The 1,153,433-nt window shown below is 45.1% G+C and overlaps 3 protein-coding genes across 9 annotated transcripts; 2 read left to right on the forward strand and 1 right to left on the reverse strand.

Moving 5' to 3' along the window:
• The first annotated feature begins 4,590 nt into the window (after nucleotides 1–4,590).
• Nucleotides 4,591–538,851, forward strand: DDR2 (discoidin domain receptor tyrosine kinase 2). 2 transcript variants are annotated; one of them, XM_077278825.1, is made up of 19 exons: nucleotides 4,591–4,998; nucleotides 17,265–17,356; nucleotides 254,489–254,590; nucleotides 269,523–269,625; nucleotides 341,746–341,977; nucleotides 356,229–356,376; nucleotides 360,990–361,095; nucleotides 372,528–372,711; nucleotides 378,611–378,854; nucleotides 379,195–379,257; nucleotides 404,492–404,622; nucleotides 411,571–411,769; nucleotides 436,351–436,416; nucleotides 440,915–441,135; nucleotides 454,897–455,024; nucleotides 463,021–463,209; nucleotides 494,322–494,556; nucleotides 537,280–537,429; nucleotides 537,609–538,851. In XM_077278825.1, the coding sequence occupies exons 3-19, from the start codon at nucleotides 254,515–254,517 to the stop codon at nucleotides 537,747–537,749; spliced, it is 2,616 nt and encodes an 871-aa protein (XP_077134940.1). In that variant the 5' UTR covers nucleotides 4,591–4,998; nucleotides 17,265–17,356; nucleotides 254,489–254,514; the 3' UTR covers nucleotides 537,750–538,851. The 2 variants fall into 2 exon arrangements, with proteins under 2 accessions (XP_077134940.1, XP_077134941.1); XM_077278826.1 differs by lacking the exon at nucleotides 436,351–436,416 and having other exon boundaries at nucleotides 4,593–4,998.
• A 120,977-nt stretch (nucleotides 538,852–659,828) lies between these two features.
• Nucleotides 659,829–781,471, forward strand: HSD17B7 (hydroxysteroid 17-beta dehydrogenase 7). 4 transcript variants are annotated; one of them, XM_077277399.1, is made up of 10 exons: nucleotides 659,880–660,093; nucleotides 674,386–674,589; nucleotides 693,041–693,133; nucleotides 698,781–698,895; nucleotides 739,565–739,759; nucleotides 753,406–753,510; nucleotides 755,723–755,779; nucleotides 759,340–759,438; nucleotides 780,084–780,121; nucleotides 781,194–781,471. In XM_077277399.1, the coding sequence occupies exons 1-10, from the start codon at nucleotides 660,059–660,061 to the stop codon at nucleotides 781,201–781,203; spliced, it is 951 nt and encodes a 316-aa protein (XP_077133514.1). In that variant the 5' UTR covers nucleotides 659,880–660,058; the 3' UTR covers nucleotides 781,204–781,471. The 4 variants fall into 4 exon arrangements, with proteins under 4 accessions (XP_077133513.1, XP_077133515.1, XP_077133516.1 ...); XM_077277398.1 differs by lacking the exon at nucleotides 780,084–780,121 and having other exon boundaries at nucleotides 659,829–660,093; XM_077277400.1 differs by lacking the exons at nucleotides 693,041–693,133; nucleotides 780,084–780,121 and having other exon boundaries at nucleotides 659,862–660,093.
• A 292,126-nt stretch (nucleotides 781,472–1,073,597) lies between these two features.
• On the reverse strand, nucleotides 1,073,598–1,103,179 carry CCDC190 (coiled-coil domain containing 190). Of its 3 annotated transcripts, XM_077278327.1 has the most exons (5): nucleotides 1,102,876–1,103,179; nucleotides 1,088,410–1,088,692; nucleotides 1,082,772–1,082,974; nucleotides 1,081,983–1,082,064; nucleotides 1,074,146–1,075,645 (listed from the first exon to the last, which is right to left on the reverse strand). In XM_077278327.1, exons 3-5 carry the CDS (start codon nucleotides 1,082,959–1,082,961, stop codon nucleotides 1,075,081–1,075,083), a joined length of 837 nt encoding a protein of 278 aa, XP_077134442.1. In that variant the 5' UTR covers nucleotides 1,082,962–1,082,974; nucleotides 1,088,410–1,088,692; nucleotides 1,102,876–1,103,179; the 3' UTR covers nucleotides 1,074,146–1,075,080. The 3 variants fall into 3 exon arrangements, with proteins under 3 accessions (XP_077134444.1, XP_077134442.1, XP_077134443.1); XM_077278329.1 differs by lacking the exon at nucleotides 1,088,410–1,088,692 and having other exon boundaries at nucleotides 1,073,598–1,075,645; XM_077278328.1 differs by lacking the exon at nucleotides 1,088,410–1,088,692 and having other exon boundaries at nucleotides 1,074,146–1,075,642.
• Nucleotides 1,103,180–1,153,433: the final 50,254 nt, after the last annotated feature.

A 1,153,433-nucleotide genomic window follows, 5' to 3' on the forward strand; every position in this document is an offset into this window, starting at 1 on the left:
ATTACTGGCACTGCGATGGGCACACGGTGTGCGCCCTCGTATGCAAATTTATTTTTGGGGTGGTGGGAGATCAATAGGGTATACTGTCTTGAACAATTTTCCATCTATGTCTCTAGATGGTATAGATATATTGATGATATTTTGTTTTTCTGGACATGCACCCTAGAAGAATGTCAGATCTTTATTGAGACACTGAATGCAAACCCCTGGAATATCCGCCTTACATCGCATTATTCAAGAACAATGGTGGAATTCCTTGATCTCAAGCTTCTCTTTGATAGTTCACAGATCTCCACCACCCTTTTTCGTAAGTCTACAACCACAAACAGTCTGTTGTACTTTTTGTGTTTTCACCCACAACATTTTAAGAATGGTAACCCAAGGGACAATTTTACCGTGTAAAAAGGAATTGCAGCACACAAGAGGAGTTCCTGGAACAGGCTAAAGACCTTACCCTCCGTTTCAAAAATAGGGGATACCCGAAAAAGGTAATTTCACAAGCGTTTGTCGCTGCTAGTGATGCAGACAGAGACAGCCTTCTACAACCTCAGTCTTTGGGTTCCCCTAAACCACTTGGCATAGTAACTGCTTATAACAACCAATGGTCGGAAGTCTGAGGCCTTTTTCTAAACATTGGAGCATTTTGCTCAGTGAGTCTAGGCTCAAATCTCATATTTCCACACAGCCTAGTCTGATAGCAAGGAGGGCTAGAAGTTTGAGGGATGACCTAAGTCATAGTCACTTTAAACGCCCCACTACTAGGTGGGGTAGGGGCACACACCTCTTGGGGATGTTTGCTTGTGGCAGCTGCAATATTTGTCCGTACATGTCTAATAGCAGCACTTTTGTGCTACCTTCTTTTCCATTTCAGATTGACACGAAGTCTTATTTCAATTGAAAATCCCGTTATCTAATTTATGCCTTGATCTGCCCTTGCCCAAAGATTTATGTTGGGAGACAACACAAGAGCTAAAGAGAAGGATTCAGCAGCATTTTTCTACCATCACGACTGCGAAAAAGGACCAAGATAAGGGCAAGACGCTTACATCCGTGGCAGCACATTTCTTGTCAGAGCATGGTTCCCAATTTAGGGGCACCAAGATTTTTGGACTTGAGCCGTTCCAACCAGATATCAGGGGTGGAGATATAACCCTTGAATTGCTCAAACGTGAATCCAAATGGATCTTCAATCTTAAGAGCCTTGCCCCGTCCGGCCTAAACGAGGACTTGTTCACTGGATTCTACAAACAAACTTGAATCATTTTTTTCTCTCCCAGTAATTGTTATACAGATTGTTGTATGTCATTTGTATGTAAGCCTTTATAAACAGCATACCAGCACTCTAGCACTAGTCTACCCTCTTTTTGTGTTACCAGCACAAAATACACTAAGTAGACGGTGGGGCTTGTTTTAAATGCCATTCTCATATTTTGTCTGCTCTATTTCATATTGTGTCTGTTCTAGTACAGTATATAGAGCGGCTACAGGTGAGGGTCCTGATATTCATTTATTTGGGTGCTGGGGGATGGAGGCTGGGTACTCTTTGTGACTCTATTTTGGGCACATTATTTAACCAAGTGAGGTCTTTATTACTTACAAGCTTCATCTCTCTGTGACATTGGTCCTCAGAATAATGTTCCATATATACTAACACTAATGGCCAGAATTAATGCTTTTCTTGCCGTTATGTCTGGAATCCTCAATCTCTTGGTGCTGCATCCGCATTTACTATAACATAGTTTGTGCGGTAATTATATTATGATTTGAATGCTCCTATTTTTAATGCATATTCGATACATCCTTTGTGGGATAACTTGGCATTCTTGCCTTGCTGACTGGATGAACCAAATTTCATGATGATGGATAATACAATTTGAACAGCCAGTATACATTATGATATCACCAAATGGGTTTTTAGTTTAAGTCAAGAGTGTATTACCTCTCAATATCATCAGTAAGCTGATTCAGCCTCATGTGGGGTAATTGTGTGAATTATTTAACTGCTTTGTATTTGAATGCATGTTAGACACTGTGCTAATGCGTTTATCTGGCACTTAATTTTTTTGTACCGAGTGAACCATTTTTCATGGTAATGGGTAATACAAACTGTGCTGCTTATATATCTAAGGATAGTATGCTGTGAGAAGCCACGACTCAGAACTATTGTCAGCAGAATATGAGCTCTATTTTGTGATGCAAACATCATATATAAGTCTTTTTAACTTTTTACTCTGCACATGCACCAAGCACGTATGCATCTTTGGTCTCCTAGCAGCGCAACACTGAGTCTGAGCAGTGATTAGAGATAACGGCGCGTGCGCGATGTTTCCTTGTTTGCAGTATCATAGCAACCTTGTGTGGGCAATATGGCAGATAGACTTCCGGTGTGAAGGTCAGCTGCGCACGTGTGGTGAGTGAGTCTGACAGACACCGCTCTGCATATCGCAGCTACATGCAATGTGGACTTCTCTATTGCGACATGTGTGACGTCTCTCAGGTAATTAGCACGGCTGCATTATTTCTTGTAGTCTGATTAATTTTGTATATAAGGGTCTTTGAGCACAAGCATAAAACTACCCCTGACAAAGCCATTGTGAGTGGCGACACGCGTTGGGTCTTCCCGGCCTCACCTGATTCCATGTGTGCTGTGCATGTCGGCATCATGATGTGTTCATGATATTTTTCCATGGACACTCTGTAGCACCTCTGACTTTGGGGCCTCCTAGAACTCCATTCTGGGGCTGGTATATTTCAGCTATATTTAGTTTGTTATTGAAGGAAGGTGATTAAGGACATTGAGGGTCAAGAGTTTGGTGTCTAGTATGCATATGCACTTTCATTTTATTAGGGATTTTGCCGTACACCTGTGATGTTATGCTGTTTATACCTTTATATCTTAGCCAGCACACATTGGTTATCTGTTGGCAGGTTTAAAGCTTTATCATGAGCTTGTGCTACATTCTGTTATGTCACATGTGTGGTTGTTTTAATGATTTTAATGTTGTTTGTGTGTTCTTTTGTACCCAATAAAATGTATATATCATGTTCATGTCTCATGGTGATCTCCTCTTTATGGCCTACTTCTTTCTCTTTAATTAATTGGTCTTTGTGTTATTTAGGCCAAGGTTGGATCCCTTAAAAGATTTTCCTATGGTGCCCCCTCAACATTTTCTAGCACAGTAATTGAGGTAGACAGCCAATGTTTTCAATAAAAATGTTATGATAAATGTTCAGTAGAATCGCTTCTGACAACACACTTTCTTTGAAAGACACCAACACCAAGTTTAGATTTTTTTTGACACATATCGTGTTGGCTTGCAGGTTGCTAATACATGAAGAAAAAAAAGTAAATGTGCAGTGGAAATGCAGCATGACAGCTACCAGCTACAGTGCATATCACTGAGTTATCAATCACACTAGCACTGCTGTGCAAACTCAACTTTCCTCCCCTTACATCAATTAAATCTCTATAATCTGGAGTCTACTACACTTTACTGCTACAGCTGTACAACACTTATAATCTGTAGTAATTGTCCAAAGAATTATGGCTTTCCCCCACTAGCTCTTTTGCTAATCTCTGAGATCTGATGCTTTTTGAATATCCAGATTCATCCAAAAATGGCTGCTGTATTCTCTAAGGGTATGTGCACACATTGCGGATTTGCGGCGGATCCGCAGCGTTTTTTGAGGTGCAGAAACACTGCAGATCCGCAATTGATTTACAGTACAATGTAAATCAATGAGAAAAAAAAATGAAGTAGCATGTCACTTCTTTTTTGTGAATCTGCAGCGTTTTTGTACCCACTCCATTATAGAAAACCGCAGGGGTAAAAACCGCAGCAAATCCACAAGAAAACCGCAGCAAAAACGCACAAAAAATGCTGCGGAACTGCACAAAAAACCGCAGGTGCGTTTTCTGCCAGGAGAGGCAGAATCCGCACCAGAAATTCCTAAGCCTAATCCGCAACATGTGCACATAGCCTAACTCTGCTTTTTTTGACAGGCTCTGATAGCCTAGCCTGCGCTGCTATCCTTAAGGCCATTTAGCCTTCTCTGACTGATGTCATCTTCTGCTTTGTGGGCAATTTTTTAAATTTGTAGACATCAAAATGGAAAGTGTTTTTATTCACCGGATTTAGTGAATTTACCAACATTCAAAACAAATTAATTTTGCATTAAAACAAATTGAATCTCTCATCTGTAATATTTTCCAAGATGAAGCACAAAAAGCCACTCAAAAAATGAATAACATATTTGATTTTTATATTTGTCGTATTTATTTCAGCTTCTGATAAACATCTAAGACAGTTGCTACTATCTTATTTGGTTGTATTTCTAAGATTGGATTTATCTCAAAATACAACATTTATTATTTTGCTAATGCTATTTTTTTTTTTTTTTGCTTTCTAGCTAAAAACATTTCTTAAGCAGATTTTAGTTTTCATAAAACTTTTTTTTTCAGTTGTAAACAGTTTTTATGTCAAGGGAAAGAAATCTGACAGAGGCCAGTGTTATTGTGAGCTAAATTTTCTTTCCATAATTGAAACCAAATGTTGTACAGGTTGCATGCTGGGATCTTTGGCAGCTTCTGTGCCATACACAGAAACTTTCTCAAAGACTTCTTACATCAGGCACATTACTGAACCTCCCTGCAAACATTTCCTTTGGAAACGGATGGTTCTCTGTCCTTCTACTCGGGATTTTGCTTTAAGGATATACTTGGAGTCTTCATTTGGGGATTTTTTATTGATTTACACTAGCATTTTCTATACTTTCAAAGAAATATACAACTTTTTGCTTTTTGTAGTGCTGCTGGTTTGGTATTCATTATCTTACAATCCAAAGAGAAGCTCAGAGGAAATATGGAGGACAACGTACGAGAAAATGTTAAGTAAGAAGAGACGAATGAAAACTTTTTAAAATGAGTACTTTGCGCTGAAAGCCTCTCAAATCTGTGGAAATCACAGGACTTTTACAGAAACGTGAATTACTAAGAATGTAAGTAAATGCCTATATTGTTGACTTTCCTTGCATTGCTAATGAATACAAAGATGTGTATATATATATATATATATATATATATATATACACTTTCAACTGTTCCCTACTGTCTGTATGTCTGTGGTGCCTGTGATTGGTGCTGACTGCCTAGTTATTGCATACATATAGGTATTTGCTCTATGTTCTTTGAAATATTTTCTGGCATGACTCTATGCACAGATTGGCATGGTGTTGCCGGCTCCTCTTGCAGAAGTGGAGATTAAACCAAGAGACCTATAGAGAATTGTAATCAATAAGAAGTAAAAAAAAATCTAATGTGTTATTTCAAAGCTTTCAGTTTTTCACAACATTGGTAAATTATTTAATTTACTAACAGAATTTATACATTTCATTATGCTAAGTGGAATGATAGTAAGCAAGACCAATACATTTTGGTAATTTAGAAGCTTTTTGTAAATTGATAAATATAGACACAACTAGCACAAAATATATTAATTGAATTCTGTCCTATTTAGTTATTGTCAGGAAACTAAAACAATTGTAAAACATATTATCCAAAATGCATGATAATAAAATGTAGCATTAGTGTTATTTACAAAAATGAGTACAGAACAAATGTTTAAGGGAGACTCCAGAGCCAAGCATGAATTTTCATTGTAATTATTCCTTAGGGAGACAGTAAAGCTCCCCAATGATTAGTTTTAGCGAGCACTGTCAGATGGCTGCTTAGAAACAGAGGATGACACCTTTACTAGAGATGAGTAAATATTTTAATGTTCGGTTCAGATTACGATCTCTGAATTTGCCATATTCGCAGATTAATTTGTCTAATAATCTCCAAACATAACCGAATGCCATTCATGTCAATGGGAGGCAAAAACAAACGTATGCACAACACCTTATAATAGTTCCAAATGCTGACAAAACACATCAAATTAGGGATATACACCAGAAAAGTGGCCTCAATTCACCCACAGTACTAATTGTAGCATGGCACTGCAGCAATCAGCCAGGGATGAGGTATCGGGGCTGGAAGAGCATTTACAGCTTTCAATTGAACGTCACAGTAAGATGAGGTGGGTGAGGGATCGATGTAGGCCTCCTGTGCTGGAAGCTCTGATACCACATGCAACAGCTCAACCTGCTTATATACTCAGCCACACTCAGATGGCACAAATATCATATACATTTTGTACACTACTATTGTCAGGAAAATGTAAGGATAGTAAAATGGGTAGTTGACTCCAAGGAGGTGGAGGCCTGATGGTCTTGCAGGCCTAGTGCTACACGCAACACGCATGAAGGAGACCCAACCAGGAGTCTACGCATTTACAAAAATTAGTGGCAGACATTAACAAACTGGCATCAATTGCAATAGAGTAGAACTAATATGGCGGGGGCCGACACCTCTTCCACTACAGCCAACCCAGCAGAAGGAGACTGTATTGGGCAAGGTGGTAGAATCACTGTTCTTTATCCCTCGGTAAGCCTGGAAGGGGTGTAACTACGTGGCCTACCAAATCCCTACTCGGACAAGTGGCAGCAGACGAAAACTTCAACCCAAGGAGGGACAAATTGTTGCCACCAGGTGCTACTCCATGGCTGACCTACAGAAGGTGGCAGCTGACCCCCTACAGTGGCTAAGCTGCTATGGCCCGAAGGAGGGATGAGAAATGCAGACAGGCACTATTGGGACTCTGAAACCACAGGTGGAGATGGGACTGGCTGAGGAACAGAAAAGCAATGGCAGGTGCGGGCTGAACTGTTGTGAAATTGGATTCTGGGCTCCCCCGGTGGCCACTTGTGGAATTGAACTTGTGTGCATCATCCCCTCTGTTCACCTGCTCCTATCAGGATGTGGGAGTCGCTATATAACCTTGCTCCTCTGTCAGTTTCATGCCGGTCAACAATGTAATCAGAAGCCTTCTGTGCTTGTTCCTGCTACTAGACAACCCCCAGCTAAGTTGGACTTTTGTCCTTGTGTGTTTTTTGCATTTTGTTCCTGTTCACAGCTGCTGTTTCGTTACTGTGTCTGGAAAGCTCTTGTGATCGGAAATTGCCACTCTGGTGTTATGAGTTAATGCTAGAGTCTTAAAGTAATTTCTGGATGGTGTTTTGATAGAGTTTTCTGCTGACCATGAAAGTGCCCTGTCTGTCTTCCTGCTATCTAGTAAGCGGACCTCGATTTTGCTAAACCTATTTTCATACTACGTTTGTCATTTCATCTAAAATCACCGCCAATATATGTGGGGGCCTCTGTCTGCCTTTTGGGAAAATTTCTCTAGAGGTGAGCCAGGACTGTCTTTTCCTCTGCTAGGATTAGGTAGTTCTCCGGCTGGCGCTGGGCATCTAGGGATAAAAAAACGTAGGCATGCTACCCGGCCACTTCTAGTTGTGCGGCAGGTTTAGTTCATGGTCAGTATAGTTTCCATCTTCCAAGAGCTAGTTCTCATATTTGCTGGGCTATGTTCTCTCGCCATTGAGAATCATGACAGTTTGACCGGCCCAAAAAAGGGTTAAATTACTGGCTGAGAAAGGAGAGAAAAAAGAAGTCTGCTACAATTTTATTTTTTTTTTTCCCCTCTAGTTCTGAGTGTGCTCTTAATTGAATCACTTGCTAGTCTGCCTATTCTGCAGCCTTCCTCTCTTTCTCTCCTTCTAATCCTTGAATGGCTCTGTGTTCACCTGTTTCAAATGGATCTTCAGAGTGTAGCTACAGGTTTGAATAATCTCGCCACAAAGGTACAAAATTTGCAAGATTTTGTTGTTCATGCACCTATGTCTGAGCCTAGAATTCCTTTGCCTGAGTTCTTCTCAGGGAATAGATCTCACTTTCAAAATTTTAAAAATAATTGCAAATTGTTTTTGTCCCTGAAGTCTCGCTCTGCCGGAGACCCTGCACAGCAGGTCAGGATTGTAATTTCCTTGCTCCGGGGCGACCCTCAAGACTGGGCTTTTGCATTGGCACCAGGGGATCCTGCGTTGCTCAATGTGGATGCGTTTTTTCTGGCCTTGGGGTTGCTTTATGAGGAACCTCATTTAGAGCTTCAGGCGGAAAAGGCCTTGATGTCCTTGTCTCAGGGGCAAGATGAAGCTGAAATATACTGCCAAAAATTCCGCAAATGGTCTGTGCTTACTCAGTGGAATGAGTGCGCCCTGGCGGCTATTTTCAGAGAAGGTCTCTCTGATGCCATTAAGGATGTTATGGTGGGGTTCCCTGTGCCTGCAAGTCTGAATGAGTCCATGACGATGGCTATTCAGATCGATAGGCGTCTGTGGGAGCGCAAACCTGTGCACCATTTGGCGGTGTCTACTGAGAAAACGCCAGAAAATATGCAATGTGATAGAATTCTGTCCAGAAGCGAGCGGCAGAATTTTAGACGAAAAAATGGGTTGTGCTTCTATTGTGGTGATTCAACTCATGTTATATCAGCATGCTTTAAGCGTACTAAGAAGCCTGACAAGTCTGTTTCAATTAGCACTTTACAGTCTAAGTTTATTCTATCTGTGACCCTGATTTGTTCTTTGTCATCTATTACCGCGGACGCCTATGTCGACTCTGGCGCTGCTTTGAGTCTTATGGATTGGTCCTTTGCCAAACGCTGTGGGTATGATTTGGAGCCATTGGAGGCTCCGATACCTCTGAAAGGGATTGACTCCACCCCATTGGCTAGTAATAAACCACAATACTGGACACAAGTGACTATGCGTGTTAATCCGGATCACCAGGAGATTATTTGCTTTCTGGTGCTGTATAATCTACATGATGTTTTGGTGCTGGGATTGCCATGGCTGCAATCTCATAACCCAGTCCTCGACTGGAGAGCTATGTCTGTGTTAAGCTGGGGATGTAAAGGAACTCATGGGGACGTACCTTTGGTTTCCATTTCATCATCTATTCCCTCTGAGATTCCTGAATTCTTGTCTGACTTTCGTGACGTTTTTGAAGAACCCAAGGTTGGTTCACTACCTCCGCACCGGGAGTGCGATTGTGCCATAGACTTGATCCCGGGTAGTAAATACCCTAAGGGGCGTTTATTTAATCTGTCTGTGCCTGAACACGCTGCTATGCGAGAATATATAAAGGAGTCCTTGGAAAAGGGACATATTCGTCCTTCGTCATCTCCCTTAGGAGCCGGTTTTTTCTTTGTGTCTAAGAAAGACGGCTCTTTGAGGCCGTGTATTGATTATCGACTTTTGAATAAAATCACGGTTAAATATCAATATCCGTTACCACTGCTTACTGATTTGTTTGCTCGTATAAAGGGGGCCAAGTGGTTCTCTAAGATTGATCTCCGTGGGGCGTATAATTTGGTGCGAATCAAGCAGGGGGATGAGTGGAAAACCGCATTTAATACGCCCGAGGGCCATTTTGAGTATTTGGTGATGCCTTTTGGTCTTTCAAATGCCCCTTCAGTCTTCCAGTCCTTTATGCATGACATTTTCCGCGATTATTTGGATAAATTTATGATTGTGTATCTGGATGATGTTCTGATTTTTTCGGATGACTGGGACTCTCATGTCCAGCAGGTCAGGAGGGTTTTTCAGGTTTTGCGGTCTAATTCCTTGTGTGTGAAGGGTTCTAAGTGTGTTTTTGGGGTTCAGAAGATTTCCTTCTTGGGATACATTTTTTCCCCCTCTTCCATCGAGATGGATCCTGTCAAGGTTCAGGCTATTGGTGATTGGACGCAACCCTCTTCTCTTAAGAGTCTTCAGAAATTTTTGGGCTTTGCTAACTTTTATCGTCGATTTATTGCTGGTTTTTCTGATGTTGTAAAACCATTGACTGATTTGACTAAGAAGGGTGCTGATGTTGCTGATTGGTCCCCTGATGCTGTGGAGGCCTTTCGGGAGCTCAAGCGCCGCTTTTCTTCCGCCCCAGTGTTGCGTCAGCCTGATGTTGCTCTTCCTTTTCAGGTTGAGGTCGACGCTTCTGAAATCGGAGCTGGGGCGGTGTTGTCGCAGAGAAGTTCCGACTGCTCCGTGATGAGACCTTGTGCTTTTTTTTCCCGTAAATTTTCGCCCGCCGAGCGGAATTATGATATTGGGAATCGGGAGCTTTTGGCCATGAAGTGGGCTTTTGAGGAGTGGCGTCACTGGCTTGAGGGGGCCAGACATCAGGTGGTGGTATTGACTGACCACAAAAATTTAATTTACCTTGAGTCTGCCAGGCGCCTGAATCCTAGACAGGCGCGCTGGTTGTTGTTTTTCTCTCGGTTAAATTTTGTGGTGTCTTACCTACCGGGTTCTAAGAATGTTAAGGCGGATGCCCTTTCTAGGAGTTTTGAGCCTGACTCCCCTGGTAATTCTGAGCCCACAGGTATCCTTAAAGATGGAGTGATATTGTCTGCCGTTTCTCCAGACCTGCGGCGGGCCTTGCAGGAGTTTCAGGCGGATAGACCTGATCGTTGCCCACCTGGTAGACTGTTTGTTCCTGATGATTGGACCAGTAGAGTCATCTCTGAGGTTCATTCTTCTGCGTTGGCAGGTCATCCTGGAATCTTTGGTACCAGGGATTTGGTGGCAAGGTCCTTCTGGTGGCCTTCCCTGTCACGAGATGTGCGAGGCTTTGTGCAGTCTTGTGACGTTTGTGCTCGGGCCAAGCCTTGTTGCTCTCGGGCTAGTGGATTGTTGTTACCCTTGCCTATCCCGAAGAGGCCTTGGACGCACATCTCGATGGATTTTATTTCGGATCTGCCTGTTTCTCAGAAGATGTCTGTCATCTGGGTGGTGTGTGACCGTTTCTCTAAGATGGTCCATCTGGTTCCCTTGCCTAAGTTGCCTTCTTCTTCCGAGTTGGTTCCTCTGTTTTTTCAAAATGTTGTTTGTTTGCATGGTATTCCGGAGAATATCGTTTCTGACAGAGGGACCCAATTCGTGTCTAGATTTTGGCGGGCATTCTGTGCTAGGATGGGCATAGATTTGTCTTTTTCGTCTGCTTTCCATCCTCAGACTAATGGCCAGACCGAGCGGACTAATCAGACCTTGGAGACATATTTGAGGTGTTTTGTGTCTGCGGATCAGGATGATTGGGTTGCTTTTTTGCCTTTGGCGGAGTTCGCCCTCAATAATCGGGCCAGCTCTGCCACCTTGGTGTCCCCGTTTTTCTGTAATTCGGGGTTTCATCCTCGATTTTCCTCCGGTCAAGTGGAATCTTCGGATTGTCCTGGAGTGGATGCTGTGGTGGAGAGGTTGCATCAGATTTGGGGGCAGGTGGTGGACAATTTGAAGTTGTCCCAGGAGAAGACTCAGCTTTTTGCCAACCGCCGTCGTCGTGTTGGTCCTCGGCTTTGTGTTGGGGACTTGGTGTGGTTGTCTTCTCGTTTTGTCCCTATGAGGGTTTCTTCTCCTAAATTTAAGCCTCGGTTCATCGGCCCGTACAAGATATTGGAGATTCTTAACCCTGTGTCCTTCCGTTTGGACCTCCCTGCATCCTTTTCGATTCATAATGTTTTTCATCGGTCATTGTTGCGCAGGTATGAGGTACCGGCTGTGCCTTCCGTGGAGCCTCCTGCTCCGGTGTTGGTTGAGGGTGAGTTGGAGTACGTTGTGGAAAAGATCTTAGACTCTCGTGTTTCCAGACGGAAACTCCAGTATCTGGTCAAATGGAAGGGATACGGTCAGGAGGATAATTCTTGGGTCACTGCCTCTGATGTTCATGCCTCCGATCTTGTCCGTGCCTTTCATAGGGCTCATCCTGATCGCCCTGGTGGTTCTGGTGAGGGTTCGGTGCCCCCTCCTTGAGGGGGGGGTACTGTTGTGAAATTGGATTCTGGGCTCCCCCGGTGGCCACTTGTGGAATTGAACTTGTGTGCATCATCCCCTCTGTTCACCTGCTCCTATCAGGATGTGGGAGTCGCTATATAACCTTGCTCCTCTGTCAGTTTCATGCCGGTCAACAATGTAATCAGAAGCCTTCTGTGCTTGTTCCTGCTACTAGACAACCCCCAGCTAAGTTGGACTTTTGTCCTTGTGTGTTTTTTGCATTTTGTTCCTGTTCACAGCTGCTGTTTCGTTACTGTGTCTGGAAAGCTCTTGTGATCGGAAATTGCCACTCTGGTGTTATGAGTTAATGCTAGAGTCTTAAAGTAATTTCTGGATGGTGTTTTGATAGAGTTTTCTGCTGACCATGAAAGTGCCCTGTCTGTCTTCCTGCTATCTAGTAAGCGGACCTCGATTTTGCTAAACCTATTTTCATACTACGTTTGTCATTTCATCTAAAATCACCGCCAATATATGTGGGGGCCTCTGTCTGCCTTTTGGGAAAATTTCTCTAGAGGTGAGCCAGGACTGTCTTTTCCTCTGCTAGGATTAGGTAGTTCTCCGGCTGGCGCTGGGCATCTAGGGATAAAAAAACGTAGGCATGCTACCCGGCCACTTCTAGTTGTGCGGCAGGTTTAGTTCATGGTCAGTATAGTTTCCATCTTCCAAGAGCTAGTTCTCATATTTGCTGGGCTATGTTCTCTCGCCATTGAGAATCATGACACTGAACTGGGTGTTAGACAGATGAGCACTGGCAGGTGCGATCTGGATCGGCTGGTGGAAAGAAGAGAACAGACAGGTACAAGAAGATGGGTACAGGGTAGAAAAGCTGACAGGTAGACCTGGGGAACCTGACAACTAGCAAGCATGCAAGCCAAACTAACAAGGTAGCTCAGGCACCTCCATATTGGAGAAGCCTTAAATAGAAGGTGACGCCCAGCTATAGGCTGGGAATACCTTGGGTTGATGCGTGCAGTCCCTTTAAGAGGAAGGGAGCATGCACATGCACCCTCTAAGCATAGTTCCCGGTCCTGCAACTGAACCTTGGTGGACACCGACACATAAGGGGTGAGATGAGGAGGTGGTGTGTGAGTGGGAGACACTGAATGTCCTGTCTATGAGGAGGTATGAGGAGATCCAACAAAAGGCCAAGTTTGTAGTGTTAACAGATTAGAAAGTCTGTAGTAAGAGGGAATAGTCCACTGTGTCAAAGACAGATGCCAGGTCCAGGAGAAGGAGGTGGACAAACTCACATTGCTTTCAATTGGTGGGTAATAGGTCATTGGTGAATCTAGTCAGGGAAGTCCAGTGGAATGGTGCAGTCTGAAGCCAGATTGTAAGTGGTCAAAGAGGGAGCAAGAGGAGAGGTGGGAGGAAAGTTCAAAATGGACAAGTTGTTCCAGTGGTTTGGAGGCATAAGGGAGAAAAGATATGGGGCAATAGAAAGATACAGAGGATGGGTCAAGAGTGGGCTTTTTGATGATGGGTGTGATCGATGTATGTTTCAATCAGGATGGAATACACCAGTTGTTAGTGACAGGTTGAAGAGGTGGGTTATGCTTGTGATGAAAACTTTGGTAAAGATTGGAATGAGATGGGACGTTATTGTGTCACGTTCACAGGTGGTGAGGCAAAGTCTTCAGCTGAGATGAGAGGAGAGAGAGTAGGAGCTGGTGGAGGCAGGAGAGAATTGAAAGTACTGAATAGCTGTTTAGGGTTGTGAGACACGTATATGTGGGATGAGAAGTTGGTTTGTTTTGCTGCAGTGAACAATTGTGCAGCACTTTTACAACTCCTGTTACTGGACGGGCAACTCAGCTCTCTTTTATTGGCAGTCGTACAGTGGTATGCTTTGTATATGAGGGCCAAAAAGAGCATGTGCTCCATTAGATGACAAGCACTGCATCAAGTGGCCTCTGCTCCTCTTCCTCTACCTTAACATTACACACAGAACAATCCTCAGTGGTGGCACCCCAATTACCATTTTGTCCCCCCCACATCACAATTCTCCAAGTGCCCAACTGACAGTTGGGAACCACAGATGGCTGAGTCTACAGATCTCTCCATACACTGTATGTCATGGGCATCGGAAGTGTACTCTAAAGATTCACAGAGTCAAGAGGAGGAAATCATCTGCACCGTTGGGCAATTTTTTTTTCAGTGTGATCCATGGCTGGACAAAGTTTGGTCTGAGCATAAACCAAACCCTCGTCAACAGATGTTAACCCTGTTGGGTGAAGGTGATCCATTCGTGATGAGACTCAGATACTTGAGGAGCCCGTGGACTGTACTGTGCCAGGCAGGAAGAGGAGGAGAGTGAGTCTCATAATGAGAAGTGGGAGAACAGAAAGGATGACGATGAGGCAGTAGATCACAATTGGTGTAAAGTCAGAGGCATGCAGCTGAGTAGCGCTGCAGAGGAGGAGGAGAAGGAAGAGAAGTCTTTTACGTAGACACAACCAGGACAACTAAATCATCCTGAGCCCCAACTCTGGCAGTGGACAGCAGCATTCGAGGTTCTGCGGTTGCCAGCCTTGAGTCTTTTTTTCAGACTGGTAAAAATCTAAAAAATCATGTTAGCTGTCAACTTTTTTAAAAAAGACCTAGCAGAGTAAAAAAGTAATAATTTTAGTACTATATGCATGAAATGGCACACGTGCAATCAACATGCATTAATATGGGAATATCACTGTGCTAAAATGCAGACTAGTGGGCATCGTCAACCACCATCCACCCCATCAACTGTCATGTTTCTCAGATAGTGTGCTAGGAGCACACTATTAGCAACTAAATATTATGTTTTTACTCTGCACACAACTGAATTTCAGAGTCACAAATTTAGAAGGTAAAATATGGCGTGATGAATCACGTTACTCACAGAAGAATAATTGTTTCAGTGTGGATGAGGCCTGTATGACAAAGAAGATCTTCTCCAAAAAAATGCAAAGTGAGATGTCCCCTACTGTATGACATTAGTAACAGATTTTTTTTTGCTTTTTTGGTGTGGATGAGGCCTGTATAATATTGACTGCATGTTCCAAACAATTTGTACGTGAGATATCCTCTGTCGTATTACTTAAGTACCAGAATAATTTTTTGGGCCTGTCGATGAGGCTGGTATAACATAGCCTAGATGCTCAAATTTATTTCAAACTGAGATCTCCCCTTCTAAATCACGTTAGTAACATAAAATATATATATATATTTTAGTGTGTATGAGGTCTGTATAATCTAGAAGATTGTCTGTGGCATTGGAATGCCCTTTTCTGACATTTGCTACTGGTAAAGTGCAGGTTTGCTGCAGAAATATGGCTGATGTGTCATTACATGAACTGATCAGGAAAAGGGCCATGACAACAGTGGGAATGGGATCAGACAACAGGATCAATAACAAGGTGACTATGGGAGGTACGAGATCCAGGATCCAGCCTACAACGATTACTCTTTTACCCAACACCAATTACCAGAGAGGGTTTGATGCTTGTTAGAAAATAGGTGTAACAGATGCGCATCTCAAGCCAGGCATAAAAGATGGCCATGAGAAACTGGATACCAAAGATGCACATAATCTAGAAGATATGCTAAAAACAATTTCAAACTCAGATCTTGGCTGCTGTATCACGTTTGTAAAAAAACATAAAATAAATTAATTTTAATGTGCAACAGTTCCGCACACAAAACAATTTCAACACCACTAAATGAAAAGGTTGGATATAGCGGGCTGCATCACGTTTATAAACAGAAAAAAATAAATATTTTAATGCGCGTTAGGTCTGCAGACAGGTTCATACCACCGCCACAAAATTACAACGTTTGATATGGCGGGCTGTATTACATTCAGTAACAGAAAAAAATATATGTATTTTTTTAAATGCGCGTTAGGTCTGCAGAAAGGTTCATATCACCTCCACAAAATAACAATGTGGAATACGGCGGGCTGTATCACATTCAGCAACAGAAAAAATGATAATTTTTTTAATGCATGTTAGGTATGCAGACCGGTTCATATCACCGCCACAAAATGACAACATGGGATATGGCTGGCTGTATCACATTCAGCAACAGAAAAAAAAAATTTAAATGCGCGTTATGTCTGCAGACAGGTTCATATCACCGCCACAAAAATGACAACGTGGGATATGGCAGACTATATCACATTCAGGAACAGAAATAATTATAATGTTTTTTAACGTGCGCTAGGGCTGCATACAGGTTCATATCACCACAGCACTAATGACAAGGTGGGATACAGCATGCTGTTTCTTATTTAGCTAGTGAAAAAAATAAGATTTAGAGCGCTATACTCATCCATGGAGCATAATAGAAGCAGTGCATTTGTAGGACATGTTCCCTGCTGGCTTTGTCTGTGGACCTCAGTAATGGCAAAAAAAATGCTGAAAGGTAAATTTAACAGCCACACTGGACACTAGCTAGCTACACTATCTGACTGATATACCCCCGCCTAGCTAACTAGCTAAATATTTCTGTCAACAGAGCCAGCATCAGGAGCAGCCTCTCTGCGCTGTTACAGTGTCAAAATGGCCCTAAAACAAAATGTCCTCTTTTTATATGGTGATGGTTGTGTGATTTCAGCAGCTAATGACACAAGCCGCTGTTTCAGGACATTGTGGGTGTTTCCTGCGCTCTGATTGGCTAACTGCAAGTTAGGGAAAAAAAATTACTGTTTAATGCCGCACCTCTGAGTGCTGCAAACCCATTCCCCTTATCAAACACATGCTAAAAGCTTATGATACACCACCATTATCGTTTCTAAAGTGCTGAAAATACTTTTGTGGACGCAAATATTTTCCCGCACTTATTACCCAATGTTACCTATTGTTTCCATTTTTGTAAAATTTTGCTCGTGTTTCCGATCCCAAATTCGAATGTGCCATATTCGTGCCAAATTTATGTTTGGCGATTGTTTTCAGAACAAATTTGCTCATCACTAACTATTACCTCCTGTTTAGCTTGGTCCCTTTATATTAAGCAAAAGGGCCAAGCTCATTTGTTGATTCACAGATGTAAAAATATAACATAACATAATAATATATAAACTCAGCACTGTTCATTTTTTATAACATCCCAGCTTTACACAGGTGCTATATTTATTAGTAGATTAATAGATAAACCAATTTATATGTAGGTCTCTTTGGGTCTGGTGATCTCCTCCTTGTTGCATCACCTGCTTCCTACTCAGAACAAAAAGACTTGAAAGTTAAACAATAAAGTTGCCATTACTTGGAGAGACTTTTCAGTTTTGAACAGCCATTCATAAAATCTATTGTGTAAAGTTTAGAATTAAGAAATAGATCATCCCAGTATATACTGCACACTTCTAAAGGACAGGGAGGATACAACAGTGAGTAGTAGGTTTTACTGAATATATAGAGAAGATCAGTTCTAGTCAACTCAACTTTCTCAAGCCCTTAGCATAAATGTTACTGCATAAAATGAAACTTGACTCTACAGTTAACTATTTCCTGTTTCCTATCCCACAGTGACCTTCAGACGAGAGAGAAAAGAGACAATACAGGCCCTATACGTAGACCAAGGATTTTCTGCTTTAAAGAAAAATTCTAGTAAACAAAAGGTAACTACTATAAATCCAGCGTGATGGTGATATTTGATGGCTACAATTTCTGATTCATATAATGCCTGCCTTAAGGATAAGAACAGTGCTGTTCTGTATTCAGGCACTAGAAAGATCTACTTATGACCAGCATCATTTTAATAATTGCTGCCACTACCAGATATGGTTACTGTTATGGATTTATTTATTTTATTCATTTATTAAACTAAATACATTAATTTAATACTATGAATACATAAACGTGGTTACTATTACGGCCGTATTTTTATACAATGGTGTAATTACTAATCGGCATGGAACATGACTGCTATTGGCTCCATGGTGGGAAGTGGTGGGTCTGGCATTGAATTGCAGTACCTTTTGCTGTGATATATCAGCTACCTACAGCCACCAGAAGGGAAACTCAGTGCATACAGTATTTATAGCTTCAAGTTCAAAACCAGAGGCAGAAAGCAAACAAAAGCAGTTGGCATCTTCCTAATGGTGGCTGCATGCAGTCCGAATGATATTTTGGATTTGTCAGAGAAATAAAGCTTCGCTATACAGATATTTTCTTAAATTCATCAGCACAACATACCACAACATTGGGCCTGGCTTTCAGTGTTGAGAAAAACATTTCTGAGTTTTGATATAAGGCCTTTGTTTTCTGTGCGTTTCCCAGTTTGTACACCAGGGACGTGTGTTTTATTAACGTGTCTGAAAGCCCTAGAGAAGAACTGACAGCGCTCCGAGATGAAACATATCCAGGAATTTATATGGAAAAAATAAGAAATGTGTTCACCAAATGAAGTTGTGCAAACTTCAAGCACAACCCTGAAGTAGCCAGAAGTAGATATTGCCCATTCTCAGCTGCTGCTCCACCAGGACACATTCGGTATGATATTTCAACACAAACAAAAGCCGATAGGCAATAAATAGCACATACAGCTCTGGCAAAAATTAAGAGACCACTGCAAAATGTTTAGTTTGCCTGATTTTTCTCTGTATAGGTATATGTTTGAGTAAAATGTAAGGCTACGTTCACATTTGCGTTGTGCGCCGCAGCGTCGGCGCCGCAACGCACAACGCAAACAAAACCGCAGCAAAACGCATGCACAACGCTGCATTTTGCGCCGCATGTGTCCTTTTTTTCATTGATTTTAGATGCAGCAAAAATGCAACTTGCTGTGTCCTCTGTGCCCGGACGCGGGCGCCGCAGGGACGCATGCGGCGCAAAACGCAAGTGCGACGCATGTCCATGCGCCCCCATGTTAAATATAGGGACGCATGACGCATGCGGCGACGCTGCGGCGCCGACCGCAAATGTGAACGTAGCCTAAATTGTTCTTCTACTCTATAAACTTCTGACAATATGGAGGAGAAATGGTCAATATAAAAAAAAAAACACCAGTGCTTTCAGACATCAAATAATGCAAAGAAAACAAGTTCATAATCATTTAGAAACAACAATACTAATGTTATAACTCAGGAAGAGTTCAGAAATCAATATTTTGTGGAATAACCATGATTTTTATTCACAGCTTTCATGCGTCTTGGCATGCTTTCCACCAGTCTTTCACACTGCTTCTGGCGAAATAAGGAAAGCAGTTCTTCTTTGTTTGATGGCTTGTGACTATCCATCATCCTCCTGATTACATTCCAGAGGTTTTCAATGGAGTTCAGGTCTGGAGATTGGGCTGCCCAGGACAGGGTTTTGATGTGGTGGTCTCTTAATTTTTGCCAAAGCCTGAGGAATCAATCTGATCAATTTTACATGTTACACTTTAACCACTTACTTCCATCGGACATACTATTACGCCGATGGCAGTATCCCCCGCTTTGATGTAGGCTCCGGTGGTGAATCATGATACACGCACGCCTATTCACTAGATAAATGCCGCTGTCAAACTCTGACAGTGGCATTTAACAAGCGCTTCCGGCCATCAGGCTGGAAATGTGCGCACTGGTGACCCCCGTCACATGATCGGGGTAATCGGTGCGTCGGCATGACAACCAGAGGTCTCCTTGAGACCTCTATGGTTGTTGATGCCAGATTGCTGTGAGCACCACGCTGTGGTCGGCGCCCATAGCAAGTCTGCAATTCAGCTACATAGAGGCGATCTGAGCATTGCCTCTATGTAGCAGAACCGATCAAGTTGTGGCAGCTTCTAGCCTCCCATGGAGGCTATTGAAGCATACCAAAAGTAAAAAAAAGTTTTTAAAAATATGTAAAAAATTAAAAAAATATAAAAGTTTAAATTACCCCCCTTTCGACCCATTCAAAATAAAACAATAAAAAAAAATCAAACCTACACATACTTGGTATTGCTGAGTTCAGAATCACCCAATCTATCAACAAGAAAAAGAATTAACCTGATTGATAAATGGAGTACTGATAAAAAAATGTCAAAACGCCTGAATTAAGTTTTTTGGGTAGCCGCAACATTGAATTAAAATGCAATAACGGGCGATCAAAAGATCATATCTGCATTACATAAGCTCAGCACACAAGAAATAAGCCAAAACCCAGTCCCAGATCCCAAAAAATAGAGATACTACGGGTATCGGAAAATTGCACCTTTTTTTTTTTAGCAAAGTTTGGATTTTTTTTCACCACTTATATAAAAAAAGAACCTAGACATGTTTGGTGTCTATGAACTCGTAATGACCTGGAGAATCATAATGTTAGGTCAGTTTTAGCATTTAATGAACCTACCAAAAAAGCCAAACAAAAAACAAGTGTGGGATTCCACTTTTTTTGCAATTTCACAGCACTTGGAATTTTTTTCCCATTTTCTAGTACATGGTAAAACCAATGGTATTGTTCAAAAGTACAACTCATCCAAAAATAAATAAGCCCTCACATGGCCATATTGACAGAAAAATAAAAAAGTTATGGCTCTGGGAAGGAGTGGAGCGAAAAATGAATATGCAAAAACGAAAAAAGCTCCGAGTATGAAGGGGTTAATACACATTTCACATCTTATATCGGAATGGTGATCTGACAAATCATTACCACCCACATGCAATCTGTTATTAAATGTGGGTATTTGACTCTCATGTGTTGATATTGTCTCTAAACTAATGTCCCAAGATGTACAACATTGGATGGTAAATAAACATAATAACATTTTTTTTGTTTGATATTTGTCTCAATATATACCATCTGCATACCATATGATATCTCTTACACTCCCATGCTAAAATATGTATTCCAGCTGATATTTTCATTAGTATGTGGGCATAAGTATGTGGGCATTTATGGCTATAGCTTTTGTGAGGGAAATCTGTGGCTGAAGAAGGCTGTAACATGGGCATCTGTTCCTGTAAAGAGACAAAATTTGCCTAACCTTGGATGAAATATATAAACATTTATTGTAGAATATTATTTTAGAATTTACTCTATATTTTATTTGTTTCACTCTTTTCTATAACACTATTAATTTTACAATGCTTTACAGACATCATCATCACTGCCCCAATTGGATTTACTTATATAGCACCATCATATTCCATAAAACTTTACAGACATTATCATCACTGTCCCCACTGGGGCTCAAAATCTAGATTCACTATCAGTATGTCTTAGGAGTGTGGGAGGAAACCGAAGTATCGGGAGGAAACTCATGTAAACACAGGGAAAACATACAAGTTCATCACAGATATTGTTCTTGTAGGATTTAAACCCAGGATGCCAGAGCTGAAAAATAACAGTGCTACCACTGAGACACCATGATGCTCTAACATCATTATATAATGATAAGGCTATCTACCCCTTTTTTTAAAATGTACCAAAAACCTTTTAAATAAAATGGTGGTGCGTCTTATATTTTCTTTTAATGGTAGCTTACCTAGGAGGTGTCTGCAGAGGAGCATGGTCACAGGAGCCAGGGTCACTGCCATTTTCCTGAAACCAACAGCAGGGATGTAATGGGGAAAATGGACTCCACTTGCCAGTGATGACACCTTCTAAGATCTCAGGCACTGCAGCATCGCAACACTCCTGCCGCCGCTGGCCTCCTGAAGCAGCAACTGTGCTTCCTGAGACCCACCACCGCTGGCCCCCAATAAGCTGATTTCAGATTATAAAACTCACACCAATTTTCCTTCCAAATTTGGAGGAAAAAAGTGCGTCCTATAATCTTAAAAATGCAGTACATTTTTTTTCTATTTTTAGGCCACAGGCCTGCTTTGAAAAAAGGGGTTATCAACATATTTAAAGAAGCCATGCCATCAAAGTTTTTATTCTCTTAAACCCTTCACCCCCAGCCTGTTTTCACCTTCCTGACTAGGCAAAATGTTACAATTCTGACCAGTGTCACTTTATTTGGTAATAACTCTGGAACGCTTCCATATGTCCCAGTGATTCTGAGACTGATTTTTAGCGATATGTTGTACATTATTTCCCTGGTAAATTTCGGTCCATATTTTTGGCGTTTATTTGTGAAAATATCAGAATTTCGAAGAAGATTTTAAGTTTCATAATTTTCAAACTTTTAATTCTTATGACCTTAAACCAGAAAGTTATATCACAAAAAAATAGTTAATAAATAACATTTACTACATGTCTACTTTTCCTTAGCATAATTTTTAAATATTTTTTTTTAGGACGTTAGAAGGGTTAAAATGTATCAGCAGCAATTTCTCATTTTTACAACAAAATTTACAAAGCTAATTTTTTTAAGGGACCATATCAAAGTTTAAGTGACTAAATGATAGAAATGAACTAAAAGTCACACCATTTGTAAAGCTGCGTCAAAGTGCGCAAAACCAAATTCAAAAATTCTATTAACCCCTCATGTGCTTCACAGGAATGAAACTAATGTGGAAAATTGAAAATGTTACCTTTTCCCACAAAGAGTGTTGCTTTAACCCCAAATTTTTCATTTTCAAAAGGGTAGCAGTAGAAAATGGACAATTCAATTTGCTATACAATTTCTCCAGAGTACGTCGATATCTAATAAGTGGTGAAAAACAACTGTTTGGGCGCATGGTAGGGCTCGGAAGCGAAGGAGCACCATTTAACTTTTAAAGCGCAAAATTGGCTGGAATAGATAGCAGGCGCCATTTCGTATTTGCAGAGCTACTGATGTATCTAAACAATAGAAGCCCCCACAAGTGACCCTGTTTTGGAAACTACACTCCACAAGGAATTTATTTAGAAGTATGGAGAGCAAGTTGGACCCACAGGTGCTTCACATAATTATATACCGTTTAGCCGTGAAATTGAAAAAAATATATTTTTTTTTACCCCAAAAATGTTGCTTCAGCCGCAAATGTTCTATTTTCACAAGGGTAAGGCTAAGTGCACACGTTGCAGAATTGCCGAGGAAAATTCCGCGGCAATTCTGCAGCTCCTGCTGCGGGTATATCACATGCGGAATTGGCATGCATATTCCCGCTAAAAACTAGTGTTTTTCAAGCATAATTAGCTTGAAAAATGCTAGCGTTTTCCAAGCGATCTGTAGCATCGCTTGGAAAACTGATTGACAGGTTGGTCACACTTGTCAAACATAGTGTTTGATAAGTGTGACCAACGTTTTACTATTGCTGCTGCCTATGCAGCATCAATAGTAAAAGATAGAATGTTAAAAATAATAAAAAAAATTAAAAAAATGGTTATACTCACCTTCTGATGGCCCCGGATCTCCTCAGCGGCTTCCGTTCCTACAGATGCTGTGTGTGAAGGACCTGCAATGATGTCACGGTCACGTGACCGCGATGACGTTGCGGTCACGTGACCACGACGTCATTGCAGGTCCTTCACACACAGCATCCCTGGGAACAGAAGCGGTAGCGTGCACCTCTGAGAGGCGGGAAGACTCCGGGGCCATCAGAAGGTGAGTATATCACGATTTTTTATTTTAATTCTTTTTTTTAACAATTATATGTTGCCCAGTCCGTGGAGGAGAGTCTCCTCTCCTCCTCCCTGGGTACCAACCGCACATGATCTGCTTTCTTCCCGCATGGTGGGCATAGCCCCATGCGGGAAGTAAGCAGATCAATGCATTCCTCGATGTGCGGAATCCCCGCGAATCCGCAAATTTAATGAACATGCTGCATTTTTTTCTGGATTGCGATTCCGCTCAGGAAAACAACACAGCATGTGCACCAAAAATGTGGATTGCATTCTATTAAATATGATGTTTAATGTGAGCGTTTTTTTTCGCAGTTTCAAAGCGTTTTTATAGCAAAAAAACGCGGAAAAAAATGGAAAAATCTGCTACGTGTGCACACTGCCTTAAGGAAGAGAATGGATAGTACAATTTGTTGTGCAATTTCTTATGAGTACACCTATACCCCATATGTGGTGGAAAAAGACTATTGTAAACAGCAAGGTTCGGAAGGGAAGGAGCACCAATTGAATTCTGGAGCACAATTTTGGCTGGAATAGATTGCACATGCCTTGTCATATTTCAAGAGTCTTTAGCATGCAAAAACAGCAGAAACCCGCATAAGTGACACCTTTTTCAAAACTACACCTCTTGAGGAATTCATCCAGGCATGTAGTGAGCATTTCTAACCATCAAGCGATTCACAGGATTGTATAACTTTGGGCTAAGTCAATGGAACCATTGTTTCCAATAAAGTGTTGCTTTGGCCCCAAGTTTTTAATTTTCAAAAATAATAATAGGAGAAAATGAATTATACAATTTTTAACACAATTTCTCCTAAGTACACCAATACCCCATATATGGTTGAAAACTACTTTTGAGGTACAGTGCAAAGATCAGAATAATTACAATTTCGTCACTAAGATGTTGTTTTAGCCCAAATGTTTTAAGGGCTAATAGGAAAAAATGGACCTAAAAGTTTGTTGTGCAATTTCTCATGAGTGTGCCAGTACCTTACATGAAATTGGAAAATACTTTTCAGGCACAGTGGAAAGCTAAGAAGGGAAGGAGCGCCGTATTGTAGTGCAAATTTTGCTGTTATGATTTGCAGGAGCCATGAGCCGCTGGAAAAGCCCCTGAGATGCCAGAACAGCAGAACCTCCCCATAAGTGACCCCATTTTCAAACTACACGTCACAATGAAATAAGGGTGCAGTGATCACATTGACAGTATGTGTGTCACAGAATTTTATATTACTGATGGGAATTTTATATTAAGATGGGAGAGGGAGCGTCAGCTGACGCTCCCTCTCCCATCATTCCCCTCTTCCTCTGACACTGCAGGTGCGCGATGACATCACATCATCACGCACCCGCTGTGTACCGGGGCCGAGCCCAGGCAGTGCAGCTACTGAAACCGAAGCTGAGCCAAGAGCAGCGCAGGGCACTAGGAGAGGTGAGTATTGTTTGTTTTTTGTTTGTTTAAATATATCAATGAGTTAGTATTGGACTGTGGCGCTATTGGAGGGGTGCTACATTGTATTCTATGGGTGGTTCTATTATATTCTATGGGGGCTGTATTACATTCTATGGGGGGCTGTATTACTTTCTATGGGGTTGCTGTACTATATTCCATGGGGGGCTGTATTACATTCTATGGGTTGCTGTATTCTATTCTATGGTTGTCTGTATTACATTCTATCTGGGGGCTGCATTATACTCTATGAGGGGGGCTGTATTATATTCTATGAGGGGGCTGTATTATATTCTATGGTGGAGCTGTATTATATTCTATGAGGGGCTGTGTTAGGGGTCGAGTTCCCGCTTCTGCACAGGGGGAATCTCGGGCCATCTCCGCTGTGGTCTCCCATTCTTCTCCTGCTGCAGTGGAGGCTGCTCAGCGGAGACGTCGGTCTCAGCATCTCGCTCAATCTGACTCTGTAAGGAGGATTACTGCTGCTCTTCCAGCTTCTGCTATTGTAGTCAGTGCTGGGCAGCGGCGAGCAGATGCTTTTGGGACTAAGTCTTGCTTTTCTCCTTCTGAGCATGCCCAGGGTAAGATCTCTCATTGGTGATCAAGGGTCACATGCTTGAATACTGCAGCAAAGCCCATTGGTCCTCCAGGAAGGTCCTGAAGGTGCTCAGGCTTTGCGGCAGCTTCTCATTGGTCCTTCTTGGAAGGTCCTGTTCAGGCTGCAGTTATAAAAGGCTTGCATGGCCGCACGGCCATGCGCTAGTGTCTTTCTAAATTATGTGCTTTGCGCCAGTGTGGTCATGTGTGATTGTGTTCAGGGACCCGGCTGAAATAAGCCCCTAGAATGCTGGCACCTCCAGCGAGGAGTTTGTGTGTCTGAGTACATTCAGGGACCTGGCTGAAATAAGCCCCTAGAATGCTGGCACCTCCGGCGAGGAGTTTTGTGTGCATGCATGACCACTGACTGCTTTCTTGGGTAGTTAGCCTGTGCTCCTGTGAAGTTAACAGGGCACAGAGCTTTGCTTTCACGGCTGCTCTGTGAGTTAACTGAGCTAGCCAATACCGCCATATAGTGCTGCCATTTGTCTAGCAGCAGGTTCTCCTGCACGGTAGACTCCGGGCTGCGAACGCACCAATAACAATAAAAACTATTTTCCGCGGTGCTTTCCGCTAGCCCTAACAGTACACTAGCGCCAGGGTCTGGCTAGTAAATGGCGGACGATCAGCGTTTACAGCGGTACGTCCAGCAGCTGGAGGGAAGGTTGGCGGCTCTAGAGCATACAACCTCAGCTGTGGACGTCACTGCTGTCGCTGTTCAGGCTGCTAGTGCAGCTGCAGCCAGTTTGTCCGCAACCACCCCTGCTCCAACTATATTCTGTCTCCCGCTTCCAGACAAGTTTTCTGGTGACAGTAAAATATGTTGCGGATTCATGAGCCAGTGCTCCATACATCTCGAGCTCCTGGCTGCACGTTTTCCTTCGGAACGGGCGAGAGTGGGATTCATTTTGTCTCTTTTGTCGGGCAGGGCATTGGAGTGGGCAATGCCGCTTTGGGAGCGCAATGATCGTGTAGTGCAGAGTGCTCCTCTCTTCCTGGATGCTCTGAGACAGGTCTTTTTAGGACCTCGTGTCACTCACGATACTGTGCTCCAATTGTTGGCAATTTCTCAGGGTTCGTCCAAGGTCAGCCAGTTTGCTGTTCAATTCCGGACTCTAGCCTCTGAGTTAGAATGGCTGGATAAAGTCCTTATTCCAGTGTACTGGAAAGGACTGGCTGATCATGTAAAGGACGCTTTGGCCACCAGGGAGATTCCCGCCACACTGGAGGAGCTCATTACAATTTCTACCCGCATCGACCTCCGTTTTAACGAACGGAGGTTGGAGCGGACCCAGTGTAGGCAGAGGTTTCGGCTGGCTCCCACCTTCGCCAAACCTCTAGAATCTCCCGTCCAGGCGTCCGACTCCCATGAGGCCATGGAGGTTTCTCGAGTGGGACCTAAGTCTCAGACCGTTCGAGTACCTGTGGTGTGTAGAAATTGTCAGCAACTGGGACATTATGCTAACAAGTGTCCACAGCGGTCAGGTAAACGATCGCGTCTAGTGACTATAGGAGGAGGTTCACTAGACACAGCGGCCTTTTCCTCCAAGTTGTCCTTTAAAGGGACAATTCTGTTGGACTCATTCACTCTTGCAGTTGAGCTTTGTGTGGATTCAGGAGAAATTTCATGTCCTCTACTTTTGCGCTGTGCCACAATGTACCTCTGGTGATGCTCACTAAACCAGTAACTGTTAGAGTGGTGAATGGGTCGACACTTCCATTACAAATCACACACCAGTCTGTCCCTTTCACATTAGCCATGTCCCCATCCCACCAGGAGATTATTTCCCTTCTTGTTCTTCCCGAGGGAATGGATGAGATTCTGCTGGGAATACCCTGGCTCCGTTTTCACTCTCCACATATTAAGTGGTCCTCTGGGAGGATACTGGGTTGGAGTGAGTCTTGTAAGGGCAGATGTGTGAAAGAGTGCGTTCAAGTTTCCACCACTGAGATACCCGCAGATCTGTCTTCTCTTCCCGAATGCTATCGGTCCTATGCAGACGTTTTCTCCAAGAGGGCTGCTGAGACCCTTCCGCCTCACCATCCCTATGACTGTCCTATAGATCTCTTGCCTGGAGCAGAACCTCCTAGGGGATGTGTCTATCCCCTCTCTCTCCCGAAGACTGAGGCTATGTCCCTATACATCCAGGAGAACTTGGCAAGAGGGTTCATTAGGAAGTCAGTGTCACCGGTAGGGGCGGGGTTCTTTTTCATCCAGAAGAAGAACGGAGAGTTACGTCCTTGCATAGACTACAGGGGTCTTAACGCCATCACAGTTAAGAATAAATACCCGCTGCCCTTGATTTCTGAGCTTTTTGATAGGCTACGGGGAGCAAGGGTATTTACCAAATTAGATTTGCGGGGTGCGTATAACCTGATTCACATCCGTGAGGGGGACGAATGGAAGACGGCGTTTAACACCAGAGATGGGCACTATGAATATCTGGTGATGCCCTTCGGGCTCTGTAATGCCCCAGCCATTTTCCAAGACTTTGTCAATGACATTTTCTGGGATATGCACTCCACCTCGGTTGTAGTCTATCTGGATGATATTCTCATCTTTTCTCCTGATATTGACTCCCACCGGAGAGATGTTGGCAGAGTCTTCGACCTCTTACGGGCAAATTCCCTGTATGCTAAGTTGGAGAAGTGTATGTTTGAGCAGGAGTCTTTACCTTTCCTGGGCTATATCATCTCAGCCCAGGGATTGGCTATGGATCCTGCCAAACTACAAGCTGTGATGGACTGGCAAGAACCTCATTCTCTTAAAGCGGTGCAGCGCTTTATGGGGTTCATTAATTATTACCGCCAGTTCATTCCCCACTTCTGAACTTTAGTAGCTCCCTTGGTAGCCCTCACCAAGAAGGGAGCAAATCCCAAATTGTGGTCAGAAGAAGTCTCCAGGGCCTTCTCTTCTATCAAGTCTCATTTTGCTAGCGCTCGCATTCTACATCGTCCCGATGTAGATAAGACGTTTATCAGGGAGGTGGATGCCTCATCCGTTGGTGCAGGAGCAGTCCTTTTCCAAAAGGATGCTCAAGGTCGGAAACATCCTTGCTTCTTTTTCTCCAAGACCTTTACACCAGCGGAGAAGAGTTATTCCATCGGGGACAGGGAGTTGCTAGCGATGAAGTTCACTTTCTCTGAGTGGAGACATCTCTTGGAGGGGGCTCGTTTTCCCTTTCAAGTCTACACGGACCACAAAAATTTATTATATTTGCAAACAGCTCAGCGGCTAAATTCTCGCCAGGCCAGATGGTCCTTGTTCTTCTCCCAGTTCCATTTCACCCTTCATTATCTCGCTGGGGAGAAGAACATTCGTGCTGATGCCCTTTCTCGCTTTGTTGTGTCATCTGAGGAGGAGGAAGGAGAGCCTCGGCTTATTGTCCCTTCCGAGAGTCTGAGAAACGTAGCTCCGGTTTCGCTAGAGTCTGTGCCTCCGGGCAAGACTTTTGTGCCCATTAATTTGTGACCTGAGGTTCTCTCTTGGGCTCATTCGTCAGGGTGGGTGGACACTTTGGGACAAAGAGGACGTCTGAGCTTTTGGCGAGAATGTACTGGTGGCCACATATGGTCCGTGATGTCAGAGATTATATTCAGGCGTGTGTCTCCTGCGCCAAAAATAAGTCTCCTTGACAACGGCCAGCTGAGTTACTCTATCCCTTGCCGGTGGCAGACAGGCCCTGGGAAATGGTCGGGATGGACCTTGTGGTGGGTTTGCCAAAGTCTCGTGGCTGTACCATCATTTGGGTTATCACTGATCATTTCTCGAAAATGGTGCATTTGGTGCCGCTACCACGGTTACCTTCTGCACAGGCTTTGGCAGCGTTGTTCATAAAACACATCTTCCGCCTACACGGTATGCCGGACAAAATTGTCAGTGACCAGGGTCCCCAGTTTGCGTCTCGGTTCTGGAGAGAGCTTTGTCGTCTTCTCAGCATTGAGTTAAATCTCTCTTCCGCATATCATCCCGAGACGAATGGGTTGGTAGAGAGGGCCAATCAGACCTTGGTAACATATCTGCAACATTTTGTCTCAGCCAGGCAGGATGACTGGGCATCCTTGCTACCGTGGGCGGAGTTTGCGCTGAACAATGCTGTAGCCGACTCCACTGGTCAAACCCCATTCCTCCTCAACTATGGTCAGCATCCGCGGGTACCTGTGCCTATGACCGTGTCTTTTGCCGACTACAGGGTGGCAGACTGGGCTATGGAGGCACGGGATATTTGGGACCGCACTCAGGATGCCATTCGGGCCTCCAAGGAGAGAATGAGGTCTTCCACCGATGCACATCGGCGCCCCGCTATGACCTTTGCTCCTGGTGACTTGGTGTGGCTCTCCGCCCGTAACATCAGGCTGCGAGTTGAGTCCACTAAGTTTGCACCTCGCTACTTGGGTCCTTTCAAGGTCCTCGAACAGGTTAACCCTGTGGTCTATCGTTTAGCCCTCCCGCCACGCCTGGGTATCACCGACACCTTTCATGTGTCCCTCTTGAAACCCGTACACATGTCCCGGTTTTTTGAGTCATCTGCTGGGACATCGGGTTCGTCTACGGACGATTACGAGGTGAACGCTATTTTTGGGTGCAAGGTGGTACGTGGCAAAAAACTTTATTTGGTGGACTGGAAGGGTTATGGTCCTGAGGACAGGTCTTGGGAGCCTGCTGAGCACATTAGGGCTCCACAGCTCATTGCTGCCTTCGAGCGTAGCGAGGCCCAAGGAGGGGGGGTAATGTTAGGGGTCGAAATCCTGCCTCTGCACAGGGGGAATCTCGGGCCATATCCGCTGCGGTCTCCCATTCTTCTCCTGCCGCAGTGGAGGCTGCTCAGCGGAGACGTCGGTCTCAGCATCTCACTCAATCTGACTCTGTGAGGAGGATTACTGCTGCTTTTCCAGCTTCTGCTATTGTAGTCAGTGCTGGGCAGTGGCGAGCAGACGCTTTTGGGACTAAGTCTTGCTTTTCTCCTTCTGAGCATGCCCAGGGTAAGATCTCTCATTGGTGATCGAGGGTCACATGCTTGGATACTGCAGCAAAGCCCATTGGTCCTCCAGGAAGGTCCTGAAGGTGCTCAGGCTTTGCGGCAGCTTCTCATTGGTCCTTCTTGGAAGGTCCTGTTCGGGCTGCAGTTATAAAAGGCTCGCATGGCCGCACGGCCATGCGCTAGTGTCTTTCTAAATTATGTGCTTTGCGCCAGTGTGGTCATGTGTGATTGTGTTCAGGGACCCGGCTGAAATAAGCCCCTAGAATGCTGGCACCTCCAGCAAGGAGTTTGTGTGTCTGAGTACATTCAGGGACCTGGCTGAAATAAGCCCCTAGAATGCTGGCACCTCCGGCGAGGAGTTTTGTGTGCATGCATGACCACTGACTGCTCTCTCTTGGGTAGTTAGCCTGTGCTCCTGTGAAGTTAACAGGGCGCAGAGCTTTGCTTTCATGACTGCTCTGTGAGTTAACTGAGCTAGCCAATACCGCCATATAGTGCTGCCATTTGTCTAGCAGCAGGTTCTCCTGCACGGTAGACCCCGGGCTGCGAACGCACCAATAACAATAAAAACTATTTTCCTCGGTGCGTTCCGCTAGCCCTAACAGGCTGTATTACATTTTCTGGGGTGCTGTATTATATTCTATGGGGGGCTGTATTACATTCTATAGGGGCTGTATTATATTCTATGGGGGGCTGTTTTATATTCTATTGTTGGGCTGTATTACATTCTATGGGGGCAGTATTATATTCTATGGGGGAGGGTTGCATCATACTCTTTGGGGTTACATTATATTCTATGGTGGGCTGTATTATATTCTATGGGGGGCTGTATTACATTCTACAGGGGCTGAATTATATTCGATGGGGTGCTGTTTTATATTCTATTGTTGGGCTGTATTACATTCTATGGAGGCTGTATTATATTCTATGGGGGAGGGTTGCATCATACTCTTTGGGGCTACATTATATTCTATGGGGAGGTGGGCTGTATTATATTCTCTGGGGGGCTACAATATATTCTATGGGGGGCTGTATTATATTCTCTGGGGCTACATTATATTCTAAGGGGGCTGTATTATATTCTCTGTGGCTACATTATATTCTATGTGGGGCTGTATTATATTCTCTGGGGGGCTACATTATATTCTAGGGTGGCTCTATTATATTCTCTTTGGGGACTACATTATATTCTATGGGGGGCTGTATTATATTCTATGAGGGAGGATCGCATCATACTCTTTTATGGGGCTATATTTTATTCTATGGGGAGGTGGGCTGTATAATATTATATGGGGGGCTACATTATATTCTGTGTATTAAATCTATTCTATGTATTATACTTATTGTATTCTATGAGGGGTGATTGCATCATACTCTATGAAGGAGATACATTTTATTCTATGGGGGTCTGCATTATACTATATGAGGAGGGCTACATTGTATCATATGGAGGGGCTACATTATATTCTATGGGGGGCTGCATTATACTTTATGAGGATGCTACCATATATTCTATGGAGGGGCTGCATTATACTATATTAGAGGGCTGCATTTTATTCTATGGCGTTACATTATATTGTATGGCAGGGCTGCGTTATACTCAGGGGGCTACATTTTATTCTGTGGGGTGGCTGCATTATACTCTGTGGGGTGGCAGCATTAATCTGGACTCCGTCTGTCTTCTGTTCAGTGGTGTCCTTCTTTTCAGAGGTGCACAAAACTGTGGCAGACAGTGCTTTTATGCACACTTAAAATGAGGGACAACGCTGGATCATAGACCAGGTAGCATCCAAAGTGCCTCGATCTGCCTCATTATAGGGAATCTTTCTCTGGGGATGCCGTCTGAATAATGTATTTCAGAGATTTACATGGAAACCCCCGATGGAAGCACAGGATATATGCGAGCTAAGCCTTACTGTGATCTTTGGGAGGCAGAATGAACAAATTATCAGCAGGTCAAGAATTTGTTCTATTTTTTTTTAGAGCAGGGTGTGACCAATAAATAAAAAATAACTTTTAATAAATTTTAGCTAAAAAATTGGTATGACCAACTACATAAAAACATGAAAGACTCACAAGAAAAAATTCCCATACAAGGGGAATAATCAAATAACCAAATCCCCGACACCTTCTGGACCACACAAATATGTCAGTCTCTTTAGGGAGAAGAAAATGCACTCCTATAAGGGAGTATATGACACATGTACACCACAAACCGCATATCCCTTATCCCCATCCATCATATGGAGATGCAGTAGTTGTGATTAGTGTATAATAATTGGAACGATCTCACCTCAGGACTTCCTTTTTGGCACGGGTAAGACCTCTCACATCCACAGCATCTGGAAGGGGGGGGGCTTACGATTCTGGCCACACACATGCCCATCCACGCTGTTTAGAAGAATAACTTTAACCCCGAAATACCAAACACATTTCTCTACGCGTTTCGTTGTAAATAACTCATCAGGGGAAAATAGAATATAGTCCCTCCAACCCAGTGTGGGGACCCGCAAAATGGGGGTATATAGGCAATCACTGTAAACCAGCGTTGCTTGTGCTTAAATAGCCCACCCAGTGTTACCTGGGCTGGACTGGATGACGTAATGTGCTGTGCGCCCCATGTGGAACGCAGCTACTGGACCGCACGCGTCACTTCCGGCGGCGCATGTGGTTAAGGTTGCTATGGTAGCGCGATGCCCAATCATATTACAGACCATGGGGCCATGCGTATCACTTCCGGTGCCCTGTCTAGTTACTATAGCAGCGCAACGCCCGACCGTATCCTCAGGTCCAGGCATTCGCGCTGTGTGCCGCTTTCCGGAGTCTCAGAACAACGTTGCATCAGCCTATCTAAAGACTTATAACAATGGGGCCCAAAAGATACGGACAATATTGCAGAAATATTGGTCCATTTTGAACATGGATGAGGACATTGGAGAGATGTTGGGGGAATGCCCGCAAATCACTTTCAAAAAGGGTAGATCTGTTGGGGACAGACTTATACATAGTCACTATTCTCCGCCGGTGAAGGACACATGGCTCCCAAAACCACCAAAGGGATGTCATAAATGCAGTGGGTGTATAGCATATCCGGTAATCACGGTGGGACCGAGGTTTCAGAGTGGAGTGACAGGGAAAGAATATGAAATCTACCACTTCATAAATTGCAGGTCCAAAGGAGTGATTTACAGAGCAGTTTGCCCATGTGGCCTGGAATACATCGGCAAAACGATACGCGAATTTAGGAGACGCGTAGGGGAACATAAGAGAGACATTGCCCTGAATAGAGATACATCCCTGGCAAGACATATCAACACTGAACACAATGGTGATAGTCGAGGACTCAGTTTTATGGGGATCGATAGGATTGGTGCACCCAAGAGGGGAGGGAATTGGGATCAAATGCTACTACAATGCGAGACAAGATGGATTTTCCGCTTAAAAACACAAACACCAGGAGGCTTGAATGAAATCCTAACATACAGTTGTTTCTTGGAGAGTTAGGTCAAGCAATCAAGACATAATATAGACTCTTTAATTCCTTCCCCCCCTTTTTTCTCACACCTCCATTAGGGTTTAATAGGACCATTAATAGGGATAGTCGTCGTGGAATGGGGGCGCCATTCTTGCGTTTTTTTTATCCCAGGGTGCCAACCTCCATTGCTAGGCAGGTAATGATAGGAGCGTGGATAGGGATACTGGGGATATACATTATACTATCTTTCTACCTGCTTTATTTCTGTGTACCAGTCCTAAATATCCATCCCCTCCCCCTCCATCTCTCCTTACGGTCCCCTCCATGAAATAAAAGGTATCTATGATTGATTTCTTCTTTTGGTTCCATAATGGGACCTCTTCACAAACCTACTGATTATAATATTGTATGGGCTTAATCATTTACTGGCCCCCGGTTGTGGTTTCTTCCCCACTTGCGAGAGACAGCCAGCACATGTCTGTGACTATGATCCTCCCTTCTGCGAGAAGGCTATGGTAGGCTATGGTAGGATCAATGATAGTGATCTGAAAAATGGCCCTGTATAAATGGTGCAACACGCTGAGATTTATGTGTTCAGCAACTATGTAGGGGTTAATATACTTCTCACTGACTTAACGCAGCATCTGAGTCTTTAGATAGGCAGATGCAACGTTGTTCTGAGACTCCGGAAAGCGGCACACAGCGTGAATGCCTGGACCTGAGGATACAGTCGGGCGTACACTGACAAAATGCCTCTTGCACCATGCTACTGGCATGGTCTAGACAGGCTACCATACCTGGCAGACCAGGAGGTCATCATGACTACCCTGGGTTGTCATAGGAACAATCACAATGGTGCCGGTCGGACAGGAGAGGTAGCCCCCTTCCTCTCCCAATTTATAAATGCTGCGATCGCTATTGATCACAGCATTTAGGGGGTTAAATGACACAGGGTGGTGTGGGCCTCGTTTCTGGCTGTGACAGAAGGCAAGCGGAGATAGTGAGGGTACTGCTCCTATACCTGCATGATTACCATGACTTAAATTTGCACCATTTTGCAGGAACCCTGTGAAGGGGTTAATATATTGCAATCATCATATTATACAGCACTGTCTACTTAGAATTACTCATTTTGCCCTTCTACCCAGCCAATTCTTCTCTTTTCTCTGTTCTATGTAGAAACTGGAAGTTTCTTGTCCCTCATTTATCATTCCCTCTTCAACTCGTGACTCAACTATTCTGCCCCCTGCTCCCCGTCAGGGACTTTTGAAGTGACTCATGACCATACAAAGAAAACATGCCTCTTGTTTCCACATAGATCTTAGAAGGATTCAGGTAGTCAGATTTTAATCACGTGATTTCATAGACCTAAAAGAGAAAAGGGAAGCATTGCGTGGGTAGAAGAGCTAAATGAGCAAATGTAAGTACAGCGTGCCATATAAGGGAAGCATTGCGTGGGTAGAAGGGCTAAATGAGCAATTATAAGTACAGAGTGCCATATAATATGATAACCGCAGTATTTTAAGAGGATAAAAACGTTCATGGGAGTGCTTCTTTAATATTTATTCTACAGGAAATACAGTAATGTTTAAAGGTATACCAAATGTTTGTCTATTCTTTGCTATAAGTGAAGCTAATTTTAATTTCAAGCCAGACGCCAGACCATTCATTTTGTATTTACCACTTGTCATTCAAAATTTCAAGACATGTAAAATTTGCATACTGGTAATATATGAGGAAATAGTAAAATATATGAATAAAATCCCTACAAATAATTTTTGCAATATTTTTTTACAGTAATCAAAACATTATCTTATTCAATGGGTTTTATAGGTTATCAAAAACTTTAAAGGGTTACGCCTTTGACCACCAGTTGAAATTGACTTTTGAAAGAAAAGACAGCTTTTTGTGAAGTTACAAATCAAACTTTATATAGCAGCCTAAATTCTTACGAAAAGAATTTATCAGATTAGAAAACCTGGTTCTTCTATTGCCCCAGAAAAGGCACCATTCCTGTTTATTTATTATAACTCTAAGGCTATGTTCCCACGATGAGCTTTTGGTGCATTTTTGACACTATGTATTTTTGTTGCATCAAAAACGCAGCATCTTACAGTACTAGCAAAGTAGACAGGATTAGAAATTAGTGATGTATGCTTGTTACTCGAGTTTCTCTGAGCATGCTCGGGTGGTCTCCGAATATTTCATGATTATTGCATGATTTGCGGCTGCTGGACTGCTTGAATACATGTGGGGATGGCCTGTTTGTTATGCAATCTCCACATGTATTCAAGCTATCTAGCAGCCGCAAATCATGCAGCTGCGTCGACATTATCTAAATCTCTGAGCACGCTGAAATACTCGGAGACCACCCGAGCATGCTCAGAGAAACCTGAGTAACAAGCATACTCGCTCATCACTAATAGAAATCTCATTTACTCAGTGTAAACTTTGCTGTGTAGGATGTTTCAAATCCAAAGCAAGTCAATTTCTGTTGCTGGCACATTGAGTTTTCTGTGCAGATTTTCATTATATACTTGCATTAGCAAGATAGGTTTCTCCTTCCTGATCAGGCCAAGTGTTTCAAATCTATGAACATAAGGATGAATGACCTCGTGGAGATCAAAACATCCAACACCGCGGAGACACCATCACGTGTTTCTCAACGCAGTGATCCAGAACACTGCCCCCATCCCTTATGAGAAATATGCAAATGCATGTAGAAAAGCCACGGAGACACCATCACGTGTTTCTCAACGCAAGCAATGAATAGCCAGGTCTTTTACCAGGAAGGAACAACCACGGGAAGGGCAGCATCCAATAAAGGAAAACCACCTATGCCAAAACATGGTATCCATCCACAGACAGCTGTTTCGGGTTCAGACTGGGAATTTCCACCATCTCCGGAATGGTAAAGCACACTTGCCGTGCACTATGGGACTCTTTGCACGATGAATTTATACCACATCCCACAATGGAGATTTGGTTGGAAGTAGCCGAGAAATTCCAGCAAGTGTGTCAGTTTCCCAATTGCTTGGGCGCGGTGGACGGGAAACATATCTGTATCGTGAAACCGGCTGGTTCAGGATCAGAATATTTTAACTATAAAAAGTACTTTTCCATTGTGCTGATGGCCATCACCGATGCAGAGTACAAATTTGTAGCGGTAGAAATTGGGGCATATGGCCGCTCAAATGATTCCCAAGTTTTCAAACTGTCTGCAATGGGGCGTCATTTGTATGGAAACACCTTTCAATTCCCCCCCAAGACCACTGCCTCAAACCTCTGGGCCACCAATGCCTTTTGTTTGTGTTGGGGATGAAGCCTTCCAGCTGTCAGAACATCTGCTGAAACCCTACTCCATAGATTAACTCAAGCTAAAATAATTTTTAACTACCGCCTAACACGTGCACGGAGAATGGTGGAGTGCGCTTTTGGGATTTTGACTGCCAAATGGAGAGTTCTACTGACATCTATAAACTTGAATACAGACACTGTTGACGAGGTGGTGAAAGCTTCTGTTGTCCTGCACAATTATGTGATATCCAAGGAACAGATTTCCATTGAGGACCACTCTGAAGAAACCACCTTGGCTGATTATAACAACATTACATATAGAAGTTTTGTGACAGTTTCCCAAATTAGGGACCAATTTGCAGAATACTTTATGTCACCGGAAGGAAGAATAGACTGGCAGGATGAGAGAGTTTGAACAATTTGTCTTTGACCTTGTAACCGTATTTTGCCTTCTTTTACCCAAGTTGTGTACCTGTTTGGCTTCTACCCAAAGTATTTTACCTTCTTTTACCCAAGTTGTATACCTGTTTGTGTTCTACGCAAAGTATTTTACCTTATTTTCCCAAACTGTGTACCTGTTTGGCTTCTACCCAAAGTATTTTACCTTCTTTTACCCAAGTTGTGTACCTGTTTGTGTTCTACCCAAAGTATTTTACCTTCTTTTACCCAAGTTGTGTACCTGTTTGTGTTCTACCCAAAGTATTTTACCTTCTTTTACCCAAGTTGTGTACCTGTTTGGCTTCTACCCAAAGTATTGTACCTCTACCAATAAACCTTCTTTAACCCAAGTGTTAACAATACCTTATAAAGAAAATACAAATTTGCTGTAAAAACACAGTTTTATTACAATTTTTTTTAACAAAACAAAAATAAACTTCTCTTTGGCCACACAAAAATATACTTTATTTGGCTGCGCCAAAAACTTAGAAGTTTGAATAAGTCAGTGTAGAGATAGTGCTGGAGGGGCTGTCAGATAGGGACACTTCGACAGGGAGTGTAGAGAGAGGAATGTGGTGTTGGTGGGAAAGGATCAATAGGTAGTGGTGAAGGGGTGGAGAAAGCAAGTGAATGGGTGGACAGGAAACTGGGAGTTGGGTTAGGAAGTTGGTATGATGGAGGGGTGTAGCTGATGGTTTGGGAGGATTGGGAGGCAGAAGCGGTGATGGGTGGAGAAGGGGGTTGGGACATGATGAGAGAAGGAGGCTGGTGGTAGTGGGCAGGGAGAGGAGGCACAGAAGATGTTGTTGGGAACTGGTATGGGGAGGGATATTCATACTGGTCTGGATGGTGGGAAGGGGCACGGGTGGGATGCTGGTAGTTGTCTGGATGGTGGGACGGAGCACGGGCAGGATGCAGGTAGTGGTCTGGATGGTGGAACGGGGCATGGTCACGATGTGGGTAATGGTGAGGTTGGTGGGACGGGGCATGGGCAGGTTGCTGGTACTGGTACTGGTCATGAGGATGGTAGTGGCTGTAGTAAGGGACAGTAACTGAAGGGGGGGCAGGTGCAGGAGGGGTGGCAAGTGCGGTGGCTTTGGAGGCAATGAGCGCTAGAGTAGACTGGCAGGCTTCCATTACTTGCATCTGCTGATCAGTAGATAGCTTCTCCATTTGCTCGAGTACCGACCGGAAAAAAGTGTGGTTCAGTGACTGACTTGCCTCTGAACGCATTGTTAGCAGAAGGATATGTAACTCGAGTATGCTTTTATTTATTAAATTGAAACCTGCAGCCATTTGCTCGGACAAAACTTTGAGACAGTTCTGGAAGGATGCGTTCAGGTGCAAGAACTCGGGCGCATAGCACTGCACCGCTGGTGCCCCGAAGCCACAGGTGTACTAGAGGTGGTAGCAGCAGAGGGGTGGGGTGCAGGAAAAGCTATATCCTGAACAGCAGATTCATGCAATGGAACCGGCCAGGATGCTCCAGCGCTGGTGGATGGGACCGAGGGATCAGATGGGTTGGAGGGCTGGGAAGGTGCAGAGTGGGGAGGTGCAGAGGATCGGGACTGTCAAAGTGTCCCTCGGTGGCGGACTCCTGAGGGATCGCCCCAGAAGGGCTCAACGCAGCTGCAGGCTCCCGAGTGCTCCCGACAGTGCTGTGGAACAAAGAGAGAAAAATATAATTAATATACTGATATTGCATGGCCCTTGCTGAAACAACAAAAGAGGGTTAGACATGTCACCATCGTTGACCTGAGGAACGACAGGGCTTGGGCATATTTGTATCTTCTCCTGCGTCCTCCAGAACCACTCGGGGCCTGCATTTCTTTGTTGAACTCTTTCTTAAAGCGATCCCTGATAGACCGCCACCGCTTCACAATCCTCTCACCTGTAAAAAAAGGAGAAACACAAATATCATCAACATAAGTGAACTGTGTGTACTTACGTTCTTGATTTTGGGCCCGAACATCGAGGTCCTCCCAGATCTCTACTAGCTGTTGGCATATTTGCTCCCAGAGTCGATGGGGCACTATGACATCAGCATGGCGGCGGTCAGCCATGTTCCACAGCGGCTCCCTGTGTCGGATCAGATCGATGAGGAGGTCAATATTGAGGCCGACCTCCTCACGTCCGAATCAGGAGCACACTGTGAAGCCTGTTATAAAAAAGGACCAAAAAAATAAAATTAGATTCAAAACAACATAAAGAAAATACCCCCCCAAAAAAAAGATGCTTACACGATGACGGCCGCCACAACTCTCATGCCAACGACCCTGGGAACCACTCAGAGGACCGCTGGATGGAGCACCAGAATTAAACTCTAAAAGAAAAATAGCATAAAAATTATGTGCTTGTAGTTAGCCTTTTTATGTGTTGTGTACATTTTGATATCTATAATGATCATTCTGTTTATGTTGTGTGATGTGTCCAATGATCTGTTTCTATGTGTTGTGTGCATTGTTCTTTCTGTAAGGATCTTTTGTTTTTATGTGTTGGGTGTAGTGTGTGGTATGTGGTTCTGCGATGCACGAAAGAAACATACCAATTGTGATCCTGCTCCAGGTCTTTCTCCACCCCTTTGGTCTTCTTCTGGAAGCACCTCTTCTGCTGCAGCAGCAGCTTCCTACAAAAATGAAAGATGGTGAAATACATTAATATATATATATATATGCAGCGCCCCAGAGTCCTGGTCGTTGCAGTACTGATGCTCCGCCGCTAAGGGGGGCTATGGTACGTCTGATGGCACTGAAGGAGTTCACCTGACCAGGTATCACAGACACCAATACACTTCACAGTCTGGCCTCCAGGGGGAGCTAAGGGTGCTATGTATTAGGCCACTCCTCACAATCTGGTAAAACTGGGGGTTAGATAGGAAGTTAGACAGAAGCTGACTGGGTTGGAACCAGGCAACATCCTGTGGCAGAGGGTATTGCAGGGGAAGATTCAGGGGGGTCCCTGTCAGGGGTGGGATCCTGACAGAAGCCTAGCGAACAGAAAGAACGTTACGGGACCGCGCCTGCACTTCATCGCGGCGGTACCGCAAGAAAGGACAAGAAGCGAGGTTTATTGTGCTGAGTGAGAAACGAGATCAACGCAACAAGGAGAAACACCAGTAGGAGTCGTGCTGTAAGACGAGGCAACATCCTACTGAGGCGCGTAGCCAGTGGCCGGAAACGCCGAGGAAGTATTGAGCTCCAGGCCTTACTTCAAACCTACGGCAGGACAGTCAGTTATAGGCGGGCTGTCTCACTCAAATCACCTAAGAAGACATAGGGGGCAACATTTGGAGAGGGGCGACTCTAGGGTCCTGGAAGAGCTCCGAGCCTACCCGTCATACGGGTGCGTCCTAGCCATATCATCTGGGGGGGACGAAGAAGAACATCATAATCGACTTGTGAGGGAACTTCAGAAACAGACACAACAGTTGTGGGGACTCTCCCGTAAGCACAGCAGGGAAGGACCACAACACACAAGCGCTAGAAGGTAGGCACAGATTTCCACCTGCAAAGGGAACTCTGGAGGTGCCATCGGACCGGCCAGACTCAGGTAGCCCGGTTAACCATATTCCGGACTGAGGATCCTGAAGCCTTCAGTAAAGAGGTAAAGAGACTGCAACCTGGTGTCCTCGTTATTCACCGCGACCTGCACCACACCACAACATCATCACATTCTCAACTTTCACTGGACGCCCCTCAGCAGGGTCACGGACCAGGCCTAGCCACCGTGACAACCCCAGAACCGAGACACAGAGGCCCGGTACCGGGTGCCCCTCGGCCCTGCGGCAGTGGGGGCGCTCGATATATATAGACAGAGAGAGAGCTAGAGAGAGAGCTAGACAGAGAGAGCTAGAAAGAGCTGGAGTGCAAGAGAGAGCGCGAGAGAGCAAGCGAAAAATTTTATAAAAAACATATATATTTACCTCAGTGCGTTGCAAACGAGAGGGAGGGCTCCCAGAAGAAGACATGGCTGATGGCAGGCAGGCTCTTGCAGGCAGGCAGGCTCTTGCTGGAAGGCAGGCTCTTGCTGGAAGGCAGGCCAGGCTCTTGCTGGAAGGCAGGCAGGCTCTAGCTGGAAGGCAGGCTCTAGCTGGCAGGCAGGCTAGGCTCTAGCTGGCAGGCAGGCTAGGCTCTTGCTGGAAGGCAGGCAGGCTCTTGCTGGAAGGCAGGCTAGGCTCTTGCTGGCAGGCAGGCTCTTGCTGGAAGGCAGGCTAGGCTCTTGCTGGCAGGCAGGCTCTAGCTGGCAGGCAGGCTCATGCTGGAAGGCAGGGTGTGGCAGGGTGTTGGCTCTCTTGCAGTATGGCTGGAAATGAGTGAGGGCCTCAATGGCATTGTTTTATATATGAGTCCTAGGGGCAGCCCTATAGGTTATGAGCATGCTCAGATCCGCTTTTTTCCGTATCCGGTGCATTCCGGCGTCCATGCATTGTAGCGAAAAGCCGGAAGAGCCGGATCTGCCCCTTCCAGCTTTTTTGCCGCAGACAAAAAACGATACAGTAGACGTTTTTCCAGATGCCAGAATTGAAATTTTAGCCGGATCAAGAAAAAAAACGGAAGAAATGCTGGGCCATGCGGCGCAATCCGGCAGTAATACAAGTCAATTGGGAAAAACCGGATCCGGATCCGGTTTTTATTTTAGCCGGTTCCTGTTTTTCACAAAAGAGCAGTAATCAGCCGGAATGAAAAAACCTGATGTGTGAAAGTAGCCTTACATTTACAGTTGGGATTAGGGTTGGGATTAGGGTTAGGGGTGTGGTTAGGGTTATGGTTGGAATTAGGGTTAGGGGTGTGTTTGGGTTAGGGTTTCAGTTAGAATTGGGGGGTTTCCACTGTTTAGGCACATCAGGGGCTCTCCAAACGCGACATGGCATCCGATCTCAATTCCAGCCAATTCTATGTTGAAAAAGTAAAACAGTGCTCCTTCCCTTCCGAGCTCTCCCGTGCACCCAACCCGGTTTTTACCCCAACATATGGGGTATCAGCATACTCAGAAGAAATTGGACAACAACTTTTGGGGTCCAATTTCTCCTGTTACGCTTGGGAAAATACAAAACCGAGGGCTAAAAAAATCATTTTTGTGGGAAAAAAAAATATTTTTTATTTTCACGACTGTGTTATAAACTGTAGTGAAACACTTGGCTGTTCAAAGTTCCCACAACACATCTAGATAAGTTCCTTGGGGGGTCTAGTTTCCAATATGGGGTCACTTGTGGGGGTATCAATGTTTAGGCACATCAGGGGCTCTCCAAACTTGACATGGCATCCCATCTCAATTTCAGTCAATTTTGCATTGAAAAGTCAAATGGCACTCCTTCCCTTCCGAGCTCTGCCATGTGCCCAAACAGTGGTTTACCCCCACATATGGTGCATCAGTGTACTCAGAACAAATTGCACAACAACATTTGGGGTCCAGTTTCTTCTGTTACCCTTGGGAAAATAAAAAATTGGGGGTGAAATATCATTTTTGTGAAAAAATATGATTTTTTTTTTTTACAGCTCTACATGATAAACTTCTGTGGAGCACTTGGTGGGTCAAAGTGCTCACCACACCTCTAGATAAGTTTCTTAAGGGGTCTACTTTCCAAAATGGTGCCACTTGTGGGGGGTTTCAATGTTTAGGCACATCAGGGGCTCTTCAAACGCGACATGGTCTCCCATTTCAATTCTAGTCAATTTTGCATTGAACAGTCAAATGGCGCTCCTTCCTTTTCGAGCTCTGCCATGCGCACAAACAGTGGTTTACCCCATATATAGGGTATCAGTGTACTCAGGACAAATTGGACAACAACTTTTGGGGTCCAATTTCTCCTGTTACCCTTGGTAAAATAAAACAAATTGGAGCTGAATTAAATTGTTTGTGAAAAAAAAAGTGAGATGTTAATTTTTTTTTAAACATTCCAAAAATTCCTGTGAAACACCTGAAGGGTTAATAAACTTCTTGAATGTGGTTTTGAGTACCTTGAGATGTGCAGTTTTTAGAATGGTGTCACACTTGGGTATTTTCTATCATATAGACCCCTCAAAGTGACTTCAAATGTGATGTGGTCCCTAAAAAAAAATGGTGTTGTAAAAATGAGAAATTGCTGGTCAATTTTAACCCTTATAACTCCCTAACAACAAAAAAATGTTGCTTCCAAAATTGTGCTGATGTAAAGTAGACATGTGGGCAATGTTACTTATTAAGTATTTTGTGTGACATATCTCTGTGATTTAAGGGCATAAAAAATCAAATTTGGAAAATTGCAAAATTTTCAAAATTTTTAACAAATGTCTGTTTTTTTCACAAGTAAACACAGGTAATATCAAATAAATGTTACCACTATCATGAAGTACAATATGTCACGAGAAAACAGTGTCAGAATCCTCAGGATCCATTTAAGCATTCCAGAGTTATAACTTCATACAGGGACAGTGGTCAGAGTTGTAAAAATTAGCCCGGTCATTAACGTGCAAACCACCCTTGGGGGTAAAGGGGTTAATTATGAAAATATCTCAAATTTGATAACAATTTAGAAAAACAAATTGCAATTTTCAAGTTTTAATTTTTAGGCCCTTAAAAAGGTCATACAAAATAGTTACCATAATAACATTTACTATGTGTCTACTTTACATCAGCATCATTTTTTAAATGTCTTTTTATTTTTTGTTAGGATGTTAGAAGAATTAAAGGTTTAACAGGAATTTCTCAATTAAATTTATAAAACCAAGTTTTTAGAGACAACTTCATATTTGAAGTGATGTTGAGGTGCCTATTTGTTATGGAAATCCCAAGCAAGGCTTCAAATTAAAAACTTCACCTTACAAAGTATTCAAAACCTCATTCAGAAAGTCTTAAAACCCTTATGGTGTTACACTGGAATCAACACAAAGTGTAAGGAAAAATAATAAAAAAAATTATTTTGCTAAAGTTTTGCTTTACTTCCAAATTATTAATTTTGTCAAAGGTAACAAGAGAAAATAGACCCCACAATTTGTTGCTTAATTTCTCCTGAACACACCAATATCTCATGTGTGTTTGCAAACTAATGTTTGCGCATAAGGTAGCACTCAAAAGGGATAAATTCATCTAGGGCGGGGTTTGTCAATTAATTTTCCACATGAGAGAGTATGCCTGTTTTAAAGGGACAAAATAATGGTCCAAACTTATTTTTGCACAATGTTATTATCTTATATTAATTTTTCAAATAAAATATTGAGCAGAACTAAATCTGCTGGCTAGCTGATACTGTTAATACATATTATGATATGGTGTATTGTAACATGTATTTTTATCAATAGTAACTAAAACCAAATAATGTACTACTTTTTATAAGTTTATAAATCACACCCCTTCTGTTATTTAGCCCTGTGTATTTTGATCAACAGCTCCAAACAAAATATAATTCTCCCATCATCCTCGTACACAATATGTTGTCCTCACAGCCCCCCACAGAGCATAATGTCCCAATAACCTCTCAAACAGTATGCTGTCCCTCAAACAGTATGATGTTTCAAACTTCCCTCCCCACTATGGGATCTTCCTACAAAGCCCATCACACAGCAAATCGCCACAGGACCCGAAACGCAGTATGATTTTACCACAAAGCTCCACTTTACTGTATGATGTCCCCACACAGCCGCTCATGGTCAATATGATGTTCCAACATTGCCCCTCTGCGCAGACTGATATCCCCACACAGCTCTAAGCATAGTATTATGCTGACAAGGAAAGGGTAACCATGTTTTGAACTTTTGACTTTCAGGCTCCATATCCCACCATGCACCATTTTTCAGGCATTTTCTGCTATGAAGATGCTCAATACTTTATAATAGAAGTCAATGGAAATGTAGAAAAGAATACCGGAAAACTTTGTGGACATATTTTTGCCAGCATTTTGTGCGTGAATAAACAGTTTCTTTATTGTTTAATAGAGTTTAAAAACAAACTGAAAATTGTCAATAAAATAGATGTCACACACTATAAATGCTGGAAGAACACTGAAAAACTCACCAGTGATCAAAGATGTTTAAAAAGTGCTCAGGTAATGATTAGAGTTGAGCAAATTTTTCAAAATTCGGTCCCAATTATGTTCGGCAGCGAATATTGTTTTGCAATATTCGCAGAACACAGCCAAATGTCATTGGAGTCAATGGAAGTAGAAATTACCGAGTATGTTCGGAACCGATCATCAAACATAAATTAGACATGAATAGTGTACCAATATGGCATGAATATGGCAAATTCAGATTCAGCGACCAATTCCGAACATATTCGCTCAACTCTAATAATGACCATAACAATGCTAAAAAAGATGCTCTAAAAAAATCCGTCATATATACATTCTCTTATAATATGACGTTGCCCTTGCACACAGACCTAGATTCATCTATATATATAAGAGGCATCGTGATTACTCGCTAATCCCGCCCCCTGCACAGTAGCTCTGCCCCCACCACATCACTACACATAATCCTGCCCCCCACCCCATTATTACACACAATCCCGCCCCCACCACATTACCACACACAATCCCGCCCCCCACCACATTACCACACATAATCCTGCCCCCACCACATTACCACACATAATCCCGGCCCCACCACATTACCACACATAATCCCGCCCCCCAGCACATTACCACACATAATCCCGCCCCCCACCACATTACCACACACAATCCCACCCCACCACATTACCACACATAATCCCGCCCCCCCACCACATTACCACACATAATCCCGCCCCCCCACATTACCACACACAATCCCGCCCCCACCACATTACCACACACAATCCCGCCCCCCACCACATTACCACACATAATCCTGCCCCAACCACATTACCACACATAATCCCGCCCCCCAACACATTACCACAAACAATCCCGCCCCATCACATTACCACACACAATCCCACCCCCACCACATTACCACACACAATCCCGCCCCCACCACATTACCACACATAATCCCGCCCCCACCACATTACCCCCCACAATCCCGCCCCCACCACATTATGACACATAATCCCGCCCCCCACTACATTACCACACATAATCCTGCCCCCACCACATTACCACACATAATCCCGCCCCCACCACATTACTAAACATAATCCCGCCCCCCAACACATTACCACACACAATCCCGCCCTCCCACCACATTACCACACATAATCCTGCCCCCACCAAATTACCACACATAATCCTGCCCCCCACCACATTACCACACATAATCCCGCCTCCCAACACATTACCACACACAATCCCGCCCCCACCACATTACCACACACAATCCCACCCCCCACCACATTAGCACACACAATCCCACCCCACCACATTACCACACATAATCCCACCCCCCACCACATTACCACACACAATTCCGCCCCCACCACATTATGACACATAATCCCACCCCCCCACCACAGTACCACACATAATCCCGCCCCCACCACATTACCACACACAATCCTGCCCCCCACCACATTACCACACATAATCCCGCCCCTATCACATTACCACACACAATCCCGCCCACACCACATTACCACATAATCCCACCCCCCACCACATTACCACACATAATCCCGCCCCTCCACCACATTACCACACATAATCCCGCCCCCCCACCACATTACCACACACAATCTCACCCCCCACCACATTACCACACACAATCCTGCCCCCCACCACATTACCACATAATCCCGCCCCCCACCACATTACCACACATAATCCCGCCCCTCCACCACATTACCACACATGATCCCCCCACCACATTACCACACACAATCCCGCCCCCCCACAATACCACACATAATCCCGCCCCCCCACCACATTACCACACATAATCCCACCCCCCCACCACATTACCACATAATACCGCCCCCCACCACATTACCACACATAATCTCGCCCCCGCACCACATTACCACACACAATCCTGCCCCACCACATTACCACACACAATCCCGTGCCCCCACCACATTACCACACATAATCCCGCCCCCCACCACATTACCACACATAATCCCGCCCCCCACCACATTACCACACATAATCCTGCCCCCACCACATTACCACACATAATCCCCCCACTACATTACCACACATAATCCCGCCCCCCACCACATTACCACACATAATCCCGCCCCCTACCACATTACACACATAATCCCGCCCCCCCACCACATTACCACACATAATCCCACCCCCCACCACATTACCACACATAATCCCGCCCCCCACCACATTACACACATAATCCCGCCCCCACCACATTACCACACATAATCCTGCCCCCCACCACATCACCACACATAATCCCGCCCCCAAACACATTACCACACATAATCCCGCCCCCTGCACAGTAGCTCCGCCCCAACCCCATCACCACACATAATCCCGCGCCCCCACCACATTACCACACATAATCCCGCCCCCCACCACATTACCACACATAATCCCACCCCCACCACATTACCACACATAATCCCGCCCCCCACCACATTACCACACATAATCCTGCCCCCCACCACATTACCACACATAATTCCGCCCCCACCACATTACCACACATAATCCTGCCCCCCACCACATTACCACACGTAATCCCGCCCCCACCACATTACCACACATAATCCAGCCCCCCACCACATTACCACACATAATCCCGCCCCCACCACATTACCACGCATAATACCACCCCCCACCACATTACCACACAAAATCCCACCCCCACCACATTACCACACATAATGCCGCCCACCACCACATTACCACACATAATCCCGCCCCCCACCACATTACCACACATAATCACGCCCCCCACCACATTACCACACATAATCCCGCCCCCCACCACATTACCACACATAATCCCACCCCCCCACATTACCACACTAGGCTCCGTCCCCACACATTACCACACGAGACTTTGTCCCCACACATTACCACACGAGTTCTGTCCTCCCACATTATCACACGAGGCTCCGTCCTCACACATTACTACAAGAGGCTCTGTCTCCACACATTACCATACGAGGCTCTGCCCCCACACATTACCATACGATGCTCAGTCCTCACACATTACCACACGAGGCTCTGTCCTCACACATTACCATACGAGGCTCTGTCCCCACACATTACCACATGAGGCTGCGTCCCCACACATTACCACACGAGGCTCTGTCCCCACACATTACCACACAAGGCTCCATCCCCCCACATTACCACACGAGGCTCTGTCCTCACACATTACCATACGAGGCTCTGTCCCCACACATTACCACATGAGGCTGTGTCCCCACACATTAGCCCACGAGGCTCTGTCCCCACACATTACCACACAAATCCAGTTTGCTTTTGATTTTACACTGTGAATAAAATGTATTAGTATTATTCTGATTTTTAATTATTATTATTATTGTTATTAACTTCATTTTAAGTTAATTTACCACCTGCGTAAGCGCTATTGAATGTTGTAATTATTTACTTTATTTTAATCACTAGCAGCGTTAATTGGATAGCAATGAGCATGCCGAGCGTTAGCTGGCTGGAAACAGCTAGTTAAGACATAGATGTGTTTGGTCAGGAGGAAATCAAGTGGCTGCAATGAGTTTTGACCTTAACTCCTTGAATTTGAACACCAGTTGCAGGCCAGACCTTCTGGTCTCATTTCAGTGCCTGACCTTGCAACTCTTGTCTTTGCTGAACAGACATAAATTTCCACAGACATACTGCAAAGTTTTCAGGCAGAACCTCACCAGAAGAGTGTAGGTGATTATAATATCCATAATAATGCCCACTATTGTATTGCAATGTCCACCAAGCTCATATATTGCAAGCATTAACAGCCATCAATTTAACTTTGAGCATAATAGTGTACATTGAAATAGCAAAGAAAAAAAAGAATAAAAAATTCCATAATAAATGTTAACCATAGACCCAACAAAAAAATTGATAAGATGATAAGGTAGCTAGAAGGAATATAGAGCGCAAATAGGGTCTTATCCGAGATAAAGGGAATATTCGTGATAGTATAAATTCACTCACCTATAATGGTTGTGTAAGACACAACGGCTGCACTTAGCATTGGCGGCTGCTGCAAGCCCCGATGTGATGATCCTTTGCTAGGTGGAGAGAATGGGGCATCAGACTGCGCTGCTCGCCTGTCAGGATAATGTATCAGAGAAGTCCAAGTAGATGTAATAGAGAATTTCGTTTTACTGATTTTACTGAGAGGTACTTCGTGATGACATTGTTCTGGAAGGAAGCTCTGGGTAAAAAAGGCACCAGAGAGCTTCCCCCATCAGTATTGTCAATTACAACCTTATTTCCATCTGTTTCTATTTCATTTGTGATAAGTGGTGATGTTTGAGAGTGTATACTGAAATCAAGGAGATTAATCTCCACCTGATCAGTATTCCCTTTATCAGGTGAAGTTTTTGTCTGGTCAATACTTTCATTATCAGATTTTAGGTTGTAAGTGCTATACTCAATTATATTTTATGATTGTTTCGTGTGTTTTATGATGTACATATGTGTTTGAATATGTGTTTAAGTCGGCCACTGGGTGTGGTGTTTTTTGAAAGAAGGCGTCTCCATATGCCTTCTTTTGCTATAAATACAAGACCCTGTATGTGTATGTGTATAGACTGTCCTGAGGAAGTGGTGTGATCACTAAGGTTGAGCGACTTTTACTTTTTTAGGATCGAGTAGGGTTTCGCAAAACCCAACTTTCTCAAAAGTCAGGTTGGGTGAAATCGGCCGATTATTGCGAAAAGTTGGGGGCCAACTGAAACACGAAACCCAATGCAAGTCAATGGGGAAGCAAAGTCGGCAGAGAGTGGAGGACAGGAAAACACCTACAGTGCCCATTTTAATGCCAAAAACATCAATTCTTGTTACTTAAGCTTGTCAATCTTAATTTACCTTATAATAGTTAGGCATTGAAAATTGGGGGTCATTTGGCTAAAGTGGGGGGGGTAGGGCTGGCTCAAGTTTTTCGTGGGCCCAGGAAACGCGGACTACATCATGGCGGTGGAGCAGGGAGAGGTAAGTATTTCAACTTTGCAAGTGCTGTGATCCTGAGCAAGCAAGGGGGGCCCACTCATTGGCATTGGCACTGGCACAGGGCCCCTCAAAGTACGGCGGTGTGTTTGACGGCAGGGGCGCCTCCCACCAGCAGAGACACTTTTGCGTACTATGAGGGGCCCTGTGCCAGTGACGTCGCCAATGATTATGCCCCCCACCTGATGAAGGAACCTGCACTTTCATCTGCACCTTCCTCTTTGTCCCCGTGTAAGGTGGTATAGTATGCGGGAAGGGGAACCAGACTTTCAGCAGTGTCAGATACTGTCTGTGTAGAGTGCAAGGGGAATGTAGTGATCTGGGTCAATGTACCAGCAGACTCATCTAGCAGTGGCTGGGCAATGGGCAGGATGAGGAGGAAACACAGATATAGGCCCAAATAATAAAGTAGGCTAAATGCAGTTCAAAATTGGTAACAGGACTAAACAGGCGGCATTGCTTTGTTCAGTGGAGGAAAACTGTAATGAGTGGAAGACACAGTTAGTAGGCCCAAGTAATAAAGTGGGCCAAATGCAGTTCAAAATTGGTAACAGAAGTAAACAGGCGGCACTGCTTTGTTCAGTGGAGTAGAACAACAAGCAGCGGCAGACACCGTTAGTAGGCCCAACCAAACAAGTAGGCCAAATGCAGTTTAATATTTGATATAGGCTGAAAATTGAAGCTCAGCTTTGTTCAGTGGAGGAGAACAACAAGCAGCGGCAGACACCTTTAGTAGGCCCAACCAAACAAGTAGGCCAAATGCAGTTTAATATTTGATATAGGCTGAAAATTAAAGCTCAGCTTTGTTCAGTGGAGGAGAACAACAAGCAGCGGCAGACACCATTAGTAGGCCCAACCAAACAAGTAGGCCAAATGCAGTTTAATATTTGATATAGGCTGAAAATTGAAGCTCAGCTTTGTTCAGTGGAGGAGAAAAGCAAGGAGCGGCAGACACCTTTAGTAGGCCCAACCAAACAAGTAGGCCAAATGCAGTTTAACCCCTTCCCGACCTGTGACACAGCGTATGCGTCATGAAAGTCGGTGCCAATCCAACCTGTGACGCATATGCTGTGTCACAGAATGATCGCGTCCCTGCAGATCGGGTGAAGGGGTTAACTCCCATTTTACCCGATCTGCAGAGACAGGGGGAGTGGTACTTCAGCCCAGGGGAAGTGGCTTCACCCCTCCGTGGCTACGATCGCTCTGATTGGCTGTTGAAAGTGAAACTGCCAATCAGAGCGATTTGTAATATTTCACCTATGAAAATGGTGAAATATTACAATCCAGCCATGGCCGATGCTGCAATAGCATCTGCCATGGCTGGAGACCCCGATCTGCCCCCACCCCACCCCACCGATCACCTCCCCAGTCGTCCTTTTTGCCCCGATCTCCGTTCCGCTCCCCTCCTCCCTCCTGTCGGCTCCCCCGGTCCTCCTGTCCGCTCCCCAGGTCCTCCGATCCCCCCCCCGTGTTCCAATCCCACCCCCCCATACTTACCTAGCTCCGATGTCCCTCCCGGTGTCCGGCCGTCTTCTTCATGGGCGCCGCCATCTTGGAAAATGGCGGGCGCATGCGCAGTGCGCCCGCCGAATCTGCCAGCCGGCAGATTCGTTCCTGCACATTTTGGTCGCTGTGATAAGTTCTATCACAGCGATCAAAATAAAAAAAATAGTAAATAAATCCCCCCCCTTTATCACCCCCATAATAAAATATAGAAAATATAATTATTTTTATTGTTTTTCCATTAGGGTTAGGGGTAGGGTTAGGGTTAGGGTTGCACTTAAGGTTGCACTTAGGGTTGCACTTAGGGTTGCACTTAGGGTTGCACTTAGGGCTAGGGTTGCACTTAGGGTTGCACTTAGGGTTGCACTTAGGGTTGCACTTAGGGTTGCACTTAGGGCTAGGGTTGCACTTAGAGTTGCACTTAGGGTTGCACTTAGGGCTAGGGTTGCACTTAGGGTTGCACTTAGGGCTAGGGTTGCACTTAGGGTTGCACTTAGGGTTGCACTTAGGGCTAGGGTTGCACTTAGGGTTGCACTTAGGGTTGCACTTAGGGTTGCACTTAGGGCTAGGGTTGCACTTAGGGTTGCACTTAGGGTTGCACTTAGGGCTAGGGTTGCACTTAGGGTTGCACTTAGGGCTAGGGTTGCACTTAGGGCTAGGGATGCACTTAGGGCTAGGGTTGCACTTAGGGCTAGGGTTGCACTTAGGGCTAGGGTTGCACTTAGGGCTAGGGTTGCACTTAGGGTTAGAATTAGGGTTAGAATTAGGGTTAGGGTTGGAATTAGGGTTAGAATTAGGCTATGTGCACACGGTGCGGATTTGGCTGCGGATCCGCAGCGGATTGGTCGCTGCGGATTCGTATCAGTTTTCCATGACGTTTACAGTACCACGTAAACCTATGGAAAACCAAATCCGCTGTGCCCATGGTGTGGAAAATACAGCGCGGAAACGCTGCGTTGTATTTTCCACAGCATGTCAATTCTTTGTGCAATTCCGCAGCGTTTTACACCTGCTCCATAATAGGAATCCGCAGGTGAAATCCACACAAAAAACACTGGAAATCCGCGGTAAATCAGCAGGTAAAGCGCAGTGCGTTTTACCTGCAGATTTTTCAAAAACTGCGGAAAAATCCACACAAATCCGCAACGTGAGCACATAGCCTTAGGGTTAGGGTTGGAATTAGGGGTAAGACTAGGGTTAGGGGTGTGTTGGGGTTAGGGTTGTGGTTAGGGTTGGGATTAGAGTTAGGGGTGTGTTGGGGTTAGTGTTGGAGTTAGAATTGAGGGGTTTCCAATTTTTAGGCACATCAGGGGGTCTCCAAACGCAACACGGCGCCACCATTGATTCCAGCCAATCTTGCGTTGAAAAAGTAAAATGGTGCTCTCTCCCTTCCGAGCCCCGACGTGTGCCCAAACAGTGGTTTACCCCCACATATGGGGTACCAGCGTACTCAGGAGAAACTGATCAACAACTTTTGGGGTCCAATTTCTCCTGTAACCCTTGGGAAAATAAAAAATTGCGGGCTAAAAAATTATTTTTGAGGAAAGAAAAATGATTTTTTATTTTCACGGCTCTGCGTTATAAACTTCTGTGAAGCACTTGGGGGTTCAAAGTGCTCACCACACATCTAGATAAGTTCCCTTGGGGGTTTAGTTTCCAAAATGGGGTCACTTGTGGGGGGTTTCTACTGTTTAGGCACATCAGGGGCTCTGCAAATGCAACGTGACGCCCGCAGAGCATTTCATCAAAGTCTGCATTTCAAAACGTCACTACTTCCCTTCCGAACCCCGACGTGTGCCCAAACAGTGGTTTACCCCCACATATGGGGTATCAGCGTACTCAGAAGAAACTGGACAACAACTCTTGGGGTCAAATTTCTCCTGTTACCCTTGGGAAAATAAAAAAATCAGGACTAAAAAAATTTTTTTTCAGGAAAGAAAACGTATTTATTATTTTCACGGCTCTGCGTTATAAACTTCTGTAAAGCACTTAGGGGTTCAAAGTGCTCACCACACATCTAGATAAGTTCCTATGGGGGTCTAGTTTCCAAAATGGGGTCACTTGTGGGGGGTTTCTACTGTTTAGGCACATCAGGGGCTCTGCAAACGCAACGTGATGCCCGCAGAGCATTCCATCAAAGTCTGCATTTCAAAACGTCACTACTTCCCTTCCGAACCCCGACGTGTGCCCAAACAGTGGTTTACCCCCACATATGGGGTATCAGCGTACTCAGGAGAAACTGGACAACAACTATTGGGGTCAAATTTCCCCTGTTACCCTTTGGAAAATAAAAAATTCAGGGCTAAAAAAAAATTTTTGAGAAAAGAAATTTTTTATTTTATTTTCATGGCTCTGCGTTATAAAGTTCTGTGAAGCACTTGGGGGTTCAAAGTGCTCACCACACATCTAGATTAGTTCCTTGGGAGGTCTAGTTTCCAAAATGGGGGCACTTATGGGGAAGCTCCAATGTTTAGGCACACAGGGGCTCTCCAAACGCGACATGGTGTCCGCTAATGATTGGAGCTAATTTTCCATTCAAAAAGCCAAATGGCGTGCCTTCCCTTCCAAGCCCTGCCGTGCACCCAAACAGTGGTTTACCCCCACATATGGGGTATCATCGTACTCAGGACAAACTGGACAACAACATTTCGGGTCCAATTTCTCCTGTTACCCTTGGGAAAATAAAAAAATCTGGGCTAAAAATCATTTTTAAGGAAAGAAAAATTATTTTTTATTTTCACGGCTCTGCGTTATAAACTTCTGTAAAGCACTTGTTGGATTAAAGTGCTCACTATGCATCTAGATAAGTTCCTTGGGGGGTCTAGTTTCCAAAATGGGGTCACTTGTGGGGGAGCTCCAATGTTTAGGCACACAGGGGCTCTCCAAACGCGACATGGTGTCCGCTAACGATTGGAGCTAATTTTCCATTCAAAAAGTCAAATGGCGCGCCTTCCCTTCCGAGCCTTGCCATGCGCCCAAACAGTGGTTTACCCCCACATATGAGGTATCGGCGTACTCAGGAGAAATTGCCCAACAAATTTTAGGATCCATTTTATCCTGTCGCCCATGTGAAAATTAAAAAATTGAGGCTAAAAGAATTTTTTTTTGAAAAAAAAGTACTTTTTCATTTTTACGGATCAATTTGTGAAGCACCTGAGGGTTCAAAGTGCTCACTATGCATCTAGATAAGATCCTTGGGGGGTCTCCTTTCCAAAATGGGGTCACTTGTGGGGAAGCTCCAATGTTTAGGCACACAGGGGCTCTCCAAACGCGACATGGTGTCCGCTAAAGATTGGAGCCAATTTTTCATTCAAAAAGTCAAATGGCGCTCCTTCCCTTCCGAGTTCTGCTGTGCGCCCAAACAGTGGTTTACCCCCACATATGAGGTATCAGCGTACTCAGAACAAATTGGACAACAACTTTCGTGGTCCAGTTTCTCCTTTTACCCTTGGGAAAATAAAAAAATTGTTGCTAAAAGATCATTTTTGTGACTAAAAAGTTAAATGTTCATTTTTTCCTTCCATGTTGCTTCTGCTGCTGTGAAACACCTGAAGGGTTAATAAACTTCTTGAATGTGGATTTGAGCACCTTGAGGGGTGCAGTTTTTAGAATGGTGTCTATTTTTGGGTATTTTCAGCCATATAGAACCCTCAAATTGACTTCAAATGTGAGGTGGTCCCTAAAAAAAATGGTTTTGTAAATTTTGTTGTAAAAATGAGAAATCACTGGTCAAATTTTAACCCTTATAACTTCCTAGCAAAAAAAAATGTTGTTTCCAAAATTGTGCTGATGTAAAGCAGACATGTGGGAAATGTTATTTATTAACTATTTTGTGTCACATAACTCTCTGGTTTAACAGAATAAAAATTCAAAATGTGAAAATTGCAAAATTTTCAAAATTTTCGCCAAATTTCCATTTTTTCACAAATAAACGCAGAAATTATCGACCTAAATTTACCACTAACATGAAGCCCAATATGTCACGAAAAAACAATCTCAGAATCGCTAGGATCCGTTGAAGCGTTCCCGAGTTATTACATCATAAAGGGACACTGGTCAGAATTGCAAAAAACGGCAAGGTCATTAAGGCCAAAATAGGCTGGGTCATGAAGGGGTTAATATTTGATATAGGCTGAAAATTGAAGCTCAGCTTTGTTCAGTGGAGGAGAAAAGCAAGGAGCGGCAGACACCGTTAGTAGGCCCAACCAAACAAGTAGGCCAAATGCAGTTTAATATTCGAAACAGAATGAAAATTGAGGCTCAGCTTTGTTCAGTGGAGGACAGCTGTATTGAGTGGCGCAGACAGACACACGTAGTAGGCCTAAAATAAAAAAGTAGGCTAAATGCAGTTCAACATTGGTAACTGGAGTACACAGGCGGCATAGCCTTGTGCAGTGGAGGACAGCTGTATTGAGTGGTGCAGACAGGCACACGTAGTAGGCCTAAAATAAAAAAGTAGGATAAATGCAGTTCAACATTGGTAACTGGAGTACACAGGCGGCATTGCTTTGTTCGGTGGAGGACAACTGGAAGGAGTGGCTGACACAGTTAGTAGGCCAAAATAGTAAAGTGGGCTAAATGTCTGCCAAAACATTGTTCCTAAATAAACAGGTGGCATAGCTAGGTACAGGGGTGGGCTCCTGTGCTGAGTAGCAAACAGTGGTAGTTTGCGCACAGTATCAACTGGTCTAAATGGAGGGCAGGGCCCCTGTATATTTTTACTATCATCTATCATTTCAACAAATTTGTATTGGCGGTGCCATTGAAGGATTTAACAGCACAGACTAAACAGTGGTTGATATCCTAATCACCACAAAACGCAGATAAATCCCATAAAATATCACTTTTATTAATAACAGACTAAAATCAGTACATGTAGACAGGTACAAAGGACAACAGTAGGGATGGTGAAGCACTAATTAACAGTACACTGTACAAAAAAGGGGCCTAAGGTACTATCCATAGCTAACACACACCATATTAAACTGTACTCGGATATCAACCCATATGGACAAACAAGTATGCTACAATAAATAGTAATATTGAAGGCCCGATATCCAGCACATAGATGAATGTGAACAGCATGTCATACCTGGTGCGCACAGCAAATGGGGGACCCAGAGCCCACCCCGACGCGCGTTTCCTCATTTCCCAGAGCTCCTCAGGGGGCGTGGAGCAGCGAGAGGTAAGTTTTGCAAGTGGTAGAGCACTGTTTGAGCTGGGGGAACACTCTCTCATGGGCGGCGGTACTGGCACAGGGCCCCTCATATTACGACGGTGTGTCTGACGTTGGTTGTGCTCCACCACCGTCAGAGACACTTCATTGTACTATGAGGGACCCTGTGCCAGTGCCGTCACCCAAAAGTGGGCACACCCACCTGTCCAGACAAACTGCACTCGCACGGGTGCTTGCGCCAAGTGGTGACCACGGCCCTGTGGGGGGAGTCAGACCATTTAGTGAGGTATAAAAATGGCCTGTGGTGGACAGTCAGCAGCTGCAAATGGAGGAATTGGAGCAGTCAGTAAGAGTAGGCAAAAAGCAAGACATTTTTCAGGCAAGCTATGTGTCAGCAGGGGAAGGTGGGGCAAAATAATTTGAAATCCATGATTGGTTCATTTTAATGAAGGTTAGATCATCAACATTTTGGGTAGCCAGACGAATCCTTTTTTCGGTCAGTATTGAACCAGCTGCACTGAAGACTCTTTCTGATGGCACACTAGCAGCTGGGCAAGCGAGATCCTGTAATGCATATTCTGCCAATTCAGGCCAGGTGTCTATTTTAGATGCCCAGTAATCAAAGGGGAATGACGTGTGAAGGAGAACATCGATACGGGAGGAAAAATAGTTCGTAACCATACAGGACAAATGTTGTCTCCTGTCACTTTGAATTGATGCAGCAGTACCTGTTGTGTCTGCGGTCATTGCAAAATCACTCCACAACCTGGTCATAAAACCCCTCTGTCCAACGCCACTTCTGATTTGTGCACCTCTAGCACCTCTGCCATGTTGCCCCCAACAGCTCGTGTGAGAACCATCACCGCCGCTGTCTGCTGGGAATGCCTGAACCAAACGGTCTACAAGAGTTGCTTGTTTGGTAGCCAATATTTGCTCAAGGTTCTCATGTGGCATGATATTTTGTAATTTCCCTTTATATCGTGGATCCAGGAGGCAGGCCAACCAGTAATCGTCATCGGTCATCATTTTTATAATGCGGGGGTCCCTTTTTAGGATACGCAAGGCATAATCAGCCATGTGGGCCAATGTTCCAGGTGTAAATTCACTGCTTATGCTGGGTTGAGGAGCACTTTCTTGCAAATCAACATCACTTGTCTCCCGCAAAAACCCTGTACCTGACCTTGCAACGCCACCAGTTTCTATTGCCCCTGAGAAGCATCCTCCTCCCATAAATATTCATCCCCATCATCAGCCTCCTCCTCTTCATCCGCCACCTCGTCCAGGAGAGTTCGGTGAACAGACAATGGCTGACTGTCATCAAGGCTTCCCTCCTCCTCGGCCGCAGACGCCTGCTCCTTAATGTGCGTCAAACTTTGCATCAGCAGACGCATAAGTGGGATGCTCATGCTTATGATGGTGTGATCTGCACTTACCAGCAGTCTGCATTCCTCAAAACACTGAAGGACTTGACAGAGGTCTTGTAGCTTCGACCTCTGCACAGCAGACAACTCCATGTCGCATGTGCAGTGTGGAGTTCCACCTTGTTGCAACGTCGATTATTAGGCGGTGCTGGGGAAGCTTCAGCGATCGCTGATGGCTCAGCATACGGCTGGAGTGTATGGGCAACCGGCGGATGTGCGAGCAAAGTCTTCGCACCTTTAGGAGCAGGGCTGGTAACTTCGGATAATTTTTCAGGAAGCACTGCACCACCAGGTTCAAGGTGTGAGCCAGGCAAGGTATGTGTTTCAGTTCTGAAATGGCTATGGCAGCCATAAAATTCCTTCCATTATCACTGACTACCTTGCCTGCCTCAGGATGTACACTGCCCAGCCATGACTGAGTTTCTTGCTGCAAGTACTCGGCCAGTACTTCCGCGGTGTGTCTGTTGTCGTCCAAACACTTCATTTCCAACACAGCCTGCTGACACTTACCACTAGCTGTTCCATAATGTGTTCCACCTCGTTTGCAACACTGGCAGCTGCGGATGGAGTGGTAGGGCGACTGTGCTCAGTGGACGAGCTTTCGCTTCTGGAGGAGGAGGAGGAGGGATGTCGAATGCCTACTGCCATCTGTTTCCTACACTGTGGGCTAGGCAGAACTGTCCCACTATGGCTGTCCCCTGTGGACCCTGCATCCACCACATTAACCCAGTGCGCTGTGATGGACACGTAACGTCCCTGGCCATGCATACTGGTCTATGCATCTGTTGTGGGGTGCACCTTTCTACTGACTGATTGCCAATGCGGTCTTTGACATGCTGGTGGAGGGCTGGGATGGCTTTTCTCGCAAAGAAGTGTCAACTGGGTAGGTCATAGCGTGGTACTGCGTAGGCCATCAGGGCTTTGAAAGCTTCGCTTTCAACCAACTGGTACGGCATCATCTCTAACGAGATTAGTCTAGCAATGTGGGCGTTCAAACCCTGTGTACGTGGATGAGAGGATGAGTACTTCCTTTTCCTAATGAGAGTCTCTTGTAGGGTGAGCTGGACTGGAGAGCTGCATATGGTGGAACTAGCGGGGGTGGTGGTGGACATGGCAGATTGAGAGAGGGTTGGTGATGGTATTCTTGATGTTGGCCTACATACAGTGTTTCCTACCAAGAACATTGTGATTCCCTGACTGCTTTGGCCTTGCGACGATACCTCCAGATTTGCTGCTGGTGGTGTCCTAAGCGGTGGGCTTACAGTGAGGGAAGCAATCTAGTGTTGCTGACGACCTTCATTCTGAGCGGGTGCACCAACGGTACGGGACATTTGGTAGTTAGTCCAGGCTTGAAAGTGCATGCTGGTTAAATGTCTACGCATGCACGTCATATTTAAATTTTGGACATTCTTCCCTCTGCTAAAGGTCTTTGAGCATTTCTTACAGATAACTTTGCACTGATCATTTGGATCTTGGTTAAAAAATTCCCACACTGCACTCCTCCTACTATCGAATACCTTTTCAGGCATTGCACGTTGTGCTACTTTCACCGGATGGCCACACTGTCCTAAAAGTGTTTTTGGTTTTGTCAAACGTTTTTGGCCAGATATGGGCCTGCCAGATGAAAGCTGTTGTGATGTAGATGCCTGCTGCGGATCATCCTCCTCCGCTTCAGAGCTACTGCCAGCAGCACCCTGTTCCCCCAATGGATGCCAATCTGGGTCAACAACTGGGTCATCTATCACCTCCTCTTCAATGTCATGTGCACCTTCCTCTGTGTCACCGTGTAAGGTGCTATAGTGTTCGGGATGGGGCACCATAGTGTCATCAGGGTCAGATTCTGGCTCAGTACACTGCGAGGGCAATGTAGTGATCTGAGTCAATGGAACAGCATAATAATCTAGCTGTGGCTGTGCATCTGTGCACTCCATGTCCGATTCATCTTGTAATGGGCTGTTAACTATTTCCTTTTCTAACCCTGGCACGATATGTGTAAAGAGCTCCATGGAGTAAACTGTAGTGTCGCCTGCCGCATCCTTCACTTTTGCTTTGGATGAAGGACACAAGGAAGCGACTTGTTCCTGACCAGGAGCATCCACTGACGACTCGCTGCTTTTATATTTAGAACTTTCTGAAGAGGAGGTGAAAGAGCTAGAGGCTGAGTCAGCAATGAAAGCCAAAACTTTTTCCTGCTGCTCCGGCTTTAAAAGCAGTTTTCCTACTCCCAGATAAGGGAGCCTTCGAGGCCTTGTGTAGCCAGATGATGACGCTCGCTCAACAACTCGAGCCTTAGGTGCTATTTTGCTTTTCCCACTACCACCAGATGCTCCACCACCACCACCACCACCATGATTACCAGCTGGCAACAACCTCCCATGGCCTCTTCCACCAGACTTCCTCATTTTTGGGAAAATGTAACCAAACTAACAACCGTTATATGGTACTGTAAAACAAGATAGAAGGTGTATATAAACTTGTTATGAATTTAAATCTCCCTTTTTTGAGGGGGGAGACTGCAGCAAAAAACAGGCCCTGGGTATTACACTATACAATGTAAGTGGCAGAACGTGGCTGGCAGATATACGACAAACAGAACTGACGTGTATAAACTTGTTGGCAATTTAAATCTCCCTTTTTTGGGTGGGAGACTGCAGCAAAAAACAGGCCCTGGGTATTACACTATACAATGTAAGTGGCAGAACGTGGCTGGCAGATACAGTATACGACAAACAGAACTGATGTATATAAACTTGTTGGCAATTTAAATCTCCCTTTTTTGGGTGGGAGACTGCAGCAAAAAACAGGCCCTGGGTATTACACTATAAAATGTAAGTGGCAGAACGTGGCTGGCAGATATACGACAAACAGAACTGACGTATATAAACTTGTTGGCAATTTAAATCTCCCTTTTTTTGGGGGGGGAGACTGCAGCAAAAAACAGGCCCTGGTTATTACACTACAATGTAAGTGGCAGAATGTGGCTGGAAGATATATAAAAAAATACAAGGACTGTAGTACAATTTCAACCTCCCTACAATGATCTCAGGACAAGTATGGCAGGCAGCAATAAAAAGGACTGCTGCTCACAAAAGTGTGGACAAATAAACAAGATAACTGCAAAAAGTAGCAACAGGATTTTTGCTTTAAAAAAAGCAGTTGGTTTGTACAGCAGCATACAAACAGCAATGCAGCTTTCAGGGAGCCTTATAATTCAGCCTAATAAGCTACAGAGCTGATGCACAAAAATCTAGCCTCCACTGTCCCTGCAAAACAAAGGTGGTGTTGGACAGTGGAAATCGCTACAGCACAAGCGGTTTGGGGGTTAATCTTCCCTCCCTAACGATATCCCTGCTTCTGATGAAGCTGCAGCAACCTCTCCCTATGCTGAGAACAGCAGAAGTAAGATGGTGGTCGGCGTGCACGCCCCTTTATACCCCTGTGACGCCGCAGAAAGCAAGCCAATCACTGTCATGCCCTTCTCTAAGATGGTGGGGACCGAGACCCATGTCATCATGCTGCCCACACTCTGAGTCCTCCTTCATTGGCTGAAAAATGGCGCTGAAAGCGTCATACGAAACGCGACTTTGGTCGCACACTGGGATCGGGTCGGGTTTCTTGAAACCCGACTTTGCCAAAAGTCGGCAATTTTTGAATTTGACCGATCCGTTTCGCTCAACCCTAGTGATCACCACGAAACGCGTAGAAATAAAGTCTATTCTCTATTACATCTACTTGGACTTCTCTGATACATTATCCTGACAGGCGAGCAGCGCAGTCTGATGCCCCATTCTCTTCACCTAGCAAAGGATATCCAAGATGATATAATGAGTAAAGTCTCATACTGTAAATATTTTTGAACAGTAGAAACATCTTCAGTCATTCTCCAACACCAAGAAATTCAATTTGGGCAGGCTAAACCAAGAAGGCATGCTCACTACTGGTGACTAGTGTTGAGCATTCCGATACTGCAAATATCGGGTATCGGCCGATATTTGCTGTATAGGAATTCCGATACCGAGTTCCGATATTTTTGCGATATCGGAAATCGGAATCGGAAGTGTGCGGTGCGTATGGTTCCCAGGGTCTGCAGGAGAGGAGACTCTCCTTCAGGCCCTGGGATCCATATTCATGTAAAAAATAAATAATAAAAAATATGGATATACTCACCCGTCCGGCGGACCCTGGACCTCAGCGGTGTAACCGGCAGCCTCCGTTCCTAAGAATGCAGGAAGTGAAGGACCTTCGATAACGTCGCGGCTTGTGATTGGTCGCGTGAGCGGTCACATGAGCGGTCACACAACCAATCACAAGCAGCGACGTCATCGAAGGTCCTAAACCCCCTCATTCTTAGGAACGGAGGCAGACGCTTGGACCGGTGAGACCCGGGGCTGCCGGAGGGGTGAGTATATCAATATTTGTTATTTTTATTCTTTATTTTATACATGAATATGGATCCCAGGGCCTGAAGGAGAGTTTCCTCTCCTTCAGACCCTGGGAACCATTCCGATATTTTGTGTCCCATTGATATGCATTGGTATCGGGTATCGGTATCGGCGATATCTGATATTTTTTGGATATCGGCCGATCCAATCCGATACCGATACCTTTGCATATCGGAAGGTATCGCTCAACACTACTGGTGACAAGAACTATTTGAGAATGGTCCATGATGTTAAAAAAAAAACTGTTGAAAGAGACCGGGTATTGATTAATCTTTATTGTCCTCTTCTTGGCACTCCCAGAAGCTCCTATTTCCTGTTCACTTGTGGGCCTGTTTGGAAAGCAACAGTTTTTACTTAGTGTCCTCACACCAATAATGCCATTTAGCAAGCATGAGGTAAATAGCTTACTAAAAAAATGTACCGTATATTGAAAAAACAACCAAGCGTGATAAATGTAAATTCTTGCATTTTAACAAATTATATTATAGTTAAACTAGTTGGCCCGTGCAAAATTTTCGCACATTGGTTGTCGGGGTGCAAGCAATTTCAGGAAAATCAAGCTGGTCAAATGTTAATGTATTTAATGAGATGATGAACACAGACAGGTATTTATATATGTAGATTGGTAATACAGTAAATTGATTTGATAAGTAGAGGCTAAAAAAATGTCTTGAGGTTGTGGTGCCACCTGCAGGTTATTGTTTTTTCTGCAAGTTTCTGAAAATGAATGTTTAAACTGTATTTATTAATCAAATCAAGAGTGTGTGGTTTGTTTGTGTTTTTTCTTGCTGAAGAGGGCAAGTTTACCTTTCAAATGGTGTATTATTTATTATTTGTGTGTGTGGGGCGAAGTAATCACTGAAAAAGCAGTGCATGTTTACAAATGTGTTTGCATATGTGACTCACCTGCAGTGAAGTGTGCAATCCTCGAATTTGCCTGAAATAGGCTGGGCAAGCACTTCGGCAAGCTGGAAAGACCCCAAGGCAAATGCTACCTGCAGGTAATTTGACCTTTGAAATGGTGTATCATTTGTGTGTGTCAGTGGAGTATAAACATAGCAAGTGTGCAATTGAATAGGCAGGGCATGTTTACAAAGGTGTTTTCATATGTGACTCACCTGCAGTGAAGTGTGCAATCCTCCAATGTGCCTGAAATCTGCTGGGCAAGGAGTTCGGCAAGCTGGAAAGCCCCAAGGCAAATGTTAGGATTTGTTTGTGATGTCTGTAAGTAGCTTTGTGGTAGTGTGCTTTGGGGTAGTGTGGTGCCACTTGCAGGTCATTTTTCCTTACTGCATGTTTATGAAGCTTAATGTTTGAACTGTATTTTGTGATCACATCGTGGATGTGTGGATTGTTTGGCTATTTTCTTGCTGAAGGGGGCAAGTTTACCTTTCAAATGGTGTATCATTTGTGTGTGTGGGTGCAGTATGAACGGAGATACAAAGTAATCACCAAAAAAGAGTGCTTTGAAATAATATAGAAGGATAGTTCAAGTAATTTCTTTTCATTTTTACAAGGAAAATGAAAGGCATGCTTCTCATAAGCTTCATATGGAATAAAAAAAATTACTACGCAGTCTACCAATTCTATATAATTAGTCAGTTCCATTATAGAAATATATAGCAGAACTTTGTTTTGCAGTCATGCTGAACTATTGGACACATCACAGATGGCTGTAAAGAAAGAACGTTTTAAACTAAGTTTAAGTCTAGAGGCTGATAAAATGTTTCATGGAGCATTGTGCATTGCTGGATGCTGTACGTTCACAAATACTAAGCACCACATTTAAGTATTCCTCATAGACATGCGAGATTTCAATATTTGAGAGTGATTCTTTTCTAGAGAGTTACCTGACTGTTACTGTTAATTCCTCGGCAAGCACCAGACAGACCCTCCTTGTTCCTCACGAAAAAAATTATACAAGGAAGCAGTGTTTTCCCCTATGCCTTATTATTAACTCAGTCATTGCTATGTAATATGCATGACACAGATTACTAAAAATATATATATATTTGCCGATATATAATGCAAATGTATACCTAAATGTGATTTAATGCAATGTTATACATTTACACAGCTAAGCAGTGATCTGTAATCAGTTTAACGATTTTCCCCATTATTTCTAACCTTGAAAAAGACACAGATGAACTTATCTGTCCCATATGGATAGGGGTGTCTGGATAAAACTGCCAAGCTGACCTTACATGTCCCTAGGGGTTGCAGAACGTTATGTTGGTGCAAGTGAGGAGAGTGTACTACATGATCCCTCTGACATAATTGTGATTAATTGGACATCATTTCACACAAAACCCCCAAAATTGGCAGAACAAAATTGCTGGCACTCTCAACTTAATATTTGGTTGCACACCCTTGATTGGGGATGCTTATCCACCATGCTGTGTTGCAACCTTTCATCAATTATTCTCTGCCGTTCATGTCCAGAGAAATTAGCTACAGTGCCATGGGTTGTAAACTTTCTTGATTATGTCGCACATCATGGACAAAGGAACATCAAGACCTCTGGAGATGGACTTGTAACCTTGGGATTGTTAAAATTTGTCAACAGTTTTGGTTCTTATGTCCTCAGACAGATCTCCTCTCTAGAGATGTGCAAACTTGTTTGGCAAACATTCACCACTCTCAAATTCAGCATAAACGTAGCATATTTGGACTCACGCTCAGTTTCCCCAGCATTTTTTCTCAAAGTTGGCAAAATTCGGTCACAGCTGGGTAAATCATCTCATTTTTTTTATTTTTTATTATTATAGCGCCATTTATTCCATGACACTTTACATGTGAGGAGGGGTATACATAATAAATACAAGTACAATTATCTTAAACAATACAAGTAACAACTGGTACAGGAGGAGATAGGACCCTGCCAACGAGGGCTCACAATCTACAAGGTATGGGTGAGAATACAGTGAGCATTTCCACTAATGCTGCTGTTATGACTTTGGCTAGGATAGTAATGCTGTATGATGAGCGGAGGGGGGTGGGGACGTGTTTGAAGAGGGGTGGGGTGTGGAGAGGTTAGAGAAGTGGCAAACTTTTTTCCTTAACTTTGTGTGTGGAGATTCTGACAGCCAATCAGAGCACAGAAACTATCCACAACATCCAGAAACAAGGGCTTGTGTCATTGGCTGCCGAAGTCACCTGTCCCACTGTTAGGCATCGGGATTCTCCTGCTGTGCAGGATAGATCCCAAGCATTATCTGGTACTGTGGTTTCCCATTCAGGTCCAGCCGCTGCGACTGCTGCTCAGCACAAACGTTGGTCCCAGCGTCTTGCTCAGGCACCTGGTATACGTTTGACAAAGACCGAGATATCAAGGGTATCAAATATCAAATGTAAAAACGATGTCCAAATAACTTCTGGACCACAGGACAACTCCCATAGACAATTAAACCTATAAAGAACACCGGAGTATAACGCCCCAAAAAGTATTTAACACCGTACATAGTATAGTGAAAAATATGTTACAACCTTTATTAAAGAGTACAAAACATCATAAAAACACAGTAAAATGATGGAAAGTTGGTGATGACATAATAAACAAACAAAGCGGTACCATAACAAAGTTTTAGCACTCAATAGCAACACAGATATAACATACTGGACCCCTGTGTGAAAATCCAACTACATATTATGTAGACAGAGGACCACCAGGCAAAAATAGGAAGACCCAGCGTTACCCCAAGTGAGTACAGAGAATAACAACCTGCCAGGAGACCCCAAAAATGCCAGATGAGTAAAGTGACAAGTGCTCAGTAACCATGCTGCATAAAGTGCTTACCCATGTGGGAGTGGTGCCCGCCGAGTTTGCAGCCCCGACGCACGTTTCACAGTAATTTGCTTCCTCGGGAGGCTGGTGTGAGTTGCTAAGTTGGAGGGGCTTTTATAATGGACACAAAAAACACCTGATCGCAATCGGCGTCGCTCCATGATGCGCATGGGGGGCGGGTCTTGAGCTGCATCCACATCACGTCCGGCCATCCCAGCACAGAAGGGAATAGGGAGAAATCTCTCCGTGACGTCAGTAATCCCGTCAGTGCTGATAGGACGCCATCAGGGAGCGTGTGCAGAATTCAAGTCTACCGCGCATGCGCGTACCGTGGGCGCCATCTTACTTACTGGCTGCAAGCAGGGCAAGGACATCGTACGTATAAACCAAAAGGCAAAACCGACGTACTCTATCAAATCGCCCAATGTTGAACGAACACACCAAGGATAAATCGATAACAAAAGGATCCATACAGATACAATAGCAATTTATATCATCATAATGTGAAGAAAATTCTTCATTCTGTAATCCGTAGTCCTGAGTTTAAATTGGTGGTTATGGAGATGTGCCAATGCGATCTTGAATCCATTATATCAGGTGACCAAAGAGTCCCTCCACAAAGAGCCATCTCAGCAAAAGTCCAATACATATATACTGCAAATAGACAAATAATAACAATAAATAACAATAGCAACCAAACTTAAAAACAGGGGAGACAACAAAAAGAAGAGGTCAAAAAAAGAAAAGAACAAAAAAACATAAAAATAATAAGTGGGGAAATCAAAAAATGAGAATAGAAATAAGCTGAAGGACACAGAGAAAAATATAAATTTTGACAAAAGTGCCAACATAAGATCACAGAAAGGGCAAAAAAGAAAGTTTCTCATTCAACCCATGGGGCGACATAGTGCCCAGGGAAACTATCCAACGGGATTCCATCTGGACCAGAACCTTCTTGAGGTCCCCACCTCTAATCCCCATGTGTACCCTGTCAATACCACGGACCTTAAGTGCTCGTGGATCACAATTGTGGTATAGTTTAAAGTGCCGCGGGATGGTCTTTAATACCGAAATGTCAGTGACGTCCTTAGCTGCCCTAATATCCCTCACGTGCTCCCTGACTCGAATATGGAGCTCGCGGGAGGTAAGGCTAATATAAATTAAATTGCATGTGCATACAGCATAGTAAATCACATAACTAGTGCTGCACGACACATAGCACGTAATCTGGTAGTCCCTACCTCCATCTGCAGATGTAAAACTTGTGGCTCTAATGATGTTGTTACAGGACACACATGATCCACAGGGATAGCATCCCCATCTTTGCAGCCCTGCACCAAAGGGATCAGATGGTCTAGCAACATAGTGACTCCTAACCAATTGATCTTTGAGATTGCGACCTCTCCTCGCAGTCAATAGAGGTCTATCAGGTAGAAATTGTTTAAGGGTCCTATCCGTTTGTAAAATGGGCCAATGTTTTTCCATAATTTGCCTAATCCTATCCCACTGATTGTTAAATGTTAGGATACACCTGAGCGGTGGATCCCCACCATCAGTGTGGTTGGTCTTGGTGAGGAGCTGGCGGCGGGTGGCTCCCCTGGCTCGCGAGTAACCCCTCCTGATGGACCTGGTACTATAACCTCGATCCCGGTACCTTTGTGTAAGGTCCCGGGCCTGGCTCTCAAAGACAACATCCGTGGAGCAAATCCACTTCATCCTCAAAAACTGACCCGTCGGAACAGCGTGGATGGTAGATGTTGTATGTGCGGATGTAGCGTGGAGTAGTGAGTTCACTGACATTTCTTTGCGGAAAACGTCAGTATGAATACTACCATCTGCACATGACATAATTTTTATATCCAAAAAATCAATTACGTTTTTAGCTGTTTTATATGTCAGTTTGATGTTACGATCGTTCCGGTTTAGTGCACGGATGAAGTCAAGAAAGCCAGACTCAGGACCCTGCCAAATAATGAACACATCATCGATGTATCTGTACCAGCACTGCGCCTGGGAAGCGGCGCCCGCGCCATCCCCAAAAGTCTCCTGTTTCCAGTACCCAAGGAAGAGATTAGCGTAGAATGGCAAACACGCCGCGCCCATCGCAGTGCCGCAACACTGCAAAATAGAACCTGCCCTTGAAGGTAAAATAGTTATGAGTCAAGATAAATTCTAAAAGTTCCAGGATCAAGGAGCGTAGGGCAGAATTGATATTGCTCATGCCCAGGAAGAACCTGTTATGATCCCAATGGCAGGGGACCTCAAAGATTACAGCAAAGTCTGCAAAACATAAATACCAGCTCATAGGGAAGTGGTAACTAGGCTGACCATATACCTGATCCTAGCGCAAACACTAACAGCAGCCGGGGAATGTGCCTACGTTGGTCCTAGACGTCTCGCGCCAGCCGGAGAACTAATTACCCTTATCAGGGAAAATAAGACCTCTCTTGCCTCCAGAGAAAAGACCCCAAAGTAATACAAGCCCCCAACAAATAATAACGGTGAGGTAAGAAGAAAAGACAAACGTAAGAATGAACTAGATTTAGCAAAGAGAGGCCCACTGACTAATAGCAGAATATAGTAAGAAGACTTATATGGTCAGCAAAAAACCCTGCAAAATATCCACGCTGAATATCCAAGAACCCCCAAACCGACTGACGGTGTGGGGGGAGAATATCAGCCCCCCTTGAGCTTCCAGCAATAACAGGAATCACATATTGTACAAGCTGGACAAAAAATATGAACAATGCAAATGATCAAGAGTACGAAAGCAGAACTTAGCTTATCTTGCAAAGAACCAGGACCTGAAGACAGGAGCAAACTGAAATGAACTGATTACAACGATGCCAGGCACTGGACTGAGAATCCAGGAAGTTTAAATAGCAACACCCCAGGTCTAACGAAGCAGGTGAGCACCAACCTGGTAAAAGACAATCCAAGTGCCAAATCACTAGTGACCACAAGAGGGAGCCAAAAAGTATAGTTCACAACAGTACCCCCCCTTTAAGGAGGGGTCACCGAACCCTCACCAAGACCACCAGGGCGACGAGGATGAGCAGCGTGGAAGGCACGAACCAAATCGGCCGCATGAACATCAGAGGCGGCCACCCAGGAATTATCCTCCTGACCATAGCCCTTCCATTTGACCAAATACTGGAGCCTCCGTCTAGAGAGACGAGAATCCAAGATCTTCTCCACCACGTACTCCAACTCGCCCTCAACCAACACCGGAGCAGGAGGCTCAACAGCAGGAACCACAGGCACAACGTACCGCCGTAACAAAGACCTATGGAACACGTTGTGAATGGCAAACGACACCGGAAGATCCAAACGAAAAGAAACCGGGTTAAGAACTTCCAAAATTTTATAAGGACCAATAAAGCGAGGCTTAAACTTAGGAGAGGAAACCTTCAGAGGGACATACCGAGAAGACAACCAAACCAAATCCCCAACACGAAGTCGGGGGCCCACACCGCGGCGGCGGTTGGCAAAACGCTGAGCCTTCTCCTGTGACAACTTCAAGTTGTCCACCACATGATTCCAAATCCGCTGCAACCTATCCACCACGGAATCCACCCCAGGACAGTCAGAAGACTCAACATGACCCGAGGAGAAACGAGGATGAAAACCAGAGTTGCAGAAGAATGGCGAAACCAAAGTAGCGGAACTAGCCCGATTATTAAGGGCAAACTCAGCCAATGGCAAGAAGGTCACCCAATCATCCTGGTCCGCAGAAACAAAACATCTCAAATAAGCCTCCAGTGTCTGATTAGTTCGCTCCGTTTGACCATTAGTCTGAGGATGGAAGGCAGATGAAAACGACAAATCAATGCCCATCTTAGCACAAAAAGATCGCCAGAATCTGGACACAAACTGGGATCCTCTGTCGGACACGATATTCTCCGGAATGCCATGTAAACGAACCACATTCTGAAAAAAACAAAGGAACCAGATCGGAAGAGGAAGGCAACTTAGGCAAGGGTACCAAATGGACCATCTTGGAAAAACGATCACACACCACCCAGATGACAGACATTCCCCGAGACACCGGAAGATCAGAAATGAAATCCATGGAAATGTGCGTCCAAGGCCTCTTTGGGACGGGCAAGGGCAAAAGCAACCCGCTAGCACGAGAACAACAAGGCTTAGCCCGAGCACAAGTCCCACAGGACTGCACAAATGACCGCACATCCCGTGACAAGGAAGGCCACCAAAAGGACCTAGCCACCAAATCTCGGGTACCAAAAATTCCCGGATGCCCTGCCAACACCGAGGAATGAACCTCGGAAATGACTCTGCTGGTCCATTTATCAGGAACAAACAGTCTGTCGGGTGGACACGAGTCAGGTCTACCAGCCTGAAATCTCTGCAACACACGTCGCAAATCCGGAGATATGGCCGACACGATCACTCCCTCTTTAAGAATACCAGCTGGCTCCGAGACTCCAGGAGAGTCAGGCACAAAGCTCCTAGAGAGAGCATCAGCCTTAACATTCTTCGAACCAGGCAGGTATGAGACCACAAAGTCAAAACGAGAGAAAAACAATGACCAACGAGCCTGTCTAGGATTCAGGCGCTTAGCAGACTCGAGATACATCAGATTTTTGTGATCAGTCAAGACCACCACACGATGCTTAGCACCCTCGAGCCAATGACGCCACTCCTCAAATGCCCACTTCATGGCCAACAACTCCCGATTACCAACATCATAGTTCCGCTCAGCAGGCGAAAACTTCCTAGAGAAAAAGGCACATGGTCTCATCACAGAACAACCAGAGCCTCTCTGCGACAAAACAGCCCCAGCACCGATCTCAGAAGCATCCACTTCAACCTGAAAGGGAAGTGAGACATCAGGCTGGCACAAAACAGGCGCCGAAGTAAACCGGCGCTTCAGCTCCTGGAAGGCCTCCACGGCTGCAGGAGCCCAATTAGCCACATCAGAACCTTTCTTGGTCATATCCGTCAAAGGTTTAACAACGCTAGAAAAATTAGCGATAAAGCGACGGTAGAAATTAGCGAACCCCAAGAACTTCTGAAGACTCTTAACAGACGTGGGCTGAGTCCAATCATGAATAGCTCGGACCTTGACTGGGTCCATCTCCACGGCAGAAGGAGAGAAAATAAAACCCAAAAAGGAAACCTTCTGCACTCCAAAGAGACACTTTGAGCCCTTCACAACAAAGCGTTATCACGCAAAACCTGAAACATCATCCTGACCTGCTTTACATGAGAATCCCAATCATCCGAGAAAACTAGAATATCATCACACAATCAAAAATTTATCCAGATACTTCCGGAAGACATCATGCATAAAGGACTGAAACACTGAAGGGGCATTAGAGAGCCCAAAGGGCATCACCAAGTATTCAAAATGACCTTCGGGCATATTGAATGCAGTTTTCCATTCATCTCCCTGCCTAATGCGCACAAGGTTGTACGCACCACGAAGATCTATCTTGGTGAACCACTTGGCGCCCTTAATCCGAGCAAACAAGTCTGACAATAGTGGCAACGGATACAGAAACTTAACAGTGATTTTATTCAGAAGCTGATAGTCTATACAAGGTCTCAAAGACCCGTCTTTCTTGGCCACAAAAAAGAATCCCGCACCGAGAGGGGAAGAGGATGGACGAATATGCCCCTTCTCCAAAGACTCCTTGACATAAGAACGCATCGCGGCATGCTCGGGTACAGACAAATTAAATAATCGTCCCTTAGGAAATTTACTGCCAGGAATCAAATCTATAGCGCAGTCACAGTCCCTATGAGGAGGAAGAGCACTGGACCTGGACTCACTGAATACATCCTGATAGTCACACAAATACTCAGGAACTTCTGAAGGAGTAGAAGTAGCAATAGACACCGGCGGAGAATCGCAATGAATTCCCTGACAACCCCAACTTGAGACAGACATAGCCTTCCAATCCAAAACAGGATTATGGGTCTGTAACCATGGCAGACCTAAAACGACCAAATCATTCATTTTATGCAGAACAAGAAAACGAATCACCTCCCGATGTTCAGGAGTCATGCACATGGTCACTTGTGTCCAATACTGCGGTTTATTTTCCGCCAGTGGCGTAGCATCAATTCCTCTGAGAGGAATCAGAACCTTTAAAGGCTCCAGGACAAAACCGCAGCGCTTGGCAAACGACAAGTCCATAAGACTCAGGGCAGCACCTGAATCCACAAATGCCATAACAGGGTAGGAAGACAATGAACAAATTAAAGTCACAGACAAAATAAATTTAGGCTGCAAATTACCAATGGTGACAGGACTGACAACCTTGGTTAGGCGTTTAGAGCATGCTGATATAACATGTGTAGAATCACCACAGTAAAAACACAGCCCATTCTGACGTCTATGATTTTGTCGTTCGGTTCTAGTCAGGATTCTATCGCATTGCATTGAGACAGGTGTCTGTTCAGACAACACCGCCAGAGGTTTAGCGGATTTGCGCTCCCGCAAACGCCGATCAATCTGAATAGCCAGCGCCATAGAATCATTCAGACTTGTAGGAATTGTAAAACCCACCATCACATTCTTAGTGGCTTCAGAAAGGCCATTTCTGAAATTTGCGGCCAGAGCACATTCATTCCATCGAGTAAGCACGGACCATTTCCGAAATTTTTTGGCAGTACACCTCAGCTTCATCCTGGCCCTGAGAGATGGCCAGTAGAGCTTTTTCTGCCTGAATTTCAAGATTAGGCTCCTCATAAAGCAATCCGAGCGCCAGAAAAAAGCATCAACATCCGCCAATGCAGGATCTCCTGGCGCTAACGAGAAAGCCCAATCCTGAGGGTCGCCACGCAAGAAGGAGATAATAATTTTGACTTGCTGAGCTGAATCTCCAGACGAACGAGGTTTCAAAGATAGAAACAATTTACAATTATTCCTAAAATTCCTAAATTTAAATCGATCTCCAGAGAACAGCTCAGGAATAGGTATCTTAGGCTCTGACATTGGACTGCTAACAACAAAATCCTGAATGCCCTGCACACGTGCAGCAAGCTGATCCACACTAGTAATCAAGGTCTGAACATTCATGTCTGCAGCAAAGCTTCAAGCCACTCAGAGATAAAGGGGAGGAAGAAAAAAAAAAAAACTCAGAACTTCTTTTCTTTTAATCCCACTTCAGCAATGCATTAACTATTTATTGGCCTGGCATACTGTTATGATCCCTATGGCAGGGGACCTCAAAGATTACAGCAAAGTCTGCAAAACATAAATACCAGCTCATAGGGAAGTGGTAACTAGGCTGACCATATACCTGATCCTAGCGCAAACACTAACAGCAGCCGGGGAACGTGCCTACGTTGGTCCTAGATGTCTCGCGCCAGCCGGAGAACTAACTACCCCTATCAGGGAAAATAAGACCTCTCTTGCCTCCAGAGAAAAGACCCCAAAGTAATACAAGCCCCCAACAAATAATAACGGTGAGGTAAGAAGAAAAGACAAACGTAAGAATGAACTAGATTTAGCAAAGAGAGGCCCACTGACTAATAGCAGAATATAGAAAGAAGACTTATATGGTCAGCAAAAAACCCTGCAAAATATCCACGCTGAATATCCAAGAACCCCCAAACCGACTGACGGTGTGGGGGGAGAATATCAGCCCCCCTAGAGCTTCCAGCAATAACAGGAATCACATATTGTACAAGCTGGACAAAAAATATGAACAATGCAAATGATCAAGAGTACGAAAGCAGAACTTAGCTTATCTTGCAAAGAACCAGGACCTGAAGACAGGAGCAAACTGAAATGAACTGATTACAACGATGCCAGGCACTGGACTGAGAATCCAGGAAGTTTAAATAGCAACACCCCAGGCCTAACGAAGCAGGTGAGCACCAACCTGGTAAAAGACAATCCAAGTGCCAAATCACTAGTGACCACAAGAGGGAGCCAAAAAGTATAGTTCACAACAGAACCCCACCGCCTCCAGCCCGTCAGCATGGCCAATGCTTGTATAAAGGGATTCGACATCCACTGTAGCAAAAAACATGTCAGGCTCAAGATGGAGGCCATCCAGCTTCCTCAGGACGTCCGTATTGTCCCTGACACAGGAGGGCAAGGTCTCCACTAAGGGATGAAGGTAATATTCAATGAATTTAGATATAGGATCACAAAGCCCTCCCATGCCAGAGACAATCGGACGCCCCGGAGGATCAACCGGATCCTTGTGGATCTTAGGCAGAAGGTAGAAGGTAGGGACCACCGGATTTTTGACATATAGACCCTCAAAGATCTTTTTAGGTATTGTTCCCTGCGTATATGCTCTGTCCAAAATTTCATAAATATCACCAGAAAAACTAATGGTAGGGTTTTGTGGAAGAACAGAATAGGATGTATGATCCCTTAGTTGGCATAGGGCCTCCCTTTCATAGCTCTGCGAGGGCCATATCGCCACATTCCCCCCCTTATCCGCTGGCTTGATTACAACATCTCTCATAGATTTAAGCTCCTTCAAAGCCAAACGGTGTGCCCGTGTTAAATTGTCTCTCCTACATGTACTAGATATTGTTTTTAAATCATCCAGGACCAATTTATTAAAGATTTCAATGGATGGGCAAGAAAGGGGGGGAATGTGGTAGACCTAGGCACCACAGAAGCAGGAAAGTTACCTCATGCATTAGGTGAACCTTCACGTTCCAAGTCCTCCAGAATAGAGAGGACCTCCTGTTCCGTCACAGTAGCAGGAATAGTAGTATCAGCCGGTTTGGTATGTAGTTTCCATAATAAAACCTTTCTCAAAAAGAGTTGAATGTCCTTCATTGCTGAAAAATAGTTAAAATTATTAGTCGGGACGAAAGTAAGACCCAGGCTCAAATCCTCTCGTTGCATCATAGTTAGAGTATGGGTAGAGAGATTAATTACCTCTAAGGTGTTATTATTTTTAGACTTTTTCTCCAGGTATTGTGGAGGGGTAAGTTTTCGTTTATTATACAACTTTGTTTTGTGGCTCCCATGTCTGCCCATACCAAATCTCTCAAGGTGTACATTATGCAAGTAACTACCACTTGGAGGTTCATCATCCATCGAAGAGGCAGATGAAAACGAATTGCGATGGGTTTTCGATAAAGGTTGGGCAGAGTTCTGTTTTTTCCTCCATCTATATACGTAATTATTTTTGTAGTCCGATACATCCCTTTGATATTTTTTTGTTTTAGAGGCCACTATCTCTTTTTCCCATTTCAGAAAATCATTTTCACGTTCTTTATTCAAGCTAGACAATGCCTCTGTAGATAATTTAGTCTTGAGGGCATCCTGTAAAACATTAATCTCTGCTTCCACCTCCTGCAGAGATGTAACATTAAACTTAAAGAAAAGGCTCATATACCCCCTAGAACAATTGGAGGACAAGTCTTCCCATTGTTTTCTGAGGCCTTCATCCTCGATGGTAAATGAGGGCAACACTTGTATACGAAGGGCTCTCGGTATTAAGCTCTTTGCCAGATAGCGTTCAAGGAATGCCTTATTCCACCAAAGGTGTGTCTTTTTATTAAAGAGGTATTTGAACTTGGTCGCTGATTCGTCCGTCTGCCTTGTATTTAAAACCACACCTGAGTCATCACCAAAAACCTGGTCAAGTTTAGAAAGCCACGTTTTCTCATGCGCTTTGTGATCCATATAATCGGTAGAAAAAGCTGTGAAAATACACAGTAAAGCAATTATTTTGACAAAGACCGACATATCAAGGGCATCAAATATCAAATGTAAAAAAGATGTCCAAATAACTTCTGGACCACAGGACAACTCCCATAGACAATTAAACCTATAAAGAACACCGGAGTATAACGCCCCAAAAAGTATTTAACACTGTACATAGTATAGTGAAAAATATGTTATAACCTTTATTAAAGAGTACAAAACATCATAAAAACACAGTAAGATGATGGAAAGTTGGTGATGACAAAATAAACAAACAAAGCGGTACCATAACAAAGTTTTAGCACTCAATAGCAACACAGATCTAACATACTGGACCCCTGTGTGAAAATCCAACTACATATTATGTAATAAAGTTTATAACATATTTTTCACTATATTATGTACGGTGTTAAATACTTTTTGGGGCGTTATACTCCGGTGTTCTTTATAGGTTTACCTGATATACGTTTGGTTACTGCTGGCTCTTCTGCCAAGTCTATGGTAATTAGTGATATGCAGGTGCAGCCTTGCGCTCTGGAGTCTAAGTCCAGAGATCACCTTACTGAGGATGTCTCTGATGTAGCGTCTTCTTATTGGTGGACGGACGTTAGCTGCTCTGGTGATGTAGCAGCTTTGGATTGGTCCATGGGCGATGTCTCGACCGACTGGGCATGAGTGTTGGGGTGGAGCCAAGCGTTTAAAAGGCTCTCAGCGGTGCACGTGGGTGTGCTGGTGTCATTTATGTTTTGGTGGGAGTGGGTGGTTACTCTACCACTCTGTCTGCACGTTTGTGTGAGTCTGTCTATGCTCAAAGGCTGTACACCTTGGCTGGCATGTAGCACACCTATGCTGTTCCGTACCCTTGGCTCAACACCTGAGTCTCTAGTTTACTACATGCTTAGGATGCCAGTCAGGCACAAGTTTCGGTAGCGTCAGGACTGGGGTAACTATCTGCTTGGCTTAGCATCTGTTTCATTCATGTGTGTGGTTAGCACAGTTCAGTTACAGAGCAAGCTCAATCAACGTGCTACCATGCCTGTGATGTTAACAAGATATAGTACTTAGTATTTTTAGTGCAGTACCTCTCTGTGAAGTAACTGAGCTTGGTACTCAGTGTTCCAATCACTCTGTGTGGCATTAACACAGTGTGTTTAAGGCAACACTTGCTGTTTTGTTCAGTCATTGTTCACACTAGCAGCAGGTTCATCTCTGCACGGTTGCGACTGCACTTTATTTTATATTTTATATTTTATTTAGTGCAATCTGCCAACCCTAAGACCCACCCCATATAAATAATACACATTTTGTTTTGGTGCCATTTTAGCAGTGTAGCAGCATAGAGAGGCCACTCCTGCTGCTACAAGATAGTCAGAAAGTTATCTTGATGGTTAATTGTCAGTCAGCTAGCTCAGATATATAGGATCCTGTGTGGCTGTGAAATTGACCTTCCAGCAGATCAATCATTTTTGCTCATTTTGTGTCACAACAGGGCACATTTCAGCATATAACTCTTTTGTGTTGCTAATATTGTACTTGAGCCAGGAGTCCACATTTGAAAATATAGTTTGTTTGTTGTAATACAGTGCTCCATAAAGCAGGGCATAGTTCAATATCTAATAATTGTGTGCTCATATTTTTGCTCTGTCCAGGATTCCATATTTGAAAATCTAAATAGTTTATTTTAATACCATGCTCCAGAAAGCAGGAGACGTTTCAGTATCTAATAATTTTGTGCTCCTGTTTTTGCTCCATCCAAGAGTCCAGATTTGAAAACCTAAATTGTTAGTTCTAATACCATGCTCCAGAAAGCAGAGGATATTTCAGTATATAATAATTTTGTGCTAAACTTTTGGTTCGTCCAAGAGTACACTTTTTAGAATCAAAATTGTTTGTTCTAATATCCTGCTCCAGAAGGCATGCCACATTTCTGCACAAAAATAATTTGTGCTGGTAATAGGCAGGAGTCCACATTTGAAAAAACAAAATTCTTTGCACTAATAAAATGGTCCTGTAACAAGGCCACATTTCAGTAAATAAATATTTAGTGCTACTAGTTTTCTCAAGCCAGGAGTCCACATTTCTGAATCTAAACTGTTTGTACTAATAGCATGCTCCAGAAAACAGGCTGCATTTCAGTATATAAATCCTTTGTGCTAATTGTGTGGTCCAACCAGCAAGCCACATTTTAGCATGGGACAGTGCCTGGGACAGGGCTTGGACCAGCATTTCTAGATTAAACAGTGATCAGTAATAGAGATGAGCGAATATTTCAATATTCAGTTCGGGTTACGTTCGCCAAATGTGCACATATTTGCCGATTAATTTGGCGAATATTCGCCGAACATAACCAAATGCCATTATAGTCAATGGGAGGGAAAAACAAACGCATGCACAACACCTTAGAACAGCCCCAAATGCTGCCAAAACACATCAAATCAGGGACAGATAACAGGAAAGTCTCCTCAATTCACCCACCGTACTAATTGTAGCGTGGCACTGCAGCAATAAGCCAGGCATGAGGTATCAGGGTCTCAACAGCATTTAAAGCTTTCCAATGAATGTCACAGTAAGATGAGGTGGGTGAGAGATTGGTGTAGGGCTCCTTTGCTGGGAGCCCTGACACCACATGCAAAACTTCTACGTGCTTTCATGCTGAGCCACACTCAGGTTGCACCACAAATATCAGTTTTCTGGACTACCACTGTCCGAAAAATTTAAGGATAGTAACACGGGTAGTTGAGTACATTGAAGTGGAGGCCTGACAGTCTCGGAAGCCTACTGCTACAGGCAACACTCATGAAGAAGACCCAACCAGGAGTCTACACATTTACAAAAAATATTAGCAGACACCAACAAAGTGGCATCAATGGCAATAAAGTAGAATTAGTATAGCGTTCACCGACACCTCTTCAAGTACAGCCAGCCCAGCAGATGGAGACTGTAATGGGCAAGGTGGTGGAATCACTGTTCCGTATCCCTCTGAAAGCCTGGAAAAGGCCTAACTAGGTGGCCTACCAAATCCCTACTCGAACAATTGGCAGCAGGCAAAAACTGCAAACCAAGGAGGTACAAAGAGCTGGCACCAGGTGCTACTCCATGGCTGACCTACATAATGTGGCAGCTGACCCCCTACAGGGGGTAAGCTGCTAAGGCCAAAAGAAGGGATGAAAAATGCAGACAGGCACTGTAGGGACTCTAGAACCACGGTAGCAGATGGGACCAGCTGAGGAACAGAAAAGCATTGGCAGCTGCGGTATGGACCGGGTGTTAGATAGATTGGTGCTGGCAGGTGCGATCTGGACCGGCTGGTGGACAGAATAATGCAGACAAGTACAAGCAGATGGGCACAGACAGGTAAGAGCAGACGGATACAGGGTTGACAAGCAGACAGATGGACCTGTGGAACCTGACAACTAGCAAGCATGCAAGGCAAACTAACAACGTTGCTCAGGCACCTCCATATTGGAGGAGAAGCCTTAAATAGAAGGTGTCGCCCAGCTATAGGTTGGGAATACCTTAGGTTGATGTGGGCGGTCCCTTTAAGAAGGAGCGCGTGAATGCACCCTCTAAGCATAGTTCTCTGTCATACAACTGAACCTTGGTGGACACCGATACATAGGGGGTGAGATGAGAAAGTGGTGTGTGAGTGGGAGACACTGAATGTCCTGTCTGTTAGGTACGAGGAGATCCTACAAAGGGCCAAGTCTGTAATGTCAACAGATCAGTACGTCTGTAGTAAGAGGGAATGGTCCACTGTGTCAAAGACAGATGCCAAGTCCAGGAGAAGGAGGAGGGCAAACTCACATTCCTTTCATTTGGTGGTTAGTAGGTTATTGGTGACTTTAGTCAGGGCAGTTTCAGTGGAATGTTGCAGTCTGAAGTCAGATTGTATGCGGTAAAAGATGGAGCAAGAGGAGAGGTGTGAGGACAGTTCAAAATGGACATGTTATTCCAGTAATTTGGTGGCATAGGGGAGAAATGATATGGGGCGATAGGTAGACATAGAAGATGGGTCAAGGGTGTGGTTTTTGAGGATGGGTGTGATCGAGGTATGTTTCAATCAGGATGAAAGACACCAGTTGTTAGTGACAGGTTGAAGAGGTGGGTTATGCTTGTGATGAAGACTGTGGTAAAGTTTGGAATGAGGTGGGACGTTATTGTGTCACGTTCACAGGTGATGAGGCAAAGTATTCAAATGAGAGGAAAGGGAGGTGGAACTGGTAGACGCAGGAAAGAATTGAAAGTGCTTAATAGTTGTTTAGCGTTGTGAGACAGGTATGATACGAGGGATGAGAAGATGTTTTGTTTTGCTGCAGTCAGAATTTGAGCAGTATTTCTATATCATATTCAATATCATATTAGCTGCATTACCAACATTCAGACTTGCACTTACCTCCTCATAGAAACCCAACATATTAGTTAGTCATGATGACTTATCTTTCATGAATCCATGCTGGTTGTCAGTTATTATATTATTATCTACAATATATTTCTGTAGGTCATCTCTTATAATGCCCTAAAAAATTTTGCACACTACTGATGTCAAGCTTACCGGATGGTAGTTGCCTGGCTCCACCTTCTTACCTTTCTTAAATATCGGTACTACATCAGCCATTCTCCAATACTGTGGCACCACCCCTGTTACAATAGAGGTATTGCTTATCCATAGACTATTCAATGAAAATGTGGATTTCCTCGGTATATAACCCTCAAAAAACTTGTTCAAAAGTTATCAGTATTATTTTGCTCATCCATATGGTATTACATCTTCGAGAGTACAGTTTGCTATATAAGCTTCAAAATACTTGTTCAAAAATGTATGGGTAATATATTACTCACTCTTAGCCTTTTACATATACTTGGGAAGATTTTGTTGCAATATATGCCTCAAAAAAGTTGTTCCAAAATGTATTAGTTTGTAGCTATATAAGCCTCAAAAAGCATGCTTAAAATTTTAGGTTGTATGCACATGTTGCAGATTTGGTGCATTTTTGTCACTTTTTTTGTGTGCGGATTTGTGAAAAATCTGATACAAAGCCTGATGCAAAAAGTGAATGAGAAACCAAAAGTGTCATGCACAAATTGAGCATTTTTGACTTGCAAATTTGATGCAGAAAATAATCTGCAGCATGTCAATTATCTGTGCATTTTAGCTCTGCATTTTTCACCATTAACTTCACTCAAACCAACAAAAAACACAGGCAAAAATGTACCAAAAAGGAGGTAGAAACACACCAAAACCATGCGTTTTAACATCTGCATTTTTACTGCCAAGAGACGCAGAAATGGTTCCGAAATTTTACTCAACGTGTGCACCAGGGGCTGGCTGGCAATTTTCAGCCTTGGGGGCAATCACAAGGCAGTGGCCCTCGAGTTGCAGTGGGCTACCCCTGCCCTGCTTATCTCTGGTCGCTGCATTAAAGCAGCAGAGATAACAAGCTTTAGAAACAGGCTGGTACATACAGTGCGTTGTGAAAGTATTCGGCCTCCTGAAACTTTTGAACCTTTTCCCACATATCATGCTTCACACATAAATGTAAATTTTTGGTGAAGAATCAACAACAAGTGGGACACAATTGTGAAGTTGTATGAAATGTATTGGTTATTTTAAATTTTTGTGGAAATTCAAAAACTGAAAAGTGGGGCGTACAATATTATTCGGCCCTTTTACTTTCAATGCAGAAAATTCACTCCAGAAGTTCATTGTGGATGTCTGAATGATCCAATGTTATCCCAAATGCCTAATGATGATAAATATAATCCACCTGTGTGTAATCAAGTCTCCGTATAAATGAACCTGCTCTGTGATAGTCTCAGGGTTCTGTTTGAAGCACGGAGAGCATCATGAAGACCAAGGAACACAACAGGAAGGTCCGTGATACTGTTGTGAAGAAGTTTAAAGCCGGATTTGGATACAAAATGATGTAACAAACTTTAAACATCCCAAGGAGCACTGTGCAAGCGATCATATTGAAATGGAAGGAGTATCATACCACTACAAATCTACCAAGACCTGGCCATCCCTCTAAACTTTCATCTCAAACAAGGAAAAGACCGATCACAGACGCAGGCAAGAGGCCCATGATCACTCTGGATGAACTGCAGAGATCTACAGCTGAGGTGGGACAGTCTGCCCATAGGACAACAATCAGTCGTACATTGCACAAATCTGGCCTTTATGGAAAAGTGGCAAGAATAAAGCCATTTCTCAAAGATATCCATAAAAAGTGTAATTTAAAGTTTGCAAAAAGCCACCTGGGAGACACACCAAACATGTGGAAGAAGGTGCTCTGGTCAGATGAAGCCAAAAGTGTCATGCACAAAATCAAACTTTTTGGCAACAATGCGAAACGATATGTTTAGGGTAAAGGCAACACAGCTCATCACCCTGAACACACCATCCCCACTGTCAAACATGGTGGTGGCAGCACCATGGTTTGAGCCTGCTTTTCTTCAGCAGGGACAGGGAAGATGGTTAAAATTGATGAGAAGATGGATGGAGCAAAATACAGGACCATTCCTGACCTGAGACTGGGACAGAGATTTGTCTTCCAAAAAGACAATGATCCCAAACATAAAGCAAAATCTACTGTGGGATGGTTCACAAATAAATGTATCCAGGTGTTAGAATGGCCAAGTCAAAGTCCAGACCTCAATTCAAACCTCACTGAGCTCGAGCTGTTTGCCAAGGAAGACTGGGCAAGAATTTCTGTCTCTCGATGTACAAAAATGACAGAGACATACCCCAAGCGACTTGCAGCTGTAATCGCAGCAAAAGGTGGCGCAACAAAGTATTAAGTTAAATGGGCCGAATAATAATGCATGCCCCACTTTTCAGTTTTTAAATTTCCACAAAAATTTAAAATAACCAACAAATTTCGTTCAACTTCACAATTGTGTTCCACTTGTTGATTCTTCACCAAAAATTTACATTTGGTATCTTTATGTTTGAAGCATGATATGTGGGAAAAGGTTGAAAAGTTCCAGGGGGCCAAACATTTTCGCAAGGCACTGTAGATATGGGAACAGAACGGAGCTTGCTGCATAGATATGGGAACAGAAGCAAGCTTACTACCTACATAGATACTGTATCAGAAGCAAGCTGACTGCATAGACACCAGAATGGAACTAAGATTCTAAGATGCTAAGTTGGCAAATGAGTGGTGTGCTAGTACAGGGATAGCACTGCTGCAGCCAGGCATGTCCTCTGAAAGCCGGAGGAGTGACTGCTACAGTAAGGAGGGAAATAGGAGAGCAGGGCAGGCCAGACAGGTGCTGGTAATGGGGGACTCAATTATTAGGGGAACAGATAGGGCAATCTGTCACAAAGACAGGGATCGTCGAACGGTGTGCTGCCTACCTGGCGCTCGAGTCTGACACATCCCTGATCGGGTTGACAGATTACTGGGAGGGGCTGGTGAGGACCCAGCGGTCATGGTGCACATTGGCACAAATGACAAAGTTAGAGGTAGGTGGAAGGTCCTTAAAAACGATTTCAGGGAATTAGGCTGCAAGCTGAAAGCAAGGACCTCCAACATGGTATTTTCCGAAATACTGCCTGTACCACGTGCCACGCCAGAGAGGCAACGGGAGATGAGGGAGGTTAATAAGTGGCTCAAGAATTGGTGTAGGAAGGAGGGGTCTGGGTTCCTGCAGAACTGGGCCGACTTCTCAGTGGGCTACAGGTTCTACATTAGGGACGGGCTGTATCTCAATGGGGAAGGTGCAGCTGTGCTGGGGGAGAAAATGGCTAGAAGGTTAGAGGAGTGTTTAAACTAGGGAATGGGGGGAGGGTATTCATTTTATAGGAGGGGAAGATAGTGCAGATAGAGACATGGGCACAAATAAGGAAGTTGGGGGTGGCGGTCACATGGGGGGTGGGGTTAGAACAATTAATAATTTAAGAAAGAATAGAGGTGCAGAGAGATACATAAAATGTATGTATACTAATGCCAAAAGCCTCACCAACAAAATGGACAAATTCGAATTGATGTTGTTGGAGCATAATTATGACATGGTGGGGATATCTGAGACATGGCTGGATGAGAGCCATGACCAGTCTGTTAACTTGCAGGGCTATAGTCTGTTCAAAAATGACCAAATGGATAAGTGAGGGGGAGGAGTCTGTCTGTATGTAAAATCATCCTTAACCCCTTCCCGACCTTTGACGCCACCTAGGCATCATGAAAGTCGGTGCCAATCCAACCTGTGATGCCTATGTGACTTCATGGAATGATCGCGTCCCTGCAGATCGGGTGAAAGGGTTAACTCCAATTTCACCCAATCTGCAGGGACAGGGGGAGTGGTACTTCAGCCCAGGGGGGGTGGCTTCACCCCCCCGGGCTACGATCACTCTGATTGGCTGTTGAAAGTGAAACAGCCAATCAGAGCGATTTGTAATATTTCACCTATGAAAATGGTGAAATATTACAATCCAGCCATGGCCGATGCTGCAATATCATCGGCCATGGCTGGAAAACCTAATCTGCCCCCCCCACCACCACCGATCGCCTCCCCAGTCCTCCTTTCTGCCCCATACTGTGGTCCGCTCCCCTCCGTCCTCCTGTCTGCTCCCCGTCCTCCTGTTCGCTCCTCCCGTGCATCGATCCACCCCCCCATGCTCCGATCCCCCCCGTGCTCCGATCTCCCCCCCTCATACTTACCGAGCCTCACGGTGTCCGTCCGTCTTCTTCATGGGCACTGCCATCTTCCAAAATGGCGGGCGCATGCGCAGTGCACCCGCCGAATCTGCCGGCTGGCAGATTCGTTCCAGGTACATTTTGATCACTGTGATAAAACCTATCACAGTGATCAAAATTAAAAAAAATAGTAAATGAACCCCCCTTTATCACCCCCATAGGTAGGGACAATAATAAAAATAAAGAAAATATATTTTTTTTCTTCCCCCACTAGGGTTAGGGTTAGGGCTAGGGTTAGGGTTAGGGCTAGGGCTAGGGCTAGGGTTAGTGTTAGGGCAAGGGTTAGAATTAGGGTTAAAACTAGAGTTAGGGTTAGATTAGACTATGTGCACACATGGTGCGGATTTGGCTGTGGATCCGCAGCGGATTGGCCGCTGTGGATTCGTAGCAGTTTTCCATCAGGTTTACAGTACCATGTAAACCTACTGAAAACCAAATCCGCTGTGCCCATGGTGCGGAAAATACCGCGCGGAAACGCTGTATTTTCTGCAGCATGTCAATTCTTTGTGCGGATTCCGTTTTACACCTGCTCCTCAATAGGAATCCGCAGGTGAAATCCACACAAAAAACACTGGAAATCCGTGGTAAATGCACAGGTAAAACGCACTGCCTTTTACCTGCGGATTTTTCAAAAATGGTGCGGAAAATTCTCACACGAGTCCGCAATGTGGGCACATAGCCTTAGGGTTAGGGTTGGAATTAGAGTTAGGGTTGGAATTAGGGCTAGGGTTGGAAATAGGGATAAGATTAGGCTTGTGGTTAGGGTTGTGGTTAGGGTTAAGGGTGTGTTGGGTTAGGGTTGTGGTTAGGGGTGTGTTGGGGTTAGGGTTATATCTAGAGTTGGGATTAAGGTTTGGGGTGTGTTAGGGTTAGTGTTGGAGTTAGAATTGAGGGGTTTCCACTGTTTAGGCACATCAGGGGACTCCAAACGCAACATGGCGCCACCATTGATTCCAGCCAATCTTGCGTTCAAAAAGTCAAATGGTGCTCCCTACCTTCCGAGCCCTGACGTGCGCACAAACAGTGATTTACCCCCACATATGGGGTACCAGCACGCTCAGCACAAACTGTGCAACAATTATTGGGGTCCAATTTCTACTGTTACCCTTGCGAAAATAAAAAATTGCTTGCTAAAACATAATTTTTGAGGAATGAAAAATTATTTTTTATTTTCACGGCTCTGCGTTGTAAACATCTATGCAAATGCAACGTGACACCCGCAGACCATTCCATCAAAATCTGCATTTCAAAACATCACTGCTTCCCTTCTGAGCCCCGACGTGTGCCCAAACAGTGGTTTACTCCCACATATGGGGTACCACCGTACTCAGGACAAACTGGACAACAACTATTGGGGTCCAATTTCTCCTGTTACTCTTGCGAAAATAAAAAATTGCTTGCTAAAACATAATTTTTGAGGAATGAAAAATTATTTTTTATTTTCACGGCTCTGCGTTGTAAACATCTATGAAGCACTTGGGGGTTCTAAGTGCTCACTACGCATCCAGATAAGTTCCTGGGGGGGTCTAGTTTCCAAAATGGGGTCACTTGTGGGGGGTTTCTACTGTTTAGGCACATCAGGGGCTCTGCAAATGGAATGTGACGCCCGCAGACCACTCCATCAAAGTCTGCATTTCAAAATGTCACTACTTCCCTTCCGAGCCCCGACTTGTGCCCAAACAGTGGTTTACCCCCACATATGGGGTATCAGTGTACTCAGGACAAACTGGGCAACAACTATTGAGGTCCAATTTTTCCTGTTACCCTTGCGAAAATAAAAAATTGCTTGCTAAAACATAATTTTAGAGGAATAAAAAATTATTTTTTATTTTCACGGCTCTGCGTTATAAACTTCTGTGAAGCACTTGGGGGTTCAAAGTGCTCACCACACATCTAGATAAGTTCCTTGGGGGAGTCTAGTTTCCAAAATGGGGTCACTTGTGGGGGTTTCTACTGTTTAGGCACATCAGGGGCTCTGCAAACGCAACGTGACGCCCGCAGAGCATTCCATCAAAGTCTGCATTTCAAAGCATCACTACTTCCCTTCCGAACCCCGACGTGTGCCCAAACAGTGGTTTACCCCCACATATGGGGTATCAGCGTACTCAGGAGAAACTGCACAACAACGTTTGGGGTCCAATTTCTCCTGTTACCCTTGGGAAAATAAAAAATTGTGGGCTAAAAAATCATTTTTGAGAAAAGAAAAATTATTTTTTATTTTCATGGCTCTGCGTTATAAACTTCTGTGAAGCACTTGGGGATTCAAAGTGCTCACCACCAGGGGTGGATTAAGGGTAGCCAGGGCCCCGGGCTGTTCAGACACTGTGGGCCCCCCCCGGTCATGTGACGGGGGGGGGGGGGGGTCATGTGACGGGGGGGTCGGGGGGGGGTCATATTATACCCGAACCAGATTATTCCAGAAAAATGGCCGGGCCCTACTCTACTGTAACCTATTAAATATTTGTTAAAATCTGCAATACAATTTAGGCATATTTTGACCAATAATATCACATACAAGGAACAAATACCACCGCGCCATGACCAGACCACAAATTACAACCACAGTGATCGAATAATATCACATACAAGGAACAAATACCACTGCACCATGTCAAGACCACATATTACCACCACTTGGTGACCAAATAGCACATTCAAGGGACAAATACCACAACACCCATTTCCAGACCACATATTACCACCACATAGTGACTGAATACTACAATACTGATCAGTAATTTAAAAAAAACAAAAACACAATACTATCACCATAAGTGCCAGTATTCACAGGAGATCTGTACTTAGTATGCAGTGTCTGTGTAGAGGTAATACAGAGATCACTGATGACATTATACACAGGAGCTCTGTATATAATGTATAGGTAGTACAGTGATCACTGGTGACATTGTACACAGGACCTCTGTATATAGTATACAGTGTATAGTGTCAGTGTATAGGTAACACTGACTCACCAGTGACGTCTCTAGGTGAAGTCCTTCATCTTTCATCCAGCACAGACCGCCATCATTTCTTCCAGCCAGGACTCGTTTCTGCAGGAAATAACACAGTTATCTCGAGCTCTGCTTGCAGAACACATTACTTAATTTTTCACAACTTCTACATTACACCACATGGAGAAAAAAAGTCAATATAGTGTCACTCTGCACAGTAACAGGACCGCCCCCCCCATTTAAAACAGTATACTCAAAAAATAAAATAAATCCATCACTGCAGTAATAATATCCCTTAATTAGCCCCTATGGTAATAATATTCCCCACCCTGGCCCCGTGTATCTCATTCCTGGCTCCAGCCATATGTTCTCGCATCCTGCCCTCATGAGTATCCATTCTACACCATATGATCTCCCCATCCTGCCCCATCTGTCTCCATCGTATCCATCCTGCCCCATGAACCAATCCTGCCCCATGTCTTTCATTCTGCCCCGTGTCTCCAATCATGCCCTGTGTCTACATTCTGCCCATGCCTCCAGTCCTGCCCCCAGTGTGTCCAGCATATTACCCCCAGTGTGTCCAGCATATTACCCCCAGTGTGTCCAGCAATCTGCCCCAGTGTGTCCAGCATTGCCCCCATTGTCTCCAGCAATCTGCCCCAGTGTCTGACTCCAGCATATTGCCCCCAGTGTGTCCAGCATTGCCCCCAGACAGTGTGTCCAGCAATCTGCCCCAGTGTGTCCAGCATATTACCACCAGTGTGTCCAGCAATCTGCCCCAGTATGTCCAGCATTGCCCCAGTGTGTCCAGCATATTACCACCAGTGTGTCCAGCAATCTGCCCCAGTATGTCCAATTGTCCAGCATTGCCCAGTGTGTCCAGCTTTGCCCCAGTGTCTCCAGCATTGCCTCAGTGTCTCCAGCATTGCCCCAGTGTCTCCAGCATTGCCCCAGTGTATCCAGCATTGTCCCCAGACAGTGTGTTCAACAATCTGCCCCAGTAAGTCCAGCATATTGTCCCAGAGTATCCAGCATTGTCCCCAGTGTGTCCAGCAATCTGCCCCAGTGTCTCCAGCATATTACCCCCAGTGTGTCCAACAATCTGCCCCAGTATGTCCAGCATTGCTGTCAGTGTGTCCAGCAATCTGCCCCAGTGTCTCCAGCATTGCTCCAGTGTCTCCAGCATTGCCCCAGTGTCTCCAGCATTGCCCCAGTATCTCCAGCAATCATCTGCCCCAGTGTGTCCCCCAGCATTGCCCCCAGTGTGCCCAGCAATCTGCCCCAGTGTCTCCAGCATTGCCCCAGTGTCTCCAGCAATCTGCCCCAGTGTCTGACTCCAGCATATTGCCCCCAGTGTGTCCAGCATTGCCCCCAGACAGTGTGTCCAGCAATCTGCCCCAGTGTGTTTAGCAATCTGCCCCAGTGTGTCCAGCATATTACCACCAGTGTGTCCAGCAATCTGCCCCAGTATGTCCAATTGTCCAGCATTGCCCACAGTGTGTCCAGCATTGCCCCAGTGTCTCCAGCATTGCCCCAGTGTCTCCAGCATTGCCCCAGTGTATCCAGCATTGCCCCCAGACAGTGTGTTCAACAATCTGCCCCAGTATGTCCAGCATATTGCCCCAGAGTATCCAGCATTGCCCCCAGTGTGTCCAGAAATCTGCCCCAGTGTCTCCAGCATATTACCCCCAGTGTGTCCAGCAATCTGCCACAGTATGTCCAGCATTGCCGTCAGTGTGTCCAGCAATCTGCCCCAGTGTCTCCAGCATTGCTCCAGTGTCTCCAGCATTGCCCCAGTGTCTCCAGCATTGCCCCAGTGTCTCCAGCAATCATCTGCCCCAGTGTGTCCTCCAGCATTGCCCCCAGTGTGTCCAGCAATCTGACCCAGTGTCTCCAGCATTGCCCCAGTGTCTCCAGCAATCTGCCCCAGTGTGTCCTCCAGCATTGCCCCAGTGTGTCCAGCAATCTGCCCCAGTGTCTCCAGCATTGCCCCCAGTGTGTCCAGCAATCTGCCCCAGTGTCTCCAGCATTGCCCCGGTGTCTCCAGCATTGCCCCAGTGTGTCCTCCAGCATTGCCCCCAGTGTGTCCAGCAATCTGCCCCAGTGTCTCCAGCATTGCCCCAGTGTCTCCATCAATCTGCCTCAGTGTGTCCTCCAGCATTGCCCCAGTGTGTCCAGCAATCTGCCCCAGTGTCTCCAGCATTGCCCCAGTGTCTCCATCAATCTGCCCCAGTGTGTCCTCCAGCATTGCCCCAGTGTGTCCAGTGTGTCCAGCAATCTGCCCCAGTGTCTCCAGCATTGCCCCAGTGTCTCCAGCAATCTACCCCAGTGTGTGCTCCAGCATTGCCCCAGTGTGTCCAGCATTGCCCCAGTGTCTCCAGCAATCTGCCCCAGTGTCTCCAGCATTGCCCCAGTGTCTCCAGCATTGCCCCCAGTGTGTCCAGCAATCTGCCCCAGTGTCTCCAGCATTGACCCAGTGTCTCCAGCAATCTGCCCCAGTGTGTCCAGCATTGCCCCAGTGTCTCCAGCATTGCCCCCAGTGTGTTCAGCAATCTGCCCCAGTGTGTCCAGCATTGCCCCAGTGTCTCCACCGTTAGCTTATAAAAAAAAACAAAAAAAACAAAACAAACAGAGTCTCCTCACCTGACCAGCTCTCCAGGCGGCGAGCTCCCTCCAGCAGCGCACACTCACCGGCGACTGACAATGTCGTCAGACGCCGGCGACGTGTGCGCTGCGGCCGACTTCAGCTGCCAGCCTCAAATTGGCTGGTGGCTGTTGTTAACAATTGACGTGCGGGTGCGCGCCCGCATGTCAATAGAAAACTGCCGCAGCGTCAGAAGGGGCCCGGTGAGCAGATGAGAAGGGCCCCTTGGGAGGTCTAGTTTCCCAAATGGGGTCACTTGTGTGGGAGCTCCAATGTTTAGGCACACAGGGGCTCTCCAAACGCGACATGGTGTCCGCTAATGATTGGAGCTAATTTTCCATTCAAAAAGCCAAATGGCGTGCCTTCCCTTCCGAGCCCTGCCGTGCGCCCAAACAGTGGTTTACCCTCACATATGGGGTATCATCATACTCAGGACAAACTGGACAACAACATTTGGGGTTCAATTTCTCCTGTTACCCTTGGGAAAATAAAAATTCCGGGCTAAAAATAATTTTTGAGGAAAGAAAAATATACATTATATTTTATTTTCACGGCTCTGCGTTATAAACTTCTGTGAAGCACCTGGGGGTTTAAAGTGCTCACTATGCATCTAGATAAGTTCCTTGGGGGGTCTAGTTTCCAAAATGGGGTCACTTGTAGGGGAGCTCTAATGTTTAAGCACACAGGGGCTCAGGGGTGAACCTAGCCACACTGCTGCCTGAGGCGAACTTCAAATGGCGCCCCCCCAAACACATATAGAGTCCAGCCCCCCTATAGGGCTCCCATCTCATATACAGTCCCCCCATACATTACATGAGTGATACCTATTGTACATTCTACAATAGGTCATAAATTAGACAGTATAGTCCTCCATACAGTATTCTGGGCACCACAGTGCCCCATACAGAATAATGAGCCCCATATATTGCTCCATACAGTATAATGAGCCCCATATATTGCTCCATACAGTATTGTGGGCACCGCACAGCGCCCCATACAGAATAACATGCCCCATATATTGCTCTATACAGTATAATGAGCCCCATATATTGCTCCATACAGTATGAGCCCCACATGATGCTCCATACAATATAATGGCCACACAGTGCTCCATACTGTATAATGGCCACACATGATGCTCCATACTGTATAATGGCCACACAGTGCTCCATACTGTATAATGGCCACACATGATGCTACATACTGTATAGTGGCCACACATGATGCTACATACTGTATAGTGGCCACACATGATGCTCCATACTGTATAATGGCCACACAGTGCTCCATACTGTATAATGGTCACACATGATGCTCCATTCTGTATAATAGCCACACATTATGCTCCATACTGTATAATGGCCACACAATGCTCCATACTGTATAATGGGCACACATAATGCTCCATACTGTATAATGGTCACACATGATGCTCCATACTGCATAATGGGCACACATGATGTGCCATACAGTATAATGGGCACACCTGATGTGCCATACAGTATAATGGGCACACATGATGCTCCATACTGTATAATGGCCACACATGATGCTCCATACAGTATAATGGGCACACATGATGCTCCATACTGTATAATGGTCACACATGATGCTCCATACAGTATAATGGGCACGCATGATGTGCCATACAGTATAATGGGGCACACATGATGCGCCATACAGTATAATGGGCACACATGATGCTGCATACTGTATAATGGCCACACATGATGCTCCATACAGTATAATGGTCACACATGATGCTCCATACTGTATAATGGTCACACATGATGCTCCATACAGTATAATGGGCACACATGATGTGCCATACAGTATAATGGGCACACATGATGCGCCATACTGTATAATGGTCCCACATGATGCTCCATACTGTATAATGGCCACACATAGTTACTCCTACACACACGGCTGCGCTCCCCTACACCTTGCACTCATGGCTCCACTCCTTACTCACGCGGCTCCGCTCCATACACCTCGCACACACCCAGCTCTGCTCCATACACCTCATACACACCCGGCTCCGCTCCGTACACCTCATACACATTTAGGCTGGCGTCACACTCAGCGTAAGACAATACGGTCCGTTTTTTACGGCCGTAATACGGCCGTAATACGGAGAAATGTTCCCAAAATAGTGGTCCGTATGTCATCCGTAGGCAGGGTGTGTCAGCGTATTTTGCGCATGGCATCCTCCGTATGTAATCCGTATGGCATCCGTACTGCGATATTTTCTCGCAGGCTTGCAAAACCGACATCTAATGGATTTATGTGCTCAAATGTTCGGTAAAACATATATACAGTATATATATATATATATATATATATATATATAAATATATATATGTCATTGAGACACATATATATATATATATATATTCTGTATTTATATTTAATTCAGCGCGATATATGTGAAAAGCCGGTAATTCAATTGCCGGCTTCTCATTTCTCCTTCCCAAACCCGACAGGATATGAGACATGGTTTACATACAGTAAACCATCTCATATCCCCCTTTTTTTTGCATATTCCACACTACTAATGTTAGTAGTGTGTATGTGCAAAATTTGGGCGCTGTAGCTTGTAAAATAAAGGGTTAAATCGTGGAAAAAATTGGCGTGGGCTCCCGCGCAATTTTCTCCGCCAGAGTGGTAAAGCCAGTGACTGAGGGCAGATATTAATAGCCAGGAGAGGGTCCATGGTTATTGGCCCCCCCATGGCTAAAAACATCTGCCCCCAGCCACCCCAGAAAAGGCACATCTGGAAGATGCGCCAATTCTGGCACTTGGCCACTCTCTTCCCACTCCCGTGTAGCGGTGGGATATGGGGTAATGAAGGGTTAATGCCACCTTGCTATTGTAAGGTGACATTAAGCCAGATTAATAATGGAGAGGCGTCAATTATGACACCTATCCATTATTAATCCAATTGTCTGAATGGGTTCAAAAACACACACACATTATTAAAAAGTATTTTAATGAAATAAACAAACAGGTTGTTTTAGTATTTTATTGTTCTCTCAATCCATCCGGAACACCCTCGCTTGGCAAAATAATAAACACACAATATACATACCCTCTCTGATGAACTGTCAGGTCCCACGAGGTAATCCATCTGAAGGGGTTAATTATTTTACAGGCAGGAGCTGCGCTAAAGCACTCGCTCGTGTCTGTAATCCCCGGGTGATGAAAGGAAAGCTGAGTGATCTTTACTTACATTGAGTTGTGGTGAGGCGCCCTCTGGTGGATGAACTCATATGAACTCGAGCGTGGGAACTTTTCCAAGGCTCCAGTTCATGAGAACATCCACCAGAGGGTGCCTCACCGCAACTCAATGTAAGTAAAGATCACTCTGCTTTCCTTTCATCACCCGGGGATTACAGACACGAGCGAGTGCTTTAGCGCAGCTCCTGCCTGTAAAATAATTAACCCCTTCAGATGGATTACCTCGTGGGACCTGACAGTTCATCAGAGGGTATGTATATTGTTGGTTTATTATTTTGCCAAGCGAGGGTGTTCCGGATGGATTGAGAGAGCAATAAAATACTAAAACAACCTGTTTGTTTCTTTCATTAAAATACTTTTTAATAATGTGTGTGTGTGTTTTATTAACCATTTCGTACTATTGGATTAGTAATGGATTGGTGACATAATTGACGCCTCTCCATTATTAATCTGGCTTAATGTCACCTTACAATAGCAAGGTGGCATTAACCCTTCATTACCCCATATCCCACCGCTACACGGGAGTGGGAAGAGAGTGGCCAAGTGCCAGAATAGGCGCATCTTCCAGATGTGCCTTTTTTTGGGGTGGCTGGGGGCAGATGTTTGTAGCCACGGGGGGGCCAATAACCATGGACCCTCTCCTGGCTATTAATATCTGCCGTCAGTCACTGGCTTTACCACTCTGGCGGAGTAAATTGCGCGGGAGCCCACGCCAATTTTTTCCATGATTTAACCCTTAAATTTAATAGCTACAGCGCCGAAATTTTGCACATACACACTACTAACATTAGTAGTGTGGAATATGCAAAAAAAAGGGGGATATGAGATGGTTTACTGTATGTAAACCATGTCTCATATCATGTCGGGTTTAGGCAGGAGAAATTAAAAGCCGGCAATTGAATTACCGGCTTTTCAATAACACCGCTGCATATTTATCGCAAGTCACACTGCTGGTCCGTGTGGAATCCGTATTTTTCTCGCCCCCATAGACTTTCATTGGCATATTATTTGCGCAATATGCTGACAAATGCAGCTTGCTGCGATTTTCTATGGCCGTAGAAAGCCGTATAATACTGAACCGTAATATACGGCTGATAGGAGCAGCCCCATTGAGAATAATTGTGCCGTTTGTTTGGCGAGTTTTACGGATGTATTTTCTGCGCTCTTACGTCCGTAAAACTCGCTAGTGTGACGCCGACCTTAAACAGGAACACGACAAAAGTCAGCATAATACAGATATCCCCAGAAAAAACCTAATACAATAAAGAAAAATATGGCTATTCTAATAAACGTGAGGACTAAATGAACGAACTAGTCGCTAATTATATTAACAAAGAGGAGTGGGTCAGAGACCCAAAAACGACCCAAAATTCACAAATACCAATATGTAAAAATAGTCTTTATTAGAAAACATTTATTAAAATGAAAACAGGTAGGGGCATGGCGCCGCATGGCGCACAAAACACACCGCACAGTCATGTATAGTTACCAAGGGCGCACGGAACCGAGAAACCAAACAAACATCCATAATCGAACTACAATTCAGCAGAGAACCATATATTCCCCATAATGGGTAAGTTAACATGTAATGTATAGTATAACATGCTACAAAATGGATGCACTATCTCAATGTAAATACCATAATATATAAGGAGTGCTCATTACATCTAAATAGGATGCAAGACTTCCAGGGTCCGTGCACCCACCCCGAGGCGCGTTTCGGTAACACACCTTCCTCAGGGGGCACCGTAGCATGTTATACTATACATTACATGTTAACTTACCCATTACGGGGAAAATATGGTTCTCTGCTGATTTGTAGTTTGATTATGGATGTTTGGTTTCTCGGTTCCGTGCGCCCTTGGTATACATGACTGTGCGGTGTGTTTTGTGCGCCATGCGGCGCCATGCCCCTACCTGTTTTCATTTTAATAAATGTTTTCTAATAAAGACTATTTTTATATATTGGTATTTGTGAATTTTGGGTCCTTTTTGGGTCTCTGACCCACTCCTCTTTACACATGCAGCTCAGCTCCGTACACCTCATACACACCCGGCTCCGCTCCCTACACCTCATACACAAGCAGCTCAGCTCCATACACTGAATACACACCTGGCTCCGCTCCGTACACCTCATACACATGCAGCTCTGCTCCGTACACTGAATACACACCTGGCTCCACTCCGTACACCTCATACACACTCGGCTCCGCTCCGTACACCTCATACACATGCAGCTCAGCTCCATACCCTGAATACACACCTGGCTCCGCTCCGTACACCTCATACACATGCAGCTCTACTCCGTACACTGAATACACACCTGGCTCCGCTTCGTACACCTCATACACATGCAGCTCTGCTCCATACACTGAATACACACCTGGCTCCGCTCCATACACCTCATACACACCCGACTCTGCTCCGTACACCTCAAACACACCCGGCTCTGCTTCGTACACCTCATACACACCCGGCTCTGCTCCGTACACCTCATACACATGCAGCTCAGCTCCATACACTGAATACACACTCGGCTCCGCTCCGTACACCTCATACACACACGGCTCCGCTCCGTCCACCTCATAAACACCAGGCTCTGCTCCGTCCACCTCATACACCTGGCTCTGCTCCATACACCTCATACACACACGGCTCTGCTCCGTACACCTCATACACACCCGGCTCCGCTCCGTACACCTCATACACACACAGCTCTGCTCCGTACACCTCATACACACCCGGCTCTGCTCCATACACCTCATACACATGCAGCTCTGCTCCGTACACCTCATACACACCCAGCTCCGCTCCGTACACCTCATACACATGCAGCTCAGCTCCATACACTGAATACACACCTGGCTCCGCTCCGTACACCTCATACACATGCAGCTCTGCTCCGTACACTGAATACACACCTGGCTCCGCTCCATACACCTCATACACACCCGGCTCTGCTCCGTACACCTCAAACACACCCGGCTCTGCTCCGTACACGTCATACACACCCGGCTCTGCTCCGTACACCTCATACACATGCAGCTTAGCTCCATACACTGAATACACACCCGGCTCCGCTCCGTACACCTCATACACACACACGGCTCCGCTCCGTACACCTCATACACACCTGGCTCTGCTCCGTCCACCTCATACACACACGGCTCTGCTCCGTACACCTCATACACACCCGGCTCCACTCCGTACACCTCATACTCACCCGGCTCTGCTCCATACACCTCATACACATGCAGCTCTGCTCCGTACACCTCATACACACCCGGCTCCGCTCCGTACACCTCATACACACACGGCTCTGCTCTGTACACCTCATACACACCCGGCTCTGCTCCGTACACCTCACACACACCCGGATCCGCTCTGTACACCTCATACACATGCAGCTCTGCTCCGTACACTTCATACACACCCGGCTCTGCTCCGTACACCTCATACACACCCGGCTCTGCTCCATACACCTCATACACACCCGGCTCTGCTCTATACACCTCATACACATGCAGTTCTGCTCCGTACACCTCATACACACATGGCTCCGCTCCATACACCTAGCACACACACTTACCATGGCAACCAGCACAGCAGAGTCCTGCAATCCATGGAGGTCCCGATCATGTGACCTCTGACTCCTCCCCTCCTGTGACCTCATCACAGGTCATGTTTGCACAGAGCAGCCAAGGTGCAGGGATGACCGGCTGGTGGGTTGTGAGCAGGGGCGCGCTAGTGACTGACTGCAAGTGTCAGTGATTATGGAGAGTCGGCATCAGGTGTTCTGACCGCCGCTCTGCCGCCCCCTGTCTTTCAGTGACGACTGCAGCCTGAAGCAAAGGGCTCAACTTGCCCCATGATAGCGGCGCCCTTGCAGGGGCTCTCCAAACGCGACATGGTGTCCGCTAACGATTGGAGCTAATTTTCCATTCAAAAAGTCAAATGGCGCGCCTTCCCTTCCGAGCCTTGCCGTGCACCCAAACAGTGGTTTACCCCCACATATGAGGTATCAACATACTCAGGAGAAATTGCCCAACAAGTTTTAGGATCTATTTTATCCTGTTGCCCATGTGAAAATGAAAGAATTGAGGCTAAAAGAAATTTTGTGTGAAAAAAAAGTACTTTTCCATTTTTACGGATCAATTTGTGAAGCACCTGGGGGTTTAAAGTGCTCACTATGCTTCTAGATAAGTTCCTTGGGGGGTCTAGTTTCCAAAATGGGGTGACTTGTGGGGAAGCGCCAATGTTTAGGCACACGGGGGCTCTCCAAACGCGACATGGTGTCCGCTAAAGATTGGAGCCAATTTTTCATTCAAAAAGTCAAATGGCGCTCCTTCCCTTCCGATCCCTGCTGTGCGCCCAAACAGTGTTTTACCCCCACATATGAGGTATCAGCGTACTCAGGACAAATTGGACAACAACGTTCATGGTCCAGTTTCTACTTTTACCCTGGGGAAAATAAAAAAATTGTTGCTAAAAGATCATTTTTGAGACTAAAAAGTTAAATGTTCATTTTTTCCTTCCATGTTGCTTCTGCTGCTGTGAAACACCTGAAGGGTTAATAAACTTCTTGAATGTGGTTTTGAGCACCTTGAGGGGTGCAGTTTTTAGAATGGTGTCACTTTTGGGTATTTTCAGCCACATAGAACCCTCAAACTGACTTCAAATGTGAGGTGGTCCGTAAAAAAAATGGTTTGGTAAATTTTGTTGTAAAAATGAGAAATCACTGGTCAAATTTTAACCCTTATAACTTCCTAACAACAAAAAAAATTTGTTTCCAAAATTGTGCTGATGTAAAGTAGACATGTGGGAAATGTTATTTATTAACTATTTTGTGTCATATAACTCTCTGGTTTAACAGAATAAAAATTCAAAATTTTCGCCAAATTTCCGTTTTTTTCACAAATAAACTCGGAAATTATCGACCTAAATTTGCCACTAACATGAAGCTCAATATGTCACGAAAAAATAATCTCAGAACCGCTACGATCCGTTGAAGAGTTCCTGAGTTATTACCTCATAAAAGGACACTGGTCAGAATTGCAAAAAACGGCCAGGTCATTAAGGTCAAAATAGGCTGGGTCATGAAGGGGTTAAAACCCATCCTGTGTGATAATATACAGTAGGTGAATGTAATGAAAATGTAGAGTCCCTGTGGGAGGAGATAAGGGGAGGGGGAAAAAATAATAAATTACTGATAGGGATTTGTTATACGTCTCCAAAAATAATGGAAGCAGTGGAGAATATCCTCATAAAGCCAATAGATGAAGCAGCGACTCAAGGAGAAGTCATTATTATGGGGGACTTCAACTACCCTGAAATAGATTGGGGAACAGAAACCTGCAGTTCCAGCAAAGGTAATCATTTTTTGACAACTATGAGAGACAATTACCTTTGACAACTGGTTCAGGACCCAACAAGAAGGGGTCACTACTAGACCTAATATTATCCAACAGGCCAGACCGCATATCAAATATAGGGGTTGGGGGTCACTTGGGGAATAGAGAACACAAAATAATAAGTTTTCATATATCCTTTAATAAGATGTGTAGTAGAGGGGTTACAATGACACTAAACTTCAGGAGGGCAAATTTTCCAACGGATGAGAGATGATCTTGGTGCAATTAACTGGGACGATATCCTGAGACATAAAAATACACAAAGAAAATGGGAGATGTTTATTAGCATCCTGGATAGGACCTGTGCACAGTATATACCGTATGGGAATAAACATACTAGAAATAGGAGGAAACCAATATGACTAAATAGAGCTGTAAGGGGCGCAATGACAAAAAGAAAGCATTTAGAGAATTAACGGAAGTAGGTAGTGATGAGGCATTAACCCCTTTCTGACATTGGACATACTATCCCGTCGAAGTGGGGTGGGCCCGTATGCCCACCGACGGGATAGTACGTGATAGCGATCGGCCACGCTCACCCCCCGTGAGCGTGGCCAATCGCTATCACGTACTATCCCGTCGTACTAGCGCGGCCGATCGCGGCCGGGTGTCAGCTGACTATCGCAGCTGACATTCGGCACTATGTGCCAGGAGCAGTCATGGACCGCCCCCGGCACATTAACCCCCGGCACACTGCGATCAAACATGATCGCAGTGTTCCGGCGGTATAGGGAAGCATCCCTTCCCTGAGACCCCCGGAGCAACGCGATGTGATCGCGTTGCTCCGAGGGTCTCCTACCTCCTCCTTCCTGCAGGCCCCGGATCCAAAATGGCCGCGGAGCTGCATCCGGGTCCTGCAGGAAGGTGGCTTACCAGCGCCTGCTCAGAGCAAGTGCTGGTAAGCCTGCAGGAGTGCACGTCAGATCACTGATCTGACACAGTGCACAGCAAAGTGTCAGATCAGTGATCTTACACTATAACATGATGTCCCCCCCCCGGGGCAATGTTATAGTGTTAAAAAAAAATATTCACATGTGTAAAAAAATTTTTAAAAACTCCTAAAAAAAAATAAATATATATATATATATATATATATATATATATATATATATATATATATATATATATATATATATATATATATATATATATATACTGTTCACATAAATTAATTTTTTTATCTAAATAAAAAAAACCAATAAAAGTACAAATATTTAGTATCGCTGCGTCCGTAAGAACCCGACCTATAAAACTGTCCCACTAGTTAACCCCTTCAGTGAACACTGTAAAAAAAACAAAAACAAAAAACGAGGCAAAAAACAACGCTTTATTATCATACCGCCAAACAAAAAGTTGAATAACACACGATCAAAAAGACGGATATAAATAACCATGGTACCGCTGAAAACGTCATCGTCCTGCAAAAAACGAGCCATGATACAGCATCATTAGCAAAAAAATAAAAAAGTTATAGTCCTCAGATTAAAGCGATGCAAAAATAATTATTTTTTCTATAAAATAGATTTTATCGTATAAAAGCGCCAAAACATAAAAAAAGATATAAATGAGGTATCGCTGTAATCATACTGACCCGAAGAATAAAACTGCTTTATCCATTTTACCAAACGCGGAACGGTATAAATGCACCCCCCAAAAGAAATTCATGAATAGCTGGTTTTGGTCATTCTGCCTCACAAAAATCGGAATAAAAAGCGATCAAAAAATGTCACGTGCCCGAAAATGTTATCAATAAAAACGTCAACTCGTCCCGCAAAAAACAAGACCTCACATGACTCTGTGGACCAAAATATGGAAAAATTATAGCTATCAAAATGTGGTAACATAAAAAATATTTTTTGCAATAAAAAGCGTCTTTTAGTGTGGGATGGATGCCAATCATAAAAATCCGCTAAAAAACCCGCTTTAAAAGTAAATCAGACCACCCTATGTCACCCCATTAGTTAGGGAAAAATTAAAAAATTAAAAAATTAAAATAATGTATTCATTTCCATTTTCCCGTTAGGGTTAAGGTTAGGGCTAGGGTTAGGGCTAGGGTTAGGGCTAGGGTTATGGTCAGGGCTAGGGTTAGGGTTGGGGCTAGGGTTAAGGCTACAGTTAGGGTTGGGGCTAAAGTTAGGGTTAGGGTTGGGGCTAAAGTTAGGGTTAGGGTTTGGATTACATTTACGGTTGGGAATAGGGTTGGGATTAAGGTTAGGGGTGTGTCAGGGTTAGGGGTGTAGTTAGGGTTACCATTGGGATTAGGGTTAGGGGTGTGTTTGGATTAGGGTTTCAGTTATAATTGGGAGTTTCCACTGTTTAGGCACATCAGGGGCTCTCCAAACGTGACATGGTGTCCGATCTCAATTCCAGCCAATTCTGCGTTGAAAAAGTAAAACAGTGCTCCTTCCCTTCCAAACTCTCCCGTGCGCCCAAACAGGGGTTTACCCCAATATATGGGGTATCAGTGTACTCAGGACACATTGGACAACAACTCTTGCGGTCCAATTTCTCCTGTTACCCTTGGGAAAATACAAAACTGTGGGCTAAAAAATAATTTTTGTGGAAAAAAAGGATTTTTTATTTTCACGGCTCTGCGTTATAAACTGTAGTGAAACACTTGGGGGTTCAAAGTTCTCACAACACATCTAGATAAGTTCCTTGTGGGGTCTAGTTTCCAATATGGGGTCACTTGTGGGGAGTTTCTACTGTTTAGTTACATCAAGGGCTCTGCAAATGCAACGTGACGCCTGCAGACCAATCCATCTAAGTCTGCATTCCAAATGGCGCTCCTTCCCTTCCGAGCTCTGCCATGCGCTCAAACGGTGGTTCCCCCCACATATGGGGTATCAGCGTACTCAGGACAAATTGGTCAACAAATTTTGGGGTCTAATTTCAACTGTTACCCTTGGAAAAATACAAAACTGGGGGACTAAAAAATAATTTTTTGGAAAAAAAAAGATTTTTTATTTTCACAGCTCTGCGTTATAAACTGTAGTGAAACACTTGGGGGTTCAAAGCTCTTACAACACATCTAGATGAGTTTCTTAGGGGGTCTACTTTTCAAAATGATGTCACTTGTGGGGGGTTTCAATATTTAGGCACATCAGTGGCTCTCTAAACGCAACATGGTGTCCCATCTCAATTCCAGTCAATTTTGCATTGAAAAGTCAAATGGTGCTCCTTCCCTTCCGAGCTCTGCCATGCGCCCAAAAAGTGGTTTACCCCCACATTTGGGGTATCAGCGTACTCAGGACAAATTGTACAACAACTGTTGGGATCAAATTTCTTCTCTTACCCTTGGGAAAATAAAAATTTTGGGGAGAAAAGATAATTTTTGTGAAAAAATATGATTTTTTATTTTTACGGCTCTGCATTATAAACTTCTGTGAAGCACTTGTTGGGTCAAAGTGCTCACCACATATCTAGATAAGTTCCATAGGGGGTCTACTTTCCAAAATGGTGTCACTTGTGGGGGGTTTCAATGTTTAGGCACATCAGTGGCTCTCCAAACGCAACATGGCGTCCCATCTCAATTACTGTCAATTTTGCATTGAAAAGTCAAACGGCACTCCTTCCCTTCCGAGCTCTGCCATGCGCCCAAACAGTGGTTTACCCCCACATATGGGGTATCGGCATACTCAGGACAAATTGCACAATAACTTTTGTTGTCCATTTTCTCCTGTTACCCTTGGTAAAATAAAACAAATTGGAGCTGAATTAAATTTTTTGTGAAAAAAAATTAAATGTTCATTTTTATTTAAACATTCCAAAAATTCCTGTGAAACACCTGAAGGGTTAATAAACTTCTTGAATGTGGTTTTGAGCACCTTGAGGGGTGCAGTTTTTAGAATGTTGTCACACTTGGTTATTTTCTATCATATAGACCCCTCAAAATGACTTCAAATGAGATGTGGTCCCTAAAGAAATGGTGTTGTAAAAATGAGAAATTGCTGGTCAACTTTTAACCCTTATAACTCCCTGACAAAAAAAAATTTGATTCCAAAATTGTGCTCATGTAAAGTAGACATGTGGGAAATGTACTTATTAAGTATTTTGTGTGACATATCTCTGTGATTTAATTGCATAAAAACTCAAATTTGGAAAATTGCAAAATTTTTAAAATTTTTGCCAAGTTTCCATTTTTTTTTTCACAAATAAATGCAGGTAATATCAAAGAAATTTTACCAATATCATGAAGTACAATATGTCACTAGAAAACAATGTCAGAATTACCAGGATCTGTTGAAGCGTTCCAGAGTTATAACCTCATAAATTGACAGTGGTCAGAATTGTAAAAATTGGCCTGGTCATTAACGTGCAAATCACCCTTGGGGGTAAAGGGGTTAAATAAATACAGAAAATTAAATAAATTCTGTAAAAAGCAAATCAAGGCAGCAAAGATTGCGACAGAGAGACTCATTGCCAGAGAGAGTAAAAATAATCCCAAAATATTCTTTAACTACGTAAATAGTAAGAAACTAAAAAATGAAAGTGTTGGCCCCCTTAAAAATAGTCTGGGTGAAATGGTGGATAAGGATGAGGAAATCTGCTAAATGACTTTTTTTTCCTCAGTATTTACACAAGAAAATTCCATGGCAGACAATATGATCAGTGATAACAAAAATTCACCATTAAGTGTCACCTGCTTAACCCAGCAGGAAGTACGGCAGCGTCTAAATATCACTAAAATTGACAAATCTCCGGGCCCGGATCAGATACACCCCTGAGTACTGCAGGAATTAAGTACAGTCATTGATAGACCATTATTTTAATCTTTAAAGACTCCATAATAACAGGGTCTGTACCACAGGACTGGCGTATAGCAAATGTGGTGCTAACATTTTCAAAAAGGGGACAAAAACTGAACTCGGAAACTATAGGCCAGTAAGCTTAACCTCTACTGTGGGTAAAATCCTGGAGGGCATCCTAAGGGATGCTATGCTGGAGTATCTGAAGAGGAATAACCTCATGACCCAATACCAACATGGGTTTACTAGGGACCGTTCCTGTCAGACTAATTTGATCAATTTCTATGATGAGGTAAGTTCTGGACTGGACCAAGGGAACCCAGTGGACGTAGTGTATATGGACTTTTCAAAAGCTTTTGATACGATGCCACACAAAAGGTTGATACATAAAATGAGAATAATGGGGATAGGGGAAAATATGTGTAAGTGGGTTAAGAGCTGGCTCAGGGATAGGAAAAGCGTAGTTACTCACCGATAACGGTGTTTCTCAGAGCCCATGACAGCACTACCAGAGAGAGGGGATCCGCCCTTCAGGGACAGGAAACCTACAGGATAAAAGGGAGGTACCTCTCCCCTGCATCAGTTTTGTTTACAGAGCATCGGAGGCCCTCCAGGTTAGTCACAACAACAAAAAATATACAACTTTATCATATTGTTTAACAAGTGAACACCGTGTCTATATGGAAAAACACTTCACACAAAATAATGTGCTCACCGCACACGTGATGAGGGGGGGAATAAGCAGGTGCTGTCATGGGCTCTGAGAAACACCGGTATCGGTGAGTAACTACGCTTTTCTCAGTTGCCCATGACAGCACTACCAGAGAGAATTGCAGAGATCATTGCTTAGGGAGGGACCACAGCCTGCAGAACCCTTCTTTCGAAGGTCAGGTCAGATGAAGAGGCTAGGTCTAAGCGGTAGTGTCTGAAAAAGGTTGAAGGTATTGGCCAGGTGGCCGCCTTACAAATTTGATCTAATGGTACCTCTGACCTTTCGGCCCAGGAGGTCACCATAGCCCTTGTAGAGTGGGCCTTCAGTCCCTGCAGAACGGCATTCCCGGTGGATGAGTACGCCAAGGCTATTGCGTCTGTTACCCATCGAGCTATAGTGCCCTTAGAAGCTTTGAGTTCTTTCCTGGGCCCCTGGAAGCAGATAAAAAGAGACCCTTCCTTCCTATGCTGCTGGGTGATTTTAAGGTATTGAACTAGACACCTTTTCACATCTAGTGTGTGGAATTTCTCTTCCTTCTTATTTCTAGGGTCTGGACAGAAGGAAGGAAGGATTATTTGCTGAGATCTATGGAATGTGGACGCAACTTTTGGTAAATAGGCAGGGTCTATTTTTAGTATAACCTTATCGTCCAGGATTTGTGTAAAGGGAGGGTTTGCAGATAGGGCTTGGAGGTCACTTATCCTACGGGCCGATGTCAGGGCTATTAGGAGGGCCGTTTTAAGTGAAAGAATCTTAAGGGGTAGCGATTCTATAGGCTCGAACGGGGATTCTGTTAGAGCTTACAATACTAAGTTCAAATCCCAGGATGGTAATCTACGTATAGTTATAGGTTTAGACCTTGCAGCTGCTCTGACAAACCGTATTACCCAAGGGTTGGCCGCTATGTTTTCACAGTATAATGCTCCTAGAGCTGCTATCTGTACCTTTAAGGTACTTACTGAAAGGCCTAGGTCTAAGGGTACTGTCACACATTGGCACTTTGATCGCTACGACGGTACGATCCGTGACGTTCCAGCGATATCCATACGATATCGCTGTGTCTGACACGCAGCAGCGATCAGGGATCCTGCTGAGAATCGTACGTCGTAGCAGATCGTTTGGAACTTTCTTTCGTCGCTGGATCTCCCGCTGTCATCGCTGGATCGTTGTGTGTGACAGCGATCCAGCGATGCGTTCGCTTGTAACCAGGGTAAACATCGGGTTACTAAGCGCAGGGCCGCGCTTAGTAACCCGATGTTTACCGTGGTTACCAGCGTAAAAGTAAAAAAAAAAAAAACGTACATACTTACATTCTGGTGTCTGTCCCCCGGCGTTCTGCTTCTCTGCACTGTGAGCGCCGGCCGGCCGGAAAGCGAGCACAGCAGTGACGTCACCGCTGTGCTTTCTGGCTGGCACAGACACAGTGGAGAGAAGCAGAACGCCGGGGGACAGACACCGGAATGTGAGTATGTACTGTTTGTTTTTTTTTACTTTTACGCTGGTAACCACGGTAAACATCGGGTTACTAAGCGCGGCCCTGCGCTTAGTAACCCGATGTTTACCCTGGTTACCCGGGGCCTTCGGCATCATTGGTCACTGGAGAGCTGTCTGTGTGACAGCTCTCCAGCGACCACACAACCACTTACCAACGATCACGGCCAGGTCCTATCGCTGGTCGTGATCGTTGGTAAATCGTTTAGTGTGACAGTACCCTAACCCTTTTTGTAAAAACTCTAATATTTCAGCAACTGGAACCCCGTCCTGTAACCTTACCCCAGAGGAGGATACAAAATTTTCCAGGTTTTACCATATATTTTTGTGGTCACAGGTTTTCTACTTTTCATTAGAGTATATACAGAAACCAGCAATATACCTATAAGTAAGTATACCAAACTCAAACTAATCATAAATAATAAGGAGAATCAAGAGTTTTTACATATAAAAAGTATATATTTTATTACATATAATGTTAATAAATATTCATTATAACAAGTACAAAGACAATCTGTCAATATGGAAAGGAAGATGATCCAGCTTGGTGATAACGCAGCGTGAACGCTAAAATACAGGACTGACTATGTGCTGAAATTCCTGAACAATTACCAACTGCCAGGTGGGCATATGCAAAGTAACCCTAAATGGACCCAATTTGAGTGAGAGCGACAGCACATGTTATATACCAGTACTAGTCGCGCTGTTGAAGTAACTGCGCTAGTTCAATGAACTGTAGGTGTCGCATCATATTCAAAGAGGGACCGCACATAAAACATATAACAAAGTATAAAGGTTATTTACCCATATCGTCAGAGTGTCAGACCTGGGAGCGTTCACTCTCCCCGATGCGCGTTTCGCGAGAAAAGATTCTCGCTTCCTCAAGGGGGCCCCCTTGAGGAAGCGAGAATCTTTTCTCGCGAAACGCGCATCGGGGAGAATGAACGCTCCCAGGTCTGACACTCTGACGATATGGGTAAATAACCTTTATACTTTGTTATATGTTTTATGTGCGGTCCCTCTTTGAATATGATGCGACACCTACAGTTCATTGAACTAGCGCAGTTACTTCAACAGCGCGACTAGTACTGGTATATAACATGTGCTGTCGCTCTCACTCAAATTGGGTCCATTTAGGGTTACTTTGCATATGCCCACCTGGCAGTTGGTAATTGTTCAGGAATTTCAGCACATAGTCAGTCCTGTATTTTAGCGTTCACGCTGCGTTATCACCAAGCTGGATCATCTTCCTTTCCATATTGACAGATTGTCTTTGTACTTGTTATAATGAATATTTATTAACATTATATGTAATAAAATATATACTTTTTATATGTAAAAACTCTTGATTCTCCTTATTATTTATTTTTTCATTAGAGTAGATACTAGTTTGTCAGAAAACCCTCTTTCCCTCAATAGTGACTTCTCAAATTCCACGCTGTCAGATGGAGATTCTCTGACTGAGGGTGGAACCCCGGTCCCTGAGACAGGAGGTCCGGATGATCCGGAAGAACCCAGGGATCGGTGATCGATAGCATCCTCAGCCATGAGAACCAGGCTCTCTTGGGCCAGAAGGGGGCTATTAAGATGAGTCTGGATCTGTCCTGCCTGATCTTCCGTAAGACTGCTGGAATGAGAATAGTAGGGGGAAATGCATACACAAGTGTTTGTGTCCAGGGAATTGGGAACGCATCCACAGCCTGAGGGTTCCCCCTGGAATCTAGGGAGCAGAAAGTTTCCACTTTCCTGTTGTGGACATTGGCAAAGAGGTCTATCACAGGGATTCCCCATAGATCTGTAATTTTGTTGAAGATGCCCTGATTTAGAGACCACTCTCCCTGCTTTAATTGGGTATGACTCAGGAAGTCCACTTTCTGGTTTTCTACACCCTTTATATGTAGGGCCGATAGGGAAAGGAAGTTGTTTTGTACCAAGCTGAAAATTTCGGAAGTGGTTTTCATTAATGTTTGGGATCTGGTTCCCCCCTGGTGGTTTAAGTAAGCTACTACTACTCTGTTGTCCGAGAATACTCGGACATGATGTCCTTGTAGCTCGTCTAGGAAGTAGAGTAACGCATGATTTACCGCCCTCAGTTCTTTTTGATTTGAGGAAGACCTGGGCTCCTGATTTGTCCATATCCCCTGAGCGACTCTATTGTCCAGGTGAGCCCCCCACCCTGTGGGACTTGCGTCTGTGGTAACTATCTGAGACGCCTCTATTACCCAGGGAATCCCTTTTGATAAGTTGCTGGGATTTAACCATCAAGCTAGGGAATGAATAGTAGGCAAACTTAGAGTCATGCGACCCTCTAACCGCCCCCCTAATAGTTTCTGGTTTCTTAAAATGTCCCACTGGAGTGGTCTTGTGTGGAGTTGTGCCCACTGAACTGCTGGGAGACAAGCAGAGAGGGACCCCAGTAATGACATCGCCTTTATTAGGGTCATGGTAGGGTTTGCACGCGCTTCCGATACTAGGTGGATTATCTTTTGTTTTTTCTTGTCTGGAAGGTGACACACTTGAGAAGTTGAGTCCAAGTGGAGACCCAAAAATTCTTGAACCCTGGTTGGTTCCAGCTTTGACTTTTGGAGGTTCACCAGCCAGCCCAATTTTTTTAAAATGTCTATCACCCTGTCGCATTGCTGACGGCAGAGTTCGGCCGAGTTGCTCACAATCAGAAAGTCGTCTAGATACGGAATGATCAAGACATCTTCCTCTCTCAGGTGTGCCATCATCTCCGTTATCAGCTTGGTGAAAATGCGGGGTGCAATTGAGATGCCAAAGGGAAGCGCCCTGTATTGGTATTCCCTTATTTGTCCTTTTATGACCTCTGCCAGTCTGAGGAATTTCTGAGAGGTCTTGTGGATGGGGACATGATAATACGCGTCGCTGAGATCTAGAACTATCATAAAACAGTTTGGAAACAGATTTTTTATTGTTGACTTTATTGACTCCATTTTGAGTCTTTCATTTTTTACATAAGTATTCAACTTCCGTAAGTTTATTATAGTCCGGAAGGTTCCGTCTGGTTTGGGAACCAGGAACAATGGAGAGTAAAATCCCTTCCCTCTCTCCAGAGGGGGGAGTTCTTGGATGACAGCTTTGTCTATCAGTTTTAAGATTTCTAGTTCTAGGGCTTCCTGTTGTTGAGCAGACGACCTCAGCGGTGTTACCACATAGTTTCGTGGGGGTAGGGATAGAAATTGTATGCGAAGCCCTTCTCTTATTAATTTTAATATCCAAGGGCTGGTCGAAATTTTCTCCCAGGCCGGAAGGAATTGAGATAGTCTCCCTCCCACCCTGGGGAAGATGTCACTTGGGGGGGGTTTCTATACCGAGGGGAGTTACCAAAAAGGAACCCTCTGTCCTTTCTTCTCCCGTCATCCCATCGGTTTTGTTCCCTTGGCGGTCTCTTTCTAAAAAATTTTCTATTCCGAAAGGGACGCTTATTATATGTTGGGGCCAGGATGGGAAACCTTTCTTCTTATCACCTGCTTTTTGCAGGATATCGTCCAGAGTCTCTCCAAAAAAAAACTTGCCCTCACATGGGATTGAGCAAAGTTTTTGCTTAGTTTGTAAGTCCCCCGGCCAGCTCTTTAGCCATAAGGTTCTACGCGCTGCATTTGAAAGAGCTGCAGATTTAGATGCTAATTTAATTGAGTCGGCCGAAGAATCTGCCAAAAATGCCGCAGCTCCTCTAATCATAGGGATAGACTCTAAGATTTTATTTCTGGGGACCCCATCCCTAAGCTGTTTCTCTAGGCTATCAATCCAGATCATTAAAGAGCGTGACGTGCAGGCAGCCGCTATGGTTGGCCTTAAGCATCCTCCTGCTGACTCCCAGGCCCCTTTAAGAAAAGTATCTGCTCTTTTATCAAGAGGATCTTTTAGGCTTCCCATATCCTCGAATGGTAATGCGAACTTTTTCGAGGCTTTAGCTACCGCAACGTCAAGTTTGGGGGCTTTATCCCATGAGACAGAAGCCTCTTCTTCAAAAGGATATTTTCTTTTAATGGAGGGAACCGATGCATTTTTCCTTTCAGGTTTCTCCCACTCCTTTTTGATTAATGCTTGTATGTTCTCATTAAGGGGAAACACTTTACGCTTTTTTTGGGATAGCCCTCCAAACATAATGTCCTCCACAGTTTTGTCAGGATGAGGGTCCAACACCCACATTGTTGATCTTACTGCTTTAACAAGGCTTCAACCTCATCTAGGGGGAAGCAATGACGACCTCCACTCTCATTATTCGAAGAATAAAATGAGGAATCCTCCGTATCTGAGTTTTTACTCTCGGAGCTGGAAGAGTTAGAATTCCCAAAGGGAATAGCTTGTTTCCTACTAGCTCTCCTTCCACCTTTAAGGGAGTTAAACACAGTCTCGACCTCTGATTTAATTACAGGTCATAACTCGGAGGCGAAGTTTGGGGTCTCCTCACAGAGGACTCGTTGTGTACAGGAGTCACATAGCTTCTTCTCCCAAGACTATGGAAGGGCTTTCTCACATAACGGGCAGGTTCTATGTTTCATCTTTCCCGTTCTCTTCCTTGCCTAAGATAAATGGAGAAGGGGAACTCCAATTACAAAAAATGAGCTTTCACGAAGATCACTCACCAATCTGACGCAGCCACAGGTACCAGTTCTGGAGGAGGGACAGGATCCTGAGGTGTATGATCGGTGGCCGGCAGCTGGTTTACCACGCTGGAATTCTTACTATGCTGCGTGGAATGGCTACCAGACCGAGAACTCCGGTTGTCCGCAGAAGTTCGCTTTTTCAGAGCATCCGACTTCTGTCGCTGACGATGGTGCTGCTGCTGCTGCTGTTGCTGCTGCTGCGGCGGCTGGAGCTGCTAATCGCTGTCCTCCATGGTACTACCTTGGGATGGCATGCAGCAAGGAGTTTCCATGTGCACCTTCTTTTAAATGTTAGCGCTTATCCCCTCCCCCCGTGGCTGCGTTACTGAGGAAGCGTCTCTTTTTTTTTTTTTTTTTCAGTCTTCTGCACTTACTGCGCGTGCGCACGCAGTCAGCGACCCGGAAATGAAGAACTCCGGTTCCTGCGCAGTGCCATCTTGGTGCAGTCAGTAACTGCACTGCCCCTGAACCGGAAGCTCCCCATTACTTCCGGTGCGGCGCCATCTTGGAGATCCCGTCCTGTGCACGGCAAAGTGCTGGAGCCCCTGACTCCTATCCGGAGTGGCGGCTGCGCTTCCCCCCGCTCACGCTTCCAGACCCATCGGTTGTAGCCGTGGTGGCCTCGGATACCGGACCAGCCATGGCAGGGGCCTCCTCACTGCCAGAATCCGGACTGGCCGGCTCCGGATTCCTTCGTTCAGGTCGGTCTTCATAACAAGTACCATCCGAGAAGGTTCCCCGTCAGGGACAGGAAACCAAACTGATGCAGGGGAGAGGTACCGCCCTTTTATCCTGTAGGTTTCCTGTCCCTGAAGGGCAGATCCCCTCTCTCTGGTAGTGCTGTCATGGGCGACTGAGAAACAAAGGGTGGTTATTAATGGAGCACACTCGGACTGGGTCACGGTTAGCAGTGGGGTTCCACAGGGGTCAGTATTGGGCCCTCTTCTTTTTAACATATTTATTAATGATCATGTAGGGGGCATACAGAGTAGAATTTCAGTATTTGCAGATGACACTAAACTTTGCAGGGTAATCAATACAGAAGAGGACAATTTTATATTACAGGATGATTTATGTAAACTAGAAGCTTGGGCTGATAAATGGCAAATGATCTTTAATGGGGATAAATGTAAGGTCATGCATTTCAGTAGAAGTAATAAGATTTATAACTATGTGCTTAATTCTATAACTCTGGGCAAAACCGTCAATTCAGTGGCCAGTGTCAGGCAGCTGCTACAAAGGCAAATAAAATAATGGGATGCATTAAAAGAGGCATAGATGTTCATGAGGAGAACATAATTTTACCTCTATACAAGTCACTAGTTCGACCACACTTAGAATACTGTGTACAGTTCTGGTCTCCGGTGTATAAGAAAGACATAGCTGAACTAGAGCGGGTGCAGAGAAGAGCGACCAAGGTTATTAGAGCACTGGGGGGTCTGCAATACCAAGATACAGGGGCGGACATACCGCCGGTTCAACCGGTGCAACTGCACCGGGGCCCAGAGTGGGAGGGGGCCCAGACGGAGATACAAAGCAATGAGGTGAATGACAGCCGGCGGCAGTATTATTGCTAACAGGAGAAGCAGGGGGCCCGCTCTGCTGCGCACATGTGATATGACGGTCAAAAGGGGCCCCCTTCCTGACCTCACCTGTTAGCATACATTTTGCTGCTGTCCGGCTGTCACTGGTGCTTCGCGGTGACAGCAGATGCAGGAAGAGATGGGGAGGGGGAGGGTCCCTCAGTGAGTCACTGAGGCTGCGGCTCTGCTTGTGACTGACTGCTGCTGTGCACGTGCGCACTCTTCCCAGAGCCTCAGTGATCCGCGGGACTGGGATACACATGAAAATATGGGGAGGAGGAATCACTACTCTATGTAGGTGAAGGGCCGGCCCGCCGGGAGTCTGTAAGGCTGAGAGCAGTGGACAGGCTCCATGTCTCCCCTGCTCATTTCCTGTGTTCTTCTGGGACGGACCAGCTCCCTGCAACTGCACTCTCTGTAGGTACACATTCCATGTGATGTATGTTGGTCTGTCTAGTGTGTGTGTGTGTATACTGCTGTGTGTATATAGGGCTAGTGTGTGTGTGTGTATACTGCTGTGTGCGTGTATATAGGGCTAGTGCGTGTATATAGGGCTAGTGTGTGTGTGTGTGTACTGCTGTGTGTACTGCTGTGTGTGTATATAGGGCTAGTGTGTGTATATAGGGCTAGTGTGTGTATATAGGGCTAGTGTGTGTGTGTGTACTGCTGTGTGTGTATATAGGGCTAGTGTGTGTGTATATAGGGCTAGTGTGTGTATATAGGGCTAGTGTGTGTGTGTGTGTACTGCTGTGTGTGTATATAGGGCTAGTGTGTGTGTATATAGGGCTAGTGTGTGTGTGTGTGTATACTGCTGTGTGCGTGTATATAGGGCTAGTGTGTGTATGTACTGCTGTGTGTGTATACTGCTGTGTGTGTATACTGCTGTGTGTATACTGCTGTGTGCGTGTATATAGGGCTAGTGTGTGTATATAGGGCTAGTGTGTGTATACTGCTGTGTGTGTATACTGCTGTGTGCGTGTATGTAGGGCTAGTGCGTGTATATAGGGCTAGTGTGTGTGTGTATATTGCTGTGTGTATACTGCTGTGTGCGTGTATATAGGGCTAGTGTGTGTGTGTACTGCTGTGTGTGTATATAGGGCAAGTGTGTGTGTGTATACTGCTGTGTGTGTATACTGCTGTGTGTATACTGCTGTGTGCGTGTATATAGGGCTAGTGTGTGTATATAGGGCTAGTGTGTGTGTGTACTGCTGTGTGTGTATATAGGGCTAGTGTGTGTGTATATTGCTGTGTGTGTATACTGCTGTGTGCGTGTATATAGGGCTAGTGTGTGTGTGTGTACTGCTGTGTGTGTATATAGGGCAAGTGTGTGTGTGTGTGTGTGTATACTGCTGTGTGTGTATACTGCTGTGTGCGTGTATGTAGGGCTAGTGCGTGTATATAGGGCTAGTGTGTGTGTGTATATTGCTGTGTGTATACTGCTGTGTGCGTGTATATAGGGCTAGTGTGTGTGTGTACTGCTGTGTGTGTATATAGGGCAAGTGTGTGTGTGTATACTGCTGTGTGTGTATACTGCTGTGTGTATACTGCTGTGTGCGTGTATATAGGGCTAGTGTGTGTATATAGGGCTAGTGTGTGTGTGTGTGTGTGTGTGTACTGCTGTGTGTGTATATAGGGCTAGTGTGTGTGTGTGTGTATACTGCTGTGTGTGTAGACTGCTGTGTGCGTGTATATAGGGCTAGTGTGTGTGTGTGTACTGCTGTGTGTGTATATAGGGCAAGTGTGTGTGTGTGTATACTGCTGTGTGTGTAGACTGCTGTGTGCGTGTATATAGGGCTAGTGTGTGTGTGTATACTGCTGTGTGTGTATACTGCTGTGTGCGTGTATATAGGGCTAGTGCGTGTGTGTACTGCTGTGTGTGTATATAGGGTGTGTGCGTGTGTACTGCTGTGTGTGTATATAGGGCTAGTGTGTGTGTATATAGGGCTAGTGTGTGTGTATACTGCTGTGTGCGTGTATATAGGGCTAGTGTGTGTACTGCTATGTATATAGGGCTAGTGTGTGCGTGCTGCTATGTATATAGGGCTAGTGTGTGTGCTGCTATGTATATAGGGCTAGTGTGTGTGTGTGTGTGTGTGTGTGTGTGTGTATCTTCCGCTGTGCATACGCATGTTATTATAGGCATTTTATACACAGTGTACATGCATGAGGGGGGCCTCGACGTATTTCCTGCACAGGGGCCCATTGCTGCTTGTGTCCGCCACTGCCAAGATAGATTATTACACTTGGGGCTATTTAGTTTGGAAAAATGAAGGCTAAGGGGTGATCTTATTTTAATGTATAAATATATGAGGGGACAGTACAAAGACCTTTCTGATGATCTTTTTAATTATAGACCTGAGACAGGGACAAGGGGGCATCCTCTACGTCTAGAGGAAAGAAGGTTTAAGCATAATAACAGACGCGGATTCTTTACTGTAAAAGCAGTGAGACTATGGAACTCTCTGCCGTATGATGTTGTAATGAGTGATTCATTACTTAAATTTAAGAAGGGACTGGATGCCTTTCTTGAAAAGTATAATGTTACAGGTTATATATACAAGATTCCTTGATAGGGTGTTGATCCAGGGAACTAGTCTGATTGCCGTATGTGGAGTCGGGAAGGAATTTTTTTCCCCAATGTGGAGCTTACTCTTTGCCACATGGCTTTTTTTTGCCTTCCTCTGGATCAACATGTTAGGGCATGTTAGGTTAGGCTATGGGTTGAACTAGATGGACATAAAGTCTTTCTTCAACCTTAATAACTATGTTACTATGTGTGGCCATTATTCAATATGGAGTGCTGTGGTGCCATTATACAGTATGGAGCATCATGTATAGCCATTATACAGTATGGAGCACTGTGTGGCCATTATACAGTATGGAGCATCATGTGTGGCCATTATACAGTATGGAGCATCATGTGTGGCCATTATACAGTATGAAGCATCATGTGTGGCCATTATACAGTATGGAGCATCATGTGTGGCCATTATACAGTATGGAGCACTCTGGTGCAATTATACAGTATGGAGCATCATGTGTGGCCATCATACAGTATGGAACATTGTGTGCCTATTATACAGTATTGAGCATCATGTGTGGCCATTATACAGTACGCAGCACTGTGTGGCCATTATGCAGTATGCAGCACTGTGTGGCCATATTTTTTGTTTATAATTATTGTTTAAGAAACAGTGTGATCAGCAGTGCTAAATGGGTGTGGTTGGGGCGTGGATATGAGTGTGAATTGTTGTGAAATGGGTGTGGTCAGAGGCGTGGCCTAAAAGTTTCCGCGGCGCTCTGCTTGTGCCACAAACTTTGTCCCTCTTTGCCTTCTTCAAAAGTTGGAAGGTATGGCATTGTAATTAAGTCATGGTCTGAGAAAGCTATGGAGGCAATGCCTGCATGCTGTAATCGGGAGTGGTCTTTATGTTTAATTTAAAAATATATAATCAAGTCTGAACTCTGATGATCTGATAATAATCTACTCTGAAGTAGGAATTGTGAACTGAGCAGTAAAAAGAAAAGTCTTTGTTTCCCAGGTACAGCAGCCACCAGGATTCAAGGAGTTGGTGGTCATTCAGTTTCTATTTAACTTTATGCAGGGAGGCAGAGGATAGGGAAGATGAACCAAACGAAGTGTCTAGAGAGGGGTCCAATGTCATATTGAAGTCACAGCCCAGGACAAAAATACCCTCAGAAAAGTACCGTAGTCTATATGCTCCAAAAAATCAGATAAAGTAGTAATCTGACCCACATTCGGTAGGCAATCTTGCCCATGACTATAAACATTCTGCCTGCTGCAATACTACAAGAGTCAATACATTTCTAAAACAATGATTGGGAGATCAATATGCTGGTATCACGCATTTTGTAGAGTAACTCCCTGTCGTCTCCTGCACATGCCCCAATAAAGGAAAACATTTTTTTTGCTTCAACAGACCGGTGAGTGCATTCCTATTTTTTCTTGTATTGGATGTTACATTATCTCTGGATCTTTGCACCCGAGGGTCTTGATTGTTCAGGCAGTTGTGGCAATAGCAGCGACATTAAGCGGTGGAGGTATAGACTCTGGGTCTCAGCGGTGCCGATTTTTTTCTTTTACTGGACATATGATATGATAAAGTTTTCCTAAACAAAGCAAATGTGAGTCTCTGGTAGAACGGTAACTTGCATGTGGCACTCCTTCAAAAGATTCATCAGAATATATATTTTTTCAAACTATGTAAACCCTGCATGTTTATTGAGCCCAATTTCAGATCAGTCTGCGTTATTTGAACCATGTTTCAGGCTAGTCAAAAAAGGCAATAGTTAAAAACACAAAAAAGGGGAGTAGGCGAGGAAGGAGAAATGAGAGCGTATGAGAGAAAGCAAGAAAGAACATGAGAGAGCAAGAAAAAGGTTCTGTAGAAAGAGGGGTGGAGGATTAAGGAGAGAGCAGAAAGTGGAGGGGAGGGAGAGGATAACCTGAGGAGATATACTTTGTCCTGACAGAAGCCCTGAGGGGAACACCCCCAGGAAACCAACTTGGAGTTAAATTAAGGAGCAACGCAGAAAACCATATGGTGTTGCTGTGCAGATCACAGGCATAAACTTAACAGTTATATTAGAGACTAACTTAACTAAACATCTCCCTTCTTATCCAAAAAGGGGGAGGTAATACCCCTAGTTACAGGAAGAGTAGAACAGCATAAACAGCAAAAAAAATAGGGGAAATTGTCCATAAGCACTAAAATATGAAGAGAAAATAAAAGTGAAGCATGCAAACCCTACTGAAAAGTAGATATAAGCTTAATATGTAGTATATAGAAGCCAGGTAGGAAAAATCAGCTACATTTTAAGAAAGGAATATATGCAATTGCAAGTCATGCCTCATGAGGAATATCCAGATAGGGATCAGGGAGTGGTGGAATAACCTCATCGCTTGCCAGATTGGCAGGGTGACTGGATAGAGCATTAGTTCCATCTGGGGTCTGACTGTATGCAATCCGGTAATCACTTCTCCTCCTCCTTTGGGAAAACAGTGATGGCCTATCCAGTTAAAGCAAGCCAGGAACTGGCAGAGTTGGTATTCCCAGGAATTGAAACAGGCAAACAAGGTCTTTTGCTTTTTTAAGGCGTAATGGTGCTTGGGGTAGTAGCTATGGGGAAGGGAATTGTTTTCTGCACCCCGGCACCTTACAGATAAAAGGGGATCCTGTGTGTGGTGATGTTGGAGTGGACACCTTCCTGGTCAGCCCTGCCACTGTCTGCATGGCACCAGACCCCTTTATCCCCAAGATGGGAAATCAGACATTTGGTTAAAAACAAAGTCCATTTTACAAACCAACCGGCATAAAAAGGATAGCAGGGAATACATTTGCTGTTCACTTCTCCACCAGACAGAGGCACAAGCTTAATGGTTACTGGCAACGGCACATTACTTGTGATGAACATTGGGGAAAGTTCACAGTTTAAGCAGAGGACCTCCATAATGCTAGTGTAGTGCCACTCAATGTTGATGTGTTTTGTCGTGGTACTGCAGTCAGACTAATCTTTCCCTGGGAACAGACAGAGGAGATTCTCCAGATGTCTTCTTCCTGGTCGTGCTCAAATCCGATGACACTCTGTCCATCACTAGGATCATTTTAACTAAGCTTTCTAAAGACATTACTGTATTTTCTCTCTGTAGTTCCCCTTGCTTACCTCAGTAAGACAGAAATGCTGCTGCCACTGAAGTGCTATTGATGAGTCTTGCTTGCTTTGCCACTGCTTCCCACCCACACCCAATAATGATGTTCTTCTTCCCTAAGGGTGTCCTGTTTTGTCCCTCTTTCAACCTAAACTAAATTCCTGTTCCTGCATCTACCCAGAGATTCCCAATCTTCCTTCCTAATATGGGCCAGCCATACAGTTAACTGTCCCTGACCGTGCAGTCTGTTGATTGGCAGACTTAACCTTTCACACAGTTCTATGCAAGATTATAACACCTGTCTCTAGCATGCATTATATCACTTTACATGATCACATCCTACATTATACATTACCAATATTACCTATAACACTGCTACACACTATGCATATTATACTTAACATTACTATATTAATATAAATAACTCTATACACGAGAATATGGCAATGCACAACATTATCCAGGCAAACATTAACTCTGTCTTAACCTATGTCCAACAAATCCATTTAAATATTACACATCATATTTCACATTACATCAATACAATTGATGTCTTCAGGGGGAAAAGCATTCAAATTACATCAATACAATTGATGTCTTCAGGGGGAAAAGTAACAATCTGTCCACCTCCATACGTTGGAAGTATATTGTGTAATTTTTCTTAGGCTACTTTCACACTAGCGTTGGTACGGGTCGGTCGCTATGCGTCGGCGCGCCATACCAACGCACGTTGTGAAATTTGTGCACAACGTGGGCAGCGGATGCAGTTTTTCAACGCATCCGCTGCCCATTCTAAAGTCCGGAGAGGAGGGGGCGGAGTTCCGGCTGCACATCCGCGGTCGGAAATGGTGGATCCGACGTACGAAAAAATGTTCCCTTGAACGTTTTTTCGTGCTGATTGTCTGCCAAAACATGGCAGATCCGGTGCACGACGGATGCAACTTATGGCCATACGTCGCAATCCGTCGGCAATACAAGTCAATGGGCAAAAAACACATCCTGCGAGCACATTTGCAGGATCTGTTTTTTGCCCAAAATGACGGATTGCGACGTACGTCGCACGACGCTAGTGTGAAAGAGGCCTTAAGTAGAAGAGGTTGGAGCTGCCTTCTCATATGTAGAGTGCTACTGAAGACGTCAAGAAACAAGCAGTTCTCAGTTCCATCCATCAAAACTGTTCCATGAAACCAAGCTTGAAGGTGAAGAGTTTCCTTTTGGTGTAATAGTGAAGCCTGCCTAGAACATCAAGTGGCAGGGAAACCCGATGCACTTTGTCAATAGTGTAAATAGCCTCTAGGGGCCTCTGTGATACTAGATGGAAAATAGATGTGACTGTAGTAGGATGTCAAGGGAAACACATTCGATAATCACCTTTAAAGGGAACCTATCACCCCGTTTTTTAAAGATTAGATAAAAATAGTGTGAAATAGGGGCAGAGCTGGGCTTTACATTAGTGCCTTTTTGGTGCCTTTACACCCCCGTTAGGCTGCCGAAATACCTTTGTGAAGTGGCCGTTTTGTCCTGTCACTCAAGTTGGTCAGGTCGGATGGGCGTGGTCACAGCGCTGTTTCTCCCCCAGATCAGGCTCATCATTACGTTGGTGGCGTAGTGGTGTGCGCATGTCCAAGGTCCCGAATCCTGCACAGGGGAGTGAAAATAGCAGCGATGTCCGTTATTCCATTGGTGGTCGGTGGGCGCGGCCATCTTGCTTTGGCCGCGCGTGCGCAGAAGCGGCGCTCTGCTGGCCGCAGCTTCAGGAAAATGGCCGCGGGCATCCGCGCGTGCGCAGATGGCTATCGCGGCGGCCATTTTCGTGAAGCAGAGTTCGCATCTCGGCTTCACGAAAATGGCCGCCGCGATAGCCATCTGCGCACGCGCGGATGCCCGCGGCCATTTTGCTGAAGCCGCGGCCAGCAGAGCGCCGCTTCTGCGCACGCGCGGCCAAAGCAAGATGGCCGCGCCCACCGACCACCAATGGAATAACGGACATCGCTGCTTTTTTCACTCCCCTGTTCAGGATTCGGGACCTTGGACATGCGCACACCACTACGCCACCAACGTAATGATGATCCTGATCTGGGGGAGAAACAGCGCTCTGACCACGCCCATCCGACCTGACCAACTTGAGTGACAGGACAAAACGGCCACTTCACAAAGGTATTTCGGCAGCCTAACGGGGGTGTAAAGGCACCAAAAAGGCACTAATGTAAAGCCCAGCTCTGCCCCTATTTCACACTATTTTTATCTAATCTTTAAAAAACGGGGTGATAGGTTCCCTTTAAGTTGGATGTTATTTCATCTACCACAATTCTCTTGGTCGTCAACCAGCATTGTGAGGGATTGTGTATGGGCCTGAGAGTGAGAAAGTGCTTTCTCCAGGGCAGAGACTCTCTCAGAGACAGTAACCTCCTCATTGATAAAATTATTGCTGATAATGAGTCTATAACACGCGTGATAGTGGTGATGGCCTGTTCTTGAAAGGCTTTAACTCTTAATTAATTTGGTGAGGTATTGCTTCAATCAGCTCATGCAGGCTCTGCAATTCAGACTTTGTCATAGACAGCTGAGAGCTAAGTGCAGACAGGAAACCGTTAAGGCATTATAACATGGCTGGCTCATCACTCTCCACTATGACACTAGCCAAGGAAGCAGGAGAGTTCATATAATTTGCAAAACTGGCATTCAGCAAGACAACCCCCTCATGATCCCTCTCCTTTCTCTGGGCCTTGGAAGCTAAGCCCCACATGTGTTGCAGCTCCAAAGCTTCCGGCGCAATTTCTGAGCACGCCGTTCCCGGATTGCCATTGTTAAAGAGGTGGACCAGGGTGCATTGAGGCACCTTCTTGTATGATTGTAGGGGAAAGGTTGCAGAGTTCAGGTCTCTTTCACCTCAACATCATAAAAGATTACCTTTATTTCGGTTAGGGCAGTCTTTTGGCACCTGGGTCTGCGGAGCTCCAGTAATGTGCTCCCTCACCCCATCATAAATAAGCCACGTCCTGGGAAGGTTTAATTAGTAAGTAATAAGCTTTTCCTATTTTCTACTGACTGAATTTGGACTGTAAGGTACATTTTTTAGTACAAAAATACTTTAAATCTTATCAGTTCAGTTATAAATATCATTTTGAAGACTATATAGGGACAAAATATTGAAAAGTAAATGAACAAGTATCACAAAACACATGAATAAATGTGGTGTGTAAACGTATGCACAACATCCTCAGAAATTAACTTGTATTTTTCCTACAACACTTTTTTTTAAAAGAACTAAGAGTCAGTAAAATTTTCCACTTCCTTATGATTCACAACGACCACTGTTGCTTATACAGCAGTTACTAGTAGAGATGAGCGAACGTTTTGAAAATGTTTGCCAATTTCAAATTCGGCACGAATGTAGCACATTCGGATTTGTGTTCGGTTTCACGAGCATTTTTACTCACAGTCGGCAAATATCGGTCACAGTTTTGTAAATTATCACTTTTCCACTAATGCTTTTGTTATTACTTTGTAAAGGATAGTGATGCTGTATGATGAGCGGGGAAAACAGGAGGACGTATTTGATGAGAGGAGGAGGTGTGGAGAGCTTAGAGGACTGGCGCGCTTTTTTTCCCCCTTAAGTTTATGTGAGTTTATTCCTGCAGCAAAACAGGGTGCAGAAACCATCCACAACGTCATGACACAAAGTCTTCTGTGATTGGCTGCTGAAGTCACATATCCCTGGCCATATAAAAAGTGGATATCTTGTTTTGCTGGGGCCATTTTCTCAGTGTCAAAGAGAAGCCGTGCTACAAGTGAACTTGTCAGTATCAAGAACCCTGCTGCAAACTTACAGCAGGAGTCTGTGCACGACTTACAGAAGGACAGGGGGTGAGAGGGGAGTGCTGCGGTGAGCTTACCTGCCGGAGTGCAGGACCTGAAACACGTGACCACCGGGGGAGGACCCAGAGGTGGAGCCACAGGCAGAGTAGCGGCAGTGACCGGCAAAACCAGAGTGTAGTCTGAACGTGCTGAAGTCAAGCCAGGAGGTCTATGAAGTACCAAAGAGTGAGATGCTAAGAGTGGTCAGGATGTAGCAAAAGGTGAGGTAGCCGGAGATAGCACTGCAGTACAAACGGGGCAGACAGGAGATTAGTAAGAGTACCAAGGAATCACAAAGCAATGCACAGAACGAGAACATATACGAGAAGGCAAGCGGACTCAACAGTATGCAAGCACACCAGGGGGTCAGACACACAGCCAGAACATACTTATCACTGACAAAAATCCCCAGACAAAGACGGATTAATATAGCCCTCCCCAAACCAAAAGGAGTCCATACAAAATTAACCCTGAGAGGACAGGGAGGGAACCCTGTCCACAACCGTGACAGTCAGTTAGCTAGATAGGACCCTGTCCTGTGTGAAATCGATCTTCAAGCATCTAACTACATTATGCAAAAACTGTGGGGCAGTTTCAGGAGACCCCATGTGATAAAACTGTGCTTCAGAGATGAATCAGAAGGCCAGATTTTGCCCTTAACCCATTACTTGCCAAATTAAAATTTTTACAAGTACGGATTTTTCAGAAAAGGGCATCCCAATATTCAATTAAAAATGACAATGACATGATTTTCTATTTTGGAAACATTCATTTTACAAACACAACGCAAAAAATTGGACCTTATTATAAAAATTATAAAATCTTAGTTGCTAGAAGCTAAAGATTAGGCGTCCCAAAAAAAGGACATTGGTAGATAATGGGTTAAAAATCATTAGATGTAATAATGGGGTTCAGTCAGGAGGCCCAGTTAGCTATTACAAATTGTTTGTGCTAATACTGGGTTTCAGAGACAAATCAGAAGGCCAGATTTCCACTTAAAAATCGTTATGCCTAATATTGGGGTGCAGCGAGGAGTTCCAAATAGCTAATCCAAATCATTTTTGATAAAACTGTTGTCACGCCAATAACGGTGATAAAGGGGCAGGACGGCCTACTGGGACCCGCACCTGTCCCTGCCACTATAAAGGGGCCCTGGCTTACTCTTATCTCAGGGGTACCTATAATGGTTAGGAGGCCTGAGCCGCCAGCGTATTCCTGTCTCCTGTGCAGGCCCTATCAGTGGCCCCCTCTCCCCCCAGGGAGGAGGACTGCACCAGTGTATAAATATGACAAATAAACAGGGAATGCAGACAAGGTAACTCAAAACTCAAACACACCAAATGCTCACACAGCCACAGAAGAAACACAGAGAAGGGAAGAGGGGGAAAAAACTAAGAAGGAAAACAGGTTTAACATGCAACCAAAACAGCAGACAACAATCTCTGTAGATAAACTTCCAAGCTCCTAACACCACGCTCCTTCCCACTCCAAGTCAGGCAGCAGAACTGATCACTGACAACAGTTGTAGTCAAAGCTGAGTCTATACAGGAGAGGAGATTACAAAAACCATTTCAGCTGAGAGACCAGGCTCTCAGCAACTTCAGCAACAAGGTTTAACTCCTGCCCTGCTGGCACAAGACAGCCAGGTCAGAATTGAGGAGAAGAGCTTCTGTTCACCGTGTGTGAACGAGGCCCAGAGCGCTGCGGTTCTCTGGAACCTCTTTGTCACGGTAGCCCCGTGACAACTGTGTTTTAGAGATAAATCAGAAGACCAGATTTTCACTTAAAAATCATTAGGCATAATATCGGGGTACAGTGAGGAGCCCCAAATAGCTAATCAAATAGTTTGTGATAAAACTGTATTTCAGTGAGAAATCAGTAGGCCAGATTTCCACTTAAAAATCGTTATCCCTAACATTGGGGTGCTGCCAGGAGACCAATGTGACGCTAATCACTTCTCACCCCCTAGCCATGAGTCAGAATAGTCAAGGAGTCCAAGGTCAAAACCCAGGAGGGTACATCATAAACAGAAGGAAGAGGCAAAAATGTGGTCAGGTAACGTTCTGAGGTCAGAATACCAGGTGGATAACGGAACAGAGCAGAACAGGTTAAACAGATGAATGGTCAGAACAAGGTCCAAGGTCAGGCAACAAAAGATGAAGCATACAGAACTCAGGGCAAACCTTGCTAGCTAAATGAATGTCTGGCAGAGCTCTGGGAGAAACAGCTCAGTTAAGTATCATGGCCATCACCTGTGATAATGAACACTTGGAATCAGACAGTGCCTCCCAGTCTCAGATTGGATAGTTGAGCTGCCAATCTACATGCTGACAGCTTAGCATGCCCTTGTACCAGACTGGATGACTGAACTGTCAATCAAAGCACCGAAAGCTTCAGCATGCCCCTATACCAGATTGGATGGATGACCTGTCAATAACCGCATGCCAGACACATTGAGGGGTGGATCTGTGACAGTACCCCCTCTTCTAGGCTTCTTGGGAAATTTTAGATGGAAGGTCCTGACTAACCGATGTTGAGCAGAAACCCTGGATCTCTCCTGTGGTCTGTATCCCCTCCAGGGGATGAGGGAATTAGGGATCCTTTGAGAATCCACAACCCTCTGAACCTCACACTTCAGTCCATCGTTTACTGAAATTGGAGGCTGGGATGAGGGAGACAATGCAGAAAGGACAAACTCCTTTAATACGGATTTATGGAACACGTTAGGGATGTGAAGGGATGGAGGAAGCTTTAATCTAAATGCCACAGGAATGACCACATCTAGGATCTGATATGGACCTATAAATGTTGGACCCAAATTCGTCGAGGGCACTTTAAGTTTGATGTTTCTAGATGACAACCAAACCTTATCCCCAATCTTAAAGGGACACTGTCACCCCCTCCAGCCGTTATAAACTAAAAGAGCCACCTTGTGCAGCAGTAAAGCTGCTTTCTACCAAGGTGGCTCTTTTAGTTTTTTTTGCTGTTATTCCCCAAATAAAGGTATTTATAATTCTGCCCAAATACCTTTCTTTAGACCTGGAGGCAGGTCTGAACCCCCCTCTTTGAAGCACCAAACTGCCGTCAGTCATATCTTCTGGGGCACTGGTCGCCGCCCCCTCAGCGCTGTTTTCCTCGGAAATCCGGCGCCTGCGCTGTGCTCTTCTGCCTTGGGCAGGCGCATTGAGCATTGGCCGTCTGACCTCATCTGCTGGGTTGCAGACTGCGCCTGTGCAGGCAGTGCGGCCACACAGCTACTGAATCCCCGCCCCGCAGTGTGTTATGCATTATGCACAGTGCGGGGCTGGGATTCCTGGGCATGCGCACTGCGCTTGTCAGATGCTCCCCCAGGTCCCCCGCCTTCCAGCCCCGCACTGTGCATAATGCATAACACACTGCGGGGCGGGGATTCAGTAGCTGGGTGGCCGCACTGCCCGCACAGGTGCAGTCTGCAACCCAGCAGGTGAGGTCAGACGGCCAATGCTTAATGCGCCTGCCCAAGGCAGAAGAGCACAGCGCAGGCGCCGGATTTCTGAGGAAAACAGCTCTGAGGGGAAGGCGACCAGCGCCCCAGAAGATATGACTGACGGCAGTTTGGCGCTTCAAAGAGGGGGGTTCAGACCTGCCTCCAGGTCTAAAGAAAGGTATTTGGGCAGAATTATAAATACCTTTATTTGGGGAATAACAGCAACAAAAACTAAAAGAGCCACCTTGGTAGAATGCAGCTTTACTGCTGCACAAGGTGGCTCTTTTAGTTTATAATGGCTGGAGGGGGTGACAGTGTCCCTTTAAAACAGGACACACCGAATGTTTCTATTGGCCTTCTAATTTTGGAAAATCTGAGCAGTCCCAATATTCTTCTGAACCTCCCTCCAGACATCCGCATGGATCTGTATCTGGAGATCCATTTTTGGATCTTTGGCAGATCTCGCCTCTCAGATTAAAACTTTTTTCCTTTCAGGCTATCGGGGTCAATGCAGTTTTTCCCCGGTGGCCAGCTGGTGCAATTGCATTGCTGCTGGGTCAGCTGATGTGGGTGGTGACCACTCCCACCATCTTTCAAGAGGTCACCTTATGCATCAGCTGACTGTCGGTGTTAGAGTTCCTTCTGCAACGACCTTGCTGGGAGAAGGAGCTTTCTGGGAGCAGTGGTTCTACAGCTGGGTTCAGTTTATCTGCTGTCGTTAACTTGCTGTGCGGTACTTGCAGCAGAAAGCTAAGTGTGGTATTTTTAATACCCTGTCCCTTTCAGTGTCTGTCTTACCTTACCTTGTGTTGTCTTAGTGCAGCGTTGGGACCAGTGTTCTCACTTGCCAATTCCCTACTTAGGGATAAGAGCAGGGCAAGTGAGGGACTAGGTATCCTGCTCGGTGACGAAGTGAAAGAACCCATATAGGGACGTTAGGGAGATTAGGGTACAGCCTCAGGTGATTGCAGGAGGTGTCTATTTCCCTGTTCCCTATCATCAGGGCCCACCGTTGTTATTGTGTCCCTGGTGTTCCCGTTTGTTCTGTGTTGGGTGACCGACCAACCGTTTGGTCGCATCACACTGGGTCAGTCACTCCGTGACATTAACACTGACCATCACATTTTTTCTGGTGAGCCATGGCCCAAATGCAGGCCTTTGTCCAACTGCTCCAGACTCTCACCACTGAGCTTAAAGAGCTGCGTGGTGAGGTGATGCAGCAGTTGTTGGCATTCTGGGTCTCGGCTCAGGTACAGGCTCAACCAGAATCCAAGATATCTCTCCCTGACAGGTTCTCTGGAGGGAGAGATACATTTTTGTTTTTTAAGGAGTCCTGCAAGCTATACTTCAGCCTCCACCACCGTTCATCAGGGAGTGAGGAACAATGAGTGGGAATCATCGTTTCCCTTCTTAAGGATGATCCCTGTTGTGAACTCTGTTTTTGGGCTCCCTCTTGTGGTCACAACTGGTACTGTGTGAGTGCTGTCTTTGGGCTCCCTCTGGTGGTTCTTTGGGTCATTCTGCAGGTCTGAGGCTGATCAGCTGTCTCGTTATCTGTTAGCTGGTTCCTATTTAGTTCACCTGGACTCTCAGTTGTTGCCTGCTGTCAATGTCTTCAGTGCTATTTTGGAGCTCTCCTGCAGTCCTTCGTTATCTGTCTCTTCAAGAGAAGCTAAGTTTTGCTTGGTTCATTTTTTGACCATCAGTGGTCATATGTTTCTTGGTTTATTTATGTTTCTTGTCCAGCTTGCTAAATATGTGATTTCCTTGCTTGCTGGTAGCTCTAGGGGGCTGAGTTTCTCCCCTCACACTGTTAGTTGGTGTGAGGGTTCTTGTATTCTCAGCGTGGATATTTAGCATAGGGTTTTTTACTGACCGCACAGTTCCCTATCTGTCTTCTGCTATCTAGTATTAGCGGGCCTCATTTGCTGAATCTGTTTTCATTTCTACGTTTGTGTTTTCCCCTTACCTTACCGTTATTATTTGTGGGGGGCTTCCTATATCTTTAGGGTGATTTCTCTTGAGGCAAGTGAGGTCTTACTTTCCCTCCAGGAGTAGATAGTTTCTCAGGCTGCGTCGAGACGTCCAGGATTTTAGGCACGTTCACCGGCTGCCTTTAGTGTGTTGGTTAGGATCAGGTTGGCGGTCAGTCCAGTTACCACTTCCCTAGAGCTCGTGTCTATGTTCATATACTTAGCTAGTCCATTTTGTGATCCTCAGCCACTAGGATCATAACAGTACAGCAGGCCATCAAGTGTTTTATGCATCGCAGAAGTGGGATAAGAGAAGCCCTGAGTACAATTTTTTTTTTCCTCTCTATCTTTGCTGCAGTCTGTCCAGCTTCTCTCATCCCCTTAATCTCTGGGTGGTTTTGTGTTCAGCTGCAGACATGGATATTCAGAGTCTGACTTCTAGTGTGGATCATCTTGCTGCAAGGGTGCAAAGCATTCAGGATTTTGTTGTTCATAGCCCTATGTCAGAGCCAAAAATACCTATTCCTGAGTTGTTTTCTGGAGGTAGATCTAGATTTCTGAATTTTAAGAATAATTGTAAATTATTTCTATCTTTGAGACCTCGTTCCTCTGGTGATTCCGCTCAGCAAGTTAAAATTGTTATCTCCTTGTTACGTGGCGACCCTCAAGATTGGGCTTTCTCTCTGGTGCCAGGAGATCCTGCATTGCTGAATGTGGATGCGTTTTTTCTGGCGCTTGGACTGCTTTATGAGGAACCTAATCTTGAGAACCAGGCAGAAAAGGCCTTGCTGGCTCTTTCTCAGGGCCAGGATGAAGCTGAGGTGTATTGTCAAAAATTTCGGAAATGGTCGGTGCTTACTCAATGGAATGAGTGTGCTCTGGCTGCAAATTTCAGAGAAGGTCTTTCTGAAGCCATTAAGAATGTTATGGTGGGGTTCCCCACGCCTGCAAGTCTGAATGACTCAATGGCTTTGGCCATTCAGATTGATCGGCGTTTGCGGGAGCGCAAATCTGCGCACCATCTGGCGGTGTTTTCTGAACAGAGACCTGAGTCTATGCAATGTGACCGAGTTCTGACCAGAATTGCGCGGCAAAATCATAGACGTCAAAATGGGTTGTGCTTTTACTGTGGTGATTCAACTCATGTTATCTCAGCATGCTCTAAGCGCGTTAAAAAAATCGCTAAACCTGTCACCATTGGTACTATACAGCCTAAATTCATTTTGTCTGTTACTTTAATTTGTTCTTTGTCGTCCTACTCGGTTATGGCTTTTGTGGATTCAGGTGCTGCCCTGAATCTGATGGATTTGTCGTTTGCCAGGCGCTGTGGTTATGTCCTGGAGCCTTTGGAATTCCCTATTCCACTGAGGGGAATTGATGCTACACCATTGGCTGAGAATAAGCCTCAATATTGGACTCAAGTGACCATGTGCATGACTCCTGATCATCAGGAGGTGATTCGCTTTCTTGTGCTGCATAATTTGCATGATGTTGTCGTGTTGGGTCTGCCATGGCTGCAGGCCCATAATCCAGTTCTGGATTGGAAAGCTATGTCTGTGTCAAGTTGGGGTTGCCAGGGGATTGATGGCGATGCTCCTTTGGTATCAATTGCTTCTTCCACTCCTTCTGAGGTCCCTGAGTTTTTGTCGGACTACCAGGATGTATTTGATGAGCCCAGATCCGGTGCCCTGCCTCCTCACAGGGATTGTGATTGTGCTATAAATTTGATTCCTGGTAGTAAGTTCCCTAAGGGATGACTTTTTAATTTGTCTGTACCAGAGCATGCCGCAATGCGGAGCTATATAAAGGAGTCTTTGGAGAAGGGACATATTCACCCGTCCTCCTCCCCTCTTGGTGCAGGATTCTTTTTTGTGGCCAAGAAGGATGGGTCTCTGAGACCTTGTATAGATTATCGTCTTCTAAATAAAATCACGGTCAAATTTCAGTATCCTTTGCCATTGTTGTCTGATCTGTTTGCTCGGATTAAGGGGTCCAGTTGGTTCACCAAGATAGATCTTCGTGGTGCGTATAACCTTGTGCGCATTAAGCAGGGGGATGAATGGAAAACAGCATTTAATATGCCCGAAGGCCATTTTGAGTACTTGGTGATGCCTTTTGGACTCTCTAATGCTCCTTCTGTGTTCCAGTCCTTCATGCATGACATCTTCCGAGAATATCTGGATAAATTTATGATTGTGTATCTGGATGACATTTTGGTCTTTTCTGAGGACTGGGAGTCCCATGTGAAGCAGGTCAGGATGGTATTTCAGGTCCTGCGTGCTAATGCCTTATTTGTGAAGGGCTCAAAATGTCTCTTCGGAGTACAGAAGGTTTCCTTTTTGGGTTTTATTTTTTCTCCTTCTACTATTGAGATGGACCCAGTCAAGGTCCAGGCTATTCATGACTGGACTCAGCCTACATCTGTTAAGAGTCTTCAGAAGTTCTTGGGTTTTGCTAATTTTTACCGTCCCTTCATTGCTAATTTTTCTGGCGTGGTTAAACCCTTGACGGATTTGACCAAGAAGGGTTCTGATGTGACTAATTGGTCTCCTGCGGCTGTGGAAGCCTTTCGGGAGCTGAAGCGTCGGTTTTCTTCGGCTCCAGTTTTGTGTCAGCCTGATGTCTCTCTTCCTTTTCAGGTCGAGGTTGATGCTTCTGAGATTGGAGCAGGGGCTGTTTTGTCGCAGAGAAGCTCTGATTGCTCTGTGATGAAGCCTTGTGCTTTCTTTTCAAGAAAGTTTTCGCCTGCCGAGTGGAATTATGATGTTGGGAATCGGGAGTTGTTGGCTATGAAGTGGGCATTTGAGGAGTGGCGACATTGGCTCGAGGGAGCTAAGCATCGTGTAGTGGTCTTAACTGATCACAAAAATCTGATTTATCTCGAGTCTGCCAAGCGGCTGAATCCTAGACAGGCTCGTTGGTCGTTATTTTTCTCCCGTTTCGATTTTGTGGTCTCGTACCTGCCTGGTTCAAAGAACGTGAAGGCTGATGCTCTTTCTAGGAGTTTTGTGCCTGACTCTCCGGGAGTTTCAGAGCCGGCTGGTATCCTCAGAGAGGGAGTGATTTTGTCTGCCATTTCCCCAGATTTGCGACGAGTGCTGCAGAAATTTCAGGCGGATAGACCTGACCGTTGCCCACCAGAGAGACTGTTTGTCCCAGATAGATGGACCAGCAGAGTTATTTCCGAGGTTCATTCTTCGGTGTTGGCAGGCCATCCTGGGATTTTTGGTACCAGAGATTTGGTGGCTAGGTCCTTCTGGTGGCCTTCCTTGTCACGGGATGTGCGTTCCTTTGTGCAGTCCTGTGGGATTTGTGCTCGGGCTAAGCCTTGCTGTTCTCGTGCCAGCGGTTTGCTTTTGCCTTTGCCTGTCCCGAAGAGGCCTTGGACACACATTTCCATGGATTTTATTTTGGATCTTCCAGTCTGTCAGAGAATGTCTGTCATCTGGGTGGTGTGTGATCGTTTTTCCAAAATGGTCCATTTGGTGCCCTTGCCTAAGTTGCCTTCCTCTTCCGATTTGGTTCCTCTATTTTTTCAGAATGTGGTTCGCTTGCACGGCATCCCTGAAAATATTGTGTCTGACAGAGGATCCCAGTTTGTGTCCAGATTTTGGCGGATCTTTTGTGCTAAGATGGGCATTGATTTGTCTTTTTCGTCGGCCTTCCATCCTCAGATGAATGGCCAAACTGAGCGAACTAATCAGACCTTGGAAACTTATTTAAGATGTTTTGTTTCTGCTGATCAGGATGATTGGGTGACTTTTTTGCCATTGGCCGAGTTTGCCCTTAATAATCGGGCTAGTTCTGCTACTTTGGTTTTGCCTTTTTTCTGCAATTCTGGTTTTCATCCTCGTTTTTCCTCGGGTCAGGTTGAGCCTTCTGACTGTCCTGGGGTGGATTCTGTGGTGGATAGGTTGCAACAGATTTGGAACCATGTGGTGGACAATTTGAAGTTGTCACAGGAGAAGGCTCAGCGCTTTGCCAACCGCCGTCGCGGTGTGGGTCCCCGACTTCTTGTTGGGGATTTGGTATGGCTGTCTTCTCGGTATGTTCCTATGAAGGTTTCCTCTCCTAAATTCAAGCCTCGCTTCATCGGTCCTTATAAGATTTTGGAAATCCTTAACCCGGTGTCATTTCGTTTGGACCTCCCAGCGTCGTTTGCCATTCATAACGTGTTCCATAGGTCTTTGTTGCGAAGGTATGTGGTGCCTGTGGTTCCTTCTGTTGAACCCCCTGCTCCGGTGCTGGTTGAGGGCGAATTGGAGTACGTGGTGGAGAAGATCTTGGATTCTCGTATTTCTAGACGGAGGCTTCAGTATTTGGTTAAGTGGAAGGGCTATGGTCAGGAGGATAATTCCTGGGTTGTCGCCTCTGATGTTCATGCGGCCGATTTGGTTCATGCCTTCGATGTGGCTCATCCTGATCGCCCTGGGGGTTTTGATGAGGGTTCGGTGACCCCTCCTCAAGGGGGGGGTACTGTTGTGAACTATGTTTTTGGGCTCCCTCTTGTGGTCATAACTGGTACTGTGTGAGTGCTGTCTTTGGGCTCCCTCTGGTGGTTCTTTGGGTCATTCTGCAGGTCTGAGGCTGATCAGCTGTCTCGTTATCTGTTAGCTGGTTCCTATTTAGTTCACCTGGACTCTCAGTTGTTGCCTGCTGTCAATGTCTTCAGTGCTATTTTGGAGCTCTCCTGCAGTCCTTCGTTATCTGTCTCTTCAAGAGAAGCTAAGTTTTGCTTGGTTCATTTTTTGACCATCAGTGGTCATATGTTTCTTGGTTTATTTATGTTTCTTGTCCAGCTTGCTAAATATGTGATTTCCTTGCTTGCTGGTAGCTCTAGGGGGCTGAGTTTCTCCCCTCACACCGTTAGTTGGTGTGAGGGTTCTTGTATTCTCAGCGTGGATATTTTGCATAGGGTTTTTTACTGACCGCACAGTTCCCTATCTGTCTTCTGCTATCTAGTATTAGCGGGCCTCATTTGCTGAATCTGTTTTCATTTCTACGTTTGTGTTTTCCCCTTACCTCACCGTTATTATTTGTGGGGGGCTTCCTATATCTTTGGGGTGATTTCTCTTGAGGCAAGTGAGGTCTTACTTTCCCTCCAGGAGTAGATAGTTTCTCAGGCTGCGTCGAGACGTCCAGGATTTTAGGCACGTTCACCGGCTGCCTTTAGTGTGTTGGTTAGGATCAGGTTGGCGGTCAGTCCAGTTACCACCTCCCTAGAGCTCGTGTCTATGTTCATATACTTAGCTAGTCCGTTTTGTGATCCTCAGCCACTAGGATCATAACAGATCCCCAATCCTGGGCCTTCTCCCTGCTGACTGGTTCTCCATCTCTACGGTCAGTGGATGAGTTTTTTACGGCTCTGGCACTGGTGTATGGTGATCCTGATGGCGTCTCCCTGGCGGAATCCTGACTCCATAAAATCAAGCAGGGTGGCCGGGCGGCTGAGGAGTGCCATTTTATGCAGGGTCTGTCTCCAAGGTTGCAGGATACTCTTGTGCAGTACACCGCCGCCAGGTCGTTGGAGGCCGCCATGTCCCTTGCCATCCGGGTGGATAGATGCTTGACGGAGAGTCATGCACCTAATGTGCCCCCTGTTGTCCTTGATAGGGAGGAGGACACACCGGTACAGGTGGATGAACCCATGCAGGTGGGAAGAGTTGGTTCCCAAACGGGGTTGTCTGTGGTTTGTCGTGGTGTGGGGCATGTTTTTACTGTAGGCAGACTGGTCATTTCATCAATGACTGTCTAGCTCACGCCAAAATACCATCATCCACTCAGAAGCCAAGTCCCCCTGGTCGTGTTGAGGGAAGCGACCAGGGAGTGTATGTTTCCTCCATCTTTTCGTCTCAGTGAATCATCCCTGCTGAAGTGGTGGTTGGAGGGGTGACTGAGACAATTCCGGTGCTTGTGGACAGTGGAGCAGGTGTCTGTCTGATGGATGCTTACTTTGTCCATACCCATGGCCTGAGGCGTCGTGGGATGCAGTGAGAATTTTATATAAATAAAGTACATACAGTAGACGTTTCGATCACTTTCTGACCTTCGTCAATGTACTAAACAAAGGAAAATAAGTATAAATATAAATAAAGTATATACAATGAATATTCCGTAATAGGTCAAGCGGTAATATGGTAACTGAGGGTTATGTAAGCAGTCTGAACACAGTACATAATAAATAGCAAATAATTGCACACTCTTTTAATCGTATAGCGTCTCAACTATTATATGCACATCCTGGTATGAAAAACGGAGCTAGTCAGGGTGCAGTGTTCAACAGTGCAGTGAGTCCAGCCGACGTGAGCGACACAAGAGGTCAGTAGAATGTATAGAATAGAAATTAGAAACCTACCCTCACTTTTGAGATAACAGATTTTGGGGTCACAAAGGGTAACAAGTACCTGTAGGTTTGATGAAGGAAAATAAAATAAAATAAAATAAGGTTTGAGTGACTAGGTGGAGTTTGCGTTCCACTCTGAGACTGCGCATTACAGTGCACTATAGTTGTGTGTATAATAGGTGGCGTAACCATTTGGGTGACAGTTTTTCTGCCCTCCACCATTAAAGGAATAGGTGGAGTTGGTATTGCACTTTGAGAATGGGTACTTTTAAGAACGGTGAAAAATCCCTATTGTTCTTTCTATAGAAAAAGTGAGGGAGGATGTGGTGATCCTGAAGACATAGGTAGTATATTAATACAAGCGGCTCTGTAAGAGAAATATATGTATTAGTAAAATTGATACATACGCATAGTTAACATACAGTCAAATAGTTTTTAACTACAATGCAGGTTCATAATTTAGGCATGAATGCTTGGATATCATATTCTCTTTTTAGGCCCATTGGGGCCAGAGTCTGTAATTCATGAATCCAATTGGATTCATGAATCCTCCTGTATTAATATACTACCTATGTCTTCAGGATCACCAGATTCTCAGAGTGGAACGCAAACTCCACCTAGTCACTCAAACCTTCCTCGTCACTTCCGGCCGGCCACTTCCGGTTACACGACTCTCGCACTTTTGAAACAGCGCAGCCTTAAAATGGACCACTCGGGCACTCACTCCATGCACTGGACTAGCGGTGGATGTCGCGTCCGTCACCTCTGCCAGTTGGTAAGTTAACTTTACGTTTACTAGTGGGAATATACCAGCATTATTTATACTGCACAGCAAGTCTGCACCAGAATTCACTATCATGACTTGCCTCTATCTCTACCCCTCACAGTGACCATTACGGCCTTATCTTAGGCTACGTTCACATTAGCGTTCTGCGCCGCAGCGTCGGGCGCCGCAGCATCGCCGCATGCGTCATGCGCCCCTATATTTAACATGGGGGCGCATGGACATGCGTTGCACTTGCGTTTTGCGACACATGCATCACTGCGGCGCACGCGTCATGGCGCAGAGGACGCAGCAAGTTGCATTTTTTGTGCGTCCAAAATCAAGCAAAAAAAGGACGCATGCGTCGCAAAACGCAGCATTGTGCATGCGTTTTGCATGCGTTGTTCTTGTGTTGTGCGTTGCATCGCCGACGCTGCGGCGCACAACGCAAATGTGAACGTAGCCTAAGACTGCTGTCCTCTTACAAGTGGGGTATGTAACCTTTCTATATCGCTAGCCAGGACATGATAATCAGACATACTTAGTGACCGGCAGCCTATTCAATTTTATCTTTTATTTTATTTTCCTTCATCAAACCTACAGGTACTTGTTACCCTTTGTGACCCCAAAATCTGTTATCTCAAAAGTGAGGGTAGGTTTCTAATTTCTATTCTCTACATTCTACTGACCTCTTGTGTTGCTCACGTCGGCTGGACTCACTGCACTGTTGAACACTGCACCCTGACTAGCTCCGTTTTTCATACCAGGATGTGCATATAATAGTTGAGACGCTATACGATTAAAAGAGTGTGCAATTATTTGCTATTTATTATGTACTGTGTTCAGACTGCTTACATAACCCTCAGTTACCATATTACCGCTTGACCTATTACGGAATATTCATTGTATATACTTTATTTATATTTATATTTATTTTCCTTTGTTTAGTACATTGATGAAGGTCAGAAAGTGACCGAAACGTCTACTGTATGTTCTCTATTTATATAAAATTCTCACTGCATCCCACGACGTGTGTGCCAAGTTTATCTCTAATAAGTTCATAATCTTAGCCTCAGCGACCTGGATTCTGTAAGGTTCCTCATATATCAGACCTAAACTATCAAAAAAGGAGTCAACAGAAAACCGTTCTGGGGCTTGTGGAAACAAAGAAAATGCCCAGGTCTGAGGACCCCCTCGCAGTAGAGACATGATTATTCCCAGTCGCTGGAACTCCTCCCCTGACAACCGGGGGCATAGGGTAAACAATAACCTACCCTGAATACCATAAACTGGTCTTTCTCTCCCAAAAATGTATCAAGTAGGTATATCAAAGTTTCAAGAGAGACCTACTGTAGAGCAGAGGGTACTGACGTCACAGCCAATGTCTCCCAGTCTCAGATTGGATAGTTGAGCTGACAAACAACACACTGAAAGCTCAGCATGCCCATGTACCAGCCTGAATGACTGAGCTGTCAATTAGAGCACTGACAGCTTCAGCACGCCTCTGTACCAGATTTTATGGATGAGCTGTCAATAACTGCATCTCAGATACACTGAAGGGTGGAACCGTGACACCCAATTTAGGCTAGTTTCATATTAGTGTTTAAATCTGCAGCGTTTAAAACGCATCCGCAAGTGGTGGAAAAAACGCATATAAAACGCGTACAAACGCAGCGTTTTTTATACGCATGCGGTATCGCATGCAGTTAAAAAAACGCCACGTTTGTATGCGTTTATATGCGTTTTTTCCTGCGTTTGCGTTTTTGGTGCGCATGATGAGAAATTTCACAAGAGAAAAATCAAGATAACCAGACACTACCAATGGGACTACAGAGGGCATGTATTATGGAATCTCTATATATAGACCCCTGAACAGCTGGAATCTTCAGATTTTGCTCCTGTATCCTGTGTCATGATGGATCTTCGCATGAAGAGCTTTTATTTCAACCTGGATTTAAGCATCAAGCTGTTTCTTGCCTGTGCTTTTGCTTGGGAGCAAGACAGAAATCGCGAAAGATGGAGAAGGAGACAACGTAGGCGTTTTTGGAGACACCCCATTATCGAACTACGTGAGAGCCGTGGAGCCTATCACATTCTGTATGGCAAGCTTAATGCCAACCCGGAGAAATTCCAGGAATACACAAGGATGTCGCAAAACTCTTTCCGGGATTTGCTTGGTCGTGTCCAAGGAGCCATACGGCGACAGGACACCCAGCTCCGTAGAGCAATTCCACCGGAGGAACGTCTGCTGGTTACATTAAGGTACGTTCCAAATCTAAACCAATGACAGTCCAAATTTTTTGTTTTCTGACATGTATTTTTTGAGTATTTTCCTTTCTTTCTTTATCGTAACCACACCATAAGTAGAATAGATTGTAATGTTTCTTCGGTTTGTTTTACAGATTTCTGGCAACCGGAGAGAGTTTATCACCCCTCCGCTTCCAATACCAGCTTGAAATATCCACCCTGTCCGGAATAGTTGCGGACACCTGTCGGGCTTTGTGGAATGTACTCCGGGATGAGTTTATACCCCTACCCACCGTCGACATGTGGCTTGAAATTGCGGAAAAATTCTGGAGTGTTTGTGATTTCCCCAACTGTTTAGGAGCGGTGGATGGAAAGCACATCCGCATTATAAAACCTGCCAGAACAGGATTGGAGTATTTCAACTATAAAAAATATTTTTCTGTTGTGCTCATGGCAATAGCTGATGCGAACTGTCACTTCATCGCCGTGGACATTGAAGCTTTTGGCCGTGGCAACGATTCCCAGACTTTCAAGAACTCGGATATGGGCCACCGTGTGTATGGCAAAAATTTCAATTTTCCCCCGCCACAACCTGTCTCCAACACTCAAGGTCCACCGATGCCATTTGTTATGGTTGGGGTTGAGGCCTTCCAGATGTGTGAAAACCTACTGAAGCCCTATTCCAGTCGGGACTTGAACCACACTAGAAGGATCTTTAACTACAGACTGACCAGGGCCCGAAGAACAGTAGAGTGTACCTTAGGCATTCTGGTCGCTAAATGGCGCATTCTTGCATCAGCCATAAATCTAAAAGTGGAAAAGGTCGACGAGGTGGTCAAAGCTTGTGTGGTTCTGCATAATTATATAATGGCTAAGGAGCAACCCAACATTGAACTGGATGAACCAGTTGCACACCCACTGCCCGATTTCCAGCATCACCCGCTGCGGTCAACTGAAGCAGTTGGTCACATGCGGGACCAATTTTCTGCCTTTTTTGATTCAGATATTGGACGTGTGTCATGGCAGGACAATGTTGAGTAAATGTCCTGTTGTAATTAGATCTGTACCAGTAATTTTCTGATATGAAAATAATATTTCTCATTAATAAACTTTAGTTTTGGTTGTGTTGACCATGTCTCCTATGTTTTTCCTCTACAAACCAAGGCTGTCCTAAAACTAGCAGTATTTGGTCTGTATTTAATATCAGTTTTTGTAATCCAAAACCAGGAGTGGGTGATAAAGGCAGAGGTGCTAGTTATTATGTTAATATCATAATTTACCTCTAATTGTTCCACTCGTTTTGGCTTACAAATACTGATATAAAACACTGGCCACATACTGCTAGTGTTATGGCAGCCATGTTGCTTTATTGGTAAGCTTGTTGACGTCATTGCATCCTGATTCTGTTCTGCTGAATCCATTGGACTCAGACTGAAGAGACAATGACTGTCACACTATCTATACTCATCAAGTCAGGTGTTAGAAATAATGAATTCATGATGCACATATTACAGCCTCATGAATTCACTATTTCTGACACCTGTGCAGGTGAGCATAGATATGCAGTGTGTGACCACCATTGTCCCCTCAATTTGTGTGTAATAGATTATGTATAAAGAGGAGAAAATGGTGGTTATACAAGGCAGTTCTCTACTCACCAGGTCAGGTGTCCCAACTAATGAGTTTTTTGACACCTGACCTGTTCAGTAGAGGTCTGCACTGTATTTCCACCATTTTCTCTTCAGACTGCCACACTAGGCACAGACAAAAAGAGATTATGGAGATACATGTAATATTTTTTGGCCCACCTCATATCTGTATACTAAAGAGACACAAAGCTGCAGTCTTTTTTTTTTATAACTACTGGAGATATGATGTGGCCCAAAAAATAAGTGTGTGGCGAAGTTTCTTAGTTGGCGCACGGTGTGTGTTGACGGCGGCGGAAGGCACAATAAACCAAACATAATTGTGGCAAATCAAATTTTTTTTATTTTTTAACAACCCAAAAATGTATTTACTGAGCCGGCTTGTGGTAGAGTGATGTAAACGGGGGGTGTGAAGCACTGAGGCCTGGCTAACCGTGGACGACGCAGAGGTGGCAGGAGAAGGGGCAATGAAACTAGAAGGGTCTGGAAGTTCGGGGATGGGGCTTGACACATGAGAGGCTTGAGATGCACTGGAAGGGTGACACAAACCTGACATTACAGACACATTGGTAGGAGAAGGGGGAGGAATGCTAAGAGTCCTCTGGTTTTTTTTGTGTGTTTTTTTTTTTTGTTTGCCTGGTTGTGGAAGGTCTTGGTGGGCTCATATGGCGTGGCGTGGTGGTGGGTGACCTGTCAGGGTCCGGCTGCACTGTGTCAGAGTCCATAGTGCTCGTAGATCATGCAGCCATGCCAGAGTCCATAGTGCTCGTAGAGCGTGCAGCCATGCCAGAGTCCATAGTGCTGGTAGAGCGAGCAGCCATGCCAGAGTCCATAGTGCTCGTAGAGCATGCAGCCATGCCAGAGTCCATAGTGCTCGTAGAGCGTGCAGCCATGCCAGAGTCCATAGTGCTCGTAGAGCGTGCAGCCATGCCAGAGTCCATAGCGCTTGTAGAACGGAAAGCCATGCCAGGGTCCTGCTGCATCGTGGTGGTGGCGGTACGGAAGGCCATGCCAGGGTCCTGCTGCATCGTGGTGGTGGCGGTATGGAAGGCCATGCCAGGGTCCTTTTGCATCGTGGTGGTGGCGGTACGGAAGGCCATGCCAGGGTCCTGCTGCATCGTGGTGGTGGCAGTATGGAAGGCCAAGCCAGGGTCCTGCTGCATCGTGGTGGTGGCGATACGGAAGGCCATGCCAGGGTCCTGCTGCATTGTGGTGGTGGCGGTACGGAAGGCCATGCCAGAGTCCTGTTGCATTGTGGTGTCAGTGGAGGAGGTCCAAACAGGAGCAGAGGATGTCATGGTGGTGGCGGTGGGATGTCCAACTGCACTCGGCATGGTGGTGGTGCTGTAGTGGTGTCCGGTAGGGTTGAGCGAAACGGGTCGATCATTTTCAAAAGTCGCCGACTTTTGGCTAAGTCGGCGTCTCATGAAACCCGATCCGACCCCTGTGCTTGTCGGCCATGCGGTACGCGACTTTCGCGCCAAAGTCGCGTTTCAATGACGCGAAAAGCGCCATTTCTCAGCCAATGAAGGTGAACGCAGAGTGTGGGCAGCGTGATGACATAGATCCTGGTCCCCACCATCTTAGAGAAGGGCATTGCAGTGATTGGCTTGCTGTCTGCGGCGTCACAGGGGCTATAAAGGGGCGTTCCCGCCGACCGCCATCTTACTGCTGCTGATCTGAGCTTAGGGACAGGTTGCTGCCGCTTCATCAGAAGCAGGGAGAGCGTTAGGCAGGGTCCACTAACCACCAAACCGCTTGTGCTGCAGCGATTTCCACTGTCCAACACCACCTTCGGTGTGCAGGAACAGTGGAAGCTATTTTTTTTTTTTTTTCCCCTCAGCGCTGTAGCTCATTGGGCTGCCCTAGAAGGCTCCGTGATAGCTGTATTGCTGTGTGTACGCCACTGTGGAAACCAACTGCTTTTTTCAAAGCACATATCCTCTTGTTCCTTCCTTTCTGCACAGCTATCTTTTTTGTTTGTCCACACTTTTTATTTAATTTGTGCATCAGTCCACTCCTATTGCTGCCTGCCATACCTGGCTTACATTACTGCAGGGAGATAGTAATTGTAGGACAGTTTTTTTTTTTTTTTTGTTTTTTTTTTGTGGGAGATTAAGATTGGCATTTCTGCTACAGTGCCATCCCTGTGTGTGCCATCTCTCACTGAGTGGGCCATAGAAAGCCTATTTATTTTTTCCGTGATTTGTGTTCTAAAATCTACCTCAACACAGAAACACTACATCAATCAGTGGGAGAAAAATATTGGCCTCAGTCAGGGCTTGTGTGCCACTGCTGTGTGTGCGCTATCTCTCATTCAGTGGGCTATAGCAAGCCTATATTTTTTTTTTTTTTTTTTTTTTAATATTATTTGGTTTCAAAAGTCTCCCTGAAAAAAAAAAAAAACCTAAAAAAACAGTGGGAGAGTAATATTGCCCTTTCAGCTTGTGTGCCAGTCTTGACTCCTGGGTGTGCCACCTCTCTCCCTCTCATTCAGTGGGCCATAGAAAGCCTATTTATTTTTTTTTTTAAATATTATTGGGTTTCTAAAGTCTCCCTGAAAAAAACAAAAAATACATAAAAAAACAGTGGGAGAGTAATATTGCCCTTTCAGCTTGTGTGCCAGTCTTGACTCCTGGGTGTGCCACCTCTCTCCCTCTCATTCAGTGGGCCATAGAAAGCCTTTTTTTTTTTTGCTTTTTTTAATATTATTTGGTTTCTAAAGTCTCCCTGAAAAAAACAAAAAAAACATAAAAAACAGTGGGAGAGTAATATTGCCCTTTCAGCTTGTGCGCCAGTCTTGACTCCTGGTTGTGCCACCTCTCTCTCTCTAATTGTGGGCCATAGAAAGCCTTTTTTTTTTTTTAAAATATTATTGGGTTTCTAAAGTCTCCCTGAAAAAACAAAAAATACATAAAAAAACAGTGGGAGAGTAATATTGCCCTTTCAGCTTGTGTGCCAGTCTTGACTCCTGGGTGTGCCACCTCTCTCCCTTTCATTCAGTGGGCCATAGAAAGCCTATTTTTTTTTTTGTTAATATTATTTGGTTTCTAATTCTCCCTGAAAAAAAAAAAAAAACCTAAAAAAACAGTGGGAGAGTAATATTGCCCTTTCAGCTTGTGTGCCAGTCTTGACTCCTGGGTGTGCCACCTCTCTCCCTCTCATTCAGTGGGCCATAGAAAGCCTATTTATTTTTTTTTTTAAATATTATTGGGTTTCTAAAGTCTCCCTGAAAAAAAAAAAAAAACCTAAAAAAACAGTGGGAGAGTAATATTGCCCTTTCAGCTTGTGTGCCAGTCTTGACTCCTGGGTGTGCCACCTCTCTCCCTCTCATTCAGTGGGCCATAGAAAGCCTATTTATTTTTTTTTTAAAATATTATTGGGTTTCTAAAGTCTCCCTGAAAAAAACAAAAAATACATAAAAAAACAGTGGGAGAGTAATATTGCCCTTTCAGCTTGTGTGCCAGTCTTGACTCCTGGGTGTGCCACCTCTCTCCCTTTCATTCAGTGGGCCATAGAAAGCCTATTTATTTTTTTTTTTAAATATTATTGGGTTTCTAAAGTCTCCCTGAAAAAACAAAAAAAACCTAAAAAAACAGTGGGAGAGTAATATTGCCCTTTCAGCTTGTGTGCCAGTCTTGACTCCTGGGTGTGCCACCTCTCTCCCTCTCATTCAGTGGGCCATAGAAAGCCTTTTTTTTTTTTGGTTTTTTTAATATTATTTGGTTTCTAAAGTCTCCCTGAAAAAAACAAAAAAAACATAAAAAACAGTGGGAGAGTAATATTGCCCTTTCAGCTTGTGCGCCAGTCTTGACTCCTGGTTGTGCCACCTCTCTCTCTCTAATTGTGGGCCATAGAAAGCCTTTTTTTTTTTTTAAAATATTATTGGGTTTCTAAAGTCTCCCTGAAAAAACAAAAAATACATAAAAAAACAGTGGGAGAGTAATATTGCCCTTTCAGCTTGTGTGCCAGTCTTGACTCCTGGGTGTGCCACCTCTCTCCCTCTCATTCAGTGGGCCATAGAAAGCCTTTTTTTTTTTTGGTTTTTTTAATATTATTTGGTTTCTAAAGTCTCCCTGAAAAAAACAAAAAAAACATAAAAAACAGTGGGAGAGTAATATTGCCCTTTCAGCTTGTGCGCCAGTCTTGACTCCTGGTTGTGCCACCTCTCTCTCTCTAATTGTGGGCCATAGAAAGCCTTTTTTTTTTTTTTTTTTAATATTATTTGGTTTCTAAAGTCTCCCTGAGAAAAAAAAATAAATAAATTAGGTGGGAGATTAATATTGACATTAGTGCTTGAGTGACAGTCCTGCGTGTGTGTCATCTCTGTGATTTTGTGCCACAGAAAACAGAGTGTGTAACATTGTGCCTGATTTTCCTTGTGGTCTCACCAACCTGTTAAGGGATATTGAAATCATACTGAAGTTATAGCTCACCGTGTAAGTTGTTTGATAGCAACAAATAAAGTTACTTTGGTTAAGATTTTAAAACAATGAGGAAGTCTGGTGCAAGAGGTCGTCGTGGGCGTTCATTGTCAGCTGGTAATGATGGTAGTGGTAGTGGAGCATCAGGTGGTCGTGGGGATAAAAATATTCCACCTAAGTCTGGAGCTGTGGAGCCAGTTTCGTCGTCAGGCTACACAAGGCCTCGAACGCTCTCTTTTCTGGGAGTAGGAAAACCGCTTTTAAAGGCGGAGCAGCAACAGCAAGTTTTGGCTTACATTGCAGACTCAGCCTCTAGCTCTTTTGCCTCCTCTTCCGAAACTGGTAAATGTAAAAGCAGCGCGTCGCTTGTGGATGTTCACGGTCAGGGACAAGTCGCTTCCTTGTCCTCCTCAGCAAAAACTACAACAAGAGAGAAGGATGCAGCAGGCGACACAACGGGTCACTCCATGGAGCTCTTTACACATACCGTCCCTGGCTTAGAAAGTGAAACATTTAACAGGCCATGCCCATTACAAGTATATTCTGACATGGAGTGCACTGATGCACAGCCACAGCCAGAGTACTATGCTGCTCCTTTGACTCAGACCACCACATTGCCCTCTCAGGGTACAGATCCACAATCAGACCCTGATGAGACTATGTTGCCCCGCCACGAACGCTATACCACCGACCGACACAGTGACACAGACGAAGTTGCACACGAGCTCGAAGAGGAGGTAATAGATGACCCAGTTATTGACCCCGATTGGCAGCCATTGGGGGAACAGGGTGCAGGCGGCAGTAGTTCAGAAGCGGAGGTGGAGGAGGGGCCGCAGCAGGCATCAACATCGCAACAGGTTCCATCTGCCGGGCCCGTATCTGGACCAAAACGCGTGTCAAAGCCAAAACCTGTTGGAGCACAGCGTTGCCATCCGGTTAAAGCTCAGTCTGCAATCCCTGAAAAGGGATCAGAGTCTAGGAAGAGTGCAGTCTGGCATTTTTTTAAACAACATCCAACTGATCAGCGCAAAGTCATCTGTCAAAAATGTTCAACTAGCTTAAGCAGAGGTCAGAATCTGAAAAGTCTAAATACTAGTTGCATGCATAGACACTTAACCACCATGCATTCTCAAGCCTGGACTAACTACCAAACGTCCCTCAAGGTTGTAGCACCCTCGGCCAATGAAGCTAGTCAGCAACGCAACATCCCTTCCGTCACTGTAAGGCCACCATTTTCCGCACCACCGGCAGTATCTGTGCAGGTTTCTTTGCCAGCCAAAAGCAGTCAGGGTCAGGGAATCACCAGTTTTGTAGGAGGAAATATTGCATGTAGGGCACCGGCGGAAACAATACCGTCTCCAACCGTCTCTCAGTCTGCCATGTCCACCGGCACACCCGAAAGTTCCACGATCTACAGCTCTCCAGTCCAGCTCACCCTACATGAGACTCTGGTTAGAAAAAGGAAGTACTTATCCTCGCATCCGCGTACACAGGGTTTTAACGCCCACATAGCTAGACTAATCTCGTTAGAGATGATGCCCTACCGGTTAGTTGAAAGCGAAGCTTTCAAAGCCCTGATGGAGTACGCTGAACCACGATACGAGCTACCCAGTCGACACTTTTTTTCCAGAAAAGCCATCCCAGCCCTGCACCAGCATGTTAAACAGCGCATCGTCCATGCACTCAGGCAATCTGTGAGTACAAAGGTGCACCTGACTACAGATGCATGGACCAGTAGGCATGGCCAGGGACGTTATGTGTCCATCACGGCACACTGGGTGAATGTGGTGGATGCAGGGTCCACAGGCGACATCAATTTAGGGACAGTTGTGCCTAGCCCACGGTCTAGGAAACAGTTGGCTGTAGGCGTTCGCACCCCCTCCTCCTCCTCCTCGTCCTCCTGCAGAAGCTACAGCTCTTCCACAGAACGCAGTCGGCCAACCACTCCATCGGCAGATGACACTGTTGCACACCAGTTGTCCCATTATGGGCCAGCTACTGCCAAGCGTCAGCAGGCTGTATTGGCTATGAAGTGTTTGGGCGACAACAGACACACCGCGGAAGTTCTGTCCGAGTTCTTGCAACAAGAAACGCAGTCGTGGCTGGGCACAGTAGATCTTGAGGCAGGCAAGGTAGTGAGTGATAACGGAAGGAATTTCATGGCTGCCATCTCCCTTTCCCAACTGAAACACATTCCTTGCCTGGCTCACACCTTAAACCTGGTGGTGCAGTGCTTATTGAAAACTTATCCTGGGTTCTCCGACCTGCTCCTCAAAGTGCGTGCACTTTGCTCACATATCCGACGTTCGCCTGTACACGCCAGCCGTATGCAGACCTATCAGCGGTCTTTGAACCTTCCCCAGCATCGCCTAATCATAGACGTTGCAACAAGGTGGAACTCAACACTGCACATGCTTCAGAGACTGTGCGAACAGAGGCGTGCTGTTATTTATTTGTGGGAGGATACACGGGCAGGCAGTAGGATGGCAGACATGGAGTTGTCAGGTGTGCAGTGGTCGAAGATACAAGACATGTGTCAAGTCCTTCAGTGTTTTGAGGAATGCACACGGCTGGTTAGTGCAGACAACGCCGTAATAAGCATGAGCATCCCCCTAATGCGTCTGCTGATGCAAAGTTTGACGCACATAAAGGAGCAGGCGTCTGCACCAGAGGAAGAGGGAAGCCTTGATGACAGTCAGCCATTGTCTGGTCAGGGCAGTGTACAGGACGAGGTAGCGGGCGAAGAGGAGGTGGAGGACGAGGAGGATGATGGGGATGAGTATATTTTTAATGCGGAAACTTTCACGGGGGCACAGGAAATTGGTTGCGTGTCACGGCCGGGTTCTGGTTTTTTGAGGGACACAAGTGACGTAGATTTGCCTGCAACTGCCCCTCAACCAATCACAACCGGAGATTTGACAAGTGGAACTTTGGCCCACATGGCGGATTATGCCTTACGTATCCTACAAAGGGACACACGCATTACGAAAATGATGAACGATGACGATTACTGGTTGGCCTGCCTCCTTGATCCACGCTATAAAGGCAAATTGCAAAATATTATGCCACATGAGAACTTGGAACTAATATTAGCAACCAAACAATCAACTCTTGTTGACCGTTTGCTTCAGGCATTCCCAGCACACAGCGCACGTGATCGTTCTCACACGAGCTCCAGGGGGCAGCAGACTAGGAGTGTTAGGGGTGCACACATCAGAAGTGGCGTTGGACAGAGGGGTTTTCTGACCAGGTTGTGGAGTGATTTTGCTATGACCGCAGACAGGACAGGTACTGCTGCATCAATTGAAAGTGACAGGAGACAACATTTGTCCAGTATGGTTACTAACTATTTTTCATCCCTTATCGATGTTCTCCCTCAACCGTCATTCCCATTTGATTACTGGGCCTCCAAATTAGACACCTGGCCAGAATTGGCAGAATATGCATTGCAGGAGCTTGCTTGCCCGGCAGCAAGTGTCCTATCAGAAAGAGTATTCAGTGCTGCAGGGTCAATATTAACCGAAAAAAGGACTCGTCTGGCTACCCAAAATGTTGACGATCTAACATTCATTAAAATGAACCACAACTGGATTTCAAAATCTTTTGCCCCACCTTGCCCGGCCGACACCTAGCTTTCCTATGAAAAGCTCTTGCCTGTGAATTACTTTTCTAATGTCTAATTTGCTGCTGCAGATTGTACAGCATACGACATGTTTACACCTCCCTAAATGGCCAAACTCCCCACACGGGGCCGTGGTATCGCGACTTGGCGCAAGCACCCGTGAGACTGCTGTTTGTCTGAAGAGGTGGGTGTGCTCGCTTTTGGTTGACGGCATTGCTACTGGGTCCCTCATAGTACAATGTAGTGTCTCTGGCGGTGGTGGTGCGCACCCAACGTCAGACACACCGTTGTAACATGAGTGGCCCTGGGGCGGTCCCGCCGGCCTCAAGAGAGTTCCCCCCTACCCCAGCTCAAACTGGGCTCTACTACGTGCAAAATTATGTCGCACAGCTCCACCAATCTTTAGTCTATTCGCTGACATCATTCAATGTCTGGCACTGACAATACAAATTTGTAGACATCTATGATGCAACTTAAAGTAGTCTGTGTCTGTGTCCTATATTGGCACCATTAAATAGTTACTGCCAAATTACTATGTCAGAAACACAGCAGATGAGCCCACCCCTGTACCTAAGTATGCCATCTTTTTTTTTGTTTTGGTTGTTTTGCGAGACATTAACATCTATTTATATTTTGGGAGTACTGGGACAGACACTCCTTGCACTACTCCTCCACTCAGCACCAAGCTGCCTGCCCGTGTATCCATGTAACCGCTGTAAAACTGCCATGAGCCTATTGTTTGTTATTTTAGGCCTTTGATAGCCTGTCTGCGGTCCCTACTCCTCCACTGACCACCAAGCTGCCTGCCCGTGTATCCATGTAACCGCTGTAAAACTGCCATGAGCCTATTGTTTGTTATTTTAGGCCTTTGAAGCCTTTCTGCGCTCCCTCCTTCCACTAGTCCTCCACTGACCAGACCACTGCTGCCCGTGTACCCCTGGAACCAATTTTAAAGTGCCTACAGCCAGCCCATTTTATTGTGTTAGGCCTTCGAAGCCTGTCTGCGGTCCCTCCTTCCACTAGGCCTCCACTGACCAGACCACTGCTGCCCGTGTACCCCTGGAACCAATTTTAAAGTGCCTACAGCCAGCCCATTTTATTGTGTTAGGCCTTCGAAGCCTGTCTGCGGTCCATACTTCCACTAGTCCTCCACTGACCAGACCACTGCTGCCCGTGTACCCCTGGAACCAATTTTAAAGTGCCTACAGCCAGCCCATTTTATTGTGTTAGGCCTTCGAAGCCTGTCTGCGGTCCATACTTCCACTAGGCCTCCACTGACCAGACCACTGCTGCCCGTGTACCCCTGGAACCAATTTTAAAGTGCCTACAGCCAGCCCATTTTATTGTGTTAGGCCTTCGAAGCCTGTCTGCGGTCCCTCCTTCCACTAGGCCTCCACTGACCAGACCACTGCTGCCCGTGTACCCCTGGAACCAATTTTAAAGTGCCTACAGCCAGCCCATTTTATTGTGTTAGGCCTTCGAAGCCTGTCTGCGGTCCATACTTTAAATACTCCTCCACTCAGCACCAAGCTGCCTGCCCGTGTATCCATGTAACCGCTGTAAAACTGCCATGAGCCTATTGTTTGTTATGTTAGGCCTTTGATAGCCTGTCTGCGGTCCCTACTTTAAATACTCCTCCACTCACCACCACCAAGCTGCCTGCCCGTGTATCCATGTAACCGCTGTGAAACTGCCATGAGCCTATTGTTTTTTTATGTTAGGCCTTTGATAGCCTGTCTGCGGTCCCTACTTTAAATACTCCTCCACTCACCACCACCAAGCTGCCTGCCCGTGTATCCATGTAACCGCTGTAAAACTGCCATGAGCCTATTGTTTGTTATGTTAGGCCTTTGAAGCCTTTCTGCGCTCCCTCCTTCCACTAGTCCTCCACTGACCAGACCACTGCTGCCCGTGTACCCCTGGAACCAATTTTAAAGTGCCTACAGCCAGCCCATTTTATTGTGTTAGGCCTTCGAAGCCTGTCTGCGGTCCATACTTCCACTAGTCCTCCACTGACCAGACCACTGCTGCCCGTGTACCCCTGGAACCAATTTTAAAGTGCCTACAGTCAGCCCATTTTATTGTGTTAGGCCTTCGAAGCCTGTCTGCGGTCCATACTTCCACTAGGCCTCCACTGACCAGACCACTGCTGCCCGTGTACCCCTGGAACCAATTTTAAAGTGCCTACAGCCAGCCCATTTTATTGTGTTAGGCCTTCGAAGCCTGTCTGCGGTCCATACTTCCACTAGTCCTCCACTGACCAGACCACTGCTGCCCGTGTACCCCTGGAACCAATTTTAAAGTGCCTACAGCCAGCCCATTTTATTGTGTTAGGCCTTCGAAGCCTGTCTGCGGTCCATACTTCCACTAGGCCTCCACTGACCAGACCACTGCTGCCCGTGTACCCCTGGAACCAATTTTAAAGTGCCTACAGCCAGCCCATTTTATTGTGTTAGGCCTTCGAAGCCTGTCTGCGGTCCATACTTCCACTAGGCCTCCACTGACCAGACCACTGCTGCCCGTGTACCCCTGGAACCAATTTTAAAGTGCCTACAGCCAGCCCATTTTATTGTGTTAGGCCTTCGAAGCCTGTCTGCGGTCCATACTTTAAATACTCCTCCACTCACCACCAAGCTGCCTGCCCGTGTATCCATGTAACCGCTGTAAAACTGCCATGAGCCTATTGTTTGTTATGTTAGGCCTTTGATAGCCTGTCTGCGGTCCTTACTTTAAATACTCCTCCACTCACCACCTAGCTGCCTGTGTATCCATGTAACCGATGTAAAACTGCCATGACTGCCTACTGTTTGTTATTTTAGGCCTTTGATAGCCTGTCTGCGGCCCCTACTTGCAATACTCCTCCACTGACCACAATGCTGCCTGGAGTGCCTGCCTGTGTATCCATGTAACCGATGTAAAACTGCCATGACTGCCTACTGTTTGTTATTTTAGGCCTTTGATAGCCTGTCTGCGGCCCCTACTTGCAATACTCCTCCACTGAGCACAATGCTGCCTGGAGTGCCTGCCTGTGTATCCATGTAACCGATGTAAAACTGCCATGACTGCCTACTGTTTGTTATTTTAGGCCTTTGATAGCCTGTCTGCAGCCCCTACTTGCAATACTCCTCCACTGACCACACCAATGCTGCCCGTGTACCCCTGGAACCTATTTAAAAGTTCATAGAGCCTAGTTATATATTTTATTTACTATTAATAAGGCCATGATGGACTACGCTGTACCACGCTACAAGCTAACCAGTCGACACTTCTTTTGCGAGAAAAGCCATCCCAACCCTCCACCAGCATGTAGAAGACCGCATTGTCCATGCACTCTGGCAATCTGTGAGTACAAAGGTGCACCTGACAACAGACGCATGGACCTGTAGGCATGGCCACGGAAGATTACGTGTCCATTACGGCGCAATGGGTTAATGTGGTGGATGCATGGTCCACAGGGGACAGCCTACTAAGTCTGTCTGCAGTCCCTAATTCAAATTGTCCTCCACTGTCTAAATCGGAACTTCCACCTTCTGGCTTTCGGCCTATAGTATCAGAAATTAAACTGCATTTGGCCTTCAACTTTGGTTAGGGCCTACTAACGGCTTCTGCCCCTCCCTGGTGTTGCCCTCAACTAAATAAAGCTGAGCTTCAACCTTCCGGCTCTCATTAAGTGGTTTTAAAAAAAAAATGGTGGTTAGGGCCTACTAACGGCTTCTGCCCCTCCCTGGTGTTGTCCTCAACTAAATAAAGCTGAGCTTCAACCTTCCGGCTCTCATTATGTGGTTTTAAAAAAAAAAATGGTGGTTAGGGCCTACTAACGGCTTCTGCCCCTCCCTGGTGTTGTCCTCAACTAAATAAAGCTGAGCTTCAACCTTCCGGCTCTCATTAAGTGGTTTTAAAAAAAAAATGGTGGTTAGGGCCTACTAACGGCTTCTGCCCCTCCCTGGTGTTGTCCTCAACTAAATAAAGCTGAGCTTCAACCTTCCGGCTCTCATTAAGTGGTTTTAAAAAAAAAAAAAATGGTGGTTAGGGCCTACTAACGGCTTCTGCCCCTCCCTGGTGTTGTCCTCAACTAAATAAAGCTGAGCTTCAACCTTCCGGCTCTCATTAAGTGGTTTTAAAAAAAAAATGGTGGTTAGGGCCTACTAACGGCTTCTGCCCCTCCCTGGTGTTGTCCTCAACTAAATAAAGCTGAGCTTCAACCTTCCGGCTCTCATTATGTGGTTTTAAAAAAAAAAATGGTGGTTAGGGCCTACTAACGGCTTCTGCCCCTCCCTGGTGTTGTCCTCAACTAAATAAAGCTGAGCTTCAACCTTCCGGCTCTCATTAAGTGGTTTTAAAAAAAAAATGGTGGTTAGGGCCTACTAACGGCTTCTGCCCCTCCCTGGTGTTGTCCTCAACTAAATAAAGCTGAGCTTCAACCTTCCGGCTCTCATTAAGTGGTTTTAAAAAAAAAAAAAATGGTGGTTAGGGCCTACTAACGGCTTCTGCCCCTCCCTGGTGTTGTCCTCAACTAAATAAAGCTGAGCTTCAACCTTCCGGCTCTCATTAAGTGGTTTTAAAAAAAAAATGGTGGTTAGGGCCTACTAACGGCTTCTGCCCCTCCCTGGTGTTGTCCTCAACTAAATAAAGCTGAGCTTCAACCTTCCGGCTCTCATTATGTGGTTTTAAAAAAAAAAATGGTGGTTAGGGCCTACTAACGGCTTCTGCCCCTCCCTGGTGTTGTCCTCAACTAAATAAAGCTGAGCTTCAACCTTCCGGCTCTCATTAAGTGGTTTTAAAAAAAAAAAAAATGGTGGTTTGGGCCTACTAACGGCTTCTGCCCCTCCCTGGTGTTGTCCTCAACTAAATAAAGCTGAGCTTCAACCTTCCGGCTCTCATTAAGTGGTTTTAAAAAAAAAATGGTGGTTAGGGCCTACTAACGGCTTCTGCCCCTCCCTGGTGTTGTCCTCAACTAAATAAAGCTGAGCTTCAACCTTCCGGCTCTCATTAAGTGGTTTTAAAAAAAAAATGGTGGTTAGGGCCTACTAACGGCTTCTGCCCCTCCCTGGTGTTGTCCTCAACTAAATAAAGCTGAGCTTCAACCTTCCGGCTCTCATTAAGTGGTTTTAAAAAAAAAAAAAATGGTGGTTAGGGCCTACTAACGGCTTCTGCCCCTCCCTGGTGTTGCCCTCAACTAAATAAAGCTGAGCTTCAACCTTCTGCTCCAAATTACCATTTTAAAAAATGCAATAGGCTTTTCCGGCCTACTAAAGGTGTCTGCCCCTCCCTGGTGTTGTCCTCAACTGAACAAAGCTGAGCTTCCACATTCTGGCTTTCGCCCTATACTATCAGATATTAAACTGCATTTGGCCTACTAGTGTGGTTAGGCCCTTGAAACAGTGTCTGCTGCTCTTGGGTTTGCTACTCCACTGAACAAAGCAATGCCGCCTGTTTAGTCCTGTTACCAATTTTGAACTGCATGTAGCCTACTTTATTCTTTGGCCCTATATCTGTTTCCTCCTCATCCTGCCCATTGCCCAGCCACTGCTAAATGAGTCTGCTGGTACATTGACCTAGACAACTACATTCCCCTTGTACTCTACACAGCCAGAATCTGTCCCTGCTGAAAGTAAGGTTCCCCTTCCCGCATGTTATACCACCTTACACAGGGACAAAGAGGAAGGTGCAGATGAAAGTGCAGGTTCCTTCATCAGGTGGGGGGGCATACTCGTTGGCGACGTCACTGGCACAGGGCCCCTCAGAGTACGCAAAAGTGTCGCTGCTGGTGGGAGGCGCCCCCGCCATGCAAACACACCGCCGTACTTTGAGGGGCCCTGTGCCAGTGGCAATGCGAACGAGTGGGCCCCCCCTGCTTGCTCAGGATCACAGCACTTGCAACTTTTAAATACTTACCTTTCCCTGCAACACCGCCGTGACGTAGTCCGCATTTCCTGGGCCCACGAAAAACTTGAGCCAGCCCTACTCCCCCCACAACTTTCCCCCAATTCCCTATGCCCAACTATTATTATACAGTTAATTAAGATTGGCAAGCTTCAGAAACAAGAATGGATGTTTTTGGCATTAAAATGGGCACTGTAGGTGTTTTCCTGGCCTCCACTCACTGCCGACTATGCTTCCCCATTGACTTGCATTGGGTTTCGTGTTTCGGTCGATCCCCGACTTTTAGCGATAATCGGCCGACTGCACTCGACTCGACTCTGGACAAAATCGGGTTTCCCAAAACCCTACTCGATCTTAAAAAAATGAAAGTCGCTCAACCCTAGTGTCCGGCTGTGGAAGGAATTGAGGTAGCCGTGCAGTGGGATGCAGCAGAAGTCAGCATTGAGGTCAATCGTGACAGTGAAGGCACAGGTGGATATGCCGCCACTGTCTGCTGGAAATACCGACTCTGCTGCATAGCCTGCACGTAAGCAGCATTGCAGGCCTGCATGACACTTAACTGGAGATCAGGAGTAAGGTGTTCCGACCTGCCCTGCTCAATTTGGTTAAAAAAAATGATGTGCTGGCCTCTGGAGGTCGGCTTTCACTTGATCAAGGCTTTTGCTGACCTCCTGGATATGTGCATTCAAGAGGCTATGTGAAACATCCATTCGGTCACCCAAAGCCTTGATTGCTTCGTGTAAAACCGAGCTCAAGTGCAAAAACTCGGGCATGAGTGACCTGTCCGAAGCCCTCTGCCGCTGCCGGGAGGAGCCCAAAAAAAAGGAGCAGTGGAAGAGGACTGCGAAAGGGGAAGACCTGATGGACCAGCTCCCTGGTCTTCAGTTATTGTGGAAGGCCCACTTGCTGCTGCGCTGCTGGATGGCTGGGATGGGTCCATGGCTGTCGGATGAAGGACCGCTCCAGAACCTGGGCCAACAGTAGCGCTGTATGTGCTGTGAAAAAAGGAAAAAGAAAATTAATATCAAAAATTTACCAGACGCAAAATCCTGTGGAATATAAAAATACAGATTATGGCAATACAATACAACCTAATGCATGTGATAAATACTTACGTTCTCTGGGCAAGGACCGGTCTTAAAAATGCCAGAACTCGATGGTATTTGTATCGTCTGATCCTTGCTCCTGAACCACTGGGAACACGGCTCTCTTGACGCAGGTCCTTGTTGAAGCGGTCCTTCATCAAACGCCAACGTGTTTTCACTTTGGCCACTGTTAAAAAAAAAAAAAAAAAAGGTCAGAAAAAGGACTTTTGGCCGTGCTCACACAACTGTGTGTGATGACAGAAACTCCTCTGAGTTTCTTTCATCACACACAGTTGTGTGAGCACGCCCAAGGTCTCTGCTGCTTCACACTGCATTGCAATACTTACCAAATGCACTTCGGACCCGATTCGGGGCGTTGTCCCAGCCATCCCACATCGCTTGGGCCACCTCATTCCAAAAGCGCCGGATCGTGACGTTGTTTGAGTGCAGTGGATCCCGGGTGTCCCACAACGGGACTCGCTCCTGGACTAGCGAGATGAGGAGGTCATTCTCGATTAGATCATCCCTCCGCTGTGAAACCTAAAAATTAAATAAAGTCATTAAAGTTTGCTCCATTACCATAAGGAAAAGAAAGAAAAAAGATGCTGAGAAATGGCATGAATAGGAAAGTCAACATACAAAAGGATTCCAGAAGAAAAAAGTTAAGAAATCCGAAAGAAAGGAAGATTCAGGCTGTGCGCACACGTAGCATATTTTTCGCGTTTTTTTCACGGTTTTTCGCTATAAAAACGCTATAAAACCATGAAAAAAACGTTTACATTAAGCATCCTATGTAATAGAATGCATTCCGCATTTTTTGTGCACATGCTGCATTTTTTTTCCTGAGCGGAATCGCATTCCAGAAAAAAACGCAGCATGTTCATTAAAATTGCGGAATCGCGGCGATTCTGCACCCATAGGAGTGCATTGATCTGCTTACTTCCTGCACGAGGCTGTGCACACCATGCGGGAAGCAAGCAGATCATGTGCGGTTGGTACCCAGGGTGGAGGAGAGGAGACTCTCCTCCATGGACTGGGCACCTTATAATTGGTAAAAAATAAAGAATTAAAATAAAAAATAGTCCTTTACTCACCCTCTGATGGCCCCCGAAGTGTTCCCGCCTCTCTGGTGCATGATCTCTCTTCCGTTCCTATAGATGATGTGGTTCAGGACCTGTGATGACATCAATGTCTTGTGATTGGTCGCGTGACCGCTCATGTGACTCACGCGACCAATCACAAGACAGTGACGTCATCGCAGGCCCTTCACTGCACTCCAGCTATAGGAACGGACGCCATGAAAATAAACCAACAGAAACAACATGGATCCCACACACAGCGTGTGCAGGTGTAGATAGAAAATCACCTCTACCCATGTATATGTAAATAGACAGTAACGTATACTCCGGATAATCAATATAAAGCAAGCAAAGGAGTTCTATATGGAAATTTAAAATAAATATTTTATTACAACAATTTTAAAAGACATAACATAATCCAAAAATTACAATACAGTAGTGGATGAAAGGAGACCCTAGTGCAAAAACATCCGAGTCACAGGCAAAAGGAGGTAAAACACCATGGTATCGATATATAAATGAGCATCAGTATTGGCCCAAAACAATTTTTTATATATATATGGTATAAGTATTTATATTGTACTAGTGTCCATGTGGACATATATCTACCATACACAAAAACCAATTAAGGTGCAAGCCTGAAGCAGAATTTCTTACCCATGATGAAGTAACGGTTGCCTGGGACTATGAGAACCCCCTAACGCGCGTTTCGCGTTGCTTTCTCAAAGAGGGAATGAAGGGGTTTCACAGAACCTGGTGTTTTTATAGTGGTGCTCATAAACTGGCTTTTTGGATGCATAGGCGCATTACAGCCCGATCAAAAGGAAGTCATAAATCCCCAGCATTCAGCAGGAGCGCACGTCAGGGGGAATCACCCACTGACGTCACAGACATGCGCTCTTCACTCACAGAAGTCCGTACCCGGCGTGTTAACTGCGCAGGCGCACCGCAACCCAATCAGGAGGGAGTCCTCAGTCCACAGCATTCACAGAGAGCGCACGTCAAGGGGAAATCCCCTGTTGACGTCACAGACATGCGCTCTCAGGTAATGAAGCCGGAGACACAAGGGCTTCCTACCAGGTGCAGAGCGCGTGCGCATGCCGGCAGTGGGACTCATAGGGAAATATCTGTAATGGTAAGAGATGACATCCATAACATACAATAATGCAGCCGCGGCGCTGATCAATACATAAAAAGCGCAGATATAAATATAAGAACAGAAAAAATATATCAGATAAAATGACAGCAGATCACGATAAATACAAATGACTGTGACATTGTGAATATAATGAACAAAAACATGAATTAACCATGGAGAAAAAAATTAATATATGTAAATCACCACCGCATCGAAACATATTATTTTTAAACATGTACATTACAATAAATATAACATACTAAAAAATGCATATAATTATATACATGTGCGCTTGTAAATATGTATTATCTTATAAAGAAGTGTCATACATGTATGAAAAATATAAACTTTTTTCCGTGAACAATCTTCAAGTGATAACTACTGATGCGTTCACTGATGCCTTTATCTTAATTCTCATGTTCCTTATATACCGCTGGCCATTAACCACAACACACCAAATTCTGGAAAACGATTAGGTCTAGGGATGTGCAGTGGGGCAAAAAAGTATTTAGTCATTCAGCAATAGTGCAAGTTCCACCACTTAAAAAGATGAGAGGCGTCTGTAATTTACATCATAGGTAGACCTCAACTATGGGAGACAAACTGAGACAAAAAAATCCAGAAAATCACATTGTCTGTTTTTTTAGCATTTTATTTGCATATTATGGTGGAAAATAAGTATTTGGTCAGAAACAAAATTTCATCTCAATACTTTGTAATATATCCTTTGTTGGCAATGACAGAGGTCAAACGTTTTCTGTAAGTCTTCACAAGGTTGCCACACACTGTTGTTGGTATGTTGGCCCATTCCTCCATGCAGATCTCCTCTAGAGCAGTGATGTTTTTGGCTTTTCGCTTGGCAACACGGACTTTCAACTCCCTCCAAAGGTTTTCTATAGGGTTGAGATCTGGAGACTGGCTAGGCCACTCTGTTATGACCCCAATGGCAGAGGGTCTCAGGAATAAATACCAAGTCTGCAAACACAAAAAACCAGCTCATAGGGCAGTGGTAACTGGGCTGACCATATATCTAATCCTAGCACCACAAATAGAAGTAGCCGGGGAACGTGCCTACGTTGGTTCTAGACGTCTCGCGCCAGCCGGAGAACTAACTAACCCTAGAAGGGAAAAGAAAGACTTTTCTTGCCTCCAGAGAAAAGACCCCAAAAGTTGGATACAAGCCCCCAACAAATAATAACGGTGAGGTAAGAGGAAAAGACAAACATAAGAATGAGCTAGGTATTTAGCAAAGAGAGGCCCACTAGCTAATAGCAGAATATAGTAAGATGACTTATATGGTCAGCAAAAACCCTATTAAAATATCCACGCTGGATATTCAAGAACCCCCGAACCGTCTAACGGCCGGGGGGAGAACACCAGCCCCCTAGAGCTTCCAGCAAGGTCAGAAATCACATTTAGTACAAGCTGGACAAAAATAGTAGCAAAGCAAGTAACTCAAAAAACAAAGAAGCAAGACTTAGCTTAATTTAGCAAGAGCCAGGACCAGCAGACGGGAGCAACAGAAGGATTTGATTACAACGATGCCAGGCACTGGACTAAGGATCCAGGAAGTTAATATAGCGACACCCCTGGACTAACGACCCAGGTGAGTGCCAAACAGAAAAAAGACAATCCCAGAGTCATACCACTAGTGACCACAAGAGGGAGCCAAAAAGTCTAATTCACAACAGTACCCCCCTTAAGGAGGGGTCACCGAACCCTCACCAAGACCACCAGGGCGATCAGGATGAGCAGCGTGAAAGGCACGAACTAAATCGGCCGCATGCACATCAGAGGCAACCACCCAGGAATTATCCTCCTGACCATAGCCCTTCCACTTGACCAGATACTGAAGCCTCCGCCTGGAGAGACGAGAATCCAAGATCTTCTCCATCACGTACTCCAACTCGCCCTCAACCAACACCGGAGCAGGAGGCTCAACAGAAGGAACCACAGGTACAACGTACCGCCGCAACAAAGACCTATGGAACATGTTGTGAATGGCAAACGACACAGGAAGATCCAAGCGAAAGGACACAGGATTAAGGATTTCCAATATCTTGTAAGGACCGATGAAGCGAGGCTTAAATTTAGGAGAGGAGACCTTCATAGGAACAAATCGAGAAGACAGCCATACCAAATCCCCAACACGAAGTTGGGGACCCACACCGCGGCGGCGGTTGGCAAAACGCTGAGCCTTCTCTTGTGACAACTTTAAGTTGTCCACCACATGATTCCAGATCTGCTGCAACCTATCCACCACAGAATCTACCCCAGGACAGTCAGAAGGCTCCACATGTCCCGAGGAAAAACGAGGATGGAAACCAGAGTTGCAGAAAAATGGTGAAACCAATGTAGCGGAACTAGCCCGATTATTAAGGGCAAACTCAGCCAACGGCAAGAAGGTCAACCAATCATCCTGATCCGCAGAAACAAAACACCTCAAATAAGCCTCCAGAGTCTGATTAGTTCGCTCCGTTTGTCCATTAGTCTGAGGATGAAAGGCAGACGAAAACGACAACTCAATGCCCATCCTAGCACAAAAGGATCGCCAGAACCTGGAAACAATTTGGGATCCTCTGTCAGACACAATATTCTCAGGAATGCCGTGTAAACGAACCACATTCTGAAAGAACACAGGAACCAGATCGGAAGAGGAAGGCAGCTTAGGCAAAGGTACCAAATGGACCATCTTAGAAAAGCGATCACATACCACCCAGATGACAGACATGCCCTGAGACACCAGGAGATCTGAAATGAAATCCATGGAAATGTGTGTCCAAGGCCTCTTCGGGACAGGCAAGGGCAAGAGCAACCCGCTGGCACGCGAACAGCAAGGCTTAGCTCGAGCACAAGTCCCACAGGACTGCACAAATGACCGCACATCCCGTGACAAGGAAGGCCACCAAAAGGACCTAGCCACCAGATCTCTGGTGCCAAAAATTCCTGGATGCCCTGCCAACACCGAGGAATGAACCTCGGAAATGACTCTGCTGGTCCACTTATCAGGAACAAACAGTCTGTCAGGTGGACAAGAGTCAGGTCTACCAGCCTGAAATCTCTGCAACACACGTTGCAAATCCGGAGAAATGGCAGACAAGATAACTCCCTCTTTAAGAATACCAACTGGTTCTGCGACTCCCGGAGAGTCAGGCACAAAGCTCCTTGAAAGAGCATCAGCCTTCACATTCTTTGAACCTGGTAAATACGAGACCACAAAGTCAAAACGGGAGAAAAATAATGACCAGCGGGCCTGTCTAGGATTCAGGCGTTTAGCAGACTCGAGATACATCAAATTTTTGTGATCAGTCAAGACCACCACACGATGCTTAGCACCCTCGAGCCAATGACGCCACTCCTCAAATGCCCACTTCATGGCCAACAACTCCCGATTGCCAACATCATAATTCCGCTCAGCAGGCGAAAACTTCCTCGAGAAAAAGGCACAAGGTCTCATCACAGAGCAACCAGGGCCTCTCTGCGACAAAACGGCCCCTGCCCCAATCTCAGAAGCATCCACTTCATCCTGAAAGGGAAGTGAGACATCAGGCTGGCACAAAACAGGCGCCGAAGTAAACCGGCGCTTTAACTCCTGGAAAGCCTCCACGGCTGCAGGAGCCCAGTTAGCAACATCAGAACCTTTCTTGGTCATATCCGTCAAAGGTTTAGCAATGCTAGAAAAATTAGCAATAAAACGACGGTAGAAGTTAGCAAAACCCAAGAACTTCTGAAGACTCTTAACTGACGTGGGTTGAGTCCAATCATGAATAGCACGGACCTTGACTGGGTCCATCTCCACCGCAGAAGGGGAAAAAATAAACCCCAAAAAGGGAACCTTCTGTACTCCAAAGAGACACTTTGAGCCCTTAACAAATAAAGCATTCTCACGCAAAACCTGAAACACCATCCTGACCTGCTCTACATGCGAGTCCCAGTCATCAGAAAAAAACAGAATATCATCCAGATAAACGATCATAAATTTATCCAGATACTTCCGGAAAATATCATGCATAAAGGACTGAAACACTGAAGGAGCATTAGAGAGCCCAAAAGGCATCACCAAGTACTCAAAATGACCTTTCGGGCGTATTAAACGCGGTTTTCCATTCATCTCCTCGCTTAATACGCACAAGGTTGTACGCACCACGAAGATCTATCTTGGTGAACCACTTGGCACCTTTAATTCGGGCAAACAAGTCTGACAACAGAGGCAAAGGATACTGAAATTTAACAGTGATTTTATTCAAAAGCCGATAGTCAATACAAGGTCTCAAAGATCCGTCCTTCTTGGCCACAAAAAAGAATCCCGCACCAAGAGGGGAAGAGGAAGGACGGATATGCCCCTTCTCCAGAGATTCCTTGATATACGAACGCATTGCGGTATGCTCAGGTACAGACAGATTAAATAGTCTTCCCTTAGGAAATTTGCTACCTGGAATCAAATCTATGGCACAGTCACAGTCCCTATGAGGAGGCAGCACACTGGACCTGGACTCGCTGAACACATCCTGATAATCAGACAAATACTCAGGAACTTCCGAAGGAGTAGAGGAAGCAATAGACACCGGCGGGGAATCACCATGAATACCCTGACAGCCCCAACTTGACACAGACATTGCCTTCCAATCCAAGACTGGATTATGGGTCTGTAACCATGGCAAACCCAAAACGACCAAATCATGCATTTTATGCAGAACAAGAAAACGAATCACCTCCCGATGTTCAGGAGTCATGCACATGGTTACCTGTGTCCAAAACTGCGGTTTATTTTCCGCCAATGGCGTAGCATCAATACCCCTCAGAGGGATAGGATTAACCAACGGCTCAAGAACAAAACCACAGCGCTTGGCAAATGACAGATCCATAAGACTCAGGGCAGCACCTGAATCCACAAACGCCATAACAGGGTAAGAGGACACTGAGCAAATTAAAGTCACAGACAAAATAAATTTAGGTTGCAAATTACCAATGGCGACAGGACTAACAACCCTTGTTAGGCGTTTAGAGCATGCTGATATAACATGTGTAGAATCACCACAGTAAAAACACAACCCATTCTGACGTCTATGATTTTTCCGCTCATTTCTGGTCTGAATTCTATCACATTGCATCAAATCAGGTGTTTGTTTAGACAACACCACCAGAGGATTAGCGGTTTTGCGCTCCCGCAAACGCCGGTCAATTTGAATAGCCAGCGCCATGGAATCATTCAGACTTGTAGGAATGGAGAAACCCACCATCACATTCTTAATGGCTTCAGAAAGGCCATTTCTGAAGTTTGCGGCCAGAGCGCACTCATTCCACTGAGTAAGCACTGATCATTTCCGAAATTTTTGGCAATACACTTCAGCTTCATCCTGGCCCTGAGAAATAGCCAGCAAGGCTTTTTCTGCCTGAACCTCAAGATTGGGTTCCTCGTAAAGCAATCCGAGCGCCAGAAAAAACGCATTAATATTTGCCAATGCCGGATCTCCTGGCGCTAGCGAGAAAGCCCAATCCTGAGGGTCGCCCCGTAAGAAAGAGATAACAATTTTAACTTGCTGAACTGAGTCTCCAGATGAACGGGGTCTCAGAGATAGAAACAATTTACAATTATCCCTGAAATTCCTAAACTTAAATCGGTCTCCAGAAAACAGTTCAGGAATAGGTATTTTAGGTTCAGACATAGGACTACTGGTAACAAAATCTTGTATGCTTTGCACACGAGCAGCAAGCTGGTCCACACTTGTAATCAAGGTCTGGACATTCATGTCTGCAGCAAGCTCAAGCCACTCAGAGGTAAAGGGGAGAAAGAGAGGAAAAAAAAAAAAATTCAGAATTTCCTTTCTTATATCCCACTTCTGCAATGCATTAAACATTCAATGTTGGCCTGGCATACTGTTATGACCCCAATGGCAGAGGGTCTCAGGAATAAATACCAAGTCTGCAAACACAAAAAAACAGCTCATAGGGCAGTGGTAACTGGGCTGACCATATATCTAATCCTAGCACCACAAATAGAAGTAGCCGGGGAACGTGCCTACGTTGGTTCTAGATGTCTCGCGCCAGCCGGAGAACTAACTAACCCTAGAAGGGAAAAGAAAGACCTTTCTTGCCTCCAGAGAAAAGACCCCAAAAGTTGGATACAAGCCCCCAACAAATAATAACGGTGAGGTAAGAGGAAAAGACAAACATAAGAATGAGCTAGGTATTTAGCAAAGAGAGGCCCACTAGCTAATAGCAGAATATAGTAAGATGACTTATATGGTCAGCAAAAACCCTATTAAAATATCCACGCTGGATATTCAAGAACCACCGAACCGTCTAACGGCCAGGGGGAGAACACCAGCCCCCTAGAGCTTCCAGCAAGGTCAGAAATCACATTTAGTACAAGCTGGACAAAAATAGTAGCAAAGCAAGTAACTCAAAAAACAAAGAAGCAAGACTTAGCTTAATTTAGCAAGAGCCAGGACCAGCAGACAGGAGCAACAGAAGGATCTGATTACAACGATGCCAGGCACTGGACTAAGGATCCAGGAAGTTAATATAGCGACACCCCTGGACTAACGACCCAGGTGAGTGCCAAACAGAAAAAAGACAATCCCAGAGTCATACCACTAGTGACCACAAGAGGGAGCCAAAAAGTCTAATTCACAACACCACTCCAGGACCTTGAAATGCTTCTTACGAAGCCACTCCTTCATTGCCCTGGCGGTGTGCTTTGGATCATTGTCATGTTGAAAGACCCAGCCACGTTTCATCTTCAATGCCCTTGCTGATGGAAGGAGGTTTGCACTCAAAATCTCACGATACATGGCCCCATTCATTCTTTCATGTACCCGGATCAGTCGTCCTGGCCCCTTTGCAGAGAAACAGCCCCAAAGCATGATGTGTCCACCACCATGCTTTACAGTAGGTATGGTGTTTGATGGATGCAACTCAGTATTCTTTTTCCTCCAAACACGACAAGTTGTGTTTCTACCAAACAGTTCCAGTTTGGTTTCATCAGACCATAGGACATTCTCCCAAAACTCCTCTGGATCATCCAAATGCTCTCTAGCAAACTTCAGACGGGCCCGGACATGTACTGGCTTAAGCAGTGGGACACGTCTGGCACTGCAGGATCTGAGTCCATGGTGGCGTAGTGTGTTACTTATGGTAGGCCTTGTTACATTGGTCCCAGCTCTCTGCAGTTCATTCACTAGGTCCCCCCGCGTGGTTCTGGGATTTTTGCTCACCGTACTTGTGATCATTCTGACCCCACGGGGTGGGATTTTGCGTGGAGCCCCACTGTTGATTTCTTCACTCCAAGCTGGTTGGCTATTGCAGATTCAGTCTTCCCAGCCTGGTGCAGGGCTACAATTTTGTTTCTGGTGTCCTTTGACAGCTCTTTGGTCTTCACCATAGTGGAGTTTGGAGTCAGACTGTTTGAGGGTGTGCACAGGTGTCTTTTTATACTGATAACAAGTTTAAACAGGTGCCATTACTACAGGTAATGAGTTGAGGAAAGAGGAGACTCTTAAAGAAGAAGTTACAGGTCTGTGAGAGCCAGAAATCTTGATTGTTTGTTTCTGACCAAATACTTATTTTCCACCATAATATGCAAATAAAATGATAAAAAAACAGACAATGTGATTTTCTGGATTTTTTTGTCTCAGTTTATCTCCCATAGTTGAGGTCTACCTATGATGTAAATTACAGACGCCTCTCATATTTTTAAGTGGTGGAACTTGCACTATTGCTGAATGACTAAATACTTTTTTGCCCCACTGTAGAAGATGAAAAGAAAAATAAATATACAGAAAAAACATAAATTTAAGAATTTAAAATGTAAAAAGAGATTAAGTCAAATCCACAACAGACGAGGGCATGGGGGAACAGTGCTCCTCATAGAAAAGGGACAAAGCTAATTGTCTCATTTAGTCCCACAGGAGACATGGAATCAAGGGTCACTATCCATTTGCATTCAACCTATGCAAGTAATCTTTTTATATTTCCTCCTCTATTACCACCGTGAACTTGATCGATCCCAATGATCCGTAGACCAGTGGGATCGCACCCATGAAAATTATAAAAGTGCTTAGGGATGGTTTTAAGGGCATTAACGTCCTCAGCTTTACGTGCATTTACCATGTCCCTTACGTGCTCTCTCACACGTACACGCAGCTGACGTGACGTAAGCCCAACATACATTTTGGAGCACGGACATGTGGCCAGATATACAACAAAAGTACTGGTACAACGAATGTGATGCCGAATCTCTTCCTCCCACACGACGACGTGAAATGAGTGCCCCTAACGAGATTCTTTTCTTTACAGGCCAGGCAATCGCCGCAAGGATAACACCCCCATGTGGGCCTCTATTGGTGGGATTAAGAGGATTGATGGTTTTTGCTACGTAATGGCTTTTTACAAGTAGATCTTTAATACTTTTGCCCCGTTTTGCTGTGAAACTTGGTCTCTGAGGGATATTAGATGCCAAGACGGAGTCAGTGAGAAGAACTGACCGGTGTTTGTTGATTATATCCTGCACACGCCTCCACTGGCAGTTATATGTAGAAATAAATCTAACATTATTCTCAGATGTAACTTTCTTCTCTTTTTTGTATAGTAACTGATGTCTCTCCGTTTTCTTGGCTCTAACATACCCTTGTTTTATGCAGCGATTGCTATAGCCACGAGCCCTAAATCTACTTTTAAGGTCGTCAGATTGAACCTCGAATTTTTGTTCAGTAGAGCAGATCCGTTTCATCCTGAGGAATTTATTTTAAATTTCCGTATAGAACTCCTTTGCTTGCTTTATACGGATGCCGCTGAGGTCTGCAGGTGAGTATAACCATGTTTTTTATTTTTTTTATTTTTTTTAAACATTCGATCTTTTACTATACATGCTGCATAGGCTGCATCTATAGTAAAAAGTTGGTCACACTTGTCAAACACTATGTTTGACAAGTGTGACCAACCTGTCAGTCAGTTTTCCAAGCGATGCTACAGATCGCTTGGAAAACTCTAGCATTCTGCAAGCTAATTATGCTTGCAAAACGCAAGTTTTCTGCGGGTATATGCATGCTAATTCTGCATGCGATATACCCGCGGCAGGAGGCGCAGAATTGCCGCGGAAATTTCCGCGGCAATTCTGCAACGTGTGAACTTAGCCTCAAGATAACAGTCAGCCTTGTATACGTACCCGCTGCCGTCTTTCCACCGGACCTTGACTCCGCTGCTCCTGCCCTGTCTCTGCCGCAGTAGAAGAAGAGCTCTAAAAAAAAGAAAAATTCAAATTGTCACATGTGTAGATGTGACAGTGAATACTTACCAATCTGACGAGGCAAGTACTCACCTCACTGACATGCTCCACTTCCGACTGTCCTGGACGAAACTCCTCATGAGAAGAAGAAGAAGACATTCTGATGCATGTAGAAAGAAAGAAATGGCAGAAATTAGGACATGTAGAGAAAGAAAATAGAAAATAAAGGCATTGGCTAGGATATACTCACATTGTTCAGAGGCTTGTTTGCTCCAAGGTGCTGGGGTCTGTCTGCTCTTGCTGGCTGTCTGCTGAGAAGTGACCTGCAACTGTGCACACCCTCCCTTTATCACCTTGATGGTGAGGGGTGGCTTATCAGTGTCTAGACATGTTTTTGTCTATTGAAACGCATGCGTTCACGAACGCAACCAAACGCATGTGCTTGTAAACGCATGCGTTCATATAAACAGCAATGCGTTTTTTTGTCGTAATCCTTGCACAATCGACCGCATGCGTTACCAGGCGGCAAATTGACGCCTCTAAAAATTACTACATGTTGCATTTCCGCGCCAAGCCACAAACGACGAGACGACGCATGCGTCGTCAAATGTGGCAAAACTGTTATGATCCCAGTGGCTGGGGATCACAGGAAATACCAGCCAAGTAACTAAACATAGACACGAGCTCTAGGGAGATGGTAACTGGACAGACCGCAAAACCTGATCCTATCCAAACACACTAAAGGTAGCCGGTGAACGTGCCTAAAATCCTGGACGTCTCGACGCAGCCTGAGAAACTGACTACCCCTAAAGAGAAAGCAAGACCTCACTTGCCTCAAGAGAAATAACCCCAAAGATATAAGAAGCCCCCAACAAATAATAACGGTGAGGTAAGGAGAAAAGACACACGTAGGAATGAAAACAGATTCAGCAAATGAGGCCCGCTAATACTAGATAGCAGAAGACAGATAGCGAACTGTGCGGTCAGCAAAAAACCCTACCAAAATATCCACGCTGAGAATTCAAGAACCCCCACACCAACTAACGGTGTGGGGGGAGAAACTCAGCCCCCTAGAGCTACCAGCAAGCTGGGAAATCACATATTAGCAAGCTGGACAAGAAACAAATAGAACACTGATGATCAAAAAATGAACAAAACGGAAACTTAGCTTCTCTTGAAGAGACTGGGAGCAAGGTAGTCAGAAGGAATCCGAATAGCACTGAATACATTGACAGCAGGCATAGACTGAGAGTCCAAGTGAGCTTAAATAGAAAACCAGCCCACAGATAACGAGACAGCTGATGCCAGTCACAAACCTGCAGAAAGACAGCACTCACACAGTACCACTTGTGACCACAAGAGGGAGCCCAGAAATAGAGTTCACAACAGTACCCCCCCCTTGAGGAGGGGTCACCGAACCCTCATCAAGACCCCCAGGGCGATCAGGATGAGCCGCATGGAAGGCACGAACCAAATCGGCCGCATGGACATCAGAGGCGACAACCCAGGAATTATCCTCCTGACCATAGCCCTTCCACTTAACTAAATACTGAAGCCTCCGTCTGGAAATACGAGAATCCAAGATCTTCTCCACCACGTACTCCAATTCGCCCTCAACTAGCACCGGAGCAGGAGGCTCAACAGAAGGAAGCACAGGCACCACATACCTCCGCAACAAAGACCTATGGAACACATTATGAATGGCAAACGATGTTGGGAGGTCCAAACGAAAAGACACCGGGTTAAGGATTTCCAAAATCTTATAAGGACCGATGAAGCGAGGCTTGAATTTAGGAGAGGAAATCTTCATAGGAACATACCGAGAAGACAGCCATACCAAATCCCCAACACAAAGTCGGGGACCAACACCGCGACGGCGGTTGGCAAAGCGCTGAGCCTTCTCCTGTGACAACTTCAAATTGTCCACCACATGGTTCCAAATCTGCGGCAACCTATCCACCACAGAATCCACCCCCGGACAGTCAGAAGGCTCAAAATGACCCGAGGAAAAACAAGGATGAAAACCAGAATTGCAGAAAAAAGGCGAAACCAAAGTAGCAGAACTAGCCCGATTATTAAGGGCAAACTCGGCCAATGGCAAAAAAGTCACCCAATCATCCTGATCAGCAGAAACAAAACATCTTAAATAAGTTTCCAACGTCTGATTAGTTCGCTCGGTTTGGCCATTCGTCTGAGGATGGAAGGCCGACGAAAAAGACAAATCAATGCCCATCTTAGCACAAAAAATCCGCCAAAATCTGGACACAAACTGGGATCCTCCGTCAGACACAAACACAATATTTTCAGGGATGCCGTGCAAGCGAACCACATTCTGAAAAAATAAAGGAACCAAATCGAAGGAGGAAGGCAACTTAGGCAAGGGCACCAAATGGACCATTTTGGAAAAATGATCACACACCACCCAGATGACAGACATTCTCTTAGATACTGGAAGATCTGAAATAAAATCCATGGAAATGTGCGTCCAAGGCCTCTTCGGGACAGGCAAAGGCAAAAGCAAACCGCTGGCACGAGAACAGCAAGGCTTAGCCCGAGCACAAATCCCACAGGACTGCACAAAGGAACGCACATCCCGCGACAAGGAAGGCCACCAGAAGGACCTAGCCACCAAATCTCTGGTACCAAAAATCCCAGGATGACCTGCCAACACCGAAGAATGAACCTCGGAAATAACTCTGCTGGTCCATCTATCTGGGACAAACAGTCTCTCTGGTGGGCAACGGTCAGGTCTATCAGCCTGAAATTTCTGCAGCACTCGTCGCAAATCTGGGGAAATGGCAGACAAAATCACTCCCTCTTTGAGGATACCAGCCGGCTCAGAAACTCCCGGAGAGTCAGGCACAAAACTCCTAGAAAGGGCATCAGCCTTCACGTTCTTCGAACCAGGCAGGTACGAGACCACGAAATCGAAACGGGAGAAAAACAACGACCAATGAGCCTGTCTAGGATTCAGGCGCTTGGCAGACTCGAGATAAATCAGATTTTTGTGATCAGTCAAGACCACCACACAATGCCTAGCTCCCTCGAGCCAATGTCGCCACTCCTCAAATGCCCACTTCATAGCCAACAACTCCTGATTACCAACATCATAATTCCGCTCGGCAGGCGAAAACTTTCTTGAAAAGAAGGCACAAGGCTTCATCACAGAGCCATCAGAGCTTCTCTGCGACACAACAGCCCCTGCTCCAATCTCAGAAGCATCCACCTCGACCTGGAAAGGAAGAGAGACATCAGGCTGACATAAGACTGGAGCTGAAGAAAACCGGCGCTTCAGCTCCCGAAAGGCTTCCACTGCCGCAGGAGACCAATTAGTCACATCAGAACCTTTCTTGGTCAAATCCGTCAAGGGCTTAACCACGCCAGAAAAATTAGCGATGAAGCGACGGTAAAAATTAGCAAAACCCAAGAACTTCTGAAGACTCTTAACAGATGTAGGCTGAGTCCAGTCATGAATAGCCTGGACCTTGACTGGGTCCATCTCAATAGTAGAAGGAGAAAAAATAAAACCCAAAAAGGAAACCTTCTGTACTCCGAAGAGACATTTTGAGCCCTTCACAAATAAAGCATTAGCACGCAGGACCTAAAACACCATCCTGACCTGCTTCACATGGGACTCCCAATCATTAGAAAAGACCAAAATGTTATCCAGATACACAATCATAAATTTATCCAGATATTCTCGGAAAATGTCATGCATAAAGGACTGAAACACAGAAGGAGCATTAGAGAGTCCAAAAGGCATCACCAAGTACTCAAAATGGCCTTCGGGCATATTAAATGCTGTTTTCCATTCGTCCCCCTGCTTGATACGCACAAGGTTATACGCACCACGAAGATCTATCTTGGTGAACCAACTGGATTCCTTAATCCGAGAAAACAGATCAGACAATAATGGCAAAGGATACTGAAATTTGACCGTGATTTTATTTAGAAGAGGATAATCTATACAAGGTCTCAGAGAACCATCCTTCTTGGCCACAAAAAAGAATCCTGCACCAAGAGGGGAGGAGGATGGGCGAATATGTCCCTTCGCCAAAGACTCCTTTATATAACTCCGCATCGCAGCATGTTCTGGTATGGACAAATTAAAAAGTCGTCCCTTAGGGAACTTACTGCCAGGAATCAAATTTATAGCACAATCACAATCCCTATGAGGAGGCAGGGCACCGGATCTGGGCTCATCAAATACATCCTGGTAGTCCGACAAAAACTCAGGGACCTCAGAAGGAGTGGAAGAAGCAATTGACACCAAAGGGACATCGCCATGAATCCCCTGACAACCCCAACTTGACACAGACATAGCTTTCCAATCCAGAACTGGATTATGGGCCTGCAGCCATGGCAGACCCAAAACTACAACATCATGCAAATTATGCAGCACAAGAAAGCGAATCACCTCCTGAAGTACAGGAGTCATGCACATGGTCACTTGAGTCCAATACTGAGGCTTATTCTCAGCCAATGGTGTAGCATCTATTCCCCTCAGTGGAATAGGAAATTCCAAAGGCTCCAGAACAAAATCACAGCGCTTGGCAAATGACAAATCCATAAGATTCAGGGCAGCACCTGAATCCACAAAAGCCACAAAGAACAGATTAAAGTAACAGACAAAATGAACTTAGGCTGTATAGTACCAATGGTGACAGGTTTAGCGATTTTTTTTAAGCGCTTAGAGCATGCTGAGATAACATGAGTAGAATCACCACAGTAAAAGCACAACCCATTTTGACGTCTATGACTTTGTCGCTCAATTCTAGTCAGAATTCTGTCACATTGCATTGACTCAGGTCTCTGTTCAGAGAACACCGCCAGAGGATGCGCAGATTTGCGCTCCAGCAAACACCGATCAATCTGAATGGCCAAAGCCATTGAATCACTCAGACTTGCAGGCGTGGGGAACCCCACCATAACATTCTTAATGGCTTCAGAAAGACCCTCTCTGAAATTTGCAGCCAGGGCACACTCATTCCATTGAGTAAGCACTGACCATTTCCGAAATTTTTGACAGTACACCTCAGCTTCATCCTGACCATGAGAGATAGCCAGCAAAGCCTTTTCTGCCTGGTTCTCAAGATTAGGTTCCTCATAAAGCAGTCCAAGCGCCAGAAAAAACGCATCCACATTCAGCAATGCAGGATCTCCTGGCGCCAGAGAGAAAGCCCAATCTTGAGGGTCGCCGCGTAACAAGGAGATAACAATTTTAACTTGCTGAGCGGAATCACCAGAGGAATGAGGTCTCAAAGATAGAAACAATTTACAATTATTCCTAAAATTCAGAAACCTAGATCTATCTCCAGAAAACAACTCAGGAATAGGTATCTTTGGCTCAGACATAGGGCTATGAACAACAAAATCCTGAATATTTTGCACCTTTGCAGCAAGATGATCCACACTAGAAGTCAGACTCAGAATATCCATGTCTGCAGCTGAGCTCAAAACCACCCAGAGATTAAGGGGATGAGAGAAGCTAGACAGACTGCAGCAAAGGAGGAAAAAAAAAAAAATTGTACTCAGGACTTCTTTTATCCCACTTCATGCGATGCACTAAACACCCTTGGGGCCTGCTGTACTGTTATGATCCCAGTGGCTGGGGATCACAGGAAATACCAGCCAAGTAACTAAACATAGACACGAGCTCTAGGGAGATGGTAACTGGACAGACCGCAAAACCTGATCCTATCCAAACACACTAAAGGTAGCCGGTGAACGTGCCTAAAATCCTGGATGTCTCGACGCAGCCTGATAAACTGACTACCCCTAAAGAGAAAGCAAGACCTCACTTGCCCCAAGAGAAATAACCCCAAAGATATAGGAAGCCCCCAACAAATCATAACGGTGAGGTAAGGAGAAAAGACACACGTAGGAATGAAAACAGATTCAGCAAATGAGGCCCGCTAATACTAGATAGCAGAAGACAGATAGCGAACTGTGCGGTCAGCAAAAAACCCTACCAAAATATCCACGCTGAGAATTCAAGAACCCCCACACCAACTAACGGTGTGGGGGGAGAAACTCAGCCCCCTAGAGCTACCAGCAAGCTGGGAAATCACATATTAGCAAGCTGGACAAGAAACAAATAGAACACTGATGATCAAAAAATGAACAAAACGGAAACTTAGCTTCTCTTGAAGAGACTGGGAGCAAGGTAGTCAGAAGGAATCCGAATAGCACTGAATACATTGACAGCAGGCATAGACTGAGAGTCCAAGTGAGCTTAAATAGAAAACCAGCCCACAGATAACGAGACAGCTGATGCCAGTCACAAACCTGCAGAAAGACAGCACTCACACAGTACCACTTGTGACCACAAGAGGGAGCCCAGAAATAGAGTTCACAACACAAAACGCGAACAAACAAAAATGCATGTGTCCCTAATGTTAAATATAGGAATACACAACGCATGCGGATATATGCGGTACAAACGCTGCGGACACAACCGCAAATGTGAAACCAGCCTAACTAATCCAAATCGTCTGTCATAAAACTGTGCTTCAGTGAGAAATCAGAATAGTACGTCGCTGGCAGTATCCCCCCGTTTTGAGGTGGGCTCCAGCAGTGAGCCCACCTCATAGCCGCGACATGTCAGCCATGACATGTGCGCGCAATGGGCGCGAGCGGAATCATGATCCGCCAGCATCCATTAACTAGTCAAACTCTGACAGCGGCATTTAACAAGCGCTGCCGGCCAGTACTCGTACCGCTGACCCCCGTCATGTGATCGGGGATCATCGGTGCGTTGCCATCACAACCAGAGGTCTCCTTGAGACCTCTATGGTTGTTGATGGCAGATTGCTATGAGCGCCACCCTGTGGTCGGCGCTCATAGCAAACCTGCAATTCTGCTGCATAGAGGTGATCTGTGCATCACCTTTATGTAGCAGAGGTGATTGAGTAGTGCAAGCTTCTAGCCTCCCATGGAGGCTATTGAAGCATGCCAAAATAAAAAAAAAATGTGTTGAAAAATATTAAAAAATAAAAAATATATAAAAGTTCAAATCACCCCCCTTTTGCCCCAATCAAAATAAAACAATAAAAAAATCAAACCTACACATATTTGGTATCGCCACGTTCAGAATAGCCCGATCTATCAATAAAAAAAAGGATTAACCTGATCGCTAAACGGCATAGTGAGAAAAAAAATAAAAATGCCAAAATTATGGTTTTTTGGTCGCCGCGACATTGCATTAAAATGCAATAATGGGCGATCAAAAGAACGTATCTGCACCAAAATGAAATCGTTAAAAATGTCAGCTCAGCCCACCAAAAAATAAGCCCTCACCCGACCCCAGATCACGAAAATGGAGACGCTACCGTTATCAGAAAATTGCGCAATTTTTTTTTCTTTACCACATAGATAAAAGGGAACCTAGCCATCTTTGGTGTCTGTGAACTCGTAATGACCTGGAGAGTCATAATCGCAGATCGGTTTTAGCATTTTGTGAACCTAGCAAAGAAGCCAAACAAAAAACAAGTGTGGGATTGCACTCTTTTTGCAATTTCATCGCACTTGGAATTTTTTTCCTGTTTTCTGTTATATGACATGGTAAAACCAATGGTACTGTTCAAAAGTACAACTCGTCGTACAAAAAATAAGCCCCTATATGGCCATATTGACAGAAAAATAAAAAGTTATGGCTCTGGAAAGAAGGGGAGCGAAAAACGAAAATGAAAAAACGAAAAAAGCTCCGGGGGTGAAGGGGTTAAAATCATTAGGTATAATAGTGTTGTTTAGGCACACTCTCTAAGAAAGCAAAATAAATAGTGATTGATCATTTAGTGACAGGTTACTGACAGCTGTGGGTCTAAGGTTGTGAAACAGCAGATCACAAGAGGGGAAGGCTACATAGAACATGAGTGGGAAAAAGCAAGGTCGTTGTGGAAGGAGTAATAGGCTTGGTGTTCGCCGTGTACGTGGATTAGGTGCTAATATTAACTAAAGCTCAACTGAACAAACATATTGTCCTATCCAAAGACCACAGTCAACATCTGTTACTGGACAGGCTACTCCCTTTCTTTGTCAGCCGCACAGCTGTACGCCGTGTAGATGACGGCTAGAAAAAGCATGTGGATGGCAAGCACTGGATCAATTGCCCTCTCCTCCTCTTCCTCCTCATTCCAATCACCCTAGTTTCCCCCTGCGTCACATATTTCCAAACGCCACATATGGGCCATTCTTCAGCATTGTTTACACATTCTAACCCGCAGGCATCAGAGGTCTGGTCCGAAAATTTACAGAATCCAAAGGAGGAAAGCATCTGCACTGATGCCCAAAATGTTTTCATATTGGATCCAGGGCCAGACGAAGTAGGGTCTGAATCCAGACCCTCATCAATAGACATTAACCACCAGGGTGGAGGTTATCCTGATGAGACTCAGATACTAGAGGCACACATGGACTGCACTGTGGTGTCAGGGCAGCAAGAGGAGGAGGTTGACTTTCAGGTTGAGGAGTGTGCAAAAAGAAAGGATAATGATGAGGTTGTAGATCCCACTTGGTGTGAACCAAGAGGTACGCAGCTGAGTAGTTCAGCAGATGAGCTTGAAGAGTAAGAAGGTGAAGAGGCTATATTGCGGCTTCTCACACAGACATGAAGTGATGCAACCACAAGAAGCATGGCATCCTCAACCCCAACTCTGGCTGTGGCCAACACTGGCCACGAGTGTGCAGTTCCAGGGGCAGCAAGGGTTGGCTAGCCTCTGCCTTTTTTAAAACCGCAAAGGATGAACTAATTTGCCAAATTTGCAGAAAAAACTCAGTGGAGGAAAAAATTTCAATAATTTGACAATTACATGCATGAATTGGAACACGCGCAACCAATCTCACTGTGCTAAAATGTGGACTAACTGGCCACACCAACCACCAGTCATCCCATCAACCCCGTCTGCTGCTTCTTTCTCCTCAGTCACCTTGCCATATCTTCTCTTACCGGTTTCCAGAAACTACACTTTTTTACCCCCTACAGTCGGGGTGATAGAGAGCCCGTCAGCTGTTACAGAAGTAGACATGACTGCTGCTTTTGTGTCACTTAGCACAGCACATTTTTCTCAATTCACCAGAATATCTCCACTAGACCAACTGAAAAAAATCTATGACTGCCAGGGTGCATTTCACCACTGACACTTGGACGAGCAGACATGGGCAGGGGCATTACATCTCACTGACTGGGCACTGTGTGACTCTGGTGGCTTTAGGAGCAGGTAATCAAGGGACAGATCCACAAGTTTTTGAATCCCTAAGGTTTGTGGGACAAACCACTGCTTATGGCTTCTCCACCTTCTCTAGGGCCTCTACCTGTGCCCTCATCCTCTCCCTTAATCAGACATGCGTTTCAACAGTGTAGATAGAATACCCCCACCTCTGTACTGCATGGTCATGGCTCACTGCAATCAGGTAGTGTTCAAATTAATATGCTTTCGCAGTCACATAGTTCAAGAGCTGTGGACAGCTATCCAGGCCATGCTAGAGCAATCGCTGTTTCCACAGAACCTGCAGCCAGGTGCAATGATAGTGCAAACCTGGTGGTGGTCCTATGCTGAGGCAACATCACAAACCTGCCTTGCATGTTTCACATCCTCAATCTGGTGGTACAGCAATTTCTCTGCCACTATCCTGGCCTGGAAGTGCTGCTCCAAAAAGCACAGTTGATGTGTGCTCACTTCCGATGACGGCACCCTGCAATTCACCGACTTGCATCGCTACAGAGGTCTTTCTGCCTACTGGTTAACCATTTAATTTGCAATGTTCCGACATGATGGAATTCCACTCTAATCATGTTGCAATAACTGTGGCAGCAGCGATGAACGCTGGTGCAGTATAGCCTGGGCCATCGCAATACGGATTGCAACTGTGGTGCAAATCATGCTTGAGGAGTGGGCACAGATGAAGGACCTCTGCACCCTTCCACACAGTTTTGAAATGACTACTAAGAGGGTTAGCGCTGATAATAACGTCATCAGCAACAGTACTCCAGTCATCGACATGCTGGAGCATACTTTGAAAAATCTGCGTGAGGAATTGGTGGTCCCAGAGAAAGAGGTGGATCAGAGGAGCATGAGGAAGAGATAACAATATTTCAAATTTCTGGACTGTTATTGCATGGGGCTATGGGAGGGTGGCTTCCAGCGATCAAGGAGGTTCATGGTACCAGACAAACTGTTAATAAAGGTGCACGAAGGAAGCAACCTTGAGTGTTACCTCGCCACCAACACATGGACTTGGACTTCTTGAAAGCGCCTGACACATGAGCGCCTTCTTGCTGCACTATCTTCAACATGATGCCCCTATTTTTAGGGTTAGAAATCGTGCTGACTACTAGGTTGCCACTTTGTTAGATCCACGGTACTACAGTAAATTTAGCCAGATGCTTCTAGCCCTGGAAAGGGATACTCGCTTGCTGGATTATCGAAAATACATGTGTAGACAATCTTAAGAGTGGTTTTCCCCAAGACAGCAGTGAGGCACACAGTGTGCTTCTTAGTTCTAAATGTTCAACTCCGGGAACGTCTAGACGTCATCTCAAAAACATTAGCAGCAACATTGTAAGTGGCTTAAGCAATTTCTGTGAGTCCTTTGACACATTTTTTGGGCCAGATTTCAAGTCTGACATGTGATGAAAGACTGGAGAAGATGGTGCGGGAGTATCTGGAGCTCAATTTCAATCCCATCAGGGGGGATTTGGACCTTTTTTGCATTTTGGTCTTCAAAAATTGAAGAGTGGCCTGAGCTCACCTGTCATGTCTTGGAGGTTTTGTCATGTCCAGTAGCAAGCGTTCTCTCAGAAGGTGTCTTCAGCGCTACTGGTAGTGTGCTGACTGATAAGTGCATCTGGCTGTCCCCTGAAAATGTAGATCACCTGAATTTCATGAAAATGGATCTCCAATGACTTTTGCACTCCAGTCGTAGACTTGGCAGACTAAGCGATGGTGTAGTTTTTAGTGTCATGCATTGATCTCACATTATTGCAGTCTGTGCCACCTTTTTGGTGTCTTCTGTGCCTACTGTTGCTACTGCTGCTGATGTTACAAACAATTTTTTGAAATCTGGAGACTCCAAGTTGGGTCTTCATCTGGTGGGGGGTTGTCTGTAGTAGAAGGTGTATCAGAGGTTTATTATACTATTTCTACTCTGTGGAAATTGATGCCACTTTAGTGGTGTGTGACAATAATTTTTTTAAATGTGCAGACTCCAAGTTGGGTCTCCATCTGCTGAGTTGCCTTTTGAAGAAGGCAACATACAGGTAGGCCTGCACTTACTATCAGTGTTACTTTCCTTACATTTTTCTACCAATATTACTTTATGAAACAGATATTTGTGCCATCTGAGTGTGGCTGAAAAAAAAAAGTGGAGGTGTTGCATGAGGTATCAGGGCTCCCAACTAAGAACGTTTGCGCTGCTCCCTCAACCACCAGTTCCCCATTGAAACTTTAATTCCAAGTCGAAAATGCTGGGCCACACCTTGCAGCTTTGCTCTGTGTAGCACAAGTGATCTGATGATGGAGACTAATGAAGCAAAAATGCCAGAATTATGATTTTCTGGTCGTCGCAACATTGCATTAGAATACAATAACAAACCATCAAAAGATTGTATCTACCCCAAAGCGGTATCAATAAAATGTCAGCTCGGCACGCAAAAAATAAGATCTCACCCAGCCCTAGATCACAAAAAATGGAGACTCTACGGATCTCGGAAAATGACGACTTTTTTTATTTTTAGAAATTTAGTTTTTTTTTCACCACTTAAATAAAAAAGAACCTATACGTGTTTCATATCTACAAACTTTTAATGACCTGGAGAATCATAACGGCAGATCAGTTTTAGTGTATAGTGAACATGGTGAAAAAAGCAAAACAATGGTGGAATTGCACTTTTTTTTGCAATTCCACCACACTTAGAATTTTTTTCTCGCTTTCCTGTATCCTGAATGGTAAAACCAGTGGAGTCGTTCAAAAGTACAACTCGTCCTGCAAAAAACAAGCTCTTAAAGGCAGATCCCCATCTTTCAAATTTGATATATGTCACTTTACAGTGTTCCAAATTATTATGCACATAGAGTTTAGGAGTGATAAGGTTAGAATTTTTTTGTTTGTCATTTAAACTCATTGATGGTGATGTGTGTCAGGGCTCTTTATATCACTGAAAGCAATTGCAGATACCTGTGCAAATTAGTTTGACAGGTGTGTCCAAATAAAGGCAAGACTACTTAAGAAGGCTGTTCCACATTATTAAGCAGCCTACATTTTTTGCCAAAATGGGAAAGAAAAAGGATGTGTCGGCTGCTGAGAAGCAACAAATTGTGGAGTATTTAGGTCAAGGCATGACTACAATCAACATTGCCAAGACACTTCATTGCGATCATCGCACAATCAAGAAGTATGTAGCTGATTCCCAGCACACACGTGTGCGTGCTGATAAGGAAAAATTGAGGACTCTTTCCAACAGGCAATTGCGTAAGGTTAAAAGAGCAGCTGCAAAAATGCCTTGTCATAGCAGCAGACAAGTTTTTGAAGCTGCTGGTGCCTCCAACGTCCCCAGGACAACAAGATGCAGGGTCCTTCAGAGGTTTGCAGCTGTGCGTAAGCCATCCTGTCGACCACCTCTATCCACTGCAACAAGCAGAAACGGCTCCAGTGGGCCAAACGATACATGAAGACTGACTTCCAAACTGTTTTGTTCACCGATGAGTGCCGTGCAACGCTCGATGGTCCAGATGGATGGAGTGGAGGATGGACACCCCATGAAAACACGGCTAAGGCACCAACAAGGAAGAGGTGGAGTAATGTTTTGGGCTGGAATCATGGGGAGAGAGATTGTCTGCCCCTTTATGATCCCTGAAGGGGTAAAGATGAACTCCATAATCTATGTGGAGTTTCTAAAACAACACTTCCTGCCATGGTTCAAGAGGAAGAACCGTGCTTTCCGCAGCAAGATCATTTTCATGCATGATAATGCACCGTCTCATGCTGCAAAAAACACATCTGCATCTCTGGCTGCTATGGGCATAAAAGAGGACAAACTTATGGTGTGGCCAAGATCTTCCCCTGACCTCAACCCCATTGAGAACCTGTGGAGCATCATCAAAAGGAGTGTCTATGATGGCGGGAGGCAGTTCACATCTAAGCAACAGCTCTGGGAGGGTATTCTGCCCGCATGCAAAACAATTGAAGCAGAAACCATCCAAAAACTGACAAATTCAATGGACGAGAGAGTTCAGAAGCTTCTTTCGAACAAGGGGACCTATGTGCAAATGTAACATCACCTAGAATAAAGTTTTCACTTGAAAACTGTTTGATTTCATTTTGTAATAAGCTGATAATGCTTATAACTTCACAATTGACCATTTTTTTGTTCAAAATAAAAAAAAAGGTTGAAAACTCTGCTGTGCATAATAATTTGGAACATGCATTTTGAGTGTTTATTTTTTTTTTAAAAAGATACTGTTTTCATAGGCATTTTTTTCCAAAACATTGCAATTATACTAGAATAGTAGATGACTGGAAAATAACAATGACTGCAATTCAGATAGGTAATTTAGAGAAAATTTATGAGGAAATATTACACTGGTCAACAGCATTTTTGGTGCCAAAGATATTTCATCGAATTTAGGGTATTTTTGGGGTGCTGATTCTGAATATGTCATCAGTTTTGCCAGATTGGCTCAAGTTTTTGAGATTTTTGGTATCTTATTTATAGCACTTGTTGGTAAATGCGACGCATCATCTCATTAATTTCTTTGGATTAGTACTTGAACTGAGCAGTTCTCAATATAGTTTTGTGTTAATTAGTGTTCTAAAAGTTTGTTCATAGCTTGATTTTTGCACTAACTTTATGTTGTTGTCTGTTTTCCAGTGAAAAGCATGAACTCATCAAGAAGAAGTTGTCTTAACGATCCAGACTCATTCTGTTACATTTGTGGTGAATACACACTGCCAAAACATAGAAGAAACATAACAGACTTCGTAAAAAAAGTGTATTTTGCCTATTTTGGGGTTATGCTTGGGGACCAAGACAAGTTTTGGGCACCACACATAGTGTGCAAAGCATGTATCGAATTATTACGAAAATGGAGCAAAGGACAAAGAAAAAGCTTCAAATTTGGTGTTCCAATGGTGTGGAGAGAGCCAAAAAATCATCATGATGACTGTTATTTATGGTAAACACAGGTACAGGCACATCTTCACAATGAGGGACAGGCCTTCTTGCAGATTCCATGTTACTCCCATTTTCGTTTCTTATGCTTATTGAATCCTTGCACTTGCACTGCACAGAAATAACAGTCATCATGATGATTTTTTGGCTCTCTCCACACCACTCCACACTTTTTTTACGAAGTCTGTTATGTTTCTTCTATGTTTTGGCAGTGTGTATTCACCACAAATGTAACAGAATGAGTCTGGATCGTTAAGACAACTTCTTCTTGATGAGTTCATGCTTTTCACTGGAAAACAGACAACAACATAAAGTTAGTGCAAAAATCAAGCTATGAACAAACTTTTAGAACACTAATTAACACAAAACTATATTGAGAACTGCTCAGTTCAAGTACTAATCCAAAGAAATTAATGAGATGATGCGTCGCATTTACCAACAAGTGCTATAAATAAGATACCAAAAATGTCAAAAACTTGAGCCAATCTGGCAAAACTGATAGCATATTCAGAATCAGCACCCCAAAAATACCCCAAATTCATTAAAATATTTTGGACACCAGAAAAAATTTTTTTTTTTGTTGAGCTGTGTTATTTGCATAATAATTTGGAACACAGTGTATGTGGTAATAACTCTGGAATGCTTAAACATATCCCGAAGATTCTAAGATTGCTTTTTCATGACACGTTGCACTTCATGTTAGGCCGGTTTCACACGTCAGTGGCTCCGGTACGTGAGGTGACAGTTTCCTCACGTACCAGAGCCACTGACACACGTAGACACATTGAAATCAATGCATCTGTGCAGATGTCATTGATTTTTTGCGGACCGTGTCTCCGTGTGCCAAACACGGAGACATGTCAGTGTTCGTGGGAGCGCACGTATTACACAAACCCAATAACCCCTTCCTGACGTCGGACGGGATAGTACGTCCGACGTCAGGTCCCCTGCTTTGATGCAGGGCTCCGCGGTGAGCCCGCATCAAAGCCGGGACATGTCAGCTGTTTTGAACAGCTGACATGTGCCCGCAATAGGCGCGGGCAGAATCGCGATCTGCCCGCGCCTATTAACTAGTTAAATGCCGCTGTCAAACGCAGACAGCGGCATTTAACTACCGCATTCGGCCGGGCGGCCGGATATGACGTCATCGCCGACCCCCGTCACATGATCGGAGGTCGGCGATGCTTCTGAATGGTAACCATAGAGGTCCTTGAGACCTCTATGGTTACTAATCCTCGGCAGCTGTGAGCGCCACCCTGTGGTCGGCGCTCACAGCACACCTGCATTTCTGTGTAGCAGCGATCTTATGATCGCTGCTACATAGCAGAGCCGATCGCGCTGTGCCTGCTTCTAGCCTCCCATGGAGGCTATTGAAGCATGGCAAAAGTGAAAAAAAAAAGGTAAAAAAATGTGAAAAAAATAAAAAAAACATTTAATTTAAGTTTAAATCACCCCCCTTTCGCCCCAATCAAAATAAATCAATTAAAAAAAAATTAAACCTACACATATTTGGTATCGCCGTGTTCAGAATCGCCCGATCTATCAATAAAAAAAAAGCATTAACCTGATCGCTAAACGGCGTAACGAGAAAAAAAATCAAAACGCCAGAATTACGTTTTTGGTCGCCGCGACATTGCATTAAAATGCAATATCGGGCGATCAAAAGAACGTATCTGCACCAAAATGCTATCATTAAAAACGCCAGCTCGGCACGCAAAAAATAAGCCTTCAACCGACCCCAGATCATGAAAAATGGAGACGCTACGAGTATCGGAAAATGGCACAATTTTTTTTTTTTTTTTTTTTTTTAGCAAAGTTTGGAATTTTTTTTCACCACTTAGGTAAAAAATAACCTAGTCATGTTAGGTGTCTATGAACTCGTAATGACCTGGAGAATCATAATGGCAGGTCAGCTTTAGCATTTAGTGAACCTAGCAAAAAACCAAGCAAAAAACAAGCGTGGGATTGCACTTTTTTTTGCAATTTCACCGCACTTGGAATTTTTTTCCCGTTTTCTAGTACACGACATGGTAAAAGCAATGATGTCGTTCAAAAGTACAACTCGTCCCGCAAAAAATAAGCCATCACATGGCCAAATTGACGGAAAAATAAAAAAGTTATGGCTCTGGGAAGGAGGGGAGTGAAAAACGAAAACGGAAAAACGGAAAATCCCACGGTCATGAAGGGGTTAAAGTCAATGGGTCCGTGTAAAACACATACCACACACGGACGTTGTCCATGTGCAGTCCGTGTGCCATGCAGGAGACAGCGCTACAGTAAGCGCTGTCCCCCCCACATGGTGCTGAAGCCGCCAATCATATCTTCTCTGCAGCAGCGTTTGCTGTAGAGAAGATATGAATAATCCTTTTTTTTTGTTGTTTCTCGTGTTTAACATAAAGATCCATGTCCCCACCCCCCTCCCACCCCCTGTGCGGCCGCCCGCTGTTATTAAAATACTTACCCGGCTCCCTCGCAGTGTCCTGTCCTGGCCGCAGCTTCTCCTGTATGAGCGGTCACGTGGGGCCGCCCATTACAGAAATGAATATGCGGCTCCACCCCTATGGGAGGTGGAGCCGCATATTCATGACTGTAATCGGCGGCCCCACGTGACCGCTCATACAGTAGAAGCTGCGGCCAGGACAGGACACTGCGAGGGAGCCGGGTAAGTATTTTAATAACAGTGGGCGGCTGCACAGGGGGTGGGAGGGGGGTAGGGACATGGATTTTTATGTTAAACACGAGAAACAAAAAAAAAAAAGGATTATTCATATCTTCTTTACAGCAAACGCTGCTGCAGAGAAGATATGAATGGCGGCTTCAGCACCACGTGGGGGGGACATCGCTTATCTCTAGCGCTGTCTCCTGCACGGTGCGTGTGGTACCCAGTCGGCACACGGGCGGCACACGTGTGCCGCACGTGTGCCACACTGATGTGCCACAGAAACGAACGGGCACACGGACATGGATAATTCCGGTACCGATTTTTCCGGTACCGGAATTATCTGGACGTGTGGGACTGCCCTTAGCGGTAAATTTAGAGCTATACGTTTTTCCTTTTCTTTAAACATATCTGAAATTTGATGACATTTTTTAATATTTAGCAATTTCTAAACTTTGAATACTGATATCCTTAAACCAGATAGTCATACTACAAAAAATAGTTAATAAACAGATTTACCATGTCTACTTTGTCAGCATGATTTTTCAAACCTTCTTTTATTTTGTTAGCATGTTAGCAGGGTTAAAGTTTGGCAGCAATTTTCCAATTTTTTTGCAAGGACATTTAGAAATCCTATTTTTTACAGATGTTTAGTTTTTAGGTGACGTTCAGAGGCTTATACTGTACTAGCTATTGAACCCGTTCTACGCCCGGGTGGCGAGCATTTATATTGGTATATGGTCTCCATCCTGGTATGTGCTGCTCCCATCTTGCTCTCCCATCCTGTCATGTGCTGCTCCATCCTGCGCCCCCATCCTGTCATGTGCTGCTCCACCGTGTCATGTGCTGCTCCATCCTGCATCCCCATCCTGTCATGTGCTGCTTCACCGTGTCATGTGCTGCTCCATCCTGCGCCCCTTCCTGTCATGTGCTGCTCCATCCTGCGCCCCCATCCTGTCATGTGCTGCTCCACCGTGTTATGTGCTGCTCCATCCTGCATCCCCATCCTGTCATGTGCTGCTCCACCGTGTCATGTGCTGCTCCATCCTGCGCCCCATCCTGTCATGTGCTGCTCCACCGTGTCATGTGCTGCTCCATCCTGCATCCCCATCCTGTCATGTGCTCCCATTCTGCGCCCCCATCCTATCACGTGCTGCTCCATCCTGCGCCCCCATCATTGCGGGCGGCTGTGCGGAGTGCGGGCGGCTGTGCTGAGTGCGGGCGGCTGTGCTGAGTGCGGGCGGCTGTGCTGAGTGCGGGCGGCTGTGCTGAGTGCGGGCGGCTGTGCTGAGTGCGGGCGGCTGTGCTGAGTGCGGGCGGCTGTGCCTGGCGCTGCTGGGTGCGGGCGGCTGTGGGTGACTGTGCTGGGTGCGGTGGCTGTGCTGGGTGCAGCGGCTGTGTGTGGCTGTGGGCGGCGGCTGTGGGCGGCTGTGCTGGGTGCGGCGGCTGTGCTGGGTGCGGCGGCTGTGCGTGGCTCTAGGCGGCTGTGCGTGGCTCTAGGCGGCTGTGCGTGGCTGTGGGCGGCTGTGCGTGGCTGTGCTGGGTGCGGCGGCTGTGGACGGCTGTGCTGGGTGCGGCGGCTGTGCGTGGCTGTGCTGGGTGCGACGGCTGTGGATGGCTGTGCTGGGTGCGGCGGCTGTGCTGGGTGCGGCGGCTGTGCTTGGGTGCGGTGGCTGTGCTGGGTGCGGCGGCTGTGTGTGGCTGTGGGCGGCTGTGCGTAGCTGTGGGCGGCTGTGCGTGGCTGTGCTGGGTGCGGCGGCTGTGCTGGGTGCGGCGGCTGTGCGTGGCTGTGCTGGTTGCGGCGGCTGTGGTGGGTGCGGCGGCTGTGGGTGGCTGTGCTGGGTGCGGCGGCTGTACTGGGTGCGGCGGCTGTGGGCGGCTGTGTGTGGCTGTGGGCGGCTGTGTGTGGCTGTGGGCGGCTGTGCGTGGCTGTGCTGGGTGCGGCGGCTGTGGACGGCTGTGCTGAGTGCGGCGGCTGTGCTGGGTGCGGCGGCTGTGCGTGGCTGTGCTGGGTGCGGCGGCTGTCCTGGGTGCGGCGGCTGTGCGTGGCTGTGGGTGGCTGTGCGTGGCTGTGCTGGGTGCGGCGGCTGTGCTGGGTGCGGCGGCTGTGCGTGGCTGTGGGCAGCTGTGCGTGGCTGTGGGCGGCTGTGCGTGGCTGTGCTGGGTGCGGCGGCTGTGCTGGGTGCGGCGGCTGTGCTGGGTGCGGTGGCTGTAGGCGCCTGTGCGTGGCTGTGCTGGGTGCAGCGGCTGTGCGTGGCTGTAGGCGGCTGTGCTGGGTGCGGCGGCTGTGCGTGGCTGTGCTGGGTGCGGTGGCTGTGGTGGTTGCGGCTGCTGTGGGTGGCTGTGCGTGGCTGTGCTGGGTGCGGCGGCTGTACTGGGTGCGGCGGCTGTGGGCGGCTGTGTGTGGCTGTGGGCGGCTGTGCGTGGCTGTGGGCGGCTGTGCTTGGCTGTGCTGGGTGCGGCAGCTGTGCTGGGTGCGGCGGCTGTGGACGTAAGTGGCGTAAGTAACAAATAGCTGTGGCATGAAGTGCCACAGCCTCATGGCACAGCAATTTGTTACTTGCGGAGGGTGAGTATACTTACCTGTCCCGTTCTACCGACGCCATTCCAGGCCATGAATATCCCCCTGCTCCCGGAATCGGCGCCTGCGCAGTCCGCGCTTTCCGGCGCCATTTTCTTGAAGACACATTGCAGTGTGTCTTCAAGAAAATGGCACCGGAAAGCGCGGACTGCGCAGGCGCCTTTTCCGGCACCAAGAGGACAGATTTTCTGTGTCCTCCTGGTGCCGGAAAAGGCGCCTGCGCAGTCCGCGCTTTCCGGCGCCATTTTCTTGAAGACACACTGCAATGTGTCTTCAAGAAAATGGCGCCGGAAAGCGCGGACTGCGCAGGCGCCGATTCCGGGAGCAGGGGGATATTCATGGCCCGGAATGGCGTCGGTGGAACTGGACAGGTAAGTATACTCACCCTCCGCCTCCTGGCTCGTCCCTGTTTCTCTGTTGGAGATCGCGGTGTGCGTTCAGCGCTTATGCATACCGCGATCTCCTGGGAGCGTCGCTCTGTGGGGGTCCAGACTGCGCCAGCGCTTGCGCAGTCTATAAAGGCTTCTGACAGAGTGACGCTCCCAGCGTTATATTATAGATATCAGAAAACCCCCTGAAATTATACCATTTTAAAAACTGCCTCTCTCATCTTATTCTAAACTGTTGTTAGAAAATTTGTTAAACCTTCAAGTGCTACACAGGAAGTAAGGTAAAGTGGAATGAAAAAAGTAAAAATTATTTTTCTTCCACTAAAATATTGCTGTAGCTGCATTTTTTTTTACCATATGTGTTGTTAGGAGTCGAGCTCCCACCGCTGAACAGGGGGAATCTTGAATCATGTCTGCTGCAGTCTCCCATTCTTCTCCAGCCGCAGTGGAGTCTGCTCAGCGGATAAGTCGGTCCCAGCGTCTTGCTCAACCCCACTCTGTGTATAGGGTTACTACTGTTTTTCCAGCTTCTGCCATTGAAGCCAGTGCTGGGCAGCGGCGAGCAGACGCTTTTGGGACTAAGTCCTGCTTTTCCCCTTCTGAGCATGCCCAGGGCAAGATCTCCTGTTGGAGATCGAGGGTCACATGCTCAGATACTGCAACAGATCCCATTAGTCCTCCAGGAAGGTCCTGAAGGTGTTCAACTTCTGTGGCAGCTTCCCATTGGTCCTTTTTTGGAAGGTCCTGTTCATGCTGCAGCTATATAAGCTTCGCATGACCGCACGGCCATGCGCTAGTGTAAACTTGTAAACGTGTGTGTGTTGATGTGTGAAAGTCATTAATTAATTATCCCCTCCCTTGTGTATGACTGCTCGCGTAAGGTGGATGATTGCTATCTAGCGCCCGACTTAGCCATCAGCACGTGACACACAATACAGCGTCTAACTGCTGTGACCACCAGTGTGGCGCCGTGCGCTTTCACAGCGCTTTCCTGACCCAAACCTGGGTGGTTAGTGGCATCCGCCAGTGCGGCACCGCACGCACTCTCGTGCATCTTTATTCATATTTCCTTCATTCTGACACCCCAGTTGCGGTGTCGAGCGCAAGAGGTCTATATAAACTCAAATCCTGTGTCTTGGGATTGAGTTCTGAGACTCCTTGCTTGTGCTCTTGGTGCGGTACCGCGGCCCTGTGACGCAACAGGGTTCGCTTCCTTCACACAGGGTGAAGTTAACCCGTGTGTGTATCCACATTGTACCGCCATATAGTCTGTCATAACTTGGCAGCAGGTTCCATCTCTGCACGGTGGACCCCGGGCTGCGAACACACCTTAATCTATCTTTCTTATTATTTGGTGCGTTCCGCTAGCCCTAACATTTGTGGTCAAAAACTGCTGTTTGGGCGCACGGCAGGGGTCAGAACGTAAAAAGCACTATCTGGCATTTTGAGTGTAAATTTGGCTGGAATAGATTGCATGTAGACCATGTCTCACTTGCAGAGTCCCTGAGGTATCAAATAGCAGAAAAGCCAACAATGGACACTTTTTTAGAAACTAAACCATTAAGAAATGTTGGGCTGTACTGAGTATTTTGAACCCACATGTGCTTCACAGAACTTTATAAAATTTTGGTTTATTAAAGAATTACGTCTTTTCCCGTAAATTGTTGTTTTGGTCCCAGCTTTGTAATTTTCGCAAGGTGTAATAGAAGAAAATTGAAACTTTAATTTGATGTGCAATTTATCGTGAACATGTTGATACTGTACATGTGGTAAAAAAAACTACTGTTTGGCCACACGGCAGGTCTCGGACGGGAAAAAATTCTATGTGATTTTTTTTAGCACAAATTGGGCTGGAACTGATTGTGGACACCATGTCACAGTTGCAAAGTCCTTGACATACTAAAACAGCAGAGACCCCTCACAAGTGACATCATTTTGGAAACTAGATCCCTTAAGAAATTTATTTATGGATGTCTTAAGCTTTTGAACCCATATGTGTTTTACAGAGCTTTTTAAAATTTGGATGTGAAATTGAAAATTATATTTTCTTTCCCTAAAATTATGTTTTAACTCCGAGATTGAAATTTTCAGGAGGGATAATAGGAGAAAATGAACCTCATGGTTTGTTTAATAATTTCTACTCCATGCAGTGATTCTCTATTTGTTGTCAAAAACTAATGTTTAGCACATGGCAGTGCTCAGAAAGGAAACAGGGCTATTATATTTTAAGGACTTAAATTTGGATGGAATTGAATGTGGATGCCATTCGCATTTGCAGAGCCCTCATAAATGACCCCATTTTGGAAACTAGACCGCTCAAGGTGTTTTTGAGCATTTTTAACCCATAGGCGATTCACTCAACTTTATAACTATTATATGTGAACAGGAAAAATTAAATTTTTTCCAATAAAATACTGTTTCAGAGAAAATGGAATCCGTAGTTTTGCATGCAATTTCTCTCAATTGCAGTGATACCCCATATGTGTTAAAAAAAAATAATGTTTGGGCACATGACAAATCTAAGAAAGCAAAGAGCATTATATAATTTTTGGAACATAAATGTGGACATCATATTGCATTTGCAAAGCCCCTGAGGTTCTAAAAAAGGAAAAAAAACACTCATATGTGATCCTATTTTCGAAACTCAACCCCACATGGAATTCATCTAGGGGTGCGGTGAGCATTTTTAACTCATAAACTAAATCACAGAATTTTAAACGTTTGGGCCATGAAAACAGAAAAAGTAGTGTTTTTCTGCTACAATGTTACTTTAACCTTTTTCCACCTTGGACGTATCCATACATCCCTGTGACCTTGGCCTTATTGACCTGGGACTTATGGATATGTCTTGGTGATTTTGCACGCACACGTGCGCGTATGATCGCTGCAGGGTGTAAGCAGATTCTAACAGCTGATATTTGGCACTCAGTGTCAAGAAGAGGCCCGCACCGCTCACAGCACTTAAGCTCTCTATATGCTGCATTTTCAGGAGCAGTATATGCATATTAGTCCAAAAATATGAGAACACATTCAAGATAACATAAATACATAAGGGTCCGCTAGAAAATAGACAAACCACCAGAATGTATAGTTCAAAAATAAAAGAAACCTTTATTAATACAACATTAATAAAACCAGGTGCTGGTATAACACCCTAAGAACATTAAAAACACCCCCCCGGAAGAAGAATTCAATTTGAAACGCGCGTTGGGGAACTCTCAGGTCTCGTGCAGCCTCCACTGGGTAAATTTGTTAGGAGACTTTCTTTACAGCAGCTATACTAATTATATTAGTTTTCTGTGTGGCCACTCTTATTCAGCATTTATCTTTTAGTTACCTGTGTAACATATACATGCTTGAACCTTCTTTTGGCTCACTACATGAGTTATATGGTGGCATACTCACTATAACATCGTATCCTATAGTTATCTAACCTGTCTCCTTAACTGTTTATTCTATTGCCATTATAATAGTCACTTGCTGTGTGTCAGTATATTAGGCGTTAAATGGTGGTTGTTTGAGCCCTGATCACTATGACTGGAGGCATTTTTTAATGTTCTTAGGGTGTTATACCAGCACCTGGTTTTATTAATGTTGTATTAATAAAGGTTTCTTTTATTTTTGAACTATACATTCTGGTGGTTTGTCTATTTTCTAGCGGACCCTTATGTATTTATTTTCAGGAGCAGGCAGAGGGAAGACAGCGTCTCTGCCCTTGTATCGGAGACCCCGCCCTTGCATCCCCATGCTATACAAGTGATCAGCCTGAAGAAAATGAAAGTCCAATAGTAGGCAAAAATAAAAAATGAAAAAGCATAGTTTTAAAAGTTTTTTAAAAATTTAAAAAATATTTAAAATATATATATATATATATATATATATATATATATATAGTACTCATAAATAAATAGTTTTATGAAAAAAATATAAACAATAAAATTACACATATTTGGAATCACCGCGACCCGATCTGTGAAACTGTCCCACTAGTTATCCCCTTTAGTGTACATCGTAAAAAAAAAGACAAAAAACAATGCTTTATCATTAGAGCACCGAACAAAATGTGGAATAAAGCACGTAAAAAAGAATATAAATAAACATAGCACTGCTGAAAACGTCATCTTGTCCCACAAAAACACAAACTGCCATGCAACTTAATCAGAGGAAAGATAAAAAAAAGTTACTGCTCTCAAAATAAATTGAGGCAAAAATAATTACCTTTTCTTTAAAACAGTTTTTAATGTTTAAAAGTGAAAAAAAGATATAACTGTGGTATCGCTGTAATCGTACTGACCCGAAGAATAAAACTGCCTTATCTATTTTAGTAAAACAAGACCATAAAGGACCACATCCGTATAGAGGTGCCGCAAACACTACTCCTCATGTGGTTGTCTTACAAATACACCTAGTGGACACTCCCACTTAATACATATCAACAAGAGAAAAATAGGAGTGATACGCCCAATCGTATAAAAATGTATAACTTTATTAATCCATACAAATTAAACATTACAGACTAGGATCAGGTAGTGATGGCTACCAGTGACCAGACATTTCAGTAATATACTATGCTGAAAATAAAGTGCTTAGTGCATGGGAAAGTACACTGGAGAGATATATATTTAAGGCTAATGTATTCCAGAGATCATTGTAGTTGCGCGCACAATCAATGGAGCCTATACCACCCCCACATTTGCATTGCTTACCCATAGTATAGAAAAGTCCGGACATGTGCCACACCGACACCGACACCCGTTTCACCTTTCTTTTTCAAGGTGTGGTAGTGTGTCATGCATACGGCCACATATAAATACCGATATCTCCAGGTGTCCGTGATGCCGGTGCATGTATCCGGAAGTATGTGCCAGGTACTACATCACTTCTGGCAGGGTGTACCAACGATGCGTGTCAGCCGGGCCCATCGACATGACGCTGCCGACATGCACACGTCACCACTCAGCACCATCAGCGATGTCCCAGATCTGGAATGCTGTAGATAAGCCCCCGATGTATCCTGAAAGATAAGAAAAAGAGGTTAGATTATACTCACCTGGGTGAGCGGTCTGATCCGATGGGCATGGTGGTCCGGTCAGGGCCTCCCATCTTCATAGGATGACATCCTCTTCTTGTCTTCATGCTGTGGCTCCGGCGCAGGCGTACTTTGTCTGCCCTGTTGAGGGCAGAGCAAAGTACTGCAGTGCGCAGGCGCAGGGCCTCTCTGACCTTTCCCGGTGCCTGCGCACTGCAGTACTTAGCTCTGCTCTCAACAGGGCAGACAAAGTATGCCTGCACCGGAGTCGCAGCATGAAGACAAGAAGAGGACATCATCGTAAGAAGATGGGAGGCCCTGGACCGGTCCGTGATGCCCATCGGACCGGACCGCAGCGGGACCGCCCCTGGGTGAGTATAATCTAACCTCTTTTACTCATCTTTCAGGATACATCAGGGGCTTATCTACAGCATTCCAGAATGCTGTAGATAAGCCCCTGATGCTTGTGGGCTTAGCTCACCTACGATTTTGGGGGTGACAGGTTCCCTTTAAGTATTGATCTCATCAGATCCCACCTATGATTGTAGGTGGATATATATCTCAATTCCCCCTCTTTTAAATCTCTCCTAGCTACACTTTCTCTACCTGTATTCATCAGCAGATCATCCCTTGAAGACTGTTTTGCTCTCACATATATATGATATATGATTTCCGTGTAAATCTCTGAAATACGGGATTTAGACAGAACCGCCGGCAGAAGATTTCCTATAATAAAGCAAAGAGAGGCACTGTGGATGGCTTAGGACCTGTGATCCAACGGTGTGCGTCTTTTTAGGCTTGCTTAAAAGTGATGCCAGCTACAGTTTTGTGTACTTCTGAAAAGGAGGACACTACTGAACAGAAGACAGACAAAGTCCAGAGTAACTCTGCTGCCTCATTATAGTGAATGGATCCTTCAGGCGTTTCATCTGAATCACATCACTTGGAGATTTAGAAGGAAACCCCAAAGTAAGTGCTATAGTAGAGCGCTAGATAAATGTGATTCCAAACGTTATGTAAAAGGTTCCCGATAATAGCTTCATATCATTCCACAAGAACAGCAAGTCCCAACTCAGGTCCGTCATCTGTTACCAGAAATATAGGGGGCTTCCACGGTACTGGTAGTACAAAGGTTCAGGAAAAGCAAAATAGCTCCTCACCTCTCAAAAGAAATTCAGCAAATTCTGGGCTTCCAAATCCAAATGTCCCCTCCCTTCTGAACCCTACAGTGTATCTGAACCCTACAGTGTACCTAAACCACATATAGTGTACACATGTTTGGCATTTCTGAAATGATGAGAGCCCCCCTAACTCTCTGCATGTCTCCAGAAGCATGAGCTGGGCATAACATACTGGTGACTACAACATACTGGTCACTACAGCGTACTGGTCATTACAACGGCAGTTAGCAATTTTCACTCAACAACATTCGTTGCTGCCTTTTTCTGGAAAACACCCATGGAGGCAAAATCATCACTACACCTGTAGATAAATTACCAAAGGGTATAATTTCCAAAATGGGGTCACTTGAGGGGGGGGGGATTTTGCTCTTCTAGAAATTAGGGGCTCTGTATATGGAGTCAGCAAACTATTCTAGGAAAATCTACTGTACGTATAAAATTCTGTGACACACCCGTAGTGTCAATATGATCTCTACACCTGTAAATGAATATATTGAGAAGTTAGTTTGTAAAATGGGGTCACTTATGGGAGGTTCTGTTGTTCTGGCAGCTCATGGGCTATCCCAGTGGGTCATGTCACCCACAAACCATAACAGTGAAATCTGCACTATAGTATTATTATTATTATTATTTATTATTATAGCGCCATTTATTCCATGGCGCTTTACATGTGAGGAGGGGTATACATAATAAAAACAGGTACAATAATCTTGAACAATACAAGTCACACCTGGTACAGGAGGAGAGAGGACCCTGCCAGAGAGGGCTCACAATCTACAAGGGATGGGTTAGGATACAGTAGGTAAGGATAGAGTTGGTCGTGCAGTGGTTTGGTCGATTGGTGATTACTGCAGGTTGTAGGCTTGCCGGAAGAGGTAGGTCTTCAGGTTCTTTTTGAAGGTTTCGATGGTAGGTGAGAGTCTGATATGTTGTGGTAGAGAGTTCCAGAGTAGGGGTGATGCGCGAGAGAAATCTTGTATGCGATTGTGGGAAGATGAGATAAGAGGGGAGTAGAGAAGGAGATCTTGTGAGGATCGGAGGTTGCGTGCAGGAAAGTACCGGGAGACAAGGTCACAGATGAATGGAGGAGACAGGTTGTGGATGGCTTTGTATGTCATGGTTAGGCTTTTGTACTGGAGTCTCTGTGAAGGGATTGACAGAGGGGAGAGGCTGGGGAATAGCGGGGGGACAGGTGGATTAGTCGGGCAGCTAAGTTAAGAATAGATTGGAGGGGTGTGAGAGTGTTGGAGGGGAGGCCCAGAACAGGAGGTTACAGTAGTCGAGGCGGGAGATGATGAGGGCATGGGCTAGGGTTTTTGCAGATTCTTGGTTTAGGAATGTACGGATCCGTGAAATATTTTTGAGTTGAAGGCGGCAGGAAGTGGAAAGGGCTTGGATATGCGGTTTGAAGGAGAGATCAGTGTCAAGGATTACCCCATGACAGTGAGCTTGTGGGACTGGGGAGAGTGGGCAGCCGTTTACTGTAATGGATAGGTTTGTTGAGGGGATCGAGTGAGATGGGGGAAAGACAATGAATTCTGTTTTGTCCATGTTAAGTTTTAGAAATCTAGCGGAGAAGAAGGATGAAATAGCGGATAGATATTGAGGGATTCTGGTAAGTAGGGTGGTGATATCTGATCCAGAGATGTAGATCTGTGTGTCATCAGCATAGAGATGATACTGAAAACCATGAGATTCTATGAGCTGTCCCAGGCCAAAAGTGTAAATGGAGAAGAGCAGGGGCCCTAGAACTGAACCTTGCGGGACTCCGACAGATAGGGGGCGAGGTGAGGAGGTGGTGTGTGAATGGGAGACGCTGAATGTTCAGTCAGTTAGGTATGACGAGATCCAGGATAGGGCCAAGTCTCTGATGCCAAGGGATGAGCGGGTCTGTAGTAATAGGGAATGGTTCACTGTGTCAAAGGCAGAGGACAGGTCCAGGAGGATGAGGATAGAGTAGTGTTGCTTGCTCCTGGCGGTTAATAGGTCATTGGTGACCTTAGTTAGGGCAGTTTCAGTGGAGTGGTGTGACCGGAAGCCTGATGGTAAGGGGTCGAAAAGGGATCAGGAAGATAGATGGGAGGACAGTTCAAGATGGACGTGTTGTTCCAGTAGTTTTGAGGCATAGGGGAGAAGTGATATAGGGCGATAGCTAGATACAGAGGATGGGTCAAGAGAGGGCTTTTTGAGGAAAGGTGTGATTGAGGCATGTTTAAAGCTTGAGGGGAAAACACCAGTTGTTAGTGATAGGTTGAAGAGATGGGTTAGATTTGGGATGAAGACTGTGGCGAGGTTTGGGATGAAGTGGGAAGGGATCGGGTCAAGTGCACAGGTGGTGAGATGCGATCTTGAGAGTAGAGTGGAGAGTCGATCTTGTGTAACCCTCCATCACATACAACTGATCTGACAGGCGCTTCTCTTTTACTTTCATTTCCCCTTCCTCACCAGATTGTGAGGAAAGCCCCTCCCTCCAGGTAGTCTCCTGTCTCTTGAAGGTCTGTGAAACCTGATATCACAGTTGGATTTCAGAGCTTCAGGGGAGAGGATATAGCTGCACAGATCTCTCAGGCTCATTGTATGTGAATACGTCACATTCAGTAAGGTTGGTATTTTATGTTTTTATTCATCACAATAGTTTATTTAGCTTGTTTTATGAATATATAGCACAAAATGTGAGGATATTTCATAGAAATAAGGGAGATTTTATAAAAGAAAGTGTGCTGCTCAGGCATATACAGTAGTTCCCTAAAATATTCCTTCTCTTGCTTCAGATTATCTGCTGAAATGGAGAGGAAAATGTACAATTTATCCAAACAACTTGATGTTGAGGAAGTAACAAACATGCTGTTAGATGATAGAGACCTCACACTGAATGAGGATTTAGGAGAGGAAAGTGAGATTGATTCTCATGATGAGGTGGAAGAATGTGTCCTGGATTCTGAAACAGAGCAAGATGGTGACAGTGGTGAGGATGAAGAAGTTGGATCATATTATATTGGAAAAGATAAAAATACTAAATGGAACAAGAAGCCATTCCTGAAAAAACATAGGGAACCTTTAAACATTATTACTCACCTTTATTATTACTCACCTTTCAAATTATGAATGTCTCAAATGTCATAAAGCAATTTGCCTGACACATGCAAAAATGGTGTGTAATTCTTGCTATTTGCTCTGCAAGTGTGACTTTTCTGGGGAAACGTCAGCATCTACTTCTGATTGAATATGTTTTTAGTAGTACTTAAGGTACCTTAAAATTAAGTTTGTGTTCAAAAATATTCTTTGTACATTTTTTTGAGAGAGTCGAACTGGGGACTATTTGGCGGGAGTTTTGAAAAGTTTGTATTTCATAGTTATTAGTTTTATGTTAAGTAAATGGTTTTTTTTGCAACTGATTATGTGTAGTCTCTTTTATTACATCCCTATGAAGGTCACTGATCACTTTTAGAGCACTGAAATTGCAAACATTAGATATTATAGGTATTTTTCCAGCAGGCGCCTGACAGGCACATTGTATGTGAACTCGTTAGTCCGAATATTGTATGTGACGGAGGGGTAATAGTGGAGAAGTTGGTTTTGGAGGTGGAGGGTTGGGTAGTTGGGAGGAAGGGCTCTGGGGGTTGTCGACTAAAACTGTCTCTGATGTTCTCAATCTTCTGCTTGAAAAATGAGACAAAGTCTTCAGCTGAGATGAGTGGGGAGGGAGGAGGTGCTAGGGGATGGAGGAGAGAGTTGAAGGTGTTGAATAACTGTTTAGGGTTGTGAGACAGGGAGGATATGAGAGATGAGAAGTAGGTTTGTTTAGCTGTGGCGAGTGTGGTCTTGAAAGTAGTGAGGGACTGTTTGAATGCGATAAAGTGCTCGTTCCAGCTCCGCTCTGCAGCCCTGGAAGCTCGCCTCAGTTCTTTGGTCAGGCTGGTGTGCCAGGGCTGTCTGTTGATTTTGCGAGCTTTGGTATGTGTGAGAGGGGCAAGAGATTCCAAAGAGGCAGCTATTGTGGTGTTATATAGAGCCGCAGCGTCATCCGCATTGTGTAGGGAACTTATGTCTGTGAGAGGGAGGAGGGATTCAGAGAGTGAATGTAGATCAAGGTGTTTAAGATTTCTGCGAGGGTGTGCAAGTTTGTGGGTGGGGATTGTAGACAAGGAGTGGAGAGGGAAGAGAATGTGAGTAGATTGTGGTCAGAAAGAGGAAGAGGTGAGTTAGAGAGGTTAGATAGGGAGCAGAGGCGGGTGAACATGAGGTCCAATGTGTGACCATCTTTGTGAGTGGCTGCAGAAGACCATTGAGTGAGGCCGAAGGAGGAAGTAAGAGATAGAAGTTCAGTGGCAGCTGAGAGAGAAGTGTCAATGGGGATGTTGAAGTCACCCATGATGATAGTGGGGATGTCCGCAGAAAGGAAATGAAGTAGCCAGGTGGTGAAGTGGTCAAAGAAGGTGGTGGCTGGGGGGTGGTAAATGACAGCCAGTTGGAGGTTGGTGGGGGCATAGATGCGCACAGAGTGCACCTCAAAGGAAGGGAGGGTAACAGAGGGTGGCAGTGGGATTGGGGTGAAGGAGCAGATATCTTACAGGAGAAAACCAACTCCTCCGCCATGCTTGCTGCTGGAGCGCGGTGTGTGAGAAAGGTGGAAGCCACCATACGAAAGTGCAGCAGGAGAGGCTGTGTCAGAAGTGGTGAGCCAGGTTTTGGTGATGGCTAAGAAGGAAAGTTTGGTAGTAACAAAAAGATCATGGATGTAGGAAAGCTTGTTGCAGACAGAGCGAGCGTTCCACAGAGCTCCTGTTAGTGGAACTGGGGAAGCAGGGGCTGGGCAAAAGGGTATAAGGTTAGAGAGGTTACAGAAATTTGTGATAGAGTGTGGATGGGAGGTAGAACTGACTGTGGGGATGTGGTGAGGAGGACCAGTATTTGGAGTGATATCACCAGCAGTGAGAAGGAGCAGGGGAAGTGTTAGCAGGTGGGAGCAGGAGAGGGCATGAGGTGGCTGTCTGTGCTTGGAGACAGAGGATTGTGTGTTAAGGAACAGTTCTGAGGAGGAAGTGAGATGGATGGGGAGGATTGAAGAGGAGTTGAACAGTTCTTTACTAGGAGTAGGGATTAGGGGAGTTTGCAGAAAGAGAAGAATTATAGGGGTGAAAGTGAAAACAAACAGAAACATTGTTTACAGTGACTTGCCCGTTACCTTCAGTTCCCTTCTGGTTCAATTCTGGTTTTAATTCTAAATTAATATTCACACTTCTAGGACACACTTATAGGAATCACACTGCAGACTAAAGTCATTGCAGACTTGTACTATGCAATATATGTACAACTAAGCGCATTTAGGTGTGAAGCAGAGAGGAGTGGTCTCTGCTCATCTTGATCAGAGAATTAAGGGTGGACCAGATGCATACAATCAAGCCAGAGTATACAAGGTCATAAATAACACAGGGTAAGCTGGGGTTTGCTGAAAGGCATACCATGAGAATGCTAGGAGCAGAGGAAAGTCTGTGTGGAAAGTCGGGTGATGCACTATGTACACTTCTTAGACAGACAAGGCAGGAGAGCAGGCTGGAGAGCTGGGTGCATGAACATACCATGAGAATGCTAGGAGCAGAGGAAAGTCTGTGTGGAAAGTTGGGTGATGTACTATGTGCACTTCATAGACAGACAAGGCAGGAGAGCAGGCTGGAGAGCTGGGTGCATGAACATACCTGTAGGAAGACTAGACATGCTGGTTAGAGTGCGACGGTGGCAGATAGCAGGGCACAGTCTGTATACATCCTTCTGGTTTTAATTCTAAATTAATCTTCACACTTATAGGAATCACACTGCTGACTAGTATGGCGCTCCTTCCCTTCTGAGCTCTGCACTGTGCCTAAGAAGTAGTATTTCCCCACATATGGAGTATCAGCATACTAAGTAGAAATTGCACAACAAATTGTATGGTGCAATGTCTCCTGTTACTCTTATGAAAATGCAAAATTTGAGCTAAAATAACATTTTTGTGGCGAAAATGTTATTTTTTTTATTTTCATGGCTCAATGTTATAAACTTCTATGAAGCACTTAGGAGTTCAAGGTGCTCACCACACATCTAAATACATTCCTTGAGGGGTCTAGTTTCCAAAATGGGGTCACTTGTGGAAGGTTTCCATTATTTAGGCACATGAGGAGCTCTCCAACAGGACATGCTGTCCACTAATGATTCCAGGACATTTTTACATTCAAAAAGTCAAATGATGCTCCTTCCCTTCTGAACTCTGCCACATGCCCAAACAGTGGATTTCCCCCAACATATGGGGTGTTGGCATACTCAGGAGCAATTGCACAACAAATTTTGATGTCCTTTTTTTCCTGTTACCGTTGTGAAAAATAAAAAAGCTGGGTCTAAACTTCTGTGAGGCACCAGGAGGGGGCAGGAATAAGCGCAGCTCAATGGATGCCCCCCATGACTGCGCTTGGACATAAGGCAATTTTAAATCTGGTGGCTGAGGGATAGGATTGGTTAAAATGGGGGGATTTAGGGGAGGGACATTAGGGGCTGGGCTTTGGGAGCAGGCTGCCAGCGTGAAGAGTGCACCTGCAATCACATTACCTGATGGAGTCGGTGGAAGAACTGGTGGAGCGCCTGCTGGGTGTCGCGCGATCCAGGAGGGAAGGCTGGCTGCAGGAGCAGCTCTCATCGTTGTTGGGAGGTGCTGGAACCTGTGACTGTACCAGCAGGAGTAGCAGGAGGACAAGGCCTCCTGAGAGACTGTCACTGGTGGTAACAATGCGCGGCAGCGGCAGGTGCAGGCTCCGAAGCTCCTCTAGGGACCCTGTGGAGGCTGGGCGCAGCGTTGTGGTGCCCCCCCGATGTGCCCCCTCTGGCAGGAATCCTCCCGGCTGGTCTGCAGGCGTGGGACAGCAGCGCGGATCAAGAGCGATGGCCGCACCGGAAGTGCGGCCTACGGCGGCAGTGCAGGAGGCATCGAGGGCCTGTCGTGAGGCTGGGAGGGGAGTGAACTCTCGGGCTGGGACTGCTGGAACTCTGGTGGGCAGGTGCAGGCCAGGGGAGGCGGACACAGCCAGTGGTGTAGACCGAACTTCTGTTCCCCCTGGCAGGGCCCTTAGCGGGGGGGACAGCTAGAAGGAGCGCACGCCAGAGGATTACAGGGGGCAGGCAGCAGCAAAGGACTGACCTGCAGCCGGGCCCAGAAAGCCAACAGCAAGCAGGAAGGGCGGCGGGCAGTGGAGTCACGCTGCCTGGCACATCCAAAGGACAGGCGTCAGATTGTACAAGTGGGTCCGAGGACCAGGCGCGGTCCAGATCGAGACTGAGGTCGGTGGTGCGGCATGTTGCAGGCACTCTAGTCCCCCCTGGTGATGAGGAGGCCAGGGATGCAGGCCTCGAGCAGCAAAGTGGTACAGAAGAGTGTGATTTTGGAAGTGACCAGGATGGCAACAGAGAACGTCGGGATTCGGGACGTCCAGCTGGTGGGGACACAGCACCCGCGCAGCTCCGTGAGTATGAATCTATGTCTAGTCTGTTGCCTGCGGGGTTAGGTCAGGAGATGTTGGAGGGAGTCAGGCGTTAGGTGTTATAGCAAGGGAGTTGGGGGGTTCTAGTGGGACGGTAGTACCGGGGCTGCGAGATGTCTTAGTTAGCATATCGCAAATTCTGAGTAGATGGTGGGGCAGCAAGCAGGGCCGTGGCGTCACCGGTTGGGTCATGGCTCCCAGGGTCGGGGTTCGGTTTGCAGTTTGCAGTTGGCGAGCGAGTCGCTTGGATCAGTGTGGAGAGACAAGTCACTGTCATTGGGCGTATCAGTGTCAGTGCAAACTGAGAAAGATAAAGGGGATTCAGTGAAGATGGATGATAGAGCTAAGGGAGAAGTGTATATGTGCTTCGAGGGGCCCTTGGGGGCGCATTTAAAGAAGGAGGTAAAAGAAAAGATTTGGAAGGACGAATATGTTGAGGTTTTTCCCCTCCTTCCATTGGAGAAATTTAATTTGGATAAGGGTAAGAAGGATGACAACAAGAAGGAGGAAGAGGAAAAGAGGAGGTGGCAGCTTATTCTGCAGACGTTCTTTAATTGGTTGCAAGCGTTTGCGATATTGGCGAGCGTAATAGGTGAAAAGTCTCCTGAGAATTGTTCCGGTTTATTTTGTTATCTTGATTCAATTGGGGAGGTACACCGTACTTATTGGGGGAAGGCCTGGCTGCGCTATGATGAACAATTTAGACAGAGGAAGGCGGTCAGGCCTGAGATTAGGTGGGACCAAAAAGGATATCGGGCTCTGGTTAAAAGTGATGGCTCCAGTCAGGTATGGACAGTCCTTTCATGGGAGTGGAAGTAGCAGCAACCAGCATGCGGGACATGGTAGCGGTAGTCAGGGGACGCAGGGAGGAAAGGACAAATCGGGAACGTGCTGGCAATTCAATGAGGGCCAGTGCAAATATAGCAATACCTGTAAGTTTAACCCTGCTGTGGAACCATGGGGTCATATAGATCCCAGCACTGAATAAATTTAAATATTTCTAAAACTGGTCAATCTCAGACATTGACCTTATATGTATTTTCAAGTAACATATTTCTGCTTATGTTGATGATATTTTGAATTTGCTTTTCAATTTTGTTTCAAAGTTATTTTCAATTTTCTGTTTGGGACTCTACTGATCCCATAGTACCTTTAGGCCACGTTCACACTTTGCGGCGTCCCTCTGCGGGTTCTCCCGCAGCGAAATTGATAAATCTGCAGGGCAAAACCGCTGTGGTTATCCCTGCAGATTTATCGCGGTTTGTTCCGCGGTTTCCGCTGCGGGATTACTCTTATACTATTGATGCTGCATATGCAGCAATATGCAGCATCAATAGTAATGTTAAAAATAATAAAAATTGGTTATACTCACCCTCCGATGTCCGGATCTTGTCGGCGCTGCACGCGGCGCTCCGGTTCCAAAGATGCTGTGCCGAGAAGGACCTTCGTGACGTCACGGTCATATGACCCGGGCGTCATCACGGTCATGTGACCGCGACGTCACCGCAGGTCCTGTTCGCACAGCAACTCTGACCGGCCGGCCGCGTGCAGCGCTGAGAGGTGAGTATAACATGATTTTTTATTTTTATTCTTTTTTTTACCCCAAATATGGTTCCCAGGGCCTGGAGGAGAGTCTCCTCTCCTCCACCCCGGGTACCACCCGCACATTAACCGCTTACTTCCCGCAACGTGGGCACAGCCCCATGCGGGAAGTAAGCGGTTCAATGCATTCCTATGGGTGCAGAATTGCAGCGATTCTGCACAAAGAAGTGACATGCTGCGGGTTTTAAACTGCTGCGTTTCTGCGCGTTTTTTCCCGCAGCATGTTCACAGCGGTTTGCGGTTTCCATAGGGTTTACATGTTAATGTAAACGCAATGGAAACTGCTGCAGACCCGCAGCATCAAAATCGCCGCGGTAAAAACCACAAAGTGTGAACGTGGCCTTATTGTCTGAAATGTTCTTTTTAATATTTTCTGTTTATTCACAGGTTTTGTAATATAATTGTAAATAAACAATGGCTAGTTCCAAGTGACACCAGCAGTGTTACAGGACAGCTCAAACGCTGCTATGTTTGTCCTCGATCGAAGGACGAAAAGACAATATTTGTTTGCAGTGACTGCAAGGAGTTCATTTGTGAAGAAAATGGCACTATGATGTGCAGTGAATGCAAGTGCTAACTTTATTGCCAGATCATTCGTTGTCATTATAATTTTACTTAAATCCACACAGTTGCAGCTATTGTGCCATTTTATTGCATTTGAATACTTTTAGTTATTAGTAAAGCATTTTGGTATAAATTTCAGTTTGTGTTTGATGATGACAAATAAATCACTTCAAAGTTACGTTTGATTTCATAACTGTGTTCTGAAATGATGACAGAATAAAACTTGATTATTCTGAACATCCAGCATGTTCATTTTAATGAAATATGATGATTTTGAGCCTAGGATCATATAGACCCCATGGTACCAATGCAGTGATTTTTTTCATGGTTCCACAGCAGGGTTTTTAACCCCTTCATGACCCAGCCTATTTTGGCCTTAATGACCTTGCCGTTTTTTGCAATTCTGACCAGTGTCCCTTTATGAGGTAATAACTCAGGAACGCTTCAACGGATCCTAGCGATTCTGAGATTGTTTTTTCGTGACATATTGGGCTTCATGTTAGTGGTAAATTTAGGTCGATAATTTTTGAGTTTATTTGTGAAAAAAACGGAAATTTGGCAAAAAATTTGAAAATTTCGCAATTTTCACATTTTGAATTTTTATTCTGTTAAACCAGAGAGTTATGTGACACAAAATAGTTAATAAATAACGTTTCCCACATGTCTACTTTACATCAGCACAATTTTGGAAACAATTTTTTTTTTTGCTAGGAAGTTATAAGGGTTAAAATTTGACCAGTGATTTCTCATTTTTACAACAAAATTTACAAAACCATTTTTTTTAGGGACCACCTCACATTTGAAGTCATTTTGAGGGTTCTATATGGCTGAAAATACCCAAAAGTGACACCATTCTAAAAACTGCACCCCTCAAGGTGCTCAAAACCACATTCAAGAAGTTTATTAACCCTTCAGGTGTTTCACAGCAGCAGAAGCAACATGGAAGTAAAAAATGAACATTTAACTTTTTAGTCACAAAAATGATCTTTTAGCAACAATTTTTTTATTTTCCCAAGGGTAAAAGGAGAAACTGGACCAGGGACGTTGTTGTCCAATTTGTCCTGAGTACGCTGATACCTCATATGTGGGGGTAAACCACTGTTTGGGCGCACGGCAGGGCTCAGAAGGGAAGGAGCGCCATTTGACTTTTTGAATGAAAAATTGGCTCCAATCTTTAGCGGACACCATGTCGCGTTTGGAGAGCCCCCGTGTGCCTAAACATTGGAGCTCCCCCACAAGTGACCACATTTTGGAAACTAGACCCCCCAAGGAACTTATCTAGAAGCATAGTGAGCACTTTAAACCCCCAGGTGCTTCACAAATTGATCCGTAAAAATGAAAAAGTACTTTTTTTTCACAAAAAAATTATTTTAGCCTCAATTTTTTCATTTTCACATGGGCAACAGGATAAAATGGATCCTAAATTTTGTTGGGCAATTTCTCCTGAGTACACCAATACCTCACATGTGGGGGTAAACCACTGTTTGGGCACATGGTAAGGCTCGGAAGGGAAGGAGCGCCATTTGACTTTTTGAATGGAAAATTATCTCCATCGTTAGCGGACACCATGTCGCGTTTGGAAAGCCCCTGTGTGCCTAAACATTGGAGCTCCTCCACAAGTGACCCCATTTTGGAAACTAGACCCCCCAAGGAACTTATCTAGATGCATAGTGAGCACTTTAAACCCCCAGGTGCTTCACAAATTGATCCGCAAAAATGAAAAAGTATTTTTTTTTCACACAAAATTTCTTTTAGCCTCAATTCTTTCATTTTCACATGGGCAACAGGATAAAATGGATCCTAAAATTTGTTGGGCAATTTCTCCTGAGTATGCCGATACCTCATATGTGGGGGTAAACCACTGTTTGGGTGCACGGCAAGGCTCGGAAGGGGAGGCGTGCCATTTGACTTTTTGAATGGAAAATTAGCTCCAATCGTTAGCGGACACCATGTCGCGTTTGGAGAGCCCCTGTGTGCCTAAACATTGGAGCTCCCCTACAAGTGACCCCATTTTGGAAACTAGACCCCCCAAGAAACTTATCTAGATGCATAGTGAGCACTTATAACCCCCAGGTGCTTCACAGAAGTTTATAACGCAGAGCCGTGAAAATAAAAAAATAATTTTTCTTTCCTCAAAAATGATTTTTAGCCCAGAATTTTTTATTTTCCCAAGAGTAATAGGAGAAATTGGACCCCAAATTTTGTTGTCCAGTTTGTTCTGAGTACGATGATACCCCATATGTGGGGGTAAACCACTGTTTGGGCGCACGGCAGGGCTCGGAAGGGAAGGCACGCCATTTGGCTTTTTGAATGGAAAATTAGCTCCAATCATTAGCGGACACCATGTCGTGTTTGGAGAGCCCCTGTGTGCCTAAACATTGGAGCTCCCGCACTAGTGACCCCATTTTGGAAACTAGACCTCCCAAGGAACTAATCTAGATGTGTGGTGAGCACTTTGAACCCCCAAGTGCTTCACAGAAGTTTATAACGCAGAGCCATGAAAATAAAAAATAATTTTTCTTTTCTCAAAAATGATTTTTTAGCCCACAATTTTTTATTTTCCCATGGGTAACAGGAGAAATTGGACCCCAAAAGTTGTTGTCCAGTTTCTCCTGAGTACGCTGATACCCCATATGTGGGGGTAAACCACTGTTTTGGCACACGTCGGGGTTCGGAGGGGAAGTAGTGACGTTTTGAAATGCAGACTTTGATGGAATGCTCTGCGGGCGTCAGGTTGCGTTTGCAGAGCCCCTGATGTGCCTAAACAGTAGGAACTCCCCACAATTGACTCCATTTTGGAAACTAGACCCCCAAGGGAACTTATCTAGATGTGTAGTGAGCACTTTGAACCCCCAAGTGCTTCACAGAAGTTTATAACGCAGAGCCGTGAAAATAATAAATGTGTTTCCTTTCCTCAAAAATATTTTTTTAGCCCAGAATTTTTTATTTTTGCAAGAGTAACAGGAGAAATTGGACCCCAAAAGTTGTTGTCCAGTTTCTCCTGAGTACGCTGATACCCCATATGTGGGGGTAAACCACTGTTTGGGCACATGCCGGGGCTCGGAAGGGAAGTAGTGACGTTTTGGAATGCAGACTTTGATGGAATGGTCTGCGGGCATCATGTTACGTTTGCAGAGCCCCTGATATGCCTAAACAGTAGAATCCCCCCACAAGTGACCCCATTTTGGAAACTAGACCCCCCAAGGAACTTACCTAGATGTGTGGTGAGCACGTTCAACCCCCAAGTGCTTCACAGAAGTTTACAACGCAGAGCCGTGAAAATAAAAAATCATTTTTCTTTCCTCAAAAAAGATGTTTTAGCAAGCAATTTTTTATTTTCACAAGGGTAACAGGAGAATTTGGACCCCAATATTTGTTGCCCAGTTTGTTGTGAGTACGCTGATACCCCATATGTGGGGGTAAACCACTGTTTGGGCACACGTCAGGGCTCAGAAGGGAAGTAGTGACATTTGAAATGCAGACTTTGATGGAATGGTCTGCGGGCGTCACATTGCATTTGCAGAGCCCCTGATGTGCCTAAACAGTAGAAACACCCCACAAGTGACCCCATTTTGGAAACTAGACCCCCGAAGGAACTTATCTAGATGTGTGGTGAGCACTTTCAACCCCCAAGTGCTTCACAGAAGTTTATAACACAGAGCCGTGAAAATAAAAAATAATTGTTCTTTCCTCAAAAATTATGTTTTAGCAAGTAATTTTTTATTTTTGCAAGGGTAACAGGATAAATTAGACCCCAACAGTTGTTGCCCAGTTTGTCCTGAGTACGCTGGTACCCCAAATGTGGGGGTAAACCACTGTTTGGGCGCACGTCGGGGCTTGGAAGGGCGGGAGCACCATTTGACTTTTTGAACGCAAGATTGGCTGGAATCAATGGTGGCGCCATGTTGCGTTTGGAGACCCCTGATGTGCCTAAACAGTGGAAACCCCTCGATTCTAACTTCAACACTAACCCCAACACACCCCTAATCCTAATCCCAACTGTAGCCATAACCCTAATCACAACCTTAACCCCAACACACCCCTAACCACAACCCTAACCGCAACACACCCGTAACCCTAATTCCAACCCTAATCCTAACCCTAATCCCAACCGTAACCCTAATCCCAACCCTAACCACAACTGTAACCCCAACACACCCCTAACCCTATCCGTAACCCTAACCACAAGCCTAATCTTAACCCTATTTCAAACCCTAGCCCTAATTCCAACCCTAACTCTAATTCCAACCCTAACCCTAAGGCTATGTGCCCACGTTGCGGATTCGTGTGAGATTTCTCCGCACGATTTTTGAAAAATCTGCAGGTAAAAGGCACTGCGTTTTACCTGCGGATTTACAGCAGATTTCCAGTGTTTTTTTGTGCAGATTTCACCTGCGGATTCCTATTGAGGAACAGGTGTAAAACGCTGCGGAATCCGCACAAAGAATTGACATGCTGCGGAAAATACAACGCAGCATTTCTGCACGGAATTTTCCGCACCATGGGCACAGCGGATTTGGTTTTCCTTAGGTGTACATGGTACTGTAAACCTGATGGAAAACTGCTTCGAATTCGCAGCGGCCAATCCGCTGCGGATCCGCGGCCAATCCGCTGCGGATCCGCTGCCGATCCGCTGCGGATCCGCGGCCGATCCGCTGCGGATCCGCTGCCGATCCGCTGCGGATCCGCTGCCGATCCGCTGCGGATCCGCTGCCGATCCGCGGCCGATCCGCTGCGGATCCGCTGCCGATCCGCGGCCGATCCGCTGCGGATCCGCTGCCGATCCGCTGCGGATCCGCTGCCGATCCGCTGCGGATCCGCTGCCGATCCGCGGCCGATCCGCTGCGGATCCGCTGCCGATCCGCGGCCGATCCGCTGCGGATCCGCTGCCGATCCGCGGCCGATCCGCTGCGGATCCGCTACCGATCCGCTGCGGATCCGCTGCCGATCCGCGGCCGATCCGCTGCGGATCCGCTGCCGATCCGCGGCCGATCCGCTGCGGATCCGCGGCCGATCCGCTGCGGATCCGCGGCCGATCCGCTGCGGATCCGCGGCCGATCCGCTCTGTGTGCACATGCCATAACCCTACCCCTAACCCTAACCCTACCCGTAACCCTAACCCTACCCCTAACCCTAGTTCTAACCCTAGTTCTAACCCTAACCCTAGTGGAAAAAGAAAAAAAAATATTTTCTTTATTTTATTATTGTCCCTACCTATGGGGGTGATAAAGGGGGGGGGGGTTATTTATTATTTTTTTATTTTGATCGCTGTGATAGAACCTACCACAGCGATCAAAATGTACCTCTAAGAATCTGCCGGCCGGCGGGCGCACTGAGCATGCGCCCACCATTTTGGAAGATGGCGGCGCCCACGATGGAGGCGGACGGGGACCGGGAGCCTCGGTAAGTATAAGGGGGGGGAGATCGGGGCACGAGGGGGGCGTCGGAGCACGGGGGGTGACATAGGAGCAGGGGGGGAGCGGGCAGGAAGACGGGGGAGCGGACAGCAGGACGGGGGAGCCGGCAGGCGGACGGAGGGGACCGGACCCTATAACGGAGCACTGGGGGGGCGATCGGTGGGGTGGGGGGGGGTCACATTAGTGTTTCCAGCCATGGCCGATGATATTGCAGCATCGGCCATGGCTGGATTGTAATATTTCACCAGTTTTTTAGGTGAAATATTACAAATCGCTCTGATTGGCAGTTTCACTTTCAACAGCCAATCAGAGCGATCGTAGCCACGGGGGGGTGAAGCCACCCCCCCTGGGCTGAAGTACCACTCCCCCTCTCCCTGCAGATCGGGTAAAATAGGAGTTAACCCTTTCACCCGATCTGCAGGGACGCGATCATTCCATGACGCCACATAGGCGTCATGGGTCGGATTGGCACGGGTTTTCATGACGCCTACGTGGCGTCATGGGTCGGGAAGGGGTTAAACATGTATGCTCCTACTGTAATGGAAGTTCACATAGGGCCTCGAAATGTTTTAAAAAACTAGGGGGAAGCCAGCATGGGCGCCGGTCAAGGGGGAGACGCCGGTGAGTCTTCAAAAGATTGCCCCCTTTCTAAGTAGGTACCCCTATCAGGAGAAGGCTGGGGTCATTCGGGATGGTTTTGCTGACCGTTTCATTATTCCCCCCCTAATCACATGGTTCCTTTTTCTTTTAAGAATTTGAGGTCGGCGGATTTGCATGCGTATGCATGAGGTAGTCAGCAACAAATTAAAAAAGGAAGTGGAGTTGGGTCGGGTCCTTTTTTGCGTTTACCAGTTGAGAGCATGATTGTCTCTCCATTGGGGTGGTCCCTAAGAAGGAACCAAATAAATTTAGGTTAATACAGCATTTATTGTATCCGAGGGTGTTGTCGGTTAATGATGGCATTTCTCAGGAGTTGTGTTTGGTTGTTTATACATCGTTTGACACGGCGGTGCAATGGATTCACAGTTATGGCACGGGAGCTTTGTTGGCAAAGACAGATATTGAATTGGCCTTCAGATTACTCCCAGTGCACCCGGATAGTATTCCCTTGTTGGGATGTTTTTGGAATGGTGGCTATTATTTGGATAGGTGTTTGCCGATGGGTTGTGCAATTTCATGTTCATTGTTTGAGATGTTTAGTGTTATGAACTGGTGGCCTAGGAGCAGCATGGACGAGCTCTGGAGTAGGTGGCCTCTATACTGACCGCAGACCCTGAACTTAACACATCAACTAGAAGTAGCCGTGGGATGTTCCTGTCACTCCCTAGACACCTCGTCATGGCCGGAGGACTAATTACACCTAAAGAAAGAAACAGGAATACTATCTTGCCTCAGAGAAAATTCCCAAAGGAAAGGCAGCCCCCCACAAATATTGACAGTGAGAGGAGAGGGAAATTACAAACGCAGACTGAAAACAGAATTTAGCAAAGGAGGCCACGCTACCTAGAAAGAAAAGACAGGAAAGAGTACTGTGCGGTCAGTATAAAAAAATACTACAAAATCCACCACAGAGAATACAAAATCTCCACACCTAACTAAAGGCATGTGACTCTGTGACTCCAGAGCTTCCAACTTGGCTGAGTAAATCTTAACACAGACAAAGCTGGACAAGGAAAAACATAGCAATTCACAGAACAATTAAGTCCACCGCATGTGGACTGCAAAAACAGAGCCAGGACTTATCTTTGATGATTTGGACAATCCAGAAGGAGAAACAAAGCTGAGATGTGGGTCCCTAGAAAACAATGGACAACTGGCACTCACTAAAGGAAGGAGCAAGACTAAATAGCCCCGTCCAAAGTGGAAGCAGCTGATGACCGTTGTGAAGGACAAACAGCAGCACTACCACTTATAACCACCGGAGGGAGCCTAAGAGCAGAACCCACAACAGAATTCACAACAGTACTCCTCCCTTGAGGAGGGGTCACCAAACCCTCACCAAAGCCCCCAGGCCGATCCGGACGAGCCAAATGGAAGGCACGAACCAAATCGTCAGCATGAACATCGGAGGCAACAACCCAAGAATTATCCTCCTGGCCATAACCTTTCCACTTGACAAGATACTGAAGCCTCCGTCTAGAAAAACGAGAATCCAAGATCTTCTCCACAACATACTCCAACTCCCCATCAATCAACACCGGGGCAGGAGGATCAACAGAGGGAACCACGGGCACCACATATTTCCGCAACAAAGATCTATGAAAAACATTATGGATGGAAAAAGAGGCTGGAAGGGCCAAACGAAAAGACACTGGATTGATAATCTCAGAAATCCTATAAGGACCAATAAACCGAGGCTTGAACTTCGGGGAAGAAACCTTCATAGGAACATGACGAGAAGACAACCAGACCAAATCCCCAACCCGAAGCCGGGAACCCACACACCGACGACGGTTGGCAAAACGCTGAGCCTCCTCCTGAGACAACACCAAATTGTCCACAACATGAGCCCAAATCTGCTGCAACCTGTCAACCACAGAGTCCACCCCAGGACAATCAGAAGACTCAACCTGCCCTGAAGAAAAACGAGGATGAAACCCAGAATTACAAAAGAATGGTGACACCAAGGTAGCAGAACTAGCCCGATTATTAAGGGCAAACTCGGCCAATGGCAAGAAAGCCACCCAATCATCCTGATCGGCAGACACAAAGCATCTCAAATAAGTTTCCAAAGTCTGGTTAGTTCGCTCGGTTTGGCCGTTTGTCTGAGGATGAAATGCGGAAGAAAAAGACAAATCAATGCCCAGCTTAGCACAAAAGGACCACCAAAACCTAGAAACAAACTGGGAACCTCTATCGGACACAATATTCTCCGGAATGCCATGCAAACAAACCACATGCTGAAAAAACAACGGAACCAACTCAGAAGAGGAAGGCAATTTAGGCAAAGGTACCAAATGAACCATCTTAGAAAACCGGTCACGGACCACCCAGATAACAGACATTCTCTGGGAAACAGGAAGATCCAAAATAAAATCCATAGAAATATGCATCCAAGGCCTCTCAGGGACCAGTAAAGGCAAAAGCAACCCACTGGCGCGGGAGCAGCAAGGTTTGGCCCGCGCACAAGTCCCACAGGACTGCACAAAAGAACGCACATCCCGTGATAAAGAAGGCCACCAAAAGGACCTACTAACCAAATCTCTAGTACCAAAAATCCCAGGATGGCCAGCCAACACAGAACAGTGAACCTCGGAAATCACTTTATTAGTCCATCTGTCAGGAACAAACAGTTTCCCCACTGGACAGCGATCAGGTTTATCAGCCTGAAACTCCTGAAGAGCCCGTCGCAAATCAGGGGAGATGGCAGAAAGAATCACCCCCTCCTTAAGAATGCCAACCGGCTCAAGAATCCCAGGGGAATCAGGCAAGAAACTCCTAGAGAGGGCATCAGCCTTAACATTCTTAGAACCTGAAAGATACGAGACAACAAAATCAAAATGGGAGAAAATCAGGGACCATCGGGCCTGTCTAGGATTCAGCCGTTTGGCAGACTCGAGGTAAATCAGATTCTTATGATCGGTCAATACCACAATACGGTGCTTGGCCCCCTCAAGCCAATGTCGCCACTCCTCAAATGCCCACTTCATAGCCAACAACTCACGATTGCCGACATCATAATTGCGTTCCGCAGGCGAAAACTTTCGAGAAAAGAAGGCACACGGTTTCATCAAGGAACCATCAGAATTCCTCTGAGACAAAACGGCCCCTGCCCCAATCTCAGAAGCGTCAACCTCAACCTGAAAAGGAAGAGAAACATCCGGCTGACGCAACACAGGGGCAGAAGTAAATCGGCGCTTAAGCTCCTGAAAGGCAGAAACGGCCTCAGAGGACCAATTAGCTACATCAGCGGCCTTCCTCGTCAAATCGGTCAGGGGTTTAACCACACTGGAGAAGTTGGCAATGAAACGGCGATAAAAATTAGCAAAGCCCAAAAATTTCTGAAGGCTCTTCACAGATGTGGGCTGGATCCAATCATGAATGGCCTGAACCTTAGCCGGATCCATTTCGATAGATGATGGAGAAAAAATGAAGCCCAAAAAAGAAACCTTCTGTACTCCAAAAAGGCACTTAGACCCCTTCACAAACAAGGCATTGTCACGAAGGACCTGAAATACCATCCTAACTTGTTTCACATGAGCCTCCCAATCATCTGAAAAAATCAAAATATCATCCAAATATACAATCATGAATTTATCAAGATAATTCCGAAAAATATCATGCATGAAGGACTGAAACACAGATGGGGCATTAGAGAGTCCAAATGGCATCACAAGATACTCAAAATGGCCCTCGGGCGTATTAAACGCAGTTTTCCATTCGTCACCCTGCTTAATACGAACCAGATTATATGCCCCTCGAAGGTCAATCTTAGTAAACCAACTAGCCCCCTTAATTCTGGCAAACAAATCAGAAAGCAAAGGCAAAGGGTATTGGAATTTGACCGTGATCTTATTCAAGAGGCGATAATCAATACAGGGTCTCAAGGAGCCATCCTTCTTGGCAACAAAAAAAAAACCTGCTACTAATGGAGAAGAAGATGGCCGAATATGCCCCTTCTCCAAGGACTCCCTTACATAGCTCCGCATGGCGGCATGTTCAGGCACAGACAAGTTGAAAAGTCGGCCCTTAGGAAACTTACAGCCTGGAATCAAATCAATAGCACAATCACAGTCCCTATGCGGTGGAAGGGAACTGGACTTGGGCTCATCGAAAACATCCTGGAAATCTGACAGAAACTCAGGAATTTCAGAAGAGGGGGAGGAGGAAATTGACATCAGAGGAACGTCATCGTGAACCCCCTGACAACCCCAACTAGTCACAGACATAGATTTCCAATCCAGCACCGGATTATGTACCTGTAACCATGGAAACCCCAGCACAACAGCATCATGCAAATTATGTAACACCAGGAAGCGACAATCTTCCTGATGGGCTGGCGCCATACACATGGTTAACTGTGTCCAAAACTGAGGTTTATCTTTAGCCAATGGTGTAGCATCAATCCCCCTCAAAGGGATAGGACTCCGCAAAGGCTGTAAAGAAAAACCACAACGTCTGTCAAATTCTAAGTCCATTAAATTTAAAGCGGCGCCTGAATCCACAAATGCCATGACAGAGAATGACGATAATGAGCAGATCAGGGTCACAGATAACAGAAATTTAGGTTGTACAGTACTGATAGTAACGGAATTAGCGATTCTTTTGGCACGCTTAGGGCAATCAGAAATAACATGAGCAGAATCGCCGCAGTAAAAGCACAACCTATTCTGACATCTGAATCCTTGGCGTTCTGCTCTAGACACAATCCTATCACACTGCATAGGCTCAGGACTCCGCTCAGAAGGCAACGCCATAGTGTGCACAACTCTGCGCTCACACAAGCGCCGATCAATTTGAATGGCCAGAGACATAGAATCACTCAGACCTGCAGGCACGGGGAACCCCACCATAACATCTTTAACAGATTCAGAAAGACCCTTTCTGAAAATTGCCACCAAAGCATCCTCATTCCACTTAGTAAGCACAGACCATTTTCTGAATTTCTGGCAATATGACTCTGCTGCTTCTTGACCCTGACACAGGGCCAAAAGTGTTTTCTCAGCATGCTCTACAGAGTTAGGTTCATCATGCAATAACCCAAGCGCCTGAAAAAAGGTGTCCACACTAAGCAAGGCCGGATTCCCAGACTCCAGGGAAAATGCCCAATCCTGCGGGTCACCGCGCAACAGAGAAATGACAATTTTTACCTGCTGGATGGGATCACCAGAGGAACGGGGCTTAAGAGCAAAAAACAGTTTACAGTTATTTTTAAAGCTCAAAAATTTGGACCTGTCCCCGAAGAACAGATCGGGGGTAGGAATTCTAGGCTCTAAAACAGGAGTCTGCATGATATAATCAGAAATACCCTGTACTCTAGCAGCAAGTTGATCCACCCGAGAAGCAAGTCCCTGAACATCCATGTCGACGCCTAACTCCTGAAGTGAAGAGGGAAAAAAAAACACAACAGAGTACAGAAAAAAAAATGGCTCAGCACTTTCTTTCCCTTCTTTTGAGATGCGGTTAACTCATTGTTGTCCAGTTGTACTGTTATGAACTGGTGGCCTAGGAGCAGCATGGACGAGCTCTGGAGTAGGTGGCCTCTATACTGACCGCAGACCCTGAACTTAACACATCAACTAGAAGTAGCCGTGGGATGTTCCTGTCACTCCCTAGACACCTCGTCACGGCCGGAGTACTAATTACACCTAAAGAAAGAAACAGGAATACTATCTTGCCTCAGAGAAAATTCCCAAAGGAAAGGCAGCCCCCCACAAGTATTGACTGTGAGAGGAGAGGGAAATTACAAACGCAGACTGAAAACAGAATTTAGCAAAGGAGGCCACGCTACCTAGAAAGAAAAGACAGGAAAGAGTACTGTGCGGTCAGTATAAAAAAATACTACAAAATCCACCACAGAGAATACAAAATCTCCACACCTAACTAAAGGCATGGAGGGTAACTCTGTGACTCCAGAGCTTCCAACTTGGCTGAGTAAATCTTAACACAGACAAAGCTGGACAAGGAAAAACATAGCAATTCACAGAACAATTAAGTCCACCGCATGTGGACTGCAAAAACAGAGCCAGGACTTACAGTATCTTTGATGATTTGGACAATCCAGAAGGAGAAACCAAGCTGAGATGTGGGTCCCTAGAAAACAATGGACAACTGGCACTCACTAAAGGAAGGAGCAAGACTAAATAGCCCCGTCCAAAGTGGAAGCAGCTGATGACCGTTGTGAAGGACAAACAGCAGCCCTACCACTTATAACCACCGGAGGGAGCCTAAGAGCAGAACCCACAACAGAATTCACAACAGTTTAGTACCTTTTTGGAAGGGGTGGTGAGGGATGTTAGGACAACTTCTTGTTTATAGGTCCACCAGATTCTAGTTTATGTAGGAATACTTTGGCCGCAATGGAATGGGTGGCGGATAGTGTTGAGCATTCCGATACCGCAAGTATCGGAATTCCGATACCGAGTTCCGATATTTTTGTGATATCGGAAATCGGAATCGGAAGTTCCCAGTGTATGGTTCCCAGGGTCTGGAGGAGAGGAGACTCTCCTTCAGGCCCTGGGATCCATATTCATGTAAAAAATAAAGAATTAAAATAAAAAATATGGATATACTCACCCTCTGACGCGCCCTGGTAGTAACCGGCAGCCTCCGTTCCTAAGAATGAGGAGTTTAGGACCTGTGATGACGTCGCGGCTTGTGATTGGTCGCGTGAGCGGTCACATGAGCGGCACGCGACCAATCACAAGCCGCGACGTCATCGAAGGTCCTAAACTCCTCATTCTTAGGAACGGAGGCTGCCGGTTAACAGCGGTAAGGTCCAGGGGCCGCCGGACGGGTGAGTATATCCATATTTATTATTTTAATTCTTTATTTTTTACATTAATATGGATCCCAGGGCCTGAAGGAGAGTTTCCTCTCCTTCAGACCTTGGGAACCATCCAGGATACCTTCCGATACTTGAGTCCCATTGACTTGTATTGGTATCGGGTATCGGTATTGGCGATATCCGATATTTTTCGGGTATCGGCCGATACTATCCGATACCGATACTTTTAAAGTATCGGAAGGTATCGCTCAACACTAGTGGCGGAGCGTTTTAGTGTACCGCCGACTAAAGAAAAGACTGAAGGCCCTTGCACTGTTTTAAGGTATCTGGGAATACTGATTAATTCAGAAAGAATGGAGTGTCGGTTGCCAGAGGATAACCTGCTGTTACTAGAGCAGGAAGTGGACCGAATTGCAAGGCTTAAAAAGGTGACCTTGAAGGAGTTGCAATTATTGCTCGGCCGTTTGAATTTTGCATGTAGGATCATGCCCATGGGCCGCATTTTTTGCCATAGGTTGACTGGGGCGACGGCGGGGGTGCGGTTGGTGCATCATTTTATTTGCTTAAACAAGGAGCATAAGGAGGATTTGATGGTATGGCAATGTTTTTGGTACAGTACAATGGTCATTCTTTAATACAACAGCAGATAGTGAATAACATCGATTGTGAGATTTACACAGACACAGCAGGCAGTGTTGGTTACGGGGCCTATTTTGGAGGGAAGTGAAGCCTTGGAAGGTGGCCTGATTGGTGGCATCAGAAGGGTTTCACAAAAAACCTTGTTTTGTTGGAGTTGTTTCCCATTGTGGTGGCGGTTTTGATCTGGGGTGAAATGTTTGCTAATCGCAGAGTTCGGTTCCATAGTGACAATATGAGTGTGGTGTCAGTGATTAACACTCTGTCTGAGTCTTTCCCCCCATGATTAAATTGGTGAGAGACCTCATTTTGGAATTAAATGCTTGGATTTCCGCAGTTCATGTGCCAGGGGTGCAAAATTCTATAGCGGATGGCTTATCTTGTTTACAGTGGGAGCGTTTCTGCAAGCTGGCACCAGACGCAGAGGCCTCAGGAGCGGTATGTCCTTCGTACTTGTGGGAGATTCTTACGGAGGAGCGGGACGGTTAATTCGAGCGTCGGTTACAAGCCAGACCTGGGTGTCTTATGAAGCATCGTGGAGAATATGGCAGAGTTGGGCGGTCCAGTGGGGAACGCTGGGGATGGAGGAAGATAAGATTCTAGCAGTGCTGTGGCTGGTTGGTAAGGCGGCAGATATCGGTTGATCTATTTCAAAAGTGAATACATTTGTGGCCGGCCTCGCTTTCGGTTTTAAGATGGAGGGCTCAGTTGACGTGACAAAGAATTTTTTGGTGAAGCAAGCATTAAAAGGTTTTCGAAGAGGCAATCGGAGTGTTGACAGGCGCCGGCCTATATCCTTTAGTGTGCTTGAATGTTTAGGTGGAGTTTTGGAGAGGATTTGCTTCTCGAATTTTTAAGCTGCATTGTTTAAGTTGGCTTTTTCTTTGGCTTGTTTCGGGGCACTGTGAATAGGTGAATTAGTGTCCCACAGCAGGGTCAGGGCAGGCGGCCTCTTAGCCCAGGATGTGGAATTTTGGGCGGGGGGCATTGTTTTTTGGATCTGGTGTTCAAAAACAGATCAGGAGAGGATAGGGAAGCGGGTAGTTCTGGGTAGAGTTGACGGGTCATTGATGTGCCCGGAACGGTGCTTAAAAGAGTACTGGAGTTTGTGGTTAAGTCGGGTGGGCCCATTGTTGTGCCATAGTGGTGGAGGTTTTTTGTCTCGTTTTCAGTTTACTGCGATTCTCCAGAGGGGATTGGCAGAGTTGGGCCTTGCGCCAAGATAGGTACGAGTCGCATTCTTTTAGGATCAGGGCCACTTCGGAGGCTGATAGTCTTGGCCTGGGACCGGACGTTATTAAGCGGATTGGCCTATGGAGCTCGGGCCGATATTTGACATATGCGCGTCATTAATTGCGTTCGAGCATTACAAAAGGTTTTTGGATTAAAGGTTACTGTTGTTATGTATTTCAGGTCGAGATCCATATTTGGCTTCAATTTTTGGACACTCGTTTGTTTATTGGGGGCGCTTCGGGCGGACGTGAGGCCGGACGATAGGCAATTAGGCTTTAGCAGGGATCAAGTTGTTGTTCGTGGTTGGGTTTTCGAGGGATGGTTTGGAGCAGGGCCATGTCTTATTTTTCTAGAGACTCCTGTTTGGATAGAACACCTGACATTTTGGTGGTACATTTGGGGGGAATGATTTGGGCTCCAAACCAGTTAGGGAGTTGATCAGGGACATTCGTTTTGACTTCCGGTTGTGGACGTAGTTTCCATGGGTGTTGACTGTTTGATCGAATATTGTCCCCCAACAGAATTGGAGGTTAGCACGATCTGTTAAAGAGATTAATAGCGCTAGGGTGAAGTTGAACTGGGCTGTGGCGAATTTTGTTTCCAGGAATGGGGGGATAAGTGTAAGGCATTTTAAATTGGAATCAGGCATTGGTAATTCTTGAAGAGAAGACGGAGTTCATTTAAACGAGATCAGAATTGATTTGTGGGCACTTGCAATACAAGAAGGAAATGAGAGAGCATTGGTTGCGTTGGGGCACTCACGAGCCTGAGGTGGTCAGGGCTGTTCGTAGTTGGCGGGGGGTGGTGTTCTAGGAGTTGATGCTGATTCAGCGGGGAAAGAATTGTACGTAAAATTCCAGACAGTTAAAATCGTGTTGGTTGATCTGGCATTTTGTTTATGGGCTCTGGATTTGGTTTTTAGTCTGGCAGCTGGTTGGTGGTTAATTTTTTCTCGGAACGGGATTTATGGTGCCCTCGAGCTGTTGGTGTATGGCTGAGGGTAAAAAGTGGCAGTTAAGTTCTTTTGTTTTTTTGCCAAATATATAAGCCAGATTTTTTCTGGGAGCTCCAAGAACCCTTCCCTCAAAATTTTTTGCATAAATTGCGTATTAATATTTAATGAAAATGTTTGTTATTGTTTGTTAATAAACTGGCCACTGTGGCCAAATTTATCCAAAGAATTAATGTGTAACATTTTTATTTCAAAAGGGGTGGTGTTTTCCTACACGAGTTAGTGAGTAGTGGAGGTCACAGGTAAGAGGTAGCCATATTGGCCATATGCGGTCATGAGGGTTCAATGTGTTTACCACACATCTAGATTAGTGATGAGAGAGTATACTCGTTGCTCGGGTTTTCCTCAGCATGCTCGGGTGGTCTCCGAGTATTTGTGACTGCTCGGAGATTTAGTTTTCATCACTGAAGCTGCATGATTTATAGCTGCTAGCCAGCCTGAGTACATGTGGGGGTTGCCTGGTTGCTAGGGAAAACCCACATGTAATCAAGCTGTCTAATAGTCACAAATCATGCAGCTGCGGTGAGGAAAATTAAATCTCCGAGCACTCACAAATACTCGGAGACCACCCAAGCACCTGAGCAACGAATATACTCGCTCATCACTAATCTAGATCAGTTCCCTGAGGGGTCCATTTTCCAAAATAGTTTCATTTGTGGGGCATTTTCACTGTTTATGCACATCAGAGGTTTTCTAAATGGGACATGGCGTTTGCTAATACTTCCAGCAAATGTTGCATTCAAAAAGTCAAATGGCGCTCCTTCCCTTCCGAGCTCTGCCATGCACCCAAACAGTGGTTTCCCCCACATATAGGTTATCACATGCTCAACAGAAATTGTACAACAAATTTTGGGGTCTGTTTTTTCCTGTTACCCTTGTGAAAATAAAAAAATTGGGTCTAAAGTAAATTTTTTTGTGGAAAAAAGTTAAATGTTCATGTTTTACCACATTTCAAAAATTCCTGTGAAGCACCTGAAGGGTTAATTAACTTCTTGAATGTAGTTTTGAGTGCTTTCAGTGGTGCAGTTTTTAGAATGATTTCACTTTTGGGTATTTTCTATCATATAGACCCCTCAAAGTTACCTAAAATGTGAGTTGGTGCCTAAAAAATTGGTTTTGTAAATTTTGTTGGAAAAAGGAGAAATCGCTGGTCAACTTCTAACCCTTTTAACTTCCTAATAACAAAAATTATATAGAAAATTGTGCTGATGTAATGTAGATAAGTAGGAAATGTTATTTTGTTAACTATTTTGTGTGACATATCTCTGATTTAAGGGCATAAGAATTCAAAGTTTGAAAATTGCTAAATTTTCTAAATTTCCGCCAAATTTCCAAATTTCACAAATAAATGCAAGTTATATCGAATAAATTTTACCAATATCATGAATTACAATATTTCATGAAAAAACAGTCTCAGAGTCAGTGGGATCGGTTAAAGTGTTTCAGAGTTATTACCTCATAAAGTGAAAATGGTCAGAACGGTAAAAATTAAGAAATAGGAGAAAATGAGCACCACAATTTATTATGCAACTTTTAACGTATGGTAACAACTCATATTTGGTTGTGTTAGGGTTGGTGGATTGCACTAAATAAATTTAAGACAGAAGTGAAATCGCAACTCGGGGTCCACAGTGCAGAGATGGAAAAACTGCAGCTAATGTGTACAATGGCAGAACACATAGCAAGTGATTGCTAGCTCGCACTGAGTTAAACATCACTCACTGAACAGCACACAAATCTGTGTCACTCGCACACAGTAACGAAGTAGATGCTCAGCAATAGAGTGTGTCACACCTCATTCAGTAACAAAGTAGTTATGACGCTAGATACGATCCCTGTTAACCTCACAGGGGATCGAAGACCACTAACGGGGTTAAGTAGCAAACAGTGGTCACACAGTCAGCAAAAACACTCAACCAACTCCTCTCCGGAGGAGCCAGAATTCTAATGGCTAGACACCAGCCCTGAATCCATACAGACAAACTTCTCTCCGGAGGTGCCGGAATTCTAACGGCTTACCACTGACCCTGAGCACATGCTGACAAAGACCACACTATTGCAACGTCTCATTCACACATGGAAAGAGGTTGATACTAGCGCCCTTTATAGGTAAAGCTCAAGTCCAGTCAGACAGGACCTTGCCCGTGGACCAATCCGGAGCTGCCACATCACCAGAGCAGCTAACGACCGAGCACCAATGAGATGGCACCACCTCCCGGACATGCTCAGTAATATGATTTCTGGACTTAGGCTCTGGAGCGCAATGCTGCATGTGTATACCAGTGGTTACCATAAACTTAGGTGGAGAGCCAGCAGTAACCACACATGTACAGCATGAGCCTGAGCAAGATGCTGGGACCAGAGTCTGTGCTGAGCAGTTATTCCAGCAGCTGGGCCTGAATGAGAGACCACAGCACAAGACAAGGCTTTGGAGCTATCCTGTGCAGTGGAAAAATCCTGGTGCCTAACAGGTTGTACACTACTATTTGAGCACACAGTAATTGAATGGGAAAGAACGCTACTTGACTTTTAGAATTCAGATTTTGTTTGAATAGATTATGTGTGCAATTATTTAAGCCCTTGACGTGCCAAAGTGTCATGGTTGTGGACAGGGTTCCTTCCCTGTCTTCTCAGTGTTAATTTTGCATGGCCTCCTTTTGGTTTGGGGAGGGCTATATTTACCCGCCTTGATCTGGGGATCCTTGTCAGTGATACATCTTGCATATTGTGTAGTCTTTTTGCCTTCTCATGTATGATCCGGTCTATATTCTCATTCTGTGCATTGCTTTGTGATTCTGTGCTTACTGTCTGTTTCTAGGTCTGACCTTTGGCTTGGTACTCTTAGGCCATGTTCACACTTTGCGGGTGACCTCTGCGGGTTCTCCCGCAGCGGATTTGATAAATCTGCAGTGCAAAACCGCTGCGGTTATCCCTGCGGATTTATCGCGGTTTGTTCCGCGGTTTCCGCTGCGGGTTTCCGCCTATACTATTGATGCTGCATATTCAGCAATATGCAGCACCAATAGTAATGTTAAAATAAAAAAAAAAGTTTATATACTCACCCTCTGACGTCTCGATCTCCTCGGCGCTGCACCCGGCGCTCCGGTTCCAAAGATGATGTGCGAGAAGGACCCTTCGTGACGTCACGGTCATGTGACCGCAACGTCACGGTCATGTGACCGCAACGTCACCGCAGGTCCTGTTCGCACAGCAACTCTGACCGGCCGGCCGCGTGCAGCGCTGAGAGGTGAGTATAACATGATTTTTTATTTTAATTCTTTTTTTTACCCCAAATATGGTTCCCAGGGCCTGGAGGAGAGTCTCCTCTCTTCCACCCCGGGTACCACCCACACATTATCCGCTTACTTCCCGCAACGTGGGCACAGCCCCATGCGGGAAGTAAGCGGTTCAATGCATTCCTATGGGTGCAGAATCGCAGCGATTCTGCACAAAGAAGTGACATGCTGCGGGTTGTAAACTGCTGCGTTTCTGCACAGCGGTTTGCGGTTTCCATAGGGTTAACATGTTAATGTAAATGCAATGGAAACTGCTGCGGACCCGCAGCATCAAAATCGCCGCGGATCCGCGGTAAAAACCGCAAAGTGTGAACATGGCCTTACTAATCTCCTGTCTGCCCCATTTGTACTGCACCGCTATCTCTGGCTATCTGAACTTTTGAAATGTCCTGACTAGGGTTGAGCAAAACGGATTGGAAAAATTCAAAAGTCGCCGACTTTTGGCTAAGTCGGGTTTCATGAAACCCGACCCGACCCCAGTGTGGGATCGGCCATGCGGAACGCGATCTTCGCGCCAAGGTCGCGTTTTGTATGATGCTTTTAGGAGCGTGGGCAGAGTGATGACATAGGTGTAAGGGGCGTGCATGCCCATCGCCATCTTATCGCTTGTGCGCTGTAGGGATTTGCAATGTGTAAAACAAGATTTTCAGTGCTGGGACGGAGAGAGAGAGAGAGGGAGAGAGAGAGAGAGAGAAATATGAATGAATTTTATATATATTTTTCCCATTGACGTGCATTGGGTTTCGTGTTCCGGCCAATCCCCGACTTTACGCAGTAATCGGCCGATTTCACCCGACTCGACTTTTCGGATAGTCGGGTTTCGCGAAACATGACTCGACCCTAAAAAAGTCAAAGTCGCTCAACCCTAGTGCTGACCATTCTCAGCATCTCACTCTTTGGCACTTCATCGACCTCCTGGCTTGACTTCGGCACATTCAGATTACTCTCCACTTTCACTGGTCACTGCAAGTACTTGGCGTCTGGCTCGGCCTCCAGCCACTCCCCCGGTAGTCACGTGTTTCAGGTCCTGCGCTTCAGCAGGTAAGCTCACTGCAGCGCCCCCCTCTCATCCCATGTCCTCCTGTAAGTCTGCAGCAGAGTTCTTGATGCAAAGCAGCAGAAACCTCCACAAGGGATGCCGTTTTGAAAACTTCACTGCTTAAGGAATTCATTTAGGGATACAGTCGGTGTTTTTAACTCTCAAGTGCCTCACAAAATTTTCAAACATTGGGGAATGGAAATATAACATTTTAGTGGTAAAAATGTAATTTTTTTGTTAGCTGCAAATTTTTTATTTACACAAAAATAAAATGTGAAACTGGACCCCACATTTTGCTGTGCAATTTATCACGAACTTAGTGATTTTCCTTATGCTGGCACCCCAAAAGTGCCAGAACAGCAGAAAACCCACAAATGTGATCCCACTTTAGAAACTACACCTCTTAAAGGGGTTGTTCGGTCTAAATCAAATAGCTATGAATCCCACAATGCACGCACTGTGCGCTGTGAGGACTTTGTGGTACATTTCAGTGGTATGTAACACTCCAAGAAACCATGCAAAAAATTTTTCTAGATTCAACTACACCGTGTGCAGAATTATTAGGCAAGTTGTATTTTAGAGGATTATTTTTATTATTGATCAACAACTATGTTCTCAATCAACCCAAAAGACTCATAAATATCAAAGCTTAATATTTTTGGAAGTTAGAGTGTTTTTTTTTTAGATTTGGCTATCATAGGAGGATATCTGTTTGTGCAGGTAATTATTACAAATATTCCTTTCCTTTGGCAAAATGGGTCAGAAGAGAGATTTGACGGGCTCTTAAAAGTCCAAAATTGTGAGATGTCTTGCAGAGGGATGCAGCAGTCTTGAAATTGCCAAACTTTTGAAGCATGATCACCGAACAATCAAGCGTTTCATGGCAAATAGCCAACAGGGTCGCAAGAAGCGTGTTGGGCAAAAAAGGAGCAAAATAACTGCCCGTGAATTGAGGAAAATCAAGCGTGAAGCTGCCAAAATGCCATTTGCCACCAGTTTTGCCATATTTCAGAGCTGTAATGTTGCTGGAGTAACAAAAAGCACAAGGTGTGTGATACTCAGGGACATGGCCAAGGTAAAGAAGGCTGAAAAACGACCACCTTTGAACAAGAAACATAAGATAAAATGTCAAGACTGAGCCAAGAAATATCTTAAGACTGACTTTTCAAAGGTTTTATGGACTGATGAAATGAGAGTGACTCTTGATGGGCCAGATGGATGGGCCAGAGGCTGGATCAGTAAAGGGCAGAGAGCTCCACTCTGACTCAGATGCCAGCAAGGTGGAGGTGGGGTACTGGTATGGGCTGGTATCATCAAAGATGAACTTGTGGGGCCTTTTCGGGTTGAGGATGGAGTGAAGCTCAACTCCCAGTTCTACTGCCAGTTTCTGGAAGACAACTTCTTCAAGCAGTGGTAAGGAAGAAGTCGGTATCATTCAAGAAAACTTGATTTTCATGCAGGACAATGCTCCATCACATGCCTCCAACTACTCCACAGCGTAGCTGGCCAGTAAAGGTCTCAAAGAAAAAAAAATAATGACATGGCCTCTTGTACACTTGATCTGAACCCCATAGAGAACCTGTGGTCCCTCATAAAATGTGAGATCTACAGGGAGGGAAAACAGTACACCTGTCGGAACAGTGTCTGGAAGGCTGTGATGGCTGCTGCACGCAATGTTGATCGTAAACAGATCAAGCAACTGACAGAATCTATGGATGGAAGGCTGTTGAGTGTCATCATAAAGAAAGGTGGCTATATTGGTCACTAATTTTGGGGGGTTTTGTTTTTGCATGTCAGAAATGTTTATTTCTAAATTTTGTGCAGTTATATTGGTTTACCTGGTGAAAATAAACAAGTGAGATGGGAATATATTTGGTTTTTATTAAGTTGCCTAATAATTCTGCACAGTAATAGTTACCTGCACAAACAGATATCCTCCTAAGATAGCCAAATCTAAAAAAAAAACCCACTCCAACTTCCAAAAATATTAAGCTTTGGTATTTATGAGTCTTTTGGGTTGATTGAGAACATAGTTGTTGATCAATAATAAAAATAATCCTCTAAAATACAACTTGCCTAATAATTCTGCACACGGTGTAGTCATATTGTTCCAAAAAATTGACTATTTTCAGCCATGCATTTTAAAACGTGCTTAGTGTAAAATTAAGGTGGATTAAAATTTTTAAAAGCTGATTGGCCTGGTACAGTTCACAAAATATTTTTGTTCCAAAAATTAACTGTTGTCTTTCAACCAGCCATGGTCGTATGTCATAATGGCCATAACCTGATGATGTCTGTGAAGTTTGGCAAGCTCACACACACACACACACCATGCTTAGCCCACATGCTCAACTTGGTAGTTCAGAGGGTTCTGAAAATCTAGCCAGATTTTCCAGAGCTTCTGCTCATGATACACCACGTCAGCACTAGGGTTGAGCGAAACGGGTCGGCAATTTTCAGAAGTCGCCGACTTTTGGCAAAGTCGGGTTTCATGAAACCCGACCCGACCCCTGTGTGGGGTCGGCCATGAAGTCGGCGATCTTCTGAATCTGGAATCGGAATTCCGATACCGATTCCCGATATGTTTAAGATATCGGGAATTGGTATCGGAATTCAGATTTAAGTGTAAAATAAAGAATTAAAATAAAAAATATCGCTATACTTACCGTCTGACGGGCCCTGGTACTAACCGGGAACCTTCCTTCCTTAGAATCAGCCTTCCAGGACCTTGCGGTGACGTCACGGTGACGTCGCGGCTTGTGATTGGTCGCGCGGCTGCCCATGTGACCGCTCGCGCGACCAATCAGAAGCCGCGACGTCACCGTGACGTCACCGAAGGTCCTGGAAGGGCTGATTCTTAGGAAGGAAGGCTGCCGGAAAGAAGCAGGGCGTGTCCGAGGGTGAGTATATACCTAATAGGAATATACTCACCCTCGGCTTCGTTCCGGCAGCCTTCCTTCCTAAGAATCATCCCTTCCAGGACCTTCGGTGACGTCACGGTGACGTCGCGGCTTCTGATTGGTCGCGCGAGCGGTCACATGGGCGGCCGCACGACCAATCACAAGCCGCGACGTCACCGTGACGTCACCGCAAGGTCCTGGAAGGCTGATTCTAAGGAAGGAAGGTTCCCGGTTAGTACCAGGGCCCGTCAGACGGTAAGTATAGCGATATTTTTTATTTTAATTCTTTATTTTACACTTAAATATGGATCCCAGGGCCTGAAGGAGAGTTTCCGCTCCTTCAGACCCTGGGAACCATTGGAAACCCAATGCACTGCTTTTTTATAGGATCGGCCGATTTCACTCGACCCGACTTTTGAAAAAGTCGGGTTTCGTGAAACCCGACCCGATCCTATAAAAGTAAAGGTTGCTCAACCCTAGTCAGCACCCATTTTCACAAGTCAGCTACAGCTCTTGCCACTCTGGCAGTGCTGCAGCAGTGAATGCAAGTGCCAGCTCATCGAATGATGTGTAATGTCACCACAGCTGGAACTCCACTCTGCACATGCTGGCAAGGCTTTGTGAGCAGCAGTGGCCAGTTGTGGAATACTAGTTCCAACATGCCCGTTGGTATTCTGGTCAGACCCCGCACATAACAACCGAAGAGTGGGCATGGATGTCTTACAATTGTGCTGTTCGCCAAAATTTTGGGAACTGCACAAAAATGGTGAGCGGCGATGACGCATCATTAGTGCAACAATCCTGCTTCTGTGAATACTTAAACAGTCGCTGCCGACAATTAAACATGAAGCTTTACATGCAGGCCAGGTGGAGATGGAGGAAGACATGAGACAGGGACGTACTACTCAGCCCACCCTCATCTCATCTGCTCAGTTTGGATTGGGTAACAATGAGGAGGTAGAGGCTGAGGAAAAGGAGGAGGAAAAGAGATTGGCTAATAGTGCAACAGATGCTAGTACCCACACAAGCTTTGTCTCGTCTCTCCTACGTGATTGGACTGAGGAAGGGGGATGAGCAGTAGAAGACGGAGAGTTCTAATAAAATGGTGTTATACCAGAAGACCAATGTGGAAAATATGTTGAAAAAATTCCCTGCTAGTGGCAGGGGGCAAGCTTCCTTGCCCAACCAAGGAGGAGAGAGGAGGGAGCCCAACACCAGGAACATCAGAGGCAGGGGTACACTATCAAACGCATGGGAAAATTTCATGACATCCTCCCAGGATCCAAGTCCTGATGACCGGGTACTTTTGACAAAGAGGGAAAAGTATTTAAAGATGGTCAAGCAATAACTGGTTGATAAAACCAGTGCAGTCCCTAATTCCTCTGCGACCTTCAGCTATTTGGTCTTAAAGCTGAAGCTGCCCCTCTATACCTTGAAGGTGTTGTGCTGCCCCGCCGCTTGCATCTTGTCTGAGTGGCTTTTTATTGCCGCCGGGGAATGATAGCAGACAGGTGCTTTTGCCTGTCAACAGAAAGTTCTGACAGGCTCCCTCTGATAAAAATTAACAAAGCCTGGATTAGGCAGACTTTTCCACACCACCAGATGACAGCAGTAGTGATGAGCGAGTATGATCGTTACTCGAGTTTCCCCGAGCATGCTCAGGTTATCTCCGAGTATTTTTGCGGCGTGCTCGGAAACTTATTTTCTGTCAACGCGGCTGCATGATTTGTGGCTGCTAGACATCTTGAATACATGTGGGGATTGCCTAACAAACAGGCAATCCCCACATGTATTCAAGCTGTCTAGCAGCCGTGAATCATGCAGCTGCGTCGACAAAAACGAAATCTCCGAGCACGCTGAAATACTTGGAGACAACCCGAGCATGCTCAGAGAAACTGGAATAATGAGTATACTCGCTCATCACTAGACAGCAGGAAATAAAGTGTTTTTAACCCCTTTACCCCCAAGGGTGGTTTGCATGTTAATGACCGGGCCAATTTTTACAATTCTGACAACTGTCTCTTTATGAGGCTATAACTCTGGAACGCTTCAATGGATCCCGGTGATTCTGACAGCCCTGACAGTGTTTTCTCATGACATATTGTACTTTATGCTAGTGGTAAAACTTCTTTGACATTACTTGAGTTTATTTGTGAAAAAAATGGAAATTTGGCAAAAATTTTGGAAATTTCGCAATTTTCCAACTTTGAATTTTCATGCCCTTAAAACACAAAGATATGTCACACAAAATACTTAATAAGTAACATTTCCCACATGTCTACTTTACATAAGCACAATTTTGGAACCAAATTTTTTTTTTGTTAGGGAGTTATAAGGGTTAAAAGTTGACCAGCAATTTCTCATTTTTACATCACCGTTTTCTTTTTAGGGACCACATCACATTTTAAGTCACTTTGAGGGGTGTATATGATAGAAAATACCCAAGTGTGACACCATTCTAAGAACTGCACCCTCAAGGTGCTCAAAACCACATTCAAGAAGTTTATCAACCCTTCAGGTGTTTCACAGGAATTTTTGGAATGTTTAAAAAAAATGAACATTTAACTTTTTTTCACAAAAAACGTAATTCCGATCCAATTTGTTTTATTTTACCAAGGTTAACAGGAGAAATTGGACCCCAAAAGTTGTTGTACAATTTGTCCTGAGTACGCTGATACCCCATATGTGGGAGTAAACCACTGTTTGGGCGCATGGCAGAGCTCGGAAGCGAAGGAGCGCCATTTGACTTTTCAATGCCAAATTATCTGGAATTGAGATGTGTGGTGAGCACTTTGAACCCCCAAGTGCTTCACAGAAGTTTATAATGTAGAGCCGTAAAAATAGAAAATCTTATTTTTTTCACAAAAATGATTTTTCTCCCCCAATTTTTTATTTTATCAAGGGTAACAGGAGAAATTGGACCTCAAAAGTTGTTGCACAATTTGTCCTGAGTATGCTGGTACCCCATATGTGGGGGTAAACCACCGTTTGGTGAAGGGAAGGAGCACCATTTGACTTTTCAATGCGAAATTGGCTGGAATTGAGATGGGACGCCATGTCTCGTTTGGAGAGCTCATGATGTGCCTAAACAGTGGAAACCCTCCAAAAGTGGCCCAATTTTGGAAAGTAGACCCCCTAAGGAACTTAGCTAGATGTGTGGTAAGCACTTTGAACCACCCCAAGTGCTTCACAGAAGTTTATAATGTAGAGCCGTGAAAATTAAAAAATCCTTTTTTTTTTCCACAAAAATTATCTTTTAGCCCCAAATTTTGTATTTTCCCAAGGGTATCTGGAGAAATTGGACCACAAAGGTTGTTGTGCAATTTGTCCTGAGTACACTGATACCCCATATGTGGTATAAAACTACTGTTTGGGCGCATAGCAGAGCTCGGAAGGGAAGAAGTGGCGTTTTGGAATGCAGACTTTGATGGAATGGTCTGCGGGCGTCACGTTGCGTTTGCAGAGCCCCTGATGTACCTAAACAGTAGAAACCCTCCACAAGTGACCACATTTTGGAAACTAGAGCCCCCAAGGAACTTATTTAGATTTGTGATGAGCACTTTGAACCCCCAAGTGTTTCACTAACGTTTATAGTGCAGAGCAGTGAAAATAAAAAATTAAAATTTCCACAAAAATTATTTTTTAGCCCCCAGTTTTGTATTTTCCCAAGGGTAACAAGAGAAATTGGACCCCAAAAGTTGTTGTCCAATTTGTCTTGAGTACGCTGATACCCATATGTGGGATAAAACTACTGTCTGGGCGCATGGCAGAGCTCGGAAGGGAAGAAGTGGCATTTTGGAATGAGGAACTTTAATGGAATGGTCTGCAGGCGTCACATTGCGTTTGCAGAGCCCCTAATGTACCTAAACAGTAAAAAAAACCCACAAGTGACCCCATATTGGAAATTAGACTCCCCAAGGATCTTATCTAGATTGTGGTGATCATTTTGAACCCCCAAGTGTTTCACTAAAGTTTATAAAGCAGAGCTGTGAAAATAAAAAATATTTTTTCCCCACAAAAATGATATTCTAGCCCCCAGTTTTGTAATTTCCAATGGGTAACAGGAGAAATTGGATGCCAAAAGTTGTTGCCCAATTTGTCCTGAGTATGCTGATACCCCATATGTGGGGGTAAACCACTGTTTGAGCACACGGCAGAGCTCGGAAGGGAAGGGGCACTGTTTTACTTTTTCAATGCAGAATTGTATGGATTGAGACCTAGCATTGTGAAACCTTTGACGGATATGACCAAGAAGGGCTCCGATGTAGCCAACTGGGCTCCTGCTGCCGTGGAGGCTTTCCAGGAGTTGAAACGCCGGTTTACTTCGGCGCCTGTTTTGTGCCAGCCCGATGTCTCACTTCCCTTTCAGGTTGAGGTGGATGCTTCAGAGATTGGAGCGGGGGCCGTTTTGTCGCAGAGAGGCCCTGGTTGCTCTGTTATGAAACCTTGTGCCTTTTTCTCTAGGAAGTTTTCGCCTGCCGAGCGAAATTATGATGTGGGCAATCGGGAGTTGTTGGCCATGAAATGGGCATTTGAGGAGTGGCGTCATTGGCTCGAGGGTGCTAAGCATCGTGTGGTGGTCTTGACTGATCACAAAAATCTGATGTATCTCGAGTCTGCTAAACGCCTTAATCCGAGACAGGCCCGCTGGTCATTGTTTTTCTCCCGCTTTGATTTTGTTGTCTCGTATTTACCAGGTTCAAAGAATGTGAAGGCCGATGCTCTTTCTAGGAGCTTTGTGCCTGATGCTCCTGAAGTCGCTGATCCTGTTGGTATTCTTAAAGATGGAGTTATCTTATCAGCTATTTCTCCGGATCTGTGACGTGTGTTGCAGAGATTTCAGGCGGATAGGCCTGAGTCTTGTCCACCTGACAGACTGTTTGTCCCGGATAAGTGGACCAGCAGAGTCATTTCCGAGGTTCATTCCTCGGTGTTGGCAGGTCACCCGGGAATTTTTGGCACCAGAGATCTGGTGGCCAGGTCCTTTTGGTGGCCTTCTTTGTCAAGGGATGTGCGGTCATTTGTGCAGTCCTGTGGGACTTGTGCTCGAGCTAAGCCTTGCTGTTCTCGTGCCAGCGGTTTGCTCTTGCCCTTGCCTGTCCCGAAGAGACCTTGGACACATATCTCCATGGATTTCATTTCTGATCTTCCGCTATCTCAGGGCATGTCAGTTATCTGGGTGATATGTGATCGCTTCTCCAAGATGGTCCATTTGGTTCCTTTGCCTAAGCTGCCTTCCTCTTCCGATCTGGTTCCTGTGTTTTTCCAGAACGTGGTTCGTTTGCACGGCATCCCTGAGAATATTGTGTCAGACAGAGGATCCCAGTTCGTTTCCAGGTTCTGGCGATCCTTTTGTAGTAGGATGGGCATTGATTTGTCGTTTTCGTCTGCTTTCCATCCTCAGACTAATGGACAGACGGAGCGAACCAATCAGACTTTGGAGGCTTATTTGAGGTGTTTTGTCTCTGCTGATCAGGACGATTGGGTGACATTCTTGCCGTTGGCTGAGTTTGCCCTTAATAATCGGGCTAGTTCCGCCACCTTGGTTTCGCCTTTTTTCTGCAACTCTGGTTTCCATCCTCGATTTTCTTCAGGTCATGTGGAGCCTTCTGACTGTCCTGGGGTGGATTCTGTGGTGGATAGGTTGCAGCGGATCTGGAATCATGTGGTGGACAACTTGAAGTTGTCACAGGAGAGGGCTCAGCGCTTTGCCAACCGCCGCCGCGGTGTGGGTCCCCGACTACGCGTTGGGGATTTGGTATGGCTTTCTTCCCGCTTTGTTCCTATGAAGGTCTCCTCTCCCAAGTTTAAACCTCGTCTTATTGGGCCTTACAAGATATTGGAAATCCTTAATCCTGTATCTTTTCGTCTGGATCTTCCTGTGTCGTTTGCTATTCACAATGTATTTCATAGGTCCTTGTTGCGGCGGTACATTGTGCCTGTAGTTCCTTCTGCTGAGCCTCCTGCTCCGGTGTTGGTTGAGGGCGAGTTGGAGTACGTGGTGGAGAAGATCTTGGATTCTCGCCTCTCCAGGCGGAGGCTTCAGTACCTGGTCAAGTGGAAGGGCTATGGTCAGGAGGATAATTCCTGGGTGGTCGCCTCTGATGTTCATGCGGCCGATTTAGTTCGTGCCTTTCATGCCGCTCATCCTGATCGCCCTGGTGGTCGTGGTGAGGGTTCGGTGACCCCTCACTAAGGGGGGGGTACTGTTGTGAATTCGCTTTTTGCTCCCTCTAGTGGTTACTAGTTTTTTGACTCTGGTTTTTCTGTCATTCCTTTTATCCGCACCTGGGTCGTTAGTTAGGGGTGTTGCTATATAAGCTCCCTGGACCTTCAGTTCAATGCCTGGCAACGTAGTTATCAGAGCTAGTCTGCTGTGCTCTTGTCTACTGATCCTGGTTCCAGTTATATCAGCTAAGTCTGCCTTTTTGCTTTTTGCTATTTGTTTTGGTTTTGTATTTTTGTCCAGCTTGTTCCAAATCTATATCCTGATCTTTGCTGAAGCTCTAGGGGGCTGGTGTTCTCTTCCCGGACCGTTAGACGGTTCGGGGGTTCTTGAATTTCCAGTGTGGATTTTGATAGGGTTTTTGTTGACCATATAAGTTACCTTTCTTTATTCTGCTATCAGTAAGCGGGCCTCTCTGTGCTAAACCTGGTTCATTTCTGTGTTTGTCATTTCCTCTTACCTCACCGTTATTATTTGTGGGGGGCTTCTATCCAGCTTTGGGGTCCCCTTCTCTGGAGGCAAGAAAGGTCTTTGTTTTTCCTCTACTAGGGGTAGTTAGATTCTCCGGCTGGAGCGTGTCATCTAGAATCATCGTAGGAATGATCCCCGGCTACTTCTAGTGTTGGCGTTAGGAGTAGATATATGGTCAACCCAGTTACCACTGCCCTATGAGCTGGTTTTTTGTATTCTGCAGACTTCCACGTTCCTCTGAGACCCTCGCCATTGGGGTCATAACACTAACCCTAATCCCAACCCCAACACACTCCTAACCCCAACACACCCGTAACCTTAATCCCAACCCTAACCATACCCCTAACCCTGACACACCTCTAACCCAACCGTTAACATAATTCAAACCCTAACCCCAACTTTAGCCCCAACCCTAACTTTAGCCCCAACCCTAACCCTAACTTTAGCCCCAACCCTAACTTTAACCCCAACCCTAACCCTAACTTTAGCCCCAACCCTAACTTTAGCCCCAACCCTAACCCTAATGGGAAAATGGAAATGAATACATTTTTTTATTTTATTATTTTTCCCTAACTAAGTCAGTGATAATGGGGGATTTGATTTACTATTTATAGTGGGTTTTTATAGCGGGATTTTATGTTTGGCAGCTGTCACACACTAAAAGACGATTTTATTGCAAAAAAATTTTTTTGCGTTACCACATTCTGAGAGCTATAATTTTTCCATATTTTGGTCCACAGAGTCATGTCTTGTTTTTGCAGGACGAGTTGACGTTTTTATTGGTATCATTTTCGGGCACATGACATTTTTTGATCGCTTTTTATTCCGATTTTTGTTAGGCAGAATGAACAAAAACCAGCAGTTCCCAAAATTTCTTTTGGGGGGGGCGTTTATACCGTTCCGCGTTTGGTAAAATTGATAAAGCAGTTTTATTCTTCGGGTCAGTATGATTACAGCGATACCTCATTTATATCTTTTTTATGTTTTGGCGCTTTTATACAATAAAAACTATTTTATAGAAAAAATAATTATTTTTGCATCGCTTTATTCTGAGGGCTATAACTTTTTTACTTTTTCGCTGATGATGCTGTATGGCGGCTCATTTTTTGAGGGGCAAGATGATGTTTTCAGCAGTACAATGTTTATTTATATCCGTCTTTTCGATCGCATGTAATTCCACTTGTTGTTCGGCGGTATGATGATAAAGCATTGTTTTTTGCCTAGTTTTTTTTTTATGGTGTTCACTGAAGGGGTTAACTAGTGGGACAGTTTTATAGGTTGGGTCGTTACGGATGCGGCGATACTAAATATGTGTACTTTTATTGTTTTTTTATATACATAAAGAAATGTATTTATTGGAACAATATTTTTTTTATTTATTTATTTAGGGGTTTTTTTTTTTTACACACATGTAAATATTTTTTTTTTTTACTTTGTCCCAGTGTGGGACATCATGGTAAAGTGTAAGTTTGCTGATCTGACACTTTGCAATGCACTGCATTGGGGGGCCCCCATAGGAGCGCAAAGACGGAGTAGCTGCCACCGGCCGGGGCAGCTCTCCAACTCTACGTCTGGAAGATAACCTGCTTACCGCACTTACCGCTTCCAGGAACATTGGAAAACCATGGAGCTGCATGCATCAACGCTTGCCAGTAAGGTTTTGATTACTCTTTTATTTTCTGCCTTTTCCTTTAACCAGCTCCGGTTTTTGGTATTGATGCATCTTGAATACAGTGGCAGGCTGTAAATCACTTTTTAGACTTTATTTTAGTTCGGTACAATTCCTCTTTCATACCAGCGCAAATTATTGTATTTTTATTTTTTGTATCCCCTACAATAGTGTGGTTATTGTTAATTTGCTGCAGGTAATACATATATTTTTTTACACCTGCGCCGCTTTCACTATATCTAAGTCTTTTTAAAATTTTGCCTTATATACAAAATGCTTCCTACTATTTTTTTCAGTACCTTTCAAGTTTTCTTTGATTTTGAATGTTTTATTGTCAGTCCTTAAAGTGGAGTAAAAGCGTGACACTTGTGTTCTCAGCAGCGTTCTGGGAGTCAGAGATACTTCCAGGGGTCTTCCTTATGTTGTTCTCCTTCCATTCAGCAGTTTTCCATCCATTTCAACATTTTTACTGCCCCAAGACCTTCTAGGGTCTGCTGGAAAAATGCTTGGATTTCCCATTGACTCCCATTATACTTGTTATTCGAAAAAAGCATCCGAGCATTAGGAATTGCTTGGTTCGAGAAGCATCTGAGCATTTTAGTGCTCGCTCACCCTTAATTCTATGACCACTATGACTATTTTGGACACACAGGTGTTGTCTCTTTGCAACATCCACTCCATGTTGTTTTTAGTATTGCAAAGATACTATTTTAGTGCCCATACATTGTGCCCAGCTTTTACTTCTGGAGATGCGCACCCCATAATTTGTTAATTGGGCTCACGCCGGTACAGTAGTGCAAAACGTGTGGTTGCTTACTGCAGTTTAGGCACTGGGATTCAGAAGGTTGGGTGCTTTTGTATTTGGGATTGCAGATTTTACTGGATTTTATTTAAGCGGGTGGGAGAAATTTTGCTTTTCTAGAGCCTTTGCCCTACCACTAATATGGAAGCCCTTATTATTTACAATGACAGATGATGGACCTACAGGACAGACCAAAAGTTTGGACACACCTTCTCATTTAAAGATTTTTCTGTATTTTCATGACTATGAAAATTGTACATTCACACTGAAGGCATCAAAACTATGAATTAACACATGTGGAATTATATACTTAACAAAAAAGTGTGAAACAACTGAAATTATGTCTTATATTCTAGGTTCTTCAAAGTAGCCACCTTTTGCTTTGATGACTGCTTTGCACACTCTTGGCATTCTCTTGATGAGCTTCAAGAGGTAGTCACCGGGAATGGTTTTCACATCACAGGTGTGCCCTGTCAGGTTTAATAAGTGGGATTTCTTGCCTTATAAATGATGTTGGAACCATTTTTATTATTTATTATTATTATTTATTTATATAGCACCATTAATTCCATGGTGCTGTACATGAGAAGGGGTTACATCAAAATACAAATATCACTTACAGTAAACAAAACTAACAACAACAAACTGGTATAGAGGGAAGAGGACCCTGCCCTTGCGGGCTTACATTCTACAGGGTCAGTTGTGTTGTGCAGAAGTCTGGAGGATACACCTGATAGTCCAACTGAATAGACTGTTAGAATTTGTATTATGGCAAGAAAAAAGCAGCTAAGTAAAGAAAAACCAGTGGCCATCATTACTTTAAGAAATTAAGGTCCGTCAGTCCGAAAAATTGTGAAAACTTTGAAAGTGTTCCCAAGTGCAGTGGCAAAAACCATCAAGCGCTACAAAGAAACTGGATCACATGAGGACTGCCCCAGGAAAGGAAGACCAAGAGTCACCTCTGCTTCTGAGGATAAGTTTATCTGAGTCACCAGCCTCAGAAATCGCAGGTTAACAGCAGCTCAGATTAGAGACCAGGTCAATGCCACACAGAGTTCTAGCAGCAGAAACATCTCTACAACAACTGTTAAGAGGAGACTTTGTGCAGCAGGCCTTCATGGTAAAATAGCTGCTAGGAAACCACTCCTAAGGACAGGCAACAAGTCGAAAAGACTTGTTTGGGCTAAAGAACACAAGGAATGGACATTAGACCAGTGGAAATCTGTGCTTTGGTCTGATGAGTCCAAATTTGAGATCTTTGGTTACAACCACCGTGTCTTTGTGTGACACAGAAAAGGTGAATGGATGGACTCTACATGCCTGGTTCCCACCGTGAAGCATGGAGGAAGAGGTGTGATGGTGTGGGGGTGCTTTGCTGGTGACACTGTTGGGGATTTATTCAAAATTGAAGGCATACTGAACCAGCATGGCTACCACAGCATCTTGCAGCGGCATGCTATTCCATCCGGTATGCGTTTAGCTGGACCATCATTTATTTTTCAACAGGATAATGACCCCAAACACACTTCCAGGCTGTGTAAGGGCTATTTGACCAAGAAGAAGAGTGATGGGGTGCTACACCAGATGACCTGGCCTCCACAGTCACCAGACCTGAACCCAATCGAGATGGTTTGGGGTGAACTGGACCGCAGAGTGAAGGCAAAAGGGCCAACAAGTGCTAAGCATCTCTGGGAACTCCTTCAAGATTGTTGGAAGACCATTCCCGGTGACTACCTCTTGAAGCTTATGAAAAGAATGCCAAGAGTGTGCAAAGCAGTTATCAAAGCAAAAGGTGGCTACTTTGAAGAACCTAGAATATAAGACATAATTTCAGTTGTTTCACACTTTTGTGTTAAGTATATAATTCCACATGCGTTCATTCATAGCTTTGATGCCTTCATTGTGAATGTACAATTTTCATAGTCATGAAAATACTGAAAAATCGTTAAATGAATCTTCAAATCTTTTGGTCTGTATTGTAAGTGGGAGCTTGTTTTTTATGGGATAAATTGAAGTTATGTTGGTAACATTTTGGGATATATAACATTTTTTATAGTTTTCAGTATAAGGCTAGGTTTTTATCTAAATCCACCCAAATGTGATTTAGATGATACCCTTGCTAGAACCACTCACTATAATGAAGCAGATGGAGACACTTTGGACTCCGTTTGGCATCTGATTTTGTGGTGCCTATCTTTTTTAGCAAGTGGAAGATTGGAGGATGAGGATTTCATCTGAATATTTTTTTTGGGGGATATACACGAAAACTGACGTAAGAGTACAGGATAAATGTGAATTGAGCCTTATTCTAATCTTTGAGAGGCAGAAATAACAAATCAACAGGGGTTAAAAATTGTTTTTGTTTCTATTTTTTGTCATTTATCATGTTGCATAATTGAAACACTTTATTCTTTGCTACTTTTACACACTGACATTTTTTTTCCTAAAATATTGGTATTTCATCACCATATTCTGACAGCTATAAGAAAATTATTTATTGGCCAACTGAATTTTTATTAACCAAGTCTGATAAAAAAAGAAACAATATTAATATTGGCCAAGTTAAGTTTAACAATGTAATAGGAAAGACTTTTCACTGTGAGCCAAATCTTCTGATATACTGCATATTGTATGTAGTATGCAAATGGAAGGTCTAATTAAAACCACTTGCATGTAGCAGTCAACTGCAAACTGTTGTTATAAAAGAACCTTGATAATAACAAAATAAAATGTAATCAATTGGGACCAAAAATATTATCATGTGATGGCGAAGGTTGTAAAGGAACAAAAGACAAAGAAATAGTGGGCATGTTAAGGGCATTTATACTGCAAGATAATCGTGAATAAGTGTTGTTAAAAATTTTCTTAACATGATTATCTTGTTGTGTAAACAGGCTGCCGAACATAAAAGATCATCGTTTCAGTGGAGCATCGTCTTGTGTCCAATGAGTGGTCTAGGAAAGATTGCTCAGTGTGGTTCGTTTACTTCGGTCTGCCTGTGTTAACAGGCATTCAAACTAACACCAATTGGTAAAAGTATCATGCCGCTGGTGGGTCTGTGTAAATGGTCTCTAAGTTATCAACACAATCAATAATTCATTACCATTGGAGATAAGCATCCTTCAAAAGGATCTAGCAGTGGCAAATTATTTTTAAAACTATGTGCAACTTCACTTAAAACATTAATTGTCAATTACTTACTTCTTAAAAAGGAGCTGTCACCAGGTTGTATCCAATTCTTTCTCTTATTTTGTTCCTTATGCTCCCCTGAGTATTCTGCTTTGTTCTTTTTAAAAATCCACAGTATGGTGCCATAAGTATGGACCTTTTACTTAGTGCTAATTTTTATTGTCTTTACAAAGGGTGTGGCTACAAGATTTTCTGGCAATGTGTCTTTAGGCTGCTCTGCAGAATTACTCCCCTTGATAATGACTATAAGAATTACAACTAAATAGAAAAAAACATATCTCAAGAACTGTATGGCAAATTTAAAAAAGAGGAATATATAAGAAAACGGATTAAAAATGGTCTATTTTCCACCTATTGACCTGTCCTCTTTAAGATGGGTTAACATTACCCAACCAGCAATGTTAAACTGCAGATCGGTATTAATTTGCCTGCAGTAGCCTTTTTAGACAGGCTGATCGTATTTTATCAGTAATACACTGATGAGCAAATGGGTAGCAATGTTTAGAACTTTTGACTTTTAGTCTCCATATCTCACAATCCACTACTGCTTGAGACTACCATAATTTTATAGATAATCATCTTTTCTATCTAAATACATGAATTTGACTTACAACTATTTAGCATATGATTAGTTATGCAGATTCTTGTCATGTCACTGTATTGTTACTGTTTTGCTCCTAAAAATCTAAATGTACATTTTTATTATTTTGTTAGTATTTTGTAAATCCAACTATGGCTTTCAACACTACCTGAATCCTTCTGGGCATGCTCTCCGTCAGATTCAAGCACGTCTTGACCAAAATCTGATCCCATGTCATTTCTATATGTTCCCAAAGTTGATGCATACAGGTCGACTCATTTGGGTATGTATACAGTTTTTTTTTTTCAACTGTATTCCCAAGTGTTTGATTGGGTTGAGGTCTGGGGACTGAGGGGACCAATCCAGCACCTCTACTTCATTGACATTGAACAATTTCTTCACCAATCTCGATGTATGCTTCAGGTTGTTGTCCTGCTTGGAACAATATGGCTTCCTTTTCACACCCATAGTACTTGTCTGTATGAAGTAACTTGTCTTGTGGGATACTCACATATTGTTAGGTGTCAAGTTCCTGCCTCTGCACAGGGGGAATCTCGAACCATCTCCGCTGTGGTCTCCCATTTTTCTCTAGCCGCAGTGGAGCCTGCTCAGCGGAGATGTCGGTCCCAGCCTCTGACTCAGGCTGATACTGGGCGACTGGTTACTACTGTTCTTCCAGGCTCTGCCTGTGTAGCCAGCGCTGATCAGCAGCGAACAGATCTTTCTGGGACTAAGTCCTGCTTTTCCCATACTCGGCATGCCCATGGGATGACCTCCCATTGGAGGTCGGGGGTCACATGCGCAGGTCATGAAGCGGTTCCTGTTGGACCACTAGGAAGTAGTGTTGAGCGATACCGTCCGATACTTGAAAGTATCGGTATCGGAAAGTATCGGCCGATACCGGCAAAGTATCGGATCTAATCCGATACCGATACCCGATACCAATACAAGTCAATGGGACTCAAGTATCGGACGGTATCCCTGATGGTTCCCAGGGTCTGAAGGAGAGGAAACTCTCCTTAAGGCCATGGGATCCATATTAATGTGTAAAATAAAGAATTAAAATAAAGAATATTGCTATACTCACCTCTCCGACGCAGCCTGCACCTTACCGAGGAAACCGGCAGCCTTGTTTGCTTAAAATGCGCGCGTTTACTGCCTTCCGTGACGTCACGGCTTCTGATTGGTCGCGTGCCGCCCATGTGACCGCGACGCGACCAATCACAACAAGCCGTGACGTAATTTTCAGGTCCTGAATGCCTAGAATTATTTATACCACCATATAGTACCGCCTGTTACTAGCAGCAGGCTTCTCTTCTGCACGGTGGACCCCGGGTTGCAAACGCACCTACTGTCTCATATATATATATATATTCGGTGCGTTCCGCCAACCCTAACCCATACAGTTCAGCACTGAAACCACCATCGATCCTGGTCAAGTGTTTTACATCTTTGACTGTGAAGCAACCCCATATCATCAGGCTTCCTCCTCCGAACAGTTCCTTTGATTTCTCGATCTGATAGTGCCGTTTTCCTCATTTCTTCCAGACCCATTTGCACTCATTACAGCCTAATCTATTGACTTTAGTTGCATCAATCCAAATCACCATTTTTCAATTTTCTACTGTCCATTTTTCAAGTTTTTTTCCAAACTCAAACTGATCATTCTTATGACATGATGATGATGTGCTGCTCAGAACTATGATGCTTTAAACAGACAAAAAATTATTATAGCCTGTATACCCTGCTTGATTAAATAGAAATGAGCGAGTATATTCGTTACTCGAGATTTCCCTAGCATGTTTGGGTGACCTCCGAGTATTTTTTAGTGCTTGGAGATTTAGTTTTTATCGCCGCAGCTGAATAATTTACATCTGTTAGCCAGCTTGATTGCATGTGAGGGTTCCCTAGCAACCAGGCAACACCCACATGTACTTATGCTGGCTAACAGATGTAAATCATGCAGCTGCGTCAACAAAAACTAAATCTCCGAGCACTTACAAATACTCGGAGACCCCCAGAGCGTGCTTGGGAAATCTCGAGCAACGACTATATTCGCTCATCACTAGAAATGATTATCCTAGAAACACTCATTCGTGATAACTATGCAGTGTAAGGGTATGTGCACACGCTGCGGATTTTGCTGCGGATCCGCAGCGGTTTCCCATGAGTTTACAGTACAACGTAAACCTATGGGAAACAAAATCCGCAGTGCACATGCTGCGGAAAAAAACGCGCGGAAACGCAGCGGTTTATTTTCCGCAGCATGTCAATTCTTTATGCGGATTCCGCTGCGGGTTTACACCTGCTCCAATAGAAATCTGCAGGTGAAAACCCGCAGAGGAAACCGCAAAAGAAACCGCGATAAATCCGCAGGTTAAACCGCAGCGGTTTTTCACTGCGGATTTATCAAATCCGCTGGGGAAAATTCCGCAATGGAATCCGCAGCATGTGTGCATGGCCTAAATGTAGCTTAACTCTTATCCAGATCCTAAATTTAGATGGTTGTGGCCATGAAAAAGAATCTAAAGATTATTTTAGTTATAAAGTAGCATGTCATTTTAAAAGAATCCATATGTTGGAAAAAATAATAGCTAGTGAGGGTGATCTGGTTAGGCTAACTGCAGAATATTAATTTCAAAATGCTTAGACTGTATTTCACAAAATTAAGGGGTACTTTTCTATAGCCAGCATTTTTACAACACACGAATTACACATAGCCAAGTGCTGATTAACACACACTTTACAATCACTTTTTAGTGACTATTTATTTACTCATTTGCTTTAACTATTAGTGAAGAGCGAGCACTAACATGCTCAAGTGGTCAGAACTCGAATCGATCTTGGGATATTTAATCTTGACCATACACATCAATAACAATTTTTGAACCTTCAATTGGACTCAATTGGGTGCTTGGTGCTTGCCGTTTTAGGGACCGACAATTAAAACAAAACAACTTCTTTTTGTCTAACGTGACAGATATGAATAGGATTATTTTCCTTTTCCATATTTAGTTTCCCCTCCTTTGAGTCTAGCTTGGGCTCTCTTTCTTAGGGGTCAAACACTAGCAATAAATAATGGGGATGCTATTTATTCATGGACCGAATTTCTGCCTTACTGAGTCTAATTATTTATGTATATGGAAGCTTAGTTTGTCTTGGGCTCCTTTTGTATTTTGAATAATGAGATGTGGAGGCATGGGTTATTTGCTCTTTATAGGGATAAGACGTAAATGGGGTACCAACCTCTTTGACTAATTGTATGTGCATATTTTTCAGAAACCGGAAGTGACACACCTAAGATGGTGCGGACACTTACGAGAGTCTTGCGTTCCACCTCATGGAACGCAAGGATATCATTACCGATTTATTTTAGAGTTGACCGCCAACCGGGGGGCTTTGCTGCTGTGGACATTTTCGCCTTCCAAAATGATTGTGGGATAACGAGGTATCGTCCCCTGTGAGTAGCTGTATCGCCCCTGTGAGAGGATGACCGCCCCGGGTCAGTTTACAACCGGAAGTGACACGTGCAAGATGGCACGGTCACTTCCGGTAGCTGTGCATTCCATTGCTTGTAATGCAACACCAATACATGCGGTTCGTCCTGAGGATACTGGCGTCCATGTGACCTGCGAATGAGGACAACTCCACACTCCTGGGGAGGAGGGTACAGTCCCTCAAGCCCCGATTGGTTGTAAGTATTGACAGTGGGTGTTTTGAACGTATGTGATGTCACAAACTGAGGGCGGACTATAACCCTCGATGTGGCTTAAAAAGAGACCCTAAATGTGGGATACCAGGGAATCACAATAGGCAACGACACAGACAGTTACACTAATTTTTGGGTACCCAGCCACTGTAGGACCCTTTAATACTAACGGAGATATGCTGAATTATCTTTCTGTCCCACTGGCGTTTATTTTCATCTAACTCCCCTGATGAGTTCCCGTTACTGGAGATGAAACGTGTAAGGAGAATCATGACCCTATATGTTTAATGGTGGTTGTCCATAGCAGGGTCCACTTGGGGCATGTCCTTGTTAGGACAGGAGTACTACAGGGGCATGACAGGGAACTAAGGGAACAACTCTATACCCCCTACCCCATCCCTTCATTTTGACCATTTGTTCATGGTAAAGAGCATTGAGAGGAACTTGCTGTGGTTATATGTCCATCTTTATTGGTGAGATCAAACCAATTTTTATCTTTGAGCACTGGTTTGTACGAGCACTCTATATTTGTGGTTATCTGTGTATATGTTTTTTGTCCATTTTATTATCTTTGATTAAAGGTTATGTTTTAACCCCTTCACCCCCAAGGGTGGTTTGCACGTTAATGACCAGGCCAATTTTTACAATTCTGAACACTGTCTCTTTATGAGGTTGTAACTCTGGAACGCTTCAACGGATCCTGGTGATTCTGACATTGTTTTCTCGTGACATATTGTACCTCATGATAGTGGTAAAATTTTATTTTGAAAATTTCGCAATTTTCCAACTTTGAATTTTTATGCAATTAAATCACAGTGATATGTCACAGAAAATACTTAATAAGTAACATTTCCCACATGTCTACTTTACATCAGCACAATTTTGGAACCAAAATTTTTTTTTGTTAGGGAGTTATAAGGGTTAAAAGTTGACCAGCAATTTCTCATTTTTACAACACCATTTTTTTTTAGGGACCACATCTCATTTGAAGTCATTTTGAGGGGTCTATATGATAGAAAATACCCAAGTGTGACACCATTCTAAAAAACTGCACCCCTTAAGGTGCTTAAAACCACATTCAAGAAGTTTATTAACCCTTCAGGTGTTTCACAGGAATTTTTGGAATGTTTAAATAAAAATGAACATTTAAATTTTTTTCACACAAAATTTACTTCAGCTCCAATTTGTTTTATTTTACCAAGGGTAACAGGAGAAAATGGACCCCAAGAGATGTTGTACAATTTGTCCTGAGTACGCCGATACCCAATATGTGGGGGTAAACTACTGTTTGGGCACATGACAGAGCTCGGAAGCGAAGGAGCGCCATTTGACTTTTCAATGCAAAATTGACTGGAATTGAGATGGGACGCCATGTTGCGTTTGGAGAGCCCCTGATGTGCCTAAACATTGAAACCCCCCACAAGTGACACCATTTTGGAAAGTAGACCTCCTAAGGAACTTATCTAGAGGTGTGGTGAGCACTTTGACCCACCAAGTGCTTCACAGAAGTTTATAATGCAGAACCGTAAAAATAAAAAATCATATTTTTTCACAAAAATTATCTTTTCGCCCCCAATTTTTTATTTTGCCAAGGGTAAGAGAAGAAATTGGACCCCAAAAGTTGTTGTACAATTTGTCCTGGGTATGCTGATACCCCATATGTGGGGGTAAACCACTGTTTGGGCGCATGGGAGAGCTCGGAAGGGAAGGAGCGCCGTTTGACTTTTCAATGCAAAATTGACAGGAATTGAGATGGGACGCCATGTTGCGTTTGGAGAGCCACTGATGTGCCTAAACATTGAACCCCCCCACAAGTGACACCATTTTGGAAAGTAGACCCCCTAAGGAACTTATCTAGAGGTGTCGTGAGCACTTTGACCCACCAAGTGCTTCACAGAAGTTTATAATGCAGAACCGTAAAAATTAAAAATCATATTTTTTCACAAAAATTCTTTTCACCCCCAATTTTTTATTTTCCCAAGGGTAAGAGAAGAAATTGGACCCCAAAAGTTGTTGTACAATTTGTCCTGGGTATGCTGATACCCCATATGTGGGGGTAAACCACTGTTTGGGCGCATGGGAGAGCTCGGAAGGGAAGGAGCGCCATTTGACTTTTCACTGCAAAATTGACAGGAATTGAGATAAAACAAAAAATTTTTCCCACAAAAATTATTTTTTATCCCCCAGTTTTGTATTTCCCCAAGGGTAACAGGAGAAATTGGACCCCAAAAGCTGTTGTCCAATTTGTCCTGAGTACGCTGGTTCCACATATGTGGGGGGGAACCACTGTTTGGGCGCATGGGAGGGCTCAGAAGGGAAGGAGCGCCATTTGGAATGCAGACTTAGATGGAATGGTCTGCAGGCGTCACATTGCGTTTGCAGAGCCCCTAATGTACCTAAACAGTAGAAACCCCCCACAAGTGACACCATTTTGGAAAGTAGACCCCCTAAGGAACTCATCTAGATGTGTTTTGGGAGCTTTGAACCCCCAAGTGTTTCACTACAGTTTATAACGCAGAGCCATGCAAATCAAAAAAAAATTTTTTTCCACAAAAATTATTTTTTAGCCCCCAGTTTTGTATTTTCCCAAGGGTAACAGGAGAAATTCGACCCCAAAAGTTGTTCTCCAATGTGTTCCGAGTACGCTGATACCCCATATGTTGGGGTAAACCCCTGTTTGGGCGCATGGGAGAGCTTACTTTTTCAACGCAGAATTGGCTGGAATTGAGATCGGACGCCATGTCGCGTTTGGAGATCCCCTGATGTGCCTAAAAAGTGGAAACCCCCCAATTATAACTGAAACCCTAATCCAAACACACCCCTAACCCTAATCCCAACGGTAACCCTAACCACACCTCTAACCCAGACACACCCCTAACCCTAATCCCAACCCTATTCCCAACCGTAAATGTAATCCAAACCCTAACCCTAACTTTAGCCCCAACCCTAACCCTAACTTTAGCCCCAACCCTAACTGTAGCCTTAACCCTAGCCCCAACCCTAGCCCCAACCCTAACCCTAGCCCTAACCCTAACCCTAGCCCTAGCCCTAACCCTAGCCCTAGCCCTAGCCCTAACCCTAGCCCTAACCCTAGCCCTAACCCTAACCCTAATGGGAAAATAGAAATAAATACATTTTTTAAATTTTAATTTTTCCCTAACTAAGCGGGTGATGAAGGGGGGTTTGATTTACTTTTATAGCGGGTTTTTTAGCGGATTTTTATGATTGGCAGCTGTCACACACTGAAAGATGCTTTTTATTGCAAAAAACATTTTGAGAGCTATAATTTTTCCATATTTGAGTCCACAGAGTCATGTGAGGTCTTGTTTTTTGCGGGACGAGTTGATGTTTTTATTGGTATCATGTTCGGGCACGGGAGATTTTTTGATCGCTTTTTATTCCGATTTTTGTGAGGCAGAATGACCAAAAACAAGCTATTCATGAATTTCTTTTGGGGGAGGCGTTTATACCGTTCCACGTTTGGTAAAATTGATAAAGCAGTTTTATTCTTCGGGTCAGTACGATTACAGCGATACCTCATTTATATCATTTTTTTAATGTTTTGGCGCTTTTATACGATAAAAACTATTTTATAGAAAAAATAATTATTTTGTCATCGCTTTATTCTGAGGACTATAACTTTTTTATTTTTTCGCTGATGATGCTGTATGGTGGCTCGTTTTTTGCGGGACAAGATGATGTTTTCAGTGGTACCATGGTTATTTATATCCGTCTTTTTGATCGCGTGTTATTCCACTTTTTGTTTGGCGGTATGAGAATAAAGCGTTGTTTTTTGCCTCGTTTTTTTTTTTTTTTTTACGGTGTTCACTGAAGGGGTTAACTAGTGATATAGTTTTATAGGTGGGGTTGTTACGGACACGGTGATACTAAATATGTGTACTTTTATTGTGTGATTTTTTTTTATTTAGATAAAGAAATGTATTTATGGGAATATATATATATTTTTTTCTTTATTTAGGAATTTTTTTTTTTTTTTTTTTTTTACACATGTGGACATTTTTTTTTTTTACTTTTTTACTTTGTCCCAGGGGGGGACATCACAGATCGGTGATCTGACAGTTTGCACAGCACTCTGTCAGATCACCGATCTCAGTTCCAGCGCAGCAGGCTTACCTGAGCCTGGTCTGCACCCGGAAGTGATCCCTGCAGGACCCGGATGCAGCCCCGCGGCCATTTTGGATCCGGGGCCTGCAGGGATAGGAGGTAAGAGACCCTCGCAGCAAAGCGATCACATCACGTTGCTCCGGGGGTCTCAGGGAAGCACGCAGGGAGCCCCCTCCCTGCGCGATGCTTCCCTGTACCGCCGGCACACCGCGATCATGTTTGATCGCGGTGTGCCGGGGGTTAATGTGCCGGGGGCGGTCCGTGACTGCTCCTGGCACATATTGCCGGATGTCAGCTGCGATAGGCAGCTGACACCCGGCCGCGATCGGCTGCGCTCCCCCCGTGAGCGCGGCCGATCGCGCTGGACGTACTATTCCGTCCTTGGGAATTAGGGCCCACCCCACATGGACGGAATAGTACATCCAATGGCAGAAAGGGGTTAATATTGGGAGACTCTCCAAGCTACACTCTAGTGTTAACCCCAAGGGTACCAGAGTACCAGAATGGTGTAGGTGATTTCACACTATAGCTGTTTTTTATCCACTAGTCAAGCATTAGATGGTAGGGTGCTACATCATGTGGAGAACAATGTGATACAACAGAAAGAGAAGAGAGAAAGACACCACATAGCAATGACCACAACTATATATAGAGAAAATAAACAAAAGTTTGTTGAGAAACATAGACAACATCTAAAATAATTTAAAACTGAGTAATAACCATTTACAAACCTCCAGGCAATAATATGCCTAATATATGATGTTAAGCACCGCAGTACACGAAAACAGATGTTGGGAACGGATTCCTCAGATAAGATACACAGCAATAGTGTCTAGAGACATCAATAATGGTACATAATCATAGCTATAATAAACATATACTGTACATGAACACAAACCCATGTGTTATGCGTGTTATTCAGAGCTCCTGGTGTACACAACGGGAAGTAGCGAGAGAAATTATTCCCGAAATGAAATCCCCAATTGGTATACAATACTATATGCTTGACCGATAGGTCCAATAAAAAAAAAGGTGCAAGATGTATCAAGATTAGAAAAGAGTGGTTATACCATGATATAACCACATGATATTACCACTATGACATACAGTGCCTTGCAAAAGTATTCGGCCCCCTGGAACTTTTCAACCTTTTCCCACATATCATGCTTCAAACATAAAGATACCAAAATGTAAATTTTTAGTGAGGAATCAACAACAAGTGGAACACAATTGTGAAGTTGAACAAAATGTATTGTTTATTTTAAATTTTGTGGAAATTCAAAAATTGAAAAGTGGGGCGTGCAATATTATTCAGCCCTTTTAATTTCAGTGCAGCAAACTCACTCCAGAAGTTGATTGTGGATCTCTGAATGATCCAATGTTGTCCTAAATTCCTAATGACGATAAATACACCTGCTCTGTGATAGTCTCAGGGTTGTTTGAAGCACAGAGAGCATCATGAAGACCACGGAACACAGCAGGCAGGTCTATGATACTGTTGTGGAGAAGTATAAAACCGGATTTGGATACAAAATGATTTCCAAAACTTTAAACATCCTAAGGAGCACTTTGCAAATGATCATATTGATATGGAAGGAGTATCATACTACTGCAAATCTACCAAGACCCGGACGTCCCTCTAAACCTTCATCTCAAACAAGGAGAAGACTGATCAGAGATGCAGCCAAGAGGCCCATGATCACTCTGGATGAACTGCAGAGATCTACAGCTGAGGTGGGACAGTCTGTCCATAGGACAACAATCAGTCGTACACTGCAAAAATCTGGCTTTTATGGAAGAGGGGCAAGAAGAAAGCCATTTCTCAAAGATATCCATAAAAAGAAGAAGGTGCTCTGGTCAGATGAAACCAAAATCAAACTTTTTGGCAATAATGCCAAACTATATGTTTGGCGTAAAGGCAACACAGCTCATCTCCCTGAACACACAATCCCCACTATCAAACATGGTGGTGGTGGCAGCATCATGGTTTGGGCTTGCTTTTCTTCAGCAGGGACAGGGAAGATGGTTAAAATTGATGGGAAGATGGATGGAGCCAAATACAGGACCATTCTTGAAGAAAACCTGTTGGAGTCTGCAAAAGACCTGAGACTGGGACGGAGATTTGTCTTCCAATAAGACAATGATCCCAAACATAAAGCAAAATCTACAATGGAATGGTTCACAAATAAACGTATCCAGGTGTTAGAATGGCCAAGTCAAACAGAGTTTGAAAAGCTGGGTGACATATTGAATAAATACATGCAGGGGAGATAAGAGTTATCGCAGAGTTTGAAAAGTTGAGTGACATACCTGTAGGAAGAATAGATAAAAGACATGCTGATTAGCGTGCAACAGTTATAGATGACAAATTGCAGTCTGAATACATTATGTTAAATTTTGTTCTAATTCATTGCTGTACACTTAAGCACTGCACTTTTGTGATGCTCAGCAGACTACAGTATGTTGTCCTTTTCATAACCATAGTACTCGAGTGTATGAAGTAACTCATCTTGTAGGATACTGACATATAGTTCAACATTGAGACCACCATTGATCCTGGTCAAGTATTCAACGCCTTTGGCTGTGAAACAACCCCATATCATCAGGCTTCTTCCACCAAACTTCATTTTCTCAATTTGCTAGCTTTTTTTTCCTTTGTTTCTCCTAGACCCATTTGTACCCATCAGTGCCTAGTGTATTGACTTTCATCTCATCTCTCCAAATCACCCATTTCCAATCTTCAACTGTTCACTTTACATATTTTTTTGCAAACTCAAGCAGACACTTCTTATGACAATATTGAAGTCAAGGCTTCTTCACATTTTTTCAGCCACTATTCAAGACTCATGTAAGATGCATTGCACAGTGCTTGAATGGACATCTGTGATCTCACTATTACAAAGCATACGAGCCATCTGCTGTATTTGTCGTGCCAAAACTGATAGACCTTGTGATGAGCCAACTTCTTGACACTGATATCTTACCTGGATATCCACCTCTTGGCTTTTGAATGGTTGGATAGACTTAATTTCTTATTTTCCAACTATCATGGAACTCACATGATGCAGTTTGGCATTTCCTTAGTTGACAGACCGCTATCGATGAGCTGGATGATGCTGTTTCTCTTTTATTGGGAAACCAGCTTTATGGCTGCTGCTCGATTCGAACTAGTGAAAATTTCACTTGGGAATCAACCTAATAATACACTGAACTATTATTAAATGTGAGAACAGGCTGTATTTCATAGTATACAGGAAGAAAAAAAATCCACTACCAGGAGCAAAACAGTAACAGTGTAGTGACATGAAAAGAATCTGCATAACTAATCATATGCTGAATAGTTTCAAGTCAAATGTGTGATGATATAGCCAAAATAATTGTCTATAAAATTATGGTAGTCTCAAGTTTGAAGCAGTGAAAAGTTCAAAACATTGTCACTGTTTGCTCGTCAGAGTACTTGTATCATACCTACTACATTATCAGTAATGTAAGAGGAATCACTGTGTGTTATTTGTGTTGTTACATAGGACTGCAGAAAACATGTTTTACATCACTTGAAGAACAATTTTGGTTACTATTAGATAAATTTTATAGGTGAAAGAAGGTCATGGAGGAGGTAGGGTGGTGAGGAAGAAGGGGCACTGTTGTGAACTCTGTTTTTAGGCTCCCTCTTGTGGTCACAAGTGGTACTGTGATAGTGCTGTCTTTGGGCTCCCTCTGGTGGCTCTTTGTGTCATTCTGCAGGTCTGAGGCTGGTTCAGCTGTCTCGTTATCTTTAGCTGGTTTCCTATTTAGCTCACCTGGACTTTCAGTGGTTGCCTGCTGTCGATGTATTCAGTGCTATTTTGATCTCTCCTGAATCCCTTCGTTATCAGTCTCGCCAAGAGAAGCTAAGTTTCTGTTTGGTTATTTTTTGCTCATCAGTGTTCAATTTGTTTCTTGGTTATTTATTTGTCCTTGTCCAGCTTGCTAATATGTGATTTCCTTTCTTGCTGGTAGCTCTAGGGGGCTGAGTTTCTCCCCTCACACCGTTAGTTGGTGTGGGGGTTCTTGTATTCTCAGCGTGGATATTTTGTATAGGGTTTTTTACTGACTGCACAGTTCCCTGCCTGTCTTCTGCTATCTAGTATTAGTGGGCCTCATTTGCTGAACCTGTTTTCATTTCTACGTTTTGTATTTTCCCCTTACCTCACCGTTATTATTTGTTGGGGGCTTCCTATATCTTTGGGGTCATTTCTCTGAGGCAAGTGAGGTCTTACTTTCTCTATAGGGGTAGCAAGTTTCTCAGGCTGCGTCGAGACATCCAGGAATTTAGGCACGTTCACCGGCTACCTTTAGTGTGTTTGTTAGGATCAGGTTTTGCGGTCAGTCCAGTTACCACCTCCCTAGAGCTCTTTCTATGTTCAGTAACTTAGCTAGTTCATTCTGTGATCCTCAGCCACTAAGGATCATAACAGTACAGCAGGCCAAAAAAGTGTTTGATGCATCGCAGAAGTGGGATAAGAGAAGTCCTGAGTACAATTTTTTTTTTCCTCTCCCTTTGCTGCAGTCTGTCCAGCTTCTCTCATCCCCTTAATCTCTGGGTGGCTTTGAGTTCAGCTGCAGACATGGATATTCAGAGTCTGACTTCTAGTGTGGATCATCTTGCTGCAAGGGTGCAAAGCATTCAGGATTTTGTTGTTCACAGTCCTATGTCTGAGCCAAAAGTACCTATTCCTGAGTTGTTTTCTGGAGATAGATCTAAGTTTCTGAATTTTAAGAATAATTGTAAATTATTTCTTTCTTTGAGACCTTGTTCCTCTGGTGATTCCGCTCAGCAAGTTAGAATTGTTATCTCCCTGTTACGTGGCGACCCTCAAGATTGGGCTTACTCCCTGGCGCCAGGAGATCCTGCATTGCTGAATGTGGATGCGTTTTTTCTGGCGCTTGGATTGCTTTATGAGGAACCTAATCTTGAGAACCAGGCAGAAAAGGCCTTGCTGGCTCTCTCTCAGGGCCAGGATGAAGCTGAGGTGTATTGTCAAAAATTTCGGAAATGGTCGGTGCTTACTCAATGGAATGAGTGTGCCCTGGCTGCAAATTTCAGAGAAGGTCTTTCTGAAGCCATTAAGAATGGTATGGTGGGGTTCCCCACGCCTGCAAGTTTGAATGACTCAATGGCTTTGGCCATTCAGATTGATCGGCGTTTGCGGGAGCGCAAATCTGCGCACCATCTGGCGGTGTTTTCTGAACAGAGACCTGAGTCTATGCAATGTGACCGAATTCTGACCAGAATTGAGCGGCAAGATCATAGACGTCAAAATGGGTTGTGCTTTTACTGTGGTGATTCAACTCATGTTATCTCAGCATGCTCTAAGCGCGTAAAAAAAAATTGCTAAATCTGTCACTGTTGGTACTATACAGACTAAATTCATTTTGTCTGTTACTTTAATTTGTTCTTTGTCTTCCTATTCGGTTATGGCTTTTGTGGATTCAGGTGCTGCCCTGAACCTGATGGATTTGTCATTTGCCAGGCGCTGTGGTTTGGTCCTGGAGCCTTTGGGATTCCCTATTCCACTGAGGGGAATTGATGCTACACCATTGGCTGAGAATAAGCCACAGTATTGGACTCAAGTGACCATGTGCATGACTCCTGTACATCAGGAGGTGATTCGCTTTCTTGTGCTGCATAATTTGCATGATGTTGTCATTTTGGGTCTGCCATGGCTGCAGGCTCATAATCCAGTTTTGGATTGGAAAGCTATGTCTGTTTCAAGTTGGGGTTGCCAGGGGATTCATGGCGATGCTCCTTTGGTGTCAATTGCTTCTTCCACTCCTTCTGAGGTCCCTGAGTTTTTGTTGGACTACCAGGATGTATTTGATGAGCCCAGATCCGGTGCCCTGCCTCCTCACAGGGATTGTGATTGTGCTATAAATTTGATTCCTGGTAGTAAGAGAAGGGACATATTCGCCCGTCCTCCTCCCCTCTTGGTGCAGGATTCTTTTTTGTGGCCAAGAAGGATGGTTCTCTGAGACCTTGTATAGATTATCGTCTTCTAAATAAAATCACGGTCAAATTTCAGTATCCTTTGCCATTATTATCTGATCTGTTTGCTCGGATTAAGGGGTCCAGTTGGTTCACCAAGATAGATCTTCGTGGTGCGTATAACCTTGTGCGTATTAAGCAGGGGGATGAATGGAAAACAGCATTTAATACGCCCGAAGGCCATTTTGAGTACTTGGTGATGCCTTTTGGACTCTCTAATGCTCCTTCTGTGTTCCAGTCCTTCATGCATTACATCTTCCAAGAATATCTGGATAAATTTATGATTGTGTGTCTGGATGACATTTTGGTCTTTTCTGAGGACTGGGAGTCCCATGTGAAGCAGGTCAGGATGGTATTTCAGGTCCTGCGTGCTAATGCCTTATTTGTGAAGGGCTCAAAATGTCTCTTCGGAGTACAGAAGGTTTCCTTTTTGGGTTTTATTTTTTCTCCTTCTACTATTGAGATGGACCCAGTCAAGGTCCAGGCTATTCATGACTGGACTCAGCCTACATCTGTTAAGAGTCTTCAGAAGTTCTTGGGTTTTGCTAATTTTTACCGTCGCTTCATTGCTAATTTTACTGGCGTGGTTAAACCCTTGACGGATTTGACCAAGAAGGGTTCTGATGTGACTAATTGGTCTCCTGCGGCCGTGGAAGCCTTTCGGGAGCTGAAGCGCCGGTTTTCTTCGGCTCCAGTTTTGTGTCAGCCTGATGTCTCTCTTCCTTTTCAGGTCGAGGTTGATGCTTCTGAGATTGGAGCAGGGGCTGTTTTGTCGCAGAGAAGCTCTGATTGCTCTGTGATGAAACCTTGTGCTTTCTTTTCAAGAAAGTTTTCGCCTGCCGAGCGGAATTATGATGTTGGTAATCGGGAGTTGTTGGCTATGAAGTGGGCATTTGAGGAGTGGCGACATTGGCTCGAGGGAGCTAAGCATCGTGTGGTGGTCTTAACTGATCACAAAAATCTGATTTATCTCGAGTCTGCCAAGCGGCTGAATCCTAGACAGGCTCGTTGGTCGTTGTTTTTCTCCCGTTTCGATTTTGTGGTCTCGTACCTGCCTGGTTCGAAGAACATGAAGGCTGATTCTCTTTCTAGGAGTTTTGTGCCTGACTCTCTGGGAGTTTCAGAGCTGGCTGGTATCCTCAGAGAGGGAGTGATTTTGTCTGCCATTTCCCCAGATTTGCGACGAGTGCTGCGGAAATTTCAGGCGGATAGACCTGACCGTTGCCCACCAGAGAGACTGTTTGTTCCAGATAGATGGACCAGCAGAGTTATTTCCGAGGTTCATTCTTCGGTGTTGGCAGGCCATCCTGGGATTTTTGGTACCAGAGATTTGGTGGCTAGGTCCTTCTGGTGGCCTTCCTTGTCGTGGGATGTGCGTTCCTTTGTGCAGTCCTGTGGGATTTGTGCTCGGGCTAAGCCTTGCTGTTCTCGTGCCAGCGGTTTGCTTTTGCCTTTGCCTGTCCCGAAGAGGCCTTGGACGCACATTTCCATGGATTTTATTTCGGATCTTCCAGTCTCTCAGAGAATGTCTGTCATCTGGGTGGTGTGTGATCGTTTTTCCAAAATGGTCCATTTGGTGCCCTTGCCTAAGTTGCCTTCCTCCTCCGATTTGGTTCCTCTATTTTTTCAGAATGTGGTTCGCTTGCATGGCATCCCTGAAAATATTGTGTCTGACAGAGGATCCCAGTTTGTGTCCAGATTTTGGCGGATCTTTTGTGCTAAGATGGGCATTGATTTGTCTTTTTCGTCGGCCTTCCATCCTCAGATGAATGGCCAAACCGAGCGAACTAATCAGACCTTGGAAACTTATTTAAGATGTTTTGTTTCTGCTGATCAGGATGATTGGGTGACTTTTTTGCCATTGGCCGAGTTTGCCCTTAATAATCGGGCTAGTTCTGCTACTTTGGTTTTGCCTTTTTTCTGCAATTCTGGTTTTCATCCTCGTTTCTCCTCGGGTCAGGTCGAGCCTTCTGACTGTCCTGGGGTGGATTCTGTGGTGGATAGGTTGCAGCAGATTTGGAACCATGTGGTGGACAATTTGAATTTGTCACAGGAGAAGGCTCAGCGCTTTGCCAACCGCCGTCGCGGTGTGGGTCCCCGACTTCGTGTTGGGGATTTGGTATGGCTGTCTTCTCGGTATGTTCCTATGAAGGTCTCCTCTCCTAAATTCAAGCCTCGCTTCATCGGTCCTTATAAGATTTTGGAAATCCTTAACCCGGTGTCATTTCGTTTGGACCTCCCAGCGTCGTTTGCCATTCATAACGTGTTCCATAGGTCTTTGTTGCGGAGGTATGTGGTGCCTGTGGTTCCTTCTGTTGAGGCCCCTGCCCCGCTGCTGGTTGAGGGCGAATTGGAGTACGTGGTGGAGAAGATCTTGGATTCTCGTGTTTCTAGACGGAGGCTTCAGTATTTGGTTAAGTGGAAGGGCTATGGTCAGGAGGATAATTCCTGGGCTGTCGCCTCTGATGTTCATGCGGCCGATTTGGTTCGTGCCTTCCATGTGGCTCATCCTGATCGCCCTGGGGGTTTTGATGAGGGTTCGGTGACCCCTCCTCAAGGGGGGGGTACTGTTGTGAACTCTGTTTTTGGGCTCCCTCTTGTGGTCACAAGTGGTACTGTGGTAGTGCTGTCTTTGGGCTCCCTCTGGTGGCTCTTTGTGTCATTCTGCAGGTCTGAGGCTGGTTCAGCTGTCTCGTTATCTTTAGCTGGTTTCCTATTTAGCTCACCTGGACTTTCAGTGGTTGCCTGCTGTCGATGTATTCAGTGCTATTTTGATCTCTCCTGAATCCCTTCGTTATCAGTCTCGCCAAGAGAAGCTAAGTTTCTGTTTGGTTATTTTTTGCTCATCAGTGTTCAATTTGTTTCTTGGTTATTTATTTGTCCTTGTCCAGCTTGCTAATATGTGATTTCCTTTCTTGCTGGTAACTCTAGGGGGCTGAGTTTCTCCCCTCACACCGTTAGTTGGTGTGGGGGTTCTTGTATTCTCAGCGTGGATATTTTGTATAGGGTTTTTTACTGACTGCACAGTTCCCTGCCTGTCTTCTGCTATCTAGTATTAGTGGGCCTCATTTGCTGAACCTGTTTTCATTTCTACGTTTTGTATTTTCCCCTTACCTCACCGTTATTATTTGTTGGGGGCTTCCTGTATCTTTGGGGTCATTTCTGTGAGGCAAGTGAGGTCTTACTTTCTCTATAGGGGTAGCAAGTTTCTCAGGCTGCGTCGAGACGTCCAGGAATTTAGGCACGTTCACCGGCTACCTTCAGTGTGTTTGTTAGGATCAGGTTTTGCGGTCAGTCCAGTTACCACCTCCCTAGAGCTCGTTCTATGTTCAGTAACTTAGCTAGTTCATTCTGTGATCCTCAGCCACTAAGGATCATAACAGGGCACTGCAGAAATGGATTTGACTTGAAAAAGGGGGAATGGTTTCACTCATAGGGAACCTATTGTAAACGTTTGAATCACACCTCTGGCTGTCCATATGCTCTGCTGCCGCCCAGCAATACGCGGTTTACACAGGACATAGCGCTGTTACCTATATTTATCCCCATTTGCAATCCGAGTTTGAGAGAGTCCCATTTTATAGGGTCAAAACGTTACATTTTGTGGATTGCATTATAAAAAAAAAACCCTTTTTTTGGAAATTTGCAGTGCCGAGTACTTCACATTACTGTGTTGAGATATTAGTACTGAAACTGTAAGACTATTAACAGTGGTAAACAGTGCAGGGACACACCCTAACTGGTAACGCCCATTTGTCATTTCATTCATAAATATTTACAAGCATCAGAGGTATGACAACAATGCAGTTGTGCTCCAGAATTGTCACATCAGAGGAAATTTTCTAAAACATATGCATCAGGAGAACTGACAGGCCCTCTCTAAATAACAACAATGATGCTATGAAGGGGCTGAATTCTCAAAGCAGGTAGGTGGGTCCTCCCAAGTTCATTACCATGTTACTAGTGTCTAAACAACACCTCAATGTAAAAGAAAACTAATAAAGCAATGTTAAAAATCTCATGATTGCTATGTTTTTGCAGGTTTTTCTTCACTCAACTGCTAAAAGATGAGAACAGAAAAGCAAATAATATTAATATTACTACTTCAGATCTTATGCTCTGTAGAATCACAAGTCAACCCAGGTGAGTGTTATGGAGCTTGGAACATCATACACTCCAATGTAAACAAATTTTACTTATTTTTACAGGTTAAATATGCAGAATTTTCATCTCATGAGGGCCACATTATAAAATAGAATTAAAAGAATACATTCCTATTTAAAGCACCACTCCAGCGTTTTTTTAGAGTGGTGCTGCTGTAATAAATGGAGCGGTCGTGGCTGAACCCTGCCACACTACAGGAAAATCCTAGCTGAGTGTGTGTGTGCTGTCACCTTATCAATGCGCCGCTGCAGACAGCATGCTGTCGCTTGACACGCCAGGCGGCCCGGCCCCAGAGAAGTAGGGAAGAATGAGGGAGACCAGGGTCCAAAAATAAACTTGTCTTTACTGAACAAACTGATGAGAAATACAGTACATACATCAGATAACAGGCACAACACTTAAATAATACATCTTCTGCACAATCCACAGACAGGGACTTCACTGTTAAATGGTACATTTCTTCTGTTACATGTTTCTGTCAATAAACAGCCATGGAAACCTCCATTTTCACTTCTGGTGAGAACCTCACAGGCTGTGGTGCATTTGCTATGACTATTCTGAAGTTCCAGTTGATATGGGCCACACGCCCCTTAGTGTGCCACTGCGTCTTCAATTCCCTGTAGGAGAACAAGTGTCCCAACCTGGTCATCTTCTACTACATGACCTTCAGGTCTGGCTACATTTCCACTTCTTATTAAGTATCAATACCATTTGCTGCAGGCCTCCGCTTGCCTGGGATAAGGAATTCCTATGCCATTTAATCCTTGTTCACTTCAGAACATGTTATTGAGTATGGTCTCCCTTCTTTGCACATGACACCTAGAATCAGTGAGTGACACCAGCGCCGCCCCACAGTTCTTGCACTGCCCTCAATGAATTGTCATCAGAAGGCTGTGCCGATGTCATTAAATGTTTTTTTCACTCCCTCATCTTACCCCCCCAGAGACATGTAATTTTGCAGTTAGAAGCTGTACTGGGGGAGATAAAAGAAGAGTGCTAGTGCTGTGCTCACCTCTCTCACAGTTTCTATTAGCATGGATCCAGGACATCTTCTAACTTTAGTAATTAACAGCAGCACTATCCCCCTGATGATGTCTTGTTCCAAGAGGCTCAATAGATGTTGCAGGGAAGTGAGTGCAGCCCCAGCCTCCTGTGGCATTCTGTTTGTGACGGAAGTGCAGTAAAAAAAAACACATTAAGGGATTAGCTAGATACAGAAAAGTGAAGGCTATTTGATAATAAAATAAATAACAAAAGTGGTTAGGGTGTAAAGACAGACATTTAGAAAGGCCATTTTAGGTGCCAGACCAACCCTTTGACTGACAAAATGATTTTGCATGCAGCATTTTTATTCCAGGCAAATAAAGCACAACTGGACCTGACAAACCTTTCTACAGGCCAATGAGGTCTGTCATGTGCCAATGGTATCTGTACAACAGATCTGGCACTAAATAATGATGTCCATTATCAATGGACATTCTGAGGCAGATGATTTTATAATTTGCAGAATGTTGTACATTTATTTGTCTACAAAATTCCTACAAATATTTACTGCGTATTATAAAAAAAAGCAATGTAAAACAAAAAAAAACATTGTATGTTGTGTTTTTTAAATATTCAACCACTTCCGAAATGTGACGCGTATGTACATGCAAGAAGAGAGCTAGCTCCTATCACTCCTGTCAGTTTGTGGCAGCAGCATTTAAATGATATGACTGCATGACACGACCATTCCATCGCCTATTTCACACCTGAAACAAAGCAATAAAACAAAAAAGAGCCCAGTCATGAAGGAGTTAAACACAGAGTTTAACGTAAAATTTGTCTGCAAAGCAAATATATAAAAACAAAGCTCTGTTAAAATTTCAAGGAAAATGACACAAAAAATTGTCATTGTTTTCAGAAAACTGGAGTTTGTGAAACCAGCTTATGGTATGTTCATACTGCATCCTTTATTGGCAGACAAAAATTAAAGGGACACTGTCACCCCCTCCAGCCGTTATAAACTAAAAGAGCCACCTTGTGCAGCAGTAATGCTGCATTCTAACAAGGTGGCTCTTTTAGTTTTTGGTGCATGTATTCCCAAAATAAAGCGTTTTATAACTTCTCCAAAATACCTGTCTTTCGCCAGGGAGGCAGGTCCTCACCCCCCTGCTTGAAACGCCACACTGCCGTCACTCAAATCTTCAGGGGCGCCGGGCGCCGCCCCCATCGCGCTGTTTTCGCATGAAATCCGGCGCCTGCGCTGTGTAGTACTGTCCGGTGAGCTCTGACCGTCTGACCTCCGATGCAGTCTTGCAACTTACAACTGGATGAAACAGGCACAACGCTGGTGACAGGACCTCCCCGCCGCCCCAACGCACGTTTCGTATCTACTTCTTCAGGAAGTATGAAACGTGCGTTGGGGCGGCGGGGAGGTCCTGTCACCAGCGTTGTGCCTGTTTCATCCAGTTGTAAGTTATGCTCACCTCCTACTTAGGTTTTCTAATGCATTTTCAATAGGTCCACTAGGACATTGCTGCACTTTGCACTTTTGTTAATGCTGCTATTTGAGATTCAGCCCTTTTTGCACAGACCTATATCTATAGGTTGTATGTATTTGGTTAACACGTTTCCAATAGGTCCATTTGGACGTTGTTGCACTTTGCACTTTCAGTAAATTCTGTTGCTTTAAATTGATTTCCTTTTTGCACTGGCCTGATATTTACTGGTCACATATGAATTGCACTGAGGGCATGAGCATTTACTATTCATTATGGCATTGATAATGCTGGTCACAGTACTCCCTGTGTTATGTGGTATCCAGTAGTTCTTTTATCATTTATCTTCCTTGAGTTGTATATTTCATGCTATTCTACTAATAAAATTATTTATGCAAGGATTATACTCTATGTGTGGTCTCTGTACCGCTTGTTGTAGTATACATTTCAGTAGGCCAACATTTTGGATTCTAAAATAATTTTTCAAGCTGGTGTTATAAAGTATTCTAATTTACTGAGATAATGACTTTTGAGTTTTCATTGGCTGTAAGTCATAATCATCAACATTAACAGAAATAAACACTTGAAATAGATCACTCTGTTATGACTTTTGTAGCATAGCGCCTACTACGTGTCTTGGGGGACACTCGCTTGGCACAGGATTAATGCACTCAGGCACGATTTTCTATCAAAAACGCAGTCTCTTAGGTTTATTTCGCACAACATAAACCACATCCACAGGAACTTAGCAACAGCTTGAACAGTATCTGGACATATTCAACTTTACCACAGTTTGTCTCTGACCCCGGTCAGCATTACACACGGTTTTCAGACCGTTACCCGTTGGCAACCTTCATGGGTTCCTGGACACCTCTTGGCCTCAGAGGTGCCCCATACACAATATCTCTCTCTTCTTTCACTCTGACCCCGGTCAGTACAACACGGTTCCTTCTCGTTAACTGTTGGTGCCACACAGGTTCTCGGATACCTCTCTTCCTTAGAGGCATCCTGCAGACATTCACACTCTGTCTTTCCTTTTCTCTGACCCCGGTCAGTACAACATGAATCTCCATTCATTACCTGCCATTGCCGCACAGGTTCTCGGATACCTCTCTTCACCAGAGACATCCTTCCGACATTCTCACTCTGACCCCTGGTCAGTACAACACGGATCTTCATCCGTTCCACAGTCTGGTCTGTGCGAGGTCCAGAGCCCCCGCCATGTGCTCTTCAGGGAGCCGACACTCCCAACACATGGGGCTCTCTCCAGGACCTTCCAATACAGACCATTCAGATCCACACTCAGAGCCCATGTGACCATCCCTCAGTCACATTATATAGTACTAACCACTCCCACAGGTGGGAGCGTGGATGTGTGGCTAGTTGGTCCCACCCATCTCACACAACTAGCCTAATAAGTCTCCCTTACAACTACACCATAGATATACACACTCTTGAGGGACTACAGGTCCCAGAACAACATTGCATCAGACTTACCATGCATACTCCCTCTGCAACACATATCGGCCATTCACAACACTGCCAGTCACTGTTTTACCACCATTATCACAACAGATATGCCTCCATGCATATCCCAAGGAGCACACACAGCGCCCCCAAGCTGCCACAGGGGTCACTACACCACATATTCCTCCCCTCTGTTCAAACCCGTAGGGTTGAACACTTATCACACACCATCCTCATCATCACACCTTTGTTAGGTTCTTTCCCCACCCCTAGCGGTCAACATGTAAGTCTTGAATTCTAGTCTTCAAGTCACCATCTGTCCGTGTCAACAGACCGTCCATCACCACATTTTTGTAACAAGGTCTCCCACCTATGTCAGTCTTAACCTCACCACTCCAGACCCATCCACCATCTCTTGCATGGCTTGGCCATGCCTTCCACTGACTTTCTTCCATTAGGCTCTCACACGGCACTCAGCAGCCTGTCTCCAAAGCTCCTCTTGCTTTAACCGGGTTTCTACTTCAGGCCCGACTCCTTGGTGGCCTCGCTGTACTCCCTTATTTCGTCAGAGTCACAGTCACCTGCATAGTCTGTGTCACACCTCAGAGCGTGGCGAACCCCCAAATCACACTCTTTTTGGGTGCCAGCTCCACACGTTTTATCTACCACATCACTAACAGTCATATTGTGGCAAACATCAGGTGATGTCATGTCCGTAAGTTGGGACCGTCCACCATTTTCCTTGGTCACGCCTAACTTAGGACTGTCAACTATAGGGGGTGCATCCTTTGCATCAATTTTCATGCACAAGAATTCATTTGCCCCGGACAACAGTCCAACTTTTGGGATGCTCCACCCCCTTTTGGGATACCACCCCCTTTTGGGACTCCACCCCTTTTTTGACAACCATCCCTGTTTGGGTTTTCCACCCCATTTTTTGGAAACCATCCCTGCTTGGGTTTTCCGCCCCATTTTTGGGGAATTACTCCCTTTTGGGATACCACCCCATTTTGGGACTCCACCCCTTTAGGGTCACCACCCCTTTTTGGGCAATTACTCCCTTTTGGGATACCACCCCCTTTTGGTACTCGGCCCCTTTTTTAGCAACCATCCCTGTCATGGTTCTCAATAGCAAGAGACCGTAGTAAAGCATACAAAAGGACTAGCTCTTGGAAGATGGGAACTCGAGCTGACTGTGAGCTAAACCTACCGCACAAATAACAGTGGCCGGGTAGCGTGCCTACGTTTTATCCCTAGACGCCCAGCGCCAGCCGGAGAACTGACTGACCCTAGCAGAGGAAAATACAGACCTGGCTTACCTCTAGAGAAATTTTCCCCAAAAGGCAGACAGTAGCCCCCACATATAATGTCGGTGATTTTAGAGGAAATTGACATACGAAGTATGAAGATAGGTTTAGCAAATTGAGGTCCGCTTACTAGATAGTAGGAAGACAGAAAAGGGAACTACACAGTCAGCTGAAAACCCTTTCAAAACACCATCCTGAAATTACTTTAAGACTCTAATATCAACTCATGACACCAGAGTGGCAATTTCAGCTCACAAGAGCTTCCAGCCTCAGAAATATTCAAACACAGAGAACTGGAACAAAAATGCAAAACAAACTTAGGACTACAAGTCCAACTTAGCTGATAGTAGTCTAGGAGCAGGAACATGCAACAGAAAGGCTTCTGGTAACATTGTTGGCCGGCATAGAAATGACTGAGGAGCAAGGCTAAATAGACAACTCCCACATCCTGATGGAAACAGGTGAACAGAGGCGATGAAGCACACAAGTTCAGTACCACCAGTGACCACCGGGGGAGCCCAGAAACCAAATTCACAACAGTACCCCCCCCTCAAGGAGGGGGCACCGAACCCTCACCAGAACCACCAGGGCGATCAGGATGAGCCCTATGAAAGGCACGGACCAAATCGGAGGCATGAACATCAGAGGCTGTCACCCAAGAATTATCCTCCTGACCGTAGCCCTTCCACTTGACCAGATACTGAAGTCTCCGTCTGGAAACACGGGAGTCCAAGATCTTCTCGACAACGTACTCCAACTCACCCTCAACCAACACCGGAGCAGGAGGCTCAACGGAAGGCACAACCGGTACCTCATACCTGCGCAACAATGACCGATGGAAGACATTATGAATAGAAAAAGATGCAGGGAGGTCCAAACGAAAGGACACAGGGTTAAGAATCTCCAATATCTTGTACGGGCCGATAAACCGAGGCTTAAACTTAGGAGAAGAAACCTTCATAGGGACAAAACGAGAAGACAACCACACCAAGTCCCCAACACAAAGACGAGGACCAACACGACGACGGCGGTTGGCAAAATGCTGAGTCTTCTCCTGGGACAACTTCAAATTGTCCACCACATGCCCCCAAATCTGATGCAACCTCTCCACCACAGCATCCACTCCAGGACAATCCGAAGACTCCACCTGACCGGAAGAGAAACGAGGATGAAACCCCGAATTACAGAAGAAAGGAGAAACCAAGGTGGCAGAACTAGCCCGATTATTGAGGGCAAACTCTGCCAAGGGCAAAAAGGCAACCCAATCATCCTGATCCGCAGACACAAAACACCTCAAATAAGTCTCCAAGGTCTGATTAGTTCGCTCGGTCTGGCCATTAGTCTGAGGATGGATAGCAGACGAAAAAGACAAATCAATGCCCATCCTAGCACAGAACGCTCGCCAAAATCTAGACACGAATTGGGTTCCCCTGTCAGACACGATATTCTCCGGAATACCATGCAAGCGAACCACATTTTGGAAAAACAGAGGAACCAGCTCGGATGAGGAAGGCAATTTAGGCAAGGGGACCAAATGGACCATCTTAGAGAAACGGTCACACACCACCCAGATGACAGACATCTTCTGAGAAACAGGGAGATCAGAAATAAAATCCATGGAGATGTGAGTCCAAGGCCTCTTCGGAATAGGCAAAGATAACAACAATCCACTAGCCCGAGAACAACAAGGCTTGGCCCGAGCACAAACATCACAAGACTGCACAAAACCTCGCACATCTCGCGACAGGGAAGGCCACCAGAAGGACCTAGCCACCAAATCCCTGGTACCAAAGATTCCAGGATGACCATCTAACGCAGAAGAATGGACCTCCGAGATGACTCTACTGGTCCAATCATCAGGAACAAACATTCTACCAGGCGGGCAACGATCAGGTCTATCCGCCTGAAACTCCTGCAAGACCCGTCGCAAGTCTGGGGAAACAGCAGATAATATCACTCCATCCTTAAGGATACCTGTCGGTTCAGAATTACCAGGGGAATCAGGCTCAAAACTCCTAGAAAGGGCATCCGCCTTCACATTTTTAGAACCCGGTAGGTAAGAAACCACAAAATTAAACCGAGAGAAAAATAACGACCAGCGCGCCTGTCTAGGATTCAGGCGCCTGGCAGACTCAAGATAAATCAAATTCTTGTGGTCGGTCAATACCACCACCTGATGTCTAGCCCCCTCAAGCCAATGACGCCACTCCTCAAAAGCCCACTTCATAGCCAAGAGCTCCCGATTACCAATATCATAATTTCGCTCAGCGGGCGAAAATTTACGAGAAAAGAACGCGCAAGGTCTCATCACGGAGCAGTCGGAACTTCTCTGCGACAAAACCGCCCCAGCTCCGATTTCTGAAGTGTCGACCTCAACCTGAAAAGGAAGAGTAACATCAGGCTGATGCAATACAGGGGCGGAAGAAAAGCGGCGCTTAAGCTCCCGAAAGGCCTCCACAGCAGCAGGGGACCAATCAGCAACATCAGCACCCTTCTTAGTCAAATCAGTCAACGGTTTAGCAACATCAGAAAAACCAGTTATAAATCGACGATAAAAATTAGCAAAGCCCAAAAACTTCTGAAGGCTCTTAAGAGAAGAGGGTTGCGTCCAATCACAAATAGCCTGAACCTTGACAGGGTCCATCTCAATGGAAGAGGGGGAAAAAATGTACCCCAAAAACGAAATTTTTTGAACCCCAAAAACGCACTTAGAACCCTTTACACACAAGGAATTAGAGCGCAAAACCTGAAAAACCCTCCTGACCTGTTGGACATGAGAGTCCCAGTCGTCCGAAAAAATCAAAATATCATCCAGATACACAATCATAAATTTATCCAAATATTCACGGAAAATGTCATGCATAAAAGACTGAAAGACTGAAGGGGCATTTGAAAGACCAAAAGGCATTACTAAATACTCAAAATGGCCCTCAGGCGTATTAAATGCGGTTTTCCACTCATCCCCCTGCTTAATTCGCACTAAATTATACGCCCCACGAAGATCAATCTTAGAGAACCACTTGGCCCCCTTTATTCGAGCAAACAAATCAGTAAGCAGTGGCAAAGGATACTGATATTTAACCGTGATTTTATTCAAAAGCCGATAATCAATACACGGCCTCAAAGAGCCATCTTTTTTAGATACAAAGAAAAAAACGGCTCCTAAGGGAGATGACGAAGGACGAATATGTCCCTTTTCCAAGGACTCCTTAATATATTCCCGCATAGCAGCATGTTCAGGCACAGATAGATTAAATAAACGACCCTTTGGAAACTTACTGCCCGGAATCAGATCTATTGTACAATCGCAATCTCTGTGCGGAGGTAGTGAACCAAGTTTAGGCTCCTCAAAAACGTCACGATAATCAGATAAAAATTCCGGAATCTCAGAGGGAATAGATGACGAAATGGAAACCAAAGGTACGTCCCCATGAGTCCCCTGACATCCCCAGCTTAACACAGACATTGCTTTCCAGTTGAGGACCGGGTTATGAGATTGCAGCCATGGCAATCCAAGCACCAACACATCATGCAGATTATACAACACAAGGAAGCGAATAATCTCCTGGTGATCCGGATTAATACGCATAGTTACTTGTGTCCAGTATTGTGGTTTATTACTAGCCAATGGCGTGGAGTCAATACCCTTCAGAGGTATAGGAACTTCCAGAGGCTCTAAATTAAACCCACAGCGTTTGGCAAAGGACCAATCCATAAGACTCAAAGCGGCGCCAGAGTCGACATAGGCGTCCGTGGTAATAGACGATAAAGAGCAAATCAGGGTCACAGATAGAATAAACTTGGACTGTAAAGTACCAATTGAAACAGACTTATCAACCTTCTTAGTACGTTTAGAGCATGCTGATATAACATGAGTTGAATCGCCACAATAGAAGCACAACCCATTTTTTCGCCTAAAATTCTGTCGTTCGCTTCTGGACAGAATTCTATCACATTGCATAATCTCTGGCGCCTTCTCAGTAGACACCGCCAAATGGTGCACAGGTTTGCGCTCCCGCAAACGCCGATCAATCTGAATAGCCATTGTCATGGACTCATTCAGACCTGCAGGCACAGGGAACCCCACCATAACATCTTTAATGGCATCAGAGAGACCCTCTCTGAAATTCGCCGCCAGGGCGCACTCATTCCACTGAGTAAGCACAGACCACTTACGAAATTTTTGGCAGTATATTTCAGCCTCATCTTGCCCTTGAGACAGGGCCATCAAGGCTTTTTCAGCCTGAATCTCTAAATGAGGTTCCTCATAAAGCAACCCCAAAGCCAGGAAAAACGCATCCACATTGAGCAACGCAGGATCCCCTGGTGCCAAAGCAAATGCCCAATCCTGAGGGTCGCCCCGGAGCAAGGAAATTACAATCTTGACCTGCTGTGCAGGATCTCCAGCGGAGTGAGATCTCAGAGACAAAAATAATTTACAATTATGTTTGAAATTCTGGAAGCGAGATCTATCCCCGGAGAAAAATTCAGGCAAAGGTACTCTAGGTTCAGATATAGGAGCATGAATTACAAAATCCTGTAAACTTTGAACCTTCATAGAGAGATTATTCAAACCTGTAGCTAAACTCTGAGGATCCATTTTCATCAGGTGAAATCAGAACCATTCAAGGATTAGAAGGAGAGAGAGACGAAGGCTGCAGTAAGCAGAGATGCTAGTGAATCAACTAATGAGCAAACTCAGGAAAAAAAAAAAAATTCTCTGCAGACTTCTTTTCTCTCCTTTCTTCTGCCAATTATTTTAACCCTTGGCCGGCCAAACTGTCATGGTTCTCAATAGCAAGAGACCGTAGTAAAGCATACAAAAGGACTAGCTCTTGGAAGATGGGAACTCGAGCTGACTGTGAGCTAAACCTACCGCACAAATAACAGTGGCCAGGTAGCGTGCCTACGTTTTATCCCTAGACGCCCAGCGCCAGCCGGAGAACTGACTGACCCTAGCAGAGGAAAATACAGACCTGGCTTACCTCTAGAGAAATTTTCCCCAAAAGGCAGACAGTAGCCCCCACATATAATGTCGGTGATTTTAGAGGAAATTGACATACGAAGTATGAAGATAGGTTTAGCAAATTGAGGTCCGCTTACTAGATAGTAGGAAGACAGAAAAGGGAACTACACAGTCAGCTGAAAACCCTTTCAAAACACCATCCTGAAATTACTTTAAGACTCTAATATCAACTCATGACACCAGAGTGGCAATTTCAGCTCACAAGAGCTTCCAGCCTCAGAAATATTCAAACACAGAGAACTGGAACAAAAATGCAAAACAAACTTAGGACTACAAGTCCAACTTAGCTGATAGTAGTCTAGGAGCAGGAACATGCAACAGAAAGGCTTCTGGTAACATTGTTGGCCGGCATAGAAATGACTGAGGAGCAAGGCTAAATAGACAACTCCCACATCCTGATGGAAACAGGTGAACAGGGGCGATGAAGCACACAAGTTCAGTACCACCAGTGACCACCGGGGGAGCCCAGAAACCAAATTCACAACACATCCCTGTTTGGGTTTTCCGCCCCATCTTGGGACACCAGCCCATGGTACCCTCCGGCACCAGTTCACACAGTACAGAAAAAAACATGTCTCTTTGGGTTGCACCGGCCCTTTAAGAGTCTGCACGGAAAAAAAAATGTTTTGTTTTGTTTTTTTTCTCAACACTTCACCAGCTCCTGCTGGCAATCACAAGCCGCTGCTGCTGAACCTTTCACTGCAACTGCAGCCGCACTCCACAATGCTCTGTACAGCTCCACCGCAGACTTCGTGGACCCGCTGATCCACAGCAAGATGCTTGTCACCTTCGTAACCCCGCCGAGTTACAGCAAGACGCTTGTCACCTTTGTAACCCCGCCGAGTTACAGCATTACAGCACAATCACTTTCTCACTGATCCCGATCAGTATCACACGGTTGTCAGACCGTTGACTCCTCTGGCTCAGCCAGCACAGCACATGTGCTTCTTAGGGAACCGTTTTGCCCGCATTCGAGCACCAATTGTAGCATAGCACCTACTATGTTTCTTGGGGGACACTCACTTGGCACGGGATTAATGCACTCAGGCATGGTTTTCTATAAAAAACAGTCTCTTAGGTTTATTTCAGACAACATAAACCACATCCACAGGAACTTAGCAACAGCTAGAACAGTATCTGGACATATTCAACTTTACCACAGTTCGTCTCTGACCCCGGTCAGCATTACACACGGTTTTCAGACCGTTACCCGTTTGCAACCTTCACGGGTTCCTGGACACCTCTTGGCCTCAGAGGTGCCCCATACACAATGTCTCTCTCTTCTTTCACTCTGACCCCGGTCAGCACAACACGGTTCCTTCCCGTTACCTGTTGGTGCCGCACAGGTTCTCGGATAACTTTCTTCCTTAGAGGCATCCTGCAGACATTCACACTCTGTCTTTCCTTTTCTCTGACCCCGGTCAGTACAACATGAATTTCCATTCGCTACCTGCCATTGCCGCACAGGTTCTCGGATACCTCTCTTCACCAGAGGCATCCTTCCGACATTCTCATTCTGACCCCGGTCAGTACAACACGGATCTCCATCCGTTCCACAGTCTGGTCTGTGTGAGGTCCAGAGCCCCTGCCATGTGCTCTCCAGGAAGCCGACACTCCCAACACATGGGGCTCTCTCCAGGACCTTCCAGCACAGACCATTCAGATCCACACTCAGAGCCCATGTGACCATCCCTCCGTCACATTATATAGTACTAACCACTCCCACAGGTGGGAGCGTGGATGTGTGGCTAGTTGGTCCCGCCTATCTCACACACCTAGCCTAATAAGTCTCCCTTACAACTACACCATAGATATACACACTCTTGAGGGACTACAGGTCCCAGAACAACATTGCATCAGACTTACCATGCATACTCCCTCTGCGACACATATCGGCCATTCACAACACTGCCAGTCACTGTTTTACCACCATTATCACAACAGATATGCCTCCATGCATATACCAAGGAGCACACACAGCACCCCCAAGCTGCCACAGGGGTCACTACACCATACTTTATATAATATATGAATTTCACTTTTTGTATTGAAGAACTGAAATAAATTAACTTTTTGATGAAATTCTAATTCAGTGAGAAACACTTGTAACTAGTATTCTGCTGTTCTCATCGGTCTTCATAACAAGTAAACAAGTTTTAATCAACTAATATGTCAATCAACACTCACCAAAGGGGCAAAATCGATATCCAACAATCACTCTTTTGGTACTCTCTTTCATACCTAAAAATGTCAAGCATTTGAAGTATGTATCTTTTTTCCATTTTTCAGCACTTTTTAATTACGTGTTTTAGTCTTTTTTTTGGGTGGGGGGATATATTTTTTTAGGATGAATACATTTGACATTCCATTGTTAATGCAAGCCTAAAGGAAGTGTCACAGTCAAATGGAAAATGAGTAAAGTAGGTCGCCTTTACTAGACATTTGACTCCTAGAATCCCCTTAACATAAGTTACCATCATGAGTTCTTGGTGCATTTCTGACAATATTTTTCTTGCTCTAAAAAATGCAGCTTATTACAGTTCTGGGAGAATGATTTGGATTTATAGAACTCTCATTCCCATTGTGCCTTTTTTACGTGTAAACTGACTTGTGATGTGTTTTTGAAATCTGCAATATGTAAATTGCTATTACGGTAAATATGTGTTTTGCTTGTGGATTTTTCCCATAGAATTGAATGAACTGAAGAAAGTCTGCAGGTAATTAACACATGTCCTAACAGTGCATTTCACAAAGGAAGCAAACTAAAAACAAAATGTAATTTGCAAATGACTTTATTAATAAAGTTTTATCAAAGCTAAATTACATGAGTCATCCAAAACAAAGTTAGTTTTATTTAAAACATGACAAAACATAAGGACACAAAAACAGCAGCTGAAAAAAATGCACTAAAAATGCAAGTAAAATATGCAAGTAACCTAATTTATCTACTTGATCCAGAAATGCTGCTGAAAATCTGTAACCAAAAATACATCAATATGGAAACTAGGCTTCAAAATTATGATTTGCGATATAAAAACTGCAACTACAAGTACAAACAGGAATTCTAGGTTAGGAGTTTCAATACTTAGCAGAAAAAAGGGCAGCGGTGTTTACTTGCCCAGGTCTCAGAACTGATGCAGCAAACCCATGTAATAAAGATGGCAGCAACACAGGTAGAAAATACTGATGAGACAACCACTCACAGCCTGCCAATTCATAGAGGGGGTGATTGCTCAAAAGCAGCTTGTAGAGGGTGCTGGTCACAGATAGGTAATACACAGTGCCTGGCTTACAGCCTATTAGTGATGCCCATACTATTAAATTAGGCGGGCTGCCCAGCACTATATAAGTGCACCCCATGAGGACAGAGACCCTAGTTTACAAAGCCAAACATTCTGGGCTTGACTGCACCCTGCAAAAAATATACATATTATATGAGGTATATTGGTTGATATTTTGGCCAAGATATACAAGCTCGCAACCAGCATCAAGGGTCCTCACTCTAAAGTTAAAAGCAAAGTCACAAAAAGAGGGAAAAAATCCTCCAAAAATTCAAGAATTAACATAACCAAAAAGGGCAGCAGTGCTTACCTGCACAGGTCTCAGAACTAATGCACTATCAGGATGCAGCAAACCCATATAGGAAAGATGGCGGCAACATGGGTTTGCTGCATCCTGAGAGTGCACTAGATCTGAGACCTGGGCAGGTAAACATTGTGTCAGGACTCTGAACATTTTTTACCTTTTGTACATTACTGCCCTTTTCCAACATGGCATCTTTGGTCTCATGTGCACTTGTCTTCCTGCTATAAAACTCCACCCCATCCTTCAGTCTGTGCTAGATTATTCTGCTTTGCATCCAGCTCCTGATTACTCCCTGGCCTTGCACCTGCACCTGCTCCTGTGAACCTGTGTTGGAGATCCTGCCACTCTGCTCTGAGTTCCTGCTGCATACACCAGTGTTTAGTAATCCTCCTTCATCTGCTGCTCGTGTTATTTCCATCTGCATTTGCTGGGCATGTAAGCTGTTTCTACTCTGCAAAACCTGAGACTATTAACCAGGCCTCCCTGGTTGAGCTAAGATATGATTTGAACTGCCTAGCAGCATATCTATCTGTGTCTGGACTAAGTCAAGGATCTATTCGTGTCAAGTTTCCTCAAGAATAACTGTGCTTCATAGACTTTCGTTTTGTTTGCATCTACCTCTGAAGTTTCCTATTGACTGCTAAGCTGCGTTTATTATTTGCACCAAGTGTTGTGGACTTGAGTTTCTCTCTGCACCTGCTTGAATCACCGTGTGATAATATAAACTTTACCACTTATAAAACTGTGTCCTGTTGTCTAGTTCCACGCAAAGAGTCTCCTGAATTATCCCCTATAATTATTACACATTGCTGCATTTTCTGCTGTGTTAATTCTTGAATTTTTGCATGATTTTTATGGCTTTGTTTTTAATTTTACATTTTTCAACACACACAAAACTTTATTTAAACAGCATTATATAACAAAGTCCATATATAAGAATAAATATTTGATTGGTATACTACCTTTATATAACACATAGTAGCATACAGAAGTGTACCGTGTACTGCTCTTGAGTCTTTAGTTTGTAACATCTCTTTTCATTACAGCGGTTTGCCGTTATCCATTGGGTATGACTGGAAGACAAATTCCAGATGAAGACATTAGTGCATCCAGTCAGTGGTCAGAATCGACTGCAGCCAAATATGGGAGGTAACTACATTATTCACTGCACGCTTCATTAGCTCTTGTCAGTCTTCAGGGTATTTTGAAAAAATGTGTTTTCAAACTGAGTTGTTGATAATAGTTGTCTATAATTTACAAACATGTCAACTCCATTACATCTACATCTGTTGTCATCACTTGCACTTTGCCCCAAAACAACTGCAATCCCACAAACCATTGGATATTAGTTGTAACTGCTAACTGCTCTGCGTTATAAACTTCTGTGAAGCACTTGGGGGTTCAAAGTGCTCACCACACATTTATATAAATTACTTAACGGGTCTAGTTCCCAAAATGGTGTCACTTGTGGGGGTTTCCACTGTTTAGGCACATCAGGGGCTCTCCAAACGCAACATGGTCTCCGATCTCAATTCCAGCCAATTCTGCATTGAAAAAGTCAAACAGCTCCTTCTCTTCCAAGCTCTGCCGTGCGCCCAAACAGTGGTTTACCTCCACATATGGCATATCGGTGTATTCAGGAGAAATTGCACAACAAATTTTGTGGTTAATTTTCTCATTTTACACTTGTGAAAATTAAAAAAAATGGTTCTGAAGTAAAATGTTTGTAAAAAAAAAAGTTAATTTTTTCCATCCACATTGCTTAAGTTCCTGTGAAGCACGTGAAGAGTTAATAATCTTCTTGAATGTGGTTTTGAGCACCTTGAGGGGTGCAGTTTTTAGAATGGTGTCACTTTTAGGTATTTTCTCTCATGTACACCCCTCAAAGTGACTTTAAATGTGAGATGGTCCCTAAAAAAAATGGTTTTGTAAATTTTGTTGTAAAAATGAGAAATCGCAGGTCAACTTTTAACCCTTATAACTTCCTAACAAAAAAAATTTGTTACTTATTAAGTATTTTGCGTGACATATCTCGCTGATTTAAGAGCATAAAAATTCAAACGCTGTGCCCATGCTGCAGAAATAAACGTGCGGAAATGCAGCGGTTTACATTCCGCAGCATGTCAATTCTTTGTGCGGAATCCGCAGGGGTTTTACCCCTGCTCCATAATAGAAAACCGCAGGTGTAAAACCGCAGTTGAATCCGCACAAAAACAGCGGTAAATCTGCAGTAAATCCGCGATAAATCCGCAGGAAAAACGCAGTGTTTTTGCCCTGCGGATTTATTAAATCCGCTGCGGAAAAATCCGCAGTGGACCATTCTACGTGTGCACATACCCTAACTCTTTCTGATTCTTATGCTACATAATAAATACAGCCCAGCATGGACCAAGACAAAAGCAATCTCACACACATGCAAATAGCCATGTGTGCAGGCAATAGAAACCAGAGATCGCATACCCTTCAATACTAAGGACACTCCAAATGCCATAGATAAATACCTGAGAGAAAAAATAGGAGTACACGTCCAAGATTTTTGTAAAAAAATATCAATACAAATTTTATTACACCATAATCATCATATATATAAACATAGCATAACAAGATAAATAACACATTGTAACACTAAGGGAAACTGAGGAAACAACACTGAAAAAAGAGAGAGCCACCCCTAAAAAAGTCCGCGTATCTAGTACAAAGCCAATAGTGCGTGTCACTGAGCAGATAAGGGATATTTAACAAGAAATATGTCAATATGTCAATATTAAACTGCGTATAGTACATCCCAGAATTCAGATCAAGTCCGGTAAAGTGCACATAGTGCCACATCTCATTCCCTAAATCGGACCGCCAGGGGTAACCACCGGAGCCCCACTTATGCTACATACAGTATGTAAGAATGGCGACTAACTGAGACAAAACCATGGATTAATAAAAGATATTTGTTACTGTTAAAGGACATGTGAGATTCTAATACCATTTGCTTAAGTCATGGTCATTTGTATTAATGCAGTCAGTCTCTATTTCTCCTAGCTGGATTCATTTAATATTTGTCATTTTAACTTTATTGACCTTAGGACTAGTGTTGAGCGATACTTTCCGATATCGGAAAGTATCGGTATCGGAAAGTATCGGCCGATACCGTCAAAATATCGGATCCAATCCGATACCGATACCCGATCCCAATGCAAGTCAATGGGACGAAAATATCGGAATTAAAATAAACCCTTTATAAACTTGTAGGTTCATTCTACATGAAGGAAAACAACTAAGAATAATGTAGGATGTATTGGGGGACGTGGCGGAGACATTAAAGGCACAGAGGTTTAGCCCAATGTAATAGAATAGCAGGATTTTGGGGTTTTTTTATGACGTTCGGCGGTAGAAAGATTTTGACTATGTTAATTTTTTTTTTTATTTTGTCAGATATTGATGTTTCACTACTTCCACGCCCTTCACCTTCTTTTTTACTTCTCCCACACTTTCTTCTTCATTATCCTCATCATCAGCTTCTTTGACATCAACTTCTTCACCTTATTCATCTTCTTCTTCATCTTCTACCTATTATTTTTTTGGTTACATTGTTCATATTCTTTTTATTTTACTATTATCTTCATCATATTCTACTTCTTCATCATATTCTTATTTGTGACAGGCATTCCCGTAGTTGTTATCTATAAAAGTTTGAAGATTACACCTTCCGTTCTGCCTGTCACAAAAGAGTTACATTTGTCCGCGTTCAGTTTGGCCTGCACCATCAGGCTTTATCCAGGGGCACCACGAGGAGGAACGGACTCACCCCCATACACTGCTTAGTCTTCTTCTGCTTATAATTTAGATAATATTTTTTGCTCTGATATTTAGTGTTATGCTTAATGTTCTTCTGCTCTTTGTTCTGCAGCCTCTTGTTCTTCTGCTTCTCGGTCTTCCAGGTCGTCGTCGTCTCCAGGGTCGTCGTCATCGGGGTGGTCTTCAGGGTCGTCGTCTCCGGGGTCGTCGTCATCGGGGTGGTCTTCGGGGTCATCGTCTCCAGGGTCGTCGTCATCACGGTGGTTGTCGTCTCTGGTGTCGTCGTCATCTTAGGGGTGGTCTTCCGGGTCATCGTGTTTAGTCTCTTGAACTTGGAAATGTAGCAGAAGGTACAAGAAGGCTGAGAAAATGCCGAGAACCAGCTGATGGAACTGGAACTCGGATGGCTACCCGAAGGTCCAAGAGCCAATGGAACTACCGAGGACCAGCTGACGTTACTGGAACCCGGTTACTAAGCAGGAGGTACCCATGCCTGAAAGCACTACCAAGGACCACCTGACGTTGGTGGAACTCGGATACCCAGAGGGAGGCACCTAAGCCAAAGGCTCTGCCCGGAACCAGCTGACGGTACTGGAACCAGGATGGGGAGCAGAAGGTACAAGAGCAAAAGACACTGCCGAGAACCAGCTGACGGTGCTGGAACCCGGATGGGTAGCCGAAGGTCCAAGAGCCAATGGAACTACCGAGGACCAGCTGACGTTACTGGAACCCGGTTACTAAGCAGGAGGTACCCGTGCCTGAAAGCACTACCAAGGACCACCTGACGTTGGTGGAACTCGGATACCCAGAGGGAGGCACCTAAGCCAAAGGCTCTGCCCGGAACCAGCTGACGGTACTGGAACCAGGATGGGGAGCAGAAGTTACAAGAGCAAGTGTCTGCGTGGCTTTTGCAGGACACGATGCCGGCTGCACAGCAGGGGAACAGCTGGCGGTGCTGAACCCCACTGACACATTGGCTGGTGTTTTTCTCTGTGCAGCTAGCAGTACCGGGCCCCAACTGGCGGTGTTGGAGCCCGGGGTCAGCAGGAGGAGGAGAAGGAGCAGAGTGTAGGCCGAAGCCTGCACTGGCGGCAGCTTTTGGGTCTGTTGTGCCTGCGTGGCAGTTGCAGGACACGTTGCCGGCTGCACAGCAGGGGAACAGCTGGCGGTGCTGAACCCCACTGACACATTGGCTGGTGTTTTTCTCTGTGCAGCTAGCAGTACCGGGCCCCAACTGGCGGTGTTGGAGCCCAGGGCTCTGCAGGGGGAGCAGAGTGTAGGCCGAAGCCTAATTGAACCAATTTCAAAGGTAACCTTTAACCCCCCCTCAGGGGTTACAAAGTAGAAGAGCCACAGCTTATGCAGCAGTAGTGCTGCACAAGTCAAAGGTTGCTCTTTTAATTTCGCTCCTTGCACACGCTGAATGAAACACGTATAACATTTAGCCCTTTAAACAGTCAAACTGTGTTGGAGGCGCGAGTTCCCTTTGTAATGAGACGCAGCACAGATGTCAAGAATCCCACCTTGGTGCTGGGTGCAGCCTCCTGAGCGTTGTTATTTGCTGTACAGGAGTCTGCGCTGTCGTGTTATCCCCTGGCCTAGCGCTGTTAGCGCTGCCCATGTTCTGGCATCATTTAATGTCGGCCGGTGCGGTTCGCGATGACCATGAATCCCAGCCCCGCAGTGTCTTAACATTGTTAAAACACTGCGGGGCTGGGATTCAGGGCCTGGCGCAGCACATATGTTCGCCTCTCACACTCGGGTCCTTACACCCGCTTCAGACTGTGCGGCGTCATCTGATCCCTTATCGCATGCCACGGCCATGAAGCCGCACAGTCCACAGAAGGCGGAAGGAGATGAGGGACAGGCGAACTGATGCACTGATCATGCCCGTCAATCACACCCTCGCAGTCCCAATAAATAAGACAACGAGGGGCGTTGTGTGGGTCAGGGCGGCCGCAGAGGCGCAGGCAGCCAAACAATGATGCCAGAAGACGGGCAGCGCTACCAAGGGGGTTGCAGCGTGTCATTACAAAGGAAAGTCACACCACCGGGACGGTTAAATGGTCACACAGAGGACACATTTTAGACGTGTTTTCAGTTCCACATGTGCGAGGAGAATACGTTTATGAGCCACCTTGCACACATGCAGCATTACCGCTGTACAAGGTGGCCTTTAAAACGTACAAACGCCTGGGGGAGGGGGGACAGGTTCCCTTCAATTTCAGTTCTTGTGTCTGCGTGGCTTTTGCAGGACACGATGCCGGCTGCACAGCAGGGGAACAGCTGGCGGTGCTGAACCCCACTGACACATTGGCTGGTGTTTTTCTCTGTGCAGCTAGCAGTACCGGGCCCCAACTGGTGGTGTTGGAGCCCGGGGTCAGCAGGAGGAGGAGATGGAGCAGAGTGTAGGCCGAAGCCTGCACTGGCGGCAGCTTTTGGGTCTGTTGTGCCTGCGTGGCAGTTGCAGGACACGTTGCCGGCTGCACAGCAGGGGAACAGCTGGCGGTGCTGAACCCCACTGACACATTGGCTGGTGTTTTTCTCTGTGCAGCTAGCAGTACCGGGCCCCAACTGGCGGTGTTGGAGCCCAGGGCTCTGCAGGGGGAGCAGAGTGTAGGCCGAAGCCTAATTGAACCAATTTCAAAGGTAACCTTTAACCCCCCCTCAGGGGTTACAAAGTAGAAGAGCCACAGCTTATGCAGCAGTAGTGCTGCACAAGTCAAAGGTTGCTCTTTTAATTTCGCTCCTTGCACACGCTGAATGAAACACGTATAACATTTAGCCCTTTAAACAGTCAAACTGTGTTAGAGGCGCGAGTTCCCTTTGTAATGAGACGCAGCACAGATGTCAAGAATCCCACCTTGGTGCTGGGTGCAGCCTCCTGAGCGTTGTTATTTGCTGTACAGGAGTCTGCGCTGTCGTGTTATCCCCTGGCCTAGCGCTGTTAGCGCTGCCCATGTTCTGGCATCATTTAATGTCGGCCGGTGCGGTTCGCGATGACCATGAATCCCAGCCCCGCAGTGTCTTAACATTGTTAAAACACTGCGGGGCTGGGATTCAGGGCCTGGCGCAGCACATATGTTCGCCTCTCACACTCGGGTCCTTACACCCGCTTCAGACTGTGCGGCGTCATCTGATCCCTTATCGCATGCCACGGCCATGAAGCCGCACAGTCCGCAGAAGGCGGAAGGAGATGAGGGACAGGCGAACTGATGCACTGATCATGCCCGTCAATCACACCCTCGCAGTCCCAATAAATAAGACAACGAGGGGCGTTGTGTGGGTCAGGGCGGCCGCAGAGGCGCAGGCAGCCAAACAATGATGCCAGAAGACGGGCAGCGCTACCAAGGGGGTTGCAGCGTGTCATTACAAAGGAAAGTCACACCACCGGGACGGTTAAATGGTCACACAGAGGACACATTTTAGACGTGTTTTCAGTTCCACATGTGCGAGGAGAATACGTTTATGAGCCACCTTGCACACATGCAGCATTACCGCTGTACAAGGTGGCCTTTAAAACGTACAAACGCCTGGGGGAGGGGGGACAGGTTCCCTTCAATTTCAGTTCTTGTGTCTGCGTGGCTTTTGCAGGACACGATGCCGGCTGCACAGCAGGGGAACAGCTGGCGGTGCTGAACCCCACTGACACATTGGCTGGTGTTTTTCTCTGTGCAGCTAGCAGTACCGGGCCCCAACTGGCGGTGTTGGAGCCCGGGGTCAGCAGGAGTAGGAGATGGAGCAGAGTGTAGGCCGAAGCCTGCACTGGCGGCAGCTTTTGGGTCTGTTGTGCCTGCGTGGCAGTTGCAGGACACGTTGCCGGCTGCACAGCAGGGGAACAGCTGGCGGTGCTGAACCCCACTGACACATTGGCTGGTGTTTTTCTCTGTGCAGCTAGCAGTACCGGGCCCCAACTGGCGGTGTTGGAGCCCAGGGCTCTGCAGGGGGAGCAGAGTGTAGGCCGAAGCCTAATTGAACCAATTTCAAAGGTAACCTTTAACCCCCCCTCAGGGGTTACAAAGTAGAAGAGCCACAGCTTATGCAGCAGTAGTGCTGCACAAGTCAAAGGTTGCTCTTTTAATTTCGCTCCTTGCACACGCTGAATGAAACACGTATAACATTTAGCCCTTTAAACAGTCAAACTGTGTTGGAGGCGCGAGTTCCCTTTGTAATGAGACGCAGCACAGATGTCAAGAATCCCACCTTGGTGCTGGGTGCAGCCTCCTGAGCGTTGTTATTTGCTGTACAGGAGTCTGCGCTGTCGTGTTATCCCCTGGCCTAGCGCTGTTAGCGCTGCCCATGTTCTGGCATCATTTAATGTCGGCCGGTGCGGTTCGCGATGACTATGAATCTCAGCCCCGCAGTGTCTTAACATTGTTAAAACACTGCGGGGCTGGGATTCAGGGCCTGGCACAGCACATATGTTCGCCTCTCACACTCGGGTCCTTACACCCGCTTCAGACTGTGCGGCGTCATCTGATCCCTTATCGCATGCCACGGCCATGAAGCCGCACAGTCCGCAGAAGGCGGAAGGAGATGAGGGACAGGCGAACTGATGCACTGATCATGCCCGTCAATCACACCCTCGCAGTCCCAATAAATAAGACAACGAGGGGCGTTGTGTGGGTCAGGGCGGCCGCAGAGGCGCAGGCAGCCAAACAATGATGCCAGAAGACGGGCAGCGCTACCAAGGGGGTTGCAGCGTGTCATTACAAAGGAAAGTCACACCACCGGGACGGTTAAATGGTCACACAGAGGACACATTTTAGACGTGTTTTCAGTTCCACATGTGCGAGGAGAATACGTTTATGAGCCACCTTGCACACATGCAGCATTACCGCTGTACAAGGTGGCCTTTAAAACGTACAAACGCCTGGGGGAGGGGGGACAGGTTCCCTTCAATTTCAGTTCTTGTGTCTGCGTGGCTTTTGCAGGACACGATGCCGGCTGCACAGCAGGGGAACAGCTGGCGGTGCTGAACCCCACTGACACATTGGCTGGTGTTTTTCTCTGTGCAGCTAGCAGTACCGGGCCCCAACTGGCGGTGTTGGAGCCCGGGGTCAGCAGGAGGAGGAGATGGAGCAGAGTGTAGGCCGAAGCCTGCACTGGCGGCAGCTTTTGGGTCTGTTGTGCCTGCGTGGCAGTTGCAGGACACGTTGCCGGCTGCACAGCAGGGGAACAGCTGGCGGTGCTGAACCCCACTGACACATTGGCTGGTGTTTTTCTCTGTGCAGCTAGCAGTACCGGGCCCCAACTGGCGGTGTTGGAGCCCAGGGCTCTGCAGGGGGAGCAGAGTGTAGGCCGAAGCCTAATTGAACCAATTTCAAAGGTAACCTTTAACCCCCCCTCAGGGGTTACAAAGTAGAAGAGCCACAGCTTATGCAGCAGTAGTGCTGCACAAGTCAAAGGTTGCTCTTTTAATTTCGCTCCTTGCACACGCTGAATGAAACACGTATAACATTTAGCCCTTTAAACAGTCAAACTGTGTTGGAGGCGCGAGTTCCCTTTGTAATGAGACGCAGCACAGATGTCAAGAATCCCACCTTGGTGCTGGGTGCAGCCTCCTGAGCGTTGTTATTTGCTGTACAGGAGTCTGCGCTATCGTGTTATCCCCTGGCCTAGCGCTGTTAGCGCTGCCCATGTTCTGGCATCATTTAATGTCGGCCGGTGCGGTTTGCGATGACCATGAATCCCAGCCCCGCAGTGTCTTAACATTGTTAAAACACTGCGGGGCTGGGATTCAGGGCCTGGCGCAGCACATATGTTCGCCTCTCACACTTGGGTCCTTACACCCGCTTCAGACTGTGCGGCGTCATCTGATCCCTTATCGCATGCCACGGCCATGAAGCCGCACAGTCCGCAGAAGGCGGAAGGAGATGAGGGACAGGCGAACTGATGCACTGATCATGCCCGTCAATCACACCCTCGCAGTCCCAATAAATAAGACAACGAGGGGCGTTGTGTGGGTCAGGGCGGCCGCAGAGGCGCAGGCAGCCAAACAATGATGCCAGAAGACGGGCAGCGCTACCAAGGGGGTTGCAGCGTGTCATTACAAAGGAAAGTCACACCACCGGGACGGTTAAATGGTCACACAGAGGACACATTTTAGACGTGTTTTCAGTTCCACATGTGCGAGGAGAATACGTTTATGAGCCACCTTGCACACATGCAGCATTACCGCTGTACAAGGTGGCCTTTAAAACGTACAAACGCCTGGGGGAGGGGGGACAGGTTCCCTTCAATTTCAGTTCTTGTGTCTGCGTGGCTTTTGCAGGACACGATGCCGGCTGCACAGCAGGGGAACAGCTGGCGGTGCTGAACCCCACTGACACATTGGCTGGTGTTTTTCTCTGTGCAGCTAGCACATCTGGGCCCCAACTGGCGGTGTTAGAGCCCAGGGTCAGCAGGAGGAGCAGGGGGAGCGGAGTGTAGGCCGAAGCCTGCACTGGAGCAAGTTGAAAGGAAACCTTTAACCCCCCCCCAGGCGTTTGTAGCTGGAAGAGCCATCGTGTACACCACTAATGCTGGAAAAGGTAAACTTAGCTCTTTTAATTATGGTCCTTGCAGATGCTGAACCTAACACTTATGAAATGTGTCCCCTCACAGCGTTCAACCGTCCGGTAGGTGGAACTTTCCTTTGTCATGTGACGCAGCACAGCCGTCATTTTTACCCCCTTGGCGCCGTGCGCCGCCTCCTCAGCGTTGTTTGAATCTGTCCCGGAGCCTGCGCTGTTAGGTTACCCCTTGGCCATGCACACATTTCGCGCTGCCTGTCTTCTGACATCATTTGCTGTCAGGCTGGCTGCGCCTGTGTGGGTGCGCTGTCCGAGATTCAGCCTCGCGGTGTCGTCTAATGTAATCCCACCGCGGTCCTGGGATCCGTGGCCATGCGCAGTGCATATCCTCACCTCTCACTCCCCTCCCTACGGCTTCTTCAGACTGTGCGGTGTCACGGCCGTGGCATGCTATTAGGGATCAGCTGACACCGAACAGTCTTTAGAAGCCGTAGGGAGGGGAGTGAGAGGCGAGGATATGCACTGCGCATGGCCAGGGATCCCAGGCCCGCGGTGGGATTACATTACACGACACTGCGAGGCTGAATCTCGGACAGCGCACACACACAGGCGCAGCCAGCCTGACAGCAAATGATGTCAGAAGACAGGCAGCGCGAAATGTGTGTTTCCCTTTGCATCATTACTGCTGCACAAGGTGGCTCCTTCAGTAACAAACGCCTGGGGGGGGGGGGACAGGTTCCCTTAAATTTAACTTGTTGTGCCTGCGTGGCGGTCGCAGTACACGTTGCCGTATACACAGCAGGGGAACAGCTGGCGGTGCTGAACCCCAATAACAGAGGAGGGACTGTTGACTGTGCGTACAGCACTTCTGGATGGCAACTGGCGGTGTTGGAGCCCAGGGACAGGTGGAGGAGGAGGAGGTTGGAGGAGGTAGGAGGGATTGCCACACACACAGCAGGGGAACAGCTGACGTTACTGAACCCCAATAACAGAGGAGGGACTGTTGACTGTGCGTACAGCACTTCTGGACGGCAACTGGCGGTGTTGGAGCCCAGGGACAGGTGGAGGAGGAGGAGGTTGGAGGAGGTAGGAGGGATTGCCACACACACAGCAGGGGAACAGCTGACGTTACTGAACCCCAATAACAGAGGAGGGACTGTTGACTGTGCGTACAGCACTTCTGGACGGCAACTGGCGGTGTTGGAGCCCAGGGACAGGTGGAGGAGGAGGAGGTTGGAGGAGGTAGGAGGGATTGCCACACACACAGCAGGGGAACAGCTGACGTTACTGAACCCCAATAACAGAGGAGCGACTGTTGACTGTGCGTACAGCACTTCTGGACGGCAACTGGCGGTGTTGGAGCCCAGGGACAGGTGGAGGAGGAGGAGGTTGGAGGAGGTAGGAGGGATTGCCACACACACAGCAGGGGAGCAGCTGACGTTACTGAACCCCAATAACAGAGGAGCGACTGTTGACTGTGCGTACAGCACTTCTGGACGGCAACTGGCGGTGTTGGAGCCCAGGGACAGGTGGAGGAGGAGGAGGTTGGAGGAGGTAGGAGGGATTGCCACACACACAGCAGGGGAACAGCTGACGTTACTGAACCCCAATAACAGAGGAGGGACTGTTGACTGTGCGTACAGCACTTCTGGACGGCAACTGGCGGTGTTGGAGCCCAGGGACAGGTGGAGGAGGAGGAGGTTGGAGGAGGTAGGAGGGATTGCCACACACACAGCAGGGGAACAGCTGACGTTACTGAACCCCAATAACAGAGGAGGGACTGTTGACTGTGCGTACAGCACTTCTGGACGGCAACTGGCGGTGTTGGAGCCCAGGGACAGGTGGAGGAGGAGGAGGTTGGAGGAGGTAGGAGGGATTGCCACACACACAGCAGGGGAACAGCTGACGTTACTGAACCCCAATAACAGAGGAGCGACTGTTGACTGTGCGTACAGCACTTCTGGACGGCAACTGGCGGTGTTGGAGCCCAGGGACAGGTGGAGGAGGAGGAGGTTGGAGGAGGTAGGAGGGATTGCCACACACACAGCAGGGGAACAGCTGACGTTACTGAACCCCAATAACAGAGGAGGGACTGTTGACTGTGCGTACAGCACTTCTGAACGGAAACTGGCGGTGTTGGAGCCCAGGGACAGGTGGAGGAGGAGGAGGTTGGAGGAGGTAGGAGGGATTGCCACACACACAGCAGGGGAACAGCTGACGTTACTGAACCCCAATAACAGAGGAGCGACTGTTGACTGTGCGTACAGCACTTCTGGGCGGCAACTGGTGGTGTTGGAGCCCAGGGACAGGTGGAGGAGGAGGAGGTTGGAGGAGGTAGGAGGGATTGCCACACACACAGCAGGGGAACAGCTGACGTTACTGAACCCCAATAACAGAGGAGGGACTGTTGACTGTGCGTACAGCACTTCTGGACGGCAACTGGCGGTGTTGGAGCCCAGGGACAGGTGGAGGAGGAGGAGGTTGGAGGAGGTAGGAGGGATTGCCACACACACAGCAGGGGAACAGCTGACGTTACTGAACCCCAATAACAGAGGAGCGACTGTTGACTGTGCGTACAGCACTTCTGGACGGCAACTGGCGGTGTTGGAGCCCAGGGACAGGTGGAGGAGGAGGAGGTTGGAGGAGGTAGGAGGGATTGCCACATACACAGCAGGGGAACAGCTGACGTTACTGAACCCCAATAACAGAGGAGCGACTGTTGACTGTGCGTACAGCACTTCTGGACGGCAACTGGCGGTGTTGGAGCCCAGGGACAGGTGGAGGAGGAGGAGGTTGGAGGAGGTAGGAGGGATTGCCACACACACAGCAGGGGAACAGCTGACGTTACTGAACCCCAATAACAGAGGAGCGACTGTTGACTGTGCGTACAGCACTTCTGGACGGCAACTGGCAGTGTTGGAGCCCAGGGACAGGTGGAGGAGGAGGAGGTTGGAGGAGGTAGGAGGGATTGCCACACACACAGCAGGGGAACAGCTGACGTTACTGAACCCCAATAACAGAGGAGGGACTGTTGACTGTGCGTACAGCACTTCTGGACGGCAACTGGCGGTGTTGGAGCCCAGGGACAGGTGGAGGAGGAGGAGGTTGGAGGAGGTAGGAGGGATTGCCACACACACAGCAGGGGAACAGCTGACGTTACTGAACCCCAATAACAGAGGAGCGACTGTTGACTGTGCGTACAGCACTTCTGGACGGCAACTGGCGGTGTTGGAGCCCAGGGACAGGTGGAGGAGGAGGAGGTTGGAGGAGGTAGGAGGGATTGCCACACACACAGCAGGGGAACAGCTGACGTTACTGAACCCCAATAACAGAGGAGCGACTGTTGACTGTGCGTACAGCACTTCTGGACGGCAACTGGCGGTGTTGGAGCCCAGGGACAGGTGGAGGAGGAGGAGGTTGGAGGAGGTAGGAGGGATTGCCACACACACAGCAGGGGAACAGCTGACGTTACTGAACCCCAATAACAGAGGAGGGACTGTTGACTGTGCGTACAGCACTTCTGGACGGCAACTGGCGGTGTTGGAGCCCAGGGACAGGAGGAGGTTGGAGGAGGTTGGAGGAGGTAGGAGGGATTGCCACACACACAGCAGGGGAACAGCTGACGTTACTGAACCCCAATAACAGAGGAGGGACTGTTGACTGTGCGTACAGCACTTCTGGACGGCAACTGGCGGTGTTGGAGCCCAGGGACAGGTGGAAAAGCAGAGGAACACAATGTAGGCCGAAGCCTGAGAAAGTCGAAAGGGAACCTTTAACCCCCCCCCAAGGCGTTTGTAGCTGAAAGAGCCAGCTTGTGCAGCACAAAAGATGCAAAAGGAAAAGGTGGCTCTTTTCATCAAGCTCCTTGCAAACACAGAACTAAACACTTATAAAATGTGTCCCCTGCAACCGTAAAACCGTCCTGGAGGTGGGACTTTCCTTCGTAATGTGACGCAGCACAGCCGTCATTCCTCCCCCCCCGGCGACGCGCACCGGCTCCTCAGCGTTGTTTGATTCCGTCCCGGAGCCTGCGCTGTTATGTTATCCCGTGGCCAGGCACACTTAGCGCTGCCCGTCTTCTGGCATCATTTGGTGTCAGGATGGCTGCGCCTGTGCGGCCGCGCTGGTCTTCTGATTTAATCCCACTGGGGGCCTGGGATCCATGGACATGCGCAGTGCATATCCTCGCCTCTCACTCCCCTCCCTACGGCTTCTTAAGACTGTGCGGTGTCACGGCCGTGGCATGCTATTAGGGACCAGCTGACACTGAACAGTCTGAAGAAGCCATAGGGAGATGAGTGAGAGGTGGAGGTTCAGATATGCACTGCGCATGTCCATGGATCCCAGGCCCCCAGTGGGATTAAATCAGAAGACACTGCGAGGCGGGCTCTCTGCCAGCGCGGCCACACAGGCGCAGCCATCCTGACACCAAATGATGCCAGAAGACGGGCAGCGCTAAGTGTGCCTGGCCACGGGATAACATAACAGCGCAGGCTCCGGGACGGAATCAAACAACGCTGAGGAGCCGGTGCGCGGCGCCGGGGGGGTAGGAATGACGGCTGTGCTGCGTCACATTACGAAGGAAAGTCCCACCTCCGGGACGGTGTTACGGTATCAGTGGACACATTTTATAAGTGTTAAGTTCTGCGTGTGCAAGGTGCTAAACAAAAATAGCTACCTTTTCCTTGTGCAGCATTACTGCTGCACAAGGTGGCTCTTTCAGTAACAAACGCCTTGGGGGGGGGGGACAGATTCCCTTACATTTCAGTTGTTGTGTCAGCGTGGCGGTCGCATGACACATTGCCGGCTACACAGCTGGGGATCAGCTGACGTTACTGAAACCCAATAACACTGGGTTGTATGTTTTGACTGTGCAGACGGCACTTCTGAGCCTCAACTGGCGGTGTTGGAGCCCAGGAATTTAAGTTCAGGTGGTAGAAAGATGAACACAACAGGAGACCTGGATAACGTATACAGTGACCTAATTATTTAATCAGGAGGAGGAGTGGCAAATTCCTGCGAGATCCAGGCCTTGTTCATTTTCAGGAAAGTAAGCCGGTCAACGTTATCGGAGGATAGTCGCATGCGACGGTCAGTTAGTACACCACCTGCAGCACTAAAGACACGTTCCGATAATACACTGGCCGCAGGGCAAGACAGCACCTCCAATGCATACTGGCTTAGCTCTGGCCATGTATCCAGCTTTGAGACCCAAAACTTGAAAGGGGAAGAGCCGTCTGGGAGTACAGCAAGAGGGCAAGACATGTAGTCTGTCACCATCTGACGGAACCGTTGCCTCCTGCTGACTGGAGCCGTCTGTGATGGTGTAGACTTTTGTGGGGGGCACAGAAAACTGTGCCACAGTTGGGCCATACTGGTCTTGCCTTGGGCAGAGGCACTGCTTCTGCTCCCTCTTTGTGCAGAGCCTCCACCACTGCCTGGACGCACTGAGCTGCTTTGGAATGCACTAGCAGAACTTCTCTCAGTTGGAATGGAGAAGATGATGGAATTGACCAGTGTGTCTTGGTACTCCCGCATTTTTCGCTCCCAGTTCAACGGTGTGATGAGGCTTTCTACGTTGTCCCGGTAGCGAGGATCGAGGAGGGTGAACACCCAATAATCAGACATGTTGAGAATGTGGGCGATGCGGCGGTCGTTTCTCAGGCACTGCAGCATGTAATCCACCATGTGCTGCAGACTGCCAACTGCCCAAGAAACGCTGTCCCCTGCTGGAGGCGTGATCTCTGCCTGCTCGTCATCACCCCACCCTCGCTGTACACACTGAGTACTGGACAATTCGGTAACTCCCTCCTCTGGACGGACGTCTTCCTCCTCCATTGACTCCTCCTCATCCTCCTCATAAACTGTCCCCTGCCTACGCGTTTGTGAGGAACCACGTGGCGCTGACTGTCCAGAAGATGATGGAAATGGTGAATCCTCATCCTCCACCTCTTCCACAACATCATCCCTTAGCGCTTGCAGTGATTTTTCAAGCAGGCAGATAAGGGGGACAGTCATGCTGACTAGTACATCATCTGCACTCGCCATCCGCGTGGAATAATCAAAGGGACGCAAAACCTGGCAGACGTCATTCATAGTGGCCCACTCTGTGGTTGTGAAGTCTGTACGGCGCTGACTGCGACTTTTTTGCGCCTGAAGCAGCTGGTACTCCATTACAGCTTGCTGCTGCTCACACAACCGCTCCAACATATGTAACGTGGAATTCCACCTGGTAGGTAGGTCACATATGATGCGATGTTCCGGCAGGCGGTGTCGGCGCTGCAGATCCGCAATGCGCGCTTTTGCCGTGCTGGAACGCCGCAAGTGAGCACACTCTAGGCGGACCTTGTGCAGCAGTGCATCAAGATCCGGATAGTCCCTCAAAAAGCTCTGCACGACCAAATTGAGCACATGTGCCAGACATGGGATGTGAGTGAGGTTGCCGAGGCCCAGAGCTGCCACCAGATTTCGGCCATTATCACACACTACCATGCCTGGCTGGAGATTCGCTGGCACAAACCACACATCGCTCTCCTGCTTGATGGCATTCCAGAGCTCCTGCGCTGTGTGGCTACGATTCCCCAAAAAAATTAATTTCAACACGGCCTGTTGACGTTTGGCCACGGCTGTGCTCATGTCGGTCGTAACAGGTACACGTTCATCACGGGTCCATGTGGAGGTGGACTGTGACGGCTCCTGCAGCGATGATTCTGAGGAACTGGTGTAAGAGGAGGAGTCAATGCGTACAGAATGGATTCCTGCAATCCTTGGAGTGGGCAGGACACGTCCTGCGCCACTCGCACGGTCTGTACCCGGCTCAACGACATTAACCCAATGGGCAGTGAGGGAAAGGTATCGCCCCTGTCCATGTTGACTGGTCCACGCATCGGTGGTGAGGTGGACCTTGCTACTGACGGCGTTCAGTAGCGCGTGTTTTATGTGTCCCTCCACATGCTTGTGCAGGGCAGGGACGGCTTGCCTGCTGAAGTAAAAGCGGCTGGGCACATTGTACTGTGGGACTGCCAATGACATCAAGTCACGGAAGCTGTCAGTCTCCACCAGCCTGAATGACAGCATTTCCAGTGACAGAAGTTTGGCAATGCCTGCAGTCAGAGCCTGTGCTCGTGGGTGGTTTGATGAGAAAGGCCGCCTTTTCTCCCATGCCTGTACTACCGATGGCTGTAGACTGGGCTGGGAGTGTGTGGATGACTGGGAAAGTGGTGCTGCGGGTGGAATTACAGCGGGTCTCTGGACAACAGGGCCAGAGGTTCTTCCACGGCGATCCTGGGAGGAAGCCGAACCAGCTGCATGTGAGCTAGAGGAAGAGGCAACATGAGCTGAAGAGGTGGTAGCTGCCGCTGTTGGTTGGCCTACCTCTTCAGTGTGTTTTTCTAACTCCGCCGGGTGCCTGTTGCGCACATGTTTCCACATGTTGGAGGTATTGAGGTTGCTGACATTTTTCCCTCTTTTGACTTTTTGATGACACACCTTGCATCTGACATAGCAAATGTCATCTGCAACTGTGTCAAAAAAGGACCAGGCACTGCAAGTCTTGGGAGCGCCCTTTTTGGCTTTTGGAAGAGACATGCTCCTAACGGGTGCCAAAGCGGAGGCTGCAGGATCCGCAGTCTTCCCCCTCCCTCTCCCTCTTTGGGCCGTACGGGGAATCTCTTCCTCAGAGCTGCTCCCACCACCTTCCTGTCCCTCACGCCAAGATGGGTCGAGGACCTCATCATCTACACTACCCTCTGCCCCCAACTGCTCCTCCTGGGTAGTCTCAGCAGCAGAGCACGCACCAGTAAGTGGCACCTGAGTGTCATCATCAGCTGATGCGGCCTGCGATGTGGTGACCGGAGCCACTGGCCCACCCGCCTCTTCAGAGGAAGACAGAAAAAGCTGTTGGGCATCACTGCACCCTGCCTCTTCTTCCATTTCTCCAATGCTGCTTGGCTGGCCCCCTGTTTCCAAGCCAAGAGATTCAGAGAACAGAAGTAGAGACGGCTCCTGTCCTGGGCTCTCTGTCTGCCTGGGCAATTTGGCAGGTGGTGAAGAGACAGATGGCTGCACTCCAGTGCTCTGTGTCTGAGAGGATGTGGCACTAATGGAAGTTGATGCATTAGCTGCCATCCATCCGACAACAGCTTCAATTTGTTCTTGACGCAGCAGCGGTGTACGGCGCTCTGACACAAAGCTGCGCATGAACGACTGTTGCCTGGTGAAAGTGGGTGCTGATGAGTCACCGGTGCCCGCAGCAGGCACAGAATCCCCACGTCCCCTCCATGCTCCGCGCCCACGCCCACGCCCACGTGCCTTACTCACTGCCTTCTTCATCTTGGTTGACTGATAAAGATAAGCAGAAAAGTACTAACGGATTTGTGTGCTTATTCCTGAGCAACTCCTCCTAACAGGTATAAGAAACACTAATTTTCTAAAGTGTGGACTAGACTTTAATATGAGCTAATGTGGCCTACACAAATGTAAAGTGGTGTAACTGGTGTGTTTGGTGAACTTTATTATTTATTTCTTTTTTGGGGGCTGAACTGACAACAGATAGAGCTGCAGTCACACGGAGACCGTGCAGACAGACGTAAACGGCGCTGCAAGGCCCAAAAACCCTCCTCTACGTTATCCTATGTAGTGTTTTTCCACAAGTTAGCTGGAGACGGGTGGAAAGACACTAATAGGATTTTTTAAAATAAATTAGCAGCAACCTACACTACTTGAAAAAAAAAGAAAATTGATTTGGCGGTATGACGCAGTGAACAACCCTGAGCTGGAGACAACCAGGCTATGGCTGCTCACAGACTACAGGGCGAGCTGCAATCACACGGAGACCGTGCAGACAGCCGTAAACGGCGCTGCAAGGCCCAAAAACCCTCCTCTACTTTATCCTATGTAGTGTTTTTCCACAAATTAGCTGGAGACGGGTGGAAAGACACTAATAGGATTTTTTTAAATAAATTAGCAGCAGACTACACTACTTGAAAAAAAATTAAAATTGATTTGGCGGTATGACGCAGTGAACAACCCTGAGCTGGAGACAACCAGGCTATGGCTGCTCACAGACTACAGGGCGAGCTGCAATCACACGGAGACCGTGCAGACAGCCGTAAACGGCGCTGCAAGGCCCAAAAACCCTCCTCTACTTTATCCTATGTAGTGTTTTTCCACAAATTAGCTGGAGACGGGTGGAAAGACACTAATAGGATTTTTTTAAATAAATTAGCAGCAGACTACACTACTTGAAAAAAAATTTAAATTGATTTGGCGGTATGACGCAGTGAACAACCCTGAGCTGGAGACAACCAGGCTATGGCTGCTCACAGACTACAGGGCGAGCTGCAGTCACACGGAGACCGTGCAGACAGCCGTAAACGGCGCTGCAAGGCCCAAAAACCCTCCTCTACTTTATCCTATGTAGTGTTTTTCCACAAATTAGCTGGAGACGGGTGGAAAGACACTAATAGGATTTTTTTGAATAAATTAGCAGCAGACTACACTACTTGAAAAAAAAAAAAAAAAAAAAGAACAGTATGAGGCAATGAACCACCCTCCCTGAACTGAATACAACCAGCTATGGATGGCCTATGTGGCTGCACTCAGACTAGAGAGTGGGCTGCACTCACACACACACACACACAGACCTTGCAGATCGCTGTGAAAACAGCGCTACAAGGCAAAAGCAAGGTGAATAGTAGGTGAACACAGCGGTTGCTAAATTAGCCTTTGGAAAGCACAAAGAAGCAAATCGCTATCTCTAAACTGTCCCTCAGTCAGCAAACAGCGTCCTGTCACTAACTGAATTCACAGCAGAGTGATCGCAAAATGGCGCCAGCGACTTTTAAACTGCAGCATGACATCATTTCAGCAGCCAATCACAGCCTTGCCAGTAGTTTCATGCCCTCCATGCTAAACAGGATGTGCCCACACTTGGAATCATTCTCATTGGCTGAATTTCTGCATTTTGAATCTTGGAACTTCCGATTCCGGTATCCGATACGCGGCAAGTATCGGAATCCCGGTATCGGAATTCCGATACCGCAAGTATCGGCCGATACCCGATACTTGCGGTATCGGAATGCTCAACACTACTTAGGACTAAAGGTGTCTGTAACTCAAATCATTATATGACCAAAGTAGCCTTCTATTAGGTTAGGTTCAAGATCTATGACACCTTATATTTGTTTACCTATGTCTATGCACATTTACTGCAGGTCAGTCTAGCCTTAATAGAGTTTTGTGTGCATGTGGTTGGGTTTGGGCGTGGGTAGTTAGTAGGGACACATAGGGCCAGGAGGGACAGTCGACGAGGAGTGGGGGCGCCACATCGAATATTAGGGTGCCAACCTCCACTGGTAGGAAGGGTTAGTCTATTAGGACCCCTTTAGGGCGATTTTAGGAATTTTTTTCACCCTCATCTTTGGCCCTGCTGTCCCCAACCTTACCCAGCTCGGGTGTTAGTAATTTATATTTGTTTTTGTCCGTGATGACTATCAGTAATTTTTAATGTATATCTATAAAAAAAATTGTTTTAGGGTTTTGTTTGCTTTTTTGTGGTTGTTTAAACAATTGTACCCTTATACTATTTATCTTGGTGGTTTCTGTAACAATATCACACAGTAATATCCCACCCTGAATTACCTGTCTAAATTACCCAAATCACACATGCAATATCAGCCCTCCCAATCTATAGCTTACTAACCCTAAGGCATAAGAGGATACAGGGCCTAGTAAGAAAAGGGGATACAGAGTATACTTATCCACCATCCATCGTGATTCCAGGCGAAGCAGGCACAGCAAGAGAGACCTCTAAACACATGTGTTGTCCCTTTTATGTCCAACCAAGAAGAGGTGTATCCAGCCCCAGGTGTGTGGGGATGAGGTCATGAGTCTATTGTCCACTAAGATACACCTCCTCAGTGTTTTTCCAGCTCTTGGCAGCTTTGTTCTACAGCAGGCTGGAGGGGGGAGGGCTTTGCTCCATGTGATATACATGTGGGGGAAATACCTAAAACATGCACTAAACACATCTCTATATAAAGATATACATTTTGGGGCACTTCCTCTTCTACAGTTACACACAGATAAGCCTAAAGTCTGTTATATACATATATATTTATACCCAAGTTGGCGACTACAAATGTATATATATATTTATTGATATTACAGCTCCAATACAGATGGGGGCTGGAATGGGCGCAGCTTAATGTAGGCCCCCCATGACTGCGTTGCCATGGGAGGGTTTTTCCCATTGAATTTTAAAAGCTGGGTTTGGGATTGGCTGCAGGGGGATGTGGGAGGAGTTGGGGGTTGGGGACAGGTTACAGTGGAGGGACAGTGCGGGAAAACGCCACTTGCCTGAGAGAACCCAGTGGGAAAAGCCACCACCCTCTTTCCTTAGGGCAAACTCACCATGGATTCGGTTGAGGACTTGGTGGAAAGATTGCGGGACGTGGCGCATTCTCGTAGGGACGGCTGATTGCAGGAGCAGCTGTCCTCATTACTGGGTGACGCAGGTCAGCAAGGCAGCAGGCCGAGGCGGACCAGGCCCCCAGAGCGGCTGTCACCGGACATGGCGACGCACGGCAGACGGAGGCCACGGAGCCCCTCTCGGGACCCTACGGAGGCTGGGTGCAGCGGTGCGGCAGATCCACCCTGTGCCCCCTCCGGCAGGAATCCAGGCACCCGCTCTGCTGGCATGGATCACAGTGACGAGGATTGCCACGGCCAGCCAGGCTCCACCGGAAGTTAGTTAGTTAGTAAGTAAGGCCGAAACAAGACATTTGTCCATCCAGTTCAGCCTATATTCCATCATAATAAATCCCCAGATCTACGTCCTTCTACAGAACCTAATAATTGTATGATACAATATTGTTCTGCTCCAGGAAGACATCCAGGCCTCTCTTGAACCCCTCGACTGAGTTCGCCATCACCACCTCCTCAGGCAAGCAATTCCAGATTCTCACTGCCCTAACAGTAAAGAATCCTCTTCTATGTTGGTGGAAAAACCTTCTCTCCTCCAGACGCAAAGAATGCCCCCTTGTGCCCGTCACCTTCCTTGGTATAAACAGATCGTCAGTGAGATATTTGTATTGTCCCCTTATATACTTATACATGGTTATTAGATCGCCCCTCAGTCGTCTTTTTTCTAGACTAAATAATCCTAATTTCGCTAATCTATCTGGGTATTGTAGTTCTCCCATCCCCTTTATTAATTTTGTTGCCCTCCTTTGTACTCTCTCTAGTTCCATTATATTTTTCCTGAGCACTGGTGCCCAAAACTGGACACAGTACTCCATGTGCGGTCTAACTAGGGATTTGTACAGAGGCAGTGTAATGCTCTCATCATGTGTATCCAGACCTCTTTTAATGCACCACATGATCCTGTTTGCCTTGGCAGCTGCTGCCTGGCACTGGCTGCTCCAGGTAAGTTTATCATTAACTAGGATCCGCAAGTCCTTCTCCCTGTCAGATTTACCCAGTGGTTTCCCGTTCAGTGTGTAATGGTGATATTGATTCCTTCTTCCCATGTGTATAACCTTACATTTATCATTGTTAAACCTCATCTGCCACCTTTCAGCCCAAGTTTCCAACTTATCCAGATCCATCTGTAGCAGAATACTATCTTCTCTTGTATTAACTGCTTTACATAGTTTTGTATCATCTGCAAATATCAATATTTTACTGTGTAAACCTTCTACCAGATCATTAATGAATATGTTGAAGAGAACAGGCCCCAATACCGACCCCGGCGGTACCCCACTGGTCACAGCGACCCAGTTAGAGACTATACCATTTATAACCACCCTCTGCTTTCTATCACTAAGCCAGTTACTAACCCATTTACACACATTTTCCCCCAGACCAAGCATTCTCATTTTGTGTACCAACCTCTTGTGCGGCACAGTATCAAACGCTTTGAAAAAATCGAGATATACCACATCCAATGACTCACCGTGGTCCAGCCTATAGCTTACCTCTTCATAAAAACTGATTAGATTGGTTTGACAGGAGCGATTTCTCATAAACCCATGCTGATATGGAGTTAAACAGTTATTCTCATTGAGATAATCCAGAAAAACATCCTTCAGAAACCCTTTAAATATTTTACCAACAGTAGAGGTTAGACTTACTGGCCTATAATTTCCAGGTTCACTTTTAGAGCCCTTTTTGAATATTGGCACCACATTTGCTATGCGCCAGTCCTGCGGAACAGACCCCGTCGCTATAGAGTCCCTAACAATAAGAAATAATGGTTTATCTATTACATTACTTAGTTCTCTTAGTACTCGTGGGTGTATGCCATCCGGACCCGGAGATTTATCTATTTTAATCTTATTTAGCCGGTTTCGCACCTCTTCTTGGGTTAGATTGGTGACCCTTAATATAGGGTTTTCATTGTTTCTTGGGATTTCACCTAGCATTTCATTTTCCGCCGTGAATACCGTGGAGAAGAAGGTGTTTAATATGTTAGCTTTTTCCTCGTCATCTACAACCATTCTTTCCTCACTATTTTTTAAGGGGCCTACATTTTCAGTTTTTATTCTTTTACTATTGATATAGTTGAAGAACAGTTTGGGATTAGTTTTACTCTCCTTAGCAATGTGCTTCTCTCTTTCCTTTTTGGCAGCTTTAATTAGTTTTTTAGATAAAGTATTTTTCTCCCTATAGTTTTTTAGAGCTTCAATGGTGCCATCCTGCTTTAGTAGTGCAAATGCTTTCTTTTTACTGTTAATTGCCTGTCTTACTTCTTTGTTTAGCCACATTGGGTTTTTCCTATTTCTAGTCCTTTTATTCCCACAAGGTATAAACCGCTTACAGTGCCTATTTAGGATGTTCTTAAACATTTTCCATTTATTATCTGTATTCTTATTTCTGAGGATATTGTCCCAGTCTACCAGATTAAGGGTATCTCTAAGCTGGTCAAGCTTTGCCTTCCTAAAGTTCAGTGTTTTTGTGACACCCTGACAAGTCCCCCTAGTGAAAGACAGGTGAAACTGTACAATATTGTGGTCACTATTTCCTAGATGCCCGACCACCTGCAGATTTGTTATTCTGTCAGGTCTATTAGATAGTATTAGGTCTAAAAGTGCTGCTCCTCTGGTTGGATTCTGCACCAATTGTGAAAGATAATTTTTCTTGGTTATTAGCAGAAACCTGTTGCCTTTATGGGTTTCACAGGTTTCTGTTTCCCAGTTAATATCCAGGTAGTTAAAGTTCCCCATAACCAGGACCTCATTATGGGTTGCAGCTTCATCTATCTGCTTTAGAAGTAGACTTTCCATGATTTCTGTTATATTTGGGGGTTTGTAACAGACCCCAGTGAGAATTTTGTTACCATTTTTCCCTCCATGAATTTCGACCCATATGGACTCGACATCCTCATTCCCTTCGCTAATATCCTCCCTTAAAGTGGACTTAAGACAAGACTTTACATAGAGACAAACCCCTCCTCCTCTCTGATTTTTACGATCCTTTCTAAACAGACTGTAACCCTGTAAGTTAACTGCCCAGTCATAGCTTTCATCTAACCATGCGGGCCGCGGTGGAAGTGCGGGCCGCGGTGGAAGTTCGGCCTGCTAGTGCGCATCATGGATCAGCACATGCCCGGAGAGAGCCCAGCAGCAGCGGTGGAGCATCAGCACGCGTGGCCCGGTCACTGGTGGTGAGAGGGAGGCAGGCAGGTGCGGCAGCTGCAGAAGGATGTCGGGCGGTGGCAACAGCGGCAGGTACCCCGGGAGCAGCCGGAATAAGGGCACCTGGCATGGGGAGCAGCCGGCAGAGCAGGTTGCCGGGCAGGCAGCCGCAAGTGGCTCAGCAGGGCTCTCGACGCGTGGATGACAACAGAGCAATGACTGACGGCAGGCTACGGGAGGCTGCTGCCACAGACAGATCCAGGTCAAGCAGAAGGTCGAGGGAGCGACAAGTATCCCCTGCTTTGGTCCCCCCTGGTGATGTGGAGGCAAGGGGCGCGGGCCTGGAGCAGCAAGGGGACAACGACGGGGGCAAGTCTGGGAGCGAGCAGCCAGTGGACGGAGAGCAGCAGGAGTCCGGATGTCCGGCTGGTGGGGACACAGCACACGTGCAGCTTTGTGAGTATATGTCCATGTCTCGTTTGTCATCATTAGGGGTTTGGTCAGGGGAGGTTGGGGGAAGTCAGAGTGCTGCGGCTGACATTAGTGCCCTAGCTGGAGTGGGTAGCACCGGTGTGTCGAGTATTAGTGATATTCTGGCTGGGGTGTCGCATTTTTTGAGGAGTCTAGAAGGGGGAGTTGCTGAAGGTGCTGGGGTGTCACCTGTGGGAGCCTGGTTACAGGGTTCGGGTTATGGATTGTGGGTGGCGAGCGACACAGGAAGGTCAGGGGTGTCGGCGCAGGCGTCGTCTGCAGGGTTATCAGTGTCAGTGCAGACCGAAAAGGACAAGGGTGATACAGTGAAGTTGGATGACAGAGCTAAAGGGGAGGTATATGTATGCTTTGAGGGTCTGCTTGGTGCGCATTTAAAGAAAGAAGTGAAGGAAAAAATTTGGAAGGATGAGTATGTAGAGATTTTCTCCCTCCTTCCTTTGGAAAAATTTAATTTGGACAAGGGTAAGAAGGATGATAGTAAAAAGGAGGAAGAGGAGAAGAGAAGGTGGCGATTGATTCCACAAACTTTTGTTAATTGGCAGCAGGCTTTTGCGATATTGGCTAGTGTAATAGGCGAGAGATTTCCGGACAACTGTTCGGGTCTCTTTTGTTATTTGGACGCTAAAGGGGAGGCACACCATACTTATGGGGGTCAGGCATGGCTGCGTTATGATGAGCAATTTCGTCAGAGGAAGGCGATTAGGCCAGAAATCAAATGGGATCAAAAGGACATTGGGCTTTGGTTGAAGGTTATGGCCCTGGTGAGGTGCGGGCAGTCCTTTCATGGGAGCGGAGGTGCCAGCAACAACAGTCTGGACATGAAAGTGGGAGTCAGGGGACGCAGGGTAGGAAAGAAAAATCTGGAACATGTTGGCAATTTAACGATGGCCAATATAAATATGGGAACACCTGCAAATTGAAACATGTTTGTTCCTATTGCAACGGAGGTTCCCATGGAGCATTAAAGTGTTTTAAGAAAGCAACGGGTAAGCCAGCAGTGGGTGGCGGTCAAGGGGGAGACACCAGTGAGGGTTCAAAAGATGGCCCCCTATCTAAATAGATACCCGGATCAAGAAAAGGCGGGGATTCTTTTACGTGGGTTTTCGGTTTTAGGATTCCGGCTCCTAATCATGTGGTTCTTTTTCCTACTAAGAATTTGCGGTCAGCGGATTTGCATGCTGCAGTTGTTATTAGTAAGTTGGCAAAGGAAGTAGAACTAGGTAGGATGGCTGGGCCATTTAGTTGTTTGCCGGTTGAAGGTGTGATTGTTTCGCCATTGGGGGTGGTGCCCAAGAAGGAACCGAACAAGTTTCAGTTGATCCAGCATTTGTCTTATCCAAGGGGTAGGTCGGTTAACGATGGCATCGATGAGGAGCTATGCTCAGTGGTGTACACTTCATTTGATGCAGCAGTACAATGGGTGCGGCTGTATGGTGAAGGGTTACTGGCTAAGACGAATATTAAATCGGCCTTTAGATTGCTCCCGGCTCACCCTGATAGTATTCCTTTGCTAGGTTGTTTTTGGGACGGTGGTTTTTATTTAGACAGATGTTTGCCTATGGGCTGTTCAATTTCTTGTTCATTGTTTGAGGCATTTAGCACTTCTGGAGTGGGTGGTTAGGGACGTTACTGGAGTTTCTTCCATCATTCATTATTTGGATGATTTCTTGTTATTGGTCCTCCGGACTCTGCGGTATGCAGGAATTTGTTAGCTACCATGGAGTGGATGGCTGGGCTTTTTGGCGTTCCATTGGCAAGAGAAAAAACGGAGGGCCCGGGCAAGGTTTTGAGTTTTTTGAGCATTCTTATTGACTCAGAGAAAATGGAGTGTAGGTTGCCAGAGGACAAGCTTTTGTTGCTGATACAGGACGTCCACAGGATCGGTAGATTGCGTAAGGTGACTTTGAAGGAGTTGCAGTCCCTGTTGGGACGTTTGAATTTTGCGTGCCGGATTATGCCCATTGGCAGGATTTTTTGCCGCAGGTTGTCTGGCGACGGCGGGAATCAGGGCAACACATCATTTTGTTCATTTGACTAAAGAACACAAAGAAGATTTGGTTGCTTGGCAGCGTTTTTTAAAGAATTACAATGGTAGATCGTTGATTCAGCTGGAAACTGTGAATGATTTTGATTGCGATATTTATACTGATGCAGCTGGTGCGGTTGGTTATGGCGTGTATTGTGGAGGTAGGTGGAGTGCCGGGTTGTGGCCGGAGTGTTGGCGCAAACAAGGCTTGACCAAGAATCTTGCACTGCTAGAATTGTTCCCAATTGTGGTGTCAGTTGTGGTTTGGGGTGACCTTTTTCAAAATCGGAAGGTTAGGTTTCACTGTGATAATTTGAGCGTGGTCTCTATTATTAATAGTCTAACTTCTTCCTCTCCCCCGGTGATTAGGTTGGTTAGGGAGTTAGTGCTGCGATGTCTGGAGTTGAATGCATACATTTCTGCAGTACACGTACCGGGTGTGCAATATTCGATAGCAGATGCTTTATCTCGTTCACAGTTGGAACATTTCCAGGAGTTGGCACCAGACGCGGAGGCCTCAGGAATGGGATGCCCTTCACATTTGTGGAAAATTATTGCGGACGAGGAGTTCGGTTGATTCAAGCCTCAGTTTCAAGGCAGACGTGGTTAGCTTACCAATCGACTTTGGAAATCTGGGAAAGCTGGTCGGGTGAGTGGGGAACGGTTGAGTCTGATAGTGACAGGACGCTGGCGGTGTTGTATTTGGTTGGCAAAGCAGCGGAATGGGGTTGGTCCGTTTCAAAGGTGAATACATTTATGGCAGGCCTGGCTTTTGGTTTTAAGCTGCAGGGATCGGTTGATATTACCAAAAAAATTTTGATAATACAGGCTTTGAAGGGTTTTCGTAGTGGGAATGGTAGTTTCGACAAGCGCAGACCCATTTCGTTTAACATGTTAAAGAAATTGGGAGGCGTAGTTGGGAGAATTTGTTGTTCTCATTTTGAAGTGGTCCTTTTCGGGTTGGCCTATTCTTGGGCGTTCTTTGGGGCTTTGAGAATGGGGGAGCTGGTGTTTCCTAATAAGAACAGGGCGGGAGGTTTGTTGGCAGAGGACGTTGATTTTTGGGCAGGAGTCATTTCGTTCTGGATTCGGCGGTCGAAAACTGACAAATTTGGAAAGGGTAAGTGGGTAGTATTAGGGAGGGTGGATGGATGTTTAATGTGCCCACAACGTTGTTTGGAGGAGTACTGGAGTTTGTGGTCTGGTAGATCAGGCCCATTGTTTTGTCACCAGGACGGGGCATTTTTGTCACGTTTTCAATTTTTGGCGGTGTTAAAAAAGGCTTTAGCGGTGTTGGGATTTGATTCTGGGAGTTACGGGTCTCACTCTTTTAGAATTGGGGCTGCTACAGAGGCAGATGGTTTGGGATTAGGAGCTGACGCGATTAAAAGGATTGGGAGATGGAATTCGAATTGTTATTTGACTTACGTACGTCGTTAGGTATTTTTGTGGGCATATTGAGTTATGCTGGTCCTTAACTGTTATTCTGTTTTTTAGGTCGGCCCCCTTTATTGACCTGGATTTTCGGACAGTCGTTCGTGTATTGGGGTGCGTTGCATGCTGACGAGAGGCTGGATGGCAGGCAATTAAGTTTTAGCTGTGATACAGTAGTGATTCGATGGTTGGGGTTTAGGGGCATGTTATGGAATAGGGTGTTGTCAGAATTTTCCCGGGCCACGCGTTTGGATAGAGCTCCGGATATTTTACTGGTGCACATGGGGGGGAATGATTTAGGTACAAAACCGGTTATGGAATTGATTAGGGACATCCGCTTTGATTTTTTGAGATTGTGGGTCTCTTATTCTGGAATTCTGATGGTGTGGTCTGACATAGTGCCTAGGAAACAATGGAGGTTGGCTCTGTCATGATCCGTTCCAGGGTTTATTTGTGTCTGCCCTTTTTTGGACGGATCATGTCAAGGGTTAACTTTGCTCTGCCTCATTCTGGGTTCAGGTTTGCTATTTAGCTCCCATGAATCTTGCTGGCAGTGTCAGCTATAGTTCTGTCTTCGGCTTGTGAACCTGACTCTGGAAGCCCTTGGTTTGTCTTGCTGTGAACCCTGACTTGTCCTCTGTTTGTTATCTCCCTCTGTCTGCCCTTTCCCAGCATTTGTCTGTTCTGCTTGATTCTCTGATTCTGACCTCCTGGCTTGGCTATTGACTCTGTTTCGATTTGTCCTTATTGTACCGTATTTTGCCCATCCTGGTTTACTGATCTCTTGCTACGTCCTGACTATCCTTTCTGTTTAAATCCTTTTTGTACTGTCGTGCTATCTAGTGCTCTGACTTGGCTTTTCTGACTACTCTCTTGCCACTAGGTGGCATCTGTTCTGCTGCTCAGTGTGTGCAGTCTCGCTTCCCTATAAAGCTCCCCCTGGTGAAGGTTGCGCTGTACTGCACTGCAGCTGCATGACATTATAGCTGACCCACATTTAAACGGGATTTTGCATTTTTTTTCTCTGGTCATGGATCCGCTGCATAACTTGGCGGATCAAGTGTCTAGTTTGACACAGATGGTGCGGTATTTTTCTGTGAAACATCAGTCCCTTGTCACGTCTCATACCCACTTACAGAAAAAACTGACTGAGACTGTTATGACCGTGCAGGGAGACACCTTTCATGTTGTTAGTCTACCTGGTGACTCTGTGGATGTCTCTTTGCACTTTCCTGAACCTACTGTCAAACTCCCAGATACCTTCTCTGGGGAGAGGGAGAGATTTCATACTTTTAAGGAGAGTTGCAAGCTTTTTTTTTCTCTTAGACCTCGAACTTCTGGAGATGAGAGTCAGTGGGTGGGGTGTTATGATCCTAGTGGCAAGGATCGCAAGTTAGACTAGCTAAGTAACTAAACCGACGACCAGCTCTGGGGAAGTGGTATCTGGATTGACCGCAACCTGATCCTATCCGCAAACAACTATAGGCAGCCGTGGAACGTTACCTGGAAATCCTAGACGTCTCTTCATGGCCTGAGAAACTACCTATTCCTAGAGGGAAAATAAAGTCCTTACTTGCCTCAGAGAAATGACCCCAAAGATACAGAAAAGCCCCCCACAAATATTAACGGTGAGTTAAGGGGAAAGCACAAACGCAGAGATGAAATAGATTTAGCAAATGAGGCCCGCTAACGCTAGATAGCAGAAAATAGGAAGGGAGCTGTGCGGTCAATAGAAAACCCTAAGCAAAATATCCACGCAGAGATTGCTCGAGCCCCCGCACCAACTAACGGTGCGGGGGAAGCAACTCCGTACCCCAGAGCTTACCAGCAGCAAGAACTCACATATTAGCAAGCTGGACTAAACTCATCATACACTGAAATCATATTGCAGACTGATGAGCAAAAAATAATCAAACAGAAACTTAGCTTCTCAGAAGAGACTGAAAACGAAGATAATCAGGGGAGATCAGAATAGCACTGAATACATCGACAGCCGGCAACAAGTGGAGGTGAAGCAGAGCTAAATAGGAAACTCCCTGGTGCATAACGAGGCAGCTGATCCAGCCACAGATCCGCAGGATAACAAACAAAGCCACTAGGGGGAGCCCAAAAACAAAACTCTCACAATACCACCTGTGACCACAAGAGGGAGCCCGAAAACAGAGTTCACAACAGTGGGGATAATTATTTCCTTACTGCAGGAGGGACCTCAATCATGGGCTTTCTCTTTACCTGCTTCGGCCCCTGAATGTGGGTCTGTTGATAGATTCTTTGAGACTTTGGGACTTATTTATGACGAACCAGACCGGGTCAGGGTTGCAGAAGACATGATCATGAGTCTCTCCCAGAATGAACTCACTGCTGAACAGTATTGTTCTGAGTTTAGGCGGTGGTCCGTTGAGGTGTCTTGGGGTGACTCTGCTCTGAGATGCCTGTTTGAGAGAGGACTTTCTGATCATCTCAAAGATGTGCTGGCCCTTCATACGCTACCCAGTTCCCTGGTGGAGGCCATGACTCAGGCCATTCGTATGGACCGGAGATTACGGGAGAGAAGAATTATCCAACTTGAGATTCCTATTTTGTCTGTCAAGTTTGAGAAGACTATGGAAGTTGGTGCTATCAATTTCAAGGAGAAGGAGAGGAAACGGCGACGTGATGGGAAATTATGTGTTTATTGTGGAGATCCGGGACACTGGAAGAAAGACTGCCCCTCTTGTCCATCAAGTAACAAGCTGCCGAGTCTGGGTGATGGTCTAGGAGGTCATCCAGACTCTCAGGTACCATTTTCGTCATTTCAAAAAGTTTTGCTAGAGGTGGAACTGTGTTATGGAGGTGTTTTTTTATCCACTTCAGCATTTGTAGACTGTGGATCTTCCATAAACTTCATTGACTATAGTCTGGTGTCCAAGTTACAGTTAGGTACAGTTAGGCTAGAGACTCCCATCCATATCGTTGCCATTGATAAGACACTGTTGGCTCAAAATGTCCTTAAATTTGTCTCTGAGGAGTTCCTCCTCAAGGTGGGTTCCTTGCACCAGGAACGAATTTCATGTTATGTTATGAATAATCTTCCTGTGGGACTGGTGTTGGGGTTCCCCTGGTTGCAGAGGCATAATCCTGTTATAGACAGGGGATCTCGTGATATTGTTAAATGGGGTCCTAATTGTTCCTATGGTTGTCTTTCTGCTGTGTTTGTGTCCGCCATTAGTCTGGAGGGTATTCCGGAGTACCTAAAGGACTTTGGGGATGTGTTCTCCGAAAAAGAGGCTGAGGTCTTACCACCCCATCATCCTTATGATTGATGGTACCATCAATCTTATTCCGGGTTCTAAATTGCCCAAAGCCCGTTTGTACAATCTTTCTGGCCCGGAACGTACTGTTATGAAAAACTATATCTCTGATAGTCTATGCAAGGGTCACATCTATCCCTCTGTCTCACCTGTGGCCGCGGGATTTTTTTTTGTGAAGAAAAAAGATTGTAGTTTACGTCCATGCCTCGATTTCCGGGAATTAAATAAAATTACGGTGAGAAATACTTACCCTCTCCCACTCATTCCTGATCTCTATAACCAATTGTCTGGGGCTAAGTGGTTTTCCAAACTTGATCTTAGGGGCATTCAGGAAGGGGATGAGTGGAAAACGGCATTTCTCACCTCCGAGGGCCTGTTTGAAAATTTGTTCATGCCCTTTGGTCTCATGGACGCACCCGGGGTGTTTCAGAACTTCATAAATTATGTTTTTTCTGATTTTATCGGGTGCTTTATGGTTGTATACCTGGATGATATCCTTGTTTTCTCGCCTGACAAGGAATCTCACATTGGTCATTTACGTGCTGTTCTTCACAGGTTACGAGGAAATTCTTTGTTCGCTAAACCAGAGAAATGTTTGTTTTGTGTCCAGGAGCTTTCTTTTCTGGGGATCATCCTTTCTGCAAATGGGTTTTGGATGGATCCCCGAAAGATACAGGCCATTGTTGATTGGGTGCAACCCAGAGACCTCAAGGGGTTGCAACGTTTTCTGGGTTTTGCTAATTATTACCGGAAATTCATCAAGGGGTTTTCTCAGGTAGTCAAGCCACTCACCGATCTCACTCGCAAGGGGGCTGATCTCAAAGTTTGGTCTTCCTTGGCAGTTGAAGCATTTATTACATTAAAAAAGTGTTTTATGTCTGCTCCTGTATTAGTTCAGCCCTATCCATCTAAACCATTCATTGTAGAGGTGGACGCATCAGAGGTGGGAGTAGGGGCGGTGTTGTCTCAGGGACCCGTTACTTTGACCAACTTAAGACCATGTGCCTTTTTCTCCCGGAAGTTTTCTTCTGCTGAGAGGAACTATGATGTTGGGAACCGGGAGTTATTGGCTATAAAATTGGCTTTTGAAGAATGGAGGCATTTTTTGGAGGGGGCGGTTCATCGAATCACGGTGATTACTGACCACAAGAACTTATCTTATATTGAAACTGCCAAACGGTTAACTCCTAGACAGGCTAGGTGGTCACTTTTTTTCTCTAGTTTTCATTTTTCAATCACTTTTCGGTCTGGTTCCAAGAATGTCAAGGCTGATGCCTTATCTCGCAGTTTTGATCCGATATCACCCCCGAACCTCCTTCCTCCATTCTTCAGAATGGGGTGGTTGTTGCGGGGGTATCCTCTCAATTGGAGCCGGAGATTCGAAAGGCTCAGTCTCTTGCTCCTCCCTCTTTGCCTGACAATAAGCTTTTTGTCCCAGTTCAGTACAGATTGAGGATTCTCCGGGAGTTCCATGATTCTGCTCTTAGTGGTCACCCGGGGATCTCTGCCACCCGGAAAGCTATTGCTAGGCTGTTTTGGTGGCCCTCCATGAACTCTGATATCATTGTGTTTGTGTCTGCTTGTGATACCTGTGCCCGTGCCAAGAGCTCCCATAACCGGCCGGCCGGGGAATTGGTGCCATTGCCAATTCCAGAAAGACCTTGGATTCATTTGTCCATGGATTTTATCAATGATCTCCCTCCTTCCAATGGCAAAACTGTAATCTGGGTAGTGGTTGACAGATTCAGTAAGCAAGCGCATTTTGTACCTCTGGCAGGATTACCTAATGCTGAGAGGAGAAGGTCAAACAAATAACCAAAATCTTTTACAAAATACCCTCCAAAATTTGGACACAAATTGTACCCCTCTATCAGAAACCACACTCAAAGGCACGCCATGCAGCCATACCACGTGCTAAACAAACAATTGTTTAGCACGTGGTATGGCTGCATGGCGTGCCTTTGAGTGTGGTTTCTGATAGAGGGGTACAATTTGTGTCCAAATTTTGGAGGGTATTTTGTAAAAGATTTTGGTTATTTGTTTGACCTTCTCCTCTGCTTACCATCCTGAGACCAAAGGGCAGACGGAGAGGACCAATCAGTCACCTGAACAGATTTTGAGGTGTCTTGCTACGTCTCAGCAGGATGATTGGTGTTCTTCGTTGCCCGTGGCTGAATTTGCATTTAATAATCGGATTAACCAGTCCAGGGGCACCTCCATTCTTCTGTAACTACGGTTTTCACCCCCATTTTGGTGAATTTTCTAGGCTGGATTCAGGATGTCCAGGGGCTGATACGGCGATGCAACGGTTGGGGGTGGTGTGGAGGGAGGTCCAGAAGAACATTGCGAAGGCTCAGGGCAAACAAACTTTTTGCTAATAATCGACGGTCTGTAGGAGCTATATTTCTGGTAGGAGATAAAGTGTGGTTGTCTACCAAGAACATTCGTCTAAAGATTCCTTCTGCTAAGCTTGGTCCTAGGTTTATTGGTCCTTACGAGATCATTGAGGTGGTTAATCCGGTTGCCTTTCATTTACGCCTTCGTCAGTCACTTCAGATCTTCAATGTGTTCCATAAATCCCTCCTTAAGTCCTTTGTACCATCTTCCGCTGGGCCTCCATCCCCTCCGCCTCCTGTCTCTGTGGATGGTCAGACCGAGTTTGAAGTTGAACGGATCGTGGATTCTCGTATGGTCCGTAGTTCACTTCAGTATTTGGTCCATTGGAGGGGTTATGGTCCTGAGGATCGATCTTGGGTCCCGGTGCGATCTGTCCATGCTGATCGATTGATCCGGGCATTTCATACACGTTATTCTGGGAAACCTGGGGGTCCGGTGGCCCCCCTTGAGAGGAGGGTACTGTCATGATCCGTTCCAGGGTTTATTAGTGTCTGCCCTTTTTTGGACGGATCATGTCAAGGGTTAATTTTGCTCTGCCTCAATCTGGTTTCAGGTTTGCTATTTAGCTCCCATGAATCTTGCTGGCAGTGTCAGCTATAGTTCTGTCTTTGGCTTGTGAACCTGACTCTGGAAGCCCTTGGTTTGTGAACCCTGACTTGTCCTGTGTCTGTTATCTCCCTCTGTCTGCCCTTTCCCAGTGTTTGTCTGTTCTGTTTGATTCTCTGATTCTGACCTCATGGCTTGGCTATTGACTCTGTTTCGATTTGTCCCTATTGTACCGTATTTTGCCCGTCCTGGTTTACTGATCTCTTGCTATGTCCTGACTATCCTTTCTGTTTAAATCCTTTTTGTACTGTTGTGCTATCTAGTGCTCTGACTTGGCTTTTCTGACTACTCTCTTGCCACTAGGTGGCATCTGTTCTGCTGCTCAGTGTGTGCAGTCTCGCTTCCCTATAAAGCTCCCCCTGGTGAAGGTTGTGCTGTACTGCACTGCAGCTGAATGACAGGCTCGATCTTTGAAAGGAATTAATAGGGCCAGGATAAAACTTAATAGGGCAGTGGCAAATTTTGTATCCAGGAATGGGGGGATTGCGGTGAGGCATTTTGAGATGGAGGCTGGGGTCGGTAATTTTTGGAGAGAGGACGGCGTGCACCTAAATGACATAGGTATTGATTTTTGGGTGCTCGCCCTACAGGAGGGAGTTGAAAGGGCGCTGGCGGTGGTGGGGCACCCACGAGCCTGAGGTGATCAGGGCTGTTCATGGTTGGCAGAGGGCAGGGTTCTTGGAGTTGGCAATATTTTGTTGGAGGAAGGTCAATTGGATGGGGGTTGATCTGGCTTTTGGTAACGGGCTCTGGATGGGCATTGTCCTCGGGAGCTTTGGGGTTTTTTGGTCTGCCCTGAAAAGGGTTTCATGGTGCCTTCGAGCTGGTGGTCACGGCTGAGGGTAAAAAAGTGTTGGTTAAAATTTTGGGGGCGATTTTGCCTATATATGATGCCAGATCTTTTAGCTCCAAGAACCCCCCCCCTCAAGTCTTTTCAGATGTTTTTGTTATATAATTATTATGTTTTGTTTGTTAATAAAATTGGCCACTGTGGCCAAAATTATCCAAAGAATTTAACGTGTTATGTTTTTATTGCATAATTAGCGTTAAGTGGGGGTGGCGGGATTTTGGTTGGCCACAGTTGGCGGGGTTGGAGGAGTGGAGATTGGAAAAAGAGCCCAATTGGCCATACGCGGTCAAGTATTAGCACAACAACACCACACATTCAAACCCACAATTACCTAATAAAATTTTCCAACGACATCACACACAATACAGCAGCCCACTAAAGTAACAATCATAACTGTCCCTAGATGGAGAATAGGGGGTTTACAGTTAGGGTTTGGCATAGAGGGCATTTATGCAGGGGGTTTGCAGGGGGTTTGAGAAATTTAAGAAGCAACTGTATATATATCAATTAAACCACTGCATTTTTTAAATTACTGTATATATATATATATATTAGCACGACAAAGTCCAGAATGCATATAGGACTGGCACTTCAAATCAACAATACAATTTCTAATGACTGTAGTCAGTAGAAACTAGAAGAGATCCAGTAATATTAAAAGCTAAATATTTATTAACAATTCATTAAAATATAATCAAAGGACAAATTAAAACAAGCTGAGAAATGTCTCACACTGAAGGTAACAAAAACCAGTAAATACATGATCATGAACCAGATACATCAAACCAATAGGCAGTAAGTATAAAAAATATATCAAACTGGTAGAATAGCCTGGCACAAAAACAATTCCACTTTAGCTACAAGTGTATAAGCAACTATCAGTGAGAAAGAAAAGATTTATGTAGCCCGCAATTTAACATAAGAATTATACCAGAGGTAATCAATAGAATATTTAACAACACAATGCATCATCAAACTTTTTAGAATACTTAAAGTATATAAACAAGTCTAAAAATGATCCCTTTGAGGTGTAGATTGGTATTGTTTTTAGACAGGCAGTGCAAAGAGATGACACCATGGGATTTTCACATGGTTGAGTGCAACAATTATCCCTGCAGGGGCCGTATAAAGAGCTTTGCACTTTGCTAAATGAAGAAGCAATAGATTTTTCATTTGCCCTTCAAAACGTATCCCTTTAATTAGATAGACAAAACAGGTGTACTGTTTGAAATGTGAAGAAGTACCATATATACTCGAGTATAAGCCGAGATTTTCAGCCCCAATTTTTGGGCTGAAAGTGCCCCTCTCGGCTTATACTCGAGTCATGATCGGTGGTGGGGTCGGCGGGTGAGGACGGTCATATACTCACCTAGGTCCGGCGTTCCTGTCGCTCCCCCTGCCCGTCCCACGGTCTCCGGGTGCCGCAGCTCTTCCCCTGAGCGGTCACGTGGGACCGCTCATTAGAAAAATGAATATGGACTCCACCTCCCATAGGGGCGGAGCCGCCTATTCATTTCTCTAATGAAGCGGTGCCGGTGACCACTGATAGAGGAAGAGGCTGCGGCACCCGGAGACCAGCTGTCCGGGGGAAGGAGCGGGACGCCGGGAGCAGGTAAGTATCGCATAGTCACCTGTCCACGTTCCACACGCCGGGCGCCGCTCTGTCTTCCCGGCGTCTCTCCGCACTGACTGTTCAGGTCAGAGGGCGCGATGACGCATATAGTGTGCGCGCCGCCCTCTGCCTGATCAGTCAGTGCGGAGAGACGCCGGGACGGGACGCTGAGGAGCTGCAAGCAAGAGAGGTGAGTATGTGGTTTTTTTTTTTATTGCAGCAGCAGCAATGGCACAGATTTATGTGGAGTATCTATGGGGCAACGGTGCAGAGCACTATATGGCACAGCTATGGAGCAACGGTGCAGAGCACTATATGGCACAGCTATGGGGCAACGGTGCAGAGCACTATATGGCACAGCTATGTGGCAACGGTGCAGAGCACTATATGGCACAGCTATGGGGCAACGGTGCAGAGCATTATATATATGGCACAGCTATGGGGCAACGGTGCAGAGCACTATATGGCACAGCTATGGGGCAACGGTGCAGAGCATTATATATATGGCACAGCTATGGGGCAACGGTGCAGAGCACTATATGGTACAGTTATGGGGCAACGTGCAGAGCATTATATATATGGCACAGCTATGGGGCAACGGTGCAGAGCACTATATATATGGCACAGCTATGGGGCAACGGTGCAGAGCATTATATATATGGCACAGCTATGGGGCAACGGTGCAGAGCATTATATATATGGCACAGCTATCTATGGGGCAACGGTGCAGAGCATTATATATGGCACAGCTTTATGTGGAACATCTATGGGGCCATAATGAACGGTGCAGAGCATTATATGTGGCACAGCTTTATGTGGAGCATCTATGGGGCCATAATGAACGGTATGGAGCATCTATTTTTAATTTTGAAATTCACCGGTACCTGCTGCATTTTCCACCCTAGGCTTATACTCGAGTCAATAAGTTTTCCCAGTTTTTTGTGGCAAAATTAGGGGGGTCGGCTTATACTCGGGTCGGCTTATACTCGAGTATATACGGTAATAGTCTCCCGACTAAAAGTGAAAAATGTATTACTTTTTGTTGTCCTCAACTATTTTCTAATCTCAAAATAATCAGGCAACTACTAAGGCTTTTTGTAAAGCCAACCAAAAATTATCAATTTTTTTCTGGAAATAAAACATGAGTAGAGTACTGTTTTGAATAGAGATGAGCGGTGTTCAAGTCGAACTGTTCGCCAATTTCAAATTCGAGCTGTTTTGGGCGGTGTTCGAGTCGTTTGACGAACTCGAAAAATTTGCTTAAAATACGGATGTTCGAGTTTCTGTTCGATAACTGTTCGTTCACCAAAAGCCTAACTTGATTTGCACATTAAAACTGTTTATCATTGGTAATAGACTGTTTCAGTGTATAGTGGGTGGGGACGGGGGATAGATCTGTGCTGAAATAATGACGATCTCCATTTTCTTTTTCTTTCTCGCATTTACAGTGGGGCGGTACAGTCTCTCAGCCTATCAGCAGTGCACACACACACAGCAATGTGCATGTGATGCACACAAGCAAGGGCATGTGTCATTGGCTGTGTATGTCAAATGTCCTTGTCCTATAAGAACCTGCCATTTGCCCCGTCGCCACCATTTCCTCACTGCTGCAGCTTAGTGTTAGACGGCACCACTGCTGCTGTGGGCGCTATACAGACTAAGAGTGTTTTTTTGGAGCGAATTTTCAGAGAGATAGGTTTAGGGAGTCGGGAGGAGTCGGGACTAGTTGTAATATCAGCCCTTTTCAGGGTAGGTTACAGCAGTTCCTAGCACTTTTTGCCAGGCAGGTCTGTGCCAGTGCTGTGCAAGTGTTTGTCACAGCATTTGGTGTAATCTAGCTCAGCCAATCCTTTTGGGCTAGTAGCATTGTCTGGTAGTCATCTGAGTAGCCCGCCTGTGAAGCTAGCTACACCGCCTGTGTATCTAAATTTTTACTGCATCTAACACAGTAAATAGTTTTGGGCCTAGGAGCAGTGTCTGCATGCCTGTGTAGCTAAATTTTTACTGCATCTAACCCAGTAAATAGTTTTGGGACTAGGAGCAGTGTCTGCACGCCTGTGTATCTAAATTTTTACTGCATCTAACCCAGTAAATAGTTTTGGGCCTAGGAGCAGTGTCTGCATGCCTGTGTATCTAAATTTTTACTGCATCTAACCCAGTAAATAGTTTTGTGACTAGGAGCAGTGTCTGCACGCCTGTGTATCTAAATTTTTACTGCATCTAACCCAGGCAGAGAACGTCAGGAAACCACAGGCAGGCAGAATACAGGAAACTTAATGAAGGTGAAAGATATCAGGAAACCATAAGCAGGCAAGTGGAGTGCAGGTAATTGCAGGCAGGAGAAGGACATCAGGAAACTGCAGGCAGGAACAGGAAGTCAGGAAACTGCAGGCGGCAGGTGAAGTGCAGGAGAAGCTGGGTAGCAAGCCAAAGTTCAGCAGCAGAGAAGTCTTAACACAATACCAAGACACAAGGGTGTGTTTCAGTGAGGCTTATACAGGCCTTGGGTGATGCTCACATGGGATCATGCCAGGCCATCTGCAAAGTTTAATAAACCAATGAGAAAGGAAGCACCAAAGGAACCAAAGGTAAAATATAATAACAACTTTATTGAAAACAAAAATATAATTGGACATGTAAAACACAGAGAAAACACAGGATGAAAGACAGGGAATGCACCATGAAGGTGGCACCACGGAAAACCAGCAGGTAAACCACAGTAAGAAGCATCAATAAACCTAAATTCCGTGCACCCAATCAAAGTAAGCATACAAGTATATAGGAAATGCCTGGACAAATGCCAATAGAGAGGGGCACCATTAAGGAGTAACTAGATATTAAGGGAAACACATGAAGATGCAAAAGGTAACAGTAGCGTGGAAAATACCTGTGGGACCGTGATGCCACCCACCCCAACGCCGCGTTTCGGCCTCGTGCCTTCTTCCGGGGGTATGGCATCATCAATAAGTGCCAGCGTTTAAAAGTATGGGTCAGCCAATCCAGAGCGCCGTAACAATGAGGCCCATATGTCGGCGCATGCGCAAACCGGCTGGTTCAGGAGACAGGCCGACACCGAGGGCGTCAAGCGAGGCCGAGGACCGCGTCACCAGGCCCCGCCCACATGAGATCACGTGAGCGGCGGCGACGTCAGACCCCAGACAAGCCTGTGAGACGCCATCAGCATCGCCTGGCAACAGAGCGCCGGCGCGCATGCGCACTGGGTCAGGTAAGTATGGTGGAAACGGCAGCCAACAAAAAACACAGGCAAAGAAACCCAAATAAAACAATATTGGATGGGAAACATTGGAAATATAAGCAGGAGTATTCAACCTGTAAACAAAGTGCACAAATAGTGATAAAGTGCAAAGTGCAAGAGATATATCAAAATGTGATGTGAACCCTCACAAAAAGAGGGAATAATACTAGGGCACAGTATGCATAAATGGTAAAACACTAAACAACAATATGCTAAAACATAGCCATATGAAGGATGTATCAGTGCCACAAAAATTGTACACATATACACAAATACAAATTACGTATATAAATATGTTCGCACAGTGAATACATAATAAAATAGATGCACATAGTGAATAATAAACAGGAGACAATCATCCAAAAAAACAGTCATTGTGATCTTCATAAAACGTTGATATCCCGCATAATTATAAGAAGAAGAGTCAAAATGGTACAGATCCAACGGAACCCAATCTAAAAGAATAAAAAAATTGTAAAGAAACAAAAAAGGGGGTTAAAAATTTTTGAATAAAACACACAACAAGATGCCAATTAAAAAGTGTGACTACGATAAGGAAAGGAATGGTCTGCTCAAAGAAAAGAGGCAAAACTGAGGCTTTCGTTGAGACCCAAAGGATGTAGTGTCTGGAGTCTCCATATCCAATGCGCCTCTTTCTGCGCTAGATGGCGACTCAATCTGCCACCACGTAAATTCACAATCAGGTGATCAATGCCCTTAATCCTAAAGCCAGAGGGATCACAGGAATGGTGTAACTTAAAGTGTCTAGGAATAGTTTTTAGGCACTCTGCATTCTCCACCTTGGCAGCCGCCAAGATGTCACATACATGCTCCCGTGTCCTGACTTTTAGGGTACGTGTTGTAAGCCCAATATATATTTTATTGCAAGGGCATGTCCCATGATATACCACCATTGTGGTCTGACAATTGATCGTATGTGTTATGGTGAACTCACGGCCATCCGATGACAAAAATTTAGTGGCAGAATCAATATTGGGGCATGCTATGCAGTTCCCACACGGTCTGCAACCCCATCGAGAACGATTGGGCACATTAGAAAAAATTGGAGAGGGTGGTGCCGGTTTGAGATAGCTCCTAACAAGATGATCCCCTAGATTTTTGGATCTCCGTGCCGTAACAGATGGGTATGAGGGCAAGTATTGTCTTAAAACGGGATCTGCAAGTAAGATAGGCCAATGCCTAGCCAGAATATTAGACATCTCCCCCCACCTAGAATGGTACTGTGTAACGAATCTGACCTGATTGGAGATTTTAGTTGATTTAGTAGAAAAGAGAAGTCGATGGCGATCTGAATGCTTCGCCCTGTTGTACGCTTTTTTGATGCTTCTTTTGCTATAGCCGCGATCCATGAAGCGGTTTTTCAGATCCTCAGCTTGGATTTCAAAAGACTCATTAGTAGTACATATTCTTTTCAAGCGAAGAAATTGCCCAGTGGGGACCGCTCTTATCACATGGGGTGGGTGGGAGGATGAAGCATGGAGTACCGCATTCACCGCTGTCTCTTTACGGAAAACACTGGTCAGAAGCAAGCCATCCACACTCCTCTCCACCAGGACATCTAAGAAATCAATACGGGAAAAATCATGTTTATAAGTCAGATGAATATTCAAATTGTTGTCATTCAACTCCTGCACAAATGACCGTAATTCAACTGAGGTCCCTCGCCAGATCAGGAAAATGTCATCGATGTAGCGGGCCCAAAAAACGACCCGCTCCATCGATGACCCATGATCCGACGAGAATAGATCCCTCTCCCACAGCCCCAGGAACAGGTTTGCATACGAGGGCGCACAAGCCGCGCCCATCGCTGTCCCCTGGAGCTGCAGGAAGAAGGATCCGTTAAAAAGAAAAAAATTGTGTGTCAGGAGAAAATTCAAAAGGAGAGACAGAAAATTGATGTCAATGGTGGAGAGGCTTGTCATAGTAAGAAAGTGTGAGACTGCCCTCAAGCCATCCTGGTGGCGAATATTGGTATAAAGGGACTCGACATCACATGTGACGAGGAGCATGTCCTCGTCAACATGGATGGAGTCAATCTTCTGTAAAAAATCTGATGTATCCTTTAAATAGGAGGGTATAGTCTCCACCAGGGGCTTGAGAAAAAAATCAATATATTTCCCAATGTTTTCCGTAAGCCCACCCACCCCAGAGATAATCGGCCTACCTGGAGGTGATTGAAGTTGCTTATGAACTTTGGGTAGGAGATACAAAGTCGGTATGCAGTAGTCCTGGCCCAGCAGAATATCACGGACCTGTGTTGTAATTATCTCATCAGAAAGCGCTTTATTCAAGATCTTAGCCAATTCTTCTCTGAATGAAATCAAAGGATTAAATGTTAAGCGCTTATAACACTTAGGATCCCTAAGAAGACGTTGTGCCTCCGCCAGGTACAGTTTAATTGGCCAGATCACAATATTCCCCCCCTTGTCGGCAGGTTTGATAACCACATCCTCAAAATGTTTGAGATGTTTCAGAGCCTGTGTTTCGCTAAATGATAGGTTACCAAAACCGATATTAGTCGGTATTGAACCAAAATCCTGAGAGACCAACTTGACAAAAATGTCAACATTTGAACAGAGGGACAAGGGGGGGAATTTTTTGGATCTAGGGCGCAATGAAAAAGGTACCTTAGCCAACGAGGGATTCAAGTGTTCACGAGCCAGGTCTTCCAGATCTTGTAATGCTAGTTGTTCTTCCGGTAAAGGGAATGCTCGTTGGATATCCTCATTATGATGCCACTTCTTAAACAAAAGGGAACGTGCAAACATGTGTAGATCTTTTAGGGCTAAAAAAGGATCAAAACGCATACTTGGTGAGAATGTTAGACCCTTAGAAAGGACAGAAATTTCAGCAGAACTTAAAACATGGTCTGAGAGATTTATTACCTTAGGGGTATTATTCAAGGAGGGTTGACTCTGACCATGTGGACTCTGACCAAATTTATTCTTACGTGTTTTTCTTTCCCATCTACGTCTGCCATTGTTCCCAAATCGAGTTTGCATGGGATGTGAGGAGGCATCCGAAACATCTCCAGACGAAGAAGCAGAGGACACCGATGGGGATCTCTGTCTGTTATTGAGGAATTTAGTTCGTCTCCATCTATACATGGTTTTGTTTTGGAAATCTGTTGTGTCCCGAAGTAGTTTTTTAGCATGGGTGGATTTGATTTGAGTCTCCCACTCCACAGAGCTTTTATCCATGGCAGTGTTAAAAGCCAAAACTACATCAGTACCCGCCACTTTCTTAAAATTGGAATATAAATCATCAATTTCTGTCTCAAGTGTCAACAAAGAATTCTTCTCATAGTTGACCAAAAGTTCCATAAATTGGGTGGATGCTCTACTACAGACTTCTTCCCATCCTGCAATAAATAGATCATCAGATACCGGAAAAGAAGGGAAGATCTGTATCCGCAACCCTCGCGGAATAAGATTCTTCCTCAAGTAATTCTCCAAGAACGCCTTGTTCCACCATAGTTTTGTCCGTTTGTGGAGCAATTTTTTAATTTGAGTTTGAAGTTTATTAACATCCCCTCGATCATCAATAGTCACACTAGATGGGTCCCTGTCAAACACCTGGGCAACTGCGGACTGCCAAGTTGCATCTCTGGAACGGTAGTCCATCCTGATATAAGAACACAAAATACTGTGGAAACCACAGCAAGAGTTAATGTATAAATCCAAAAGCGAAATATACACACCACACCAAAAGGATATAGACGAGGTGCCAGGGTATATCTAGTAAGGTTCAGTGCTACTAGAGTATAATAAACCAATGAGAAAGGAAGCACCAAAGGAACCAAAGGTAAAATATAATAACAACTTTATTGAAAACAAAAATATAATTGGACATGTAAAACACAGAGAAAACACAGGATGAAAGACAGGGAATGCACCATGAAGGTGGCACCACGGAAAACCAGCAGGTAAACCACAGTAAGAAGCATCAATAAACCTAAATTCCGTGCACCCAATCAAAGTAAGCATACAAGTATATAGGAAATGCCTGGACAAATGCCAATAGAGAGGGGCACCATTAAGGAGTAACTAGATATTAAGGGAAACACATGAAGATGCAAAAGGTAACAGTAGCGTGGAAAATACCTGTGGGACCGTGATGCCACCCACCCCAACGCCGCGTTTCGGCCTTGTGCCTTCTTCCGGGGGTATGGCATCATCAATAAGTGCCAGCGTTTTAAAGTATGGGTCAGCCAATCCAGAGCGCCGTAACAATGAGGCCCATATGTCGGCGCATGCGCAAACCGGCTGGTTCAGGAGACAGGCCGACACCGAGGGCGTCAAGCGAGGCCGAGGACCGCGTCACCAGGCCCCGCCCACATGAGATCACGTGAGCGGCGGCGACGTCAGACCCCAGACAAGCCTGTGAGACGCCATCAGCATCGCCTGGCAACAGAGCGCCGGCGCGCATGCGCACTGGGTCAGGTAAGTATGGTGGAAACGGCAGCCAACAAAAAACACAGGCAAAGAAACCCAAATAAAACAATATTGGATGGGAAACATTGGAAATATAAGCAGGAATATTCAACCTGTAAACAAAGTGCACAAATAGTGATAAAGTGCAAAGTGCAAGAGATATATCAAAATGTGATGTGAACCCTCACAAAAAGAGGGAATAATACTAGGGCACAGTATGCATAAATGGTAAAACACTAAACAACAATATGCTAAAACATAGCCATATGAAGGATGTATCAGTGCCACAAAAATTGTACACATATACACAAATACAAATTACGTATATAAATATGTTCGCACAGTGAATACATAATAAAATAGATGCACATAGTGAATAATAAACAGGAGACAATCATCCAAAAAAACAGTCATTGTGATCTTCATAAAACGTTGATATCCCGCATAATTATAAGAAGAAGAGTCAAAATGGTACAGATCCAACGGAACCCAATCTAAAAGAATAAAAAAATTGTAAAGAAACAAAAAAGGGGGTTAAAAATTATTGAATAAAACACACAACAAGATGCCAATTAAAAAGTGTGACAGATTTCCAAAACAAAACCATGTATAGATGGAGACGAACTAAATTCCTCAATAACAGACAGAGATCCCCATCGGTGTCCTCTGCTTCTTCGTCTGGAGATGTTTCGGATGCCTCCTCACATCCCATGCAAACTCGATTTGGGAACAATGGCAGACGTAGATGGGAAAGAAAAACACGTAAGAATAAATTTGGTCAGAGTCCACATGGTCAGAGTCAACCCTCCTTGAATAATACCCCTAAAGGTACCGTCACACTAAGCAACGTCGCCAGCGATCTGTGACGTTGCAGCGTCCTAGGGAGCGATATCGCTGTATTTGACACGCAGCAGCGATCAGAATCCCGCTGTGAAATTGCTAGTCGCTGCTAGAAGGTCTGCACATTATTTGGTCGCTAGGTCGCCGTGTATCGCCGTGTTTGACAGCAAAAGCAACCATACCAGCGATATTTTACACTGGTAACCAGGGTAAACATCGGGTTACTAAGCGCAGGGCCGCGCTTAGTAACCCGATGTTTACCCTGGTTACCAGCGTAAAATGTAAAAAAAAAAAAACACTACATACTCACATGCTTCCCCCGCCGTCTGCTTCCCACACTGACTGAGCGCCGCAAATTGAAAGTGAAAGCACAGCACAGCGGTGACGTCACCGCTGTGCCCTGCTACTGCCGGCGCTCAGTCATTACAGGAAGCGGACGCCGGGGGACGCATGTAAGTATGTACTTACATTTTACGCTGGTAACCAGGGTAAACATCGGGTTACTAAGCGCGGCCCTGCGCTTAGCAACCCGATGTTTACCCTGGTTACCCGGGGACCTCGGCATCGTTGGTCGCTGGAGAGCGGTCTGTGTGACAGCTCTCCAGCGACCACACAGCGACGCTGCAGCGATCGGCATCGCTGTCGCTATCGCTGCAGCGTCGCTTAGTGTGACGGTACCTTAAGGTAATAAATCTCTCAGACCATGTTTTAAGTTCTGCTGAAATTTCTGTCCTTTCTAAGGGTCTAACATTCTCACCAAGTATGCGTTTTGATCCTTTTTTAGCCCTAAAAGATCTACACATGTTTGCACGTTCCCTTTTGTTTAAGAAGTGGCATCATAATGAGGATATCCAACGAGCATTCCCTTTACCGGAAGAACAACTAGCATTACAAGATCTGGAAGACCTGGCTCGTGAACACTTGAATCCCTCGTTGGCTAAGGTACCTTTTTCATTGCGCCCTAGATCCAAAAAATTCCCCCCCTTGTCCCTCTGTTCAAATGTTGACATTTTTGTCAAGTTGGTCTCTCAGGATTTTGGTTCAATACCGACTAATATCGGTTTTGGTAACCTATCATTTAGCGAAACACAGGCTCTGAAACATCTCAAACATTTTGAGGATGTGGTTATCAAACCTGCCGACAAGGGGGGGAATATTGTGATCTGGCCAATTAAACTGTACCTGGCGGAGGCACAACGTCTTCTTAGGGATCCTAAGTGTTATAAGCGCTTAACATTTAATCCTTTGATTTCATTCAGAGAAGAATTGGCTAAGATCTTGAATAAAGCGCTTTCTGATGAGATAATTACAACACAGGTCCGTGATATTCTGCTGGGCCAGGACTACTGCATACCGACTTTGTATCTCCTACCCAAAGTTCATAAGCAACTTCAATCACCTCCAGGTAGGCCGATTATCTCTGGGGTGGGTGGGCTTACGGAAAACATTGGGAAATATATTGATTTTTTTCTCAAGCCCCTGGTGGAGACTATACCCTCCTATTTAAAGGATACATCAGATTTTTTACAGAAGATTGACTCCATCCATGTTGACGAGGACATGCTCCTCGTCACATGTGATGTCGAGTCCCTTTATACCAATATTCGCCACCAGGATGGCTTGAGGGCAGTCTCACACTTTCTTACTATGACAAGCCTCTCCACCATTGACATCAATTTTCTGTCTCTCCTTTTGAATTTTCTCCTGACACACAATTTTTTTCTTTTTAACGGATCCTTCTTCCTGCAGCTCCAGGGGACAGCGATGGGCGCGGCTTGTGCGCCCTCGTATGCAAACCTGTTCCTGGGGCTGTGGGAGAGGGATCTATTCTCGTCGGATCATGGGTCATCGATGGAGCGGGTCGTTTTTTGGGCCCGCTACATCGATGACATTTTCCTGATCTGGCGAGGGACCTCAGTTGAATTACGGTCATTTGTGCAGGAGTTGAATGACAACAATTTGAATATTCATCTGACTTATAAACATGATTTTTCCCGTATTGATTTCTTAGATGTCCTGGTGGAGAGGAGTGTGGATGGCTTGCTTCTGACCAGTGTTTTCCGTAAAGAGACAGCGGTGAATGCGGTACTCCATGCTTCATCCTCCCACCCACCCCATGTGATAAGAGCGGTCCCCACTGGGCAATTTCTTCGCTTGAAAAGAATATGTACTACTAATGAGTCTTTTGAAATCCAAGCTGAGGATCTGAAAAACCGCTTCATGGATCGCGGCTATAGCAAAAGAAGCATCAAAAAAGCGTACAACAGGGCGAAGCATTCAGATCGCCATCGACTTCTCTTTTCTACTAAATCAACTAAAATCTCCAATCAGGTCAGATTTGTTACACAGTACCATTCTAGGTGGGGGGAGATGTCTAATATTCTGGCTAGGCATTGGCCTATCTTACTTGCAGATCCCGTTTTAAGACAATACTTGCCCTCATACCCATCTGTTACGGCACGGAGATCCAAAAATCTAGGGGATCATCTTGTTAGGAGCTATCTCAAACCGGCACCACCCTCTCCAATTTTTTCTAATGTGCCCAATCGTTCTCGATGGGGTTGCAGACCGTGTGGGAACTGCATAGCATGCCCCAATATTGATTAAGCCACTAAATTTTTGTCATCGGATGGCCGTGAGTTCACCATAACACATACGATCAATTGTCAGACCACAATGGTGGTATATCATGGGACATGCCCTTGCAATAAAATATATATTGGGCTTACAACACGTACCCTAAAAGTCAGGACACGGGAGCATGTATGTGACATCTTGGCGGCTGCCAAGGTGGAGAATGCAGTGCCTAAAAACTATTCCTAGACACTTTAAGTTACACCATTCCTGTGATCCCTCTGGCTTTAGGATTAAGGGCATTGATCACCTGATTGTGAATTTACGTGGTGGCAGATTGAGTCGCCCATCTAGCGCAGAAAGAGGCGCGTTGGATATGGAGACTCCAGACACTACATCCTTTGGGTCTCAACGAAAGCCTCAGTTTTGCCTCTTTTCTTTGAGCAGACCATTCCTTTCCTTATCGTAGTCACACTTTTTAATTGGCATCTTGTTGTGTGTTTTATTCTAAAATTTTTAACCCCCTTTTTTGTTTCTTTACAATTTTTTTATTCTTTTAGATTGGGTTCCGTTGGATCTGTACCATTTTGACTCTTCTTCTTATAATTATGCGGGATATCAACGTTTTATGAAGATCACAATGACTGTTTTTTTGGATGATTGTCTCCTGTTTATTATTCACTATGTGCATCTATTTTATTATGTATTCACTGTGCGAACATATTTATATACGTAATTTGTATTTGTGTATATGTGTACAATTTTTGTGGCACTGATACATCCTTCATATGGCTATGTTTTAGCATATTGTTGTTTAGTGTTTTACCATTTATGCATACTGTGCCCTAGTATTATTCCCTCTTTTTGTGAGGGTTCACATCACATTTTGATATATCTCTTGCACTTTGCACTTTATCACTATTTGTGCACTTTGTTTACAGGTTGAATACTCCTGCTTATATTTCCAATGTTTCCCATCCAATATTGTTTTATTTGGGTTTATTTGCCTGTGTTTTTTGTTGGCTGCCGTTTCCACCATACTTACCTGACCCAGTGCGCATGCGCGCCGGCGCTCTGTTGCCAGGCGATGCTGATGGCGTCTCACAGGCTTGTCTGGGGTCTGACGTCGCCGCCGCTCACGTGATCTCATGTGGGCGGGGCCTGGTGACGCGGTCCTCGGCCTCGCTTGACGCCCTCGGTGTCGGCCTGTCTCCTGAACCAGCCGGTTTGCGCATGCGCTGACATATGGGCCTCGTTGTTACGGCGCTCTGGATTGGCTGACCCATACTTTAAAACGCTGGCACTTATTGATGATGCCATACCCCCGGAAGAAGGCACGAGGCCGAAACGCGGCGTTGGGGTGGGTGGCATCACGGTCCCACAGGTATTTTCCACGCTACTGTTACCTTTTGCATCTTCATGTGTTTCCCTTAATATCTAGTTACTCCTTAATGGTGCCCCTCTCTATTGGCATTTGTCCAGGCATTTCCTATATACTTGTATGCTTACTTTGATTGGGTGCACGGAATTTAGGTTTATTGATGCTTCTTACTGTGGTTTACCTGCTGGTTTTCCGTGGTGCCACCTTCATGGTGCATTCCCTGTCTTTCATCCTGTGTTTTCTCTGTGTTTTACATGTCCAATTATATTTTTGTTTTCAATAAAGTTGTTATTATATTTTACCTTTGGTTCCTTTGGTGCTTCCTTTCTCATTGGTTTATTATACTCTAGTAGCACTGAACCTTACTAGATATACCCTGGCACCTCGTCTATATCCTTTTGGTGTGGTGTGTATATTTCGCTTTTGGATTTATACATCTGCAAAGTTTGACATGGAGAACAGCAGAGTCCAGCGGACTGGGGACATGGAAGCAAGGCTGAAGGGATCATGTAAGACAAGTTAGGGTGAATTGCACATCCTTTATATTGCTGCCTGCAACTCATACCAGAATCCCTTCTCAGGGCTAATAATATTCTTTTTGCTCTTAATCCTGAAAATTGTTCTGAGCAAGGAAATTTTATACAGGGTGGACAATATATATGTATACACCTAAATAAAATGGAATGGTTGGTGATATCAACTTCCTGTTTTTGGCACATTAGTATATGGGAGGGGAAAACTTTTCAAGATGGGTGGTGACCATGGCGGCCATTTTAAGTCAGCGATTTTGGATCCAACTTTATTTTTTCCAATGAGAAGAGGGTCATGTGACACATCAAACTTATTGATAATTTCACAAGAAAAACAATGGTGTGCTTGGTTTTAACGCAACTTTATTCTTTCATGAGTTATTTACAAGTTTCTCTTTGTTTACAGCCATTGACATGTCACAGAGGTTAACACGTGAGGAGGGGATAGAAATTGTGTTGATGTCTGGTGAACGCAGTTCCCGGGTCATTACAGCAGATTTCAATGCAAGACATCCTACGCAAGAAAACTGTCACCATTCCCATGTTATTTAGGTGTATCCATATAAATGGCCCACACAAAAAAGTTTGCCTCATCACTGAACATAATATTCTGTGTAAACTGAGAGTCATGTTTCAATTTTTGTTTTGCCCATTCTGCAAATTCAGCACGCCGATCTGGGTCATTATCGTTGAGATGCTGCAGCAGCTGGATTTTGTAAGGGTGCCATTTGAGAGTAGCTAATATCCACCGAAGGGATGTTCGACTGATGCCAGATCAGACTGATGGCACACTGGTTGAACATTGTGGAAGCCCAGATACAGTGAGACCCTAGGACAGAACATGTGCTACCGACATTGAGGATTGTGGGACCTGGTTCAATCAGGGTTGCACCCACCTTCTACAGCAGTTCCTGCACCTCCACCTCCTCACCTCCCATCTCAGAAATGTCAACATCAGTCACAAGCTGGAGGCACTGCCAACCGACAGGAAGCTGTGCTGAAACTAATCTGCTTAGGTGACAAACCACACACCATCACAGAGTTGTTGAAAGTTTTTAACAGACCAGACTTATCTGTGGCTTTCGCCCCTGGACCTGCAATCAGACATGATTATGTGTGACAATGGCCGTATTCTGGTGACGGCTCTCAAGCTTGGCAACCGCAAACATGTACCATGCCTGGCCTATGTGCTCAACCTAGTGGTTCAGCATTTCCTCAAAACCTACCCAGATGTGCCTATCAGCTACAACTGTTGCCGCTCTGGCAGTGTTGCAGCAGCATTTGCAACTTCCAGCTCACCGACAGGTGTGCGATGTCACCACGCTTTGGAATTCAACATTACATATGTTGGCAAGGCTTTGTGAGCAGTAGAGGGCAGTGGTTGAAAACCAGCTGGAACATGCCCATCAGTATTCTGGTCAGCCTCCACACATAAGAGCTGATGAGTGGGCATAGATGTCTGATATCTGTGTGGTTCTCCAAAACTTTGAGGACTTGACCAAAATGGTGAGCAGTGATGATGCCATAATCAGCATAACCATCTCGCTTCTGTCTACTGAAACGCTTGCTGCTCACAATTAAATAGGAGTCTTTGCAGGCAGAGCAAGTTGAGATGGAGCAAGAAACTATACTGGGTAATATTACACAGCCAAGCCTCATCTCATCTTCTCAACGTGGATTGGGTGATAATGAGGAGGAGGAGCAGGAGCTAGTTGCCTGCGCTACAGACGTACGACCCACACCACCTTCATCCCGTCTGTTCAGCATAGATGGCCTTAAGACAAGAAGGAGAGGGAGGATGAAGAGGAGAAGATAGACAGTCATCCTCTTGGTGGGGACAGGAAACACTTGGCTGCTGGCAGTCCGGCACACATGGCAAAGTTTTAGTTTCGCTGCCTTTCCCGTGACCCGCGTGTTGAAAGCATTTTGTCCAACACTAATTACTAGTTAGTCATCCTTCTACACCCACGCTACAAGGAGAACTGTCCATCTTTCCTTCCAGTGACAGAGAGGTCTAAAATATTGCAGTACCAAAAGGCCCTAGTTGAAGGATTATTTAAAAAATCACCATCTGACAATGCTGGCGGCAGAAATCACAGTTCATAGGACAAAAAAGGAATAGAGATGAGGGAGACACACACCAGATACAGCAGCAGAGGCAGGGGAACACTCTCAAAGGACTGGGACAGTTTTCTCAGACCCTCCCAGCACCCAGGCCCAGATGCAAAGGATACTATGACAATGTTTGGGACGATGTTGGAGTACCTTGCTGACTGCACCAGCATCCTCTGGAATTACTCTGTGCCTTACAACTATTAGGTATCCTAGCTAGACATGTGGCATGAACTGTCTGTCTATGCCTTGGAGATCCAGGCCTGTCCTGCAGCTAGTGTTTTATCAAAGTGGGTTTTTAGTGTTGCCAGGGGTATTATAACCAACAGGTGCATCCACCTGTCAACTAAAAATGCTGACAGTCTGACCCTTAACAAAATGATAAAGGGCTGGATTGGCCCAGACTTCTCAACACCTCCGGATGACAGCAGCGGAACATCGAAACATAAACTCAAATCCAGTGTTATTTTTTCTGGTCTATTCCTATGCACCCCTTCCCACCCAAATATAAGTATAAACTTCAGGATTTCGTCTTTTTTGTGTCATTCTCCTACTTCTCCTCATCCTCCACTACCTTATCAACAGTGTGATCCTGTTACCCCCACTATGAATATTTTAAAGGTGTTTATGATGCTCACCTAGTGCATGCACATTACCAATCTAGGATATCCACTCCTTAATAATGGGAAAAAAATGTTTTCTGAGGCCCTCCATTACATCTCTTCAAAGGGGTGTTATGACCTGGTGGTTACGGAGCGGTACTGAAATGACCTGGTGGCTAAAACAAATAATGAACTAGCTCTGAGGAGGTGGTAACTTTACTGACCGCAATCCCTACTCCTGACACCAACACTAGAAATAGCCGTGGAGCGTACCTAACTCTGCCTAGACGCCTCTGCACAGCCTAAGAACTAGCTACCCCTGAAGATGGAAACGGAAAACTATCTCGCCTCAGAGAAACCCCCAAAGGAAGACAGCCCCCCACGAATATTGACGGTGAGTGGAGAGGGAAATGACAAACTCAGAAATGAAACTAGATTTTTAGCAAAGGAGGCCAAAACTATCTAAATAGATAGAGATAGAAAGGCTACTGTGCAGTCAGTATAAAAACTAAAAAGTCCACGCAGAGTTTACAAAAAATAACCACCACACCGACTCACGGTGTGGAGGGGCAAATCTGCGACCCCAGAGCTTACAACTAGCCGGAATATTTCATAATGACAAGCTGGACAAAGAGACATAAATTAAACTGAACAGAAGGTCATAAGCAGGGAAACACCCAAAAACTAGCAGACTTATCTTAAGCTGAAAATGGACTGGCCAACAGAGAACTTCCAGGAAAGGACTGAATCCACAGGAAATACATTGACAGCTGGCATCCACTACAGCCAAAAGCCCAGTTAAATAACAAAGGCCAGGGAACCGATTAGTGAACGCAGCTGCTAAGTTCCACTTGAAACCACCAGAGGGAGCCCAAGAGCAGAACTCCCAAAAATACCATTCGCAACCACAGGATGGAGCCCAAGAACGGAATTCACAACAGTACCCCCCCTTGAGGAGGGGTCACCGAACCCTCACCAGAGCCCCCAGGCCGATCGGGACGAGCCAAATGAAAAGCACGTACCAAATCGGCAGCATGGACATCGGAGGCAAAAACCCAAGAGTTATCCTCCTGGCCATAACCCTTCCACTTGACCAAGTACTGAAGTTTCCGCCTTGAAAGACGAGAATCCAAAATCGTCTCCACCACATATTCCAGCTCCCCCTCAACCAACACCGGAGCAGGAGGGTCAACGGAGGGAACCATGGGCACCACATATCTCCGCAACAAAGATCTATGGAACACATAATGAATGGAAAACGAAGCTGGAAGGGCCAAACGAAAAGACACCGGATTGATAATTTCCGAAATCCTATAAGGACCAATAAAATGAGGTTTGAACTTAGGGGAAGAGACCTTCATAGGAACATGAACGAGAAGACAACCAGACCAAATCCCCAACCCGAAGCCGGGGACCAACGCACCAACGGCGGTTAGCAAAACGTTGAGACTTTTCCTGAGACAATGTTAAATTGTCCACCACATGAGTCCAAATCTGCTGCAACCTGTCCACCACAGAATCTACCCCAGGACAGTCTGAAGGCTCAACCTGCCCTGAAGAAAAACGAGGATGAAAACCGAAATTACAAAAAAAAGGCGAAACCAAAGTAGCCGAACTAGCCCGATTATTAAGGGCAAACTCGGCCAACGGCAAGAAGGTAACCCAATCATCCTGATCAGCAGACACAAAGCATCTCAAATAGGTTTCCAAGGTCTGATTGGTTCGCTCCATCTGTCCATTTGTCTGAGGGTGAATCGCCGAAGAAAAAGACAAATTAATGCCCATTCTACCACAAAAGGACCGCCAAAACCTAAAAACAAACTGGGTACCTCTGTCAGACACAATATTCTCCGGAATACCATGCAAACGAACCACATGCTGGAAAAACAAAGGAACCAAATCAGAGGAGGAAGGCAACTTAGGCAAAGGTACCAAATGGACCATTTTAGAAAACCGGTCACAAACCACCCAGATGACAGACATCTTCTGAGAAACAGGAAGATCAGAAATAAAATCCATGGAAATATGCGTCCAGGGCCTCTCAGGGATAGGCAAAGGCAAAAGCAACCCACTGGCACGAGAACAGCAGGGCTTAGCCCGGGCACAAATCCCACAGGACTGCACGAAGGAACGCACATCCCGTGACAAGGAAGGCCACCAAAAGGACCTGGCAACCAAATCTCTGGTTCCAAAGATCCCAGGATGACCAGCCAACACCGAACAGTGAATCTCAGAAATCACCTTACTAGTCCATCTATCAGGAACAAACAATCTCCCCACAGGACAGCGGTCGGGTCTATCAGCCTGAAACTCCTGAAGCACCCGCCGCAAATCAGGGGAGATAGCAGAAAGAATCACCCCCTCCTTGAGAATACCAGCCGGCTCACGGACTCCAGGAGAATCAGGCAAAAAACTCCTAGACAAGGCATCAGCCTTCACATTCTTAGATCCCAGAAGATACGAGACCACAAAATCAAAACGGGAGAAAAACAAAGACCACCGAGCCTGTCTAGGATTCAACCGCTTGGCCGACTCAAGGTAAATCAGATTCTTATGGTCGGTCAAGACCACAACACGATGCTTGGCTCCCTCAAGCCAATGTCGCCACTCCTCGAATGCCCACTTCATAGCCAACAACTCCCGATTGCCAACATCATAATTACGCTCAGCAGGCGAAAACTTTCTGGAGAAAGCACACGGCTTCAACACAGAGCCATCAGAACCTCTCTGAGACAGAACAGCTCCTGCCCCAATCTCAGAAGCGTCAACCTCAACCTGAAAAGGGAGAGAAACATCTGGCTGACGCAACACAGGGGCAGAAGTAAAATGACGCTTAAGCTCCTGAAAGGCCTCCACAGCCGCAGAGGACCAATTCACCACATCTGCACCTTTCTTGGTCAAATCGGTCAGAGGTTTAACCACAGTAGAAAAATTAGCAATGAAGCGGCGCTAAAAATTAGCAAAGCCCAAAAATTTCTGAAGGCTCTTCACAGATGTGGGCTGAGTCCAATCATAAATAGCCTGGACCTTAACAGGGTCCATTTCAATAGCCGAGGGAGAAAAAATGATCCCCAGAAAAGAAACCTTCTGAACTCCAAAAAGGCACTTAGACCCCTTCACAAACAGTGTATTAGCACGAAGAATCTGAAATACCATCCTGACCTGCTTCACATGAGACTCCCAATCATCGGAAAAAAACAAAATATCATCCAAATATACAATCATAAATTTATCCAAATACTCCCGGAAAATATCATGCATAAAGGACTGAAACACAGATGGAGCATTAGAGAGCCCGAAAGGCATCACAAGATATTCAAAATGGCCTTCGGGCGTATTAAATGCTGTTTTCCATTCATCACCCTGTTTGATGCGGACCAGATTATACGCCCCTCGAAGGTCAATCTTGGTAAACCAGCTAGCCCCTTTAATCCGAGCAAATAAATCAGAGAGCAAAGGCAAAGGGTACTGAAATTTGACCGTGATCTTATTGAGAAGGCGATAATCTATACAGGGCCTCAAGGAGCCATCCTTCTTGGCAACAAAAAAGAACCCCGCTCCCAGCGGTGACGAAGACGGGCGAATATGCCCCTTCTCCAAGGACTCCTTTACATAAGTCCGCATAGCGGCATGCTCTGGCACAGACAGATTGAAAAGTCGACCCTTAGGGAACTTACAGCCAGGAATCAAATTAATAGCGCAATCACAGTCCCTATGAGGAGGCAGAGGACTGGATTTAGGCTCCTCAAATATATCCTGGAAATCCGACAAAAACTCAGGAACTTCAGAAGAAGGGGACGAGGAAATTGACATCAGAGGAATGTCACTATGTATCCCCTGACAACCCCAACTAGTCACGGACATAGATTTCCAATCCAGCACTGGATTATGTACCTGTAACCATGGAAACCCCAGCACAACCACATCATGCAAATTATGCAAAGCCAAAAAGCGAATATTTTCCTGATGTGCTGGAGCCATGTTCATGGCTAACTGTGTCCAGTACTGAGGTTTATTCTTGGCCAATGGTGTAGCGTCAATCCCCCTCAAGGGAATAGGACTCTGCAAAGGCTCCAAGGAAAAACCACAGTGCTTGGCAAATTCTAGGTCCATTAAGTTCAGGGCAGCACCAGAATCCACAAATGCCATTACAGAAAAGGACGACAATCAGCAAATCAGGGTAATAGACAAGAGAAATTTAGGCTGTACTGTACTGATGGTAACCGACCTAGCAACCCTCTTAGTTCGCTTCGGGCAGTCAGAGATAGCATGAGTAGCGTCACCACAGTAAAAACACAGCCCATTCTGACGTCTGAACTCCTGCCGTTCTGCTCTTGTCAAAACTCTATCACATTGCATAGGCTCAGAACTCTGCCCAGAGGACACCGCCATATGGTGCATCACCTTACGTTCACGTAGGCGCCGATCAATCTGAATGGCCAGAGACATTGATTCGTTCAAACCAGCAGGCGTGGGAAACCCCACCATAACATCTTTAAGAGCTTCAGAAAGACCCTTTCTGAAAATAGCCGCCAGGGCATCCTCATTCCATTTTGTAAGCACAGACCACTTTCTAAATTTCTGACAATATATCTCTGCCGCTTCCTGACCCTGACACAGAGCCAGCAAAATTTTTTCTGCCTGATCCACAGAATTGGGTTCGTCATAAAGCAGTCCAAGTGCTTGAAAAAATGAATCTACATTGAGCAATGCAGGATTCCCTGGCTCAAGGGAGAATGCCCAGTCCTGCGGGTCGCCACGCAGCAGAGAAATAACAATCTTCACCTGCTGAATGGGGTCACCAGAGGAACGGGGTCTCAGAGCAAAAAATAATCTGAAATTATTTTTGAAGTTCAAAAACCTAGATCTATCCCCAGAAAACAAATCAGGAATAGAAATTCTAGGCTCAGAAACAGGAGTTTGGACAACATAGTCTTGGATACTCTGTACCCTAGCAGCGAGATGATCAACACGCGCAGACAGACCCTGAACCTCCATATCAGTACCAAGCTCCTGCACCATCCAAAAATCAAGGGGAAAAGAAAGGGCGAAACAAGCAACAAGGAAAAAAAAAACAATGACTCAGAACTTTCTCTTCCCTCTTTTGAGATGCATTTAACACATTGTGGGCCAGCTGTACTGTTATGACCTGGTGGTTACGGAGCGGTACTGAAATGACCTGGTGGCTAAAACAAATAATGAACTAGCTCTGAGGAGGTGGTAACTTTACTGACCGCAATCCCTACTCCTGACACCAACACTAGAAATAGCCGTGGAGCGTACTTAACTCTGCCTAGACGCCTCTGCACAGCCTAAGAACTAGCTACCCCTGAAGATGGAAACGGAAAACTATCTCGCCTCAGAGAAACCCCCAAAGGAAGACAGCCCCCCACGAATATTGACGGTGAGTGGAGAGGGAAATGACAAACTCAGAAATGAAACTAGATTTTTAGCAAAGGAGGCCAAAACTATCTAAATAGATAGAGATAGAAAGGCTACTGTGCGGTCAGTATAAAAACTAAAAAGTCCACGCAGAGTTTACAAAAAATAACCACCACACCGACTCACGGTGTGGAGGGGCAAATCTGCGACCCCAGAGCTTCCAACTAGCCGGAATATTTCATAATGACAAGCTGGACAAAGAGACATAAATTAAACTGAACAGAAGGTCATAAGCAGGGAAACACCCAAAAACTAGCAGACTTATCTTAAGCTGAAAATGGACTGGCCAACAGAGAACTTCCAGGAAAGGACTGAATCCACAGGAAATACATTGACAGCTGGCATCCACTACAGCCAAAAGCCCAGTTAAATAATAAAGGCCAGGGAACCGATTAGTGAACGCAGCTGCTAAGTTCCACTTGAAACCACCAGAGGGAGCCCAAGAGCAGAACTCCCAAAAATACCATTCGCAACCACAGGATGGAGCCCAAGAACGTAATTCACAACAAGGGGTATTGGAGTGCCTCCTTCTAATTTTTGGCATCCTTTGCACTTAGTGCATGTCCTACCCACCACTGAGAATTGCTGGGTGTTTGTATGACTAAGATGCCTCCTCTTCTTCCACCGCCTTCTCATCAGGCAATACGGGAGTTTGAGCTGCAGCACACATGGATGAGTCACTCTGCAGAACAACACCACTTTGCGACCAACGAGTGTACCTCCAAGTTAGATGTGTGTGCTGTTTTTCACTGCTTTGAGAGCTCCGAGAACATGGGCAGTGGTGATGAGCCTATCATCAGCATTACTATCCACTTCTATGCCTCCTAGAATAACGAAGCCTCAGAAGTTGATGGATGAGGTGGTAGCACAGGAGGAGGAACAGGGACCAATCACACAAGAGGAGGATGAGGAACAACAGTGTTCGCAGCAGGGTGTGGCACTCAAAGTAGCTCACTGGCTTCACTTGAGCGTAGCTGGGGGGGATACAGATGATTCAGAGGACTCAGACCATACACCTCCCACCGAGGATAGCTTGTCATTGCCTCTGGGCAGCCTGGCACACATAAGGCAATACATGCTGCTGTGCCTGCACCACAACCGCCAAGTTGGCGGAATTGTTGCATGTGTTGATTACTCTGTGGCCACGCTGTAACATTGCAATAAAATGCAATGTGCAGTCAATAGATCATATCTGCACCAATATGATATCATTAACCCCTTAACGACCGCCGATACGCCTTTTAACGGCGGCCGCTAAGGGTACTTAAACCACAGCGCCGTTAATTAACGGAAAAAGTGAATAGCACCCCCCAGAGTCGGATTTTCTCTGGGGTCTCGGTTGCCGGGGGTAGCCGAGACCCCAGAGAACATGAGAACATGATTCGGGGGGTTTTTACCGACCCCCGAGTTGCGATCGCCGGTAATTAACCGTTTACCGGCGGTCGCAAAAAAAAAAAAAAAAAACGCGATTTGTCATTTAATTTCTCTGTCCTCCGATGTGATCGCTCATCGAATGAATTTCTATTTTCCAAACAGGGTTAGGGTTAGGGGTAGGGTTAGGGGTAGGGTTAGGATTAGGGTTAGGGGTAGGGTTAGGGGTAGGGGTAGGGTTAGGGGTAGGGGTAGGGTTAGGGTTAGGGGTAGGGTTAGGATATGTGCACACATAGAATGGTTCTCTGCGGATTTTTCCGCAGCGGATTTGATAAATCCGCAGGACCAAAATGCTGCGTTTTTCCTGCGGATTTATCGCGGATGTACCGCGGTTTTTGTGCGGATTCCACTGCGGTTTTACACCTGCGGTTTTCTATTATGGAGCAGGTGTAAAACCGCTGCGGAATCAGCAGAAAGAATTGACATGCTGCGGAATGTAAACCGCTGCGTTTCCGTGTGTTTTTTTCCACAGCATGGGCACAGCGTTTTATGTTTCCCATAGGTTTACATTGTACTGTAAACTCATGGGAAACTGCTGCGGACCCACAGCTGCGGAAACGCTGCGGATCCGCAGCAAAATCCGCAACATGTGCACATAGCCTTAGGGTTAGGGTTAGGGCTTGGGTTAGGGTTAGGGTTAGAGCTAGGGTTAGGGCTAGGGTTGGGGCTAAAGTTAGGGTTAGGGTTGGGGCTAGGTTTAGGGCTAAAGTTAGGGTTTGGGCTAAAGTTAGGGTTAGGGCTAGGGTTGGGGCTAAAGTTAGGGTTAGAGTTGGGAGTAGGATTTGGATTAGGGTTGGCATTAGGGTTACATTTGGGATTAGGGTTAGGTTTGGGATTAGGGTTACGGCTAGGGTTGGGATTAAGGATAGGGGTGTATTGGGATTAGGGTTAGGTTTTGAGGTTAGGGTTGAGATTAGGATTAGGGGGGTGTTGGGTTTAGGGTTTTGATTAGCGTTATGGTTAGCTTTGGGATTAGGGTTAGGGGTGTTTTGGGGGTTAGGGTTGTGATTAGGATTATGGATCGGGTTGGGATTAGGGTTAGGGGTGTGTTGGGGTTAGGGTTGGAGTTAGAATTGGGGGGTTTCCGCTGTTTAGGTACATCAGGGGGTCTCTAAACGCCACAGCCAATTTTGTGCTCAAAAAGTAAAATGGTGCTCCCTACCTTCTGAGCTCTGCCGTGCGCCCAAACAGTGGTTTACCCCCACATATGGGGCATCAGCGTACTCGGGATAAATTGGACAACAACTTTTGGGGTCCAATTTCTCCTGATACCCTTATGAAAATAAAAACTTGGGGGCTAAAAAATCTTTTTTTGTGGAAAAAAAAATATTTTTTATTTTCACGACTCTGCATTATAAACTTCTGTGAAGCACTTGGGCATTCAAAGTTCTCACCACACATCTAGATAAGTTCCTTGGGGGGTCTAGTTTCCAAAATGGGGTCACTTCTGGGGGGTTTCTACTGTTTAGGTATATCTGGGGCTCTGCAAATGCAACATAACGCCCGCAGACCATTCTATCAAAGTCTGCATTCCAAAACGGCACTCCTTCCCTTCCGAGCTCAGCCATGCACCCAAACAGTGGTCCCCCCCACACATGGGGTATCAGTGTACTCAGGACAAATTGGACAACAACTTTTGGGGTCCAATTTCTCTTGTTACCCTTGTGAAAATAAAAATTGGGGGGCTAAAAAAATCTTTTTTGTGAAAAAAATATTTTTTTTTGTTTTCACGACTCTGCATTATAAACTTCTGTGAAGCACTTGGGCATTCAAAGTTCTCACACACATCTAGATAAGTTCCTTGGGGGGTCTAGTTTCCAAAATAAGGTCACTTGTGGGGGGTTTCTACTGTTTAGGTACATCGGGGGCTCTGCAAACGCAACATAATGCCTGCAGACCATTCTATCAAAGTCTGCATTCCAAAACGGCGCTCCTTCCCTTCCAAGCTCTGCCATGCGCCCAAACAGTGGTTTATCCCCCACATATGGGGTATCAGCCTACTCAGCATAAATTGGACAATAAATTTTGGGGTCCAATTTCTCCTGTTACCCTTGTGAAAGTAAAAATTTGGGGGTGAGAAGATCATTTTTGTGGAAAAAATATGATTTTTTTTATTTTCATGGCTCTACATTATAAACTTCTGTGAAGCAGTTGGGGGTTCCTAGTGCTCACCACACATCAAGATAAGCTCTTTGGGGGGTCTAGTTTCCAAAATGGAGTCACTTGTGGGGGGTTTCTACTGTTTAGGTACATCAGGATCTCTGCAAATGCAACATGACACCTGCAGACCATCCCATCAAAGTCTGCATTCCAAGCGGCGCTCCTTCCCTTCCGAGCCCTGATGGGTGCCCAAACAGTGCCCTCCCCCCACATATGGGGTATCAGCGTACTCAGGACAAACTGGTCAACAGATTTTGTGGTCCAATGTCTCCTGTTACCCTTGATAAAATAAAAATTGCAGGCTAAAAAATCATTTTTGAGTGAAAAAAAAGGATTTTTTATTTTCACGGCTCTACGTTATAAACTTCCGTGAAGCACCTGGGGGTTTAAAGTGCTCACCACACATCTAGATAAGTTCCTTAAGGGGTCTAGTTTCCAAAATGGTGTCATTTGTGGGGGGTTTCCACTATTTAGGCACATCAGGGGCTCTCCAAACGCGACATGGCATCCGATCTCAATTCCAGCCAATTCTACATTGAAAAAGTAAAACGGCACTCATTCTCTTCCAAGCTCTGCAGTGCGCCCAAACAGTGGTTTACCCCAACATATGGGTATCGACGTACTCAGGAGAGGTTGTACAACAACATTTGTTGTCTAATTTCTCCTGTTACCCTTGTGAAAATAAAAATTTGGGGGCAAAAAGATCATTTTTGTAGAAAAAATGCGACTTTTTTATTTTCGCGGCTCTACGTTATAAACTTCCGGGAAGCACCTGGGGGTTTAAAGTGCTCACCACACATCTAGATAAGTTCCTTAAGGGGTCTAGTTTCCAAAATGGTGTCATTTGTGGGGGGTTTAAACTGTTTAGGCACATCAGTGGCTCTCCAAACGCGACATGGCATCCGATCTCAATTCCAGCTAATTCTACATTGAAAAAGTAAAACGGCGCTCCTTCTCTTCCAAGCTCTGCAGTGAGCCCAAACAGTGGTTTACCCCCACATATGGGGTATCAACGTACTCAGGAGAAATTGCACAACAACTTTTGTGGTCTAATTTCTCCTGTTACCCTTGGGAAAATAAAAATTTTGGGGCAAAAAGATCATTTTTGTAGAAAAAATGTGATTTTTTATTTTCACGGCTCTACGTTATAAACTTCCGTGAAGCACCTGGGGGATCAAAGTGCTCACCACACATCTAGTTAAGTTCCTTATGGGGTGTAGTTTCCAAAATGGTGTCACTTGTGGGGGGTTTCCACTGTTTAGGCACATCAGGGGCTCTCCAAACGCGACATGGCGTCCGATCTCAATTCCAGCCAATTCTACATTGAAAAAGTAAAACGGCACTCCTTCTCTTCCAAGCTCTGCGGTGCGCCCAAACAGTGGTTTACCCCCACATATGGGCTATCGACGTACTCAGGAGAAATTGCACAACAACTTTTGTGGTCTAATTTCTCCTGTTACCCTTGTGAAAATAAGAATTTGTGGGTGAAAATATCATTTTTGTGTAAACAAATGCGATTTTTTATTTTCACGGCTCTACGTTATAAACTTCTGTGAAGCACTTGGGGGCTCCAAGTGCTCACCACACATCTAGTTAAGTTCCTTAAGGGGTCTAGTTTCCAAAATGGTGTCACTTGTGGAGCGTTTCCACTGTTTAGGTACATCAGGGGCTCTCCAAACGTGACATGGCATCCGATCTCAATTCCAGCCAATTCTGCATTGAAAAAGTCAAACGACGCTCCTTCTCTTCCAAGCTCTGCGGTGCGCCCAAACAGTGGTTTACCCCCACATATGGGGTATCAGCGTATTCAGGAGAAATTGCACAACAAAATGTATGGTTAAATTTCAGTTTTTACACTTGTGAAAATAAAAAAATATGGTTCTGAATTAAAGTGTTTTCAAAAAAAGTTAAATGTTCATTTTTTCCTTCCACATTGTTTGAGTTCCTGTGAAGCACGTAAAGGGTTAATAAACTTCTTGAATGTGGTTTTAAGTACCTTGAGGGGTGCAGTTTTTAGAATGGTGTCACACTTGGTTATTTTCTATCATATAGACCCCTCAAAATGACTTCAAATATGATGTGGTCCCTAAAAAAAAATGGTGTTGTAAAAATGAGAAATTGCTGGTCAAATTTTAACCCTTATAACTCCCTAACAAAAAAAAATTTTGTTTCCAAAATTGTACTGATGTAAAGTAGACATGTCGGAAATGTTATTTATTAACTATTTTGTGTGACATATCTCTCTGATTTAAGGGCATAAAAATAAAAAATTTGAAAATTGCAAAATTTTAAAAATTTTCACCATATTTCCATTTTTTTCATAAATAATCGCAAGTAATATCGAAGAAATTTTACCACTATCATGAAGTACAACATGTCACGAAAAAATATTCTCAGAATCAGCAGGATCCGTTAAAGCGTTCCAGAGTTATAACCTCATAAAGTGACAGTGGTCAGAATTGTAAAAATTGGCTCTGTCATTAAGTACCAAATTGGCTCTGTCACTAAGGGGTTAAAAACGTCAGCTCGGCACGCAAAAAAATAAGCTCTCACCCAATACTAGATCACGAAAAATGGAGACCCTATGGGTATTGGAAAATGGCACAATTTTTTATTTTTTATATTTTTTTTAACAAACTTTGGAATTTTTTTTCTCCACTTAAATAGAAAAGAATGTATATATGTTTGGTGTTTGTGAACTCGTAACGACCTGGAGAATCATAATGGCGGGTCAGTTTTAGCATTTAGTGATCATCTACTATATTATTGTCTAAGGGGTACTTCCATCTTTCTGTCTGTCTGTCTGTCATGGATATTCATTGGTCGCGGCCTCTGTCTGTCATGGAATCCAAGTCGCTGACTGGTCGTGGCAAAACGCCCACGACCATTGCCACGACCAATCAGCGACGCGCACAGTCCGAAGAAAATGGCCGCTCCTTACTCCCCGCACTCAGTGCCCGGCGCCCGCATACTCCCCTCCGCTCACACAGTGTTAATGCCGGCGATAACGGACCGTGTTATGCCGCGGGTAACACACTCCGTTACCGCTGCTATTAACCCTATGTGCTGCCTATGCGGCATCAATACTAAAAAATGTAATGTTAAAAATAATTTAAAAAAAAAAACCTGCTACACTCACCCTCGGTAGTCCGCCAAGCCTCTCGCGCCGGCCGCCATCTTCCGTTCCCAGCGATGCATTGCGAAATTACCCAGAAGACTTAGCGGTCTCACGAGACCGCTAAGTCATCTGGGTAATTTCACAATGCATCCTGGGAACGGAAGATGGCGGCCGGCGCGAGCGGCTCGGCAGAGCTTCGGTGGATCCCAAGCGCCGGTAACTGCTTCCTGGATCCAGGCCGCCAACGGAAGGTGAGTATGTAACTATTTTTTATTTTTATTTTTTTTTTTTAACAGGGATATTATGCCCACATTGCTATATACGTGGGCTGCACAATATACAATGTGGGCTGCGCAATACACAACGTGGACTGCGCAATATACTACGTGGGCTGCGCAATATACAACGTGGGCTGCGCAATACACAACGTGGACTGCGCAATGTACTACGTGGGCTGCGTAATATACAACGTGGGCTGCGCAATATACTACGTGGTCTGCGCAATGTACTACGTGGGCTGCGCAATGTACTACGTGGGCTGCGTAATATACAACGTGGGCTGCGCAATATACTACGTGGTCTGCGCAATGTACTACGTGGGCTGCGCAATGTACTACGTGGGCTGCGCAATGTACTGCGTGGGCTGCGCAATGTACTGCATTGGCTGCGCAATGTACTGCGTTGGCTGCGCAGTGTACTGCGTTGGCTGTGCAATGTACTGCGTGGCTGTGCAATGTACTGCGTGGGCTGTGCTATACACTACGCATACATATTCTAGAATACCCGATGCGTTAGAATCGGGCCACCATCTAGTGGTAAAAAAAAAACTAAAAAACAACTGTGGGATTGCACTTTTTTTGCAATTTCTCCGCACGTGGAATTTTTTTTACGTTTTCCAGTACAGAATTTGTTAAAACCAAAGGTGTCGTTCAAAAGTACAAGTCGTCCAACAAAAAACAAGCCCTCACATGGCCATTTTGACCAAAAAATGGAATATGTGAGGAAACCTGAGAACCCGGAGGAAACCCACACAAAGACAAGAACATACAAACTCCTTGCAGATGGGGTTCGGTTACGGACACTAGGTGTCCAGTGCGAACCCTGAACTTTACAGTTTGGGTTCACTCATCCCTAATTATAAAGTCTGAAATTGAATTTTGTTTCTTGCAGCCCTGAAAAAGTAGGTATTTACTGTATGCCCAATTTGACCTCACTCCCCCTGTGTTGGATTAAATGGAGTTATTGTTAAAACTATACTTTGATTCTAAATCAATATAATGTGAGGGGCATTATACTGTGTATAGTAAGCCGTGTAGAGCTTTATTCTGTGTATAAGGATGTTCTGGGGCCATTACACTGTGTATAGTTGGCTTTTACACTGGGTGAATACTACTGTTAGGGATATCAAACAGTGTTGGGGACATTATACTGTTTGTAGGGGCTTTGGCGCATTATACTGTGTATAGGGGACTTTGAGGGTCATTATCTGTGTAAGCGGAGCAGTGGGAACATTATACTATACATAGGAGACCTTTGGAGACATCCAACTGTCTATAGAGGAGAAGTGTGGACATTATACTGTATGTAGTGCGCATTCATTCAACCATATTACACATACATGTTAAATAGAGTTGTAACAAGGCACTCATAGCCTGCTCTAGGCCAATGTTGCATCATTGTGTTATGATTGACTCCATGTGCATAATGAGATGACAAGAAAAATATGTGCATACTTCAGATTACAGAGCTAGTATACATAACAGCATTACTTCTAGGGGAGATTATGGCACCTTCCATATTCATATGTAAATTGAGTATAATATTAATGAGCCATTCAGTGTGTTGTTGGAGTGGTGAATGTTACACTTGTTGGTGAGTGAATGTTACGCTGGTGGGTGAATGTTACGCTTGTTGATCCACTGCGCCATGGGCTGGACTTAGCCTGGCATGGTGTGACTAGGTGTCTACTGGGTCTTCACTAGGGCCTTCGATTATGAAGATAGGCTGGGTAGCCGGTAGACACCAGGTAGTACTGTATTGCAGTCTCTGGGATTGCAGCAGCTGACAGAGGGTTAAGACAATGACATGGTCAGACAATATGAGGTCAGGGTAGGTAGCACAGGTTCAATATACGTAGCTGAGGTCAGAAGAAGAATTGTCAGTCAGGGAGGGTATTCAAGCCAGGTCAATAACTGGAGAAACAAAAACACACACACACAAACTGGACATTAACAGAGTAAACTGACTAGGAACCAACATTCAGACAAGGAGTGGACGGAGGAGCTGCCTAAAACAGAGCATGCTGGCACGGGATATGCCACAGAACCTAATCTCTGCAGGACACAGCAGGGTTAAGTTCCTGCAGAGATCGTCCAAATGTAAGCCAAAATGAAGCAACATGCTGTTGCTAGCAGCAGGGCAGAAAATTGCTGCAAGAGGCAAAACTAAGTGAGACGACCTGTCAGGATTCGGATACAAATGTACACAAGAAAAAGTGTAGCGGGCACCACAAAAAATAAAGAAATCTGGGATCAACCATATGCATATATAAGAGCCATAAAACACTAAACAAGAAAAAGGATATGCATACCACTGAGATCCAACAGAAAATAATTTTATTAGTACAAAAGCACACAGCAAGGTAGAACATACATATTAAAAACATTTAAAATCCACAAAACAAGCACATGATCAATACACTATGTGCAAAACCCCCACATCGCACCTATTATAGGCAAGCGGCGGGTACCGCAATGGGCGCGAAATGTGCGCCCGCGTACGCAAACTTGTTTATGGGATGGTGGGAGGAGGAATATGTCTATAAACAACGATTCTTTCAGGAAGCTGTGCCGAAATGGTACAGATTTATAGACGACATCCTGTTTCTATGGACTGGGACTCTGGACGGGTGCAACCGCTTCATTGACCAGCTTAATGTGAATTCTTGGGGGATCAAACTGACCTCGAATATCTCTGCCGTGTCCGTGGACTTCTTAGATCTTAAGATCTCTATCAGGGGGAATGGCCTGGTGACTAACTTGTACCGTAAAAAAACGGCTACGAACAGCTTGCTCCATTACTCAAGTGCCCACCCGATTCACCTACGGAATAGCATACCTAAGGGTCAATTCCTTAGGGTGAAGAGAAACTGCACCACCCTGACTGACTTTCGGGCAGAATCGCAGAAGTTGACGGGGAGATTACGGGCTAGGGGTTACCCTAGGAGAATTATTGCCCAGGCATACCAACACTCCCAGCAGGTGTCACGTGAAGAGACTTTAAAGCCCCAAAACAGGACCCCAGTTCGGACCATCAACCTTGTTACCACTTACCATAATCAATGGAGTGATGTATATGGGATTCTTAAAAAGAACTGGGACATTTTACTGACAGAACCCAAACTCTTACCATGGCTTTCGAACACTCCTAAGATGGTGGCGAGAAGGTCAAAAAATTTGAAGGATGAACTAGTGTCCAGCCACTTCAGACGGGCAACCACTAAAACAGGGACGGGCAGCAGTATCCATGGGTCCTATCCGTGTGGTAGGTGCAACATCTGTAGTTATGTGATAGGTGATAAAGGGATATTTTTCCCGAGCAGTCCGGACAGGATCCAGGTTACTGGGTATTTTAACTGTCGTACTCGAAATCTTGTCTATGCTTTAATTTGTAGTTGTCCAAAATTATATGTGGGTTGCACTACTCAGGAGCTGAGGCGCCGGACACAGCAACATCTATCCAATATCAATACGGCTCAGAAGGACCATGATAAAGGTAAGCAGCTTTCCTCGGTGGCCGTACACTTTCTACACCATCATGGGGGATCACCCAGGGGATTAAGGGTCATGGGTTTGGAAGTAGTCAGGACTGACATTAGGGGTGGGAGCGTGGTACCCGAGCTCTTGAGGAGAGAATCCAAATGGATCTACAACCTCAAGAGTTTAGCCCCGGTAGGTATAAATGAGGAACTTTTATATACGGGCTTTTATAAACAAACATGAGGGCTGTGAGCCCCTGCTCCATACCTGTGTCTGTGTATTTGTATGTGTATTATATACTTTCTACATCTTGTTTCAGAGTTTGCAGACATATTTGCTTTCCTTCGGCCCTGCCCTCCTAGGTGGAAGACTTCCTTGGGATGACTGGTCCTTCTACTTTTGATTCATCATCTTTATCTATGACGGGACTACCTGCAATTTATGTATTCTGCCAAAGCATTGTTCGCCATTTGATTGTATTATGTGGTATATATTGTATAGTATTGCTCTTTTGTTTCATCATTTCATGCATGGGACTCCCAGCCTATACCAACAGATGAGATAGGATTATGAGGGCATATTTGGCTGGCTAGTGTTCTCAATTGTTGAGGTTTGTGCTTGGTTTAGCGCCACTGGCGGTTCATGTCTGTCTTTAGAACCTATGGTATTTAGTAAAAACTCTGTTATTAAGCGCATCCTTATAAGGAGTAATATATACATATATTCTAAATCATTATTTTCGCCTGGCTCTTTCTTTTAGTTGGGTTGCTATATTGTGCGTTCATTCTTTAGGATGTAACCTCATTAGAAGGAGGTTCTTCTACCGCTATACTGTGGGTATATAAAGGGGATAAAAATTCTTTTTCCCCCTCCTCTCCCCTCCCCTTCTCTTTGGACCGGTCCAAAAATTCCTCCTTAAATCATGGTGGCTTTAAATCAGGGTGTTGTTAGCACCTGGGCTATTTCATACTTTAGTGGTTGCACTTGTCCCGAGTAGGTGGAATGTAAGCTTGATGGGCTGTAAGCTCTTCACTACACCTCTGTGGCCATTCTGCACAGGCGTTCCCTGTATATAAGTGATTCCTTCTCTGCGTGTAAATGCGTTTTACATCGGCGTTCTTGTGGCAAATCATAGTGGTGGGACTGCATTTACTATCTTTAAATCCCGTAATGGGTTAAACTATTGTGGCAGAGCTACTTGTCTGCGCAGGCGCTGATGTTGGCACTCTTTGATTTTTATCAAAGCTCCCTTTTTGCTGGACTGCGCAGGCGCAACCCGTGATGAGCTTGGTGTTCACTGGGTTGTGACGAAATCTCACACCAGAGAGACGCTTACCAGTGCGCAGTCTCTATTTGCCGGCTGGGCTATTCCCCCACGCAGGCGCGATGGTGGAATTCCCTTTGAACCGGAAATGGTAACTAGCACACTCCCTGAGAGACCTGCACGTCGTACACCCTCACAGGTGATAAATATTAAGTCTTATTACTTTACTGCATATAAGCAGGGTCGGGCGTCCGTATCTTATACTTCCCCTGATGAAGACGCTGATATAGCGTCGATACGCGTGGGGTCCTCATCCCCCCAGCACGAGCACCTTTATTTTAAACTGCTGAATCTCTACCTGGCGCACATCTTTGCGTACACTACCTTTAGGATCTTGGACCTGAGCATCTGCTTTGCTCCCAGGCTTGGGGGTCATGCTTATAACCGACTCGTGGCACCTGTTTGGTGTGGCACTATTTTGGTAACTATGCCTGGGACATAATTTGTGTCCGGTTCCTTACATTACTGTGTGGGTATAGGTTATAGGTAGGACGTAACCGGTAGTAGATGGGCAGTTTTGATTGGGTATGTGCATATAAATGCCATCCGTTTGACACATTGTAAACTATTTGGTGCTGGTTGGTAATTGTGTTCCACTTGCTGGGGGTTTTGCACATAGTGTATTGATCATGTGCTTGTTTTGTGGATTTTAAATGTTTTTAATATGTATGTTCTACCTTGCTGTGTGCTTTTGTACTAATAAAATTATTTTCTGTTGGATCTCAGTGGTATGCATATCCTTTTTCTTGTTTAGTGTTTTATGACCTGTCAGGATTCAAACCCAACAGCTCCTGTGCACCAGAGAGCAGCTCTTCCCTCTGAGCTATTCAGCTTGTCGGACAGTTCCGTGCTAACCTAGATACTTGTACCTATGTTGTTGCTGATGTCTCCACTCTGAGTTTCCTGTCGGTTACCACCCTAAGTTCCTGATTGGCTCATCCTGATTACACACCCTATTTAAGCCTGGCCTTGTTCTTCTTTCCTTCGGTGGGAATTGAGCTACCAGCCTCTTTTCAAGCTTACTTCCACCCTCTGTTTATTTTTTTCAAACGACACTGATGTTCCTGATATCAACCTCTGACTTTCCTGACTACGATTACTGCTAATTCCTTCAAATGACACTGCTGTTCCTGATATCAACCTCTGGTTTTCCTGACTATGACTACTGCTTATTTCCTTCAAACTACATTGCTGTTCCTGTGTATCGACTCGTTGGCTATCCCTGACTATGCTACCTGCCGATGCTCCCTCTAGTGGTTGCAATATCTCTACTCCAAACCAGGTCAGTCCATAACACGACCTGACATAAGGAGAAGCGACATGGTGACTATGGTGAGCAAGGTGGCGCTGAGGAGGCATGCGAGTTACTGCCATGACAAGATGGAGGCGCTAAGTGAAGGCAGGCTGCCAGATGTCGTGAGAAGATTTAATTTACATGAGCAATACCAAAGACACTAATCAGATTAAAAATAACATCATTTCCATAATTGTCCACAAGGAACATATGACAAACTGATGCTGGCTATAGACATGAGAAAGCTGTCTCTCCCAACTTCCCCAGACATATGTCTGTTTGGTTCAGTTGAGAATTCATGGGTTCTCAATGGGGTCTAAGGGGTAATGTTTCTCCTTATGGAGAGTGACACACCAGCTCTGGCTTGTCAAGGTAAGGAGGCTTATTCACCGTGCAATGCTCCTCTGGGAATTTAATATGCAAATTGGCTTTATGCATATTAAATTCCCAGAGGAGCATTGCACGGCGAAAAAGCCTCCTTACCTTGACAAGCCAGAGCTGGTATGTCACTCTCCATAAGGAGAAACATTACCCCTCAGACCCCAGTCCAGAGCTACTCATCTAGCCAAATTAGTTTTCATGCTTCGCATTGATGAGGGCCAACAGCCCGAAACACCATGTCTGCGAATTGGGATACTGATTTGCATTTTATCCTAAGTCATATTGCACGATTCATTAAAGGGTTGATTGTGATTTGTAGGATCGCTACTACCAACAGGTGGCGCTATAAAGTTAAGTCCTCTTTTTCTCTGAAGAGGCACTTTGCATATGGGTTCTCAATGGGGAGAGAAGAGAAAGTTGCTTATAGACAGCAGCTTATATCCCATGGGAGAAAAATAATTTGTGTTGAAGCTTGAATTTTTCCAACATGTGGAATCAGGAGACCCTATACATACTGTATCAGATAGTCATTTGGTCCTGCGAAAATTGGTGAGGCCACCCAACTTTCATCTAATGTGTATCAAGACTTTAACACTTAATTAAACTTTGAACACTTCTGATAGATGATTATAGCCTACTTAATAGAAAGTAGGCAATATTGGTACAGCACAATTTCCACATATTATTGTGCAGAGAAATTATTCTTTAATCCATTTAACAATTTAAAAAAACTGACTGTGCTCTCTGAAACTAGTATGGGAAAAATATAGTAGCTGGAAAATGTTAAAGCGAAAATTTTAACTAATTTTATTTATTTCAAATGTGTTGATCTTTTATTTTATGCTTTATTTTCAATTTTATTGACATCTATCAAAATAGCACAAAACACATGCAATGCTAGAAAGAACAACTGCTAAGCAAGGTAGATAAAAATATGCTTAAATGTAATAACTACTTTTTCTCAGGCTGGATTTAGAGGATGGAGATGGAGCTTGGTGTCCTGAAATGCCAGTAGACCCAGAAGAACTGACAGAGTTTCTCCAGATTGATTTGCGAGTCCTTCATTTCATAACATTGGTAGGCACTCAAGGTCGACATGCTGGAGGACATGGGAATGAGTTTGCTCAGATGTTTAAAATAAATTACAGTAGAGATGGAACACGTTGGATCTCCTGGCGAAATCGGCATGGAAGCCAGGTATAGCAATTCATCTTTACTGTTACATTACCAAAATATTTACTACAAAAATGACCTCTGGTATTTTTTGAGTGTGATGTATTACTAAGACATGAATAAATATATAAAAATGGAAAAAAAAGTTATGCAGGAGTATACCATTTGAATTATTAGATAGATTGAAAGCATTTTTCAAAATGAATGTATGTACTTGTCATTGCATAAGGGTATGTGTCCACGTTCAGGATTGCATCAGGATTTGGTCAGGATTTTTCATCAGTATTTGTAAGCCAAAACCAGGAGTGGGTGATAAATGCAAAAGTGGTGCATATGTTTCTATTATACTTTTCCTCTAATTGTTCCACTCCTGGTTTTGGCTTACAAATACTGATGAAAAATCCTGACCAAATCCTGATGCAATCCTGAACGTGGACACATACCCTTACTTTCTAATATCAATTATCAGTAAAGATATAGGTTGTGAACTATACAGGGCCAATTGTCATAGTCATAAAGCATCTGGCTTTAAAGGGTTATTCTCATGCTAATATACAGTTAGGTCCATATATACAGGTCCTTCTCAAAAAATTAGCATATAGTGTTAAATTTCATTATTTACCATAATGTAATGATTACAATTAAACTTTCATATATTATAGATTCATTATCCACCAACTGAAATTTGTCAGGTCTTTTATTGTTTTAATACTGATAATTTTGGCATACAACTCCTGATAACCCAAAAAACATGTCTCAATAAATTAGCATATCAAGAAAAGGTTCTCTAAACGACCTATTACCCTAATCTTCTGAATCAACTAATTAACTCTAAACACATGCAAAAGATACCTGAGGCTTTTAAAAACTCCCTGCCTGGTTCATTACTCAAAACCCCCATCATGGGTAAGACTAGCGACCTGACAGATGTCAAGAAGGCCATCATTGACACCCTCAAGCAAGAGGGTAAGACCCAGAAAGAAATTTCTCAACAAATAGGCTGTTCCCAGAGTGCTGTATCAAGGCACCTCAATGGTAAGTCTGTTGGAAGGAAACAATGTGGCAGAAAACGCTGTACAACGAGAAGAGGTGACCTTGGGGAACCTGAGGAAGCAGTGGACTGAGTCTGGTGTGGAAACATCCAGAGCCACCGTGCACAGGCGTGTGCAGGAAATGGGCTACAGGTGCCGCATTCCCCAGGTAAAGCCACTTTTGAACCATAAACAGCGGCAGAAGCGCCTGACCTGGGCTACAGAGAAGCAGCACTGGACTGTTGCTAAGTGGTCCCAAGTACTTTTTTCTGATGAAAGCAAATTTTGCATGCCATTCGGAAATCAAGGTGCCAGAGTCTGGAGGAAGACTGGGGAGAAGGAAATGCCAAAATGCCTGAAGTCCAGTGTCAAGTACCCACAGTCAGTGATGGTGTGGGGTGCCATGTCAGCTGCTGGTGTTGGTCCACTGTGTTTCATCAAGGGCAGGGTCAATGCAGCTAGCTATCAGGAGATTTTGGAGCACTTCATGCTTCCATCGGCTGAAATGCTTTATGGAGATGAAGATTTCATTTTTCAGCACGACCTGGCACCTGCTCACAGTGCCAAAACCACTGGTAAATGGTTTACTGACCATGGTATTACTGTGCTCAATTGGCCTGCCAACTCTCCTGACCTGAACCCCATAGAGAATCTGTGGCATATTGTGAAGAGAAAGTTGAGAGACGCAAGACCCAACACTCTGGATGAGCTTAAGGCCGCTATTGAAGCATCCTGGGCCTCCATAACATCTCAGCAGTGTCACAGGCTGATTGCCTCCATGCCACGCCGCATTGAAGCAGTCATTTCTGCCAAAGGATTCCCGACCAAGTATTGAGTGCATAACTGAACATTATTATTTGATGGTTTTTTTGTTTGTTATTAAAAAACACTTTTATTTGATTGGACGGGTGAAATATGCTAATTTATTGAGACAGGTTTTTTGGGTTATCAGGAGTTGTATGCCAAAATCATCAGTATTAAAACAATAAAAGACCTGACAAATTTCAGTTGGTGGATAATGAATCTATAATATATGAAAGTTTAATTGTAATCATTACATTATGGTAAATAATGAAATTTAACACTATATGCTAATTTTTTGAGAAGGACCTGTATTTGGACAGAGACGACATTTTTCTAATTTTGGTTATAGACATTACCACAATGAATTTTAAGCAAAACAATTCAGATGCAGTTGAAGTTCAGACTTTCAGCTTTCATTTGAGGGTATCCACATTAAAATTGGATTAAGGGTTTAGGAGTTTCAGCTCTTTAACAAGTGCCACCCTGTTTTTAAAGGGACCAAAAGTAATTGGACAATTGACTCCAAGGCTATTTCATGGACAGGTGTGGGCAATCCCTTCGTCATATCATTCTCAGTTAAGCAGATAAAAGGCCTGGAGTTGATTTGAGGTGTGGTGCTTGCATTTGGAAGGTTTTGCTGTGAAGTAAACATGCGGTCAAAGGAGCTCTCCATGCAGGTGATACAAGCCATCCTTAAGCTGCGAAAACAGAAAAAAAAAACATCCGAGAAATTGCTACAATATTAGGAGTGGCAAAATCAACAGTTTGGTGCATCCTGAGAAAGAAAGAAAGCACTGGTGAACTCATCAATGCAAAAAGACCTGAGCGCCCACGTAAGACAACAGTGGGGGATGATCGCAGAATAATCTCCATGGTGAAGAGAAACCCTTCACAACAGCCAACCAAGTGAACAACACTCTCCAGGAGGTAGACGTATCAATATCCAAATCTACCATAAAGAGAATACTGCATGAAAGTAAATACAGAGGGTTCACTGCACGGTGCAAGCCACTCATAAGCATCAAGAATAAAAAGGCTAGACTGGACTTTGCTAAAAAAAAACAACTAAAAAAGCCAGCACAGTTCTGGAAGAACATTCTTTGGACAGATGAAACCAAGATCAACCTCTACCAGAATGATGGAAAGAGAAAAGTATGGTGAAGGCGTCGTGCAGCTCATGATCCAAAGCATACCACATCATCTGTAAAACACGGTGGAGGCAGTGTGATGGCTTGGGCATGCATGGCTGCCAGTGGCACTGGGTCACTAGTGTTTATTGATGATGTGACACAGGACAGAAGCAGCCGAATGAATTCTGAGGTATCCAGAGCCATACTGTGTGCTCAGATCCAGCCAAAAGCAGCCAAACTGATTGGTCGTCGCTTCATACTACAGATGGACAACGACTCAAAACATAAAGCCAAAGCAACCCAGGAGTTTATTAAAGCAAAGAAGTGGAATATTCTTGAATGGCCAAGTCAGTCACCTGATCTCAACCCAATTGAGCAGCATTTCACTTGTTAAAGACTAAACTTCAGACAGAAAGGCCCACAAACAAACAGCAACTGAAAACCACCGCAGTGAAGGCCTGGCAGAGCATCAAAAAGGAGGAAACACAGCGTCTGGTGATGTCCATGAGTTCAAAACTTCAGGCAGTCATTGCCAACAAAGGGTTTTCAACCAAGTACTAGAAATGAACATTTTATTTAAAATTATTGAATCTGTCCAATTACTTTTGGTCCCTTTAAAAACAGGGAGGCACATGTTAAGGAGTTGAAACTCCTAAACCCTTCATCCAATTTTAATGTGGATACCCCCAAATGAAAGCTGAAAGTCTGAACTTCAACTGCATCGGAATTGTTTTGTTTAAAATTCATTGTGGTAATGTCTATAACCAAAATTAGAAAAATGTTGTCTGTGTCCAAATATATATGGACCTAACTGTATTTGCTAATAATTTAGACAGCACAAAAATAAGCAAGTTTGCAATAAGCTTGCCATAAGCTTGCTTTTTCTATCTGCTTTCATTCTCCTGATGTGAGAACTTTTATCGTACGTAGTATACAGCTTGTTACCAAGGAGATCGACCACCATGGTCTGGCCGAGTATGTGCAGTGGCCACATTCCAGGCTGAGTAGTTTACTCATAAGATACCAGACTCCCCTCCAGCCCTTTTATTTCTATACAGCAATTAGCTGATCACCTCCATGTCAGCTTCTGATTGAGAGCTGCAGTTATATCTGAGTTTTGGTTGCCTCATTCTGTTTTCAGTAAACAGTAGAATGATGTGCTTTACTAAAAAGCTCTATCTTTGTCTCATCTGTTCACAAGACACTTTCTCATAAGGATTTTGGCTTACTCCCATACATTTTTGCAATCTGCAGTCTAGCTTTTTTATGTCTGTGTCACCAGTGGGGTGCCCTGAATCTCCTGCCATAGCATTTCATTTAAATCAAATGTTGAAGGATAGTTCGCGCTGACAATGATGCATACTGAGCCTGCAGGACAACTTGAATTTCTTTGGACCATCCTGCGTTGCAACCATTCATCAATTTTTCTCTGCTACCCACATCAAGGGAAGTTAGCTACAGTGCCATTGGTTGTAAAGTTCTTTATTATGTTGTGCACCGTGGACAAAGGAAAGTCGCGATCTCTGGAGATGGACTCGTAAACCATAAGATTGTTGATATTGTTCAACAATTTTATTTTTCAAGTCCTCAGAAGGTTCTCTTCTCATCTTTCTGTTCTCCATGCTTAGTGTGGCACACACACATAGTGCAAACACTGAGTCAACTTCTCCTCTTTTTATCTGGTTTCCAGAATGAATTTCATATTGCCCACACATGATACTTGCCACAGGTGAGTTGGAATGAGCATTACATGCTTGAAACAAAGTTGTTTACCCACATTTTAGAAAGGTGTCAACAATTTTGTCTGTCCGATTTTGGGGTTTTGTGTGAAATTATGTCCAATTTGCCTTTTTTTCTGTTTTTTTTATTCGTGTTGTTCCAATCCACACAAAGGAAGTAAACATGTGTAAAAGAAAACATTTGAAATTACAATAATTTTCTAGGATAAATGCTTTATTTTATGGAAAAATTTCAAAGGTGTCATCATTTTCAGCCATGACTGTATATACCATTGCATTAAAGGGGTTTCCGGTCTTGTAAGAAAAGTCTTCAGTCACTCTATGTGACTTCAGACTTCTCACAGCGTGCTTACCACACGCTGTCAGGATTCTCTTCAGTTGCTGGTAAGAACATGCATACTTCCAGTCACATCGTGACTAGACATGCTCAGCCTTGCTCACTTCACTTGCATTGAGAAAGGCCAAGTATGTAATCAGCATGTCATTGCATGTATGCAGATTGCATTACTAGAAGTCATGTAACTGATATGGAAATTTAATTTGGATAAATTTATCCCTGTGTGTGCTGTGGCCGCTCCCAATAAGACTGAGTATTTTGAGCGCTCATCAAGAATGGACTGTACACCATTGTGACAGAACAACATTCCATCAATACTGATACTTTATTGTACATACATAGTTTTATAATTGCATATAGAAAGGAGTGGTTAGGGGTTGTTAGGGGTGGTTAGTTAATTACCATATTGTCTAGCTCCTCTGTCATTGGTTATCTAAATATATATGGAATATTGTGATTAATGCACATATGGATGCTGATTAAGCAACTAAAATGTAGCTCTGCATCTAGGACAAAGTTGAGACATCTGATCAGCACTTAATACATCTAGCGTTGTTCCGCTTTTGAGATGGAAAACCCCATACAATCTGTCTGGCTTATATTAGTTTATGTCAGCCATTTTAAGCCATTGATTATAATGTATATATTAGCTGTGAGTATATGAGTATATATGATTATAGAGCAGTATACATGCAAGTGAGATCTACATGATATATATATTTCTATCACAAGCCCCCCTTAGATATCACTTGCCCTAATCCTAGCCTCCTGTCCCAATGCACTGCAACTCTTTTGTGCTGTCGGTGAACTGATGCAAGCCTAACGCCTGCGCCCCACTCCGTACAGACTTTTTGCAAATGGGCGGTCAGGAGATCTGTCCCTAATGGGGGTTCGTTGCAATCAGTCTCTTAGTCAATAGCATGTGTAGTGAGCGATGTGTAGTCTTTATCAGGTAGGTCATCTATTCGGTCAGGCCACAACATCATTCTGGCTTGGATGTCATCTTCTGGTAGGGGAGCTTTCTTGCAATGCGATGAGTGGATCCAAGTGGATCTTCCTTCCAGTTTCACAGAGGTTGGTGTCATCAGCAGCACTTGAACAGGACCATCAAATCTGGGATCGAGTGGTGTTCTCCTTACAAACTTTTTTCACCAACTCCCAGTCTCCTGGCTCCTAGGAGTGCGTACCAGACACTGAATCTGGATCTGGCAATGAAGAAAAAAACTCGAGAATGGATGTTAGCAAGTTTCTTGGTGAGTTCAATTACATAAGCAGACAAAGTATCATATTACATAGTCAGCTGCTAAGGGAAAGGATACCCCTAACCTGGGACTAGACTCAAACAAAATTTCATATGGTGACAGCTTTCCTGGGCCTCTGGAAGTGTGCCTAACACTGAGTAGTGTGATTGGGAGTGTGTAGGCCTAAGTCTGACCCTACTGCTGACCAGATCTCTCGTGTGAGACTTGCTGTGAATGCGGGTCCCTGGTCACTCTATCACTTCTGGGACCCCATATCTGCATATCTGATCTCTGAGAGTATCTTCTTTGCAGTAGTCTTTGCTGACTGGTTCCTCACTGGGAAAGCTTCTGGCCATCCTGAGATCACGTCCACGGCCACAAGGACATATTCGAAACCTCCACTTGGCGGCATTTGGATGTGGTCTATCTGGATCCTCTGGAAGGGATACAGTGGTCTGGCAAGACGATGTGTGGGAACTTTCTCCATTCTTCCAGGGTTGCATCTACCGCAGGTCAGACAGCTGCTAGTGAACTTGGCTGTTAGGGTGGGGATCCCTGGAGCGAACCAGTAAGCACCAATCGGATCATTCATCTGTGTCTTTAATCTGTGTGTGGGCCCATGTGCCCACTGGACCACCATAGGGTACATTCTTCGGGGTAAACAGGGTTTGTAGTCCATTGCGTATATCCTTCCTTCTTCATGTGTTGCTCTCTTCCGCATCCAGCATTCCTTCTTGTCCTTTGGGGCTTGCTCTTGCAGCTTTTTGAGCAGATCAAAGGACGTCATTTGGTCAGGTTTCTTGTCTTCAGTCCTCATGTAGTAGCCGTCCGGCTCTACGACCTCTCCCACTTTTCCATATTGTCTTCCTTTGACTGCTTTTTTGGCTGCCATATCTGCCATGTTGTTGCCTCGTGCCTCTACTGTGTTTAGTTTTCCATGCACTTTGACTGTTAGTACTGCCACCACTTTTGGAAGTTGAAGTGCGTTCAGCAGGTCCTTAATGGCTCCATGATGCTTCACGGTTGTTCCGCTTGCTGTGATGAAGTCTCTTGCAGCCCAGATGGGTCCGAAGTTGTGTGCTATGCCATGCGAGTACCTTGAATCGGTATACATTTTCTCAGTCTTGTCTTCTGCCATCTGGTAGGCCTTCATCGGCGCTATCAGTTCTGCTTGCTGGGCTGACAGACTAGGCGGCAGACTTCTGGACCACAGGATCTCTTGACTGCTGGTCACTGCACATCCCATGTGGAATCTTCCTTCATCATCTGCAAATCTGGAGCCATCGGCATAGAGGATCAACTCTGGTTTGGTCAGTGGCTCTTCTGCCACCTTGAGTAATCCTGCTGTTTCCTGTTGCATGATGCTGAAGCAATCATGGTCATCCGGAGCAAATCCAGATCCCTGCAGAAGGTATCATAGGTAGATTTTGATCAGACTTTTTATCTGAGGATCCATATCTGTATCCCCCCTTGGGAGTGGGAGTAGAGTGGACGGATTGAGGACTGTGCATCTGCAGTTGGTGACATTGTCGGGCAGGAGTAGAGAGCACTGGAGGCGAAGATGCCTGGCGGTGGAGAGATGTTTTGGCTGGGTTTGGTTGAGGATTGCTGAGCTGTCATGCGGAGCCAGGATTTCCAATGGTTTTTCCAATGTTGTCAGTAGTCCTGTCCAGGAGGACGTGTGCTGCAACTGCTGCTCTCATGCGGGAGGAAGAGGCTCCCCTTGCAACTGGATCCAGGCGAGCTGAAAAGTAGTTCAAAAGTCTCTGCTTTCCCCCCTGAAGCTGCGTCAGGGCTCCAGTAGCAAGGCCTTCTTTCTCCATCAGGTAGAGATGGAATAGCTTCTTGTAGTCAGGTAGGCCTAGTGCTAGCGCTGAGACTACAGAGTCTTTTAGCTTTTTGAATGAACTGAAGGCCACATCTGTTAGCAGGAACGGGGTTGCATTAACGCAGTCATACAGAGGTTGCATTAGGACTGAGGCATCAGGGATCCAGGCTCTGCAATACGAAACTAGACCAAGGAAGGCCTGTAGCACCTTTGGAGTTGTTGGAGGAACCATCTTCTCCACTGTGGTCTTCCGGTCATCTGTCAGGTGTTTCGCCTGGTGAGCAATACAGTGTCTCTGGAACGTAACTCGCTTCAGACACCACTGGACTTTGTTCTTTGAGATCTTGCAGTGCTGCTCCGCCAGGTAGAGTAGGAGATACAAGGAATGGGCTTTACACGTGTCAAAGTCAATTGCACAAAGGAGTACATCGTCCATGTATTGTAGCAGGGTTACTTCTGCATGTTCTGTGACCCAGTTGGTGAGGACTGTGGACATTGCTTTGGTGAACTGTGAAGGGCTGTTCTGGGCCCACTGTGGCATCCACTGTCCATGTGTGGTGTCCCCCTTGGTGCATTAAGGCAAACAGGAACTGGTTTTCCGGATGAAGGTGAACACTGGAGAAAACATTAGCCAGATCGGTCACTGTGAACACTTTTGCTGTGGCAGGCACATTTGAGAGCAGAGTGTGTGGATTCGGCACAATTGGAGTTTCAAACACCGTGATGTCATTCACAGCTCTCAGGTCATGTACCATTCTGAACTTGGCTGGCTCTCCTTTTACAGTCTTTTTCTTGACGGGGAAAGCAGAGGATTGCAAGGCGATGTGCAAGGAACAATGATTCCTATTTCCAGGTAGACCTTCAGTTGGTCAGAGGCAGCTTGACTCTAGGCCTGGCCTGGGCCTTACGAGGGTACAGGGTACATGGCTTGAGTGACACCCGTACTGGGGCAACTTGAGGTTTTCTCACGTCCTGGGGTCCCTTAGACCATAGACTTTCTGGTTGATTAATGTTCTAGTAGGGCCGCCATCATGACTCTTCTTGGGTCAGGGATGAAGAAAGTGTCACTGTCCCATCTTCCTGGAACACTGTGGTTGTCTTCAGCTTCTGCAGTAGGTTCGCTCCCAGCAGGTTGAGTGGCAGGTCCTTGACACCACAAACTGGGACAGGATAGAGTGTCCTGGCTGAGTGCACACGCTCAGTAGCTTTGTAAGCTGAGAATGTCTGACTTGACCATCAATGCTCATGCGAGGCACAGAGGATTCTGATAGGCAGGTGGGATCAGCGAATTCCACAGGTCTCATCACACTTGCACCGGTGTGCAGAAGAAAAGATCTGACAACTCCATCCACTTTAAGGGTAATTTAAGGTATTGGTCTTGCAGACAAAATTTTACATTCCAGGAGCGTAGTGTCTTGCGGGCCTGGCTTGCTTGCCCCTGTCCTTTGGACGGGGTACTTCACTGCTTTCTGCACTTCTTCCTTGACCTGTTTCTCTGGACCAACTCTTGGGTTGTATGGGTCCAGTCTCTTTGGGGGCGTGGGTGCTTTGCACTGGTTCTGGAAATGGCCAAACTTGCCACAGATGTAACACTTGACACTTCTTCTGTCTTCGTAGGGTGGTTGCGCTTCCAGGTTAGTGGTCACCATGAGAGGGGCCATCCTCTGCACTCCTGGTTGGGACTCGGTCCCTTTGGCTACTGTGAACAATGGCATGATGGGCACTGTAGCGGCAGCGGGGTGCGGCCTGATTGAAGCTGCGGTGGTAAGATGGGGCCTGCAGGTGCGTCAGTGGCGAGGCCCGGGGGTGCCATGAGACCGGCGGCTGCATCCAACCCAAGGTCTTGGGGCATTACAGGGGCTGCGGCTGCATCTGTCATCACTTCTTCCCCTTTGCTAACCTTATTGAGGTCGGTGTCTCCTCTCTAGAGTCTGCAGCGGTTCTTCCGGTGTGTTGATCGGCACTTTGCAGTGTCTTCACCTCTGGTTCCCCTTCTGGCGTTCTCAGCAGCACGGCACCCATTTCCTTCTCCGCGCTCTTTGTGGTGCTTTAATGGCGGCAGTTTCGGCAATAAACAGTCTCCTAGGTGCACATAAAACATTTTGCTGGGTCAGTCCACTGCTATTGACCTGTTCTCAGGCCTAGCCACTATCAGTGGTTTCCTGATTGGCTGTCTCAGTCCATGCACAAAGGCCTGTGCCAACATTTGCCTGTGTGTCTGGTCATGAATGGTGAAGCCCAAGTCTTGGAATACTTGCATTACTCTGCCATGAAACTTCTTTACAGACTCTGTCTTGTCTTGGCTCACGTCATGTAAGCTGAGGGCTTGTCCTGCCAATCTGCCTTTGGCCCACTCTCTGAGCTGTTCAATTAGCTGTGGCACTGACTCCCAAGCGTGTACATCTAATTCTGCTGGAAGTTTGAATTGTTCCTTCATGATTGGCCAGAGTGCATCGCCTGCTTCTATTTCCATTCATGGCCCAGAGATCATTCCAGGTGGCTGCATATGTTCGCTGGTTCTGCTACATTCTTTGGTAAAATGGCATGGGATGCATCCCTGGGTCTGGAAGATTGTCACCTGACTTGAAATGCAGTGCACATAGTGTAATGGTGGTGCCTCTATCTGCCCCTGCATTCTTGGTGCCTGTGGGTTTCTTTCCCTAGTACTGGGCAGCATGTATGATGTTCCCTCTTCATCTTCATCAGAGGAATAGTTGTGATAGCATGTACTGGGGTCATACACTGGCTGATATTGGACTTAGAAGTTGCCTTTTTGTGTGAGGATGTCTCCCCCCTTGCTGAAGCTATGATGGATTAGGCTTATAGTTCTATGTTGGTGTGAATGTAAGCAGCTGTGACCGGTGCTGAAATTGTACATTATCAGCAGATGGTGATGTCAGTACTCCCCCCTCTGCACCCAGGGCTGAGCTGTCTGCTATGTCTGGGGGCTGCTCACTGCATTGTGTGTAGGGGGATTTTCACCTTCTTTCCCCGATATCACAACTGGCAATGGCTGGATTGTGCCAGGGACATAGAAGGGGAACCTTGTGCTGTAAGCACCTCATTGTTTGAATTGGGCGTTGGCCCAGCCGGCAACGAAGAGGAAGAAAAAGGAAGAAGAAGAAGGAGGAGGGGTTGCTTGAAGAAGGAGGAAAGAGGTGTGGAGAAGGAGAATGAGAAGATAGAGAGAGAGATAGAAAGGTGTGGTAAAGAGAAACGGGGAGAATCAGGGTGTGCAGAAAGAGGTGGAGAGAGTGAGGAGAAGAGGGAGGAGAGATGGGTGTGGAGAAGGAAGAGAGGGAGGAGATAGGTGTGGTGGGGGAGTGGAGAAGGAGGAGAGAGAGAGTGAGGAGAAGAGGGAGGAGAAGATGGAAGGTGTGGAGGAGAGAGATAGAGAGAGGGAGAGAGAGAGAGGGAAAAAGTGTGGAGAAAGAGGAGAGGAAAGGAGAGTGAGAGAGAAGAATGAGGAGAGAAAGAGTGACAGAGAAAAAGTAGGATAGAGAAGAATGAGAACAATAGAGAGGAGCAATGATGCCTTCTCCCTGTAGGGAGGGACGGGGCGCACCACATACTGTGCAAAAATAACTACCTATACCATGAAGAGCAGACTGCGCAGATCCAATATCTCCCGTCTTATACACACAAAAAATCACTTCCTGGTTTGCTCACATATCTTTCTGTACCACCTAAACGATGTAAGCTCTGCTGCTACTTCATACCATGTATTAGCATTCAGCAATTTAACATCAGCTAACTTCCCTTATTTTCCTTTCTACGTCATGCCATTCCGCAGCTTGAAGTCTGCCATTCTTATGAATTTCACATACTTTATACCTTCCAAAATTCTTCACATACTTAATACCTTCGTGTTCTGCCACTATCACTATCACTATCTGGGGGGCTGTTTTCTCTTCAGGAAATAAAAAGACTCTCCTGTTGCCTGGCCACTTTATTCCCCATGGCAAAAACAAAAATGAAAAACACACAAAAAGGAAAAAGAAAACCACACTAAAAAACTTCTAAAAATGAGTATATAAAAACTCCAAAAAAAAACAAAACGATAAGAAAAACCGTCAAAAACTTAGTTCACAACCAAAAACTCAAAATTTTGATACAAAGGAAAAAACTTTAAAAAAATAAATAAATAAAGAGACATAAAGGATAACTTTGGAAAATTTAAAAAACTTTAAAAAAACTTTTTAAAAATATAAAAAAAACAGGATAAAGACTTTCAAAAGAGTAAAAAAAACCTATATATTTTATTTTTCTTTCCTTCTCTCTGCGCTCAACGCAGTCAGACACACACTTCCCCTTTTCTTATGCTATTGTATCCAATGTCACTAAAATCACGTATCTGAAAACACGTATGTCGCATTGAAAATAATAGATACAATTTGTTTCACTTCTTCACAAATAGCTACACATAGCCAGCATTGCAGAAACAGCCAGAAAAAAACAGATGTGACAGTGTGATTTACAATGCATATATCTTTGCTTGCAGCTTAGAAAAGAGGAAGTTCAGGAAAGAGGAAAAAAAACCCTTTCTTTTACAATTGTATGCTCTTAAAGCAGCAATACATGACACAAAACAGATACAGATAGACGTCCGGGAGATGACCCTTTTCTTATTCTGTGACACGTGCAGGCTGTTCTGGGAACAGACAACTATCAATCGCACTGGCACGCATATGCCGGGACATTCTACCACCCTCCGCTCCGGTCGTCCTGACTGGCAGCCGACTACGGGAATCTGTGGCAGCCCTCTAAGCTATCACCATCCAAGCCTGGAACATGGGACTGCCTGTCCCGAGACCTCCTGTCTCTCCTGCTGCACGGGAATCTGTGATAGCTAATTGAGCGATTTGACCTCCTGCCGTCACCCAGCAACCACAAGCAAAAACAGTCACTGTTCCAACTTTTTCTCCCGGATCTCACACAAACATGGAACACATACACGGCACACAGCAGACACCTTGACTTATATCCCAGGGTTTGTTGGATACAGGCTTTGGAATTTTTACACTACCTGGGAATGCGGTGGTGACCACACCTGACCGGCAAGAGGTATAGACCCAGACTGGGCACAGGGGACTTTCAGGTAAGATGATAACATTTTCTTACCTTACTTATGGAGCTGTGCAGTCTCTGTCCCGTGAACCAAGGCCGTGGCCAACACCTCCGTCTCTCCGGTCAGCAGGGTCCCGTGTGCGTTTCATCCATGCCTCGCCGTTGGGCGCCATTTGATATGGAAATTTAGTTTGGATAAATTTATCCCTGTGTGTGCTGCGGCCGCTCCCAATAAGACTGAGTATCTTGAGCGCTCATCAAGAATGGACTGTACACCATTGTGACAGAACAACATTCCATCAATACTGATACTTTATTGTACATACATAGTTTTATAATTGCATATAGAAAGGAGTGGTTAGGGGTTGTTAGGGGTGGTTAGTTAATTACCATACTGTCTAACTCCTCTGTCATTGGTTATCTAAATATATATGGAATATTGTGATTAATGCACATATGGATGCTGATTAAGCAACTAAAATGTAGCTCTGCATATAGGACAAAGTTGAGACATCTGATCAGCACTTAATACATCTGGCGTTGTTCCGCTTTTGAGATGGAAAACCCCATACAATCTGTCTGGCTTATATCAGTTTATGTCAGCCATTTTAAGCCATTGATTATAATGTATATATTAGCTGTGAGTATATGAGTATATATGATTATAGAGCAGTATACATGCAAGTAAGATCTACATGATATATATATTTTTATCACATAACCACCCACTCTCACATGATTACCAATAAATTCTGTGGTGACTTGTGAGGTGCACACACTGTAAGAAGTCAGGAGTCTGCAGTCACATATTTTATTAAAAGACCAAACGACCCCTTTATAGTCTATTTGAAATAAGACTTTAGTGCACAAGGACAATTGCAAAGAACTGTTTATCTGATCTGCCTGATCTGTAAAGCATTCTGGCAGCAAAACATGATTATATAATCATGTTTTGCTGCCATAGTGCTTCCAGGATAGTTCTATAATAGCAACAGCCCCAATGTAGATGCTGCATTTATATGAGCAAACAATGTAATCCCTATATAGATTAATGTTCTTAAATTGCAATCGCTTATTAAAAAAAATTTATTCTTTCAGGTTCTTGAAGGAAATGTCAACCCTTATGACATAGTATTAAAGGATCTGGAGCCTCCTATAATTGCAAGGTTTTTACGCTTCATTCCAGTGACTGACCATTCAATGAATGTGTGCTTACGAGTGGAGCTGTATGGCTGTGCTTGGCTTGGTAAGAGTAAATGGTATAATTTTTTATTAGTTACTAATCGTCTCGTAATGTTTTGTTTTAGTTTATTAGCTTCTGAGCCTTAGTTTGTTATATGTACATATATTATGTGAGATCTTCAAAATGATGGAAAAATGGGGGTGAGCTTGGCACCGGTACCTAATGGCTTCTTTATACTCTACTTCTCCAACTTTTTTATGGTGAAAATTGATCCAATACTGCTAATCAAGAATCTGAATGCTACAGCTACATTAAAGGGGTTGTTCATTAAAAATAAATCGCCAAATTCGGGTTATTATAAAGAAACAAACTGTGCTATATTCACTTTCCCCAGGTCAATCAGTGAGTCTTGCTACTGTAAGGGGAAGAAACCAACTAGGCATGTCTCCTCCGTAACGGGTCCGGAACAATTGGGGCTGTCACCTAAATTACAGGGGGGAAAGCTTAAAGCATGGGACCACTCCCTGTACTCGAGAGAAGGGGGCATGGTCAAGCTGAGAGGATGTTCCCGCATGAAGATTCGAACAGTTTGGGCGGAAACGTCGAGCGTGCAAGACGCCTGTGAGGTAAAATCTGCTGTGAGGCGACTGGGCAGAGTAGAGCAGAGTCTGGAACAGCAAAGCATTTTGACAGGAGGCTACCCACTGGGTACCGCTCAGACACTGATGTCCCCACTGCCCTTACTGAGACCCCTGCCACAGCCGCCCCCGCTGACAGCACTGATCATGAGAGACATGATCTGTGAACGGGACTTAGGCACGCATCGATATGGCACAGCGAACCGGGCTGCACATTGTAAACTATGTTTGGTCAGTGATGCAGGTCTCCATAGTGTTGGGACACTCACCGCTGAGGATAAGGACATTTCCCTCTTCATCACCTCATCTGCTGGACCCAAGACCCACGTCAGGATCCCGAGGAGTCGCCGCCATCGTTAGGGCCGTGAGAGGAAATCGCCATCGTCAGGAGATACTACCCCATCTTCCTCAGGACTGTGACAGACTCCCACTGCGATGTAATGTAAGCAGACCCAGTCACAGATAGGAGTTTGACCGTGACTGGTGTCTGAGTGATAAGTTATATTTAATTGAATGTGGAGTCGTGAAGGAATTTTTTTTCCCCAAAGTGGAGCTTACTATTTGCCACATGGTTTTTTTTTGCCTTCCTCTGGATCAACATGTTAGGGCATGTTAGGTTAGGCTATGTTTTGAACTAGATGGACTTAAAGTCTTCCTTCAACCTTAATAACTATGTTACTATGTTACTATGAATTGTCTGCTTTACTTGCCCTTGTTCCTTAAGTTATCCCCATTAGCCATTTGCTGTATTAGGGAATATTATCCCTCCATTTTCTTCCTGCATGGAGTCTCTGCTGTATAATAAACCTCTATTACCCTTGGTCTGTGTACAGTCCGTTACTGCATCCTACGTACCTGCAGTTTCCTCATATTTGGCTTAGTCGGCAGGATGCAGTCTACACGTATGGACATGGCAGACCAAGCTTCTGGGGAGAGCCCTAGATCCAGTATCTGTCTGGGGGCAATTTTAAATAACCTTCCGAAGTTTAATGGGAATAACACCATGTTATGGACAGAGCGTATAAAGGGAATGATGAGAATGCACCCTATGGTTCCCACCTTGCAGGCAGAGGTAGCCATGATGGCTTTAGATGGGGAGGCGAGAGATTCAGTTATGTTGTGGCCCCCCCTGGGAAAGAGATACCCTTGACAAAGTATTGCAAGGAGACTTACGGGGACCCCACGGATGTAGGGGGTTATGCATGCGGCTATTTCATCGGGGTCAAAAAGAGGGGGAAATGGTGTCCCAGTATATGAACACACAAGAAATTCACACTGCCATAGTCAGAAAAGACGGCTTGGGAGTAGGGCCGACTGATGTGGTGTTACGAGACCAATTAGTGATCGGGATGATAGATGTGTTGCTTAAGCAGGCCCTGTGAGAACGCTTGCACATGAACCCACATACAGTATGACCTTTGCAGAGGCGGGAAGCGAGGCGCGTCCATTACAAATTTTAACCTTTCTGAGCTGGATTATACCTTCATGATAAATTAACAGTGGTTTATCACATCTTTGGGAAGCCGAGTTCAAATTCCCTAGCCACACTCAGGCCTGATTACTGCCACACCTGTTATGAATCAAGAAATCATTTAAATAGGACATGCCTGACAAAGTGAAGTAGACCAAAATATCCTCATAAGATAGACATCATTACACGATCCAAAGAAATTCTGGAACAAAGGAGAAACAAAGTAATTGAGAACTATTAGTATGGAAGGGGTTATAAAGCCATTTCTAAAGATTTGGGAGTCCAGCAAACCACAGGGAGATCCATTATCCACAAATGGCAAAAACATGAAACAGTGGTGAACCTTCCCTAGAGTGGCCGGCCAAACAAAATTACCCAAAGAGCGCAGCGACAACTCATCCAAGTGGTCACAAAAGACCCAACAACATCCAAAGAACTGCAAGCCTCACTTGCCGCAGTTAAGGTCAGTGTTCATGACTCCACCAAAAATAGCCTGCATGGCAGAGTTCCAAGATGAAAACCACTGCTGAGCAATAGGAGCATAAAGGCTCGTCTCTATTTTGCCACAAAACATCTTGATGATCCCCAAGACTTTTGGGAGAATACTCTGTGGACTGAGGAGACAAAAGTTGAAATTTTTGGAAGGTGTATGTCCCATTATATCTGGCATAGAAGTAACACAGCATTTCAAAAAAGGAACATGATACCAAAAGTAAAATATGGTGGTGGTAGTGTGATAGTCTGGGGCTGTTTTGCTGCTGCAGGATCTGGAAGACTTGCCGTGGTACATGGAACCACAAATTCTGCTGTCTACCAAAAAATCCTGAAGGAGAATGTCCAACATCCAGTTTGTGACCTTACCCTAAAGCACACTTGGGTTATGCAGAGGGACAATGATCCAAAACACACCAGCAAGTCTACCTCTGGCTTAAGAAAAACAAAATAAAGAATTTGGAGTAGCATAGTCAAAGTCCTGACCTTAATCCACTTGACATGTTGTGGCATGACCTTAAAAAGGCAGTTCATGCTCGTAAACCCTCCAATGTGGCTGATTTACAACAGTTCTGCAAAGATGAGTGAGCCAAAAAGATTTGTTGCCAGTTATCGCAAATGCTTGTTTGCAGTTGCTAAGGGTGGCCCAACCAGTTATTAGGTTTAGGGGCAAGCACTTTTTCACACAACTGTAGTTCAGCATTGAGATCACAATTGATCATGGTCAAGTGTCCAATGCCTTTGGCCGTGAAACAACCACATATCATTGGACTTCCTCCACCGAACTTGACAGTTCCTTCAATTTCTCAATACATTAGTTCCTTTTTCCCTTGTTTCTTCCTGACCCATTTCAACTCTTCAGAGCCTAGTCTATTGACTCTTGTTTCGTGACTCCAAATCACCCAATTCCAGTCTTCTACTGTCCAGTTTTCATACTGTTTTGCAAACTCAAATCGGAGCTTATTTGGCAATATTGAAGTCGAGGCTTCATCTTGTGTTATGTGCATTGTATGGTTCATGGATGTCTGAGATCTCACTATTTTGAAGCATATGAGCCACCTCTGCTGCTGTGTTTGTTGCTCCAGAACTGATAAATATTGGAATGAGCAAACCTTCTAATATTTTGCCAGGATGTCCACCTCTTTGCTTTTGAATGGATGGACAGACTTCATTTTGTTTTCTTCCAACTGTTATGGCACTTACATAATGCAGTTTGGCAATTTTCTTGGCCGAGAGACCCGTATCGATGAGCTGAATGATGTTGTTTATTTTTACTTGGAAATCTTTACAACTGTTCCTCGATTTAAACCAGTGACTAGAGATGCGCGAACCTGAACAATAAAGTTCGGCATCCGTACCGAACCCCTACTGCTCGGGCATGGACACCAACCATGGACTTCATCAGGAAGTCTGTGTTACTGTTAGCGTTCGGCTCCCCGAATACTGGGTGTTTCTCATGCTGTCATGTGAATGACAGCACAGCAAACGCTGCTTCTGATCGGCAGTAAAATCATTACCACCAGCAGGGATTTTGCTCATTTTGATTCTTGTAGGTATTGTATGTTTTATGGCCAATGTTAACATGTATTTATGTGCTGCATGTATGCCAACTTAAACTAAGCTCAATTTTTTGTGTTTTTTCATATTCAGAGAAGTAGTGGATGGTGAGATATGGAGTCTGAAAGTCAAAAGTTCAAAACATTGTTACCCTTTTACTAAGGTCACTGTAATAGAGTCAAAAGTGATGGCCAAAGTAAATGAAATAAGCAAAAATGTAAATAGTAAATAGAATACACAGTATTTTACACAATTTACATCTTATACGTGGGGACTATGAGCATTTATCCCCCTTCAGACTGTTAGATTTCATCATTTGCGCAAACAAATCTGAAAATGTTTTCTAGTGGCAAATCTTTTAAAAAACATTATTTTGCCACAAACATTTAACCTGTCAAATCCACTGACCGTTCAAATCATTATATAACTTATTTGTATATAAAATATACAACTTCATGTATCACTGATGGCTTTAACCAAACGCTTTTAATATTTTATGTTACTATATTTTTGTTTAGATGGATTAGTGTCTTACAATTCTCCATCTGGCCAACAATTCTTTTTACCTGAGGGACAGATTGTGAATCTAAATGATACCATTTATGATGGAGCAGTTGGATACAGGTGAGTTTTATTTTTATCTGGTAAATTCGAGTGTATGAAATGACGCATTTTTACAAAGTGTTTTTCTACTTTAAATGAAACAATACAGAAAAAATAAAACTGAATAAACTTTTTTCCAATATATCTGACTGCTACTGTCCCGTAAAGGAAATAGCTAAAGGTATATGCCCATGGTCAAGAATCGGCAGCGCTTTGAACACAGCACATGTCTGCTGCATCCAAAGCACTGCTGGATTTTGAATGCAGGTGTATCCGCATGTGTTCATTGAACCGTGGGGAATCACCACATCCAATACATTCTACGGGTGGGATTTATCTTGCGGTGACTCGCATCTCCGCAAGATAAATAGACATGCTGCGGTCTGGAAAGACGCGCCACATGTCTGTCTCCGCAGGTGAGCTGTGGGCGTCTATGTACGTATAGTGGACATGGGAGTTCTTGAAATCCAATCGACTATGCTGTAACATCTGGACGCTGCAGGTTGGAAGCTGCAGATGTACGCAGTGTCCAACCTGCAGAGTTTACCGACCGTGGTAACATACCCTTACATGTACTAATCAGTGCCTACAAGTATTTACAATCGCTGTTTAATCATTGCACATATGGCGAGAATTGTAAATATCACCTCACTATGATGTGCAAATCATATAATATATGAGCAAAAAGTGAAATGCAACATATAAACAAATGTTACATCAATATAAAAAGAGGAAACGTTTCAGCAGAGACACCATTATTTTTCATATGGAAAGAACAGTGAAAAAATCTTCAGTCAATTGGATATTAAAAATTGCATGATTTATGAAAAAGACAATAAAACTAGTATCATTTCATTCAAAGTAAATATGTGCACAATTAACCCCTTCCTGCAAATGGGCATAACAGAACATCCAGATTGCAGGTGATTTTCCACTATCAGGCATAGAGTTACATCTGATGAATGTCATGGACACAAGATTTTACCCGTGCGGTCCGCAGCAGGAGTCGGCTGTTACACACAGCTACATTCCTGCTGCAATTGCTGAGACTGGGTATAGTGCTAATCTCAGCACTTTACCCCTCATATGCCGCTGTCAGTAGTGTCAGTGGCATGTAAGGAATCTGGCTAAGGGAGATTATGCTTTTTGTCAGCCCATTGGCATTGCCACTGTACAATCGCTGGGTGCCAATGGTTGCTATGGCAACAGTGAGTTCTGACAATGGTCTCCTTGTATGCCATATCCCTCAGCCACTGGGGGCAGGGTCTGATTGGCTAATTTCAGTCAAAGTAGTACATAAGTACTAAAGTATAAGTATCAAGTCGATTAAAGGATCACAGGCTCACGTCTCCTTACGGGGCTAGTAAGTATTGTAAAAGAAAAGAAAAAAGGTTTTATGTGGTATCAAAAAACTTAAAAATAAAGATCATAAAATTACAGATTTAATAATAAAAAATGGTTTATCTATAGAAAAAACATCCCTCATTAAAAAAATCACATATTTGATATTGGTGCATTTGTAATGACCCGTTCTATCAATTTTTATCCCCTACTGTTAATGCTTTGAAAAAAAATATATAAAAAACTATTCTAGAATGGTCATTTTGTTATTTTTGGCCAAAAAAATGCAATAAAAAGTGATAGATATGAATTTTCTATTTTAAAATGGTACCGTTATAAAGTAGAACTCATTACGCAGAAAACAAGCCCTAAAGCTGTTCCATAGACAGAAAAATTAAATTGTTACAGCTCTTAAAATATGAGTACCAAAAAAAGGGATTTATTTTTTAAAGTTATTTTCTTGAGAAAAAGTAAAAAAAGATTTAAAAAATAGTTATAAATTGTGCATTAACATAGTCATAACAACCCGCAGAATAACATCTGTCAAGTAATCAACCCTCCTAAGCCATCTACAGTATATGAGGATGCAAATCACGCGGAATAAAATGACACCTTGATATCTATGATCTGATGTCTTATTCCAGAGAAATTCATGTTTTTCTTATATGTGAATGAGCTAGTGAGGACTGTGCAGAACACTGATCTATTTAAGAATCTGCCTCCAAAGATTATTTTAAATGAAAGGGGGCTTTATCAGTGTCAGGCTTGTAAACAAAACAGGACATCAGAACTGAACTTTGTCTCCTTACAAACATGTTAGCAGCTGCATCTTTCACAGCTCTGCTGTATTAGAACCCTGTCTGCCTGTGAGCCGGAAGCTGAGAGAAACTTGCAGATGTGTCAGGTATAATAACACACAGCTCTGCAGTGAGATCAGCAGGGAAGAGAGCGGCTATTAAACATCATATTGGTAACCCCCCTCCCCCTGTCTGCCATGGTGTGGTGTTGTGAATTCTGTTCTCAAACTCCCTCCTGTGGTCATGAATGGTACTTCGGCGAGTTCTGTCCATGGACTCCCTCTGGTGGCTGTGAGTGGAGCTGCTGGTTCTGAGGTTCCTTCCTCAGCTGACCTCGTTTAGTCCTAGGCTGGCTGCTCTATTTAACTCCACTCAGATCATTACTTGATGCCAGCTGTCAATGTTCTAGTACTGGTTCAGACCTCTCTTGGATCTTCCTGAGGACCTGTCTACTCCAGCAGAAGCTAAGTCCCTGCTAGTTTATTTGCTGATCTTTGTTTTCTTGTCCAGCTTGCTATCATGATATTGTCTTGCTAGCTGGAAGCTCTGGGAGGCAGAGTGGCACCTCCGCACCGTGAGTCGGTGCGGGGGTCTTTTTGCACACTCTGTGTGGCTTTTTGTAGTGTTTTGTGCTGACCGCAAAGATACCTTTTCTATCCTCAGTCTGTTTAGTGAAGTCTGGCCTCCTTTGCTGAAACCTGTTTCATTCTTATGTTTGTGACTTTCATCTTAACTCACAGTCAATATTTGTGGGGGGCTGCCTTTTCCTTTGGGGAAATTTCTCTGAGGCAAGGTAGGCTTTATTTCCTATCTTTAGGGGTAGTTAGCTCTTAGGCTGTGAAGAAGCGTCTAGGCAGCAAAATGTAATGGTGACCACTCTCTGCTCATTCTCCTCGATCTTTCTGCAGCTTTCGACACTGTTGACCACCCTCTCCTACTCTCTAGGCTCCAGTCACTAGGCATTAAGGACACTGCTCTCTCCTGGTTCTCCTCCTATCTTTCTGCATGCTCCTTCAGTGTTCTGTTCTCTGGCTCCACTTCATCTCCTCTTCCTCTCACTGTCGGGGTACCCCAGGGCTCAGTCCTTGGCCCCCTTCTCTTCTCCCTCTACACAGCCCCAATTGGACAGACCATCAGCAGATTTGGTTTTCAGTACCATCTTTATGCTGATGACACACAACTATACACGTCATCCCCTGACCTTACCCCCGCTGTACTACAGAACGCCACTGACTGTCTGTCTGCAGTCTCCAACATCATGTCCGCTCTCTATCTGAAACTCAACCTCTCCAAAACTGAACTTCTTCTGCTCCCGCCTTCTACTAACCTCCCTAAATCTGACATTTCCCTCTCTGTGGGTGGCACCATCATAACACCCCGGCAGCAGGCACGCTGTCTGGGTGTTATGTTTGACTCCGATCTCTCCTTCACCTCCCACATACAATGTTTCGCCCGCTCGTGCCGCTTACACCTAAAGAACATCTCTAGAATCCGCCCTTTTCTCACCATGGAGACAACAAAAACTCTCACTATCGCCCTAATCCACTCCCGTCTGGACTACTGTAACGCTCTATTAATTGGCCTCCCCCTCACTCGACTTTCCCCTCTCCAGTCCATCCTTAATGCAGCAGCCAGGGTCGTCCATCTGGCTAATCGTTACTCGGACGTGTCCGCTCTTCGCCAGTCATTACACTGGCTGCCCATTCATTACAGGATACAATTCAAAGTACTTGTTCTCACCCACAAAGCTCTCCATAGTGCGGCACCCCCTTACATCTCCTCCCTCATTTCTGTCTATCGGCCTAACCGACCTCTGCGCTCTGCAAATGACTTTCGACTAACCTCTGCACTAATCCGTACCTCCCACTCCCGACTCCAAGACTTCTCCCGTGCTGCGCCAATCCTCTGGAATGCTCTACCCCAAGACATTAGGACCATCCACAACTTGCATAGTTTTAGGTGCTCGCTCAAAACACATTTGTTCAGAGCGGCCTATCACGTTCCCTAATCAAACTCATTTTATGTTTTTGTGCATGTGTAACCCATTCACTACTTCCATCTACCCCCACCCCCGGAAGACGGCTGGACCATCACTGTAAATACACCATTGTAAATACACACCTGTGCTTTGTATCTCCCCACCTCATTGTAGATTGTAAGCTCTCACGAGCAGGGTCGTCTTATTTTGTCTTATTTTTGCTTTATTACTGTATTGTTAACGTTGTTACCTATGACTGTTGTGTTTGAAACTGTTAAACTGTAAAGCGCTGCGGAATATGTTGGCGCTATATAAATAAAGATTATTATTATTATTATTAGGCAGAGTTAGGTACGCTCCATGGCTATTTCTAGTGTGTGTGTGATAGGATTAGGCTTGCGGTCAGCAGAGCTCCCACTTCCCAGAGCTTGTCCTGTGTGTTAGTTTAACCATCAGGTCATTCCGGGTGCTCCTAACCACCAGGTCCATAACAGTACAGCTGGCCATTAACGTGTTAATGCATCTCAATAGAGGGATAAGAGAAGTTCTGAGACCATTTTTTTTTTCTGCAGTGTGTTTTGTCTTTTTTTTCCCCTTAATCTCTGGGTGGTTCAGGACACAGGTGTAGATATGGACATTCAAGGTCTGTCCTCTTGTATGGATCAACTCACTGCTAGGGTACAAAGCATTCAAGATTATGTAGTTCAGAATCCAATGTTAGAGCCTAGAATTCCAATTCCTGATTTGTTTTCTGGGGATAGATCTAAGTTCCTGAATTTCAAAAATAATTGTAGACTGTTTCTTGCTTTGAAACCCCGCTCCTCTGGTAACCCCATTCAGCAAGTAAAAATCATTATTTCTTTGTTACGTGGCAACCCTCGAGACTGGGCATTTTCCCTTGCGCCAGGAGATCCTGCATTGCATAATGTGGATGCGTTTTTTCTGGCGCTTGGATTGCTTTATGATGAACCGAATTCAGTGGATCAGGCAGAGAAAATCTTGCTGGCTTTGTGTCAGGGTCAGGATGAAGCGGAGGTATATTGTCAGAAGTTTAGAAAGTGGTCTGTGCTTACTCAGTGGAATGAGTGTGCCCTGGCGGCAATTTTCAGAAAGGGTCTTTCTGAAGCCCTTAAGGATGTTATGGTGGGATTTCCCACGCCTGCTGGTATGAATGAGTCTATGTCCTTGGCCATTCAGATCGATCGACGCTTGCGTGAGCGCAAAGCTGTGCACCAATTGGCGGCATCTTCTGAGCAGAGGTCTGAGCCTATGCAATGTGATAGGACTTTGACGAGAGCTGAACGGCAAGAACACAGACGTCAGAATGGGCTGTGTTTTTACTGTGGTGACTCCACTCATGCTATCTCTGATTGTCCTAAGCGCACTAAGCGGTTCGCTAGGTCTGCCACCATTGGTACGGTACAGCCTAAATTTCTTTTGTCCGTTACTCTGATTTGCTCTTTGTCGTCCTATTCTGTTATGGCATTTGTGGATTCAGGCGCTGCCCTGAATTTGATGGACTTGGAGTTTGCCAGGCGCTGTGGTTTTTTCTTGGAGCCCTTGCAGTATCCTATTCCATTGAGAAGAATTGATGCTACGCCTTTGGCCAAGAATAAGCCTCAGTACTGGACTCAATTGACCATGTGCATGGCTCCTGCACATCAGGAGGATATTCGCTTTTTGGTGTTGCATAATCTGCATGATGTGGTCGTTTTGGGTTCGCCATGGCTACAGGTCCATAATCCAGTACTGGATTGGAAATCAATGTCTGTGTCCAGTTGGGGTTGTCAAGGGGTACATGGTGATGTTCCATTGTTGTCAATTTCGTCTTCCACTCCTTCTGAAGTCCCTGAGTTTTTGTCGGATTACCGGGATGTATTTGATGAGCCCAAATCCAGTGCCCTACCTCCTCATAGGGATTGTGATTGTGCTATTAATTTGATTCCTGGTAGTAAGTTTCCTAAGGGCCGACTGTTCAATTTGTCTGTGCCAGAGCATGCCGCTATGCGGAGTTATATAAAGGAGTCCTTGGAGAAAGGGCATATTCGCCCGTCGTCGTCACCATTGAGAGCAGGGTTCTTTTTTGTGGCCAAGAAGGATGGTTCTCTGAGACCTTGTATAGATTACCGCCTTCTCAATAAAATCACAGTCAAATTTCAGTACCCTTTGCCGCTACTGTCTGATTTGTTTGCTCGGATTAAGGGGGCTAGTTGGTTCACCAAGATAGATCTTCGAGGCGCGCATAATCTTGTGCGTATTAAGCAGGGCGATGAATGGAAAACAGCATTTAATACGCCCGAGGGCCATTTTGAGTACCTGGTGATGCCATTCGGGCTTTCTAATGCTCCATCTGTGTTTCAGTCCTTTATGCATGACATCTTCCGAAAGTACCTGGATAGATTCATGATTGTATATTTGGATGATATTTTGGTCTTTTCGGATGATTGGGAGTCTCATGTGAAGCAGGTTAGAATGGTGTTCCAGGTCCTTCGTGCTAATTCCTTGTTTGTGAAGGGGTCTAAATGTCTCTTTGGAGTTCAGAAGGTTTCATTTTTGGGCTTCATTTTTTCCCCTTCTACTATCGACATGGACCCTGTTAAAGTTCAGGCCATTTATGATTGGACTCAGCCTACTTCTGTGAAGAGCCTTCAGAAATTCCTGGGCTTTGCTAATTTTTACCGTCGCTTCATCGCTAGTTTTTCTAGTGTTGTTAAACCATTGACTGATTTGACCAAGAAAGGTGCTGATGTGGTCAATTGGTCCTCTGCGGCCGTTGAGGCTTTTCAGGAGTTGAAGCGTCGTTTTTCTTCTGCCCCTGTGTTGTGTCAGCCAGATGTTTCGCTCCCGTTTCAGGTCGAGGTTGATGCTTCTGAGATTGGAGCAGGGGCTGTTTTATCTCAAAGAAGTTCTGATGGCTCGGTGATGAAACCATGTGCTTTCTTTTCTAGAAAGTTTTCACCTGCTGAGCGCAATTATGATGTGGGCAATCGAGAGTTGTTGGCTGTGAAGTGGGCATTTGAGGAGTGGCGACATTGGCTTGAAGGAGCCAGGCATCGCGTGGTGGTCTTAACGGATCACAAGAATCTGACTTATCTCGAGTCTGCCAAGCAGTTGAATCCTAGACAGGCTCGATGGTCGCTGTTTTTCTCCCGTTTCGATTTTGTGGTTTCATACCTTCCGGGTTCTAAGAATGTGAAGGCTGATGCCCTTTCAAGGAGTTTCGTGCCTGATTCTCCGGGAGTTCCTGAGCCGGTTGGTATTCTCAAAGAGGGGGTAATTTTGTCTGCCATCTCTCCTGATCTGCGGCGGGTGCTGCAGGAGTTTCAGGCTGATAGACCTGACCGTTGTCCAGCGGAGAAACTGTTTGTCCCTGATAGATGGACTAGTAGAGTTATCTCTGAGGTTCATTGTTCGGTGTTGGCTGGTCATCCTGGAATCTTTGGTACCAGAGATTTGGTGGCTAGATCCTTTTGGTGGCCTTCCTTGTCACGGGATGTGCGTTCTTTTGTGCAGTCCTGTGGGACTTGTGCTCGGGCTAAGCCCTGCTGTTCTCGTGCCAGTGGGTTGCTTTTGCCCTTGCCGGTCCCGAAAAGGCCCTGGACGCATATTTCCATGGATTTTATTTCAGATCTCCCTGTCTCTCAAAGGATGTCGGTCATCTGGGTGGTTTGTGATCGCTTCTCTAAGATGGTCCATTTGGTACCCTTGCCTAAATTGCCTTCCTCCTCTGATTTGGTTCCATTATTTTTCCAGCATGTGGTTCGTTTGCATGGCATTCCGGAGAACATCGTGTCGGACAGAGGTTCCCAGTTTGTTTCAAGGTTTTGGCGGTCCTTTTGTGCTAAGATGGGCATTGATTTGTCTTTTTCTTCAGCTTTCCATCCTCAGACAAATGGCCAAACCGAACGAACCAATCAGACTTTGGAAACATATCTGAGATGCTTTGTTTCTGCTGATCAGGATGATTGGGTGTCCTTCTTGCCTTTGGCTGAGTTCGCCCTTAATAATCGGGCCAGCTCGGCTACTTTGCTTTCGCCTTTTTTCTGTAATTCTGGTTTCCATCATCGTTTTTCTTCAGGGCAGGTTGAGCCTTCGGACTGTCCTGGTGTAGATTCTGTGGTGGACAGGTTACAGAAAATTTGGACTCACGTAGTGGACAATTTGACATTGTCCCAGGAGAAGGCTCAATGTTTCGCTAACCGCCGTCGCTGTGTTGGTCCCCGACTTCGTGTTGTAGATTTGGTTTGGTTGTCGTCTCGTTATGTTCCTATGAAGGTTTCTTCTCCTAAGTTTAAGCCTCGTTTCATTGGTCCTTATAAGATTTCTGAAATTCTCAATCCTGTGTCATTTCGTTTGGCCCTTCCAGCTTCTTTTGCCATCCATAATGTGTTCCATAGGTCGTTGTTGCGGAGATATGTGGCGCCTATGGTTCCCTCCGTTGACCCTCCTGCCCCGGTGTTGGTTGAGGGGGAGTTGGAGTATGTGGTGGAGAAGATTTTGGATTCTCGTATTTCGAGATGGAAACTTCAGTACCTGGTCAAGTGGAAGGGTTATGGTCAGGAAGATAATTCCTGGGTTGTTGCCTCTGATGTTCATGCTGCCGATCTAGTTCGTGCCTTTCATTTGGCTCGTCCTGATCGGCCTGGGGGCTCTGTTGAGAGTTCAGTGACCCCTCCTCAAGGGGGGGTACTGTTGTGAATTCTGTTCTCAAACTCCCTCCTGTGGTCATGAATGGTACTTCGGCGAGTTCTGTCCATGGACTCCCTCTGGTGGCTGTGAGTGGAGCTGCTGGTTCTGAGGTTCCTTCCTCAGCTGACCTCGTTTAGTCCTAGGCTGGCTGCTCTATTTAACTCCACTCAGATCGTTACTTGATGCCAGCTGTCAATGTTCTAGTACTGGTTCAGATCTCTCTTGGATCTTCCTGAAGACCTGTCTACTCCAGCAGAAGCTAAGTCCCTGCTAGTTTATTTGCTGATCTTTGTTTTCTTGTCCAGCTTGCTATCATGATATTGTCTTGCTAGCTGGAAGCTCTGGGAGGCAGAGTGGCACCTCCGCACCGTGAGTCGGTGCGGGGGTCTTTTTGCACACTCTGTGTGGCTTTTTGTAGTGTTTTGTGCTGACCGCAAAGATACCTTTTCTATCCTCAGTCTGTTTAGTGAAGTCTGGCCTCCTTTGCTGAAACCTGTTTCAGTCTTATGTTTGTGACTTTCATCTTAACTCACAGTCAATATTTGTGGGGGGCTGCCTTTTCCTTTGGGGAAATTTCTCTGAGGCAAGGTAGGCTTTATTTCCTATCTTTAGGGGTAGTTAGCTCTTAGGCTCTGAAGAGGCGTCTAGGCAGAGTTAGGTACGCTCCACGGCTATTTCTAGTGTGTGTGTGATAGGATTAGGCTTGCGGTCAGCAGAGCTCCCACTAATATTGACTGTGAGTTAAGATGAAAGTCACAAACATAAGAATGAAACAGGTTTCAGCAAAGGAGGCCAGACTTCACTAAACAGACTGAGGATAGAAAAGGTATCTTTGCGGTCAGCACAAAACACTACAAAAAGCCACACAGAGTGTGCAAAAAGACCCCCGCACCGACTCACGGTGCGGAGGTGCCACTCTGCCTCCCAGAGCTTCCAGCTAGCAAGACAATATCATGATAGCAAGCTGGACAAGAAAACAAAGATCAGCAAATAAACTAGCAGGGACTTAGCTTCTGCTGGAGTAGACAGGTCCTCAGGAAGATCCAAGAGAGATCTGAACCAGTACTAGAACATTGACAGCTGGCATCAAGTAACAATCTGAGTGGAGTTAAATAGAGCAGCCAGCCTAGGACTAAACGAGGTCAGCTGAGGAAGGAACCTCAGAACCAGCAGCTCCACTCACAGCCACCAGAGGGAGTCCATGGACAGAACTCGCCGAAGTACCATTCATGACCACAGGAGGGAGTTTGAGAACAGAATTCACAACAGTGTGGCTCGACCCAGCGGGTGGTTAGTCAGCTAATGGCACAATACACATACAACAGGGATGGCATAGAGGAGAGGAATAGGGAATGAGGGAATGTTCACCACCTGAGCTCAAACCTGAGCCTGTGCCTGCACTCCCCTAACTCCCTATGCGGGTCCTTCCCCCGCCACTGTCAGGATACATTGTCGCTAACTGTCACCCAACTCCGCCCTAGCTAGTGCACTGGCTGGCGACGGGCACTGCAGATATTAACACATGGGGAATAGTGACAAACACAAAAGGGACAAAGAAACAAACACTTAGCTTTCTCTGCTGCAAAGCACAACACAGCAGAATAAAGGCACCAGTATAATGAACCCAGCAGAAGCACCACTGCACCCAGAGAGCTCCTCACTCAGGCTTGGTCACTGAAGATTGCTCTATCACCAACAGACAGCTGATGCATCAGGTGACCTTTTAAAGGCTGGTGGGAGTGGTCACCACCAGCATCAGCTGACACAGCAGCACTGCAGTAACATCAGACTGCCAGCGGGGGAAAAACTGACATTAACCCCCATTAACCCCCAAAGGTCCAAAAGGAAAAAAAGTTTTAAATTGAGTGGAACCAGAGCTGCCACAAATCCAAAAATGGATTTTGACACTATTTTTTAAACTAAGCTCTGGAGGCAGATTCTCAGGGAGATCGGTGTCTGTCCTACAGATTTTAACAGCTCATTTATATATAAGACAAAAGTCAAATTCATTGCATTGGATCACAGATATCAAGGTATCATTTTATTCAGTTTCCTATAGACTATATGCCCATATCGATGACTTACTTATCTTACTGACAAATTCTCTTTAAGCAATTTGTGATACACTAGTTCTTTTATGGAATTTGTTTAGACAGCTATCCTTCACTCCCCACATACAGCCTTGGCCACTTATGACTCTATTGCTTGTTTACCTGTATTTTTTCCTTGAATCTTTCTTCAAAACATATTAACAACTGCCTACCAGGAACAACACATAAGACCTGCCATTTTAGAAATGTTGTGACCTAGTTTCTGGCCCTCCAAATGTATCCCTTGTCAGCAGGTCAGATTTTTCCACTTGTCCATTTTTCATGCTCCAAACAAGTCAACCTGAAGAGCTGATTGATACTTTAATGCCTTTTTATAGTCTACCCCCTAGAAGATGCCATTGTCATGAGATAATCAAAGTTATTCTCTTCAGGGCTAAAAGGTATCATCTAGAGGAGGGTATGTCCATAACAAGGAAACACCACACATCAATGTACAGCCTGAAAGATCTAGTCTTAAAAGTAAAGTTGTTGCATGCAAATGCATCTCATAGCTCTTGGGCATTGCTCAGTAATTCTTTATTTTCATTTCCTTTTTAGTATGACTGAAGGACTCGGACAACTGACTGATGGTGTATCCGGACTGGATGATTTCACTCTGACTCATGAATACCACATGTGGCCTGGATATGATTATGTTGGTTGGAGCAATGAAAGCTTTCCTAATGGATATGTGGAAATCATGTTTGAATTTGACCGGATAAGAAATTTCACAACAATGAAGGTCTTTCTAAGTTTTATTACATTTAAATGCATTGTTCATATATTTTTCCGATTTAACTAGTGATGTAATTAATGTGGACACACATTTTTTGACAATTACAGTACATGGCATAATGTGAAGACAGGTTAAAGAAGCAGATCTGTCACCATATTTTTCACTTTAAATTGCATACCTTTTTAAGTACTGTAGATAGCTCAAACCTGATGAGGCTTGTGTAATTATGATACTTTGGAAATGCATGTTAGAATGTTTTTTTACTTTTATTGCATGCTTATATAAAAATGAGGATTTATAGCTGGACTTCTAAAATGTTAATTTTAATATCAGAATTATAGTAATTCTACCATTGATTTCAAAGTAAGTGCACCAGCCTCATAAGATCTATTTAATAATGTATACAGTTCAGTTTGTGAAATCTATCAACAGTTCCTCTTTAAACTATGTATTGAAATAATGGATACTGTCATTAAAACCATACCCTGCATAAAACCTAGTGGAAAAAATATACATTTTAAATTCTGGTATAAATTGTTTATAAACATGTTGCAATGAAGAAAAATAGATCACTTTAGTGGAGTAAAATGCACAAAATGCAGGCACAAAGATATTGCGACAGTGTGAATGCTACATCATACTTCATCATACATCATACCAATTGGTTTCTACATAATTTGGCTAAAATTATTTTTACAAGGGAGTTTGTCACGTACCTAAATTTATTAACCCCTTTCTGACCTCGGATAGTACATCAGAGGTCAGATCCCTTGCTTTGATGTGGGCTCTGGCGGTGAGCTCGACATGTCAGCTGTTTTGACCAGCTGGCATGTGCCCGCAATAGAGGCAGGTGGATTCATCCTCCGCTATTAACTAGTTAAATGCCGCTGTCAAACGCTGACAGCGGCATTTAACTAGCGCTTCCGGCCACAGGGCCGGAAATGTGCGCATAGCTGACCCCCATCACATGATACGGGGTCAGCGATGCGTAGGCCTGACAACCAGAGGTCTATTGAAGACCTCTATGGATGATCTGGCTGATGCCGGATTGCTGTGAGCGCCACCTTGTGGTCGGTGCTCATAGCTATGCAACAATTCTACTACATAGGAGCGATCTGAGCTTCGCTCCTATGTAGCAGAGCCAATCAGGCTATGCCAGCTTCTAGTCTCCCATGGAGGCTATTGAAGCAGGGCAAAAGAAAAAAAATGTTTTAAAAAATATGAAAAAAAATTAAAAAAAAATAAAAGCTTAAATCACCCCCTTTTCCCCCCATTCAAAATAAAACAATAAAACAATCAAATATACACATATTTGGTATCGCCACGTTCAGAATCGCCTGATCTATCAATTAAAAAAAAGGATTAACCTGATCGCTAAACGGGGCAGCGAGAAAAAAATTTGAAAAGCCAGAATTACGTTTTTTTTTGGTCGTCACGACACTGCATTAAAATGCAATAACGGGCGATCAAAAGAACGTATCTGCACCAAAATGGTATAATTAAAAACGTCAGCTCGGCTGCAAAAACTAAGCCATCACCCATCCCCAGATCACGAAAAATGGAGATGCTACGGGTATCAGAAAATTGCGCAATTTTTTTTTTTTAGCAAAGTTTGGAATTTTTTTTTACCACTTAGATAAAAAAGAACCTATATATGTTTGGCATCTATCAACTCGTAATGACCTGGAAAATAAAAATGGCAGGTCAGTTTTAGCATTTAGTGAACCTAGCAAAAAAAGCCAAACACAAAACCAGTGCGGGATTGCCCTTTTTTTGCAATTTCACAGCACTTGGAATTTTTTTCCCTGTTTTCTAGTACATGACATGCTAAAACCAATGATGTTGGTCAAAAGTACAACTTTTCCCGCAAAAAATAAGCCCTCACATGGCCACATTGATGGAAAAATAAAAAAGTTATGGCTCTGGGAAGGAGGGGAGCGAAAAACAAAAACGAAAAAATGATAGTACCCTGGGTCATGAAGGGGTTAACTCTATTTCAGTACATGTAATTCTGCATGATACAGTAGCATGCAAAAGTTTGGCCACCCCTGGTCAAAATTACTGCTATTGTGAACAGTTAAGCAAGTTGACGATGAAATGATCATCTCTAAAATGCCTAAAAGTAAATATGGCACATATCACACACGTATTTTAGACTAGTTATATATATATATATATATATATATATATATATATATATATATATATATTCATCTTTTACATTTTAAAAATTACAAACAGGAAAGTGGGCCAATGCAAAACTTTTGGCACCCTGCATGGTTAGTACTTAGTAGCATCCCTAGATGAAAGTTTCATAGCTTGTAAACACTTTTTTAAGCCAGCCAAGAGTCTTTCAATTCTTGTTTGAGGGATTTTCATCCATTCTTCCTTGGAAAATTCTTCCACTTCTGTGAGATTCCTGGGTCGTCTTGCATGCACTGCTATTTTGAGGTCTAGCCACAGATTTTCAGTGACGTTCTGATCAGGGGACTCTGAGGGCCATTGTAAAATCTTCAGCTTGTCCCTTTTGAAGTAGTCTATTGTGGATTTTGATGTGTGCTTAGGATTATGATCTATTTGCAGAAGCCATCCTCTTTTCAACTTCAGCTTTTCTTTCCAGATGCTGTTAGGTTTGCATCAAGATTTTGTTGAAATTTAATTGTATCCATTCTTCCCTCTACCCGTTAAATGTTCCCCATGTCATTGGCTGCAACACAACCCCAAAGCATGATTGATCTACCTCTATGCTTAATGTTTGGCGAGATGTTCTTTTCCTAATATTCTGTACCCTTTTTTCTCTACACATACTTATGAAAATTGTTGCCAAAGAGTTCTATTTTAACCTCATTGGTCAATAGGACTTGTTTCCCAAATGCATCAGGCTTGTTTAGATGTTCTTTTGTATACTTCTGAAGCTGAATTTTATGGTGAGGACGCAGGAGACATTTTCTTCTGATAACCCTTGCATGAAGGCCATATTTGTGCAGGTGTCTTTGAAGAGAAGAACAATGTATCACAACTGCAGAGTCTGCTAAATATTTCTAAGGTCTTTTGCAGTCAAGCTGGGGTTATGATTTGTCTCTCTAGCAAAACTACAGGTAGCTCTCACTGAAATTTTGCTTGGTCTTCCAGACCTTATCTTCACCTCCCCTCTTCCTGTTAACTGCCATTGCTTAATTACATTTTCAACTGAGGAAAGGGTAACTTGAAAATGCTTTGCTATCTTCTTGTAGCCTTTTCCTGCTTAGCAGAGTGCTAGACAGCTGCTTAGAAGAACCCATGTCTGACGATTTTTGGCACAAGGTTAGAGGAGGCTTGGTTTTTATAAAGCTGGGAAACTTGCAACACATAGCCTTTCCTAATGATGATGGTTAACAAGCCATAATCACAACAGACCAATTAATGTCTGAAACCTTGGTCAAAGTTATTTGAGCACACAAATCTCCAAGGGTGCCCAAACTTTTGCATCGGCCCATTTTATTTTTTGTAATTTTTAAAATGTTAAACATGAAAATATATATTATATATGTACTGTATATATATTGCCTAAGATACAAAGGAAATGTGTTATCTTTAATTGTAGGTCTTTTACAGATAATTTAATCTTCAAATTGCTTAACTGTTCACAATACCAGTAATTTTGACTAGGGGTTCCCAAACTTTTACATGACACTGTACATAATTAAAAACCTTAATTACTCTTACCATTGTAAGTCCATACCTAGGTTATTTATACAGTGGGGCAAAAAAGTATTTAGTCAGTCAGCAATAGTGCAAGTTCCACCACTTAAAAAGATGAGAGGCGTCTGTAATTTACATCATAGGTAGACCTCAATTATGGGAGACAAACTGAGAAAAAAAAATACTGAAAATCACATTGTCTGTTTTTTTATCATTTTATTTGCATATTCTGGTGGAAAATAAGTATTTGGTCAGAAACAAAATTTCATCTCAATACTTTGTAATACATCCTTTGTTGGCAATGACAGAGGTCAAACGTTTTCTGTAAGTCTTCACAAGGTTGCCACACACTGTTGTTGGTATGTTGGCCCATTCCTCCATGCAGATCTCCTCTAGAGCAGTGATGTTTTTGGCTTTTCGCTTGGCAACACCGACTTTCAACTCCCTCCAAAGGTTTTCTATAGGGTTGAGATCTGGAGACTGGCTAGGCCACTCCAGGACCTTGAAATGCTTCTTACGAAGCCACTCCTTCGTTGCCCTGGCGGTGTGCTTTGGATCATTGTCATGTTGAAAGACCCAGCCACGTTTCATCTTCAATGCCCTTGCTGATGGAAGGAGGTTTGCACTCAAAATCTCACGATACATGGCCCCATTCATTCTTTCATGTACCCGGATCAGTCGTCCTGGCCCCTTTGCAGAGAAACAGCCCAAAGCATGATGTTTCCACCACCATGCTTTACAGTAGGTATGGTGTTTGATGGATGCAACTCAGTATTCTTTTTCCTCCAAACACGACAAGTTGTGTTTCTACCAAACAGTTCCAGTTTGGTTTCATCAGACCATAGGACATTCTCCCAAAACTCCTCTGGATCATCCAAATGCTCTCTAGCAAACTTCAGACGGGCCCGGACATGTACTGGCTTAAGCAGTGGGACACGTCTGGCACTGCAGGATCTGAGTCCATGGTGGCGTAGTGTGTTACTTATGGTAGGCCTTGTTACATTGGTCCCAGCTCGCTGCAGTTCATTCAATAGGTCCCCCCGCGTGGTTCTGGGATTTTTGCTCACCGTTCTTGTGATCATTCTGACCCCACGGGGTGGGATTCTGCATGGAGCCCCAGATCGAGGGAGATTATCAGTGGTCTTGAATGTCTTCCATTTTCTAATTATTGCTCCCACTGTTGATTTCTTCACTCCAAGCTGGTTGGCTATTGCAGATTCAGTCTTCCCAGCCTGGTGGAGGGCTACAATTTTGTTTCTGGTGTCCTTTGACAGCTCTTTGGTCTTCACCATAGTGGAGTTTGGAGTCAGACTGTTTGAGGGTGTGCACAGGTGTCTTTTTATACTGATAACAAGTTTAAACAGGTGCCATTACTACAGGTAATGAGTGGAGGAAAGAGGAGACTCTTAAAGAAGAAGTCACAGGTCTGTGAGAGCCAGAAATCTTGATTGTTTGTTTCTGACCAAATACTTATTTTCCACCAGAATATGCAAATAAAATGATAAAAAAAACAGACAATGTGATTTTCAGTATTTTTTTTTCTCAGTTTGTCTCCCATAGTTGAGGTCTACCTATGATGTAAATTACAGACGCCTCTCATCTTTTTAAGTGGTGGAACTTGCACTATTGCTGACTGACTAAATACTGTTTTGCCCCACTGTATATGACTTATGTCAGTTGAATTGCATTAAAGACTAAGGTCTCAATTCATTATTGCATACATGCATAAGTTTTGAGTTTTAGGTGTTTTGTGATTTTTCTGTTTGCACCTAATTTATATTTCTATTTGCTCCTTTTTTGAAGTCTTACATGTGGTAATTTATCTTTTCTCACTGTGGAGGAAATTTTTAAAAAGTCACAAAATTTGTTGCAAATGTACTCCAGTGTAGTTGATGCTATGTGTGAAAGAATTTTTCATGCAACTTTTAAAATATTTTGCAAAACATGGGACTTTTTGCACTAAAAAGTCACAACAACAGTTAAAGATAGGGAAAAAGACCATTTTTTACTTTGTGCAAAATTCATGAACCACATTTGATGAATGTGGAGCAAAGACATCAGCGAATACCACATGACAAAAAATAGGTGACAAAAACGCAAATAATGAATGGAGTCCCAAATGTTCAAATCAATTTCAAATGACATTCAAAATTAAATTAATGCACATTTTTAATTCATGAAAATGCATTTTCAGCCGTAAAAACATTGTTCCTGGACTTTGCAGGTTCATTGCAATAACATGTTCTCAAAGGGTGTGAAGATCTTCAAGGAAGTGCAGTGTTTTTTTAGATCGGAAGCAAATGAATGGGAAGCAAATTCTGTTATTTCACTCTTAATATTGGATGATGCCAATCCAAGTGCCCGTTATGTAACTGTGCAACTTCATAACCGTATGGCTAGAGCTATCAAGTGCCAGTATTATTTTGCTGACTCTTGGATGATGTTTAGTGAGATTACCTTCCAGTCTGGTAAGTAACAAGAACACAATCTGATCTGCTATTAAAGATTTTACTAGACTTTAAAAATGTGTCATTTTCCACAGGTTCTTAAATATTCAATTTTTAGGGATCCCTTGTTTTCCTAGCAGAAGTTGCCAATCAAATGTCAACTGCATCTTTGGTTTGTTGGGGTGTCCTCTCCCTAAACTAGCTCTCTCTGCACTCATTTTTCCCAGAAGAAAGCATCAGGGAATATATAGTGAAAATAAACTGAGATATACTGGAAAATTATTTTCTTTTATAAATCTCCAAAATTATATGTGAAAGTATTTAATCGTGTTTCACCAATATGTTTCCTCAATGTCAACAGATGCTGCCATGTACAACAATTCATTAAGTCCTCCACGGCCGGCTAGTGTTCCAACTACATATGGTATGTTGATATAGATAAATATGTAATCTCAAAATTGTCAAGAAATTCCATGTTAGGTGAAGATAGTTGAGGGAAGGCAATAATAATAAGGCTCATTTACGACTAAAGAAGTTGTCAGATACCTTAAACTGCATCACTTCCATTTTTTTTCACTTCAAATGATGGAAGTCTTCGAGAATCTCACACAGAATAGTAGGAAGGGGTTTAGAGATAAATCTGCTATGCTGCTGGTGAAGAAGACATCCAATGGAAATGATGGTGTTGAACAAACAGCAGTATTATTTGTCTATGCAATTCAGAGGTGAATCAACTCCTTCAGGAAAAAAACACAATGACTGCGTTCCTCCTGATGAAGGAGTTTTTTCAACTCTGAAAAGCGTAGATTAATAAAACTGCTCTTTGTTCAACACCATCATCTCCACTAGATGTCTGTCATGGTATAGGACATGGTTCATGTCCTGCTCTCTCAGGGTTAATATTGCTTGCCTCTCTTTGGATCTGGGAGGGGTATTTATACACACTCTAGACTAGGATTCCCTGTCAGTTATACTTTCGTTTAGTCTGTGTGTCTGACCCCTTGATTGTGTGCTCGGTTTGCATTTGCTTGTTCACTCTTCGTGCTTTACTCTGCTTGATTGTTCTGTTGGCTTTCTGACTTCTGGCTCACTTTCTGATTATCCCTCCATCTCACCCCTCGGTTACCTCGTTATCTCCTGGTTTTGATGTCGGCACATTTAACTACTCTCCAGTGTATATCACCTCCTCTGCACACCGGCGTCTGGCGCTGCCCTTGACCACCTCCTGCCCTGTCATGTGGCTCAGGTCCTGTTTGCTACACTGTGAGTTCATTATGGCTCTGCTCAGTTCCCTTGCTGCGGCGCACAGCTCCCCCGCAGCAGTAATAGCTGGGAGCCGTGACAACGTCTTCTTCACCAGTAGCACAGCAGATTTATCAGTATTTCCATTTCTATTATTGTATTTACAGCTGGTGTTATTCTATAATATGGAGGAGAATCTAGGTTTCTTTACCTGCAAAGGAGTTGTGACTGACACAATCCAGCCAAATGTTTTCGCTTTTTCTCACTTCTCATTTCAATGTCCCTTTTTCTGTGAAACAGAATGTCATTAGTGATGGGTCTTGTCTGTCCCACTTCACTCTGCCTGGTCTACTGCTCAGTGTGTCCTCTTTTCCTGCCTGCACTCTGTCAGTGCGCTCTGCTTCTCAGCCTCCCTGAATGCTAGCAAAGAGAGAGAACACACAGAGTATGCGCTGATTGTCCATTCCATCGTCCGTTCCTCCTCTTTGCTAGTGTTCTGTCAGCTAGCTCTGCTCCAAAGCCTCTTTGAACATGAGCAAGGAGATACAACAGAGTATGCATCAAATAGATAACCCATTGTCAGTGTCTTCTTTGGAGCAGAGCACACTGTCAGAATGCTGGTAAGAATAGAGACACACTGACCAATAGAATAGTCAAAGGAGAGCAGAAAAAACAGCCCCGTCGTCAATTACATTATGATTCAAGGAAGAAAGGGCACTGAAGGGGCAAGAAGGATGGGCATAATGTAGGAACAGCCCACTGAGTGAATCTTATTGATGATGTTCCCTTTAAGATTCTTCTATGCATTCTCAAAGTTTAAAACAAATCATCATCGGAAGTGAAAAAAATCTCAGGTGAGACCAGCTAGGAAATTGTAGGGCATTTTAAACAAGTGTTAATTAGAAAGGTGCTCATTTATTACAGATAGTTAATGAGAGACACAGTTTAGGGTATCAGACAACCACTTTACTGGTAAAAAATCTTAAAATTTACCAAATTCTCAAATAATAAAATCAGTATGTTACATCAGGGGTCCCCAAACAGTGGTTTAGAAGCCTCATTTGATCTACACTCAGTTATGTGGCTCAAAATTTGAATCCCGAGTTATGACCATATGCAATATTTATTTTTTTATTCAACTGGTAGACATAGCCTAAACCCCACAGTGTCACTTTTTGAGGTACAATCCCCTAATTTTCTTCAGTATATATCTTGACAACAATTATTATTGCTTACACCACTTTCACAGCTTCAGACCGTGATTGAAGAGATAAGAGATTTAAAGTATGAAGTTCATTGTTCATTCTGAGTTAAATGTGGCTTCTGACAATTACTCAGAGTTGACTTTGGCTCACATGATAATTTGGCTCCTCTGCTGTGTAATATGTTCATGTGAAAATTAGAAAAGATAGATCCTTAAAAACAGCTAAAGACCAGCTGACAAGGCTTAACCCCTTAGTGTCAGAGCCAATTTGGTACTTAATGACCAAGCCAATTTTTACAATTCTAACAACTGTAACTTTATGAAGTTATAGCTCTGGAACACATCAACGTATCCCACTGATTCTGAGACTGTTTTTTGTAACATATTGTACTTTATGTTAGTTGTAAAATTTCTTTGATGTAACTTGTGTCAATTTATGAAAAAATGGAAATTTGGCAAAATTTGGAAAATTTTGCAATTTACAAACTTTTAATTTTTGTACCCTTAAATCAGAGAGTGGTGTCACACAAAATAGTTAATAAATAACATTTCCCACATGTCAACTTTACATCAGCACAATTTTGGAAACATTTTTTTTTTGTTTGGACGTTATAAGGGTTAAAAATTGACCAGCGATTTCTAATTTTTCTAACAAAATTTACAAAACCATTTTTTTAGAGACCACCTCACATTTGAAGTGAGTTTGGGGGTCAATATAACAGAAAACACTCAAAAGTGACACCATTCTAAAAATTGCACCCCCTCATTGTGTAAAACCACATTCAAGAAATGTATTAACCCTTCAGATGCTTCACGAGAACTAAAACAATGTGGAAGGAAAAAATGAACATTTTACTTTTATCACAAAAAAAATACTTTGGAACCAATTTTTTTTATTTTCACATGGGTATCAGGAGAAAATGGACCACAGAATTTGTTGTGCAATTTTTCCTGAGTACGCCAATACCTGTATGTGGGGGAAAGCCACTGTTTGGCGCATGGCAGTGCTCAGAACAGAGGGAGCACCGTTTGACTTTTTGAGCGCAAAATTGGCTGGAATCAATGGTGGGCGCCATGTCACATTTGGAAACCCTCTGATGTACCTAAACAGTGGAACCCCCCAATTCTTACTCCAACTCTAACCCCAACACACCGCTAACCCTAATCCAAACCATAACCCTAACCACAACCCTAACCCTAACACACCCCTAACCCAAATCTCAACCCTAACTGTAATCCTAGCCTTAACCACAACTATCACCCTAACCAAAACCCTAACCCCCAACACAACCCTAACCCAACCCTAATCCAAGCCCCAACCCTAGCCCTAGCCCAACCCTAACACTAGCCCTAGCCCAACCCTACCCCTAATGGAAAAATGGAAATAGATACTTTTTTATTTTATTATTTTTACCTAACTAAGGGGGTGATAAAGGGGGGTTTGATTTCCTATTTTTTTTATTTTGATCACTGCGATAGGGTATATTACAGTGATCAAAATGAACCAATAGGAAAAATTTCCTATTGTTGCCGGGTGCCAGCCGGCAGATCTCGGCAGGCACACTGCGCATGTGCCCGCTATTTTCTTCCCGGAAGAAGCCGACAGCCGGAGGACAGGACCGGGGGATGCAGGAGGGTCCAGGGACACTGGAGGTACCAGGGGGGCTTAGGGGAGCCCATTTCTCTCTCCTCTAATGTGCTAGATCTTATCAGAGGAGAGAAAAATTAAATGGGAAACCTGGCTTTTTTTGCCATTGCCGTTATTCTGTGAATAATGGTGATCACAACACTGGGGTCGGTAAAAACCGACCCGGATCAAGTTCTCCAGGGTCTCAGCTACCCCAGGTAGCTGAGATCCCGGAGAATTTCTGACGCTGGGGGGCCCTATAATCTTGTTTCTCAATGCCGTTAAAAAGCGGCGCTAAGGAATAAGTACCCTTAACTCCTGCCGTTAAAAGGCGTATCGGCGTTCGTTAAGGGGTTAAAGGGGTTTTCCCACAAACAAAACTTCATGTTATTCATTAGACCTTGGAATAAAATAGGTTCCACAATTGAATGTGATTAAAATAAATGTCCCTGTGCTGAGATAATCTTATAAATTTGCCTCTGCTGTGTACTTTGTAATGGCTGTGTCTGACCGTGCAGTGACATGGTCTGATCATATTCCATCTCCTGAGCAGGGGAGGATGCATACAAATATACAGTTGTGCTCAAAATATTACATACCCCGGCAGAATTTTTGCTTTCTTGGCCTTTTTTCAGAGAATATGAATGATAACACCAAAACTTTTTCTCCACTCATGGTTAGTGGTTGGGTGAAGCCATTTATTGTCAAACTACTGTTATTTCTCTTTTTAAATTATAATGACAACCCAAAACATCCAAATGACCCTGATCAAAAGTTCACATACCCCATTTCTTAAGACCGTGTATAGCCCCCTCTAACATCAATGACAGCTTAAAGTCTTTTGTGGTAGTTGTGGATGTGGTTCTTTATTTTCTCAGATGGTAAAGCTGCCCACTCTTTTTGGCAAAAAGCCTCCAGTTCCTGTAAATTCCTGGGCTGTCTAGCATGAACTGCGTGCTTGAGATCTCCTCAGAGTGGCTCAATGGTTTTGAGGTCAGGAGACTGAGATAGCCACTCCAGAACCTTCACTTTGTTCTGCTATAGCCAATGACAGGTCGACTTGGCCTTGTGTTTTGGATCATTGTTATGTTGGTACGTCCAAGTATGACCAATGAGCAGCTTCCGAGCTGATAATTGCAAATTTGCCTCCAGTATTTGCTGATAATGTGCTGCATTCATCTTTCCTTCAACTTTGACCAAGTTTCATGTGCCTTTGTAGCTCACACATCCCCAAAGCATCAGCAATGCACTTCCTTGCTTTACAGTAGGAATGGTGTTCCTTTCATCATATGTGTTCCTTGTTGACTTCTCTCCAAATATAACATTTATGGTTGTGGCCAAAAAGTTAAATTTTGGCCTCATCACTCTAAATGTCATGACTGGGTTTTGAGTACTGTCTACCATTTTTCCTCTCTGATCATGTCAGGGGTTAACTTTTCTCAGCCTCAGTCTGGTCTCAAGTTTGCTATTTATCTCCACTGCATCCTGCAGGTGGTGTCAGTTATAGCTTCTGCTTCTGGTGTGAGTAGCTAACTCTGGTTATATCCTGATTTGTCCTGCTGCGATTCCTGACTGTCCCGTGTATGTTCATTCCCCTTTCCCATTCTGATTCAGTGTTTTCCCTTCGTGTTTGGACTCTCTGGTACTTGACATGGCTTTGTCTCTTTTGATCCTGGTACTTCTCCTTCCATCTGGTATTGACCCTCTGGCGCGTCTCTGACTGTGAGTTGATTTTCCCCTTTGTACTATGTTATTCTCCTGTTTTTGACGCAGCTTGTTTGACTGCCCTGTTGCCACCTGGTGGTGGCCTCGCTGCAGATCTGCTCTGGCAAGTGTTGCAGTCTTCCCTCCACTCTACTGCCATCTAGTGGAGCGTGCATCTACCTGCATAGCTGCGGCGTGACATTATAACTGACTGTTAGGGCTAGCGGAACGCACCGAGTATAGATAGGTAGCTACAAGGTGCGTTCGCAGCCCAGGGTCCACTGTGCAGAGATATCTGCTGAAAAGTAACAGCGGATAAACTCTGAGCTCACACGTGGGTTAAGCTTCACCTCGCGTGAACTGGAAGCAATCTCTGTTGCCTCACAGAATTACGCTGTACACAAAACTATTACCCTAACTAGGGTTGTGCTTGCTCTGGAACTCTTCTGAGCTAACCACACACATGAAGGAACCAGATGCTAAGCCAAGGCTAATTGCCCGCACTGATGCTAGCTGCCTGCTTGAGTGTACAGTCCCAAAGCTACAGCCTCACACCACATATGAATAGAGTGGTATAGTATCCACTGGCATAAGCCAAACACATTTGATACTAGCGCATGGCCATGAGGCCATGCGAACCTTTTATAGCTGCAGCTCTTCAGGACCTTCCTGGTGGACCAATAGGAGCTGCTAAAGGCCTGAGCATGTGACCCCCGACCTCCAATGAGAGGTCCTACCATGGGCATGCTCAGTGTGTGAAAAGCAGGACTTAGTCCCAGAAAAGCCTGCTCGCCGCTGACCAGTGCTGGCTACAAAGGCAGAGCCTGGAAAGGTAGCAGTAACCATTCGCACAGTATCAGGCTGAGCCAGACGCTGGGACCAACGTCTCCGTTGAGCAGGTCCCACTGCGGCTGGAGGAGAATGGGAGACTGCAGCAGACATGGTTCGAGATTCCCCCTGTGCAGCGGCGGGAACTCAACGCCTAACATTACCCGCCCTCCTAGGGCCCCCTCCTCCTTGAGCCTTGCTACGCTCAAAGGCTGCAATGAGCAGCGGAGCCCGAATGTGCTCCACAGGTTCCCAGGTTCTGTCCTCTGGGCCATGACCCTTCCAGTCCACCAGATAGTATTTCTTGCCACGTACCACCGTGCACCCCAAGATAGAGTTCCCCTCGTACTCATCTGTGGATGAACCCAATTTCCCGGCAGATGACTCGGAAAACCGGGACATATAGACAGGCTTTAAGAGGGAAACATGAAAGGTGTCGGTGATATCAAGGCGCAGCGGTATAGCCAAACGGTAGACCACAGGGTTAACCTGTTCCAGAACCTTGAAAGGACCAATGTAACAAGGCGCAAACTTAGTGGACTCAACTCGCAGCCTGATGTTACGGGCAGAGAGCCACACTAAGTCGCCAGGAGCAAAGGTCAGAGCAGGGCGCCGGTGTGCATCAGCAGAAACCCTCATTCTCTCCTTGGAGGCCCGAATGGCATCCTGTGTGCGGTCGCAAATGTCACGTGCCTCCACTGCCCAGTCTGCCACCCCGGAATCAGTGGATGACATGGGCATGGGCACAGGGACACGCAGATGCTGGCCGTAATTAAGGTGAAATGGAGTCTGGCCAGTGGAGTCGGCTACAACGTTGTTCAAAGCAAATTCTGCCCAAGGTAGCAAAGATGCCCAGTCATCCTGCCTAGCAGAGACGAAATGTCGCAGGTATGTCACCAGAGTCTGGTTGGCCCTCTCTACCAACCCATTTGTCTCGGGATGGTATGCAGAAGAGAGATTCAGCTCAATGCTGAGTAAACGACAGAGCTCTCTCCAAAACCGAGAAGCAAAATGGGGACCCCGGTTACTGACAATTTTGTCAGGCATACCATGTAGACAGAAAATATGTTTAATGAACAATGCCGCCAAGGCCCGTGCAGAAGGTAACCGTAGAAGCGGCACCAAGTGCACCATTTTAGAAAAATGATCGGTGACTACCCAGATAATGTTGCAGCTACGAGACTTAGGTAAGCTTACCACGAAGTCCATCCCGACCATCTCCCAGGGCCTGTCTGCCACCGGCAAGGGGTAAAGAAGCCCAGCAGGCCGTTGCTGAGGAGACCGATTCTTGGCGCAGGAGACACATGTCCGAATATAATCCCCGACGTCAAGAGCCATATGCGACCACCAGTATGTCCTCGCCAGAAGCTCAAATGTCCTCTTGGTCCAAAAATGTCCACCCACCCTGGACGAATGAGCCCAAGAGAGAACCTCTGGTTGCAAATTTGATGGTACAAAAGTCTTGCCCAGGGGCACAGACTCTAGCGAAACCGGAGCCAAGGTTCTCAGGCTCTCAGAAGGGACAATAAGCTGAGGCTCCCCCTCCTCGTCCTCTGATGACACTACGGAGCGGGAGAGAGTGTTGGCACAAATGTTCTTCTCCCCGGAGAGAAAATTGAGGGTGAAATGGAAATGGGAGAAGAACAGGGACTATCTCGCCTGGCGAGAATTTAGCCGCTGGGCAGTCTGTAAGTACCCCATATTTTTGTGGTCTGTAAAAACTTGGAAGGGAAAATGAGCCCCCCTCCAGGAGGTGTCTCCACTCTGAGAAAGCCAACTTCATGGCTAGTAACTCCCTGTCCCCGAGGGAATAATTCCTCTCCGCTGCTGAGAAGGTCTTGGAGAAGAAGAAGCAAGGATGCTTCCGACCTTGAGCATCCTTTTGGAAGAGGACTGCTCCAGCACCAACGGATGAGGCATCCACCTCCATTATAAACGGCTTATCTACATCGGGGCGATGTAGGATGGGAGCGCTAGCCAAGTGTGACTTAATGGCGAGAAAGACCTTGGAGACCTCCGACCACAACTTGGGATTTGCTCCCTTCTTGGTGAGGGCAACCAAGGGAGCTACCAAAGTTGAGAAGTGGGGAATGAACTGGCGATAATAATTAATGAACCCCATAAAGCGCTGCACTGCTTTAAGAGAATAGGGTTCCTGCCAGTGCATCACAGCCTGTAGCTTGGCAGGATCCATAGCCATTCCCTGGGCAGAGATGATATAGCCAAGGAAAGGCAAGGACTCCTGCTCAAACACATACTTCTCCAACTTGGCACAGAGGGAGTTTGCCCGTAACATCTCTCCGGTGGGAGTCAATATCTGGAGAGTATATGAGAATATCATCCAGATAGACTATGATCGAAGTGGTGAGCATATCCCAGAAGATGTCGTTCACAAAGTCTTGGAAAATGGCTGGGGCATTACAGAGCCCTAAGGGCATCACCAGATATTCATAGTGCCCATCCCTGGTGTTAAAAGCCGTCTTCCATTCATCCCCTCACGGATGCAAACCAGGTTGTAAGCACCCCGCAGATCTAATTTAGTAAATACCCTTGCTCCCCGTAGCCTATCAAAGAGCTCAGATATCAGGGGTAGTGGGTACTTATTCTTAACGGTGATGGCGTTAAGACCCCTGTAGTCTATGCATGGACGTATTTCTCCACTCTTCTTCTGCATGAAGAAGAACCCAGCCCCTGCAGGTGACACTGACTTCCTAATGAATCTTCTTGCCAGATTCTCTCGGATGTACTGGGACATCGCCTCCATCTCCGGAAGACATAACGGATAGACTCGACCCCGAGGAGGCTCTGCATAAGGCAAGAGGTCAATAGGACAGTCATAGGGGCGGTGAGGCGGAAGAGTCTCCGCAGCCCTTTTGGAGAACACGTCTGCATAGTGCCAATAGTACTTGGGGAGAGAGGAAAGATCTGTGGGTACCTCAGTTGTAGCAACCTGAATGCACTCCCTCTGACATCTACCCTCACAGGATTTACTCCATCCCAGAATTCTTCCTGTGGACCACTCTATATGAGGAGAGTGGTGGCGTAGCCATGGTATCCTCAACAGGACCTCATCAATTCCCTCGGGAATGACTAATAGAGAAATAATCTCCTGATGAGATGGAGACATGGAAAGAGTGAATGGAATAGTTTGGTGTGTAATCTGTGAGGGTAGTGTCAACCTATTTACCACTCGAACAGTCACAGGTTTGGTGAGCATCACCAGGGGTATTGCGTGTCGTTGGGCAAAAGCAGATGAAATGATATTGCCCTCCACCCCGAAGTCCACGCAAAGCTCTAATATAAGAGTGGATGGGCCTATGGTAATTGTCCCCTTGAAGGACAATTTGGAGGAAAACGTTGCCGTGTCTAGTGTACCTCCTCCGACTATCACTAGATGCTGACGTTTTCCCGACAGCTGAGAACACCTGGAGGCAAGGTGTCCTGACTGCCGGCAAACATGACAGACCTTAAGTGCACAAGCGGTCCGGAACTTAGATCCCGCTCATGACACCTCCATGGCCTCATGTGACTCGGACGCCTGGGTCGGAGATTCCAGAGGTTTGGCAAAGGTGGAAGCCAGCCGAAACTTCTGCCTACACTGGGCTCGCTCCAACCTTCGCTAGTTAAAATGAAGGTCGATGCGAGTTGATACTGCTATGAGCTCCTCCAGTGTGGCGGGAATCTCTCTAGTGGCCAAAGCGTCCTTCACATGGTCAGCCAGCCCCCTCCAAAATATCGGGATGAGGGCTTTATCCGGCCACTCCAGCTCGGATGCTAAAGTCCGAAAGTGGATGGCAAAATGTCTGACAATGAACAAACCCTGAGTCAATGCCAGCAGTTGGAGTGCCGTATCATGGGTGACTCAAGGTCCTAAAAAGACCTGTTTCAGAGTGCTCAAAAACAGAGGAGCACTCTGCACCACATGATCGTCGCGCTCCCACAGCGGCGTAGCCCACTCCAACGCCCTGTCCGACAGAAGAGAAATAATGAATCCCACCTTTGCTCGCTCTGTGGGAAAACGTGCAGCCAGGAGCTCTATGTGTATACTGCACTGGCTCACGAAACCCCTACATGATTTACTGTCACCAGAGTATTTCTCTGGCAGCGGGAGGTGGGATAAGGTCGTAACAAGGGTGGCAGTGGTTAAAGTTGCTGCAGCCATGCTAGCAGCCTGAACAGCTATTGCGATAACATCCACAGCTGAGGTTGCACTCTCGAGAGCCGCCAACCTGCCCTCCAGCTGCTGGATGTACCCCTGCAATCGCTGTTCGCCCGCCATTACTTAGCCAGACCCTGGCGCTAGTATACTGTTAGGGCTAGTGGAACGCACCGAGTATAGATAGGTAGCTACAAGGTGCGTTCGCAGCCCAGGTTCCACCGTGCAGGGACACCTGCTGCAAAGTAATGGAGGATAGACTAGAAGCTCACACGTGGGTTAAGCTTCACCCTGTGTGAACTGGAAGCGATCTCTGTTGCCTCACAGAGTCGCGCTGTACACAAAACTATAACCCTAACTAGGGTTGTGCTTGTTCTGGAACTCTTCTGTGCTAACCACACACATGAAGGAACCAGATGCTAAGCCAAGGCTAATTGCCCCCACTGAAGCTATCTGCCTGCCTGAGTGTACAGTCCCAAAGCTACAGCCTCACACCACGAATGGTTCCTTTGACACCTAACACTGACCACCGACAGTTTTTTTTCTTTGAGCTGCTCCTTATGGATCCGCTGCACACTCTTGCAGGTCAGATATCAAATCTGACCCAAATGATGCAGGATTTGTCATTGGAACATAGGGCTTTTGCTTCCTCTCACAACCAATTCCAGTGGGAGTTTACTGAAACTGTAAAGTCTTTTCAGGGCTCCATGACAAAATCAGCTATTAAGAATTCTAACCCCATTGATATTTCCTTACGCTCTCCTGTACCTACGGTCAGGCTCCCTGTTACTTTCTCCGGAGAGGAGAGGTTTCTTACAATGAGAGAGGGTTGTAAGCTACTTTTTTTCCCTTAGACCCAGATCCTCAGGAGATGAGAGTCAACTGCTGGGGATAATTATTTCGTTGCTCTGGGAGAGTCCTCTACTCTGGGATGACTCTGCTTTGACATGCCAGTTCAGGAGAGGACTTTCAGATCATCTCAAGGATCATCTGGCCCTCCATCCACCACCCAGTTCTCTGGAGGAGGCCATGACCAAGGCCATTCGTATGGACCGGAGATTACTGGAAAGAGGAATTATCCAGCAAGAGATTCCTGTATTGCCTGTTAAGTCTGAGGTGATGCCATTTACGGAGACCATAGAGGTTGGTGCCACCAACTTCAAGGAGAAAAAGAGGAAGCAACGACTTGACAGGAAATTATGTTTTTATTGTTGAGATCTGGGACATTGGAAGAAGGTCCGCCCCTCTTGTCCATCAATTAACAAGCTCCCGAGTCTGGGTGATTGTCGAGGAGGTCATCCAGACTCTTAGGTACCATTTTCATAATTTTCGAAAAGTTTTGTTAAAGGTGGAACTGTGCTATGGAAGTGGTTATGCATCTACTTCAGCTTTTGTGGACTGTGGATCTTTCATGAACTTCATTGACTCTAGTCTGGTGTCCAAGTTAAAGTTAGGGACGGTTAGGCTAGAGACTCCGATCCATATCATTGCCATTGATAAGACACCATTGGCTCAAAATGTTATTAAGTTTGTCTCTTAGGAGTTCCTCCTCAAGGTAGGTTCCTTGCATCGGAAAAAATGTCATGTTATGTTATGAATAATATTCCTGCAAGACTGGTGTTGGGGTTACCCTGTTTACAGAGGCATAATCCTGTTATAGACTGGGGATCTCGTGATATTGTTAAATGGGGTCCTAATTGTTCCAATGGTTGTCTTTCTGCTGTGTTTGCGTCTGCCTGTGATACCTGTGCCCATACTAAGAGCTCCCATAACAGGCCGGCTGGGGAATTGGTGCCATTGCCAATTCCGGATAGACCTTGGACTCATTTGTCCATGGATTTTATCACTGATCTCGATCATTCCAATGGCAAAACTGTGATCTGAGTACTGGTTGACAGATTCAGTATAAGGGCACATGTTGTACCTTTGGCAGTACTGCCAAATTCAGAAACACTATCTAAGTTATTTGTTGAGCACGTTGTGTGGTTGTATGGCATGCCTTTGAGTGTGGTTTCTCATAGAGGGCTACAATTTGTGTTCAAATTTTGGAGGACATTTTGTAAAAGATTGGGTATTTGCTTGACCTTCTCCTTGGCCTACCATCCCAAGATGAATGGTCACATGGAGAGGACCAATCAGTCACTTGAACATATTTTGCGGTGTCTTGCTACGTCTCAGCAGGATGATTGGTGTTCTGTGTTGCCCGTTGCTGAGTTTGCTTTTAATAATCAGATTAATCAGTCCATTGGTACCTCTCTGTTCTTCTGTAACTACAGTTTTCACCCCCATTTTGGCAAATTTTCCCTGGCTGGATTCTGGATGTCCAGGGGCTGATTCGGCAGTTCAACAGTTGGAGGAGGTGTGGATGGAGGTCCAGAAGAAAATTGGGGAGGCTCAGGGAAAACAAACATTTTGCTGTAAGCGACGGTCTGTAGGACCTATATTCCTGGTAGGAGATAAAGTATGGTTGTTTACCAAGAACATACGTCTGAAAGTTCCTTCTGTTAAGCTAGGTCCCAGGTTTATTGGTCCTTACGAGCTCATTGAAGTTGTCAATCCAGTTGCCTTCTGCTTACTCTAACCTCCGTCGCTTCGGATCCCCAATGTGTTTTATAAGTCCCTTAAGTCATTTGTACCTTTCTCGGCTGGGTCTCCATCCCCCCTGCCTCCTGTCTCTGTGGATGGTCCGACTGAGTATGAAGCGGAATGGATTGTGGATTCTCGCATGCTCCGCAGTTCACTTCAGTATTTGGTCCATTGGAGGGGTTACGGTCCTGAGGATCGATCGTGGGTCCCGATGCGATCTGTCCGTGCTGATCGATTGGTTTGAGCATTTCATGCACGTTATCCTGGGAGACTTGGGGTCCGGTGGATAGGAGGGTACTCTCATGATCCAAACCGGGATTTGAGTCCTGTCTTCCCTTTTCCCAGTCTGATCATGTCAGGGGTTAACTTTTCTCAGCCTCAGTCTGGTCTCAGGTTTGCTATTCATCTCTGCTGCATCCTGCAGGCGTTATCAGTTCTAGCTTCTGCCTACAGTGTGAGTAGCTGACTCAGATTTTATCCTGATTTGTCCTGCTGTGATTCCTGACTGTTCCCATGTCTGTTCATTCCCCTGCCCCCATTCTGACTGTGACTCTGAGTGTTTTCCCTTCATATTTGGGATCTCTGGTACTTGACGCAGCTTTGTCTCTGACCTGACTCTGTCTTTTGCTTCTGGTACTTCTGCTTCCGTCTGGTATTGACCTTCTGGCGCATCTTTGACTCTGAGTTGATTTTCCCCTTTGTACTACATTACTCTCCTGGTTTTAAATAAAGGATTTTTGTGGATATTGTCCGAGCTGCTGAACAAATGGAAATCCAGATGTATTGATGAAAAGGATTGGTGGTTTTATTCAATGCGTTTCGAAGTCTGTATATGACTTCTTCCTCGGGAAATACCACACACATGTACATGTGTGTGGTATTGTAATGGTTTGGACAGGGTTAATGCCCTGCCCTCTCAGGGTTAATTGTTGTGGCCTCCGTTTGGATCTGGGAAGGATATTTATACCCCCCTAGACTAGGATCCTCTGTCACTTATACTTTCGCTTTATCTGTGTGCCTGACCCCCTGGTGTGCGTGTGCATACTGTGTTGTTTGTTCTCTGTGCTTGAGATGGTCTGTTTGATCCTCTCGGCTTTCTGACCTCTGGCTTCCACCTGACTATCCTTCTGTCTCACCCTCTGGTGCCTTGCTTGTCCTCTAGTTATTGACCTCGGCACGTTTCACTACTCTCTGGCGCCGTTCGCCTCCTTTGTACCCTGGCACCTGGCTCTGCCCCTGGCCACTCCCCCTTTGTCACATGGTTCAGGTCCTGCTTGCTACCCAGTGAGTTCTCCGCCGTTCTGCTCTGGGCTCCCTTACTGTGGCGAGTAGCCTCCCGGCAGTAGTTACACCCGGGAGCTTTGACATTATAACTGACCATACAGTCTCTTCCAGGTGGTTAGGTGAGAGTTTATTATGGATCCGGTATGGACTCTCATGGAGCATGATAGTGAGCTCTCCCAACTTATGCAGAAACTGCCCATGGAGCAGCAAGCCCTGGTTCATTCGCATCAACAGGTGCAGAGAGATGTCGTAAGCGCTTTACAGGGTCCTTTTCTGTTAGGGACTCGGGATGGGGGCCCCACTGATGTATTCCTAGTAGACCCCGAACCACTGGTAATGTTACCTGACAATTTTTCCGGGAATAAAAAGTTGTTTAGGGTTTTTAAAGAGGGATGCAAGTTGTTTTTTGAGTTATGTCCCCGAGCTTCTGGCAATGAAAGGCAGAGGGTGGGGATCGTTATGTCCTTCTTAAGGAGGGCTCTACAGGCATGGGCTTTCTCTCTCCCTCTGCTTCTGAACTTATGTCGGTGAACCTGTTCTTTGAGGCTTTGGGGCACATTTATGACAAGTCTCAGAGAGTGCGTCTGGCAGAGGATAAGGTGATGAGTGTGACCCAGGGGAGGCACTCAGCCAAATGGTTCTGCTCAGAGTCTAGACTCTGGGCCACTGAAGTATCCTGGAATGACACTGCCCTGAGGAGGTTGTTCTGCAGGGGCCTGTCTGACCTTATACAGTTGTGGCCAAAAGTATTGACACCCCTGCAATTCTGTCAGATAATATTCAGTTTCTTCCTGAAAATGATTGCAAACACAAATTCTTTGTTATTATTATCTTCATTTAATTTGTCTTAAATGAAAAAACACAAAAAGAATTGTCCTAAAGCCAAATTGGATATAATTCCACACCAAACATAAAAAAGGGGGTGGACAAAAGTATTGGCACTGTTCGAAAAATCGTGATGCTTCTCTAATTTGCGTAATTTACAGCACCTGTAACTTACCTGTGGCACCTAACAGGTGTAGGCAATAACGAAATCACACTTGCAGCCAGTTGACATGGATTAAAGTTGACTCAACCTCTGTCCTGTGTACTTGTGTGTACCACATTGAGCATGGAGAAAAGAAAGAAGACCAAAGAACTGCCTGAGGATTTGAGAAACCAAACTGTGAGGAAGCATGAGCAATCTCAAGGCTACAAGTCCATCTCCAAAGACCTGAATGTACCTGTGTCTACCGTGCACAGTGTCATCAAGAAGCTTAAAGCCCATGGCACTGTGGCTAACCTCCCTAGATGTGGACGGAAAAGAAAAATTGACAAGAGATTTCAACGTAAGATTGTGCGGATGTTGGATAAAGAGCCTCAACTAACATCCAAACAAGTTCAAGCTGCCCTGCAGTCCGAGGGTACAACAGTGTCAACCCGTACTATCCGTCGGCGTCTGAATGAAAAGGGACTGTATGGTAGGAGACCCAGGAAGACCCCACTTCTTACCCCGAAACATAAAAAAGCCAGGCTGGAGTTTGCCAAAACTTACCTGGAAAAGCCTAAAACGTTTTGGAAGAATGTTCTCTGGTCAGATGAGACAAAAGTAGAGCTTTTTGGGCAAAGGCATCAACATAGAGTTTACAGGAGAAAAAAGAGGCATTCAAAGAAAAGAACACGGTCCCTACAGTCAAACATGGCAGAGGTTCCCTGATGTTTTGGGGTTGCTTTGCTGCCTCTGGCACTGGATTGCTTGACCGTGCGCATGGCATTATGAAGTCTGAAGACTACCAACAAATTTTGCAGCATAATGTAGGACCCAGTGTGAGAAAGCTGGGTCTCCCTCAGAGGTCATGGGTCTTCCAGCAGGACAATGACCCAAAACACACTTCAAAAAGCACTAGAAAATGGTTTGAGAGAAAGCACTGGAGACTTCTAAGGTGGCCAGCAATGAGTCCTGAATCCCATAGAACACCTGTGGAAAGATCTAAAAATACAGTTTGTAGAAGGCACCCTTCAAATATCAGGGACCTGGAGCAGTTTGCCAAAGAATAATGGTTACCGGAAGCGGTTGGTTGCAGTTATTTTGTCTAAAGGTTGTGCAACCAAGTATTAGGCTGCGAGTGCCAATACTTTTGTCTGGCCCATTTTTGGAGTTTTGTGTGAAATGATCAATGTTTTGCATTTTGCTTCATTCTCTTTTGTGTTTTTTTATTTAAGACAAATTAAATGAAGATAATAATACCAAAGAATGTGTGATTGCAATCATTTTCAGGAAGAAACTGAGTATTATCTGACAGAATTGCAGGGGTGTCAATACTTTTGGCCACAACTGTACAGGATGCTCTGGCATTACAGGCTCTCCCTGATACCCGGGAGAATGCCATGACGCAGGCGGTCCGTATGGACTGGAAGCTCTGTGCTAGAGGAGTGATGCTGCAGGAGGCTCATTATACTCCAACATGTGTGACACTGTGTTCGTCCCTGAGCCCATAGAGGTTGGGGCTATCTCGATGATGGAAGGAGAGAGTAGACACTGCAGAGACAACCAACTATGCTTTTACTGTGGAGCCCCTGGACATTGGAAAAAGGACTGTCCCTCTAGTCCTTCTTCTGCTAAGCCATAGGGAAACGCCTAAGTCTGGGTAACGATCGAGGAGGTTACCCAGACTACCAGCTACATTTTTCCTCACTTGCTAAAATTTTGCTTCATGTGGAATTGGAACTTGCTGGCGGTCCTGTCATGACCACCGCCTTTGTTGACTGCGGTTCTACCATTAACCTGATCGATACCCGGGTGATGACTCTTAATAAGATAGGGACAGTCAGGCTCAAGGATCCTGTTAAAAATGTGGCTATTGAATCATCTCCTCTCACCCGGGACGGAATTTGTCTCATGTCTAAAGTTTTTTCTCTGAAAGTGGGTTCTACTCATGTGGAAAAATTAAGTTGTTTTGTTCTAGATAATTTTCCGGCTGGACTGGTATTAGGAATGCTTTGGCTTCAACACCATAATCCTATCATTGATTGGGTGACGTGGGAGATCACTCAGTGGGGATGTAAGGATAACAGTATATGTTGTAACCTGGTACCTCTTGTCACCCCAGTAAAATCTGTATCTGTGTCATCTGTCGGTCTGGAGGGTATTTCGGAATACCTGAAAGACTTTGAAGACGTATTTTATGAAAGCGAGCCTGAGGCGCTTCCACCACATAGACCTTTCGATTGTGCCATTGATTTAGTCCTGGGAGCCAAATTACCTAATTAATTAAGGCTTATTACAAATTAATTAATTTGTATGTTTAATTTGTCTGGGCCTGAGCATCAAGTCATGAAGGAGTACATAGCAGAGAGTCTTCAAGGGGTATATTTGGCCTTCTGTTTCACCCGTGGCAGTGGGGTTCTTTTTCGTAAAAAAAAAAAAGATGGTGGTTTGCGGCTGTGCCTCGACTTTCGGGAACTGGACAAGATTACGGTAAAAGATACGTATCATTTTCCCCTGATTCCCGATTTATGTAACCAACTCACGGAGGCTAAATGGTTCTCTAAGCTCGACCTATGAGGGGCTTATAACCTTGTAAGGTTCCGGGAAGGGGATGAATGGAAAACAGCGTTCCTGGTGACTGAGGGGCTGTTTGAAAACTTAGTTATGCACTTTGGCCTCACTAACGCTCCTTCCATTTTTCAAAAAGTCATTAATGTTATTTTCTCTGACCTAATTTGGCGTTATGTGGTCATCTACCTGGATGACATTTTAGTGTAGTCAGTGGACAGTCAAACCCACTTGCACCATCTGCGTATGGTTCTTAGGAGACTCAGGGAGAATCATTTATATGCTAAACTGGAAAACTTCATTTTTTGTGCAAGAACTGTCTTTTCTGGGTTTAATTGTGTCAGGGGAGGGATTCCACATGGATCCTAAAAAGGCCCAGGCCATTACGGATTGGGTGCAACCTCATAACTTGAAGGGGTTGCAACAATTTTTGGGCTTTGCTAACTTCTATAGGAAGTTCATTAAGGGTTTTTCACAGGTGGTAAAGCCTTTGACCGACCTCGCCCTCAAGGGAGCTGATGTGAAAAATTGGTCCATGGCTGCTCCTGTGTTGGTACAACCCAATCCGTCAAGACCCTTTATTGTGGAGGTTGACGCTTCTGAGGTGGGGGTTGGGGCAGTTTTGTCTCAGGGTCCTTCCACGCTCACTATTCTGAAGCCGTGAACCTTCTTTTCTAAAAAATTATCTCCGGCCGAAAGAAAATTATGATGTCGGCAATAGGGAATTGTTGGCAGTTAAGTTGGCTTTTGGAGAATGGAAGCATTTCCTGGAAGGGGCCGTCCACCACATTACAGTTATCACTGATCATAAAAATTTGGCCTATATCAAGTCTGCCAAGAGACTGACCGCCAGATATGCTCGGTGGGCGCTTTTTTTTCCCGATTTCAATTTACCATCACATTCCACCCGGGATCTAAAAATATTAAGGCTAATGCTTTATCCTAAAGCTTTGATTCTGTGTCCTCTCCAGAACTTCCCTCCTCCATTCTTCAGCCAGGAGTAGTGGTGGCTGAAATCTCATCCAATTTGCAGAGAGAGATTTTGGAGGCCCAAACCCGGGCTCCTGGTAGCAAACCTCCAGGTAAATTGTTTGTACCGCAACGGTTTCCTCTCAGACTCCTGCAGGAGTTTCACGATTCTGTGTTAAGTGCCCATCCTGGGATTGCAGCTACGTGGGGGCTGTTGCTAGAGGTTTCTGGTGGCCTTCTATGGTATCAGATGTTAAAAAGTTTGTGACTGCATGTAAGGTGTGCACCCATTCCAAGAGTTCTCATACCCAGTCGGCTAGGGAATTGGTGCCTTTGGCAATTCCAGATAGGCCATGGACACATTTGTCCATGGACTTTATCACAAATCTCCCTCCTTTCAGGGGCAAATCAGTGGTATGGGTGGTGGTGGATAGGTTCTCCAATCAAGCCAACTTTGTACCTCTTTCCGCATTACCGTCTGCTGAAGCCTTGGCTCACTTTTTTATACAGCATGTTGTTTGTTTGCATGGAGTGCCTGTGAATGTGCTGTCAGACGGAGGTATGCAGTATGTAGCCAGATTTTGGAGGGCTTTTTGTAAGAACCTGGGGATTATGCTGTCTTTTTCCTCTGCCTATCACTCGGAGTCTAACGGACAGACTGAACGCACGGACCAATCCTTGGAGCTAATTTTGAGATGTCTGGCCTCTTACAGACAGGAGGACTGGTGTGAGGTATTGCCCATGGCAGAATTTGCATTCAACTCTCATGTGAGTCAGTCCACTGGAATATCTCCCTTTCAGGTCAACTATGAGTTTGACCCATGTTTTGGGGAATTTTCCTGCATGGATTCAGGTTGTCCAGGAGCCAAATGCATGTTACAGCGTTTGAGAACTCTTTGGAGGGCGGTTCAGATGAACATCTCTAAAGCCCAGAAAAGGTACAAATGATTTGCAGACAGGAGGAGGGGCCAGGTCTGGCGTTTGTAGTAGGGGAGAAAGTGTGGTTATCCACCCATAATATTAACCTTAAGATACCCTTTATGAAGCTGGGCCCCAAGTTCATTAGTCCATACAAAATTGTGGAGGCACTCAATACGGTGGCCTACTGCCAACCTCCTTCAAAATATCTGGTGTCTTCCACAGGTCCCTGTTAAAGCCAGTGGGGATGGCTAGAAAAGATTCATCATCTGATACTCCACCAGCATTGGTAGAGGGACAGCTGGAGTACAAGGTGGGGTGCATCATTAACTCCCGGTGGGTGCGCCGGAATCTCCAGTATCTGATACATTGGAAAGGGTATTCTCTTGAGGATCGGTAATGCGTCCCAGCCAGTTCGGTGCATGCCGATCATCTGGTTTGGGCATTCCATGCCAGATATTCAGAGAAGCCTGGGGGTCCAATGGACCCCCCATTAAAGGGGGTGTACTGTCATGGTTTGGACAGGGTTAATGCCCTGTCCTCTCAGGGTTATTTATTGAGGCTTCCTTTTGGATCTGGGAAGGATATTTATACCCACACTGGACTTGGATTCTCTGTCAGTTATACTTTTGTTTGGTCTGTGTGCCTGACCCCTGGTGTGCATATGAATACTGTGTTGTTTGTTTGTGCTCTGTGCTTGATCTTGTCTGTTTGATCCTCTCGGCTTTCTGACCTCTGGCTTCCACCTGTCTATCCTTCTGTCTCACCCTCTGGTACCTTGCTTGTCATCTGGTTATTGACCTCGGCATGTTTGACTACTCTCCGGCGCCGTTCGTCTCCTTCGGACCTCGGCACCTGGCTCCACACCTGGCCACTCCCCCTCTGTTACATGGTTCAGGTCCTGCTTGCTACCCAGTGAGTTCTCCGCCATTCTGCTCTGGGCTCCCTTACTGCGGCGAGTAGCCTCCCGGCAGTATTTACACCCGGGAGCTTTGACAGGTATTTCCTGAGGAAGAAGTCATATACAGACTTCAAAATGCATTGAATAATATCACCAATTCTCTTCATCAATACGTCCAGATTTCCATTTGTTCAGCAGTGTGGACAATATCCACAAAAATACTTTATTTGGTTCCTGATATGGTCAGTTCTTGACCCATGGATCTGCGGCAGCTGACGTTTATATGCCCTATCAAAGGGTCACCAGGTGAGCAGTTTTATGAATAACAGATTCTGAAATTGCCGGATAAGACCCTATGTGCGCTTCTTCTCTCCTTTAGTTTTTTTTTGTTTGATACTCTCCTGGTTTTGACGCGGCTTGTTTGACTACCCTGTTGCCACCTGGTGGTGGCCTCGCTGCAGCGCTGCAGGTCTGCTCTGGCAAGTGTTGCAGTCTTCCCTCCACTCTACTGCCATCTAGTGGACCGTGCATCTACCTGCATAGCTGTGGCGTGACACTAAATTACCTTGTTCTATAAGTTTTGAGGCTTCTTTCTGCTGTTTTGTGTTTTGTAGATGAGATACTTTGTGGCATTTGCACAGTAATGGCTTTCTTCTGGTGACTCGACCATGCAGCCAATTTTCCTTCAAGTGCCTCCTTATTGTGTATCTTGAAACAGCCACACCGATAGTTTTCAGAGAATCCTGTATTTCAGCTGATGTTATCTGTGGGTTTTTCTTTGCATCCCGTACAATTTTCCTGACAGTTATGGACAAAATTTTTGTCGGTCTACCTGACCGTGGTTTTGTTTTTACTGAGCCCCTGATTTTCCATTTGTTAATCACAGTTTGAACGCTGCTGACTGGCATTATCAATTCCTTGGATATCTTTTTGTATCCCATTCCTGTTTTATACAGTTCAACTATATTTTCCCATAGATCCGTTGACAATTCTTTTGCTTTTCCCATGACTCACAATCCAGACATGTCAGTGGCTGGATGAAAGATGCAAGTGTCTGTCTGGATCCCAGAAACTCACTCAGCTTTTATGCACACACACTGATTACAAGCAAACAGGTCACAGGTGAGGATGTTACCTTTAGTAGCGATTCAAACCCATTTGTGTCAACTTCTATGCATGTTATCAGGCCAAAATCACCAGGGTATGTGAACTTTTGATCAGGGTCAATTGGATGTTTTGGATTGTCATCTAATCTCAGTTTTTTCATAGAGTTTAGAACTATTTAGTTTGTCTGTTTTTAATCACATGATCTCATACACCTAATGGAAAAGAGAATAAGTAGCTGTGTAGAAAAGCAAAATGAGCAATTGTAAGTACACGGTGCCATGTAAAGTGATGACTGCAATATATTAAGAGGATAAAAACTTGGAGGGACATGGTTTAGTCTACAAATAGACCCCTAGGTTTGTTAGAGGTCACATAGCCATTGTATAACAGCAAGATGGCAAGTTGCTGCTAGATTGAGAATAAAACTGGATTGTTTAGTGGGAGAAGCAGTTAAAGGAGACAACAGTGGAGATATTTAAGAGCCCTCTAGATAGAGACGAGGGATTGATGTGTGGAGACTTGCTGAGGACAAACTTAGGTATTGTGCAACTGGGGAGTCCAGAGGCCCATAGAGGTTAGAGAGTACTTGCACTTTGTTGTGTGGAAAGACCTGAGAGATGTGTTAGTGAAATAATACTAGGACTTGCCTGGCAGTGATGCAAGGAAAAAAATTGCTGAGACAATATTTGCTAATTCAATGGACAGAAGATAAGTCTATAAAGTGTATCCATCAGTGTAACTGCAGTGAAACTGTTAGATCGGGTACCACAGTCTGAAGCCATTAAGCAGTTCTCTCTTTTTGTGAAAGAAGTTGTGTATTCAAAGAAATGTGCCTACTATCAGCTGTGTCTATTACTGTTCCAGGTTTTTAGCAACTATAGCCTCTCCTGTTCCTTTGAGAGTAACAGCCACCAATGGGGTACGCCATGCCAGAACAACCCATCACCAAGTGAGCAGTAATAACACAGTGAAGCTGTACACACATCGACATGTAACTTTGTTACTGGTGTTTAGGTGTGCAACGAAGCTGTACACACATCGACATGTAACTTTGTTACTGGTGTTTAGGTGTGCAACGACATGTTTCGGCCTGTGTTCACATTACATGCCATGGCATCTTTATTAAATATTAATTGAGATGCTGTAAATAAATAAAGCATTTCATCTGGCAAAAGATATGCAAACAGAGGATCCTGGGTTTCCCCTCTCCCACTGTGTCACCTCTCCCGTTACTGTGCTGTGCTCAGCATGCTTGATAAACAGCATTGGGATTATGCTGCTGATGACCTATGGTATTCTGGTTCTTGTAAGAGTTTGTTGCTGAAAAGCTGTGTTGGTGAAATAGATGATCAACTGTATTCTGCACTCATTCCCATTCATAAAAAGAAACCCGACTACTTGATTATATATTTTTTTGCCATTTTGACCTCTTCATCAGAACAGTTTCATCATGAGACAGGAAGCACCCATAAAAAGGAAACCCAATCTCAGAAGAAAGTCTTGGTGGAACTTTATCAGGCAATGACTAGCCCATGGCACAAGCACAGCTGCACTGAGCAAATGACAGTACTGTGCCCCATTTCCGTTATAACTAGAGTGCACAACATCCAGCTCAATGGGGTCTATTTGGCCCACAATAGCAATCTAATCAACCACCAACCATTATACTAATGTCAAAAGCTGTTTGGCTGCATGAGTTATATTTTAAGCATCTCACAGGAGCAACCTAGTCAAAACTGGTCCCCTTAATACTTAGTGGCTGATATTCTCACTGGTAATCTTTGTATCACTGTGTCAGATACCACCCCAGCTCAGCTGGAGGCAGGGCAAAAGGCGTCCCTTTTTTACAGATACACATCAGAGATGTCACAGCTCCACCCCTCAGGGTGTCTGGGATGCAGTTGCTGACAGCTCGGCCATCCAATCTGGTACAGGGGTGTACTGAAGCTGTCAGTGCTTTAATTGACAGCATGACCATCCAGTCTGGTTCAGGGGTGTGCTGAGCTGTCAGTGTGCTTATTGACAGCTCGACTAGCCAATCTGTGACTGAGAGGCATCGGCTGTCTCAAGTGTTCACTATCCTGGGTAATGGCCATGCCTACTTAACTGAGCAGCTTCTCCCAGACCTACATTCAACTAGTGAGGTTTGTGCTTTCCTGCGCCTTGAGTTCTATATGTTTGTTCTGTTGCCTTACCTTGGACTTTGTTCTGACCATCCGCCTGTTTAATCCCTTCAGCTCTGATCCGTTATCCTCCTGGCTTCTGACCTTGGAACGTTACCTGACTACACTTTTGTCTCTTCCTTCTGTTTATGATGTACCCTCCTGGCTTCTGACCTTGGAACGTTACCTGACTACACTTTTGTCTTTTCCTTCTGTTTATGATGTACCCTCCTGGCTTCTGACCTTGGAACGTTACCTGACTACACTTTTGTCTTTTCCTTCTGTTTATGATGTACCCTCCTGGCTTCTGACCTTGGAACGTTACCTGACTACACTTTTGTCTCTTCCTTCTGTTTATGATGTACCCTCCTGGCTTCTGACCTTGGAACGTTACCTGACTACACTTTTGTCTTTTCCTTCTGTTTATGATGTACCCTCCTGGCTTCTGACCTTGGAACGTTACCTGACTATGCTTTTGTCTCTTCCTTCTGTTTATGAAGTACCCTCCTGGCTTCTGACCTTGGACTCCCTGACCACTCTGACTCACGGCTTAGCCATGAGAAGTGACTAGCGTCACAATAGATGACAAGGCAGGGAGGTGGCTTCAAAGTGCATGTGGCTCTATCCAATGTAGTTTAGAGGAGTTGTGTGAATCTCAGCTTCCATAAACTTTGATAGTCATGTGTGGCCACCCAGTATCCTGTTTGGAGTGCTGAGCAGAGGACCCCAATTTTCATAATACGTGATGGTTTTATTTCTGACTCCCATCTGTCTGACAATTATGGCATATACTTTCATTATATAAAAATGTCTCTTATGGTAATACCCCTTTAAGTTTTCTTTTGGCACTTGTGATGGTACAGTCTGACAACATGGTTCCCACCCAGTGGTAACATAATTTAATTTATTAGAAATGGAAAAGCAGAGCATCAGTAGAGCTCATACTTTACAATATGTAATGCAATACATCTAGCATAGGTAAAGCTTAGGAAATGGGGTGCTATTATTTATTTCTATACACCTTGTCTTTATGTGACTGTCTTTTTGGATAAAATATGCAGGACATGTTCTTGAGGTTTCTATCATTCATTTAGTTTGGAGGAGGTTTATGTTTTTTATGCAATTTTTAAAGTCAAAGCAGGGAATGGATACAATAGGAAATTAAACTGTAAATCCTTCCTTTTTACTACTCATTTCCTTGTAATTCACTGTTGGCTTTGGCTTAAACAACATCTGCAAAATAAATACATGTGATACCAACCTAAAGCTTGTTCCCATTCCCTGGTTCTACAGCCACCATTACAGATGACTGGTCGCATACAATGGTGTGTGCACTACATGTTTACTATTACAGGAACCATATATTATAAAATATTATGCATGAGCACGTCTTTTACCCAATAATGTGTACTAACAAATATGTTTCTCTTATTAGATCCAACCCTTAAATTAGACGACAGCAACACACGCCTATTGATTGGTTGTTTAGTTGCCATCATCTTTATACTAGTGGCCATTATTGTGATTATCCTGTGGAGACAGTTTTGGCAGAAGATGCTAGAGAAGGTACATTTAACTAGTAATACTAATATTATATATTTCTTATTAGTTGACGTTAAATAATTTTGTAAAAACACTTGAAACATCTAAAAATTACTTCTCAATCATATCTTATTGAAGATGTTTCTTCTATTTGTAAATCAGTAAATCAGAAAAATTAAGTCACAATTACGTATATTCACAACCTTAAAAATTTAATAATCCACAAAAAAAAAAGAAAACAAAAAACGTGCAATGTGCATAGGAAAAACAACCAAAAAAAACCTTATGGATTGCACTTGATTCTCGGGGGCTCTCATGGATAGCCCCTAATCTTTCAAAAGTCTGATCCTATACTTCCTCATTAATATATAGCCCTTTATTTAGTTAGTATAGGGTCTATGTATCTACTCTCTACGGATCAGGCTCATGGTGGGAGGTCCAGAGCTTGGACAGTTACATCAGGGCAGCGATAGTTCCTAGACACTTAAGAATCTCTTTAATTCCGGGGCATAGATAGAAAAGCCTGGGTCTCCTGGCCAAGTGGGAGAAAGAGGCCATGGAGTGCTCAATCAGATTGATGAGACTACTGCTAGAGGAAGAAAAGATCACATTAAATAAATTGAGTGATTCCTTGAAGGAGCAAATCAAGGTCACAATAAAGTTCTCATGTGAGCCCGATTTTCCAGTTAAGGAATCAAATCTTCAGAATACTATAGAAAAGGTTCCAGTTTCATCTAAAGGAATGGAAACATAAATTTTACAATAGGGATCTATTGGAATTTAAGGAGAATAAAGCAAACTCTATGTATCTACTCTCTACGGATCAGGCTCATGGAGGGAGGCCCAGAGCTTGGACAGTTACATCAGGGCAGCGATAGTTCCTAGACACTTAAGAATCTCTTTAATTCCGGGGCATAGATATAAAAGCCCGGGTCTCCTGGCCAAGTGGGAGAAAGAGGCCATGGAGTGCTCAGTCAGATTGATGAGACTACTGCTAGAGGAAGAAAAGATCACATTAAAAAAATTGAGTGATTCCTTGAAGGAGCAAATCAAGGTCACAAAGGAGCAAATTGAGGTCACGAAAAAGTTCTCAAGTGAGCCCGATTTTCCAGTTAAGTATTCAAATCTTCACAATACTGTAGAAAGGTTCCAGTTTCATCTAAAGGAACGGAAACATACATTTTACAATAGGGATCGATTGGAATTTAAAGAGAATAAAGCATACTCGGTTGCTGTAGGCCGAAACCCTAAAATACCAGAGATGGACATATCTTTGCCTGAGGCAGAGTTTTCAGATTCTGATACTAGCTTTAAGCATCATAGAGGCAGAGGAAGGGGTAGGGGTAGACGAGGAGGTAACAGGAGAGGAGAGGGTAAGAAGTCACCACAGAGGGATTTTTTAGAATTATGTTATCCACTCAGGAACAAACAAAACCCTGAAAAAAACATCCTAGAACCCCAAGTCCTTAACTTATCCTCACAACCCCTATCCACAAACAAAATGTGTGTCCTTAGCAAAGGGCTATCCTTTGTTCCTACCATGAACTATGACAGCTTAGAAACAATCAAAGACCTCCACTTGTTTGCTCGCAAACTAAAGTGGCGGAAACATTTTGCAGCCTGCCAAATAAGCCTGATCCGTAGAGAGTGGATACATAGATATATCTATACTAACTAAATAAAGGGCTATATATTAATGAGGAAGTATAGGATCAGACTTTTGAAAGATTAGGGGCTATCCATGAGTGCCCCAGAGAATCAAGTGCAATCCATAAGGTTTTTTATGGTTGTTTGCACGTATTTTGCTTTCTTTTTTGTGGATTATTAACTTTTTATGGTTGTGAATAAAGGTTACATTTTAAGTCCAATAAGCTAATACCCAGATTATTTGGATTTTACCACTGGCTTAATTTAATCAACACAATTACGTATAGCATAACTCACCTTACAAGTTGCTTTTATGCTGTGGCACGTACTATGTGTTTTGCAGTAATTACCATTACAGATCCAAACCTTAGTTTAGCAGTGAACTACTCTGGACACCTTGCGGAATGGTTCCAATTTGGAGCCAAATTAAGAAAGAAATGTCCACTGTACCCTCAGTTAGTGACGTTGAAGTAGTGAAGCTTTATTGATAAGGTACAATAAGTGCATCCATATAGAAAAACCTGTTTCTTGAGTATGATAATATGTAATGATGACATTTCCATTTGTGGAATCTTTATCAAATTTGTCACAGAGTATGTGTAATGCCAAGGACATTGCCCAGTAAGGACAGTCTGCATATGCCAGGCATTACATGTACCCTGTGACAAATTTGATAAAGGTTCCACAAATGGAAATGTCATCATTACATATTGTCACACATACGGTACGTTATCATGAATGCACTTACTTTACCTTATCAATAAGGCTCCACTACTTCAGTTTCACTAACTGATTGTACAGTGGACATTTCTTTCTGGATATGCTGGGATCCCACTCCCGCCTCACTAGCACCTCCAAGAGAATCCGGGTGTGTGCACTTCGAATATACTCTACTCTACTTGGAGCCAAATTGAGACTGACTAGACTGGTGTGTATTCTAGGCAGTCTTGCCTGCTCAAAGGTCCTACCTGTTCCACACCTAGGAGAGATTTAACCCATGTGCACACATTGTGTATTTGGTGAGTTTTTTTAAAATCAGTATTTCTAAGCCAAAACCAGGAGTGGAACAATCAGAGGAAAAGTAAAATAGAAACATGTCACCACTTTTGCGTTTTTTTTATCCACTCCAGGATTTGGCTTACAAATACTTAGGTAAAACAACTCACTAAATTCTGAATATGTGCACGTGGTCAAAGGCATCAAGGCAGTAGTAAAAAAAAAACAGCTCGTCTGATATAAAAATTGTTTACAAGTCTTACAGAGAGATGCAGAACTCTTGGAATTGCTAAGATACAGTGGGGAAAAAAGTATTTAGTCAGCCACCAATTGTGCAAGTTCTCCCACTTAAAAAGATGAGAGAGGCCTGTAATTAACATCATAGGTAGACCATAACTATGAGAGTCAAAATGAGAAAACCAATCCAGAAAATCACACTGTCTGATTTGGCAAGATTTATTTTTCAAATCATGGTGGAAAATAAGTATTTGGTCATTAACAAAAGTTCATCTCAATATTTTGTTATATATCCTTTGTTGGCAATGGCAGTGGACAAATGTTTTCTGTAAGTCTTCACAAGGTTGGTACACACTGTTGGTGGTATGTTGGTCCATTCCTCCATGCAACTCTCCTCTAGAGGAGTGATGTTTTGGGCCTGTCGCTGGGCAACATGGACTTTCAACTTCCTCCAAAGGTTTTCTATGGAGTTGAGATCTGGAGACTGGCTAGGCCACTCCAGGACCTTCAAATGCATCTTAAGAAGCCACTCCCTCGTTTCCCTGGCGGTGTGCTTGGGATCATTATCATCCTGAAAGACCCATCCACATTTCATCTTCATTGCCCTTGCTGATGGAAGGAGGTTTGCACTCAAAATCTCATGATACATGGCCCCATTCATTCTTTCATGTACATGGATCAGTCATCCTGGTCCCTTTGCAGAGAAACAGCCCAAAGCATGATGTTGCCACCCCCATGCTTCACAGTAGGTATGATGTTCTTTGGATGCAACTCAGCATTCTGTCTCCTCCAAACACGATGAGTTTTGTTTCTACCAAATAGTTCTACTTTGGTTTCATCAGACCACATGACATTCTCCCAATACTCTTCTGGATAATCCAAATTCTCTCTAGCAAACTGCAGACAGGCCCGGACATGTACTGGCTTAAGCAGGGGGGGCGTGTCTGGCACTGCAGGGTCTGAGTCCCTGGCAGCGTAGTGTGTTACTGAGGGTATCCTTTGTTACGGTGGTCCCAGCTCTATGCAGGTCATTCACTAGGTCCCCCCTGTGGCTCTGGGATTTTTGCTCACTGTTCTTGTAATCATTTTGACCCCATGGGGTGCGTGGAGCCCCAGATCAAAGGAGATCATCAGTGGTCTTGTATGTCTTGCATTTTCTTATTATTGCTCCCACAGTTGAGTTCATCACACCAAGCTGCTTGCCTATTGCAGATTCAGTATTCCCAGCCTGGTGCAGGGCTACAATTTTGTTTCTGGTGCCCTTTGACAGCTCTTTGGTCTTCACCATAGTGGAGTTTGGAGTGTGGCTGTTTGAGGTTGTGGACAGGTGTATTTTATACAGATAACAAGTTCAAACAGGTGCCATTACTACAGGTAATGAGTGGAGGACAGAGGAGCCTCTTAAAGAAGAAGTTACAGGTCTGTGAGAGCCAGAAATCTTGCATGTTTTTAGGTGATCAAATACTTATTTTCCACCATAATTTGCAAAAAAATCTTGCCAAATCAGACAAGGTGATTTTCTGGATTTGTTTTTTCCTTTTTAACTCTCATAGTTGTGGTCTACCTATGACGTCAATTACAGGCCTCTCTCATCTTTTAAGTGGGAGAACTTGCACAATTGGTGGCTGACTAAATATTTTTTTGCCCACTGTATAATACTATAGTGCGTGATCACAGAACCATCAACAGTTTTATTGCAAATAGTCAACAGGGTCACAAAAACCATGCCGAGATAAAAGATGCACATTAACTGCCAAATATTTGAGAAGAATCAAATGTGTAGTGACCAGGAACCAATTCTCTTCCTGCGCTCATATTCCCAACTGAAACCTCCCTGGAGGCCTACAAGTACAAGGGGTTCAGTGCTCAGAGACATGGCCAAGGTAAAGAAGCTTGAAACCCGACCATAGCTGAGCAGATACAGAAGTTGAAACGTCAAGACAATATCTGAAGACAGATTTTTCACAGGTTTTATGAACTGATTAAATGAAAGTTACTATTGAGGGACCAGATGAATGGGCTGTGGCTGGATCAGTAACATGCACAGACCTCCACTTCGATTCAGACATAATCATGGTAGATGTGGGGTACTCTTATGACCTTGTTTTTCCTATTATTATTAATGATGAGCTAGTTGGACCTTTTTGGGTTGAATATGGACTCAAAACAAGCTCCCACACCTACTGTAAGTTTTAGAAGACACTTTCTTTAAGCAGTTTTACAGGAAAACATCTGCATCTTTAAAGAAAACCATTATTTTTATGCAGGACAATGCTCCATTTTATGCATTGAATTACTCCACTGCTGGGTTGACAATACAAGCCTTAAAGATGAAAGAATAATGACACTGCCTTTTCCTCACCTAACCTTAGGCCTATTGAGAACTTGTAATCCCTTGTTAAAGGGAACCAGTCAGCAGTTTTGGCTGATATAAGATACAGCCACCAACTTTCAGGGCTGATATACAGCATTCTATAATACTGTATATCTGCCCCCAACTAACCTGTAAGATAAGAAAAATAACTTTGATTATGCTCCCTTGTGGGGCGGTCCGGTCCGAGGGGTGTCGCTTTTCTTGGTCCAGCTCCTCCCATCTTCTTACAATCCCCGTCCTCCTGCTTGCTTCGTGTGGGTGATGCCTCCACACAGTCTTCTCGGCACCGCACTCCTGTGCAGGTGTACTTCTCTGTCCTGTTAAGGTGCCGGAAAAGGTCAAAGAGCCTCAGCACCTGCGCACTGCAGTACTATGCTATGCCCTCAACAGGACAGAGAAGTACGCCTACGCAGGAGTGCGGTGCCGAGGAGACTGTGTTGATGCGTCACCCACACAAAGCAAACAGAAGTACGGGGATCGTAAGAAGATGGGAGGAGCTGGACCAAGAAAAGAGACACCCCTCGGACCAGACTGCCCCACAAGTGAGTATAATATAAAAGTTATTTTTCTTATCTTACAGGTCAGGTTAGAAGCTTATATACAGCATTATAGAATGCTGTACATCAGCCCTGAAAGGTGATGGCCGTATCTAATATAGGCCAAAACTGCTGACAGGTTCCCTTTAAATTGGAGCTTTACAGTAAAGGAAAACAGTCACCTCTCTGAACAGTGTCTGGGAAGCTGTGGTTGGTGCTGCCCAAAAAGTTGGTCATCAACAGATTAAGAAACCAACAGACTTCATGGATGGAAGGCTTAAAATATGCTTTGAATATATAACCTTTTCCTAGAGCTGCTGCAGTTGATTGAGAGGTCTCTCGTTATATGTAATCTAGAATAAAAACATAATTCATAGGCACACTGCAGTAATATTTTACTTACTGCGCTGCTGCTATACATTATGTGTGTATTCTAGGTTATATACAAGGAGAGACCTTTCAATCTCCCAGTTAGCTGCAGCAGTGCTGGGAAAAGGTTGGATTCTCAAAGTATATTTTCTCTGAAATGCTAGAGCAGATCAGAGAATAATATACCTGGCTGCAATTATGCAGCTAGGCTTTAATTCATGCTGTCCGTGGTTTGGGCTGCATGAATCATCTAACAAGTTCCCTTTAAAGAGGTTATCCACTACTTTTTAATGATGACCTGTTTATAGGATAGGCCCTCAATATCTGATCAGCGGGAGTGCAATACTCAGCATAACTTCCAATCAGCTGATATTGGTGCTGCCCAGAAGTTCTCGGATGCTACCACAATGGAAGAGTGACTTGATCTGCAATACCTGGCCACGGCCAGGTACTGCTATGATGGAGCTGCGGTATTTCAGCAGCATCCGAGAACTTCTGGCTTTAGCCGGTAACAGCTTATCAGTGGGGGTGCCAGGTGTTGTACTCCCACCGATCAGATATTGATAGCCTATTGTAAGGATACGTCATTAGAATAAAGTAATAGTCAACTCATTTGACATAGAAAAAGTTCTTTAGTACGTCCATCATTGAAGATATATATCTGGTGGACCTGCAATGTTTCCCGTTGTATAGAAAAACAGTTCTAGTAATAGAACCCAAGATTCCATCCAAAACTACAAGTGCGATCTAAAAATATCTGGTGAAATGTTGACAAACTTCTATTGTTGTCCTTTTTGTTTCTCCTTCTTTTAGGCATCCAGGAGGATGTTGGATGAGGAGCTGACTGTCAGCCTCTCAATCCCCAGTGATTCTAATACATACAACGCGAACAGAAGGCATGAGTCTATGTCAGCTAGTGAGCATGAATCAAACTCTACTTATGATAGGATATTTCCTCTTGGGCCAGACTATCAGGAGCTCACAGCACAAGCAGTAGTAGAAGAGGAAGCTGGTATGCGGGAATTTGAATAACAAATACTTAAGTGAAAATGTTTTAATGGCCATTATTTTTGTACTAAGAACGAAAATTATTCCCAACTACCCTCAGCTGCGGACTTATAATGTGAACACCATAAACACTGTCCAAAGTCCATAATAAGAGTTGTTACTTGTTTAAAACTGCTGATTAATGAAAATTCGAAGTAATAAATTACAGTCAACTTAAATAGAAACACTTAGGCCCCGATTCATCAAGACCCGCTTAGTTTACACTGGTATTGATGAGGGGGCCTGCTGGAGTCAGAAGCGCCTGATTCAGTAAGAGGGCATGTGCTTCGCCACAAATCTTCCTTCAGTCACAGTGTTAATGCCCCTTTTAGTTTAAAATACACTGTGGAGGCAGATTCTCAGGGAGATCTATATCTAGCCCACAGATCTTAAAGAATTGTCTGACCCAGAAATCCAAATTTTTTTTATAAACTAAACTTTTCTGTATTGCAATTTAAAATACTCCTATAATTTTGTTTCTACCTTTTGTTCCTCCTGAATTTTACTTTGAGGCTTTCATACAGTTTGTGTGCATGCTCCTCTTTTTCCAAACCACACAGCCAGTGCTAGCCCTGTCCTGCCTAAGTTTCCAAGAGAGAGACTAGAAGGAGACAAAGTGCAAAGAGGGTCTTATCTGGGAAAAACAGATATGGAGGAAAAAAGCATAATTGCGCTCTCCCGGTATGGATTGTGTACACACAACCACTAAAAAACGCTTGAGGATGCTTCAGACCTACAAAGAATTAAAGCATGACCGATGGAAAAAACAGATGGGTTAGTTCTGCGCTGGCACAGGAAAAAGAATGATGGATGCAAATCTAAGTAGTAAGTGGCTTATTCATCAACATGTTTGTCCTGAAGAAGAAGCAATATGCTTTGAAATGTGTTGATGAATAAACCAATACTATTTATATTGGCATCCGTCATTCTTCTTCCTACGGCAGCGCAGAAGTAGCCCATCTGTTTTTTCCACTGCATAAGTTTCCAGCATTCACCTCTGCCCGCCCATTGCAAACTCATTGGCTGTGTTAGTAATTTGTTCTAGCACTGACCTCTATCACTCAGTATGGAAGTGACAGAGCAGTGATCCTGGTCCTCTCATCTGTTGAAGTGCTGCACTAATCACGTTCACCTCTCATCATGCTAATAAAGTTACTACATGTCAGACTCTATTATCTGTTTCTCCAGTGTAATTGGACCAGGATCATGCAAAATGATTCAGTCTGTCTAGACATTGTGGGCCCTTGTAAATGCCACATTCATCCAGGATGCTGATATCTGAATGCCAATGGAGAGGTTTTCAGAACCATGGTTAGTATAGAATAGATCATGATGTCCCCACAGATTCATATGTATGGTATGATGTCATCACAGCCCCCATATATGATATCATGTCCCTCACAGTCCCCTATATATAGTAAAATGTTCCCACAGCACTGTATACATGTTATGACAACCCCATAGTCATCTACACATGGTGTGATGTGTCCCACAACTTCTCACATATGGTATGACATTCCTATGACCCCTAATATATGGTATGAAGTCCCCACAGGCCTCTTATACATGTTACGATATCCCCCAATACCCTCCATATTCACACACACCACTTGCTCCTATTCTGTGCTTTGCTCCTCTTCCTTCATTTTCACTGCTAGTCATGTGACATGAGGCTGTCACGTGACCAAAAGGTCATGGCATGACCTTCTAACTTTACACAGATTGAACAGTGGAGGAAGAAGTTTTTGGCTTCTTGTGACACAGTTCAATTTAGCTGTATGCACTTGCTAAGATCTGATTAGTCAAATCGGCTGTTGTATGTGACGCACCGGCTTGTGAGATGCAGGGCCTAGTATCTCGGAGGATGGTTCAGTCTCGGTGACTCAGATGGCTCTAACAATCCCTAGGTTCGGTGGCAATTATAAAGGGGGAGACGACACATATAGGAGACTGCGAGTTATGTTGATGCCCGCAAGGGATGAGGCTGCAGACGAAAGAAGCATACACCGGGGTCTCATGCAAACTTGAAAGATGAACTTTACTGAAGACTGGTAACAATCCTTATATTTTTCAACATAACAGTCATGGGTAGCAGATACATTTTTTTTTACAATTGTGACGGTCAAAGCCTTTTCTCGGTCCTGGCCTTGGGAGGATGGTGGTAACTTTTCATTTGACTAACTGTGCTGCATGAAGGGGAGGATCAAACTGACCTTAATCAGACTGGAGTATCCAGGGAATCAGCTGCGCAGTTCTGCAGTTCCTTCTCTTGTCTCAGCACTCTGTTGCTGTAAGACACGGTGCACTCCGAATAGGGTGCTATTTGTACACCCCGCTTGTCCCAATCCAGGAGCCCCAATTTTTTACCTCCTCTCCTCAACAAAACCATCCAAAAAGTGCTGTTTGTCCCGCACGCACCACCTCCAACTGCCACTTATCTTCAAATCAGAAAAAGACGTTGCAATGCCAAACTAAGGCAGAAGAGGGCAGTATAGTACTACAAGTTGTAATACCAAAACAAGGCAGGAGACGGCAGCATAGAATTAAATAGTTTACCTCCTGCCAAGGCAAGACAAGGAGCCAGTGTCGCAAGTGTAATCATGTAAGGAATAGAGAACACACTTACCATATGAAATATAACATACATTAGTAATGGCTTTCCTGGGTCACTACCTATGCCAGTACTGCATCACAGTGTACCACAGTGTGCAGGTAATGGGAGACTGAGGGAAGCTCACTGTACAAGTGTTGGAATTGCTTACAACCCTTGGCAGAAGAAGCAAAGGAGTCAGGTGGAGGGTCTGGCAGAGACTGTGCGTGACATCAGTGGTGATTAGTGTTGAGCGATACCGTCCGATACTTGAAAGTATCGGTATCGGATAGTATCGGCCGATACCCGAAAAGTATCGGATATCGCCGATACCGATACCCGATACCAATACAAGTCAATGGGACACCAAGTATCGGAAGGTATCCTGATGGTTCCCAGGGTCTGAAGGAGAGGAAACTCTCCTTCAGGCCCTGGGATCCATATTACTGTGTAAAATATAGAATTAAAATAAAAAATATTGATATACTCACCTCTCCGGAGGCCCCTGGACATCACCGCTGGTAACCGGCAGCCTTCTTTGCTTAAAATGAGCGCGTTTAGGGCCTTCCATGACGTCACGGCTTCTGATTGGTTGCGTGCCGCTCATGTGACCGCCACGCGACCAATCACAAGCCGTGACGTCATTCTCAGGTCCTAAATTCCGAATTCTAGGAATTTAGGACCTGAGAATTACGTCACGGCTTGTGATTGGTCGCATGGCGGTCACATGAGCAGCACGCGACCAATCAGAAGCCGTGACGTCATGGAAGGTGCTGAACGCGCTCATTTTAAGCAAAGCAGGCTGCCGGTTACCAGCGGTGATGTCCAGGGGCCTCCGGAGAGGTGAGTATATCAATATTTTTTATTTTAATTCTTTATTTTTTACATGGATATGGATCCCAGGGCCTGAAGGAGAGTTTCCTCTCCTTCAGACCCTGGGAACCATACACTGGGAACTTCCGATTCCGATTCCCGATACCACAAAAGTATCAGATCTCGGTATCGGAATTCCGATACCGCAAGTATCGGCCGATACCTGATACTTGCGGTATCGGAATGCTCAACACTAGTGGTGATGTGATGGCTAATCTCTGAACAGGAAAAGACTAATCGGCTAGTGACCGACTCCTCTGAAATCAGGCATCAGGATGGTCACATGCTGAAGTGTAGTATCTAGATGAAGGGAGAAAAATGGACCGCGGGTACCTGCATGCCGGGACCGGAAATGAAGAGGCTGCATCCACTGTTTCCGAGGGGGAAGCCTGAGACATGCGGACCATCCCCTGCTGCTTGAGGGAAGCGTTAGTGAGACTGAGCTTCCTGCTGACAAAGGGGCGGAGAGCAAGGAAAGGGCCCGCAGAAACAGGTAAAAGCGCATGCAGGAGGAGAGTTGCGCGCTAGGGCAGAGCACCGTGCAGTCGGGTGAGCAGCGCGCTCCACTCCCTATTCTGAGAGAGAGTACCGGCGCTGTGACGGGCTGTACTGCAGTTGGACAAGGGGTCCGGGACACCGTTCTGCGGAGCAGAGCCGAGCCGTGCAGAGCGGAGCAGAGCTGTGCAGAACAGAGGTGTGCAAAGCCCTGCACAGTGGAGCCGAGCCGGGTGTCGCAGCAGATATAGGGAGGAGTGATCCGGCCGGGAGCACTAGTGCCAAACAGACCAGCGTCGCCCACCACCAACAGCGGGGACCCGAGAGAGCGGGACGTGCGGTGTGTGCCCAGTGACAGCCAGGGAGTACCAGGTGCAGTATACGATGTGACCGTGAATACCGCGCACGCATTGCCCAAGAGAGAACACACAAAGGACTGACATTCGCACCCTGACCTGGACACACAAGAGTTGTCCTGACCGACTGTTACCTGACTACCTCCAGCTAATATAGATAAAGAGCCACGTTGGGCCCGCACCGGACTGTGGCCCATGTCTTTAATAGCCACATTAGTATATGGACAAGGGGCAGTGGGAGGTACCGGAGACCGACCACTGCGGCCAGAAGACGGAACCAGCGACTACAATATCATCTAGGATGAGGCACTGCGCCCGTCGTTGTCGGCGCTACTTTATCTGCAGCAGGAGCTGCAGTGTGAGGACTACCTTATACTCTTGCCACTTAATTATTGTGTTTTGAACTGTTGCATTTTGCCGTACCTTAAACTCCATTTAACTCTTTACCTCCCTGCGTGGAGTATCTCCCCTGTAAGTAAAACCTGTTAACCCTTGCTCTGCCTCCCCTCCGTCACTGGATCCCGCGTTCCTGTTAGTATCTTAAATAGACAATGATGCAGAACACTGACAGTGAGTATTTTACAGCATTCTGCAGCCTAGAAACCCACATAAAATGGTGAAAAAAGCAAGGACAACCCCTTTAACAGCTCATTTACATATAAAAAACATAGATTTCACTGGAATAAAACATCAGATCGCAGCTATCAAGGTATCATTTTATTCAGCTTTCTATGATCTACATATCCATATAGCCAACTTAGGAATGTCGATCCTGCAGACAGATTCCTTTTAATGTAATGGTTTCTGGCATAAAAATTTGATGCAACTTCTTTAAAGAAAATCTGTCAATAGCAACAGCCCTCCTAAGCCGTCTATAAGTAGATGCAGGTCATAAAAAGTTGAATAAAATTATACTTTGATATCTGCGATCCGATGCCATATTCAACAGAAATCAACCTGTTTCTTAAATGCAAATGAGTTGTTAAGATCTATGGGCCGGACACCAATGTGCATGAGACTCTGCCTCCAAAACTTATTTTAAATGAACAACGGTGTTACCAGTGTGACATATGTAACGAATGACACTTTGCTGTCATAATCACATCACACAGCTTTGCAGTGAGATCATAAGTTAAACAGTACAGCAGAGCTGACACAGTACGGCATGAACAATCACAATAGAACATAGCTAACATTGTACAGCACAGCAGAGCTAACACAGGAAAGCAGAGCTAATAATAATAATAATAAATAATCTTTATGTTTATATACCGCTAACATATTCCGCAGCGCTTTACAGTTGTTGCACACATTATCATCACTGTCCCCAATGGGGCTCACAATCTAAATCTAATCCAGTAAGACAAAAGTGAACTTTGTGACATTGCAAAAATTTGCAGCAGCATTTATTTTCTCATGATGATGTTAGCACTGCTGTGGAGCTGTGTATGATTATAATCAACACAGAGCAGCACACAGAACCGCATTACTAACACAACAAGCACATTTGCAGTTGTCATCTCACAGACCTGTCAGCTCTGCTGTACTGACCTTTCTCCACACTGGCTGCCTGTAAGATGAAGGCTGAAGCACTATGATAGTACAACTGCAGATGGTTTTGGAATGAGACAAAGTTTAATTATGTTCTGATTAATGATCTGTTAATTCTGATCTCACTGCAGAGCTGTGTCTGATTATGAGAAAAAAGTGTCAGTCAGTACATGTCTCACACTGGTAATGTCCCCTTTCATTTAAAATAAGCTCTGGAGGCAGATTGTCAGGGAGCGCGGTGTCTGGCCCATAGATCTTAACAGCTCATTTGCACATAAGAGTAATGTGAATTTCTCTGGAATAAGACATCAAGTCGCAGATATCAAGGTATAATTTTCAGTGCTAGTGATGAGCGAGTGTACTCGTTGCTCAGGTTTTCCCGAGCACGTTCGGGTGGTCTCCGAGTATTTGTAACTGCTCGGAGATTTAGTTTTTGTTGACGGCAGCTGCATGATTTACGGATGGTCAAAATAGACGCAGGAGGAAAAAACCAGTCAACATATAATAAGCTAATATATAGATAGATATCACATTCACTGATGTAGATATAGTAGACCTGGTAACCACCTGTGTCAAAGCAATCTAGTGAAGCCACTAGGAAAGTAGAAGATAACGTGCACCAAATATGGACCAAACCAGTGGAAAAAAGATGATGACAGATAATTTCTTCAATGTATATATCTTTTATTTGATGGTAAAAACAGAAACCAAAAAAAAAAATATATATATATATATTAATAAAAATAGAAAAATATTAAAAGTATATATGTATTAATCACGGGCACATATCAGAAGAATTATATATATATAGTTTTTCTTGTATAGTACAATATATCATTACACAAGGCTGGTCTAAAAGATTTTACATAAATATACTGGATACCCCAATGATAGATATCATTAAAAGTCAAAAAGCCAAGTAAAGATCACGTGCAATATGCAGTAAAAAAAATTTTTTTACAAGAGGTGAAAACATGTATAAAATTTATATATTATATATATGTATATATATATATAAATATCTGTATATACATATACTAATGTGTTGCATATAAGAATTGATATAAAATTCAAAAAAGTGCAAAGAGTGCCAGAAAAAAGTGCAAACAAAATGTGCAAATAGGCAATAGTATTTGCAAAATAGTGCTGTATGCACATATGATCCTAGTTTACTTACATATAACGCTGGGGGGAATATTTCCAGGACCGCCAAGTGGTTGATAGTGTGCTCCCCGACACGTGTTTCGGACCCAAAGTTCCTTCATCAGGGGGTATATTGTAGTGTGACCGAACGGTTTATATATAATGAAGCTAATTACCGATGTCAGCGTCCATAGCCTGTACGGCGCAGGCGCCACCCAGGCGACCCGGAAGTCCAAGACCCGGCATCACGTGACCGGACGCACTTGATGGTCCATGGCGTTACCAAGGACACTGTGACGCCGCGATCCCAACCTCAGAGCGCTGGGCGCGCCTGCGCACTACCATAGACCCGACATGGGTAAAAGATGGAAAGGGGTGTTTTTCAATACGCGTTGTCAGGTTCGCCAGGTGTTCAAGGCATGACGCCGTGCCACCACAGGAACCATGGCAACAGGACGTCAGACCTCAAACAACATGACACCGGACACACATGCGCACTTATGAATCTGAATCAACATGTATGCTAATGGAGGGCATCAGGGTGCTGAGCGCGCTTGCGCACTGCCACCGACCCGACACAAGTATAGAAAGAATGAATGAAGAGGAGTGTATGTGTGGACTACGTATGCGCTATCCGAACCGCCAAGTGTCCAGGGCACAATGCCGTGCCACCATCATGGCAACAGGATGCCGAACCCCAAATAACAAAACGTCGGACGCGCATACATACTATAAATGTTATAAAGCATATATACTAATAGGGGACAACCTCCAGATGCCCAGGGAATAATACAATATCGCCACATCATAGCGCAGAACGCGCATGCGCTCCAAGATACATAGGCTACAATATTACAAAATATAACACCAACAATAAATAATTGAATAAACAAGCTTCAATGCCGGTGTCCACTGTGCATAGAGCGTTATACAACATCAAATCCGTCCAGGACATCACACGGCCGCAAACAAAAGCCCATATGATGTCTATGGATAGATGCCGGGCGCAATCAACACAGCATAAGCCATTACAACAGGTACTATACTAATATTAAGCAGAAATATTGAAGACAATAATATTACAAAAGGGATAGAATATACTAATGATAACAGTCATATATTTGTAAATCACACAGATATTAAAGTGGAAGTGCGTATGATGGAAGGGAATTCATGGTTCCACGTATCCCTGAGGTAAGTATCCACAGAAGTAGGTAATATAATTGCCTGAATTAAAACAAAAAATAAATAAAATGAATAAAATGTACCAATATCGGTCATAGTATAAAAGGTAATAAAATATACATATACACAATTTAAAAAGATATATATATTTAATAAACAATTTTTAAAAAAATATATATATATTAATTAATATGTCATAAAAATATAAAAAGGAGTATACAAGGATAATATGCATATAAATATATATATATATATATATATATATTTATTACAAAAACGGAGCGAAACTCAAATTTTCATTTAGACCATTTGGGGCAACTGTATCTAAAAGCCAGATCCATTTCGTTTCGAGTTGTGCAAGAGGTATGCTAATTTTTCCCCCCCTCTCATTGGGTTCAATTTTGTCTATCCCAAATACCCTTAGGAGGGTAGCATCACAATTATGGTATAGCTTAAAGTGCTTGGGTATAGTTTTCAACATTGTTATGTCCTCAGTCTCCTTTGCTGCCTGTATTCCACGTACATGTTCACGTGTACGAACTTTTAATTGACGGGTTGTCATTCCCACATATATGAGAGAACAAGGACATATCGCATAATAAATTACAGCACAAGATGTGCACGTGATTGAATGTTTGATCTTATATGTCCTTGTTCCTTTAGCATTTTTGAAAGACTGGGATCTCACAATGTTGGGGCAGGCTACGCATTTCCCGCATGGTTTGCAGCCCGTCTGAGGTTTAATCCTTGTTAAAAAGGTGGAGGGAGTTGTTAGGCTACTTATATAGTGGCTTTTTACAAGGGAGTCACCCAAATTACGTGACCGCCTAAATGTAAATTCTGGGCGATTGCCAATATATTTTGACAATATTGGATCACTTTGGAGGATTGACCAAGATTTTGACAAATAATAGCGCATCAAATCTACCTGGCCATGGTATTGAGTGATATACCTAATGGGTTGTCTCTCAGTTGCTTGTTTCGTAATATACAGGGCCTCGTGTCTTGTAGTATATTTTGCCCGGTTATAGGCTTTCTTTACTGATCTCCGGCTGTATCCTCGTTCAAAAAATCGGTTCTTTAGGATATCTGCTTGCTTCTCAAAATCCTCATCATTTGTTGTTCCAAACGTTTTATTATTTTAAAACTTATAACCAGGGAGGGAAGACAGGGGTGGGGAGGAAAGGTGGGGATGGGATATGAAAAAGGAGAGAAGAAAACAAAGGACCTGCAAGTCCTTGTACAAATTGTTGAGTTTATAATATATAAAAAACATTTAATAAACATTTAACTTTGGGCAATTATACCAGACATTATTAATCCTGAGGGAATAATTCCATCCATCTGGACCACTTTTTTGCATATTTATCAAAAGTATTATTTACTAATGCCAATTTGCTCTCAAATGATCTGTGTGTATGAATTTTATCCATTATGTCTTTAAATGGTGGTGGGTCAGGCCTCTTCCAAAAGAAAATGATGGAGTTTTTTACAATTAATAGAATGTGTATGGTTAATTCCACTAAAGGTGGCGAAATTAGTTGAGTATCTAATGATAACAACGCGAATTGAGGGGGAAGCGGAATATCTGCGGAATGAACTTTATTTATCAGGCCAGAAACATTAGCCCAAAGGGGCCTAATGTGTGGACAATGCCATAGGATATGTAGTAGATTCCCTCTTTGTCCGCAACCTCTCCAGCAATCAGCTGAATGCGTTGAGTTTATTCTTGCCAGTCTGGCTGGTGTATAGTACCACCTGGATAGGACTTTTTGATGTGTTTCTTGGAGCGAAGTGGATATGGTAGAGGAAAGTGAGATCGAGCAGGCTCTTTCCCATTCGTCATTGCAATATTGTAAACCAAGTTCAGACTCCCATTTAAATATGTTTTGTGTTTTAGTAAACTCCGAATTTGTATTAAACCAATTATATATGTATTTCACACTCCAGAATACACAGTGGCCGATATTATTCAACAGGTTGACTACTGGCTCTGAAATATGTGAGGAATTTTTTAGGAATTTATTGATAACCTCTTTTAGCATTAAGTATTGAAGGAAGGATGATGAAGGAATCTCATATTTAGTTTTAAGACGACTAAATGTATAACAGTTGGAGTCTTCTAACAGATCCTTCAACTTTGTTATGCCTTTAGTGGCCCAGAATGGATCAATTTCTTGTTTGAACAATGAAAATATGAGAGGTAAAGATAGGTTTTTTAAAGAGTCAAATTTTTTAATCCCTCTTTTTGGATGGGCCAATTTCTCCCATGCTTGCATTATCGGTTGGTAAATAGGGTGAAGATTCGCTGGTTTTTTATTCTTCAGAAGAAGAAAGTCCAGCATCAAAATATTTGGTGATTTGTTATTGTTGAAGTATGATTCAATTTCATACCAGGCCGGAGTCTCTGGTTGAGGCCACCAATGCAAACTGTTTGTTATTAGAAAGGAGTAGTAATATGCTGCTATATTAGGTAGGCCTGCTCCTCCTAAATTTTTACTCTTGTAAAGAACGTTTATTGCAATTCTGGCTTTCTTACCTCCCCAAACAAAAAGGTTACACTGAGATTGTATGTTTGTCAGTAAGGAAGGGGAGACCTTTAACGGAAGAGATCTAAAAACATAAAATTTTTGGTAGGATATAAGATTTAAATGTCATGATTTTGCCCCACCATGATAGTCCTCTACCTCCATAAATGTTGAGATCTGGGGTAATTGATTTCAGTATCAATTCAATGTTGGTTTGCATCAGGGTGTTTATGTTCCTACCAAATTTTAGGCCTAGATATGTTATAAAATTTTCCGACCAGTGCCACGTCGTAAGTTTCTCTATCTGATCTATTTGTTTATTTTCTAGATTAAATGATAAAATACTGGATTTGGAATTATTAATTTTGAAATAAGACACTTTTGAAAAGGTCTGAAGTATAGATAGAATTTTAGAAATAGAATCATGGGGTTTAGATATTGTTAAAATGATGTCTGTTATGACCCCAATGGCGAGGGTCTCAGAGGAACGTGGAAGTCTGCAGAATACAAAAATCCAGCTCATAGGGCAGTGGTAACTGGGTTGACCATATATCTACTCCTAACGCCAACACTAGAAGTAGCCGGGGATCATTCCTACGTTGATTCTAGATGACACGCGCCAGCCGGAGAATCTAGCTACCCCTAGTAGAGGAAAACAAAGACCTTTCTTGCCTCCAGAGAAGGGGACCCCAAAGCTGGATAGAAGCCCCCCACAAATAATGACGGTGAGGTAAGAGGAAATGACAAACACAGAAATGAACCAGGTTTAGCACAGAGAGGCCCGCTTACTGATAGCAGAATAAAGAAAGGTAACTTATATGGTCAACAAAAACCCTATCAAAATCCACACTGGAAATTCAAGAACCCCCGAACCGTCTAACGGTCCGGGGGGAGAACACCAGCCCCCTAGAGCTTCCAGCAAAGGTCAGGATATTGATTTGGAACAAGCTGGACAAAAATACAAAACCAAAACAAATAGCAAAAAGCAAAAGGCAGACTTAGCTGATATAACTGGAACCAGGATCAGTAGACAAGAGCACAGCAGACTAGCTCTGATAACTACGTTGCCAGGCATTGAACTGAAGGTCCAGGGAGCTTATATAGCAACACCCCTAACTAACGACCCAGGTGCGGATAAAAGGAATGACAGAAAAACCAGAGTCAAAAAACTAGTAACCACTAGAGGGAGCAAAAAGCAAATTCACAACAGATGTCATCCGCGTAAAGTCCTATTTTGTATTCCCGTTTATCTGTCTTAATGCCCGAAATATCAGTGTCTTCCCTAATTAATTGCGCCAACGGCTCAATGGCCAGAACGAACAGCAAAGGGGATAATGGACACCCTTGTCTGGTACCGTTAGTGATCATAAAAGGGTCCGATAGATGGTTGTTTACATAGACTCTGGCATTTGGATTAGAGTATAATGCCAAAATATTATTAAGAAATTTAGAATGAAAGCCGAATCTGAGAAGTGTAGCTTCTAGATAAGCCCAATTTAGTCGGTCGAACGCTTTTTCGGCGTCGAGTGAGATAATTGCAGATTCTATTTTTTTTTAGTTAATTAATTTGATCAGATTGATCAATCTTCTTGTACCATCTGTGGATTGTCTTTTCTGTACAAATCCTATCTGATCATTTGAGATTAAGTTAGGAAGGAATTGGCCCAACCTATTTGCTATTATTTTCGCGTATATTTTTAAGTCCGAATTAATTAAAGAAATAGGTCTATAATTGGTGACTTGAGTAGGGTCAGAGTTGGGTTTAGGGATCAGGACTATAGTGGATTTGGTCATTTCATTAGGAAAGCTACCTAGGTTCGAAGCAATATTGAACACTTTAGTGAGGTGGGGGGCTAAGAGGTCTCCAAAGATTTTATAATAGTCATTACTGAAACCGTCTGGACCCGGGGTTTTGTGAGATTTTAAATATTTAATGGTTTCCAAAGTCTCCTCTATGTCAAAGGGTGAGGAAAGATAGTCTAAATCTTCTTTTTTAATTTTGGGGAGCTTCATAGAGGAAAGAAAAGAGTCTATATCTACTTTAGATGGATTATATTGGGATGGGTCTTTATTAATATTGTAAAGATCTTTGTAGTACTTAGCAAAGGCATTGGCTATCTCTTGTGGATGTGAAACCAAGATATTCTTGTGATTTGTGATTCTATCTATTCTATTTTTTAATCTATATCCTTTTATCCTATTTGTCATGTATTTGGTGGGACGGTTTAGATCTGAATATTATTTACACTTTGACGCTTTTAAGACTGCGTCGTGAGATGAGAAGATAACGGACCTCAGCTCCATTCTCAACTTGGAGATCTCCGACTGAGTAGTCGGGCAGGGGGTTGTTCTTGAGCTTTGAAGAGATTCTTTACTCCTGATTATACTTTGGAGTTCGGAAATCTTTTTCCTATTTTGTTTCTTTACTTTAGACGAGATTTGAATTAAAATTCCCCTTAAAACTGCCTTATGAGCATTCCAATAAGTGAATGGATCCGAGAGGCCACTTTCATTTTCTTTAAAATAATTTTTTATAGCTAGCGCAATTTCATTTTTAATAGTTGGGCTGTTAAAAAGTGTGGCATTATTTTTCCAGAGGTATTGAGAGTTTAGCGGGGTTCCTTCCTCGAATTCTCCAACGACTGGCGCATGATCAGAGACACTTTTTGGTAATATGGAAACAGAGGAGAATCTAGTAAGGGTGAAGATATCCGTTAATATTAGGTCTATCCTCGATGCCGACTGATGGACATCTGAGAAGTGACTATATTCTTTGGAGGAGGAATTCAGGCAACGAAAAACATCAAACAATTCTTTCCCAAAAATCCATCTATTGAGGTTTATTGAATTATTTCTGTTTGGAGTGGAAGAATCCAGAGATGCATCTGGGACCACATTAAAGTCACCAGCAATCAGAAGGGAACCTTTTTTTACTTTATCAATTTTTTTGGCAAGTTTATTAAGGAATTTAATTTGGCCCCTATTTGGAACATATGTATTAACAATAGTGTATATAGAGTTATTAATTTTGCACACTAAGATGTGAAAATGACCTTTGTTGTCTTTAAATTCTTCCAGTAATTCAAAAGCAACAGTATTTTTTATCATGGTGAGTACACCAGCCTTTTTTTTGGGACCTGAAGATTCAAAGGAGTTAGGGTAGCTCCTTTCGGAGAAAGCAGGATGGTTATCAGCCTTAAATTTTGTCTCTTGGAGGCACACAATGTCAGAATGAGAGCCCTTTATATCACTACGGATCGCAAAACGTTTTCTGGGGCTGTTAAGCCCTCTGACATTGTATGTCGCCAATTTAATTTTCATTCTAGAAGAGTTTGTCTCGCAGTGCAGTCCAGATGGGAGAAAAAATATTAATTTTTAAGTGTAACTTATATAGAAATTATTGCCCAAAACTTCCTAGAGAAATAAAACAAAATAACAATAATTGATATACAGAAATACTTGTAATGTGAACAATAGATCCTTTTGGATCGTCAAATTTCCTACAGGAAAACAATAACAAAAATAACAATAATATGAACCAGAGATCCTTCAGAAGGACTCTTCCTCGGAGGAGTCCACTTCACTAGAAAGGGGAAAAAGTCCGTGGAAAAAACTGACTCCGTAGAGACATCCTCCTAGTAATCTTAACATAAAATAATTAAATGTAGGTAAATCAACATATTTTCTTGAAATACAACTGATATATAAACAATAGTCAATCTATAGGATCAAGCCGATCAGGTGGTATTTCTAGAATCAGGAGTAAATTTACGAAACGGGATATTCATAGCTCTCAAAAATTCTATGCCCTCCTCAGGGGAAAGCAGCACATGAGTTTTCCCTCTGTGATGAACAATAAGTTTCAGAGGAAATCCCCATTTGTATGGGATTTCTTTATCTCTAAGAGGGATCGTGATGTTCTTAAACGATTTCCTCCCCTCTATAGTGAATTTTGACAGGTCTGCATAAAACCTAAGATGTGTATAAGGTTCAGGGAAGCCTCCCAATTCTTTGACCTTGGTTTGAAGTTCTTCCTTTATATGAAAGAAATGTATTCTTAGTATAACGTCCCTCAGCAGGTCTCTAGCTACACTTCGGGGCTTCGGAAGCCTATGTATCCTATCTATAATCAGATCTTGATCTTTCAGAGTTGGGATAATATTTCGAAATACCTCTTTAGTATATTCAGCAAGGCCATCTGGAGGGATCGATTCGGGGATGCCCCTGATTTTTATATTGTTGCGTCTGCTTCTGTCCTCTATATCTGCCATTTTATTTTTTAAGGATTGAAGCTCATGTCTGATATCTTTGTTTTCTTTGGCCATGGACACGGATTTGTCTTCCATTAACCCTATTCTTTTTTCATGATTTTCTAGTTTCTGACTAACCGTGTCAAAAGTGTTCTGACTGATACGTGTCTGTTTTTCTATAGAGATTTGTAAGCTGTTGTGGATTTTTTCTGCTAAATTGGACATGTATCTTTCTATGTCGGATTTATTAAAGGAGCCCTCATCTGTGTCTTTTCTGAAACGTGATGATTCCGGCCCAGTGGGAGAGGAGTAGGAAGCAGATGAATCATCTGATTCGATTGCTGCTGTATCATGTTCTACACCAAATTTTTCGGTGAAATCACCCAACACTTTTCTTTTACTTGAAAGAGTTGTGTCCATTCTTTCACCAGGTTTAGTTGGTGTATTTTTAGATAGTGAAACTGAAGGACTAAGATTTGTCTTGCCTTTGTTGTCTTTTTTGTTGTGTTTAGCTGCATTAATTGGAGACAGGTCCTCTTTCCTGTTGTGAGGTGACCGTGACCTTGATCTCCTGGGACTAGTAGGGTAAATTGGAACTCTATCAGAGTTATTGTGAGACCCTTTAGTTTTCTGTGTATTAGCGGAAATGGCTTTTACTGTTTTGTTATTTTTGGCACTCATTATGATAAGTGTTAGGTTTAATAGAAAAGAAAAGCCTATGTGGGTTATAAGTGTTAGGTGTTGTGAATTTGCTTTTTGCTCCCTCTAGTGGTTACTAGTTTTTTGACTCTGGTTTTTCTGTCATTCCTTTTATCCGCACCTGGGTCGTTAGTTAGGGGTGTTGCTATATAAGCTCCCTGGACCTTCAGTTCTATGCCTGGCAACGTAGTTATCAGAGCTAGTCTGCTGTGCTCTTGTCTACTGATCCTGGTTCCAGTTATATCAGCTAAGTCTGCCTTTTGCTTTTTGCTATTTGTTTTGGTTTTGTATTTTTGTCCAGCTTGTTCCAAATCTATATCCTGACCTTTGCTGGAAGCTCTAGGGGGCTGGTGTTCTCCCCCCGGACCGTTAGACGGTTCGGGGGTTCTTGAATTTCCAGTGTGGATTTTGATAGGGTTTTTGTTGACCATATAAGTTACCTTTCTTTATTCTGCTATCAGTAAGCGGGCCTCTCTGTGCTAAACCTGGTTCATTTCTGTGTTTGTCATTTCCTCTTACCTCACCGTCATTATTTGTGGGGGGCTTCTATCCAGCTTTGGGGTCCCCTTCTCTGGAGGCAAGAAAGGTCTTTTGTTTTCCTCTACTAGGGGTAGCTAGATTCTCCGGCTGGCGCGTGTCATCTAGAATCAACGTAGGGATGATCCCCGGCTACTTCTAGTGTTGGCGTTAGGAGTAGATATATGGTCAACCCAGTTACCACTGCCCTATGAGCTGGATTTTTGTATTCTGCAGACTTCCACGTTCCTCTGAGACCCTCGCCATTGGGGTCATAACAGTTTGCCAGGCCAGTATTAAATGTTTAATGCATTGCAGAAGAGGGATTATAAGAAAGAAGATTCTGAGTTTTTTTTTTCTTCTTCCCCTTTACCTCAGAGTGGCTATGCTTGCTGCAGACATGAATGTCCAGACCTTGATTACAAGTGTGGACCAGCTGGCTACTCGTGTGCAGGGCATACAAGACTATGTTATCAGAAATCCTAGGTCAGAACCTAAAATACCGATTCCTGAACTGTTTTCCGGAGACAGGTTTAAGTTTAGGAATTTCGTGAATAATTGTAAATTGTTTCTGTCCCTGAGACCCTGTTCATCTGGAGATTCTGCTCAGCAAGTAAAAATTGTTATTTCGTTCTTACGGGGCGACCCTCAGGATTGGGCTTTTTCGCTGGCGCCAGGAGATCCGGCATTGGCTGATCTTGATGCGTTTTTTCTGGCGCTCGGTTTACTTTATGAGGAACCCAATCTTGAGATTCAGGCAGAAAAGGCCTTGCTGGCTATGTCTCAGGGGCAGGACGAGGCTGAAGTGTATTGCCAAAAATTTCGGAAATGGTCCGTGCTGACACATTGGAACGAGTGTGCACTGGCCGCTAATTTTAGAAATGGCCTTTCTGAAGCCATTAAGAATGTTATGGTGGGTTTTCCCATTCCCACAGGTCTGAATGATACTATGGCACTGGCTATTCAAATTGACCGGCGGTTGCGGGAGCGCAAAACCGCAAATTCCCTCATGGTGTTGTCTGAACAGACACCTAATTCGGTGCAATGTGATAGAAAAACCGCAAATTCCCTCATGGTGTTGTCTGAACAGACACCTGATTTAATGCAATGTGATAGAATCCTGACTAGAAATGAGCGGAAAATTCATAGACGCCGGAATGGCTTGTGCTACTACTGTGGTGATTCTACACATGTTATCTCAGCATGCTCTAAACGTATAGCTAAGGTTGTTAGTCCTGTCACCGTTGGTAATTTGCAACCTAAATTTATTCTGTCTGTAACTTTGATTTGCTCACTGTCATCTTATCCTGTCATGGCGTTTGTAGATTCAGGTGCTGCCCTGAGTCTCATGGATCTCTCATTTGCTAAGCGCTGTGGTTTTACTCTTGAACCATTAGAAAATCCTATTCCTCTTAGGGGTATTGATGCTACACCATTGGCAGCAAATAAACCGCAGTATTGGACACAGGTTACCATGTGCATGACTCCTGAACACCGCGAGGTGATACGTTTCCTGGTTTTACATAAAATGCATGATTTGGTCGTTTTAGGGCTGCCATGGTTACAGACCCATAATCCAGTCCTGGACTGGAAGGCTATGTCAGTCTCAAGTTGGGGCTGTCGTGGTATTCATGGGGATTCCCTGCCTGTGTCTATTGCTTCTTCTACGCCTTCGGAAGTTCCGGAGTATTTGTCTGATTATCAGGATGTCTTCAGTGAGTCTGAGTCCAGTGCACTGCCTCCTCATAGGGACTGTGACTGTGCTATAGATTTGATCCCAGGCAGTAAATTTCCTAAGGGAAGACTGTTTAATCTGTCGGTACCTGAACATACCGCTATGCGTTCATATATCAAGGAGTCTCTGGAGAAAGGACATATTCGTCCGTCTTCTTCCCCTCTTGGTGCGGGATTCTTTTTTGTGGCAAAAAAGGACGGATCTTTGAGACCTTGTATTGATTATCGGCTTTTAAATAAGATCACTGTCAAATTTCAGTATCCTTTACCGCTGTTGTCTGACTTGTTTGCCCGGATTAAGGGTGCCAAGTGGTTCACCAAGATAGACCTTCGTGGTGCGTACAACCTTGTGCGCATTAAGCAAGGTGATGAATGGAAAACCGCATTCAATACGCCCGAAGGTCATTTTGAGTACTTGGTGATGCCTTTTGGGCTCTCCAATGCGCCTTCAGTTTTTCAGTCCTTTATGCATGACATTTTCCGGAAGTATCTGGATAAATTTTTGATTGTTTATCTGGATGATATTTTGGTTTTTTCTGATAATTGGGATTCGCATGTGGAGCAGGTCAGGTTGGTCTTTAAAATTTTGCGTGAAAATTCTTTGTTTGTCAAGGGCTCAAAGTGTCTCTTTGGTGTGCAGAAGGTTCCCTTTTTGGGGTTCATTTTTTCCCCTTCTGCTGTGGAGATGGACCCAGTCAAGGTCCGAGCTATTCTTGATTGGACTCAGCCCTCGTCAGTTAAGAGTCTTCAGAAGTTCTTGGGCTTCGCTAACTTCTACCGTCGTTTTATCGCTAATTTTTCTAGCATTGTGAAACCTTTGACGGATATGACCAAGAAGGGCTCCGATGTAGCTAACTGGGCTCCTGCTGCCGTGGAGGCTTTCCAGGAGTTGAAACGCTGGTTTACTTCGGCGCCTGTTTTGTGCCAGCCTGACGTCTCACTTCCCTTTCAGGTTGAGGTGGATGCTTCGGAGATTGGGGCAGGGGCCGTTTTGTCGCAGAGAGGCCCTGGTTGCTCTGTTATGAAACCTTGTGCCTTTTTCTCTAGGAAGTTTTCGCCTGCCGAGCGAAATTATGATGTGGGCAATCGGGAGTTGTTGGCCATGAAATGGGCATTTGAGGAGTGGCGTCATTGGCTCGAGGGTGCTAAGCATCGTGTGGTGGTCTTGACTGATCACAAAAATCTGATGTATCTCGAGTCTGCTAAACGCCTTAATCCGAGACAGGCCCGCTGGTCATTGTTTTTCTCCCGCTTTGATTTTGTTGTCTCGTATTTACCAGGTTCAAAGAATGTGAAGGCCGATGCTCTTTCTAGGAGCTTTGTGCCTGATGCTCCTGGAGTCGCTGATCCTGTTGGTATTCTTAAAGATGGAGTTATCTTGTCAGCTATTTCTCCGGATCTGCGACGTGTGTTGCAGAGATTTCAGGCTGATAGGCCTGAGTCTTGTCCACCTGACAGACTGTTTGTCCCGGATAAGTGGACCAGCAGAGTCATTTCCGAGGTTCATTCCTCGGTGTTGGCAGGTCACCCGGGAATTTTTGGCACCAGAGATCTGGTGGCCAGGTCCTTTTGGTGGCCTTCCTTGTCAAGGGATGTGCGGTCATTTGTGCAGTCCTGTGGGACTTGTGCTCGAGCTAAGCCTTGCTGTTCTCGTGCCAGCGGTTTGCTCTTGCCCTTGCCTGTCCCGAAGAGACCTTGGACACATATCTCCATGGATTTCATTTCTGATCTTCCGCTATCTCAGGGCATGTCCGTTATCTGGGTGATTTGTGATCGCTTCTCCAAGATGGTCCATTTGGTTCCTTTGCCTAAGCTGCCTTCCTCTTCCGATCTGGTTCCTGTATTTTTCCAGAACGTGGTTCGTTTGCACGGCATCCCTGAGAATATTGTGTCAGACAGAGGATCCCAGTTCGTTTCCAGGTTCTGGCGATCCTTTTGTAGTAGGATGGGCATTGATTTGTCGTTTTCGTCTGCTTTCCATCCTCAGACTAATGACAGACGGAGCGAACCAATCAGACTTTGGAGGCTTATTTGAGGTGTTTTGTCTCTGCTGATCAGGACGATTGGGTGACATTCTTGCCGTTGGCTGAGTTTGCCCTTAATAATCGGGCTAGTTCCGCCACCTTGGTTTCGCCTTTTTTCTGCAACTCTGGTTTCCATCCTCGCTTTTCTTCGGGTCATGTGGAGCCTTCTGACTGTCCTGGGGTGGATTCTGTGGTGGATAGGTTGCAGCAGATCTGGAATCATGTGGTGGACAACTTGAAGTTGTCACAGGAGAAGGCTCAGCGCTTTGCCAACCGCCGCCGCGGTGTGGGTCCCCGACTACGCGTTGGGGATTTGGTATAGCTTTCTTCCCGCTTTGTTCCTATGAAGGTCTCCTCTCCCAAATTTAAACCTCGTTTTATTGGGCCTTACAAGATATTGGAAATCCTTAATCCTGTATCTTTTCGTCTGGATCTTCCTGTGTCGTTTGCTATTCACAATGTATTTCATAGGTCCTTGTTGCGGCGGTACATTGTGCCTGTAGTTCCTTCTGCTGAGCCTCCTGCTCTGGTGTTGGTTGAGGGCGAGTTGGAGTACGTGGTGGAGAAGATCTTGGATTCTCGCCTCTCCAGGCGGAGACTTCAGTACCTGGTCAAGTGGAAGGGCTATGGTCAGGAGGATAATTCCTGGGTGGTCGCCTCTGATGTTCATGCGGCCGATTTAGTTCGTGCCTTTCATGCCGCTCATCCTGATCGCCCTGGTGGTCGTGGTGAGGGTTCGGTGACCCCTCACTAAGGGGGGGGTACTGTTGTGAATTTGCTTTTTGCTCCCTCTAGTGGTTACTAGTTTTTTGACTCTGGTTTTTCTGTCATTCCTTTTATCCGCACCTGGGTCGTTAGTTAGGGGTGTTGCTATATAAGCTCCCTGGACCTTCAGTTCTATGCCTGGCAACGTAGTTATCAGAGCTAGTCTGCTGTGCTCTTGTCTACTGATCCTGGTTCCAGTTATATCAGCTAAGTCTGCCTTTTGCTTTTTGCTATTTGTTTTGGTTTTGTATTTTTGTCCAGCTTGTTCCAAATCTATATCCTGACCTTTGCTGGAAGCTCTAGGGGGCTGGTGTTCTCCCCCCGGACCGTTAGACGGTTCGGGGGTTCTTGAATTTCCAGTGTGGATTTTGATAGGGTTTTTGTTGACCATATAAGTTACCTTTCTTTATTCTGCTATCAGTAAGCGGGCCTCTCTGTGCTAAACCTGGTTCATTTCTGTGTTTGTCATTTCCTCTTACCTCACCGTCATTATTTGTGGGGGGCTTCTATCCAGCTTTGGGGTCCCCTTCTCTGGAGGCAAGAAAGGTCTTTTGTTTTCCTCTACTAGGGGTAGCTAGATTCTCCGGCTGGCGCGTGTCATCTAGAATCAACGTAGGGATGATCCCCGGCTACTTCTAGTGTTGGCGTTAGGAGTAGATATATGGTCAACCCAGTTACCACTGCCCTATGAGCTGGATTTTTGTATTCTGCAGACTTCCACGTTCCTCTGAGACCCTCGCCATTGGGGTCATAACAGTTAGGGTACCGTCACACAGTGCCATTTTGATCGCTACGACGGTACGATTCGTGACGTTCTAGCGATATCGTTACGATATCGCAGTGTCTGACACGCAGCAGCGATCAGGGACCCTGCTGAGAATCGTACGTCGTAGCAGATCGTATGGAACTTTCTTTCGTCGCTTGATCACCCGCTGACATCGCTGGATCGTTGTGTGTGACAGCGATCCAGCGATGTGTTCGCTTGTAACCAGGGTAAACATCGGGTAACTAAGCGCAGGGCCGCGCTTAGTAACCCGATGTTTACCCTGGTTACCAGTGTAAACGTAAAAAAAACAAACAGTACATACTTACATTCCGGTGTCTGTCCTCCGGCGTCTCAGCTTCTTTGCACTGTGAGCGCCTGCCAGCCGGAAAGCGAGCACAGCGGTGACGTCTGACGTCACCGCTCTGCTTTCCGGCCGCTGTGCTTACACAGTGGAGAGAAGCAGAACGCCGGGGGACAGACACCGGAATGTGAGTATGTACTGTTTTTTTTTTTTATGTTTACGCTGGTAACCAGGGTAAACATCGGGTTACTAAGCGCGGCCTTGCGCTTAGTTACCCGATGTTTACCCTGGTTACCCGGGGACTTCGGCATCGCTCCAGCGCCGTGATTGCAACGTGTGACCGCAGTCTACGACGCTGGAGCGATAATCATACGACGCTGCGACGTCACGGATCGCGCCGTCGTAGCGATGAAAATGGTACTGTGTGACGGTACCCTTAGACTGGCTTTTAGATACTACCACCACAGTGGTCCCAGGTACAGAGACCGGTAGAGAGAATTGAATTTGAGTGAAAAGACAAAGCTAGATTAAATGCACACCTATTTTGGAAGTAAAGAAGGTTAATGCAGATCAACAGATATGCCAGCAGGCACTTTGCTTATTAAACGATCAAAGGTTATTGTATTACTCTATATAAAATAGACCTCTAGACAAGAAATCCACTGTGACAAACTGTCTGTTATAAGAGTATGAGACACTTATTCTCTAAGGATATAGGCTTAATACGGTGTGACATAGGATAATGCAGTTGAGACGGGATCCAGCAATTCGTTATAGTTCCTTGTATCCCTTATTTACTGGAGGCAGCTCTTATTAACAGATTAATTTCCTTGGTAGTGACAGGAGGGATAAGTGTGAATGCAGAATTAGGCACAACAGGGGTTAACAATGGAGGCTGGTAGGACTTGCTGTGTACCAGCTCTATACAGTTTCTGCGAAGTAATTATGCCTAGGATATAAACACTTTCAAGACATTCACAGTGGGGTTCTTTTTTTGTGCAAATATTTCAGCTCTTGAAATCTTTGTTGCATTTAAATACACCCAATGGTATGAGGGAGAGAAGCGCTGTTAATAATATTATATATGGCAGTCACACTGGATAAATTCCCCCTGTAACAGCGCTGGAGAGAGGCAGAAAAGCTAATCCTTTTATGTTTGTTTTTTTTTTTTTTTTCTCTAAACTGCTGCAGGGGTTAATATTTTAGGAGCTTGAGAGAGGGGGCGGGGCTTGCAGCGCCGGCCGTGAGCTGTTGTCCCCACTTGCTCGGGGTTATCAGCCACAGCCGTGCCACTGCAGCCGCAAGGTATGGGAAAGCCTTCCGAGTGCTGGGTCCGGGGACTCCTTACCTCCGTACCCGCGGTCTCAGGGGAGCCACTCCAGTCCAGGTCTTCTTAACGGCTCTCTGTCCTGTGCCGCAGGGAGAAGGGGGGAGTTCCGGGTAGTGTGCGCGCCGCTACATACAAGAAAAACTATATATATATAATTCTTCTGATATGTGCCCGTGATTAATACATATATACTTTTAATATTTTTCTATTTTTATTAATATATATATTTTTGGGGGTTTCTGTTTTTACCATCAAATAAAAGATATATACATTGAAAAAATTATCTGTCATCATCTTTTTTCCACTGGTTTGGTCCATATTTGGTGCACGTTATCTTCTACTTTCCTAGTGGCTTCACTAGATTGCTTTGACACAGGTGGTTACTAGGTCTACTATATCTACATCAGTGAATGTGATATCTATCTATATATTAGCTTATTATATGTTGACTGTTTTTTTCCTCCTGCGTCTATTTTGACTAACATTATACTGTGTTCTGCACAGGCTTCTCTACTGCTCTGAATATGGACTTTAAAGCCAGGGAACAGTCCTGGCAGGGACAAGTCAATGCCGTATTTGGCAATAGTGGTAACTCAGTAATCATGAATGGTGGTATGCAATTTGATGATCTCTTTTTGGCTATAAAAAATTTAACATACAAGAGAACACGTTCCTGGTGGAACAAGGTATTTCTGGAGAACTATGTCCAAAAACAACTCATCCCCAGAGGTTTACGTGTTCAGATTACACCATCCTTTCCAGTAAATGACGAAGACTTTGTCAATAAATGGGAAACCATATGTAACGAGACATCAAAAAAACTGATGGAGCTACTCATACAACTTAACATCAAAAATCTGGCAGAGATTGACAAGTCTCTGGAAGAAACTCTTATTAAGGCCAAAGGAAGTTTAACTACTGAACAGGTTGAATCCATTAATCCACAATTGGAGAAACTGGTGGACCAATGGGTTAGAGATATACAGGGTAAACAAACAAGTAAACTACTTAGAGATCAAAAGGATTTAGCTAATGGGAGAATCTATAGATGGCGCAAGACTCAAATAAAAGACAGTGCCCGTGAACGTATTCCGTCCACATCATCTAGTATGATAAATGGTGACATTTCGTGTGCCTCCTCTTCCGCCTCTACATCAATTTCGATAATTTCCACCCCAAAACGAAAACGGGAACCTCGCTATATTTCAACAAAACGAAACTTTAGATACTCTCCTGAAAATGGAAATAATAAGGTAATTAATTTGAGTACTTATGTTTTTTCTCAAACTGAACTTGATATACTAAATAAGGGTCTAATGTTTTGCCCTACAGCCAACTTTAATAAATTTATTGCCGTCAAAGACTTGCATTTATTTGCAAGAAAATTGCTCTTTAAACGACAATTTTATAATGAGGATACAAATTTACTATTCCCCACAGAGGCGGAACAGGAGGCATTCAACACCTTAGAAGAACTGGCACATGAACATAACGAACCTGAGGGAGGTAAGATCCCAAACTCAATAAAACCGCGCTCAAAAAAATTCCCGCCTCTGTCTTCCTGCTCTACACTCGATATTTTTGTACAAACTGTGAGCAAGGAATTTGATAAAATTCCATGTTTTCCAAACATAGGTAATCTTAATAAAAAGGAGAAAAAGAGTCTAAAAAGACTACAAGGGATGCAGGATGTCCTTTTTAAACCTGCAGACAAGGGCGGAAATATAGTGGTCTGGCCAAAATCCCTATACGAAGCAGAAGCATTTAAACAACTTAGAGTTGATACTTGCTATAAGAAGCTAACCTTCAACCCCCTAAATAAATTCCAGAACGAATTGTTGGGTATTCTAAAAGAAGCCAGGGATGGTGGGATAATAACAAAGGATCTATTTATGGCACTGCAAATTATGGAACCATCCATTCCTACTTTATATTTTCTACCGAAAATTCATAAAAATAAAAATATACCACCAGGGAGACCGATTATCTCTGGTTGTGGTAATCTTATGGAAAATATTAATAAATTCATCGACTCCAAACTACAACCATTAGTTGAGGAACTTCCGTCGTTTATCAAAGATACAAACGACTTCCTCAAAAAAATAGATGGATTGCACATCGACAATGACACCCTCCTGGTGTCATGCGATGTGGAATCACTCTACACGAGTATACGCCACAATGATGGATTACATGCAGTTCGCTATTTTTTGGATTCCTCTCTCACATCTACTAATATGAGTGAACTAATTTTGAAATTCCTAGAATTTTCCCTGTTCCATAATTTCTTTTTATTTAGGGGGTCCTTCTACCTACAGCTCCAGGGCACAGCAATGGGGGCATCTTTTGCACCGGCTTATGCAAATCTTTTCCTGGGGCTGTGGGAGAAGGACCTCCTGATGTCTGATCCTATGCCAGAAGTAGAGAATATCCTATTATGGGTACGCTTTATTGATGATGTTTTCATTCTCTGGCGTGGATCTAGGACATCTCTTGAGGTATTTATGCATCAACTTAACCAGAATTCGTACAACATACATCTAACATATAAATGTGACCAGGAACAAATTGAATTTCTGGATGTTAGTGTAAAGAGGGGGGTTGGCAATATTCTTCAAACTGATCTATACCGAAAACCAACAGCGGTAAACTCATTCTTGCATGCGACGTCCTCACACCCTAGGACCATGATCAATTCTATACCAATTGGTCAATTTTTACGGCTTCGGAGGCTGTGTTCAAATGATGAGGATTTTGAGAAGCAAGCAGATATCCTAAAGAACCGATTTTTTGAACGAGGATACAGCCGGAGATCAGTAAAGAAAGCCTATAACCGGGCAAAATATACTACAAGACACGAGGCCCTGTATATTACGAAACAAGCAACTGAGAGACAACCCATTAGGTATATCACTCAATACCATGGCCAGGTAGATTTGATGCGCTATTATTTGTCAAAATCTTGGTCAATCCTCCAAAGTGATCCAATATTGTCAAAATATATTGGCAATCGCCCAGAATTTACATTTAGGCGGTCACGTAATTTGGGTGACTCCCTTGTAAAAAGCCACTATTTAAGTAACCTAACAACTCCCTCCACCTTTTTAACAAGGATTAAACCTCAGACGGGCTGCAAACCATGCGGGAAATGCGTAGCCTGCCCCAACATTGTGAGATCCCAGTCTTTCAAAAATGCTAAAGGAACAAGGACATATAAGATCAAACATTCAATCACGTGCACATCTTAATAATAATAATAATAATCTTTATTTTTATATAGCGCTAACATATTCCGCAGCGCTTTACAATTTGCACACATTATCATCGCTGTCCCCGTTGGGGCTCACAATCTAAATTCCCTATCAGTATGTCTTGTGCTGTAATTTATTATGCGATATGTCCTTGTTCTCTCATATATGTGGGAATGACAACCCGTCAATTAAAAGTTCGTACACGTGAACATGTACGTGGAATACAGGCAGTAAAGGAGACTGAGGACATAACAATGTTGAAAACTATACCCAAGCACTTTAAGCTATACCATAATTGTGATGCTACCCTCCTAAGGGTATTTGGGATAGACAAAATTGAACCCAATGAGAGGGGGGGAAAAATTAGCATACCTCTTGCACAACTCGAAACGAAATGGATCTGGCTTTTAGATACAGTTGCCCTAAATGGTCTAAATGAAAATTTGAGTTTCGCTCCATTTTTGTAATAAATATATATATATTTATATGCATATTATTCTTGTATACTCCTTTTTATATTTGTATGACATATTAATTAATATATATATATATTTTTTAAAAATTGTTTATTAAATATATATATTTTTTTAAATTGTGTATATGTATATTTTATGACCTTTTATACTATGACCGATATTGGTACATTTTATTAATTTTATTGATTTTTTGTTTTAATTCAGGCAATTATATTACCTACTTCTGTGGATACTTACCTCAGGGATACGTGGAACCATGAATTCCCTTCCATCATACGCACTTCCACTTTAATATCTGTGTGATTTACAAATATATGACTGTTATCATTAGTATATTCTATCCCTTTTGTAATATAATTGTCTTCAATATTTCTGCTTAATATTAGTATAGTACCTGTTGTAATGGCTTATGCTGTGTTGATTGCGCCCGGCATCTATCCATAGACATCATATGGGCTTTTGTTTGCGGCCGTGTGATGTCCTGGACGGATTTGATGTTGTATAACGCTCTATGCACAGTGGACACCGGCATTGAAGCTTGTTTATTCAATTATTTATTGTTGGTGTTATATTTTGTAATATTGTAGCCTATGTATCTTGGAGCGCATGCGCGTTCTGCGCTATGATGTGGCAATATTGTATTATTCCCTGGGCATCTGGAGGTTGTCCTCTATTAGTATATATGCTTTATAACATTTATAGTATGTATGCGCGTCCGACGCTTTGTTGTTTGGGGATCGGCATCCTGTTGCCATGATGGTGGCATGGCATTGTGCCCTGGACACTTGGCGGTTCGGATAGCGCATACGTAGTCCACACATACACTCCTCTTCATTCATTCTTTCTATACTTGTGTCGGGTCGGTGGCAGTGCGCAAGCGCGCTCAGCACCCTGATGCCCTCCATTAGCATACATGTTGATTCAGATTCATAAGTGCGCATGTGTGTCCGGTGTCATGTTGTTTGAGGTCTGACGTCCTGTTGCCATGGTTCCTGTGGTGGCACGGCGTCATGCCTTGAACACCTGGCGAACCTGACAACGCGTATTGAAAAACACCCCTTTCCATCTTTTACCCATGTCGGGTCTATGGTAGTGCGCAGGCGCGCCCAGCGCTCTGAGGTTGGGATCGCGGCGTCACAGTGTCCTTTGTAACGCCATGAACTATCAAGTGCGTTCGGTCACGTGATGCCGGGTCTTGGACTTCCGGGTCGCCTGGGTGGCGCCTGCGCCGTACAGGCTATGGACGCTGACATCGGTAATTAGCTTCATTATATATAAACCGTTCGGTCACACTACAATATACCCCCTGACGAAGGAACTTTGGGTCCGAAACACGTGTCGGGGAGCACACTATCAACCACTTGGCGGTCCTGGAAATATTCCCCCCAGCGTCATATGTAAGTAAACTAGGATCATATGTGCATACAGCACTATTTTGCAAATACTATTGCCTATTTGCACATTTTGTTTGCACTTTTTTCTGGCACTCTTTGCACTATTTTGAATTTTATATCAATTCTTATATGCAACACATTAGTATATGTATATACAGATATTTATATATATATACATATATATAATATATAAATTTTATACACGTTTTCACCTCTTGTAAAAAAAATTTTTTTACTGCATATTGCACGTGATCTTTACTTGGCTTCTTTGACTTTTAATGATATCTATCATTGGGGTATCCAGTATATTTATGTAAAATCTTTTAGACCAGCCTTGTGTAATGATATATTGTACTATACAAGAAAAACTATATATATATAATTCTTTTGATATGTGCCCGTGATTAATACATATATACTTTTAATATTTTTCTATTTTTATTAATATATATATTTTTGGGGGTTTCTGTTTTTACCATCAAATAAAAGATATATACATTGAAAAAATTCTCTGTCATCATCTTTTTTCCACTGGTTTGGTCCATATTTGGTGCACGTTATCTTCTTCATGATTTACGGCTGGTAGCCAACCTGAATACATGTGAGGCTTGCCTGGTTGCTAGGGAATCCACATGTATTCAAGCTGTCTATCAGCTGTAAATCATGCAGCTGAGGCAACGAAAACTAAATCTCCGAGCAGTTACAAATACTCAGAGACCACCCGAGCATGCTCGGGAAAACCCAAGCAACGAGTACACTCACTCATCACTATTCAGTGTCTATTACTTACATGCCCATATAGATGTCTTAAGACAAATTCCTTTTAAACTAATAATATAATAATAGTTTGAAGTATATTTTACAATTACTTTTATTTTTTCAGGATGTTCTGCTGGAAAACTAGCTCTCCCTACAAATGTTGATGGTGTTCCGCACTATGCTGAGGCTGATATAGTAAACTTGCAAGGAGTCACTGGTGGCAATACTTATTCTGTTCCAGCACTCACTATGGATCTCATATCTGGTAAAGAAGTGGCAGTGGAAGAATTTCCAAGAAAGCACTTGACTTTCAAAGAAAAACTTGGAGAAGGTCAGTTTGGAGAGGTCAGTATTTTTTTGTTTAACATATATATATTTTAAATAATGTGCACCTGGATAGCCATGACTATAACCAGGCCATGTGTTTGCTGGTCATTCAGCTGGGAGAACTGAGCAGAGCGGGTTGTGTTGGCGCTGTAGAGAGACAACCTAGAACCTCTCTGAGAAGAGACTGCACAGGCCGTGTGCACCAAACTGCAAGTATCACTGGTTACTATGGACAATAGCTGTTTTGTGTGACTGAACTGAGATTAGCTCTGCCGTGTCTGAGTAGTCAGGGTTAGAGCTGAGCGACTTTTACTTTTTTCGGATCGAGTCGGGTTTCGCGAAACCCGACTTTGTCAAAAGTCGGGTCGGGTGAAATCGGCCGATTATTGCGTAAAGTCGGGGGCCGACTGAAACACGAAACCCAATGAAAGTCAATGGGGAATCAAAGTCAGCATTGAGTGGAGGACAGGAAAACATCTACAGTGCCCATTTTAATGCCAAAAACATCAATTATTATTACTGAAGCTTGTCAATCTTAATTTACTTTATAATAATAGTTAGGCATTGAAAACTCAGGGTCATTTGGCTAAAGTTGTGGGGGGTAGGGCTGGCTCAAGATTTTCGTGGGCCCAGGAAACGCGGAATACGTCACGGCGGTGGAGCAGGGAGAGGTATTTTAACTTTGCAAGTGCTGTGATCCTGAGCAAACAGTGGGGGCCCACTCGTTGACATTGGCACTGGCACAGGGCCCCTCATAGTACGGTGGTGTGTTTGACGGCGGGTGGTGCCTCCCACTGGCAGAGACACTTTTGCGTACTATGAGGGGCCCTGTGCCAGTGACGTCGCCAACGAGTATGCCCCCCACCTGATGAAGGAACCTGCACTTTCATCTGCACCTTCCTCTTTGTCCCCGTGTAAGGTGGTATAGTATGCGGGAAGGGGAACTTTCAGCAGGGTCAGATACTGGCTGTGTAGAGTGCAAGGGGAATGTAGTGGTCTGGGTCAATGTACCAGCAAACTCATCTAGCAGTGGCTGGGCAATGGGCAGGATGAGGAGGAAACACAGATATAGGCCCAAATAATAAAGTGGGCTAAATGCAGTTCAACATTGGTAACAGGACTAACCAGGCGGCATTGCTTTGTTCAGCGGAAGACAATTGTAAGGAGAGGCTGACACAGTGAGTAGGCCCAAATAAGCAAGTAGGCTAAATGCAGTTCAAAATTGGTAACAGGACTAACCAGGCGGCATTGCTTTGTTCAGCGGAGAGCAACTGCAATGAGAGGCTGACACCGTGAGTAGGCCCAAATAAGTAAGTAGGCTAAATGGTTCAAATTTGGTAACATGACTAAACAGGCGGCATTGCTTTGTTCAGCGGAGGACAACTGTAAGGAGAGGCTGACACAGTGAGTAGGCCCAAATAAGTAAGTAGGCTAAATGCAGTTCAAAATTGGCAACAGAACTAAACTGGCGGCATTGCTTCGTTCAGCGGAGGACAACTGTAATGAGAGGCTGAATCAGTGAGTAGGCCCAAATAAGTAAGTAGGCTAAATGCATTTCAAAATTGGTAACATGACTAAACAGGAGGCATTGCTTTGTTCAGCGGAGGACAACTGTAAGGAGAGGCTGACACAGTGAGTAGGCTCAAATAAGTAAGTAGGCTAAATGCAGTTCAAAATTGGTAACAGGACTAACCAGGTGGCATTGCTTTGTTCAGCGGAGGACAACTGTAATGAGAGGCTGACACAGTGAGTAGGCCCAAATAAGTAGGTTAAAGGTACCTTCACACGAAACGACATCGCTAGCGATCCGTACCGTTGCAGCGTCCTGGCTAGCGATATCGTTTCGTTTGACACGCAGCAGCGATCAGGATCCTGCTGTGATGTCGCTGGTCGCTGAATAAAGTCCAGAACTTTATTTGGTCGTCCGATCGCTGTGTATCGTTGTGTTTGAAAGCAAAAGCAACGATACCAGCGATGTTTTACACTGGTAACCAGGGTAAACATCGGGTTACCAAGCGCAGGGCCGCGCTTAGTAACCCGATGTTTACCCTGGTTACCAGCGTAAAAGTAAAAAAAACAAACAGTACATGCTCACCTGCTCGTCCTCCAGCGTCTGCTTCCTGACACTTACTGAGCGCCGGCCCTAAAGTGAAAGTGAAAGCACAGCGGTGATGTCACCGCTGTGCTGTTAGGGCCGGAGCTCAGTCAGTGTCAGGAAGCAGACGCTGGGGGACGCGCAGGTGAGCATGTACTGTTTGTTTTTTTACTTTTACGCTGGTAACCAGGGTAAACATCGGGTTACTAAGCGCGGCCCTGCGCTTAGCAACCCGATGTTTACCCTGGTTACCCGGGGACCTCGGCATCGTTGGTCGCTGGAGAGCGGTCTGTGTGACAGCTCTCCAGCGATCAAACAGCGACGCTGCAGCGATCGGCATCGTTGTCGCTATCGCTGCAGCGTCGCTTCGTGTGAAGGTACCTTAAATGCAGTTCAAAATTTGTAACAGGACTAACCAGGTGGCATTGCTTTGTTCAGCGGAGGACAACTGTAAGGAGAGGCTGACACAGTGAGTAGGTCCAAATAAGTAAGTAGGCTAAATGCAGTTCAAATTTGGTAACAGGACTAACCAGGAGGCATTGCTTTGTTCAGCGGAGGACAACTGTAATGAGAGGCTGACACAGTGAGTAGGCCCAAATAAGTAAGTAGGCTAAATGCAGTTCAAAATTGGTAACAGGACTAACCAGGAGGCATTGCTTTGTTCAGCGGAGGACAACTGTAATGAGAGGCTGACACAGTGAGTAGGTCCAAATAAGTAAGTAGGCTAAATGCAGTTCAAATTTGGTAACAGGACTAAACAGGCGGCATTGCTTTGTTCACTGGAGGACAATTGTAATCAGAGGCTGACACAGTGAGTATGCCCAAATAAGTAAGTAAGCTAAATGCAGTTCAAAATTGGTAACATGACTAACAGGCGGCATTGCTTTGTTCAACGGAGGACAACTGTAATGAGAGGCTGACACAGTGAGTAGGCCCAAATAAGTAAGTAGGCTAAATGCATTTCAAAATTGGTAACAGGACTAAACTGGCGGCATTGCTTTGTTCAGCGGAGGACAACTGTAATGAGAGGCTGACACAGTGAGTAGGTCCAAATAAGTAAGTAGGCTAAATGCAGTTCAAAATTTGTAACAGGACTAACCAGGCAGCACTGCTTTGTTCAGTGGAGGACAACTGTAAGGAGAGGCTGACACAGTGAGTAGGCCCAAATAACTAAGTAGGCTAAATGCAGTTCAAAATCGGTAACAGGACTAACCAGGCGGCATTGCTTTGTTCAACGGAGGACAACTGTAATGAGAGGCTGACACAGTTAGTAGGCCCAAATAATTAAGTAGGCTAAATGTCTGCCAAAAAAAGTTCATAAATAAACAGGTGGCATAGCTAGGTACAGGGGTGGGCTCCTCTGCTGAGTAGCAGACAGTGGTAGTAGGCACAAAGTATTAACTGGTCTAAATGGAGGCCAGGGCCCCAGGATATTTTAGCTATCATCTATCATTTCAACAAATTTGTATTGGCAGTGCCATTGAAGGATTTAACAGCACAGACTACACAGTGGTGGAGCAGGGAGAGGTAAGTATTGCAAGTGGTAGAGCACTGTTCGAGCTGGGGGGAACACTCTCTTGTGGGCGGCGGTACTGGCACAGGGCTGTTATGATCCGGTGACCTTGGAGCCGCATGAAACTTTCTCTGGAGTCGGTGGAACCTGTACTGACCGCAATCCTGAACTAACACCGCAACTAGAAGTAGCCGTGGGGTGTGCCTAACACGAACCTAGACACCTCGACACAGCCGGAGGACTAAATACCCCTATAGAGGGAAATAGGAATGCTACCTTGCCTCAGAGCAGACCCCCAAAGGATAGGCAGCCCCCACGAATAATGACTGTGAGTAGGAGAAGAATAGACACACGCAGGTAGAAACAGGATTTAGCAAAAGAGGCCACTCTAGCTAAATAGGAAAGGATAGGACAGATTACTAGGCAGTCAGTATTAAAACTCTTCCAAAAATATCCACAGCAGATAATACAAAAAGCTCCACAATCTAACTAAAGACATGGAATGTATATCTGCCACTCCAGAGAATCCAACAAGACTGAGAAAATACTGACACAATCGAAGCTGGACAAGAAAACACAAAGAATAGCACTGAATTGTGAAGCACACAGCATGTGTGCCACAGAAAAAAAAACCCAGACACTTATCTTTGCTGATTTGGCAGAAAGGCAGGAGGAACCAGGCAGAGGTCCATAACCTCCCAAGAACAATTGACAACTGGCAAGGACAAATGAATCCTGCACGCCTAAATACCCCAGTCAGAACTGCAATCAGCAGATACACCTGACCAGGGCTGCAACTCAGGGGCAACTGCATTACCACCTACAACCATCGGAGGGAGCCCAAAAGCAGAATTCACAACACAGGGCCCCTCATATTACGATGGTGTGTCTGACGTTGGTTGTGTACCACCACCGTCAGAGACACTTCATTGTACTATGAGGGACCCTGTGCCAGTGCCGTTGCCCAAGAGTGGGCACACCCACCTGTACAGGCAAACGGCACTCGCACGGGTGCTTGTGCCATGTGGTGATCACGGCCCTGTGGGGGGAGTCAGCCCATTTAGGGAGGTATAAAAATGGCCTATGGTGGTCATTCAGCAGCTGCAAATGGAGGAATTGAAGCAGTTAGTAAGAGGAGGCCAAAACCAAGACATTTTTCAGGCAAGTTACGTGTCAGCAGGGGAAGGTGGGGCCAAATAATTTGAAATCCATGATTAGTTCATTTTAATGAAGGTTAGATCATCGACATTTTGGGTAGCCAGACGTGTCCTTTTTTCGGTCAGTATTGAACCAGCAGCACTGAAGACTCTTTCGGATAGCACACTAGCAGTAGGGCAAGCGAGCTCCTGTAATGCATATTCTGCCAATTCAGGCCAGGTGTCTATTTTAGATGCCCAGTTATCAAAGGGGAATGACCTGTGAGGGAGAACATCGATGAGGGAGGAAAAGTAGTTCGTAACCATACTGGAAAAATGCTGTCTCCTGTCACTTTGAATCGATGCAGCAGTACCTGTCGTGTCAGCGGTCATTGCAAAATCACTCCACAACCTGGTCATAAAACCCCTCTGTCCAACGCCACTTCGGATTTGTGCACCTCTAACACCTCTGCCATGTTGCCCCCTACGGCTCGTGTGAGAACCATCACCGCCGTTGTGTGCTGGGAATGCCTGAACCAAACGGTCTACAAGAGTTGCTTGTTTGGTAGCCAATATTTGCTCAAGGTTCTCATGTGGCATGATATTTTGTCATTTTCCTTTATATCGTGGATCCAGGAGGCAGGCCAACCAGTAATCATCATCGGTCATCATTTTCATAATGCGGGGGTCCCTTTTTAGGATACGCAAGGCATACTCAGCCATATGGGCCAATGTTCCAGGTGTCAATTCACTGCTTGTGCTGGGTTGAGGAGCACTTTCTTGCAAATCAACATCACTTGTGTCCCGCAAAAACCCTGTACCTGACCTTGCACGCCACCAGTTTCTATTGCCCCCTGAGAAGCATCCTCCTCCCATAAATATTCATCCCAATCATCCTCCTCCTCCTCCTCTTCATCCGCCACCTCGTCCAGGAGAGTTCCCTGAGCAGACAATGGCTGACTGTCATCAAGGCTTCCCTCCTCCTCGGCTGCAGACGCCTGCTCCTTAATGTGCGTCAAACTTTGCATCAGCAGATGCATTAGTGGGATGCTCATGCTTATGATGGCGTCGTCTGCACTTACCAGCAGTGTGCATTCCTCAAAACACTGAAGGATTTGACAGAGGTCTTGTAGCTTCGACCACTGCACACCAGACAACTCCATGTCTGCCATCCAAGTGCCTGCCCATGTATGTGTATCCTCCCACAAATGAATTACAGCACGCCTCTGTTCGCACAGCCTCTGAAGCATGTGTAGTGTGGAGTTCCACCTTGTTGCAATGTCGATTATTAGGCGGTGCTGGGGAAGATTCAGCGATCGCTGATGGTTCAGCATACGGTTGGAGTGTACGGGCGACCGGCGGATGTGCGAGCAAAGTCTTCGCACCTTCAGGAGCAGGGCTGGTAACCCCAGATAATTTTTCAGGAAGCACTGCACCACCAGGTTCAAGGTGTGAGCCAGGCAAGGTATGTGTTTCAGTTCTGAAAGTGCTATGGCAGCCATAAAATTCCTTCCGTTATCACTGACTACCTTGCCTGCCTCAAGATGTACACTGCCCAGCCATGACTGAGTTTCTTGCTGCAAGTACTCGGCCAGTACTTCCGTGGTGTTTCTGTTGTCGCCCAAACACTTAATTTGTAACACAGCCTGCTGACGCTTACCACTAGCTGTTCAATAATGCTGCGGATGGAGTGGTCGTGCGACTGCACTCTGTGGACGAGCTTTCGCTTCTGGAGGAGGAGGAGGAGGAGGAGGGGTGGCGAACGCCTACAGCCAACTGTTTCCTAGACCGTGGGCTAGGCAAAACTGTCCCACTATGGCTGTCCCCTGTGGACCCTGCATCCACCACATTAACCCAGTGCGCCGTGATGGACACGTAACGTCCCTGGCCATGCCTACTGGTCCATGCATCTGTTGTGGGGTGCACCTTTCTACTGACTGATTGCCTCAGTGCATGGACAATGCGGTCTTTGACATGCTGGTGGAGGGCTGGGATGGCTTCTCTCGCAAAGAAGTGCCGACTGGGTAGGTCATAGCGTGGTACTGCGTAGGCCATCAGGTCTTTGAAAGCTTCGCTTTCAACCAACCGGTAGGGCATCATCTCTAACGAGATTAGTATAGCAATGTGGGCGTTCAAACCCTGTGTACGCGGATGAGAGGATGAGTACTTTCTTTTCCTATCGAGAGTCTCTTTTAGGGTGAGCAAACCTGGAGAGCTGCATATGGTGGAACTAGCGGTGGTGGTGGTGGTGGTGGACATGGCGGATTGAGAGAGGGTTGGTGATGGTATTCTTGATGTTGGCCTACATACAGTGTTTCCTACCAAAAACCTTGTGATTCCCTGACTGCTTTGGCCTTGCGACGATACCTCCACATTTGCTGCTGGTGGTGTCCTAACCGGTGGGCTTACAGTGAGGGAAGCAATGTAGCGTTGCTGACTACCTTCATTCTGAGCAGGTGCACCAACGGTACAGGACGTTTGGTAGTTAGTCCAGGCTTGCAAGTGCATGCTGGTTAAATGTCTACGCATGCACGTTGTATTTAAATTTTGAAGATTCTTCCCTCTGCTAAAGGTCTTTGAGCATTTCTTACAGATAACTTTTGACTGATCATTCGGATCTTGGTTAAAAAATTGCCACACTGCACTCTTCCTACTATCGAATACCTTTTCAGGCATTGCACGCTGTGCTACTTTCACCAGATGGCCACGCTGTCCTAAAACTGTTTTTGTTTTTGACACACGTTTTTGGCCTGATACGGGCCTGCCAGATGACAGCTGTTGCAATGCAGATGGCTGCTGCAGATCATCTTCCTCTGCTTCTGAGCTACTGGCAGCGGCACCCTCTTCCCCCAATGGCTGCCAATCCGGGTCAACAACTGGGTCATCTATCACCTCCTCTTCAATGTCATGTGCACCTTCCTCTGTGTCACCGTGTAAGGTGCTATAGCGTTCGGGACGGGGCACCATAGTCTCATCAGGGTCAGATTCTGGCTGATTACACTGCGAGGGCAATTTAGTGATCTGAGTCAATGGAACAGCATAATAATCTAGCTGTGGCTGTGCATCAGTGCACTCCATGTCCATTTCATCTTGTAATGGGCAGTTAACAATTTCCCTTTCTAACCCAGGCACGGTATGTGTAAAGAGCTCCATGGAGTAACCTGTAGTGTCGCCTGACGCATCCTTCACTTTTGGTTTGGGTGAAGGACACAAGGAAACGTCTTGTTCCTGACCGGGAGCATCCACTGACAACTCGCTGCTTTTATATTTTGAACTTTCTGAAGACGAGGCGAAAGAGCTAGAGGTTGAGTCAGCAAGGAAAGCCAAAACTTTTTCCTGCTGCTCCGGCTTTAAAAGCGGTTTTCCTACTCCAAGATAAGGGAGCCTTCGAGGTCTTGTGTAGCCAGACGATGACGCTGGCTCAACACCTCCAGCCTTAGGTGCTATTTTGCTTTTCCCACTACCACCAGATGCTCCACCACCACCATCAGTACCAGCTGGCAACGACCGCCCATGGCCTCTTCCACCAGACTTCCTCATTTTTAGGAAAATGTTACCAAAATAACAACCGTTATATGGTACTGTAAAACAAGGTAGAAGGTGTAAATAAACTTGTTGAGAATTTAAATCTCCCTTTTTTGGGGGGGAGACTGCACCGCAACTCAGGCCCAGTGTATAACACAACACAATGTAAGTGGCAGAACGTGGCTGGCTGATATACGACAAACTAACAGAACTGACGTATATCCACTTTGTGACAATTTGAATCTCCCTTTTTTGGGGGGGAGACAGCACCACAACTCAGGGCCAGTGTGTAACACAACACAATGTAAGTGGCAGTACGTGGCTGGCTGATATACGACAAACTAACAGAACTGACGTATATCCACTTTGGGACAAGTTGAATCTCCCTTTTTTGGGGGGGAGACTGCACCGCAACTCAGGCCCAGTGTATAACACAACACAATGTAAGTGGCAGAACGTGGCTGGCTGATATACGACAAACTAACAGAACTGACGTATATCCACTTTGGGACAATTTGAAACACCCTTTTTTGGGGGGGAGACTGCACCGCAACTCAGGCCCAGTGTATAACACAACACAATGTAAGTGGCAGAACGTGGCTGGCTGATATACGACAAACTAACAGAACTGACGTATATCCCTTTGGGACAAGTTGAATCTCCCTTTTTTTGGGGGGAGACTGCACCGCAACTCAGGCCCAGTGTATAACACAACACAATGTAAGTGGCAGAACGTGGCTGGCTGATATACGACAAACTAACAGAACTGACGTATATCCACTTTGGGACAAGTTGAATCTCCCTTTTTTGGGGGGGAGACTGCACCGCAACTCAGGCCCAGTGTATAACACAACACAATGTAAGTGGCAGAACGTGGCTGGCTGATATACGACAAACTAACAGAACTGACGTATATCCACTTTGGGACAAGTTGAATCTCTCTTTTTTTGGGGGGAGACTGCACCACAACTCAGGCCCAGTGTGTAACATAACACAATGTAAGTGGCAGAAAGTGGCTGGAAGATATCTGAAAAAATCCAAGGACTGTAGTACAATTTCAATCTCCCTACAATGATCTCAAGACAAGTATGGCAACAACAAAAAGGACTGCTGCACACAAAAGTGTGGACAAATAAACAAGATAACTGCAGAAAGGAGCAACAGGATTTTTGCTTTTAAAAAAGCAGTTGGTTTACACAGCAGTGGTGCAAACAGCAATGCAGCTATCAGGGAGCCTTATAAGGCAGCCTAATAAGCTACAGAGGTGATGCACAAAAAAATAGCCTCCACTGTCCCTGCAAAAAAAGGTGGTGTTGAACAGTGGAAATCGCTACAGCACAAGCGGTTTGGGGGTTTATCTTCCCTCCCTAACTATATCCCTTCTTCTGACGAAGCTGCAGCAACCTCTCCCTATGCTAAGATCGGCAGAATTAAGATGGCGGTCGGCATGCACGCCCCTTTATAGCCCCTGTGATGCAACAGAAAGGAAGCCAATCACTGTCATGCACTTCTCTAAGAGGGTGGGGTCCGAGACCTATGTCATCATGCTGCCCACACTCTGCGTCCTCCTTCATTGGCTGAGAAATGGCGCTGAACGCATCATACAAAACGCGACTTTGTCGCGAAGATCGCCGACCGCATGGCCGATTCCACACTAGGATCGGGTCGGGTTTCATGAAACCCGACTTTGCCGAAAGTCGGCGATTTTTGAATTTGTCCGATCCGTTTCGCTTAACCCTAGTCAGGGTCTGTATTGTTTAGTTAGTGCCTGGACAAGGCTAGGGATTTTATGTTTATGGTTTTGTTTTCAGTACTGTGCAACCAGTGGAAAGAAACACTATTCTGTGAGTGATATAAAAAACCCTGTGGCTTCATGTTCCAAGCGGCAATCTTGAAGCGTGAAACCCGTCAATATATACTTTTTATATACACTGTGTTCCAAATTATTATGCAAATTGGAATTAAGTGTGATAAATATTTAATTGTTTTGTTTTTCAAATAAACTCGTGGATGGTATTGTGTCTCAGGGCTCAATGGATCACTGAAATCAATCTTAAACACATGGGATAATTAGATTTCCAGGTGATTCTAATTAAAGGAAAACTACTTAAAAATGATGTTCCACATTATTAAGCAGGTCACAGTTTTCAAGTAACATGGGAAAGAAAAAGGATCTCTCTGCTGCTGAAAAGCATCAAATGGTGCAATGCCTTGGTGAAGGGATGAAAACATTAGAAATTTCACGAAAACTTAAGCGTGATCATCGTACTGTTAAGAGATTTGTGGCTGTATCTGAGCACAGATGTGTTTGTGCTGATAAAGGCATAATGAGGAAGATTTCTGCCAGGCAAGTTCATCAAATTAAGAGAGCAGCTGCTAAAAATCCATTACAAAGCAGCAAACAGATATTTGAAGCTGCTGGTGTCTCTGGAGTCCCTCAAACCTCAAGGTGTAGGCTTCTTCAAAGGCTTGCTGTGGTGCATAAACCTACTATTCGGCCACCCCTAAACAGTGTTCACAAGCAGAAATGGTTGCATTGGGCCCACATATACATGAAGACTAATTTCCAAACATTCTTGTTTACTGATAAGTGTTGAGCAACCCTGGATGGTCCAAATGGATCGAGTAGTGGATGGTTGGTGGATGGCCACCATGTCCCAACAAGGCTGCAACAACAGCAAGGAGGTGGAGGAGTCATGTTTTGGGCTGGAATCATGGAGAAACAGCTGGTAGGGCCCTTTAAGGTTCCTGAAGGTGTGAAAATGACCTCTGCAAAGTATATAGAGTTTCTGACTGACAACTTTCCTCCATGGTATAAAAAGCAGAAATGTGTCTTCAGGAGCAAAATCATCTTCATGCTGACAATGCACCATCTCATGCTGCAAAGAAAACCTCTGAGTCATTGGCTGCTATGGGCAAAAAAAGGAGATAAACTCATGGTGTGGCCACCATCTTCCCCTGACCTCAACCCTATAGAGAACCTTTGAAGTATCATCAAGCAAAAGATCTATGAGGGTGGGAGGCAGTTCACATCAAAACAGCAGCTCTGGGAGGCTATTCTTACTTCATGCAAAGAAATACAAGCAGAAACTCAATGGATGCAGGAATTGTGAAGGTGATATCAAAGAAGGTTCCTATGGTAACATGTAACTTGGCCTGTTAGGATGTTTTGGCGTTAAATAGCTTTTTGTTCAGTGAATGTGACCTCCTAATGCTGCAAATTCCACAAATGAGCATTTTCAGTTCTTTAAAACATATCAAATGTTTAGAAATTGTACTGTGCCTAATAATTTGGAACAGTGCATTTTAAGTTTTTATTCATTTTGGAGATTATACTGTTATCATTGGGAGGTTTATTCAATAAAATTCGATGTATACTCTAACGGGTGATTACTTTTATTAGACTGACTGCCATTTGCACCAACCATTTAGGAAAATCAGAGAAAAATGTCATTTGCATAATAATTTGGAACATAGTGTAGTATATTTATATTACAATTTTCAAATGTTAATCATTAAATGACGCTCCATGCATTTTGTAAGCAGCAAGAACCTTACATGTAAAAATAAATGTTCAGATATTTCAAACTAAAAATACAATTTTAGAGCAACCCTAAGTAATCATACCATGTACTGTCATATGCAGTCATGTGATACTATTTATTTAAAGCAGCACTACACTTTTTTGTCTAATTAATGATTATTGTAGAAGTGCCGGTATATACTTTGTATTCCTGGTTTCGATGACGTGCCATTTCTGGGTTGATCACCATGTTTATTCTTTCTTTATTCTGATTTGTCTCCCCAAATGAAATTTGCTTTTCCCAATATGCATCTTACTTTGAACAGCAAGTGGAGCATTATTTAATTTCTCTTGCTCTGTTTTGCATCTTAACTATGTTTTAGATTGATCAGTCAAAAAGAACTGTTGTCTCCTTATTCACACTTCAGAGAATCAAGGAATCACTATATTATCCAGCTTTATCTTGTAGACTTGCCTCTGCTTGTGATAGGTTTCTCCATATCAGCTTTTGCAATTAGGAATGAGCGGAGAGAGGCTGAAGCTGTATAATATAAGAATACACTGGACACACAGTGTGCACAGCACTGATGGATATTATAGTGGTGCAGTGTCAGTCAGTGGATATTTATAACGCCCCTGTCTCACACTACTAATCACTGTATGGACTACAATGTCATTGCTCTCTTATTTAACACTTTCAGGCAGAAATTAACTCTTGCCTGCATGGGAGACATGCACAGAAACAAGGAAGTTGAAGCTAGGTGGGAAGTGGAGCAATCTGAGAGCAGCCAGGTGGAATTTGGTAGGCATGGTGGCATCATCACAGGAAGTTTACAGGAAGTCAGAAACAGTCATCTTGTCTACACATGAAAGCGTGCATAGAAGAGGTAGTCAGACATATGACACAGCCGCAAATAAAGAAACTCTTAAAATATATGGATGCAACAAAGCAGTGATCAAAAATATTACACAATATATTTCTGAGATACCAATATAAGGATATGGTGGTTTTAGAAGATTCCCATGGGTTACTGAAATTTTAGTATTTCTACGTTTTTTAAACTATTGTACAGTCCATTGGACAATCAGTTATAAAGCGGTAAGGGTTGGCTCCTCTCTCCACAAATCCAAAGTGTTCATATTTATACTAAGATAAAAAATGGGAAAAAATGTAAAGGCAGAACAATATTTATTTTATTAAATAGGTATATTACACCTATTCCCTTAAACAAACTAGGTGACTGCCTGCTCCCACTACCCCATACTTTTATCATTAATGGAGTCATACATTCCTGATACAACAGCACATCTACACTGCTCAGAAAGTAATGAACTCCAGGAATATATAACATATAGTCTTTGATAAATGTAACATTCAATAATTAGGATTTTCTTCTGGAATGACAGTCAAACATAGTGATTTATTGATATAGACTCCGACAAGCCTCAGGGCTATGTTTGTTGGCATTTTAGCATAGTCAAAGGGGTTTTCCAGGTTTGGCATGAAAGTCTGCAGTCACTCTGTGTAAATCCAGACTTGTAAATCCTCGCAGTGCGCACAGAGCGAGCTTTTGAGAATTTTCTGGTGACAGAGATGAGATCGGGTGATCATGGAACTTGCAAGTATGCAATATGCATACTTTCGGCCACATTCTGAGTAGACGTGCACGACCTCGCTCAATTCACTTGCAATGTAACCAGGAGCATTTATATTGCATACTTATGGTCACAAGACCGCCCACTCGCTGTGCCGGAGAATCCTGACAGCCTGCGCTGTGCACGTTGTTAAGATTTACAAGTCACATAGAGTGACTGCAGACTTTTGTGCGAAACCTGGACAACCCCTTTAAATTACACAATGTGTAACCTTTACCAGAAGTATCAAGCTATGCTGTATGAATGCATGAAAAAAAGCTTGATGCATGTGTTATGAGGCACTGAAACAATTTAATTAATGGTTTTAAATACTGCAATTTTTGTTTTGTAGGTTCATCTCTGTGAAGCAGAGGGGGTAGAGGCCTTTCTAGACAAAGATTTGATTTTGGATACAAACATTGGTCAGCCCACTCTTGTGGCTGTGAAAATGCTCAGAGCAGATGCCAACAAGAATGCCAGGTGTGTAAGTCAGTTTTAGATCAGCTAAGTACTCAGATATAAGAACTGGAAATACACCTCTTTACAGCTATTCCTCCTATGTTAACAGTGAAAAGAGAAACTGTCACCAAGTTTATGCTGCCCTACCTAAAGGCCATTTAAAGTAGGGGCTGAGACCCCTGATTCCAGTGGCTTTATGTAAATGACAGTGCAATGCCACATGTTGCTCTTGCTACTGTGATCAGCCTGCATGGCTTAAAGGGAATCGTCACCACATTTGATCTATCTGACCTACTATAATAGGCATAAAGGTTATGGACTGCTGAAAATAGTCATACATGTATGCCTCATGGATGATGCCTTATTGTGTAGAAATCTTCTTTTATCGCTTTATGTTAATTCGATCTTCCAGGCAATGAGGCATACGATGCCTGGAAGATAACGCTGCCTCCTCGCTTCATTATCCTATATTTCTCCTCCCCTATCATTACTAGGTCCCTGTGACGTCAGGAGCGTGGCCGGAAATCTCGCGCCTGCGCACTGCTCCGCCCTTCTGTGGGCATTGGCTTCATATTTGTTCTACACAGACGCCTGAGATTTACTGCAACTTCCACTCCTAGTATTCTCTGGCGTGCAGAAAAGGTGCAAATTACATGCTTACTATGCAAGGCAGGAGGAAGGAAGTTATAAGTCACCCTTTCTGTAAACTGGAGAACACTGGGAGGAGAAGTTACAGTAAGGGTATGTGCACACGTTTAGGATTTCTTGCAGAAATTTCCTGACAAAAAACGGACATTTCTGCCAGAAATCCGCATGCGTTTTTTACGCGTTTTTTGCGCTTTTTTTTCGGAGCTTTCCCAATGCATTAAATTGCGGGAAAAACGCGAAAAATCAAAATTAATGAACATGCTGCTTTTTTTACTACGATGCGTTTTTTTTCGCAGAAAAAATGCATCATGTGCACAGAAATTGCGGAATGCATTCTAAATGATAGGATGCATATGTATGCGTTTTTATCGCGTTTTATGGTGAAAAAATGCTAAAAAAACGCGAAAAATCCTGAACGTGTGCACATACCCTAACTCTCTAGCGCCTGTGAAGAACAAAAGAATAGCCAAGAAGGGCTGTTAGTATGATGGCTCAGCTTCACCACCAGTATCAACACTACAGGCCTCTGATTTGTTATACTGTGCACACACAGGACTAGACAAGCACACCCTCCCTCAAATGCGAAGTATCACAGAGCAGTGCAATGGCTTCAGTGTGCCAAGCCGGACGGCGCCTGTCTTTTTATTATTCTGATGATGTAAGATGGCCAGCCAATCACAGTAATGCCACAACCAATATGGCTACGGCATTACAGTGACTCCCAAGCAATCCATGAATGCTTGTTGGCTGCATAACTGTTACGAAACTGCAGCACAGAACTAGGAGAGAAGGGAGAAAGCTGACCCTGCACTAAGACTAGGCTGAAACCCTACGATGGAGTGGGCGACCCATTCCTTGTGAATAGAGCCACCGACAATCCTAGTTTAAACTCAGCGAAGACCTATAGATAAGGGGAAGGAGGTCCCTAAAAAAAGATCTAAGGACTGGGTATAAAAACAGGTCACCTCCTAATAGGAAACACAGAGAAAGCTGCAGAAACAAACTGATAACAGAAACTAAAGATAGCAGAACCAGAGATCCCAGAACTGCACAATATCAAACACAGAAAGCTATCAAAGCACCTAGCGAGAACTCAAGCGGATTAACCATTTAACGACCGCCGATACGCCTTTTAACGGTGGCCACTAAGGGTACTTAAACCACAGCGCCGTTAATTAACGGGGCTGTGAAAAAAGTGAATAGCGCCCCCCAGAGTCGGATTTTCTCTGGGGTCTCGGTTGCCGAAGGTAGCCAAGACCCCAGAGAACATGATTCGGGTTTTTTTTACCGACCCCCAAGTTGCGATCGCCGGTAATTAACCGTTTACCGGCGGTCGCAAAAAAAAACAACAAAACGCGATTTCCCATTTAATTTCTCTGTCCTCCGATGCGATCGCACATCAGAGGACAGAAAAATGGGGTCCCCGATCGCCCCCAATGGCCCTCCGATATTCACCTGTCTCCCCCGGTGCTCCTCGTGGCTCCCGATGGGCGCCGCCATCTTCTTCCGGCAAAAAAATGGCGGGCGCATGCGCAGTGCACCCGCCGGCCGGCACCCGGGAGATCTTTGGGGTCTCGGCTGCTGGGGGTAGCCGATACACCAAAGAACATGATCGGGGTCGGTTTTTACCGACCCCTGTTTTGCGATCGCCGGTAATTAACTGTTTACCGGCGACCGCAAAAAAAAAAAAGTGATGTGTAATTCTCTGTCCTCTGATGTGATCGCACATCAGAGGACAGAGAAATAGGGGGATTCGGGGACCCTATCATACTTACCGGTGTCCCTGGGTCCTCCTGCGTCCCCTCCTGCCCGCCGGCTTTTTCCTATGGAAAGAAAATGGTGGGCGCATGCGCAGTGCGCCCGCTCTCTGCTGCCATCTGCCGGCCGGCAGGAGAGAGGAGTTGGGGCTAAAATTAGGGTTAGGGTTAGGGTTAGGGCTAGGGTTAGGGTTGGGGCTAAATTTAGGGTTAGGGTTGGGGCTAAATTTAGGGTTAGGGTTGGGGCTAAATTTAGGGTTAGGGCTGGGGCTAAATTTAGGGTTAGGGCTAGGGTTAGGGTTGGGGCTAAAGTTAGGGCTAGAGTTAGAGTTGGGGCTAAAGTTAGGGTTGGGGCTAAAGTTAGGACTAGGGTTGCGGCTAAAGTTAGGGTTAGAGTTGGGATTAGGGTTGGCATTAGGGTTAGGTTTGGGATTAGGGTTAGGTTTGGGATTAGGGTTAAGGTTAGGGTTGGGATTAGGGGTGTATTGGGATTAGGGTTAGGTTTGAGGTTAGGGTTGAGATTAGGATTAGGGGTGTGTTGGATTTAGGGTTCTGATTAGGGTTATGGTTGTTTTGGGGTTAGGGTTGCGATTACCCTTAGGGTTGTGATTAGGATTATGGATCGGGTTGGCATTAGGGTTAGGCCTCTTTCTTCCTTCAGTCTTTTAGTGTCAGTCTGAAACCGCCTTTTTCGTCAAATAGCGGATCCGCCATTTTTTAGCAATGGATTCATTAGCAATGGATTGTGGCGGATGGTCGTCCGTTCCATCCGCCATGCGACGGAATCCGTCGAGATTTGGCGGACGTCATCTAGACATTGACCACCATTGTAACATTTTTTTGTCTGCGCCGAAATGGCGGTTCGCGACGGATCCGTCGCGTTCGTCATTCCATAGAATGGCCGCCTATGGGCGATCCGTCGTTACCGTCATTTCAGCGGATCCGTTGCCCCAATCCGCTTTTTCAATTGCGCATGCTCCAAAAAGTAGATACTTTTCCCAGACAACCCCCAAGTAATGGATCCGTCAAAAAAACGGATCCGTTAGAACCGTTTTCTCAACAATTGTGATGGATCCGTCGATCCGTCACTGTCGGAGCTGACTGACGCCAAACAACTGAAGTGTGAAAGAAGCCTTAGGAGTGTGTTGGGGTTAGGGTTGGAGTTAGATTTGGGGGGTTTCCACTGTTTAGGTACATCAGGGGGTCTTTAAACGCCACAGCCAATTTTGCGCTCAAAAAGTCAAATGGTGCTCCCTCCCTTCCGAGCTCTGCCGTGCACCCAAACAGTGGTTTACCCCCACATATGGGGCATCAGCGTACTCGGGATAAATTGGACAACAACTTTTCGGGTCCAATTTCTCCTGTTACCCTTGTGAAAATAAAAACTTGGGGGCTAAAATATCTTTTTTTGTGGAAAAAAAAATATTTTTTATTTTCACAACTCTGCATTATAAACGTCTGTGAAGCACTTGGGCATTCAAAGTTCTCACCACACATCTACATAAGTTCCTTGGGGGCTCTAGTTTCCAAAATGGGGTCACTTGTGGGGGGTTTCTACTGTTTAGGTACATCAGGGTCTCTGCAAACACAACAAAGTGATCATTAACCCTATTATATATTGGACAAGTGAGGAATCCACAACCATTATGGTACTTTATGCACTAAGCACTTTAGCTGTTTATTAATTGGTTGTGGTTAATCCGGTACCCTCCATCCAAATACCCATGCTGCTTCCATGGTGCAGCACATTTTAGTGGGTGCACCTTTTCTCCTTATCAAACTTGCTCTGGTTGTGTTAAAACGTAATTATTGATTGTCATAAATTGACCTGGCACTGTTCTTGTGTATTTTTAATCAATTAATAATAAAGGTACATATTTTTTTACTTCTACCTAGTGTGATTGCATGCTTCAATGTTGTGTTTGAATGGTTAGTTGGAAGCATCACGCTTCAATATTTGGAATAGCTTTATGAGTTTTTCTTAAAGACTACTATGTTATCGGTTTCTGAGATTTTGTATTTGATTATAAACTTCTGTGAAGCACTTGGGCATTCAAAGTTCTCACCACACATCTAGATAAGTTCCTTGGGGGATCTAGTTTCCAAAATGGGGTCATTTAAGGGGGGTTTCTACTATTTAGGTACATCAGGGGCTCTGCAAACGCAACATAACGCCTACAGACCATTCTATCAAAGTCTGCATTCCAAAACGGCGATCCTTCCCTTCCGAGCTCTGCCATGCGCCCAAACAGTGGTTTACCCCAACATATGGGGTATCAGCCTACTCAGCATAAATTGCAAAATAAATTTTGGGGTCCAATTTCTCCTGTTACCCTTGAGAAAATAAAAAATTGCAGGCTACAAAATCATTTTTGAGAAAAAAAAAAGGATTTTTTATTTTCACGGCTCTACTTTATAAATTTCTGTGAAGCACTTAGGGGTTTAAAGTGCTCACCACACATCTAGATAAGTTCCTTAAGTGGTCTAGTTTCCAAAACAGGGTCACTTGTGGGGGGTTTCTACTGTTTAGGCACATCAGGGGCTCTCCAAACGCGACATGGTGTCCGATCTCAATTCCAGCCAATTCTACATTGAAAAAGTAAAAGGGCACTCCTTCTCTTCCAAGCTCTGCAGTGCGCCCAAACAGTGGTTTACCCCCACATATGGGGTATCGACGTACTCAGGAGAAATTGCACAACAGCTTTTGTGGTCTAATTTCTCCTGTTACCCTTGTGAAAATAAAAATTTGGGGGCAAAAAGATCATTTTTGTAGAAAAAATGCGATTTTTTATTTTCACGGCTCTACGTTATAAACTCCTGAGAAGCACCTGGGGGTTTAAAGTGCTCACTACACATCTAGTTAAGTTCCTTAAGGGGTCTAGTTTCCAAAATGGAGTCACTTGTGGGGAGTTTCCACTGTTTAGGCACATTAGGGGCTCTCCAAACGCGACATGGCGTCCAATATCAATTCCAGACAATTCTACATTGAAAAAGTAAAACGGCACTCCTTCTCTTCCAAGCTCTGCGGTGCGCCCAAACAGTGGTTTACCCCCACATATGGGGTATCAACATACTCAGGAGAAATTGCACATCAACTTTTGTGGTCTAATTTCTCCTGTTACCCTTGTGAAAATAAGAATTTGTGGGCGAAAAAATCATTTTTGTGTAAACAAATGCGATTTTTTATTTTCACGGCTCTACTTTATAAACTTCTGTGAAGCACTTGGGGGCTCAAACTGCTCACCACACATCTAGATAAGTTCCTTAAGGGGTCTAGTTTCCAAAATGGTGTCACTTGTGGGGGGTTTCCACTGTTTAGGCACATCAGGGGCTCTCTAATCGTGACATGGCATCCGATCTCAATTCCAGCCAATTCTGCATTGAAAAAGTCAAACGGCGCTCCTTCTCTTCCAAGCTCTGCGGTGCGCCCAAGCAGTGGTTTACCCCCACATATGGGGTATCGGCGTATTCAGGAGAAATTGCTCAACAACATTAATGGTTAAATTTCTGTTTTTACACTTGTGAAAATAAAAAAAAATGGTTCTGAAGTAAAATGTTTGCAAAAAAAAGTTAAGTGTTCATTTTTGCCTTCCACATTGTTTCAGTTCCTGTGAAGCACGTAAAGGGTTAATAAACTTTTTGAATGTGGTTTTGAGCACGTTGAGGGGTGCAGTTTTTAGAATGGTGTCACACTTGGTTATTTTCTATCATATAGACCCCTCAAAATGACTTCAAATATGATGTGGTCCTTAAAAAAAATGGTGTTGTAAAAATGAGAAATTGCTGGTCAACTTTTAACCCTTATAACTCCCTAACAAAAAAAGTTTTGGTTCCAAAATTGTGTTGATGTAAAGTAGACATGTGGGAAATGTTATTTATTAACTATTTTTTGTGACATATCTCTCTGATTTAAGGGCATAAAAATACAAAGTTTGAAAATTGCAAAATTTTAAATTTTTTTGCCATATTTCCATTTTTTTCATAAATAATCACAAGTAATATCGAAGAAATGTTACCACTAACATGAAGTACAATATGTCGCAAAAAAACAATCTCAGAATCAGCAGGATCCGTTGAAGCGTTCCAGAATAATAACCTCATAAAGTGACAGTGGTCAGAATTGTAAAAATTGGCCTGGTCCTTAAGTACCAAATTGGCTCTGTCAAGGGGTTAACACTGTTGTCCAGCAAGGAATGGGAGGCAGGTGCTGGGTAATAAAGGGTGATACAATCACCTGACCTAAGGCAACCCAGCACCAGGAGAAAAAGACCAGCAGCCAGAAAACCACAACAAGATGGCGGATGGTCAAAACAAAACAGATTCTAACAATAACAGGGGCCAAAGATGCAGGGCGGGGATTGGAGTTTGAACTTGAGCACCACCCATTGCTCGAGAGTAACGAGCACATTCGAGCACCATGATACGCAACTAATAACCGAGTATCATGGAGCACGTTTGCTTATCCCTGGTCAGCAGGTTTTGCTATTTAATCTGAGAGCAGCACAATGTAGGGACAGAGAATCTGATTCTAGGGATACGCCGGGCGTTGGGCTTTGTGCTGTAGTTTCAGTACAGTCAGTGTTTACCAGTAGGAGATTATCACTGTCGACTAGGTCAGCTACGAGGGAGTCTTTTCTGTGTAACCCATCCCCCACCACTAATTGACAGCTTGCTGATGATGCACAGTCTACGCAAGAAGCTGCCAATCACGGGTGTGGGTGGTGTTATACACAGAGCTCAACATTCTGTCCACTGCTACATCTTCAGCACAGAATACATGCACTTTATCAAAACTACACTGAGCAGCTTAGTAAGTTATACATCCCTGAAATCAGAGTCTCGGCCCTATATCATGCTGCTTTCGGGTTACAAAAACTGTTGACATATTCCCTTTAATACATGAGGTCTTGTATGTTTTGGGTAATGATCAGCGAGAAAATTAACCCTTTAATACTGCATGTATTTTGAGCTTTAATGACAAACCATTTTAGCTATTTTTACTGCTTTACTTCTACTTTTTTTTTAGGATTATTACACACATGGTACTTAGGATTTTTCCAATTATTTTTTTTAAATATACATAGTGTTTATTAAGACACGGATTGGTTTTACAAATTCCTAGGCATAGGAGAGGCATATTGCATACATTTTTGGGCTTTCCCTGTGCTTTCAATTTCCACTGCTCAGATAACAAACTCAAGCACAAATTTTGTTATTTTTATTAACATTAGGGCAGGTGCAGATAACCAAGTAGAAGATGTGTAAATCTGTGGAAATCAGACTCAGAAGTCATGTGAGTGCTGTCCGATGTTATCCACAGACTCTTTGACTTGCATGGCTGAGTGAAATCCGAACACTGGATCAAACTTGGGTATGCAGTGATTTTTTTCCTTGGACTGGTGCTGTCCAAGGAAAATTCTGACATGTGGACGGCCCCATAGATTAACATTGGACCAAGTGCGATCTGATGTTTTGTCAGACCAAAAATACACTTGTCTGCACGTCTCATAAGTATAATATACCTGCTCCAAGAGAACACTTGAGGAAACAATTTAACAATTCATGAGATGAGGAATTGTTTTGATATGTGCATTTGATAAATTGTTTTGCAGAAATGATTTTCTAAAGGAGATCAAGATAATGTCCAGGTTGAAGGATCCTAACATTATTCGCCTGCTGGCAGTGTGTATTGCAGAGGACCCACTGTGCATGATTACAGAGTATATGGAAAATGGAGATCTTAACCAGTTTCTTTCACGCCAGCAAGCAGAAAAAGAACCTAGTGCATCAATGATTATCAAGTAAGTTTCCACATACGCTAAAAGCAAACATTCAGATTGAAAGAAAGTCTGCAGGGTAATTGACCCCTTAACGGCGACTGAAACGCCTTTTCATGTAGGTCAGTAAGGATATATTCCCATGATGAGCTTTTGGTGAGTTTTTGATGTTGCAGATCTTCCGCACCTATTAATTAAATTTGCTTACTTGCAAATTCAGTACCTTTTCTGTACGTGTTTTTATCACGCTTATGTGGAATGTGGCCGGAAGTATGCATATTGCCTACTTGCAGTTCCATGATCACCCAAACTCGCCTGTCACCAGAAAATCCTCAAAAACTCGCTCTGTGCACACTGTGAGGATTTACAAGTCTGGATTTACACAGAGTGACTGCAGACTTTCATGTCAAACCTGGAGAACCCCTTTGACTATGCATCTAATTGGATGCGCCATTTTTGAGGTGGCTAGAAGCTGATGTTTTTAGTCTGGAAGGGGGGCCAATAACCATGGCCCCTTTCTAGGCTATTAACCCCTTTCTGACATCGGACGTACTATCCCGTCGAGGTGGGGTGGGCCCGTATGACCACCGACGGGATAGTATGTCCAGCGCGATCGGCCGCGTTCACGGGGGGAGCGCGGCCGATCGCGGCCTGGTGTCAGTTGACTATCGCAGCCCCCGGCACATTAACCCCCAGCACACTGCGATCAAACATGATCGCAGTGTTCCGGCGGTATAGGGAAGCATCGCGCAGGGAGGGGGCTCCCTGCGGGCTTCCCTGAGACCCCCGGAGCAACGCGATGTAATTGCGTTGCTCCAAGGGTCTCTTACCTCCTCCTCCCTGCAGCAGGCCTGGATCCAAGATGGCCACGGCATCCGGGTCCTGCAGGGAGGTGGCTTCACTGCGCCTGCTCGGAGCAGGCGCCGGGAAGCCTTCAGGAGCTGTGCACGTCAGATCGCCAATCTGACACAGTGCACAGCAAAGTGTCAGATCGGCGATCTTACACTATAACATCATGCCCCTCCGGGGCAATGTTATAGTGTAAAAAAAAAATTTTCACATGTGTAAAAAAAAAAAAAAAAATTCCAAAAAAAAAGCAAAAAAACTAAAAAATATTCTTCCTATAAATACATTTCATTATCTAAATAAAAAAAAACAATAAAAGTACGCATATTTAGTATCGCCGCGTCCGTAGCGACCCGACCTATAAAACTTTCCCACTAGTTAACCCCTTCAGTGAACACCGTAAAAAAAAAAACGAGGCAAAAAACGCTTTATCATACCGCCAAATAAAAAGTGGAATAACACGCGATCAAAAAGACAGATATAAATAACCATGGTACCGCTGAAAACTTCATCTTCTCCCGCAAAAAACGAGCCACTACACAGCGTCATCAAAGAAAAAATAAAAAAGTTATAGTCCTCAGAATAAAGCGATGCAAAAAAAATTATTTTTTCTATAAAAGTTTTTATCGTAAAAAAGCACCAAAACATAAAAAAAATATAAATGAGGTATCGCTGTAATCGTACTGACCTGAAGAATAAAACTGCTTTATATACATTTTACCAAACACGGAACGGTATAAACGCCTCCCCCAAAAGAAATTCAAGAATAGCTGGTTTTTGGTCATTCTGCCTCACAAAAATCAGAATAAAAAGCGATCAAAAAATGTCACGTGCCCGAAAATGTTACAAATAAAAACGTCAACTCGTCCCGCAAAAAACAAGACCTCACATGACTCTGTGGACCAAAATATGGTAACGCAAAAAATATTTTTGCAATAAAAAGCGTCTTTCAGTGTGTGACGGCTGCCAATCATAAAAATCTGCTAAAAAACCCACTATAAAAGTAAATCAATCCCCCCTTCATCACCCCGTTAGTTAGTGAAAAATTAAAAAATTAAAAAAATGTATTTATTTCCATTTTCCCATTAGGGCTAGGGTTAGGGCTAGGGTTAGGGCTAGGGATAGTGCTAGGGATAGGGTTAGGGCTAGGGTTAGGGCTAGTGTTAGGGTTAGTGCTAGGGTTAGGGCTAGGGTTAAGGCTACATTTAGGGTTGGGGCTAAAGTTAGGGTTAGGGTTGTGGCTAAAGTTAGGGTTAAGGTTTGGATTACATTTACTGTAGGGATTAGGGTTGGGATTAGAGTTAGGGGTGTGTCAGGGTTAGGGGTGTGGTTAGGGTTACCTTTGCGGATTAGGGTTTCAGTTATAATTGGGGGGTTTTCACTGTTTAGGCACATCAGGGGCTCTCCAAACGCGACATGGCGTCCGATCTCAATTCCAACCAATTCTGCGTTGAAAAAGTAAAACAGTGCTCCTTCCCTTCCGAGCTCTCCCGTGCGCCCAAAGAGAGGTTTACCGCAACATATGGGGTATCGGCGTACTCAGGACAAATTGGACAACAACTTTTGGGGTCTAATTTCAACTGTTACCCTTGGAAAAATACAAAACAGGGGGCTAAAAAATAATTTTTGTGGAAAAAAAAGATTTTTTTATTTTCACGGCTCTGCGTTATAAACTGTAGTGAAATACTTGGGGGTTCAAAGTTCTCACAACACATCTAGATAAGTTCCTTGGGGGGTCCAGTTTCCAATATGGGGTCAGTTGTGGGGGTTTTCTACTGTTTAGGTACATTAGAGGCTCTGCAAACGCAATGTGATGCCTGCAGACCAATCCATCTAAGTCTGCATTCCAAATGACGCTCCTTCCCTTCCGAGCTCTGCCATGCACTCAAACGGTGGTTCCCCCCCACATATGGGGTATCAGCGTACTCAGGACAAATTGGACAAGAACTTTTGGGGTCTAATTTCAACTGTTACCCTTGGAAAAATACAAAACTGGGGGCTAAAGGATAATTTTTGTGGAAAAAATAATAATTTCTATTTTCACGGCTCTGCGTTATGAACTGTAGTGAAACACTTGGAGTTCAAAGTTCTCACAACACATCTAGATGAGTTCCATAGGGATCCTACTTTCCAAAATGGTGTCACTTGTGGGGGGTTTTAATGTTTACGCACATCAGGGGCTCTCCAAACGCAACATGGCGTCCCATCTCAATTCCAGTCAATTTTGCATTGAAAAGTCAAATGGCGCTCCTTCGCTTCCGAGCTCTACCATGCGCCCACACAGTGGTTTACCCCCACATATGGGGTATTGGCGTACTCAGGACTAATTGTACAACAACTTTTGGGGTCCATTTTCTCCTGTTACCCTTGGTAAAATAAAACAAATTGGAGCTGAAGTAAATTTTTTGTGAAAAAAAGTTAAATGTTCATTTTTATTTAAACATTCCAAAAATTCCTGTGAAACACCTGAAGGGTTAATAAACTTTTTGAATGTGGTTTTGAGCACCATGAGGGGTGCAGTTTTTAGAATGGTGTCACACTTGGTTATTTTCTATCATATAGACCCCTCAAAATGACTTCAAATGAGATGTGGTCCCTAAAAAAAAATGGTGTTGTAAAAATGAGAAATTGCTGGTCAACTTTTAACCCTTATAACTCCCTAACAAAAAAAAATTTTGGTTCCAAAATTGTGCTGATGTAAAGTAGACATGTGGGAAATGTTACTTATTAAGTATTTTGTGTGACATATCTCTGTGATTTTATTGCATAAAAATTCAAAGTTGGAAAATTGCAAAATTTTCACAATTTTCGCCAAATTTCCGTTTTTTTCACAAATAAACGCAGGTAATATCACAGAAATTTTATAACTATCATGAAGTACAATATGTCATGAGAAAACCATGTCAGAATCACCGGGATCTGTTGAAGCGTTCCAGAGTTATAACCTCATAAAGGGACAGTGATCAGAATTGTAAAAATTTGCCCGGTCATTAACGTGCAAACCACCCTTGTGTGTAAAGGGGTTAATATCAGCCCAAAGCTGTCTAATTAGCCTTTGCTAGTTATTGAATATAGGGGGGCCCCATGTCATTTTTTGATGAGTCTCTCCTATAATAACTAGTAAAGGATAAGAAAACAGATGTGAGCTGATATTAATAGTTTAGGAATCTTTATGAATATTGGCCCTTTTCCAGAATATTAACATCAGCCCCCAGCCTCCAACTTTCCCTCAGCTGTTTATGAAAATTACAAGGAACTCCACTTCATATTTTTCATTTATTTTTTATTTATTAACAAGTACAGTAAAATACACACCCAAGGCAACCTTAGTTTCAGCCTTCAGATGTTCCAGCAGCTGAAAAATTCAATATCCTTAAAATGTCCCTCAAAGTTTCATATGAGATTTCCGGGCCTTGCAGCTGCTGGGAGACCCGGTGGCTGTGAATTCTGGTAACCTGGAAAAGTTGGCTGAGTTAAGGAAGCAGGTCTTATGGTAGCTCTAGTTCCGGACCGTTGAATACCTTAGTGCTGAGTGCCGGACTCACGGGCGTTCATCAGTCCAAAACTGTCACAGCAAGAGAAACAGCTACTTTCAACTCAGGCAACCTTACTGTTTGTAATAATTATAGGGGATAACTCAGGAGACTCTTTGCGTGGAATAAGATAACTACAGGACACAGTTTTATAGTGGTAAAGCCTATATTATCACACGGTGATTCAAACAGGTGCAGAGAGAAACTCAAGTCCACAACACTTGGTGCAAATAATAAACGCAGCTTAGCCGTCTATAGGAAACTTCAGAGGAAAATGCAATCAAGCAGAAAGTCTATGAAGCACAGTTATTCTTGAGGAAACTTGACACGAATAAATCCTTGTCTTAGTCCAAACACAGATAGATATGCTTATAAGGCAGTTCAAATCATATCTTTAGCTCAACCAGGGAGGCCTGGTTAATAGTCTCAGGTTATTGCAGAGCAGCACAGCTTATATGTCCAGCAAATGCAGATGAAGTAAACACGAGCAGCAGATGAAGGAGGATTACTGGAAACTTGTGTATGCAGCAGGAACTCAGAGCAGAGTAGCAGGATCACCACACAGGTTCACAGGAGCAGGTGTATAGCCAGGGAGTAATCAGAGGTCAGGAGCTGGATGAAAGGCAGAATACTCTAGCACAGACTGAAGGCTGGGGTGGAGTTTTATAGCAGGAAGACACAGTGCACATGAGACCAAAGACGCCATCTTGGAAAAGGGCAGTAATGCACAAAAGGTAATAAAAATGTTCAGAGTCCTGGCATTACTCCCTCCTTAGAAGCGGCCTCAGGACGATCCTGGAAATGGTTCCTCAGGGAATCTTTGATGGAAATGAGAAATCTTCTGTTGGGCATTGATGTTTTCCACAGGTTCCCAAGAGTCTTCCTCAGGGGGATATCCCTGCCATCTTATCAGATATTGGAGCCGATTCCTGCGAATCCTGGAATCAATAATTTCCTCCACCACAAATTGTTCTTGCCCATCAATCACCACATGCTGCGGAGGTGGCACAACACGTCCCTGGAACATATTAGGAGATACAGGCTTTAGTAAAGATACATGAAAAACTGGGTGTACCTTCATTGTCCTAGGCAGCTTCAACCGGCAGGCCACAGAGCTCACAATACCGTTGATCTTGAAAGGGCCAAGGAATTTCTGTCCAAGTTTTTGTGAAGGAACGTTTAACTTCAGATTCTTAGTTGCTAACCACACGGAATCTCCTACCTTGAACATGGGTGCAGGTTTACAGAATCTATCAGCCGATCTCTTATAACGTTCTTGAGCTGTGGTCGGGGATTCCTTCAGAACCTCCAGATTTTGTCTCATCGCAGTCAGCCTTTCCTCCACTGCCGGAACTGTTATGATCCGGTGACCTTGGAGCCGCATGAGACTTTCTCAGGAGTAGGTGGAACCTGTACTGACCGCAAACCCTAAACTGTCACCACAATTAGAAGTAGCCGTGGGGTGTACCTAACACATCCTAGACACCTCGACACAGCCGGAGGACTAAATACCCCTATAGATGGAAATGGGAATTCTATCTTGCCTCAGAGCAGAACCCCAAAGGATAGGCAGCCCCCACAAATATTGACTGTGAGTATTAGAGGAAAGACACACGCATGTTATGGTCCCAATGGCAGAGGATCTCAGAGATTTCAGCAAAGTCTGCAAACATAAATACCAGCTCATAGGGAAGTGGTAACTAGGCTGACCGTATATCTGATCCTAGCACAAACAACTAACAGTAGCCGGGGAACGTACCTACGTTGATCCTAGACGTCTCGCGCCAGCCGGAGAACTAACTAACCCTGTCAGGGAAAATAAGACCTCTCTTGCCTCAAGAAGAAAGACCCCAAAGTTATAGTACAAGCCCCCAACAAATAATAACGGTGAGGTAAGAAGAAAAGACAAACGTAAGAATGAACTAGATTTTAGCAAAGAGAGGCCCACTGACTAATAGCAGAAGATAGTAAGATGACTTATACGGTCAGCAAAAAAACCCCTACAAAATATCCACGCTGAATATCCAAGAACCCCCGAACCGACTAACGTTGAGGGGGGAGAATATCAGCCCCCTAGAGCTTCCAGCGAAATCTGGAATCACATTTTGTACAAGCTGGACAAAAATAAGAACAATGCAAATAAACAAAAATAAGAAAGCAGGACTTAGCTTATCTTGCAAGGAACCAGGACCTGAAGACAGGAGCAAACAGAAATGAACTGATTACAACGATGCCAGGCACTGGACTGAGAATCCAGGAAGTTTAAATAGCAACACCCCAGGCCTAACGAACCAGGTGAGTACCAACCTGGGGAAAGACAATCCAAGTGCCAACCACTAGTGACCACAAGAGGGAGCCAAGACGTATAGTTCACAACAGTACCCCCCCTTTAAGGAGGGGTCACCGAACCCTCACCAAGACCGCCAGGGCGATCAGGATGAGCAGCGTGGAAGGCACGAACCAAATCGGCCGCATGAACATCAGAAGCGACCACCCAGGAATTATCCTCCTGACCATAGCCCTTCCATTTGACCAGATACTGAAGCCTCCGTCTAGAGAGACGAGAATCCAAGATCTTCTCCACCACGTACTCCAACTCGCCCTCAACCAACACCGGAGCAGGAGGCTCAACAGCAGGAACCACAGGCACAACATACCGCCGCAACAAAGACCTATGGAACACATTGTGAATGGCAAACGACACCGGAAGATCCAAACGAAATGATACTGGATTAAGAACTTCCAAAATTTTATAAGGACCAATAAAGCGAGGCTTAAACTTAGGAGAGGAAACCTTCAGAGGGACATACCGAGAAGACAACCAAACCAACTCCCCCACACGAAGTCGGGGACCCACACCGTGGCGGCGGTTGGCAAAACGCTGAGCCTTCTCCTGTGACAACTTCAAGTTGTCCACCACATGATTCCAAATCCGCTGCAACCTATCCACCACGGAATCCACCCCAGGACAGTCAGAAGGCTCAACATGACCCGAGGAAAAACGAGGATGAAACCCAGAGTTGCAGAAAAATGGCGAAACCAAAGTAGCGGAACTAACCCGATTATTAAGGGCAAACTCAGCCAATGGCAAGAAGGTCACCCAATCATCCTGGTCCGCAGAAACAAAACATCTCAAATAAGCCTCCAGTGTCTGATTAGTTCGCTCCGTTTGGCCATTAGTCTGAGGATGAAAGGCAGATGAAAACGACAAATCAATGCCCATTTTAGCACAAAAAGATCGCCAGAATCTGGACACAAACTGGGATCCTCTGTCGGACACGATATTCTCAGGAATGCCATGTAAACGAACCACATTCTGAAAAAACAAAGGAACCAGATCGGAAGAGGAAGGCAACTTAGGCAAGGGCACCAAATGGACCATCTTGGAAAAACGATCACACACCACCCAGATGACAGACATTCCTTGAGACACCGGAAGATCAGAAATGAAATCCATGGAAATGTGTGTCCAAGGCCTCTTCGGGACGGGCAAGGGCAAAAGCAACCCGCTAGCACGAGAACAACAAGGCTTAGCCCAAGCACAAGTCCCACAGGACTGCACAAATGACCGCACATCCCGTGACAAGGAAGGCCACCAAAAGGACCTGGCCACCAAATCTCGGGTACCAAAAATCCCCGGATGCCCTGCCAACACCGAGGAATGAACCTCGGAAACAACTCTGCTGGTCCATCTATCAGGAACAAACAGTCTGTCGGGTGGACAAGAGTCAGGTCTATCAGCCTGAAATCTCTGCAACACACGTCGCAAATCAGGAGATATGGCCGACACGATTACTCCCTCTTTAAGAATACCAGCTGGCTCCGAGACTCCAGGAGAGTCAGGCACAAAGCTCCTAGAAAGAGCATCAGCCTTCACATTCTTCGACCCAGGCAGGTACGAGACCACAAAGTCAAAACGAGAGAAAAACAATGACCAACGAGCCTGTCTAGGATTCAGGCGCTTAGCAGACTCGAGATACATCAGATTTTTGTGATCAGTCAAGACCACCACACGATGCTTAGCACCCTCAAGCCAATGACGCCACTCCTCAAATGCCCACTTCATGGCCAACAACTCCCGATTACCAACATCATAGTTCCGCTCAGCAGGCGAAAACTTCCTAGAGAAAAAAGCACATGGTCTCATCACAGAGCAACCAGAGCCTCTCTGCGACAAAACAGCCCCAGCACCGATCTCAGAAGCATCCACTTCAACCTGAAAGGGAAGTGAGACATCAGGCTGGCACAAAACAGGCGCCGAAGTAAACCGGCGCTTCAGCTCCTGGAAGGCCTCCACGGCTGCAGGAGCCCAATTAGCCACATCAGAACCGTTCTTGGTCATATCCGTCAAAGGTTTAACAACGCTAGAAAAGTTAGCGATAAAACGACGGTAGAAATTAGCAAACCCCAAGAACTTCTGAAGACTCTTAACAGACGTGGGTTGAGTCCAATCATGAATAGCTCGGACCTTGACTGGGTCCATCTCCACAGCAGAAGGGGAGAAAATAAAACCCAAAAAGGAAACCTTCTGCACTCCAAAGAGACACTTTGAGCCCTTCACAAACAAAGCATTATCATGCAAAACCTGAAACACCATCCTGACCTGCTTTACATGAGAATCCCAATCATCAGAAAAAACCAGAATATCATCCAGATAAACAATCATAAATTTATCTAGATACTTCCGGAAGATATCATGCATAAAGGACTGAAACACTGAAGGAGCATTAGAGAGCCCAAAGGGCATCACCAAGTACTCGAAATGACCTTCGGGCGTATTAAATGCAGTTTTCCATTCATCTCCCTGCCTAATGCGCCCAAGGTTGTACGCACCACGAAGATCTATCTTGGTGAACCACTTGGCACCCTTAATCCGAGCAAACAAGTCCGACAATAGTGGCAAAGGATACTGAAATTTAACAGTGATTTTATTCAGAAGCCGATAGTCTATGCAAGGTCTCAAAGACCCGTCTTTCTTGGCCACAAAAAAGAATCCCGCACCAAGAGGGGAAGAGGATGGACGAATATGCCCCTTCTCCAAAGACTCCTTGACATAAGAACGCATTGCGGCATGCTCGGGTACAGACAAATTAAATAATCGTCCCTTAGGAAATTTACTACCAGGAATCAAATCTATAGCGCAGTCACAGTCCCTATGAGGAGGAAGAGCACTGGACCTGGACTCACTGAATACATCCTGATAGTCACACAAATACTCAGGAACTTCTGAAGGAGTAGAGGAAGCAATAGACACCGGCGGAGAATCGCAATGAATTCCCTGACAACCCCAACTCGACACAGACATAGCCTTCCAATCCAAAACTGGATTATGGGTCTGTAACCATGGCAGACCTAAAACGACCAAATCATTCATTTTCTGCAGAACAAGAAAACGAATCACCTCCCAATGTTCAGGAGTCATGCACATGGTCACTTGTGTCCAATACTGCGGTTTATTTTCCGCCAGTGGCGTAGCATCAATTCCTCTAAGAGGAATAGGAATTTTTAAAGGCTCCAGGACAAAACCACAGCGCTTCGCAAATGACAAGTCCATAAGACTCAGGGCAGCACCTGAATCCACAAACGCCATAACAGGGTAGGAAGACAATGAGCAAATTAAGGTCACAGACAAAATAAATTTAGGCTGCAAATTACCAATGGTGACAGGACTGACAACCTTTGTTAGGCGTTTAGAGCATGCTGATATAACATGTGTAGAATCACCACAGTAAAAACACAGCCCATTCTGACGTCTATGATTTTGTCGTTCAGTTCTAGTCAGGATTCTATCACATTGCATTGAGACAGGTGTCTGTTCAGACAACACCGCCAGAGGATTAGCGGATTTGCGCTCCCGCAAACGCCGATCAATCTGAATAGCCAGCGCCATAGAATCATTCAGACTTGTAGGAATGGAGAAACCCACCATCACATTCTTAATGGCTTCAGAAAGGCCATTTCTGAAATTTGCGGCCAGAGCACACTCATTCCATTGAGTAAGCACGCACCATTTCCGAAATTTTTGGCAATACACTTCAGCTTCATCCTGGCCCTGAGAGATAGCCAGTAAAGCTTTTTCTGCCTGAATTTCAAGATTAGGCTCCTCATAAAGCAATCCGAGCGCCAGAAAAAACGCATCAATATTTGCCAATGCCGGATCTCCTGGCGCCAACGAGAAAGCCCAATCCTGAGGGTCGCCACGCAAGAAGGAGATAACAATTTTAACTTGCTGAGCTGAATCTCCAGACGAACGAGGTTTCAAAGATAGAAACAATTTACAATTATTCCTAAAATTCCTGAATTTAAATCGATCTCCAGAGAACAGCTCAGGAATAGGTATCTTAGGCTCTGACATAGGACTGCTAAGAACAAAATCCTGAATGCCCTGCACTCGTGCAGCAAGCTGATCCACACTAGTAATCAAGGTCTGAACATTCATGTCTGCAGCAAAGCTTCAAGCCACTCAGAGAAAAAGGGGAAGGAAGAAAAAAAAAAAAAAAACCTCAGAACTTCTTTTCTTTTAATCCCGCTTCTGCAATGCATTAACTATTCACTTGGCCTGGCATACTGTTATGATCCCAATGGCAGAGGATCTCAGAGATTTCAGCAAAGTCTGCAAACATAAATACCAGCTCATAGGGAAGTGGTAACTAGGCTGACCGTATATCTGATCCTAGCACAAACAACTAACAGTAGCCGGGGAACGTACCTACGTTGATCCTAGACGTCTCGTGCCAGCCGGAGGACTAACTAACCCTGTCAGAGAAAATAAGACCTCTCTTGCCTCAAGAAGAAAGACCCCAAAGTTATAGTACAAGCCCCCAACAAATAATAACGGTGAGGTAAGAAGAAAAGACAAACGTAAGAATGAACTAGATTTTAGCAAAGAGAGGCCCACTGACTAATAGCAGAAGATAGTAAGATGACTTATACGGTCAGCAAAAAAACCCCTACAAAATATCCACGCTGAATATCCAAGAACCCCCGAACCGACTAACGTTGAGGGGGGAGAATATCAGCCCCCTAGAGCTTCCAGCGAAATCAGGAATCACATTTTGTACAAGCTGGACAAAAATAAGAACAATGCAAATAAACAAAAATAAGAAAGCAGGACTTAGCTTATCTTGCAAGGAACCAGGACCTGAAGACAGGAGCAAACAAAAATGAACTGATTACAACGATGCCAGGCACTGGACTGAGAATCCAGGAAGTTTAAATAGCAACACCCCAGGCCTAACAAACCAGGTGAGTACCAACCTGGGGAAAGACAATCCAAGTGCCAACCACTAGTGACCACAAGAGGGAGCCAAGAAGTATAGTTCACAACACACGCAGGCAGAAATCAGGATTTAGCAACAGAGGCCACGCTAGCTAAATAGGAAAGGATAGGACAGAATACTAAGCGGTCAGTATTAAAACCCTAAAAATATCCACAGCAGATAATACAAAAATTCCACCATCTAACTAAAGACATGGAATGTATATCTGCATCTCCTGAGAATCCAACTAGACTGAAATATCCAAACACAGTCTAAGCTGGACAAGAAAAAACATTGAATAGTACTGAATTGTAAAGCACACAGCATGTGTGCTACAAAAACAAAACCAGACACTTATCTTTGCTGATTTGGCAGCAGGGCAGGAGGAACCAGACAGAGATGCAAAACCTCCAAGAACAATGGACAACTGGCAAAGGCTAATGAATCCTGCACACCTAAATATCCCAGTCAGAGCTGCAATCAGCAGGGACACCTGCCCAGGATTGCAACCCAGGGACAACTGCATTACTACCAACAACCACCGGAGGGAACCCAAGAGCAGAATTCACAACAGTACCCCCCCTTGAGGAGGGGTCACCGAACCCTCACCAGAGCCCCCAGGCCGATCAGGACGAGCCAGATGAAAGGCACGGACCAAATCAGCAGCATGGACATCAGAGACAAAAACCCAAGAATTATCCTCCTGGCCATAATACTTCCATTTGACAAGGTACTGAAGCCTCCACCTCGAAAAGCGAGAATCCAAAATCTTCTCAACCACATACTCCAACTCCCCATCAACCAACACAGGGGCCGGAGGATCAACAGAGGGAACAATGGGCACCACATATTTCAGCAATAAAGATCTATGGAAGACATTATGGATAGCAAAAGAAGCCGGAAGGGCCAATCGAAAAGACACCGAATTAATAATCTCAGAAATCCTATAAGGACCAATAAAGCGAGGCTTAAACGTAGGGGAAGAAACCTTCATAGGAACATGACGGGAAGACAATCAGACCAGATCCCCAACCCAAAGCCGGGAACCAACACACCGACGACGGTTAGCAAAACGTTGAGCCTCCTCCTGAGACAATACCAAATTGTCCACCACATGAGCCCAAATCTGCTGCAACCTGTCAACCACAGAATCCACACCAGGACAGTAAGAAGGCTCAACCTGCCCCGAAGAAAAACGAGGATGAAAACCAAAATTACAAAAGAAGGGTGAAACCAAGGTAGCCGAACTAGCCCGATTATTAAGGGCAAACTCAGCCAATGGCAAGAAAGCCACCCAATCATCCTGATCAGCAGACACAAAGCATCTCAGATAAGTTTCTAAAGTCTGATTAGTTTGCTCGGTCTGGCCATTTGTCTGAGGATGAAATGCGGAAGAAAAAGACAAATCAATGCCCAGCTTAGCACAAAAGGCCCGCCAAAACCGAGAAACAAACTGAGAACCTCTGTCGGACACAATATTCTCCGGAATACTATGCAAACGAACCACATGCTGAAAAAACAACGGAACCAAATCAGAAGAGGAAGGCAATTTAGGCAAAGGCACCAAATGGACCATCTTAGAGAACCGGTCAAAAACAACCCAGATGACAGACATCTTCTGGGAAACCGGAAGATCAGAAATAAAATCCATAGAAATATGCGTCCAGGGCCTCTCAGAGACCAGCAAAGGCAAAAGCAACCCACTAGCACAGGACAAACAAGGCTTGGCCCGCGCACAAGTCCCACAGGACTGCACAAAAGAACGCACATCACGTGACAAAGAAGGCCACCAAAAGGACCCACCAACCAAATCTCTGGTACCAAAAATACCAGGATGGCCAGCCAACACAGAACAATGAACCTCAGAAATCACTCTACTAGTCCATCTATCAGGAACAAACAGTTTCCCCACTGGACAGCGGTCAGGTTTGTCAGCCTGAAATTTCTGAAGAACCCGTCGGAAATCAGGGGAAATGGCAGAAAGGACCACCCCTTCTTTCAGAATGCCGACCGGTTCAAGGACCTCAGGAGAATCAGGCAAAAAACTCCTAGAGAGGGCATCAGCCTTAATATTCTTAGAACCCGGAAGATACGAGACCACAAAATCAAAACGGGAAAAAAACAAAGACCATTGAGCCTGTCTAGGATTCAGCCGCTTGGCAGACTCGAGGTAAATCAGATTTTTATGATCGGTCAAGACCACAATACGGTGCTTAGCTCCCTCGAGCCAATGTCGCCACTCCTCAAACGCCCACTTCATAGCCAACAACTCCCGATTGCCGACAGCATAATTGCGTTCAGCGGGCGAAAACTTACGGGTAAAGAAGGCACACGGTTTCATCAAGGAACCAACAGGATCCCTCTGAGACAAAACGGCCCCTGCCCCAATCTCAGAAGCCGGGGCAGAAGTAAATCGGCGTTTAAGCTCCTGAAAGGCAGAGACAGCCGCAGAGGACCAATTCGTCACATCAGCGCCTTTCTTCGTCAAATTGGTCAAGGGTTTAACCACACTGGAGAAGTTAGCAATGAAACGGCGATAAAAATTAGCAAAGCCCAAAAATTTCTGAAGGCTCTTCACAGATGTGGGTTGAATCCAATCATGAATGGCCTGAACCTTAACCGGATCCATCTCTATAGATGAGGGAGAAAAAATGAAGCCCAAAAAAGAAACCTTCTGCACTCCAAAGAGACACTTAGACCCCTTCACAAACAAAGCATTATCACGAAGGATCTGAAATACCATCCTGACCTTTTTCACATGAGACTCCCAATCATCGGAAAAAATTAAAATGTCATCCAAATATACAATCATGAATTTATCAAGATAAGTCCGGAAGATATCGTGCATGAAGGACTGAAAAACAGATGGAGCATTAGAGAGCCCGAATGGCATCACAAGGTATTCAAAATGGCCTTCGGGCGTATTAAACACAGTTTTCCATTCATCACCCTGCTTAATACGAACAAGATTATATGCCCCCCAAAGGTCAATCTTCGTAAACCAACTAGCCCCCTTAATCCTAGCAAACAAATCGGAAAGCAGAGGTAAAGGGTATTGAAACTTGACCGTGATCTTATTCAAGAGGCGATAATCAATACAGGGTCTCAAGGAGCCATCCTTCTTAGCAACAAAAAAAAATCCCGCTCCCAACGGTGAAGAAGATGGCCGAATATGTCCTTTCTCCAAAGACTCCTTAACATAACTCCGCATGGCGGTATGTTCAGGCACAGACAGGTTGAAAAGTCGGCCCTTAGGAAACTTACAGCCTGGAATCAAGTCAATCGCACAATCACAGTCCCTATGCGGTGGAAGGGAACTGGACTTGGGCTCATCGAATACATCCTGAAAATCAGACAAAAACTCTGGAATTTCAGAAGTGGAAGAAGAGGAGATTGACATCAAAGGAACGTCATTATGAACCCCCTGACATCCCCAACTAGTCACAGACATAGACTTCCAATCCAACACAGGATTATGTGCCTGCAACCACGGAAAACCCAGCACGATAGCATCATGTAAATTATGCAACACCAGAAATTGACAATCTTCCTGATGGGCTGGCGCCATGCACATGGTCACCTGTGTCCAGAACTGGGGCTTATTTTTAGCCAAAGGTGTAGCATCAATGCCCCTTAACGGAATAGGGTTCTGCAAAGACTGCAAGGGAAAACCACAACGCCTGGCAAACTCAAAGTCCATTAAGTTCAAGGCGGCGCCTGAATCCACAAACCTCATGACAGAAAATGATGACAATGAGCAGATCAAGGACACAGATAATAAAAATTTAGGTTGTACAGTACTGATGGTAAATGAACTAGCGATCCTCTTTGTACGCTTAGGGCAGACTGAAATGACATGAGAAGTGTCGCCACAATAAAAACACAACCTATTCTGACATCTGAATCCCTGTTCCGTTCTAGACAGAATCCTATCACACTGCATTGACTCAGGCATCTGCTCTGAGGACGCCACAGCACGCACAGTTCTGCGCTCCCGCAAGTGCCGATCAATCTGAATGGCCAGAGACATAGAATCACTCAGACCGAAAGGCGTGGGAAACCCCACCATAACATCTTTAACGGATTCAGAAAGACCCTTTCTGAAAATTTCCGCCAAAGCATCATCATTCCATTTAGTCAACACAGACCATTTTCTAAATTTCTGACAATACAATTCTGCCGCTTCTTGACCCTGAGACAGGACCAACAAGGTCTTCTCCGCTTGATCCACAGAATTTGGTTCATCATATACTAATCCTAAAGCCTGAAAAAAGGTGTCTACATTAAGCAAGGCCGGATTCCCAGATTCCAGGGAAAATGCCCAATCCTGAGGATCACCACGCAGCAGGGAGATGACAATTTTAACCTGCTGAATGGAATCACCAGAGGATCGAGGTCTCAGAGCAAAAAACAGTTTACAGTTGTTTATAAAACTCAAAAATTTGGACCTGTCCCCAAAAAACAAATCAGGAGTAGGAATCTTAGGCTCTAAAACTGGAGTCTGAACAATATAATCAGAAATACCCTGTACCCTAGCAGCAAGCTGGTCTACACGAGAAGCTAATCCCTGAACATCCATGCTAGCACAAGGCTCCTCAGCCACCCAGAGGAAAAGAGGGAAGAAAAGACCAAGCAGGCTACAGAAAAAAAATGGCTCTTTCTTCCCTTCTTCTGAGATGCATTTAACTCATTGTTGGCCAGTTATACTGTTATGATCCGGTGACCTTGGAGCCGCATGAGACTTTCTCAGGAGTAGGTGGAACCTGTACTGACCGCAAACCCTAAACTGTCACCGCAACTAGAAGTAGCCGTGGGGTGTACCTAACACATCCTAGACACCTCGACACAGCCGGAGGACTAAATACCCCTATAGATGGAAATGGGAATTCTATCTTGCCTCAGAGCACAACCCCAAAGGATAGGCAGCCCCCCACAAATATTGACTGTGAGTATTAGAGGAAAGACACAAGCAGGCAGAAATCAGGAATAGCAAAAGAGGCCACGCTAGCTAAATAGGAAAGGATAGGACAGAATACTAAGTGGTCAGTATTAAAACCCTAAAAATATCCACAGCAGATAATACAAAAATTCCACCATCTAACTAAAGACATGGAATGTATATCTGCATCTCCTGAGAATCCAACTAGACTGAAATATCCAAACACAGTCTAAGCTGGACAAGAAAAAACATTGAATAGTACTGAATTGTAAAGCACACAGCATGTGTGCTACAAAAACAAAACCAGACACTTATCTTTGCTGATTTGGCAGCAGGGCAGGAGGAACCAGACAGAGATGCAAAACTTCCAAGAACAATGGACAACTGGCAAGGGCTAATGAATCCTGCACACCTAAATATCCCAGTCAGAGCTGCAATCAGCAGGGACACCTGCCCAGGATTGCAACCCAGGGACAACTGCATTACTACCAACAACCACCGGAGGGAACCCAAGAGCAGAATTCACAACACAGAACCCGAGAATTAATTGGAGACCTAGGTAAAATACACGGATGATAACCCAGATTGGCAAAGAAAGGTGTAAATGTAGTGAAGGCGCTCTGAGAATTATTATATGAAAATTCGGCTAATGGCAACAACTCCAACCAATCATCCTGGAGATGGCTGACATAGCATCTTAGATATTGTTCCAGCGTCTGGTTGGTACGCTCAGTCTGACCATTTATCTGGGGATGGTAAGCAGAAGAGAGACAGACATTAATATTGAGTGCAGAGCAAAACCCCTTCCAGAATCTTGAAGTGAACTGCACTCCACGGTCAGAGATGATCTCATCCGGAACCCCATGCAACCGAAAGACATTCTGTATAACCAAGTTCACTGTATCTTTAGCTTAGGGGAGGCCGGTGCACGGAACAAAATGAGCAGCTTTAGTCAGGCGATCAACTACCACCATGATTGTATTCATGCCCCCCGATGTAGGCAGCTCCACAATAAAGTCCATTGATATAGACCCCCAAGGGTGGGACGGAACAGGTAATGGTTGTAGAAGACCCGTAGGTGCCACATGAGGAGTCTTGTAACGGGCACATACCTTGCAAGAGAGAACATAGTCCTTGGTATCCTTCAGGCAAGTTGGCCACCAGAAGAATCGGCTCAGGAACTCTTGTGTCCTCTGTACCCCCTGTGACCAGCCAACTTGGAGTCATGTACCAACTTGAGGATCTGCAGACGGACAACCTCAGGGACGTAGATACGTCGATCTCTGAACCACATGCCACCCTTAAAGACAAGATTAATATCCACAGGTGGGTTGGCAAGAAACACATCACCTTCATAGGCCTCCCTGCACTCCTTCCACAAGTACTGATCGTGGATAACTCTGATGAAATTGGCATCAGATAGAATGGTCTTGGACGGGGCTCCAGGTACGGAATCCGCAGCATGGATTCGGGATAAAGCATCAGCCTTCCCATTAGGAGAACCTGGACGGTACGAGATAAAAAGTTAAATTGATTTAAAAATAAGTTCCAACGAGCCTGACGAGGAGAAAGACATCTAGCGGATCTAAGGAACTCTAGATTGCGATGGTCAGTTAGCACTATGATCTGTTGTGCAGCTCCTTGCAGATGATGCCTCCATTCTTTGAAAGCCGCAATAATAGCCAGCAATTCCTTGTCTCCCACATCGTAATTCTTCTCTGTTGAGGTTAATCTATGGGAAAAGAAAGCACAAGGATGTAGCAGACCCTTCTCTCCAGTTCTTTGGGAGAGAATAGCCCCCAAAGCATTATCAGAAGCGTCCACCTCCACAATGAAAGGAAGTGTTGGATCTGGGTGTATCAACAGCGGTGCTGATGTGAAACAGATCTTAAGCCGATCAAAAGCTTCTTGAGCCTTCTTGAGCCTGTGATGACCACTTAAAGGGCTTTTCCTTCTTTGTCAAGGAAGTAATGGGACGGACAATATCAGAAAAATTTCGAATGAAGCGTCTGTAGAAATTTGCAAAACCAATAAAACGTTGGACCTCCTTAGCCCCTGGGGAGAGATGATATAACCTAAGAACTGTATCTCAGAACGATGGAACTCGCATTTCTCCGGCTTAATATACAGATGGTTTTCTTTCAGACGTCTTAAAACAGTTTTGACATGTTCTTCATGTTCCTGTAGAGAGTCAGAAAAGATTAGTATATCGTCCAAATAGATCACTACAAACTGGTCCAACAAATCTCTGAAAATGTCATTAGCAAGGTGTTGAAATGTTGCAGGGGCGTTACAAAGCCCGAAGGGCATCACAACAGATTCAAAGTGTCCATACCGGCATCTGAATGCTGTCTTCTACTCATCCCCTGGACGAATACGCACCAAATTATAAGCCCCACGAAGATCCAGTTTAGAGAACACCTTAGCATGGTGGACTCTTTCCAGTAATTCGGGAATCAGAGGCAAAGGGTAACGGTTTCGTACGGTTACCTTATTGAGTTCTCGATAGTCAACACAGGGTCTCAGGGTCCCATCCTTCTTCTTTACAAAAAAGATAGGTGCCCCTGCTGGTGAGGAAGAAGGACGTATGAAGCCTTTGGCCAGATTTTCATCAATATACGCCTTTAAGGCTTGAAGCTCAGGTGCCGCCAAAGGGTATACGTTACCAAAAGGAATGGCTGCCCCGGGAAGCAGCTCAATGGGACAGTCATAATGCCTGTGTGGAGGAAGCTGATCTGCATTCTTCTTGTCACAGATGTCAGAGAACTCTTTATAAGCTGGAGGTAAAGAAAATACCTGTACATGTGGTTCCGTAGCCGTGGACTCAGGGACAGCTTCTGTTAACACCGAGTTGCTCCTTGTTGGGAAGATAATCTCCTTGGTCTCCCAGTTGATAATTGGGTTCTGAGAACGCAACCAAGGAATGCCTAAAATCACAGGAAAATGAGGAGAAGAAATTAGCAAGAAAGAAAGTTGCTCCTGATGATTAAGCTCCAACAAAATTTCAAGGGGTACGGTCTTCTGATCCACAGGCCCAGAGATTAAAGGTGACCCATCCACTGTTTCCATGGTAATTGGAGAGGCTCTTTGCTGAATTTTAATACCATGTTCCTTGACAAATGCGACATCCATGAAATTGCCACCTGCACCAGAGTCAATCATAGCTGCACTGGAAATCCACTGTCCTGAACACAGGATCTTAATAGGGAGAGAACAGTGAGAGTTCTTTTCCTTCAGCTCCTTGGGGGGTGAAGTCATAGAAAGTGAATGGAATACAGCGTTTAAAGGCAGGCTACTTCAGAGATGTCAGATTCATCATCACAGTTGTCATACTCCCCTATTGCTGCTAGCACCTTGTTAGGCCATCTAGGACACTTAGGACAATTGATCAAGAAGTGGTCAGACTGACCGCAGTAGAAACATAGACTTTCACGAAGGCGATGCTCCCGGCACTCATTGATCTCACATCTCTGAACAGAATCAATTTGCATGGGCACCTCCTCCACCTCCCGAGAGGTTTTACCTGCAGGCTCTTTGGAAGGAAGGGAAAAGTTAGAAACATGGTTATATGCAGCAAATTTCTCCTGCCTACGCTCAGTAAGGCGAATGTCTATGCACACACAATGCTGTATAAATGTATCTAGCTCTTGTGGTGACTCAGAGCGGGCTAGTTCATCTTTTACAATACTAGACAGACCCCTTTTAAAAATAGGCAATTGTGCATAACTGTCCCAATTGGAATCTACCGCAAATCTCCTGAATTCAGTGGCATACTCAATAACAGAACGTTTAGCCTGGCATAAAGACAACAAAGCAGATTCAGCGGTTGCACGGCGATTAGGGTCATCAAACATTAATGCCATAGCGGCCAAGAAATCATCCAAGTTATTTAACCGTGGGTCACGAGACTCAATCATCGGATTCGCCCAGGCGAGCGCTCGTGAGGTCAGTAGCATTATTACACACAATACTTTGGATCTATCAGTAGGAAAACTGTCAGCATGCACATCAAAATATAGCATACATTGATTCACAAAGCCACGAAATTTGTCGCGATCACCATTAAATCTGAATGGGGGCAACTTAGGTGGGCTAGCTGGTGGCGGTTGCCCAGAGGGTATAGTCACTTGTGCAGCTATTTGCGTGCTTATGTCCTGAAAAGCCCGTCCATTCTGGGACTCTATGCCAGCAAGTTTGTTTTCCTGGGCTGCCATGCGGTTGCTCAAGTCCTGCAAAGTTTGTCCAAACACTTGTTGATTGTGTTCAAAGCTTCCAAACTTCTTTTGCAGACCTTCCACATCTTTCTGCAGTGATCTAATTATGAAAAACACCTACTCTAATCTGCTTTCTGCAGTCATTGTTCCAGCAGTCTCCTTTTTTTTTTTATTGCTAGAGTATCCTGTAATAATTATAGGGGATAACTCAGGAGACTCTTTGCGTGGAACAAGACAACTACAGGACACAGTTTTATAAGTGGTAAAGTCTATATTATCACACAGTGATTCAAACGGGTGCAGAGAGAAACCTAAGTCCACAACACTTGGTGCAAATAATAAACGCAGCTTAGCAGTCTATAGGAAACTTCAGAGGAAAATGCTATCAAGCAGAAAGTCTATGAAGCACAGTTATTCTTGAGGAAACTTGACATGAATAAATCCTTGTCTTAGTCCAAACACAAATAGATATGCTTATAAGGCAGTTCAAATCATATCTTTAGCTCAACCAGGGAGGCCTGGTTAATAGTCTCAGGTTATTGCAGAGCAGCACAGCTTACATGTCCAGCAAATGCAGATGAAGTAAACACGAGCAGCAGATGAAGGAGGATTACTGGAAACTTGTGTATGCAGCAGGAACTCAGAGCAGAGTAGCAGGATCACCACACAGGTTCACAGGAGCAGGTGTATAGCCAGGGAGTAATCAGAGGTCAGGAGCTGGATGCAAGGCAGAATACTCTAGCACAGACTGAAGGCTGGGGTGGAGTTTTATAGCAGGAAGACACAGTGCACATGAGACCAAAGACACCATCTTGGAAAAGAGCAGTAATGCACAAAAGGTAATAAAAATGTTCAGAGTCCTGACACTGAGACAGAGCAGGGAGCATTAGGGCTGAGCTCGGCACAGCTGCACAGGCCAGGGGAAGTTTTGGCGCTTCGAGCTAGCAGTTCCACCTTGCCCGTTAATGTAAGCAATGACTCTCAGCACGGGCAGCATGGAAGGGGTCCGGAAGAAGAACAACGGCATCAGGCTTCGGGATCTTTGGCTGCCGGGTCCACAGTGCTCGGGCAGCTAGGTGAGAGCAAGCATTTTTCTCCTGTGCCCCTTTGTTAACTTCCTCTGTGAGTAGTAGCAGGGATATGTTTACAGGGGAAGTTGGCGGGGGTTTAGGTTTAATCATGCTTGGTCTTAGAGATCTGGTTTTGTTATGGGAGTCCGGGGGGTATACATGTAGGTGCGCCACCATCTGCCGCGTGGATTGGGAACCCTAGGGAGACTTCCGGTTTTGGGGGTCCGATGGGGGGGCAGTAGTGTGAACTCAAGCATCGGGCTATTAGAGGTCTCGAGGAATAATAATACAGTGTCAGGTGCCGTCTCACCCTCTGTTACTGTATCTGTCGCTAGTCCGGCAGGGGAAGGGAGAAAAGAAAAAGAGGATTCAGTACTCATGGATAATGCGGCACGGGGCAAAGTTTTTGTATGTTTGAAGGCCCATTGGGGGCTCACCTTAAAAGTGAAATGAGGGAAAAAATATGGAAAGGGGAGTACGTTGAAATATTGTCCTTTCTATCCTTGGAGCGTTTTCGTTTAGATAGATTGCGGAAAGATGATTCTAAAAAGAAAGATGAGGAAAAGAGTAGGTACAGGCTGATTCCCAGGACTTTTTCTAATTGGCTTCAGGCATTCGCCATTTTGGCTAGTGTAATTGGCGAGAGGGCCCCTGAGAATTGTTCGGGCCTCTTTTGTTATATGGATGCCATAGGTGAAGCTTATCGGGTTTACGGGGGTCAAGGTTGGTTGAGATACGATGAGCAATTTCGCCAACGAAAGGCGATTAGGCCTAGCATTCGTTGGGACCACAAGGACATAGCTCTTTGGATGAGGGTAATGGTCCCTTCGTGGATAGGGTCTGGTACCCAGTCTTTTCAGGGAAGCGCTGGGGGTTCAGGACAGTCGAAACACTCAGCGGCTATGCAGAGAGGACTGTGTTTTGCATTTAATGAAGGGTCATGTAAATTTGGAGCAAAATGCAAATTTAAACATGAGTGTGCATCATGTGGGGGCATGTATGGATCATCGAAATGTTTTAGGGGAGGCAAACAAAAAGGGGGGATGGAGTTGAAAAAAGGAACGACACCAATTCGACTGGACGTGATGGCGCACTTTCTAAGTAGGTACCCTGATGCAGCAGCGGCTGCTCTGTTGAAGGCAGCGGTTAGTTATTCCACAAAGAATTTGAAGTCGGCATTGCAGTTTCCTGAGGTAGTTGCAGAAAAGTTACAGAAAGAAGTCACCCTCGGTAGGATGGCTGGTCCGTTCCCAGTAGCTCCCATACATAATCTGAGGGTTTCCCCTTTAGGGGTAGTCCCAAAAAAGGAACCTAATAAATTCAATCTAATACATCACTTGTCTTTTCCGAAAGAGTCGTCGGTGAATGACGGTATTGATCCTCAGTTGTGTTCAGTGATTTGTACCTCATTCGATGCGGCCATGGATTGGGTCCGTTTATGTGGAGAAGGTGCAAGGTTGGCAAAAACAGACATTGAAGCGGCGTTTAGGCTACTGCCTGTTCACCTGGATAGTATGAATCTATTGGGATGTTATTAGGATGGAGGGTTTTTGGTGACCGCTGTCTTCCTATGGGTTGTTCTCTCTCTTGTGCTTATTTTGAAACCTTTAGTACATTTTTGGAATGGGTTGTTAAGGATGTGTCAGGACTAAAATCGTGTGTTCATTATCTTAATGACTTTCTGTTTATAGGTCCGGCTCAGAGTTCGTTGCTATTGCTCACAATGGAAAGAATGGCGAAGAGTTTTGGGGTTCCTTTAGCAACAGATAAGACAGTGGGACCAGTTACTGTTTTGAGTTTTTGGGGGATCGAAATTGATACATCAGAGATGGTTTGTAGATTGCCTGACGAGAAGGTTAACACTTTGCATGAGGAGGTGATGAGGGCGCATAGTGCGAAGAAATTGAGGTTGCGAGAAATACAATATTTGCTGGACAAGTTGAATTTCGCTTTCCAGATCATGCCGATGGGTCGGGCATTTTTGCCAAAGGTTATCATTAGCAATCATGGGTGTCAAATCTCCGGTTCATTTCATTAGATTGAAAAAAGAACTGCATAAAGATTTGGCAGTTTGGCAGAATTTTTGGAGAACTATAACGGAAAATCTATCTGGATCACTCCGGTAATGGATGCTGATACTTTGGGTTTGCTCATTACAGTAGTAGACGAACGCGGCTTTGGTTTGTTTTTTCAGGGCAGTTGGCTGTTGACGGAATGGCCTGGTTTCTGGAGAGAGCAGGGATGGTTAGCGAATCGGGTTTTGCTTCATTTGTTTCCGATTGTCATTGCGCTATCTTTGTGGCTCAAAAGAGTTCAAAATAGAAAGATCGGTTTTCCATGTGTGGCGGAGGGCATGGCGGCAGCGATAAATTCACTATCAGCAGCTTCCCCGGTGGTGGTGAAAATACTACAACGTCTGGTGTTTTGGGGGTTATCGCTCAATCTGTGGATTGTGGCAGAAGTCAGGCCGATGGCGTTTAACCCTATCATTGTTGCTCTTTCTCATCTGCAGGGGGACCTTTTTCGAGAGCTGGTACCTCAAGGTGATTCAGAAGGCTTGGAATGTCCAATGGAATTGTGGAACCTTCCTGGCGGACAGTAGATCATTTGTTTGCAAACTCTTTGTCGGTTAGGTCCTGGAGGCAATATGAGCAGGCGTGGGGTATTTGGGAGGATTGGATTGTGTCTTTAGGCGAAGGTCTACAGGACGAGAGCAGATTGCTGATGTTGATCGGACACTGTAAGGAAGCGGGTTGGTCAGAGTCAAAATTGAATAAGTTATTAGCAGGTCTTGCATTTGGTTTTAAAGCTAGAGGATTCAGAGATGTTACAAAATCCTTTTTGGTGATTCAAATGTTAAAAGGGTGGAGAAAGGGTAGGTCGGTAATGGATAAGAGACGCCCTGTTTCCTATGAGGTATTACTAATTTTGGGTAATCAGCTATCCACAGTGTGTTTATCATGGTGGGAGGTGGATCTCTTTAAGGCGGCTTTTGTGCTAGCTTTCTTTGGAGCTTTTCATTTGGGGGAATTGATTAGCCCCTCCAAGTTCAAAAAAGGGGGCGTGTTGAGGGAAGATGTGGATGTATATAGTGATAGAGTGGTAGTGTTTCTTCAATCTTCCAAAACAGATGTTCAAGGAAAAGGTTGTGAAGTAGTGTTGTTCAAGGTAGAGGGTTCTCCTCTGTGTCCAGTTTTATGTGTAAATGATTTTATGAGGCGTTGCGGGATTTGGTGTAATCCTTTTTTGGTTCATGAAGACGGTTCATTTTTATCCCGTTTTCAGTTTTTTGCGGTATTTAAACAATTTCTGGTGTCAGGGGGGATTTTGCCGGTGGATTACAGTGGGCATTCATTTAGGATCGGTGCGGTGACAGAGGCGGCCAAGAGGGGTTTGGGGGAAGACATGGTCAAGAGAATTGGGCGGTGGAGTCAAGGAGGTTTAGATCTTACATCCGCCTGAATCTAGCCTGATGATTGATTGTGTTTAGGTTAGGTGTAGCTTAATAATTTTGTTATTTGTTTCAGGCTGTGGGCACCGGCTGGTGTGGATTATGGGCCATTCTTTCATTTTTTTGGCAGCACTGAGAGCAGCAGTTTGGCCCAACGGGCGGCAGCTGGGGTTCCCGCGAGAGACAGCTATTCTGCGTTGGATCGGAAAACGCGGGATGGTTTTGAGTCAATTTTTACCAGAGTTTCACCAGTTTGTACGTCTAGATCGGACACCAGATGTAGTGGTAGTTGACCTGGGAGGGAATGATTTGGGCAAGAGGCCCTGTAGGGAGCTGATAAAAGACATTAAATTTGATATGTTAAGGCTTTGGGCATTGTTTCTGAAGGTTCTAGTTATTTGGTCTGGCATTATCCCTAGGAAGGTGTGGCATGTGGTGCATTCTATCGAGGGGATAAATAAGGCAAGGATAAAAGTGAATAGGGCAGTGTCTCGCTTCATGGCAAGAAATGGGGCCTTGGTAGTGCGCCATGTGAATTTGGAATTAGGAATAGGAGAATTTTGGAGAGCGGATGGCGTCCATTTGAATGCGATCGGCACCGACATGTGGTGTCTGGCAATTCAGGAAGGTATCGAAACGGGTTTAAAAGTGTGGAGGGACATAAATGTTTGAGGGGTCAGAACATTTATGTTTGTGGTAGGGAAGGTCCTCGAAGTTGGTGGAAAGGGGGAATGGTGGATTGTAGGGGGAGATCTCTAGTGGTCCTGGACTCCACCTGAGTGGATTTCGAGTGGATGTGGTAGATCATCCCGTGGAAGGGATGATTAAGCGGCTTGGTAATCGGTTGGTTTGGCTGGGTTGGTCACTATCTGCCTCCGAGCTGGTGCATAGCTGCTGGGGGTAAGACTAAGCCTGCAGGCCAAAGTTTAAAAATTTTTGCATATCTGCAGTGTTTATTTTGAGGCTTCGAGGACCACCCCTCCTTGGGGGGATATTGTTGAATTGCTTGTATTTTATGTTTAATAAAAGGCTGCTGTGGCCATTTAGTCCAAATTTGGTATCTTGTCATTTATTCGGGTCTTCATTATAGTGGGTAATTTCTGTTAGGTTGAGTGAATTGTCAAGAAAAGTGGTGAGTATTTAAGCCAGCAAAAGGCGGTCATGAGTCACGTGTACCCCTTACGTCAAGAAAGGCCGTACTGGGCCCCTGGCTCTCAAGGGAGGCCAACATGATGGGGTAGCGTGGGAATGTTAGGAGCATTGGGATGAGTGGGCATTTTTGGGGTTAAATTTAGTCCAGCTATTTTGAAAAAGGGGGGCGGGATCCGGGGAGGGTAGGAGGAGTTGGAGGTGGAGTGTTAGTTAACAGAGAACCTGCCATTTTGCAGCAGGAACTGTCGTACTCACGCCCTTTTTGAGAGCATGCGAAGCTCCCACCCTTCCCTTTATTTTGCATATAATAATGGTATCAATTTTAGGTTGAGTATGTGTGGGAATAATTCTGTCATGGCAGTGAGGTAGGGGAGGGAGGTCCTCGAAGTTGGTGGAAAGGGGGAATGGCAGATTGTAGGGGGGGATCTCTAGTGGTCCTGGACTCCCCCTGAGTGGATTTCGAGTGGATGTGGTAGATCATCCCGTGGAAGGGATGATTAAGGGGCTTTGTAATCGGTTGGTTTGGCTGGGTTGGTCACTATCTGCCTCAGAGCTGGTGCATAGCGGCTGTTGGTAAGACTAAGCCTGGAGGCCAAAGTTTAAAAATTTTGCATATCAGCAGTGTTTATTTTGAGGCTTCGAGGACCACCCCTTCTTGGGGGGATATTGTTGAATTGCTTGTGTTTTATGTTTAATAAAAGGCTGCTGTGGCCATTTAATCCAAATTTGGTATCTTGTCATTTATTCGGGTCTTCATTATAGTGGGTAATTTCTGTTAGGTCTAGTGAATTGTCAAGAAAAGTGGTGGGTATTTAGGCCAGCAAAAGGCGGTCATGAGTCACGTGCAGGCTCGGACTGGCCCACTGGAGCACTGGAGGATTTTCTGGTGGGCCCAGGCACTGACACCTGCTGGCATACTGGCCAGCAGCTGCCTAGGGCCCCCACTGCTCCAGGGGCCCCTTGCCAGTGGCTATAGGGCCCCTGAGTCAAGGGGGCCCACCCTGTGCCAGTAGCAGCAGCTGGAGACAGGATCCTGTTCCCGCTGCTAAAGCCAAATGAATATTCACGCTTCCCCACGCCCCTATGGGCGTGGAGAGGCATGAATACCATTTCTCTTTAATAGCGGGCAGCGTTAGCCACAGGGTGCAGCTAACACTGCCCGCATGTAAAGTCACACCACACACACACACACTCACAAAGTACCGCACACCCACACAGCACCGAACACATACACACACATGCAGGCACACAGACTCACAGAGCAGCTCACCTCCCGGCGTCCTGCTTCCTGTCTAAGACAGCCCAGCTGGATGACGGCATCATCCAGCGTGCTGCTGTCTCAGTCAGAAAGCTTCCAGGAATCCAGCAAGGAAGAGGCTGCTGGAATAAGCTGCTCCTGCGGGGAGGTGAGCTGTGCTGTGTGCCTGCGTGTGTGTGAGAGCGTGTGTGTGTGAGAGAGTGTGTGAGTGTCTGAGAGTGTGCGTGTGATGAGCTGCTGCTGCGGTGAGCTGTGTGTGTGGTGAAGGACAATGATATTTGGTGGGGGAGACAATGATGGAGGTGATGGGCAATGATGGTGGCGGGGGAGACAATAATAGAGGTGATGGTCAATGATGGTGGGAGGGAAGACAATGATGGAGGTGATGGGCAGTGATGGTGGTGGTTGGGAGGCAATGATGAAAGTGATGGGCAATGATGGTGGGGGAGACAAAGATGGATGCAATGGGCAATCATGATGAGGGAGGGAATGATGGAGGTGATGGGCAATGAGGGTGAGGGGAGGCAATGATGGTGGGGGAGGCAATGATGGAGGTGATAGGTAATGATGGTATCGGAGGCAATGATGGAGGTGATAGGCAATGATGGTGGGAAGGCAATGATGGAGGTGATGGGCAATGATGGTGGTGGGGGGAGGCAATGATGGAGGTGATGGGCAATGGTGGTGGTGGGAGGCAATGATGGAGGTGATGAAATGGGCAATGGTGGTGGGAAGCAATGATGGAGGTGATGGGCAATGATGGTGATGGGGGAGAGGCAATGATGGAGGTGGTGGGCAATGGTGGTGGTGGGAGGCAGTGATAGAGGTGATGAAATGGGCAATGATGGTGGTAGGGGGAGGCAATGATGGAAGTGATGGGAAATGATGGTGGTGGGGGAGGCAATGATGGAGGTGATGGGCAATGATGGTGGTGGGGGAGGCAATGATGGAGGTGATGATGGATGTGATGAATTGGACAATGATGGTGGGGGTGGAGGCAACGATGCAGGTGGTGGAATGGGCAGTGATGGAGGTGGTGGGGGAGAATGATAGGGGTGGTGGGGGAGAAGGCAATGATGGAGGTGGTGATGAAGACAATGATGGGGGTGGAGAGGGGCTGCATTATACTTTATGAGGGGGCTACATTATATTCTGTCCGGGGGGACTGCATTATTCTCAGGGGACTGCATTATATTATGAGGGGCTACATCATACTATGTGAGGGGGCTACAGTATACTCTATGGGGGGCTGCATTATATTCTGTGGTGGGGCTGCATTCTCACAGTTGACTACATTATATTCTGTGGTGGCTGCATTATACTATATGAGGGGGCTGCATTATACCCTATAAGGGTGCTACATTATATTCTATGGTGGGGACTGCATTATACCTGAGGGGGCTGCACTATATTTTGTGGGGTGCTGCATTATATTCTATGAGAGAGGACTGCGTTATATTTTATGAGGGGGCTAAATTATATTCTGTGAGGGGGCTACCCCAACCCTTGCTACATAATTAAGACGTGAACTATCTTATATTATACCCTGATATTAGCGCTTTTTACCGCACAATTGGTGGTCTTGTATCTATTTCTACACTGTGTTCCAAATTATTATGCAAATAATATTTCCTCATATTTTCTCTAAATTACCTATCTGAATTGCAGTCATTGTTATTTTCCAGTCATCTACTATTCTAGTATAATTGCAATGTTTTGGAACAAACTGCCTATGAAAACAGTATATTTAAAAAAAAAATAAACACTCAAAATGCATGTTCCAAATTATTATGCACAGCAGAGTTTTCAACCTTTTTTTTTATTTTGAACAAAAAAATGGTCAGTTGTGAAGTTATAAGCATTATCAGCTTATTACAAAATAGAATAAAGTTTTCACTTGAAAACTGTTTGATTTCAGGTGATGTTACATTTGCACATAGGACCCCTTTTTTCGAAAGAAGCTTCTGAACTCTCTCGTCCATTGAATTTGTCAGTTTTTGAATGGTTTCTGCTTCAATTGTTTTGCATGTGCACAGAATACTCTCCCAGAGCTGTTGCTTAGATGTGAATTGCCTCCCGCCATCATAGACACTCCTTTTGATGATGCTCCAGAGGTTCTCAATGGGGTTGAGGCCAGGGGAAGATGGTGGCCACACCATAAGTTTGTCCTCTTATGCCCATAGCAGCCAGAGATGCAGATGTGTTTTTTGCAACATGAGACGGTGCATTATCAGGCATGAAAATGATATTGCTGCGGAAAGCACGGTTCTTCCTCTTGAACCGTGGCAGGAAGTGTTGTTTTAGAAACTCCACATAGATTAGGGAGTTCATCTTTACTCCTTTAAGGATCATAATGTGGCCGACAATCTCTCTCCCCATGATTCCAGCCCAAAACATTATTCCACCTCCTCCTTGTTGACGCCTTAGCCGTGTTTTCATGGGGTGTCCATCAACCAGCCATCCTCCACTCCATCCATCTGGACCATCGAGCATTGCACAGCACTCATCGGTGAACAAAACAGTTTGGAAGTTAGTGTTCATGTATCGTTTGGCCCACTGGAGACATTTCTGCTTGTGTGCAGTGGATAGAAGTGGTCGACAGGATGGCTTACGCACCTCTGAACGACCCTGCATCTTGTTGTTCTGGGGACGTTGGAGGCACCAGCCGCTTCAAAAACTTGTCTGCTGCTATGACAAGGCATTTTTGCAGCTGCTCTTTTAACCTTACGCAATTGCCTGTTGGAAAGAGTCCTCAATTTTTCCTTATCAGCACACACACGTGTGTGCTGGGAATCAACTACATACTTCTTGATTGTGCGAAGATCACGATGAAGTGTCTTGGCAATGTTGATTGTAGTCATGCCTTGACCTAAATACTCCACAATTTGTTGCTTCTCAGCAGCCGACACATCCTTTTTCTTTCCCATTTTGGCAAAAAATGTAGGCTGCTTAACAATGTGGAACAGCCTTCTTAAGTAGTCTTGCCTTTATTTGGACACACCTGCCAAACTAATTTGCACAGGTATCTGCAATTGCTTTCAGTGATATAAAGAGCCCTGACACACATCACCATCAATGAGTTTAAATGACAAACAAAAAAATTCTAACCTTATCACTCCTAAACTCTTTGTGCATAATAATTTGGAACACAGTGTATGTAGCTACATAGTGGGCCCCAAGAATGATTTTCTCTGGTGGGCCCAAGGTGCTCCAGTCTGACGCTGGTCACGTGTACCACTTACGTCATGATGGTGTGAAGAGTGTTTTTCCAAAAAGCAAGAATAATAACTCACTGGAAATACTTTGTGTAGTCATTTGGCTTCACAGAAATTAAAAAAAAAAAGAATTAATAGAAGCACCACGAGAAAGTGTTTTCCATATGACTTAATTCCGACCTATTGATTTTTTTTCCAGTTATTCAGACCTCAGATATATGGCATCACAGATTGCTTCTGGAATGAAATACCTATCATCTCTTAATTTTGTGCATCGAGACCTTGCAACACGGAACTGCCTTGTTGGTAGGAATTTCACAATCAAAATAGCTGACTTTGGCATGAGTCGAAATCTGTACAGTGGAGATTACTACAGAATTCAGGGCCGGGCTGTGCTTCCTATTAGATGGATGTCTTGGGAAAGTATTCTAATGGTAAGTTAAACATTTTCCTAGTTTTTTATTTTAAAAAGTAATTGTTTTAATTTTTATTTTAGAAATTTTGGCAGAGAAAGAAGCAGATTTCTCTGATAAGATAAATTACAAAGTGGTTTATTTATGTGTTAATGTGCAAAAAGAAAAGGCTATAAGAAGCCACAGCCAGCTCACCAATCCAGGCAGGTGCACGGAACATCATCTTGGACTAAGATGGATATACATAACGAAGTAAGGAAGGCGTTCCAGCTCCATAAAATTCAAATGCTTTATTTCTCCATTAAAAATTGGTGTAGTACAAACAGTCCTTGCCTTAGCGCAAAAGTCCAAGTACAGAGTACATGCGACGCGTTTCGATCGTACCCGATCTTAGTCAATGCATGATTTTCTGAGATTTGCAATGATTGTTATCTAGTGTTCATGGACCAATCCAGTGATCAATGCTGGTGACATGATTATTACCACAGGTCCTGGACACATGAACTTCGCCGCAGCTGCGGAAATTGCACACAAGTGTGGTTAAAATACTGAATGACATGACTGAATTTTGTATGTATATTTATGATATGTCATTCAGTATTGCCTGTCAGTTTTGCCTGGCTGATTATCAAAAATACAAGGGCACCCACTCTGTTTTTTTTTTAAATTACTAATTTAGAGTGCAGGTGCTGGCTGATGAATACGCCCACCAGCTGCAGCCTGCTCTCCCTGATATTAGCAGCAGCAGCCATAGGGTGATGATAGCAGTAGTCCCATCAGCCAACGCCAATGACTGGAGGTAAACTTTTAACATCAGATCTCAGGTGCAGGCTCACGTGGGAGCCGTGGCTGTCTGACCAGCGGTAATGATTTTACTGCCGATCAGAGGCAGTGTTTGCCACGCTGTCATGCACATGATAGCACGAGAAACACCTGGTGTTTATGCGGCCAAACCTGAACAGTAACATGGACTCCCTGATGAAATCCGTGTTCGGCGTCAGTGCCCGAACAGTAGGTGTTTGGTATGGACACCGAACTTTGCTGTTCGGGCTCGCCCATCTCTATTAATCATTGGTCCCTGGGAAATAAATATGCTAATTTGCTCTCATTCAAGAGATGTCTTGAAAACATGAATATAATGCTCCATACAGTATAAAGGGACCCATATAATGCTCCATCCAGTATGTAATGGCCCTATATACTGTTCCATACAATATAGTGGCGCCATATATTGCTCCATATAGTATATAATGGCCCATTGCTCCACACAGTATAATGGCCCCATATAGTACATAATGGCCCAATATAGTGCTCCATACACAATAATGGGCAAATACATTGCTCCACACAGTATAATGGCCCCACATATTGTTCTATATAGTATAATTGGCAAATATATTGCTCCATACAGTATAATGAGCCAATATATTGCTCCATACAGTGGAATGGCCCCATATATTGTTCCATACAGTATAGTTGCCCCATATATTGCTCTACATATAAACTCCAGTACATGTATAAAACTTGTAACTAATTTCACATGCGTATACAGAGAAATAGGACAAATAGTTGCAAGATAATAGATTGAAATTCCAGCTTCATAGTAAAATTCTTCATTGCAACAAAGTGAAGTATAACTCACTTATAAAAACAGCCACTTAGAAGATTAAGGCAATGTGCACATGTTCAGGATTTTTAGCGGTTTTTTTACAATTTTTTCGGCCGTTTTCCACCGAAAAAAACGCTAAAAAAAGCTTACATAAGCATCCCATCATTTTTAATGCATTCTGCATTTTTTGTGCACATGCTGCGTTTCTTTCCGCATCGGAAATGCATTGCGGAAAAAAACGCAGCATGTTCATTTTTTGGGCAGAATTGCGGCAATTTTGCACACATAGGAATGCATTAATCCGTTTACTTCCTGCATGGGACCTATGCCCACCATGCGAGAAGTAAGCAGATCATGTGTGGTTGGTACCCAGGGTGGAGGAGAGGAGACTCTCCTCCAGGCCCTGGGAACCATATACTTGTAAAAAAAAAGAATTAAAATAAAAAATTGTGATATTCTCACCTTCCAGCGGCCACCGCAGCCTTCCCGCTCCTCGCGATGCTCCCGTTCCCAGTATTGCCTTGCGACAATGACCTGTGATGGCGTAGCGGTCTCGCGTGATGCTACGTCATCTAGGGTCATTGCCACAAGGCATTACTGGGAACGGGAGCATCACGAGGAGTGGGAAGGCTGCGGGGGCCACCGGAAGGTGAGAATATCACAATTTTCTTATTATTATTTTTAACATTATATCTTTTTACTATTGATGCTGCATAGGCAACCTGTCAATCAGTTTTCCAAGCGATGCTACAGATTGCTTGGAAAATGCTAGCATTCTGCAAGCTAATTACTTTTGCAAAACGCTAGTGTTTAGCGGGAATATGCATGCCAATCCTGCATGCATTATACCCGCAGCAGGGAGTTGCAGAATTGCCGTGGAAATTTCCGCGGCAATTCTGCAACGTGTGCACATAGCCTAAGAGAACACATATAAAGTAGACACAGGCAGTTACACTGAAAGCGTTTAGAAAAGCAGGTCTTAACCCCTTCCTGACCTTGGACGTATCTCGTATTTCATGGAAGGGAATGACTTCCTGACCCTGGACGTCATGGCTCCTGTGAGCGCGCGATTGCCACCGGATGTTTAGTTTACATGTTAGCTGGTGCATTGCAATGCTTTATAACAGTGATTAGTAAAAATATTTCAAAACAATTCACAAAATATATTAATATATATATTATACCTATAAACTTGTATTTTCATGCAAAAAATAGCAATTAAAAAAGTACACATTTTGTATCGCCACACCCGGAACAACCCGCCCCATAAAACTGAACAATGAACAACTTCAATGAACAGCGAAAACAAAATAAATTTAAAAAAAAGGGGGTAAAAAGCAATGCTTTTTCATCATACCATTAAACAAAAAATGGAATAACACACCATCAAAAAGACAAATGTAAAAAAAATTGGCATATCTAAGAACGTCATTTTGTCCCGCAAAGATCAAGCCGACATACAGCTCTATCAGTGTAAGGGCTCATACTCACTTGCGCGAGACTCGGATGAGTCTCGCACGGCAATTCCCGGCACTGCACCTGGCACAGAGGAGCGGAGTGTGTGGCTACATGTATTCCTATGCGGCCGCACGCTCCGATCTGAGTGCCGGCAGCAGCGTCGGGCATTGCCGTGCAAGACTCATCCGAGTCTCGCGCAAGTGAGTATGAGCCCTAAAAGTAAAAAAATTTTAGCTCTCAGAATAAATAGATGCAAAACAAATTTTTCTATAAATAGTTTTTCCGTGTAAAAGTGCCAAAACATAAAAAAATAACATAATTGGGGTATCATTGTAATCGTACTGACCCGAAGAATAAAGCTGCATTATCAATTTTACCACATGTGGAATGGCATAAAAAAGACAATTCCTGAATTTCTGTTTTTTGTTAACTCTATCTCCCAAAAATCAGAATAGAAAACTTTGTGTCCTAAAATGGCACCAATAAAAACATCAACTCATCCGCAAAAAATAAAGCTCTAAAATGACTTTGTTGGCAGCAATATAGAAAAATTATAGCTTTCAAAATATGTAAATGAAAAAACTTGGTTTTGCAATAAAAACGTCTTTTAGTGTGTAAAAGCAGCCAAGCAGAAAAAATTATATTAATCTGGTATTGCTGTAATAGCAACGACCCAAAGAACAAAGTCGTCTAATCATTTATACCGCACGAGAAACAGTGTAAAAAATAAATAAAGCCAATTCTTTACCTGCTGTTGATTTTTTCATTCTGCCTCCCAAAGATCGCAGTAAGGCTTGGCTCACATTTATCCTGTGCTCTACACTGAGTGCTCACAACAGAAGTGTCCTTGTAAATCTCTGAAATACATGATTCAGAAGAACCCCCCAGTGGAGGATTCCGTATAATGAGGTAGATAGGGACACTGATCCGAAAGTGTCTGTCTTTTTAGGCGTGCATAAAAGCGTGGTCAGCCACAGTTTTGTTCAATTCTGAAAATAATGACTCAGCTGACCAGAGGCCAGACATAACTCTGCTGCCTCATTATAGTGAGTGGCTCCTTCGGGGATTTCTTCAGAATCATGTCACTCAGAGATTTACATGGAAACTCAAAAGTATCATAAGTGCTCAGCGTAGAGTGCCAGATAAACGTGATCTCAAGCGTTACGTAAAATGTTCTCAACAAAAGCTTCAACTCAATCCACAAAAAAAGCAAGTCCCCACTCAGGTCCATCATCTGTCAGTGGATTGCAATTAGTGATGAGCAAGTATACTCGTTGCTCTTGTTTAACCAAGCATGCTCGGGTGTCCTCCGAGTATTTTGGCATGCTCGGAGATTTAGTTTCTGTTGATGCAGCTGAATGATTTGCGGCAGCTGGACAGCCTGAATACCTGTGAGGATTGCCTGTTTGTTAGGGAATCCCTACATGTATTCAGGCTCTCCGGCAACCGCAAATCATGCAGCTGTGTCAACAGAAACTAAATCTCCAAGCATGCCAAAATACTCGGAGGACACCCGAGCATGCGCGGGAAAACCCGAGCAATGAGTATACTCGATCATCACTAATTGCAATGCTTTATAACAGCAATCAGACTGCAGAAAGTGAAAGTCCCATAGAGGGACTAAGTAAAAAAGTTAAAAAAAAAGTTTTAAAAATATTTTTTTTTAAAATCACAAAATAATAAAAAAAATATATACATTGTACCCATAAATAAATATTTTATGACAAAAAAGTACACATATTTGGTATTGCTGCATCTGGAATGACCCGCCCTATAAAACTGTCCCACCAGTTAACCCCTTCAGTGAACATTATAATAAAAAAAAGAGAGCAAAAAATGATGCTTTCTCATCATAGCACCAAACATAAAGTGGAATAAAATGCGATAAAAAAGACAAATGTAAATAGCAATGGTATAGCCGAAACGTCACCTTGTCCGGCAAAAAAAATAAGCTATTACAGCTCAATCAGCGGAAAAATAATAAAAAGTTATAGCTTTCAGAACAAAGAGGTGCAAAAATAATTTTTTTTATACAATATTTTTTTGTTTAAAAGCACCAAAACATAAAAAATATATAAATGTGTTATTGCTATAATTGTACTGACCCCAACAATAAAGCTGTCATATCAATTTTACCACATGTGGAATGACATAAAAAAAAAACAATTCCTGAATTGCTGGTGTTTGTTCATTCTGTGTCCCTAAAATTGGAATAGAAAGCGATTAAAAAATGTCATGTGCCCAAAAATGGTACCAATAAAAACGCCAACTCGACCTGCAAAAAAACAAGCGGTCAAATGACTCTGTTGGCAGAAATATGGAAAAATTATAGGTCTCTCTCAAAAAAATTGTTTTTGAAATTATATGTCAAGCTTTTGGCCAATAGACTTAAATCCCACCTCCCTCCCTTAATACACCCAGACCAGGTGGGTTTTGTACCAGGAAGGGAGGCACAGGATAACACTTTGAAAACAGTAGATATTATTAATCATGCACACACTCAAAAACCCCTTTAATGATCCTATTGCTTGATGCCGAAAAGGCTTTTGATAGGATCTCATGGTCTTCTCTCTCCCAAACTCTGAGCCACATCAGTTTGGGTCCTGTATTTACTTAAAAAATCTAGCCATCTTCCACTCCCACTCAGCCCAGCTAAAAATTAAGAGCTCCCTTTACTATAAAGAATGGTACTCGACAAGGTTGCCTCCTCTCCCCAATGTTGTATATCCTGATAATGGAGAATCTTACGGAGGCCATACTTGCTAGTCTTGATATTTTGAGAATCAAAATAGTGGGCTCGGAGTATAAATGCTCTGCATTTGCTGATGACCTCCTAATTTATTTAACTAATCCACATATCTTGCTCCTTTCCTGATGTCTGATGTCTGAGCTGGCACGTTTTAGTAGTTGGTCCAATTTTGACATCAATCTCGAAAAATCGAAAGCCATGAATATTTCCCTACCCTTGCAAATGGTGAATGTTCTGAAATGTAATGCTCTATTTAAATGGCCTTCAAATAATCATATTAGCTACTTGGGCACCCTTATTCCAGTAGATTTATCAGAGTTGTTTGACTTGAACTTTGACCAATTTTGTCCAGATTGGAAGGAGACTTAAATCCGGGAACCATGGAAAGGTCTCCTGGTTTGGCCTGGTTAACATCGTTAAAATGACTGTATTGCCTAGACTTTTGTATTTACTACAAACTATCCCGATATATATCGCATCCTCCTTCTGGATGAGAATCCAATGTACATTTCTTTGTTTGAATCCCTATGTCTAGCTCCCACTAACCCTGTATACCAGGTACTGACTGGGGCTGAATTTCAGCCCTGGCATTTGAAATCACACAGGCCCATGCTGTCCCTTTCCCGAGCACCAGATGGGATATATTACCCTGGATGGAGGAAAGCAAGCTTTCCTACCAGACCAATATTTCTAATGATATCCATGGCCTGCTAGGGTAAGTGACTGAGTCAGTGACTTTGTGCTCCATCACAACTCTTAACAGTATGGGTATCTTGAGAACACCAATTCTTCTAACAACATAGCAGACAATGCGGCCCACAACCAGACAGGCCCTTCTGGCTTTTGTCAGTATTGCCAGATGGCCAGTCCAGCCCTGCTGTACACACAATCTCCGATATCTGTAAGTTTCTATTGGTCAGTGATCCAGATATGCTTCCCCCTTTTTGTAAGGCATGGGAAAGAAAGCTTCATGAATCCTTAACAAGAGCACAATGGTATAAATATTTCCATCTCTTGCATAAATCTAATATAGCCACTAAAGCTCAGGCAACTAGATATAAAACAGTATATAGATGGTATTGTGTTCCATCGGTCTTGCATAAATGGTTTCCGGAAGTATCCAACTTGTACTGGCGATGTGGGACTCATGTGGGTTTGATGTTGCATATATGGTGGGTGTGCCCGGCCTTGGTGGCTTTCTGGGAAGGTGTTCTTAAAGCTATTAAAGAAGTGACGGGGGTGTCAATCCCTAAAAGCCCGGAAGCAATTCTAGTATTTATGTTTTCTATGCCTAAGAATGCTTTCAAGAAATCATTATTGAGGCATCTTCTTCAGGCAGCTAAAGTGGTAATTCCACGACACTGGAAGACTTTAGAGCAATGATGTAGGGAAGTGGCTAGAGTTCACCAGATGGATTCCCTGGCAGCCCATACACAAGAGGCAGCTAACAAAATGGCTGCAAAATTGTTTAATTGGGAATCCTTCTTATCCTCACCAATGTACCAAAATATGCTAAGATAATTTCTACTTTATCCTATGATGTTTGCTATGCTGGTACCATAGTACATTCTCCGCCTGCCTTTGTGATTGTCCCTAAAATTTCTTGTCTTTTCTCTTCTCCTTCTTGTTATTTAGTTTAACAGGTTATCATCAATTGTCTTTTGAAAACTCCTGTTGATACCGTGTGGAGTTGTTTGTTTTCATGTAACCAAACAATTCTCTATTTCAGTAGCTAATATGCCATATGGTGTGTTCATCTGAACCTGTTGATATGATTGTTTTTATTGTGTATTATAAAAACAATAAAAAAATTTGAATGAGAAAAAACTACTTGTTTTTGCAAAACCAACCGTCTTTTAGTTTGTGACAGAGGCAAAACATAAAAAGATTTAAATTTGGTATCGTTGTAAATGCACCGGCCTGAAGAATAAAGTTAGCTACCGTATAAACTCATGTATAAGCCGAGATTTTCAGCACTTTTTTTGTGCTGAAAACGCACCCCACGGCTTATACACGAGTCATTGTTTAGAAAGCCGGCAGCTGTGGCACAGTGACAGCTGCAGCTGCAGCCGCCGGCTAACAGAATACATCATACTCACTCTCCTCGTGCCGTCAATGCATCTCCGTCGCTGCATCTCGATCCCAGTCCCGGCAGCTCTTCCTGTGCTCAGCGGTCACGTGGTACCGCTCATTAAGGTAATAAATATGCACGCATCTCCACTCCCATAGGCGTGGAGCGCATATTCATAACCTTAATGAGTGGTACCAAATAACTGCTGAGCATAGGAAGAGCTGCCGTGTCGGGACAATGGAGATGCAGTGACGGCGCAAGGAGGGTGAGTAGGATGGGGGTGAGCCATGTGGGACCGGGGGAGCCGACCCATGCGAGACCGAGTTAGCCGAGCCATGCGGCTCCAGGGGAGCGGAGCTATGTGGGATGGGGGAGCCGATCCAAGCCATTTGGGACCGGGGAGCCATGCATACAACAGGGGGATTCACACATAGCAGGATAGGATGGGGAGCCACACATAGCAGGACAGGTCAGAGGAGCCACAGATAGCAGGACAGGATGGGGGGGAGCCACACATAGCAGGACAGGACAGAGGAGCCACACATAGCAGGACAGGATGGGGGAGCCACACATAGCAGGACAGGGATAAGGGGACAATGCATGCTCGGCTTATACTCGAGTCAATAAGCTCACCCAGTTTTCTGTTGCAAAATGAGGTGCCTCGGCTTATACTCGAGTCGGCTTATACTCGAGTATATATGCTAATTGGTTCTACCACCCAAGAAATGGTGTAAAAAATAAATAAAATCAATTCTTTACCTGCAGTTGATTTATTTATGCTATCTCCCGTAGATCGCAGTAAGGCTCCTTTCACAATTATCCTGCGCCCTACGCTGAGCGCTTACATAAGGGTTTCGGTGTAAATCTCTGAAATGCGTGATTCAGATGGAACCCTGGTGGAAGATTCACTATAATGAGGCAGATGGAAGCACTGTGAACGCTGTCTGACCTGTGATTTGGCAGTGTCTGTCCTTTTAGGCGTGCATAAAAGCACGGTTGGTCACATTTCTGAAAAGAAGGACAACGCTGAACAGAGGCCAGACAAGGTCCAGAGTAACGCTGCTGCCTCATTATAGTAAATGGATCTCTTGGAGGTTTCATCTGAATCACATCACTCTGAGATTTAGATAGAAACCACAATGTAAGTGCTCAGTGTATTGTGCCAGATAAATGAGATCTCAAAATGTTATGTAAAATGTTTGCAATAAAATATTCAAATCAAACCACAAAAACAAGCCCCCACTCAGGTCTGTCATCTGTCAATGAAAATATAGGGGGCTTACAAGTTATTGGTAGTACAAAGGCTCTGGAAAAGTAAAATGGCTCCTCGCACCCCAATAGAAATCCAGCAATTTCTGCACTGCCAAATCCAAAAGCTCCTCTCCATTCTGAATCCCTCAGTGTCATGATTCATTTTTGGATTTGTGGCAGTTCTGGTTCTTCTATAATTTAAATGTAGCTTTTTTCCTTTTCGGGCCAGCAAGGGTTAATGTCAGTTTTCTTGCTGGCAGCTGCTTTGTTGTTGGTCACCTGATGTGGGTGGTGACCACTCCCATCATCGTGTAAATACCCACATGACCCATCAGCTGACTGATGGTAATAGAGTAATCTATGTTGACCTGTCTGGAGTAAAGAGCTCTCTGGGTTCAGTGGTGAATCTACTGTTTCCATGGCGTTCGGGGCCCCGGTGCCTTATCTTCTGCTGTTTGGTACTTTGCAGTAGAGACAGTAGTTAAGTACAATTTCCATTTTTCTGTCTGTCTCGTGTTTGTCACTTTACTTGTGTTGTTTACCATCTACAGTGGTGAGGCTAGCGTCCTTGCCGGCTAGTGCACTAGCCAGGAAATAGTGAGGTGACAATTAGGGACTAGGCACATGATGGCGGCGGGGGAAGGACCCGCATAGGGCATTAGGGGAGCTTAGGGATAGGCTCAGATTGCAGTCAGGAGGAGTCCCATCCCTTGTTCCCTACTGTTCAGACCTTCCTTTCTCTATTCCATCCAGTGGTTGGTATACTTAGTGTCATCCGCTGGACTATCCCATGTCAGTCGTGACACTAAACCACATATAACATCCACATGTCTGTCATTTCTGTAGTGATGAGAGCTCGCCTAAATTACGGATGCATGTCTCCAGAAGCATGGGCTAGGCACAATCGACTGCTCATTACAATGGCAGATTGCAATGCAATTTTCACTCAGCAATACCCACTGCTGCTTGTTTCTGGAAAACATCAATGGAGTCAAAATCATTACTAAACCTGTAGATAAATTCCCAAAGGGGTATTATTTCCAAAATGGGGTTACATGAAGGGGAATTCTGCTCTCCTAACACTTGGAGGCTCTGTATATGGAGTGCGCAAACTGTTCTAGGAAAATCTGTGCTCCAGGAGGCAAATAGGCTTTGTCTCTCCAGAGTCTTGCCGTGTTGCAAAGCAGTGCTGAAGAGCCACATATGGGATATCTCTACCTTCAGCAGAAATTGGGAGATACATTTTGGTGCAATTTTTAACCATTTCCCGGTGTGAAAATGTAAAATATGTTGCTAAAACTAAATTTTGGTGGTAAAATTTTTTTTTTTTTTCTTCACAGCCCAATGTTATAAAATTCTGTGACCTACCTGTGATATCAATATGATCACTGCACCCCTAGATGAATTCATTGAGAGGTGTAGTTTGCAAAATGGGGTCTCTTATGGGGGGTTCTGCTATTTTATTGCCTTAGGGGCTCTGCTAATGTGACATGGCACCCTAAAAACAGTCCAGCAAAACCTGAACTCCAATATGGCGCTTCTTCTTTTCTGAGCTATGCACTTTGCTAACAAGTAGTTTTTGACCACATATGGGGTATCCACGTACTCAAGAGAAATTCCTCAACAAATTATCAGGACATGCCAGGCGAACTCTCACCAGGAGCCTGAGCTGCGGGAGATCAGAGTCACAGATGCCCCAGGATGGACAGCGGATCCTACACTGTCCAGGAGTTGAGGGCAGCGACAGCGGTGCCGCGGTGCAGGCAGAGCAGCTAGGAGAGTGAGTAGACTGCAGGAACAGGACCTGCAAACACGTGACCGCAGGTCATGAGGAAAGGGGGCAGGGCCTAACGCAAAGCTGCGGGAGGAGACAGCGGAGTGCCCAGCAGATCCCAGAGGTTTGGAGGGGAACAGTAACCACGGGACACCATGGAGGGAAGGGCACAGGGAAAGAGTAGTCAGGGCTAGCCGGGGTCAGAAAAGCAGAGTCGGACGAAGAAGAACCGAATCAGAAGACAAGTAGCAAAACCCTTGAACACAGCCGAAGTCAGAAACCAGAGAAGCACATGAGGTACAGAATCAGTAGGCAAAATCACAACGGGGAACAAATCAGGTCAAAACCAAACATAGAAGAGGACTCAGGCACAAAGGCACAGGCACACGGGGGTCAACGTACTCAGCCGACGGCAAAAGTATAACCGATGAGCGATGACGCCTAGATCCACAAAGAGGCTATAAAAAGCCTTACTGGAACCAAAGGCATGCTTCCAAGATTAACCCCAACAGCTCCAGACTTAAACTATGACAGTAGCCCCCTCTCAATGGGGGGTCACTGGACCTCCAGGCTTCTCAGTATGCCTGGCATGAAAATCCTGAACCGGACGGTTTGCGTGCACCAACTGAGCCGGTACCCAAGACCGATCTTCCAGCCCATAACTCTTCCAATGCACTAAATACTGCAGTGATCTGTGGACCATGCGGGAATCCACAATGTGTCCCACCTCATACTCCATGTGTCCCTCCACCAGCACCGGGGAAGAAACCGATCCTGGATCTACCACCAGAGAACCCAAGGGTTTCAACAGAGACCTATGAAACACATCATGAAGCTTCAACGAGTCGCATATGATAGGCCACAGAATTAATCACCTCAATAACCTCATAAGGACCGATAAACTTTGGAACCAACTTGGATGATGGTACTCTGAGGCTGATGTTCCGAGGGGAAAGCCACACCTTGTCACTGATCTGTAACATTTGAGCAGTGATTCTTTTTCTATCTGCAAAAAAATGTATACTTCCCCTGAGCCCTGGAGATATTAAGCCGGACTCTGACCACAAATTACTGAGCCTACTGATGCACCCCTCTGCCCCAGGACACCCAGAATCTGATTGAGAGAAATCTCTGAAATGAGGGTTAAAGCCATAATTGATCAGAAATGGAGATTTCCCAGTGGATTGATTAACTCGATTGTTAAACGCAAATTCCTCTAAAGGCAAAGCATCACACCAGTCGTCCTGCAAAACAGAAGTTAAACACCGAAGGATCTGTTCGAGGGATTGATTGTTATGCTCAGTTTGGCCATTACTTTCAGGATGAAATGTCGAAGAGAAAGACAGAGAGATCCCAACTTCTTACAGAATGCCTGCAAGAATTTAGCTACAAATTGCACCACCCTGTCAGATACCACATTCAACGGCACACCATGCAATCGTACGACATGTTGAAGAAAACATTTGGACAAGGTTTTCGCCGAAGGTAAGGCTGTCAAGGGTATAAAATGAGCCTGTTTAGAAAACCTGTCCACCACAACCCACACGACAGTATTACCCTGGGAAGGAGGGAGATTAGTAATGAAGTCCATGTACAAATGAGTCCATGGCCTCTCCGGGACTGGTAAAGGCACCAATCCCCTGGCCGGCCAGCTGGCCGGCAATGAGAGCCCTTGGAAGAGGCAAATACCCCAAACACAGAAACACATTTCTTAATATCACAGCCCATTGAGGGCCACCAAAAAACTCTTGCCACTGCTTCTCGCGTGGCCGAAATACCCGGATGAGCACTCAGCTTAGACTCATGAAATTCCTGCAGGAACCTAGACCGAAACTGCTCAGAAACAAATAATTTACCTTCCGGTTTGGATGTTGGAGCAAAGGACTGGGCCCCCACAATCTCCTGTTCCAGCTCAGATGAGACACCTGCCACTATCACACCAGGATGAAGAATGGAGGATGGCGATTCGGAGGCAGACACTGGCTCACAACTACATGACAAGGCATCCGCTTTAACATTTTTGGACCCTGGACGAAACGTGATAGAGAATCTAAAAATAGGCTTTGTGACTTTAAGAGTCCCTCCTTCATAAAAGAAACAAGATGTGTCGCCTTATGTGTCACACACCACATGACCAGCTAAAGTTAAATGTTATAATGACATTTCCCAGTGAATGCATTAGTATTGGTTGAAAGCAATGCTAAAGTTGAAAAACACATCAAAAACGTTGCGTGTTAACATAGCCCAAGTGGTGGAGGAATATTTTGGTCTGGGGTAAATTATTTTGCCTTATATACAAGTCACTAGCCTGGAAAGGATGTACCTTAACATATTTCCCAGCAAAATCCATTTTGGTGAAACTCTGACAACATTGCTTACAGCTGTGACCTAGGAGTCAGAAATGCTTCCAGGGGCGATCCCCATGATGTTCCTGTGTCATTTGAACAGCGTTTCCATCATTTTCAGATGTTTTTAGACCTTAACCCCTTCACCCCGAAGCCTGTTTTCAACTTCCTGACCAAGCCATTTTTTTCAATTTCTGAGAATGTTTTCTCATGACATATTGTACTTTATGATAGTGGTAACATTTCTTTGATATGACTTGCGTTTATTTGTGAAAAAGTTGAAATTTGGTGAAAATTGTGCAATTTTCAACCTTTTAGTTTTTATGCCCTTAAATTAGACAGTCATATCACACAAAATAGTTAATAAATAACATTTCCCACATGTCTGCTTTACATCAGCACAATTTTGGACACATAATTTTTTTGTTAGGAAGTTATAAGGGTTAAAAGTTGACCAGCGATTTCTCCTGCTAGGCAACCCTACATGTACTTATGCTGGCTAACAGATGTAAATCATTTAGCTGCGGCAAGAAAAACTAAATCTCCGAGTACTAAAACATACTCGGAGGACCCCCGAGCATGCTCGTGAAATCTCGAGTAATGAGTACATTTGCTCATCACTAGTTGTTTTACAATTTGCCCTGAGTACGCCGATACCCCATATGTGGGGGTAAACCATTGTTTAGGCACATGGCAGAGCTCGGAAGGGAAGGGGCACCGCTTGACTTTTTAAACGCAGAATTGGTTGGAATTGTGATCAGACGCCATGTCGCGTTTGGAGAGAACCTGATGTGCCTAAACAGTGGAAACCCCCCACAAGTGAACCCATTTTAGAAACTAGATCACCCAAGGAACTTATCTAGATGTGTGGTGAGCACTTTGAGCCCCCAATTATTTCACTAAAGTTTACAATTTAGAGTCGTGAAAATTAAAAAATATTTTTTATGCGACGAAAATGATATTTTAGCCTGCAATTTTTTATTTTCTCAAGGGTATCCAGAGAAATAGGACCCCAAAAGTTGTTGTGCAATTTGTCCTGAGTACGCTAATACCCAACATGTGGGTGGGAACCACCGTTTGGGCACATGGCAGAGTTCAGAAGGGAAGGAGCACCATTTTGGAATGCAGACTTTGATGGAATGGTCTGCGGGCGTCACGTTGCGTTTGCAGAGCCTCTGATGTACTTAAACAGTAGAAACCCCCACAAATGACCCCATTTTGGAAAATAGACCCCCCAAGCAACTTAACTAGATGTGTTGTGAGAACTTTAAACACCCAAATGTTTCACTAAAGTTTATAAAGCAGAGACGTGAAAAAAAAATTTCCAAGTTTTTGTGCAATTTGTCCTGAGTACGCTGATACTCCATATGTGGGGGTAAACCACTGTTTGCACGCATGACAGAGCTCAGAAGGGAAGGAGCACCATTTGACTTTTTGGCTGGAATTGAGATCAGACGCCATGTCGCGTTTGGAGAGCTCCTGATGTGTCTAAACAGTGGAAACCCCCCAATTATAACTCCAACCCTAACCCCAACACACCCCTAACCCTAATCACAACCCTAACTATAACCCTAACCACACCCCTAACCCCAACATACCCCTAACCCTAATCCCAACCCTAACCATAACCCTAACCATAACCCTAACCCTGACACACCCCTAACCCTAATCCCAACCCTAATCCCAACCCTAACCCCAACCGTAAATATAATCCAAACCCTAACCCCTACCCTAACTTTAGCCCCAACCCTAACCCTAACTTTAGCCCGAACCCTAACCCGAACCCTAATGAGAAAATGGAAATAAATACCTTTTTTAATTTATTTTTCCCTAACTAAGGGGGTGATAAGGTGGGTTTGATTTAAAATTTATAGTGGATTTTTATAGCGGGTTTTTATGTTTGGCAGCTGTCACACACTAAAAGACGCTTTTTATTGCAAATAATAGTTTTTGCATCACCACATTTTGAGAGCTATAATTTATCCATATTTTGGTCCACAGAGTCATGTGAGGTCTTGAGTTTTGCGGGATGAGTTGACGTTTTCATTGGTACCATTTTCGGGCACATGACATTTTTTGATCGCTTTTTATTCAGATTTTTGGGAGGCAGAATGAACCAAAACCAGCAATTCCTGAATTTCTTTTTGGAGGGGAGCGTTTACACCGTTCCGCGTGTGGTAAAATTGATAAAGCAGTTTTCTTCTTCGGGTCAGAACGATTACAGCGATACTACATATATATCTTTTTTTATTTCTTGGTGCTTTTACACAATAAAAACTATTTTATATAAAAAATAATTGTTTTTGCATCGCTTCATTCTGATAGCTATAATTTTTTATTTTTCTACTGATGGAACTGTATTGCAGCTAGTTTTTTGTGGGACAAGATGACGTTTTCAGCGGTACAATTTTTATTTACATTCATCTTTTTGATCGCGTTTTATTGCACTTTTTTATCAGCAGTATGATGATAAAGCATTGCTTTTTGCCTCGTTTTTCATTTTTTTTTACAGTGTTCACTGAAGGGGTTAACTAGTGGGATAGTTTAATAAAGCGGGTCGTTACGACACGGTGATACTAAATATGTGTATTTTTTTAAATTTACATAAATAAATGGATTTATTGGAAAAATATTTTTTTTTTCTTTATTTGGGGATTTAAAAAAAAAATATTCTTACACATTCTGTTTTTTTTTTACTTTATAACATTGTCCCAGGTTGGGACATCACTGTGTCATTTCAGATCTCTAATCTGACACTTTGCATAGCACTGTGTCAGATCAGCGATCTAACAGGCAGTGTAGGAGACTTGCCGGCGCCTGCTCTTAGCAGGCGCTGACAAGCCATCTCACTGCAGGTGGAAGGCCACTGCGGTCATCTTGCTAGCACCGATCGTGGGCATTGCTGTAGGGTGTCAGCTGTCACATACAGCTGACACCCGCACCCGATCACCGTGGTGCTCAGCGTGAGGCCACCGTGATCGTGCTGCCGTACTAGTACTGCGGCTGTCAGAAATGCAGGTCCTGCAGCGCAGTACTAGTACGGCGCATGTCGGGAAGGGGTTAAAAGGACCACCGGGGGGATCACGGTAAAAATACTCGGGTTTCCCATAGACTTACATTGGGCTCCTTGCTTCGGTCGAATACCAGAGTATTCCAATTTGCTCGACCCAAGCAACGAGCATCCGAGCATTTTAGTGCTTGCTCAACACTAGCCAATAATACTTCCTCAAACCACCTCCACAAAATAAACAACACCACAGATAACACAGTGATAACTCTTTGAATACAAAATGTATTACTGATACCTGCAGTCCTATGTAACACCACAGATAGCACTATGAGAACTCTGAGGACAGATAATATGCAGTTTCCGGGCTCAGTAGATTGTCCATTAGCCAGTACACAATTTGGTGAGGCCCCTCATGCAGGAGCAGAGTGCTTCATCTTGGTGAGCACATCTCAGGAATTTTGAGCAATCATTGGGTTTTTGGTTCTGAGAATCCCTTTAAAGGGAACCTGTCACCAGAAAAAAACACTATTAGCCTGCATAAATGAGGTTAATATGCATGTTAATAGCGTTACAGAGCTACCTGGTGCCTGCATTTAGCTTATCATTGATGGGAGAAAATGCACTTTATTCCCTCAGCAGCATTCAGGTTGCAGTCACGGGGCGGCACTAAAACGGATTCTGTAACATCTCTGAGTATACAGAGAGTGTGCTGTAACTGTGCACCCGGCCCTGACTGACTGAGACCCCAATGTAGAGCTAGTGTCAGTCAGTACACCTGCTGCTCTCAGAGCGATGACTGAACCAATGTCTCCCCATACCTAAAACTGGAATGCTGCGGGTAGAATAAAGTTCATTTCACCCTGCAGTGTTCGGCTATATGTCAGCGCCGGGCAGATTAACCCTATATCTGCAGGTTAATAGCGTTTTTTTCTGGTGGTGGTCTTTAATCACATAACATTTGCATGGTGTTTCAGCCCTTGTCACATATTAGAAAAAAAATGTTGTTCAACTATTGAAAAAAGCCTCATGAAAGAATTATATAAAAAAAAATTAAAATAACTAAGTTGATATGTTCCTTCATAGAAACTGTAGATAGTGTCTCACATGTAAAGCGCCATGGAATAAATGGCGCTATAACAATAAATAATAATAATAATAATAATAGTAATAATAATAATAATAAAAAATAATAATAGCGTTGTGGCAACCCCTTCCAAGGATACCTAATTTCGGGTGAGATACAAACGATCTCCAATCTGCCATTATTTGTTCAAAATGAAATAAAATAGATACAGTGCATCGGAGCCAAGAAAATACACACAGCCAGTGTCTGTCAGTGTACAGTTCTTGTCTGGTTCTCAGATGCTCAGTCACAAGTCTTTTTTACAACCACAGAGATAAGGAAAGTGGGTATGACTTCTTACATTACATTACGATGTACAATAACAAATTGTATTGTGGTACCGTGTTATCCAGAAAAATCGATGTGAATACTCTTCTGCCCAATGATGACAGAAGTATTCTCAGAGTGATACCTTTTTTGACTAACCAGAAAATAATTTGTTTGCAAGCTTTCAGAGCACAGTGACTCCTTCTTCAGGCAAGATTACAAAGAGATTAATAACAAAAAAGCACACCATTTAAGGCCAGTCTCACACGTCCAGATAATTCCGGTACCGGAAAAAATCGGGAACCGGAGTTATCCGTGTCCATGTGTCCGTGAGCTCACGTAGGCCATCCGTGTGGCACACGTGCGGCAGCCGTGTGCCGCCTGGGTACCACACGGACCGTGCAGGAGAGACAGCGCTAAAGTTTAGCGCTGTCCCCTGCATCGTGCTGAAGCCGCGATTCATATCTTCTGTGCAGCAGCGTTTGCTGTAAAGAAGATATGAATAATCCATTTTTTTAGTGGTATTACCCGCCTCCCTCGCAGTGTCCTGTCCTGGCCGCAGCTTCGCCTGTATGCGGTCACATGGGGCCGCTCATTTACAGTAATGAATATGCGGCTCCACCCCTATGGGAGGTGGAGCCGCATATTCATGACTGTAATCGGCGGCCCCACGTGACCGCATACAGTAGAAGGTGCGGCCAGGACAGGAAGCAGCGACAGCCAACGAGGGAGGCGGGTGAGTATTTTCAGAACAGCGGGGGGGCGCACAGGGGGTGGGGACATGGAGCTTTATTTTAAACACGAAATACCACTAAAAAAATGGATTATTCATATCTTCTTTACAGCAAACGCTGCTGCACAGAAGATATGAGTTGCAGCTTCAGCACCATGTGGGGGGGACAGCGCTTACTGGAGCGCTGTCTCCTGCACGGCACACGGAGAACGTCCGTGTGCGGTACGTGTTTTACACGGACCCATTGACTTTAATGGGTCCGTGTAATACGTGCACTCCCACGAACACTGACTGTTTGGCACACGGAGACACGGTTCACAAAAAATCAATGACATCTGCACAGATGCATTGATTTTAATGTGTCTACCTGTATCAGTGGCTCTGGTACGTGAGGAAACTGTCACCTCACGTACCGGAGCCACTGACGTGTGAAACCGGCCTAAAGAATACTACAGCAGGACATTTGTTCAGGGGGGTGGGAAGTGTGATGATGAGTCCTAAAGATAAGCCAAGGAAATCCAATTAGGCATTTTCTTACAAATGGAGAGGCAGTGGGAATAATGTTCTTAGTTATCCTGAGTCCATCTGGTGGAGGTGTGAATTGTATCCATGTAGTGACTCATAAATCCAGGTGTTAAATTGAGCCCTAGTGTCAAAGAATTGAACATCTTCATTAGTTTTAATTCCCAAATTTTCTTTCCCTGTCATCCTTAAAATTAACCTTTTAGTATTAAGACTTTTAAATCTGCTATACTGTGTCCAGGTCCAGAGAAATGTTTTCCCACAGGCGTGTCCATTTCATTCCTGATTGTGTGTCTGTGTAGGTTCATCCTAGTTAGTAGTTTTTGCATAGTTTCCCTAATAAAGATACTTCCCTGGAAGCATCACACTTCCCACCCCTTAACAAATGTCCTACTGTAGTATTCTTTAAATGTTGTGCTTTCTTCTTAAGGTACCGTCACATTAAGCGATGCTGCAGCGATATCGACAACGATGCCGATCGCTGCAGCGTCGCTGTGTGGTTGCTGGAGAGCTGTCACACAGACAGCTCTCCAGCGACCAACGATGCCGAAGTCCCCGGGTAACCAGGGTAAACATCGGGTTACTAAGCGCAGGTCCGTGCTTAGTAACCCGATGTTTACCCTGGTTACCAGTGTAAATGTAAAAAAAAACAAACACTACATACTTACATTGCCGTGTCTGTCGTGTCCCTCGCCTTCAGCTTCCCTGCACTGTGTAAGCGCCGGCCCTAAGCACAGCGGTGACGTCACCGCTGTGCTTTGCTTTACGGCCGGCACTGACACATTCAGTGCAGGAAGCTCTGAGCAGCAGCGCGGACGCCGGGGGACGTGACAGACATCAGAGGGTGAGTATGTAGTGTTTTTTTTTTTACTTTTACAATGGTAACCAGGGTAAATATCGGGTTACTAAGCGCGGCCCTGCGCTTAGTAACCCGATATTTACCCTGGTTACCATTGTAAAACATTGCTGGCATCGTGGCTTTTGCTGTCAAACACGACGATACACGCCGATCTGATGACCAAATAAAGTTCTGGACTTTCAGCAACGACCAGAGATATCACAGCGGGAATCCAGATCGCTGCTGAGTGTCAAACACAACGATATCGCTATCCATGACGCTGCAACGTCACGGATCGCTGTCGTTCTCATTGCAAAGTCGTTTAGTGTGAAGGTACCTTTACACCTCTCCATTATTAACCAGGTTTAATGTCACCTTACAATAGCAAGGTGACATGAATCCCTTATTACCCCATATGCCAACCTGACAGGTCAATGGGAAGAGAGAGGCTAAGTGCTGTTATAGGCGGATCTTACAGATGCACCTTTTCTGGGGTGGCTGGAGGCAGATGTTTTTAGCCAGGGAGGGACAATAACCATGGTCCCTCTCTAGGCTATTAATATCTGCCCTCAGTCACTGGCTTTCCTTCTATGACGGAGAAAATTGCGCGGGAGCCCACGCCAGTTTTTTTCCATGAATTAATCCTTTAATTTAACACCTACAGATCTAAAATTTTACACACACATACTACTAACATTATTAGTGAGGGACATATAAAAATCTAATGGATATACAATGGTTTACTGTATGTAAATCATGTCTCATATCCTGTCGGATTCTGTAATGATTTTACAGAACCCGACAATTGAATCACCGGCTATTCTGCTATCTAGCTCTGTATGAAATATAAAGATATATATATGTGTCTCATTGACATATATATATATATATATATATATATTTATATATATATATATATATATATATATATATATATATATATATATATATATATATATATATATACCTATACTATGTGTAGACATTTATTTTATCTATTCTATTCTAACCTATCAGTGTGATTTTACTGTACACCGCACTGAATTACCGGCTTTTCTAAAGGACACCGGTGCGTATTTGTCGCAAGTCACACTGGTGGTCCGTGTGGTGTGCGAGTTTTTCTCACACCCATAGACTTTCATTGGCGAGTCCCGGCCGATTTACGGTGCAAATCGCAGCATGCTGCGATTTCTCTTGCACGTATAATACAGCTGAGAAAACAACGGATGATGGGAGCTGCCCCATAGATTAACATTGGTCCGAGTACTATGCGATTTTTTTATCGTGTGGCACTTGTCCGTATTCCTCTCTAGTGTGACTCCGGCCTATTAGAGACAACACCCTGTGTTATTGCTTTTATGAATAACACTTATAAAGCTAATATTAAAATACAAAATTATCAAAGATATATAGGCAGATTTAATTATCTAAATAATAATCAAAGCAAAGTATAAATATTTTACCATAACAAGAGATAGATAGATAGATAGATAGATAGATAGATAGATAGATAGATAGATAGATAGATAGATAGATAGATAGCAGACAGCACACCAAATTATGCTTTAGCTTGGCTGGTTGTAAAAAATGGGGGGACCCCACGCCGTTTTTTCAAAATTATTTACTTAAATTATTAAAAAGTATGGCGCAGGGACCCCTCTATTCTTGATAACCAGCCATGATAATTCTGACAACTGAAAGTTGCCGCCGACTGCTGTCCGTTTTGCCTGGCTGATTATCCAAAATACTCGGGAACCCATACTATTTTTTATTTATTTATTTATAGCGCAGACTGATCAATAGACCCATCAGCTGCCACCTGCTCTCAGTGTTACCAGTTGAATATAACTCTCAACATTGTCCCCTGCTCATGCTGATTGCACGAGCAGGGAACAACGATGTGAGCTGTCTTCAGCACCCGGTGCCAGGGAACAACGTGAACAGTACTGCTGATTCACAGGCACCGATACATGTGATACTGATGTGGCACATGTATTAAACACACGTACAGATGGACTTGGATATCTATGGTACTGTTTTTTCCAATACTGGAAATGTAATTAGGTGTTGGCATGAAAAATGCTGCAAAACCTGATACCTGCATTTTTGGGTGCGGATTTATGGCGTTTTTTCACCACCCATTACTTTCAATTGGTGGAAAAGGCTGAAAATAGCTGAAAGAAGTGACATGTTCTATTGTGCAAAAAAACATGCAAAGCACAAAATACTGATGACAAAAAAAACAAGGTGTGTTCATGAGATTTCTGAAATCTCAGACTTTGGTGGTACTATAAAACGCTGCTGAAAATTTGCATAAAAAAAGCTGAAAAAACACCTAGTGTGAACATACCCTAAAGGTACCGTCACATTAAGCGACGCTGCAGCGATATCGACAACGATGCCGATCGCTGCAGCGTCGCTGTGTGGTCGCTGGAGAGCTGTCACACAGACCGCTCTCCAGCGACCAACGATGCCGAAGTCCCCGGGTAACCAGGGTAAACATCGGGTTACTAAGCGCAGGGCCGCGCTTAATAACCCGATGTTTACCCTGGTCACCATTGTAAATGTAAAAAAAAACCAGTACATACTCACCTTCTGATGTCCGTCAGGTCCCTGGCCGTCTGCTTCCCGCACTGACTGTGAGCGCCGGCCGGCCGTAAAGTAAAAGCAGAGCACAGTGGTGACGTCACCCCTGTGCTGTGCTTTACGGCTGGCCGGCGCTCACAGTCAGTGCGGGAAGCAGACGGCCAGGGACCTGACGGACATCAGAAGGTGAGTATGTAGTGGGTTTTTTTTACATTTACAATGGTAACCAGGGTAAACATCGGGTTACTAAGTGCGGCCCTGCGCTTAGTAACCCGATATTTACCCTGGTTACCATTGTAGAACATTGCTGGCATCGTTGCTTTTGCTGTCAAACACGACGATACACGCCGATCTGACGACCAAATAAAGTTCTGGACTTTCAGCAACGACCAGCGATATCACAGCAGGATCCAGATCGCTGCTGCGTGTCAAACACAACGATATCGCTATCCAGGACGCTGCAACGTCACGGATCGCTATCGTTATCGTTGCAAAGTCGTTTAGTGTGAACGTACCTTAAGAGTGTGCAGCTGGCTAGACAGAATGCTTATGATAGGAATGCCTAATGATGCCACTGCCCTCTGATTTCTAGATCACAGTCTTAGAGTAATCTGCCCTCTACAGAACAGAGAGCGGTAGCGCAGGAAGATTGGTGTCTCCCTTCTCTTCTCTCAGAGGCAACCTCTCCCTCTACCCTGGAGAGGTCTGCTTGTGGTGCTCTGATTAGGTATTCATAATGCAGAGTGCTGACAGGTCACTGATCCCTCACTAACCTGCCCCTAGTTTACATAATGAATACCTGCACATAGTGAAAAAAAACAAATAAACCTTCTGCAGGAAGGTGTCAGCCGTGGAACCTACTCTGCAGCATAATCACATGTTTTCTGTGTAGTCACTAGTGTGGTTGAGCTTTTCCTGAGATGTATAACAATTTTTTTTTTTTAAATGATGCCCGCCGCGCCTGTGCAGTAGCAGCTATCGGTGTACATAGCTGTGATCCAACAGCTGCTATTACATAAGCGCTGGTGGCGCCATCTTGATAGAGAAGAAAAAAAAATTCCTCCTCCAAGACAGCGCTGTCCGCACCTGCGCAGAAGTGGTTTTTGGCGATCTAGGCCCCGGGGCACGAGCATATTGTTACCTAAAAACTGAAAATAAAGATTAAAATCAACTACAAGATGGATTTCATCAACCAAGGTATAATTTTAATCAGTATAACAGTACCAACCTGACACTGTAGGTTACTGTGCACAATCCTGCTGACAGGATCCCTTTAAAACACTATGCCAAAGTACCTAGACTCCATAATAACAGGGTCTGTACCACAGGACTGGCGTATAGCAAATGTGCTGCCAATATTCAAAAAGGGGACAAAACTGAACTCGGAAATTATAGGCCAGTAAGCTTAACCTATACTGTGGGTAAAATCCTGGAGGGCATTCTAAGGGATGCTATACTGGAGTATCTGAAGAGAAATAACCTCATGACCCAATATCAACATGGGTTTAATAGGGACCGTTCCTGTCAGACTAATCTGATCAAATTCTATGAAGAGGTAAGTTTCGGACTGGACCGAGGGAACCCAGTGGACGTAGTGTATATGGACTTTTCAAAAGCTTTTGATACGGTGCCACACAAAAGGTTGATACATAAAATGAGAATAATGGGGATAGGGGAAAATATGTGTAAGTGGGTTGAGAGCTGGCTCAGGGATAGGAAACAAAGGGTGGTTATTAATGGAGCACACTCGGACTGGGTCGCGGTTAGCAGTGGGGTACCACAGGGGTCAGTATTTGGCTCTCTTCTTTTTAACATATTTATTAATGACCTTGTAGGGGGCATACAGAGCAGAATTTCAATATTTGCAGATGACACTAAACTCTGCAGTGTAATCAATATAGAGGAGGACAATTTTATATTACAGGATGATTTATGTAAACTAGAAGCTTGGGCTGATAAATGGCAAATGAGCTTTAATGGGGATAAATGTAAGGTCATGCACTTGGGTAGAAGCAATAAGATGTATAACTATGTGCTTAAATGTAAAACACTGGGCAAAACCATCAATGAAAAAGACCTGGGAGTATGGGTGGATGACAAACTCACATTTAGTGGCCAGTGTCAGGCAACTGCTACAAAGGCAAATAAAATAATGGGATGTATTAAAAGAGGCATAGATGCTCATGAGGAGAACATAATTTTACCACTATACAAGTCACTAGTTTGACCACACTTAGAATACTGTACACAGTTCTGGTCTCCGGTGTATAAGAAAGACATAGCTGAACTAGAGCGGGTGCAGAGAAGAGCGACCAAGGTTATTAGAGGACTGGGGGGTCTGCAATACCAAGATAGGTTATTACACTTGGGGCTATTTAGTTTGGAAAAATGAAGGCTAAGGGGTGATCTTATTTTAAGCCCTTAATCCCATATGACGTACAATCCTGTCGAAGTGACAGGGACTTAATTCCCAGTGACGGGATAGTACGTCATATACAATCGGCCACGCTCAAGGGGGAGCGTGGCCGATTGCGGCCGGGTGTCAGCTGACTATAGCAGCTGACATCCGGCACTATGTGCCAGGAGCGGTCACGGACCGCCCCCGGCACATTAACCATTAACCCCTGGAACACTGCGATCAAACATGATCGCAGTGCTCCGGGGGCATAGGGAAGCATCGCGCAGGGAGGGGGCTCCCTGCAGGCTTCCCTGAGACCCTCGGTACAAGGCGATGTGCTCACCTTGTACCGAGCGTCTCCTCCCTGCAGTGTAAATATGTGTAAATACCTCGCTCTGGGAGCCATGTTTTCTAATGAAGATCTATTTATATTTTTAAAGGAATTTTTGAATAAAATGAAAGTAAAATCTAGTATTTTTAATTCTCACTATGAGACATTTTGGGGCATCCAAAATGGCCGCGGGGCTACTTCCGGGTCTTGCAGGGAGGTGGCTTACAAGCTCCTGCTCGGAGCAGGCGCCTGTAAGCCTCCAGCAGTGCACGTCAGATCGCTGATCTGACACAGTGCTCTGCAAAGTGTCAGATCAGCATTCTGTCACTATATAGTGATGCCCCCCCGGGACAAACTGGTAATGTAAAAAAAAAAATATTTAGATGTGTAAAAAAAAATAAAAAATCCTAAAAAAAGAAAAAATATATATTGTTCCCATAAATACATTTCTTTATCTAAATTAAAAAAAAAACAATAAAAGTACACATATTTAGTATCGCCAAGTCCGTAACGACCCGACCTATAAAACTGTCCCACTAGTTAACCCTTCAGTGAACACCGTAAAAAAATAAAAAAACAGGCAAAAAACAACGCTTTATTATCATACCGCCGAACAAAAAGTGAAATAACACGCGATCAAAAAAGACGGATATAAATAAACATGGTACCGCTGAAAACGTCATCTTGTCCCGCAAAAAACGAGCTGCCATACAGCATCATCAGTGAAAAAATAAAAAAGGTATAGTCCTCAGAATAAAGCGATGCAAAAATAATTATTTTTTCTATAAAATAGTTTTTATCATATAAAAGCGCCAAAACATAAAAAATTTATATAAATGAGGTATCACTGCAATCATACTGACCCGAAGAATAAAACTGCTTTATCCATTTTACCAAACATGGAACGGTATAAACACCCCCCACAAAAGAAATTCATGAATAGCTGGTTTTTGGTCATTCTGCCTCACAAAAAACGGAATAAAAAGCAATCAAAAAATGTCACGTGCCCAAAAATGTTACCAATGAAAACGTCAACTCGTCCCGGAAAAAACAAGACCTCACATGACTCTGGACCAAAATATGGAAAAATTATAGCTCTCAAAATGTGGAGACGCAAAAACTATTTTTGGCAATAAAAAGTGTCTTTTAGTGTGTGACATCTGCCAATCATAAAAATCCGCTAAAAAACCCGCTATAAAAGTAAATCAAACCCCCCTTCATCACCCCCTTAGTTAGGGAAAAATAATAAAATTAAAAAAATGTCTTTATTTCCATTTTCCCATTAGGGTTATGGCTAGAGTTAGGGCTAGGGTTAGGGCTAGGGTTAGGGCTTGGGTTAGGGTTGCGGTTAGGGTTGGGGCTAGGGTTAGGGTTGGGGCTAGGGTTAGGGCTACAGTTAGGGTTGGGGCTAAAGTTAGGGTTAGGGCTGGAGCTAAAGTTAGGGTTAGGGTTGGGGGTGTATTGGAGTTAGGGGTGTGGTTAGGGTTGGGATTAGGGTTAGGGGTGTGTTGGGGTTAAGGGTGTGGTTGGGGTTAGGGGTGTGGTTGGGATTAGGGTTAGGGGTGTGTTTGGGTTAGGGTTTCAGTTACACATGGGGTTTCCACTGTTTAGGCACATCAGGGCTCTCCAAACGCGACATGGCATCCGATCTCAATTCCAGCCAATTTTGCGTTGAAAAAGTAAAACAGTGCTCCTTCCCTTCCGAGCTCTCCAGTGCACCCAAAAAGGGGTTTACCCCAACATATGGGGTATCAGCGTGCTCAGGACAAATTGCACAAAAACTTGGAAAACATTTTTTTTTCATGTCTCTGCTTTATAAACTTTAGTGGAACATTTGGGTGTTTAAAGTTCTCACAACACATCTAGTTAAGTTGCTTGGGGGGCCTATTTTCCAATATGGGGTCATTTGTGGGGGTTTCTACTGTTTAGGTACATCAGGGGCTCTGCAAACTTTTGGGGTCCAATTTCTCTTGTTACCCTTGGGAAAATAAAAATTTGGGGGGCTAAAAAAATATTTTTGTGGGAAAAAAATGATTTTTTTATTTTCATGGCTCTGCGTTATAAACTGTAGTGAAACACTTGGGGGTTCAAAGTTCTCACAACACATCTAGATAAGTTCCTTGGGGGGTCTAGTTTACAATATGTGGTCACTTCTGGGGGGTTTCTACTGTTTAGGTACACCAGGGGCTCTGCAAATGCAACGTGATGCCTGCAGACCAATCCATCTAAGTCTGCATTCCAAATGGCGCTCCTTCCCTTTCGAGCTCTGCTATGCGCCCAAACGGTGGTTCCCCCCACATATGGGGTATCAGCGTACTCAGGACAAATTGGACAAAAAGTTTTGGGGTCCAATTTCTCCTGTTATACCCTTGGAAAAATACAAAACTGGGGGCTAAATGATAATTTTTGTGGACAAAAAAATGATTTTTTATTTTCAGGCTCTGCGTTATAAACTGTAGTGAAACACTTGGGGGTTCAAAGTTCTCACAACACATCTAGATAAGTTTCTTGGGGGGGTCTAGTTTCCAATACGGGGTCACTTGTGGGGGGTTTCTACTGTTTAGGTACATCAGGGGTTCTGCAAATGCAACGCCTGCAGACCAATCCATCTAAGTCTGCATTCCAAATGGCGCTCTTTCCCTTCCGAGCTCTGCCATGCGCCCAAACAGTGGTTCCCCCCCCCACACATAGGGTATCCACGTACTCAGGACAAATTGGACAACAACTTTTAGGGTCCAATTCCTCCTGTTACCCTTGGGAAAATACAAAACTGGGGACTAAAAAATAATTTTTGTGGAAAAAAAAAAGAATTTTAATTTTCACGGCTCTGCGTTATAAACTGTAGTGAAACACTTGGGGGTTCAAAGCTTTCACAATACATCTATATAAGTTTCAGGGGCTCTCCAAACGCAACATGGCGTCCCATCTCAATTCCAGTCAATTTTGCATTGAAAAGTCAAACGGCGCTCCTTCCCTTCCGAGCTCTGCCATGCACCCAAACAGTGGTTTACCGCCACATATGGGGTATCAGCGTACTCAGGACAAATTGCACAAAAACTTTTGGGGTACAATATCATCTGGTACCCTTGGGAAAATAAAAAAATGGGGGTGAAAATTTCATTTTTATGAAAAAATATTATTTTTATTTTTACGGATCTACATTATAAACTTCTGTGAAGCACTTGGTGGGCCAAAGTGCTCACCACACATCTAGATAAGTTCCTTTGGGGGTCTACTTTCCAAAATGGTGTCACATGTGGGGGTTTCAATGTTTAGGCACATTAGTGGCTCTCAAAACGCAACATGGCGTTCCATCTCAATTACAGTCAATTTTGCATTGAAAAGTCAAATGGCGCTCCTTCCCTTCCGAGCTCTGCCATGCGCCCAAACAGTGGTTTACCGCCACATATGGGGTATAAGAGTACTCAGGACAAATTGTACAACAACTTTTGGGGTCCATTTTCTCCTGTTACCCTTGGTAAAATAAAACAAATTGGAGCTGAAGTAAATTTCTTGTGAAAAAAAGTTAAATGTTCATTTTTTTTGAAACATTCCAAAAATTCCTGTGAAACACCTGAAGGGTTAATAAACGTTTTGAATGTGGTTTTGAGCACCTTGGGGGGTGCAGTTTTTAGAATGGTGTCATACTTGGTTATTTTCTATCATATAGACCCCTTAAAAAGGCTTCAAATGTGATGTGGTCCCTAAAAAAAATGGGGTCTAAGGGGTAACGTTTCTCCTTATGGAGAGTGACATACCAGCTGGCTTGTCAAGGTAAGGAGGCTTATTTGCCGTGCAATGCTCCTCTGGGAATTTAAATATGCAAATTGCCTCTGCTGAAAAAAAGAGGACTTAACTCTATAGCGCCACCTATTGGAAGTAGCGATCCTACAAGTCACAATCAACCCTTTAACGAGTCGTGCAATATAACTTAGGATAAAAGCCAAATCAGTATCTCAATTCGCAGACACGGTGTTTCGGGCTGTTGGCCCTCGTCAGTGCGAAGCATGAGAACTGATTTGGCTAGGTGAGAGGCTCTGGACTGGGAAGGCAATTTGCATATTTAAATTCCCAGAGGAGCATTGCACGGCGAATAAGCCTCCTTACCTTGACAAGCCAGCTGGTATGTCACTCTCCATAAGGAGAAACGTTACCCCTTAGACCCCAGTCCAGAGCCTCTCACCTAGCCAAATCAGTTCTCATGCTTCGCACTGTAGGGCCAACAGCCCGAAACACCGTGTCTGCGAATTGAGATACTGATTTGGCTTTTATCCTAAGTCATATTGCACGACTCGTTAAAGGGTTGATTGTGACTTGTAGGATCGCTACTTCCAATAGGTGGCGCTATAGAGTTAAGTCCTCTTTTTTTCAGCAGAGGCAATTTGCATATTAAAAAAAATGGTGTTGTAAAATTGAGAAATTGCTGGTCAACTTTTAACCCTTATAACTCCCTAACAAAAAAAAATGTTGGTTCCAAAATTGTACTAATGTAAAGTAGACATGTGGGAAATGTTACTTATTAAGTATTTTGTGTGACATATCTCTGTGATTTAAGGGCATAAAAATTCAAAGTTGGAAAATTGCAAAATTTTCAAAATTTTCACCAAATTTCCATTTTTTTCACAAATAAATGCAGGTAATATCAAAGAAATTTTACCACTGTCATGAAGCCTAATATGTCACGAGAAAACATTGTCAGAATCACCGGGATCCGTTGACGCGTTCCAGAGTTATAACCTCATAAAGGGAAAGTGGTCAGAATTGTAAAAATTGGCCCTGTCATTAACGTGCAAACTACCCTTGGTTCTTAAGGGGTTAATGTATAAATATATGAGGGGACAGTACAGAGACCTTTCTGATGATATTTTTACTTGTAGACCTGAGACGGGGACAAGGGGGCATCCTTTACGTCTGGAGGAAAGAAGGTTTAAGCATAATAACAGACGAGGATTCTTTACTGTAAGAGCAGTGAGACTATGGAACTCTCTGCCGTATGATGTTGTAATGAGTGATTAATTACTAAAATGTAAGAGGAGACTGGATGCCTTTCTTGAAAAGTATAATGTTACAGTATATATATATATATATATATATATATATATATATATATATATATATATATATATATATACTAGATTCCTTAATAGGGCGTTGATCCAGTGAACTAGTCTGATTGCCGTATGTGGAGTTGGGAAGGAACTTTTTTTTCCAATGTGGAGCTTACTCTCTGCCACATGGGTGTTTTGCCTTCCTCTGGATCAACATGTTAGGGCATGTTAGGTTAGGCTATGGGTTGAACTAGATGGACTTAAAGTCTTTCTTCAACCTTAATAACTATGTTACTATGTTACCTGGAGATGCATCACTTATCAGGTGACACATTGCATACTTGTGCCACCCATCTATGAGTTGCCCTTCCCAGACTGATGTCACCTACATCTTCTCCCAGCCTAGAGCAAGCACTGTTGCAGCTTGCATTTTTGTTCACCCATCTTAAGGTACCTTCACATTAAGCGACGTTGCAGCGATAGCGACAACGATGCCGATCGCTGCAGCGTCGCTGTTTGATCGCTGGAGAGCTGTCACACAGACCGCTCTCCAGCGACCAACGATGCCAAGGTCCCCGGGTAACCAGGGTAAACATCGGGTTACTAAGCGCAGGGCCGCTTACAGCAGAGCGGTGACGTCACCGCTGTGCTGTACTTTCACTTTCACTTTACGGCGCTCAGTCAGTGTGGGAAGCGGACGCCGGGGGACGCGAAGGTGAGTATGTACTGTTTGTTTTTTTACATTTTACACTGGTAACCAGGGTAAACATCGGGTTACTAAGCGCGGCCCTGCGCTTAGTAACCCGATGTTTACCCTGGTTACCAGTGTAAAACATCGCTGGTATCGTTGCTTTTGGTGTCAAACACGACGATACACGCCGGTCTGATGACCAAATAAAGTTCTGAACTTTGTTCAACGACCAGCGATATCACAGCAGGATCCTGATCACTGCTGCGTGTCAAACTAAACGATATCGCTAGCCAGGACGCTGCAACGTCACGGATCGCTAGCGATATCATTTAGTGTGAAGGTACCTTTAGTGCTAATGCAGCAGATGCTGACAGTGTGACCTCGTTGGTTCCCTGCCAGGAGTGATACCACTGGTGTAATCTGTCGTCCTGTTGGTAAAGGGCTCAAGGTGAGACTTCAGCATCTGTTTTTTGGGTAGGCCTCATTCTATTATGATCATAAATACATTATCATACTGTGTCTGGGGGGAAATTTTTGTTGACAACCTTATGGGGACCATGAAAGGGTAATCATAGTTAGTAAAAACACTAAGGAACTTCAATAGGGGCAAAATTACTTTGTAAGTGCCACAATATATATCGCCCTCTCTGTCTTTAAAAATTGGAAGATACGCTCTTCTATGACTATTCTTATATGCTGTGTCTACTCAGCCCAATATTTTTTTGTGGGAAGGGAGGCCATATTAGGACTCCTGCGATGGGGCTTCATGATTTTTATGTAGCTCCTGACAATTTCAGATGCGTACCTAGGTTTTGTTTCAGCGAATGGTCAGTTTGCTGCTTATTTTTTGTTGTTTACATTAATCACTCTTGACTCTCACTTTAAGGGTACCATCACACAGTGCCATTTTCATCGCTACGACGGTACGATTCGTGACGTTCTAGCGATATCGTTACGATATCGCTGTGTCTGACACGCTATTGCGATCCGGAACCCCGCTGAGAATCGTACATCGTAGCAGATCGTTTGAAACTTTCTTTCGTCGTCTAGTGTCCCACTGTGGCGGCATGATTGCATCGTGGGACACAGGTTGTATACGATGTGCGCACAGTAACCAACGGCTTCTACATCGCAAATACGTCATGAAATTATCACTCCAGCGCCGTCTATTGCAACGTGTGACCGCAGTCTACGACGCTGGAGCGATAATCATACGACGCTGCAACGTCACGAATCGTGCCGTCGTAGCGATGAAAATGGCACTGTGTGACGGTACCCTAAGGCTACGGTCACCATAGATTCTTTCATGAGAGAGAATAGGATTGATTATGCTAATAACGCTCTGATCCAAATTTGATCAGAGTGTCACCATAGTGTGATCAGATTTTCTCGCATGAGAGAATCATAGCATAGGTGAGGAGAAGATGGAGAACAAAATTTCTCCATCTTCTATATTCTGTGAGTCAGTAAAAAATTAGACCACACTTGGATGTCATCCAAGTGCAGTCCGATGATTTCCATGCATCCAGAGGCTTGAATAGGTGAGTGGCATTTGATTTGCGATGTTAGGCTGGAGACACACTAGCGATTTTAAAATCGGTTCAATTTTGATGCAGGAGAGTCGGACGAGTGCAATGCAATTGTCATGTGATTGTCATGCATTTTTTGTGCAAGTATAATCCAATTTTTCACACCTAGCATCTGATTTACATCCGAATGCAGTGCGATTGCTAGCAGACTGCAATGCGATTTTAACATGAGCATTTACATAGAGAAATTCTTTAAGTCATTTACACATAATTTTAAAATGAAATATTCATCAAAACATATACAGTACATATATAAATATTAGATAGATTAAAAGCGAACAAATGATCTGCCGCGTACAGTATAGAATAGGTTAGAATAGAATAGATAGAATAGATATATACACGTAGAATAGGTGTGTGAGTGTATATATATATATATATATATATATATATATATATATATATATGTGACATATATACTGTATATATATCTTTATATTTCATAGAGAGATAGCAGAATAGCTGTTAATTCATTTGTCGGATTCTGTAAAATCATTGCAGAAGCCGACAGGATAGGAGACATGGTTTACGTACAGTAAACCCATGCAGAACAGTTAGATTTATAAACTGCTCAAAAAAATAAAGGGAACAATTAAACAAAAAATATAACTCCAAGTAAATCAAACGTCTGTGAAATCAAACAGTCCACTAAGGAAACAACACTGTTTGACAATCAATTTCACATGCTGTTGTGCAAATGGAATAGACAACAGATGGAAATTATTGGCAATTATCAAGACACACTCAATGAAGGAGTGGTTCTGCAGGTGGGGACCACAGACCACATCTCAGTACTAATGCTTTCTGGCTGATATTTTGGTCACTTGTTAATGTTGGTTGTGCTTTCACACTTGTGGTAGCATGAGATGGACTCTACAACCTACACAAGTGGCTCAGGTAGTGCAGCTCATCCAGGATGGCACATCAATGCGAGCTGTGGCAAGAAGGTTTGCTGTGTCTGTCAGCGAAGTGTCCAGAGGCCGGAGGCGCTGCCAGGAGACAGGCCAGTACACCAGGAGATGTGGAAGGGGCCGTTGGAGGGCAACAACTCAGCAGCAGGACCGCTACCTCAGCCTTTGTGCAAGGAGGAACAGGAGGAGGACTGCCTGAGCCCTGCAAAATGACCTCCAGCAGGCCACAAATGTGCATGTGTCTGCACAAATAGTTAGAAACCGACTCCATGAGGATTGTCTGAGTGCCCGATGTCCACAGATGAGGGTTGTGCTCACAGCCCAGCACCATGCAGGACGATTGGCATTTGCCACAGAACACCATGAATGGCAAATTTGCCACTGGCACCCTGTGCTCTTCACAGATGAAAGCAGGTTCACACTGAGCACATGTGACAGAATCTGGAGACACCGTGGAGAGCAATCTGCTGCCTGCAAGATCCTTCAGCATGACTGGTTTGGCAGTGGGTCAGTAATGGTGTGGGGTGGCATTTCTTTGGAGGGCCGCACAGCCCTCCATGTGCTCGCCAGAGGTAGCCTGACTGCCATTAGGTACCGAGATGAGACCCTCACACACCTTGTGAGACCATATGCTGGTGCGGTTGGCCCTGGGTTCCTCCTAATGCAGGGCAATGCCAGACCTCATGTGGCTGGAGTGTGTCAGCAGTTCCTGCAAGATGAAGGCATTGAAGCTATGGACTGGCCCTTCCGCTCACCAGACCTGAATCCGATTGAACACATCTGGGACATCATCCACCAGCGTCACGTTACACCACAGACTGTCCAGGAGTTGGTGGATGCTTTAGTCCAGGTCTGGGATGAGATCCTTCAGGAGACCATCCACGCCTCATCAGGAGCATGCCCAGGTGTTGTGGCAGGGCCGGACTGGCCATCGGGCAGTTCAGGAAATGCCAGAAGGGCCGGTGGCAGTAGTGGGCCGCTCGAGTGTGCCGCTGTCGGCACACTCCCCCCGTTGTCGGCACACTCCCGGCCCCGCATTTAACTATACCGTTGTCATAGACACCAGTACAGCTGAATGCAATGATGGAGGAGAGAGCGTCTGCTGACGCTCCCTCTCCCATCATTCCCCACTCTGCCTGCCGCTGACACTGCGAGTGCACGATGACGTCATATCATCGCGCACCTGCTGTGTGATCAGGTGGGCCGACTGCAGCTGCTGAGACCGGAGCCAGGAGCAGCGCGGAGCAAGAGGAAAGATGAGTAGAGTGTTTTTTTTTTTTTATTATTATTATTATTATATATCAATGAGTGATAACTGGATTGTGGGGCTCCCCCCGCTACAGGGCAAGTGGGAAGAGCGAGGCTTACAGATGCGCCTTTTCTGGGGCGAATGAGTGCTGATGTTTTTAGCCAGGGGGGCCAATATCCATGGTCCCTTCCTAGGCTGTTAATATCAGCCCGCAGCTGTCTACATAGCCTTTGCTGGTTATTAATTATGGGGAGACCCCACATCATTTTTTGGGGGGTTCCCCATTTTAATAGCCAGTAAAGGCTAAGTATACAGCTGTGAGCTGATATTAATAGCCTGGGAAGCTCCATGGGTATTACCCCCTTCCCAGGATAGAAACATCTGCCCCCAGTCGCTGGCTTTCCCTCTGCTGGTTTTGAAAATTGCACGGGAGCCCACGCCATTTTTGTTCGTAAAATAATCTTTTATTATTTACATACATGTCCCCTAATTTGCACACACACTGTACTAATTGTATTTGTCACTGACATCTATAGATCTACCTATTATATATGTATTTACTGTATGTAATCCATCTCTTCTATCCTGTCGGCTCCTGCAGTGAATTTACAGAACCCGGCAAATGAATTACTGGCTTTCCTTCTACTTATACTTCTGTGCAATATAAATACATATATATACACTCACCGGCCACTTTATTAGGTACACCTGTCCAACTTCTTGTTAACACTTAATTTCTAATCAGCCAATCACATGGCGGCAACTCAGTGCATTTAGGCATGTAGACATGGTCAAGACAATCTCCTGCACTTCAAACCGAGCATCAGTATGGGGAAGAAAGGTGATTTGAGTGCCTTTGAACGTGGCATGGTTGTTGGTGCCAGAAGGGCTGGTCTGAGTATTTCAGAAACTGCTGATCTACTGGGATTTTCACGCACAACCATCTCTAGGGTTTACAGAGAATGGTCCGAAAAAGAAAAAAAATCCAGTGAGCGGCAGTTCTGTGGGCGGAAATGCCTTGTTGATGCCAGAGGTCAGAGGAGAATGGGCAGACTGGTTCGAGCTGATAGAAAGGCAACAGTGACTCAAATCGCCACCCGTTACAACCAAGGTAGGCCTAAGAGCATCTCTGAACGCACAGTGCGTCGAACTTTGAGGCAGATGGGCTACAGCAGCAGAAGACCACACCGGGTACCACTCCTTTCAGCTAAGAACAGGAAACTGAGGCTACAATTTGTACAAGCTCATCGAAATTGGACAGTAGAAGATTGGAAAAACGTTGCTTGGTCTGATGAGTCTCGATTTCTGCTGCGACATTCGGATGGTAGGGTCAGAATTTGGCGTAAACAACATGAAAGCATGGATCCATCCTGCCTTGTATGGAGCATCTTTGGGATGTGCAGCCGACAAATCTGCGGCAAATGTGTGATGCCATCATGTCAATATGGACCAAAATCTCTGAGGAATGCTTCCAGCACCTTGTTGAATCTATGCCACGAAGAATTGAGGCAGTTCTGAAGGCAAAAGGGGGTCCAACCCGTTACTAGCATGGTGTACCTAATAAAGTGGCCGGTGAGTGTATATGTCACTGACATGTATATACATACACTGCTCAAAAAATAAAGAAAACACTAAAATCACACATCCAAGATATCACAATGAAATATTCCAGTTGTAAATCTTTATTCATTACATAGTGGAATGTGTTGAGAACAATAAAACCTAAAAATGATCAACGTAAATCACAACTAATATCCCACAGATGTCTGGAGTTGGAATGATGCTCAAAATCAAATTGGAAAATGAAGTTACAGGCTGATCCAACTTCAGTGGAAATGCCTCAAGACAAGGAAATGATGCTCAGTAGTGTGCGTGGCCTCAACGTGCCTGTATGATCTCCCTATAATGCCTGGGCATGCTCCTGATGAGGCGGCAGATGGTCTCCCGAGGGATCTCCTCCCAGACCTGGACTAAAGCATCCTCCAACTCCTGGACAGTCTGTGGTGGAACGTGACGTTGGTGGATGGTGGGAGACATGATGTCCCAGATGTGTTCAATTGGATTCAGGTCTGGGGAATGGGCGAGCCAGTCCATAGCTTCAATGCCTTCATCTTGCAAGAACTGCTGACACACTTCAGCCACATGAGGTCTGGCATTGTTCTATATTAGGAGGAACCCAGGGCCAACCGCACCAGCATATGGCCTCACAAGGGGTCTGAGGATCTCATCTCGGTACCTAATGGCAGTCAGGCTACCTCTGGCAAGCACATGGAGGGCTGTGCGGCCCTCCAAAGAAATGCCACCCCACACCATTACTGATCCACTGCCAAGCCGGTCATGCGGAAGGCTGTTGCAGGCAGCAGATTGCTCTCCACGGCATCTCCAGACTCTGTCACATCTGTCACTTGTGCTCAGTGTGAACTTGCTTTCATCTGTGAAGAGCACAGGGTGCCAGTGGCGAACTTGCCAATCCTGGTGTTCTGTGGCAAATGCAAAGCGTCCTGCACAGTGTTGGGCTGTGAACACAACCCCCATCTGTGGACGTCGGGCACTCAGACCATCCTCGTGGAGTCAGTTTCTAACCATTTGTGCAGACACATGCACGTTTGTGGCCTGCTGGAGGTCATTTTGCAGGGCTCAGGCAGTCCTCCTCCTGTTCTTCCTTGCACAGAGGCTGAGGTAGGGGTCCTGCTGCTGGGTTGGTGCCCTCCTATGGCCGCCATCATGTCTCCCGGTGTACTGCCTGTCTCCTGGTAGGGCCTCCAGCCTCTGGACTCTACACTGACAGACACAGCAAACCTTCTTGCCACAGCTCACATTAATGTGCCATCCTGGATGAGCTGCACTACCTGAGCCACTTGTGTGGGTTGTAGAGTCTGTCTCATGCTACCACGAGTGTGAATTCGCAATCAACTTTCAAAAGTGACCAAAACATCAGCCAGAAAGCATTGGTACCGAGATGTGGTCTGTGGTTCCCACCTGCAGAACCACTCCTTTATTGAGTGTGTCTTGATAATTGCCAATAATTTCCATCTGTTGTCTATTCCATTTGCACAACAGCATGTGAAATTGATTGTCAATCAGTGTTGCTTCCTAAGTGGACAGTTTGATTTCATAGAAATTTGATTTACTTGGAGTTCTATTCTGTTGTTTAAGTGTTCCCTTTATTTTTTTGAGCAGTGTATATATGTATTCTATGTGTGTATATCTATTCTATCTTTTCTATTATAACCTATCAGTGTGATTTTTACAGTAGCCGCATATGAATTGCCGGCTTTGCAAAGGACACCGGTGCATAAAAATCGATTTTTTTTTCTCGCACCCATTGACTTCTATTGCTGGATGCGATCAGTTTTCTGATTACAATCACAGCATACTGCAATTTTTTTACAGCCTGATCATGATCCGATCCGAGCTGGATAAAAAAATGCAGATGAGCACAACATCATAGATTAACATTGGTCCGAATTCAATCCGATTTTTTATCGGATTGAGTTTCATCACAAGTGGGCATGAGCCCTTAATCACAGCATGCTGTGTTTATTTTTTTCAATGCTATTCAAGAATCAGTATGAAAAAAAAACACAGATCTGCACTGTCCCATAGAATAACGAGTGGTAGCACTCGTCCAATGTGAACAAGCCCTAACCAGGGATATCTCAAGCTGTGTCATGACTACAATGGCAATTCTGGTCTCAGTTTGAAGCTGAGAAGCTCAGCTTCAAAATGAGCTTCAATTACTTCTGTAACTGAGATTCTGTCTGAGATATGGTCATTAGTAGCCAGCAAATATTTCAATATCTCATATATAGAAAAAATATATCTATACTGAGGAAAAAATGTGATATTCACTTTTTGCCATTTGCCACAACTGCCAGAGTGGGATCTAAAGGGTAAGGTTTCTCCTTGTGGAAAATGACATGCCATGCTTCACAAAAGAAAGCTTTCCCCTTAGTCCCCAGTCTTTGCCTCTAACCCAGACAAATCAGATCTTATACTTTGCATGGATGAAGGGCAATATCCCAAAACACTGTGTCTAAAAATTGAGATTCTAAATTGGCTTTTATCCTCAGTGATATTGCAAGGCTCATTAAAGAGTTGATAATGACTTATAGGATTGCTGCTTCCTATAAAACAGAAGGAATTTTTTTGGAGATATTCCGCGCTGCTGAGTTATTGATGACGTTAACCTAAAGGTACCGTCACATTAAGCAATGCTGCAGCGATATAGACAACGATGCCGATCGCTGCAGCGTCGCTTTTTCGTCGTTGTGTGGTCACTGGAGAGCTGTCACACAGACAGCTCTCCAGCGACCAACTATGCCGAAGTCCCCGGGTAACCAGGGTAAACATCGGGTTACTAAGCGCAGGGCCGCGCTTAGTAACCCGATGTTTACCCTGGTTACCAGTGTAAATGTAAAAAAAACCAAACACTACATACTTACATTCCGGTGTCTGTCGCGTTCCCCGGCGTCCACTTCCCTGCACTGTGTAAGCGCCGGCCGTAAAGCAGAGCGGTGACGTCACCGCTGTGCTTTGCTTTACGGCCGGCCGGCGCTGACACAGTGCAGGGAAGCGGACGCCGGGGGACCCGACAGACACCGGAATGTAAGTATGTAGTGTTTGTTTTTTTTTACATTTACACCGGTAACCAGGGTAAACATCGGGTTACTAAGCACGGCCCTGCGCTTAGTAACCAGATGTTTACCCTGGTTACCAGTGAAGACATCGCTGAATCCATGTCACACACACCGATTCAGCGATGTCAGCGGGTGATCCAGCGACGAAATAAGGTGCTGGCCTTCTAGCTCCGACCAACGATGTCACAGCAGGATCCTGATCGATGCTGCATGTCAAACACAACGATATCGCTATCCAGGATGCTGCAACGTCACGGATCGCTATCATTATCGTTGTTAAGTTGTTCAGTGTGAAGGTACCTTAAGAGTATATTCTACGCGTTTCGAAGTGACAAGCAATTCTTCAGGAAACAACCACATGTAGGTTAAATGATACACAGCCGGTTTTGAATATGGGCACCAGGCACATCACATGACTGATGAGGTTGTGTCAAAGTTCAGTGTGATGGCACATGATTCACTCAATGCATAATAAACTCAACAGAATAAAAAAAATACATTTAAACATAAAAATCCTTCATAAAAATACACTATAGTCTTTAGATTGCAGGACTATCCATTTATCCACACTGAACTTTGACACAACCTCATCAGTCATGTGGTGTGTTTGGCGCCCATATTCAAAACTCAAGCATATAAAAACCGGCTGTGTATCATTTAACCCCTTCATGACCTTGGGAATTTCCGTTTTTCCGTGTTAGTTTTTCGCTCCCCTCCTTCCCAGAGCCATAACTTTTTAATTTTTCCGTCAATATGGCCATGCGAGGGCTTATTTTTTGCGAAACAAGTTGTACTTTTGAACGACATCATTGGTTTTACCATGTCGTGTACTAGAAAACGGGAAAAAAATTCCAAGTGCGGTGAAATTGCAAAAAAAGTGCAATCCCACACTTGTTTTTTGTTTGGCTTTTTTGCTAGGTTCACTAAATGCTAAAACTGACTTACCATTAAAATTCTCCAGGTCATTACGAGTTCATAGACACCTAACATGACTAGGTTATTTTTTATCTAAGTGGTGAAAAAAAATTCCAAACTTTGCTAAAAAACAATTGCGCCATTTTCCGATACCCGTAGCGTTTCCATTTTTCATGACCTGGGGTCGGTTGAGGGCTTATTTTTTGCGCGCTGAGTTGGCGTTTTTAATGATAGCATTTTGGTGCAGATACGATCTTTTGATCGCCCGTTATTGCAATTTAATGCAATGTCGCGGCGACCAAAAAAAGTAATTCTGGTGTATTGAAATTTTTTATCGCTACGCTGTTTAGCAATCTGGTCAATGCTTTTTTTTATTGATAGATCAAGCGATTCTGAACGCGGTGATACCAAATATGTGTAGGTTTGATTTTTTTTTTATTGATTTATTTTGAATGGGGCGAAAGGGGGGTGATTTAAACTTTTATATTTTTTTTATTATTTTCACTTTTTTTTAACTTTTTTTTACTTTTGCCATGCTTCAATAGCCTCCATAGGAGGCTAGAAGCTGGCACAACTCGATCACCTCTGCTACGTAGCAGCGATCATCAGATCGCTGCTATGCAGCAGAAATGCAGGTGTGCTATGAGCGCCGACCACAGGGTGGCGCTCACAGCTACCGGCGATCAGTAACCATACAGGTCTCAAGGACCTCTATGGTTACTCTGCAGAAGCATCGCTGACCCCCGATCATGTGATGGGGGTCAGCGATGCGCTCATTTCCGGCCGCCTGGCCGGAAGCATCGGTTAAATGCCGCTGTCAGCGTTTGACAGCGTCATTTAACTAGTTAATAGCGGCGGGTGAATCGCGATTTCACCCGCTGCTATTGCGGGCATATGTCAGCTGTTCAAAACAGCTGACATGTCCCGGCTTTGATGCGGGCTCACCGCCAGAGCCCTGCATCAAAGCGGGGTTCTGACCTCGGACGTACTATCCCGTCCGAGGTCAGAAAGGGGTTAACCTACATGTGGTTGTTTCCTGAAGAAGTGCTTGTCACTTCTAAAAACATTGAATAAAACCGCAGATGACGGATCAGACTTATGCTGGAGGAACTGTACTCAAAAAGCTAACATATTGCATCTTTTCTGGTCATGTCCTAAAATAATCAACCTGTGGAAGGAAGTAACTAATTTTTTGATCAATATTAACAACTCTGTAGTTGTATTGTTTCCTCAACTGGTTTTGTTCTCGCTTGATTCAAATCGACTTCCCCCCAAAATTAAGTATCTCGCAATTCATCTACTTGCTGTAACAGAAATACTTATAGCATCTAAGTGGAAATCAATAGATGTTCCCTCCATTTCAGAAATAATGAATAGAATGTCTACCCATGATTCTTTTGTACATTTTTACTCTCTAAGAAACAATTCTTTAAAAAAATACTATTCCATATAGTCATCTTGGAACCTATTTCTTTCCTCAAGTCGGAATGCCCCCTTTTAGGTTAAAAGCTTTATTATTTGCCAAGAAGTACAATTACATATTTAGTAAGCAAATTGACAATTGTTTTATTATAAATATTGTTATAATAAGGATGATCTTTTTCCCTGTCCCTACTCTCCACGTTTATCTGATCCAACCTCCTCCTATGCCCTTTTCTTTCCTTCCCCTTCCCCTCTTCCTTTCCTAACTTTTCCTTCCACATTCTTTTCCTTTTGCATTCCTCTTTCTTTGTTGATTCTTCTTTGAATATATCTTTTTACTTGTTTAATAGAACAAGTTTTACATCACTATGTTATGTTTTATTACTCACCTAATTGTTTATAACTATAATCCCCTTCCCATAAATTGTTAAAAATCCCCCCAAACAAAAAGAATACTGTAGAATAAAACCGCAGATATATTTATCAAATATACTCTTGGATTGACGTCTTCAATAACTCAGCAGCGCGGAAGATCTCCACAAAATTCCTTCTGACACAGATATCTGGTGGTTACCTTGTAGCCTGTGGATATGCAGCAACTGAACAATACAACTGAACCGCATACTACTAATGGATCAGTTTAGCACAATTTGATAATAATACCTATGTTTTTTGGATAAGTACCTATTTTGTGTGGTTATCTCCCCAGTATGTTGGTTCCTTTTGGAGGAGCTAGAGTTCAAGTACTCTTCCTCTCTGAAGAGAAAATTTACATATTTAACTGCAAGATTAAAATTTTCCAGGTTAAAACAAGATTTTTGGACTTTGTACAAGTTAAAATTGTATTTTAAGCAGATGTGGTGTATTTAAATTTTTGTTAGTGTCACACTTTTAGCCACTAATATAAATTTTTATGCATTTTTTTTTACAAACATCAAGGTGTTTGAAAGTGCTCAGAAGGATTTTCACACTCTGTCTACTTTCAGGAAATATTTAGGCATGGGAGCTTTATATTAAATTATTAATTGGCAATTTAGGTTTTCTTTGTACATGTGAAAAGTGAGCGAAAATTGTCTTGGTGACCAGATGAGCAAAATATCGAGAAACCCCTGAAAGTAAAAGGTTTAAAAGGCCAGCAATTTTTTTGCAGGCATATGTAATAATATGGCCATTGTGTTTATACATTTACTGCATTCATGTTTGTTATTCTACAGGGTAAATTCACAACTGCTAGTGACGTGTGGGCATTTGCAGTGACCTTATGGGAGATGATGACTTTCTGTCAAGAACAACCATATAGTGAGATGTCTGATGAGCAAGTGATTGAGAACACTGGCGAGTTTTTTCGAGATCAAGGGAAACAGGTACATATTTCAGATCAACTTTTTTTTTGCATAATCTCCGTAATGTATGTAATTACAAGTAGATGAGTTAACATTTGATTTTATGACATTAATATTGTACAAGTGTCATTTTGAAGATGTTAGGGTTAGTAATAATATAATAAATATAGTACATGCATATATATTTTCTGTCTTGCCAGGTATACCTTCCTCAGCCAGTCATTTGTCCTGACAAGGTTTATAAGCTCATGTTGAGCTGTTGGAGAAGAGAAACCAAAGACCGGCCAAGCTTTCAAGACATCCATGAACTTTTGCAACCAAATCCTGGTCTAGAGGACTAATTTTAGTCATAAAAAATAGCATGCAATCCTTTAAGAAATAGATCCCAGAATACAAGAATCTACAGTACACGGCACCTAAAATCTTGAAGATATTCCTTTCCCTGTTGACTTTCAACTCCTGACACCTGGAAAGTGATCAATTGTGAAAAATCACAATTAAAAAATAATCTCTGCTTTCTTCAGCTTTGATAACGATCAAGAGATTTTTCTTCTTACAGCAAGTCACAGACTAAAAACATTTTTTTTCATAACGGCTTGTGGTAGTTTATATCTGTAGGCATGGGTCCTGTAACAATGGCCTTACAAACCAATGCCCAAAGGGTACGATACTTCATTTTAATCGTAGAATAAATGATGACAACTTGCTAGACACTTTTTATGTGTCATAAATGTAGACTATTTTTAAATGTTTAAAATGTACATAATAGTTTCTTATCTCTCTCTCTCTCTCTCTCTCTCTCTCTCTCTCTATATATATATACAGCTCTGGCAAAAATTAAGAGACCACTGCAAAATGTTCAGTTTATCTGATTTTTCTTTTTATAGGTATATTTTTGAGTAAAATGTAAATTGTTCTTTTATTCTATAAACTTCTGACAACATGTCTCTGAATTTCCAAGCAGTACATTTTGGTTTTTTTTCTGAAAATGAGAAATGGTCAAAATTAAAAATAAAAGCAGTGCTTTCAGACCTCAAATAATGCAAAGAAAACAAGTTCATAATCATTTAGAAACAATAATACTAATGTTTTAACTCAGGAAGAGTTCAGAAATTAATATTTTGTGGAATAACCAAGATTTTTAATCATAGCTTTCATGTGTCTTGGCATGCTTTCCACCAGTCTTTCACACTGCTTCTGGAGCAAAAATGTAAGCAGTACATCTTTGTTTGATGGCTTGTGACTAGTGTTGAGCGATACCGTCCGATACTTGAAAGTATCGGTATCGGAAAGTATCGGCCGATACCGGCAAAGTATCGGATCTAATCCGATACCGATACCAATACAAGTCAATGGGACACCAAGTATCGGACGGTATCCTGTATGGTTCCCAGGGTCTGAAGGAGAGGAAACTCTCCTTCAGGCCCTGGGATCCATATCAATGTGTAAAAGAAAGAATTAAAATAAAAAATAGGGATATACTCACCCTCTGACGCGCCCTGGACTTTACCGCCATAACCGGGAGCCGTTGTACCTAAGAATGCGCGCTTGAAGGGCCTTAGATGACGTCACGGCGCTCTGATTGGTCCGTAGCGGTCGCGTGACCGCTACGCGACCAATCACAAAGCCGTGACGTCACCTAAGGTCTTTCAAGCGCTTGAAATACCTTAGAAGACGTCCGCAGCTTCTGATTGGTCGCGTAGCGGTCACGCGACCGCTATGCGACCAATCACAAAGCCGTGACATCACCTAAGGTCTTTCAAGCGCTTGAAAGACTTTAGGTGACGTCACGGCTTTGTGATTGGTCGCGTAGTGGTCACGCGACCGCTACGGACCAATCAGAGCGCCGTGAAGTCATCTAAGGCCCTTCAAACACGCATTCTTAGGTACAACAGCTCCCGGTTACGGCGGTAAAGTCCAGGGGCCGCCGGAGAGGTGAGTATATCCCTATTTTTTATTTTAATTCTTTCTTTTACACATTGATATTAATCCCGATACCGATTCCCGATACCACAAAAGTATCGGATCTCGGTATCGGAATTCCGATACCGCAAGTATCGGCCGATACCCGATACTTGCGGTATCGGAATGCTCAACACTACTTGTGACTATCCATCATCTTCTTGATTACATTCCAGAGGTTTTCAATGGGGTTCAGGTCTGGAGATTGGGCTGCCCTTGACAGGGTTTAGATGTAGTGATCTCTTAATGTTTGCCAGGGCTGTGTATATGTATATATTATATATATATACATATATATATATACATATATATACATTTTATTGTTAAAACCCTTATTTTATATTGAATTAATTGTTGGGTTTAACAATTGGTTCCCATCTAGAAACAACAACCTTCAAATTGGTGGTGAAATATACGGCTTATATTTTTCAGCTCTCTAAAAAATTCTGAGATCTGTTACATCTTATGATTATATGCATTTTATGCTTGTATATGCGCTTCCCTATTCCTGTATTCCTGTATTTAATGTGTTTATTTTGCTTAGTTCTAGATGATATTTAGATCAGGGTTTTTTTCATGAATATCTTTACCTGGTTAAATATCTAACAAAAATAATATGTTGCCAAGTGTGTGTATAACAGCTTACAAAGAACTAACCCTCATAAAATATAACTATTAATACATACATGGATAAAATGGTCCCAAAGTCTGGGTACCCCCCAACTATGAATTTCTAAATACCTAGGGCTTAAAAAAAAAGTTGTTTTTTTTTTTGTTTTTGTTTTTTTTTAGATAAAAGATTAATGCTGCTGTAGCTCCTATGATATTAAATTTCCTGATACAATATCACAATAACAGGTGATTAATAACCACCTCTGTTGAATGGTTAAATATCTAAAAAGCTAGACATTTACCTAGAAGAAGCAAGGTTGGCCATTTTATAAGTGTTCCTAGATAGGGTAGTAATATTCATCACCATTACAGGCAGTCCCTGACTTACGAACATCCACCTTACACCTTTCTCATAGTTACAAACATAAAATTAAAATAAAAAAAACTAATATTCTCCTAATCACTTACAGTACCTCTCTGGCTGCCCGCTATCTAGTATTCTTATCACAATCGAATACTGCTTTTCAGCCTCTTCACTATAAGTCACAACTTCTGGCTGGCATATAGTGAAGCATCCAGGACTCTAGCGATGTCCAAGCCTCGGAAAGTTATACATGTTGTAAGGTAGCCAGGTGCGCCGTGACCTTATGATGTGCAGTGACCTCCAATACTGAACGTGGCCTGAAGTCCTAGCCTATGATAAAGAGGCCGTAGATGTGGGGTCTGAAGGTGGACTAAAGAGGACTGGACGGTGGGCAGGTGAGTGATGAGGTAATTATTGGTTTTAAAAAATAAAACATATTCAGCTTCTCCACTCCTCGTGGTTGGGTCTTATTATTTCCGTCGTCATGTGCTACATAAATCACATCTTCAGGACTTCCATCTGAGTACAGGCCTCGGGGGTCACTGTGTGCTGTGAGGTCACAACGTATTAAGATCAAGAGGTCTGCTGCAGCGAAAGAGGAAGACCCAGACGGAGGGCAGCTGGGGAAGTCAGCGATGAGGTATTAGTATTTTTTATCTGGTGCTGTTACAACCAACATAGGAATTCAAATACAAAGTACAGAACATATCTAGTTTGTTTATAACCCAGAGAATGCCTGATTCAGATCATTTCAGTTGAGTGATTTTGCTGAACCTGGATTTATCTCATTTTCAATTACTACTTATTACACTGGTCAACAGCATTTTTGGTGCCAAAGATATTTCATCGAATTTAGGGTATTTTTGGGGTGCTGATTCTGAATATGTCATCAGTTTTGCCAGATTGGCTCAAGTTTTTGAGATTTTTGGTATCTTATTTATAGCACTTGTTGGTAAATGCGACGCATCATCTCATTAATTTCTTTGGATTAGTACTTGAACTGAGCAGTTCTCAATATAGTTTTGTGTTAATTAGTGTTCTAAAAGTTTGTTCATAGCTTGATTTTTGCACTAACTTTATGTTGTTGTCTGTTTTCCAGTGAAAAGCATGAACTCATCAAGAAGAGTTGTCTTAACGATCCAGACTCAGAAACAGACTCAGAAACATAACAGACTTCGTAAAAAAAGTGTATTTTGCCTATTTTGGGGTTATGCTTGGGGACCAAGACAAGTTTTGGGCACCACACATAGTGTGCAAAGCATGTATCGAATTATTACGAAAATGGAGCAAAGGACAAAGAAAAAGCTTCAAATTTGGTGTTCCAATGGTGTGGAGAGAGCCAAAAAATCATCATGATGACTGTTATTTATGGTAAACACAGGTACAGGCACATCTTCACAATGAGGGACAGGCCTTCTTGCAGATTCCATGTTACTCCCATTTTCGTTTCTTATGCTTATTGAATCCTTGCACTTGCACTGCACAGAAATAACAGTCATCATGATGATTTTTTGGCTCTCTCCACACCATTGGAACACCAAATTTGAAGCTTTTTCTTTGTCCTTTGCTCCATTTTCGTAATAATTCGATACATGCTTTGCACACTATGTGTGGTGCCCAAAACTTGTCTTGGTCCCCAAGCATAACCCCAAAATAGGCAAAATACACTTTTTTTACGAAGTCTGTTATGTTTCTTCTATGTTTTGGCAGTGTGTATTCACCACAAATGTAACAGAATGAGTCTGGATCGTTAAGACAACTTCTTCTTGATGAGTTCATGCTTTTCACTGGAAAACAGACAACAACATAAAGTTAGTGCAAAAATCAAGCTATGAACAAACTTTTAGAACACTAATTAACACAAAACTATATTGAGAACTGCTCAGTTCAAGTACTAATCCAAAGAAATTAATGAGATGATGCGTCGCATTTACCAACAAGTGCTATAAATAAGATACCAAAAATGTCAAAAACTTGAGCCAATCTGGCAAAACTGATAGCATATTCAGAATCAGCACCCCAAAAATACCCCAAATTCATTAAAATATTTTGGACACCAGAAAAAAATTTTTTTTTTGTTGACCTGTGTTATTTTACTAAAAGCTAAAGCAATATTGGATACACACTGCTCTCTCCTGGTTCTCTTCCTACCTTTCTGACCGCTCCTTCAGTGTTTTGTTTGCTGGCTCCACTTCATCCCATCTCCTCTCACTGTTGGGGTACCTCAGGGCTCAGTCCTTGGCCCCCTTCTCTTCTCCCTCTACACGACCCCAATTGGACAGATCATCAGCAGATTTGGCTTTCAGTACCATCTTTATGCTGATGACACACAACTATACACGTCATTCCCTGACCTTACCCCGCGCTGTACTACAGAACGCCAGTGACTGTCTGTCCGCAGTCTCCAACATCATGTCCGCTCTCTATCTGAACCTAAGCCTCTCCAAAACTTTCTCATTACTGAGATAGGAGATGGTGGCTGCTGCAAATAAGATTCTATGCCGAAGGGTGGAGTTAGAGGCAGAGCACCTTGCTTCTTCTCTTCCCTCCCATCTACATAGAATCTTAGTAGCAGCTGTCATCTCCTATCTCACTAGTGGGAAAGTGTCTTCTCTGAATAGAGATTTACCTCAGAATTGACAATTTTGAGAATGGATTAGTCTTGAATACGAAAGAAGCAGATTTCTCTAATTGGATATATTACAAAGTTGCTTATTTTCACATGTACTATTGAAGTGAGGGATAAAAATTTAAATTTGTATGGGCTAAATAACACAATAAATGTCCAATATCGGTATTTAACCCCTTAGGGTCACAGCTAGTTATGGCCTTTATTCCAGACCAATTAGTGTTTTAGTTCTCTATGCTTACATTTCAGGAACCATCAATTTTTATATTTTTGGTTGACATAGTCATGAGGATTCTTTTTTGGCATGACTTGTGTTTGTCAGTGGCATCACTTTTAGGTACATAACTTTTAACACACTTTTATTACAATAAATAACTCTTTATGGGAAGGATTATGACCAAAACAACAAGTCTGGCTCTATATTGTTTTGCATTTTTGTTATTCATCATGCTGCACAAGTAGGATGTTAACTTTATTCTGTGGGTCAGTACTAATATGGCAATATCAAATGTATGCAGTTTTCTTAATATTTTATTATATTTGTACAATAAATGCATTAATTGAAAAAAACCCCTTGTTTTTGGATCACCAAATCCTGGGAGCCGTAAGTTTGTCATTTTTCATCAGCAAACCTCTATAATGGCTTATTTTTGCAAGACAAACTGAAGTTTTCATTGGTGCAGTTTTGTAATACATGTGACTATTTGATCACTCTTTGACAGAAAAAAGTAACTCTTTGGTAATTAACAACTAAAGAACAAAAAACACCAATTCTATATTTTGCATATATTTTGTAACCCCTTATTATTATTCCTCAAAGCCGCTTTTTAACGACGCTGAGAAATAAGTGTATAGCGCCCCCCAGCGCCAGAAAATCTCCAGGGTCTTTGCTACCAGGGGTAGCTCAGACCCCACAGAATATGATTCGGTCGGTTTTTACTGTCCCCTGTCACATGATTGCTGTTATTCACTGAATAACGGCGATCATAAAAATAAGTCATGTTTTCCATTCACTGCTCTCTACTCTGATATGATCTAGTATACCAGAGGGGAGAGAAATGGAGACCCCAAGCACCTCCCCCCCCACTGGTACCTCCACCATCCCCAGATCCTCCTGCTTCGTTCCCCAGACCTCCACGTCATCTTTGTGGAAGAAAATGGCTGGCGCATGCTCAGTGCGCCTGCCGAGTTCTGCAAGCCGGTACCCGGCAAAAATAGGAGATTTTTCCTATTGGTTCATTTTGATCACTGTGATAGACCCTATCACAGTGATAAAAATAAAAAAAAATAGTAAATCAAACCCCCCTTTATCACCTCCTTAGTTAGATAAAACAAATAAAATAAAAATCTTGCAATTGTTTCCATTTTTTGCAGTTAGGGTTGGGGTTAAAGCTGGGGTTAGAGCTGAGGTTAGGGTTGTGTTGGGGGTAAGGTTGGGTTGAGGTTAGGGTTGTGGTTAGGATTGGAGTTAGGGTTGTGGTTAGGGTTAAGGGTGTGTTGGGGTTAGGGTTGGGTTTAGGGCTGTGTTAGGGTTGGAGTTAAAATTGTGGTGTTTCCACTGTTTAGGTACATAAGGGGTCTCCAAATGTGAAATGGTGCCCACCATCAATTCCAGGCAATTTTGCGTTCAAAAAGTCAAACAGGACGCCTTCCATTCTGAGCCCTGCCATGCACCCAAACAGAGAATTTCCCCCACATATGGGGCATTGGTGTACTTAGAAGAAATTGCACAACAAATTTTGTGGACTATTGTGAAAGTAAAAAGTTTGGGTCTAAAGTACATTTTGTTGTGAAAAAAGTTAAATGTTATTTTTTTCCTTCCACATTGCTTTAGTTCTCGTGAAGCACTTGAAGGATTAAGAAACTTTTTGAATGTGGTTTTGAGCACCTTGAGAGGTGAAGTTTTCAAAATGGTGTCACTTTGGGGCATTTTCTGCCATATTGACACCTCAAAGTCACTTCAAATGTGATGTCACCTCTAAAAAATGGTTTTGTAAATTTTGTTGGGAAAATGAAAAATCCCTAGTCAACTTTTAACCCTTATAAGTTCCTAACAAAAAAAAAATCCAAAATTGTGCTGATTTAACCCCTTAATGACTGGGCCAAATTTTTGAAATCTGACCTATGTCACTTTATGTGGTACTAACTCTGGAACAACAGATCTCATTGTTTTTTAGACTGTTTTTTTCGTGACACATTATACATTATGGAAATGGTAAATTTATGTTGATATTTTCTGCATTTATTTATAAAAATATCAGAAATTTATAAAATAAAATTCTAAAAATTAGCAATTTTCAAACTTTGAATGATTATCCCTTTAATCCAAGACAGTCATACCAAATAAAAGTCATTAAATAACATTTACATCATGTATGCTATACATCAGCACCATTTGTGAGCTATTCTTTTATTTTGTTAGGATGTTAGAAGGTTTAAAATTGTAGCATAATTGTTCATTTTTTCAAGGAAATTTACTTTTTCAGTTTTGAAGTGACTTTGGTGAACCTTTAGGTCATAAAATCCCCCAAAATGAGAACAATTTAAAAACCGCACCCTCAATGTATTCAAAACTGCTGTCGGGTAGTTTATTAACCATTCAGATGCTTTTCAGGAATTAATACAAAGTGGCATGGCAGGAAGGAAAAATGTTATTTTTACCATCTTAAATCTTGCTAACTTCTGAACAGGCCGCTATAGTCGGCAGACTCTAAGGCCGTTATTTGGCCATGATTTGCCATGGGAAAAATCAGGAACACACAATAATGATCTCAGGGTGCCAATGAGGATAAAGAAGGAGCCCACCACAATATGTTAACAATTTAGATGCCATAATCACTATTGACAGCAACATCTAAAGGGTTAAAAAGCCATGGTTGGTGCCAAAACAAATCAAGGCTGATGCAGCAAGGTGTCAGCTATACTGTACAGTCGACAGCTGATGCATTTTCACCAGTCGAGGGATGCTATTGTGTGAGGTCAGTAAAAAAGACATATTGGTGGTCACTAGGGTTGAGCGAAACGGGTCGGCCATTTTCAGAAGTCGCCGACTTTTGGCAAAGTCGGGTTTCATGAAACCCGACCCGACCGCTGTGTGGGGTCGGCCATGAGGTCGGCGATCTTCTGAATCTGGTATCGGAATTCCGATACCGAGTTCCGATATGTTTGCGATATCGGAAATCGGTATCGGAATCCACATTTAAGTGTAAAATAAAGAATTAAAATAAAAAATATTGATATACTCACCTCTCCGGAAGCCCCTGGACATCGCCTCTGGTAACCGGCAGCCTTCTTTGCTTAAAATGAGCGCGTTTACGGCCTTCCATCACGTCACGGCTTCTGATTGGTTGCGTGCCGCTCATGTGACCGCCACGCGACCAATCACAAGCCGTGACGTAATTCTCAGGTCCTAAATTCCTCATTCTAGGAATTTAGGACCTGAGAATTACGTCACGGCTTGTGATTTGTCGCGTGAGCGGTCACATGGGCGGCCGCGACCAATCACAAGCCATGACGTCATCTAAGGCCCTTCACGCGCTCATTCTTAAGAAGGAAGGCTGCCGGAAAGAAGCAGGGCGCGTCCGAGGGTGAGTATATACCTAATAGGAATATACTCACCCTCGGCTTCTTTCCGGCAGCCTTCCTTCCTAAGGATGAGCGCGTTCAGGGCCTTAGATGACGTCACGGCTTGTGATTGGTCGCGGCCGCCCATGTGACCGCCACGCGACCAATCACAAGCCGTGACGTAATTCTCAGGTCCTAAAGTCCTAGAATTAGGAATTTAGGACCTGAGAATTACGTCACGGCTTGTGATTGGTCGCGTGGCGGTCACATGAGCGGCACGCGACCAATCAGAAGCCGTGACGTCATGGAAGGCCCTGAACGCGCTCATTTTAAGCAAAGAAGGCTGCCGGTTACCAGCGGTAAGGTCCAGGCTGCGTCGGAGAGGTGAGTATATCAATATTTTTTATTTTAATTCTTTATTTTACACATTAATATGGATCCCAGGGCCTGAAGGAGAGTTTCCTCTCCTTCAGACCCTGGGAACCATAGTATCCCATTGCACTGCATTGGGTTTCGTGTTTCGGCCGACCCCGACCCCGACTTTTTTATAGGATCGGCCGATTTCACTCGACCCGACTTTTGAGAAAGTCGGGTTTCGTGAAACCCGACCCGATCCTATAAAAATAAAAGTCGCTCAACCCTAGTGGTCACTAAGGGGGTAAAGTAGACATGTGGGAAATGTTATTTATTAACTATTTTGTGTGACATGACTCTCTGATTTAAGAGCACAAAAATTAAAAGTTTGAAAATTGCTACATTTTTGCCAAATTTCAGTTGTTTTCATAAATAAACCCAAGTCTTATCGAAGAAATTTTACCACTAACATGAAATACAATATGTCAAGAAAAAACAATCTCAGAATCAGTGGGCTATAACCAGAGCTATAGCCTCAGAAAGTGACAGTGGTCAGAATTGTAAAAATTGGATTGGTCATTAAGGTCAAAATTGGCTCTGTCACTAAGGGGTTAAACATATAGTTATAATGTTATCTTTTTTGTGGGTTGATACAATCACATTAATATCAAATTTATATAGGCTATTAGTTTATATGTTTTGCTACTTTTGCACAAGAAATTACTTAAAAAAAAACAAACCTGTGCTGGGATTGGTGTTATATCCGTTCTATATATAACAGCCAGCTGCTGCTGCAGATTGCATGGGTACAACTCCGTTGCCTGTTCCATCCATCATGTGTAATTGTACGCACGATTGTGGGAAATCACACGAAATCTGGAGGTATCATTATGTTCATTTCTGGGAAAGGGTTAATAATGCAATTCCAATATTACACTATTATTTGAAACCCAAACCAGACAATATTGACTAAATTCCAAATTGTTCAAATGTAAAGATTATCAGTATAGAGGACTAGGTTCTGCACTGTTCACTCAATTTATTCAATTAACTTGCAAGTATAAAGATCTTCAGGTAAGGTTGAGATGTATAAAATGCTACCTACTAAAGTATAATAAATCAGATAGATATTGCAACTATATTCAACACATATACCCAGAGATATTACTGTTTTTTCTCATTCATCTTATTTCCGCTGTTAATTTTAGAGAATGCAGACAAAAAGCAGAGGTCAGAAAATGATAGAAGAGGTTTTCTGATGTAAATATAATGGATGTATCAAACGGAAGCTTGTTTTACTCGTTAATATTGTAAAGTTTTGCTGCTTAACAGGTTTATATACATTGTACTATACATTGTATGTGTGCATACTGTTGCTGTGCATGCTACTTTAGCTGCTTTTGTTGTAGATTCAACTGTGTTTTTATTAATGTTGACTGGAATTAAAATGTACAGAATAAACTTGCAGAAAAATGGCGATTTCTTGCAAACGGAGTTGTAATTGTTCTTAAAGGGAACCTGTCACCTGAATTTGGCGGGACCGATTTTGGGTCATATGGGCGGGGTTTTGAGGTGTTTGATTCACCCTTTCCTTACCCGCTGGCTGCATGCTGGCTGCAATATTGGATTGAAGTTCATTCTCTGTCCTCCGGAGTGCACGCCTGCGCAAGGCAATATTGCCTTGCGCTGGCGTGTACTCCGGAGGACAGAGAATAAACTTCAATCCAATATTACGGCCAGCATGCAGCCAGCGGGTAAGGATTGGGTCAATCAAACACCTCAAAACCCCGCCCATATGACCCAAAATCGGTCCCACCAAATTCAGGTGACAGGTTCCCTTTAAGAAAAAATGATACCATACAATATCAAACAAAATCAGATCTATTCGTTGGTTTCTTTTATTGATTAAGAAATATGCAAACTGCTATTTGAATGTATGAAGTAGTCTTTGCATTGGAGAAGAGTGGAAGACTCTGGTCCCTGACAGGCTATACATGCTTACCCCAAAAGTTCACAAAATGCATCTGCATCCTTGAATTATATTTATATTTCTCCTTCCTATTTCTACTATGGATTTTAAAATGGAATTGGGAATCAAGCCAAATTTTTTTAACACTGTATCTGGTGCTTAATTATATTTCTATGTTTTTCTATCCTCTTTCAATGGTCCATCACATTCTGACATCGTGTAGACACTTCCTGTACCATTCATCTCTTCATTCCCTGTATATTATAAGATGTATATACATTACACATAGTACAAGTGGCAGCTGAAAACGTGCAATAGTGGATGAAGCTAAAACATAGTGAACAGTTAACTGGTTTTCAATAACACAGAGTTGTCGTAATTAGATTGTGAGCAGGGCTGGGACAGGGGATAGGCAGCTGCCTAGGTCACCACGCCATAATATAAGGGGAGGGGCGTAAATTCAATAACAAACTATTAACTGCCACACACCAGTCAACTCTGCTCTGTCTGTGCAATGCCACTAAGGTTCATGGAATTTGCTATGGCGCTGCTCCAGGTTAAGTCAGTGAAAAAGAGGCATGTCATGCATGGAGAGAAGCTGCTGGCCAATGAATGATTCCCCATCAGACTGATGCGAGCGCTTACTAGCAGCTGTCTCTGTCCTCCTGCACAGTGCACCAGTCACGTTGACGGTCTTCGGTAAGGAAGGGGGTCTCAAACTGTCCCTGGAATTAGGACCCTAAGTATACCTGTCTCGGGGGTACTCTTGAAGATAGACAGGCCCGAGTCGCCGACCTTACTATGCTCATCTTAATGTCCTAATTTGTCCACTTTCCTTCCCCCAGGAGGCCTGGGAACCTAAGAACTGAACCATATACGGCAAATACACACTTCTCCAACTTAGCATACAGTTTATTATCCTGTAAAACCTGGTATACCTGCCTGACATGTACCTGATGAGACTTGAGATAGGGTGACTAGATCAAAATATTGTCAAGATACATTACTACAAATCTACCCATGAGGTGACGAACGATGTCATTAACAAAATGTTGGAACATGGTGGAAGTATTAGTCAAACCAAAAGGCATGGCAAGATTTTCATAATTGTCTTCTGGATTATTAAAAGCTCATCAGCCTACTTAATCCTAATCAGATTATAGGTTCCCCTGACATCCAACTTGGAGAACCATTTTGCCCCAATAATATGATGGAACAAATCAGGAAAGAGTGGGAGGGGATATGGGTCTTGGATAGTATTACGGTCCCTTAGCAAGACTTTCAAGAGATATAGTCATTCATGGCCTGTCTCTCCAGACCTGACAGATTATATAATCTAGTCTTGGGCATCTTTGCACCTGGAAGCAAGTTCACAGGACAATCATACACATGATGGGGAGGCAGTTCTTGACACCACTTTTCAGAAAACACCTCCTCAAAATCAGAGAGAAAAGATGGAATATTTTTAGTGGAGACATTAGAGATAACAGTACCTAGGCAATTATTGTTGCAAAAATCACTCTACTTAATTATCTCTCTGGCCTGCTAGTCTTTGACCAGATTATGCATAGTAAATCAGGAAAGACTCAACACAATAGGAGTAGGGAGGCCTTCCAGATGGTAACAACAAAGGAGCTCCCTGTGAAGAGCTCCTACCCAAAAGTTCACTTAATGCATTATTTGTGTAAAACTTCCCTGACCAAGAGGTACAGAGTCTATCTGAAATATTGGAATGAACTTCGCCAGTTTACTACAGGTGAGACCATGGATCTGAGCAAACTGAGCATTCACCATATTGGCTCCTAACCCACTATCCAGGAGGACAGATATTGTGTCAGTTTCTATACCTAGAACCACTTCTACAGGTAGGATAAACTGAGACACTCCTGTGGAGGAGATATATACACCCAGGTTGTAATCCTACACACAACCATGGTTCAGAAGTTTTCTGACGGTTTCTGGTTTTTAGGTATAGCTTGACCTACCCCAATAAAATGACCCTTTTGGCCATAGCAACAGCACACCCCCCGTCTTGTGGTGAACCACAGAAAACCCATAAAGGAGAGAAGCCCTCCTAGCTGGATAGGTTTTTTAGAGCACACAGGGAAAACTTGAGTCCTAGGAAGTACAACAGGGGGTGGGGTCACTACCGGTCTATCACAGAGGCATCTGTCTATACATATTGCAAGAGCCATGGCAGCCTCAAACAACGCTGGAGTTTTGTACAGCACCAATGCATCTTTTAACTATTCAAACAAGCCCTGACAAAACTGACTCCTAAGGGCGGGGTCATTCCACTGGGTATCAGTGGACCATGTATGGAATTCTGAACAAATTTCCTCTGGTCAGTTTCCCTACTCGATCTTACATAGTTTAGATTCCGCAAGGGAGACCCAGTCTGGGTCATCATAAATGAGGTCAAGAGCCCCAAAAAATTCATCCACTGACTGGAGTAACATTGAGTAGGATGGGAGTGAGAAGGCCCAGGATTGAGGATCTCCTTGAAGGAGGCAGACAACAATCCCCACCCTCTGTAACTCACTCCCAGATGACCGCGGATCAAGCCCAAAATGGAGCTTACAGGCTTCCCGGAACATGATAATTTGTCCCAACCTCTTGAAAACCTATCAGGAAGTGGCACTTTAGGATCAGGTCCAGCTGTCTGGTGTGAAGAAACCTTAGACCATAGGTCTGAAAGCTCACAAGACAAACCCCGCAGCTGCCTCGCAAGGCTAGCGACAGGATCCATGTCAAGATAAAAAATATGGGACCTGTGAAAATGTCACATTATGACAGTCTTCGATAAAGAAGGGAGGTCTCAAATTGTTCCTGGAACTGGGACCCTAACTATCCCTGTCTCGGAGGTACTGTTAAAGGTAGAGAGGCCGAAGTCTCCGACCTTACTATGCTCCTGTTAATGCCCTAAGCTGTCCCCCCTCCCTCTCCCAGGAGGCATGGGACAGATATATTAATGTATAACATTTAAGACAAAAAGGTAGAACAAAAAACATTTTACATACAAAAACTCTCACCAAGGGTAGAGAGTAATAAAGGGAAGGATAGGAAGGTACAAACCAAATGGGAATAAGATCATGGAGAAAGCATACACCCAAAACCAGCAAACAACAATCTCCAGCAGCAATTACGAACTTCAACTTCAGCACACCAACTGAGAAGGTTTGGCCAGGTTTTATAGAGAGAGAAAATGAGCAGGTCAGGAGCACCTGTGAGCTAGATCTGTGTGTCTCTAACCAGCAAACAAAGAGGCATTAGCCTCGTCATTGTGGAGGGAAACAAGTTCGATTTAATGTGAGGAACAAAACACACTGGCTAAATGGAAAATCTGTGATTCACAGTACGTAAAGATCGTCTAACCCCAGATCTCCCAGGATGACCTGAATCACTTGTGACAGCGCCCCAATGGAGAGTATTAACAGCACGGCAGGACCAGGGAGGTGTTTTCAGTCTTGTCTCTGCCATGTCCTCTTTCATAGAGATTCTGGAAGCTTCTTGTCAGCTGCTCTGTTATCTTTTGCTCTGGGAGAGTGAACTACATGCAGGATCTGCCAAGTAAGGAGACTGTGTGCCCTATATTTACATCATAGAGAGAGTGTGTGTTCTGTATATATTTATGCATATACAGTTGAAACCAGAAATTTACATACACTATATAAAAAGACACATGCATGTTTTAGGTCGATTAGGATTACCATAATTATTAATATTTGCCAAATGCCAGAATAATGAGAGGAAGAGAACTAGAATTCTAGTGCCACCTATAGGAAGTAGCAATCCTAGAAGTTAATGTCAACCCTTTAACGAGCCTTGTCACATGACTTAGGATAAAAGCCAAGTCATGCGACAAGGCTCATTAGAAGGTCGACATTGACTTCTAGGATTGCTACTTCCTATAGGTGGCAATAGAGTTCTAGTCCTCTTCCTCTCCTTATTCTGGCATTTGGCAAATATCTTCTTCCGCTCTGAAGAAAGAATTTGCATATTTCCCAGAGGAGCATTGCAGCTTGAAAGTCTCTTCATCTCGACATGCTTGACATGTCACTCTCCGCAAGGAGAAACGATACCCCTTGGATCCCGAGAATAATGAGAGAGAGAATGTTTTAAGGCATTATTATTACTTACTGCAAAGTCAAGCATTTACATACTAAGATTACTATGCTTTTAAACATTTCTGGACTTCCCATAAGATGATGTCATGTGTTTGGAAACTTCTGATAGGTTTTTTGGCAACATCTGAGTTAATTAGAGATACACCAAACAAGATGGGATTGTCCAGCAATCATACTGCTCAGGAAGGAGATGGGTTCTGTGTGGTCCAACATGTACATATCAACCCGAGGACAAAAGCAAAAGACCGAAAGCAAAACACCTTGTAAAGGTGACAGCGGAAGCTGGTAAGATTGTGTCAATATCCACAGTGAAAAGAGTACTGTATCAACATGGACTGAAAGGCCACTCTGCTAGGAGGAAGCCAATACTCCAAAAGAAACATAAAAAAGCAAGATTAATGTTTGCAAATGCACACAGGAACCTGTCTTATCTATCGCATTTTTCTGTGCTGTGTTGTGCATAAATATGTGATTCTTCAGAATTTCTATTAGTCTATGCCTGATGAAGAGACAGGAGTAGTCTCATAAGCTTGCAATTTGTTATCATCTTTTCAGTTAGCCATTAAAATGTATCAACCACTGAAGTGAAGACTATCAATTCTAAATATTTTTCTCGGGAACAAAGATCTTAATTTTTGGAGACATGTCTTGTGGTCTGATGAAACTAAAATTGAACTTTCTGGGCATAATGACCATCATTACATTTGGGGAAAAAAGGGAGAAGCTTGGAAGCCTAAGAACGGCAGCATCATGTTGTGGGGTTGTTTTGCTGCAGGAGGGACTGGTGCACTTCACAAAATAGATGGCAGCATGAGAAAGAAGATTATGGAGCAACACTGAAGCAACATCTCAAGACATCAGCCAGGAAGTTAAAGCTTGGGTGGAAATGGGTCTTCCAAATGGACAATGACCCTAATCATACTGCCAAAATGGTAACAAAGTGGCTTAAGGATAACAAAGTCAATGTCAAAGTCAATGTTTTGGAGTGGACATCACAAAGCCCTGATCTCAATCAAATTGAAAATTCATGGGCAAAGCTGAAAAGGCAGGTGCGAGCATGGCAACTTACAACCTGGATCAGTTACACCAAATTCCGACCAGCTATTGTGTGAAACTTGTGGAAGGACATCCCAAACGGTTGACCCAAGTCATTCAGTTTATGGGCAATGGTACTAAATGCTGATGAAATGTATGGAAACTTTTGGCTTTGCAGTAAGTAATAAAAATGCCTTAAAGCAATCTCTGTCTCTCATTATTCTGGCATTTGGCAAATATTAATAATTACGGTAATCCTAATTGACCTAAAACAGGAAAGGTTTATTCTGATTTCATGTCAGATAATGAGGAAAACATGCATGTGTCTTTTTATATAGTCTATGTAAACTTCTGGTTTCAACAGTATGTATTAGTGTGTGTGTTTATAGATATTTTTGTATACGTATATGAGTTTTTCAATGTGTGTATGAGTATGTATATATAAATATATATGTGTATATACAGTATGTGTATACGTATATGTCTAAGTGTTTACATGTGTATGCATGTATGTGTATGACCACATATAAGTGTATATGATGAATATATTTGTGTTTGCATATGTATATATATGTGTGTATGAGTATGTTTATTTGTAAGTATGTATTTGTATGTGTTGTAATGTTGTAAGTCGTTCACTGGCATTGTGCTGGAGGGGAGATATATTTCACTGAGGTTATTAGCTTCAGTGACATGAAACTGGAAGTTTGCTCCATAATGTTATGTGTTGGGAGGGGTTAATCGGCTGTAACGGGGCCAGGTTTATTGTGAACAATAAAGAGTTGGGCAGGATGGCTGTTCACCATATCTCCACCATAGGGTGTGGTCCAGGAGATAAAAATGATGCCTTTGGACTCATTGATTGTTCTGTGTGCTCTGAAGGAGAGCTGACCAAAAGAGCTGGGCTCTTGCTTAAAAGAGCTGAACCCTAATTTCTGAGTGACCAGACCCCGCAGTTATATGGACTGTAATATCTGCTGTTTATTTAGGCCAACAAGACAGAATGTGTCTATTTTGTTTTGCTCTTACTTAACCCCTTAATCTCATATGATGTACTATCCCGTCGAGGTGGGGTGGGCCTTAATTCCCACCGACGGGATATTACGACATATGCGATCGGCCGCGCTCACGGGGGGAGCGCGGCCGATCGCGGCCGGGTGTCAGCTGACTATTGCAGCTGACATCTGGCACTATGTGCCAGGAGCGGTCACGGACCGCCCCCGGCACATTAACCCCCGGCACACTGCGATCAAACATGATCGCAGTGTTTCGGCGGTATAGGGAAGCATCGCGCAGGAAGGGGGCTCCCAGCGTGCTTCCCTGAGATCCACTGAGCAACACAATGTGATCGCATTGCTCTGAGCGTCTCTTACCTCCTAACCCTGCAGGCCCCGGATCCAAAATGGCTGCGGGGCTGCATCCGGGTCCTGCAGGGACTACTTTCGGGTGCAGAGCAGGTGCTGGTAAGCCTGCAGCGCTGTAAGTCAGATCGCTGATCTGACAGAGTGCTGTGCAAACTGTCAGATCAGCGATCTGTGATGTCCCCCCCCCCCCCTGGGACAAAGTAAAAAAAAAAAAAATAATTCCTAAATAAAGAAAAAAAAAATATTATTCCCATAAATACATTTCTTTATCTAAATGATAAAAAACCAATAAAAGTACACATATTTAGTATCGCCGCGTTTGTAACGACCCAACCTATAAAACTGTCCCACTAGTTAACCCCTTCAGTGAACACCGTAAAAAAAAAAGGCAAAAAACAACGCTTTATTATCATACCGCCGAACAAAAAGTGAAATAACATGCGATCAAAAAGACGGATATAAACAAACATGGTACCGCTGAAAACGTCATCTAGTCCCGCAAAAAACAAGCCATGATACAGCATCATAAGCAAAAAAGTAAAAAAGTTATAGTCCTCAGAATAAAGCGATACCAAAATAATTATTTTTTCTATAAAAAAGCTTTTATCGTATAAAAGCGCCAAAAAAAAAGAAATTATATAAATGAGATATCGCTGTAATCGTACTGATCCGAAGAATAAAACTGCTTTATCAATTTTACCAATCGTGGAACGGTATAAACGCCTCCCCCAAAAGAAATTCATGAATAGCTGGTTTTTGGTCATTCTGCCTCACGAAAATCGGAATAAAAAGCGATCAAAAACTGTCACGTGTCCGAAAATGATACCAATAAAAACATCAACTCGTCCCGCAAAAAACAAGACCTCACATGACTCTGTGGACCAAACTATGGAAAAATTATAGCTCTCAAAATGTGGAGACGCAAAAACTTTTTTGCTATAAAAGCGTCTTTTAGTGTGTGACAGCTGCCAATCATAAAAATCCGCTATAAAAGTAAATCAAACCCCCCTTCATCACCCCCTTAGTTAGGGAAAAATAATAAAATTAAAAAAATGTCTTTATTTCCATTTTCCCATTAGGGTTAGGGCTAGGGTTAGGGCTAGGGTTAGGACTAGGGCTAGGGTTAGGGCTAGGGTTAGGGTTGGGGCTAGGGTTGGAGCTAAAGTTAGGGTTAGGGTTGGGGCTAAAGTTAGGGTTAGGGTTGGGGCTAAAGTTAGGGTTGGGGCTAAAGTTAGGGTTAGCGTTGGGGCTAAAGTTAGGGTTAGGGTTGGGGCTAAAGTTAGGGTTAGGGTTTGGATTGCATTTACGGTTGGGATTAGGGTTGGGATGAGTTAGGGGTGTGTCAGGGTTAGGGGTGTGGTTAGGGTTACCATTGGGATTAGGGTTAGGGGTGTGTTTGGATTAGGATTTCAGGTAGAATTGGAGAGTTTCAACTGTTCAGACACATCAGGGGCTCTCCAAACGTGACATGGCGTCTGATCTCAATTCCAGCCAATTCTGCGTTGAAAAAGTAAAACAGTGCTCCTTCCCTTCCGAGCTCTCCCGTGCGCCCAAACAGGGGTTTACCCCAACATATGGGGTATCAGCGTACTCGGTACAAATTGGACAACAACTTTTGGGGTCCAAGTTCTCTTGTTATCCTTGGGAAAATAAAAATTTGGGGGGCTAAAAATCATTTTTGTGGGAAAAAAAAGATTTTTTATTTTCACGGCTCTGCGTTGTAAACTGTAGTGAAACACTTGAGGGTTCAAAGTTCTCACAACACATCTAGATAAGATTCTTCGGAGGTCTAGTTTCCAATATGGGGTCACTTGTGGGGGGTTTCTACTGTTTGGGTACATCAGGGGCTCTGCAAATGGAACGTGATGCCTGTAGACTAATCCATCTAAGTCTGCATTCCAAATGGCGCTCCTTCCCTTCCGAGCTCTGCCATGCGCCCAAACAGTGGTTCCCCCCACATATGGGGTATCAGCGTACTCAGGACAAATTGGACAACAAATTTTGGGGTCCAATTTATCCTGTTACCCTTGTGAAAATACAAAACTGGGGGCTAAAAAATCATTTTTGTGAAAAAAAAAAAGAATTTTTATTTTCACGGCTCTGCGTTATAAACTGTAGTGAAACACTTGGGGGTTCAAAGTTCTCAAACACATCTAGATAAGTTCCTTGGGAGGTCTAGTTTCCAATATGGGGTCACTTGTGGGGGTTTGTACTGTTTGACTACATCAGGGGCTCTGCAAATGCAACGTGATGCCTGCAGACCAATCCATCTAAGTCTGCATTCCAAATGGCGCTCCTTCCCTTCCAAGCTCTGCCATGAGCCCAAACAGTGGTTCCCCCCCACATAAGAGGTATCAGCTTACTCAGGACAAATTGGACAACAACTTTTTGGGTCCAATTTCTCCTGTTACCCTTGGGAAAATACAAAACTGGGGGCTAAAAAATAATTTTTGTGGAAAAAATATTTTTTATTTTCACGTCTCTGCGTTATAAACTGTAGTGAAACACTTGGGGGTTCAAAGTTCTCACAACACATCTAGATAAGTTCCTTGGGAGGTCTAGTTTCCAATATGGGGTCACTTGTTGGGGGTTTCTACTGATTAGGTACATCAGGGGCTCTGCACATGCAACGTGATGCCTGCAGACCAATCCATCTAAGTCTGCATTCCAAATGGCGCTCTGTTATGGTTTCCAATGGCAAGGAAACATCAGAAGCATAGAATAAACGGACAAGCTCTCGGGTGATGGAAACTAGAGCTGACCGCGATGCTAAACCTACACACCACACTAGAAGTAGCCAGGGGGCATTCCTGCGTAGTCTCTAGATGCCGCGCGCCAGCCGGAGAACTAACTACCCCTGGTAGAAGAAAACACAGTCCTGGCTTGCCTCCAGAGAATGTCCCCACAGGAGATAGCAGCCCCCCACATATAATAACGGTGAGAGCAGATGAAAAGACACACGTAGTATGAAAGCAGATTTAGCACAGAGAGGCCCGCTAACTAAATAGCAGAAAGATACAACAGAGGACTTCGCGGTCAGCTGCAAAACCCTTCAAAACACCATCCTGAAATTACCTTAACTCATGTGACAACTCATGCCACTGGAGTGGTAATTTCAGCCCAACAAGAGCTTCCAGCTGCAGAGATTCACATAAGTGCAAACTGGACAAAACATACAAAAATAGACTTAAGGACTAAAGTGTCCAACTTAGCTGAGCAGAAAACTGGGAGCAGGAACATGCAACAGAATCACTCTGGATACATTGATGGCCAGCATTAGAATGACTAAGGAGCAAGGTTAAATAGGATACTCCCACATCCTGATAGGAACAGGTGAACTGAGAAGGCAAAGCTTGCAGGACACCAGTACCACAAGAGACCACCGGGGGAGCCCACGAACCGAATCACAACAGTACCCCCCCCCCTTAAGGAGGGGGCACCGAACCCTCACAAGAACCACCAGGGCGATCTGGATGAGCCCTATGAAAGGCACGGACCAAATCAGAAGCATGAACATCAGAAGCTGTAACCCAAGAATTATCCTCTTGATTGTAGCCCTTCCATTTCACCAGATATTGAAGTCTCCGTCTGGAAACACGAGAGTCCAAGATTTTCTCCACCACGTACTCCAATTCACCCTCAACCAGCACAGGAGCAGGAGGCTCAACAGAAGGCACAAGTGGTACCTCATACCTCCGCAATAATGACCGATGGAAGACATTATGGATAGCAAAGGGTGCTGGGAGGTCCAAACGAAAAGACACAGGGTTAAGAATTTCCAAAATCTTATAAGGACCGATGAACCGAGGCTTAAACTTAGGAGAAGAGACCCTCATAGGGACAAAACGGGAGGACAACCACACCAAGTCCCCAACACGAAGACGAGGACCAACACGACGATGGCGATTAGCAAAACGTTGAGTCTTCTCCTGGGACAACTCCAAATTGTCCACCACCTGCCCCCAAATACGATGCAACCTATCCACCATGGTATCCACTCCAGGACAATCCGAAGACTCCACCTGACCAGATGAAAAACGAGGATGGAACCCTGAATTGCAAAAGAAAGGGGAGACCAAAGTGGCAGAACTGGCCCGATTATTAAGGGCAAACTCAGCCAACGGCAAAAAGGAGACCCAGTCATCCTGATCAGCAGACACGAAACACCTCAAATAAGTCTCCAAGGTCTGATTAGTACGTTCCGTCTGGCCATTTGTCTGGGGATGAAATGCAGACGAAAAAGACAAATCAATGCCCATCCTGGCACAAAACGCCCGCCAAAATCTGGACACAAACTGGGATCCCCTGTCGGAAACGATATTCTCCGGAATACCATGCAGCCGAACCACATTCTGAAAAAACAGGGGCACCAACTCAGATGAGGAAGGCAGCTTGGGCAAGGGCACCAAATGAACCATCTTAGAAAAGCGGTCACACACCACCCAAATGGCGGACATCTTCTGAGAAACAGGGAGATCAGAAATAAAATCCATAGAGATGTGTGTCCAAGGCCTCTTAGGAACAGGCAAGGGCAACAACAACCCACTAGCCCGAGAACAACAAGGCTTGGCCCGAGCACAAACATCGCAAGACTGCACAAAAGTACGCACGTCCCGAGACAGGGAAGGCCACCAGAAGGACCTAGCCACCAAATCTCTGGTACCAAAAATTCCCGGATGACCTGCCAACGCAGAAGAATGAACCTCCGAGATGACTCTATTGGTCCACTCATCCGGCACAAACAATCTACCAGGCGGACAACGATCAGGCCGATCCGCCTGAAACTCTTGTAAAGCACGTCGCAGGTCTGGGAAGACAGCAGACAATATCACCCCATCCTTAAGTATACCCGTAGGTTTAGAATCACCAGGGGAATCAGGTTCAAAACTCCTAGAAAGGGCATCCGCCTTCACATTCTTAGTACCTGGCAGATACGAAACCACAAAATTAAACCGGGAGAAAAACAACGACCAGCGCGCCTGTCTAGGATTCAGACGTCTGGCCGACTCAAGATAAATCACATTTTTGTGATCAGTCAAGACCACCACCTGATGTTTAGCACCCTCAAGCCAATGACGCCACTCCTCGAATGCCCACTTCATCGCCAAAAGCTCCCGATTACCGACGTCATAATTTCGCTCGGCGGGCGAAAATTTTCGAGAAAAGAACGCACAAGGTCTCATCACTGAACAATCTGAACTTTTCTGTGACAAAACCGCCCCCGCTCCGATCTCGGAAGCATCAACTTCCACCTGAAAAGGAAGAGAAACATCAGGCTGGCACAACACCGGAGCCGAAGAAAAACGGCGCTTAAGCTCCCGAAAGGCCTCCACAGCAGCAGGAGACCAATCTGCAACATCAGCACCCTTTTTAGTCAAATCAGTCAAAGGCCTGACAACGCTAGAAAAACCAGTTATGAATCGACGATAAAAGTTAGCAAAGCCCAAAAATTTCTGAAGGCCCTTAAGAGAAGTCGGTTGCGTCCAGTCACAAATAGCCCGAACCTTCACAGGATCCATCTCAATAGAAGAGGGGGAAAAAATGTACCCCAAAAAAGAAATCTTCTGAACCCCAAAAACACACTTTGAACCTTTAACAAACAGAGAATTGGTCCGCAAAACCTGAAAAACCCTTCTAACTTGTTGAACATGAGATTCCCAGTCATCCGAAAAAATCAAGATATCGTCCAAATACACAATCATAAATTTATCCAGATATTCACGGAAAATATTGTGCATAAAAGACTGAAAGACCGAAGGGGCATTTGACAGACCAAAAGGCATCACCAAATACTCAAAATGGCCCTCGGGCGTATTAAATGCGGTTTTCCACTCATCCCCCTGCTTAATTCGCACCAAATTATACGCACCGCGAAGATCAATCTTAGAGAACCACTTCGCCCCCTCAATGCGAGCAAATAAATCTGTCAGCAATGGCAAAGGATACTGATACTTGACTGTGATCTTATTCAAGAGTCTATAATCAATACAAGGTCTCAAAGAACCATCGCTTTTAGCTACGAAAAAGAACCCCGCTCCAAGAGGAGACGAAGAAGGACGAATATGTCCCTTTTCCAAGGACTCCCTAATATACTCTCGCATGGCAGCATGTTCAGGTACAGACAGATTGAATAGACGACCCTTAGGAAATTTACTGCCAGGGATCAAATCTATGGCGCAATCGCAATCTCTGTGAGGAGGAAGAGAATTAAGAGTAGATTCCTCAAAAACCTCACGATAATCAGACAAAAACTCAGGAATTTCAGAGGGAATAGATGAAGCAATGGAGACCAAAGATGTGTCCCCATGATTTCCCTGACATCCCCAGCTTAGTACAGACATTGTTTTCCAGTCAAGGACTGGGTTATGAGTTTGCAACCATGGCAATCCCAGCACCAACACATCATGTAGATTATACAGTACCAGGAAGCGAATCACCTCTTGATGGTCTGGAGTCATACGCATAGTCACTTGTGTCCAGTATTGTGGTTTATTACTAGCCAATGGTGTAGAATCAATACCCTTTAAAGGTATAGGAACTTCCAGAGGCTCTAGATCAAACCCACAGCGCCTGGCAAAGGACCAATCCATAAGACTCAAAGCGGCGCCAGAATCCACATACGCATCCGCAACAATAGAAGATAACGAACAAATTAGAGTTACAGACAAAATAAACTTGGACTGCAAAGTGCCAATAGCAGAGGATTTATCAACTTTCTTTGTTCGTTTAGAGCATGCTGATATAACATGAGTAGAATTTCCACAATAGAAGCACAAATGATTTTTGCGCCTATAAATCTGTCGTTCGCTTCTGGACAGAAAGCTATCACATTGCATACTCTGTGGTGCCTCTTCAGAAGACACCGCCAACTGGTGCACAGGTTTGCGTTCCCGTAAACGCCGATCAATCTGAATTGCCATTGTCATGGACTCATTCAGACCAGTAGGCGCAGGAAACCCCACCATGACGTCTTTTACAGCATCAGAGAGACCTTCTCTGAAAATTGCCGCCAGAGCGCACTCATTCCACTGAGTAAGCACAGACCATTTTCGAAATTTTTGGCAATATATTTCGGCTTCATCTTGCCCCTGAGAGAGGGCTATTAGGGCTTTCTCAGCCTGAATCTCCAAATTTGGTTCCTCATAAAGCAACCCCAAAGCCAGAAAAAACGCATCCACATTGAGCAACGCAGGATCCCCTGGTGCCAATGAAAATGCCCAATTTTGGGGGTCACCCCGCAGTAAAGAAATAACAATTTTTACTTGCTGGGCAGGATCTCCAGCAGAATGAGATCTCAGCGAAAGAAACAATTTACAATTGTATTTAAAATTTAGAAAACAAGATCGATCTCCAGAAAAAAACTCCGGTATAGGAATTTTAGGTTCAGACCGAGGAGCATGTAACAAAAAATCTTGTATATTCTGAACTTTAGAGGCAAGATTATTCAAATTGGTAGCCAGACTCTGGGGATCCATATTTCAACAGACAAAGTCTGAGCCATTCAGGGGTTAAGAGGAGAGGAAAACAGGAGACTGCAATTAGAGCTGGAGTGCAACTTCAGAGGAAGGAAAAAAAAAAAAAAAAAAGGTTTCACACAGTTCCTTTTCTCTCCTGCTTCAGCCTATAGATTAAACATTTGGGGCTGGCCATACTGTTATGGTTTCCAATGGCAAGGAAACATCAGAAGCATAGAATAAACGGACAAGCTCTCGGGTGATGGAAACTAGAGCTGACCGCGATGCTAAACCTACACACCACACTAGAAGTAGCCAGGGGGCATTCCTGCGTAGTCTCTAGATGCCGCGCGCCAGCCGGAGAACTAACTACCCCTGGTAGAAGAAAACACAGTCCTGGCTTGCCTCCAGAGAATGTCCCCACAGGAGATAGCAGCCCCCCACATATAATAACGGTGAGAGCAGATGAAAAGACACACGTAGTATGAAAGCAGATTTAGCACAGAGAGGCCCGCTAACTAAATAGCAGAAAGATACAACAGAGGACTTCGCGGTCAGCTGCAAAACCCTTCAAAACACCATCCTGAAATTACCTTAACTCATGTGACAACTCATGCCACTGGAGTGGTAATTTCAGCCCAACAAGAGCTTCCAGCTGCAGAGATTCACATAAGTGCAAACTGGACAAAACATACAAAAATAGACTTAAGGACTAAAGTGTCCAACTTAGCTGAGCAGAAAACTGGGAGCAGGAACATGCAACAGAATCACTCTGGATACATTGATGGCCAGCATTAGAATGACTAAGGAGCAAGGTTAAATAGGATACTCCCACATCCTGATAGGAACAGGTGAACTGAGAAGGCAAAGCTTGCAGGACACCAGTACCACAAGAGACCACCGGGGGAGCCCACAAACCGAATCACAACAGCGCTCCTTCCCTTCCGAGCTCTGCCATGCGCCCAAACAGTGGTTCCCCCCCACATATGGGGTATTAGCGTACTCAGGACAAATTGGACAACAACCTTTGGGGTCCAATTTCTTCTCTTACCCTTGGGAAAATAAAAAATTGGGGGCGAAAAGATAATTTTTGTGAAAAAATATGATTTTTTATTTTTATGGCTCTGCATTATAAACTTCTGTGAAACACTTGTTGGGTCAAAGCTCTCAAAACACATCTAGATAAGTTCCTTAAGGGGTCTACTTTCCAAAATGGTGTCACTTGTGGGGGTTTCAATGTTTAGGCACATCAGGGGCTCTCCAAACGCAACATGGCGCCCCATCTTAATTCCAGTCAATTTTGCATTGAAAAGTAAAATGGCGCTCCTTCCCTTCCGAGCTCTGCTATGCGCCCAAACAGTGGTTTACCCTCACATATGGGGTATCAGCGTACTCAGGGCAAATTGCACAACAACTTTTGAGATCTAATTTCTTCTCTTACCCTTGGGAAAATAAAAAATTGGGGGCGAAAATATCATTTTTGTGAAAAAATATGATTTTTTATTTTTATGGCTCTGCATTATAAACTTCTGTGAAGCACTTGTTGGGTTAAAGTGCTCACCACACATCTAGATAAGTTCATTAAGGGGTCTACTTTCCAAAATGGTGTCACTTGTGGGGGGTTTCAATGTTTACGCACATCAGGGGCTCTCCAAACGCAACATGGCGTCCCATCTCAATTCCAGTCAATTTTGCATTGAAAAGACAAACGACGCTCCTTCCTTTCCGAGCTCTGCCACGCACCCAAACAGTGGTTTACACCCACATATGGGGTATCAGCGTACTCCGGACAAATTGCAAAACAATGTTTGGGGTCCAATTTCTTCTCTTACTCTTGGGAAAATAAAAAAATTGGGGGCGAAAAATCATTTTTGTGAAAAAATATGATTTTTTATTTTTACGGCTCTGCATTATAAACTTCTGTGAAGCACTTGGTGGGTCGAAGTGCTCACCACACATCTAGATAAGTTCCTTAGGGGGTCTACTTTCCAAAATGGAGCCACTTGTGGGGGGTTTCAATGTTTAGGCGCATCAGCGGCTCTGCAAACGCAACATGGCGTCCCATCTCAATTCCAGTCAATTTTGCATTGAAAAGTAAAATGGCGCTCCTTTCCTTCCGAACTCTGCCATGCGCCCAAACAGTGGTTTACCCTCACATATCGGGTATAATCATACTCAGGACAAATTGTTCAACAACTTTTGGGGTCCATTTTCTCTTATTACCCTTGGTAAAATAAAACAAATTGGAGCTGAAATAAATTTTGTGTGAAAAAAAGTTAAATGTTCATTTTTATTTAAACATTTCAAAAATTCCTGTGAAACACCTGAAGGGTTAATAAACTTCTTGAATGTGGTTTTGAGCACCTTGAGGGGTGCAGTTTTTAGAATGGTGTCACACTTTGGTATTTTCTATCATATAGACCCCTCAAAATGACTTCAAATGAGATGTGGTCCCTAAAAAAAAATGGTGTTGTAAAAATGAGAAATTGCTGGTCAACTTTTAACCTTTATAACTCCCTAACAAAAAAAAAATGTGGTTCCAAAATTGTGCTGATGTAAAGTAGACTTGTGGGAAATGCTCAAACAATGCTATAGCAGATTAGAAACTAACCCACTTGGGAAATTTAAATATGAGCTGGATTCTATATTATCAGGGGCCCGTGATCAAGGACTCATCACTAATCAAATGTTGGAAGGCCTAACTATACAATTTCCGGTGGTCCCAACGTTTTATTTGACACCAAAAATTCATAAGGACAGGCACGACCCACCGGGACGCCCCATTGTTTCAGGAATAGGTGGCCTTAATGAAAAGGCATGCAGGTTTATTGACTTTTATTTACAGCGCTGCGTGGAGACTCTGCCGTCCTTCATTAAGGACACCACAGACATTCTAACTCGACTCAATAACATACAATTAGAGCCGGATATGTTCCTGGTTACGTGTGATGTCGAGTCCCTCTACACGTCGATATGTCATGACCATGGGATCACGGCATCAAGATTTTTTCTTTCTATGACCGATTTGGATGAACGTTTCGTGCAATTTATCATTGACCTCTTGCAGTTCACGTTAACACACAACTTTTTTACTTTCAAAGACCAATTTTTCCTACAGCTCCAGGGAACTGCGATGGGGGCGACTTGTGCGCCCTCATACGCAAATTTGTTCCTGGGGCTGTGGGAGAGGGACGTCGTGTACAATTTGGATGGATTTTCAGCCGTGGTCTCATGGTCTAGATATATTGACGACATACTGTTCATATGGCAGGGGGACGAGACATCACTAAAAGGGTTTATCAGTCAACTTAATAATAATCAGTTAAATATCCGGCTAACGTATAAATACAGTAAGGATAAGGTCGAGTTCCTTGATGTTCTTTTTGAGGTTGATGCCAGCAGGTATATTACCACAGATGTCTTTCGGAAAGACACTTCTGTCAATTCACTCCTGCATGCCACTTCGGCGCACCACCCACAGACAATTGGGGCGATCCCGGTGGGGCAGTTCCTGCGTATGAAACGTATATGCTCAGACAATAAAAAATTTGATAATCAGGCTAAAATCTTGAGGAATAATTTACAACATAGAGGCTATAACCATAAATCTATAAGGAAGGGATATAGGAGGGCCCTGGCCACTCCTAGAAAGGAACTATTGACCCACAAGAACAAGAGACAACAATCTGGTGAGCAACCAGTTAGGTTGATTACAACCTTTAACTCAAGATGGACGGATATTATGAAGAGTCTGAGGAAATACTGGCCTATCCTTTGTGCAGATGAGGATCTTTGTAGATTTTTACCACCTGATCCATCTGTCACATGGAGACGCTCGAAAAATCTTCAAGACATGCTGACACGTAGCCACTATGTGGCACCCCGGATCTCGTATTTCTCTGATAGGGCAGGTCCGAGATGGGGTAGCTTTCAGTGTGGGGACTGTTCAGCGTGTCAGAATATTGAAAGGGCGTTCACATTTGACAATAGTGATGGCACTCGTACTTACAAGATCACACACCATATATCATGCACGACGGATATGGTTATTTATTATGCCTGGTGCCCATGTAAACTTATTTACATAGGCATGACCACGAGACAACTTAAGGTCAGAGTCTTGGAGCATATTAGAGACATTAAAAATGCAGGGTCAGTTCCAGATAGTACTATGCTAAAAACTATCCCCAGACATTTTCATAACCATCATGGCAGCAACCCCAAAGGGCTCAAAGTCAGGGGGATTGATAGAGTACAATTGGGGATACGTGGGGGTGACTATAGAAAAGAACTTCTCAAAAAAGAGGCTAGATGGATTGTCTGTCTTAATACAGTCACCCCCCATGGCCTTAATGAGTCCCTAAGTTTCAAATCCTTTCTGTAAACAGCGCGAATTTTATTGGGGGAATATTTACATGTTTTTAGATGTCTGTTTGGTTGTAGTACGTGTTGTCCTTGCACTTTATTAGCTCTTTACATAACCGTGAGGAGGGTTTAGCTGCTATGTGTTTCTTTCTATACTTAATATCTAACTATTATATTTATTCTAGCCCGATGGTCGCTTACAAACTATGTCCATGGAAAGGGGACGATTTTGAGATATGGATACTACGTTGCCTGAGTGAAGTGAAAGAATAATATATATGAAAAGATGACAAGATTCACCCCACAGCAATATTGACAAACTATGGCGGATGTTGATCGGGATCACTTAGTATAAGGACTATTAAAAATCGGTTCAACTATGCCATATATCTTAAGGACTAACTGTATCTAATATGGGGGGTCAAATGTTGTGTTATTTTAATTTCATTATGTTTATTCGTATTTCATCTTTTGTGTATCCACTCTCATACAGATATATATATTGTTTGTCCATGGGTTGTATGTTGAGCAAATTACATGTATATTATATATTTTGAATATGTCATATACATCATGTATGAATCTACTATACATGTGCTGAGGCCAGGGTACATCAGGCCGCTTTGCTATAGTGTCCTGGGGCTTGCACACTAGCGGGTTATCTCTTCCTCTCCTCCTCCGCAGTAGCAGCTTATAGATCGTACCTCTTATCTTATAATCTCTGCATATCAAATATGCAATGTAGGATCGTCATTTCCAGCTGGAGCGCGCGCCGCGCATGCGCTGCCTCTGGGTGGGGGGACCGGCGGCTCTGCATGGTGTGGCGTTGGCATGGTTACAGGTCCGGTCATGTGACCGGGCCATGTGACCTTGTGACGCGCTCCTTGAGCGCCGCTCTCCCCTCCTAGACGTAACATGGCGGTGGCGCGCCGTACACAGCTGCTATTAGGTTGTTAACCATTAGTGCAGTATAAAGGACAGGACAGACATGATACCCCTTAACCTCCTGACGAAACTGCAGGGGCAGTGAAACGCGCGTCGAGGTGCGCTACGGGATCACTTATATCGCCCTCTCACCACCATGGCTGCAGGTATTATATTTATATCATGATATCCCCCTACTATGTCTATTTTTACTTGTGGGCATTATTATCATCCTGGTATAGGGCACGCAGCACTTTAGTTTGCAGGGTCAGTTTTTGTCTTTTATAGATGGTGCATTTGTCTGGCAGTACACTGTGCTAATAAGCATATTATTTTTGGAGACATTTCACACTGCTATTTGCAGATACGTTATATGTGGGTCTCCATATTTGATGCCATACCCCCTTACACTGTGTCATTAGACATCTATTATATGCCCCTGTAGCCGGGTTAGGTGTTGATGTGCCCTACCTGCGCAAGTGGTGTTTGATGTTTGGGCGATATATTGTGGCCCCATCGGCTCTCTTTATAGTACATGGCCGATCCCATTTCCTCCCCTAGGTATAGGGTATTGTTTTTTCTATATGTTGTATGTTAATAATTATTTTCTATTCAATAAATCTATTTATTAATTCATACATGTGTACCTTCGTTTGCTCTCTATTGGTAAATGTGGGAAATGTTACTTATTAAGTATTTTGCGTGACATATCTCTGTGATTTAAGGGCATAAAAATTCAAAGTTGGAAAATTGCAAAATTTTCAAAATTTTCGCCAAATTTCCTTTTCTTTTCACGAATAAATGCAGGTTATATCGAAGAAATTTTACCACTATAATGAAGTACAATATGTCACGAGAAAACAATGTCAGAATCGCTAAGATCTGTTGAAGCATTCCAGAGTTATAACCTCATAAAGGGACAGTGGTCAGAATTGTAAAAATTGGCCCGGTCATTAACGTGCAATTCACCCTCGGAGCTTAAGGGGTTAAAAGAGCTGAACCCTAATTTCTGAGCGACCAGACCCAGCAGTTATATGGAGTGTTATATCTGCTGTTTATTTAGACCAACAAGACTGAATATGTCTATTTTGTTTTGCTCTTGCTTAAAAGAGCTGAACCCTAATTTCAGAGCGACCAGACCCCGCAGTTATATGGACTGTTATATCTGCTGTTTATTTAGGCCAACAAGACTGAATATGTCTATTTTGTTTTGGACTGCTTTATAAGGCATGTTTTAATAAACCAGCTGAAGATTTAAGCAAAAAGCATTCCTTTAACCACCTTGTTCAGTAGCCGAGTGAGCCGATCTACCACACTTGGTGCTAGAACTGAGGGCAATATCCTCAGGAAGCAAGTGTGTCAACTGTGGACAAACTTCATGTCCTTAGTAAAGGCGGCTAGAAGGATGGAACAGCGGTCGGACAAAATGGGGGAGCTGATCAAGTAACTGGTCCAAGGCCAGCAGCAGCAAGCACAGCGACAACAGGAAACTAATAAACTGTAGGAGCAGCAGCTCCAGCAACAGCAGCAGCTCCAGAAAAAGCAGCAGCTGGAACTCCTCGCAAATGCAGTCCTTGACACAGAGACCACCCCATCCCGAAGTCCAGATGATGACTTCCATGTCCGGATGGCGGTAAGATGTGCCATGCAAAAGATGACCCAGGGGTACGATATCGGAGCATTTCTGATGGTATCTGAAAGGGTCGCAGAGTGGGAGAAGATGCTGCTGGAGCATTGTTCAGAGGTACTGATGCTCTAACTGGCGAGCCTCAAAAGGCTTATTATGACCTCCCTTTACAGGATGCAGAGGAGTATGCCAAACTAAAGGCAGAGATATTAACACACTTGGGGTTGACTTTGTCAGGGCACAATGGGTCCACCACAGGGTGTATTTTGGTAACAAACTTCTCCATTCTCAAATGTTTGACTTGCTATACTGTATATTGTCCAGAAGTGGTTGCAGAAAAAGTCCTTCCCCCCAGTCCAGATGGTCGAGCGCATAGTGATGCCAGATTTTTTTGCGTCTTTCATAGACCGGTACAGTCCTGGGTTGCCCAGAGAGATCCTCAAAATGCAGACAACTTGGCTGGCTTAGTGAAAAGGTGAAGAAAGGAAATAATCCAGCTTCAAAGCTTGCAAAAATTTATTGGGTTAAAAAATATTAATGGATGCCATCATGAGTGTAAACACAGCTACACATTTCGAACATCCATTACGTTCTTTAACAAAGGCTTTGTTCAATGAAAGCAATAGATGTTAGAAATGCGTAGCTGTGTCTACACTCATGATGGAATGTATTAAAAAAATTTAATCCAATAAATTTTGGCAAGCTTGGAAGCTGGATCATTCCTACAAGTGGCTCCTTGCAGATCCGTGCCTCCTGGGATGCCTAGCTGGGGTGAGCTGGTTAATCCTTTTCTAGTGAATAGGTACCAAGTGGCCGAGAAGTCATTAGGGAAACCAGGTGTCATTGCATCCCCATACTGGGGTACCCAAAGGTAGACTAACTCTCCAAAAATGGATACTAGAGCCACAAATGGCCAAGACCAGGACCATAATGGTCAGTGGAGGGGTTGCCCAAGGCCACAATGAAGGACTTAATTTGCTGTTGTGTCAAGAGTCCTTGGCACTTATCCGCTCAGTGTCGAGAAAACCCTATAATGTCTACCACATCAGCCTGCACAAGCAATGCTGTGATAGGTAGCCGGTGGAAGGACCAAGTCTGCGGGCTAACACCAAAGCAAGTGTCAAGGATGTTAAGGTGGCAGAGACACTATCATCGACCCAGAATTGCTGCCGAGAATTGCAGCAAAACCAAGATCTGTTTTCAGAGTTGCCAGGATGTGCTCAGACCATGGAGCTCAAAGTTGTGACAGAACCACATGTGTGGGTAAACTTTAAGCCACATTGAATCCCAGAAGCCTGCGTGATGTGATTTTGGAGAAGGTGAGAAGAATGTTGAGCCTGGGTGTCATGGAAGAGCGGTTGGTCCAGTCCCAATGTCCTTGTGCAGAAGCCAAATGGAGAATGGTGGTTTTGTAATGATTATCATAAGCTGAATGAGGTATCTAAGTTTCATGTGTAACACCCCAGGAGTCCTGTAGTTACAGTGATATTGCCTTTCCTCACGGAGAGGGTGAAGCCATGCCTGGAAGCGACAAGGATCCCTTTAACAGGTAACATGTACACACAACACTGTTCTGACTCCAGGTCAGAAGGGGGAGCTCTAGACCCGAATTCAGAGTGACTTACCTATATATTCTGGCTGGAGGAGGAGTTAGGTAGTCAGTCTGAGTGAGGAGTGGAAGAGTCAAGAGGAGAGCTGGAGCCGTGCAGACACGAGTTTCTGCAGCTCCTGACAGGAGTCAGTCAGATTGTAAGAGACTGTGAGGGGAGAAGAGGCAAAGGAGAGGAAAGATACTGGGAGTGGAGCTGCAAGTGGGCTCACTCCAGAATCAGTGCAAGAAACCAGAGGCCGGAATTTCGAGGTTGTGGGAGGTAACTGTATGCCCCACAGCAGAAACCGGCGGGCAGGAGATTCCAAGTCTCCTGGTCACCATTAACACCTGAAGGCACAGCAGCAGATAGAGCCCAGAGTCACCACGAGAAGGGACACCTGTAAAACGGCTCGAATTGCCTGCGATGCGGGTAGTGTCCACGTAAAAGGGAGAGAGAGAAAGAGAGGACCTTGTGTGAAGTCTCAGACAGCAAGCAACTTAAAACAGCGCAGTAAGGAAGGCTTCCAACCCCACCTGGTTAGGGGGATTCCGAATCGCTTTCAGGCTGCCCGGACCTCACCATTAGGGTTGAGCGACTTTCATTTTTTTAAGATCGAGTCGGGTTTTGCGAAACCCGACTTTGTCCAAAGTCGAGTAGAGTGCAGTCGGCCGATTATCGCTAAAAGTCGGGGATCGTCCGAAACACGAAACCCAATGCAAGTCAATGGGGAAGCATAGTCGGCAGTGAGTGGAGGCCAGGAAAACACCTACAGTGCCCATTTTAATGCCAAAAACATCCATTCTTGTTTCTGAAGCTTGTCAATCTTAATTAACTTTATAATAATAGTTGGGCATTGGAAATTGGGGGTCATTTGGCAAAAGTTGTGGGGGGTAGGGCTGGTTCAAGGTTTTAGTGGGCCCAGGAAACGTGGACTACGTCACGGCGGTGGAGCAGTGAGAGGTAAGTATTTCAACTTTGCAAGTGCTGTGATCCTGAGCAAGCAGGGAGGCCCACCCGTTGGCATTGGCACTGGCACAGGGCCCCTCAAAGTACAGCGGTGTGTTTGCACGGTGGGGGCGCCTCCCACCAGCAGCGACACTTTTGCGTACTCTGAGGGGCCCTGTGCCAGTGACGTCGCCAACGAGTATGCCCCCCCACCTGATGAAGGAACCTGCACTTTCATCTGCACCTTCCACTTTGTCCCTGTGTAAGGTGGTATAACATGCGGGAAGGGGAACCTTACTTTCAGCAGGGTCAGATTCTGGCTGTGTAGAGAGCAAGGGGAATGTAGTGGTCTAGGTCAATGTACCAGCAGACTCATCTAGCAGTGGCTGGGCAATGGGCAGGATGAGGAGGAAACACAGATATAGGGCCAAAGAATAAAGTAGGCTAAATGCAGTTCAAAATTGGTAACAGGACTAAACAGGCGGCATTGCTTTGTTCAGTGGAGTAGCAAACCCAGGAGCAGCAGACACTGTTTTAAGGGCCCAACCACACTAGTAGGCCAAATGCAGTTTAATATCTGCTACTATAGGCCAAAAGCCTAAAGACTGAAGCTCAGCTTTATACAGTGGAGGACAACACCATGGAGCGGCAGACACCATTAGTAGGCCGTAACCACCAATTTTTTGTTAAAAAAGCACTTAATGAGAGCCAGAAGGTTGAAGCTCAGACAAGGCAACCTGGAGGAGAACACCAAGGAGGAGGAGAACACTCAGGAGGACAACACCCAGGAGCGGCAGACACCGTTAGTAGGCCCTAACCACCAATTTATTTAAAGAAAGCACTTAATGAGAGCCAGAAGGTTGAAGCTCAGATTTATACAGTAGAGGACAACACCAGGGAGCGGCAGACACCATTAGTATGCCCCAACCACCAACTTTTTTTTAAAAAGCACTTAATGAGAGCCAGAAGGTTGAAGCTCAGATTTATACAGTAGAGGACAACACCAGGGAGCGGCAGACACCGTTAGTATGCCCCAACCACCAAATTTTTTTTAAAAAGCACTTAATGAGAGCCAGAAGGTTGAAGCTCAGATTTAGACAGTGGAGGACAGCACCAGGGAGCGGCAGACACCGTTAGTAGGCCCTAACCACCAATTTTTTTTAAAAAGCACTTAATGAGAGCCAGAAGGTTGAAGCTCAGATTTAGACAGTGGAGGACAACACCAGGGAGCGGCAGACACCGTTAGTAGGCCGTAACCACCAATTTTTTAAAAAACAGCACTTAATGAGAGCCAGAAGGTTGAAGCTCAGCTTTATACAGTGGAGGACAACACCAGGGAGCGGCACACACCGTTAGTAGGCCGTAAACAAAGTTGAAGGCCAAATGCAGTTTAATATCTGATACTATAGGCCGAAAGCCTAAAGACTGAAGCTCAGCTTTATCCAGTGGAGGACAACACCAGGGAGCGGCACACACCGTTAGTAGGCCGTAACCACCAATTTTTTTAAAAACAGCACTTAATGAGAGCCAGAAGGTTGAAGCTCAGATTTAGACAGTGGAGGACAACACCAGGGAGCGGCAGACACCGTTAGTAGGCCGTAACCACCAATTTTTTAAAAAACAGCACTTAATGAGAGCCAGAAGGTTGAAGCTCAGATTTAGACAGTGGAGGACAACACCAGGGAGCGGCAGACACCGTTAGTAGGCCGTAACCACCAATTTTTTAAAAAACAGCACTTAATGAGAGCCAGAAGGTTGAAGCTCAGATTTAGACAGTGGAGGACAACACCAGGGAGCAGCAGACACCGTTAGTAGGCCGTAACCACCAATTTTTTAAAAAACAGCACTTAATGAGACAGAAGATGGAAGCTCAGATTTAGACAGTGGAGGACAACACCAGGGAGCGGCAGACACCGTTAGTAGGCCGTAACCACCAATTTTTTAAAAAACAGCACTTAATGAGAGCCAGAAGGTTGAAGCTCAGATTTAGACAGTGGAGGACAGCACCAGGGAGCGGCAGACACCGTTAGTAAGCCGTAACCACCAATTTTTTAAAAAACAGCACTTAATGAGAGCCAGAAGGTTGAAGCTCAGATTTAGACAGTGGAGGACAACACCAGGGAGCGGCAGACACCGTTAGTAGGCCGTAAACAAAGTTGAAGGCCAAATGCAGTTTAATATCTGATACTATAGGCCGAAAGCCTAAAGACTGAAGCTCAGCTTTATCCAGTGGAGGACAACACCAGGGAGCGGCACACACCGTTAGTAGGCCGTAACCACCAATTTTTTAAAAAACAGCACTTAATGAGAGCCAGAAGGTTGAAGCTCAGATTTAGACAGTGGAGGACAACACCAGGAAGCGGCAGACACCGTTAGTAGGCCGTAACCACCAATTTTTTTAAAAAACAGCACTTAATGAGAGCCAGAAGGTTGAAGCTCAGATTTATACAGTGGAGGACAATTTGAATTAGGGACTGCAGACAGACTTAGTAGGCTGTCCCCTGTGGACCATGCATCCACCACATTAACCCATTGCGCCGTAATGGACACGTAACCTTCCGTGGCCATGCCTACAGGTCCATGCGTCTGTTGTCAGGTGCACCTTTGTACTCACAGATTGCCAGAGTGCATGGACAATGCGGTCTTTTACATGCTGGTGGAGGGTTGGGATGGCTTTTCTCGCAAAAGAAGTGTCGACTGGTTAGCTTGTAGCGTGGTACAGCGTAGTCCATCATGGCTTTATTAATATTAAATAAAATATATAAATAGGCTCTATGAACTTTTAAATAGGTTACATGGATACACAGGCAGCATTGTGGTCAGTGGAGGAGGATTGCAAGGAGGGACCGCAGACAGGCTTACTAGGCCTAAAATAACTAAAAATAGGCTCAAGGCAGTTTTAAATAGGTTACATGGATACACAGGCAGCATTGTGGTCAGTGGAGGAGGATTGCAAGGAGGGACCGCAGACAGGCTTACTAGGCCTAAAATAACTAAAAATAGGCTCAAGGCAGTTTTAAATAGGTTACATGGATACACAGGCAGCATTGTGGTCAGTGGAGGAGGATTGCAAGGAGGGACCGCAGACAGGCTTACTAGGCCTAAAATAACTAAATATAGGCTCTATGCAGTTTTAAAAAGGTTACATGGATACACAGGCAGCATTGTGGTCAGTGGAGGAGGATTGCAAGGAGGGACCGCAGACAGGCTTACTAGGCCTAAAATAACTAAAAATAGGCTCTATGCAGTTTTAAATAGGTTACATGGATACACAGGCAGCATTGTGGTCAGTGGAGGAGGATTGCACGGAGGGACCGCAGACAGGCTTACTAGGCCTAAAATAACTAAAAATAGGCTCTATGCAGTTTTAAATAGGTTACATGGATACAAGGATTGCAAGGAGTGTCTGACACAGTTAGTACTCACAAAAAATAAATAGATGTTAATGTCTCGCAAAACAACAACAACAAAAAAAGTGTGGCATACTTAGGTACAGGGGTGGGCTCATCTGCTGAGTTTCTGACATAGTAATTTGGCAGTAAGTATTTACTGGTGTCAATATAGGACACTGACCCAGACTACTTTAACTAGCATCATAGATGTCAACAAATTGGTATTGTCAGTGCCAGGCATTGAATGATGTCAGTGTATAGACTAAACATTGGTGGAGCTGTGAGAGATAATTTTGCACGTGGTAGAGCACAGTTTGAGCTGGGGGGGAACTCTCTTGTGGCCGGCGGTACCGTCCCAGGGCCCCTCATGTTACAACGGTGTGTCTGACGTTGGGTGCGCGCCACCACCGCCAGAGACACTTTATTGTACTATGAGGGACCCAGTGGCAGTGCCGTCGACCAAAAGCGGGCACACCCACCTCTTCAGACAAAAGGCACTCTAACGGGTGCTTGCGCCAAGTGGCGAGACCACGGCCCCGTGGGGGGAGTTTTCCCATTGAGGGAGGTGTAAACATGTTGTATGCTGGACAAACAGCTGCTGCAAATTAAGAGATTGGAACACTCAGTAAGACCAGTGCACAAGCAAGACCTTTTTACAGGAAAGCTAGGTGTCAGCCGGGAAAGGTGGGGCAAAATAATTTGAAATCCAGGAGTGGTTCATTTTAATGAAGGTTAGATCATCCACATTTTGGGTAGCCAGACGAGTCCTTTTTTCGGTTAATATTGAACCAGCAGCACTGAATACTCTTTCTGATAGCACACTAGCTGCTGGGCAAGCAAGCTCCTGCAATGCATATTCTGCCAATTCAGGCCAGGTGTCTAATTTGGATGCCCAGTAATCAAATGGGAATGACGGTTGAGGGAGAACATTGATAAGAGATGAAAAATAGTTAGTAACCATACTGGACAAATGTTGTCTACTGTCACTTTGAATAGATGCTGCAGTACCTGCCCTGTCTGCGGTCATTGCGAAATCACTCCACAACCTGGTCAGAAAACGCCTCTGTCCAACACCACTTCTGATTTGTGCACCTCTGCCCTGTAGCTCGTGTGAGAACCATCACCGGCGCTGTGTGCTGGGAATGCCTGAATCAAACGGTCTACAAGAGTAGCTTGTTTGGTTGCTAATATTTGTTCGAGGTTCTCATGTGGCATAATATTTTGCAATTTGCCTTTATAGCGAGGGTCAAGGATGCAGGCCAACCAGTAATCGTCATCGCTCATCATTTTAATAATGTGTGGGTCCCTTTTGAGGATATGTAAGGCATAATCCGCCATGTGGGCCAAAGTTCCAGTTGTCAAATCTGCGGTTGTGCTGGTTTGAGGGGCAGTTACAGGCAAATCTACGTCACTTGTCTCCCTTAAAAAAACAGAACCCGGCCTTGCAACGCCACTAATTTCTGTTGGCCCAGGAGAAGCTTCCTCATTAAAAAAGTACTCATCCCCATCATCCTCCTCGTCCTCCTCCTCCTCTTCGCCCGCTACCGCGTCCTCTACACGGCCCTGACCAGACAATGGCTGACTGTCATCAAGGCTTTCCTCTTCTTCGGCTGAAGACGCCTGCTCCTTTATGTGCGTCAAACTTTGCATCAACAGACGCATTAGGGGGATGCTCATGCTTATTATGGCGTTGTCTGCACTAACCAGCCGTGTGCATTCCTCAAAACACTGAAGGACTTGACACAGGTCTTGTAGCTTCGACCACTGCACACCTGACAACTCCATGTCTGCCATCCAACTGCCTGCCCGTGCATCCTCCCACAAATACATAACAGCACGCCTCTGTTCGCACAGTCTCTGAAGCATGTGCAGTGTGGAGTTCCACCTTGTTGCAACGTCGATGATTAGGCGATGCTGGGGAAGGTTTAAAGACCGCTGATAGTTCTGCATACGGCTGGAGTGTACGGGCGAACGGCGGATATGCGAGCAAAGTCTGCGCACTTTGAGGAGCAGGTCGGGTAACCCCGGATAACTTTTCAGGAAGCACTGCACCACCAGGTTTAAGGTGTGAGCCAGGCAAGGAATGTGTTTAAGTTGGGAAAGGGCTATGGTAGCCATGAAATTCCTTCCGTTATCACTCACTACCTTGCCTGCCTCAAGATGTACAGTGCCCAGCCATGACTGAGTTTCTTTCTGCAAGAACTCGGACAGAACTTCCGCGGTGTGTCTGTTGTCACCCAAACACTTCATTGCCAATACAGCCTGCTGACGCTTGCCACTAGCTGTCCCATAATGGCACACCTGGTGTGCAACAGTGGCAGCTGCGGATGGAGTGGATGTGCGACTGCGGTCTGTGGACGAGCTCTCGCTTCTGCAGGAGGACGAGGAAGAGTAGGAGGGGGGGCGAACGCCTACAGCCAACTCTTTCCTTGACCGTGGGCTAGGCAGAACTGTCCCAATATTGCTGTCCCCTGTGGACCCTGCATCCACCACATTCACCCAGTGTGCTGTGATGGACACGTAACGTCCCTGGCCATGCCTACTGGTCCATGCATCTGTTGTCAGGTGCACCTTTGTAGTCACAGACTGCCTGAGTGCATGGACGATGCGGTCTTTAACATGCTGTTGGAGGGCTGGGATGGCTTTTCTAGAAAAGAAGTGTTGACTGGGTAGCTCGTAGCGTGGTACAGCATAGTCCATCAGCGCTTTGAAAGCTTCGCTTTCAACTAACCGGTAGGGCATCATCTCCAATGAGATTAGTCTAGCAATGTGGGCGTTCAAACCCTGTGTACGCGGATGCGAGGATGAGTACTTCCTTTTCCTAACAAGAGTCTCATGTAGGGTGAGCTGGACTGGAGAGCTGGAGATCGTGGAACTAGCGGTGGTGCCGGTGGACATGGCAGACTGAGAGAGGGTTGGAGATGGTATTCTTGCCGGTGCCCTACATGCAGTGTTTCCTACTACGAACCTGGTGATTCCCTGACTGCTTTGGCCTGGCGACGAAAGCTGCACAGATACTGCAGGTGGCGCGGGAAATGGTGGGCTTACAGTGAGGGAAGGGATGTAGCGTTGCTGACTAGCTTCATTTGCCGAGGGTGCTGCAACCTTTAGGCACGTTTGGTAGTTAGTCCAGGCTTGCAAATGCATGGTGGATAAATGTCTATGCATGCAACTTGTATTTAGACTTTTAAGATTCTGACCTCTGCTTAAGGTAGTTGAACATTTTTGACAGATGACTTTGCGCTGATCATTTGGATGTTGTTTAAAGAAATGCCAGACTGCACTCTTTCTACTATCGGATACCTTTTCAGGCATTGCAGACTGAGCTTCTTTAACCGGATGGCCACGCTGTCCTCCAACTGGTTTTGGTTTTGCCACGCGTTTTTGGCCAGATACGGGCCTGGCAGATGGAACCTGTTGTGATGTTGATGCCTGCTGCGGCTCCTCCTCCTCCTCCACTTCAGAACTACTGCCACCTGCACCCTGTTCCCCCAATGGCTGCCAATCGGGGTCAACAACTGGGTCATCTATGACCTCCTCTTCTATCTCGTGTGCAACTTTGTCTGTGTCACCGTGTAAGCCGGTGGTAGAGCGTTCGTGACGGGGCACCATAGTCTCAGCTGGGTTTGATTCTGGCTCAGTACACTGCGAGGGCAATGTTCTGGTCTGAGTCAAAGGAACAGCATAGTAATCTGGCTGTGGCTGTGCATCAGTGCACTCCATGTCCGATTCAACTTCTAATGGGCATGGCCTGTTAACTGTTTCACTGTCTAACCCAGGAACGGTATGTGTAAAGAGCTCCATGGAGTAACCCGTTGTGTCTCCTGACGCATCCTTCTCTCTTGTTCTGGGTGAAGAAGACAAGGAAGCGACTTGTCCCTGACCGTCAACATCCACTAACAACGCGCTGCTTTTACATTTTGCACTTTCAGAAGAGGAGGCAAAAGATCTAGAGGCTGAGTCAGCAAGGAAAGCCAAAAATTGTTCTTGCTGCTCCGGCTTTAAAAGCGGTTTTCCTACTCCCAGAAAAGGGAGCGTTCGAGGCCTTGTGTAGGCAGACGACGAACCTGGCTCAACAACTCGAGACTTAGGTGCTGTACTTCTTTTACCATGACCACCTGATGCTCCACCACCACTACCATCATTACCAGCTGACAATGACCGCCCACGGCGACGACCTCTTCCACCAGACTTCCTCATTGTTTGCAAAACGTAACCAAAGTAACGGTATTTGTTACTGTAAAACAACTTATAAGGTGAACTCTAACTTCTGTAGGATTTATATACACCTTTATAGGTGGCTGACACTGAAAGGGAAACCAGGCCCAATGTTACACACTAGGTTTTCTGTGCCCCAATAATTTGAGACAGATGGCACACACACGACCGGCACTCAAGCAGAAATGCCAATCTTAATCTTTCACTATTTATTTTTTTCAGGGAGAATTAAAAAAAAAAAAAAAAAAAGGCCCAGTATTACACAATGGTTTTCGGTGGCACACAATGAGAGACAGATGCCACACACAGCACTGGCACAGAGGCAGACTTGCAAATCTTTATCTCCCACTATTTATTTATTTTTTTACAGGGAGAATTTACAAAAAAAAAAAAAAAAGGCCCAGTATTACACACTGGTTTTCGGTGGCACACAATGAGAGACAGATGCCACACACAGCAATGGCACAGAGGCAGACTTGCCAATCTTTATCTCCCTGTTGTGAACTATACTTTTTGGCTCCCTCTTGTGGTCACTAGTGATTTGGCACTTGGATTGTCTTTTACCAGGTTGGTGCTCACCTGCTTCGTTAGGCCTGGGGTGTTGCTATTTAAACTTCCTGGATTCTCAGTCCAGTGCCTGGCATCGTTGTAATCAGTTCACTTCTGTTTGCTCCAGTCTTCAGGTCCTGGTTCTTTGCAAGATAAGCTAAGTCCTGCTTTCGTACTTTTGATCATTTGCATTGTTCATATTTTTGTCCAGCTTGTACAAAATGTGATTCCTGTTATCGCTGGAAGCTCTAGGGGGCTGATATTCTCCCCCACACACCGTCAGTCGGTTTGGGGGTTCTTGGATATTTAGCGTGGATATTTTGCAGGGTTTTTTGCTGACCATATATATTCTGCTATTAGTCAGTGGGCCTCTCTTTGCTAAATCTAGTTCATTCTTACGTTTGTCTTTTCTTCTTACCTCACCGTTATTATTTGTTGGGGGCTTGTATTACTTTGGGGTCTTTTCTCTGGAGGCAAGAGAGGTCTTATTTTCCCTGATAGGGGTAGTTAGTTCTCCGGCTGGCGCGAGACGGCTGCTGTGTTTGCGCTAGGATCAGGTATATGGTCAGCCTAGTTACCACTTCCCTATGAGCTGGTATTTATGTTTTGCAGACTTTGCTGTAATCTTTGAGGTCCCCTGCCATTGGGATCATAACAGTATGCCAGGCCCATAAATAGTTAATACATTGCTGAAGTGGGATTAAAAGAAAAGAAGTTCTGAGTTGTTTTTTTTTTTTTTTCCTTCCTCCCCTTTATCTCTGAGTGGCTTGAAGCTTTGCTGCAGACATGAATGTTCAGACCTTGATTACTAGTGTGGATCAGCTTGCTGCACGTGTGCAGGGCATTCAGGATTTTGTTGTTAGCAGTCCTATGTCAGAGCCTAAGATACCTATTCCTGAGCTGTTCTCTGGAGATCGATTTAAATTTAGGAATTTTAGGACTAATTGTAAATTGTTTCTATCTTTGAAACCTCGTTCGTCTGGAGATTCAGCTCAGCAAGTTAAAATTGTTATCTCCTTCTTGCGTGGCGACCCTCAGGATTGGGCTTTCTCGTTAGCGCCAGGAGATCCTGCATTGGCGGATGTTGATGCGTTTTTTCTGGCGCTCGGATTGCTTTATGAGGAGCCTAATCTTAAAATTCAGGCAGAAAAAGCTCTACTGGCCATCTCTCAGGGCCAGGATGAAGCTGAGGTGTACTGCCAAAAATTTCGGAAATGGTCCGTGCTTACTCGATGGAATGAATGTGCTCTGGCCGCAAATTTCAGAAATGGCCTTTCTGAAGCCATTAAGAATGTGATGGTGGGTTTTACAATTCCTACAAGTCTGAATGATTCTATGGCGCTGGCTATTCAGATTGATCGGCGTTTGCGGGAGCGCAAATCCGCTAAAACTCTGGCGGTGTTGTCTGAACAGACACCTGTCTCAATGCAATGCGATAGAATCCTGACTAGAACCGAACGACAAAATCATAGACGTCAGAATGGGCTGTGTTTTTACTGTGGTGATTCTACACATGTTATATCAGCATGCTCTAAACGCCTAACCAAGGTTGTCAGTCCTGTCACCATTGGTAATTTGCAGCCTAAATTTATTTTGTCTGTGACTTTAATTTGTTCATTGTCTTCCTACCCTGTTATGGCATTTGTGGATTCAGGTGCTGCCCTGAGTCTTATGGACTTGTCGTTTGCCAAGCGCTGCGGTTTTGTCCTGGAGCCTTTAAAGGTTCCGATTCCTCTCAGAGGAATTGATGCTACGCCACTGGCAGAAAATAAACCGCAGTATAGGACACAAGTGACCATGTGCATGACTCCTGAACATCGGGAGGTGATTCGTTTTCTTGTTCTGCATAAAATGAATGATTTGGTCGTTTTAGGTCTGCCATGGTTACAGACCCATAATCCTGTTTTGGATTGGAAGGCTATGTCTGTCTCAAGTTGGGGTTGTCAGGGAATTCATTGCGATTCTCCGCCGGTGTCTATTGCTACTTCTACTCCTTCAGAAGTTCCTGAGTATTTGTGTGACTATCAGGATGTATTCAGTGAGTCCAGGTCCAGTGCTCTTCCTCCTCATAGGGACTGTGACTGCGCTATAGATTTGATTCCTGGCAGTAAATTTCCTAAGGGACGATTAATTAATTTGTCTGTACCCGAGCATGCCGCGATGCGTTCTTATGTCAAGGAGTCTTTGAAGAAGGGGCATATTCGTCCATCCTCTTCCCCTCTCGGTGCGGGATTCTTTTTTGTGGCCAAGAAAGACGGGTCTTTGAGACCTTGTATAGATTATCGGCTTCTGAATAAAATCACTGTTAAGTTTCAGTATCCGTTGCCGCTATTGTCAGACTTGTTTGCTCGGATTAAGGGCGCCAAGTGGTTCACCAAGATAGATCTTCGTGGTGCGTACAACCTTGTGCGCATTAGGCAGGGAGATGAATGGAAAACTGCATTCAATACGCCCGAAGGTCATTTTGAATACTTGGTGATGCCCTTTGGGCTCTCTAATGCCCCTTCAGTGTTTCAGTCCTTTATGCATGATATCTTCCGGAAGTATCTGGATAAATTTTTGATTGTGTATCTTGATGATATTCTAGTTTTCTCAGATGATTGGGATTCTCATGTAAAGCAGGTCAGGATGGTGTTTCAGGTTTTGCGTGATAACACTTTGTTTGTGAAGGGCTCAAAGTGTCTCTTTGGAGTGCAGAAGGTTTCCTTTTTGGGTTTTATTTTCTCCCCTTCTGCTGTGGAGATGGACCCAGTCAAGGTCCGAGCTATTCATGATTGGACTCAGCCCACGTCTGTTAAGAGTCTTCAGAAGTTCTTGGGGTTCGCTAATTTCTACCGTCGCTTTATCGCTAATTTTTCCAGCGTTGTTAAACCTTTGACGGATATGACCAAGAAAGGTTCTGATGTGGCTAATTGGGCTCCTGCAGCCGTGGAGGCCTTCCAGGAGCTGAAGCGCCGGTTTACTTCGGCGCCTGTTTAGTGCCAGCCTGATGTCTCACTTCCCTTTCAGGTTGAAGTGGATGCTTCTGAGATCGGTGCTGGGGCTGTTTTGTCGCAGAGAGGCTCTGGTTGTTCTGTGATGAGACCATGTGCCTTTTTCTCTAGGAAGTTTTCGCCTGCTGAGCGGAACTATGATGTTGGTAATCGGGAGTTGTTGGCCATGAAGTGGGCATTTGAGGAGTGGCGTCATTGGCTCGAGGGTGCTAAGCATCGTGTGGTGGTCTTGACTGATCACAAAAATCTGATGTATCTCGAGTCTGCTAAGCGCCTGAATCCTTGACAGGCTCGTTGGTCATTGTTTTTCTCTCGTTTTGACTTTGTGGTCTCATACCTGCCTGGTTCGAAGAATGTTAAGGCTGCTGCTCTCTCCAGGAGCTTTGTGCCTGACTCTCCTGGAGTCTTGGAGCCAGCTGGTATTCTTAAAGAGGGAGTGATCGTGTCGGCCATATCTCCGGATTTGCAACGTGTGTTGCAGAGATTTCAGGCTGGTAGACCTGACTCGTGTCCACCCGACAGACTGTTTGTTCCTGATAAATGGACCAGCAGAGTCATTTCCGAGGTTCATTCCTCGGTGTTGGCAGGGCATCCGGGAATTTTTGGTACCCGAGATTTGGTGGCTAGGTCCTTTTGGTGGCCTTCCTTGTCACGGGATGTGCGGTCATTTGTGCAGTCCTGTGGGACTTGTGCTCGGGCTAAGCCTTGTTGTTCTCGTGCTAGCGGGTTGCTTTTGCCCTTGCCCGTCCCAAAGAGGCCTTGGACACACATTTCCATGGATTTCATTTCTGATCTTCCGGTGTCTCAAGGAATGTCTGTCATCTGGGTGGTGTGTGATCGTTTTTCCAAGATGGTCCATTTGGTACCCTTGCCTAAGTTGCCTTCCTCTTCCGATCTGGTTCCTTTGTTTTTTCAGAATGTGGTTCGTTTACACGGCATTCCGGAGAATATCGTGTCCGACAGAGGATCCCAGTTTGTATCCAGATTCTGGCGATCTTTTTGTGCTAAGATGGGCATTGATTTGTCGTTTTCATCTGCCTTCCATCCTCAGACTAATGGTCAAACGGAGCGAACTAATCAGACACTGGAGGCTTATTTGAGATGTTTTGTTTCTGCGGACCAGGATGATTGGGTGACCTTCTTGCCATTGGCGGAGTTTGCCCTTAATAATCGGGCTAGTTCCGCTACTTTGGTTTCGCCATTCTTCTGCAACTCTGGTTTTCATCCTCGTTTCTCCTCGGGTCATGTTGAGTCTTCTGACTGTCCTGGGGTGGATTCCGTGGTGGATAGGTTGCAGCGGATTTGGAATCATGTGGTGGACAACTTGAAGTTGTAACAGGAGAAGGCTCAGCGTTTTGCCAACCGCCGCCGCGGTGTGGGCCCCCGACTTCGTGTTGGGGATTTGGTTTGGTTGTCTTCTCGGTATGTCCCTCTGAAGGTTTCCTCTCCTAAGTTTAAACCTCGCTTTATTGGTCCTTATAAAATTTTGGAAGTTCTTAACCCGGTTTCTTTTCGTTTGGATCTTCCGGTGTCGTTTGCCATTCACAACGTGTTCCATAGGTCTTTGTTACGGCGGTACGTTGTGCCTGTGGTTCCTGCTGTTGAGCCTCCTGCTCCGGTGTTGGTTGAGGGCGAGTTGGAGTACGTGGTGGAGAAGATCTTGGATTCTCGTCTCTCTAGACGGAGGCTCCAGTATTTGGTCAAATGGAAGGGCTATGGTCAGGAGGATAATTCCTGGGTGGCCGCCTCTGATGTTCATGCGGCCGATTTGGTTCGTGCCTTCCACGCTGCTCATCCTGGTCGCCCTGGTGGTCTTGGTGAGGGTTCGGTGACCCCTCCTTAAAGGGGGGGTACTGTTGTGAACTATACTTTTTGGCTCCCTCTTGTGGTCACTAGTGATTTGGCACTTGGATTGTCTTTTACCAGGTTGGTGCTCACCTGCTTCGTTAGGCCTGGGGTGTTGCTATTTAAACTTCCTGGATTCTCAGTCCAGTGCCTGGCATCGTTGTAATCAGTTCACTTCTGTTTGCTCCAGTCTTCAGGTCCTGGTTCTTTGCAAGATAAGCTAAGTCCTGCTTTCGTACTTTTGATCATTTGCATTGTTCATATTTTTGTCCAGCTTGTACAAAATGTGATTCCTGTTATCGCTGGAAGCTCTAGGGGGCTGATATTCTCCCCCCCACACCGTCAGTCGGTTTGGGGGTTCTTGGATATTCAGCGTGGATATTTTGCAGGGTTTTTTGCTGACCATATAAGTCTTCTTACTATATTCTGCTATTAGTCAGTGGGCCTCTCTTTGCTAAATCTAGTTCATTCTTACGTTTGTCTTTTCTTCTTACCTCACCGTTATTATTTGTTGGGGGCTTGTATTACTTTGGGGTCTTTTCTCTGGAGGCAAGAGAGGTCTTATTTTCCCTGATAGGGGTAGTTAGTTCTCCGGCTGGCGCGACACGTCTAGGATCAACGTAGGCACGTTCCCCGGCTGCTGTTAGTGTTTGCGCTAGGATCAGGTATATGGTCAGCCTAGTTACCACTTCCCTATGAGCTGGTATTTATATTTTGCAGACTTTGCTGTAATCTTTGAGGTCCCCTGCCATTGGGATCATAACATCTCCCACTATTTATTTATTTTTTTTCAGGGACAATAAAAAAAATAAAAATAAATAAAGGACCAGTATTACACACTGGTTTTCAGTGGCACACAATGAGAGACAGATGCCACACACAGCAATGGCACAGAGGCAGACTTGCCAATTTTATCTCCCACTATTTATTTATTTTTTTACAGGGAGAATTTACAAAAAAAAAATTATGGCTTAGTATTACACACTGGTTTTCTGTGGCACACAATCAGAGACAGATGCCACACACAGCAATGGCACAGAAGCAGACTTGCCAATCTTTATCTCCCACTATTTATTTTTTTTTTTTTAGGGAGAATTAAAAAAAAAATAAATTATGGCCCAGTATTACACACTGGTTTTCGGTGGCACACAATGAGAGACAGATGCCACACACAGCACTGGCACAGAGGCAGACTTGCCAATCTTTATCTCCCACTATTTATTTATTTTTTTACAGGGAGAATTTACAAAAAAAAAATTATGGCCCAGTATTACACACTGGTTTTCGGTGGCACACAATAAGAGACAGATGCCACACAAAGCACTGGCACAGAGGCAGACATGCCAATCTTTATCTCCCACTATTTATTTATTTTTTTACAGGGAGAATTTGCAAAAAAAAAATTATGGCCCAGTATTACACACTGGTTTTCGGTGACACACAATGAGAGACAGATGCCACACACAGCACTGGCACAGAGGCAGACTTGCCAATCTTTATCTCCCACTATTTATTTATTTTTTTACAGGGAGAATTTACAAAAAAAAAATTATGGCCCAGTATTACACACTGGTTTTCGGTGGCACACAATGAGAGACAGATGCCACACACAGCAATGGCACAGAGGCAGACTTGCCAATCTTTATCTTTCACTATTTAATTTTTTTTTTTCAGGGACAATAAAAATAAATAAATAAATAAATAAAGGACCAGTATTACACACTGGTTTTCAGTGGCACACAATGAGAGGCAGATGCCACACACAGCAATGGCACAGAGGCAGACTTGCCAATCTTTATCTCCCACTATTTATTTATTTTTTTACAGGGAGAATTTACAAAAAAAAAAATTATGGCCCAGTATTACACACTGGTTTTCGGTGGCACACAATCAGAGACAGATGCCACACACAGCACTGGCACAAAGGCACACTTGCCAATCTTTATCTCCCACTATTTATTTTTTTACAGGGAGAATTTACAAAAAAAAACAAATTATGGCCCAGTATTACACACTGGTTTTCGGTGGCACACAATAAGAGACAGATGCCACACACAGCACTGGCACAGAGGCAGACTTGCCAATCTTTATCTCCCACTATTTATTTATGTTTTTACAGGGAGAATTTACAAAAAAAAAATTATGGCCCAGTATTACACACTGGTTTTTGGTGGCACACAATGAGAGACAGATGCCACACACAGCACTGGCACAGAGGCAGACTTGCCAATCTTTATCTCCCACTATTTATTTATTTTTTTACAGGGAGAATTTACAAAAAAAAAATTATGGCCCAGTATTACACACTGGTTTTCTGTGGCACACTATGAGAGACAGATGCCAAAAACAGCACTGGCACAGAGGCAGACTTGACAATCTTTATCTCCCACTATTTATTTATTTTTTTTCAGGGAGAATTAAAAAAAAAAAATTATGGCCCAGTATTACACACTGGGTTTTTGGTGGCACACAATGAGAGACAGATGCCACACACAGCACTGGCACAGAGGCACACTTGCCAATCTTTATCTCCCACTATTTATTTTTTTACAGGGAGAATTTACAAAAAAAAAAAAATTATGGCCCAGTATTACACACTGGTTTTCGGTGGCAGACAATAAGAGACAGATGCCACACACAGCACTGGCACAGAGGCAGACTTGCCAATCTTTATCTCCCACTATTTATTTATTTTTTTACAGGGAGAATTTACAAAAAAAAAATTATGGCCCAGTATTACACACTGGTTTTCGGTGGCACACAATGAGAGACAGATGCCACACACAGCACTGGCACAGAGGCAGACTTGACAATCTTTATCTCCCACTATTTATTTATTTTTTTACAGGGAGAATTTACAAAAAAAAAAATTATGGCCCAGTATTACACACTGGTTTTTGGTGGCACACAATGAGAGACAGATGCCACACACAGCACTGGCACAGAGGCAGACTTGCCAATCTTTATCTCCCACTATTTATTTATTTTTTACAGGGAGAATTTACAAAAAAAAAATTATGGCCCAGTATTACACACTGGTTTTCTGTGGCACACTATGAGAGACAGATGCCAAAAACAGCACTGGCACAGAGGCAGACTTGACAATCTTTATCTCCCACTATTTATTTATTTTTTTACAGGGAGAATTTACAAAAAAAAAATTATGGCCCAGTATTACACACTGGTTTTCGGTGGCACACAATGAGAGACAGATGCCACACACAGCAATGGCACAGAGGCAGACTTGCCAATCTTTATCTCCCACTATTTATTTATTTTTTTACAGGGAAAATTTACACAAAAAAAAATTATGGCCCAGTATTACACACTGGTTTTCGGTGGCACACAATGAGAGACAGATGCCACACACAGCACTGGCACAGAGGCAGACTTGCCAATCTTTATCTCCCACTATTTATTTATTTTTTTACAGGGAGAATTTACAAAAAAAAAATTATGGCCCAGTATTACACACTGGTTTTTGGTGGCACACAATGAGAGACAGATGCCACACACAGCACTGGCACAGAGGCACACTTGCCAATCTTTATCTCCCACTATTTATTTTTTTACAGGGAGAATTTACAAAAAAAAAAAATTATGGCCCAGTATTACACACTGGTTTTCGGTGGCACACAATAAGAGACAGATGCCACACACAGCACTGGCACAGAGGCAGACTTGCCAATCTTTATCTCCCACTATTTATTTATTTTTTTACAGGGAGAATTTACAAAAAAAAAAAATATGGCCCAGTATTACACACTGGTTTTCGGTGGCACACAATGAGAGACAGATGCCACAAACAGCACTGGCACAGAGGCAGACTTGCCAATCTTTATCTCCCACTATTTATTTATTTTTTTACAGGGAGAATTTACAAAAAAAAAATTATGGCCCAGTATTACACACTGGTTTTCGGTGGCACACAATGACAGACAGATGCCACACACAGCACTGGCACAGAGGCAGATTTGCCAATCTTTATCTCCCACTATTTATTTTTTTTTTTACAGGGAGAATTTACAAAAAAAAAAATTATGGCCCAGTATTACACACTGGTTTTCTGTGGCACACTATGAGAGACAGATGCCACACACAGCACTGGCACAGAGGCAGACTTGCCAATCTTTATCTCCCACTATTTATTTATTTTTTTACAGGGAGAATTTACAAAAAAAAAATTATGGCCCAGTATTACACACTGGTTTTCGGTGGCACACAATGAGAGACAGATGCCACTCACAGCAATGGCACAGAGGCAGACTTGCCAATCTTTATCTCCCACTATTTATTTATTTTTTTACAGGGAGAATTTACAAAAAAAAAAATTATGGCCCAGTATTACACACTGGTTTTCGGTGGCACACAATGACAGACAGATGCCACACACAGCACTGGCACAGAGGCAGACTTGCCAATCTTTATCTCCCACTATTTATTTATTTTTTTACAGGGAGAATTTACAAAAAAAAAATTATGGCCCAGTATTACACACTGGTTTTCGGTGGCACACAATAAGAGACAGATGCCACACACAGCACTGGCACAGAGGCAGACTTGCCAATCTTTATCTCCCACTATTTATTTATTTTTTTACAGGGAGAATTTACAAAAAAAAAAATTATGGCCCAGTATTACACACTGGTTTTCTGTGGCACACTATGAGAGACAGATGCCACACACAGCACTGGCACAGAGGCAGACTTGCCAATCTTTATCTCCCACTATTTATTTATTTTTTACAGGGAGAATTTACAAAAAAAATAATTATGGCCCAGTATTACACACTGGTTTTCTGTGGCACACTATGAGAGACAGATGCCACACACAGCACTGGCACAGAGGCAGACTTGCCAATCTTTATCTCCCACTATTCATTTATTTTTTTACAGGGAGAATTTACAAAAAAAAAATTATGGCCCAGTATTACACACTGGTTTTCGGTGGCACACAATGAGAGACAGATGCCACACACAGCACTGGCAGAGGCACACTTGCCAATCTTTATCTCCCACTATTTATTTTTTTACAGGGAGAATTTACAAAAAAAAAAAATTATGGCCCAGTATTACACACTGGTTTTCGGTGGCACACAATAAGAGACAGATGCCACACACAGCACTGGCACAGAGGCAGACTTGCCAATCTTTATCTCCCACTATTTATTTATTTTTTTACAGGGAGAATTTACAAAAAAAAAAATTATGGCCCAGTATTACACACTGGTTTTCGGTGGCACACAATGAGAGACAGATGCCAAACACAGCACTGGCACAGAGGCAGACTAGACAATCTTTATCTCTCACTATTTATTTATTTTTTTACAGGGAGAATTGACAAAAAAAATAATTATGGCCCAGTATTACACACTGGTTTTCTGTGGCACACTATGAGAGACAGATGCCACACACAGCACTGGCACAGAGGCAGACTTGCCAATCTTTATCTCCCACTATTTATTTATTTTTTTACAGGGAGAATTTACAAAAAAAAAATTATGGCCCAGTATGACACACTGGTTTTCGGTGGCACACAATGAGAGACAGATGCCACACACAGCAATGGCACAGAGGCAGACTTGCCAATCTTTATCTCCCACTATTTATTTATTTTTTTACAGGGAAAATTTACACAAAAAAAATTATGGCCCAGTATTACACACTGGTTTTCGGTGGCACACAATGAGAGACAGATGCCACACACAGCAATGGCACAGAGGCAGACTTGCCAATCTTTATCTCCCACTATTTATTTATTTATTTATTTACAGGGAAAATTTACACACAAAAAAATTATGGCCCAGTATTACACACTGGTTTTCGGTGGCACACAATGAGAGACAGATGCCACACACAGCATTGGCACAGAGGCAGACTTGCCAATCTTTATCTCCCACTATTTACCGTATATACTCGAGTATAAGCCGACCCGAGTATAAGCCGACCCCCCTAATTTTGCCACAAAAAACTGGGAAAACTTATTGACTCGAGTATAAGCCTAGGGTGGAAAATGCAACAGCTACCGGTGAATTTCAAAAATAAAAATAGATGCTCCATACTGTTCATTATGGCCCCATAGCTGTGCCATATAGTGCTCTGCACCATTATTGCCCCATAGCTGTGCCATATAGTGCTCTGCACCATTATTGCCCCATAGCTGTGCCATACAGTGCTCTGCACCATTACTGCCCCATAGCTGTGCCATATAGTGCTCTGCACCATTATTGCCCCATAGCTGTGCCATACAGTGCTCTGCACCATTACTGCCCCATAGCTGTGCCATATAGTGCTCTGCACCATTATTGCCCCATAGCTGTGCCATACAGTGCTCTGCACCATTACTGCCCCATAGCTGTGCCATATAGTGCTCTGCACCATTATTGCCCCATAGCTGTGCCATATAGTGCTCTGCACCATTACTGCCCCATAGCTGTGCCATATAGTGCTCTGCACCATTACTGCCCCATAGCTGTGCCATATAGTGCTCTGCACCATTATTGCCCCATAGCTGTGCCATACAGTGCTCTGCACCATTACTGCCCCATAGCTGTGCCATATAGTGCTCTGCACCATTATTGCCCCATAGCTGTGCCATACAGTGCTCTGCACCATTACTGCCCCATAGCTGTGCCATATAGTGCTCTGCACCATTACTGCCCCATAGCTGTGCCATATAGTGCTCTGCACCATTATTGCCCCATAGCTGTGCCATACAGTGCTCTGCACCATTACTGCCCCATAGCTGTGCCATATAGTGCTCTGCACCATTACTGCCCCATAGCTGTGCCATATAGTGCTCTGCACCATTATTGCCCCATAGCTGTGCCATACAGTGCTCTGCACCATTACTGCCCCATAGCTGTGCCATATAGTGCTCTGCACCATTACTGCCCCATAGCTGTGCCATATAGTGCTCTGCACCATTATTGCCCCATAGCTGTGCCATACAGTGCTCTGCACCATTACTGCCCCATAGCTGTGCCATATAGTGCTCTGCACCATTATTGCCCCATAGCTGTGCCATACAGTGCTCTGCACCATTACTGCCCCATAGCTGTGCCATATAGTGCTCTGCACCATTACTGCCCCATAGCTGTGCCATATAGTGCTCTGCACCATTATTGCCCCATAGCTGTGCCATATAGTGCTCTGCACCATTATTGCCCCATAGCTGTGCCATACAGTGCTCTGCACCATTACTGCCCCATAGCTGTGCCATATAGTGCTCTGCACCATTACTGCCCCATAGCTGTGCCATACAGTGCTCTGCACCATTACTGCCCCATAGCTGTGCCATATAGTGCTCTGCACCATTACTGCCCCATAGCTGTGCCATATAGTGCTCTGCACCATTACTGCCCCATAGCTGTGCCATATAGTGCTCTGCACCATTACTGCCCCATAGCTGTGCCATATAGTGCTCTGCACCATTACTGCCCCATAGCTGTGCCATATAGTGCTCTGCACCATTACTGCCCCATAGGTGTGCCATATAGTGCTCTGCACCATTACTGCCCCATAGCTGTGCCATATAGTGCTCTGCACCATTACTGCCCCATAGCTGTGCCATACAGTGCTCTGCACCATTACTGCCCCATAGCTGTGCCATATAGTGCTCTGCACCATTACTGCCCCATAGCTGTGCCATACAGTGCTCTGCACCATTGCCCCATAGCTCTGCCATATAGTGCTCTGCACCGTCCATTATTGCCCCATAGCTGTGCTGCTGCTGCTGCAATAAAAATAATAAAACACATACTCACCTGTCTTGCTTGCAGCTTCTCGGCGCCATCTTCCCGGCGTCTCCCTGCACTGACTGATCAGGCAGAGGGCGGCGCGCACACTATATGCGTCATCGCGCCCTCTGCCTGCAGTCAGTGAGGAGAGAGAGACGCCGGGAAGATGGAGACAGCGCCCGGCGTGTGGAACCAGGACAGGTGAATATGACATACTTACCTGCTCCCGGCGTCCCGCTCCTTCCCCCTGCCTGTGTTCGGTGCCGCAGCCTCTTCCTCTGTCAGCGGTCACCGGCACCGCTTCATTAGAGAAATGAATAGGCGGCTCCGCCCCTATGGGAGGTGGAGCAGCCTATTCATTTCTCTAATGAGCGGTCCCACGTGACCGCTCAGGGGAAGAGGCTGCTGCACCCGGAGACCGTGGGACGGGTAGGGGGAGTGACAGGATCGCCAGGACTAGGTAAGTATGCCTCAGCGCCCTCTCCCCCTCACCCGCCGACCCTGCCACAGACCGTGACTCGAGTATAAGCCGAGGGGGCACTTTCAGCCCAAAAATTTGGGCTGAAAATCTCGGCTTATACTCGAGTATATAAGGTATTTATTTTTTTACAGGGAGAATTTACAAAAAAAAAATTATGGCCCAGTATTACACACTGGTTTTTGGTGGCACACAATGAGAGACAGATGCCACACACAGCACTGGCACAGAGGCACACTTGCCAATCTTTATCTCCCACTATTTATTTTTTTACAGGGAGAATTTACAAAAAAAAAATTATGGCCCAGTATTACACACTGGTTTTCGGTGGCACACAATAAGAGACAGATGCCACACACAGCACTGGCACAGAGGCAGACTTGCCAATCTTTATCTCCCACTATTTATTTATTTTTTTACAGGGAGAATTTACAAAAAAAAAATTATGGCCCAGTATTACACACTGGTTTTCGGTGGCACACAATGAGAGACAGATGCCACACACAGCACTGGCACAGAGGCAGACTTGCCAATCTTTATCTCCCACTATTTATTTATTTTTTTACAGGGAGAATTTACAAAAAAAAAAATTATGGCCCAGTATTACACACTGGTTTTCTGTGGCACACTATGAGAGACAGATGCCACACACAGCACTGGCACAGAGGCAGACTTGCCAATCTTTATCTCCCACTATTTATTTATTTTTTTACAGGGACAATTTACAAAAAAAATAATTATGGCCCAGTATTACACACTGGTTTTCTGTGGCACACTATGAGAGACAGATGCCACACACAGCACTGGCACAGAGGCACACTTGCCAATCTTTATCTCCCACTATTTATTTATTTTTTTACAGGGAGAATTTACAAAAAAAAAATTATGGTCCAGTATTACACACTGGTTTTCGGTGGCACACAATGAGAGGCAGATGCCACACACAGCAATGGCACAGAGGCAGACTTGCCAATCTTTATCTCCCACTATTTATTTATTTTTTTACAGGGAAAATTTACACAAAAAAAAATTATGGCCCAGTATTACACACTGGTTTTCGGTGGCACACAATGAGAGACAGATGCCACACACAGCACTGGCACAGAGGCAGACTTGCCAATCTTTATCTCCCACTATTTATTTATTTTTTTACAGGGAGAATTTACAAAAAAAAAAATTATGGCCCAGTATTACACACTGGTTTTCGGTGGCACACAATGAGAGACAGATGCCACACACAGCACTGGCACAGAGGCAGACTTGCCAATCTTTATCTCCCACTATTTATTTATTTTTTTACAGGGAGAATTTACAAAAAAAAAATTATGGCCCAGTATTACACACTGGTTTTCTGTGGCACACTATGAGAGACAGATGCCACACACAGCACTGCCACAGAGGCAGACTTGCCAATCTTTATCTCCCACTATTTATTTATTTTTTTACAGGGAGAATTTACAAAAAAAAAAATTATGGCCCAGTATTACACACTGGGTTTCTGTGGCACACTATGAGAGACAGATGCCACACACAGCACTGGCACAGAGGCAGACTTGCCATTCTTTATCTCCCACTATTTATTTATTTTTTTACAGGGAGAATTTACAAAAAAAATAATTATGGCCCAGTATTACACACTGGTTTTCTGTGGCACACTATGAGAGACAGATGCCACACACAGCACTGGCACAGAGGCAGACTTGCCAGTCTTTATCTCCCACTATTTATTTATTTTTTTACAGGGAGAATTTAGAAAAAAAAAATTATGGCCCAGTATTACACACTGGTTTTCGGTGGCACACAATGAGAGACAGATGCCACACACAGCAATGGCACAGAGGCAGACTTGCCAATCTTTATCTCCCACTATTTATTTATTTTTTTACAGGGAGAATTTACAAAAAAAATAATTATGGCCCAGTATTACACACTGGTTTTCTGTGGCACACTATGAGAGACAGATGCCACACACAGCACTGGCACAGAGGCACACTTGCCAATCTTTATCTCCCACTATTTATTTATTTTTTTATAGGGAGAATTTACAAAAAAAAAATTATGGCCCAGTATTACACACTGGTTTTCGGTGGCACACAATGAGAGGCAGATGCCACACACAGCAATGGCACAGAGGCAGACTTGCCAATCTTTATCTCCCACTATTTATTTATTTTTTTACAGGGAAAATTTACACAAAAAAAAATTATGGCCCAGTATTACACACTGGTTTTCGGTGGCACACAATGAGAGACAGATGCCACACACAGCACTGGCACAGAGGCAGACTTGCCAATCTTTATCTCCCACTATTTATTTATTTTTTTACAGGGAGAATTTACAAAAAAAAAATTATGGCCCAGTATTACACACTGGTTTTCGGTGGCACACAATGAGAGACAGATGCCACACACAGCACTGGCACAGAGGCAGACTTGCCAATCTTTATCTCCCACTATTTATTTATTTTTTTACAGGGAGAATTTACAAAAAAAAAAATTATGGCCCAGTATTACACACTGGGTTTCTGTGGCACACTATGAGAGACAGATGCCACACACAGCACTGGCACAGAGGCAGACTTGCCATTCTTTATCTCCCACTATTTATTTATTTTTTTACAGGGAGAATTTACAAAAAAAATAATTATGGCCCAGTATTACACACTGGTGTTCTGTGGCACACTATGAGAGACAGATGCCACACACAGCACTGGCACAGAGGCAGACTTGCCAGTCTTTATCTCCCACTATTTATTTATTTTTTTACAGGGAGAATTTACAAAAAAAAAATTATGGCCCAGTATTACACACTGGTTTTCGGTGGCACACAATGAGAGACAGATGCCACACACAGCAATGGCACAGAGGCAGACTTGCCAATCTTTATCTCCCACTATTTATTTATTTTTTTACAGGGAAAATTTACACAAAAAAAAATTATGGCCCAGTATTACACACTGGTTTTCGGTGGCACACAATGAGAGACAGATGCCACACACAGCACTGGCACAGAGGCAGACTTGCCAATCTTTATCTCCCACTATTTATTTATTTTTTTACAGGGAGAATTTACAAAAAAAAAATTATGGCCCAGTATTACACACTGGTTTTTGGTGGCACACAATGAGAGACAGATGCCACACACAGCAATGGCACAGAGGCACACTTGCCAATCTTTATCTCCCACTATTTATTTTTTTACAGGGAGAATTTACAAAAAAAAAAATTATGGCCCAGTATTACACACTGGTTTTCGGTGGCACACAATAAGAGACAGATGCCACACACAGCACTGGCACAGAGGCAGACTTGCCAATCTTTATCTCCCACTATTTATTTATTTTTTTACAGGGAGTATTTACAAAAAAAAAAATTATGGCCCAGTATTACACACTGGTTTTCGGTGGCACACAATGAGACAGATGCCACACACAGCACTGGCACAGAGGCAGACTTGCCAATCTTTATCTCCCACAATTTATTTATTTTTTTACAGGGAGAATTTACAAAAAAAAATTATGGACCAGTATTACACACTGGTTTTCGGTGGCACACAATGAGAGACAGATGCCACACACAGCACTGGCACAGAGGCAGACTTGCCAATCTTTATCTCCCACTATTTATTTATTTTTTTACAGGGAGAATTTACAAAAAAAAAATTATGGCCCAGTATTACACACTGGTTTTCTGTGGCACACTATGAGAGACAGATGCCACACACAGCACTGGCACAGAGTCAGACTTGCCAATCTTTATCTCCCACTATTTATTTTTTTTTTACAGGGAGAATTTATAAAAAAAATAATTATGGCCCAGTATTACACACTGGTTTTCTGTGGCACACTATGAGAGACAGATGCCACACACAGCACTGGCACAGAGGCAGACTTGCCAATCTTTATCTCCCACTATTTATTTTTTTACAGGGAGAATTTACAAAAAAAAAATTATGGCCCAGTATTACACACTGGTTTTCGGTGGCACACAATAAGAGACAGATGCCACACACAGCACTGGCACAGAGGCAGACTTGCCAATCTTTATCTCCCACTATTTATTTATTTTTTTACAGGGAGAATTTACAAAAAAAAAAATTATGGCCCAGTATTACACACTGGTTTTCGGTGGCACACAATGAGAGACAGATGACACACACAGCACTGGCACAGAGGCAGACTTGCCAATCTTTATCTCCCACTATTTATTTATTTTTTTACAGGGAAAATTTACACACAAAAAAATTATGGCCCAGTATTACACACTGGTTTTCTAAGGCACACAATGAGAGACAGATGCCACACACAGCAATGGCACAGAGGAAGACTTGCCAATCTTTATCTCCCACTATTTATTTATTTTTTTACAGGGAGAATTTACAAAAAAAAATTATGGCCCAGTATTACACACTGGTTTTCGGTGGCACACAATGAGACAGATGCCACACACAGCACTGGCACAGAGGCAGACTTGCCAATCTTTATCTCCCACTATTTATTTATTTTTTTACAGGGAGAATTTACAAAAAAAAAATTATGGCCCAGTATTACACACTGGTTTTCTGTGGCACACTATGAGAGACAGATGCCACACACAGCACTGGCACAGAGGCAGACTTGCCAATCTTTATCTCCCACTATTTATTTATTTTTTTACAGGGAGAATTTACAAAAAAAAAATTATGGCCCAGTATTACACACTGGTTTTTGGTGGCACACAATGAGAGACAGATGCCACACACAGCAATGGCACAGAGGCAGACTTGCCAATCTTTATCTCCCACTATTTATTTATTTTTTTACAGGGAAAATTTACACAAAAAAAAATTATGGCCCAGTATTACACACTGGTTTTCGGTGGCACACAATGAGAGACAGATGCCACACACAGCACTGGCACAGAGGCAGACTTGCCAATCTTTATCTCCCACTATTTCTTTATTTTTTTACAGGGAGAATTTACAAAAAAAAAAATTATGGCCCAGTATTACACACTGGTTTTTGGTGGCACACAATGAGAGACAGATGCCACACACAGCACTGGCACAGAGGCACACTTGCCAATCTTTATCTCCCACTATTTATTTTTTTACAGGGAGAATTTACAAAAAAAAAAATTATGGCCCAGTATTACACACTGGTTTTCTGTGGCACACTATGAGAGACAGATGCCACACACAGCACTGGCACAGAGGCAGACTTGCCAATCTTTATCTCCCACTATTTTTTTTTTTTTTTACAGGGAGAATTTACAAAAAAAAAAAATTATGGCCCAGTATTACACACTGGTTTTCTGTGGCACACTATGAGAGACAGATGCCACACACAGCACTGGCACAGAGGCAGACTTGCCAATCTTTATCTCCCACTATTTATTTATTTTTTTACAGGGAGAATTTACAAAAAAAAAATTATGGCCCAGTATTACACACTGGTTTTTGGTGGCACACAATGAGAGACAGATGCCACACACAGCAATGGCACAGAGGCAGACTTGCCAATCTTTATCTCCCACTATTTATTTATTTTTTTACAGGGAGAATTAAAAAAAAAAATTATGGCCCAGTATTACACACTGGTTTTCGGTGGCACACAATGAGAGACAGATGCCACACACAGCACTGGCACAGAGGCAGACTTGCCAATCTTTATCTCCCTGCAGTAATCTCAGAAAAGTATGGCAGGCAGCTATAAAAAGGACTGCTGCACACAAAAGTGTGGACAAACAAACAAGATAGCTGTGCAGAAAGGAAGGAACAACAGGATTTGTGCTTTGAAAAAAGCAGTTGGTTTGCACAAGGGGCATACACACACAGCAACGCAGCTATCAGGGAGCCTTCTAGGGCAGCCCAATGAGCTACAGCGCTGAGGAAAAAAAAATGTAGCTTCCACTGTCCCTGCAAACAAAAGGTGGTGTAGGACAGTGGAAATCGCTACAGCACAAGCGGTTTGGGGGTGAATGTACCCTGCAAAACACTATCCCTGCTTCTGACGAAGCGGCACCTCTCCCTACGCTCAGATCAGCAGCAGTAAGATGGCGGTCATCGGGAACGCCCCTTTATAGCCCCTGTGACGCGGCAGAAAGCAAGCCAATCACTGCAATGCCCTTCTCTAAGATGGTGGGGACTGAGATCTATGTCATTACGCTGCTCACACTCTGCGTCCACCTTCATTGGCTAAGAAATGGCGCTTTTAGCGTCATTGAAACGCGACTTTGGCGCGAAAGTCGCGTACCGCATGGCCGACCCCACACAGGGATCGGGTCGGGTTTCATGAGACGCCGACTTTGCCAAAAGTCGGCGACTTATGAAAATGAACGATCCGTTTCGCTCAACCCTACTCACCATCACCTGTTACCGGTACCCTGGACTGTGCCTGTATACTACCAGTAAAAGGTAAAGTGATTGCAACCTTGTGTCCTCTAATTCTTTCCTGCACTTCAACACCCATCATTCTTTACCAACTACACCGGGAGCCCTGGGGACTAACTTTAAGTGTGGGAAGCCATTCCAACTCTGCTGCAATTACATCAGCCCCCAGTGGTCCCCCGTCTAAGTTTCGGTCATCCGTGACGAATACCACAGGTGGCGTCATGAACATTCTTTATTTTCTTACAAACCATCCCCTTTAAAGATCTTTTCTTTAACTTGGATGCCCAGGGCCACGGACTGCGTCACTGCCACCGTGACTACCTCATTAATGACCACTGGACCTGGCCCGAGTACCCACGGTCCTAGTGGGCCCTCCACATGTGTATCTGATGCCCCAGGCTGATGAGCTCATTGAGAGGTTGGGGTCAGCAAGATACATCACCACCCTTGACCTAAGGAAAGGGTACTGACATTCCCATGTCCCAAATGGCGAAAAAGAAGAAGGCCATCTCAACTCCTGATGGGTGTTTCCAATACAACAGGATGCCTTTTGGACCACAAGGAGCCCCAGGCACTTTCTATATGGCCATGGACCAAGTCCTAACTCCTCAAAAGAAATATGCTACAGCTTATCTAGACGATATTGTGATCTTCAGCCCTGATTGGGAAAGTCATCTGCAGAAGGTCCAGGTGGTACTGAACGTACTAAGGATGGCACCGTTTACCCAAAGAGATGCACGATGGGGAAGGAGGAGGCCAAATACTGAGGCTATATCGTTGATAAGGGCAAAATTAAGCTACAGGAGAACAAGGTGGAGGTGATCCAAAATTGGCTGCTACCAGTCTTCAAGAAATAGGTTAGGGCATTTCTGGGAATTGTCAGATACTATCAGTGGTGTATCCCGAATTTTGCCATGAGAGTCGCACCCCTGACCGACTTTCACAAAGTCATCCATGGCCAAGTGGATTTCCGAAGAGGAGACAGCTTTCAGGGAGTTGAACTTAGCCCTGTGTAAACAGCCAGTCTTGGTCACACCGGACTTTACAAAGGAGTTTGTGGTTCTGACAGATGCTTCAGGAGTCAGGTTTGGAGCTGTATTATCACAAGAAATAAATGGGGAGAAATATCCAATCAAATACCTTAGTAGGATACTTTTCCTACTGTGTGAACAATTATACCATAGTGGAAAAAGAATGATTGGCCATCAAATGAGCGACTGTTGCGTCGGCATCCCTAAATGCTGCTCCTCTTTTCTGGAAGGGATGCAGGCTCATTCACCACTGTGGCCCTCATCCCGCACTTCCTCTATCCTCCTTGGTGGCTGCCGCCGAGGTATGCACATGGCGAGCTGATCCCCAGGCACTGCGCTTAAGGCGTGTGCGCTCCCTTCCTCTTAAAGGGGCCACGCACCATCAAAAAGTGTTCCAGGGCAATATCTGGAACACTTACTATTTAAGGCACCTCCCCCAGCATGAAGGTGCCTGAGCAGCAAGATTAGTCTGTCTTTAGTATGTTTGTGCTAGCACCACACCGATCCCTGCTCTGACAGGCAGGGTCTCCGGCTTGTCTTTTCACTCACCCAGGCTGCAGTCAGTTCTTCCCTTCCCCATGCTTTGCATGCTTCCAGCCGGACCTACAGCCATGTCCTTAAAACACGCGTGCGCGTGCTTCCGCCCTCCTAAAGGGCCAGCACATGCACTTGCTATTTCCTCCCCAGCCAATGGTTGTAGGATTTTATGTATATATTGCTTCCTCCTAACTGGGGAAGTGCCTGAGAAACCTTCCGATTTTGCAGTCTATGTTGTGTAAGGTTGCATACCAGTCCCTGCTGCACTCTGGTGCAGATCCTGTCTGCTGCACTCTGGTGCAAATCCTGCCTGCTGCACTCTAATGCAGACCCTGTCTGATGCATGTTAATACAAATTCTGCCTGCTGCACTCTGGTGCGAACTCTGTCTGCTACACTCTGATGTGAACTCTGCCTGCTGCTCCATCCAGTCTGTCATCTGGGTCCAGCTGCTGCGCATCCGTTGGTCTGTCCTGGAATGGCACCTGGCGTTCATCGGGAGCCAAGTCTAACCTCACCATTAGAGGCTCTAGTGAACAGTCAGGTTCTTGCTTAGTCAAGCCCCTCCAGCCTCTCCACGGTCCGTGGCACAGTGGTTCCACAAACCACGTCTGTGACAGCTTGCTAGTTGTCAGGTTTTCCAGTACCAGCCAGTCAATCTGTCCAGTACCTCTCTGCCTGTACTTGCTTGCCTATCTGTATTTCAGCTGTACTTGCCCGCACCCATCAGTACTCATTTGTATGCAAGCTGGTCCACCATGCACCTGCCAGTGCTCATCTGTAAACCAGCCATTCCACTCTGCTCCTGACAGTGCTCATCTGTATACCAGCCACTCCATTCCACACCTTCCAGTGCTCATCTGTATACCAGCCGGTCCAGTTCGCACCTGCTAATGCTCATCTGTATACCAGTTGGTCCATTCTGCTCCTGTCAGAGCTCATTTGTATACCAACCATTACATGTCGCACTTGCCAGCGCTCAACTGTATACCAGCCGGTCCACTCTGCACTTGCCAATGCATTTCTATATACCAACCATACCCGTCAGCATCTGTGGTCCCTGTGTTCCCGCCATGCCTGCCTGAATCAGCTGTACCTGGACCGTTTTAGCTCCCTGTCTTCTGGGGGTCAACTGTCGTGCGTCTGAGGTCTGTCATATGAGTAGCACCTGGTGCTCATCAGGAGCCAAGCCTAACCCCACCATCAGGAGATTCTAGTGAAAAGTCAGGTGCTCACCTAGTCACGCCCCTCCATTCTCTCCTGGAACTATGACAAAGTGGTTCCACCGCCCCCATTACAGCAATTGACACTTTGAACTACTACTTGCTGGGTCGCAAGTTCAGGTTAGTGTCAGACCATGCACCCCTAAGATGGATGAGGGAAAAGAACGGGAAGAATGCTCGGGTGAATAGGTGGTTTCTGACCCTCCAGAACTTCAGCTTCCATGTGGAGCATAGTAAAATTACACACATGACTGGCTCTGAGTGCTTATCTATACGGTGGACGGGTGTATGAACTGTCCGTTATTGACATGTATTACTCCCTTACTCGGACTAGACTAGTCCATTCTGCGACACATGTGAAAAACTGTTCACAGGACACTGGCTATTATTGGATCTGTGAGCTGTCTGTTAAGCACACCAACATCACACTAACTGAAAATACATCTGCTTCAGTGAGTCCTTAGGCTCGGGGGCCTCTGTTTAACATACAGAATATACCAGGATACATACAAACAGATGTACATTATTCAGTTACGTTTTTCTGGTGCCATACAGTGGATTCTTTCACCCATGTGAGGCAGTGAGGGTAATCCTATACGAGGGTTGTTATGTGACCCCCAGGATGCGCATAGAAGCTAGAGTACATTGTACTGTGGTTACAACATGAAATAAAAAAGAGTGTGGATTTGGTCAAACTAATTGACCAAGTCAGACTTAAGAAAACCTGACATGGGCTTTTATTTTTTGAGAGATCTGCAGGATGGTAGTGAGGCGGATCTCTCCTTCCATTCCAAGTCTTAGGAGGGACCATGTCCACGATTCCCATTTAAACTTTCAGTTAAGGTATGGTTGTGTCAGTGTTTCGTTTGCAACATCAGAGCAGAAGACTATGTGCAGGACAGGTCAGTGTGAGACTGAACTCAGGCCATGGAAGGCAAAGCCAATGACACACCCACGAGTGTTACGGCGGTGCAGTCGCAACGGATTTGATATGGACTGTTATGGCTGCGAACCGAAGGATAAAGTTTGAGGGTTTTTTTGTAAGCTGCCAAAATAAATACCATATTTTTTGCTTTATAAAACGCACCTGATTATAAGATGCACCCCCAAATTTGGTGAAAAGAAAGAGACAATAATAACTTTTTATGTTAAATGGGGGTCTGTCTTATAATGCCATTGTCTGTCTTACAAATCATATATATGTCCCTCGTCCTGGTATTTATATAACCCCCATCCTTGTGCTGGCAAATGGCCCCCTTGTGGTGCTGGCAGGCACATGGCCCCCCTGTGCTGCTGGCAGGCACATGGCCCCCCTGTGCTGCTGGCAGGCACATGGCCCCCCGGTCACTATATGCCCCCCTGTGCTGCTGGCAGGCACTTGGCCCCCTTGTGCTGCTGGCAGGCACATGCCCCCCCATCACTATATGCTCCCCTGTGCTGCTGGCTGGCACATGGCCCCTCTGTGCTGCTGGCAGGCACATGACCCCCTTGGTCACTATATGCTCCCCTGTGCTGCTGACAGGCACATGGCCCCCTGTGCTGCTGGCAGGCACATGGCCCCCCGGTCACTATATGCCCCCTGTGCTGCTGGCACACACATGCCCCCCCAGTCACTATGCCCCCGTGGCAGGCACATGACAAAATAACAAACACTTAACACTTCTCGGTTGCACTTCCTGTTTCCCGCATATCGAATCATGTGACCTGGACACACAGTGATGACACCACTGTGCTGTGCCGATCATATGATCGGATGTCGGAACGGACACAGGAAGAGCCACGGGGGAACTGGGAGCACGAACCTTCATCGGAAGGTGAGTTAAGTGTTTGTTATTTTATCATGTGACTGCCAGCAGCACAGGGGGGCATATAGTGACCCAGGGGGCATGTGCCTGCCATCAGCACAGGGGGGCATATAGTGACCGGGGGGCCTTGTGCCTGCCAGCAGCACAGGGTGCATATAGAGTGAGCGGGGGGGCCATGTGCATGCCAGCAAGGGGCGTTGTTGTGATCCGCTTTTTGGGCTCCCCTAGTGGTGGCTGGTGGTACTGGAGACTTGTGTGTTCTTTTCTGCCTCAGCTCACCTGCTTCCATCAGTTTTGGGAGTTCCCTATTTAGCCTTGCTCTCCAGTCACTTCCTTGCCGGTCATCATTGTAACCTGAGTCTTTCAGTTGCATGTTCCTGCTACCAGTCTGCTGATCAGCTAAGTGGACTCTTGTCCTTTTTGTTTTGTATTTTTTGTCCAGTTTACAGTTTGTCATTTCCTGTTACTGGAAGCTCTTGTGGACTGAAATTGCCACTCCTGTGTCATGAGTTGACACAGGAGTCTTAAAGTAATTTCAGGATGGGTTTTTGAAAGGGTTTTTCAGCTGACCGTGAAGTCCTCTTTTGTATCCTTCCTCTATCTAGTAAGTGGACCTCGCTTTGCTAAATCTACCTTCATACTGTGTATGTCTTTTCCTCTGAACTCACCGTTAATATATGTGGGGGCTACTATCATCTTTGGGGAATTTCACTAGAGGTAAGCCAGGTCTGTTCCTTCCTCTTCCAGGTATAGTTAGTTCTCCGGCTGGCGCATGGCATCTAGGCAGCCGTAGGAATGCTTCCTGGCTACTGTTGGTTGTGTGGTAGATTTAGGTCACGGTCAGCTTGAGTTTCCATCACCCGAGGGCTAGTCTGTTATTTTGTGTTTCTGATGTTCCCATGCCATTGGGGAATCATGACTGTATGACCGGCCGCTGTTAAAGTAATTGGCAGAAGAAAGGAGAGTAAAAGAAGTCTGTAGATTTTTTTTTTTTTCCTCACATGTTTGCTACTTAGTTGGCTCAGTTGTATTTCTGCTCCATTTACAGCCTTGCCTTTCTCTCCTTCTAATCCTTGAATGGCTCTGATCTCTCCGGTTTAAGGATGGACTCTCAGAGTTTGGCTGCAGGTTTAAATAATCTTGCTACGAAGGTTCAGAATTTACAAGATTATGTTATACATGCTCCTATTTCTGAACCTAAGATTCCTACACCAGAGGTATTTTCCGGAGATAGATCTCGGTTTCAGAATTTCAAATGTAATTGTAAATTATTCCTTTCTCTCAGACCTCACTCCTCTGGAGATCCTGTTCAGCAGGTTAAGATTGTGATTTCTTTTCTGCGAGGTGACCCTCAAAATTGGGCATTTTCATTGACACCAGGGGATCCTGCGTTGCTCAATGTGGATGCGTTTTTTCTGGCTTTAGGGTTGCTGTATGAGGAACCTAATTTGGAGATTCAAGCTGAAAAAGCTTTAATAGCCCTGTCTCAAGGGCAAGATGAAGCTGAGATATACTGCCAAAAATTTCGTAAATGGTCTGTGCTTACTCAGTGGAATGAGTGTGCCCTAGCGGCAATTTTCAGAGAAGGCCTTTCTGATGCCGTTAAGGATGTCATGGTGGGGTTTCCTACGCCCACAGGTCTGAATGAGTCCATCACAATGGCGATTCAGATTGATCGGCGTTTGCGGGAGCGCAAACCCGTGCACCATTTGGCGGTATCTTCTGAAGGGACGCCAGAGAAAATGCAATGTGACAGGATTCTGTCAAGAAGCGAGCGGCAGAATTATAGGCGCAAAAATGGCTTGTGCTTCTACTGTGGTGATTCCGCGCATGTTATATCAGCATGCTCTAAATGTACTAGGAAGGTTGACAAGTCTGTTTCTATTGGCACTTTACAGTCTAAATTTCTTCTGTCTGTAACTCTGATTTGTTCATTATCAGTTATTACCGTGGATGCCTATGTGGACTCTGGCGCCGCTCTGAGTCTCATGGATTGGTCCTTCGCCAGGCGCTGTGGGTTTGATTTGGAGCCTCTGGAAGTTCCTATACCTCTGAAGGGTATTGATTCTACACCTCTGGCTTGTAATAGACCACAGTTCTGGACGCAAGTGACTATGCGTATGACTCCAGACCATCAGGAGATGATTCGCTTCCTCGTGTTGCATAATTTACATGATGTGTTAGTGCTTGGATTACCATGGTTGCAATCTCATAACCCAGTACTGGACTGGAAAACTATGTCTGTGTTAAGCTGGGGATGTCGGGGGGCTCATGGGGACATACCTTTGGTTTCTATCTCGTCATCTATTCCCTCTGAGGTTCCGGCATTTTTGTCGGATTTTGGGGATATTTTTGAAGAGCCTAAAATTGGTTCTCTCCCTCCCCACAGACAGTGTGATTGCGCCATAGATCTGATTCCAGGCAGTAAATTTCCAAAGGGTCGTTTGTTTAACCTATCTGTACCTGAGCATGCTGCCATGCGAGAGTATGTTAACGAGTCCCTGGAAAAGGGACATATTCGTCCTTCTTCATCACCTTTAGGAGCTGGGTTTTTCTTTGTCTCTAAAAAGGATGGCTCGCTGAGGCCTTGTATTGATTATCGACTCCTGAATAAAATTACTGTCAAATATCAGTATCCGTTGCCGCTGCTTACTGATTTGTTTGCTCGCATAAGGGGGGCTAAGTGGTTCTCCAAGATTGATCTCCGTGGGGCGTATAATTTGGTGCGAATTAAGCAAGGGGATGAGTGGAAAACCGCATTTAATACGCCTGAGGGCCACTTTGAGTATTTAGTAATGCCTTTCGGCCTTTCTAATGCACCTTCAGTTTTTCAGTCCTTTATGCATGATATTTTCCGTGAATATCTGGATAAATTTATGATTGTGTATTTGGACGATATTTTGATTTTTTCTGAGGACTGGGAGTCTCATGTTCAGCAGGTCAGGAGGGTTTTTCAGGTCTTGCGGGAGAATTCTCTGTGTGTAAAGGGTTCTAAGTGTGTTTTTGGGGTTCAAAAGATTTCCTTTTTGGGGTACATTTTTTCCCCTTCTTCTGTTGAGATGGACCCTGTCAAGGTTCGGGCTATTTGTGACTGGACGCAGCCTACTTCTCTAAAGGGTCTTCAGAAGTTCTTGGGCTTTGCTAATTTTTATCGTCGATTTATAATTGGTTTTTCTGGTGTTGCTAAGCCTCTTACGGATTTGACTAAGAAGGGTGCTGATGTTGCCAATTGGTCCTCTGCCGCTGTGGAGGCCTTTCGGGAACTTAAGCGCCGCTTTTCGTCTGCCCCTGTGTTGCGCCAGCCTGATGTCTCTCTCCCCTTTCAGGTTGAGGTCGATGCTTCCGAGATCGGAGCGGGGGCGGTTTTGTCGCAGAAAAGTTCCGATTGCTCAGTGATGAGACCTTGTGCATTCTTTTCTCGAAAATTTTCTGCCGCCGAAAGAAATTATGATGTCGGTAATCGGGAGCTTTTGGCCATGAAGTGGGCATTTGAGGAGTGGCGTCATTGGCTTGAGGGTGCTAGACATCAGGTGGTGGTTTTGACTGATCACAAGAATCTGATTTATCTTGAGTCCGCCAGGCGCCTGAATCCTAGACAGGCGCGCTGCGCGGTCGTTGTTTTTCTCTCGGTTTAATTTTGTGGTCTCATATCTACCAGGTTCTAAGAATGTGAAGGCAGATGCCCTTTCTAGGAGTTTTGAGCCTGATTCCCCTGGTGATTCGGAACCTACAGGTATCCTTAAGGATGGGGTGATATTATCCGCTATTTCCCCAGATCTGCGACGTGCTTTGCAAGAGTTTCAGGCGGATAGACCTGATCGCTGTCCACCTGGTAGACTGTTTGTTCCTGATGATTGGACCAGTAGAGTCATCTCGGAGGTTCATTCTTCTACGCTGGCGGGTCATCCTGGAATTTTTGGTACCAGGGATTTGGTGGCTAGATCCTTCTGGTGGTCATCTCTGTCTCGAGATGTGCGTGTTTTTGTGCAGTCTTGTGATGTGTGTGCTTGGGCCAAGCCTTGTTGTTCTAGGGCTAGCGGGTTGTTGTTGCCCTTGCCTATTCCGAAGAGGCCTTGGACGCATATCTCGATGGACTTTATTTCTGATCTTCCTGTCTCTCAGAGGATGTCTGTTATCTGGGTGGTGTGTGACCGTTTTTCTAAGATGGTTCATTTGGTGCCATTGCCAAAGTTGCCTTCCTCGTCTGAGTTGGTTCCTTTGTTTTTTCAAAATGTGGTTCGCTTGCATGGTATTCCTGAAAATATCGTTTCTGATAGGGGTACCCAGTTCGTTTCTAGATTTTGGCGGGCATTCTGTGCCAGGTTGGGCATTGATTTGTCTTTTTCGTCTGCCTTCCATCCTCAGACTAATGGCCAGACGGAGCGAACTAATCAGACTTTGGAGACGTATTTGAGGTGTTTTGTGTCTGCGGATCAGGATGATTGGGTTGCCTTTTTGCCGTTGGCGGAGTTTGCTCTTAATAATCGGGCTAGTTCGGCCACTTTGGTTTCCCCTTTCTTTTGCAATTCGGGGTTTCATCCCCGTTTTTCTTCTGGTCAGGCGGAGTCTTCGGATTGTCCTGGAGTAGATGCTGTGGTGGATCGGTTGTATCGGATTTGGGAACAAGTGGTGGACAATTTGAATTTGTCCCAGGAGAGGACTCAGCGGTTTGCTAACCGCCAGCGTCGGGTTGGTCCTCGCCTTCGTGTTGGGGACTTGGTGTGGTTGTCTTCCCGTTTTGTCCCAATGAGGGTTTCTTCTCCTAAATTTAAGCCTCGGTTCATCGGTCCCTATAGGATTTTGGAGATTATTAACCCTGTTTCCTTTCGTTTGGACCTCCCGGCATCTTTCGCTATCCATAATGTGTTCCATCGGTCGTTGTTGCGGAGATACGAGGTGCCGGTGGTTCCTTCTGCTGAGCCTCCTGCTCCTGTGCTGGTTGAGGGTGAATTGGAGTATGTTATAGAGAAGATCTTGGACTCCCGTATTTCCAGGCGGAGACTCCAGTATCTGGTTAAATGGAAGGGCTATGGTCAGGAAGATAATTCTTGGGTAACTGCCTCTGATGTTCATGCCTCGGATTTGGTTCGTGCCTTTCATAGGGCTCATCCAGGTCGCCCTGGCGGTTCTTGTGAGGGTTCGGTGCCCCCTCCTTAAGGGGGGGGGTACTGTTGTGATCCGCTTTTTGGGCTCCCCTAGTGGTGGCTGGTGGTACTGGAGACTTGTGTGTTCTTTTCTGCCTCAGCTCACCTGCTTCCATCAGTTTTGGGAGTTCCCTATTTAGCCTTGCTCTCCAGTCACTTCCTTGCCGGCCATCATTGTAACCTGAGTCTTTCAGTTGCATGTTCCTGCTACCAGTCTGCTGATCAGCTAAGTGGACTCTTGTCCTTTTTGTTTTGTATTTTTTGTCCAGTTTACAGTTTGTCATTTCCTGTTACTGGAAGCTCTTGTGGACTGAAATTGCCACTCCTGTGTCATGAGTTGACACAGGAGTCTTAAAGTAATTTCAGGATGGGTTTTTGAAAGGGTTTTTCAGCTGACCGTGAAGTCCTCTTTTGTATCCTTCCTCTATCTAGTAAGTGGACCTCGCTTTGCTAAATCTACCTTCATACTGTGTATGTCTTTTCCTCTGAACTCACCGTTAATATATGTGGGGGCTACTATCATCTTTGGGGAATTTCACTAGAGGTAAGCCAGGTCTGTTCCTTCCTCTTCCAGGTATAGTTAGTTCTCCGGCTGGCGCATGGCATCTAGGCAGCCGTAGGAATGCTTCCTGGCTACTGTTAGTTGTGTGGTAGATTTAGGTCACGGTCAGCTTGAGTTTCCATCACCCGAGGGCTAGTCTGTTATTTTGTGTTTCTGATGTTCCCATGCCATTGGGGAATCATGACAGGGCATATAGAGTGATGGGGGGGCAGATCCATGATTAGAGGGGGGAGAATGCAGGCACATGCAATATGCGCCGCTCCCCTGTCAACCAGCTCGGCGCGGCTTCAGCACCGAGGTGATGGACAGCGGGTGCAGTGAATATTACATGAGGCTAATGAGTGGGATCAAGTGATCTCCCGCTGTCTCTGCAGCCCTCAGCCAGCTCACTCCAGCCCCTTGATACTACTCCAGAGCCCCCCCTCCTCTACAGCACAGCACACAGATTTGGATTATAAGACGCACCCCCCACTTTTCCCCAAAATTTGGGGGAACAAAAGTGCTTCTTTTAATCTGAAAAATATGGTACATTTAATTAACCTGAGAAACTGCCTCTTTACAGCACTGAACAGAAAGCCGCTGCAATTCACCCATTGTAATAAAAGTAAATGTTTAATGCAAATCTTTTATAGGATGCAGTTTTTGTTAATAGTGCAGTCTATCAGACTCTTCTATATTTTTATTTGTGATATACGATCAGAAACAGAGAACACATTTAGGGCTCATTTTGATTGCCATATTTTATGTCTGTCTGATTTCCATGTCCTCAACAGACCGTACACCGATCCAATAATTACCTGTGCATCCCAGTGATTGGTCCATGTGAAAAACATTACCGCATGCACTGGTCAGTCCAATTTACTGAGCATACTAGTTAATGTCAATAACAGCAAGCTTCTGCTTCTAGGAGGAAAATCCACTGTGTATTACAATACAGTAGGGAGAAAAAGTTTTTCAAAAAGTGGGCACCATCCACAGATAATACTACTACATATTCTGGGTTCACTACCAAGCATGTAATATATATGCTATTTATGAAGTAAAGAAAAAGGTACATGCAAGAAATGGTTGGAACTCCACAAATAAATTCTTTCAAAATATATCAAATTTTATTTGTACACACAAGAAATACTACACACAGTTAAAAACATCTAAAAGGTTACTCTAAAAAGTAGAGAACTCCAATCTTCCATACTGTAATGTGTATAATCTGGCCGTGAATTATTATTTGCACCAAATAGTAAAATACAGATGCTGCATATACTTTTAACAGAGAAAGTTTCACAAATAAGTAGAACCCTTTATGGAGGCGCTGTTTGGATCTAAAAGTGAACCACACTATATATATACATGTAAGGTAAAGAGAGCCAGAAAAAATAGAAAAAGAGCCTTCTTCATGTTCTAGCAACCCTATCAATAATAAATATAATCGGGATACATGGTAATCTGGATACAATAATCAGATCAGCCTACTAGTTTACCCAAAGAGATGCTCACACATAGATCAAATGACATGATAGATCAAGGATATAATTGACAAAAAGAGACAATCAGCAGCGGCTGAATACTTTACCCTAACCGGTCCACTACAGTCACCCCCTGGTCCTTAGAGCAGCGGTGCAGCCAGTATATGGAAGAGTGCAAGACCCACGCGTTCCAACACGCACACGGTGTCTTTCTCAAGGTGAGTGCATTTCATGAGTGCGATAGTGGCTATTTAAACTATCTGAATTAGATTTACCTTAGCGGCAGGTGTGAGAGACATTCCATGGTTGTGGCGTCCATGCTACCAGCAATGGCCCGGAAATACGTCATAGGGGTCATGTTGTATCATGGCGCCTGCGCAGTTGTCCCCCTCTCTATGCGCTTGCGCCTTCTGAGGCCAATGACCCATATTCATATGCGCTTGCGCGTTGGTAAGCTGTATCGTGTCATACAGAGATCAGCGCCTGCGCGCTGGAGGCACACATTGTTGTGCCGTCTTGCGCTTGCGCAGGGTCTACAATTGGCCATAGTATTTATGCATTGATTGCTCTATGCGCTTGCGCCCCACACAACAGATGCCCCGTATTTATATGCGCTTACGTTCTGGTAAGCTATGTGGATTAGTACAGATTTCGGTACCTGCGCACCAGGGATACGGATTCATGTTTCCTTTTTACGCCTGTGCAGAGTGCACACTAGTCTGCATACATGGTCTAAATGGTAAAATCCCAATCCCATGTGTCTACACCCTCAAATTGCTCAGTTAACATTATCATGTGTTCGTACATTGGAGATCCTGGACTCCGTCTATTACAATAAAGCTCTAAACCTCAGGCTCAATACAGAACCCTAACCACATCTTGCCACCAGAACTTGGGGACATATAGAGGGAAAATAGTCTCCAGGAGATAAGCTACCTTTCATCAAAAGGATTACAACCTCCCCACGCCCATGGAGAAAGCATATGTAGAAATGTATGAATCTCCTTCACACACAAATACCTTGTGTGTTGTATGATCACATGTTACATAAGGAGGTTCCTTGATGGCTGTAGCAATCCCCCAAATTGTGGACATATAGTATAGGGGAGAACACTTATTTACAACATATTGTCCATTCAGATGATAATCCAAAGGTCCACAAAAAACAAAACAAAAAAAAACAAAACCTTATATTTAAAGTCAGCTGTAAAGTATGTGGAATACTTGTATTGATGACTCCGGACCTTCCAAAGGTCTTGTCTTCACATTTCATAGAAATCGCTTCCTTAATCACCCCTAGAATGGTAAAACATATGAAAAAATTGGTTGAGAAAACACACACACACACAAAGTGAGAGAATGATGTATAACCTATACTCAAATGGCGTGTGTCCAAGAAAAAGGGGGAAGGAAATTGATCGACGAATAGGGTTTGTTTAACATGGTTAACTAGGAGGTGACACTCAGGTTATTTCTTTTTATAGAAGCCTGAGTATAACAACTCCTCGTTGAGACCATCTGGGGCAAGACTGCCCAACTCATATATCCATCTTGCTTCTCGGCGCAGAAGCTCCTCTACAACACTACCCCCTCCTTATGTTGGTACTTACTCCCTCCAGGCCCATGACCCTGAGGGAGGCTCCCAGGCCTGCATGGGCCTCTAAAAAGTGTGATGCCACTGATGTAATCTGCTTCTCTTTTGATTTATCCGATTTGGCTGTGGCTATGTTGGACAAATGTTGTTGGGTTCTACGTCGTATCTCCTGCGTTGTTTGTCCGACGTAGATTTTGTCACACCCACAGATCAACGCGTAAACCACATTGCGTGAACGACAATTAAAGTACGCTTTAGATTGTATCTGTGTTGACAAATGTTTTACCATAATGCCCCTATCAGCAATCATTTTTGGGCAAATGGAGCATCCCCCACAGGGATAAGATCCTTTATTTAAGTGACCTGTCCTTAATTTTGTAGTGGGGCGTCTATAGTGGCTATTCGACAGATGATCTTTTAGGTTTTTAGCCCTTCTTGCTATCACTTTAGGTCGTTCTCCAATCAGGGGTCTTAATTTGGGTTCACTCCTCAGGATACCCCAATTTGCGTTTAAAATGCGGTATATATCACCCCACTGGTTGTTAAACTTGGTAATTAAATTAATAGTGTTAGATTCTGATCTTACCCGGGGTTGTAGGGCTTCTGTCATGGTTCCCAATGGCAAGGGAACGTAAAAAACACATAAGTAACGAACGAGCTCTCGGGTGATGGAAACTCGAGTTGACCGTGAGCTAAATCTACCACACAACTAACAGTAGCCAGGGAGCATACCTACGGCTTCCTATATGCCACGTGCCAGCTGGAGGACTAACTACGCCTGGTAGAGGAAGAAACAGACCTGGCTTACCTCTAGGGAAATACCCCAAAAGATGATAGCAGCCCCCCACATGTAATAACGGTGAATTAAGAGGAAAAGACATACACAGTATGAAAGTAGATTTAGCAAAGAGAGGTCCACTTACTAGATAGCAGAAGGATACAAAAGAGGACTTCACGGTCAACTGAAAACCCTTTCAAAAACCATCCTGAAATTACTTTAAGACTCCTGTGTCAACTCATGACACAGGAGTGGCAATTTCAGCCCGCAAGAGCTTCCAACTACAGAGGATTACAAAAACTGCAAACTGGACAAAAGGTACAAAACAAAAGGACAAAGTCCACTTAGCTGATCAGCAGACTACTAGCAGGAACATGCAACCGAAGGCTCTGGTTACAATGATGACCGGCAAGGAAATGACTGGAGAGCAAGGCTAAATAGGAAACTCCCAAACACTGATGGAAGCAGGTGAACAGAAGAAGCAAAGTGCAAACAAGTCACCAGTACCACCAGCAACCACCAGGGGAGCCCAAAAAGCGGATACACAACAGGCTTCTTCCCTCGTTTTCTCTCTGGAAAGTTCAAACGCTCCCGAGATAACCCTCCCAGGATATCCCCGTTCGCGAAATCTGTTGGTCAGGTCACGAGACTCTTTGTAGAAATCCTCTGTGCGAGTGCAGTTCCTTCTAAGTCTGAGGAATTGTCCTCTAGGGATGCCTCTTTTTAAATGCTTTGGGTGGAAACTTTCAAAATGTAGAAGGTTATTGGTAGCTGTCCGTTTTCGGAACAGTGTGGTCATGATCCGGTTACGGTCAATCATCAATTTCAGATCTAAAAATTCAACCGAGATAGTAGAAAAACAAGATGTTAGCTTAATATTCCAGTCATTGTTATTAAGCCCCTCAATGAAAGTCTGTAACTTTTCAGGAGTCCCTGACCACACTATGACAATATCGTCGATGTATCTTAGCAATTTGACCACGTGAGTGGAGAAGTCCTTGAGTTTTTGTACATGGGTCTCCTCCCACCACCCCATAAAAAGGTTAGCATATGAGGGCGCACATTTTGCCCCCATAGCTGTGCCTGAGATTTGTTTGTAGAAACTCCTATCGAACACGAAATAGTTCTTTTCCAATACAAATTTGAGCAGTTCCAAAACAAATGTATCATGGGCCCTATCCCCTGTAGATTGTTTGTTTAGCAAATAAGATGTTGTTACCATACCCAAATCATGTCCAATATTCGTATATAGGGCTTCCACATCTAAGGTCGCTAGAATTGCATTGTTCGGGATTTTCAGAGTCTCACAGATTTCTATAAGGTGTGAAGAATCTCGCACATAGGAGTCTAGGGATTTCACCAGCGGCTGTAAAAAATAATCAACATATGAGCATGGTTTCTCATAGAGCCCCCCTATCCCCGAGATTATAGGTCTACCTGGTGGCCTAACAGTAGATTTGTGGACTTTTGGCCCCAGGTAGAGCGTCGGAACAATTGGATAAGCTGTTGTTAGGTAATCCCATTCCTTTTTATTTATAATGCCCAGGGTGAAGGCCCTTGTAACCAATTTATCTAGCTGATTTTTAAAAATTGATGTTGGGTCTGTTGGCAATTTTTGATAATGTGAGGTATTATCCAGTTGACGTTTTGCTTCCTTATAGTACATGTCTTTGGGCCATAATACGATATTTCCTCCCTTGTCCGATTCTTTGATTTCTATTGAGTCATTATTTCTCAAATTCGATAGTGCCCTTCTTTCTTCCCTTGTGAGGTTGTTCTGGCCATGTTTATCTAGATGTCGTTTCAAAGAAGATGTTGTAGAGGAGCTTCTGCGCCGAGAAGCAAGATGGATATATGAGTTGGGCAGTCTTGCCCCAGATGGTCTCAACGAGGAGTTGTTATACTCAGGCTTCTATAAAAAGAAATAACCTGAGTGTCACCTCCTAGTTAACCATGTTAAACAAACCCTATTCGTCGATCAATTTCCTTCCCCCTTTTTCTTGGACACACGCCATTTGAGTATAGGTTTTACATCATTCTCTCACTTTGTGTGTGTGTGTGTTTTCTCAACCAATTTTTTCATATGTTTTACCATTCTAGGGGTGATTAAGGAAGCGATTTCTATGAAATGTGAAGACAAGACCTTTGGAAGGTTGGGAGTCATCAATACAAGTATTCCACATACATTACAGTGGACTTTAAATATAAGGTTTTTTGTTTTTTTTGTTTTGTTTTTTATGGACCTTTGGATTATCATCTGAATGGACAATATGTTGTAAATAAGTGTTCTCCCCTATACTATATGTCCACAATTTGGGGGATTGCTACAGCCATCAAGGAACCTCCTTATGTAACATGTGATCATACAACACACAAGGTATTTGTGTGTGAAGGAGATTCATACATTTCTACATATGCTTTCTCCATGGGCGTGGGGAGGTTGTAATCCTTTTGATGAAAGGTAGCTTATCTCCTGGAGACTATTTTCCCTCTATATGTCCCCAAGTTCTGGTGGCAAGATGTGGTTAGGGTTCTGTATTGAGCCTGAGGTTTAGAGCTTTATTGTAATAGACGGAGTCCAGGATCTCCAATGTACGAACACATGATAATGTTAACTGAGCAATTTGAGGGTGTAGACACATGGGATTGGGATTTTACCATTTAGACCATGTATGCAGACTAGTGTGCACTCTGCACAGGCCTAAAAAGGAAACATGAATCCGTATCCCTGGTGCGCAGGTACCGAAATCTGTACTAATCCACATAGCTTACCAGAACGTAAGCGCATATAAATACGGGGCATCTGTTGTGTGGGGCGCAAGCGCATAGAGGAATCAATGCATAAATACTATGGCCAATTGTAGACCCTGCGCAAGCGCAAGACGGCACAACAATGTGTGCCTCCAGCGCGCAGGCGCTGATCTCTGTATGACACGATACAGCTTACCAACGCGCAAGCACATATGAATATGGGTCATTGGCCTCAGAAGGCGCAAGCGCATAGAGAGGGGGACAACTGCGCAGGCGCCATGATACAACATGACCCCTATGACGTATTTCCGGGCCATTGCTAATAGCATGGACGCCACAACCATGGAATGTCTCTCACACCTGCCGCTAAGGTAAATCTAATTCAGATAGTTTAAATAGCCACTATCGCACTCATGAAATGCACTCACCTTGAGAAAGACACCGTGTGCGTGTCGGAACGCGTGGGTCTTGCACTCTTCCATATACTGGCTGCACCGCTGCTCTAAGGACCAGGGGGTGACTGTAGTGGACCGGTTAGGGTAAAGTATTCAGCCGCTGCTGATTGCCTCTTTTTGTCAATTATATCCTTGATCTATCATGTCATTTGATCTATGTGTGAGCATCTCTTTGGGTAAACTAGTAGGCTGATCTGATTATTGTATCCAGATTACCATGTATCCCGATTATATTTATTATTGATAGGGTTGCTAGAACATGAAGAAGGCTCTTTTTCTATTTTTTCTGGCTCTCTTTACCTTACATGTATATATATAGTGTGGTTCACTTTTAGATCCAAACAGCGCCTCCATAAAGGGTTCTACTTATTTGTGAAACTTTCTCTGTTAAAAGTATATGCAGCATCTGTATTTTACTATTTGGTGCAAATAATAATTCAAGGCCAGATTATACACATTACAGTATGGAAGATTGGAGTTCTATACTTTTTAGAGTAACCTTTTAGATGTTTTTAACTGTGTGTAGTATTTCTTGTGTGTACAAATAAAATTTGATATATTTTGAAAGAATTTATTTGTGGAGTTCCAACCATTTCTTGCATGTACCTTTTTCTTTACTTCATAAATACAATACAGTAGGGAGGAGCGGACCCGTAGATGTTTGAGTTTGTCAGATTCGGCCGAACTAGAGTTAAAAGTTTGGTTCGGTATCTGAACGTGACCTTGAACTTTCGGAGCTTTAACTCCTTCACCGCGAAGCCTGCTTTCATCTCCCTGACCAGGCCAATTTTTTCAATTCTGAAGAGTGTCACTTTATGAGGTAATAACTCTGGAACACTTCAAAGGATCCTAGTGATTCTGAAACTGTTTTTTTCTGACATATTGAAGTTCATGATATTTGGAAAATGTGTTCAATACAACTTGGTTTTACTTGTGAAAATTTTGGAAATTTGGCCAAAATGTAGAAATTTTGCCATTTTTAAACCTTTCATTTTTATGCCCTTAAACCAGATATGTGACACAAAATAGTTAATAAATAGCATTTCCCACATGTCTACATTACAGAACAATTTTTGAAAGGTCTTTTTTTTTATTAGGAAGCAATAAAGGTTAAAAGTTGACCATCAATTTCTCATGTTTCCAACAAAATTAACAAAACCATATTTTTTAGGGAGCACATCACATTTGAAGTGACTTTGAGAGGTCTATATGACAGAAAATACCCAAAAGTTACACCATTCTAAAAACTTTACTCCTCAAGGTGATCACAACCACATTCAAGATTTTTATTAAGGAAAATAGAAAAAAATGGAGCCCGGCTAAACAGGACTGGATCTTTCTTTTCTTTTTCAAAAGAAAATATGGTGCATACAAAAGAAAAATTTAAATGGTCGACATGACCCAGTCGATGCTTTTCGACGGCACTAGGCAGTCTTATTCATGACTAATGGTCAAATAACATGCAGTCATTTACCGTATATACACATGAATAAGCCGAGATTTTCAGCACAGAGTCAGACATCAATAGTCACCCTCCGTCGCTGGATTTCCATCCCTACATATCCGTTGTCCGGACGCCAGCAGCTTCTTCCTGTACAGAATGGTCACGTGGTACCGTTCATTAAGGTAATGAATATGTACACTACAGACCAAAAGTTTGGACACACCTTCACATTTAAAGATTTTCTGTATTTTCATGACCATGAAAATTGTACATTCACACTGAAGGCATCAAAACTATGAATTAACACATGTGGAATTATATACTTTACCAAAAAGTGTGAAACAACTGAAATTATACCTTATATTCTAGGTTCTTCAAAGCAGCCTCCTTTTGCTTTGAAGACTGCTTTGCACACTCTTGGCATTCTCTTGATGAGCTTCAAGAGGTAGTCACTGGGAATGGTTTTCACTTCACAGGTGTGCCCTGTCAGGTATAATAAGTGGGATTTCTTGCCTTATAAATGGTGTTGGGACCATCAGTGGTGTTGTGCAGAAGTCTGGTGGATACACAGCTGATAGTCCTATTGAATAGACTGTTAGAATTTGTATTATGGCAAGAAGAAAGCAGCTAAGTAAAGAAAAAGACCTGCGATTTCTGAGGTTGGTGACTCGGATAAACTTATCCTCAGAAGCAGAGGTGACTCTTGGTCTTCCTTTCCTGGGGCGGTCCTCATGTGAGCCAGTTTGAGTGGCCATCATTACTTTAAGAAATGAAGGTCAGTCAGTCCGAAAAATTGGGAAAACTTTGAAACTGTCCCCAAGTGCAGTGGCAAAAACCATCAAGCTCTACAAAGAAACTGGCTCACATGAGGACCGCCCCAGGAAAGGAAGACCAAGAGTCACCTCTGCTTCTGAGGATAAGTTTATCCGAGTCACCAACCTCAGAAATCACAGGTTAACAGCAGCTCAGATTAGAGACCAGGTCAATGCCACACAGAGTTCTAGCAGCAGACACATCTCTACAACAACTGTTAAGAGGAGACTTCATGGTAAAAGAGCTGCTAGGAAAACCACTACTAAGGACAGGCAACAAGCAGAAGAGACTTGTCTGGGCTAAAGAACACAAGGAATGGACATTAGACCAGTGGAAATCTGTGCTTTGGTCTGATGAGTCCAAATTTGAGGTTTTTGGTTCCAACCACTGTGTCTTTGTGCGATGCAGAAAAGGGGAACGGATGGACTCTACATTCCTGGTTCCCACAGTGAAGCATGGAGGAGGAGGTGTGATGGTGTGGTGGTGCTTTGTTGGTGACACTGTTTGGGATTTATTCAAAATTGAAGGCATACTGAACCAGCATGGCTACCACAGCATTTTGCAGCGTTTAGTTGGACCGTCATTTATTTTTCAACGGGACAATGACCCCAAACACACCTCTAGGCTGTGTAAGGGCTATTTGACCAAGAAGGAGAGTGATGGGGTGCTAAACCAGACGACCTGGCCTCCACTGTCACCAGACCTGAACGCAATCGAGATGGTTTGGAGTGAGCTGGACCGCAGAGTGAAGGCAAAAGGGTCAACGAGTGCTAAGCATCTTTAGGAACTCCTTCAAGATTGTTGAAAGACCATTCCTGGTGACTACCTCTTGAAGCTCATCAAGAGAATGCCAAGAGTGTGCAAAGCAGTCATCTAAGCAAAAGGTGGCTACTTTGAAGAACATAGAATATAAGACATATTTTCAGTTGCTTCACACTTTTTTGTTAAGTATATAATTCCACATGTGTTAGTTCATAGTTTTGATGCCTTCAGTGTGAATGTACAATTTTCATAGTCATGAAAATACAGAAAAATCTTTAAATGAGGTGTGTCCAAACTTTTGGTCTGTACTGTACACGTCTCCACTCCCATAGGCGTGGAGCGCATATTCATTACCTTAATGAGCGGTACAACGTGACGGCTTTGCACAGGAAAAAGCTGCTGGTCCCGGGACAACGGAGAAGCAGGGAAGTGCAGAGACCGCGCCAGAAGGGGGTGAGTATGACGGGGAGGACTGAGGAGCGGAGTCGAGTCATGTCATGCATACACGGGGGAGTACGAGGGAGCCATGCATACACGGGGAGTACGGGAGAGCCATGCATACACGGGGGAGTACGGCGAGCCATCCATACATGGGGGAGTACGGAGGAGCCATGCATACACAGAGGAGTACGGGGACCCATGCATACAATAGGGGGAGCCACACATAGCAAGACGGTGATGAGGGGACAATGCATACCCAGCTTATACTCGAGTCAAAAGCTTACCCAGTTTTCCGTGGCAAAATTAGGTGCCTCGGCTTATACTCGGGTCGGCTTATACTCGAGTATATATGATATATATTCTTTTACAAGGTATAACACAGATGTTCTTAATTCACTTAACAATTGGGTGTTACATATAGCAAGCAATGCAACAAATACTAGAATGACATTACAAAAATGCATTAGTGTCCATGAATTTTTCCACAGTGCAGGTGAAAAAATTATATATAAATAAAATCACACACCAAAATTATAAAAAAAAAACACATGCAATAGTGTGATGTTGAAATAAGAAAAATTAATTCATAAACCAGAATAAAAACCCCAAAGTGTATTTAATAATGACATGATATAATTTTACCTTGTTATGAAGGTGAATGTGAATTCTACCAAATAATTTTTTTTCTAATATTAAATTATTTTATTGCATATATAAAAATTGTGTAACTTTGGTGTTTCAATTATTATTGCAATTTTTCTAATTCCTTATTTCAACATTATTAAGAAAAATTATAAAGTGAAAACACAATAAAAGCATTTATAAATACATATGAATGCCTCCCATAAAATGGAAAACATTCTTACAAGGCAACATGATCAAGGAACTTTGAATATACATGGTGTGACACCTATGGGCTTGTTGAATTTGCGCAATAGCGCGATCCATATTTATTTACACTAGGTGTCTGCATCTTTATTTAATCTGTGCCCATTTTGGATCACTTTATATATAATTATTGGAAGCTCAATATGACACCCGTAATTATATTTGAAGCGCAATTGCGCAATAAATATTGATATAAATTAGGTGTTGTCATTTGTATTTAAATTGTATCCACTTCAGTTCACTATATTGGGCAGTCAGTAAAGATAATTAGAAACTCAGCACATAGTCAATCCTGTGTATTAGCGTTTTCATTGCGTTTTTTTCACCTGGTTTGGATCATCTTGTTATCCATATTGACAGATTGTCTTTATACTTGTTATAATGGAAGAAAAAAATTTATTAAATTATATGAAATAAAAAATATATACTTTTTATACGTAAAAACTCTTGATTCTCTTTATTATTTATGATCAAGGAACTTTTAGTGCACTAGCCACAAAAAAAAAAAAACTTGCTGAAATCCCTTATGCCATAAATGTATCATATATATACTATTGAAACATACCAAGTTGACAGTATGCTTTTCAATATTGTTAAATTACACAAATGTAACATGGCATACATATAATACTGCTCTTTAAAACACAGTTTAGCAATTATTTTAATCGTTCTCAAAAAACTTCATGATTGCATACTCGACTTCAGACGTGGCTTGCAAAAGGTTATAAGATCTCATGCGACTTTTTAAAGAGGATTATTTCTACACAGAAAAAAAGAGGAGAAAAGAATATATATGAGACCATGGTGAGTTAGTTACAAGGTATAACAAGCTGGTTAGAATACCCGTGTGCAAGTATGCTAGCACAGCTGAAAACAGTTTGGCTGATTAGAGAACCTTTAAACCTGACCTTCCTTTAAGCTAGTTGAGAATCTGGAGCATTACATTTGTTGGTTCCATTAAGCTCTCAAATTGGCCAGAAAAAAAGAACTTTCATGTGAAACTCGACAGTCTATTCTTGTGCTTAGAAATGAAGGCTATTCCATGCAAGAAATTGCCAAGAAACTCAAGATTTCCTACAATGGTGTGTACTACTCCCTTCAGGGGAGAGCACAAACAGGCTATAACCAGAAAGAAAAGTGGGAGGCCCCACTGCACAACTGAGCAACAAGACAAGAACATTAGAGTCTGAAGTTTGAGAAATTGATGCCTCACAGGTCCTCAACTGGCAGCTTCATTAAATAGTACACACAAAACGCCAGTGTCAACATCTACAGTGAAGAGGCGACTCCGGGATGCTGGCCTTCAGGGCAGAGTGGCAAAGAAAAAGCCATATCTGAGACTGGCTAATAAAAGGAAAAGATTAATATGGACAAAAGAACACAGACATTGGACAGAGGAAGATTGGAAAAAAATGTTATGGACAGACGAATCCAAGTTTGAGGTGTTTGGATCACACAGGAGAACATTTATGAGATGCAGAACTGAAAAGATGCTGGAAGAGTGCTAGACGCCATCTGTCAAGCATGCTGGAGGTAATGCAATGGTCTGGGGTTGCTTTGGTGCTGGTAAAGTGGGAGATTTGTACAAGGTAAAAGGGATATTGAATAAGGAAGGCTATCACTCCATTTTGCCATGCCATACCCTGTGGACAGCGCTTGATTGGAGCAAATTTCACCCTACAACAGGACAATGACCTAAAGCACACCTCCAAATTATGCAAGAACTATTTAGGGAAGAAGCAGACAGCTGGTATTCTATCTGTAATGGAGTGGCCAGCGCAGTCACCAGATCTCAACCCTATTGAGCTGTTGTGGGAGCAGCTTGACCGTATGCTACGCAAAAAGTGCCCATCAAGCCAAATCAACTTGTGGGAGGGGCTTCTGGAGGCATGGGATGAAATTTCTCCAGATTAGCTCATCAAATTAACTGCTAGAATGCCAAAGGTCTGCAATGCTGTAATTGCTGCAAAGGGAGCATTCTTTGACTAAAGCAAAGTTTGAAGGAGAAAATTATTATTTCAAATAAAAATCTATTTTTCAAACCTCGTCAATGTCAGGACTAGGTTTTCAACTCATTTGATTAATAAAAGCATGAGTTTTCATGGAAAACACAAAATTGTCTGGGTGAACCTAAACCTTTGAACGGCAGTGTATATATATATATATATATATATATATATATATATATATATATATTTCGTTTTAAAATAATGTGTACATGACTTAAAGAATTTCTCTGTAAATGGTCATGTTAAAATTGCATTACATTCGGATGTAAATCGGATGCTAGGTGTGAAAAATCGGATTGTACTTGCACAAAAAATGCATGACACTCGCATGACAATTGCATTGCACTTGTCCGACTCTCCTGCATCAAAATCGGACTGATTTTAAAATCGCTAGTGTGTCTCCAGCCTTAGGTTTACAGTTTACAAAAGAACCAATTTTTAAATGTTCCTTATGATCTGCATCTCCAAATGAATCACAATTTTTAGCATAAGGACATAATTTCCAGTTTCTTCTACCACACTTGAAAAATCTTTAAAGGAAAGCCACTGCCCACGCATGTTATTACCCTCAGATTTCAAAACTCTTGGTGCTAAAATATCACCCAGTGAGTTAGCCCTTTGTGCCACCACCCCACAATTGTTATTTAGCATACTATACAACACTTTATCTTCTGTTAGTATAGATAAATTATCAAAAAATATTTTTTATAGTATGAAACTGCCTGCTATAACTCAAAACTAATGTGGATGATGTTTCTTCTACATTTATTTTTTTGTGTGATTCATCAATTATGGTATGTGGTTTGTATCTTTCTTTTTTGTTGTGCACTATTTGTTAACAACTTTAAATCATTCACTCCTTGTAGCCTCTTTTACGCAATCTATTATCTATGATGGTATTTTCCTTTACCAATGCAATTGCGTTGAGCCCTCACATATTCTCCTATTGGGATAGCTCTAATTGTGTGTAAGGGATGTAAGGATGTGAGAGATGCTGGCATGTAAAATGGTACTGTATTTCCAGCTACTTCTTTCCTACATGTGCATGTTTTATCCTTAGAAAATGCGGTACCCTTCAATTTAAGATCCAAAAATTGTACAGTATTTGGATTATTGGATAGTTTAAATTGCAAGTTGAAAATATTGTTATTAATGTACTCATCAAAATTTTCTGACAAGGATTCATCAGACGACCACACTAAGTATATCGTCCATGAATCTCTGATATTGTATTATCTGATTCTTGAATGGATTGGTGTCTGAAAAAATATACAACCATTCCCACCAACTCATTGTCAGATTGGCGATCGATGGGGAGTATTTTGCTCCTATTGATACGCCACTTTTTTGGATGTAATACTTGTCAGAAAATTGAAAAAAATTATTTGACATTAAAAATGAAACCGCATCAAGCACATATGTCACTTTCGCTCTATTAAAATCGGAAAAAGTCTCAAGATGAAATTCTAATGCTCGTAATGCTACATAAGGGGGAATGCTTGTATAAAATGCAACAATATCTATAACCACCCAGGAAAAATTTGGTAACCATTTGATGCGTTGTAAATTTTTAAGGACATCTGTGGAATCCTTTATAAATTCTGGAACTCTACGGGTTAGTGGCTGCAATATTTCATCCAACCACTCACCCATTCTTTCGCACAAGGAGCCGATGCCAGCCACTATAATTATTTTGTGCAATTTGTTTGCAATGTTTGGAGTGGGATTGTAATTGATAGGGCAATAAGTGGATTCATCTTTCAGCACTTCTAAGACCCATTCTGTGTCATCAGATCGATTAATTCCAACTATAGATCCACCTTTGTCTGATTTTTTTATAATCAATTAATCGTTATTTTTCAATATATTTACCGCCTCTCTTTGTGAATGGGAAAGATTACATGTAAGAATCCGTTTTTTAGTTATATTGTCATGTAAGATTTCCAGATCATGTTCCATTCTAATATGGATATATATACATGTCAGTGAAACACATATATATATCTTTATATTTCATAGAGAGATAGATACAGTAGCAGAATAGCCGATAATTCATTTGTTGGCTTCTGTAAAATAATTGCAGAAGCCGACAGGATAGGAGACATGGTTTACATACAGTAAACCATTGCAAAACAGTTAGATTTATATATGTCAGTGACTAATACTGTTAGTAGTATGTGTGTGTAAACTTTGGGACCTTTATGTATTTAATAAAAGAGTGTTTTCGCTGAAAAAACTGGCGTGGGCTCCCGCGCAATTTTCTGCGCCAGAGATGGAAGCCAGTGACTGAGGACATATATTAATAGCCTAGAGACGCACCATGGTTATTGCCCGCTGGCTAAAAATATCTGCCCCCAGCCACCCCAGAAGAGGCGCATCTGTAAGATGCGCCAATTCTGGCACTTAGCCTCTCTCTTCCCACTGCCCTGTAGCGGTGGCATATGGGGTAATAAGGGGTCAATGTCACTTTTGTATAGTAAAGTGACATTAAGCTGGCTTAGTAATGGAGAGCTGTCAATAACTGGCATTTTTCCATGCTCAAGAGTTCATTTGAGTTAAGGTTGTGAGGGAGAGCAGATTCAGTGACGTCACCGCTAGTCTCTGAAGCTGCGCTCCCAGCATTTCATTAATTCTCCAGTAGTTTACAACCAGGTCGGTCACATTAGCACTGCTCCCGGTTGTAAACTTTAGATACCCCAAATATGGATTATGGCGTGGGACTGACTGTACGCCGGACAGGTATGGGTATATTGTTGGTTATTTATGTTAAATTTTTTTTTACAGGAGGTCAAGGGCTTTGGGGAATTAGCAGATGTTGTAAGTATGGTTTAATTAAGAACAATAAAGGAGTCTGTGTGTTTATTTCAAATAAAGGATCTTTTAATTGGTGTCTGTGTTTCATTAACTATTTCACTATATGAGGTTAGTAATGGGGGCATCTAATTGACGCATATTCATTACTAACCTCGGGGCTTGATGTCACAAAGGTGCCATTAACCTCCAAACTATTACCCCACTTGCCACCGCTACAGGGCAAGTGGGAGGAGCAAGGCTAAGTGCCAGAATTGGCACACCTTAGATATGCCTTTTCTGGTGCGGCTGAGTGCTGATGTTTTTAGCCAGGGGGGCCAAAATCCATGGTCCCTTCCTAGGCTATTAATATCAGCCCGCAGCTGTCTGCAAAGCCTTTGCTGGTTATTAATTATGGGGGGACCCCACGTCATTTTTTGGGGGGGTCCCCCATTTTAATAGCAAGTAAAGGCTAAGTATACAGTTGTGAGCTGATATTAATAGCCTTGGAAGCTCCATGGGTATTACCCCCTTCCCAGGGTAGAAACATCTGCCCCCTGTCGCTGGCTTTCCCTCTGCTGGTTTTGAAAATTGTGCGGGAGACAACATTCTTTTATTATTTACATACATGTCACCTAATTTGCACACACATTGTACTAATTGTATTTGTCACTGACATCGATATATCTACCTAATCTATATGTATTTACTGTATGTAATCCATCTCTTTCATCCTGTCGGCTCCTGCAATGAATTTACAGAACCCGGCAAATTAATTACCGGCTTTTCTTCTATCTACATTTCTGCACTTTTATTCCAAATTTTGGGGGAAAGTTGGGAGTGTGTCTTATAATCTGTATCTGTGTGCTGTGGAGGAGGGGGGAGTGGCTCTGAAGTGGTGTCAGGGGGCTGGAGTGGGCAGGCTGAGGGCTGCAGAGACAGTGGGAGATCACTTGCTCCCACTCATTAGCCTCATGTAATATTCACCGCATCCGATCTCCATCACCTTGATGCTGAAGCCGCGCCGAGCTGGTTGACAGGGGAGCAGCGCATATTGCATGAGCCTGCACTCTTCCCTCTCCCATCATTGGTATGGCCCCCCCGTCACTCTATATGCACCCTGCTGGGATGCACATGGCCCCCCTGTCACTCTATATGCCCCCTGCTGGCAAGCACATGGCCCCTCGTCACTATATGCCCCCACGCACATGATAAAATAACAAACACTTAACTCACCTTTTGATTATGGTTCCGAGCTCCCAGTTCCCCAGTTCCCCCATGGCTCTTCCTGTATCTGTGATCTGCACAGCGCAGTGATGTCATTACTGTGTGCCCACTGCCCAGGTCACATGATCCGATGACTAGGAAAAAGGAAGAGCAGCCGAGGAGCTGGGAGCATGGAGCCATCATCAGAAGGTGAGTTAAGTGCTTGATATTTTATCATGTGCGTGCCAGCAGGGGGGCATATAGTCACCGAGGGGGCCATGTGCGTGCCAGCAGAGGGGCATAAAGAGAGAGGGGGCCATGTGCGTGCCAGAAGGGGGCATATAGTGAAAAACACCAAAAAAGGAACAATTCAAGAAAACACACCAAAAACAGGCAGAGATGCTTACCTGTCTGAATAGGCCTCAATACAAATGCACAAGCAGGGTGCAGCGGACCCAAATAAAATAGCAAATGCACAGGTGCAATACCTAATGAAACAGCCAGCCTTCAATCAGGGATTGGCCGTGTGGTACACCAATGCACTAAGATAAAAACTGTATGTGGCGTGTTCACACAAGGAATGCAAGCATCTGGCTCCAGACTATTAATGACGCCCTATGGCGGGCTGCCCAGTGCTAAAATGCATCCTGTGTGAACAGAGGCCACAGTATACAGAACCATTTGGGCCCAACTGCACCCTGCAAAAAAATATACGTGCAAAACAAAACATATAAATATATGTAAGGTATTGGTTGATATTCTGGCCATAATATGGAAGCTGGCAACCCACGTCAAGGGTCCTTACTTTTTGCCAGTCCTACACTAACATGAAAAACACCAAAAAAGGAACAATTCAAGAAAACACACCAAAAACAGGCAGAGATGCTTACCTGTCTGAATAGGCCTCAATACAAATGCACAAGCAGGGTGCAGCGGACCCAAATAAAATAGCAAATGCACAGGTGCAATACCTAATGAAACAGCCAGCCTTCAATCAGGGATTGGCCGTGTGGTACACCAATGCACTAAGATAAAAGGCATATAGTGACCAAGGGGGCCATGTGCGTGCCAGCAGGTCGGTATATAGAGAGAGGGGGGCCATGTGCGTGACAGCAGGGGGGGCATATAGTGACCGGGGGGCCATATCCAAGATGGGATGGGGGGGTTATGTGCCAACAGCACAGGGGGGCAATGTGCCAGCAGCATAGAGGGGGCAATGTGCCAGCAGCACAGGGGGGGCAATGTGCCAGCAGCACAGGGGGGCAATGAGCCAGCAGCACAGGGGGGCAATGTGCCAGCAGCACAGGGGGCAATGTGCCAGCAGCACGGGGGGGGGGGCAATGTGCCAGCAGCACGGGGGGGGGGGCAATGTGCCAGTGTGCCAGCAGCACAGGGGAGCCATGTGCCAGGATGTGGGTTATATAGATACCAAGATGAGGGACATACAGTATATCATAAATATGATTTGTAAGACGGACACTGACTTTGCAAAGGACACCGGTGCGTAAAAATCGCTCAGCACTCGCATGTATAAGCCTCATTATAATGAATACCCATAGCTGCTAAGAGAAATGATGGATCAGTGCCATAGCATGGGAAAAATAGATATCAAATCGGCATAAGTTCATACCCGGTATATGCAGGATGAGCAGGATGGATGGGTGACCGGACCCGACCCATTTCGGAGCGGACAGCTCCTTCATCAGGGAGTAAGTGTGGTGAATATGGTGTGTGTATTTATATACCACACCAAACGAAAGTGTGCGACCCTCCTGTGCGCCGCAGAACGCCAAGCGGCGCGCACGGTATCCAACATGGCCGCCGGCAACACGTGGGGCCCACGTGATCACACGCCGGACGGAAAGAAGGAGCCCCTGCACTGCCCAGTAAACAGGTGCATGCGCACAAGATCTGAAGCGCAAATCAGCCATATTAGAAAGGGGCAACAATACAGACAATATAAAACAGACTATCAAAAGACCTACAAAGTGACAATAAACAAAAAACAAAATCCAATACACCGAGGTACATACAAATATGGTTCCAAATACCACAACAGTGGTAACAACACCTGGAGCTGCACATAACAGAGAAGATATATATATAGTGTAGTATATTCAGATTTTATTAAAATACATATATTATATGTATCTATATATATATATCATATATATATATATATGTATCTAATATATAAGAAAAACAAATGACACAAAAAAGCCTCTGCCATATGGTAACAAAGATACCAGTCATATATTATATTATATTGTACCCCCATGTAAACAACCCCAACACCAGTTAAGAGTATATATAAACACAAACATATGCGCATAGATACAAACAAGGTAAAACAAAATCGCATTTATAAACCATCTAACCACAAATGGAACTATATAAATATATAGAAATATAACCTATAAATTATACTACAAATAACAAGCTGTTTGTGTTGACGCGCTAAAACTCTTGTTCAGAGGGTGACCTAAAAATTCCATTGGAGTGTCAATATTCATTAATGGATCCAAGATGACAAAATACTGTACAATAAAGAAAAAGCAAACAATATAAAACCACAACCAAGACATAAAAATATATGTATCAATAATAAAAACACTAGGCCAAGAGTCACACACTCTATACATAATGTGCAACACAGATCATGATCACAGAAATGGGGCAAACAAAATATTTTCATTCAACCCATCAGGGTGAATGGTGCACAGAGTCCATATCCACCTTGTCTCTAATTGTGCAAGGCGCTTGGATAGTCAACCCCCCCTAATATTAATATTGAGATCTATGCCCCGCACCCTCAGCAACGCTGCATCACAGGAGTGAAAATCCTTAAAGTGTCTTGGTATTGTTTTAAGAATAGCGGCATCATTACATTCTGCTGCCGCCTGTATACCAAGAACGTGCTCTCTAACTCGGACCTTAAGTTGCCTTGTGGTCAACCCAACATATATTAGACCAAAAGGACATATATACTTTTCTTGATGATAAAATTCCTGGTGCCATTTGAATTAGAGAAAGAGGAGCAACATTCGATATTCGGGCATGCAACACATTTGCCACATGGGGTACATCCACCCCGCACAGCACCGCTGCTGAGAAATGTGGGCACAGACTGGCCAACATAATGGCTATGAGTAAGCTGGTCCCTCAAATTCTTGGCCCGCCGAAACGTAATCAATGGATGAGCCGGAAGAAACTTCTTAATGATTGGGTCTGCCTGTAAAATTGGCCAAGCCTTCTTCATTGCCAATCGTACTCCTACATGTTGGGGATGATATGATGTGACAAACCTTATCTGATTGCTAATACTGGACCTCGCTGTAGTACTCCTATAGAGAAGATTATCACGATCAGAGTATTTCGCCCGATGATAGGCTTTTTTTAAAATTCATCTACTGTATCCCCTTGACAGAAAGCGTGACATGAGTTCCTTCGCTCGAATCTCAAAATCCTGTTCACTAGAACAAATGCGTCTCAGGCGCAAAAATTGGCCAACAGGGATGGCCTTAATCATATGAGAGGGGTGGCACGATGAGGTATGCAGGAGAGTATTGGTGGCAGTAGGTTTTTGGACTGACTGACAATCATTTCTTAAAGTAGTGATGGCCACTCGTTTTTCTTTACTTAGCTGCTTTTTTCTTGCCATAATACAAATAGTAACAGTCTATTCAGTAGGACTATCAGCTGTGTATCCACCAGACTTCTGCACAACACAACTGATGGTCCCAACCCCATTTATAAGGCAAGAAATCCCACTTATTAAACCTGACAGGGCACACCTGTGAAGTGAAAACCATTCCCAGTGACTACTTCTTGAAGCTCATCAAGAGAATGCCAAGAGTGTGCAAAGCAGTCATCAAAGCAAAAGGTGACTACTTTGAAGAACCTAGAATATAAGGTATAATTTCAGTTGTTTCACACTTTTTTGTAAAGTATATAATTCCACATGTGTTAATTCATAGTTTTGATGCCTTCAGTGTGAATGTACGATTTTCATAGTCATGAAAATACAGAAAAATCTTTAAATGAGAAGGTGTGTCCAAACTTTTGGTCTGTACTGTATATAGACTGTATGTATATATGTTTTCATGAATATTTGAGCCCATGATCCATTATATGTCCATTTTGCAAGGTTGTGAGAAAAAATTCAGTATGGATGCCATACGGATTACATACGGAGGATGACATGCATAAAATACGCAGCCACACCCTGCCTGTGGATGACATACGGATCACTGTTTTGGGATCATTTCTGCGTATTACGCCTGTAAAAAATGGACCGTATTTTCATACGCCAAGTGTGACGCCGGCCTTATGGGAGGCATTCATATTTATTTATAAATGCTAGTATTGTGTTTTCACTTTATAATTTTACTTAATAATGTTGAAATAAGGAATTAGAAAAATTGCAATAATAATTGAAACACCAAAATTACACAATTTTTCTATATACAATAAAAATAATTTAATATAAAAAAAAATATTTGGTAGAATTCACATTTGATCTTTATAACATGGTGTAACTATATCATGTCATTATTAAATACACTTTGGGGTTTTTATTCTGGTTTATGATTTAATTTTTCTTATTTCATTCAAATAATTTTTATTGAAAATTTTTCTCAAACATGTCAACAAGACATAACACGAGACATAACACGAAAGGGGAGGAGGTGGTGAGGATCAAGGGGCTAGGGAAGAGGGGTGGCACATGAGGACGTAGGGGAAGGGACAAGAACAAGGTAAGAAGACAAATATGATCTACGTACGCAGCATAGATAGTTTACACAACTATAACAACTTTTATAGGTGAATATTTATATAACAATCAGTAGTTGGTACAAAACGGTAGCAGGTAATGTTGGTGTAGCAACCTAGAAAACTGAATACCTCTGATTGATTTTATTAGTTAGGAAAATCAATAACTCTCAAGTATTTTATGTAGTAGAAGAAATAAACAATGTAAGTTTAACATTTATCAACATTCTGTAACTACAAGAACCCACATATGTATGACCAGATATATTAGGGATAAATCTCTAACCAGCGATGCCATTTGATGGCAAATTTTTTAAAACCTGCATTGGCAATGGAAAATTTATATTCGTAAGACTTATGTAGGGAGACCAAGTCAATAATTTTTCTTATTTCAACATCACACTATTGCATGTGTTTTTTATAATTTTGATGTGTGACTTTATATATGATTTTTTCACCTGCACTGCGGAAAAATTCATGGACACTAATAATTTGCAGTTTTGTAATGTCATTCTAGTATTTGCTACATCGCTTGCTATATGTAACACCCAATTGTTAAGTGAATTAAGAACATCTGTGTTATACCTTGTAAAAGAATATATAAATGACTGCATGTTATTTGACCATTAGTCATTAGTAAGACTGCCTAGTGCAGTCGAAACGCGTCTACTGGGTCAAGTCGACCATGTAAATTTTTCTTTTGTATGCACCATATTTTCTTTTGAAAAATTAAAAGAAAAGGAAAATCCAGCCCTGTTGAGCTGGGCTCCAATTTTTCTATTGTCCTTGATGTGAGGCCAGGGCGAGGCCGGTGTCTGAGCCCCAGGTGGATGAGCATAGAGCAAGTGGGTGAGCTGGAATCAAGTTTCAATAAGATTTTTATTAACCCTCCTGGTGCTTCACAGGAACTGAAGTAATGGGGAAGGAAATAATTAAGTTTTTTTTTATTTTTACAAGGGTAACAGGAGAAATGGACACCAAAATTTGTTGTGTAATTTCTCCTGAGCATGCCGATACCCCATATGTAGGGAAAATCTACTGGTAGGGCTCGGAAGGGAAGAAGCACTGTATCACTTTTTGAACACAAAATTGGCTGTAATCAAAAGCGGACGCCATGTCGTGTTTGGAGAGCACCTGATGAGTTTAAATGGTGGAAACCTCCAACAGGTGACCTCAATTTGGTATCTAGACCATCAAGCAATTTATTTAGTTGTGTGGTGAGCAGGGGCTGACTGGCCCAGGTGGCAAAGAGGCAAATGCCCCCCCGGGCCGCTCCCCCAGCAGCTGTTCAGGGCCGGCTGCCTGGTGGTGGCTACAGCCACACAGCAAATTGTGCGCAGCCATGTCTGCTGTACTGTGACACGGCTGGCAGCAGACACAGCTGCATCACAGTTGAGGCACACGTCTGCGCTGGGGCCAGGAGCTATGCTTGGCTGTCACCTTGACGGCTGCGCAGCTACTGCTCCCTTCATGTTCTCTATACTTCCAGGTTAGGTGTTGGGCATGCGCGATGGCATCCTCACGCACACGCCGACATGACCCGGATGTTAGAAGCAGAGAGGCACTGCAGGGGAGCAACTGGTGAGGTAAGTATGACAAACTTTTTTGTTTTCTTTATAAAATAAATTTAATGGTGGGTAACTGCAAGTTATGAAGTGGGGGGTGTAAGGAGGCTGCACATGATGGAATTTGGGGGTTAAAGGAGACTGCACATGATGGAGTGAGGGGGTAAGTGGGGCTGCACATGATGGTTGAGTGGGGCTGTACATGATGGAGTGGGGCTGCACATGATGAAGGGGGAGTGGGGCTGCACATGATAGTTTAGTGGATAAAGGAGACTGCACATGATGAAGTGGGGAGAGTGGGGCTGTGCATGATGGAATGGGGCAGCACATGATGATGTGGGGGTAAGGGGGATTGCGCATGATGAAGGGGGAGTGGGGCTGCACATGAAGTGGGGGGTAAGGGGGACTGCACATGATGAAGTGGGGGGTAAGGTGGACTGCACATGATGAATTGGGGGTTAAAGGGGACTGCACATGATGAAATGGGGGGTAAGGTGATCTGCACATGATGCACATGAAGTGAGGGGTAATGGGGACTGCACATGATAAAGTGGAGTGTAAGATGGACTGCACATGAAGTGGGGGGTAAGGGTGACTGCACATGATGAAGTGGGGGGTAAGGGGACTGCACATGATGAAGTGGAGGGTAAGGGGACTGCACATGATGAAGTGGGGGGTAAGGGGACTGCACATGATGAAGTGGGAGAAGGGGACTGCAGGACTGCACATGATGAAGTGTGTCTGATGTGGGACTGCTCATGATGAAATGGAAGGGGGATAGGGGGCTGCAAATGATGAAGGGGCACTGCAGATGAAGTGAGAGGGTGATAGGGGACTGCAATGAATGAAGGGGACTTCACATTAAAGTGGGGGGACTGCAAAATGATAAATTCAGTGTGAGGGACAGGGGACAGCAATTTAATTGAAGGTGGGGGTAGGGAGAGCAAATGATCAATTGAAGAGGGGGTGGGGAGAGCAAATGATGATCTAGGGCAGGGGTCAGGAACCTTTTTGGCTAAGAGAGCCGTAAACGCCACATATTTTGAAATATAATTCCGCGAGAGCCGTACAATATGTTTAAAGGGCCATTGACAGATCAATCGCTCCAATGTTCACTTAGTACAGCAAGGAATGCTCCTCCCTGCTGTATAAAGCCACAACTGGACTGAAACAATGGTAATTAGCAGTAAAAAAATTAAATAAATAACTTACATTGTGAGCTTGCGATGCATGACATCAGTCCAGCAGTCTGGCTTCTTCTTTTTCCTGCGCATGACTGGAAGCTGGCATTCTTCCCACCTGATGTTGAGAGAATGCCAGCTTTGAGGCATTCGCAGAAGAAAGAAGCTGGAATGTTGGACATGTCACACAACGCATTGTCAGTTATGTCAATTATCTATTTTATTATTTTACAGCGAATTATTGTTTAGGTCCAGCGGTGGCTTAGTGCAGCAGAGAGGAACACTCCTTTGTGTACTAAGTGACCGCTGGAGCAATTGTATCTGTCAGTGGCCCTTTTAAAAGTGTTGGTCTTACAGAAAATGAACAAAAAAGAGAGGCTCAGACCCATAGGGAACTAAAGGATTTACTACTTAAAGTGGTACATACAAGCAGGCACACCCAGCGTAAGTTCTGGCGTCGGCACATTGGAGCGGAGCTGTGCAGCTCCATGTGTTCCTATGCGGCCGCACACTCCGCTCTGGAGTGCCGACGCCAGAACTTGGTTCCCACATGCGAGACACGGACGTGTTTCTCGCATGTGGAAACAAGCCCTAAGTGCCATTATACACAGGAGATCTGTACTTAGTATGCAGCGTCTGTGTATAGGTAATACAGTGATCACCGGTGACATACACAGGACCTCAGTATATAGTATACAGTGTATAGGTAACACACTGACTCACCAGTGACGTCTCTAAGTGAAGTCCTTCATCTTTCATCCCGCACAGACCGCCATCACTTCATCCAGCCAGGACTCGTCTCTGCAGGAAATAACACAGTTATCACGAGTTCCACTTGCAGAACACATTACTTAATTTTCCCAACTTCTACATTACACCACATGAAGAAGGCGACATAGTGTCAATCTACACAGTAATAGGACCGCCCCGCCATTTAAAACAGTATACTCAAAAAATAAAATAAATACATCCCTGCAGTAATAATATCCCTTAATTAGCCCCTGTGGTAATAATATTCGCCATCCTGGCCCCCGTGTGTCTCATTCCTGGCTCCAGCCATATGTTCTCCCATCCTGCCCTCATGAGTATCCATCCTGCCCCATATGATCTTCCCATCCTGCCCCATCTGTCTCCATCGTATCCATCCTGCCCCATCTGTCTCCAATCCTGCCTCCAGTGTCTCCAGTCATGACGCCATGTCTGTCATCCTGCCCCGTGTCTCCAATCATGCCCCGTTTCTCCATTCTGCCCGTGTCCAGCTTTCTGCCCCTGTGTCCAGCTTTCTGCCCCTGTGTCCAGCTTTCTGCCCGTGTCCAGCTTTCTGCCCCTGTGTCCAGCTTTCTGCCCCTGTGTCCAGTTTTCTGCTCCTGTGTCCAGCGTTCTGCTCCAAAGTCCAGCGTTCTGCCCCAATGTCCAGCTTTCTGCATCAGTGTCCAGCGTTCTGCCCCAATGTCCAGCGTTCTGCCCCAGTGTCCAGCGTTCTGCCCCTGTGTCCAGCATTCTGCCCCCGTGTCCAGCTTTCTGCATCAGTGTCCAGCGTTCTGCCCCAATGTCCAGCGTTCTGCCCCAGTGTCCAGCGTTCTGCCCCTGTGTCCAGCGTTCTGCCCCCGTGTCCAGCTTTCTGCCCATGTCCAGCTTTCTGCCCGTGTCCAGCTTTCTGCCCCTGTGTCCAGCTTTCTGCCCCTGTGTCCAGTTTTCTGCTCCTGTGTCCAGCTTTCTGCCCCAGTGTCCAGCGTTCTGCCCCCGTGTCCAGCGTTCTGCCCCCGTGTCCAGCGTTCTGCCCCCGTGTCCAGCGTTCTGCCCCAATGTCCAGCGTTCTGCCCCAGTGTCCAGCGTTCTGCCCCAGTGTCCAGCTTTCTGCCTCAGTGTCCAGCGTTCTGCCCCTGTGTCCAGCGTTCTGCCCCCGTGTCCAGCATTCTGCCCCCGTGTCCAGCGTTCTGCCCTCGTGTCCAGCGTTCTGCCCCAATGTCCCTTCTGCCCCCCTGTGTCCAGCTTTCTGCCCCCCTGTGTCCAGCTTTCTGCCCCCCTGTGTCCAGCTTTCTGCCCCCCCTGTGTCCAGCTTTCTGCCCCCCTGTGTCCAGCTTTCTGCCCCCCAGTGTCCAGCTTTGTGCCCCCCTGTGTCCAGCTTTGTGCCCCCCTGTGTCCAGCTTTCTGTCCCCCTGTGTCCAGCTTTCTGCCCTGGGCCCCCCCCCCCCCCCCGATCGCCGCTCTCAATAAAAAAAAAAAAAAAACAAGTTTTACCTGACCGCGATCCTTCTCTGTCTGGTTATCGGTGGGGGCGGCCATCTTCCTGAGGCCGCGCGTGCGCAGGTGGAGCGCTCTGCTGCCTGGGGCTTCAGGAAAATGGCCGCGGGATGCCGCGCATGCGCAGATGGAGATCGCGGCGGCCATTTTTCTGAAGCCGAGATGCGAACAGGTAAATTCTGCGCCGCCGGCGACCCGCCCCCCGCATTGTGCCGCCCCCCGCATTGTGCCGCCCGGGGCGGCCCGCCCCCCCCCCGCCCCCCCCTTCCTACGCCACAGGCTGTCTGCGAGCCAGATACGGCCATCAAAAGAGTCATATCTGGCTTGCGAGCCATAGGTTCCCGACCCCTGATCTAGGGGAAGAACAAATAATGAATTTTAAGGGTGGGGGAGTAAATGATGTATTGAATGTGGGGTAGAGCAGTTGATAATGAATAGAGGGTGAGAGAGAAAGACATGACAATGAATTGGGGCGGGAGGGGCATGTAACTATAATGAATCGGGGTTAGGGTTAGAGTGGTAGGTACATAGTGGGGGGCGTTGAGGATGAAGTGACTGGTAATGAATTGGGGGAAAGAGTACAGGTGCTAATTAATTTATATATTAAATGAGGAAAGTGGCTATTTAAAGTTAGTGGGTGCACAGTGGTGGATTATAATTTATATTTGGAATGGTCGGTTAATAATAATAATTATGATAATTTTATTTCTATAGTGCCAACACTTTACATTTTAGAGGGGACTTGTACAGACAATGGACATTAAGCATAACAGTAAACACATAGATCAACAGATACCAAAAGGAATGAGGGCCCTGCTCGCAAACTTACAATCTATGAGGTCGCATAATAACCAATTATATATTGTTTGTGGGTGCACCTCTGTATTCAGATGTCTAGTGTACACCATGTTCCAAATTATTATGCAAGTTGGATATAAGTGTCATAAAGATTTAATTGTTTTGTTTTTCAAATAAACTCGTGGATGGTATTGTGTCTCAGGGCTCAGTGGATCACTGAAATCAATCTTAAACACATGTGATCATTAGTTTTCCAGGTGATTCTAATTAAAGAAAAACTACTTAAAAATGATGTTCCACATTATAAAGCAGACCACAGGTTTCAAGCAATATGGGAAATAAAAAGGATCTCTCAGCTGCTGAAAAGCATTAAATAGTGCAATGCCTTGGTCAAAGTATGAAAACATTAGATATTTCACGAAAACTTAAGAGTGATCATCATACTGTGAAGAGATTTATGACTGAAACAGAGCACAGACAGAGTTCATGCAGGTAAAGGCATAATGAGGAAGGTTTTCTGCCAGACAAATTAATTGGATAAAGAGAGCAGCTGCCAAAATACCATTACAAAGCAGCAAACAATTATTTGAAGCTGCTGGTGCCTCTGGAGTCCCTCAAACCTCAAGGTGTAGGATCCTTCAAAGGCTTGCTGTGGTGCATAAACCTACTATTCGGCCACCCCTAAACAGTGTTCACAAGCAGAAACGGTTGCAGTGGGCCCAGACACACATGAAGACTGATTTCCAAACAGTCTTGTTTACTGATGAGTGTCGAGCAACCCTGGGTGGTCCAGATGGATGGAGTAGTGGATGGTTGGTGGATGGCCACCATGTCCCAACAAGGCTGCAACGTCAGCAAGGAGATAGAGGAGTAATGTTTTGGGCTGGAATCATGGGGAAACAGCTGGAAGGGCCCTTTAAGGTATCTGAAGGTGTGAAAATGACCTCTGCAAAGTATATAGAATTTCTGACTGACAACTTTCTTCCATAGTATAAAAAGCAGAAACGTGCTTTCAGGAGCAAAATCATCTTCATGCATGACAATGCACCATTTCGTGCTGCAAAGAATACCTCTGAGTCATTGGCTGCTATGGGCATGAAAGGAGATAAACTCATGGTGTGGCCACCATCTTCCCCTGACCTCAACCCTATAGAGAACCTTTGGAGTATCATCAAGCAAAGATCTATGAGGGTGGGAAGCAGTTCACATCAAAACAGCAGCTCTGGGAGGCAATTCTGACTTCATGCAAAGAAATACAAGCAGAAACTCTCCAAATACTCACAAGTTCAATGGAGGCGAGCATTGTGAAGGTGATAACAAAGAAGGGTTCCTATGGTAACATGTGACTTGGCCTGTTAGGATGTTTTGGAGTTAAATATCTTTTTTGTTCAGTGAATGTGACCTCCTAATGCTGCAAATTCCACAAATGAGCATTTTCAGTTCATTAAAACAGATCAAATGTTTAGAAATTCTACTGTGCCTAATAATTTGGAACAGTGCATTTTGAGTTTTTATTCATTTTGGAGATTATACTGTTATCATTGGGAGGTTTCTCCAATAAAACTCGATGTATACTCTAACGGGTGATGACTTTTATTAGACTGACTGTCATTTGCACCGACCATTTAGGGAAATCCGAGAAAAATATAATTTGCATAATAATTTGGAACATGGTGTAGAAGAAAGGGAAAAAGTGGGGAATGTGGTCTGGAAGCCATGCTCTAGGTAACTGTGTTATTTTATGCAGAGGCGAGTCCCGGCTGGAAGAAGTGATGGCAGTCTGTGCTGGATGAAAATGAAAAGCAAAGATGAAGGACTTCAGCTAGAGACATCACTAGTGAGTCAGTGTATTACCTGTACACTGACACTATACACTGTATACTATATACAAAGCTCCTGTGTATAATGTCACTGGCAGTGGTGATCACTGTATTACCTTTACACTGACACCTTATACAGATCTCCTGTGTATAATCTCACCAGTGATCACTGTAGTATCTTTACACTGACCGTAAATACAGAGTTCCTGTATACAATGGCACTTAGTGTTGTGCTTTTTTTTTAAATTAATGATCAGTATTGTAGTATACTAGTAGTAAAAGTTGTACACTCCCTGACAGAAGTAATGTCGCTTATCCATGTTATGTAAATAAAAGCTTATAACCTGATGTTAAATTCATCCATTGGTTGTATAAATTATTCTTTTGAAAGCTGAAACCTTCCAAAATGTGGTTTAGGTTAAGAAAATAAATTGACATCAATGCAGAAATATTGATCAGTTAATGGACACAGAATGGTCAGATTTTAGCAAGCCAAAAGTTTTGTCGCCTGGTCATATAATGCACCCAATCCTAGTTTACATCCTCACCTGTGCTCAGTAAATGATCGGTTATTTAGTGTGTGTGTATAAAAAGAAACCCAGCACCCCAGACCTTCACTTGAATTGCAACTTGAGCTCTTGACAACATGCCAAAAATCCACCCTGCGACCAAAGCCTGGATTATCAAGAGGCTGAAGACCAGATCCACTGCAGAGGTGGCGGGCACCTTTAATGTGTCTCAGCGTCAAGTACAAAGAATTAAAAAAAAGATTTGAAGAGACTGGAGATGTGTTTGACTAGCCCAGGTCCGGCAGACCCCGCAAGACAACTGCTCAGGAGGAATGTTTGTTGGTTAGAAAATCCAAAGCAAGCCCCTCTTCCACAGCAGCAGAGCTCCAACAGGTCTGGTCACCTCAAGTCCCTGTGTCAACTAGTAAAAGTTAAATTCACCGCACGTGACACGCTGATCGTTAGCAAGGCGCGGGAGCGCCGCTTGTCATAACAGACACTGCAGGTCCACACTACTGGACAGGATCTTCCATAGGCGGACATTTAGATTACAATAGAGCTTATATTGCACCGCTGGGACTTTCCGCCTTCTCTGTATATCAATCTCTTAGCTGGAACAAGCGATTACGTGACAAAGGCTCTGGTTGAGCCGAAACGTTGTATATAAAAAATCACAGATGCTGTAATATTCTGTTACGCTCCCAGTTTATGTATAATAAATGTATACCAGGTTTTGCATAAGAAACCTAGAGAGAGTGCAGTGAACTTAATTTTTACTGTTATTCTGGGCCATTGGTCCGTTACACCAGCACCTCACCATATTAAGGCTGAGTGCACACCTAAACCTTTACCTGTGCCAACTAGAACAGTTTGTAGGATTCTGTCTTAAAATGGCCTCCATGGTCGAATCAGTGCCCAGAAGCCAGCACTAAACAAAAGGCAAATAAAAAAACGTGTGGCGTTTGCAAACTCCCACAGCCTGCTAAATAGATGGACACTGGAAAAGTGGCAGAAGATGGATTTCTTCTTCAGTAGAATTACACCACAGCTGCCACAAACACTGCAGGAGACTTACTGGAGCCAGTATGGATCCAAAATACACCCAGAAGACAGTTACATTTGGTGGTTGAAAGATCATGGTCTGGGGTTACATTCAGTATGGGGGTGTGCGAAACATTTGCAAGGTGGAAGGCAATATCAATAGCCTAAAATATCAAGAAGTATTAGCTACCGCTTATATTCCAAATCAAAAAAGAGGTCAAATTCTGCAGCAGGATGGTGCTCCATCTCATACATCCATCTCTACAACAAAGTTCCTCCAGGCAAAAAAGATCAAGGTGCTCAAGGACTGGCCAGCCCAGTCACCAGACATGAACATCATTGAGCATGTTTGGGGAAGGATGAAAGAGGAAGCTTGGAAGACAAAACCAAAGAATCTAGATGAGCACCACAACTTCGTTCACCAATGTTATGCAACATATATTTGTATTTTAAGTTAATTATTTGTCTGTGGGCAACAAAAATTTTGTCTTGCCAAAATCTGACCATTCTGTGTCTATTAACTGATCAATATTTCTGCTTTGATAACAATTTATTTTCTTAACCTAAATCACATTTTGGAGGGTTCCAGCTTTCAAAAGAATAACTTATACAACCAATGGATGAATTTAACATCAGGTTATAAGCTTTTATTTACATAACATGGATAAGCGACATAACTTCTGTCAGGGAGTGTATGGTGGCATCATTGGTCTTTGTAAAGAATGTAGTTTCATGTAAAGGTAATGGTGATATTATAATATTATGTATTCTCTGTGTAGTGGTGATAGTACTAGGCACTGTGTAGCTGTATTGTTGTGTGTATGTTTGTAAGTAAGCTCCGTTATGGCACCATATCTAAGCAGTAAGCTTGGTTCTGGTACTCTATCAATGTAGTAATCTAGATTATGGTACTGTATGTATGTTGCAATCTCAGTTCTGCTCCAGTTTCTATGTACCAGTCTTGGTTCCATGTAGTAGACTTATTAAGCTTGGTTCTGCTCCCTTATCTCTGTAGTAAGCTCGGTTCTGCTCCCATATCTCTGCAGTAAGCTCGGTTCTGCTCCCATATCTCTGTAGTAAGCTCGGTTCTGCTCCCTTATCTCTCTAGTAAGCTCGGTTCTGCTCCCTTATCTCTATAGTATGCTCGGTTCTGCTCCCATATCTCTGTAGTAAGTTTGGTTCTGCTCCCATATCTCTGTAGTAAGGTCGATTCTGTTCCCATATCTCTGCAATAAGCTCGGTTCTGCTCCCATTTCTCTGCACTAAGCTCGGTTCTGCTCCCATATCTCTGTAGTAAGCTTGGTTCTGCTCCCATATCTTTGCAGTAAGCTCGTTTCTGCTCCCATATCTCTGTAGTAAGCTCGGTTCTGTTCCCCTATCTCTGTAGTAAGCTTGGTTCTGCTCCCTTATCTCTGTAGTAAGCTCGTTTCTGCTGCCATATCTCTGTAGTAAGCCCCGTTTTGCTCCCATATCTCTGCAGTAGCTCGGTTCTGCTCCCTTATCTCTCTAGTAAGCTCGGTTCTGCTCCCTTATTTCTGTAGTATGCTAGGTTCTGCTCCCATATCTCTGTAGTAAGTTTGGTTCTGCTCCCATATCTCTGTAGTAAGGTCGATTCTGTTCCCATATCTCTGCAATAAGCTCGGTTCTGCTCCCTTATCTCTGTAGTAAGCTCGGTTCTGCTCCCATATCTCTGCAGTAAGCTCGGTTCTGCTCCCATATCTCTGTAGTAAGCTCGGTTCTGTTCCCCTATCTCTGTAGTAAGCTTGGTTCTGCTCCCTTATCTCTGTAGTAAGCTCGTTTCTGCTGCCATATCTCTGTAGTAAGCCCCGTTCTGCTCCCATATCTCTGCAGTAAGCTTGGTTCGGCTCCCATTTCCTTGCTGTTAGCTCGGTTCTGCTCCCATATCTCTGTAGTAAGCTCAGTTCTGCTCCCATATCTTTGCAGTAAGCTCGGTTCGGCTCCCATATCTCTGAATCTAGTAAGTTCGGTTCTGCTCCCATATCTCTATAATAAGCTCTGTTCTGCTCCCATATCTCTGTAGTAAGCTCTGTTCTGCTCACATATCTGTAGTAAGCTCCGTTCTGTTCCCATATCTCTGGAGTAAGCTCGATTCTGCTCCCATATCTATGCAGCAAGCTCCGTTCAGTTCCCATATCTGTGTACCAGACTGTTTTTAAAGCCTGTTATCTCTGCTACTTTAATGTAGTGGCCAGATATAAGCAGGGAAAAGGAGGGCCACCGCAACTCGAGGGCCACTGCCTTGTGATTGCCCCCTAGGCTGAAAATTGCCAGCCAGCCCCTGGTGGTGAGCACCTTGAACCCCCGAGTGCTTCACAGAAATTGATAACGTTGAGTCGTGAAAATAAAAGAAAAATCACATATTTTCCACAAAAATGTTCTTTTAGCCCCAATTTTTTATTTTCACAAGGGTAACAGGAGACAATGGACACTAAAATTTATTGTGCAATTTCTCTTGAGCACCCTTATGTGGTGGAAAACTACTATTTGGGCACACTGCAGGGCTTAGAAGAGAAGGAATGACATTTTGGAATGCAGACTTTGATGGAATGGTCTGCATACGCCATATCGCATTTGGAGAATTTTAGCCTCCCTTTGGAATGAACCAGAGATTCATCTATAGCAGAGGTGGGCAACTAATTTTCCCAAGGGGCCACATGAGAGACTGTGACTAATGTGGAGGGCCAAATCAATAGGCTTAAATTAATCCTGCTCAACATTAACATCAACATATTAATTACAAATATTTTATATTAATATTAATTGCATCACTTAATATTGAGAAGAATTAAGTGTGTTGACATCCTCCTATATACTATTTGTGCCCGCACACAGCCCCTTATATATATCATATAAGCACACATAAAGCCCTCATATACCATAAGAGTCCCCACACAGGCTCCTCATGACCAGCATGAGACCCACATAGTCTCCCAATCATCAGCATGAGACCCACATATCCTCCCCAAGATCAGCATGAGACCCACATAGCCTCCCAATCATCAGCATGAGACCCACATATCCTCCCCAAGATCAGCATGAGACCCACATAGCCTCCCAATCATCAGCATGAGATCCACATAGCCTCCCCAAGATCAGCAAGAGACCCACTTAACCGCCCCATGCCCAGCTCGAGAACCGCATAACTGCCCCATGTTCAGCATGAGAGCCGTGTAGTCTCTCCATGTCCAGCAAGACAGCCCCATAGCCTCTCCATGTTCAGGATCAGCCCCATAGCCTCACCATGATCAGCATGAGACCCACATAACCTCATAACATAACATATTCATAGGGACCCGTTCTTTTATCCCACAAGATCCAATATTAACACACTTATAGGAACCCCCTCCTTTATCCCACTATATCCAGCATTAACACACTCATAGGGAATCACTCATCTTACTAGATCCAGTATTTACACACCACTCATAGGAACCCACTTCTTTATCCCTCAAGATCCAATATTAACACACTCATAAAAACCCGCTTCTTTATTCTACAAGATCCAGTATGAACACTCATAGGAACCCGCTCCTTTATCCAACTAGATACAATATTATTACTCATAGGGAACTGCTCCATTATCCCACTAAATCCAGTATGAACACACTCATAGGGACCCGCTCCTTTATCCCACTAAATCCAGTATGAACACACTTATAGGGACCCGCACCTTAATTCCACTAAATACATTACCACACTTATAGGGACCCACTCCTTTATCCCACTAGAGACAAAATTAACACACTTATAGGGATCTGCTCCATTATTCCACTAAATCTAGTATGAACACTCTCATAGGGACCCACACCTTTATCCCAATAGAATCAGTATGAACACACTCATAGGGACTCGCTTCTTCATCCCACTATATCAAATATTAGCCCCTTCACCCAAAGCCTGTTTTCACCTTCCTGACCAGGCCAATTTTTTCAATTCTGATCACTGTCACTTTATGAGGTCATAGCTGTGGAATTTGGGTGCAAGACAGGGCTCAGAAGGGAAAGACCGAAGTTTGACTTTGAATGTAAAATTTGCTGGAATACCGGTAATTAGCTTATGCCATGTCACATTTGGAGAGCCCCTAATGTTCCTAAACAGTGGAAAACCCCAAAAAGTGACCCCATTTTGGAAACTAGACTCCTCGGGGAACTTATCTAGATGTGTATTGTTCACCTTGAACACCCAGATGCTTCACAGAAGGTTATACTATTGAGATGTGAAAAACTTTAAAAAAACAACACATTTTTCCAACAAAAATGGTTTTTTTACGTCCAAATTTTGTATTTTTACAAGGGTAAGAGGAGAAAAGGGACCCCAAAATTTCTTGTGCAATTTCTCCTGAGTTCAACAATACCACATATGTGGTCACAAACTGCTTTTGAGGCACAGTGCTAAGCTCAGAAGGGAAGGAGCGCCATATTACAGTGCAGACTTTGCTGCACTGGTTTGAGGATGCCATGACCCACTGGGAGAGCCCCTGAGGTGCTAGAACAGCAGAACCCTCCCATAGCTGACCCCATTTTACAAACTAAACCTCACAATGAATTTATCTAGTGGTGCAGTGATTATATTGACACCACAGGTGGGTCACAGAATTTTATATCACTGGTGTCATGATCCAGGCCGGGGTTTGTTTCTTGTTATTTTCTCCCTGGTCTAATAATGCGGGGGCTAAATTCTCTGCCTCATTTTGGATGCTGTGTGGCTATTTCAGTCTGCTGTGGCCTGCAGACCAATGTCAGTGACAGTTCATGTTTCCAGGCTAGAGCAGCTGACCCCTTGATACCGTGGGGCGCTAAATGTTGATCAAGCACACTGGGGCTAAGAAAGGAGGGGTCATTTGGATTTGGGAACACAGAATTTGCTGAATTTCATTTGGGGGGCGAAGAGCCATTTTGCTACTGGTAACGTGGATGTCTCCTATATTTCCGTTAACAGATACCAGCTCTGAGTGGGGCTTGCTTTTTTGTGGATTGAGTTGAAGCTTTTGTTAGGAACATTTTATATAACATTTAGGGTCACATTTATCCGCCGCTCTACCCTGAGCACTTACTTTTGGGTTTCAATCCAAATCTCAGCGTAACGTGATAGATGAAACCCTCGAGAGATCCAGTTACTATAATGAGGCCGCAGAGTTACTTTCTACTTCGTCTGGACTCTCTTCAGCGATGTCCTTTTCAGAAGTGCACAAAACTGTGGTCGACCAAGCTTTTATACTCGCCTAAAAAGACGGACACCGCCAGATCACAGGTCCTATGGTGTCCATAGTGCCTCCATCTGCCTCATTAACCCCTTCACCCCCAAGGGTGGTTTGCACGTTAATGACCGGGCCAATTTTTACAATTCTGACCACTGTCCCTTTATGAGGTTATAACTCTGGAACGCTTCAACGGATCTTGGCGATTCTGACATTGTTTTCTCGTGACATATTGTACTTCATGACAGTGGTAAAATTTCTTCGATATAACTTGCGTTTATTTGTGAAAAAAACGAATATTTGGTGAAAATTTTGAAAATTTCGCAATTTTAAAACTTTGAATTTTTATGCCCTTAAATCACAGACATATGTCACGCAAAATACTTAATAAGTAACATTTCCCACATGTCTACTTTACATCAGCACAATTTTGGAACCAAAATTTTTTTTTGTGACAGAGTTATAAGGGTTAAAATTTGACCAGCAATTTCTCATTTTTACAACACCATTTTTTTTTAGGGACCACATCTCATTTGAAGTCATTTTGAGGGGTCTATATGATAGAAAATACCCAAGTATGACACCATTCTAAAAACTGCACCCCTCAAGGTGCTCAAAACCACATTCAAGAAGTTTATTAACCCTTCAGGTGTTTCACAGGAATTTTTGGAATGTTTAAATAAAAATGAACATTTAACTTTTTTTCACACAAAATTTATTTCAGCTCCAATTTGTTTTATTTTACCAAGGGTAACAGGAGAAAATAGACCCCAAAAGTCGTTGTACAATTTGTCCTGAGTACGCTGATACCCCATATGTGGGGGTAAACTACTGTTTGGGCGCATGGCAGAGCTCGGAAGGAAAGGAGCGCCATTTGACTTTTCAATGCAAAATTGACTGGAATTGAGATGGGACGCCATGTTGCATTTGGAGAGCCCCTGATGTGCCTAAACATTGAAACCCCCCACAAGTGACACCATTTTGGAAAGTAGACCCCCTAAGGAACTTATCTAGATGTGTGTTGAGCACTTTGACCCAACAAGTGCTTCACAGAAGTTTATAATGCAGAGCCGTAAAAATAAAAAATTATATTTTTTCACAAAAATTATCTTTTCGCCCCCATTTTTTAATTTCCCCAAGGGTAAGAGAAGAAATTAGACCACAAAAGTTGTTGTGCAATTTGTCCTGAGTACGACGATACCCCATATGTGGGGGTAAACCACTGTTTGGGCGCATAGCAGAGCTCGGAAGGGAAGGAGCGCTATTTTACTTTTCAATGCAAAATTTACTGGAATTAAGATGGGATGCCATGTTGCGTTTGAAGAGCCCCTGATGTGCCTAAACATTAAAAACCCCCACAAGTGACACCATTTTGGAAAGTAGACCCCCTAAGGAACTTATCTAGATGTGTTTTGAGAGCTTTGAACCCCCAAGTGTTTCACTACAGTTTATAACGCAGAGCCGTGAAAATAAAAATTCCTTTTTTTTTCACAAAACTTATTTTTTGGCCCCCAGTTTTGTATTTTCACAAGGGTATCAGGATAAATTGGACCCCAAAAGTTGTTGTCCAATTTGTCCTGAGTACGCTGATACCCCATATGTGGGGGGGAACCACTGTTTGGGCGCATGACAGAGCTCGGAAGTGAAGGAGCGCCATTTGGAATGCAGACTTAAATGGATTGGTCTGCAGGCGTCACGTTGCATTTGCAGAGCCCCTGATGTACCCAAACAGTACAAACCCACCACAAGTGACCCCATATTGGAAACTAGACCCCCCAAGGAACTTATCTAGATGTGTTGTGAGAACTTTGAACCTCCAAGTGTTTCACTACAGTTTATAACGCAGAGCCGTGAAAATAAAAATTCTTTTTTTTTTCACAAAACTTATTTTTTGGCCCCCAGTTTTGTATTTTCACAAGGGTATCAGGATAAATTGGACCCCAAAAGTTGTTGTCCAATTTGTCCTGAGTACGCTGATACCCCATATGTGGGGGGGAACCACTGTTTGGGCGCATGACAGAGCTCGGAAGGGAAGGAGTGCCATTTGGAATGCAGACTTAAATGGATTGGTCTGCAGGCGTCACGTTGCATTTGCAGAGCCCCTGATGTACCCAAACAGTACAAACCCCCCACAAGTGACCCCATATTGGAAACTAGACCCCCCAAGGAACTTATCTAGATGTGTTGTGAGAACTTTGAACCCCCAAGTGTTTCACTACAGTTTACAACGCAGAGCCGTGAAAATAAAAAATCCTTTTTTTCCCACAAAACTTATTTTTTTGGCCCCCAGTTTTGTATTTTCCCAAGGGTAGCAGGAGAAATTGGACCCCAAAAGATGATGTCCAATTTATCCTGAGTACGCTGATACCCCATATGTTGGGGTAAACCCCTGTTTGGGCACACGGGAGAGCTCTGAAGGGAAGGAGCACTGTTTTCCTTTTTCAACGCAGAATTGGCTGGAATTGAGATCGGATGCCATGTCCCGTTTGGAGAGCCCCTGATGTGCCTAAACAGTGGAAACTCACCAATTATAACTGAAACCCTAATCCAAACACACCCCTTACCCTAATCCCAACAGTAACCCTAACCACACCTCTAACCCAGACACACCCAACCCTATTCCCAACCGTAAATGTAATCCAAACCCTAACCCTATCTTTAGCCCCAACCCTAACTGTAGCGCCAACTCTAGCCCCAACCCTAGCCCTAACCCTAGCCCTAACCCTAGCAATAATGCTAGCCCTATCACTAGCCCTAACACTAGCCGTAACACTAGCCCTAACCCTAGCCCTAACCCCAACCCTAGCCCTAACCCCAACCCTAACCCTAGCCCCAACCCTAGCCCAAACCCTAGCCCTAACCCTAGCCCCAACCCTAGCCCCAACCCTAGCCCTAACCCTAACCCTAGCCCCAACCCTAGCCCCAACCCTAGCCCTAACCCTAGCCCCAACCCTAGCCCTAACCCTAGCCCTAACCCTAATCCTAGCCCTAACCCTAATGGGAAAATGGAAATAAATACATTTTTTTTATTTTTCCCTAACTAAGGGGGTGATGAAGGGGGGTTTGATTTACTTTTATAGCGGGTTTTTTAGCGGATTTTTATGATTGGCAGCCGTCACACACTGAAAGATGCTTTTCATTGCAAAAAATATTTTTTGTGTTACCACATTTTGAGAGCTATAATTTTTCCATATTTGAGTCCACAGAGTCATGTGAGATCTTGTTTTTTGCGGGACGAGTTGTCGTTTTTATTGGTAACATTTTCGGACATGTGACATTTTTTGATCGCTTTTTATTACGATTTTTGTGAGGCAGAGTGATCAAAAACCAGCTATTCATGAATTTCTTTTGGGGGAGGCGTTTATACCGTTCCGCGTTTGGTAAAATTGATAAAGCAGTTTTATTCGTCGGGTCAGTACGATTACAGCGATATCTCATTTATATCATTTTTTTAATGTTTTGGCGCTTTTATACGATAAAAACTATTTTATAGAAAAAATAATTATTTTGGTATCGCTTTATTCTCAGGACTATAACTTTTTTATTTTTTTGCTGATGATGCTGTATGGCGGCTCGTTTTTTGCGGGACAAGATGACGTTTTCAGCGGTACCATGGTTATTTATATCAGTCTTTTTGATAGCGTGTTATTCTACTTTTTGTTCGGCGGTATGATAATAAAGCGTTTTTTTTTACTCGTTTTTTTTTTTTTCTTACGGTGTTTACTGAAGGGGTTAACTAGTTGGGCAGTTTTATAGGTTGGGTCGTTACGGACGCGGCGATACTAAATATGTGTACTTTTATTGTTTTTTTTATTTTATTTAGCTAAAGAAATGTATTTATGGGAATAATATTTTTTTTTTTTCTTTATTTAGGATATTTTTTTTTTTTTTTTTTTTTTTTTTACACACATGTGGGGAATTTTTTTTTTACTTTTTTACTTTGTCCCAGGGGGGGGCATTACAGATCATTGATCTGACAGTGTGCACAGCACTCTGTCAGATCGACGATCTGCTGTGCAGGCTTACCAGCGCCTGCTCTGAGCAGGCACTCGGTAAGCCACCTCCCTCCCTGCAGGACCCGGATGCAGCGGCCATCTTGGATCCGGGACCTGCGGCGAGGAGGGAGGTAGGAGACCCTCGGAGCAACGCGATCACATCGCGTTGCTCCGGGGGTCTCAGGGAAGCCCGCAGGGAGCCCCCTCATGTTTGATCGCGGTGTGCCGGGGGTTAATGTGCCGGGGGCGGTCCGTGACCGCTCCTGGCACATAGTGCTGGATGTCAGCTGCGATATGCAGCTGACACCCGGCCGCGATCGGCCGCGCTCCCCCCGTGAGCGCCGCTGATCGGTGATGACGTACTATCCCGTCGGTGGTCATACGGGCCCACCCCACCTCGACGGGATAGTACGTCAGATGTCAGAAAGGGGTTAAAGAGAATATTCCGCTGGGGGTTCCACCTGAATCATGTATTTCAGAGAATTACATGGAAAACCCAGTGTAAGCGCAGGATAACTGTGCACCGAGCATTACTGTGATCTTTGGGAGACAAAATGAAAAAATTAACAGCAGGTGAAGAATTGGTTTTATTTATATTTTACACTGTTCCTTGTGCGGTATAAGTGATTTGGTGACTTTATTCTTCGGGTTGGCGTGATAACGGCTACACGAGATTTATTTTGGGTTTTTATGTTTGGCTGCTGTCACACACTAAAAGAAGCTTTTTATTGAAAAAAAAGGTTTTACATCCCCATATTTAGCTACTGTAGCTATAATTTTTCCATAGTTCGTCCAATAGAGTCACGTGATGGCTTGTTTTTTGTGGAATGATTTGAAGTAGAGCTGGCCACCCACAGCCGATCGCTGCGGCGCGTAGAGTCAGCCTGAATGACCAATGCGTGTACATAATAATAATAATAATAATAATAATAATTTTTATTTATATAGCGCCAACATATTCCGCAGCACTTTACAATTAAGCGGGGACATGTACAAACAATAAATTCAATACAGGTTAAGACAATTTAAACAGTGACATTAGGAGTGAGGTCCCTGCTCGCAAGCTTACAATCTACAAGGAAAAGGGGGGACACAATAGGTGAAAAGTGCTTGTTATTTCAGGTCTGGCAATTATAATACATAGGGATTTTCATACAAAGCTGCATGATCCGGTCATCAGCCCCTGTGTTTAAGTGCAATAGTCAAGTATCAAGTGCAGTTATCGTGTGCATGGAGGGTGTGGAGACAGATGAATAGTAGGGTGCAGATTCAGAGTAATATTTGGAAGGAGGGAACAGGGCAAAGTTAGTTTACTGAGTAGTTGGTGTGGTAGGCTTGTTTGAATAGATGGGTTTTTAAAGCTCGCTTGAATAGGTCGGGGCTAGGTATCAGTCTGATCGTCTGGGGAAGTGCATTCCAGAGAGCTGGCGCAGCACGAGAGAAGTCTTGGAGACAGAGGTGTGAGGTTCAGATTATGGGGGATGCTAGTCTTAGGTCGTTTGTAGAACGGAGGGCACGTGTAGGGTGATAGACAGAGATGAGAGAGGAGATATAAGGCGGTGCAGAACTGTGGAGAGCTTTGTGGGTGAGAGAGATGAATTTATACTGGACCCTGTAGCGAATGGGTAGCCAGTGTAATGACTGGCACAAGATGAAGGCATCAGTGAAGCGGCTGGACAGATATATGACTGGTTGCAGCATTCAAGATGGATTGGAGAGGAGAAAGTTTGGTAAGAGGGAGACCGATTAGAAGAGAATTGCAGTAGTCCAGACGAGAATGAATAAGAGCGACAGTAAGAGTCTTAGCAGTTTCAACGGTGAGAAAAGGTCGGATTCTGGAGATGTTTTTAAGATGCAGGTGACAAGAGCGAGTGAGTGATCGGATGTAGGGAGTAAAGGAAAGTTCGGAGTCAAATATGACCCCAAGACAGCGGGCATGCTGCTTGGGAGTTATGGTTGAACCCTCCAGGGTAATTTCGATGTTGGGTAGAGTGAGGTTAGTAGAAGGGAGAAACACAAGAAGTTCCGTTTTGGAGAGATTTAGTTTCAGGTAGAGGGAGGACATGATGTTAGAGACAGCAGACAGACAATCCTTGGTATTTTGAATTAGGGTAGGGGTGATGACAGGGGAAGAAGTGTATAATTGGGTGTCATCAGCATAGAGATGATACTGGAACCCAAAGCTGCTGATTGTTTGTCCAATAGGGGCCGTGTAAAGAGAGAAGAGGAGGGGACCTAGGACTGAGCCCTGCGGAACCCCGATAGTAAGGGGACGAACGCAGTTCCCGCAGAGCAGCATATGTACGTGCATGTCGGGAAGAAGTTCGGTCATAGGTACCCGCTCCTTTATCCCACTAGATCCAATATAACACAGTCATAAGCACCAGCCACGTTATCCCACTAGATTCAATAGTAACACTCTCATAGTGACCCTGTCCTTTAGGCTGCCGTCACACTAGCAGTATTTGGTCAGAATTTTACATCAGTATTTGTAAGCCAAAACCAGGAGTGGGTGATAAATGCAGAAGTGGTACATATGTTTCTATTATACTTTTCCTCTATTTGTTCCACTCCTGGTTTTGGCTTTCAAATACTGATGTAAAATACTGACCAAATACTGCTAGTGTGACGGCAGCCTTATCCCACAAGATCCAATAGTAAAACTCTCATAGGGACCGGCTCCTTTATCTAACTAGATCCAATATGAACACACTCAGAGGGACTCGCGCCTTTATCCTACTAGACCCAGTATGAAAACTCTCATAGGGACCCGCTCCTTTATCCCACAAGAAGCAGTATTAACACACTCATAGGGACCTGCTCCTTTATCCCACTAGATCCAATATTAACACAGTCATAGGGACCTGCTCCTTAATCCCACTAGCTCCAGTAATTATTATTTATTATTATAGCGCCATTTATTCCATGATGCTTTACATGTGAGGAGGGGTATACATAATAAAAACAAGTACAGTAATCTTAAACGATACAAGTCACAACTGGTACAGTAGGAGAGAGGACCCTGCCCGCGAGGGCTCACAATCTACAAGGGATGGTTGAGGATACAGTAGGCGAGGATGGAGCTGGTCGTGCAGCGGTTTGGTCGATCGGTGGTTACTGCAGGTTGTAGGATTGTTGGAACAGGTAGGTCTTCAGATTATTTTTGAAGGTTTCCATGGTAGGAGAGAGTCTGATATGTTGGAGTAGAGAGTTCCAGAGTAGGGGAGATGCAAGGGAGAAATCTTGTATGTGATTATGGGAAGAAGAGATAAGAGTTCAGAAGTAGATCTGAGGATCGGAGGTTGCGTGCAGGTAAGTACCGGGAGATGAGGTCACAGATGTATGGAGGAGACAGGTTGTGGATGGATTTGTATGTCATGGTTAGGGTTTTGAACTGACGTCTTTGGGTAATGGGGAGCCAGTGCAAGGATTGATAGAGGGGACAGGCGGGGAATAGTGGGGGAACAGGTGGATTATTCGGGCAGCAGAGTTTAGAATAGAGGGGTGCGAGAGTGTTAGAGGGGAGGCCACAGAGCATGAGGTTGCCGTAGTCAAAGAAGAAGATGATGAGGGCATGGACTAGGGTTTTTGCAGATTCTTGGTGTCACGATCTATGTTTGGATCTGTGGCAGATCTGGTTTCCCTCTGATTAAAACCTTTTTTCCTTTTTGGTCATCGGGGGTTAATGCAGTTTCCCCCCCAGTAGCCGCTGGTGTTATTGCATTGCTGCTGGGTCAGCTGATGTTGGTGGTGACCACTCCCATCATCCTTCATAAGGTCACCTGATGCATTAGCTGACTGTTGGTTATACAGGTCCTTCTGGAGACCAACCTGACAGAAGGAGCTTGCTGAGTGCTGCGGTTCTTCAGCCGAATTCTTATCTGGTGCCTTACTCTGCTGTGCGGTGCACTGCAGCAGAGAAAGCTAAGTGTTGTTTTCATTTACCTTGTCTGTCTATCCTTCCCATGGTGTTTTATTAGTGCAGTGGTGGGACCAGTGACCTCACCTGCCTATTCCTTACTTAGGGATAGGTGCAGGGCGAGCGAGGGCTGAGGTATCCTGCTCGGCGACAGTTTGAAAGAACCTGAATATGGATGTCAGGAAAATTAGGGCACATCCTTAGGAGAGTGCAGGAGTTGCCTATTTCCCAGTTTCCTATCGCAAGGCCCACCGTTGTTATTGTGTCCCCGGTGTTCCCTTGTGAGTGTCGCCGCTTTGTGACCGACCACCCGTTGGGTCATGTCACGCTTGGATAGTCACTTTGTGACACTTGGTTTAGTAATGTACGGATCCGGGAAATATTTTTGAGTTGAAGTCGGCAGGAAGTGGAAAGGGCTTGGATATGTGGTTTGATGGAGAGATCAGTGTCAAGGATTACCCTGAGGCAGCGAACTTGTGGAACTGGGGAGAGTGAGCAGTCATTTACTTTAATGGAGTCAAGTGAGATGGGGGAAAGATGATGAATTCTGTTTTGTCCATATTAAGTTTTAGAAATCTAGCAGAGAAGAAGGATGAAATAGCAGGCAGACATTGTAGGATTCTGGTTAGTAGGGAGGTGATATCTGGTCCAGAGATGTAGATCTGTGTCATCAGCGTAGAGGTGATACTGAAAGCCGTGAGATTCTATGAGCTGACCGAGGCCAAAAATGTAGATGGAGAAGAGCAGAGGCCCTAGGACTGAACCTTGCGGGACTCCAACAGATAGGGGGCAAGGTGAGGAGGTGGTGTGCGAGTGGGAGGCGCTGAATGTCCGGTCTTATATATGATGAGATCGAGGATAGGGCCAAGTCTGTGATGCCAAGAGATGAGAGGGTCTGTAATAATAGGGAATGGTCCACTGTGTCAAAGGCCGAGGACAGGTCTAGAACGAGGAGGACAGAGTAGTGTCACTTGACTTTGGTGGTTAATAGGTCATTGGTGACTTTAGTTAGGGCAGTTACAGGGGAGTGATGCGGCCGAAAGCCAGATTGTAAGAGGTCGAAGGGGGAGCAAGAAGAGAGGTGGGAGGACAGTTCAAGATGGACGTGTTGTTCCAGTAGTTTTGAGGCATAGGGGAGAAGTGATATGGGGCGATAGCTAGATGCAGAGGATGAGTCGAGAGGGCTTTTTGAGGCTAGGTGTGATTGAGACATGTTTAAAGCTTGAGGGGAAAACACCAGTTATTGGTGATAGGTTGAAGAGATGGGTTAGGGTTGGGATGAAGACTGTGGTGAGGTTTGGGATGAAGTAGGATGGGATCGGGTCACGTGCACAGGTGGTGAGATGTGATCTTGGAAGTAGAGTGGAGACTTGATCTTCTGTAATGGTGGAGAAGTTGGTTTTGGAGGAGGAGGGCTAAGCAGTTAGGAGAAAGGGCTCTGGGGGTTGTCGACCAAAACTGTCTCCGATGTTATCAATCTTCTGCCTGAAAAATGAGGCAAAGTCTTCGGCTGAGATGAGTGGAGAGGGAGGGGGTGCTGGGGGATGGAGGAATTGAAAGTGTTGAATAACTGTTTAGGGTTGTGAGACAGGGAGGATATCAGAGATGAGAAGTAGGTTTGTTTCGCTGCAGCGAGTGTGGCCTTGAAAGTAGTGAGGGACTGTCTGAATGTGGTGAAGTCCTCGTTGGAGTGTGATCTTTTCCATCTCCACTCAGCAACCCTGGTAGCCCGTCTCAGTTCTTTGGTCAGGCTGGTGTGCCAGGGCTGTTTATTTTGCGAGCTTTGGTATGTGTGAGTGGGGCAACTGATTCCAGATCTATAGCTATTGTGGTGTTATATAGAACACACTATTAGGGACCTGCTCCTTTATCCCTCTAGATCCAGTATGAGCCCACTCATAGGGATCCGCTCAGTGGTTAGCACTGCAGCGCTGTGGTTCTGGGTTCAAATCCCACCAAGGACATCTGAAAGGAGTTTGTATGTTCTCCCTGTGTTTGTGTGGGTTTCCTCCCACATTATAAATATAGGGAATATAGATTGTGAGCCCTAATGGGGACAGCAATGCTAATGTATGTAAAACTCTGCGGAATAATAAATATGAACACTCTCCTAGGGACCAGCTCCTTATCCCACTAGGACTTATATGGGGTTGAGGACCTGATATCTGACCACTAGGTACTAGTGATGAGCGAGTGTACTCGTTGCTCGGGTGGTCTCCGAGTATTTGTTAGTGTTCGGACTTCGGAGATTTAGATTTCATCGCCACAGCTGAATGATTTACAGCTACTAGCCAGGCTGAGTACATATGGGGGTTGCCTGGTTGCTAGGGAATCCCATTTATTCAAGCTATCAGCTGTAAATCATTCAGCTGAGGAGATGAAATTTAAATCTCCGAGCAGTTATAAATACTCGGAGCTCACCTGAGCGTGCTCGGGAAAACCTGAGCAAGGAGTATACTCGCTCATCACTACTAGGTGCCTGATCCCCCTAGGTTGTGGCTTCCTTGTACTGAGCAGGCTAAATTGTAGTGGACTAAAGAGCAAATAGCCAACTCTATAAGGCCTGTTTCACACGTTAGTGGCTCCGATACGTGTGGTGACAGTTTCCTCATGTACCGGAGACACTGACTCACGTAGACACATTAAAATAAATGTGTCTCTGCTAGTGTTGAGCATTCCGATACCGCAAGTATCGGGTATCGGCCGATATTTGCTGTATCGGAATTCCGATACCGAGATCCGATACTTTTGTGGTATCGGTATCGAAACAACATTAATGTGTAAAATAAAGAATTAAAATAAAAAATATTGCTATACTCACCTCTCCGACGCAGCCTGCACCTTACCGAGGGAACCGGCAGCGTTGTTTGCTTAAAATTCGCGCTTTAACTTCCTTACGTGAAGTCCCGGCTTGTGATTGGTCGCGCGCCGCCCATGTGGCCGCGACGCGACCAATCACAGCAAGCCGTGACGTAATTTCAGGTCCTTCAGGATTTTAAAATTACGTTCCGGCTTTGTGATTGGTCGCGTCGCGGTCACATGGGCGACGCGACCAATCACAAGCCGTGACGTCACGGGAGGCTGGACACGCGCGCATTTTAAAATGCGCGCGTGTCCTGCCTCCCGTGACGTCCCGGCTTGTGATTGGTCGCGTCGCCCATGTGGCCGCGACGCGACCAATCACAGCAAGCCGTGACGTAATTTCAGGTCCTTCAGGATTTTAAAATTACGTTCCGGCTTTGTGATTGGTCGCGTCGCGGTCACATGGGTGACGCGACCAATCACAAGCCGTGACGTCACGGGAGGCTGGACACGCGCGCATTTTAAAATGCGCGCGTGTCCTGCCTCCCGTGACATCCCGGCTTGTGATTGGTCGCGTCGCCCATGTGGCCGCGACGCGACCAATCACAGCAAGCCGTGACGTAATTTCAGGTCCTTCAGGATTTTAAAATTACGTTCCGGCTTTGTGATTGGTCGCGTCGCGGTCACATGGGCGACGCGACCAATCACAAGCCGTGACGTCACGGGAGGCTGGACACGCGCGCATTTTAAAATGCGCGCGTGTCCTGCCTCCCGTGACGTCCCGGCTTGTGATTGGTCGCGTCGCCCATGTGGCCGCGACGCGACCAATCACAGCAAGCCGTGACGTAATTTCAGGTCCTTCAGGATTTTAAAATTACGTTCCGGCTTTGTGATTGGTCGCGTCGCGGTCACATGGGTGACGCGACCAATCACAAGCCGTAACGTCACGGGAGGCTGGACACGCGCGCATTTTAAAATGCGCGCGTGTCCTGCCTCCCGTGACATCCCGGCTTGTGATTGGTCGCGTCGCCCATGTGGCCGCGACGCGACCAATCACAGCAAGCCGTGACGTAATTTCAGGTCCTTCAGGATTTTAAAATTACGTTCCGGCTTTGTGATTGGTCGCGTCGCGGTCACATGGGCGACGCGACCAATCACAAGCCGTGACGTCACGGGAGGCTGGACACGCGCGCATTTATTTTAAAATGCGCGCGTGTCCAGCCTCCCGTGACGTCACGGCTTGTGATTGGTCGCATCGCCCATGTGACCGCGACGCGACCAATCACAAAGCCGGAACGTAATTTTAAAATCCTGAAGGACCTGAAATTACGTCACGGCTTGCTGTGATTGGTCGCGTCGCGGCCACATGGGCGGCGCGCGACCAATCACAAGCCGGGACTTCACGTAAGGAAGTTAAAGCGCGAATTTTAAGCAAACAACGCTGCCGCTTCCCTCGGTAAGGTGCAGGCTGCGTCGGAGAGGTGAGTATAGCAATATTTTTTATTTTAATTCTTTCTTTTACACATTAATATGGTTCCCAGGGCCTGAAGGAGAGTTTCCTCTCCTTCAGACCCTGGGAACCATCAGGAATACCGTCCGATACATGAGTCCCATTGACTTGTATTGGTATCGGGTATCGGTATCGGATTAGATCCGATACTTTGCCGGTATCGGCCGATACTTTCCGATACCGATACTTTCAAGTATCGGACGGTATCGCTCAACACTAGTCTCTGCACATGTCAGCGTCTTTTCACGGACCGTGTGTCCGTTTGCAAAACACGGAGACATGTCAGTGTTCGTGGGAGCGCACGGATCACACGGACCCATTAAAGTCAATGGGTCCGTGTAAACACGTACCGCACACGGATGCTGTCCGTGTGCGTTTTTCCTGTCATAGGGTTAAAATTGTAAAAATTGTTGCAATACACGGACACGGACAGAACACGGACCTTAAAAATGTACTCACGGACATTACACGGATAGTGTACGTGAGCACACGGACACGGATAACTTCGGTACCATTTTCTCCGGTACCGGAATGATCTGGACGTGTGAGACTGGCCTAAAAGAAAGAAGAGTCCTAGCGGACACACGGACGTGACCATAACGCTACACAGGCGCCGCGCTCTGGCCACAAGTGTTACAACGAGGACAGAGCCCCGGATATGTAATGTGTGACTGACGGACAACCTGTTCTCTCCGGTTCTGGTCTGTCAGGCCCATTACTGGCCATTTCCACACGTCACCCTCATTCCTGTACAGAGCATATCACTGAGTCCCGACTTCCCACATTACAACATACGTGGAAAGTACTAGTGCCGCCTGTGAGAGCGGGCTGACACCTGACCATCGCACCGCAGTGCTCATTGGCTGCTGCTATTGTTAGCTCCGCCCATCGTGTGATTCTCTCCTCACGCGCGTTCTGGCTGCGGCCGCTGTGCTGACTGCTGAAGTCTTCTCAGTCAACATGTTGCCTTGTGTCCCAGCCTGTAGGGTGGAGCTTGCACTGGCCATTGGCTGGCCCCGCCCATGTGTCGGCCAGGCCCGCCCACTGCCAGGCTGTGTAGTGTCTGTCCATTCCTGATACTGACAGTACGTAACGAGGCGGCGGAGGGATGAGGAAGGTTGTGGTGGTCACCGGAGCCAACAGGTGAGCGGAGGCTGCGTGTGCGAGAGAAGGTGGCGTGCATCATCTGTGGGCTCATAGCACCACCTTGCGGCCAGAGTGATCGGACCGGTGCAGCATCATTGTGCCGCTCCACAACCTGCAGGGCATTCCGCTGACGAGCTACCTGTACAGGGCAGGATGGAGCTGTAGTGCGCATGTACGCTAGTCCTTCCCTAGGAGGCACTGCACGTGGCGCCCCCATAAGGAATGACTGGAGCTCCCAGTAGTGTGACCCCCACACTCAGTAACGCATTACCTTCCCTGTGGCAGGTGAGCGCTTCTTTCAGTGGAGAATCCCTTAGGCTGTGTGGAAAAATGTTTAGAATTGAGAGTCCTCAGTGGTTGATACCTGTGTGTGCACACGTTGCGTTTTTTTCGCTATAAAAACGCATACATTATGCATCTCATCATTTAGAATACATAACACAATTTTTGTGCACATGATGCATTTTTCCACGAAAAAACGCATCGCGGTAAACGCAGCATGTTCTTTAATTTTGCCGATTTTTTTTCCCGCTATTCAATGCATTGGGAAGCTCCGGAAAAAAACACATGCGGAGTTCTTGCAGAAAATGTCCGGTTTTGCTCAGGAAATTTCTGCTAAGCAAAACCAGCCATTTTCTGCAAGAAATCCGCATGTGTTTTTTTTCGCGTGTTTTTGACGCGTTTTTTGTGCGGTTTTTTTTTGAGCTTCCCAATGCATTAAATAGCGGGAAAAAACGCAGAAAATCCGCAAAATTAATGAACATGCTGCGTTATTTACCGCGATGCGTTTTTTTCGTGGAAAAACGCATCATGTGCACAAAAATTGTATTGTATTCTAAATTATGGGATGCATAATGTATGCATTTTTTTATAGTGAAAAAAACGCAACGCTCATGGACCCAAAATCTCCAACAGGGCCCTCAGTGGGTGCAAGGATTGATTGCTAACAGACTTTTCATATGAGCAGAGTGACCCTTTGGGCCCCAGAGCCCAGGTGTGAGTGCAGCCCCTAATCACAGGCAGAAGGCCATGTAGTCTGCTGTGCATCAGGGCCGGCTATCACTGCTGGCCTCTGCCCAGGTGATCCACAGGGTGCTCCTGTGTAATAGGGGAGATGTGCCAGGCTGGACCTACAATTAAAGGGGTATTCCAGACGACAAGTGACCACTAGTAAATAACCAGAAAAGCTAATTCTCTGTAGTCACTGTCTGTGAGACTGCTGAGGAGCCGGTCATGTCTGCAAGTGCTTGGTAATTTGTATCTGACTAAGGCTAGTTTCACACTAGCGTTCGGCAGGGCTGCGGATGGCAGCCTTCTTCATCCGTGAAGCCCCGCCCACTGCCGCGCCTCTTCCTTCAGCTCCGCCTACGTCGGCATGTGTCCTGCGTGTCTTTAACATTGGGTACACAGGCCATGCGGATGCCTCCGCATGCGTCGTTTTGAAGCTGCGCCGACTGACGCAGGTCAGCACAGCTTCAAGACGATGCATGTGGAGGCATTAGCATACATCCGCATGGCCTGAGTACCCAATGTTAAAGATAGGGTACGCATGTAGGTGGAGCTGAACGAAGAGGCGCAGCAGTGGGCAGGGCTTCATGGAGAAAGAAGGCTTTCATCCGCAGCCCTGCCCTGTGCTTGGAGGCACAATTATGATAGTGTCCGGCATGATTGTAAATGTCCGGTATGTGTCGCATAGGGAGTCTGCGCAGTAAGCCTGTAGTATTGTTGTTCTAGGACCTGTAGTCCCACAAGTATTTGTATAGTTTATAGAGGGAGGCTTGCAGGGATAGTTTGAGAGCTGGGCGGGTCAAACTAGCCACACACATCTCTCACCTATGGGAGTGGTTACAACTATGTAATGTGACCAGGGTGTGGTTCACAGGGGTTCAGAGTGTGAGTTCCTGTATAGCCTGTCTGTTGGAATGTCCTGGGATGGACTGGATTCCTGGAAGCACATGGTGAGGTCTTGTGCTTCCAGAAAAACCTGATCAGAAAACCTGATGCTGAGGACCTGGAGTGTGTGAAGTACTCTAAGGTCCCAGAGAAACGGGACGAAGCTAAGGATGTCACCGCTGAGACCCCTGAGAGGGCTGAAGGTGACCGTGCTGAGTCCAAGTGTGCAGAGGTGGAGGAAGCCACCAAAGGTGTGGGGTCTGTAGCAGATACCTTCTTGAGTGATGGAAACTCAACCAAACCAGAGGATGGGAGAAGCGAGTTGAGGAGGATCCAAGAAGCAGTAGAAACTCAGTTAACGCAAGAGAAGCTTCGGAGACAGGCTGCTGAGTGCTGAGTGGGTGCCTTGGAGAAAGGTGTCTGAGCTCAGAGGTCACCTGTCAACGTGGCAAACTGTGACCAACGCCCTAAAGGAAGATGTGGAAGTGCTCAAAGAAGCACTAAGAGGCCCTCTACAAGAGGAGAAGATTGTAGTCGCAGACTCATAGCGGCCGTGCCAGACTGATAATGAGGAGAAGCTGCCAATGCCTGTCTTGGCCAGGGGTCTGGAAGAGTGTAAAGCGGAGGAAGAGTTGGCGCTAAAAGCAGAACAAGACAGTCACCGGTCGTGGCAGATGTCTTGATGGAAATGTTCAAGGCATAACGGGAGCCGTCTGTTCATGAAGAGAGTGAGACCTCACTCTTCAAATGCGTGTTAAAGGTACCCGATGACGCGCAAGAGGCATGTATCGGTAAGGGTGTGCATGAGGCCTTTAAAAAAGCAGTAGAAGCATATAGTGTGCACTGGGACCGGAAACTCAGCAGTTGGTGATACTGTTGACTAGGGAAGTCACAGCGAAGTGGGTGACTATCCTGAAGGATATGCATCTACAATGTCTTCGCACGAAACAGATGATCCTGTTGAATAGAGAAGCCGCTCCACGTTTGGAGCATGCCAGGAAAGCTCAAAGTCGGCTGGGCTTTGTGGAAGACATCATTCAAGTACCCAGAAATCTGGTGGGGAAAGTCATTGGAAGATTTGGAAAAGTGATGCAGGACCTGGTGAATAGATCCGGTGTGGCACAGTGAGGATTCCGGATGATGGTGAAGTCCAGGTAGCTGGTGAAGATGGAATGGTTCCATTTGTCATAATTGGCTCAGTAGAAAGTCTTAAGAACATTCGAATGCTTCTTGAATACCGGGTGACTTACCTGCGGGAGATAGAGCAGCTAAGACTAGACCGGCTTCAGATTAATAAACAGCTGCAGAATATAAGATGGTGACCACTTCCAATCCGGGGTCTGGAGATACGAAAAGTTACCCTAAAGAATGGAAGAGTTCAAAGTAGAGACTCCTCTGTTAGCTCAAGGCTGAGTGACCCAGGCGGGAGACCCGGTAGCGGACATAGTAACGAAGAGTCAGACTCGGATCAGTCACTAGGCTTGACTGGACGGTGGACTCATGACTAGTGTTGAGCATTCCGATGCTGCAAGTATCGGGTATCGGCCGATACTTGCTGTATCGGAATTTCCGATACCGAGATCCGATATTTTTGTGATATCGGGTATCGGTATCGAAACAACATTAATGTAAAAATGTGTAAAAGAAAGAATTAAAATAAAAAATATCGCTATACTCACCTGTCCGACGCAGCCTGGACCTCAGCGAAGGAACCGGCAGCGTTGTTTGTTTAAAATTCGCGCTTTTACTTGGTTACGTGAATTCCCGGCTTGTGATTGGTCAGGGCGGCCATGTTGCCGGGACGCGGACCAATCACAGCAAGCCGTGACGAAATTACGTCACGGCTTGCTGTGATTGGTCCGCGTCCCGGCAACATGGCCGCCATTAACCAATCACAAGCCGTGACGTCACGGGAGGCTGGACTTGCGCGTTTTTTTAAAAAGCGCGCGTGTCCAGCCTCCAGTGACGTCCCGGCTTATGATTGGTCACGGCGCCATGTTGCCGGGACGCGGACCAATCACAGCAAGCCGTGACGAAATTACGTCACGGCTTGCTGTGATTGGTCCGCGTCCCGGCAACATGGCCGCCATTAACCAATCACAAGCCGTGACGTCACGGGAGGCTGGACACGCGCGTTTTTTAAAAAGTGCGCAAGTCCAGCCTCCCGTGACGTCACGGCTTGTGATTGGTTAATGGCGGCCATGTTGCCGGGACGCGGACCAATCACAGCAAGCCGTGACGTAATTTCGTCATGGCTTGCTGTGATTGGTCCGCGTCCCGGCAACATGGCCGCCCTGACCAATCACAAGCCGGGAATTCACGTAACCAAGTAAAAGCGCGAATTTTAAACAAACAACGCTGCCGGTTCCCTCGCTGAGGTCCCGGCTGCGTCGGACAGGTGAGTATAGCGATATTTTTTATTTTAATTCTTTCTTTTACACATTTATATGGTTCTCAGGGCCTGAAGGAGAGTTTCCTCTCCTTCAGACCCTGGGAACCATCAGGAATACCGTCCGATACTTGAGTCCCATTGACTTGTATTGGTATCGGGTATCGGTATCGGATTGGATCCGATACTTTGCCGGTATCGGCCGATACTTTCCGATACCGATACTTTCAAGTATCGGACGGTATCGCTCAACACTACTCATGACCGCAACAACAGTGTGAGGCGGCCATGGAAAGAAAGGTCACGTGAAAGGGCACACTTGTAAAGTGGGTTCACTAAAAAGGGTCTGGTGACACAGACAGATGGTGACTCAAGGGTTGAAGCCCAAGGCCGGCAAACTGACCGCTGGGGGCGGGGGAGGCCTCACAAAGGTGTGATGCTGAATGATGCCCAAAACTGACTGAGACGGTCCTTTCGACTTGTAGGGCAAGGAGACATGGGTACCCAGTTTCGGGATCCCTGGTTTATGTCAAGTGTTCAACCCCGCAAGTTTGAACAGAGGGAGAAGGTATGTGGTGCAGTGACACATGTTACAGCCAGGGGGCGCTGTGTGTGCACTTCAGGATGCGCTTGGAAGCACAATTATGGTGATAATGATAGTGTCCGGCATGATTGTAAATGGCCGGTATGTGTTGCAGAGGGAGTCTGCGCTGTAAGCCTGTAGTATTGTTGTTCAGGGACCTGTAGTCCCACAAGTATTTGTATAGTTTATAGAGGGAGGCTTGCAGGGATAGTTTGAGAGCTGAGCGGGTCGAACTAGCCACACACACCTCCCACCTATGGGAGTGGTTACAACTATGTAATGTGACCAGGGTGTGGGTCACAGGGGTTCAGAGTATGAGTTCCTGTATAGCCTGTTTGTTGGAATGTCCTAGGATGGACTGGATTCCTGGAAGCACCTGATGAGGCTATGGACTGAATGGCCAGTGTGTTGGACTGGATTCTGGAAGCACATGGTGAGGCTATGGACTGAATGGCCAGTGTGTTGGAATGTCCTGGGATGGACTGGATTCCTGGAAGCACATGGTGAGGCCATGGACTGTATGGTCAGTGTGTTGGAATGTCCTGAAGTGGACTGGATTCCTGGAAGCACACGGTGAGACCATGGACTGAAGGCCTGTGTGTTGGACGTGCCTGGGACTGGACTTCCTGAATAGCGCACAGAGACGCCGTATCTGCAGAGCCTGTGATGGCTACTGTGTTGGGGAAGCTACAGTTCCTACTGACTTTCCCTGTGCACGTGTGGGTCCTTCGCTGCGCGTTGCTGCCGGCGTCTGTTTTGGGTGGTGCGCTTACGTAATCTTCTATGGGTGGTCTTGTGGACGGGCCGTCTGATGACGCCGGTGGTGACGTGGGTGTCTCGGCTTTGGGCTGCGCATGCGCCGCTATAGGGTTGGGCTCTATGACGCGGCAAACATTTTGTCTCTTCATTCTACTGCGGTACTATAAAATGTAAGTCCAAATCTGATGATGCCACTCCCCCGGAAGAAGGCACACGCAGCCGAAACACGCGTTGGGGTCATGGCACCATCAGAACAAAGGTAATAGAGATGAGGTGATGTTGTTACAACTATTGTCGCTGTGCCCGCTTTACTTGTGTATACGTGGTGGGATGTGATCTCTATGCCTCTGCAAGCAAGAGTAGTTGAATACCCACTTGGTTAGTTTTATATTGGGACAATAGGTGATTTAAACATTTTTTTACAACCGCCTTTTGGTCTGTGGTGTCTAGTGTTTGTATTAGTACCTCACTATTCATACTATTTATGGTATTTTTATGTTATTTTTTCAATAAAATCTATCAATTAACTTTTTATGTGGAGAAGTCAGTAATAATAATAATCTTTATTTATATAGCGCCAACATATTCCGCAGCGCTTTACAGTTTAACAGTTTCAAACACAACAGTCATAGGTAACAACGTTAACAATACAATAATAAAGCAAAATAAGACGACCCTGCTCGTGAGAGCTTACAATCTACAATGAGGTGGGGGAGATACAAAGTACGGGTGTGTATTTACAATGATGGTCCAGCCATCTTCAGGGGGTGGGGCGTAGATGGAGATAGTGAATGGGCTACAAACACACAAACATAAAATGACTTTGATTAGTTAACGTGGTAGGCCGCTCTGAACAAATGTGTTTTGAGCGAGCGCCTAAAACTATGCAAGTTGTGGATGGTCCTAATATCTTGGGGTAGTGCATTCCAGAGGATTGGCCCAGCACGGGAGAAGTCTTGGAGTCGGGAGTGGGAGGTATGGATTAGTGCAGAGGTTAGTTGAAAGTCATTTGCAGAGCGCAGCGGTCGGCGAGGCCGATAGACAGAAATGAGGGAGGAGATGTAAGGGGGTACCGCACTGTGGAGAGCTTTGTGGGTGAGAACAAGTGCTTTGAATTGTATCCTGTAATGAATGGGCAGCCAGTGTAATGACTGGCGAAGAGCAGATGCATCTGAGTAACGATTAGCCAGATGGACAACCCTGGCTGCCGCATTAAGGATAGACTGGAGAGGGGAAAGTCGAGTAAGAGGGAGGCCAATTAATAGAGCATTGCAGTAGTCCAGGCGGGAGTGGATTAGGGCGACAGTGAGGGTTTTTGTTGTCTGCATGGTGAGAAAAGGCCGGATTCTAGAGATGGTTTTTTTTAGGTGTAAGCGGCACTAGCGGGTAAGAGATTGTATATGGGAGGTGAAAGAGAGATCGGAGTCAAACACTCAGACAGCCTTCCTGCTGCCGGGGTGTTATTATGGTGCCACCCACGGAGAGGGAAATGTCAGGTTTAGGGAGGTTAGTAGATGGTGGGAGCAGAAGAAGTTCAGTTTTGGAGAGGCTGAGTTTCAGATAGAGAGCGGACATGATGTTGGAGACTACAGACAGTCAGTGGCGTTCTGTAGTACAGCGGGGGTAAGGTCAGGGAATGACGTGTATAGTTGTGTGTCATCAGCATAAAGATGGTACTGAAAGCCAAATCTGCCGATGGTCTGTCCAATTGGGGCTGTGTAGAGGAAGAAGAGAAGGGGGCCAAGTACTGAGCCCTGAGGTACCCCAACAGTGAGAGGAAGAGGAGATGAAGTGGAGCCAGAGAACAGAACACTGAAGGAGCGGTCAGAAAGGTAGGAGGAGAACCAGGAGAGAGCAGTGTCCTTAATGCCTAGAGAGTAGGAGAGGGTGGTCAACTGTTATGATCCGGTGACCTTGGAGCCGCATGAGACTTTCTCAGGAGTAGGTGGAACCTGTACTGACCGCAAACCCTAAACTGTCACCGCAACTAGAAGTAGCCGTGGGGTGTACCTAACACATCCTAGACACCTCGACACAGCCGGAGGACTAAATACCCCTATAGATGGAAATGGGAATTCTATCTTGCCTCAGAGCAGAACCCCAAAGGATAGGCAGCCCCCCACAAATATTGACTGTGAGTATTAGAGGAAAGACACACGCAGGCAGAAATCAGGATTTAGCAAAAGAGGCCACGCTAGCTAAATAGGAAAGGATAGGACAGAATACTAAGCGGTCAGTATTAAAACCCTAAAAATATCCACAGCAGGTAATACAAAAGTTCCACCATCTAACTAAAGACATGGAATGTATATCTGCATCTCCTGAGAATCCAACTAGACTAAAATATCCAAACACAGTCTAAGCTGGACAAGAAAAAACATTGAATAGTACTGAATTGTAAAGCACACAGCATGTGTGCTACAAAAACAAAACCAGACACTTATCTTTGCTGATTTGGCAGCAGGGCAGGAGGAACCAGACAGAGATGCAAAACCTCCAAGAACAATGGGACAACTGGCAAGGGCTAATGAATCCTGCACACCTAAATATCCCAGTCAGAGCTGCAATCAGCAGGGACACCTGCCCAGGATTGCAACCCAGGGACAACTGCATTACTACCAACAACCACCGGAGGGAACCCAAGAGCAGAATTCACAACAGTCAACAGTGTCGAAAGCTGCAGAAAGGTCAAGGAGAATGAGCAGAGAGTGGTCACTGTTACATTTTGCTGTCAGAAGCTCATTGGTCACCTTGATGAGTGCAGTTTCTGTCGAATGTAGGGGGTGGAAACCGGACTGTGAAGGGTCTAGGAGCGAATGAGTAGAGGTAACGGGTAAGGCGGGAGTACATCAGGCGCTCCAAGAGTTTTGAGATGAAGGGGAGATTGGAGACTGGTCTGTAGTTGTTTGTGCATGATGGGTCGAGGGTGGGTGTTTTTAGTAATGGAGTAATGATAGTGTTTGAAGGAGGAGGGGAAAATGCCAGAGGAGAGGGAGAGATAAAAAATTGTAGTTAGGTGAGTTGTGACGACTGGAGAGAGAGACTGGAGGAGGTGTGAGGGAATGGTGTCAGTGGTGCATGTAGTCGGACGAGAAGAGGAGAGGAGCTTGGAGACTTCTTCTGTGATGGGATCGAATGTGGAGCGTGAGCCAGGGGAGATGCAGGGAGGGATGGGAGTCATTGCACTTGGTGTCTGGGAGCGGATTTCCTGACGGATATTGTCTATTTTCTCTATAAAGTGGGAAGCCAGGTCATCAGCACAAATGTCTGTGATAGGGTCTTGTGCTTTTGGCCTGAGGAGGGAGTGAAGGGTGTTAAAAAATTTTTGGGGGTTGTTGGATAGTGAGGAGATCAGGGTGGTGTAGTAGGACTGTTTGGCGAGGTGAAGGGCAGAGTTATAGGTCCTTAACATAAATTTGAAGTGTATGAAGGCTTCTGGTGCGCGTGTTTTCCTCCATAAGTGTTCAGCACTCCTAGAGCATCGCTGGAGAAATCGGGTTTGCGATGTGAGCCAGGGCTGTTTCATTCTGTGTTTGGAGGTTCTGAGGGTGAGGGGAGCTACTTGGTCAAGGGTGCTTCTAAGAGTGTCGCTGTAGTGATGTACAGCCAGATCAGGACAGGAAAAAGAAGAGATTGGAGACAACGATGAGTGTAGGGAGTCTGAAAGTGTATGAGGGTTAATGGCATGTAGATTTCTTAATGTGTGGTAGGTAGGAGAGTGCTGGGGTGGGCGAGGAATTGTGAGTGTGAAGGATAGAATGTTGTGGTCAGAGAGGGGAAGCGGTGAGTTATCTAGGTAGGAGATTGAACAGAGCCGGACAAAGACCAGGTCCAGGGTGTTACCGTCTGTGTGTTTCAGAGGTTGAGAGCTGTGAGAGGCCTAGAGATGTGGTTAGTGATAGAAGCTGGGATGCAGATGTGGAAGTGGGGCTGTTAATGGGGATGTTGAAGTCTCCCAGGATAAGGGTTGGGAGTTCTGAGAACATGAAGTGCGGCAGCCAGGCAGAAAAATGGTCCAGGAAGTGGGTGGGTGAGCCTGGAGGCCAGTATATGACCGCTACTCTGAGGGAGAGGGGACGAAAGAGCCTGATGGTGTGGACCTCAAAAGAAGGGAATGAGAGTGATGGAACTGGGGGTATAACCTGGAACATGCATTGTGGGGACAAGGGTATGCCGACTCCACCACCAGGTCTGTTTGTGGGTCTTGGGGAATGGGAGAATTGTAAGCCACCATGGGAAATGGCAGCAGGGGAGACAGTGTCAGAATCCTGGATCCAGGTTTCAGTGAGGGCCAACTGATTCAGAGAGTTGTTCAGAAAGTAGTTGTGCAGGAACGGAAGCTTGTTACATACAGACCGTGGATTCCAAAGGGCACAATTGAAAGAGAGAGATGAGGGAGTGCAAGTAATATTAATAAGGTTAGTATGGTTTTGATATAAGGTAGGGTAGCGGTTGAGGATGGGGGACCGGGGTTGGGGGAGATGTCCCCCAAAATCAGTAGGAGTAGAAAGATAAAAAGCAAGTAGTTTTTGGAAGTGTATGAAGTTTTTTGTGCAGTGTGTTTGGGCAAGATGGGCTGAGGTTTTTCAGGAAGGTGAGAAGTGCATGGGAGCTGTACATGGGAGAGGGAAGGAGAGAGGAGCTGATGTATTTGAGTCGTGGTGGGGGGATTGGGCTTTCAATGTGTATGGCAAGGGAACACATGAGGATAGGAATAAAGCACATGGATAGAAGGGAGAGCAGAGTGTGGGTTACCTGACTCCTGCCCTGACTAACCGCCATGGAATAACTGCTGTATCACGACGTTTATCTTCGTGACGCTTTGCTTCTGGGACGCTTGCGTGCACCCCTACATGCGTGCACCCCTAAGGATGTTTCTAAATTTATAGTCTAGACTGCTGGGTCAGAAGAGATGGATTGTGGGATAATTTGGCAGCTGGGGCCAGCACACCAGGGGGTGATTAAATGATCAAACACATTGTGGCTGGCAACATCTATATGCCTTAACACCTTCAACAAGATAATATCTAGAGTGACCACAGTCATGGATATACATCAAACAGTGAGTAAAACGTACAATGCAACAAATGAATTATACCAATCATTAAGCGGGCACATTAAAATATGTTGCTAGATGCTAGCGTGGCAGATGACAGACAGCAAGCAGAGGGAGTTTATACCATTAGAGTCTATTGCAGCAGAAGAGACCGCTATCAGAGGTAGGAAGTTGCACCATTTGAATGTATTGTATTGTCAGTATAGGTTATATAGTTCCTACTGCGGGTCTGGACTATCTGAGGTGCCCTGGTCATAAGGACGGTGACCCCAGTGAGGCAGCTTTCCCCTGGGAACTAGCACAGGAGTCCGTGTGTGGAGCAGAGCTCCTGTAAGGTAACTCCAGAAAAAGGGGTTACAGGCAGAGACGTATCTGCAGTGGAACAGACTGTCGGTGGTTAATGTTTTCCGTTGATGTAAATAATGAACCGTTCGTGGTGCGGTTTATGAGGTTTAATAAACCGGATAGACTGTTTATGTGGAAAAACCGTGCCCGAGTGCTTTAATCCCTTGCCAAGCGAGTGTCCCCCAACCCACTCGGGTAGCGTTATCTCACAATATGTTTAGGTTCACACTGACCTTTTGTTTTTTTTCTAGCTGCACTTTTTCTGGTTACAAGGAATGACTTAAATTCAACAACTATATTGAAATCATCTCAATGCGTGCTGGACATGAAAGTGTTACTCATACAGCAAAAATTTCCGCTCTGAACATAGCCCCTGTAGGGACTTGCTCTTTGTAGCTATTTAATGTCTATTTGTGTGTGTTCAGTGAGACCATGATTAAGGCCTTGTCACAGGCCGAAACATGTTGGTTCTAGATGTCCAGTGGCTGATCTGACCATGTAACTGTGCTCTTTTATATTTTTCAACTATTCTTCAATAAAATGGAAGTTTTATAATATAAGACCTTTTGAAGGTGCAGCGAATTCTTCATCGCCGGGTCATACACATTTTCCTGTAGAATTATGTTCCATGTTGTGCAGATGCGAGAATGTGTGTATCATTGGCCAATAGATGAGTCGTTCGTGTTGCCAGCACACCACTGTGTTGTATGTGCATAGTATGCGCAGTATGAAATGTTATCACGTGAACTCCCAATCTATGGCCCTGAGCACATACTGGCACATGTGCAAAGTTCTTGTAAGCCCGGTATCACACATGCGAGAAACATCGCCTAGTCTGGCATGTTAATAACCGGAACTCGAGCTGAGCGTGCGGCCGCATAGCAATACATGCAGCCGCACTCTCCACTCCCGAGTGCCAGCGGCAGTGCCGGGTATTAACATGCGAGACTCGGCCGTGTTTCTCGCATGTGTGATCCCGGCCTTACATGCCAGCTGGCTCTATAACTCGGACCAGTGAAATGCAAGAAAACATCACCTTGCGCTCTGACCAATGCTATTCAATGAGATAGCGCTCATCTGCAAGTTTTTCCTCAGCTCTAATCAAACTGAGCAAAAAAAATTGCATCCTGCAAGTGGATACGAGAATCACAATCACCACTGTAGGTCAATGGGTGCAAGAAAAAAATCGGAAAGCACACAGACATTGCTTGTGGCTCTAGTGTGATTTTTACACACACATCTCAAAGGAAACCTGAAATTTATCAGCCAAATACAGTGCGTTCACAGCTAGAACCGTTAGAATAGATATATAGAATAGAAAGGATAAATGTCCTGTAGATATTTAATGTCACAATCCCCCTACGTATAATAAACAAACACCCTTTAGTGGCTTTCATGTGGCAGTAATGGGGGTGTCTGATGGCTGCCTCTCCATTACTAACACCAGGGCTTGATCTCAGCTGACACTGCACAGCTGACATTAACCCCATAAACCATTACCCTGATTGCACCCGAGTAATCTAGAAGAACCGGTCTAAGCGCCAAAATTGGCACATCTAATGTGATGTGCCAATTTTGGGGCGGCTGCAGACTGGTATTTTTAGGCTGGGAAGGGCCCAATAGCCAGGGACCTTCCTAGCCTGATAATATAATCCCACAGCTAATAATCCTATAGAAAGCATTAGGCTATGGAGCGATGACAATTGTCAGTCGGTCTGGGTATCCATAATTAATAAAGATCCGAATTTTAATCAAGCATCAATGCCAAAAAAGTGGAGGTATCAAAAGGTAATACATGCACGTTTTATTGAAATATCAACTATAAATCAAATATATATATATATATATATATAATACACAAATTATGTAGACAACACATGGTGAGTGGGAGACAGCAGTTAAAAGGCAGCCAGCATGCATGGATGGTAAAAGTAATGCTGGCAAAAGACAAAAAAACCGAGCATCTCAGCTACAGCAACGTACTAGTATGTGCTATATGGTCATTATAGGGTTGATGATAGATAAATGTCAATAGTTATAAAGAAAAAATGAGAAACAATCCCAAATGTGCAATCAATCAGTCAGGGTTATTCAATCCCTAAGGGTTAAATCCCGATTTATTTATTTATTTTTTTTTTTTTCCAAGAGACCAGAAGCACATAGTGATATTACCCAGGCAACTATAACATGTAGGTATACCATTCAGAGTAAAGCATAATTACCTTAGGACATGTTTATCATAAAGTGCCGATGTGCTGTAAACCGAGGAGGCCTCGACACACGTTTCACCGTCGTGGCTTCGTCAGGAGACGTGAAATATAAGCCCGCAGCTGTCTGCTTTACCTGGGCTGGTTCTCAAAAATGGGTGGACACTAAAGGGTGAAAGTTTATTATATGTAGGAGGCTTGGGAAATTATGTCTACAGGACATCTAGCTATTCTGTCTGTATTTATCTTTATATAAGATTGCTTTAGAAGTTTTGTAAACTATCTTTAAGTGACATAGAGATTACAGTATGTAAAAGATGATGTTAAAAATGCATTGCATACCCATGTCATACTAGGTGAGAAAAATTGCATTGTACTTGCATGACACTAGTCCTACTTTTCTGGATCTACATCATAGCTATTTTTTTATATGTTTGTGTGACTGCAGGCTACACAGAGTATCACTGTGTCTATAGCCAGGATGATTCTTGCAGTAGCCCCTTCCAAGGAGAACTAATTTGGGTTGAGATACAAGGATCTCCAGATCTGCCATTATTTGTCTAAAATAAATACGATGCATCGGAGATAAGAAAATAACACACAGCCAGTGTCTGTCCGTGTACAATTCTTGTCTGAATCTCAGACGCACAGTCACAAGTCTTTATTATAACCACAAAGATCAGGAGAAGTGGGAATGGTTTCTTACATTACCTAAGAAAAAAATATTTTTGTGTTGTAAATTATGGTTTCTGTTGAATTCCTTTCAAACTGGCTCTGTGCAGCTTACTGTACTTTCAGAAACTAAGTATTATTTAACACACAGACACCTATATATGAGATATAATGTCCTGTTATTGTTTTTATTAATAACTCTTATAAAGCTAATACTAAAATACAAAATTATCAAAGTTATATTTGGGTACATTGTATTGTCTAATGAATAATAAGCAAAGTATAAATATTTGCCATATCATGATGTATCATGAAATAATCCAGTATGATTTTGAGGGCAGTGGCTTTCCTGGCACAGTATCATATTTTGTGTTCTGTATTTCAGTGGCATTGGTTTGTCTCTGTGTGAGCGACTTCTTTCTCAAGATGACCACATCCGCTTGTGCTTGGCTTGTCGGAATATGCAGAGAGCAGAAGTTGCACATTCTGCCCTTTTATCTTCTCACCCGTCAGCTGATATCCGCATTGTGCAAGTCGATTTTGGTAGCATAAAGTCAGTGTTAAAAGGAGCAAAGATGCTTAAAGAAAGGCAAGTATAAAATGCATGGATGTGTATGACAGATCGGGTGAGTTTTTTCCTTATAGGAGCGATGTGCGTATTACATTAACTCTCATATTTAGCCCCTTCCTGACATCCACTGTATGGTACAAGTTGGGTTCTGAGCCCACATCACACCTGGGCAGATTCCTGCCGTGTTACATGGCCGGCATCGGCCTCTAATTGCAGTAAATCACATAAATGCTGCTCAGTATCTGACAAGCAATTGGTCTCATCGTTCCAGGAGCCCAGTGGCCTTTTTCCTGCAGAAGGCCCTCATGGCTGCCAAGTAGGTACTCCTGTGGAGCCTTAAAATGTGTAAAAACATGTTTAAAATGAACCTAATTTTGAGTCATCTTTTAGTACCCATTAAAAATAAGGGTCCCGATTCATCAAGGCTGGTGTTATTCACGTCAGTCTTGATGTGGGAGTGTGTTGGAGTCAGAAGCTCCTGATTCATTAAGAGGCGCACACCTCTTAATGAATCAGGAGTATCTGAGAAGTGGCGTGCCTAACCACAAATCCCACTTCTGTCAATGACTGGAGTAAGATTTCTGGTGTACCTCTCAGCTCGTCATGACCCCATCCTGTCCCCCACTCCACCCAGCAAAGGTGAGTGAAACTGGCAATTCCATGTTGCACAAAAATTTGTTGACTTTTCAAAGCAATTTGTATCAGAATTCTGGCATAATTACTTTGATGAATTGGGATCAAAGACTTAAAAAAACAAAAACACATTCAGCACTATCGCATCTGTGAAACTTTAGAATTATCATTTTTTCAGTCACTGTATCTTTGCAAGGAAGAAGCTGTAAAAAGTGGTTGAGACACTGCATGCAAAGCAAAAGTGTATCAATAAAAAGGTCCGCTTGGAACACTGCAAGCGAGCCCTAAGGCTGTATAACATCGGATGCGATAGGCTAATGGCTCCTGCTCTGCGGCGAGCCGGAGCGGAGTGTCAGTGCTCTGTGCCCCGATCCTCTCACATGAGAGAATCCCAGCACAGGTGTGGTGGAGGCGGAGTAGTTTCTCCATCTCCTCTGCTGCCAGCATCTGCAGGAATCGCACTGCACTCTGACATCCGAGTGCAATGCGATGTTCCACATGCACCCATAGGCTGGTATGGGTACATATTATCCAATTATCGCAGTATCCTACGATTTTCTCATTCTGATTCGGCATGCGAAAACAATTGCAAATGTGCTCTGTCCCATAGTATAACACTGGGTTGAGTGCAATCCATTTTTTATTTTTTTTCTAACCTGATCGCTCCTATCAGCCCTGACACAGGGCCATCAATGGAAAAATAAAGTGTGTATCTCTTTCTCAAAACATTGTTTGCTCTATCTGAATTTAAACAATTTTCCATATCTTTTTGACTATGAGACACACTTTTAAAGAAAAACGGCTGCTAAAAAGTGTGTGTCTCTTATATTCTGGAGGCAGCTTCCTGTGATGGAGGAGAAAGCCGACACAGCATCCTTCCTGATAACAGAACTGCCCTCTCTCCTCCTGCCCCACACTGATCTTCGTGATCGGTGCAGAACAGGAGAGGAAGCTGCAGCAGCTGAGCAGCTGAAGGGACCTTCTACCATAGTAACTGAAGGACTGCTTAGGTCATTTGACTGATCACATGACCTGAAAGGTCCTTGCGTTAATGGAGTATAAGGTCCTTCGACTGCTCAGCTCGTGCAGCTTCCTTTCACATCTCATCAGGAACAGCAAGATGTGGTAATGTGTAAGTGTAAATGTACATGTCATAGAGCTGTATGTGTACAAATGTGCATGTAGCAGAGGGGAGTGCTTGTAAATATTCATGCATCGGTGGTGTTTGTAAATGTACATGTTACAGAGCTTTGTGTGTGGAAATATGCACGTAGCAGAGCTTTGTGTGTCTGTAAATGTACATAAATACACACTACAGAGAAACGCTAAAGCTACATTCTCGTAATGAGGTTTTGAAGCATTTTTGACGCTGCATATTTTTGCTTAGTCAAAAAACAGCATCAAAGGATATGTGCCCAGCCCACGATCAGGAACTGCTGCGGGTTTGACATTGTGTATTCATGCAGTTTCAAACACACAGCGTCCAGATGTGACAGCATAGAGGATGGGATTTCTAGATATCCAATGTCCACTATGCGTACACCGACGCCCGCGGATCATCCACGGAGACTGAAATGCAGCGCGTCTTTCAAGACCACAGCATGTCAATTTGACTAGTGTCTCCACAAGAGATATTACATCAATAGAAATGTACTTAATGCAATAAATCCGCACGGTTCAGTGAACACATGAGGATTTACCTGCGTTCAATAACCGGCAGCACTTTTGATACAGTGAACATGCGCTGTGTTCAAAGTGTTGCTAGTTCTGGATTGTGGGCGCCCGGCCTTACAGTTCCAGCAAAGTGGATGGGATTTATAGAAGTCTCATTCCTACTGTGCTTCTTTTTAACTTTGCATAAACTCAGCTGCGGCACGTATTTCAAATCCACAGCAAGTCCATTTCTCTTGCGAGTACTCTGAGTTTTATATGCAGATTTTCCCCATAAATTTGCATTAGGTGTGGCAGTTTTGCAGGTAAAGAAACGTGCATGTGTGTTTAGTTCCTTTCCTCAGCTGATCATCAAAAACACATGTAATTCGCACCTTGGGATATCAATAAAGTTTTGTCAAAACCAAATGGCAAGTAGTCTAAAAAACAAAGCCGCTTTATTTAAATTGAGTGCACATCACCTGTGTCCTTTGAAAATCTGGCAATTCATGTGCCGCGTACAGTAAAATCGCACTGACAGGTTAGAATAGATATATATACATAGATATATAGATGTCAGTGACATCTATGATATATACAGTGCCTACAAGTAGTATACAACCCCCTGCAGATTTAGCAGGTTTAATAAGATGCAAATAAGTTAGAGCCTTCAAACTTCAAACAAGATCAGGATTTATTAACAGATGCATAAATCTTACAAACCAAAAAGTTTTGTTGCTCCGTTAAATTTTTATAAATTTTAAACATAAAAGTGTGGGTCAATTATTATTCAACCCCTAGGTTTAATATTTTGTGGAATAACCTTTGTTTGCAATTACAGCTAATAATCGTCTTTTATAAGACCTGATCAGGCCGGCACAGGTCTCTGGAGTTATCTTGGCCCACTCCTCCATGCAGATCTTCTCCAAGTTATCTAGGTTCTTTGGGTGTCTCATGTGGACTTTAATCTTGAGCTCCTTCCACAAGTTTTCAATTGGGTTAAGGTCAGGAGACTGACTAGGCCACTGCAACACCTTTATTTTTTGCCTCTTGAACCAGGCCTTGGTTTTCTTGGCTGTGTGCTTTGGGTCGTTGTCTTGTTGGAAGATGAAATGACGACCCATCTTAAGATCCTTGATGGAGGAGCGGAGGTTCTTGGCCAAAATCTCCAGGTAGGCCGTGCTATCCATCTTCCCATGGATGCGGACCAGATGGCCAGGCCCCTTGGCTGAGAAACAGCCCCACAGCATGATGCTGCCACCACCATGCTTGACTGTAGGGATGGTATTCTTGGGGTCGTATGCAGTGCCATCCAGTCTCCAAACGTCACGTGTGTGGTTGGCACCAAAGATCTCGATCTTGGTCTCATCAGACCAGAGAACCTTGAACCAGTCAGTCTCAGAGTCCTCCAAGTGATCATGAGCAAACTGTAGACGAGCCTTGACATGACGCTTTGAAAGTAAAGGTACCTTACGGGCTCGTCTGGAACGGAGACCATTGCGGTGGAGTACGTTACTTATGGGATTGACTGAAACCAATGTCCCCACTGCCATGAGATCTTCCCGGAGCTCCTTCCTTGTTGTCCTTGACTCTTCGGACAAGCCTGGCCTCGGCACGGGAGGAAACTTTCAAAGGCTGTCCAGGCCGTGGAAGGCTAACAGTAGTTCCATAAGCCTTCCACTTCCGGATGATGCTCCCAACAGTGGAGACAGGTAGGCCCAACTCCTTGGAAAGGGTTTTGTACCCCTTGCCAGCCTTGTGACCCTCCACGATCTTGTCTCTGATGGCCTTGGAATGCTCCTTTGTCTTTCCCATGTTGACCATGTATGAGTGCTGTTCACAAGTTTGGGGAGGGTCTTAAATAGTCAGAAAAGGCTGGAAAAAGAGATAATTAATCCAAACATGTGAAGCTCATTGTTCTTTGTGTCTGAACTACTTCTTAATACTTTAGGGGAACCAAACAGAATTCTGGTGGGTTGAGGGGTTGAATAATAAATGACCCTCTGAAAAGACTTTTCAAAATTAAAAAAAAAAATAAACAAAGAAATAACATTCTTTTTTGCTGCAGTGCATTTCACACTTCCAGGCTGATCTACAGTCCAAATGTCACAATGCCAAGTTAATTCCAAATGTGTAAACCTGCTAAATCTGCAGGGGGTTGAATACTACTTGTAGGCACTGTGTATATGTGTATGTATATATATATATATATATGTATGTGTATATATATATATATATATATATATATATATATATATATATATATATATATATATATATATATATATATATATATATATATATATATATATATATATATATATATATATATATATATATATATATTTATTTAGATAGATTATGTATATTGTAGGGATTTCACTCACTCAGGTGCGACGGCTGACACTTAGGAGGCAGGTTCCAACAAAAGTTCAAAGGTTTATTGCTTCATAAACCAGTTTAGCATAAACAGGAAAAACAAACAGCCTTTAACTCAGGCAAAAGGGAAAAAACAAGTGTCCATTCCTTCAGGCTCAGTGCTGGAGCCTTAACACACTGGAGGCTAGCACCTCCACACATATCCACTGTGTTAAACATTAGCCTGTCTTATATAGAGCTAACCACACCCAGTAACCCATCACATGATTAGCCATGTGGTCTGACATCACCACAGGTCCTGACAGACATATAGGTAGCTATGGTTACATCACAGCGGCAAGCCATCTATGCGACACATATCTCCTGTCGATTAGACACCCTTTAGCCACGCTACATACCTCCCCCCCTCTGCCTAAAGCCGTGGGGCTTGGCACTTTCCCCCACTAGACAAGGGATTCTTGACAGGGCATCAGCATTACCATGCAGCTTTCCGGCCCTATGTTCCACATGGAAACAGAAGTCCTGCAGGGCTAAGAACCAACGGGTGACCCTAGCATTTCTACCCTTCGTTTCCCTCATCCACCTAAGTGGGGCATGGTCGGATATCAATCTAAATTTACGTCCCAGCAGATAGTACCGTAATGTATCCACCGCCCATTTTATGGCCAAGCACTCCTTCTCAACGACTGAGTAGTTCTTTTCAGACGAGGACAACTTCCTACTCAGATAGAGGACAGGATGCTCCTCCCCATGTATCTCTTGGGAAAGGACTGCTCCCACACCGACATCTGAGGCATCTGTCTGAAGAATAAACTCTTTTTTGAAGTTTGGGGCCATCAGAACGGGTTGCTTACACAACAAAGCCTCTTTCATTTCTTGGAAGGCTGACTCTGTTTCTTCGGACCACTTAACCATTACTGATTTTGTCCCTTTTAGCAGGTCAGTCAGAGGCGCAGCCATCGTGGCGAAGTTTGGGATGAACCTCCTGTAATATCCCACGATTCCCACAAAGGCTTTAACTTGCTTCTTGGAAACTGGTTTTGGCCATGTTTGAATTGCCTCCACTTTACTGATTTGGGGTTTTATTTCTCCACGACCCACTATGTATCCAAGGTACTTAGCTTCTTCTTTACCCAAGGCACACTTCTTCGGGTTTATTGTAAATCCGGCCTCTCTTATAGCATCAAACACCGCTTGGACCTTTTCCAGATGACTCTCCCAGTCCGGGCTAAAGATGACGATATCATCCAGGTACGCAGCAGCGTATGCCTTATGGGGTGCAAGGATTCTATCCATAGCCCTCTGGAAGGTCACCGGAGCTCCCTGTAGGCCAAACGGCATCCGGACATACTGGAAACATCCATCTGGTGTAGAAAACGCCGTCTTCTCCTTGGCTTCCTGTGCCATGGGGATCTGCCAATACCCCTTCGTGAAATCCAAGATGGTTATGTACCTGGCGGGCCCAAGCCTTTCGATGAGCTCATCAACGCGGGGCATGGGATAAGCGTCAAACTTGGAGACCGCATTCAACTTCCGATAGTCGTTGCAAAACCTCCACTCTCCATCAGGTTTTGGGACCAGGACAATTGGGCTCGACCAACCGCTCTTGGATTCCTCAATGACTCCAAGCTTCAACATACGCTCCACTTCCTTGGAGATAACTTCTCGACGAGCCTCAGGAATACGATAGGGCTTCACGTTCGCCCGCACATGTGGCTCTGTTAGGACCTCGTGCGCTATGACCTTCGTGTGTCCTGGCAACTCTGAAAACAGGTCCCTGTTTTTCTGGAGTAACTCCCGGCACTGTTGTTTCTGGGTCTTCGATAGCGTCTCCGCTATAGTAACCGATCCAACCTCACCTTCTGGGTTGCTTAACAACGATGGAATTATTGTCAGCTCTCTATCTTGCCACGGCTTGATGAGGTTGACATGGTACACTTGGAATGGTTTCCGTCTTCCTGGTTGGTGAATTTTATAATTTACTTCACCAAGTTTCTCGACAACCTCATATGGCCCTTGCCATTTGGCCAAGAACTTGCTTTCCACCGTCGGAATTAACACAAGAACTCGGTCTCCCGGATTGAACTGCCTCACTCTTGCAGACCGGTTGTAGATTCTGGCCTGAGCTTCTTGTGCCTGGAGGAGGTGTTCTTTCACGATAGGCATCACCTTTGCAATCCTCTGCTGCATCAGGGCCACATGCTCAATGACGCTTCTGTGGGGCGTGGCTTCGGCTTCCCAGGTTTCCTTGGCTACATCCAGGAGTCCTCGCGGATGTCGGCCATATAGAAGCTCAAACGGTGAGAACCCTGTGGAGGCCTGTGGAACTTCACGAATGGAAAACATCAGATAGGGTAAGAGACAATCCCAGTCTCTACCGTCTTTCTCTATAGCTTTTCTCAGCATGCTCTTCAGTGTCTTGTTAAATCTCTCAACAAGACCATCTGACTGGGGATGGTACACCGAGGTCCTCAACTGGGAGATTTTCAGGGCTTTGCATAACTCCCTCATCACCTTGCTCATGATAGGTGTCCCCTGGTCAGTCAGGATCTCCTTCGGCAGACCTGTCCGGGAAAAGACATGGACCAACTCACGGGCTATACTCTTCGAGGAAGAATTTCTCAAGGGAATTGCCTCAGGATAGCGTGTGGCATAGTCCAGGATGACTAATATATACTGATGGCCCCGGGCTGATTTAACTAAGGGACCAACCAAGTCCAAGGCAATTCTCTCGAACGGTACCTCAATAATGGGCAGTGGCACAAGGGGGTTCCGGAAATGAGGAGTGGGAGCAGTTAGCTGACATGTAGGGCAGGACCTGCAATAGTTCACTATTTCTCGGTGACACCCAGGCCAATAGAATCTCTGCACAACCCGTTCCTGCGTCTTTTCCACCCCTAGGTGTCCACCCAAGATGTGTGAATGGGCCATGTCCAACACCTTCCGTCTATATGGACCCGGCACTACCAACTGCTCTACCAACTCCTCCCTTATTTTCGTGACCCGGTACAACAACTCCCCACTCATCAGAAAATGGGGAAATCTTGTGTCTGCCCCCGGCTCCTGTACCACCCCGTCAATAACTGTGACATTATTAAAGGCTTCCCTCAGAGTGGGGTCCCTATGTTGGGCAGTCCCAAAATTTTCACCGGTTACCTCTAACTCCATAGTGTCAGATGCAGGGGACACTTCCTCCTCATCCCCAACCAGCACACAAAAAGGAAACCTGTCTGTCTCTGGGTGTGGTGACACCCTTCCAGGGTTCACTGGTTCCCTACTCTTGCTAGGGAGCTCAGAACCTTTTCCCCACAAATCCCAAAACAGACAGAAAGCCCGGCCAATAATTATAGGGTGCAACAAGTCCTGCACGACGCCGACTAGGTGGGACTCAGTGCCACATGCCGTTTCAATGTCCACCCTGGCCAAAGGGTAGTCCTTGGCATCACCATGTATGCACCGCACGCCGACCTTCTTTCCCGGAAGCAGGTGGAGAGGGAAAGTGGCCCTCACCAGGGTCACTAAGCTCCCTGAGTCCAACAGCGCCATTGCTGCTCGACCGTTCACCCTTACGGGACACGCTTGAGGTCCCTCGTTGGGCGGAGAGTTCACACTGCAGGCTGGATACGCATAGTATGAACAACGGCGTCCCATGCTGCAGTCCATCTGCTCAGTGGTCTGGGAACAACGGGCAGCTATATGTCCTGGCCCGTGGCACCTCCAGCAAATAATATCACCCGTAGGGACCTTGGGCACCACCTCCCCCGCCCTTTGTGACCTTGGACGCGCCACCCCTTTTTGGGACTCGGCAGCTTTCTGGGACCCCCAGTACAGAATGGGCTGCCTCCCAAAGGAGCCTTCCATCCCTTGGTATCTCTCGACCAGTCCGATCAGTTTGTTGGCATTCTGGGGATCACCCTGGGCAACCCAAGTCTGTATGGACCTCGGGAGGGAATGCACAAACCGATCCATCATCACTCGTTCCACCATCTGTGCAGGTGTACATAACTCTGGCTGCAGCCATTTCTGGACCAGGTGCAACAGGTCAAACATTTGGGAGCGAGGCGGTTTGTCCCGGTGATAGGCCCAGCAGTGAACTCGCTGTGCCCTAACAGTCAGTGTCACCCCCAAATGTGCGAGAATCTCGACTTTCAATTTGTGATACTCTTTGGCATCCTGCAAGGTCAAATCATAGTACGCCTTCTGGGGTTCTCCCGTCAGGTATGGCGCCAGTACCTCTGCCCACTGCTCTGGCGGGAGTTTTTCCCTCTCAGCGACCCTCTCAAACACCGTCAGGAAGGCCTCAACATCATCCCCGGGGGTCATTTTCTGTAATGCGCGTCTTACCGTCTTCCGGACGTGGGTGTCATCAGCCAAACCTGGGGTTGGGGCGCTCGTCTTGCTCTGGATGGCAGTTGCCAAAAGCTGCATCTGCTGCCGTTGCTCCTGCTGACTCTGCCGTTGCTCCTGCTGGCTCTGTTGTATCTGCTGCATCAACAGCTTGTTGGTCTCTTGCTGGTTCTGTTGCAACTGCTGCATAAACAGCCTGTTAGCCTCTTGCTGCTGTGACTGCGACTGGACCAAGTGTTTCAGCAGGTCCTCCATTTTCCCCGGCAATGCTTGCTGGCTTACAGCCGACTTGACCCATGACATCCAAAAAATAGACTTACGTCTCCACTGGGAACGCTGCCCGCACGTCTACCACCAATTGTAGGGATTTCACTCACTCAGGTGCGACGGCTGACACTTAGGAGGCAGGTTGCAACAAAAGTTCAAAGGTTTATTGTTTCATAAACCAGTCTAGCATAAACAGGAAAAACAAACAGCCTTTAACTCAGGCAAAAGGGAAAAAACAAGTGTCCATTCCTTCAGGCTCAGTGCTGGAGCCTTAACACACTGGAGGCTAGCACCTCCACACATATCCCCTGTGTTAAACATTAGCCTTTCTTTTATAGGTCTAACCACACCCAGTAACCCATCACATGATTAGCCATGTGGTCTGACATCACCACAGGTCCTGACAGACATATAGGTAGCTATGGTTACATCACAGCGGCAAGCCATCTATGCGACACATATCTCCCGTCGATTAGACACCCTTTAGCCACGCTACAATATAGATATATACACTCACCGGCCACTTTATTAGGTACACCTGTCCAACTTCTTGTTAACACTTAATTTGTAATCAGCCAATCACATGGCGGCAACTCAGTGCATTTAGGCATGTAGACATGGTCAAGACAATCTCCTGCAGTTCAAACCGAGCATCAGTATGGGGAAGAAAGGTGATTTGAGTGCCTTTGAACGTGGCATGGTTGTTGGTGCCAGAAGGGCTGGTCTGAGTATTTCAGAAACTGCTGATCTACTGGGATTTTCACGCACAACCATCTCTAGGGTTTACAGAGAATGGTCCGAAAAAGAAAAAAAATCCAGTGAGCGGCAGTTCTGTGGGCGGAAATGCCTTGTTGATGCTAGAGGTCAGAGGAGAATGGGCAGACTGGTTCGAGCTGATAGAAAGGCAACAGTGACTCAAATCGCCACCCGTTACAACCAAGGTAGGCCTAAGAGCATCTCTGAACGCACAGTGCGTCGAACTTTGAGGCAGATGGGCTACAGCAGCAGAAGACCATACCGGGTACCACTCCTTTCAGCTAAGAACAGGAAACTGAGGCTACAATTTGTACAAGCTCATCGAAATTGGAGAGTAGAAGATTGGAAAAACGTTGCTTGGTCTGATGAGTCTCGATTTCTGCTGCGACATTCGGATGGTAGGGTCAGAATTTGGCGTAAACAACATGAAAGCATGGATCCATCCTGCCTTGTATGGAGCATCTTTGGGATGTGCAGCTGACAAATCTGCGGCAACTGTGTGATGCCATCATGTCAATATGGACCAAAATCTCTGAGGAATGCTTCCAGCACCTTGTTGAATCTATGCCACGAAGAATTGAGGCAGTTCTGAAGGCAAAAGGGGGTCCAACCCGTTACTAGCATGGTGTACCTAATAAAGTGGCCGGTGAGTATGTATGTATGTGTATATGTATATATATATATATATATATATATAATATATATAGTGAAAAAAATGAACAGCACAGATATACTTATCTTTGGGTGCAAGGCCCCCAGATAACCAGTCCACCGATCATCCAAGTTCAAATATAATCAAAAAAAGAGGCAGCACTCCATATTTCAAAGTAAAAAAATGTGCAGGATTTAATCACATCTCAAGGCGACGTTTCAGCTCGCAATGAGCTTTTCTCAAGCAGTGAATATGTCCATGTGCTCCATCTTTATACATATCTTAACAATCCTCAATTGCTACAAGGTGCTTTTCATTACAAATTAAAGTGCCATTGTGCATGTGTTATTGTGCTAATTAGAAACATATTAAAAACATATTACTTTCTCTTTTCATGAACCTGTACAGTTCTTAACGAGTATAACATTTTTACTTTACCCTTGTGGACGCATGTTCGGCATGGGGGACGCCATTCTGTTTGTTCGGCGTCTAGTGAAACCTACTGCGCATGTCCAATGCGTCACCGCTGTGAACTAACCAGCCGGCCAATCAGCCGTGTTGTGTGTCATTCACCGACTGCGCTTGCGCGCGTCGTGTCTACAACGCCATATTTGTTGTGGCTATTTCCTTATTACTTTATTAATGGCCATATTATTCACTTCATCTTTCCGTATGTAATCTAATCATCACCTTATGGACTTCCTCTAGGTGTAGTTTCCCACCCTGACACTCCGGACGGCACCTTACTCAGGTTGTCTCCGGGAGTCATGTAGTAATTTGCCTACGGCAATTAACCTCTTCAGGTCCATATACCGCAGCAACACTACATAAGGTAGTAACACCTTAGTCCTAGTTATATTTTATTATGATTACAATATGTCTTACTTGGCCTTGCCGCCATCAGTTCACATGCGGTATATTACAATAATTAAAAGATGACAAACTCATAAATTTCTTTCTACTATATATTATTTTATTAAAGATAAAAAATCTCTTTAAATTTAATTTTTTATCCATCCCCCACACCGATATGCTCCACATGGTACACGTCTTCAAAGGTTGGTACATCTAAGAAATAAAAACAAAATGTACATTAATTAAAAATATTCCGTAGCAGGAAATATCTCTAATATAATACCAAAGAGTCTTCACATCAACCGATCAATAAGGAACACATATTTATCTTGAATAAATGGCATTTATGTTAAAATCCACATTTAGCCCCTTAGGTTTAAGGGTATTTAACTCATAAATCCACATGAGTTCTTTTTTCTTTAAAATTTGCTCCCTATCGCCACCTCTCCTTTGGATAGGTACTGCATCTATTATTTTGCATTTAAGATCCCTCTCAGAATGGTTATACTCTGTAAAATGTTTGGGAACAGGAAGGTCTGTTCTTTTCTTTCTAATTGTGTACCTATGTTGATTCATCCTGACTTTAAACTCACATGTAGTCTCTCCTATGTACCATAGATTGCACGGGCACATTAGTAAGTAAATAACATGGTCTGCATTACACGTTAGATATTGCTTGATCCAATACACTTTTTTTGTTTCTGGATGCTGGAATGTGGACCCTTTTATCATGTGCACACAATTAACACATCCCAAACATGGAAAACACCCCTCTCTATTTTTACCTGTCAGGGTTATTTGGGTACCTCTTTTGAATGATCCTATGTCTGATTTAACTAGGTAATCTTTAATATTTTTAGTTTTCCTATATGAGAATAGAGGTGGTCTTTTGAATTCTTTTATACCTGGGAGGCATTTTGTTAACATCCCCCAGTGTTTTTTTTATGATGTTACCAATTTCCCTACTCTCTTCTACTCTCTGTACCGCTACTTCCATATCTGTCAATACCTTATGCGAAATGTTGATTACTAGTTCAGATCCCTCTTCCTGAGGTTCGGTTGTCTTTGAGGCTTGCTCTTTTCCATTTTCTTTTTTGTTCCGGTGGTGGCGCTTGCCTCCCCTTCTTTTGCGTTTTCCATTCCATCCGTCAGATCTATTAAAAACAAATTTATTACCAGACCATATACATGGCAGAGTGATAATGCCAGGATGCCATGGAGAAAGAGAGGTCATTCTAAGAACAGAGGGACATGTAATACTAACAATGTATGGTCTGGTAATAAATTTGTTTTTAATAGATCTGACGGATGGAATGGAAAACGCAAAAGAAGGGACAACCGAACCTCAGGAAGAGGGATCTGAACTAGTAATCAACATTTCGCATAAGGTATTGACAGATATGGAAGTAGCGGTACTTAGCAAGGGACTATCATTTAGCCCAAGCTCACATGTGGATTGGTTTGGGCTACAATTGGACTTGGGACAGTTTTTCAGGAGAATTAAATTGAAGGAGTGGTTCTTTGATAAGGATCTCTCAGGGAAAGAAAAAACAAGTGAATTTGATCTTAAGGGGGTTGAGTTGAGGAAGGAGAGTAATTTTAGTCCTCCAACAAGTTCCAGTGTAGTGGAGGCATTTGAAAAGGCAGTACTTATGGACGTCGAGACTTTGAGGAGTAAAACTGTAAAGGGATATAAATATCCTAATATCTTGAAAGAGGAATATGCAGCATTACAAGATCTTGTCCATGACGGCGACATCGTAGTCAAACCCGCTGATAAGGGGGGCGCTGTCGTCGTCATGGACAAGACAATGTATGTAAATGAAATTAGGAGACAATTACAGGATGAGAGTGTGTATTGTCAAATGGAGCATGACCCCAAATATAATATTGGTAGAGAGATCAAAATGATACTAAAAGAAGCATTGGAAGGAGGCATTATAGATCAGGATTTACAAGAGTACTTATTAGTTGAGAACCCACGGACTCCTGTCCTATACGTAATACCGAAAATACACAAGACCTTAGATAACCCACCGGGTCGCCCGATTATATCGGGGGTAGGGTCAATTTTTAACAAAATGGGTATCTTCTTAGATAAAGTATTCAACCCCATTGTGAAGAATGGAAAATCATATGTAAAGGATACAACAGATTTCCTTAATAAGTTAGAAGGGGTTAGATTGGATCAAGAGGTAATTTTAGCCTCCTTTGACGTTGTATCATTGTATACATCTATAGACCATGAACGGGGATTAAAGGCGATAGAAAAGAAGTTAAATATAGCTGAATATACCACGGAAGGAAGGACGTTCATGTTGAAACTGCTGGAAACTATACTTAGGCGAAATTATTTTTTATTTGGAGATGTTTTTTATATGCAAAAACGAGGAACGGCAATGGGGGCCAACATGGCCCCCTCGTACGCGAATTTGGTGATGGAAGTGCTGGAGGAGGAGCACATCTACACGTCCAGCCACTTCCAGCATGTGCTGGTCTGGTGGAGGTACGTGGATGATGTGTTCCTCCTCTGGACGGGATCACAGGATACTTTGGAGGAATTCCTCAATTTCCTGAATACTATAGACCAGACGATCAAATTCACGTTAGTGTCGTCTGGAGTAGAAATACAATTCCTAGACGTACTGATTAAACAAATAGAGAATAAATTGACCGCCACCTTGTTTGTAAAAAGTACCGATAGAAACAATTTGCTAGCATATGATAGTCAGCACCCACGCAGCATGGTCAGGTCTATACCACTTGGGCAGTTGCTTAGAGTGCGACGAATTGTTCAGAGTGAAGATGAGGTGGATATGGTAATGGATTCCCTCTTAAGAAAATTTCAAAATAGGGGATATCCAAGAGAGCTTCTGGCGAATACTAAGGAGAGGGTTCTAAAATTGGATAGAAGAGAGTTGATTAAAAAGAAAACAGATAATAGGAGGGTAAAAAATCTGGAACGGATACCAATGGTAACAACGTATGTAGAAGAGAGTAGGGAAATTGGTAACATCATAAAAAAACACTGGGGGATGTTAACAAAATGCCTCCCAGGTATAAAAGAATTCAAAAGACCACCTCTATTCTCATATAGGAAAACTAAAAATATTAAAGATTACCTAGTTAAATCAGACATAGGATCATTCAAAAGAGGTACCCAAATAACCCTGACAGGTAAAAATAGAGAGGGGTGTTTTCCATGTTTGGGATGTGTTAATTGTGTGCACATGATAAAAGGGTCCACATTCCAGCATCCAGAAACAAAAAAAGTGTATCGGATCAAGCAATATCTAACGTGTAATGCAGACCATGTTATTTACTTACTAATGTGCCCGTGCAATCTATGGTACATAGGAGAGACTACATGTGAGTTTAAGTCAGGATGAATCAACATAGGTACACAATTAGAAAGAAAAGAACAGACCTTCCTGTTCCCAAACATTTTACAGAGTATAACCATTCTGAGAGGGATCTTAAATGCAAAATAATAGATGCAGTACCTATCCAAAGGAGAGGTGGCGATAGGGAGCAAATTTTAAAGAAAAAAGAACTCATGTGGATTTATGAGTTAAATACCCTTAAACCTAAGGGGCTAAATGTGGATTTTAACATAAATGCCATTTATTCAAGATAAATATGTGTTCCTTATTGATCGGTTGATGTGAAGACTCTTTGGTATTATATTAGAGATATTTCCTGCTACGGAATATTTTTAATTAATGTACATTTTGTTTTTATTTCTTAGATGTACCAACCTTTGAAGACGTGTACCATGTGGAACATATCGGTGTGGGGGATGGATAAAAAATTAAATTTAAAGAGATTTTTTATCTTTAATAAAATAATATATAGTAGAAAGAAATTTATGAGTTTGTCATCTTTTAATTATTGTAATATACCGCATGTGAACTGATGGCGGCAAGGCCAAGTAAGACATATTGTAATCATAATAAAATATAACTAGGACTAAGGTGTTACTACCTTATGTAGTGTTGCTGCGGTATATGGACCTGAAGAGGTTAATTGCCGTAGGCAAATTACTACATGACTCCCGGAGACAACCTGAGTAAGGTGCCGTCCGGAGTGTCAGGGTGGGAAACTACACCTAGAGGAAGTCCATAAGGTGATGATTAGATTACATACGGAAAGATGAAGTGAATAATATGGCCATTAATAAAGTAATAAGGAAATAGCCACAACAAATATGGCGTTGTAGACACGACGCGCGCAAGCGCAGTCGGTGAATGACACACAACACGGCTGATTGGCCGGCTGGTTAGTTCACAGCGGTGACGCATTGGACATGCGCAGTAGGTTTCACTAGACGCCGAACAAACAGAATGGCGTCCCCCATGCCGAACATGCGTCCACAAGGGTAAAGTAAAAATGTTATACTCGTTAAGAACTGTACAGGTTCATGAAAAGAGAAAGTAATATGTTTTTAATATGTTTCTAATTAGCACAATAACACATGCACAATGGCACTTTAATTTGTAATGAAAAGCACCTTGTAGCAATTGAGGATTGTTAAGATATGTATAAAGATGGAGCACATGGACATATTCACTGCTTGAGAAAAGCTCATTGCGAGCTGAAACGTCGCCTTGAGATGTGATTAAATCCTGCACATTTTTTTACTTTGAAATATGGAGTGCTGCCTCTTTTTTTGATTATATATATATCTATATATCTCCTACTATATAATTGTCTAAGGCTCACTTCCTTCTGTCTGTCACGGATATTCATTGGTCGCGGCCTCTGTCTGTCATGGAATCCAAGTCGCTGATTGGTCGTGGCAAAACGCCCACGACCATTGCCACGACCAATCAGCGATGGCCACAGTCCGGCGGCAATATGGCCGCTCTTTCCTCCCCGCAGTCAGTGCCCGCTGCATACTCCCCTCTAGTCATCCAGTCAGCCCTCACACAGGGTTAATGCCAGCGTTACCGGAGCGCGGTGTAACGCACTCCGGTTACGCAGCTATTAACCCTGTGTGACCAAGTTTTTACTATTGATGCTGCGTATGCTGCATCAATAGTAAAACTATCTAATGTTACAAATAATAATAATAAAAAAAAACAAACGTTATTCTCACCCTCCGACGTCGCGTCCTGTCCGCCAGCAGGTTCCGGTGCTAAGGATGCTATGGGAGAAGGACCTGCCATGACGTCACGGTCATGTGACCGTGACTTCATCACTGGTCCTGCGCTGATAGTCCTACCAACCCTGGGACCGGAAGCTGCCGCGTGCATCGTACGCAGGAGCCAGGACTAAGGTGAGTATATGTTTATTTTTTATTTTATATATAATGAAACCTGGCACTCAACTTTTTAACTGGAAATATATTTATTATCAGCAACAAAACGTTTCGGTCCCGGACTGGACCTTCATCAGTTACGTGCTATGAAGGATATTTGGGAGAGACGTGCTCGTATGAGCAGATGATAATTACTTCTCCATAAGGATGCAGATTGTTAACCTGTGTAGAGTTGTACGGGCAAAAACCTCCGTACAGAGATGGCGTGGCTATAAATATATTTCCAGTTAAAAAGTTGAGTGCCAGGTTTCATTATATATTGTCATGGTGTTGGAACCTACCTGAGCACCATAAGTTGAAAGGCAGTGCACACGTTTCTTGATTAAGTTATATTTTTTATTTTATGTCACTGGCCAATATACTACATTACTGGGCAATATACTACGTGGCTGACCAATATACTACATACTACGTGGCTGTGCAATATACTACGTGGCTGGGCAATATACTACGTGGCTGGGCAATACACTACGTAGCTGGGCAATACACTACGTGGCTGGGCAATACACTACGTGGCTGGGCAATACACTACGTGGCTGGGCAATACACTACGTGGCTTGGCAATACACTACGTGGCTGGGCAATACACTACGTGGCTGGGCAATACACTACGTGGCTTGGCAATACACTACGTGGCTGGGCAATACACTACGTGGCTGGGCAATATACTACGTGGCTGGGCAATATACTATGTGAACATGCATATTCTAGAATACCCGATGCGTTAGAATCGGGCAACCATCTAGTACAGAGGTGTCAAACTGCATTCCTCGAGGGCCGCAAACAGGTCATGTTTTCAGGATTTCCTTGTATTGCACAGGTGATAATTTAATCACCTGCACAGAATGATTCCAGCACCTTGTGGAATGCTAAGGAAATCCTGAAAACATGACCTGTTTGCGGCCCTCGAGGAATGCAGTTTGACACCCCTGATCTAGTATGTGTGTATATATATATATATATATATATATATATATATATATATATATATATATATATATATATATATATATTATAGTTATTATTATTATTTATTGTTATAGCGCCATTTATTCCATGATATATATACTTAAGTTCAGAAATCTCCTTCCCAGGGGCCTTAGGGTTCCCCTAAGACCCACCCTGTTCCAAGATAATACTGATTATTGTGGTAAATTTGAGTCTATTCTAAACAAGTGTTCCATGGATTTAAGTGTACTAACTATTGATTTCCTTCAGAAGGAGATTTCTGAACTTAAGTCAAAGATTTCTTCTACGGAACAGCAACTAAAGGACACCTCTTCACCTGAATACATATGCGGCATCTCCCAGTGACTTTTCGCTCAAGTGGGATCTCTACTTCTGCTTCTCATACTGATAAAAAGACAGAAGTCTCTTGAAAAAGGCTAATACGCCGAAACGTTGAGAATGTATAGTATCTGTCTATTATAAAGTCTGCAGAATTTGTTTATGTGGAATCCCACCAACGCATATATATTTTTTCCTTGGAATAAAAACAATAATTGATTATCTTTTTTTGTGTGCCGGAGTTTTATCTATAGTATATTGTAGTTAGATACATTCATGCTTATTGTCTGTAATGGGTTTGTGTTTTGTTTGTTTTTCCGCAGGTATAAACAGATTGACTATTTGTATCTAAATGCTGGTATTATGCCCAATCCTCAGATCAACCTTAAAGCCTTTGTAAAGGGTCTTTTTTCCAGGTAATGCAACTCCGTATTTTCCTTTGTTTATATTGTGCCCACATTTTCAGTAGTTCCCCAAGTCATTAAGACTGGTGTTTCGTACACTAGTCTTAATGAGAGAGTGCAGGAAAGACATGGGCCAAGTTCATTAAGAGGCGCATGTGACTTGATGAATTTGGTGCATTTTACCAGTGATGTGCGCCTCACTAGAATTGTTACTCCAGTATGTGAGTATTCAAAGTGTTTTACACCAGTTTTAAGGCTTAAACTTTCTATCAGCCCCTAAAATGTATGTACTCAAAGCTTAATTTTTCTAATTTAGCCTATGTTCACACTATTTTTTTGGGAGAAGTGCTATAAATCCTCCTCCAACACTTGGAGTTTCTGCTTAGTTTCGGCTCCAAAAGCTCAGCTAAAAGACTCAGCGCCTGAATCTTCAAAGCTTTTATGTTAGAATTATTTTTAGTCACACATTTTGGACCCACTAAAATTTTCACCTAGCTCCTATAACGTGGATGGACCTGTAGTGGGACAGGGGTGGTGTTTGCTTCCCCACAAATCTTACTCCAGCACGGACTGGAGTAAGACTTGAGCAGCACGGAGGCACACACCACTCATCAGATGCTCCTGATTCATTAAGGCCTGTGCCCCTTAATGAATCAGGAGCCTCAATCCACCTTGTCCCTCATCAAGACCAACATAAAGATCGCTGGTCCTGATGAATTGGGCCCTCTGTGTACACGTAGTCAGTGTCCTAGAATGATAATTTTAACGCTAATCAGAAGCAGTGTTTGCTCTCGATCCATCCTGCACAAATAACTACAGACCAGTCTCCCCTTCATCTCTAAACTCTTGGAGTACCTGGTCTACTCCCACCTTACCTGTTACCTCTCCACTCACTCCCACTTAGACCCTTCACAGTCCGGCTTCCGCCCCCTACATTCGAGAGAATCTGCACTCTTCAAAGTGACCAATGAACTTCTGACAGCAAAATGTAACAGTGACGACTCTCTGCTCATTCTTCTCAACCTTTCTGCAGTTTTCGACACTGTTGATCACCCTCTCCTACTCTCTAGCCTCCAGTCACTAGGCATTAAGGACACTGCTCTCTCCTGGTTCTCTTCCTATCTCTCTGACTGCTCCTTCAGTATTTTGTTTGCTGGCTTCACTTCATCTCCTCTCGCTGTTGGGGTACCTCAGGGCTCAGTCCTTGGCCCCCTTCTCTTCTCTCTCTACACGACCCCAATTGGACAGATCATCAGCAGATTTGGCTTTCAGTACCATCTTTATGCTGATGACACACAACTATACACGTCATCCCCTGACCTTACCCCCGCTGTACTACAGAACGCCAGTGACTGTCTGTCTGCAGTCTCCAACATCATGTCCGCTCTCTGAAACTCAACCTCTCAAAAACTGCACTTCTTCTGCTCCCACTGTCTACTAACCTCCATAAATCTGACATTTCCCTCTCCATGGGTGGCACCATAATAATGCCCTGGGGCAGCAGGTGCGCTGTCAGGGTGTTATGTTTGACACCAAACTCTCCTTCACATCCGATATACAATCTCTTGCCCGCTCTTGCAACTTACACCTAAAGAACTAATATATAATTACTAGATGGTGGCCCGATTCTAACGCATCGGGTATTCTAGAATATGTATGTATGTATGTATGTATGTACATCGCGCTGTGAGTGGGGGTTAAATTCTGCACCAATATCGCTGATTGGTCGCCCATGGCCGGGCGCGACCAATCAGCGAAGCGTGGTTTAAATCCCGCGTCAATTTGCGGCTGTCGCTGATTGGTCGCAGGATGTCGGGGGTTCGGGGCGCTGGGTGTCGGGGGTTCAGGGTGCAGGATATAGTACAGCCACGTAGTATATAACACAGCCACGTAGTATGTAGTATATAGCACAGCCACGTAGTATATAGCACATCCACGTAGTATATAGCACAGCCACGTAGTATATAGCACAGCCGCGTAGTATATAGCGCAGCCGCGTAGTATATAGCACAGCCACAGTGTATATAGCACAGCCCACGTAGTATATATCAGTCACGCAGTATATAACACAGCCCACGTAGTATACATCAGTGTGGGCACCATATGTCTGTTAAAAAAAGAATTAAAATAAAAAATAGTTATATATGTTTGTTAGCTTCTTACTCAGAAACAATGTGTGGAAGTGTGCTGCTGGTGTCTAAAGTCACGTTAATAGATTTTGGTGTGGATCCATCACTTAAAATTTCCATTGTAGTACAGTACAAAGCAACTGAATCAGGTTTTAGAAAATCCTATTTCCACAGCTGCAAAAAATTGTGTTGTATTTTAGAACAGGCTATGTGCACACGTTGCAGATTTCCTGCAGAACTGCAGCGGATTTTTCTGCGCAGAAAAGGTGCAGTTCCGCACTGTGATTTACACAGTACAATGTAAATCAATAGTAAAAAAAAAGCTGTGTAGATGGTGCAGAAAAATCAGTGCGGAATTGCTGCAGATTTAAAAGAAGTGCATGTCACTACTTTTGTGCAGTGCTGCAGCGTTTCGGCACCCCTCCATGATAAAAATCCGCAGTGGTAAAATCTTCACAAAAACTGCACAAAATCCGCAACAAAAACGCACAAAAACTGCAGAAAATCTGTACCTGCGGATTCTGCCAAGAGATGCAGATTTAGTGCAGAAAATTCTGCACCACATTTCCTATGTGTGCACATAGCCGAAAGGTTGTGGATTTCATACCTTTTAGGCTATGTGCACACGTTCAGGATTTCTTGCAGAAATTTCCTGAGCAAAACCAGGAAATTTTCTACAAGAAATCTGCATGCCTTTTCCTCGCATTTTTTACCGTGTTTTTGGTGCGTTTTTTTTGCGGATTTTTCTGGAGGTTCCCAATGCAATAATATGGTGGGAAATCCGCAAAAAATCAGCAAAATTAATGAACATGCTGCGTTTTATGTGCACAAAAATTGCGGAATGCATTCTTAGGGTATGTGTCCATGTTCAGGATTTTTATCAGGATTTGGTCAGGATTTTACATCAGTATTTATAAGCCAAAACCAGGAGTGGGTGATAAATGCAGAAGTGGAGCATATGTTTCTATTATACTTTTCCCCTAATTGTTCCACTCCTGGTTTTGGCTTACAAATACTGATGTAAAATCCTGACCAAATCCTGATGCAATCCTGAACGTGGACACATACCCTAAATGATGGGATGCATAATGTATGCGTTTTTATATCGAAAAAACGTGAAAAATCTGCTACGTGTGTACACAGTCTTACTTGCAGATTTTGACATGCATAAATCTGTATGGTAATGCATGCAAATGTACTTCCAGGTAGTTCAGGTTAGAAGAATCTGCAGCTTGTGAATAAGCCCTTGCCCTATAGGAAGACAGCAGATCTCCTCACCTGAATGATTTTATCGGCTGGAGTTGAGTTTTATTACTATGTAGTAGACAGTTATTTTTCATTTCCTCTTCAATGCATATGCTTTTTGGTAAAGGGGTTGTACAGCCACCTAAACCACTTTATAAACCTCAGCTATGAAATAACAAAAATTATACATTACCAATCTGCTGTTCTTGCACAGACACGTGCTTGTAACTGCTGGGGTTGGTAAGGAGCATATTACTTCTATTGTTTAAAAAATATGAATAGTTGGCTGGACAATCCCTTTAAAGGAAATAGGTCAAATGTGGTGACAGACTATCTAAACTATTAATATGGGCATACAGGTTATAAAATGCTGAAAATTATCCTTGTGTGTCTCATATCAGATGTTTTGTTGATAAATCTTTTTTTTTTTAATCTCTTTATATAAATGACCTCTTCAAGGCTCAGTGGAGGAGGCTGTCTGGAAGATAACGCTGCCCCAGAGATTATTATACATGAAGGGGAATTACTAGTAGACAAGTAACTCTCACATAACAGGAGAAATGAAGCCGGTCATCTTGTAAACACATTTTTGCTTCTCCCTGAGCTCTGCTGTATTGGAACAATATAACAACCCTGTCTGTCTGTGAGCTGAGAGGAACCTGCAGATGTGTGAGGTATAATCACACACAGCTCTGCAGTAGAGCAGGAGCGGCCATTACACATAACTCTGTCCCAGAGATTATTCTACTTTATGGGGAGTTACCAGTGTGATGTGTAAGGGAATGTGCCCACAATCAGTATTTGCTGCGTTTTTGCCGCTGCATAGTTAGGCAGTATCAAAACCACATTGGCCATATGTTACAGCATGGTGGATGGGATTTCTACGAATCCCGTTTCATCTGTGAATGTGCACCTGCGGATCACCCACGGACACTGACATGAGGCGCGTCTTTCAGATCTGCAGCATGTCAATTTCTCTTGTGGAGATGCTAGTCTCCGTAACAGAAGTTTCCACAATAGAATGTACTGAATACTGTGAATCTACATTGTTCAGTGAACACCTGCAGATTTACCTGCGAACGCAGTATTTTGGACACAGTGAAAATACGCTGCATTCAAAATGCTTCTACTTCCAGATCGTGGGCACATAGATTCATGGTTACCAGTGTGATGGCCGCTCTCTGCTCTCCTGATCTCACTGCAGAGCTGTGTGTGATTACACCTCACACATCTGCAGGTTCCTCTCAGCTTCCAGCTCACAGGCAGACATGGCAGCAATATTGTTGCAAAGCAGCAGAGCTGAGAGAGAAATAAAGATGATTGTAAGAAGACAAATTTTAATTTCTATATTTAGGTGTTAGTTACTTGTCTCACATTGGTAACTCCCCTTCATGTATAATAATCTGTGGGGCTGGCAGCGTCATCCCCATAGCCTACAAGATGTCATTAATATAAAGTGATGAAAGAGGATTTATCAACAATATATCTGATATGAGACGCACAGGGATCACTTGTCAGCTTTCTAGAATCTGCATGCCCATATTAATAGTTTAGATAGGTCAAATGTGGTGACACATTTCCTTTGAATCTCCCCTCTCCCCTTCACTATGATTGAGTCACAGCGCACATGGAACAATGACCAGCTGCCCATTGTCAGGATTAATAATGATTTGTTACACCCACAGTGATCAGAATTGTATATCTCATTCCATAAGTATGCTATACATGTCTAGAAAATTCCTCTAGTGAAAAAAGAAAGCAAAGCATTAGTAATGTCTGCTTAGCATCTTGTTGTCTCTCTTACCGTTTGCATAATATTTGGAGCTAATATAGGATTATATGTGGTTTGCAAATTGCCTCTTCGGAGCAAAAGAGGACTTGAACTCTATAGCGTCACCTGTTGGAAGTAGCGATCCTACAAGTCACAGTCAACCCTTTAACGAGTCGTGCAATATGGCTTGGGACAAAAGCCAAATCAGTATCTCAATTTGCAGACACGGTGTTTCGGGCTGTTGGCCCTCGTCAGTGCAAAGCATGAGAACTGATTTGGCTAGGTGAGAGGCTCTGGACTGAGGTCTAAGGGGTAAGGTTTCTCCTTGTGGAGAGTGACATACCAGCTCTATTTGGTTGTAATGGATTTGTCTGCATCTTGTGTCGCCATTTGCTCTTGCTGACACCGCGTTTAGGTGTAGACACAATTACACCTCTAAACATTTTCTTGACATTTGCGATCCGTTTCCCCAGATGAATCTTCTTCTGTGAGCTTGTCTTTTGTTTCAATACAGGAAAGCCATCAGCATGTTTGCAACAGGAGAAGGACTTCTGACGCAGGAGGACCGTGTTACTGAAGATGGCTTGCAAGAAGTTTTCGAGACCAATGTGTTTGGCCATTTTATACTGGTAACTAGAGTTGAGCAACTTTTACTTTTTTCGGATCGAGTCGGGTTTCGCGAAACACAGATATAGGCCCAAATAATAAAGTAGGCTAAATGCAGTTCAAATGTGGTAACAGGACTAGGCAGCATTGCTTTGTTCAGTGGAGGAAAACTGTAATGAGTGGCAGACACAGTTAGTAGGCCCAAATTGTGGGCTAAGTGTCTGCCAAAAAATTGTTCATAAATAAACAGGTGGCATAGCTAGGTACAGGGGTGGGCTCCTCTGCTGAGTAGCAGACAGTGGTAGTAGGCGCAAAGTATTAACTGGTCTAAATGGAGGCTAGGGCCCCTGTATATTTTAACTATCATCTATCATTTCAACAAATTTGTATTGGCAGTGCCATTGAAGGATTTAACAGCACAGACTACACAGTGGTTGAGCAGGGAGAGATAAGTATTGCAAGTGGTAGAGCACTGTTCGAGCTGGGGGGAACACTCTCATGGGTGGCGGTACTGGCACAGGGCCCCTCATATTACGACGGTGTGTCTGACGTTGGTTGTGCACCACCACCGTCAGAGACACTTCATTGTACTATGAGGGACCCTGTGCCAGTGCCGTCGCCCAAGAGTGGGCCCATCCACCTGTCCAGGCAAACGGTACTCACACGGGTGCTTGCGCCAGGTGGTGACCACGGCCCTGTGGGAGAGTCAGCCCATTTAGGGAGGGATAAAAATGGCCTATGGTGGACATTCAGCAGCTGCAAATGGAGGAATTGGAGCAGTCAGTAAGAGGAGGCCAAAAGCAAGACATTTTTCAGGCAAAGCTACGTGTCAGCAGGGGAAGGTGGGGCAAAATAATTTGAAATCCATGATTGGTTAATTTTAATGAAGGTTAGATCATCGACATTTCGGGTAGCCAGACGTGTCTGTTTTTCAGTCAGTATTGAACCAGCAGCACTGAAGACTCTTTCTGATAGCACACTAGCAGCAGGGCAAGCGAGCTCTTGTAATGCATATTCTGCCAATTCAGGCCAGGTGTCTATTTTAGATGCCCAGTAATCAAAGGGGAATGACCTGTGAGGGAGAACATCGATAAGGGAGGAAAAGTAGTTCGTAACCATACTGGACAAATGCTGTCTCCTGTCACTTTGAATCGATGCAGCAGTACCTGTCATGTCAGCGGTCATTGCGAAATCGCTCCACAACCTGGTCATAAAACCCCTCTGTCCAACGCCACTTCGGATTTGTGCACCTCTAACACCTCTGCCATGTTGCCCCCTATGGCTCATGTGAGAACCATCACCGCCGCTGTGTGCTGGGAATGCCTGAACCAAACGGTATACAAGAGTTGCTTGTTTGGTAGCCAATATTTGCTCAAGGTTCTCATGTGGCATGATATTTTGTAATTTTTCCCTTCCCCATGACAGCACCGGTACATGAGGGATGGTCCCGCCCCCAAGAACAGGAAACCTGCATAGGAGATAAAAGATGGGGGCGGCACCTCTCTCCTCAGTTCGGTTTCCTGTTCTTGCGGGGAACCTGCGGTGCTGCAGAGGGGATCTCCTTTGTTTAACCGGTCACTGACCGAGGTCCGCGGTGGGAGCAGCGGCGACAGCGTGCGTGCGTCGCCCACATACCTGGCTGCATGTGCGTCCTTCCCCACTACGGACTCCTCGGCGTCCGCTCCTGGCCGGAGGCTGGGCCGGGGGAGGAAGAGAGAGAGCGTACCCATCACGACGCTGGCGCCAAGTGAATGGGAGAACTTCCTTTTTGTATACCGGAAGTGACGCTAGACGCCGAAGGAGCGGTGTGCTGACACTCCCCGGGGGGGAGGATGTTCAGGGGCGCACACACAGTCTCCTGCCCACACTTATTTAAACTGCATGGCGGCAAGGAGACGCTGGTAACAGCCTCCTACAAAGATGGCAGATCCTGTGGAATCAGCGATCCCTGCAGAGACACCACAGCCCGTCGTGGTACTGAGGATCCGGTGGGTGATTGCCTTTGTAAGGCAAACAACATATCAGTAACACTGTGTTTCTGTGTGTATATGCAGGGAAGGAAAGTTACCTCTAAGCAAAAGAATAAAGTATGTGCACTCTGTGATAAAAGCCTTCCCAAGACATATGAGAAGCGTATGTGCTGCTCATGTATAAAGGAAACGATAACTGAAGAATCGTCATCATTTCTTCAGAATATAAAAGCTATTGTAAGAGACGAAGTGCAGAGCACAGTAAAGGAGCAATTAAAGCATCATGAGTTGCAGAGCTCCGTAAAGCCGCCTTCTGCGCCCCAAACATCTGATATAGAATCTGAGGGTGAACCAGGAGAGCTTCCGGCCGAGGAGCTCTCGGACCTGGACTCTTCGGATGAAGAGTGTGGTCGCCCATATGTGTTGTCAGAAGATGTGGGGAAATTGCTAAAACTGGTCAGATCCACATTGGGGGTGGAGACACCAAAAGAAAAACAAACGGTTCAGGACTCCATGTTCAGCAATTTGGAAGGGAAAAAGCGGAAAGTTTTTCCGTTTCATGATAATATATTAAATCTTATCAAAAAGGAATGGAAAAAAACGAATAAAAAGATTTCGGTTCCCCAGGCCCTAAAACGTAAATATCCCTTTGATGACGAAATTTGTGAAAAGTGGGAAAAGGCGCCTAAGTTGGACGCAGCTATTGCAAGTACCTCCAGGGGCATAGCGCTTCCTTTCAAGGATATGGGTGCCCTAAGGGACCCCCTAGATAAAAAAAGCGGATGCCTTTCTAAAATCAGCCTGGGAAGCTTCAACTTGGGTGTTCAAACCAGGGGTAGCGGCTACTTGCACTCCCCGTGCCATGGTTAGATGGCTAGATGAACTAAGCGACCAAATAAAAAACAAGTGTCCAAGAGACAGACTTCTAGAAGTTATCCCTTCACTACAAAATGCAGCAGGGTTCCTGGCGGACGCGGCCATTGATTCGGTACGGTTTGCTGCCCGGGCAAGTGCCCTCTCTAATTCGGGCAGAAGAGCGTTATGGTTAAAAAACTGGAATGCTGATTTTCAGTCAAAAGTGAAGCTCTGTGCTGTACCCTGTGAGGGGCAATATTTATTCGGGAGGGCATTAGATGAAATTTTAGAAAAAGCGGCAGACAAGAAGAAACACTTCCCTCCACCTCCCTTCTTTAAACGACGATGGTATGACAATCGTCGGTCCTTTCGAGGATCGGGTAGAGCAGGCCGGGGCCGTCCAACGGATAGAGCCACACGGGGAAAAACCTGGGGTGAAAGAAGAGAGAGGTTTCCTTTTCAGTAAACCTCCAAAACCAGATCCCAAACAATGACGCCATATTTCAGGTGGGAGGAAGGTTAAGTTTTTTTGTCCATCAGTGGGTAAGCTTACAGCCGTCTCAATGGATAATCAACTTGTTATCTGACGGCCTACGATTAAACTTTATCTCCCGGCCTCCTCACCGAATAAAAGTTACTCGTGTGGCCAAAAAGAACCAATTAGTACTCGAAAAAGAAGTTCATCTTCTTCTAGACAAAAAAGTCCTGGTAAGAGTACCTCCACAGGAAATAGGGAGGGTTTTTTACAGCACCCTTTTCCTCACACCAAAACCGGATGGGTCATTAAGAACAATTTTCAACCAAAGAGTTAAACAAGTTCATCCGAGTGGAAAAATTCAAAATGGAGACTGAGAACGGCGGTAAAACTGCTGTATCCGGGATGTTACATGGCAGTGATAGACCTTACAGATGCCTACTATCATGTACCAATCAGCATGGAGCATCACCAATTTCTAAGGTTAGTAGTGCAGCTGGGACAGGTCTACACCCATCTACAATACCAATGTCTCCCCTTCGGGGTATCAGTGGCTCCTCATATCTTTTCAAAAATAATTTCGGAAGTAGCATCCTTCGTGAGGAGAGAAAATATTCTACTAGTGCCCTATTTAGACGATTTCCTCCTTATAGCAGACAATCAAGAAGATTGCACAAAAGCAGTTACGAAAGTATGAGAGCTACTAACCAGGCTGGGGTGGATAATAAACTTTAAAAAATCAAGAATGATTCCGGTCCAGATACAGGAGTTTCTGGGAATTCAGTTAAATTCAATCAGACAAGACTGTGTCCTTCCAGACAGAAAGATCGAGGCCATAAAACAGCGAGTAAGACAAATACAGACGGCCCAATCCATCTCGGTGAGGGAAGCCATGTCCCTCCTAGGTATGCTTACTGCAACAATTCCGGCGGTCCAATGGGCACAACTGCATTCAAGGGACCTACAGTGGCAGATTCTGTCGTCAGAACAAACAAAAATACCCTACAACTTAAATCGAAAAATCGTATTGTCACAACATGTACGGGACTCTCTAAGCTGGTGGCTAGATTCCGAAAATCTAAAAAAAGGGGTCCCATGGTCAATCCAGAATCCGGTGGTACTGACCACGGATGCGAGCCCGTTAGGTTGGGGAGCACACCTATCAGATCGGATCCTACAGGGTCTATGGGATCCACAAATGCAATTAGCCTCCTCAAACCTGAAGGAATTAACAGCGGTAAGGCAAGCGATTCTTCAAACGGAAGAGGACGTCAAAGGAAGACATCTGGTAGTGTTGTCCGACAACAGCACAACGGTATCGTATATAAATCGACAGGGAGGAACGAGATCAATTCCCCTAATGGAAGAAGCAAGAAGGCTATTTCGTTGGGCCGAAAACCATCTCTTATCTCTTACAAGTACACACTTAAAGGGGTCGGACAACCTTGTCGCAGACTTTCTGAGTCGTCACGTCCTGCACCAGGGCGAGTGGTCGCTAAATCAAAAAATTTTTGGAGAAATCTGTGCCATCTGGAGGCTTCCTCAAGTGGATCTTTTCTCCACAAGCCAGAATCGAAAGGTAGAAAGATTCTACTCTCTGAACCCGAAAGAGAACCTGGAAGGAGTAGATGCGTTGCTGCACCAATGGAGATTCCAACTAGCCTACGCGTTTCCCCCAATCCCATTAATCCCTACAGTCCTGAAGAAGATCCGAGAGGAGAAATCGCGCATAATCTTAATCGCACCCTTCTGGCCAAAGAGAGCTTGGTTCAATTGGCTCAGACGTATGTCCATCTCGGACCCATGGATACTTCCAGATGTTCCAAATCTTCTGCACCAGGGTCGAGTGACACATCCTCAGGTTCACAGTCTACACCTCACTGCTTGGAACTTGAGAGGGGACTTCTGCTAGCGAAGGGATTCTCGGATCCGTTAGTTACTACTCTGCTGTCCAGTAGAAAGAAGATCACAGCTGATAAATACCAAAGGGTATGGGGAAAATTTTTAGAATTTTCAAGCCGAAGGATAACGGATACCGTTCAGGACGTCCCTATATCAGAAATCTTAGAATTTCTCCAAAGGGTCTGGAGAGAGGATTATCTACCAGCATCCTAAAAGTGCAAGTCTCGGCGCTTAGCGCCCTGTTTGAGCAAAAATTGGCTGATCACCCCTGGGTGTGTAGGTTCATTCGGGCCTCCTTTACAGCCAGACCATTCAAACCTCGTCCAAAGGTCGCTCCCTGGGATTTAAATTTGGTTTTAAATGCTTTGACCACCTCTCCCTTTGAGCCTCTTTCCTCCATATCGGTGAAAGGGCTAACTTTAAAAACGGTTCTCCTGATTGCCCTTACCTCAGCCAGACGCATTAGTGAGCTCCAGGCTATATCTATAGACCCTCCTTACACTACATTCCTAGAGGACAGGGTAATTATAAAATCTGATCCGGCCTTCTTACCAAAGGTCAACTCAAAATTCCACAGGGACCAGGAGATAGTCTTGCCCTCATTTTGTGCCAATCCAAAATCCCAGGGAGAAGAAACCTTCCATTGCTTGGACGTCAGACGTTGCCTACTTCAATATATAGAGGTGACAAATCCATGGCGACAGTCTTCAGCCCTTTTTGTCTCCTTTCAGGGGGCAAACGGGAAAAAAAGCCACAAAATCAACCATTGCACGGTGGCTCCGTATGGCTATATCACTTTCCTATTCCTCTGCGGGGCAGGTCCCTCCACCTGGTGTTACGGCCCACTCTACTAGGGCTATTTCCACATCTTGGGCAGAGAGGGCAAATGCGTCTATAGAGCAAATCTGTAATGCAGCAGTATGGTCTTCACCCTCTACTTTCTTCCGCCATTATAGATTAAATCTGGGGCTATCAGATCTCGCCTTTGGGAGAAAAGTGCTATCTGCCGTTGTCCCACCCTAGAGGTTCCTGCTATTTCTTCCTCTCATGTACCGGTGCTGTCATGGGGAAGGGAAAAAATGATAATTACTTACGGGTAATTTGATTTTCCAGATCCATGACAGCACCGCTCTAATTCCCGCCCTATCTTGGTGATGGTTGTGTGATTCACAAAAAAAATATATATATAGATAAGTAAAAAATAAATAAATAAATAATATACATAAGATGGGGAAATAACCACTTAATATATAGTCTTTAGAGTTTAATATAATGTATATATGACTAAGACTGACATAGCGGTTACCTGGCTTTCTCTGTAAACAAACTGAGGAGAGAGGTGCCGCCCCCATCTTTTATCTCCTATGCAGGTTTCCTGTTCTTGAGGGCGGGACCATCTCTCATGTACCGGTGCTGTCATGGATCTGGAAAATCAAATTACCCGTAAGTAATTATCATTTTTCCTTAAAATCGTGGATCCAGGAGGCAGGCCAACCAGTAATCGTCATCGGTCATCATTTTGATAATGCGGGGGTCCCTTTTTAGGATACGCAAGGCATACTCAGCCATGTGGGCCACTGTTCCAGGTGTCAATTCACTGCTTGTGCTGGGTTGAGGAGCACTTTCTTGCAAATCAACATCACTTGTGTCCCGCAAAAACCCTGTATCTGACCTTGCAACGCCACCAGTTTCTATTGCCCCCTGAAAAGCATCCTCCTCCCATAAATATTCATCCCTATCATCATCCTCCTCTTCGTCCGCCACCTCATCCAGGAGAGTTCCCTGAGCAGACAATGGCTGACTGTCATCAACTCATCAAGGCTTCCCTCCTCCTCGGCTACAGATGCCTGCTCCTTAATGTGCGTCAAACTTTGCATCAGCAGACGCATTAGTGGGATGCTAATGCTTATGATGGCGTTGTCTGCACTTACCAGCCATGTGCATTCCTCAAAACACTGAAGGACTTGACAGAGGTCTTGTAGCTTCGACCACTGCACACCAGACAACTCCATGTCTGCCATCCAAGTGCCTGCCCGTGTATGTGTATCCTCCCACAAATAAATTACAGCACGCCTCTGTTCGCACAGCCTCTGAACCATGTGCAGTGTGCAGTTCCACCTTGTTGCAACGTCGATTATTAGGCAGTGCTGGGGAAGATTCAGCGATCGCTGATGGTTCAGCATACGGCTGGAGTGTACGGGCGACCGGCGGATGTGCGAGCAAAGTCTTCGCACCTTCAGGAGCAGGGCTGGTAACTTCGGATAATTTTTGAGGAAGCACTGCACCACCAGGTTCAAGGTGTGAGCCAGGCAAGGTATGTGTTTCAGTTCTGAAAGGGCTATGACAGCCATAAAATTCCTTCCGTTATCACGGACTACCTTGCCTGCCTCAAGATGTACACTGCCCAGCCATGACTGAGTTTGTTGCTGCAAGTACTCGGCCAGTACTTCCGCAGTGTGTCTGTTGTCGCCCAAACACTTCATTTGTAACACAGCCTGCTGACGCTTACCACTAGTTGTTCGATAATGGGACACCTCGTGTGCAACACTAGCAGCTGCGGATGGAGTGGTCGCGCGACTGCGCTCTGTGGACGAGCTTTCGCTTCTGGAGGAGGAGGAGGAGGAGGAGGGGTGGTGAACGCCTACAGCCAACTGTTTCTTAGACCGTGGGCTAGGCAGAACTGTCCCACTATGGCTGTTGTTATGATCTGGTGGCCTAGGAGCAGCATGAGACGTACTCTGGAGAAGGTGGTACCTGTACTGACCGCAGACCCTGAACTTAACACCGCAACTAGAAGTAGCCGTGGAATGTACCTAACACTCCCTAGACATCTCGACACAGCCGGAGGACTAAATACCCCTAGAGATAGAAAAGGGAAAACTATCTTGCCTCAGAGAAAATCCCCAAAGGATAGACAGCCCCCCACAAATATTGACTGTGAGAGGAGAGGGAAATAACATACGCAGACTGAAATCAGGATTTAGCAAAGGAGGCCACTCTAGCTAAATAGAAAGGATAGGACAGATAACTATGCGGTCAGTATTAAAACACTAGAAAATATCCACCACAGAAAATACAAAATCTCCACATCTAACTAAAGATATGGAGGGTATGTCTGCATCTCCAGAGATACCAGCTTGGCTGAACAAATCCTTATGCAGACCAAGCTGGACAAGACAAAATCATGGAAAAGAACTGAACAATAAAGCCCACAGCATGTGGACTGCAAAAAACAAAGCCAGAACTTATCTTTGTTGAAATGAACAGCAAGCAGGAGAGACCAGGCAGGGATGTGAATCCTCCAGGAACAATGGACAACTTGCACTGACTAAAGGGTCAAGCAAGACTAAATAGCCCAGTCAGAATTGCAATAAGTGGACACACCTGATGAATGCAGCGATCCAAAGACAGCAGCGCTACCACTTATAACCACCGGAGGGAGCCCAAGAGCAGAATTCATAACAGGCTGTCCCCTGTGGACCCTGCATCCACCACATTAACCCGCTGCACCGTTATAGACGCGTAACGTCCCTGGCCATGCCTACTGGTCCATGCATCTGTTGTGAGGTGCACCTTTCTGCTGACTGATTGCCTGAGTGCATGTCAATGCGGTCTTTGACATGCTGGTGGAGGGCTGGGATGGCTGTTCTCGCAAAGAAGTGTCGACTGGGTAGGTCATAGCATGGTACTGCGTAGGCCATCAGGTCTTTGAAAGCTTCACTTTCAACCAACCGGTAGGGCATCATCTCTAACGAGATTAGTCTAGCAATGTGGGCGTTCAAACCCGGTGTACGCGGATGAGAGGATGAGTACTTTCTTTTCCTAATGAGAGTCTCTTGTAGGGTGAGCAAACCTGGAGAGCTGCATATGTTGGAACTAGCGGTGGTGGTGGTGGTGGTGGAAATGGCGGATTGAGAGAGGGTTGGTGATGGTATTCTTGATGTTGGCCTACAATACAGTGTTTCCTACTAATAACCTTGTGATTCCCTGACTGCTTTGGCCTTGCGACGATACCTCCACATTTGCTGCTGGAGGTGTCCTAACCGGTGGGCTTACAGTGAGGGAAGCAATGTAGCATTGCTGACTACCTTCATTCTGAGCAGGTGCACCAACGGTACGGGACGTTTGGTAGTTAGTCCAGGCTTGCAAGTGCATGCTGGTTAAATGTCTAAGCATGCACGTTGTATTTAAATTTTGAAGATTCTTCCCTCTGCTAAATGTCTTTGAGCATTTCTTACAGATAACTTTTGACTGATCATTCGGATCTTGCTTAAAAAATTGTCACACTACACTCTTCCTACTATGGAATACCTTTTCAGGCATTGCACGCTGTGCTACTTTCACCGGATGGCCACGCTGTCCTAAAACTGTTTTTGTTTTTGACAAACGTTTTTGGCCTGATACGGGCCTGCCAGATGACAGCTGTTGCGATGTAGATGGCTGCTGCGGATCATCCTCCTCCGCTTCTGAGCTACTGGCAGCAGCACCCTCTTCCCCCAATGGCTGCCAATCTGGGTCAACAACTGGGTCATCTATCACCTCTTCTTCAATGTCATGTGCACCTTCCTCTGTGTCACCGTGTAAGGTGCTATAGCCTTCGGGACGGGGCACCATAGTCTCATCAGGGTCAGATTCTGGCTCAGTACACTGCGAGGGCAATGTAGTGATCTGAGTCAATGGAACAGCATAATAATCTAGCTGTGGCTGTGCATCAGTGCACTCCATGTCCGATTCATCTTGTAATGGGCAGTTAACAATTTCCCTTTCTAACCCAGGCACGGTATGTGTAAAGAGCTCCATGGAGTAACCTGTGGTGTCGCCTGACGCATCCTTCACGTTTAGTTTGGGTGAAGGACACAAGGAAATGTCTTATTCCTGACCGGGAGCATCCACTGACGACTCGCTGCTTTTATATTTGGAACTTTCTGAAGAGGAGGCCAAAGAGCTAGAGGCTGAGTCAGCAAGGAAAGCCAAAACTTTTTCCTGCTGCTCCGGCTTTAAAAGCTGTTTTCCTACTCCCAGATAAGGGAGCCTTCGAGGCCTTGTGTAGCCAGATGATGACGCTGGCTCAACACCTCCAGCCTTAGGTGCTATTGTGCTTTTGCCACTACCACCAGATGCACCATCACCACCATCAGTACCAGCTGGCAACCACCGCCCACGGGCTCTTCCACCAGACTTCCTCATTTTTTGGGAAATCTAAGCGAAATAACAACCGTTATATGGTACTGTAAAACAAGGTAGAAGGTGTATATAAACTTGTTGAGAATTTAAATCTCCCTTTTTTGGGGGGGAGACTGAACCAAAACTCAGGCCCAGTGTATAAAACAACACAATGTAAGTGGCAGAAAGTGGCTGGAAGATATATGAAAAAATACAAGGACTGTAGTACAATTTCAATCTCCCTACAATGATCTCAGGACAAGTATGGCAGCAATAAAAAGGACTGCTGCACACAAAAGTGTGGACAAATAAACAAGATAACTGTGCAGAAAGGAGCAACAGGATTTTTGGTTTTAAAAAAGCAGTTGGTTTGCACAGCAGTGTGCAAACAGCAATGCAGCTATCAGGGAGCCTTATAAGGCAGCCTAATAAGCTACAGATCTGATGCACAAAAATATAGCCTCCACTGTCCCTTCAAAAAAAAGGTGGTGTTGGACAGTGTGAAAATCGCTACAGCACAAGCAGTTTGGGGGTTAATCTTCCCTCCCTAACTATATCCCTTCTTCTGATGAAGTTGCAGCAACCTCTCCCTTTGCTAAGATCGGCAGAAGTAAGATGGCGGTTGGCGTGCACGCCCCTTTATAGCCCCTGTGATGCCGCAGAAAGCAAGCCGATCACTGTCATGCCCTTCTCTAAGATGGTGGGGACCGAGACCTATGTCATCACGCTGCCCACACTCTGCGTCCTCCTTCATTGGCTGAAAAATGGCGCTGAAAGCGTCATATGAAATGCGACTTTCTCTGTCACCCATGACGGCACCACGGAGAGAGGGGATCCGCCCACCAAGGACAGGAAACCTACAGATAAAAAGGCGGTACCACTCTCCTGCATCAGTTGGTTTCCTGTCCTTGATGGGAGACCTACAGAGTTACCAGAAGAAGATCGTCGTGGGATTCCGGGGCCAATCAGTCCGACTCAGGCAGCAGGGGTCCCCCTGCCTCGGCTGGTGTGGTGACCCGAGGCGCCACCGCTGGGGCTAGTGGGCCTCTAGGGTGTGCGGGGGAGGTGACATGGAGTTTGCGGTCACCTCCCCAGGTAAGATGCAGCAGCGGCAACATCCAGGGGGTCCCTCTGTGGTTGCGGGAGGAGCGGCGCGGCTCTCCCTTTGAAAGCGTCAGCCTGCACACTGCATAGTCAGCCGGCGTGCAGGGCCGCGCGTTAAGATGGCTGCAGGCTGCAAGAGACCGGGAGCTCCGGTGGGCAGCGTCTCGTGTGCCATGCGTGGCGCCATCTTAGGCCAACTGCGCGTGCGCGGGATTTGGAAGACGATAACTACCCTCAGCGCAGGCGCCGGCAGACCGCTTCTGTGTGGGCGCGGGCGGGCGCCGCTCCTGCGCAGGTGCGGGCAGGCGCTTCTGTGCGGGCACCGGAAGAGGTGCTTCTGCGCAAGCGCAAATTTGAATCAAGCGGTGGGAATCACTGCCGCATAAAAAGCAGCTGCTCCAGCTATCCGTGGGCAAAAAAGAGCCACAGCACGAGCCTCCCAGCGCAGCACCAGCCGCAGCAAACAGTCGCAGTAATAGCCACAGCACCAGCCGCAGCACAAACCACAGTGCCAGCCGCAGCACTAGCCGGCCCCGGTACAAGCTACAGCCTAACAGCAGCCTTTGTAAGGTACAGCCTACAGTCCACTATGAGCGACCTGGCATCACCCTTACCAGAATCACCACCAGCATCGCCGCAGCAGCAGCTAAAACGGCGACAACAAAAAGGACACCAGGATACCACCGGTAAAGAGCGCCAAAGGTCCCAGCATAGCAAGGAGTCCAGTACGGCTTCGGGAAAAAAGACAGATGCAGAGCATCCCCAACCGGTATTTATGGGTCCTTGAGGTGGTAAGTGATCTTTGTGAAAGTTAGAGACAGTAAGGGTATTATTTTGTCTTTTACTCTAGGGGAAGAAAAGCTTAGGGAAAACTAAGCATAGGATTTGTGCCCTTTGTAGAGAAGACCTTCCAATTACCTGGGAGAAGAGACTCTGTAATATATGTATACAGCAGTTTCCGAGGGGCTTCCCGGGTTTGCAGCCGATCTTAAAACCCTGATTAAAAACCAGGTAGAAGACACCTTTTAGAGCTCTTAAAGGAAACCTGTCACCTGAATTTGGCGGGACCAGTTTTGGGTCATATGGGCGGGGTTTTCGGGTGTTTGATTCACCCTTTCCTTACCCGCTAGCTGCATGCTGGCCGCAATATTGGATTGAAGTTCATTCTCTGTCCTCCGGCGTACACGCCTGCGCAAGGCAATATTGCCTTGCGCAGGCGTGTACTCCGGAGGACAGAGAATGAACTTCAATCCAATATTGCAGCCAGCATGCAGCCAGCGGGTAAGGCTAGGTTCACATTGCGTTAGGGCAATCCGTTTAGCGCTAGCGGATTGCGCTAACGCAATGTATTTGTAGGGGTCGCGTTTAGGGGTCGCGTTAACGTCTCCGCTCTCGCAGATCCCCGATCTGCGAGAGCGGGGAACGGACCTCGGGCGCGCCGCGGACGCTGCAAGCAGCGTCCGAGGCGCACCACAAAAGAATGGCACATCGCTAGCGCGAGACGAAAAAGGCACACGCTAGCGATGCGCTTCAGGCAGAAACAACATTGCTGTCAATGGGTGCGCTAACGGACCCGTTGCACGGCGTTAATTGCGACATTTTCGTCGTGCAACGCTGTCAGTTAGCGATCACCCAATAACGCAATGTGAACCTAGCCTAAGGAAAGGGTGAATCAAACACCCGAAAACCCCGCCCATATGACCCAAAACTGGTCCCGCCAAATTCAGGTGACAGTTTCCCTTTAAGAGTGGAAAAAAACGGAGGAAGACTAGACACAGGTCCCCGTCTCCGGTGTCTAATACAGACAGTGATGATGCGTACTCAGATTCGTCTAATTCCTCCTCTTCTTCTTCATCATCTTCTTCTTCCTCTGGGGGTCACAGCTGTTTCCCCTTGGAAGACACCGATGGGCTCATAAAAGCAGTCAGGAGCACTATGGGGTTAATAGACTCTCACCCCCAAAAGGTCGGTCCAGGACATTATGTTCGGGGGTCTTGAGCAAAAGAAGAGGGCTTTTCCACTTAATGAGACAATTTCCGCACTAATCAAAAAAGAGTGGAAAAAACCCGTAAGAAAGGCGTTATTAACACCTAAGAGAAAGTACCCTTTTGAGGATGAATCCTGTTCCTTTTGGGAAAAAGCCCCCAAACTAGATGTAGCTATATCTAAGGCATCTAAGAAATTCGCGCTCCCTTTTGAGGACATGGGGGTCTTGAAGGACCCTATGGACAAAAAGGCGGATGCCTTTCTCAAAAGTTCCTGGGAATCAGCTGGGGGAGGTCTAAAGCCGGCAGCCGCCGCCGCATGCATGTCCCGTTCGCTAATGATTTGGTTAGACCAACTGGAGAGCCAGCTAAAGGGGAAAACATCCCGTGACTTCATACTGAGCACCTTGCCTGTATTAAGAGGGGCGGCCACATTTTTAGCAGATGCTTCTGCTGATTCTATTAGATTAGCTGCTAGATCAGCAGTCTTCTCTAACGTGGCTAGGCGCGCGATCTGGTTTAAGTGCTGGCCGGGGGACTTACAGACAAAATCTAAGTTATGTACCATTCCTTGTGAAGGGGAGTTTGTTTGGTCCCACCTTGGATGACATCCTGGAGAAGGCAGGAGATAAAAAGAAATCTTTTTCCCTCCCTGGGCTTCCCCGCTTATAGACGGCCCTTTCGGAGCAAGAGGTTTTTACATAAAAAGCAAGGGAGAAACCAGGGAAAATGCGAAGATAAGAAAAGCAGAAATAAAGGATACTTGTTTAACAAAAACCCCAGCGACAACAAGAAATCTTCCCAATGAAGGTTGGCCCCAGGTGGGGGGGAAGATTGTCACTCTTTCTCCCGGCCTGGGAAAAGATTACCTGCAGCCAATGGATCCTGGGAATAATAAAATCAGGGCTGAAACTAACATTTCTAAAAAACCCTCGCCCCTCCTTTTCGATAACATCTCCAAGGTCTTCAGTGGAAGAGCAATTGGCATTGGAAAACGAGGTCATGGGACTAGTGGACAAGGGAGTTCTTCTGGAAGTTCCCCCACAAGAAAGAGGGCAAGGTTACTATTCCCCTCTATTCCTGAGAAAAAAAACGGATGGGTCGTACAGGACTATCATAAACTTAAAAAGCCTAAACAAATACCTAGAGGTTCAACCGTTCAAAATGGAGACAATAAAGTCATCTATAAAAATGCTGTTTCCTCTGTGTTTCATGGTAGTCCTGGACCTGAAGGATGCCTACTATCACGTCCCTATCCACATAGATCACAAGAGATTTCTCAGGATAGCAGTTCATATCAGGGGGATATTATGTCCCTTTCAATTTTCAGCCCTACCTTTCGGACTAGCAATAGCCCCGAGAATATTCACAAAACTAATTGCGGAGGTGATGGCTCATCTCAGAGAGCAAGACCCCTTGATTGTACCTTATCTGGACGACTTTTTGGTATAAGGCTCCTCTCCCCAACACTGCAGCAATCAGCTGGAAACAGTAACGAGGTCTCTAGAGGATCTGGGCTGGCTAATATTACTTAAAGTCCAGATTGGTGCCTTCCCAGGTCCAGGAATACCTAGGTCTCACTCTAGACTCTATAAAGGAAGAGTGCCGGCTTCCCGGGGAAAAAATACAGAGAACAATAAGGCTAGTGTCCAAAATACAAGCTCTCCCCTCTATAACTCTACGTCAGGCAATGTCCCTCTTGGGATCCATGACTTCATGCATACCTGCGGTCCAATGGGCTCAGCTGCATTCGAGACACCTTCAATAGCAGATTTTGTCCGAGGAGATCTCTCTGGGAGGGCGTTTAGAAAGTCGGTTGAGATTATCTCCAAACACAACTCAGTCACTAATATGGTGGGCATCACAAAAGAATCTTTCCCAGGGAGTCCCGTGGGTAATCCCAATCTCAAAAATACTGACAACAGATGCAAGCCCCAGCGGGTGGGGGGCTCATTTAGGCGACCTAGTAGCTCATGGCACCTGGTCGACGTCTCTGAGAAAAGAATCTTCCAGTATGAAAGAACTTCTAGCGGTCAAGTTCTCCCTGCTGGAATTCTTGGGGGCCCTTCACTCTCACCACGTCAGAGTCATGTCAGACAACAGGGTTGTAGTGGCATACCTAAATCACCAAGGGGGTACTCGCTCCAAAAATCTGATGGAAGTAACCGAGGCAATCTTTCAAATAGCCGAGGGCAACCTTCTATCCCTGACAAGTCTGCATATAAGGGGAGAGGACAATTACAAAGCGGACTTTCTGAGCCGCTCCAGCCTTAAACAAGGAGAATGGGAGCTAAATTAGGCAGTATTCACCCGGATCACAGAAAAATGGGGGGTTCCCGACATAGACCTCTTTGCCAACAACACAAACAAAAAAGTAACCTCTTTCTCCTCCATAACTCCTCGGGGGAATCCAGTAGCTCTGGATGCATTCTTGATTCCATGGCTACATCAGCTGGCTTACGCATTTCCCCCATTTGCTCTGATTCCGGCAGTGCTGAGGAAGATTCGGGAGGACGGGGCTCATGTGATCTTAATAGCCCCGTTCTGGCCGAAGAGACCTTGGTTCTCTTGGATGAGGAGAATGTCGATATCCGACCCCTGGGTACTCCCAGACCTTCCAGACTTACTCTCCCATGGCCCGCTCAACCATCCACAAGTTACGAGCTTACACTTGACAGCCTGGCATTTGAGAGGAAGCTACTAGAGGATAGAGGGTTTTCACCAGGGCTGGTATCCACTCTTTTACAAAGTAGGAAACCAGTTACAACTAAGCAATATGGGAAGATATGGAAAAAAATTCCTGTCATCATCGGGCACCAAAATAGGGGAAAAGGTCCCCCTTAAAACCATATTAGAATTTTTACAAAACGGGTTGGAGATCGGTTTAGCCACGAGTACCCTGAAAGTCCATGTGGCAGCATTGGGAGCCCTGTTTAATTATGATTTGGCAGGTAATCGGTGGGTTAGAAGGTTCATCAGGGCAGCAGGTAGATCGAGGCCACTTCCAATAAAATCTGCCCCTCAATGGGATTTAAAATTGGTCCTTAAAGCCCTGACTAAACCACCCTTCGAACCCTTGGAGGATGTCCCGTTAAAAATCCTATCTCTCAAAACATCCCTGCTAGTCACCCTCACATCTGCTCGTAGAATTAGCGACATACAGGCACTATCTGCTAACCCTCCATACACACAGTTTTTAGAGGATAGAGTTATTCTCAAAATAGACCCAGCATACCTCCCGAAAGTGGCATCCCGGTTCCACAGAACTCCAGAGATATCTCTTCCCTCCTTTTGTCCTAACTGTTGTGAATTCCGTTCTCGGATTCCCTCCTGTGGTCATGAATGGTACTTTGGTTAGTTCTGCTGTTGGACTCCCTCTGGTGGCTTCGAGCGGAACTGCTGGTCACTGAGGTTGGCTTTATCAGCTGCCCTCGTTTATTGCTATGCTGGCTTCCCTATTTAACTCCACTCAGATCGTTACTTCATGCCAGCTGTCAATGTTTCAGTATTGGTTCAGATCTCTCTTGGACTTCTCTGAGGACCTGTCTACTCCAGCAGAAGCTAAGTCTTTGCTAGTTAATTTGTTGTTACTGCTTCCTGAATATATTTCTTAGTACTGCTAATTTCTAGTCCAGCTTGCTATCATGATATTCCCTTGCTAGCTGGAAGCTCTGGGGGTGCAGAGTGGCACCTCCACACTGTGAGTCGGTGTGGGGAGTCTTTTTGCTTACTCTGCGTGGTTTTTTTTGTAGTCTTTTGTGCTGACCGCATAGTTCCCTTTTCTATCCTCTGACTATTAAGTAAAGTCTGGCCTCCTTTGCTAAAACCTGTTTCATTCCTGTGTTTGTGACTTTCCTCTTAACTCACGGTCAATATATGTGGGGGGCTGCCTTTACCTTTGGGGAATTTCTCTGAGGCAAGGTAAGGCTTCTATTTCTATCTTTAGGTGTAGTTAGCTCTTAGGCTGTGAAGAGGCGTCTAGGGAGAGTTAGGTACGCTCCACGGCTATTTCTAGTGTGTGTGTGATAGGAGTAGGGTTTGCGGTCAGCAGAGTTCCCACTTCCCCAGAGCTAGTCCCGATTTTGAGTTTACTCATCAGGTCATTCCGGGTGCTCCTAACCACCAGGTCCATAACAGTACAGCTGGCCCACAAAGTGTTAAAGCATCTCAAAAGAGGGATAAGAGAAGTTATGAACTCATTTTTTTTTCTTTGCAGTGTGTTTTGTCTCTCTTTTCCCCTTAACCTCTGGGTGGTTCAGGACTCAGGTGTAGATATGGATATTCAAGGTCTGTCCTCTTGTATGGATCAACTCACTGCAAGGGTACAAAGCATTCAAGATTATGTAGAATCCGATGTTAGAGCCTAGAATTCCAATTCCTGATTTGTTTTCTGGGGATAGATCTAAGTTTCTGAATTTCAAAAATAATTGTAAACTGTTTCTTGCTTTGAGACCCCGCTCCTCTGGTGACCCCATTCAGCAAGTAAAAATTATTATTTCTTTGTTGCGTGGCAACCCTCAAGACTGGGCATTCTCCCTTGCGCCAGGAGATCCTGCATTGCTTAATGTAGATGCGTTTTTTCTGGCGCTTGGATTGATTTATGACGAACCGAATTCAGTGGATCAGGCAGAGAAAATCTTGCTAGCTTTGTGTCAGGGTCAGGATGAAGCGGAGGTATATTGTCAGAAGTTTAGAAAATGGTCTGTGCTTATTCAATGGAATGAGTGTGCCCTGGCAGCAATTTTTAGAAAGGGTCTTTCTGAAGCCCTTAAGGATGTTATGGTGGGGTTCCCCACGCCTGCTGGTCTAAATGAATCAATGTCCTTGGCCATTCAAATTGATCGGCGGTTGCGCGAGCGCAAGGTTGTGCACCATTTGGCGGTGTCCTCTGAGCAGAGGCCTGAGCTTATGCAATGTGATAGAACTTTGACCAGAACTGAACGGCAAGAACACAGACGTCAGAATGGGCTGTGTTTTTACTGTGGTGACCCCACTCATGCTATCTCTGATTGTCCTAAGCGCACTAAGCGGTTCGCTAGGTCTGTCACCATTGGTACTGTACAGCCTAAATTTCTTTTGTCTGTTACTCTGATTTGCTCTGTCATCCTATTCGGTTATGGCATTTGTGGATTCAGGCGCTGCCCTGAATTTGATGGACTTGGAGTTTGCCAGGCGCTGTGGTTTTTTCTTGGAGCCTTTGCAGTATCCTATTCCATTAAGGGGAATTGATGCCACGCCGTTGGCCAAGAATAAACCTCAGTACTGGACTCAGTTGACCATGTGCATGGCTCCTGCACATCAGGAAGATATTCGCTTTTTGGTGTTGCATAATTTACATGATGTGGTCGTTTTGGGTTTGCCATGGCTACAGGTTCATAATCCAGTATTGGATTGGAAATCAATGTCTGTGTCTAGTTGGGGTTGTCAAGGGATACATGGCGATGTTCCGTTGGTGTCAATTTCTTCTTCCACTCCTTCTGAAGTCCCTGAGTTTCTGTCGGATTACCAGAATGTATTTGATGAGCCCAAATCCAGTGTCCTACCCCCTCATAGGGATTGTGATTGTGCTATAAATTTGATTCCTGGTAGTAAGTTTCCTAAGGGCCAACTTTTTAATTTATCTGTGCCAGAGCATGCCGCTATGCGGAGTTATATAAAGGAGTCCTTGGAGAAAGGGCATATTCGCCCATCTTCATCACCGTTGGGAGCAGGGTTCTTTTTTGTGGCCAAGAAGGATGGTTCTCTGAGACCCTGTATAGATTACCGCCTTCTCAATAAAATCACGGTCAAATTTCAGTACCCTTTGCCTCTGCTGTCTGATTTGTTTGCTCGGATTAAGGGGGCTAGTTGGTTCACCAAGATAGATCTTCGAGGGGCGTATAACCTTGTGCGTATTAAACAGGGCGATGAATGGAAAACAGCATTTAATACGCCCGAGGGCCATTTTGAGTACCTGGTAATGCCATTCGGGCTTTCAAATGCTCCATCTGTGTTTCAGTCCTTTATGCATGACATCTTCCGAAAGTATCTGGATAGATTCATGATTGTATATTTGGATGATATTTTGGTCTTTTCGGATGATTGGGAGTCTCATGTGAAACAGGTCAGAATGGTATTCCAGGTCCTTCGTGCTAATTCCTTGTTTGTGAAGGGGTCTAAATGTCTCTTCGGAGTTCAGAAGGTTTCCTTTTTTGGCTTCATTTTTTCCCCTTCTACTATCGAGATGGATCCTGTTAAAGTTCAGGCCATTTATGATTGGACTCAACCTACATCTGTGAAGAGCCTCCAGAAATTCCTGGGCTTTGCTAATTTTTACCATCGCTTCATCGCTAATTTTTCTAGTGTGGTTAAACCTTTGACTGATTTGACAAAGAAAGGTGCTGATGTGGTGAATTGGTCCTCTGCGGCCATTGAGGCTTTTCAGGAGCTGAAACGTCGTTTTTCTTCGGCCCCTGTGTTGCGTCAGCCAGATGTTTCGCTCCCTTTTCAGGTCGAGGTTGATGCTTCTGAGATTGGAGCAGGGGCTGTTTTGTCTCAAAGAAGTTCTGATGGCTCTGTGATGAAGCCATGTGCCTTCTTTTCTAGAAAGTTTTCGCCTGCTGAGCGTAATTATGATGTTGGCAATCGGGAGCTGCTAGCTATGAAGTGGGCATTCGAGGAGTGGCGACATTGGCTTGAGGGAGCCAAGCACCGCGTGGTGGTCTTGACGGATCACAAAAATCTGACTTATCTCGAGTCTGCCAAGCGGTTGAATCCTAGACAAGCTCGATGGTCGCTGTTTTTCTCCCGTTTCGATTTTGTTGTCTCATACCTTCCAGGTTCTAAGAATGTGAAGGCGGATGCTCTTTCTAGGAGTTTTGTGCCTGATTCTCTGGGAGTCCCTGAGCCGGCTGGTATTCTCAAAGAGGGGGTAATTCTGTCTGCCATCTCCCCTGATTTGCGGCGGGTGCTGCAGGAGTTTCAGGCTGATAGACCTGACCGTTGTCCAGCGGATAAACTGTTTGTCCCTGATAGATGGACTAGCAGAGTTATTTCTGAGGTTCATTGCTCGGTGTTGGCTGGTCATCCTGGGATTTTTGGTACCAGAGATTTGGTGGCTAGGTCCTTTTGGTGGCCTTCCTTGTCACGGGATGTGCGTTCTTTTGTGCAGTCCTGTGGGACTTGTGCTCGGGCTAAGCCCTGCTGTTCTCATGCCAGTGGGTTGCTTTTGCCCTTGCCAGTCCCGAAAAGGCCTTGGACGCATGTTTCCATGGATTTTATTTCAGATCTTCCTGTCTCTCAAAGGATGTCTGTCATCTGGGTGGTTTGTGATCGCTTTTCTAAGATGGTCCATTTGGTACCCTTGCCTAAATTACCTTCCTCCTCTGATTTGGTGCCATTATTTTTTCAACATGTGGTTCGTTTGCATGGCATTCCGGAGAACATTGTGTCGGACAGAGGTTCCCAGTTTGTCTCTAGGTTTTGGCGGTCCTTTTGTGCTAAGATGGGCATTGATTTGTCTTTTTCTTCGGCTTTCCATCCTCAAACAAATGGCCAAACTGAACGAACCAACCAGACTTTGGAAACCTATCTGAGATGCTTTGTTTCTGCTGATCAGGATGATTGGGTGACCTTCTTGCCATTGGCTGAGTTCGCCCTTAATAATCGGGCTAGTTCGGCTACTTTGGTTTCGCCTTTTTTTGCAATTCTGGTTTTCATCCTCGTTTTTCTTTGGGGCAGGTTGAGCCTTCTGACTGTCCTGGTGTGGATTCTGTGGTGGACAGGTTGCAGCAAATTTGGACTCACGTAGTGGACAATCTGACGTTGTCCCAGGAGAAGGCTCAACGTTTCGCTAACCGTCGTCGTTGTGTTGGTCCCCGACTTCGTGTTGGGGATTTGGTTTGGTTGTCTTCTCGTTATGTTCCTATGAAGGTTTCTTCTCCTAAGTTTAAGCCTCGTTTCATTGGTCCTGATAAGATTTCTGAAATTCTCAACCCTGTGTCATTTCGTTTGGTCCTTCCAGCTTTTTTTGCCATCCATAATGTGTTCCATAGGTCGTTGTTGCGGAGGTACGTGGCGCCTATGGTTCCCTCCGTTGATCCTCCTGCTCCGATGTTGGTTGAGGGGGAGTTGGAGTATGTGGTGGAAAAAATTTTGGATTCTCGTATTTCGAGATGGAAGCTTCAGTACCTGGTTAAGTGGAAGGGCTAAGATCAGGAGGATAATTCCTGGGTTGTTGCCTCCAATGTCCATGCTGCCGATTTAGTTCGTGCCTTTCATTTGGCTCGTCCTGATCGGCCTGGGGGCCCTGGTGAGGGTTCGGTGACCCCTCCTCAAGGGGGGGGTACTGTTGTGAATTCCGTTCTCGGATTCCCTCCTGTGGTCATGAATGGTACTTTGGTTAGTTCTGCTGTTGGACTCCCTCTGGTGGCTTCGAGCGGAACTGCTGGTCACTGAGGTTGGCTTTATCAGCTGCCCTCGTTTATTGCTATGCTGGCTTCCCTATTTAACTCCACTCAGATCGTTACTTCATGCCAGCTGTCAATGTCTCAGTATTGGTTCAGATCTCTCTTGGACTTCTCTGAGGACCTGTCTACTCCAGCAGAAGCTAAGTCTTTGCTAGTTCATTTGTTGTTACTGCTTCCTGAATATATTTCTTAGTACTGCTAATTTCTAGTCCAGCTTGCTATCATGATATTCCCTTGCTAGCTGGAAGCTCTGGGGGTGCAGAGTTGCACCTCCACACCGTGAGTCGGTGTGGGGAGTCTTTTTGCTTACTCTGCGTGGTTTTTTTTGTAGTCTTTTGTGCTGACCGCATAGTTCCCTTTTCTATCCTCTGACTATTTAGTAAAGTCTGGCCTCCTTTGCTAAAACCTGTTTCATTCCTGTGTTTGTGACTTTCCTCTTAACTCACGGTCAGTATATGTGGGGGGCTGCCTTTACCTTTGGGGAATTTCTCTGAGGCAAGGTAAGGCTTCTATTTCTATCTTTAGGTGTAGTTAGCTCTTAGGCTGTGAAGAGGCGTCTAGGGAGAGTTAGGTACGCTCCACGGCTATTTCTAGTGTGTGTGATAGGAGTAGGGTTTGCGGTCAGCAGAGTTCCCACTTTCCCAGAGCTAGTCCCGATTTTGAGTTTACTCATCAGGTCATTCCGGGTGCTCCTAACCACCAGGTCCATAACACCTAACCCTAAAAACAAGGAGGAGGAATCGTTACATACACTAGATGTCAGGAGATGCCTCATGCAGTACATAGAAGCCACCAGAGAGAGTAGGGAGGATGCCTCTCTTTTTGTGTGCTTTCAGGGTCCCCGGAAGGGGAAAAAAGCCTCCAAAGCCACTCTGGCAAGATGGATCACGGACGCTATCAGCCTGTCATACTCATCAAGTGGAATGTCCGTTCCAGGGGAGGTCAAGGCTCACTCAACGAGGGCAGTGGCAGCTTCTTGGGCGGAGAAGGCCGGAGCTTCTATTGACCAGATATGTAGAGCTGCTACTTGGTCATCACCTTCCACATTCTATAGGCACTATAGATTGGACCTTATCTCCTCTTTGGACCTTACCTTCGGTAAAAGGGTTCTGGAAGCAGTGGTCCCTCCCTGAATGTACAATCTATGAAATCTCTCCGTGGTGCCGTCATGGGCGACAGAGAAAAATATAGTTCTTACCGATAACGGTATTTCTCTGAGCCCATGACGGCACCTGTACATTCCCTCCCTTCGCTTTGGGTGTGCACGCTAATATAGTGTCATAGGTTATTTTATGATAGGTCACGCGGTATTTCAATTAAGTTAAGTAATATTGAAACTAATAAGCTGTTCCATAGTCTCCCATCGTTCTCTAGTAAACAACTTATGTGGGAGAGTGGTACCGCCTTTTTATCTGTAGTTTTCCTGTCCTTGGTGGGCGGATCCCCTCCGTGGTGCCGTCATGGGCTCAGAGAAATACCTTTATCGGTAAGAACTATATTTTTTGCGCGCAGATCGGCGACCTCATGGCCGATCCCACACTAGGATCGGGTCGGGTTTCATGAAACCCGACTTTGCCGAAAGTCGGCGATTTTTTTAATTTGTCCGATCCGTTTCGCTCAACCCTACTGGTAACATTTTGCATATCTGGTGTAATCACTTTTGGGACATAGCTAGTTTTATTAAGTAAACCTCCATGTATTGATTTTCAATAAAAATGGCTTATGATATTATTACTAATGATTTTTTATCGTGCTCCTTTTGTTAAAGAGTAGTGTAGAAATTGCGCACATTGAAGATCTGATCTGAGCAAAACAAGGAAATGTAAGAAATGTGACTACTTTGCACAAGTTCTTGTTTTTGCCAGTGAAACTTCCTTTACTTAGAATTTTCTATTTCAAATCTATTGTTTCAATATTCTTGGTGTAAGTCTTTTCAATTAAGGCAATATTCCAATTAATTGGATTAATCCTCCCTTCAAAGTCACAGGATTCTGATGTTTATCAGAACTGTGAATTCTGTTGTAGCTCCGCCTGGTGGGTGGGGCTAATGCCAGAGCATGGGCAGAGAGGTGGGTATAATGCTGGTGGAACAGAGTACTAGATATGACTCTAGTGCCACATTGCCATACTGAACCAATCCTAAGGGACGCAAAAAAAAATGTAAAGGGGTAATTTCATGAATGCATCTCCAGAATAACCGTTAGAACATTAATTCATCCCAACAACCAAGTTTTAAGTATTTAGGAGAGAGTTTGATAGTCTCTGCTAAAAAACAAAACAGTGTGAACACATTAACTTAAGCGAAGTTTTTGGAGCAGAAACTTCCCAAATCCTCCTCATAATTCAGGTACCATAGTACTGATGAGGCACAGGCTGTATCTCATATTTACATCCAGGTGCCTTATAGGTGACGTGTTTTGAAGTAGATCTCCATTTGTCCAGACCCCATGATGAGAATTCATGCCCAATGCTCATCTTGGCACACTTTCCTCTTCTCGGTCTTCAGCAGCACTTCCAGACACAGTGTCCTTAAAAATATAAGTATTATTTTACTGCCCCATAAATATAAATATCTCCTATGAGACTCGCCTGATTAAATGCACTCCTGCACAAAATATCCCCCATGCTGCCACTCTATAATATCTGCACACACTGTCCCTCTCAATAACATCACCCCAAACTGCCCCTTTCCCTATCTTCCTCATATTGCCTTTCTGGATATTGTCCCCACTGCTCCTCGCTATTTTATGCCCCCTTCATAATCTGCCAATTGCCCCTTTGTGCCCTCAATCCTGCCCCCTCATCTAAAGTAAAAGCACATTTCTTCAGCTCCTCCATGGAGTGCTTACCAGCCCAACGTCTCCTCAGCCATGTGATGACCTCACCAATGTGCTGACCTCATCACACTGCTGGACGTCAGTGCCGGACTGACGCGTGTTGCTCTGCCCCAGTCCCAGGGCCACAGTGTTCAAATGTATTTGTGTCTGACAGACGTGAATACCTGTTGAATACAGGAAAAATGGAGTTGCGTCTCGTGGACAGCGCCGCTGGCCGCACATCGCTTGGTGGGCCATATGCTGTACAGGCCTTATCTAGTGTCAGGCTGAGTGCAGCTGTGAAAATGACTTCTCCACAATGTACAGGTCTATGCTAATCCCTGTGGCCTTGTAATGTGCACTGGACTTTTGTGTACAAGTGAAGTTTAGCCAAGCATGGGGATAGCAGGGTGAAACAATGTAGTTAGCACCAGGAAAGGTTGATTCTAATCTTTATTCCTTCAAATTAAAAACCTAGCACAAAGGTTTTACAAGCAACCTCTGTTAGTGTCCAGTAGATCTTTTCACCCTGCATAGACTCCTGTAACTGAGTAGGAGGAACGTGCTGCCTACCTGTAATATGGAACAGAGAGGGGTTTCAGAGCTTTTACAAGAAAGTTTTCAAGCCCCCCAAAAAAACTTCCCCAAATATGTAGGCATCAAAACTATGAATTAACACATTTGGAATTATATACGTAACAAAAAAGTATGAAACAACTGAAATTATGTCTTATATTCTAGGTTCTTCAAAGTAGCCACCTTTTGCTTTGATGACTGCTCTGCACACTCTTAGGCTATGTGCACACGTTGTGGATTAGCCTTAGGAATTTCTGGTGCAGATTCTGCCTCCCTTGGCAGAAAACGCAGCTGCGGATCCGCAGCGTTTTTTGTGCGGTTTTGCTGCAGATTTTTTGCAGATTTTCAATGTTTTTTTTACCCCTGCGGATTTCTATAATGGAATGCGTACAAAAACGCTGCAGATCCACAAAAAAGAAGTGACAAGCTACTTCTTTTAATCTGCAGCGTTTCCACACTGAATTTTCCGCACCATGTGCACAGCTTTTTTTTTTCTCATTGATTTACATTGTACTGTAAATCAATTGCAGATCTGCAGCGTTTCTGCACCGCACAAAATGCTGCGGATCCGCAGCAAATCCGCAACATGTGCACATACCCTTAGCATTCTCTTGAAGAGGTAGTCACCGGAAATGGTCTTCCAACAATCTTGAAGGAGTTCCCCGAGATGTTTAGCACTTGTTGGCCCTTTTGCCTTCACTCTGCGGTCCAGCTCACCCCAAATCATCTCGATTGGGTTCAAGGCTGGTGACTGTGGAGGCCAGGTCATATGGCGTAGCACTCCATCACTCTCTTTCTTGGTCAAATAGCCCTTACACAGCCTGGAGGTGTGTTTGGGGTCATTGTCCTGTTGAAAAATAAATGATGGTCCAACTAAACGCAAAACGGATGGAATAGCATGCCGCTGCAAGATGCTGTGGTAGCCGTGCTGGTTCAGTATGCCTTCAATTTTGAATAAATCCCCAACAGTGTCACCAGCAAAGCACCCCCACAGCATCATACCTCCTCCTCCATGCTTCACGGTGGGAACCAGGCATGTAGAGTCCATCCGTTCACCTTTTCTGCGTCGCACAAAGACACGTGGTTGGAACCAAAGATCTCAAATTTGGACTCATCAGACCAAAGCACAGATTTCCACTGGTCTAATGTCCATTCCTTGTGTTCTTTAACCCAAACAAGTCTCTTCTGCTTGTTGGCTGTCCTTAGCAGTGGTTTCCTAGCAGCTATTTTACCATGAAGGCCTGCTGCACAAAGTCTCCTCTTAACAGTTGTTGTAGAGATGTCTGCTGCTAGAACTCTGTGTGGCATTGACCTGGTCTCTAATCTGAGCTGCTGTTAACCTGCGATTTCTGAGGCTGGTGACTTGGATAAACTTATCCTCAGAAGCAGAGGTGACTCTTGTTCTTTCTTTCCTGGGGCAGTCTTCATGTGAGCCAGTTTCTTTTTAGCGCTTGATGGTTTTTGCCACTGCACTTGGGGACACTTTCAAAGTTTTCCCAATTTTTCGGACTGACTGACCTTCATTTCTTAAAGTAATGATGGCCACTCCTTTTTCTTTACTTAGCTGCTTTTTTCTTGCCATTAATACAAATTCTAACAGTCTATTCAGTAGGACTATCAGCTGTCTATCCACCAGACTTCTGCTCAGCACAACTGATGGTCCCAACCCCATTTACAAGGCAAGAAATCCCACTTATTAAACCTGACAGGGCACACCTGTGAAGTGAAAACCATTTCCGGTGACTACCTCTTGAAGCTCATCAAGAGAATGCCAAGAGTGTGCAAAGCAGTCATCAAACCAAAAGGTGGCTACTTTGAAGAACCTAGAATATAAGACATATTTTCAGTTGTTTCACACTTTTTTGTTAAGTATATAATTCCACATGTGTTAATTCATAGTTTTGATGCCTTCAGTGTGAATTTACAATTTTCATAGTCATGAAAATACAGAAAAATCTTTAAATGAGGTGTCCAAACGTTTGCCGCCCCACCGATAAACCTCTGAATAACACAGATCGCACACTTTTTTTGCCGTTGTGCAGTGCATTCGGCTGTTGCGCATGCGCAAAACACTACGCCGACGCCGGGAAGATAAGCAAGAGGTGGGGGAGAAACAGCCATTTCACCACGCCCTTTTGACCAGACCTGTGTGATTGACAGCCGAAAACGGCGACTTTACTAAGGTATTTTGGCAGCAAAGGTGGGGAATCAGGGGATAATAAAGACACTATTGTCCAGCACAGCTCAGGCCCTATTGAACACTATTTTTACCTCATATTAGAAAAAACGGGGCGACAGGTTCCCTTTAACATCGTGCTTATTCAGTTTCTCACCATCATATAAGTAATCAGACCACTTAGAACAAAAACTATATTTATTAGAATACAATTAGAATATAGCAAATAACTTTTATAAACTTTTCTAAACTCTTGTAAGTAAATATGCAATAAACACTGTTATGCAGTTAATAAGAAGAAATCTATAAATTTGTCCTCAGAAATAGTATTGCCTCTGTCAGATCCTCCTTCATGGATGCCCTCAAATCTGATCTAATTATTTTGAGAGCAGAGAACAACCTCTCTACACTAACTTGGGTTGGTGGCAAAGCAGTAACCACTCGGGCAACATCTCTGACAATGTCAGGATACAGAGGAATCGCTTGTTGCACTGTTATTTTTGATGAACGGTCAAATTTCTCAATTTCTTTTAGTGCACATGAAAAATTCTGCTGAAATGTACTGGCTGTGTTCTTTGATGGGGATGACTCTTCTATGCGGGAACGCTTTGCACGGTCCTTGTGATCCAAATATTTTTCGAAAATAAATTCTTCATCAGTTGATGAGGGTGAAGATGTGGCAGGACGACCAAATTCTTCTTGTTCCTCCTGACTGTTTTGCAACCCTTTCATCCTTACTGCTATTTCAAACAGAGCTTCTTTTCCTTTAGTTAGCTGTTGATCATCTAGAAGAATCCGATGCATTGGGTCTACATAAACAGCTGCCAAAAGAATGTTATTTTGTAATAGTAGCTCCTCTCTCCGTTTCATTGATGTAGCAATGCCACTTGCAATTAACCCTCCTCTTTGAGACAGGCGAAACATCAGTTTCTTCCACTCCTTTAAGAAAATACCTGGAGTTAAGTCCTCTGCTTGTAATTTTTTAGTCACTGTAAATGGGTGCTCTAGCAATTTTTCCAGCTCAGTCACATGATTCCACTGACTGTCATTTAGCGTCGGTTGAGGGTTAGCCATGTCTACAAGAAAGGTTTTCAGTTCAACCAAGCGCTGAATCATTAAGTAAGTACTGCCCCATCGTGTAGCTTGATCAATCATTGCCCCTTTTCCAGCACGTCTCTTCAAAATTGAGTCAACTTTAGGGGTTCTGGCAACAGTAGCCAATTTTCTCACCTTGCCAATCAGCGCAGCAGCATGTCCTTCTTGCAGACTGTCTCTTATAGCCAGCTGTAGCGTATGCACAACACAGCGCATGTGATGAATGAAAGAACGTATTGACACAGTTTCAACAAGATCATCTAAACTATCATGTTGCTGTTCATCTGAAGCAACTTCAGTTTACTCCTCAGTTACAATACTGTGTTCCTCTATTTCAAACATTTCTGTTTCTGTGGACCCAGAATGTTCTTCTAGCTGCTGGTCACCATCATTACTCTCATTCATTAGCTTAATAGTGCTTATCATATTTGAAGCATTGTCAGTTACGACAGAAAGAACTTGCTCTTTTTTAAGTTCATAGTCTTGCAGAACCTTTTCCACCAAGACCTGGAGAAACTCACTGGTGTGATGAGCTTTGATGTCTTTTACTGCCATTGTCTTGGTAACTATTTCATTTTTGTCACAAACAAATCGGACATTGATGGCAAAATAGTTCACTCTGTGACGTGTGCAGGCATCCATTTTAAGAAACAGAAAGCGTCCCTTGAGAGTTTTTTTAAGTTCTTCCTTTTGTTTAAAAGCTGCTTCGATTATTAATTTTCTAATTCTCTCTCTCTCCAGAGAAACACCAAGCTTGCGGGCCATTTCCCCATTCAGACACACAAAAGCTGGTCGTGAAAATAATGAAATAGGCACACTATCCTTTACAACAAGCTCTATGATCTGTTTTTTAAATGTATCTACTGTCATTGTCACAGTAACTTTGTCAATGACAAAATATCTTGCGACTGATGGCTGCAAAGTTCTCTGCTCCTTTGTTTGGCTGGAAGAGCTGGGCACTGGTTCATTGCTTTGGATGCAGTCTTTCTCATCCACTGCTTTCAGTACTTCTGGATGAAAGCGCTGTAAATGTCTCTTTAGATTAGAAGCTCTGGTTGGAGCATTTTTATCTTTGCCTGAATATGCACTGATCTTGGCTTCACAGCATTTGTTTTCGTCTGGATCATTTGTCATACACTGACAGACATAATGTTTTCTATCTTGAGTGATGGTGAAATGTTCAAATACAGCTGATTTAATGTGACGCTTCTTTGACATTCTCAGGTTTTTAACTCTGCATTCACAATCCAAATGACATTTGTTTTTCCTAAAAACAATTGTACAAAATTATTGCCAGGTCGTACAACTGATATAGTGGTCAGTAATACTGTTATTCCTCATGTACTCAGTTAACTGATGCAAAGTTTGTTGAAAGGATAATACTTCTTACAGTCTTCCTCTTCTGAGTAGCAGCTGTGAGATGCTTGGAAGACGCACACCTAGTAAACATCTAGTCTAGAGGAGGAGCTTTACTACTAAGAATTTGCAAAACATTTTCACTTTCAGTTTCATACATTGTAAGTAGGGGGGTTGGGGCAGCATGAGGTTAACCAAGTATAAGATTAGATAAGGGCAGTGGAGAACAGTGACACACAAGAAGTAAGAAATGGCTCTATCTCCAGCAGAACTGCTTATCACTGTTGTTCATAGTTTGATAAAACATATATATTTGAGTAACATTTATAAAATTCATATGAAAGTTCAATTAAGAAATATTAATACATTTTTTTTTAAAGCTGGAGTCAGTACATTTCTACCGACTCCGACTGCAACCAAAACTAACTCCGACTCCGAATCCACGACTCCCGACTCCACAGCCCTGGTTCCAACTCTTGAACAGGCTACATAAAGTTGACCATGAGAAAATCATGGAGATTGTAAATCGATTCCAACTACTTTCAAGGACTGTCCCTGAGCCTTGTTGATGGACATAGCAAATGCCAGTCAAACAGGAAACTGGAGGTGTTTAAAATCAAAAGGCAAATCAGATGGAATGAGAGGAATTGTTCTAATGAAAACATCTTCTCCTGTGGCAGATCCTGTCAAAAATGGTTGCCTCAATTACATGTGGAAACAGGTTCTTAATCAAGAGTCTTGTTCCATTATACAGCTTTGGTGGATCTAAATTTCTCAATGGCAGAATAGGTGCTCCAGGTTTTAGAAAGAGGTTGTAAGGAGGAAGTTTTTGTGGCTCCAAGGAATTGAGAAACTCAGTTGGATAAAATAATGCTTGAGCAGGGTCTATTACTGTATCCACTGACTTGTAGGTTGTGCACACACCTGGATGAGATTTAGAATTTGAAGATTGATCTTGTTGACACTGTCATTTTTGGGAGCTAGAATAGCCCTTTCACACAGCCAGCCAGAATTTTTGAAGTTGAGTTGAATGTTTGGAAAAACCTTTGCTATCAACTCCTCAATGGAAGTCACAATGCAACAAAAGTTGCTTGGGAAGGTGATCTGTCCAGTGGTTGAGTTTACTGGTGCCTTGCCATCTCCAATAGTCAACAGCTGGCTCGAAAACAGTCCAGCAGAAACATTGCCTGTCATGTAGACCCTCAAGTTTGTGTTCAGTGACATTTTCTTTAGTTTTCTCCAAAGGTACGATGCTTTGAGACAGGCATTGAGTTCATCTGCAGGGGTTGATCTTGGAATAACAGGTAGTGTTTGGCGGAAGTCACCTGTCAAAACAACAACTACTCCTCCCATGATATATTTGTTGCTACGCAGGTCTTGCAGCAGTCTGTCCACTGCTTCCAGAGCCCTTTTGTGTGACATGGCGCATTCATCCCAAATGATGGCACTGCATTTTTGAAGCGATTTGGCCAGTCCTGATCCCTTGACAATATTACACATGGGGCTGTCACTATGAGACAGGCTAAGTGGTAGTTTGAATGTCGAATGTGCTGTCGTGCCACCTTTTAAAAGTGTAGCTGCAATTCCAGAAGATGCCACTGCAAGTGCAATCTTTTTTTGTTGTCGAAATTTTGCCAGGAGCAAGTTGATTACAAATGTCTTTCCTGTTCCACCTGGAGCATCAAGGAAGACAATCCCACCTTTGTTGGTTTCACTGAAACATTAAATGTAGTTATAGGCGTCCCTTTGATCTGGTACCAATATTGGCTCGTTCTGAGACATAAATGCTGTCCGTTCATCAATATTGTAGTTTTTTTCTATGAAAATCTCCCTACACATTTGGATGCCTTCAGGATTTCTTATTGGAGCAGGCAAACCAAGCAACTGTAAAGGTACCTTCACATTAAGCGACGCTGCAGCGATAGCGACAACGATGCCGATCGCTGCAGCGTCGCTGTTTGATCGCTGGAGAGCTGAGCTGTCACACAGACCGCTCTCCAGCGACCAACGATGCCGAGGCCCCCGGGTAACCATGGTAAACATCGGGTTGCTAAGCGCAGGGCCGCGCTTAGTAACACGATGTTTACCCTGGTTACCAGCGTAAAATGTAAAAAAAAAAAACAGTACATACTTACATTCGCGTCCCCCGGCGTCCGCTTCCTGCACTGACTGAGCGCCGGCCCTAACAGCAGAGCGGTGACGTCACCGCTGTGCTGTACTTTCACTTTCACTTTACGGCGCTCAGTCAGTGTGGGAAGCGGACGCCGGGGGATGCGAAGGTGAGTATGTACTGTTTGTTTTTTTTACATTTTACACTGGTAACCAGTGTAAACATCGGGTTACTAAGCGCGGCCCTGCGCTTAGTAACCCGATGTTTACCCTGGTTACAAGCGAACACATCGCTGGATCGGTGTCACACACACCGATCCAGCGATGACAGCGGGTGATCCAGCGACGAAATAAAGTTCTGGACTTCTAGCTCCGACCAGCGATGTCACAGCAGGATCCTGATCGCTGCTGCGTGTCAAACACAACGAGATCGCTATCCAGGACGCTGCAACGTCACGGATCGCTGTCGTTCTCGTTGGAAAGTTGCTCAGTGTGACGGTACCTTTAGTCGCTTTGGGGTTTGTGTGGCTGCTGCTTCACTGAGGGTCATGTCCCAGTGTCCAACATTTTCCAGAAGTCCTTTTCTTTGGCAAGCTCCCCTGAATGTTTCACACACATGGCCTCCGACAGTCTGTAGGTCAGAAAATGATGTAGGGCCTTTGACAACATGAAGTAACATGCGCAGGTAGAAGTACTTTGCATTTGACGGATGAACAGTGTAGACGCGACCAAGAGTATCAGTTGCTTTCACACCTGGATAGCCTTCAATATCAAGCCCCCGTTTCCTCCATTCCAGTGTTTTTCTGGAGGCATTCCAAGTGTAGTACTTTGGTAAATCACAGTAGAGAATTGTTTTTGCAAAAGGGTCTTGTTGGCACAGCTCAAAAAAAGCCAAGAGGGTGGTCTTAGGTGGTGTTTGCTGGGTTAAAGTAAATTATCTGTCCATTTTCCAAGTGCACACTCAGATGCACAACTGGTGGGTAGCGCTCATGAATGGAAAATCCTAGTATTCTCCAAACAGCTTCATTGCTGCTTATGTACCTGCCCATCTGGAATGCCTCCACTTCATCAATAATAGGTCCATTTTTCTGGAGTTCAGAAACTGCTTGATCACTTCCTTTGTGGACATATTTGCAGATATACTTGATTAATTTCACAGAGTGGCAAGATTCTACATTTATGTGGGCCTGGAAGATTTTTGAGAGCAAAGGGTTGTAAGGCACTACCCACCTGTTGTCAATTTCTATCTCTTGGAGTGATGATCCAACACGCATTTTGAGCTTTGCTGTGAAACCACCATCCCCTGGATTTGTTCTTCAGTAGACTGGATATCCATCTTGTCCTGTTTGGGTTTATTGGACCAGGGATCATGGGTAATTCTTTGAACACCTGCCATCAATCATACAGAGAGAATTTTTGATGAGACTCCCACACGGACCATGGATCATGTTTTTTGTGATGGTGTCAAACAGCAATGGGTCAATCTGAAGGTCTGGCAATTCGGCACTGATTATATTGTCAATTTCGGTGGGCTGTATTTTGCTTCAGCAGATCAAAATGTGGGCGTGAGTAAGGCCTCTTTTTTGCCATTCAACTGAATACATCCAGCACTGCGTCTCACCATAAATGTGATTTTGTGATGAGATTAGTCATTTTTGAAAGTTTCTGTTTGAAAACCCGAGCAATAAGGTCATGGCGATTCACTGTTTTTTGGCCCGGCAACAGGTGCCCTCCAATTTCCTCCCAGGCAGGATTGCAAGTAAAGGTGATAAAAAGATCTGGACGGCCATACTTTCTCACATAAGTCATTGCATCCTGTGTGTATTCATGCGTGTGTCGTGGGCTTCCAGTGACAGTTGATGGAAGAATAACCATTTTCCCCAACTCTTTTGGATCAGCATCATTTGCAACAGCATCTCTAAGGTGAATATATTCCTCTGCCCTGAGCTTCTTTTGATTTAGTCTGGTATATAAAAGATGTTCACTCACAATCTTTGCATACATGTCAACAATAAATTGGTGGAAGAGGTGTTTGCATTTCAAAATGTGATTTTCCTCTGCAAATCTTGTCATCATCCTATATGCATAGAAGTCCATGGCAGACACTTTTTTTCCTGAAGGGTTGCCTGTTATAGGATCTGTCTGAGGTATTCCAAAGTGTGATAGCCATCCTGTCCCTGCCAAAAGATAATTGAATATTGCAGACCATCATAGGACCTGTGAGTTTCTGCTACTCGTTGCAAACTATTGTTCCTTTTCTGAAGCACAATGTCACGGCTTTGAAAATCATTACCTACAATCAAGATGGCTACCTCATCAAATGTGGGAGCATTGAAACGTCGCTGATGTTCACCTTGTGGTGTTTTGTCAGCTCAAATGACAACCTTGTAATCGTCATTTGGCATGCATTCAAGTGCAGTCTTGAAAAGTTGAACATATGGATTGTTGGAGTGAAGGAACTGCTGCAAAATAGTGACAATATCAAGGCGAGTTTTATCTTGCCATTTGCACAGCATAAACCTGGCCGGTTCATCTTTCCATTTCAGGGCACTGCAATACATGCAGACCACATCCATTTTTCCTATCTGAACTTTAGGATTATCCTGATAGTTTATGTCTAACTGGTAATAAAAGGCAGCATGTTTCAAATCTCCAACCATTTCCTGTGCCCTGGTGGAAGAAATAGCAATTCTCTTAGTGGCAAGTCGGCCTTCTCTCTGCTGAGATGACTCATTGGCCCTTGAGGAAGCAGCTCTTCTTTTCTTATCTGCAAGCCTCCCTTCCCTCTCCTCAGAAAGTTCATTGGCTCTTGAGGAAGCAGCTGTTGTTTTCATGTCTGCAAGCCTCGCTTCCCTCTGCTCAGAAAGTTCATTGGCTCTTGAGGAAGCAGCTGCTGTTCTCATGTGTCAGCCTTGTTTCTCGGTCTTCACATTTTTCATTGGCCCGTAATGCAGCATTTCTTTTCGCAGCAGCTGACATTTGTGCCATGGAATTCCTTTTCTTATGAGGCATTATTGTGGTAAAAATAGTCTGTAACTGGCAGTTTCTATATCCTCTCACATAAAGGTAATGTGACTGACATCAGCCTTTCCACCAACACACCCTAACTGACATGCTATTATCAGGTCATTCCATATCAATTGATCCAAATATGAATATTTTTTTTACCTGACGTCTTTAGATTTTTTTTATTTTTTGTTTTTATGAAGTACAACTTTAGTTACGGTAATTACAAATTAAAAGTTTTGAATTTTTTTTCTTCATCAGTTAATTTTTTACAGATTTCTAAAGTTTTGAAAAAGCTCTAATTTTGGCCCGGTATGGCTTTACATTTTTTTTATCATATCTCGGGCTAGAACTAAGATAAAGAGGTGGGAGAGGCATCATTTTTCTCGGAACGGTACCGGCTTTCATTTGATATGTCAACAGACTATGTTTCGTATATTTTGTTTTGGAGACATCAAATTCAAAATTTTGATGCGCAATTGTGAAAAAAAGTACCGTATTTTCCGGCGTATAAGACGACCCCCAACTTTTCCAGTTAAAATATAAAATCTTCTTAAAAGTCGGAGGACTTCTTATATGCCATGTGTCGTCTTATAGGGCGGGTGACTAATGTGCTTTTTGGGGGGGAGGGGTCCCGATGACAAAGAGAGGTGTCGTCTCACAGGAAAGTGTGAGTGGAGTATCCCCCTATTACCTCATTGTGGCAACATGGGGTCTCTGTGCTGGGGAGCAGCGGCTCCTCTTTGTGCCGTGTGGGTGCTCTGTGCTGTGGGGCGGAGGATCTTCATGCAGCATCGGGGCTCTGCTGTGGAGCGGCGGTGGATCTTCGCGCAGCGTCGGGGCTCCGCCGGCATTTCCTCCAAAGCCCGGAGGCACCAGCAGCTCCATTGCTGCGATGCGGTGGCCTCCCGAAAAATGGCCGCTGGGGGCGGCGCATGCTCAGATTCAGATCTCGTCTCCTGAGATCTCGGGACGAGATCTGAATCTGAGCATGCGCCGCCCCCAGCGGCCATTTTCCCGGAGGCCACCTCATCGCAGCAATGGAGCTGCCTGTGCCTCCGGGCTTTGAGGAAATGCCGGCGGAGCCCCGACGCTGCGCGAAGATCCGCCGCCCCACAGCACAGAGCACCCACGCGGCACAAAGAGGAGCCGCCGCTCACCAGCACAGAAATCCAACGCTGCCACAATGAGGTAATAGGGGGATACTCCACTCACACTTACCTGTGAGACGCCCCCTCTCTTCGTCATCGGGACCACTCCCACCCCACCCACCATATGCACATTGGTCTGCAACCGGCGTATAAGATGACCCCCGACCCCCGAAGATTTTCAGGGGTTAAAAGGTCGTCTTATACGCCGGAAAATACGGTATGTTTAAAATTGTGAAAACATGCATGTGTGTTACTTGTGTTCTTGTTTATATTTGTACAAGGATTCAACTTGGGATCTATCAAATTTGTATTTATTTAAGCCTTGAATCATCTGATTTTTTATTTGTGTGAGTTTCTTCCTTTTTTCTTTTCAAATTACAAATTATTGAATTCAACATTTATATGCAACAATAAAGAAACACAAAAAACAAATACCGAAGTGCCAGAATAAATACATCTTAATCATCATAACACAACTTGCTCAGCATTCTCATCCTGAATGCACTGAACAAACGAAAAGAAAAAAGGTGATCATGTCCTCAAGTGTGACAATTTTCTTTTCTATCACTAAACATGTCATTTATGAAGTGTTTAGGAAGAATGGTCCAGTAGTTAAATTCTCATTCTATAAAATATGAACTAATCAAATAATTAATAGTAGGTGTTTGAACTGGCCTTTTATCATCAATGTGTCCCTTCTAGTGGGTGAAATGTAATCTTGTCCATAAGCGCTTACTAGCAATGGCCATTTCCTTTTGTGTCAGAGTATGTGCGGCCGGTCATGGTGTTCGGCTCCACCTGAGTTAATATCGGATGTTTGTTAACTTTTACAATGTCTGGTTTTCTTGGATACACAAAGGACGGCGCTGGACCAGAAGGTGCAGAAAAGTCACTTCTACGTCTTCATTTTCACAATCTTTGGAGAGTCAAGTAGCCGCCACCAGCGCCGATCATATTCACAGGTCACATCACCAGTTATGTCATCCATTGCCAATCTTGTGCCGCCTTCTACCACTTCATGGACTTCACTGTCTTTGCTGAATGTAAAAATCCTTTGTTTTTATTTCTGTTTCACTACATGGGATGACCGTGTGGTATTGCCGAGTCCCTCTGATGGGTTCTGCTTCCTGTAACCGATGTTTTCACAAACTCTCCTCCTCTTCGTAGTACTGGTTTGTACAATACATGAACTGGATGTTGAGAATATGTTTCTCCCTCCACCTTGCATGAGTGTTAAGATTTGGTGTGAATATGGCCCCTGGAGGCTCGAGCTGCCGGCCTGTCATCTGCTCTGCAGTCACTGTCCACCCCTGGTCATTATCAGCCCTAACAAAGCTTTCTCCTCTGTCCTCTCCTGTTTCTAAGCTGTGACGTAATAAAATAATACAGTAATATCTAAAAATCTTGGATTATTTGATAAATATAGACCCCACACTGTTAGACCACAGGCTGAACAGATCTGAATTCAAGATTTTTGAATTGACACTGTAATATTTTTATTTTTTAAAATATGATCCCATCACGATCCCAACTTGTATTTTAGTACAGATATTGCTAGGAGCATAGCAGGCACATGTGCAATTTTTGAAATATTTAAATTAAACGTTTTTTTCGGAAATGTGTTTTAAATTTTTGCGTTTGCGTTCGCATGGGGAAAATATTAACAAAGATACGCTTGTGACATATGTGGTGAAAGCCTGTACAGTTCTGAGTAGAATGGTGTTTATTTTGTTTCTCTATCTTTTTTCTAGCCTAAGTTATGAGGAGAAATGTAAAGGCAGGCAACACCGAAATTTGCACTTTTTCCGAACTTTGAAAATCAATAAAAAAAAAAAATCTAGAATTTTTTTTCTTCTCATTTTGCATTCTCTGACACACTATTACCAAATAACAAAATCTCAAAAGAATTAAAAAATATAGAGGTAAAAATCATCGGTGGTTCACTTGACATGGAATGACCCTACCTCACACAAGCTTTGTTGTACTGAGAATGTCCTTTGTTGCCTATATTAACCAATCAGAGCTCAGATTAATTAACTGTAGCAAAATAGAAGCTGAGCTGTGATTGGTTGCTATTGGCAGCCTGATAAATCCCCAGACAACAGGAAGCCCTCTCCCCTGGCAGTGTATATTAGCTCACATACACATAATAGACAGGTCATGTGACTGACAGCTGCCGTATTTCCTATATGGTACATTTGTTGCTCTTGTAGTTTGTCTGCTTATTAATCAGATTTTTATTTTTGAAGGATAATACCAGACTTGTGTGTGTTTTAGGGCAAGTTTCATGTGTCAAGTTGTGTGTGTTGAGTTGCGTGTGGCGACATGCATGTAGCGACTTTTGTGAGATGAGTTTTGTGTGGCGACATGCGTGTAGCAACTTTTTGTGTGTCGAGTTGCATGTGACAGGTTAGTGTAGCAAGTTGTGTGCAAATTTTGCGCATGGCGAATTTTGCGTGTGGCGAGTTCTATGTGGTAACTTTTGCATGTGTGGCAATTTTTCCACGTGTGCAAGTTTTGCGTGTGGCAAGTTTTCCATGAGGTGAGTTTTGTACGTGTGGCGAGTTTTGCGTGAGCCAAGTTTTGAGTGGCGACTTTTGTGTTTCGACTTTTATGTGGCGAGGTTGGTGTATGTGCGGTGAAATGTGTGCTGAGGGTGGTATATGTGTTCAAGCACGTGGTAGTGTGTGGCGCATTTTGTGTGTGTTCATATCCCCGTGTGTGGTGAGTATCCCATGTCGGGGCCCCACCTTAGCAACTGTACGGTATATACTCTTTGGCGCCATCACTCTCATTCTTTAAGTCCCCCTTGTTCACATCTGGCAGCTGTCAATTTGCCTCCAACACTTTTCCTTTCACTTTTTCCCCATTATGTAGATAGGGACAAAATTGTTTGGTGAATTGGAAGGCGCAGGGTTAAAATTTTTGTGGCTGTAGCTGCGACGGTGCAGATGCCAATCCCGGACATACATATATATATACACACACACACACACACACACACACACACACACACACACACACACTCACAAATTCAGCTTTATATATTAGATTACGCAAACGTATCTCTTGTGTACACACTGAAAAATGTTACTAGCATTGTCCCATTCAAAGCAATGGGATATCGTTGCATTACCCTGAATCATTATTAAAAATATGTTGCTGACAAGGACAAACTTGCCTAAAAGTCTTCTTAAAGACTAAAGAGGCTCTAGTCCTTCCAAAAGTCCTGTAGCCTTTCAAAATGCTGATTTACAGGGTTGCTGATAGTTGGTTCCCTACCAATCTAATATTGATGGCCTCTACTGCGGATATCATAATAATGTAATAACCTGGGTAACCCTCTTTGATTATGTGTGACCAATCCCGCAAACAAAATATTGTCTTCAGTTTCTGCAAGGCAGTTTCTCTAATTAAATGCCTGCCCACCCAGAGCCTGAATTCTTCAGCTATTTGGACCCCAATGATTGGGCCCAGAGACCCTTGTGTGACTGGAGTGAGGAATTTTGACTACTCCTATAGACTGTGAATTGCTCGCGGTGTATCACACTGTGAGCTGCACATGCTTACCATCACTCTGTTCACACACCACCTGCACATGCTCTCCATCACTCTGTTCACACACCACCTGCACATGCTCACCATCACTCTGTTCACACACCTTCTGCACATGCTCTCCATCACTCTGTTCACACACCTTCTGCACATGCTCACCATCACTCTGTTCACACACCACCTGCACATGCTCTCCATCGCTGTTCACACACCGCCTGCACATGCTCTCCATCACTCTGTTCACACACCACCTGCACATGCTCACCATCACTCTGTTCACACACCACCTGCACATGCTCTCCATCACTCTGTTCACACACCACCTGCACATGCTCTCCATCACTCTGTTCAAACACCTTCTGCACAGGCTCACCATCACTCTGTTGACACACCTTCTGCACATGCTCACCATCACTCTGTTCACACACCACCTGCACATGCTCACCATCACCTGCACATGCTCACCATCACCTGCACATGCTCACCATCACTCTGCTCACACACCACCTGCAAAAATTCCTTATCCTCTGATCCTACAGTTCTATTTTCTTCCATTTGCCATTCCTTGGCTCCTGTTCCAGACAAAATACAAAAGTATAAATAGGGCTTCTCCAGGGTGAGAGAAATATGGCCATTTCATCCAGAAGCAGCTATGACAAAGTCTTTTACTGTTAGACAGAAATTGGATTATGAGAATAAGGAGCTGAAAACCGACTGATCTCCCGGGTCACGTGCACAGTTATGATTGATAAATTTCTCAAAGTTTTGACAATAAGGACAAAATATGAACAATGAACGGAATTCGGGAAATTCTGGGATTTTTAAAATATTTCTATTTTCCATAATTGGTGTTCTTTTTAAAATACCGTATATTTTTTCTTTAGAAAACAGGATATTTCACCTCCTCAGACACATTATGCGAAGTATCATGAATATTTTTTTATGTTACAGATTAAAGAGCTAGAACCACTTTTGTGTCACACAGATAATCCTTCCCAACTTATCTGGTCATCATCCAGCAATGCTAGAAAATCTGCGTTCAGTCTCTCAGACTATCAACACCGACAAGGGCAGGAATCCTACAGCTCCTCTAAATACGCCACCGACTTGCTTAGTGTTGCCTTAAACAGAAATTACAATAAACAGGTAAGTTTGGATTGTTCTTAGCCTTATAATGTTGTGTTCACATGTCCAGTAATGATTTGTTAGAACATATCCAGCAGCGATCTTTAGGCAAAAAAAGTTGTGCAGACCCAATTTTAGTCCATTTTCCAAAAAAACTGATTTCAGCTGGATCTGTTTTTTCTTTTTTTTTTGTAACATTGAAGTGTATGGAATGATCCGTTAAAGGGAACCTGTCAGCAGGATTGTGCACAGTAACCTACACACAGTGTCAGGTTGGCGCCGTTATACTGATTACAATGATACCTGGTGATGAAATCCGTCTTGTGGTTGTCATTTAATCTTTATTTTCATTTTTAAGTTACTGATGTGTTCGTGCTCCGGGACGTCCTGTGGGGGGGTCTTCATGTGGTTCTCTGATTAGGTACTCATCTGTATGGCTTCTGACAGGTCACTGATCCCTCACTGACCTGCCCCCTAGTTTACACACTGAATATTATATGTATTGAGAAAAAAATCACATTCATCAGGCAGGTGCCAGCACTGCAGCATGATCATGTGTATAATATGCATTTAATTATTTTATTTGCGGATATAAATTAATTCAGAAAACAAATTTCTCTCTCAAAATGGCACCTGCCATGCCTGCGCAGTAGCATCTACCGGCGATCCGATAGATTCTATTGTGCATGCGCTGCCAGCACCATCTTGGTGGAGAATTTTTTTTTTTCTCTAGCAAAATGGTGCCGAAGGTGCCTGCGTAGTAGCATTTGTCTGGCTCCCCGATTAAATGCTACTGCGCAGGCGCCATTTTGAGACAGAATTTTTTTATTTTTTTTTAGGAGTAAATGTATATCACTTGTAGTGCAGCAGGGTTGGTGCAGTGCGACAGATAGGCAGGGTTTTCCTAAAAATCTGACTGGGTCAACTACTTGGACCCAATCTACACTTTCTTTTATTTTGCCTTGTGATTCACAGGCGTTCTGCTGTAAATACAAGGCATTCCAGCGGGTTTACTATGACTCCGTCCTCATCCTGGGGTAAACGTATCGACCCTCGCATATGATCCCCCTCACTGCCTCACACACTAAATAAAATAATTTAATGCAGCACAGGCCCTGGCACCTGCCTGATGAATGTGATTTTTGTTTCTTTAATACATATTTTATACAGTATGTAAAATAGGGGGCTGGTCAGTGAGGGACCAGTGACCTGCTATAAGCCAATACAGGTGAATACCTAAGCAGAGAAGCACATAAAGACCCCATCACAGGCCACCCTGGAGCACGATAACATCATTAACTGAAAAGTACAAATACAGATTAGGCTGCTTTCACATATCAGTTTTTTGCGGTCAGGCACAATCCGTCGAATGTTGAAAAAAACAGATCTGGCAAAAGTTGCCGCCGGATCCGTTTTTTTCCCATAGACTTGTATTAGCGACGGATGGCCTCACGTTTCATCCGTTTTTCACCGGATCCGTCGGAAATTTGTTTTCCGGAGAAAATGGACATAGTAACGTTTTTTGTGTCTGTTGAAAAAACGGACATCGATGGATCCGGCGTTTGCTAGAATGGAAGTCTATGGCGCCGGATCCATGAAACGACTGAATCAGGTGGCAGATTCCGTTTTTTTTAAACTGAGTATGCTCCAAATTTTTTTAGGATATGTTCATCATTAGTGTTTTCCATTCTGGGCTCTCTCTCTCTTGCAAGGAAGGAGCTGTAAAAAGTGGTTGAGACATTGCATGCAGAGCAAAAGTGTATCAATTAAAAGGTCCGCTTGGAACACTGGAAGCGAGCCCTAAGGCTGTATAACATCGGATGCGATAGGCTAATGGCTCCTGCTCTGCTGCGAGCCGGAGCGGAGCGGAGTGTCAGTGCTCTGTGCCCCGATCCTCTCACATGAGAGAATCCCAGCACAGGTGTGGTGGAGGCGGAGTAGTTTCTCCATCTCCTCTGCTGCCAGCATCTGCAGGAATCGCACTGCACTCTGACATCCGAGTGCAATGCGATGTTCCACACGCACCCATAGGCTGGTATGGGTATATATTATCCAATTATTGCAGCATCCTACGATTTTCTCATTCCGATTCGGCATACGAAAACAATTGCAAATGTGCTCTGTCCCATAGTATAACACTGGGTCGAGTGCAATCCATTTTTTTTATTTCTAACCTTGATCGCTCCTATCAGTCCTGAAACAGGGCCATTAATGGAAAAATAAAGTGTCACTCACTCACTCACTCACTCACACACACACACTCTCACTCTCGACTCCGGACCTGCTAGTCGGATCCGGCGAAAAAACAGATCCGTTGCATCAGTTTTTCACAATTTGCAACGGATCTGTTTTTTTCAAAATTCGCCGGATTGAGCCTGACAGCAAAAAAATTATGTGTGAAACTAGCCTTAAACAACCACAAGATGGATTTCATCACCAGGTATCATTGTAATCCGTATAACAGCGCCGACCTGACACTGTCTGTAGGTTACTCAGCACAATCCTGCTGACAGGTTCCCTTTAAATTAGCCATCTGTTGCCTTCTATATCTAATGGATACAACACGCAAAAGGGGATCTGTTAGCTATCGGGTTTTTGATCATTACTAATTAAACAGATCCTTTGTCTAGAGATTTCAATCTTAACAAATGGATCCAGCTGAGATGAGTTTTTGAAAAACAGACTGAAAAGTTGTCTAACTTTTTTTTGTTGCTAGATCCATTCTAACAGATCATTAATGGACATGTGAACGTAGTCTAAGTTGCTTTCCTTTCCTGCACATATTTGGATATTTTGTTGGAGGTTTTGCTGCTAAAAGGTAACCTGTCACCAGCTTTTGGCCGATTGGATACCTTTCAGAGCTGATATACACAGGATTCTATAATGCTATATATCTGCCCCCAACCTGACCTGCAAAAGAAGAAAAATAACTTATACTCGTCTGCAGGGCGGTCCGGTCCGATGGGCATTGCTGATCATGGTCCAGCGCCTCCCATCTTCATATGATCGCTGTCCTCCTGCTTGCTTCATGTGGATGACGCGTCCCTGCATCATCCACAGGGTCTCCTCGGCATCGCGCTCTTGCGCGGGAATATGTCTGTGCCCTGTCGAGGGCAGAGCAAAGTACTGCAGTGTGCATGCCCCAGGGCTCTTTGACCTTTACCGCGGCACCTGCACACTGCAGTACTTTACTCTTCCCTCAACAGGGCACAGAAATACGCCTGCGCAGGAGAGCGATGCTGAGCAGAATGTGTGGATGATGCAGCCACGCGTCATCCTGCATCATCCACACATTATTTTTCTTCTCTTGCGGGTCGGGTTGGGGGTAGATATACAGCATTATAGAATGCTGTATATCAGCGCTGAAAGGTGCTGGCCGTATCTCTTATCGGCCCAACCTGGTGACAGATTCCCTTTAAAGATATAGTCTATTTACATACATAGTCATTAAGATTTCTTGTGTTAAAAACTCTGGAGCCGGTTAATCAAAACTGTGAAGTGCCGTGTTCATTCTGTCCATACAGCAGAATCTGAAATCCAGTTCTGATCTGGAGCAGATTTCTGCTTTATTTTACTTCTCACCAACACTAGTGAGAGACTGATGATGTGTATCCACATAAGGCAACCGTCAGTCACTGGCGTAGGAGCCTGGATAACCATTTTTATGTGTCTTGTCTAACGGTACAGCAGTCCTGTCCACAATAGGTACTGCCCTTACCTAGAGCAGCTTGTTCAGATGTAACACCTTCACAACAGTGTCATTTTCTGTTTTTGCATTTTTGTTTTTCCTCCATTTCTTCCCAGAGCCATATCTCTTATTTTTCTGTCCACATAGACATATGAGGGCTTGTTTTTTGCAGGACAAGTTGTACTTTTAAATGAAGACAAAAAGAGAAATGATCCAGCTGGAGGTGGAGGCAGTTCAAACTTTGTGAGACTTTATTAGACAACTAAAGCGATAAATAGTTCTTCAAAATGAAAAATCTTTACATAGCAAACACCTGGCACACCAGTGAGGAGGATCAACGCGTTTCAACTATGAAGTCTTACTCATGATCTACCTGATAGTGCAATGAGAGCATATATATAGTGTGCACATGACATTGATTGGACAAACAATTAAAAATGCAAAAAAAAAAAAAAAAAAAAAATTTTTTTGCAAAGGAAAAAAAAAAAAAAAAAAGGAAAAGAATAAGGAAAATCACCGGTTAAAATTATCATAGAAATAACAGATTGACATATGAAATACCCTTAAGAGACATTGCTTGAACATTACTTGAACATAAGTTAATATTGCTTTATTAAATCATGTCTAGCATTAAGGCCATAGGGAATACGTGTGTCTAACATGAACATCCAATACGTTTCCCGATTAAAAAGTTTCTGCTGTAAATTACCTCCTCTCGGAGGTTTGTAAACCTTTTCTATTCCACAGAATCTGAGGCTAGTTAAATTTCCTTTGTGCACGTTGTAAAAGTGTCTGGACACAGCTGAGGCAGACAGGGCTTTAGAATTCACTGCATCTGATAGATATGTCAATCTGTTATTTCTATGATAATTTTAACCGGTGATTTTCCTTATTCTTTTCCTTTTTTTTTTTTTTTTTCCTTTGCAAAATTTTTTATTTTTTTTTGCATTTTTAATTGTTTGTCCAATCAATGTCATGTGCACACTATATATATGCTCTCATTGCACTATCAGGTAGATCATGAGTAAGACTTCATAGTTGAAACGCGTTGATCCTCCTCACTGGTGTGCCAGGTGTTTGATATGTAAAGATTTTTCATTTTGAAGAACTATTTATCGCTTTAGTTGTCTAAGGGTATGGCTCCACGGTCCGGAGGGGCAGCGTTATCGCCGCAGCGGCGAAGCCGCTCGGCGCTAAGCCCCGCCCCCTTTCTGGGACGCGATGATGCCGAATGTGTACAGTACACATCCGGGATCATCGCACCCCTTGCCATAGGGCCCTGTGATATGCCTTGCGGGGACGCTGCGTCCCCGCAAGGTGTACGGACATGCTGCGATCTGAAAAGACGCGCAGCATGTCCGGAGTCGCAGGGCCGCCGCGTGCGGGTTTCCACGCATAGTGGAGACGGGATTTCATAAAATCCCCTCCACTATGCTGGAACATCTGGACGCTGCTTGTTTGACGCTGCAGCGTCAAACAAGCAGCGTTTACTTACCGTGGAAACATACCCTAATAAAGTCTCACAAAGTTTGAACTGCCTCCACCTCCAGCTGGATCATTTCTCTTTTTGTCTTCATTTGCTGTGGGCGCTCACCCTGAACCGTGCTGGGCGTTGGCAGGTCTGGGGATTTCGTCCAAGACCGGTAAGCTGACTATATTCCTTTTTTCTTTTGGTACTTTTAAATGACTCCATTTATTTTACCACATTGTGTACTGGAAAACGGGAAAAATTTCCAAATGCGGTGAAATTGTGAAGGAAAAAAAAATTAAATTCTAACATTGTATTTTGGGATTTGTGTTTACGATGTGGTAAAAATGACCTTGTAATATGATTCTCCTCAGTATGATTATGCCGATTTCAAACATGTCCAACTTTTTTTTTATTTTAGTGGTGAAAAAATCAGAAGTCTGCAAAAAAAAAATGTTGGGTTGTGTCGCTATTTTCTGAGACCGTAACGTTTTCATTTTCAGTAGACAGCTGTGTGATGGCTTTTTTTTTTTTGCAGAGTGATACAACTTTTTAATTGATAACATTTTGGGATAGATGTGACGTTTTGATGGCTTGTTACAACATTTTTCATAGAATTTCAGTGACCAAAGAAACTTAGTTTTGAAATTTTTTTTCCTTTTTAAGGTGTTTACCGATCAGGTTAATTATTTTCTCAATGCAATAATACCACGTGTATTTTTTTAATTTTATTTATTTTTTTATATCTTTATTTTTAATGGGGGAAATGGGGGTGATTTGAACCTTTTTTTTGTTTTTGTTTTTTTTCTTTTCATGTTTTTGAAAACATTTTTTACTTTTCACTGTTCTGAATAGTCCCCTCATGGGACTTAAAGCTGCGATTATCTGATTGATATACCAGAAATCTCCTTTTGAAGCCCGGACACCTGCAGGATTTTAAATGAGCTCCGTAGTTATAAGCACGGAGGGCTTCAACAGACCCCCTGCAGCCCATCGGTGACATCTGCAATCATGTCACGCCGATGGGCCCATGAGACCTCTAAGGTTGTTGATGCCGCATTGCTGTGAGCGCCACCCTGTGGACGGGGCTGATAGCAAGTCTGCAATTCAGCTTCGTAGAAGCGATCTGAGCATTGCCTCTATGTAGCAGAGCCGATCAAGTTGTGACGGAGCCGATCAAGTTGTGGCAGCTTCCACGCACACAGTATAGTGTGTGTACACACACACACACACACACACACACACTCACTCACTCACTCACTCACTCACTCACTCACTCACTCACTCACTCACTCACTCACTCACTCACACTCACACACACTACTCACCCCTGAACCTTGTTTCCCACTCTGCTCCAGACACTGCTCTGGTCTCATCGGCTCCACTGCTCTCACAGCATGAAGTGACGTCATTGCGCACCCGCTGAGTCACAAGCAGAGGGGGAGGGCAATAGGAGAGGGACCGTCAGCTGACGCGCTCTCTCCTCCATCACTGCTTTCAACTGTCGGCGTCTATGATGCAGATAAGTTGAATGAGCTATGGAGTGGGCGGCGCTGAGCCTCTCTTACGGGCCCCATGTGGCCACGCGGTGTACTGCTATTAGTGGCACGCCACTGGCTGGGGGCCCTAGGCAGCTGCCTGGTCTACCTGCCCCTAACGCTGCCCTTGGGCCTCCCATTAATTCACTTGCGTTGAGTGATGTTTCTCACGTTTAGTGAGAATGTGTTAGTCTATCAAGTTCAGCAAAATTTGACGTGTTGATCCAGAGGATGGCAAAAAATCCGTGAGGCAGATGCTAGTTACCCTGTATTAGAGGAAAAATTCCTTCCCAACTCCACATTTGAAAAAATGGACACCTAAAATATAACTTTCAATTATGAAATGCTATAATAGATGAATGTGGATAAAATCCGCGCTGCTGTGACAAATAATGGATCCAGATATAGTTGTAAGGTGTTCGGGTGGTTTATTCAACGCGTTTCGAAGCTCATGGCTTCTTCTTCAGGGAGTTTCCACACAAAGATATGAAACATGGTACTGTTGCCTCGCTTGTATACATACAAAATTCAAATAACGGCGCCAAGCAGTCTTCTGACATGTGACAGACAGTGTCAAAGTTCAAAAAAGCCGTATTACATTAAAATAAGCTGTTTTCAACATGTTCGTAAATCGTTAATATCATGATTACAATTGATGAACAATTTGATACAATTTCAATCATTTTTCAGAGTCCAGGACGGAAGAAAAATTAAAAAAAGAAAATGTGTGCGAAATGACGGGACAAGAACTTGTTTGGGGGTATAAACAATCCCCATTCTGCTCCCTCCACTATCCATATCGCTACGAGAGAAGTTGTTCCTGATGAATGAAATCGGCCAACACCCTTCTATATAAAATTCATGTATATTTGCAATTGTTTATTAAATAATGTTTTAAAATGTAAAATTAATAAAGATAAAAATTAATAAAATATAGCAATAAAATTCTCCTTTTGGGTTTATTTTTTCTTCTTTAATGGATTCTTCTAATAAGGTACTAATTTTGATAATTGTGACATTTTTAAAATCAATGATAAAATAATCATTATATCCTCACTTGGAGCGAACCATGGAGAATTCCTTCTGTCATTCTCGTGGGCCAAAGTATAAATGAAGTACCCGTGAACGATCAAGAGAGAGACTAGGAAGCTACAAAAAAATGTATCCTATCAACCTATACAATCGCTATTTCATTGCCATCGTGCTTTTAGTCTAGTTCATCCTGTTTTAGTGATTTATTCCGAGTTCAGAGAGATTAGTGTGCCAGTAAATCATTAAGCCGCTAATACACCCGACAGACAGCCCATGCAAGGTAATTATCCGGTCATGAGCCAAAAAGAAAAAAATCATGTCTGTTTGTGATAAGTTAAGTGGGCTCTATCTGACCGTGCAGTGGAGCCGAACCTAAGTAAAGGGAAAAGGAGTGAAAGGACTTAAGTAGGAGTGCAAATGAAGAACAGTTCGTTCCTGAGATCGCTCCATCAATTATTCCATAGGTGATCATGAATATAATATATAAACTGTTTTGTGTCCCTTAATCCAATGTGACTATTTAAAAATGGTACATTTTCAGTTATTGAAATACAAACCAACGGACGTATCGCATCACTAGAACTTTTTTGGTTTGATCTACTTAATTGTTCTAATACTATGTGACTATGGTATCACGGTTACTATGAATTTAGATATTAGTGTTATAGTTTTTATTAATGTTGAAGCTAAAGTGCATTGTGCTAGAATCTTCATGAGTGCAAACCATTCATTGATTAATTTGTCCTTAAGATATATAAATGTGCAATTAATTGTCACCCTTTAAATTAATAGATTAATGATACTGTAAATGTTCCGTTCACACTGTATTATGTAAGGTATTATAATAATTATAATACATCTATCTATATAATCCCATCACGATTATTATAAAAAAGTATAATTTCTAGTCACCTTTTTTTTAAAATTACTCGATATATACATGTGTGTATATAAAATCATAACTATTGGTAAAAAGGTTAATGTCACAGAAGAATAATAACTGAATAACTGAAAATGTACCATTTTTAAATAGTCACATTGGATTAAGGGACACAAAACAGTTTATATTATATTCATGATCACCTATGGAATAATTGATGGAGCGATCTCAGGAACGAACTGTTCTTCATTTGCGCTCCTCCTCAAGTCCTTTCACTCCTTTTCCCTTTACTTAGGTTCGGCTCCACTGCACGGTCAGATAGAGCCCACTTAACTTATCACAAACAGACATGATTTTTTTCTTTTTGGCTCATGACCGGATAATTACCTTGCACGGGCTGTCTGTCGGGTGTACAGTTAGTCCTCGGGTTACAACGGTCTCGAGTTACATCGTTTCATGGTTACAACGCTTTATACGACGCCTCATTCCGACTTACACGCTTTTGCGTCGTAAGTCGAACTACATGCAACTACGTGCAGTGGCAGAAGAATAGAGTCCAGTACTGTACACTGTACCCGGTTACACGAGGAAAACGAGTCTCCTGCACGCCATAACACCCTATTTATGTTGGGTACTGTGTTAGGATAGGTGTTTGGATAGGCTAAGCGTTTGCAGTACTGTACTGTTATTATGGCACAGTACTGTATGAATGTATGGTCCGACTTACATCAAAATTCGGTTTACGACGCCGTGTAAGAACGGATCAACGTCGTAAGTCGAGGACTACCTGTATTAGCGGCTTAATGATTTACTGGCACACTAATCTCTCTGAACTCGGAATAAATCACTAAAACAGGATGAACTAGACTAAAAGCACGATGGCAATGAAATAGCGATTGTATAGGTTGATAGCATTTTTTTGTAGCTTCCTAGTCTCTCTTGATCGTTCACGGGTACTTCATTTATACTTTGGCCCACGAGAATGACAGAAGGAATTCTCCATGGTTCGCTCCAAGTGAGGATATAATGATTATTTTATCATTGATTTTAAAAATGTCACCACAATTATCAAAATTAGTACCTTATTAGAAGAACACATTAAAGAAGAAAAAATAAACCCAAAAGGAGAATTTTATTGCTATATTTTATTAATTTTTATCTTTATTACGGTAATTTTACATTTTAAAACATTTAATAAACAATTGCAAATATACATGAATTATATATAGAAGGGTGTTGGCCGATTTCATTCATCAGGAACAACTTCTCTCGTAGCGATATGGATAGTGGAGGGAGCAGAATGGGGATTGTTTATACCCCCAAACAAGTTCTTGTCCCGTCATTTCGCACACATTTTCTTTTTTATTTTTCTTCCGTCCTGGACTCTGAAAAATGATTGAAATTGTATCAAATTGTTCATCAATTGTAATCATGATATTAACGATTTACGAACATGTTGAAAGCAGCTTATTTTAATGTAATACGGCTTTTTTGAACTTTGACACTGTCTGTCACATGTCAGAAGACTGCTTGGCGCCGTTATTTGAATTTTGTATGTATATAAGCGAGGCAACAGTACCATGTGTAATATCTTTGTGTGGAAACTTCCTGAAGAAGAAGCCATGAGCTTCGAAACGCTTTGAATAAACCACCTGAACACCTTACAACTATATCTGGATCTATTATTTGTCACAGCAGCGCAGATTTTATCCACATTCATCTATTATAACGTCTCTAAGAGGTCGCAGCGCCGACCTGTGGATCTGCAGCAGCTGACAAACTACACGCCTTTACTTTGTACCACCAGGTGAGCAGTTCTCTCATAATTGATTAGAAGCAATCCTGAGGATAAGACCCTATTTGCGCTTTTTTTGTCTCCTATTCTTCTATACTAATTATGAAATGCTGAAACATGTCCATGTTTCAAATATACATATGGATGAGTAAAAAACAAATGAGGAGTATGATATGAGTCTTAATCAAGGAAAGTCAAATTACATTACAACCTCCACTGAAAGGCAGAATTCGATATAGGGAATATTTTTAGGGCTCGCCAGTCTACATGCTAATGTAATATGACTTTCCCTGATTAAGATTCATATCATACTCCCCATTTGTTTTTTACTTATCTGTATGTGTATTTGAAACATGGACGTGTTTTAGCTTTTCATAATTAAATGTTATATTTTAGGGGTCAATTTTTTCATGATTATCTTTTGGTAATAGTGACCTCCACCTATCTTGTTTTGGTTTGTTTCAGTTCCACATTTGTCGACTTGACTAGTTGCCTGGATAAACGACCCATCACAGAATGTAGTACTGTAATATTTTCCAAGAAAGACATCGAGGTCCTCTTTGTACTTTTGACCTGAATGAAGCTTTATATTCTTATATGGCTGAGAGTTCCATAATCTCATGACCTTACATTAAAGAATATGTGTCTGATTATGATTAAAGAAAAAATCCAGCTCACCATAGTTGTAGTCCCTGGAGGCTCGGAGCACGGAAACACTGTGTCAAGGCGTGAGGAATGCAGGAAATAGAAAAAAATCCAGCTCAACGAGGTGGTGAAAAAGCAAAGTCTTGGTACTTTATTCACTTCATATCAAAAAATAGAGGATAAAACAACAGCACAATATAATTAAAAACACTATCTACGCGTTTCTGGTGACATAGCACCCTTAGTCATGATAACTTTAGTGCAGCCTGTTCTATGCTTTTATGCTAGCAACCGGTAGGCACACCGGTGCTATAACTAATTACAAAAGGTAATCTAGTCAAAATGAAAAACACATGATAGTGTGTGCAAGCTGCAATTAGTTGCACAAGACAGATAGAAAAAAAGCACAGAAAAAAAACACAACAAGCAGACTACATGTATACTTTGGCTATATAAAAGGAAATACAGAATACATATATGTCATTCCATAATAATTCGTTGTTTACAAATGAAGCATGTGGAGTTATGTGACATATAATAATAAATATCCAAAAAGTTTTTGATATATCAAATTCTTTATGAAGTAGCTGGAAGAAAATGATTGGAGCAATGTCAAAATGAAAGACCTGTTGGGTGTTTCATTTATATGTTCCAAGATAATCATTCGAAGAGAATTTTTATTCAAAGAAGATTTTTACACAGGATCTTGAGCGATCTCTAAATCGGAGACCTATGAAGATCTATAAATAAATAAAGAATTCTAATTATTGGCATGATGATGGTTATAAGGATACAAAAAATGATTAAGGAGGCAGGTATTAATTTACTGGATAAGAAACCTATGGACTGCATTGGAGACATTCGGGGGCAAAAGTAGACGTGAAACAATGGAGCAGCGGTCAGCTACGCAGAGAAGGGGGAGAACATCGCAAATCTGTAGATCTGACAGGTGAGTTCAAGCACCATAAAGGTGCTGAAGCCTGTCATTAAGAAAAAAAATATATATTTTTTGTTAGTATACATACTTAATGAAATACCTCGATTGTGTCTAAAGAATTCTAATTATTGGCATGGTGATGGTTATGAGGATACAAAAAATGATTAAAGAGGCAGGTATTAATACTTAATGAAACACCTCGATTGTATATGAAGACCTGTATCCGACAAAAGCTGCAGAAGAGAGAAATTTCATAAATAATAATATTACACACCAATAGGGAGTGATGTTGACACGAGCATTAGCTCGAACGCCCGAACCATGTCTGGAAACCGATGTCCGGCGAAAGCAGAAAACTGGAGATGGCACTACATATTGCAATTTTCCCGAACTGAATCCATTATGGATGTTTGTTATATTTGCTTTACTATTATTATGATAGGATATAAATCCCAAAGGGGAAAATTTTTTTTATTAAAATTAAGTTATATACGTTTTAAGGAAAATGACACTAATAGAAAAGCATGATGTCCTTTCTCTTATTGAGACCATAAGGTATTCTGGTCCCCAATTTAAAGATCCACCAAGTCTCCCTGTTTCTAAGGGTAATCTCAGTATCTCCTCCTCTAAAGGGTCTATGTGTCCTCTCAATTGCGTAAACTTTTAATGAGTTGAGGTTCGATTGATGTTGGTTAATAAAATGTTGTGACACTTGTGACATATTTCTATGGGTGTTACCATTTTCCACATCATAAATATGCTCACGGATTCTTGTTTTAAGTGGACGTATCGTGCTCCCCACATACTTAAGATGGCAAATTGTACATTCCATAATGTAAACCACGTTGGTGGTGTTACAATTAAGGAATGTTTTGATTTGGTACGTTTTTTGGTTGTTTGCATCCGTGAAGTCGGAGCATTTCTGTGTAAATTTACAGATTTTACAGATTGAGGCACCACATTTGTGGAAGCCCTTAATGTTAAGCCAGTTGGAAGGCTGAGCCTTCCTAAAGTTATCATGACTAAGGGTGCTATGTCACCAGAAACGCGTAGATAGTGTTTTTAATAATATTGTGCTGTTGTTTTATCCTCTCTTTTTTGATATGAAGTGAATAAAGTACCAAGACTTTGCTTTTTCACCACCTCGTTGAGCTGGATTTTTTTCTATTTCCTGATTATGATTAAACCTTCTTTCCTATAGACGTAGAGGATGCCCCCTTGTCCCTATCACATGCCTAAGTGTAAAAGTTAAATAGAAAGAACTCTGCACTGTCCCTTCTTATTTTTGTACATTGTAATTAGATCCCCCCTCAAGCCCTCGTTTTTCCATGCTGAATAATCCCAGGTTTAATGACTTATTTTGTTATTGCAATCCACTCATTACCTTAATAACCTTGGTTGCTCTTTTCTGCACCCACTCTTTGTCAGCTATGCCACAGTGATTGACTGCAGCGCTGTACACTTGGAATCAGCACTGTAGACAAACAGCGGAGACTAGCACAGTGGCAGAGCCTCAGCACCTGACCCAGGGAGGTCAAGTAGTACTTAGTTTGTGTTTTTATGACTACTTAGAAGAAAGTTCTCTGAAAGGCAATAACCTCTTTAGGAGCACAGTATGTTGACAGTGTGCCTCCTAGAGAAATGGTATGAGCATCTAGATTAATAATCTTTTTTTCCAATACAGGGATTATATTCCAGTGTGGTATGTCCAGGTCTTGTTATGACAAATCTTACCTATGGGATCTTGCCATCTTGCTTCTGGATGTTGATCATGCCAATTATGTGGGTGGTAAGTACATATTTATGCTTCATTAGGGCTTTTTTAACTGTGCCGCTACTGTAATGAAATACAATGTAAATGTAAGGGTACTGTCACACAGTGCCATTTTAATCGCTACGACGGTACGATTCGTGACGTTCTAGCGATATATCCATACGATATCGCAGTGTCTGACACGCAGCAGCGATCAGGGATCCTGCTGAGAATCGTACGTCGTAGCAGATCGTATGGAACTTTCTTTCGTCGCTTGATCACCCGCTGACATCGCTGGATCGTTGTGTGTGACAGCGATCCAGCGATGTGTTCGCTTGTAACCAGGGTAAACATCGGGTAACTAAGTGCAGGGCTGCGCTTAGTAACCCGATGTTTACCCTGGTTACCAGCGTAAACGTAAAAAAAACAAACAGTACATACTCACATTCCGGTGTCTGTCCTCCGGCGTCTCAGCTTCTCTGCACTGTGAGCGCCTGCCAGCCGGAAAGCGAGCACAGCGGTGACGCGGTGACGTCACTGCTGTGCTTTCCGGCTATGGCGCTTACACAGTGGAGAGAAGCAGAACACCGGGGGACAGACACCGGAATGTAAGTATGTACTGTTTGTTTTTTTTATGTTTACGCTGGTAACCAGGGTAAACATCGGGTTACTAAGCGCGGCCCTGCGCTTAGTAACCCGATGTTTACCCTGGTTACCCGGGAACTTCGGCATCGCTCCAGCGCCGTGATTGCAACGTGTGACCGCAGTCTACGACGCTGGAGCGATAATCATACGACGCTGCGACGTCACGAATCGTGCCGTCGTAGCGATCAAAATTGCACTGTGTGACAGTACCCTAATTTAGAGTAAAACATTTATCTTCTGTCCAACGTTCCTATATTCTTCAATCTTACTTATTCTTCATGTACTTTGTATGAGGCATCTGCCTATGGCTCTGTATTCTGTTTTATTTCATAGTAAGGTCCAGTTAGGTAGATGAAAATTGGTAATAGATTTTTTTTTGTTTGTTTTTGCATAGGTTAGATACTCTGCATTACTGCATAGTCATAGAAAATGCCCCTATGTCAGGGTTGATGGTTGTGTATCGATGCTTCAATGAGCAGACTTGGGGTTAATTGATTTGTAGGACTCGGTCCAGTGGCAATGTCAATATTCTGTGGTCCTGAGAACTGCCTCATGCCTGCTGGCAGCCGCAGCTCTTTTTGAAATTAGCGGCCTGGTACGATGTCAGCGTTGCAGCAGGCAACATGCACATGTAACTTCCAAGTTAACTTCTAGCCCTGTGACGTTTTGCTTGAGAGAAGTATCAAATGTGGCATCGCAGGAAGCTGAGGCTGCACTCAGTCCCTGAACAGCACGTCATCAGGGGGCAGCACTGCAGTTACTTACTTCAGCTTTTGCATTGCCACCCTCTGAAGATGTGATGGATGGTGTGGAAGAAATTTCTAAAATAATTGAAAAATCATGTATCATTTCCTTTACACTTCACAAATACTTGCTACTTCGTGTTGGTATTTCACATAAAATCCCAATAAAATACTTTTTAAGTTTGTGGGTTTAATGTCGACTAACATGGTACATTGACCTCTGCCCATGTAAACAGCTTACGGGGGGGGGGGGGGGATTGATCCTACTGACATCTTCCCTCTTAATGTCCACTGTCTGTTCTCAAGTATAATCAGTCTCTAGCAACAAACATGCCATGATAGATTACTGAAGTGGGGGGAAATTTGTCCTTGTGCTCTCATTTTCTTGTCTGTCATACAGGAATATCAGAGAAGCAGGTTTTTGGGTCCAGGCATTCATCTTATTTGACTGTATGCAAGCGGTAGCATGTACTGTTGTGCCCTAGAAATGCAATGGGTTTGGGGCACTCTGGGAGGAGATATAAGCTGCAAATCAACACTCCTTAGAATGAAATATACATTATTTTATTTCATGTTTGAGCAAATTGACAGGTATCCTTTAACACCTTAATCACACAACAAAAACCTGTAGTTTAATTTTCTTATGTTGCACAAAGAAAATAATGGGATTTTGTTATTTTAATTGTAATGCGTGCTTCTAAATGTTGTATATGTATATAGTTATCATTTCCAAGTATGCAGCTATTACATTCATGATGATTTATATAAAAAAAACCACACACATTTATGTCTGTACAGTAGAACACTTCAAAAACTCTTGATTTAATATATTTATGTATTTTTTTTTATTAATTATGCAGATCCGAATGTTCATAAACTCTTTTACCATTTCACCATATAATGGAGCTGAAGCATTGGTAAGCTTTTTTATTTGGTATTTTATTTTTTTATAAAGATCAGTATTTGAATGCAATTATTTTAATTTTACCGTATATACTCGAGTATACGCCGACCCGAGTATAAGCCGACCCCCCTAATTTTGCATCAAAAAAAACTGGGAAAACTTAATGACTCAAGTATAAGCCTAGGGTGGGAAATGCAGCAGCTACCGGTAAATGTCAAATGTAAAAATAGATACCGATAAAAGTAAAATTAATTGAGACATCAGTAGGTTAAGTGTTTTTGAATATCCATATTGAATCAGGAGCCCCATATAATACTCCATAAAGTTTGTGATGGCCCCATAAGATGCTCCATATTAAAATATGCCCCATATAATCCTGCATAAAGGTTAATAATGGCCCCATAAGATGCTCCATAAAGATATTTGCCCCATATAGTGCTGCACAAACGTTGATTATGGCCCCATACAGACACTTGCGCCATATAGTTCTGCACAAACGTTATGGCCCCATAAGATACTCCATACAGACACTTGCCCCATACAATGCTGCACAAACGTTATGGCCCCATAAGATGCTCCATACAGACACTTGCCCCATTTGCTGTTGCTGAGATAAAAAAAAAATCACATACTCACCTCTCCGTCGCTCAGGCCCCCGGCACTTTCAATATTCACCTGACTTCGTTCCGGCGCCGCTCCATCTTCAGCGTCTTCTGCACTGACGTTCAGGCAGAGGGCATGCACTAACCATGTCACTGCGCCCTCTGACCTGAGCGTCGCTGCAGAAGACGCTGAAGACGGAGTGGCGCCGGAACGAGGAGCAGGTGACTATCGTGCAGCGCTCCCCTCCCCGTTATACTCGCCTGCTCCTAGCGCGGTCCCTGCAGGTGGTTGGTTCCCCGGCGCCGCAGCTTCTTCCTGTATTGAGCGGTCACCGTTACCGCTCATTACAGTAATGAATATGCGGCCCCACCCCTATGGGAGGTGGAGCCGCATATTCATTACTGTAATGAGCGGTACCATGTGACCGCTCAGTACAGGAAGAAGCTGGGGCGCCGGGGAAGCAGAGACCGTGCCAGGAGTAGGTGAGTATAATTAGACAGCCCCCGCTCCCCCTCCCCTGCCGACCCCTCAGTATGACTCGAGTATAAGCCGAGAGGGGGACTTTCGGCCGAAAAAAAAATGGGCTGAAAATCTTACATAGTTACATAGTTATTAAGGTTGAAGGAAGACTGTAAGTCCATCTAGTTCAACCCATAGCCTAACCTAACATGCCCTAACATGTTGATCCAGGGGAAGGCAAAAAAACCCCATGTGGCAAAGAGTAACTCCACCATGGGGAAAAAAATTCCTTCCCGACTCCACATACGGCAATCAGACTAGTTCCCTGGATCAACGCCTTATTAAGGAATCTAGTGTATATACCCTGTAACATTATACTTTTCCAGAAAGGTATCCAGTCCCCTCTTAAATTTAATTAATGAATCACTCATTACAACATCATACGGCAGAGAGTTCCATAGTCTCACTGCTCTTACAGTAAAGAATCCACGTCTGTTACTATGCTTAAACCTTCTTTCCTCCAAACGTAGAGGATGCCCCCTTGTCCCTGTCTCAGGTCTATGATTAAAAAGATCATCAGAAAGGTCTTTGTACTGTCCCCTCATATATTTATACATTAACATAAGATCACCCCTTAGTCTTCGTTTTTCCAAACTAAATAGCCCCAAGTGTAATAACCTATCTTGGTATTGCAGACCCCTCAGTCCTCTAATAACCTTGGTCGCTCTTCTCTGCACCCGCTCCAGTTCAGCTATGTCTTTCTTATACACCGGAGACCAGAACTGTGCACAGTATTCTAAGTGTGGTCGAACTAGTGACTTGTATAGAGGTAAAATTATGTTCTCCTCATGAGCATCTATGCCTCTTTTAATACATCCCATTATTTTATTTGCCTTTGTAGCAGCTGCCTGACACTGGCCACTGAATATGAGTTTGTCATCCACCCATACACCCAGGTCTTTTTCATTGACGGTTTTGCCCAGAGATTTAGAATTAAGCACATAGTTATACATCTTATTACTTCTACCCAAGTGCATGACCTTACATTTATCCCCATTAAAGCTCATTTGCCATTTATCAGCCCAAGCTTCTAGTTTACATAAATCATCCTGTAATATAAAATTGTCCTCCCCTGTATTGATTACCCTGCAGAGTTTCTTGGCTTATACTCGAGTATATACGGTAAAACCTTTTTAGCAAATTCTAGTAATATGATTCCTCCTCTGGCAATGTCTGAGCCTGAATGAAAAAATTTAGTTATTCACAATTGTACACAGTTCGCAGCACGTGACTGGAGTGCACTACAAGGGGGTTACACTATCTCCATTCAGTATCAGCAACACAGCCCACACCTCAGGCTGCAAATGAAGCATACATCACACTGCAACAAAGCCTACACCTCAGGCTGCAAATAGAATGCAAATCACACTACAACACAGCCTACACCTCAGGCTGCAACTGGAGCATAAATCACACTACAACAAAGCATACACCTCAGGCTGCAAATGGAGCATAAATCACACTGCAACACAGCCCACACCTCAGGCTGCAAATGAAGCATAAATCACACTGCAACAAAGCCTACACCTCAGGCTGCAAATACGGTAGAATGCAAATCACACTACAACACAGCCCACACCTCAGGCTGCAAATTGAGCATAAATCACACTGCAACACAGCCCACACCTCAGGCTGCAAATGGAGCATAAATCACACTGCAACACAGCCCACACCTCAGGCTGCAAATGGAGCACAAATCACACTGCAACACAGCCCACACCTCAGGCTGCAAATAGAATACAAATCACACTGCAACACCGCCCAAATACCCCAGGTACACAACACACTGCCACCAATCGCCAAGAAAAAGGGTCATTAGTCCTCAAACTACACAATGCTGTCACAGCAAAGGGACCAAATGCTCACGGGTCCTATGTAGCTTTTTGCAGGATGTCGAAGCTGATAAGTGATTTGTGTGTTTTTTAACTCGACTGTTAATGTAATTCTCTGCATTTTGTATGCAAACTAGATGGGATTTACATAAATCTTGTGCCCACTGTGATGTTTTTTTTTTTTATTCTTATTTTATTTTACATATATTAAGGTATTTCACACCAGGATTATTCAACATGACAACTTTTTATTTTTTTTATTATGGCCACATGGTTTTTCGGATATTGATGGAAATTTACTAATGGTCTTCCTATGCTTAACAGCTCCCCATCATAATATGCCACTTTGTTTTAAGCCTCCTTCACACGTCTGTGTTTCCAGTACATGTGGTGAGTACTGGAGACACCTACACCCATTATAATCTATGGGGCTGCACTTGTCCATGTGCTCACACGGATCATGTGTTCACGTGACATGTCCGATTCTTTCTGGCCGCACGGCTGTCAATGTGGACATGGTGCACAGCAGAAATGTCTGCCGTAGATGCGGTGTGTGTGCACACATGCAGTGACACTAGTCATGCTGTATGAATTTAATTGTATTTTTTTTTTTTTTTAGCTTTGGCTTTTTAGTCAGAAACCCGAATCTCTTGATCCATTGGCAAAATACCACAGCTGCACATCAGGATTAGGAAATAATTATGTTGTGCCACTAAAGGTTAGTATATCCCAACTTTCAAAAATGGAAAGTAATATGACATTCATTGTTAGTGTTGAGCGATACTTTCCGATATCCAGAAGTATCGGTATCGGATTGGATCGGCCGATATCCAAAAAATTATCGGATATCGCCGATACCCGATACCAATGCAAGTCAATGGGACACAAATATCGGAATGTAAATAAGCCTTTTCTGTGCTTCTATATCCTCTTCCGGAGGGGGGAAGAGTGTGAGCGGTGCGTGGGCGGACACTGTGAATGTCTGTGTGTGCGGGCGGGGTCTGTGCGGGCCTGCCAGGGATGTGTACCTGCCTGCCAGGGCTCTGTGCGGGCCTACCGGGGCTCTCTGGGCTCTGTGCGGCGTGCTGGGGCTCTGTGCGGCGTGCTGGGGCTCTGTGCGGCGTGCTGGGGCTCTGTGCGGCGTGCTGGGGCTCTGTGCGGCGTGCTGGGGCTCTGTGCGGCGTGCTGGGGCTCTGTGCGGCGTGCGGGGTCTCTGTGCGGCGTGTCTCTGTGCAGCGTGCGGGGAGTCTGTGCAGCGTGCGGGGTGTCTCCGTGTGGCGTGTCTCTGTGCAGCGTGCGGGGTCTCTGTGCGGCGTGCGGGGTGTCTCTGTGCAAGTCCCATCGGACGATGCCTGATACACTGACAGTGATTGACACATTAGCCAATGATGGGACAGTAGTAGTCCCACCATCCGGCTAATGTGTTGAATGAAATAAATAAATAAATAAAAATACTCCATACATACTCCATACATATAGACATACAGTACATACATATAGACATACAGTACATTAAACAGATTACATACTCACCATTACTTGTCATTTTGATCCCCGAAGCCAGTGTCATCTGTAAAAAAGATGAAATAAACAACCAATATACTCCCTGTCTGCAGAAATCCACGAGTGTCCCACGACGAACTCCCGTGGAGAACGGCAGCAACAGCTGTTGCGACCACTCACCAGGGGCCCCAGAAACACAATGACGGAGGAAGGTATTCCTCCGCCGCTGTAAAAAAAATAGTCCCTAGCCTCACTTATGGCATTGCTGGCTGAGAAATTTTTCCAGGCAGCAATTGCCATAAAGTGAGCCTTTGTCCTAAGGTAACCTCTCAGTGATGCACTGCAGGAGCCATTGTCTCCTGTCAGTGTGTCACTGAGGGTCCTATAGAGCAGTGACATCACCAGATGTCACTGTTCTATAGGGGAGATCGTCGTGGGACTACGGCGGACAGGTAGTATACGGTTTATTATTTTACATTTTTTGCAGGCGCTGAAGTATGGTAAGTATGGTTAAATGAAGGATATTAAAATACTTTTTTCCTAATGTGTGCGTGTTTTATTAACCCTTTCTTACTATTGGATTAATAATGGATAGGCGTCTTATTGACGCCTCTCCGTTATTAACCCGGCTTAATGTCACCTTACAACCTTACAGTAGCAAGGTGACATTAACCCCTTATTACCCCATTTCCGGGGCGGCTGCGGACTGGTATTTGTAGCCGGGGGGGGGCAATATCCATGGCCCCTCTCTAGGCTATGAATATCAGCCCGCAGCTGTCTGCGTAGCCTTTCTGGCTATAAAATATAGGGGGACCCCACGTCATTTTTTGGGGGGGTCCCCCTATTTTAATAGCCAGTAAAGGCTACGCAGACAGCTGTGGGCTGATATTCATAGCAGGCTACAGATATTGGTCCCCGGCCGTCGGCTTTCCCCCTCTGGCGCAGAAAATTGTGCGGGAGCCCACGCAGTTTTTTTCCGCTTTTTTTTTTTTTTTTTTTTTAATTCAACGCTCATTAAAGCCTCTTTCACACTTGCGTCGGTACGGGTCCGTCGCTATGCCTCGGGCCGACGTACCGACGCACGTTGTGAAATTTGTGCACGACGTGGGCAGCGGATGCAGTTTTTCAACGCATCTGCTGCCCATTCTGAAGTTCGGGGAGGAGTGGGCGGAGTTTCTGCACACGCATGCGCGGTAGAAAATGGCGGACGACGGACAAAAAAAAGTTCACTTTAACGTTTTTTCGTGCCGACGGTCCGCCAAAACACGACGGATCCGTTGCACGACGGACGCGTTGTGTGGCCATCCGTCGCGATCCGTCGCTAATACAAGTCTATGGGTAAAAAACGCATCCTGTGAGCACATTTGCAGGATCCGTTTTTTTCCGCCAATGACAATGGCTCCTGCAGTGCATCACTGAGAGGTTACCTTAGGACAAAGGCTCACTTTATGGCAATTGATGCGTAGGAAAATGTCTCACCCAGCAATGCCATTAGTGAGGCTAGGGACTATTTTTTTTACAGCGGCGGAGGAATACTTTCCTCCGTCATTGTGTTTCTGGGGCCGCTGGTGAGCGGTCGCAACAGCTGTTGCTGCCGTTCTCCACGGGAGATCGTCGTGGGACACTCGTGGATTTCTGCGGACAGGGAGTATATTGGTTTTGTTTTTTTCATCTTTTTTACAGCGGACACTGGCTTCGGGGATCAAAATGACAAGTAATGGTGAGTATGTAATCTATGTTTAATGTACTGTATGGAGTATGTATGGAGTATTTTTTTTTTTTTTCCATTCAACACATTAGCCGGATGATGGGACTACTACTGTCCCATCATTGGCTAATGTGTCAATCACTGTCAGTGTAGCAGGCATTGCCGCGCGGAGACACCCTGCACGCGGCGCGGAGACACCCTGCACGCGGCGCGGAGACACCCTGCACGCGGCGCGGAGACACCCTGCACGCGGCGCGGAGACACCCTGCACGCGGCGCGGAGACACCCTGCACGCGGCGCGGAGACACCCTGCACGCGGCGCAGAGACACCCTGCACGCGGCGCAGAGACACCCTGCACGCGGCGCAGAGACACCCTGCACGCGGCGCAGAGACACCCTGCACGCGGCGCAGAGACACCCTGCACGCGGCGCAGAGACACCCTGCACGCGGCGCAGAGACACCCTGCACGCGGCGCAGAGACACCCTGCACGCGGCGCAGAGACACCCTGCACGCGGCGCAGAGACACCCTGCACGCGGCGCAGAGACACCCTGCACGCGGCGCAGAGACACCCTGCACGCGGCGCAGAGACACCCTGCACGCGGCGCAGAGACACCCTGCACGCGGCGCAGAGACACCCTGCACGCGGCGCAGAGACACCCTGCACGCGGCGCAGAGACACCCTGCACGCGGCGCAGAGACACCCTGCACGCGGCGCAGAGACACCCTGCACGCGGCGCAGAGACACCCTGCACGCGGCGCAGAGACACCCTGCACGCCGCGCAGAGACACCCTGCACGCCGCGCAGAGCCCCACGGTCACGCACAGACACCGCACGCACACACGCAGTCTCCACCCACGCACCGCCCACACTTCATTATACTGCATAATTTCACTATAGGAACTTCCGATTTCCGATATCGCAAAAATATCAGAACTCGGTATTGGAATTCTGATACAGCGAATATCGGCCGATACCCGATATTTTCAGTATCAGAATGCTCAACACTATTCATTGTGTATATAGAAGTCTATCAAATTAGAAAATGGGGTTGCATGGTCTGTGTATGGTATAGGAACTCTGATCCATTTACTTGGATGGGTCTGAGCTTCTAGATGACCCCAAGCACAAGTGTGATGGGGGGAAATTGCAGAGCGGTTTTTGTAGTTTAATGCAACTTAAATGGAAAAGTATTGAGACAAAAGTTTTGTAGATCAGAAGTATTAGGTAGTTGTGGGCCTGAGAATATCAAGATACCCAGATAAGGATAAATAGGGTGGAACCGGGTCAGACAGGGATGTCTGGGTCCCACAGGAAGAATGGACTCTAGGGCCCACCCTACAGCTATATGCAAATACCTGTGTGGAATCCGAGGATTGGAAAACCTGCTGATTGGAAGAATGGGAAACTTTTATCCCCAAATTAAAATGGAACAGCAGATGGGATGTTACTTATCACTTCTCCTTTGACCACATTTACACGTTCAATATTTGGTCATTATTTTACCTCAGTATGTATAAGCCAAAACCAGGAGTTTAACAGTCAGAGGAAAAGTATATTAGAAACACATCACCACTTCTGTATTTATCACCTACTTCTGGTTTTGGATTACAAATACTGAGGCAAAATACTGACCAAATACTGAATGAGTGATCATGGCCTTAGAATAGGTGATTACTTGTTTTCACCATAGAAACCCTGTGAGTGCATATTTGCTACTGTGTAATAGTCACAGGACAGGGAGGGGTTAAATGTCCAAGTATTTAATCTTCGCCTTTGATATCAGAGAGAACAAATGACCTCCATACACAACACAATCCCCTATACCAAGACTAATACCACGCACAAGGAACAAATACCGCCACACCATGACCAGACCACATATCACCACCACATGGTAACCAAATAATATCCCATATAGGGAACAAATACCACCACACTATGACCAGACCACATAGTGACCAAATAATACCACATACAAGGGATAAATGCATCACACCATGACTAGAGTTGAGCGAATGTACTCGGGTCCCTGCTTATTCGGCAAGCTATATCACTTAAAGAAGAAAATGTCCAGCTTCACCGAATCCGTGAAAAAAAGGATACAAACCTCAGCACAAACCATATGGGTGTGAATCTCAACGCGTTTCTGGAGACGAGGCTCCCTTAATCATGACATTCCAAATGACCCATGTATCCCACTTAAATAACCCTAGACTGGTGAACACACCGGTAAAATAAATGATTGATGAAACTAGTTTGGGGAGTGGGTCATGAAGTAAACGATTGTGAAAGGTTACAAAGCATGATGATCTATTTAAATAACATGAACTTAAAAGAAATTTGACAACAATAAAATAAAAATATTACAAATAATTATTATACAATTTAAAAAGATCTACACAATGAAATCTGTAAAAATTAAAATATTCATGGATAAAAAAAATGGTGACTGGACAAAAATTCCAGAAAAATGAACAATTATGCCTACAATTGTTAATATTTGCTACCAAAATGTTCAATAGCACTTGCTATTAACTATGAAAATTGTGAAGAAATGCCTATAACAATAAACAGAGGCAAAATGTTCATAGGTGATTAAAGTTGCAAACAGGAGACGCAGCATGTGTGCTCTTAGCACTACAATACCAAATGATCATTATTTGAAATGTACCTGGCTTGTTTTTTTAACAAGATCAATACAGAAATTATTTTATACCAGAGAAGAAAAGAAAAGCCACGGACAAATGTAAAATTTAGTAATAAACTTGAGAAGCTAAAAACAGAGAGGGCACAGAAAATAGCGGTATGTTAAACATGGTGTTCATTCACTACAAGCAGAAATTTGTACAAAAGCCTCTGTCTAAACCAAATTGATTGATGCACATAACTCGATGCAGATAGTCACTGAACATCAAAGAGAGAGAGAGGACAGAGCCAAAAGCCAGGCTCCGAAGCACAGCCTCGAGAAATCCGCATAGAGGAGAACACTATGCAAAAGGTTCTTTAATGAATGTATAACTCATGTTATTTAAGTAGATTATCATGCTATGTAACCTTTCACAATCGTTTACTTCATGCCCACTCCTCAAATTAGTTACATCAATCATTTATTTTACCGGTGTGTTCACCTGTCTAGGGTTATTTAAGTGGGATACATGGGTCATTTGGAATGTCATGATTAAGGGAGCTTAGTCTCCAGAAACGCATTGAGATTCACACCCATGTGTGGCACTGTTTGTTGGGCTCCATACAGTAGAATTAGTTCCATTATATTGCTCGATACAGTAGAATGGGCCCCATGATATTGCTCCATACAGTAGAATGGGCCCCATGATATTGCTCCATACAGTAGAATGGGCCCCATGATATTGCTCCATACAGTAGAATGGGCCCCATGATATTGCTCCATACAGTAGAATGGGCCTCATTATATTGCTCCATACAGTAGAATGGGCCTCATTATATTGCTCCATACAGTAGAATGGGCCCCGTTATATTGCTCAAATACTGGTCTCTCCCGTTCCCCACAGGTCCGATCTCAGCATCTTCTGACTCTGCACTGTTCGGCAGAGGGCGCACTGTAGTGACTTCATTGTGCCCTCTGCCCTCAGATGTCAGTTAAAACACGCTGAAGACACTGGAGCTGCGGGGAACGAGGGGTTGGCTCCCCAACTCACGGCCGCTATAGCGTGCCTGTATCTCTGACAATGACTGGGCCACCCTATTCGCCCAGGGCCCCGGCACTTTTTCAGGTGCTCCAGGTGGTGACGCCAGCCCTGGTTGTCATGGTGATTTAGTTCAGCATGCTTGCACCTCTCCTGCTCTTTTAAAGGGCCTGTGCCCCTAAAAATGTTTTGTTTTTGTTTCAGGAAAGATATACACTATGTTCCAAATTATTATGCAAATTACATTTTTATCAGATTTTCCTAAATGGTCGGTGCAAATGACAGTCAGTCTAATAAAAGTCATCACCCGTTAGATTATACATTGAATTTTATTGAAGAAACCTCCCAATGATAACAGTATAATCTCCAAAATGAATAAAAACTCAAAATGCACTGTTCCAAATTATTATGCACAGTAGAATTTCTAAACATTTGATATGTTTTAAAGAACTGAAAATGCTCATTTGTGGAATTTGCAGCATTAGGAGGTCACATTCACTGAACAAAAAAGCTATTTAATGCCAAAACATCCCAACAGGCCAAGTTACATGTTAACATAGGACCCTTCTTTGATATCACCTTCACAATTCTTGCATCCATTGAACTTGTGAGTTTTTGGAGAGTTTCTGCTTGTATTTCTTTGCATGAAGTTGGAATAGCCTCCCAGAGCTGCTGTTTGGATGTGAACTGCCTCCCACCCTCATAGATCTTTTGCTTGATGATCCTCTAAAGGTTCTCTATAGGGTTGAGGTCAGGGGAAGATGGTGATGGGGCATTGTCAGCATGAAGATGATTTTGCTCCTGAAGGCACGTTTCTGCTTTTTAGACTATAGAAGAAAGTTGTCAGTCAGAAACTCTATATACTTTGCAGAGGTCATTTTCACACCTTCAGGAACCTTAAAGGGCCTTACCAGCTGTTTCCCATGATTCTGGCCCAAAACATGACTCCTCCACCTCCTCGCTGACGTTGCAGCCTTGTTGGGACATGGTGGCCATCCAACCATCCACTACTCCATCCATCTGGACCATCCAGGGTTGCTCAACACTTATCAGTAAAAAAGACTGTTTGGAAATTAGTCTTCATGTATGTGTGGGCCCAACACAACCATTTCTGCTTGTGAACACTGTTTAAGGGTGGCCGAATAGTAGGTTTATGCACCACAGCAAGCCTTTGAAGGAGCCTACACCTTGAGGTTCGAGGGACTCCAGAGGCACCAGCAGCTTCAAATATCTGTTTGCTGCTTTGCAATGGCTTTTTAGTGGCTGCTCTCTTAATCCGATGAACTTGCCTGGCAGAAATCTTCCTCATTATGCCTTTATCAGCATAAACACATTTGTGCTCAGGTACAGCCACAAATCTCTTAACAGTATGATGATCACCCTTATGTTTTTGGAAAATGTCTAATGTTTTCATCCCTTCACCAAGGCATTGCACTATTTGATGCTTTTCAGCAGCAGAGAGATCCTTTATCTTTCCCATGTTACTTGAAAACTGTGACCTGCTTAATAATGTGGAACATCATTTTTAAGTAGTTTTCCTTTAATTTGAATCACCTGGAAAACCAATTATCACATGTGTTTAAGATTGATTTCAGTGATCCATTGAGCCCTGAGACACAATACCATCCACGAGTTTATTTGAAAAACAAAACAATTAAATCTTTATGACACTTAAATCGAATTTGCATAATAATTTGGAACACAGTGTATATCTTGGTACCGTGTTAGCCAGTAGATAGAAAATATTTAGAATTGAGAGTCCTCAGTGGTTGATACCTTTTAATGGCTAACTGAAAAAATCGTAATAAATTTCAAGCTTTCGAGACTACTCAGGTCTCTTCATCAGGCATAGACTAAAAGAAATTCTAGAGAATCACATATTTATGCACAACACATCACAGAAAAAAACATGGATAAGACAGGTGACATGAAGCAGAATTACCATGAGTGATAAACAGTTATGTTTATAAATATTGTACCAGTTCTTAGATAGGGAATGTTATATTGTCCTCTGATTGGGGTCTGGTTCTGTTGTGATGACCCCACATGGTCTGAGGGGCAATTTATTTAGTTCCTTAGTTGATGTAAAAAGACATAAATCCATGCGACACATTCATTCCTGCACTAACACTGTCAAAGGTCCTCAGTTTATATTCCCATATTCTTCTGTCTCTTTGAGATTTAAAGTTAGCTTTTAAAACAAGTAATTTCATGTCCATAATGTTATGATTGGGGAGACAAAAATGTATTGCCACAGGTAGATCCATTATTTTTTCTCTTATTGTGTTTGAATTCTCACCGCCACACAATAAGAGAAAAAAGACGAATATGGGAATATAAACTGATGACGACCTTTGACACTCTTAGTGCAGTAATGAATGTGGTGCATGGATTTATGTCTTTTTACCAACTAAGGAATTTCCCCCTCAGACCATGTGGGGTCATCACAAGAGAACCAGACCCCAATCAGCGGACAAAACATTCCTTATCTAAGAACTGGTCCAATATTTATGGACATAACTGTTTATCACTCATGGTAATTCTGCTTCATGTCACCTGTCTTATCCATGTTTTTTTTCTGTGATGTGTTGTGCATAAATATTGCAGGTGTCTATGCAAAGTCCTTTTGGTAGGGTGACAATGAGCAGTTAGTACTAAATCCCAAACTGTAAGTGTAAGACGGAGTGTGGGAGCAACGAGAAAGAAATCTAACTCCTGGTGCTGGTGCGTGACATGAGGGAGTGCTCCGGCTACTTTCGGCAAAACCTTAAATTAGTATGGGAGCCTCTGTGCACCACACAGAATCCAAAATGTTTCATAAAGCATCGATTTCCTTCCGCAGGGATGAAATATACAGTGATATAAATATTACATTACCTTTAAATGGAAACCCATCATCAAAAAGTGACCTGTTGTTTGAATCAGACTTGTTTAAATATACCAGATATTTTTTTCATCTTTGAGGTTTTATTTTAATTTTGCATATTGCCATGTGTATTACATTTCTGAAATCTTGCCACTTTCACACTAGCATCGAAGCCTAAGGCCATGTTCACACTTTGCGGTTTTTACCGCGGAACCGCGGCGATTTTGATGCTGCGGGTCCGCAGCAGTTTCCATAGCGTTTCCATTTACATGTAAACCCTATGGAAACCGCAAACCGCTGTGCACATGCTGCGGGAAAGACCGCGCAGAAACGCAGCGGTTAAAAACCCGCAGCATGTCACTTCTTTGTGCAGAATCGCTGCGATTCTGCACCCATAGGAATGCATTGAACCGCTTACTTCCCGCATGGGGCTGTGCCCACGTTGCGGGAAGTAAGAGGTTAATGTGCAGATGGTACCCGGGGTGGAGGAGAGGAGACTCTCCTCCAGGCCCTGGGAACCATATTTGGGGTAAAAAAAAAGAATAAAAATAAAAAATCATGTTATACTCACCTCTCAGCGCTGCACGTGGCCGTCCGGTCAGAGTTGCTGTGCAAACAGGACCTGCGGTGACGTCGCGGTCACATGACCTTGATGACGCCCGGGTCACATGACCGTGACGTCACGAAGGTCCTTCTCGGCACAGCATCTTTGGAACCGGAGCGCCGCGTGCAGCGCCCAGGAGATCCGGACATCGGAGGGTGAGTATAACCAATTTTTATTATTTTTAACATTACTATTGATGCTGCATATTGCTGCATATGCAGCATCAATAGTATAGGAGTAATCCCGCAGTGAAAATCGCAAAACAAACCGCGATAAATCTGCAGGGATAACCGCAGCAGTTTTGCCCTGCAGATTTATCAATTCCGCTGCGGGAGAACCCGCAGAGGGACGCCGCAAAGTGTGAACATGGCCTTAATACTAGATTCATACTTGCTGTTCTCTACAGATAACTTTTCAGCAGTCTCATTATTATGATGGACAGTTTTACAATGACAGGTAACACTTCTGTGCACAGGATTCACCTATCACAATAGATGCTTGGTAACCTCTTGCCTCTTTCTCTTCACAATGCTCCTTTTCCAAGGAGCGTATGCCCAGAGAGCCCTCCTGTATAAAGCAATAGGGTCAGAGCCAGTGAATTGCTGCCCATGTCCCTATACACCGGCCAGGTCTGTTCAGCAAAACCAGTGTAAATTCAAATGTCATGCAGCTTTAAATTTAAGCAGGCATTGCTAAGTGTTCACAGAATATCCTCAGAAATATAAGGCCTCCTTCACATGTACGTGTCTCTGGTTCTTGTGGCATCCGTTTTTTTCATGGATACCACACGTGTACACACTATAACCTATGGTGCTCTGTACATGTCTGTTTTTTACCAGCAGCACGGATGACAAGAGCTAATACAAGTCTATGGGTCTGTGTAAAGCATGTACAGCATATGGAGGGCATCTGTGTGACCTCCGTGTGCTGTTTTGCACTGCAAAGTATAGGAGAAGCTTTGGCATTGATTTTTCTTAAGCCATACCGGAATAAAAGCATGGCACTCTGATCCAACACGCTGCCGGCGCGCCCTGATCCAACACGCTGCCGGCGCGCCCTGATCCAACACGCTGCCGGCGCGCCCTGATCCAACACGCTGCCGGCGCGCCCTGATCCAACACGCTGCCGGCGCGCCCTGATCCAACACGCTGCCGGCGCGCCCTGATCCAACACGCTGCCGGCGCGCCCTGATCCAACACGCTGCCGGCGCGCCCTGATCCAACACGCTGCCGGCGCGCCCTGATCCAACACGCTGCCGGCGCGCCCTGATCCAACACGCTGCCGGCGCGCCCTGATCCAACACGCTGCCGGCGCGCCCTGATCCAACACGCTGCCGGCGCGCCCTGATCCAACACGCTGCCGGCGCGCCCTGATCCAACACGCTGCCGGCGCGCCCTGATCCAACACGCTGCCGGCGCGCCCTGATCCAACACGCTGCCGGCGCGCCCTGATCCAACACGCTGCCGGCGCGCCCTGATCCAACACGCTGCCGGCGCGCCCTGATCCAACACGCTGCCGGCGCGCCCTGATCCAACACGCTGCCGGCGCGCCCTGATCCAACACGCTGCCGGCGCGCCCTGATCCAACACGCTGCCGGCGCGCCCTGATCCAACACGCTGCCGGCGCGCCCTGATCCAACACGCTGCCGGCGCGCCCTGATCCAACACGCTGCCGGCGCGCCCTGATCCAACACGCTGCCGGCGCGCCCTGATCCAACACGCTGCCGGCGCGCCCTGATCCAACACGCTGCCGGCGCGCCCTGATCCAACACGCTGCCGGCGCGCCCTGATCCAACACGCTGCCGGCGCGCCCTGATCCAACACGCTGCCGGCGCGCCCTGATCCAACACGCTGCCGGCGCGCCCTGATCCAACACGCTGCCGGCGCGCCCTGATCCAACACGCTGCCGGCGCGCCCTGATCCAACACGCTGCCGGCGCGCCCTGATCCAACACGCTGCCGGCGCGCCCTGATCCAACACGCTGCCGGCGCGCCCTGATCCAACACGCTGCCGGCGCGCCCTGATCCAACACGCTGCCGGCGCGCCCTGATCCAACACGCTGCCGGCGCGCCCTGATCCAACACGCTGCCGGCGCGCCCTGATCCAACACGCTGCCGGCGCGCCCTGATCCAACACGCTGCCGGCTTTGTATACTGATAATACTAAATGCGGCACTAGTAAATCTTCAATACTTTTTATTAAACTAACCAAAGCGAAAAACACCCCTAAAAAATACTTTTATTAATGATATCTACACACCAATATATGTTTAAAAACACCCAATTAGAGATATTGACTAGGAAATCAAAGTAGCGGTCTTATGAGGGGTGGAGGATGAAAAAATAGGTGTAATAATATACCTATAACTCCCCCTAGCGGACCCTAGAATCTGATGGCCTACCTAACAGCGGAAGGTTTGCACCCTAATATTACGATGTGGCGCCCCCGCTCAACGACTGCTGTCCCTTCAATCCCTACCTAGCAATGCCTATTCTATACAAAGGACACACAAAACAGAATAACAAACGTACATTTGGGTCCAGATGAATCCAGTTCATCTGTCAGGTTACATACAAGAAAATGCTGTCCTAAGCCAGTGTAGGGTAACAACTCTAAATAACAATTTGCCAGAAGGCAACTAATCCCTAACTAAAGACTTAAAATATAACTTTTTGTGACATTACTAATAAGGGAATTAAAGTGTTAAAACTCGCACTGGTCAGCTCAGTATAATAAGGACACTAGTATATTATCCATTAGTATCGTGAGTCCAATGGATAATACTGTTTACCTGTGTCAGGTTAAGCACATCTAGCCTCTAAACATATAGGTCTCTATTGATAATTACAGACAGCCTAGGTCTCCACTAGTGTGGCCTAGGTGAAGGAAATATCTTGGCTTGTTTAAATGACAGCCTCTCATATAGACTATCTAACAATCTAATACTACTAATATGGTAATCAATATAAAAAGAAACGCTATTGCATATACTGTAGATCAAAATTCCAATGTAGCGAAAAGGCTATATTTATTCAGTCGCCATGACAGCACAACGAGAGAGGGGATCCGCCCTTCAGGGACAGGAAACCTACAGACATAAAAGGGTGGTACCTCTCCCTCGCATTAGTTGGTTTCCTGTCCCTGACAGCGGAATCTCTTCAGGCAGGCCTTAAGAAGAAGGTCGAAGACTAGGAAGGAATCCCACTCCTGACAGGCCGATCCAGGTGGTGGGGGTCCCCCACCTCGGCTTAGTCAGGAGGCCGGAAGCACCACACGGCAGGGGAACTGTTAGTGTCGGTGTCGGCAGGAGGAAGCAGCCTGCATGTCGGGGGGCTGGCTTCTATTGTGGTCTACAGAGTCGTGTACCTGGTAAGTATAGGGGCTCCTCCTGGGTAGCCACATCTGCTGGGCCTCTGCGATCTGTCCGCTTCTCCCGGGAGGCGTGTGCGTCGGTCTGGGGGCCGCTGGCATCCTTGGCCGCGTCTCGCTGTGTTTGCTGCAGCTGCGACCGGAAGTGACGCGGCTGGGCGGCGCAGCCTGATGACGCGACGAGGCATGCGCAGTTGCGTCCTTCCGGCCGATGGCGACGCTCCGGCGTCTCTGCCGGCTAGATCCCGGGAGGAGCGGCGGTTGGTGGCGGGGGCGGAGCCCGGGGGTAGAGCGGACCCTATTGGAGGTACCGGTCTCGCCACCTCTTCACCCTGCTGACCCCCATCCGGGGGCGGTACCTTTTGGGGGCGTTATTTAAGTGCTGCATGTGGGCCACACAGTGTTCCTGGCCATTTCCCCTTCATGATGGAATAGCCAGACGGAACTTCACAGCAGCGGCAGCAGCAGCAGGAATCGGAGGAGCCGGTGGTGATCTCCCAGCGTCGATCCGGTGGCAGCAGTCGCGCTGGTGGAGCTAAAAGGGCTCAAAAGTCGAACCCAGATAAGTCCTCAGGCCGTAAAGAAACCCCGGCTAGAAAGGACCCCCCATCTACGGTACCATTCTCTGCAGGGCTGGGTAAGTGATCTATGTGAAAGTTCGCTTACTGATTATTGTCCCTCCTTGTATTCCCTCTCTCCTTACTAGGGGAGGAAATGCTTTACTAAATCCAAGCATAGGCAGTGTGCCGAGTGTGCTGAACCACTCCCTGATGGCCATAAAAAAACTTTGTGTAGTTCCTGCATACAACACCTTATTGAGGAGGAGGCCCCTAACCTCACTTCTACGCTAAGACAGATGGTTAGGCAAGAAGTGAGAGGTTCCATGAGATCGCATAAACTGGAGGCCAAAAAGAAAAAAGAAGTGGCATCTCCAGTCTCTGTGGTAGATTCGGACTCGGATGATCTGAGTTCTGACTCTCTCCCATCGTCGGCCTCATCAGAGGACATAGAGTCTAGTCGAGCCTGTTTGTCGCTCGACAGAATCAACAACTTAGTCAAAGCAGTCAACAACATGATGGGGATTGAGGAGCCTCAGTCAGAATGTTCCATTCAGGATGTTATGTTCAGAGGTCTGGATCGGAAATCCCGGAGGTCCTTTCCTGTAGTGGATAAGATCAAATCATTAATTTCAAGGGAATGGAAGAAACCCGAAAGGAAAGGGTCACTTCCTCCAGCCTTCAAAAGGAGGTATCCCTTCGAGGAAGAAGCGTCATCCTCGTGGGACAAAGTTCCGAAGCTGGATGCGGCAGTAGCCAAGGCATGCAAGAAAACATCTCTTCCGTTTGAGGATTTGGGAAACCTGAAGGATCCTCTGGATAGGAAAGCTGACGTTTTCCTTAAGGGTGCTTGGGAGACATCAGCAGATTCCCTAAGACCAGCAGTCACAGCCACTTGCACAGCACGGTCGTTGATGGTGTGGCTCGGCCACTTGGAGGATCAGCTCAAGGACAAGGTTCCCAGAAATGAGATCTTAGCTTCTATGCCTATTATACAGGACGCTGCTGCTTTCCATTCAGATGCGTCGGCGGATTCTGTTAAACTTGCCGCCAGATCTTCTGCCTTGTCTAACGCAGCCCGAAGAGCGCTGTGGATTAAATGCTGGCCAGGAGACTTACAGGACAGGTCGAAGCTGTGTAGCATTCCCTGCGAAGGATCTCATTTGTTTGGGCCAGTACTTGACGATCTACTGGATAAGGCCGGAGATAATAAGAAACGTTTTCCTTTCCTAAAGAGACCCTTCTTTAGACGGGACTATAATAGAGGGTGGTCTAACCGCAGGAGATCTAACAGAGAATCAAATAGAGAAACTACCAGATTTGACAACACCAGGAGAAGAGGTAGAGGATACATGTTTAATTCCTCCCGAGACTATAAAAAGCCCCAATGACTGGCGGACCAGGTGGGGGGTAGGCTTTTGGCCTTCTACCCTGCCTGGATACAAATCACTAATAGTCCTTGGATTCTAAGCATCATTGAAGCAGGTCTAAGATTCGAATTCCATCAGGTTCCTCGGGACAAATTCAAGCTGACACCTATCCGTTCTTCCTCTGCAGAACAATTGGCTTTGGAATCAGAAGTTCAGGAACTTCTGCAGAAAAAGGTTCTAGTCAAGGTGCCCGTAGAAGAAAGAGGTATGGGGTTCTATTCCCCTTTGTTCCTGGTCAAAAAACCCTGACGGATCCTTTCGCACCATTATTAACTTGAAAGGCCTCAACAAATTTTTGTTAGTTCCGTCCTTCAAGATGGAATCTGTGAAGACGGCAATAAAGCTTATTTTTGAAAACTGCTTCATGGTTGTCTTGGACCTTAAAGACGCCTACTACCATGTCTCAATACATACTGTAGATCATCAAAAAATTCCTTAGGGTGGCAGTTTCACTTGCTAGCACAGTAGAACATTTTCAATATCGGGCACTTCCCTTTGGTGTCGCAGTCGCACCCCGTGTATTTACTGAAATCATGGTAGAGGTTATGGCGCACCTGCATGAGCAGAACATATTAATAATTCCTTATCTGGATGACTTATTGATTGTGGGTCATTCAGAATCACATTGTAAAGTCCAACTAGAAAGAGTGATTGCAGTATTGCACAGATTAGGATGGATTATTAACCGTAAAAAATCCCGTTTACAGCCCTTAAAAACGCAGGAATTTCTGGGTTTAGTTATAGATTCTAGTCGGCAGGAATGTCGCCTCCCAGATTCGAAGGTGGATAGTATATCAGCTTGCCACGAGGGTGATTAATAATCCTTTAGTTTCTGTAAGAAGTGCCATGTCACTCTTAGGTTCTCTTACATCTTGTATCCCGGCGGTTCTTTGGGCCCAATACCACACCAGAACACTGCAGTGGGATGTCCTACATAACTCGCGCCGACTGGGGGTCCATCTTGACAGCAAATTCTCATTGTCCATTGAATCCATTCATTCACTAAATTGGTGGACTCGCGTTTCAAACTTATGTAGAGGAGTTCCTTGGACTAACCATGTTACTAGAATAATAACTACTGATGCTAGCCCCAAGGGATGGGGGGCGCACTTGGAAAATAATTGGGCCCAGGGGCTATGGTCCCAATCGGAACAAGACTCATCTTCCAACCTAAAAGAACTTTTAGCGGTAGAACGTGCTTTAAACAGTTTTCTTATACCCCTACAGGGTCGTCACGTCAGGCTGTTCTCGGACAACCAGGTAACCGTGGCCTACATTAATCATCAAGGGGGTACGCGGTCCAGTTCATTAATGGAGGTCGCGGATCGTATTTTCCAGGTGGCCGAGAATCACCTACTTTCCCTCACGGCACTTCATATAAAAGGAAAGCTCAACACCATGGCCGACTATCTAAGCCGCAACAAGCTCAGACAGGGGGATTGGTCTTTAAACCCGACCATCTTCAATCAGATCGTACACTTATGGGGATGTCCAGAAATAGACCTCTTTGCCAGCCAAGAAAACAAAAAACTACTCCAATTCTGCTCCCTAAATCCAAGAGACAACCCGTATGCAGTGGACGCTCTCCTAATACCATGGCGCTTCAATCTCGCATATGCTTTTCCCCCTCTAAACTTAATACCAATAGTTCTGAGGAAGATTCGGGAAGACAGGGCCCGGGTAATCTTGATAGCCCCATTCTGGCCCAGGAGATCATGGTTTCCTTGGCTGAGGAAGATGTCCTTTACTCAGCCATGGATTCTCCCAGAATTACCAAATCTCCTCTCTCAGGGCCCAATACTCCATCCACGAGTAGCCAACTTACACCTAGCAGCGTGGAATTTGAGAGGTTGCTGTTAAGGGGGAAGGGGTTCTCTAGGCATTTGGTTAATACACTTCTTAAAAGTAGGAAAACCTCTACAACAAACATCTGTCAGGGTTTGGAAAAAGTTCTTGTCAGTTTCAGGGGCACAAATTGGCCAAGAACCTTGTATTAATCAAATTCTAGAATTTCTACAAAAAGGTTTAGAATTAGGCTTAGCCACTAGCACTCTTAGAGTCCAAGTATCAGCTCTAGGAGCGCTATACAATTCTAATATGGCCAGCAATTACTGGATTTCTAGGTTCTTCAAGGCGGTTACTAGATCCAGACCTATTATTAAGCAAAAGATAGTTCCGTGGGATCTAAATCTGGTTCTTTCAGCTTTAACGCAAGCCCCGTTTGAACCTATTGATACTATTCCAATTAAAATCCTGTCGATTAAAACAGCCCTCTTAGTTGCTCTCACGTCCGCAAGAAGGGTTAGTGATCTGCAAGCATTATCTAGGCAACCGCCATACATGTAGTTTAGAGAGGATAGAGTTATTATGAAACCTGATCCCCTTTATCTTCCTAAAGTTGCTACAAAATTTCATAGGTTACAGGAGGTGGTTTTGCCGTCATTCTGTTCCAATCCCACTAATGATAAAGAACGTAAGTTTCATTCCCTAGATGTGAGAAGATGCCTCCTTAAATATATTTCAGTTACAGATTCCTGGAAAAAAGATAACTCTCTTTTTATATCCTATCAGGGGGTTCGGAAGGGTCTTAAGGTACCGTCACACTAAGCGACGCTGCAGCGATAGCGACAGCAATGCCGATCGCTGCAGCGTCGCTGTGTGGTCGCTGGAGAGCTGTCACACAGACCGCTCTCCAGCGACCAGCGATGCCGAGGTCCCCGGGTAACCAGGGTAAACATCGGGTTGCTAAGCGCAGGGCCGCGCTTAGTAACCCGATGTTTACCCTGGTTACCAGCGTAAAAGTTAAAAAAACAAACAGTACATGCTCACCTGCGCGTCCCCCAGCCTCTGCATCCTGACGCTGACTGAGCTCCGGCCCTAACAGCAGAGCGGTGACGTCACCGCTGTTGCTTTCACTTTCAGTTTAGGGCCGGCGCTTTAGTGTCAGGAAGCAGAGGCTGGGGGACGCGCAGGTGAGTATGTACTGTTTGTTTTTTTAACTTTTACGCTGGTAACCAGGGTAAACATCGGGTTACTAAGCGCGGCCCTGCGCTTAGTAACCCGATGTTTACCCTGGTTACCAGTGTAAAATATCGCTGGTATCGTCGCTTTTGCTGTCAAACACGGCGATACACGGCGACCTAGCGACCAAATAATGTGCAGACCTTCTAGCAGCGACCAGCAATTTCACAGCGGGATCCAGATCGCTGCTGCGTGTCAAATACAGCGATATCGCCATCCAGGTCGCTGCAACGTCACGGATTGCTGGCGATATCGCCTAGTGTGACGGTACCTTTAGAGTATCTAAAAACACTTTAGCCAGATGGATCATTGAGGCGATTTCTCTCGCTTATACAGCAGGTGGCGTGGAGATCCCAGAGGGTATAAAAGCTCACTCCACTCGAGCTGTAGCAACATCCTGGGCAGAGAGATCCGAGGTGTCAATTGAAGACATATGTAAGGCGGCCACATGGTCTTCTCCATCTACTTTTCTGAGACACTATAGGCTAGATCTGGGTAGCTCCTCTGACCTCACGTTTGGGAGAAGGGTGCTTGAGGCTGTTATCCCTCCCTAATTTTTTCTTACTTCTCTGAAAGTCTCTCGTTGTGCTGTCATGGCGACTGAATAAATACGTACGCTACTTACCTGGTAGCAGTGTTTTTTCAGGAGCCATGACAGCACCCTTATATTCCCTACCCTATTCTTTCTCGGATAGCTCAAACACTTTCGTTTTTTCCCTTTTAAATGATATGTTCACTTACTTAATAAATTGTATCAAAGTTTATGCTGTTTCTGTGTTACTAACCAAGGGGGTCCTCTCATGCTCTGGAACTAACTGATGCGAGGGAGAGGTACCGCCCTTTTATGTCTGTAGGTTTCCTGTCCCTGAAGGGCGGATCCCCTCTCTCGTTGTGCTGTCATGGCTCCTGAAAAAACACTGCTACCAGGTAAGTAGCGTACGTATTCTCAACCTATTCAGGCAATGCATATAGGGAGACAAAAAAGCACAGACAAGGGGAATAATACTCCATCAGATAAAGTGCAGATGTGCTCAATACAGTACATAGCTCAAAAGGTAAAGGAAGGCTTAGCTGTATGTTCAAGAAGAATCCCTTATTCCAGCTATAGAGGTAAACTCATCCCTGGTCCCGACGCATTTCTCCCCCATCCATATTTACTTGGGGTTCTTCGGGGAACTTGCATGGTGAAGAAGATACCTAGGTGTGAGCGCTGGTGATGGGTATCAGTCTGCCCACCCCAAGATGATTCTGTGCTCATGCTTCTTTTATTAACCCAGATGTAATCTACAATCCACCTACAAATTGCAGCTATTTGCTGCTTTTTAGTGTTTTTACTGCCAAGAGTGAAGGTTTTGGCTGTAGAAATAAGCCTGCAACATACCTTTAGGCTACTGTCACACGCTCAGTATTTGGTCAGTATTTTACCTCAGTATTTGTAAGCCAAAATGAGGAGTGAGTGATAAATACAAAAGAGGTGACTTGTTTCTATTATACTTTTCCTCTGATTGTTCCACTCCTGGTTTTGGCTTATAAATACTGATGTAAAATACTGACCAAACACTGACAGTGACAATAGCCTAAGCCTGAGGAAAGCAAGGTTTTTATACTGTTGAATGATTATATTGCACACCTTTCTCCTGTATAACTTACAAGGACACAAACTTATTAACCCCTTTTTCACATGTGCCGTTATGTGTAGGATTCCCCTGTTTGTACCTTTCAGGGCTCCTAACAGATGATATAAACAGCTGACGTGCCTGCAACAGCCGCGGGTGGAATCGTTATCCACCTGCGGCTGTTAACTAATTAAATACCGCTGTCAATATCTGTCAGCGGCATTTAACTTGAGTTTACAAGAAGCGCATCACTAATTCCAGCCATCGGTGATGGGTCTTGGAAAATAGCGCCATTTTATATATTTTTTTATTTTTTAACAAATTTGGGATTTTTTTTTCGCCACTTAAATAAAAAAGAACCTAGACATGTTTGGTGTCTGTGAACGCGTAATGACCTGGAGAATTATAATGGCAGGTCAGTTTTAGCATTTAGTGAACATGGTTAAAAAAAACTGTAGGATTGCACTTTTTTGTGCAGTTTCACCACACTTGGAATTTTTATTTTTTTTCCCCATTTTCCAGTATAAGATATCTTAACACCAATGGTGGAGTTCAAAAGTACAACTTGTCCTGCAGATAACAAGCCCTCACACGGCCATATTGACCAAAAAATAAAAAAGTTATGGCTCTGGGAAGAAGGCGGGAAAAAAAACGGAAAATGGCCCGGGTTTAAGGGATTGCACATTAATGACTTTGTTCCAATTATTGTTTTTAGCACGTAATATGAATTAATAAGTAATGCATGGGGGGCAAATTTCTCAATGATGTGTATAATTTAGGCATTTTTCCTACGTTTTTGATGTTGCAGAGTTTATGCACGTATTAGGTAAATTATTTTACTTGTTTTTGCTTTAGTTTATTTTTTACATGCATTTTTATTGTGTTTTTGACTCTCCAGTTTTTTCTCTTTTTGATATGTCATGTTTTAAATAAAGCTGCTTAGTTTTTCATACTCTCTATTTGACTTTGACAAAACTTTATTGATACAGTCATGTGTGCATTCCATGTTTTTCTGCTGCAGAACTGCACTAAAGCCGGATGTGTTTTTCTGCATCTCATGTAAGTCTATGGGAAAAATGTGCAGATAAAACTAACCGCAGGTCACTTTACGCTGAGTGAAGTAAAAGCAGAGTGGCCATGAGATTGCTATAAATCCCGTCTACTTTGCTAGAACTGAGACGCTGCATTTTTAATGCAACAAAAATATGTAAGTCACGAAAACCTCATGGTGGGCAAGCAGCCTTGGACAGCAAAAACTGATGAATTTTAACACCTTCTCGTCTATCATATCGGGGGGTTCATACTGTTTGATAACCTAGCACATCTTTATAGTGTAAGTTTACACTACCAATTAGTTGACTTAATTTCTGTCATAAACTTGCCACAAGATTTTAGTGCATTTTGGTGGACATTAGTTCACACCACTCTACACTATTCAACAACCCTTTCTATAGAAGTCGCACTCACTTATCATAGAATGGTAGAGTTGGAAGGGACCTCCTGGGTCATCTGGTCCAACCCACTGCTCAAAGCAGGATTCACTAAATCTTCCCAGACAGATGTCGGTCCAGCCTCTGTCTGAAAACTTCCATTGAAGGAGAACTCGCCACCTTTAAAGGGACACTGTCACCTGAATTTGGAGGGAACAATCTTTAGCCATAGGGGCGGGGTTTTCAGGTGTTTGATTCACCCTTTCCTTACCCGCTGGCTGCATGCTGGCTGCAATATGGGATTGAAGTTCATTCTCTGTCCTCCGTAGTACATGCCTGCACAAGGCAATCTTGCCTTGCGCAGGCGTGTACTATGGAGGACAGAGAATGAACTTCAATCCCATATTGCAGCCAGCATGCAGCCAGCGGGTAAGGAAAGGGTGAATTAAACATCCGAAAACCCCGCCCCTATGGCTAAAGATTGTTCCCTCCAAATTCAGGTGACAGTGTCCCTTTAATGGCAGCCTGTTCCACTTACTGATCACCCTAACTGTCAAAAAGTTTTCTCTAATATCTAATGTGTCTCATTGTCCTCACTTGTCGGACAAGGCTCATAAGAAATAAGGTGCAAGTCCTAAAAGGCAAGGTTTTTGTGAAATTTAGTCTATGATGCATGTGACTATATATTTGCTCGGTTTCAGATGGACATAGATGACACCAGCAGCCACTCTTTTTATGAAAAGGTATTGGACTTGGAGAAACAGGTGCGGAAGAGAGTTGCATGTGGAAGTTCAGAAAATCAATGAAGATCGACGACTATCAATTGCTTTAATAATGTGAACATTTTTCTGTGCTCTTTGGATCTCAGACTAAAAATTCATCTCCATTATGAACTAAATTCATCTCCATTATGAACTAAAATAATTATTTATATTCTCTATATTATGAAAATTAGTATGATTTAAAAAAGTCATTGTTTTTCATGCGTGTTTCTCTTTCTGCTTGCAAGCTAACCTTGTAGTGATTAGAGAGAACAAATGCCAGGAGAAGCTCGGATTGTCCCGTACTTGAGGTTGGTTCAATTTGTTCTAATCATAAACTGCTAGGCTGCCGTTCCTTGGGCCTGGAGATGTTTTGTGAGGTATTCAGATACATGGACATCTGTCCGCTATAGGGATTCTGGGGAAAAAGGGGAATTCCCATCTTCAAGATCCTATCCCAATATGTAGTAGATGTAATAATAGGAATATTAGCAATTTCCCCCAATTACAAATGTATAGTTCTTCTGATTTGCCATGTCTCTTGCCCCATGTGCAGGGCATTGCAGCAGCTCAGATATCCGTGGTTACGACCACTGATCTAGAGACAGGTAGTTAGCTGTAGGTGGTCATAACCATGGATACGTCACCTGCTGCAATGCCCTGCACATGGGGTAAGCAACATTATGAAACAGAAGAACTATACTACAATTCTTACTGGAGGTATTTGGTAATATTGGTAGTGCACCTACTAGCATACTGTTAGTCTACAGTGTGCTGTTTTGGGGGAAAAAAAAATACTATAGCAAATTTTAATTCATTAGTTTAGCAGTAGTTGAATAGTTGAACTTAAAACCATTTACACCAAGCCAGGGCAAACTATGGCCTGCGGGTCATGTCCGTCCCTCTGACTCTTCTTGTCCGGGGCGCTGACACTCGCAGCCAGAGGACTGGAGAGGGACTGATCTATGATTCTGATCTTTCTTAGAATAGTCATTACTTTTGTAGCCCCGCCCCTGTCTTCTCATTGCTGAGCTCCTTGTTTGCAGAGCTGCTGAATGTTCTACACGTGCTGGTGCAGGGCAGGAGGAGGGAACCAGGGGCTACAACACCCATCTGCTGCAGATAATGGGAAAGTAGCTTCTATTGTAGCATTGTGTGTCTGCTGTGCTGATGTGCTCTATTCTCATATTCAACCTTCAGTGACCTACCTTCTATTTTAAATACTGGGCTTGTGCAGTTAATATTGTGGTCTTTAAAAAATTTGTAACTACAGCAAAATGGTGGCGGTGCATATGCAGTAGCATTAATCACATATAGATGCCACTGCGCAATCGCCTCTGCCAGCGGTGTTTTGCAGCAGCCAGTTTTTTCCTCCAACAAAATGGCACTGCTGGCAGCACCTTCACAGTGGCATCTGTGGGCAAGCGATAGATGCTACTGTGCATGCGCTGTCAGCCCCATTTTGCTGTAGTTACATTTTATTATAAGAGCACAATATGAACTGCATAAGTACAATATTTTAAAGAGGAGGCAGGTCACTAAAAAGGTTCAGTAACCTGTCATTTAAACCCATAAGGATTAAACAACAACCACAAGACTGGTTTAATCGACCCAGGTATCATTTTGATTAGTGTAGCGACACCAACCTAACAATGCATTTAAAGTCTAAAGAAGCAAGAAAAACAGCAGCAGCACTCCAAATATTGGTGAAAAAACAACCTTAGACCTTTATTTCATAATAAAAATCATGTACAAGGTATTGCGGGTAAACAAGTGCAGATTATGCAAGCAAATGAAACAGGATGAAGGTCGGGTCGCTCTTATTGCACGCGGTTCACAGTGGTGAGACTGCGGCCTCCACTCTGGGACTTTGTACTTCTTTGGCTGTACAGCAGACCTTTCGTCGTTCTGCACCTTGTTCCAGGATCACAAGACCATGCGTAAGAAGACCAGGATACTTTACCGCCATACAGAGACAGTGCTTCACTTTTCTCCAGGACTGGCTCAGAGACGTCAAGTGCCACCTACGGCGCCATCGTGAGATTTTCCAGCCACCATCATCTAGGAACCAGAGACTGATAAGTTAACCCGTTATTTCACCCGTTGCATTTACTTTATTGCTATATACACATTGAGGGCCTGTATGTTTACACCCCCTTACTCCATGCGTGGAGTATTTACTGTTGAGACATTTATATACACTGCTCAAAAAAATAAAGGGAACATTAAAATACCACATCCTAGATATCTCTGAATGAAATATTCCAGTTGCAAATTTTAATTCATTGCATAGTGGAATGTGTTCAGAACAATAAAACATAATAATTAACAATCAATATCACAGAGAAAAGATAGCAGCACAGCCTAAACATCCAGAGATTACCAACGGTGTATAATCACAAAGCAATGGATTGTCTGAAAATAAGGAAGAGGTGCTCGCGTGATGTAAAGCATAAATCATACGAACAGAAGAAGAGCAAACGTGGCAACACTCACCAATCCTGTTAATTCAAGTGTCCTTTATTGATACACACGAAAAAGCATCTTCACGGCTCGGGGGAGTGAAAAAGGCAAGGAGTGCGACGGGCGAGACGACGGCTGTTTCGCGCTACACAGAGCGCTTCTACGGGTCCATGTCAGAGAGGAAGTGACGCCAGGATAAGTAGGTGAGTGAACACGAACTCCTCCTGCGTCAACCCCCAATCAGACGTAAACAGGTGCACTGTGCTAATTAAAAACAAATACAAAAGCACGTTATAAACATGGACAAACAAATAGTCATGATTAGAGTCCTGCATTCTTATAATCGGCATGCAGACCGCAACACAACATATCACAACAGAGGTATTTAAGATAAGCAACACCAGATCCCGCCTATCATATTGTCTAGACAAAGGACATCCATCGTGAAAACCTGCAAGGAAAACGCATACGGAAGCAGAAGAACGCGAAATACAAACAGGCAAGAACAGGAAAAATTAATAGAAGAATCCCTGCACCAATACCTTATAAAAAACAGACATAGCTATTCTGTCATTCAGACCTGCCGGGCCAGTCGCCCGTACCCGCATAATCCACTTAGCCTCTTGTCTCAATAGTATTTTATGCAGATCGCCGCCCTGTACCGGTAGGACCACTTTTTCAATACCTGCAAAGGTCAGTACCTCCGGGTTCCCTCCATGACTTTCTCTGATATGATTAATCAGTCTCGGAACTCCTTTGCCTGAAAGGACTGATTTAAAATGCTCTCTGAACCGCATATATAACTTGCGGATCGTTTTCCCAATATAGAACCTCTTGCAGGGACAAAACACTACATAGACCACATACTCAGTCTTACATGAAATAAATTGTCGAACATTATGTATTACGGGGCCAATATTTAACATCCGGCCCACCATATGAAACTGACAGTACTGGCAATGGCCACAGCGATAATTCCCTTTAGGGGCAGCCTGTTCTAACCAGGTGGTTCTGTCTTGCACTATACGGTTATGAACCAGCACATCTCTGATACGCGTACCTCGTCTGTTGGATACAAGGAGTCCCCCTGCAGTCCTCCCTACTAGCTCCCTATCCCTCTCTAATATATGCCAATGTTTACGGATAGTTGATCTTATCTCCCTGTCCATCGGGCTGTATTGGAAACAAAAGGTAAACTGCTGTTTAGGGGTGTCAAACGACTTCTCTCTCAAATCCCGTGGTATAGCCTCTACCCGTTCTGATGTAGTTTTTAATAACTCCTCTGGATACCCCCTGTTACGGAGCCTACAAAAAAGTTCCTCAGACTGCCGCTCAAAACCTCTCTGCGTATTATTCACACGTCGTGTCCTCAAAAGCTGACTATAGGGTAATGACCTCTTAGTATGATTCGGATGAAAACTGTTATAATGTAGAATGGAATTTACCGCAGTGGGTTTCCGAAAAACAGAAGTACAAACGCTGCCTTCCAACACCTCCACAAAAACATCCAAAAATTCTAAGATCATACCCCCAAATTTTTGGGTAAAGGACATTCCCATAGTGTTACAACTATTAAGGTAGCCCACAAACAAATCAAAGTCAGCCTCAGTACCGTCCCATACCACAAACACGTCATCGACATACCTCAAAAAAAGTTTGATATGTTTCAAAAAAATATTGTCGATTGAATAGATGTAATCCTCTTCAAAAACAGCCATATAAAGATTGGCAAATGTACATGCAGCCGGGGTCCCCATGGCAGTCCCAGTGGTCTGTCTGTACCAGGTGTCAAGAAATGAAAAGGCATTATGCGTTAGAATAAATTCTAAACCTCCGCACACAAAGTCAATATATCACTGACTTTTATCAGTAGTCCTTAAGATGCGTCTAATAGTTTTCACACCCAACTTCTGAGGGATTGGTGTACAGACTTACCACATCAATGGAAGCCAGAGAGAACCCCGGTTGCAACTCAAAACTTTGAATGTGACCTAAAAATGATTTTGTGTCTCTGATATAGGACGGAATATCATTCAGTAGGGGACGTAACAGCCAGTCAATATACTGGGATAGGGGCTCAGTGAGCGAGCCTACCCCGGACACAATAGGTCTCCCAGGGGGAAGTGTCAAAGACTTATGAATTTTAGGGAGGTAATACCAATGTGGTTTTGTGGGAAAACTAGGGAGCAACCTTTCTGCCTTCCGTTGTGTGATAACCCCATTTTCTACTGCCTTTCTCAGAAAGGTACATAGTTCCCCTTTAAATTTTTGTGTGGGGTCCCCCCACAATTTGGTATAAGTTGTCATATCTGACAATTGTCGATCAGCTTCTATCAAATAAGATTCCCTGGGCAATAAAATTGTTTTTCCCCCTTTGTCAGCGGGACGTACGTTCACATCTGTCCAGCTGGCTATTTCCCTTAACGCTCTAGTCTCGCTGCCAGTGAGATTGGGGGTAGCTTTTTTGTACAGCAACGCTTCCATATCCTTCAGAACTAATGTTTCAAATAAATCGATCATATTGCCAGGGGAAATTGGAGGTATATACGTAGAAGGAACCCCACCCACAAACGGGCCATTACCAATCAATCCAGGTGTCCTAACATCTAAAGCCGTATTTGTAAGACTGAGTAAGCATCTTGCATCCTCATGTAGATCTGCAAGGACATCTTCCTGAGCCCTTGCCATAAAGCCCAAAGGTCCCACACTACAAGGGCGTTCCCCTTCTAGAATTGTGGAATCCGTAGAGCTAGAAAGAAAAAGCTTGTACAAATGCATTTTCCTAGTAGCTTTAAATAAATCAATCTGAAACGAGACAAAGTCAAACCCATCGGGTACACAGTAATTAAGGCCTTTTGATAACAATGATAATTGAGCTGAGTTCAGACTACGGTGTGTCAAATTGACCACATAATCCTCAGGGTTAGTCTCTAATACCAATCCTGTCTCCAAGAGACATACTTCCTTTTGCGCCGCCATTCGGGGTCGGTATTTACGTTTGCCCCTCCGTATCTTCCTCCTAAAAGGGAGTGGAGCAGTAGTTTGAGTCTCCAGTGACATATCCTCTGAAGATCCTGCGTTAGTGGTCAGTCCCTCGCTGAGACTGGAGTCTGATTCGGTAGTTAAATAATCTTTATTACCCTGCTGATTTTGTTTTTTCTTATTATGACTGCGTTTTCTTTGTCTAAATCTGCTTCCTTGAGTATGTACAGTCCGATTGTCTTTATATAATTTATACCAAGTGAAGATGTTACCAGAATCGTAATCACTCTTATCCCGTAGGAATTTATCTCTTTTCCTCTGTTTCGTTTCTGCCTGTATAGGAATTAGTCTAGAATCCAGTTTTTTATTAAAGGTCATCCATTGGCTTTCAGTCAGTCTGCTCTGCAATTCCAGCTGCGTTTTTGATATCTCTGCATTAAGTAACTGTCACGGGGAGACTAGGTGGGTAAGAGCTAATAACCCGGGCCCCTGCAATTTCCCTCAGACTAGGGAAATCCTGACTGACCCTCTACCTAGAGTTTACACTGATGGTGTGCATGTCTAGGCCTCGACCCTCGCCCTGTCTCCTGTTTCAACCCTAGGCTGAAACCACCGCCCACCACCCAGTGAAAAGATCATACACCAATACCCACAGTTAGAACAGACAAGGATAACGGAAAATATACACCACGCCGCAGTCACTCAGGAATACACTATAAATGCGCAGGGCAAAATAAATACAAATATAGGAAGGAGTAAATAAGACAAAGAGAAATACACCACCAGCAACGATACTCCAACTACTAGCTCACCACTCCAGACCAAGATAACAACGCACAAGACAGAAGCTATAATCGGCGACGCCCAATGTTCAGGAGAACTATTTAAAGGCAATGGGCATGGCCCAGCTTCCAATCCGAGCATCAGGTAAATTAACCCCGGACCAGCTAGATAAATCTAGCCGACGCCAAAGAGCACATAGTGGTCAAAAGCGGAATTACCGCTGTCTGTCGAACGACCTGGTCTGACATGACAGTACCCCGCCTTCTACGAGGGACCCCAGGGCCCTCACGGCTTATAGGACCTGGCTTGTCCAGATGGCGACGGTGAAAAAACCTGACCAGCCGATCCGCATGAATGTCCGAGGCTGGTACCCAGGACCTCTCCTCAGGCCCATAACCACGCCAGTGTACCAAGTACTGTAAAGTGCGGCGCACTACACGAGAGTCAACCACCTTGGAGACTTCAAATTCCAAATTACCATCCACCAAGACTGGAGGTGGCATAGGCACCACGTCCACAGAACCCACCACCTTCTTTAAAAGAGACCTGTGGAACACGTGTATCTTATACAACGTAGGAAGCTCCAATCGGTACGCTACTGGGTTAATGACGGCGGTGACCCTAAATGGACCAATAAACCGTGGACCCAATTTAAGGGATGGTATTTTGAGTCTTATGTTTTTTGTGGATAACCACACCCAGTCATCCACACTCAGGTCCAGACCTGGCACACGCTTACTGTCAGCCACACGTTTGTACCTAGCACCCACACTCAACAGGCGCTGTTTAACTCTCCTCCAGACTGATGACAATTGTGCTCCTAACTGGTCCTCCTCCGGAACGCCGGAAGAGCCCCTCTGACTCAAAGTACAAAATTGAGGATGTAGCCCGTAAACACAAAAAACGGAGACTCCCCAGACGACTCCAGGCGGTGATTATTGATGGCAAACTCAGCCAAAGGAAGGAACGTAGACCACTCCTCCTGGTTATCAGAGACAAAGCAGCATAAGTACTGTTCCAAATTTTGGTTCATACGCTCAGTCTGACCATTTGACTGAGGATGAAACGCCGAAGAATGAGACAACTTGATCCCCAGCAGTGAGCAAAATGCTTTCCAAAATTTTGCCACAAACTGAGTACACCTATCAGACACAATGTCAGACGGAACCCCATGAAGTCTGACCACCTCCTGCACAAAAACCTGAGCCAGAGTCTTAGCGTTAGGCAACGAAGGCAAAGACACAAAGTGTGACATTTTTGAAAACCGATCAACAATCACCAAGATGACCGTGTTCCCAGCTGAGGAGGGCAAATCAGTGATGAAATCCATGGAGATTTCCGTCCATGGCTTACTAGGTACCTCAAGAGGAAGTAGTGTGCCAACAGGACGGGAGCGGGGCGTCTTAGCCCTAGCGCACGTGGTACAAGTTGACACATATGAGACCACGTCCTGTCGGATCTTGGGCCACCAAAACCGACGTGACACCAACTCCAAGGTACCTCTAACCCCTGGGTGGCCAGCCAGGACAGCATCATGATGTTCCGCCAAAACCTTTAAGCGGAGATGAAGCGGTACAAAAGATTTGTTGATGGTAAGCTCAGATGGTACCTCCTCCTGAGCCTCGGCAATCTCAGCCTCAACCTCAGTAGTGAGAGCCGAAACCACAACACCCTTTTGGAGGATGGGTACTGGATCCTCCCGAGGTTCTCCCCCCGGAAAACACCTGGACAGAGCATCCGCCTTAGTGTTTTAGACCCCGGTCTGTAAGTGACAAAAAAATTGAACCGCGTGAAAAACAATGCCCAGCGAGCCTGCCTGGGGGACAGACGCTTGGCTGACTCCATATACAGCAGATTCTTATGATCGGTAATAACAGTAACCTGATGTACCGACCCCTCCAAGAAGTGTCGCCATTCCTCAAAGGCCAACTTGATTGCCAACAACTCCCTGTTGCCGATATCATAGTTACATTCGGCGGACGACAGTTTCTTGGAGAAATAGGCGCATGGACGCAAATCACTCAAAGATGAGCCTTGTGATAGTACCGCCCCCACACCAACCTCAGACGCATCGACTTCCACAACAAAAGGTTTTGATACGTCTGGCTGCACAAGAATGGGGGCTGAAACAAAGCTGTTCTTAAGAAATTCAAATGCGCGCACAGCAGCCTCAGGCCAAACAGAGAAATTGGTACCCTTTTTAGTCATGTCAGTTAGCGGTTTAGCAATGATGGAAAAATCCTTGATAAATTTCCTATAGTAGTTAGAAAACCCAAGGAACCGCTGAAGTGCTTTCAGATTATCAGGCCGTTCCCAATGCAGCACCACTTGCACCTTAGCGGCGTCCATTTTAAAACCAGAAGCAGACACAATATAACCCAAGAAAGGCAACTCTTGAACAGAAAATACACATTTCTCAAGTTTAGCATACAGCTTATTCTCTCTGAGAAGCTGTAACACCTGCCTGACATGATCTAAATGAGTATCACGGTCGCAAGAATATATGAGAATGTCATCTAGGTACACGATAACGAATTTCCCCAAAACATGCGAAAACACATCATTAATGAAATGTTGGAACACTGCAGGTGCGTTAGTCAACCCAAATGGCATCACCAAATTTTCAAAATGACCCTCAGGGGTATTAAAAGCCGTCTTCCACTCATCACCTTGACGGACTCTTATGAGGTTGTACGCCCCCCTGAGGTCAAGCTTGGTAAACCACTTAGCACCTGCCACCTGGTTGAACAAATCTGGTATTAGTGGCATAGGGTATGGATCACGAACCGTAATCTGGTTCAATTCCCTGAAATCCAAACACGGGCGTAATCCGCCATCTTTCTTCTTCACGAAGAAGAACCCTGCTGCCACAGGCGAGGATGAAGGCCTGATGTGCCCTTTGCTCAAACTTTCAGCAATGTAATCCTTTAAAGCTTGTCTCTCCGGACCGGAGATGTTAAACATCCTTGCTTTAGGCAATTTGGACCCTGGTTTAAATCTGATAGTACAGTCATAGGGGCGATGTGGCGGCACCTCTGAACAACCCTTCTCAGAGAACACATCCACAAAATCCAGAAGTGACTCCGGAACGCTTGAAGTCACAGCAGACACACATGTGGCCAGGAAATTGTCCTGGCAGAATTCGCTCCACAGAATTATGTCCTGAGTTTTCCAGTCAATTATCGGGTTGTGCATAGACAACCATGGAAAACCCAAAACCACCTGAGCAGGAAGATTCCTGAGCACCTTACATGTAACCTGCTCGGAATGTAGAACCCCAATGTGGAGTTTCACCTCAGCCACAAATTCAGTAATCCCCCCTGTGAGAGAGGAGCAGCATTGATGGTGACCACGCGGATAGGATGAGGCAGTTTTTCAATCCTAAAACCAGCTGTGCGCGCAAACTCCTCATCAATGAGATTTTTGGCTGAACCACTATCCACAAACACAGTAATTGGCAGCTCACTGCCAGCGATAATTACCTTAGCAGGAAGCATGCATTGAGAAACCACCATGGAGGATATACATAAGCTCAGATAGGTCTCCTCCACACCCTCTGAGCTTAGAAGTTTTCCGCCGTTGCGTTTTTCTTAGACAGTAGAGGACAGATGTTAATAAAATGACCAGTCTTAACGCAGTAAAAACAGGCTCCCTGCTTCCTGAGCTCAGGGGCTCGACGCTTCACATGTGACACACCTGCGATTTTCATAGGCTCCGTGGGCTCACCTGCAGCAACCACACATGAACCTAAACCCTCTCCCATAGGCGGTTGTTGTGAATTCTGCTTTTGGGCTCCCTCCGGTGGTTGTAGGTGGTAATGCAGTTGCCCCTGAGTTGCAGCCCTGGTCAGGTGTATCTGCTGATTGCAGTTCTGACTGGGGTATTTAGGCGTGCAGGATTAATTTGTCCTTGCCAGTTGTCAATTGTTCTTGGGAGGTTATGGACCTCTGCCTGGTTCCTCCTGCCTTTCTGCCAAATCAGCAAAGATAAGTGTCTGGGGTTTTTTTTCTGTGGCACACATGCTGTGTGCTTCACAATTCAGTGCTATTCTTTGTGTTTTCTTGTCCAGCTTCGATTGTGTCAGTATTTTCTCAGTCTTGTTGGATTCTCTGGAGTGGCAGATATACATTCCATGTCTTTAGTTAGATTGTGGAACTTTTTGTATTATCTGCTGTGGATATTCTTGGAAGGGTTTTAATACTGACTGCCTAGTAATCTGTCCTATCCTTTCCTATTTAGCTAGAGTGGCCTCTTTTGCTAAATCCTGTTTCTACCTGCGTGTGTCTATTCTTCTCCTACTCACAGTCATTATTCGTGGGGGGCTGCCTATCCTTTGGGGGTCTGCTCTGAGGCAAGGTAGCATTCCTATTTCCCTCTATAGGGGTATTTAGTCCTCCGGCTGTGTCGAGGTGTCTAGGTTTGTGTTAGGCACACCCCACGGCTACTTCTAGTTGCGGTGTTAGTTCAGGATTGCGGTCAGTATAGGTTCCACCGACTCCAGAGAAAGTTTCATGCGGCTCCAAGGTCACCAGATCATAACAGGCGGTGTCTCATGCTCCCCCTGACACAAACGGCGATCAATGCGGACAACCAGACTCATAGCGGAATCTAGAGAAGTAGGAGTCTCGTACATCAGAAGGGCTTTTTTAACCCTTCCAGAAACCCCATGAATAAGTTGACTCCGCAGCGCTGGATCATTCCACTGTGTATCGATTGCCCAGCGACGAAATTCAGAACAGTAATCCTCTGTAACTCGCTCCCCCTGGCGAATAGTGCGTATCTTAGATTCTGCTAGAGCCATTCTGTCTGGCTCATCGTAAATATTTCCAAGAAAGGAAAAAAAACTCTCCACAGAGTCAAATGCAGCAGAATCAGATGGCAAAGAAAACGCCCATGCTTGGGGATCCCCGCTTAACAATGACAACACCAGGCCCACACGCTGAGCCTCATTACCTGAGGAGATCGGGCGCATACGGAAATATACTGTAGTTTGCAAGCTTCACAAAAAGAAACAAATTTACTGCGTTCCCCAGCAAATTTTTCAGGCAAAGGAAACTTAGGCTCAGCAACTCTACCTGTCGCTCCAGCTTGCACATTAGATACTGCTAGTCCCTGTTGCTACACTGCCCCCCTCAACTCAGTGACCTGTAGGGACAGCGCCTCCAACTGGCGGGTTATGAAAGCCATGGGATCCATGACAAAACAAAAAAAATAAGGAACCCCCTTTTTCTTTTATTTTCTTGTTTAAAAGGCCGATTATAATGTCACGGGGAGACTAGGTGGGTAAGAGCTAATAACCCGGGCCCCTGCAATTTCCCTCAGACTAGGGAAATCCTGACTGACCCTCTACCTAGAGTTTACACTGATGGTGTGCATGTCTAGGCCTTGACCCTCGCCCTGTCTCCTGTTTCAACCCTAGGCTGAAACCACCACCCACCACCCAGTGAAAAGATCATACACCAATACCCACAGTTAGAACAGACAAGGATAACGGAAAATATACACCACGCCGCAGTCACTCAGGAATACACTATAAATGCGCAGGGTAAAATAAATACAAATATAGGAAGGAGTAAATAAGACAAAGAGAAATACACCACCAGCAACGATACTCCAACTACTAGCTCACCACTCCAGACCGAGATAACAACGCACAAGACAGAAGCTATAATCGGTGACGCCCAATGTTCAGGAGAACTATTTAAAGGCAATGGGCATGGCCCAGCTTCCAATCCGAGCATCAGGTAAATTAACCCCGGACCAGCTAGATAAAATCTAGCCGACACCAATGAGCACATAGTGGTCAAAAGCGGAATTTCAGCTGTCTGTCGAACGACCTGGTCTGAACAGCGTCTGACATGACAGTAACTCATAACTCTGCATATTAGATTTCAAAACCAATTGTAGCAGGTCTTGAGAACATTTTAACATGATCTTCTCCCATTCAGTCTTAAAAGACAAATCGTTACTGTAATGGGGAGATCTCTTTCCAAGCACGTAGTCCTCTTGTTATTCGATTGTTATCGACATATGACTGCAAAGAATTGTTTGTCCAGAATAACCTAATCTCTCTCTCTGAGAGATTAGTCAATTTGTATTCCAAAGACCTCATGCTTTACATATGCACCTCGTCCGTCTGTTCGCACTCCTTAAAATAATTAACAGCATCCTCCCGGCCGGCTTGCAAACCACCCCGTACAGGTGCCAAATCGGACTCCATGATGCGGTGAAACTAGACCAGTTATTCCCACCGTGACATCAAAACACCAAAATCTCACTGAAGGCGTGCGTGCTAACAACAACGAACATCCAATATCAAAGAGAAAAGATAGCAGCACAGCCTAAACGTCCAGAGATTATCAACGGTGTATAATCACAAAGCAATGGATTGTCCGAAAATAAGGAAGTGGTGCTCGCGTGATGTAAAGCATAAATCATACGAACAGAAGAAGAGCAAACGCGGCAACACTCACCAATCCGGTTAATTCAAGTGTCCTTTATTGATACACACGAAAAAGCATCTTCACGGCTCGGGGGAGTGAAAAAGGCAAGGAGTGCGACGGGCGAGACGACGGCTGTTTCGCGCTACACAGAGCGCTTCTACGGGTCCATGTCAGAGAGGAAGTGAACACGAACTCCTCCTGCGTCAACCCCCAATCGGACGTAAACAGGTGCACTGTGCTAATTAAAAACAGGTTAAAAACAAATACAAAAGCATGTTATAAACATGGACAAACAAATAGTCATGATTAGAGTCCTGCAATCTTATAATCGGCATGCAGACCGCAACACAACATATCACAACAGAGGTATTTAAGATAAGCAACACCAGATCCCGCCTATCATATTGTCTAGACAAAGGACATCCATCGTGAAAACCTGCAAGGAAAACACATACGGAAGCAGAAGAACGCGAAATACAAACAGGCAAAAACAGGAAAAATTAATAGAAGAATCCCTGCACCAATACCTTATAAAAAAACAGACATAGCTATTCTGTCATTCAGACCTGCCAGGCCAGTCGCCCGTACCCGCATAATCCACTTAGCCTCTTGTCTCAATAGTATTTTATGCAGATCGCCGCCCTGTACCGGTAGGACCACTTTTTCAATACCTGCAAAGGTCAGTACCTCTGGGTTCCCTCCATGACTTTCTCTGATATGATTAATCAGTCTCGGAACTCCTTTGCCTGAAAGGACTGATTTAAAATGCTCTCTGAACCGCATATATAACTTACGGATCGTTTTCCCAATATAGAACCTCTTGCAGGGACAAAATACTACATAGACCACATACTCAGTCTTACATTAAATAAATTGTCGAACATTATGTATTACGGGGCCAATGTTTAACATCCGGCCCACCATATGAAACTGACAGTACTGGCAATGGCCACAGCGATAATTCCCTTTAGGGGCAGCCTGTTCTAACCAGGTGGTTCTGTCTTGCACTATACTGTTATGAACCAGCACATCTCTGATACGCGTACCTCGTCTGCAGGGATTTTTCTATTAATTTTTCCTGTTCTTGCCTGTTTGTATTTCGCGTTCTTCTGCTTCCGTATGTGTTTTCCTTGCACGTTTTCACGATGGATGTCCTTTGTCTAGACAATATGATAGGCGGGATCTGGTGTTGCTTATCTTAAATACCTCTGTTGTGATATGTTGTTTTGCGGTCTGCATGCTGATTATAAGATTGCAGGACTCTAATCATGACTATTTGTTTGTCCATGTTTATAAAGTGCTTTTGTATTTGTTTTTAACCTGTTTTTAATTAGCACAGTGCACCTGTTTACGTCCGATTGGGGGTTGACGCAGGAGGAGTTCATGTTCACTCACCTACTTATCCTGGCGTCACTTCCTCTCTGACATGGACCCGTAGAAGCACTCTGTGTAGCGCAAAACGGCAGTCGTCTCGCCCGTCGCACTCCTTGCCTTTTTCACTCCCCCGAGCCGTGAAGATGCTTTTTCGTGTGTATCAATAAAGGACACTTGAATTAACAGGATTGGTGAGTGTTGTCGCGTTTGCTCTTCTTCTGTTCGTATAATAATTAACAATGTAAATTAAAATGAATATCCCACGGAGGTCTGGATTTGGAATGATACTCAAAATCAAAGTGGAAAATCAAATTACAGGCTGATCCAACTTCAGTGGCAATGCCTCATGACAACGAAAAGAAACTCAGTATTATGTGTGGCCTTAATGTGCCTTTATGACCTCCCTACTGTATAGCACCTAGGCATGCTCCTGATGAGGCGACGGATGGTCTCCTCAGGGATCTCCTCCCAGACCTGGACTAAAGCATCCGCCAACTCCTGGACAGTCTGTGGTGCAACGTGACATTGGTGGATGGAGCGAGACATGTTGTTCCAGATGTGCTCAATCGGATTCAGGTCTGGGGAACGGGTGGGCCAGTCCATAGCTTCAATGCCTTCATCTTGCAGGAACTGCTGACACACTCCAGCCACATGAGGTCTGGCATTGTTCTGCATTAGGAGGAACCCAGGGACAACCCAGGCACCAGAATATGGTCTCACAAGGGGTCTGAGGATCTTATCTCGGTACCTAATGGCAGTCAAGCTACCTCTGGTGAGCACATGGAGGGCTGTGCGGCCCTCCAAAGAAATGCCACCCCACATCATTACTGACCCACTGCCAAACTGGTCATGCTGAAGGATGTTGCAGGTAGCAGATCGCTCTCCACGGCATCTCCAGACTCTGTCACATGTGCTCAGTGTAAACCTGATTTCATCTGTGAAGAGCACAGGGCGCCAGTGGTGAATTTGTCAACCCTGGTGTTCTGTGGCAAATGCCAAGTGTACTGCACAGTGTTGGGCTGTGAACACAACCCCCATCTGTGGACGTCGGGCACTCAGACCATCCTCATGGAGTCAGTTTCTAACTTTTTGTGCAGATACATGCACATTTGTGGCCGGCTGGAGGTTATTTTGCAGGGCTCTGGCAGTGCTCCTCCTGTTCCTCCTTGCACAAAGGCTGAGGTAGCGGTCCTGCTGCTGGATTATTGCCTTCCTACGTCCCCCTCCACATCTCCTGGTGTACTGGCATGTCTCCTGGTAGCACCTCCAGCCTCTGGACACTAAGCTGACAGACACAGCAAACCTTCTTGCCACAGCTCGCATTGATGTGCCTTCCTGGATGAGCTGCACTACCTGAGCCACTTGTGTGGGTTGTAGAGTCCGTCTCATGCTATGAAAGCACAATCAACATTCAAAAGTGACCGAAACTTCAGCCAGAAAGCATTGGAACTGACATGTGTTCTGTGGTCCCCACCTGCAGAACCACTCCTTTATTGAGGGTGTCTTGATAATTGCCAAAAATTTCCATCTGTTGTCTATTCCATTTGCACAACAGCATGTGAAATTGATTGTCAATCAGTGTTGCTTCCTAAGCGGACAGTTTGATTTCACAGAAGTATGATTTACTTGGAGTTATATTCTGTTGTTTAAGTGCTCCCTTTATTTCTTTGAGCAGTGTATATAAAACCTGTTAACAATTGCTCTGCCTCCTGCTCGTCACTGCATCCCGCGTTCCTGCTAGTACAGTACTTAGAATATCTTGCCTGCATCCACCTCTTGCTTACCAAGGATGTTCTCCCTTTTGTAAGGTGTGCTTCTTGAAGACATATTATAGAAGGGTTATAGGATTGAATGTACTGGAAAACTGCAGCTCTTTTTACCCCGTCTAGGAGGCACTAGACATTCCAACTTAAAATGTCAATTGTTCCTAACATTTTGTCTGACATCAAAAGATCCATTCAAAATCCAACTATCCATTAAGCTGTTTGGTACATTTTCTGAGTTTGAACTGTGCAATATATTGTACTAAAAGAACACAACAAAGAATTAGATAAAACAGAATCCCCAAACATCATTCCCTATGAACCTCCCCCTTCCACATGAAAGTGCAAAAATTACTATCTCTCTCTCCCGCTGAGAGAGCAGGCAAATCTACTCCAGGCACAGATGAAAAAACTCCTAACGTGTATCAAAAGTGTACACACAGACATCCCATTTTGGTATGCCCTCTCTGCTACTAGCAATATGTTTCTGCACAATAACAAATCATTCCATAATATTAAATATAACCATAAGCTGAGCAATCAGACAAATAAACCCACAGTCCAGAATTTTGTTGTATTCATAAGTAGAAAAAGATTTTCTCCTTCCCTCCCCCATCAAAAGAGAATATGAAGAAAAAGAGAGAGCCCCTGCAGGGCCATTGTGTAGTCTTCTGGCAATCCTTTTTTCTGGATCTGCTGAATTTACATGGCTGTCATGCTTAGGTGCCTTTCGTGCTGGTCTAGCCATTTCATGATGACCTCTGCTCCTGAAAAGAAGTGTGATTCGTCCATAACAACAACTCTCGCTCATGCCGGATGCAACATAAAATAAGACAAATTTAGGTTCCTCATTTGCTTTTTCACTTTCGTGAATTTCATCCTCTGCTTTTGAACTTCCATGGAGAAATCCAGAAAAAGGGATATTTTGCTCCCATCTATAGAGAAGTTCTGTATGTCTCTCCAATGTCTTAAAATTGAATCATGATCTCTAGTGCAGAATTCTGGTAACATTGGACGAAAGGGCTGTCCAAGGGGTAAGAGTCTTAAAGGAACCCGATGCGCTCATTCAATAGAAAATAAAAGTGAAAGAACATCCGTCCCGAACTTATTTTTAAGCCAGTTTTTCATGAATTCAGAGGGAGCACCCCCTTCTATTTTTTCTGGGATTTCTATTATTCTTAGGTTATTCCTTCTCATGCGGTTTTCTAGGTCATCTGTCGAAGCAACCAGTTCTGATACTCTATACTGTATGTTGGAGTGACCTAGTTTGGACCCTTTTCATATTCAGGATATCGTCCTCATTAATGCTCACTCTCTCCTCCACCGTACCGGTTCTCTCAATGACCCCCTTCATCTCAGACTTAATATTAGGCCGGGGCCACAATAGTGATGAATACGGACGAGTGCTATGTGATAAAACATCGCATAGCACTTGGACCAGTATTCATCTATGGGGCAGCTCACATCAGGGTTTTTATTATCGGCCGTTTTCAACGTGCAAGTGAAATCGCAGCATGCTGCGATTGTCACCAACACTCTGCCGATTCTGGGCTCACTCGCACCTATATAACTCTATGGGTGCGAGTGAGACAGCGCACATCACTCGGATATCACCGAGTGATGTGCAATATACTCTGACTCCGGCAATGGAGGAGATGGAGAAATTCATTTCTCCGCCTTCTCCGCAGCTGTGCTCCGATCCGCTCTGTGCAAGAGGCTTGGAGCACAGACGCATGACATTTGGCTCCTGCATGCAGCAGGGCAGGAGCCGAGGGTCATTAGCATATCGAATCTGATGCTCTCGCATCGGATGCCATATGCTAGTCCAGTGTTTCTCAACTCCAGTCCTCAAGACCCACCAACAGGTCAAGTTTTCAGGATATCCTTAGTTTTGCACAGGTGATAATTTCATCACCTGCTCAAGCATTTATTCCATCACCTATGCAATACTAAGGAAATCCTGAAAACATGACCTGTTGGTGGGTCTTGAGGACTGGAGTTGAGAAACACTGCGCTAGTCTGACCCCGTTGCTGGTATCTGTTGTTCCTCCACTTCATATCCTGACAAATTATGGATAGCAGGGTCATAAGGCATTGTATCAATAAAATGAGTACTAGCAGTATCAATTTCCAAGCAAGCGATTTCCATACATACAGACGCTATAATTTTGCCGCTGCATCGGCGACCTCTTGGCCGTGTGTGCTTACACGGCCCCAGCATCTTTCTGCCTCCTATGGGTCATTCTGCTAACTGGTAGGTCTGGAAAACAAATCTGCACCCACTCCCCTTAAGGTACCGTCACATTAAGCGACGCTGCAGCGATATCGACAACGATGCCGATCGCTGCAGCGTCGCTGTGTGGTCGCTGGAGAGCTGTCACACAGACAGCTCTCCAGCGACCAACGATGCCGAAGTCCCCGGGTAACCAGGGTAAACATCGGGTTACTAAGCGCAGGGCCGCGCTTAGTAACCCGATGTTTACCCTGGTTACCAGTGTAAATGTAAAAAAAACCAAACACTACATACTTACATTGCCGTGTCTGTCGCGTTCCTCGCCTTCAGCTTCCCTGCACTGTGTAAGTGCTGGCCCTAAGCACAGCGGTGACGTCACCGCTGTGCTTTGCTTTACGGCCGGCACTGACACATTCAGTGCAGGAAGCTCTGAGCAGCAGCGCGGACGCCGGGGGACGTGACAGACATCAGAGGGTGAGTATGTAGTGTTTTTTTTTTACTTTTACAATGGTAACCAGGGTAAATATCGGGTTACTAAGCGCGGCCCTGCGCTTAGTAACCCGATATTTACCCTGGTTACCATTGTAAAACATTGCTAGCATCGTTGCTTTTTGCTGTCAAACACGACGATACACGCCGATCTGACGACCAAATAAAGTTCTGGACTTTCAGCAACGACCAGCGATATCACAGCGGGATCCAGATCGCTGCTGCGTGTCAAACACAACGATATCGCTATCCAGGACGCTGCAACGTCACGGATCGCTATCGTTCTCGTTGCTAAGTCATTTAGTGTGAAGGTACCTTTATCCCGATGTTCAGTAAAGGTACCTTCACACTAAACGATATCGCTAGGGATCCGTGATGTTGCAGCGTCCTGGCTAGCGATATCGTTTAGTTTGACACGCAGCAGCGATCAGGATCCTGCTGTGATATCGCTGGTCGTTGAACAAAGTTCAGAACTTTATTTGGTCGTCAGATCGCCGTGTATCGTCGTGTTTGACACCAAAAGCAACGATACCAGCGATGTTTTACACTGGTAACCAGGGTAAACATCGGGTTACTAAGCGCAGGGCCGCGCTTAGAGTAACCCGATGTTTACCCTGGTTACCAGTGTAAAATGTAAAAAAAACAAACAGTACATACTCACCTTCGCATCCCCCGGCGTCCGCTTCCCACACTGACTGAGCGCTGGCCGTAAAGTGAAAGCACAGCACAGCGGTGACGTCACCGCTCTGCTGTTAGGGCCGGCGCTCAGTCAGTGCAGGAAGCGGACGCCGGGGGACGCGAATGTAAGTATGTACTGTTTGTTTTTTTTACATTTTACGCTGGTAACCAGGGTAAACATCGGGTTACTAAGCGCGGCCCTGCGCTTAGCAACCCGATGTTTACCCTGGTTACCCGGGGGCCTCGGCATCGTTGGTCGCTGGAGAGCGGTCTGTGTGACAGCTCTCCAGCGATCAAACAGCGACGCTGCAGCGATCGGCATCGTTGTCGCTATCGCTGCAGCGTCGCTTAATGTGAAGGTACCTTAAGTATAGCAGAGCAGGTAACAAGATAAAATTACAAGTGTAAATATTCTCTGTTTTCCTTTCCTAAATTTGGTCCCTTTTTCACCTGTTTCACAATGGCTGTTATTGTCTAATGATCTTATCTGTGCTGATGTAATGAAACTTAAAATGTTGATGCATGTGTTCTTTTCAATAGAGAACCATGGCACCTTTCTGTGCATGAGCAACCAGAATTGTACAGCTATTATAAGGGACAACCACCTTTTCCATCTCACAAGTGGAACTAAAATTCCAGTTAAACGTTCTTAAAGTGTAAAAGTGTCAATAGGTGGCACTAGAGTTCAAGGCATCTTCCTCTCTGAAGAGGTAATTTTCATATTTAATTTTCCAGAGGACCACTGCCTCTTCACATTGGCATGCCACTCTGCCTCAAGGAGAAACGTCACCCCTTAGATTTATTTATTGATCGCCCATGTGGGTTTGAAAACTTAGGACAAACATCCAGGACTGTTAAAATTCGGCTTACTGAACAGAAGTATTCTATTAGAATTTTTGAATTCAGAAAGAACACACAAAGAAAGGAATGAAAAAATGTATTGGCCACCAAAGTATTAAAAAGAAAGTATAATGAGATGACTGTAGCCATACATTGGTTAGAACATAGACATCAAGAATGTGATCTAAGATTGGTGATGCTGGAAAAGATAGTGGGGTTTTATCAGAAAGAGTTAAATGTCTGCTTATTAAAGAAGTACTCCTATCAAAATTTTAATCCTCTTAATACCTTATACTGCAATCATTATATTATATAGCACTGTGTACTTACAATTGCTTATTTTCCTTTCTACTCATGAAGTCTCTTGTCCTTGCAAATATAATTCCCTTCTTCAGTTCCTAAACCCAGCTGCTCCCTCCTTCCTCTGCCAAGGACTTTTGCATTGACTCATGAATCAGATTCATACACTGAAAATTGACCTCCTGTTCCTACATAGAGCTTAGAAGGATTCAGCTAGTCTGTTTTTTTTATCACGTGATGTCATAGACCTAATGGAAAACAGAAGAATTAACTGGGCAGATGTCACGATTCATTATGGGTTTCATGGCAGCTCTGGTTCTGCTAAAATTTAAATGGTGTTTTTTTCTTTTGGTCCAGCAAGTGTAAATGTCTGTCTCTTGCTGGCTGTTCTTTTAGGTTGGTCAGCTAATGTTGGTTGGTAACCACTCCCTCCTTCCTTTAAATAATCAGATGACCCATCAGCTGGTCATCTGTAATAGAGTTCTTCTATGCAGACCAGCTAGGGGTGAGGAGCGCTCCTGTGTCAGTGGTGTTGCTGCTGTGGAATTTCAGGTTCCTAGTATTTTTTTATGCTGCTGTGGAGCTTAGCACCAGAGCCTTAAGCTGAGTATTTCTTATTTTTTTCAGTCTGTCCCATGTTTGTCTCTTACTATGCGTTACCTTCTGCAGTGGTGAGGCTTAGCGTACTTGCCGGCCAGTGCACTGCAAAGGGTACATTTAGGTGGCAATCGGGGACTAGGCACGTGACATCGGAAAGGGGAAGGACCCGCATAGGGCATTAGGGGAGCTTATGGACAGGCACTATGTGGTGTCAGGAGGTGTCCCATCTCTCACTCTCTATCGTTAGGGCCTTCCTCTCCCTTTTCCATCCCATTCTATTTGTATGCTGTGTCATCTCCCAGACTTTCCCATGTCTGAGTGTGACATTATTACTGACCATACAATTTCTGGAGACCCTATGGCTCAAGCGGAGGCTTTTGCACACCTTATCCATGCCCTCACAGATAAGGTTGCAGAGTTTCGGTCTCGGGTGGTGCTGCAGCTTCAGGTTGTATCTGGAATAAAATGATGAGGAGAGTGTTAGAGCAGCACAGTCCTGCTGGACCCAGGCATACAACAGCGTGGAGTATGTAGAACCAGAACACATGAGCTGCGCGCACAGTGAACAAGCCAGTAAAGACATGTTCACACCACCAAGAGACTTGAAAACACAAAAAAGCACAGTAAAACCAAAACCACTCTGTTGCAAAAAAAATCACAGTGGACAGCAAGTGCTAGTAAAAAGATGGAAAAAAACAGGGTATTTGGTTGATACGTTTTTTGCAAAAAATGTATATTAAGCCGCTGTACCAATCGCCAAGGTATACCCATAACACAGCAGTCCTAACTAATGAATGTAATCCCTATCTGATGTATTTAAAACCTGGTCATATGTACAATACCTGTATGAGCAGGATTCAGAAAAGGAATGTCCATGTGGACACGTTGGACAGAACGGCTCCTGTGCGCACAGCTCAAAAAAAGAGGGGTGGAGGCCTCCCCAGTCTTGTAGAAACAAGAAAACAATTATGTAGAACCAGAACACATGAGCTGCGCGCACAGTGAACAAGCCTCTTGGTGGTGTGAACATGTCTTTACTGGCTTGTTTCTACAAGACTGGGGAGGCCTCCACCCCTCTTTTTTTGAGCTGTGCGCACAGGAGCCGTTCTGTCCAACGTGTCCACATGGACATTCCTTTTCTGAATCCTGCTCATACAGGTATTGTACATATGACCAGGTTTTAAATACATCAGATAGGGATTACATTCATTAGTTAGGACTGCTGTGTTATGGGTATACCTTGGCGATTGGTACAGCGGCTTAATATACATTTTTTGCAAAAAACGTATCAACCAAATACCCTGTTTTTTCCATCTTTTTACTAGCACTTGCTGTCCACTGTGATTTTTTTTGCAACAGAGTGGTTTTGGTTTTACTGTGCTTTTTTGTGTTTTCAAGTCTCTTGGTGGTGTGAACATGTCTTTACTGGCTTGTTCACTGTGCGCGCAGCTCATGTGTTCTGGTTCTACATAATTGTTTTCTTGTTTCTACAAGACTGGGGAGGCCTCCACCCCTCTTTTTTTGAGCTGTGCGCACAGGAGCCGTTCTGTCCAACGTGTCCACATGGACATTCCTTTTCTGAATCCTGCTCATTCAGGTATTGTACATATGACCAGGTTTTAAATACATCAGATAGGGATTACATTCATTAGTTAGGACTGCTGTGTTATGGGTATACCTTGGCGATTGGTACAGCGGCTTAATATACATTTTTTGCAAAAAACGTATCAACCAAATACCCTGTTTTTTCCATCTTTTTACTAGCACTTGCTGTCCACTGTGATTTTTTTTGCAACAGAGTGGTTTTGGTTTTACTGTGCTTTTTTGTGTTTTCAAGTCTCTTGGTGGTGTGAACATGTCTTTACTGGCTTGTTCACTGTGCGCGCAGCTCATGTGTTCTGGTTCTACATAATTGTTTTCTTGTTTCTACAAGACTGGGGAGGCCTCCACCCCTCTTTTTTTGAGCTGTGCGCACAGGAGCCGTTCTGTCCAACGTGTCCACATGGACATTCCTTTTCTGAATCCTGCTCATACAGGTATTGTACATATGACCAGGTTTTAAATACATCAGATAGGGATTACATTCATTAGTTAGGACTGCTGTGTTATGGGTATATCTTGGCGATTGGTACAGCGGCTTAATATACATTTTTTGCAAAAAACGTATCAACCAAATACCCTGTTTTTTCCATCTTTTTACTAGCACTTGCTGTCCACTGTGATTTTTTTTTGCAACAGAGTGGTTTTGGTTTTACTGTGCTTTTTTGTGTTTTCAAGTCTCTTGGTGGTGTGAATATGTCTTTACTGGCTTGTTCACTGTGCGCGCAGCTCATGTGTTCTGGTTCTACATAATTGTTTTCTTGTTTCTACAAGACTGGGGAGGCCTCCACCCCTCTTTTTTTGAGCTGTGCGCACAGGAGCCGTTCTGTCCAACGTGTCCACATGGACATTCCTTTTCTGAATCCTGCTCATACAGGTATTGTACATATGACCAGGTTTTAAATACATCAGATAGGGATTACATTCATTAGTTAGGTCTGCTGTGTTATGGGTATACCTTGGCGATTGGTACAGCGGCTTAATATACATTTTTTGCAAAAAACGTATCAAGCAAATACCCTGTTTTTTCCATCTTTTTACTAGCACTTGCTGTCCACTGTGATTTTTTTTGCAACAGAGTGGTTTTGGTTTTACTGTGCTTTTTTGTGTTTTCAAGTCTCTTGGTGGTGTGAACATGTCTTTACTGGCTTGTTCACTGTGCGCGCAGCTCATGTGTTCTGGTTCTACATAATTGTTTTCTTGTTTCTACAAGACTGGGGAGGCCTCCACCCCTCTTTTTTTGAGCTGTGCGCACAGGAGCCGTTCTGTCCAACGTGTCCACATGGACATTCCTTTTCTGAATCCTGCTCATACAGGTATTGTACATATGACCAGGTTTTAAATACATCAGATAGGGATTATGCAGCGCCCCAGAGTCCTGGTCGTTGCAGTACTGTGGCTCCGCCACTATGGGGAGCCATGGTGCGTCCGATGGCACTGAAGGAGTTCATCTGATCAGGTATCACAGACACCAATACATTTCACAGCCGGGCCTCCGGGGGGAGCTAAGGGTTCTATTCATTAGGCCACTCCCCACCATAGTGGGTAAACTGGGGGTCAGGCAGGAAGTTAGATTAGAAAGCTGACTGGATTGGACGAAGCAACACCTAGTGGCAGAGGGTGTTGTGGAGGAAGAGACAGTAGGGTCTCTGTCAGGGGTGGGATCCTGACAGAGGCTTGGCATTGGAAAGAACGTAACGGGTCCGCGCCAGCTCCGGGAAGCGGCGGGACCCAAGAAAGGACTAGAAGCGAGATAGATTGTGCTGAGTGAGAAACGAGATCAAGCGATAGGAGAATTCCAGTAGGGGTCGTGCTGTAAGACCGGAGCAACACCCTACTGAGGCGCACTACCGGTGGCCGGAACGCCGAGGGAGTATTATAACATTCAGCTTCAAGCAATACTCTAAACAGCGGCAGGACAGTCAGTTTAAGGCGGGCTGTCTAACACATATCACCTATGAAGTCTTGGGAGGCAATTGCGGGAGAGGGGCGTCTCTAGGGTCCCGGAAGAACTCCAGGCCTACCCGACAAACGGGTGCCGTTCTAACTGTAACATCAGGAAGGGACGGAAGATTAGAAGAACATCATTTAATCGAGTTGTGAGGGAACTTAAGAAACAGACACAACAGTTGTGGGGTACTTTCCGTAAGCACAGCAGGGAAGGACTACAACACATAGCGCTAAGAAGGAAGGCACCGATTTCCACCTGTGAAGAGAACTCTGGAGGTGCCATTGGACCGGCCGGACTTGCGCAGCTTGGTGAACCGTATTCTGGACTGAGGACTCAGAGATCTCCAGTAAAGAGGTAAAGAGACTGCAACCTGGTGTCCTCGTTATTTACCGCGACCTGCACCCCACAACTGCACCGTTACAACACGACTTATTGCACCGGACGTCCCCCACTGACAGACAGGGCCACGGACCGGGTCTAGCCACCGTGACAACTCCAGGACTGAGACCCAGAGGCCCGGCTCCGGGTACCCCTAGGCCCTGCGGCGGTGTGGGGGCGCTTCAAATCTTGGCGTCACGAACAGGATCTACTTAAGCCTGAAGAATCAGGTCATGTGTGCCTTGGAACTGTGATTTATCGTGCTTGGACTGTGCTTTATTACAAGGACTGTGTGTTGCCCCTTGCCGCCAGAAGTTCCCGCCAAAACCGCCGCCATTACAGCGCTAAGGAGAGCGCAGGAGAAGAAGAAGGGCGTGGAAGTGGGCGTGAACAAGCTGAAGAGCGCGAAAGACAATGGCCGCCCAGTCTAAATATCTCGGCCCCTTGAGGACGTGTCCGTCAGCAGCCGAGATCCGCCTCCTGATCCTTAATGGTGGGCAGAGACAACGAAAACGAAACCGCCCACGAAGAAGAGAGTGGGAAAAGGACCAGGAAGAAGGAGCGAGCAACATGGAGGCCGCCATGGCCAGCCGCCCGGAGCCGGAGCGTGGGGTCGGAGCCGAGGACTCCCCCAGCTACCCGGAGAGGCACCGCAGCCAGACCTCCACAGTTGACACTGACCTCCTGCAGACCGGAGCGGACGGGCTGATCCATCAACCCCGGCGGATGCAGCTGAGCACTGAGGCCGGGTGGAAGAAGACCGTCATCGGGAGCCTCGCCAGACGTCTGTCGGCAGTCTCGTCTGGTCCGGAGCAAGAAAGAAGTTCCAGCGCTCCGAAGCCAGAAAGCAAGGCCCTGCCGGAAAGCGAGGTGCTGCAAGCAGAGATGACAGCGTCGCAGCACAAGGCCCCGCAGCCAGCGTTCCAGACCCCAGCGGAGACGGAGCAGACCGGCACCGGAGGGACCGCATCTGAAGCAGGTATGAAGGACGACCCTGCCCTGATGACTGACACCACTCCCGCGACTGCTGGTGCCACAGCTGCTGACTCCGTTCCAGTGACTGATCTTGCAGCAGCCGCTACCTCTGCTGCAGCAAATGCCCATACTCAAGCTGCGCAGGCCTCCATCGCTGCGCATGATTTAACAGTACATGAAAGACGGATTAACGGTGTTTGTCCAGCACTGGGTGTAACCCTGGACCTCACCTTTCCCAGGCCAAGAAGGGTTAAGTGCCAGGTGCAGCCCTGGAAGCCGTCCAACTAAACCTCGGAAACCTGAATATGTAAATAGTTAACTGCTTGTTTCCCTGCTTTTTGCTACTTTAAACCCGACCTTGGTTATTCTTAAAGGGATCCCTTTGTTTACCCGGGATCCCTTCTTCTGCTTTTTGTTTTGTTTCCTGTTTCATCCATGTTATAAAGAACTGCTGGATCATGAACAATGCATGGTACAAACTGCTTGTAAATAGTTTGCACCTTCTTAAAGGTGCTCCCTACTGATTTTATATGAAGAAAGAACTCTTTGCGAAGATACCGCACTGGAACCTTTGATGAGTATGGACTGGTAGCTTGAGAAGATGCGCTACCTCACAGAGATTTGGTCCCCTCTTAAAGGGGATGTTCATTTGTTGCACGTAAATGGTGATATTGCTTTAAGACCGGTAGCAATAATGTCAATGAAAGAAAATGCTGATAATGTCTATATGAGAAAAGTTATATGTGTTTGACTGGTTAAATGTGAAGAAATATTGATAATGTGTTCTGAGAAGTAAAAGGTGAAAGATAGAAGAAGGATGCAGTGGGCCCGTAGAGATAGACGTGGTGTCCAGCATGCATAGTAGACAGAAAGATAATGAGAAAGTTTAATGTTGTGAGAAGAAGATAGTTGATAATGTTGATAAGAAAAGGGGGGATAGAAGGTAAACCCTGCGTTCTCCATCGAAAGTTAGTAATGTGTTACTAAGGACAGAAAGTGAACCCGTAAGGGTTAGTGGGTGAGTCCTTATAGGAGCCAAGTAGAGCCGGCTCAGTGTTCTCAAACTGAAAGAAAAGTTATGTTCTATACTGTGTATAGTAGTGGAAAAGGCAGTAGGCCCTGGCTGAACGGGGCGGTCCTGTAATAGAAAGGAGAGGCAGTAGGTCTGGTGCTGATAGGACAGGCGGTCCTGCAGATCCAAAGAAGGAGAATGAAAAGTTAAAATACCTTATAATGTGATTATAGGAAGGTCTTTAGTGGATTAAGAGTGTATGTCCTTAAAGGCAAAGTTAAATTATTGTTCAACAATCTTGCACTTAGTAGAATACCCGGTTGGGTAACGGGAGTTATTTATAACCTGTAATTTATAATGTTTGCTATGTTTGTAACGTTCAAGTGTCCTTACCTCCCATAAAGGGAAGCCTGTTCAAGTATACTTATTGTCATTGCACTCAACAAAATTGTATGTCTTTTTGCTAACTTGTATTGTTGTTTTCTTCCCAGTCCCGGAGTACTGTGTTTAACCAGGGGGGAGTGCAGCGCCCCAGAGTCCTGGTCATTGCAGTACTGTGGCTCCGCCACTATGGGGAGCCATGGTGCGTCCGATGGCACTGAAGGAGTTCATCTGATCAGGTATCACAGACACCAATACATTTCACAGCCGGGCCTCCGGGGGGAGCTAAGGGTTCTATTCATTAGGCCACTCCCCACCATAGTGGGTAAACTGGGGGTCAGGCAGGAAGTTAGATTAGAAAGCTGACTGGATTGGACGAAGCAACACCTAGTGGCAGAGGGTGTTGTGGAGGAAGAGACAGTAGGGTCTCTGTCAGGGGTGGGATCCTGACAGAGGCTTGGCATTGGAAAGAACGTAACGGGTCCGCGCCAGCTCCGGGAAGCGGCGGGACCCAAGAAAGGACTAGAAGCGAGATAGATTGTGCTGAGTGAGAAACGAGATCAAGCGATAGGAGAATTCCAGTAGGGGTCGTGCTGTAAGACCGGAGCAACACCCTACTGAGGCGCACTACCGGTGGCCGGAACGCCGAGGGAGTATTATAACATTCAGCTTCAAGCAATACTCTAAACAGCGGCAGGACAGTCAGTTTAAGGCGGGCTGTCTAACACATATCACCTATGAAGTCTTGGGAGGCAATTGCGGGAGAGGGGCGTCTCTAGGGTCCCGGAAGAACTCCAGGCCTACCCGACAAACGGGTGCCGTTCTAACTGTAACATCAGGAAGGGACGGAAGATTAGAAGAACATCATTTAATCGAGTTGTGAGGGAACTTAAGAAACAGACACAACAGTTGTGGGGTACTTTCCGTAAGCACAGCAGGGAAGGACTACAACACATAGCGCTAAGAAGGAAGGCACCGATTTCCACCTGTGAAGAGAACTCTGGAGGTGCCATTGGACCGGCCGGACTTGCGCAGCTTGGTGAACCGTATTCTGGACTGAGGACTCAGAGATCTCCAGTAAAGAGGTAAAGAGACTGCAACCTGGTGTCCTCGTTATTTACCGCGACCTGCACCCCACAACTGCACCGTTACAACACGACTTATTGCACCGGACGTCCCCCACTGACAGACAGGGCCACGGACCGGGTCTAGCCACCGTGACAACTCCAGGACTGAGACCCAGAGGCCCGGCTCCGGGTACCCCTAGGCCCTGCGGCGGTGTGGGGGCGCTTCAATTACATTCATTAGTTAGGACTGCTGTGTTATGGGTATACCTTGGCGATTGGTACAGCGGCTTAATATACATTTTTTGCAAAAAACGTATCAACCAAATACCCTGTTTTTTCCATCTTTTTACTAGCACTTGCTGTCCACTGTGATTTTTTTTGCAACAGAGTGGTTTTGGTTTTACTGTGCTTTTTTGTGTTTTCAAGTCTCTTGGTGGTGTGAACATGTCTTTACTGGCTTGTTCACTGTGCGCGCAGCTCATGTGTTCTGGTTCTACATAATTGTTTTCTTGTTTCTACAAGACTGGGGAGGCCTCCACCCCTCTTTTTTTGAGCTGTGCGCACAGGAGCCGTTCTGTCCAACGTGTCCACATGGACATTCCTTTTCTGAATCCTGCTCATACAGGTATTGTACATATGACCAGGTTTTAAATACATCAGATAGGGATTACATTCATTAGTTAGGACTGCTGTGTTATGGGTATACCTTGGCGATTGGTACAGCGGCTTAATATACATTTTTTGCAAAAAACGTATCAACCAAATACCCTGTTTTTTCCATCTTTTTACTAGCACTTGCTGTCCACTGTGATTTTTTTTGCAACAGAGTGGTTTTGGTTTTACTGTGCTTTTTTGTGTTTTCAACAGCGTGGAGTATGTAGGAGGGACCAGAGCATGTGGCAAAGGCTGGAGGTGCTAGCGTGAGGAAACAAGATCCATGACTGAAGTAAGAATGAAGAAAACGCCAAAGCACTCACCAATCTTGCAGTTCAACGAGTCTTTATTGCTTCATATAAACATGTCTTCACGGCACGGGGGAGAAACAGAGTGCAGGAGTGCAGCGGACGAGACAACGGCCGTTTCGCGCTTGGAAACAGCGCTTCAACGGGTCTATCAATTCTCCCCCGTGCCGTGAAGACATGTTTATATGAAGCAATAGACTCGTTGAACTGCAAGATTGGTGAGTGCTTTGGCGTTTTCTTCATTCTTACTTCAGGTTGTATCTGGGTTCTTGATCTCAGCTCATGCCCCGGCTCAACCGAAACCTAAGATTTCTTGCCCCAACAGGTAAAATTTATGTTTTTTAACCCTGCTGTTCTGTTTAGATTTCACATAAAAAAAATTGTACCAAATAAAGTAAACAAAAATTAAAAAAAAAAAAAATTCCCACAGAGAGTACCCCCCTAATGACGAAAAGTCAGGGACCCTCAAGTCTCAGAATCACACGCTGAATTTTTATAACATTATAGAATTTCAAAAACGGTCAGAACAGCAGGGTTATGGAACTCTGTAAATTATATTTTAGGCTCTGCCCTAATTCCTAAGGAAGTGAGGAACAAGTTTGGATTGTAGTCTCCCTTCTTAAGGGTGATCACCAGTCCTGGGCCTTCTTCCAGCCGACCGACTCTTCATCTATAGGGCAGCACAGTGGCTCAGTGGATAGCACTGCAGCCTTGCAGCGCTGGAGTCCTGGGTTCTAATCCCACCTTGGACAACATCTGCAAGGAGTTTGTATGTTCTCCCCGTGTTTGCGTGGGTTTCCTCTGGGCACTCTGGTTTCCTCCCACATTCCAAAGACATACTGATAAGGAATTTAGATTGTGAGCCCCATCGGGGACAATGATGATAATGTGTGCAAACTGTAAAGCGCTGCGGAATATGTTAGCGCTATATGAAAATAAAGATTATTATTATTATTACAGGTGCATCTCGCAAAATTAGAATATCATCAAAAAGTTAATTTATTTCAGTTCTTCAATACAAAAACTGAAACTCTTAGAGTCATTACAAACAGTAATCTATTTCAAGAGTTTTTATTTCTGTTAATGTTAATGATTATGGCTTACAGTCAATGAAAACCCAAAAGTCATTATCTCAGTAAATTAGAATACTTTATAGCATTAGCTTGAAATAATGATTTTAACATATGAAATGTTGGCCTCCTGAAATGTATGTTCAGTAAATGCACTCAATACTTGGTCAGGGCTCATTTTGCATTAATTACTGCATCAATGTGGCGTGGCATGGAGGCGATCAGTCTGTGGTACTGCTGAGGTGTTATGGAAGACCAGGTTGTTTTGATAGCAGCCTTCAGCTTATCTGCATTGTTGGATCTGATGTCTCTCATCTTCCTCTTGACAGTACCCCATAGATTCTCTATGGGGATAAGGTCAGACGAGTTTGCTGGCCAATCAAGCACAGTGATACTGTGGTTTTTAAACCAGGTATTGGTACTTTTTTGCAGTGTGAACAGGTGCCACTTGCTGCTGGAAAATAACATTTCCATCTCCAAAAAGCTTGTCGGCAGAGGGAAACATGAAGAGCTCTAAAATTTCCTGGCAGACGACTGAGTTCCAAAAAAAGTTTTACATTCCCCTTGAGGGATTGTGGCTGGAGCAGCTTGGGGCCATAGAGTTTATCTCCAGGCAACAGGACCTGAAGTGAAGTCACATCCTGTGAATTGACATCACGTGACTTTATCTTGGGCCCACGTGACCAGAACAGGAAGCACAGCACAGAAGCAGTCCCAGAGCAACAGAGCAGGATTGCACAGAGACGTCCGCTACCGGAGTTGTGCAGGGGTGCACAACCCCTTCCAGGTGAGAGGCTAATCCCCCTCACCTTCCATTGCAAGATCCCAATCAAACCACCTGGTGCTTCTCATGTTCGCGGAGAAGAGGGAGAGTTAGAGCAGCACAGCTCCACTGAATAAGAGGACACAGCAGCGCGGAGTATGTCAGAAGGTGCCAGACTGAGCGGTAGAGACCGGCGGTGCTAGCATGGAAACATGAAAGTCCATATCAAAGCCAATGGTAGAAAAAACGCCAAAGCACTCACCGATCTTGCAGTTGCAGAAATGCTTTATTACTTCATACAAAAATCATCTTCACGGCATACGGGAGGATGGGCAAAGTGCAGCGGTCTCGTCCGCTGCACTCCTGCACTTTGCCCGTCCTCCCGTATGCCGTGAAGATGATTTTTGTATGAAGTAATAAAGCATTTCTGCAACTGCAAGATCGGTGAGTGCTTTGGCGTTTTTTCTACCATTGGCTTCTCATGTTCGCTCTTCCATGTTTATCGTCTTAAATTTTACAATTCAGGCCAGTGTCATTTTATGTTGTAATAACTCTAGAATTCTTCAATGGATCCCGATTCTGAGATTGTTTTTTCATGACATATTGTACTTCATGATAGTGGTAACATTTCTTCGATATGACTTGCATTTAATTTGTAGAAAAAATGGAAATTTGGCAAAAAATTTTAAAAATGTGCAAATTTTTATGCCCTTAAATTGGAGAGTATTCTCACACAAAATAGTTAATAAATAACATTTCCCACATGTCTACTTTACCTCAGAATTTTTTTTACAAAAGAAGTTAGAAAAGTTAGAAGTTGACCAGCAATTTCTCATTATCCAACAAAATTTACAAACCATTTTTTTACAGACTACATCACATTTGATGTGACCTTGAGGGTGCTATATGACAGAAAATACCCTGAATTGACATCATTCTAAAAACTGTACCCCTCAAGGTGTTCAAAAAACATTCAAGAAGTTTATTAACCCTTCAGTTGCTTCACAGGATTTAAAGGGATGTGGAAGGAAAAATTATACATTTTACACTTTTTTCACAAAAATGTTTACTTTCAACCCAAAGTTTTTTAATTTTAGCAAGGGAAACGGGAGAAAATGGAAACCAAAATTTGTTGTGCAATTTCTTCTGAGCATGCCGATACCCCATATGCGGGGGAAAACTACTATTTGGGCGTTGTGCAGGACTGGAACAATTAGCAGACGCCATGTCACGTTTGGAGAGCGCCTGATGTGCCTAAACAATGAAAACCTCCAACAATTGACACCATTTTGGACCCCTCAGGGAACTTATCTAGATGCATGGTGAGCACTGGAACCCCAGGTGCTTCATTGAAGTCTAGAACATTGAACCGAAAAAATAAAAAAGGGCACATTTTTCCCACAAAAATATTTTTGCCAAGGCTCCCGGGTATAACTACTGCCGGGAGGCTGCTCGCCACAGTAAGGGAGCCCAGAGCAGAACGGTGGAGAACTCACCAGGTAGCAAGCAGGACCTGAACATGTGACAAAGGGGGAGTGGCCACGGGCAAAGCCAGATGCCGAGGTGCAAAGGAGGCGAAAAGTGACGGAGAGTAATCAAATGTGCCGAGGTCAATAACCAGGGGACAAGCGAGGTATTGGAGGGTGAGACAGAAGGGTAGTCAGGTGGAAGTCGGAGGTCGGAAAGCTGAGTAGGCGAATGAATAGAAACACAAAGAAGAGAAGCTGAGAGGATCAAACAGATCAGATCAAGCACGGAGAGCAAACAAACAACACAGTATGCACACGCACACCAGGGGGTCAGGCACACAGACAAAACGAAAGTATAACTGACAGAGAATCCTAGTCCAGCATGAGTTTAAATATCCCTCAGATCCAAAAGGAGGTCACAACAATTAACCCTCAGAGGGCAGGGCATTAACCCTGTCCAAACCATGACAGTTTTTTAGCCCTAAATTTTGCATTTTCACAAGGATGACAGGAGAAAATAGAACCCAAAATGTGATGTGCAATCTCTCCTGAATACGCAGTGGTGGTACACTTCTGTTTGAGAGCAGAGCAGGGCTCAGAAAAGGAGTGACAGATTTTGATGGAATGGTCTGCAGGTGTAATGTTGCTTTTGGAGAGCCCATGATGTGCCTAAACTAGACCCCTGAAGGAATTTTATCTAGATTTCTGGTGAGCACCTTGAACCAACAGGTGCTTCACAGAATTTTACAACGTTGATATGTGAAAATGAAAAACAATTATTTTTTTCCCATGCTAAATGTGGTTTAGGTAGGGAAGGGGGGAATTTGGATTTGGGAGCGCAGAATTCGCTGCATTTCTTTGGGGGGGGGGTGAGGAGCCATTTTGCTTTTCCAGAGCCTTTGTACTGCCAGTAACGTGGAAGTGCCCTATATTTCCATTGACTGATGATGGACATGAATGGGGTTTTTTCTGTGGACTGATTTTAAGCTTTTGTTAGAAATATTTTACATAACGTTTGGGATCACATTTATCCAGCACTCTACACTGAGCACTTACATTGTGGTTTCCATCTAAATCTCAGAGTGACATGATTCAGATGAAACCCCCGAGCAATCCATTCAGTATAGCAAGGCAGCAGGGTTACTCCAGATTCTGACCTCTGTTTAGCAGTGTCTTTTTCAGAGGTGCATGAAACTGTGGCCGCTGACACTTTTATGCACGCCTAAAAAGACAGAAACTACCAGATCATAGGCCACATGGCATCCATAGTGTGTCATTTATAAGGAATCTTCTGCTGGGGCTTCTGTCTGAACCACGTATTTCAGAGATTTACATGGAAACCCTGGTGTAAGCAGTCAGCATGGAACGCTGCGATTAGTGATATTTGGGAGGCAGAATGAACAAATGAATGGTAAGAAAAAAATTGTTATTTTTTCCGCTGTTTCTCGTGCGGTATAAGTGATTTAGACGACTTTATTCTTCGGGATGTTGCAATTACAGCGATACCAGATTTATATTGATTTTCACACTAAAAGATGTTTGGTTTTTTTGCAAAAGCTTGCATTGCCATATTTTGAGAGCTATAATTTTTCAATGTTTCTGCTGACAGTCTTTTGTTTTTTGCAGGACGAGTTGATGCTTTCATTGATACCAATTTCGGGCACATGACCTTTTTGATTGCTTTCTAATCCAATTTTTGGGATGCAGAATGAACAAACATCAGCAATTCAGGATTTGTTTTTTATGCCATTCTGCGCATGGTGAAACTGACAAGGCAGCTTTATTCTTCATGTCAGTATGATTTTACGCTATAAAAACTATTTTAAAGAAAAAAATTATAATTTTTGCATCTCTTTATTCTGATAGCTATAACTTTTTTATTTTTCTGCGGATGGAGCTGTATGAAATTTTCAGCGATAAAATTTATATTTACATTCATCTTTTTGATCGTGTTGTTGTTAAGCAGTATGGTGAAAAAGCATTATTTTGTGGCTCCTTTTAAATTTTTTTAAACTGTTCACTGAAGGGGTTAAGTGGAATGACAGTTTTATAGACATATATGTTATTATTATTTTGTGATTTTGTTAAGAAAATATTTTTACAATTTTTTTTTGCCTTCTTACTAAGTCCTTCAATGGGACTTTCATTTTCTGCAGTGTGATCTCAGTTCTAATGCATTGCAATGCACTGTCAGCCATGCATTAGAACTGTCAGCTGTGCAGAGATAAGTTAGCTAGATCATGCACTGAGCATGATCTAACTAACTTTCTAGTGTTTGGTGACCCGGATGTTGTCATGTCGACATTCGGTCACCATGGCCACGATCGGGCCTGCGATGATGTTGCGGGGGCACTGATCGGAGTGCAGAGGGTGCTCGCTCCCACTGCATGCCAGCTAAATGATGAAAACTTATTCTTTAGGTGGTTAAAGTACCGGGTGTCAGCTTTTAGAATTAGCTGCCATCTGGCGGCAATCGCTTGCACTCTGCCTCTATGTTCGCTAAATCGCCATGAAGTATCCATACATTCAAGATCGGGATGGGGTAAACCTGCAACATGTCAATTTTTTCACAGCTTTTGCAGCGTTTTCACCCACTCAAATAATTGGAGAAAAAACACAAGTAAAAAGCATCAAAAACACACGGAAAACTGCATAAAAAATGGATGTTGGGGGTTGAGCCACTTCAAAGCAGGAAATGCTTTGAAGTGGCTCAACCCCCTCTGGGAAGCAGGGGATCCCATCTCCTCAAATCTGCTGGCCTTCCTGGTGGCCTTCTGTAAGGTCTTCGATAAGCCTAGTGCAGCATCTTCTGAAAAGTCTTCCCTCCCATGCTCACAGAGATGGATCAGACGAAAGAAACCTATGGGTAAACCATCTCATCCGTCCTTGACCGTCCAAGACTCACCTGTTCCACAAACTGCCAAAGCAGCCACCCAAGAAAGATCCAAGAGGTCTGATAAGAGTAGTCTAGCAAACCTGCAGCCTGAATCTAGTCCTGAGAATGAAGTACGGTATCGCTGCAGTTGTAAGGAACATCCTGACGGTCTCTACCGTGTGAAGCCTATACTCCTGAACCTTGGGCCAGTAGGAGAGGCTGCCCTTCGCAAGAGTACCTCCTCTCCATTAAAGTCAATGACTGTCTCTGCCTTCTGGGAGCTTTGGTGTGTTTAAGCCGCCAGCCATATGTTGTCGATGTGTGAGATCTGTCCTACAGCTCCAGAACCCGGTGAGGGTGTTGTCTGGAGTTGGCCGAGCCCTACTTAAGAGCAGTCTAGTCCTGAAAGGACAACTACAGCTCCAAGTTGGAGCATTGGACCTGAAGCAGTTTGTCTTCCATATGCTGTCTGATGTGCCCATGGGTTATTCTGAGCCAAAAATGTTACCACCCGTTCTGGTCCAGAGATCCAGCAAGGTGCTTCCCGCCTCCTGTGGCTCTGGTCTTGGCTATGCCACTTGCGGTTCTGTCTTGCATCCGCTCAGTCTTGCGGTCCTGCTCTACTTCCGTGCTGCAACCTGCGAGTCAGTTCCCTACCTGTTCCCATATACCCTCCAGTCTGAAGAGGTCCCTACCTGTTTCCATATGCCTGTCCGTATTCCTGTCCCTACCAAGTCAGTACCTGTCCTGTCAGAGTACCAGCCATGTCCGCCTGTCCTTCCGGAGTGCCAGCCGTGCCTGCCAGTGTCTCGCCCGTGCCCTGCTGCCAGTGTCTCACCCATGCCCACCTGCCAGTGTCTCACCCATGCCCGCCTGCCAGTGTCTCAGCCATGCCCGCCTGCCAGTGTCTCAGCCATGCCCGCATGCCAGTGTCTCAGCCGTGCCTGCCTGCCAGTATCTCACCCTTGCCCTCCTGCCAGTGTCTCAGCCGTGCCCGCCTGCCAGTGTCTCAGCTGTGCCCGCCTGCCAGTGTCTAAGCCATGCCCGTCTGCTTGTGTCTCAGCCGTGCCAGCCTGCCAGTCGAGCCCATTGCCTGCTCCAGTCCTAGCTTTCCGTCCCCCAGTGGGATCAGCAGCCACAGCCAGACACCACCCTGGACCAGGGGCTGGCTGGCACTTTTCAGCCTGGGGCAATCAAGTTGCAGTCACCCAACTTTGCCCTACTTATCGCTGGTTGCTGCATTAAAGCAACAGAGATAACAGGCTTTAAAAACAGGCTTGTTCATAGATATATAAATAGAATGGAGCTTGCTGCATAGATATGGGAGCAGAACCAAGCTTACTGACTACATAGATACTGTAACAGAAGCAAGCTGACTACATAGACACGAGAAAGATGGATTACTACGTAGATAAGGGAGCAGAACTGACCTTACTAGAGAGATATAGGATCAGAATCAAGCTTACTACAGAGATATGGGAGCAGAACCGAGCTTACTACAGAGACATGGGAGCAGACCAGAGCTTACTATAGAGATATTGGAGTGGAACTGAGCTTACCACTGCAGAGATAAGGGAGCAGAACTGAGCTTACTACAGTGATATTGGAGTGGAAGTGAGCTTACTACAGAGATAAGGGAGCAGAACTGAGCTTACTACAGAGATATGGGAGCAGAACTGAGCTTACTACAGAGATATGGGAGCAGAAGTGAGCTTACTACAGCGATAAGGGAGCAGAACCAAGCTTACTACAGAGATAATGGAGCAGAATGGAGTTTACTACAGCGATAAGGGAGCAGAACCGAGCTTACTACAGGGGCATGGGAGCAGAACAGAGCTTACTACAGTAATATTAGAGTGGAACTGAGCTTACTGCTAGAGAGATAAGGGAGCAGAACTGAGCTTACTACAGAGATAAGGGAGCAGAACCAAGCTTACCACCGAGATAATGGAGCAGAACGGAGTTTACTACAGCGATAAGGGAGCAGAACAGAGCTTACTACAAATGTAAGGGAGCAGAACAGAGCTTACTACAGTGATAAGGGAGCAGAACCGAGCTTACTACAGAGACATGGGAGCAGAAAAGCGCTTACTACAGTAATATTAGAGTGGAACTGAGCTTACTGCTAGAGAGATAAGGGAGCAGAACAGAGCTTACTTCAGAGATAAGGGAGCAGAACTAAGCTTACCACAGAGATAATGGAGCAGAACGGAGTTTACTACAGCGATAAGGGAGCAGAACAGAGCTTACTACAAATGTAAGGGAGCAGAACAGAGCTTACTACAGAGATCAGGGAGAAGAACCGAGCTTACTACAGAGATAAGGGAGCAGAGCTGATCTTACTACAGAGATATGGGAGCAGAACAGAGTTTACTACAGAGATAATAAAGCAGAACAGAGTTTACTACATAAATAAGGGAGCAGAACAGAGCTTACTACAGAGATATGGGAGCAGAACGGAGTTTACTACAGAGATAATGGAGCAGAATTGAGTTTACTACAGCGATTAAGGAGCAGAACAGAGCTTACTACAGATGTAAGGGAGCAGAACTGAGCTTACTACAGAGCTATGGGAGAAGAACCAAGCTTACTACAGAGATATGGGTGCAGAACCGAGCTTCCTAAGTCTACTACATAGATACGGAAAAGAACCAAGCTTACGACATGCATATAGTACCAGAATCTAGATTACTACATCAATACAGTACGAGAACCAAGCTTACTGATTAGATATGGTACTATAACTGAGCTTACTTACAAACATACATATCTACTATATAATTGTCTAAAGGTACCGTCACATTTAGCGACGCTGCAGCGATAAAGACTAGGGTTGAGCGAAACGGATCGGTCATTTTCATAAATCGGCGACTTTTAGGCAAAGTCGGGTTTCATGAAACCCGAACCGATCCTAGTGTGGGATCGGCCATGCGGTACATGATCAGAGCGCCAAAGTCGCGTTTTATATGACGCTGTCACCGCCGTTTTTCATCCAATGAAGGAGGACGCAGAGTGTGGGCAGCGTGATGACATAGGTCTCGGTCCCCACCATCTTAGAGAAGGGCATGGCAGTGATTGGCTTGCTGTCTGCGACGTCACAGGGGCTATAAAGGGGCGTGCACGCCGACCGCCATCTTACTTCTGACGATCTGAGCATAGGGAGAGTTGTTGCTGCAGTTAGTCAGAAGCAGGGACAGAGTTAGGGAGGAAATATAAACCCCCAAACCGCTTGTGCTGGAGCGATTTTCACTGTCCCACACCACCTTTTTGTGCAGGGACAGTGGAGGTCGTATTTTAGTGCAGCAGCTGCATAGCTGTGTGCACGGTGCTGTGCAAACCAACTGCTTTTTTAAAAGCAAAATTCCTGTTGCTCCTTTCTGCACAGTTACCTATCTTGTTTATTTGTCCACATTTTTGTGTTCAGCAGTCCTTTTATTGCTGCCATACTTGTCCTGAGCTCATTGTAGGGAGCTTGTTATTTATTTATTTATTTTTTAAATAATAATTCCAGCCACTTTCTGCCACATTCATAGTTTACTGTTATACCACTGGGCCAGAATTGTGGTTCTGTGTCTCCCCCCCAAAAAAAGGGAGATTAAAATTTGCACACAGTGTATATTCTGCTGTACTGCTAGTGTGTCGTATATATCAGGCAGCCACTTTCTGCCACGTTCATAGTTTACTGTTATACCACTGGGCCAGAGTTGTGGTTCTGTGTCTCCCCCCCAAAAAAAGGGAGATTAAAATTTGCACACAGTGTATATTCTGCTGTACTGCTAGTGTGTCGTATATATCAGGCAGCCACTTTTAGCCACGTTCATAGTTTACTGTTATACCACTGGGCCAGAGTTGTGGTTCTGTGTCTCCCCCCAAAAAATGAGGAAGTCTGGTGGAAGAGGCTGTGGGCGGGGGTTGTCACCTGGTACTGATGGTGGTGTTGCATCTGGTGGTAGTGGCAAAAGCACAGTAGCACCTAAGGCTGGAGGTGTTGAGCCTGCGTCATCGTCTGGCTACACAAGGCCTCGAAGGCTCCCTTACCTGGGAGTAGGAAAACAGCTTTTAAAGCCGGAGCAGCAGGAAAAAGTTTTGGCTTTCCTTGCTGACTCAGCCTCTAGCTCTTTGGCCTCCTCTTCCCAAAGTTCAAAATGTCACAGCAGCCAGTCGTCAGTGGACGTTTCCTGGTGTCCTTCTCCCAAACCAAAAGTGAAGGATGCGTCAGGCGACACAACAGGTTACTCCATGGAGCTCTTTACACATACCGTGCCTGGGTTAGAAAGGGAAATTGTACCCTGCCCATTACTAGAAGAGTCGGACATGGAGTGCACTGATGCACAGCCACAGCTAGATTATGATGCTGTTCCATTGAGTCAGATCACTACATTGCCCTCGCAGTTTGCTGAGCCAGAATCTGACCCTGATGAGACTATGGTGCCCTGTCCCGAACGCTATAGCACCTTACACGGTGACACTGAGGAAGGTGCACATGACATTGAGGAGGAGGAGGTGATAGATGACCCAGTTGTTGACCCAGATTGGTAGCCATTGGGGGAAGAGGGTGGCGCTGCCAGTAGCTCAGAAGCGGAGGAGGGTTATCCACAGCAGCACCAATCTACATCGCAACAGCTGTCATCTGGCAGGCCCGTATCAGGCAAAAAACGTTTGACAAAACCAGTTTTAGGACAGCGTGGCCATCCTGTGAAAGTTGCACAGCGTGCAATGCCTGAAAAGGAATTCCATAGTAGGAAGAGTGCAGTGTGGCATTTTTTTGACCAAGATCCCAATGATCAGTCAAAAGTGATCTGCAAAAAATGTTCAAAGACCTTTAGCAGAGGGAAGATTCTTAACAATTTAAATACAACGAGCATGCGTAGACATTTAAACAGCATGCACTTGCAAGCCTGGACTAACTACCTAACGTCCCGTAGCGTTGGTGCACCAGGTCTGAATGAAGGTAGTCAGCACCGCAACATTGCTTCCCTCACTGTAAGCCCACCGGTTAGGACACCAGCAGCAAATGTGGAGGGATCGTCGCTAGGCCAAAGCAGTCAGGGAGTCAGAAGGTTATTGGTAGGAAGCACTGTATGTAGGCCAACATCACCAACTCACTCTCAATCTGCCATGTCCACAACCACCACCACCACTAGTTCCACCATAGGCAGCTCTCCAGTCCAGCTCACCCTAGAAGAGACTCTTGTTAGGAAACGAAAGTACTCATCCTGTCATCCGCGTACAGAGGGTTTGAACGTCCACATTGCCAGACTTATCTCGTTAGAGATGATGCCCTACCGGTTGGTTGAAAGCGAAGTTTTCAAAGCCCTGATGGCCTACGCAGTACCACACTGTGACCTACCCAGTCGCCACTTCTTTGCGAGAAAAGCCATCCCAGCCCTCCACCAGCATGTCAAAGACCGCATTGTCCATGCACTGAGGCAGTCTGTCAGTGGGAAGGTGCACCTCACAACAGATGCATGGACCAGTAGGCATGGCCAGGGATGTTACGTGTCCATCACGGCGCACTGGGTTAATGTCGTGGATGCAGGGTCCACAGGAGACAGCAATAGTGGGACAGTTCTGCCTAGCCCACGATCTAGGAAACAGTTGGCTGTAGACGTTCGCCACCCCACCTCCTCCTCCTCCTCCTCCTCCTCCAGAAGTGAAAGCTCATCCACAGAGCGCTGTCGCACGACCACTCCATCCGCAGCTGCCAGTGTTGCACACGAGGTGTCCCATTACGGAACAGCTAGTGGGAAGCGTCAGCAGGCCGTGTTTGAAATGAAGTGTTTGGGCGACAACAGACACACCGCGGAAGTTCTGGCTGAGTTCTTGCAGCAAGAAACTCAGTCATGGCTGGGCAGTGTACATCTTGAGGCAGGCAAGGTAGTCAGTGATAATGGAAGGAATTTTATGGCTGCCATAGCCCTTTCACAACTCAAACACATACCTTGCCTGGCTCACACTTTGAACCTGGTGGTGCAGTGCTTTGTTAAAAATTATCCGGAGTTACCAGCCCTGCTCCTGAAGGTGTGAAGACTTTGCTCGCACATCCACCGGTCGCCCGTACACTCCAGCCGTATGCTGAACCATCAGCGATCGCTCAATCTTCCACAGCACCGCCTAATTATCGACGTTGCAACAAGGTGGAACTCCACACTGCACATGGTTCAGAGGCTGTGTGAACAGAGGCGTGCTGTCATGTATTTGTGGGAGGATACGCATACACGGGCAGGCAGTTGGATGGCAGACATGGAGTTGTCTGGTGTGCAGTGGTCCAAGCTACAAGACCTCTGTCAAGTCCTTCAGTGTTTCGAGGAATGCACATGGCTGGCAAGTGCAGACGACGCCATCATAAGCATGAGCATCCCACTTATGCGTCTGCTGATGCAAAGTTTGACGCACATCAAGGAGCTGGCGTCTGCAGCCGAGGAGGAGGGAATCCTTGATGACAGTCAGCCATTGTCTGGTCAGGAAACTGTCCAGGACGAAGTGGCGGTCGAAGAGGATGAGGAGGAGGATGATGGGGATGACTATGTATGGGAGGAGGATGCTTCTCAGGGGCCACTTGAAACTGGTGGCGTTGCAAGGTCAGGTACAGGTTTCTTTCGGGACACTTGTGATGTGGATTTCCAAGAAAGTGCTCCTCAACCCAGCAGGACCAGTGAATTGACACCAGGAACATTGGCCCACATGGCTGAGTATGCCTTGCGTATTCTAAAAAGGGACCCCCGCATTGTCAAAATGATGACCGATGATGATTACTGGTTGGCCTGCCTCCTGGATCCACGCTATAAAGGGAAAATGCAAAACATCATGCCACATGAGAACCTTGAGCAAATATTGGCTACCAAACAAGCAACTCTTGTAGACCGTTTGGTTCAGGCATTCCCAGCACACAGAGGCGGTGATGGTCCTCACACTTGCCGTAGGGGGCAACATGACAGAGGTGCTAGAGGTGCCGAAATCTGAAGTGGCGTTGGACAGAGGGGTTTTCTGACAAGGTTGTGGAGTGATTTTTCAATGACCGCTGACACAACAGGGACTGCTGCATCTATTCAAAGTGACAGGAGACAGCATTTGTCCAGTATGGTTACAAACTATTTTTCATCCCTTATCGATGTTCTCCCTCACAGGTCATTCCCCTTTGACTACTGGGCATCTAAACTAGACACCTGGCCCGAATTGGCAGAATATGCATTACAGGAGCTCGCTTGCCCTGCTGCCAGTGTGCTTTCAGAAAGAGTCTTCAGTGCTGCTGGTTCAATACTGACTGAAAAAAGGACACGTCTGGCTACCCAAAATGTAGATGATCTAACCTTCATTAAAATGAACCAATCATGGATTGCCAATTCTTTTGCCCCACCTTCCCCTGCTGACACGTAGCTTGGGTGATAAATGACTCGCTTTTGCCCTCCTCTTACTGACTTTGCCAATTCCTCCATTTGCAGCTGCTGAATGTCCACCATAGGCCATATTTATACCTCCCTAAATGGGCTGACTCCCCCCACAGGACCATGGTCACCACTTGGCGCAAGCACCCGTGCAAGTGCCGTTTGCCTGGACAGGTGGGTGCGCCCACTCTACCTTAACTAAACAAAGCTGAGTTTGAATATACAGGCTTTCGGCCTCTATCAACAATATGAAACTGCATTTGGCCTGGTTCTTGGTTTGGGCCTAGTGACGCCTGCTGCTGCCTCTTGGTTTCCTCAAAGAAACAAAGCTGAGTTTCAATCTACAGGCTTTCGGCCTCTATCAACAATATGAAACTGCATTTGGCCTGGTTCTTGGTTTGGGCCTAGTGACGTCTGCTGCTGCCTCTTGGTTTCCTCAAAGAAACAAAGCTGAGTTTCAATCTACAGGCTTTTGGCCTCTATCAACAATATGAAACTGCATTTGGTCTGGTTCTTGGTTTGGGCCTAGTGACGTCTGCTGCTGCCTCTTGGTTTCCTCAAAGAAACAAAGCTGAGTTTCAATCTACAGGCTTTTGGCCTCTATCAACAATATGAAACTGCATTTGGTCTGGTTCTTGGTTTGGGCCTAGTGACGTCTGCTGCTGCCTCTTGGTTTCCTCAAAGAAACAAAGCTGAGTTTCAATCTACAGGCTTTCGGCCTCTATCAACAATATGAAACTGCATTTGGCCTGGTTCTTGGTTTGGGCCTAGTGACGTCTGCTGCTGCCTCTTGGTTTCCTCAAAGAAACAAAGCTGAGTTTCAATCTACAGGCTTTTGGCCTCTATCAACAATATGAAACTGCATTTGGTCTGGTTCTTGGTTTGGGCCTAGTGACGTCTGCTGCTGCCTCTTGGTTTCCTCAAAGAAACAAAGCTGAGTTTCAATCTACAGGCTTTCGGCCTCTATCAACAATATGAAACTGCATTTGGCCTGGTTCTTGGTTTGGGCCTAGTGACGTCTGCTGCTGCCTCTTGGTTTCCTCAAAGAAACAAAGCTGAGTTTCAATCTACAGGCTTTCGGCCTCTATCAACAATATGAAACTGCATTTGGCCTGGTTCTTGGTTTGGGCCTAGTGACGTCTACTGCTGCCTCTTGGTTTCCTCAAACAAACAAAGCTGAGTTTCAACCTACAGGCTTTCGGCCTGTATTTAGAATTTGAAACTGTATTTGCCCTACTAGTTTGGTTGGGCCCTACTAACAGTGTCTGCTGCTGCTTGTTGTTGTCCTCCACTGAACAAAGCAATGCTGCCTGTTTACTACTGTTACCAATTTTTTTCTGCTTTTAGCCTCCTTTTTTATTTTGGGCCTATATCTGTGTTTCCTCCTCATCCTGCCTATTACCCAGCCACTGCTTGATGGGTCTGCTGGTACATTGACCCAGACCACTACATTCCCCTTGCACTCTACACAGCCAGAATCTGACCCTGCTGAAAGTCAGGTCCCCTTCCCGCATACTATACCACCTTACACGGGGACAAAGAGGAAGGTGCATATGAAAGTGCAGGTTCCTTCATCAGGTGGGGGGGCATACTCGTTGGCGACGTCACTGTCACAGGGCCCGTCATAGTACGCAAAAGTGTCACTGCCGGTGGGAGGCGCCCCTGCCGTCAAACACAACGCCGTACTTTGAGGGGCCCTGTGCCAGTGCCAATGCGAACGAGTGGGCCCCCCTGCTTGCTCTGGATCACAGCACTTGCAAAGTTGAAATACTTACCTCTCCCTGCTCCACCGCCGTGACGTATTCCACACTTCTTGGGCCCAAGAAAAAATTGAGCCAGCCCTCCCCCCCCCCACAACTTTAACCAAATGACCCCCAATTTTCAAAACCTAACTATTATTATAAGGTTAATTAAGATTGACAAGCTTAAGTAACAATAATTGATGTTTTTGACATTAAAATGGGCTCTCTAGGTGTTTTCCTGTCCTCCACTCACTGCCGACTTTTATTCCCCATTGACTTGTATTGGGTTTCGTGTTTCAGTCGGCCCCCGACTTTTCGCAGTGATCGGCCGATTTCACCCGACCCGACTTTTGACAAAGTCGGGTTTCGCGAAACCCGACTCGATCCTGAAAAAGTAAAAGTCGCTCAACCCTAATAAAGACAACGATGCCGATCGCTGCAGCGTCGCTGTTTCGTCGTTGTGTGGTCGCTGGAGAGCTGTCACACAGACAGCTCTCCAGCGACCAACGATGCCGGTCCCCGGGTAACCAGGGTAAACATCGGGTTACTAAGCGCAGGGCCGCGCTTAGTAACCCGATGTTTACCCTGGTTACCAGTGGTAAATGTAAAAAAAACCAAACACAACATACAGTACTTACATTCCAGTGTCTGTGGCGTCCCCCGCCGTCTGCTTCCCTGCACTGTGTCAGTGCCGGCCGTAAAGCACAGCGGTGACGTCACCGCTGTGCTCTGCTTTACGGCTGGCCGGCGCTGACAGTGCAGGACAGCAGAACGCCGGGGAACGCGACAGACACCGGAATGTAAGTATGTAGTGTTTTTTTTTTTTTACATTTACACTGGTAACCAGGGTAAACATCGGGTTACTAAGCGCGGCCCTGTGCTTAGTAACCCGATGTTTACCCTGGTTACAAGTGAAGACATCGCTGAATCGGCGTCACACACGCCGATTCAGCGATGTCTGCGGGAGATCCAGCGACGAAATAAAGTTCTGGACTTTCTGCTCCGACCAACGATGTCACAGCAGGATCCAGATCGCTGCTGCGTGTCAAACACAACGATATCGCTATCCAGGACGCTGCAACGTCACGGATCGATAGCGATATCATTGTTAAGTTGGTCAGTCTGAAGGTACCTTAAGGGTCACTTCCGTCTTTCTGTCTGTCTGTCTGTCTTTCTGTCTGTCTATCTGTCTGTCTGACTGTCACAGAAATCCCAAGTCACTGATTGGTCGCGGCAAAACAGCCACGACCAATCAGCGACGGGCACAGTCCAGCGGCAAAATGGCCGCTCCTCCCTCCCCGCAGTCAGTGCCCGCTCCATAATCCCCTCCATTCAGTGCTCACACAGAGTTAATGGCAGCGTTAACGGACCACGTTATGCCACTGTGTAACGCACTTCGTTAATGCTGCTATTAACCCTGTGTGACCAACTTTTTACTACTGATGCTGCCTATGCAGCATCAATAGTAAAAAGATCTAATGTTAAAAATAATAAAAAAATAAAAAATAGTTATATACTCACCCTCTGTCGGCCCCTCGGATCCAGAACAGGCCTTTCCCACTCCTCGCGACGCCCCAGTGACCGCTCCATGCATTGCGGTCTCGCGAGATCATGACGTAGCGGTCTTGCGAGACCGCTACGTCATCATCTCGCGAGACCGCAATGCACTGTTGGGACTGGAGCGCGCAAAGAGCATCGGTAAACGCTTCGCCTGGATCCGGGGGCCAACGGAAGGTGAGTATATCACTATTTTTTATTTTAATTCTTTTTTTTTAACAGGGATATGATGCCGACATAGCTATATACTCCGTGGGCTGTGCAATATACTACGTGGCTGTGCAATATACTACGTGGCTGTGCAATATACAACGTGGCTGTGCAATATACTACGTGGGCTGTGCTATATACTACGTGGCTGTGCAATATACTACGTGGCTGTGTTGTACACTACATGGGCTGTAATATACTACGTGGGCTGTGCTATATACTACGTGGGCTATACTATATACTACGTGAGCTGTGCTATGTACTACGTGGGCTATGCTATATACTACGTGGGCTGTGCAATATACTACGTGGGCTGTGCAATATACTACGTGGGCTGTGCAATATACTGCGTGGCTGTGCAATATACTACTTGGCTGTGCAATATACTATGCGGCTGTGCTATATACTACGTGGGCTGTGCTATACAGTATACTACGTGGCTGTGTTATACACTACATGGGCTGTTATATACTACGTGGGCTGTGCTGTATACTATGTGGGCTGTGCTGTTGTGTATCCGCTTTTTGGGCTCCCCTGGTGGTTGCTGGTGGTATTGGTGACTTGTTTGCACTTTGCTGCTTCTGTTCACCTGCTTCCATCAGCGTTTGGGAGTTTCCTATTTAGCCTTGCTCTCCAGTCATTTCCTTGCCGGTCATCATTGTAACCAGAGCCTTCGGTTGCATGTTCCTGCTACTAGTCTGCTGATCAGCTAAGTGGACTTTGTCCTTTTGTTTTGTATCTTTTGTCCAGTTTGCAGTTTTTGTAATTCTCTGTAGCTGGAAGCTCTTGCGGGCTGAAATTGCCACTCCTGTGTCATGAGTTGACACAGGAGTCTTAAAGTAATTTCAGGATGGTTTTTGAAAGGGTTTTCAGTTGACCGTGAAGTCCTCTTTTGTATCTTTCTGCTATCTAGTAAGTGGACCTCTCTTTGCTAAATCTACTTTCATACTGTGTATGTCTTTTCCTCTTAATTCACCGTTATTACATGTGGGGGGCTGCTATCATCTTTTGGGGTATTTCCCTAGAGGTAAGCCAGGTCTGTTTCTTCCTCTACCAGGCGTAGTTAGTCCTCCGGCTGGCGCGTATAATACTAAACGCAGGGTGCACTTTTGCCAAAGAATATAAAAGAACAACAAAAGGGTGCAGGACCAAGTCCACTAATATGAAGCACACAAAGCAAAGAAAAAAAAGAATGGACTAAAAGAGGCCTGCACAACCATATACCAAAAAATATCAAAGAAAGTTTATTGAACACCACACAAACAACATTAAAAACATCTAAAATTACAACCATGTGTAAAACACCCCATTATGTCCTGATATGTAAACAGCAGTATACATAGTATATAGCCACCGACCAATCTAAATATAAACACAGTAACGTATGCAGTTAGGACCAAGCATATGTAAGATACAAGCAGTATATAATGCGATTATGTGCACACCAGATGTATAACATTCCATGCAAAACTCAGAATACGTTACCCACTGATGATACGGTAAGTGGCAAATGCACCATAAAGGAGTATGTCCTGCTTGAGGGAATAACCCTAATGAATAAAGCAAGGTTCCCTGCAGGGAAACCTATATGGCTGATGCGCCGTCAATGCTGATACCTATCTATGCCAGAGTCATAGTGCATATAAGTCAAAGGGTCGGAAGACAGAGCTATAGCTGCAAGGCCACATGCCATGAATGGCCAATAAGTGGTCAGGAGGGGGTGGAGGAAACAAAACCCCACGCGTATCGCCGCCGCAGCGGCTTCGTCAGGAGAAGTGGGGTATGTGGTGTGCAACCTACATATAAATAGAATGTTAAGTGCATGAAATAACATACCGGTGTGCCATTCCATGGGGTAGCAGGAGAGAGGCGGGATAAGAGCGCAGCCACAAGTAGGGCGGAAGGAGAGTGTACGGAGGCCTCCGTAGGACAAAGCCAGCGCCTGCGCAGATGCGGCTCAGCGTCCGAGCCACACTGCGCATGCGTCCTAATAGCTGAGCCGTGATGGAACCGGCTTAATGCCGGAATAGAAAGGTATGACAAAGAAATGTGTACCACCTGTCCCATAAAGGTTGAAGATGGAAAGAAGATGTTAGATATGGGCATGCCCAGATAAGGGCCCGCTACAACAGGTGGTGAATAAAGTAATGATATTAGAACATAAAGAATAACCATTATATAGAGGAGCAAAACCTGAAAAGAAAATAAATTATCAAAGGACACATACAAACGTATAATTGAAGCAGTAGAGTATAATAAAGTATATTTGAAGACATTATACTGCTAAAGAAGCTCAAAATATGAGCTCCAAAAGGTGTCTCCTGTATATATCCACGGCAGTAGATCTTCGTCCGATCTATAGTCTTCCATTAAATGGCGTAGAATAGAGATGTCCTTTATAGGTGCTCCCATAAGATTAAGACTCCTAGGACGCAGAAAATATCCATAATCGGAGTGAAGTTCCAACAGTCATGTATAGGAGGAATCCAATAGCCCAACAAATGCAGACGGTAGTATAGATGACGTGATCTGAACAGAATTGCAGCAGGCATCCCGTATTGCATAAACTGAGTCCAATGACCAGGGTTCCTTAAACTATCCTTGGTCCATGCTGACCGAATATCCCAAGCAACCTGAATTCCGGTAGATGATAAACATAACCAAAGTTGCCTATATATTGATGATGAAATCTCATAAGGCAGCTGTCAGCAGTAGATGACCCAAACAAAAGCTAGAAGGAAAAAGGAGGGAATAAACATCCATAAAAAAGTGTGAACCATACCTTTAGAGTCACGGATAAATCAAAATAAGAATGCCTATTGACATACCCACTGCAACTACATAGAGATGAAACTACTGTCCCAAGAACCCCGTAAAGAGGAGTTCCTCATTCAAACCTACCGGGGTCACTGTGTGCAGCCTAAAAATCCACTTAGACTCTATTTGGAGAAGGAGCCTGCTTTTATTACCCCCTCTCTCGTTTGGAATCAATTTCTGTAGGCCCACCACCTTCAAATTGGCCGAAGAACCCCCATGTTTGGCCAGAAAGTGTTCAGCCACTGGGGTAAGGGTCTTGCCCTTTCTTTGATCTGAAGCTGCCAAATGTATAGTGGAGATGTGTTTTTGAGCACGCTTCCTGAGCTCCTGAGTGGTTTGCCCAACATATATCATCCTACAGGAGCAGATCAGGGCATAGACCACATCCCTAGATTTACAATTGATGTAAAACTTAAGGGGGTGTCTAGTCAGCAAGGTGGGATGCACAAAGAGGTCACGAGTGGGTGCCATGTGGGGACAGATGTTACAGTCCCCACATGGAAACGAGCCTCTCAAAGTGATACCTCTATTAAGTTTATACGTGGGTCTCTTAAAGTGACTTCGAGTCAGGATGTCCCTAAGGTTTGGTGCCCGTCGGGCCGTGAGGAGCGGTCTATTACTGGTAACCTCCGAGGTATGTATATCTGTTCGGAGGATCTGCCAGTGCCTGGTCAGAATGTCACTGACCTGTTTCCAATTGTTGTTAAAATCGGTGATGAACCTAGTCTGACTCTCCTGATTTTGTCTCTTCGAGGATAAAAGCGACCTCTGATCCTGTGCCTTCGCCCTCTGGTAGGCTGTAGAGATGACTTGTCTAGGGTAGCCCCTATGTCGGAACCGGTCCGAAAGCTCCCGAGCCTGGGTTGAAAAATCAGTGTCAAGGGTACAATTACGTCTTATACGTAAGAATTGTCCCGTTGGGACACCCACCTTTGTGTGCCAGGGGTGAAAGCTGGAAAAATCTAGAAGCGAGTTTGTAGACGTAGGTTTTCTGAAGAGATCAGTAGCCAAACGTTGTTGATGTGGAAATACCTTGAGATCCAAGAAGGTAATATCCCTGGTAGAAATGGAAAATGTGAGAAAGATGTTGACGGAGTTATAATTTAAATCATTAAAAAAAGTAACACATTCCTCTTTAGTACCCTTCCAGATGATAAAGACATCGTCTATAAAGCGGTACCAGGCGTGGACGTGGGCGACGAATAGAGGGGAGGGATAAACAAATAACTCCTCCCACCAGCCTAAAAAGATGTTGGCATAGGCTGGTGCACACTTCGCGCCCATCGCCACGCCCGATCGCTGAAGGTAATAGACTCTGTCAAAAAGGAAAAAATTATGATGGAGTACAAAGGACATAAGGTCAAGGAGAAATGAGTCATGATCTCTATCCATGGATGTCTTTTTGTCCAAAAAGTGTGTTAAAGCCTTTATCCCGTCCAGGTGTCCAATATTCGAGTAGAGTGATTCCACATCACAGGTTACTAATAAAAAATTTTTATCATTTGGAAGTGTCACCTGGCTACACATGCTGATGAAGTGTGAGGAATCACGAATAAATGAAGGAAGGGATGAGGCGATAGGTTGCAGAAAAAAATCCAAATACTCGCCTGCCTTCTCACACATACTGCCCACACTTGACACGATGGGTCTGCCGGGAGGTCTGACCTTATCCTTATGAATTTTCGGCAACATATAAAATGTTGCCGTGACGGGATTGTCCACCCAAAGATATCGTTTCTCCTGTGGAGAGATAATGCCATACTGTAGTGCCCTACCAAGTAGTTGGTCATATTTGCGAAGAAAAATGGAAGTGGGGTCAGAGGGGAGCTTCTGATAGTATTGTGTATTGCTCAGCTGTCGTTTGGCTTCAGTTTCATAAAGTTGAACTGACCACAAAACCACATTGCCCCCCTTATCTGCCTCCTTGATGGTGAAATCCCCATTGTTCTGTAGGGCATTGAGGGCGCGTCTTTCATCCATGTTTAAATTAGCTGGTCCACTTACCCGAATAGGCATGGCCATGATGTCTCTCCTGACGACCTCAAAGAATATTTTTATGGCTGGTACCAAGGAGAAGGATGGGGTTTTGAGAGATTTGTTTCTATTTGGAAACCTCCTGCTGCTCGAACTGGGCTCATTTTCCTCAAGAAGTTCCACCAAATCCTGAAAGGTTTGACGTTCATCACTGGGTATCGTCTGCATAATGTCGGGTCTCCTATACATGACTTGAAATGTTAACTTCCTGCAAAACAAATATAGATCTTTGATGAGAGTAAATTTATCTGTGGCATGTGTGGGTACAAAAGACAGTCCTTTTTGGAGCACAGATAGTTCTGCAGGTGTAAGGACATGGTTAGAAAGATTTATAACCTGTAATGTATTCGAGGCAGACGTGTGCCCCGACATCTCCTGATGACCCACCTCCATTTCACCTACTTCCGCCTGGTGGGATACTTGTGGCGATGGGGAGATGTGTACCCCCTGTGTCGTGAGAACCGTTTTGTTACATTTCTTGTGTTTTCTCCCTCGTCTGGTCCGTGATCGACCTCGCTTCCGGCGGAAGATAAAAAATCGCTGGAACTCTCTTCCCTGTATGAAGGCCTTGTGGCCATGGAGGAAGGGTGAGAACTACCCTTATAGGAATTTGGTCTGCGTGCATTGCCCGAATGTCTCCATTTGTATGCCATACCTTGTTCAAAGTCCGTTTTGTCCCTTTGAAATTTGGCTCTTTTACGTTGTGTAATGTCAATCTCATATTTATCAAGAGTCTCCTTCAATTTGCCTTTAAAGGTCATAACAGAGCTTTCATCAAAGCTGGTTAATTTGGATTCCAGTTCTTTAATAGAATCTTTTGTTACTGTGAATAACGCTTTATCATGCTCTAATAATAAATTAATCAAGATGCCTGAGCACCGTGTGAGTCCCTGCTCCCAAGTTTGTTTGAAGGTGTCTGAAGGTTCCCAAGCGGGAAAAATAGACAACCGAAGACCTCTCGGAATAAAACCAGACTTGACATGCTCTTCTAAACTGCGCATATTCCACCAGAGCCTCACACCAGTCTTATGGGCCCTGGTTAGGTCTGAACATAATGCTGAGAAGTCACTGTCCACTTGGGGTGCAGAAGCCCCAGCCATCTCGAAAACACTGGAAGATTTGACCCGCCATGCCGCCTCCCTGGCCTCCCAATCCATGGTGGCCCAAACCGGTAGGAAGTATAACTTATGGCACCACTCTGGTAAGTGTGTGCAACCCTGTAGAAAAATGCCCTGGAACACAGGGCTAGACCACTGAATATAATACTAAACGCAGGGTGCACTTTTGCCAAAGAATATAAAAGAACAACAAAAGGGTGCAGGACCAAGTCCACTAATATGAAGCACACAAAGCAAAGAAAAAAAAGAATGGACTAAAAGAGGCCTGCACAACCATATACCAAAAAATATCAAAGAAAGTTTATTGAACACCACACAAACAACATTAAAAACATCTAAAATTACAACCATGTGTAAAACACCCCATTATGTCCTGATATGTAAACAGCAGTATACATAGTATATAGCCACCGACCAATCTAAATATAAACACAGTAACGTATGCAGTTAGGACCAAGCATATGTAAGATGGCGCGTGGCATATAGGAAGCCGTAGGTATGCTCCCTGGCTACTATTAGTTGTGTGGTAGATTTAGCTCACGGTCAACTCGAGTTTCCATCACCCGAGAGCTCGTTCGTTATTTATATGTTTCTTACGTTCCCTTGCCATTGGGAACCATGACAGTATGACCGGACCCGAGTTAAAACTTATTGGCAGAAGAAAGGAGAGAAAAAAGAAGTCTGTAAAATTTTTTTTTTTTTTCTTCTTTTTCCCTATGCTTGCTCCATAGTTGGATCAGTTGTATTTCAGCTCTAATTACTGCCTTTGCCTTTCTCTCCTTATAATCCTTGAATGGCTCTGAGCTCACCTGTTTAAAGATGGATCCTCAGAGTTTGGCTGCAGGTTTAAATAATCTTGCTACGAAGGTTCAAAATTTACAAGATTTTGTTATGCATACTCCTATTTCTGAACCTAAAATCCCTACACCAGAGGTGTTTTCCGGAGATAGATCTCGGTTTTTGAATTTCAAATATAATTGTAAATTGTTCCTTTCTCTCAGACCTGACTCCTCAGGAGATCCTGTCCAGCAGGTTAAGATTGTAATTTCTTTGCTGCGAGGTGACCCTCAAAATTGGGCATTTTCATTGGCACCAGGGGATCCTGCGTTGCTCAATGTGAATGCGTTTTTCCTGGCTTTAGGGTTGCTTTATGAGGAACCTAATTTGGAGATTCAAGCTGAAAAAGCTTTGATAGCCCTATCTCAAGGGCAAGATGAAGCTGAGATATACTGCCAAAAATTTCGTAAATGGTCTGTGCTTACTCAGTGGAATGAGTGCGCCTTAGCGGCAAATTTCAGAGAGGGCCTTTCTGATGCCGTTAAAGATGTTATGGTCGGGTTCCCTGCGCCTACAGGTCTGAATGAGTCCATGACATTGGCAATTCAGATTGATCGGCGTTTGCGGGAGCGCAAACCCGTGCACCATTTGGCGGTATCTTCTGAAGAGATGCCAGAGAAAATGCAATGTGACAGAATTATGTCCAGAAGCGAGCGGCAGAATTATAGGCGTAAAAATGGGTTATGCTTCTATTGTGGTGATTCTGCTCATGTTATATCGGCATGCTCTAAACGTACTAGGAAGGTTGACAAGTCTATTTCAATTGGCACTTTACAGTCCAAATTTATTTTGTTTGTAACCTTGATTTGTTCATTATCAGTTATTACCATGTATGCCTATGTGGACTCTGGCGCCGCTCTGAGTCTTATGGACTGGTCCTTTGCCAGGCGCTGTGGGTTTGATTTAGAGCCTCTGGAAGTCCCTATACCTCTGAAGGGTATTGATTCTACACCTTTGGCTTGTAATAAACCACAGTTCTGGACGCAAGTGACTATGCGTATGACTCCAGACCATCAGGAGGTGATTCGCTTCCTTGTGTTGTACAATTTACATGATGTTTTGGTGCTTGGATTACCATGGTTACAGTCTCATAACCCAGTCCTTGACTGGAAAGCTTGTCTGTGTTAAGCTGGGGATGTCGGGGGGCTCATGGGGACACTCCTTTGGTGTCCATTTCGTCATCTATTCCATCTGAGATTCCGGCATTTTTGTCTGATTATCGTGATATTTTTGAAGAGCCTAAAATTGGTTCACTCCCTCCTCACAGGGATTGTGATTGCGCCATAGATCTGATTCCTGGCAGTAAATTTCCAAAGGGTCGTTTGTTTAACCTATCTGTACCTGAACATGCTGCTATGCGCGAGTATATTAAGGAGTCCCTGGAAAAGGGACATATTCGTCCTTCTTCATCACCTTTAGGAGCCGGTTTTTTCTTTGTCTCTAAAAAGGATGGCTCTCTGAGGCCTTGTATTGATTATCGACTCCTGAATAAAATTACAGTCAAATATCAGTATCCGTTGCCTTTGCTGACTGATTTGTTTGCTCGCATAAGGGGGGCTAAGTGGTTCTCTAAGATTGATCTTCGTGGGGCATATAATTTGGTGCGAATTAAGCAGGGGGATGAGTGGAAAATCGCATTTAATACGCCTGAGGGCCATTTTGAGTATTTGGTAATGCCTTTCGGCCTTTCTAATGCACCTTCTGTCTTTCAGTCCTTAATGCATGATATTTTCCGTGAATATTTGGATAAATTTATGATAGTGTACTTGGATGATATTTTGATTTTTTCTGATGACTGGGAGTCTCATGTTCAGCAGGTCAGGAGGGTTTTTCAGGTTTTGCGGGAGAATTCTTTGTGTGTAAAGGGTTCAAAGTGTGTTTTTGGGGTTCAAAAAATTTCCTTTTTGGGGTACATTTTTTCCCCTTCTTCTATTGAGATGGACCCTGTCAAGGTTCGGGCTATTTACGACTGGACGCAGCCTACTTCTCTGAAGAGTCTCCAGAAATTCTTGGGCTTTGCTAATTTTTATCGTCGATTTATAGCTGGTTTTTCTGGCGTTGCTAAACCTCTGACGGATTTGACTAAAAAGGGTGCTGATGTTGCCAATTGGTCCCCTGCTGCCGTGGAGGCCTTTCGGGAGCTTAAGCGCCGCTTTTTGTCTGCCCCTGTGTTGCGCCAGCCTGATGTTTCTCTTCCCTTTCAGGTTGAGGTCGATGCTTCCGAGATCGGAGCGGGGGCGGTTTTGTCGCAGAAAAGTTCCGACTGCTCAGTGATGAGACCTTGTGCGTTCTTTTCGCGAAAATTTTCGGCCGCCGAGTGAAACTATGATGTTGGTAATCGGGAGCTTTTGGCCATGAAGTGGGCATTTGAGGAGTGGCGTCATTGGCTTGAGGGTGCCAAACATCAGGTGGTAGTTTTGACTGATCACAAGAATTTAATTTATTTGGAGTCTGCCAGGCGCCTGAATCCTAGACAGGCACGTTGGTCGTTGTTCTTTTCCCGGATTAATTTTGTGGTCTCGTACTTACCGGGTTCTAGGAATGTGAAGGCAGATGCTCTTTCTAGGAGTTTTGAGCCTGACTCTCCTGGGAATTCTGAACCTGCTGGTGTCCTTAAGGATGGAGTGGTTTTGTCTGCTGTCTCTCCAGATTTGCGACGTGCTTTGCAAGAATTTCAGGCGGATAGACCTGATCGTTGTCCGTCTGGTAGACTGTTTGTTCCTGACGAGTGGACCACTAGAGTCATCTCGGAAGTTCATTCTTCTACTCTGGCAGGTCATCCGGGAATTTTTGGCACCAGAGATTTGGTGGCTAGATCCTTCTGGTGGCCTTCCCTGTCTCGAGATGTGCGTGTTTTTGTGCAGTCTTGCGATTTGTGTGCTCGGGCCAAGCCTTGTTGTTCTAGGGCTAGTGGGTTGTTGTTGCCCTTGCCTATTCCGAAGAGGCCTTGGACGCCCATCTCTATGGACTTTATCTCGGACCTCCATGTTTCTCAGAAGATGTCTGTCATCTGGGTGGTGTGTGACCGTTTTTCTAAAATGGTTCATTTGGTGCCATTGCCTAAGTTGCCTTCCTCATCTGAGTTGGTCCCTCTGTTTTTTCAAAATGTGGTTCGCTTGCATGGTATTCCGGAAAACATCGTTTCTGACAGGGGTACCCAGTTCGTGTCTAGATTTTGGTGGGCAGTCTGTGCCAGGTTGGGCATTGATTTGTCTTTTTCGTCTGCATTCCATCCTCAAACCAATGGCCAGACGGAACGAACTAATCAAACTTTGGAGACTTATTTGAGGTGTTTTGTGTCTGCGGATCAGGATGATTGGGTTGCCTTTCTGCCGTTGGCGGAGTTTGCTCTTAATAATCGGGCTAGTTCTGCCACTTTGGTTTCTCCTTTCTTTTGCAATTCAGGGTTTCATCCGCGTTTTTCATCTGGTCAGGTTGAATCTTCGGATTGTCCTGGAGTGGATGCGGTAGTGGATCGGTTGCATCAGATTTGGGGACAAGTGGTGGATAATTTGGAATTGTCCCAGGAGAGGACTCAGCAGTTTGCTAACCGCCGTCGTCGTGTTGGCCCCCACCTTCGTGTTGGGGACTTGGTGTGGTTGTCTTCCCGTTTTGTCCCTATGAGGGTTTCTTCTCCTAAATTTAAGCCTCGGTTCATCGGTCCTTATAGGATTTTGGAGATTCTTAACCCTGTCTCCTTTCGTTTGGACCTCCCGGCATCTTTCGCTATCCATAATGTGTTCCATCGGTCGCTGTTGCGGAGATATGAGGTACCGGTGGTTCCTTCTACTGAACCTCCTGCTCCTGTGCTGGTGGAGGGTGAATTGGAGTACGTGGTAGAAAAGATCTTGGACTCCCGTATTTCCAGACGGAGACTTCAATATCTGGCTAAATGGAAGGGCTATGGTCAGGAAGATAATTCTTGGGTAACTGCCTCTGATGTTCATGCCTCGGATTTGGTTCGTGCCTTTCATAGGGCTCATCCAGATCGCCCTGGCGGTTCTTGTGAGGGTTCGGTGCCCCCTCCTTAAGGGGAGGGTACTGTTGTGTATCCGCTTTTTGGGCTCCCCTGGTGGTTGCTGGTGGTATTGGTGACTTGTTTGCACTTTGCTGCTTCTGTTCACCTGCTTCCATCAGCGTTTGGGAGTTTCCTATTTAGCCTTGCTCTCCAGTCATTTCCTTGCCGGTCATCATTGTAACCAGAGCCTTCGGTTGCATGTTCCTGCTACTAGTCTGCTGATCAGCTAAGTGGACTTTGTCCTTTTGTTTTGTATCTTTTGTCCAGTTTGCAGTTTTTGTAATTCTCTGTAGCTGGAAGCTCTTGCGGGCTGAAATTGCCACTCCTGTGTCATGAGTTGACACAGGAGTCTTAAAGTAATTTCAGGATGGTTTTTGAAAGGGTTTTCAGTTGACCGTGAAGTCCTCTTTTGTATCTTTCTGCTATCTAGTAAGTGGACCTCTCTTTGCTAAATCTACTTTCATACTGTGTATGTCTTTTCCTCTTAATTCACCGTTATTACATGTGGGGGGCTGCTATCATCTTTTGGGGTATTTCCCTAGAGGTAAGCCAGGTCTGTTTCTTCCTCTACCAGGCGTAGTTAGTCCTCCGGCTGGCGCGTGGCATATAGGAAGCCGTAGGTATGCTCCCTGGCTACTATTAGTTGTGTGGTAGATTTAGCTCACGGTCAACTCGAGTTTCCATCACCCGAGAGCTCGTTCGTTATTTATATGTTTCTTACGTTCCCTTGCCATTGGGAACCATGACACTGTGCTATATACTACGTGGGCTGTGTTATACACTACGTGGGCTGTGTTATACACTACGTGGGCTGTGTTATACACTACGTGGGCTGTGTTATACACTACGTGGGCTGTGTTATATACTAGGTGGCTGTGCTATATACTCTGTGGGCTGTGCTATATACTCCGTGGGCTGTGCTATATACTACGTGGCTGTGCAATATACTACGTGGCTGTGCATTATACTACGTGGCTGTGCTATGCACTACGTGGCTGTGCTATTTACTATGTGGGCTGTTATATACTACGTGGCTGTGCTATATACTACGTGGCCGGCCGCGAACAATCAGCGACAGGCGCAGTCCGGCCGCAAATTGGCACGGGATTTGAACCACGCTTCGCTAATTGGTCGCGGTTGGCCGAATCCTGTGTATTCAATGTATTATTCTAAAATCTTCATAAATAAACTACATACATATTCTAGAATACCCGATGCGTTAGAATCGGGCTACCATCTAGTATCTCTAGAAACATTGACAAGTAAACACACAGTACGGCAGGGACATTGCTAGGGTTCTAAAAGATCAGGGGTCCAAGCCCCAATGTGCATATCTCCCCATCTAACCCCCCTATAACCATTTAAAAGAGCATCTATACATATATAATTACAGTATACCACTGTTGCTAACCAAAACATGCAATGCAAAGACCAATATTATCAAAATTACTACTATAAAAGACCAAAACAATAAAACTACTCAATGTCTACCACCATCACCAATACATAGCGAATACATAATATAATATGACCATTACCTTTACATAACAAAACACTATACAGAGACCAATGACACCACATAATGACTGAAACAAATTCAGCTGTTACTAAATAAAAAAAATAATATAAGACTACTAAAAACAGCCATATTACCACCTTATTGTAACTGTATATTGGTAGATACCAGTCCCGCAGAACATACACCTGAGTACAGTACAGTTATATATAGTGACTTACAGCTGATGATCTTTCTGATTTGAGTCTCTCACTTTTCCTGTCTTTTCCATCTCGCCCATACTTCCATTACCACTTCTCCAGCCACAACTCGTCTGCACAGATTACAACAAAAACACATTTGACTTCTCACATTTCTAGTGATGTCTCCATCTATTCCCAACCTACCAAAACTCCCCACTCTGCATGCACCTGAGGAATAGAATACTGACCCGAAAATTTAAAAAACTGTGTCATTACTATGATTACTCTCTCCCCCCAAAATTAAAGTGTCCCATAGAAAGTATTAATACCCCCACTGTGCAAAGGCCTCTATGCTCCTTTGAAGGATATAATATCTCATGTGCCCCCTTTCAGCAACAATTAACAATGTCCCCACCCAAAAAAAAAATACTGGAACCTGAGTGCCCCTATCAAAACTATTAATGTCCCCATTTATAGCAAATAATGTCCCGAGTGCCCACACAGCTCTGCCTATACAGAATGATGGTCTTACAGCCCCGAATACACAATATGGTGGTCCCTAAAGCCCTTTATTATACATTGAGGACCTCATAGCTCCCCATATACTAAAATGGCTACATGGCCCCTATATACAATGTGATGTCCACACTGCCCCGTATATATAGTGTGATGGGCCCACTGCCCCGTGTATATAGAGTCATTGTCCCCCTGCCCCTATATATGGCCCCAGTTTTCACCACATATATAATATGATGGCCCTAATTCTCGCATATATATATAGTAGGATGGCCCCAGTTACCCCATATATAGTAGGATGGCCCCAGTTCCCCATACCTCCCAACTTTTGAAGATGGGAAAGAGGGACAAAGTTTGCGGCGCGCTTTGCGCGCCGCGGCAAATTTTAGGCCACGCCTCTGACCACACCCATTCATAATTAGTCACACCCATATCCACATCCCAACCACACCCATTTAGCACTGCCGATCACACTGTTTCATATACAATAATTATAAACAAAAAAATATGGCCACACAGTGCCCCATACTGTATAATGGCCACACATGATGCTCCATACTGTACGATGACCACACATGACGCTCCATAATATATAATGACCACACATGACGCTCCATAATATATAATGAACACACATGATGCTCCATACTGTATGACCGCACATGATGCTCCATAGTGTATAATGACCGCACATGATGCTCCATACTGTATGACCGCACATGATGCTCCATACTGTATAATGAACACACATGATGCTCCATACTGTATAATGACCGCACATGATGCTCCATACTGTATAATGACCCCACATGATGCTCCATACTGTATAATGGCCGCACATGATGCTCCATACTGTATAATGACCGCACATGATGCTCCATACTGTATGACCGCAAATGATGCTCCATACTGTATAATGACCGCACATGATGCTCCAGACTGTATAATGACCGCACATGATGCTCCATACTGTATAATGACCCCACATGATGCTCCATACTGTATAATGACCGCACATGATGCTCCATACTGTATAATGACCGCACATGATGCTCCATACTGTATGACCGCAAATGATGCTCCATACTGTATAATGACCGCACATGATGCTCCAGACTGTATAATGACCGCACATGATGCTCCAGACTGTATAATGACCGCACATGATGCTCCAGACTGTATAATGACCGCACATGATGCTCCAGACTGTATAATGACCGCACATGATGCTCCAGACTGTATAATGACCGCACATGATGCTCCAGACTGTATAATGACCGCACATGATGCTCCATACTGTATAATGGCCGCACATGATGCTCCATACTGTATAATGGCCACACATGATGCTCCATACTGTATAATGGCCGCACATGATGCTCCATACTGTATAATGGCCACACATGATGCTCCATACTGTATAATGACCGCACATGATGCTCCATACTGTATAATGACCGCACATGATGCTCCATACTGTATAATGACCGCACATGATGCTCCATATTGTATAATGACCGCACATGATGCTCCATACTGTATAATGACCGCACATGATGCTCCATACTGTATAATGGCCACACATGATGCTCCATACTGTATAATGACCGCACATGATGCTCCATACTGTATAATGACCGCACATGATGCTCCATATTGTATAATGACCACACATGATGCTCCATACTGTATAATGACATACAGGCACGCAGCTCACACACAGGCACGCAGCTCACACGCACGCAGCTCACAAACACATGCAGCTTTGACACAAATGCATCACACACGCAGCCATCACACACACACGCAGCCATCACACACACACACACGCAGCCATCACACACACACACACGCAGCCATCACACACACACACGCAGCCATCACACACACACACACACGCAGCCATCACACACACATGCAGCCATCACACACACACGCAGACATCACACACACACGCAGCCATCACACACACACACACACGCAGCCATCACACACACACACACACGCAGCCATCACACACACGCAGCCATCACACACACACAGCCATCACACACACACAGCCATCACACACACACAGCCATCACACACACACAGCCATCACACACACACAGCCATCACACACACACACACAGCCATCACACACACACACACAGCCATCACACACACACACACAGCCATCACACACACGCAGCCATCACACACACGCAGCCATCACACACACACACACACACACGCAGCCATCACACACACACGCAGCCATCACACACACAGCCATCACACACACACACGCAGCCATCACACACACACACACACACACGCGCAGCCATCACACATGCAGCCATCACACACACACAGCCATCACACACACACGCAGCCATCACACACACACACGCAGCCATCACACACACACACACGCAGCCATCACACACACACACACAGCCATCACACACACACAGCCATCACACACACACACCCAGCCATCACACACACACATGCAGCCATCACACACACACACACGCAGCCATCACACACACACGCAGCCATCACACACACACGCAGCCATCACACACACACGCAGCCATCACACACACACACGCAGCCATCACACACACACACGCAGCCATCACACACACACACGCAGCCATCACACACATCACACACACACAATCTCCTCTGTGATGCAGGGGCGGCTGATGTCCATGTGCAGCTCTCTGCTGAAGTCTTCAGTCTCCTGCTCACAGCTCTGCACTATCCCGGCACCTCCCCCGTCTCTCCTTCTCTGCCGGGATAGCAGCTAAGAGCAGAAGCCGGAGCTCCGTGCACACACAGCCAGAGGTAGTGAATCGCTGACCTTTCTTCTTGATTGCTGCAGGCTCTCTCCTTCAGCGTGGCAGCGCCGCACAGGGGGCGGGAGGGGGGGGGGGGTGTTGCGCGGGCGGTCAGGAGGCAGCTTTTATAAAAAAAAAAAAAAAAAACAGGCTCTCTCTACGTCCCGGAAGTGGGCGGGGCTTCACCGGCGGCCGCAAATTCGGGATTTTAAATGCCCGAAGCGGGACAGCGGGACCCCGGTGCCAAAGCGGGACTGTCACGCTGAAATCGGGACGGTTGGGAGGTATGCAGTTCCCCATATATATAGTAAGATGGTTCCAGTTCTCCCCATATAAGTAACAGAAAAACTAACTGAAACAACGAGAACTAGTCTGAATAGGTGCATACCAAAAAACAACTTATATATCAAAATATGAAAAATGGTTCCACTCAATAGTGTTAAAGCATGTCAATGTGAAATACATGAAATGTGAATAGCAAAATGGCTTTTGAAATTTAGGAAAAGTACACATGCGACGCTTAGCACAAGATTTGGCCAAATAATGTGACCCCATCCACCATCATCAAGGTAATCTCATGAATCGGATGGGTCCCTGACCTAACTGCCTAGTGTGAACACTTACCTATGGCTAATCTCTGAGTATATGGGTGAATATAAACACCTCTCTTGGTAAAGCCTACATTTATGAGTTGGTCGGAACCTGATGTGATCAGATTTAATTAAAATCACCGCATGGTGAAGGGCGGAGTGCACCTATTCAGACTAGTTCTCGTTGTTTCAGTCACATTTTCTGTTAGGCTGGGTTCACACTTGCGAGTGTGATGCGAAAAACTAGCGCGAGTCTCTCGCATCCACACCCGGCACTGCCACCGGCACTCGGACCGGAATGTATGGCTGCATAGAAATGTAGAACTCCAGCCCTAGTTCTCCCATATATAAAGTATGATGGCCCCAGTTCCTCAAATGTATATAGTAGGATGGCTCCAGTTCGCACCATGTATATAGTAGGATGGCTCCAGTTCCCCATGTATATAGTATGATGGCCCCAGTTCCCCCTTTGTATATAGTATGATGGCCCCAGTTCCCCATATATATATATATATATATATATATATATATATATATATATATATATAGTTTGATGGCCCCAGTTCATCCATATATACAGTATGATAGCCCCAGCCCCCATATATACAGTATGATGGCCACAGTTCCTCCATATATAAAGTATGATTGCCCCAGCCCCATATATACAGTATGATGGCTCCAGTTCCTCCATATATAAAGTATGATGGCCCCAACACCCATATATACAGTATTACAGTATGATAGCCCTGTTCCCCCATATATACAGTATGATGGCCCCAGCCCCCATATATACAGTATGATGGCTCCAGTTCCTCCATATATACAGTAAAGTATGATGGCCCCAGCCCCCATATATACAGTATTACAGTATGATAGCCCTGTTCCCCCCATATATAAAGTATGATGGCCCCAGCCCCCATATATACAGTATGATGGCTCCAGTTCCTCCATATATGAAGTATGATGGCCCCAGCCCCCATATATACAGTATGATGGCTCCAGTTCCTCCATATATATAAAGTATGATGGCCCCAGCCCCCATATATACAGTATGATGGTCCCAGTTCCTCCATATATAAAGTATGATGGCCTCAGCCCCCATATATACAATGTGATGGCCCTAGCCCCCTTATATATAGTAGGATGCCCCCACAGCCCATTCATATAACAAATAATGAAGTTTATACTCACCTCATCCTGATTCCTGGCACCGCAGCCTCCGTCTTCTGACCTGTAGAGCAGCGCGAGACAATGATGTCATCGCACCCCCTGCATGAGCACGCTGAGGTCTCACAAGCCATGGTCTGCAGCTTATGAGACAGACTGATGCGCGTGGCCGTGTGTGCTGCCGGCCGCATCACAGCACAGCAGACACGGCTGCATGCAGTTTGCCCTGCACAGCAGCTGGGGTAGCGGCCCGGGGGGGCAGTTGCCTCCCTGCTACCCGGCCCATCCAGCCCCTGCCCTGGAGTGGTACCTGGCAGCTACCTGCCGCATAAGCCTGACATAACCATCCGGTGCTCCAGTGAACACCAAGGTAGCTGCTTAGTTTGGTAGTCAGTGTAGTCTGGTTTGTGGCACCGTGGGGTGTCACAATCCCCTCGCTCACGCCACCCAGTCAGGGCGTGAGCGTAACACTATTTCTATAAGTAAAATAACCAAATACTTTCTATTCTCAATCTTCTAGTTCTGGTCTTAATAAAATCTTCAATTTTTGTGGTTCCGTGCTGCATTTTCAGCCCTTCTGAATTACTGGATGCTGAATTAAAGGGAATGCAAAGTGTTTATTTTGATATTAGAAATACTATTATACATAAAATTATCCTATTTGGTTGTATATACAATGTTAAGTGTACACCGAGGAAAATTAATTCCCGATTTAGTTACAAGCACCTCTGCTCTTTGTATGATTATATAAAATGTTGAATAAATCTGTTATATGTAGCTATAGGACAATTCTTCTGTAAGAACCCACCATTTTAGACACTATGTACAGTTGCAGCAATAACTATAATAATAGTTAGTATAACTGCCAACCAGCAAATCAGAGACAAGGCATAGTAGAGCTGACACAATGCTATTTCCTGCATAGTAGGGCAAACACATAGAAAACACTTCAGGTGATCTGCCCATGGTGTCAAAATGGATGTTGCTGATGTTTCTCTTAGTTTTAACAATGAATGGACTTTGGTACAATGTCTTGAAACTGGACAGGACTTGTCATCTCCACTTGCTTTGCAACCTGGATTCTGATATGGAACTGAAAGTACCTGAACTGTCAGCTTTCGGCAAGAAGGACAAAGAGGCACTTTACTTCCTTTTCCGGGCTAAAAAGAAAACAATAGACTAATTGACGATTTAACTTTTTCATTTTTTTAGATAGTCATAAAAATGTTTATGCAAAAAAATGAACAAATTGACATGTATAAACCAGATTTTTTAGACATGATGCAGTTGAATAGGTGGACAAAACAAAACATGAGCTGAATTGGGATAAGTTGCTCTAGTACGGTGTCCATTTTAGGACATGATCAGATATCAAAGTCAAACATCAGAATAATGTAAGTTTTAGGCTAAACACCCTATCTGAGAACTCTCACAGTGCTAGTGGGGATCTCACCGAGGTCATGGCAGTTCAGTCCGCCAGGGTAGCAGCCACAGTGACCAGAGGTAACCTCGATAACGTCACCGCTGGTCACTGATGCTGCACTCGCAGCCGTTCAGTCAACAGTGGTTCTCAGTCTGGATGGTCGCATCTTGGCACCGTCCAGGTTGAAAACTAATTATCCCCCAGTTGTGGATTACGGCATGGGATAGAACGACCGAGAGGTGAGGTGTTACGGAGAAATGGGGTCAGTGGGTGCTCTCGTCTGCTGGCCCGGCTGTCTTTAGCAAGACTGCATGGACCACGGCTCATACCACTGAACGCCCGCTCCATCACCCAGTGGGCAATACACTACACAGACAACACAGGGTTAAGGTAAAACAGGGTGGCAATACTTTATTGAACCACAGCACACAATAGCAAACAGAACATTCCCAACATGCTTGGAATTGTATGGGCACATGGGCGCATATAAAAGATCACTGCGTCTCCACGTATTTCCAGTATGACACGATGTCAGAGCTCCCAGGGTCGCTACTCCATCTGTGGATGAACGCACAGAGAAGGGGTAATGACAAGCATAGGGAGATGACCAAGAACTGTCCATAGAGTCCATACAAGGTCCAAAGCCAGTTGACACGATGTCAGAGCTCCCAGGGTCGCTACTCCATCTGTGGATGAATGCACAGAGAAGGGGTAACGACAAGCATAGGGAGATGACCAAGAACTGTCCATAAAGTCCATACAAGGTCCAAAGCCAAAAACCAATAGAAAGAAAGCAGCATACAGTCCGGATAAGTATATATAACAAACTTTATTAGTAATAATTCCAGGCTTAAAAACAACAGAAGGAAATAATCCCCTTGCTGTACTCAGCACGCACCAACATGAACAGGGGACAGGTGCCTATAGTGTAGATATATCCACATTGTAACCGAAACAGGTATCACATAAAATCAAAGTGACTGTGCAGGTAGATAGGATTCAGACACCTGCATTAAACACACAGGTCCATAAAATTGTATAGAAAGCACATTTCACACTGAATAGAAAGTAGTATACATGCCAGTCAGTATCAAAAGAAATCACGGCGTGGACTGGCACCTCACCCCTGTATCCCCCGACGCGCGTTTCGGCTATCGCCTTTCTCAAGGGGTGCACAAGCATAGCGCTGGGTTCAATAAATAGTAAGATATAGCACACTCTGGTGGAGGTGTGATTAGTGGGCTGACCAATCACCGCATAATGCCCAATCACTCTGCACCTGATACACCTGAACGCCACTCAACAGGGAACACATGGGGCCCCATGCGTCCCATAAGAGACAGCGTCATGTGATCAGGGACAGGGGGAGTAACTGCAAACTGCTACATGGTCATAGTGCGTCAGCATAGCGCACATTGCGCCGGACGGGCCTATAGTTGTTAACACCTATCTATCACTGCGGCCATATTCTCAAAGCCTGACATGCGCAGAGAGAATGTGAAAACTACGGATGGCTGCGTGGTCATAGTACGCCCGCACCTGCACATGTCAGCGGTCGCAGAGCCGTAGGTAAGATCCTCGCTCAGCACTACGGCCATTTTACCAAAGCCAGACATGCGCAATACTTGCGGCCATATTTTTAGACCACAATAGCCATATGAATCATGGCAGACATACAAAGCATATGGGCAAGGTAAGAGAAGGTGAATGAAAAATACAGATAAGGATAGATAGCCGTATTAGCTGTAGCAGTCATATAAAACGTGTGGGCAAGATAGCAAAAAACAAATTAAATCAAAAAATAAAAAAATACACTATCATACCGACCCCATGTCACCGCAAGTCGAGGGTAATATGTATACACTCGACGAAGCCCACTATTTCAAAAATATATATATATACCAGAGCTCAGAAGAATGAAAAAACAAAAACAGTGGCAAGGATAAAATTAAGTGACAAACATAAAGAATAAAACAATACAAAAAATAAAAAATAAACCAAAAACAAACCACCATACTATATGTCTATACAAATGAACATATGGAAAGACTTGCTAGGACTCAACATATAGAGAAGATGGCGAAACTACACGGTATAAATATCCGATAACAGTCTCATATACCAATGTATATACAGAAACCAGGGACATGTTCAAAAATAGTAATACTGATATTATATGTGATATAGTCCAAGTGGAATAGGAGAAAGTCCCCATATGCTTCTTCGACCAATCTGGTCATATGTTGCTCCAAATTTCATATATCTTCTAATGGATCGATTATCCTTCACCCAAGTGGGTGGACTAGCAAGCATCCTTCACGTGCCACAACTATCAATACTTAAAAAGATAGAAAGAAACAAAAAACCCATTAAAATCACATAAAATCAAATGCATGCGGAGGCACACACGGGGAGACACACATAGGCCGGCGGACTACAAAAATGGGGCAAATGAAATATTTTCATTTAAGCCCTCCGGATGGATAGTCTGTAGGAGCCATATCCATTGCGTCTCCAATTTCGCAAGCCTTTTGGATAATTGCCCACCCCTGATATTAATTTTTAGGATATCAATTCCTCTAACCCTCAGCAATGATGAATTGCACCCGTGAAACTCCCTGAAATGCCTAGGTAACGTTTTTAACAAGGAGGAGTCCACGTGGCCACTGGCCGCCTGTATCCCCAAAACGTGTTCCCTCACACGGGCTTTAAACAAGCGGGTAGTCAGGCCTACATAAATAAGTCCACACGGACAAGTGGCATAGTAGATCACATATCGTGTATTACACGAAATATGTGATCTAATTGAGTATGTTCTGACACCCTTAGAGTCCGTGAAGGTGTCACAGGTATCCACGTTGGGGCAGGCGACACAGTGGCCACACGGGCGACATCCAGGTCCTGGGGCAAATCTCTCCAAAAAAGTTGGAGGATGCTGGCTCACATAGTGGCTCCGGACCAGACAGTCACGGAGATTTTTAGCCCGTCTAAATGTCAATAGGGGCCGGGTTGGGAGGAATTTCCCGATAATCGGATCCACCTTTAGGATAGGCCATGCCTTTTCCAACGCATGGCGTATCCGGTCCGATTGCAAGCTGAAGGTAGTGATGAATCTGGTCTTTTCATTGACGTCTACAGTTGGACGTCTCGGGGGGCCATAGATAAGACTATCCCTAGAAGTATGTTTTGCATGCAAGTAAGCTCTTTTGATGGACCTCCCACTATATCCACGTTCCCTGAATCTGAGGCGAAGTTCCTCCGCTCGCTTTTCAAAGTCACCCATATCAGAGCAAATACGTCTCAAGCGGAGGAATTGCCCCACGGGGATTGATTTAACCATGTGTCTTGGGTGTCCAGAGGTAGCGTGTAACAGAGTATTGGTTGATGTTTTTTTACGGAATATATCCGTATTTAGGGTACCCCCGCTGTCTCTCTTTATCGTGACGTCCAAGAAGTCAATAGAATCAGCATCTGATACAAAGGTAAGATGAATGTTCCGACCGTTACTATTCAGGAGAGACATAAAGTGCGCCAGGTCGACGGATGTGCCCTGCCAGATGAAGAAGACATCATCGATATATCGTGTCCATAAAGGAACACGATTAATCGATCCCTATTCATCTGACAGGGGGAGGTCCCTCTCCCACAGCCCCAGGAAGAGACCCGCATACGCGGGCGCAAAGGTCGCCCCCATAGCGGTCCCCTGGAGCTGCAGGTAGAAGGACCCCTTAAACACAAAAAAGTTGTGGGTGAGGGTGAACTCTAGAAGCTCCAGCAGAAGCGATCTCATACCCGTAGACAGTGATGAAGTATCCAGGAAAAAAGGTCCAGGTCCAGGTCCAAAGCCAGTTGACACGGGGTCGCTACTCCATCTGTGGATGAATGCACAGAGAAGGGGTAACGACAAGCATAGGGAGATGACCAAGAACTGTCCATAGAGTCCATACAAGGTCCAAAGCCAGTTGACACGAGAGTCACCACCTGGCTTATCTGACCATCTCCATGGAACCAGGTGACCAGCGGGTCCCAACCCTGGCTTTCTCCAAACAGATCCATGGTTCAGAGATGGTCACTGGATCAGATCTGTGTCCTTCCAACCGGAGCCAAAAAACCCTAGGTTGTATCCTATAGAATCCTAGAGCAGTGTCCCTCGTGATGGTGCCATGATGAATTGGCTGCAGTCCTTTACTCTTGTCTGTTGGGTGGTTTGCAGAATCTCTGGCTGGTAGCTCTGTATTACTTCAGACCCCCAAGATGTGAACTCTGAGTCATTTTATACCCAAGGCATATAAGCTATTTTTAGAATTACCCAGTGTCCTTTACTTCAACATCAAGATATGGCAAACAATGGTGATGAGATTACCTAGTACTACTTGACCATTCAATCTATATGCACAGTCTTTCCTTCTCTGCTTTAGAAGTCACCAAGCTAGTTCTGGAATTCAATGCACAATTAGCATATCAACACACATCAATAAACAAAGAGAAACACACACTATGTACAAGTCACTATTACAGACTTACATTGTAAGTTAAATAGTATCAGTTTGCAAGTCTGTCTTCTTGAACCACCAGACATAAACACTTAAATGCACAAGCCAATATACAGATAAAAAGCCAGTTCTTTTGTTTTTGCAAAACATGGTTGTCTGGGAAATTAAGATACAATCTGGTTTCTTCACATGAGGGATATTGTTTTTTTTTTAATTTTTGGTTTATTACAGGAAAACGAGGGCTTCGATGGAATAGGCATTAGGTGAATATAACTGTGTTTGTTATTTTTACATAAAAATGTAAAATTGTGTATTTTTATTTCTAATAAAGGGCTTTATTTTTGCTGTGTCTTTATTTACCATACAGCTATAGAATTAGTAATGGATAGGTGTCTTATAGACACCTCTCCATTAGTAATCTGTGGCCTTGATGTCACCTGATAATGCAAAGGTGACATCAACCCCACAAATATGAACCCCACTTGCCACCACTACAGGGCAAGTGGGAAGAGCTGGGCAAAGGGCAAGAATTTGCCCATCTCATAGATGTGCCTATTCTGGGCAGCTGCAGGCTGCTATTTTTAGGCTGGGGAGGGGCAATATCCATGGCCCTTTACCAGTCTGAGAGTACCCGCCCCAGTTGTCTGCTTTAGCGAGGCTGGTTGTCAAAAATGAGGGGGACCCCATGCCATTATTTTAAATTATTTATTTAAATAATTAAAAAAAAAACAGCGTGGGAACCCCTCTATCCTTGATAACCAACCTTGCTGAAGCTGACAGCTAAGGATTGCAGATTTGCAGATTTGCAGATGCATCCTTCTCCATTTACCAGTGACAGGAAAACGGTTCTGTTCATCATTAATCTCCTGACTGATTAGGCTCCTGCATGGACCTCACCTTATGTGGAGAAGAACCCTGACCTCCTAAATGACTTAGTCTCTTTCATCACTGCTATGGACCAAGTGTTTGATGACCCAAATCATTGTGCTACAGCTGAAACCAAATTGCATAACCTATGTCAAGGGCGGCGCTCTGTATCTGAAAATACCTCTGAATTTTGCCGCTGGGTGGCAGACACCACATGGAATTTGACTGCCCGGAGGAGTCAGTTTCGCCGAGGTTTATCAGAGCAAACCAAAGATGAACTTGCAAGGGTTGCGACCCCTGATAATTTGGAGGACTTTATTCAGCTATGCATCCGAATTGGTCAGAGACTCACTGAACGAAGAAAGGTAAGGCTGCAAGTGATTGGAAACACCCCTAACTACTCCTTTACTCAATCAGCATTAAAAATCCAATAGGAAAAGGAAACTGTTCCTGAACCTATGCAAATCAATGTAATCCGTAAACCTCTCTGTGCAGTAGAGAAGGAGAGGCGGAGTACAGAGAATATATGTCTCTATTGTGGGGGCACTGGATATTTTGCCATCAACGGTCCTAATAAAAGGACCATTGACTTCACAAATGCCAGGACTGAAAGCGATTTAGACCTCTTTGAACAGCCAGACCCAGTTCTGCAGACCATCTCGTTCGTAATGCAAGATAAAGGCAAATAGCAGTCACTATTATCTCATTTTGTCGTTCCCATACAGGTCATAATTGGGAGCCAAAAAATACAATGCTCTGCCATGTTAGATTCTGGAGCAGGAGGGAATTTCATGGACTTACTGTACAATTCACATTTGACAATAACATTGCAAGTAGGACTAAATCCATGTCCAGTTAGTCCTGGAATGTCTATTAGAAAACATCTCAATATTAAACTCACAAAATGGGAATTCGAACAAACCAGAACTCAATTTCTGGAACATATCATCTCCCCAGAAGGTCTGAGCATGGATCCCAGTAAGATCAGAGCGGTAGTTGACTGGCCTTCCCCAAGTTGTTGTTTGTCTTGATGACATTCGTATATTTTCAGATACCCTGGAGGAGCATCACAGACATGGCCAGTTAGTCTTGGAATGTCTACTGGAAAACATCTCTATATTAAACTCAAAAAATGTGAATTCGACCAAACCAGACCTCAATTTCTGGGATATATCATCTCCCCAGAAAGTCTGAGCATGGATTCCTGTAAGATCAGAACAGTAGTTGACTGGCCTACCCCAAGAAATTTAAAAGATGTTCAGTGCTTTATAGGATTGGCAAATTTTTATAGAAGATTCATTAAAAACTTTTCAAAAATAATCTTACCAATTACTTCACTCACAAAGATACAGAGAAATATATCTTTGTACTGTGTTAGCCAGTTGATAAAAAATATATATTTAGAATTGAGAGTCCTCAGTGGTTGATACCTTTTGTAGGCTAACTGAAAAGATGGTAACAAATTGCAAGCTTTTGAGACTACTCAGGCCTCTTCATCAGGCAGAGACTTAAAGAAATTCTGAAGAATCACATGTTTATACACAAGACAGCACAGAGCTGTCATTATGGGAGAATGATAAACAGTTGGGTCCATAAATATTGGAAAGTTCCTAGATAAGGAGTGAATGTTTTGTTGTCCTCTGATTGGGGTCTGGTACTGTTATAATGCCCCCATAAAGTCTGAATGTAAATTCCTTAATTCATGTGAAAAGACATAAATCCGTGCGACACATTCATTCCTGCACTAAGTGTGTCAAAGGTTGTCATAAATTTATACTCCGAGATTCTCCTGTCTCTCTGAGATCTGAAGTTACCTTTCAATACAAGTAATTTCAGGTCCATGGTGCTATGATCAGACATACAGAAATATTTGGCCACAGGTAGATCTATTATTTTTCCTTTTATTGTGTGGCGGTGAGAATTTATCCTTGTTCTCAGTTTCTGCCCTGTCTCCCCAACATACAGACCCCCAGTTGGACATTTAGTACATATAATTAGGTACACCACATTAGAAGTGATGCAGCTGAAAGTACCTGGTATCTTGTAGTCCTGTGTGAATTGGAGATCTTTATCTTGTCCGTGGCCATTATAAATGGACAGGTTTTACATTTCTTCTGGTTGCAAGGAAAGGTTCCTGCAGCTGCTGGAGAGGACAGCGAGCTTCTGACAATGATACTTCTTAGATTTGGGGGCTGCCTAAAACACAGCAATGGGGGGTCTGGAAAAATGGATTGTAATCGGGCATCTTTTTGTAGTAAAGGTTGTATTTTCCGTGCAGCTCCCCTTAGCACCTCCAGATTTGGATTGTAGGTGACTACTAGAGGTACCTGGTTATTTTCTTCTTTAGCTTTGTAATGTAGCAGGTGATTCCTTGATATTCTGGTGGCTCTTGTGATCTGGTTTTCAATTGTTCTTGGATGGTAGCCCTGATTCAAAAAGGTCTTTCTGAGGCGATCAAGGTGTTCATCTCTATCCATGGGGTTGGAACATATACGATTGTATCTGATGGCTTGGTTGTAGACAATAGAGTGTTTTTTATGTGTTTTGGATGGTAACTGTCCAATTTAAAGTATGTTGGACGGTTGATTGGCTTCTGATACAGGGACGTCTCTATTTCATTGTTCTGCAGCTTAATGATGGTGTCCAAAAAGTTAATTTCAGTACAGGAGTAGTTGAGTGTCAAGTTGATGGTAGGATTAGATTGATTAAACTGTTCATGGAACGTTTTTAGCTGTGGCTCGGACTCTGTCCAGATGATTAAAATATCATCAATGTAGCGGTAGTAGGCCAGAGGCCTGATGGGACATGAGGATAAAAAGTCGCTTTCAAGCTTGGCCATGAAAAGTTTTGCATACTATGGGGCCATTTTACTTCACATTGCTGTACCAGTCTCCTGTAGATATATCATGTTGTCAAATTCAAAGTGATTGTGGGTGAGGATGAATTTTATAAGTTTCACCACAGAGTCTGCATCAGTCCCTGTGTTTTCCATGAAGAATTTGCAGGCATTTAATCCATCCTGGTGTAGGATATTGGAGTACAAAGATTCCACATCCATGTTGGCTAGGATGGTTCCTTCTGGTAGAGGACTTATTGCTGATAGTTTATTTAGTAGGTCAGTTATGTCCTGAATGAAGCTGGGTGTATCCTTTACCAGTGGTTTAAGAATACCCTCTACCCATCCAGATACCTGCTCAGTAAGGGCGCCCACACATGAAATAATTGGCCTTCCTGGATTTCCAGATTTGTGGAATTTGGGAAGCATGTATGTATGTATGTATGATGCCCCATAAGGTCTTAGTGCAAATTCCTTAATTGATGTAAAAATACATAAATCCATGTGACACATTCATTCCTGCACTAAGTATGTCAAAGGTTGGCCAGGATTTTTGTTAAACCTGGACCACAGGAGAGGTCTAGCACTGACTGTACCATTCTATGTCCAAAATTTTTGGGGGGAATACTGGACTCCAATGAATTTTTGACGAAAATTAAAGAGGAATACCAGACTAACTTCTTTCTTAGCTATCCTTCTAAAGACATTGATATTTCCTTTAAGGAGGGATTTTGGATGCAGAATCACCAAATATATGTCCCCGATTCTGCTCGACTTGAAGTCCTTAACCGTGTTCATGATTCTAAACTTGTAGGACACCCGGGAGCAATGAAAGCGCAAGAACTACTACTTCATCCTTTTTGGTGGCCTATTTGTAGGAAGGATGTGAGAAAATATGTTTCTTCCTGTTTAACATGTGCACAGAACAAGACTCCACAATCTTCTCATCTAGGACTTCTTCAGCCTCTTCCAGTTCCATCTAGGCCTTGCGGATCAATCTCATTGGACTTTATCATGGACCTTCTTCCCTCAAAAGAATTACTGTTATTCTTGTTGTGGTGGATCAGCTCACAAAGATGGCCCATTTTATTTTGACTAAAGGAATTCCTACCGCTGAAAATAACGCAGAATTAGTGGTCAAAGAGGTATTCAGACTGCATCGAATTCCTGACATTGTCGTTTCCGATAGAGGTGTTCAGTTTACATCAAGATTTTGGAAAACCTTCTGTACAGCGTAAGGGTACCGTCACACAGTACCATTTTAATCGCTACGACGGCACGATCCGTGACGTCGCAGCGATCGTATGAATATCGCTCCAGCGTCGTAGACTGCGGTCACATGTTGCAATCACGGCGCTGGAGCGATGCCGAAGTCCCCGGTAACCAGGGTAAACATCGGGTAACTAAGCGCAGGGCCGCGCTTAGTAACCCGATGTTTACCCTGGTTACCAGCGTAAATGTAAAAAAACCAAACAGTACATACTCACATTCCGGTGTCTGTCCCCGGCGTTCTGCTTCTCTCCACTGTGTAAGCGCCATAGCCGGAAAGCAGAGCGGTGACGTCAGATGTCACCGCTGTGCTCGCTTTCCGGCCGGCGCTCACACTGCAGAGAAGCTGAGACGCCGGAGGACAGACACCGGAATGTGAGTATGTACTGTTTGTTTTTTTTACGTTTACGCTGGTAACCAGGGTAAACATCGGGTTACTAAGCGCGGCCCTGCGCTTAGTTACCCGATGTTTACCCTGGTTACAAGCGAACACATCGCTGGATCGCTGTCACACACAACGATCCAGCGATGTCAGCGGGTGATCAAGCGACGAAAGAAAGTTCCATACGATCTGCTACGAGGTACGATTCTCAGCAGGATCCCTGATCGCTGCTGCATGTCAGACACTGCGATATCGTAACGATATCGCTAGAACGTCACGAATCGTACCGTCGTAGCGATCAAAATGGTACTGTGTGACGGTACCCTTAGGAGTTACAGTCAATTTGTCTACTGCCTTCCACCCACAATCCAATTGACAGACTGAAAGAACTAACCAAACCCTTGAACATTACCTGTGCTGTTTTATTTCTTACCTACAGGATGACTGGGTTGATTATTTACCAACAGCAGAATTTGCATATAATAACTCCAAACACAGTTTACATCCCAAAGCCCATTATTGCTAACTATGGATTGCATCCGGTATTTATTCCTAATCTTCCATTCAATACCTCAGTTCCTTCTGTTACAAACAGACTTACAGAGTTGCAGAAAGCTCAAAAAGAACTAACTGAGATGTTACAAAAGGCCCAAGAAGATTATAAAGAAACAGCAGATAAATGTGGCAAATCTCCTCCTACCCTTCAGGTTGGATTCCTGCTTAGTTCTTCAAATGACATTGCTGTTCCTGTGTATTGACTCCTTGGCTGTTTCAGACTGTTACCTGCCCGATGCTGCCCCTAGGTACAATATCACTACTCCAAACAGGTCAGCCTGTAACATTTTGCCATAAGCTCAAGTGATGTTGGCTGGTAGTTTTTCTTGGCTTATAATATTAACCATGCAAATACTAAGAGTGTCTGAAAGGCTTTGTGATTTTCATTCTGATGTGTGAAGAATGTCACATATCAGAGTAAAACATTATTTGAATTTGGCTTGGAGGAGGTCTGTGTGAAAGTTCCAATGAGTTTCAGACACATGTTTACACTGGAAATCACATAACCAAATAGAATGCCATGTTTCTTTAACTGTGGAGAGCTCAATGATAAGTGTACTGGCTTCTAGACATAGAATTTTGGGTTTAAATTGGGTTTTAATTAGTCAGAGTCAAACTTAGTCAGATGTCAGTCAGTTCTTTTGCCTCAAACTGACATTCTGCTGTTTGACTTTGATATCTGATTATGTCCTAAAATGGACACTGTGCTCTAGGCATTTTCTTTTATTCTTTGTTCTGGTCTTACAAGTGACATAGCTTGTTAATATTTTTTATTACATTATTTAATTACAATATTGTACGGAATCCACATATCCTTGTGTTGCAATCAGAGTACGGACAGTGAAGCACATAATAGCCCCAGGTCTCCTGATCTGAATTTGACGATCTCATACATCTGTATACAAGTATATAATTCTCTAAGGTCCACTTCCGTCTGTTTGTCTGTTTTCCACTTCCGTCTGTTTGTCTGTAACAGAAATCCTGCGTCACTGATTGGTTGCGCCCGGCCGGCCGCGACCAATCAGCGATATTGGGGCAGGATTTAAACACCGCTTCACTTTTTACTATTGATGCTGCCTATGCAACATCAATAGTAAAAAGATATAATGTTAAAAATAATAATAAAAAAAACCCATTATATTCTCACCTTCCGGCATCCGCGCCAGCCTTTCCTGCTCCTCGCGACGCTCAGGTCCCAAGAATGCATTGCGGCAATGACCCTAGATCACGTAGCGGTATCGCGAGACCGCTACATCATTACGGGTTATTGCCGCAAGGCATTACTGGGAATGGAGCGTCTCCCGCGTCGCTGATTGGTTGCGGCCGGCTGGGAGTGACCGATCAGCGATTTGAACCACGCTTCGCTGATTGGTCACGGCCGGCTGGGCATGACCAATCAGCGACATTGGTGCGGGATTTAAACACAGTGTGTGACCAATCAGTGAAGCGTGGTTCAAATCCCACACCAATTCGTGGCCGGACTGCGCCTGTTGCTGATTGGTCGCGGCCGGCCGCGACCAGTCAGCGATATTGGGGCGGAATTTAAACATCGCTTCACCTTTTACTATTGATGCTGCCTATGCAGCATCTATACGTGGGCTGTGTTATATACTACGTGAGCTGTGTTATATACTGCGTGGCCTGTGTTATATACTGCATGGGCTGTGTTATATAATACCTCGCTGTGCTATATACTTCGTGGGCTGTGCTATATACTATGTGGGCTGTGCTGTGTACTGTGTGGCTGTGCAATATACTACGTGGCTGTGCTATATACTATGTGGCTCTGTTATATACTACGTGGCCTGTGTTATATACTGCGTGGGCTGTGCTATATACTACATGGGCTGTGCTATATACTACGTGGGCTGTGCTCTATACTACATGGGCTGTATTATATACTGTGTGGGCTTAGCTATATACTACGTGGGCTAGCTATATACTACGTGGCTGTGCTATATACTACGTGGCTCTGCTATATACTACATGGTCTGTGTTATATGCTATATGGGCTGTCAGACTCTTTCACCCAGGCCCTCAAAAACCTGGAGCTGGCCATCGCTTCACTAATTGGTCACGGACCGGCCGGTCGTGATCAATCAGCGACAGACGCAGTCTGGCCGTGAATTGGCACGGGATTTGAACCACGCTTCGCTGATTAGTTGCGCCCGGCCGGCCGAATCCTGTGTATTCATTGCATTATTCTGAAATCTTCATAAATAAACTACATACATATTCTAGAATAACCGATGCATTAGAATCAGGCCACCATCTAGTATATCTATAAAGATGTCAAGTGTGAGTCAGAAGACCTGTGTATCATGAAACATACTTGCACCTTGACACACGAATGTGTGAATAATGCATAGATCTGAGTTCAGAAAAATATTGTGATGCAAATATATGAACAAGATCTTTACAATTATAGAAAATATCTTCCTGCAATACTTGAGAATATTTTGAATTTGCAACATTTTGACTGCTGTGGAGCACCCCCAAGGGCTAGGGGGTAATCGGTAACGGGTCCTTCGGAAAGGGGGATGTCACGGTGGCTGACCCGGTCCGTGGCCCTAGGGACGTCCGTTAAATGTGGGGGAAAGATCTTTAAAGGGATAGTGTTCGTGATGCCACCTGTGGTATTCGGTCAGGGTGACCAACGCTGCTTAGGGGTCCACTGGGGTGATGGAATGGCAGCTAGATGGTATACCACAAGTGAAGTGTATCCCAGGGCTTCCCAGAGTGTAGAGGGTGGATGGTGTGAGGCGCAGTGAAGAACGAGGACACAAGGTTGCAGTCTCTTTACCTTTACTGAAGGCTTCAGCGTCCACAGTCCAGAGCACCAGACCACAGGGTAGGCAGAGTCCGGCCGGTCTGAAGGCAATTCCAGAGTCCCCCTTATCCAGGTGGAAATCAACAGCCTTCCTCTAGCGCCTGAGTGTTGTAGTCCCTTCCTGCTGAGCTTCTCAGTAAGGTCATCACAACTGATGTTGGTGTTCTAGATGTTATGTCTCTTTCTCTCTGTCCCCCTGATGGATAGGATAGGACAAACCCGTATGACTGATGGCCTGAGGCTTTTTACAGGGACTCTGTCATGCCCTGGCCCCCACAAGTTGCCACCGTGGCTCCTGGGTATAAGGTCGGGCAACTAATATGGAACTAGCTGTCCTGCTGGTCTTTGGAGCCAGGCTTGGAGACGATGACTCCCTTGGTGTTCTGGCTACCGGATCCTGGGCCTCAGAAAGGAGGCAGGGCAGAAATCCTTCTGGTTTCTTCTCCTTTTGCTATGACTTCGTTTCTCACTCGCTACAATACAATTCCCTTCCAATGTCTCTTTCTTAGGATGCTGCCGCACGTCGGGCAGGCACAGCTATGTGGCCTTCTGTCTAGGCCTCTGACAGGATCCCACCCCTGTCAGGGACCCACTACCTGAGAGCAGCTCAGATAGCAGCTTACTGGGTGAAGCCCAGCTCGCTTCTGCCTAACTTCCTGTCCAGACTGCCAGTTTTACCTAGTTGTGAGGAGTGCCCTACTAAATAGGAGCATGGCTCCCCCTGGCGGCCTGGAGTGTGAAGAGTGTCGTGTGGTTTGTGATACCTGGTAAAGTGATCTCCTTTGTTGCCTTCAGACGGAACATCGCTCACCCTGGTGGAAGAACAACATTACTGCAATGACCAGGACTCTGGGGCGCTGCAGCTGTCTGAGAACAGCATTGCCAAGCAGTACTCAATTCTGCATAAGAATTGGTTCATAAAAACAGGAAGAAAAACATGCAAGCCCTATGTAATATTACCCCTCTGCATATAACTTGTAAGACCACATTTTGCATAAAGGATCATGTTTATGGTTCCACCATGCAAGACAGGTTTCACATGTCCAGAATACACTGCCTGTGCTCTATATCACAAGACCCAACCTGACCAACAGGCCTTCTGTCTGGTGCTAAGTAGAGATGAGCGAACCTTTCATGGTTCAGTTCGGTTCAATTCCCTGAACAGTTAGACGTTTTATGAACATACCCGAAGCCGAAGAACATTAGATTCAATGGAGGCAAAAACAAACACATAGACAACACCTTCAGGGGGGTCAAAAAGCTGCCAAAACAACTCAAGTTAGGGGCAAACACCAAGAAAAGTGGCATCAATTAATCCACAGTAGAAATTTGATAATAGCGCAGCAGTCAGCCATGGGCCATGAATGAGATATCAGGGTCTGGGCCAGCATTTACAGCTTTTAATTCAAGTTTAAATTAAGATGAGGTGGGTCAGGGACCAGTGTAAGCCTGCTGTGCTGGGAGCCGTGATACCTTATGCAACAGCACAAACTGCTTTTTAGCTCAGCCACACTCAGGTGGCACAACTATCAGCTGGGTAGACAGGTTGAAATTGGTAGAAATTTAATAATAGCTAGGGTTGAGCGAAACGGGTCGATCATTTTCAAAAGTCGCCGACTTTTGGCTAAGTCGGCGTCTCATGAAACCCGATCCGACCCCTGTGCTTGTCGGCCATGCGGTACGCGACTTTCGCGCCAAAGTCGCGTTTCAATGACGCGAAAAGCACCATTTCTCAGCCAATGAAGGTGAACGCAGAGTGTGGGCAGCGTGATGACATAGATCCTGGTCCCCACCATCTTAGAGAAGGGCATTGCAGTGATTGGCTTGCTGTCTGCGGCGTCACAGGGGCTATAAAGGGGCGTTCCCGCCGACCGCCATCTTACTGCTGCTGATCTGAGCTTAGGGAGAGGTTGCTGCCGCTTCGTCAGAAGCAGGGAGAGCGTTAGGCAGGGTCCACTAACCACCAAACCGCTTGTGCTGTAGCGATTTCCACTGTCCAACACCACCTTCGGTGTGCAGGAACAGTGGAAGCTATTTTTTTTTTTTTTTCCTCAGCGCTGTAGCTCATTGGGCTGCCCTAGAAGGCTCCGTGATAGCTGTATTGCTGTGTGTACGCCACTGTGGAAACCAACTGCTTTTTTCAAAGCACATATCCTCTTGTTCCTTTCTGCACAGCTATCTTTTTTGTTTGTCCACACTTTTTATTTAATTTGTGCATCAGTCCACTCCTATTGCTGCCTGCCATACCTGGCTTAGATTACTGCAGGGAGATAGTAATTGTAGGACAGTCCCTGTTTTTTTTTTTTTTTTTTTTTGTGGGAGATTAAGATTGGCATTTCTGCTACAGTGCCATCCCTGTGTGTGCCATCTCTCACTGAGTGGGCCATAGAAAGCCTATTTATTTTTTCCGTGATTTGTGTTCTAAATTCTACCTCAACACAAAAACACTACATCAATCAGTGGTAGAAAAATATTGGCCTCAGTCAGGGCTTGTGTGCCACTGCTGTGTGTGCTATCTCTTATTCAGTGGGCTATAGAAAGCCTATTTATTTATTTATTTTTTTTCTTATTATTTGGTTTCTAAAGTCTCCCTGAAAAAAAAAAAATAAATAAAAAAACAGTGGGAGAGTAATATTGCCCTTTCAGCTTGTGTGCCAGTCTTGACTCCTGGGTGTGCCACCTCTCTCTCTAATTGTGGGCCATAGAAAGCCTTTTTTTTTTTTTTTTTTTTAAATATTATTGGGTTTCTAAAGTCTCCCTTAAAAAACAAAAAATACATAAAAAAACAGTGGGAGAGTAATATTGCCCTTTCAGCTTGTGTGCCAGTCTTGACTCCTGGGTGTGCCACCTCTCTCTCTAATTGTGGGCCATAGAAAGCCTTTTTTTTTTTTTTTTTTAAATATTATTGGGTTTCTAAAGTCTCCCTTAAAAAACAAAAAATACATAAAAAAAACAGTGGGAGAGTAATATTGCCCTTTCAGCTTGTGTGCCAGTCTTGACTCCTGGGTGTGCCACCTCTCTCTCTCATTCAGTGGGCCATAGAAAGGCTATTTATTTTTTTGGTTTTTTTAATATTATTTGGTTTCTAAAGTCTCCCTTAAAAAACAAAAAATACATAAAAAAACAGTGGGAGAGTAATATTGCCCTTTCAGCTTGTGTGCCAGTCTTGACTCCTGGGTGTGCCACCTCTCTCTCTCATTCAGTGGGCCATAGAAAGGCTATTTATTTTTTTGTTTTTTTTAATATTATTTGGTTTCTAAAGTCTCCCTGAAAAAAAAAAAAAACATAAAAAAACAGTGGGAGAGTAATATTGCCCTTTCAGCTTGTGTGCCAGTCTTGACTCCTGGGTGTGCCACCTCTCTCTCTCATTCAGTGGGCCATAGAAAGGCTATTTATTTTTTTGGTTTTTTTAATATTATTTGGTTTCTAAAGTCTCCCTGAAAAAAAAAAAAAAACATAAAAAAACAGTGGGAGAGTAATATTGCCCTTTCAGCTTGTGTGCCAGTCTTGACTCCTGGGTGTGCCACCTCTCTCCCTCTCATTCAGTGGGCCATAGAAAGCCTATTTATTTATTTTTTTAAATATTATTGGGTTTCTAAAGTCTCCCTTAAAAAACAAAAAATACATAAAAAAACAGTGGGAGAGTAATATTGCCCTTTCAGCTTGTGTGCCAGTCTTGACTCCTGGGTGTGCCACCTCTCTCTCATTCAGTGGGCCATAGAAAGCATTTATTTTTTTTTTCCCTTGATTTGTGTTCTAAAATCTACCTCAACACAAAAACACTACATCAATCAGTGGGAGAAAAATATTGGCCTCAGTCAGGGCTTGTGTGCCACTGATGTGTGTGCTATCTCTCATTCAGTGGGCTATAGAAAGCCTATTTATTTATTTATTTTTTTTCTTATTATTTGGTTTCTAAAGTCTCCCTGAAAAAAAAAAATACCTAAAAAAACAGTGGGAGAGTAATATTGCCCTTTCAGCTTGTGTGCCAGTCTTGACTCCTGGGTGTGCCACCTCTCTCTCTCATTCAGTGGGCCATAGAAAGGCTATTTATTTTTTTGGTTTTTTTAATATTATTTGGTTTCTAAAGTCTCCCTGAAAAAAAAAAAAAACATAAAAAAACAGTGGGAGAGTAATATTGCCCTTTCAGCTTGTGTGCCAGTCTTGACTCCTGGGTGTGCCACCTCTCTCTCTCATTCAGTGGGCCATAGAAAGGCTATTTATTTTTTTGGTTTTTTTAATATTATTTGGTTTCTAAAGGCTCCCTGAAAATAAAAAAAAAAAAACTTAAAAAAACAGTGGGAGAGTAATATTGCCCTTTCAGCTTGTGCGCCAGTCTTGACTCCTGGGTGTGCCACCTCTCTCTCTCTAATTGTGGGCCATAGAAAGCCTTTTTTTTTTTGTTTTTTTTTAAATATTATTTGGTTTCTAAAGTCTCCCTTAAAAAACAAAAAATACATAAAAAAACAGTGGGAGAGTAATATTGCCCTTTCAGCTTGTGTGCCAGTCTTGACTCCTGGGTGTGCCACCTCTCTCTCTCATTCAGTGGGCCATAGAAAGGCTATTTATTTTTTTGGTTTTTTTAATATTATTTGGTTTCTAAAGTCTCCCTGAAAAAAAAAAAAAACATAAAAAAACAGTGGGAGAGTAATATTGCCCTTTCAGCTTGTGTGCCAGTCTTGACTCCTGGGTGTGCCACCTCTCTCCCTCTCATTCAGTGGGCCATAGAAAGCCTATTTATTTTATTTTTTAAATATTATTGGGTTTCTAAAGTCTCCCTTAAAAAACAAAAAATACATAAAAAAACAGTGGGAGAGTAATATTGCCCTTTCAGCTTGTGTGCCAGTCTTGACTCCTGGGTGTGCCACCTCTCTCTCATTCAGTGGGCCATAGAAAGCATTTTTTTTTTTTTTTCCTTGATTTGTGTTCTAAAATCTACCTCAACACAAAAACACTACATCAATCAGTGGGAGAAAAATATTGGCCTCAGTCAGGGCTTGTGTGCCACTGCTGTGTGTGCTATCTCTCATTCAGTGGGCTATAGAAAGCCTATTTATTTATTTATTTTTTTCTTATTATTTGGTTTCTAAAGTCTCCCTGAAAAAAAAAATACCTAAAAAAACAGTGGGAGAGTAATATTGCCCTTTCAGCTTGTGTGCCAGTCTTGACTCCTGGGTGTGCCACCTCTCTCTCATTCAGTGGGCCATAGAAAGGCTATTTATTTTTTTGGTTTTTTTAATATTATTTGGTTTCTAAAGTCTCCCTGAAAATAAAAGAAAAAAAACTTAAAAAAACAGTGGGAGAGTAATATTGCCCTTTCAGCTTGTGCGCCAGTCTTGACTCCTGGGTGTGCCACCTCTCTCTCTCTAATTGTGGGCCATAGAAAGCCTTTTTTTTTTTGTTTTTTTTTAAATATTATTTGGTTTCTAAAGTCTCCCTGAGAAAAAAAAAAAAAAAATTAGGTGGGAGATTAATATTGACATTAGTGCTTGAGTGACAGTCCTGCGTGTGTGTCATCTCTGTGATTTTGTGCCACAGAAAACAGAGTGTGTAACATTGTGCCTGATTTTCCTTGTGGTCTCACCAACCTGTTAAGGGATATTGAAATCATACTGAAGTTATAGCTCACCGTGTAAGTTGTTTGACAGCAACAAATAAAGTTACTTTGGTTAAGATTTTAAAACAATGAGGAAGTCTGGTGCAAGAGGTCGTCGTGGGCGTTCATTGTCAGCTGGTAATGATGGTAGTGGTAGTGGAGCATCAGGTGGTCGTGGGGATAAAAATATTCCACCTAAGTCTGGAGCTGTGGAGCCAGTTTCGTCGTCAGGCTACACAAGGCCTCGAACGCTCTCTTTTCTGGGAGTAGGAAAACCGCTTTTAAAGGCGGAGCAGCAACAGCAAGTTTTGGCTTACATTGCAGACTCAGCCTCTAGCTCTTTTGCCTCCTCTTCCGAAACTGGTAAATGTAAAAGCAGCGCGTCGCTTGTGGATGTTCACGGTCAGGGACAAGTCGCTTCCTTGTCCTCCTCAGCAAAAACTACAACAAGAGAGAAGGAAGCAGCAGGCGACACAACGGGTCACTCCATGGAGCTCTTTACACATACCGTCCCTGGCTTAGAAAGTGAAACATTTAACAGGCCATGCCCATTACAAGTAGATTCTGACATGGAGTGCACTGATGCACAGCCACAGCCAGAGTACTATGCTGCTCCTTTGACTCAGACCACCACATTGCCCTCTCAGGGTACAGATCCACAATCAGACCCTGATGAGACTATGTTGCCCCGCCACGAACGCTATACCACCGACCGACACAGTGACACAGACGAAGTTGCACACGAGCTCGAAAAGGAGGTAATAGATGACCCAGTTATTGACCCCGATTGGCAGCCATTGGGGGAACAGGGTTCAGGCGGCAGTAGTTCAGAAGCGGAGGTGGAGGAGGGGCCGCAGCAGGCATCAACATCGCAACAGGTTCCATCTGCCGGGCCCGTATCTGGCCCAAAACGCGTGTCAAAGCCAAAACCTGTTGGAGGACAGCGTGGCCATCCGGTTAAAGCTCAGTCTGCAATCCCTGAAAAGGGATCCGAGTCTAGGAAGAGTGCAGTCTGGCATTTTTTTAAACAACATCCAACTGATCAGCGCAAAGTCATCTGTCAAAAATGTTCAACTAGCTTAAGCAGAGGTCAGAATCTGAAAAGTCTAAATACTAGTTGCATGCATAGACACTTAACCACCATGCATTTTCAAGCCTGGACTAACTACCAAACGTCCCTTAAGGTTGTAGCACCCTCGGCCAATGAAGCTAGTCAGCAACGCAACATCCCTTCCGTCACTGTAAGGCCACCATTTTCCGCACCACCGGCAGTATCTGTGCAGGTTTCTTTGCCAGCCAAAAGCAGTCAGGGTCAGGGAACCACCAGTTTTGTAGGAGGAAATATTGCATCTAGGGCACCGGCGGAAACAATACCGTCTCCAACCGTCTCTCAGTCTGCCATGTACACCGGCACACCCGAAAGTTCCACGATCTCCAGCTCTCCAGTCCAGCTCACCCTACATGACACTCTGGTTAGAAAAAGGAAGTACTTATCCTCGCATCCGCGTACACAGGGTTTTAACGCCCACATAGCTAGACTAATCTCGTTAGAGATGATGCCCTACCGGTTAGTTGAAAGCGAAGCTTTCAAAGCCCTGATGGAGTACGCTGAACCACGATACGAGCTACCCAGTCGACACTTTTTTTCCAGAAAAGCCATCCCAGCCCTGCACCAGCATGTTAAACAGCGCATCGTCCATGCACTCAGGCAATCTGTGAGTACAAAGGTGCACCTGACTACAGATGCATGGACCAGTAGGCATGGCCAGGGACGTTATGTGTCCATCACGGCACACTGGGTGAATGTGGTGGATGCAGGGTCCACAGGCGACATCAATTTAGGGACAGTTGTGCCTAGCCCACGGTCTAGGAAACAGTTGGCTGTAGGCGTTCGCACCCCCTCCTCCTCCTCCTCCTCGTCCTCCTGCAGAAGCTACAGCTCTTCCACAGAACGCAGTCTGCCAACCACTCCATCGGCAGATGACACTGTTGCACACCAGTTGTCCCATTATGGGCCAGCTACTGCCAAGCGTCAGCAGGCTGTATTGGCTATGAAGTGTTTGGGCGACAACAGACACACCGCGGAAGTTCTGTCCGAGTTCTTGCAACAAGAAACGCAGTCGTGGCTGGGCACAGTAGATCTTGAGGCAGGCAAGGTAGTGAGTGATAACGGAAGGAATTTCATGGCTGCCATCTCCCTTTCCCAACTGAAACACATTCCTTCCCTGGCTCACACCTTAAACCTGGTGGTGCAGTGCTTATTGAAAACTTATCCTGGGTTCTCCGACCTGCTCCTCAAAGTGCGTGCACTTTGCTCACATATCCGACGTTCGCCTGTACACGCCAGCCGTATGCAGACCTATCAGCGGTCTTTGAACCTTCCCCAGCATCGCCTAATCATAGACGTTGCAACAAGGTGGAACTCAACACTGCACATGCTTCAGAGACTGTGCGAACAGAGGCGTGCTGTTATTTATTTGTGGGAGGATACACGGGCAGGCAGTAGGATGGCAGACATGGAGTTGTCAGGTGTGCAGTGGTCTAAGATACAAGACATGTGTCAAGTCCTTCAGTGTTTTGAGGAATGCACACGGCTGGTTAGTGCAGACAACGCCGTAATAAGCATGAGCATCCCCCTAATGCGTCTGCTGATGCAAAGTTTGACGCACATAAAGGAGCAGGCGTCTGCACCAGAGGAAGAGGAAAGCCTTGATGACAGTCAGCCATTGTCTGGTCAGGGCAGTGTACAGGACGAGGTAGCGGGCGAAGAGGAGGTGGAGGACGAGGAGGATGATGGGGATGAGTATATTTTTAATGCCGAACCTTTCCCGGGGGCACAGGAAATTGGTTGCGTGTCACGGCCGGGTTCTGGTTTTTTGAGGGACACAAGTGACGTAGATTTGCCTGCAACTGCCCCTCAACCAATCACAACCGGAGATTTGACAACTGGAACTTTGGCCCACATGGCGGATTATGCCTTACGTATCCTAAAAAGGGACACACGCATTACGAAAATGATGAACGATGACGATTACTGGTTGGCCTGCCTCCTTGATCCACGCTATAAAGGCAAATTGCAAAATATTATGCCACATGAGAACTTGGAACTAATATTAGCAACCAAACAATCAACTCTTGTTGACCGTTTGCTTCAGGCATTCCCAGCACACAGCGCACGTGATCGTTCTCACACGAGCTCCAGGGGGCAGCAGACTAGGAGTGTTAGGGGTGCACACATCAGAAGTGGCGTTGGACAGAGGGGTTTTCTGACCAGGTTGTGGAGTGATTTTGCTATGACCGCAGACAGGACAGGTACTGCTGCATCAATTGAAAGTGACAGGAGACAACATTTGTCCAGTATGGTTACTAACTATTTTTCATCCCTTATCGATGTTCTCCCTCAACCGTCATTCCCATTTGATTACTGGGCCTCCAAATTAGACACCTGGCCAGAATTGGCAGAATATGCATTGCAGGAGCTTGCTTGCCCGGCAGCAAGTGTCCTATCAGAAAGAGTATTCAGTGCTGCAGGTTCAATATTAACCGAAAAAAGGACTCGTCTGGCTACCCAAAATGTTGACGATCTAACATTCATTAAAATGAACCACAACTGGATTTCGAAATCTTTTGCCCCACCTTGCCCGGCCGACACCTAGCTTTCCTATGAAAAGCTCTTGCCTGTGAATTACTTTTCTAATGTCTAATTTGCTGCAGCTGATTGTACAGCATACGACATGTTTACACCTCCCTAAATGGCAAAACTCCCCACACGGGGCCGTGGTATCGCGACTTGGCGCAAGCACCCGTGAGACTGCTGTTTGTCTGAAGAGGTGGGTGTGCTCGCTTTTGGTTGACGGCATTGCTACTGGGTCCCTCATAGTACAATGTAATGTCTCTGGCGGTGGTGGTGCGCACCCAACGTCAGACACACCGTTGTAACATGAGGGGCTCTGGGGCGGTCCCGCCGGCCTCAAGAGAGTTCCCCCCTACCCCAGCTCAAAATGTGCTCTACCACGTGCAAAATTATGTCGCACAGCTCCACCAATCTTTAGTCTATTCGCTGACATCATTCAATGTCTGGCACTGACAATACAAATTTGTAGACATCTATGATGCAACTTAAAGTAGTCTGTGTCTGTGTCCTATATTGGCACCATTAAATAGTTACTGCCAAATTACTATGTCAGAAACTCAGTAGATGAGCCCACCCCTGTACCTAAGTATGCCACCTTTTTTTTTGTTTTGGTTGTTTTGCGAGACATTAACATCTATTTATATTTTGGGAGTACTGGGACAGACACTCCTTGCACTACTCCTCCACTCACCACCAAGCTGCCTGTGTATCCATGTAACCGCTGTAAAGCTGCCATGAGCCTATTGTTTGTTATTTTAGGCCTTTGATAGCCTGTCTGCGGTCCCTACTTTAAATACTCCTCCACTCATCACCAGCTGCCTGCCCGTGTATCCATGTAACCGCTGTAAAACTGCCATGAGCCTATTGTTTGTTATTTTAGGCCTTTGATAGCCTGTCTGCGGTCCCTACTTTAAATACTCCTCCACTCATCACCAGCTACCTGCCCGTGTATCCATGTAACCGCTGTAAAACTGCCATGAGCCTATTGTTTGTTATTTTAGGCCTTTGATAGCCTGTCTGCGGTCCCTACTTTAAATACTCCTCCACTCACCACCAAGCTGCCTGCCCGTGTATCCATGTAACCGCTGTAAAACTGCCATGAGCCTATTGTTTGTTATTTTAGGCCTTTGATAGCCTGTCTGCGGTCCCTACTTTAAATACTCCTCCACTCATCACCAGCTGCCTGCCCGTGTATCCATGTAACCGCTGTAAAACTGCCATGAGCCTATTGTTTGTTATTTTAGGCCTTTGATAGCCTGTCTGCGGTCCCTACTTTAAATACTCCTCCACTCACCACCAAGCTGCCTGCCCGTGTATCCATGTAACCGCTGTAAAACTGCCATGAGCCTATTGTTTGTTATTTTAGGCCTTTGATAGCCTGTCTGCGGTCCCTACTTTAAATACTCCTCCACTGACCACCAAGCTGCCTGCCCGTGTATCCATGTAACCGATGTAAAACTGCCATGAGCCTATTGTTTGTTATTTTAGGCCTTTGATAGCCTGTCTGCGGTCACTCCTTGCAATACTCCTCCACTGACCACCAAGCTGCCTGCCCGTGTATCCATGTAACCGATGTAAAACTGCCATGAGCCTATTGTTTGTTATTTTAGGCCTTTGACAGCCTGTCTGCGGTCCCTACTTTAAATACTCCTCCACTCACCACCAAGCTGCCTGCCCGTGTATCCATGTAACCGCTGTAAAACTGCCATGAGCCTATTGTTTGTTATTTTAGGCCTTTGATAGCCTGTCTGCGGTCCCTACTTTAAATACTCCTCCACTCACCACCAAGCTGCCTGTGTATCCATGTAACCGCTGTAAAACTGCCATGAGCCTATTGTTTGTTATTTTAGGCCTTTGATAGCCTGTCTGCGGTCCCTACTTTAAATACTCCTCCACTCATCACCAGCTGCCTGCCCGTGTATCCATGTAACCGCTGTAAAACTGCCATGAGCCTATTGTTTGTTATTTTAGGCCTTTGATAGCCTGTCTGCGGTCCCTACTTTAAATACTCCTCCACTCACCACCAAGCTGCCTGTGTATCCATATAACCGCTGTAAAACTGCCATGAGCCTATTGTTTGTTATTTTAGGCCTTTGATAGCCTGTCTGCGGTCCCTACTTTAAATACTCCTCCACTCACCACCAAGCTGCCTGCCCGTGTATCCATGTAACCGCTGTAAAACTGCCATGAGCCTATTGTTTGTTATTTTAGGCCTTTGATAGCCTGTCTGCGGTCCCTACTTTAAATACTCCTCCACTCACCACCAAGCTGCCTGTGTATCCATGTAACTGCTGTAAAACTGCCATGAGCCTATTGTTTGTTATTTTAGGCCTTTGATAGCCTGTCTGCGGTCCCTACTTTAAATACTCCTCCACTCATCACCAGCTGCCTGCCCGTGTATCCATGTAACCGCTGTAAAACTGCCATGAGCCTATTGTTTGTTATTTTAGGCCTTTGATAGCCTGTCTGCGGTCCCTACTTTAAATACTCCTCCACTCATCACCAGCTGCCTGCCCGTGTATCCATGTAACCGCTGTAAAACTGCCATGAGCCTATTGTTTGTTATTTTAGGCCTTTGATAGCCTGTCTGCGGTCCCTACTTTAAATACTCCTCCACTCACCACCAAGCTGCCTGCCCGTGTATCCATGTAACCGCTGTAAAACTGCCATGAGCCTATTGTTTGTTATTTTAGGCCTTTGATAGCCTGTCTGCGGTCCCTACTTTAAATACTCCTCCACTCATCACCAGCTGCCTGCCCGTGTATCCATGTAACCGCTGTAAAACTGCCATGAGCCTATTGTTTGTTATTTTAGGCCTTTGATAGCCTGTCTGCGGTCCCTACTTTAAATACTCCTCCACTCACCACCAAGCTGCCTGCCCGTGTATCCATGTAACCGCTGTAAAACTGCCATGAGCCTATTGTTTGTTATTTTAGGCCTTTGATAGCCTGTCTGCGGTCCCTACTTTAAATACTCCTCCACTGACCACCAAGCTGCCTGCCCGTGTATCCATGTAACCGATGTAAAACTGCCATGAGCCTATTGTTTGTTATTTTAGGCCTTTGATAGCCTGTCTGCGGTCACTCCTTGCAATACTCCTCCACTGACCACCAAGCTGCCTGCCCGTGTATCCATGTAACCGATGTAAAACTGCCATGAGCCTATTGTTTGTTATTTTAGGCCTTTGACAGCCTGTCTGCGGTCCCTACTTTAAATACTCCTCCACTCACCACCAAGCTGCCTGCCCGTGTATCCATGTAACCGCTGTAAAACTGCCATGAGCCTATTGTTTGTTATTTTAGGCCTTTGATAGCCTGTCTGCGGTCCCTACTTTAAATACTCCTCCACTCACCACCAAGCTGCCTGTGTATCCATGTAACCGCTGTAAAACTGCCATGAGCCTATTGTTTGTTATTTTAGGCCTTTGATAGCCTGTCTGCGGTCCCTACTTTAAATACTCCTCCACTCATCACCAGCTGCCTGCCCGTGTATCCATGTAACCGCTGTAAAACTGCCATGAGCCTATTGTTTGTTATTTTAGGCCTTTGATAGCCTGTCTGCGGTCCCTACTTTAAATACTCCTCCACTCACCACCAAGCTGCCTGTGTATCCATGTAACCGCTGTAAAACTGCCATGAGCCTATTGTTTGTTATTTTAGGCCTTTGATAGCCTGTCTGCGGTCCCTACTTTAAATACTCCTCCACTCACCACCAAGCTGCCTGCCCGTGTATCCATGTAACCGCTGTAAAACTGCCATGAGCCTATTGTTTGTTATTTTAGGCCTTTGATAGCCTGTCTGCGGTCCCTACTTTAAATACTCCTCCACTCACCACCAAGCTGCCTGTGTATCCATGTAACTGCTGTAAAACTGCCATGAGCCTATTGTTTGTTATTTTAGGCCTTTGATAGCCTGTCTGCGGTCCCTACTTTAAATACTCCTCCACTCATCACCAGCTGCCTGCCCGTGTATCCATGTAACCGCTGTAAAACTGCCATGAGCCTATTGTTTGTTATTTTAGGCCTTTGATAGCCTGTCTGCGGTCCCTACTTTAAATACTCCTCCACTCATCACCAGCTGCCTGCCCGTGTATCCATGTAACCGCTGTAAAACTGCCATGAGCCTATTGTTTGTTATTTTAGGCCTTTGATAGCCTGTCTGCGGTCCCTACTTTAAATACTCCTCCACTCACCACCAAGCTGCCTGCCCGTGTATCCATGTAACCGCTGTAAAACTGCCATGAGCCTATTGTTTGTTATTTTAGGCCTTTGATAGCCTGTCTGCGGTCCCTACTTTAAATACTCCTCCACTCATCACCAGCTGCCTGCCCGTGTATCCATGTAACCGCTGTAAAACTGCCATGAGCCTATTGTTTGTTATTTTAGGCCTTTGATAGCCTGTCTGCGGTCCCTACTTTAAATACTCCTCCACTCACCACCAAGCTGCCTGCCCGTGTATCCATGTAACCGCTGTAAAACTGCCATGAGCCTATTGTTTGTTATTTTAGGCCTTCGAAGCCTGTCTGCGGTCCCTCCTTCCACTAGGCCTCCACTGACCAGACCACTGCTGCCCGTGTACCCCTGGAACCAATTTTAAAGCGCCTACAGCCAGCCCATTTTATTGTGTTAGGCCTTCGAAGCCTGTCTGCGGTCCCTCCTTCCAATAGGCCTACACTGACAAAGGTACACCTGACAACAGACACATGGACCTGTAGGCATGGCCACGGAAGGTTACGTGTCCTTTGTGGCTCAATGGGTTAATGTATTGGATGCATGGTCCACACAGGGGACAGCCTGCTAAGTCTGTATGCAGTCCCTAATTCAAGTTGTCCTCAACTGAATAAAGCTGAGCTTCTACCTTCTGGCTCTCATTAAGTGTTTTTTAAAAAACAAAATGGTGGTTAGGGCCTACTAACGGCTTCTGCCCCTCCCTGGTGTTGCCCTCAACTGAATAAAGCTGAGCTTCTACCTTCCGGCTCTGATTAACTGCTGTTTTTAAACACATTGCTGGTTCCGGCCTACTAACGGTGTCTGCCCCTGCCTGGTGTTGCCCTCAACTGAATAAAGCTGAGCTTCAACCTTCTGGCTCTGATTAACTGCTGTTTTTAAACACATTGCTGGTTCCGGCCTACTAACGGTGTCTGCCCCTGCCTGGTGTTGCCCTCAACTGAATAAAGCTGAGCTTCAACCTTCTGGCTCTCATTAAGTGTTTTTTAAAAAACAAAATGGTGGTTAGGGCCTACTAACGGCTTCTGCCCCTCCCTGGTGTTGCCCTCAACTGAATAAAGCTGAGCTTCTACCTTCCGGCTCTGATTAACTGCTGTTTTTAAACACATTGCTGGTTCCGGCCTACTAACGGTGTCTGCCCCTCCCTGGTGTTGCCCTCAACTGAATAAAGCTGAGCTTCTACCTTCCGGCTCTGATTAACTGCTGTTTTTAAACACATTGCTGGTTCCGGCCTACTAACGGTGTCTGCCCCTGCCTGGTGTTGCCCTCAACTGAATAAAGCTGAGCTTCAACCTTCTGGCTCTCATTAAGTGTTTTTTAAAAAACAAAATGGTGGTTCCGGCCTACTAACGGTGTCTGCCCCTGCCTGGTGTTGCCCTCAACTGAATAAAGCTGAGCTTCAACCTTCTGGCTCTCATTAAGTGTTTTTTAAAAAACAAAATGGTGGTTAGGGCCTACTAACGGCTTCTGCCCCTCCCTGGTGTTGCCCTCAACTGAATAAAGCTGAGCTTCAACCATCTGGCTCTCATTAAGTGTTTTTTAAAAAACAAAATGGTGGTTCCGGCCTACTAACGGTGTCTGCCCCTGCCTGGTGTTGCCCTCAACTGAATAAAGCTGAGCTTCAACCTTCTGGCTCTCATTAAGTGTTTTTTAAAAAACAAAATGGTGGTTAGGGCCTACTAACGGCTTCTGCCCCTCCCTGGTGTTGCCCTCAACTGAATAAAGCTGAGCTTCTACCTTCCGGCTCTGATTAACTGCTGTTTTTAAACACATTGCTGGTTCCGGCCTACTAATGGTGTCTGCCCCTCCCTGGTGTTGCCCTCAACTGAATAAAGCTGAGCTTCTACCTTCCGGCTCTGATTAACTGCTGTTTTTAAACACATTGCTGGTTCCGGCCTACTAACGGTGTCTGCCCCTGCCTGGTGTTGCCCTCAACTGAATAAAGCTGAGCTTCAACCTTCTGGCTCTCATTAAGTGTTTTTTAAAAAACAAAATGGTGGTTCCGGCCTACTAACGGTGTCTGCCCCTGCCTGGTGTTGCCCTCAACTGAATAAAGCTGAGCTTCAACCTTCTGGCTCTCATTAAGTGTTTTTTAAAAAACAAAATGGTGGTTAGGGCCTACTAACGGCTTCTGCCCCTCCCTGGTGTTGCCCTCAACTGAATAAAGCTGAGCTTCTACCTTCTGGCTCTGATTAACTGCTGTTTTTAAACACATTGCTGGTTCCGGCCTACTAACGGTGTCTGCCCCTCCCTGGTGTTGCCCTCAACTGAATAAAGCTGAGCTTCTACCTTCCGGCTCTGATTAACTGCTGTTTTTAAACACATTGCTGGTTCCGGCCTACTAACGGTGTCTGCCCCTGCCTGGTGTTGCCCTCAACTGAATAAAGCTGAGCTTCAACCTTCTGGCTCTCATTAACTGCTGTTTTTAAACACATTGCTGGTTCCGGCCTACTAACGGTGTCTGCCCCTGCCTGGTGTTGCCCTCAACTGAATAAAGCTGAGCTTCAACCTTCTGGCTCTCATTAAGTGTTTTTAAAAAAAACAAAATGGTGGTTAGGGCCTACTAACGGCTTCTGCCCCTCCCTGGTGTTGCCCTCAACTGAATAAAGCTGAGCTTCTACCTTCCGGCTCTGATTAACTGCTGTTTTTAAACACATTGCTGGTTCCGGCCTACTAACGGTGTCTGCCCCTCCCTGGTGTTGCCCTCAACTGAATAAAGCTGAGCTTCTACCTTCCGGCTCTGATTAACTGCTGTTTTTAAACACATTGCTGGTTCCGGCCTACTAACGGTGTCTGCCCCTGCCTGGTGTTGCCCTCAACTGAATAAAGCTGAGCTTCAACCTTCTGGCTCTCATTAAGTGTTTTTTAAAAAACAAAATGGTGGTTAGGGCCTACTAACGGCTTCTGCCCCTCCCTGGTGTTGCCCTCAACTGAATAAAGCTGAGCTTCTACCTTCCGGCTCTGATTAACTGCTGTTTTTAAACACATTGCTGGTTCCGGCCTACTAACGGTGTCTGCCCCTGCCTGGTGTTGCCCTCAACTGAATAAAGCTGAGCTTCAACCTTCTGGCTCTCATTAAGTGTTTTTTAAAAAACAAAATGGTGGTTCCGGCCTACTAACGGTGTCTGCCCCTACCTGGTGTTGCCCTCAACTGAATAAAGCTGAGCTTCAACCTTCTGGCTCTCATTAAGTGTTTTTTAAAAAACAAAATGGTGGTTAGGGCCTACTAACGGCTTCTGCCCCTCCCTGGTGTTGCCCTCAACTGAATAAAGCTGAGCTTCTACCTTCCGGCTCTGATTAACTGCTGTTTTTAAACACATTGCTGGTTCCGGCCTACTAACGGTGTCTGCCCCTCCCTGGTGTTGCCCTCAACTGAATAAAGCTGAGCTTCTACCTTCCGGCTCTGATTAACTGCTGTTTTTAAACACATTGCTGGTTCCGGCCTACTAACGGTGTCTGCCCCTGCCTGGTGTTGCCCTCAACTGAATAAAGCTGAGCTTCAACCTTCTGGCTCTCATTAAGTGTTTTTTAAAAAACAAAATGGTGGTTCCGGCCTACTAACGGTGTCTGCCCCTGCCTGGTGTTGCCCTCAACTGAATAAAGCTGAGCTTCAGCCTTCTGGCTCTCATTAAGTGTTTTTTAAAAAACAAAATGGTGGTTAGGGCCTACTAACGGTGTCTGCCCCTCCCTGGTGTTGCCCTCAACTGAATAAAGCTGAGCTTCAACCTTCTGGCTCTCATTAAGTGTTTTTTAAAAAACAAAATGGTGGTTAGGGCCTACTAACGGTGTCTGCCCCTCCCTGGTGTTGTCCTCAACTGAACAAAGCTGAGCTTCCACATTCTGGCTTTCGGCCTATACTATCAGATATTAAACTGCATTTGGCCTACTAGTGTGGTTAGGCCCTTGAAACAGTGTCTGCTGCTCTTGGGTTTGCTACTCCACTGAACAAAGCAATGCCGCCTGTTTAGTCCTGTTACCAATTTTGATCTGCATTTAGCCTACTTTATTCTTTGGCCCTATATCTGTTTCCTCATCATCCTGCCCATTGCCCAGCCACTGCTAGATGAGTCTGCTGGTACATTGACCTAGACCACTACATTCCCCTTGTACTCTACACAGCCAGAATCTGACCCTGCTGAAAGTAAGGTTCCCCTTCCCGCATATTATACCACCTTACACAGGGACAAAGAGGAAGGTGCAGATGAAAGTGCAGGTTCCTTCATCAGGTGGGGGGGCATACTCGTTGGCGACGTCACTGGCACAGGGCCACTCAGAGTACGCAAAAGTGTCGCTGCTGGTGGGAGGCGCCCCCGCCATGCAAACACACCGCCGTACTTTGAGGGGCCCTGTGCCAGTGCCAATGCGAACGAGTGGGCCCCCCCTGCTTGCTCAGGATCACAGCACTTGCAACGTTGAAATACTTACCTCTCCCTGCTCCACCGCCATGACGTAGTCCATGTTTCCTGGGCCCACTAAAACCTTGAACCAGCCCTACCCCCACAACTTTTGCCAAATGACCCCCAATTTCCAGTGCCCAACTATTATTATAAAGTTAATTAAGATTGACAAGCTTCAGAAAACAAGAATGGATGTTTTTGGCAGTAAAATGTGCACTGTAGGTGTTTTCCTGGCCTCCACTCACTGCCGGCTATGCTTCCCCATTGACTTGCATTGGGTTTCGTGTTTCGGTCGATCCCCGACTTTTAGCGATAATCGGCCGACTTCACTCGACTCGACTCTGGACTAAATCGGGTTTCACAAAACCAGACTCGATCTTAAAAAAATGAAAGTCGCTCAACCCTAATAATAGCATCAAAGGTAGTTGACTGATAAATTCACCCACAGTAGAAATTTTAGAATGGCTCAGCAGCAGTCAGCCATGATCCATGCATGAGGTATCAGGGTCTGGGACAGCATTTCAACCTTTTAATTGAAGCTTCAATTAATGACGTAGTGGGTAAGGGAGTAATGTAGTGTAAGCCTTCTTATGCCCTGATACCTCATTCAACAGCTCAATTAATTTTTCACAGCCACATTCAGACAGCACAAACATCAGTTTCATAGACTGCTATTGGTAGAAAAATGTAAGGCTAGTAACACACGTAGTTGACTGATCAATGGACTCACAGTAGAACATTTTATAATGGGACAGAAGCAGTCAGCCATGAGCCATGCATGAGGTATCAAAGTCAGGACCAGCATTTACTGCTTTGAAATTTGGTTAAAGTTAAGAGGCGGTTGAAGGACAGATGTAGGCCTGCTGTGCTAGTGCAGCGCCCCAGAGTCCTGGTCATTGCAGTAACGTCGCTCTGCCGCTAAGGGGAGTGATGTTGCGTCTGATTGCACTAGAGGAGTTCACCTGACCAGGTAACACTCACACTACACTTCACACTCCGGCCACAAGGGGGAGTGGTTCTATTTAGTAGGCCACTCCTCACACTCTGGTAAAACTGGGGGTTGGACAGGAAGACAGTGAGAAGTAATTGGGAAGAGCTAGTGAGAGGACCTGTCAGGGATGGAATCCTGACAGATTCCTAAGAAAGGACAAGAAGTGAGGTTTATTGTGCTGAGTGAGAAAACTGGAATACAGCAAAGAGGTGATAGGGCCAGAAGGAGTCGTGCTGTAAGATTGAGGCAACATCCTTCTGAGGCGCAAACAGTCGGTGGCCGGAACGCCGAGAAAGTAAGAGACTTTAAGCAATACTTCAAACCACGGCAGGACAGCCAATTATAGGTTGGCTGTCTCACCCAAATCACCTAAGCAGACAACGGAGGCAGCTGTGGGAGAGGGGCGACTCTAGAGTCCCGGAAGAACTCCAGGCCTACCCCGTCATACGGGTGCGTCCTAGCCATATCATCTGGGGGACGGAGAGAGAACGAACATCAGAGACAGACAGAATCAGTTGTTAGGACTATCCCGGGGTGCTCAGCAGGGAAGGACTACAACACATAGGCGCTAGCAGGTAGACGCTGATTCTCACCTGTAAAGGGGAACTCCTAATGTGCCTTTGGACCGGCCGGTCTCAGACAGCCCGGTTAACAGTGCTCTGGATTGGCTAACTCGAAGCCTTCAGTAAAGAGGTAAAGAGACTGCAACCTGGTGTCCTCGTTATTTACTGCGACCTGCACTGCACCGCACCATTACATCACCCCCACCAACACCTTTCATTGTGCGCCCCTCAGCAGGGTCACGGGCCGGGTCTAGCCACCGTGACAACCCCAGAACAGAGACTCAGAGGCCCGGTACCGGGTACCCCTCAGCCCTGCGGCAGTGGGGGCGCTACAACTTGGCGTCACGAACAGGATCTACTTAAGCCTGAAGAATCAGGTCATGTGTGCCTTGGAACTGTGATTTATTGTGCTTGGACTGTGACTTATTGCAAAGACTGTGCATTGTTATTGCCGCCAAGAGTTCCCGCCACAATTCGCCATCGCTGTGCACGGAGGGAGGAGCCTTAGCTTCGTGGGCGGAACCGGTCAAAAAGAAGCGCGGAACGAGAAAGCGCGGTAGAGTGCCAACCCCGGAAGAGGAACTCCGACCTCCGGCAGGTTAGTGGGAGGAAGGGACAGCCATATCCGAGTCGGGAGGAGCGGAGGCGGCGGTCGCAGCCGTGGACGCAGGGGCAGCTCCGGTCCCCGCAGCGGACGAAGCCGCGGCCCTAATACCACCACTGGTTGCCGCAGAACCCACTGCCCCCCTCAGCCAGTCGGACACTGCCGCTACCACAAAGGCCATAATGCCCTTCTCTATGCCGTACCTGCCCGGAGCGGCCTGGCTCCCACGATACTCCGGGGAGTCGCATACATTCAGTGACTTTAAAGAAGGGATCTGCAGCCTGCTCGAGTTCTATCCCCTGACAGAGCCTCAGAAGGTTCATATGATAATCGGCCAACTCTTTGGGGCGGCTCTGAGAGAAGTGAAGTCCTGGCCCGCAGCGGATAAGGGAACGGCACAGCAGGTTTTTGCAAAGCTTAAAGCCACCTTCGATACCCGTACTGCTACAGAAATTAAATTGACTTTCTATGGATGCAAACAGAGACCGCAGGATAGTTTACGGGACTATGCCCTTAATCTCCAGGAGGCGCTGCGGGCAATTAAGCAGAGTGACCCCGGCAGCATGCAAGATGAGGATAAACTCCTGAAAGAGCGGTTCATTGAGGGGCTCCTGTGCAGTCACCAAAGGGGCCAATTACACTTCCTGGCCATGCAGAATCCAGACTTGACTTTTGCGCAATTCAAGGATAGAGCTATCCAGGCGCTGCAGGAGCGACAACCCAGCCGCACAATACGACCCAGGCGTCCCGCTCTCACATACCACCAGGAGGTGGCGTCGGATGCCCCAGTCGCCGCCGAGGCCGACGCCCAGAGCCTAGAGGACGACTCCCCTGCAGGACTCCGCCTCCAGATGCAGGAGCTGACCAAGAGCGTTGCTGCCCTAGCCCGGATGGTGCAGTCCCTACAGGAGGCCCCCAAGGAGAAGATCCAGCTGGCTTCCAGACCAGAAGATGTCCCCTGGATGCGACAGAAGAGGACTCTGCCGACCAGGGGCCGGGACGACGATCGTTTCCATCGGGACGGACGACCCATCTGCCGCCGCTGTCACCAGGTGGGCCACCTTGCAAGGTACTGTCCTTTAAACGAGCAACCCCTGGGGCAAAGGGCCAACCCCCCAGGAGTAGGACGGTCAGGCCCGCAGCATTGGAGAGCCAAATACATTGGAGGGCGACCAGTTCTTCCTGTAGTGGTTGACGGTATCCCCATGAACGCTTTGCTGGACACCGGTTCTCAGGTGACAACTATGCCTTACGTGCTTTATAAACGGTATTGGGAGGACACCGATATTGCTCGTGGCCCCGATGACGATTTCACCATAATAGCCAGTAATGGTCAGCCGTTGCCACAAGTGGGGTATAAAGAGGTCACCATCAAGGTGGGGCGGGTGGAATTGAAAGCCCAAGGGATTGTGATTGTTGATATTGATCGACGAGAATGTAATCCCATGATGACTATCGGTACTAATGTTATAGAAAATTGTCTTGCAGAAGTTATTGTTTTGTTGCAACAGGTAGCAGAAACCGCTGGCCACAGTGAACAACGCGCCCTGCAAAAAGAAATCAGAGCTCTGATGCAGAGACAGCAGGTAGAGCTGACTGGTGGTGAGATTGGTCGTGTCACTGTGAGTGATTCAAACCCCAACGCGATACCCCCCAGGAGTGAGATGTTAATATGGTGTCGGGCAGCCATAGGCCTCAGGGGTAAGGACTACCAGGCCTTGGTAGAACCCGTATATTCAGACAATAGGCCTACTATCCTGACAGCCCGGGGGTGGTCGACGTCCGCCAGGGGAGGGTGCTCGTACGTGTCCTCAATTGTGAGGAGGAAGAGGTCCACCTCACCAAGTATGCCACGCTCGCCAAACTGTTCGCTGTCAATAATAGTGTGATACAGACACCTGGACCCTTGGTCCCGTCAAATGTGGCGGAGGACAATGGCTCTGCAGGGCACTCGAAAGATTGGTGTCAGGAATTGCATGTGGGCACTGACTCTACCCCATCCCATCAGAAACAGGGGGCCTACAGGGGGGTTCACGAGTACGAGCAAGTATTCAGCAAACACCCCTTAGATTTTGGACAGGTGAAAGGGATCCAACATCACATCCCCACGGGAGATCACCGACCCATAAAAGAGAGATATCGCCCTGTACCCCCAGCTCATTACCAGTGTGCCAAGGACATGTTGCGAGAAATGAAGGAGGCTGGGGTGGTGAGAGACAGTTGTAGCCCCTGGGCAGCTCCATTAGTCCTTGTTAAAAAGAAGGATGGTACAATGAGGATGTGTGTTGATTACAGGCAGTTGAATCGCATTACACATAAGGACGCATACCCACTGCCCAGGATAGAGGAGTCTCTGGCTGCCTTAAAATCTGCTAACTACTTCTCTACCTTAGATCTCACCAGTGGGTACTGGCAGGTTCCCGTGGCGGAGGCGGACAAAGAGAAGACAGCCTTCATGACACCGATGGGTCTCTGCGAATTTAACTACATGCCCTTCGGATTGTGCAGTGCCCCGGGGACGTTCCAGAGGATAATGGAGTGCTGTCTGGGGCACAAGAACTTTGAAACCGTACTGCTGTACTTGGATGATGTCATTGTCTTCTCTAAGACCTACGAAGACCATCTGAAGCACCTGGCTGAGGTGTTTGAAGCCCTGTCCAACTTTGGCTTAAAGGTGAAACCGTCCAAATGTCATCTGCTGAAACCTAAAGTGCAGTACCTGGGCCATGTGGTGAGCGCCGAAGGAGTGGCCCCAGACCCCGACAAGGTCACGGTGATCCAGGACTGGCCAAAGCCCAGCAACCTCCACGAAGTCCGGCAGTTCCTCGGGCTGGTAGGCTATTACCGGAGGTTCATTAAGGACTTCACCAAGAAGGCCGCGCCCTTACAAGACCTGTTGGTGGGCCAATCAAAGAAGACTAAGGGGAGGAACACCCCATTTGATTGGAACGAGGGGCTGGAGGGATCCTTCACTTGTTTAAAGTCGGCACTGATGGGAGAGGAGGTACTGGCCTACCCCGAATACGACCAACCGTTTGTGCTGTACACGGATGCCAGCAATGTAGGATTGGAAGCCGTGCTGTCCCAGGTCCAGAAAGGCCAGGAGAGGGTAATCGCTTACGCCAGCAGGAAGCTTCGTCCCACGGAAAGGAACCCTGACAACTACAGTTCCTTTAAGCTGGAATTCCTTGCCATCGTCTGGGCAGTGACAGAGAGGTTCAAACACTACCTGGCCTCAGCGAAATTCACCGTCTTCACGGATAACAATCCGCTAACGCATCTGGATACCGCCAAACTCGGGGCCTTGGAACAGCGGTGGATGGCCCGACTGTCCAACTACGACTTCACCATCAAGTACCGGGCAGGACGCAAGAATGCAAATGCCGATGCCCTGTCCCGAATGCCCAATTTGCTAGAAACGGGAGAAGACCCGGAGGCCCTTGAAGAGGTGGAGCTGCCTGCATTCCATCGCCCCAAAGCCACTCAGAACTCCCATCATGTGAAGAACAGGCACAAGAACCAACCGGATGCCATGCTGAATCCCCTGCCCCACCACCAGGGATGGGCGGAGACCCAGGATGGTGACCCCGCGGTCCGTCGGGTGAAAAAGCTCTTGACGCAGGCAGGGTTGCATCCCGGCCCAGATGATCCACAGGAGACCCAACGGCTGTGGAAGGGGAGAAGTAAACTGTTTCTCCATGATGGCAAGCTGTGCCGGAGAAGCATCGACCCACGTACTCACGAATTGGTATGGCAGATAGTAGTGCCAAGGCGAGATGCGCCCATGGTTCTGGGAGCCTACCACGATGGAGCCGGACACTTCGGATGGAAGAAGCTGGAAAGGCTACTCCGAGGGAGGTTCTATTGGATTGGCATGAAGAGAGCCATTGAGAAGTGGTGTCGAGAGTGCGGTCCATGTAGCCTACGCAGGAGGGACCGTGGCAGCCAACGGGCTCCCTTGCAGCCTATCATCACCAAGCGGCCGCTCGAACTGGTCGTGCTGGATCATGTGAAGCTGACACCTAGCCGGTCAGGCTATGTCTACGCTCTTACCATCGTGGATCACTATTCCAGATTTTTGGTGGTTGTGCCTGTCAAGGACCTAACGGCCAGGACGGCCACCAAGGCTTTCCAGCAGTACTTTTGTAGGCCCCATGGCTACCCGGAGAAGGTACTGACCGATCAGGGACCAGCATTCGAAGCGGAAGTGTTCCAAGAGTTCTGCCAATTGTACGGGTGTAAGAAGATCAGAACCACACCGTACCATCTCCAAACCAATGGGATGTGCGAAAAGATGAACCAGGTGGTGATCGACTTACTAAAGACCTTGCCTGTAGAGGAACGGAGCCTGTGGCCAACGAAGTTGCCTGACTTGGTGGACATATATAATCACATCCCAGTAAATTCCACCAACTGCACTCCAGCGTACCTGATGCGAGGAAGGTCTAGCAAGTTACCCGTTGATCTGGACATGGGGGTCCTAACCCCCGAAGATACATCGTCGGATGCCGATTGGGATACCGAGAGGCGGCAAAGGTACCGCAAGGTACAAGAGTGCGTGGAAAGAAGCCTTGCTCAGGCCAGGCAAAAACAGGAAAGGGACTACAACCAGCATGCCCCTGCAATTCCTTTGCCACCTGGTGAGCGCGTACTCAAATGAAAGAGGAGGCTACACAAACTCGATGACCAATGGGAAGCGGAACCGTATACCGTCCTGCCATCCGATTTTGACAACACGAAGGTTTGCCTCATCAGCACGGATGGAGGGGAGAACTCGACGGTGATATCCAGGGACCACCTTAAAGCCTGCCCTGATAAGCTGAGAGCGAGGGAAATGGATCCAGGAACCTCCCCACCTGTAGAAAAGGAGAAGATGATCCACACTGTCCTTGGTGACTTTCCCCAGTCCTGGACTCAGATAAATCAGGCCATCGTGGTACCTGTTCTAACGTTCCACCAGCCGGACCCAACAGAACCAATGGTGGTTCCAGATCATCCGGCCCCGCAACCTCAACAAGCCCTACCTGAAGATGCCGTGCCGTCCGTTGAACTGGCAAATCCTCCCTCTGCTATCGGCGAGCCTGCCGTACCCACTGTTGCTAGCGGCAGCCCTGAGAGCTCCAGCCTGCCAGTGCTACCCAGACTCACTAGAAGTGTAGCTAGAAGGCAGTGCACTACACCAGTGGTAGCAAGCATAGTGGGTCCTGTTAGGCCAGAAGCAACCCCTGCGCTGCGAAGGTCTACGCGCAGCACTCAGAATCAAACTCCCCTCCGCTACAAAACTTGGAGGTATTAATGAGGGCTGCTATTTAGTTGAAAAATGTTTGTGTGCATATCTTTTGTTACAGGTTTTAAAATGGACAACAGAGTAATGGACAGTGAATTTCTCTAAAAAACTTCTAAAAGGGGACCCCTTTGTTTACCCGGGGTCCCCGCAGTTTCAACCACTGAACTGAGAGTCATAAACTGTGCATGACCTAACCTTTGCAACGTTCAAGAGTCCTCACCTCCCATAGAGGGAAGCACTGTTATGTTTAATTGTTTATGATGTTTCAAAATTTTGTGTGTTTTCTGTTAACATGTATTGTTGTTCTTATTTTCCCAGTCCGGGAGTACTGGATTTAACCGGGGTGGAGTGCAGCGCCCCAGAGTCCTGGTCGTTGCAGTAACGTCGCTCTGCCGCTAAGGGGAGTGATGTTGCGTCTGATTGCACTAGAGGAGTTCACCTGACCAGGTAACACTCACACTACACTTCACACTCCGGCCACCAGGGGGAGTGGTTCTATTTAGTAGGCCACTCCTCACACTCTGGTAAAACTGGGGGTTGGACAGGAAGACAGTGAGAAGTAATTGGGAAGAGCTAGAGAGAGGACCTGTCAGGGATGGGATCCTGACAGATTCCTAAGAAAGGACAAGAAGCGAGGTTTATTGTGCTGAGTGAGAAAATGGGAATACAGCAAAGAAGCGATAGGGCCAGAAGGAGTCGTGCTGTAAGATCGAGGCAACATCCTTCTGAGGCGCAAACAGTCGGTGGCCGGAACGCCGAGAAAGTAAGAGACTTTAAGCAATACTTCAAACCACGGCAGGACAGCCAATTATAGGTTGGCTGTCTCACCCAAATCACCTAAGCAGACAACGGAGGCAGCTGTGGGAGAGGGGCGACTCTAGAGTCCCGGAAGAACTCCAGGCCTACCCCGTCATACGGGTGCGTCCTAGCCATATCATCTGGGGGACGGAGAGAGAACGAACATCAGAGACAGACAGAATCAGTTGTGAGGACTATCCCGGGGTGCTCAGCAGGGAAGGACTACAACACATAGGCGCTAGCAGGTAGACGCTGATTCTCACCTGTAAAGGGGAACTCCTAATGTGCCTTTGGAACAGCCGGTCTCAGACAGCCCGGTTAACAGTGCTCTGGATTGGCTAACTCGAAGCCTTCAGTAAAGAGGTAAAGAGACTGCAACCTGGTGTCCTTGTTATTTACTGCGACCTGCACTGCACCGCACCATTACATCACCCCCACCAACACCTTTCATTGTGCGCCCCTCAGCAGGGTCACGGGCCGGGTCTAGCCACCGTGACAACCCCAGAACAGAGACTCAGAGGCCCGGTACCGGGTACCCCTCGGCCCTGCGGCAGTGGGGGCGCTACACTTGGAGCCCTGCCAAATTCAGGCAACACACAGGAAGTGGGCCCAACTTGGAGGTCAAGCATTTCACAAAATTATTGCCACACACCACTAAAATTTCATCAATTTCCCCAGAGAAAAAATAGTATAATTGCATATTTTTTTGAAAACTTCTGTTACTGTACAGTCTACTCGACTCACTTTCTTTGGCAGCCACAAAGCAGAATTATTTTGATCATTTATTGTTATAGTGCCATTTATTCCATGTCGCTTTAAATGTCAAAAAAAGTATACATAATAAAAACAAGGACAATAATCTTAAACAATACAAGTCACCGACTCGTACAAGAAGAGAGAATTCTGCCCGTCATGGCTCACAGTTTACAAAGATGAGTGAGGATATAATAGGTGAGGGTAGAGCTGCTTGTGCAGTGGTATGGTGGAGCGATGGTTAGTGTAGGTTGTAGGCTTGTCAGAAGAGATGGTTTTTCATGCTTCTGTAGGAAGATGGACCATTATAGTAGTGTCTCCTGCGTATACGAGCCGGAACTGTCGGGACTGTCTCCATTGTTGCTGGGGGAAGCACTTTCTGATCGGGTTAGACCTTTGCACCTGACTGCTGGGGGCGGGGGTGATATAAAAGGGGCTGCGCGCGGAAACAGGGCTTTTGGTGGGGACCCAGCGTGCGCTACAGGAGAAGGTTGACTCCCTCTCCGCTGACCGACGCCAATTGACAATACCGGTTTTCTGCGCTCCATCCCCCATGCTGATAGACTGTGCATTACCCAAGACTAATTTTCCATTACTCTCTGACCTTAACAGCACTAACTGGTAGGTACAACTTACCCCTTCTGTCCCTCCTTGCAGTGCTGGTCCGGCGTTGCACGTGGCTCGTAGTGGTGAGACTGCGGCCTCCAGTCCGGGACTGTGTACATCTCTAGCTGTGCAGCAAACCTTTCCCTGTTCAGCACCTCGTTCCAGGAACACAGGACCACAGAAGAGAAGAACAGGATGCTTTCTTGCCGTACAGAGACAATGCTACACTTTTCTTCAGGACCGGTACAGAGACCTCACTGCTGTGACCAATGTTGTCAGAGTGTGACACCACTTTTACAGGCGCACACTAAAACATACAAAAATGAAACCAAAATGGATTTTCCAGGAAAATATTTTAAGGAACATCCTTTCCAGGGTAATAATTTGTATGTAAGGCAAAATAAAGAATCCTCCCCAAAAATGTACCTCCACCACTTGGGCTATGTTCACGTAGCGTTTTTGATGCGTTTTTTAACTTTAGCATTGCCTTCCACCAATACAAATGCATTCACTGGGAAATGTCATTTTAACATTTAACAACCTTAGCTGGCCATGTGGTGTGTGACACATCATCAGACACATCTTCAGTTTCATTTATGAAGGAGGAACCCTTAAAATCACAAAGCCTATTTTTATAGGGGCATCAGGCGGCATTAATATTGTTAAAGGGCCATTATTAAAGAGTGGGTCTCCTATAATGTTATTGCCTATGCAGTTGTAGGGGACAGGGACCTGGTGAGCTGTGCAGACGGGTGGAACCATTGTTGCCGGGAGTCGGGGTTCCGGGGGACGGATTTGAGGGGCGCATGGGAAGCCAGGCTCATGTGACAGGAGGCAGAGTGACGCAGGGAGAGGAGAGGATAAAAAGCAAAACGCGCGAAAGCAGGGGCAGAGAAGCGCGGGAAATCTCTGAGGAGAGGAAACTGCAGCGCAGTTGTTGTGTGTGTGCAGGCCGCAGTGAGACTCGCTGGAAGCAGGGGGAAAACGTGCAACAGACACTGCGGGCAATTACCAGAGCCCCCAAAAAGAGGCGCATTCGTCGTCAGCGACCCCCCAGGCAGAGGGGTAGTGCTGATCAGCTCAGGGACAGTATTACCGCGCTCCCCGGGAGCATCTTGCCACCGAGTGCTCCGGGCCCTCCTGGGTTTTTCTTAGCTGTGACTGATACTTATAATTCTGCTAATTCTCCTCAAAAAGACTCCTCTCTGGACGTGGAAACTGTTACCCCGGATCAACGTCCGCCTGCGGGAGGTAACGCAGCACCGCAAAAGACATTCTGGACTCGAATCTACACCTGGGCTCGACGTCGGAGGACACCGCCTTCCCTCACCACTAGGACTACGTCGCTGACGGAGCCTCACCACCGGGACTACATCGCTGAAACAGCACTGATAAGTGAACGTTGTTGACTTTACCTTAGTAGGGGAGGTACTAGTAAGGCGCTGCCGCGTTCTTCGAGTATAGTTCAGGCCTCATATATAGTAGATAGGATTTACTATGATATTGTAGACTTGGACTTAAGTTCCCTGCGTGGAAAACTGTTGTTATCTTTTTGGTTGGAAGTTAAAAGAAAAGTTAAAAACGCTGTTTGCTTTCTGGCTCCCATTTGTCCCTGCATCCTTCTTTATCTGCGGTCTCTACATTTGGCGTAGTCGGCAGGATGCAGGATCCAAAGAGGGAGCCAGAAGTTACGGAGGATGGGGCTGGGCCGAGAGCGTCTCTCTCATTTGGGGCTATGTTGAATAACCTGCCCAAGTTTAATGGGAGCAACATGTTGTTGTGGAGTTGGACTGAAAGGATGCGGGGGCTGCTGAGGATGCATCCTATGACCCCGGCCCTGGAAGCAGAGGTGGCCATTATGGCCTTAGACGGAGAGGCCCGAGATTCAGTGATGTTGAGACCCCCCACAGAGCGGAATACTTTTACCGGGGTGTTAAATGTGTTAGATGGGACGCACGGGGATCCCACCGACGTGGGAGAGCTGCGGGCCCGGTTGTTTGGACGGCGACAAAAAGAAGGCGAGACTGTCACTCAGTACATGAATGCTCTGCAAGAGCTAAACATTGCAATCGTGCGGAAAGATGGTATGGGGATGGGACATGTTGACATGACCCTGCGCGACCAACTGGTGACGGGACTGCGAGATGAGTTGACCAAACAGGCTCTACGTGAACGAGTGCGGGTCGACCCGCGCCTGACTTTCTCCGACATAGGCAATGAGGCCCGCACCCGGGAGCAAGAGAGGGGGGTGACGGTCCTGACAGGAGAGACTCGGGTTATCCAGACCGCTGCACCAGGAGGGGGTGAGCCGTCGTGGGTTCAGGAGATGCGGCAGGAGCTCAAACAAATCAGAGACAAACTGGCTGAAGTTAAAAAGAATGCGCGAAGCCCAAGGGAGCTACCCCAGGGGCAAGGGTCTGGGAGTCCAGCTCGTGGCGCTCGTCCAGGATATTATCCGGTCCCCGGTGCTTGCTATGGTTGCGGGGAGGCAGGACATTTCGCACGGGAGTGCCCCCGGAGAGGGAGGGCCTCGTCCCGTCAGGCGTTAAACTAGAGGGCTCCGAGCTAAGGGGACGACGCTCGGAGCCAGAGTCCCCGCGGATGGGTGGTGAAAGTCCCGGAAATTTGGTTGCCAGCTGCCCCCTGGTTTGGGCAGAGTTTGAAGGGCGGGCTGTCCGTTGTCTGGTGGACACCGGGTCCCAAGTCACGACTATGCCCGAGGCTTATTTTAGAAAACACTTTCCTTTGACAGTCAGACCCCAATGGGGTCCCGTAATTCGGTTACAGGCCGCCAATCAGCTGCCCATCCCAGTGGAAGGGGTCACCTGGATGCAAATATCTTTATGTGGGAAGGACCTGGGCCGCCGGGGGGTTGTGTTAACACGGGGAGATCCCGGCCCACAACATACTGTGACCTTGGGGATGAACGTATTGAAAGATTTTGGCAGTTTTCTGTTAGGGGAGACTACGCAAGAGACACTCAATCAGTGGGGGACCAGTACACCTCAGGGCTCCGTGTTCAGACAGTTAGTGAGGGAAGTCCGGGTGCAAGAGACCTGTCAGGAGGGAGACATACTAGGGAGAGTAATTACTTCCCCGACAGCAAAGGTGACGTTCCCCCCAGGACAGACTGTTATATCCCTGCCCATACGAGCTCGCATCCCTCTAGAAGGAGTACAAGTACAGATTGAGCCCACCTTTACATCCCCTTTGCCCACAGGACTGCTGGTGGCCCGATCCCTGGCTACTGTTAAAAATGGGGCCGTACCAGTGCGATGTGTGAATGTGGACGAACACGATGTCGTGCTACGGGTCCGAAGTGAGATGGCCAAAGTGTTACGACCTTTAGAAGTGATGCCCCCTCCAGATACTTTGCAGTTAACGGTGGATTCCCCTGATCCCTGGATGGTCAGTGTCCGGTCTACGCAGGATCCTGAGCCAATAGCGTTTCGAAAGGGTCAAACTATTCTGGAGCACATGCGGACGGAATTGTCGGGCCTGGATCCATCACAGATCTCACAAGTGCAGCGACTCCTTGGACATTATGCTAAAGTGTTCGCACAACATGAAGATGATTTTGGCTGTACCACGGCCATCGAACATGGAATTCCGACCGGAGATACAGTGCCCATCAGGGAGCGGTACAGACAGATTCCCCCGCAGATGTACCAGGAAGTAAAGACGTTGTTAGGCCAGATGCTACAAAAGGGAGTGATCCGCGAGAGTCAGAGCCCGTGGGCTGCCCCGATCGTGCTGGTGCGGAAAAAGGACGGCACGCTCCGGTTCTGTGTGGACTATCGTAAGCTAAATGCATGCACCGTCCGAGACTCTTATCCACTTCCCCGTATCGAGGAGTCTCTCTCCGTGCTGGGTCGGGCCAAATATTTTTCCACCTTAGACCTAGCCAGCGGATACTGGCAGGTCCCGATGACAGAAGCAGATCGTCCTAAGACAGCGTTTATCCTTCCCATGGGACTATTCGAGTTCAATCGAATGCCGTTTGGGCTGGCCAATGCTCCAGGCACCTTCCAACGATTAATGGAGCGGTGTCTGGGGGATTTGAACTTCGAGGCCACTCTCATTTATCTGGATGACATCATCATCTATGCTCCAACATTCGAGGAACATCTGTGCCGACTGGAGCAGGTACTAGACCGGTTGCTGAAATACGGGCTTAAGGTGAAGCCCCAGAAGTGTCACTTGTTCCGGGAACAGATCGAGTACCTGGGGCATGTGGTGTCCGCCGAAGGAGTCCGGCCATCGCAGGAGAAGATTGCCGCAATCCAGGAGTGGCCCACACCGGAGACCGCCAAGGATGTACGGGCGTTCTTGGGCCTCGCTGGGTACTACCGGCGCTTCGTGAAGAACTTTGCTCGCCGTTCTCACAATCTACAAGTCCTGCTGAAAGGAAGCTCCCCCAAGGAATGGGGAAAGAAGATACAATGGCAGGAGCCACAAGAAGCAGCGTTCCGGGACTTGAAGACAGCTCTCATGGAGCCGCCGGTGTTGGCTTATGCTGACTTTTCGCAACCGTTCATCCTACACACCGACGGCAGCTCTCAGGGATTGGGGGCTGTGTTGTCTCAGGTTCAGGATGGGCGGGAGAGAGTGATCGCCTATGCGAGTCGGTCTCTTCATGACTCTGAGTTGAACCCGGACAATTACAGTTCTTTCAAGGTGGAGCTGCTGGCCGTGGTGTGGGCTATGACGGAGCGGTTTGCTGAGTACCTGGCCGGTTCCGAGGTGCTGATACGCACGGATAACAACCCATTGGCACATCTGGAAAATGCGAAATTGGGTGCTCTGGAACAGCGCTGGGTAGCCCGGATGGCCAAGTACAGATACCGTATCCTCTACAAGCGAGGAGCGGAGAATGTTCATGCTGACGCGTTATCTCGTCTGCGGAAGAACCCCCCAAGAACTAACCGAGATGAGGAGCTGGAGGGAGAAGAAATCCCCTACGCCATCGGGGGCGCTGCTCGGACGGCTGTGAGCCGGGAACAGACCGGGAACGGAACGGCTACAGGACTGTTGGTTCAGAGTCGGGACGAATGGATAGGGCTGCAACAGGAAGACCAGGAACTAGCTCCATTGCGACAGTGGATAACGAATGGTCTATTGCCCATGAGAACCCCTGGACAAACTCTCCCGTCAGACCTGAACCTTCTTCTGCGGCAGTGGGAGCGCCTAACTCTTCAGGACGGGCTCTTATGCCACTTAACCATGGCTCAGGCAGATTCCGAGCCGACCTGGCAGATGGTCTTACCAGGGCCCGTGGTGGCCGCAGTTGCTAAAGAAGCTCATGAGTCCGGGGCACACTTCGGAGTGAAGAGGACGTTTAAGTGGCTGCAAACTCGGTTCTATCATCCTCGGCTGCTTGCGGAAGTACAAACTGCCTGTAGACAATGTCGACAATGTGAGCTAACCAAGTCACCGGAGGAAAGGGCGCCTGTGCAGAGCATCACGACGTCTGCCCCTTTTGAAGTATTAATGATAGACTACATTACCATTGGAGCAGCGCATCAAGGCTACGAACACTGCCTCGTTATGGTAGATCATTTTTCAAAATTCGCGGTAGTCACCCCTACCCGTGATCAGACAGCTGAGTCGGCGGCGAGTGCTATCTGTAAGAACTTTATTCAAGTTTACGGCTGTCCGAGGCGAATACATTCGGATCAAGGCGCCTGTTTCTTGGGCAAAGTCATGGAAGAGCTGCATCGCCTCTACGGCATTGATAAGTCACGCACCACACCGTATCACCCACAGGGAAATGGGGCTTGTGAGCGGTTTAACCGGACTTTGCTTCAAATGCTGCGTGCGCTAGAACAAGATCAGAAGGCCCGCTGGCCGGAGTATGTGTCTGACCTAGTGTGGGTCTACAACAATAGAGTTCATCAAGTCACAGGACGCACCCCGTATGAAGTGGTCTTTGGGCGCCCAGGAAAAGGCATGACAGATCTGGAACTGTCTTCGGAGGAAGAAGGCCCCCGAACAGGGATGGCTTCGTGGGTGCGTGATCATCGGCATCGGCTGCAGACCTTACACCGACTGGTACACACTCGAATTCGGGAAGTGGAGCATCGCAGCACCCCTACAGCAAAACCCCCAGAGTTCCGGCCAGGTGATCGAGTACTCGTTCGAGAGCAAAGACCGCAAAACAAGTTAGACCATCGTTGGGAAAAAACACCCTATCGGGTGCTTCGCCGTATAGACCCGCATGGACCTGTATATGAAGTGCAGTCTGAGGCCCCCGGAAGTACAGGTACTCGCATTCTTCATCGCAACATGCTCCAGTTGTGTCACTCTGTTGACTCGGACACCCCGGAATCCGCAATCAGGGAAGAGCCACCTACGACTGAGTCCCCCAACAACCATTGGTGGGATGAAGAAGATGATGAAGAAGAAGAACGGCGTCAAAATACTCCCCCTATCTCGACTACTACACTACCCCTGACCAGTCACCCTTCCGCTGATGACATTCCCCCAACACCCCCTACACAAGGACCCGAGCCACGACGTTCTGAACGTCCTACTGCCGGTAGACCCCCAACTCGCTACAGTCCTGACTTACACACTAGACAGACCCAAGTGTGGAACAACCCGTCAGGTGGGCGACCTGTCAGTGCGAAGGCCTCGCCCGGGGACTGGCGAGCATACAGGGTGGGGGAATGTAGGGGACAGGGACCTGGTGAGCTGTGCAGACGGGTGGAACCATTGTTGCCGGGAGTCGGGGTTCCGGGGGACGGATTTGAGGGGCGCATGGGAAGCCAGGCTCATGTGACAGGAGGCAGAGTGACGCAGGGAGAGGAGAGGATAAAAAGCAAAACGCGCGAAAGCAGGGGCAGAGAAGCGCGGGAAATCTCTGAGGAGAGGAAACTGCAGCGCAGTTGTTGTGTGTGTGCAGGCCGCAGTGAGACTCGCTGGAAGCAGGGGGAAAACGTGCAACAGACACTGCGGGCAATTACCAGAGCCCCCAAAAAGAGGCGCATTCGTCGTCAGCGACCCCCCAGGCAGAAGGGTAGTGCTGATCAGCTCAGGGACAGTATTACCGCGCTCCCCGGGAGCATCTTGCCACCGAGTGCTCCGGGCCCTCCTGGGTTTTTCTTAGCTGTGACTGATACTTATAATTCTGCTAATTCTCCTCAAAAAGACTCCTCTCTGGACGTGGAAACTGTTACCCCGGATCAACGTCCGCCTGCGGGAGGTAACGCAGCACCGCAAAAGACATTCTGGACTCGAATCTACACCTGGGCTCGACGTCGGAGGACACCGCCTTCCCTCACCACTAGGACTACGTCGCTGACGGAGCCTCACCACCGGGACTACATCGCTGAAACAGCACTGATAAGTGAACGTTGTTGACTTTACCTTAGTAGGGGAGGTACTAGTAAGGCGCTGCCACGTTCTTCGAGTATAGTTCAGGCCTCATATATAGTAGATAGGATTTACTATGATATTGTAGACTTGGACTTAAGTTCCCTGCGTGGAAAACTGTTGTTATCTTTTTGGTTGGAAGTTAAAAGAAAAGTTAAAAACGCTGTTTGCTTTCTGGCTCCCATTTGTCCCTGCATCCTTCTTTATCTGCGGTCTCTACACAGTGAGTAGCTGGGCTGCCAAAAATTAGGACGCACCCCAATACCCCTTTCACGAGACATACAGGAGGGCCTCCTGAAAAAATGTTCCCATTATAAGAAAGTGGGTCTCCCATAGTGTTTACCTATGCATTGAATGCAAGGCCTGCCCTGCCACAAAGTTACATGCACACCAATAAGCCTTTGAACCCATGTACTGGATGGCCATAGGAATGCCAAGTTCACATTATTTATTTGGTACTGCCATACTGTTTGCTTATGCATTGAATGCAAGGCCTGCCCTGCACCAAAGTTCCATACACACCAATAACCCTTGGACCAGACGTCCTGGATGGCCACATGAAACCAAAGTTCCCCTTATTTTTCATTTGGTACTGCCATACTGTTAGCCTATGCATTCAATGTAAGGCCAGCCCTGCCATAAAGTTACACACACTCCAATAACCCTTGGAACATACGTCCTGGATGACCGGATGAAAAAAGTTCCCATTTGTATTCATTTGTTACTGCTATACTGTTAGCCTATGTATTGAATGCAAGGCCTGCCCTGCCCCAAAGTTACATGCACCTCAGTAAGCCTTTGAAATGACGTACTGGATGGCTACAGGGAAACCAAGTTCACCTTATTCATCTGGTACTCCCATACTGTTTGCATATGCATTGAATGCAAGGCCTGCCCAGCCACAAAGTTAAGGCCCCGTCTCACTTAGCGAGATCGCTAGCGAGATCGCTGCTGAGTCACAAGTTTTGTGACGCAACAGCGACCTCAGTAGCGATCTCGCTATGTGTGACACGTAGCAGCGACCAGGCCCCTGCTGTGAGATCGCTGGTCGTGTCGGAATGGCCGGGGCCGTTTTTTGATCGTTGAGGTCCCGCTGGGTAGCACACATTGCTGTGTTTGACACCTTAGCAACGACCTCGTTGACGACTCAGACACTGAATCGTCATAATAGCTCCCATGTGACATCGTTGTACAGGTCGCTACAGGTCGCTGGTGAGATGTCAAACAGTGAGATCGCAGCAGCGATCGCTGGAAGATCTCACTGTTTGACATCTCACCAGCGACCACATAGCGACGCAGCAACGATCCCTGACAGGTCATATCGTTGTCGGGATCGCTTTAGCGTCGCTAAGTGAGACGGGGCCTTTACACGCACCCCAATAACCCTTGGGACAGATGTCCTGGATTGCCACATGAAACCAAAGTTCCCATTATTATTATTTTTTTTTAAGTCACATAAAATTTGCCCATGAATTGAAGACAAGGTCTGCCCCAAATTTGCACGCACGCCAGTCATCCAAGGAAGAAATGTGGAGAATGGCCTCTGAAAAATGTTTTTCCAGTTTAAAGGAGCGGGTCTCCTATACTTGTAATGCACATACACTAAGTGTATGAGCTGACAAACATTTCACCCTGGGGGTTACACATCAACCAACTGTGTAAAAATTATTTATAATGGCATCATAAACAGCCTTGCCAACAGTAGCGTGGCTGTTGCAGCACGGAACATGTTCACCCTGGTGATCTAGTGGTGGTGTAGGTAGTGATGAAGAGGACAGCCTCTGAAATTTTTTTTCCCAGTTTAATTGAGTGCGTCTCCTATGCTTGTAATGTCCATACACTAAGTGTATGAGCTGACAAACTTTTCATCCGGGGGGGGGAACACATCAACCTACTGTGTCAACATTTATTTTAAGGGCACCAAAACACCCTTGCCAACAGTAATGTGGTTGTTTAAATAGGAGGACTAGGAGTTTACTGAATATATTATTTATATTATTTATATTTATATTTATATTATTTATATTATCCTCCTGAGGAAGCGAGGCTATTGTTAGCACGCGAAACGCGCGTTGGGGTGACCGAGGTCCTCACAGGAATTGGAAAACAACACATGGGTAACTATTACTATTAACTCTTGACTTGGATATAAACTAATGTAGTCAATATTATTGACATGCAATGCTGAGTGGCCCACTAATAGAGCATTTTAGCGCAAAGTGAAAGGTCCAATTGTTAAAGCCATATTAAGTCATTGTTATGTTACCGACATTGTGCACAAGCAAGTTTTACCTTGTTTTCCTGTGTGGTTCATAGGTCATTTATACTCACCTGGGTAGTTCACTTTGTATGTAGTATGTACCTGATATTTATTATCCATTTTTATTGTGTAAATCTTTTTGGATTTAATAAATCATATATTCAGTAAACTCCTAGTCCTCCTATTTATATAATTCATGCATGAGTAACCTGAATAATTGGATAGTGTTATTCTGCTGGTATCCCTTTTTTAGTAATGTGGTTGTTGCATCACGGAACACGTTCACCCTGGTGATCTAGTGGTGGTGTTGGAAGAGATGTAGAGGACAGCCTCTGGAAAATGTTTTCTCAGTTTAAAGGAACGGGTCTCCTCTACTTGTAATGTCCATACACTAAGGGTACCGTCACATTAAGCGACGCTGCAGCGATATCGACAACGATGCCGATCGCTGCAGCGTCGCTGTGTGGTCGCTGGAGAGCTGTCACACAGACAGCTCTCCAGCGACCAACGATGCCGAAGTCCCCGGGTAACCAGGTTAAACATCAGGTTACTAAGCGCAGGGCCGCGCTTAGTAACCCGATGTTTACCCTGGTTACCAGTGTAAATGTAAAAAAAACCAAACACTACATACTTACATTGCCATGTCTGTCGCGTCCCTCGCCTTCAGCTTCCCTGCACTGTGTAAGCGCCGGCCCTAAAGCACAGCGGTGATGTCACCGCTGTGCTTTGCTTTACGGCTGGCACTGACACAGTCAGTGCAGGAAGCTCTGAGCAGCAGCGCGGACGCCGGGGGACGTGACAGACATCAGAGGGTGAGTATGTAGTGTTTTTTTTTTACTTTTACAATGGTAACCAGGGTAAATATCGGGTTACTAAGCGCGGCCCTGCGCTTAGTAACCCGATATTTACCCTGGTTACCATTGTAAAACATTGCTGGCATCGTTGCTTTTGCTGTCAAACACGACGATACACGCCGATCTGACGACCAAATAAAGTTCTGGACTTTCAGCAACGACCAGCGATATCACAGCGGGATCCAGATCGCTGCTGAGTGTCAAACACAACGATATCGCTATCCAGGACGCTGCAACGTCACGGATCGCTATCGTTATCGTTGTTAAGTCGCTCAGTGTGAAGGTACCTTAAGTTTGAGCTGACAAACATTTCTCCCTGGGGGGTATGCATCAACCTACTGTGTCAACATTTATTTTAAGGGCATCATGAACACCCATGTCGTGGCTGTTGCATCACGGAACACGTTCACCCTGGTGATCTAGTGGTGGTGTTGGAAGAGACATGGAGGAAGGCCTCCGAAAAATGTTTTCCCAGTTTAAAGCAGCTGATCTCCTATACTTGTAATGCCCATACACTAAGTTTATGAGCTGACAAACATTTCACCTTGGGGATTACACAGCGCCCTACTGTGTAAAAATTATTTATAAAGGCATAATAAACACCCTTGCCAACAGTAACGTGGTTGTTGCATCACGGAACACGTTCACCTTGTGATCTAGTGGTGGTGAATGATGAGGATGAGGAGAAGGAGGAGGATAACAGCAAATAGCCAAAATTATGAAGTGTATACCGATGTGTGGATGTGAAGAGGTGTATGGGAGTAGACCTCCCAAAAACAAATCTGGATTTGAGATTAGGTTTCACTGTTATCATGTGGTGGTGTACAGAAGTCTAGCCCAATCCAGCCCTTGTTCATTTTTATAAGAATCAACCTGTCAGCATTTTCAGTTGACAGGCGGATGCGCTTATCAGTTATAATTCCACCAGTGGCACTAAAAACGCGCTCTGACAAAACACTAGCGGCAGGACAGGCCAGGACCTCCAAGGCGTAGAGTGCCAGTTCATGCCACGTATCCAGCTTTGAGACCCAATAATTATAAGGCACAGATGAATTACAGAGGACAGTGGTACAGTCAGCAAGATACTCCCTCAGCATCTTCCAAAACTTTGCACTGTGGCAGTACTCCGTGCCTCATGGAAACTACGATTGGAGGGTGTGATAAAACTCTCCCAGAACTTTGCCAGTGTTCCCCTGCCTCTGCTGGATTGGAGTTTTGTCTCTCTCGCCTGCACTCCTTGGTTGTCCAATTAACTGTGATCTCTGCCGCCAGCGTTTAAAGATGGACATTTTTTTAATAATTCTGCAGCAAGGGCTTTCTGGTATTGCACCATTTTAGTACACCTGTCTGCCTCTGGGAGAAGAGATTGAAAGTTCTCCTTGTAGCATGGGTCTTAAAGTGTCACTAACCAGTAATGATGGTCACCCAAAATTTTCAGAATACGAGGGTCATGGGAAAGGCAGCGCAACATAAACTCAGCCATGCGTGCCAGACTGCTAACAGACTTCCGTGTCCTAACCAAGAGGACGACTGACCATGCCCTCCTCCTCCTACTACTCCCTGTCCTCAGGCCATCCACGCAGAACAGACAGTATGACAGTAGTGCTTGTAGTACTGTCTATAGCGCATGAAAGTAGCTCCTGTTCTTCCTCCTCTTCCTCATTGTCACCCAAGCGACATTGGGATGAGATGAGGCTGGGCTGTGTGTAATGACCCTTTATGGCTCCTTGCTCCATCTCATTGTGCTATGCCTGCAATGCATCCTCTTTGATTGTGAGCAGAAAGCGTTTCAGAACGCAGAGAAGTGGGATGGTGACGCTAATTATGGCGTCATGGCCGCTCACCTCAAAGTTTTGGAGGATGGTACATATGTCTAACATCCATGTCCACTCCTGAGGTCTTATGTGGGGAGTCTGAACTGAATACTAACGGCCTTGTTGATGCTGATAGTCAACAACTGCCCTCTTCTGCTCACAAATCCTTTCCAACATCTGCAGTGTAGAGTTCCAACACATGGGGACATCACACAACAGTCGGTGAGCTGGAAGCTGCAAATGCTAGTGAAGGACAGCTGAAGTTGTAGCTGACTTTCTAAAATGGGAACACAGGCGGAGTACTTTGACAAGCAGATCCGGCAGCTCTGGGTATCTTTTGAGAAACCGTTGAACAAGGAGGTTAAGCACATGGGTCATGCATGGTACGTGTGTGAGCTCGTCTCGCCTCAAAGCCGCCACCAGGTTCCGGCCATTGTCACACATGACCATGCCTGGCTGTAGGTTCAGCGATATCAGCCACAGATTTGCCTGCTCTTTCAGAGCTGTCCACGACTCTTCAGCATTATGCAGTTTGTCACCTAAGTATATTAGCTTCAGCACAGCCTGTTGCCACTTCGCTGAGGCAGTGCTGCAGTGCTTCCAGCTTGTGACTGATGTGGTCATTTCGGAGATGGAGGGTGAAGAGGAGGAGGAGGTGCAGGAGCTGTACACTATTGGGGCAACCCTGACTGATGTAGGGACCGCAATCTTCGATGTTGGGAGGATGTGTTCCATCCCATGGTCTGACTGGGTCCTGGCTTCCACCATGTTAATCAAGTGTGCAGTCAGTTAGATGTACCGTCCCTGGCCACAAGCACTTGTCCACGTGTCCGTGGTTAGGTGGACTTTCAAAGTAACAGCATTGTTGAGATCACGGGTAATGTTGCGGGACACATGCTTGTGTAATTCTGGGACAGCACACCGAGAGAAGTAGTGGCGGCTGGGGTTAGAGTACCTTGGGATGGCTGCCGCCATCAGGTTGCAGAAAGATTAATTCTCCACAAGCCTAAAAGGCAACATTTCAAGTGCAAGCAGACGAGAAATGTGTGAATTTAGTACTGAATTTAGTGCATTGGCTGCGTATTTGCACTTGCGTTCCAATGACTGGGGTATGGACAACTGAAGTCTGCACTGGGACCAGGATGTGGACGTGCTTGATGCTGCTGCTAGTTGAGTGTGGGCAACAACAGGTGCAGGGCAGGAGGCATCTTCGCATGCACTGTGGACAGGGGATTGGCTTGCACACACAACAGTGGATGTAGCAATGGTGTCGCATGCAGACACTGTTCCTGGAGCCTGTGGTTTGGCCCACAAAGTTGGTTGCTTTGTTGCCATGTGCCTGATCATGCTGGTGGTGGTCAGGCTGGTAGTTTTGCTACTCCTGCTGATGCAGGCATGACAGGGGATGCAAATGGCCTATTTGGGGTTATTGGCAGAGTCATTAAAAAACAACCAGACTCGGGAAGACCTAACAGTTGGACTGGCAACTTCTGTCATGTTGGGGTACTACGCCTCCCTCACTCTGTGTGCTGCTGTCCTCATTCTGCAAGTCCTCCTGCCAGGTTGGGTCAGTTACCATATCATCCACCACCTCATCTTCCACTTCCCCACCCTGGTCCTCCTCCTGAGTTTCTGGCAATTGCGTCTCATCATCGTCCACCTCTTGTGACACTTCCCTATCATCGCCTTTCGTGTGACTGTGGCTGCTCAAATATTTGGGCATCCCTAAATGGAATCTCATCTTGCCCTGCTTCAAGTAGATCGGGTGAGAGGCCTGAATCTATAAATAGAAAAGTGAACAGAGTGTCCAAGTGCGGGATCAGTTGTCTCCAGGCACTCGGAATGGTGGGAGGAAGGAGGATCAGGGTAAGGAATATGCGGTCCAGACTCACAGCTACTCCTACTTGACCGTGTGGAAGACAGGGTGCTGGTGGTGGTGGAAAACTGACTGGAAGTATTATCCACTATCCAACCAACAACCTTTTCACACTACTCTGGCATCAATACTGCTGTCCTGCTGCGGTCCCCTAATAATTGGGACAGGAAGGTCGAGCCAGCAGATGTGGGTGTTTGTTGTGGCCCGCTTTCAGCTTGTTCACAGCCTTGACCTCTGCATGCACCATCACCATGGCGTCCATTTCCCCATCCCTTGCACAGCGCCTTGCCCATTTTAAATGGACTACAATATTTTCCACGTTCACTACACATGGCTGAATTTTGAGCAAACTTAGATGTGATCCGTGTGCAGGAAAACCACAGTTTAAAATATATGCCCTGTAGGTAACAATTTTTTTTTTCAGACTGGTGTCAGTCAGTAACTAGGGTAACACACAGCAAAAACAGTTCAATGGAGCCCTCAAATGCCACAATTTGTAGGCCACAGATAGATGAGACATGTCACGGAGATACCACATTGTAAAATATGTGGCCTGTGTTTTTTTTTACAGCAAAATAGTGTATAGAAATAGGATAACACACAGCAAAATAAGGTGAATGGAAGCCTCAAATGCCACAATTTTTAGCCCGCAGCTAGATGAGGCGTGTCACGGAAATACCACACTGTAAAATATGTGGCCTGTAGTTTTTTACAGCAAAATATTGTATAGAATTAGGGAAACAAACAGCAAAAAAGGTGAAAGGAAGCCTCAAATGCCACAAGTTGTAGCCCACAGATGGATGAGGCATGTAACAGAGATAGTCCACTTTCAAATATCTGGCCTCTATTGTTTTTTTTTTGGTCAGCAAAATTGTGTCAATAAGTAGGCAATAACACAGCCAAAAAAAATTCTATGAAGCCATGAAATGGCACAATTTTGAGAGCAATGATAAGCGATCCGTGAGGCGGACAAAGCCCAGTGTAAAATATCTGCCCTGTTGCTAAATTTTTTTTGGCAGCTAAATATTTTTGGGGCAGCAACATAGTGTCAAGAAATTGTATTAGACACTCCAAACAGTATCACAAAAAATGGCAGAATTTTCTGCGCATTCAGATGTGATGGCTGGGATGGGCAAACCCATTTAAAATAGCTGGATTTTCAAGCTGTACTAAGAAAAGGATCTGGCTGTAGTCAAACAGATGACACTGCAGTGTGTCTGCAGTGTCAAATGTGTCTGCCTCTGTTCCTAAGAATGCAGTGAGTGTGGGACCTGCGATGACGTCGCGGTCTTGTGATTGGTCGCGTGACCGCTCATGTGACAGCGACGTCATCGAAGGTCCTTCACTCTCTGCATTCTTAGGAATGGAGGCAGACGCTTGCAGCGGTGACAGCCAGGGTTCATCGGAGGGGTGAGTATATCCATATTTTTTATTCTTTATTTTTTACATGAATATGGATCCCAGGGCCTGAAGGAGAGTTTCCTCTCGTTCAGACCCTGGGAACCATCAAGGATAGCTTCCGATATTTGTGTCCCATTGACTTGTATTGGTATCGGGTATCGGTATCTGCGATATCCGATATTTTTTGGATATCGGCCGATCCAATCCGATACCGATACTTTCAAATATCGGACGGTATCGCTCAACACTACTTACAAGTCAATATTACAAACTTACACAAACAAAAGTCTGTTTTCTTAACTAGCCAGAAAGAAATGCTTAAATTCAGAAGCCAACATTCAGATAACAGTCTATTATTCTTGGTTTGCTAAAAATAGATGACTGGTTAATTAAGATACAATGTTGTATCTCCACAATAGGGTTCACCCAGGAGGCCCTATTTGCTTATCCAAATCATTTGGGATACAACTGTGTTGCAGTGAGGAATCAGGAGGACCCATTTGCTCATCAATATCGTTATAAATAACAGTGTTGTCCTGGCACACTATCTAAGAAAATAAATAGTGATTGTACATTTAGTGACAAGTGACTGACAGGTGTGGACCCAAGGTTGTGAAACACTGTTTAAAAGAGGGGAAGGACCATTGCCGTTCCCTTTGCCTGTGTTATAAGGCTCACAGATTCCTATGCTTTATATAGTGGATCTATAATTTGAATAGTATCAAACACTGCAGTACTTTAACCAACACTAATTGGAGAACCATGAGTCAAGAAGTTGCCAAAAACAATTAGAGCAAAAAGTACAAAATTTATTAAAGATACATCAATATCAGGATAAAATATTACCAATTACAATGAAGTAATGCAGCACCCCAGAGTCCTGGTCGTTGCAGTAATGTCGCTCTGCCACTAAGGGGAGTGATGTTACGTCTGATTGCACTAAAGGAGTTTCTCTGACCAGGTAACACTCACACTACACTTCACACTCCGGCCACCAGGGGGGGTGGTTCTATCTAGTAGGCCACTCCTCACACTCTGGTAAAACTGGGGGTTGGACAGGAAGACAGGGAGAGAAGTAACTGGGAAGAGCTAGTGAGAGGACCTGTCAGGGATGGGATCCTGGCAGACTCCTAAGAGCAGAACTAACCAGTGAACAACGGGAATACAGTAAAGAGGAATTAGGACCAGAAGGAGTCGTGCTGTTAGACCGAGGCAACATCCTTCTGAGGCGCAAACAGTCGGTGGCCGGAACGTCGAGCAAGTAAGAGACTTTAAGTACACTGCAAACCACGGCCGGACAGCCAATTATAGGTTGGCTGTCTCACACAAATCACCTAAGCAGACAACGGAGGCAGCTGTGGGAGAGGGGCGACTCTAGGGTCCCGGAAGAACTCCAAGCCTACCCCGTCATACGGGTGCGTCCTACCATATCATCTGGGGGACGGAGAGAACGAACATCAGAGACAGACAGACTCAGTTGTGAGGACTATCCCGGGAGCTCAGCAGGGAAGGACTACAACACACAGCGCTAGAAGGTAGACACTGATTCCCACCTGTAAAGAGAACTCCTGATGTGCCTTTGGACCGGCCGGTCTCTGACAGCCCTGTTGACAGCGCTCTGGACTGAGGATTCTAAAACCTTCAGTAAAGAGGTAAAGAGACTGCAACCTGGTGTCCTCGTTATTTACTACGACCTACACTGCACCGCAATATCACCACCATTTACCACCACCTTTCACTGGACGCCCCTCAGCAGGGTCACGGACCGGGTCTAGCCACCGTGACAACCTCAGAACAGAGACTCAGAGGCCCGGTACCGGGTACCCCTCGGCCCTGCGACAGTGGGGGCGCTCCAGTAACAAAGTGACTAAATCCGTGGATACAGTGGTGAACTGAGAACACCAGTATGGGACATAAAAATCCTAAGGTATATAGATATGTAATACATATGCTGTCACAAAGTGTGCACTAAAGACTATCTGCCAAGAACAGGCAGCCCAGCAAAGAAATATGGTGGTATAATTAAATGCAAAAGTGCTACAAGAGTAGCCGGGAGCCAAAGCACACACAAAATAAGTAAAGCAATTAATTACCCATGTGGGATGATGTAGAGGTCCCGTCCGGAGCCCAGTCACATACCCCATGGACGGGACCTCTACATCATCCCACATGGGTAATTAATTGCTTTACTTATTTTGTGTGTGCTTTGGCTCCCGGCTACTCTTGTAGCACTTTTGCATTTAATTATACCACCATATTTCTTTGCTGGGCTGCTGATGTTCCTTCATGAGTACTTTAACCAAGTTTCTCCTCGCCTATCTATGTATATGTGACCATTCTCCCACCCCATTACCAGCCTATCTCCTGTTGCCCATCCCCCTGGTGTGTGGTTCTTTGTTAGGATGGCCATGATTGACATATTTTATCATCGAATCCTAGTTATTAGTATAACAACCTGGTATCTTTTTGTGCTCCTACATCATTGTGCTCCACTGGGGATATTTTGGACATGAGCAGTGATAGATTACCTTATGCACTTGACTGAATTGACGGATGCTGGTTCGGCCCTGCTCTGTATCACTACCTGGGCTATTAGCCAAGGTGCATCGGACACGCACAAGGTATGCATCATCGGCACGCCCCGCAATGACACGGCGCAGTAGGGTCCGTCTGTGCTTTGGGCCCTCTACTCATTACACAAAACATGCATGCTCAATCTGCGGACATAATGGCGCTGCTGGTCAGAAGGGATTTTTTACTCTGGAGATTGATATGAGTAGATTATGGAGAGTGGCCTCCATCATGAGCGGGGTATTTAAACATGGTTTCTCTGCCCTGAGATGTGCCACATCATTCATCATCATATCTGCAAATCTTTATCAAGCCTCCTGATGAGCTAATAGCAAAACGCATAGAGGCAGAGCGGCATCTTGTCATCATCAAACTAACTGAAAAGTACTAACTGTACTACCTTTCTAGTTGTTACCTTATTCACCTTGTTAGGACCTGCCTCAGTGCAGTGAAAACCTTGCGACTGTATGGCATTATATATGTATGTGTCACTGCTCTTCATTTATGTCAGGGCTGCCTAGGGGCAATTAGGAAAAGACCACGTTGAGCGGGGGCGCCATATCATATATATAGGGTGCCAACCTCTGCTGGCATACAGGGGACAGCCTGTGAGGTGACTCCTAGGGTGAGGTAGCTTATATCCACTGATCAATTTCATTATTATCTTTTATTGCCACCACTAGCTCCTTCTATGTAATTGTCAGACCCATTGTTTATTGGCACTGGTCACCACTTATGTTTGTATCCCTGGGACTAATTTCCAAATATTCACACTTAGACATATTACAGGTGTCATCTTTTTGAACGATTACGTTGTCAGTTCACTGATCTTGGATATATTGGTCAAGTCAAAAAGATAAAAAATCTAGAGTCCCCAAACGTAAAGAACTTGCAAAAAACAGGCATAAGATATGAATTCATTTAATTCCCTGGGAGAGAGTGAATCCATCCGAAACATCCAGTCGCTTTCCTTCTAGAGTACTTTTTTTTTTTTCAAAATCACCTCAACGTACGTTGGGTTTAACCACTTCTGTCACACAGAAAAAAAAGCTTCAGGTTGTCTTTCTGAACATTATTCATGTGCCTAGCCAGAGAGGTACCACGATTATGCGGATATCCCAATGTGCTCTCCCACCTTCATCCTGAATTACCTGCGTGTTTGCCTTATGTAATCCAGGGAACAGGTACATGTGGCCAGGTAAACCAGGCCTGTGGTTCTACAGATCGGTTGCCGACTGGGCTGGACACACATGCTACTGATGAGGAATCTGGATTTCGGGAACTTTCTTAACTGGAACTGTTGCTGCTGGACACATGGGCATTGATTGTGTTACCTGTCTTCTGAAGGAGTGTGGACTGTGACTAGAGACTATACTGTTGGGAGATACCTCAGATATTGATGAACATCTCCGGTTATTTGAGAAAACCTGCCTGCTTTATAGAGTGTCAGTCAGTGACTGGCCCAGGTTTTTGAGCGCTGGCCTCATGGGAAAAGCAAGGGAAGCTTTTAATAATTTGTCTTCTGGAGATCATAGATGTTACTCTACCATTCACAGCTCATTAATAGAGAGGTATGCTGTCTCGTCTAAAACCTACCGGAAGAAGTTTCGAGAGACACACAAGCCCGATGTACATGCAGCGCCCCCACTGCCGCAGGGCCGAGGGGTACCCGGTACCGGGCCTCTGAGTCTCTGCTCTGGGGTTGTCACGGTGGCTAGACCCGGTCCGTGACCCTGCTGAGGGGCGTACAGTAATAGATGTGGATGATGGGGGGTAGTGTAGTGCCGGTCGCAGTCAATAACGAGGACACCAGGTTGCAGTCTCTTTACCTCTTTACTGAAGGTCTCAAAGTCCTCAATCCGGAATACGGTTAACCAGGCTGTGCAAGTCCGGCCGGTCCGATGGCACCTCCAGAGTTCCCTTTGCAGGTGGAAATCTGTGCCTTCCTTCTAGCGCTATGTGTTGTGGTCCTCCCCTGCTGAGCTTACGGGATAGTCCCCACAACTGTTGTGTCTGTTTCTCGTGTTCCCTCACAACTCGATTAGATGATCTTCTGCTAATCTTCCGTCTCTCCCAGGTGTTATGGTTGGGACGCACCCGTATGACGGGTAGGCTCGGAGCTCTTCCGGGACCCTAGAGTCACCCCTCTACACAGGTTGCCCCCTATGTCTGCGTAGGTGATTTAAGTGAGACAGCCCGCCTGTGACTGACTGTCCTGCCGTTGGTTTGAAGTATGGCTTAGAGCTCTGTACCTCCTCGGCGTTCCGGCCGCCGGTTGTTTACGCCTCAGTAGGATGTTGCCTCAATCTTACAGCACGACTCCTACTGGTATCCTCCTTCTTGCTTTGATCTTGTTTCTCACTCAGCACAATAAATCTCGCTTCTTGTCCTTTCTTAGGGCACCGCCGCTATCAAGTGCAGGCACGGTCCCATAGCTTTCTCTGTTTGCCAGGCCTCTGTCAGGATCCCACCCCTGTCAGGGACCCTACCGAATCTTCCCGTGCAACACCCTCTGCCACAAGGTGTTGCCTGGTTCCAACCCAGTCAGCGTTCTCCCTAACTTCCTGCCTGACCCCCAGTTTTACCAGTATGTGAGGAGTGGCCTAATGAATAGTACCCTTAGCTCCCCCTGGAGGCCCGACTGTGAAATGTATTGGTGTATGTGATACCTGGTCAGATGAACTCCTTCAGTGCCATCAAACGTACCATAGCCCCCCTTAGTGGCGGAGCCACAGTACTGCAATGACCAGGACTCTGGGGCGCTGCACTCCCCCCCGGTTAAATCCAGTACTCCTGGACTGGGAAGAAAACAACAATACATGTCAGCAAAAAGACATACAATTTTTGTGAGTGCAATAACAATAAGCATATTTGAACAGAGCTTCCCTTTATGGGAGGTGAGGACACTTGAACGTTACAAACATGGTAAAATACTTTTAAATAACTTACTATAAATAACTTTTCTTACCCAACCGGGTATTCTGCTAAGTGAAAAATTTTTAAACATTAATTTAACATTGCCTTTAAGGATGTACACTCTGAATCCACTAAAGACCTTCTTATAACACATTATAAGGCTTAAGCAACTGTGCTACATTCTCCTACTTTACGTCTGCAGGACCGCCTGTCCTAACTGCTCCAGGCCTGCTGCCTCTCCTTTCTTTTACAGGACCGCCCCATTCTGCCCGAGCCTACTGTCCTTCCACTACTATACACAGTATAGAACATGTTTTTCTTTCAGTTTGAGATCACTGAGCCATCTCTGTATGGCTCCTAGGAGGACTCACTAACTAACCCCGTACGGGTTCACTTTCTGTCCCCATTCTCTAACACATTATCAAACATTTCTTACAATCAACTAGTTGGCTACATATAACTTCTTCATATTAGCATCATTACTTTTTCTTTTAAGACATTATTGCCATCTAACCATCTTAAGGCAACACTGTACATAAGTGCAAGATGTGAACATCCCCTTTAAGAGGGGACCAAGTCTCTACGAGGTAGTGCAACTTCTCAAGCCGCAAGTCCGTATGCAGCAAGGACTCCAGTGCAAGTTCCAAGAACCGTATCTTCGCAAAGAGTCCGTCTTTTATATAAAACCAGTAGAGAGCACCTTTAAGAAGGTGCAAACTATATACAAGGAGTTTGTATCATGCATTGTTCATGATTCAGCAGTTCTTTGATAACTTGTGCAAATGTAGAAAACAAACAAAAACAATAGGGATCCCGGGTCAACAAAGGGATCCCTTTAAGAGTTAACCCTGGACGGGTTTTAGCAGCAAAACAGCAGAGGAACAGTTAACTATTTACAGTCATTAAAGCATTTTTGCTTACTCTGATGGTGGCTGTGCAGGGGGTGGTCTTTGGTCCCCGGCCGATGCAGCACCTGTGCTGGTATTTGGTCTCCCAGGTGCCATCAGATCAGCCGGTGTCTGGATTTGAAGACTAATCCTGCTTGCAAGCTCGGCGGCTGCTACAAGACGGATGGTGGTGATAGTAACGAGATCTGTCAAATCCGGATCAATCGGGGTCACGGCAACAGGTGACGCTCCCTCAGGCTCACACCGGTGGACGTTCCGAGCGCACCATCCTTGTGCATTCCGGCGGCGAGTGTAGGTCACCTGATCCCCCCTTTGCAATGGGCCACCATCTCGACTGCAGCAGGGAGTTTTTACGTTGTAGCTAGTAACGAAGACGTCAGTTGGTAGTCCCGGTTCCTGTATGGAGCCCCAACCCCTCTTCGGGTGGAAGGCTAGCACAGTCCCCCGCTTTACCATGTCGTTCCTGTTGTGCGCAGGCTTCCTGCGTTGCTTCTTCGGCATATCAGATTGTTCTGTTTCATCTCGGTTTTTCCAGTGTTGGATCAGACATTGTTTATACTGTTCCCAAGTGAGCACAGCAAGGGTGAGGCTCTCCCCCGGAGCTCCATACGGCTCGTTCCAGGGGGTGTACCACCGGAGGATCACCCAATCTGGGCCCACATCTATGGGTTCCCCCATCTTGGTCGGTAGGGGAGGTACCAGCTTCCCCATCACGTCGGGGGTGAGGACCACCCGTTCCACCGTAAAGGCGCGGTTATTGTTGCTGGGGTGAGGAGCGGGATCGGTCAGGGGAACCAGATCGGTCGGGAGAGCAGAATCGGCCGGGGGAGTAGGGGTGCTGTCCATACCTGCGCCTGATGTGATTCCACCGATGTCGATCTGTTCCGTTGACGAGGACACTGGAATCGGCTGCAGCCCGGACCGCGGCTCTTCCGGAGTCGCCTCTTGACGTGGCTCCGCCCTCCATGGCTCCGTGGCTGGGATAGGTAGGCTCGGCTCCTCCACTGGCGGCTCCCAGGAGTTCAGGTCCTTCACGGGCAGTGGACGCGAGTCCGTCTCTGATGGGTGAGGGCAAGCCGGGATCACCTCGCCGTTGTTCGGGCACTTGCTGCTCATCGTCGCTGTCTGGCATTCGGCGGCAACACATGCACCTGGCTCCACCATTTCTCCGAGGTTGAGCTCCTTCTTCACCTCGTTCCCGCCGTTGCAAATCAGGGGGTGGTTCTCCTCTGCTGCTGGGTAGGTTGTCCTCTCGCAGCAGGAGTCGGAGGGGGCGGTCGCTACTTCTGGCGCCGCTTTGGTAGTCTCCTCCCATGGCACGCCCTTCTTCCTCTGCGCTCCCTGTGGCGCTGCAATGGCGGCGACTTTTGGCGGGAACTTTTGGCGGTAAATGGCAGCACACAGTCTTCGCAATAAAGTACAGTCCAAGCACAGTAAATCACAGTTCCAAGGCACACATGACCTGATTCTTCAGGCTTAAGTAGATCCTGTTCGTGATGCCAAGTTTGCAGCGCCCCCACTGCCGCAGGGCCGAGGGGTACCCGGTACCGGGCCTCTGAGTCTCTGCTCTGGGGTTGTCACGGTGGCTAGACCCAGTCCGTGACCCTGCTGAGGGGCGTACAGTAATAGATGTGGATGATGGGGGGTAGTGTAGTGCCGGTCGCAGTCAATAACGAGGCACCAGGTTGCAGTCTCTTTACCTCTTTACTGAAGGTCTCAAAGTCCTCATTCCGGAATACGGTTAACCAGGCTGCGCAAGTCCGGCCGGTCCGATGGCACCTCCAGAGTTCCCTTTGCAGGTGGAAATCTGTGCCTTCCTTCTAGCGCTATGTGTTGTGGTCCTCCCCTGCTGAGCTTACGGGATAGTCCCCACAACTGTTGTGTCTGTTTCTCGTGTTCCCTCACAACTCGATTAGATGATCTTCTGCTAATCTTCCGTCCCTGAAAGGTGTTATGGTTTGGACGCACCCGTATGATGGGTAGGCTCGGAGCTCTTCCGGGACCCTAGAGTCGCCCCTCTCCACAGGTTGCCCCATATGTCTGCGTAGGTGATTTAAGTGAGACAGCCCGCCTGTGACTGACTGTCCTGCCGTTGGTTTGAAGTATGGCTTAGAGCTCTGTACCTCCTCGGCGTTCCGGCCGTTGGTTGTTTACGCCTCAGTAGGATGTTGCCTCGATCTTACAGCACGACTCCTACTGGTATCCTCCTTCTTGCTTTGATCTCGTTTCTCACTCAGCACAATAAATCTCGCTTCTTGTCCTTTCTTAGGGCACCGCCGCTATCAAGTGCAGGCGCGGTCCCGTAGCGTTCTCTCTGTTTGCCAGGCCTCTGTCAGGATCCCACCCCTGACAGGGACCTGTTATGACCCCAATGGCGAGGGTCTCAGAGGAACGTGGAAGTCTGCAGAATACAAAAATCCAGCTCATAGGGCAGTGGTAACTGGGTTGACCATATATCTACTCCTAACGCCAACACTAGAAGTAGCCGGGGATCATTCCTACGTTGATTCTAGATGACACGCGCCAGCCGGAGAATCTAGCTACCCCTAGTAGAGGAAAACAAAGACCTTTCTTGCCTCCAGAGAAGGGAACCCCAAAGCTGGATAGAAGCCCCCCACAAATAATGACGGTGAGGTAAGAGGAAATGACAAACACAGAAATGAACCAGGTTTAGCACAGAGAGGCCCGCTTACTGATAGCAGAATAAAGAAAGGTAACTTATATGGTCAACAAAAACCCTATCAAAATCCACACTGGAAATTCAAGAACCCCCGAACCGTCTAACGGTCCGGGGGGAGAACACCAGCCCCCTAGAGCTTCCAGCAAAGGTCAGGATATAGATAAGGAACAAGCTGGACAAAAATACAAAACCAAAACAAAACCAAAACAAATAGCAAAAAGCAAAAGGCAGACTTAGCTGATATAACTGGAACCAGGATCAGTAGACAAGAGCACAGCAGACTAGCTCTGATAACTACGTTGCCAGGCATTGAACTGAAGGTCCAGGGAGCTTATATAGCAACACCCCTAACTAACGACCCAGGTGCGGATAAAAGGAATGACAGAAAAACCAGAGTCAAAAAACTAGTAACCACTAGAGGGAGCAAAAAGCAAATTCACAACAGTACCCCCCCCTTAGTGAGGGGTCACCGAACCCTCACCACGACCACCAGGGCGATCAGGATGAGCGGCATGAAAGGCACGAACTAAATCGGCCGCATGAACATCAGAGGCGACCACCCAGGAATTATCCTCCTGACCATAGCCCTTCCACTTGACCAGGTACTGAAGCCTCCGCCTGGAGAGGCGAGAATCCAAGATCTTCTCCACCACGTACTCCAACTCGCCCTCAACCAACACCGGAGCAGGAGGCTCAGCAGAAGGAACTACAGGCACAATGTACCGCCGCAACAAGGACCTATGAAATACATTGTGAATAGCAAACGACACAGGAAGATCCAGACGAAAAGATACAGGATTAAGGATTTCCAATATCTTGTAAGGCCCAATAAAACGAGGTTTAAATTTGGGAGAGGAGACCTTCATAGGAACAAAGCGGGAAGAAAGCCACACCAAATCCCCAACGCGTAGTCGGGGACCCACACCGCGGCGGCGGTTGGCAAAGCGCTGAGCCTTCTCCTGTGACAACTTCAAGTTGTCCACCACATGATTCCAGATCTGCTGCAACCTATCCACCACAGAATCCACCCCAGGACAGTCAGAAGGCTCCACATGACCCGAAGAAAAGCGAGGATGGAAACCAGAGTTGCAGAAAAAAGGCGAAACCAAGGTGGCGGAACTAGCCCGATTATTAAGGGCAAACTCAGCCAACGGCAAGAATGTCACCCAATCGTCCTGATCAGCAGAGACAAAACACCTCAAATAAGCCTCCAAAATCTGATTGGTTCGCTCCGTCTGTCCATTAGTCTGAGGATGGAAAGCAGACGAAAACGACAAATCAATGCCCATCCTACTACAAAAGGATCGCCAGAACCTGGAAACGAACTGGGATCCTCTGTCTGACACAATATTCTCAGGGATGCCGTGCAAACGAACCACGTTCTGGAAAAACACAGGAACCAGATCGGAAGAGGAAGGCAGCTTAGGCAAAGGAACCAAATGGACCATCTTGGAGAAGCGATCACATATCACCCAGATAACGGACATGCCCTGAGATAGCGGAAGATCAGAAATGAAATCCATGGAGATATGTGTCCAAGGTCTCTTCGGGACAGGCAAGGGCAAGAGCAAACCGCTGGCACGAGAACAGCAAGGCTTAGCTCGAGCACAAGTCCCACAGGACTGCACAAATGACCGCACATCCCTTGACAAGGAAGGCCACCAAAAGGACCTGGCCACCAGATCTCTGGTGCCAAAAATTCCCGGGTGACCTGCCAACACCGAGGAATGAACCTCGGAAATGACTCTGCTGGTCCACTTATCCGGGACAAACAGTCTGTCAGGTGGACAAGACTCAGGCCTATCAGCCTGAAATCTCTGCAACACACGTCGCAGATCTGGAGAAATAGCTGACAAGATAACTCCATCTTTAAGAATACCAACAGGATCAGCGACTCCAGGAGCATCAGGCACAAAGCTCCTAGAAAGAGCATCGGCCTTCACATTCTTTGAACCTGGTAAATACGAGACAACAAAATCAAAGCGGGAGAAAAACAATGACCAGCGGGCCTGTCTCGGATTAAGGCGTTTAGCAGACTCGAGATACATCAGATTTTTGTGATCAGTCAAGACCACCACACGATGCTTAGCACCCTCGAGCCAATGACGCCACTCCTCAAATGCCCATTTCATGGCCAACAACTCCCGATTGCCCACATCATAATTTCGCTCGGCAGGCGAAAACTTCCTAGAGAAAAAGGCACAAGGTTTCATAACAGAGCAACCAGGGCCTCTCTGCGACAAAACGGCCCCTGCCCCAATCTCCGAAGCATCCACCTCAACCTGAAAGGGAAGTGAGACGTCAGGCTGGCACAAAACAGGCGCCGAAGTAAACCGGCGTTTCAACTCCTGGAAAGCCTCCACGGCAGCAGGAGCCCAGTTAGCTACATCGGAGCCCTTCTTGGTCATATCCGTCAAAGGTTTCACAATGCTAGAAAAATTAGCGATAAAACGACGGTAGAAGTTAGCGAAGCCCAAGAACTTCTGAAGACTCTTAACTGACGAGGGCTGAGTCCAATCAAGAATAGCTCGGACCTTGACTGGGTCCATCTCCACAGCAGAAGGGGAAAAAATGAACCCCAAAAAGGGAACCTTCTGTACACCAAAGAGACACTTTGAGCCCTTGACAAACAAAGAATTTTCACGCAAAATTTTAAAGACCAACCTGACCTGCTCCACATGCGAATCCCAATTATCAGAAAAAACCAAAATATCATCCAGATAAACAATCAAAAATGTATCCAGATACTTCCGGAAAATGTCATGCATAAAGGACTGAAAAACTGAAGGCGCATTGGAGAGCCCAAAAGGCATCACCAAGTACTCAAAATGACCTTCGGGCGTATTGAATGCGGTTTTCCATTCATCACCTTGCTTAATGCGCACAAGGTTGTACGCACCACGAAGGTCTATCTTAGTGAACCACTTGGCACCCTTAATCCGGGCAAACAAGTCAGACAACAGCGGTAAAGGATACTGAAATTTGACAGTGATCTTATTTAAAAGCCGATAATCAATACAAGGTCTCAAAGATCCGTCCTTTTTTGCCACAAAAAAGAATCCCGCACCAAGAGGGGAAGAAGACGGACGAATATGTCCTTTTTCCAGAGACTCCTTGATATATGAACGCATAGCGGTATGTTCAGGTACCGACAGATTAAACAGTCTTCCCTTAGGAAATTTACTGCCTGGGATCAAATCTATAGCACAGTCACAGTCCCTATGAGGAGGCAGTGCACTGGACTCAGACTCACTGAAGACATCCTGATAATCAGACAAATACTCCGGAACTTCCGAAGGCGTAGAAGAAGCAATAGACACAGGCAGGGAATCCTCATGAATACCACGACAGCCCCAACTTGAGACTGACATAGCCTTCCAGTCCAGGACTGGATTATGGGTCTGTAACCATGGCAGCCCTAAAACAACCAAATCATGCATTTTATGTAAAACCAGGAAACGTATCACCTCGCGGTGTTCAGGAGTCATGCACATGGTAACCTGAGTCCAATACTGCGGTTTATTTGCTGCCAATGGTGTAGCATCAATACCCCTAAGAGGAATAGGATTTTCTAATGGTTCAAGAGTAAATCCACAGCGCTTAGCAAATGAGAGATCCATGAGACTCAGGGCAGCACCTGAATCTACAAACGCCATGACAGGATAAGATGACAGTGAGCAAATCAAAGTTACAGACAGAATAAATTTAGGTTGCAAATTACCAACGGTGACAGGACTAACAACCTTAGCTATACGTTTAGAGCATGCTGAGATAACATGTGTAGAATCACCACAGTAGTAGCACAAGCCATTCCGGCGTCTATGAATTTTCCGCTCATTTCTAGTCAGGATTCTATCACATTGCATTAAATCAGGTGTCTGTTCAGACAACACCATGAGGGAATTTGCGGTTTTGCGCTCCCGCAACCGCCGGTCAATTTGAATAGCCAGTGACATAGTATCATTCAGACCTGTGGGAATGGGAAAACCCACCATAACATTCTTAATGGCTTCAGAAAGGCCATTTCTAAAATTAGCGGCCAGTGCACACTCGTTCCAATGTGTCAGCACGGACCATTTCCGAAATTTTTGGCAATACACTTCAGCCTCGTCCTGCCCCTGAGACATAGACAGCAAGGCCTTTTCTGCCTGAATCTCAAGATTGGGTTCCTCATAAAGTAAACCGAGCGCCAGAAAAAACGCATCAAGATCAGCCAATGCCGGATCTCCTGGCGCCAGCGAAAAAGCCCAATCCTGAGGGTCGCCCCGTAAGAACGAAATAACAATTTTTACTTGCTGAGCAGAATCTCCTGATGAACAGGGTCTCAGGGACAAAAACAATTTACAATTATTCACGAAATTCCTAAACTTAAACCTGTCTCCGGAAAACAGTTCAGGAATCGGTATTTTAGGTTCTGACCTAGGATTTCTGATAACATAGTCTTGTATGCCCTGCACACGAGTAGCCAGCTGGTCCACACTTGTAATCAAGGTCTGGACATTCATGTCTGCAGCAAGCATAGCCACTCTGAGGTAAAGGGGAAGGAGAAAAAAAAAAACTCAGAATCTTCTTTCTTATAATCCCTCTTCTGCAATGCATTAAACATTTAATACTGGCCTGGCAAACTGTTATGACCCCAATGGCGAGGGTCTCAGAGGAACGTGGAAGTCTGCAGAATACAAAAATCCAGCTCATAGGGCAGTGGTAACTGGGTTGACCATATATCTACTCCTAACGCCAACACTAGAAGTAGCCGGGGATCATTCCTACGTTGATTCTAGATGACACGCGCCAGCCGGAGAATCTAGCTACCCCTAGTAGAGGAAAACAAAGACCTTTCTTGCCTCCAGAGAAGGGAACCCCAAAGCTGGATAGAAGCCCCCCACAAATAATGACGGTGAGGTAAGAGGAAATGACAAACACAGAAATGAACCAGGTTTAGCACAGAGAGGCCCGCTTACTGATAGCAGAATAAAGAAAGGTAACTTATATGGTCAACAAAAACCCTATCAAAATCCACACTGGAAATTCAAGAACCCCCGAACCGTCTAACGGTCCGGGGGGAGAACACCAGCCCCCTAGAGCTTCCAGCAAAGGTCAGGATATAGATAAGGAACAAGCTGGACAAAAATACAAAACCAAAACAAATAGCAAAAAGCAAAAGGCAGACTTAGCTGATATAACTGGAACCAGGATCAGTAGACAAGAGCACAGCAGACTAGCTCTGATAACTACGTTGCCAGGCATTGAACTGAAGGTCCAGGGAGCTTATATAGCAACACCCCTAACTAACGACCCAGGTGCGGATAAAAGGAATGACAGAAAAACCAGAGTCAAAAAACTAGTAACCACTAGAGGGAGCAAAAAGCAAATTCACAACAGGGACCCTACCGAATCTTCCCGTGCAACACCCTCTGCCACAAGGTGTTGCCTGGTTCCAACCCAGTCAGCGTTCTCCCTAACTTCCTGCCTGACCCCCAGTTTTACCTGTATGTGAGGAGTGGCCTAATGAATAGTACCCTTAGCTCCCCCTGGAGGCCCGACTGTGAAATGTATTGGTGTATGTGATACCTGGTCAGATGAACTCCTTCAGTGCCATCAAACGTACCATAGCCCCCCTTAGCGGCGGATCCACAGTACTGCAACGACCAGGACTCTGGGGCGCTGCACACACACACACTGGAAGTGTGCCATGCACTGGGTGGATAGGACTGGAGGCTCGGGAAGCAGAAAATGCTCTGGATATATTCATGCTGGAACATTTCATGTCCAAGCTCCCAGGTGATTTAAAAAAATGGGTGGCGGATAGAAAACCACTCAGCCTGGATGATGCAGCAAGATTGGCTGATGATTGATCCTATAATCGATATAACTGCGCACACATGGGACTCTTTGATAGGAAATGTTGAAAACGTTCTAGCCCACATCATCCGTGTCCCCAACCGGTGAACACTGTGCTGCAATGGGGCTGGAATAATGAGGGAGAGATGATCCCTCTACCCTTACTGGAAGAGGAAGAGGCATATGTGGTACAAGGACAAGTGTCCTGGACTAGATGGGACACATCAGCGAACATGAACAAGCATCTGCAGCTGGTCTGGGTAGAGGGAGTGGAGTGTTATGACCTGGTGGTTAAGAGGCCACAATGATATGACCTAGTGGCTAAAACGCAACATGGAACGAGCTCTGAGGAGGTGGTAACTCTACTGACCGCAGTCCCTAATCCTAACAACAACACTAGTAATAGCCGTGGGATGTTCCTGACTCTCCCTAGACACCTCTTCACAGCCTAAGAACTAGCTACCCCTAAAGAAGGAAATAGAAAGCTATCTTGCCTCAGAGAAAACCCCAAAAGGAAAGATAGCCCCCCACAAATATTGACTGTGAGTGGAGAGGGAAATGACGTACACAGAAATGAAATCAGATATCAGCAAAGGAGGCCAATACTAAACTTGTTAGACAGAGAGAAAAGGATACTGTGCGGTCAGTATAAAACACTACAAAATCCACGCAGAGTTTACAAAAATGAACTCCACACCGACTCACGGTGTGGAGGGGCAAATCTGCTTTCCCAGAGCTTCCAGCTAGCCTGAATATGACATAGTGACAAGCTGGACAAAAAGAGACTTATTTGCAGAGCAATAGAGTCCAAAGCAAATGGACAAACAAGAACTAGCAAAAACTTATCTTTTGCTGACAAGGACAAGCCATATGAGAAATCCAAGGAGAGAACCAAATCCAACCTAAGACATGGACAGCTGGCATGAACTAAAGCCCAGAGCAGGTTTAAATAACAAACCCAGGCAAGGCGATTAGTGAAGGCAGCTGCTACAGCTAACTAAAGGAGCAGCAGTTCCACTCGAAACCACCAGAGGGAGCCCAAGGGCAGAACTCACAAAAATACCATTAGCAACCACAGGAGGGAGCTCCAGAACGGAATTCACAACAGTGGAGGCTGTAAGGCCACGTTCACACTTTGCGGCGTCCCTCTGCGGGTTCTCCCGCAGCGGAATTGTTAAATCTGCAGGGCAAAACCGCTGCGGTTATCCCTGCAGATTTATCGCGGTTTGCTCCTCGGTTTCCGCTGCGGGATTACTCCTATACTATTGATGCTGCATATGCAGCAATATGCAGCAATATGCAGCATCAATAGTAATGTTAAAAATAATAAAAATTGGTTATACTCACCCTCCGATGTCCGGAGCTCCTCGGCACTGCACGCGGCGCTCCGGTTCCAAAGATGCTGTGCCGAGAAGGACCTTCGTGACGTCACGGTCATGTGACCCGGGCGTCATCACGGTCATGTGACCGCGACGTCACCGCAGGTCCTGTTCCCACAGCAACTCTGACCGGCCGGCCGCGTGCAGCGCTGAGAGGTGAGTATAACATGATTTTTTATTTTTATTCTTTTTTTTACCCCAAATATGGTTCCCAGGGCCTGGAGGAGAGTCTCCTCTCCTCCACCCCGGGTACCACCCGCACATTAACCGCTTACTTCCCGCAATGTGGGCACAGCCCCATGCGGGAAGTAAGCGGTTCAATGCATTCCTATGGGTGCAGAATCGCAGCGATTCTGCACAAAGAAGTGACATGCTGCGGGTTTTAAACCGCTGCGTTTCTGCGCAGTTTTTCCTGCAGCATGTGCACAGCGGTTTGCGGTTTCCATAGGGTTTACATGTAAATGGAAACGCTATGGAAACTGCTGCGGACCCGCAGCATCAAAATCGCCGCGGTTCCGCGGTAAAAACCGCAAAGTGTGAACATGTATAACCTACAGAGAGCTACGGAGTATAAACACCCATCAATTTGTAAAAACAATAGCAATTTTATTGAGAAACCATATACATAAATAGTACACAACAATATAAAAGGACAAGGTACACGTTCAAGCACAAGTATGGCGGAACAACCACACTGAAAAGTAACACCAAGGGCTTAGAAATGACACGTGCAAATATCTTACAGGAGCAAATTGTTCACTCAGTAGCTGATAGCAATACCTATAAAGTGCATAGTGCTCTGTATGAGTGGCAATTATGCCCCAAAGTGAACTACATCATGAGTCATGGGTCAAACAACATAATAGAACAATCCAGCTCTTCCTGTCATTCTTACCCAAATGTCCTGAGGTGCCAGTGTGTGTCCGATAGCCCCGACGCGCGTTTCGCGTGAGCTTCCTCGGGGGGGACATGGCCTAACTCTGGAGTCTGTCACATTGATCAAAGAGCATCTAGTACCTGACCAATGTATTGTTCCTAGCAGCAGTTAGTCAACATAGCCGGAGGAGGATCTTTGAACATTCGGAGGGCCCGACTACATTTAGACTGGGGTCACAGTCTTGGAATGGTGGATGTAAGATTAGTGTGTCACCTACCAGTAGATGTGTTGCTGGGAAACTATTTAGGAGTAGGATTGTGTGCCACTGGCCCAATGCCGTAACCCGAAGCCAAGGACTGGTTCACACTGCCTCAGCCAAGAGGGAACAGAGCAATTTCAACATGCTGACTAGCCTCCTGCCAGTGGTGACTAATGCACAAAATTCAATGACAAGTATCATGAAGGAATGTAACCCAGTGTAGGTAAATTATGTCATGGAGGAGCCCAAATATTGTCCCCCCAGAACACTATTTACCAGGCCGCCAAGCAATCATCACCCTAGCTGAGGGATGACACTCTGGGGTTGGACGCAACAGATACAAGTTCTGTTCTTATTGGGTACTTGTGGAGTTTCCCAGGACAACCTGGAGATCAGGGGGAGGATATGGAGGACCCCGTGAGAGAAACAGACCCCTGTCTCAGGGAACTAAATACAGAGACCTCGTCTCAGGGCTTTCCCCATCAGGGAGTTGGCAGGATCTGAAAGATCATATGAGAGAAGCTGGAGATGTCTACCATACTGATGTACAGTATATCAGGGTGGAATGGGGACTGTGGAGTTTATTCGCAAGGATGATATGGAATATGCCTTGAGGAAACTGGATGATACAAAGGTTCGTTCTCATGAAGGTGAAACCTCTTACATTTGTGCCCATGTTGAAAAAAGTGGGGTAGGAGTGTGAAGAGCTGGCCAATGACTAAAGACTATTGAACCAATGCACGTAGAGTGGAGTCAACAGCTCTAAGGGTTGCCGACTTTTTCCAGCAAGAAGCACCGATTGCGTCGATATTATTGCTGTGTTTTATTATTGATTTGCTTGCTTGTCAGTTTAGTCTCAGGAATCAATGTTTCCATTCAGTTAGGGTGAGCAAAGGAAGACATGCAGGTTAGGTCTTAGGGTATGTGCACACGTCAGGATTTCTTGCAGAAATTTCCTGAAGAAAACCGGAAATTTTCTGCAAGAAATCCGCATTTTTTTTTGCGTCTTTTTCCCGTTTTTTTCACGGTTTTTTTTAGCATTTTGCAAGCGAAATTAGCTTGCAGAATGCTAAAGTTTTCCAAGCGATTTGTAGCATCGCTTGGAAAACTGACTGACAGGTTGGTCACAATTGTCAAACATAGTGTTTGACAAGTGTGACCAACTTTTTACTATAGATTCTGCCTATGCAGCATCAATAGTAAAAGACAGAATGTTTAAAAAAAATAAAAAAAATGGTTATACTCACCTGCAGACAGCCGATCTCCTCAGCGGCGTCCGTTCCTATAGATGGTGTGTGTGTGCAGGACCTTCGATGACGTCGCGGTCACGTGAGCGGTCACATGACCGGTCTCGCGGCCAATCACAAGACCGCGACGTCATCGCAGGTCCTTCACCACACCATCTATAGGAACGGAAGCGGCAGCGTGCACCGATGAGAGGCGGGAAGACTCCGGGGGCCATCGAAGGTGAGTATATGACTATTTTTTATTTTAATTCTTTTTTTTTTTACCAATTATATGGTGCCCAGTCCGTGGAGGAGAGTCTCCTCTCCTCCACCCTGGGTACCAACCGCACATGATCTGCTTACTTCCCGCATGGTGTGCACAGCCACATGCGGAAAGTAGATCAATGCATTCCTAGGTGTGCGGAATCCCCGCAATTCCGCAAATTTAATGAACATGTTGCTTTTTTTTCCGCTATGCGATTTTTTCATGGAAAAAAATGCAACATTTGCACAAGAAATGCGGAATACACTGTAAATAATAGGAGGCATATGTAAGCATTTTTTTCGCGTTTTTTTCACGTTTTTATAGCGAAAAAAACGCGAAAAATACTGAACGTGTGCACATGGCCTTATGCACACATAAGGCCAAACCCAAGATTAGTTATCAAGGAACTCTATCATTCCATTGTTCTTCCAGCCAATAGTCCCATTGTGTGGATGGGGATTGTGGACCAGGGGAGCCATCACTACAGGGGGTCTCACATGCAGTCCCAGGTGATGGGCTTATGGAATTTGCTTCAATCTTTGAGTTAAAAGCAAATGTTTAATTGGGAGGGAGGAAAAGAAACCACATGTTTAGTCAGGCAGTTGGGAGAGTGACCTCAAAGGGAGAGGATCGAGGATGATTTCCTGGAGCACATTAATGGATGGATGGAGTTTTGGAGATCGGTTGCCGACTAGGCTGTACGCACATACTACTGGCAAGGGATCTGTCATCTGAATTTCAGGAACTTTCTTAGGCTGCTTTCACACATCAGTTTTTTGTCATCAGGCACAATCCGGCGAATTTTGTAAAAAAACGGATCCATTGGAAATTGTGAAAAACTGATGCGACGGATCCGTTTTTTCACCGGATCTGAGTTTGTGGATCTGCCAGCTATTTTGGATTAGAGACAGAGAGAGAGAAAGAGAGAGTCCAGAATGGACTAAATCCTTTGCCGGATTCCATCATTTGACCTCACGTTTCATCCGTTTTTTGCCGGATCCATTGCTGTCTGTTTTTGACAGACAGAAAAAACATTCCTATGTCCCTTTTCTCCGGCTGCCAGAAAAAATTTTTTTCAACGGATCCGGCAAAAAACAGATGAAACGTGAGGCCATCCATTGCAATCCGGGGCTAATACAAGTCTATGAGAAAAAAACAAATCCGGCAGCAACTTTTGCCGGATCCGATTTTTTCAAAATTCGCCAGATTGTGTTGACAGCAAAAAACTGATGTTTGAAAGCAGCCTTAACTGGAACTCTTCCTGCTGGACGCATGCACTTTGTTTGTGTTAGGCTACTTTCACATTAGCGTCGTGCACTGCACGTCGCTATGCGACGTTGCGGTGCACCGACGCATAATGTGGAAGCGCTGCACAACGGGGGCAGCGGATGCTGTTTTTCAAGGCATCCGCTGCCCCATTGTGAGGTGCGGGGAGGCGGGGGCGGAGTTCCGGCTGCGCATGCGTGGTTGGAAATGCTGCAGACGACGCACCAAAAACCGTTACATGCAACGTTTTTTGGTGGCGACGCAACACGACGCAACCGTCTCATGACTGTCGCGACATATGGCAATGCATCGCACTGCGTCGCTAATAAAAGTATATGGAGAAAAAACGCATCCTGCAAGCACTTTTGCAGGATTCGTTTTTTCTGCAAAACGACGCATAGCGACGTGCAGTGCACGATGCTAGAGTGAAAGAGGCCTTAGGCTACTTGTGTTATTGGCTGTGTATGTCACATGTCCTTGCCCTATAAGAACCAGCCATTTGCCCTGTCGCCACCATTTCCTCACTGCTGCAGCTTAGTGTTAGACGGCACCACTGCTGCTGTGGGCGCTATACAGACTAAGATTGTTTTTTTGGAGCGAATTGTCAGAGAGATAGGTTTAGGGAGTCGGGACTAGTTGTAATATCAGCCCTTTTCAGGGTAGGTTACAGCAGTTCATAGCACTGTTTGCCAGGCAGGTCTGAGCCAGTGCAGTGCAAGTGTTTGTCACAGCATTTGGTGTAATCTAGTTCAGCCAATCCTTTTGGGCTAGTAGCATTGTCTGATAGTCATCTGAGTAGCCTGCCTGTGAAGCTAGCTACATCGCCTGTGTATCTCAATTTTTACTGCATCTAACCCAGTAAATCGTTTTGGGGTTTTGGGCTTAGTAGCAGTGTTTGCACATCAGCAGAGTAGCCCGCCTGTGAAACTAACTAGACCTCCTGTGTATCACTATTTTCACTGCATCTAATCCAGTTAACAGTTTTGGGCCTAGGAGCAGTGTCTGCACGTCAGCAGAGTAGCCCACCTGTGAAACTAACTAGACCGCCTGTGTATCTCTATTTTCACTGCATCTAATCCAGTTAACAGTTTTGGGCCTAGGAGCAGTGTCTGCACGTCAGCAGAGTAGCCCACCTGTCAAACTAACTAGACCGCCTGTGTATCTCTATTTTCACTGCATCTAATCCAGTTAACAGTTTTGGGCCTAGGAGCAGTGTCTGCATGTCAGCAGAGTAGCCCGCCTGTGAAACTAACTAGACCGCCTGTGTATCTCTATTTTCACTGCATCTAATCCAGTTAACAGTTTTGGGCCTAGGAGCAGTGTCTGCACGTCAGCAGAGTAGCCCACCTGTCAAACTAACTAGACCGCCTGTGTATCTCTATTTTCACTGCATCTAATCCAGTTAACAGTTTTGGGCCTAGGAGCAGTGACTGCACGTTAGCAGAGTAGCCCGCCTGTGAAACTAACTACACCGCCTGTGTATCTCTATTTTCACTGCATCTAATCCAGTTAACAGTTTTGGGCCTAGGAGCAGTGTCTGCACGTCAGCAGAGTAGCCCGCCTGTGAAACTAACTACACCGCCTGTGTATCTCAATTTTCACTGCATCTAATCCAGTTAATAGTTTTGGGCCTAGTACCACAGTTTGGCCACTCAGTTCTGCTCAGTTTTCATCCATCGGTTGTTGTGCCAATAACTACAGATACAGAGTTGCCAATTAGTTAAGCACTAAAATGAGTGGCAAAAGGCCTGCTGCTGGTGGAATGGGGAATAGGCGTGTTGGAAAGGGAAAAAAAGGTTGTTGTGGTAGATGGTAAAGCAACAGTAATATCTGCAGAAGAAAGACCATCTTCCAGCCAAAGTAAGATGTCTACTTCTTTTTGTGGACAATCTGATATGATCCCTTTCTTACGACCATCGCTACAAGCATCGCCAAAAATTCCAGATGGGGCACAAAAATAGCAGGTGCTTGAACGGATATCAAGTGCTCGTTCAAGTGGGCTCTTCTCCATGTCAACTTCAACATCACAACTACTCCAGTCCTCAGAGTTGTCACCCCAATTGCACTTGCTTCCTCACAGCTCCCAAGTCTCCAGCTGCCCGTCTGAGCATGGGGTAACACACATGGTTGAGTCTGTAGAGCTGTTTCCGCATACTATAGCCAGGGAATCAGAGGTCTGCTGCAGAGCTTCTGTGAATCCAGACGAGGAAATGATCTGCACTGATGCCCAGAATCTTTGTGAGTCGGATCCAGGCCCAGATGAAGAAGGTTCTGAGCATAATGTAGACCCTCGTTCCCAAACTGTAACTCCTGTTGGTGGAGACAATGAGGAAGATGATGATGAGACTGAGATACCTGATTGGAACAAAAACTTGACTTTTCGGTTGGGGCAGGAAGAGGTTGGCTCTGAGGATGACGGGTGTGAGAACACACAGGATGATGATGATGAGGTTGCAGACCCCACTTACTGTCAACCCCCAGTCCGCCAGTCCATGAGGTCAGCAGAGGAGGTGACGGAGGATGCTAGTGACGAGTCTGACGACGAGGTAATGGTGCGCCTTCCTGGACAGAGACGGAGTACTGGAAGCATGTCAACAACTGCATCCTCAACCCCATTTGTGCCTCAGACCAGAAGTCTTGGTGGCTCTTCAGGTCTCACGGGCTGTAAGCCTTGCATAGCCTGGGCATTTTTTGACATAGCAAAAGATGACCCAACTCATGTTTTCTGTAAGATTTGTCAACAAAATCTCAGTAGAGGCCAAAAAATCACTAGCTTGAGTACTTCATGCATGAACCGTCACATGGATATGAGGCATAACTTTCAGTGGGAAGCTCACTGTGCTACAATGCGGCCTAGTGGGCTGGGTCAACCACCATCTGCCCCATCAAGTGCATCCACGTCCTCTTCATCCTCTGTGACTGTGGGGACAGCAGTCGCACTTGGTTTTGGATGCAGACCTTACACCTCTTTACCCGCTACAGCCAGTGTGATTGGCAGGTCTTCAGGACATTTGCAAGTGGAAACACCTGCTGGTGTTGAGCACTCTCCGACATCGACACCACATTTTGATCAAGGCAACATAACCTCTCCACCTGCACCTTCCTCACAGACCAGCAGTTTGCCGGGGACACCCTACTCAACTCCGTCTAAGCATGGCAGCCAGCCCTCAGTCCCTCAGATGTGGACAAGTAAAAGACCATTTCCTCCTAGCCATGACAAAGCTAAGAGGTTGAATTTCTCCATCTGCAAGCTGTTGGCTACAGAAATGCTGCCTTTCCGCCTGGTGGACACAGAGGATTTTCGAGACCTTATGTCCATCGCAGTGCCCCAGTACCAGATGCCCAGTCGCCGCCACTACTTCTCAAAGAAAGCTGTGCCTGCGCTACACCAGCATGTCGCACACAAAATCACCACTTCCTTGAGAATCTCTGTGTGTGACAGGGTGCATTTCTCCACAGACACTTAGACGAGTAGACATGGACAGGGGCGTTACATGTTGGTGACTGGGCACTGGGTAACTACGGCGACATCAGGAGAAGGGGCTGCTGTCCAAGTCTTGCCATCCCCACGAGTTGCTCGTCGATCCTCTGCATCTAGAAGTTCCTCCACTGCTTCTGCCTCCTCAACCTCCTCTTGGTCCTCCACCTGCACCCAAAGGCTGTCTGGTAATGCCACATGCGTTGTAACTGCGCAGAAGGAATCCTGCACACCTCCTCACTATGCTGTCACCAGGGCTCAACGGCATCAGGCAGTGTTTACATTGAAATGTCTGGGAAATGTGAGTCACACAGCTGAGGAGTTGTGGTCAGCTCTGGAGACCGAGTTCCATCAATGGTTGTCTCCACTCAACCTGCAGCCAGGGAAGGCTGTGTGCGACAATGCTGCAAACCTGGGTGCGGCCTTTCGCTGGGGCAATGTCACACACGTGCCTTGTATGGCTCACGTTTTGAACCTGGTTGTTAAGCAATTTTTATCCCACTATCCCGGACTAAATGGGCTTCTGCTCACTTCTGCCGTTTGCATTCAGCAGCTCGACGACTTGCATCTCTACAGAAGTCGTTGGGCCTGCCATTTCACCGGCTGAAATGCGATGTGCCCACACGGTGGAATTCAACTCAGCACATGTTGCAGCGACTGTGGCAGCACCAACGAGCCCTGGTGCAATACGTTATGACGTATAGCCTGGGCCAACGAGATCAAGAGGTGGGGCAAATCACGCTGCAGGAGTGGTCTCAGATCAGGGACCTATGCACCCTTCTGCACAGTTTTGAAATAGCAACGAAGATGTTTAGTGCTGACGATGCCATTATCAGCATGACCATTCCGGTGATTTACATGCTGGAGCACACCTTACACAGTGTCCGGAGTCAGGTGGTGGAACAAGAGGAGGAGGAGGAGGAACAGGAGTCGTCGCATGCGGAAGGGATCATATCTTCAAGGTCAAGAATGTTGGCAGCACCAAGGCGACTGGCATTGGAGGCTGGGGGAGAGGGATTACCGAGGGCGCATGGTAGCAGCCAAACTGTTGAGGAAGGTGCAGGAGGCGAGGAAGAAGTGGAGGACGAACTGACGCTGGGCATGGAAGACTCATCAGATGAGGGAAACCTTGATCAAATTTCTGTTGTGTGAGGTTGGGGGGAGAGGGCAGACGAAGGAAGCATGATTCTCACCTCACCACCACCAAGACAACAAGGACTTGGTCCTCCTGGATGCGCAAGACACATGAGTGCCTTCTTGCTGCACTACCTGCAACATGACCCTTGGATTGTCAGAATCCGAAGTAATGCCGACTACTGGGTTGCCACACTCTTAGATCCCGGTACAAAAGCAAATTTTTTGAAATAATTCCTGCCATAGAAAGAGATTCACGCATGCAGGATTATCAGCAGAGACTGTTACAGAATCTAACATCTGCTTTTCCACAAAACACCAGTGGTGCACGTAGTCAATCTCTGAGTTCTAACTTGCCAACCGTGGGACTATCGAGTCATCACTCTAACCGTAACAGTAACATCATATCTGGTGGTAGCAGCAATTTTTTCCAATCGTTTCAAGATTTTTTTAGACCATCCTTTGCAAGGCCACAGGAGACAAGAAGTCTGACGCACAGCCAACGCCTAGAGAGGATGGTACAAGAGTATCTCCAAGTTAACATCGATGCCATTACTGTGGAACTGGACCCTTGCTCATTTTGGGCTTCCAATCTTGAAAAATGGCCTGAGCTCGCCACTCACGCCTTGGAGATCTTGTCGTGCCCCGCATCCAGCGTTCTCTCTGAACGTGTGTTCAGCACTGCTGGTGGTGTGCTGACAGATAAGCGCACGCGGCTGTCCAGTGACAATGTAGACAGACTAACGTTCAGCAAGATGAACAAATCCTGGATCCGCAAGAACTTTTCTACCCCTGTGTCATCTTGGGGAGACTAAAAGCTTGATGATTTTTGAAAATCACCTCACCAACCGTTTTAAAAAACTCTGGCGAAATTGTTGCCACTTAAGTGGTGTCTGTGGCCGAATTTATTGAAAAAATTGAGACTCTTATTTAGTCCCCTTGCTGAGTTTTACATGACGTTGCCATCGTCAATTCCAGGTGGGTGGGGTCATCTGCAGAGTTGTTTACTCATACTATGGCCTGGGATTCAGAGGTGTGCTCCAAAGCTTCAGTGTCTGCTAGTCAGCAGAGTAGGCCAGCCACCCACCACCTGTTTACCTAAGTACTATTTTTAACAGCATCTGGCCCAGGAAATCCTTTTGGGCCTTGTAGAATTTGGTGCTACTCAGCAGAGTACCCCACCTATGAAGCAAGCTACACCGCCTGTTTACCTAACTACTATTTTGTAACGGCATCTAGCCCAGGAAATCCTTTTGGGCCTAGTAGAATTTAGTGCAACTCAGCAGTGTACCCCACCCATGAAGCAAGCTACACCGCCTGTTTACCTAAGTACTATTTTTAACGGCATCTGGCCCAGGAAATCCTTTTGGGCCTAGTAGAATTTGGTGCTACTCAGCAGCGTACCCCACCCATGAAGCAAGCTACACCACCTGTTTACCTAAGTACTATTTTGTAACGGCATCTAGCCCGGGAAATCCTTTTGGGCCTAGTAGAATTTAGTGCTACTCAGCACAGTACCCTACCCATGAAGCAAGCTACACCACCTGTTGATCTAATTACTAATTTTTAACTGCATCTAGCCCAGGAAATCGTTTTGTACCTAATAGCATTATGTGCTACACAGCACAGTACTCCACCCATGAAGCAAGCTACACTGCCTGTTTACCTAAGTACTATTTTTTAAAGGCATCTGGCCCAGGAAATCCTTTTGGGCCTAATAGAATTTGGTGCTACTCAGCAGCGTACCCCACCCATGAAGCAAGCTACTCCGCCTGTTTACCTAAGTACTATTTTGTAATGGCATCTAGCCCAGGAAATCCTTTTGGGCCTAGTAGAATTTAGTGCTACTCAGCAGCGTACCCCTCCCATGAAGCAAGCTACTCTGCCTGTTTACCTAACTACTATTTTGTAACGGCATCTAGCCCGGGAAATCCTTTTGGGCCTAGTAGAATTTAGTGCTACTCAGCAGCGTACCCCACCCATGAAGCAAGCTACACCGCCTGATGATCTAATTACTAATTTTTAACTGCATCTAGCCCAGGAAATCGTTTTGTACCTAATAGCATTTTGTGCTACACAGCACAGTACTCCACCCATGAAGCAAGCTACACCGCCTGTTTACCTAAGTACTATTTTTTAAAGGCATCTGGCCCAGGAAATCCTTTTGGGCCTAGTTGAATTTAAGTGCTACACAGCAGCGTACCCCACCCATGAAGCAAGCTACACCGTCTGTTTACCTAACTACTATTTTGTAACGACATCTGGCCCAGGAAATCCTTTTGGGCCTACTAGCAATTTCTGCTACTCAGCAGAGTACCCCACCCATGAAGCAAGCTACACCGCCTTCTTTCTTTCTCAATCTAACCCTTCGGCTCTGGGGTGTCCACTCTCCCTCCAGCTCTCTCCTTCTCACAGGTGGACTACCGCGTGTTTTCACACTGTGGCGAATCTTTTGGGCCCAGGCATAAGAAGTCATCGAGGTAATGGATAATATGTGCCGCCTTACAAATGTCCATGACGACACATTCGAGGAAGCAACTAAACGCCTCAAATAGTGAGCAGGATATGGAGCACCCCATGGTCAAACAGCGATCTATGTAGTATGCTCCTTCACAGAAGCAGCCCAATGGGAGGACACTATTCGGAGGCACAGGTAGTAACCGGAATGCCCCCTCAATGTCTGTTTTGGTCTTTAGGGTGCCCCTTACCAACCTCTTGACCCGCCTGATTGCCTCGTCAAAGGAGGTACAGTACATAGTACTGTACTTGGTACCGTGTCGATGTTGTCATTTACTGACCTGCCCCTTGGATATGACAAATGGTGGATTAGTCTGAATGTATTGAGTTCATTTTTTGGCACAACTCCTGATATTAAGGCTCTTAATGAGACTAATACAATATAGAGACTCCTTTTTAAATCCAGCCAATTGGCTTAGCGGCCTAGAGGGATGGATTATTTTGGGCATTTTACAGACTTGTATGCAAATCTTGTTGCTTTGCTTATTGTTTTATGAAGCCGTAAAAGCGCTAATATATGTATTACCTAAGGCTGAACCTTCTGTAGTGTATCATAGGCCCTGTATAGCCACTGCTGACAGGGGAAGTGAGTGTCCACACTGAGGGTGGATGGGCGAAGCAGGTAGAAAGCCCCCTTGTGGGTACTAGACCCATGAGACAGTAGCTCCTTTGTGGACATCAGCTGACCCTGTAGCAAGGGTTATACCATTTACAAAAGGGGGAAATTGATATAGAAGGGTTAATAGTTTGCCTTTAAGTGCCTTTTGCCTTTAATTGCTAGAATTACTAGAATCTGTTGATGCAGTAGTCTGATGGTCTCCTCTTCAGGGAGACTACACTTCTTATCATGTATGTTCCCAATAGTCAGCCACAACATGTTCTGGGTGCCTGGTAAATAAAGTATGACCCTGGGTGATGGTGGCGGCTACATGAATTACATTGTGTGTTACATTTGTTGTAAATGGTATAAAATACTGCATCTTGCTGCATTACATTAGATAAAAGTGACTTGCTCACAGGATATGTGTGAGGTGTCTTTTTGTCCTTCCTCCAATGTCCTGGAGCACCACAGTTTGCCTTCCCATTGACATCTCCTCTTCTTTTCCTTGAAGGTGATGGCCCCTACTTCCATGGGCTCAGCAAGTTATGAAGGTTCCGGTTTAACCGGAAGGAAAGGGGCTTCCCGTTGCATGACTCCTTTGTCCCCTGACCTCCGATACATGCGAACGGCCTGAGTCATGGCCTCCTCCAGAGAGCTGGGAGGATGAAGAGCCAGAGCATCCTTAAGGCTACGTTCACATTTGCGGTCTGCGCCGCATCGTCGGGCGCCGCAGCGTCGCCGCATGCGTCATGCGCCCCTATATTTAACATGGGGGCGCATGGACATGCGTCGCACTTGCGTTTTGCGCCGCATGCGTCCCTGCGGCGCCCGCGTCCGGGCGCAGAGGACGCAGCAAGTTGCATTTTTGCTGCGTCCAAAATCAATGAAAAAAAGGACGCATGCGGCGCAAAACGCAGCGTTGTGCATGCGTTTTGCTGCGTTTTTGTTTGCGTTGTGCGTTGCGGCGCCCACGCTGCGGCGCACAACGCAAATGTGAACGTAGCCTTAGATGATCAGACAGTCCCCTCCGGAACTGACACCAGAGTGCTGAGTCGTTCCAGGACACCTCTGGGGACCATCTCCGAAATTCCAAACAGTACCTTTCAGCAGAGAGTTTTCCTTGTGAAAGACTCATAATAGTATCTTCTGCCAATCTGACTCAGTCTGGTTCATCATAGATGAGGCCCAGAGTCTCAAAAAACATATCAACATTCTTTCAGGTGCAGTCGGGGATAAGGAAAACACCAAGACTGCAGACCCTCCCTCAGTAAAGATATAATTATCCCCACCCACTGACTCTCATCCCCTGAAGATGGGGGTCTAAGGCCGGCCTCACACTGGGCGTAAGACAATACGCCACGTATTATACGTCCGTACTACGGCCGTAATACGGAGAAATGTTCCCAAAATATTGATCCGTAGTCAGGGTGTGTCAGCGTATTTTGCGCAAGGCATCCTCCGTATGTAATCCGTATGGCATCCGTACTGCGAGATTTTCGCGCAGGCTTGCAAAACCGACATCTAATGGATTTATGTGCTCAAATGTTCGGGAAAACATATATACAGTATATATATATATATATGTCATTGAGACACATATATATATATTCTGTATTTATATTTACTACAGCGTGATATCTGTGAAAAGCCGGTAATTCAATTGCCGGCTTCTCATTTCTCCTGCACAAACCCGACAGGATATGAGACATGGTTTACATACAGTAAACCATCTCATATCCCCTTTTTTTTTGCATATTCCACACTACTAATGTTAGTAGTGTGTATGTGCAAAATTTCAGCGCTGTAGCTGCTGAAATAAAGGGTTAAATGGCGGAAAAAATTGGCGTGGGCTCCCGCGCAATTTTCTCCGCCAGAATGGTAAAGCCAGTGACCGAGGGCAGATATTAATAGCCAGGAGAGGGTCCATGGTTATTGGCCCCCCCGTGGCTAAAAACATCTGCCCCCAGCCACCCCAGAAAAGGCACATCTGGAAGATGCGCCTATTCTGGCACTTGGCCACTCTCTTCCCACTCCCTGTAGCGGTGGGATATGGGGTAATGAAGGATTAATGCCACCTTGCTATTGTAAGGTGACATTAAGCCAGATTAATAATGGAGAGGCGTCAATTATGACACCTTTCCATTATTAATCCAATTGTTGGAAAGGGTTAAAAAACACACACACACATGATTTAAAAGTAGTTTAATGAAATAAACACAGCGGTTGTTGTGATAATTTATTGTTCTCTCAATCCATCAGGAACACCCTCGCTTGGAAAAATAATAAACGCACAAGATGCATACCTTCTGGTGAACCGTCTCGTCCCACGAAGTAATCCATCTGAAGGGGTTAACTAATATTACAGGCAGGAGCCCTGCTAAATGCAGCTGTGCTCCGTGCCTGTAATCCCCGGCGAATGAATGAAATGTAGGTCATTGACCTACATTTCCTTCAGTCGCGGTGATGCGCCCCCTGGTGGATGTCCTCATATGACCTGGAGTGTGGGAAAAAGTTCCCAGGCTGCAGTTCATGAGAACATCCACCAGAGGGCGCCTCACCGCGACTGAAGGAAATGTAGGTCAAGGACCTACATTTCATTCATTCGCTGGGGAATTACAAGCACGGAGCACAGCTGCATTTAGCAGGGCTCCTGCCTGTAATATTAGTTAACCCCTTCAGATGGATTACTTCGTGGGACGAGACGGTTCACCAGAGGGTATGTATCTTGTGCGTTTATTATTTTTCCAAGCGAGGGTGTTCCTGATGGATTGAGAGAACAATAAATTATTACCACAACCGCTGTGTTTATTTCATTAAACTACTTTTAAATCATGTGTGTGTGTTTTTTTTAACCCTTTCGTACTATTGGATTAATAATGGATAGGTGACATAATTGACGCCTCTCCATTATTAATCTGGCTTAATGTCACCTTCCAATAGCAAGGTGGCATTAACCCTTCATTACCCCATAGCCCACCGCTACAGGGAGTGGGAAGAGAGTGGCCAAGTGCCAGAATAGGCGCATCTTCCAGATGTGCCTTTTCTGGGGTGGCTGGGGGCAGATGTTTTTAGCCACGGGGGGGCCAATAACCATGGACCCTCTCCTGGCTATTAATATCTGCCCTCAGTCACTGGCTTTACCATTCTGGCGGAGAAAATTGCGCGGGAGCCCACGCCAATTTTTTCCGCCATTTAACCCTTTATTTCAGCAGCTACAGCGCAGAAATTTTGCACATACACACTACTAACATTAGTAGTGTGGAATATGCAAAAAAAAAGGGGATATGAGATGGTTTACTGTATGTAAACCATGTCTCATATCTTGTCGGGTTTGTGCAGGAGAAATGAAAAGCCGGCAATTGAATTACCGACTTTTCACTAACACCGCTGCGTATTTCTCGCAAGTCACACTGCTGGTCAGTGTGGAATCCGTATTTTTCTCGCCCCCATAGACTTTCATTGGCGATTTTTTTGCGCAATACGGTGACAAACGCAGCATGCTGCGATTTTGTACGGCCGTAGAAAGCCGTATAATACTGAACCGTAATATACGGCTAATAGGAGCAGCCCCATTGAGAATAATTGTGCCGTTTATTTTGCGAGTTTTACGGATGTAGTTTATGCGCTCATACGTCCGTAAAACTCGCTAGTGTGAGGCCGGCCTAAGGGAAAATAATAATTTGTAACCATTCCTGAATGTGCGGAATTTGTCCCTCTAGCAAGAGAAGGTGTCAGGGAGTTTCAACGAAGGTTCAGGAGAGTGCAGAGTCATGTCAGTTACCTCACCAGTCTTACTGACAAAGGAAGTCCCCCAGGTTAACTTAACTGTCTCAGCCATCTCAATCTGCACCTGCTTCTGAGAAGTAATCAAGGCCCTGTGCTCCACAGATAACTCCTGCATCATCTGAGTAAGGTTAGCCACTTGGTCCACCAAAGTACGGAGTGGATCCATACCAGAAGAAAAAGAAAAAAAAGTGCAAAATCCTCTTTAAAATGTAGTGGGTCAGTGATAATGTAATGCAACTGCAGAGCAGTTGCACTTTGCCACCACCAGGGGGCACTGAAATGGGGGGAAAAAAGGTTGCACTTACTGTGTAGCACTTCGGTGCAGAAGTGCAGGCCACCATCAGGAGGCGGCAGATTCGTCAGACAGGTCGAAGTCAGCAACAAACAGGAAGATGAAGTACCAGAGGTCACAGCAAAACACAAGGTCAGAGACAAGCCAAAAGTCAGAGCCAGACAGGAGCACGGTATCCAAAACATGAGACAGAAAGAGGAGTCAAGGTACAAGCCAGAGGGTCAAAAGCCGGTTGGGGAATGCAGTATCAGAGACAGTAAAACCAGAGGTGGAGTTCAGAGTTCAAGCACTGAAGGAAAATGACAAAATGTACACTACCATTCAAAAGTTTAGGGTCACTTAGAAATGTCCTTATTTTTTTAAAGAAAAGCACTGTTTTTTTCCAATTAAGCTAACATTAAATGATTCAGAAATACACTCTATACATTGTTAATGTGGTAAATGACTATTCTTGCTGCAAACGTCTGATTTGTAATGCAATATCTTGATAGGTGTATAGAGGCCCATTCCCAACAACCATCACTCCAGTGTTCCTACGGTACTTTGTTTTTGCTAACTGTGTAAGAAGGCTAATGGGTGGTTAGAATACCCTTGGAAACCCTTGTGCAAGTATGTTAGCACAGCTGAAAACAGTTTGGCTGATTAGAGAAGCTATAAACCTGAGCATCCTTTGGACTAGTTGAGAATCTGGAGCATTACATTTGTTGGTTCCACTAAACTCTCAAAATGTCCAGAAAAAAGAACTTTCATGTGAAACTCGACAGTCTTTTCTTGTTCTTAGAAGTGAAGGCTATTCCTTGCGAGAAATTGCCAAGAAAATGAAGATTTTCAACAACGGTGTGTACTAATCCCTTCAGAGAAGAGCAGAAACAGGCTCTAACCAGAGTAGAAAGAGAAGTGGGAGGCCCCGATGAACAATTGAGCAACAAGTACATTACAGTCAGTAGTTTAAAAACTCAACGTATCACAAGTCCTCAACTGGCAGCTTCATTAAATAGTACACGTAAAACGCCGGTGTCAACATCTACAGTGAAGAGGCGACTCCAGGATGCTGGTCTTCAGGACAGAGTGGCAAAGAAAAAGCCATATCTGAGGCTGGCTAATAAAAGGAAAAGATTATTATGGACAAAAGAAGACAGACATTGGACAGAGGAAGATTTGAAAAAAGTGTAATGGACAGACGAATCCAAATTTGAGGTGTTTGGATCACACAGAAGAACATTTGTGAGATGCAGAACAACCGAAAAGATGCTGGAAGAGTGCCTGATGCCATCTGTCAAGCATGGTGGAGGTAATGTGATGGTCTGGGGTTGCATCGGTGCTGGTAAAGTGGGAGATTTGTACAACTCCATTTTGCAATGCCATGCCATACCCTGTGGACAGCCCTTGATTGGAGCTAATTTCATCCTACAACAGGACAATGACCCAAAGCACACTTCCAAATTATGCAAGAACTATTTAGGGAATATAACTAAGGAGAACTATGAGTCCAAAGAATGCCAAGAAAAAGGATTGAATAATCTTTAGTTAAGTGTTATTGAAAAAAGTTTTTTTCCACAATACATAATACTATAAAAACATTTACCATATGTTAAAGATCATGTGAAAAATCCGTGAGTACATAAGAAAACCAGAGATCACGGACAGGGACATTAATGGGTATACCAAACGTAAATATATGTTCAAAAACATCTGACTAGTATACTACCATCCAGTGCATCAGATTGTTAATCATGCTGTGGTGATTAGAGTCCATCGTATAAACTGCATTATAAATGCCGATAACATCACCACATGCATCTACGAATAATATACACAAAATACATAAACAGGATAAAAATTAATTACCCATGTGATGCAACAGGTCCCGTCCCGACCTTGGTCAGCTACCCCAATGCGCGTTTCGCGTATGATAAATCCCGCTTCCTCAGGGGGCGTGGTCCACTAAACCACGCCCCCTGAGGAAGCGGGATTAACAATCTGATGCACTGGATGGTAGTATACTAGTCAGATGTTTTTAACCCTCAAAAGTGCATAACCTTTGAGTCTGTGCACTGTACACTGTACACTGTGTGCAGAATTATTAGGCAAGTTGTATTTTTATCACATGATACTTTTTATACATGTTGTCCTACTCCAAGCTGTTCAGGCTTGAGAGCCAACTATCAATTAAGTAAATCAGGTGATGTGCATCTCTGTAATGAGGAGGGGTGTTGTCTAATGACATCAAAACCCTATATAAGGTGTGCTTAATTATTAGACAACTTCCTTTCCTTTGGCAAAATGAGTCAGAAGAGAGATTTGACGGGCTCTGAAAAGTCTAAAATTGTGAGATGTCTTGCAGAGGGATGCAGCAGTCTTGAAATTGCCAAACTTTTGAAGCGTGATCACCGAACAATCAAGCGTTTCACGGCAAATAGCCAACAGGGTTGCAAGAAGCGTGTTGGGCAAAAAAGGCACAAAATAACTGCCCATGAATTGAGAAAAATCAAGCGTGAAGCTGCCAAGATGCCATTTGCCATCAGTTTTACCATATTTCAGAGCTGCAACGTTACTGGAGTAACAAAAAGCACAAGGTGTGCGATACTTGATACATGGCCAAGGTAAGGAAGGCTGAAAAAGGACCACCTTTGAACAAGAAACATAAGATAAAACGTCAAGACTAGGCCAAGAAATATCTTAAGACTGACTTTTCAAAGGTTTTATGGACTGATGAAATGAGTGACTCTTGATGGGCCAAAAGCTGGATCAGTAAAGGGCAGACAGCTCCACTCCGACTCAGATGCCAGCAAGGTGGAGGTGGGGTACTGGTATGGGCTGGTATCATCAAAGATGAACTTGTGGAACCTTTTCGGGTTGAGGATGGAGTGAAGCTCAACTCCCAGACCTACTGCCAGTTTCTGGAAGACAACTTCTTCAAGCAGTGGTACAGGAAGAAGTCGGTATCTTTCAAGAAAAACATGATTTTCATGCAGAACAATGCTCCATCACATGCCTCCAACTACTCCACAGTGTGGCTGGCCAGTAAAGGTCTCAAAGAAGAAAAAATATTGACATGGCCCCTGTGTTCACCTGATCTGAACCCCATAGAGAACCTGTGGGGGGGGGAGAAAAAGAGGAGAGAGAGTGTGAGGTGTCGAGTTCCTGCCGCTGCACAAGGGGAATCTCAAACCATGTCCGCTGTGGTCTCCCATTCTCCTCCAGCCACAGTGTAACCTGCTCAGCGGAGACGTCTGGCTCAGCGTCTGGCTCAGGCAGATAATGTGCTCTTGGTTACTACTGATCTTCCAGGCTCAGCCATTGTAACTAGCACTATTCTTCGGCAGGCAGATGCTCCTGGGACTAAGTCCTGCTTTTCCTCTACTGAGCATGCCCAAGGGTCGACCTTCCATTGGAGGTCTGGGGTCACACGCTCAGGTCCTGTAGCGGCTCATATTGGACCACTAGGAAGGTCCTTGTCTGCTACAGCTATAAAAGGTTTGCATGTCTGCACGACCATGCACTAGTATCAACCTATGTCATGAGCTTTGCTACTTTGTGGTCATGTCTGCATGTGGTCAGGGTTGGCTGAAATAAGCCCCTAGAATACCGGCACCTCCGGTGAGGAGTTTTGTGTGTATGAATTCAGGGCTGGCGTATAGTCACTAGAATTCTGGCTCCACCGGAGAGGAGTTGTTCATGTGCTAGGCTGAATCCATGACCACCGTTTGCTTTCTGCTCTGTTAGGTAGCTGTGATCCTCTGTGAGGTTAACAGGGCACAGCGTTTTCCTTTCTTAGCGATTCTGTGAAGTAACAGAGTTCACTTATACCGCCATATAGTGCCGCCAATTGCTAGCAGCAGGATCTCTCCTGCACGGTGGACCCCGCGTTGCGAATGCACCTATTATTACTCATATATATACTCGGTGCGTTCCGCCAACCCTAACAGAGAGAGAGAGACCGCAGATCGGAAATTGTGCATGATTGTATGGAGAATGCATGGAAAACCAGACTCGGAACTGGATTCATCATTTCACATGTCAGTTTCAACTGTTTATCACTGGAACCGTCGCTTGGCGTTTTTTCGCCAGACAGAAAAAACGTTACTATCCACGTTTTCTACGGCTGCCAGAAAACTAATTTTAGATGGATCCAGCAAAAAAATAGATGAAACGTGTGGCCATCAGGAGCAATCCGGCACTAATACAATTCTATGAGATAAAAAGGATCCAAAGGAAAAAAAAACTGATCCGTTTTTTTTCAAAACTCGCCGGATTGTGCCTGACGGCAAAAACCTGATGTGTGAAAGTAGCCTTAAATGATATTTTTCTCAAACCTTTTTTAAATGTTGCCTTATATACAAGTCAGTATAGAGGAAAAAATGTTTCTTAACCTTTTTTTCCTGCACAAGAAAATTTCTTGTGGGTTTGCAATGTTTTATTTTCAGTCCTTAAGGCTGCCGTCACACTGGCAGTATTTGGTCAGTATTTTACATCAGTATTTGTAGGCCAAAACCAGGAGTGGAACAAATAAAGGAAAAGTATAATAGAAATATATGCACCACTTCTGTATTTATCACCCACTCCTAGTTTTGGCTTGCAAATACTGATGTAAAATACTGACCAAATACTGCTAGTGTGACGGCAGCCTAAAGTGGAGTAAAAGTGAGACACCATTGTTCTCATCTGCGATCTGGGAGTCAGAGATGCTTCTAGGGGTCTTCACATGCTGTTCTCCTTCATACAGCACTTTTCCCGTCCATTTGAACATTTTTATTGCCCCTCCTGACCTCTTTGTTGGGTCTGCCAGAAAAAAGCTTGGCTTTGCCATTGACTCCCATTATACTCATTACTCGAAGCGGGCATGCGAGTATTAGGGTATGTGCACACGTTGCAGATTTACTGCGGATGCGCAGCATTTTTTATCGTGCAGAAACGCTGCAGATCCGCAAGTGATTTACAGTACAATGTAAATCAATGAAAAAAAAAAATGTTGTGCTAATGGTGCGGAAAAGCTGCAGATTAAAAGAAGTAGCATGTCACTTCTTTTGTGCGGATCTGCATGAAATTCACACAAAATCCGCAGCAAATCCACACAAAATCTGCGTAAAAAATGCATCAAATCCGCACCTGCGTTTTCTGCCAAGAGATGCAGAATCCGCACAAAAAATTTCAGAGGCTAATCCGCAACGTATGCACATACCCTTAGGAATTGCTTGGTTTGAGCAACAAGCACCTGAGCATGTTAGTGCTCGTTCATCCCTAGATAGTATCATAGCAGTTAGATTTTGATGGAAGGTCACTAGTGTTGAGCGATACCGTCCGATACTTGAAAGTATCGGTATCGGATAGTATCGTCCGATACCCGAAAAGTATCGGATATCGCCGATACCGATACCCGATACCAATACAAGTCAATGGGACACCAAGTATCGGAAGGTATCCTGTATGGTTCCCAGGGTCTGAAGGAGAGGAAACTCTCCTTCAGGCCCTGGGATCCATATTAATGTGTAAAATAAAGAATAAAAATAAAAAATATTGATATACTCACCTCTCCGACGCAGCTCACGCGACCAATCACAGGCCGTGATGTCATCTAAGGTCTTTCAAGCGCTCATTCTTAGGAATGGAAGCTGCCGGTTACATCGGTAAGGTCCAGGCTGCGTCGGAGAGGTGAGTATATCAATATTTTTTATTTTCATTCTTTATTTTACACATTAATATTGATCCCGATACCGATTCCCGATATCACAAAAGTATCGGATCTCGGTATCGGAATTCCGATACAGCAAATATCGGCCGATACCCGATACTTGCGGTATCGGAATGCTCAACACTAAAGGTCACAAATCTCCCATGACTTTGCCTTCATAGGTTTCAATGTAGGTAACATGTGACTGTGATTTGCATATAACCTGCGACTTGTCTTTCTTTTTTACTGTCAAATTTCAGGATTAAAATAGTCATTAAAGCCATGTCACTATGTAATCCCAGTGTAACTTGTACTCCCAATGTGGAGCACTAAATATTTGATTTACATTCAGTCCTGGGCCATTTAGCTACTGTTCTCTTTTCTTATTAAGTGTACCTTTCTTTCATCTTCTTGCTTTTTATTTGCCAGGTATTCAGGATTCCAGTGTTTGCCTTCTATAAAAAAAAATACAATGGTAGTAAATTCAAAATGCTTATACAGCAGTAAAATACAGTAGTGGTAAAAATAATAGCAGTCCAATATGACTAACCAGATTAATCACTGTTTTTGGTATAAATTGTTTTACCGCATGTTAAACAATTTACAAGTTGAAAGCCAAACCAGAGAGACGTGAAAGAAAATGGAAGACGACCATTTGAATGGATGGATGAATAGCCAGAATTGCAAAAGCTCAGCCAATGATCAGCTCCAGGATGATCAAAGACAGTTTCAAGTTACCTGTGAGTAGTGTTGAGCGATACCGTCCGATACTTGAAAGTATCGGTATCGGAAAGTATCGGCCGATACCGGCAAAGTATCGGATCTAATCCGATACCGATACCCGATACCAATACAAGTCAATGGGACTCAAGTATCGGACGGTATTCCTGATGGTTCCCAGGGTCTGAAGGAGAGGAAACTCTCCTTCAGGCCCTGGGATCCATATTAATGTGTAAAATAAAGAATTAAAATAAAAAATATTGCTATACTCACCTCTCCGACGCAGCCTGGACCTCACCGAGGGAACCGGCAGCGTTGTTTGCTTAAAATGCGCGCGTTTCCTGCCTCCCGCGACGTCACGGCTTCTGATTGGTCGCATGCCGCCCATGTGGCCGCGACGCGACCAATCACAGCAAGCCGTGACGTAATTTTGAGGTCCTGGAAGCCTAATTCTAGGCATTCAGGATTTTAAAATTATGTTCCGGCTTGTGATTGGTCACGTCGCGGTCACATGGGCGACGCGACCAATCACAAGCTGTGACGTCAGGGGAGGCAGGACACGCGCGCAATTTAAAATTACATCACGGCTTGTGATTGGTTGCGTGCCGCCCATGTGGCCGCGACGCGACCAATCACAGCAAGCCGTGACGTAATTTCAGGTCCTGAATGCAGAAATAGGCATACAGGACCTGAAATTACGTCACGGCTTGCTGTGATTGGTCGCGTCGCGGCCACATGGGCGGCACGCAACCAATCACAAGCCGTGACGTAATTTTAAAATGCGTGCGTGTCCTGCCTCCCGTGATGTCACGGCTTGTGATTGGTCGCGTCGCCCATGTGACCGCGACGCGACCAATCACAAGCCGGAACGTAATTTTAAATCCTGAATGCCTAGAATTAAGCTTCCAGGACCTCAAATTACGTCACGGCTTGCTGTGATTGGTCGCGTCGTGGCCACATGGGCGGCACACGACCAATCAGAAGCCGTGACGTCGCGGGAGGCAGGAAACGCGCGCATTTTAAGCAAACAACGCTGCCGGTTCCCTCGGTGAGGTCCAGGCTGCGTCGGAGAGGTGAGTATAGCAATATTTTTTATTTTAATTCTTTATTTTACACATTAATGTTGTATTTTACACATTAATGTTGTTTCGATACCGATACCCGATACCACAAAAGTATCGGATCTCGGTATCGGAATTCCGATACCCGCAAGTATCAGCCGATACCCGATACTTGCGGTATCGGAATGCTCAACACTACCTGTGAGTACTGAGACAGGCCGGCGTCACACTAAACGTATGGAACATCGGTCCGGGTCTCCCTGCCAATAGTTGCACAAGTGTTCTCCGTATGGATATCCATGTGTAATGCGTTTGCAATGTGATTTTCTCGCACCTATGTATCTGTATGACATCCGTATGGTAACCATACGGCTTTACATTTTTCACTGCTTTTCCCCATTGAATTTAATGGCTCAATGGGCAGAAATGTGTGCGTATTTCTAGCAGGTCACATGGATGGTCCGTGTGGTGTATGAGTTTTTCTCGCACCCGTAGGCTTGCATTGGCGTGTCTCTGACAATATACGCGTAAAATCGCAGAATGCTGCGATTTCAACACACCCGTAGAATACGCCTGAGACAAAATACGGTGATGTGAGCTGCCCCATAGATTAACACTGGTCCGAGTGCTATGCGATGATTTCTCGTATAGCCACCCGTCCATATTCTACGGTAGTGTGACCCCGGCCTTAGAAGACGCCCGTGTGAAGCTAATCTCTTAGCAATAAATCCCCGCAAAGTCTCAGTGTTAAAAAAAAAAGACATGTACTGAAGCAAATACAATTTGCCAAAGAACACATCAACTGGCCTAAAGAGAAATGGAGAAACATTTTGTTAACTGATGAAAGGTAAATTGTTCTTTTTGGGTCCAAGGGCCGCAGATGGTTCATCAGACGACCCCTAAACTCTGCATTCAAGCCACAGTACACTCTGAAGACAGTGAAGCATGGTGGTGCAAGAATTATGATATGGGCATGTGTTGTGAATTTGCTTTTTGCTCCCTCTAGTGGTTACTAGTTTTTTGACTCTGGTTTTTCTGTCATTCCTTTTATCCGCACCTGGGTCGTTAGTTAGGGGTGTTGCTATATAAGCTCCCTGGACCTTCAGTTCAATGCCTGGCAACGTAGTTATCAGAGCTAGTCTGCTGTGCTCTTGTCTACTGATCCTGGTTCCAGTTATATCAGCTAAGTCTGCCTTTTGCTTTTTGCTATTTGTTTTGGTTTTGTATTTTTGTCCAGCTTGTTCCAAATCTATATCCTGACCTTTGCTGGAAGCTCTAGGGGGCTGGTGTTCTCCCCCCGGACCGTTAGACGGTTCGGGGGTTCTTGAATTTCCAGTGTGGATTTTATAGGGTTTTTGTTGACCATATAAGTTACCTTTCTTTATTCTGCTATCAGTAAGCGGGCCTCTCTGTGCTAAACCTGGTTCATTTCTGTGTTTGTCATTTCCTCTTACCTCACCGTCATTATTTGTGGGGGGCTTCTATCCAGCTTTGGGGTCCCCTTCTCTGGAGGCAAGAAAGGTCTTTGTTTTCCTCTACTAGGGGTAGCTAGATTCTCCGGCTGGCGCGTGTCATCTAGAATCAACGTAGGAATGATCCCCGGCTACTTCTAGTGTTGGCGTTAGGAGTAGATATATGGTCAACCCAGTTACCACTGCCCTATGAGCTGGATTTTTGTATTCTGCAGACTTCCACGTTCCTCTGAGACCCTCGCCATTGGGGTCATAACAGTTTGCCAGGCCAGTATTAAATGTTTAATGCATTGCAGAAGAGGGATTATAAGAAAGAAGATTCTGAGTTTTTTTTTTTTCTTCTTCCCCTTTACCTCAGAGTGGCTATGCTTGCTGCAGACATGAATGTCCAGACCTTGATTACAAGTGTGGACCAGCTGGCTACTCGTGTGCAGGGCATACAAGACTATGTTATCAGAAATCCTAGGTCAGAACCTAAAATACCGATTCCTGAACTGTTTTCCGGAGACAGGTTTAAGTTTAGGAATTTCGTGAATAATTGTAAATTGTTTTTGTCCCTGAGACCCTGTTCATCAGGAGATTCTGCTCAGCAAGTAAAAATTGTTATTTCGTTCTTACGGGGCGACCCTCAGGATTGGGCTTTTTCGCTGGCGCCAGGAGATCCGGCATTGGCTGATCTTGATGCGTTTTTTCTGGCGCTCGGTTTACTTTATGAGGAACCCAATCTTGAGATTCAGGCAGAAAAGGCCTTGCTGTCTATGTCTCAGGGGCAGGACGAGGCTGAAGTGTATTGCCAAAAATTTCGGAAATGGTCCGTGCTGACACATTGGAACGAGTGTGCACTGGCCGCTAATTTTAGAAATGGCCTTTCTGAAGCCATTAAGAATGTTATGGTGGGTTTTCCCATTCCCACAGGTCTGAATGATACTATGGCACTGGCTATTCAAATTGACCGGCGGTTGCGGGAGCGCAAAACCGCAAATTCCCTCATGGTGTTGTCTGAACAGACACCTAATTCGGTGCAATGTGATAGAAAGACCGCAAATTCCCTCATGGTGTTGTCTGAACAGACACCTGATTTAATGCAATGTGATAGAATCCTGACTAGAAATGAGCGGAAAATTCATAGACGCCGGAATGGCTTGTGCTACTACTGTGGTGATTCTACACATGTTATCTCAGCATGCTCTAAACGTATAGCTAAGGTTGTTAGTCCTGTCACCGTTGGTAATTTGCAACCTAAATTTATTCTGTCTGTAACTTTGATTTGCTCACTGTCATCTTATCCTGTCATGGCGTTTGTAGATTCAGGTGCTGCCCTGAGTCTCATGGATCTCTCATTTGCTAAGCGCTGTGGATTTACTCTTGAACCATTAGAAAATCCTATTCCTCTTAGGGGTATTGATGCTACACCATTGGCAGCAAATAAACCGCAGTATTGGACTCAGGTTACCATGTGCATGACTCCTGAACACCACGAGGTGATACGTTTCCTGGTTTTACATAAAATGCATGATTTGGTCGTTTTAGGGCTGCCATGGTTACAGACCCATAATCCAGTCCTGGACTGGAAGGCTATGTCAGTCTCAAGTTGGGGCTGTCGTGGTATTCATGAGGATTCCCTGCCTGTGTCTATTGCTTCTTCTACGCCTTCGGAAGTTCCGGAGTATTTGTCTGATTATCAGGATGTCTTCAGTGAGTCTGAGTCCAGTGCACTGCCTCCTCATAGGGACTGTGACTGTGCTATAGATTTGATCCCAGGCAGTAAATTTCCTAAGGGAAGACTGTTTAATCTGTCGGTACCTGAACATACCGCTATGCGTTCATATATCAAGGAGTCTCTGGAAAAAGGACATATTCGTCCGTCTTCTTCCCCTCTTGGTGCGGGATTCTTTTTTGTGGCAAAAAAGGACGGATCTTTGAGACCTTGTATTGATTATCGGCTTTTAAATAAGATCACTGTCAAATTTCAGTATCCTTTACCGCTGTTGTCTGACTTGTTTGCCCGGATTAAGGGTGCCAAGTGGTTCACCAAGATAGACCTTCGTGGTGCGTACAACCTTGTGCGCATTAAGCAAGGTGATGAATGGAAAACCGCATTCAATACGCCCGAAGGTCACTTTGAGTACTTGGTGATGCCTTTTGGGCTCTCCAATGCGCCTTCAGTTTTTCAGTCCTTTATGCATGACATTTTCCGGAAGTATCTGGATAAATTTTTGATTGTTTATCTGGATGATATTTTGGTTTTTTCTGATAATTGGGATTCGCATGTGGAGCAGGTCAGGTTGGTCTTTAAAATTTTGCGTGAAAATTCTTTGTTTGTCAAGGGCTCAAAGTGTCTCTTTGGTGTACAGAAGGTTCCCTTTTTGGGGTTCATTTTTTCCCCTTCTGCTGTGGAGATGGACCCAGTCAAGGTCCGAGCTATTCTTGATTGGACTCAGCCCTCGTCAGTTAAGAGTCTTCAGAAGTTCTTGGGCTTCGCTAACTTCTACCGTCGTTTTATCGCTAATTTTTCTAGCATTGTGAAACCTTTGACGGATATGACCAAGAAGGGCTCCGATGTAGCTAACTGGGCTCCTGCTGCCGTGGAGGCTTTCCAGGAGTTGAAACGCCGGTTTACTTCGGCGCCTGTTTTGTGCCAGCCTGACGTCTCACTTCCCTTTCAGGTTGAGGTGGATGCTTCGGAGATTGGGGCAGGGGCCGTTTTGTCGCAGAGAGGCCCTGGTTGCTCTGTTATGAAACCTTGTGCCTTTTTCTCTAGGAAGTTTTCGCCTGCCGAGCGAAATTATGATGTGGGCAATCGGGAGTTGTTGGCCATGAAATGGGCATTTGAGGAGTGGCGTCATTGGCTCGAGGGTGCTAAGCATCGTGTGGTGGTCTTGACTGATCACAAAAATCTGATGTATCTCGAGTCTGCTAAACGCCTTAATCCGAGACAGGCCCGCTGGTCATTGTTTTTCTCCCGCTTTGATTTTGTTGTCTCGTATTTACCAGGTTCAAAGAATGTGAAGGCCGATGCTCTTTCTAGGAGCTTTGTGCCTGATGCTCCTGGAGTCGCTGATCCTGTTGGTATTCTTAAAGATGGAGTTATCTTGTCAGCTATTTCTCCGGATCTGCGACGTGTGTTGCAGAGATTTCAGGCTGATAGGCCTGAGTCTTGTCCACCTGACAGACTGTTTGTCCCGGATAAGTGGACCAGCAGAGTCATTTCCGAGGTTCATTCCTCGGTGTTGGCAGGTCACCCGGGAATTTTTGGCACCAGAGATCTGGTGGCCAGGTCCTTTTGGTGGCCTTCCTTGTCAAGGGATGTGCGGTCATTTGTGCAGTCCTGTGGGACTTGTGCTCGAGCTAAGCCTTGCTGTTCTCGTGCCAGCGGTTTGCTCTTGCCCTTGCCTGTCCCGAAGAGACCTTGGACACATATCTCCATGGATTTCATTTCTGATCTTCCGCTATCTCAGGGCATGTCCGTTATCTGGGTGATATGTGATCGCTTCTCCAAGATGGTCCATTTGGTTCCTTTGCCTAAGCTGCCTTCCTCTTCCGATCTGGTTCCTGTGTTTTTCCAGAACGTGGTTCGTTTGCACGGCATCCCTGAGAATATTGTGTCAGACAGAGGATCCCAGTTCGTTTCCAGGTTCTGGCGATCCTTTTGTAGTAGGATGGGCATTGATTTGTCGTTTTCGTCTGCTTTCCATTCTCAGACTAATGGACAGACGGAGCGAACCAATCAGACTTTGGAGGCTTATTTGAGGTGTTTTGTCTCTGCTGATCAGGACGATTGGGTGACATTCTTGCCGTTGGCTGAGTTTGCCCTTAATAATCGGGCTAGTTCCGCCACCTTGGTTTCGCCTTTTTTCTGCAACTCTGGTTTCCATCCTCGCTTTTCTTCGGGTCATGTGGAGCCTTCTGACTGTCCTGGGGTGGATTCTGTGGTGGATAGGTTGCAGCAGATCTGGAATCATGTGGTGGACAACTTGAAGTTGTCACAGGAGAAGGCTCAGCGCTTTGCCAACCGCCGCCGCGGTGTGGGTCCCCGACTACGCGTTGGGGATTTGGTATGGCTTTCTTCCCGCTTTGTTCCTATGAAGGTATCCTCTCCCAAATTTAAACCTCGTTTTATTGGGCCTTACAAGATATTGGAAATCCTTAATCCTGTATCTTTTCGTCTGGATCTTCCTGTGTCGTTTGCTATTCACAATGTATTTCATAGGTCCTTGTTGCGGCGGTACATTGTGCCTGTAGTTCCTTCTGCTGAGCCTCCTGCTCCGGTGTTGGTTGAGGGCGAGTTGGAGTACGTGGTGGAGAAGATCTTGGATTCTCGCCTCTCCAGGCGGAGGCTTCAGTACCTGGTCAAGTGGAAGGGCTATGGTCAGGAGGATAATTCCTGGGTGGTCGCCTCTGATGTTCATGCGGCCGATTTAGTTCGTGCCTTTCATGCCGCTCATCCTGATCGCCCTGGTGGTCGTGGTGAGGGTTCGGTGACCCCTCACTAAGGGGGGGGTACTGTTGTGAATTTGCTTTTTGCTCCCTCTAGTGGTTACTAGTTTTTTGACTCTGGTTTTTCTGTCATTCCTTTTATCCGCACCTGGGTCGTTAGTTAGGGGTGTAGCTATATAAGCTCCCTGGACCTTCAGTTCAATGCCTGGCAACGTAGTTATCAGAGCTAGTCTGCTGTGCTCTTGTCTACTGATCCTGGTTCCAGTTATATCAGCTAAGTCTGCCTTTTGCTTTTTGCTATTTGTTTTGGTTTTGTATTTTTGTCCAGCTTGTTCCAAATCTATATCCTGACCTTTGCTGGAAGCTCTAGGGGGCTGGTGTTCTCCCCCCGGACCGTTAGACGGTTCGGGGGTTCTTGAATTTCCAGTGTGGATTTTATAGGGTTTTTGTTGACCATATAAGTTACCTTTCTTTATTCTGCTATCAGTAAGCGGGCCTCTCTGTGCTAAACTTGGTTCATTTCTGTGTTTGTCATTTCCTCTTACCTCACCGTCATTATTTGTGGGGGGCTTCTATCCAGCTTTGGGGTCCCCTTCTCTGGAGGCAAGAAAGGTCTTTGTTTTCCTCTACTAGGGGTAGCTAGATTCTCCGGCTGGCGCGTGTCATCTAGAATCAACGTAGGAATGATCCCCGGCTACTTCTAGTGTTGGCGTTAGGAGTAGATATATGGTCAACCCAGTTACCACTGCCCTATGAGCTGGATTTTTGTATTCTGCAGACTTCCACGTTCCTCTGAGACCCTCGCCATTGGGGTCATAACAGGCATGTTTTTCTTACTATGGTGCTGGACCTATTTACTGTATACCATGGATCATGGACCAGTTTGCATATATTAAAATACTTGAAGAGGTCATAATGCCTTACTATGGGTATACAACTAAATAGTAAGTTAGTGAGTCACAGGTATGCTAAATCCATAAAAAAGGACATATTGTGAGTTTGTAAAGACACATGAAGACACTGCTATTTTTTAACAGACCAATGTTCATTTTTTGTTATTTTCTGTAAAGTAGTTAAAATGATATACATTTCTCTTTGTGTTTTGAATTAGAAAACAGTGTGCAATGTTCCCAGTGCATGGAAATAATAACTAGTATAAAGATTTTGTGATTAACTCATGTTTTTGAACACACTGCTATTATTCTGAACACTATTGTAGCTTTCAGTCTCTGACATCGGATTTGTTTGTACTGGCAGCAACCATTTCTCAACAAAATATTTTTTTTAAACGCTTTAATTCAAAATCAGCTTTAGTTTTCGTATACAAAAATCTAATAATAATAAAAATATAATTCAAAACTTTGTCTGATTCCAAGTATGTAAGGCTGGTTTCACATTTGCGTTTCCCTGATCTGCGGACGGCTGCGGACTTCCTCCGTGAACCCCGCCCTCGGACGCACCTCTGCCGCTAGCTCCGCCTACTTCTGCATGCCGCCCGCATGCGGCCTGCGTACCTATCTTTAACATTAGGTACGCAGGTCGTGCGGCTGTATGCGGAGGCTGCCGCATGCGTCGTTTTGACGCTGGGGCGACCAGCGTAGGACGCAGCCTGTAGCATTTTTTTTTTATCTGCAGCGTCAAAACGACGCATGCGGCAGCCTCCGCATACAGCCGCACGACCTGCGTACCTAATGTTAAAGATAGGTACGCAGGCCGCATGCGGGCGGCATGCAGAAGTAGGCGGAGCTAGCGGCGGAGGTGCGGCCGAGGGCGGGGCTTCACGGAGGAAGTCCGCAGCCGTCCGCAGATCAGGGAAACGCAAATGTGAAACCAGCCTAAGACAGTCCAACAAAAAGGTTCAGCAGAAGATCTAAAAATACCCCTTCAGGACCATTGACATACTTGTATGCCAAATTCATGTCCCTGACTATGACGTGAGCTCGCACGTCGAGCCTGCATGTTTCCCCACACATGATAACTGATTTAACCCTAGAACGCATACCCATAGAAATCTACACATTCACGCACCTGGGGCCTTTTAGGCCTGTTTACAATTATCATGGAATAACTCAAATAAAAATACTTTTCAAAGTTTATTGCAAAGTAAGGATGCATTCCCACTAGCGCAGGATGGGATTCCGTAATGGATCTGACCTCCTGGTGACCCTAGCTAAGGCTGGCGGACGCATACCTGGGGCCTCGCAGGCCTGCCAGGTTACTTGTTTTCTATTTTCTGTAAAATTACTTTAGTTAGAATTTTGAAACTCTAGGTATTCCTCAGGTATATAATCATACGAAAAAATGGAGTTCTATACAAAGTATCAGATATAAAATCAATATTTTATTACAACAACATGATAAAAACCAATATTACAAAAGGTATAGAAAAAGGGGGAGACCCTAGTACAAGAACATCCACGTCACAGACACATAAATGTATGTACCCCCATGGTAAGTCTCTAGAGAAACATACGTATTGGCACACAAAGGTGGAGCGCAGTCCTAGTTGTCATATAGACCAGTGTCCTCCATATAAACTGCGCAAAAAAATCACCAATTGTAATGCACATTAAATAAACGGTTTCTTACCCATGGTGAGATAAAGTGACCAGTGCCTGAGACCTTGGAGACCCCCTGACGCGCGTTTCGCGTAGCTTTATCGAAGAGGGAATGGAATAATTGCCCACAGATCGGCGCTTTATAGCAGCGCCCATAAACCGGCGTTTTCCAAGTGCGCAGGCGCACCACAACCGACACAGGAAGCGGATCACATTCCCCAGCATTCATCGGGAGCGCACGTCAAGGGGAAATCCCCTGATGACGTCATGGACATGCGCTCTCGAGTAACTGAAGCCGGAGATATAGTAATCCCTTACCCGGCGTGGGGCGCATGCGCATAAGGACGATACCGTCTACCAGAGAGACGCATCCTGCTGGAGTCATGATTCTACATTTATCGCGTACGTATAGCCGGAAATGTAAACAAATATTATATAACATGGAGCGCATACATATGTAAATAACAATGCAAGAGAACATGCCCACTATGGCGGCACAAAGTGGAGCCATGCATGCCACAGCTGCAAAAAATAGCAGCGTGCCTATAAATACAGTTCGAAAACTCCACTATATGAACCAAGGGGGCAATAAAAAAACAAAAAACAAAAGAACAAGGATAAAAAAGCACAAAAATAAATAATAAAAAATAAAACAACAAAGCCACAGAGAACTGCCAAATACCCCAGACCTATACCACATACGTGAATATGCAGTGACTAATTTATATTATAAGATGTATAAGATACACATATTATATCATGTACATTAAGACATGTGTAACATATATCCACAAGAGTGCAATATATTATTATTGTAACAGACATATATATATATTTATTACCATACTATACATAAAAAATTAGAAAAATATTAAAGAAATAAAGTGCATAAAAAATTAGAAAAACAAAACAAAAAAATGTGTGACAATTCTTCCAAATGATGAGTTGTCTTGTGATGATACCCAATGATGCAGTTCACTCAAGCTTGTTAGCCTTGTTCTTAATTCCCTATACATTGCTGATATGATGCCAAAAAGCACCGAAATCAAAGGGCAATTAAATCTAGGGATGCAAGAGTTAAAAAAGAAAGTATAAATAAACAGAAAAAACACAATACATATACAAAATTAAATTAAAATGTAATACAGATTAATTGTATTCTTCAGCACATGAGGACGTGGGGGAACAGGCGTTTTCATAAGAAAGGGACAAAGCTAATTGTCTCGTTAAGTACCACCGGAGACATAGAGTTCAGGGTCACTATCCATTTGCACTCAACTTGTGCAAGTAACTGTTTTACGTTGCCCCCTCTGTTACCACCATGGACTTGATTAATCCCATTAATCTGCAAACCCGTGGGATCACATCCATGAAACATGTGGAAATGTTTAGGGATGGTTTTTAGGGCACCAACGTCCTCAGCTTTACGCGCATTTGCGATATCCCTAACGTGCTCTCTCACACGTACACGAAGCTGACGTGACGTGAGTCCAACATATATTTTGGAACAGGGACATGTGGCCAGATATATGACAAAAGTACTGCTACAGCGTATATGATGCCGAATCCGAAAACTCTTCTTCGCGCACGACGACGAAAAATGAGTGCCCCTCACAAGATTCTTTTCTCTACAAGCCAAGCAATCGCCGCAAGGATAACAGCCCCACGTAGGACCTCTGTTGGTAGGATTGAGAGGATTAATGATTTTTGCCACATAGTGGCTTCTTACTAGTAGGTCCTTGATACTCTTACCTCTTTTTGCCGTAAAACTGGGTCTTTGAGGGATATTAGATGCCAAGACGGAGTCAGTGAGGAGAACTGGCCAATGTTTATTGATTATCTCCTGCATACGTTTCCAATAGCAATTGTATGTGGAGATAAATCTGACATTGTTTTCTGATGTACCCCTCCTCTCTTTTTTATATAGAAGTTGGTTTCTCTCCGTTTTTTTGGCTCTAATATACCCTTGTTTTATGCAGCGATTGCTATAGCCACGAGCTCTGAATCTGCTTTTAAGGTCTTCAGACTGAACTTCAAATTTTTGCTCAGTGGAGCAGATCCGCTTCATCCTGAGGAACTGGCCAACTGGGATGGCTTTAATGGTATGTGTGGTATGAGATGAGGACGCATGCAACAATGAATTAACTGAAGTAGCCTTCCTGAATACATCCGTGTGCAGCGTCCCCATCTCATCCACCTCAAGAAAAATGTCCAAAAAATCAATTCTTTGTTTATGTGCCTTATACGTTAGTTTAATGTTATGAGAATTACAGTTGAGTTGACCCACAAATTCCCTGATGCCATTTTCGCTGCCCTGCCATATAAAAAAGATGTCATCAATATACCTATGCCAACACTGAACCCGGTCCACAGAAGAGACCCCATCCTCATGGAATATGGATCTCTCCCATAGACCAAGGAACAGGTTGGCATAGGCTGGGGCACAAGCTGCCCCCATGGCGGTACCACGCTTTTGAAGATAGTATCTATCTTTAAAAAGGAATACATTGTGGGTCAAAACAAACTGCAACAAAGTCACAACAAGGTCACAAACCAAGCCATCCCAGTTGCCGTTCTCCAGGAAAAAGCGGACCGCCTCAATTCCGTCGTCGTGCGCGATACAAGTATATAATGACTCGACATCAGCTGTTACCAGCCACATGTCCCGTTCCAAAACCATCCCCATAATTTTAGTTAGCATGTCTGTTGTATCCCGAACGTATGAAGGTAATGTCTCCACCATAGATTTTAGAAAAAAATCAATATATTTGCAAATTGGGTCACATAGGCCACCAATCCCAGAGACAATTGGTCTCCCGGGATGATTTGTCATGTCTTTGTGTATCTTAGGTAATAGATACAGTGTGGGGATCTTAGGAAATTCCACCACCAAACCATCGAATACTTTTTTATTGATGGTTCCCTGATCTAAGGCGTTCCGTAAAATCCCATCCAATTCCAATTTGTATGTTTCCATAGGGCTGTGAGACAGTCGAATGTAGGTGTCCCTACAATTCAGCTGTCTCAGTGCCTCTTTTTCATATTTAATTGTAGGCCAAATGACAACATTCCCTCCTTTGTCCGCTGCCTTGATGACAATGTCATCAAAATTGCTAAGTTCTTGCAATGCTTGTCGTTGAGATTTAGTCACATTGTCATTTGTGACAAACTCAGGGATTTTTTTAAAATCCTCTAGTACAAGCCTGGTGAAAATCTCAACCTGAGGGCATAAGGACAAAGGAGGGAACGTGGTCGATTTGGGTAGGATAGATTTAGGGAACATACCTTTGGGTTCAGGTTCCTGTTCTTTTAACAAATCCTCCAGGACGGCCAAAGTCTCTCTATCGGTTTTAGATGTTAGTCCATGCTCCTCGTTATCCCTTTTGTTATGTAGTTTTTTTAAAATTAACTTGCGGGAAAAGAGATGTACATCTTTCATGGCTGAAAAATAATTAAATGGATTATTAGGCACAAATGTGAGACCAAGAGATAACACTTCCTGCTGTGCATCAGATAATCTATGGTGGGATAAATTGATTACCTCCAATGTTCCGGATTTCTTTTTTTTGTCATCAGACTGATGTAATGGAGATATTCTCCGTTTGGTAGAGGATTTGCCCTTCCCATATTCCAATTGTTTGTGGTTTGACCTTGTTTGTCTTACATGACTCAAACTGGCCGCCTGTGGGGCATCACTATCAAGTTCCTCCCCTGATGTAACTGAAGAGAGAGATTCATTGCGAACTCTGGATATAGAGCGACCCCTTCTCCTGTTATTATGTCTCCACCTATAAACCTGATTGTTCTTAAAGTCCAGCACATCTCTTTGAAACTTTTTGACTTGGTGGTCTTAATATCTTCCTCCCATTTGAGGAAGTCTTTTTCTAGATCCTCATTTACCTTTTTAATGGCTTCAGTTGTTAAATCTTTTTTCAGGGTTGTTTGAATGCTGTCAATTTCCCTCTCGAGTTCACAGAGTGTAAGCTCATTGAATTTGATAAGTAACTCCATGAAGCCTCTGGAGCAATTGCCAGCCAGTTCCTCCCATCCATCTTTAAACCAAGGCAGATCAGTTTCAAAAGAGGGAAATACCTGCACCCGCAGGCCTCTGGGTATTAACCCTTTAGAGACATACTTTTCCAGAAACCCCTTGTTCCACCAAGTCCTCATTCGTCTGTGCAAAAGTAACTTTAATTTTTGAATTAGTTCTTGATTTTCTCTGTAGTTACAATTTAAAATCAAACTAGGGTCATCCTTAAATACATCATTAATTTGACTGAGCCATGTCGAATCCCTGGCTCTAAAGTCCATCTGCCTGGAGTCAGCTGCTGTGAACAACACAGAATAAATTAGTAGTGAAAATACACCTACAGAAATCACATGGATCCCACACACACCGTGTGTAGTTGTAGAAAGTTGTCTAACTCTACCCATGTATATATAAGGACAGTACTGTATACTCCGAATTACTATTAATCATACGAAAAAATAGAGTTCTATACAAAGTATCAGATATAAAATCAATATTTTATTACAACAACATGATAAAAACCAATATTACAAAAGGTATAGAAAAAGGGGGAGACCCTAGTACAAGAACATCCACGTCACAGACACATAAATGTATGTACCCCCATGGTAAGTCTCTAGAGAAACATACGTATTGGCACACAAAGGTGGAGCGCAGTCCTAGTTGTCATATAGACCAGTGTCCTCCATATAAACTGCGCAAAAAAATCACCAATTGTAATGCACATTAAATAAACGGTTTCTTACCCATGGTGAGATAAAGTGACCAGTGCCTGAGACCTTGGAGACCCCCTGACGCGCGTTTCGCGTAGCTTTATCGAAGAGGGAATGGAATAATTGCCCACAGATCGGCGCTTTCTGTAGGTGTATTTTCATTCCTCAGGTATATAGTTGTTAGTAATTTCCAGTTGTTCATATATTTTTATGTTATAGGCATTTCGGTATAACAACCTTTTTTTGGGACTACCCCATATTCACGCACGTGGGGCCTTTTAGGCCTGTGTGCAAATAACACAGATTAACTCAAATAAAAATACTTTTCAAAATTTATTTTACAATTGCAAGGTAAGGATGCATTCCAACTAGCGCTGGGGTCTGCCAGGAGGGGATCCATAATGGATCTGACCTCCTGGTGACCCCAGCTAAGGCTGGCAGAATCCCGCCATTCCGGCAGCCTTAGCTGGAGTTACCAGGAGGTCAGATCCATTATGGATCCCCTTCTGGCGAACCCCAGCGTTACTCGGAACACAGCCTAAGATGTGTATATTTCAAAACATAATTATGTGCATAAAACAACAAAAACGTAAGTAAACGGACACGCCAAATATAGGCATTCTATATGCAATTTTTTTATGAAAACATTTTTTGGTTGTAGCAAACTTGGTGCAGGAATATTTATTTGTAACTTTACATATTCCCCCGACAATTCTCACATATTATTTTTTCGGCTGAATGTTCCTTGCATACATTTTGTCCGCAGGTAGAACAGAAACGCTCCGATTTTCTTTCCTTCTTTGCTGGACAAATATAGCAGCGCTTTCTTTTTTTTCCTCTTTGCTCTGGATGTTCCAGAAAGCGTATTCCACATCGGATCATTGCCTCCGTAATTTGCCTTGATAAGCATATCATGCTGCTTCTCTCCATCATAGGTAGGGTTGAGCGAAACGGATCGTTCATTTTCATAAGTCGCCGACTTTTGGCAAAGTCGGCATCTCATAAAACCGACCCGATCCCTGTGTGGGGTCAGCCATGCGGTACGCGACTTTCGCGCCAAAGTCGCGTTTCAATGACGCTAAAAGCACCATTTCTCAGCCAATGAAGGTGGACGCAGAGTGTGGGCAGCGTGATGACATAGATCTCAGTCCCCACCATCTTAGAGAATGGCATTGCAGTGATTGGCTTGCTTTCTGCCGCGTCACAGGGGCTATAAAGGGGCGTTCCCGCCGACCGCCATCTTACTGCTGCTGATCTGGGCGTAGGGAGAGGTTGCTGCCGCTTCTTCAGAAGCAGGGATAGTGATAGGCAGGGTACATAAAGCCACAAACCACTTGTGCTGTAGCGATTTCCACTGTCCAACACCACCTTTTGTTTGCAGGGACAGTGGAAGCTACATTTTTTTTTCCTCAGCACTGTAGCTCATTGGGCTGCCCTAGAAGGCTCCCTGATAGCTGCGTTGCTGTGTGTGTAGGCCGCTGTGCAAACCAACTGCTTTTTTCAAAGCACAAATCCTGTTGTTCCTTCCTTTCTGCACAGCTATCTTGTGTGTTTGTCCCCACTTTTGTGTGCAGCAGTCCTTTTTATAGCTGCCTGCCATACTTTCCTGAGATTACTGCAGGGAGATAAAGATTGGCAAGTCTGCCTCTGTGCCAGTCCTGTGTGTGGCATCTGTCTCCCATTGTGTGCCACCAAAAACCACTGTGTAATACTGGGCCTTTTTTTTTTTTCTAATTTCTCCCTTTTAAAAAAAAAAAAATTAGTGGGAGATAAAGATTGGCAAGTCTGCCTCTGTGCCAGTCCTGTGTGTGGCATCTGTCTCTCATTGTGTGCCACCGAAAACCACTGTGTAATACTTGGCCATTTTTTTGGAGGGGGTAAATTCTCCCTGTAAAAAAAAAAAAAATTAGTGGGAGATAAAGATTGGCAAGTCTGCCTCTGTGCCAGTCCTGTGTGTGGCATCTGTCTCTCATTGTGTGCCACCGAAAACCACTGTGTAATACTGGGCCTTTTTTTTTTTTTTTCTAAATTCTCCCTTTTAAAAAAAAAATAATTAGTGGGAGATAAAAATTGGCAAGTCTGCCTCTGTGCCAGTCCTGTGTGTGGCATCTGTCTCTCATTGTGTGCCACCGAAAACCACTGTGTAATACTTGGCCATTTTTTTTGGGGGGGTAAATTCTCCCTGTAAAAAAAAAAATAATTAGTGGGAGATAAAGATTGGCAAGTCTGCCTCTGTGCCAGTCCTGTGTGTGGCATCTGTCTCTCATTGTGTGCCACCGAAAACCACTGTGTAATACTTGGCCATTTATTTTTTTGGGGTAAATTCTCCCTGTAAAAAAAATAATAATTAGTGGGAGATAAAGATTGGCAAGTCTGCCTCTGTGCCAGTCCTGTGTGTGGCATCTGTATCTCATTGTGTGCCACCGAAAACCACTGTGTAATACTTGGCCATTTTTTGGGGGGGGTAAATTCTCCCTGTAAAAAAAAAATAATTAGTGGGAGATAAAGATTGGCAAGTCTGCCTCTGTGCCAGTCCTGTGTGTGGCATCTGTCTCTCATTGTGTGCCACCGAAAACCACTGTGTAATACTTGGCCATTTATTTTTTTGGGGTAAATTCTCCCTGTAAAAAAAATAATAATTAGTGGGAGATAAAGATTGGCAAGTCTGCCTCTGTGCCAGTCCTGTGTGTGGCATCTGTCTCTCATTGTGTGCCACCGAAAACCACTGTGTAATACTTGGCCATTTTTTTGGGGGGGTAAATTCTCCCTGTAAAAAAAAAATAATTAGTGGGAGATAAAGATTGGCAAGTCTGCCTCTGTGCCAGTCCTGTGTGTGGCATCTGTCTCTCATTGTGTGCCACCGAAAACCACTGTGTAATACTTGGCCATTTATTTTTTTGGGGTAAATTCTCCCTGTAAAAAAAATAATAATTAGTGGGAGATAAAGATTGGCAAGTCTGCCTCTGTGCCAGTCCTGTGTGTGGCATCTGTCTCTCATTGTGTGCCACCGAAAACCACTGTGTAATACTTGGCCATTTTTTTGGGGGGGGTAAATTCTCCCTGTAAAAAAAAAAATAATTAGTGGGAGATAAAGATTGGCAAGTCTGCCTCTCTGCCAGTCCTGTGTGTGGCATCTGTCTCTCATTGTGTGCCACCGAAAACCACTGTGTAATACTTGGCCATTTTTTTTTGGGGGGGGGTAAATTCTCCCTGTAAAAAAAATAATAATTAGTGGGAGATAAAGATTGGCAAGTCTGACTCTGTGCCAGTCCTGTGTGTGGCATCTGTCTCTCATTGCATGCCACCGAAAACCACTGTGTAATACTTGGCCATTTATTTTTTTTGGGTAAATTCTCCTTGTAAAAAAAAAAAAAATTAGTGGGAGATAAAGGTTGGCAAGTCTGCCTCTGTGCCATTGCTGTGTGTGGCATCTGTCTCTCATTGTGTGCCACCGAAAACCACTGTGTAATACTTGGCCATTTTTTTGGGGGGTAAATTCTTCCTGTAAAAAAAAAAAAAAATAGTGGGAGATAAAGATTGGCAAGTCTGCCTCTGTGCCAGTCCTGTGTGTGGCATCTGTCTCTCATTGTGTGCCACCGAAAACCACTGTGTAATACTTGGCCAGTTTTTTTTGGGGGGTAAATTCTCCCTGTAAAAAAAAAATAATTAGTGGGAGATAAAGATTGGCAAGTCTGCCTCTGTGCCAGTCCTGTGTGTGGCATCTGTCTCTCATTGTATGCCACCGAAAACCACTGTGTAATACTTGGCCATTTTTTGGGGGGGGGTAAATTCTCCCTGTAAAAAAAAAAATAATTAGTGGGAGATAAAAATTGGCAAGTCTGCCTCTGTGCCAGTCCTGTGTGTGGCATCTGTCTCTCATTGTGTGCCACCGAAAACCACTGTGTAATACTTGGCCATTTCTTTTTTTGGGGGTAAATTCTCCTTGTAAAAAAAAAAAAAAATTAGTGGGAGATAAAGGTTGGCAAGTCTGCCTCTGTGCCATTGCTGTGTGTGGCATCTGTCTCTCATTGTGTGCCACCGAAAACCACTGTGTAATACTGGGCCTTTTTTTTTTTTTCTAAATTCTCCCCTTTTAAAAAAAAAATAATTAGTGGGAGATAAAGATTGGCAAGTCTGCCTCTGTGCCAGTCCTGTGTGTGGCATCTGTCTCTCATTGTGTGCCACCGAAAACCACTGTGTAATACTTGGCCATTTTTTTGGGGGGGTAAATTCTCCCTGTAAAAAAAAAAATAATTAGTGGGAGATAAAGATTGGCAAGTCTGCCTCTGTGCCAGTCCTGTGTGTGGCATCTGTCTCTCATTGTGTGCCACCGAAAACCACTGTGTAATACTTGGCCATTTATTTTTTGGGGGTAAATTCTCCTTGTAAAAATAAAAAAAATTAGTGGGAGATGAAGGTTGGCAAGTCTGCCTCTGTGCCAGTCCTGTGTGTGGCATCTGTCTCTCATTGTGTGCCACAGAAAACCTAGTGTGTAATATTGTTTTGTTTTGTTTTTTGTTTTTTTAAATTCTCCCAGAAAAAAAAAATAAAATAGTGGGAGATTAAGATTGGCATTTCTGCTTGAGTGCTGGTCCTGTGTGTGCCATCTGTCTCAAATTATTGGGGCACAGAAAACCTAGTGTGTAACATTGGGCCTGATTTTCCTTTCAGTGTCAGGCACCTATAAAGGTATATATAAATCCTACAGAAGTTTGAGTTCACCTTATAAGTTGTTTTACAGTAACAAATACCTTACTTTGGTTACGTTTTGCAAACAATGAGGAAGTCTAGTGGAAGAGGTCGTGGCCGTGGGCGGTCATTGTCAGCTGGTAATGATGGTAGTGGTGGTGGAGCATCAGGTGGTCGTGGTAAAAGCAGTACAGCACCTAAGTCTCGAGTTGTTAAGCCAGGTTCGTTGTCTGGCTACACAAGGCCTCGAACGCTCTCTTTTCTGGGAGTAGGAAAACCACTTTTGAAGCCGGAGCAGGAGGAACAAGTATTGGCTTTCATTGCTGACTCTGCCTCTAGCCCTTTTGCCTCCTCCTCGGAAAGTGCCATATGTCAGAGCAGTGCATCGTCAGTGGATGCTCCCGGTCAGGAACAAGTCGCTTCCTTGTGTCCTTCACCCAGAACAACAGTGAAGGATGCGTCAGTCGACAGAACAGGTTACTCCATGGAGCTCTTTACACATACCGTTCCTGGGTTAGACAGTGAAATAGTTAACAGGCCATGCCCATTCGAAGTTGAATCGGACATGGAGTGCACAGATGCACAGCCACAGCCAGATTACTATGCTGTTCCTTTGACTCAGACCAGAACATTGCCCTCGCAGTGTACTGAGGCAGAATCAAACCCAGCGGAGACTATGGTGCCCCGTCACGAACGCAATACCACCGGCTTACACGGTGACACAGACGAAGTTGCACACGACATAGAAGAGGAGGTCATAGATGACCCAGTTGTTGACCCCGATTGGCAGCCATTGGGGGAACAGGGTGCAGGCGGCAGTAGTTCTGAAGTGGAGGAGGAGGAGCCGCAGCAGGCATCAACATCACAACAGGTTCCATCTGCCGGGCCCATATCTGGCCAAAAACACGTGGCAAAACCAAAACCAGTTGGAGGACAGCGTGGCCATCCGGTTAAAGAAGCTCAGTCTGCAATGCCTGAAAAGGTATCCGATAGTAGAAAGAGTGCAGTCTGGCATTTTTTTAAACAACATGCAAATGATCAGCGCAAAGTCATCTGTCAAAAATGTTCAACTACCTTAAGCAGAGGTCAGAATCTTAAAAGTCTAAATACAAGTTGCATGCATAGACATTTATCCACCATGCATTTGCAAGCCTGGACTAACTACCAAACGTGCCTAAAGGTTGCAGCACCCTCGGCAAATGAAGCTAGTCAGCAACGCTACATCCCTTCCCTCACTGTAAGCCCACCATTTCCCGCGCCACCTGCAGTATCTGTGCAGCTTTCGTCGCCAGGCCAAAGCAGTCAGGGAATCACCAGGTTCGTAGTAGGAAACACTGCATGTAGGGCACCGGCAAGAATACCATCTCCAACCCTCTCTCAGTCTGCCATGTCCACCGGCACCACCGCTAGTTCCACGATCTCCAGCTCTCCAGTCCAGCTCACCCTACATGAGACTCTTGTTAGGAAAAGGAAGTACTCATCCTCGCATCCGCGTACACAGGGTTTGAACGCCCACATTGCTAGACTAATCTCATTAGAGATGATGCCCTACCGGTTAGTTGAAAGCGAAGCTTTCAAAGCGCTGATGGACTACGCTGTACCACGCTACGAGCTACCCAGTCGGCACTTCTTTTCTAGAAAAGCCATCCCAGCCCTCCAACAGCATGTTAAAGACCGCATCGTCCATGCACTCAGGCAGTCTGTGACTACAAAGGTGCACCTGACAACAGATGCATGGACCAGTAGGCATGGCCAGGGACGTTACGTGTCCATCACGGCACACTGGGTGAATGTGGTGGATGCAGGGTCCACAGGGGACAGCAATATTGGGACAGTTCTGCCTAGCCCACGGTCAAGGAAAGAGTTGGCTGTAGGCGTTCGCCCCCCTCCTCCTCTTCCTCCTCCTCCTGCAGAAGCGAGAGCTCGTCCACAGACCGCAGTCGCACATCCACTCCATCCGCAGCTGCCACTGTTGCACACCAGGTGTGCCATTATGGGACAGCTAGTGACAAGCGTCAGCAGGCTGTATTGGCAATGAAGTGTTTGGGCGACAACAGACACACCGCGGAAGTTCTGTCCGAGTTCTTGCAGAAAGAAACTCAGTCATGGCTGGGCACTGTACATCTTGAGGCAGGCAAGGTAGTGAGTGATAACGGAAGGAATTTCATGGCTGCCATAGCCCTTTCCCAACTGAAACACATTCCTTGCCTGGCTCACACCTTAAACCTGGTGGTGCAGTGCTTCCTGAAAAGTTATCCGGGGTTACCCGACCTGCTCCTCAAAGTGCGCAGACTTTGCTCGCATATCTGCCGTTCGCCCGTACACTCCAGCCGTATGCAGAACTATCAGCGTTCTTTGAACCTTCCTCAGCATCACCTAATCATCGACGTTGCAACAAGGTGGAACTCCACACTGCACATGCTTCAGAGAGTGTGCGAACAGAGGCATGCTGTTATGTATTTGTGGGAGGATACACGGGCAGGCAGTTGGATGGCAGACATGGAGTTGTCAGGTGTGCAGTGGTCGAAGCTACAAGACCTGTGTCAAGTCCTTCAGTGTTTTGAGGAATGCACACGGCTGGTTAGTGCAGACAACGCCATAATAAGCATGAGCATCCCCCTAATGCGTCTGCTGATGCAAAGTTAGACGCACATAAAGGAGCAGGCATCTGCAGCCGAGGAAGAGGAAAGCCTTGATGACAGTCAGCCATTGTCTGGTCAGGGCCGTGTAGAGGACGCGGTAGCGGGCGAAGAGGAGGAGGAGGACGAGGAGGATGATGGGGATGAGTACTTTTTTAATGAGGAAGCTTCTCCTGGGCCAACAGAAATTAGTGGCGTTGCAAGGCCGGGTTCTGTTTTTTTAAGGGAGACAAGTGACGTAGATTTGCCTGTAACTGCCCCTCAAACCAGCACAACCGCAGATTTGACAACTGGAACTTTGGCCCACATGGCGGATTATGCCTTACTTATCCTCAAAAGGGACCCACGCATTATTAAAATGATGAGCGATGACGATTACTGGTTGGCCTGCATCCTTGACCCTCGCTATAAAGGCAAATTGCAAAATATTATGCCACATGAGAACCTCGAACAAATATTAGCAACCAAACAAGCTACTCTTGTAGACCGTTTGATTCAGGCATTCCCAGCACACAGCGCCGGTGATGGTTCTCACACAAGCTGCAGGGGGCTACAGGGCAGAGGTGTTAGAGGTGCACAGATCAGAAGTGGCGTTGGACAGAGGGGTTTTCTGACCAGGTTGTGGAGTGATTTCGCAATGACCGCAGACAGGACAGGTACTGCAGCATCTATTCAAAGTGACAGGAGACAACATTTGTCCAGTATGGTTACTAACTATTTTTCATCCCTTATCGATGTTCTCCCTCAACCGTCATTCCCATTTGATTACTGGGCATCCAAATTAGACACCTGGCCTGAATTGGCAGAATATGCATTGCAGGAGCTTGCTTGCCCAGCAGCTAGTGTGCTATCAGAAAGAGTATTCAGTGCTGCTGGTTCAATATTAACCGAAAAAAGGACTCGTCTGGCTACCCAAAATGTGGATGATCTCACCTTCATTAAAATGAACCACTCCTGGATTTCAAATTATTTTGCCCCACCTTTCCCGGCTGACACCTAGCTTTCCTATAAAAAGGTCTTGCTTGTGGACTGGTCTTACTGAGTGTTCCAATCTCTTAATTTGCAGCAGCTGTTTGTCCAGCATACGACATGTTTACACCTCCCTCAATGGGAAAATTCCCCCCACGGGGCCGAGGTCTCTCCACTTGGCGCAAGCACCCGTTACAGTGCTGTTTGTCTGAAGAGGTGGGTGTGCCCGCTTTTGGTCGACGGCACTGCCACTGGGTCCCTCATAGTACAATGAAGTGTCTCTGGCGGTGGTGGTGCGCACCCAACGTCAGACACACCGTTGTAACATGAGGGGCCCTGGGACGGTACTGCCGGCCACAAGAGAGTTCCCCCCCCCCCAGCTCAAACTGTGCTCTACCACGTGCAAAATTATCTCGCACAGCTCCACCAATGTTTAGTCTATGCGCTGACATCATTCAATGCCTGGCACTGACGATACCAATTTGTTGACATCTATGATGCTAGTTAAAGTAGTCTGGGTCAGTGTCCTATATTGACACCAGTAAATACTTACTGCCAAATTACTTTGTCAGAAACTCAGCAGATGAGCCCACCCCTGTACCTAAGTATGCCACACTTTTTTTGTTGTTGTTTTGCGAGACATTAATATCTATTTATTTTTTGTGAGTACTAGCTGTGTCAGACACTCCTTGCAATCCTCCTCCGCTGACCACAATGCTGCCTGTGTATCCATGTAACCGATTTAAAACTGCCTTGAGCCTATTTTTTGTTATTTTAGGCCTTCGTTAGCCTGTCTGCGGTCCCTCCTTGTAATACTCCTCCACTGACCACAATGCTGCCTGTGTATCCATGTAACCGATTTAAAACTGCCTTGAGCCTATTTTTTTTTATTTTAGGCCTTCATTAGCCTGTCTGCGGGCCTTCATTAGCCTGTCTGCAGTCCCTCCTTGCAATACTCCTCCACTGACCACAATGCTGCCTGTGTATCCATGTAACCGATTTAAAACTGCCTTGAGCCTATTTTTTGTTATTTTAGGCCTTCATTAGCCTGTCTGCGGTCCCTCCTTACAATACTCCTCCACTGACCACAATGCTGCCTGTGTATCCATGTAACCGATTTAAAACTGCCTTGAGCCTATTTTTTGTTATTTTAGGCCTTCATTAGCCTGTCTGCGGGCCTTCATTAGCCTGTCTGTGGTCCCTCCTTGCAATACTCCTCCACTGACCACAATGCTGCCTGTGTATCCATGTAACCGATTTAAAACTGCCTTGAGCCTATTTTTTGTTATTTTAGGCCTTCGTTAGCCTGTCTGCGGTCCCTCCTTGCAATACTCCTCCACTGACCACAATGCTGCCTGTGTATCCATGTAACCGATTTAAAACTGCCTTGAGCCTATTTTTTGTTATTTTAGGCCTTCGTTAGCCTGTCTGCGGTCCCTCCTTGCAATACTCCTCCACTGACCACAATGCTGCCTGTGTATCCATGTAACCGATTTAAAACTGCCTTGAGCCTATTTTTTGTTATTTTAGGCCTTCGTTAGCCTGTCTGCGGGCCTTCATTAGCCTGTCTGTGGTCCCTCCTTGCAATACTCCTCCACTGACCACAATGCTGCCTGTGTATCCATGTAACCGATTTAAAACTGCCTTGAGCCTATTTTTTGTTATTTTAGGCCTTCATTAGCCTGTCTGCGGGCCTTCATTAGCCTGTCTGCGGTCCCTCCTTGCAATACTCCTCCACTGACCACAATGCTGCCTGTGTATCCATGTAACCGATTTAAAACTGCCTTGAGCCTATTTTTTGTTATTTTAGGCCTTCGTTAGCCTGTCTGCGGTCCCTCCTTGCAATACTCCTCCACTGACCACAATGCTGCCTGTGTATCCATGTAACCGATTTAAAACTGCCTTGAGCCTATTTTTTGTTATTTTAGGCCTTCATTAGCCTGTCTGCGGGCCCTCCTTGCAATCCTCCTCCGCTGACCACACCAATGCTGCCCGTGTACCCCTGGAACCTATTTAAAAGTTCATAGAGCCTATTTATATATTTTAGTTAATATTAATAAAGCCATGATGGACTACGCTGTACCACGCTACAAGCTAACCAGTCGACACTTCTTTTGCGAAAAAAGCCATCCCAACCCTCCACCAGCATGTAAAAGACCGCATTGTCCATGCACTCTGGCAATCTGTGAGTACAAAGGTGCACCTGACAACAGACGCATGGACCTGTAGGCATGGCCACGGAAGGTTACGTGTCCATTACGGCGCAATGGGTTAATGTGGTGAATGCATGGTCCACAGGGGACAGCCTACTAAGTCTGTCTGCAGTCCCTAATTCAAATTGTCCTCCACTGTCTAAATCTGAGCTTCAACCTTCTGGCTCTCCTTAAGTGCTTTTTTTTTTTAAAAAAATTGGTGTTTGGGGCCTAATACCTCTGTTTGCCGCTCACTGGTGTTCTCCTCAACTGAATAAATCTGAGCTTCAACCTTCTGGCTCTCATTTTTTTTTTTTTTTTAAATTGGTGTTTGGGGCCTAATACCTGTTTGCCGCTCCCTGTTGTTTGTCCTCAACTGTATAAAGCTGAGCTTCAACCTTCTGGCTTTCAGCCTATAGTATCAGATATTAAACAGCATTTGGCCTTCAACTTTGGTTGTGGCCTACTAACGGTGTCTGCCGCTCCCTGGTGTTTGTCCTCAACTGTATAAAGCTGAGCTTCAACCTTCTGGCTCTCATTAAGTGCTGTTTTTTAAAAAATTGGTGGTTAGGGCCTACTAACGGTGTCTGCCGCTCCCTGGTGTTTGTCCTCAACTGTATAAAGCTGAGCTTCAACCTTCTGGCTCTCATTAAGTGTTTGTTTTAAAAAAATTGGTGTTTGGGGCCTAATACCTCTGTTTGCCGCTCACTGGTGTTCTCCTCAACTGAATAAATCTGAGCTTCAACCTTCTGGCTCTCATTTTTTTTTTTTTTTTTTTTTTTTAAATTGGTGTTTGGGGCCTAATACCTCTGTTTGCCACTCCCTTTTGTTTGTCCTCAACTGTATAAAGCTGAGCTTCAACCTTCTGGCTTTCGGCCTATAGTATCAGATATTAAACAGCATTTGGCCTTCAACTTTGGTTGCGGCCTACTAACGGTGTCTGCCGCTCCCTGGTGTTTGTCCTCAACTGTATAAAGCTGAGCTTCAACCTTCTGGCTTTTGGCCTATAGTATCAGATATTAAACAGCATTTGGCCTTCAACTTTGGTTGCGGCCTACTAACGGTGTCTGCTGCTCCCTGGTGTTTGTCCTCAACTGTATAAAGCTGAGCTTCAACCTTCTGGCTTTCGGCCTATAGTATCAGATATTAAACAGCATTTGGCCTTCAACTTTGGTTGCGGCCTACTAACGGTGTCTGCCGCTCCCTGGTGTTTGTCCTCAACTGTATAAAGCTGAGCTTCAACCTTCTGGCTTTTGGCCTATAGTATCAGATATTAAACAGCATTTGGCCTTCAACTTTGGTTGCGGCCCACTAACGGTGTCTGCCGCTCCCTGGTGTTTGTCCTCAACTGTATAAAGCTGAGCTTCAACCTTCTGGCTTTCGGCCTATAGTATCAGATATTAAACAGCATTTGGCCTTCAACTTTGGTTGCGGCCTACTAATGGTGTCTGCCGCTCCCTGGTGTTTGTCCTCAACTGTATAAAGCTGAGCTTCAACCTTCTGGCTCTCATTAAGTGTTTTTTTTTTTAAAATTGGTGTTTGGGGCCTAATACCTCTGTTTGCCGCTCACTGGTGTTCTCCTCAACTGAATAAATCTGAGCTTCAACCTTCTGGCTCTCATTTTTATTTTTTTTTTTAAATTGGTGTTTGGGGCCTAATACCTCTGTTTGCCACTCCCTTTTGTTTGTCCTCAACTGTATAAAGCTGAGCTTCAACCTTCTGGCTTTCGGCCTATAGTATCAGATATTAAACAGCATTTGGCCTTCAACTTTGGTTGCGGCCTACTAACGGTGTCTGCCGCTCCCTGGTGTTTGTCCTCAACTGTATAAAGCTGAGCTTCAACCTTCTGGCTTTTGGCCTATAGTATCAGATATTAAACAGCATTTGGCCTTCAACTTTGGTTGCGGCCTACTAACGGTGTCTGCCGCTCCCTGGTGTTTGTCCTCAACTGTATAAAGCTGAGCTTCAACCTTCTGGCTTTCGGCCTATAGTATCAGATATTAAACAGCATTTGGCCTTCAACTTTGGTTGCGGCCTACTAATGGTGTCTGCCGCTCCCTGGTGTTTGTCCTCAACTGTATAAAGCTGAGCTTCAACCTTCTGGCTCTCATTAAGTGTTTTTTTAAAAAAAATTGGTGTTTGGGGCCTAATACCTCTGTTTGCCGCTCCCTGGTGTTCTCCTCAACTGAATAAATCTGAGCTTTAACCTTCTGGCTCTCATTAAGTGCTTTTTTAAAAAAAATTGGTCCCTGGTGTTGTCCTCCTCCTGAGTGTTCTCCTCCTCCTTGGTGTTCTCCTCCAAGTTGCCTTGTCTGAGCTTCAACCTTCTGGCTTTCATTAAGTGCTTTTTTAACAAAAAATTGGTGGTTAGGGCCTACTAACGGTGTCTCCCGCTCCATGGTGTTGTCCTCCACTGTATAAAGCTGAGCTTCAGTCTTTAGGCTTTTGGCCTATAGTAGCAGATATTAAACTGCATTTGGCCTACTAGTGTGGTTGGGCCCTTAAAACAGTGTCTGCTGCTCCTGGGTTTGCTACTCCACTGAACAAAGCAATGCCGCCTGTTTAGTCCTGTTACCAATTTTGAACTGCATTTAGCCTACTTTATTCTTTGGCCCTATATCTGTGTTTCCTCCTCATCCTGCCCATTGCCCAGCCAGCCACTGCTAGATGAGTCTGCTGGTACATTGACCTAGGAAATAGAAAAAAATCCAGCTCAACGAGGTGGTGAAAAAGCAAAGTCTTGGTACTTTATTCACTTCATATAAAAAAATAGAGGATAAAACAACAGCACAATATAATTAAAAACACTATCTACGCATTTCTGGGGACATAGCATCCTTAGTCATGAACATTGACCTAGACCACTACATTCCCCTTGCACTCTACACAGCCAGAATCTGACCCTGCTGAAAGTAAGGTTCCCCTTCCCGCATGTTATACCACCTTACACAGGGACAAAGAGGAAGGTGCAGATGAAAGTGCAGGTTCCTTCATCAGGTGGGGGGGCATACTCATTGGCGACGTCACTGGCACAGGGCCCCTCAGAGTACGCAAAAGTGTCGCTGCTGGTGGGAGGCGCCCCCGCCGTGCAAACACACCGCTGTACTTTGAGGGGCCCTGTGCCAATGCCAACGAGTGGCCCCCCCCTGCTTGCTTAGGATCACCGCATTTGCAAACTTGACATACTTACCTCTCACTGCTCCACCGCCGTGATGTAGTCCACATTTCCTGGGCCCACTAAAACCTTGAACCAACCCTACCCCCCACAACTTTTGCCAAATGACCCCCAATTTCCAATGCCCAACTATTATTATAAAGTTAATTAAGATTGACAAGCTTCAGAAACAAGAATGGATGTTTTTGGCATTAAAATGGGCACTGTAGGTGTTTTCCTGGCCTCCACTCACTGTCGACTATGCTTCCCCATTGACTTGCATTGGGTTTCGTGTTTCGGTCGATCCCCGACTTTTAGCGATAATCGGCCGACTGCACTCGACTCGACTCTGGACAAAGTCGGGTTTCGCAAAACCCGACTCGATCTTAAAAAAATGAAAGTCGCTCAACCCTAATAGTAGGCATCAAAAGTTCATAACAAAGTTCTGTCAAAAATAGACGTCTCTTGTCTTTCCTGTTGGCATGGAATTCTGGATTAGTTTGACAATAAACAATGTAGCTATTGAGGGCTGACACATCAAGGATATTGGAAAAAAGGGCAACAGGCCAACGTTTAGTCTGCCTTTTGCACGAATACTCTCCAATCATTTCGTCCATCTTGTCGACACCTCCTTTTGTCTTATTATAATGCAGTATGATTTCAGGGTTTTTTTTCCTGTCATTGGTGTCAATACTTCCATCATGATGCATTGTACTCAGTAATATCACGGATTTTTCTTTCTTGGCTTTATAAGACACCATTGTTGCTTGATTGCAGAAACCGAATACACTCTCGTAGATTGTTCGCTGTGCATTGTGCTTCATGATTGGAGGAATTTCGCGGCGGTTTGGCCTCATAGTACCATCAAGTGTAAGTTGCTTTTGAAGCAAAAAGTTGGCCATTTCAAAATTGGTAAAGTAATTATCCATTGTAATATTTTTATTCTTTTTTTTTTTCTTATTTTTCTTATTTTTCTTATTTTTATGTTGTCATGCAGAATCCACACTCTTCCCAGCAATAGCAGAGTCATAAAAGTTCTTCCCCAGCAACAATACAGACAAAAAGACTGTGTATCACATGTAAACCTAGTATAGGCCTAAAAGGCCCCAGGTGCGTGTATATGGGGTAGTCCCAAAAAAAGGTTGTTATACCGAAATGTCTGTAACATAAAAATATATGAATAACTGGAAATTACTAACAACTATATACCTGAGGATTACCTAGATTTTCAAAATTCTAACTAAAGTACTTTTACAGAAAATAGAAAACAAGTAACCTGGCAGGCCTCCGAGGCCCCAGGTATGCGTTCTAGGGTTAATCAGCCATCATGAGCCTTTTACAGCCGCGGGGGGAACAGTGCTATGCCCGTGGCTGTTAACCTGTTAAATCCCACTGTCAATCTTTGACAGAGGTATGTAACACGCACCTCCAGGGTTGCTCATTATTCCACCCTCCCATCAGAATGCCCATGACATATTCATGGGGCACTAATATGATATCATGACAGCTGGGGTTCTGTTGAAGACTTCCGTGCCTGTCATTATGATCCTCCCGGGAATGACTGCCCTTTGCCAAAGTTCTTAAGAGATTATGATTTATGCTATACATTGCAGTGCTGATGTACTGCTATATATAGCACAAGCAATCAGAAGATAACAGCTTCAATTTGCCTAAGGGGACGATTAAATACAGTGTAAAGTGAGAAAAGGATTTTTAAAATATGAAAAAAAAAAAAAAAATGGAAAAGTAAAAAAAAACCTTTCTGTCCCATTGAAAATAAAACAATAATAAGAAAAAATACCTGGCCATCCAAACCAGCGTACTCCCTAATTCCGCTGGGAGTTTCAACTATTGAGCTTCAAAGCTGGAAACCTGGCAGGAGCCGTCCCTCTATGCCTTGGAGGTGTTGTGCTGCCCTGCCACTAGTGTCTTATCTGAGCAGGTTTTTAGTGCCGCCGGGTGGTAATAACAGACAGTCACTTTTGGCTGTTAACAGAGAGTGGAGGCAGGCTCATTCTCATAAAAATGAACAAAGCCTGGATTAGCCCACACTATTCCAGTCCACCAGATGACAACAGCACTTAAAGTGTTTTTAATATTCAATGCTTTAATGAGGCCCACCAGTTGTTGCCTTTCAAGGGTCTATGAACTCCATAATTATAGGCCAGTAAGCTTAACCTCTACTGTGGGTAAAATCCTGGAGGGCATTCTAAGGGATGCTATACTGGAATATCTGAAGAGGAATAACATCATGACCCAGTATCAGAAAGGGTTTACTAGGGACAGTTCATGTCAGACTAATCTGATCAGCTTCTGTAAAGAGGTAAGTTCCGGACTGGACCAAGGGAACCCAGTGGACGTAGTATATATGGACTTTTCAAAAGCTTTTGATACGGTGCCACACAAAAGGTTGATACATAAAATGAGAATAATGGGGATAGGGGAAAATATGTGTAAGTGGGTTAAGAGCTGGCTCAGGGATAGGAAACAAAGGGTGGTTATTAATGGAGCACACTCGGACTGGGTCGCGGTTAGCAGTGGGGTACCACAGGGGTCAGTATTGGGCCCTCTCCTTTTTAACATATTTATTAATGACCTTTTAGGGGGCATTCAGAGCAGAATTTCAATATTTGCAGATGACACTAAACTCTGCAGGGTAATCAATACAGAGGAGGACAATTTTATATTACAGGATGATTTATGTAAACTAGAAGCTTGGGCTGATAAATGGCAAATGAGCTTTAATGGGGATAAATGTAAGGTCATACACTTGGGTAGAAATAATAAGATGAATAACTATATACTTAATTCTAAAACTCTGGGCAAAACTGTCAATGAAAAAGACCTGGGTGTATGGGTGGATGACAAACTCATATTCAGTGGCCAGTGTCAGACAGCTGCTACAAAGGCAAATAAAATAATGGGATGCATTAAAAGAGGCATAGATGCACATGAGGAGAACATAATTTTACCTCTATACAAGTCACTAGTTCGACCACACTTAGAATACTGTGCACAGTTCTGGTCTCCGGGGTCAAGACATAGCTGAACTAGAGCGGGTGTAGAGAAGAGCGACCAAGGTTATTAGAGGACTGGGGGGTCTGCAATACCAAGATAGGTTATTACACTTGGGGCTATTTAATTTGGAAAAACGAAGACTAAGGGGTGATCTTATTTTAATGTATAAATATATGAGGGGACAGTACAAAGACCTTTCTGATGATCTTTTTAATCATAGACCTGAGACAGGGACAAGGGGGCATCCTCTATGACTGGAGGAAAGAAGGTTTAAGCATAATAACAGATGTGGGTTCTTTATTGTAAGAGCAGTGAGACTATGGAACTCTCTGCCGTATGATGTTGTAATGAGTGATTCATTACTTAAATTTAAGAGGGGACTGGATACCTTTCTTGAAAAGTATAATGTAACAGGGTATATATACTAGATTCCTTAATAGGGCATTGATCCAAGGAACTAGTCTGATTGCCGTATGTGGAGTCGGGAACAAATTTTTTTCCCCAATGTGGAGCTTACTATTTACCACATGGTTTTTTTTGCCTTCCTCTGGATCAACATGTTAGGGCATGTTAGGTTAGGCTATGGGTTGAACTAGATGGACTTAGGCTACGTTCACATTTGCGGCCAGCGCCGCAGCGTCGGGCGCTGCAGCGGCGCCGCATGCGTCATGCGCCCCTATATTTAACATGGGGGCGCATGGACATGCGGCGCACTTGCGTTTTGCACCGCAAGCGTCGCTGCGGCGCCCGCGTCCAGGCGCAGAGGACGCAGCAAGTTGCATTTTTGCTGCGTCCAAATTCAATGAAAAAAACGACGCATGCGGCGCAAAACGCAGCGTTGTGCATGCGTTTTGCTGCGTTTTTGTTTGCGTTGTGCGCTGCGGCGCCGACGCTGCGGCGCACAACGCAATTGTGAACGTAGCCTTAAAGTCTTCCTTCAACCTTAATAATTATGTTACTATGTTACTAATCATATTTTCTATCTGACTTTACACTTTCTGCAAAGCCTTTATGACTGTATAGGTACATTAACTACACTTTCAAATTATTTTTGTTCAGAATGTTTTTATGGATTCAATGACTCATCCATACAGTTTAATAGTTGCTATATAAGCCTCAAAAAACTTGTTCCAAATTTATCGGTATTATATTGCTCACCCATAGGGTATTACTTTTTTTTGGCTACATGTTATTACTGTAACAGTAAAAAAACAAATGTTCAAAATTTATCGGTATTATATTGCTCACTCATAGGATGTTACATCTTTGGTACATTTCGTTGCTATAAAAACATCAAGACAATTGTTCAACAATTTATCAATATTATAATGCTTACCTACTAACTATTCAGTGGTTTGGAGTACATTTACTTGCTATATAATCCTCCAAAAACTTGTTCCAATTCATTGGTATCATATTGCTCAATGCTCTCCCTTATGGTATTACATCTTACGTTGGACATTGGGTGCGTTTTTGTCACGTTTTGGCTTGCGGATATGACAAAACCTGAATCAACACCTGATGACAGCAAAGTGAATGAGAAACCTAAAGTGTAATGCACACATTAAATATTTTAGACTTGCAGATTTGGTTCAGAAAATAATCTGCAGCATGTTTGTGCCCTGCATTTTTCACCATTCACTTCACTCAAATCAACCAAAAACACAGGACAGCTGTGTTTTTCCTGCCAGGAGATGCGGAAATGGGGCAGAAATTTTAATCACTGTCTCACAACATTTGAAGAAACTGAGAAGGAAATGTGTTGCAGCACTTAGTTATTTTGCCCTTACTGAAGCCCCTAAGTGGTCTCACTCACTATGATACCCCTTTCATGAACCCCATAGAGTATTATGCCCCCACAAAGTTTGATTGCCTTACAAACATTACATAAAGTATGATGCTCCACAGCACCCCACACAGTAAGATTGTCACAACAGCCTCCCATACAGTATGGTATCTACCACAACCCCCAATATGCAGTATGAGAGGCACCACAGACCCCCACACAGTATGATGTCCACCACAAGATCTACTGTATTTCTACTGTCCCATAAAAACAAGAAGCAACAATATTTTGTGAAACCTCCTTGCATTCCCATTAGCAGACCAATCACTTTCAAATCTCCATAGATATTCTATTGAATATGCTTATATTGTATAGCATTCAAATCAACTGACAGATTTTTATAACTTTCCTTTAGATGACATAGAGATTGATGGTTTCATATTTACATTGTGAAGCAACACTGCTTTCAAACTTCTCTGGGATGAGTCAATAAATAATCGCCAATCTGCAACAAAATTCTCTTGATTCAGTTCTTCAAAGAGGCCATTGTTGCAGTACACCATTGGTCCATCAACTCTGAAAAATTGTGTTAAAGTGTTACTTCTGTTTCGGTAATAACACACTTTGACATCATCATGAAGAAGATTCTTCTGTTTCAGCCTAGATGCAAGAAGTTCAGCTTTATCTTTTGACAATGAAAGATCTGTCATGAGTAGTGTTGAGCATTCCGATACCGCAAGTATCGGGTATCGGCCGATACTTGCGGTATCGGAATTCCGATACCGGGATTCCGATACTTGCCGTGTATCGGATACCGGAATCGGAAGTTCACAGATTCAAACTGCACAAATTCATCCAATGAGAATGATTCCAAGTGTGGGCACATCCTGTTCAGCATGGAGGGCATGAAACTACTGGCATGGCTGTGATTGGCTGCTGAAATGATGTCATGATGCAGTTTAAAAGTCGCTGGCGCCATTTTGCGCTCACTCTGCTGTGAATTCAGTTAGTGACAGGACGCTGTTTGCTGACTGAGGGCCAGTTTAGAGATAGCGATTTGCTTCTTTGTGCTTTCCAAAGGCTAATTTAGCAACCGCTGTGTTCACCTACTATTCACCTTGCTTTTGCCTTGTAGCGCTGTTTTCACAGCGATCTGCAAGGTCTGTGTGTGTGTGTGTGTGTGTGTGTGAGTGCAGCCCACTCTCTAGTCTGAGTGCAGCCACATAGGCCATCCATAGCTGGTTGTATTCAGTTCAGGGAGGGTGGTTCATTGCCTCATACTGTTCTTTTTTTTTTTTTTTTTTTTCCAAGTAGTGTAGTCTGCTTCTAATTTTTTCAAAAAAATCCTATTAGTGTCTTTCCACCCGTCTCCAGCTAATTTGTGGAAAAACACTACATAGGATAACGTAGAGGAGGGTTTTTGGGCCTTGCAGCGCCGTTTACGGCTGTCTGCACGGTCTCCGTGTGACTGCAGCTCGCCCTGTAGTCTGTAAGCAGCCATAGCCTGGTTGTCTCCAGCTCAGGGTTCTTCACTGCGTCATACCGCAAAATCAATTTTCATTTTGTTTTAAGTAGTGCAGGCTGCTGCACATTTTTTCAAAAAATTCCTATTAGTGTCTTTCCACCCGTCTCCAGCTAACTTGTGGAAAAACACTACATAGGATAACGTAGAGGAGGGTTTTTGGGCCTTGCAGCGCCGTTTACGGCTGTCTGCACGGTCTCCGTGTGACTGCAGCTCTATCTGTTGTCAGTTCAGCCCCCAAAAAATAAATAAATAATAAAGTTCACCAAACACACCAGTGACACCACTTTACATTTGTGTAGGCCACATTGGCTCATATTAAAGTCTAGTCCACACTTTAGAAAATTAGTGTTTCTTATACCTGTTAGGAGGAGTTGTTCAGGAATAAGCACACAAATCTGTTAGTACTTTTCTGCTTATCTTTATCAGTCAACCAAGATGAAGAAGGCAGTGAGTAAGGCACGTGGGCGTGGGCGCGAAGCAGGGAGGGGACGTGGGGATTCTGTGCCTGCTGCAGGCACCGGTGACTCATCAGCACCCACTTTCACCAGGGAACAGTCATTCATGCGCAGCTTTGTCGCAGAGCGCCGTACACCGCTGCTGCGTGAAGAACAAATTGAAGCCGTTGTCGGATGGATGGCAGCTAATGCATCAACTTCAATTAGTGCCACATCCTCTCAGACACAGAGCACTGGAGAGCAGCCATCTGTCTCTTCACCACCTGCCAAATTGCCCAGGCAGACAGAGAGCCCAGGACAGGAGCCGTCTCTACTTCTGTTCTCTGAATCTCTTGGCTTGGAAACAGGGGGCCAGCCAAGCAGCATTGGAGAAATGGAAGAAGAGGCAGGGTGCAGTGATGCCCAACAGCTTTTTCTCTCTTCCTCTGAAGAGGCGGGTGGGCCAGTGGCTCCGTTCACCACATCGCAGGCCGCATCAGCTGATGATGACACTCAGGTGCCACTTACTGGTGCGTGCTCTGCTGCTGAGACTACCCAGGAGGAGCAGTTGGGGGCAGAGGGTAGTGTAGATGATGAGGTCCTTGACCCATCTTGGCGTGAGGGACAGGAAGGTGGTGGGAGCAGCTCTGAGGAAGAGATTCCCCGTACGGCCCAAAGAGGGAGAGGGAGGGGGAAGACTGCGGATCCTGCAGCCTCCGCTTTGGCACCCGTTAGGAGCATGTCTCTTCCAAAAGCCAAAAAGGGCGCTCCCAAGACTTGCAGTGCCTGGTCCTTTTTTGACACAGTTGCAGATGACATTTGCTATGTCAAATGCAAGGTGTTGTGAATTAGACTTTTTTGGCTCCCTCTTGTGGTCACTAGTGATATGACTCTGGGATTGTCTTTCCTCAGTTTGGCACCCACCTGGGTCGTTAGTCCAGGGGTGTTGCTATATAAACTTCCTGGTTTCTCAGTCCTGTGCCTGGCATCGTTGTAATCAGTTCCTTTCTGTTTGCTCCTGTCTGCTGGTCTTGGATCTTGCAAAATTAAGCTAAGTCCTGCTTCCTTGTTTTTTGGTTATTTGCTTTGCTCTTATTTTTTGTCCAGCTTGTACTAAATGTGATTCCTGATTTTGCTGGAAGCTCTAGGGGGCTGGTGTTCTCCCCCCGGACCGTTAGACGGTTCAGGGGTTCTTGAATATCCAGCGTGGAAATTTTGATAGGGTTTTTGCTGACCATATAAGTCATCTTACTATATTCTGCTATTAGTCAGTGGGCCTCTCTTTGCTAAATATCTAGTTCATTCTTACGTTTGTCTTTTCTCCTTACCTCACCGTTATTATTTGTTGGGGGTTTGTATCCAACTTTTAGGGTCTTTTCTCTGGAGGCAAGAAAGGTCTATCTTTTCCCTTCTAGGGTTAGTTAGTTCTCCGGCTGGCGCGAGACGTCTAGAACCAATGTAGGCATGTTCCCCGGCTGCTGCTATTTGTGGTGCTAGGATTAGATATATGGTCAGCCCAGTTACCACTGCCCTATGAGCTGGTTTTTTGTGTTTGCAGACTTGGTATGTACTTTTGAGACCCTCTGCCATTGGGGTCATAACAGTATGCCAGGCCAAGGTTGAATGTTTAATGCATTGCAGAAGTGGGATTACAAGAAAGGAAAGTCTGAGTTTTTTTTTTTTTCTTCTTTCCTCTCTTTTTTCCTCCCCTTTACCTCTGAGTGGCATGTGCTTGCTGCAGACATGAATGTCCAGACTTTGATTACAAGTGTGGATCAGCTTGCTGCTCGTGTGCAGGGCATACAAGATTTTGTTACCAGTAGTCCAATGTCTGAACCTAAAATACCTATTCCTGAACTGTTCTCTGGAGACCGATTTAAGTTTAGGAATTTCAGGAATAATTGTAAATTGTTTCTATCTCTGAGACCCCGTTCATCTGGAGACTCAGCTCAGCAAGTAAAAATTGTTATCTCTTTCTTACGGGGCGACCCTCAGGATTGGGCCTTCTCGCTAGCGCCAGGAGATCCGGCATTGGCAAATATTGATGCGTTTTTTCTGGCGCTCGGATTGCTTTACGAGGAACCCAATCTTGAAATTCAGGCAGAAAAAGCCTTGCTGGCTATTTCTCAGGGTCAGGATGAAGCTGAAGTGTATTGCCAAAAATTTCGGAAATGGTCCGTGCTTACTCAGTGGAATGAGTGTGCTCTGGCCGCAAATTTCAGAAATGGTCTTTCTGAAGCCATTAAGAATGTGATGGTGGGTTTCTCCATTCCTACAGGTCTGAATGATTCCATGGCGCTGGCTATTCAAATTGACCGGCGTTTGCGGGAGCGCAAAGCCGCGAATCCTCTGGTGGTGTTGTCTGAACAAACACCTGATTTAATGCAATGTGGTAGAATTCAGACTAGAAATGAACGGAAAAATCATAGACGTCAGAATGGGTTGTGTTTTTACTGTGGTGATTCTACACATGTTATATCAGCATGCTCTAAACGCCTAACTAGAATTGTTAGTCCTGTCGCCATTGGTAATTTGCAACCTAAGTTTATTTTGTCTGTGACTTTAATTTGCTCATTGTCCTCCTACCCTGTTATGGCGTTTGTGGATTCAGGTGCTGCCCTGAGTCTTATGGATCTGTCGTTTGCCAAGCGCTGTGGTTTTGTTCTTGAGCCGTTGGTAAATCCTATCCCTCTTAGAGGTATTGATGCTACGCCATTGGCGGAAAATAAACCGCAGTTTTGGACACAGGTAACCATGTGCATGACTCCTGAACATCGGGAGGTGATTCGTTTTCTTGTTCTGCATAAAATGCATGATTTGGTCGTTTTGGGTCTGCCATGGTTACAGACCCATAATCCAGTCTTGGATTGGAAGGCAATGTCTGTGTCAAGTTGGGGCTGTCAGGGAATTCATGGTGATTCCCCGCCGGTGTCTATTGCTTCCTCTACTCCTTCGGAAGTTCCTGAGTATTTGTCTGATTACCAGGATGTATTCAGCGAGTCCAGGTCCAGTGCTCTTCCTCCTCATAGGGACTGTGACTGCGCTATAGATTTGATTCCAGGTAGTAAATTTCCTAAGGGAAGTTTATTTAATCTGTCTGTACCTGAGCATACCGCAATGCGTTTGTATATCAAGGAATCTCTGGAGAAGGGGCATATCCGTCCATCCTCTTCCCCTCTTGGTGCGGGATTCTTTTTTGTGGCCAAGAAGGACGGATCTTTGAGACCTTGTATTGACTATCGGCTTCTGAATAAAATCACTGTTAAATTTCAGTATCCTTTGCCTCTGTTGTCGGACTTGTTTGCCCGGATTAAAGGTGCCAAGTGGTTCACCAAGATAGATCTTCGTGGTGCGTACAACCTTGTGCGCATTAAGCAAGGAGATGAATGGAAAACTGCATTTAATACACCCGAAGGTCATTTTGAGTACTTGGTGATGCCTTTCGGGCTCTCTAATGCTCCTTCAGTGTTTCAGTCCTTTATGCATGATATTTTCCGGAAGTATCTGGATAAATTTATGATTGTTTATCTGGATGATATTCTGTTTTTTTCTGATGATTGGGACTCGCATGTAGAGCAGGTCAGGATGGTGTTTCAGGTTTTGCGTGAGAATGCTTTGTTTGTTAAGGGCTCAAAGTGTCTCTTTGGAGTACAGAAGGTTCCCTTTTCGGGTTTTATTTTTTCCCCTTCTGCGGTGGAGATGGACCCAGTCAAGGTCCGAGCTATTCATGATTGGACTCAACCCACGTCAGTTAAGAGTCTTCAGAAGTTCTTGGGTTTTGCTAACTTCTACCGTCGTTTTATCGCTAATTTTTCTAGCGTTGCTAAACCTTTGACGGATATGACCAAGAAAGGTTCTGATGTTGCTAACTGGGCTCCTGCAGCCGTGGAAGCCTTTCAAGAGTTGAAGCGCCGGTTTACTTCGGCGCCTGTTTTGTGCCAGCCTGATGTCTCACTTCCCTTTCAGGTTGAAGTGGATGCTTCTGAGATTGGGCAGGGGCCGTTTTGTCGCAGAGAGGCCCTGGTTGCTCTGTAATGAGACCATGTGCTTTTTTCTCTAGGAAGTTTTCGCCTGCTGAGCGGAATTATGATGTTGGCAATCGGGAGTTGTTGGCCATGAAGTGGGCATTTGAGGAGTGGCGTCATTGGCTCGAGGGTGCTAAGCATCGTGTGGTGGTCTTGACTGATCACAAAAATCTGATGTATCTCGAGTCTGCTAAACGCCTGAATCCTAGACAGGCCCGCTGGTCATTGTTTTTCTCCCGTTTTGACTTTGTGGTCTCGTATTTACCAGGTTCAAAGAATGTGAAGGCTGATGCTCTTTCAAGGAGCTTTGTGCCTGACTCTCCTGGAGTCGCAGAACCAGTTGGTATTCTCAAAGAGGGAGTTATCCTGTCAGCCATTTCTCCGGATTTGCGACGTGTGTTGCAGAGATTTCAGGCTGGTAGACCTGACTCTTGTCCACCTGACAGACTGTTTGTTCCTGATAAGTGGACCAGCAGAGTCATTTCCAAGGTTCATTCCTCGGTGTTGGCAGGGCATCCGGGAATTTTTGGCACCAGAGATCTGGTGGCTAGGTCCTTTTGGTGGCCTTCCTTGTCGCGGGATGTGCGGTCATTTGTGCAGTCCTGTGGGACTTGTGCTCGAGCTAAGCCTTGCTGTTCTCGTGCCAGCGGGTTGCTCTTGCCCTTGCCTGTCCCGAAGAGGCCTTGGACACACATTTCCATGGATTTCATTTCAGATCTTCCGGTGTCTCAGGGCATGTCTGTCATCTGGGTGGTATGTGATCGCTTTTCCAAATGGTCCATTTGGTATCTTTGCCTAAGCTGCCTTCCTCTTCCGATCTGGTTCCTTTGTTCTTTCAGAATGTGGTTCGTTTACACGGCATTCCTGAGAATATTGTGTCTGACAGAGGATCCCAGTTTGTTTCCAGGTTCTGGCGATCCTTTTGTGCTAAGATGGGCATTGATTTGTCGTTTTCGTCTGTCTTTCATCCTCAGACTAATGGACAAATGGAGCGAACTAATCAGACTCTGGAGGCTTATTTGAGGTGTTTTGTTTCTGCAGATCAGGATGATTGGGTGACCTTCTTGCCGTTGGCTGAGTTTGCCCTTAATAATCGGGCTAGTTCCACTACTTTGGTTTCGCCATTTTTTTGCAACTCTGCTTTCCATCCTCGTTTTTCCTCGGGACATGTGGAGCCTTCTGACTGTCCTGGGGTAGATTCCGTGGTGGATAGGTTGCAGCGGATCTGGAATCATGTGGTGGACAACTTGAAGTTGTCACAGGAGAAGGCTCAGCGTTTTGCCAACCGCCGCCGCGGTGTGGGTCCCCGACTTCGTGTTGGGGATTTGGTATGGCTGTCTTCTCGATTTGTTCCTATGAAGGTCTCCTCTCCTAAATTTAAGCCTCGCTTCATCGGTCCTTACAAGATATTGGAAATCCTTAATCCTGTGTCCTTTCGCTTGGATCTTCCGGTGTCGTTTGCCATTCATAACGTGTTCCATAGGTCTTTGTTGCGGCGGTACGTTGTACCTGTGGTTCCTTCTGTTGAGCCTCCTGCTCCGGTGTTGGTTGAGGGCGAGTTGGAGTACGTGGTGGAGAAGATCTTGGATTCTCGTCTCTCCAGGCGGAGGCTTCAGTATCTGGTCAAGTGGAAGGGCTATGGTCAGGAGGATAATTCCTGGGTGGTTGCCTCTGATGTGCATGCGGCCGATTTAGTTCGTGCCTTTCACGCTGCTCATCCTGATCGCCCTGGTGGTCTTGGTGAGGGTTCGGTGACCCCTCCTTAAAGGGGGGGTACTGTTGTGAATTAGACTTTTTTGGCTCCCTCTTGTGGTCACTAGTGATATGACTCTGGGATTGTCTTTCCTCAGTTTGGCACCCACCTGGGTTGTTAGTCCAGGGGTGTTGCTATATAAACTTCCTGGTTTCTCAGTCCTGTGCCTGGCATCGTTGTAATCAGTTCCTTTCTGTTTGCTCCTGTCTGCTGGTCTTGGATCTTGCAAAATTAAGCTAAGTCCTGCTTCCTTGTTTTTTGGTTATTTGCTTTGCTCTTATTTTTTGTCCAGCTTGTACTAAATGTGATTCCTGATTTTGCTGGAAGCTCTAGGGGGCTGGTGTTCTCCCCCCGGGCCGTTAGACGGTTCGGGGGTTCTTGAATATCCAGCGTGGAAATTTTGATAGGGTTTTTGCTGACCATATAAGTCATCTTACTATATTCTGCTATTAGTCAGTGGGCCTCTCTTTGCTAAATATCTAGTTCATTCTTACGTTTGTCTTTTCTCCTTACCTCACCGTTATTATTTGTTGGTGGCTTGTATCCAACTTTTGGCTTCTTTTCTCTGGAGGCAAGAAAGGTCTATCTTTTCCCTTCTAGGGTTAGTTAGTTCTCCGGCTGGCGCGAGACGTCTAGAACCAACGTAGGCACGTTCCCCGGCTGCTGCTATTTGTGGTGCTAGGATTAGATATATGGTCAGCCCAGTTACCACTGCCCTATGAGCTGGTTTTTTGTGTTTGCAGACTTGGTATGTACTTTTGAGACCCTCTGCCATTGGGGTCATAACAGCAAGGTGTGTCATCACAAAGTCAAAAGAGGGAAAAATGTCAGCAACCTCAATACCTCCAACATGTGGATACATGTGCGCACCAGGCACCCGGCGGAGTTAGAAAAACACACTGAAGAGCTAGGCCAACCAACAGCGGCAGCTACCACCTCTTCAGCTCATGTTGCCTCTTCCTCCAGCTCACACGCAGCTGGTTCGGCTTCCTCCCAGGATCGCCGTGGAAGAACCTCTGGCCCTGTTGTCCAGAGACCCGCTGTAATTCCACCCGCAGCACCACTTTCCCAGTCATCCACACACTCCCAGCCCAGTCTACAGCCATCGGTAGTACAGGCATGGGAGAAAAGGCGGCCTTTCTCGTCAAACCACCCACGAGCACAGGCTCTGACTGCAGGCATTGCCAAACTTCTGTCACTGGAAATGCTGTCATTCAGGCTGGTGGAGACTGACAGCTTCCGTGACTTGATGTCATTGGCAGTCCCACAGTACAATGTGCCCAGCCGCTTTTACTTCAGCAGGCAAGCCATCCCTGCCCTGCACAAGCATGTGGAGGGACACATAAAACACGCGCTACTGAACGCCGTCAGTAGCAAGGTCCACCTCACCACCGATGCGTGGACCAGTCAACATGGACAGGGGCGATACCTTTCCCTCACTGCCCATTGGGTTAATGTCGTTGAGCCGGGTACAGACCGTGCGAGTGGCGCAGGACGTGTCCTGCCCACTCCAAGGATTGCAGGAATCCATTCTGTACGCATTGACTCCTCCTCCTACACCAGTTCCTCAGAATCATCGCTGCAGGAGCCGTCACAGTCCACCTCCACATGGACCCGTGATGAACGTTTACGTGTTACGACCGACATGAGCACAGCCGTGGCCAAACGTCAACAGGCCGTCTTGAAATTAATTTATTTGGGGAATCGAAGCCACACAGCGCAGGAGCTCTGGAATGCCATCAAGCAGGAGAGCGATGTGTGGTTTGTGCCAGCGAATCTCCAGCCAGGCATGGTAGTGTGTGATAATGGCCGAAATCTGGTGGCAGCTCTGGGCCTCGGCAACCTCACTCACATCCCATGTCTGGCACATGTGCTCAATTTGGTCGTGCAGAGTTTTTTGAGGGACTATCCGGATCTTGATGCACTGCTGCACAAGGTCCGCCTAGAGTGTGCTCACTTGCGGCGTTCCAGCACGGCAAAAGCGCGCATTGCGGCTCTGCAGCGCCGACACCGCCTGCCGGAACATCGCATCATATGTGACCTACCTACCAGGTGGAATTCCACGTTACATATGTTGGAGCGGTTGTGTGAGCAGCAGCAAGCTGTAATGGAGTACCAGCTGCTTCAGGCGCAAAGAAGTCGCACTCAGCGCCGTACAGACTTCACAACCACAGAGTGGGCCACTATGAATGACGTCTGCCAGGTTTTGCGTCACTTTGATTATTCCACGCGGATGGCGAGTGCAGATGATGCACTAGTCAGCATGACTGTCCCCCTTATCTGCCTGCTTGAAAAATCACTGCAAGCGCTAAGGGATGATGTTGTGGAAGAGGTGGAGGATGAGGATTCAGCATTTCCATCATCTTCTGGACAGTCAGCGCCACGTGGTTCCTCACAAACGCGTAGGCAGGGGACAGTTTGTGAGGAGGATGAGAAGGAGTCAATGGAGGAGGAAGACATCCGTCCAGAGGAGGGAGTTACACAATTGTCCAGTACTCAGTGTGTACAGCGAGGGTGGGGTGATGACGAGCGGGCAGAGATCACGCCTCCAGCAGGGGACAGCGTTTCTTGGGCAGTTGGCAGTCTGCAGCACATGGTGGATTACATGCTGCAGTGCCTGAGAAACGACCGCCGCATCACCCACATTCTCAACATGTCTGATTATTGGGTGTTCACCCTCCTCGATCCTCGCTACCGGGACAACGTAGAAAGCCTCATCACACCGTTGAACCGGGAGCGAAAAATGCGGGAGTACCAAGACACACTGGTGAATTCCATCATCTTCTCCATTCCAACTGAGAGAAGTGCTGCTAGTGCATTCCAAAGCAGAAAAGACCCAAAACACCCTAAAGGATTACCAAAAAATATCAGAACAAAGATCTTTATTTTGAATATATAATTCATATACAGGAGTAACAACACATAATAAAATATCATAAAAACTACATCATATTAAAACCAACCACAGGACCAAAAAAATAGTTGCATAAAATATGCAGGCCACGATATCCTAGTATATATTATCTGCAGTCCCTCACCCACACTGCTCTAAAATCTAAAGACTCAATTGCAAAGAGATAAAGTGCAAAAAAAAAAAAAAAAAAAAAAAATTTTTGTGCTATACCGTGCCAAAAAAATCGCAGAAAATCACAAAAGAGTTCTTTAAAAGTGCAAAATAGTGCTTCTATAGCCACCATGTAGTGTGCTAAATTGCACACAACAATTACTTAAAAGTGCAATAGTGCCCAAAAGGGTATATGTTTATATATATATATCGTGCCAAAAGACAGCAGAAAAGTGCACAGTGTCACAACTAAACCACACATATATGTGCAGGCTGGAGGGGACTAACAATAGTTACCAATGTATTACCTCAAATATGGCCGGGTCCTGTGATGGCGCACCCCTAATGGTTTTTTTTTTTGCACTTTATCTCTTTGCAATTGAGTCTTTAGATTTTAGAGCAGTGTGGGTGAGGGACTGCAGATAATATATACTAGGTTATCGTGGCCTGCATATTTTATGCAACTATTTTTTTGGTCCTGTGGTTGGTTTTAATATGATGTAGTTTTTATGATATTTTATTATGTGTTGTTACTCCTGTATATGAATTATATATTCAAAATAAAGATCTTTGTTCTGATATTTTTTGGTAATCCTTTAGGGTGTTTTGGGTCTTTTCTTCCACTAGGTGGCGGTGGTCACCAATCTACACAGTAAACCAAGAATTTTTTCATCTCTGTATTGAGAACTATATATATGAGATATATTCTCTATATTTGTGGTTTTTGCTGTGTTTTAACCTTGCATTCCAAAGCAGCTCAGTGCGTCCAGGCAGTGGTGGAGGCTCTGCACAAAGAGGGAGCAGAAGCAGTGCCTCTGCCCAAGGCAAGACCAGTATGGCCCAACTGTGGCACAGTTTTCTGTGCCCGCCACAAAAGTCCACACCATCACAGACGGCTCCAGTCAGCAGGAGGCAACGGTTCCGTCAGATGGTGACAGACTACATGTCTTGCCCTCTTGCTGTACTCCCAGACGGCTCTTCACCTTTCAAGTTTTGGGTCTCAAAGCTGGATACATGGCCAGAGCTAAGCCAGTATGCATTGGAGGTGCTGTCTTGCCCTGCGGCCAGTGTATTATCGGAACGTGTCTTTAGTGCTGCAGGTGGTGTACTAACTGACCGTCGCATGCGACTATCCTCCGATAACGTTGACCGGCTTACTTTCCTGAAAATGAACAAGGCCTGGATCTCGCAGGAATTTGCCACTCCTCTTCCTGATTAAATAATTAGGTGACTGTCTACAGTATCCAGGTCTCCTGTTGTGTTCATCTTTCTACCACCTGAACTTTAATTCCTGGGCTCCAACACCGCCAGTTGAGGCTCAGAAGTGCCGTCTGCACAGTCAAAACATACGACCCAGTGTTATTGGGTTTCAGTAACGTCAGCTGATCCCCAGCTGTGTAGCCGGCAATGTGTCCTGCGACCGCCACGCTGACACAACAACTGAAATGTAAGGGAACCTGTCCCCCCCCCCAAGGCGTTTGTTACTGAAAGAGCCACCTTGTGCAGCAGTAATGCTGCACAAGGAAAAGGTAGCTATTTTTGTTTAGCTCCTTGCACACGCAGAACTTAACACTTATAAAATGTGTCCACTGATACCGTAAAACCGTCCCGGAGGTGGGACTTTCCTTCGTAATATGACGCAGCACAGCCGTCATTCCTACCCCCTTGGCGCCGTGCCACGGCTCCTCAGCGTTGTTTGATTCCGTCCCGGAGCCTGCGCTGTTATGTTATCCCTTGGCCAGGCACACTTAGCGCTGCCCGTCTTCTGACATCATTTGGTGTCAGGATGGCTGCGCCTGTGCGGCCGCGCTGGCCGAGAGCCCGCCTCGCAGTGTCTTCTGATTTAATCCCACTGGGGGCCTGAGATCCATGGACATGCGCAATGCATATCTGAACCTCCACCTCTCACTCATCTCCCTACGGCTTCTTCAGACTGTGAGGTGTCAGCTGGTCCCTAATAGCATGCCACGGCCGTGACACCGCACAGTCTTAAGAAGCCGTAGGGAGGGGAGTGAGAGGCGAGGATATGCACTGCGCATGGCCACGGATCCCAGGCCCGCGGTGGGATTACATTAGACGACACTGCGAGGCGGGCTCTCGGCCAGCGCGGCCGCACAGGCGCAGCCAGCCTGACACCAAATGATGTCAGAAGATGGGCAGCGCTAAGTGTGCCTGGCCAAGGGATAACATAACAGCGCATGCTCCGGGACGGAATCAAACAACGCTAAAGAGCCGGGGAACGGCGCCAAGGAGGTAGGAATGACAGCTGTGCTGCGTCATATTATGAAGGAAAGTCCCACCTCCGGGACGGTCTCACGGTTTCAGGGGACACATTTTATAAGTGTTTAGTTCTGTGTTTGCAAGGAGCATCATGAAAAGAGCCACCTTTTCCTTTTGCATCTTTTTTGCTGCACAAGCTGGCTCTTTCAGCTACAAACGCCTTGGGGGGGGGGTTAAAGGTTCCCTTTCGACTTTCTCCAATCAGGCTTTGGCCTACATTGTGTTCCTCTGCTTCTCCTGCTGTCCCTGGGCTCCAACACCGCTAGTTGTTGCCTGGTAGTGCTGTACGCACAGTCAACAGTCGCTCCTCTGTTATTGGGGTTCAGTAACGTCAGCTGTTCCCCTGCTGTGTGTGTGGCAATCCCTCCTATCTCCTCCACCTCCACCTCCCCCTCCTGTCCCTGGGCTCCAACACCGCTAGTTGCCGTCCAGAAGTGCTGTCCGCACAGTCCCAACAGTCCCTCCTCTGTTATTGGGGTTCAGTAACGTCAGCTGTTCCCCTGCTGTGTGTGTGGCAATCCCTCCTATCTCCTCCACCTCCACCTCCCCCTCCTGTCCCTGGGCTCCAACACCGCTAGTTGCCGTCCAGAAGTGCTGTCCGCACAGTCCCAACAGTCCCTCCTCTGTTATTGGGGTTCAGTAACGTCAGCTGTTCCCCAGCTGTGTGTGTGGCAATCCCTCCTATCTCCTCCACCTCCTCCTCCTCCTCCTGTCCCTGGGCTCCAACACCGCTAGTTGTTGCCTGGTAGTGCTGTACGCACAGTCAACAGTCGCTCCTCTGTTATTGGGGTTCAGTAACGTCAGCTGTTCCCCAGCTGTGTGTGTGGCAATCCCTCCTATCTCCTCCACCTCCTCCTCCTCCTCCTGTCCCTGGGCTCCAACACCGCTAGTTGTTGCCTGGTAGTGCTGTACGCACAGTCAACAGTCGCTCCTCTGTTATTGGGGTTCAGTAACGTCATCTGTTCCCCTGCTGTGTGTGTGGCAATCCCTCCTATCTCCTCCACCTCCACCTCCCCCTCCTGTCCCTGGGCTCCAACACCGCTAGTTGCCATCCAGAAGTGCTGTCCGCACAGTCCCAACAGTCCCTCCTCTGTTATTGGGGTTCAGTAACGTCAGCTGTTCCCCTGCTGTGTGTGTGGCAATCCCTCCTATCTCCTCCACCTCCACCTCCCCCTCCTGTCCCTGGGCTCCAACACCGCTAGTTGCCGTCCAGAAGTGCTGTCCGCACAGTCCCAACAGTCCCTCCTCTGTTATTGGGGTTCAGTAACGTCAGCTGTTCCCCAGCTGTGTGTGTGGCAATCCCTCCTATCTCCTCCACCTCCTCCTCCTTCTCCTGTCCCTGGGCTCCAACACCGCTAGTTGTTGCCTGGTAGTGCTGTACGCACAGTCAACAGTCGCTCCTCTGTTATTTGGGTTCAGTAACGTCATCTGTTCCCCTGCTGTGTGTGTGGCAATCCCTCCTATCTCCTCCACCTCCACCTCCCCCTCCTGTCCCTGGGCTCCAACACCGCTAGTTGCCGTCCAGAAGTGCTGTCCGCACAGAACCAACAGTCCCTCCTCTGTTATTGGGGTTCAGTAACGTCAGCTGTTCCCCTGCTGTGTGTGTGGCAATCCCTCCTATCTCCTCCACCTCCACCTCCCCCTCCTGTCCCTGGGCTCCAACACCGCTAGTTGCCGTCCAGAAGTGCTGTCCGCACAGTCCCAACAGTCCCTCCTCTGTTATTGGGGTTCAGTAACGTCAGCTGTTCCCCTGCTGTGTGTGTGGCAATCCCTCCTATCTCCTCCACCTCCACCTCCCCCTCCTGTCCCTGGGCTCCAACACCGCTAGTTGCCGTCCAGAAGTGCTGTCCGCACAGTCCCAACAGTCCCTCCTCTGTTATTGGGGTTCAGTAACGTCAGCTGTTCCCCAGCTGTGTGTGTGGCAATCCCTCTTATCTCCTCCACCTCCTCCTCCTCCTCCTGTCCCTGGGCTCCAACACCGCTAGTTGTTGCCTGGTAGTGCTGTACGCACAGTCAACAGTCGCTCCTCTGTTATTGGGGTTCAGTAACGTCAGCTGTTCCCCTGCTGTGTGTGTGGCAATCCCTCCTATCTCCTCCACCTCCACCTCCCCCTCCTGTCCCTGGGCTCCAACACCGCTAGTTGCCGTCCAGAAGTGCTGTCCGCACAGTCCCAACAGTCCCTCCTCTGTTATTGGGGTTCAGTAACGTCAGCTGTTCCCCAGCTGTGTGTGTGGCAATCCCTCCTATCTCCTCCACCTCCTCCTCCCCCTCCTGTCCCTGGGCTCCAACACCGCTAGTTGCCGTCCAGAAGTGCTGTCCTCACAGTCCCAACAGTCCCTCCTCTGTTATTGGGGTTCAGTAACGTCAGCTGTTCCCCTGCTGTGTGTGTGGCAATCCCTCCTATCTCCTCCACCTCCACCTCCCCCTCCTGTCCCTGGGCTCCAACACCGCTAGTTGCCGTCCAGAAGTGCTGTCCACACAGTCCCAACAGTCCCTCCTCTGTTATTGGGGTTCAGTAACGTCAGCTGTTCCCCAGCTGTGTGTGTGGCAATCCCTCCTATCTCCTCCACCTCCTCCTCCTCCTCCTGTCCCTGGGCTCCAACACCGCTAGTTGCTGTCCAGAAGTGCTGTCCGCACAGAGCCAAACACCTCGCCAATGTGTTAGTGGGGTTCAGTACCGCCAGCTGTTCCCCTGCTGTGTATACGGCAACGTGTACTGCGACCGCCACGCAGGCACAACAAGTTAAATTTAAGGGAACCTTTCCCCCCCCCAGGCGTTTGTTACTGAAGGAGCCACCTTGTGCAGCAGTAATGATGCAAAGGGAAAAAGTGCCTCTTTTCGTAGTGGTCCTTGCACATGCTGAACCTAACACTTATGAAATGTGTCCCCTCCTACCGTGATACCGTCCGGTAGGTGGAGCTTTCCTTTGTGATGTGACGCAGCACAGACGTCATTCTTACCCCCTTGGCGCCGTGCACCGCCTCCTCAGCGTTGTTTGAATCAGTCCCGTAGCCTGCGCTGTTAGGTTAGCCCTTGGCCATGCACACATTTTGCGCTGCCCGTCTTCTGACATCATTTGGTGTCAGGCTGGCTGCGCCTGTGCGGCCGCGCTGGACGAGATCCCGCCTCGTACTGTCTTCTGATTTAATCCCACTGGGGGCCTGAGATCCATGGACATGCGCAGTGCATATCTGAACCTCCACCTCTCACTCATCTCCCTACGGCTTCTTCAGACTGTGCGGTGTCAGCTGGTCCCTAATAGCATGCCACGGCCGTGACACCGCACAGTCTGAAGAAGCCGTAGGGAGGGGAGTGAGAGGTGAGGATATGCACTGCGCATGGCCACGGATCCCAGGCCCGCGGTGGGATTACATTAGACGACACTGCGAGGCGGGATCTCGGCCAGCGCAGCCGCACAGGCGCAGCCAGTCTGACACCAAATGATGTCAGAAGACGGGCAGCGCAAAATGTGTGCATGGCCAAGGGCTAACCTAACAGCGCAGGCTACGGGACTGATTCAAACAACGCTGAGGAGGCGGCGCACGGCGCCAAGAGGGTAAGAATGACGGCTGTGCTGCGTCACATCACAAAGGAAAGTTCCACCAACCGGACGGTATCACGGTAGGAGGGGACACTTTTCATAAGTGTTAGGTTCAGCATGTGCAAGGACCATAATTAAAAGAGCTAAGTTTACCTTTTCCAGCATTAGTGCTGTGTTATGGTTCTCAATGGCAAGAGAACATAGCCCAGCAAACATAAGTACTAGCTCTTGGAAGGATGGAAACTAAACTGACCATGAACTAAACCTGCCGCACAACTAACAGTAGCCGGGTAGCGTTGCCTACGTTTTTTATCCCTAGACGCCCAGCGCCGGCCGGAGGACTAACTAATCCTGGCAGAGGAAAATATAGTCCTGGCTCACCTCTAGAGAAATTTCCCCGATAGGCAGACAGAGGCCCCCACATATATTGGCGGTGATTTTAGATGAAATGACAAACGTAGTATGAAAATAGGTTTAGCAAAATTGAGGTCCGCTTACTAGATAGCAGGAAGACAGAAAGGGCACTTTCATGGTCAGCTGAAAACCCTATCAAAATACCATCCTGAAATTACTTTAAGACTCTAGTATTAACTCATAACATCAGAGTGGCAATTTCAGATCACAAGAGCTTTCCAGACACAGAAACGAAACTACAGCTGTGAACTGGAACAAAATGCAAAAACAAACGAGGACTAAAGTCCAACTTAGCTGGGAGTTGTCTAGCAGCAGGAACATGCACAGAAAGGCTTCTGATTACAATGTTGACCGGCATGGAAGTGACAGAGGAGCAAGGTTAAATAGCGACTCCCACATCCTGATGGAAGCAGGTGAACAGAGGGGATGATGCACACCAGTTCAATTCCACCAGTGGCCACCGGGGGAGCCCAAAATCCAATTTCACAACAGTACCCCCCCCTCAAGGAGGGGGCACCGAACCCTCACCAGAACCACCAGGGCGATCAGGATGAGCCCTATGAAAGGCACGGACCAGATCGGAGGCATGAACATCAGAGGCAGTCACCCAAGAATTACCCTCCTGACCGTATCCCTTCCATTTGACCAGATACTGGAGTTTCCGTCTGGAAACACGGGAGTCCAAGATTTTTTCCACAACGTACTCCAACTCGCCCTCAACCAACACCGGAGCAGGAGGCTCAACGGAAGGCACAACCGGTACCTCATACCTGCGCAACAATGACCGATGAAAAACATTATGAATAGAAAAAGATGCAGGGAGGTCCAAACGGAAGGACACAGGGTTAAGAATCTCCAATATCTTGTACGGGCCGATGAACCGAGGCTTAAACTTAGGAGAAGAAACCCTCATAGGGACAAAACGAGAAGACAACCACACCAAGTCCCCAACACAAAGCCGAGGACCAACCCGACGCCGGCGGTTGGCAAAAAGCTGAGTCTTCTCCTGGGACAACTTCAAATTGTCCACTACCTGCCCCCAAATCTGATGCAACCTCTCCACCACAGCATCCACTCCAGGACAATCCGAAGATTCCACCTGACCAGAAGAAAATCGAGGATGAAACCCCGAATTACAGAAAAAAGGAGACACCAAGGTGGCAGAGCTGGCCCGATTATTGAGGGCAAACTCCGCTAAAGGCAAAAAAGCAACCCAATCATCCTGATCTGCAGACACAAAACACCTCAAATATGTCTCCAAGGTCTGATTCATCCGCTCGGTCTGGCCATTAGTCTGAGGATGGAAAGCAGATGAGAAAGACAAATCTATGCCCATCCTAGCACAGAATGCTCGCCAAAATCTAGACACGAATTGGGTTCCTCTGTCAGAAACGATATTCTCCGGAATACCATGCAAACGGACCACATTTTGAAAAAACAGAGGAACCAACTCGGAAGAAGAAGGCAACTTAGGCAGGGGAACCAAATGGACCATCTTAGAGAAACGGTCACACACCACCCAGATGACAGACATCTTCTGAGAAACAGGAAGATCCGAAATAAAATCCATCGAGATGTGCGTCCAGGGCCTCTTCGGGATAGGCAAGGGCAACAACAATCCACTAGCCCGAGAACAACAAGGCTTGGCCCGAGCACAAACGTCACAAGACTGCACAAAGCCTCGCACATCTCGAGACAGGGAAGGCCACCAGAAGGACCTTGCCACCAAATCCCTGGTACCAAAGATTCCAGGATGACCTGTCAATGCAGAAGAATGAACCTCAGAAATGACTTTACTGGTCCAATCATCAGGAACAAACAGTCTACCAGGTGGGCAACGATCAGGTCTATCCGCCTGAAACTCCTGCAAGGCCCGCCGCAGGTCTGGAGAAACGGCAGACAATATCACTCCATCCTTAAGGATACCTGTAGGTTCATAGTTACCAGGGGAGTCAGGCTCAAAACTCCTAGAAAGGGCATCCGCCTTAACATTCTTAGAACCCGGCAGGTAGGACACCACAAAATTAAACCGAGAGAAAAACAACGACCAGCGCGCCTGTCTAGGATTCAGGCGTCTGGCGGACTCAAGATAAATTAGATTTTTGTGGTCAGTCAATACCACCACCTGATGTCTAGCCCCCTCAAGCCAATGACGCCACTCCTCAAAAGCCCACTTCATGGCCAAAAGCTCCCGATTCCCAACATCATAATTCCGCTCGGCAGGCGAAAATTTACGCGAGAAAAAGGCACAAGGTCTCATCACGGAACAATCGGAACTTCTCTGCGACAAAACTGCCCCAGCTCCGATTTCAGAAGCGTCGACCTCAACCTGAAAAGGAAGAGCAACATCAGGCTGACGCAACACAGGGGCGGAAGAAAAGCGGCGCTTAAGCTCCCGAAAGGCCTCCACAGCAGCAGGGGACCAATCAGCAACATCAGCACCCTTCTTAGTCAGATCAGTCAATGGTTTAACAACATCAGAAAAACCAGCAATAAATCGACGATAAAAGTTAGCAAAGCCCAAAAATTTCTGAAGACTCTTAAGAGAAGAGGGTTGCGTCCAATCACAAATAGCCTGAACCTTGACAGGATCCATCTCGATGGAAGAGGGGGAAAAAATATATCCCAAAAAGGAAATCTTTTGAACCCCAAAAACGCACTTAGAACCCTTCACACACAAGGAATTAGACCGCAAAACCTGAAAAACCCTCCTGACCTGCTGGACATGAGAGTCCCAGTCATCCGAAAAAATCAAAATATCATCCAGATACACAATCAAAAATTTATCCAAATAATCACGGAAAATGTCATGCATAAAGGACTGAAAGACTGAAGGGGCATCTGAAAGACCAAAAGGCATCACCAAATACTCAAAGTGGCCCTCGGGCGTATTAAATGCGGTCTTCCACTCATCCCCCTGCTTAATTCGCACCAAATTATACGCCCCACGGAGATCTATCTTAGAGAACCACTTGGCCCCCTCTATGCGAGCAAACAAATCAGTCAGCAGTGGCAACGGATATTGATATTTAACCGTGATTTTATTCAAAAGCCGATAATCAATACACGGTCTCAAAGAGCCATCTTTCTTAGCCACAAAGAAAAAACCGGCTCCTAAGGGAGATGACGAAGGACGAATATGTCCCTTTTCCAAGGACTCCTTTATATATTCTCGCATAGCAGCATGTTCAGGCACAGACAGATTAAATAAACGACCCTTAGGGTATTTACTACCCGGAATCAAATCTATGGCACAATCGCACTCCCGGTGCGGAGGTAATGAACCAAGCTTAGGTTCTTCAAAAACGTCACGATATTCAGTCAAGAATTCAGGAATCTCAGAGGGAATAGATGATGAAATGGAAACCACAGGTACGTCCCCATGCGTCCCCTTACAACCCCAGCTTAACACAGACATAGCTTTCCAGTCAAGGACTGGGTTATGAGATTGCAGCCATGGCAATCCAAGCACCAACACATCATGTAGGTTATACAGCACAAGAAAGCGAATAATCTCCTGATGATCCGGATTTATCCGCATAGTTACTTGTGTCCAGTATTGTGGTTTATTACTAGCCAATGGGGTGGAGTCAATCCCCTTCAGGGGTATAGGAGTTTCAAGAGGCTCCAAATCATACCCACAGCGTTTGGCAAAGGACCAATCCATAAGACTCAAAGCGGCGCCAGAGTCGACATAGGCATCCGCGGTAATAGATGATAAAGAACAAATCAGGGTTACAGATAGAATAAACTTAGACTGTAAAGTGCCAATTGAAACAGACCTATCAAGCTTCTTAGTACGCTTAGAGCATGCTGATATAACATGAGTTGAATCACCGCAATAGAAGCACAACCCATTTTTTCGTCTTAAATTCTGCCGTTCACTTCTGGACAGAATTCTATCACATTGCATATTCTCTGGCGTCTTCTCAGTAGACACCGCCAAATGGTGCACAGGTTTGCGCTCCCGCAGATGCCTATCGATCTGGATAGCCATTGTCATGGACTCATTCAGACTCGCAGGCACAGGGAACCCCACCATAACATCCTTAATGGCATCAGAGAGACCCTCTCTGAAATTCGCCGCCAGGGCGCACTCATTCCACTGAGTAAGCACAGCCCATTTACGGAATTTCTGGCAGTATATTTCAGCTTCGTCTTGCCCCTGAGATAGGGACATCAAGGCCTTTTCCGCCTGAAGCTCTAACTGAGGTTCCTCATAAAGCAACCCCAAGGCCAGAAAAAACGCATCCACATTGAGCAACGCAGGATCCCCTGGAGCCAATGCAAAAGCCCAATCCTGAGGGTCGCCCCGGAGCAAGGAAATCACAATCCTGACCTGCTGAGCAGGATCTCCAGCAGAGCGAGATTTCAGGGACAAAAACAACTTGCAATTATTTTTGAAATTTTGAAAGCAAGATCTATTCCCCGAGAAAAATTCAGGCAAAGGAATTCTAGGTTCAGATATAGGAACATGAACAACAAAATCTTGTAAATTTTGAACTTTCGTGGTGAGATTATTCAAACCTGCAGCTAAACTCTGAATATCCATTTTAAACAGGTGAACACAGAGCCATTCCAGGATTAGAAGGAGAGAGAGAGAGAGAGAGAAAGGCTGCAATATAGGCAGACTTGCAAGAGATTCAATTACAAGCACACTCAGAACTGAAGGGAAGGGAAAAAAAAAAAAATCTTCAGCAGACTTCTCTTTTCTCTCCTTTCTCTGTCAATTAATTTAACCCTTTTTTGGGCCGGTCAAACTGTTATGGTTGTCAATGGCAAGAGAACATAGCCCAGCAAACATAAGTACTAGCTCTTGGAAGGATGGAAACTAAACTGACCATGAACTAAACCTGCCGCACAACTAACAGTAGCCGGGTAGCGTTGCCTACGTTTTTTATTCCTAGACGCCCAGCGCCGGCCGGAGGACTAACTAATCCTGGCAGAGGAAAATATAGTCCTGGCTCACCTCTAGAGAAATTTCCCCGATAGGCAGACAGAGGCCCCCACATATATTGGCGGTGATTTTAGATGAAATGACAAACGTAGTATGAAAATAGGTTTAGCAAAATTGAGGTCCGCTTACTAGATAGCAGGAAGACAGAAAGGGCACTTTCATGGTCAGCTGAAAACCCTATCAAAATACCATCCTGAAATTACTTTAAGACTCTAGTATTAACTCATAACATCAGAGTGGCAATTTCAGATCACAAGAGCTTTCCAGACACAGAAACGAAACTACAGCTGTGAACTGGAACAAAATGCAAAAACAAACGAGGACTAAAGTCCAACTTAGCTGGGAGTTGTCTAGCAGCAGGAACATGCACAGAAAGGCTTCTGATTACAATGTTGACCGGCATGGAAGTGACAGAGGAGCAAGGTTAAATAGCGACTCCCACATCCTGATGGAAGCAGGTGAACAGAGGGGATGATGCACACCAGTTCAATTCCACCAGTGGCCACCGGGGGAGCCCAAAATCCAATTTCACAACAGTGCTGTACACGATGGCTCTTTCAGCTACAAACGCCTGGGGGGGGGGGTTAAAGTTTCCCTTTCAACTTGCTCCAGTGCAGGCTTCGGCCTACACTCTGCTCCCTCTCCTCCTCCTGCCCTGGGCTCTAACACCGCCAGTTGGGGCCCAGATGTGCTAGCTGCACAGAGCCAAACACCAGCCAATGTGTCAGTGGGGTTCAGCACCGCCAGCTGTTCCCCTGCTGTGTAGCCGGCAACGTGTCCTGCAAAAGCCACGCAGACACAAGAACTGAACTTGAAGGAAACCTGTCCCCCCTCCCCCAGGCATTTTTACGTTTTACAGCCACCTTGTACGACAGTAATGCTGCATGTGTGCAAGGTGGCTCAGAAACTTATTCTCCTTGCCCATGTTGAACTGAACACATCTAAAGTGAGTCCTCTGCGACCATTAAAACGTCCCTCAGGTGTGATTTTCCTTTGTATTGACACGCAACAAGCTCCTTGGTAGCGCTGCCCGTCTTCTGGCATCATGGTTTGGCTGCCTGCGCCTCTGCGCCCGCCTTGCCCCACACAACGCCCCTCGGTGTCTTATTTATTTGGACTGCGAGGGTGTGATTGATGGGCATGAACGGTGCATTTCTTCGCCTGTCCCTCATCTCCTTCCGCCTTCTTCGGACTGTGCGTCTTCATGGCCGTGGCATGCGATAAGGGATCAGCTGACGCCGCATAGCCTGAAGCGGGTGTAAGAACCCAAGCGAGAGGTGAACATATGTACTGCGCCAGGCCATGAATCCCAGCCCCGCAGTGTTTTAACAATGTTAAGACACTGGGGGGCTGGGATTCATGGTCATCGCAAACCGCAACGGCTGACATAACATGATGTCAGAGGATGGGCAGCGCTAACAGCGCAAGGCCAAGGGATAACACAAAAGCGCAGACTCCTGTGCAACAAGTAACGATGCTCAGGAGGCCGCGCAAAGCACCAAGGTGGCATTTTTGCCAGCTGTACTGCGTCTCTTTGCGAAGGGAACTCACGCCTCAAAATCAGTTTGACTGTGTAAGGGCCAAAATGTTATACGTGTTCCTTTCAGCGTGTGCAGGGAGCAAAATTAAAAGAGCAACCTTTACCTTGTGCAGCATTACTGCTGCATAAGCTGTGGCTCTTCGAGTTTGTAACCCCTGAGGGGGGGTTAAAGGTTACCTTTGAAATTGGTTCAATTAGGCTTCGGCCTACACTCTGCTACCCCTGCAGAGCCCGGGCTCCAACACCGCCAGTTGGGGCCCGGTACTGCTAGCTGCACAGAGAAAAACACCAGCCAATGTGTCAGTGGGGTTCAGCACCGCCAGCTGTTCCCCTGCTGTGCAGCCGGCAACGTGTCCTGCAACTGCCACGCAGACACAACAGACCCAAAGCTGCCGCCAGTGCAGGCTTCGGCCTACACTCTGCTCCCTCTCCTCCTCCTGCTGACCCTGGGCTCTAACACCGCCAGTTGGGGCCCGGTACTGCTAGCTGCACAGAGAAAAACACCAGCCAATGTGTCAGTGGGGTTCAGCACCGCCAGCTGTTCCCCTGCTGTGTAGCCGGCATCGTGTCCTGCAAAAGCCACGCAGACACAAGAACTGAAATTGAAGGGAACCTGTCCCCCCTCCCCCAGGCGTTTGTACGTTTTACAGCCACCTTGTACAGCGGTAATGCTGCATGTGTGCAAGGTGGCTCATAAACGTATTCTCCTCGCACATGTGGAACTGAAAACACGTCTAAAATGTGTCCTCTGTGTGACCATTTAACCGTCCCGGAGGTGTGACTTTCCTTTGTAATGACACGCTGCAACCCCCTTGGTAGCGCTGCCCGTCTTCTGGCATCATTGTTTGGCTGCCTGCGCCTCTGCGGCCGCCCTGACCCACACAACGCCCCTCGGTGTCTTATTTATTGGGACTGCGAGGGTGTGATTGATGGGCATGAGCAGTGCATCAGTTCGCCTGTCCCTCATCTCCTTCCGCCTTCTTCAGACTGTGCGGCTTCATGGCCGTGGCATGCGATAAGGGATCAGCTGACGCCGCACAGTCTGAAGCGGGTGTAAGGACCCGAGTGTGAGAGGCGAACATATGTGCTGCGCCAGGCCATGAATCCCAGCCCCGCAGTGTTTTAACAATGTTAAGACACTGCGGGGCTGGGATTCATGGTCATCGCGAACCGCACCGGCCGACATTAAATGATGTCAGAAGATGGGCAGTGCTAACAGCGCTAGGCCAGGGGATAACACGACAGCGCAGACTCCTGTACAGCAAATAACAACGCTCAGGAGGCTGCACCCAGCACCAAGGTGGGATTCTTGACATCTGTGCTGCGTCTCATTACGAAGGGAACTCGCGCCTCCAACACAGTTTGACTGTATAAAGGGCTAAATGTTATACGTGTTTCATTCAGCGTGTGCAAGGAGAAAAATTAAAAGAGCAACCTTTGACTTGTGCAGCACTACTGCTGCATAAGCTGTGGCTCTTCTACTTTGTAACACCTGAGGGGGGGTTAAAGGTTACCTTTGAAATTGGTTCAATTAGGCTTCGGCCTACACTCTGCTCCCCCTGCAGAGCCCGGGCTCCAACACCGCCAGTTGGGGCCCGGTACTGCTAGCTGCACAGAGAAAAACACCAGCCAATGTGTCAGTGGGGTTCAGCACCGCCAGCTGTTCCCCTGCTGTGCAGCCGGCAACGTGTCCTGCAACTGCCACGCAGACACAACAGACCCAAAGCTGCCGCCAGTGCAGGCTTCGGCCTACACTCTGCTCCCTCTCCTCCTCCTGCTGACCCTTTGCTCCAACACTGCTAGTTGGGGCTCTAGGAAGACAAGCTTGAATAGGTCCCCATCCTGGTTCCAGCACCGTCAGCTGGTTCCGGGCAGAGCCTTTGGCTTAGGTGCCTCCCTCTGGGTATCCGAGTTCCACCAACGTCAGGTGGTCCTTGGTAGTGCTTTCAGGCACGGGTACCTCCTGCTTAGTAACCGGGTTCCAGTAACGTCAGCTGGTCCTCGGTCGTTCCATTGGCTCTTGGACCTTCGGCTACCCATCCTGGTTCCAGTACCGTCAGCTGGTTCCGGGCAGAGCCTTTGGCTTAGGTGCCTCCCTCTGGGTATCCGAATTCCACCAACGTCAGGTGGTCCTTGGTAGTGCTTTGAGGCACGGGTACCTCCTGCTTAGTAACCGGGTTCCAGTAACGTCAGCTGGTCCTCGGTAGTTCCATTGGCTCTTGGACCTTCGGCTACCCATCCGGGTTCCAGCACCGTCAGCTGGTTCTCGGCAGTGTCTTTTGCTCTTGTACCTTCTGCTCCCCATCCTGGTTCCAGTACCGTCAGCTGGTTCCGGGCAGAGCCTTTGGCTTAGGTGCCTCCCTCTGGGTATCCGAGTTCCACCAACGTCAGGTGGTCCTTGGTAGTGCTTTCAGGCACGGGTACCTCCTGCTTAGTAACCGGGTTCCAGTAACGTCAGCTGGTCCTCGGTAGTTCCATTGGCTCTTGGACCTTCGGGTAGCCATCCGAGTTCCAGTTCCATCAGCTGTTTCTCGGCATTTTCTCAGCCTTCTTGTACCTTCTGCTACATTTCCAAGTTCAAGAGACTAAACACGATGACCCGGAAGACCACCCCTAAGATGACGACGACACCAGAGACGACAACCACCGTGATGACGACGACCCTGGAGACGATGACCCTGAAGACCACCCCGATGACGACGACCCCGGAGACGACGACCCTGGAGACGACGACGACCTGGAAGACCGAGAAGCAGAAGAACAAGAGGCTGCAGAACAAAGAGCAGAAGAACATTAAGCATAACACTAAATATCAGAGCAAAAGATATTATCTAAATTATAAGCAGAAGAAGACTAAGCAGTGTATGGGGGTGAGTCCGTTCCTCCTCGTGGTGCCCTTGGATAAAGCCTGATGCTGCAGGCCAAACTGAACGCGGACAAATGTAACTGTTTTGTGACAGGCAGAATGGAAGGTGTAATCTTCAAACTTTTATAGATAACAACTACGGGAATGCCTGTCACAAATAAGAATATGATGAAGAAGTAGAATATGAAGAAGATAATAGTAAAATAAAAAGAATATGAACAATGTAACAAAAAAAATAATAGGTAGAAGATGAAGAAGAAGATGAATAAGGTGAAGAAGTTGATGTCAAAGAAGCTGATGATGAGGATAATGAAGAAGAAAGTGTGGGAGAAGTAAAAAAGAAGGTGAAGGGCGTGGAAGTAGTGAAACATCAATATCTGACAAAATAAAAAAAAAATTAACATAGTCAAAATCTTTCTAACGCCGAACGTCATAAAAAACAAAACAAAATCCTGCTATTCTATTAGATTGGGCTAAACCTATGTGCCTTTAATGTCTCCGCCACGTCCCCCAATACATCCTACATTATTCTTAGTTGTTTTCCTTCATGTAGAATGAACCTACAAGTTTATAAAGGGTTTATTTTAATTCCGATATTTTCGTCCCATTGACTTGCATTGGGATCGGGTATCGGTATCGGATTAGATCCGATACTTTGACGGTATCGGCCTATACTTTCCGATACCGATACTTTCCGATATCGGAAGGTATCGCTCAACACTAGTCATGAGATCATTTAATTCATGTTGAGTAAAGTGTTCTGGCTGCTCTAACAGGTACATATTCATCTTGACTTCAGGTCTCCATGTCTTCGCCTAGTAGCTTCAGCTCCATAGTCTTCATATTCTACTTCATATTCATCCAATCCAGTCAACGGTGGTACAGGAACTGGCAAAGTACCATCATGTGGAACTGGCCTAATTCAAGTTCAGGGTAATTATTCTTATGTTTGTTCACTGCAGAAAAGCCCTTCGGTTTGACAAAACAAAAGTATGAGTCATCACTATGATTTTTGGGTTCTCTCCAAATCATGGGAACAGCAAATAGCATAGCCACTTTCCTCATATTCAATGAGTCACGAAGACCATTTGAACAACTTGAGCATATCACATGAGGGGCCCAGCATTTGTCTTGATCACCAAGTGGACACTTAAACTACATTTGGTACATCTTTTTAATATCATGAGTGATTGAACGTACTTGGCCTTTTGGTGTAAAAGAACCACACACATAGCAGAATCTGTTCGGATGATTGATACACTGTCAAGGCATTTTTCTCCTTTAAATCAGATCAAACAGTAGGGTAAGTTTAGTTCCATGGTGGTGACAAACTATATGGTGGTGACTGACTATATGTAGATATTTCCCCAGAATGACAGAGGCAGCTTGTATTTAGAACTGATTTTACTGGAGGTAATCTGGTAGATATCTATATACAGTTGTGAGGTAAATGGGTTAGCCTATTCCTTACTGATGAACATTTGCAGACAGGCAGTTTCTCAGTGTGATACTGGCTGCTTTCAGGTTCTCTCTCTGTGGAGACCCTCACTCAGTTACTCCTCAGTGGCTGAGCTGTTTTTTTCCCTCTGAGGCAACTTGCTCTCCTAGAAATGCAGTGAAAATCCTCTCACAATGGCGGCTGTCTACTGCCTTCCCTTCTATCTCCCTATGGCAGGGCTAAGATCCCTGTAGAGGCCTGTCTCCTGTCAGAGTCTTACATACCTGTCCTTGCTGCCATCATCATTCTTTTCTGAATGACTCAAATCTTACCACCTCATAACAGTTAGCTCCTCCCCATAACATGTGACTTTCCAAGAAGCAGTCATTGGTTGACTGCACTGTCAACACTCCTTCCCATAAAACTCACTAAAACCTTTACTGATGTTATCCCTGTAAGAAAATTCACAATTAAGTAAGACAAGCAAAGTAATGGAAGTAACATAGGAAAATGCAGAAGTAACATAATAACAAAAATACTTCTATCTCAGAAACTTTGTGAGAGCAAATCTAAGCATATTTTTGGAATCAGCACATCAAACTCCATAAAACAGACATATTACCTTTGCTGATGATTTTTTGTGTTGACTAGTGTAATAGTAATAATAACTAGATGGGTATTTCCTGAAGGAACTACAGATAGTGCTTTGGAATGGTGCCCGGGCTGCCCCTGCAAGACTTTCACACTTGGGTGCCCCTCAGGCGGTCCGATTTGGTGGGTTGGGTCAATCTGGGTCTGATTTTGTGGGCGGGGTAAATCTAGGTCCGATTCGGTGGGCGGGGTCACTTTTGGTCCGATTCTGTGGGCGCGGCCACTCTGGGTCTGATTCGGTGGGCGGAGCCACTCTGGGTCCGATTTGGTGGGCGGGGCACCTTAGGGACCAATTTGGTGGGTGGGGTCACTCGGTCCGATTTGGTGGGCTGGGCACCTCAGGGTCTCATTTGGTGGGCTGGGCACCTCAGGGTCCGATTTGGTGGGTGGGGTCACTCTGGGTCCGATTTGGTGGAAGGGGTCACTCTGGGTTTGATTTGGTGGAAGGGGTCACTCTGGGTTCGATTTGGTGGGCGGAGCCACTCTGGGTCCGATTTGGTGGGCGGGGTCACTCTGGGTCCGATTTGGTGGGCGGGGTCACTCTGGGTCCGATTTGGTGAGCCGGGCCCCTCGGGGTCCGATTTGGTGAGCGGGGTAATCTACTATATAATTGTCTAAGGGCACTTCCGTCTTTCTGTCTCACAACACCGCTACGTCATCATCTCATGAGACCGCAATGCACTCTTGGGACCGGAGCGCGCAACAAGCATCGGGTACCGGCCACTCCAGGTGCAACAAGCATCGTGTACCGGCCGCTCTAGGAGGTGCAACAACCATCAGATACCGGCCGCTCCAGGAGGTGAGTATGTAACTTTTTTATTTTAATTCTTTTTTTTTTTTTTAACAGGGATATGCAGTATACTATGTGACTGGACAATATACTACGTGACTGGGCAGTATAACTACGTGGCTCTGCGCTGTATACTGCGTGGCTCTGCGCTGTATACTGCGTGGCTCTGCGCTGTATACTACGCGGCTCTGCGCTGTATACTACGCGGCTCTGCGCTGTATACTGCGCGGCTCTGCGCTTTGTACTGCGCGGCTCTGCGCTATATACTGCGTGGCTCTTCGCTGTATACTGCGCGGCTCTGCGCTGTGTACTGCGCGGCTCTGCGCTGTGTACTGCGCGTGTCCGTGCTGTGTACTGCGTGTGTCTGCGCTGTATACTGCGCGGCTCTGCGCTGTGTACTGCGCGGCTCTGCACTGTGTACTGCACGGCTCTGCGCTGTATACTGCGGGGCTCTGCACTGTATACTGCGGGGCTCTGCGCTGTATACTACGCGGCTCTGCGCTGTATACTGCGCGGCTCTGCGCTGTGTACTGCGCGGCTCTGCGCTGTGTACTGCGCGGCTCTGCGCTTTATACTGCGCGACTCTGCGCTTTGTACTGCGCGGCTCTGCACTGTATACTGCGTGGCTCTGCGCTGTGTACTGCGCGGCTCTGCGCTGTGTACTGCGTGGCTCTGCGCTTTATACTGCGCGACTCTGCGCTTTGTACTGCGCGGCTCTGCGCTGTGTACTGCGCGGCTCTGCACTGTATACTGCGTGGCTCTGCGCTGTGTACTGCGCGGCTCTGCGCTGTGTACTGCGCGGCTCTGCGCTTTATACTGCGCGACTCTGCGCTTTGTACTGCGCGGCTCTGCGCTGTGTACTGCGCGGCTCTGCACTGTATACTGCGTGGCTCTGCGCTGTGTACTGCGCGGCTCTGCGCTGTGTACTGCGTGGCTCTGCGCTTTATACTGCGCGACTCTGCGCTTTGTACTGCGCGGCTCTGCGCTGTGTACTGCGCGGCTCTGCGCTGTGTACTGCGCGGCTCTGCGCTGTGTACTGCGCAGCTCTGCGCTTTATACTGCGCGGCTCTGCGCTTTGTACTGCGCGGCTCTGCGCTTTATACTGCGTGGCTCTGCGCTGTGTACTGCGTGGCTCTGCGCTGTGTACTGCGCGGCTCTGCGCTGTGTACTGCGCGGCTCTGCGCTTTATACTGCGCGACTCTGCGCTTTGTACTGCGCGGCTCTGCGCTGTGTACTGCGCGGCTCTGCGCTGTGTACTGCGCGGCTCTGCGCTGTGTACTGCGCGGCTCTGCGCTGTGTACTGCGCGGCTCTGCACTGTATACTGCGTGGCTGTGCAATATACTACGTGGACATGCATATTCTAGAATACCCGATGAGTTAGAATCGGGCCACAGTCTAATAATCATAAGACTAAGGATAGTGGTTTGGAATTGTGCTGTACTGTCACTTTAAGAGCTGATATTATCTGACAAAACTTGTGACCTGGTGAGCTGATGTAGACTTCATAGGCGTTGGCATAGTAACTGTGTCTGACTGCGCATATCAATGAGCTAATCAGCCAGGTGGCAGTTATTTTTAGAAATTGCCTCAGAAACCAGCCCATTATAAACGTATGGGACAATTTCCCTATTGAAACGCATTGAAAGACTTTTTTCAAACACAAATTGCGCAAAAACTACAAATCCGATCGGCACGAAAAATACTTAGCACACCTCTTGGGGACGCTGGCTTCGAAATGACACCTCACTGGAGTCTGTGAGTTTAGCGGTTCGGGCCGCATTACGTGCGGACTGAATAATAAGAATAAGAAGAAGTTTACCACGGTGGAATAACAGTATAGTGCTTTGTTCCAAAGCACTATAATAATATAATGATGGGACTATTCCTCTTGCAATGACACAAGTTGGAGACCCAAGCTAATTGGATTTGTGTACACATTCTGGCCTACATCTCACATCTCTGAGAGCATAACAGGACTGTTGAGTTTAGGATTTTTCTGTATTTGTTTCGGGTTTTATTTTTTCATTTTTATAACTGTGTGCACTTTTTTATGTATGTCAATTATTTCCTTATTTTTTTTTATAAATCAAGCACTACCTTTTGTTTATTAAGGCCTAAAACTTTAATAACTTTGCTCAGTTGCCCTAAAGAACCTAAGTGCATCCGTAAAGACTAAGTGATAGCTTATACTTACTGCTCTCTATTTTGCTGTGCTGCTGGGACAGCATGAATACCTCCTTTCTCATCGAACTGCGCGTGTCATTAGCATGGCCTTCACTCCATGTGGTATATAGGACCTCATTATCTCCCACATCATCTTCCACCCACTCCTCACCCCTGCCCTCCTTGCGAGTCTTCACATTGCAGAAACATGCTGCAGTTGGCAACTGTGCTTCAACATCCTCTGATATATGTTGTGATGGTCCGCAGACCATGTTCACTAGCCCTCCCACATACTCATCATCCTGCATAACAAGTGTTTGAGCATCAGTGCACTCAGTCTCTTCCACTTCTGGAGCAGGTCTCTGAACTCCAGGCAGTGGAGTCATCAAAAAGCAGAAGAGTCTGCTGCATGACTTGGGGCTCAGACTGCTGGGCTGATTTGCAAAGGGTGAGGTGGAAGCCATGGTTCTCATGTGTCAACTATGTGCTTTCTGCAGTGGACCGGCTGGAAAACAATGCAAAGGAAAGTCTCAGCCATCCAATCTAACACAGCCTCAACATGTTCTGACCTCACAGTTCGGCCAGCAGTACTTGGACCTATGTAATGACGCAGATCGTCCTGTCGCCTGCTTGCATCTGAGGAAGGTGTTGCACATAATAGGCACAAATTGACCATGTCCTCTCCCTGAAGCAGCTACACTGTCACCACCAGCAGCATCACGACCACGTTCCCTATTTAATGCTCTAGTCGTGTTTTTCCTCCCCAAAAAATTCCCAGTAGAGAACAGGCTGGATTAGGGAACACCAGCCTGTATTATGGTCACGCTACACCAGCCTGTATTACGAGCACACTAGACCATGCTTTATTACAGGCACTCTACACCAGGCTGTTTTATTGGCACCCTACACAAGACTGTATTGCGGTCATGGTACACCAGCCTGTATTACGGGCAGGCTACACCAGCCTGCATTACGGTCACACTACACCAGGTTATATTCTGAGCATGCTACACCAGCCTATATTATGGTCACTCTACACCAAGCTGTACTATGGTCACGCTATATCAGGCTGCATTACGGGCACACTAGACCAGACTTTATAACAGGCACACTACAAAAGTCTCTATTACTGTCACGCTACACCAGCCTCTTACAGTGAGGCTACACCAGGCTATATTGTTGTCACGTAACACCAGACTGTATTACCGGTATGCTACACCAGCCTGTATTACGGTTACACTACACCAGGCTGTATTACGGACACACTGCACCAGGCTGTATTATGTTCATGCTATGCCAGCCTGTATTATGGGCACGCTACACTAGCCTGTATTATGGACACATTGTACCAGGCTGTATTATGAGCACTCTACACAAGCCTGTATTATGGGCACACTGCACCAGGCTGTTATGGCACTCTAAACAAGGCTGTTATGGCACTGGCACTCTACACATGGCTATTAGGGCACTCTACACAAGGCTGTGAGGGTATGCTGCACTAGGCTTTTATAGGACTGTACACCAGGCTGTTAGGGCACAGACATCAGAATTACTGGGTCACATGATGCACCAACCAATCACAGCCATGCCAATACTTGGCATGGATGTTATTGGGCTGGAAGTGCCCACAGCCTAAGATCTTGTTGATTGGCTAAGCTGCATCCTTTCAACAATTTTTATTAGGTTGGTGAACCCGAACAGTAACACGGACTTCAATTTGGAAGTCCGTGTTCGGGGTTCGGTACAGGACACTAGGTGTCGGGTACGAACCCAGACCTTTACGTTTGTGTTTCCTCATCCCTATCTAGCATCTTAGTGATTTATTTTCTTTACACACTTTAATTTTTTTTTTTGTTTCTTATTTAGTTTCTGGAAAAAAATTGAAAAACAATATTTTGAATAGAAAAAAACATTGCAGTGCAAAATCAAATCTGATGATGATGTTTTTAATATTGCTAGGTTCAAATATGTGCTTGTTATAGGAACCAAAAGAACAAAATAATAACTGTGCTGGATCTGTCACATGACAGAAATTAACAGCACCAGACAGCCCGCCCTTAACTAGAATTCTGTGAAGGACTCTGTTATTTTACTGGAAGAAAATAGCAACCTATACCTGCTTGAATACTTTTGCAGGCAAAAACAGATTATAAATAAATATGTACACATTATCATTTTACCTCCTTCATGAGCTGCCATCATGCTTTGAGGATTGCTTAAAATCCCAGTGTGTGCAGTAGATGACCCATGGTAAGGAATCGGATTCATATTAGTTACTGCTGTCCTTGTATCTGTTTCAAAAGCATCTATGTCTTTGTGACTGGTACAATGATGATGACAGCTTGCTGATAGTCCTACATATGGTTTCTGTACATCTCCAGAAGAACAGGTAAAAATATGACTTGTTCTCTCACAGTTATATCCATCGTGGTAGACGTCTTTCATTTGCAGAGAGTTCTTTCTTTCTGTACACGTTATTGCTGTCTTGTGATGGGGACTCTGCTTCTCTATAATACCTGGAAATGATGATTTGCTAATTTGTTGCTCCAGACAAAATTCATTTCTGCCATGGAATAATGGAGCTACACGGTTTCCTTTTACAGGTATCATTTTAAGGCATTGCTTGTTACAGATCATTCCGTAGGTTTATGCATGTGCATAATAATCTCACTTCCTTATTGTTCCCAAAGCCTTCAGTTTCCATGTATGTGTTTCTAATTAATATTTGATTCAGCCTTCTCATTTACCTACCAGACAGCATTGAGACGGTTACAGTATCTAACTGCTTTATTTCGCATTGTAATTTTTACTACTTTTTTCAAAGCACTTGTATTTAAAAATGAACAGTGACCTGAGAAAAATGTATTCTCCAGGGATGTAAGTAAACAACATTATAGAAAGTGATAAACACAACATTTGCCATTTTGCTACCAAAAAAAACTCACTGGACTAGATTACAAAACACAAAAATTTTTAACTTCACAATTCTGAAATTACTTTATGAATTGATAAATAGTTATACTTCAAAGTTTGTGAATCATTCCGATTTTAACATTTTTCTAAATTAATTTTACATGAAACCACAACATATTTTAACACAAGTCCTAAAAGCATATAAAAGAAACAAGTCAAGCAAATGAGTGAAAAATATTTGACTTTATGTTCGCAGCAGTTTTCCATCAGGTTTACAGTACCATGTAAACCTATGGAAAACCAAATCCGCAGTGCACATGCTGCGGAAAATACTGCGCAGAATCTCTGCATTGTATTTTCCGCAGCATGTCAATTCTTTGTGCTGATTCCACAGCGGTTTACACCTGTTCCTGTGTAGGAATATGCAGGTGGTAAACACAGGTGAAATCCACGCAAAAAACGCTGGAAATCTGCAGTAAATACGCGGTTAATCCTCAGGTAAAATGCTCTGCGTTTTACCTGCGGATTTTTCAAAAACAGTGCGGAAAAGTCCAACACGAATCCGCAACGTGTGCACATAGCCTACATAGAATGGACCCCACCAATCCACAGTCAGTCAGATTGTGTTCAAGACCATCAAACAGACTCTGTCAGTGCAGAATGACTGTTCAAACCAAGTACAAGCGCTCGATATGTAAAGTGTGGCAGAGTGGTAGCCATGACCGAGCTTCTGTCTAGTTTCGCTCTAGCACTTTGAAGACAAAGGGTGTCCCAGTGCCAGTGCACTGTACAGGGGGGTGGGGGGCATCACATTCGCTGTAGGCTGCAGGCCTCCACTGCTTCCAGGCTTCTGTGCTCAGGAGCCGCCGCACACAATTCGTGTGATACCAAGTTGCTTTCAACAGGCAAACATATACTAAACAGTCCAAGTTCATCAGGTGGTGACAGTTGGTGTAGGGCACAGTAATTAACATTTTTTTTCCTACTTAGCACAACTCCTTTTAATTTCTGCTGCTTGCTCATCCTGTACTACCCTAAGCAGGGGTGGACATACCGCCGGTTCAGCTGATGCATCTGCACAGGGGCCCCGAAGGAGAGGGGGCCCGATCAGCTGCTGAAATGTTTTTTTCTGTCATAGAGCCAGCGGCAGCATCTCAAGTAAGAGGTACCTCGGTAATTTGCTGTCAGAGAGGGCCCTGCACTCTGCAGGAGACGCTGTAAAGAGGCCTGATTCCTCTCCTCTTGATGCTACTGCTGGCTCTATGATGTAGGAGAATCGCAGCATCGCTTCACAGTTCCACATGCAGGGATGTGACTAGGCAGTGGATGCATTAGTCTATTTTGATTGCAAACTTCCATAGCCTCTCAGTGCACCCACACTGCTCTGGTCTGAGCAGCTCCTCCTCTGGGTCCTCTCTGCTTGTCACAAGTGTGCTGCTCCCGTATCCTTCCTGTGCAGAACGTATCTCCTGCCGCCTCTGTGTTCCAGATCTCACAGCATCTTCTCCTTCCAGAGCACAAAGTGAGAGATGGCCAGGAGTTATAACTGCTGCTGGTTAGTATCCTCAGAGCAGAGGTGTATCTAGCCTTTCCTGCACCCTGGGCAAAGGATCAGTTTGGCGACCCCCACGCCCCAAACTTCCCCCATTTGAACCTTAACTCTATTGAAACTGTATGACCAAGCCAAGGTACATTCCTGAATCCCAATAATGTTAAAATAGATACCAATAAAAGTAAAATTAATTGAGACATCAGTAGGTTGTGTTTTTGAATATCCATATTGAATCAGGAGCCCCATATAATCCTGCATAAAGGTTAATTATGGCCCCATAAGATGCTCCATACAGACACTTGCCCCATATAGTGCTGCACAAACGTTAATTATGGCCCCATAAGATGCTCCATACAGACACTTGCCCCGTTATAGTGCTGCACAAAGGTTATGGCCCCATAAGATGCTCCATACAGACACTTACCCCATATAGTTCTGCACAAACGTTGATTATGGCCCCATACAGACATTTGCCCCATATAGTGCTGCACAAACATTATGGCCCCATAAGATGCTCTATACAGACACTTGCCCCGTTATAGTGCTGCACAAATGTTATGGCCCCATAAGATGCTCTATACAGACACTTGCCCCGTTATAGTGCTGCACAAACATTATGGCCCCATAAGATGCTCCATACAGACATTTGCCCCATATAGTGCTGCACAAATGTTATGGCCCCATAAGATTCTCTATACAGACACTTGCCCCATATAGTGCTGCACAAATGTTATGGCCCCATAAGATTCTCTATACAGACACTTGCCCCATATAGTGCTGCACAAATGTTATGGCCCCATAAGATGCTCTATACAGACACTTGCCCCGTTATAGTGCTGCACAAATGTTATGGCCCCATAAGATGCTCTATACAGACACTTGCCCCGTTATAGTGCCGCACAAACGTTATGGCCCCATAAGATGCTCCATACAGACATTTGCCCCATATAGTGCTGTACAAATGTTATGGCCCCATAAGATGCTCTATACTGACACTTGCCCCATATAGTGCTGCACAAATGTTATGGCCCCATAAGATGCTCTATACAGACACTTGCCCCGTTATAGTGCTGCACAAACGTTATGGCCCCATAAGATGCTCTATACAGACACTTGCCCCATTATAGTACTGCACAAACGTTATGGCCCCATAAGATGCTCTATACAGACACTTGCCCCGTTATAGTGCTGCACAAACGTTATGGCCCCATAAGATGCTCTATACAGACACCTGCCCCATTATAATGCAGCACAAACGTTATGGCCCCCAAATCACATACTCACCTCTCCGTCACTCAGGTCCCCCGGCACTTTCAATATTCACCTGCTCCTCGTTCCGGCGCTGCTCCATCTTCAGCATCTTCTGCACCGACGTTCAGCAGAGGGTGTGCACTAACTACGTCACTGCACCCTCTGACCTCAGCGTCACTGCAGAAGACGCTGAAGACGGAGCAGCAGCTGGAACGATGAGCAGGTAAATATCGCACAGCGCTCCCCCTCCCCATTATACTCACCTGCTCCTGGTGCGGTGCAGTCCCTGCTTCCCGGTGCTGCTGCTTCCTGTACTGAGCAGTCACCGTTACTGCTCATTACAGTAATGAATATGCGGCTCCACCACCATGGGAGGTGGAGCCGCATATTCATTCCTGTAATGAGCGGTACCATGTGACCACTCAGTACAGGAAAAAGCTGGGGCACCGGGGAGCCAGGTATCTGCAGGGACCGCGCCGGGAGCAGGTGAATATAATTAGACAGCCCCCGCTCCCCCTCCCCTGCCGACCCCTGGGTATGACTCGACGAGGAGCCTCCTTGGACCACCGCATCATCAGGCGGCCTGCTGGCACCCCCCTGTCAGCTGCGCCCGGGGCACATGCCCTGGCTGTCCCTTCCCTGGATACGCCACTGCCTTAGAGCAGCAGTGACAGGAGGCAGCTGTCCCTGATGACAAAAGTGATGCCGGTTTCACATTTGCGGTGGTGTTCGCAGCATTTCTGATGCATACATCCGCATGCGTCTTGATTTCATATATTTTACATTGTGGACGCAGGTACATGCATTTGCATGCATTCGCCTGCATTTGCCTATGCATGGGTCGTTTTGTGGTATGCGGCGGGATGCGGCTAACACACCATGTTGTAATTTTTGAGGTGGCAAATTTCCGTCAAATTTGTGCAGGCATGTGAGTCGCCCACCAGGGCAGTGGGGATACTCGATACCGGGTCCGGTCGCAATTAACCCCTTAACCACCCAAGGGTGGTTTGCATGTTAATGACCGGGCCAATTTTTACAATTCTGACCACTGTCCCTTTATGAGGTTACAACTCTGGAACGCTTGTTTGGATTCTGGTGATTCTGACATTGTTTTCTTGTGCCTTATTGTACTTCATGTTAGTGGTAAAATTTCCTCGACATTACTTACGTTTATTTGTGGAAAAAAAAACGGAAAATTTGGCAAAAATTTTGAAAATTTCGCAATTTTCCAACTTTGAATTTTCATGCCCTTAAATCACAGAGATATGTCACGCAAAATACTTAATTAGGGCAGTCTCACACGTCCAGATAATTCCGGTACCGGAAAAAATCGGTACCGGAGTTATCCGTGTCCGTGTGCCCGTGAGCTCACGTAGGCCATACGTGCGGCACACGTGTGCCGCCCGTGTGCCGACTGGGTACCACACGGAGCGTGCAGGAGACAGCGCTAAAGTTTAGCGCTGTCCCCTGCATCGTGCTGAAGCCGCGATTCATATCTTCTGTGCAGCAGCGTTTGCTGCATAGAAGATATGAATAATAGTGTTTAAAAGAAAGATCTATCTGTCCGCCGCCCTCTCACCCCCTGTGCGCCCCCCGCTGTTCTGAAAATACTCACCCGCTTCCCTCGTTGGCTGTCGCTGCTTCCTGTCCTGGCCGCACCTTCTACTGAATGCGGTCACGTGGGGCCGCCGATTACAGTCATGAATATGCGGCTCCACCTCCTCCTCCTCGCACAGAAGATATGAATCGCAGCTTCAGCACCATATGGGGGGGACAGCGCTTACTGTAGCGCTGTCTCCTGCACGCCACACGGAGAACGTCCGTGTGAGGTACGTGTTTTACACGGACCCATTGACTTTAATGGGTCCGTGTAATACGTGCCCTCCCACGAACACTGACATGTCTCCGTGTTTGGCACACGGAGACACGGTCCGCAAAAAATCAATGACATCTGCACAGATGCATTGATTTTAATGTGTCTACGTGTGTCAGTGGCTCCGGTACGTGAGGAAACTGTCACCTCACGTACCGGAGCCACTGACGTGTGAAACTGGCCTAAGTAACATTTCCCACTTGTCTACTTTACATCAGCACAATTTTGGAACCAACATTTTTTTTGTTAGGGAGTTATAAGGGTTAAAAGTTGACCAGCAATTTCTCATTTTTTCAATACCATTTTTTTTAGGGACCACATCACATTTGAAGTCACTTTGAGGGATCTATATGATAGAAAATACCCAAGTGTGACACCATTCTAAAAACTGCACCCCTCAAGGTGCTCAAAACCACATTCAAGAAGTTTATTAACCCTTCAGGTGTTTCACAGGAATTTTTGGAATGTTTAAAAAAATGAACAGCGCCGTTTGACTTTCCAATTCAAAATTGGCTGCAATTGAGCTAGGACTCCATGTCGCGTTTGGAGAGCCCCTAATGTGCCTAAACAGTAAAAAACCCCTACAAGTGACACCATTTTGGAAAGTAGACACCCTAAGGAACTTACTAGATGTGTGGTGAGCACTTTGACCCACCAAGTGCTTCACAGAAGTTTATAATGTAGAGCCGTAAAAATAAAAAATCATATTTTTTCACAAAAATTATCTTTTCACCCCCAATTTTTTATTTTCCCAAAGGTAACAGAAGAAATTGGACCCCAAAAGTTGTTGTGCAATTTGTCCTGAGCACACTGATACTCTATATGTGAGGTTAAACCACTGTTTGGGTGCATGGCAGAGCTCGGAAGGGAAAGAGCTCCGTATGACTTTTCATTGCAAAATTGACTGGAATTGAGATAGGATGCCATGTCGCGTTTGGAAAGCCCCTGATGTGTCTAAACAGTGGAAACCCCCACAAGTGACACTATTTTGGAAAGTAGACCCCCTAAGGAACTCATATAGATGTGTCGTGAGAATGTTGAACCCCCAAGTGTTTCAGTTTATAACGCAGAGCCGTGAAAATAAATAATCTTTTTTTCACAAAAATGATATTTTAGCCCCCAGTTTTGTATTTTCCCAAGGGTAAGAGGAGAAATTGAACCCCAAAAGTTGTTGTCCAATTTGTCCTAGATACTCTGATACCCAATATGTGGGGGTAACCACTGTTTGAGTGCATGGCAGAGCTCGGAAGGGAAGGAGCGCCGTTTGGAGTGCAGACTTAGATGGAATGGTCTTTGGGCATCACGTTGCGTCTGCAGAGCCCCTGATGTACCTAAACAGTAGAAACCCCCCACAAGTGACCACATATTGGAAACTATACTCCCCAAGGAACTTATCTAGATGTGTTGTGAGAACTTTGATCTCCCAAGTGTTTCACTACAGTTTATAACGCAGAGCCGTGAAAATAAAAAATCTTTTTTTTCCCACTAAAATGATTTTTTAGCCCCAAAATTTTTATTTTCCCAAGGGTAACAAGATAATTTGGACCCCAAAAGTTGTTCTCCAATTTGTCCTGAGTACGCTTTTCGGCATACGGGAGAGCTCGGAAGGGAAGGAGCACTGTTTTACTTTTTCAATGCAGAATTGGCTGGAATTGAGATCGGACGCAATGTCGCGTTTAGAGAGTCCCTGATGTGCCTAAACAGTGGACACCACCCAATTCTAACTCCAACCCTAACCTGAACACAGCCCTAACCTGAAAATGCCCCAAACCCTAATCTCAACCCTAACCACAACCCTAACCCAAACACACCCCTAACCCTAATCCCAACCCTAATCCCAACCGTAAATGTAATCCAAACCCTAACTTTAGTCCCAAACCTAACCCTAACTTTAGCCCCAACCCTAACATTATGCCCAACCCTCACCCTAACTTTAGCCCCAACCTTAATTGTAGCCACAACCCTATCTTTAGCCCTAACCCTAATGGGAAAATAGAAATAAATACATTTTTTTTAATTTTATTATTTTTCCCTAACTAAAGCGGTGATAAAGGGGGGATTGATTTAATATTTATAGCAGGTTTTTATAGCGGGTTTTTATATTTGGCAGCTGTCACACACTAAAAGATGCTTTTTATTGCAAAAAATAGTTTTTGCATCACTACATTTTGAGAGCTATAATTTTTCCACATTTTGGTCCACAGAGTCTTGTGAGGTCTTGTTTTTTGCGGGACGAGTTGAAGTTTTAATTGGTACCATTTTCGGGCATGTGACCTTTTTTGATCGCTTTTTAATCCGATATTTGTGAGGCAGAATGAAGAAATACCAGCAATTCATGAATTTCTTTTGAGGGGGGTGTTTATACCTTTCCGCATTTTTGGTAAAATTGATAAAGCAGTTTTATTCTTCGGGTCAGTATAATTACAGCGATACCTCATTTATATTTTTTTATGTTTTGGTGCTTTTATACAATGAAAACTATTTTTTATAAAAAATAATTATTTTTGCATCTCTTTATTCTGAGGGCTATAGCTTTTTTATTTTGATGCTGTATGGCGGCTTGTTTTTTGCGGGACAAGATGACTTGGTCAGCGATACCATGTTTATTTATATCCATCTTTTTGATTGCGTGTTATTTCGCTTTTTGTTCAGCGGTATGATAAAGCATTGTTTTTTGCCTTGGTTTTTTTTTTACGGTGTTCACTGAAGGGGTTAACTAGTGGGACAGTTTTATAGGTTGGGCCGTTACGGACGCAGCGATACTAAATATGTGTACTTTTATTGTTTTTTTTATTTACATAAAGAAATGTATTTATTGGAACAATATATATACAGTATATTTTTCTTTATTTAGGAATTTTTTATATATATTTTTACACAGTGTAATTTTTTTTAAACTTTTTTACTCTGTCCCAGGGTCGGACATCACTGTACAGCGATCAGCGATCTGACAGGCAGTGCTGGATTCTTGCTGGCGCCTACTCTCAGCAGGCCCTCACAAGCCACGTTCCTGCAGGACCCGGAAGGACTCCCGTGGCCATCTTGGATCCGGGGCCTGCAGGGAGAATGGAGGAGAGCCTCGGAACAACGCTATCACATTGCATTGTTCTGAGAGTCTCAGGGAAGCACGCAGGGAGTCCCCTCCCTGCGCGATGCTTCCCTATGCTACCGGAATGTTTGATCACAGTGTTTCGGGGGGTTAAAGTGCCAGGAGCAGTCCGTGACAGTTCCTGGCACATAGTACCAGATGTCAGCTGTGATAATCAGCTGACAACCGGCTGCGATCGGCCGTGCTCTCCCCTTGAGCGCGGCTGATCGCCTATGACCTACTATCCCGTCCATGGGAATTAAGTCCCAGGTCACATGGACTGGATAGTATGTCCAATGGCAGAAAGGGGTTAAAGGGGTGGTCACAGTGGCAGCAACCCAGTCTGTGGCCCGGGGCACTCAAGTAAAGGGAAAGGTTTTTTAAGGGGAGATGTAATAAAGTTATATTCGTGACACCATCTGTGGTTCTCAGTCAGAGGGGACCATCGCTGCTTAAAGGGGTCCTCTGGGGTGATGTTACTGCAGTATAGATGGTGACTTTTCCCACAGGTGAAGCGGGGTACCCAGGACTCCCAGTGTAGTGGGCAAGGGTTGTGGGTTGCCAGTAAATAAACGGAGGACACAGGGTTGCAGTCTTTACCTGGTTTACTGACAATAATATAATATTTATTTTTATATAGCGCTAACATATTCCACAGCGCTTTACAGACATTATCATACTGATGTTAGAAGCCACAGTCCAGGGTACTGGCAACAGTTGTAGATGGAGTCCAGGCAGCCTGTAGACAGGTGGAAACCTCCTTGACAGGTCAGTTAGGGAGCCTTCCAATTTGCGCTGGTCTATTAGTGTCTTGCTACCTGTAGTGTCCTTACAAGGTCCTCGTTCTCTCCTGTCCTGGGACAGTGCCTGCATGGTAGGCAGTTTGAGCCATTTCTCTGGAGTCCCTTTACATGTTGACTCCGGGCTCTGGAATGCTGCTGTACCTCAGGTTTAATGTAGGCAAGTTACTTTCAGCTCTCTTCCTTCCAGTTCTGGTGTGGGACTTGCAGTTGCCAACAATCTCAGGCTCCTGGTGCCCGGTTTCTGCGCTCAGCTTTGAGAGACCCAGTCACAGCTTCCTCTAGTTCCTCTGTCCCTCTGTGCTCCCTCACTGTCTGCTACCAACTAACTAACTAACTCCTCCTGCAGACCAGGATGTATATTGAGGGAAGCTCCTCTAAAGCCAGGTTTTGAGCTCCCCCTTCTGGCCTGGAGTCAGAAAGTGTTGTATGTGAGATTACCTGCGAAAGGGATCCCTCCTGTCTCCAGGCATGGCATTACTCTCCCCGACAGGAAGGTAGCACCACTGTGGTACCCGAACTCCTAAGGTGACACACATTTGCAATGTGCATGTGGATGAGTGCATTAAAAAAAACGCATTACTGCCTATGGGAATACATGCGTACGCAAGGACATGCGTACGATTGCATTTGTGTACGCATGCATTTTTATGAGTAAACATGTCCAGGAACTGGTTTTAAGCCACCCCAAACAAATCTTTTAAAAGAGGGTACTCTCCAGACTGTCTGCAAATGGAAGCAAGCTGATTCTGAGGGAAGACTCTGCTGTTCTACAAAACGTGAGTATACAAGCTAATGTCTGTCTTTTTTTGTTTCTCCATGCAGTCTGTACTCATTTCTGTCTCTTTCTTGCAGCATTCATCACTATATCACCATGGCCTCAAGTCCAGAGCACAGCGAACACACTGGACAGGAAACTGAAGTGAGTACATTTGGTGGTGATTGGTAAGTATTTACTGTCACTATTTACACATGTGGCAAAATCATGTATTTTTTTTTACAGAACACTTCAACAAGTGCAGAGGAGCAGGAGCAGCAGATTTCGGCCCAAGTTGCAGTGGCAAGACGGTGTGTAAGTATTCTTGACTGTATTTATTCTTGACTGTTTTGTTGTGAGGGTTAACCGTGGAGACTAAAGAGTGGACCCACTGGACCGAGACAACGAACCTCCCACGGGCGAGCTGACCAAGTGAACCACCCCCTATACAGGGAGCGTGAAAATACGGAAAGAGAAACACGGGAACAGGAACCAGAAGGAGGACTAGTGTAGACAGGCTGGATACAAAACATGGACAAGGAGGGGGGAACGGAGAAAGGCAGGCAGACAAGGACACTGGAAAACGGAACAAGAAGGAGGAAACCGGAGAAAGGAACCTAAAGGGGAAGCAACGGAGAAGACCAGAATTAGCTATGGAATACAGCAAACTGGAAGTGAGCGGCGAGCAAGGACACAGGGAGGTATGCAGAGGAGACGAGGAGCCAGATTCACTTGCAAAACACAAATGACCATCAGGCACCGCCAAGAGGAAGAGGCGGCCTGATAAAGGGAGCGAAGACATACCTTCCGGGTCGAGGTCACAGAGCGGCGCAGAAGGCAGGCCAGGATCACAGGGCGATGTGTGCACGTGCGCCGTGGAAAGCAGAGCGTGCGCATGCCCGAGAAGGAGCAGGAACCGAGCACGCAGGAAGAGCAGAAGACCGGGAGTGAGGAGGAACGCGCCGGGACGCCGCAAAGAGGTAAGGTGAGACCGGCGGTAACATAACATTTGTTTTTTCTTGACTGTCTTTTGTTTCTCCTTTTTTTTATGTTTTATCTTTCCAACATTAATGTCTTTCTTTCATTTCTAGGTTCCACAATGGGATGAAGACGTCATCGACAATGAACTCCTCATACCGTTGGTGCAAGAGAGAGTTCCGTTGTGGGACACCCGGGAGAAGCAGCACTCGGACACTGTGGTGATTCGGCGGCTGTGGAATGAGGTTGCCCAAGCGCTGATGGATGACTGAAAGGAATTTCGTAAGTATTGCAATGTGGTCTGATGCGGCAGCGAATCTGAAGGCTGTGATCACATATCCGTGTGTGATGCGATAAACTCCTGCGAGTTTCTTGCATCACACACGGTTGTGTGATCCCGGCCTAAAGTGCATTGTTTAACTTATTTTTCCCCTATTCACAGTAAACAAAGTCAAATCCCGCTGGCGTTCGATGAAGGATCGCTTCAACAAGGACCTGAGACAGGAGATCCAAGTTCGCAGTGGTGCTGCAGGAAGGATCGGGAAATATAAATACCACCTGGTGCTGGATTTCTTGAGGCCTGTCCTTGCTCAGAATGTAAGTATTTTTGTGTTGTATTCCATTGTGTTGTATTCCCTAATCTGAATTTTTCTATTCCACAGGAGTTGGCACTTTTACAATTGTTAATTTTTGGTAGTAATGTTTTACTTTTCTTTTCACAGAACCTGGAGCAGCACCCTCGAACATGGATCGTCCTCTGGAGCGGTCCCTCATTGAACAGCCAAGGACCAGTCCCAGCCATCCACCAGCGAAGCAGCAGGTGGGCCGGCGTCACTGTCTGGGGAACAGGCAGCTGGTCCTTCAGGTGTTCCCCTGTCCCAGTCCACTGCCTCTTTTTTGGGGGGGCTCTTCCCGCCAGTGGCAGAAGGTCTCGGACAGGTCACTCATGCCCGAGTTTCTTCACTTGAGCTCAGTCTTCCAGAATGGCCTGAAGGCTCTGGGAGATACTATGGGTCAGACCACTTTCCAGTCTAACACACTTTTCCAGGATGTCAACCAACACCTTGACCATCTGGAAGCCGACCTCCAGAGACCGTCACGCCATTTTTTTAAATCAGACAGAGTGGGGCATGTCTGAACACCTTACGCCTGAACTCCAGCTCAATGTGATGCAGGCCTGCAATGCTGCTTTCATTCAGGCTATGCAGCAGACTCGGTACTTACAGCAGCCACAGGTGGTATTTCCACCTGTGCCACCAATTACACACTTTACCTCAATATCGAGTTCTGCTTCATACCACTTTATGGCTACCACCATGCCCAGTCCCGCCGCACACCACTACACTGCTACCACCATGCTGGGTGCTGCTGAAAGCCACTCCACCACCACCACCATGCTGAGTCCTGCTCCTGCTCGGCCATCTACCTCCACCACCAGGCCGGGTCCAGATCCTGCATGGCTGTCCACCGCCACCACCAGGCCGGGTCTAGATCTTGCACGCCCTGCTGACCCCACCACTCCCACCCTCCCAAGGAGACACAAAAATAGAAGGCAGCCGCCTAAGAAAGGACAGAAATCTAAAAAGAGCCATGCCAACAGAACTGTCCAACTACCTCCACCCTCACCTCCCAATGTGTCTGTGTTGTCCAGTTTGTCTCTCCCTTCCAATGTGTCTCTCCAATGTGTCCTATGCTTCCACTCCTAATGTGTCTACTTCCATCCTTGACTTCCCAGACCCCAAAAGTTTAGTAAGCCCAGTTAGCCCTTCCCCTGGAACCCCTTCATCATCCACACCTAGTCAATCCTCCCAGCTCCACACCCCCATGTTCATATTATTTCCCCCTCCTTGTCTCGTCAAAAATATTTTTTTTGTTAAATAAATTAGTGTTGTTTTTCCCCTATTTCTGCTTGATCTTTGTCTCTTTCATCGCCGGCAACACACACCGTGCGCCGTCAATACACACGTCGCCATCTACACATACTGTGGTTTTGTCACCTCATAGCTCCATGACACACAATCTGATGCCCCTCTTCTTTATTTGCTTTATACACTGCAGCTTTGCTTCTTGTGTCTGTCATGGAGCTATGAGGTGGCAAAAACACAAAGAGGACTGAACATCCTCCAAAAATATATATTAATACAGCACAAATGGTCAGCAATGCTCACCTGCCCAGGTGTCAACACTAGTGCACTCAGGATGCTGGGTACGTTGTAGAACAATAATAATTATGACAGGCCTTTATTTTTAAATATTACGTACGTTAGTGTCACCAACAGACGTTCCTCAGCAGGAATCGCTCTACGGAGCTGGGTGTCCTGCCTGCTGATGGCTCCTTATACACGAAGCAGCAAATCCCTGAAGCTCTCTTGAGACATCCTCGTGTACTCAAAATATTTCTCCGGGTTTTCACGGAGCTCACTGAATAAGGAGTGGTAGGCTCCACGGCTCTGTCGGAGTTCAAGAATCGGGTGCAGCCAAAAGCGCCGACGCCGTCTTCTCTGTCCTTCTCTTTTACGTTGTTTCTCACAAGCAAATGCAAAGGCAAGAAACAAGTTGACATCCAAATCCAGATTCCGATAGAAACTCTCCATGCGAAGATCTATCTTGACGTTAGATACAGGAGCAAAATCTAAGGATTTCATCAGTGCAACGGTCTATATATAGAAATCCCATGAGACACGCCCATTTGGCGTGGCTTGGGGCAAGGAAATTTTCCTGGAAAATCTTTTTCCTATCGAACGCATGTGCATAAAAACCGCAAATGCATGCAAAAATGCTTGCAAATGCATTCAAACGCAGCGTTTTTTTCTCATCATGCGTAAGCGGATGCAGCTAAAATACGCTGTGTTAGTATGCGTTTGCATGTGTATTTGCATGCACTTGCGGTTGTGGACAAAATGCTGCGGACTCAACCGCAAATGTGAAACTAGTCTGACTAAGGGTATGTTTCCACGTTCAGGAAACGCTGCGTTTTTGACGCTGCGTTTTTCCGCAGCGTCAAAAACGCAGCGTCCAGATGTTACAGCATAGTGGAGGGGATTTCATGAAATCCCGACTCCACTATGCGTTAAAAAACGCATGTGTTTTTGCCGCGAAAACGCATGCGCGGTGCGTTTTTTCAAAACGCAGCATGTTGTTACAATGAGCAAAACACGCAGGAACACCGCAGGTGACCTACCAGTGACCTCAGGTGCAGTTTTGGTCAGGATTTTACTTGCATAAAATCCAGACCAAAGCATGAAGCAATCCTGAACGTGGACACATACCCTAAGGGTACCGTCACACAGTACTATTTTGATCGCTACGACGGTACGATTCGTGACGTTCTAGCGATATCGTTACGATATCGCAGTGTCTGACACGCAGCAGCGATCAGGGATCCTGCTGAGAATTGTACGTCGTAGCAGATCGTTTGGAACTTTCTTTCGTCGCTTGATCACCCGCTGACATCGCTGGATCGTTGTGTGTGACAGCGATCCAGCGATGTGTTCGCTTGTAACCAGGGTAAACATCGGGTAACTAAGCGCAGGGCCGCGCTTAGTAACCCGATGTTTACCCTGGTTACCAGCGTAAACTTAAAAAAAACAAAGAGTACATACTCACATTCCGGTGTCTGTCCTCCGGCGTCTCAGCTTCTCTGCAGTGTGAGCGCCGGCCAGCCAGAAAGCGAGCACAGCGGTGACGTCTGACGTCACCGCTCTGCTTTCCGGCTGCTGTGCTTACACAGTGGAGAGAAGCTGAGACGCCGGAGGACAGACACCGGAATGTGAGTATGTACTGTTTGTTTTTTTTACGTTTACGCTGGTAACCAGGGTAAACATCGGGTTACTAAGCGCGGCCCTGCGCTTAGTAACCCGATGTTTACCCTGGTTACCCGGGGACTTCGGCATTGCTCCAGCGCCGTGATTGCAAAGTGTGACTGCAGTCTACGACGCTGGAGCGATAATCATACGATCGCTGCGACGTCACGGATCGTGCCGTGCCTACATTTCCTTCAGTCGCGGTGATGTGCCCCCTGGTGGATGTCCTCATATGACCTGGAGCGTGGGAAAAAGTTCCCAGGCTGCAGTTCATGAGAACATTTCCCAGGAGGGAAACCATGATGGGGCAAATTATATCCCAGGTGGGAAACCAGGATGGGCAAATTATATCCCAGGAGGGAAAGCAGTATGGGGCACATTATATCCCAGGAAGATGTCCACAACGGGAGACATTATAGCAAGAAGGTGGTCGTTTTAAGGGACATTATCCATGGGATAATTTTTACTGGAAAATGGCCTAGGATGGGGACATTATGCATGTTAGGGGTCAGGATGAGCAACATCATTACATGGGGGGTGAACACATGTCTTTATAGGATCTAAAACACTACAAAGGTCCATACATCTGACCATGCAGGTGGGGTCACAGGTCCAAATTTTGGCAAGTACCTGATAGCATTCTCTCCCACCCCAAATTCATTAGAGGACCTTGATAACGTCTTCTTTCACCTCGTAATTAATTATGAAGCTATCAGGGACTTATAATGAATCTGCATGTACAAGGTTGGACACAGGACAGAGACTAAGGCTATGTGTACTCGTTCTGGATTTGTAGCAGGAAATTCTGCTGTAAATCCTGATGTGTTGGCAGGAACAGCGCTGCATAAAATGTGTTCTTGCCAATTTTTTTTAAAATGCGTATTATTGCATATTTTCCCCATTCATTATTATGGGTGAAATATTCTGCAAGAATTGACATTATGCAGATTTTAGTCTCCTTAAAATCTGCATGGAAAAATAAGCAGTGTGTGCATGAAACTTCAGGGATGTCATTCACTGTTCCAGTACTGTAAAACGCTGCATATTTTCCACAACAAATCTGTGTGAGGAGAAAGCAACAAAAACGCAATGTCTGTACATAGTCTTCAATTTATATTTATTGGGTGGGGAGATTATACTAAACTAGATGATGGCCCGATTCTAACGCATCGGTTATTTTAGAATATGTATGTAGTTAATTTATGAAGATTTAAGAATAATGCAATGAATACTCAGGATTTTCCGGGTAAAATATATACAATATCAGTGAAGCGGTGTTTAAATCCCGCGCCAATATCACTGATTGGTCGCGGCCGGCTGGGCACGACCAATCAGCACAGTGGGGCTTAAATTTCGAGCCAATATCGCTGATTGGTCATGGCCGGCCGGGCGCGACCAATAAGCAAAGCGTGGTTCAAATCCCGCTCCAATTCGCGGCCAGACTGCGCCTGTTGGGCATGATCAATCAGTGAAGCGGAGTTTAAATCCCATGCAAATATCGCTGATTGGTCGCGGCTGGCCGGGCATGACCAATCAGCGAAGCGGTATTTAAATCCCGTGCCAATATCGCTGATTGGACGCGGCTGGCCTGGCATGACCAATCAGCGAAGCGTAGTTCAAATCCCGGGCCAAATCGCGGCCGGACTGCGCCTGTCGCTGATCAGTCGTGGCCGGCCGAGCGTGACCAATCAGCAAAGCGTGGTTCAAATCCCGTGCCAATTCGCAGCCGGACTGCACCAATATCGCTGATTGGTTGTGGCCAGCCGGGCGCGACCAATAAGCGAAGCGTGGTTCAAATCCTGCGCCAATTCGCGTCCGGACTGCGCAGGTCCCTGATTGGTCGAGGGCAGCTGGCGAGACCAATCAGCGACGCAGGATTTCCATTACAAACAGACAGAATTAGACGATTATATAGTAGATACCCGATGCATTAGAATCGGACCACCATCTAGTATTCATATAAACATTGATGCTTACATTTATGTTTTAACCCATTGGACACACTGCCATTGTTTTTCTCCTGTATTTATTTTAAGAGTCAAAACTTTATTAGTCATCTATCGCTGTATGACAGCTTATTTTCTACAAGATGACTTATGGTTTTCAAAGACACCATTTATTTTACCATATGATAAACTTAAAAACGGGGAACATTTTTATTCTCTCCCTTACACACTGTCCTCCATGTTGTTCTCTCCCTCACAGACTGTCCTCCATGTTATTCTCTCCCACACAGACTGTCCTCCATGTTATTCTCACCCTCACAGACTGTCCTCCATGTTATTCTCTCCCTCACAGACTGTCCTCCATGTTATTTTCTTCCTCACACACTGTCCTCCATGTTATTCTCTCCCTCACAGACTGTCCTCCATGTTATTCTCTCCCTCACAGACTGTCCTCCATGTTATTCTCTCCCTCATAGACTGTCCTCCATGTTATTCTCTCCCTCACACACTGTCCTCCATGTTATTTTCTCCTTCACAGACTGTCCTCCATGTTATTCTCTCCCTCACAGACTGTCCTCCATGTTATTTTCTTCCTCACACACTGTCCTCCATGTTATTCTCTCCCTCACACACTGTCATCCATATTATTTTCTCCTTCACAGACTGTCCTCCATGTTATTCTCTCCCTCATAGACTGTCCTCCATGTTATTCTCTCCCTCACACACTGTCATCCATATTATTTTCTCCTTCACAGACTGTCCTCCATGTTATTCTCTCCCTCATAGACTGTCCTCCATGTTATTCTCTCCCTCACACACTGTCCTCCATGTTATTTTCTCCTTCACAGACTGTCCTCCATGTTATTCTCTCCCTCACACACTGTCCTCCATGTTATTTTCTCCCTCACACACTGTCGTCCATGTTACTCTCTCCCTCACACATTGTCCTCCATGTTATTCTCTCCCTCACAGACTGTCCTTCATGTTATTTTCGCCCTCACAGCCTGACCTCCATGTTATTCTCTCCCTCACAGACTGTCCTCCATGTTATTCTCTCCCTCACAGACTGTCCTTCATGTTATTCTCTCCCTCATAGACTGTCCTCCATGTTATTCTCTCCCTCACAGACTGTCCTCCATGTTATTTTCTCCCTCATACACTGTCCTCCATGTTATTCTCTCCCTCACAGACTGTCCTCCATGTTATTCTTTCAAACACACACTGTCCTCCATGTTATTTTCTCCCTCACAGACTGTCCTTCATGTTATTCTCCCCCTCACAAACTGTCCTCCATGTTATTTTCTCCCTCACAGACAGTCCTCAATATTATTCTCTCCCTCACACGCTGTCCTCCATGTTATTTTCTCCCTCACAGACTGTCCTCCATGTTATTCTCTCCCTCACACACTGTCATCCATGTTATTTTCTCATTCACAGACTGTCCTCCATGTTATTCTCTCCCTCATAGACTGTCCTCCATGTTATTCTCTCCCTCACACACTGTCCTCCATGTTATTTTCTCCTTCACAGACTGTCCTCCATGTTATTCTCTCCCTCACACACTGTCCTCCATATTATTTTCTCCTTCACAGACTGTCCTCCATGTTATTCTCTCCCTCATAGACTGTCCTCCATGTTATTCTCTCCCTCACACACTGTCCTCTATGTTATTTTCTCCTTCACAGACTGTCCTCCATGTTATTCTCTCCCTCACAGACTGTCCTCCATGTTATTTTCTTCCTCACACACTGTCCTCCATGTTATTCTCTCCCTCACACACTGTCATCCATATTATTTTCTCCTTCACAGACTGTCCTCCATGTTATTCTCTCCCTCATAGACTGTCCTCCATGTTATTCTCTCCCTCACACACTGTCATCCATATTATTTTCTCCTTCACAGACTGTCCTCCATGTTATTCTCTCCCTCATAGACTGTCCTCCATGTTATTCTCTCCCTCACACACTGTCCTCCATGTTATTTTCTCCTTCACAGACTGTCCTCCATGTTATTCTCTCCCTCACACACTGTCCTCCATGTTATTTTCTCCCTCACACACTGTCGTCCATGTTACTCTCTCCCTCACACATTGTCCTCCATGTTATTCTCTCCCTCACAGACTGTCCTTCATGTTATTTTCGCCCTCACAGCCTGACCTCCATGTTATTCTCTCCCTCACAGACTGTCCTCCATGTTATTCTCTCCCTCACAGACTGTCCTTCATGTTATTCTCTCCCTCATAGACTGTCCTCCATGATATTCTCTCCCTCACAGACTGTCCTCCATGTTATTTTCTCCCTCATACACTGTCCTCCATGTTATTCTCTCCCTCACAGACTGTCCTCCATGTTATTCTTTCAAACACACACTGTCCTCCATGTTATTTTCTCCCTCACAGACTGTCCTTCATGTTATTCTCCCCCTCACAAACTGTCCTCCATGTTATTTTCTCCCTCACAGACAGTCCTCAATATTATTCTCTCCCTCACACGCTGTCCTCCATGTTATTTTCTCCCTCACAGACTGTCCTCCATGTTATTCTCTCCCTCACACACTGTCATCCATGTTATTTTCTCATTCACAGACTGTCCTCCATGTTATTCTCTCCCTCATAGGCTGTCCTCCATGTTATTCTCTCCCTCACACACTGTCCTCCATGTTATTTTCTCCTTCACAGACTGTCCTCCATGTTATTCTCTCCCTCACACACTGTCCTCCATGTTATTTTCTCCCTCACAGACTGTCCTCCATGTTATTCTCTCTCACAGACTGTCCTCCATATAATTCTCTCCCTCACACACTGTCCTCGATGTTATTTTCTCCCTCATAGACTGTCCTCCATGTTATTCTCTCCCTCACACACTGTCCTCGATGTTATTTTCTCCCTCACAGACTGTCCTCCATGTTGTTCTCTCCCTCACAGACTGTCCTTCATGTTATTCTCATTCTATTATATGTATATAGTTTATTTATGAATGCTGATTGGTCGAGGCCAGCCGGACACGACCAATCAGCGATGCGGGATTTCGGTTACAGACAAACAGACCCTTAGACAATTATATATATAGATGGGGGCAAAGTGCTTGCTAATAAGTTTATGTTTTGAATTAGATGGTGGCCCGATTCTAACGCATAAGGTATTCTAGAATATGTATGTAATATATTTATGAAGATTTCAGAATAATGCAATGAATACACAGGATTCGGCCAGTCAGGCGCGACCAATTAGCGAAGTGTAGTTCAAATCCCGCTGCAATTCGCGGCCTGACTGTGCCTGTTGCTGATTGTTCATGGCCGGCAGGGACCAATCAGCGAAGCCAGGGTGAGCTGCAGGTTTTTGAGGGCTCCGGGCGAAAGAGTCTCACAGCTCACGTAGCATATAACACAGCCCATGTAGTATATAGCACAGCCATGTAGTATATAGCACAGCCACGTAGTATACAGCACAGGCACATAGTATATAGCACAGCTACATAGTATATAACACAGCCATGTATTATATAGCACAGCCACGTAGTATATAGCACAGCCACGTAGTATATAGCACAGCCACGTAGTATATAGCACAGGCATGCAGTATATAGGACAGCCCAAGCAGTATATAGCACAGCCACGTAGTATATAGCACAGGCATGTAGTATATGGCACAGCCACGTAGTTTATTGCAGAGCCATGTAGTATATAGCACAGCCCACATAGTATATAGCACAGCCCACGCAGTATATAACACAGCCCATGAAGTATATAACACAGCCACGTAGTATATAGCACAGCCACGTAGTATATAGCACAGGCATGTCGTATATATCACAGCCACGTAGTATATAGCACAGCCCAAGCAGTATATAGCACAGCCACGTAGTATATAACACAGCCCACGCAGTATATAACGCAGTCCACCCAGTAACACAGCCCACGTAGTACAGTGGGGCAAAAAAGTATTTAGTCAGTCAGCAATAGTGCAAGTTCCACCACTTAAAAAGATGAGAGGCGTCTGTAATTTACATCATAGGTAGACCTCAACTATGGGAGACAAACTGAGAAAAAAAATCCAGAAAATCACATTGTCTGTTTTTTTAACATTTTATTTGCATATTATGGTGGAAAATAAGTATTTGGTCAGAAACAAAACTTCATCTCAATACTTTGTAATATATCCTTTGTTGGCAATGACAGAGGTCAAACGTTTTCTGTAAGTCTTCACAAGGTTGCCACACACTGTTGTTGGTATGTTGGCCCATTCCTCCATGCAGATCTCCTCTAGAGCAGTGATGTTTTTGGCTTTTCGCTTGGCAACACGGACTTTCAACTCCCTCCAAAGGTTTTCTATAGGGTTGAGATCTGGAGACTGGCTAGGCCACTCCAGGACCTAGAAATGCTTCTTACGAAGCCACTCCTTCGTTGCCCTGGCGGTGTGCTTTGGATCATTGTCATGTTGAAAGACCCAGCCACGTTTCATCTTCAATGCCCTTGCTGATGGAAGGAGGTTTGCACTCAAAATCTCACGATACATGGCCCCATTCATTCTTTCATGTACCCGGATCAGTCGTCCTGGCCCCTTTGCAGAGAAACAGCCCCAAAGCATGATGTTTCCACCACCATGCTTTACAGTAGGTATGGTGTTTGATGGATGCAACTCAGTATTCTTTTTCCTCCAAACACGACAAGTTGTGTTTCTACCAAACAGTTCCAGTTTGGTTTCATCAGACCATAGGACATTCTCCCAAAACTCCTCTGGATCATCCAAATGCTCTCTAGCAAACTTCAGACGGGCCCGGACATGTACTGGCTTAAGCAGTGGGACACGTCTGGCACTGCAGGATCTGAGTCCATGGTGGCATAGTGTGTTACTTATGGTAGGCCTTGTTACATTGGTCCCAGCTCTCTGCAGTTCATTCACTAGGTCCCCCCGCGTGGTTCTGGGATTTTTGCTCACCGTTCTTGTGATCATTCTGACCCCACGGGGTGGGATTTTGCGTGGAGCCCCAGATCGAGGGAGCTTATCAGTGGTCTTGAATGTCTTCCATTTTCTAATTATTGCTCCCACTGTTGATTTCTTCACTCCAAGCTGGTTGGCTATTGCAGATTCAGTCTTCCCAGCCTGGTGCAGGGCTACAATTTTGTTTCTGGTGTCCTTTGACAGCTCTTTGGTCTTCACCATAGTGGAGTTTGGAGTCAGACTGTTTGAGGGTGTGCACAGGTGTCATTTTATACTGATAACAAGTTTAAACAGGTGCTATTACTACAGGTAATGAGTGGAGGAAAGAGGAGACTCTTAAAGAAGAAGTTACAGGTCTGTGAGAACCAGAAATCTTGATTGTTTGTTTCTGACCAAATACTTATTTTCCACCATAATATGCAAATAAAATGTTAAAAAAACAGACAATGTGATTTTCTGGATTTTTTTTTCTCAGTTTGTCTCCCATAGTTGAGGTCTACCTATGATGTAAATTACAGACGCCTCTCATCTTTTTAAGTGGTGGAACTTGCACTATTGCTGACTGACTAAATACTTTTTTGCCCCACTGTATATAACACAGCCCACATAGTATATAGCAATGTGGGCACCATATCACTGTTAAAAAGAGAATTAAAATAAAAAATAGTTATATACTCACCTTCTGGCAGCCTCCGGATCCAGCCCTGGCCTTTAGCGATACTCCTCATGATGCTCCGTTCCCAGTAAAGCCTTGCGGCAATAACCCGTGATGATGTAGTGGTCTTGCAAGACCGCTATGTCATCACGGGTCATTGCCGCAATGCATTTTTGGGACCGGAGTGTCGCGAGGAGCTGGAATGGCTGCGCGGACGCCGGAAGGTGAGAATATAATTTTTTTTAATTATTATTATTTTTAACATTAAATGTTTTAACTATTGATGCTGCCTAGGCAGCATCAATAGTAAAAGGTTGGTCACACTTACAGGGTTAATGGCAGCGTTAACGGACTGCGTTACACCGCGTTATGCCGCGGTGTAACGCAGTCCGTTTAATGGACTGCTAAAACGTTATATGGGCGCTGACTGGAGGGGAGTATGGAGGGGCGACCAATCAGCGATGCGGGATTTCCGTGACAGACAAACAGACGGAAGTGGAAAACAGACATACAGACGGAAGTGGACCTTAGACGATTATATATATAGATAGTTTGTGGCTAATATATATTAATAGTATGGTACAAATTTGTAGTCAGGGGCACAGTATGAGGGAGACAAATGTATACAGTGAGTACGGAAAGTATGCAGACCCCTTTAAATTTTTCACTATTTGTTTCATTGCAGCCATTTGGTAAATTCAAAAAATTCATTCATTTTTTTCTCAATAATATTCACGCTCCACCCCATCTTGACTGAAAAAAACAAATGTAGAAATTTTTGCAAGTGTATTAAAAAAGAAAAACTGAAATATCACATGGTAATAAGTATTCAGACCCTTTGCTCAGTAATGAGTAGAAGCACCTTTTTGAGCTAGTACAGCCATGAGTCTTCTTGGGAATTATGCAACAAGTTTTTCACACCTGGATTTGGGGATCCTCCGCCATTCTTCCTTGCAGATCCTCTCCAGTTTTGTCAGGTTGAATGGTGAACGTTGGTGAGCAGCCATTTTCAGGTCTCTCCCTAGGTGCTCAATTGGGTTTAGGTCAGGGCTCTGGCTGGGCCAGTCAGGAATGGTCACAGAGTTGTTCTGAAGCCACTCCTTTGTTATTTTAGCTGTGTGCTTAGGGTCATTGTCTTGTTGGAAGGTGAACCTTCAGCCAAGTCTGAGGTGTCACGGTTTGTTCGGGATTTCTTTCGCAGTACTTTTAGGGTTAATTTATGTAGCCTTTCTTTGGATTGGGGAGGGCTATATTTACCTGCCCCTGTGCTGTGCTGTGCCCTTTGTCAGTTATGTATTCAATCATGACTGAGCAGCTGACCCCTTGAATACCTGTGTGTATTGCTTATTCCTGTTTGCGTGCTTGTGTATGACCCGGTCTGTTTTCCGTCTTCACATTTGTCTCCTGATTCAGTACTTCTCGTGATACTCCTGGTTTTGATCTCTGCTTTGTCCCCTAACTTCCTGCTTGTTAGTCCTTCTGGTACCTCATGTCTCTCTCTGGCTTCTGACCTCGGCTTGTCTCTTACCAAGCAATTAGTCTCTCCCCTTGGCTACCACACTGTCATCTGGTCTGACTTAAGGCTCCCCTGACACTTCTCTCAGCTTCCCCGCCTCCTGTTATCATCCCTTGGAGTTCAGGACCTAGCCCCGCCTCCAAACACTCCCACAGTGGTCACATGCTGCAATTCTTTTTCACCTGCAGGCATGCTCTCAACAGCATGTCATGTCACAGCAGGAGTTCCCGGCTTTCCCAGCACGTCCCCGGACACTCGTACAGACCCAGGGGGTAAGTCTGTTACGGTGTCCATTACATTATAACTGACCGTAATAACTGACCGTTCTGCAGTAACATCACAAATAGGCATGTCAAAATGACCATCCCACATGGACAGAGTAGATGGTTCAAATGACATAAATCATATAATAAAAAAGTGTACAAGAGAACTACATTTGTGAACAATAGTATCAATTTTATTTATTGAAAAATCACAAAACTGGTTAAAAACCATGCTAGAGCGCTTCACTTGGCTGGACACAGAGGTATAACTGGAACACGGTCTCTTTAACCCCTTCCCAACCTTTGACGCCACGTAGGCGTCATGAAAACCCGTGCCAATCCGACCCATGACGCCTATGTGGCGTCATGGAATGATCGCGTCCCTGCAGATCAGGTGAAAGGGTTAACTCCAATTTCACCCGATCTGCAGGGACAGGGGGAGTGGTACTTCAGCCCAGGGGGGGTGGCTTCACCCCCCCCCGTGGCTACGATCGCTCTGATTGGCTGTTGAAAGTGAAACTGCCAATCAGAGCGATTTGTAATATTTCACCTAAAAAACTGGTGAAATATTACAATCCAGCCATGGCCGATGCTGCAATATCATCGGCCATGGCTGGAAAACCTAATCTGTCCCCCCCCACACCCACCGATCTCCTCCCCAGTCCTCCGTTATGTGGTCCGCCCCCCTAAGTCGTCCTGTCCGCTCCCCTGTCCTCCTGCCCGCTCCCCCTGTGCTCTGATGCCACCCCCCCGTCCTCCGATCCACCCCCCATGCTCAGATCCCCCCCTCATACTTACCGAGCCTCCGGGCGTCCGTCCGTCTTCTCCATGGGCGCCGCCATCTTCCAAAATGGCGGACGCATGTGCAGTGCGCCCGCCGAATCTGCCGGCCGGCAGATTCGTTCCAGGTATATTTTGATCACTGCGATATAACCTATCACAGTGATCAAAATAAAAAAAATAGTAAATGACCCCCCCCTTTATCACCCCCATAGGTAGGGACAATAATAAAAAAAAAGAAAATATTTTTTTTCTTTTTCCACTAGGGTTAGGGTTAGAACTAGGGTTAGGGTTAGGGGTAGGGTTAGGGCATGTGCACACAGTGCGGATTTGGCTGCGGATCCGCAGCGGATTGGCCACGGATCCGCAGCGGATTGACCGCGGATCCGCAGCGGATTGGCCGCGGATCCGCAGCGGATCGGCCGCTGCGAATTCGTAGCAGTTTTCCATCAGGTTTACAGTACCATGTACACCTATGGAAAACCAAATCCGCTGTGCCCATGGTGCGGAAAATACCGTGCGGAAACGCTGTGTTGTATTTTCCACAGCATGTCAATTTTGTGCGGATTCCGCAGCGTTTTACACCTGTTCCTCAATAGGAATCCGCAGGTGAAATCCGCACAAAAAAACACTGGAAATCCGCTGTAAATCCGCAGGTAAAACGCAGTGCCTTTTACCTGCGGATTTTTCAAAAATGGTGCGGAAAAATCTCACACGAATCCGCAACGTGGGCACATAGCCTTAGGGTTAGGGTTGGAATTAGATTTAGGGTTGGAATTAGGGCTAGGGTTGGAAATAGGGTTAAGATTAGGCTTGTGGTTAGGGTTACGGATAGGGTTAGGGGTGTGTTGAGGTTACAGTTGTGGTTAGGGTTGGGATTAGGGTAAGGGTTGGGATTAGGGTTAGGATTAGGGTTAGGGTTGGGATTAGGGTTACGGGTGTGTTGGGGTTAGGGTTGTGGTTAGGGGTGTGTTGAGGTTAGGGTTGTGATTAGGTTTATGGCTACAGTTGGGATTAGGGTTAGGGGTGTGTTGGGGTTAGTGTTAAAGTTAGAATTTAGGGGTTTCCACTGTTTAGGCACATCAGGGGTCTCCAAACGCAACATGGCGCCACCATTGATTCCAGCCAATCTTGCATTCAAAAAGTCAAATGGTGCTCCCTCCCTTCCAAGCCCCGACGTGCGCCCAAACAGTGGTTTACCCCCACATATGGGGTACAAGCGTACTCAGGACAAACTGGGCAACAACTATTGGGGTCCAATTTCTCCTGTTACCCTTGCAAAAATAAAAAATGACTTGCTAAAACATAATTTTTGAGGAAAGAACAATTATTTTTTATTTTCACGGCTCTGCATTATAAACTTCTGTGAAGCACTTGGGGTTTGAAAGTGCTCACCACACATCTAGATAAGTTCCTTGGGGGGTCTAGTTTCCAAAATGGGGTCACTTGTGGGGTGTTTATACTGTTTAGGCACATCAGGGGCTCTGCAAATGCAACGTGACGCCCGCAGACCATTCCATCAAAGTCTGCATTTCAAATGTCACTACTTCCCTTCCGAGCCCTGACGTGCGCCCAAACAGTGGTTTACCCCCACATATGGGGTATCAGCGTACTCACAACAAACTAGGCAACATATATTGGGGTCCAATTTCTCCTGTTACCCTTGTGAAAATAAAAAATTGTTTGCTAAAACATCTTTTTTGAGGAAAGAAAAATGATTTTTTATTTTCACGGCTCTGCGTTGTAAAATTCTGTGAAGCACTTGGGGGTTGAACGTGCTCACCACACATCTAGATAAGTTCCTTTGGGGGTCTAGTTTCCAAAAAGGGGTCACTTGTGGGGTGTTTCTACTGTTTAGGCACATCAGGGGCTCTGCAAACGTAACATGATGCCCGCAGACCATTCCATCAAAGTCTGCATTCCAAATCGTCACTACTTCCCTTCTGAGCCCCGGCATGTGCCCAAACAGTGGTTTACCCCCACATATGGGGTATCAACGTACTCAGGAGAAACTGGACAACAACTTTTGGGGTCAAATTTCTCCTGTTGCCCTTGGGAAAATTAAAAAATTCTGGGCTAAAAAAATATTTTTGAGGAAAGAAAACACATTTATTATTTTCATAGCTCTACGTTATAAACTTCTGTGAAGCACTTGGGGGTTCAAAGTGCTCACCACACATCTAGATAAGTTCCCTAGGTGGTCTAGTTTCCAAAGTGGGGTCAATTGTGGGGAGTTCCTACTGTTTAGGCACATCAGGGGCTCTGCAAACGCAACGTGACGCCCGCAGAGCATTCCATCAAAGTCTGCATTTCAAAACGTCACTACTTCCCTTCCGAACCCCGACGTGTGCCAAAACAGTGGTTTACCCCCACATATGGGGTATCAGCGTACTCAGGAGAAACTGGACAACAAATCTTGGGGTCCAATTTCTCCTGTTACCCTTGGAAAAATAAAAAATTGTGGGCTAAAAAATCTTTTTTGAGAAAAGAAAAATTATTTTTTATTTTCATGGCTCTGCGTTATAAACTTCTGTGAAGCACGTGGGGGTTCAAAGTGCTCACCACACATCTAGATTAGTTCCATGGGAGGTCTAGTTTCCAAAATGGGGTCAATTTTGTGGGAGCTCCAATGTTTAGGCACACAGGGGCTCTCCAAACGCTACATGGTGTCCGCTAATGATTGAAGCTAATTTTCCATTCAAAAAGCCAAATGGCGTGCCTTCCCTTCCGAGTCCTGCCGTGCGCCCAAACAGTGGTTTACCCCCACATATGGGGTATCATCGTACTCAGGACAAACTGGACAACAACATTTGGGGTCCAATTTCTCCTATTACCCTTGGGAAAATTAAAAATTCCGGGCTAAAAATCATTTTTGAGGAAAGAAAAATAATTTTTTATTTTCATGGCTCTGCGTTATAAACTTCTGTGAAGCACCTGGGGGTTTTAAGTGCTCACTATGCATCTAGATAAGTACCTTGGGGGGTCTAGTTTCCAAAATAGGGTCACTTGTAGGGGAGCTCCAATGTTTAGGCACACAGGGGCTCTCCAAACGCGACATGGTGTCCGCTAACGATTGGAGCCAATTTTCCATTCAAAAAGTCAAATGGCGCGCCTTCCCTTCCGAGCCTTGCCGTGCACCCAAACAGTGGTTTACCCCCACATATGAGGTATCGGCATACTCAGGAGAAATTGCACAAAAAATTTTAGGATCCATTTTATCCTGTTGCCCATGTGAAAATAAAAAAATTGAGGCTAAAAGAAATTTTGTGTGAAAAAAAAGTACTTTTTAATTTTTACGGATCAATTTGTGAAGCACCTGAGGGTTTAAAGTGCTCACGATGCTTCTAGATAAGTTCCTTGGGGGGTCTAGTTTTCAAAATGGGGTCACTTGTGGGGGAGCTCCAATGTTTAGGCACACAGGGGCTCTCCAAACCTGACATGGTGTCCGCTAGCGATGGAGATAATTTTTCATTCAAAAAGTCAAATGGCGCTCCTTCCCTTCCGAGCCTTACCATGTGCCCAAACAGTGGTTTACCCCCACATGTGAGGTATCGGTGTACTCAGGAGAAATTGTCCAACAAATTTTAGGATTCATGTTATCCTGTTGCCCATGTGAAAATGAAAAAATTGAGGCTAAAATAATTTTTTTGCGAAAAAAAAGTACTTTTTCATTTTTACGGATTAATTTGTGAAGCACATGGGGGTTTAAAGTGCTCACTATGCTTCTAGATAAGTTCCTTGGGGGGTTTAGTTTCCAAAATGGGGTCACTTGTGGGGGAGCTCCAATGTTTAGGCACACGGGGGCTCTCCAAACGCGACATGGTGTCCGCTAAAGATTGGAGCCAATTTTTCATTCAAAAAGTCAAATGGCGCTCCTTCCCTTCCGAGCCCTGCCGTGCGCCCAAACAGTGGTTTACCCACACATATGAGGTATCAGCGTACTCAGGACAAATTGCACAACAACGATCGTGGTCCAGTTTCTCCTTTTACCCTTGGGAAAATAACAATATTGTTGCTAAATATCATTTTTGTGACTAAAAAGTTAAATGTTAATTTTTTCCTTCCATGTTGCTTCTGCTGCTGTGAAACACCTGAATGGTTAATAAACTTCTTGAATGTGGTTTTGAGCACCTTGAGGGGTGCAGTTTTTAGAATGGTGTCACTTTTGGGTATTTTCTGCCATATAGAACCCTCAAACTGACTTCAAATGTGAGGTGGTCCCTAAAAAAAATGTTTTTTTAAATTTTGTTGTAAAAATGAGAAATCACTGGTCAAATTTTAACCCTTATAACTTCCTAGCAAAGAAAAAATTTGTTTCCAAAATTGTGCTGATGTAAAGTAGACATATGGGAAATGTTATTTATTAACTATTTTGTGTCACATAACTCTCTGGTTTAACAGAATAAAAATTCAAAATGTGAAAATTGAGAAATTTTCAAAATTTTCACCAAATTTCCGTTTTTTTCACAAATAAACTCAGAAATTATCGACCTAAATTTACCACTAACATGAAGCCCAATATGTCACGAAAAAACAATGTCAGAATCGCTAGGATCCGTTGAAGGGTTCCTGAGTTATTACCTCATAAAGGGACACTGGTCAGAATTGCAAAAAATGGCCAGGTCATTAAGGTCAAAATAGGCTGGGTCATGAAGGGGTTAAGAAAAGGTTTGGTTTATTGTAGCAGCATAAACCAAACTGGGAAAGTAAACACAGCCCTCAGGGCAAAACAGCAAAACAAAGAAATAAAAAAAACACAGTCCTTTTTCTAGCGGGATCAGCCCGCTTACAGACAGCAATGTCCCTGGTTCAGATAGAGCACTCAACTCCCTGGAGTCTTATCTCTCCTGGAACCACTGAACACTGGAAGCTCTGCCAGTCTGCCATTTAAGCCCCAGACCTTGTGAATCCTTCTTCATGTGACTGGTCACATAATTCTGACAGCACACAGGTCCTGGCAGCTCTGCCAGTGGAGATACGTAGACATTCTACCTCGCACTCAATGAATATCCACTAAAACCAGCCCATTATATAATTTTATATAAACTGTCCCAACACGCAGTTTGTTGGAGACACACTGACACGATCATGCGCAGTGACACGTATCTCTCCTCCATTCCTTCACCAGTGACTCTGTTACAAAACATATAAAAAGAGAAATGGGAAACTACTAGGTTGCACCACAATCCCACTATGGAATTAACTAACAGGTAGATATAAACATGCTATCAATTAAAATACCTAATTGTAAATTTTATTGACATAAATTTAGCATTCATGAATAAGATCACATAATGACATACAGTTGAAACCAGAAGTTTACATCGACTATTTCACACTTCCCTCTTTTCTTTTCCTTCACATTTCATCATTTTGTGAAAAAAACGGATCCAGCAAATGTTTCTGCTGGATCCGTTTTTTTCTCATAGACTTGTATTAGCAACGGATTGTGACGGATGGCCTTCCGTTTCATCCATCGTGCACTGGATCCGTCGTAAAATTGCTGTCCGTCAGACGGAGACAACGCACAGAGGACCTTTTTTACTGTATGTTGGAAAATCACTCAGCGACAGATCCTGCGCTGTCCGTCATTGGCTATAATGGAAGCCTATGGACGCAGGATCCGTCGCTGACTGTCAAAAGCAGGAATCCATCAACGGATGCCGTCTTTTGAAACTGAGCAAGCACGGAAGAATTTCACATCAGGGAAATTATCTGTCGCTCTCTCTCTCTCTTTTTTACCATTGATGTTGCCTATGCAGCATCAATAGTAAAAAGATATCATGTTAAAAATAATAAAAAAATAAAAAATCGTGATATTCTTACCTTCCGGCGTCCCCCGTAGCCTTCCCGATGCTCTCGATGCTGCCGGCAGCTCCCGTTTCGAGCAATGCCTTTCGCAGCAGAAAAACGCGGCGAAGACGCATACACAACGTGTGCAAATAGCCTCAACAGATCCATCAAAAAAACAGATCCAGTGCACCCGTTTTTTAATATCTGCACAGGATTCATCTTTTCAACATTTTGACGGACTGTGACTGATTGTAAAAAATGGAAGTGTGAAAGAGACCTAAGACCCATTTCCACCCAAGCTTTAACTTCCTGGCTGATGACTTGAGATGTTGCTTCAGTTTTGCCACATAATCTTCTTTTCTCATGATGCCATCTATTTTGTGAAGTGCACCAGTCCCTCCTGCAGCAAAACAACCCCACAACATGATGCTGCCATCACCTTGTTTCATAGTTAGGATGGTGTTCTTAGGCTTCCACTCTTCTCCCTTTTTCCTCCAAACGTAATGATGGTCATTATGGCCAAAAAGTTAAATTTTAGTTTCATCAGACCACAGGACATGTCTCCAAAAATTAAGGTCTTTGTTCCTGTGTGCATTTACAAACATTAATCTGTTTTTTTAAATGTTTCTTTTGGAGTAATGGCTTCTTCCTTGCAGAGAGGCCTTTCAGCCCATGTTGATACAGTACTCGTTTCACTGTGGATATTGACACAATCTTACCAGCTTTTGTCATCATCTTCACAAATTTTTTACTTTTTGTCCTTGGGTTCAGGGCCGTATTTGCCACTAGGCACTTGAGGGCACGTGCCTAGGGCGGGGACAGGCGGGGGGGCGGCACCTGAGCAAGTGTATTTTTTTTTTTTTTGAATACTAGTTCTGTGGGTCCCTTCCTGAAGACAGGGGGCGGCAGAGCGGCAGCCAGAACACGTGGTGCTGGTGCCGACTCTCCCTACTCCCCCTCACAGTGACCTCACTGACCCCATGCTCACAGCCTCACTGGTGGTACCGGCCGGAATGTGACTGCTGAGGTGGAGCGGCGGCGCCCTGTGTGCCGACCCTGGGTCCTGTCCTGGACTCACACATTACTGGCCAGGAGCTGGAGGACTCGCAGACAGTAGAGCAGTACATGCACAGTAAGTAGTGTACTGTCTCTGTCTGTAACGATCTCCCTCCTTGCTCCTGCCCGCGCGCTGCCTGCTGCACGGCTGTCTGTGACTCAGCTCACGGTGCTCACTTCTTCCCTCACATTCCTCCTCAGCCTCATTTCTTCCTGTAGTGCCTGAGGCTGGAGGAGCCGTGCAAACACAGCAGCCCTGAATGGATGATATCTGTTTGATCTTTCCTCCCGGCAGACGGACCCAGAGAGTGAGTGGTGGGGGTGGGGTATAATACACCCTCACTCACTATCTGGGTCCTGGGAGCAATCATTGCCACTGCTGGTGTGCAGAGCTGTGTGTGTGTGTGTAGCTCTGTGTGTGCGGAGCTCTGTGTGTGCGGAGCTCTGTGTGCGCGGAGCTCTGTGTGCGCGGAGCTCTGTGTGCGCAGAGCTGTCTGTGTGTGTGGAGCTCTGTGTGCGGAGCTGTATGTATGTGTGTCTGTGCGGTGCTGTATGTGTGTGTGTGTGTGCGCGGAGCTCTGTGTGTGCGGAGCTGTATGTGTGTGTCTGTGTGTGCGGAGCTCTGTGTGCGGAGCTGTATGTATGTGTGTCTGTGCGGTGCTGTATGTGTGTGTGTGTGTGTGCGGAGCTCTGTGTGTGCGGAGCTGTATGTGTGTGTCTGTGTGTGCGGAGCTCTGTGTGTGCGGAACTCTGTGTGTGCGGAGCTGTATGTATGTGTCTGTGTGCGGAGCTGTATGTATGTGTGTGTGTGCGGAGCTCTGTGTGCGCGGAGCTGTCTGTATGCGGAGCTCTGTGTGTGCGGAGCTGTCTGTATGCGGAGCTCTGTGTGTGCGGAGCTGTCTGTATGCGGAGCTCTGTGTGTGCAGAGCTGTCTGTGTGTGCGGAGCTCTGTGTGTGCGGAGCTGTATGTGTGTGTCTGTGTGTGGAGCTCTGTGTGTGCGGAGCTGTATGTATGTGTGTCTGCGGTGCTGTATGTGTGTGTGTGGAGCTATGTGTGTGTGCGGAGCTGTGTGTGTGTGCGGAGCTGTATGTATGTGTGTGTCTGTGCGGTGCTGTATGTGTGTGTGGTGCTGTATGTGTGTGTGTGCGGGCAGCGGAGCTGTATGTGTGTGTGTGCGGGCAGCAGAGCTTTATGTGTGTGTTGGCTGGCAGCGGAGCTGGCTGTGTGTCTGTGCGGTGCTGTATGTATGTGGGGCTGTATGTGTGTGTGCAAGCAGCGGAGCTGTATGTGTGTGTGGGGCTGTGTGTGTGGAGCTGTATGTGTGTGGAGCTGTATGTGTGTGTCTGTGCGGTGCTGTGTGTGTCTGTGCGGTGCTGTATGTGTGTGGGGCTGTATGTGTGTGTGCAAGGAGCGGAGCTGTATGTGTGTGTGCGCAGAGCTGTATGTGTGTGTGGGGCTGTATGTATGTGTGTGTCTGTGTGGAGCTGTACGTATGTGCGGAGCTGTCAGTGCCAGTGTGTCGCCCCATCCCGGACCAACTTTTTACTATTGATGCTGCCTATGCAGCGTCAATAATAAAAAGATATAATGTTAAAAATAAGTAAAAAATTTAAAAATTGTGCTATTCTCACCTTCCGCCGTCCACCGATGCGCACGATGCTGCCGCCAGCTTCCGTTCCCAGTGATGCATTGCAAAATTACCCAGATGACTAAGTCATCTGGGTAATTTCGCAATGCATCACTGGGAACAGAAGCTGGCGGCAGCATCACGCGCATCGGGACAGCTTCGGTGGACGCCGGAGGGTGAGTATATAACTTTTTTATTTTAATTCTTTTTTTAACAGGGATATGGTGCCTATACTGCTATATATTACGTGGGCTGTTATACACTGCGTGGGCTGTGTTATACACTGCGTGGGCTGTGTTATACACTGCGTGGGCTGTGTTACACACTGCGTGGGCTGTGTTACACACTGCGTGGGCTGTGTTACACACTGCGTGGGCTGTGTTACACACTGCGTGGGCTGTGTTACACACTGCGTGGGCTGTTATACACTGCGTGGGCTGTTATACACTGCGTGGGCTGTGTTATACACTGCGTGGGCTGTGTTAGACACTGCGTGGGCTGTGTTAGACACTGCGTGGGCTGTGTTACACACTGCGTGGGCTGTGTTATACACTGCGTGGGCTGTGTTATACACTGCGTGGGCTGTGTTATATACTGCGTGGGCTGTGCTATATACTACATGGCTCTTATATACTATGTGGCTGTGTTATATACTATATAATACAGCACTGAGGGGGTATAGAGCTGGAGTAACAGATCTACTCCCTCATTTGCATATGTATGCAAACTGATTTCAGATGAATGGACTGAACATGTAAAAATATTGCTGGAATTGTCTTTGAAAGAGCTACATGGGCATATACATAGATTTTGGACCCCTTACTGATTCCCTATGGGACTTGCGAACATGTGCAGCACTTGCGGTTTTACACTTACGATGAGACAAAAAAACACTGCTAGCAGCGTTTTTTTCCGTTGCTGCAAGTACCGCATTTATCGGATCGCGGCAAAACTGCAAGTGCGGCACATGTCCGCAAGTCCCACAGGGAATGAATGAGACCGAACGCAGTGTTGCCGTAAGTGATGCGTTACGTGGCAGATGCAGAAAAACTGCCGGATCGGCCACGAATGGTAAAAATCGCTGATGTGAAAGTAGCCCAAGTCACTGCCGACAGTGTCTGCATTAGTCATACTGACCAGTGGGGGAGGCAGCACGAAAAGTGCCTAGGGCAGCAGAAACTCTAAATACGGCCCTGCTTGGGTTGATATGCACATGTTGTACCAAAGCACGTTCAACTCTAGGAAACCCATCTCCTTCCTGAGCGCTATGATGGCTGGACATTCCTATCTTGTTTGTACAGATGAACGAGGCACCTTCAGGTATCTTTGAATTGTATGCAAGGATGAGCCAGACTTGTGCAAGTGCACAATTCTCTTCCTGATATCTTGACTGATTTCTTGAGACTTTCCCATGATGCTACCCAAAGAAGTAGTATGTTTCAGGTGGGCATTGAAATACATCCACAGGTGTGTCTCTAATTAACTCAGATATTGCCAACAAAGAAGCTTCCACACACATGACATCATCACATATGCAGTCCAGAATTGTTTACAGGCATAGTAATCTTAGGGGACCGTCACACAGTGCCATTTTCATCGCTACGACGGCACGATCCGTGACGTCGCAGCGTCGTATGATTATCGCTCCAGCGTCGTAGACTGTGGTCACACTTTGCAATCACGGCGCTGGAGCGATGCCGAAGTCCCCGGATAACCAGGGTAAACATCGGGTTACTAAGCGCAGGGCCGCGCTTAGTAACCCGATGTTTACCCTGGTTACCAGCGTAAACGTAAAAAAAACAAACAGTACATACTCACATTCCGGTGTCTGTCCCCCGGCGTTCTGCTTCTCTGCACTGTGTAAGCACCATAGCCGGAAAGCAGAGCGGTGACGTCACCGCTGTGCTCGCTTTCCGGCCGGCAGGCGCTCACAGTGCAGAGAAGCTGAGACGCCGGAGGACAGACACCGGAATGTGAGTATGTACTGTTTGTTTTTTTTACGTTTACGCTGGTAACCAGGGTAAACATCGGGTTACTAAGCGTGGTCCTGCACTTAGTTACCCGATGTTTACCCTGGTTACAAGCGAACACATCGCTGGATCGGTGTCACACACAACGATCCAGCGATGTCAGCGGGTGATCAAGCGACGAAAGAAAGTTCCAAACGATCTGCTACGACGTACGATTCTCAGCAGGGTCCCTGATCGCTGCTGCGTGTCAGACACTGCGATATCGTAACGATATCGCTAGAACGTCACGAATCGTACCGTCGTAGCGATGAAAATGGCACTGTGTGACGGTACCCTTAGTGTATGTAAACTTTTGTCTTTACAGTATGTAATAAAAATGCCTTAAAACGTTCTCTCTCTCTCATTATTCTGGCATTGGGCAAAGATTAATACTTATGGTAATACTATTTGACCTAAATGTGAAAGGTTTATCCTGATTTCATGTCAGATATTGAGAAAAACTTGCATATGTGTCTTTTTATATAGTGTATGTAAACTTCTGGTTTCAACTGTACATAGAAATCAATCTAGGATAAATAAGAATTTAACATGATACTTGTGCAGGACTGTGGTGCCTAAACCCAAGAAAAACCCCCAATGTATGTTACGGTTCCTCTTTTCTTCTGGGGTGGCAACACACTAAAAGAGCAACCATTTATATCATAAATTCATCATTCAGATGATACACACATATATGATAACTAATTGTGTGATGCATTACAACCCAAATTAAAGCATTGGTTGAACCAAATAAACATATTCATTATGAATAGAGAAGTCTACCAGGGTAGTATCTCAATCATCTTGAAAATCTATTTCTTTACCCATAATTTATTCACACCCGTCGGCATGTCTGCCAACAGCATTTGCTCAGGGTGTGTCATAACAAAGATCCCGTCATCAATCAGATCATGTGGCCGACAGGCCACGCCCACGTGGTCACATGACCACAAGTCGTGTCACATGATCGGAGTGCCACGTGCGCCGAATCCATGATAGACTGGGGTAAGTATCCAAAGAAATTGCCTACAAAAGGGAAAGGAGAACCCACAATATATATTACCAGAGCAATCCACATTTCTCGATATTGTAACAGCAGACAATAGTATATATGTTAAAGTAAGGCAGCTGACATACGTCAATACTGTCAGACCCATATTCTAGATACATTAGGATGAATCAAAGGACATGCATTAATATTACAGGTAATGAGGGGACATCTCATAATTGAATCTAATAAAATATTTAAAGGAGAACAAACTTATTCCATCATATGCATATATTTTAAATAAAAAATATTCTTAAAGATTTTGACTCAGGCAAGGAAAGACCCACTTTTTCCAAAAAAATCACATCCAAATTGTTTCCGATTCTTGCTTTTGATCATACACATCAAAAGGGCGACCCAAGATAGCAAAAATATAAACCATGTTGATAGTATATAAACGTATACTCTCTAAAAAATGAAAAACAAATAAAGTAAATATTGACAAAGTTTATACTTTAAAATAGCAAGTGTGATAAAAAACAAAGGGAAAAGAAGGAACTTAGAGGAATGGAGCAAACTTCATATTTTCATTTAAACCATACGTTTGTAAGGACTGTAGAATTCAAATCCATTTAGTTTCTAACTGTTTGAGCAAGCAACTGGTTTGACCTCCACGTATACCCAGTACAGTCCGATCAATGCCCCTAACCTTTAACCACTAGAATCACATTCATGAACATTTTTAAAGTGCCTTGGTAATGTGAGAAGGCCCTCCACATCTGATATTTCTTTTGCTGCTGTGATGTCTCTTATATGTTCTTGGACTCTTATTTTTAAAGCTCGGGTAGTTAGTCCCACATAGATTTTTTTAGCAGGGGCATATTGTGCAGTATATAACTGCTTTGGTAAAGCAGGTAATCAGCTGGGTAATTTTACACTCTTTATTTTCATCAGATGAGTGGAAAGTCATGGCATTTTTCAATATTAGGGCATGCAACTCACCCTCCACAGGGATGGCATCACCACCTAGAGCCAATTCCGAGTAAACGGCAATGTGGGCTGATGATTTTGGCCTTAGTGACGCCACACTGACATATTTCTTAAGTTCTTACTACTGTAAGATGGCCGACGAGTCCTTGAGGGGGAGATATGTGTCATCGTGGCTATTAGCTGCGGTGATGTGAGCTCGGAAGTATGCTCCAGCATGTATAGTGCTGAGAGAGTTATTTGTTCCGTTTCAGGGCTGGGTTTTATGAGCAGTCATAAGATGGGTGGGAATGACTGCTCACATATCCCAACCCCAGGGGCGTGGTTTGGCTAATAAAATGGAGGCCAAATGTCTCATTCATTGTCTGTGGCTGGAGGTGTGGAGACCTTCAGTGTGCGTGTGCCAAAGACATTGACCTGAGTGGGCAGACCCGCAATACTGTATGGACTGTTTATTTTTCTGTTTGCTTTTCTCGTTTTGCCAGAAAAGGCTGTTCATTTGTTTTGGCTATCCAGAGCGGTTTATGCAGTTTTTAATAAACTTGCCTGGACATTTCAACAGTATTGCTTCCTGTGCCTACCTTAACCGCAGCTGAGTGAGTACAGACTCCTACACTACATTGTGCTGTAATACTTGGTTGGACTGGCAAGTATTGTTTAAGAGTTTTATCAGCTAACAATATCGGACAATATTTACTCATACTTTGCTTCATTGAATTCCATTGAAAATGATGCTGTGCAATCATTCTAATTATTGTATCCACGTGACATGATTTTGGGATGTATACAAGATTGTGGAGCCTAGAGTTCTTAGCCCTGTTGTAAGCTTGTCCGATAGAGCGGTTACTATAGCCGTGTTCTCCTCTCATAATCCATGTCAGTGAAGTATTCTTAGGAATTGCCCATTGGGCATCTCATTAATTAGATGTGGAGGATATGATGATGAGATGTGAAGAAACACATTCACAGAGGTCTCCTTGCAGAACAGATTAGTCTGTAACATACCATATCTATCACCATTATTGTCTCATCCAGAAAGTCAATGCTGGTGTCACTAAATTTGTATGTAAAACATACTCAAATTATCATTTAGCAGTAGAAAAAAAGTTTCCATCTCCATGGAATTTCTCTGCCAAATCAAAAATACTTCGTGTTAGGGCTGGCGGAATGCACTGAGTAAATATTGAGATAATATAGGTGCGTTCGCAGCCCGGGGTCTACTGTGCAGGAGTGGAACCTGCTGCTAGTAAATGGCGGCACTATATGGCGGTACAACACCTGAATAGACAAGTTTCATCACCCGGTCTGTATAGGAGCGAACTCTGTTGCTTCACAGAGTTGCCGGGATTAGGATAATGCTGTTCCCTGTTAACCTCACAGAGGATCACAGCTCACTAACAGAACAGGTAGCATACAGTGGTTATACAGTCAGCATAAGCACACAAACAACTCCTCTCCGGAGGTGCCGGAATTGAAATGGCTATACTCCAGACCTAAATTCACACACACAAACTCCTCTCTGGAGGTGCCGGAATTCTAGTGGCTATACAGCCGACCCTGAGCACATGCAGACACAGACCACAAGGTAGCTAAGCTCATAAACATAAGTTGATACTAGCGCATGACCGTGCGGCCATGTGAACCTTTTATACAGAAAGCTCTCCAGGACCTTCCTAGTGGTCCAATAGGAACTTCTTCAGGACCTGAGCATGTGACCCCCCCACCTCCAATGAGAGGTCATCCCTTGGGCATGCTCAGTAGCGGAAAAGAAGGACTTAGACCCAGGAGCATCTGCTCGCTGCAGAACAGTGCTGGTTACAATGGCTGAGCCTGGAAGATCAGCAGTAACTAAGCGCACAGTATCTGCCTAAGCCAGACGCTGGTACCGACATCTCCACTGAACAGGCTCCACTGTGGCTGAAGAAGAATGGGAGATCGCAGCGGAGGTGGTTCGAGTTCCCCCTGTGCAGTGGCGGGAACTCGACACCTAACATTACCCCCCTTTTTGGGCCCCCTCCTTGGGCCTCGCTATGCTCAAAGGCAGCAATGAGTTGTGGAGCCCGAATGTGCTCAGCGGGCTCCCAGGACCTGTCCTCTGGGCCATAGTCCTTCCAATTCACCAAATAAAATTTTTTGCCACGTACCACCTTACACCCCAAGATAGCGTTCACTTCATAATCATCCGTAGATGAACCCGATGTCCCGGCAGATGACTCAGAAAACCGGGACATGTGAACGGGCTTTAGAAGAGACATATGAAAGGTGTCGGTGATCCCTAGGCATGGAGGAAGGGCCATATGGTTGACCACAGGGTTAACCTGTTCCAAGACCTTGAAGGGACCCAAGTAGCGAGGTGCAAACTTAGTGGACTTAACTCGCAGCCTGATGTTACGGGCGGAGAGCCAAACTAAGTCACCAGGAGCAAAGGTCCGAGCGGGGCGCCGATGTGCATCGGCGGAGGACCTCATTCTCTCCTTGGAAGCCCGGATGGCATCCTGAGTGCAGTCCCAAATGTCACGTGCCTCCACAGCTCAGTCTGCCACCCTGGAATCGGCAGAAGACACGGGCATAGGCACAGGAACCCGCAGATGCTGGAAATAATTAAGGAGGAATGGGGTCTGTCCAGTGGCATACGGTGTAGCCGGAAAATATGTTTTATAAACAACGCTGCCAAGGCCCGTGCAGAAGGTAGCCGTGGAAGAGGCACCAAGTGCACTATTTCCATTTTAGAAAAATGGTCGGTGATTACCTAGATGATGGTGCAGCCACGGGACTTGGGTGAGCCCACCACAAAGTCCATCCTGTCCATCTTCCAGGGCCTGTCTGCCACCGGCAGGGGGTAAAGTAACCTAGCTGGCCATTGTCGAGGAGACTTATTCTTGGCGCAGGAGACACACACCCGAATATAGTCTCCAATGTCACAAGCCATATGTGGCCACCAGTACGTCCTTGCCAGAAGCTCAGATGTCCTTTTGGTCCCAAAGTGTCATCCCACCCTGGACGAGTGAGCCCAAGAGAGAACCTCCATTCACAAATTTGATGGCACAAAAGTCTTGCCTGGGGCACAGACTCTAGCGAAACCGGAGCCACGGTCCTCAGGCTCTCAGGAGAGACACTAAGCCGAGGTTCCTCCTCCTCCACTGATGACACTACGGAGCGAGAGAGAGCATCGGCACGAATGTCCTTCTCCCCAGAAAGAAAATGGAGGGTGAAATGGAACCGGGAGAAGAACAGGGACCATCTGGCCTGGCGAGAATTTAGATGCTGGGCAGTCTGTGTATAGACCAAATTCTTGTGGTCAGAATAAACTTGGAAGGGAAAGCAAGCCCCCTCCAGAAGGTGTCTCCACTCCGAGAAAGCAAACTTCATGGCTAGCAACTCCCTGTCCCCGATGGAATAATTCCTCTCTGCTGGTGTGAAGGTCTTGGAGAAGAAGAAACAAGGAAGCTTCCAACCTTGAGCATTCTTCTGGAAGAGGACTGCTCCAGCACCGACTGAAGAGGCATCCACCTCCATAATAAAAGGTTTATCAACATTTGGGGCGATGTAAAATGGGAGCGCTAGCGAAGTGTGACTTAATTGAGAGAAAGGCTCTGGAAACCTCCTCCGACCACAATTTGGAATTTGCTCCCTTTTTGTTGAGGGCAATCAAGGGAGCTACCAAACTTGAGAAGTGGGGAATGAACTGGCGATAGTAATTAATGAACCCCATAAAGCGTTGCACCGCTTTGAGAGAATGGGGTTCCTGCCAGTCCATCGCAGCCTGTAGCTTGGCAGGATCCATAGCCAATCCCTGGGTGGAGATGATATAGCCAAGGAAAAGCAAGGACTCCTGCTCAAACACACACTTCTCCAACTTGGCATAGAGGGAGTTTGCCTGTAGGAGGTCGAAGACTTTGCAAACATCTCTCCGCTGGGAGTCTATATCTGGAGAGTAGATGAGAATATCATCCAGATAGACTACGACCGAGGTAGAGAGCATATCCCGGAAGATATCATTCACAAAGTCTTGGAAAATGGCAGGAGCATTACAGAGCCCGAAGGGCATCACCAGGTATTCATAGTGCCCGTCCCTGGTGTTAAATGCCGTCTTCCATTCGTCCCTCTCACGGATGCGAATCAGGTTGTAAGCACCCCGCAGATCTAGCTTAGTAAATAACCTCGCTCCCCACAACCTGTTGAATAGCTCTGATATCAGAGGCAGAGGGTATTTATTCTTAAGGGTGATGGTGTTAAGTGTTGTGAACTATATTTGTTGGCTCCCTCTTGTGGTCACTAGCGGTATGGCACTTGGATTATCCTTCCCCAGGTTGGTACCCACCTGGTTCGTTAGGCCTTGGGTGTTCCTATTTAGACTTCCTGGAATCTCAGTCTAGTGCCTGGAATCGATGTAATCAGTCTATGTCTGTTTTCCTCCTGACTCCTGGTCCCTGAGTTTTGCAAGATAAGCTAAGTTCTGCTTTCTTATTTTTGTCCTTTTGCATTTGCTCTTATTTTGTTCCAGCTTGTTCAAAATGTGATTTCTGTTTTTGCTGGAAGCTCTAGGGGGCTGATATTCTCCCCCCACACCGTTAGTCAGTGCGGGGGTTCTTGGATCTTCAGCGTGGATATTTTGATAGGGTTTTTTGCTGACCGCATAAGTCCTCTTCCTATTTTCTGCTATTAATTAGTGGGCCTCTCTTTGCTAAATCTAGTTCATTCTTACGTTTGTCTTTTCTTCTTACCTCACCGTTATTATTTGTTGGGGGCTTGTATGATAACTTTGGGGTCTTTTCTCTGGAGGCAAGTGAGGTCTTATTTTCTCTGAAAGGGTTAGTTAGTTCTCCGGCTGGTGCGAGACGTCTAGAATCAACGTAGGTACGTTCCCCGGCTACTTGTAGTTGTTGTGCCAGGATCAGATATGCGGTCAGCCAAGTTACCACTTCCCTATGAGCTGGTTTTTGTGTTTGCGGACTTAGCTGGAACTCCTGAGATCCTCTACCACTAGGATCATAACAGTATTCCAGGCCTAAAAAGAGAATATTTAATGCATTGCTGAAGCGGGATTAAAAGAAAAAAAAGTTCTGAGTTTTTTTTTTTTTTTCTCCTTCCCCTTTTTCTCTGAGTGGCTTGAAGCCCTGCTGCAGACATGAATGTTCAGACTCTGATTACTAGTGTGGATCAGCTTGCTGCACGAGTGCAGGGCATTCAGGATTTTGTTACTTGTAGTCCTATGTCAGAGCCTAAGATACCTATTCCTGAGCTGTTCTCTGGAGATCGATTTAAATTTAGGAATTTTAGGAATAATTGTAAATTGTTTCTATCTTTGAGACCTCGTTCGTCTGGAGACTCAGCTCAGCAAGTTAAAATTGTTATCTCCTTCTTGCGTGGCGACCCTCAGGATTGGGCCTTCTCATTGGCGCCAGGAGATCCTGCATTGGCAAATATTGATGCATTTTTTCTGGCGCTCGGATTGCTTTATGAGGAGCCTAATCTTGAAATTCAGGCAGAAAAAGCGTTGCTGGCTATCTCTCAGGGCCAGGATGAAGCTGAAGTGTATTGCCAAAAATTTCGGAAATGGTCCGTGCTTACTCAATGGAATGAGTGTGCTCTGGCCGCAAATTTCAGAGATGGCCTTTCTGAGGCCATTAAGAATGTGATGGTGGGGTTTCCCATCCCTACAAGTCTGAATGATTCTATGACTCTTGCCATTCAGATTGATCGGCGTTTGCGGGAGCACAAATCTGCTAATTCTCTGGCAGTATTGTCTGAACGGACACCTGACTCAATGCAATGTGATAGAATTCAGACTAAAACTGAACTACAAAATCATAGACGTCAGAATGGGTTGTGTTTTTACTGCGGTGACTCTACACATGTTATCTCAGCATGCTCTAAACGCCTAACAAAGGTTGTTAGTCCTGTCGCCATTGGTAATTTGCAGCCTAAGTTTATTTTGTCTGTGACTTTAATTTGCTCATTGTCTTCCTACCCTGTTATGGCATTTGTGGATTCTGGTGCTGCCCTGAGTCTTATGGACTTGTCGTTTGCCAAGCGCTGTGGTTTTGTCCTGGAGCCTTTGGAAAATCCTATTCCTCTTAGAGGAATTGATGCTACGCCATTGGCGGAGAATAAACCGCAGTATTGGACACAAGTGACCATGTGCATGACTCCTGAACATCGGGAGGTGATTCGTTTTCTTGTTCTGCATAAAATGCATGATTTGGTCATTTTGGGTCTGCCATGGTTACAGACCCATAATCCAGTTTTGGATTGGAAGGCTATGTCTGTGTCAAGTTGGGGTTGTCAGGGAATTCATTGCGATTCCCCGCCGGTCTCTATTGCCTCTTCTACTCCTTCTGAAGTTCCGGAGTATTTATTGGACTATAAGGATGTATTCAGTGAGTCCAGGTCCAGTGCCCTTCCTCCTCATAGGGACTGTGACTGCGCTATAGATTTGTTTCCTGGTAGTAAATTTCCTAAGGGACGATTATTTAATCTATCTGTACCTGAGCATGCCGCAATGCGTTCTTATCTAAAGGAGTCTTTGGAGAAGGGACATATTCGTCCATCTTCTTCCCCTCTTGGTGCGGGATTCTTTTTTGTGGCCAAGAAAGACGGGTCTTTGAGACCTTGTATTGACTATCGGCTTCTGAATAATATAACTGTCAAATTTCAGTATCCTTTGCCACTATTGTCGGACTTGTTTGCTCGGATTAAGGGTGCCAGTTGGTTCACCAAGATAGATCTTCGTGGTGCGTACAACCTTGTGCGCATTAAGCAGGGAGATGAATGGAAAACTGCGTTCAATACGCCCGAAGGTCATTTTGAGTACTTGGTGATGCCTTTTGGGCTCTCTAATGCTCCTTCAGTGTTTCAGTCCTTTATGCATGACATCTTCCGGAAGTATCTAGATAAATTTATGATTGTTTATCTGGATGATATTCTGGTTTTTTTCTGATGATTGGGATTCTCATGTAAAGCAGGTCAGGATGGTGTTTCAGGTTTTGCGTGATAATGCTTTGTTTGTGAAGGGCTCAAAGTGTCTCTTTGGAGTGCAGAAGGTTTCCTTCTTGGGTTTTATTTTCTCCCCTTCTACTGTGGAGATGGACCCAGTCAAGGTCCGAGCTATTCACGATTGGACTCAACCCACGTCTGTTAAGAGTCTTCAGAAGTTCTTGGGTTTTGCTAATTTCTACCGTCGTTTTTTTGCTAATTTTTCTAGTGTTGTTAAACCTTTGACGGATATGACCAAGAAAGGTTCTGATGTTGCTAATTGGGCTCCTGCAGCCGTGGAGGCTTTTCGGGAGCTGAAGCGCCGGTTTACTTCGGCGCCTGTTTTGTGCCAGCCTGATGCCTCACTTCCCTTTCAGGTTGAAGTGGATGCTTCTAAGATCGGTGCCGGAGCTGTTTTGTCGCAGAAAGGCCCTGGTTGCTCTGTGATGAGACCATGTGCTTTTTTCTCTAGGAAATTTTCGCCTGCTGAGCGGAACTATGATGTTGGTAATCGGGAGTTATTGGCCATGAAGTGGGCATTTGAGGAGTGGCGTCATTGGCTCGAGGGAGCTAAGCATCGTGTGGTGGTCTTGACTGATCACAAAAATCTGATGTATCTCGAGTCTGCTAAGCGCCTGAATCCTAGACAGGCTCGTTGGTCATTGTTTTTCTCCCGTTTTGACTTTGTGGTCTCGTACCTGCCTGGTTCAAAGAATGTGAAGGCTGATGCTCTTTCTAGGAGCTTTGTGCCTGACTCTCCCGCCGTCTCAGAGCCAGCTGGTATTCTTAAAGAGGGAGTAATCTTGTCGGCCATTTCTCCTGATTTGCGACGTGTGTTGCAGAGATTTCAGGCTGGTAGACCTGACCCTTGCCCACCTGATAGATTGTTTGTTCCTGATAAATGGACCAGCAGAGTTATCTCTGAGGTTCATTCCTCGGTGCTGGCAGGGCATCCTGGGATTTTTGGTACCAGAGATTTGGTGGCTAGGTCCTTTTGGTGGCCTTCCCTGTCGCGGGATGTGCGTTCTTTTGTGCAGTCCTGTGGGATTTGTGCTCGGGCTAAGCCTTGCTGTTCTCGTGCCAGTGGGTTGCTTTTGCCCTTGCCCGTCCCGAAGAGGCCTTGGACGCACATTTCCATGGATTTCATTTCAGATCTTCCGGTGTCTCAAGGAATGTCTGTCATCTGGGTGGTGTGTGATCGTTTTTCCAAGATGGTCCATTTGGTGCCCTTGCCTAAGTTGCCTTCCTCTTCCGATCTGGTTCCTTTGTTCTTTCAGAATGTGGTTCGTTTGCACGGCATTCCTGAGAATATCGTGTCTGACAGAGGATCCCAGTTTGTGTCCAGATTCTGGCGATCTTTTTGTGCTAAGATGGGCATTGATTTGTCATTTTCATCTGCCTTTCATCCTCAGACTAATGGCCAAACGGAGCGAACTAATCAGATGCTGGAGGCTTATTTGAGATGTTTTGTTTCTGCGGATCAGGACGATTGGGTGACCTTCTTGCCATTGGCTGAGTTTGCCCTCAATAATTGGGCTAGTTCCGCTACTTTGGTTTCGCCATTTTTCTGCAACTCTGGTTTTCATCCGCGTTTTTACTCGGGTCATGTTGAACCTTCTGACTGTCCTGGGGTGGATTCCGTGGTGGATAGGTTGCAGCGGATTTGGAATCATGTGGTGGACAACTTAAAGTTGTCACAGGAGAAGGCTCAGCGATTTGCAAACCGCCGCCGCGGTGTGGGTCCCCGACTTCGTGTTGGGGATTTGGTTTGGTTGTCTTCTCGGTTTGTCCCTCTGAAGGTTTCCTCTCCTAAGTTTAAGCCTCGCTTTATTGGTCCTTATAAAATTTTGGAAGTCCTTAATCCGGTGTCTTTTTGTTTGGATCTTCCTGTGTCGTTTGCCATTCACAATGTGTTCCATAGGTCTTTGTTGCGGCGGTACGTTGTGCCTATGGTTCCTGCTGTTGAGCCTCCTGCTCCGGTGTTGGTTGAGGGCGAGTTGGAGTACGTGGTGGAGAAGATCTTAGATTCTCGTCTCTCTAGACGGAGGCTTCAGTATCTGGTCAAATGGAAGGGCTATGGTCAGGAGGATAATTCCTGGGTGGCCGCCTCTGATGTTCATGCGGCCGATTTGGTTCGTGCCTTTCACGCTACTCATCCTGATCGCCCTGGTGGTCTTGGTGAGGGTTCGGTGACCCCTCCTTAAAGGGTGGGTACTGTTGTGAACTATATTTGTTGGCTCCCTCTTGTGGTCACTAGCGGTATGGCACTTGGATTATCCTTCCCCAGGTTGGTACCCACCTGGTTCGTTAGGCCTTGGGTGTTCCTATTTAGACTTCCTGGAATCTCAGTCTAGTGCCTGGAATCGATGTAATCAGTCTATGTCTGTTTTCCTCCTGACTCCTGGTCCCTGAGTTTTGCAAGATAAGCTAAGTTCTGCTTTCTTATTTTTGTCCTTTTGCATTTGCTCTTATTTTGTTCCAGCTTGTTCAAAATGTGATTTCTGTTTTTGCTGGAAGCTCTAGGGGGCTGATATTCTCCCCCCACACCGTTAGTCAGTGCGGGGGTTCTTGGATCTTCAGCGTGGATATTTTGATTGGGTTTTTTGCTGACCGCATAAGTCCTCTTCCTATTTTCTGCTATTAATTAGTGGGCCTCTCTTTGCTAAATCTAGTTCATTCTTACGTTTGTCTTTTCTTCTTACCTCACTGTTATTATTTGTTGGGGGCTTGTATGATAACTTTGGGGTCTTTTCTCTGGAGGCAAGTGAGGTCTTATTTTCTCTGAAAGGGTTAGTTAGTCCTCCGGCTGGTGCGAGACGTCTAGAATCAACGTAGGTACGTTCCCCGGCTACTTGTAGTTGTTGTGCCAGGATCAGATATGCGGTCAGCCAAGTTACCACTTCCCTATGAGCTGGTTTTTGTGTTTGCGGACTTAGCTGGAACTCCTGAGATCCTCTACCACTAGGATCATAACAGTATTCCAGGCCTAAAAAGAGAATATTTAATGCATTGCTGAAGCGGGATTAAAAGAAAAAAAAGTTCTGAGTTGTTTTTTTTTTTTCTCCTTCCCCTTTTTCTCTGAGTGGCTTGAAGCCCTGCTGCAGACATGAATGTTCAGACTCTGATTACTAGTGTGGATCAGCTTGCTGCACGAGTGCAGGGCATTCAGGATTTTGTTACTTGTAGTCCTATGTCAGAGCCTAAGATACCTATTCCTGAGCTGTTCTCTGGAGATCGATTTAAATTTAGGAATTTTAGGAATAATTGTAAATTGTTTCTATCTTTGAGACCTCGTTCGTCTGGAGACTCAGCTCAGCAAGTTAAAATTGTTATCTCCTTCTTGCGTGGCGACCCTCAGGATTGGGCCTTCTCATTGGCGCCAGGAGATCCTGCATTGGCAAATATTGATGCGTTTTTTTCTGGCGCTCGGATTGCTTTATGAGGAGCCTAATCTTGAAATTCAGGCAGAAAAAGCGTTGCTGGCTATCTCTCAGGGCCAGGATGAAGCTGAAGTGTATTGCCAAAAATTTCGGAAATTGTCCGTGCTTACTCAATGGAATGAGTGTGCTCTGGCCGCAAATTTCAGAGATGGCCTTTCTGAGGCCATTAAGAATGTGATGGTGGGGTTTCCCATCCCTACAAGTCTGAATGATTCTATGACTCTTGCCATTCAGATTGATCGGCGTTTGCGGGAGCGCAAATCTGCTAATTCTCTGGCAGTATTGTCTGAACGGACACCTGACTCAATGCAATGTGATAGAATTCAGACTAAAACTGAACGACAAAATCATAGACGTCAGAATGGGTTGTGTTTTTACTGCGGTGACTCTACACATGTTATCTCAGCATGCTCTAAACGCCTAACAAAGGTTGTTAGTCCTGTCGCCATTGGTAATTTGCAGCCTAAGTTTATTTTGTCTGTGACTTTAATTTGCTCATTGTCTTCCTACCCTGTTATGGCATTTGTGGATTCTGGTGCTGCCCTGAGTCTTATGGACTTGTCGTTTGCCAAGCGCTGTGGTTTTGTCCTGGAGCCTTTGGAAAATCCTATTCCTCTTAGAGGAATTGATGCTACGCCATTGGCGGAGAATAAACCGCAGTATTGGACACAAGTGACCATGTGCATGACTCCTGAACATCGGGAGGTGATTCGTTTTCTTGTTCTGCATAAAATGCATGATTTGGTCATTTTGGGTCTGCCATGGTTACAGACCCATAATCCAGTTTTGGATTGGAAGGCTATGTCTGTGTCAAGTTGGGGTTGTCAGGGAATTCATTGCGATTCCCCGCCGGTCTCTATTGCCTCTTCTACTCCTTCTGAAGTTCCGGAGTATTTATTGGACTATAAGGATGTATTCAGTGAGTCCAGGTCCAGTGCCCTTCCTCCTCATAGGGACTGTGACTGCGCTATAGATTTGTTTCCTGGTAGTAAATTTCCTAAGGGACGATTATTTAATCTATCTGTACCTGAGCATGCCGCAATGCGTTCTTATCTAAAGGAGTCTTTGGAGAAGGGACATATTCGTCCATCTTCTTCCCCTCTTGGTGCGGGATTCTTTTTTGTGGCCAAGAAAGACGGGTCTTTGAGACCTTGTATTGACTATCGGCTTCTGAATAATATAACTGTCAAATTTCAGTATCCTTTGCCACTATTGTCGGACTTGTTTGCTCGGATTAAGGGTGCCAGTTGGTTCACCAAGATAGATCTTCGTGGTGCGTACAACCTTGTGCGCATTAAGCAGGGAGATGAATGGAAAACTGCGTTCAATACGCCCGAAGGTCATTTTGAGTACTTGGTGATGCCTTTTGGGCTCTCTAATGCTCCTTCAGTGTTTCAGTCCTTTATGCATGACATCTTCCGGAAGTATCTAGATAAATTTATGATTGTTTATCTGGATGATATTCTGGTTTTTTTCTGATGATTGGGATTCTCATGTAAAGCAGGTCAGGATGGTGTTTCAGGTTTTGCGTGATAATGCTTTGTTTGTGAAGGGCTCAAAGTGTCTCTTTGGAGTGCAGAAGGTTTCCTTCTTGGGTTTTATTTTCTCCCCTTCTACTGTGGAGATGGACCCAGTCAAGGTCCGAGCTATTCACGATTGGACTCAACCCACGTCTGTTAAGAGTCTTCAGAAGTTCTTGGGTTTTGCTAATTTCTACCGTCGTTTTTTTGCTAATTTTTCTAGTGTTGTTAAACCTTTGACGGATATGACCAAGAAAGGTTCTGATGTTGCTAATTGGGCTCCTGCAGCCGTGGAGGCTTTTCGGGAGCTGAAGCGCCGGTTTACTTCGGCGCCTGTTTTGTGCCAGCCTGATGCCTCACTTCCCTTTCAGGTTGAAGTGGATGCTTCTAAGATCGGTGCCGGAGCTGTTTTGTCGCAGAAAGGCCCTGGTTGCTCTGTGATGAGACCATGTGCTTTTTTCTCTAGGAAATTTTCGCCTGCTGAGCGGAACTATGATGTTGGTAATCGGGAGTTATTGGCCATGAAGTGGGCATTTGAGGAGTGGCGTCATTGGCTCGAGGGAGCTAAGCATCGTGTGGTGGTCTTGACTGATCACAAAAATCTGATGTATCTCGAGTCTGCTAAGCGCCTGAATCCTAGACAGGCTCGTTGGTCATTGTTTTTCTCCCGTTTTGACTTTGTGGTCTCGTACCTGCCTGGTTCAAAGAATGTGAAGGCTGATGCTCTTTCTAGGAGCTTTGTGCCTGACTCTCCCGCCGTCTCAGAGCCAGCTGGTATTCTTAAAGAGGGAGTAATCTTGTCGGCCATTTCTCCTGATTTGCGACGTGTGTTGCAGAGATTTCAGGCTGGTAGACCTGACCCTTGCCCACCTGATAGATTGTTTGTTCCTGATAAATGGACCAGCAGAGTTATCTCTGAGGTTCATTCCTCGGTGCTGGCAGGGCATCCTGGGATTTTTGGTACCAGAGATTTGGTGGCTAGGTCCTTTTGGTGGCCTTCCCTGTCGCGGGATGTGCGTTCTTTTGTGCAGTCCTGTGGGATTTGTGCTCGGGCTAAGCCTTGCTGTTCTCGTGCCAGTGGGTTGCTTTTGCCCTTGCCCGTCCCGAAGAGGCCTTGGACGCACATTTCCATGGATTTCATTTCAGATCTTCCGGTGTCTCAAGGAATGTCTGTCATCTGGGTGGTGTGTGATCGTTTTTCCAAGATGGTCCATTTGGTGCCCTTGCCTAAGTTGCCTTCCTCTTCCGATCTGGTTCCTTTGTTCTTTCAGAATGTGGTTCGTTTGCACGGCATTCCTGAGAATATCGTGTCTGACAGAGGATCCCAGTTTGTGTCCAGATTCTGGCGATCTTTTTGTGCTAAGATGGGCATTGATTTGTCATTTTCATCTGCCTTTCATCCTCAGACTAATGGCCAAACGGAGCGAACTAATCAGATGCTGGAGGCTTATTTGAGATGTTTTGTTTCTGCGGATCAGGACGATTGGGTGACCTTCTTGCCATTGGCTGAGTTTGCCCTCAATAATTGGGCTAGTTCCGCTACTTTGGTTTCGCCATTTTTCTGCAACTCTGGTTTTCATCCGCGTTTTTCCTCGGGTCATGTTGAACCTTCTGACTGTCCTGGGGTGGATTCCGTGGTGGATAGGTTGCAGCGGATTTGGAATCATGTGGTGGACAACTTAAAGTTGTCACAGGAGAAGGCTCAGCGATTTGCAAACCGCCGCCGCGGTGTGGGTCCCCGACTTCGTGTTGGGGATTTGGTTTGGTTGTCTTCTCGGTTTGTCCCTCTGAAGGTTTCCTCTCCTAAGTTTAAGCCTCGCTTTATTGGTCCTTATAAAATTTTGGAAGTCCTTAATCCGGTGTCTTTTTGTTTGGATCTTCCTGTGTCGTTTGCCATTCACAATGTGTTCCATAGGTCTTTGTTGCGGCGGTACGTTGTGCCTATGGTTCCTGCTGTTGAGCCTCCTGCTCCGGTGTTGGTTGAGGGCGAGTTGGAGTACGTGGTGGAGAAGATCTTAGATTCTCGTCTCTCTAGACGGAGGCTTCAGTATCTGGTCAAATGGAAGGGCTATGGTCAGGAGGATAATTCCTGGGTGGCCGCCTCTGATGTTCATGCGGCCGATTTGGTTCGTGCCTTTCACGCTACTCATCCTGATCGCCCTGGTGGTCTTGGTGAGGGTTCGGTGACCCCTCCTTAAAGGGTGGGTACTGTTGTGAACTATATTTGTTGGCTCCCTCTTGTGGTCACTAGCGGTATGGCACTTGGATTATCCTTCCCCAGGTTGGTACCCACCTGGTTCGTTAGGCCTTGGGTGTTCCTATTTAGACTTCCTGGAATCTCAGTCTAGTGCCTGGAATCGATGTAATCAGTCTATGTCTGTTTTCCTCCTGACTCCTGGTCCCTGAGTTTTGCAAGATAAGCTAAGTTCTGCTTTCTTATTTTTGTCCTTTTGCATTTGCTCTTATTTTGTTCCAGCTTGTTCAAAATGTGATTTCTGTTTTTGCTGGAAGCTCTAGGGGGCTGATATTCTCCCCCCACACCGTTAGTCAGTGCGGGGGTTCTTGGATCTTCAGCGTGGATATTTTGATTGGGTTTTTTGCTGACCGCATAAGTCCTCTTCCTATTTTCTGCTATTAATTAGTGGGCCTCTCTTTGCTAAATCTAGTTCATTCTTACGTTTGTCTTTTCTTCTTACCTCACTGTTATTATTTGTTGGGGGCTTGTATGATAACTTTGGGGTCTTTTCTCTGGAGGCAAGTGAGGTCTTATTTTCTCTGAAAGGGTTAGTTAGTCCTCCGGCTGGTGCGAGACGTCTAGAATCAACGTAGGTACGTTCCCCGGCTACTTGTAGTTGTTGTGCCAGGATCAGATATGCGGTCAGCCAAGTTACCACTTCCCTATGAGCTGGTTTTTGTGTTTGCGGACTTAGCTGGAACTCCTGAGATCCTCTACCACTAGGATCATAACAGTATTCCAGGCCTAAAAAGAGAATATTTAATGCATTGCTGAAGCGGGATTAAAAGAAAAAAAAGTTCTGAGTTGTTTTTTTTTTTTCTCCTTCCCCTTTTTCTCTGAGTGGCTTGAAGCCCTGCTGCAGACATGAATGTTCAGACTCTGATTACTAGTGTGGATCAGCTTGCTGCACGAGTGCAGGGCATTCAGGATTTTGTTACTTGTAGTCCTATGTCAGAGCCTAAGATACCTATTCCTGAGCTGTTCTCTGGAGATCGATTTAAATTTAGGAATTTTAGGAATAATTGTAAATTGTTTCTATCTTTGAGACCTCGTTCGTCTGGAGACTCAGCTCAGCAAGTTAAAATTGTTATCTCCTTCTTGCGTGGCGACCCTCAGGATTGGGCCTTCTCATTGGCGCCAGGAGATCCTGCATTGGCAAATATTGATGCGTTTTTTTCTGGCGCTCGGATTGCTTTATGAGGAGCCTAATCTTGAAATTCAGGCAGAAAAAGCGTTGCTGGCTATCTCTCAGGGCCAGGATGAAGCTGAAGTGTATTGCCAAAAATTTCGGAAATTGTCCGTGCTTACTCAATGGAATGAGTGTGCTCTGGCCGCAAATTTCAGAGATGGCCTTTCTGAGGCCATTAAGAATGTGATGGTGGGGTTTCCCATCCCTACAAGTCTGAATGATTCTATGACTCTTGCCATTCAGATTGATCGGCGTTTGCGGGAGCGCAAATCTGCTAATTCTCTGGCAGTATTGTCTGAACGGACACCTGACTCAATGCAATGTGATAGAATTCAGACTAAAACTGAACGACAAAATCATAGACGTCAGAATGGGTTGTGTTTTTACTGCGGTGACTCTACACATGTTATCTCAGCATGCTCTAAACGCCTAACAAAGGTTGTTAGTCCTGTCGCCATTGGTAATTTGCAGCCTAAGTTTATTTTGTCTGTGACTTTAATTTGCTCATTGTCTTCCTACCCTGTTATGGCATTTGTGGATTCTGGTGCTGCCCTGAGTCTTATGGACTTGTCGTTTGCCAAGCGCTGTGGTTTTGTCCTGGAGCCTTTGGAAAATCCTATTCCTCTTAGAGGAATTGATGCTACGCCATTGGCGGAGAATAAACCGCAGTATTGGACACAAGTGACCATGTGCATGACTCCTGAACATCGGGAGGTGATTCGTTTTCTTGTTCTGCATAAAATGCATGATTTGGTCATTTTGGGTCTGCCATGGTTACAGACCCATAATCCAGTTTTGGATTGGAAGGCTATGTCTGTGTCAAGTTGGGGTTGTCAGGGAATTCATTGCGATTCCCCGCCGGTCTCTATTGCCTCTTCTACTCCTTCTGAAGTTCCGGAGTATTTATTGGACTATAAGGATGTATTCAGTGAGTCCAGGTCCAGTGCCCTTCCTCCTCATAGGGACTGTGACTGCGCTATAGATTTGTTTCCTGGTAGTAAATTTCCTAAGGGACGATTATTTAATCTATCTGTACCTGAGCATGCCGCAATGCGTTCTTATCTAAAGGAGTCTTTGGAGAAGGGACATATTCGTCCATCTTCTTCCCCTCTTGGTGCGGGATTCTTTTTTGTGGCCAAGAAAGACGGGTCTTTGAGACCTTGTATTGACTATCGGCTTCTGAATAATATAACTGTCAAATTTCAGTATCCTTTGCCACTATTGTCGGACTTGTTTGCTCGGATTAAGGGTGCCAGTTGGTTCACCAAGATAGATCTTCGTGGTGCGTACAACCTTGTGCGCATTAAGCAGGGAGATGAATGGAAAACTGCGTTCAATACGCCCGAAGGTCATTTTGAGTACTTGGTGATGCCTTTTGGGCTCTCTAATGCTCCTTCAGTGTTTCAGTCCTTTATGCATGACATCTTCCGGAAGTATCTAGATAAATTTATGATTGTTTATCTGGATGATATTCTGGTTTTTTTCTGATGATTGGGATTCTCATGTAAAGCAGGTCAGGATGGTGTTTCAGGTTTTGCGTGATAATGCTTTGTTTGTGAAGGGCTCAAAGTGTCTCTTTGGAGTGCAGAAGGTTTCCTTCTTGGGTTTTATTTTCTCCCCTTCTACTGTGGAGATGGACCCAGTCAAGGTCCGAGCTATTCACGATTGGACTCAACCCACGTCTGTTAAGAGTCTTCAGAAGTTCTTGGGTTTTGCTAATTTCTACCGTCGTTTTTTTGCTAATTTTTCTAGTGTTGTTAAACCTTTGACGGATATGACCAAGAAAGGTTCTGATGTTGCTAATTGGGCTCCTGCAGCCGTGGAGGCTTTTCGGGAGCTGAAGCGCCGGTTTACTTCGGCGCCTGTTTTGTGCCAGCCTGATGCCTCACTTCCCTTTCAGGTTGAAGTGGATGCTTCTAAGATCGGTGCCGGAGCTGTTTTGTCGCAGAAAGGCCCTGGTTGCTCTGTGATGAGACCATGTGCTTTTTTCTCTAGGAAATTTTCGCCTGCTGAGCGGAACTATGATGTTGGTAATCGGGAGTTATTGGCCATGAAGTGGGCATTTGAGGAGTGGCGTCATTGGCTCGAGGGAGCTAAGCATCGTGTGGTGGTCTTGACTGATCACAAAAATCTGATGTATCTCGAGTCTGCTAAGCGCCTGAATCCTAGACAGGCTCGTTGGTCATTGTTTTTCTCCCGTTTTGACTTTGTGGTCTCGTACCTGCCTGGTTCAAAGAATGTGAAGGCTGATGCTCTTTCTAGGAGCTTTGTGCCTGACTCTCCCGCCGTCTCAGAGCCAGCTGGTATTCTTAAAGAGGGAGTAATCTTGTCGGCCATTTCTCCTGATTTGCGACGTGTGTTGCAGAGATTTCAGGCTGGTAGACCTGACCCTTGCCCACCTGATAGATTGTTTGTTCCTGATAAATGGACCAGCAGAGTTATCTCTGAGGTTCATTCCTCGGTGCTGGCAGGGCATCCTGGGATTTTTGGTACCAGAGATTTGGTGGCTAGGTCCTTTTGGTGGCCTTCCCTGTCGCGGGATGTGCGTTCTTTTGTGCAGTCCTGTGGGATTTGTGCTCGGGCTAAGCCTTGCTGTTCTCGTGCCAGTGGGTTGCTTTTGCCCTTGCCCGTCCCGAAGAGGCCTTGGACGCACATTTCCATGGATTTCATTTCAGATCTTCCGGTGTCTCAAGGAATGTCTGTCATCTGGGTGGTGTGTGATCGTTTTTCCAAGATGGTCCATTTGGTGCCCTTGCCTAAGTTGCCTTCCTCTTCCGATCTGGTTCCTTTGTTCTTTCAGAATGTGGTTCGTTTGCACGGCATTCCTGAGAATATCGTGTCTGACAGAGGATCCCAGTTTGTGTCCAGATTCTGGCGATCTTTTTGTGCTAAGATGGGCATTGATTTGTCATTTTCATCTGCCTTTCATCCTCAGACTAATGGCCAAACGGAGCGAACTAATCAGATGCTGGAGGCTTATTTGAGATGTTTTGTTTCTGCGGATCAGGACGATTGGGTGACCTTCTTGCCATTGGCTGAGTTTGCCCTCAATAATTGGGCTAGTTCCGCTACTTTGGTTTCGCCATTTTTCTGCAACTCTGGTTTTCATCCGCGTTTTTCCTCGGGTCATGTTGAACCTTCTGACTGTCCTGGGGTGGATTCCGTGGTGGATAGGTTGCAGCGGATTTGGAATCATGTGGTGGACAACTTAAAGTTGTCACAGGAGAAGGCTCAGCGATTTGCAAACCGCCGCCGCGGTGTGGGTCCCCGACTTCGTGTTGGGGATTTGGTTTGGTTGTCTTCTCGGTTTGTCCCTCTGAAGGTTTCCTCTCCTAAGTTTAAGCCTCGCTTTATTGGTCCTTATAAAATTTTGGAAGTCCTTAATCCGGTGTCTTTTTGTTTGGATCTTCCTGTGTCGTTTGCCATTCACAATGTGTTCCATAGGTCTTTGTTGCGGCGGTACGTTGTGCCTATGGTTCCTGCTGTTGAGCCTCCTGCTCCGGTGTTGGTTGAGGGCGAGTTGGAGTACGTGGTGGAGAAGATCTTAGATTCTCGTCTCTCTAGACGGAGGCTTCAGTATCTGGTCAAATGGAAGGGCTATGGTCAGGAGGATAATTCCTGGGTGGCCGCCTCTGATGTTCATGCGGCCGATTTGGTTCGTGCCTTTCACGCTACTCATCCTGATCGCCCTGGTGGTCTTGGTGAGGGTTCGGTGACCCCTCCTTAAAGGGTGGGTACTGTTGTGAACTATATTTGTTGGCTCCCTCTTGTGGTCACTAGCGGTATGGCACTTGGATTATCCTTCCCCAGGTTGGTACCCACCTGGTTCGTTAGGCCTTGGGTGTTCCTATTTAGACTTCCTGGAATCTCAGTCTAGTGCCTGGAATCGATGTAATCAGTCTATGTCTGTTTTCCTCCTGACTCCTGGTCCCTGAGTTTTGCAAGATAAGCTAAGTTCTGCTTTCTTATTTTTGTCCTTTTGCATTTGCTCTTATTTTGTTCCAGCTTGTTCAAAATGTGATTTCTGTTTTTGCTGGAAGCTCTAGGGGGCTGATATTCTCCCCCCACACCGTTAGTCAGTGCGGGGGTTCTTGGATCTTCAGCGTGGATATTTTGATTGGGTTTTTTGCTGACCGCATAAGTCCTCTTCCTATTTTCTGCTATTAATTAGTGGGCCTCTCTTTGCTAAATCTAGTTCATTCTTACGTTTGTCTTTTCTTCTTACCTCACTGTTATTATTTGTTGGGGGCTTGTATGATAACTTTGGGGTCTTTTCTCTGGAGGCAAGTGAGGTCTTATTTTCTCTGAAAGGGTTAGTTAGTCCTCCGGCTGGTGCGAGACGTCTAGAATCAACGTAGGTACGTTCCCCGGCTACTTGTAGTTGTTGTGCCAGGATCAGATATGCGGTCAGCCAAGTTACCACTTCCCTATGAGCTGGTTTTTGTGTTTGCGGACTTAGCTGGAACTCCTGAGATCCTCTACCACTAGGATCATAACAGTATTCCAGGCCTAAAAAGAGAATATTTAATGCATTGCTGAAGCGGGATTAAAAGAAAAAAAAGTTCTGAGTTGTTTTTTTTTTTTCTCCTTCCCCTTTTTCTCTGAGTGGCTTGAAGCCCTGCTGCAGACATGAATGTTCAGACTCTGATTACTAGTGTGGATCAGCTTGCTGCACGAGTGCAGGGCATTCAGGATTTTGTTACTTGTAGTCCTATGTCAGAGCCTAAGATACCTATTCCTGAGCTGTTCTCTGGAGATCGATTTAAATTTAGGAATTTTAGGAATAATTGTAAATTGTTTCTATCTTTGAGACCTCGTTCGTCTGGAGACTCAGCTCAGCAAGTTAAAATTGTTATCTCCTTCTTGCGTGGCGACCCTCAGGATTGGGCCTTCTCATTGGCGCCAGGAGATCCTGCATTGGCAAATATTGATGCGTTTTTTTCTGGCGCTCGGATTGCTTTATGAGGAGCCTAATCTTGAAATTCAGGCAGAAAAAGCGTTGCTGGCTATCTCTCAGGGCCAGGATGAAGCTGAAGTGTATTGCCAAAAATTTCGGAAATTGTCCGTGCTTACTCAATGGAATGAGTGTGCTCTGGCCGCAAATTTCAGAGATGGCCTTTCTGAGGCCATTAAGAATGTGATGGTGGGGTTTCCCATCCCTACAAGTCTGAATGATTCTATGACTCTTGCCATTCAGATTGATCGGCGTTTGCGGGAGCGCAAATCTGCTAATTCTCTGGCAGTATTGTCTGAACGGACACCTGACTCAATGCAATGTGATAGAATTCAGACTAAAACTGAACGACAAAATCATAGACGTCAGAATGGGTTGTGTTTTTACTGCGGTGACTCTACACATGTTATCTCAGCATGCTCTAAACGCCTAACAAAGGTTGTTAGTCCTGTCGCCATTGGTAATTTGCAGCCTAAGTTTATTTTGTCTGTGACTTTAATTTGCTCATTGTCTTCCTACCCTGTTATGGCATTTGTGGATTCTGGTGCTGCCCTGAGTCTTATGGACTTGTCGTTTGCCAAGCGCTGTGGTTTTGTCCTGGAGCCTTTGGAAAATCCTATTCCTCTTAGAGGAATTGATGCTACGCCATTGGCGGAGAATAAACCGCAGTATTGGACACAAGTGACCATGTGCATGACTCCTGAACATCGGGAGGTGATTCGTTTTCTTGTTCTGCATAAAATGCATGATTTGGTCATTTTGGGTCTGCCATGGTTACAGACCCATAATCCAGTTTTGGATTGGAAGGCTATGTCTGTGTCAAGTTGGGGTTGTCAGGGAATTCATTGCGATTCCCCGCCGGTCTCTATTGCCTCTTCTACTCCTTCTGAAGTTCCGGAGTATTTATTGGACTATCAGGATGTATTCAGTGAGTCCAGGTCCAGTGCCCTTCCTCCTCATAGGGACTGTGACTGCGCTATAGATTTGTTTCCTGGTAGTAAATTTCCTAAGGGACGATTATTTAATCTATCTGTACCTGAGCATGCCGCAATGCGTTCTTATATAAAGGAGTCTTTGGAGAAGGGACATATTCGTCCATCTTCTTCCCCTCTTGGTGCGGGATTCTTTTTTGTGGCCAAGAAAGACGGGTCTTTGAGACCTTGTATTGACTATCGGCTTCTGAATAATATAACTGTCAAATTTCAGTATCCTTTGCCACTATTGTCGGACTTGTTTGCTCGGATTAAGGGTGCCAGTTGGTTCACCAAGATAGATCTTCGTGGTGCGTACAACCTTGTGCGCATTAAGCAGGGAGATGAATGGAAAACTGCGTTCAATACGCCCGAAGGTCATTTTGAGTACTTGGTGATGCCTTTTGGGCTCTCTAATGCTCCTTCAGTGTTTCAGTCCTTTATGCATGACATCTTCCGGAAGTATCTAGATAAATTTATGATTGTTTATCTGGATGATATTCTGTTTTTTTTCTGATGATTGGGATTCTCATGTAAAGCAGGTCAGGATGGTGTTTCAGGTTTTGCGTGATAATGCTTTGTTTGTGAAGGGCTCAAAGTGTCTCTTTGGAGTGCAGAAGGTTTCCTTCTTGGGTTTTATTTTCTCCCCTTCTACTGTGGAGATGGACCCAGTCAAGGTCCGAGCTATTCACGATTGGACTCAACCCACGTCTGTTAAGAGTCTTCAGAAGTTCTTGGGTTTTGCTAATTTCTACCGTCGTTTTATTGCTAATTTTTCTAGTGTTGTTAAACCTTTGACGGATATGACCAACAAAGGTTCTGATGTTGCTAATTGGGCTCCTGCAGCCGTGGAGGCTTTTCGGGAGCTGAAGCGCCGGTTTACTTCGGCGCCTGTTTTGTGCCAGCCTGATGCCTCACTTCCCTTTCAGGTTGAAGTGGATGCTTCTAAGATCGGTGCCGGAGCTGTTTTGTCGCAGAAAGGCCCTGGTTGCTCTGTGAGACCATGTGCTTTTTTCTCTAGGAAATTTTCGCCTGCTGAGCGGAACTATGATGTTGGTAATCGGGAGTTATTGGCCATGAAGTGGGCATTTGAGGAGTGGCGTCATTGGCTCGAGGGAGCTAAGCATCGTGTGGTGGTCTTGACTGATCACAAAAATCTGATGTATCTCGAGTCTGCTAAGCGCCTGAATCCTAGACAGGCTCGTTGGTCATTGTTTTTCTCCCGTTTTGACTTTGTGGTCTCGTACCTGCCTGGTTCAAAGAATGTTAAGGCTGATGCTCTTTCTAGGAGCTTTGTGCCTGACTCTCCCGCCGTCTCAGAGCCAGCTGGTATTCTTAAAGAGGGAGTAATCTTGTCGGCCATTTCTCCTGATTTGCGACGTGTGTTGCAGAGATTTCAGGCTGGTAGACCTGACCCTTGCCCACCTGATAGATTGTTTGTTCCTGATAAATGGACCAGCAGAGTTATCTCTGAGGTTCATTCCTCGGTGCTGGCAGGGCATCCTGGGATTTTTGGTACCAGAGATTTGGTGGCTAGGTCCTTTTGGTGGCCTTCCCTGTCGCGGGATGTGCGTTCTTTTGTGCAGTCCTGTGGGATTTGTGCTCGGGCTAAGCCTTGCTGTTCTCGTGCCAGCGGGTTGCTTTTGCCCTTGCCCGTCCCGAAGAGGCCTTGGACGCACATTTCCATGGATTTCATTTCAGATCTTCCGGTGTCTCAAGGAATGTCTGTCATCTGGGTGGTGTGTGATCGTTTTTCCAAGATGGTCCATTTGGTGCCCTTGCCTAAGTTGCCTTCCTCTTCCGATCTGGTTCCTTTGTTCTTTCAGAATGTGGTTCGTTTGCACGGCATTCCTGAGAATATCGTGTCTGACAGAGGATCCCAGTTTGTGTCCAGATTCTGGCGATCTTTTTGTGCTAAGATGGGCATTGATTTGTCATTTTCATCTGCCTTTCATCCTCAGACTAATGGCCAAACGGAGCGAACTAATCAGATGCTGGAGGCTTATTTGAGATGTTTTGTTTCTGCGGATCAGGATGATTGGGTGACCTTCTTGCCATTGGCTGAGTTTGCCCTCAATAATTGGGCTAGTTCCGCTACTTTGGTTTCGCCATTTTTCTGCAACTCTCGTTTTCATCCGCGTTTTTCCTCGGGTCATGTTGAACCTTCTGACTGTCCTGGGGTGGATTCCGTGGTGGATAGGTTGCAGCAGATTTGGAATCATGTGGTGGACAACTTAAAGTTGTCACAGGAGAAGGCTCAGCGATTTGCAAACCGCCGCCGCGGTGTGGGTCCCCGACTTCGTGTTGGGGATTTGGTTTGGTTGTCTTCTCGGTTTGTCCCTCTGAAGGTTTCCTCTCCTAAGTTTAAGCCTCGCTTTATTGGTCCTTATAAAATTTTGGAAGTCCTTAATCCGGTGTCTTTTTGTTTGGATCTTCCTGTGTCGTTTGCCATTCACAATGTGTTCCATAGGTCTTTGTTGCGGCGGTACGTTGTGCCTATGGTTCCTGCTGTTGAGCCTCCTGCTCCGGTGTTGGTTGAGGGCGAGTTGGAGTACGTGGTGGAGAAGATCTTAGATTCTCGTCTCTCTAGACGGAGGCTTCAGTATCTGGTCAAATGGAAGGGCTATAGTCAGGAGGATAATTCCTGGGTGGCCGCCTCTGATGTTCATGCGGCCGATTTGGTTCGTGCCTTTCACGCTACTCATCCTGATCGCCCTGGTGGTCTTGGTGAGGGTTCGGTGACCCCTCCTTAAAGGGTGGGTACTGTTGTGAACTATATTTGTTGGCTCCCTCTTGTGGTCACTAGCGGTATGGCACTTGGATTATCCTTCCCCAGGTTGGTACCCACCTGGTTCGTTAGGCCTTGGGTGTTCCTATTTAGACTTCCTGGAATCTCAGTCTAGTGCCTGGAATCGATGTAATCAGTCTATGTCTGTTTTCCTCCTGACTCCTGGTCCCTGAGTTTTGCAAGATAAGCTAAGTTCTGCTTTCTTATTTTTGTCCTTTTGCATTTGCTCTTATTTTGTTCCAGCTTGTTCAAAATGTGATTTCTGTTTTTGCTGGAAGCTCTAGGGGGCTGATATTCTCCCCCCACACCGTTAGTCGGTGCGGGGGTTCTTGGATCTTCAGCGTGGATATTTTTATAGGGTTTTTTGCTGACCGCATAAGTCCTCTTCCTATTTTCTGCTATTAATTAGTGGGCCTCTCTTTGCTAAATCTAGTTCATTCTTACGTTTGTCTTTTCTTCTTACCTCACCGTTATTATTTGTTGGGGGCTTGTATAATAACTTTGGGGTCTTTTCTCTGGAGGCAAGTGAGGTCTTATTTTCTCTGAAAGGGTTAGTTAGTTCTCCGGCTGGTGCGAGACGTCTAGAATCAACGTAGGTACGTTCCCCGTCTACTTGTAGTTGTGCCAGGATCAGATATGCGGTCAGCCAAGTTACCACTTCCCTATGAGCTGGTTTTTGTGTTTGCGGACTTAGCTGGAACTCCTGAGATCCTCTACCACTAGGATCATAACAGTTAAGACCCCTGTAATCAATGCATGGATGTAGTTCTCCATTCTTCTTCTGCATGAAGAAGAACCCTGCCCCTGCAGGTGACACTGACTTCCTAATGAATCCTCTTGCCAGATTCTCCTGGATGTATTGGGACATAGCCTCCATCTCCAGGAGAGACAGGGGATAGACTCGACCCCATGGAGGTTCTGCACCAGGCAAGAGGTCAATAGGACAGTCATAGAGGCGTTGGGGCAGAAGGGTCTCCGCAGCCCTCTTAGAGAATACGTTCGCATAGGACCAGTAGTGCTTGGGGAGAGAGGAAAGATCTGTGGGTACTTGAGTAGTAGCAACCAGAACGCACTCCCTCAGACATCTGCCCTCACAAGATTCACTCCATCCCAAAATTTTTCCTGAGGACCACTCTATATGAGGGGAGTGATAACGTAACCAGGGTATCCCTAGCAGGATCTCGTCTATTCCCTCAGGGATGACAAGGAGGGAAATAATCTCCTGATGGGATGGAGACACAGACAATGTAAATGGGATGGTCTGGTATGTTATTTGTGAGGGCAGTGTCGACCCATTCACCACTCGTACAGTCACCGGCTTGGCGAGCATCACCAGAGGTATTGCATGGCGTTGGGCGAAGGCTGAGGGCATAAAATTCCCCTCCTCCCCAGAATCCACACAAAGCTCGACTGTAAGAGTGGAAGGGCCTAAGGTGATTGTCCCCTTAAAGGACAGTTTGGAGGAAAACGTCACCGTGTCTAGTGTACCTCCTCCTACATCCACTAGACGCAGAAGTTAGAAGTTATCCCGACCGCTGAGGACATCTGGAGGCAAGATGTCCTGACTGCTGGTAGACATGACAGACCTTGAGTGCACGAGCAATTCGAGACTTAGATCCTGCTCGTGACACCTCCTTGGCCTCATGTGGCTTGGATGCCTGGACCGGAGATTCCAGAGGTATGGTGAAGGTGGGAGCCAGCTGAAACCTCTGCCTACACTGGGCTCGCTCCAACCTTCGCTTGTTAAAACGAAGGTCAATGCGAGTTGATACAGCTATTAGCTCCTTCAGTGTGGCGGGAATCTCCCTAGTGGCCAAAGCGTCCTTCACATGGTCAGCCAGCCCCCCAAAATACAGGGATGAGGGCTTTATCTGGCCACTCCAGCTCAGATGCTAAAGTCCGGAAGTGGACAGAAAAATGGCTGACCAAGGATGAGCCCTGTGTCAGTGCCAGCAGTTGGAGCGCCGTATCATGGGTGACTTGAGGTAAAAAAAAGACCTGTTTCAGAGTGCTCAGGAACCGCAGAGCACTCTGCACCACATGATCATCACGCTCCCACAGTGGCGTTGCCCACTCCAACGCCCTGTCCAACAAGAGGGATATAATGAATCCCACTTTAGCCCACTCTGAGGGGAAACATGCAGCCAGGAGCTCAAGGTGTATCGCACACTGGTTCACGAATCCCCTGCAAGACTTGCTGTTGCCAGTGTACCTATCTGGCAGCGGGAGGCGGGATAAGGTCGGAACAGAGCTGGCAGTGGACAAACTAGCTGCAGCCACACTAGCAGCCTGAACTGCTACTGCGGTAACATCCACAGCTGAGGTTGTGCGCTCGAGAGCCACCAACCTGCCCTCCAGCTGCTGGATGTACCGCTGCAGTTGCTGTTCGTCCGCCATTACTAGCCAGACCCTGGCACTAGTATACTGTTATGGCTGGCGGAACGCACCAAGTAAATATTGAGATAATATAGGTGCGTTCACAGCCCGGGGTCCACCGTGCAGGAGTGGAACCTGTTGCTAGTAAATGGCGGCACTATATGGTGGTACAACACCTGAATAGACACGGGTTCCGTCACCCGGTCTGTATAGGAGCGAACTCTGTTGCTTCACAGAGTCACTGGGATTAGGATAACGCTGTGCCCTGTTAAGCTCACAGAAGATCACAGCTCACTAACAGAGCAGGTAACATTCAGTGGTCATACAGTCAGCATAAGCACACAAACAGCTCCTCTCCGGAGGTGCCGGAATTCTAGTGGCTATACGCCAGCCCTAAATTCACACACAGAAACTCCTCTCTGGAGGTGCTGGAATTCTAGTGGCTATACAGCCGACCCTGAGCACATGCAGACACAGACCACAAGGTAGCTAAGCTCATAAACATAAGTTGATACTAGCGCATGGCCATGCGGCCATGCAAACCTTTTATAGAGAAAGCTCTCCAGGACCTTCCTAGTGGTCCAATAGGAACTGCTTCAGGACCTGAGCATGTGACCCCCCACCTCCAATGAGAGGTCGTTCCTTGGGCATGCTCAGTAGTGGAAAAGCAGGACTTAGTCCCAGGAGCATCTGCTCGCTGCAGAACAGTGCTGGTTACAATGGCTGAGCCTGGACGATCAGCAGTAACCAAGCTCACAGTATCTGCCTGAGCCAGACGCTGGGACCGATGTCTCCACTGAGCAGGCTCCACTGCGGCTGAAGAAAAATGGGAGAACGCAGCGGAGGTGGTTCAAGATTCCCCCTGTGCAGCAGCGGGAACTCGCCACCTAACACTTTGTTAATGTACCACGCCCAGAAGGGGATGAGGTCCATTGATGAGTATCAACCTGACAGAACCAGGTCCATCTCCCACAGCCGCACAAACAGATTAGCATAGGACTGCGCAAATGCCACTCCCATGGATGTCTCCTAAAGAGGGACCTTGCAAGAAAGAAAAAATGATGTGTCAGAGCATAATCCAACAACTGTAAGACAAAGTCTTCTTCCACCATCATACTGGTCAAAGACAAATAATAGGACACTGCACAGAGGTAATCATGGTGATGGAAGCTAGCATAAAGCGATTCAACGTGGACGTCACCATTATCGCACCTTCTTCCACATGCTTCAAATCGATTTTTTGTCGAAAATCTGTCTAGTCACGAGTGTACTATGGCAGTGTTTCTACCATTGGTTTCAGCAATGTATCAATGATTTACATATATTTTCCAGGAAGTTACCAACCCCTGAAACAATTGGCCTGCCAGGTGGTATCTCACGATTTTTATGTACCTTTGGAAGTAAGTATAATGTGGAGTCTTTAGGCTCAAGTACTGTTACTGCCTCACGTAATTGCTTGGAGATTAGATTTTTCTCACAAGCTTTCTCCAAAATTTTAGATAGTGAGTCACAGTATGAGAAAAAGGTGTTAAATGTCAATTTCCTATAGCATTGGCCTTCCCACAATTGACGACGAGCCTCTGCCTCTCACATTTTGCATGGCCAGATAACGGTGTTTCCACCCCTGTCTGCAGGCTTAATTGTTAGTTGTTAATTGTTCAATTTGTTAATACTTGCACGTTCTACAGTAGTCAAATTGTCCATATAAATCCCAGTAGGAATACTTTTAAATTCTTCCAAAACTAATTGGACAAATATTTCAATGCTGGGACATGCGTACAAGGGTGGAAACCTCTGAGATCTGTGATGGAGACAAGATGGTATCTTACCTAATGATGTAACCTCTTGCTCTTTGGATAAATCTTTTAAGGTCTGCAGAGCCAATTCTTCCATGGGGGTTGGGAACATTCTCTGTAACTCCTCATTGTGGAACCACTTTTTAAATATTAGAGAATTTGCTAAGACGTGGAGGTCCCTTACTGCTAATAATGGGTTCAAGTGTGAACTTGGTGAGAAAGTGAGAACCCTGTATAATACAGACAGATCAGTATCAGATAAAAAGTAGTCAGACAAATTGATAACCACAGAGGCACCAGGTTGATATTCATTCTTTGTTTGAGTTGTAATTTTTATTACCCTGCCAGTATTCATAGAGACATATAATGCATGGGAAGCGTCTGAATTATCTCCAGCTGAGGAAGCAGAGGAAATAGATTCTGATCTTCTATTCCTGGTTTGTACTATTTGTCGTCACCATCTATATATCTATTTTTTGTTGATAAGCTGTCAAGTCACATAATAATTTTTTGGATTGGGTCTCATGAATACATTTCTCCCATTCCTCACAGCATAATTCTACTTGCCTGCTGAAGTAGGTCATTACATCTGGAGAAATCATCTCTTTTAAGTGAGCACTTGCCTCATCTAGTTCTTTCTCCAGGCTCAGGATCCCTAGTTGGTTATGATTAATCAATAATTCTATACATTTTAGGGAGACATTGGTATAGATTTCCTCCCACTTGGTAACAAAACTTTCATCATCTACTGAAAAAGAGGGGAAGATCTGTATTCTGAGACCATTTGCTTGCTCAAATAGTGTTCCAGAATTGCTGTATTGCACCATACTCTAAGCGCATCTGAAGTAAACATTTTATAGACTCTTGGAGTTCGCTAACATTCCTCTAGTACTCAGACCACATCAGTGAAGACCCACTATTAAAAACCTTAGAAAATTTAGACTGTCAAGATGTATCCCTGGCTTTGTAGTCCATGGTGACAGAGACAGAAATCTGTGAAAATACACAGCAGAGATATAATTAGCAAAATTGTCTGCAATCACATCACAAATACAAAAAGACACACAAATAGGCATGTCAAAAAGACCATTCCACATGGACAAAGTAGTAGGTTCAATACACAAAATGACATAAATCATATAAGAAAAAAGTGTACTAGAGAATTACATTTATGAACAATAATATCACATTTATTTATTGAAAAATCACAAAACTGGTTAAAAACACATAAAAAGAAGTGGGAAACCACTAGGTGGCATCACTATCCCACGATAGAATTAACTAACAGACAGCTATAAACATGCTATCAATTAAAATACCTGATTGCAAATTTTAGTGACATAAATTTGCCATTCATGAATAAGATCATTGGATGACATATATAAAAATCAATCTAAGATAGAAACAGATTGTAACACGATACCTGTACAGGAGTGTGGTGCCAAAACCCAAGGAAAAACCCTGAGGTACATTTCAGCTTCTGCCTTCCTCTGGGAGTGACATCACACTAAAGAATGTATAACCTAGATTCATCAACCAAATGATACACACGCATACTTGTGTGATAAATAGTGGTGTGATGCATTACAACCCAAATTGAAGCATTTAACCAGTGTAAGGCACAAAAAATACAATCGCTTACTGAAAATGAGACACAATGATAAATGAATTTGCCTATTACTTTTTAGAACTTACAATATAAACATACAATGCTGCATTTACTGAAGGATCTTTATTGTCAAGGTATATTTAATTGTTCGAAGGTCCTGATTTATAACGTCTGGTAATATAAAATAAACCTAATTTAAATAGTTTTATTAGCATTGTCCATTTCACATTCATTGGGAAAACCACTGCTATCCTCCTTTATGAATATTTCACCAACACTCAGTTCTTTTTCAAACTCTGGTTTGACTCTATGTCTAATATATCTGGCATTTTTGGCTTCCTCCAGAGAAGCCATAAAGTCAGGCATTGTGTGTAGAGTACGGAGACCCCCATCCGGGGCATATATTTCTTCATCAATTGCTGCCCTGTCCTTGAAAAGAGACCCTCGTCTCTGCCTAAGAAATGGTGGGTTTACTGAGCCAAATGCTTTATCTTTTGTATTAGACAGAAGACCAGATGATTTTCCTGGCAGATCTTCCTTAGACACAACATCTCCAGTTACTGAAACAATACTGGGTCTCCTTGCCGGAGAGGTTTTTGTATCTGTTATAACTGTTCCGGGAAGTGGCAATTCAAATCTCTGAAGATTTTCTTCCTTTCCCTTCTTTACACCATCCATGAAGTCATTTATACGCATTTGTAGAGTCATAGATGAGCCAGATGCCATGACTGGTCCTTCTGAAGAAGCTGCCAGCTGACTTCTTATACAAAAGACAAAAAAATAACCAAAGTATATATTATTCATAACTTGTATCTCGCTAGAATGATAGTGGTACACAAGACACAATAAAATAGATTTTAAATAAAGTACAGTATTTTAAACAGCAAAAAAGCAATAAAATGTTATTTGCCCTGAAGTGGTATCTATAAATGTCAACTCATCTCATAAAGAACAAACTATCGCGCAGATCTGTCACCCATAAAAGTTTAAATCGGGAGTTTCCATATTAATGCTTGCATAAAGACTCTGGAAAAGCAACCTGGCACAAAAAAATCCAGAAAAAAACAATCTCCCAAAGCTAAATGGCCATGCCCAGAAAGCAGTTAGCATCCACATATTTGGCATGGCGGTCATGGGACGCGACTACTTAATTTATAAGTTGCTTGATTCCACAAACACAAGCTACAGTAAGTACAATGTATTGGCACAAAAATGCAAGACCTGTTGTGCCAAAATAGTTCCTATATGAGAGGATAAATTCACTGGGTGGCGTAATTTCCAAAATAGGATCACTTGTAGGGATGTTCTGCCGTTCTGGTACCTCAGGGGTTCTGCAAATGGCACCAGGAATACGGGGTATTGCCATGTTCGGGATCAGTTTTGTTAGAAATTGTGATGTCCATTTTCTATTATTACATTGTGTGAAAATGAAACATCTGTGGCAAAAACAACATTTTAGCAGAATGAAATGTCATTTTTTATCCTTATTGCTCAATGGTGTAGCAATTTGTGAAACGCCAGTGGTGTAAAAATGCTCACCACACCCCCTGATGAATTCATTAAAGGGAACTTGTCACCTGAATTTGGCGGGACCAGTTTTGGGTCATATGGGCGGGGTTTTCGGGTGTTTGATTCACCCTTTCCTTACCCGATGGCTGCATGCTGGCCGCAATATTGGATTGAAGTTCATTCTCTGTCCTCCGGATTACACACCAGCGCAAGGTAATATTGCCTTGCGCTGGCGTGTACTCTGGAGGACAGAGAATGAACTTCAATCCAATATTGCGGCCAGCATGCAGCCATCGGGTAAGGAAAGGGTGAATCAAACACCCGAAAACCCCACCCATATGACCCAAAACTGGTCCCGCCAAATTCAAGTGACAGGTTATCTTTAAAGTGTATTGTTTTAAAACTAGGTTCACTTTTTGTGGCCTCTCCTATTTTTGCCACTTCAGGGCTCTGCTAATGTGGTAAGTAGAAAAAATTATGCCAGCTCACCAATTGTCATAGTCCAGTGAGCGGGGAAATCATGATCCAAATATTCATTTGACGATGGGAAAAAAATAGAAAGCATTTCTGCTTTGTATCAAAATGATACTTTTTAATCTATGACGGAATAAAGTTCTAAGAAATTTTACCGGGAGCTGGAAATATCTTATTTTAATTTGTTTCCCCTCTGCTAATGTGATATGATACCCCCAAACCATTTTAGCCATGCCGTATGTCGGAGCAGCAATTTCTGACCACATATATCAGGGGTGTCAAACTGCATTCCTCGAGGGCCTCAAACCATGCGGGTTTTCAAGATTTCCTTAGCATTGCACAAGGAGCAGGAATCATTATCTGTGCAGGTAGTTAAATTATCACCTGTGCAATACAAGGAAATCCTGAAAACATGACCTGTTTGCGGCCCTCGAGGAATGCAGTTTGACAACCCTGACATATATAATGTATTGCACATTTTGCAACAAATTGTGCTTTTTTTTTCTCCTGTTACTCTTGTGAAAATGAAATGAAACATTTGGGGATTATACAATATTTTACTGGAAAAAAGGAATTATTCATTTTCACCCCAAATTGTTCTAAAATTCTGTGAAGTGCCTTTGTGTTCAAGATGCTCTCTACAATTCGAGATATATTCTTTGATAAGTGTGGACTCCAAAATGGGATCACTTTTGGAGGGTTTCTGTTGTTTTGGCATCTCAGAGGCTCTAAAAATGCAACACGGTGCTTTGAATCTATTTTAACCAAAATTGAGCTCCAAAGGTCAAAGAGCAATCCTTCGGCTGTGTTCACACGTTGCATATTATTCGCGTTTTTTTCACGTTTTTTCCCTATAAAAACGCTATAAAACCGCAAATAATCTGCTTATATTATGCATCCTATCATTTTTAATGAATTCTGCACTTTTTGTACACATGATGCGTTTTTTTCCGCGGTAAAAACGCATCTCGGTAAAAAACGCAGCATGTTCATTAATTTTGCGGGTTTTTTGCGGATTTCCCACTTAAAATGCATTGGGAAATGTCCGGGAAAAAACGCATCAAAAACGCACCAAAAACGCGTCAAAAACGCGGTAAAAACGCGCAAAAAACACATGCGGTTTTCTAGCAGATTTCTTGCAGAAAATTTCAGGTTTTCCTCAGGAATTTTCTGCAAGAATTCCTGAACGTGTGCACATAGCCTTCTTTTCCAAGCCCTGCCATGTGCCCAAACAGTTTCTGATGACCGATGGGGTATTGGTGTACTCAGTAGAAATTGCACAACAAATTTTGAGGCCCATTTTCTCCTTTTACCTTAGTGAAAATGAAAATTCAGGGCTAAAACAACATTTCAGTAGAAAAAATGTAATTTCAGGTTTTTTTCCTTCCATTTTGAGTTAATTTAAGTGAAACACCTGCAGAGTTAACTTAATTCCTAAATGTGGATTTGAAAACCATCAAGTAACTTCAAAAGTGAAGTGTTCCTGAAAAATAGGTTTTCAAAATTTTGCTCAAAAAAATAAAAAATGCTTCTAAAATGTTTACCTTTCCAACATCCTAACAAAAAGACATTTAAAAACTGATGCTGATATAAAGGTGACATATAGTAAATGTTATTTATGAATTATTTTGTATGTTGTGTCTTTGTTTTAAAGTCATAAAAATGTTTTTTTTCACAAAATGTGTTATTTTTATAAATGCAAATCATATCAACCTACATTTACCACAAACATAAAGTACAATGTCACAAAAACAATGTCAGAATCACTGGACAAGTGTTCCAGAGTTATTGCCACATAAAGTGATGCTGGTCAGATTTAACCTCTTAGTGACAGAGACAATTTTGACCTTCATGACCAAGACAATTTTTTACAATTTTGACCACTGTCACTTTATGAGGTTATAACTCTGGAACACTTCTTCAGACATTCTGAGATTGTTTTTCTGACATTGTACCTAATGTTTGTGTCAAATTTAGGTTGATATAATTTGCATTGATAAAAATAACACATTTTGTGAATTTTTTTTTTGCCATATGTCACCTTTGTTTCAACATCCGTTTTTAAATGTCTTTTTGTTAGGATGTTGGAAAGGCAAACATTTTAGAAGCATTTTTTTATTTTTTTGAGCAACGGATTCGACTGATTCTGAGACTGTTTATTCGTGACATATTCTACGTCATATTAGTGGTAAAATTTCTTTGATATGACTTGCGTTTATTTATGAAAAAACAGAAGTTTGGCAAAAATTTTGAAAATTTAGCAATTTTCAAACTTTTAATTTTTGTGCCCTTTAGTCAGAGAGTTATGTGACACAAAATAGTTAATAAATAAAATTTCCCACATGTCAACTTTACATCAGCACAATTTTGGAAACAAAACTTTTTTTAAAGACGTTATAAGGGTTAAAAGTTGACCAGCGATTTCTCATTTTTCAAACTAAATTTAAAAAAAAAATTTTTTAGGGACCACCTCACATTTGAAGTGACTTTGGGGAGTTAATTTGACAGAAAATACCCCAAAGTGACACCATTCTAAAAATTGCACCCCTCCAGGTGCGCAAAACCACATTTAAGAAATTTATTAACCCTTTAGATTTATTAACCCTTTTTCACGAAAACTAAAGCAATGTGGAAGTAAAAAAATTAACATTTAAATTTTTTCACAAGAAAATTACTTTAGACCCAAACTTTGCCATTTTTGCAAGAGTATCAGGAGAAAATGGATCACAAAATGTGTTGTGCAGTTTCTCCTGAGTTTTTGGATGGATTCAGACAAAAACAGACACATATCATTAATCTGGACAAAAATAGCAAGATGTCCTTGACAATTTCTGGGAATTATTGACCACTGCTATGTGGAATGTGAAATCGTGCTAAAAGAGACTCAGATGATACCATTGCACAATACTTGTTTTTCTGTTATTTTTATGATATTATAAGATGATGATTAACCATTTCTTTAACAGCTGATACCCCGTATGTGGGGGAAAGCCACTGTTTGGGCGCATGGCAGGGCTCAGAAGTGAGGGAGCACCGTTTTACTTTTTGAACACAAAATTGGTTGGAATCGATGGCGGGCACCATGTTGCATTTGGAGACCCCCTAATGTGCTTAAACAGTGAAAAAAAACAATCCTAACTCCAACCCTAACCCCAAACCTAACCCCAACACACCCCTAACCCTAATACCAACCATAACCCCAACCCCAACTCTAACCCCAAAACACCCTAACATGCAAAAAATAAGCCCTTACCCAACCCCAGATCATGAAAAATGGAGACGCTACGGGTATCGGAAAATGGCGCTTTTTTTTTTTTAGCAAAATTTGGAATTTTTTTTCACCACTTAGATAAAAAATAACCTAGTCATGTTAGGTGTCTATGAACTCATAATGACCTGGAGAATCATAATGGCTGGTCACTTTTAGCATTCAGTGAACCATGTAAAAAAGCCAAACAAAAAATCAAGTGTGGGACTGCACTTTTTTTTGCATTTTCACTGCACTTGGAATTTTTTTCCCGTTTTCTAGTACACGACATGCTAAAACCAATGATGATGTTTGAAAGTAAATCTTGTCCCGCAAAAAATAAGCCCTCACATGGCCATATTGACGGAAAAATAAAAAAGTTATAGCTCTGGGAAGGAGGGGAGCGAAAAACGAACACGGAAAAACGGAAAATCCCAAGGTCATGAAGGGGTTAAGCAGTTAAAAAATGTGGCCTGGTCAGGTAACTGAAAACTGATTGCTAGCTATTCTGTTTCTTTTTCACTTGAAAATACCAGTGAGGTTTAGGGTGTATTATCAGGAGTTTATGGAGTTTCTTTCTTTTGTTAAAATTGCCGTAAAAAAAAACCAGGGTAATATACTCAATACTATACTGAGAAAAATTGCTGTAACAAAGAGATGCAAAGTGAGTTTCTAAAGAAGTTTCGAGGTTGAAATCATGTCATTGGTGAATAAGCTGGAATGTGCAGTAAAATTATTGGTTAGGCATGACGGAGGACATCCGAATATGTCTTATGAAACAATTTAAGATATGAAACATCGACTTCTGGGATCTCCACATAAATCGTTGAACAGGCTTTCCCAGGAGATAGGCGTGTGTTAATGTTAATGAGTGTCACGAAAGATCATATTCGCCCGTACAGAGTCACTGTTGTTCAGGAATAGAATGGGTCCGAACAAGAGAAAGAAAATAGTTATTGCCTTATTTTTACCTTTGGGAACATTTGAAGCATCAGGTGTACAGTAAAAAGCCACGAATATTACAGGCACTCCTAGAGAACACATAGCGAGAAATTCAGGCTATGACCCCAGATGTCCTGTGGAATACATTCAACAATATGGAACGGGGCAAGCAGGCGTGCTTGGATGCAACCAGTGGACATTTTCAACATCTGCTTTAAAACATCAGTTTCTCATGATTAAAAGTATGTACAGTCTAATTTTCAGTGTGATGGATTGTCTCTTTTAGAAATTACAGCAATTTGTCTGGGTAAAGAAGCAAGTGAATCAACCTGTACCTTAAAATTTGAACCTTCTAATACAAACTATAATTAGCTGTATTAGACGAGACCCCGCATCATTTTTTATTTATTTATTTATAGCACAGGCGCTGGATGATGAATACTCCCATCAGCGATGCCTGCTCTCGCTGTTATCAGCGACAGCAGGCATAGGCAGATGGGAGTAGTACCCCCTCATCAGCCAACGTCTGTGACCGGAGGTAACCTTTTTATCATGGGTCACAGCTGATGGCTCACGCTGTCATCTGACAGTGTGGGAACCGCAACTCTATGACAGGCGGAAATGATCTTACTGCCAATCAGAGCCTATGTTTGCTGCGCTGTCATGCAAATGACAGTATGTCAAGTAACGGTTGTTGGGAACCCCATTCATCTAAATAGGGTCCAGGTCCGTGCTTGGGTTTGGGTACTGTTCTGGTACCTGAACCAAATTTTTTTTACATGTTCTGCCGAACCCACCTGACCTAAACATCCACGGGTTAGCCCATCACTAATTGTGACAAATCATTATGTGGAAGAACTGGTTTGGCACTTCTAGTGCATTTACAGCATATAAATAACATGTATGTTATGAAGTTTAATCTCACCTCTTTCCTGCAATTGTTGCTTGTGATTGTGGAGTTTCTGTTTTGTGATTGTTTTTAACATTTGCGGCTTTCTTTGCAGTGGCTGGAACATAATAAACAAATTGATTATTAAATGTAAATCTTAAAGGGGTTGTCTCTATTTAGTGAGCACAGTAGATTGTGCCGTGTACATGGGCAGAGCTGCTGAACTCAGCTGGTAAAGTGATGTTACCAAAGCAAACAAACATCAAAAGCCCAGGATAAAAGCCCAGGACACAGCATTGGAGTGTTGGAGCCAAGTAATGGTAATTTTTTTTCTAGCTACCATAGCTTATAGAAGGGCATTTTCTGATAGTGGACAGCCCCTTTAATATACTAAATACATTGGCAAACATCTATCCCAACTTCAAGCACTTCTCCAAAATTCTTAAGTTAATGTCTAGAAAAAATATTAAACCATATAGGCCCTATTTCACCATACCAGCAATTTTCTCACTGGTCTTGATGAGGGGATGTGCTGGAGTCTGACTGTGGAGCTTCTGACGAGTTGGGTGCACCTCTTTGTGCTACATCAGAAATCTCATTTCAGTCAGAGCTGGCAGAAATTGGTGTGAAAATGCTAAAAGCTGAAAAATGTTAGCACATCTACGAGTTTCTACAAAATGTTGCGGCTTTTAGAGGTTTATTCACCACGTTTTTGGCTTAAAAGCTTTGATGAATTGGGCAATAACTTTTGGACTTCCTTTCATGAGCACATCTAAAGCAAAACAAACTGAATAAAAAAAAAATCAAAGCATTTGAATTTCATACCTTGCTTGATCCTGATGAGATCTTTCTGTAATCGTTTTTGCTCTTTTGTCATGCTATTCATATGGTAATGCTGAGCTTCCTCAATTTCTTGAATGCCATTGTTGAGCCTTGCTTCTGCTCTCTTGGCTCCTCGCCTTTCAGCTTCCCATTGCTTATCCATACTGTTACCAAGATGTCTTGAACGCTGCATTCTTTCAAAGGAGCTTGTTAGAGACATCATATGAGCAATATATAAGTGGTCTGTCTGGTAATATTATCTTTTATGACATTCTTTATGATACAATTATACTGTAAAATATTAGAGCAATGCAAAATCTACATATCTATATATATATCTCATTTATGAAGCCCCTGAAGTTTTCCCTCATGTATAAATGGTGTTGTTTATTACTTTTTGATTGATAAAAAGTAAAATCAATTGGGGTCTGAAATCTACCCCCACTGATTACTGACTAGCTGTTCTCACCTCTAGCAGCAGCTGGATAAAAACAGTGTACTGAGCAGTATAGTGCAGCTCTATACAGTGTCTAGTGTCCAATGCCATGTACTGTAGATGAGCTTCAATGGAAAAGGAGTATCTGGCAGTACTCCCAAGCTGCATGGCTCTGCTCCATAAACTGTTTATATCCTAAGGGTATGTGTCCACGTTCAGGATTGCTTCAGGCTTTGGTCAGGATTTTATGCAGGTAAAATCCTGACCAAAAATGCACCTGAGGTCACTGGCAGGTCACCTGCGGTGTTCCTGCGTGTTTTGCTCATTGTAGCAACATGCTGCGTTCTGAAAAAACGCAACGCATGTGCATTTTTGCGGGAAAAACGCATGCGTTTTTTAATGCACAGTGGAGACGGGATTTCATTAAATCCCCTCCACTATGCTGTAACATCTGGACGCTGCGTTTTTGACGCTGCGGCTCAACGCTGCGTAAAAAACGCAGCGTTTCCTGAACGTGAACACATACCCTAATACTGCCAGAGATAATTACAGCTACTGGGTGGGGGTGCTGGGGGGCAGACAACACCAATCTTACAGTGATCTGTCCTAAGGATTGGTTATCAAAGTAAAAGCACTGAGAAACCCCTTTAAGGGCATCAGCTGAAAACAGCTAGTGAATGAAGGCTATCTCTTACACATTAGTTAATTTAGCAATAGTATGCTTGGAGGAAAACAAAAAGTGTTTTTTTTACAGTCAGGGGTGATATTAAATGGTCTCTTAGACAGAAAGCTGGTAAGTTTTTTGTTTGACCTCATGCCACATAGTGTTATATTGACAGTGTTGACTTTAACCCCTTAACCCCCAGAGGTATTTTCATTTTTGCGCTTTTGTTTTTTGCTCCCCTTCTTCCCGGAGCCAAAACTTTTTTATTTTTCCGTCGATATGGCCATGTGAGGACTTGTTTTTTGCTGGACGAGTTGTACTTTTGAACGACATTATTGGTTTTACCATGTCATGTACTAGAAAACTGGGAAAAAATCCAAGTGCGGTGAAATTGCAAAAAAAAAGTGCAATCCCACACTTGTTTTTTGTTTGGCTTTTTTTGCTAGGTGCACTAAATGCTATACAGTTATATGAAAAAGTTTGGGCACCCCTATTAATCTTAAGCTTAATGTTTTATAAAAATTGTTTTTTTTTGCAACAGCTATTTCAGTTTCATATATCTAATAACTGTTGGACACAGTAATGTTTCTGCCTTGAAATGAGGTTTATTGTACTAACACAAAATGTGCAATCTGCATTCAAACAAAATTTGACAGGTGCATAAGTATGGGCACCCTTATCATTTTCTTGTTTTAAATACTCCTACCTACTTTTTACTGACTTACTAAAGCACTTTTTTTGGTTTTGTAACCTCATTGAGCTTTGAACTTCATAGCCATAGTGACATTAATATTTAGTAGATCCTCCTTTTGCAAAAATAACAGCCTCTAGTCGCTTCCTGTAGCTTTTAATGAGTTCCTGGATCCTGGATGAAGGTATTTTTGACCATTCCTCTTTACAAAACAATTCCAGTTCAGTTAAGTTTGATGGTCACCGAGCATGGACAGCCCTCTTCAAATGATCCCACAGATGTTCAATGATATTCAGGTCTGGGGACTGGGATGGCCATTCCAGAAGAGTGTAATTGTTCCTCTGCATGAATGCCTGAGTAGATTTGGAGCGGTGTTTTGGATCACTGTCTTGCTAAAAGATCCATCCCCTGCGTAACTTCAACTTTGTCACTGATTCATGAACATTATTGTCAAGAATCTGCTGATACTGAGAGGAATCCATTCGTCCCTCAACTTTAACAAGATTCCCGGTGCCGGCATTGGCCACGCAGCCCCAAAGCATGATGGAACCTCCACCAAATTTTACTGTGGGTAGCAAGTGTTTTTTTCTTGGAATGCTGTGTTTTTTTGCCACCATGCATAACGCCTTTTTGTATGATCAAACAACTCAGTCTTGGTTTCATCAGTCCATGGGACCTTTTTCCAAATAGAAATTGGCTTCTCCAAATGTGCTTTTGCATACCTCAGCCAACTCTGTTTGTGGCGTGCTTGCAGAACCGGCTTCTTTCGCATCACTCTCCCATACAGCTTCTCCTTGTGCAAAGTGCGTTGTATAGTTGACCGATGCACAGTGACACCACCTGCAGCAAGTTGATGCTGCAGCTCTCTGGAGGTGGTCTGAGGATTGTCCTTGACTGATCTCACCATTCTTCTCTGCCTTTCTGATGTTTTTCTTGGCCTGCCACTTCTGGCCTTAACAAGAACTGTACCTGTGTTCTTCCATTTCCTTACTATGTTCCTCACAGTGGAAATTGACAGGTTAAATCTCTGAGACAGCTTTTTGTATCCTTCCCCTGAACAACTATGTTGAATATATAATTGTCTAAGGGTCACTTCCGTCTGTCCTTCTGTCTGTCTGTCTGTAACGGTTATTCGTCCGCTGATTGGTCTCGGCAGCTGCCTGTCATGGCTGCCGCGACCAATCAGCGACGCGCACAGTCCGAAAGAAAATGGCCGCTCCTTACTCCCCGCAGTGCCCGCACTCACTGCCCGACGCCCGCATACACCCCTCCAGTCTGCCCTCACACAGGGTTAATGGCAGCGGTAACGGACCGCGTTATGCCGCGGTGTAATGCACTCCATTACCGCTGCTATTAACCCTGTGTGACCAACTTTTTACTATTCATGCTGCCTATGCGGCATGAATAGTAAAACGATCTAATGTTAAAAATAATTAAAAAAATAAAAAATTGTTAGATACTCACAGTCCGTCGGCCCCCTGAACGACAACAGGCCTTTCCCGCTCCTCCCGACTCTCCATGCTGCGATCTCGCGAGATGATGACGTAGCGGTCTCGCGAGACCGCTACGTCATCATCTCGCGAGACTGCAATGCACTCTTGGGACCGGAGCGGGCGAGGAGCATCGCTTGGATCCGGAGGCTCCAGAAGGTGAGTATATAACTATTTTTTATTTTACTTCTTTTTTACAGGGATATGATGCCCGCATTGCTATATACTGCGTGGGCTGGGCAATATACTACATGGGCTGGGCAATACACTACATGGGCTGTGCTATATACGTGGCTGGGCAATATACTACATGGGCTGTGCTATATAAGTGGCTGGGCAATATACTACATGGGCTGGGCAATACACTACATGGGCTGTGCTATATACACTGTGTTCCAAATTATTATGCAAATAATATTTCCTCATATTTTCTCTAAATTACCTATCTGAATTGCAATCATTGTTATTTTCCAGTCATCTACTATTCTAGTATAATTGCAATGTTTTGGAACAAACTGCCTATGAAAACAGTATCTTTAAAAAAAAAAATAAACACTCAAAATGCATGTTCCAAATTATTATGCACAGCAGAGTTTTCAACCTTTTTTTTTCATTTTGAACAAAAAAATGGTCAATTGTGAAGTTATAAGCATTATCAGCTTATTACAAAATGAAATCAAACAGTTTTCAACTGAAAACTTTATTCTAGGTGATGTTACATTTGCACATAGGACCCCTTGTTCGAAAGAAGCTTCTGAACTCTCTCGTCCATTGAATTTGTCAGTTTTTGGATGGTTTCTGCTTCAATTGTTTTGCATGTGGACAGAATACCCTCCCAGGGCTGTTGCTTAGATGTGAACTGCCTCCCGCCATCATAGACACTCCTTTTGATGATTCTCCAGAGGTTCTCAATGGGGTTGACGTCAGGGGAAGATGGTGGCCACACCATAAGTTTGTCCTCTTTTATGCCCATAGTAGCCAGAGATGCAGATGTGTTTTTTGCAGCATGAGACGGTGCATTATCATGCATGAAAATGATCTTGCTGTGGAAAGCACGGTTCTTCCTCTTGAACCATGGCAGGAAGTGTTGTTTTAGAAACTCCACATAGATTATGGAGTTCATCTTTACCCCTTCAGGGATCATAAAGGGGCTGACAATCTCTCTCCCCATGATTCCAGCCCAAAACATTACTCCACCTCCTCCTTGTTGGCGCCTTAGCCGTGTTTTCATGGGGTGTCCATCAACCAGCCATCCTCCACTCCATCCATCTGGACCATCGAGTGTTGCACGGCACTCATCGGTGAACAAAACAGTTTGGAAGTCAGTCTTCATGTATCGTTTGGCCCACTGGAGCCGTTTCTGCTTGTGTGCAGTGGACAGAGGTGGTCGACAGGATGGCTTACGCGCAGCTGCAAACCTCTGAAGGACCCTGCATCTTGTTGTTCTGGGGACGTTGGAGGCACCAGCAGCTTCAAAAACTTGTCTGCTGCTATGACAAAATTATTTGGTGAAGAGGGTGCTCACTTAATAAGTCAGAGGTGCTCTGGAAAAATAGAACAATAAGAAAAAACTCCGGCACACTACAATTCTTGAAATGAACAATTCTTTGTTTATTATTCTTTTTTCATTTTTCAAAATATTCTTTTAAACGGTGGGATTCCATATATGAAAAAAACTTTCAACAAACTTCTGATAGACACATATATTCTCTCTGATGGACACATATATTTTTCAACGTTTCGGCTGAAAAGCCTTTATCAAGAAATAATGTCCTTCTGTAACACATATGAAAAATTGTTTAAGACAACAAAACAAAAAGAATAAAAAGACTTTCAAATGTCGAGACATTTAATAGCATGTCCCTTATTAACATATTATCTCCAACCACCGTGTGAATAATTTAGCCATTACATGCTTCTTATACCCGAGGAGAATCTTCAAATAAAAAAGAAATAAAGAAAGTAAAGGAAACGTGTTTACCCAAACACACGAAATAGGTGTCCTTTGAACAAAGGAACCTGAGTATCAATATATTCAGCTAACAACAATTAGGACCACATCCTAACTGATTATGTGATACATTCTTATAATTCTCACATGTTATATTGCAAAAATAGGGATCCAATGAACATGTATCCCATATATGCCGCATAGGAATATGCTGGAGATGTGGAATAGAGTGGAAAAATGGTTTTAAAACACTCATGTCTAATGTGGATAACCGTGTACAATAAAAAGAAAGTTGCTATACTTGCAAGTATGTTGCGCAGGAGAAAGAGAACCCACACTGTGGAAACAGATTTTCATTATTAGTGCCTTATATACAGGCTAGTCAGGAGACCACGCATAAGATAAATACCTTAAGTCCAATAACCGGTATGCACCGTGCTCGATATGAAATTCCAGGAAGGAGTGCGTGACCGCTGTCAAAGAAGCATGTGTGAAAAGACAGCGTGTTACCAGCTTTTAACCCTCCTCCGGTGCTCGTGTCCGCCCTAATACTTCCGGGTGAGAGTTCACAAAGGAACATGTGACGGGAGCGCTATTGAAAGGTCCGGAGAGGGACGAGAAGTGCCGGAAAAGACCGATGTTATGCGCATGCGCTGTTTAATGGTGCTCTGTTTCTAGTTCCCGCTTGTGTGCTGAAAAGAAGAAGAAGACAAAGGGCATAATTAGAGCATAATATTTAAGTTTTATCCCATTCTATCCACTCTCCATGCATTTATGTGGAAAAATAAAGACCATATATGGAATTATTAATAAAAGTTATGACTTTAACTATAACTAATCTTTTAACATAACCTGAAGGCCACTAAGTTTATGTATGAGTCATTCTGGAAATTAAAAGGGTATATTTCAACATACATTTCCATCACTTGTTCTGTTCTGTCTGGAGAGTGAAATCATACAATTATACTGTAAAAGACCACATAATTGTTTTGAAAACAAAGGACTATTATGAGAGAAGCCATATACAATTCATTGCCTCAATAGGAGATCTCATATTCTCTATTTAAACCGTGTGGTGATAAGGTTTGTAGTGTGTGAATCCAAAAGGATTCACGTTCCTTCAGTTTTTTGACCCTGTCACCCCCTCTTCTGGCCATAGAGACATGATCTATCACCTGGTATTTTAATTGTGACACATTATGCTTTTTCTGTATAAAATGAGCTGGAATTGGCAACAGTGTCTTACCACATCTTATAGTGGATTTGTGTTGTGAGATGCGGTCTCGGATATGCTGGGTAGTTTCCCCAACATACCCGAGACCGCAAGGGCACTTTATCAAATATATGACAAAAGAAGAATTACATGTAAAATATCCCTTAATTTGGAATCTCTTTCCTGAACGTGGATGTGTGAAGGAATCCCCTTTAGACACATTCGAACATTGATAGCAACTCAAGCAAGGGAATGTCCCATTGCGTGATGTAGCTAGAACTCTTTGTACTAGTCCCCTATCTCTAGAGCCCACATCCGCCCTAACCAAGCGATCTCTAATGTTAGGGCAGCGTTTATTGCAAATGATTGGCATAGAATGAAATTCTTTCCCATGGGGGTATGCTTTGCCCAAAATGTCCCAATGCTGAAGAACACATTTGCTTATAAGGTAGTTGAATGGGTGAAATGAGTTAACAAAAGCTAATCTTGGTACTCTCTGATGTTTACCTGGTCTAGTCACATCACCTTTTGTTGAGAGAATGTGGTCCGGGTATCCTCTGTTGTAAAACTTAGTATTCATCTCTTGATGTCTAATCCGACTAATGTCTGGATTGGAAACAATTCTGTCAACCCTGTCGTGTTGAGACTTGGGGAGGGCTCTTTTTACATGGTGAGGATGGCAGCTGTCGTATTTTAATAGACTATTTCTGTCTGTAGTTTTTACATATAGATCTGTCTCTATGTTCCTGTTGTCATTAATGATCACCATGGTGTCCAAAAAATTCATGGAAGTGAAATCATAAGATATTGAGAAGGTCAGGCCTGGTAAACTGGAATTGAGATCTCTGTGAAATGTAAGAATACCAGTGTGAGTAAATCTCGGCAAAAATCTCGTTGATTGCTTAAAAAGTCCGTGTGACTACACAAAAATGACATAACTGACTCCAATCCATCTTCATGTCTAATGCTGGTATACAAGCTATTTACATCCATAGTTACTAATATACCATTGGAAGGTACTCTGCCTATGTCACGAAGAGACTTTAGGAAATCCGTCGTGTCCCTAAGATAAGATTTAATACTTGGTACTAGGGGAGATAAAATCTTTTCAAGTGTAATCGCTAGATGAGATAGTAAGGACTCTGTGGACGCAACTATGGGACGTCCTGGGGGCTTTGATGGATTAAATGTCATTTTTGTGTAGTCACACGGACTTTTTAAGCAATCAACGAGATTTTTGCCGAGATTTACTCACATTGGTATTGACCCGTAATTTTTTCATGTTCGAGGATCAATTTTACATACAAAAGAAGGGCACTGCCATGGGGTCGAATATGGCACCCCCGTATGCCAACATCTTCATGAACCAATTTGAGATATCGCATGTCTATCCACATCCTAGTTTCACATCCTGTGTGACATATTGGCGGCGTTATATAGATGACATTTTTCTCATATGGACAGGTGACGTCGAGACCCTTCTTACATTTCACAGAGATCTCAATTCCAGGGTTGACAGAATTGTTTCCAATCCAGACATTAGTCGGATTAGACATCAAGAGATGAATACTAAGTTTTACAACAGAGGATACCCAGACCACATTCTCTCAACAAAAGGTGATGTGACTAGACCAGGTAAACATCAGAGAGTACCAAGATTAGCTTTTGTTAACACATTTCACCCATTCAACTACCTTATAAGCAAATGTGTTCTTCAGCATTGGGACATTTTGGGCAAAGCATACCCCCATGTGAAAGAATTTCATTCTATGCCAATCATTTGCAATAAACGCTGCCCTAACATTAGAGATCACTTGGTTAGGGCGGACGTGGGCTCTAGAGATAGGGGACCAGTACAAAGAGTTCTAGCTACATCACGCAATGGGACATTCCCTTGCTTGAGTTGCTATCAATGTTCCAATGTGTCTAAAGGGGATTCCTTCACACATCCACGTTCAGGAAAGAGATTCCAAATTAAGGGATATTTTACATGTAATTCTTCTTTTGTCATATATTTGATAAAGTGCCCTTGCGGTCTCGGGTATGTTGGGGAAACTACCCAGCATATCCGAGACCGCATCTCACAACACAAATCCACTATAAGATGTGATAAGACACTGTTGCCAATTCCAGCTCATTTTATACAGAAAAAGCATAATGTGTCACAATTAAAATACCAGGTGATAGATCATGTCTCTATGGCCAGAAGAGGGGGTGACAGGGTCAAAAAACTGAAGGAACGTGAATCCTTTTGGATTCACACACTACAAACCTTATCATCACACGGTTTAAATAGAGAATATGAGATCTCCTATTGAGGTAATGAATTGTATATGGCTTCTCTCATAATAGTCCTTTGTTTTCAAAACAATTATGTGGTCTTTTACAGTATAATTGTATGATTTCACTCTCCAGACAGAACAGAACAAGTGATGGAAATGTATGTTGAAATATACCCTTTTAATTTCCAGAATGACTCATACATAAACTTAGTGGCCTTCAGGTTATGTTAAAAGATTAGTTATAGTTAAAGTCATAACTTTTATTAATAATTCCATATATGGTCTTTATTTTTCCACATAAATGCATGGAGAGTGGATAGAGTGGGATAAAACTTAAATATTATGCTCTAATTATGCCCTTTGTCTTCTTCTTCTTTTTAGCACACAAGCGGGAACTAGAAACAGAGCACCATTAAACAGCGCATGCGCATAACATCGGTCTTTTCCGGCACGTCTCGTCCCTCTCCAGACCTTTCAATAGCGCTCCCGTCACATGTTCCTTTGTGAACTCTCACCCGGAAGTATTAGGGCGGACACGAGCACCGGAGGAGGGTTAAAAGCTGGTAACACGCTGTCTTTTCACACATGCTTCTTTGACAGCGGTCACGCACTCCTTCCTGGAATTTCATATCGAGCACGGTGCATACCGGTTATTGGACTTAAGGTATTTATCTTATGCGTGGTCTCCTGACTAGCCTGTATATAAGGCACTAATAATGAAAATCTGTTTCCACAGTGTGGGTTCTCTTTCTCCTGCGCAACATACTTGCAAGTATAGCAACTTTCTTTTTATTGTACACGGTTATCCACATTAGACATGAGTGTTTTAAAACCATTTTTCTACTCTATTCCACATCTCCAGCATATTCCTATGCGGCATATATGGGATACATGTTCATTGGATCCCTATTTTTGCAATATAACGTGAGAATTATAAGAATGTATCACATAATCAGTTAGGATGTGGTCCTAATTGTTGTTAGCTGAATATATTGATACTCAGGTTCCTTTGTTCAAAGAACACCTATTTCGTGTGTTTGGGTAAACACGTTTCCTTTACTTTCTTTATTTCTTTTTTATTTGAAGATTCTCCTCGGGTATAAGAAGCATGTAATGGCTAAATTATTCACACGGTGGTTGGGGATAATATGTTAATAAGGGACATGCTATTAAATGTCTCGACATTTGAAAGTCTATTTATTCTTTTTGTTTTGTTGTCTTAAACAATTTTTCATATGTGTTACAGAAGGACATTATTTCTTGATAAAGGCTTTTCAGCCGAAACGTTGAAAAATATATGTGTCCATCAGAGAGAATATATGTGTCTAGAAGTTTGTTGAAAGTTTTTTTCATATATGGAATCCCACCGTTTAAAAGAATATTTTGAAAAATGAAAAAAGAATAATAAACAAAGAATTGTTCATTTCAAGAATTGTAGTGTGCCGGAGTTTTTTCTTATTGCTGCTATGACAAGGCATTTTTGCAGCTGCTCTTTTAACCTTATGCAATTGCCTGTTGGAAAGAGTCCTCAATTTTTCCTTATCAGCACGCAAACGTGTGTGCTGGGAATCAGCTACATACTTCTTGATTGTGCGATGATCACGATGAAGTGTCTTGGCAATGTTGATTGTAGTCATGCCTTGACCTAAATACTCCACAATTTGTTGCTTCTCAGCAGCTGACATCCTTTTTCTTTCCCATTTTGGCAAAAAATGTAGGCTGCTTAATAATGTGGAACAGCCTTCTTAAGTAGTCTTGCCTTTATTTGGACACACCTGCCAAACTAATTTGCACAGGTATCTGCAATTGCTTTCAGTGATATAAAGAGCCCTGACACACATCACCATCAATGAGTTTAAATGACAAACAAAAAAATTCTAACCTTATCACTCCTAAACTCTTTGTGCATAATAATTTGGAACACAGTGTACGTGGCTGGGCAATATACTACATGGGCTGTGCTATATACGTGGCTGGGCAATATACTACATGGGCTGTGCTATATACTACGTGGCTGGGCAATATACAACGTGGCCTGCACAATATACTACGTGGGCTGCGCAATGTACTGCGTGGGCTGCGCAATGTACTGCATGGGCTGCGCAATGTACTGCGTGGGCTGCGCAATGTACTACGTGGGCTGCGCAATGTACTACGTGGGCTGCGCAATATACTACATGGGCTGTGCTACATACGTGGCTGGGCAATATACTACGTGGGCTGTGCTATATACTACGTGGCTGGGCAATATACAACGTGGCCTGCACAATATACTATGTGGGCTGCGCAATGTACTGCGTGGGCTGCGCAATGTACTGCGTGGGCTGCGCAATGTACTGCGTGGGCTGCGCAATGTACTATGTGGGCTGCGCAATGTACTGAGTGGGCTGTGCAATGTACTGCGTGGGCTGCGCAATGTACTGCGTGGGCTGCGCTATGTACTGCGTGGGCTGCGCAATGTACTGCGTGGGCTGCGCAATGTACTAAGTGGGCTGCGCAATGTACTGCGTGGGCTGCGTGATGTACTACGCGGGCTGCGCGATGTACTGCGTGGGCTGCGCGATGTACTGCATGGGCTGCGCGATGTACTGCGTGGGCGGCGCAATATACTACGCATACATATTCTAGAATCCCCGATACGTTAGAATCGGGCCACCATCTAGTGTTGAATAATCTTTGTTTTCAGATCATTTGACAGTTGTTTTGAGGAGCCCATGATGCCACTCTTCAGAGGAGATTCAAACAGGAGAACAACTTGCAAGTGGCCACTTTAAGTAGCTTTTCTCATGATTGCATACACCTGGCTATGAAGTTCAAAGCTCAATGAGGTTACAAAACCAAAAAAAGTGCTTTAGTAAGTCAGTAAAAAGTAGGTAGGAGTATTTAAAACAAGAAAATGATAAGGGTGCCCATACTTAAGCACCTGTCAAATTTTGTTTGAATGCAGATTGCACATTTTCTGTTAGTACAATAAACCTCATTTTAAGGCAGAAACATTACTGTGTCCAACAGTTATTAGATATATGAAACTGAAATAGCTGTTGCAAAAAAACTAATTTTTATAAAACATTAAGCTTAAGATTAATAGGGGTGCCTAAACTTTTTCATATAACTGTAACTGACCAGCCATTATGATTCTCCAGGTCATTACTAGTTCTTAGAAAACAAACATGTCTTGTTTTTTATTCAAGCCCGGGATCACACATACGCGAGATACGGACAAGTCTCGCAGGTGAAAACCCAGCTCTGGCGCCGGGACACCGGAGCAGAGCGTGCAGCTCCATGTATTGCTGTGCGGCTGCACGCTCCGCTCCGGAGTGCCGGCGCCAGAGCAGGGTTTTCACCTGCGAGACTCGGCCATATCTCGCGTATGTGTGATCCCGGCCTAGGTGGTGAAAAAAAATTCCAAACTTTGTTAAAAAAAAAATAATAAAGTGCGCCATTTTCTGATACCTGTAGTGTCTCCATTTTTCATAATCTGGGGTTGGGTGAGGGTTTATTTTTTGCGTGCCGAGCAGACGTTTTTAATGATACCATTTTGGTGCAGATACAATCTTTTGATCACCCATTATTGCATTTATAATGCAATGTCGCGGCGACCAAAAAAAAGTAATTCTGGCGTTTTGACTATTTTCTTGCTACGCCGTTTAGCGATCTGGTTAATCCTTTTTTTCTTTGATAGATCGCGAAATTCTGAATGTGGCGATACCAAATATGTGTATGTTTGATTTTTTTTACATTTTCAAAAACTTTTTTTTTTACTTTTGGCATGCTTCAATAGTCTCCATGTGAAGCTAGAAGCTGCCATAACCCAATCGGCTCAGCTACATATAGGCGGTGATCAGATCACTTATATACATGTAGCTGAATTACTCACTTGCTATGAGCGCTGACCACTGGGCGGCGCTCACAGCAAGCCGGCAGTGACAATCATAGAGGTCTCCAGGAGACCTCAGGTTGTCATGCCAACCCACTGGTGACCCGCGATCACCCGTGAAGTCTCGAAAGCTTGGTATATATCATACCTGATGAAGAGACCTGTAACAAGTCTCGAAAGCTTGATATATATCATGCCTGATGAAGAGACCTAACAAGTCTCGAAAGCTTGCTTTATAACATCATTTATTTTATTTTTGATAGCCATTAAAAGGTATCACAACTACAAGAATATTTTGCCACTAAGAGCAATCTTGTGTTGATGCACTCACATCTGTCTTCTCCAGGGTCCAGCGCTACTCCACTTCTATTCTCAGTGAAGTCACACTGCGCTCTGATTGACCTGGAAGTGGATTTTGCGATGTAAGTCTATGAAGCGTCAGAACGGGGCTCCATAAACTTACATTGTGAAAGCAACTTCCGTCTCACTCATAGTCAGCAGGGAGTCTAAAGAGCAGAATAGCGCTGGATACTGGAGGAAGCTGTGGTAGGCAAGTATATTAACCCATACATACTACACTACATACACATATATCCAGATTTAGTGATAAAAAAGTTAATAGGAGGGATTCTTTAAGTCACTCTCAATACTTTAGTATGGAAAAATTTATGACTGAACCAAATGGGTGTAGCACATCACAGTAGTGGCCATTATTCCCTACCTAAATAATCATGTTGATTTAATGAATGAGCTTTTTTAATTCAGAAAAAATAACTATATCCTTTACGATAAAGCAAATTAATCAAAGGCCGGGGTCACACTTGCGAGTGCAATGCAAGAAACACATGTGAGCCTCTCACAACTGGAGTGCCCCGTCAGGGCAAGGGGGTACTCGGTACCGGGTCCAGTCGGCTCAAAGGGGGGGATGTCATGGAGGCTGACCCTGTCTGTGGCCCTGGGACTTCTGTATAAAAGGGAAAGGTCTTCAAAGGGATAAAGTTTATGTTAGTGACGCCACCTGTGGTATTCGGTCAGGCTGACCGACGCTGCTTTAAGGGGTCCGCTGGGGTGATGTTATGGCAGGTAGATGGTATACCTTCCCACAAGTGAAGTATATTTCCAGGGTTCCCGGTGTGTAGATGGTAGAATGGTGAGAGGCGCAGAGAAGAACGAGGACACAAGGTTGCAGTCTCTTTATCTTTACTGAAGACTTCAGCATCCACAGTCCAGAGCACCAGACCACAGGGCAGGCAGAGTCCGGCCAGTTCGGAGGCAAGTCCAGAGTCCCCTTGTCCAGGTGGAAATCAATAGGCTTCCCTTGCGCTGTAGTGGTGTAGTCCCTTACTGCATAAGCTTCAAATAAGGGCCTCACAGATGTGGTGTCTTGCTCGCTATCCCCGTAGTCGGATAGGACAAAACCCGTATGACTGGTGGCTTGAGGCTGTTTATAGGGACTCTAGCATGCCCCGGTCTCTGAGGGGTGCCACCGTGCCTCCTGGGTGTAGGTGTGGACAGGTAACATGCAATTAGCTGTCCTGCCGGTCTCTGAAGTAAGACATAGAGGTCCTTACTACCTCGGTGTTCTGGCTACCGGTGTTCTGCGCCTCAGAAGGATGCAGCCTGTTCGGGGCTGGTCCCCTTCTGGTATCCTCTCCTTTGCTTTGCTCTCCTTCACGCTCGCTGCAACACAATTCTGCCTTCAAAATGTCTCTTGCTGGGAGCTGCAGCTCTGAGGGCATGCACAGCTCCGTGGTACCTCTCCTCTGTCCTCTGACAGGAATTCTTTCCTGCCAGGAACAGCTTCCTTGAAGGACTGACTGTGTCCAGGAATTGACTGACTTTCCCTACAGACTACCAGATATATATATATATATATGTATATATATATATATATATATATATATATATATATATATATAGGGACTCACCTAGTAAATAGGATCAGAAGCTCCCCCTGGTGGCCTGGAGTATGAATGTGTTGCATGTTTGTGATACCTGGGTGCAGTTATCCCTTATTGCTTCCAAATGTAGCATCACTCTCCCCTGGAGGAAAGCAATACCACTGTGACGACCAGGACCCTGGGGCGCCATACATCAATACCTGGCACTGCCGCCGGCACTAGGGACAGGAGTGTTCAGCTACATAGAGATACATGGAGCCGCATGCTCCGGTCCCGAGTGTCAGCGGCAGTGCCAGGGTATTGATGCGAGACACGTCAGTTTCTCCCATTGCACTCCCAAGTGTGACCCCGGCCTTAAACTAATACTTTTATCCAATATATTCTTTATTTCACAGCTAAGTTTGGACACTTATGCCTAAGAGTAATTGTTTTGATAATTAGAAGCTTTCCTAATAGTGAAGAAACCTGAAATGTGAGCCACTGAGTGTGCAGTGTATTTAACTATGTATTGCAACATTAGCATGACAACCAAAACAATACCAAGGCACATTTTTCAAGGCGACGGGGCACATGCCGCGGACCCGGTGGTGGGCTGGTTTCGCTACATTGATGATGTTCTTATGATTTGGAATGGTAGCGAGACCAGCCTAACCAGATTCATGCAGGAACTCAATAACAACAACTTTAATTTAAAATTCACATATACTTGGCACAAGAATAAGATTGATTTTCTGGACATTACTTTGTATGTAGCCGAGGATGGCTCTATTGAAACTGACTTGTATAGAAAAGAGACATCTGTCAACTCTTTGTTGCATGCCTCCACGGCACACAATTATTCAGTTATCAAGGCCATCCCAGTTGGACAATTCTTGAGGAACAGGCGGGTGTGTTCTACGGAGGCCCGCTTCGAGAGGCAGTCCACCATTCTCACTGAACGTTTTATGGCCCGGGGATACAGCCGCCGGTGTATCAGGGCAGGATATAGACGGGCAAGGTCTTCACGTAGGGGGGATCTATTACTTCAAACTAAACAAAAGAAATCAATTCAAGATTCTGAGGTTAGGTTTATCTCTACGTCCAACTGCCGGTGGGATCTGATCTGAGAAAGTCTGAATAGACACCGGCCTATTCTGTTAACTGACAATATCTTGGCTTCACAACTCACTCAATCCCCTCTTATGACACAACGCAGGGGGAGAAACCTGAGGGATAACCTGGTGAGAAGCCACTATGTGGCGAAAACTAGGAGTCCTTTTGGTACAGGTGGCCCAAGACAGGGCTGCTTCCCCTGCGGTTCCTGTGTCACGTGTCCTAACATCCTTAGATGTGGGACTTTTAGAACATCTAATGGGAGCAGGGAATTTAAGATCCGGGAATTTATATCATGTAATACCACCTTTGTGATATATTATGCTACATGTCCCTGCTCCCTTATATATATTGGTCTCACATCTAGGGAGCTAAAAGTTAGGACACGCGAACATGTACGGGATATTGTGGCTGGGAAGGAAGTTCTGGATATATCCAGTTTAAAAACTCTACCCAGGCATTTTCGGCTGTATCACGGCTCCGATCCCACTGGCCTCAAGGTGAGGGGCATTGATAGGGTTCATGGTGGTGTCAGGGGTGGCAATATGGCTAATGTCCTGGCACAGCGTGAATGTAAGTGGATCGTCACCCTTGACACCATCACCCCAAAAGGACTCAATGAACAATTGAGCTTTTCCCCCTTTCTATGATCTGCTGGGCGTATACTAGCCTCCTCCCCTTGTTTTCATCCGTCCTGTGTGGCTCTTCTTGGTCTGCCCTGTTCCTCTCTTTATAGTTATGGTTTATGTCCTCATACTCATTTTTAACTGTCCTATTGTCTTTTGTGTTTTTTCAAAAACATTTTTAATGTATTAGTTATAGTTCTATACAGTGACCATGAGCCCTGATGTCCTTCAACTGTGATGGCCTTCCCTTCTGGTGTTTGCACACGGATGTCTGGAGAATATATGAAGACATCTACTTCTTCAGTGTTGCACTTTATCAATATGCACGTTTTGTCACTTTTATATAACTATTTTTGCATTATGTGTATGTTTGATGCATATTTTATATATGTAATTGTGCAGCTAAAATTGTTGTCATATTGTATTGTATTATTGTCCCACATTTTAAGCATTTGGTATTATAACCTCTCACGTATTGTGTCCTCACAAATATGGCTGCATTTATTGTGCTCTCTGGAAATGGCCGCTGGTATGTGCCATATTTTATGTAGTTTCACAATATTAGTACTTGATAATATAACCTTTTACTGTCGTGTCCTCACAAATATGGCCGCGCTCATTGGGCTCCTTTTATATGGCCGCTGGTGTGTGCGCATGCGCGCTGGGCGTTCCCTTCACCGGTCCCCTCTGGTGGCTATCTATAGTTGCGGGGCGCACATCTGATGACGTCTTATGGTGGGATTCCGCCCTATGTGCGCTCTGTAATGACGGCCTTCGGTGGTGACTGGTGTGGCGCGCCAGTGCGCATGCGCCGATTACCGGTCACACTTCCGGTGTGTTGTGTATATAGACACATGAGACAGAGGAATAACTGAACCCTGTTGAGAAAGCTATACTGCGAAACGCGCGTCCGGGGCCGCTGGGTTAAGTGCAGGCTACTCCCCTTTACACTGACTATGGGTAAGTGCGCAATTACAATGGCTTAATGGCGGGTTTTGGATCCTTCATTCCATATAGGGACGGCTTGTAATTTGCCATAATTTGTTATATGGTCCTATATACCGCCACCTTTTCTACCTTTGCACTTGATACTCATTTTTAGGGATGTATTGTGTGGCTTGCACATAATCCGGCATACCGTTATGTTTCTTCCTTGATACCTCTGTGTTGGTATATATTGCTTACCATACATATACATAAAATTGTTTTGGACATATCTATATTGTGTAGTTTATTCAATAAAGTTTGATATTAGTTTTTAAATATGGTGGTTTGGACTTCTATACTCCTTTTTCTTTTGGTTATAGATCTTCCTTACCTGACCTATCTATCACAATTAATGACATCATGCTTTCCCCCATACTGGAAGTCCGCTGCCTCGGAGTAGCCCTTGACTCTGCCCTGTCCTTCAACCCGCACATCCAAGCTCTTTCTGCCTCCTGCCGCCTCCAGCTCAAAAATATCTCCAGAATCCTTCCTTTCCTCAACTGTCAATATACTAAAATGCTTGTGCATGTCATCATCTCCCGCCTCGACTATTGCAACATCCTTTTCTGTGGCCTCCCTGCTAACACCCTTGCACCTCTCCAGTCCATCCTTAACTCTGCTGCCTGACTAATTCACCTCTTTCCTCGCTACTCCTCCGCTTCCCCCTCTGCAAATCTCTTCACTGGCTCCCATTCCCTCAGCGTATCCAGTTAAAATTTCTAATACTGACCTACAAAGCCATCTATAACCTGTCTCCTCCATATATCTCTGAACTAATCTCCCGATATCTTCCCTCACGTAATCTCCGGTCCTCCCAAGACCTCCTTCTCTCCTCTACACTTATCCACTCCTCACCCAACCGCCTCCAAGTCTTACCGCTGCCAAAACTTCACCCAAATATCCCCCATCCTCTGGAATTCTTTGCCCCAACACGTCCGACTATCAACCACATTCGGATCCTTCAGATGGAACCTGAAAACCCACCTCTTCAGGAAAGCCTACAGCTTGCACTGACCCCGCTGCCTCCTTACCACTACCCGAGCTACCACCTCACCAAAACCGGAGCTCCTGCAACCCTCGACCTACTGTCTCCTTCCCCACCATCTTGTAGAATGTAAACCCACAAGGGCAGGGTCCTCACCCCTCTGTATCAGTCTGTCATTGTTAGTTTTTTTACTGTAAGTGATAGCTGTAATTTGTATGTACCCCCTTCTCATTTATAGCACCACGGAATCAATGGTGCTATATAAATAAATAATAATGATATGGGGATGACATGATGCACATAATGCTGCATATGGGGGTGACGTGCTGCACATGGGGAGGTTATGGGGGCATCATTCTACACATGGGGATGCTATGGGGGCATCAGGCTGCACATAGGGAGGCTATGGGGGCATTATACTACACATGGGGAGGCAATGGGGGCCTCATTCAGTGTATAGGGAAGCTGTGTGGGGCTCATGCTGCATATGGGGGAGGCTGTATGGGGCTCATGCCACATATAAGGGGCTGTTGTGGGGTTTATACAATATACAGAAGTGGCTTATTCGGGTTCAATTGATATATAGGGAGATGTCAGCAATGCATACTTAATTCTGCTCAATATTAAGTGATACAATTAATATTAATATAATTATCAATAATATAATAACTATAATTTATCAATATTAATATTGAGTAAAATTAATTTTGGCCTATTGGTTCGGCCCACCACAACAGTCATGGTCTCTAATGTGGCCTCTCGTGAAAATTAATTGCCCACTCCTGGAATAAGCTATTAACATTAGATTGATGGGTGTCCTAGTTCAGTATGACAGACGCAGATGATTAAATGGGTAGATCGCCTGCAATTCCTGGTTTCATTTTATCGTTTACCGTACATTGCTCTATATTGCACAATGTTGCTGCACTTTTTGGAAGATTTGCTCACTACTAGCTTATTAATAGAACATGTAAGTGCCATGTCGGGGCTGGACTTTCCAGTTAATGTACTGAATTCAAGAACCATTTTCATATACTTATGTTCGAAGCATGTCGTTTTTTCTTTAGGATGTCCTGTGTTTAAACCTGTGTGTTTCTGCATATTTTTGTAAATGGATTAATAGCATTTGACTATTTTATCTGTAGACCGAGGCTACGTGCACACATTGCGGAAAGTCCTGCGAATGTTTCCAAACTGATTTTGGAAAATCCGCAGGTAAACCGCATTGTGGATTACCTGCGGAATTACCGCGGATTTACCGCGTTTTTTTTTTTGCGGATTTCACATGCGGTTTTACACCTGCGGATTCCTATTATGGAGCAGGTGTAAACCGCTGCAGAATCCGCACAAAGAATTGACATGCTGCGGAATAAACAGTGCTACGTTTCCGCGCACATTTTTCCGCAGGATGTGCACTGCGGATTTTGTTTTCCATAGGTTAACATGGTACTGTAAACTCAGGGAAAACAGCTGCGAATCCGCAGCGTGAAAACCGCTGCGGATCCGCAACAAAATCCGCAGCGTGTGCACATACCCTCAGGGCTTCCATGCAAGGGAGGTACTCTATCATCAAGAGTGGTAAGCTGACAATATTTGTACCACTGGGATCCACTCTATTCTTGAGAACCTTTGTACCCTGAACCCCCGACCTACATTTTGCTAATTATTATCCACTATGAGTTGAAGTGGCCATGTATGTACAGCAATCATAGTCTTAAATGGGGGTTCTCAAATTAACCTAGCACACTGAAAGCACATTTGTTATTATTTTATATAGTTTTCTGACAGCTTAGGTGTATGCAATATGTAGTTTATTAATGTACACTAATTACCAAGAAAGTATAGTAGTGGTGATCACTATACTCCTCTAATGCACAGAAAGCCTATAAAAAGCATAAAAAGTAGCTCTTACCACAGGATGAATTTCCAGCACAACAAGGTGGTCTTCTTCCTGGGTGACAGACAAAAACTTTTCTTTTATGAAGTACAGCACAGACAGATTTTACTCCGATATAATCACCATTCTTCCTTCTTCATGAGGCTGTTAATAAATGTTGGCTGTCCTAATGATATGTCACTGCATAGAGATGGAGACTGGTAATTGCCTCTCAAGGTAAGCATTCCTCACTTGATTGCTTACTGACAGAGTTGGTAACAGATCAATAAATCCTTCTTTCAGAGCTTATAGGAGAGGCAGCATTATAAAAGGAAGGTGATATGGCATTGGTGATACTATGGTTACTGTATTGGCAACAAAGATATGCAAATAGCCATGTAAGCAGTGCAGGTTTCACAATGGATTATTACAGTACAGTATTGTCAGAGCACAATCAGGACTAGAGATGAGCGGTGTTCGAGTCGAACTGTTCGCCAATTTCAAATTCAAGCTGTTTTGGGCGGTGTTCGAGTCATTCGACGAACCAGAACAATTTGCTTAAAATTTGGCTGTTCAAGTTTCTGTTCGATAACTGTTTGGTCACCAAAAGCCTAGCTTGATTTGCACATTAAAACTGTTTATCATTGTTAACCCCTTCATGACCCAGCCTATTTTGGCCTTAATGACCTTGCCGTTTTTTGCAATTCTGACCAGTGTCCCTTTATGAGGTAATAACTCAGGAACGCTTCAACGGATCCTAGCGATTCTGAGACTGTTTTTTCGTGACATATTGGGCTTCATGTTAGTGGTAAATTTAGGTCGATAATTTCTGAGTTTATTTGTAAAAAAAAACGGAAATTTGGCAAAAATTTTGAAAATTTAGCAATTTTCACATTTTGAATTTTTATTCTGTTAAACCAGAGACTTATGTGACACAAAATAGTTAATAAATAACATTTCCCACATGTCTACTTTACATCAGCACAATTTTGGAACCAATTTTTTTTTTTGCTACGAAGTTATAAGGGTTAAAATTTGACCAGTGATTTCTCATTTTTACAACAAAATTTACAAAACCATTTTTTTTAGGGACCACCTCACATTTGAAGTCAGTTTGAGGGTTCTATATGGGTGAAAATACCCAAAAGTGACACCATTCTAAAAACTGCACCCCTCAAGGTGCTCAAAACCACATTCAAGAAGTTTATTAACCCTTTGGGTGTTTCACAGCAGCAGAAGCAACATGGAAGTAAAAAATGAACATTTAACTTTTTAGTCACAAAAATGATCTTTTAGCGAAATTTTTTTTATTTTCCCAAGGGTAAAAGGAAAAACTGGACCACGAACTTTGTTGTCCAATTTATCCTGAGTACGCTGATACCTCATATGTGGGGGTAAACCACTGTTTGGGCGCACGGCAGGTCTCGGAAGGGAAGGAGCGCCATTTGACTTTTTCAATGAAAAATTGGCTCCAATCTTTAGCGGACACCATGTCGCGTTTGGAGAGCCCCCGTGTGCCTAAACATTGGAGCTCCCCCACAAGTGACCCCATTTTGGAAACTAGACCCCCCAAGGAACTTATCTAGAAGCATAGTGAGCACTTTAAACCCCCAGGTGCTTCACAAATTGATCCGTAAAAATGAAACAGTACTTTTTTTTCACAAAAAAATTATTTTAGCCTCAATTTTTTCATTTTCACATGGGCAACAGGATAAAATGGATCCTAAAATTTGTTGGACAATTTCTCCTGAGTACACCGATACCTCACATGTGGGTGTAAACCACTGTTTGGGCACATGGTAAGGCTCGGAAGGGAAGGAGCGCCATTTGACTTTTTGAATGAAAAATTATCTCCATCGCTAGCAGACACCATGTCACGTTTGGAGAGCCCCTGTGTGCCTAAACATTGGAGCGCTCCCACAAGTGACCCCATTTTGGAAACTATACCCCCCAAGGAACTTATCTAGAAGCTTAGTGAGCACTTTAAACTCTCAGGTGCTTCACAAATTGATCCGTAAAAATGAAAAAGTACTTTTTTTTCACACAAAATTTTTTTTAGCCTCAATTTTTTCATTTTCACATGGGCAACAGGATATAATGGATCCTAAAATTTGTTGGGCAATTTCTGCTGAGTACGTTGATACCTCATATGTGGGGGTAAACCACTGTTTGGGTGCACGGCAAGGCTCGGAAGGGGAGGTGTGCCATTTGACTTTTTGAATGGAAAATTAGCTCCAATCGTTAGCGGACACCATGTCGCGTTTGGAGAGCCCCTGTGTGCCTAAACATTGGAGCTCCCCTACAAGTGACCCCATTTTGGAAACTAGACCCCCCAAGGAACTTATCTAGATGCATAGTGAGCACTTATAACCCCCAGGTGCTTCACAGAAGTTTATAACGCAGAGCCGTGAAAATAAAAAAATTTTCTTTCCTCAAAAATGATTTTTAGCCCAGAATTTTTTATTTTCCCAAGAGTAATAGGAGAAATTGGACCCCAAATGTTGTTGTCCAGTTTGTCCTGAGTACGATGATACCCCATATGTGGGGGTAAACCACTGTTTGGGCGCACGGCAGGGCTCGGAAGGGAAGGCATGCCATTTGGCTTTTTGAATGGAAAATTAGCTCCAATCATTAGCGGACACCATGTCACGTTTGGAGAGCCCCTGTGTGCCTAAACATTGGAGCTCCCGCACAAGTGACCCCATTTTGGAAACTAGATCTCCCAAGGAGCTAATCTAGATGTGTGGTGAGCACTTTGAACCCCCAAGTGCTTCGCAGAAGTTTATAACGCAGAGCCGTGAAAATAAAAAATAATTTTTCTTTTCTCAAAAATGATTTTTTAGCCCACAATTTTTTATTTTCCCAAGGGTAACGGGAGAAATTGGACCCGAAAAGTTGTTGTCCAGTTTCTCCTGAGTACGCTGATACCCCATATGTGGGGGTAAACCACTGTTTTGGCACACGTCGGGGTTCGGAAGGGAAGTAGTGACGTTTTGAAATGCAGACTTTGATGGAATGCTCTGCGGGTATCAGGTTGCGTTTGCAGAGCCCCTGATGTGCCTAAACAGTAGGAACTCCCCACAAGTGACTCCATTTTGGAAACTAGACCCCCAAGGGAACTTATCTAGATGTGTGGTGAGCACTTTGAACCCCCAAGTGCTTCACAGAAGTTTATAACGCAGAGCCGTGAAAATAATAAATGTGTTTCCTTTCCTCAAAAATATTTTTTTAGCCCAGAATTTTTTATTTTTGCAAGGGTAACAGGAGAAATTGGACCCCAAAAGTTGAGGTCCAGTTTCTCCTGAGTACGCTGATACCCCATATGTGGGGGTAAACCACTGTTTGGGCACATGCCGGGGCTCGGAAGGGAAGTAGTGACGTTTTGGAATGCAGACTTTGATGGAATGGTCTGCGGGCATCACGTTGCATTTGCAGAGCCCCTGATGTGCCTAAACAGTAGAAACACCCCACAAGTGACCCCATTTTGGAAACTAGACCCCCCAAGGAACTTATCTAGATGTGTGATGAGCACGTTCAACCCCCAAGTGCTTCACAGAAGTTTACAACGCAGAGCTGTGAAAATAAAAAATCATTTTTCTTTCCTCAAAAAAGATGTTTTAGCAAGCAATTTTTTATTTTCACAAGGGTATCAGGAGAAATTGGGCCCCAATGTTTGTTGCCCAGTTTGTTGTGAGTACAGTGATACCTCATATGTGGGGGTAAACCACTGTTTGGGCGCATGTCAGGGCTCGGAAGGGAAGTAGTGACATTTGAAATGCAGACTTTGATGGAATGGTCTGAGGGCGTCACGTTGCATTTGCAGAGCCCCTGATGTGCCTAAACAGTAGAAACACCCCACAAGTGACCCCATTTTGGAAACTAGACCCCCCCAAGGAACTTATCTAGATGTGTGATGAGCACGTTCAACCCCCAAGTGCTTCACAGAAGTTTACAACGCAGAGCTGTGAAAATAAAAAATCATTTTTCTTTCCTCAAAAAAGATGTTTTAGCAAGCAATTTTTTATTTTCACAAGGGTAACAGGAGAAATTGGACCCCAATAGTTGTTGCCCAGTTTGTCCTGAGTACGCTTGTACCCCATATGTGGGGGTAAACCACTGTTTGGGCGCACGTCAGGGCTCGGAAGGGAAGTAGTGACATTTGAAATGCAGACTTTGATGGAATGGTCTGCGGGCGTCACGTTGCATTTGCAGAGCCCCTGATGTGCCTAAACAGTAGAAACACCCCACAAGTGACCCCATTTTGGAAACTAGACCCCCCAAGGAACTTATCTAGATGTGTGATGAGCACGTTCAACCCCCAAGTGCTTCACAGAAGTTTACAACGCAGAGCTGTGAAAATAAAAAATCATTTTTCTTTCCTCAAAAAAGATGTTTTAGCAAGCAATTTTTTATTTTCACAAGGGTAACAGGAGAAATTGGGCCCCAATGTTTGTTGCCCAGTTTGTTGTGAGTACAGTGATACCTCATATGTGGGGGTAAACCACTGTTTGGGCGCACGTCAGGGCTCGGAAGGGAAGTAGTGACATTTGAAATGCAGACTTTGATGGAATGGTCTGCGGGCATCACGTTGCATTTGCAGAGCCGCTGATGTGCCTAAACAGTAGAAACACCCCACAAGTGACCCCATTTTGGAAACTAGACCCCCGAAGGAACTTATCTAGATGTGTGGTGAGCACTTTCAACCCCCAAGTGCTTCACAGAAGTTTATAACGCAGAGCCGTGAAAATAAAAAATAATTGTTCTTTCCTCAAAAATTATGTCTTAGCAAGTAATTTTTTATTTTTGCAAGGGTAACAGGAGAAATTGGACCCCAACAGTTGTTGCCCAGTTTGTCCTGAGTACGCTGGTACCCCAAATGTGGGGGTAAACCACTGTTTGGGCGCACGTCGGGGCTTGGAAAGGAGGGAGCACCATTTGACTTTTTGAATGCAAGATTGGCTGGAATCAATGGTGGCGCCATGTTGCGTTTGGAGACCCCTGATGTGCCTAAACAGTGGAAACCCCTCAATTCTAACTTCAACACTAACCCCAACACACCCCTAATCCTAATCCCAACTGTAGCCATAACCCTAATCCCAACCCTAACCCCAACAAACCCCTAACCACAACCCTAACCCCAACACACCCGTAACCCTAATTCCAACCCTAACCCTAATCCTAACCCTAATCCCAACCCTAACCCTAATCCCAACCCTAACCACAACTGTAACCCCAACACACCCCTAACCCTATCCGTAACCCTAACCACAAGCCTAATCTTAACCCTATTTCCAACCCTAACTCTAATTCCAACCCTAACCCTAAGGGTATGTGCCCACGTTGCAGATTCGTGTGAGATTTTTCCGCACCATTTTTGAAAAATCTGCAGGTAAAAGGCACTGCGTTTTACCTGCGGATTTACAGCAGATTTCCAGTGTTTTTTTGTGCCGATTTCACCTGCGGATTCCTATTGAGGAACAGGTGTAAAACGCTGCGGAATCCGCACAAAGAATTGACATGCTGCGGAAAATACAATGCAGCGTTTCTGCACGGAATTTTCCGCACCATGGGCACAGCGGATTTGGTTTTCCATAGGTGTACACGGTACTGTAAACCTGATGGAAAACTGCTACGAATTCGCAGCGGCCAATCCGCTGCGGATCCGCGGCCAATCCGCTGCGGATCCGCGGCCAATCCGCTGCGGATCCGCAGCCAAATCCGCACATGCCATAACCCTAACCCTACCTGTAACCCTAACCCTACCCCTAACCCTAGCCCTACCCGTAACCCTAACCCTAGTTCTAACCCTAACCCTAGTTCTAACCCTAACCCTAGTTCTAACCCTAGTGGAAAAAGAAAAAAAAATATTTTCTTTATTTTATTATTGTCCCTACCTATGGGGGTGATAAAGGGGGGGGTTTATTTATTAATTTTTTTATTTTGATCACTGTGATAGAACCTACCACAGCGATCAAAATGCACTTGTAATGAATCTGCCGGCCGGCAGATTCGGCGGGCGCACTGAGCATGCGCCCACCATTTTGGAAGATGGCGGCGCCCAGCGAGGAGACGGACCGACACCGGGAGCCTCGGTAAGTATAAGGGGGGGGAGATCGGGGCACGGGGGGCGTCGGAGCACCGGGGGGTGACATAGGAGCAGGGGGAGCGGGCAGGAGGACGGGGGAGCGGAGCACAGGACGGAGGGGACCGGACCCCATAACGGAGGACTGGGGGGGGCGATCAGTGGGGTGGGGTGGGGTCACTTCAGGTTTTCCAGCCATGGCCGATGATATTGCAGCATCGGCCATGGCTGGATTGTAATATTTCACCAGTTTTTTAGGTGAAATATTACAAATCGCTTTGATTGGCAGTTTCACTTTCAACGGCCAATCAGAGCGATCGTAGCCACGGGGGGGTGAAGCAACCCCCCCTGGGCTGAAGTACCACTCCCCCTGTCTCTGCAGATCAGGTAAAATAGGAGTTAACCCTTTCACCCGATCTGCAGCGACGCGATCATTCCATGATGCCACATAGGCGTCATGGGTCGGATTGGCACGGGTTTTCATGACGCCTACGTGGCGTCATGGGTCGGGAAGGGGTTAATGGACTGTTGCAGTGTATAGGGGGGGGCGCCGATCTCCATTTTTTTTTTCTTTCCCGCATTTACAGAGGGGCGGTGCAGTCTCTCAGCCTATCAGCAGTGCGCACACACACAACAATGTGCATGTGATGCAGACAAGCTAGGGCATGTGTCATTGGCTGTGTATGTCACATGTCACTCTTTGCTCAATGAGAACCAGCCATTTGCCCCGTCGTGACTATTTCCTCACTACTGCAGCTTAGTGTTAGACGGCACCACTGCTGCTGTGGGTGCTATACAGTCAAAGAGTCTTTTTTTGCCAGTAAATTTTCTGAGAGATAGGTTTAGGGAGTTGGGAGTTGGGACTAGTTGTAATATCAGCCCTTTTCAGGGTAGGTTACAGCAGTTCATAGCACTGTTTGCCAGGCAGGTCTCAGCCAGTGCTGTGCAAGTGTTAGTCACAGCATTTGGTGTAATCTAGCTCAGCCAATCCTTTTGGGCTAGTAGCATTGTCTGATAGTCATCTGAGTAGCCCGCCTGTGAAGCTAGCTACACCGCCTGTGTATCTCAATTTTTACTGCATCTAATCCAGTTAATAGTTTTGGGGTTTTGGGCTTATAGTAGCAGTGTCTGCATGTCAGCAGAGTAGCCCGCCTGTGAAACAAACTATACCGCCTGTGTATCTCAATTTTTACTGTATCTAATCCAGTTAATAGTTTTGGAGTTTTGGGCTTAGTAGCAGTGTTTGCACGTCAGCAGAGTAGCCCGCCTGTAAAACTAACTACACCGCCTGTGTATCTCTATTTTCACTGCATCTAATCCAGTTAACAGTTTTGGGCCTAGGAGCAGTGTCTGCACGTCAGCAGAGTAGCCCGCCTGTGAAACAAACTATACCGCCTGTGTATCTCAATTTTTACTGCATCAAATCCAGTTAATAGTTTTGGGGTTTTGGGCTTAGTAGCAGTGTTTGCACGTCAGCAGAGTAGCCTGCCTGTGAAACAAACTATACCATCTGTGTATCTCTATTTTTACTGCATCTAATCCAGTTAATAGTTTTGGGCCTAGGAGCAGTGTCTGCACGTCAGCAGAGTAGCCCGCCAGTGAAACAAACTATACCGCCCGTGTATCTCAATTTTTACTGCATTTAATCCAGTCAATAGTTTTGGGGTTTTGGACTTAGTAGCAGTGTCTGCACGTCAGCAGAGTAGCCCACCTGTGAAACAAACTATACCGCCTGTGTATCTCTATTTTCACTGCATCTAATCCATTTGATAGTTTTGGGCCTAGTAGCATTGTCTGCACGTCAGCAGAGTAGCCCGCCAGTGAAACAAACTATACCGCCTGTGTATCTCAATTTTTACTGCATTTAATCCAGTCAATAGTTTTGGGGTTTTGGACTTAGTAGCAGTGTCTGCACGTCAGCAGAGTAGCCCACCTGTGAAACAAACTATACCGCCTGTGTATCTCTATTTTCACTGCATCTATTCCATTTGATAGTTTTGGGCTTAGTAGCATTGTCTGCACGTCAGCAGAGTAGCCAGCCTGTGAAGCTAGCTACACTGCCTGTGTATCTCTATTTTCACTGCATCTTATCCAGTTGATAGTTTTGGGCCTAGTAGCATTGTCTGCACGTCAGCAGAGTAGCCCGCCTGTGAAACAAACTATACCGCCTGTGTATCTCTATTTTCACTGCATCTAATCCAGTTGATCGTTTTGGGCCTAGTAGCATTTTCTGCACTTCAGCAGAGTAGCCCGCCTGTGAAGCTAGCTACACTGCCTGTGTATCTCAATTTTTACGGCATCTAACCCAGTAAATCGTTTTGGGGTTTTGGGCTTAGTAGCATTGTCTGCACGTCAGCAGAGTAGCCTGCCTGTGAAGCTAGCTACACCGCCTGTGTATCTCAATTTTTACGGCATCTAACCCAGTAAATCGTTTTGGGGTTTTGGGCTAAGTAGCAGTGTCTGCACGTCAGCAGAGTAGCCCGCCTGTGAAACAAACTATACCGCCTGTGTATCTCTATTTTCACTGCATCTAATCCAGTTGATAGTTTTGGGCCTAGTAGCATTGTCTGCACGTCAGCAGAGTAGCCCACCTGGAAGCTAGCTACACCGCCTGTGTATCTCAATTTTTATGGCATCTAACCCAGTAAATCGTTTTGGGGTTTTGGGCTTAGTAGCATTGTCTGCACGTCAGCAGAGTAGCCCGCCTGTGAAGCTAGCTACACCGCTTGTGTATCTCTATTTTCACTGCATCTAATCCAGTTGATAGTTTTGGGCCTAGTACCACAGTTTGGCCACTCAGTTCTGCTCGGTTTTCATCCATCGGTTGTTGTGCCAACAACTTCAGATACAGAGTTGCCAATTAAGCACTAAAATGAGTGGCAAAAGGCCTGCTGCTGGTGGAAAGGGGAATAGGCGTGTTGGAAAGGGAAAAAAAGGTTGTGTCTGTGGGGTAGGTGGTAAAGCAACAGTAACATCTGCAGAAGAAAGACCATCTTCCAGCCAAAGTAAGATCTCTACTTCTTTTCGTGGACAATCTGATATGATCCCTTTCTTACGACCATCGCTACAAGCATCGCCAAAAATTCCAGATGAGGCACAAAAACAGCAGGTGCTTGAACGGATATCAAGTGCTCGTTCAAGTGGGCTCTCCTCCATGTCAACTTCAACATCACAACTACTCCAGTCCTCAGAGTTGTCACCCCAATTGCACTTGCTTCCTCACAGCTCCCAAGTCTCCAGCTGCCCGTCTGAGCATGGGGTAGCACACATGGTTGAGTGTGTAGAGCTGTTTGCGCATACTATAGCCTGGGAATCACAGGTCTGCTCCAGAGCTTCTGTGAATCCAGATGAGGAAATGATCTGCACTGATGCCCAGAATCTTTGTGAGTTGGATCCAGGCCCAGATGAAGAAGGTTCTGAGCATAATGTAGACCCTCGTTCCCAAACTGTAACTCCTGTTGGTGGAGACAATGAGGAAGATGATGATGAGACTGAGATACCTGATTGGAACGAAAACTTGACTTTTCGGTCGGGGCAGGAAGAGGTTGGCTCTGAGGATGATGGGTGTGAGAACACACAGGATGATGATGACGAGGTTGTAGACCCCACTTACTGTCAACCCCCAGTCCGCCAGTCCATGAGGTCAGCAGAGGAGGTGGAGGAGGATGCTAGTGACGAGTCTGACGATGAGGTAATGGTGAGCCTTCCTGGACAGAGACGGAGTACTGGAGGCACGTCAACGACTGCATCCTCAACCCCAATTGTGCCTCAGACCAGAAGTCGTGGTGGCTCTTCAGGTCGCACGGGCTGTAAGCCTTGCATAGCCTGGGCATTTTTTGACATAGCAAAGGATGACCCAACTCATGTTGTCTGTAAGATTTGTCAACAAAATCTCACTAGAGGCCAAAAAATCACTAGCTTGAGTACTTCATGCATGAACCGTCACATGGATATGAGGCATAAGTTGCAGTGGGAAGCTCACTGTACTACAATGCGGCCTAGTGGGCTGGGTCAACCACCGTCTGCCCCATCAAGTGCATCCGCGTCCTCTTCATCCTCTGTAACTGTGGGGACAGCAGTCGCACATGGTTTTGGAAGCAGACCTTCCACCTATTTACCCGCAACAGCCAGTGTAATTGGCAGGTCGTCAGGACATTTGCAAGTGGAAACACCTGCTGGTGTTGAGCGCTCTCCGACATCGACACCACATTTTGATCAAGGCAACATAACATCTCCGCCTGCACCTTCCTCACAGACCAGCAGTTTGCTGGGGACACCCTACTCAACTCCGTCTAAGCACGGCAGCCAGCCCTCAGTCCCTCAGATGTGGACAAGTAAAAGACCATTTCCTCCTAGCCATGACAAAGCTAAGAGGTTGAATTTCTCCATCTGCAAGCTGTTGGCTACAGAAATGCTGCATTTCTGCATGGTGGACACAGAGGATTTTTGAGACCTTATGTCCGTCGCAGTGCCCCAGTACCAGATGCCCAGTCGCCACTACTTCTCAAAGAAAGCTGTGCCTGCGCTACACCAGCATGGCGCACACAACATCACTGCTTCCTTGAGAAACTCTGTGTGTGACAGGGTGCATTTCACCACAGACACTTGGACGAGTAGACATGGACAGGGGCGTTACATGTCGGTGACTGGGCACTGGGTAACTACGGCGACATCAGGAGAAGGGGCTGCTGTCCAAGTCTTGCCGTCCCCACGAGTTGCTCGTCGATCCTCTGCATCTAGAAGTTCCTCCACTGCTTCTGCCTCCTCAACCTCCTCTTGGTCCTCCACCTGCACCCAAAGCCTGTGTGGTAATGCCACCCGCGTTGTAACTGCGCAGAAGGAATCCTGCACACCTCCTCACTATGCTGTCACCAGGGCTCAACGGCATCAGGCAGTGTTTACATTGAAATGTCTGGGAAATGTGAGTCACACAGCTGAGGAGTTGTGGTCAGCTCTGGAGACCAAGTTCCATCAATGGTTGTCTCCACTCAACCTGCAGCCAGGGAAGGCCGTGTGCGACAATGCTGTAAACCTGGGTGCGGCCCTTCGCCGGGGCAATGTCACACGCGTACCTTGTATGGCTCACGTTTTGAACCTGGTTGTCCAGAAATTTTTATCCCACTATCCCGGACTAGATGGGCTTCTGCAGAGGGCACGGTTGCTGTGTGCTCACTTCCGCCGTTCGCATCTCGCAGCTCGACTACTTGCATCTCTACAGAAGTCATTGGGCCTGCCAGTTTACCGGCTGAAATGCAATGTGCCCACACGGTGGAATTCAACTCTGCACATGTTGCAGCGACTGTGGCAGCACCGACGAGCCCTGGTGCAATACGTTATGACGTATAGTCTGGGCCAACGAGATCAAGAGGTGGGGCAAATCATGCTGCAGGAGTGATCTCAGATCAGGGACCTATGCACCTTTCTGCACAGTTTTGAAATAGCAACGAAGATGTTTAGTGCTGACAATGCCATTATCAGCATGACCATTCCGGTGATTTACATGTTGGAGCACACCTTACACAGTGTTCGGAGTCAGGTGGTGGAACAAGAGGAGGAGGAGGAGGAACAGGAAGAGTCGTATGCGGAAGGGATCATATCTCCAAGGTCAAGAAGGTTGGCAGCACCAAGGTGGCTGGCATTGGAGGCTGGGGGAGAGGGATTACCGAGGGTGCATGGTAGCAGCCAAACTGTTGAGGAAGGTGCAGGAGGCGAGGAAGAAGTGGAGGACAAACTGGCGCTGGGCATGGAAGACTCATCAGATGAGGGAGACCTTGATCAAATTTCTGTTGTGCGAGGTTGGGGGGAGAGGGCAGATGATGGAAGCATGATTCTCACCTCGCCACCACCAAGACAACAAGGACTTAGTCCTCCTGGATGCGCAAGACACATGAGTGCCTTCTTGCTGCACTACCTGCAACATGACCCTCGGATTGTCAGAATCCGAAGTAATGCCGACTACTGGGGTCCACACTCTTAGATCCCAGGTACTAAAGCAAATTTGGCGAAATAATTCCTGCCATAGAAAGGGATTCACACATGCAGGAGTATCAGCAGAGACTGTTACAGAATCTAACATCTGCTTTTCCACAAAACACCAGTGGTGCACGTAGTGAATCTCTGAGTTCTAACTTGCCAACCATGGGACTATCGAGTCTTCACTCAAACCGTAACAGTAACATCGTATATGGTGGTAACAGCAATTTTTTCCAATCGTTTCAAGATTTTTTTAGACCATTCTTTGCAAGGCCACAGGAGACAAGAAGTCTGACACACAGCCAATGCCTATGTCAGGACTCTGAACATTTTTTACCTTTTGTGCATTACTGCCCTTTTCCAAGATGGCGTCTTTGGGCTCATGTGCACTGTGTCTTCCTGCTATAAAACTCCACCCCAGCCTTCAGTCTGTGCTAGAGTATTCTGCCTTGCATCCAGCTCCTGACCTCTGATTACTCCCTGGCTATATACCTGCTCCTGTGAACCTGTGTGGTGATCCTGCTACTCTGCTCTGAGTTCCTGCTGCATACACCAGTTCCAGTAATCCTCCTTCATCTGCTGCTCTTATTTACTTCCATCTGCATTTGCTGGACATGTAAGCTGTTTGGTGCTCTGCAAAAACCTGAGACTATTAACCAGGCCTCCCTGGTTGAGCTAAGATATTATTTGAACTGCCTTATAAGCTTATCTATCTGTGTTTGGACTAAGACAAGGATTTATTCGTGTCAAGTATCCTCAAGAATAATTGTGCTTCATAGACTTTCTGCGTGATTGCATTTTCCTCAGAAGTTTCCTATAGACTGCTGAGCTGCATTTGATATTTGCACCAAGTGTTGTGGACTTCAGTTTCTCTCTGGACCTGTTTGAATCACCGTGTGAAAATATAGACTTTACCACTTATAAAACTGTGTCCTGTAGTTGTCTTGTTCCACGCAAAGAGTCTCCTGAGTTATCCCCTATAATTATTACAGCCTAGAGAGGATGGTACAAGAGTATCTCCAAGTTAACATCGATGCCATAACAGTGGAACTGGACCCTTGCTCATTTTGGGCTTCCAATCTTGAAAAATGGCCTGAGCTCGCCACTCATGCCTTGGAGATATTGTCATACCCCGCAGCCAGTATTCTCTCTGAACGTGTGTTCAGCACTGCTGGTGGTGTGCTGACAGATAAGCACACGCGGCTGTCCAGTGACAATGTAGACAGACTAACGTTCATCAAGATGAACAAATCCTGGATCCGCAAGGACTTTTCTACCCCTGTGTCATCTTGGGGAGACTAAAAGCTTGATGATTTTTGAAAATCACCTCACCAACCGTTTTAAAAAACTCTGGCGAAATTGATGCCACTTAAGTGGTGTCTGTGGCCGAATTTTTGGAAAAAAAGGAGACTCTTTGATTTAGTCTCCTTGCTGAGTTTTACATGACGTTGCCATCGTCAATTCCAGGTGGGTGGGGTCATCTGCGGAGTTTACTTATACTATGGCCTGGGATTCAGAGGTCTGCTCCAAAGCTTCAGTGTCTGCTAGTCAGCAGAGTAGCCCAGCCACCCACCGCCTGTTTACCTTAGTACTATTTTTAACAGCATCTGGCCCAGGAAATCCTTTGGGGCCTAGTAGAATTTGGTGCTACTCAGCAACGTACTTCACCCATGAAGCAAGCTACACCGCCTGTTTACCTAACTACTATTTTGTAACGGCATCTAGCCCAGGAAACCCTTTTGGGCCTAGTAGAATTTGGTGCAACTCAGCAGCGTACCCCACCCATGAAGCAAGCTACACCACCTGTTTACCTAACTACTATTTTGTAACGGCATAGAGCCCAGGAAATCCTTTTGGGCCTAGTAGAATTTGGTGCTACTCAGCAGAGTACCCCACCTATGAAGCAAGCTACACCGCCTGTTTACCTAACTACTATTTTGTAACGGCATCTAGCCCAGGAAATCCTTTTGGGCCTAGTAGAATTTAGTGCTACTCAGCAGCGTACCCCACCCATGAAGCAAGCTACATCGCCTGTTGATCTAATTACTAATTTTTAACTGATCTAGCCCAGGAAATCGTTTTGTACCTAATAGCATTTTGTGCTACTCAGCAGAGTACCCCACCTATGAAGCAAGCTACACCGCCTGTTTACCTAACTACTATTTCTTAATTGCATTTGGCCAAGGAAATCCTTTTGGGCCTAGTAGCAATTTCTGCTACTCAGCAGAGTACCCCACCCATGAAGCAAGCTACAACGCCTTCTTTCTTTCTCAATCTAACCCCTCGGCTCTGGGGTGTCCACTCTCCCTCCAGCTCTCTCCTTCTCACAGGTGGACTACCGCGTGTTTTCACACTGTGGCGAATCTTTTGGGCTCAGGCATAAGAAGTCGTCGAGGTAATGGATAATATGTGCCGCCTTACAAATGTCCATGACGACACATTTGAGGAAGCAACTAAACGCCTCAAATAGCGAGCAGGATATGGAGCACCCCATGGGCAAACAGCGATCTATGTAGTATGCTCCTTCACAGAAGCAGCCCAATGAGAGGACACTATTTGGAGGCACAGGTAGTAACCATAATGCCCCCTCAATGTCTGTTTTGGCCATTAGGGTGCCCCTTCCCAACTTCTTGACCCACGTGATTGCCTCGTCAAGGAAGGTACAGTACATAGTACTGTACTTGGTTCCGCGTCGATGTTGTCATTTACTGACCTGCCCCTTGGATATGACAAATGGTGGATTAGTCTGAATGTATTGGGTTCATTTTTTGGCACAACTCCCAACAGGGGTACCACTACATCTTCTAAGGAAAGTGTTCTGAATGGACCCGCCGCCATTCTACCTAAAGATATTTCTTTTTTTTTTTTTTTGTCAAGACGTCTGGGTGTTGGTAGAGTGAGTTTAGATTTTTACTCCAGCCTTTCCTAACTTTAGAAGGGCATGACATGCCAATATCTGTGTCTCCTCCTCCTTTTACTCCTCCACCTCTTTTCTTTTCGCATGACTATGTGTAGTTGTAGTTGTGACTTTTCCATGTGTTTGTTGTGTCTTCTGAGCAGTTTGTCAGCTTTTGGACACCTTTTAAGGTGTTCTCTATGTGTTTTCCATGTGTTTGTATGTGTTTGTGTTTGCCTGCCATTGGTTTCAATGGGGTTCGACGGTGTTCGTCGAACAGTTCGACGAACAGTTCAGCGAACATCTCCCTGTTCGATGAACCGAACCCAAACACTAGGGAGGTGGCTCATCTCTAATCAGGACTCTCGACATTAGATATGCTCTACACGTGACTCTATCAATTTGCTGAGGTCATGAGTACGAATACATTTAAATATAGTACATACTATCTTAGATAGGGACATATATAATATAGATGGACGGACGGACAGATAGATACAGTAGATACAGTACAGACCAAAAGTTTGGACACACCTTCTCATTTAAAGATTTTTCTGTATTTTCATGACTATGAAAATTGTAAATTCACACTGAAAGCATCAAAACTATGAATTATCACATGTGGAATTATATACTTAACAAAAAAGTGTGAAACAACTGAAAATATGTCTTATATTCTAGGTTCTTCAAAGTAGCCACCTTTTGCTTTGATGACTGCTTTGCACACTCTTGGCATTCTCTTGATGAGCTTACCACACCACAAACTACAAGGGTCAAACACTGTCCAGAGCCTAAAATAAATGCCAGACCAACCTTTTCTCAATTTCATAATGAAGGCAATTATCCATATAATTAAGTCCACAACAATTATATACCAATCCCTATAACCCCACCCCATGCCAAAAACACTACTGTGACATTTTTTAAAATCATCCAACACAGTTAGTACCTCCTATGCATTTAAAGGGAGGGTGGGTGGGACTCTTCAGCATACTGATCCCAAAAATGGTCACTTTTCTGCACTTTTCCATTAAATACCCCTTATCCTCTGCCTACTATCTGCCTCTCAGAACGCCCTACAATGCCCATGTTATTTTAAAAAAATTACCCCTACTTATAAAAAAAATGACCCCTTTCCATATAATTCCCTCCATCACCAAGTATATACCAAATCCAAGGACCCCACCCCCTGCCACCATGAAAAGCCCTGACACTCAGGCTCGTGAGCACCTCAACAATAACCAAAGCCGTTCCAAGCCCTTCTTGAAGAGCAAGTGCCCACAAATCAATCCCTATTGCTTTCAAATGGACACAGTCATTCAACCAAAATTTCCTTCTCAAGATACCAACTTGTGATGCCTCACAGAAATACCCCCGTTCCTAGGCACAAAAGCCAAAATTGCCCTGTTCAACTTAACACATGCCCCTTTAATTCTCTTTTCAGATCTCGCCAATCATAATCTCAGCAGATCAAAACGATTAATATCCCTCATTAATTCCCTCACCGGCTTTGCTCCCAAATCATTCCCACACATATGCAGTATGAAAATATCTGGCATCCTCACCTATTGAGCCGCCCTCTGAAATTCTGGGTTACACACTGCTCCACACCATCCCTCTACAGCCAAGGTACCAAATTACCACTTACTCTCTCCTAAAACCTAATAGCCTACCGTCTGGCCCGACATCCACATGCAACACCCCCAATGCATGAAAAAAAGTCCAAAAATTAATTCTGAAAATGGAACACAGCCTGCAAATAATACCCACAAAAATACAATTAAGCAAATGTCTAAATAAGTACATAATTTACATAACGCAAACTGAATCAGTGCCTTTTATAAGACAAATAATGGTTAGAACTCCATCTCTCAATTTGTCTTATTTCTTTTGTGCTCAGGCCTCTGTTAGCCACCTCAGTTTCCAGTGCCCATCTTGAATGAAGGAAAATCATAAACAGACGGATCAAGGCCCTATTCCAGAAACCCCCTTCTCAAAACTGCTGGAAACTGTAAATGAGATAGAAATAAATAATTTGCATAACAAAGCAACGGGCCCACACTGCAAAATTAGACCTACCAATATTCCTCCAGACACCTGTAAGGCGGCCAGGGTGGTAGTTGTGGCAACGAGCAGTAGTGTTCCCACAGCCTGGCACCCCACAAATGAAGTGTAATAATGTCCACACTCACATTAATTGCTGGAGTCCCCTCTGCTTCGGTTGTTCTGACTCCGGATCCAAGGGTCTCACAAACAACTCTGGAGTCAATGTTCATGCCCAACAGTTAACTTAACTCATCAGCAGGGTTTTCATTACAGATGCGGCACAGTGCGTGTAATAGAGTGCAGGGTTGAGTATGTCACCACGGAACAGAGACCAACTGTTGAGGGGAATTTATTAACAGGAGTAAGGGTACCGTCATACAGTACCATTTTCATCGCTACGACGGCACGATCCGTGATGTCGCAGCGTCGTATCGCTCCAGCGTCATAGACTGCGGTCACACTTTGCAATCACGGCGCTGGAGCGATGCCGAAGTCCCCGGGTAACCAGGGTAAACATCGGGTTACTAAGCGCAGGGCCGCGCTTAGTAACCCGATGTTTACCCTGGTTACCAGCGTAAACGTAAAAAAAACAAACAGTACATACTTACATTCCGGTGTCTGTCCCCCGGCGCTGTGCTTCTCTGCACTGTGTAAGCACCATAGCCGGAAAGCAGAGCGGTGACGTCACCGCTGTGCTCGCTTTCCGGCAGGCGCTCACAGTGCAGAGAAGCTGAGACGCCGGAGGACAGACACCAGAATGTAAGTATGTACTGTTTGTTTTTTTTACGTTTACGCTGGTAACCAGGGTAAACATCGGGTTACTAAGCGCGGCCCTGCGCTTAGTTACCCGATGTTTACCCTGGTTACAAACGAACACATCGCTGGATCGGTGTCACACACAACAATCCAGCGATGTCAGCGGGTGATCAAGCGACGAAAGAAAGTTCCAAACGATCTGCTACGACGTACGATTCTCAGCAGGGTCCCTGATCGCTGCTGCGTGTCAGACACTGCGATATTGTAACGATATCGCTAGAACGTCACGAATCGTACCGTCGTAGCGATGAAAATGGCACTGTGTGACGGTACCCTTAGATTCTCCTCGCAGGGAGTAAACAGGGGGTTAATAGAGATAAAGCAAACAGTAAACAGTTAAGCGAAATCAAAACGGTTAACGAATGTTCTTGTAACTTATCAGTCCAGGGCGGTCCTGACTAGAGGGTCCTTATTCCAACGTGGGTACAGTCACCAGCAGCGCTTGAAGATCCTGAAGTCTCTCCTCTGTCTCCTGGGAACTGGAGACTCCGGGCCTTCACTACGACTGGTATCTCAGCCTCAGTGCCCTCATGGGGAGCACTCTCTTTCGGGGAGCTCGGCGCTGCAGCCTGCTCTCTCTCTGGTGTGCTGTCCCCTCTGTCCCACGCACTCTGCTCTCCCGCTCTTTTCTGACCACACCCCTCTCTCTTCCTGTCTGCCCCCAGCAGTTACATGGTCCCTTCTGTCCAGGGCAGAAAGTCTTCCCCCCAACAGCCCAGCTGTCTGACTAAGTGGTTCCAGGTAAGGAGCAGGGAAAGCAACCTCCTTACATTCCCCCTCTCTTGAAGCTCGCCATTCCACGGGCGAGGACTCTTCGTGCTTCTCTTTGTTCTTTTGAGTCAGATACCTGCAATTCTAGCCTCTCCTTCTGCCTTTCTTCTTTCACATACTGCCAAACTAACTGGTCTAGGAGTTGTTCATCAGTCAGGTTGAGATATTCTTCCTCTACCTCATCGGCAGCCATAGAAGAAAATTCCTCAGACAAACTTTGTGTTGTCACATTAGATTTTCCAATGGCATCCACTGTCCTCTTCTTCTTTTTCTTCTTCTTTTTGGCTTTGCCGCTAGCAGATGCTTACATAGACGATTCGTCCTTTTCCTTGTTGTTATCGGAAACTTTAGGGACTTCTTGCCTGGGCTCCTCAGTCTGGGTGCTTAGTACAAGTAATTCTTCTCCATAGCTTCAGGAGCATTTTTGTCGAAACTAGAATCAGATGGATTAAGACCATGCAGGCCGGACTCTTCGTCATCTGTGTCGGGCTCTGCAGGCATCACTTCCCAGGGCTTCTCAGCCACACGCCCTGTCTCACACAGCTGTTCCATTTCCTCTGTCCAATCAGGATCTTGTGAGCTGACAGCCAGCACACTCTTCACCTCAGGGGGCGACGACAGTGGTTCCTCCTTCTCATCGACTAGGACCTTGAAAACGAGCGTCGCAGGAACACTTGGCACTTTTTCCCCTTCTCCTGGGCATCCAACATTGTGGTACTGTCTTGCTCTAGGTGGGGCTCTTCTCTTCCTGCCGAACCACTCTCTCCAGGGGCGACGTTTCCTCCAGTTAGCAGGACCCGCAGAGGGGTGAGCGGATCTCTGCCACCGCTCTTCTCGGGTAGGGCAATTTCTGGACATGTGTCCCACCCTTCTGCACGACCAGCACTCACGTCTGCATCTGTCTGGAGGGCGCTTCAGTCTGGATCGTTGACCTCGGCGGGAGACATCTCTTATCTGCGGTTGCTTTTCCCTCCAGGATACGGAGTTACACTCTGGGGCCACCACCGAAGCCTTCTTCATGCTGCGCACCTCTCCGCTATCTCTTTCTGCCTGCTTCCACACATTACCTCGGGGTATGCCGTTGGTCCCCAAAACGGCAGTCAGGGCTTTCCCCAGACTCTCAATCTCTTCCCAGATTCTTCTTATCTTCAACCGGGAGTCCCAGGTCCATGTCATCTCCTCTTCATTTTGACTGGGTGCTCCACAATTGTAGAATGTCGGCAGTCTTCTTCGCCGAGCAGCACTTGTCTCACTTTGGGGGGCGGTCACTCTTTCTCACACCGGAGGGCTGTACTCTGCAGCAGGGGTCTTCTTATATTCAGCCACTTCCTCACGGACACGCTTAACCTCCTTCTTCAAGTCTTGTACCCATTAAGGGGCAGTTACCTCCTCGCTCCATATCTTCCACACTGGCACTACCACCCCTTGCTCACGTGTGCGTGCCTCACTCATGACCTCAGAGAAAGTCATATCTGGCTTTACGCGCATGCGCTCTTGCAGGGCCAGTTTTATCAACACATCTCGCAAGCCTGTCACCAGTTGGTCTCGCAGCACAACGTCAATTGCCCCCGCACCTATGCCGTCCTTCCGTATGATGGCAGTATGAAGCTCCTGCAGTGCATTCATATATGGCGTCACAGTCTCCCCCTCTCTTTGTACCCTGTGAAACAGTCGCATGCGCAGCTCCCCTACGTCAGTGGGGTCCCCATGCATCTCCTCAAGTATAGGTAATACTTTGTCCAGGGTATCTCTTACCTGGGGGGGGTCTGTGCATAACAGAGTCCCGTGCATCCCCCTCTAGGGCCATCACAGTTATTTCCGCCTGCAGAGCCGGCATCATAGGATGCATCCGCATCATTCCTTGGATTCGCTCCGTCCAACTCCACAACATGACATCACTCCAGAGAATTTTGACAGGTTAACTAACATGGCTCCCAGGGAGATGCTAGACCTTTGGCCTCCCCCAACTGCTTGGTCTGCCCTTTCCACGCTACCATGTGACATCCTGCCGACTACGCCAAGTATAATAGAGTGCAGGGTTGAGTATGTCACCACGGAACAGACAGACCAACTGTTGAGGGGAATTTATTAACAGGAGTAAGATTCTCCTCACAGGGAGTTAACAGGGGGTTAATAGAGATAAAGCTAACTGTAAACAGTTAAGCGGAATCGAAACGGTTAACAAATGTTCTTGTAACTTATCAGTCCAGGGCGATCCTGACTGGAGGGTCCTTATTCCAACATGGGTACAGTCACCAGCAGCGCTTGAAGATCCTGAAGTCTCTCCTCTGTTTCCTGGGAACTGGAGACTCCGGCGTTAAGTCTTTGCAGTCTTTTCTCCTAGTGAAGCTGGAAGGAGGAAGTAACACAGCCACTCTGCTGCGAGTCTCTGTATATTAGGCTGGCAGTCTCTCTCTCTGAAGCAGCAATGCTACACACACACTGAGCAGTTTACTTTGTCACACTCAGGGGTCCTGGCTTGTCAGTGCGGTCACTGGGGCTGCGCGCTCAGGTCACTGTAAGGGGATACGTCTTCTCTGATTACGGAGGCTTCCAAGTCCACACTCTCACATCCAGCCTTCACTACGGCTGGTATCTCAGCCTCAGTGCCCTCATGGAGAGAACTCTTTTTTGGGGAGCTCGGCGCTGCAGCCTGCTCTCTCTCTGGCGCGCTGTCCCCCTGTCCCGCGCGCTCTGCTCTCCCGCTCTTTTCTGACCACAACCCTCTTTCTTCCTGTCTGCCCCCAGCAGTCACATGGTCCCTTCTGTCCAGGGCAGAAAGTCTTCCCAACAACCCAGCTGTCTGACTAAGTGGTTCCAGGTAAGGAGCAGGGAAAGCAACCTCCTTACATGCATACATTGTGTCATTCCTAGGGCTTTCCCTGTCCATCTGGCAATCACTGGTCTTCCTGGACAATCCCTGTTCTGCCTTGGCAATCACTGCTCTTCCTCGACATTCCCTGTCCTGTCTCAGCAATCACTGCTCTTCCTGGACAATCCCTGTCCCATATTTCTGGACAATACCTGTCCCATCTGTGCTGTTAGGCCCACCAGCTTCCTCCCATTCCCCTTGTCCAGTTTCAAAGAAGAAAAAGGTAAAAGGCATGCACTGTAATGCCGCAGCCATATTTGTTGTGGTATTACAGTGATTGGCTGGCCGCACAGCATCATCAGGTCTATAAGAGACTGGATACCGCCCTGCTCGCCGCATTCTGCCCCGGACACAGGTAGCGTAGGGAGAGCTGCTGCTGAGATAGGGTCAAATTTGTTCTTTTATTAGTTAGTGTACAGTCATGGCCAAAAGTATTCACACCCCTGCAATTCTGTCAGATAATACTCAGTTTCTTCTTGAAAATGATTGCAAACACAAATTCTTTGGTATTATTATCTTTATTTAATTTGTCTTAAATGAAAAAACACAAAAGAGAATGAAGAAAAAAGCAAAACATTGATCATTTCACACAAAACTCCAAAAATGGGCCAGACAAAAGTATTGGCACCCTCAGCCTAATACTTGGTTGCACAACCTTTAGCCAAAATAACTGCGACCAACCGCTTCCGGTAACCATCAATGAGTTTCCTGCAATGCTCTGCTGGAATTTTAGACCATTCTTCTTTGGGAAACTGCTCCAGGTCCCTGATATTTGAAGGGTGCCTTCTCCAAACTGCCATTTTTAGATCTCTCCACAGGTGTTCTATGGGATTCAGGTCTGGACTAATTGCTGGCCACCTTAGAAGTCTCCAGTGCTGTCTCTCAAACCATTTTCTAGTGCTTTTTGAAGTGTGTTTTGGGTCATTGTCCTGCTGGAAGACCTATGACCTCTGAGGGAGACCTGTTATGGACCTGGTGGTTAGGAGCACCCGGAATGACCTGATGAGTAAACTAGTAATCGGAACAAGCTCTGGGAAAGTGGGAACTCTGCTGACCGCAAACCCTACTCCTATCACACACACTAGAAATAGCCGTGGAGCGTACCTAACTCTCCCTAGACGCCTCTTCACAGCCTAAGAGCTAACTACCCCTAAAGATAGAAATAGAAGCCTACTCTTGCCTCAGAGAAATTCCCCAAAGGTAAAGGCAGCCTCCCACATATATTGACTGTGAGTTACGAGGAAAGTCACAAACACAGGAATGAAACAGGTTTTAGCAAAGGAGGCCAGACTTCACTAAATAGTCAGAGGATAGAAAAGGAAACTATGCGGTCAGCACAAAAAACTACAAAAACCACACAGAGTATGCAAAAAGACCCCCACACCGATTCACGGTGTGGAGGTGCAGCACTGCACCCCCAGAGCTTCCAGCTAGCAAGGAAATATCATGATAGCAAGCTGGACTAGAAATTAGCAGTACTAAGAAATATATTCAGGCAGCAGTAACAACAAATGAACTAGCAGGGACTTAGCTTCTGCTGGAGTAGACAGGTCCTCAGAGAAGTCCAAGAGAGATCTGAACCAATACTGAAACATTGACAGCTGGCATGAAGTAATGATCTGAGTAGAGTTAAATAGGGAAGCCAGCATAAGAATAAACGAGGGCAGCTGAGAAAGAAAACCTCAGAGACCAGCAGTTCCGCTCAAAGCCACCAGAGGGAGTCCAAGAGCAGAACTAACCAAAATACCATTCATGACCACAGGAGGGAGTCCGAGAAATGGAATTCACAACAGTAACCCCCCCCTTGAGGAGGGGTCACCGAACCCTCACCAGGGCCCCCAGGCCGATCAGGACGAGCCAAATGAAAGGCACAAACTAAATCGGCAGCATGGACATCGGAGGCAACAACCCAGGAATTATCCTCCTGACCATAGCCCTTCCACTTAACCAGGTACTGGAGCTTCCGTCTCAAAATACGAGAATCCAAAATTTTTTTCACCACATACTCCAACTCCCCCTCAACCAACACCGGAGCAGGAGGATCAACGGAGGGAACCATAGGCGCCACATACCTCCACAACAATGACCTATGGAACACATTATGGATGGCAAAGGAAGCTGGAAGGACCAAACGAAATGACACAGGGTTGAGAATTTCAGAAATCTTATAAGGACCGATGAAACGAGGCTTGAACTTAGGAGAGGAAACCTTCATAGGAACAAAACGAGAAGACAGCCATACCAAATCCCCCACACGAAGTCGGGGACCCACACAGCGACGGCGGTTAGCAAAGCGCTGAGCCTTCTCTTGTGACAGCGCCAAATTGTCCACTACGTGGTTCCAAATCTGTTGCAACCTATCCACCACAGAATCCACCCCAGGACAGTCCGAAGGCTCAACCTGCCCTGAAGAAAAACGATGATGAAAACCAGAATTGCAAAAAAAAGGTGAAACCAAAGTAGCCGAACTAGCCCGATTATTAAGGGCGAACTCAGCCAATGGCAAAAAGGTCACCCAATCATCCTGATCAGCAGAAACAAAGCATCTCAGATAGGTTTCCAAAGTCTGGTTGGTTCGTTCGGTTTGGCCATTTGTCTGAGGATGGAAAGCCGAAGAAAAAGACAAATCAATGCCCATCTTAGCACAAAAGGACCGCCAAAACCTAGAGACAAACTGGGACCCTCTGTCCGACACAATGTTCTCCGGAATGCCATGCAAACGAACCACATGCTGAAAGAATAATGGTACCAAATCAGAGGAGGAAGGTAATTTAGGCAAGGGTACCAATTGGACCATCTTAGAAAAGCAATCACAAACCACCCAGATGACAGACATCCTTTGAGAGACAGGAAGATCTGAAATAAAATCCATGGAAACATGCGTCCAGGGCCGTTTCGGGACCGGCAAGGGCAAATGCAACCCACTGGCACGAGAACAGCAGGGCTTGGCCCGAGCACAAGTCCCACAAGACTGCACAAAAGAACGCACATCCCGTGACAAGGAAGGCCACCAAAATGACCTAGCCACCAAATCCCTGGTACCAACAATCCCAGGATGACCAGCCAACACCGAGCTGGTCATGAACCTCAGAAATAACTCTGCTAGTCCATCTATCAGGGACAAACAGTTTCTCCGCTGGACAACGGTCAGGTCTATCAGCCTGAAACTCCTGCAACACCCGCCGCAAATCAGGGGAGATGGCAGACAGAATTACCCCCTCTTTGAGAATACCAGCCGGCTCAGGGACTCCCGGAGAATCAGGCACAAAACTCCTAGAAAGGGCATCAGCCTTCACATTCTTAGAACCCGGAAGGTATGAGACCACAAAATCGAAACGGGAGAAAAATAGTGACCATCGAGCCTGTCTAGGATTCAACCGCTTGGCAGACTCGAGATAAGTCAAATTCTTGTGATCCGTCAAGACCACCACGCGGTGCTTGGCTCCCTCAAGCCAATGTCGCCACTCCTCGAATGCCCACATCATAGCCAGCAGCTCCCGATTGCCAACATCATAATTACGCTCAGCAGGCGAAAACTTTCTAGAAAAGAAGGCACACGGCTTCATCACAGAGCCATCAGAACTTCTTTGAGACAAAACAGCCCCTGCTCCAATCTCAGAAGCATCAACCTCAACCTGAAAAGGGAGCGAAACATCTGGCTGAAGCAACACAGGGGCCGAAGAGAAACGACGTTTCAGCTCCTGAAAAGCCTCCACGGCCGCAGAGGACCAATTCACCACATCAGCACCTTTCTTTGTCAAATCAGTCAAAGGCTTAACCACACTAGAAAAATTAGCAATGAAGCGATGGTAAAAATTCGCAAAGCCCAGGAATTTCTGAAGACTCTTCACAGATGTAGGTTGAGTCCAATCATAAATGGCCTGAACTTTAACAGGATCCATCTCGATAGTAGAAGGGGAAAAAATGAAGCCCAAAAAGGAAACCTTCTGAACTCCGAAGAGACATTTAGACCCCTTCACAAACAAGGAATTAGCACGAAGGACCTGGAATACCATTCTGACCTGCTTCACATGAGACTCCCAATCATCCGAAAAGACCAAAATATCATCCAAATATACAATCATGAATCTATCCAGATATTTTCGGAAGATGTCATGCATAAAGGACTGAAACACAGATGGAGCGTTAGAAAGCCCGAATGGCATCACCAGGTACTCAAAATGGCCCTCGGGCGTATTAAATGCTGTTTTCCATTCATCGCCCTGTTTAATACGCACAAGGTTATACGCCCCCCTTGGTGAACCAACTAGCCCCCTTAATCCGAGCAAACAAATCAGACAGCAGAGGCAAAGGGTACTGAAATTTGACTGTGATTTTATTGAGAAGGCGGTAGTCTATACAGGGTCTCAGAGAACCATCCTTCTTGGCCACAAAAAAGAACCCTGCTCCCAACGGTGATGAAGACGGGCGAATATGCCCTTTCTCCAAGGACTCCTTTATATAACTCCGCATAGCGGCGTGTTCTGGCACGGATAAATTGAAAAGTCGGCCCATAGGAAACTTACTACCAGGGATCAAATTTATAGCACAATCACAATCCCTATGAGGGGGTAAGATACTGGATTTGGGCTCATCAAATACATCCCGGTAATCCGACAGAAACTCAGGGACATCAGAAGGAGTGGATGAAGAAATTGACATCATCGGAACATCGCCATGTACCCCTTGACAACCCCAACTAGACACAGACATTGATTTCCAATCCAATACTGGATTATGAACCTGTAGCCATGGCAAACCCAACATGACCACATCATGCAAATTATGCAACACCAAAAAGCGAATATGATCCTGATGTGCAGGAGCCATGCACATGGTCAACTGAGTCCAGTACTGAGGTTTATTCCTGGCCAAAGGCGTAGCATCAATTCCCCTTAATGGAATAGGATACTGCAAAGGCTCCAGGAAAAAACCACAACGCCTGGCAAACTCCAAGTCCATCAAATTCAGGGCAGCGCCAAAATCCACAAATGCCATAACCGAGTAGGACGACAGAGAGCAAATCAAAGTAACAGACAAAAGAAATTTAGGCTGTACAGTAGCAATGGTGACAGACCTAGCGAACCGCTTAGTGCGCTTAGGACAATCAGAGATAGCATGAGTAGGGTCACCACAGTAAAAACACAGCCGATTCTGACGTCTGTGTTCTTGCCGTTCAGTTCTGGTCAAAGTTCTATCACATTGCATAAGCTCAGGCCTCTGCTCAGAGGACACCGCCAAATGGTGCACAACTTTGCACTCGCGCAAACGCCGATCAATTTGAATGGCCAAGGACATTGATTCATTCAGACCAGCAGGCGTGGGGAAACCCACCATAACATCCTTAAGGGCCTCAGAGAGACACTTTCTAAAAATTGCTGCCAGGGCACACTCATTCCATTGAGTAAGCACAGACCACTTTCTAAACTTCTGACAATATACCTCCGCTTCATCCTGACCCTGACACAAAGCCAGCAAGGTTTTCTCTGCCTGATCCACTGAATTCGGTTCGTCATAAAGCAATCCAAGCGCCAGAAAAAACGCATCTACATTAAGCAATGCAGGATCTCCTGGCGCCAGTGAGAATGCCCAGTCTTGAGGGTCGCCACGTAACAAAGAAATAATAATTTTTACTTGCTGAATGGGGTCACCAGAGGAGCGGGGTTTCAAAGCAAGAAACAGTCTACAATTATTTTTGAAATTCAGAAACTTAGATCTATCCCCAGAAAACAAATCAGGAATTGGAATTCTAGGCTCTAACATCGGACTCTGAACTACATAATCTTGAATGCTTTGGACCCTTGCAGCGAGTTGATCCACACAAGAGGACAGACCTTGAATATCCATATCTACACCTGAGTCCTGAACCACCCAGAGATTAAGGGGAAAAGAGAGACAAAACACAATGCAAAGAAAAAAAAATGGGTTCAGAACTTCTCTTATCCCTCTTTTGAGATGCATTAACACTTTGTGCGCCAGCTGTACTGTTATGGACCTGGTGGTTAGGAGCACCCGGAATGACCTGATGAGTAAACTAGTAATCGGAACAAGCTCTGGGAAAGTGGGAACTCTGCTGACCGCAAACCCTACTCCTATCACACACACTAGAAATAGCCGTGGAGCGTACCTAACTCTCCCTAGATGCCTCTTCACAGCCTAAGAGCTAACTACCCCTAAAGATAGAAATAGAAGCCTACTATTGCCTCAGAGAAATTCCCAAAGGTAAAGGCAGCCCCCCACATATATTGACTGTGAGTTAAGAGGAAAGTCACAAACACAGGAATGAAACAGGTTTTAGAAAAGGAGGCCAGACTTCACTAAATAGTCAGAGGATAGAAAAGGAAACTATGCGGTCAGCACAAAAAACTACAAAAACCACACAGAGTATGCAAAAAGACCCCCACACCGACTCACGGTGTGGAGGTGCAGCACTGCACCCCCAGAGCTTCCAGCTAGCAAGGAAATATCATGATAGCAAGCTGGACTAGAAATTAGCAGTACTAAGAAATATATTCAGGCAGCAGTAACAACAAATCAACTAGCAGGGACTTAGCTTCTGCTGGAGTAGACAGGTCCTCAGAGAAGTCCAAGAGAGATCTGAACCAATACTGAAACATTGACAGCTGGCATGAAGTAACGATCTGAGTAGAGTTAAATAGGGAAGCCAGCATAAGAATAAACGAGGGCAGCTGAGAAAGCAAACCTCAGAGACCAGCAGTTCCACTCAAAGCCACCAGAGGGAGTCCAAGAGCAGAACTAACCAAAATACCATTCATGACCACAGGAGGGAGTCCGAGAAATGGAATTCACAACAGAGACCCAGCTTTCTCACACTGGGCCCTACATTATGCTGCAAAATTTGTTGGTAGTCTTCAGACTTCATAATGCCATGCACATGGTCAAGCAGTCCAGTGCCAGAGGCAGCAAAGCAACCCCAAAACATCAGGGAACCTCCGCCATGTTTGACTGTAGGGACCGTGTTATTTTCTTTGAATGCCTCTTTATTTCTCCTGTAAACTACATGTTAATGCCTTTGCCCAAAAAGCTCTACTTTTGTCTCATCTGACCAGAGAACATTCTTCCAAAACATTTTAGGCTTTTTCAGGTAAGTTTTGGCAAACTCCAGCCTGGCTTTTTTATGTCTCGGGGTAAGAAGTGGGGTCTTTCTGGGTCTCCTACTATACAGTCCTTTTCATTCAGACGCCGACGGATAGTACGGGTTGACACTGTTGTACCCTCGGACTGCAGGGCAGCTTGAACTTGTTTGGATGTTAGTCGAGGTTCTTTATCCAACATCCGCACAATCTTGCGTTGAAATCTCTTGTCAATTTTTCTTTTCCGTCCACATCTAGGGAGGTTAGCCACAGTGCCATGGGCTTTAAACTTCTTGATGACACTGCGCACGGTAGACACAGGAACATTCAGGTCTTTGGAGATGGACTTGTAGCCTTGAGATTGCTCATGCTTCCTCACAATTTGGTTTCTCAAGTCCTCAGACAGTTCTTTGGTCTTCTTTCTTTTCTCCATGCTCAATGTGGTACACACAAGGACACAGGACAGAGGTTGAGTCAACTTTAATCCATGTCAACTGGCTGCAAGTGTGATTTAGTTATTCCCAACACCTGTTAGGTGCCACAGGTAAGTTACAGGTGCTGTTAGTTACACAAATTAGAGAAGCATCACATTATTTTTCGAACAGTGCCAATACTTTTGTCCACCCCCTTTTTTATGTTTTGTGTGGAATTATATCCAATTTGGCTTTAGGACAATTCTTTTTGTGTTTTTTCATTTAAGACAAATTAAATGAAGATAATAATACCAAAGAATTTGTGTTTGCAATCATTTTCAGGAAGAAACTGAGTATTAGGCCATGTGCACACGTTCAGGATTTTTCACGTTTTTTTCGCGTTTTGCGCTATAAAAACGTGATAAAAATGCGAAAAAAACACTAACCTATGCCTCCTATTATTTACAGTGTATTCCGCATTTTTTGTGCAAATGTTGCGATTTTTTCCGTGAAAAAATCGCATCGCGGAATAAAAAGCAACATGTTCATTAAAAATGCGGAATTGCGGGGATTCCGCACACCTAGGAGTGCATTGATCTGCTTACTTCCCACACGGGGCTGTGCCCACCATGCGGGAACTAAGCAGATTATGTGCGGTTGGTACCCAGGGTGGAGGAGAGGAGACTCTCCTCCACGGACTGGGCACCATATAATTGGTAAAAAAAAAAAGAATTAAAATAAAAAATAGTCATATACTCACCTTCGATGTCCCCGGAGTGTTCCCGCCTCTCACCACTGCATGCTGCCGCTTCTGTTTCTATAGATGGTGTGGTTCAGGACCTGCGATGACTAGTGTTGAGCGATACCGTCCGATACTTGAAAGTATCGGTATCGGATAGTATCGGCCGATACCCGAAAAGTATCGGATATCGCCGATACCGATACCCGATACCAATACAAGTCAATGGGACACCAAGTATCGGAAGGTATCCTGATGGTTCCCAGGGTCTGAAGGAGAGGAAACTCTCCTTCAGGCCCTGGGATCCATATTAATGTGTAAAATAAAGAATTAAAATAAAAAATATTGATATACTCACCTCTCCGGAGGCCCCTGCACCTCACCGCTGTTAACCGGCAGCCTTCTTTGCTTAAAATGAGCGCGTTTAGGGCCTTCCATGATGTCACGGCTTCTGATTGGTCGCGTGCCGCTCATGTGACCGCCACGCGACCAATCAGAAGCCGTGACGTCATGGAAGGTGCTGAACGCGCTCATTTTAAGCAAAGCAGGCTGCCGGTTACTACCAGGGCGCGTCAGAGGGTGAGTATATCCCTATTTTTTATTTTAATTCTTTATTTTTTACATGGATATGGATCCCAGGGCCTGAAGGAGAGTTTCCTCTCCTTCAGACCCTGGGAACCATACACTGGGAACTTCCGATTCCCGATACCACAAAAGTATCGGATCTCGGTATCGGAATTCCGATACCGCAAGTATCGGCCGATACCCGATACTTGCGGTATCGGAATGCTCAACACTAGCAATGACATCACTGTCTTGTGATTGGTCGCGTGACCGCTCATGTGACCGCTCGCGACCAATCACAAGCCGTGACGTCACCGAAGGTCCTGAACCACACCGGCATCTATAGGAACGGAGGCTGCAGAGGGTGAGTATAACCATTTTTTTATTTTTTTTATTATTTTTAAAAATTCTATCTTTTACTATAGATGCTGCATAAGCAGCATCTATAGTAAAAAGTTGGTCACACTTGTCAAACAGTATGTTTGACAAGTGTGACCAACCTGTCAGTCAGTTTTCCAAGCGATGCTACAGATCGCTTGGAAAACTTTAGCATTCTGCAAGCTAATTACGCTTGCAAAATGCTAAAAAACCCGCGAAAAAAACGGAAAAAAACGCAAAAAAAAATGCGGATTTCTTGCAGAAAATTTCTGGTTTTCTTCAGGAAATTTCTGCAAGAAATCCGGACGTGTGCACATACCCTTATCTGACAGAATTGCAGGGGTGTGAATACTTTGGCCATGACTGTGGGTCTATAATCACAGAATCCACAAATCCTGATAAATCAACAGTCCTTTTCAGGGCTAATTAGGGGGTATATTGATTGCAGTGCTAGGTAGGCAGGGGAGTCTATGTGCACATATCCACATCAGTGCAAGGCATGCAGGCATTGTATGATAATGTGAGTATATAGATCTCACCGCATACATCAAGAGGGTTCATTAATGTCTGGTGCTTCCTATTTTATATATACCTAGCTGCAGGTATCTATGGCTAGGATTAATTTTTTTTGGCACCTGAATACTGCTAATTTTATTACAAAGCAATCCATAGCCCCCTTTTTTTCTACATTTATTTGCTTGGTCACACTGCAGACTACATCCAGGTCATTTTAATACAACAGCGTGAAAATTCAGCAATTTAAAAAGGCTTTTTTTGTCCCAGGCATCAGATGTGAGTGTGCAGAAAATTATGGCCATTTTTTTGGTACTGTAGTGTTTTTTGGAGTGTCTTACAACATTTGTGGACACCATTTTGCTGACCATAAAATTTTTAGCTACAGTTCTTATATTTATCACTGTGTTTTGTATGCCACACGCATCGCACATCATTGCGCTAAATATTTTACAATTTTATTTCTTCAACATTTTTATTTTTTACTGTCATAGCCTACTTATTGACACAATTTTGGTGGGCCCAAAAAAGGACACATATTTAACAGTGTTCTTTCTCCGTCAGATGCCAGATCTATCTGTGGTCTACAAATTGTGGCATTTCCGGCCTACATTCCAGTGTTTTTGCAGTCTGTTACCCAAGGTGTATACTGTATTTTGGGGTAAAAAAAATTAAAAAAACTCCAGGCCACATATTGAAGAGTGTCATATCTCCGTCAGACACCTGGTCTATCGGTGCTCTACACATAGTTGCTTTTCAGGCCTACATTCCACTTTATTGGCTGTCTGCTACCCTAGGTCTATACAGTATTTTGGGGATAAAAACAATTAAAAAAACTCCAGGCCACATTTTGAAGAGTGTGATATCTCTGTTAGACTACTGGTCTATCTGTGCTCTACAAATATATAATAACAAACTTGGCACTCAGTATATGCAAAAATAGAAGTTCCTTTTACATAGTAGTAGTAGGTATGCGCTAGAGGAAGGACAACATTAGAGCATAGGCGTCATATATCGGGTATAGATAAGGGTATAAGACCTAGTGGCCCTGAATAGTAGTACAATATACCTGGAAGACTGCTGGATACTGCAAGGCGAGGAGAGCGCATCAGACTGGGGCAACTTAGATGCAAACGAATGTAGTGAAAGGGTTGCACAGTTAGGCAGAACCGTATTTAGAGTTTGTGTTGCCCTAGGCACTTTTAGTGCTGCCTCCCCCATTGGTATGACTAAGGGCTCATACTCACATGCAAGAAACACGGAAGAGTGTCGTACGTCAATACTCGGCACTGAGATCGGAGCCTGTGGCCGTACAGCAGTACACGCTCCGCTCCTGAGTGCCAGGTATTAATGTGCGACACTCATCCGTGTTTCTCGCATGCGAGTATGAACCCTAATGCAGACACTGTCGGCAGTGACTTAGGCTACTTTCACATCAGCGATTTTTGCCATTTGTGGCACACATACATACAGCCCCGCACACACACACATACAGCTCCGCACACACACATACAGCCCCACACATACATCTCCGCACACACACATACAGCCCCGCACACACACAGCTCCACACACACACATACAGCTCCGCACACATATACAGCCCCACACATACAGCTCCGCACACACACATACAGCTCCGCGCACACACATACAGCTTTGCACACACACATACAGCTCTGCGCACACACATACAGCTCTGCGCACACACATACAGCTCTGCACACACATACAGCTCCGCGCACACACATACAGCTCTGCACACACACAGCTCCGCACACACATACAGCCCCATACACATACACACACATACAGCTCCGCACATACACACACACATACAGCAACACAGACACACACATATATACAGCTCCATGCGCACACACACAGCACCTCACAGACACACACATACATACAGCTCCACACACACCCACACATACAGCTCTGCAGATACACACACATACAGCGCCGCACACACAGCTCCGCACACACATACAGCACCACAGACACACACATATATACAGCTCCACGCACACACACACAGCTCCGCTGCCCACACACACACAGCTCCGCACACACATACAGCTCTGCGTGCACGCACACACATACAGCTCCGCTGCCCGCACACACACACACTCATACAGCCCCACACCCACAGCACCCCACAGACACACACATACATACAGCTCCACGCGTACACACACACATACAGCTCCGCTGACACACATACAGCTCTGCACATACACACACACATACAGCGCCGCCACACATACAGCTCCACACACACACATACAGCTCAACGCACACACAGCTCCACACACACACACATTCAGCTCTGCTGCCTGCACACACACACAAATATGCAGCTCTGCACACACACAGCTCTGCACACACAGCTCTGTGCGCAAGCACACACATACAGCTCCACTGCCCGCATGCACACACACATACATACAGCCCCACACACATACAGCTCCGCACACACACAGCCCCACACACACACACATACAGCTCCGCTGCCCACACACACACACATACAGCTCTGCACACACAGCTTCGCACACACATACAGCTCTGCGCGCATGCACACACTTACAGCTCCGCTGCCCACACACACAGCACCCCACAGACACACACATATATACAACTCCACGCACACACATACAGCTCTGCACATACACACACATACAGCTCCACACACAGCTCCACACACACAGCTCCGCACACACAGCTCTGCACACACACACATACAGCTCCGCTGCCTGCACACACACACACATACAGCTCTGCATACACACAGATCCGCACACACATACAGCTTTGTGCGCACGCACACACATACAGCTTCGCTGCCCTCACGCACACACACATACATACAGCCCCACACACATACAGCTCCGCACACACACACATACATACAGCTCCGCGCACACACATACGATACAGCCACACACACACACCAGCACTGGCAATGTTTGCTCCCAGGACCCAGATAGAGTGAGTGGGGGTGTATTATACTCCACCCCCACCACTCACTCTCTGGGTCCATCTGCCAGGAGCAAAGATCAAACATCAAACATTAAGGCTAGGTTCACATTGCGTCAAGTACATGGCGTTAAACGGATCCGTTAAACGCATGTACAGAAAAGGATCCAATTTGTCGAAAAATCGGCATCGCGTTAACGCACGTGACCGCGTTTTTCTCATTTGGATGTCCGTTCGCGAAGTATCCGTTTGTCTGCGTTTGTCACTGTCAATAACGTTTTGTTTTTTTTTCTCCTTTTGTCATTGTCAGGTTGTGGGTGTAGACTCATTCTCCATTTTGAAAGCATTGAGTGAACTTCTGCTAGCAAGATGTTTGTGTCTGAGCTCGTTAGATTTCCCTTGATGCGGTTGCGACTTCGGCAGAGAAAGCGTAGTTCGCAAAGGAGATATTGGATCCACGAAGTGAATTTCTTGCGTAATACATATGGTGCCTTTCACACCCTGTATGTTCAGCTTCGGGATCATCCCTCCAAATTCCAACGCTATCTACGGATGTCCATTGAGACCTTTGATGTTCTGCTCTCACATGTGAAGGATGAGATACATCATCTTTGCAGCACTTTCCGTGAAAGCATCTGTGCAGAGGAACGTTTAGTAGTGACTGTGAGGTAATTATAAATTTTTTTATCATTCTATTGACAAACACTAGATGTAGGTATCGTGGGGCATAATTATGTTCATTTAAGGCAATTGTATATTCTATTGTATGTAGCCTTTTAGTTGTCTTTTAAAATCCTAAACAATTTTTTTTTTTTTTCTTTTTGAATGCCGACAGATATCTGGCTACCGGAGAATCTTTTTCGTCACTGCATTATCAATTTAGACTTGGGAAGTCAACAATTTGCCAACTGGTTCGGGAAACTTGTTGTGATGCCATTTGGAACAGCTTGCAACCACTTGTGCTACCAACCCCGACATCAGAAATGTGGCTAGCGATTTCCCAACAGTTCGAGGATGTGGCTAATTTCCCCAATTGTATTGGTGCCGTCGACGGCAAGCACATTCGAATTCAGAAACCAGCGCATAGTGGATCCCTCTACTATAACTATAAGAAATACTTTTCGATTATATTGATGGCTATTGCGGATGCAAGATACCGTTTCGTAGCTGTGGATATTGGTGCGTATGGCCGGACTAACGATTCCAGAGTCTTCAGAGACTCCAACATGGGGAGATGTTTGTACAGCAACAATTTCAACATACCCTCATCACGACCTCTACCGGGGACAGAAGACCCAAGTTTGCCCTTTGTTTTAGTTGGTGATGAGGCGTTCCAAATTGGACAAAATCTCCTCAAGCCGTACTCAAGCCGTAGTCTGAACTCCACCAGGCGCATTTTTAATTATCGCTTGAGCCGGGCAAGACGTTATGTGGAGTGTGCCTTTGGTATTTTGACATTAAAATGGCGAATTTTACTAACTTGCATGCAACTGCAACCAGAAAATGTGGACGGTGTTGTGAAGGCATGCATCTGTCTGCATAATTTTGTTGCCAGACATGAACCCCAGGTGGTTGACCCCGATGAATGTGAGTCGAACCTCATTAGCATTGAATCTACTGCTGTTTGGTCTACAGCTCAAATAATGAGGATTCGTGATCAATTTGCACAGTACTTCACACATGAAGGCCATGCTCCATGGCAAGACAGACACGTGTGAAAATTATTTAAAGTCTGAAGTTGTGTCCTGATGTTTTGCTGAAATGTGAGGGGTTTTTTTTGTTTGTTTTATTTCCCACAACCTTCATGTCTTGTAAAAAGTTACATTCATGTTATTATGTTGTGCTCAAAGTTAAAGTCATACAAGAATCTTAAATTTTAAACTGTTTACTAAAGTTTTGGAATTTGTATGAAAAAACTGTTGCTAGACATGTTTAACATATGATATCCCATAGGGATGTAAAAAAACACACGAAATTGGGTACAAAAAAAAAAATTAACCAACAAAACGTGAAACGCAGTAATTGCACCTGGCTGGGGACAGTTAGCAGTACTATAGACTCCGGTATTGCGCGGGCGTATTGTCTGCCCAACTGTATGATGGACTGCTACTTTGTCTCTGATGTTCCATGCTCATTTCACCCCGGACTCTATATTGAGGGTTGTAGGCCGGCATGTCTATGCTTCTTGTTCTCGATGGAGCGGGTTCCTGGGGGCCCACAAATTCCTCAAGAAGGTCATTCAGTCTTTGCCTAAACAAAAGGTTTCTGTGTGCCGGGATATTTTGTGCTACAGGCACATAGGACAAAAAAAGTAGCTTCCACTCATTTGCAGAATATACAGACTCGCGGGATTGCAAGTCGGTAATTTCCCGCCTCAGGTCTTTCAGTTCACTACGACACATGTCCTCTACCCTTTGGAGTCCATCGACAATAATGGCATCAGCTTCATCTTTTTGTGATGCTCGCTTGCGTCCACGCTGTGATTGCAACCGGGCACTCACACCAGAAGCAACAGTGCTTCTCTCCCCAGATCGTGGCTCGCTGATGCCAGACACATCTTTAGCGCCCGTCTGCTGGCTTGGTTCCAGTGGAGATGCCTCCAGTTCCTCTGCCTGTCTAGGCGCGGCGGTACTGCATATCGTGCTGTAACCCCCCCAAAAAAATAAATTATTTTTCTTTAATTAAACAATTTTGTCTTGCACACAGACCTATTTGTACTTACGAGCGCTGAGACACTGTTTTTTTACAGAAAGAGCAATTGCTCGTAATGCACATACGGGGTCACCCGTTTGGCACCTGATCCGCTTGGTGCATTTTGACTGTTCCGGTAGTCACGGACAAAGCGATCCCTTATTGATTTCCAACGGGTATGGACCGCATCGGCTTTAAATAAAAATAAAAAAAATTAAAAATAGATATATAAATAGTAGATAGATAGTTCTTATATTGATAGTTTTAAAATTGTGTATAGTTAGTTAAGATAGTTGATATATAGATAGTAGATAGATAGTTGATAGATAGTAGTTATTGGATAAATGATAGAGAAATAGTTTAAGAAATAGTGTATATATAGTTGAGAGTTGAGAGATAGATAGTAGACAATGTAACATCACCAATATTTACCAATTTTTTTCTTTGAGGTTGACGACTTCTCCATGTATCGGGGATCGAAGTGACAGATAATTTTATCCCACAACTTGCGGTTCTTCACGATGTCATGGTGGGAGCTGTCGCTTTGGTCCCATATTGAGGGGTTGGCTTCCACAAGGTTGATCAGTGTCTCGTTGTGAATGGTCAACGGCTCTTCGTCAACCACAATCCTTTTTTTTTGGCTCGCTGACTTGGACTATGTAAACACAAAACGTTATGTTGAAAGGTTCAATTTCACTTTATTGGTAGACTGATAGATAGAGAGATAGATAGATAGATAGATACATAGATAGATAGATACATAGATAGATAGATAGATAGATAGATAGATACATAGATAGATAGATACATAGATAGATAGATACATAGATAGAGCGAAAGATAGAGAGAGCGAGATAGATAGTGGATAGATAGTTTATAGATATAGTAGATAGAAAGTGAATAGATAGATTGTAGATAAGTATTGGATAGAAAATTTCTAGTTTTATATTTACCACTGGCAGTTGTGGCAACGACAGATGGCGAGGAACCTTCTTTCTCTTGTGTCCTCCGTTTGCCACAACCTATTGTGTATTTAAATGGAAAAAAATAAAATTACATTTCTTGGATCAATAAATTTATGCTTGCAAAACTAAAAATGTCTGCCATGTACCTTTGTGGGTTTTGCCTTTTTTTTGGGGGGGGGCCTAGCAGCCTCGGGCTCCAAAGACTCCTATTTGCAATAAAAACATGATTATACACGTGCTTAGCTCAATACACTGGAGTTTCACACAACTTTTAGTGGTTTTTTAAAGTGCAAGCCTACCGATTGAGAAGAAAAAAACGCAGACACGCTGCTGCTGCTGCTGCTGCTGCTGCTTCCCTCACTATCCGACATCTGCAACAAAACAATACAATTTTAGTACACACACATCCGACGGACAATACAGACTCCCATGATGTATACAGATATACACTCACCGGCCACTTTATTAGGTACACCATGCTAGTAACGGGTTGGACCCCCTTTTGCCTTCAGAACTGCCTCAATTCTTCGTGGCATAGATTCAACAAGGTGCTGGAAGCATTCCTCAGAGATTTTGGTCCATATTGACATGATGGCATCACACAGTTGCCGCAGATTTGTCGGCTGCACATCCCAAAGATGCTCCATACAAGGCAGGATGGATCCATGCTTTCATGTTGTTTACGCCAAATTCTGACCCTACCATCCGAATGTCGCAGCAGAAATCGAGACTCATCAGACCAAGCAACGTTTTTCCAATCTTCTACTGTCCAATTTCGATGAGCTTGTACAAATTGTAGCCTCAGTTTCCTGTTCTTAGCTGAAAGGAGTGGTACCCGGTGTGGTCTTCTGCTGCTGTAGCCCATCTGCCTCAAAGTTCGATGCACTGTGCGTTCAGAGATGCTCTTAGGCCTACCTTGGTTGTAACGGGTGGCGATTTGAGTCACTGTTGCCTTTCTATCAGCTCGAACCAGTCTGCCCATTCTCCTCTGACCTCTGGCATCAACAAGGCATTTCCGCCCACAGAACTGCCGCTCACTGGATTTTTTTTCTTTTTCGGACCATTCTCTGTAAACCCTAGAGATGGTTGTGCGTGAAAATCCCAGTAGATCAGCAGTTTCTGAAATACTCAGACCAGCCCTTCTGGCACCAACAACCATGCCACGTTCAAAGGCACTCAAATCACCTTTCTTCACCATACTGATGCTCGGTTTGAACTGCAGGAGATTGTCTTGACCATGTCTACATGCCTAAATGCACTGAGTTGCCGCCATGTGATTGGCTGATTAGAAATTAAGTGTTAACAAGAAGTTGGACAGGTGTACCTAATAAAGTGGCCGGTGAGTGTATATATATATATATATATATATATATATATATATATATATATATATATGTAGCGCCCCCACTGCCGCAGGGCCGAGGGGTACCCGGTACCGGGCCTCTGAGTCTCTGCTCTGGGGTTGTCACGGTGGCTAGACCCGGTCCGTGACCCTGCTGAGGGGCGTACAATAATAGATGTGGATGGTGGTGGAGGTGCGGTGCAGTAAATAACGAAGACACCAGGTTGCAGTCTCTTTACCTCTTTACTGAAGGCTTCGAGTTAGCCAATCCAGAGCACTGTTAACCGGGCTGTCTGAGACCGGCCGGTCCAAAGGCACATTAGGAGTTCCCCTTGATAGGTGAGAATCAGCGTCTACCTGCTAGCGCCTATGTGTTGTAGTCCTTCCCTGCTGAGCACCCCGGGATAGTCCTCACAACTGATGCTGTCTGTCTCTGATGTTCGTTCTCTCCGTCCCCCAGATGATATGGCTAGGACGCACCCGTATGACGGGGTAGGCCTGGAGTTCTTCCGGGACTCTAGAGTCGCCCCTCTCCCACAGCTGCCTCCGTTGTCTGCTTAGGTGTTTAAGTGAGATAGCCAACCTATAATTGGCTATCCTGCCGTGGTTTGAAGTATTGCTTAAGTCTCTTACTTTCTCGGCGTTCCGGCCACCGACTGTTTGCGCCTCAGAAGGATGTTGCCTCGATCTTTCAGCACGACTCCTTCTGGTCCTATTGTCTCCTTGCTGTATTCCCTTTTCTCACTTGTTGCGTTGTTCTCTTAGGAGTCTGCCAGGATCCCATCCCTGACAGGTCCTCTCTCTAGCATTTCCCAGTTACTTCTCTCTGTCTTCCTGTCCAACCCCCAGTTTTACCAGAGTGTGAGGAGTGGCCTACTAGATAGAACCACTCCCCCTGGTGGCCGGAGTGTGAAGTGTAATGTGAGTGTTACCTGATCAGGTGAACTCCTTTAGTGCAATCAGACGTAACATCACTCCCCTTAGCGGCAGAGCGACGTTACTGCAACGACCAGGACTCTGGGGCGCTGCACTCCCCCCCGGTTAAATCCAGTACTCCCGGACTGGGAAAATAAGAACAACAATACATGTTAACAGGAAAACACACAACATTTTAAAAGATTATACACAATTAAACATAACATTGCTTCCCTCTAGGGGAGGTGAGGACTCTTGAACGTTGCGAAAGTTAGGTCATGCACAGTTTATGACTCTCAGTTCAGTGGTTGAAACAGCGGGGACCCCGGGTAAACAAAGGGGTCCCCTTTTAGAAGTTTTTGGAGCAATTCACTGTCCATTACCCCGTTGTTCATTTTTAAAACCTGTAACAGAAGATATGCACACAAACATTTTCAACTAAATAGCAGCCCTCATTAATACCTCCAAGTTTTGTAGCGGAGTGGAGTTTGATTCTGAGTGCTGCGTGTGGACCTTCGCAGCGCAGTGGTCGCTATTGACCTAACAGGGCCCGCTATGCTTGCTACCGCTGGTGTAATGCACTGTCTTCTGGCTACACTTCTAGTGAGTCTGGGTAGCACTGGCAAGCTAGAGCTCTCAGGGCTGCTGCTACCAACAGTGGGTACGACAGATTCGCCGATAGCAGAGGGAGGACTTGCCAGTTCAACGGTTGGCATGGCATCTTCAGATCGGATCTGCTGAGCTGGCTGAGGCTGCGGGGCCGGATGATCTGGTACCACCATTGTTTCTGGTGGGTCCGGCTGTTGGAACATTAGAACAGGTACCACGATGGCCTGATTTATCTGAGTCCAGGACACCAAGTCACCAAGGACAGTGTGGATCATCTTCTCCTTTTCTTCAGGTGGGGAGATTCCTGGAGCCGTTTCCCTCTCTCTCAACTTATCAGGGCAGACCTTAAGGTGATCCCTGGATATCGCCGTTGAGGTCTCCCCTCCGTCCTTGCTGATGAGACAGACCTTCGTGTTGTCGAAATCGGATGGCAGGATGGTATACGGTTCCGCTTCCCATTGGTCAACGAGCTTGTGTAGTCTCCTCTTTCGTTTGAGTACTTGCTCACCAGGTGACAGGGGAATCGCAGGAGCGTGCTGGTTGTAGTCCCGTTCTTGTTTTTGCCTAGCCTGGGCGAGACTTCTCTCTACGCACTCCTGTACCTTGCGGTACCTTTGCTGCCTTTCTACATCCCAATCTGCATCCGGTGAGGTATCTTCGGGGACTAGGACCCCATGTCCAGATCAACGGGTAACTGGCTAGTCCTTCCTCGCATTAGGTACGCTGGAGTGCAGTTGGTAGAATTTACTGGGATGTGATTGTACATATCCACCAAGTCAGGCAACTTTGTCGGCCACAGGTTCCGTTCCTCTATGGGCAAGGTCTTCAATAAGTCAATCACCACTTGGTTCATCTTTTCGCACATCCCATTGGTTTGAGGATGGTACGGTGTGGTTCTGATCTTCGCATGGTGAAGTTGTAGTTGGACAGCCGGGCCATCCACCGCTGTTCCAAGGCCCCGAGCTTGGCGGTGTCCAGATGTGTTAACGGATTGTTATCCGTGAAGACAGTGAACTTCGCTGAGGCCAGGTAGTGTTTGAACCTCTCTGTCACGGCTCAGACGATGGCAAGGAATTCCAGCTTAAAGGAACTGTAGTTGTCAGGGTTCCTTTCCATGGGACGAAGTTTCCTGCTGGCGTAAGCGATTACCCTCTCCTTGCCCTTCTGGACCTGGGACAGCACGGCTCCCAATCCTACATTGCTGGCATCCGTGTACAGCACAAACGGTTGGTCGTATTCGGGGTAGGCCAGTACCTCTTCTCCCGTCAGTGCCGACTTCAAGCAAGTGAAGGACCCTTCCAGCCCCTCATTCCAATCAAATGGGGTGTTCTTCCCCTTAGATTTCCCCACCAACAGGTCTTGCAAGGGCGCGGCCTTCTTGGTGAAGTCCTTAATGAACCTCCGGTAATAGCCTACCAGCCCGAGGAATTGCCGGACTTCGTGGAGGTTACTGGGCTTCGGCCAATCCTGGATCACCGTGACCTTGTCGGGGTCTGGAGCCACTCCTTCAGCGCTCACCACATGGCCCAGGTACTGCACTTTAGGTTTCAGCAGATGACATTTGGACGGTTTCACCTTAAAGCCAAAGTTGGACAGGGCTTCAAACACCTCAGCCAGGTGTTTCAAATGGTCTTTGTAGGTCTTAGAGAAGACAATGACATCATCCAAATACAGCAGCACGGTTTCAAAGTTCTTGTGCCCCAGACAGCACTCCATCATCCTCTGGAACGTCCCCGGGGCGTTGCACAATCCAAAGGGCATGTAGTTGAATTCGCAGAGACCCATCGGTGTCGTGAAGGCCGTCTTCTCTTTGTCCGCCTCCGCCACGGGAACCTGCCAGTACCCACTGGTGAGATCTAAGGTAGAGAAGTAGTTAGCAGATTTTAAGGCAGCCAGAGACTCCTCTATCCTGGGCAGTGGGTATGCGTCTTTATGTGTAATGCGATTCAACTGTCTATAATCAACACACATCCTCATTGTACCATCCTTCTTTTTAACCAGGACTAATGGAGCTGCCCAGGGGCTACAACTGTCTCTCACCACCCCAGCCTCCTTCATTTCTCGCAACATGTCCTTGGCACACTGGTAATGGGCTGGGGGTACAGGGCGGTATCTCTCTTTTATGGGTCGGTGATCTCCCGTGGGGATGTGGTGTTGGATCCCTTTCACCTGCCCAAAATCTAAGGGGTGTTTGCTGAATACTTGCTCGTACTTGGGAACCACCCTGTAAGCCCCTTGTTTTTGATGGGATGGGGTAGAGTCAGTGCCCACATGCAATTCCCGACACCAATCTTTCGAGTGCCCTGCAGAACCGTTGTCCTCCGCCACGTTTGACAGGACCAAGGGTTCAGGTGTCTGTATCACATTATTATTGACAGCAAACAGTTTGGCGAGCGTGGCATACTTGGTGAGGTGAACCTCTTCCTCCCCACAATTGAGGACACGTACGGGCACCCTCCCCTGGCGGACGTCAACCACCCCCCGAGCTGTCAGGATAGTAGGCCTATTATCCGAATACACGGGTTCTACCAAGGCCTGGTAGTCTTTACCCCTGAGGCCTATGGCTGCCCGACACCATATTAACATCTCGCTCCTGGGGGGTACCGCGATGGGGTTTGAATCACTCACAGTGACACGGCCAATCTCACCACCATTCAGCTCTACCTGCTGTCTCTGCATCAGAGCTCTGATTTCTTTTTGCAGGGCATGTTGTTCACTGTGGCCAGCGGTTTCTGCTACCTGTTGCAACAAAACAATAACTTCTGCAAGACAATTTTCTATAACATTAGTACCGATAGTCATCATGGGGTTACATTCTCGGCGGTCAATATCAACAATTACAATTCCTTGGGCTTTCAATTCCACTCGCCCCACTTTGATGGTGGCCTCTTTATACCCCACTTGTGGCAATGGCTGACCATTACTGGCTATGATGGTGAAATCGTCATCGGGGCCACGAGTAATATCGGTGTCCTCCCAATACCGTTTATAGAGTACGTAAGACATAGTCGTCACCTGAGAACCGGTGTCCAGCAAAGCATTCAGAGGGATGCCGTCAACCACTACAGGAAGAACTGGTCGCCCTCCAATGTATTTGGCTCTCCAATGCTGTGGGCCTGACCGTCCTACTCCTGGGGGTTGGCCCTTTGCCCCAGGGGTTGCTCGTTTAAAGGAGAGTACCTTGCAAGGTGGCCCACCTGATGACAGCAGCGGCAGATGGGTCGTCCATCCTGATGGAAGCGATCGTCGGCCCGGCCTCTGGTCGGCGGAGTCCTCCTCTGTCGCATCCAAGGAACATCCTCCGGTCGGGAGGCCAGCTGGATTTTCTCCTTGGGGGCCTCCTGTAGGGACTGCACCGTCCGGGCCAGGGCAGCAACGCTCTTGGTCAGCTCCTGCATCTGGAGGCAGAGTCCTGCAGGGGAGTCGTTTTCTAGGCTCTGGGCATCGGCGGCAAATGGAACATCCGACGCCACCTCCTGGTGGTATGTGAGAGCGGGACGCCTGGGAGGTGCTGCACGGCTAGGCTGTCGCTCCTGCAATGCCTGGATAGCTTTATCCTTGAATTGCGCAAAAGTCAAGTCTGGATTTTGCATGGCCAGGAAGTGCAATTGGCTCCGTTGGTGACTGCACAGGAGCCCCTCAATGAACCGCTCCTTCAGGAGTTTATCCTCATCCTGCATGCTGTCGGGGTCACTCTGCTTAATGACCCGCATCGCCTCCTGGAGATTAAGGGCATAGTCCCGTAAGCTATCCTGCGGTCTCTGTTTACATCCATAGAAAGTCAATTTAATTTCTGTAGCTGTACGGGCTATCGAAGGTGGCTTTAAGCTTTGCAAAAACCTGCTGTGCTGTTCCCTTATCTGCGGCGGGCCAGGACTTCATTTCTCTCAGAGCCGCTCCAAAGAGTTGGCCGGTTATCATATGAACCTTCTGAGGCTCTGTCAGGGGATAGAACTCGAGCAGGCTGCAGATCCCTTCTTTAAAGTCAGCGAAGGTATGCGACTCCCCGGAGTATCGTGGGAGCCAGGCCGCTCCGGGCAGGTATGGCATAGAGAAGGGCATTATGGCCTTTGTGGTAGCGGCAGTGTCCAACTGGCTGATGGGGGCAGCGGGCTCCGGGGCTGCCAGTGGTGGTATTAGGGCCGCGGCTTCACCCGCTGCGGGGACCGGAGCTGCGGCCGCCACCTCCTCTCCTCCCGACTCGGACATGGCTGTCCCTTCCTCCCACTAACCTGCTGGAGGTCGGAGTTCCTCTTCCGGGGCTGGCACTTTACCGCGCTTTCTCGTTCCGCGCTTCTTTTTGACCGGTTCCGCCCACTTCCACGCCCCTCTTCTTCTCCTGCGCTCTCCTCAGCACTGCAATGGCGGCTGGTTTTGGCGGCAAGTGGCAATACATAGTCTTTGCAATAAGTCACAGTCCAAGTATAATAAATCACAGTTCCAAGGCACACATGACCTGATTCTTCAGGCTTAAGTAGATCCTGTTCGTGACGCCAAGTTGTAGCTGCCTGCCGCAGGGCCGAGGGGTACCCGGTACGGGCCTCTGAGTCTCTGCTCTGGGGTTGTCACGGTGGCTAGACCCGGTCCGTGAGCCTGCTGAGGGGCGTACAATAATAGATGTGGATGGTGGTGGAGGTGCGGTGCAGTAAATAACGAAGACACCAGGTTGCAGTCTCTTTACCTCTTTACTGAAGGCTTCGAGTTAGCCAATCCAGAGCACTGTTAACCGGGCTGTCTGAGACCGGCCGGTCCAAAGGCACATTAGGAGTTCCCCTTGATAGGTGAGAATCAGCGTCTACCTGCTAGCGCCTATGTGTTGTAGTCCTTCCCTGCTGAGCACCCCGGGATAGTCCTCACAACTGATGCTGTCTGTCTCTGATGTTCGTTCTCTCCGTCCCCCAGATGATATGGCTAGGACGCACCCGTATGACGGGGTAGGCCTGGAGTTCTTCCGGGACTCTAGAGTCGCCCCTCTCCCACAGCTGCCTCCGTTGTCTGCTTAGGTGTTTAAGTGAGACAGCCAACCTATAATTGGCTATCCTGCCGTGGTTTGAAGTATTGCTTAGGTCTCTTACTTTCTCGGCGTTCCGGCCACCGACTGTTTGCGCCTCAGAAGGATGTTGCCTCGATCTTTCAGCACGACTCCTTCTGGTCCTATTGTCTCCTTGCTGTATTCCCTTTTCTCACTTGTTGCGTTGTTCTCTTAGGAGTCTGCCAGGATCCCATCCCTGACAGGTCCTCTCTCTAGCACTTCCCAGTTACTTCTCTCTATCTTCCTGTCCAACCCCCAGTTTTACCAGAGTGTGAGGAGTGGCCTACTAGATAGAACCACTCTCCCTGGGGGCCGGAGTGTGAAGTGTAATGTGAGTGTTACCTGATCAGGTGAACTCCTTTAGTGCAATCAGATGTAACATCACTCCCCTTAGCGGCAGAGCGACGTTACTGCAACGACCAGGACTCTGGGGCGCTGCATATATATATATATATATATATATATACAAATGTACTTACATTTCCTGTGATCTCTTGCAAGACACTTTCTCTCTCACGTGCAGCAGGCCTCAGGAAAAAATGTGTGCTAGGGACATTAATGGCTGAAATCATGTTTCCTGTCACATGACCACATGGACCACCCTCAAACGCTATTAAAACGTATGGTTCTATTTGGAAATTATTCACGATTTGCATCTGGCTGCGTTTGCCATAGCCTTCAATGGCAGAATTAACGCTTCCGTTAGTATTGCGTTAGCTTTGCCGGACCCGAAAACGCTGCAAGCCGCGTTCCAAGGTCCGTCAGAAAAAAACGTTACGTGACACGATGCGTCAGACAATGCAAGTCTATGGGCGCGTTAGTATGTGCGTTATATTGCGTTTTCACTACTTAAAAACGTGTCCGTTAGACGGACTCACCTAGCGCAATGTGAACCTAGCCTAAGGGCTGCTGACTGTGTTTTCATGGCTCCTCCAGCCTCAGGCACTACAGGCAGAAACGAGGCTGAGGAATGTGAGGGAAGGGGTGAGGATTGTGAGGTGAGTCACAGACAGAGCCTTGCAGCAGGCAGCGCGCGGGCAGGAGCAAGGAGGGAGATCATTACAGACAGAGACAGTGTACACTACTTACTGTATATGTACTGCTCTACTGTCTGCGAGTCCTCCAGGACACGACCCAGGGTCGGGACACAGGGCGCCACCGCTCCACCTCAGCAGTCAGTCACAGTCACATTCCGGCCAGGCACCAGTGAGGCTGTGAGCAAGGGCATCACTGTGTCTCAGCAGGGGGAGTAGGGAGAGTCGGCACCAGCACCACATGTCCTGGCTGCCGTTCTGCCGCCCCCTGTCTTCAGGAAGAGACACACAGCCAGGACTAGTATAAAAAAAACCTTGCTCAGGTGTCGCCCCCCACTTGTTCCCGCCCTAGGCATGTGCCCTCAAGTGCCTAGTGGCAAATATGGCCCTGCAGTTAGGTATAGTGGGCAGAAGGGAGTCTGTCCAAAGCCTCCCCTCCCTGTGTTACCTATATGTCTAGGTCCGTGGTGCAGGGATATCTACCCCAAGATATTAGGACCATCCACAATTTGCATAGTTGTAGGTGCTCCCTCAAAACACATTTGTTCAGAGCCTCCTACCACGTTCACTAATCAGTCATTTTATGTTTGTGTGTGTAGCCCATTCACTATCTCCATCTATTCCCCACCCACTGAAGATGGCTGGACCATCATTGTAAATACATCATTGCAAATACACACTTGTACTTTGTCTCCACCACCTCACTGTAGATTGTAAGCTCTCGCGAGCAGGGTTGTCTTATTTTGCTTTAATTATTGTATTGTTAACGTTGTTACTTATGACTGTTGTGTTTGAAACTGTTAAACTGTAAAGCGCTGCAGAATATGTTGGCGCTATATACAGTAAATAAAGATTATTATTATTATTACCGTCGAGCAGGAGGAACGCTGTATTCCTTCGGTACTTCTGTGTTTAAATCCCGGCTGGAGATGCGTAGCCTGGGTGGATCGGGTCATTGCGCTCATGTGATCGCGTGTGCCCCGGGTAGACATGCGCAGAGGCAATTCTGGTCTTAAAATGGGAAGTATAGAGGAAATAGTATCTGTGTCTATACCGAGGCCTCTATTAGCCTATTATACTATGTAGGGCAGTTAAGCCTTGCACAGGAAATGGGAGATAGTTATGTATAGAGGGCAATATTATCTGTGTTATAGTAATGAGCAAATTGTGAATAGGGTTTTAAAGGGAAGGTCACTTTCTTGTCAGCATTAGAGCGCTTATATGGCATGAAGGAGAAAACATATATACTGTACCATACACTGTGTGCAGAATTATTAGGCAAGCTGTATTTTAGAGGATTATTTTTTATTATTGATCAACAACTATGTTCTCAATCAACCCAAAAGACTCAAATATCAAAGCTTAATATTTTTGGAAGTTGGAGTGGGTTTTTTTTAGATTTGGCTATCTTAGGAGGATATCTGTTTGTGCAGTTAACAATCACTGTGCAGAATTATTAGGCAACTTAATAAAAACCAAATATATTCCCATCTCACTTGTTTATTTTCACCAGGTAAACCAATATAATTGCACAAAATTTAGAAATAAACATTTCTGACATGCAAAAGCAAAACCCCAAAAAATTAGTGACCAATATAGCCACCTTTCTTTATGATGACACTCAGCAGCCTTCCATCCATAGATTCTGTCAGTTGCTTGATCTGTTTACGATCAACATTGTGTGCAGCAGCCACCACAGCCTCCCAGACACTGTTCCGAGAGGTGTACTGTTTTCCCTCCCTGTAGATCTCACATTTTATGAGGGACCACAGGTTCTCTATGGGGTTCAGATCAGGTGAACAAGGGGGCCATGTCATTATTTTTTCTTCTTTGAGACCTTTACTGGCCAGCCACGCTGTGGAGTAGTTGGAGGCATGTAATGGAGCATTGTCCTGCATGAAAATCATGTTTTTCTTGAACAATACGACTTCTTCCTGTACCACTGCTTGAAGAAGTTGTCTTCCAGAAACTGGCAGTAGGTCTGGGAGTTGAGCTTCACTCCATCCTCAACCCGAAAAGGTCCCACAAGTTCATCTTTGATGATACCAGCCCATACCAGTACCCCACCTCCACCTTGCTGGCGTCTGAGTCGGAGTGGAGCTCTCTGCCCTTTACTGATCCAGCCTCTGGCCCATCCATCTGGCCCATCAAGAGTCACTCTCATTTCATCAGTCCATAAAACCTTTCAAAAGTCAGTCTTAAGATATTTCTTGGCCCAGCCTTGACGTTTTATCTTATGTTTCTTGTTTAAAGGTGGTCGTTTTTCAACCTGCCTTACCTTGGCCATGTCCCTGAGTATAACAAACCTTGCGCTTTTTTGTTATTTCAGTAACGTTGCAGCTCTGAAATACGGCAAAACTGGTGGCAAATGGCATCTTGGCAGCTCCACGCTTGATTTTCCTCAATTCATGGGCAGTTATTTTGCGCCTTCTTTTGTCCAACACGCTTCTTGCGACCCAGTTGGATATTTGCAATGAAACGCTTGATTGTTCGGTGATCACATTCCAAAAGTTTGGCAATTTCAATACTGCTGCATCGCTGTGCAAGACATCTCACAATTTTGGACTTTTCCAAGCCCGTCGAATTTCTCTTCTGACCCATTTTGCCAAAGGAAAGGATGATGCCTAATAATTAAGCACAACTTATATAGGGTTTTGATGTCATTAGACAAAACCCCTCCTCATTACAGAGATGCACATCATCATTGGGTCGAGCATATTGGAAAACCCGGGTACTCGGCCAGAACGAGCCCAATGTAAGTCTATGGGAGACCCGAGTATTTTTACCACGATCCCCCTGGGGTTCTTTTAAGGTCTAAAAACATCTGAAAATGATGGAAACACTGCTCAAATAACACAGGGACATCATGAGCATCGCCACTGGAAGCATTCCTGACTCCTAGTTCACAGCTTTAATCAATTTTTTCCGGGATTCATGCCATTTTTCCCGATGCCACAAAACACATTAAAAGAAACTAAAAGGGATTTTGCTGGGAAATATGTCAAGGTACATCCTTTGCAGGTTAATGACTTGCCTGTAAGGCCAAATATTTAACCCCAGACCGAAAATTTCCTCCCCCACATAGGCTTAGTTCAGACGCAGCGTTTTTGAAGCGTTTTTCAACATTAACATTGCTTTCAACCACTAGAAATGCATTCACTGGGAAATATCATTGTAACATTTAATAACCCTAGCTGGCCATGTGGTGTGTGACACATAAGCAGACCCATCTTGTTTCATTTATGAAGGAGGGACTCTTTAAGCCTCATAGCTTATTTTTACTGGTGCATCAGGCGGCATTAATCTTCTTAAAGGGCCATTATTAAACAGTGGGTCTCCTAAGCTGCTGTAACCTATGCTGTGAGTGGATGGGCTGCCAAGAATTACGACGCACCACAATACCCCTTTCATAAAATGTCCAGGAGGGACTCCTGAATAAGTGTTGCATTGAATTCAAGGCCTGCCCTGCTGCATAGTCGGTCATGCACCCCATTAGGCCTTGGAACCCACATACTGGATGGGCCCATGAAAATCCACTTCACAATATGCATTTTGTACTTCTGTACTCCTTTGTTTTACACATTGGCAGCAAGGCCAGCCCTGCTGCATAGTCAGTCATATGCACCCCATTAGGCATTGGAACCCACATACTGGATGGGCCCATGAAAATCCACTTCACAATATGCATTTTGTACTCCCGTACTCCTTTGTTTTTGTACTCCCGTACTCCTTTGTTTTACACATTGGCAGCAAGGCCAGCCCTGCTGCATAGTCAGTCATATGCACCCCTTTAGGCCTTGGAACCCACATACTGGATGGGCCCATGAAAATCCACTTCACAATATGCATTTTGTACTCCCGTATTCC

Source organism: Ranitomeya variabilis, chromosome 8 (assembly GCF_051348905.1).
Source record: "Ranitomeya variabilis isolate aRanVar5 chromosome 8, aRanVar5.hap1, whole genome shotgun sequence".
Classification (NCBI taxonomy): Eukaryota; Metazoa; Chordata; class Amphibia; order Anura; family Dendrobatidae; genus Ranitomeya; species Ranitomeya variabilis.

Bases quoted from the DNA above. Each gene is read 5' to 3' on its own strand.
- CCDC190 (XM_077278329.1), bottom strand. From the start codon at position 1,082,961: ATGCAGCGTTCAAGACATCTTGGTAACAGTATGGATAAGCAATGGGAA. The intron at 1,082,065-1,082,771 runs GTATGAAATTCA...ATTATGTTCCAG, and splicing joins TCTCATCAGGATCAAGCAAG to CCACTGCAAAGAAAGCCGCA. The intron at 1,075,646-1,081,982 runs GTGAGATTAAAC...CTTTTGTATAAG, and splicing joins GCAACAATTGCAGGAAAGAG to AAGTCAGCTGGCAGCTTCTT.
- DDR2 (XM_077278825.1), top strand. From the start codon at position 254,515: ATGAGAACAGAAAAGCAAATAATATTAATATTACTACTTCAGATCTTA. The intron at 378,855-379,194 runs GTAAGTAACAAG...CAATGTCAACAG, and splicing joins TGAGATTACCTTCCAGTCTG to ATGCTGCCATGTACAACAAT. The intron at 379,258-404,491 runs GTATGTTGATAT...TTCTCTTATTAG, and splicing joins TAGTGTTCCAACTACATATG to ATCCAACCCTTAAATTAGAC.
- HSD17B7 (XM_077277398.1), top strand. From the start codon at position 660,059: ATGAGGAAGGTTGTGGTGGTCACCGGAGCCAACAG. The intron at 755,780-759,339 runs GTAAGCTTTTTT...TTTTTTTTTTAG, and splicing joins ATAATGGAGCTGAAGCATTG to CTTTGGCTTTTTAGTCAGAA. The intron at 759,439-781,193 runs GTTAGTATATCC...GCTCGGTTTCAG, and splicing joins ATTATGTTGTGCCACTAAAG to ATGGACATAGATGACACCAG.